The sequence below is a fragment of the Homo sapiens genome, chromosome 1 (genome assembly GCF_000001405.40).
Source record: "Homo sapiens chromosome 1, GRCh38.p14 Primary Assembly".
In the NCBI taxonomy this organism is placed as follows: domain Eukaryota; kingdom Metazoa; phylum Chordata; class Mammalia; order Primates; family Hominidae; genus Homo; species Homo sapiens.
In genome coordinates this window covers 224,789,988-225,807,195 of record NC_000001.11, presented here as the reverse complement: position 1 = coordinate 225,807,195, position 1,017,208 = coordinate 224,789,988, and the positions used below count along the sequence as shown (strand labels likewise).

General features: G+C 40.1%; 4 protein-coding genes, 9 long non-coding RNA genes and 2 pseudogenes across 87 annotated transcripts, besides 54 other annotated features; 8 read left to right on the top strand and 7 right to left on the bottom strand.

The window, feature by feature from the left end:
- LEFTY3P (left-right determination factor 3, pseudogene) lies at positions 3,741-4,050 on the bottom strand (annotated as a pseudogene).
- Positions 16,732-29,370, bottom strand: SRP9 (signal recognition particle 9). 2 transcript variants are annotated; one of them, NM_001130440.2, is made up of 4 exons: positions 29,184-29,370; positions 23,828-23,896; positions 20,211-20,334; positions 16,732-17,956 (listed from the first exon to the last, which is right to left on the bottom strand). In NM_001130440.2, exons 1-3 carry the CDS (start codon positions 29,253-29,255, stop codon positions 20,227-20,229), a joined length of 249 nt encoding a protein of 82 aa, NP_001123912.1. In that variant the 5' UTR covers positions 29,256-29,370; the 3' UTR covers positions 16,732-17,956; positions 20,211-20,226. The 2 variants fall into 2 exon arrangements, with proteins under 2 accessions (NP_001123912.1, NP_003124.1); NM_003133.6 differs by lacking the exon at positions 20,211-20,334.
- Positions 25,148-25,647: an enhancer, noted in NCBI's record as "H3K4me1 hESC enhancer chr1:225969251-225969750 (GRCh37/hg19 assembly coordinates)". NCBI's record gives its function as "activates a minimal SCP1, AML or CMV promoter by ChIP-STARR-seq in naive H9 embryonic stem cells {active_cell/tissue: H9 hESC(naive)}" and the evidence as "EXISTENCE:reporter gene assay evidence [ECO:0000049][PMID:30033119]".
- Positions 29,031-29,400: an enhancer, noted in NCBI's record as "active region_2629". NCBI's record gives its function as "activates an Ori minimal core promoter by ATAC-STARR-seq in GM12878 lymphoblastoid cells {active_cell/tissue: GM12878}" and the evidence as "EXISTENCE:reporter gene assay evidence [ECO:0000049][PMID:35858748]".
- Positions 29,617-30,377: an enhancer, noted in NCBI's record as "H3K27ac hESC enhancer chr1:225964521-225965281 (GRCh37/hg19 assembly coordinates)". NCBI's record gives its function as "activates a minimal SCP1, AML or CMV promoter by ChIP-STARR-seq in primed H9 embryonic stem cells {active_cell/tissue: H9 hESC(primed)}" and the evidence as "EXISTENCE:reporter gene assay evidence [ECO:0000049][PMID:30033119]".
- Positions 29,651-29,870: an enhancer, noted in NCBI's record as "active region_2628". NCBI's record gives its function as "activates an Ori minimal core promoter by ATAC-STARR-seq in GM12878 lymphoblastoid cells {active_cell/tissue: GM12878}" and the evidence as "EXISTENCE:reporter gene assay evidence [ECO:0000049][PMID:35858748]".
- Positions 37,931-38,100: an enhancer, noted in NCBI's record as "experimental_5770 CRE fragment used in MPRA reporter constructs". NCBI's record gives its function as "activates a minimal promoter by MPRAs in K562 erythroleukemia cells, with activity observed for both the introgressed and non-introgressed 1:225956883 variant alleles {active_cell/tissue: K562}" and the evidence as "EXISTENCE:reporter gene assay evidence [ECO:0000049][PMID:34662402]".
- Positions 38,718-38,889: a silencer, noted in NCBI's record as "fragment chr1:225956009-225956180 (GRCh37/hg19 assembly coordinates)". NCBI's record gives its function as "represses an EF-1alpha promoter that drives an FKBP-Casp9 reporter gene in an ReSE screen in HepG2 liver carcinoma cells {active_cell/tissue: HepG2}" and the evidence as "EXISTENCE:reporter gene assay evidence [ECO:0000049][PMID:32094911]".
- Positions 39,013-40,508: an enhancer, noted in NCBI's record as "VISTA enhancer hs2374". NCBI's record gives its function as "enhancer in: branchial arch[4/5]" and the evidence as "EXISTENCE:transgenic organism evidence [ECO:0001131][PMID:17130149]".
- On the top strand, positions 42,448-43,892 carry LOC124904527 (uncharacterized). The gene is made up of 2 exons (XR_007066905.1): positions 42,448-42,592; positions 43,316-43,892. It is a non-coding gene; the product is annotated as an uncharacterized LOC124904527 (long non-coding RNA).
- Positions 56,208-56,707: an enhancer, noted in NCBI's record as "H3K4me1 hESC enhancer chr1:225938191-225938690 (GRCh37/hg19 assembly coordinates)". NCBI's record gives its function as "activates a minimal SCP1, AML or CMV promoter by ChIP-STARR-seq in primed H9 embryonic stem cells {active_cell/tissue: H9 hESC(primed)}" and the evidence as "EXISTENCE:reporter gene assay evidence [ECO:0000049][PMID:30033119]".
- Positions 61,604-69,187, bottom strand: LOC107985352 (uncharacterized). Its single transcript, XR_001738499.2, has 2 exons — positions 68,999-69,187; positions 61,604-62,390 (listed from the first exon to the last, which is right to left on the bottom strand). It is a non-coding gene; the product is annotated as an uncharacterized LOC107985352 (long non-coding RNA).
- On the bottom strand, positions 65,816-65,921 carry RNU6-1304P (RNA, U6 small nuclear 1304, pseudogene; annotated as a pseudogene).
- A 21,595-nt stretch (positions 69,188-90,782) lies between the features above and the next one.
- On the bottom strand, positions 90,783-115,509 carry LOC102723834 (uncharacterized). Its single transcript, XR_426933.4, has 4 exons — positions 115,403-115,509; positions 106,090-106,939; positions 96,628-96,693; positions 90,783-91,150 (listed from the first exon to the last, which is right to left on the bottom strand). It is a non-coding gene; the product is annotated as an uncharacterized LOC102723834 (long non-coding RNA).
- Positions 94,416-94,582: a silencer, noted in NCBI's record as "fragment chr1:225900316-225900482 (GRCh37/hg19 assembly coordinates)". NCBI's record gives its function as "represses an EF-1alpha promoter that drives an FKBP-Casp9 reporter gene in an ReSE screen in K562 erythroleukemia cells {active_cell/tissue: K562}" and the evidence as "EXISTENCE:reporter gene assay evidence [ECO:0000049][PMID:32094911]".
- Positions 95,723-96,922: an enhancer, noted in NCBI's record as "CDK7 strongly-dependent group 2 enhancer chr1:225897976-225899175 (GRCh37/hg19 assembly coordinates)". NCBI's record gives its function as "activates an origin of replication core promoter dependent on BRD2, BRD4, P300/CBP, MED14 and CDK7 cofactors, with strong dependence on CDK7, by STARR-seq in HCT116 cells {active_cell/tissue: HCT116}" and the evidence as "EXISTENCE:reporter gene assay evidence [ECO:0000049][PMID:35650434]".
- Positions 106,241-107,440: an enhancer, noted in NCBI's record as "P300/CBP strongly-dependent group 1 enhancer chr1:225887458-225888657 (GRCh37/hg19 assembly coordinates)". NCBI's record gives its function as "activates an origin of replication core promoter dependent on BRD2, BRD4, P300/CBP, MED14 and CDK7 cofactors, with strong dependence on P300/CBP, by STARR-seq in HCT116 cells {active_cell/tissue: HCT116}" and the evidence as "EXISTENCE:reporter gene assay evidence [ECO:0000049][PMID:35650434]".
- Positions 153,318-320,367, top strand: ENAH (ENAH actin regulator). 35 transcript variants are annotated; one of them, XM_024448310.2, is made up of 18 exons: positions 154,073-154,510; positions 154,763-154,878; positions 239,782-239,947; positions 252,113-252,290; positions 271,633-271,689; positions 276,139-276,150; positions 276,558-276,642; positions 287,631-287,998; positions 289,206-290,000; positions 292,296-292,600; positions 294,180-294,325; positions 294,482-294,539; positions 295,337-295,385; positions 299,179-299,245; positions 302,143-302,205; positions 306,126-306,204; positions 308,792-308,849; positions 309,384-320,367. In XM_024448310.2, exons 2-18 carry the CDS (start codon positions 154,832-154,834, stop codon positions 309,419-309,421), a joined length of 2,571 nt encoding a protein of 856 aa, XP_024304078.1. In that variant the 5' UTR covers positions 154,073-154,510; positions 154,763-154,831; the 3' UTR covers positions 309,422-320,367. The 35 variants fall into 35 exon arrangements, with proteins under 35 accessions (XP_016857235.1, XP_024304073.1, XP_011542531.2 ...); XM_017001746.3 differs by lacking the exon at positions 154,763-154,878 and having other exon boundaries at positions 153,318-154,234; positions 289,890-290,000; XM_024448305.2 differs by lacking the exon at positions 154,763-154,878 and having other exon boundaries at positions 153,318-154,234.
- Positions 154,094-154,223: a silencer, noted in NCBI's record as "silent region_1858". NCBI's record gives its function as "represses an Ori minimal core promoter by ATAC-STARR-seq in GM12878 lymphoblastoid cells {active_cell/tissue: GM12878}" and the evidence as "EXISTENCE:reporter gene assay evidence [ECO:0000049][PMID:35858748]".
- Positions 191,640-192,470: an enhancer, noted in NCBI's record as "H3K27ac-H3K4me1 hESC enhancer chr1:225802428-225803258 (GRCh37/hg19 assembly coordinates)". NCBI's record gives its function as "activates a minimal SCP1, AML or CMV promoter by ChIP-STARR-seq in naive H9 embryonic stem cells {active_cell/tissue: H9 hESC(naive)}" and the evidence as "EXISTENCE:reporter gene assay evidence [ECO:0000049][PMID:30033119]".
- Positions 231,012-231,181: an enhancer, noted in NCBI's record as "experimental_5624 CRE fragment used in MPRA reporter constructs". NCBI's record gives its function as "activates a minimal promoter by MPRAs in K562 erythroleukemia cells, with activity observed for both the introgressed and non-introgressed 1:225763802 variant alleles {active_cell/tissue: K562}" and the evidence as "EXISTENCE:reporter gene assay evidence [ECO:0000049][PMID:34662402]".
- Positions 244,772-245,273: an enhancer, noted in NCBI's record as "H3K4me1 hESC enhancer chr1:225749625-225750126 (GRCh37/hg19 assembly coordinates)". NCBI's record gives its function as "activates a minimal SCP1, AML or CMV promoter by ChIP-STARR-seq in primed H9 embryonic stem cells {active_cell/tissue: H9 hESC(primed)}" and the evidence as "EXISTENCE:reporter gene assay evidence [ECO:0000049][PMID:30033119]".
- Positions 257,704-258,203: an enhancer, noted in NCBI's record as "H3K4me1 hESC enhancer chr1:225736695-225737194 (GRCh37/hg19 assembly coordinates)". NCBI's record gives its function as "activates a minimal SCP1, AML or CMV promoter by ChIP-STARR-seq in naive H9 embryonic stem cells {active_cell/tissue: H9 hESC(naive)}" and the evidence as "EXISTENCE:reporter gene assay evidence [ECO:0000049][PMID:30033119]".
- Positions 287,796-288,297: an enhancer, noted in NCBI's record as "H3K4me1 hESC enhancer chr1:225706601-225707102 (GRCh37/hg19 assembly coordinates)". NCBI's record gives its function as "activates a minimal SCP1, AML or CMV promoter by ChIP-STARR-seq in naive H9 embryonic stem cells {active_cell/tissue: H9 hESC(naive)}" and the evidence as "EXISTENCE:reporter gene assay evidence [ECO:0000049][PMID:30033119]".
- Positions 289,227-289,747: an enhancer, noted in NCBI's record as "H3K27ac-H3K4me1 hESC enhancer chr1:225705151-225705671 (GRCh37/hg19 assembly coordinates)". NCBI's record gives its function as "activates a minimal SCP1, AML or CMV promoter by ChIP-STARR-seq in primed H9 embryonic stem cells {active_cell/tissue: H9 hESC(primed)}" and the evidence as "EXISTENCE:reporter gene assay evidence [ECO:0000049][PMID:30033119]".
- Positions 289,748-290,270: an enhancer, noted in NCBI's record as "H3K27ac-H3K4me1 hESC enhancer chr1:225704628-225705150 (GRCh37/hg19 assembly coordinates)". NCBI's record gives its function as "activates a minimal SCP1, AML or CMV promoter by ChIP-STARR-seq in primed H9 embryonic stem cells {active_cell/tissue: H9 hESC(primed)}" and the evidence as "EXISTENCE:reporter gene assay evidence [ECO:0000049][PMID:30033119]".
- Positions 297,609-298,808: an enhancer, noted in NCBI's record as "MED14-independent group 3 enhancer chr1:225696090-225697289 (GRCh37/hg19 assembly coordinates)". NCBI's record gives its function as "activates an origin of replication core promoter dependent on BRD2, BRD4, P300/CBP and CDK7 cofactors, and independent of MED14, by STARR-seq in HCT116 cells {active_cell/tissue: HCT116}" and the evidence as "EXISTENCE:reporter gene assay evidence [ECO:0000049][PMID:35650434]".
- On the bottom strand, positions 320,362-331,229 carry LOC124904526 (uncharacterized). Its single transcript, XR_007066903.1, has 2 exons — positions 330,586-331,229; positions 320,362-320,642 (listed from the first exon to the last, which is right to left on the bottom strand). It is a non-coding gene; the product is annotated as an uncharacterized LOC124904526 (long non-coding RNA).
- Positions 331,722-331,811: an enhancer, noted in NCBI's record as "active region_2627". NCBI's record gives its function as "activates an Ori minimal core promoter by ATAC-STARR-seq in GM12878 lymphoblastoid cells {active_cell/tissue: GM12878}" and the evidence as "EXISTENCE:reporter gene assay evidence [ECO:0000049][PMID:35858748]".
- Positions 331,962-332,201: a silencer, noted in NCBI's record as "silent region_1857". NCBI's record gives its function as "represses an Ori minimal core promoter by ATAC-STARR-seq in GM12878 lymphoblastoid cells {active_cell/tissue: GM12878}" and the evidence as "EXISTENCE:reporter gene assay evidence [ECO:0000049][PMID:35858748]".
- Positions 333,708-334,227: an enhancer, noted in NCBI's record as "H3K27ac-H3K4me1 hESC enhancer chr1:225660671-225661190 (GRCh37/hg19 assembly coordinates)". NCBI's record gives its function as "activates a minimal SCP1, AML or CMV promoter by ChIP-STARR-seq in primed H9 embryonic stem cells {active_cell/tissue: H9 hESC(primed)}" and the evidence as "EXISTENCE:reporter gene assay evidence [ECO:0000049][PMID:30033119]".
- Positions 334,228-334,747: an enhancer, noted in NCBI's record as "H3K27ac-H3K4me1 hESC enhancer chr1:225660151-225660670 (GRCh37/hg19 assembly coordinates)". NCBI's record gives its function as "activates a minimal SCP1, AML or CMV promoter by ChIP-STARR-seq in primed H9 embryonic stem cells {active_cell/tissue: H9 hESC(primed)}" and the evidence as "EXISTENCE:reporter gene assay evidence [ECO:0000049][PMID:30033119]".
- Positions 339,052-339,331: an enhancer, noted in NCBI's record as "active region_2626". NCBI's record gives its function as "activates an Ori minimal core promoter by ATAC-STARR-seq in GM12878 lymphoblastoid cells {active_cell/tissue: GM12878}" and the evidence as "EXISTENCE:reporter gene assay evidence [ECO:0000049][PMID:35858748]".
- Positions 339,424-359,192, top strand: LINC02765 (long intergenic non-protein coding RNA 2765). Of its 3 annotated transcripts, none has more exons than NR_187302.1 (4): positions 339,424-340,007; positions 341,831-341,973; positions 344,703-344,802; positions 358,611-359,192. It is a non-coding gene; the product is annotated as a long intergenic non-protein coding RNA 2765 (long non-coding RNA). The 3 variants fall into 3 exon arrangements; NR_187304.1 differs by lacking the exon at positions 358,611-359,192 and adding an exon at positions 345,467-349,741; NR_187303.1 differs by lacking the exon at positions 344,703-344,802.
- Positions 339,462-339,721: an enhancer, noted in NCBI's record as "active region_2625". NCBI's record gives its function as "activates an Ori minimal core promoter by ATAC-STARR-seq in GM12878 lymphoblastoid cells {active_cell/tissue: GM12878}" and the evidence as "EXISTENCE:reporter gene assay evidence [ECO:0000049][PMID:35858748]".
- Positions 339,772-340,071: an enhancer, noted in NCBI's record as "active region_2624". NCBI's record gives its function as "activates an Ori minimal core promoter by ATAC-STARR-seq in GM12878 lymphoblastoid cells {active_cell/tissue: GM12878}" and the evidence as "EXISTENCE:reporter gene assay evidence [ECO:0000049][PMID:35858748]".
- Positions 340,760-341,649: an enhancer, noted in NCBI's record as "H3K27ac-H3K4me1 hESC enhancer chr1:225653249-225654138 (GRCh37/hg19 assembly coordinates)". NCBI's record gives its function as "activates a minimal SCP1, AML or CMV promoter by ChIP-STARR-seq in primed H9 embryonic stem cells {active_cell/tissue: H9 hESC(primed)}" and the evidence as "EXISTENCE:reporter gene assay evidence [ECO:0000049][PMID:30033119]".
- Positions 346,022-346,703: an enhancer, noted in NCBI's record as "H3K4me1 hESC enhancer chr1:225648195-225648876 (GRCh37/hg19 assembly coordinates)". NCBI's record gives its function as "activates a minimal SCP1, AML or CMV promoter by ChIP-STARR-seq in naive H9 embryonic stem cells {active_cell/tissue: H9 hESC(naive)}" and the evidence as "EXISTENCE:reporter gene assay evidence [ECO:0000049][PMID:30033119]".
- Positions 347,655-347,949: a silencer, noted in NCBI's record as "tiled region #13241; K562 Repressive DNase matched - State 10:DNaseD". NCBI's record gives its function as "represses a minimal TATA promoter and a strong SV40 promoter by Sharpr-MPRA in K562 cells {active_cell/tissue: K562}" and the evidence as "EXISTENCE:reporter gene assay evidence [ECO:0000049][PMID:27701403]".
- Positions 350,823-351,323: an enhancer, noted in NCBI's record as "H3K4me1 hESC enhancer chr1:225643575-225644075 (GRCh37/hg19 assembly coordinates)". NCBI's record gives its function as "activates a minimal SCP1, AML or CMV promoter by ChIP-STARR-seq in naive H9 embryonic stem cells {active_cell/tissue: H9 hESC(naive)}" and the evidence as "EXISTENCE:reporter gene assay evidence [ECO:0000049][PMID:30033119]".
- Positions 359,364-359,923: an enhancer, noted in NCBI's record as "NANOG-H3K27ac-H3K4me1 hESC enhancer chr1:225634975-225635534 (GRCh37/hg19 assembly coordinates)". NCBI's record gives its function as "activates a minimal SCP1, AML or CMV promoter by ChIP-STARR-seq in naive H9 embryonic stem cells {active_cell/tissue: H9 hESC(naive)}" and the evidence as "EXISTENCE:reporter gene assay evidence [ECO:0000049][PMID:30033119]".
- Positions 359,924-360,484: an enhancer, noted in NCBI's record as "NANOG-H3K27ac-H3K4me1 hESC enhancer chr1:225634414-225634974 (GRCh37/hg19 assembly coordinates)". NCBI's record gives its function as "activates a minimal SCP1, AML or CMV promoter by ChIP-STARR-seq in naive H9 embryonic stem cells {active_cell/tissue: H9 hESC(naive)}" and the evidence as "EXISTENCE:reporter gene assay evidence [ECO:0000049][PMID:30033119]".
- Positions 360,485-361,045: an enhancer, noted in NCBI's record as "NANOG-H3K27ac-H3K4me1 hESC enhancer chr1:225633853-225634413 (GRCh37/hg19 assembly coordinates)". NCBI's record gives its function as "activates a minimal SCP1, AML or CMV promoter by ChIP-STARR-seq in naive H9 embryonic stem cells {active_cell/tissue: H9 hESC(naive)}" and the evidence as "EXISTENCE:reporter gene assay evidence [ECO:0000049][PMID:30033119]".
- Positions 361,847-362,386: a transcriptional cis regulatory region, noted in NCBI's record as "candidate enhancer chr1.11936 targeted for multiplex CRISPR interference". NCBI's record gives its function as "positively regulates LBR gene expression with high confidence in K562 cells {active_cell/tissue: K562}" and the evidence as "EXISTENCE:mutant phenotype evidence [ECO:0000015][PMID:30612741]".
- Positions 361,941-361,990: an enhancer, noted in NCBI's record as "active region_2623". NCBI's record gives its function as "activates an Ori minimal core promoter by ATAC-STARR-seq in GM12878 lymphoblastoid cells {active_cell/tissue: GM12878}" and the evidence as "EXISTENCE:reporter gene assay evidence [ECO:0000049][PMID:35858748]".
- Positions 362,491-362,560: an enhancer, noted in NCBI's record as "active region_2622". NCBI's record gives its function as "activates an Ori minimal core promoter by ATAC-STARR-seq in GM12878 lymphoblastoid cells {active_cell/tissue: GM12878}" and the evidence as "EXISTENCE:reporter gene assay evidence [ECO:0000049][PMID:35858748]".
- Positions 370,987-371,146: an enhancer, noted in NCBI's record as "active region_2621". NCBI's record gives its function as "activates an Ori minimal core promoter by ATAC-STARR-seq in GM12878 lymphoblastoid cells {active_cell/tissue: GM12878}" and the evidence as "EXISTENCE:reporter gene assay evidence [ECO:0000049][PMID:35858748]".
- Positions 371,217-371,266: an enhancer, noted in NCBI's record as "active region_2620". NCBI's record gives its function as "activates an Ori minimal core promoter by ATAC-STARR-seq in GM12878 lymphoblastoid cells {active_cell/tissue: GM12878}" and the evidence as "EXISTENCE:reporter gene assay evidence [ECO:0000049][PMID:35858748]".
- LBR (lamin B receptor) lies at positions 378,375-405,694 on the top strand. 7 transcript variants are annotated; one of them, NM_194442.3, is made up of 14 exons: positions 378,375-378,490; positions 383,107-383,285; positions 384,919-385,119; positions 387,398-387,481; positions 387,744-387,933; positions 389,016-389,212; positions 391,864-391,918; positions 394,551-394,742; positions 395,756-395,859; positions 396,780-396,905; positions 400,364-400,532; positions 402,490-402,570; positions 402,670-402,792; positions 403,733-405,694. In NM_194442.3, the coding sequence occupies exons 2-14, from the start codon at positions 383,121-383,123 to the stop codon at positions 403,891-403,893; spliced, it is 1,848 nt and encodes a 615-aa protein (NP_919424.1). In that variant the 5' UTR covers positions 378,375-378,490; positions 383,107-383,120; the 3' UTR covers positions 403,894-405,694. The 7 variants fall into 7 exon arrangements, with proteins under 7 accessions (NP_919424.1, XP_047276332.1, NP_002287.2 ...); NM_002296.4 differs by lacking the exon at positions 378,375-378,490 and adding an exon at positions 379,158-379,242; XM_011544185.4 differs by lacking the exon at positions 378,375-378,490 and adding an exon at positions 379,304-379,865.
- Positions 378,742-379,571: a silencer, noted in NCBI's record as "silent region_1856". NCBI's record gives its function as "represses an Ori minimal core promoter by ATAC-STARR-seq in GM12878 lymphoblastoid cells {active_cell/tissue: GM12878}" and the evidence as "EXISTENCE:reporter gene assay evidence [ECO:0000049][PMID:35858748]".
- Positions 378,742-380,075: a biological region, named in NCBI's record as "H3K27ac hESC enhancer GRCh37_chr1:225614823-225615494".
- Positions 379,404-380,075: an enhancer, noted in NCBI's record as "H3K27ac hESC enhancer chr1:225614823-225615494 (GRCh37/hg19 assembly coordinates)". NCBI's record gives its function as "activates a minimal SCP1, AML or CMV promoter by ChIP-STARR-seq in primed H9 embryonic stem cells {active_cell/tissue: H9 hESC(primed)}" and the evidence as "EXISTENCE:reporter gene assay evidence [ECO:0000049][PMID:30033119]".
- Positions 380,076-380,748: an enhancer, noted in NCBI's record as "H3K27ac hESC enhancer chr1:225614150-225614822 (GRCh37/hg19 assembly coordinates)". NCBI's record gives its function as "activates a minimal SCP1, AML or CMV promoter by ChIP-STARR-seq in primed H9 embryonic stem cells {active_cell/tissue: H9 hESC(primed)}" and the evidence as "EXISTENCE:reporter gene assay evidence [ECO:0000049][PMID:30033119]".
- Positions 392,576-392,745: an enhancer, noted in NCBI's record as "experimental_5491 CRE fragment used in MPRA reporter constructs". NCBI's record gives its function as "activates a minimal promoter by MPRAs in K562 erythroleukemia cells, with activity observed for the non-introgressed 1:225602238 variant allele {active_cell/tissue: K562}" and the evidence as "EXISTENCE:reporter gene assay evidence [ECO:0000049][PMID:34662402]".
- Positions 407,910-877,542, bottom strand: DNAH14 (dynein axonemal heavy chain 14). Of its 31 annotated transcripts, none has more exons than XM_011544062.3 (86): positions 877,361-877,542; positions 854,417-854,526; positions 852,098-852,237; positions 846,894-847,043; positions 842,587-842,717; positions 839,613-839,765; positions 838,322-838,437; positions 833,043-833,105; positions 804,269-804,413; positions 799,652-799,783; positions 783,331-783,581; positions 768,373-768,502; positions 764,082-764,361; positions 763,407-763,452; positions 763,213-763,310; positions 756,820-756,986; positions 755,401-755,745; positions 727,648-727,989; positions 726,448-726,817; positions 724,457-724,647; positions 721,407-721,652; positions 709,957-710,078; positions 706,312-706,483; positions 689,408-689,512; positions 689,197-689,315; positions 687,902-687,976; positions 683,582-683,669; positions 666,175-666,428; positions 662,568-662,799; positions 661,817-661,870; positions 659,947-660,092; positions 655,123-655,191; positions 654,313-654,499; positions 653,370-653,446; positions 647,711-647,882; positions 639,168-639,257; positions 621,771-621,905; positions 614,285-614,500; positions 602,923-603,013; positions 601,017-601,225; positions 599,976-600,228; positions 576,045-576,123; positions 566,374-566,603; positions 554,779-554,895; positions 549,078-549,236; positions 547,943-548,075; positions 542,935-542,999; positions 541,827-542,014; positions 540,427-540,555; positions 536,330-536,461; positions 535,123-535,290; positions 534,071-534,241; positions 531,115-531,282; positions 529,694-529,786; positions 517,114-517,311; positions 506,166-506,327; positions 503,849-504,040; positions 502,107-502,288; positions 499,627-499,735; positions 498,786-498,911; positions 488,519-488,613; positions 484,373-484,532; positions 482,843-482,974; positions 482,364-482,459; positions 475,619-475,759; positions 473,690-473,905; positions 469,700-469,930; positions 469,014-469,135; positions 466,495-466,739; positions 460,816-461,234; positions 460,542-460,740; positions 455,313-455,549; positions 453,308-453,393; positions 448,544-448,700; positions 446,305-446,515; positions 442,302-442,404; positions 439,320-439,391; positions 432,311-432,508; positions 429,760-429,959; positions 426,874-427,037; positions 425,617-425,813; positions 418,705-418,817; positions 417,323-417,462; positions 414,745-414,905; positions 408,530-408,676; positions 407,910-408,142 (listed from the first exon to the last, which is right to left on the bottom strand). In XM_011544062.3, exons 2-86 carry the CDS (start codon positions 854,491-854,493, stop codon positions 407,927-407,929), a joined length of 13,698 nt encoding a protein of 4,565 aa, XP_011542364.1. In that variant the 5' UTR covers positions 854,494-854,526; positions 877,361-877,542; the 3' UTR covers positions 407,910-407,926. The 31 variants fall into 31 exon arrangements, with proteins under 31 accessions (XP_011542364.1, XP_016855785.1, XP_011542360.1 ...); XM_017000296.2 differs by having other exon boundaries at positions 439,164-439,391; positions 460,542-460,641; XM_011544058.3 differs by having other exon boundaries at positions 439,164-439,391; positions 542,935-542,996.
- On the top strand, positions 413,352-416,956 carry LOC124904525 (uncharacterized). Its single transcript, XR_007066900.1, has 2 exons — positions 413,352-414,645; positions 416,775-416,956. It is a non-coding gene; the product is annotated as an uncharacterized LOC124904525 (long non-coding RNA).
- Positions 488,082-488,131: an enhancer, noted in NCBI's record as "active region_2619". NCBI's record gives its function as "activates an Ori minimal core promoter by ATAC-STARR-seq in GM12878 lymphoblastoid cells {active_cell/tissue: GM12878}" and the evidence as "EXISTENCE:reporter gene assay evidence [ECO:0000049][PMID:35858748]".
- Positions 526,323-526,523: a silencer, noted in NCBI's record as "peak727 fragment used in MPRA reporter construct". NCBI's record gives its function as "represses an SCP1 promoter by STARR-seq MPRAs in K562 erythroleukemia cells {active_cell/tissue: K562}" and the evidence as "EXISTENCE:reporter gene assay evidence [ECO:0000049][PMID:32103011]".
- Positions 533,403-533,603: a silencer, noted in NCBI's record as "peak726 fragment used in MPRA reporter construct". NCBI's record gives its function as "represses an SCP1 promoter by STARR-seq MPRAs in K562 erythroleukemia cells {active_cell/tissue: K562}" and the evidence as "EXISTENCE:reporter gene assay evidence [ECO:0000049][PMID:32103011]".
- Positions 556,484-556,533: a silencer, noted in NCBI's record as "silent region_1855". NCBI's record gives its function as "represses an Ori minimal core promoter by ATAC-STARR-seq in GM12878 lymphoblastoid cells {active_cell/tissue: GM12878}" and the evidence as "EXISTENCE:reporter gene assay evidence [ECO:0000049][PMID:35858748]".
- Positions 660,038-660,537: an enhancer, noted in NCBI's record as "H3K4me1 hESC enhancer chr1:225334361-225334860 (GRCh37/hg19 assembly coordinates)". NCBI's record gives its function as "activates a minimal SCP1, AML or CMV promoter by ChIP-STARR-seq in naive H9 embryonic stem cells {active_cell/tissue: H9 hESC(naive)}" and the evidence as "EXISTENCE:reporter gene assay evidence [ECO:0000049][PMID:30033119]".
- Positions 660,538-661,039: an enhancer, noted in NCBI's record as "H3K4me1 hESC enhancer chr1:225333859-225334360 (GRCh37/hg19 assembly coordinates)". NCBI's record gives its function as "activates a minimal SCP1, AML or CMV promoter by ChIP-STARR-seq in naive H9 embryonic stem cells {active_cell/tissue: H9 hESC(naive)}" and the evidence as "EXISTENCE:reporter gene assay evidence [ECO:0000049][PMID:30033119]".
- Positions 877,187-877,286: a silencer, noted in NCBI's record as "silent region_1854". NCBI's record gives its function as "represses an Ori minimal core promoter by ATAC-STARR-seq in GM12878 lymphoblastoid cells {active_cell/tissue: GM12878}" and the evidence as "EXISTENCE:reporter gene assay evidence [ECO:0000049][PMID:35858748]".
- LOC105373109 (uncharacterized) lies at positions 877,625-923,408 on the top strand. Its single transcript, XR_949207.2, has 3 exons — positions 877,625-877,686; positions 922,415-922,536; positions 922,946-923,408. It is a non-coding gene; the product is annotated as an uncharacterized LOC105373109 (long non-coding RNA).
- On the top strand, positions 882,960-887,659 carry LOC124904524 (uncharacterized). The gene is made up of 2 exons (XR_007066899.1): positions 882,960-883,698; positions 884,453-887,659. It is a non-coding gene; the product is annotated as an uncharacterized LOC124904524 (long non-coding RNA).
- Positions 946,777-947,976: an enhancer, noted in NCBI's record as "MED14-independent group 3 enhancer chr1:225046922-225048121 (GRCh37/hg19 assembly coordinates)". NCBI's record gives its function as "activates an origin of replication core promoter dependent on BRD2, BRD4, P300/CBP and CDK7 cofactors, and independent of MED14, by STARR-seq in HCT116 cells {active_cell/tissue: HCT116}" and the evidence as "EXISTENCE:reporter gene assay evidence [ECO:0000049][PMID:35650434]".
- Positions 966,742-967,242: an enhancer, noted in NCBI's record as "NANOG-H3K27ac hESC enhancer chr1:225027656-225028156 (GRCh37/hg19 assembly coordinates)". NCBI's record gives its function as "activates a minimal SCP1, AML or CMV promoter by ChIP-STARR-seq in naive H9 embryonic stem cells {active_cell/tissue: H9 hESC(naive)}" and the evidence as "EXISTENCE:reporter gene assay evidence [ECO:0000049][PMID:30033119]".
- LOC105373108 (uncharacterized) lies at positions 986,149-1,013,897 on the top strand. 2 transcript variants are annotated; one of them, XR_001737826.2, is made up of 4 exons: positions 986,149-986,290; positions 987,970-988,046; positions 1,010,504-1,010,560; positions 1,013,780-1,013,897. It is a non-coding gene; the product is annotated as an uncharacterized LOC105373108 (long non-coding RNA). The 2 variants fall into 2 exon arrangements; XR_001737827.3 differs by lacking the exons at positions 1,010,504-1,010,560; positions 1,013,780-1,013,897 and adding an exon at positions 1,002,725-1,004,795.
- Positions 1,005,969-1,006,512: an enhancer, noted in NCBI's record as "OCT4-NANOG hESC enhancer chr1:224988386-224988929 (GRCh37/hg19 assembly coordinates)". NCBI's record gives its function as "activates a minimal SCP1, AML or CMV promoter by ChIP-STARR-seq in naive H9 embryonic stem cells {active_cell/tissue: H9 hESC(naive)}" and the evidence as "EXISTENCE:reporter gene assay evidence [ECO:0000049][PMID:30033119]".
- Positions 1,013,898-1,017,208: the final 3,311 nt, after the last annotated feature.

The window sequence follows — 1,017,208 nt, the reverse complement described above, 5'->3', positions numbered from 1 at the left end:
TGAGGTCAGGAGTTTGAGACCAGCCTGAACAACATGGAGAAACCCCGTCTCTACTAAAAATACAAAATTAACCCAGCATGGTGGTGCATGCCTGTAATCCCAGCTACTTGGGGGGCTGAGACAGGAGAATCACTTGAACCCAGGAAGCAGAGGTTGTGGTGAGCAGAGATCACACCATTGCACACTCCAGCCTGGGCAGCAAGAGCGAAACTCCATCTCGAAAAAAAAAAAAAAAATCTACAAAATAGCTGGCTTGCACTTTTCAAAAATGTCAGTGTGAAAAAAGGGCAATGTAATGAAAGATATGGAAAGACTGAGAAGCTCTTCCTGATTAAGGGGGACAAAAGAGCTGCGAAACCTCATTGCAGTGCTCTCTGTTCTAGATTGGATCCTGGCCCAGAAAAAAAATTTATATAAAGAATATTGTTGGGACAATTGGGGAAATTTGAAGGAGTTCTGTAGATTCAATAATAGATTATATTAATGTTAAATATCTTGAGTTTGAAAACTGAATTGTTTCTTAAGTGAACGTCACTGATCTTAAAAAAATGTACACTGAAGTATTCAGTTGGTGCAAAGGTATTTGCGGTTTTGCCATTACTTTCAATGGCAAAAACCACAATTACTTTTGCACCAACCTAATATTTAAGGAATCATGTTTGAAATTTAAAATGTTTCAGTGTGTACACATATATAGGAACTATATGTGTGTGTGTGTATATATGTGTGTATGTATATATATGTGTGTGTGTATATGTGTGTGTGTATATGTGTGTGTATATATGTGTGTGTATATATATACACACACACACAGAGATATTGAATTAGAAAGCAAATGCAGCAAAGTGTTAACAATTAGTGTCTGGGTAAGACATGTATGGGAGTTTTGCAACTTTACTGTAAGTTTACTGCCATTAATTACCATTATCTACAGCTAATGACATTCAGAGGCCCCATAACAAAACAGCTGACTCCCTATTTGATCACCTGCCATTGAGGCCAATCAGTTTACTACCCACCACACACAGAACTTTCAATTGATGTTTTAGTGTCTCATTTCTAAATACTGAAGGATCACCAAACACTTGGGCAAAGCCTGTGACATGAAAGGCAAAGCCCAAAATAGAGAAAAATTGCTCACAGGCAACAGAGACAAGGCAAAAAGCAGAAAAATCTTCAAAGAAATCACAATGCCCTTGAAGATATGAGAAGAATTCTATCTATGAAAAAGGGACAATTTGAAAAAAAGGAACATTCAGAGAATTAGATAATACTTCTTGAAATAAAAATTCTAACAGAAAAGTCAGGAGATAGAATTGAGAATTCTCCCAGAAAAACAGAACACAAATTAAAGAGATGGACAGTCGGGCGGCAGTGGGTAGGGGAAGGAAAAGAAAATCAGATGACCAATCCAGGAAGCACCCAGACTAATATGAGTTATATGAGAGAGGAAGAGAACACCAAACAAAAGAAATAATTAAAGAAATAATCCAATAATACTTCCCAAACCAAAGGACAAGTAGCTCCAGATCAAAAAGGCACGCTCAAAAGTTAGAAAACCCGTACCAATGAGACATATTGTGAAATTTCAGAATGCTAAAGAAAAAGGGAAGATCCTAACAGCTTCTAGAGAGAGGGAAAGATTTTCAAAAAGGTCAACACAAAGATCATCAGACTTCTCAAGAGCAACACTGGCTGTCATAAAGTAGTGCAGCAAGGCCTTGAAATGTCTATGGGAAAAGTATTTCTAACAATTCTATAATAAAATGTGGGGACAAATTAAAGGTATTTTCAGACATTCAGGGACTAAAAACGTTTTTACTTCTCATGCACCTTGTCTTGGGTACTTACTAGAGGATATAATCCAGCAAAACAAGGGAGTTAAAATATAAAAGGGGAGGCGGGTGCGGCGGCTCATGCCTGCAATCCCAGCACTTTGGGAAGCCGAGGCCGGCGGATCACGAGGTCAGGAGATCCAGACCATTCTGGCTAATACGGTGAAACCCCGTCTCTGCTAAAAATACAAAAAATTAGCCAGGCGTGGTGACAGGCGCCTATAGTCCCAGCTACTCGGGAGGCTGAGGCAGGAGAATGGCGTGAACCCGGGAGGCGGAGCTTGCAGTGAACCGAGATTGCACCACTGCACTCCAGCCTTGGTGGCAGAGCGAGACTCAAAAAAAAAAAAAAAAAAAAAAAAAAATATATATATATATATATATATACACACACACATATGTATACACATATATATGTGCGTATATATATGTATGTGTGTGTGTATATATATATATATTATATATATATATATATATTATATATATATATATATATATTATATATATATAATATATATATATACACAAAAAAGGGGAAGACATGGTTTTTGGGAAACAGAGAATCTAATACAGATTATCGGCAAAGAGGAGTCTCAGCTTGACAGCTGTGCAGCAAAATTAGAGGGCAACTTGTCCAGATTAGAAGAAAAAGACACGGAGTGGGAAGGAGAGAAAGACAAAGGGTGCTAGGAAGCAGGCCTCGGGTTGTGGGGGAGGGAATAATTAATGCATTTACTGATAAAGTTTTTTTTTTTTTTTGAGACGGAGTCTCGCTCTGTCTCCCAGGCTGGAGTGCAGTGGTGCGATCTTGGCTCACTGCAAGCTTCGCCTCCCGGGTTCACGCCATTCTCCTGCTTCAGCCTCCTGAGTAGCTGGGACTACAGGCGCCCGCCACCACGCCCAGCTAATTTTTTTTTTTTTTAATATTTTTAGTAGAGACGGGGTTTCACCATGTTAGCCAGGATGGTCTCGATCTCTTGACCTCGTGATCCACCCGCCTCGGCCTCCCAAAGTGCTGGGATTACAGGCGTGAGCCACCGCGCCCGGCCAACTGATAAAGTTTTTGGAAAAGAATATCAGTGGACATTTGTCACATCCAATGGTATATTGGGGGGGGGAAATTAAGACAGTATATAGAAAAATAAGCAAAGGAAAAAAACTACAGGAAAAATGGAAAATTGTTTGAGAAAGAAAATGTAATAATGGCACATTGCTTGGCTCTGTAGTGGACAATATTTATATAATCATAATTTTGTAGGCATTATTGATTTAGGCCCGGTGTAGTGGCTCACACCTGTAATCGCAGCACTTTGGGAGGCAGAGGCAGGTGAATTACTTGAGGCCAAGAGATTGAGACCAGCCTGGCCAACATGGTGAAACCCTGTCGCTACTACAAATACAAAAATTAGCCGGGCTTGGTGGTGCATGCCTGTAATCCCTGCTATTCGGGAGGCTGAGGTACGAGAATTGCTTGAACCCGGGAGGCGGAGGTTGCAGTGAGCTGAGATTGCGCCACTACACTCCAGCCTAAGTGACAGAGTGAGACCATCTCAAAAAAAAAAAAAAAAAAGACATTGTTGATTTTACAAAAATTATAATTATTACTTTTGTAAAATTATAAATTTTACAAAAATTATAAATATATTGGGGGGATGGAGTGGGAGCAGTAGGGTTTAGTGTAAGAAAAATGCATTATAAGCATAATATTTAAATATACAGAGACAAATACCTAAAGACTTGAAAGTAGAATAGGAGGGCCGGGCGTGGTGGCTCATGTCTGTAATCCCAGCACTTTGGGAGGCTGAGGTGGGTGGATCACCTGAGGTCAGGAGTTTGAGACCAGCCTGGCCAACATGGTGAAACCTCATCTCTACTAAAATTACAAAAATTAGCGGGGCGTAGTGGTGGACCCTCATGTTAGGCAGGCTGACCACCTGGGGCCTGGTCCTGCCTCCCTCCTTGATGCTGATGATCATGGGCAGCGAGGCAGTCTCTGAGGCGATGCAGTGTCGCGGCCCCAGAAATGGCCAATTGAAGGCCAGGGCCTCCAGGGGCTGCTGGCAGGTGCCCACACACTTGTAAGCCAGGAAGCCCAGGGGCTCCACCATCCAGTTCTTGGCCCACTTCATCCCCTGCAGGTCAGTGTACATCTCCTGGTGGCAGCAGCAGGTGCCCTCGGTCACTGGTGCTTCAGGGTCACAGTCGCCCTGAGCTCTGTGTGGGCAAGGAGAGCAGGGTCAGAGGTCAGCTGGGAAGACTGAGGTCACAAGGCCTGGGGCACAGCTTAGTGGGCACCTGGGAGGGAGATTTATGATCTAGCTCTCACTATGTTTTAAAAGCTCAATATTTGTGAGAAGATGAATGAATAAACATATTTGAATCATAAATAATTAAATCAGCTAGGTCTCCTAATAGGCCAGACAATGGACTAGGTACTTCACATATATTATCTCAGGTGATGTCTGCATTTCATCCTCAGGTAGGTTCCTGCATTAACCCCATTCCACCTGAGGCCACTGACACCCAGAGGTGTTCAGTGACATGCCAGAGGACCTGCAGCCAGTGGAAGGCAGAGCTAGATGGAGGCCAGACCAACTGGTTCCAAGGCCTCTTCTTAACCACTGTGCTACGCAGCCCCCATCTGCTCCAGAGAGTTAACTTGTCCATGAGGAAAGAATTCATCAAAGCAGAAGGAAAGCTCATCTCCCCTAGTAACAGCTAAAGCTAGGATTTTTCAAAGATTTAATCACAGAGAAGGGTGAAGTGAAAGTAGATGATTACAATCGTGTATATGGAGTCAATGGCAATACAAAAATCCATTGAAAATTGTCAAAGATATTTTGCAATAAAATGAATAATGCAATTTCTTCCTTTTTTTTTTTTTTTTTTTTTTTTTGAGATAAGTGTTCACTCTTCTTGGCCAGGCTGGAGTGCAATGTCTCGATCTCGGCTCACTGCAACCTCCACCTCCCAGGTTCAAGCAATTCTCATGCCTCAGCCTCCCTAGTAGCTGGGACTACAGGCATGTGCCACTGTGCCCAGCTAATTTTTGTATTTTTAGTAGAGACTGACTGGGTTTCACCATGTAGGCCAGGGTGGTCTCAAACTCCTGACCTCAAGTGATCCACCTGCCTCGGCCTCCCAAAGTGCTGGGATTACAGGTGTGAGCCACCACCCTGGGTCTCTCTTTTTTTTTTTTTTTTTGAGACAAGGCCTAGCTATGTTGACTAAGCTGGCCTCCAACCTCAGCCCGCCAAGGAGCTAGGACTACAGGTGTGTGTCACTGTGCCCAGCTGCAAATAATTTTTTTCTAACATGTGGCTTGTCTTTTCATTCTCTTAACAGTGTCTTTAGAATAGCAGAAGATTTTAATTTTAAAGAAGTCCAGTTTATCATTTTTTTCTTTTACAGATTTTTTTTTGGTGTTGTTTCTCAATCTTTGCCTAACCAAGGTCACGAAGATTTCTTCCTATCTTTTCTTCTTATAAGTTTTATGGTTTTACATTTAGAACTATGATCTATCTTTTTAATTTTTGTATATAGTACAAGGTAGAGCTCAAAGTTCACTTTTTAAAAACATTTGGATATCTAGTTTTTCCAGCACTATTTGTTGAATAGACTGTCTTATCTCCATTAACTTGCCTTCACACCTTTTGATTTTTTTTTTTTTTGAGATGGATTTCGCTCTTTCGCCCACCCTGGAGTGCAGTGGCAGGATCTCAACTCACTGCAACCTCCACCCTCCAGGTTCAAGCGATTTTCCTGCCTCAGCCTCCTAAGTAGCTGGGATTACAGGCGCATGCCACCACACCTGGCTAATTTTTTTGTATTTTTAGTAGAGATGGGGTTTCACCATGTTGGCCAGGTTGGTCCCGAACTCTTGACCTCAGGTGATCCACCTGCCTCTGCCTCCCAAAGTGCTAGGATTATAGACGTGAGCCACTCTGTCTGGGATCAACAGGCGTGTGCTGTTGGTAGAAGAGCTGAGGCAGGACTGGCTTATCTGTCATAATGTAAAAGAGTCTAGGAAGATGTCCAGGGTCCAGGGTCTAAAACCCCTCGTGGCCTTTGGAACACCAAGCTCTGTGCCAAAGGGTGGAAGGCTGCCCTGCCGCACCACAATCTAAGCCCGGGGCATAGAACCCCTTGTGGCTTGGATGGAACCCAGGGCTCAGGGCATAAAACCCCTCGTAGCCTCTGGAATGTGCACAGACTTGTTGGTTCCTTGCTTCTTACTTGTAAACGTGTCCTCCATTATCTCAAGCAGCAGAGCATATACTATATGCATCAAAGGAAATGCTAAACCGTCACAGCTAGGCTTAATGCACCACCTTTCTACCCCCACATCCCCACGCCCTCACCTGTTTACCCTCATGTCCTCACCACCTGCTTCTTTGTTTGATCACCAATAAATAGTGTGAGATCCCAGAGCTTGGGGCCTTCACGGCCTCCAATCTAGCGCTGGGCCCCTGGACCTACTTTATGCACTCTTAACTTGTCTTTTCTCATTCCTTTGATCCTGCTGGGTTTTGTAGCCCCCATGGCCTGGTGTTGGGCCTGATCACCCCAACATTTCTGGTGCCCAGCGTGGGGCTATGAAGACCCCAGTAGCTAGAGCATGTGGAAGTGGAGGACGCATCATCAAAGGAAACCTGAGGATGACCGAAAGGAGCTCGGTGGGTAAGCTGGGCGCTCAGAAGAACCAGGGTAACAATGGGACAAAATGAAAGTAAACATTCTGCTTAAACTTTCTTTCTTTCTTTTTTTTTTTGAAACGGAGTCTTGCTCTGTTGCCCAGGCTGAAGTGCAGTGGCGTGATCTTGGCTCGCTGCAACCTCCGCCTCCCGGGTTCATGCCATTCTCCTGCCTCAGCCTCCCGAGTACCTGAGACTACAGGCACCCGCCACGACACCCAGCTAATTTTTTGTATTTTTAGTAGAGACGGGGTTTCACCTTGTTAGCCAGGATGGTCTCGATCTCCTGACCTTGTGATCCGCCCACCTCAGCCTCCCAAAGTGCTGGGATTACAGGCATGAGCCACCGTGCCTGGCCTATTTAAACTTTCTAAGGCATTTACTATGGAGAGGAGGAGTGAAAGTTAGTACTCAACATTTATTAACACTCTTTAGTACAGTAGAGCAGTTTTGCCCATGGTTCCCAGAACAAGGGACAATGGAGTTGGATGAATGGGAAAGAATTGGCAGAGATTTAAAAAAGGTGCATAAAGAAGGAGCCAGAATTCCAGTTTCTGTTGGTCAGTGTGGGCGTTGAGAAAGGCAGCTCTTGAGCCATTTCAAACAGATGGCGAGGCAGATTCAGATGAGAAAGAGGCAGATGAGAGTAAAAAATTACCTTCAGATTCTGAATGTAAGGAACAGGAACCAGAGGAAATTAAAGAAAAGAAAGGAAAGCTGAAAAAGGTATATTTTACTAGCCTGTCAGTTCCACCTGCTGAATTAAGTAAATGGCCACCTCCTTCCTCTCCCCATAATGGGCGAGAAGATGAATTAGCTGTAAAACTTACTGCTCTGGTAGCTGCAACATTAAAACCTGGAGCAATTGGTGGCGCCATACAAAATTCTATTCAGAAGGCCAGAGCTGAAGGAGACCTAGAAGCATGGCAATTTCCCATTACTATAACCCAACAAGGAGGGCAACATATAGCTAATTGGGCCACTTTTCTTTTAAGTTGTTGAAGGAATTTAAATAAGCCATTAGTCAATATGGGCCAAATTCTCCTTTTGTACAAACTTTACTAAAAAATGTGGCTCTTGATAATAGATTAATACCATATGACTGGGATACTTTAACAAAATCTGTTCTCACTCTGACCCAGGACTTACAGTTTAAAACTTGGTGGGCTGAGGCCGGGTGCGGTGGCTCATGCCTGTAATCCCAACACTTTGGGAGGCCGAGGTGGGCGGATCACGAGGTCAGGAGATCAAGACCATCCTGGCTAATAAGGTGAAACCCTGTCTCTACTAAAAATACAAAAATTAGCCGGGCGTGGTGGCGGGCGCCTGTAGTCCCAGCTACTCGGGAGGCTGAGGCAGGAGAATGGCATGAACCGGGGAGGTGGAGTTTGCAGTGAGCCGGAGCTTGCAGTGAGCCGAGATTGCGCCACTGCACTCCAGCCTGGGAGACAGAGCGATACTCCGTCAAACAACAACAACAACAACAACAACAACAACAACTTGGTGGGTTGATGAAGCTCAAACTCAGGCAAGGGAAAACACACAAGCACAGCCTCCTGTGCCTGTTTCCTTTGAGCAGTTAATGGGGTTGGGCCCTAATTGAGGCTGATTAGATAGACAATCAAGCAGTAATGAAAAATATTGCCATTGTTCAGTTATGCACTGTATGCTTACGGGCATGGAAAAAAATAAATGTTACAGGGAAAAAATATCCTTCTTTCATTAGACCTATGAGAGGGAAGGCTCATTTGGCTGAATATATTAAGGCTTGTGATGGCATTGGGGGTAATTTACGTGATGGCATTGGGGGTAATTTATGTAAGGCTACTCTTTTAGCTCAAGCTACGGCCGAATTAAAGGTGGGAAAAAATATGCCCCATTTCTCAGGGTCTTATTTTAATTGTGAGCAATTTGGACACACAAAAAAGGAATGTAGAAAAGGAAATCAAAAGGCAAAAACTATTACCATCAGTCAACAGAAAAGTCCCAGTGGATGCTCCCAGTGTAAGAAAGGCAATCACTGGGCAAATCAGTGTCATTCTAAATTTAGCAAAGATGGGTAACCTCTTTCGGGAAACAGGAAGAGGGGCCTGCCTCAGGCCCCTCAACAAACCGAGGCATATCCGGCACAGCCAGTGCCCTTATAAAAGTACAACAATTGTCCCCCGCCACAACAGGCAGTGCTGCCGTAGATCTTTGCAGCACGGTTCCCATTTCCTTACCTCCTGGGGAGCCACCAAAGGTCCCCATAGGAGTTAGGGGCCCTTTACCCTCAGGAACAGTTGGTCTATTGCTTGGAAGGTCTAGTTTAAATTTAAGAGGTGTCACTGTACATACAGGAATAATTGATTCTGATTATACCAGAGAGATTCAATTAGTTATTAGTTCCTCAATTCCATGGTCTGCTTCCCCAGGAGAAAGAATTGCTCAGTTGTTGCTGTTACCTTATACAAAACTGGGAAGCAGCACACTAAAAAGAATAAGAGGCTTTGGTAGTACGAATCCAGCAGGAAAAACCTGTATATTGGGTTAATCAAGTGTCTGACAAAAGACCTATTTGTATAGTAAGTATTCAAGGAAAGGATTTTGAAGGGTTAGAAGATACTGGAGCTGATGTTTCTATTATTGGTTTAAATCAATGGCCCCAGCATTGGCCAAAACAAAAGGCATCCATTGGTATTATTGGGGTAGGAGCTGCCTCAGAAGTTTTCAAAGTTCTTTAATTTTGCCATGCCAAGGGCTGGATGGCCAAGAAGGGACAATTCAACCTATTATTATACCTATTCCTGCCAATCTACAGGGTAGAGACTTATTGCAACAATGGGGTGCTGAAATATCTATTCCTATGGACCAGTATAGTAATAACAGTAAATAAAACAAATGATGAGAAAAAGGGGAAATCTCCTGGGGAAGGGACTAGGAAAAAATGCAAATGGCCAATCAGAACCTTTAGAACTAAAAGGACAAACAGATCGAACTGGATTAGGGTATCATTTTTAGGAGTGGCCATTGCTGAGCCTCCTGCTCCCATTCCTCTTGTTTGGTTAACTGCCAGACTGGTTTGGGTAGAGCAATGGCCACTGAAGAAGGAAAAACTGGAGGCTTTAAAAGAATCAGTACGGAAACAATTGCAAAAGGGACACATAGAGTCTACCTTCTCTCCTTGGAATTCTCCTGTGTTTGTTATTAAGAAAAAATCAGGAAAATGGAGAATGTTAACAGATTTGAGGGCTGTTAATGCTGTAATTCAACCCATTGGTGCACTGCAACCAGGCTGCCTTCTCCAAAAATGATCCCAAAATACTGGCCTCTCATAGTGATAGATTTAAAAGATTGCTTCTTTACCATTCCTTTAGCTACCCAAGATTATGAAAAATTTGCTTTTACTGTTCCTTCTATAAATAACAAAGAACCAGTGGACAGATACCATTGGAAAGTACTGCCACAAGGCATGTTAAATAGCCCGACTATTTGTCAAACTTATATCGGAAAAGTTATGAAGCCAATTAAAGAACAATTTTACAAATGTTATATTATCCATTACATGGATAATTTTATTTGCAGCTGAAACTAAAGAGGAATTAATGCTATGCTACAAACAACTGGAAAAGGCTGTGACTGCAGCGGGATTAATCAATCATAGCCCTGATAAAATCCAAACTTCTACTCCCTTTCAGTATTTAGGAATGAAAGCAGAATAAAGTACTATTAAGCTTCAAAAGGTTCAAATTAGAAGAGATGATTTAAAAACTCTAAATGGCCGGCCTGCCTTCCTTTCCTTCCCTCCCTCCCTCCCTCCCTCCCTCCCTCCCTTCCTTCCTCCCTCCCTCTCTCTCTTTCGACGGTCTCCCTCTGTTGCCGAGGCTGGACTGTACTGCCATGATCTCGGCTCGCTGCAACCTCCTTGCCTCGGGCTCCCGTGATTCTCCTGCCTCGGCCTGCTGAGTGCCTGGGATTGCAGGCACGCACCGCCACGCCTGACTGGTTTTTGTATTTTTGGTGGAGACAGGGTTTTGCCATGTTGGCCGGGCTGGTCTCCAGCTCCTGACCTTGAGTGATCTGCCTGCCTCGGCCTCCCGAGGTGCTGGGATTGCAGACGGAGTCTCGCTCACTCAATGCTCAGTGTTGCCTAGGCTGGAGTGCAGTGGCTTGATCTCGGCTCGCTACAACCTCCACCTCCCAGCCACCTGCCTTTGCCTCCCAAAGTGCTAAGATTACAGCCTCTGCCCGTTTGCCACCCCGTCTAGGAAGTGAGGAGCATCTCTGCCTGGCTGCCCATCGTCTGGGATGTGAGGAGCGCCTCTGCCCGGCTGCCCCGTCTGGGAAGTGAGGAGCGCCTCTGCCCAGCCGCCCCGTCTGGGATGTGAGGAGCGCCTCTGCCCGGCCGCCCTGTTTGGGATGTGAGGAGCACCTCTGCCTGACCACCCCGTCTGGGAAGTGAGGAGCGCCTCTGCCCAGCCGCCCCATCTGGGAAGTGAGGAGCGCCTCTGCCTGGCCGCTGTGCAATCTTCCAAGTGTGAAGTGACAGCCTTTCTGCAGGTGTACCCAACAGCTCCAAAAAGACAGCGACCATCGAGAACGGGCCATGATGACGATGGCGGTTTTGTCAGAAAGAAAAGGGGGAAATGTGGGGAAAAGAAAGAGAGATCAGATTGTTATTGTGTCTGTGTAGAAAGAACTAGACATAGGAGATTCCATTTTGTTCTGTACTAAGAAAAATACTTCTGCCTTGGGATGCTGTTAATCTATAACCTTACCCCCAATCCCATGCTCTCTGAAACATGTGCTGTGTCCACTCAGGGTTAAATGGATTAAGGGCGGTGCAAGATGTGCTTTGTTAAACAGATGCTTGAAGGCAGCATGCTCGTTAAGAGTCATCGCCACTCCCTAATCTCAAGTACCCAGGGACACAAACACTACGGAAGGCCGCAGGGACCTCTGCCTAGGAAAACCAGAGACCTTTGTTCAGGTGTTTATCTGCTGACCTTCTCTCCACTATTATCCTATGACCCTGCCACATGCCCCTCTCTGAGAAACACCCAAGAATGATCAATAAACACTAAAAAAAAAAAAAAAAAAAAAGTATGATGTTTGCAGTGATAGTATTGAAGAGTTGTAATCATGAATGGATAGTGAGTGTGACCAGATTTCTCTGTACTTATTGAGGTAATCATGAGATTTTCTTCCTTATTCTGTTATTGTTGTTCATTATCAATGATGGTCACATATTAAACTAATCTTCTATTCCTCAGGAAAAAAAAAAAAACTAAATGATTTTCAAAAATTGTTAGGAGGCATTAACTGGATTCATCCCACTTTAGGCATTCCTACTTTTGCTATGTCTTACCTCTTTTCTACCTTACGAGGTAATTCTAACTTAAACAGTAAATGCTTCCTGTCCAAAGAGGCATTAGAGGGACTTCAATTAATTGAAGAAAAAAATTCAACAGGCACAAGTGACTCGAATTGACCCTATGCAGCCATTAGTTTTTAGTTTTTCCTACTAAACATTCACCTACAGGAGTTACTGTTCAACAGAATTATCTGGTTGAGTGGCTTTTTCTACCTCACAATACAACTAAACGCTCACTCTATACTTAGATCAAATTGCTGTACTAGTAGGACAAGGAAGGCTGCGCACAACAAAGTTAATGGGATATGATCCAAATCAAATTATAGTTCCATTAAACAAGCAACAAATTCAGTAAGCTTGTATTAATTCCCAGGAATGGCAAGTAATTTGACAGGTTTTATTGGCATTCTTGATACATTATCCTAAATCCAAAATATTCCAACTTCTTAAATTAACATCATGGATATTGCCTTCCATTACTCAAAAAGCTCCTATTGAAGGGGGCCATCACTGTTTTTACTGATGGATCTAACAATGGAAAAGTCTCATTTGTGGGACCTCAACAGCAAGTTTTTCAAACTGACTTTGCTTCTGCTCAAAGGGCTGAACTTACGGCTGTAATTACAGTACTAAAAACTTTTAAACAGCCAGTAAACATTGTTTCTGATTCAGCCTATGTAGTGCAAGCCACACAAAATATTGAATGTGCCTTAATTCAAAATGTGACTAATGACCAACTTAATCTTTTATTTCATTCTTTACAGCAAGCAGTACAACAAAGACATTCCCCCTTTTTATATTACTCATATAAAAGCACATACTAACCTCCCTGGCCCTTTAACTACTCAAAGGGCGGATAATTACATGGGGAAGAGGATTTGCTTGTGTCTCTCCAGGTGACAATCATGTGCCTGTATGCGTGCCCACCAAACATCTGAAGATCTATCATGAACTACAGCAGGAAGAGAGGACTCTGGGAAGAGCCAAAAATCCCGGTATGAGTGATGGCACAAATAAACCTCTCAGAGATGAAGGAGAAAACTGAGAATAGTCATCAGGCAAATTCTCCAACATAGGGACAAATCAAGAAGTTGGCGCAGATGGCAAAGGACAACTTGAAAACACAGAACAAACTAAAAACAACTAGTAACCTGATGGTGGCCATGCTGGCGGTACTCACCATGGCAGCAAGCCTCCCTACTATAGGAGCAACTCAGAATTTCACTTATTGGGCATATGTCCCATTTCTTCCTTTAATTAGGTCTGTGAGTTGGATGGACCCTGTTATTGAGGTATACACCAACAACAGTAGCTGGATGTCTGAGCCCACAGATAACCAAGGGCCAATGCATCCTAATGAGGAAGGAATAAAAATAAATATATCCATAGAATATAAATATCCCCAATATGCCTGGGACCTGCTGTTGGAGGTTTACAGATTGACACACAGGCCTGGTTGGCAGTATTCCCCGAAAAAATAAATCATGGGCTGTTTTGCATATGATTTCAGGGCACAGTTTAAAATATAATCATTCCCATCCTAAAACCCTGAGGTTCCATCTGAATAAGTTCAAATATAAACAAAATAGAGTTTAGTTTAAAGGTGGGGATGCTTGAACTTGGGAAAATTGTATAGCAAGTTAAGGCTGAGGTGCCATAAAATAATTCCTATGGAATCATCATTAATTAGTCCCCTAAGGGGATCTTTAAAGAAAATTGCACCAGAAGGCCTTCTTGTAGAACAAATGTAACAAACTGATAGAACCATTGGCAATTAAATAATACACAATATATTTGGACAAAAGCTGAGGTCCCTATCATATGGAGTCCTACTGGCATTGTCGCCCCTAGTCCAAAAATGGTATCTCCTGCCATAGGACAGGAACATTCTGAATTATGGAAATTAGCTATGGCTCAAAGTTCAATCCAAATTTGGGAGGGTAAATATAACAAGTATAAAGGGGAAGGAGGTAAAAATAAATATGCTCTTTCTTTTCTTTCCAACAGGACTTTTTGGATTCAAAGTTGTGTCCGGCCACCTTTTCTGCTAGCAATAGGAAATGTTACTCTTGATATAAACACACACTTTATTTCATGCCCCGCATGTCATTTGTTTACCTGTATTAGTTCAACCTTTAATAAAAATCAGACTGTCCTAATAATTAAAGCCAGGGAAGGAGTCTGGATACCTATGTCTTTAAATAGACCGTGGGCGGCATCTCCATCCATTCATACAGTAAATGAAATCCTTAAAAAACTTTTATCCCGTTCAAAAAGATTTATAGTTGCTCTCATAGTTGCTATAATTGGCCTCGTTGCTGTTACTACTACTACTGCAATAGCTGTACATGAATGGCTCTACATTCATCTGTACAAAGTGTTAAATTTGTCAATAAGTGGCAAAAGAATTCCACAAAATTATGGAACTCTCCAACTCAAATAAATCAAAGAACCAAATTAATGATCTCCATCAGACAGTGATTTGATTGGGAGAGCGTTATTGTAAGCTTAAAAAGTAAAATTCGAATGCATTGTGATTGAAATACCTCTGATTTTTACATTACTCCTCATCTGTATAATGAAACAGAGCATGAGTGGGAAAAAGTTGAGACATTTAAAAGGTCATACTGGAGCCGGGCACGGTGGCTCACACCTGTAATCCCAGCACTTTGGGAGGCCGAGGTGGGCGGATCACGAGGTCAGGAGATCGAGACCATCCTGGCTAACACAGTGAAACCCCGCCTCTACAAAAAATACAAAAAATTAGCCGGGCGTGGTGGCGGGCGCCTGTAGTCCCAGCTACTCAGAAGGCTGAGGCAGGAGAATGGCGTGAACCCAGGAGGCGGAGCTTGCAGTGAGCCGAGATCGCGCCACTGCACTCCAGCCTGGGCGACAGAGCGAGACTCCGCCTCAAAAAACAAACAAACAAACAAAAAGGTCATACTGGAAATTTATCTTTGGATATTGCAAAACTGAAGGAACAAGTATTTCAAGCCTCTCAGGCACATCTGACACTAATGCCAGGAAGTGAAGTGCTTGAAGGAGCTGCAGATGGATTAGCAGCTATTAACCTGCTAAAATCGATCAAGACACTTGGAGGCTCTGTGATTTCAATAATGATTGTGCTTTTAATCTGTGTTGTTTGTCTTTATACAGCCTGCAGATGTGGAAGCTGCCTCTGGAGAGAAAGCCACCGCCAAGAACAAGCAATGATAACTATGGCGGTTTTGCAAACAAGGAAAGGGAGACATGTTGGTAGAAGAGCTGAGGCAGGACTGGCTTGTCTGTCATAATGTAAGTCTTGAAAGATGTCCGGGGTCCAGGTTCTAAAACCCCTCGTGGCCTTTGGAACACCAAGCTCTGTGCCAAAGGGTGGAAGGCTGCCCTGCCGCACCACAATCTAAGCCCAGGGCATAGAACCCCTTGTGGCTTGGATGGAACCCAGGGCTCAGGGCCTAAGACCCCTTGTAGCCTCTGGAATGTGCACAGACTTGGTTCCTTGCTTCTTACTTGTAAACATGTCCTCCATTAACTCAAGCAGCAGAGCATATTCTATATACATCAAACGAAATGCTAAACCATCACAGCTACGCTTATGTACCACTACCTTTCTACCCCACATCCTCACGCCCTCACCTGTTTACCCTCACGTCCTTACCACCTGCTTCTTTGTTTGATCACCAATAAATAGTGTGGGCTCCCAGAGCTTGGGGCCTTCACAGCCTCCAATCTGGCACTGGCCCTCTGGACCCACTTTATGCACTTTTTTTTTTTTGAGGCCCAGTCTTACTCTGTCACCCAGGCTGGAGTGCAGTGGTGCGATCTCTGCTCACTGCAAGCTCTGCCTCCCGGGTTCACACCATTCTCCTGCCTCAGCCTCCCAAGTAGCTGGGTCTACAGGCGCCCGCCACCACACCCAACTAATTTTTTTCGTATTTTTAGTAGAGACGGGGTTTCACGGTGTTAGGATGGTCTCAACCTCCTGACCTTGTGATCCGCCCGCCTCGGCCTCCCAAAGCGCTGGGATTACGGGCGTGAGCTACCGTGCCTGGCCCACTTTATGCACTCGTCTTTTCTCATTCCTTTGACCCTGCTGGACTTTGTAGCCCCCATGGCCTGGTGTTGGGCCTGATCACCCCAACAGTGTGCCACTGTGTCCAGCTCATTTTTGTATTTGTAGCAGAGATGGGGTTTCACCTTGTTGGCCAGGCTGGTTTCAAACTCCTGGCCTCAAATGAACCGCCCACCTCAGCCTCGCAAAGTGCTGGGATTACAGGCATGAGCCACTGTGCCCAGCCTTGGATCATGATGTTTAATCTTAACAGTCTTACAAGCAAAGTACTATTGTTGGCCCCATTTCCAGAGATGAAAATGAAGGCTTAGAAAAGTATCTAGTCTAAGACCACAGAGTTAGGAAATAGTGGAGCCAGGATTTAAAGCCAGGCAGTCTGACTTGGAATGTCTGTTCTTAACCACTCTGTTACACGCTACCAGGACTCAAAGAACCCAAATGCCAGTCTCTCCTTTTCAGGTCATCTCTGTAGTGTTAAATAAGGGGGAAAAAGGTCAAGCCTCTCCCCTCCCCTGATGGTGATCCCATTAATTCTGGGGGAAAAAAAAACAAAAAGCCAAAATAATCCTATACTATTTGATGTTACTTTTCTAATTCAAGAAAACAAACTTGCTATTAACATATAGTGCAGAGAAAGTCATATAATATAAAGTACTGAGAAACAAAAAATTTGCTTTCAGCATTACTAGGCTCATTTTGGACTAAATGAATATAGTATATCCCAGCTCAGAAATCAACAATTTCTGAAAAGTTAAAAACTTCAACACAAACAATATATATTTTATCTAATATTTTATTTACTGATCTCTCTGAAACATGCCAAAATTCATATAGCTAAGGGAACTTACCATGCTAAAATGCTGTTCAACATGACAAATTTATACAAAACATATTTCAATGTAGTGCCTTCATTTCATTCTTGAGGAATCAACATTACATTTAGGTGGTGAAATACAAATATAATTATCAAATATCGTACTTCTAGTTTACTGGAAAACATAACAGTTGTGACAGTCACACCTAACACCTTGGTTAATTAAAGACAGAAAATGGGCAGGGGTGTCACAGAAGTATGCAAGGATTTGACAGTTCAAACTAATCCATAGCCCTTCTGAGAAACTACAGATGGAAAATATGTAGTAAATATTTCTGTAATATGGTGGTTTCAGTACATTATAGCACAGTGATCATCATTCCATTCATACACTCAAATAACTGCTGCTTCTGATCACTGAAAACTAGATTCAAAGTCATTGCTCAACAAGCTGATACTACAAATCCCTTATATTAACAGGTAGTTTAAATGTGGAAATAAGGCAAAGCATACTTGTTAGTCACAATTACTTTCAGATATAATTGAGACTACACTGCTATACATAATTAGGTACACAGTATGTATAACAATGCATACTATGGTGTGGAGTTAATTCCAATTACCATATTTTATATTTATTGGTCACAACAGCATACATTTTATGCTCCAAAATACATGGATCTGACAAAATGGTTACATTTAATGTTCTTTTAAAGAAAGATGAACTAAATTTAAGAAGAATTGGTTTTTCCTAATATCTCATTTTCAAATTACTGATACAAATTTGCCAGAGAAACAATTACATGTTTTACCTAACATCAAATAATCTCCAGTTTCTAAGACAGATGCATTTCTTGTTCAATTTCCAAAAGTAAATAAAGGCTTTCTAACTGAAAACATTTGCATCCCTAGCTCTCTAAAGTAATTAAAAAGAAAATTACAAAAAATGACCTCTAAGCTTCTGAACAGCCCACTTAGTTACATAAAGTACTTTCTGTCCCAACACTTTCTCTAATTCAAAAGATATTTACTTCCTAAGTACACGACAAAGTCTTCATTTCAAACCATTCACTCAGTTTCCATGGTAACATTGCGGGCTTCCTTGGCTACCATAAGTCGCATTAGTTGACTGTGGAATTTCTCAATCTTCTTTACATCTTGAGCTTGGTCTGTTTTATACACCAAACACTGTCAGAAATTTTAGAAGTACATATTAACTATATAAAACTAGATACTGACAATGTAGAAAACATACAATTGGGTAAAATTTTGAGAGTTTTTCCTACCACTGTTTTGCTCTATTCTCCTTGGAGGTCGTACTAGGGAAATTGCACTCAAGTTTCCAAGCCTCCAGCAATTCCATGTCTTAAAGTACAGTAATTTAAATGCCACTGCTGTGGACAAAAAACTGAATGAAGTCTATTAGAAGCTTCTGAAAAATGTTAAATGTTAAATCCTGCTATGGTCTGATGAGAAGAACTCAAGACTTAGAATTAGATATTTTCTTCCTTCGAATTAGGTATTAGATTATCTCCCTACATATTTTCTCCCAGCCATAAGTAACTGAGTTATGCTGGAAAAAAAAACACAGAAATCTTAAGATCTCTTTTTCTACTGGTGAAATTGGGGGTTTGATAATAATTTTTAGAAAAAAATCTAGAATTCTCTGTGTATAGCTGGTCAACACATAAACCAGGTAAATCTTGATTTTCTTGGCCAGGCGTGGTGGCTTACGCCTGTAATCCCAGCACTCTGGGAGGCCGAGGCAGGCGGACCACCAGGTCAGCAGTTCGAAACCAGCCTGGCCAATATGGTGAAACCCCGTCTCTACTAAAAATACAAAAATTAGCTGGGCGTGGTGGCGTGTGCCTGTAATCCCAGCTACTTAGGAGGCTGAGGCAGGAGAATCGCTTGAACCCAGGAGTGAGGGCTGCAGTGAGCCAAGATCATGCCACTGCACTCCAGCCTGGGCGACAGAGTGAGATTCCGTCTCAAAAAAAAAAAAAAAAAAAATCTTGATTTGCTGAAGGTATGTATTTTTGAGACAGTGTCTCACTCTGTGGCCCAGGTTGGGGGTGTAGTGGTGCAATCTCAGCTCACTGCAACCTGCGTCCTGGGCTCAAGCGATCCTCAGCTTCCTGAGTAGCTGGGACTACAGGCACACACAACCACACCTAGCTAATTTTTCTATTTTTAGTAGAGACGGGGTTTCTCCATGTTGCCCAGGCTTGAAGATATTACTTTTAAATCAAACCAAATTCTTCCTTGTTAGCAGTTAAATTCTTCACTAGATACTTAAGATCTGCTTATGGTTGGTCATAAAGCCATCTGTTGTAGAATCTTCAAAAACAGCAACTTTAAGCTGGCAGCCCTTTCCTCATTTTGTAGTACAGATCCACTTTTCTTCAGCCCATCTTAAAGGTTCACATGAGTTTTAAACAACAGGAACTAATGATCCTATAATAAAAGTCAACAACTTAAATAACTTGAAGTTCAACCTCATCATGCCCAACTGATTTTTTTAAGTGAGCCTTTTAAACAACTCACTTAAAAAAATTTTTATCCACGCATTGTACAAATTTGTGCGGCAATCTTGTAAAAAGGCCATATTAATCTTCATCATCAAAATTTTAGCACATGTCCTATGAGAGAATGTACATACCTTCTCACTGAAATTTCTGACAGAAAAAGATTTTAGGTCCATAGAAGACAGTATTCTAAATCAATTATGGGATTAGAAAAATGATGGATACATGGGATTATAAAAAAGTCGAAGTTAACATGGATCCTTAATTATATTCAATCATTAACAGGGCAAAAAGAGCCATCAATTGGAGATAAGGCCTTTTGTATTAAAATTCGTTCTGCATTTATTCCCTTATTTTATTTTTTTTGAGACCGAGTCTAGTTCTGTCACCCAGGCTAGAGTGCAGTGGCACAATCTTGGCTCATTGCAACCTCTGCCTCCCAGTCCCAGGTTCAAGCGATTCTCCTGCCTCAGCCTCCCAAGTAGCTGAGATTACAGGCACCCACCACCATGCTAATATTTGTATTTTTAGTAGAGACGGGGTTTCACTGTGTTGGTCAGGCTGGTCTCGAACTCCTGACCTCATGATCCGCCCACCTCAGCCTCCCAAAATGCTGGGATTACCAGCACGAGCCACCGCGCCCGGCCTATTCCCCTATTTTTAAGACAGGACATAGGGGTTTTTCTTCAGCAAGTATACCTAACCACTCTGTGACAATCACAATTAAAATTTTTCTGTGTGGAATGTCAAGATTTAAGAAGTACTTAGTGGTTCACACCCATAATCCCAGTGGTTTGGGAGGCTAAGGCAGAAAGATGGCTTGAGTCCAGGAGTTCCAGATCAACCTGGGCAATATAATGAGACCCTGTCTTGACAAAAAAATTTAAAAATTAGCTGAGTGTGGTGGTGCACACCTGTAGTCTCTGCTATTCAGGAGGCTGAAGCAAGAGGACCGCTTGAGCCCAGGAGGTCGAGGATGCAGTGAGCTATGATCATGCCACTGCACTGCAGCCTGAGCAATAGAGCAAGACACTGTCTCTAAAAAAAAAAAAAAGCAATCAACCAACCAATCAACAAACAAAAGAATACATGTACTCAATCTACCAAGGGTAAGCACTCATGTTAGATACTTTCATATATTTTTTTACTATCACTATGATACTTTACAGATGAGGAAATTGAGACCAGAAGGCTAAATTTTTGGCCTAAACTTTTCCAAGGCCAAAATGCTAGTAAATGACTAAGCTAGGATTCACATCTCTTCAATCTATGTCTAGTATACTACATCTCGATTCACTCTTCCTTTTCCACATGTTTAGCTACTCACTACATTCAATTGGTTCTTAGAAGACATGGTAATCACTAAAAGGTCTAACTTCATGCAGTCTCATCATAATGGAACCCTGAACACAAATACAATATATGACCAAAGACAAAAAGTGATTTTTAAAATCACTCTATAAAATTTTCAAAAGAACTAACTATTTAAAAAATGTTTACTGAGTGCTCTCTGGGTCAAGACATCATAGTAGGCAATGGAAATAAGACATGTAAGAATATTACTGATCTATCTCTATTGTCTTGAAGGGCAGTCTATTAAAAAGACAAATGTGATAAAAGAATTGTGATACAGCACAAAAAGCCAAAATGAAAAGCAAGAAATGAAGTAATCCTCAAGTTGGGTTTTGAAAGATAAGCAGCAGTCTGGCCACATTAGGGGTGGAGGTGGGATTCAATATTGCAAAGGAGGAAACAGAATGTTTGAAAGCACTGAGGCCTAACACATCACAGCACATTAAAGGAGCTCTTACATAATACAGAAATGACAGAGATTAGAGAGGATGCAAGGGTGGAGTTTAAAGGTTTCTAAGCAAGGGAGTAACAATCAAATTAGCCTTTCAGAAATCACTCTGGGGCTGGGCGTGGTGGATCACACCTGTAATCCCAGCACTTTGGGAGGCCGAGGTGGGTGGATCGCTTGAGGTCAGGAGTTCAACTCCAGCCGCCTGGGCGACATGGTGAAATCTCATCTCTACTAAAAATACAAAAATTAGCTGGGTGTGGTGGTGCCCACCTGTAATCCCACCTACTTGGGAGGCCGAGGCAGGAGAATTGCTTGAACCCGGAAGGCAGAGGTTGCAGTGAGCCAAGAATGAACCATTGCACTCCAGTCTGGGTAATAGAGCCAGACTCCTTCTTTAAAAAAAAAAAAAAAAAAAAGTCCAGGCACAGTGGCTCACGCCTATAATCCCAACACTTTGGGAGGCCAAGGCGGGCAGATCACGAGGTCAGGAGTTCGAGACCATCCTGGCTAACAGGGTGAAACCCCGTCTCTACTAAAAATACACAAAATTAGCCAGGCGTGGTGGCGGGCGCCTGTAGTCCCAGCTACTCAGGAGGCTGAGGCAGGAGAATGGCGTGAACCCAGGAGGCAGTTTGCAGTGAGCCGAGATTGCGCCACTGCACTCCAGCCTGGGCGACAGAGCGAGACTCCATCAAACAAACAAACAAATAAAAAGAAAAGGCCAGGCGCAGTGGCTCACCCCTGTAATCTCAGCACTTTCAGAGGCCAAGGTGGGTGGATCATGAGGTAAAGAGATGGAGACCATCCTGGTCAACATGGTGAAAACCCCGTCTCTACTAAAAAAAAAAAAAAAAAAAATTAGTTGGGCGTGGTGGTGCACGGCTGTAGTCCCAGCTACTCAGGAGGCTGAGGCAGGAGAATCACTTGAACCCAGGAGGTGGAGGCTGCAGTGAGCAGAGATCGCCCACTGCACTCCAGCCTTGCAACAGAGCGAGACTCCGTCTAAATAGAAATCACTCTGGGCTGTGCACTGTGGCCCATGTGTGTAATCCCAGCAACTTGGGAGGCTGAGTGGGAGGACTGCTTGAAGCCAGGAGTTCAAGACCAGCCTGGGCAACATAGCGATATCCTGTCTCTAAAAAAATTTTTTTAATTAAAAAAAATCCCCAGATTTCTGACCACGTGGAAAATAATGCAACTAAAGGTAGGAAGGTAGGAACAGAAGAAGCAGCTAGTTTTTTTGTTTGTTTTTTTGAGATGGAGTCTTGCTGTGTCACCCAGGCTGGAGTGCAGTGGCACGATCTCTGCTCACTGCAAGCTCCACCTCCCAGGTTTATGCCATTCTCCTGCCTCAGCCTCCTGAGTAGCTGGGACTACAGGTGCCCGCCACCATGCCTGGCTAATTTTTTTGTATTTTTAGTAGAGATGGGGTTTCACCGTGTTAGCCAGGATGGTCTCGATCTCCTGACCTTGTGATCTGCCCACTTGACCTTCCAAAATGCTGGGATTACAGGCATGAGAAAGAGCTAGTTTAAGAACAGATGATAGGCCGGGTGGGGTGGTTCATGCCTGTAATCCCACCATTTTCGGAGGCCGAGACGGGTGGATCACGAGGTCAGGAGATCCAGATCATCCTGGCCAACATGGTGAAACCCTGTCTCTACTAAAAATACAAAAAAAAATTAGCTGGGCGTGGTGGTGGGTGCCTGTAGTCCCAGCTACTCGGGAGGCTGAGGCAGAAGAATGGCATGAACCCGGGAGGCAGAGCTTGCAGTGAGCCGAGATCACACCACTGCACTCCAGCCTGGGCGACAGAGCAAGACTCCGTCTCAAAAAAAAAAAAAAAAAAAAAAAAAAAAAAAAAAAGAACAGGTGATAAACTCCACTGTAGATAAGTGAATTTTGAGGGTATGTGAGATACAGATGCTAGTCAGAAAGTCAGAAGAATATGAACTAAACACACATTTGCAAGTAGACATAGACAGATGCAGTATTAGACTCAGTTAAATGAACTGCTCCAGAAGCTGTTATGAAAAGACAATCAAGGACAGAATCCTAGAGAAGCACATATATATGGGGCACATCAAAAAAAAAACAATCAGCAAAGAAGAATGAAACAACAGAAACACAGAATAGTAAGGCCAAGATAAAACAGAACCACAAGTGCCAAAATAATTATTTCTATGAAAGAGTGGGCTTCTGTATCAAAAGCAGCAAGGAGGTCAAATAACATATGAATAATAAGACCACTGGGTTTGAAAAGAAAGGAGCTGCTGATGTGCTCTCACAAAGAGCAGTTTCGCTGGAGTACCATATGCAGAAAACAAATGGCAGAGGGTTAAGGAATGAATGGGATATGAGGAAGTAACAAGAATGAGCATATCAAAGACAGGAAATACAATAAAGCCTGTAAGTTGTGTTCAAACACTGTCATTTAAAGGAAACTTTTACTCCCTTACATCCAATTTGGTCTCTACATTTCTGTTGCTTAAGGTCTGAAGACAGCACTTATTAAAGACACTTGACATAATGCATTAAGAAAGCAGGTTAAATAATTTCCTGAGGGTCTATAAAAGTAGCTGCTAGAATGAGGTTCTTCATCTTTAAATGAAATGCAAAATAAGCATCCTAATGGGTAATCTCCATAAACTCTAAGTAAATAATTTCAAACAAATAATTAACTCAAACAAATCTGAAAGTATGTAACAAATAAAAATGTATACTTACAACTAAATCATCTGTTACTTTAACACACAAGTTCCCATCAGAATGCCTATATTTGAGAACCACACGTGCCTGAAACAAAAATACATATTTAGAAACAGTGAAGACAAATGACATTTCTTATAAATAATTTAGTCTTCAGGTAGGCTGAAAAGGATCCTTTTAGAATAAATACCCCCAAACATCTAAAGGCATTTTTACTATAAACTAAACCGAAATGAAGTTAAAAAAAAAATCAGCTATTTTAGTTCATTCCTTTGCTACCATTTATTTAAGACTTAAAAAGTTGGATATTTTATTTGCAGCCAGTTTGAAGAGATGTACTGAACATTCTCAAAACACATCCACATTCAGGGAATGTCTGTGAGACTTATAAGGTGGCATTTCTTGCCAATAAGAATATACACCAACACACCTAGCCACAGAGGAATGACAGGAAAGGGAGGAAAACATTTAGCAGAAATGGCTAGTTAAAAAGTCCAAATCCATTCATTAGCAAACAGTGCTGCAGGTCAGTGCAACTCACACTTTCCATTTTTCCACAAATCTTAGCAAGCAGATTCAGACTAAAATATTCAGCAAAATCAGGTCTTTATCACGAAGGTAGAACATAACGCATTATTACATAAAAGCAGAATTCTGCCTTGAAGTCTCCACCAACAACTTTTCCAAAAACCAGAATAACTCCTATACTGAAGTTCCATGTTACACAATACTTTATGTTCAATATTCTACAGATTGCCAAGGCATTTAGATATTAGCATATTCCTATAAGACATCTCCCAAGAACACTTCCACGAACATTATTTTTTTTCAGTGATGGATTCAAGCACAGTGTATCGCAGTTTTTCCCTAACCAGTATCAGTAACTCTTGTTTAGCTAGCTGTTTTAAAAACTGCTAAGTATCGGCCAGGCGCGGTGGCTCACGCCTGTAATCTCAGCACTTTGGGAGGCCAAGGCGGGTGGATCATAAAGTCAGGAGATTGAGACCATCCTGGCTAACACGGTGAAACCCCGTCTCTACTAAAAAATACAAAAAATTAGCCGGGCGTGGTGATGAGTGCCTGCAGTCCCAGCTAATCGGGAGGCTGAGGCAAGAGAATGGTGTGAACCAGGGAGGTGGAGCTTGCAGTGAGCCGAGATCGCACCATTGCACTCCAGCCTGGGGACAGAGCGAGACTCCATTTCAAAAAAAATAAATAAATAAAATAAAATAAAATAAAAACTGCTACTTATCTACAAGCCAGAACAGAAACATAATTTTAAAATGGTTACAATCTAGCACCAGAGGCCTCAAGACAATTCTGGAAACTAAATAAAAAGGGCTAATGGAACTGCAACCTACAGCTTTCCCCATTACGGTCTTTGCATTCCTGAGACTGAAAAAAAAAAGTTACATCACTATATGCGATTTGTCTGAGTGAAGGAGGAAAGGGAACTCATCAAGCATTTAAGCAGGTATAAATAGTAGTAACTAGGTTAATTATCTTTAGAATACCTGATTCTATTTATTTATCTAGTAAATTCAGTTTTACACATTTTAAAAATTCAGTTCTCTAGAAACGAAACACTTAAAAATATACTAAGCATGACAACTATGTGAAGTTTTAACTCTCAGTTAAAGGAACACTCACTGGTTTCATTTAGGAGAAATGAGAGTTAAAAGGCCAATCATGGCTGGGTGCAGTGGCTCATGCCTATAATCCCAGCACTTTGGGAGGGCAGGAGTTCACTCACGAGGTCAGGAGTTCGAGACCAGTCTGGCCAACATGGTGAAACCCCGTCTCTACTAAAAATACAAAAATTAGCTGGGCATGGTGGTGGGTGTCTGTAATCCCAGCTACTCGGGAGGCTGAGGCAGGAGAATCGCTTGAACTCGGGAGGCGGAGGTTGCAGTGAGCTGAGATTGCACCACTGCACTCCAGCCTGGACAACAAAAGCAAAACTCTGTCTCAAAAAAAAAAAAAAAAAAAAAGAAAAAGAAAAGAAAAAAGGCCAATCGTGTTTATAAAAGGGTCCATTTGGTAATTTAGAGGGTGCCAAGTCACCATGTCAGATGCCATAAAGAAAGAAAAATCAAGGTTCTTTACCAAAAATAACCAAAACACAAGGACAGAATGAATTAAGTCCTATAAAGGGATATACAGATAAAATGCTAAAGAGAGAAAACAAGTAACTTAGACTGGGAAAAAGGAAAGTCTAAAAAAGGAGGTGGCTTTGAAATGCTTTTTTTGTTTTAACCTTATAGAAGAAGGCAGAAGAAAGGCTAAAAATCATTCTGAACAAGGATACAATCCGGTAGCTTCATGAGACTAGAGCTGAAGATCATGAAAATGGTGAGACAAAGCCAGAAAGACTGGAGATGGGTCAGACTGTGACTGGGAGTTGGGACTATATCCAGTTATCAAAGAGCCAGTTTTTAAGCAGGAGATGAAGAATTCAACTTTTGTTTTTTAGACAGTTGTGGCAAGAGTGTTAAGGAACTAAAAAGGCTGACAGACCAACAAAGAGGTTATTACATAATCCAGTGGTAATGCCATCTTCAATTACAGCAATACAAGACAGAGTGGTAAAAAGATACTGGGTATAATCAACAGGTTAAATGTGTTGCGGAGAGAAGACAGAGAATTTTGGAAAACAGATTCCAGAGACCTGACAAAATTTGTTCTTTAGCCCTAGCAGAAAGAGAATGGACTTGGGGTTCAAAGATCTGGGTCCAAATTTCATCTTAATCTCTCAAGAAACTAGGTATATCACTTAACAGATATAAAATCATTCATTTATATACTTTGATGGGTTGCTGTAATTGTTCATATATTATGTATAAATCTATGTAAACACACATAAATATATATTAAATGCCTGTAACATATAAACATATGTAAAATGCCTGTCACGTAGAGGCGGAGGTTGCAGTGAGCCAAGATGGCGCCACTGCCCTCCAGCCTGGGCAACAAGAACAAAACTCCATCTTGGAAAACAAACAAACAAAAAAAACTGTTAAGCTCTTCCTCTACACTCATCCTCTCCCCTCTCAACATATCAGTCAAGCCAGGCGCCATGGCTTGTGTCTGTAATCCCAGCTACTTGGGAAGCTGAGGCAGGAGAATCACCTGAGGCAAGGATTTAAGACCAACCTGGGCAACAAAGCAAGAGCCCCGTCTTTAAAAAAAAAAAAAAAAAAAAAAAAAATTAGGCAGGCATGGTGGCATGTCTGTAGTCTCAGCTACTCAGGAGGCTGAGGTGGGAGGATCACTCGAGCCCAGTTCAATGGTGCAGCGAACTGTGATTTGTGCCACTGCACTCCAGCCTGTGCCAACTGCAATTTTCTGACTGGGTAAGAGGTGAAATATTCTCTTTCTTGTCTATTCTAGACATGCTTTGCTCACAGTGATGCTCTAATTATTTTCATTTTCCCTACCACTGCCATCACATTCTTACAGTACAGTTACTCTTGATGTGAATTTATATATTCTTTACTGTTGTCTCAAGTATTTTTAGTTTATACTGTGGGTACTTCTGGATAAAAGTCCTGTGTGGTCTCAGAGTAGCATTGTCTGAATGAAGAAACAAATGACCCTGCCAACAAGGGAAGCTAACCAAATGAAGCAACCAGAAGTCACCAGTGTTATAAACAAATTACTCAATTTAAAAAATACAATTTCCATCATTTATTATTGTATCATTTTATTGTAAAAAATAGAAGTATGTTTTACAGCTTGTTACTTAGCTAGGTCTTTCTGTGGGTCTAATACTATTTTTAATCATAATTATCAACATTTCTTGCTGCACACTTTAAACTTATATGCACTATAAACTGTATGTGGCATTGGAGTTACAGGTTACCAGCTCACTGCATACACTTAAAACATAATTCATATTACTTAATGATCATCAATAGTTTCACACAGTAAATCCTGAGCCCTGGGCTGGGCGCAGTGGCTCACACCTGTAATCCCAACACTTTGGGAGGCCAACGCGGGTGGATCACGAGGTCAGGAGTTCCAGACCAGCCTGGCCAAGATGGTGAAACCCCGCCTCTATTAAAAATACAAAAAATTAGCCAGGTGTGGTGGCAGGCGCCTGTAAACCTAGCTACTCGGGAAGCTGAGGCAGGAGAACCGTTTGAACCCAGGAAGTGGAGGTTGCAGCGAGCTGAGATTGAGCCATTGCACTCCAGTCCGGGCGACAGTGCGAGATTTCGTCTCAAAAAAAATAAAACTATTGAAAAAAAAAAAAAAAGATCCTGAGCCCCGGTTTTCCGAGATTTTATCTGCTTTTAATTTTCTTTCTTCTCCGAGGGATACAGTCACAATACACTGGATCTATAATACCCTCCAATAATACCAGCTCCTTAAGGGTTGAACGGAATCTCATTCACCTTTGTGTCTCCCACAGAACCTAATTTAACTTGGGGTCAGTAACACGAGAGTGGGAAATGAATGCAGCATAAAAGAGATAACTGAGTTACAACAAACACAAAACAAAAGAAGCATCATACATAACCAGGTCTGAGGTTTTCAGTATAAAATCCCTTCAATATGCTGAGTTCTAAAAAGAAGCAGAACTTTTAATTAACACGAAGATGCTTCAAATAATTCTTAGACATGACAATAAAATAACCAAAACCTCAAGAGACGAAAAGTAAGACCCGAATGCTAAACTCCCATCACTTGGACTCCTTTGCTTTTTAATAATGAGCTAACCTCTGACATCCACCTCCATTATAATTTTTGTGGGGGCTAAGAATGTATTTCAGAGGTCCATGAATCCCTTAAAATTGTTTGCAAACATTTACTTATACATTTACTTATACCATTTTTCTGAGGAAAGGTGCAAATATTATTCTTATGGTCCCAAAGCCTGTGACTCCCAAAATACTAAGAACCAATATTCTGGGGGGTACAGATGCTTCCAAATTGGAATCTTTCAAGAATGTCTGAGCGGTAGTAGAAAAAACATCATCAGTTTTATATACATGAGGTACCCTTACCGCCTAGGCGGTACAGGAAAAGTGAACCAAGACAAAGGACAGGAAGCTGCAGGGGGAGGAGCCCTGGCTTCAGGGACTCGTAAAACAACCGAAGCCATAAAGGAAGCTGAGGGACTGGGGCGGGAAGATCGATTGCAGAAATGTTTAGGGCTGAGATGAACCTGGCTGTTGCCAGCTTCAGGGCCTCACTGGGCCGCTAGATCAGGGAAGAAGGGGACGAGAGAGCAGAACATTAACTTGGCAGGGTCCATTTGTGTTCATTCCCAGCACCTCCTGGGAGCGCTGGGGAAGCTCCAGGGGCCGAGTGGATGGCGGGAAGACATCCTGGGCTGGGGCCCAAAGCAGCGGCCCCGCCAGCGATTTACCTTCATAGGGTCAGCGAGGTAAAGCTTCTCGGCAGCGCGGCTGAACTCCTCCCAGGTCTGGTACTGCGGCATCGTGGCCTAGAGTGGAAAAGTAAAGAGAAGCAAGGCCTCAGAACCCGGCCCAACAAACTACCTACGTCCGGGAGTCGCCAACCGACGCGAGTCCCAGCAGCCCCAAGATGGCGGCGCCTCCTCGCACCAACGCCTCGCTCCATTGGACAGCCCCGTCCATGCTCGCCCAATGGGCAGGAGGGATGTTGTCAGGGAGTGGGCGGAGCCCAGGGCGTGTGGCTCGAGAGCTGAGCGAGACAAGCGGAGGGCACGGCAACCAATGCCGGCTGCCACAGCGCCCCCGGTAGGGCTGAATGAGTGGCGTCCGTCCCGTGGCCCTCAGGGCTGAACCGCAGCTGCCTTCAACAAAGATTAAGCGGCTCTGCGATAGTCGCTGCATATACGAGGAAGGAGGCGACAGGGCCCAGCTGTCACACAGCTTGGTGAAGAAGCCAGGAGACATAAACACAAGAGTGCAACGGAAAACTTTATATGATAAACATTTATGTCGGGTTAGTGGAGCGCGAAGGAAGAAGGATCTCTTGTGGGTGGGGGGAGACTCACAGAAGCGGTGCAAGCTCAACAGGTAGGCAAGGAAGGGCAGAACACGTAGGCCCATTTTAGATCTGCAGTGTATGTCAGATGACTGGTGTTTAGGAGATGAGGAAGAAGCCATATTATCACTTCTGCAAGGATAAAAAATCTGATCCTCCAAGCAGGAGGATCGCTTGAGCCCGGGAGTCCGAGGCTGCAGTGAGCCATGATCGCGCTACGCACCCAGCCTGGGCTTCAGAGGAAGACGCTGGCGCAAAAGTAAATAAATAAAGAAGATGGCCTGCAGGGGACACCAGGTAAAGGGTATTATATTTTGAGATGGAAAGATTTTGTGCATGTTTATAACTTTTAGAGAAGGACACATAAGAGATAGAAAAATAAAAAATACAAGAGAAAGAAGAAAGCGAGGTCTCGGGAAATATGAAGGGGAAGACCAAAGGCCCAGATGAATAAAAACAGGTGCATTATTGCCTTTGATGGGGTGAGGAGGAGGGAAAAGTCGGGTGAGGGTATAGGTGAGCATGTAGATACGAGGGCAAGAAGGTACATTTTCTTGTCACCTAAGACAGGAGACCACCTTCGTAAATAGGAAGGGTGGTTTTGGATCTTTGAGGAAGCAAGGATGGGTTTGGATCCTTGAGGAGAAGGTTTGGAAAAGCCATTGTGAGAAATGAATAAGGAAGCCTATTAGAAAAAAACAGGTGGGAAGCGGTGGTGCACACCTGCAATCCCAGCACTCTGGGAGGCTGAGGTGGGCAGATCACTTGAAGTCAGGAGTTCAAGACCACCCTGGTCAACATCGTGAAACCCCATCTCTACTAAAAATAAAAAAATTAGTTGGGCTTGGTCGTGGGTGCCTGTAATCCCAGCTACTCTACTCGGGAGGCTGAGGTAGGAGAATCTCTTGAACCCAGGAGATGGAGGATGTAGTGAGCCAAGATCGCATATCACTGCACTCCAGCCTGGGCAACAGAGCAAGACTCTGTCTCTAAAACAACAACAACAACAACAACAAAAAAAGAAACTCAAAAGCAATATGTCAAGTAGAGTAAAAAGCTGAAACTGGAGATCATATCTGGGAATAGCCCCAATTAGGGTCTGTCTCCAGCAACACCCAGAAGCTTGGATTTTGGACTGGAAAAGACAGATATTAGGGATTTATAGGGTACATGAGGAAGAAGAACAAAGGGTCAAGAATGTTGTAGGTGGTACTGGCAAGAGAATGATTGAAATGATAAATTATGGGATCCATGCTAGATAGCTGGTAATTAATTGAGTCAAAAGAGAGAAGTTAAGGAACCAGGATTAAAGGAAATCTGAATTCAATATAGCAGGAAATAAGTTTTAGTCAGATTGGATATTGGGGTTTAACATTTTAGAGTAGCAATAGTCCCTGGTGAGGCTGGATTTATAGTTGGGTTGTCCACACAAAGTCAAAGTCTTCTATGAGTAAGAAAAGGAATAAGATGAAGGAGAAGGCTATGAGCCAGGGACCCAAATCCTCATTTAATGAGACACGTGTGTGTGTGTGTGTGTGTGTGTGTGTGTGTTGAGGGAAGCTATAAAGAGCAATGAGCAGAGGCAGAGAGGGCAGAGTTGGGCAGAATGACCCCCAGGTGTAGGGGTTTTTCCCTGAAGATGAAAACAATGGAAGTTAAGACAATGCCAACTTTGCCTTCTGTCACAAGGAACATAAGAGATCAGTTTCAATTCAATTCAGCAAAAAGTAAAACAAGTGTCCACCCTGGACAAACACCAGGAGCTGGGCTAGGCATTAGAGACCCAGCAGTGAACAAGACAGGCCCAGTCCCTGCCTCATAGAGCTCACAGTTATGGAGAGAATGACAGTAAAGAACAGATCTCCATTGTGAGGGTCCCCATCACTGTGAGTTCCAGCATCTCCAAGCTTAGCCCAGCCTCAGCCCCTACAGAGGCAGAGAAATCAAGATAAGGAAGAAGTTATGGGAATTGCCCTTGATTATGCAAATGTCCCCAGTCACACTAGGATGCATTCTTTTTTTAAAAATTTAATTTTAGGTTCGGGGGTACATGTGCATGTTTGTTACATGGGTATATTGCATACTGGTGGGCATTAGGTTTCTAGTGTACCCATCACCCAAATAGTGAGCATTGTACCCAATTGGTACCTTTTTAACCCTTTCCATCTTCCCACCCTCCCCCTTTTGGAGTCACCAGTGTCCATTATTTCCATCTTTATGTTGATGTGTACCCGTATTCGTCCATTCTCATACTGTTATAAAGAACTACCTGAGACTGGGTAATTTATGAAGAAAAGAGGTTTAATTGAACTCACAGTTCTGCAGGCTGTACAGGAGGCATGACTGGGGAGGCCTCAGGAAACTTAACAATCCTGGCAGAAGGGCCAAATCAAGTGCTTGGAAGCCAGCACTTCTTCACGTGGCAGCAGGAGAGAGAGAGAGAGAAGGGGGAAGTGCTACACAATTTTAAACAACTAGATCTTGTGAGAACTCACTCACTATCACAAGAACAGCAAGGGGGAAATCCACCCCCATGATCCAATCACCTCCCACCAGGTCCCTCCCCCAACACTGGGAATTAGAGTTCAACATGAGATTTGGGTGGGGACACAGAGCCAAGCCACATGAGTGCCCATTGTTTAGCTCCCACTTATAAGTGAGAGCATGCTGTATCTGGTTTTCTGTTTCTACGTTCGTTGACAGGATAATGGCCTTCAGCTCTATCCATGTTGCTACAAAGGACATGATTTCATTCTTTTTTTTTTTTTATGGCTGCTGGATGCATCCTTTAAACTAGGTTATTCCTTTCCTGCTGTGGCTTCTGAAAGGCTATCAGAGAGTGTCCTTTATAAATTGCTCACACATGCACAATGTCAGAAAAGGAAAAATTCCTTTCATTCCCAGTCAAGAAGATCAGGGCCTCTGTACCCTTTGTGGTTATCCTTTCTGCTTCATTTTCACACACATATCTTATTTGAGCTTTCAAACAACTCTGCCAGGGTGGTCAGTGAGCCTTATTACAATTCCAAAAATCTGAAAAGCTCTGGAAAACAAAAGTATCTTGGTAACTCCATTAGTAGAAAATGACCTGACCTCAAGTAAGGTTGCTTAGTCTTTATTTGTTTCACTTGGTGTGTTTGGTTCCAGGGTGGGGCACAGACCCTGCTGGTGGTATTATGTAATATACCACATGTGCACTGTATCACCTTTCTAGGATCCAAAAGGCTGTGAATTCTGAAATACGGGTGGCCTCAAGGATTTCGGACAAGGGATTATAGTCCTGTGCCACTCTCCTTTACAGGTGATGAAGAAACCAAACCTGAAAAATAAGTGACACTAAACAGATTGGCCCCAGACTTTGCTCCGGATTGTCCAGCAAATGGCAAAAGCCAGTGGATGTTAATCATAACCGGAAGTGACAGGATTAATTTTGATTTTTAGAAAGTGTAACTAGTAGAAATACAGAAGCTAGATCGGTAAAGCAGAGCCTGGGTGCAGGGTCAAAACCAAAAGCCCTTGCACTTTTCCTTATGTTCACCACCTCCCGCGATTGTGTTCATGTCTTTGCCTCCCATTCCTGATCCCATTTCTGATCCCATTTCCCATCCCATTTCCACTGTATCTACCCTCTCACCCCAAAGTTGCTTTCATGGGTTCACCAGCTGACTATTATATTACCCACTCCAGCAGACATCTCTCAATCCTTTGTGACTAGATTATTCAGCTGTATTTGAGGCCACTGGCCACCCTCTAATCCCGAAAACTTCCCAGACCCCTGGCTTTTTTGGCCCCATTCTTTCTCGCTCCTCTCTGACTTCTGCTCTGGCTCTGTCCTGACCTCCTCTGCCTCCCCTGGTTCTTCAGGATTGGGATCCCAAGACACCAGCCTCTGGTTTTCACCTTCTCTAGTTCTTCCTGGACAATACCCTTTGAGTTTTAACCCCAACCTCCATGCTATGAGGCTCCTGGATTCCTACTTCGTCCAGGCTTCTTCCCTGAGCTTCAGATTCATATATCCCACTGCCTACCAGGTCCACAGCTAACCCCAGAGTTGAATTGTGGAAGGTGAAAACAATTTCTCACCAAATCAAAATTTCTAAGCTGTAAATGTGATGTCTCTTTAAAAAAAAACAACCTATTTTATTATTACTGTTGGCAAATTATTAGTAACATGCATATTCAACCACCAGAATTCAGTTAACTGTGTATGGCAGACCTTTTATAGGCCAGTCATTGTGCTGGGCAAGGCAATTTACAAGCTAGTGAGGTCAGGGGCAGAGATAATAAGGCAAGTTCACAAATGCCAATAGCTGAAGCTGGAGAGCGCGTCAAAGCGAGGGAGGGAGCAGTCTAATCCCTGAGGCTTGGCAGTACCTGTGTTCACTTCCCCTCCCTTTACATCCTGTTCTGTATCTTCCCAAAGGTCTGCGGAGGCATGCAAGAGGAGGAAAGTTTGGTGGTTGTTAAGATAAAGAGGAGTGACTGTTTTTGAACTCTTTCTTTTGCTTAAGTTTTGGTGCCTCTTTGTTTTCCTCAGTTGTCTTCTAAAAACAATCAGCACTGTAGCTGCTTTAGACTAAGAACATATATAGGTCCTTAAATGGATTCTTATATTAATAATCATAGTACTAGTCCGAAGTGCTGCTGGCTTGCCAGGAATGTGTGTCATGTTTATTTTCACTTATTAAATATTTATTGACCCCGCTATATGCCAGGAGTGAAAGAAGACATTGTTCCTCTTGTACTTCCCAAGTTTCATGGATTCAATGCAAGGCAGACAGGGTAAAACAAACCTGGTAAGAGAAGCCAACCAAGAAACCGGTTTGCCCAGGAGGTTGTGTCCCAGATAGGGAGGGAAGGAAACCTGAGGGAGTCCTGACACCAACGTGGGTCTGGGGCAGCTTTGATTCAGTGTCCAGTGGAGGGCAGTGGTGTGCAGACAGTCACACAGAGACAGCCATCCCGGAGGGCTGACTCCAGCCTTTCTGGAAGGAAATGGTCGCCCATTCAGTACATCAGTACATACACCCAGCTTAGCTGAAATCATGTTGGTGGACTTGTTTACCTTTTGCTCAATCTCAACACTTCCTTTCACAAGGGCTCTCATTTGATTACCAGGAATCTCCAATCCAGTTTAATTTATTAATTCCTTACTGAGCACCTAATCCGGGCCTGTCACCCTACCAGGGGTGCTACAATGACTACAAAGATATGCACAAGAAGCTTACAAGTAATGAAAGCAGGGGAGGGTGCAGGGATTAGGCAAGTTTACAAATAATCAAAACTGAAGGCAGAAATAAGCATGGATGAAGCACCTACCATAACAGGGCACAGTACACTGGGGTTTCAGAGAGGCCTGACCATTTCCTACCCTCATAGCTGTTTGGGGAAATCAGGAAGTAAACCAATTACAAGATAGAACAATATAAAGTGTCACTGTATGAAATGCCGAAAAATGTTCTTCCTTGTGTATGTGTGGGAGCAGCCCAGAGCTGACCCCTAGGGACCCACATTCAGCACTCCCTAGGGGATTCCGATCAGAAGCCCTGGAGCAAGGATTGCAGCTGGGGTGGGGGCCGGGGCTGAGAACAGTGGGGAGGGAAGGGCAAAGAAGGCAGGGATAGAAGTCAACCTAAGAAGGTTGGGCATGGTGGCTCACACCTGTAATCCCAGCACTTGGGAGGCCTAGGTGGGTGGATCACTTGAGGCCAGGAGTTCAAGACCAGCCTGACAAACATGGTGAAACCCCGTCTCTACTAAAAATACAAAACTTAGCCAGGTGTGGTGGCGTGCACCTGTAATCCCAGCTACTCTTGGGAGGCTGAGGCACGAAAATTGCTTGAACTTGGGGGGCAGAGGTTGCAGTGAGCTGTGATCACACCACTGTATTCCAGCCTGGGTGACACAGCAAGACTCCATCTAGGAAAAAAAAAAAAAAAGAAGTCAACCTAAGAAATATAGCCCCTCCAAGGGGGCTCAAGGGACCTCTAGACCAAAGACTGTACTAGCACCCTCATGCCACCCCTACCTACTAAGGCATCCCCCAGGGACATCTCAGAGTTCCTGGAGGCTTCTGTCACTGCCCCAGTTGCACCCCACTCCAAGAATGTGATCATTTCTATACTTTGGGTAGGTAATGATCCCTTTTAGGTGAAACAGATTTCAAGCCGAACAAACACCTTCAAAAAACAACAGAGGAAAAAAAATCTTGGTTTTTTTTCCCAAGGACGTTGAGAGAAAACAGGCTCAGATGGAACCTTGGGTATCGCAAAGGCCACCCTCAATGCTGCCTCCTCTGGGGGAAGCTGGGTCAGGCCAGGTCACACCCTGTCCAACCTCAGCTGCTGGCTGTTCTAGAGACCAGAGGCCAAAGGTGGGGGCACTGAGATTCCTGAGGTTCCTGGCTTGTCAGTTTCATCTGAAACTGATTAAAATGAAATGCAAACCCATATGGCTGGGAAGAAAAGGTCAAGATTTTGCCCCCACCTCCCACCTCCTCCCATCCCCTTCCCCTCCTCCCCTCCCTCCCTAGTCCTCAGCATGCAGCTCTCTGGCTGAATCCCATCACCGCTCCAATTTCCCCTTCACCCGGGCAGCCCCGCACTGAACAGAAACTCCGCAGAATGGCCCCATTGTAGACCAGACAAACCAAAATAGCAGCATCTTCTGTTCTCCGCCTTAGAGAGATTCACTTAAAATCCCGAAGTCCCAGATGTGGACGACAATGGAAGCTGTTGTTGCAAATTAGTGATCCTGGAACAGCTGAGAGGTAGGTTGTCGGAAAGCAGCCAGTATAGTGAGTTGGGCTGTGAAGAGAGAGAGAACAATTATGCAGTCACTCCATTAACCCAATTAGCAAACAGCGGCAGGAATTCTGTTAATTGACAAAGAAGCACGGTAGGGAAGGTGGGAAAGGGGGACAGCGACCTGGGTGGGGGTGCTGCAGGGGGAAGAGGGGTGTGATGGGGCTGGGGAGGGAAGAATTGCTGCTGGGATGAAAGGGCCAGGAATAAAACTTCAGCTAGGCTGGCGTGGTGGCTCACGCCTGTATTCCCAGCACTTCGGGAGGCCGAAGCGGGCAGATTACCTGAGGTCAGGAGTTCAAGACCAGCCTGACCAACATGAAGAAACCCCCATCTCTACTAAAAATACAAAAAATTAGCCGGGTGTAGTGGCACGCACCTGTAATCCCAGCTACTCGGGAGGCTGAGGCAGGAGAATTGCTTGAACCTGGGAGGTGGAGGTTGCAGTGAGCTGAGATTGTGCCATTGCACTCCAACCTGGGCAACAAGAGCGAAACTCTGTCTCAAAACAAAAACAACAACAACAAGAAAACTTCAGCTATTTCTATGCTGGCAAAAGTTATTTTTATCATTTTTTAAACGTTCTGTTTTTTTTTTAAACCATGCCCTGGAGCATTTGGATGAACAGTGTTTGCATTAATTAATAAATCAGATGACATCTCCACTCAGCAGAGGGCTTTGGTGTAGAAAAGCTCCCAGTGGCCTGCAGAATGGTGATTGCGGAATCTTGATTGATCACAGCTGTCATGTCATCAGTCATGCAGTCCAACATGGCGCAAAGGCTCACTTGGGTTTTGTGGAGGTTGTGGGGAGGACACAACATGAATAAGGTAATGTCTGCATATACCACTAGCTATAATAAGCTGTGTTTACGATCGAGTCCCAAAATTCTGCTGAGCCTCTGCTCAGGTTCATTGGGACTGGTTAATTGGGGGTGGCAATTAGGGAAAGCTGCAGAGAGGAGCTGGATTTGGGAAATAAAGGTCAGATGATGACTGATGGAATGGTCAGGCTTTCAGATACAAGGTGGGCATGAGAAAAGGCCCAGAAGACAAGCTTTTAGGAAGCAGATGCAGCCCTTCTCCAGGGGGAAGTTGGGGGTGGGAATATGGCAGAGATGTCTGAGATGACCGTTTGAGAAAGAAGGCACTGGAGTGGGCAGTGAGGACTGGAACATGGTGTGGAAGGTCCTCCCACCTCCCTGTCTCGACTTAATTTTTTTTAGAGGCAACAGGGTTAGGGACTGGCCTAGGAGCTTAGTGTGGCACCTGGGGCTGCAAGAGCCAGCATGCTGATAACCACAGCTTTCTCGCAGTAAGTAAAGGGAGAAAAGGGTTTGAGAACTATCAGAGCTCAGCGCCCTGAGCTGGGAACTGTGGGAGGACAGATGGAGAAGATAAGCCCAGAGAGGGGGGGTGAAATCATAACCAATTAGGTGTCTGTCCTGGATCCTTCTCGACTCAGACCTGAGAGCCACTGTTCCCAGCTCCCCTGGCTTATCACTCCATTATCACTTTCTCTACCCAATTTCTCTGCTTTGCTCTTATTCTCTTCTCACCTCATCCAGCTTTCCAGCCACTGTGAGAGAGAAAAATTGTAAAACATGTAAAGCTTTTGTTTGTAGTGCACAGATGAGGTGCACTGCATCTCTTGTTTGACCAGTTGCAAGGCTGGTGTGTCTGGTTGCTCAATCTCCAGCTATTTTGCTGCCTCTTACGATTGGTGCCCTGTCGTCAGGACGCAGGGCCCGGGAGGGCAGGCACTGGCCTTTGTGACCATAATACCTCTGACAGGACCATGCAGATAGTCCTGCTCAGTGGGTATTTACTGATGACCAAGATGACAACACATGGGGAAGATACCCACCCAAGTTTTAAGAAAATATTCTTTAATTGCTGACGGATAGAATTTCTGTATCCCCAGAGATGATGTCTCAGGGCATACGTGTTGAGATCTGTGGAACTGTCTGTGCGTAGGGGTGAGGGCTGGCTTGGCTTCTGGGCCTCCTCCTGGGTATGGGTCACCAACAGCCTCATGGGCACTACCTTTCTCCTCACATTCCAGTTTGAAACCACCCAGGCCCCTGGAAGCCCCTTTCTCTGCACAAGGCTGGGATCGTGTTTGTGCATGAACTGTTGGGTATTCTATACCCGCTCTGCGCCTCATCACACAATACCTCCCTGTTCTCAAAGCACCAGCCCAAAGTCACTCCAGCTTCTCAAGTTTCATAACTGCCCAGCAAACTGCACCTGGCCCTTCTTCCCCTGGGGCTGCAAGGTTGGAGGCCGAGTGGATGGCCGCCTGGTTTTCCCCACTCCCTGCTCAGACAAGTCCAGGCCCCCCAGGTGACTGGGGTTTTGGAGACTCATTCTTGTGCAAGTCAGAGAATGCTTCTGCGACTCAGGACATCTTTCAGGAGGAAGCTACCTCTTGTTCCGTGCAGGAAGAGGCTAATCAGGTCTCAGGCTCACCTGTGGGCAGAAGTAGGCAAGCTACTTTGGAGTGCAAGGAAGTAGGGATCAGCAGTGGCATGGTGCCCTGAGAGACCCCCAGCCCCGACCTAGAGAATTCCTGACATACCTCCCAGCTACGCTCAGCTGTGAGGCACACACTGAGCTCTAGGCCAGCCCTGACCTTGGAGCTTCCACCACAAGCACAAACAAGGCCTTTAAAAAGCTTCCTAACTTCCTGGGGCGGGGGTGGTTGGGGCCAGTGTGTTGATTGCCGTTGTGTCATTTTCTGGTGTGGTTCCAGGTGGCTGGCGCCACTGCTTCTCCTCCATCCAGATGCTGAGGCCAAGGGGGCTCAAGGGGGCAAGTTGCTTTGAAGCTCCCGGCGCTGACCTCTTGTGCCCCGTCTTGGTGTTGGGAAGCCTCACAGCTGTTCTGGGCCCGCAGAGCCTTCTCCTCGTTGACTTGGGGCTTTTTGGATCAGGATGTTGGTGAAGCAGAGTTTTGGCAAGAGCCTTGGCAGCTGCTGCCAGTAAAGAGGCTGAAGGAAGATAATTAGACCTGGTAATTGGTTGCTTTTTAGCGACTGTGGCTGGGAGAAGACACTGAAAAGCTGTCCTCCAGGACCAAGGCTAAACTGTCCCCATGCTAGGGGGAAATGCTGGACCCCAGCTAGTCCTGCATGTCTCGTCACATCTTACCTGACACATCTATCTGGCTGTGAAATGATTCTTGAATCCCATCCCACCCCCACAAAGCAGTGTGGGTTTACCTCGCCTGTGTTCATGCTCTGTTACACCCAAGCCTGGAACCAGGCATCTGAAAACTTTGAAACCAGAGGTAACCTTTAGATGGAGTTACTTAACTCTAGCTGCTCCAGAAAGATTCTGTGGGGCTTACTGTGAAGGACTTCATTAAAGGCTTTTGTTTTTGGACAGAGCTGACTCATCATTTCCCCAAGATAAGTTTGCTTCTGGGCAGTTTCCAGGCTCCCATCTCTCCAGTTGGCCATTTTGCCAGACCAGATGGCTCATATTAGATCTCAATTTACAACTTGCCACCCCTTGTGGGCATGTGTTCTGGATTCGTCCCAGCCTGAGCAGCTGATTCACTCGGATGTTCTGGGAAGCCCTTACCGTTTGATTCCACTTCACCGTAGATGCCGTCCATGGGTCTGATTTCCAGTTTCTGTGTGAATCCTGCTGACCTAAACCCTGACACAGAAGTGTAGCCCTGGGAGCCTAAAGATGGACCTCGGGCGGGGTCCCCAGCAGCTCTGCATTGGGTCCTTGAGAGGGGCACTGCCTTAGGGAGGGCTGATCACTCAAAGTCTATGAAAGGATGGACTAGATTGGAATCAAGAATCTGCTTTTGTGGCTATGTAATATCTTAGAGAAAAGCAGAAGAAAGAATGGAGGACCAGTTTGAGTTCTGCGATTTTAGGTTTAAACAGGTGGCCTTTCTGCTGGCGTCCCCTCCTGACCAGTTATCCATGCATTTGTTCAGATGCATGAATAGATGGTTATTGAGCATATACTCTGTGCCAAATGTAATGCCTAGGGCTCAGGAATAAGGATCAAAGGACAGTTCTTGCCTTCAAGGGACTTACTGACTGATGTCTGAGATAGGCAGGTGCTCACAACAAAGTGAAAGTTGGTATAGTGCAGTGATCAAGAATGCAGACTCCGGAACCAGACTGGCTGGATTCATATTCCTGCTCTGCCGCTTACGAGCAGTGTACCTTTGGGCATATTTCCTAACTGCTACATGCACCAGTTTCGTCATCTAGAGAATGGGAATAATATTGATACCTACCTCAGTAGACTTCAATTACTTAGAACTGTGCCTGGGAATAGTGAGGATGGTATACACTGGGGAAATTTTTAAAGCTATAGGCCAGGCACAGTGGCTCATGCCTATAATCCCAGCACTTTAGGAGGCTGAAGCAGGAGGACTGCTTGAGCCCAGGAGTTTGAGACCAGCCTGGGCAACATAGCAAGACCCCATCTTTACAAAAAATAAAAATTAACCTGACATGGTGGCATTTGCCTGTAGTCCTAGCTATTTGGGAGGTTGAGGTGGGAGGATCGTTTAAGCCCAGGAAATAGAGGCTGCAATGAGCTGTGATTGTACCACTGGACTCCAACATGGTCAATAGCGAGAACTGTCTCAATAAAGTAAAATTGCCTTGGCGTGGTGGATCACACCTGTAATCTTAACACTTTGAGAGGCTAATGTGGGAGGATTGCTTGAGCCCAGGAGTTCGAGACCAGCCTGGGCAACATAACGAGACCCTGTCTCTACAAAAAATAAAATAATAAGCTGGGCGCAGTGGCTCATGCCTATAATCCCAGCACTTTGGGAGGCTGAGGTGGGCGGACCACGAGGTCAGGAGATCAAGACCATCCTGGCTAACACGGTGAAACCCCATCTCTACTAAAAATACAAAAAATTAGCCGGGCGTGGTGGCGGGCGTCTGTAGTCCCAGCTACTAGGGAGACTGAGGCAGGAGAATGGCGTGAACCCGGGAGGCGGAGCCTGCAGTGAGCCGAGATTGCGCCACTGCACTCCAGCCTGGGCAACAGAGCATGACTCCATCTCAAAAATAATAATAAAATAAAATAATTAGCCAGGCATGGTGGCACACACCTGTGGTCTCAGTTCTTCGGGAGGTTGAGGTGGGAGAATTGCTTGAGCCTGGCAGGTAGAGGCTGCAGTGAGCCAGGATCATGCTGTGTACTGGTCTCACAGAGTGAGACCCTGTCTCTAAAATAAAATAAAACAAAACAAAGCTACAGCTCCACAGGGAGCAAAGGACTTAAGAGGAAGGAAGGGGTCGTATAGAAATCCCAGGAATCTGGGATTCTGGCATTTATAACCAGGAAAGCTGAATTTGAGTTTAGAGTCCACTACAATATATTTATTTGATTTTGAATAATTACAACCTTGATTTGCTCCTTGGTAAGGTAGAAATAGTAATATCTTCCTTTCCAACCTCATTGGGAAAAAAGAGAGAAACCAAAATTTGTATCTATTATGTACCATATGGTTTTATTCTGAGAATTGAGAGAAATAACATATTTTAAGTGTATGTAAATTTTTTTTTTTTTGAGATGGAGTCTCACTCTGTTGCCCAGGCTGGAGTGCAGTGGCGTGATCTTGGCTCACTGCGAGCTCCACCTCCCGGGTTCACACCATTCTCCTGCCTCAGCCTCCTGAGTAGCTGGGACTGTAAGCACCTGCCACCACGCCCGGCTAATTTTTTCGTATTTTTAGTAGAGATGGGGTTTCACCGTGTTAGCTGGTATGGTCTCGATCTCCTGACCTAGTGATCCACCCGCCTCAGCCTCCTAAAATGCTGGGACTACAGGCGTGAGCCACCGTGCCCGGCCAAGTGTATGTAAATTTTAAAAATGCATTGTAAACTGTAAAGTGAACCACAGGATAATCATGATTTTCTCCCTGTTCCTCCTGTCCCCCAGGTTGAGCATGTGGATAACTGAGAGATGATGAAAAAGGCAGGCACTCTGGGCTGACTTTCATTATAAATAGTAGGTACAGCTGTGGTACTGTTTTGCCTCCATGCGATTCTCCATGTTTTCCATGTTATTTAGTTCCTGATTACTAAAGCTTTGAGGTACCAGAGGAGGCTGGTGATTTCCTTTAGAAAGAGGAACTGGGAGCAGCAAGAATCATAGTGAGATGTGCTGAGCTTTTCAGAGGAAAAGTTCATGGATGATGCATCTGACGTGATGAGCACAAACATTTCCCAGCGCAGACCCAGGTCCTTCCAGGTCTGAAGGAGCTGAGTTCCCAGCTCCTGTGAGCCTCACTGTGTCTCAGGGCTTCTGAAAGGCAGGTCCTGCATATAGTGCAAGCTTATAAATGGAAGTGAGTGAGGGGGATGGCAGGTGTGATGGGGATGCCAGCCTTGCTGTTTTCTCACAATCACAAGGAGCTTTCACTTGTCTGGGAGACTTCTTGGCAAGGTTGCAGAGCTCACCACCAAGATTAAAGGCCGGCTGGCCAGGCAATGGTAGAGGGGAGGAGGAAGTCTGCAACAGGACGAGCAGGCAGCATTTGGGCCTGTTTGGGAGACTGGCCAACAATAACGGGATTACCATCCGCTGCCCTGATATCTGCCAGGAAATTGTGAGATGAAATTTCAAGGACCCTACCACAGAGTCAGAGAGTGTGTGGGATGACTTGGCTAAAAGCAAGAATCCTTGGGGAAAAAGGTCCAGTTTCCTGGTGTTCCATTTGTCTGTTTGCAGAACGGAAGCTCTGCCAATTCCCTGGCTCTCTTCTCAGCCTCTCCCAGGCCTCTGACAACCCTAGACTCTAAGGTTGAGAAGGGAACTACCTCGGAGACTTTTATCCAACTCTCAATAAATGGAGGAAAACAGCCATGACCCTGCTTGACGACTTAACCAATCTGAGCCTCAATATTCTCAGCTCATCTTACAAGGCTCTTATGAGGAGCAGTTGAAACAATGCATGTGGAAATTCTTTGTAAAGTGCTTTAAATGGGGCCGGGGGCAGTGGCTCACGCCTGTAATCCCAGCTTTGGGAGGCCGAGGCAGGCAGATCACCTGAGGTCAGCAGTTTGAAACCAGTCTGGCCAATATGGTTAAACCCCATCTCTATTAAAACTGCAAAAATTAGCTGGCCTGTGGTGGCACAAGCCTGTAATCCCAGCTACTCAGGAGGCTGAGGCAGGAGAATCGCTTGAACCTGGGAGGTGGAGATTGCAGTGAGCCAAGATCGTGCCACTGCACTCCAGCCTGGGCCACAGAGGGAGACCATGTCTCAAAAAATAATTAAAAAAAAAAAAAAAAAAAAAAAAAAAGGCCAAGCATGGTGGGCTCACGCCTGTAATCCCAGCACTTTGGGAGGCTGAGGTGGGCGGATCACCTGAGATTAGGAGTTCAAGACCAGCCTGGCCGACATGGTGAAACCCCCATCTCTACTAAAAATACAAAAATTAGCCGGGCTTGGTGGTGCGGGCCTATAATCCCAGCTTCTCAGGAGGCTGAGGCAGGAGAATCACTTGAACTTGGGAGTCAGAGGTTGCAGTGAGCTGAGATCATGCCATTGCATTCCAGCCTGGGCTTTGTAAGAGTTTGTCTCAAAAAAAAAAAAAAAAAGGTGCTGTAAATGGAAGGAATTGCTCCAGGTATAGAATCAAAGGCCCCGAGGGTAAGAGGAGCCAGCGGAGCCTTTGGGCCTGGCTGTCCAGTTCTGCCAAGTTCTACTGAAGACAGAGAGAAGGGATCTTTCCCAAGGACCTTCTTTCTGGCTCTGTCAAATATGAGCCTCCCAGGGTCTCATTGGTGTTCTGGGTTCCTTAACAAAAAGGAGTTTGCAAAGATCACAGAGCTGACTGGTTTTCTTCTCTGGACAATGTTTACTGTGACTGCCTCTCTCTCCCGCCCCCACCACTGAACAGCATGGCAGCTTCCCAGTCCAGGGACCCGTGGGGGCCCTGTTTGCAGCAGGATTTGTGTTAATAGCACGACAGTGTCTTTACCTTTTATCTAGCAAGAGTGAGTAATCTGTTTGGGATATTTAACAAAAACCAGACATTACCTCACTGGTGTCTTATCCAGAGCTGCTCTAGTCTTCCCATTAATTCCAGCAATTCGGGGTCTTTTGCCACGTTAAGCAGTATGGGGAGAAATCCATGGACTCTTTTTCTCTGGATAAAGGGAGCCACAGAAGGCACACATTTGAAAAGCCCTATTCTAGTATTTGTATTCAGAGCTGTTCTTTTTCTCAGTAAATGTCTGTTTTCTTCATTCTGAGAACACGGTAGAGGGATTAACCTCAGCCCATCCCCCAAACCATCCTGACTTGAATCCAGTTTCTCTGGCTGCCTCTTCCCTAAAGGTTATGAAGACTTTTATGTGTGAATTTCCAGACCTCAGAGGGAAGCACCAGTGTGGTTCCTGGGAACTATCGGCAGCCGACAGACCACCTCCTCTGAGGTGGATGGCTATTTTCCAACAGAAGTGTCAGAGACAATGACTTAAGTGGTCATATGCTTTGTAAGCAGCTGCCAGTGGTATAGACTGAAGCAGGCGTCGCCTGTCTCCCAGGTGCAGAAAAGCCTTCCTGCTTCCTGAAGAAGGACCTGCTGATCAGTCAGTAGTGGAATCACCCATGGGTCATCATCACATAGGAAGGACAGCAATTGTAATCCCAGGCCAGGCAATGCAATATCTGTGTTTTGCAGCAGAAAAATTGCAGCCTCATTAAAAACTTCCAGGTATCCCAAATCACCATCTATTAGGTGATATGAAAGAATAGTTGTTAATTTTGATAGAAATCATCATGATTGGCACATAGTGACTATATAAGAAAATGTCCTTAGTTGTATAGATGCTTAATGAAGTATGTAGGAGTGAAATGACATGCAATCTGGGATTACTTTAAAATATGTTAGCAGTAATGTAAGAAAGAAAAAGAGAGCGATAAGGCAAGTATAGCAAAATCTTGTTACTTTTTGAGTCTCGGTAACAGACAATGTGGTTTCAATATATTGTTTTCTCAACTTTTGTGAGCAATTGAACATTTTCATAATTAAAAAAACTTGGCCTGGCGTGGTGACTCATGCCTGTAATCCCAGCACTTTGGGAGGCTGAGATGGGCAGATCACAAGGTCAGGAGTTCGAGAACAGCCTGGCCAACATGGTGAAACCCTGTCTCTACTAAAAATGCAAAAATTAGCTGGGCATGGCGGCGGGCACCTGTAGTCCCAGCTACTCGGGAGGCTGAGGCAGGAGAATTGCTTGAACCCAGGAGGGATTGCAGTGAGCTGAGATCGCACCACTGCACTCCAGCCTGGGCAACAGAGCAAGACTCTGTCTCAAAAAAACGAAAACAAAAAAAACCTAAAGGCACAGTAAATTGTGTTAGAAGACAAGCCATAGACTGGGAGAAGACATTTAGAACATGTGCAACTGACAAAAGATTCCTATCCAAAATACATAAAGAACTCCTATAACTCAGTAAAAGAAAAAAAAAAGAAAGAAAAGAAAAAAGACCCTCAACCTCATAGAAACTAAGGACAAAGATTACAGTAAGCAATTTCATTCCTAGAAGAAGGGACCCAAATGAGAATGTCCACACTCAGTGGTGATCAAAAAATGCAAATTAGAGGACAAGACAATAATTTATGCCTGTTGGATTAGCAAAAATTAGAAATCTGGCAATATAAGTATTCATGGAGATGTAGAGTAGAATTCATGCACTTAGAAACCAATTTGGTATTATCTGTTAGAAATGTGTATATCCAGGCCAGGTGGGGTAGCTCACACCTGTAATCCTAGCACTTTGGGAGGCCGAGGCAGGCAGGTCACTTGAGCTCAGGAGTTTGAGACCAGCCTGGGCAACAAGGCGAAATGCGGTGGCACATGCCTGTAGTTCCAGCTGCTAGGGAGCCCGAGGCGTGAGGATCACTTGAGCTGGGGGGTTGAGGCTGTAGTGACCCATGATGGCGCCACTGTACTCCAGGCTGGGTGACAGAGTGAGACCCTGGCTCAAAAGAAAGAGAAGAAATGTGGACTCTATACCCCTCAGAAACTCTTGGGCAAGTGTGCACATATGCTTGGAATATACACTTGGCTGTCCATTACAACATTGTTTATAAAAGCTAAAACTAGAAAAAATGGAGAAATATTTCACGACATATTAATGTAATGGCATACTATATAGAAGTTAAAATGAATGTACTTCACATATTCCTGTATATATACACATATATAATTGTGGATGAATTTCTAAAATATATGAATATTGAATAAAAGAAAAGTAAATTTAAAAAGAATATGGACATATATCATGTACATATTTTTTTTTTTTTTGAGACAGGGTCTCACTCTGTTGCCCAGGCTGGAGTGTAGTGGTGTGAACATAGCTCACTGCAGCCTCGACCTCCTGGGCTCAAGCCATCCTCCCACCTCAGGCTCCAGAGTAGTTGGGACCGCAGGTGGATACCCCCACATCTGGCTAATTTTTAATTTTTTTATAGAGACAGGGTCTCGCCATGTTGCCCAGTCTTGTCTCGAACTCCTGGGCTCAAGCAATCTTCCTGCCTTGGCCTGCCAAAGTGCTAGGATTATAGGCGTGAGCCACTGCACCAAGCCCATACCTAATTTACACCTAGCATAATATTTTGGCTCTCTCTATGTCATAAGAGTACAAAAATAATTAGAAGGGTCACAGAGCAATAGAAGGATAGTACATATCTGTAGTGAAGGAGAGAAGGGAATGGAGATGGCCTCAATTGTATCTGTAATGTTTGTTGTTCCTTTAGGAAAAAAATATAAAAAAGAATCTGAAGCAAATATATCAAAAGAATGACATTGGAATATCTGGGTGGTAGGCATGGAGTGTTATATATTATTGTTCTCTGTACTATTCTGCATATGTGAAATATTTTGTAATTAAAAATTTTGTTCTTAATTGAGGTCCTAAAGTTTCTTCTTGCTAAATCTCATCTTTTTTTTTTTTTTTTTCTTTGCAACGGAGTCTTGCTCTGTGGCCCAGGCTGGAGTGCAGTAGCGTGATCTCAGCTCACTGCAACCTCTGCCTCCTGGGTTCAAGTAATTCTTCTGCCTCAGCCTCCCAAGTAGCTGGAATAACAGGCTCATGCCACCACACCTGGCTAATTTTTGTATTTTTGGTAGACATGGGGTTCCACCACATTAGTCAGGGTGGTCTCGAACTCTTGATCTCAGGTGATCTGCCTGCCTCGGCCTCCCAAAGTGCTAGGATTACAGGCATGAGCCACTGCACCTGGCCTGTTCTTTTTTTGTTTTAGAGGTGGGGTTTTGCTATGTTGCTCGGGCTAGAGGGCAATGACTATTCACGGGCGTGATCATTATGCAGTGCAACCTCAAACTTCTGGGCTCACATCATCTTCTCACTTCACCCTCCCTAGTAGCTGGGAACAGCAGGTGTGCACCACCATACCAGGCTAAATCTCATCTTTTTTCATGACTTTAGAACCCCTCGGCTCAAGTTCACCTCTATGAAAATGGTTCCTAAATCTGATTTTCTATCCTTTTTTTCCCAGCATCATTTCTGTATCTCCACCCACTTAATGGCTATGTCTTCTATTTTGTCAAATTTATCATCTAAGTTGATTATCTCTAACACTGCTATCTCAAAACAGCTCTTTTTTTTAATTTTCTGTTTCTTGGCCAGGAGCCACGGCAACATGTCTGTATTCCCAGCACTTTGGGAGGCTGAGGAGGGCAGGCAACTTGAGGCCAGGAGTTTGAGACCAGCCTGGCCAACATGATGAAACCCCATATCTACTAAAAATACAAAAATTAGCCAGGTGTGGTGGCGCATGCCTCTAGCCCCAGCTACTTGGGAGGCTGAGACTGGAGAGGCTGAGGCTCACTTGAGCCCAGGAGGTGCAGGCTGCAGTGAGCAGAGATCACGCCACTGCACTCCAGCCTGGGTGATGGGGCCAGACTCTGTCTCAAGGAAAAAAAAAATTCTATTTCTGTCAATAGCACACTCAATAAATGGTAGTTTTTATTTTCATTAGTCCCTTCAACTTTTGCCTCTTCTCACTGAGTTCACTATATACAGAACTGCCAATTTATCTTCTGGAAATTCTGGTTTTCATTTTTTTCTGAAATGCTGTTGTGTTTTTTTTTTCCCCTGAAATACTGTTTTGCATCAATTATTCCCACGCTTGAAAAACTTTTGGTGGCCCACTGCCAGCATAAGATGGTCCAAAATCCTTAACCATTTGTGTACAACCTCAAAGTCTGGCCCAGCTTTGTTGCCCACTGTCCGCTGTCACTAAAGAGGCAGTCATCACCGCCCCCTCAGGCTGCTTGTTTTCCTGTCTTCTTGCATTTGTTCCATCCCGAGATGCTTTTGCCTTCCCACCCTTCACACTCAGGTCAAATCTCTTCTGCGTGAAACCTTTGCCCAGACCACTGCTGGAAGCATTTCCATGGCACCGTCCATGTGCTGCTGCAGGTGTGGACTACGGCACCTCTCCCTGTAACCTCGCCCTGATTCCTCTCCATTGATAATGAGCTGAAAGATTCAGCAGACCCAGGAAGCAGAGGTGTGACGAATAGACACGGTTACCCATAAAGTATCTCATACATCTGCACACTAAACCCATCTCACCCTTTGCTTTGCTTTGCTTTGCTTTTCTCTTTTCTTTTCTTTTTCCTCCTCTCCTCTCCCATGCCCTCCCCTCCCCTCCCCTCTTCTCCTCTCTTCTCTCCTCTCCTCTCCTTTCCTTTCTCTTTTCCTCTTTTATTTTTTTTTTTTTTTGAGACAGTCTTGCTTTGTCACCCAGGCTGGAGTGCAGTGGCACAAACATGGCTCACTACAGCCTTAACTTCCTGGGCTCAAGAGATCCTCCTGCGTCACCCTCCTGTGTAGCTGGGACCACAGGCGCATGCCACCACACCTGGCTAATTTTTTTATTTTTTGTAGATACTGGGTCTCCCTTTGTTGCCCAGGCTGGTTTCGAACTCCTGGGCTCAATGATCCTCCCGCCTTGGCCTCCCAAAGTGCTGGGAGTACAGGCATGAGCCACCGCATCTAGCCCCTTGCTTTTCTTTCTCCTAATTTTCTTCTGTGATATCAGCTCTAAAGGAGGCTGCCTTACATCAGACTTGGAGAGACATAGGGTGGTGTTCTCTGATTTATGGCAAGAACTTGAGGAAAATGAGATTCCTTTCAGCATAATTTTGATAAATTCTAAGGTGTGCATTTTTCCCACTTTAATATCTCTGAAATCAGGGTGTATCTTACAACCAATGAAGCTTTGTTTCTCTTGATGGAATACAAAAGTAAAAAGTACCACTTATATTGGTGCTATCTTAAATTCGATAAAATAAGGTATATAGGAAAGTATTTAAAATGTATATAAATGCAAATAAACAGCTTTTATTATTTGATGTGAATATTAAATATCAGTGTTAAACATTAGATTTTGAAACATTGTTCTAGGGTGGCATAAGAACATAGTTCCAGGACAACATTCTAGCACATTCCCTTGTAAAATCAGCACTGTGTATATCTCTTCTCTATTCTGCCATATTTTGTAAGACGTTAGAAGTCAGAGACCCAGGGAAAGATACCTCTTGATATTCTCTACAAAAAGAGCAATAAAGAGCAGTCAGGAAGCCCTGCAAGTGAAATAATGAGCAAAACGTTTGTATGAAAAAAGGAACTGGGCCAGGCGCAGTGGCTCACGCCTGTAATTCCAGCACTTTGGGAGGCCGAGCTGGGCAGATCACCTGAGGTCAGGAGTTAAAGACCAACCTGACCAACATGGCAAAACCTCGTCTCTACTAAAAATACAAAAATTCACCAGGCATGATGGCGGGTGCCTATAATCCCAGCTACTTGAGAGGCTGAGGTGGGAGAATCTCTTGAACCCAGAAGGCAGAGGTTGCAGTGAGCCGAGATTGCCCCAGTGCACTCCAGCCTGGGTGACAGAGCAAGACTCCATCTCAAAAAAAAAAAAAAAGAAATTGAAGAAGAAGAAGAAGGAAGTGGCCAGTGGTGCTGGAGGTAATAAGTGGGTAATGAAGGATAGAATCCCTAGGCTTGGGGTCTCAGCCCTGGATAGACTGCTAGCCGTCATCTACCTATGCATGCTTCTCACCATAAGCAGAGAGCTGAACGTTTTGGTTCCCCAGTAGTCACTCCAGGCCTGTGTTGTGACAACAGAGGTTATCTGACAGCTTGGTCAGGAATTCATTGTTTCTTTTATATTTTCATTATATTTTTCCCACCTGCTTCCATATCGCTACCACCAGGGATTTAGGAAGACCAGACTCTCCCTTTGTCCTCTGTCACCTCCTCATACCACTTCTCCCAACCAGTCGTAGGGCCAGGGAGCCCCAACTTATGTCACTGTCACTTACTTGCCACCTTATGCCCCATTTGCCCATTCTCTCCGAATGACTTAGGCAGTAAATTCCCCAGGGCGGTCACAATCTGCGTGATCATGGGAGACCCTGAGTGCAGTATGTTACTCCATAAATAATTCACTGTTCTCATTTTGAAAGCAAGGAGATCTGAGTAACTGGAGAGGGAAGGCAGAGGGGTGATTGAAAACACACACCAGGATAGGTCTTCTCAGACGCTTTGTTACATGGCTTTCTGTACTTGACTGCTTTGGAAGCTGTAAATAGGACTGTGGCCAATGTGGTCCCTGGATGCTGGGGCAGGGGGCCGACTGCAGAGAACTTGTTCCTTCCAGGAAACTGGGTTCTGTCCAAGGCAGAGCCTAGGAGCTGGTGTGACTGCAGTAGTAGGAACGTAGGGATGAGAAGGATGTGAGGATGCAAACACATCCAAGGGCAGGGAGTCACTTTGTGTGTGAAAGCCTTTCTTTGGCATCTCGGATGCATCTGCGTTGCCCTCCTTGGCATCTCCTGGATGAAAGGAGGTCAAGGAATACTATTTTGAGGTGCTTAAAGAGGGACAGGAGGCTGCTGGATATACAAGCCTGCTTGTGGGAGGATGAAGGGAAAAAAGGCCTCATCAAGGCCGTGCTAAACCCAGATGCTGTTCTTTGACCTTCATTCCAGTTGCTGCATCACTCCTGGGTGTTTTGTCTTTGCCAAAACCACATAGGGAGGAAGTTACTAAGACAAAGGGGTGACTGCAGAGCCAATTTCTATTCCTAGCCTGTGGTTGACCCTGGCAAGTAACCTTGAGCAGGTCATTAACCCCTCCCTAGGGTGACTATAATGGATTCCAACCTATGTCAGGAAAGTCCTGTGAAAACTGATAAGTTGAGACTTTTAAGTGCCTTGAGATCTTAGAAGAGATAAACAAACAATATCCCTGTGTTTTGTGAGCATGTTATGGGCTGCCCTTGAAATCTGATTCTCCATGCACTGGCCATGCTCTGTCCTTTGCTTGGTGACCAGGTGTAGAACACACTTAGGAGTAGCAATAAAAACAGCTAACATCTATTAAACTGTTACTGTGTGCTGGGCACTGTAGTTTAACGCTCACAGCAACATTCTAAGGTACAAATGACGAAACAGAGAGGTTAAGTAACTTCCCAAAGTTGCACAGTTGATAAGCCAGAGCCAGTATCTGCACTCCGGGCTCCAGAGTCCAGGCTCTGCTCTTACCCGAGATAAGAAGCAGATAAGCCGGGCGCGTTGGCTCACGCCTGTAATCCCAGCACTTTGGGATCACGAGGTCAGGAGATTGAGACCATCCTGGCTAAAGTGGTGAAACCCTGTCTCTACTAAAAATACAAAAAAAAAAAAAAAAAAAAAAAAAAAAAAAAGCCAGGCGCGGTGGCAGGTGCCTGTACTCCCAGCTACTCGGGAGGCTGAGGCAGGAGAATGGCGCGAACCCAGGAGGCAGAGCTTGCAGTGAGCCGAGATTACGCCACTGCACTCCAGCCTGGGAGACAGAGCAAGACTCCATCTCAAAAAAAGAAAAAAAAAGAAGCAGATAAGAACCATATTTAGGCCCCATGTGGTGGCTCATGCCTGTAATCCCAGTACTTTGGGAGGCTAAGGAGGGCAGATCACCTGAGGTCAGGAGTTCAAGACCAGCCTGACCAACATGGTGAAACCCTCTCTCTACTAAAATACAAAAATTAGCCGGGCATGGTAGTGCGCGCCTGTAATCTCAGCTACTAAGGAGGCTAAAGCAGGAGAATCACTTGAACCTGGGAGGTGGAGGTGGCAGTGAGCCAAAATCATGCCACTGTACTCCAGCCTGGGTGACAGAGCTAGACTCCGTCTCAAAATAAATAAATAAATAAATATTTTAAAAAGCATATTTAATAACTATGTAATTTGTCGTTAGTGAGCACTTGCTATATGTTCTGCACCAAGCTGGGGTGGTATGAGTGACATGGAACTATATAAACAAGCAGAAGACAGACGGGAGTTGGGTGCTAAATTGACGATACCAAAGTTCTTTTGAAAATCTAAGGAAAAGAGATCCACTATGGGCTGGACTTTTGGGGAAAATGTTGGAGAAAGTGAGGCTTGAGCACCCTTTTTTTTTTTTTGCCATCTAAGCAGACTATTTAGACTCTCTGGGACTACAATTCTAGAAAGATGCTAATTTGTATTGCTTATGAGAAAAAGGGCATGGAGGAGGGGCTATTTCATGGTTAAATCTGGAATCTGCTGCATACATTCATAGTCTTGTGCAGATTCACAATGCACTTTGGCTCTTGGAGGCTCTGCAACATTGTGTGATAAAGAAATCTGCTTTTCTTGGCCGGGTGCGGTGGCTCACACCTGTAATCCCAGCACTTTGGAAGGCCAAGGTGGGCAGATCATGAGGTCAGGAGATCGAGACCATCCTGGCTAACACGGTGAAACCCCGCCTCTACTAAAAATACAAAAAAGCAGCAGGGCGTGGTGGCAGGCGCCTGTAGTTCCAGCTACTTGGGAGGCTGAGGCAGGAGACTGGCGTGAACAGGGAGGCGGAGCCTGCAATGAGCCGAGATCGCGCCATTTCACTCCAGCCTGGGTGACAGAGTGAGACTCGCCTCAAAAAAAAAAAAAAAAAAAGGAAAGAAAAGAAATCTGTCTTTTTTTTTTTTTTTTTTTTACTCTGGCTGGAGTACAGTGGAGTGTAGTGGCACAAACATGGCTCACTGCAAGCCTCAAATTGCTGGGCTCAAGTGATCGTCTCATCTCAGCCTCCCAAGTAGCTGGGACCACCTGTGTGTACCGCCATACCTGGCTAGTTTTTTACATTTTTGTAGAGAGAGTCTTACTGTGTTGCCCAGGCTGATCTCCTGGATTCAACTCCTGGGCTCCAGCCACTATCCTGCTTTGGCCTCCCAAAGTGCTGGAAATACAGGCATGAACCACCTCACCTGGCCAGAACATTTTTTTCATAGAACTCGTATCAACATTTTATAGATGAGTGCAGTGTCTCATGTCTGTAATCCCAGCACTTCAGAAGGCTGAGGCAGGAGGATCACTTGAGCCCAGAAGGTCAAGGCCAGCCTGGGCAACATGGTGAAACCCCGTCTCTACAAAAAATACAAAAATTAGCTGGGTGTGGTGGCGAGTGCCTATATTGCCAGCTACTCAAGAAGCTGCGGTTGGAGGATCACTTGAACCCAGAAGATGGAGGTTGCAGTGAGCCAAGATTGTGCCACTGCACTTCAACCTGAGCAACAGAACGAGACCCTGTCTCAAAAAACAAAAATAAAAACAAACAAACAAAAAAAACTGCTGGGTGCAGTGGCTCTCGCCTGTAATCCCAGCACTTTGGGAGGCCAAGGTGGGCGGATCACAGGGTCAGGAGTTCGAGACCAGCCTGGCCAATATGGTGAAACCCCGTCTCTACTAAAAATACAAAAAAATTAGCTGGGTATGGTGGCAGGTGCCTGTAATCCCAGCTATTTCGGGAGGCTGAGGCAAGAGAATCGCTTGAACCCAGGAGGCAGAGGTTGCAGTGAGCTGAGATCGTGCCATTGCACTCTAGCCTGGGCGACAAGAGTGAAACTCTGTCTCAAAAAAAAAAAAAAAAATCATTTTATAGACTTTTATGTTTGGGAAGCACTGGTAGAGGAAAACACCTTACTGGAAAGTAGTTTACAACCCTCAGGCAACTTAAAATCAAGCTCCCTGAACATTCTATGTAACTTTCACTTTTACAGAGTCAACATTCATCACCTATCAGTCTTTTGACATTTGGTTATTTTCCCCATGTGTACCATGTTACTACCCTAGCCAGACTATGAATATCTCACATGCAAATACTTGGCAGCCGCATCTTTTTATCTCTCATGGCTCCTAGCTCACACCTTGTCTAAAAGAAGGTTGATAAATATTTGTTGGTTTAAAAACAGAGACAGAACAGGGGGAAGAAAATGGGGAGGGGAAAAACTCACACTTGAAGTGATAGCAATTATTGGTAGTTTGCAACTGATTACTTCATTGTAAATTGCTGTTCACCAATCAGTACCCTTTGAAAGACTAGTAAGTTGTTTAAAATGCAAAATAATGTTAATTTTTGGCTTGGCTTTAGTTGGAGCTGGATCTGCAGTCAGAAATAGCTGGCTTTGGGGCATGACCTCTAAATTATATCTTCCTTTATTAGCTCAGGGTGCTTTCTGCTGAGCTGGAAGTGCCTGGGGTAGGTCCCTCTGTCAGAGGATTGATGCTTAGACTGAGAATCCGATGAAGACCAAGTACCCCTGGGTCAGCATGACTGCAAAGGCCAACTGAATGGCTGCTTGTGACACCACTGCTTTGGGAAAAACTCACTCAGGGTGGTGGGAGCTTGCAGTTAAAAATACAAGAGACACATTTGGTTTGGTATCAGGGGCTGGTCTCAGATGCAGGCCCCTGTCCAAATATGCCTCCATCCCCTGCTCATCGGACCTAGTGCCCAGGGTTGGAGAGGGCACCATTTGAGAGATTTGTGGCTTTGAGGCTCTAAAAGCCTGACATTCTTAAAGGTTCTTCCCATGCTGACACCCTGACCCATTCCCAGTTTTGAAGCTAACCCAGGCTGGGAGAAGTAATTCATAAATCATTTGAAGCTGACACCTCAGAGGTGTTTTGATGGGAGTGGGACTTTGTCTCTTTTTTCAGGAGGAGGTGAGACAGGAGAGGAGGTAGAGTTCCTGCAAGAGATAAAGATGTCTCTGAACATTCGTAGAGACTTAGGAAAATTCTGGCTCCTGTGGGGAAGAAATTGATCTTGTTTGTTCTTTTCTTTCTTCTTGGTTGAGTTCCCAGTGTGGATCTTGCAGGCGTTTTGTTCTTGGTGTCAGAACCACCCAGGCTTGGTCGTCGCTGGGTCTGGAACCTCCTACAGATTCCACTGTCTCCCTGCCACAGAAGAAAGTCATGATTGCCCCTTGTGCAGACAGCAGGACCTGGGTGTGGGGCTCAGGGAGATTCCTGCAGAGCCCTGCTGGGTGTCTGCTTCCCACCTCCCTTCTTCGGGGTCCCAGTTAATGCCGCTATTCAGAAAAGACTGGAAGGAGGGGTTGGTGAGACTCAAAGCCTTGAAATTGGATCTGTGGTTGTTTTTCTCTAAAACCAAATGTATACCCACCCACTACCCGGCCAGCTGGTGCCCTTTCAGTCAGGGCCTAGTGACCCTGTAAGGAGTTGCTGCCAGTGGTGGAGCTGGCTGGGACATCCAGGCTCCATCCTGTTCGCCTGGCAAGTGTTCGAGAGCCAGTCTCATGTTTAGGCTCCACACGAGCCCTCCATGGGCATGTGGAGCCTGGTCCTCAATTTCCCATTTAACTCCCTCCTGATTGTACAGGCTTTGCACACAGTGGGCCTTCCATAAATGCTGCTGACAGACTGGGGAGGACTTGGGGGCTGGGAGGCTTCCTTTCATTTCCAGTGTTGAGGGGAGAGTATCAGAATCCTCATCTCTATCCTTGATTTCTCCAATGTCTGCCAAGGAGCCAGGGTGAGCACAGCTGTCAGTCTGTTTCTAGCCACGTTGCCAACTATCACACCCATCGGGGCAAAGAAGAACTTCCCTCAGCAGGATGTTTGTGGACAGCAGGTGACTGTCCTGCTCTGGGGCTGGCTTCAGCACCTCTGATCTAGCCACAGGCTCTCTTTCTTGTGGCTTCCCCTGTCATCTGCCCCTCCTGACCATCTGGCCACCCTGACTTCTGCCTGGTGGGAACGCTATCTGGTGGGTGGCAGCCTCTCCCTGCATGGAAGCTCCAGGCCAAGGGGCAGGGGGAGCAGCGGGCTGAATTGTCAGGGTTCAAACAGTTGAGCTAATACCAGTTTGCTCAGGGGTTTCTGGCTGCCTACCCGGGAGCCCAGGGCAAGGGGACCAAGCAATGTGCAATCTGCTCTTAACAGCCCCCATGCTTCCAGAGGCTTTCCTGGTTGAGAAAACACATTTGAATGTAACCTCATCTTGGAGTTCCAGCAGCTTCAACCTTGATGGTGTCTTCCTCGGGATTCCTTCATTCCTGATCCATGTAGAGGCTAACATTTACTGTGATCTTCCCATGTGCCTGACACCGTACCAAGAGCTTTCTGTGCACTATCTCATTTAATCTTCATAGTAACTCTATAAGGGAGCTTCAATTATCATTCTAGTTTCACTGACAAGCTAACTGAGGGCTGGAGAGGTTAAGTAACTTGTCCAGGATTGTATAGCCAGTCTGTGGCAGAGCTAGGAGTCTAACAGAGGCATTATAGTACTGTCTCATGTGCATGAAGACTGCTTTGTCCTGGATTAAAGTGTTTACATTTTACCAAATCTGGATCTTGTATCTATTCATCTAGCAGATGGGTCAGCCAACTATGCCCACAGGCCAAATCTAGCCATGGTATGGTCTGTTTTTTTTTTTTTTTTTCCGAGACAGAGTCTTGCTCTGTCACCAGGCTGGAGTGCAGTTGACACAATCTCAGCTCACTGCAACCTCCGTCTCCTGGGTTCAAGCGATTCTCCTGCCTCAACCTCCCGAGTAGCTGGGACTACAGGCATGCGACCCCATGCCCAGCTAATTTTTATATTTTTAGTAGAGACAGAGTTTCACCATGTCGACCAGGATGGTCTCGATCTCTTGACCTAGTGATCCGCCCACCTCAGCCTCCCAAAGTGCTGAGATTACAGGTGTGAGCCACTGCATCCAGCCTGGCTTTTTTTGGTTTTTGTTTGTTTTAGAATCAGGGTCTCACTTTGTTGACCAGGCTAGAGTACAGTGGTGTGATCATTGCTCACTGCAGCTTAAAATTCCTGTGCTCAAACAATCCTCCCATCTCAGCCTCCCAAGTAGGTGGGACTACAGGCACCAACCACCATGCCCAGCTATACCATAGTTAAAAAAACAAAAAACAAAAAACAAACAAAAAAACACCAGGCGCGGTGGCCCACACTTGTAATCTCAGCACTTTGGGAGGCCGAGGTGGGCGGATCACGAGGTCAGGAGATCGAGACCATACTGGCTAACACGGTGAAATGCCGTCTCTACTAAAAATACAAAAAATTAGCAGGGCGTGGTGGCGGGCACCTGTAGTCCCAGCTACTCGGGAGGCTGAGGCAGGAGAATGGCGTGAACCCAGGAGGTGGAGCTTGCAGTGAGCTGAGATGGCACCACTGTACTCCAGCCTGGGCGACAGAGCGAGACTCCATCTCAAAAACAAACAACCAAAAACAAAGAAGAAAATGTGACAAAGACAGTATTTGGCCTATAAAGCCTAAAATACTGACTATTTACTATCTGGGCCCTTACAAAAACAGTTTGCTGACTGCTAAGTTAGCATGCCACAGTATCCTGTCTCACCAATACGATCCAGAGAAAGCCCCAGCACCGTGTCTGCCAGCCTCCAATTCTCTTTGGACTCGGCCGCTTCCAAGAGTGCTCTGAACAATTAAAACCTCAATGAATACATTCAGTGCATGAAGACGGATGTGCCAGGGGGATTTTCAAATCTTCGGCTGCATCTTTGAGTGTGTGTAAACCTCGGGCCAGTTGCCTGGCAGGCCAGCCTGCGGCATGGGTCTTGACTTTCCCGATTGTGAAATGAGGATGAGAAATCTTGGCCTTGGAATGGAGGGAAATGAAAGAGGGGCATCTGACCGACTCTCAGAAAGACACAGGCAGGGAGCTCTGGAGGCTTCTTAGAAGGAAGAACCAGCCCGGCGCGGTGGCTCATGCCTGTAATCCCAGCACTATGGGAGGCTGAGGCAGGCGGATCACCTGAGGTCAGGAGTTTGAGACCAGCCTGACCAACATGGAGAAACCCTGTCTCTACTGAAAATATAAAATTAGCTGGGCGTGGTGGCAGGCGCCTGTAATCCCAGATACTCGGGAGTCTGAGCCAGGGGAATCGCTTGAACCCGGGAAGCAGAGGTTGCGGTGAGCCGCGACTGCACCACTGCGCTCCAGCCTGGGCAACAAAAGCGAAACTCTGTCTCAAAAAAAAAAGAAGGAAGAACAAATATGAATCACAAGCAACATTATTACCTTAGCAAGTGTTTGAGCCCCCAGTCTAAATGTGTAAAGTAATCTGCTCAGGCTTAAGAAAATCTCTTTTCCCCTATCACACTGGATGTATGAACACATGACCAGCAGAGGCCATCTAACTGAATGGGTTTTCATGCCTCCCCTCTCTGCTCAGGTGGTGAGTTCCCTGAGGCCCGGTCTGGATCTTATGTTTTACTTGTGTCTTCTCTGAGCTCTTGGTACCACACTGAGCAGCACACGGTGAGCAGCTCCGCATAGTGATCTGCCCGACTTACATGTTACAAAAAGGCCCCGAATGGAAACAGGCCTCCAGGAAGAGTGTCTAGAAAAGTAAGGGTCAGGCAGGGTGCCGGTGGCTCACGCCTATAATCCCAGCACTTTGGGAGGCTGAGGTGGATGAATCACTTGAGCCCAGGAGTGCGAGACCAGCCTGGGCAACATAGCAAGAACTTGTCTCTACAGAAAAAAGAAAAGAAATACTAGCTGGGTGTGGCAGCTCATGACTGTAATCACAGTGCTTTGGGAGGCTGAGGCAAGAGGATAGCTTGAGCCTGGGAGATTGAGGCTGTGGTGAGCCATGTTCATGCTACTGCACTCCAGCCTGGGCAACATAAGAGACACTGTCTCAAAAAAATAAATAAAAAATAAAAGGCTAGGCATGGTGGCTCACACCTATAATCCCAGCACTTTCAGAGGCTGAGGCAGGCGGATCACTTGAGCCCAAGAGTTTGAGACCAGCCTGGGCAATATGGCAAGACCCTGTCTCTACAAAAAGTACAAAAATTAGCTGGACATGGTGGTGTGTGTGTGTAGTCCCAGCTACTTGGGAGGCTGAGGTGGGAGGATCACTTGAACCCAGGAGGCTGAGGCTGCAGTGAGCTATGATTGCACCACTATGCTCCAGCTTAGGTGACAGCCAGACCCTGTCTCAAAAAAAAAAAAAAAAAAAAAGAAGAAAAGTAAGAGTCTTCTCTCTGCCCTCCCCGAGAACAATCTTGAGGCCCAGAGAGCAGGTGCGAGCTAGCTGGGGGGTCCTGGCACCTCAGGTGAGGCTGCTGGAGGCCCAGGCCCGAAGGCCCAGGCGCTCCCTCCCCTTCAGAAGCCCAGCTCTTCAGGCCCTCCCTGTATCCTCCACACCCAACCCTCTTCAGTCCTCCAGGAAACATCATGAGGGTTAATTATTTCTCAGGGCTGACTCAGACAGCAGTTTTCTGCCAAAGCATTCTGTCAGCCAAGCACGGTCCTGCTGTTACCCCTGTGAGGGAGCCTTTGTAAGCTGTGTCGGGAGGAAACTCCTCAGCAGGGAAGCCCAAAGCCCCGTAGCCTGGGGTGGGGTCCTGCCTGATCCCGTCAGGTGGGGCTGGTTGCTGGGAGGGCGCCCTCCCCAGTGTGAGAAGCCAGCTCCAGAACGCTCTCACCGCCAGGCTGCCTTTCAGCCAGTCCCTGTGGGGCAACGCTTGCCTTTCGTTTTGTTGATTGGAGATTGTGTCTCTGAATAGAGCTTAATGTCCTTTTGAAATTATCTGTTCTTTTTTATTCTTTTTTTTTTTTTTTTTTGAGATAGAGTCTTGCTCTGTTACCCAGGCTGGAGTGCAGTGGCTTCATCCCAGGGCTCACTGCAACCTCCGCCTCCTAGGTTCAAGCGATTCTCCTGCCTCAGCTTCTGGAGTAGCTGGGATTACAGGCGCCTGCCACCATGCCTGGCTAATTTTTGTATTTTAGTAGAGACGGGTTTCGCCATGTTGGCCAGGCTGGTCTCAAACTCCTGACCTCAAGCAATCCACCCACTTTGGCATCCCAAAGTGCCGAGATTACAGGTGTGAGCCACTGCACCTGGCCTTTTTTTTCTTTCTTTTAAAAATTTCTCCTGCTTTCTCCATTTGGTTTAGATTGCTGCTGTGTTCCTAAATGCTGAAGGTGAATGATGGGGCGTCCGGAGGAGAGGGATGACACTCAAACAAAAACCGTCTGCCTAGGAGGCCAAACTGGGGGAGAGTGGGGGGGGACAGAGGGGGTCTCTTGGAGGAAGGAGGCCTGGGAGATCTTCTCTCTCATATCAGAGAACCTGAGGGACTGGGATGGCCCTGAATGGAGATTCAAAGACGCTGAACTGTGCTTGAGACACCTGGGACCAGAAGCCAGGAGGGAGGAGGTAGAGAGAAGTAGAACAAGGTAGCCCCGTGAATTCACTGCATGGCAGCCATTAGCTTCACCTGCCCTCTGACCAGGCCGACACCAGCACCCTGGGCACCCCATGTGAGTAGGAAGGTGTGTGGTGCTGTGCAAACCCGATTATTCCCCAAGTAACCCATGCTGCATCTACAGCTTCCTGCTGCTGCGCCAGAAGCTGTGCCCTCTTATGGAAAGAAGAGCACTTCCTTCATATAAAAGCAGCCAGGTGAAGGCAAGGCTATTCTTGCACGAGAAATGATGATTATACAGATCAATTCCATCTTCTGGAGGAACCCCAGACAGTGGTAAATTACACAGTTACAGTTGTACCTTAAGCCCCATCTCCCCACCCCCCACAAAACAACAGAAAACCCAACAACCATGTTTTGCAGCAAAAATATTTACAGGACAGTTACTATGCACAAGCAAGTATTTTATATATTATGTCATTTAATCTTCTCAAGAACCCTGTGATGTATTTACCAATGAATGAACAGAGAGAGAGGCTAACAGCTAGCCAGAAATCACAGGGCCAGAAGGGTATGAAAGCTAGGCCTGGCAAGGCTGAGAATACAGCAGGACTTGGCATCTGGTAAGTGTTCCATAAATCCTTGTTGAAGGAATAAATGGGTCTGCCAGGCTCCATGATCAGGGCTTGCCTACTGCTCCCTAAGCCATAATTCCTGTTCCAAGGATCTGGGTAAGTCAGGGCCTACAAATATGCCCCAGGGAAGTTTTCTAAGATCCTGTTCTCATCTTTCTTCTGTGCTCTCCTCTCCCCAGCTGCCATCCTGTATCCCTTCCAAGAAGGCATAGAATGGAGGAGTTAATTTGTTATTTGATGTACCAAGTATAGTATTTGAGTGCCTACCAATGGTGCCAAGCATTGTTCTGGATGCTGGGGTCATAGGAGTGAACAAAACAGGTTAGGATCACATTTTGAAGATCACATTCTAGCCAGGGTACAGACTTGGCTGAGAGATCAGTTCTGGCTGAACTGATCAGGTAGGATTGAGGTAAGAGCTCTGTGACTCCTTAGCTATGGGCTGCTGTGTGCACATGGGGGCAGGCACCAGCGCTCCCTCACCAATGAGGTGCACTTTCGTCCTTGTGGTTGCAGAAGTGGTTTCAGCACCTCTGCCTCTCTGCTGTGGCCTCTTCCCTGGCCATGGTTTTCATCCCAGGATGGGCTCCTCAAAGTGTCTTTGCCACATGACCTAGAATTGAGACTAAGAGATTCAGTCTGGGCTGAGCTCATGTTAAAACCCAGGAGGCCAGGTGCGGTGGCTCACGCCTATAAATCCCAGCACTTTGGGAGGCCGAGGCAGGCAGATCACAAGGTCAAGATATTGAGACCATCCTGACCAACATGGTGAAACCCCGTCTCTACTAAAAATACAAAAATTAGCCGGGCATGGTGGTGGGTGCCTGTAGTCCCAGCTACTTGGGAGGCTGAGGCAGGAGAATCGCTTGAACCCAGGAGGTGGAGGTTGAAGTGAGCTGAGATTGCGTCAACTGCACTCCAGCCTGGCGACACAGTGAGACTCTGTCTCAAAAAACAAACAAACAAAACCAGGAGCTAATGCATGGCCCTTATTTTTAACTTTTATTTATTTATTTATTTATTTATTTTAAGTTCCTCGGTACATGTACAGGATGTACAGGTTTGTTAACACAGGTAAATGTGTGCCATGATGGTTTGCTGCACCTATCAACCCATCACCCAGGTGTTAAGCCCAGCATGCATTAGCTCTTTTCCCTAATGCTCTCCGTTCCCCTGCCCACCCCCAACAGGCCCCAGTGAGTGCTGTTCCCCTCCCTGTGTCCACGTGTTCTCACTGTTCAGCTCCCACTTACTAGTGAGAACATACAGTGTTTGGTTTTCTGTTCCTGCGTTAGTTTGCTGAGGATAATGGCTTCCAGCTACATCCATATAGCTGCAAAAGACATGATCTTGTTCCTTTTTTTTTTTTTTTTTTTGAGACGGAGTCTCGCTCTGTCGCCCAGGCTGGAGTGCAGTGGCGGGATCTCGGCTCACTGCAAGCTCCGCCTCCCGGGTTCACGCCATTCTCCTGCCTCAGCCTCCCAAGTAGCTGGGACTACAGGCGCCCGCCACTACGCCCGGCTAATTTTTTGTATTTTTAGTAGAGACGGGGTTTCACCGTTTTAGCCAGGATGGTCTCGATCTCCTGACCTCGTGATCCGCCCGCCTCGGCCTCCCAAAGTGCTGGGATTACAGGCGTGAGCCACCGCGCCCGGCGATCTTGTTCCTTTTTATGGCTGCATAGTATTCCATGGTGTATATGTACCACGTTTTATTTCTTTCCTTTTTCTTTTCTTTTTTTTTTTTGAGATGGAGTCTTGCTCTGTTGCCCAGGCTGGAGTGCAGTGGCATGATTTCAGCTCACTGCAACCTCCACCTCCCAGGTTCAAGCAATTCCTCTGCCTCTCAGCCTCCGGAGTAGCTGGGACTACAGGCATGCACCACCACACTCGGCTAATTTTTGTATTTTTGGTAGAGATGGGTTTCACCATGTTGGCCAGGCTGGTCTCGAACTCCTGACTTCAGGTGATCCGCCTGCCTCAGCCTCCCAAAGCGCTGGGATTAAAGGCATGAGCCACCATGCCCAGCCGCCACATTTTCTTTATCCAGTCTATCATTGATGAGCATTTGGGTTGATTCCATGTCCTTGCTATTGTGAATAGTGCTGTAATGAACATATGTGTGTATGTATCTTTATAACAAAGTGATTTATATTCCTTTGGGTATATACCCAGTAATGGGATTGCTGGGTCAAATGGTATTTCTGGTTCTAAATCTCTGAGGAATCGCCACACTCTCTTCCACAATGGTTGAACTAATTTACATTCCCACCAACAGTGTAAAAGCTTTCTTATTTCTTCACAACCTCGCCAGCAGCTCTTGTTTCTTTTTTAAATTTCATTTTATTGAGACAGAGTCTCACTCTGTCACCCAGGCTGGAGTGCAGTGGCGCAATCTTGGCTCACTGCAAACTCTGCCTCCCAGGTTCAAGCAATTCACCTGCCTCAGCCTCCTGAGTAGCTGGGATTACAGGTGTGCGCCATGGTGCCTGGCTAATTTTTGTATTTTTAGTGGAGACAGGGTTTCACCATGTTAGCCAGCCTGGCCTCAAACTCCTGACCTCAAGTGATCTGCCCACCTTGGCCTCCCAAAGTGCTGGGATTACAGGTGTGAGCCACCACGCCCGGCCTATCTGTTGTCTCTTGACTTTTTAATAATCGCCATTCTGACTGGCGTGAGATGGTATCTCATTGTGGTTTTCATTTGCATCTCTCTCTCTGTCTCTCTTTTTTTTTTTTTTTGACATGGAGTCTCGCTTTGTTGCCCAGGCTGGAGTGCAGCGGCACGATCTTGGCTCACTGCAAGCTCCACCTCCTGGGTTCATGCCATTCTCCTGCCTCAGCCTCCCGAGTAGCTGGGACTACAGGCACCCGCCACCACACCTGGCTAATTTTTTGTATTTTCAGTAGAGATGGGGTTTCACTGTGTTAGCCAGGATGGTCTCAATCTCCTGACCTCGTGATCCACCCACCTCGGCCTCCCAGAGTGCTGGGATTACAGGCGTGAGCCACTGCGCCTGGCCTTTTTTTTTTTTTTTTTTTTTTTGAGACGGAGTTTCGCTCTTGTTGCCCAGGCTGGAGTGCAATGACATGATCTCGGCTCACCACAACCTCCACCTCCCAGGTTCAAGTGATTCTCCTGTCTCAGCCTCCCGAGCAGCTGGGATTACAGGCGCCTGCCACCAGGCCCAGCTAATTTTGTATTTTTAGTAGGGACAGGGTTTCTCCATGTTGGTCAGGCTGGTCTTGAACTCCCGACCTCAGGTGATCAGCACGCCTCAGCCTCCCAAAGTGCTGGGATTACAGGCATGAGCCACCGTGTCCAGACTTTCATTTGCATTTCTCTAATGATCAGCGATGTTGAGCTTTTTTCCACATTTGTTGGTCACGTGTATATCTTTTTTTGAGAAGTTATTTTTATTTATTTTTTAGGGACACAGTCTCCCTCTGTCTCCCGGGCTGGAGTGCAGTGGCGCCATCATGGCTTGCTACAGCCTCGAGCTTCAGGACTCAAACGATTCTCCCACCTTTGCCTCCTGAGTAGCTAGGGCTACAGGCATGTGGCACCACGCGCAGGTAACTTTTCTATTTTTTGGTAGAGATCTTACTATGTTACCCAGGACTGGCCTGAAGTGATCCTCCTACCTCAGTCTCTCAAAATGCTGGGATAACACGTGAGCCACTGTGCCTGGCCTTTTACAAATTATTTATTTATCTTTTTTAAATTAAAATTTTTTTTTATTGGCCGGGCATGGTGGCTGACACCTGTAATCCCAGGACTTTGGGAGGCCGAGGTGGGCAGATCATGAGGTCGAGAGATCAAGACCATCCTGGCCAACATGGTGAAACCCATCTCTATTAAAAATACAAAAATTAGCCGGGCTTGGTGGCGGGCGCCTGTAGTCCCAACTACTCGGGAGGCTGAGGCAGGAGAATCGCTTGAACCCAGGAGGCGGAGGTTGCAGTGAGCTGAGATTGCACCACTGCACTCCAGCCTGGCGACAAAGCAAGACTCTGTTTCAAAAAAACAAAACAAAACAAAACAAAACAACCACACACACACACAAAACTTATTTTATGCAGGGACCATGCTAATCTTCTCTGTATTGTTCCAATTTTAGTATATGTGCTGCCAAAGCGAGCACTATTTATTTATCTATCTATTTATTTATTTATTGAGCCAGAGTCTCATTCTGTCACTCAGGCTGGAGTGCAATGGCACAATCTCAGCTCACTGCAACCTCCACCTCCCAGGTTCAAGCGATTCTCCTGCCTCAGCCTCCCAAGTAGCTGGGATTACAGACACCCGCCACCACACGTGGCTAATTTTGTATTTTTAGTAGAGACAGGGTTTCACCATGTTGGCCAGGCTGGTCTCGAACTCCTGACCTCAGGTGATCTGCCTGCCTCAGCCGCCCATAGTGCTGAGATTACAGGCGTAAGCCACTGCGTCTGGCCGCGAGCACTATTTATTCATTACCATGTGGATTGGGGACTCCTGATACCTTCTAGTTTATGACTTTGATATCTTCATTCGACATTGCGCTTTCCTGCCACTGGATGAAGAAAAGAAAATCCTTACCGGTCCTCTGACTTATCCTTTTGTACTTAAGCTGGCTTTAGTTGGTTTCTGTTACTTATAATCAAAAACAGTCTCATCTTTTTTTTTTTTTTTTTTTTTTTGAGACAGAGTCTCGTTCTGTCGCCCAGGCTGGAGTGCAGTGGCGTGATCTCAGCTTACTGCAACCTCCGCCTCCCAGATTCAAGTGATTCTCCTGCCTTAGCCTCCAGAGTAGCTGGGACTACAGGCACGTGCCACCACGCCCAGCTAATTTTTTGTAATTTTAGTAGATATGGGGTTTCACCATGTTAACCAGGCTGGTCTTGATCTCCTGACCTTGTGATCCACTCGCCTCAGCCTCCCAAAGTGCTGGGATTACAGGCGTGAGCCACCGTGCCCAGCCAGTCTCATCTTGAATGTAAACAAAAACTTAGAACCTGGGTTCAGGGCAGAAGCAGCAGACCTAGAGCTGCCTGGATCTGATCAGGTCTGAGAATGACAAAGTCAAACGGGTTCCCTAGAGACCACTGATCACTGGGGAAGCTCCCTTGCCCTGCACTGCCTCTCTGCCAAGACCAAGGCCTAGGACCACATACTGACTGCAAACCCATCTGGATACAACCAGTCTGAATTTTCCCCAAATCTACTCTTGGTACATAATCAGACTTCCTGATCTACACACATTTTTTTTCCTTACTCTAGACCCTAGGAGGGAGTAAAGTTTGTGGTAAAAGAAAAAGAAGGAAAAATACAAACTACCTTCTAAACCGTGGGTACGGTAATGGAGTGGCTACCAGTATTGATCATTGCAAGAACATTGCAAGCTTAGCAAGAATCAGCTGCTGGGTCATAGCCTGTTTTGAAAGACAACTGTAGCCCATTAAAAAGGATTGTGTGTCATCCACAGAAAGCTCTTCATTTGGTTACTTTACATCTGACTGGCTCCTACTTGCCCTACAGGCTCTAGTTTTTTCTTGCAAGCCTTCTACAAGACTAGGTTAGGGAACTCCTCTGTTAGAGTACTCCCTTACAGTGCACATCTCACTTTGTTGTTTGTTTTAAGGATAGGGTCTCACTCAGTTGCCCAAGCTTGAGTGCAGTGGTGTGATCATAGTTCACTGCAGCCTTGAACTTCTGGGCTCCAGTGATCCTCTTGCCTCAGCCTCCCAAGTGGCTGGGACTCTAGGCACATGCCACTGAGCTTGGCTAACTTTTTAAAAAAAAATTTCTTGTAGAGACGGGATCTCACTATGTTGCCCGGGTTGGTCTCAAACTCCTGGCCTCAAGCAATCTGCCTGCCTCGGCCTTCCAAAGTGTTGGGATTACAGGTGTGAGCCACTGCACCCAGCCATCTCACTCTATTTAAATTGCCATGTCGGTCTATTAAAATGCTCTATTTAAGTGTCCTGAGAGTAGACCCGAGTGTATCTAGCATGGTACTTCGTGTGTGGTAGGTGCTCAATATACATGTTCCACAAAAAATAGAATTCAGGAATTCATTTAGTATTCCCTAAAAAGTCTCCACACCTACCCTTCTACAGGTGATCATATAACTTGTGCAAAGACTATCAGGAAGACTTAGGTATGTGCCTTTAGGAGGTAGATAGAGCAGACAGGGCTCAGGTGACCTTGACTAGCTAGAAATTCCAGGTGCCTCTATCAAACAGAATCTGTCAATTAGGATTAAGTTAGACTTTATACAACAGAAAACAAGGTTTATCCTCTTATGTAAAAGAATTCCAGGGGACTACAGTTCTGGGCAGGAATAGTGGCTCCACGAAGTTAGCAGGAACCCAAGCTGCTTCTGGCTTTCTGCAGCACCATCCTTAGCACTGACTTCCATCCACAAGGCTACCTCATGGTTTAAGAGGGCAGTGGCATGCCAGCCATCATGTCTGCATTCCAGGCAGCAGGACAAAGGGAGAAGGACAAGCGAAGCAACAAAAGGTTGGCCCTCTGAGTCAGCTCCCTCTCAGCAGACTTCTTGAAATTTTTATGTATAATATTCCCTTATATCTAAGTGGCCAGGAACACTTGGAAATGTAGATTTTAGCTGGGTACTTTGCTCCATATAAACTTGGAGTTTTATAATTAAGAGGGAAACAGATATTATGCAATAAGCTGCAGTCTCTCCCCCAGTCCCCAAGCAAACCTGTCAGGAAGGACCCTCCCTTATTTTGGTAAAAAATCAGTTGATCTGTCTATAGGCAGCTCCGCTTTGCTCTACATCTCAGTTTTCACTGATACAAGGACTAGTCATCAGTACTTTTTTCTCTATATAAAGAACTACAATGGCTGGGCGCAGTGGCTCACGCCTGTAATCCCAGCACTTTGGGAGGCCAAGGCGGGCGGATCGCTTGAGGTCAGGAGTTCGAGACCAGCTTGGCCAACATGCTGAAACCCCATCTCTACTAAATATACAAAAATTAGCCAGGCGTGGTGGCGCATGACTGTAGTCACAGCTACTCGGGAGGCTGAGGCAGGAGAATCGCTTGAATTCAGGAGGCAGAGGTTGCAGTGAGCCGAGATTGCACCACTGCACTCCAGCCTGGGTGAGAGAGAGAGATGCTGTCTCAAAAAAAAAAAAAAAAAAGAAAAAGAAAAAGAAAAAAAGAACTACAAGAGAAGGGTCCTCTCCCTTGCTCTGTTTCTTGCACTTACCACTCGCACTCATTACTAGATGGGGCCACATGAAGAGTTCAATGCAGAACTGCAGAAAGGCTCTTCAGCATGTGGGCGTCTCTCACAAGGCCGGATGATTGAGCTGAAATGAGTTGACAATCATGTTGATGTAAGGCAGTGCATTAGGGGCCCTGCTGTAGCAGTGACAGCCTGGATGCTCTGCATTTCAGATGGGCAGGAAATGCTCTGAGAACACACAGGCCTGGGCACTGGTCTACAGGACCAGGTGAAGGAGGAAGGACCCCATTCCCTTCACCCTCATCCTCCAAGGCAGGTAGTACCCAATAGCCATGCCTACAGCATATTCCCCATAGGTGTGGGCAGAAGACCCCACTCCCTTGAACTCTCTAGTTAGTGCTTTCTCAAACTGCAGTTTGATTTTCTCTTAAATGGGAAGTGTCTGAATGTAGGGCAACTGTGGGAAAGGAAGCATGGGAGAGTAATGATGAGCTTGGGTTGGAATCCTGGCCTTGCCCGTTGTTTTCTGTGTTACCTTGCTAACTCGTTTCACTCCCTCCAAGTGCCTATTTCGTGAGGTAAAATAAGAATGGTAATGACACCCCCCTCGCCGAGCTGCTCAGAGGATTAAACAAGATAATGTAGGTGAATGCATTTAGCACAGTGCCTGGGGTACAATAGGTACTCGATAAAAGAGAAAATAAAATGGAGATAGATGGCAAAAGCCACTGTGAAGACTCAACCCCTAAACAAATCTTCCTCTGAAATCAGAGAAATTTGCAACACTGGCATCTTGGCTGGAATCCCAGGATAAGATGGGCACTTACAGCAGTAAAGCCAGCCACACCCTGGACACCAGGCCCCAGAGGGCAGGGGCTACTCCCCATCCGAGGGCTGCCGAGCTCAGGAAACTGATTCATATTTTGTCCTGGGGACACTGCACTTGGAAAAACATTATTGATTCCATGGTTCAGGTTGCAAAGGGAGGAAGAAAGATGGAATTTCATCACATAAAGCACTTATGCCTACTGTACTTTCTCTTTAGAGAGGCACTTGACAATCATTTTCATTAGTGTCTCTTCTTAAAACAACCTCAGAGATAGCTTATCCCCATTTTATAAAGGCAGAACATAGGAGAAATAACTGGCTGAAGAGCATGTGGCAAGGTGGCAAAAGTCAGAGTTCATGATCTCCAAATTTCTGGCATATTGCTTAACTAACCAAGCTTCGGCAATCCGCTCCACAAATGCCTGGCGAGGGCCTCTCAGTCATATACTTATTGCTCAGATCAGTCACTCATGATCACCAGAAAAAGGCAAACATGTAAATCTAGGCTACATGATTCGTTTTTCTTAGCAGCTTAGGACAGGAGATGAAAAGTGACTTTTCTAACCGTATCACAAGTGGTTCTGTGTCCAGCAAGTCCTGGAACAGAGATGTTGGAACTATTCCAGGATATACGTTACACCATAGAGCTCTGGATGCCTAGAAGCAATGAAGATGGGGTGGGGGCAGTGAAATAGCCAGCTCCTACGCTAAGTGCAGCCCTCCCCACCAGGGCTGTAGCCGGGCTGCCCCCTCACCTGAGGAACTCATGCCTTTGATCACGGCAGCATTACAACCTGTCCCTGATACCAAAAGGAGAAACACTCTTGGCCTGTGCCCTCTTGGATGGATCATTTTTCAGAGAACAGGACGTTTAGTGAGTTTGTCTCAAACTGCACAGAGAACATGGTGAACCTGCTAGGGCTGATTGCTGAGGGAAATTAAGAAGACAGGGATAATGGCTTTTCCTCTGTTGCTAAAGCCAGCATGTACCTGAAATGAGCCCCAAAGCTCAGGCCTGACTTCATGCCTTTCTTGTCCTGGGAAGAGGGTTTATCAGATTCTAAAGACTGCATTTCAGTTATCTTTGTTTCCAATACTGAAGCAGCTCCCTCTGCTCACCGAGGCAGAGCACTTTCTATCTCTTTTTCAGAAAAATCCCAAGGAACAATTGTTTTGGATTACTTAGTGGACTCAGCATGGAAACTGCTTGTGTGGCCCAGCTAGGTAGGGGCGTTCAGACAAGGAGACCTGACCTGGAGCCTCTGGGATGATTCCAAGGTATTGCATGCATGCGTCTGCTGTGTGTTCATTAACTGCTGGGGAAAAAACTCTGGGTAGTCACAGCCATCTACTGTCAGTTTTCAAGACAGGCTTCAGCAGGCAAGCAGCTTGGTGGGAGGCGTCCTTAGTCAGCTGGGAAAGTAAGGCTGACGCGCTGTCCGACCTCAGCGAGGCATGTGTCATACTCTTTCCATTCTCTGGCACTCTCTGGCTCTTCCTAAGGCCTTTTCTCAACCAGGCACATTATGTGATGTAGACAGCAAGCAGGATTGGAGGCTGGCAGTCCCCAGAGCGGAGCTGGCAGTGGCCACTTAGACTCCCTCATATCACATCGTTGGCTTCCAAGCCCAGATGTAGGTGCCTGCCCCTCCCATTGGGACCTTGCCAAATCTTTTGTAACATTTTAAAACAGCCATTGAAGTGCCAGATGATAAAATTTCCCTTGGAGATTGAGAAATTCTGATTGGGATGATGGCAGCATTCTGGAATTTATGTGAGATTTGCTTCCCAGGGGCCAGAAGCGAGGAGGTCAAGACTCCAGGTCCCCATCCCAGCTTAACCAAAGAACCACTACTTTTTTTCTTTTCTTTTCTTTCTTTCTTTTTTTTTCTCAGACAGTCTTGCTCTGTCAACCATGCTGGAGTGCAGTGGTGCAATCTTGGCTTCTGCAACCTTCACCTTCCAGGTTCAAGCGATTCTTTTGCCTCAGCTTCCGGAGTGGCTAGGATTACAGGTGTGTGCCACAATGCCCGGCTGATTTTTGTAATTTTAGTAGAGATGGGGTTTTACCATGTTGGCAAGGCTGGTCTTGAACTCCTGGCCTCAAGTGAACTGCCCACCTTGGCCTCCTAAAGTGCTGGAACTATAGGTGTGAGCCACTGCACCCAGCCCCCTACTTTTTTTTTTTTTAGATGGGGTCTTGCTCTGTTGCTCAGGCTGAAGTGCAGTGGCATGATCATAGCTCACTGCAGCCTCAAACTCCTGGGCTTAAGAGATCCTCCAGGGCCAGGCGTGGTGGCTCATGCCTGTAATCCAAGCACTTTGGGAGGCTGAGGCGGGCGGATCACGAGGTCAGGAGATCGAGACCATCCTGGCTAACACGGTGAAACCCCATCTCTACTAAAATACAAAAAAATTAGCTGGGTGTGGTGGCAGGTGCCTGTAGTCCCAGCTACTCTGGAGGCTGAGGCAGGAGAATGGCATGAACCTGGGAGATGGAGCTTGCAGTGAGCCGAGACTGCGCCACTGCACTCCAGCCTGGGCGACAGAGCGAGACTCTGTCTCAAAAAAAAATAAAATAAAATAAAAAGAGATCCTCCTAATGGCCGGGTGCAGTGGCTTACACCTGTAATCCCAGCACTTTGGGAGGCCAAGGTGGGCAGATCACTTGAAGTCAGGAGTTCGAGACCAGCCTGGCCAACATAGTGAAACCCCGTCTCTACTAAAAATAGAAAAATTAGCTGGGTGTGGTAGTGCATGTCTGTAATCCCAGCTACTCGAAAGGCGAGGCAGGAGAATTGCTTGAACCTGGGAGGCGGAGGTTGCAGTGAGCCGAGATCGCGTCATTGCACTCCAGTCTGGGCAAAAGAGTGAGACTCCATCTCAAAAAACAAGAGATCCTCCTGGCTCAGCCTCCTGAGTAGCTGGGACTACAGGTGTGTGCACCACAACACCCAGCTAATTTTTGTATTTTTTGTAGAGACAGAGTCTTGCTATATTATCCAGGTTGGTCTTAAACTCCTAGCCTTAAGAAATCCTCCCACCTCCGCCTCCCAAAATGCTAGGATTACAGGCATGGGCTACTACACCTGGCCTTTCTTTTTGGTTTTACATGCTGAAGTTAGGCACAGATTTCAATTGAAAGAGGGTTTTGTTGCTTTAAAAGTGTTTTAAAAGTCCTGCCCTGCATTATCCTTATCACCTCCATTAGTAACTATACAGAATTTTAAAAGAGGAAAAATCAGAGAGGGAAAGGTAAGTTATTTATTGGGTATGAAGAAAAGCCACAGATGTTGTTTGGGCCTCAGCAGGGCATCTGTGCAGGTGTCTGCGCATTAGCAACACCATCTGCTTGGTTGTCTCTCAAAGGAAGAAGAATCCTGGCCTAATGAACTCCTCAAGCTCTCTTCTTTGGGAAATAGGAAGATCACAATTTGAAATCTTAATACGAGGTAATAATTGAATATATAAGCACCCTACATAATCCAGAACTAAAAAATGTGAAATTAAGTCATGAATTGCTTTCAAATATAGCAGGAATCTTCTAGCCTCTCTCTTCCAGTCCTAAAAGGCACCACGAAATGCTGCCTCAGAGCCAAGGCCCCAAATAAATACATGCTAATAAGGCTGATTTTCCCTTTTCACTCTTCTCCTGGGCAGTATGAACCTTTGACTAGAGAGAGGCAGAAAGGAGCATCTCAACCCATTTAGGTGGTGGCCTCTTTCAAAGTGAAATGTGAAGCCAGGGCTCCAAACCGTCATTGTCCTGAGAGTTCCCAGGAAGGCTTTTGCGTGGTGACCTGGATGCCCGTCCAAATGGCCTTGGCTGGTCCCATCCCTCACTCTAGCTCCCTAAGGGTCCTGCTGCTATCAATTGACTGTGAACATTTCCTTTCACTGCCTTTTGCAAACTGCTGGGTGAGTGCCAAGTAGTAGCTTTGCAGGGTTCATTCACCCCAGGGCTGGGAGCTTTTCAGCAGTGTAGGCAGGTTATGTGTTTCAAATCAGCATAGTAGGGCAGAGTGATTTGGAAGCCATTTCATTTTTTCAGTTCATCAAACTCCTACTCACTGGGAATCTCTAAACCAGCGATATGAAACCTTTCTGGAGTTGTGACACCCTGTTGTCACTCATTTTATTTCATCAAACACCCACCCCTCTTAAAAATGCCATGAGGCATGTATTTATTTTTAAGATGAAAGTGAATTAAAATTGGAAAATTACCTAAGAATTTTCTGGCACTCTAGCAAAAAAGGAGATCTACCAGAGGTGTTTGGAAGTCAGGATCTTCATTAAGAATCATCACTCTACACAGGGAAGACACTTGACGGAATTGAGAAGTAGGAAGAATTTGTCCTTGCTCCTCCCCTCTCCCACAATCTAATTCCCTCCCCATCTGCACATCCCTCCCCAGGCATCTGGGCACTTGCACCACCCCATACCTCCCTCCGTGGTACCTCATGCAGAACTGGCCCTTACCACCCACCCCCGCAGCCCTGCTCTGCAACTGTTTCCTCTCAGTGCTCCTGTTAACATACCCGATGCCCACTCCTTCTGCAGGTAGTCCCTGTAGGTTAGTCGTTTCTTTAGAAAGGAGTAACAACTTCTATTCTTTTTTTTTTTTGAGATGGAGTCTCTCTCTGTTGCCCAGGCTGGAGTGCAATGGCGCAATCTCGGCTCACTGCAACCTCTGCCTCCTGGGTTCAAGCAATTCTCCTGCCTCAGCCTCCCGAGTAGCTGGGATTATAGGCGTGAGCCACCATGCTTGGCTAATTTTTTTGTATTTTTAGTAGAGACAGGGTTTCACCATGTTGGCCAGGCTGGTCTCAAACTCCTGACCTCAAGTGATCCACCCACCTCGGCCTCCCAACGTGCTGGGATTACAGGTGTGAGCCACTGCGCCCAGCCTAGGAGTAACAACTTCTAAGTTCATTTTCAGCACAAAAATTTTAGTGGAGTTAACCTTGATGATAATGCCTTAAAGTCTTAATCCCTCCCAGGGATATTTGTAATTTTTTTATCCCTAGAATGCTCAGCAGAAGGGATATTTGTAATGTAACTAGAGACAATATCATACACAAAATAATTAATTTCCAATGGAATTTCAAGGGGTAACAGAAAGGAACAGGAAGAGTGAGAGATTGGTCCATTCTGCCTTCTGGTAATAATGGCCCCCTCGCGGTGCAAGCATTCACTTTGGGATAATATAAAAGACACTGGAACTGGGTGTGGTGGCTCATACCTGTAATCCCAGCATTTTGGGAGGTTGAAGCGGGCAGATCACCTGAAGTCAGGAGTTCAAGACCAGCCTGGCCAATGTGGTGAAACCACGTCTCTACTAAAAATACAAAAATTAGCCAGGTGTGGTGGTATGCACTTGTAATCCCAGTGACTCAGGAGGCTGAGGCAGGGCAATAGCTTGAACCTGGGAGGCGGAGGCTGCAGTGAACCGAGATTGCACCACTGCTCTCCAGCCTAGGCAACAGAGCAAGACTCTGTCTAAAAAAAAAAAAAAAAAAAAAAGACATTGGATAAGAGTCAGTGACCTGGATGTATTTCTGACTTAATCCAATTCAACCAATATTTACTAAGCCCCTCCTATATGCCTGGAATTCAGCTATGCCATTGGTATCCAAGATAAATATGACACATTCCATGTCCTCAGTGAAATCCCAGTCTATCAGGAGGCATCTGATACCATGCTAAATGTTTCTCTAGCAGTTAGACAAAATGCTATGGGAACACCATAGAGAGGATGATTGATTCTGTCCAGAGAAACCTGCAGAGAATTAATATTTGCATTGGCCTTTGAGGATGAGAATGAGTTCAGGAGGCTGGGAAAGGGAGGAGAAGAGGAGTGAGGTCAGTGGGGAAAAAAACCACCAGAACAAAAGCACAGGGAGGCGATTGCTGGGGAAGTCCAAGTATCTGGAGCACAAGAAGGGAAGTAGCGGGGATGAAGCTGAAAAGCAAGGCTAGGGTCAGATTTTGGAAAAGCTTTTACTGTCTTACTGAGGAGTGGAAGCATCAGCTGCAGACGATGGAGCCATCAGAAGGTTTTGAAACCTCCATAGACACATCCTGGAGACTACCACCTTCTCTCAGGCAAAAGACAATGCAGGCTCCATCCAGGGCTATAAGGAGAATGGAAAGAAAAGACCCTGAGGATAGGATACATGCAAATAGTTGGCTCCTTCGATGTTGGGGTTAAAGGAGAAGGAGAAGTCATAGGTTTTTTGCTTAGGCTTGCTAAGTAATGGCGATGCCACTAATTGAAGATAGGGATGATAGGAGCAAGAGTCCATGGAAAAGAACAATGAGCTCAATTTTAGGCCTGTTGGCTTAAGAGACCAAGGGCGAGTGTGAAGATGGTTGTTGATGTTGCTACAGAGGATTCTTCTCTTGTTTATGTTTTTGGTCTTCTTAACAGGACACTAAGTGCTTGTCTGTGCCGAGCACATGTCCATCTCTAAGATGGCTCTTCTTCCAGTTCTGTCATTTCTTCCATCAGACAGGATGGTGCGAGTGTAGACAGAGTTTAAGCAAGAGGCCTGGGACTGCTGCTGCTATTAAGCAGAGGCCAAGTCACATGGAAGCTTCTGGAAGCTCAGGTTCTCACTTGCATACAGATCTGCTTCTTTGCATTCTAAATGTTAAATTCCTCACCTTCCATTCATCTTTTGTTTTCAATTTATCTTTCTCAAATAATATCCTTGCTTGTAGAACTAATCATTGTCCCAAAGAGAACCTGTGACTTCTTTCTTGCTCATTTCAGCATGAACATCATTGAGTGAAAACCTATAACTAGAACGCTGTTGTGGAGATAAAGTAGTTCAGGAAATGTTTGGATCTTTAGGAGTTCATCTCAGAAACCCTAAAAATGTGCATGCTCTTTGAGCTAGTAACCCTACTTTTTGGGATTTATCCTAGAGGAATACTGGACAAGTGGACAAATATGTATGTACAATATTGGCACTCTTTTTTTGAGACAGGGTCTCACTGTGTCATCAGGGTGGAATCCAGTGGCATGATCATGGCTCACTGCAGACTTGACCTCCTGGGCTGAAGCAATCCTCCCACCTCAGCCTCCTGAGTAGCTGAGCTTACAGGTGTACACCACCACACAAGGCTAATTTTAAATTTTTTTTGTAAAGATGGGGTCTCAGTACATTGCCCAGGCTGGGCTCAAACTCCTGAGCTCAAGCAATCTTCCTGCCTTGGCCTCCCAAAGTGTTGGGATTATAAGCATGAGCCACTGCACCTAGCCTCAATATTGTCATTCTTGCTTATTGTAGTAAAAAACTAAGCAATAAAAGTCCACAAATAAGAGATTAACTAAATTACTTAAAATGATCCATATAATGAAATTTAATAAAAATTAACTCATTAAAAATGACAGTGTAAGCTGGGCACAGTGGCTCATGCCTGTAATCCCAGCACTTTGGGAGGCCAAGCAGGGAGGATCACCTGAGGCTGGAGTTCAAGACCAGCCTGGGCAGCATAGCAAGACCCTGTCTCTACAAAAGTTGTTTTTACAAAAATGACAATGTAGATTAACATTGATTGACAATTGGAAAGTTAGAAAGACATTCAAGATTTATTATTGGAAAAGAATAAATTATGTAAATTTATTATGCAAAATGTTTAATGAAAAGATCTGAAAACCAAAATTGGCAAAACGTAAATAACAATTATCTGAGAGGACAGTGGAAGGAATTTCTATTGGTTTAATTATTTTTCTTTCTGCTGTCATTACCTCCTATTTTTTTTTTTTTTTTTTGAGACGGAGGTTCACTCTTGTTGCCCAGGCTAGAGTGCAATTGTGCAATCTCAGCTCATTGCAACCTCTGCCTCCCGGGATCAAGCGATTCTTCTGCCTCAGCCTCCCAAGTAGCTGGGATTACAGGCATGTGCCACCATGCCCTGCTAATTTTGTATTTTTAGTAAAGATGGGGTTTCTCCATGTTGGTCGGGCTGGTCTCAAACTCCCAACCTCAGGTGATCCACCCGCCTCAGCCTCCCAAGGAACTGGGATTACAGGTGTGAGCCACCGCACCCAGCCTCCTAATCTTTTTTTTTTTTTTGAGATGGAGATGGGTGAGTGGAGAGGGGGTATCTCTATGTTGCCCAGGCTGGCCTTGAACTCCTGGGCTCAAGCAATCCTCCTGCATAACTGGAACTACAGATATGCCCCACTGTACTGGCCTATTTCCTAATCTTTTTACAACAACTATGTATTACTGATGTAAAGAAATATCTGGCCAGGCGCAGTGGCTCATGCCTGTAATCCCAGCTACTCGGAAGGCTGAGGCAGGAGAATTGCTTGAACCGGGGAGGTGGAGGTTGCGGTGAGCCAAGATCACGCCATTGCACTCCAGCCTGGGCAACAAGAGTGAAACTCTGTCTCAAAAAAGAAAAGAAAAGAAAAGAAAAGAAATATCAGGCTGGGTGCAGTGGCTCACGCCTCTAATCTCAGCACTTTGGGAGGCCAAGGCGAGTGGATTGCTTGAGGTCAGGAGTTCGAGACCAGCCTGGCTAACATGGTGAAACCCCATCTCTACTAAAAATACAAAAATTAGCCAGGTGTGGTGGCACATGCCTGTAGTCCCAGCTACTCGAGGCACGAGAATTGCTTGAACCCAGGAGGCAGAGGTTGCAGGGAGCTGGGATCACACCACTGCACTCCAGCCTGGGCAAGACAGCGAGACTCCATCAAAAAAAAAAAAAAAGAAAAGAAACAAAAGAAAAGAAATATCTATGCTTCTTTCAAATGTGCTGGGGCCAGCTTATCAGCTGTGCTCCCAGACAGGGCTAGGTTGAGGAGCAAAGGAAGAGCAGGAAAGCCCTCCAACAGTGGCTAAATTGAAAATTATGGCCCTGGAAGTATATTTCATGAAGGGACCTCCCTCCCCTTTCAATGCACACTCTGGGGGATTCTTCGGAACAAGACACTCTTAGGTCATAGCTACATGGAGAGTCACACAGAAGGTCCAATTATCACACCTTCCTATATTTCCCCTAGCTTTTCTAAAATCTTAGCTCTTCCACAGTCTCTCAGATAGAAAAATCACCCAAGATCTAATTTCTTACCCTAAAATTATTGTTATTTTAAAATTCAACCTAGCTCTGTGCAGTTTACCTTCTAAACTGGGTCTGTTGCAGCAAGAGATAAATATTCCTGATGAGAGGGGTCAGGTGAAGGCGATCAGGTCTGAGAGTGATAAACACCAGCAGAAGCCAAAGGGGTGGCTGGAAGATAGACCTGTACATCATGGTCAAATCTAACTGGTAATCGTACATATGGAAAATAAAATGGTATCATTCTCACTATGCAGTGGGACGCGGTTGGGAGAGAAAGATAAGACCCAGGGCTGGTAATGATGCAGGAAATGGACCTTCTCCTGTGTTGCTGACAAAAGTGGGAACGACTACAACCTTTCCATAGAGCTTTGGCAAGAGGCATCCAAAGCTATACGCATGTGCATACCTTTTGACCCAGGATTTCTACGTCCAGAAATTCATCTTAAGGAAATAATCAGAAATGTGATTATATGCTTACCTGTAAGAATATTCATCTGGGCCAGGTGCAGTGGCTCACGCCTGTAATCCCACCACCTCGGGAGACCGAGGTGGGCAGATTACCTGAGGTCAGGAGTTTGAGACTAGCCTGGCCAACATTAAAAAAAAAAAAAAGAATATTCATCTGCTTTATAACTGACATTTTTAACAATAGAAATAAATCAATATAATAGAAAAATTTGAGAAAAACTTAGTTCCATCAATAGGGAATTGGTTAAAAAAAAAAAAAAAAGTAAGAGCTCAGCTTCTAGATTCTGAGCTCAAATCACAACTTGCTATCTGAATGAACCTAAACAAATTCCCTGACTTTTTTTTCAAGACAAGGTTTTGTTCTGTCACATCACAGATGTGCTGTGCTCACACAGCCTGCTCACACATGCAGGCTGGAGTGCAGCGGTGCGGTCACAGCTCACTGCAGCCTTGACCTCCTGAGTCAAGCAATCCTCCCACCTCAGTTTCCCTAGTAGCTGGGACGACAGGCGTGCACCACCATGCCTGGATATTTTTTGTAGAGACAAGGTTTCGTCATGTTTCTCAGGCTGGTCTCGAATTCCTGGGCTCAAGCAATTCTGCCTTGGCCTCCGAAAGTGCTGGGGTTACAGGCGTGAGCCACTGTGCCTGGCCCTCGACTTTTTTAAGCCTGATTTTCCTCATCTGTAAAATGGATCACAATAATAATACCTTCTCCTAACCACTTTCTCTGCCACTACCTACCATTTCTCTGCTTTTCTTTGCAATGAAACTTCTCAAAAGAATAGGTGATACGCACTGATGTGCACTCTCTTTGAAATCCACTCCAGCCAGGCTCTTGTCCTTGCTACTCCAGTAAAACTGATGTTGTCAAAGTTGCTAACATTGACTAAGTTCAAGGAACAGTCCTTAGCTGTCATCATACTTGGTCTTTGGGCATAATTTGACCCAGTTGGGCCCCCCTTCTTCTCTGACACAATTGGTTCTCTTGGCTTCTAGGACCCTATTTTCTCTTAATTTCCTTCCTACCCCACACTGGTCACTCCTCTATCTCCCTCCTCCCTGCCTTCTTAAGGATACAGCACCTGGGACATGGTCCTTGGTTTTCTCTTCGTCATCTATACCCCTTACCTTGGTGGACTCATCCAGTCTCAAGACTTTCTTTCTTTTTTTTTTTTTTTTTGAGACGGAGTCTTGCTCTGTCGCCCAGGCTGGAGTGCAATGGCGCCATCTGGGCTCACTGCAAGCTCCGCCTCCCGGGTTCACGCCATTCTCCTGCCTCAGCCTCCCGAGTTGCTGGGACTACAGGCGCCCGCCACCATGCCCGGCTAATTTTTTGTATTTTTAGTACAGATGGGGTTTCACCGTGTTAGCCAGGATGGTCTCAATCTCCTGACCTCGTGATCCGCCCGCCTTGGCCTCCCAAAGTGCTGGGATTACAGGCGTGAGCCACCGCGCCCGGCCCAGTCTCAAGACTTTCAACCATGTCCCTTTGCAGATGATTCCAATTATATCTCCAGTCCAGACCTCTCCCCTGAAATCCAGACTGGTACATCCCGCTGACTACTTGACATCTTTATTTGGATGTCTAATAGGAATCTCAAAATTCACATCCAAAATGAAATTAAACTCCTTATTTTCTATTCCCCCATTCGCTCCATCCATAGCATTCCCCATCTCAATTCCATTCCTCAGGTGGTTCAGAACAAAAAACCCTAGAATCATCCTTGACTTCTTTGTTTCTGTCACAGACTACACCCAATGGCTCAGGAAATCTGTTGGTTCTAGCTTTGGGCTATATCCAGAATCAGATCAGTTTTTGCTGTCTTCTCCATTGCCACCATGGTCTGGGCCACTGTCCCATCTCAATGGATGACTGAAATAGAGTCCCTGCTAGTCTCCCTGTGACCATCCTTACCCTTCCTACTCTTTTCTCAAGACAGCAGTCAGAATGATGCTTTCCATTTCAAGTTAGAGTGTGTCAGTTTTCCTTCTTTTTTTCTTTTTCTTTTTTCAGATGGAGTCTCCCTCTGTTACCCAGGCTGGAGTGCAGTGGCATGATCTTTGCTCACTGCAACCTCCACCTCCTGGGTTCAAGCAATTCTCTTGCCTCAGCCTCGCTGAGTAGCTGGGACTACAGGCATGTGCCACCATACCCAGCTAATTTTTTTTTTGTATTTTTAGTAGAGACGAGGTTTCACCATGTTGGCCAGGCTGGTCTCGAACTCTTGACCTCAGGTGATCTGCCTGCCTTGGCTTCCCAGAGTGCTGGGATTACAGGCGTGAGCCACCGCGCCTGGCCATGTCACTTTTCTTATCAAAACTCTGCAATGGGGCCCACTCATAGTAAAAAGCCAAATCCAACAACGGTCTTTGGGGCACTCCATGATCTGGCTTCCTATTGTTGCTCTGATCTCATCTTCCTCCATGGTCTCCATTCCCTCCTTCCATTACGGCCACTCTGGCTTCTTGTGCTGTTTTTTGACCACACAGACATTCCTGCCTTAGAGATTTGGGACTAGCTGCCCTTTTACCTGGAATAATCTTCCTTCTTACTTCCTTTAAGTCTTTGCTCAGATATCACCGTCACAGGTTGAGTTCTCTGGAGGCAGTCTCTGAGATAGAGACTGAGTGGGAAGTTTATTGGGGAGTGCTCTTGAGGTCAACTCCTGTGGAAGGGAAGAGGAGGAAGCGGGACTGGACTGTGCAGTAGTCTCAACAAAGGCGTCAGCCAATCCTAAGAGGAGCTCCGAGGCTGGCAGGCTCTTCAGAGATGTCCTGAGTTAGGGTGAGGGGGCCAGGTCACTGGATGAAGGCAGCCCTAGGAAAGCGAGTAGACTGCTCTCTGCAACAGAGACGATTTCTAAGGAGTGCTCACAGCTGAGAGCTGTCTGCTTGCAGCACTCCCAAGCAGTTGCGGAGATAAGTAATCAGTCCTAATGGGGGTTATGGATGGCGCATCTCAGTGTCCATTATAATTCACCCCTTGTGCTGTTCAGATCTACTTCAAATAAGTTCAAGGAGCAGTTCCTCTGGAATTCCAGTGGGCTTCTTTCCTGGGAGAAACTTATAACAGGAAGGTTAAAGAGATGAACAACAGCCCCTGACATTGCAGCTTGTCTTGAGGCTACGATTAATATTCATTTTTCCCTTTCACACTGATAATACAATTCTAGATTTCCCCTCACCCACAAATAGACTCTGCTGGTCTAGGTGGCCTATCTGGTCTGGGGACCTAGACCCTCATCCCTGAGCGATCTATTTGCTCCCTGGTCACCAGGCCTTTCTCAGGCCACAGCTGCTGTACTTGTCCATTAGCTGTCAAAGTTGGGTGAGGACCGAGTCACCCAAGTAGATCACCTGGGTGCCAAACATGTTCTTCCTTGCCCCCAGTGTGTAGCAATAGAGCTCCCTTCCCTTGCTGATCACAGTCAATCGCCTCTGCCAAGATGGTGACTCTTCTTCTTGTCTGCTGGTCCTGCTTAGCACAAATAGCCTGAAGTACCAAAGTGGCAGCCATAGTTTATTGTTCAATGAGATTTTTTCTGGGTCCCCCGGTGGAAGCTTTTTTTTTTTGAGACCTTTTGTCACTCAGGCTGGTGTACAGTAGCACAATTGTGACAGACTGCAGTCTCAACCTCCCCATCTTAAGTGATCCTCCCATCTCAGCCTCTCAAGTAGCCAGGACTACAGGCATGTGCCACCATGTCCAGCTAACTTTTAATTTTTTGTAGAGATGGGAATCTCAATATGTTGCCCAGACTGGTCTCAAACTCCTGAGCTCAAGCAACCTTCTGCCTTGGCCTCCTGAAGTACTGGGATTACAGGCATGAGCCACTACGCCTGGCCAGCATTTCTCCATTTCAATGCCAGGACCTCTAACCCTGCAGAGCCCATAGTTGCAGAGACAGGAAGCACAAATTTCCCGAGTGGGTGATTGAGAATGATGAATAAATGGAGTCATTCTTGCTTCTGCCTCTTGGTTTCCAGATTGAAAGTTTGTTGCCATCTTTGTAATGCCTCCCAGCTGATGCTTCAACAGGCTACTCCACCTCTACCATTCTCTGAGACTGGGTAGTATGATATTGTTATCGAAACACCAGGGGTTTGGTCTAGATCCTGCTTCTCGCTGCACAGAAAGCCAATGATTGAGATGAGTATTACCAAGGAATAAGGAAAAAAGAAGAAGAAGGAAGAAGAAGAAGGCGTGCTATAGCCTTCTGTAGCTACAGACTGGGTGCTACAGCCGAGGAGATGGGAGCTTAGTCTCAAATCCATCTCCCTGCTGTACTAAAACTAGAGGTTTATATAGTAGGGAAGAAGTGTAACAATGTACAACAAAATAGGAACTAGGGAGGGGCAAGGAAGCAATCATGATGAATGAGGGATCCAGCATCTCATTGTCCGTTGTCTGGATGTGGTGATCTGGTGAGTTTCAGTTCTTTTTCTGTTTTTGAGACAGAGTATTGCTCTGTCGCCCAGGCTGGAGTGCAATGGCACCATCTTGGCTCACAGTAACCGCTGCCTCCTGGGTTGAAGTCGTTCTCCTACCTCAGCCTCCCAAGTAGCTGGGATTACAGGCACACACCACCACGCCTGGCTAATTTTTTTGTATTTTTATTTATTTTATTTTATTATTATTATTATTTTTTGAGATGGAGTCTTGCTTTGTTGCCCAGGCTGGAGTGCAGTGGCGCCATCTCGGCTCCCTGCAACCTCTGCCTCCTGGGTTCAAGCAATTCTCCTTCTCAGTCTCCTGAGTAGCTGGGATTACAGGGGCCCACCACCACGCTTGGCCAATTTGTTTTGTATTTGAACCCCTGACCTTGTGATCAGCCTGCCTCGGCCTCCCAAAGTGCTGGGATTACAGACATGAGCCACTGTACCTGGCCATTTTTTTGTATTTTTAGTAGAGACAGGGTTTCACCATGTAGGCCAGGCTGGTTTCGAACTCCTGACCCCAGTCCTCCTGCCTCAGCCTCCCAAAGTGCTAGGATTACAGACGTGAGCTACTGCGCTTGGCTGAATTTCAGTTCTTTGATAGTTTTTTTTTTTTTTTCCTTTGAGACAAGAGTCTTGCTCTGTTGCCCAGGCTGGAGTGTGCAATGGTGTGATCTTGGCTCACTGCAACCTCCACCTCCCGGGTTCAAGAAATTCTCCTGCCTCAGCCTCCTGAGTAGCTGGGATTACAGGCGCACACCACCATGTCCAGCTAATTTTTGTATTTTTAGTAGAGACGGGGTTTCACCATTTTGGTCAGGCTGGTCTCAAACTCCTGACCTCATGATCTGCCCGCATCGGCCTCCCAAAGTGCTGGGATTACAGGCGTGAGCCACTGTGCCCGGCCTGATAGTTTTTTGAGAGGCCTGAAGATTGCTTCCTGAAGAAGGAATGCAGATAAAACAAATATAAGGTTCAAGCTTTAAGACCAGAAGCATCAATTCTGGTGGTTTATCCAAAAAACTGTGGGACTATTGAGTTGGTTTCAATATGTGATATGATGGGCATGGACCTACTCTTGCACCTCCTTTGTTGTAAAGTGGGTCTGTTGGTCTAATGCAATGCTATGTAGGATCCCGTGCTGGTGGATTCAACACTCTATAAGCCTTGGGATAGTGGTGCTGGTTGAGACACTGTATGGAGGAAAGCCGAAACCATCCCCAGAATGTCTATTTCTGTCTAAGTTAATTGCTACTCCTTGCAAGGTGGCTGGTCAGTCCCCTCAAGGGATGATACCAAAGAAAGGACTCAGTGCTGGTAACTATTGCTGGCAGATTGGACATGTAGTAGCAGGAGCTAGTGCGACCTTGGTGAGCCTCTGCTATTGGGCCCATGTCTAGCCTCCATCCCTTCCACCATGGCTGCTCCACGCATGTGTTGTGAGTGCTGTTGCATAGGCACTAACATGCTAATCAATGATCTTCGCACTGCGCGTCCACTCCTACATGTCATCCAAGTGCCTCTACCACATACTTCTTTGTCCCGATCTTCATATCTTTCTCTTTGAACGCCATTGACCAAGCCATTATCACTACCCATGAGTCCTAGTTTGTTCTAAACCCAAGCCATTTGTTTTTGCATATAAACCTGATGACAGATTCACTGCCCATTGAGAATATTTCTGCTCACCATTGTCTTTCAAGGTCATCCCTGAATGGCACTGTAGTGCAGCCATCACCCATTTTCAGTTCGTACCCATGTATCGAACCAACTCATCCATCAACCACACTCAGTTTTTTTCTTCTCTGTTAACTAATCACAATCAGGGATCCACATGGAACCATAGGTGTGAGCTGAGAGAGATGCTGGTATAACAGTGATGAGTGGCTTGTGTGTCTGGGCTACTAGCTCATGCAGATCACATGTGCTGTTCAGCCTGCACCTGTTTGATCCTGGATATACCATTTCTGCCTTATGATGGACTTCTGCTGGGATTGGGCCTCCCTCACCTTATGACTCCATGGCTCTGATAGAACCCAGCTCATGTTGAGCACTTATGGCTGCCTAGTTACTTGGTGTCCAATGGTCAGGTGCTCTGTCTCTAACAGGGCCTAATAGCATTCCAGGAGCTTTCTAGAAAGGCATTTAATTCTCTGTTACAGATAGCATAGCCTTGTTCCAGAACCTTGCAAATCTGCACTATGATTCTCCCTCTGGGACTTGTCATAAATTTCCAACACTGATACCTCTAATAACATAGAGTCTGCTGGATCATCTGGCCGAAGCAGCAGGACTGATTGCATTGTAGCCTGGACATGCTACGGGGCCCTTTCCTGCTCTTGGCCCCACTTAAAATTGACAGGCTTTCATGTCATCTGGAGTACGAGTTAAAGCGATAGTCCCATTTTTGGAATATGTTGCCTCTGGAACTCAAAGAGGCCTACTAGGTATTAGGCTTCCTACTTTGTGATGGGAAGTACAAGATCCAATAATGTATTCTTTCCCTTGAGGAGTAGTCTCAGCATGTCCCAGGCCCCTGGACCTCTAAAAATGTCACTGAGATGTTAGACCTCTGATGTCTAACATAGGGTTTTTCTCCTACGCTCTGGAATGCATGTTACAGAGGTCTCTGATGCACTAGTGAATTCTCGCTTAGCTGGTTCGATTAGCATGATGTCATCAGTATCCAGCCAGCCCGTGTCTCTCAGGACTATATTATGCCACGAGCAGGAGCATTAACACAGCCCTGGGGCAAGACTGTAAATGTACTTTTTTTTTTTTTTTTTTTTTGAGACAGAGTCTCGCTCTGTCACCCAGGCTGGAGTGCAGTGGCGTGATCTCGGCTCACTGCAAGCTCCGCCTCCCAGGTTCACATCATTCTTCTGCCTCAGCCTCCAGAGTAGCTGGGACTACAGGCGCCTGCCACCATGCCCGGCTAATTTTTTTGTATTTTTAGTAGAGATGGGGTTTCACTGTGTTAGCCAGGATGGACTCAATCTCCTGATCTGTCCGTCTCAGCCTTCCAAAGTGCTAGGATTACAGGCGTGAGCCACCGCGCCCGGCCTGTAAATGTACATGTTGTCTGTTCCAAGTGAATCAACTGTTCTGATCCTCTTTTTGATAGGATGGAAAAGAACGCACTCACCGGTTCAGTGGCCACTTATTATGTACCTGAGAATATGTTAATTTGCACTAGCAAAGATATCACATCTGGCACAGCAGCTACAGATAGGACTACTGCTTGGTTGACTACAGTAACCTATTGTCATCCTCTAGGATCTGCCTGACTTTCACAGTTTGGATGGGTAATTAAATGGAGATGTGGTGGAAACTACCTACCTTGTATCCCTTGGGTCTTTCCCAGTTACTTTTTTTTTTTTTTGAGACAGAGTCTCACTCCGTCATCCAGGCTGAAGTATAGTGGCTCGACCTTGGCTCACTGCAACTTCCTCCTCCCAAGTTCAAGTGATTCTGCTGCCTCAGCCTCCCAAGTAGCTGGGATTACAGGCGCCCACCACCATGCTTGGCTAATTTTTTGATTTTTAGTAGAGACGAGGTTTCACCGTGTTGACCAGGCTGGTCTTGAACTCCTGACCTCATGATCCGTCTGCCTCAGCCTCCCAAAGTGCTGGGATTACAGGCGTGAGCCACTGTGCCCAGCCCCCATTACTTTTTTTATGAATGGCTGTCACCCCCAGCTGGGATGCATAATTTGATTTACTGTCTTGGCTCATGGGGGAAGGAGGGTGCCGGAAATGCAGTTTCAGAGGCTTCCACTTGACCTTCCCATTATAATAGCTCTTATTCCACAGGCCAAGAAACCAAGGTAAGTCCATTCTAATGATATATTCAAGGACTAGAAAAATGACCACTTGGTGAATCTGTGGACTTGGTGGGCACACGGTGGGCCACACCTAGGCCAGCCTCCATTTACTACCTGGCCCCCATGTGTACTTTAAACGTGTCTCATGATGATGTTTCCAGTCTCAGGGTCTCAACTAGGACCTCATACCTAACAGTGTTTAAAAGAGTATTCCTGGCCCGGCACGGTGGCTCACACCACTTTGGGAGGCAGAGGAGGGCGGATCACTCGAGGCCAGGAGTTCAAGACCAGCCTGGCCAACATGGTGAAACCCTGTCTATACTAAAATTACAAAATTTAGCTGGTGTGGTGGTGGGCTCCTGTAATCTCAGCTACTCAAGAGGCTGAGGCCCGAGAAACGCTTGAATCCAGGAGGCCGAGGCTGCAGCAAGCCGAGATCATGCCACTGTACTTCAGCCTGGGCAACAGAGCGGGATTCCGTCTCAAAAAAAAAAAAAAGAGTATTCCCTTTTCTCAGAGTATGACTACCCAAATAAGTGGCCAGAGTTCCCTTTGGGGAAGAACCTGGGAAATGTCCACCATGTACATCAGTGTACATGATCTGACAGGGTACTTACTGGGTACTTACCATATATATCAGTGTACATGATCTGACAGCGTACTTACTGGGGACCTGGCTTCTCTTTTCATCTATGGGTTCTGGGTCTGAAAACTAGTTCCTGTCTGGAAACTGAGCAAATGATTGTGACTTTTTATTGGGGGCAGCTGCCCTTGGCTTGCTGATCAACTGTTCTTGATTTCTCTTTGTTGTACAGATTGAGCAGAACCCTTTTGTTTTGTTTTGTTTTTGAGACGGAGTCTCACTCTGTCGCCCAGGCTGGAGTACAGTGGCGCGATCTCAGCTCACTGCAAGCTCCACCTCCCGGGTTCATGCCATTCTCCTCAGCCTCCCAAGTAGCTGGGACTACAGGGTGCCTGCCACCACGCCCGGCTAACTTTTGGTATTTTTAGTAGAGACGGAGTTTCACCATATTAGCCAGGATGGTCTTGATCTCCTGACCTCGTGATCTGCCTGCCTCGGCCTCCCAAAGTGCTAGGATTACAGGCGTGAGCCACTGTGCCCAGCGAGCAGAACCCTTTTGCCCAATTAGTTTTGCTATGTTCTAGTAACTATCGCCACAACTCTCTGAGGATCAGGGTCCCCCAGCTGCCACTCCAAACTTGCTGCTCATTATGATAATTGCATCCACCTGGCTACTGAGGGCTAACAGCTTCTATTGTTTCAGGGTCCCATCATCCCCACTGCCATGCGTGAGTCTAGTTCTGTCTGATCATTAGCCCTGGCCTAGAGACTCCTGGTGATACTGGTGCCCTCTTATGTCTCTCCCAGCAGTGCATTCCTTATTGCTTTGGGATATCTTCTGGGTCTCCTGTGGGATATAGTCACCTTGCAGGCTTTCCTGCTGCATGCAGTATAGCAGTTCTAGCATGGCCATTTTTCTGAGCCTTTTCCCCTCTTCCATCTTCTGTTATGGCAATTCTGGCATTCCTACCTTAGTTGGTGTGGGCCATAATTTTCTTCAGGCTTCTAAGAGCCATTCCAGCAGTATGTTCCCACTGTCATCCCGCGATCATGCCAGGGCATTCCCAAATTGATCACCTTTCCTTTTTCGAAATGTTTTGCCCCTGTTGATCCCATGCCTTCTGAACATAGTCTCGGGCATATTCTTCCAGTCTCAGGGTCTCCCCTAGGATCCATCCCCAGCGGTCTGTCAACAGCTCCCGGTACATGTTGGTAGGTTCTGCAGCTCCTTCACAGTAGAAGCGCTTCCTTCTCTTATGAGACCCAGCGTGTCTCTGGCCAAGTCATGCTGTGACTTTACCCTAGTTACTGGGTTAGTGGTCAGGAGGGCAGATGGTGGCAGATTCTACATGAGGTGCATGTTGTCCTGCAGAAGAGAGTCCTCTGCATCATCTTTTAGCAAACCGGGAGTGCCAGCCCTTAGAGAAAGGTGGGCCACTTCTGCAGGCTCAGAGCAATCTGGGAATTCAAGATCTTTGGGTACATCCACTCAGATATTCACATCTCATGTATCAGAGTCCCATTCTGTCGCCCAGGCTGGAGTGCAATGGTGCAATCTCGGCTCACTGCAAACTCTGCCGCACAGGTTCAAGTGATTCTCCTGCCTCAGCCTCCTGAGTAGCTGGGATTACAGGCACCTGCCACTGCGCCCAGCTAATTTTTGTTTTTTGTTTTTTTGTATTATTTATTTATTTATTTGAGACGAAGTCTCAGTCGGTCACCCAAGCTGGATTGCAGTGGTACAATCTCAGCTCACTGCAACCTCCACCTCCCGGGTGTCTCAGCCTCCCGAGTAGTTGGGACTACAGGCCTGTGCCATGATGCCCAGCTAATTTTTTTGTATTTTTAGTAGAGACAGGGTTTCACCATATTGGTCAGGCTGGTCTCAAACTCCTGACCTCAGGTGACCTGCCTGCCTCGGCCTCCCAGAGTGCTGGGATTACAGGTGTGAGCCACCGTGCCCAGCTGTTTGTATTTTTAGTAGAGATGGTGTTTCACCATCTTGGCCAGGCTGGTCTTGAACTCCTGACCTCGTGATCTACCCGCCTTGGCCTCCCAGAGTGCTGGGATTATAGGCATGAGCCACCGCACCCGGCCTGCACTCTGCTACTATTAGGATTACACCATGTACCTGGTCCTCAGCTTTCCCTTTCCTCCAGGTGCAAGGGATGAGAGTATCCCTATGAGCTCCACTCAGTTTTCAATTGCTGATGAATCCTTTTCAACATTTCATTATTTTTTTCAAAGTGTTAATTATCCTTAGTGAAAGCCACCTAATTGAATTGTCCTTGTGGTAATTCTCCCCATATTTCTCAACCACCTGATAGGTCACACCCTCTGGTGCATTTCCTTCCATGGGAATACCATTCTAGTTCACCATTGGCAAAAGTTTTAACAATTTCACTGCTATCTTGTGCTACGGACTATATGTACTTCTTCTACTGCCACTGATGGGGTCTGCACTGCCAGCTGGATGGTAGGTGATCCAATTCCAAAATCTCATGTTGGCATCTCTTTCTTGGATCACTGCTGGTATAAACAATCTAGGGTTGAGTTCCCAGGGAAGGAGACACTGAGAGATATTAGCACGGAAGAAGTTTGTTATTAGCACAGAAGTTTGATATTAACACAGAAGAAGTGCTGGGAGGGAAGTGAAGGAGTCAGGACCGTGTATAGGAAGAGATTGGTTGGACCACAGTGAAGTCTAAAAGTCTCAACCATGGGAAGCTCTGAAGCTGGGTGATCCTTCAGAGTAGTCTCAAGTTGGGGAAGGGGGACCAGGCCTTTGAGTCCCCATATTGGCCAATCATTGGATGTGGGTCCCAGGAGTTGGAGTGATCTTGGGTGAGGTGACTTTCTTCATCCAAGGCAATTCCCAAAGAGGACTGAAAACTGAGGGCTGACCACACCATCAGCAACTGGGGGAGTAGTCTCCAATCCTGAAAGGCACCTAGGCAGAACCAGAGCATCCACTACGATCACGGTAAGCAGACAAACAGACCTGACTATCCTATTTACTACTCAGTGAGGCAACCCATACCACCTCCTCTCCACCCCATCCCTGTCTATGGCACTTAACATCTTCTAACGTAGTATATAATTAACCTATTTATCATACTGTTTAGCAGCAATTTCCCCTTCTAGAATGTAAAATCAAAGAAGACAGAGATTTTTATTCATTTGATTTACTAATGCATGCTAAGCACATAGCTAAGGACCCAACACATAATAGGGGCTGAAAAACATGTTCTGAATAAGTGAACAAATAAATAAATAAATACCTAACTCGTTGGTTTTTCGTGAGGATTAAACTGAATTGATGAATGTAAAATATTTAAACAGGCCAGACACACACTCACCACCATGTTAACTATTATTATTATAGAGTTTAAAGTCTTAGACCAATATGTTAATAACGACTGTCTCTGATTTATGGGATTATAGGTAATTTTTATTTTGTTCTTTGGAATTTTTGTATCTTTTAAATTTTCTGTGATAGATAATCAGGAAAGGAAAAATAGTAAATTATTAAGTTAAAAGAAAATTTGGTTGGTATACATTGGATAGTAGAGAGAATGAAAATTCCTGATGGACATCACCTCTCTTAGAAAGAGCAATTGATTTGACAGCAAGTTTTTTTGTTTTTTGTTTTTTTGAGACAGAGTCTTGCTTTGTCGTCCAAGCTGGAGTGCAGTGGCACGATCCTGGCTCACTGCAACCTCTGCCTCTCGGGTTCAAATGATTCTCCTGCCTCAGCCTCCTGAGTAGCTGAGATTACAGGCATCCGCCATCAAGCCTGGCTAATTGTTGTATTTTTAGTAGAGCCAGGGTTTCACTATGTTGGCTAGGCTGGTCTCAAACTCCTGACCTCAAGTGATCCACCCACCTCGGCCTCCCAAAGTGCTGGGATTACAGGCATGAGCCACCACACTCGGCCTGACAGCAAGTTTTATATGGTTCTTTCTCAAGCTTGACCTCTACATTGTTGAGGGCCTGGAACTGTGCCTGGCACAGAGCAAACACTCAGGAAATATTTGCTTCTAATAAGGACAGAAGGAAATTGGCATCATGGGATTTGGGAGATAGCTGTTCTGCTGTTGAAAGCAGCACTGTCAGGCTGAGGAAGTTTTAAAATTCACTGTTTGTGTCTCAGTTTTCCTGTCAAACAGATAATAAATGGTTGTTTCCCACTCTGACCTGTTAGTGGCCTCATGGAACTACTTCAATAATAAATGATTTCAACAATATCCCTATCAAAATTTTAGCTGCCCCTTTTATACTTTTTTGCAGAAATTGACAAACTGATCCTAAAATTTATATGAATATATAAGGGACCCAGAATAGCCAAAACAATCTTGGAAAAGAAGAACAAAGTTGGAGGACTCACACCTCCCAATTTCAAAATTTACTACAAAGCTACAATAGTCAAGACAGCAGGATACTGTAATAAGGATAGAAATTAATGGCATATAATTGAGAGTCCAGAAATACACTGTCAGATATGGTTAATTGATTTTCAACAAGAGTGGCAAGACAATTCAATGAGGAAAAATAATCTTTTCAACAAATGGTGTGGGGTAACTGGATTTCCTCATGCAAAACAATGAAATTGAACCCCCTATATCATATCATATCATATCATATCATATCATATAAAAATTAATTTAAGGCTGGGTGTGGTGGCTTACACCTGTAATCCCAGCACTTTGGGAGGCCGAGGCAGGAAGAGCCTAGGAGTTCGAGACCAGCCTGAGCAACATAGCAAAACCCTATGTCTACAAAAATATATATATATTTTAATTAGCCTGGCATGGTGGTACAATCTGTGGGCCCTGCTACTGGGGAGGCTGGGGCAGGAGGATCACTTGAGCCCAGGAGGCTGAGACTGCAGTGAGCCATATTCATGCCACCTCATTCCAGCCAGGGTGCCAGAGAGAGACCTTTTCTATCTCTCAAAAAAAAAAAAATTAATTCAAAATGGATTGTAGGCCGGTGCAGTGGTTCACACCTGTAATCCCAGCACTTTGGGAGGCCGACGCGGGCAGATCATGAGGTCAGGAGATTGAGACAATCCTGACTAACATGGTGAAACCCCGTCTCTACTAAAAATACAAAAAATTAGCCAGGCATGGTGGCACGCGTCTGTAGTCCCAGCTACTTGGGAGGCAGAGGCAGGAGAATTGCTTGAACCCGGGAGGCAGAGGTTGCAGTGAGCCAAGATTGCGCCACTGCACTCCAGCCTGGGCGACAGAGCGAGACTCCATCTCAGAAAAAAAAAAAAAAAAAAAAAAAAGGAATAAAAACAAGTGTTGGGGCCAGGCGCAGTGGCTCACACCTGTAATCCCAGTACTTTGGGAGGATGAGGTGAGCCAATCACCTGAGGTCAGGAGTTCGAGATCAGCCTGGCCAACATGGTGAAACCCTGTCTCTACTACAAAAACTAGCTGGGTGTGGTAGCGCACGCCTATAGTCCCAGTTACTCGGAAGGCTGAGCCAGGAGAATGGCTTGAACCAGGAATGCGGAGGTTGCAGTGAGCCGAGATTGCACCACTGCATTCCAGCCTGGGGGATAGAGCAGGGCTCCGTCTCAAAAGAAAAAAAAAGTGTTGGGGAGGATATAGAGGAATCAGAACCCTCATACATTGCTGGTGGGAACATACAACAGGGCAACTGCTTTGGAACACAACTTTGTAGTTCCTCAAAAAGTTAAATAAAATTACCATATGACCCAGAAATTTCACTCCTACATATATATCCAAGGGAATTAAAAACCTATGTTGATGCAGAAATTTGTACACAAATGTTCATAGCAGTGTTATTCCTAACAGCCAAAAGGTAGAAACAACCAAAATGTCCATCAACTGATGGATGAATAAACCAAATCCATACAACGGAGAATTACTGAGCCACCAAAAGGAATGAAGTACTGACACATACAACATGGTTGAACTTCGAAAACATGCTAATAAGAAGCCAGATGGCCGGGTGCAGTGGCTCAGGCCTGTAATCCCAGCACTTTGGGAGGCTGAGGTGGGCGGATCACGAGGTCAGGAAATCAAGACCATCCTGGCTAACACGGTGAAACCCCATCTCTACTAAAAATACAAAAAAATTAGCCGGGCATGGTGGCGGGCACCTGTAGTCCCAGCTACTCGGGAGGCTGAGGCAGGAGAATGGTGTGAATCCAGGAGGCAGAGGTTACAGTGAGCTGAGATCGCACCACTGCACTACAGCCTGGGCTACAGAGCGAGACTCTGTCTCAAGAAAAAAAAAAAAAAAAAGAAGCCAGACACCAGGCAGACTATATATTGTATTATTCTATTTACAGGAAGTATCCAGAAGAGTCAAATTTATAGAGATAGAAAGTAGATTGTTGGTTGCTAGGGGATGGGGATGGGGTAGGGAAATGAGAAGTGACTTAATAGGTGCCGGTTTCTTTTTGGAGTGATGAAATGTTCTAAAATTAAATAGTGGTGATGGTTGCACAATTCTGTGAATATACTAAAAACCACTTAATTGTACGCTTTAAAAGGGTGAATTTTATGGCATGTAAAGTACATCTAAGTAAAGCTGTTATTAGAAAAAGAAAAGGGGCCAGATGTGCTGGCCTATGCCTGCAATCCCAACTACTTGGGAAGCTGAGGCAGGAGGATTGCTTGAGCCCAGAAGTTGGAGACCAGCCTGGGCAACATAGTGAGACACCATCTCTAAAAAATAAAAAAGAGAAAGGAAAGGAAAATAAAAGGGTAGGGGGCAAGGGGAGGGATAGCATCAGGACAAATACCTAATGCATGTGGGGCTTAAAACCTAGATGACGGTTTGAGAGGTGCAGCAAACCACCATGGCACATGTATACTTATGTAACAAACCTGCATGTTCTGCACATGTATCCCAGAAGTTAAAGTATTATATATATATATATATATAATATATATATATATTTATAGAAAAAAAAAGAAAAAAAGGCTGGGTGTGGTGGCTCGCACCTATAATCTCAGCACTTTGGGAAGCTAAGGCAGGAAGATTGCTTGAGCCCAGGAATTTGAGACCAGCCTGGTAAACATGGTAAAAACCCATATCTACAAAAAATACAAAAATGTGTGGTGGTGCATGCTTGTGGTCCCAGCTACTCGGGAAGCTGAGGTGGGAGGATAGCTTGAGCCTGGGAGGTCAAGGCTGCAATGAGCTGTGATCACACCACTGCTCTACAGCCTGGGCAACAGAGCAAGACCATCTCAAAAAAAAAAAAAAAAAAAAAAAAAAGAGGCAAATGACACAAGGAGGTTTCTTAAACCAGAGCATTGGAAGTTGGACTAGTGCAAAGCTTTCAGGGGACCAAAGTCCCTGCAGGGTCACAGGTGCAGTCTGAGCCTTTTCCTTCCTGCTCCACAGTGCAGGCATTCCTGCCCCTTTCCCCAACATGAAACACAGCCACCTCTGTGGTCTCTATCAGGTTGCTAAATGATTTTCCGAACCTGAGTTAGCCAGCGGCCCTGTGAGCTGCCAGCCATGCTGAGTGACTGTTCTAAAAGGGCCTGAGCTCCTTCAAACAGCCCATGTAGAAGGTTCTTTTTCCCCTTGCCTGGAAAGTCTCCTCTGCCTACCTGTGCCTTAGCCCCTCCTTACTCTGCCTTTTCCATAGGGCATTCTGCAGCCTCCCGTGGGCTTTTTTATCTACCCCTTCCTGCCCTGGGCCCTCTCCCCAAAATCACAAGTCATCCACTTCACCAAATTTGGTGGATCAAAAACCCACCAGGCATGCTTTTATTTTTTAGGAGACAGATTCCTGAAATTCACCCCACTGAAATTGAGTCAGTAGGTTGGGGGCAAGCCTGGGACTCTCGAAGCTCCCCCAGGTGATTCTGATGATCAGCCAGATTTGGGAACCTTTGATCCAGTTCACCCTCCCACCCAGTGCTCCAGCATCCCTGCCGAGAGGTTGACTCAGCTTTTCCAAGAAGCATTCCCTGACTTGCCTTGCCAAGGTGGGAGCTCCACCCAAGTGCTTCGAAAATGCTGTGCTCATCATCAACCCCAATCTTAGTGTGAATCATGTATTGTCATCGCCTGTTTAAATGTCTCACTCCCCCACTAGACTCTTTGAAGAAGGGGACTGTGTCTTAGTTAATGTATTACCCCCAATACCTGACTTGTAGTAAGGACTTCGTGTATTTATCAAGTGAGTGAGTGAATAAATGAACACCACTAGAAATCTACGAATATAATACAGTCATTATCTAAGGTATAATGATTTTGCTTGTACAGCATTTGGTGTGAAGAATTTGACAGTGAAAATATTTATTTGGCTATTCTGTAAAAGGAATTAGATTTTGATATATCAGCTCTGAAAATCGGGCTGGAAGCTAGCTGTCCTTTAGACAGTTAGGTCCAGCTGTTCTCACAAGTGCGTCATTTAGGAAGACATACCATTCACTGGAAGGATTTGACATATTTCCTGGGTCCAAGAACAAGCTTTGACTTAGGCTCTGTAGTCTGTAAATGTGAGAGAAAATAAAGTATGAGCTGATTTAGATTTATCCATATCCAGTTAAGGGCAGATTCACATTTTGAGGGGCCTGAAGCTTGGACAATTTTGGAGGCCTTCTTTTAAAAAAGCCCTTGTTTCTCTACCACCCCCAAACTTCTAGTGCCAGGAGCCCAGGACAGGCTCATTTTGTGACATCACATCTGACCCTGTACCTTTATGACATGCCAGGTGGGTCTTTACAGTGAGTAAAGGAGTATTCCTGGACGTCACCTATGTACTGATATAGCTATATTGCTATATATTGCTAGCTAGCAATAACTTCATATCTACCTAAGTGACAGCATACCACATACGTCTCCCACATCCCATAAATATGTCCCCAACATCCCATACTAAATGTAGTCCCAATGCAACTTCCTCTTAGCTGGATATCCAGAATGCCCATGGCCTCTCCAATGTCACTGACATCAGCGGAAAGTGGTAGAGGGGAAGTTAGGGTAGAGACAGAGAACTAGTTAAAGTATCTTACCTTTGAAATTTTTATAAAAACAGATTACCATGAGAGCACACAGTAGTCCCCTCCCAGAGCCATGAAAGAGGACAGTGCAATTGAGGGGCTATGAAGCTTAAACTCTGTTTAGTTTCATGATAAATGCACCTCTGCAAACAAACATTTATTGAGCATCCCTTACATGCCAGGCACTGTTTCAGGCACTCAGAATGAAGTGGTGAATAAAATAATCAAAGCCCATGACCTCATGGGGCGCACATCTAGTCTAGTTAAAATAGGTGTGTTTTCCTGGTTTGTGAGGACAGGAACATTGGATGTATTGGCCACCACTGCCTGACTCTCAATAAATATTTGTGGAATGAATAAATGAAAGATGGAATGAATGAAACATTTCAGAACTAAAAAGTATTGTGCTGTTGAGATTTGGTATGTCAATGAAATTCAGCACAAATTACAAAGTTGCTACAAAGCCTATGAAAAATTATAAGGACGATAATGACATGGGTGTTGCACCACAATTTTCTAGGACCCAAGCAGGACTATTGTTCTGACATGTATTAACATTGGCAGGTAACCAGAGATTCCACTTCCTTTCTGGAACTAAATTGGCACTCCAGCTAGTACACCTCTAAGGCAGGTCCTCCCTCAGTTTTGGAAGGTTAAAAACAGGGAGAGACAAGTGAGAACCAGTCCCAGTCCTGTGTCACCGACTCCTCCTTCTTCTGCCCGCTGGCTGCCGGAGCTACTGGAGATGTGGCCCTCAACAGCTGCTCATCTGTCACAGCATTCACTACAGGTGATTGGGTAACCTCTCCCTCCCATTGACCCCTCCGCCACCACCCCCCTACCTCCTACTTCACAGGAGATAGAGGTAATCAGAGGACAATGCCCACAGTCACCAAACCTGCAACATTACTGCACCTGAGTCCATCTTCCCCTTTATTCCTCTGTTAAGGATGGAACGAGCCCCAGCTGCATCATTTATTAGCTCTGTGACATGGAGCAATTGTGAGGGCCTCAGTTAAAGATTGTCCCCCACTTTTTTTTTTTTTTTGAGGCGGAGTCGAGATCGAGGCTGCAGTGAGCCATGATTGCACCACTGCACTCCAGCCTGGGCAACTGAGCAAGACCTTGTCTCAAACAAACAAACAAACAAACAAACAGAGATAATGGAAAAGGTACATGGTGCCTGGCACAAGAAACTTTCTTTAATTATTAATATTGCTGTTACTATTCTTATCATTTCTGTCCAAGGCCAATGCCTTCCATGGTATCTTGCCTTTTCAGAAACTCCACTCTTATCAGTTATTCACTCTCCCTGTTCCTTCAGCCTTTCTTCTATAGCCTCCTACCCATCACCATATAAACAAATACAATTTACTTCAATTTTTAAAGATGGCAGCGTAATTAAGAACTTTCCTTGACCTCACCTGCCCCTCCATCTGTCCTTCTTTCTCAGCTGCAGTCTTTGGAGAGTAGCTCGCATTCACTGTCTCTGTGACGCTGTCTTCCTCCCTTCCTTTCTGCATCCACCCAGCACTCCTCGGAGTCAGTCTTAGCAAGGTTACTAAAACCTCCCTGTGGCTTGATCCAGTGACTGCCTTGAGTCTTTTCTTCCTTGACCTCTCAGTAGCTTCCCAAGTTGCTTATTGTTCCCCCTTTAATGTGCTTTTCATCCCTTGACTTCAGGACATCCAGCTCTTTAACTCCTTTAACTCCTACTTTCCCAGCCCCTCCTCCCAGTGTCCTGTGTGGGCTCCTCTCCCTTTGTGAGTTCTTCGGCTTCTGCTCATCCCTAAGTGGCTGTATTCTCTGCTGGTCTAGCCCTCGTTTTGTTCTTTTCTTACTCTTTCCTCTCCTCTGGTTCATCCCGATGATTCTGAGGCTTCCATCATCATCCAAAGCTGGAGATCAATCATCCAGTGCCACCAGTCCAGACCTCTCTTCCAGGCTCCAGACACATAAATCCAGCTGTCTGCTGCCATTCCCCATTTACATTCCCCACAGGCCCTTCAAAATCCACATGCTCAAAATAAGCTCTTCATCTTCCCCCATAAACTAGTCCTTCCTCCTGTTTCCTATTTCAGTGAACAGCATCTCCCTTGACCCAGTTGCCCATGCTAGAAACTTGAGAGTCTCCCTTTACTTCTTCTTTAGCCAATCAATTAACAAGGCCTGTCCATTATCCCGCCTATAAATCTCTCAACTCCATTTGTTTCTTTTCACTTACACAGTCACTACTCTCTTGTAACTGGCCTTCTTGTTTCCAACTCCCTCCCTGCCGCAGGATAAAACACAGACTCTAGGCAGGTTGGGTGGGACTGGAGGGGCAGGCTCTGCTCCCTGTGATCAGCCCTTGCTTACCTCTCCAACCTCAGGTCTTTTCTCTTCTTTGCCACCTACCCTTCGCTCCAGCCACACAGCTCCACTTTTACTTTCCAAAAAGCCAGGCTCCTTCTTGTCTTTGGGCCTTTGATTCTGCCACTCACTCTAAATAGATTAATCTTTGCAGCCTTAAGTTTTTGTTACCACTGGGGCCATCCCCCCGACAGCTCCCCTTATTTACCCTACTGTAGCATTCCCCACACTGTGTCCCAACTGCCTGTTTGCCTGTCTTCTCATCTAGTCTGCGAACTCCTTCATGAAGGGACTCAGCCTCTTTTGTTCACTGCTGAACAAGGCTCTAAGTAGCACCTGGCTCGAGGTAGGTGCTGGACATGTGATTGCTGGGTGAATGAATGGAGGACACGTGATTGCTGGGTGAACAAATGGAGGACACGTGATTGTTGGGTGAATAAATGGAGGACAGGTGATTGTTGGGTGAATAAATGGAGGACACGTGAATGTTGGGTACATAAATGGAGGACACATGATTGCTGGGTGAATGAATGGGCCACTGGTTCTTCTACATATCCATGTAGCCAGTAGAAACCTGGTCCTTGGAGGTTACTGTGTAAGCTTTTTAAGCACCTCTTTTCTGAAAGCTCATCACTGACCCACACATTCTTTCCACTGCCAAGCCTCAAACTCTGAGCCAGGGGTGGAGGAGAGAAGAGGTGGGGTGACTTTCCTTTGGAAGAGAAGAACGTGGATTCTGTCTTTTCTGAGGTCAAGTCTACCAGCTCCCTCCCTCATTCATTTCTTCTCCACCCCTCAGCATCAATGTATCATCACTTACCCACCTTGCCTTCCTTTCTGCGTCAGAAGAGGAGGGGTCCCTCCTTCCAGCCAAGGTTAGCCCTTCTATGAGAACCCTTGGTGCTATGCCTCTTAGGAACCATCATGCACCCATTGTCCCCTTCTCTTCCCATTTAACAGCGTCCTGTCTGTGGTCTCCTTCCTTTCTACAGATATACAAGCTGAATGAAGTCTCTTCTATCTTGAAAACATTGTGACTTTTTCTTTTCTTTTTCTTTTTTTTTTTTTTGATACAGGGTCTCACTCCTGTCACCCAGGCCGGAGTGCAGCAGTGTGATCAAAGCTCACTGCAATCCCTACCTACTGGGCCCAAGTGATCCTCCTGCCTCAGTCTCCCAAGTAGCTGGGACCACAGGCATGTGCCACCATGCCTGGATAATTTTTGTATTTTTTGCAGAGACAGGCTTTCACTATGTTGCCCAGGCTGGTCTCGAATTCCTGGGTTTGAGCGATCCGCCCACCCTGGCCTCCCCAAGTGCTGGGATTACAGGTGTGAGCCACTGCACCTGGCCAACAAATTATTTTAAAAGGGATTTTCCACTATACTTTCTGCCTCCATCATTGTTTTCACCCTCTCGCTCTTTCCTCCTGGCCCCCTCTCCTTCCCGTCTATATTGAACACACTTTCTCTCCTTTTTTTTTTTTTTTTTTTTTTTTTTTGTTGTTGAGACGGAGTCTCGCTCTGTCGCCCAGGCTGGAGTGCAGTGGCGTGATCTTGGCTCACTGCAACCTCTGCCTCCTGGGTTCACGCCATTCTCCTGCCTCAGCCTCCCAAGTAACTGGGACTACAGGCGCCCGCCACCACGCCCGGCTAATTTTTTGTATCTTTAGTAGAGACGGGGTTTCACCATGTTAGCCACGATGGTCTCAATCTCCTGACCTCGTGATCCGCCCGCCTCGGCCTCCCAAAGTGCTGGGATTACAGGCGTGAGCTACCGCGCCCAGCCAAACACACTTTCTTTAAGGTCACAAATGACTTAGTCCAGCTCACGTTCGAGGCTTGCCCCTACTCTCTACTGACACATATGCCCTAGGTTTCTGCCTCACCTTCCCCATCGTTCAACACGGGTTCATTGAGCACCTGTTCTGTGTGCAGCCCGGTGGTGGGGAAGGAAAAGTTATCAAAAAGTGGCCCTCTGAACTCAGAGGTGTGACTAAGATACACACACGGAACTCTACTGAACACTGGATGGCAGAATATAAGTGCCAAGTTATGTGGCACAGACTGTGCTTCCTACCAGGGAAGAGAGAGAACAGCCAGGCTGGAACAGTCAAAGAAATCTTGAAGCTTAAGGTACGAGCTAAGCTAAACTCTATGATGGGCGGGATTTTGCGGAGTGGGGGTGGAGTTGGGGAGCAAGTGCCAGGTTACAGTAAGACAGGAGCAAGGCCTCTACCATCTAAGATGCCTTCAGAGGTTTTCTTCACATTAAAGTGTAAATGACTGAGAAGGACTAAAAACGTAACCTATTTAAGTTGTACTTGCATTTTACATTAAAGACTTCAACTAAGAAGAAGCTGGGTTTTTTTTTTTTTGTTTTTTGTTTTCTGTTTTTTTTTTTTTTTTTTTTTGAGACGGAGTTTTGCTCTTGTTGCCCAGGCTGGAGTGTAGTGGAGTGATCCTGGCTCACTGCAACCTCTGCCTCCCGGGTTCAAGCGATTCTCCTGCCTCAGCCTCCCGAGTAGCTGGGATTACAGGCATGCGCCACCATGCCCAGCTAATTTTGTATTTTTAGTAGAGACTACCATGTTGGCCAGGCTGGTTTCCAACTCCTGACCTCAGGTGATCCGCCCGCCTCGGCCTCCCAAAAGTGCTGGGATGGCGTGAACCACTGCACCCAGCCTGCAGTCTTAATGATAGAATTTCAGCCATTTCCTGAGTTAGAAAAAAATATAATAGTAATGAAAAAACAAAAAAAGAGTCATCCCTCTCTCTCTCTGTTCAGTTTGCAAGTTTTCCCCTGTAAGAATTATGCATGAGGCTGGGCTCGTGGCTTATGCCTGTAATCCCGGCACTTTGGGAGGCCGAGGAGAGTGGATCACCTGAGGTCAGGAGTTTGAAACCAGTCTGGCCAACAAGGCGAAACCCTGTCTCTACTGAAAATACAAAAAATAAGCCGGGCATGGTGGTGTGTGCCTGTAATCCCAGCTACTCCAGAGGCTAAGACAGGAGACTCACTTGAACCCGGGAGGCAGAGGTTGCAGTCAGCCAAGGTCACACCATTGCACTGCAGCCTGGGCAACAACAGCGAAACTCCATCTCACAAAAAAAAAAAAAAAAAAAAAAGAGGCCAAGGCCTCACTTTGGGAGACCAAGGCAGGTGGATCATGAGGTCAGGAGATCGAGACCATCCTGGCTAACATGGTAAAACCCCGTCTCTACTGAAAAACCACAAAAAAATTAGCCAGGTATGGTGGCGGGCGCCTGTAGTCCCAGCTACTTGGGAGGCTGAGGCAGGAGAATGGCATGAACCCAGGAGGCGGAGCTTTCAGTGAGCAGAGATCGCGCCACTGCACTCCAGCCTGGGCGACAGAGCAAGACTCCGTCTCAAAAAAAAAAAAAAAAAAAAAAAAAAGAAAAGAAAAGAAAAAAGAATCACGCATGAATATAACAGCTCTGCCATGCAAATATTTTCCTTGATATGAGGTCAGAGCCAGGCCTCAGGCACACACAACTGCATATCCTCCCAGCAGGCACTTTGCTCTCAGTGTAGGCTTGATACCATCTCTGTTCAGTGTGCTGTTGTATTTGAGGTGTTATTTTAATCAAAACTGTTTTTTTTTAAAAAAATCTTCTTTTATTTTTTGCAAAATGGTTTGCAAGTAATAATAATAGCAGATGCTTAGCTAGTGTATACTGGAGACAGATTCTGCACTAAACGCTTTGCATATAGTTGCCCCCACGTAATCTTTCAAAATAACACTGTGAAGAAGGTTCTTTTATAATCCCCATTTACACATGAGGAAACTGAGGCAGCTGGGTTAAATAACTTGCTGGGAAGTTAAGGAGTTAAGATTCCACTCAGGAAGTGGGAAGGGGATGTGGGGGCTATATGGTTTCCCTCTTGCAGGAGGTTGTTGTTGACCTGCCGGCTTCCCATGCGGCTGACAGTGGCTTCTGAGCTCCTGAAGCTTCAGAAGTGTTTGCATTTTATTAGTGTAATGATAGTTTGCAGTATCTAACCCATAGCAGTGTTTCTCAAACTGTGCGAAGGACTAATTTGATTTTTTTTCTTTTTTGAGACGGAGTCTCGCTCTGTCACCCAGGCTGGAGTGCAGTGGCGTGATCTCAGCTCACTGCAGGCTCCGCCTCCCGGGTTCATACCATTCTCCTGCCTCAGCCTCCCGAGTAGCTGGGACTACAGGCGCCTGCCACCACGCCTGGCTAATTTTTTGTATTTTTAGTAGAGACGGGGTTTCACCTTGTTAGCCAGGATGGTCTCGATCTCCTGACCTCGTGATCCACCCGCCTTGGCCTCCCAAAGTGCTGGGATTACAGGGGCGAGCCACCACGCTTGGCCAATTTGATTTTATTTTTAAAAATTTCTGGGGGCTGGGCGTGGTGGTTCATGCCTGTAATCCCAGCACTTTGAGAGGCTGAGGTGGGTAAATCACCTGAGGTCAGGAGTCCAAGACCAGCCTGGCCAACATGGTGAAACCCCGTCTCTATTAAAAATACAAAAAATTAGCTGGGCATGGTGGCGGGTGTCTGTAATCCCAGCTACTCGGGAGGCTGAAGCAGGAGAATTGCTTGAACCCGGGAGGCGGTGGCTGCAGTGAGCTGAGATTGTGCTATTGCACTCCAGCCTGGGCGACAAGGGCAAAACTCCATCTTAAAAAAAAAAAAAAAATCTGGCTAGGCACAATGGCTTACACTTGTAAATCCAGCATTTTGGGAGGCTGAGGTGGGAGAATCCTTTGAGCCCAGGAGTTCAAGACCAGCCTGGGCAACATGAGACCCCCATCTCTTAAAAAAAAAAAAAAAGAATTAGCTGGATGTGGTGGCTCACACCTATAGTCCCAGCTGCTATTCAGAAGGATGAGGCAAGAGGATCACTTGAGCCCAGGAGTTCAAGATTGCAGTGAGCTTTGATCGTGCCACTGCACCCCAGCCTGGGTGACAGAGCAGGACCCTGTCTCAAAAAAGAAAAAATCTCCTAATCATTGCATACAATTTGATAATTGTTATAAGAGTTTCTAAATCCTCTCAATTTCTGACTTATCTTGTTGTAGATGAATAGTGAAGAGTTTGCAGGCCAACACCAGTTCGAGGACAGTATTTTGATGGGCACCAATATGTGGTATCAACAAAGCAGCTTCATACTTTTAAAATTTCATTTCATTCATTCAATACACATTTTTTTAAGTGCTTACTACATAGCAGGCACCCAACTAGGTGCTACAAATCAAGTAGGAAAAAAGAACAACGGGGCCTTCATAAAGTTAACATTCTAGCAGGGAAAGCAGAATTGAAACAATTTACTGAGAATTAATTATTTTTTATAATTAATTATAAAAATAAATACCACTGGGCATGGTGGCTCATGCCTGTAATCCCAGCACTTTGCGAGGCCAAAGCAGGTGGATCACCTGACGTCAGGAGTTCAAGACCAGCCTGGCCAACATGGTGAAACTCCATCTCTACTAAAAATACAAAAAAATTAGCCTGGCATGGTGGCGGGCACCTGTAATCCCAGCTACTCGGGAGGCTGAGGCAGAGAATTGCTTGAACCCGGGAGGCGGAGGTTGCAGTGAGCTGAGATCGTGCCACTGCACTCCAGCCTGGGCAACAAAAGTGAAATTCTGTCTCAAAAATAAAATAAAATAAATAAAAATTAAAAATTAATGCTAAAGAGACGATCAGAATACTCAGCGCTCCTATTGGGGTGCCCAAAGCCAGGCTGATGGGTAAAGGAATGCTTCTCTAAGGAACCCTTCATCTTAGAGCTGAAGAATAAGCAGGGGCTGCAAGGCCCCAAATGGGGAAAGAGGGTTCTAGGGAAAAGGAGGGACAGAGAGAGAGCCCTGGAGCAGACAGACACACAGGAGGCTGCTAAAATAGTGTCCTGTAGGTCTCTAGAGCCCATGCCAAGGATGGTGCATTTTATCTCAAGAGCTATGGAAATCTCCTGAAGGATTTTAAGCCAGGGGTGGGCAAAATGGTCAGATTTACCTTTTAAAAATCATACTTTTACTTTCCCAATAATTTAAACACAGCAGATTTTCATAATAATTGTAACACGGAACTAACAATTCATTACAGAGATTTTCGCATGTGAACAAAAAGTTTGGGGCTGCTAATCTATCGCAAGAGTTATTTTTGATTCCCATGGCTCTACAAACACATGATGTAGACAGTCACTTACATCTCCAAAGAGGTCGCTATGCTCCTTCTGCCTCCTCCTCTCAGTCCCTACCATCCTCTAAGTAGCATCTTAAGAAGAGCGGCTGTGTGAGGTATGTGACCAAACTCCACCCACTCCTCTTTTTTGCACTAACAGAACCACAATTTAGTTCAAGCCAGCAATATTCCCAAGAAAAACTCATTTTTAAACCTATTAAAAGTGACCATGTGACACAGTTCTGGCCAATGGGAAGACAGCAGAAATCTGCTGAGGATTCAGGGAAACCTTTTGCTTTCCAGATGAAAGGAAGCCATCTGGCTAGTACAGTCCTGTCCCCTTCTTCCTACCTTAAAAATCAGTCGTGAGTCCCAGAGGTGCTGCAGCCATCTTGCCATCATGAGGCAACAAGCACAAAGATGACAATCCAACATGGTAAGGTTGGTGGGACAGAAAGAAACTGAGTCCTTGAGAACTCGGCCTCTGTCCACTTCTGTTCTTCTTGTTACATGAGAAAAATAAACCCCTATAGGCTGAAGCTGCTGTAAGTCTGGTTTTCTGATGCTTCAAGTTGAAAGTAAGTGAGCTTCCCAATTGGAAATGGATGGTCCACAAAATCAGATCAACTTGCATAGCACAGTATTCTCCCCCCTGCGGCTGTTCCCATCTTTGAACGTTTAGATATTTCAAAGGAAAAAGCCTTTTCTATTATTTCTGACATGGCTTCGCCCTTCTCACCAGGAGCTGTAACGGGATAAGTAGGCTCTGTCACGGGTCCTTTGTTTCCTAAAAGGGGAAGGCCGGAGACGAGGTTTCATGGAAAATGCTGATATACTACACCACATCAGAATGTGCTGTTCTCATTTATTTTTTAATACAAACCCATCTTTGCATGTGGGCACTGGCAAAGAGTTGATGGTTATGAAATGTTGGGCGACAGTGGTAATATGGGAGGTGACACACAGCAAAGGAATCTCGTCTTCAAATTACACAGAACACAAAACCATTGTGGTTCATGACATAGCTCCCACATTCTTTCCGTATTTATCCAACGGGGCTCCAGTGAATTGGATGGTGTCTTCTGTTTGTTTAGTGAGTGTGTAAAACTCCTGGACAGGGTTGTGTGAAGCAATGTGTAAAAGCCACAGTCGCCAGCCTGTTACCGCTACCTTATGTCCATTTTCCTCTGTGCCACGAGCTCTGCGGAGAACCAATGAGAACAGTTGGTACAAAACTCAGGGAAGAAGTTCAGGAAGTAGTTGTCAGAAATGATGCACGCTACAGTTACTATATTCAGTGCCAAAGCAATTCATTTATCTTTACAGACACACACAAGCAGAAAGGGTGAATTCAAAGGTAGTCCTCTGGGCAGAGAAAACATTGCAATTCTAGACACACACTGTCAAGAAGCCCATATGTCTGCAATGTAAAGGGCTTTTTTAAGATTATAAGCTGTCTTTCAAACACAGCAGCTTCTTCTAAAAATAATTCCATTTGATCAGACAAAGTGGGAAGAATGCTACTGGTTGGTATCTCAGGGGCAAAGATAGAATCAAAACAGAGTATAATCTCTCATGCCTACAAAAGGGCCCCAGGAAGGACTATTCATCAAAGAGGAGATGTTTTAAAGGAACACATACACTATGAGAGTGGCCAAAGGAAAATATAAAATGCTGAAATATATGCAAAATGAAGCCTCTGTGGTTTATAATGAGGCTGAAATCTCACTGATGGGGTCTGGCTTAACTCTGAATTAAGAGAATGAAGCTGAAATCCCCATGACCTTGAGGCAGCAGCTGAAGACTTCAATGTATGTACATTTTCGGTCACTCAACTTTTGTAACATCTGGAGCATGATTAATGCTGTGAGGGGTTTAAGAACTTTTATTGGCACTAATAGTCATTGGTTGCCACTAAAAAATGGTCCTGCTGCCAGCAAAACAAATGGTTAGGCATTTAAAGCCCCTATCAGGGTGGAAAAGGGCATTTTGCCAATTTTAGTTTCCTCTTGGAAACCGTGTGGTCAATTTTCCAAACTATGTTTGAACTTCAAAAGTCCATACTTGCTGCACTGGGTTAGATGGGCTTCCTGGTATTTCAAAGAAGTTTACAAAATCTTTGGAAAGTCTAAAAGTTTTAAGATCACAATTTGGAGAAAAAAGAAATATTATCAATAAATGTGCAGAAAAATACCTTAGGAGAATTTAAAATATTAACAGCAGTTACATGTGGAGTAGTAGAATTACTACTTCTTTACACATTTTGCATTTTCCAAAATTTCTATTATAAGCATACATTATTTTTATAATCAAAAGACTTTATAAAGTACTTTTAAGAAGAAAAAAATTGTTTCAAGACTTCCTTCAAAAACCAGGCAGCTTTCTATAAAGAAAAAGGTGTTAGGCCAGACACAGTGGCTCACACCTGTAATCCCAGAATTTTGAGAGGCTGAGGCAGGCGGATCCCTTGAGGTCAGTAGTTCAAGACCAGCCTGGCCAACATGGTGATACCTCGTCTCTACTAAAAATACAAAAATTAGCTGGGCCTGGTGGCACACACCTATAATCCCAGCTACTTGGGAGGCTGAGGCAAGAGAGTCGCTTGAACCCAAGAGGCAAACATTGCAGTGAACCAAACTCATGCCACTGCACTCCAGCCTGGGTGGCAGAGTGAGACACCATCGAAAAAAAAAAAAAAAAAGGAAAAAAAAGAGAAAAGAAAAGAAAAAGGTGAGTTGGATTCCACCTTTGGCACTCACTAGTATGTAACCTTGGTATTAGAGATAAGCATTATATGATTAAATTAAATAGATATAAAGTGCCTGCAGGGGTGCAAGACATATTGTAAATGCTTAATAAATGTGAGTTAGCATCATTATTTCACCTCAAATGAAGTTCAACATTCAAAACAGTATTCAAAGGGCCCCAGGTATAGAATTCTATTCTGATGAGAAATTTATCTGAAAATTTTTTTTGTTTTTTTTTGAGATGGAGTCTCGCTTTTTCACCCAGGCTGGAGTGCAGTGGTGTGATCTTGGCTCACTGCCAGCTCTGCCTCCTGGGTTCAAGCAATTCTGTGCCTCAGCTGGGATTACAGGCGCCCACCACCACACCTGGCTAATTTTTTTGTATTTTTAGTAGGATGGGGTTTCACCATCTTGGCCAGGCTGGTCTTGAACTCCTGACCTCATGATCCACCCACCTCGGCCTCCCAGAGTGATGGGATTACAGGCAGATTTTTTTTTTTTGAGACGGAGTCTCACTCTGTCACCCAGTCTGGAGTGCAATGGCACGATCTCGGCTCACTGCAAGTTCCGCCTCCCGAGTTCATGCCATTCTCCTGCCTCAGCCTCCCGAGCAGCTGGGACTACAGGCACCCGCCACCACGCCCGGCTAATTTTTTGTATTTTTTAGTAGAGACGGGGTTTCACAGTGTTAGCCAGGATGGTCTTGATCTCCTGACCTCGTGATCCGCCCACCTCGGCCTCCCAAAGTGCTGAGATTACACAGGCATGAGCCACCAAGCCCAGCCAACCTGGATTTTTAAAAGGAAGGAAAACTGTCCTGAAAATAGGATTACAGAATAGTCCTTTCATATTGCCAAAGTGTGGGAATTCTCCCTTTCTCTCCAACTCCATGGTAAGGAGGAAGGGATCACGATGAGAAATTTACACAAATTGATTGGATGCCACTGTTAGGGATCAGAATCTGGCTTCCTTACACCTCCCATTGGCTTCCAGACAGATTAAAAATGTGAGACTCTCATGACCACTTGTCAGGGATCCCCATGCCTGGGTCGGGTGCAGTGACGTGGGTCACAGCAGCTGCCATTCCCACAGCTGTTGGCCATCAGCCCTGGCAGGGGCTATTTCAGGTTTTACTGAGTATTTCTTGCCCCACTAGTAAAGCTTTGAGAAATGCTTTGAACTATCCAAAGACCAAAAGGCCCTCCCAGCCTCCATTCTTAAGAGAACAGTCTTCTGCTAACTTAGCCTCAGTGACGGTAGGGTTTCTCTCCTGCTGGGCAGAGACTGTCCCCCGCTAGGCCATAGCTTTCAGGGAACAGAACCATAAACCTCCTTTCTCCAAGTCAAAACTTTTTGGAAAGATTTTCTGCTCAATTTTTCTAGTCATTACAGCTAAATATGTCTAGTTTTAACTCTTTCCCTGCGGTGAGGGTAGTGAATCAGTGTCTGAAGAGTTGAGGAAGAATAATACTAGCTAGCATTGATTACCACTTACTCTGTGCCTGACATTGTTCGAAGCAACTTCTGTATTGCTGTAGATAGGTCTCACAACAACCTCAGGAGGTAGATACAGTTATTATTACTATTTTATAGAGGACTGGCCCCAAATTACTATGACTCCATGGCCAACTTGTTGTATGTACAGGCCTAGGAGCATCCTTTTCTTTCTCTCTCTGTCTCATAAAATTTCTGAAATGATTACCAGTTAAAAATGAGCAAGTTTGAGCCAGACAGGTGCAGTGGTTCAGGGTTGTAATCCCGGTGCTTTGGGAGGCCAAGATGGGAGGATCACTTGAGCTCAGGAGTTCAAGAGCAGCCCAAGCACCTATTGGGACCCTGCCTCTAAAACAAATTTTTTTTTTTATAATTAGCTAAGCCTGGTGGCATGCTCTTGTAGTTCCAGCTATTCTAGAAGCTGAGGCAGGAAGATCTCTTGAGCCCAGGAATTTGAGGCTATCATTATCATGCCACTGCACTCCAACCTGGGCAGCAGTGAGACTCTGTCTCAAAAAATAAATTAAATAAAATAAAATAAGTAAGTTTGGGTCTTTATGTATTCAAGGGAGCAACTTTTGTCAAATTATTTTCCTTTATTTCCACTCTCCCACCCCATTGATCCTGGGTACTTTTCTAGATGATCTTGCATCCAGGTTTCAAATATGATTTCTTTATGTCATGTCCCTAAAGACTGATGCTCTGAGTTGTTGGCCTCAATTCTCTCCTAAAAGCTGTAATATTCTTTTTTATGGCCAAGGGAACAAATGTACTTCTAGAGTGACCAAAAGATAGGATGGGATAGAAAACTGGCCAGAACCATATGCGCTGAATTTTTTAGTGTAAGGAGAGCCCTGTGGAGCCCATTATTCATTTATCACACAGGCATCCCTGGGCAACAGCTGACAAGCGCAAAACAATGCTCTGCAGATTACCAGACTGTCAGGACACTCGATGCAGGCCAGCCATGGCAGCCCCTTCCTCCATTCTCTCCTCCACCCCCATCCCTTGAAGCCTGCTCATGGCAAACATATGGGAGCCATTCAGGCTTATTCCCTCCTTTCCAATGTCTGAGTTATGTTGACAACAGGGGATTTACAACTGCCCAAAATGGAGCGTTGTGTTTCTTTTGGATTATTCCAAGTTTGGGGCCTGTTAAAAGTTTTGTAACTATATAAATATTTATCCAGAGTTTTTGGTTACTATATAAACATAACAAACACGACATTGGACCTAAATGCTGTAAGTCACTTAAAAGTCTTCCAGTTAAGAAAGGGGGCAAACTAATAAAGGGCTTCAGAAATGATTATTTTTATTGTGAAATATTTTTACTGCTATTTTTATGCTGGGTTTTAAAAAGACCAAAATATGTTTATCCTTGACTCTATGTAACTCTTCAGACCATCAGCCAACTTGCTTAAGCATGCTCCTGACCTGCAGAGACATGGGAGAGAATGTGGATGGTGCAGTACAAGGCTTCACCTTTGTGAATATGCTCAGGCCAACAGCTGGAAGCTTAGGATGAGAAATGCTACTCTGAGCTTTGTCACCTTCGAAGGCCAGAGATGTTACTTTATGTTCAAATGTTGTATGTTCACATTTGTTAGTAGGTTCTGGTTAACGCTTACAGATGCTAGGTAGAAAGAGCTGAAACTATTAATGCCCAGATATTAATTATTAAGGATAGACACCAAAGTACCCAGACCTAGGAGGGCTCATGTTGTTAATGAAAAACTAGGGGGGAAATATTATGGTGCGTTATTTTCGTAACCCCTATGTTTGCCATGAAGTTAACCCTCCAGATCTAAGGGTTGAAATTCATGAAGTGTTTGTGTGTGTGTGTGCGTGTGCGTGTGTGTGTGTGAAGTTTGTGTCCTTCAGAGCTGTTGGGGTTGTCTTTTTTTTTTCTTTCTTTTTTAAGACGAGATCTCACTCTGTTACCCAGGCTGGAGTGCAGTGACACGATCATGGCTCCCTGCAGCCTCAAACTCTTGGGCTCAAGCAATCCTCCGACCTTAGCCTCCTGAGTAGCTGGGACTACAGGCACATGCCACCACACCTGGTGATATGGTTTGGCTGTGTCTCCACCCAAATCTCATCTTGAATTCCTATGTGTTGTGGGAGTGACCCATTGGGAGGTAATTGAGTCATAGGGGCAGGTCTTTCCCATGGTGTTCTCATGACAGTAAGTCTCATGAAATCTGATGGTTGTTATAAGGGGGAGTTTTCCTTCACAAGTTCTCTCTTTGCTTGCTGCCATCCATGTAAGATGTGACTTGCTTCTCCTTGCCTTCCGCCATGATTGTGAGGCTTCCCCAGCCACGTGGAACTGTAAGTCCAATTAAACCTCTTTCTTTTGTAAATTGCTCAGTCTCAAGTATGTCTTTATCAGCAGCATGAAAATGAACTAACAGACTGGCTTTTTTTTTTTTTTTGTAATTATAAGGTCTCACTATGTTGCCCAAGCAGGTCTTGAATTTCTGGCCTCAAGTGATCCTCCTACCTTGACCTCCCAAAGTACTGGACTTATAGGTGTGAGCTGCTGTGTCTGGCCTGTTTTTCTAATTAAGGAGGCACACACATAACCTTGGTCTTGGAGGAGGTTTCTGGCCGAACTCTTTGACCCTCTGTAGAAAGCAGTAGGTCCAAGGAGAAAGCAAATTCCTGGGTTCTGTCCTGCTTCCTCAACCCCGGCCTGGCACCATCTCCTACATCATTTTTTGGCTCCCTGTTCCCTTTATCCAGTGGATAAAGTAAGGTGGTCCCTTCTTTGTTCTTTGCAGCAGATCAGACTGGAACCAGGAAACTGATTGTTTTTCTATGTTTGCTGGTACTTGGTAAAAGGAAGCAAACCCTGTAGTGTTGACTTAAGGTTAAATGGGGTGAGTGCTGACTTCATGTGTTCTGGCATGATCTTATCTGTTGGAGATAACACAGGCAAGCCCTGGAGTCTAGTAGAACACAGCGGGGCTGAAGCTCATACAGCTCTGCAGGGCCTTGATGCAACAAATGCTGGAGACTTCATTTCTTTAAAGGACTTAGCTAATGGTCAATTACTATTGTTAGAATATTATTAATCCCATTCTGTATATAAGTAAATGTTGACAGAAAATGGTTTAATGACTTGCTCCAAATTTCATAGCACACCAAGATTATAGTTACAGGAAAAAATAGCTAGATTTTCTCATTTTCTTTTTTTTTGGAGATGGAGTGTCAGTCTTGTTGACCAGGCTGGAATGCAGTGGTGCGATCTCGGCTCACTGCAACCTCCACCTCCTGGGTTCAAGTGATTCTCCTGCCTCAGCCTCCTGAGTAGCTGGGATTACAGGCGCCCACCACCACGCCGGCTAATTTTGTATTTTTTTAGTAGAGACGGGGTTTCACCATGTGGGCCAGGCTGGTCTTGAACTCCTGATCTCAGATGATCCATCTGCCTCAGCCTCCCAAAGTGCTGGGATTACAGGTGTAAGCCACCATGCCCAGCCTAGAATTTCTCATTTTCAAACCCATGCTTTAGCAGGGAGACTTAGCTGTAAATAAACATGCTTTACATGCACAGTAAGAAAATCAGAGAAAATAACATTACAGAATCTAGCATCTTTTAGAGTCTTTGGATGGAAGTTTCTTTTTTTTCCCCCTGTGTACTGTTTGACAGTTTCACTGCTAACATTTTAACTCCTTCACTTCTGTATGCACCATCTAAGAGGTGATGAGTCGTCATTTTCTTTCCCTAAGGACCTGAGGGGCAGAGAGGTTAACAATTTAGCCCAGGACACATTTTTAGAGGTAGAACTATGACCAGAAGTCCTAGATATCCTGACTTTAGATCAGGGCTTTTCTCACAATGCTAGAAACTGACTGCTTGTGTTCTGAGCAACTAGTACATACCTGCACGGATTTTGGACTGTGCTGGGTAGCACGGATTTTGGACTGTGCTGCATAGCACGGATTTTGGACTGTGCTGCATAGCACGGATTTTGGACTGTGCCGGGTCAACTTGCTTTAACTGGAATGGTTTTCTCAAGTTCCTTTCTTGGTATGCCTCTGGGTGAGAGCTGGACAAAAGAGAAATTTGTCCAAGATTAGGAAGGTGGAAGTAAAGCAACAGCCACTACTCTCTGAAGGTCATTGTGGTTTGATGCTCTGACTGGCAGGTGCAGGGGTGCTGGTGGGTTCCAGCTTGTTCAGTTTCCCATTCCACAGCCAGCAACTCTTCCTAAGACCATTAGTGGGGCCGGCTCACCATCAGAAACATAGACTTTTCTACCAGCTCTACTTTCACGGTCCCACTTCAGCAACCAGATGTGCCTAGCTGCCTATATTCCTTGGCAAACTTTGTTCCATCCACACCAGTGCTTCAGGAAGGCTGGTTTGTGACTGATGCTTTAACTCCTTGTCATGCACCCTTCCTTAGCTTCTCCCACCATTGCCTAATATATCCTTCAAAATTTACACATGGTTCTGCTTCCCTGTTTGGGTGCTGACAGAGAGAATACCAACATGGGCTGGGCGTGGTGTCCCATGCCTGTAATCCCAAAACTTTGGGAAGCCAAGGTGGGAGGATGTCTTAAGGCCAGGAGTTCTAGACCAGCCTGGGCAACATAGCAGGACCCCATCTCTAAAAATAAATAAATTTAAAAAGGGAAAAAAAAGAATAAGCAACATGGTGCACCATGAGAGCTGCAGAAGAAACATGAAAGTGTTCCTGCCGTCAAGGGACACATGGCTATTGGGAAGATGGAGCACTTTAACACAGCCAGCTGGGGACTCATGTAGCTTATGGTAAAGTGACAAACGCACAATGCAGTCATTGCAGCCCAAGGTGTCTAGTGTCTCTTAGTGCCAGGCATGAGGAGCTGATTGGGAATGGTCATAGTCAGCATTTTCCATGACTGATGACCACATTGAGATCCAAGTGGAGACCAACTTTTCCTTTCTCTGTTCCAGGCTTTTAGGCTCCTTATCAACACAAGAATGGACATCAAGTTACTTACATATTGGGCCAAAATATTGAGTGCAGATGAAAATAAATGCTGACTTTGAAGATTTCCCATCCAGCCCGCAGAAATTCCCCTGGCCTGCCACACTTGGGTAACTTGAGTTCTGGAATTCCAGACGTGGTTAACCCCAATCCACAAATTTGCTGGAGTTATGAAGCTGAGTGAGAGTACTGCTTTTCTATTATGCATTCCCAATATGTTCTGTTCTGAGCTGACACCACAGAATTTACTTCTCCCACAAGTTTAACCCACTGCATGGAGTGATCATGGCTCACTGTTTTTTGGTAAATACCAAAATACAGATAACAGTTTTTCACAGTACAAATTTTATATCTGACTTGGCTGGAAACTTCCCCAGTCACTCCGTCTAGTTGCCTCATTTTGTTGGGCCTTGGTTTCTTTCAGTTTCCTACTAAAACTTACCTCTTTGGGGAGGCATGAGTATCAATGCTTGGCTACCAATCCAGGTAAGGCCTCTGAATGAAAGGTGATATGGAAGGGCACAAACGATCTGGATACCTATCCCCTGGGAAAGTCCAGGCCTCAGGCCACAGCAATGCCACAGCTTCTGGAAGCTGCCTGGGAACTGAGGTTTTATTCTCCTGTGTGTGTCTACATGCCTGGAGTGTTGACTCTGGAGACCTATGAATACAGTAAATGACATCATAGGTAGCTCAGGTCAATGAAGATTTATTTTTAGCTATGACCCTTGTCTGTTAAATGATCTGAATTTAAAAAGAAAGAGGACACGGAAGAAGGAAAAGAAATGTGAAAGGCAATGAAAGAATGTAAGATTCCTGCTTGATCTTAAAAAGCACTAGAGCAAAAGTCAAGCACAGCTTTCTTATTTCTTTTCAACCAGAAGGGTGTTACAGGAGAAATGTATGAAGGGCGGAGGATATGCCCTCTTGTGAGAATTCTGTCTCTTCCCTGCAGTTACTCATTTTGAGAATGTGGCTCCCAGTGTCTACAGTGGAGGTGGGCTCATTTGTCCCTGGGCTTCTTTTTTATTTTATTTATTTTTTGAGATAAAATCTCTCTCTGTAGCCCAGGTTAGAGTGCAGTGGCGCCATCTTGGCTCACTGAAACCTCCGCTTCCCGGGTTCAAGCAATTCTCCTGCCTCAGCCTCCCGAGTAGCTGGGATTACAGGCGCCTGCCACCGCTCCCAGCTAATTTTTGTGTTTTAGTAGAGATGGGGTTTCACCATGTTGCCCAGGCCGGTCTCAAACTCCCGACCTCAAGTGATCCACCTGGGATTACAGGCATGAGCCACTGCGATCCCAGTGATCCTGCGGGGATTACAGGCATGAGCCACCACGCCAGGCCTGGACTTCTTTAGATTGTGCTTTTCAGTAATCTGTCCCTGTTTGTCTTGGTGTCTTATGGGCTGACGTCTGAGGGATCCCTGGTTACTCCCCATTTTTATGCTGTACTGAGATAGGACAAAGAGAGAAAAGAAGTCGTGGAACTTTGGGAGGCCAAGGCAGGAGGATTGCTTGAGCACAGGAGTGCGAGGCCATCCTGGGCAACATAGTGAGACCCCATCTCTACAAAAAAAATTTTAAGCATTAGCGAGGCATGGTGGTGCGCACCTGTAGTCCCAGCTACTCAGGAAGCTGAGTGGGGAGGATTGCTTGAGCCTGGCAGGTTGAGGCTACAGTGAGCTGTGATTGCACCACTACACTCTAGCCTGGATGACAGAGTGAGACCCCGTCTCAAAAGAAAAAAATATATAAAAAAAGCAAGAGGCCAGGGAGTAGGATCAATCAGAAAGCTGGGTCTGCTAAGTAGAGGGAGGGAACGCAGAGAGTGCCAAAAGATGGAGAAGGGGGCCACCCAGCTAAGAGCAGTGCTCTAGGGAAGAAATTCCAGAAGGATTGTAAAATGTGATCAAACATTTTGTCATGGTTGAAACAGAGAGGGCCCAAGGCTCTGGCCACCCACACATCCTCCTTGCTTTCATTGTCTTGGTATCTTAGGGAATGACACTGAGGGGCTGGATGTCAACTCAAAAGTTTTCCTCCAGAAGAGTTGGGTTCCAAGGAACCCAATTTTAGATATGGGAAGTAGAGCCCAATGCTACCACCAAGGATGATTCATCAAAGCAAAACTAGGGCCACCTATGAACACGATGATGATGAAATCATGCTCCAGATCATACCAGTGTCAGATATGAGCTGTACTCCTAATCTGGGTCATAATTATTACAGAGGCTTGTGTGTCACTTGATTTTTATTTTTATGATATTGGATTGGCTTTATATTATGATTGATTTAGTTAATAACACAAACCCCAATTATAACATGGTTACCCTGGAAAAATATCATCTACTTTGTGAAGCGGTTGCATGGAATGCACTGCTACCAAAAGCACTGGTGGGAAAAGGCCCACCCTGGCCCAGAGACAGCCACAGGACAGCACTGCAGGGACCTGGACAAAAGGCATGAACAGGGGCTCCCTGGTCAGAGCATGGCTACCACCAGCACCCAGTGACCAGCATTTTTCTCTCTACTTATAGTGAAATATGCAGGAAGAATGAGGTGTGTGAACCAAAAGACCCAGAATTGCAGCTCAAGATTAAATTATGAATGACATTAAAAGGAGCTCCAGAGCATTCAGGAGCCCATAATCCCAGTGCCAGACGGGCAAAGGAGTAAGATACTCAGTTGAGGTCAAAGAGAAATGAGGCAGGAAATGGGGAGCAGGGCCGCTGTTCATATTGAAGCAGCATCAATGAAGAATGGTTGACACTCTCCTTGCTACTGTCTTCAGCAGCTGTTGTAGCCTCAAAAAAGAAAAAAAAAAGTACCAGGCCTAGCTAAGAGAGGGGAGTATTCCCGACACAGGTTGATTCCTGACAAGAGGAAATACAAGGCTAAAACAAAAAATGGGGCCACAGTTTTCCTCCTATACCCGGTCAGACCAAATCAAGTTTCTTGACTCTTAATCCCTCCCCAAAGGAATAATCTTCCAATTTATGCCTGAATTACATACACAAAATGCCATAGAATGTGATGCAAATTCTCCAACAGGTGCCTTGTAAAAATTCCAACAGAGCCAGGCACGGTGGCTCATGCCTGTAATCCCAGCACTTTGAAAGGCTGAGGTGGGTGGATCACTTGAGGTCAGAAGATCGAGACCAGCCTGGCCAACATGGTGAAACCCCGTCTCTACTAAAAAGACAAAAACTAGTCGGTTGTGGTGGTGGGTGTCTGTAATCCCAGGTACTCGGGAGGCTGAGGCAGGAGAATCGCTTGAACCCAGGAGGCAGAGGTTGCAGTAAGCCAAGATTGTGCCATTGCACCCCAGCCTGGGCAACAGAATGAGACTCCGTCTAAAAAAAAAAAAAAAAAAAAATCCAATAGAAAAAGTGAGCAAAAAACATGAATAGGTATTTCACAAAGTGTGTGAATAGATCCAAAACATATTCAAGCTGACTGGGCATAGTGGCTCACACCTGTAATCTCAGCGCTTTGAGAGGTCAAGACCAGAGGGTTGCTTGAGGCCAGGAGTTTGACTCCAGCCGAAAAACATAGCAAGACCTTGTCTGTATAAAAAAAATTTTAAAAATAGCCAGGTGTGGTGGCATGTACTTGTAGTCCCAGCTACTGGGGAAGCTGAGGTAGGAGGATCTTTTGGGCTCAGGAAGTCAAGACTGCAGTGAGCTGAGAAGGAAGTCAAGGCTGAGTGAGCCACTGCACTCCAGCTGGGTGACAGAGTGAGACCCTGTTTCAAACAGGGGAAAAGAAAAAAAAGTTCTGCCAGCTAATTATTCCTCAGGTAATTGCAAATGCAGATGCAGCGAGATATTCTTTTACATCTACCAGATTAGCAAAAATTAAGAATGCTGATGATACCAAGTGTGGGAGAGGATGTGAAACTACAGGAATTATTTCACATTCCTAATGAGCATGTAAATTTTTATAAACAGTTTGGTATAAACAATGTGTCATTTTGTTGTAAAGGCAAACATGCATATAACCAGGACCTAGCAGTTTCACTCCTGGGTATAGTATTCTAGATCTGGGTGTTTTCAAACATCTACAATTTGGTGGTACAACCTTTTTTTTCTCTTCAGAGACAGGGTCTTGCTCTATCACCCAGACTGGAGTGCAGTGGTGCAATCATAGCTCACTGCAGCTTCCAACTCCTGGGCTCAAGCAATCCTCCTACCTCAGCCTCCTGAGTAGCTGGAACTACAGGCACACACCATTAAGCCAAGCCTAGCTAACTTTTTTTTATTTTTGTGGAGATGGGGTTTCACTGTGTTGCCCAGGCTGGTCTTTTTTTTTTTTTGAGACGGAGTCTCGCTGGGTCGCCCAGGCTGGAGTGCAGTGGCACGATCTTGGCCCACTGCAAGCTCCGCCTCCTGCATTCACGCCATTCTCCTGCCTCAGCCTCCCGAGTAGCTGGGACTACAGGTGCCCACCACCACACCCGGCTAATTTTTTGTATTTTTTAGTAGAGACGGGGTTTCACTGTGTTAGCCAGGATGGTCTCGATGGTCTCAATCTCCTGACCTCGTGATCCCCCCGCCTTGGCCTCCCAAAGTGCTGGGATTACAGGCGTGAGCCACCGCGCCCAGCCCAGGCTGGTCTTGAACTTCTGGCCTCAAGTGATACTCCTGCCTTGGCCTCCTGAAGCACTAGGATTATAGATGTGAACTGCTGCTTCTGGCCTCAACCAACTTTTTTTTTTTTAAACAAACAAAATAAAATTCAGTAGAGTGGAAAAACTTAGTATAGTAAGAGTAAGTTTTACCAGCCTGGGCAACATGGTGAAACCTTGTCTCTACAAAAAATACAAAAATTAGCTGGGCATGGTGGTGCATGCTTGTAGTTCCAGCTTCTTGGGAGGCTGAGATGGGAGGATCACGTAAGCCTGGGAGGTGGAGGCTGCTGTGAGCCTTGTGATTGTACCACTGCACTCCAACTTGAGTGCTGGAGTGAAAAAAAAGAAAAAAGAGTAAGTTTTGTTTCATAAATTGTTGGTTTCACATATGTGTGCACCATGTGTGTACAGTTGTGATGTAAAGTATTTATGGTACCTGTAAAATATGTGTGTATAAAACATATTACAGTTTTTTAAAGTTTGGAAACCAATGCCCTGTAGTGTAACTCTTTGACATACATACCTGGAGAAATGTAGAATGTTCATAATTCACAAGAGCAAAAAACTGCAGACAACTCAAATGCCCATTGCCAGGAATATGGATAAGTAAATTGTGGAGCATTAACACAATTGTCTATTACACAACAATGAAAAGGAATGAACTATATTGCTACATGCAGCAATGTGAGTGAATCCCAGAAACACAATATTGAGAGAAAAGAGCTGGTCACAGAAGACTAAAATAGTATGTTATTTTTATAAAACCCCCAACCAGCAAAACTAAACAAAACAACATATGCCATATGTGGCAAAACTTTTTTTTTTTTTTTTTTTTGAGATGGAGTTTCACTCTTGTTGCCCAGGCTGGAGTGCAATGGTGTGGTCTTGGCTCACTGCAACCTCTGCCTCCCAGGTACAAGCGATTCTCCTGCCTCAGCCTCCTGAGTCGCTGGAATTACAGGCACCTGCCACCACGCCCGGCTAATTGTTTGTATTTTTAGTAGTGATGGGGTTTCACCATGTTGGCCAGGCTGGCTTCGAACTCCTGACCTCAGGTGATCCGCCCGCCTTAGCCTTCCAAAGTGCTGGGATTACGGGCATGAGCCACTGTGCCCAGTCAACTTTTTTTATACCACATTTACTCCAAAAAATGTACAACTATGATATATCGATTAAAAAAGATAAAAGTTTTTAAAGGCAAAGAAGTCACAAATTTAGGAGAATGATTACCCCTGGAGGAAAGAAGACAGTTACTGGTAATGTTCTGATTCTTAAGTTGTTGAAAGTGGTTTTCCCATATGTTTATTCTATTATTAGTTTATAATTTACAGATAGATTTCATATGTATATATACATGTATGTAATACTTAAATCTATTTGATATTACATAAAACTAAAATTGATATAACCATGAAAACATCTAATGCACTGGCTCAAAAAACATCTGATTACAGTAAGCAAATATATTTCTTTCCCTCAAAATAGAGATTTCCATCAAAATCAACAAAAATGAACTAAAAAGGAGAGGAAGAAAAAGAACAGCCTGTCTAGGCTGTCGTCACTGGTTTTTTTTAAAGCATTGACTACATGGATCAGTACTTACTGTCATAGTTGGTAAATGAATCAGGCAAGACCCATGTTGAGGAGTAGAATGTTTTCTCCTGGGATCAACCTTTGAATGTTAAAGCAGAAAAGGTTCCAGAATAAATTCACCCAAGTTAGTAACAGACCATGTTCCCTGTCTACTTTTGTAGACTAAAACACATCATTTTCTTCAAGCTACATTTTTACACAAACCCATCTTTACCAGTAGGAGTGTAGCATGTAGCATGCACCAGACTGGACCAGGTTCTTTTGCAGACACAATTTTTTTTTGAGACAGGGTCTTGTTCTGTTACCAAGGCTGGAGTGCAATGGTGCAATCTCAGCTCACTGCAGCCTTGACCTCTTGAGCTCCAGTGATCCTCCCACCTTGGCCTCCTGAGTAGCTGGGACTACAGGTGTGTGCTGCCATACCCAGCTAATTTTTAAATTTTTTGTAGAGATGGGATCTTGCTATATTACCCAGGCTGGTATAGAACTCCTGGCCTCAAGTGATCCTCCTGCCTCAGCCTCCCAAAGCACTGGGATTACAGGTGTGAGTCACCAGTAGACACAATTTATTTACTGCTATCACTCAAAATTCAGTTGAAATGGACCTATTCTTTAAACTGAATACAAGCAGTGGCTTTCAGGCATGCATTTTGCTCAATAATTCATGAAGTATTCATGATTACTTATTAGTGAGAATAAAATAAAATTAGCCACATAGCAGCCCAGGAAATTTATCTGCCTAGGGTAATAAGCATTACTGCACTAAAGCAAATTTTCCTGTCTTAAAAGCCATCCCTAGTCCCAAGGATTTACTGGAATACAAGGATCAATTATGAACTGTTGGGCTTGCAGAGATGGACCAAACTTTCATTATCTTTGTGCTGTGGGTTGAATTGCATGTTTCCCCTACCCACCCCAGCTCACATGTTGAAGTCCTAAGCCCAGTACCTTAGATTTCCTTATTTGAAAATAGGGTCATTGTGTAATGCTTAGCATCGGGGCTCTGAAACTAGGGTCACTGCAGATGTAATTAGTTAAAGTATGATGAGGTCATACTACAGTAGGCTGGGCCCTGAATCCAGTAAAACTGGTGTCTTTATAAAAAGGGGAAATGTGGCTGAGTGCAGTGGCTCATGCCTATCATCCCAGCACTTTGGGAGGTGGAGGCAGAAGGATCACTTGAGCCTAAGAGTTTGAGACCACCCTGGGCAACAAAACGTGACCCCGCTTATACAAAAAATAAGAAATTAGCCATGTGTAGTGATGCACGCCTGTAGTCCCAGCTATTCAAGAGGCTGATGCAGGAGGATCGCTTGAGTCTGGGAGGTCAAGGCTCCAGAGAGCTATCGTTGTGCTACTGCACTCCAGCCTGGGTGAGAGAGGGAGACCTAGTCTCAAAAAAAAAAAAAGCTGGGGGAACACAGACACACGCACAAGCAGAATACCATGTGACAATGGAGGCAGAGACCAGGTGATGCGACAGAAGCCAAGGAGCACCAAAGACTGCCAGCAAACCAGCAAACCACCAGAAGTGAGAAGAGAGGCCTGGAACAGATTCTCCTTCTCAGCCCTCGGAAAGACCCAACCCTGCCAACACCCTCATCTTGGACTTCTCGTCTCCAGAACTGTGAGACAACAAATTTTGGTTGTTCTAATGTCACCGGCCAGGTCCAGGTCCGTTCTGCCTGTGCACAGTAAATCAATCACTGTGACACGGGTTTTGCAAAAGAGAAAAGATTTGTGAGGCTGCCAAGCAAGGAGGTGGGAGAACAGTTCTCAAATCTGCCTCCCCAAAGATAAAGCTTAGGGATATTGATGGGTTAGGGGAGTGGGGTTGTCTAAGGTGCAGGGAGAGGTGATTGGCGGTGGGGAAAAATGAAGTAATGGGTTCATGTTGTGCAAACATAGTTGGGGTTTGTGGCATTTTATAGGACATATGCACAGAAAATGGTGCTGCTAGCATGATCAGGAGGGTGGAGTTTTGGGCCCTCCAACATCAAAAGGCCACCTCTCAGGCACTCATGAGGGCCCAGTGCCTGCATCCTTCAATCCGAATTGAAGACTCCTCAAAATAAAACAGCTCTATTTGGGGGCATGAGCAATCTGTAATGAGGAGGAAAAATGAGGTTTTAGATGAGGACAAGAGACAGTTTTGGCACAGAGAGCAAGTTAGAATGAGGAGAGGACTAGCCGGATGCGGTGGCTCACGCCTGTAATCCCAGCACTCTGGGAGGCCGGGGTGGGCGGAAGAGTCAGTCAGTGGTCTCAACTAGTTTGAACTGAACAGGAGCGGGCCCAAGTTCCTGAAAAACAACCGAAGCAGCCATTACCATGGTAATGTATGAATGTTATATATAAAGTAGCCAGTGAAGGTTAAGTTTCAGAGTTCAGTGGCAAGACCTTCAACTACCACGGCCTTCTGCTTCATGGAAAAAGGAAAAAAGAAAAAGCTAGTGAGCAAAAGCAAGCAGGGCAGGCAGACCTGATCAAATTAACCCCTCGGTGCCACAAAGTCACCCAATTTGTGGTTTGTTCAGAAGCCCTAGCAAACAAATACACTTTGGTTCTTTAAGATTTAAGAAAATGCTTCATCTCTTAATGTAAATACTAAATATTGCCGTTGGGACTTCCGTAGGTTAACAGTCAATATTTAAAATTGGGAGACCTAGAATAAAGATTCTACTCTGGCTTTTAATTGGTCCCCTTCAGCCTCAGATAAGTCATGTCCCGTCTTTGGGCTGTGTTCTCATGTGTGACTTGGTCATGATACTAATATTTACCCCTCACCTCTCATAGTGCACTGTAAGTGAGCCCAGTGAAGTCACCCATGGGAAAGCCTTCTGTAAATTGTAAAGCCCTACACTACTATGTTAAATATTCTATTTTTCATCTATTGAAGTGCCGGCAATGATTATCAATTAACCTTCTAATGTACTGTACATATTAGGATGTTGAATGCTGGATCCCCAAATACTACCGCACAGCCTGTTGATAAGACATAGCCAAGTTCATTGCTTACTGTGGTTAGGGAGAACACCTCATCCATAGAGCTTTGATAGGGTCTTGGAGGGGAAAAGGTAAGGTTGGAATTTGTTGAGAATTTGAAATTTGGTTTAGTGCAGGTCTTTCGATGTGGCTTTGGTAGCATTGGGTAAGAATTACCCAATTCTTAATTTTTTGAAAGGGTGGTTTAGTGTTGGTGGCAACAGTTGGCCGAGGATTTTGAGACAGGGTTTCAAAGAATCTTAGGACATAAACAGTTGATGCTTTTTATTAAAAGAGTTGGAAGTTTCTGTAATAAACAATAAAGTTATTTGCCTGGGAAATCCCTGAAATAGAAAAGCAATTCTGATAAACACAATAGAATCATAAAGTTGGGTTAATGCAGACAGCATGTGGTTTTGGTCCTCATGTCCAAACTGTATGGCTGGGAATGGAGGGAGATGGTTTCCTTTCTCATGTATAAAATGTGGGTACAGTGCTTGAGTTATTGGCTGGTGCCTGCCCATTCCTTCTCTTGTGAGCAGGCTCAGCTTGAGATGGAGTCTCACTCTGTCACCCAGGCTCGAGCACAGTGTCACAATCTCAGCTCACTGCAATCTCCGCCTCTTGGGCTCAAGCAATTCTCCTGTTTCAGCCTCCCGAGTAGCTGGGATTAGAGGTGCGGGCCACCGCACCCAGCTAATTTTTGTATTTTTAGTAGAGACGGGGTTTCACCATGTTGGCCAGGCTGGTCTCGAACTGCTGACCTCAAGAGATCCGCCTGCCTCGGCCCCCCAAAGGGCTGGGATTACCCGTGTGAGCCACTGCACCCGGCCCGTCCTCTCCTCATTCTAACTGGCTCTCTGTGCAAGAACTGTCTCTCGTCCTCATCCAAAACCTCATTTTTCTTCCTCATTACAAATTCCTCATGCCCCCAAATAGAGCTGTTTTATTTTGAGGAGTCTTCAATTCAGATGAAGGGTGCTATGTAGACGATTCTGAAGGAAAAACTGTCCTCTGAAGAGGATGAGAACGTGTTCTCCTTCTTTCACCACCTCAACCATGGCTTCGAGACAGAGGGGCAGAAGGTCACTTGGCCCCCTTAGCTTTTGCTTCTTCTGCTGGGGAGACGAGCTAAAGTGTTCATGAGCATCAGTTGTGTTCCGTGTGATAGAGGTTTATTTATACTAAAAACAGGAATAGGGCTGAGTGCAATGGTATACACCTGTAATCCCAGCACTTTTGGAGGCTGAGGTGGGAGGATTGCTTGAGCCCAGGAGGTCAAGGCTGCAGTGAGCCATGATCATGCCAGTCTGGGTGACAGAGTGAGAAAACAACAACAGCAATGAAACATAGGAATAGGGTCCCTAGTTTAGAATTCAGATAATTTGAGTTTGGGAACTGGCTTCCAAGTCCCAGGTGGTCTAGGTCCAATTATTCTAGATCTGATTTCCTAACCTTTACCTGTTTCTAGCCCTCCTCACCCCAAAAGGTTAATTTCTTGCTTTAAAAAGCGATTTTGAAGAACCAGTAATTCTCTCCTTCTGGTGCTATCACAAGTGAATGAATGGCTCATTGTTAAAGAAGTCATTCCACTGAACAAAGCAATCTCTCCTTTAAACCAGGCTAGGAGTATTGGACCAAACATTATAATTAAATCAAGTATTCGTCTGCATTCCTTGTTATACAGCCCAGTGTATTCAGGCCTTTCAAAGTACTGAATTTTGGGAGTCCTATCAACATTATTTGCCTTTAATACAAATGAATTTATAAATGAGCAGGTAGTAAAGTACCACAATACTGTCTTAATTTTTTGAAAGGGTACTAAGACACCTGAGATTTTTGAAAACTGAGACATTTTATAGGGAAAAGTAGTTAGCGGTTTCCTGCATTGCTAAGAGTATTTGCTAGAGTTTAGGTTACCAGCACAATTATATTTTCAGTATATGACTAAATCCTACTTATCCACTTATAATTCCTGCTGTTTGGTGAGTGAGAAATAAAGATATAATTTACTGGCTAAGCCAGTCCTATAATAAGTGGAACACAGCAAGATATTCTAGAGAAGTAATAAGCACTTATCTTTAATTTCTAACACTTTGGTCAGGGAACTTGAATTGGTCCTGAGTTTGACCTTTTGGTGGGAGAAAAAAAGCACATCACTGGGTGTCCTTAAACTTTCTGCTAGGAGATGTTACGTTAAAAAAACTATGGTAAAATATACCTAACATAAAATTTACCATATTAACCATTTTTAAGTGTACAATTCAGTGGCATTGAGTATATTCACATCGTCATGCAACCATCACTACCATTCATCTCTAGAACTTTTTCATCTTGTGAAAACTGCAACTATACTCCTTAGACAATAACTTCCCATTCCCCTCTCCCCCAACTTCTAGCAAAAATCACTCTACTTTCTGTCTCTAAGAATTTGACTATTCTAGGTACCTCATATACATGGCAAGTGGAATCATGCAATATTTGTTCTTTTGTGTCTGGCTGATTTCACTTAGCATAGCGTCTTCACAGTTCATCTGTGTTGTAACGTGCGTCAGAATTTAATTCCTTTTTAAGACTGAAGAATATTCCACTGCATGTATAGATCACATGTGTTTATCCATTAATCCATTAATAGACACAGGTTGTTTTCACCTAAGATGTTACTTTCCATACCTGTTCATTTTCTGACGTCTCCCATTTCTAGATCGCTAGACAGAGTGGACACAACTGGGGAGTCGGAGTAGGGGGTGTGTTGGAGGTGAGGCAGGTGAGGAGAGAAAGAGGAGGCAGTGTGGGCAACCACATGTCTATGCTATGCAGAGTGAGGCAGAGAGGACCATGCTCGATTCAGGCTCCGTTACCCTGAGAGGCCAGGTAGGCAGCAGCAAGATCTGCCAGAAAAGTTCTACCAGCAGCAGTTTATCATAGGTATCCTTTTACCCCCGTGTTTAGAACCCCTGGTTTAAAGAGATTCAGGGCCAGACACAGTAGCTCACGTTTGTAATCCTAGCACTTTGGGAGACTGAGGTTAGTGGGTCGCTTGAGCCCAGGAGTTCAAGATTAGCCTGGGCAAAATAGTGAGACCCTGTCTCTTAAAAAAAAAAAAAAAAAAAAGGCCGGGCGCTGTAGCTCACGCCTGTAATCCCAGCACTTTGGGATGCCAAGGCGGGCGGATCACGAGGTCAGGAGATCGAAACCATCCTGGCTAACACGGTGAAACCCCGTCTCTACTAAAAATACAAAAAATTAGCCAGGTGTGGTGGCGGGCGCCTATAGTCCCGGCTACTGCGGAGGCTGAGGCAGGAGAATGGCGTGAACCCGGGAGGCGGAGCTTGCAGTGAGCCGAGATGGCGCCACTGCACTCCAGCCTGGGTGACAGAGCGAGACTCCATCTCAAAAAAAGAAAAGAAAAGGAAAAATAGCTGAGCGTGAGTACTTGTAGTCCCAGCTACTCGAAAGGCTGAAGTGGGAGGATTGCTTGTGGCTGCAATGGGTGGCGATTGCACCACCACACTCCAGCCTCAGCAACAGAGTGGTACACTGTCTTAAGAAAAAAAAAAAGAGAGAGAGAGAGAGCGATTGAGAGATTTAGGTGTCTTTAGAATTACATCGATATTTCTGGCTGGACATGGTGGCTCACACCTGTAATCCCAGCACTTTGGGAGGCTGAGGTGGGCGGATCACCTGAGGTAGGAGTTCGAGACCAGCCTGACCAATATGGAGAAACCTCGTCTCTACTAAAAATACAAAATTAGCCAGGCGTGGTGGCGCATGCCTGTAATCCCAGCTACTCAGGAGGCTGAGGCAGGAGAATCATTTGAACCCGGGAGGCACAGGTTGCAGTGAGCCGAGATCATGCCACTGCACTCCAGCCTGGGCAACATGAGCGAAACTCCTTCTCAAAAAAAAAAAAAAAAATTACGTTAATATTTCTAACTAATAAAATTCCACTGAAGCCTACCAGAAAAACCTTTAACAGAACTAATAAAGCCAGTGTGACAATTTTAAAGCGAAAGATTTATACCATTTGAAGAGAAACCAGAGTATAGTGTGACCATTTTAATCTTGTCCAGATGAGCAATTAGGGAATGCAAGTTCCAATCCCCCATTACCTCTGAACAGCAATGTTTTAAACCTGAGTTTTCAATTTGACTGAAATGGGATTATGTTACAAGTTCTTCATGAATTAAAAAAAAAAAAAGGAGGCAGTTCATAACATCAGGCCTTGGGCAAATTACGCTGTAAGACAGTCTGTAAGTAAAAATGTTGACAATTTCAGTACATTAACACATTCAACATGAATATTTTTACATCAATTTAAACACGAAAGCTTAAGTGTTGCTTCATTTGGTTTTCACAATAACCCTCTGGGGAGGATAAGGCAGGTATTAACAAACATTTTACAAGTGAGGAAACTACATTTAAGAAGAGCTAGATGACATATCTAAGATTATGTACCTAACATATGGCAGCATTGGGGCTGGGCGCGGTGGCTCTTGCCTGTAATCCCAGCACTTTGGGAGGCTGAGGCAGGCGGATCACTAGAGGTCAGGAGTTCGAGACCAGCAAGGCTGGGTGTTTCTAATCCTGGGAGAAGTGACAGAGGTAGGCTGAATACCGCTATGGACTGGGTGAAGTATTACTAACTTGCAAGCTGTTTTCATGTTATCTCATGTGAGACAAATAACATCATTTCCACCTCTCATCCTTGGAAACTAGGGCTCAAGTAGTTGACTTGCCTGGGGACTAGTGAGCGTAGAATGTAACCCAAACTTCCAACTGAAGTGTCCTCAACCTTTACCTACATTCTAGAAGCAGAAACTTTTTTTTTAAGTTTTGCTTATGGTTTTTCAAAGACAAGTGTATTCAGAATTTAAAACTAACAAAGGCAAAACTGCTCTGATCCAAGGGGCTAAGGACTCCAGAAACTTCCCCTAAGGGGGTGCTGTCCACAGGTTGACCTAAGGGATCCTAGGTGGAATCAACTGCTCGTTAGTTTGACCAGAACTTCCCAAGCCTTTATAAGCCTTACGGAAGCTCACTTTGGCGCCCTCTCTCCCCTCAAGCCATCAGGCTGGCATTTACCTTTTGTGCGGCAAAGCTGGTTATTTCCCACCTCCCCGCTCCACGCCCCCGCAAATCCTTCAAAACTGCTTGCTCTAAGAAAGTCACCCAACTCCAAATGGGGTTGTATCTCTCTGTTTCTGATGATCGCCCTGGGACCAGCCTTAAGTGGTCGTCGAGCACTTAAAATACTAAGCGCTACGCATATTAAATGGTTTGTCACCCAGAGGGAAAGAAAGGAGAAACAAGGGATTCCCTTTCGATGAGCAGGTGGAGTGAAAAGTAACGTGTGCAACTTGTGATTTCAACGAGTCCATCAATTCTCTCCCTAAGGGCCGGTGGCGGCTCCCGGGAAGGCCCCAGGGCCCCAACCCTCGGAGCGCGGCTGTGGCTGCGCCTGCCCCCTCCAGCCCTCCGGAGAGGCTGGGCTGCTGCGGGGGTCAGTCCGGGCCCAGTCTGGAGGGCCGAAGCACCGGCCCGAGAGAAGGCAGCATCCCCGGAGCCGGCGCGACTGAATGAAGCCTTGCGGGAAAGGCTGTAACCGAGGCGCTAGCGAGGCTCGCCTCCGTGTGGGGTGGCTCAAATGGCTGCGAGCGTTGGACAAATCACACCTCCTTTGTCTAGCACTGGGGGTGGAGAAAAAACTTCTCGGTATTGGTGAATTTTGATGAATCTTCCAGGTAACTGCAACTTCTTTCTTTAAGAACCCAAGCTGCAAATTTTTAAAACATTTTTGTTTTTGAAACATGTATTCCTTTCATTTACCCTGATGTGGCAGGCTCTTGGTCCTCGTTGCTGAGGCTCTTTCACTGTTCCAGCTCAGAACGTCTAAGGTGTGCGGGGCTCCTCTGCTACCACCATCTGCACCCCCCACTCTCCCCACCACCCCCCTCCCCACCTGTTTGTAGGCGCCGGCTCGCTCTGCTATCGCACCCATCGCTACCTCTTGAGGCCTATTTTGCTGTCTTTAATTTGTATAGGGCCAGGGAGTCAGTGTCAAACTTCTCAGAATTGATTAATAAGTAACACTAATAAATAGCCCTGGAAGGCCAGGCACGGTAGCTCACACCTGTAATCCCAGCACTTTGGGAGGCTAAGGTGAGTGGATCACCTGAGGTCAGGAGTTCAAGACCAGCCTGGCCAACATGGTGAAACCCCGTCTCTACTAAAAATACAAAAATCAGCCGGGCATGGTGGCAGGTGCCTGTAATCCCAGCTACTCGGGAGGCTGAGGCAGGAGAATCGCTTGAACCTGGGAGGCAGAGGTAGCAGTGAGCGGAGATCGCGCCACTGCACTCCAGCCTGGGTGACAGAGTGTGACTCTGTCTCAAATAAATAAATAAATAAATAGCCCAAGAAGTCCTCATATGAATATGTCAAGGCTGAGCTCTTGTACATCGATTTTTAAAACCATTCAAATGCTTTTTTAAAATTATCATTCTTTTAAATTGTGGCAAAATACACATGACATAAAATTTACTATCTTGATTTTTTTTTTTTTTTTTGAGACAGAGACTCTGTCTCCCAGGCTGCAGTACAGTGGCGTGATCTCTGCAGTCTTGGCTCACTGTAACCTCCACCTCCCAGGTTCAAGCAATTCTCCTGCCTCAGCCTCCCAAGTAGCTGGGACTACAGGCGCACGCCACCACAGCCAGCTAATTTTTGTATTTTTTTAGTAGAGATGGGGTTTCATCATGTTGACCAAGCTGGTCTTGAACTCCTGACCTCAAGTGATCCACCTGCCTTGGCTTCCCAAAGTGCTGAGATTAGAGGCGTGAGCCACCATGCCCAGCCAAATTTTGTATTTTTAGTAGAGACGGGGTTTCACCATGTTGTCCAGGCTGGTCTCGAACTCCTGACCTCAAGTGGTCCACCCACCTCGGCCTCCCAAAGTGCTGGAATTACAGTCGTGAGCCACTGCACCTGGCCAATCTTGACCATTTTTAAGTATACAGTTCAGTGGCATTAAGACAGTTCACATTGTTGTGCAATAGTCACCGCCATCCACCTCTGGAACTTTCATCTTGCAAAACTGAAACCCCATGCCCATTAAACACCTTTCTATTCTCTTCTCCCCGGAGTCCCTGCCAATCACCATTCTACTTTATGTCTCTATGAATTTGACAACTGTATGTACCTCATGTAAGTAGAATCATACAGTTTTTGACTTTTTGTGACTGGCTTATTTCATTTAACATACTGTTCTAAAAATTCATGCATATTGTAGCACGTGTCAGAATTTCCTTCTATTTTAAGACTGAAGAATATTCCATTGTATTAATAGACCACATTTTCTTTGTCCATTCATCCATCAAGGAATACTTGGGTTTTGGCTTTTGTGAATAATGCTGCTATGAAAATGAGTGTGCAGATATCTCTGTAAGACCCTGATTTCAGTCCTTTTGGGTATACACTCAGAAGTGGAATTGCAGAATCACTTGGTAATTCTATTTATAATTTTTTTTTAGGAGCTGCCATACTGTTTTCTATAGTGGCTGCACTGTTTTATATTCCCACCAACAGTGCATAAGGTCTCCAATTTCTCTAAATCCTCACCCATATTTGTTATTTTTCTCACAGATTCCTTTTTTGCTAATTTATTGGTTCTCAGTTGTCTTTTAGATAGTGAAAATTACTGGCTTTCAGATCTCTAGATTGGTGGGGGTGTTTCCAACATGAATCAATAAGTTAGGTAGGTATGTCTCACTTTGCATAGTAGTTGTGATAATAAAAATCACACACACACACACACACACACACGCACACATATATATATATTGAGAGACAGAGAGAGAGAGAAAGAGTCTTGTTCTGTCGCCCAGGCTGGAGTGTAGTGGCGTGATCTTGGCTCACTGCAACCCCCGCCTTCCTGATTCAACAGATTCTCCTGCCTCAGAGCCTCCCAAGTAGCTGGAATTACAGGCACCCACCATCATGCCCAGCTAGTTTTTGTATTTTTTGTAGAGACGGGGTTTCACCATGTTGGCCAGGCTGGTCTTGAACTCCTGACCTCAGGTGATCCGCCCGCCTCGGCCTCCCAAAGTGCTGGGATTACAGGAGTGAGCCACTGTGCCTGGCCAAAAATCATATTTTAAATGTACAGAGTATCTAGCTATTTAAAAGAAGCCTATAATGGATTCTTTAAAAATATCTTTTGAAAATTAACTTATTACAAAATAATAGGTGTTCATTGTAGAAAATTAGGAAACTATAGAAAAGTAAATAAAAGAAGAGTCACCAGTAATCCCACTGGTCAGAGATCATTTTAATGAACGTGTTGGTGCATCCCCTGCATTCTATATATGTATATATACACACATACATTCACACACACATCCATCTATGTGTGCACACACTGTGGTTTCTAAAAATTGTCGTCATTCCATTCTTACAGTTTGGTAGCCTGGTTTTCTCATTTCATAATACATTAAGAGCATTTCCTATGTCATCATATCTTCACATAATCTTCAGATACATACCATTTGTATCTGTGATTACCATTTGTATCTGTGGTGTGATTAATAGCTATATAGTAAGAATCCTTAAAAATATAATCACTCATCATCTGTTTGGGAGGTTTTCACGTACTTGACTTTCTTGGGGATACTACAGAGTTAAAAAAAAATTAAGAGAGGTTCTGTGGCTCCTGCCTATAATCCAGGTACTCAGGAGGCTGAGATGGGAGGATCGCTTGAGGCCAAGAGTTTGAGACCAGCTTAGACAACATAATAAGACCACCTGGCTCAAAAAAAAAAAAAGTAAATTAATAAACCTGTTTTTAGTTTTTACAGGAGCGTTGCTAGGTAGACTCTTTTGCAAGAGTGTTACCTCCATTTCGCAGATGTGAAAGACACCCACAGAGGATCTCTAGATCCTGGATTCTAAATGGCAGGACTATTGGGCAACAATATTCATATGGGAAAGAGACATGCAGAATAGGTTAATTCAATGCAGCATTCAAACTGTCAGAGGAGGAAGAAAATCCATAATTTGGACAAAAACTCTTTAAATATATGAAAGAGACCTGGAGGTTTATTAATTGTTCTATAATTCCATGAGCAGCTTTTGCTTCAGAATTAAATGACAGTTAACAGTAATCCCAGTGATGTTTTGACATTGTCAGACCTTTTGGGGCTCATGCCTTCATGTGTGTCTTTTTATAGAGCAATTAATAAATGTTGGCAGTGTGCTTGTGATCCTTCTGAAATGCTTGGGGAGGATATTGTCACTGCTGCAGCTTTGTGTGTCTTGGGTCTTACAAATGATTTACCACTTACTAAATCTGAAATCCAAATTGTAGATTTGGCTCTGGTTGTTGCCAGCTAACAGAAGCTATAATACTGGAAAGAAGTTAAGAAGCTATCACAGACTGCCTCAATGTCTAACTTTATCCAGGATAATCATGTAGAAAAGAAACTCCTGGATTTATAGGACAAAAAAAATTATAGAATGTTTGCATAATTTAAAAATAAAATGGAATATTTGTTATATTTTATATGAAAATAAGTCTTCATCATATATTTTATTATTTATTTATTTATTTATTTATTTGAGACAGAGTCTCACTCTGTCGCCCAGGCTGGAGTGCAGTTGTGAGATCTCAGACCACTACAACCTCCGCCTCCTGGGTTCAAGTGATTCTCCCGCCTCATCCTCCCGAGTAGCTGGGACTACAGGTGCCCACCACCACGCCTGGCTAATTTTTGGATTTTTAATAGAGATGGGGTTTCACTCTGTTGGCCAGGCTGGTCTTGAACTCGCCTTGGCCTCCCAAAATGCTAGGATTACAGGCGTGAGCCACTGTGCCCGGCCTTCATTATATATTTTAAACTTGATATACTTGAGTAAACAACTTTTTTCCATTATAAATACTATAAATTACAATTTAAGTAACAATTCCTTATAAAACTAAATGGTAGATTACAGCTTCTAAGTATTATCATTCTTCTTCCTTTTGTCTTCCCCCAGACAATAAACGAAGAAAAAAACCACAATATATAGACATATATAAAGGCATAAACTTATAGGAATGTGTGAGAATGTGCTGTTGCTGCTGCATTGTAGATTCAGACTAAAAATAGTGACAAATCATAATTCTTCACGATCACATCTGCTAGCAAAGTTAACTGAGGAAGGTCCCACTATTTTCATCTTATATTTCCCAGGGAATAAGATGTGGCCCCTCAAAGTGTCACTGATAATCCAGCATTATCTAATTAGCACATTTGATCCATCATCCAGTTTTTGGATACATTCAAATATACTGTTTTACTGGATTTGAAAATATAAACATAGAATTTAAAATACATTAGAAACAAAATAAAATAAATCAAATATATTAGAACTGGAAAGAGGCTGGGTATGGTGGCTCACGCCTATAATCCCAGCACTTTGAGTGGCTGAGGCAGGAGGATCACTTGAGGCTAAGAGTTCAAGTCCAGGGTGGGCAACAAAGCAGAGACCCTGTCTCTATAAAAAACAAAAAAAAATTTAAAAATTAGCTGGATGTGGTGGTGCACACTTGCAGTCCCAGCTACTCGGGAGGCTGAGGTGGGAGGATTGCTTGAGCCAGGAGCTGGAGTCTGCAGAGCTATGACTACAGTCTGGGTGACAGGGCAAGATCCTGTCTCAAAAAAAAGAAAAAGAAAAAAAAAAGAAAAGAAAAGAACTGTAAAGGTATTATAAATCAATGATTCTAGCTCTCTCAAATTACAGATAAGGAAATGGAGGTCTAGAGAGGGTAAACCATTTGCTTAAAGGCAGATTTCTTTCTTTCTTTTTTTTTTTTTTGAGACGGAGTCGCCCAAGCTGGAGTGCAGTGGCGAAATCTCAGCTCGCTGCAACCTCCGCCTCCTGGGTTCAAGCGATTCTCCTGCCTCAACATACCAGGTAGCTAGGATCACAAGCTTGCGCCACCACACCCAGCTAATTTTGTATTTTTAGTAGAGACGGGGTTTTACCATGTTGGCCAGGCTGGTCTCGAACTACTGACCTCAGGTGACCCACCCACCTCAGCCTCCCAAAGTGTTGTGATTACAGGCGTGAGCCACCATGCCCGGCCAAGGCAGATTTCTTTTCATTTATTTCCTCAGTTATTCTTCCACACATTCAGTCAACCATGTTACTAAGCAGGAGTTAATGTGAGGCCCTCAGGATGTAAAAAGAGTAAGATACCACCGTTGTTCTTAAGGAGTTAAGCTCCAGCAAAGAGAGACAGGAGCCCCTCAACCAGCTAATACAGTAAGTAGTCTGTGGTGAGGAGCTTGTGAGCATTACAGACTAAGAGCTACCAAAGAGCACAAATAGTTGTTGATTCTACTTCATGAGGTTGAGACGGCTTCACAGAAGAGCAGACCTATGAGCTGAGCCTTAAAGAATGAACATGCCGTCATGTAGAAAAGATCAAAGGGCAACCAGGTAGGATAAACAGCATGAGCAAAGCCACAACCCCATGAGCATGTGTGAGAAAATTAGGGAAGAGTCAACAGTCCAATGTGCATGTGTGGAGGATGTGGGGTCAAGCAGAAAAGGTGAGGAAGAAAAATTACCCTGCCCAGATTACCCCACTTAAAGGAAATTGGTCTTTTGGTCTTTTAGTCTTTTGTGGCTAATTTGGTAAAAGCCTTGAATGTCATTCTAAGAAGTGTGGACTTTATTCTGAGAAAATAGGGCTCCAGGGAAGGCTTATAAGTAGGGCTAGGACACAATCAGACCTTGGTTTATGCTGGAGATGAATTAGAATTTTACATTTTAGACAGGAGATAATGAGAGCCTTGTATTAGTCAGGGTTCTCTAAAGGGACAGAACTAATAGGATAGATGAACGTATGAATGGGGAGTTTATTAGGAGAATTGACTCACAGGATCACAAGGTGAAGTCCCACAATAGGCCGTCTGCAAGCTGAGGAGCCAGGAAGCCAGTCCAAATCCCAAAACCTCAAAAGTAGGGAAGCTGATAGCACAGCTTTCAGTCTTTGGCCAAAGGCCCAATAGCCCCTGGCAAATCACTGGTGTAAGTCCAAGAGTCTAAAAGCTGAAGAACTTGGAGTCTGATGTTAAAGGGCAGGAAGCATCCAGCATGGAAGAAAGATGGAGTCCAGAAGACTCAGGAAGTCTGCTCTTTCCATGCTTGCTTTTATGCTGGCAGCTGATTAGCTGGTGCCCACCCAGACTGAGGGTAAGTCTGCCTCTCCCAGTCCACTGACTCAATTGTTTATGTCCTTTGGCAACATCCTCACAGACACACCCAGGCACAATACTTTGCATCCTTCGATCCAATCAAGTTGACACACAATATTAACCATCACAAGCCTATATGTGGAAGAGTGGCAATAACGAGGAACAGAAAAGGTATATGGATGGCCAGTAAGCACATCAAAAGATGCTCAACACCATTAGTCATCAGAAAAATGCAAATTAAAACCACAATGAGGGCTGGCGCGGTGGCTCATGCCTGTAATCCCAGCAGTTTGGGAGGCCGAGGCAGGTGGATCACATGAGGTTAGGAGTTTGAAACCAGCCTGACCAACATGGTGAAACCCCGTCTCTACTAAAAATAGAAAAATTGGCCAGGCACAGTGGCTCACGCCTGTAATTCCAGCACTTTGGGAGGCCGAGGGGGGCAGATCACGAGGTCAGGAGATCGAGACCACCCTGGCTAACACGGTGAAACCCCGTCTCTATTAAAAATACAAAAAATTAGCCGAGTGTGGCGGCACGTGCCTGTAGTCCCAGCTACTCGGGAGGCTAAGGCGGGAGAATGGCGTGAACCCGGGAGGCAGAGCTTTCAGTGAGCCGAGATGGCGCCCTTGCATTCCAGCCTGGGCAACGGAGCAAGACTCCAGCTCAAAAAAAAAAAAAAAAAAAAAAAAGAAAGAAAGAAAGAAAAATTAGCCAGCCATGGTGTGCACCTGTTATTCCAGCTACTTGGTTGGCTGAGACATGAGAATTGCTTGAACCTGGGAGGTGGAGGTTGTAGTGAGCTGAGATAGCGCCACTGAACTCCAGCCTGGGAGACAGAGGAAGACTCTGTTTAAGAAAAAAAAAACCCAAAACAAACAAACAAAAACCAAGTAAATAAAATAAATATAAATAAATAAATAGGCCAGGCACGGTGGCTCATGCCTGTGATCCCAGCACTTTGGGAGCCTGAGGCAGGTGGATCAGGAGATCAAGAGATGGAGACCATTCTGGCCAGCATGGTGAAACCCCATCTCTACTAAAAATACAAAAATAGCTGGGCATAGTGGCGCATGCCTGTAGTACCAGCTACTTGGGAGGCTGAGGCAGGAGAATCACTTGAACCCTGGAGGTGGAGGTTGCAGTGAGCTGAGATCGCGCCACTGCACTCCAGCCTGGTGACAGAGTGAGACTGTCTCAAAACAAAACAAAAAATAAATACATAAATAAAAATAAACCACAGTGAGATACCACTACGTATCCACTAGAATGGTCAAAATTTTAAAAACTGATCATACCAAGCGTTGGCCAGGATGTGAAGCAAATGCAACTCATATATTGCTGGTGGGAATGTGAAATGACACAACAATTTTAGAAAACAGCTTGGCAGTTTTCTTTAAATATACACTTACCATGTGATCTAACCATTCCAATCCTAATTATTTATCCAAGGTATATGAAAATATATGTCCAAAGACTTGTATATGTATGTACATACCAACTGTATACATAATAGTCCCCAAACTGGAAACAAGCCAAATGTCCAACAATACACAAATGGATCAACAAATTTAAACAAATTGTAGGATATCCATACAACGGAATACTACTTAGCAGTAAAGAGGAATGATCTGCTGATACCCATGGTGACATGGGGGATCACAAATCCATTATGCTGAATGAAAGAAACTGACACAAGAGTACATACGACGTGATTACATTTGTATGAAACTCTAGAACAGACAAATCTAATCTATAGTAACAGAAAGCAGACCAGGCTGACGGTGAGAGAAAGATTAACTAGGAAGGATTACAGGAAATTTTGGGGGGTAATGGGGTTGTTCTCTACCATGATTGTGATGGTGGTCACATGATCATATGCATTTGTCAAAACTGATAGTGTACATTTAACAGGAGCGTTTTATTATATATAAGTTATATCACAATACGTTTCATTAAAAATAATTGAATTTAGATGGTTAACGGAATAAACTAACAACACGGTAGTTGATCTGATTTTATAGGCTTTTCCCTTGGTTCTGTGTAATTATGGACTGATGTCTTAATGCAGTCCAAACAGAATGGAAACAAACTTAGAAAGGATTCTCACTCCCTTCAGCTAATCAAGGGGAGGGACTTATGCAGTAAAATTCAGTAGCTAATACGATACAGAGCTCCAGTTCCAATGTCAGCAAAAAACAACTCAACTAAATGTTAATGTGATATTAATAAGCTCCCCTAAAACTGGAAAGAATTTATTTTAAGGGCTTCTTGTACCCCCTTCCACTCCTTAGAAAAGTTTTTTAAAAATATTTTTCTACATTTATTTATTTTTTCCCTAAATGTTGATGATGTCATTTTTTCTACATTCAACTGCATCTCTGCTGCTTTATTTATGTATTTAGGCCTAATACAATGACTGGGTTATCTTTAATACTGCTGGTTTCAAAAAATTATTTATTCCTTTTTATTTTCATTCTTCTTTTCACAATTTTTATTACACATCTAGGGGAAAAGTAAAATGGGGTGATAAAGTGAAAAAAGAGAATGACATTGCTCAGAAAAGTAATCTAGGGAAAAAGTAAAATAGGGTGATAGTGAAAGAAAGAGAATGACATTGCTCAGAACTTGTTATTATGCCATTATTTTAGGTTTTTCTCTATTATTTTCCATCTTACTCCTTAGTGTGTGGTCCACTGGGAAGCAGCAGAACCTGGTAAGAAAATCAGAACTTAGCATTGTTTTATTTCTTTTTTTTTTTTTTTTTTTTTTTGAGACGGAGTCTTACTCTGTCACCCAGGCTGGAGTGCAGTGGTGCAATTTCGGCTCACAATTTTTTGTATTTTTAGTAGAGACGGGGTTTCACAGTGTTAGCCAGGATGGTCTCGATCTCCTGACCTCATGATCCGCCCGCCTCGGCCTCCCAAAGTGCTGGATTGCAGGCATGAGCCACCACGCCTGGCCACATTGTTTTATTTCTATCTTCAGAGAGTAATCCCTCCCTTCTCTGAAGGAGAGTCTCTCTTCCCTGCCTCCAGGGGTATGATTTTAGGAGGGCTCTGAAGCTGGGCGCGTGACCCAAGAAGAATCAATGAAAGTACTTCACCTCCTGACCAGTGTTTGGGTGGATATGGGCATATGACCCAAGTAAGTCAATCAGAGCCTTTCCCCAGTTTCCCCCCGCCTACAGTTTATTGGGGGAAGAGTCCATCCTTCTCTGGTGGCCAAGGAAGAGGTGAGCCAGGAGCTGCTGGCTGCTGTGGTTACAGCTTTGTGAAGAAGCCAACCTGAGAAAAAGAAGCTAATACTCACAGAGAAGTAAAAAATGGAAGACAGAAAGAGTTCTGACCTGTTTGAGATGCTGTTCATCCCTGTCTTTCCTGAGAGTTCATTACATGAGAAAGAATTCTCGTAGTTCAAGCTGGCTGTCATTGAAATCTTTTTAAAAATGAGTAATTAATATAGGTTTCTTGGGCTGGGTGCGGTGGCTCATGCCTGTAATCCCAGCACTTTGGGAGGTCGAGGCGGGTGGATAACCTGAGGTCAGGAGTTCAAGACCAGCCTGGCCAACAAGGCGAAACCCCATCTCTACTAAAAACACAAAAATTAGCTGAGTGTGGTGGCGGGCGCCTGTAATCCCAGCTACTCGGGAGGCTGAGGCAGGAAGAATTGCTTAAATCCAGGAGACGGAGGTTGCAGTGAGCCAAGATCATGCCACTGCATTCCAGGCTGGACTCTGTCTCAAAAAACAAACAAACAAACAAAAACATATATGTGTGTGTGTGTGTGTGTGTGTGTGTGTGTGTATGTATGTATATATAGTCCTCTGGCATAGATTATAATATAGTCAATCTTTCCAAAGCAGCGAAGAGTGGCTTGGGTCCCTAGTGAAAAAAACTGAGGGCTCCTCCTGTGAGGCTGGGTTTATATTGATATGCAATATAGTTGGTTCCCAGAACCCCTTCCAGATGGCTGCATACCAGATATTTGTAAAGAATTTCCCTCCCTCTCCTATTAGTCTTGATTCTTTCCTCTTCCTGACCCAGATGTCAGCTTCTATTGAGATCTAAGTGTCTTGAGCTCTCCGTTCCCTTATTACAGGCTTCTTGGATCTCAAATAATCTAACTTCACTGCAGTTACTCCACTGGACTGCTGCCTAGTAAGTCTGGAGGCCAAGATCTAAAATATTGTTCTGAGACCTCCAGGAATATCGGCTTCCTTCCTTCTTCCCCCGTTCGAGAGAAATGGCCTCATTGAACTCTTCTGAGGGATGACCTCAGTGTCTTTTTCAAATTGGAAAGAAACATGAGTTTTATCCCAACTCATGCCCGCCTCCTTAGCCATGACATATAGACAATGGACTCTCACCGAGAACTCTGCCAAGCATACCTGAGTAGGAGCTGATTCCTAAGTGTTTATTCCTAAGCAATTTATTAGGTGGACTAGAGAGAGTATCTTCCTCTGCCATCAACCTGACAGCATGAGAGGGGTGCTGTTCTCCTTAGAAACTTGAACTTGAGCATGGACAAAGACTTTTCCTTTACTACCTTGTGGACCAGCTGAGAGCAATTTGGAACATTCCAACAAGACTTTACCAAAGATTTCTGGAAAATAAGCAGAGAGGGAAATAAGAATCTAGATCATCTGATATCAAGTTACAGCTCTTGCTCATGGCCTCAAGAACTCCTGCCTTCAACCTGGGCGACAGAGTGAGACCCTGTCTCAAAAATAAATAAATAGGGTCGGGCGCGGTGGCTCAGGCCTGTAATCCCAGCATTTTAGTAGGCCGAGGGGGGCGGATCATGAGGTCAGGAATTCAAGACCAGCCTGTCCAACGTGGTGAAACCCTGTCTCTACTAAAAATACAAAAATTAGCTGGGCGTGGTGGTGCATGCCTGTAGTTCCAGCAACTCAGGAGGCTGAGGCAGGAGAATCGCTTGAACCTGGGAGGCAGAGGTTGCGGTGAGCTGAGATTACGCCACTGCATGATGCCTGGGTGACAGAGAGAGATTCTGTCTCAAAATAAATAAATAAAATAAATAAATAAATAAATAATAAATAATGACTCCTGCCTTAACTGCTTGTAATCTGGTGCCCTCAGAGGTTCCAACTTTTTATTATTCTCATCCTTCCCATCTTGGATTTCCTGCCCCCTTCTGGAGGAAGAACTCCAAAGAATATCAGCCAACGAACCAGTGGTGAGTAGTTGTGGTACATCAAGGCTCATGGACTCTGCGATGTCTTAAGAATATGCCTGGATATGCGATCTTGGGCAAAAGTGAATATTTTTCTTTTTTTCTTTTCATTTTGAGACAGAGTTTCACTCCTGTTGCCCAGGCTGGAGTGCAATGGTGTGATCTCGGCTCACTGCAAACTCCACCTCCCGGGTTCAAGCGATTCTCCTGCCTCAGCCTCCCAAGTAGCTGGGATTACAGGCATGCACCACCACACCCAGCTAATTTTGTATTTTTGTAGAGACGGTGTTTCTTCATGTTGGTCAGGCTAGTCTCGAACTCCCGATCTCAGGTGATCTGCCTGCCTCGGCCTCCCAAAGTGCTGGGATTACAGGTGTGAGCCACCACACCCAGCTGAAAGTGAACATCTTTCAGTTGGAGCAAGAGCTTCAACCACAGATACTTCTCTCAGTGCAGGAGCCATTGCTCTATTCAAGGACTTATGGGAAGTTGTTGAAGAAGAGAATGGGTCTATCAGTTAGCTTTTATTGTAAAACAAACTACTCCACAACTTTAGTGGCCTTAAAACAGTGGGTTGACTGGGCAGTTATTTTGGTCTAGATGAGCTCACCTGGGGCTGGATGGTCTAGAACGGTCTCATGCACAGTCTTTCAGTTGGCAGGCCACTGGTCCAGGGCCTCAGCTTGAGCAACTTGATTCTACTCCATGAAGTCTCTCATTCTTCAATAAACCCGTCCAGGCTTCTTCACATGGCCATCATAGGTTTCCAGAGAGCAGCAAGAAAGGGTGGGCCCTGATGCAAAAAGCCCTTTACAAGTCTCTGCTTGTGTCACATTTGCTATTGTACCACTGTCCAAAGCAAGTCACAGGGCCGAGCTCAGGGTTAGTGAGGGAGAGGCCAACCAAAAGCATGGATATTGACAGCGTAATGATTGTGACAATTTTTGTAAAAAATCTGCCACAGTTAAGAAGGAGGGAAGGATAAAGGAAGGAAGAAAATGAGGGAGATCCAGGGACTTTGTGGTGCTGCACCCTCTATTACTCTGGTCTATCATTCTGTTGAGGTGAGCAGGCTGTTGGCACAAGCTTAACTTCAAAGGAGCCCAGGGCATCTGTGGAAGCACCTATGGCTGTGTTTGAACCTGTGGAAATATTACCCTCAGAGGTTTCTGCTTTCTGGGTTTGTTTGTTTGTTTTTGAGACAGAGTCTCGCTCTGTTGCCCAGGCTGGAGTGCAGTGGCATGATCTCAGCCCACTGCAATCTCCACCTCCCGGGTTCAAGTGATTTTCCTGCCTCAGCTTCCCAAGTAGTTGAGACTACAGGTGCCCGCCACCACAGCCAGCTAATTTTTTTGTATTTTTAGTAGAGATGGGGTTTCACTATGTTAGACAGTATGGGATGGTCTCCATCTCCTGACCGTGTGATCCGCCCTCCTCAGCCTCCCAAAATGCTGGGATTACAGGCGTGAGCCACCATGCCCAGTCTGTTTGTTTTTTGAGACAGAGTCTTGCTCTGTCTCCCAGGCTGGAGTGCAGTGGTGCGATCTCCGCTCACTGCAACTTTCATCTCCTGGGTTCAGGCGATTCTCCTGCCTCAGCCTTCCGAGTAGCTGGGACTATAGGCATGTGCCACCACACCCGGCTAATTTTAGTATTTTTAGTAGAGACGGCGTTTCACCATGTTGGTCAGGCTGGTCTCGAACTCCTGACCTCAGGAGATCTGCCCGCCGTGGCCTCCCAAAGAGTTGGGATTACACAGGCGTGAACCACCTGGCCCGGCCAGGTATCTGTTCTTTATAAATTGACTGCCACCACCAAAGAAAAATCATTCCCTCACCCATTCCTCCTACCCCACTCAAGAATGTTGTTCTTGTTTAGTTAAACCCACGCTCCCTAGCTGGAGGCTCTTTGAGTAGTTGTGGATTTGGTTGCCCAATATACTATTTTATGTCCTACCCCTTGAAGTAAGAGAGCTGTCTTCCTGACCAAGGGTGGGCCCATGATTTGGTTCTGGCCAATAAGAGAACCTCTTCACCCTGGTTGCAGCCAGTGGTTCAGGATGACCATGTGACTCCTGGTCCAATCAGAGAGACCTTGCTACTTGGACAGATTGTCCAGCTTTGGGATCACAGTACTGGTAGAAAGTGAAGTTGGGACTATATATAGGAGGAGAAAATAGGTCAAAACACAAAGAAAGGCAAAGATAGGCAGAACTAAGAGATGGAGAGGATGCCATTGTTTGAGCCCCTGGATCTAGCTAGCCGGAAGAGCATACTGAAAATATACAGTAACATTAAGCTACTTTGAATTGGATTTCTATCACCAGCAACCAGAATCCTAACAAAAAGACCGGATAGAAGGTAAAAGCAGAAAAGCTCTTTTTCTTTGATGCGGGTGATGCTAATGGTGGGAGTAGTTAAGTTGGCATCAGGACCCCTTGTTATTATACTCCACTGACTGTTCTCTCTTGGAGCCCCATCATTGAGAGCCAGTTAAGGGCCTTATAGTCTTTTTTTTTTTTTTTTTTTTTTTTTTTTTTTTGAGACAGAGTCTAGCTCTGTTGCCCAGGCTGGAGTGCAGCGGCCCATCTCAGCTCACTGCAACCTCTGCCTCCCGGATTCAAGCGATTCTTCTGCCTCAGCCTCCTGAGTAGCTGGGATAACAGGTACCTGCTACCATGAAGGGCCTTATATTCTATTGGTTGATGCCAAATGAATAGAACTTAACCAAGAGAGCAAATTGCCTCATTAACTTTATTTATTTATTTATTGAGACACGATCTGGCCCTGTAGCCCAGGTTGGTGTGCAGTGGCATGATCTCAGCTCACTGAAACCTCTGCCTCCTGGGCTCAAGCCATCCTCCCACCTCAGCCTCCTAAGTAGCTGGATCTACAAGGCATGCACCACCAAGCCCGGCTAATTTTTGTATTTTTGGTAGAGGCAAGGTTTTTCAATGTTGCCCAGGCTGGTCTTGAACTCCTGGACTCAAGCAATTGCCCGCCTTAGCCTCCCAAAGTGCTGGGATTACAGGTGTGAGCCACCTCTACCTAGACTGCTTTAATTCTTCCTTCCCTATTCTATCTCCTCATCTAGTTTTGGAACAGAGTTACTCTGGAAAGCAACTCTTGAATCAAACCTGACATAAACTATTAACTTAGCTAGTTACATCAACTTTCAAAATTAAACAGACTGTCCAGTGCTTGGGATACCAGAAGACCATGAAGAATCACAGGCCAGCTTTCTTAGGAATTGCTTCTTAACTTAATTTGGGCATCATTCAGTAGGAAAAGAATGCCACGCCAGACTTGATATTAAACAGAGGCCGGAAGATATAAATAACTCAAATAAAGCAAATCAAGAATCACCATCTCACTAGTAGGAGGAGAGAAAATAAAGTGAAAAATAAGAAGGAAAAGACCAGACTGTGAACTTTTGAAGGGAAATATTATTTGCAAGTGAGAGACACTGAATAAAATCAAGTACAATGAGTTCCTCAGTGAACATTACAAAAAAACACACAAAACAGGAGCTATTTAAAGACTAATTATGAGATGTTGACAGATATAAAATGCCACCTGAGTTAGACAAGAAAACCTGAATGGGAAGCTAGGATAGTGGTTTTCTATTCAGGGCCTTTCCCTGAAATATAAGCACCCTCATTGGTGATAAATTTTAAATGAGCAAGTCCTAAAAAAAAGTTTTTCACAAGAATATAAATGAAGAAATAGATGAGTTATTGTCAAAGATTTTGGTACATCTCATCCTAGAGTAAGACTTTTATGGCAAATTGCTTTGCAGACAACCAAAGCTAAATATAGCATCAGGTTACTTTTGGGGTACAGTATCCCTTAGCTACTCTCTGAATCTAATTAGAACGTTAATAAAAAGAATGCTAGACATTCTCAGAACACCTTTAAAAACACACTGGCGCCGGGTGCGGTGGCTCATGCCTGTAATCCCAGCATTTTGGGAGGCCGAGGTGAGTGGATCACGAGGTCAGGAGATTGAGATCATCCTGGCTAACACGGTGAAAACCCGTCTTTACTAAAAATACAAAAAATTAGCCAGGCGTGGTGGCGGGCGCCTGTAGTCCCAGCTGCTCGGGAGGCTGAGGCAGGAGAATGGCGTGAATGCGGGAGGCAGAGCTTGCAGTGAGCCGAGATCGCGCCACTGCACTCCAGCCTGGGCAACAGAGTGACACTCCGTCTCAAAAAAAACCCCCAAAAAACAAAAACAAAAACATTGGCTTACAAGTATATGCATATATCCAAACTCAGCAAATTGTATACATTAAATATAGGCAGTTTTTTTAAAAAAAATACAAAAACACAAGAGACAACACACACACACACACACACGCACAGGCTTGGCTTTATTTTGTTTATCACCCTGTGTTCAACAAAAACTGTTAGCATTTCTATGAGTTTTTTGTTTACTGAGTTGGTTTAAGTAACTCTATCCCTATAAGCTTTATAAAACCTCCACTAGTTGTATGCCTGAAATATCTAAGTTGAAGGAGTGGTGAGTGAATGAATGGCTACTGGCTACTTCTCTAGTAGCATTACTGTTCTGGAAATGAAGTCCTAACATTAATTTGGAGTTGTAATTTGGAGGCTCATTTAACTCATTTATTGAGCCCCTACAGTGCACAAAGCCACAAGCCTAAGCACTAGGAATCAAATCTGTGCCTAAGGGAAGGCCTTATTTATTGCTTGGGAGATAGAAGTGTCATGATTTACCAGATAGGATATCTCTGTAGTTTCTAGTGGCAGAATGAGGAAGTTAAGGAATTGAGAGTATTTTGTTTGTTTTATTTTTACCTTCCATTTCCTAAGTGGGCCTTGAGGCTTTTTTTTCTTTTCTTTTTTTAATCAGAGGAAGTAAAGTGAAATAGAAGAGATCCTGTGGTGCAGAGGTTAAGAGTGTGGGCTATGAAACTGGCCTTTCTGGCCTTCTCATTTACTAGCTGTGTGACTTCGGGCAAGTCTCTTAACCTTTCTGTGCCTCACTTTCATGAGTTGTATAGCAGGCATGACTATAATGATACCCACTTCATAGGAATATTGTGAAGATTAATGGAGTTAATATAAGTAAGTGCCTAGCAGGTGAGTAAATATGACTATTGGTCAACCAATCACTTAGCTACATTCATCTCTTACATTCCTGCCACTCAAATAACATTATTTTTCTTAAATATAAAGCTTGTTTGTGTCAGACTCCATCTAAGGTAGGTATTCCCACAGAGAGGGGCCTGAAATAAGAGGCTAAATTTAAATTTTTCCCTCAATGGCTTTAATTATTGATTTGCAGTTCAATTCATTTGCTACCAAATAGAGTATTCAATCACTGGCTACTTTGATCAAAGAACCCAACAGCTTCATATACAAAATGAGTACAATATCAACATTTTACTTCATTAAAAGTCGGTACTCATGATAAGTGAGTTAAGGGTATTAGAATGTTTGGAGGCCAAATGAAAGTATTATAACTAATGACACATAATGACATTATTTATCTGATTATTTCCTGCCTTTCAATTTTAGAAAGACTTGACTAGAGGCTGAATTTGGACATTAAACCCAAGAAAATGAACATTTGAAGGTAATTTCTCAAAGTAGAATTTGGCCAGGTCACCAGGCTTAGCAACCGTTTCAAAGAGAAAGATAACTGAGATTTTTAATGAGCTTTGAAACTTACCTAAAGGTGGGATAAAAGTGTGGTGTTAAGCAGTGTGAATTTTTCTTTTTTTTTTTTTTTTTTTTTTTTTTTTGAGGCAGAGTCTCACTCTGTTGCCCAGGCTGGAGTGCAATGGCACGATCTCGGCTCACTGCAACCTCCCCCTCCCAGGTTTAAGCGATTCTCCTGCCTCAGCTTCCCGAGTAGCTGGGACTACAGGCGTACGCCACCATGCTCAGCTAATTTTTGTATTCTTAATAGAGATGGGGTTTCACCACATTGGCCAGGATGGTCTCAATCTCCTGACCTCGTGATCTGCCCACCTCAGCCTCTCAAAGTGCTGGGATTACAGGTGTGAGCCACCGCACCCGGCCTGTGAATTAATTTTAGACAGCTTGTTTAGGATACATCCTAGTGGTAATATCTTTCTTCTGTACTGTAATTAGCCAGAAAATAATCTTTTATTTAATAACATTTTTTCTGATCTCCTTTGAGGAAATACTCTAAGGTCAGTTGTCACCTGATCGTATTGTCTGTGAAAATTGAGTGGTATTCTAGTTTTATTACAATAAATCACTTCAATGCGAGAAAGAGGGTACCAATTTTTTTTTTACCTAGCTACCAGCTAGATTTTATAAAATAGGGGCTAAGAGTTCAGAATTAGATTATGATGATCGTTTCTCTTTCTTTCTTTCTTCTTTCTTTCCTTTCTTTCTTTCTTTCTTTCTTTCTTTCTTTCTTTCTCTTTCTCTCTCTCTCTCTCTCTCCCTCCCTCTCTCTCTCTCTCTCCTTCTTTCTTTCTTGACGAACTTTTGCTCTTGTTGCCCAGGCTGGAGTGCAATGGCACGGCCTCAGCTCACCGTAACCTCTGCCTCCCAGGTTCAAGCGATTCTCCTGCCTCAGCCTCCCAAGTAGCTGGGATTACAGGCATGCGCCACCACTCCCAGCTAATATTTTTGTATTTTTAGTAGAGACAGGGTTTCTCCATGTTGATCAGGCAGGTCTCGAACTCCCGACCTTAGGTGGTCTGACTGCCTTGGCCTCCTAAAGTGCTGGGATTACAAGTGTGAGCCACCGCGCCCGGATGGTGATGGTTCTTTTCTATTTTCTTTTTATTTTTTGGGACAGGGTTTTGCTCTGTCACCCAGGCTGGAGTGCAGTGGTGTGATTATGGCTCACTGCAGCCTCAACCTCCTGGCTCAAGCCATCCTCCACCCTCAGCTTCCTATGTAGTTGGGTCTACAGGTGCATGCCACCATGCCTAGCTAGAATTTTATTTTTTAGAGAGATAGAGTCTCACTATATTGCCCAGCCTGGTCTCGAACTCCTGGGCTCAAGTGATCCTCCTGCCTCAGCCTTCCAAAGGGCCAAGATTACAAGCATGAGCCACTGCACCAGGCTCGACACTTATTTTCAATCCAATTTCTAAAGCACTATAATTTGATTGTTATCTAGATATGGGGACCACCTGCCATATTCTTTAAATGGTGGCCATAGCTGAATTTTGTGGGAAAAAATGCATTGCATTTTATAGAATATGGCCTCTATAGACTAATGTTACTCCAAAACCATTCAGGCTATGGGAATCTTCTGCCAAATCTAAACACTGTAGAGCTAAGAAAAGAAAGAGACTCTGGGGAAGACGAAATGAAATTAACTGAATAAATCCTAATTTGGAAGGGAGAAAAATGACAAATGGAAGAAAAATGCAAAAGGCAGAGAGGCAAATAGTTTCCTCTAATGTCTGTGTCTCCTGATAATATTTTAGAGCTGACATTATATATGGGCAGCTAAAGCTGAAAGATGAGAAATAAAAATATCTTGAATCCTACTGGAATATCATGTTCTACGTTATTTTTTTTTCCATTCTTGGGGACACAAACAAAAATTACACTGTGAACTAACTGCCACAAAAGAAAACAAAATACTGTTAGGTATAAGCAGAAAGTGTACAATCAAGTTCACTCCAAACTACCTTCTCTTCCTCACCCATCTGTAAAGTAACTTAATTTTTCGAGGGAGAGCCTTTTTTTTGGGTGATGGGGGAGACCGTGCCTACAATCCTTAGCATTGATTTCCTAACTGCTGAGTAGCATTAGTCACGCATCCTCCTCATGCCCATAAATGGAGGACAAGCCTACACTGATGCTATCAGATGAATTTAAACAAGGCATGTTCCAAGTGAACCCTCAGAGCCAGACTGACAACACTCCTGCAGCAAACTCATCTTCAACAGGAGCAAATTTTATTTCCTTTTCTGAGTACACACTGCTAACAAATGTATAGGCCAATGTGATGGCTCTGTACTGTACACCTAGGGCTTGGAGCAGGCCTCCTACTGTGATATTAAGCAGGGGTGGCTGGGCGCGGTGGCCCATGCCTGTAATTCCAGCACTTTGGGAGGCCGTAGCGGGTAGATCACCTGAGGTGAGGGGTTAGAGACCTGCCTGGCCAACATGTTAAAACCTGTCTCTACTAAAAATATGAAAATTAGCTGGGTGTGGTGGCGGGCGCCTGTAATCCCAGCTACTGGGGAGGCTAAGGCAGGAGAACCCCTCGAACCTGGGAGGAGGCTGCAGTGAGCAGGGCTCTCACCACTGCACTCCAGCCTGGGCAACAGAGCAAGAGTCGGTCGAAAAAAAAAAAAAGCATGGGTAAAAGTTTATCTAAGAGAAAGTTGAGGTCTATATACTTGATGTTAACAACAGAGTATATTTCTTTTGATGAATAGTTTTTAATTAGAGAAGTCATTCACTCATTTATTCATTCACCTTTTAAATACCTAGGTGCCTACATGATGGGCCAGCCATTGGGCCTTGGGCCAGCAACCCTTATGAGAGAAGAGTTCAAATGATTTCCACTATTCAGCCAAGCCAACACAATCTCAGCTAATTTTTAGTTTTTAATTTTAATTGTTTAGAGACAGGTTCTGTCTCTCAGGCTGGAGTGCAGTGGCTGGATCATAGCTCACTGCAGCCTCGAATCCCTGGGCTCAAACAATCTTCTTGCCTCAGCCTCCTGAGCAGCTGAGACCACAGGGGCGTGCTACAATACCTGGCTCATATTTTTTTTCTTTGAGACGGAGTCTCGCTCTGTCTCCCAGGCTGGAGTACAGTGGCACAATCTCAGCTCACTGCAACCTCTGCCTCCCAGGCTGGAGTACAGTGGCACAATCTCGGCTCACTGCAACCTCTGCCTCCCGGGTTCAAGTGAATCTCCTGCCTCAGCCTCTGGAGTAGCTGGGATTACAGGCACCTGCCACCACACCTGGCTAATTTTTTGTATTTTTAATATAGATGGGGTTTCACCATGTTGGCCAGGCTGGTCTCAAACTCCTGACCTAGTGATCCGCCTGCCTCAGCCTCCCAAAGTGCTGGGATTACAGGTATGAGCCACCGTACCTGGCTACCTGGCTAATTTTTTAAAAATTTTGTAGAAATGGGGTCTTGCCATGTTGCCCAGGCTGGTCTTGAACTCCTGGGCTCAAGTGATCTGCTGCCTCAGCCTCCCAAAGTGCTGGGTTTACAAACCTGAGCCATCATGCCAGGCCCAGACCTAATTTTTAAGCAGAGTTTATGAGAAGAGAATCAGCTTTAATTTTTATTGCCTTAGTGCACTCTCATCCCATAAGAAGGTAGTTTGATATAGTCGAAGGAACAATGGACCAAGATTTGGAAATCCTGAGTTTAAGTTGTGGGCAAGTTACTTAACCTCTCTGGGTCTCACATTTCTTTTCTGAAAAATGAGTGGGCTGGACCGAAGATTCCTTCCATCTCTAAAATTCTTTTATTCTATATGGTAACACATTCCACAGCATTTCCTTTGTGACCAGAATTAGTCTGTGACTTCCTACCTCAAGTATCGCTTTGCACTCTTTGAATGTTAAACCAAATATGAACAAGAAGCAATAACATTTTGTCACAGCCAACAAATTGCCCTTCCACAGAATGACCTTTGGGGGTCAGGCCACCCATTGCAATATCTAAATCCAAAAGGCAATGAATGCTATGACCAACTTGTGAGCTGGCAGGCTGCCATCCAAAAGGATGGAAATGGTTGTAGGCAGCCAAAATTCTTGGCTGGTACATTTTTAATAAACATAGAAAATAAGAACAGCATTTTCCACTTGGATTGCTTAATTTGGTGCCCATACCATTGGAACATTTGCTGTTAGAATAAAGATGATGTGATATATCACTTATTTAGCGCAGGATGGATTAACTTTCACAAATGAGAAGTAGGTTATGGAGTCATCTGTAAGGAATTTTTATCCTTGTTTCTTGTGTCTGGCAGGAGATAGCTTGAGTCATTACAGCACTCTCTCCACCCCTTTTGGCCCTTTGTAAGAGTTTTCCCTGAAACATAAGCTCTGTCGGATTTACTGTATTGCTATGAATGGACTAAGGCAAATTGGTGTGACTTCTCTGTGGTCGAATATGTTTTATTAATACTTTTCCAAGATGGTTCAATATGTCTTAATTTTTCCAAGAAAAAACTCTCCACAGCACATGTTCAAATACTTGAGGTATGTGTTTCAAACTACAGGGAGAAACTTACGTAAGACAATGACCCTCATAGTTGGTAGCTATGATTTTTAATCATGCCTGTTGCACTAATTGATCCAGTTACTTGAGCTCTATGTTTCCCTGTCTCTACTTGCAATATGGCAACTAGAACATTTGACTGGCAAGTTTGTTTTCTCTCCAGTGGTTGGAGATCCTTGAATAAAATGCCCTCTGTAATGGTAAGCTGTAATTAGATATGTGGGTGGAAATTAGCGTTCTTCAAGTACACCATGTTTAAGGCAGAGGCATCATGCTTTCTACTACCTGAGGCCACCTTGATCCTCTGCCATAGCTCCGGGTCACTGCTTCTATAGGGCTGTTGGTCTAAGGCTGCCGGTTCCAAAAAGAAAATAACTCGGTATTGAGCTCTGAAACCAGGAATTTTATTTATTTATTTATTTATTTATTTATTTATTTATTTTTTAGATGGAGTCTCGCTCTGTCACCTAGGCTGGAGTGCAGTGGTGTGATCTGAGCTCACTACAACCTCCTCTTCCCGGGTTCAAGCGATTCTCTTGACTCAGCTGGGATTACAGGCGTGCACCACCACGCCCGGCTGTTTTTTTATTTTTTATTTTTAGTAGAGACAGGGTTTCGCCATGTTGGCCAGGCTGGTCTGGAACTCCTGACCTCAGATGATTCGCCTGCCTCAGCCTCCCGAAGTGCTGAGATGACAGGCGTGAGCCACCGCACCCGGCTGAAACCAGGAAGCTTTTTTTATGGTTAAAAATGGGCTACACAGTTCAATTATAGACAAATCAGGCATTGACCACGGATCACTATAACCTGTCTTTTCATTTGGAAGTGTACATTATCCCAACCTTCCTAACTATCTTTTGAATGGTACCTGCATCTTAAAACAAAACACCAAAACTTTTGAATGGATTCCTGGAGTCATGGTAGGTCCTCCATTTTGGATGAGATCCTTCAGCAATAGGATCCCTGTAGCAACAACCCTTTTCTATCCTCCTCACCTTTTATACAGAAAGTACATCCCTGTCTTCCGGACTAAAAGGGGGCCGTAATTCGTACAGTTAAAAATTTTATTATTGGATTTGTTTTTAGATTTAAAAAAAACCGAAAACAAAACCTTCAACAACGATCAATTCTGGCTTCCTGGATGCCCTCCTCCCCGACTTGACTTGAAATGAAATTGCCTCGCCAGTATTTTATATCTACTTTTTAAGGGAGGTGACTTCAAGACCATTGGGAATGACGAAAAATTTAAAATTATCATTAGTTCCTCTCTCTCCCCGCCCCCTGCCCGGGATTCCCTCTTTGCTAATGACGCTGGAAAGCGGCTCCACTGGCTGCGTTTCTCTTCTTCCACTCTTGCGGCAACACACTGTTCCGCGCGCGTCTCCCGGCGACTGCGTTTCCCCGAGAGTCGGCTGCGTTCGTTTGGGGATGAAGTCATCCCTATACCTAGTGTGCACATCAACTCGTTCCATCGGCGCAGCACGCTGGGATTCCTCGGGAAGAAAAGGAGCGAAGGGAACAATGATGACCATATTTTCCATTTATATGCCCCTCCTCAACTCCGCAGGAATCGCTGGGCGCAGCCGCGGCGAGGGCGGGCAGTTGGGCTGACCGGGATGCCCCCCGATTCCCTCATCCCCGTCCTGAGACCGCAACAGGGCGGGCTGAGCACTCGCCCCGCGCGAGGGCACCCGGCCGCGAGCCGACCCGGAGTCTCCTGGCCCGGCCCTGTGCCCAGTCACGCGTCCAAGCTCCCCACGCCGGTGCCTACGGGTCTGGCGCCCAGGAGGTCTCGGCGCCTCGGTCTCCGCACCGTGGCCGTGGGGGAGGCCTCGGAGCTCCCCAAGCCTCTGGGGAGCGGGAGGCGACGGGGAGGGGGCCGACGGTCAAGGACAACCACGGGCGAGGAACCCCGGCCGACAACTGGCCGGAGGTGTTGGGCGGGAGGGGGGGGTGGTGGCCCGCCCGAATCCCAGAGGGGTGCAGGGGGCGGGGTAGGGAGGCAACAAAGAGCCTCTCTCCGCCGCCGCCGCCGTCGCGCTCGCTCTCTCCCAGCCTCGCTCTCCGCAGTCCGGCGGGGGCCCGGCCGCCGGCGCGGGGGAGTGCGCCCGGCCCCCCGCCTCCCCTTTCCTCCCCTCCCCCCGCACCGCCCCCTCGCCCCCGGGGGAAGGAGGGGAGGAGGGCGGCGCCTGCGTGTTCCTCCGCCGCGCGCCCCGCCTCCTCCCGGGTTCCTCGCGGCGATCCCGACTCTCCTCCCGCGGCTGCAGCAGCTGCCGGTTGCACACGGCCTCGGCGGCGGCGCGGCGAGCGCGGGCCTGTGGAGCGGCGGCCGGGCGCGCGGCCCCGGCGGGCACCCCTCAGAGGGCGGCCGAGGAAGCTCCGGGAGGAGGAGCAGGACCACGAGGAGGTGGGAGGCGGCGGCCGCCTGGGGACCAGCTCCGCGCCTCGGCCTCTCCGCCCCCTCCCCAGCCTTTCTCTCGCCCTCTTCTCCCACACTCCCGGCCGGCGCCTCGGCTTTGTGCGAGGAGATGGTGTAGCCCCCTGGCCGCCGAAGGAGGAGCCGGACACTTGTCTCCCGTCTCCGAGCTGCTCCCCACCCCTGGAGGAGAGACCCCCCCCTCGGCTCGGCGCCTTCTGCGTCTCCCGGCTGGTGGGGAAGCCTCTGCGCCGCCGGCACCATGAGGTGAGGGGCGCGCGGGGCGGGGGCCGGGCGGGCCATTGTGCCGCGGGAGCCGCGACCCCCGTTCTCCTCGGACCCCGCCTTCCCTCTCCCGGCCCGGCGCGTCTCCCCTGGTCTCCGGTCTGTTCCTCCCCCCTCCGCCTTTTGTCCCTTCCAATTTCTCTTTCTTTCTTGGAAACCTCCCCAACCCGTGTGGTTTGGGGGTCTCGCTTCATCGTTCTCTCATTTTTCCTCAAATGCTCTTCTTTCACCCAGGATTTCCCTTCCTAAATTTAATTTGCGCCTGGCTCCCTCCCCCAAGCCTTTGCAAGCGAAACCCGGGAGATGGGGAGGGGTTCGAGAATCGAAGCGTGCGTGTTGCTGGGAAACAGGTATTTTTTCGTATATATGTAAAAATTTCATGCACTTTTGCCTCCGAACTCTCGTGTTTAATTAAAAAAGGAAGAAAAGTTTGAAAGGTCTGAAATCTCTGCGGGTAATAAAGTGCCTCTGGTAGGGGTAGGTGAAGGAGCTGTGAAAGGTGAAATTTCACGATGGTGGGGGAAGGGAAAGAATTGATTAGGTTCACGTGGTGGGGGCAGTAAAAGACTGGGATAAGTAAGTTGGTAGGGGTGTGTAAGCGGGGGCGGGGAAGGGATCTGTTTGGAAAAGCCTTTTCTCCCCTTTCTCTGTAGCAGCCTGTGTTGCATTGCAGCAGCTGCTTTTTCCCTTTGCTCTGTACTCAATAAAACAGGAGCTAAATTATTTTTGCGGCCCCGAAGAATTGAATGTACTGTCGTAAAATATTTTTTTAATTGATACGATGAAACATATGGTATGATATTTTTCTTTATTGTTTCTCAAATTGTGTAGGAGAATAAACCGTGATGTGGTGTGTCATTCATTGGAGATTTTTTTTCCAGCCTTTCCTAAACCTGTTCTGTGTCCATAACCTTCTCTTTTCGGATTGGTGCAAGACTTCGTGTGAAATGGGACTTGGTAGACTGAAGGCTGATCCATTCTGCGTTATCATCCTTAAAGGCCTTCCTTTTGGGTTAAACAATTGTGGATAAAGTAAATTACTCCATTTCTCTCTCCTGGAAGAGATAGTCTTACAGTTCATTTGGATTTGAATCTCCTTTGTGTTAAAGATTAATGGCCAACCGTTGCTAAGACCTTTATAATGTAATACAATGAGATTTGAATGATATAATCTACAAATTCCTTCGCTTTGGCAAGAAAATGTCATGTCATTGGAATTCTTTCTCAATTTCGGTAGTTTCCATTTTAAACTTTGCTTTTCATTTTTTTTTTCTATCAAGGTTAAACGTGTTTCCATTTTGCTTTTATATATATATTGTGATATATCTTTGTTGAATTTTTACTTAGGCTTACTGTGAATTTGAATTTTTTTTTCTGATTCCAAGTTACCTGTATTTATGATGGCCTTAAAGAGTGAGTTTAATGTGGTGTCTCTAGGCGACTGACCCCTTTTCCCTTGATGATTTCACACAAGTTATTTTCAAATATAAGCGATGAGTTTAAATAGTAATTATAGCATACGAACCAAAAAACACAATCTTTGTAAAATATGGCTTGAAAACTTTGAGTCGTATGTTTGAGCATGACTTCTTTTTTTTTAAATCAAGTTACTGATGTCCTTAAACTCAGGAACTATAATATACATACTGTTATATCTTGTAATATTATATGTTGTTGGTTTCTGTTTTAGAGATCTAATGCCGTAGGGATCTTGCAGACCAGAAGTTATCAGTTGTTTCAAACTTTGGGTAAACTTATCTTAACATTGAGAAATATAAAACAGGGAAAGTTTTTTTTTTTTTTTTTTTTTTTTTTTTTTAAATGCAGTCTTGCTCTCTTGCCCAGGCTGGAGTGCAGTGGCGCGGTCTCGGCTCACTGCAACCTCCGCCTCCTGGGTTCAAGCGATTCTCCTGCCTCAGCCTCCCAAGTAGCTGGGATTACAGGCGGGTATCACCACGCCCGGCTAATTTTTTGTATTTTTAGTAGAGACGGGGTTTCACCATGTTAGCCAGGATGGTCTCCAACTCCGGACCTCGTGATCCACCAGCTTCGGCCTCCCAAAGTGCTGGGATTACAGGCGTGAGCCACGGTGCCTGGCCGAAAGTGGGTTATTTTTAAATAAAAACAGGAATAGTTGTCTAATTCAAAGATTGTGAACTAAAAAAAAGTTACCGTTTTGGGTATTCAGTGAAGTTTAATCACTGTCATGTATAGATGTCAGTCTGTCACAGGTAAATTATGTCTTCACTTGAAAATTCCTTTTCTAATAAAAAGTAACTTCTGTTTTTCAAGCTCTTTTCTTGCTCTGTTCCTTATGAAGTGTAGAGAGAGAGGAACCACGCTGATGTTTTCCAGTAACGTAAATATAGAACTTGGTACACAGGTCTGAAAAGTTTATTTAAGCAGTCTACAGTAATTCTTCGTAGGCTAATTTTGAATAAGAGCAGGAAAGAGGGTCAGCTTTTCACTTTGGAAGGTACTGGATTATTTGGCAGGTGGTTAGGTAGTACTTAGATTTGCTTAGATACCTGTAAAAGTGAGATTGGTATGGGATAAAACGTTCTTGTGCTGCTTGCAAAAGTCTTTGGAATATTCTTTGGGATATTTTGGTGCTTAGGAAGTGCTTTTCAGGTTATATTAATATATGCTTAGTCTTCATGCTTTCAAGTCCTGTGGGACGTTAATGTTAGTCTTTTAAGTTGAGTCCTTTTTGGTTATATTAAGAGGTAGTTCTGATGTTTCAAAGGCCATCCAGAAATAGGAATGCCTGAACAGGAATTTCCAATTAAGTCGGTCAGAATCCTGAACAGAGGATATGATGAATATATTACGGTATAACTATTAGTGGTATCTGTCAGATGACTTTAATTTTAGGAATAGCATGATCACTGTGTATAATCTTATACAGAAGAGAACTGAATAATAGTTTATGTTCCTGAAACGGTCATAGGCATTTGAGTAAAATGCAGTATATAGATTTACTTGTTAATATTTTGCTTAAAGATGAATATTTAAAAAATGAAAAAGCATATTACTTATACAGGACAGTGGAAAGGTTGAGACCAAAAAGCTGGTACTTTTAGTGTCCTGTCTGTTTAGTTCTATTCTTATTTTTCATTTATGCAATGTTTCAAAAGTGTAAGATGCTTTGTGATTAAAGTGTGCGTGTATGTATGTGAATGCGTTTGTATGCATGTACATACAGTGTGTGCCTTTTAAGTGCATTTTTAAAATTAGTTGGTTTGTTACTTAAGATTTTTTTTTTTTTTTAACTGAAAGAGGAGCTTGTCTGATCTAAAATAGTTGCATGTAGCCTGGTGGCTAAGGAGAGCTCAGAAGATTTTGTATTTACATTCTTGGATCCGTATTAAAATAGTCCAGGCTTCCACTAGCTACTCTGACTTTCTCATATAAAAAGGTATAGTAGGGTTATGAGGATTTGTCCAAGCCATTTACTAGCTGGGTGACCTTGAAGTAATCACATTATTTCACTGATGCCTTTTTAAAAAATATGTAAAAATAGAGATAATTCTTAACTGAGTAGTGAGGATCAAATGATAATAGAAGGTACTTTATACACTGGTAAGCCTTAAATTTATGTTACTCCTCCTGTTTCCAGGCCTATTTCTATGTTAGACTATTTGGGTAAAACTTCTGGGCAGTGGGCTCCACCTTGCGACCTTATTTAGCTCAAGGATGTCAAAAAGACCACATTTTTATTATTTTATAGGTGAGGAAGCTGTTCCCTTCTTCTGTGTTTCCTTCCTTAGGGTCTTTGAAGTATCTTTATTTGTGGTAATCATAAATTTTATATACATTTCAGAGTGTGGTACAATCAAGGGTCAGAAGATCCAGGTTTTATATGCTGACCTGTTAATTGAGTAAACTGGTAAAAAAAAAAAAAAAAAAGGAGATAATCTTATATTTCACAGGATTGTTTTGTGAAGTGTCAAGTGAGATATCCATGAAAGGATACAAATAGTAGTCTCTTTGTTCCCATGGGTCTTCATTTATACTCGTAGCTGTTGGATGTGTGACTTTCCCACAGAGGTTTATTTTAGGAGCAAGAGCCAAATCTTCATTTTTTGAATGTCAGTATTGTAGGAATTTACTAAGTGAATAAATCTTGAAGAAGAGTGTGGATTAATAGAGAAAATTCACTAAAGTTTATTCAGTATTCAAGGTGTTGGATACCTTGTTGGCCCAGTTGGATTAAGCAAAATAACTATGGAGGCACCATTTGGCTGGTATAGAAGAAATTACATACTGAATAGGTTTTGGTGATTTATCTTACAGAAGGCTTAAAACAGGTGATTGTATAACTTGTAAAATATCTAGTCTGTATCATGAGTGTAAGAAAGATTTGAAAAAATGTGATTTCAATTTTTATATGGTTGTAGGGGAGTAAAAGGGTATTTAAACCCTACTTGTGCCAACTTAAAGTTGTCTTTTCCTCTTTTTTCTCCTCCTTGTTTGAAATTGATGAATGGAATTAAGTGGAAGTAAAAGTTAGAGAATATGAGCTGAGGCTGTACTTCAGTGGATGCTTCTTCAGATAAGGGTTTACGAAATTTTCCTGACTAGAAACAAGAAGGGGACTCCTTGTCAGACCTGGGATATAGTCCTTGACTTGCCCCTAACATGCTCCCCCAACCCCCTTGTCCCCCACTATTCCTGTGTGTTCCAGTGCACTTTACATGTTTTTTTGCTATTGAATTTATTCTGTCTTATAATTATGTGGTTCTTTTTGTCCCTCTTCATTGTAAGTTCCTTGAAGAGGATTTTTATATTCATGGTACTAGCAAAATACTAGCATTTTTATATTCATGGTACTAGCAAAATACTTGGCAAATAGTGGGTGGCCTGTGTAAGTGTTTGACTTTGACTGCGTTGCTCTTTTATAGAATCTGTTCACTAGCAACCCCATTTTTGGAATACCTGTAGTGTTCTAGAAGCTCTACTGGATATTGTAGGGTGTAGTGTAGTATTTGGTGGATACTAAATGTTAATAACATAATTTAATTAAGCAAGCAAAAACTCACATCCTGACTCCAGGAATAGGTGTAGAATTTGGTTTTCTTTTGTTCTTTTTTAAATTTTAATTTAATTTTTATTTTGTAGAGATGTGGTCTTGCTATGTGGACCAGGCAGGTTTTGAACTCACCTGGCCAGAATTTATTTCTTATTCTAACACAGAGCTTGGAAGTGGCTACAAGTGTCAGGATTGTCTAAATTCTAAGCCCTTTGGAGGATACCATGTTTACTTGACTTTATGATTAAATTCTGAATTACTGAAAGGGCCATCAATCTGTTTTTAAGTCTCTTTGACCAAAGAACTTGTAAATATTTTCAAGTAACAAGCATATGCATCTCTATTGGTTTAATTTATTTTTACCCCATTTAGTGCTTGCTTTGTTTTGATTCTTTTTTTGTTTTTGTTTTTTGAGATGGAGTCTCACTCTTGCCCAGGCTGGAGTGCAGTGGCATGATCTCCACTCACTGCAGCTTCCGCCTCCTGGGTTCAAGCAATTCTCTAGCCTCAGCCTCCCGAGTAGCTGAGACTACAGGCGCGTGCCACCACGCCCAGCTAATTTTTTGTATTTTTAGTAGAGATGGGGTTTCAACATGTTAGCCAGGATGGTCTTGATCTCCTGACCTCGTGATGCGCCCACCTCAGCCTCCCAAAGTGCTGGGATTATAGGCGTGAGTCACCGCCCCCAGCCCTGCTTTGTTTTGATTCTTATCAGTGCTTCAAATACCAATCACTGGGTAGTGTATGATACTCTTGAAGTATTAGTGTGGGCTGCCATAACAAAATACCATAGACTGGGTGGCTTAAACAACAGAAAATTATTTTTTATTTTTATTTATTAATTTTTTTGAGACAGTCTCACTGTGTCGCCCAGGCTGGATTGCAGCGGCTCGATCTCAGGTTACTGCAAGCTCTGCCTCCCGGGTTCACACCATTCTCCTGCCTCAGCCTCCTGAGCAGGTGGGACCACAGGCGCCTGCCACCACGCCTGGCTAATTTTTTTGTATTTTTTAGTTGAGATGGGGTTTCACTGTGTTAGCCAGGATGGTCTTGATCTCCTGACCTCGTGGGATTACAGGTGGGAGCCACAGCGCCCGGCCTAGACATTTATTTTAAGGTTCTGGAGGCTGGAAGTCAGAGATCAGGTTGCCAGTATGGATGGGTTTTGGTGAGGGTTCTCTTCCTGGCTTGCAGAAGATATCCTTCTCTCTGTGTCCTCACATGGTAGGGTGGGTATGGGAATCCTGGGGTCGGGGAGATGAGGGGGGATTTCTCTCTCCTCCTCATTTCATAAGGCCATTAATCCTATTGAATTAGGGCCCTGTGCTTATAACTTAATTTAACATTAGTTACCTCCTAAAAGCCCTTTTTCCAAATAGAGTCACATTGAGGGTTAGGGTATTAACATATAAATTTTAGGGGAACACAGTTCAGTCTATAGCAGAAGATAACTACATTTTTTTTTTTTGTCAGTGCATACAACTTTGGAAGAAAATAATTTGTTTAATATTTAGGTGAACTTTAGATAAGTTTTGTTTTAAGTAACCAGAAGTTGTTTACTAAAGAAGATAAATTAGGGGGGTTGATTGATTTATACAAGATATCCGTTAAATTTTCTAGAAATCTCTTTACACTGGGAACCTTCTATTTTACAATGATTAAAGTAAGTTTTATTAACAGGCAACTTTTCCAAAGACTACTTTGGGTATGAGGCAATGTATGTATATCTAAGTGTAGAGATTGAATGGTGTAGGGTAAAGAGGACAGGCTTTGAAGTTAACTCTGGGTTTGACTCTAGTTTGACATTTACTAAATAATTTATTTTTGAGTGGGTTATAAACATTTTTTGGGATCGAATATACTTTGTGAATTATAGAGCTGTTGAGAAAATTAAATAAAATTCTGGCATAACACTTGGCACACAAAATGAGCTTGATAAGAGTAAATCCCCCACTTTTATGAAAGTCTGACATCTCTTAAGTTTATGTTAAGAATGTGAAAAACCATGTAAGATGGTGCAGCTGCTTTAGAAAACAGTTTGGCAGTTCCTCAAAAGTTAAACATAGAGTTATCGTATGACCCAGCAATTCCTTTCCTAGAAATGAAAACATTTGTCCACAGAAAAACTTGTACACAAATGTCTATAGTATCGTTATTCATAACAGCCAAAAAGCAGAAATAACCCAGGTGTGTCTGATTTCATGAATAGATCATCAAAATGTGGTATGTCCATACAACAGAATAATATTTGGCCATCAAAAGGAATGGAATTCTGATACATGCCACAGCGTAGATGGAAGCATTATGCTAAGTGAAATAAGCCAGACACAAAAGGCGATATATGCCATGATTCCATTTATATGAAATGCCCAGAATAGACAGATCTATATAATAACACCAGAAGATCTCATTTGCTTTTTACGTGAGTTGTTTCTGACATTTTTATTACTTTGGATTAATATTTTGAATTGACATCTTCGTGCTATTTAAAGAAGAGAGATTGAAGATAGAACCACTGGACATTTCTCTGTAGGGAAACAAGCACGTGGGAATGCTGAGGTGGAAACCTTGGTAGTGGTGGCTTTGAAAGGCCTGAACAAATTTTGGAGCTGTATCTTCGTGCTAAGGAGACAGCCAGCCATCTCTTTGGTAGGCCTGTTGTAAGTAAGGATGACTAAAGTCACCAGTAAAATGTGATGAAGCAAATCCATCAGAATCTTCAGAAAACTTAAATCTGGGTGGTGATTTTCTGGGGTTTGTTTACAGTAGTCTCAAATACCAAAAGTTTTGTCTTTGGGGAATGAGGTAATCATGATATTTTTAAATAAACTGAGCCCTTTTCCAGTGGTAAAGGCCTTATAGAACATCTGGTCTTGGTAAGAATACATCTGATGATGTGAAATCAAAATGACTACCTTTAACTGTGCCTTAGAGGTCCTCAGTCTTCTGTCCTTTTTGGTATCTGTTACATTTGCAACTTGGCAGCGGGGGAGCTTTATGAAGAACCAAGAACTTAAGTAAAATAAAATGAATAGCTCTTGAGGTCAAATCTCAAGGGAGTCCAAATTGCTCCTTTTACAGTTCAGTGAAGGGATCTTTTTATGCAGTCTTAATAATTATTATATACTGGTTATTTGAATATCTGCTTTGTTCTGCAGTCTTTCTCCTCCTCCCCCAAATTCTCATGTTAGACTGATATTGCAAGCAAAATTGTGACCGTTCAGTTTTTAACAATTTAAGATTTATGTATCTTAAGTTTTCATTTAAAACTTTTACTTACAGTCTACTTAATTGTGGTCTTTGCACAATTTTTTTAGAATTATTTTTAGAAAAATAAATCAATTACTGTTGTCCATATGTCTGGTCAGTATTTTTTTAAATTACTTTTTTCCTTCCATTGTAAAGTAGTACAGATTTTGAACAGATTTTAGAAGGTATGGAAAGTATAAAACATTTATTTATGAAATGTTAAATCCAAGCCATCTAGTATTTTAATATTTTAATGTGTAGATTTCTAAACTTTTTGTAGTGCATTTGCAGCATTGCAGATCATTGTGCGTGTGCATATGATTATATATAAAAGTAAGATTATACTATTTAAAAATGGAATTATACTATATTTGTATTGTGTATTTTGTAGCTTGTCCCTTTCCATATATATAATATCTATACTTTTTACATTTTATTATTTTTATTTTTTAAATAGGGTCTTAAACTGTCACCCAGGCTGGAGTGCAGTGGTGCAATCATAGCTTACTGCAGCCTCGAACTCCTGGGCTCAAGCGATCCTCCCATCTCAGCCTCCTGAGTAGCTGAGACTACAGATGTGCGCCACCACACCCTCTAATTGTTAAGATTTTTGTGCAGAGACAAGGTCTCGCTATGTTGCCCAGGCTGGTCTTGAACTCCTGGCCTCAAGTCATCCTCCCACTTCAGCCTCCCAAAGCACTCGGATTACAGGCATGAGCTGCTGTGTCCAGCCAGTAATTCTTGTTCCTAACTATATAGCTACATAACTTTAAGTGACTGCATAATATTCCATTGCTTTGGATGGATGACTTTGTCTACTTAAATCTTAAAGATGGACTTTTAGATTTGTTCCATTATTTTTGTTATTATAAAAAACACTGCTGTGAACATCTTTGGTTATATGTCTTTGTGTACATATCTGATACTGTTTTAGGATACATTCCTAGAAGTAAAATCAAGAAGTAGTGCTGTGTTTTGTTTTTTTTTTTATTTTTTGTTTCTTTACCTTTCTGTATCCAGTCTATCATTGTCCTACCAGGTCACCTTCACTTGCTTCTGTCCATCTCACTGCCTCAAGTCCAGGCCACTGTTATCTCTTACCTGAACTATTAGTGTTTCCTCATTTCCATTCATGTCCCCTGTTCTTCATGCATCACTCAGAATACTCTTAAAGTGGAAATCAGATATTGTTATTTCCCATGTAAAGCCTTCAGCGGCATCTTAGACTAAAACCCAAATTTGTCATAAAACCAAAATTATTAAGGTCTTGCGTGACCTGGCTCTGCATTCCAAGTTCCCAGCACAGGCCTCTGTGAGTATGCATAAGTATTTGAGTGAATAATAAACAAAATGACTAAAGGGAGTTGTATCAGTTTTTGATACACGTTACCAGATAAGCAAGAGTAGATGAGATTTCTAGTTACCCCACATTCTGGCCAGCTCAGGCCATTATCGGTCTTTTAATCTTTGCCAATGTGATAGGTAAAAGGTGTTACCTCATTGGTTTAATTTGTATTTCTTTGATTACCTGTAGGGTCTCTTTGTTTGTTTATTGGACAGCTTTATTTTTGTGTGGATGTCTGTTCATGTGCTTTTTCTGTTTTCCCAATGAGATGTGTAGTTTTTCTTCTAATGATTTATAATAATGAGGATATTAACTCTTCATAGTGCATATACATATATCGTATCCGATATTACTGCTGTTTAACAAAGCATCTCAAAGCCTAGTAAAGCTGTTACCCGGGCTGGAGTGCAGTGGTACAATCATAGCTTACTGCAACCTCGAACTCCTGGGCTCAAGTGATCCTCCCACCTCAGCTTCCTGAGTAGCTGAGACTGCAGATGTGCTACGGATTGGCTGGGCAGCTCTTCTTACCTGGACTCATTCGTGTGTTTTCCTTCACTTAGGTTCATCTGGTGTGTCTATCCCATCCCTCTGCCTCATCGCTCACTTAACAATAGCAGCCTCCTCATGACAACATGCCCTAGTATGAAAGCTCTTACCAGACCTCAGCTTGCATCCTGTTTGCTTATGTTTCTTTGGCCAAAACAAGTCATATGGTCAAGCCCAAAGTCAGTGGGGGAGGTGATTACACAAGGACAGATCAAGAGGTGCGATTCATTGGTGGTCATAATGTAAACTTTACTATATGTATCTTCTTTTTTTTTTTTTTTTTCCTGAGATGGAGTCTCACTCTTTCTCACCCAGGCTGGAGTGTGTGCAGTCATGCGATTTCGGCTCACTGCAACCTCTGCCTCCTGGGTTCAAACAGTCCTCCCATTTCAGTCTCCTGAGTAGCTAGGATTACAGGTGTGCGTCACCATGCCTGGCTAATTTTTTTGTATTTGTTCTTATTTTTATTTTTGAGATGGAGTCTTGCTGTGTCCCCCAGGCCGGAGTGCAGTGGTGCAGTCTTGGCTCACTGCAACCTCTGCTTCCCGGGTTCAAGTGATTCTCCTGCCTCAGCCTCCCAAGTAGCTGGAATTACAGATGCACGAGACCACGCCCAGGTAATTTTTGTATTTTTAGTAGAGACAGGGTTTCACCATGTTGGCCGGGCTGGTCTTGAACTCCTGACCTCAGGTGATCTGCCTGCCTCGGCCTCCCAAAGTGCTGGGATTACAGGTGTGAGCCACGGCGTCCAGCTTTTTTTGTGTTTTTAGTAGAGATGGGGTTTCATCATGTTGGCCAGGCTGGTCTCGAACTCCGGACCTCACGTGATCTGCCCGCCTCAGCCTCCTAAAGTGCTAGGATTACAAACATGAGCCACCATGTTCAGCCTTGTATCTTCGGTAATACTGAGTTTTCCATTCTTTTTTTCATCTGTATATTAAGATTTAAAATTTTATCTTTAGTGAAGTGTGCGGCAACTCATTGGTTTTTTTTAATTAAAAACTTTTTTTTTTTTTTTTTTTTAGAGATGGAGTCTTGCTGTGTTGCTCAAGTTAGTCTTCAACTCTTGGCCTTGAGTGATCTGTTTGCCTTGACCTCCCAAAGTGCTGGGATTACTGAACCACAGTGCTTGGCTTAGTTTCTAGTTTAATGGGTTCGACATGGTACCTTTAAAAAAACATGTTTAGAAGGAAAATGCATAATTTTTTACTATATAGACATCATATAAAAGCATATATAATATGCTTTTAGCTTTCTTTTTTATCGTTAAGTACATTTGTTCTCATTTTTCTTTGTCTTAATTTTATTTAAAATGTGTGTACTTGTATTTGGCCGGGCGCGGTGGCTCATGCCTGTAATCCCAGCACTTTGGGAGGCTGAGGCGGGTGGATCACGAGGTCAGGATATTGAGACCATCCTGGCTAACACGGTGAAACCCTGTCTCTACTAAAAATACAAAAAATTAGTCAGGCGTGGTGGCGGGCGCCTGTAGTCCCAGCTACTCGGGAGGCGGAGCTTGCAGTGAGCCGAGATCGCGCCATTGCACTCCAGCCTGGGCAACAGAACGAGACTCTGTCTCAAAAAAAAAAAAAAAAAAAAGTATGTACTTGTATTTAAACCATAAAGCTTGTGTTTTTAAAAATGTTTTTCCTTTGCTAATTAACTTAATTTCAGTGTTGGCATTTATATTCTTCAGTTTTCTTAGAGTTTAAAAAAAATGTAATCGCTGTTATTGAGTACTTACTGTATGAAACCTTTATTAACTCATTTAACACTGATAGAACTGTTATCTCCATTTTATAGATGAGGAAATTAAGCCACAGAGAGTTAAGTGACTTGCCCAGGGTCACCCAGTTAGTAGAGAGTGGAACTGGGATTCCATCTCAGGCAGTCAGGTTCCAGAGCCCATGGTTTTTAACCAGTAAGCTCTCATACATAACTGTTTGTAATGGTTAACTTTTGAACTGAAGCTTATATTTGAATTTTCCAAATGTTAATGTGTGAGTGAGTAATTTATTTTTCCTTGTGATTTCATTGTTTAGGGGGTCTTTACTTTCTGAAAATAATTGGCGTAAGAACAAGATCTTGTAGGATGAATTGACCTAGAACATTTCAGAGATAATAGTACATAGTTGGGGTGGGGAGAAAAGGCTTTATTTGGGTTTAATCTTGAAAAATGAAACAAAACTATGAAAACATTCATGTTATGGTTGCAACTATGTGTTAAATTATTAGAATGAAAGAAGAATGAATCAAGTGTTGGTTGCTTAAAAAATTTTACATAATTTTTCTGAGAAAATTGTAAGATCACATGAAACTATCCATGTTATGATGGACTTTTGCAGTATGATCATAAAGACAGTCCTTTTTGCCAAAATATTCAAGGGCTTCATTAGTTTTCCTAACTTTGATTTTCAGATTTTCTTTTGACCTCCTGGTAATCTCATCTTTGTTAGTTCTCCAGTTATTAATTTACAATCTGTTAAAATGCTTTCAGCTCCAAGTAACTGTTTAAGACTTAAAGTGCTTAAATATTGAGAAAATTTATCCCATATAATTAGAGGTCCAGAGGTAAGGTAGACTCCACACATACTACAGTCAGTGGGTCACTGATGTCTTTGAGGACACGGGTACATTTTGCCATCTTTGGTGTTCAGTCATCTTTATATTGGTAACAAGTGGACCATAGGGCTTCCAGGATTCACATTGAGACCCAGTAATTCTTGGAGGAAGTAGGACCATCCTTCTTGTGTGTGTGTGTGTGTGTGTGTGTGTGTGTGTGTGTGTTTAATCCCGCCATAGTCCATTTTGTGCTGCTATAACAGATACCACAGACTGGGTAATTTATAAAGGAAAGAGATTTATGTGGTTCACAGTTCGGAGGCTGAGAAGTCCAAGATCAAGGGGTTGCATCTGGTGAGGGCCTTCTTGCTGTCTCATAACATGGTGGAAGGCATCTCAGAGCAAGATGGTGTATGCTCAAAACAGAAAAAAGGGGTTGAATTCCTGTGGTAACTAACCCACTCCCATCATAATGTTATTAATCGATTGATGGGGGTGGAATGCCCATGGCCGAATCACTTCTTAGTACTGTTACAGTTAAATTTCAACATGAGTTTCAAGATTCAAACCATAGCAGCTCTCTTAAGGTATCATTTACATACAGCTAAATGCATAAATCATGTATACATATAGCTTGGTACATTTTTACTATGTATACATACCTGTGTAGCCACCAACCAGGTCTGGATATAGAACACACTTAGGCCATTAAGTTCCCTCATGCCCCTTCCCAGTCAGTATCTTTCCAAATACTCATTTTTTTCAGTTGCTTTGTAAAGAGTTTTCATCATTTTCAGTGACTTCATAAAGGCCTACATCTTTTGGAATGTTTGCACTTTCACTTTGTAGATGATATGCATTGTGTTGCTTTGTAATTGAAATAACCTGTCAATCATTGAGAGACTGACAGGGCAAAGGTGAAATGGCCTGACATAGAGGCTAATGCTGCTTTGGGAGGGATGTTTAATGGGGACTGATATTATAAATGTTTAGTTCATTAGCGGATATTTTTGTGTTAAGAATACTTTTGCTTCCCTGGCAACTTCTGTGTCTGATAATGAACTTTGATTTTAAGACCCTTGTACCTATTTTGTTCTGTATTACATTTTTACATATATGTCGTTATAGATTCTCTAATTTATTGCATTGGTCTATTATTCCTATGCAATCTGTTAGCTGTGAGCCGTTAGATCTTTATGAAATTTAGATTTGATCAGCTCAGCCTTGAGTCTGAACTACTTCAGTGCCTTCCCATTGCTCTTGGAATTAAGACCAAGCTCCACTAAGCTCCTCCTCATTATGGCCTAAGTCCTGCACAATTTTACTTTCTCAGTGATTCCAAAGTAAGTAAAATGACCCAATAAGAAAAATCCTCAACAATAACTTACAAAAAAGTAAAAATGTGCATAGGTATGACCCATTGCCTTAGACTTACAGTTTAGTGGGGGAGGAGACATTAATTTTCAAGAGCTGGCAGAGCATAGTGGCTCATGCCTATAATCCCAGCAGTTTGGGAGGCCGAGGTGGGTGGATCAGTTGAGCCCAAGAGTTCAAGACCAGCTTAGGCAACATGGTCTATCTCTACAAAAAATACAAAAAATAATATTAGCTGGGTGTGGTGGTGCACACCTGTAGTCCTAGCTATACTCAGGAGATTGAGGTAGGAGGATCACTTGAGCCTGGAATGTTGAGGCTGCTTTTTTTTCAAGGTGTTTGCATTTTGGGGTTAGTCAAGTTTAATAGAATCAGCATTGACTTCAGAGCCATTCTGCTATTTACTGGCTGTGAGACCTTGACTTTCCCAAACCTTAATTTCTTTTTTTGCAAAATGGGATTAATAATTCATTGCCTTGTTTTGAAATTTGCTATAATGTAGTTAGAGTTTTTATGGATTGGGCATATTCTGTTTATTGTTTTCTTTGTATTGTACCATGAGATTAAAACAAAAAATAAAGTTCAAGCTTCTGAATGTTGTTTTGCCCTTTTTGCTTGCTTGCTTTTTCTTGTTTTGAGACAAGGCCTGACTGTTACACAGGCTGAAATGCAGTGGCGCGATCATAGCTCACTGCAACCTGGAACTCCTGGGCTCAAGCCATCCTTGCACCTCGGCTTCCTAAGTAGCTGGGACTATAGGCACCTGCCATCACACCCACTGTTGCCTTTTTTAACTTAATATGAAAGTTTCTGTTTTTTAGGCACTCTGAAAGCAAATAGCCAGTTAAATTCTTAGAGTACCTGTATTTTAAAATGATGTTTATAATTTAAGATGAATATTTAAATTAAAAACCAGCACCCAGACATAGAATGGTTATTTGCATTACTTAGAACTAAGTTCTCCCCCTAGATCTGTCACCCTACCTTCCCTTCATAATGTGTGGTTCCCGTGTGGTCAGCCATCCTGTCTAAACTTTCTCCTGAAAAAAAGGCCATGCACGGTGGCTCACGCCTGTAATCCCAGCACTTTGGGAGGCTGAGGCGGGTGGATCATTTGAGGCCAGGAGTTCTAGACCAGCCTGGCTAACTGGTGAAACCCCGTCTCTACTAAAAATACAAAAATTAGCTGGGCGTGATGGCGCATGCCTATAATCCCAGCTACTCGGGAGGCTGAGGCATGAGAATAGTTAGAACCCGGGAGACAGAGGTTGCAGTGAGCAGAGATTGCACCACTTCACTCCAGCCTGGGCGACAGAGTGAGACCCTGTCTCACAACCAAGCAACAACAACAGAAAACAAAAAAAAAATCTACTGAAGAAACCTTCCCCTGCACCCTGGAGCACACAGAAGAGATGTCTTAACTTGGCATTCAGGGCCCTCGAGAAACAGTTCAGCAGTGCCTTTCAATACTCCCCATGTGAATTCACTTCAGAATGGTCGTTTATTGTTTTCCAAAGGTACCAGTGAAGTTGCGGTTTCATTACTTTTATTCTGTCTGTCTTCTGGAAAGCTGCCTTCTCTGTGCTCACCTCAATCCCATTCTTGCTTTAGTTTCCTCTTCTGGTTTGTCTTTAGTGATTGTTCCAGGCTGAGTCTCTCTCTTTTCATAGTTTTTGTCGACTAGCTCTTTTGGTGTGTCATACATACATTTTTCCCTTAAAAAAACGGAGTATAAACTCATGACACATTTCTCTGAACACTTTATATCATGCTGGGTTCAATGAGACACTATTAATAACTTTTTTGAATAAATTAAAAAACTAAACTCATGACTATTGATTGTTTTTGGCCTTCTCATTTTATTCTTTATTTGTTGTAGAGATGAGTGTCTTGCTGTGTTGCCCAGGTTGGTCTCAAATTCCTGGCTTCTAACGATCCTCCCACCTCAGTCTTCCAAAGTGCTGGAATTACGGCTGTGAGCCACTGCACCCTCATTTTATTCTTTAGCTAAATCATCTGATTTTTAATAAAGGTATTGGGACAGTACTTTAAACAATTTTATATTGTACATAGGATGTTTTGGTAAGTGACAAAGTGAAGGTGTCATGGTATAACATTTTAACCAAAATTTTCAATATGCACTTGAAAATATAAAGACAAGACATCAAATATATTTGGTTTTATTTTTCCTGCCTGGAAATGTTATACAAAATAAGAATCTTGTCACCCAGTCAGCAGTTCTGTTTCCCTGTAACATATTGACTGTTAGTTTTTTCTGAGTCTGTAAAAAGTTAACTAAAATTAGAAACTAATACAGTAAGGGCTTTACAAAAACTTTACATAAATTTATGCAGATCTTGGGTACACTTCTGAGGTAGGCAGTTAATTTTTTGTGACCTCCACATCTACTCTTCCCCTGTTTTCATAAATGCTCCTATCATTATTAGCCAGGGTTCTCTAGAGAAACAGAACCAGTATTTGTTTATTTAAAGGAATTGGCTTACATGATTATGGGAGCTGGTAAGTCTGAAAATTGTAAGGCCAACAGGCAGGCTGGAAACTCAGGCAAGAATTGATGTTGCATCTTGAGTCTGAAATTTGCAGAGCAAGTCAGTAAGCTGGAAACTCAAAACAGGAGGATTTCTGTATTACAGTTTTGAGGCAGAATTGCTTTCTCTGGCTTGGGTTTGCTGGCAGTCTTTGGCATTCCTGGGCTTCTAGGTCCATCACTTCAGTCTCATGCTTCTGCAGTCACATGGCTGTCTTTTCCTGTCTGTCTTCAGTTGATGTTTTCTTCCTCTTATAAAGACACCAGCCATATTGGATTAAGGGGTCCACTCTACTCTGGTGTGACCTCATCTTAACTAATTACATCTGCAAAGACCCTGCTTGTAAAAGAGGTCACATTGTGATATACTGAGGGTTAGGACTTCAACATCAACTTCTTGCCTGAGTTTCCTCTTTGAGTATGGACCACAGTGGTCTCATTCATCTCTCTCATTAGTCAGATGAACTAATTGTCTCAGGTGACAGATACAGAGGGAGACATGCATGTACACAATAAAAATAAATATATGCAAAGATTCCACAGTAAAGCAGCTGGAGCTAATGAACGACTTCAGCAAAGTTGCAGGGTACAAGATCGTCACACAAAAATCAGTTATTTCTATACACCTACGATAAACAACTGAAAAAAATTAAACCAGTTTCAGGCTAGGTGTGGTGGCTTGTGCCTATAATTCCCAGCAATTTGGGAGGCTATGATGGGAGGATCACTTGAGGCCAGGAATTTGAGACCAGCCTGGGCAACATAGACTGTTTCTTTAAAAATAAATTTTATATAAAAACAATTTCACTTACAGTAGCATCTAAAGAAATAAACACCTAGGAATAAATTTAACCAAGGAAGTAAAAGACTTGTACACTGAAACTATAAAATATTGTTGAAAGAAAAGACTTCAATAAATAAAAAGACTTTGTCTTCATAAATTTGATATTGACTTGATAATTGTTAAGATGTGATAGTTGATAAGACTTGATATTGTTAAGGTGACAGTACTACTTAAATTGATATGCAGACACAACGTAATCCTTATCAAAATCCCAATGGCGTTTTTTGCAAAAATAATTCATATGGAATTTCAAGGGACCCCAAATAGCCAAAATAATCTTGAGAAAGAACAGAGTTGGAGGAGACACTTCCCGATTTCAAAACTTAACTTTGCAGTTACAGTAATCAAAACAGGTAAAGGCATAGTAAGGCATAGTAAGGACATACCTATAGACCAGACCTACAGACCAGTGAATAGAATAGAGAGCCCAGTAAACCCTCACATTCAATAGATTTTTGATGACAGTGACAAGAACTTTCTCCTGAGAGAAGGGATAATCTTTTCAAATGACACTAGGGAAATGATATTCGCAGGTCTTTTCAAAGAGAGTTTAGTGTTTTTTTCTTAAAACATCAGTGCCTACTTTCAGAGTTTCTCAACCTCAACATTATTGATGTTTGGGGCCAGATAATTCCCTGTTACAGGGTTGTACTGTGAATTGTGGGATGTTCAGCAGTATCCCTAGTTTGTACCCACCAAATACCAGTAGTACACACCTTAACCTTTCTCTCCCAGAAGAGACAACCAGAATGTCTCTACATACTGCCAGATGTTTATGAGGGCTAAAATCACTCTTGGAGAACCTCTTTAAATTCTGTAAAATGTCAGCAACTACTATATAAGTTACACATTTTAAAAAATATGTTCAACATATTTTAAACTCTTAAATGCTTTAAGTGAGATGAGGTGGCATTCATGCCGTTTCCTACTTTTATTACAAAATGCACATATCTGTTTGGTTGCTTAGACTTTAATAGACTAGCCTAGTACCCCAACCACAATTTATAAGCAGTTTCAAGAAAGAAAATCAGTTTGTATCCTAAAAATCATAAGCTCATTTATAAATTGGAACTGACTAAAGAAAAAAAATCAGCTTTTGAATTTTAACGTAAGTGAAATGGAAAAAATAAAACACTTTTAAAGAAGTTGAGGTACTTCATTGTTAATTTATTGCAAATACTTAAAATAAACTTATTTTTAAAGATTAGCTTTTGAGTTCCAAAGACCTGATATTAAATGTCCTTACTGATCCAGAGGCCTCATAGCTGAATATCCAAAACATGCATGCCACAGGGTATAAGTCCTTCGCCACAGACCAGAGCATCTCTGAGGCTAACCTTTGGGTAATGTTTGTTCACACCTGGTGCAAATTAAGTGGTCTAACCAATTATATATGATAACTTTGATAAATAATATTAATAGATATTATTTGTTGAATATTTAAAGATAGGCCAGGCAACTTCACATGGATCATTTCATTTAATGGATTCGAATAAGCCATGAGATTCATGTCGTCATTGCTGTTTTACAGTGTAGGAAACCAAGGCTTAGGATACTTAAGTGACTTGGCTGGAGTCATACAGTAGATAAATGACAGCTGAAATTCAGATCTAAGTCCTGCGTAACTCCAAAGTCCTTGCTCTTAATACTTTCTATAGCCTCTTATTTTACCTTTCAATGCTGTTTCTCAAATTTCATTTTTCATCCTTAAGATCACATCCAATGCTGTCTCAAGTCTCATGTTGGAGTTTGTGTTGGAAGCAGTAGGAAATAATGGCAGTTGGGCTGGGGTGTTAAAGACTTTGAGTGACAGTTGGCTGGGTGCGGTGGCTCACACCTGTAATCCCAGCACTTCGGGAGGCAGAGGCAGGTGGATCACGAGGTCAGGAGATCAAGACCATCCTCGCTAACATGGTGAAACCCCGTCTCTAATAAAAATACAAAAAAAAAAAAAATTAGCCAGGTGTGGTGGCAGGTGCCTGTAGTTCCAGCTATTCAGGAGGCTGAGGCAGGAGAATGGTGTGAACCTGGGAGGTGGAGCTTACAGTGAGCCGAGATTGCGCCACTGCACTTCAGCCTGGGCACTGGGCGACAGAGCAAGACTCCATCTCAAAAAAAAAAAAAAGACTTTGAGTGACAGTTTAAGGAACAGAACTAACATGCCACATACTTCCTGTACATTATGTCTTCCAGTCCGTAAGCCACCATACAGGGAACATGTCTTCATTAATGTCAAGCCTGCATGGTTAGTAAGTAGTGGCACCTAGACCTGAACCCAGCTTTGTCTCATTTCCAAGCCTATATGCACCTTACCCTAAGTGTTTTATTCAAAATAATTTGAACTTTTCCACTGGATTAATGACTTCCAGTTTGTGAGCCCTGGGGGGCGTCTGCGCCATTCCTTTAAAGAATAGTTGAACCCCTAGGTATAGCAAGATTTGTCTGTAATCCAAAGATGCCAGCCTTTACATGCATTATATTTCAACTATATGTAGATGCTTTTCTGATAATGTATAGATTCATTTAAAAGCTTGCAAATATAATGTGCTTTTAAATCACATTTTTTCAGTCAACATATACAGTATTAAAAGTAGAGCAATTATTCATGAAGTTAAAAGGTCTTTTCATCTTTGGAAATGTTGAGAACCACTTTTTTTTTTTTTTTTTGAGACGGAGTCTCGCTGTGTCACCCAGGTTGGAGTGCCATGGCGTGATCTTGGCTCTCTGCAGCCTCCGCCTCCTAGGTTCAAGAGATTCTCCTGCCTCAGTCTCCTGAGTAGCTGAGATTACAGGCGCCTGCCACTATGCCCAACTAATTTTTGTATTTTCAGTAGAGATGGGATTTCTCCACTTGGCCAGGCTGGTCTTGAATTCCTGACCTCAGGTGATCTGCCCGCTTTGGCCTCCCAAAGTGCTGGGATTACAGGTGTGAGCCCCTGCACCCAGCTGAGAACCACTGTTCTACATAGATGTTTTCTCTATTTAATCTGTTTCTTAGGCGGAGATTGGCAGCCATTTAACATTCTCAAAATAAAGGAGGAAACCTCTAAACAATGAAAGTATTTAAAGCTACCGCAAGAATAACTGCAATCTTGTTTTTTGTTCTCTAGGTGAAGTAGAATTTTGTGAAAAAACAAAAATGTTTTGTGAATTGTTACTAGTTACCTACAAAGGCAATCCATAAAAATAGTACAAACAAATTGTGAGTAGGAGAAAAACTTAAACTGTTAAGACATTATAGTCTTTTCTTATAAATTATAATTTTTAGAAAATAAACTGAAGGGATCAAATGATGTCTTTAAAATTAGGAAACAAAATCTGTGGGTATGCTATTACCTAGGATTAAAAAAACAAAACAAAACAAAACAACTAACTCTTGCTAGATGATGCTTTCAAAAGAAATGTAGTCCAAAAATGAGCACTGGCACTTTTTGCTGGTACATGGAGAAACTTTGAGAGTGAAGGCATATTAATACTTTCAAGTTGTAAATAGGCTGGAATTTGGGCTTGTGATTTTATAGTTTTAGAATTTATATCATTAGACTTTTAATATTGGATATTAGTTTATGCCTTTTTTTTTTTTTTTTTTGAGAGATGGTGTCTTGCTCTGTCACTCAGGCTGGAGTGTAGTGGTGCGATCTCAGCTCACCGCAACCTCCGCCTTCCAAGTTCAAGTGATTCTCTTGCCTCAGCTTCCCAAGTAGCTGGGACTACAGGCGTGTGCCACCACGTCCAGCCAATTTTTTTTTTTTTTTATAGTAGAGACAGTTTCACTATATGTTGGTCAGGCTGGTCTCAAACTCCTGACCTCAGGTGATCCATGCGCCTCCCAAAGTGCTGGGATTACAGGCATGAGCCAAAGTCCCTGGCCTTTGTACAGATTTGTTTTGCATACTTCTCAGCCTTGGTGGGGTTAATTGTGGCTTGGCAAATCAAGAAAAGGAGTTCTGTGCTGTTTTCAGACTGCAGAATCTTGTTGCTATGCAACAAAAATTGTCAGTCAGTATAGGGTATAGTAAATTGGTATTCTCTGTCCCTTTTCACCACATGCTCATTTTGTAATCTGAGAGAAGTGGTTTGGGGCTAGTTTGCAAGGTTTTATTTTAAAACAAGCATTTAAAAAATTTTGTTGCTATTTGTAATTGGTTATATTTAAGGTCGGTGAAGTCTTTCTGTACTTACTAGAAGATACAATAAAATGCTAGTGTTCAAAGGGTTTATAGATCTGTTTCCAAGTTGTTTCAGGTTAGAGCAGTGTATTTTTGTTTTGTTGCTGTAACAGGGGTAATATTGCCAACTTCCAAAGAGTAAATTTTAGCTTGAGAATTCAAGTTGTATAATTTGAACATCAGAAGTTTATTGTAAGCACATCATATTATTTTTAAATTTATTTATGAAAAACATGAACCCAAAAAACCCTTTTATTGATAAAGTTTTTTAAATAGGAACCCTAAACTTGTATGAAGTCTCATGTATGATAATTTATTTTCTGCCAGGAGAAATTAAAATGCCTTTATAGCAAATGGGTGATGGCTAATAGCCTTCTAAAAATTGTGATAAAATATATATAACACAAAATTTACAATTTTAACCATTTCGAGTGTTTCACATAGTTGTGCAAATATCAACTGTTCATCTCCTGGATAACAACCTTTTGCATCCCATTTAGTAACTTAGTCCAGACTGTCTTCTAAATCCTTTAATTCGTTTAATCTTCGTAAGAACCCTATATGTACGAGAAGTACTTTTGTTCCAAATGAGAAGAGTGAGGCACAAAAAGGAACACAAAAGTAGTAATTAGTGGAGCCGGAATTCAAACACCAACAGTCCAACTCTTCTGTGCTCTCAACTATTATGCTATGTTACCCTCTTTTGGAATTACTTTCTTTTTTGTTTAGTGGTTAAGAGCATTGATTTAAAAAAAAAATTACTTTCTGTAGCTTTTCCAAGTAAAGTTAATACAGTTTAACAGCATTTTGGACTGTTAACAAATTTAGTTTGGCTATAAATCCCTGCAATCTTCTAGACATTTTTTTTCTAAATATTTCAAAAGGATGCAGTTTATGTTATTTTATATTGTGTTATTTGTATATGAAATTATACATATTATGGTTAATTATATAGAAAGGACTTACTTTCCTTTTTCAGTTTGTTTCTGGACCATTTTTCATGCCATTCCTTCCAATAGAGAATGCAAATCATTTTCTGGTCATTTAATGTAAATAGGAAGGTACACTTGCTGTTAGAGAATTTTAATATGATGCCATCCAAAGACTAAAGCCAGTTGGCATTGGATCATCCACTTAGTATTCTCTAAATTTATGATCTTCTTTTTCACGAATAATCTGGAGTTAATTGTAGTATTGGCAGTTTAGAATAAAGAGCAATAGGGAGGAGTAAAAAGGGAGAAAAACATTGCAAGGAGTCATTAACTTCCAATTGATGAATAGGGATGAGTTTTTGCAGACTCTGCTTTTTTTCTGCCATGTAATATCTCTACTACCATTCTTAAGCATCCTTAAGGAGCTTACTTTCCTTTGATTTTTTTTCCCCACCTTCTACTTTTTTTTTTTTTTCTGGGACAGTGTCTCACTCTGTTGCCCAGGCTGGAGTGCAGTGGCATGATCTCGGCTCACTGCAACCTCCGCTTCCCAGATTCAAGCAATTCTCCTACCTCAGCCTCCCGAGTAGCTGGGATTACAGGTGCACTCCACTACCACCTGGCTGATTTTTGCATTTTTAGTAGAGGTGGGGTTTCACCATGTTGGCCAGGCTGGTCACGAATTCCTGACCTCAAATGATCCACCTGCCTTGGCCTCCCAAAGTGCTGGGATTATAGGCGTGAGCCACAGCGCCCAGCCTTTCCCTGCCTTCTTTTCTTTCTTCCGAGATGGAGTCTTGCTCTGTCACCCAGGCTGAAGTGCAGTGGCGTGATCTCGGCTCACTGCAACCTCTGCCTCCCGGATTCAAGCGATTCTCCTGACCCAGCTTCCCAAGTAGCTGGTGTTACAGGCACTGTCCACCACGCCCATCTAATTTTTGTATTCTTAGTAGAGATGGGGTTTTACCATGTTGGCCAGGCTGGTCCCGAACTCTTGACCTCGTTATCTGCCCGCCTCGGCCTCCCAAAGTCCTGGGATTACAGTTGTAAGCCACTGCGCTTGGCCCATATTTCTGTCTTGCTCAACCAGACTTACTCTCTAGTCAGTTTGCTTTTCATATCTGTTCACAGTTGCACCATCTTTTTTTTTTTTTTTTGAGACGGAGTTTCGCTCTTGTTGCCCAGGTTGGAGTGCAATGACGCGATCTCCACTCACCACAACCTCCGCCTCCCAGGTTCAAGCAGTTCTCTGCTTCAGCCTCCCGAGTAGCTGGGATTACAGGCATGCACCACCACGCCCGGCTATTTTTGTATTTTTAGTAGAGATGGGGTTTTTCCATGTTGAGGCTGGTCTCGAACTCCTGACCTCAGGTGATCTGCCCACCTTGGCCTCCCAAAGTGCTGGGATTCCAGGCGTGAGCCACTGTGCCCGGCCTAGTTGCACCATCTTTTAAAAAAATGTTCTTCTTTTATTTTTGTGCATTTATATATGTGTGATTATACTTGATACATTTTTTGCCTTGTTCATTTGATATGTTTTGCATTTTCTATGTTTTTTAAAAACTTAGAATTTTATTAGTTGCATATTTCACTGTAATTTACTTACTTCCTTTAAAATGGCTATTTATGTGGTTTACAGGGATTTTGTGTAATGAATAATGCTTTCATGAACCCAAAGGTTTTTTTCCCCTCCTAATTGCAGACTAATTCCTTAAGATGGATTTCCAGAAATAGTATTAGATCCCTGAAGGAATAGAAACGATTTTAAAAGCTCTTGAATCTTATTGCCAAAATGCTTTCCAAAAGTGTTGTACCAGTTTTCATGCCAGCCAGCAAATATATGGAGTGTCCATTTCACCTCAGCCAGCAATAGGAGGGAATGTTTTGATGCTGACCTTTAAATCTAAGAAGAATTGATTTACAGCTCTGCTGAGCTTCTATCCTGAATTACACCCAGAATTATAATCGTGGTTGAGATTGGATTAGAAAGAAGGAAAGCCTGGTTTACCAGTTTCTGCCCCTTCAGCTGCTTATATTCTGTTTTGCCCAGTTAAGGTGAATTCTTTTGGAAACATGAAGTAACTGCCCTTTTCTGCTTTTCAGCCCCCTTAATTATTTTGATAAGTTGGTGGGGGACAAAACAGTGTATGTTTATAAGTTGGTAGGGGACAAAACAGTGTATGTTTCACATGACATTTCCCTTGAGAGCTGGGGTAGGTTTGGCTCTCTTCTCCACTCCACCACTGGGCTTGGTGTGTCTGGAGGCGTCTGAAAGTTACATTCAGTAGCCACCTTGTCCAGGGGTGCTAATTAGATGTAGCCTGAGTCACTGCTACTTCTTTAGCTAGGAAATCATTAACAACTCTGGAGGTAAAGTAGCTTTTCCCTAAGAACTTGTTAGATAATTTAGTATTAAGTATGGAAAATTTTCTCCCTGAATAGAAGGAGGGTCAGGGGACACCATTCCTACTGAAAGTTGATAACAGGGAGGTCTTATCTGGTCTCCTCTGGCCTCATAACAGCACTCAGCACAGTTGACCATTCTGGCCTCGAGCCACTTTGCAGTGATTTTAAGCTCCCTTGGTTCTCTCCTTATCTCATTGGCTGTATCTTGTTCCTTTCCTCCCTTTTCATTTTCTTCTCCCCATCAGTCTTCCCCTCCTCCACAATGTTACTCCCTGGGCTTTACAACCTGTGTGCTGCTTATTCCTAGATTTATTTTTTACCTGGCTCTTGCTCCTGAGCCCTAGATAAATAAGCTGGCATCTTAATTCTCTTTGTATAACTAATAGGCACTTTAAATACCACGTGTCCAAATCAGGGTGTTGTGATATTTTCATACAAGTTTATACTTAGGTGTTTCAGTAACATTTTTCCCAAAGTTTCAGACATAAAAATAACGCAGGGGGCTAAATTATAAATAATATCAATTTAAGACACATTGTATTAAAACTGTCTTTCTCATTTTGTAAACTGTAGAGCCCATAATTTTTCTTTTGATAGGCCAGAAGAAAGTTTACCTATTTCCTTCCCAATGACTGAGAACAAAAATTCTCACTAGAGGATTTTATTTGTGTGTTTTTCTCATATGATATGTACTTGTGTCGTGAAATACCATTCCTCTTTCTCAGTTTAGTGTCTCATATGTCAGCTGACAATGATTTGAACTGTATTGCATGGTGATACAACTTGTCCACTCAGCTCATTTTCACTAGTATCAGTGCCTTTGTAGTGTATTTATTTGAACGCTATTGTGGTTTTGCCTTTATAAAAATAACTAGAGAATAGAAGAAAGGAAATGTTAATGCTAACACAGTTGAGATAAAGATGGAAGTCACTTGGTTTTCCAAAAGTGGTAATTCTTTGGTGTTGTAGTCTGTTCTTGCTGCTATAACACAACATCTTAGACTGGGTAATTTATAAACACAAATTTATTTCTCACAGTTTTGGAGCCTGGGAAGCCCAATATTAAGTTGCCAAGAGATTCAGTGTTTGGTTGAATGCTGCTCTCTGCTTCATAGATGGCGCCTTGTTGCTGCATTCTCACATGGTAGAAGGCACAAAGGCAGGAGGGCCTAGCTCTTTTTTAAGGGCATAAATGCCATTCACGAGGTTGGAGGCCTTGTGACCTATTCACCTCCCAAAGGCCCCACCTTGCAATATCATCACCTTGGTGATTAGTTTCAACATAGGGATTTTGGAGAGACACATACATTCAAACTGTAGCATTTAACCTCAGTAGAACGATACCCAGTTTGTACTTAAGCTGACTGTTTATCAGACAAGATTTTTTTGTTGGCACTGATAGAAACTCAAGTTAGTTCTCCTGGTAGAGGCAAAGTGAGAGTTGCTGGAGCTAGGGCAGCTTGAGGACCTCAAAGATGAGAACAGAGCTGACCATTTTGGTTAAATAGGACTCTTTCATATTTGCTTAGCTTTATTTTTTTTCCCTGCAGTCTTTCTTCATGGTTTTTCTAGATTCCCATTATTCCAGCTTTCATAAATGGAGAGTCAAAGGATGTTTCCTGTAATCTTCAGGGAGGAAAATCCTGAAAAAGACTGGTAAAGTCCAACTTGCATCTTTGTCCCTTCTTCTTTAATGGGGGATGAGGTACTGTGGTGGGCACCAATGGGTAGAAGGAACAGAGTTCTAAAATGGAAGAAGGAATGCTGGCAATGGATATCTACTATGATAATTCAACTAAAGAGGACAATAGCAAAATTAAGTTATATTTAAAAAATACAGGAGGCCAGGTGTGGTGGCTCATGCCTGTAATCCCAGCACTTTGGGAGGCCGAGGTGGGTGGATCACCTGGGGTCAGGAGTTTGAGACCAGTCTGACCAACATGGTGAAACCCTGTCTCTCTAAAAATACAAACAATTAGCCGGGCACGTTGGCACATGCCTGTAATCCTAGCTAGTTGGGAGGCTGAGAATCGCTTGAACCCAGGAGGTGGAGGTTGGGGTGAGCTGAGATCATGTCATTACACTGCAGCCTGGGCAACAAGAGCGAAATTCCATCTCAAAAAATAAACAAAAATACAGGAAACGTGTTGACTGTTTTAGTAATCTGTTATATTGACAGGACCATAGAGTTTGTGGAGGAATGTAGCTTGCACGACTTCTTTTTTTAAAAAGAAGAAAAGGCAGGAGTTCAACTATGTCTTAAGATATTTCTTAAAGAAAATTGGTAAGACAACATCTCATTTCTTGCAAAGTCTCTGAGCAGTTTTTTAAAAATTATTTTTGTCTGCTAAATATTGCTTTAGGTGTGCCAAGAAGACTAGAATTTGAGCTAAGAATTTAAGAAAATTAACTTTATCTGCATTTCATATTTACTTTATCTTGTTTTAAATGATTGCTTATACCCTAGCTTTTAAAACTAAACATTCATAGCCTAAGGATTTTTCATATCTTTTGACTCTTGGAATGAAAACCCATTTTGAAATTAAGTCTATCGCTCAGCTCTTCTGCTTTCACATGCTTTTCAGGAACAGGTTATGTGTGAGAATAGGGACACTGGAATTCCGAACATCTGACATCCCCATTGTTGACCACAGTTCTCCACCATGAGCTCTATCTGTCACATTAAGGGGTCAGCTGTTTCACATCCCACCAGGTTAGGTGAGCACATAGTCCTTAGCTTTCCCACTTATTTGGTGATGCAGTGATGTAGAAACCATGTAAGATTGTGACCTGGGAAGAATCAACCCTGTGACAGATAACAAAAGCAGAATCCTGGGGCATTTTCCTTTTAGGGGACCTTAATCTGGGCTTCTTCATCCCCGGTGGATAGAGTCCAGTGTTGAGATCACAGCATCCTTTCATTGTCTAGGACAGGTTGTAGCTAAGATTACAGACCTGCACCACCACACCTGGGGAATTTTTATTTATTTTTAAAATATTTATTTATTTATTTATTTATTTGTTGATTGATTTAGTGGCAGGGTCTTACTCTGTCGCCCAGGTTGGAATGCAGTGGTGCAATCTCAGCTCACTGCAACTTCTGCCTCCCAGGTTCAAGCGATTCTCCTTCCTCAGCCTCCCAAGTAGCTGGTATTACAGGCGCCTACCACCCCACCCAGCTAATTCTTATAGTTTTAGTATAGACGCGGTTTCACCATGTTGGCCAGGCTGGTCTCAAACTTCTGACCTCAAGTGATCTGTCTGCCTCAGCCTCCCAAAATGCTGGGATTACAGGTGTGAGGCACCATGCCTGGCCATATTTATTTTTAAAATATTTCTTTGTCCTTTTCTTCCTCTACCAGCTAATCTTAAATTTTTTTTTTCTAAAGACAGGGTCTTGCTGTGTTGCCCAGGCTGGTCTTGAACTCCTGGCCTTAAGCAATTCTCCTGCCTTGGCCTCCCAAAGTGCTGGAATTATAGACATCAGCCACTGTACCCAACCTATGAAGCTTTTAGTATTTAAAGTTTTTATGTTTTTCAAGAGATTTGTTGCAGCCATAAAAAAGAACAAAATCATGTTCTTTGCAGCTGGAGGCCGTTAGCCTAAGCAAATTAATATAGAAACAAAAAACCAAATAACCGCATGTTCTCACTTATAAGTAGGAGCTAAACATTGGTTACACACAGACACAAAGATGGGAACAATAAACACTGGGGATTCCAAAAGCAGGGGAGGAAGTCAAGAGTGAAAAACTACTTATCGGGTACTGACTGGGCCCGGTGGCTTACGCCTGTAATCCCAGCACTTTGGGAGGCCGATGTAGGTGGATCACAAGGTCAGGAGAGCGAGACCATCCTGGCTAACACAGTGAAACCACATCTCTACTAAAAATACAAGAAAAAAATTAGCCGGGCGTGGTGGCAGGCGCCTGTAATCCCAGCTACTCAGGAGGCTGAGGCAGGAGAATGGTGTGAACCCAGGAGGCGGAGCTTGCAGTGAGCCGAGATTGCACCACTGCACTCCAGCCTGGGCGACAGAGCAAGACTCCGTCTCAAAAAAAAAAAAAAAACCCAACAAAAAAACACTACTTGTCGGGTACTATGTTCACAACTTGGGGGGCAGGAAGCCCAAACCTCAGCATCATGCAGTGTACCTGTGTAACAAACCTGCATACCCCTGAATCTAAAAAAAAGAAAAATTTGTTAATGGAAGTATTATCATATTTTTGAATATACAAGTGAAATTATGAGTCTTTGCTGATAAAGACTTAATTTCTTTTTTTCTTTTCTCAGTCACCAGGTTAGTACTGGTGAGCTCAACAACATAAATGAGATAGCCTGTAATCTAACAGCCTTAGAGGAAGCATTTTTACCAATATTAAGCCAAACAGAAAAATTGGGAAATATAATTTAGAAAAACAAGGGAATGAATTTACTTTGCTAATTATAGACAAAATTAAAACCACCTTTGTTTTATTTTTCTCTAAGCCTGTTTTTTCAGAGATCTCTTAAATCCGTAGTAAGAACTCTAGTGTCTTGAAAAATTCTATCTGCCTTTCTTTTGCATTTTAGCATAATCCAGAACCTTTTCTGTAATAAAAAGTTCCCCTACTTTTAAAGCCTTAACTTGCAAGTTTTTCTGTTTCAAGTTGAGAAGGTTCTGTAAACTGGGCCATGGTGGGGGTGCTGGAGTGGAGGATTTCTCTTTATGTCTTATCCCTGTGCCCCTCACTGCTTCTAGTTTTTTCCTTTTGAAATCCATCCTTCGAGTTACTTCCTGGTGCAAATTACTCTCTGTGATCCCCTATCCCCTAGCTCTTATAAGCTGCCCTTACATGCTTAAGGCTTGTGGTTATGTCATTCTGCCATAGTGCTATGGTCTGAATATGTGTATGCTCCCAAGATTCTTAGGTTGAAACCTACCCCCAAGGTGATGGTATTAAGAGGGTAGGGGCTTTGAGAGGTGGTTAGGTCAGGGGAGCTTGCTCCTTTTGCCCTTCTGCCATATGAGGACAAATAGAAGGTGCCATCCATGAACAGCATGCCCTCACCAAACACCATATCTGTTGGCAATTTGATCTTGGACTTCCCCAGCCTCCAGAGCTGTGAGCAGTACACTCATGTTTATAAATTACTCAGTCTAAGGTATTTTGTTGTAGCAGCAGGAACAACTAAGACACATAGCTTATCAAATATTTAATACAATATATAACATTTTAACAGCTTTAAAAAAATAGAGATGGGGTCTTGCCATATTGCCCAGTCTGGTCTCTAACTCCTGCGCTCAAAGGATCCTCCTGCCTCAGCCTCCCAAAGTGCTGGATTATAAGCTTGAGTCACAGTGCCTGGCCAACACCTTTATTGAGGACATACAATAAATGTCACATATTTAAGGTGTACAATCAAGATAGCAAACATATCCATCACTCCTAATATATAAACATATGAACACAAATTTGAAGGGACATCACCCCATAAGCCTAACACTCAATATGTATAATAACCTTCAGTGTTCTTTTTCAATGAACATAACCATGGACACTTTTCCATGTTGTTACATGGTCTTAATAATAGTATGACTTTTTAAAGAGTTGAGCAATGGCATGTTAAAAACATGTTCTTTACACATCTAAGATGATAGTACATAGATTGTTTCATGTTAGAAGTAGAAACATTTTCAGCTTCTTTTGAAGTGAGAGATACGAAGAGGGAGGCTATGAGAGAATCAAAGAGAGCACAGGGAGTTCTCAGTGGTCTCCCCTCTTCCAAGGCAAATACTTCTGTCTCCAAGGACTGAGTAGAGCTTTGAGAAGGAGGATAGGTATGTCACAGAGAGTAACTAATTTCTGATTAGGTGAAACTGAAGCTGTGTGCTGAGGTAAATGGTAAATTTAGGAGTGACTGCTTGGGATTTATTCAGTTAGAGGTCCATGTAGCAGGTGGGAAATGTTTGTATTTGATGTGTGCGGTTAACAAAAGCCAATGAAGAATTTGGGAGATTGAGTGACTGGGCCATTATGGTGTATATGTAAAATAATCTTAGTGGTTGATTAAGAGATAGATTTAGGCCGGGCGCGGTGGCTCACGCCTGTAATCCCAGCACTTTGGGAGGCCGAGGCGGGCGGATCACGAGGTCAGGAGATCGAGACCATCCCGGCTAAAACGGTGAAACCCCGTCTCTACTAAAAATACAAAAAATTAGCCGGGCGTAGTGGCGGGCGCCTGTAGTCCCAGCTACTTGGGAGGCTGAGGCAGGAGAATGGCGTGAACCCGGGAGGCGGAGCTTGCAGTGAGCCGAGATCCCGCCACTGCACTCCAGCCTGGGCGACAGAGCGAGACTGCGTCTCAAAAAAAAAAAAAAGAGAGATAGATTTAAAGAAGTAATTCCCATGGCCATACTGAGTCAGAAGGGTGATAAGTATAATGAGAATGGTTGGTGTGAAAGGTCACACCAAGGTTCTGGAATTTGGTAATAGGATGATAGCATTGTCACTCTTAAAAAGATGATTAGGCAAGTGGACATGGGTGAAGATTTTCCCAAGGAGATTTGTTTTAATTCGGGACACATTTTATCAAATGATAGTATATCACCATAAGGAAGGAGGCTTTCAAAGACTACAAAGGACTATCTCCACACTTTTTTTTCTTTTTTTTTGATGGAGTCTAGCTCTGTTACCCAGGCTGGAGTGCAGTGGTGAGATGGCGGCTGACTGCAGTCTCTGCCTCCCAGGTTCAAACGATTCTCTTGCCTCAGCCTCCTGAGTAGCTGGGAATACAGGCGCCCGCCACCATGCCCAGCTAATTTTTGTATTTTTAGTAGATACGGGGTTTCACCATGTTGGCTAGGCTGGTCTTGAACTCCTGACCTTGGGTGATCCGCCCACCTTGGCCTCCCAAAGTGCTGGGATTACAGGTGTGAGCCACTGCACCCGGCCCTATCTCCACATTTAAGGAGCTTATGATCTGATTGAAGTGAACATACCTTCAGAAAATAAGATAGATCTGATAGAAAGTAGCAGGCTGAGATTGAGGCTCCAGATTTGGTAATTGTGTGAAAACAAGAATGAATCAAGTATCCCAAGTTGCATGGAAAAGTAGTGGGTTTGTATTAGAGGCCTGGGACATTTTTGAGACAGTTTTGCTCTTATTACCCAGGCTGGAGTGCAGTGGCCGATCTTGGCTCACTGCAACCTCCGCCCCCTGGGTACAAGCGATTTTTCTTTTCTGCCTCAGCTTCCCAAGTAGCTGGGACTACAGGCATGTGGCACCACGCCCAGCTAATTTTTGTATTTTTGGTAGATACGGGGTTTCACCATGTTGGCCAGGCTGGTCTCAATCTCCTGACCTTGTGATCTACCTGCCGCGGCCTCCCAAAGTGCTGGGATTACAGGTGTGAACCACCGCGCGAGGCCTGGTACTTTTCTAGTGACGAAGTGTTGAAACCGCTGGTGGTCACATTGAAAAGCATTCAGAGATACTAGATCACATTACATCTTAATTGCAGATAGTTCCAGCTTTCAAATCAGATTTTTGGTAGGAGCTTAGCACATATCTTTCTGTGGGAACTGTGTTATAATGAGGGCTAGTACGTTCTCAAGTAGTACACACAAGGCCATTTAATGCATCGTATCCTTGAAGTATGTGTTACACTATTAGGCTAAACTGTAAGAAATTACTGTTTTTGGAAGTCACAGATCACCAGATGTTGGCAGTTTCACATGGTTCAATCCGGTACATTTAATTATCACCAGACATTTTTTTTTAGCTTAGTGAATTTTTAAAATTTATTATCATTTATGTACTTTTTATTTCAATACTTTTAGGGTACAAGTAGTTTTTGGTATCACCAGACATTTGATGTCTATAATTTATTTGGGAAGACACTGAGACTGCAGAATTGACCTGATAGCTGTGTTTTAAAAGCATTTCTCTGAGACCATTCAGGGTTTTAAATTGGGATGTCTGAGACTGAAGGCCCTTCTGCCCCAGGGATTCTCCTTAATCCCAAGTTTCTGATGGGTTTTCTCTCTATAGTCATCCTCCTTCCCCTGATCCCCAAAATAAGACTAGGGAGGTGGGAGTATTTTAGGGTGGTGTTTCTCTTTTCTGTTTTTGAGATGGGGTCTTACTCTGTTGCCCAGGCAGGAGTGCAGTGGCAGGATCTCAGCTCACTGCAACCTCTGCCTCTCAGGTTCAAGTGATTCTCCTGCCTCAGCCTCCCGAGTAGCTGGGACTACAGGTGCTTGCCACCATGCCCAGCTAATTTTAGTATTTTTTAGTAGAAACAGGGTTTTACCATGTTGGCCAGGCTGGTCTCAAACTCCTGACCTCAAGTGATCTGCCCGCCTTGGCCTCCCAAAGTGCTGGGATTACAGGCGTGACCCACCGTGATTGGCAAGGGTGGTGTTTTGCTAACTGTAGGTTAGTTTTTCTAACTGTAGGTTTTTAACAGGATTTATCACAAATGAAAGACAATAGAAAATATTCAGGAAACATTGCACATGGTAATGGCAAGTGTTTCATGAAACATTTAGTGTCTGTGCATTTGTGTGTGTGTGTGTGTGTACTGGGTTGTATATGCAGTGTATTTATTTATCACAGGCCTTAAACATTTGAGTAATGCTGATTTGGGAGATGAATTGATGTAGGCTTGGCATCTTGGGGATAGAAGGTAAGCCATTGTAGGGGTCCTCGGACTTCTTTAACCTTTTGCCCTCCTATTGTGGGCCAGAAAGTAGGCCTTCTCTCTCTCCACTGGTGCCATCAAACTCCTCTGAACTCTGGCTCATGTCTTTCCTTTACCTGCATGTAACGCAATGTAATTTAGTATAGAGTAGAATCCTTTGGAATTTTTTTAAAGGTGATTCCTGGTAGTTGCTGGTATAAAGGTGGTTAAAAACAGAAAACCTAAAGCACAGAGATAGTGTTCTCATTTAAGTGTTTTAAGTAGAACATGAAACTTTCTAAGTTGAGTTTTTGTAGAGTGATCACTGAGAATTCATCTATATTTCAGAGGAAAACAAGAAAGACTGGTAGGTAGGCACTTGATAGATTTGTGGAATGGGTGGAGACAGTTCTGAGCACCTGTCTAGGATCAGTGAACTACGTATTAGTGAATATGAAGCAGAAGTTGATAGTAGGAACAGAGAGGTGATTATCTTCCCCTTTTTTTCTGTGCTGTACTATCTTGGAGAGGTGAGGAGAAAAAGGTTCCAAATTGGCCACTAGATGATTGAAAGAAGTCCCTGTGGCCAATTTTGTATCTGGATGACCATTCTTTTTTAAGTGAGATGCGTGAACCTTTCATATAAAGAGCTGCTGGCAGGATATTGTTTTATTAGGTTTTAGGGATATTGGCCCATGGTTCACTTTTTCTTTCTCCCCAGTTTTTGGAAAAGTTGATTGCTAGTAAGGCTGATTGCTTTCAGGGAATTGTCATTTTCCTCCGGGGGATGTTTGGATGAGAATGGAGACCAGTTTGGCAAGGGCAACAGCTGTTGAACAATCTGTTTGGGATTAGGTGCAAGTTGGTATGTAGTGGAAATCTGCCTCCTGGTTCCTGAAATTATGTTCCTTTGCCTCAAGGATAAATGTTTTCCTGCTCATTCCAGTTACATTCACTTAGTTCTGGCTGGTAATGCTTCTGACTGATAACTTTCCTCTTTTAAGAGAGCTTCCTTGAAAGAATAATTGATAGCTACGATGAACAATTAAAAATGTTATGCCTTCCCTTAAGATTTTGCTCAGGATTTAATCATAGGTTGGTGGTAACAGAACCTTTCAGTTCAAAATTAGCTGTATATTATCTAACCATTTTGGTAAGGGGAGAGACTTAAGGTGCTTTCTGATGGTTTAGATGGCAGTATCACATGAGATTTATTCATATTGTGTGTTGGAATGTAAATTCTAATGACCTTTGGAAGCATTAGTAGTAAAATTTACTTAGCTGGCTATTCCTAAGCTTACTAGTGAGTTGGAGTTGCATGCGTGAATCATACCTCTGACCAGTTGTGATGATACAAATTAAGTTGAGTTTAAGGAAGAGACTAAATTAATTGCCATCCTGTCACCACACTGTCCACTTAGCACTGTACAGCTAAGATCCTTTCAGTTTTTTAAAAAATACTTTTTTAATACCACAGATATAAGAACCTGCAATGGGTGCTTTTAATTTGGGTTTATGCTGACCTTTATGTATCAGATAATGTGTCTAAATCCTGAGCCAGGATCCTAGTAACCCCAATTTCTATCTAAGCATAGTCTAAAAGCTGTCACTCAGTACTAGAACGTCTTTTGTGGTATGAAAGGATAATGTATAGGGCCTGGAAGTACACTTACATATTTGCTTATTTGGTTAGGTTGTTATTTTGTGAATAGAATTTAAATTCACTTTTAGAAGTAATGTCATAGTTGTCAGTGGACATGTATATTTCAACTAACTATAAGGAAGACAGATGGAAATGTCCTTTTCTTTTTCGTGTCTGATAATGCATTTGCATTTGTTGATCTGAGGTCAGCACTTAAGTTGGACATCTTCAAATCTTTTTTTTTTTTTAATTGAGATGGAGCCTTGCTGTGTTGCCCCGGCTGGAGTGCAGTGGCATGATCTTGGCTCACTGCAACCTCTGCCTCCCAGGTTCAAGCGATTCTCCTGCCTCAACCTCCCGAGTAGCTGGGATTACAGGTGCCTGCCACCACCTCTGGCTAGTTTTTGTATTTTTAGTAGAGACAGGATTTCTCCACTTGGCCAGGCTGGTCTTGAACTCCTGACCTCAGGTGATCTGCCCGCCTCAGCCTCGCAAAGTGTTGGGATTACAGGCCTGAGCCACCATGCCTGGTTTCAAATCTTAATTTAATGGGTGGAGTTAGTTTTCCAATCACTAGTAGAAACTCAGTAACCATAAATTTTGAATGCTTGTATTTTATTGGAGTCTGGAATTACCACCTCCAGAGATATTTAGATTGACTTTGTAGTTCTGATTGGTGGTATCACTTTTGATTTTTGAGCATCTCAATTAGCTTATCTTTTCCTAGAAGAATATTTTATCTTCAATTTTTATATATAGATGCAATATATAATTATAAATACTATATATAACATGTACTTGTGAATCCGCATTTCAACCATACATCAACATAGAGTAGTTGTAGTTAGGTTCCTTTTTAAATGTATTTTAATTTGAAATTTACTTGTATGAATAAACTCATTCATTAAATTTTTTTCTCAACATTATTTAATATTGACATATTGTCACCAGTGAGTCTGAAATAATTCTCATGCCTTAAATGTGACTATTTCAAAGTATTACTCTTTTTTTTTTTTTTTAAGTATTTATTGATCATTCTTGGGTGTTTCTCGGAGGGGGGATTTGGCAGGGTCATAGGACAATAGTGGAGGGAAGGTCAGCAGATAAACATGTGAACAGGGTCTCTGGTTTTCCTAGGCAGAGGACCCTGCGGCCTTCCGCAGTGTTTGTGTCCCTGGGTACTTGAGATTAGGGAGTGGTGATGACTCTTAACCAGCATGCTGCCTTCAAGCATCTGTTTAACAAAGCACATCTTGCTCCGCCCTTAATCCATTTAACCCTGAGTGGACACAGCACATGTTTTAGAGAGCTCGGGGTTGGGGGTAAGGTTATAGATTAACAGCATCCCAAGGCAGAAGAATTTTTCTTAGTACAGAACAAAATGGAGTCTCCTATGTCTGCTTCTTTCTACACAGACACAGTAACAATCTGATTTCTCTTTCTTTTCCGCACATTTCCCCCTTTTTCTATTCGACAAAACCGCCATCGTCATCATGGCCCGTTCTCAATGAGCTGTTGGGTACACCTCCCAGACGGGGTGGCGGCCGGGCAGAGGGGCTCCTCACTTCTCAGACGGGGCGGCCGGGCAGAGACGCTCCTCACCTCCCAGACGGGGTGGCGGTCGGGCAGAGACACTCCTCAGTTCCCAGACGGGGTCGCGGCTGGGCAGAGGCGCTCCTCACATCCCAGACGGGGTGGCGGGGCAGAGGCGCTCCCCACATCTCAGACGCCGGGCGGCCGGGCAGAGACGCTCCTCACTTCCCAGACGGGCTGGCAGCCGGGAAGAGGCGCTCCTCACTTCCCAGACTGGGCGGCCGGGAAGAGGGGCTCCTCACATCCCAGACAATGGGCGGCCAGGCAGAGACGCTCCTCACTTCCCAGATGGGGTGGCGGCCAGGCAGAGGCTGCAATCTCGGCACTTTGGGAGGCCAAGGCAGGCGGCTGGGAGGTGGAGGTTGTAGCGAGCCGAGATCACGCCACTGCACTCCAGCCTGGGCACCATTGAGCACTGAGTGAGGGAGACTCCGTCTGCAATCCCGGCACCTCGGGAGGCCGAGGCAGGCAGATCACTCGCGGTCAGGAGCTGGAGACCAGTCGGGCCAACACGGCGAAACCCCGTCTCCACCGAAAAAATACAAAAACCAGTCAGGCGTGGCGGCGCGCGCCTGCAATCCCAGGCACTCCGCAGGCTGAGGCAGGAGAATCAGGCAGGGAGGTTGCAGTGAGCCGAGATGGCGGCAGCACAGTCCAGCCTCCGCTCGGCATCAGAGGGAGACCGTGGAGAGAGAGGGAGAGGGAGAGGGAGAGGGAGACCGGGGAGAGGGCATCAGAGGGAGACCGTGGAGGGAGAGGGAGACCGGGGAGAGGGAGAGGGAGAAAAGTATTACTCTTAAGGATTTGTGTATGGAGAAGGGTATTGAGGTTGTGGAATAGAGGTAGGATTGGTGTTGGAGGAAGGGTTACTTACCTTATGGAATCGGAAATTTGAGACAGGTTTCTGAGTGAAAATAGGTAAATGTGGTATTGTAATATAATAAGAAATACATATTTGGTCTCTGTTCCTGGTTCCTGGCACACAGCTCTTAAAACCCTTGGACTGACCAAAGTACTGTAATAAATGTCTTTTTGTATGCTAATGAGATGACTGGTGGCTGGGGCTCCTGGATAGCTTCAGGGTGGGGGAGCTGGTTGCTAGGAGAAGCAACCAACCTATCTCCTGGGAGGGGAAGGGGAAGAGCCTGAAGGATGAGTTGATAACCAGTGGCCAGTGATTTAATCAGTCATGTCTACATAATGAAGCCTCTATACAAACCCAAAGGATAGAGTCTGGAGAGCTTCCAGATGGATGAGCAAGAACACATCCAAGTGCAGCGATTGGGGGTACATCCCAGGTACAGGAGATCAGAAACTCTTGCTCTTAGGACCCTTCCAGACCTTCCCCATGTGTCTCTTCGTCTGGCTATTCATTTGTATCCTTTAAAATATTAGTATTGGCTGGGCACAGTGGCTCACACCTGTAATCCCAGCACTTTGGGAGGCCGAGGTGGGTGGATCACCTGAGGTCAGGAGTTCGAGACCATCCTTGCCAACATGGGGAAACCCCGTCTCTACTAAAAATACAAAAATTAGCTGTGCATGGTGGTGGGCGCCTGTAATCCCAGCTACTTAGGAGGCTGAGGCAGGAGAATCACTTGAACCCAGTAGGTGGAGGTTGCAGTGAGCCGAGATTGTGCCATTGCACTCCAGCCTGGGCGACAGAATGAGACTCCATCTCAAAAAAAAAAAAAAATCTTTCTAATAAATGGGTAAACATAAGTAAAGTGTTTTCCTGAGTTCTGTGAGCTGCTCTAGCAAATTAAACTCTGGGGAGAGCTTATGGGAACCCTGATTTAGAGCTATTGGGCCAGAAGCACAGGTCACAACCTGGGGCATGAGATTGGCATTAGAAGTTGGGGTGGTCTTCTGGGACTGATCCCTTAACCTATGGGATGTGATGTTATTTCCACATAGTGTCAGAATTGAGTTAAATCATAACTCACTTAGTGTCTGCCAGAGAATCTGGTGTCAGGAGTGTGTTGTGTGAGAGTAGAAAAAACACTGTTTTTTTCCCCATCTTTAATAATAAAATATGCTATAAGGTGTAGTAGAGCATTATCCCTTATTAGGAAGAGTTTATAATTAGTTATTTTTGTTGTTATGGCTGAACCAGACCTTTGCTTTGTTCTCAGAAAATATCTAGCAAAGTTACACATTTTCTTTGGTTCAATAAGTGTTGTTTGTTGATCTAGTTGTATATTTAAAAATAGTGTTAAAAATAAAATATGTGCTTATTACACATAAAATTGACAAACTGAAAAAGTAGAAGGAACAAGTTAATCAACAAATATTTATTATCTTCACAAATATTTATTATTACCACCAGGCACTGTTCTCTGCCCTGGGGAAATGGTGTTAAACAAGTCATGTACCCAGGGGGCTTACATTCTGGTAGCTGAATGGAGGAGAAGGATGTACCAATAAGTCTGTTATTCTCAGTAAGTGTGAAAAAGATAAAATGTGTAGTGAGAAAAGATGGGTGGTGAAGGCAAGGCCTAACTTGGTTGGGGTGGTCACGGAAGGCTTCTTAGGGAGGGACGTTTGAGTTGCTCTGAAAGATGAGGAGGCAGTCATTGGAGAGCAGGGAAAAGAGTACTCTAAGCAGAAGAGGTCCAAAGGCCTTGCAATGAAAATGAGCTTGCTTTGTTCAAGGGACAGAAAGTAGGAAGAAAATAGTGTCCGTAGCAAAACCATAGGACACATACTGAGTCTTTGTAGATGTATACTTTGGCTTGTATTTTTAGAATTTGTATTCTGCTGTTTTAATATTTGCTTCATAATATAAACATTCTTCATTTCATACCTTAGTAAACATTTTTAGTGTTGACACAATTAATTTTGTAAATGTATCGTGGTTGACTTACCCATTCCCCAATAGTTTGGCATTTAGATCCCTCCTCCCCCCCTTTTTTTTGCATTATTGTAAGTATTACAGTGAGCACTTTGGATATAAAACTTTTTTGCTTCTTACGGTTGGTCCTCAGAAGGCAAAATATAAACTGGGGCAAAGATATGAATTATTTAGTATTTATTGCCAGAATATTTGGCAAAAGCTTTAGTTTATGTTCCAATTACCAAAGTGTAGAGAGTGTTTACTGTATCCTGGCCAGCATTAAGTATTATTTTTGTTTTGAAAATTTTTTTTGCTGTGGGAAAATGCAGATAACATAAAATTTACCATGGTAACCATTTAAAAGTGTACAATTCTGTGGCATTAAATAAATCCACAGTGTTGTGCAACCATTGCCACTATCTACTTCCAGAACTTTTTCATCACCCTAAGTGGAAAACCTTGTACCCACCAAGCAATCATTTCCCAATCCCTGTTCCCCATCAACCCCTGGCAGCCATGAATCTGCTTTCTGTCTCCATGGATTTGCCTATTCTGGACATTCCATGTAAATGGAATTATATAGTACATGGCTTTTTGTGTCTGGCTTCTGTGACTAAGCATAAAGTTTTCAGGGTTCATCCGTGTCATAGCAGTGTCAGTACGTCTTCCCTTTTTATGGCTAATATTCCATCGTTTGGATATACCACATTTTGATTATTTATTCATCTCTTGATGGACATTGGGTCATTTCCACCATTTAGCTCTTGTGAATAGAGCTGCTATGAAGATTTATGTATAAGTATTTGAATACCTGTTTTCAGTTTTTTCGGACATATATCTAGGAGTGGAATTGGCCGGGTTACATGATAGGTAATTTTCCATTTAGCTCATTGAGGACTGGCCAAACTGGTTTCCCCGTTGGCTGTGTGATTTCACATTCTCACCAGCAGTGGATGAGGGTTTTAATTTCTCCATATCCTCACGAATACATTATTTTTAAATTTTTTGTGTTTTGTTTTTTATGATAGCCATCCTAGTGAGTGTGATTTTTGATTTCATTGTGGTTTTTTATTTTCATTTCCCTAATGACTAAAAATGTTCAGCATCTCTTCATGTGCTTGTTGGCCGTTGAGTATTATCTTTTTCTCACTCTGTCACCTGTGCTGGAGTGCAGTGGTGTGAACACAGCTCACTGCAGCCTTGACCTCCTGGGCTCAGCTGATCCTCCCACCTCAGCCTCCTGAGTAGCCAGGACCAAAGATGTGGGCCACCACACCTGGCTAATTAAAAAATTTTTTTTTTGTCTGGGCAAGGTAGCTCATGCCTGTAATCCCAGCACTTTGGGAGGCTCGAGGCAGGTGGATCACCCGAGGTCAGTAGTTCAAGACCAGCCTGGCCAACATAGTGAAACCTCATCTCTACAAAATATATAAAAATTAGCTGGGCGTGGTGATGCACGCTTGTAGTCCCAGCTACTCAGGAGGCTGAGGGAGGAGAATCACTTGAATCTGGGAGGCAGAGGTTGCAGTGACCAGAGATCGCGCCACTGCACCCCAGCCTGGGCAACAGAGCAAGACTCTGTCTCAATAAATAAATAAATACGTAAATAAATAAATAAATTTTTTTTTTTGGTAGAGACAAGGTTGCCCAGGCTGGTCTAGAACTCCCAGGCTCATACAGTCCTTCCACCTTTGGCTCCCAAAGTGCTGGGATTACAGGGACTATTATCTTTTTTCAACTTGAAATTTTTATTGAAATATAAGATGTACAGAAAAGGGCACATAGCACCAACTCAGTACACATGTGTAACCATCACTTTATGCCCTCTTCTAGTCACAGTCTTTCACCAAAGAGTAACCCCACCTGACCCAGAACAGCGTCAATTAGTTTTGCCTGCTTTTGTACTCATGTGAATAGAATCACATAGAACATATTCTGTATCTGCCTTTTTCGGCCTAACGTTAGATCTGTGCCGTTCATCTGTATCATTCATTTTATTCTATTGTGTGAAATACTAGTTTATTCATTCTAAGGTTGATGGACATTTGGATTGGTTGCAGTTTTTGGATCTTATAATGTCGTGAATATTCTGCTATTTGTTTTTTCTTGAGCGTGTATGTGGGCCAAATACAGCTTTTGGAGTGGTTGATCGTACTAGCGTTAAAATGTCGCCATTGGTGTAAATAATTCCTCTACTTTGTTGGCTGTTTCTTTTTTTTCTTTTAATTTTAGTTCTGTTTAGGCATGGAGAAGTTGTAAGTGGTTTTCTTTTGTTCATTTATTTGGTTAGTTTTAAGTTTGGATTGTGACCCCTTCATCCAGAGTTTTAAAATTGGAAGTCAGCTCTCTTGAGTCACATAATCTTGGTATGAAGTTTAAGATGAATGAAATGCAAGCATACTTGGGAAAAAAAAGAATTTTTTTTACTGGGGACCTATCGTTCTTTTCTTACCAAATGTTAAGAGTATCCCCCAATATTTTTATAGTAATTATAAAATCACAAATTTATTATAACCCCACAGTAGGTCCTAGAGACTAACTGGAACAGAAAGCAATATTGTTTTAATTGTTTGATCTTTGAGCTCTAGTAAACTTCTCTATCTTTTCTTATTTTCTTTTAAAATTACAAAATAATGCGTACATATTATAAAACATTTGAAAGTTACATAAGAAAATCAAAATAATGTCACTACTTGAGAGAAAATCACGTTAGTACATACACTTCCTGTTTGTTTTTAGGCAATGCTAGTTTTTTTTTTTTATTGAACATAATGTTCTATAATGTGATTTCCCCTAAATATACTGTGAATACTTTCCTCTGTAATTAAATATTATTCTAAAGCATGGTTTTAAAAAATTAGAGCATGATTTAAAAATTTAATTTTTATCATGTGGTATACATGTACATATTAATAATTTATATAGTCATGTAGTTTTACAAGGCTAATAAAAAAAGTAGGCCGGGCGCGGTGGCTCATGCCTGTAATCCCAGCACTTTGGGAGGCTGAGGCAGGCGGATCACTTGAGGCCAGGAGTTCAGACCAGCCTGGCCAACATAGCAAAACGCTGTCTCTACTAAAAATATAAAAAATTAGCTGGGGATGGTGGCGCATGCCTGTGCTCCCAGATACTCAGGAGGCTGGGCATGAGAACCACTTGAACCTGAGAGGTGGATGTTGCAGTGAGCCAAGATCGTGCCACTGCATTCCAGCCTGGGCGACAGAGAGACTCCATCTCAAAAAAAAAAAAAAAAAAAAAAAAAAAATCCATTTTTCCCTTTCCTGCTAGAATCCAGCTCTCAAGAGGAACCACTATCAACTGACATATTTCTTTGGTAGTTTTTAATTTCCAGATAACGTGTTTAAACTAACCTTTTTTGACTGTTTCAATTTTAGATTTATCTTTTGACTTGCCATGATGGAAGATAGTGGTTTAGCTGTTTTACATTCTCCTCCCCACGATGCATACTTTCCATCTTCTCTATATGGTTATATAACCAATTTTGGTTAATCAAAGTTTATATAACTATTCACATTGGAGCCATGCTGTGTACTATTTTAATATGGTTACTTTTTTTTTTTGAAACAGCTTTTTGTTTTAGCTGGATTTAATGAATCTTTGTGTTTATTTGTTTTCCATGCATTCATCACTTACTCAGCTCAGACTATACTACTAAAGTTTAACTCTCCTTTTAATATAATAAACACATCAGGTAATCTTTCAGTTTCTTTTTTTTTTATTTTGGATACCTCTAACTTTGTGTTCCAGTTGAACTGATTGCCTTCTTGGCTTGCTTCCTGGAGTGGGATTTTTACCATTTTCATGGGAATTCTTTCAGCCTTATTCTGTTGCTTTTCATTGTAGCTCCCTTAGAAATAAAGCATGGGAAGCAAATTCTTTGAGACTTAGAATATTTAAGAATATCTATTAGAGCCTACTCTTGATAGATAACTTGGCTGTATTTACAAGTCAAGGTTGGAAATTATTTTTCTTCAAAATTTTGAAGGCATTACTCAAGTGACTTGTTTCTAGAGTTGCTCTGAAAAGTCTGATGTCATTTTGATTCCAAGACCCCCCTCCTTTTTTTTTTTTTTTTTTTTTTTTTTGAGACAGAGTCTCGCTCTGTCGCCCAGGATGGAGTGCAATGGTGTGATCTCTGCTCACTGCAACCTCCGCCTCCCGGGTTCAAGCGATTTTCCTGCCTCAGCCTCCTGAGTGGTTGGGATTACAGGTGCCTGCCATCACACCTGGCCAATTTTTGTATTGTTAGTAGAGACGGGGTTTCGCCATGTTGATGAGGCTGGTCTCGAGCTCCTGACCTCAGGTAATCTGCCCGCCTCTGCCTTCCAAAGTGCTCAGATTACAGGCGTGAGCCACGGTGCCTGGCCTCCAAGACCCTTATAAGAAAGCTGTTTTTTTCTTTCTGGAAACCTTTAGGATCTTCTCTTATTCCTGGTGTTCTGAAATTTTATAATGATATTTCTTAATGTGAGTCTTTGTTTAAAAAAAAAAAAAAGTCTGTTGTGCTGTGCCCTTGATGGATCTTTTTATTTTAGAAACATGCCCTTCAATGCTTAGAAAGTTGTTTCTTTGGTAATGGACTCTGAAAAGGGAGAACTCCTTGTTAGGGGGTTTTTGGGTCTTCTGAATTCTTTTATCTACTCTTTGCTGTCTGATTTTGTCTTTTTTTTTTTTTTTTTTCTGTTTTTTATATTCCAACTCCTTTATTGGATTTAAAGTTTCTGCTGTCTTTAATTTGAAAAGCTTTTCTTTTGTTTTATGAATGTTTCTTTTAATCATTCTTATTTCACGGATGCGTATCTTTTTTTCGACCCTTTGAGGATATTATGATTCTGTTCCTTGCGTTGTTTCTTTTTTTCCCTTGCTCTGTTTTGATTCCTATCTTTCAAATTAAAGGTTTTCTTAAATGTTTGATGTTCCTTGCCTATCTGTTCAGACTTAAGCCTGAGGCTTTTAAAAAAGTTTTTATTTTTAAAGCAAGTTGGGAAGTCTTTCCATGGTATGGGCCTGTGACATGGTCTTCCTCTCTGAGGGATGAACTGGTGAATCTGGCTTTCCGTGGGGACCCTCAGCTGTCAGTGTCTCCAGGTCTCTCTTTTTTAGGCTGTTTTGTTTTCCTGTCTAAGCTTGACTGCCAGAATTCTGTGGTGAATTGGGGAAAAGGAGGGTGGTGGGTGGGTGGTAAGTTATCATTCAGTATTTAGGCTTGCATTTAATCCCCATCATACCTCCCTCAGAATGCCTTTGTTTACAGTCTCTCCTGTGTAAACTTCCCAGAGTAATGGGCTGAGTGTCTGATGGCATTGTTTGGGTTATGATATCTGGGATTTCGATGAATGGCTCCGTATCTAGAATTTCAACCAGGTGTTTTTTTTTTTTTTTTTTGCCCCCCACCCTGCTCTGGATTCCTGAACTTTTCTAGGCTTTATTCTTGGTACATTCCCTCAGTAATTCTGCTAGACAGTTTCTGTTTTCTTCAGCCTACTAAGTCAGTTACCTCTAATCCATCTGCTTTTCGGCTTTCAAAATTGTGCTTATATCTAGAGCAAGCTTGTCCAACCCATGGCCTGTGGGCCACATGTGGCCCAGGATGGCTTTGAATGTGGCTCAACACAAATTCGTAAACTTTCTTAAAACATGAGATTTTTGTTTTGCGATTTGTTTTTTTTAAGCTCATCAGCTGTCGTTGTTGTTAGTGTATTTTACGTGTGGCCCAAGTCACTTCTTCCAGTGTGGCCCAGGGAAGCCAAAAGATTGCACACTCCTGATCTAGAGTCTGCTGTAGTGTCCTCTTCTGTTTGTTTGTAGTCTCTGCATTTATAAATTATTTATTATTTAGTGTTGGACTTGTAAGAAACACTCTGCTCCACTCTGCCGAGGAAAAGGTGAGCTATTGTGGTGAGGCCTTCACAGGTCTGTGTGCCTGGCACTCTCAGCTGCATTATTCAGGACCTTGGGCTGTACGTAGTTATTTTATTGGATTTGTGTGAGAAGGGCTAGTTTTGTGATTGGTTAAGTTTATTGAAAATAATTTTTTTTTTTTTTTTTTTTTTTTTTTGAGACAGAGTCTTGCACTGTCGTCCAGGATGGAGTGTAGTGGTGTTATGTTGGCTCACTGCAATCCCTGCCTCCTGGGTTCAAGGGATTCTCCTACCTCAGCCTCTCAAGTAGCTGGGACTACAGGTGCACTCCACCACGTCCAGCTAGTTTCTGCATTTTTAGTAGAGATGAGGTTTTGCCATGTTGACTAAGGCTGGTCTCCTGGCCTCAACTGATCTGCCTGCCTTGGCCTCCCAAAGTGTTAGAATTATAGGCGTGAACCGCTGCATCTGGCCAAAAGTTGACTTATTTTGAATGGACTACATTATAGCTTAACTAGATTGTACGAGTGCTTATCAACTAATATGTTAAAATATGGTAATTCCTTTTTTTTTTTTTTTGAGATGGAGTCTTGCTCTGTGTTGCCCAGGCTGGAGTGCAGTGGTGCGTTCTCAGCTCACTGCAACCTCTGCCTCCTGGGTTCAAGCAATTCTGCCTCAGCCTCCCGAGTAGCTGGGATTACAGGTGCCTGCCACCACGCATGGCTAATTTTTATATTTTTAGTAGAAATGGGGTTTTGCTGTGTTGGCCAGGCTGGTCTCGAACTCCTGAACTCAGATGATCCACCTGCCTCGGCCTTCCAAAGTGCTGGGATTACAGGCATGAGCCACTGCACCTGGCCAAAATATGGTAATTCTAATAGGTCACATTCAGGTGTATTTTTTTTAATGGTCTAATATAACATTAAAAGTATTTGTGAAAAATTCCATTTTGGTATTTTAAGCATAATCTATCCAAAAGGAACATTAAAAAATAATAATAAAAGGGGAATGTGAGGTTTAGGTTTTTAAGATGTTCAGTATTTTTAGGTAAGAGTGTTGTAGTAGTTTGCTAGGGCTGCCATGACAAAATACCACAGACCCAGTGGCTTAAACAGTACTTTCCTCACAATTCTGAAGGCTAGAAGGTCAAGGTGTTGGCAGGGTTGGTTCCTTCTGAAGCCTCTTTCTTGGCTTGCAGATGGCTCTCCTTCTCTGTCCACAGTGATCTTCCCTCTGTGTGTGTCTGTCCTAATCTTCTTATAAGGGCACCATTCATATTGGATTAGGGCCCACCTGTATACTCAGTTTACCTCAGTTACCTCTTTAAGGCCCTGTCTTCAAATACAGTCACATTCTGAGGTAATGGGGGTAAGGATTTTCACATGTGAATTTGGTGGGTGTTGGAGGGGCACAGCTCAGCACATAACAAATATTTTTATTATCTCATGCATTTAAAGGAGTATCATTTCTGATACACTTCAGAAAGGAATGTATTAGTGTGATGAAGTGGAAATAACTCGGACATTGTAGTCAGATAGGTAGGCCTGGTTTGAACTCTAGCCTTGCCTCTTAATAGTTCCCTAAATTTTTGTAACTTCTCTGAGACTTGCTTCCAAATCTATGAACTGGGAGTAACTGTACATCACAGAATGATGGTAAGAAATTAAGGACGATGTATGTTAAAAGTGCCTGACATCGAGTTGACTTCTAAATATTATGTTCTTACTGGTCTTTTCTCTCCCCCACTCCCCAAAGTAGTGTTTTGTATCCTTCCCCCTTATTTAATATCAGAAGGTGTCAATTTCGAGTGTAGATATGTATCATTTTAAAATTGCTTAGTCTTTCTATTCACAAGTGGTTGAATATCAGCAGTTTCTTAAGATTCAATCTACAATTGTATTTACCCAGTCGCTTGTCAGAATTTCCAATCATCATGTAGTTCAGTTTAACATTTTACATGCTTTAAGTGAAACCTACAGAAGTGTAATCTGCTGAGTCAGTGGATATTCACGTTTCAAAGGTTCTTGATGCATAAGGACAAGAGCCTTTGCTTTTTTATCAGCAAGGTATGAGGATGCCCTTTTCCCACTCTAACATTACTGTTTTCTCCTAAGTATCAAAGTCTAAAAGGATATCTTGTTTTATTTAACTTGCATTTCTTTACTAGCTAGCTTTAATGTTTTTCATATCTTTATCAGCCCTCTCTAAATCTTTTATCAATTGTCCTTTTTTTGTTTGTTTTTGTTTGAGACAGGGTCTTGCTGTGTTGCCCAGGCTGGAGTGCAATGGCGCAATCTCGGCTTACTGCAACCCCTGCCTCATGGGCTTAAGCGATTCTCCTGCCTCAGCCTCCCAAGTAGCTGGGACTACAGGCACCCACCACCATGCCTGGCTAATTTTTTTTTTTTTTTTTTTTTTGGTAGAGACGGGGTTTTACCATGTTGGCCAGGCTGGTCTCGAACTCCTGACCTCAAGTGATCTGCCCGCCTCGGCCTCCTAAAGTGCTGAGATTACAGGCGTGAGCCACTGCGCCTGGCCACATTTGTACAATTTTAAAATATTGTTTTTTTCTAGTGGATAAGGCACACAATAGTAGTCTCCCTTTGTTTAATAGCTGTCTGGGGCATATTTTCCCACCTATTTATTTACCCCCATTTATATTAAGCCCTCATTTTCCTCCTTTAGCTCTGCCTGCCTGTTCTCCCTCAGCAAGTCATTGACATTTTCCAAAGTTAAGAGAAACAGTAATAACTTCACTGAATAAAAATAGTGAGAGAGCCTGGACTTTGATTATGTCCAGAATACCTCCTAAGAGTGTTATTTTCAAAGTCAAAGTGATAAGGAATTTTGGTTTTTATGTCTGCCACTGAAAGTAGCTTGTTTAAATTTGAGTTTAATTAGTAGAATGACAGTGTTATTACTCATAGTGTGTAGTGTTATTAAAGATTCTTTGGCATACATGCAAGTTTTTGCTTATTAGAAGTTTCTAGTTGAAATTATAGCACTCACAAAAAGTTTTGAATAAATAAGATTTAGAATGAGTGACCCCTGAAAACCTGGTATGCAAAAGGCTACTGGGTAATAATTTCATTAATTTTATACCACATGTGTGATTTCACCATACTTTTTTTGTTCCTTGTGGTTGATTCTAAGTGATCAGCAATTTTTATTTTGACCATTTAAACCCATAGCCATTAGCTACTTAAATTTGTGAAATTCTTTGTAGTGATTTCAGTTTTACAAGTTTGTATCTTGGCTGATGGTCTAATTTTGAAAACTTTACATTTGGTAGATACCAATGTTTTTCTTAATGTACTTTTTCACAGTCCTTCTGATTGATTTCAAAGTGTTGTCTTTGAAAATAAACATGACTCATAGCACTTGGGTAGCCAGAGCATGCCTGTAATGAATGCCTCTGTACATTTTGAGGCTGTGGTAGAATAAACATAGCAGTTCCTTTCCTTTTTGAAATGGAAGTTTGATACTAGTACTGAATTTAAAGATGAACAGAGCTTAGTTTTGGAGAAAGAGAAAAGCACGGTTATATTTGCAGGTACACTTTTTTCTAACTTTCATTGACTATTTTTGAGTGTTAATGTGTAATTATTAAATTAATAAAAGTAATTTTATAGAAGCTGCAAATTACCATATTTCAATTTATTTCAGGGGTTATTCTTTTAATAATTTAGGAGCTTTAAAGTATGTATCTCAAGCGCTATATAATAAAGAGCCATCGGTGTAGTTAAACTTTTGAGCTTTTAAGAAGTTATACATATAATTCTAAATATTTGCTTAATTATTTATTTTTACTTAGGGAGAATGACTGCTTAAAGGTTGAGTCTTCACATTTTGGATAGCCAAGAACCATTAACAAATTTCTATTGTTTTTGCCATTGATTTGTGGGTACCTTTTAATCCTTTATTATCATTTAGTTCTTTGTGTCCCAGAGTAAGTTCTCATTTAGTTCTATTTGGGTATTTGTTTTTGTGCTCATATCTCTTACTGTTGGCTATACTTCATAGTATGTTTTAATATCTGGTCAAGCAAGTTTATTTTTTTTTTTGAGGTTGATTTAGCTGTTGGTTAGCCTTTATTTTAGCATGAACATTGTAGGCTGTTTATTGAATTCTTTAAAGAATCAAACTGGCAATTTGAGATTGCATTACATTTATAGATTAATTTTGGTGGAGAAATGTTATTCTATTTGTGGATTGTTTTGGTTCTTCTAGATAGATGATGATGTCATCAGCAGCAGTGACAGTTTTCTCTCTTTCTTTTCAAATGTTACACTCTTATTTTTTACAGTGTTGGCCAGTCTGGCACTGTGCTAGACAGCATGGTCATATTTGTTGACATAGGGAAAGGCTTTTGAAGTCTCTATTTTATATTTGTTATACGTTTTTGATATATATATATAACCTTTGCTAAATTAAGGAAACTCCCTTCTATTCCAGGTTTGCATAGATTAAAAAAATTATTAAGTAGGTTCTTCTTTTGTCCAGTTGTTTTCCTGCTTCTATCAAGATAACCACCTGAGTTTTTTCTTTTAGCCTTTAATAATTAACAACAAAAAAACACTGTTGGATTTGATTAGTCAGTATTTTATTTAGGCTGTAACTTTATAGCATTGTTATCTGGTTTTAGATTCAATACTAGCCTGATAAAAATGACCGTAGCTTTTGTTCTTTTTAACTTTCTGAAACAACTTGTATAAGATAAGAATAGAATGTTTCTTAAAAGCTTAGTAGAATCCACCTATTAAAAAAAGGTCTCATCACGGAGTTCGTTTTGTTTTACTTTGTTGGGAGAAGAGCATTGCCATTTCAGTTGCTTTAATCTTTTGATCTGTTTTTCAACCTGTTTTCTTTCAATCTATTCAAATCCTCTTTATTTCTTCTGATAATTTTGTCATTTCTCTTCTTTTGGATCTTCTTTGTCTTTTTCTTGATGAATCTTACTAGAATTTTATCTAGGCTATTAATATTTACCAAGAAACAGCTTTTGGTTTTGTTATCTTCTTAATTGTTCATTTGGACTAGATTTTCATTGATTTCTGTCCTTTATTATTTCTTTCCTTTTTATTTATTTGGCTTTTCTTTGTTAGGCTTTTCTTTTTTTTCACCTTCTTATTTCTGGTAAATGTTTAAAGCCATATATTTTCCTCAAGTTCTTCCTTGGCTCTAACATATATTTTCTAAATGTTTCCTGATTTTTATTGATTTCCTTTTTAACGTAAGGGTTATTAAGTTATATTTTTTTTAGTTTCCAAATTTGAATATTTATAAAAATTATTGATTCCTGAGTTCATTGTATTATATCAGAACATAATCTGTATGCCCTTGTGCCTACCACATGGTTTAGTAATATAAATGTTTAGGGTATGTGAGAAAAAAAATGTATCCCCGTCCATTGGGATGTATTTCTTTGACCTAAGGAAGTGTAGGTCATTGCTTTTAGGACTTTCTTTTTTAATATAAGTATTTTGTAATTGGAACCTTCTCTTTTTTTTTTTTTTGGCGGGGAGATGGAGTCTCACTCTGTCACCCAGGCTGGCGTGCAGTGGCGCCATCTTGGCTCACTGCAAGCCCCGCCTCCCAGGTTCACGCCATTCTCTTGCCTCAGCCTCCCAAGTAGCTGGGACTACATGCGTCCGCCACCACACCCGGCTAATTTTTTGTATTTTTAGTAGACACGGGGTTTCACTGTTAGCCAGGATGGTCTCAATCTCCTGACATCGTGATCCGCCCACCTCGGCCTCCCAAACTGCTGGGATTACAGGCGTGAGCCACCGTGCCTGGCCGTAATTGGAACCTTCTGTTTGTACTGTTGAGAACTTGAATTTTTTTGCTTATATTTTGTCTGCTTGATCTATCAGTAGTCTGAACAGAGTTGATTAAGAGTAATTGTTGATTTTTCTCTGACAGTTCTGTTAATTGTTGAATATATTTTAAGACCTGTTTGAAGTGGGTAGATATATTTTGCTGTCATTTTCATCACTATATAGCCTCTTCTTCATGTATTTTTAAATCCCTTTTAATTTGCTTTTTTTGGGGAAAAATTTCAGACCTTTAAGAATGTTGTAAGAATGTTACAAAGAAAATTATTTTGCTCATCATATAGCTTTACCAATTAATATTCTTTCTTTTTCTTTTTTTTAGTCTTTTTTATTTCCTGGTAAATGTTTAAAGCTATATATTTTCCTCTTAAATCTCCCAGGCTGCAGTGCAGTGTTGTGATCACAGCTTACTGCAGTTTTGAGCCCAAATGATCCTCCCACCTCATTTCCCCCAGTAGCTGGGACTCCGGGCGCACACCACATGCCTGGCTAATTTTTTAATTTTTTTGTAGAAATAGAGTCTCACCTTGTTGCCCAGGCTGGTCTTGAACCCTTGGGCTCAAGCAATCCTCCCACCTCAGCTTCTCAAAGTGCTCAGATCACAGGCATGAGCTACTATTCTCAGCCTTCTCTAACTTAAGAAGGAAGCTCACTTAGGTCGTTGCTTTTAGGCCTTTGTATTAGGTTGGTGGAAAAGTAATTGCGTTTTTTGCCATTAAATGTGGCAAAACCACAATTACTTCTGCACCAACCTAACATAAGGATTTAAAACTATAAATTTCCCATTAAACATTACTTTAGCTGCATCTATTTTTTTTCTTATTTATTATTATTTTTTAGACAGAGTCTGACTGTTGCCCAGGCTGGAGTGCAATGGCACCAACATGGCTCACTGCAACCTTGACCTCCTGGGCTCAAGTGATCCTCCCGGCCTCCGTCTCCCGAATAGCGGTCTTACTCATTTTCTACGTGTGTGTTGAGTGCACCATTTGAGAGTAAGTCACAGTGTTAGTCCATTTTGTGTTGCTCTAAAGAAATAGCTGAGACTAGGTAATTTATAAAGAGAAGAGGTTTAATTGGCTCATGGTTCTGCAGGCTTTATAGGAAGTGTGGTGCCAGTATCTGGTTGGTTTCTTGTGAGGCCTCAGGGAGCTTTTACTCATGGCAGAAAGTGAAGTGGGAGTAGGCATGTCACATGGGGAGAGAGAAGAGGAGGACCCAGGCTCCGTTAAATAACCAGCATTCCTAGCTCTCAAGTGAGCTGACAGACCAAGAACTTACTTTATTACTACAGGGAGGGCGCCAAGCCATTCCTAGGGATCCTCCTCCCCCATGATCCAGACACCTTCCTTCAGGCCCCACCTCCAATAAAGGGGGTCACTTTTTTTTTTTTTTTTTTTTTTTTTAAGACGGAGTCTCGGCCCTGTCGCCCAGGCTGGAGTGCAGTGGTGCAATCTTGGCTCACGGCAACCTCTGCCTCCGGGGTTCAAGTGATTCTCCTGCCTCAGTCTTCCGAGTAGCTGGGATTACAGGCGCCTGGCTAATTTTTTTGAATTTTTAGTAGAGACGGGGTTTCACCATGTTGGTCAGGCTGGTCTTGAACTCCTGACCTCAGGTGATCTCCCCACCGCAGCCTCCCAAAGTGCAAGGATTACAGGTGTGAGCCACCGCACCCAGCCAGCAATCACATTTTAACTTGAGATTTGGAGGGGACAAACATCCAAACCATTTAAGTCACAGCACTTTACTCCGCAGTGTGAATAACACAGGCATTCTCCTACATAATCACAGTACAGTTATCATACTCTGGAAATTGAATATCATCTAATATACTTTCCATACCCAGATTTTCTTAGATTTCCCAATGATATTTCTTACTGTCCTCCCTTTAGCCTTCCTCTTTCTCCATTCAGGATTCTACCATTACATTTCATTTTCATGTCTCTTCAGTCTCTCTTTAGCTTTGTTTTTCTTTCTTGATGTTGCCACTTTTAGGAGGCCAGGCCAGTTGTTTTGTGAAAGATCTGTTCTCTTTGATATGTTTCATTTTGGATTTGTTTCATTGTTTTTGCATGAATGGATTCAGGCTAAACATTTTTGGGCAGGACTGTTTATTGTATTACCTAGTGATGTGTTCTTTTCAGTCCATCATCTGGAGGCACCTGATGGCAGTTTTCCCAATATTGCGAAATTAAGTTTGATTATTTTGTTAAGGTAGTGTCCACCAGATCTCTCCATTTTAAAGACATCCTTTTCTCTAATTACTCAGTGGACTGTAGAGTGATGCTTTGAAACTGAATAACTAACACTCCCTAACTCAGTGATTTAGCACCCGTTGATTTTTTTTTTTTGCCTGAATCAAATATTATTATAGTAGTTTTAAATGGTGATTTTCCATTTCTATTCTTTTGTTAGCTGCCATTCTTCTATAATTTTGTCTTTATATTTTACTGGGTGTTAAGATTGCTATTCCAGCTTTCCTTTGTCTTTTACACCTTTTCCCATTCTTTTATTTTTTTCCATCCCTTTTTGTCCTGTTTTCCAATAGATGGATAGAATTTTCTTTCTCTGGTTTAAAGGTTATACATTTGTGTGTGTGTGTGTATTCTTAGCCATTTGCCCTTAAAACATAGAGATGGTTATTCCTGTTGATTAAAAAAAACTCAGTAATGTTACTATCTTCTCTTTAATAAGATAGGTACTTTATTTCATTCTGTGTTCTTGGGTGAGGTCTCCCCTCACCCAGTCAAGTTGATGTTAATCTAGAATTTTTAGTTTTTTAAATTATCGATATACTTTCTGTCTTTTCCTTTTTTTTTCACTCTCTCTGTATTTGTGCTTTCCCCCTTTACTCTCTTTCCCTTCATTCCTTCTTTCTCACTTTCTTCTTCTATTTTTCACTCTTGGGTAGATTATCTTTTAGAAAACAGCAAGATATTATATAATTTACTTTATATTCTCTTTCCAAATGATTAAAGTAATAATTAAAAATTTTTGATATGTGTGTATGCAAGGATAGGAATCCTCTTGTAAGTGGAAGAACTCTACCACATGCATGAGTCATTAGTGTGTTAAACACTGGGAAGTGGCTTTAGGTCCAGCTGGGTGCTCTGAAGAAGGTAGGTTTCTTCAGTTCTTTATGTTAACTGTCTCCTTACCTTAAAAAAGGAGTGAAGAATACTGACTGCAGAGGTTTTGTGAGGATTCCGGTAACACAGAAGCATAGAACTGGAAAAGAATATTAATATTTGCCAAAAAAAAAAAAAGTTAAGTGGAGAGAAACTCTTAAAATGTCATTGATTAGAAAGTAAGGATTTAAATAAAAAGTTAAACAGGTTGATTTCAGATCTAGCTCTCAGTAGAATATGATGTTAGAATGGACCTTCGGTAGGCCTTATGCATCATCTATTAATATTTTGTTCCGTTTCAGTGTAGCAAAAGAAGAAAAATACTCTTTTTTGTTTTTCTGGCCCAGGATTCAATTCACATGGCACATTGGGTTTCATTGTCACATCTCTTTAGCGTCTTTTTTTTTTTTTTTTTTTTTGAGATGCTCTTGCACTGTCGCCCAGGCTGGAGGGCAGTGGCGCAGTCATGGCTAACTGCAGCCTGTACCTCCGAGGGGTCAAGTGATCCTCCTGTCTCGGGCTCCTGGGTAGCTGGGACTACAGGTGTGTACCACCATGCCCAGCTAATTTTTAAATTTGTAGAAACAGAGTCTTTCTATGTTACTCAAGCTGGTCTTGAACTCCTGGGCCCAAGAGATCCTCCTGCCTCGGCCTCTCAAGGTGTTGAGATTATAGGTGTGAGCCACCATGCCTGGCCTTCTTTGTGTCTTTTAATATAGAACAATTCCTCAGTCTTAACATAGACATTTTTGATGAATAACGACTATTTTGTCTAACATCTCCCACTTTAGGTTATATTTTATTTCAGTATTGACCTTGTTCCAAGGCACTACCATTATGAAACATGGAGACTCATGATTTAATATGGTATTAATGTTTAAATTCTTATATTTTCCTATGGGTAGAATACTTGGTTCACGGCGGAATGGAAACATAAATAATAGGCTATTTTGGGTATACGTCCTACATGTAGGATTGATGTTCAGTATTTGACTTGAAGACTTTTATTGTCTTTTTAAAAAGTATGGGCAAAAGAAGGGGAGAGGTGGGAAGGGGATTTAGAAGTCTTCTATCCTAGATCTCATCAGAATGACAGAAACAGTACACCTAACAGCTGTGACCACTTGTTCAATTTAGTTGCCATTTTTATCCCACTGGTCAGATGTTTTAATTTTCATTTGAACATTTAAAGAAAGGTTGAAGTCTTAAGATGTCAGCTGTGTGTAAGTAGTAGACTGTCCAACTGCAGATAAACAGTAGTTTTTAACCCTTCACTGCCCAAGTTGTACCTGTGTTGCCTGATTATGATGTTTTTATTTTGTGGCTATCTGTAAAATCAAGTTTTCAAAGTGTATTTCTAGAATAAATAAAACTTCATAGAAACATTACAATGGATTTAGAGCAATGTATATATGCTAAATCACTCTTTTCAGGCTTAATAATTGGAGAAGAATATTTCTAGTCTTTTATTATTGTTTCATAATTTAAATGCTATTTGAGGAGTATAGTTAAACTTGAACAGAGTACTTTGGAAGCCAGTTTTTTTCCCTTCCTCCTTCTTAATCAGAAGCTGTTTAGTTTTACTATGGCTATATGTGGTCCTCCTAGTTTTGTAATAAGGCTGGTGTAATTTCAGGAACCTTTTTGTTTAAGAGATCAGGACATTGAAAACCAGAGAGGGCTAAACTCAACTTGAGTCCTGACTCTTTGCTGATTAAGTGCTAGTTCTGACTCGTAGAAGGATCAGTCATGTGGGTTTGCCTGGCAGGCTTACCCTAAGTAAAATATAAATTCCTGGTTATCACTAAGGGGGGAAAATATCTGAAAATTCGGTTTTTCAATGAAGAGTACTTTGTGTTAGACATAGCTGTCTGTCTCACTAGCAATGGGATTTCCAGGGTAGAGTATTAAAGATATCATGAGTCTTTTGCAGCTAAGCAGCTTATGAGGTCAGTCAAGGAATAAAAAAATAAGCCAGCTTCAGAAGAGTCTTTCTTTGTTATTAGAAAAATTGTGAGAGGCTATAGAATTATGTCAAGATGCTGAGAAAACTATAGTTTCTAAATTTTTAACCAAAAGGGTATCCTCTTTAGTAGTAAGGAAATAATAATGAGAAAAAATGCTTAAGTTCAGTTGCAGACATTGCATATCTTGAGGAAAAAAGAGGACACTTCTAAAATTAAAATATAGCCCATAACATTTTTATTTTTTATGAATTGGATTACTCATTTTGAATGTTGCCTTCTGCTAAGTTACTCCTTTAGCATGAATTAACTGTATTCTTTTTCAGTCATATTCCTAAATGTTAGATGAAATTCATTTAATGTTTTGAACTTTATATTTTTAGCTATACTATAAAGATTACACAGCTGTTGCTTGGAGATGTATGTGAATTACTTGGAGCAGTAGGATCATGATTTGGGTCCTATGCCAGCTGATAGTCAGCTGCTACAAATGAAGAGATCCTAACACATGGGAATAAAAATTCTTAAAGGGTATGAATATCATATTTTAAAATGTTCTGGGTAGTGCCTGCCCTTGTTTTAGGCACCTAACTATTTGTCATGACATACCACATTTCATGATTAGGAGACTGGCTTTAGGTTTTCTGTTGGAGAGCTGAGAGTATTCTCCCCTCATTTTGATAGCAATTAGAGTAACTGGGACCAGCTACTCCTGTCAAGATAAATTGCATTACCAACTTCAGCTTTTGTATTTCATTTGATAATTTTTTTTTTTTTTGAGACAGAGTCTCGCTCTGTTGCCCAGGCTAGAGTGCAATGGCGTAATCTCAGCTCACTGCAACCTCCGCCTCCCGTGTTCAAGCGATTCTCCTGCCTCAGCCTCCTGAGTAGCTGGGATCACAGGTGCGTGCCACCATGCCTGGCTAATTTTTGTATTTTTAGTAGAGCCGGGGTTTCACCATGTTGGTCAGGCTGGTCTCGAACTCCTGACCTTGTGATCCACCTGCCTTGGCCTCCCAAAGTGCTGGGATTGCAGGCTTGAGCCACCGCGCCTGGGCTGATTAAAATTTACCTAAATACTTAGATTCTTCATGCCATGGTTGATTTAGTAGTGTTAAGATTGAGTTGCTCCCAAGCTACAATTAAATAGCTCTGATACTGTCTGTGTTTTCTGTATACCTATTTTTTCTTGATTGTATTAATTCTGTGTTTATTGAGAGCATATGTAGTTTCTAACCTTCATTGATTATGCTCTTAGCAAAGCTGTCTATAAAGTATTTTGTACTTATAGCAAAGATGTCATAAAGAGAAACTTCAAATGCAGAATTGCGTATTATTTTCATTGAAAGTGATCTCTACTAAAGAAAGTTTAAAAAGATTAAAATAGTGGTTATCCATGGTTCCTGCTGGGCATTATGTTCCATTTACTAATTTGACATTCAGCAGATGCTTGAATATGCTTCAGATATTAATATTGTAGATAGAGGTGATGCAGTTCTCTACACTGGTAAGTGTATAGTCTAATCAACAAATCATCGTAATAGAGTGAGGATCATGCCGTGGTAGGAGTATCCCTGCAGTTCTGTGGCGCTTGGAGACCTCCCTCCTAGAGGGATGTTTTTGGAAGAAGGCAGTCTGAGTAGACTACTTGGATGTGAACTGGGAGATACAATTGAGCAGTAACAATTAAGAAGGTGATGGAGGAAAGGAAGGATTTTCTTATTTGACAATCAGGAATAGCATGATTAAATGAGTGAAGAGAAGAGAGACTGTTGCCCCAGTGGGAATGATAGGATTTAATAGATTGTTGTAATGATGTAATTTCATTGAAATTTCCCCAAAACTGAGACTTTGCGCAGTGTTTGAAGATGTCCTTACTCAAATTAGAAGTAAAATATATTGCATGTGCCTGTCACTTTCACATCCATTTAAGAACAGTTTGTCCTTAAACTTTGAATCTAGCAGTGTTCCAGAGAAGCAATGTGAATGGTTCTCAAGATAACAAGATCATCTCTGAATTTCTAGCCTCATGCCAACATTTATGGCAGGCACACTCGTTTCACCTTCTTCCTAAGGCAGATTGAAAAGGGAATTTTTATAGCTGAAAATCATGTAAGAATACCAAGTGTAATCTCAAGGCCCATCAATTTGGTTACTTCTTCAGTAGGTTCCAGTAGTCTTTGCAAGCAACTGTTGATTGTTAATAACTACACTTTATTGATATTATCAGAAAAGCACAACATTAAGGCCTTCTAGTCAAGCAGCTTTAAAAAATTGTAATAATTACTATTCTACCTTGTTTTAACCTTTTGTAGAAGCACAGGACAATAAGTTCCAGAATCTTTTGAATGTCATGCGGTTCGTAATTAGCTGAAGACGAATGATAAAAGTGGGCTGCTGTTTTTCAGATTACGGCCAGTAATTCTCTTTGGTTATGGCTGTGCTAAAATTACTTTCTGAACACATTGCCAAAGTGTGTGAACAAAACATCATATGCTAGTGATTCCCAAATCACTCTTAGCTTTCATCATATTTGTTCTGTTGGTAGTGTCAACTGCGTGACACTGCATTCTATACTTACTTTTCCACCCCTCTCAAAGCATAAAGTTTTGGTATTTACCTTAACATTCAGTCTTCCTCTTGTCACAAAGACTCTTTGGTACTTCTGGGTTCTCATACTAGGGCACCCCCCACCCCCCCCCCCCCCCCCACACACACACAGGGGCAGGCTGCAGTGTGCAAGCATATGGAGCACACTGTAGATGACAAAAGTGGCATATCTACCTGGAAGATAATTCTACTGAAAGATTTATGGAGAGAACATTATATTAAGATAGGCAGTGTAGTGGGGTGAATTATAAAATACTCATTCAATTTTAATGTGAACTATGAAACTCCTGAGAAATCTGTTTGCTCTTCAGGGTGGCTAGACGTCTTTAGTCTGTGTGTGGGGGGAAGGTCTACTATGTGCCATCTCTTATCAATCTTTTCTGGCATTTTTGTTATATGATAGTTATAGCTATATGGTAGTTATAGCTAGTCTAGTCCTTGGAACTAAACTATTTTGAACTTCGTTTGATATAGCAAATTTGTGCCAGGGGTCATCTGGCATGTCATGTTTAGGGGCCGTATTCCTCATCTGTGTGGAGGAACTAGATGTGGAGAGAGAAAGAGAAATAAATATGTTTCCCCAGCTGTAGTGGACAGGCTGTTTTTCAGGACAGAATTTTACAACTTTTATAAAGTAGTTGTGAGCAGAAGTTGGCAGCTGGCAAATGTATGTATTTGCCAAACTATAAATATCTGGTCTGCAGCCACAAATGTCCAAGAAAGGCTCTTGGAAAATTAAGGGTTTCCTTAGGATAATAGTAAAACCAGGCTTTCCTCAAGTTGTTATATTTAAGCATAAGAAGCAGCAGTTCATAATTGGTTTAGTTATATTCATTTATGTTTTATTTCAAGTTGACTTTTAATCCAAATACTAAAATATAACAAAAGACAATTTCTGAGGACTTGAAAAGTACATAAACCTTAAGTCACATATAGTAGCAGTTAACTTAAATTGAAACAAGAAGTTAGAATTGTATTTCAGTTCATAGAGATGTACTAAACATCGCGGATTCTCAGATTGACAGATAACCACTTTGGCCTAGAATACCCACCACATAAAATGAGTATCCAGGGAAGAGTAAAAATGAAGAGAGCCTCATTGGGATGCACTTCATAGGAAGTTCACCAGGCTCACTTGCTGGATAGGGAATTGGTCACGTTCACTCCCCACATATCAGACTGGCAGAATGGGAAGTTTAGATTCTTGTATTGGTCAGAGGATGGCTCGAGGCATGTGGGTCTTTGGGATTGTTTGTTAACACATCAAATGTTAAAGGTGTACTGTTTGGTAGTGTTGAGCTCACTTGTGGTTCTAGCAGATAGCTAGATTTATTTATTTGCAATCTCCATTTACCAAAATACTGTTGCTGCTCACAGTAATAGTAATGAGTAACATCGCTGAGTACCTAACATGTGCCAGATACTTGAATGCTTCATGTACATGGTTTTATTCTCACAACAGATCCATGAGGTATTACTGTTATTATTATACTCTAGAAATCAGGGAACAGAGGCTTAATGAGGCTAAATAAAAACTTGTTTAAGGTGACGCAACTAGGAAATGACAGAGCCAGAATTGTAATTCACTTAGGTTTAACTTCAGATTGCCTCCTCTTAATCCCCATGCTCTGGTGCTTCTAAAGAGACCAACACTCTGCCCTGAATAATTTAGTACTGATGTTAAACATTTCAGAAAGACTTTTGAAGCCCTTTTTTTTTTTTTTTTTTTTTTTTTTGAGACGGAGTCTGTCTCTGTCGCCCAGGCTGGAGTGCAGTGACGCGATCTCGGCTCACTGCAGCCTCCGCCTCCCGGGTTCAGGCAGTTCTCCTGCCTCAGCCTCCCAAGTAGCTGGGACTACAGGCGCCTGCCATCATGCCTGGCTAATTTTTGTATTTTTAGTAGAGACAGGGTTTCACCATGTTGGCCAGGATGGTCTTGATCTCCTGACCTCGTGATCCGCCCACCTTGGACTCCCAAAGTTCTGGGATTCCGGGCATGAGCCACCACACCCGACTGTTTTTTTTTTTTTTTTAAACGTAGTTTCGCTCTTGTCGCCCAGGCTGGAGTGCAATGGCGCAGTCTCGGCTCACTGCAACCTCCACCTCCGGGGTTCAAGCGATTCTCCTGCCTCAGCCTCCTGAGTAGCTGGGATTACAGGCATCACCACCACGCCCTTCTAATTTTTGTATTTTTAGTAAAGACAGGGTTTCACCATGTTAGCCAGACTGGTCTCGAACTCCTGACCTCAGATGATCCCCCTGCCTTGGCCTCCCAAAGGGCTGGGATTACAGGCATGAGCCACCGCGCCTGGCCTGAAGCTTTGTTGAGGTATAGAATGTGTGAGAAAAAAATGTATAGTCCATGTGCCAATGATTCTGATAACACAAAATATGCTTAGCAACAATTCTATAATAAAATCATCATTGTCATCTGGTCTTAACTTAAAAAGTGTTATAGCATTAATAAGCTGTCTTTAATAGTTCACCTGAAAATAAGACCAATGAAGCCAATGGAAAAGTAAATGTATTTTATAAAAGATTCTAATTGAACTATTCCTAACTAGATTCTCCTTTGCAGAAATTGTAGGATATTATATTTTCTAGGTAATATTTAGATGCTTATTCTTGCTCAGGAAGTAGATTATGGGGCTTCTAGGTGGAGAGGCTGGCGGTAGAAAGGCTGTTTTGGAGGCTGTTGTAATCTAGGAAAGAAAGAATGCATTAATGTAGTGGCACAGTGGAACAGAGTGGAGGAGGTGTTAGTAGAGATGTTTGGGTGGTAGAATTGACAGGGCTGGAGACTGACATAGGGATGTTGGCAGAGGAGTCATCTAGGGCACTCCAGTTTCTAGCTCGGGCCAGACAGTATGGTTTTGGTATCCTTCATCTGGGAAAGGGAATGGGGGGGAGAAAAATAGGTTGTATTTTGAGGTATGTATGATATCTAAGTAGAAACACATAATAGGCAGCTGTTTATGTGAGTTTGTTGCTCAGGAGAGAAGTATGGACTGTAAATACCTATTTGCCTTTTTTCTTTTTTCTTTTTTCTTTTTTTTTGAGACAGGCTAGAGTGCAGTGGTGCGATCTCAGCTCACTGGAACCTCCACCTCCCGGGCTCAAGTGATTTTTGAGCCTCAGCCTCCTGAGTAGGTGTGCGCCATCATGCCCGGGTAATTTTTGTATTTTTTAGTTGAGACAGCGTCTCACCATGTTGGCTGAGCAGGTGTCGAACTCCTGGCCTCAAGTGATTCGGTCTCCCAAAGTGCTGGGATTATAGGCGTGAGCCACCACGCCTGGCCCCTGTTTGGCACTTTTTAACAGGTATTAGTTGAAATGGTGAATTTGGAATCTGTGTTTAAACCTTGGTGCTGTGTGTGTGTGTGTGTGTGTGTGTGTGTGTGTGTGTGTGTGTGTGTGTTGAGTGATGAGGGGAGGCAATTAGTCACCACAGCATCTACCAAATTTTATTATCATTTATATGTTGTTTCTCAACCCATTTGATTTAAAATTCTTAGAATACTTACTTGAATGAATATGGAGAAATAAAACATGACATTCTTTTCCCCTCTAATGAAGTCTGTGCATAATTAGTTCTTTTATTAGAAAAAGCTGCACGGGGAGTGCACACATGCTTAATTTTCCCTTCAACATTTTATTATGAAAAATTTCAAGAATACAGAATGGTTGAATTTTTCTGTTAACATATGTATACCCACAATCTAGAGCCTACTATTAATATTAACATTTTACTATATTTGCTTTATCACACATCTGTCTCTCCATCCTTCTCTGTATACAGTTGGCCCCCTATGGGTTTCATATCCACAGATAAAAAATATTAAAAAACAATGCAACAATAATACGCATAAAAATACAATGCAGTATAACAACTATTTACATTGTATTAGGTATTATAAGTAATCCAGAGATTTAAAGTATACCAGAGGATGTGTATAGGTTATATGTAAATACTATACCATTTTATGTAAGGGACTTGAGTATTAGCAGATTTTAATATCTGTGGGAGTCCTGCAGCCAGTTCCTCCGAGGATACTGAGGGCTGACTATAATTTATTTATTTATTTAGATGCATTTCTAAATAAAAAGTAAGTTGTAGTCAGCACACTATTGCCTAAGTATGTCAGTATTTATATCGTTACCTAGGGTTCAATAATGCTTATATATATTTTTTCCTTTTGTGATATATATATAGCGGAATGCACAGATTATTGGGAAAGTTTTAACAGATGCAAACGTGTAACTCAAACTCCTTTCAAGATTACAGAATGTTCTGGGGGTGATGGCAAAATTCCCTGAAGCTCCTTCCCATGTCACTCCTCGCTTTGCCTCCCCTGCTGCCCATACTGTTTTGTTTCTACTATAGATTAGCTTTTTTTTCCTGTTCCAGAATTCATCTAGGAACCGTAAAATATATACTCTTGTGTAAGGCTTTCTTCACAGCATAATGTTTTTGCAATTTATCATGTCATGTATATCAGTTGTTTGCTTTTCTTGTTTTCTGATGAATCTTTGGGTGAATACACCACAATTTATTCATCGTCTTGTCGATGGATACCTGGGCTGTTTCCAGTTTTGAGCAATACCTAACATTGAAATTGACTTGTCAGAGGGTAGGTGTTTGTTTAATTCTGTAAGAAACTGCCAAGTTTTTTCCTTTTTTTTTTTTTTTTTTTTTTTTGACACAGACTTGCTCTATTGCCAGGCTGGAGTGCAGTGGCACGACCTCGGCTCACTGCAACCTCCGCCTCCCATGTTCAGGCGATTCTGCCTCAGCCTCCTGAGTAGCTGGGACTACAGGCATGCGCCACCAAGCCCAGCTAATTTTTGTATTTTTAGTCGAGACGGCGTTTCACCGTGTTGGCCAGGCTGGTCTCAATCTCCTGACTTCGTGATCCGTCCACCTTGGCCTCCCAAAGTGTTGGGATTACAGGCGTGAGCCACTATGCCCGGCCCCAACTTTTCTTTCAAAGTTTGTTGAACCATTTTATACTCTCACCATTGCTGTGTGGGAGTTAGGGTTAAACCATGTTTTAGCCATCCTGCTGGTTATGTAGTGGCATCTTATTGTGATTTTAACTGGCGTTTCCCTGATGATTAATGATTTAACACAAATTTACTGAGCATTTATATATCATGTTTTGTGACATCTGTTCAACTTATTTGCCCAATGTTTTATTGGTTGTTGGAGTTTCAGAAATGTTGGATTCATGTCAGATTTATGTTTCGTAGATTTTTTTCTTCATCTGTGCCTTGCCTATGTATGCATTCTCTCCCTTTTCCCCTCCTCCCTCTCTTTCTTCCTGTAACAGCTTTATTGAGAAAAAATTTATATACTCTATGCATTTTCTTAAAAGTGTCTTTTTATGGGAGAAAATTTTAATTTGCCTTTTTTCCCTGTAATTATTGAGAAGAGCTTTTGCCTTCCTGTGATGATTTTTCTCCTAGGTTTCCTTCTCCAAGTTTATGGGTCTAGCTTTTAGGTTTAAATCGATATATCTTGAATAATTTTTTTGTATGGTGTGAGGTATGCATTGAGATTTTTTTTCTGCATGCATATCCAGTTGTTCCAGCACCACTTATTGAAAAGATTATCTTTTCTCCACTGACGTCTTTTTAAAAAATTAGTTGTCTTTATATGTGTTGATTTCTGGACTCTGTCCTGTTTCATTGATATATTTGTCTATTTTTGAGGCCACTACCATACCCTCTTAATTGCTGTAGCTTTGTAATCTTGAAATCAGATACTATTAGTCTTCTATCATTATTCTTTTTTTGTTGTTGTTTTGGATATTCTGTGCTCTTTGAATTTCCATATGAATATTATAATTAGTTTGTCAATTTCTACAAAAATGGCTTGATGGGATTTTCATTGTGATTGCATTTAACTTGTAGATTAATTTAGGAGAGACTTGACATCTTAACAATATTGAGGCTTCCAATCCATGAACATTGTATATGTTTAAGTTTTTTAAAATTTCTCTTACCAGTGTTTTTTAGTTTTCAGCATAAAGATTTTACGCATGATATTATGAAGATTTTCTTTTTTGGGTGCTATTGCAAATGCAGTTTTTAAAACTTTATTTTTCTGGTTTGTTGTTGCTACTATATAAAAAATGCAACTGATTTTTTAAATTAAACTTGAATCCTGTGACCTTGCTAAATTCACTTACTAATTTGCTGCTTTGTAGATTCCTTAGGATTTTCCATAAGCAGCAATTCGTCATCTGCAAGTAGAGGCTATTTTCCCTTTCTGTCCTTTCTTTTTTTTCCTTTTCTTTCTTTGCCTTAGTGCAAAGGCTAGGACCACCAATACAATGTTGAATAGAAGTGGTTAATCCTTGCCTTCTACCTGACCTTAGGGGGAAGGAGTTCAGTATTTCAAAATTAAGTATGATGTTCTAGATATTTTAATATATGATCTTTATCACATTAGGGGAAATCACTTCTCTTCCTACTTTTCTGAGAGTTTTTGTCAAGACAGATGTTGCATTTTATCCCTGCTTTTTCTGTCCCCCAGCCAACCCCACCCCCACCTCTTTTTTTTTTGAGATGGTCAGCCTCCTGAGTAGCTGGGTCTACAGGCACGTGCCACCACGCCTGGCTACTTTTTGTATTTTTAGTAGAGACAGGGTTTCACCATGTTGGCCAGGCTGGTCTCGAACTCCTGCCCTCAAGTGGTTCGCCTGCCTTGGCTTCTCACAGTGCTGGGATAACGGGTGAGCCACCATGCTCGGCCTTTTTCTGCCTCTTTTGCATTACGTTGTTCTTCTCCTTTATTCTGTTACGGTGAATTACCTTGATTTTCAGATGTTAAACCAATCTTGCATTCCTGGAATAAACCCTACTTTGTCATGATGTGTTAGTATTTTAATATTGCCAACTTTGATACTATTTTGTTAAGAAATTTTGTGTATTATTTAAGGATAATATGATTTTCTTTATTTGTAATATCTTTGTGTGGCTTTCATGTTGGGATCACGCTGGTCTCATGAATCAAGCTGGAAATGTTTTCTTCTTTATTTTTTTGAGAGTTTATATAATATCAGGGCTGTTTTTTCCTGAGCTATTTGACACAATTCACTAGTGAAACCATGTGCCTGGAGTTTTGTTTGTGAGGAGCTTCATATATCAATTTCTTTCTTCCTTTTCCCTCTACTTTTCCCTTTTCCTTCCCCCTCCTCTCCCCTCTTTTCTTCCCCCTCCTTCTCCTCTTTTTCTTCCTTTTTTTTTTTTTTTTTGAGCTTGTCTCCCAGGCTGGAGTGCAGTGGTGCAACCTCGGCTCACTGCAGCCTCCGCCTTCCGGGTTCAAACGATTCTTATGCCTCAGCCTTGAGTTCCTTGGCTCAGCTGATCCTCCAGCCTCATCTTCCCAAGTAGCTGGGACTACGGGTGCACGCAGCCATGCCTGGCCAATTTTTAAAATTTTTTATAGAGTTAAGAGTCTGACCTTGTTGCCCAGGCTGGTCTCAAGCTCCTGGGCTCAAACAGTTCTTCCACCTTGGCCTCCCAAAATGCTGAGATTACAGGCGTGAGCCGCCATGCCCATTCTTTTCTAACTTAAGAACGAAGCTCAAGTCTTTGCTTTTAGGCCTTTCTTTTCTCATATATGCATTCACAACTATAAATTTCCCATTCGTCACTGCTTTAGCTGCATCTCATGATTTTTTTCTTATTTATTTATTATTATTTTTTACACAGGGTCTCACTCTGTCTCCTAGGCTGGAGTGCAGTGGTACAGACATGCTTCACTGCAGCCTCAGCCTCCTGGGCTCAAGCAATTCTCCCACCTCAGCTTTCTGGGTAGCTGGGACTACAGGTGCACACCACCACGCCCGGCTAATTTTGTATTTTTTTAGTAGAGACAGGATTTCTCCATGTTGGTCAGGTTGGTCTCGAACTCCCGACCTCAGGTGATCCACCTGCCTCGGCCTCCCAAAGTGCTGGGATTATAGGCATGAGCCACTGCACCTGGGCAATTTATTCAATTTTTTTTTATGGCCCAGCATATCATCTATCTTGGTGATTATAGATGTACTTGAAAAGAATGTGTATTCTGCAGTTATTATGTATAGTGTCTTTAAAATATCAAATGAGTCAAAGTGGTTAATAACCTTCATTTATTCTATGTGCTTGCAAATTTTTTTGTGTACTTCTGTTGTCTAGTTTTATCAGTTTAAGGGGGTGTTAAAATTTACAACTAATACTGTGAAAATGTCTTTTTCTCTTTCTCTGTTTTTTTTTTTTTTTTTTTTTTTTTTTTTTTTGAGACAGGGTATCACTCCGTCGCCCAGATGGGAGTGCAGTGGCATGAGCTCAGCTTGCTGCAACCTCTGCCTCTCAGGCTCAAGCGATTCTCCTGCTTCAGCCTCCTGAGTAGCTGGGATTATAGGCACACGCCACTACTGCCTGGCTAATTTTTGTATTTTTAGTAGAGATATGGTTTCACCATGTTGGCCAGGATGGTCTTGAACTCCTGACCTCAAATGATCCACCTGCCTCAGCCTCTCAAAGTGCTGAGATTTTTCCCTTTAATTCTGTCAGTTTTTGCTTTATGTATTTAGAGATGGTGATTAGGTGGCTGTACATTCAGGATTGTTACTTGTTTCTGATGAATTGACCATTTTATAATTTTGAAAAATTCCTCTGCTTAAAAGTCTACTTTATCTGATACTAATGTGTCAATTCTGATATTACTATATGGGTACTGTTTTCATGACATATAATATTTTATTTACTTTGTTCCTTTTTTTATGTTACTTTGAAGATCTTGTTGCTTACCAATGTTTATTTACTTTGAACCTACCTGCTTTCTGTATATTTAAAGTGCATCTCTGTGGGCAGCATGTAATTGATTCTTTATTATCTAATGTCTGCCTTTTAATGAGAGTGTTTAGTCATTAACATTTCATGTAATTATGGAGAGGTTGGACTTCAGTCTACCATTTTAATATTTGTATTCTGTTTGTCCCTTCTGTTTTCAGTCCTTTGTTATTCCTTTTCTGCCTTTTTGGGGGATAAATTGAATACCTTTAGAATTCTATTTTAATTTTTCTACTGACTTTTTTGCTATACCTCTTTGCATTTTCTCTCTCCTGTTAGTTATTGCTTTCACTTTTACCATTTACTTAGAGTTAATGTTGTAGCACTTTGCATAAAATGTAGAAACCTTGCAACTCTCTAGGTTTGTTCCCCCCAGTTTGTTTTGCTGTATTTGTCTGATATATCCTATCTGCATAATTTGAAACTTCTTAAGATAACGTTACAAGTTTTACCTTAAAAGAACACAGTCCAATTTATATTTATCCTGTATTTACCTTTTTTGTTTTTGAAACAGAGTCTTGCTCTGTCGCCCAGGCTTGTGTGCAGTGGCACAATCTTGGCTCACTGCAACCTCCATCTCCCGGGTTCAAGCAGTGCTTGTGTCTTAGCCTCCCAAATAGCTGGGATTACAGGTGTGCACCACCACACCTGGCTAATTTTTGTATTTTTAGTGGAGATGGCGTTTCACCATGTTTGCCAGGCTGGTCTTGAACCCCTGGCCTCAAGTGATCTGCCTGCCTTGGCCTCCCAAAGTGCTGGGATTACAGGTGCGAGCCACTGTGCCCGGCCTACATTTACCATTTTTGATGCTCTTCATTTCTTTTCTTTCTTTCTTTTCTTTTTTTTTTTTTGAGATGGAGGTTTGCTCTTGTTGCCCAGGCTGGAGTGCAGTGGTGCAATCTGGGCTCACTGCAACCTCCACCTCCCAGGTACAAGTGATTCTCCTGACTTAGCCTCCCAGGTAGCTCAGATTACAGGCATGCGCCACCATGCCTGGCTAACTTTTTTTGTATTTAGTAGAGACAGGGTTTCACCATGTTAGGCTGGTCATGAACTCCTGACCTCAGGTGATCCACCCGCCTCTGCTTCCCAAAATGCTGGGATTACAGGCATGTGCCACTGCGCCCAGCCTAATGCTCTTCATTTCTTACAGACTATTTGAGTGTCTGGTACCATTTTCTTTCAACTTGAATAATTCTCTCTCTCTTTTTTTTTTTTTTTTTTTTGATACAGGGTCTTCCTCTGTCGCCCAGTCTGGAGTGCAATGGCGCGATCTTGGCTCACTGCAACTCCACCTCCTGGTTCAAGCAATTCTCCCACCTCAGCCTCCTGAGTAGCTGGGATTACAGGCACCCGCCATCATGCCTGGCTAGTTTTTGTATTTTTGTAGAGATGAGGTTTCACCATGTTGGCCAGGCTAGTCTTGAACTTCTGACCTCAGGTGATCTGCTCGCCTCAGCCTCCCAAAGTGCTGAGATTACAGGTGTGAGCCACCTCGCCTGGCCTCTTTTTTCTTAAAATATCTTTATTTGCCTTCATTTTTAAAGAATATTTTCCCTGGATATGGAATTCTAGATTGGCAGCTTTGTATTTGAGCTCTTTAAAGATGTTGTTTTATTGTCTCTGTTCTCTTTTGTTTCTGCAGTACAATATGAAGATGTCTGTGGTCATCCAATTTATTGTTCTTCTTTATGTAAAGTTTCATTTTTCTCTAGCCATTTCAAGTATCTTCGTCTTCAACTGTGATATACCTACTTGTGGTTGTTTTTAGATTGAATATGCTTTGCTCTTTTTTGCGGAGAGTGGGGAGTTGTCCCAGACTCTTACACATATTAATATGTTAGCCCCAATGATACTGTCCCACAGATCTGTATAACTTGGTTGGACTCAAAACAGCAAATTCTGTCTTTTAGGCAGTGGGTCATATTTTGGTTCAGCTCTTTTAGTTACTTGGAAACTGCCCTACACATGAGTAGATCAGGGATCATCCAGAGATTTAGGCAGAGTTTATATACAGAATTTGGGGTTCCTTCCTGCCCACTGGCTCATTTTCCTCCCAGGAATTTCCTCTCATTTTGCAGCAGCTATGGATTGCCCTGAACTCTATCCTTTTATCTTTAAGCTAGAAAGTCTGTGGGGGTTTCTGTTGGAGTTTTAGCTCTCCCATGTAGCACAGACCAGGACCAGTTGTCAGGCTAAAAGCTGTAAACATCAGAGAACTCTCCCCGTATTATTCCTTTCTTAAAAGAGTTGACTCCCTTCTTCTCATTCTCCAGTGCCTTCCTGCATTAGTCCGTTCTTTTCACTGCTATAAATAAATACCTGAGCTTGGGTAATGTATAAAGAACAGAAGTTTAATTGGCTTACGGTTCCATAGGCTTTACAAGAATCATGATGCTGGCTTCCGGGGAGGCCTCAGGAAACTTACAGTCATGGCGGAAGGCAAAGGGGGAGCTGGCACTTCCTGTGGCTGGAGCAGGAGCAAGAGAGAGAGAGGGGGGGAAGACAACCAGATCTCATGAGAACTTACTATCAAAGGAATAGCACCAAGGGGATGTTGCTAAACCATTCAGAAAGGACGACCCTCATTATCCTGTCACCTTGCACCAGGCCCCACCCCCAACATTGGGGATTACAGTGACATGACATTTGGGCAGGGACACAGATCCAAACCATACATTTCATATAGTTGTTCTATAAATTTTATCCAGAGATGAGGATTGCTTGAGCTCAGGAGTTAGAGACCAGCCTTGGCAAGATAGGGAGATCCCATCTCTACCAAAAATTAAAAAAAAAAAAAAAAATTAGCTGGGTGTGGTGGTGCGTGCCTGTGGTTTGTCCCAGCTACTTGGGAGGCTGAGGTAGGAGGATTGCTTGGGCCTGGGAGGTAGAGGATGCAGTGAGCACCACTGCACTCCAGCCTGGGTGACGGAGTGAAACCCTGTCTCAGAAAAAAATTCTTTTTAATTTTAATCCAGAGTTTATAGTTTTATCTATGGGAGGGTCATTTGGAAAGTTGGCCATTACTTGGCCAGAAGCAGAACCCTCCCTGCTTACATTTTGAGAAAAATAGATTGAGATTCTATAGTATTCTGCTTTAGTTTTTCTTTCTTGATCTCATATGGTACTTGTCTTTTGCTGACACTATTCATTCATTGAAATTAATAACCTTGCAAAATAAAAATATAAGAAGTCAGTGTGGCTCACCCTCCACCCTCCACTCCCACTCCATCTTTCATCCCGTTTTTATTTCCACGTCTGTCTAACTTGGCTCTGCCTGGTGCCTTTATAGCTAAAATTAGCCACACTTGATATTTTTAACTCTACGGTGCTTGGAAAGTATTTTGAGAGGCTTTGCCATATAACTTCATGAAAATAATGTGAGGAAAAGAAGAACTACAGGAAACAGGTGAAATAATCTATTCAGTTACTGAGAAAAGTTTCTTATTAATGGGAGAATTTATTAAGATAGGGAAGTATGTGTTGCCAAGTGAAGTGTTTTCCCACATTTTTCTTTTTTTTCTGTGACCATTTCTAGATGTCTGTACTTTTTGTGAACTCTCATGCTGTGAATGACGGTTTAGGTTTGCTGGTGCACTGGGAATTGATCTTTGAAAATTACAAGTCCAGTTAAAAAAAGATGGGTGGCCAGACGAAGAATCTGAGCCCTGTGTGCCTATATGTGTGCTAAAAGTCACGGAGCTTATGAAATCTGAGGTAATCTTGGCTTTTTTTTTTTTTTTTTTTGGTTTTTTTCTTGAGACAGAGTCTCGCCCTGTTGCCCAGGCTGGAGTACAGTGATGCGATCTCGGCTCACTGCAACTTCCACCCTCCCAGGCTTCAGCCTCCCAAGTAGCTGGGATTACGGCACGAGACACCATGGCTGGCTAATTTTTGTATTTTTAATAGAGACAGGGTTTCACCATGTTGGCCAGGCTGTTCTCGAAGTCCTGATCTCAAATGATCCACCCACCTTGGCCTCCCAAAGTGCTGGGATTACAGGCGTGAATTGCACCCGGCCCAATCTTAAGTAGTTTAAGGTCTTGGGGTCAGGCACGAGGGAGTGAAGGGGTAGTGTGTTACTTATAGCCACACAATAAATTACACAAAGTTTTAGTGGCTTAAAACGTCACGTATTTATTACACAGTTTCTGAGGGTCAGGATTCTGGGTTTGGCTTAGGTGGTTCCTCTAGCTCAGGGTCTTTCATAAATGCAGTCAAAATGTTGGCCAGGGCTGCAGTCTCAACTGAAGTCATCACGGGGGGAGGAGGATCTGCTTCTAAGCTCATTCACATTAATGGATTGGATTTAGTTGCATGCCAGCTGTTAGACTGAGGGCCTCATTTTATTCCTGATAATTGTCTCGTGTGGGCCTCTCCATAAGGTGGTGGCAAGCTAGATGGAAGCCAGAGTCACTTCGTAAATTAACCTTGGAAGTGACATTCCATATATATATATATGTATTTTTTTTCCCATATTCTGTTCAGTAGAGGTAAGTCTCTGGGCATGAATACTAGGAGGTGTGGAGATTATTAATAGCTATTTTTTTGTTGTTGATGAGTTGAGGGTGTGGGGAAGAAGAAGAAGGTATAATAAATTTTTATTTCTTACAGTGTATACTTAGAGTAGGAACCAGAATCACACAGTAGGGTGAGAAATTTTAAAAGCAAAGTTTACCACTAGGAAGCTATGTGATGTCTTACATAGGAAGAACAGCAAAGCATCTCAAATAAAGGAACATAACAAAACTTTAAACATTGAAAGGTTCTTTTTCTGTAGTTTTAGGTTGAAGTTTTATCTTAATTTTCTAGTCAATATTTTTCTACACTGACTTGGATGAAAATATTTATAACTGAAAATATATTATTTCTTTTTACCTATTCTTTTTGAAAGATGTAAAGACATATTCTTCTAATTGGCTAATAGATTTCAAAGTTCATGTGCGTCCTGTAATGTGCTAAACTCATACATTGTGTAGTAACAAAGTTGGAGTAGTTTAAATAAAATAATGGAACGATAGCTGCTATTCTATTCTTCATGTTTCTGTGTGCATGTCTGTGTGAATCTCTATCTGTATCTATAGTTTGATGTCTAAAATGTTTCCCACAGATTTTGTCTTTCATGTAATTCTTTGAAGAAAGTTGAGATTCTATTTGAAGGAAACTTTCCCTGGAGTATTAATTTTATGAATAAGTTTCTTCCTACTGCCTTAAAAAAATCTGATATTCTAGACATGTTTTTGTTATAGGTTAACATTGTATCTTCAGTAATGAAACCTTTAAAATAAACCTTGGTTATTTCTAAAAAGAACATAAATTTCAGCAAATAAATTCTTTCCTCTTAGCTTCAAATTAAATATAACATGAAGTATAATGTGGAAATAATAGAAAATATGTGAAGAGGTAATTTTGTGGAACTAATATAGTTTATAGTCAGAATCTTTCTTTTTTTAGTAGAGTGGTTGCAAGTCCAGACCTGGAAGCAGACTGGCTGCTTTAAGTCCCATTTCTGCCTCTCCCTACAGTATGTCTTTAGTCAAGTTAATTCACTTCTTGTGTCTCCATTTCCTATCTGTAAAATGGGGATATTAACGGTACCTACCACATAAGGTTGTTGAAGAAATAAGCGAATTAATAAAGGCAAAGCACATAGAACCATATATGGCACTTAGTAAGTACTATATACATATCCTTATTTTTTACTATTATTAGTAGTATTATTAGTATCAACACTGGCTCAGTAACTGCTTATGTCACTTAATTGTCTCTGGGATTTAGGTCTTTCATAACATAAACCAAGAGATTTGGATTCTTTATAACTGACTAACTGGGGAGCTGTTAGTCTCTATTAGATAGTAATTCACTGATAAGATTTTTCCTCATTGATAGGATTTTTTGTGCCTACAGTTAAACAATACTCTGAAATATTTATAGACAGTTGTAGAGTGCATTCTTCTGAAACTGTTGGTTTTAATTTTTCCAAGTAACGTTTGCTTTATCTTTGTTAATTAGTCTTTCATATTACAAGAAAGAGCATTGCTTGAATTTTTTCTGTGCTGCTTAGCAGCAGGCTGTCTTTGTCATTATGTGGCCAGCTAGAGTTGCACACACAGAGCAGGTTCCCACCCTAGATAATCTCAGTCTTACTAGTTTGTTAATATTTCTTTCTTTTCTTCCTTTTTTAAGAGAGAGTGTCTCGCTCTGTCGCCCAAGCTGGAATGCAGTGGCTCAGTAATAGCTCACTGTAACCTTGCACTCCTGGGCTGAAGTGGTCCTTCTACCTCAGCCTCCCAAGTAGGTGGGACTACAGGTGCACACCATTGTGCCTGGCTAATTTATTTTATTTTTCATATCTTGTGGAGACAGAGTCTCACTTTGTTTTGTCCAGGCTGATCTCTAACTCCTGGGCTCAAGTGATCTTCCTGCCTTGGCTTCTCAGAGTGCTGGGATTGCAGGTTAGAGCCACTGTATCCAGCCTGTTAATGTTTCTTTTTATTTTTTTCGGTCTCCAGAGCTTTTGTAAGTTTTACAAGTTTCTCTGTCTCTCTTATGGTTCTAAGAATATGGAAATTGTGCATTCTAATTGTCTTTATTATTCTCTGTCTCCAGGTATGTTGCAGATAGGGACAGGTTCTTTTTACCGCCTGAGTCACATTTATTGAATTTTGCAGATTCTATACTTAAGTAAGAGGAATTCATGATTGAAGTCAAATAGTACCATAAGAATTATTGAGAAAAGATTACTCCCTAAAAAGATTACTCCCTATTGAAAAAAAGATTACTCCTAAGCACACATGACTACATGTGGTAGGTACATTCTCTAAAGTACTTTTTCTACATACTATTGTATTTAACCTTTAACGTTTTCCCCTATTTTAAGAGATTTTTTCATCCTGCAGAATGACCCAATAGATTTGCTGAAATGTTTTCTTTTAAATCATGCCATCTTGCTTTTGATGGTCATTTAGACTGACCATTTTCTTTGGTGAATCTGGATCAGTTATACTAGACTGCATTTGTACTTTGCACATGAATATAGGTGTTGTAGGACAAAGAGTTTAATAGTGCCATATTGATGTTTTTACCTTTTATTTATTATTCTATTTCTCAGAAAGATGAATGAAACATAAGTGTGGTCTTTAGAGGAAGTTTTGCCTTTCTGCATATTTGGTGCTGCTGCATTCCAGATGGTTTTCTTGCCTTGCAGAAAATAACTTTGTAGGCTGCCGTTATTTGCATCTGCTGTTTGTCAGTGGCATTCACAGTGTTTTTGTTGTATTCCTCAATCTCTCAGCCATTGTGGCAGAACCGAATTGTAACTAGCAAGCAAATTTTTTCTCCTGATTCTTAGCAAGATTTTTTCTTTCTTTTTTTAATGGAATGGCAAAGGAGATAAGTTTCTAATTTGGTCTACTGGTGATAGTGGTTAGTTAGTTGAAATCAAGTTTGGTATCCTTAAAAATGACATATAACTTTAAATATTTATTTTTCATTTATTTTTGGAAGCTTAAACAGATTTTTAAGTTTTTTAAAAAGTTTTTTGAGATGGGGTCTTAACTCTGTCACCCAGGTTGGAGTGCAGTGGCACAATCTTGGCCCAAGGCTCCAGTAATCCTCCCACCTCAGCCTCCTGAATAGCTGGGACTACACGTGCCTGCCACCCTGCCCAGCTAAGTTTTGCACTTTTTGTAGAGGTGGGGTTTTGTTATGTTGCCCAGGCTGGTCTTGAACTCCTGGGCTCCAGCAATCCACCTGCCTCAGCCTCCCAAAGTGCTGGGATTACAGGTGTGAGCCACTGTGCCTGGCCCAGAAATTTACTTTCTCACAGCTCTGAAAAGTCTGAGCTTGATGTGCTGGCAGGGCTGGTGCTGGTTTCCTCTGAGGCCTGTCTCCTTGGCTTGCAGATGGCCGCCCTCTTGCTGCCTCTTCATATGGATGTTCCTCTGTGTGCTTGCTCCTATGGTGCCTCTCACTCTTTAAATACTCTAGTCTCTGTTATATGTGTTAATTCTCTAGTCTTTTGCTGTAAAGCTTTTTCTTTAGTGTTAGTCTGGTGATGAGAACTCTATATTGTTTTTCTTCCTAAAGCATGCCCCAGCAGATAATGACGTTTCAGCTTTGGTTTCTTTGAAGTGGAGAGAGAACTTAGACATATGCAAAGCATTCTGAATACAGAATTCTGTTAGACTTGTATGATCTTTTTAGTGACCTACCTTGATAAAGACTTTTCAAAACATTTAACTTAATTTTTATAGTATTTCTGTATACTCACATATCAATTTATATAATATTTAGATTGCAGACTTACAAGTACAATTATAATGAATACATTTGGTCACAGACAGCTGATTCTTTTTGTTTTTTGGGTTTTTTTTTTTTTTTTTGAGACAGAGTCTCACTCTGTCATGCAGGCTGGAGTGCAGTGACATGATCATGACTCACTGTGGCCTCGAACTCCTGGCTCAAGTGATCCTCCCACCTCAGCCTCCCAAGTACTTAAGACTACAGGCATGTGCCATTGTGCCCAGCTGATTTTTAAGTTTTTTCATTTCTGTAGAGGTGGGGGTCTTGCTATGTTGCCCAGGCTGCACAGCTGATTCTCAACCTCTGGGAGCAGAACAGTGCAGAGTGATGAGTTGAGGAGCTCTGAGCATTTAGAGTGCTAGTGGTATGGTTTGTGGATGGGAAGGGGAGGAGTGGAGAGATTGTCCATTTGGGCATTGGAGGTCAGAAAAGGAAGCTTTCACTGTCGTATTTCAGGGCTCTTACTCCAAGTTTACAGATGTTTACTTTTTATACTTAGTATCTCTCACCACTTTTCAGGCCACTTCTCTCACAAATCTTTAATTGGGAGAGAGACAGTGCCAGTCCTTCCTGGGTTTAACATCTGATATTGGTAGAGATGATATGCACAATATATTGTGAGAGCACAGGAAATAAGTTCTTGTTTTGGGGGAGTGTAAAGCTTTCAAGAAGAGGTGAGTTTCTGAATTCTCAAGGACAGATCAGAATTAGAAGGTATCTGGGAAGATGAAAATGGGGCAGATAGGTCAGGAAGAGGGGAAGGCGTGTTATTGCTGTAGTTTTAGACTATTTTGAACACCAGTGTGCTCCCAGCACTAGGATGGTAGAATAATGTCTGGCACACATTACATGCTTAATAAGTATTTTAAAGAAAAAATAAATGTTGAGGAAGACAGAGGCCCAATTATAGTGGACCCTGTACGTGATGCTGTGAAGCCAGAGTTTATCCTGAAATGAGTCTTTGAGGTATCTTAACCAGAAGAGTGGCATGATCAGATTTTATTTATAAAAATATCCCTCTGGAAGCATTGAGAGGGAAGAATAAGATTGCAGTGAGAGATACAGGTAAGGAGATTTTTGAAATAAGCCAGTTGAGGAACTAGGGAGGGCCCAAATTAAAGCTTTTGAGCATTGAGCATTGTGAACAAAGGGTACTGATGCATTGTAGGAGTCTTTTGGAAATAGAATTGACAGGGCTTGGTGACTGTGTGTGTGGAGCAGTGAGGGTCACGGAGGATTCTGGAGTGAACCCTACATTTGTAGGATGTTGTGATTTCAGAGTGGTGGTGTTGGTGCTATGGACTAGGAAAAAGCTCGTCTAGTGCTTAACACAGTATATAGCACATGCTATTTATTGTTCACTTTCCTATTTGAGAAAATATGTTTATTATTCGTATCTGAATGCACAATCTTTTTTTTTTTTTATATATATATATTTTTTTTTTTTTTTTTTTTGAGACGGAGTCTCGCTCTGTCGCCCAGGCTGGAGTGCAGTGGCGCGATCTCGGCTCACTGCAAGCTCCGCCTCCCGGGTTCACGCCATTCTCCTGCCTCAGCCTCCCGAGTAGCTGGGACTACAGGCGCCCGCTACCACGCCCGGCTAATTTTTTGTATTTTTAGTAGAGACGGGGTTTCACTGTGTTACCCAGGATGGTCTCGATCTCCTGACCTCGTGATCCGCCCGCCTCGGCCTCCCAAAGTGCTGGGATTACAGGCGTGAGCCACCGCGCCCGGCCTTTTTTTTATATATTTTGGAGACAGAGTCTCACTTTGTCACCCAGGCTGGAGTGCAGTGGCGTACTGTTGGCTCACGGCAACCTCTGCCTCCCAGGTTCAAGCGAATCTCATGTCTCAGCCTCCCAAGTAGCTGGGACTACAGGCACGAGGCACCATGCCTGGCTAATTTTTGGTATTTTTAGTAGAGATGGGATTTTGCCATGTTGGCCAGGCTGGTCTCGAACTCCTGACCTCAGGTGATCCACTCACCTCAGCCTCTCAATGTGCTGGGATTACAGGTGTGAGCCACCGCGCCTGGCCCACAATCTTATATAACTGAGCTGGTCTCGCCCACTTTTACTATATGCCAGGACCTGTGTTATAAATGTGAACAATATTTGTGGAATCGAGTTGAAACCTAACACAATTGTGTTTACTCTGAGCCTCTTTAATCTTTGAAATGTCATAATATTGTAGACATAGCCCAATAAATTGATATCAGAGAATAAGATGGAAATCCTGAATTTAAAATTCCAAAGTTTTTAGTGTTATTTCTTAGTATTTTATCTTCTGAATAAATGACATCTTAGTTCATAGAATGACTCAGTATCATAACAGACGTGATGCTAATTCTCTTTCTTTAGGATATATTCTCTTAAGAGGCTGATAGTATAGTAGAGGTTATTGTGCACATGTTGATAACTCACTACAGACTAGGCTCTGTGCTGCACATAGGGGATTCAAGAAGGGATGACATATTTTCCATTTTCAAAGATGATGAAGACATGTTTCTGAATAAGTGAGTTGGGCCATGACTTTCAGTGGTGGTACATTTTAATACTTTACAGCATATCACATACTAACTGGGAGTATCATTAAAATGCTAGGTGCATCCATAATTTTTTTCCTCCTTTTGATTGCCTCCTCTTTTGCATCCTGTCTATCTACAGATCCTTTCTTCTGTACTTGCAACATACATCCCCAGTGCTTTCCTCTCCCTCCTTTTTTTCTCGTCTGGTATTTGTGCTTCTGTTCTTGATTTTGCTGCCACTTTCTTGAATTTTTTCTCTACATAGTAGCTACAGTTATCTTTAAAATGTAGGCCGTGTTCTGCTTAAAGCCCTTCAGTGGCTTCCCAGTATACACTTGGAGTAAAACTCAAGTCTTTCCCATGGCTTAAATATTGCCTCCTCAGAGAGTCTTGTTTGTTGAGAGATTAATGAATACTCTGAGAACTCGGAGGAAGGAGCAATTAGTTCTGGCTTTGGGAACCACAGAGAGAATTAATAAGAGGAATAGTATTTGATCCAGGTCTTGATGAGTAGGATTTTGTTAGATTACAGTAAGTGCTGAAAAAGCATTTAAAGAGTGCCTACTGTGTGCTACATATTGTCATATTCATGCTTTCTTTGACAAGTAATGATTAATAAGTGATATCTTTGAAAAGAAATTGATATTTGTTAACAACTTGGTTTTACTGCAATCTCAATAAATAGTATATACAAGACTAGCCTAGCAATCCTTAGTCTGCTTAAATACCAGGAAGCGCTTCATTCACTGGTACCTGTGAGAATAGAACTTGGCAAGCGTTCTCATCACATATACCTGCTCAGTCAATTTGACAATATTCAGAAATGAACTACCTGACAAAACTACAAAATTGTAATTTGGTGTCTTGGTTTTTAGACCTTTTTTCCCTTCTTTTAAACCAGCTATCTCTAGCCTTTTAATGCCATATTTTATTTTAAAATACCAAAATTAACATCAGAAGATGAAGTATAATTAACTATATATACCAATTGCACTGGGTCATAAAAATGAAGTTTTTGTTTATAACTAATTTAGTGCCTGATCTTCACAAAAGTACAGCTTGGTAATTTACTAATTTAATCTTTTGCGTAGTCGCTTCACTGACTCAGAATCTTGAAGACTTTGACTGGGCATTCATTTTGAGGCTTGTCATGATGCAGATAGGATGGTAGTAAAATGATGCATTGCTCTAGTATTTGTTCACCAGTGTCCATGCAGCAATACTGTCTCTTGTGGCTGAGGCCAGCCATATTTTAAAGCAGGCCCTTGGCTAAGCATTTCACTGGACCAGGGAGAAACGGGGAGAAAACAAAATCTGCAGATAATAGAGGGAATTGTCTAGAAAGCTCAAGTTATTGCATTTAATGATTTGTCTTTGTTTTGAAATATTCCTATTTTTAGATTCCAGAAATATCATTTTAAATAAGTTATGTTTGTCCCCACCACCGCCCCATCGCATACCTGTCAAGTAGGGCAAAATATTGGCAGCCAGTTCTGTATTGATTTATCTAGTCTGCTTTTGATGTTCATGGCTCCATGAAGTCTAAAACTGCTTACCACCAATTTATTTTGTGCATCACACCTGTAATCGGAGTTAGTATGTGAGTAGCTTTTTTCCTTACTTCAACAGTCTCTTCTCGAGATTTCACCAGCTGGGTGTCCAATAATTCAGTTCACTCTGACACTGTGCAGAGTTAACGTAGACCCCATAGGTTAAGGGCTCAGTTCCATAAGGCTGCTCCTACTTCAGATACCAGCTGCAAATGGAGTGCCCAGGCTACCCACATCTGCTTAGCCAACTGCAAATACTGAGGTTCCTGAAACCACCCAACCCACATTTGATAATTTGCTAGAATGATTCCCAAAACTCAGGAAAGCGCTTCACTATTACCCATTTATTATAAAGGATATAATTTAGGAATAGCCAAATGGAAGAGAGGCATAGGGTAAGGTGTGAGGGTGCGGGGGTTGAGTCTTTTCCTGCCCTTTCCAAGTGCGACTCTCCCAGCACCTTCATATGTTGATCAACCTGGAAGCCCTCTGACCCTGTCATTCAGGGTTTTTATGGAAGTTTCATTACATAAGCATGATCGATGAAATCATTGGCCATTGTGATTGAACTCGATCTCTAGTCCGTCTCCCTTCCCCAGTTGTTGGCGGGGGGCAGTAATGAGGTGGGAAGTGTGGGCCTGAGTTCCAGCCTTCCAGTCATGCCATGATATTTCCGGCCACTTGGCCCCATCTGAAGCCATCTAGAAGCCCCTTCAGCCAAGAATCATCTCATTAGTATACCAAAGACACTTTGAGGAGCCCTGTACCCAGGACCCCAGGCCAAATACAGTTGACCCTTGAACAGTAGAGTTATAAAAGGTGAGTAGAGGGGTGGAGGAGGTTAGGGACTCTGGCCCCCAAGTGCAACTTTTCTTTTGTTTTTCTTTCTTTTTTTTCTTTTTTTTTGAGACAGAGTCTCACTCTGTCGCCCAGGCTGGAGTGTAGTGGCATGATCTCGGCTCACTGCAACCTCCATCTCCTGGGTTCAAGCGATTCTTGTGCTTCAGCCACTCGAGTAGCTGGGACCACAGGTGCACGTCACCATGCCTGGCTAATTTTTGTATCTTTAGTAGAGATGCAGTTTCACTATGTTGGCCAGGCTGGTCTCCTGACCTCAAATGATCTGCCTGCCTTGGCCTCCCAAAGTGCTGAGTTTACAGGCACGAGCCACTGTGCCTGGCCCAAGTGCAACTTTTGAATCCCCCATAACTTAACTAATAATAGTTTACTGTTGAGTAGAAGCTTTATAGATATCCATAAACAGTTGATCAACACGTTTTGTTATGTTATGTGTATTTTATACCATATTCTTTTTGAGACGGAGTTTCGCTCTTCTTGCCTAGGCTGGAGTGTCATGGCGCGATCTCAGCTCACCATAACCTCTGCCTCCCAGGTTCAAGCGATTCTCCTACCTCAGCCTCCCGAGTAGCTGGGATTACAGGTGCTCGCCACCAGACCTGGCTAATTTTTTTTTGCATTTTTAGTAGAGACAGGGTTTCTCCATGTTGGTCAGGCTGGTCTCCCAACTCCTCACCTTAGGTGATCTGCCCGCCTCGGCCTCCCAAAGTGCTAGGATTACAGGTGTGAGCCACCACGCCTGGCCCATATTCTTAATCTAGAGAAAAGAAAATGTTATTTAAAAAAACATTAAAAAATCACAAGAAGGAGAAAATATATTTACTATTCATGAAATGGACATGGATCATTATAGAGATCTTCATCCTTGTCTTCATGTTGAGCAGGCTGAGGAGGGGCAGGAAAGAGGAGGGCTTGGCCTTGCTGTCTTAGGAAGGGTAAGGTGGGAGAGGAGAAGGAGGTGGAAGGGGAGGCAGGCACAGTTTTTCCAGTGTAACACTGGAAAAAATACTGAAAAACACTGGAAAAAAAAAATCCATGTATAAGTGGACCTGCGCAGTTCCCATGTTGTTCAATGGTCAGCGTACATGGCAGGATGTCTCTAGTGAGAAGAGGTCCTCAGATGCTGTGGAAAGGAATAAGAGGACTGAGTTGCATTTGTCGCTAAACCCTAGCAGGCAGTGCCATCCTTTCCTGGCTGGGCCTTGATGGGGGCTTCTCTGAGTGCCTAATGTATTTTTTTTTTTTTTTTTGAGATGGAGCATTGCTCTGTCACCCAGGCTGGAGTCCATGGTGTGAGTATGATTCTCCTGCTTCAGCTTCCCAAGTAGCTGGGGTTACAGGTGCCTGCCACCACACCCAGCTAATTTTTGTATTTTTAGTAGAGATAGGGTTTCCCCATGTTGGCCAGGCTGGTCTCGAATTCCTAAACTCAGGTGATCCACCTGCCTTGGCCTCCCAAAGTGCTGGGATTACAGGTGTGAGCCACTGCGCCCCACCAGTGCCTGATATCTTCTAGGGCTACACAGTTATTTGGGTTTAGCTAATCCCTTCACAGTGTGCCACATACCCACATGGCAATTACTACCTCTCCAATAACACCTCAGCTCTTACCCATAGCTTATTTTTTCTTCTCTTTATTCTCAGCTTTGTTTAGAATTGGAAATGTTTAACATTTCATTTTGAAGATTTCTTTTCATCTTCAGAAAACCAGTTAATTTTTTGCATTTTTGACTTTTCTTGGCTACTTGGATATGTTCATTTGGAGAAAAAAAGTAGAGGAAAACTTTGGGGCCATTAAAGCTAACTTTCCTTGTTTTAGATTTCTTATACTTAAAAGAAAAAAATTTTTTTGAGGCATGAAGTGACCTGTTTACAAAATGAGGTGTTGCTTTAGCTTATATGATCTTACTGACACTTCTTAAAGGGACATGATTTTATTTTATTTATTTATTATTTAAGTTCTAGGGTACATGTGCACAACGTGCAGGTTTGTTACATAGGTATACGTGTGCCATGTTGGTTTGCTGCACCCATCAACTCGTCATTTACATTAGGTTATTTCTCCTAACGCTGTCCCTCCCCCAGCTCCCCACACCCCAAGACATTATCTCTTGAATCTTGGGAATCTTAGAAACAATGTAGCTGCAAAAATATTATTTGAAAACTGGAAACTACTATCCTGTATTATTCTAGATTTGTTTATTGAATTATTTACATTTAGCAGTAAATTTGTTGCTTGAATTGTAAGCTGTAAGAGGCACTTTGCCTTGGCTTGTTTCATGTAATCTTTCCATAGGGTTATGTAAATGTCATCACATGCAAAATATTTCTGTTGTGAATGATGGAGAGATTTTTCAACTGCTACTGACACATGCCCTTTAATCTATCTTTTAAAACTAATTCAAGTTTTAGTCATTGGCTTGTTTTCATTCCCAGAAGTATTTTACCAAAAATGTCAGTGCAGCATAAAAATGTAGACATTACCATTGGGTTTGCTGCACAAATATTGTTACAAGTTAGTTTTTGTAAACATTTTTCTAATGGAAAATTACAAATAATTATAACCCTGTTGTTCTGAAGCAATTTTATTACTCAGTGCTGTGACCTTTTTAGGCCTTCAGTGATCCTCTGTCATCAAGGACAAGAATAAAACACATGCCATCTCCTGCAAAGTTGCATTTCATTATCCCTCTTGGATGGGTTAAGAGGTGGGGCAGATGCACGAGCAAGAGGGGAGAGTGTGAGGGTGACTTTCTGTTTGAGAATTTTTAGGAAAGAACCGACATGATTTATTGTTTAAAATTTTTGAGATAAAATTGATAGAATAAGCAGTGCTTTTGTGAAGGATGTGGTTGCACGAGCTACTTCAGAGGATTTCCATTAATGACTGTTAAGTCTCAGGAGTATCAGAAGGCTTGTCTATTGAGGTTGAGTTATTTTAATTGGGTTAATAGCATAGAGTTGATGTGCCTATTCTAATATCCTAGAATATTTGAAAGATGAACCCATTGCTTAAGATGAAATTGAGATTATCTTTATATTTTATTTTAAATATAGAGACGGGGTCTTGATATATTGCCCAGGCTGGTCTTGAACTCCTGGCCTCAGGTTATTCTCCCACCTTGGCTTCCCAAAGTGCTGGGGTTACAGGCATTGAGCCATCGTGCCTGGCGTCTCTATTTTATTTATTTGTGTATCTCAGTCTCACTTGGTAACAAATAATTGAGTTAGATGAAGCTAATGTTTAAAGATTCTATGACAGAATTGGCCTTTTCCCCTTTAATATTTATCTTTGGAGGCTAGAATTTAAAATCTAGTGGGGTCTTTAGAAATTACCTCATTTTACATTTTCATTTTTAAATGAAGAAATTTGAAGCACAAGATGTTATCTTGCCCAAGGCGAATGAGGAATTTAGTTACACTGCCATCCATTGGTTGTTAGCGGCCACTCCATGTCTCAAGGGGCAGATGGTTGATTATCAGACTTAGTTACAGACTTTAGGGCAAGCCTGAGGATAAAAGTAATTTTCTCAGTAAAGAAGGTGTTATCACAGACAGGTCATCAGTATACTAAACATGTATGCAATTAAGCAAATAATGATTAATTTACACTTGTATTAGGTTGGTGCAAAAGTAATTGCAGTTTTTGCCATTAAAATAGCAAAAAGTGCAATTACTTTTGAACCAACATAATAGTTGTATTCAGTTTAGTGAATGAATTAGATACTCAAATTTAGAAGAAACCATTTCTTGTGTTGCTTATCTAAGTGTTCTTCGTGGATCCTGCTCTCCTTTTGGTCTTTTAATTATACTTTATTTTTTTTGGTTTGTCTTCACCATTAGACTGTACACATAAAGACAGGAAGCCTCTGTCTTGTCCATTATTGTTTCCAGCACCCAATAACAGCACTGATCGTTGACTGACTCCTAGGTTTGTGTGGCTATGTGGAACACTTAGCATATTTTAAATATTGCAAGTTTGAATATTTTATTTTATTTTTTACAGTGAACAGAGTATCTGTCAGGCAAGAGCTGCTGTGATGGTTTATGATGATGCCAATAAGAAGTGGGTGCCAGCTGGTGGCTCAACTGGATTCAGCAGAGTTCATATCTATCACCATACAGGCAACAACACATTCAGAGTGGTGGGCAGGAAGATTCAGGACCATCAGGTAAGGCTTTACTACAATTGTTGTTAAAAATGATTTAGTATTACAAAAGGACTTGGCATATTCCGTAAAATAAAGTAGTTTTAAAACTGTAATCAAAATAGTCTCTCTCTGGGAAAAACTGAATATAAAATTGTCTCTCCACCCTTTCTACCTTTTATGAAGCCTGAACTTAAACGAAGATTTAGAACAAGTTGTACAAAAATAGAAATACAAGTTCTTTTATGATGAATTTTCATTAGATTTTCTGGCCTTCAATTAGTTTTTGAAATCTAAAGCAAATTAAGGACAAACAAACAAAACTCTACTTAAGTGGCAGATTGTATGTTTATGGAATTAATTTCCTGCCAATGTTTGGGATATGGGGTTAGAGGAGGGAGTTGAAAGTATAGATAGTTTCAGAAAATACTGTTAAATTCACATGTGATAGAAAAATAGTAGGTATTGAGGTTGCTGGAATAGTTTGGCTTTTGCAGTTCATGTCTGGGGCGACAGCTAAGCTTTTACTAATTCCTCGCTCTGGATTTCTTAGAAAGTAGCTGGATTATCTGATTACTTGATTTCTTGGGCCTTAACAGATCAACAGCAGTAGATAGAGGAAAAGGCAGATAAGCTCTTACTAGCATTAACTATATACTAATAGTAAGAACTTTTATAAAGAGTAGATTTACAAAATACTTTGGGAAAAAATATTTACCAAAGATGTTGGAATCAACTGACTTTAAAAATCATCCTGCTACACATGCGGAAAGAATGTAACAAATTTTCTTCTTCATTGCCCAGCTGAGCTCTTATGAAGAAAGGTAAGTTCCTAGGTTTCCCCTACATTGTGTGGTAGTGTGGTGTAAACAGATGCTGCATTAGCCCTGGGTTTTAGGATGGTGATTATGGATTGGTAAGATTTGTCATGTATGCATATAGGGGCTGTGGGCCTACGAGAGGTTGGGCTGTGAAACTGGTATTTTGGCAAAACAAACAAACAAACAAAAAAACACACAAAAAAACTAGCAATCTTAGAGGGGCTACACCCCGTAGAAAGAAGACAAGAGAAATCCTTCTATCAGCACAGGGAAGCAAAGGAGTGTGTTGCTTTCTTAGCTGGCTTAGAAGCTCCCCCGAGAAATGAGAAACTCCTTCACTTAAGCAACTTAAGCCAAGAAATTAGGAAACACTGGTTGTAGAGCACTGAAACTGTTGGGGCACGTGGTAAAAACAAATGTGGTGCCTGCGTGGAGATGAACTTTCACAGCTCTGAGTCAATCTGTGGAAAGAGCAATTCTCTGAATTTACCAGATTTATCCATTTATACAGACGGTTTCGGCCTGCCTCTCTTTCTGCCCTCTCTGGCTCCCTTCTGTCTGTCTCTCCCCTGTGCCCCGCCCTCTTCTTTTCCCTCCTTAGTCTTCCTGCGTTTTCCTCTAGGCTCCAGTTTCCTTGTTGTGTTGCACAGCCTTTTTCTGGTCTCCCAGGCTTTTTACCAAGAGCCCCCTTTGTCCCATTTGTAGTCCAGGTTCTGGGGAGCACTGTCTCATCTTTGTCTTTGTTCCAGCAGCGACTTAGTCCAGAGATAAATCAAATACACCCCAAGATGTTATTATGGGGAAAAAAAAAGAAAACTGGACAATTAAAATTTTGTAGAAATTGTTGAACCTTCTTAATACAACATTCCAAACTAATAGCTGTAAAGAAACTACGTTTTTGGTAAATTTAGTGAATTGGTTATTTGAAAGTACTGATGAACAATCCTACATTTAGAGAAACAAAAAAGAATATTTGAAGATAATCAGAAAGAAATTCTTTTTTTTTTTTATTATTTGAGACAGAGTTTTGCTCTTGTCGCCCAGGGTGGAGTGCAATGGCGTGATTGTGGCTCACTGCAACCTCTCCTTCCCGGGTTCAAGCGATTCTCCTGCCTCAGCCTCCAGAGTAGCTGGGATTACAGGCATGTGCCACCATGCCTGGCTAATTTTGTATTTTTAGTAGAGATGGGGTTTCTCTATGTTGGTCAGGCTGGTTTTGAACTCCTGGCCTCAGGTGATCCACCTGCCTCAGCCTCCCAAAGTGCAAGGATTATAGGCGTGAGCCACCGCGCCAGGCTCGGAAAGAAATTTAAGCTAGGAAATTTGCATATGAAATACCAAAATTTTTATTTCTAGGAGAAGTAAACTATCCTATGACTTAGATTTTGGAAAATAGAATGTTTCTTAAAACATTTAAAAATTTAAAACTGTGCTTCTAAATTGTGACATTAAGAGGAAATTATTATGTATATTAAAAAATATTTAGAAAATAAGAAAACACTGAGACCTGAGTGATATTACATATAGAAACCTGTAGGACATCTAAGCTGTCCTTAGATGGACAAGTCTTAATTGTATGTAGTAGGAAAAAAAGGGAAACTAAAAAATAATGAGCTTAACCCAAAGAAAACAGAAGAAAATATTAAAAAGATATTAATTAAATGAAAATAAATAGTATTTGTTAATACAAAAGCTGCTTCATTGAAAAGATAAACTAGCTGGCGTGGTGGCTCACACCTGTAATCCCAGCTTTTTGGGACGCCAAGGCAGGAAGATTGCTTGCCCAAGAGTTCAAGACCAGCCTGGTCAACATAATGAGACTCTGTCTCTACAAAACTATTTTTTAAAACCCAAACAGGCCAGGCGTGGTGGTGCTTGTCTGTAATCCCAGCACTTTGGGAGGCCAAGGTGGGTGGATCACCTGAGGTCTGGAGTTCGCAACCAGCCTGACTAACATGGTGAAACCCCGTCTCTACTAAAAAAAAAAAAAAAAAAAATAGTCGGGCATGGTGGTGCATGCCTGTAATTCGAGCTACTTGGGAGGCTGAGGCAGGAGAATCGCTTGTACCTGGGAGCGGAGGTTGCGGTGAGCCGAGATTGCGCCATTGCACTCCAGCCTGGGCAACAAGAGCGAAACACCATCTCAAAAAAAAACAAAAAACCCCAAACAACTAGCCAGGTGTGATGTGTGTGCCTGTAGTCCCAGCTACTCGAGAGGCTGAGGTGGAAGAATCACTTAAACCTGGAAGGTGGAGACTGTAGTAAGTGTGATTGTGCCACTGCACTCCAACCTGGGAGACAGAACAAGACCATGTCTCAAAAAAACAAACAAAAAAAACTTGCAGAATCAAACAAAAAAAAGGAACAGTACAAATAACCAATTTTAGGAATGAAAAAAAGAATACCACTATAGTTACTGAAGGAAATAAAATATTATAAAAAACTTTATGCCAGTAAGTGGGCCATTTTGTAGAAAAACGTAACTTTCTAAAACTGAAGAGTAGGAAAACGTGATAGACCTACAATCATGAAATAAATAAATAGTAAATAATCTGCCCCCCAAATTTTAAAAAGCTGCAGGAGAGTACAGAGCATTTACAAATGAAATCTAAAATGTCATGATATTTTCTGTTTTATGCAACCATTGTAGAGAATGATATTTTATAAGGCTTGTATAATTTTGATATCCAAAACACAGAACACGTTTGGGAGAGGAGCCAGTCTTCAGTTATGAATATATACCTAGATATAATAGTCCTCAATAAGATATTAGCAGACCAAATGTAGTAATGAGTAAAAAACAAAACAAAAGCACTTCTTGATCAAATAGGGCTTATCATTGTTTGCCTTAGTAATATAAGGATGGTTAACATTAGATAACTTACTAATGTTATTTCCCAGGAGAAAACCTACAAAAGCAAGAGGTTCTGGAAAAAGCATTTGATAAAATTTGAATCAATACATAACAGTTCTCATCACATTAGGCATAAAATTAATCTTGTTAAGCTGATATGGGTAGATAATAGAAGCATACAGCAGGTATCTTACAGGATTGTACAGTGTCAAGAGCATTCCCGTTAAACTTGTGAATAAATTGAGCATTTCAGCTCTAATCACTTTCATTTAGTGATACAGAGGAGGTACTAGATAACCTAGCCATACAAAGTTTAAGAAATAGAAGCAGTAAGAATTGATAAGAAAGAAACAGCTGGTTACTCACCAATGATGTAATTGTCTGCATAAAAATCTCCCAGGAGTATCTGCGGATAAACTATTAGAACTAACAAGATTTTCAGTGAGGTTGCTGGTTACGTGATCAGTATATAAAAGCCACTCGCATTTTTGTATAAGCAATAAACGATTAGAAAATATAATTTTATTAATATAATGATACTTAAGGAAACACCATCCCTAAGAATAAATCTAATAAATAATTGGTTTTCTGTCTTTCATTCTTGCATTTCGGGTTTTTTTTTTTTGACACAGAGTTTTGCTCTGTTGCCCAGGCTGGAATGCAGTGGTGTGACCATAGCTCACTGCAGCCTTGACCTCCTGGGCTCAAGTGATCCTTCTGCCTCAGTCTCCTGAGTAGCTGAGATTATAGGCATGAGCCACTGTGGCTGGCCATCATTCTTACATATCTTAATGGTTATCAGTCTGTTCTAAGTGGGCACATGTTGTTATAATTTACTAAATATCTAAACTTTCTATAGTAAGAGCTGTTAAAACCACCCACCATTTACTTACAAAATTGAATATGTACAATTATATAAATATGTTATATAAAAAAATACTTCATTTTCCAGCCTAACATTTATTAAGTGCTTATGGGTACTATGCTTGGGTGTGTTTTTTTTTTTTTTTTTTTTTTTTTTTTTTTGAGACGCAGTCTCGCTCTGTCGCCCAGGCTGGAGTGCAGTGGCTCGATCTCAGCTCACTGCAAGCTCTGCCTTCCGGGTTCATGCCATTCTCCTGCCTCAGCCTCCCGAGCAGCTGGGACTATAGGCGCCTGTCACCACGCCCGGTTAATTTTTTGTATTTTTAGTAGAGATGGGGTTTCACCATGTTAGCCAGGATGGTCTCGATCTCCTGACCTCGTGATCTGCCCGCCTCAGCCTCCCAAAGTGCTGGGATTACAGGCGTGAGCCACTGCGCCCGGCCTGTGCTTGGGTTTTATATAGAATATCGTTCCTGACCTTGAATCAAAGATGCAGTAAAGAATGGGAATGTTGGCTGGGTGCAGTGGCTCACGCCTTTAATCTCAGTACTTTGGGAGGCCGAGGTGAGTGGATCACAAGCTCAGGAGTTTGAGAAGAGCCTGACTACCATGGTGAAACCCAGTCTCTACTAAAAATACAAAAATTAGCCAGACGTAGTGGCGCGCGCCTGTAATCCCAGCTACTCAGGAGGCTGAGGCAGGATGGAGATGTTAAGCACATAAGCAAAGAACCACAGTTAAATGTTTCAGTTGTGATAAGTGTAAAATAGAGCACAGTGAGGGCATAAAAGCATCATCAGTTTGTTGAGAAGATAGGAGAAAGGGTCATGTATGACCTCATAGACAGGATAAGATAGTGAGCGAGGTCACAAGGAACTGTGGGTGTTTACTGCACTGTTTACTCTGTTATGGTCAGGCTAAAAATGTATAGGCATGTGTGAGATGGAACGTCACCACCAGTCTAGACTCAAGCTCACTGGTTCTGAAGCACAGAATTTAGGATTATGATGTAGTCCAAACCTGACAGCATGCTCAGTGGACATCCAATAAGTAGTTATTAAGTGAACATACTAATTTTATTTTATTTTATTTTATTTTATTTTATTTTATTTTAAGACGGAATCTCACTCTGTCGCCAGGCTGGAGTGCAGTGGCGCCATCTCAACTCACTGCAACCTTCAACTCCCTGGTTCAAGTGATTCTCCTGCCTCAGCCTCCCAAGCAGCTGGGATTACAGGCATGTGCCACCACACCTGGCTAATTTTTATATTTTTAGTAGAGACAGGGTTTCACCATGTTGGCCAGGTTGGTTTCGATCTCCTGACCTCATGATCTGCTTGCCTCCGCCTCCCAAAGTGCTGGGATTACAGGCGTAAGCCACTGCACCCAGCCTGAAAATATTTAATTTTAATACTTTTAAAGATTATTTGCAGTACTGTCTATCCTCAATGGTTAGATGAGTGAAAGAATTAATTCAGATTAAAAAAAATTTGTTTTTGTTTTTGAGACGGAGTCTCACTGTCACCAGGCTGGCGTGCAGTGGTGCGATCTCTGCTCGCTGCAGCCTGACTTCCCTGGTTCAAGCTTTTCTCCTGCCTCAGCCTCCCGAGTAGCAGGGATTACAGGCACGCACCACCAAGCCCAGCTAATTTTTGTATTTTCAGTAGAGACAGGGTTTCACCATGTTGGCCAGGATGGTCTCAATCTCCTGACATCGTGATCTGCCCGCCTTGGCCTCCCAAAGTGCTGGGATTACAGGCATGAGCCACTGTGCCCAACCCCAGATTTCAAATTTTTATATTGGAAAAAGGAAACAGTAGTTTATGTAATTTTGATCCTAGTAATATTTTCCACAACTTTTTCTAGCATTCTGTTATGAACAATTGAAAAAGTAAATGTAACACATCTTTTCTCTTGTTTGCCATTTTAAGCTGTTTGCCAAGCAGGGATATTGATTTGCCTTAAAATGGGTCTTCTAATTTTCTGATAATGTTAAAATTTAGTAGCTTTGGGTTTCTAGTGTCTTCTAAGGAATTGTGACACCCCCACCCCAATATTTATAAAAACCACATCAGGAGGGTGGGCACAGTGGCTTGTGCCTATAGTCCCAGCTATTTGGGAGGCTGAGGCAGGATAACTGCCTAGGGCCAGGAGTTCAAGACTGTCGTGTCCCATGATTGTGCCTGTGAATAGCCACTGCACTCCAGCCTTATGGTAAAATGTGCATAACATTTAATCTTTTTTTTTTTTTGTCTCACTCTGTCACCCAGGCTGCAGTGCACTGGCATGATCTCGGCTCACTGCAACCTTAGCCTCCCGGGTTCAAGTGATTCTCCTGCCTCAGTCTCCCAAGTAGCTGGATTACAGGCATGTGCCACCATGCCTGGCTAATTTTTGTATTTTTAGTAGAGACAGGGTTTTGCCATGTTGGCCAGGCTGGTCTCGAACTCCTGACCTCAAGTGATCTACCTGCCTCAGCCTCCCAAAGTGCTGGAATTACCATGAGCTACCTCCAGCCTTGGGGGGCACAGGAAGCCCTTGTCTCAGGAAAAAAAAAAAAAAGTTCAGATTTGCCTAGGTTCTAGTAAACAGAGTGCTACCCATCCCAAATTGAGGAAGTCCCAATGGGGATGTCCTGGTAGTGTGGGAAGGCTGGCTATGGTGCTGCTGAACAGCCACTTTGACTCGGTGTCTCCTTTGGCCAAGTTACAGAGCAGACTTTCTGGGCTAGTCCTGCTTCCCCACTTTGGCTGTTCTCAGGGATATTTCTCCCTTCTGGCACTCCCAATGCTTCCCATGGTTTGAGATGACAGATGAGTCTTTTGCCGTGAACCCAGGATGGTGGAGAAGTTTGTTGTTTACCTTGATCTCACTTTTTCCAGTGTAGAAGGCGTGAGTTGGGGGAGATTTTCTGCGTGCTTGGTGCCAACAGGCTGTGGGGAGGGCCATTGTGGATATGGAGGTCTGATTCTCTTACTGTCTGCTGAGAGCTTTTTTATTTCTCTGTGTCTCCAGGAACTGTCTCCTACTCCTATTTGAGTTGTGGGATATTGCTGGTGCTGTATACTTGATTTTGTTTTGTTGGGGTGCAGGGAGAGTAGGGAACTATTAGGTTGGTGCAAAAGTAATGGTGGTTTTTGCCATAGCTTGCTTCTGCGCTGCCATTTTGGAACCAGATATTTCACAGTTCCTCTTGTTCTGGTTACAAATTTATGAGTCACAGCAGGAGACTTTAACTTACTTCTGTTAGTAACTGATGGAACAGGCAGTCAGAAAAAAAGGTCTGTAAGAATGTATAGAAGGTTTGAACAATACAATTACCTCCCTAGCCTAATTGACATATATACCACATACCTTTGAAATGTACGTCACAATTTCAAAATTGTATATATGCTTGGCCCTAAAGAAAGTGTCAACAAATTTCAAAGGATTAAAATCATACAAAGTGTATGGTCACAGCAGAATTAATCTAGAAATAAGATAATAGAGAATCCCATAGGTGTAGGTGTTAAGAAATACCTTTCTGAATAGTCCATGAGTCCGAGAAGAAATCACGATGAAATAAGAAAAATTGGTTGAGCTGAATAATGATGAACATGCCACATATTAACACTAATAGAATGCAACTAAACTTGTGATTAAAATGAAATTTAGAGGCTAAAATGTTTATCTTGAAAAAGAAGTATTGTTGACTTTTCAGCCAGAACTCAGGATGCATCTCAAGAAATTAAATAATAGGCCATTAAAGCCATATAGAATATTAATAGAAAGAGGGTAACAATAAAGATAAGAGCAGAAACAGGCCAGGCGCAGTGGCTTACGCCTGTAATCCCAGCACTTTGGGAGGCCGAGGTGGGCAGATCACGAGGTCAGGAGATCAAGACCTTCCTGGCTAACATGGTGAAACTCTGTCTCTACTAAAAATACAAAAAATTAGCCGGGTGTGTTGGCGGGCGCCTGTAGTCCCAGCTACTCGGGAGGCTGAGGCAGGAGAATGGCGTGAACCTGGGAGGCGGAGTTTGCAGTGAGCCGAGATCGCGCCACTGCACTCCAGCCTGGGCGACAGAGCGAGACTCCATCTCAAAAAAAAAAAAAAAAAAAAAAAAGGCAGAAATTAATGCAGTAGAAAGCAAACACACTAAGGAGGAGAGGTTTGTCTCTAAAGTCCTTGTGAGGGACAGCTCTTGAAAAAAAAAATGGTTTAACCATTATGAAGAAAGAAGGGACATCACTGTGAATCTTACAGACATTTAAGTGATTAAGGAGATATTTTGAGCTACTTTATTTTAGTAATTTTGAAAATGTAGATGTAGAAATTCCTACGAAAACACTTTAAAGAAATTAAGACTATCATTAAAAGAAGTAAAAGGAAGAAAACTTTGTTTAGCTGGCTCTACTGGTGGTGTTCTTTTCAACCAATCCTTTAAAGAACACCAGTATTACGTACTTTTTTCCAGAGAATACAAAAAGAGGATGCCTATCTTTTTGTCAACTCTACAGTGCCAATTCATTTTAAGTCCAGCATTACTTTGGTATCAAAACCTGGTATGAATACAATAGAGAGGAAATTACAGGTTAATCTCACTCATAAAAGTACATGTAAAAATTTCAAACAGAGCAATATCAAACAAAAATCTAGAGATTTATAAAAATTGATATATGAGGACCAAGATTGTTTATCCTAGGAATGTAAGGTTGGTTTAATACTAGAAAATCATCAGTGTAACTTACTGCATAAAAACAGAAAAACCAGTCACCTCAAGAGATGTTGGGGAGGACTTGATAAAATGCAGTATTCAATCATGATGGAAACCCTTAGCTGTCAAGTAGTAGGGTTTTTCCCCAGATAAAAGATATCAATAAAATTATTACATGAAAAGTCATTTATTTATTTATATATTTATTTATTTTTTGAGACAGAGTGTCACTCTGTTGCCCAGGCTGGAGTGCAGTGGCAGAGTCTCAGCTCACTGCAACCTCTGCTTCCTGGGTTCAAGTGATTCTTCTGCCTCAGCCTCCCAAGTAGCTGGGATTACAGGCACATGCCACCACGCCTGGCTAAGTTTTGTATTTTTAGTAGAGACGGGGTTTCACCATGTTGGCCAGGCTGGTCTTGAACTCCTGACGTCAAGTGATCCACCTGCCTTGGCCTCCCAAAGTGCTGGAATTACAGGCATGATCCACCTGCCTGGTGTGAAAGATCATACTTTTAACGGTTTAATTGAGAAAGCTTTCCTTCTAAAATCAGAAAATAAAGATACTTGTTATGAACACTTTTTTTCAGCATTGTATTGTTATTTCTAGCCAGTGTATGGAGATAAATACATTGTGAATGGATTGGAAAGGAAGAAATAAAGCTGTCCATTGCCGATCACATGATTGTGTATTTAGAGGAAAAAACCTTAATGTAAATTATTAGGAATATTAGAAGATTCTAATACTTAGAACTCGATTAATAATAGAAAATAATAAATCTAATGAAAGATCCTCAAGACCCCTATAAAGATACTTAAGAGCCTCCTCAGATTGATATGTTAGCTTTCATGCAACCTCAAAGTCCCCAAAATTTCTTTGGTAGAAACTGATAATCAGAATGTAAAACTAGCTGCACACAAAGGACTGAGAAGAGCCAAAGCAATTTTGAAGAATGAAACAGGAAGACACACTCTAATGGTCATCTAGATTTCGTATAAAGCTACAACAGTTAAGACATTGTAGAGTTGGCAAAAAGGCATATTGATCTGTAGGTGAAAATAGAGCCTTATAGACACTTGATTTATGTGCTGCAGGCAAACCTGCAGCACAGTGATAGTGCTGGATCATTTGGACAGCCATATTGAAACAAATAGCAAACTTGATCCCTACCTCACACCATAGGCACAGATCAATTCCAGTTGGATTGGGGATAGAAATATGAAAGGTAAAATAATAAAGCTTCTACAAGATAATATGGGACAATATTTTCATGACCTTGTGATTGAGAAACATTTGTTAAACAGGGCACTAAAGCAGTAACTATAAAGGAAAAGATTGCTAATTTGAACAGAATCAAAGTGAAGAACTTACATCCATCAAGACACCGTTAAGAGTGAAAAGGCGATTCATAGAATGGCATAAGATATATGCATCACAGATAACCAACAATGATATCATATCTAGAATATATAAAGGGCTTAGAAATCAAAGAAGAAAAAAGTTGACAACTCAGGAGAAAAATGGACAAGAGACTTAATTCAAGCAGATATTCACAAAAAGAGACATCTAGATACCTAATAAAAATCAGGGAAATGCAAACTAAAACTGCAGTGATAAAGCATTCATACCCACCAGAATTGCTAAAATAAAGACTGACAGTACCAGTTGTAATGTTGCATAGTATGTAGAAGTAGCACAAGCTCTTGTATACTCTTGTGGAAATGTAAATTACTAGAACCAATTTGGAAAGCTACTTGGAATTTTCTACTAGAGCTGAACATACACATGTCCTGTGATATTTCCACTCCTGGGTATATGCCCAACAAAAATGAATGCTTGTTTGTACCAAAAGACATGCAGTAGAAAGTTCATAACATCGCAATTTTTAATAGCCCAAACTGCAAATAATCCAATTGTTCATTAATGGGAGAATGGTTAAATAAATATGATTTATACAAACGACTACCATAGAGCAGTGAAAATGAACAAACCACAGCTGCATGCAACAAGTGGATGGCTCTTACAATTTTGAGGATAAGAGAGCAGATACGTTTAATACATGTTGTATAACTCCATTTATATAAAATCCAAAAACCTACAAAACTCGATTAATAATAGGAAATAAATCTAATGAAAGATACTTAAGACCCCTATATAGATACTCAAGACCCTCCTCAGAATGATATGTTAGTTTTTGGATTTCATATAAATGTAGTAATTTATGATGTTAGAAGTGTGGCTAGTACCTTTTGGGAGGTGGGAGGAGTTAAGAAGAGGGGCTTCTGGTGTTGCTGTTTGATTTCTTAATCAGGGTACTGACTTCATGTGAACATTCAGAGAGATACACTCTTAGGTTGTGTATACTTTTTTGTATTTGTAAAACTTCAGCAAACAAGTTAAAATATATTTAATGAGGAAAATTTTTTTTTGTTTTGCTGATTTACTTTTTTTTTTTTTGAGACAGAGTCTCGCTCTATCGCCCAGGCTGGAGTGCAGTGGTGTGATCTTGGCTCCCTGCTAACTCTGCCTCCTGGATTCACGCCATTTTCTTGCCTCAGCCTCCCGAGTAGCTGGGACTACAGGCACCCGCCACTGCGCCTGGCTAATTTTTTGTATTTTTAGTAGAGATGGGGTTTCACCGTGTTAGCCAGGATGGTCTCAATCTCCTGACCTCATGATCTGCCTGCCTCGAGCCCTCCCAAAGTGCTGGGATTACAGGCGTGAGCCACCGTGCCCGGCTGATTTACTGTTTTATGGCAGACCTTTGTAATCAGCGAAAAGCTTAACTTCTATCAGACTGATATTTGTGTAGATTTTACCCAGATAATTGTTTAAGCAATTTTTGCCAAGGTCTGTTAGGAACACATTTGAATGAATATATACAATCAGCATTTGTTGACATCCTTGATTTTGCCAATTATTGGTTTGACTTTATAAAGAATTATTATTTTTTAGGTCGTGATAAACTGTGCCATTCCTAAAGGGTTGAAGTACAATCAAGCTACACAGACCTTCCACCAGTGGCGAGATGCTAGACAGGTGTATGGTCTCAACTTTGGCAGCAAAGAGGATGCCAATGTCTTCGCAAGTGCCATGATGCATGCCTTAGAAGTGTTAAATTCACAGGAAACAGGTAAGGTGCCCATGGTTTATTTGTATTTTCTTTCTTTTTCCAGAGACAAAGCAAAACTGAAGATTTACTTGTATTCTTGAACTGAAGTGCCATGTGTATGTTAAAACAAATGTTTGTTAACTTTTAGATCTTGTATATATTTGAAGTAGTTTTTGAATTTTTATTTTCTATAGAAATGTGAACTTTTTATTGATGATAAATGTATAATCTAGAAAGATAATCCTGTGAGTTTAGTTCTTTTTAATTCTGTAACCCTTTTATTTGAAGTATTTAGATGGGTTTCATCCTGCTTTAGAAACACTTCCGTTGCAAGTACATGAAGCCCAGAGAATATGCAGTGGATAGGAATTATGCTTATTTATCATCTTTGTGTAAAGAAACACATGTTTTCTGAAAGACATTTTTCAAAGCATGGACTTGAAGTAGGACTGGGTCTCCTTCCCAGTAGGTAAAAATGTGATTCTCGGTTTTTTTAAAGATTTTAGGAGTGCCCTCAGGTGGTATCAGTCATGAATTGCATCTCCTCTGATAGTGCATATTGGTTAGAAATATATATAGAAATCACTTTTTAAAAAAATCTCAATTTTTAAAAACTGTACATATGTCAAGGATAAGCTCAGTTTTGTCTTGGTTTAAAAAATAGAAAAATGTACCAGTGTGTGGTTATTTCTTTGAAGAGAGAGATTTTATAATCAGGAAATAATTGTTATACATGAAAACACAAATATGATTACTCTTGCCTATATTGTATATTTAGTAATGATTTTAATGATATAAATGTACTGTAAACAATATATATTTTAAGAGGAAAGAGTTGCAGTCAGATGAAAATTTGATACTTTGTTGAAAGTGTAGAATATCAAAATCTGTTCAAAATCTGTTATAAATACATTAAACAATGTATATGTTGCCTTATACTAAAAAGGGTTGAAGCATCTAGCTGGTGTGTTAGTCTGTCAAATACTAATTTCAGAGCAAGAAGACATTTTGGGATCTTGCAGAAACTTAAAGTTGTTATGCCTTTAGATGTTTTGTATCAGATCTTCTTTTGAGGAAATTAATATCAATACATAACTTATACATAGGTTGCATATTTTGTCTAGTTTGAGAAAATAAACCACTAGAACTTGGCCTGGTGTGTCTCTAAGTCCAGAAAATAGCATAGGAAAGTCTGTATAGTCTTGTATGTAGGTCATTTCTCTAAGTCTCTGTACTTCTCTCCTAGGTGTCAGTATTTTATTGGCATGCTATCATAGGTATAGAATTGCTTTTCATTTACTGTAGTTTTACCATAGGGAAGAAGCTAGAATTGTGATTCTTTTTTTTTTTTTCTTAATATCTTGTTGGATAGGTCAGTTATGTGATAAATAATTAAGGTACCAAAGTTTGGAGAGTAGACATTTGACTATCCCGTGTTTTAGAACAAACTAGCATTATTTTTATTTCTAAACTTTCAAAAGTGTATCCGTTGATATTAGAAACTAAATGTTACTGATATTAGGAACTTATATTGGAAACTAAATGTTCCTTTTTTAAAAGTAGTTAAAATTTTATTATTCCTCTTGTCATTGACTTTTGATTTTTAGTTTTTAGCCAAATGGAAAGGATTGTTTCTCTCAATGAGTAGTCATATGGTTTGATTTCAAAATGCAAATTTATTTATTTATTTTTTGAGACGGAGCCTAGCTCTGTTGCCCAGGCTGGAGTGCAGTGACGCGATCTTGGCTCACTGCAACCTCTGCCTCCCGGGTTCGAGTGATTCTCCCTCCTTAGCCTCCCAGGTAGCTGGGATTACCGGTGCTCACCACCACACCCAGCTAATTTTTGTATTTTTAATAGAGATGGCGTTTCACCATATTGGCCAGGCTGGTCTCAAACTTCTGACCTCAAGTGATCTGCCCACCTCGGCCTCCCAAAGTGCTGGGATTACAGGCATGAGCCACCGTGCACAGCCTTTTTTTAAATCTTGATCTTTTCAAATTAATGAATCTTAATGTGGAGAGACTCAATTACATTCTCTATTGTAAGGTAATAAGCATTAAGAAACAATGTTCCACATTATAGAAAGTTTGGCAAATAGGAAAATCGGCCATCATTTTACAAGCTACACAAGCATTTTAGTGTGGGAAAAAGGCTTCTTGTTAGATGATTTTGATACTTTATTCTCAGTCACAATCTCAACCACTCATACTAGGGGCTGAGGAAAGAGAGATAATGGTGGAAGAAATGAGTCCATCACAGCTGCCTCCTGGTATTGTGGATCAGTCACTGGCAAGGAAGCTTTTAGTTCTGTAGTTTTTCATCATGGAAAAAAAACCATATAGAATGGCTAAGTTCTAAATAGTCTGATTTACTTAGAAAATGACTGTTTTCATAAATTACTGTAGTTAAATACTATTTCTTATTTTTGATGGCCTTAATTAGTGTGGAAGTAGAAGCATGGGAGAGAGTAAGATGTTAAGAATCAGGGCCGGGCACGGTGGCTCACGCCTGTAATCCCAGCACTTTGGGAGGCTGAGGCGGGTGGATCACGAGGTCAGGAGATTGAGACCATCCTGGCTAACATGGTGAAACCCTGTCTCTACTAAAAAATACAAAAAAATTAGCCGGGCGTGGTGGCGGGCGCCTGTAGTCCCAGCTACTCGGGAGGCTGAGGCAGGAGAATGGTGTGAACCCGGGAGGCGGAGCTTGCAGTGAGCTGAGATCGTGCCACTGCTCTCCAGCCTGGGCGACTGAGCAAGACTCTGTCTCAAAAAAAAAAAAAAAAAAAAGAATCAGGAGTGTTCTTGGGAATAGATATAATTTCTTACGCAGATTCTCCAGTGTAGAAAAGGTATGTACCCTACCCCAACATTATATGGGCCACCTCCCCTTTATCTAAACAAACATACCCAATAATGTCACCTCTCAGTTTGATCATACCCTGCCAAAAATCTTTGCTTTGGATTCACAGCCAATTGGCTGCTGAAATCATCTACTGTCTTTCTTCCAAAACCAAGTTGAAAAAGCTTAACTTACATCTCCCTTCCCTTTACAAACTGTAGCCTGATAAAACTGATGAGAAGCAGAACAAACTTATTGATAAAGCAACTACAAATATTAGTCTTGCCTGTTTCTTAATGTTTTACCACTTGTTAAAACATTTTTCCATATTAAACATTTCTGTTTGTATTTTTATTTATTAGGTGCTAATATCAATATTATCCACTGTTGTCATCGGCTAATCCTTCTCAGTGATTTTCAGACTTTAAAAAGTTATGGACATTTTTGTGCAAATGAGATCTTTGGTAGTTCAGTGTATAAATGGACAGAAAATATGGAGCTTCTCTGATTGATATAGGGTTCCGGATCCGCAACCACTGAGATGCCTCCATGGTTCTCTAGAACTGAATTTGAAAATTACTAGCTCACGTTTTGTGCTAAAACCAATAATCACATAATTTTCCTTTCCTCTTCTTCCGTGTCCCCTACGTCCTCAAATTTTTTAAATTTATAAAAAACAGCTTTCTGGGGGGCTAGTCATACCAACCTTTACAAGGTGCTCTGTGTGTTTGTGTGATATTTCCTTTTTTTAATGAAAATGGTGGGTGGCAGAAATGTTTTCCTTTATTTTGTTTTTAACTTGGTATGCAATTATCTAATATACTGGAAAGTACAGAAGGTGCTAAATACAGTGAGTTATATTTGGAAGTTAAAAAAACACAAATCACATGTTCTAACATTTTTGAAAAAGAGCTGAATTAGTGCTCTTCCTTTTATACCAAATGCTACAGTGTATTTTTTCCTTTCTCCATGGAAATGGATTCAATTTTAAATGGGTGTATTACCTAAAGTGATATTTTTGATTTCTCTATTATTTATCCAGTACATTTATAGATTTTTATAGGTAATAGTTATGGATTATATAAACTACAAAGTTAATTTTTGTGATAATTGGTGGAGGCAAATTTGCCCAACTTTTATTTTCTTAAAAGGTTTAAATCATTTGAAAATAGGAAATAATTTTTAAATCCAAAAAAAAGAAAATTATATGCATAACCAGTAAGATTATCCCACTGCTTTTGTTCTCAGCCAAGATGAAGCATGCCTTTTCAAAAAGAACACCCCAAAATAAGTATTTTACCATTATCTAAAAGACTACTTTTGCTGGGTTTTATTTTTTAATCTATTGAACATGAGAACATGGTCAAAAGTCATACCTTCCTTATGGTTGAAATTTTCTAGAGGTTTTATAATATTGAGATTTCATTTTTTAATGATAATTTGGCCTGACATACCTTCCAGTATGTACATTTGTATGAGTTTTATCACAGCATTTAAAAATCTCTTTATGTTTGGAATTAATAGGATTAAAAAAATCTCAGTAGTTTCTAGAAATACTTTATAGTGACAGTTTTGTTTTTTAGTCTTCCAGATTGTTGATATTAATGCAAACAATATTAAGCTTATATCACAAAAATATTTTCAGTAAAGCGTATTTTTTATAAACTGTGTTAGGCACTGGGAATAATACAAAAATGATAAATAAAGCCTGTCCCTTGCCTGATGTCACAGTCGGGCTACAGCTGCCAGAAACAAGGCCAGCAAAATTAGGATACAGCTTGCGAATGTAGTGTGAAGAAAGGCCTTCGGAATACCAAAGAAAATTCTAGGGTCAGGGAAAGCTTTGAAGAGAAGGTGATGTTTCAGCTATGTTTGAAGAATGGGGAGGGCTCATCAGTGATAGAACATTCTAGATAGGTTTGGAAGCATGAGAGCATGGAGCAATTGGGAAATAACAAATATGCCATGATGTGGCTTGGACATGAGAATTTATGTGGTGGGGGTCAGGAGCAGGGCATCCCAAGAGATAAGGTTGGGAAGGGCCTAGTGCTGACGAGTGTGCATGTTATCATGGAGGTGGTGAAGAGTCATTGAAGGATGCTAAATAAAGGATTGATATGATCAAGTTTGTGCTTTAGGACAAGTGTGGTGAGCATGCAAGTTTACAAGCATGAAGATCAATTCAGGACACTGTTGTAATAATACCGGTGAGAAAGATGAGGCCTGAACTGACAAAGTAGAGAGAGGAGAGGAGCAGAATGAAGAGGAGGTGACCAGCTTTCATTTAGTGCTGGCTATACCTGCCACGGCAGTGTTCTAGCTTTCTACCTTTGTCCTCACATAGAAATTAAAGCCATTCTGAGGCAGGAATAATGATCTATTTATTGGTCACCTTCTGTGTGCTTGGTCTTAATCTGGCGTATACATAACCAATCATCTTTATAACAACCCTACAAGGTTGGTGGTATTATCCTTGTTTTAGAAATGAGATTGGCACTTACAGAAGGTCACTACTGTAGTGATGCGAGGACCCACAGCTAGACAGTGGCATTAGTGGCTTTTGTACCGAGGTCTTAGAACTCAACCTCTTTTCTCTTTGTCAGTAAGATGTAATGGGCAGGCCGGGAAGGAGAGAACAGTGTTTTAAAATGATGACCAGGTGTGTCAGTTTGGGCCCCCGGTAAAGATGGTCCTGTTAACCAGAGACAGAGTGAAAGAGGATGGAAGAGGAAATACTGTGCTGCAGATAACACATTTGGTTCTGGATATACTCCATTTGCGGTTCTTTATTAATGCTTTCATGAAATCTTAAAAATTTGGACCTGAAAAGAATCCCAAAGATAACCCTGGACAAAGTTTTTTAGTTTAGCTTTCCGAAACAACTAATCTTATTGGAGAATTAACATTTTGAACCCTATAAAACCTATCTGTTTGGCCAGGTGCGGTGGCATACACCTGTAATCCCAGCACTTAGGGAGGCCGAGGCGGGTGCATCACTTGAGACCAGGAGTTCGAGACCAGCCTGGCTGATATGGTGAAACCTCATCTCTACTAAAAACGCAAAAATTAGCTGGGCGTGGTGGCGGGCACCTGTAGTCCCAATTACTCGGGAGGCCGATGCAGGAGAATTGCTTGAACCCGGGAGGCGGAGGTTGCAGTGAGCTGAGATCGTGCCACTGCACTCCAGCCTGGGTGACAAGAGTAAAAACTCTGCCTCAAAAAAAAAAAAAAAAAATCTGTTCACTAAGTATTAAGTGAGTAACAGGTTTGGGGATTGGGTAGGTGGGGACAGTCTTTTCGTAGGTCTGCCTGCTCTACTTTCTTCTCATACTTACCTCTCACAGTCCTCCCTTTTGTGAATCACAGTAATGTGAGGTTAATATGTCTGTTGTCACTCCCAATTTCCAATTAGAAAGGTTGACATGGAGAGCTGGGATTTCCCCAGGCTGTCCATACCTAGAAAGGGAGGCACAAAGGGGATTGGGTTTTCGAGCCTTCAGGCCATTTATTTTTACTGCGTTTGTCTGGCCTTCAGTTCAAGATCTTCAAAGCATTTTTAAAAACGCCTTTGAGGGAAGTCAGTTTAGAGTGAGAAATTAGGAAAGCAAAAATTTGAATTTACTTTTAGTTTTGTGTTTTTAAGTAAACTGTTAAGGTCTTTATTGTGATTTAGTAGAAAGAACTTGAGTTTAGAGTCAAAAGACTCTAGTTCTGTCTCTCCCTCTGGTGCTTTCTCTAAAGCTATTTCCTAATTTATAAAATGTGAGTCATGAGAATATTTATGTCAGGATATCATGGGAATTAAACAAGGCAAAGGCATAGTATTAAACTAGAAAATGTTATTTTGAATGCTAATGTCCAAAAAAAAAAAAGAAAATGAAAATTCTATATGGATTAACTTAGAGGAAAAAAAAAAAGTAGGCTTTCAAATTTTCTCCAACATCTGCTTTGTCTTAACTGCCCGGTAAAGACATATCTTTTGGGTGTTTTCTTTTTTTCTATAGACAAATTAATTCATCCATCATTTGAGTGCATCTGTATGCCAGCGCAAATTAGACACAAGTCTTGTCCTCACAGATCTTCTTTCTCCTCTTACAGGGGAGGTAAGGCACAACCATAACACACAAGAGAAACCCTGTCTGAGGACAGATAACATACTGTATTGGGTGTGTGAAGGGGACGAGCCGCCTTCTCACTGGAGCAGCCGGGAACATATTAGTGACAAGCTGACTTTCAGGTCTGGATTTTGAAAGTTGGACATACTGTAGGCATGGGAAGATGAGGGGGAAAGACATATCAGGCCTGAGGAATAGCATACCTGTACAAAAAGTGGGAAGAATGAGCTGTGTTTGTAGAGCAGGGAATTGTTTGGCCTGGTGGGAATAAATTCAGAAAGGTAGGTGATCAAGAAGGGCGTTTGAGACCTTTGGGTGATAGAGATTCAGTGTAAGTTTTCAAGCAAGAGTGATAATGTGAGTAAAGCTGTACTCCAGAAAGCTAGCTGTGGTTTGAAAAGGGAGCTACTGGAGGCTGTAAGTCAAGCATTCAGTTCCTGAGTGGAGGCAGAAATAGAGAAGAAAATTCAAACAGTGGTAGAATGAGGTGAATTTAAACAGGAAACCAATGTGGTTCTGATTGTACTTCACTTAGGTAACTTTTTCATTAAGAAAGAATTCTGGCTACCTATTCTCATATGTTAATAATAGAGGTCTTGGCCGGGTGCAGTGGCTAACATCTGTAATCCCAGCACTTTGGGAGGCTGAGGTGGGTGGATCACGAGGTCAGGAGTTCGAGACCAGCCTGACCAACATGGTGAAACCCCATCTCTACTAAAAATACGAAAATAAGCTGGGCATGGTGGTGCGCACCTGTAATCCCAGCTACTCAAGAGGCTGAGGCAGGAGAATCACTTGAATCCAGGAGGCGGAGGTTGCAATGAGCCGAGATTGCACCACTGCACTCCAGCCTGGGCGACAGAGTGAGACTCCGTCTCAAAAAAAAAAACAAAACAAAAACAACAACAACAACAAATAATAGATGTCTCCGGGAAAGTATCATATATGTTTGAATATAATGTGTGTGACACCTAAAATTATTTCTACTGTATGAAGAAAATCAGTACTTTGGGAGAAACAGGTAAAAATGAAAATGTAATTCAGCATCAGTTTGAGTTTCACTGTGAGCCTCAGTCCAGGTTTTAGAAAGAAAGGTACGTAGACACAATTCTGGCTTTAAATAGTTCACAATGTGGCAAAAGAAACTTCATTAATTTCTTAAGATTAATGATAAATACAGTTTCTTTGGGCAGATTGACTCTAAATATTGAGTTCAAGGGGGTTAATTACAGTATAAAAGGGTTTCTAGCTGTTGAAAAGGTTGGGAGCTACTGAATTAGGCCTCCAGATCCTGTGGCCTACCTGTTATACCTCAAAGCCTCAATTTTCAGCCGCTTCCTTAGCCTTTCTCAACCAGGGCTGTGAGACAGTTAAGCTCTAAGGAAAATTGTTTGAGTAACTAATATCAGTTCTCCCAAGGACTGTATTTAGGTATTCTTTACCTACCATGGATGTGTTAGGGCCAGACTCTCTTGGAAGGATGCTTCTCTTCTGTTCTCTTCCCTTGCCCTCTCCCTCTCTTTATGCTTCTGTTTTGTGATCCCCCATTTACACACAGGAACAACCTCAAAGTTCTGGGTTGGAATTGGGACCAGAAAATGACTATAGCTTTATCTTCTAATATTTGTGTTGATTAATGCTTGAAATTATATCTAATAATTCATAGTCACTAAAAAGAAAATTTGAGTGAATATTTGATAGTAGCTTATCCTCTTAAAGTTTACAGACCTCAGGCCAGGCTGATTCTCATTAGGGCCAGGCATGCTGGCTCAGGCCTGTAATCTCAGTGCTTTGGGAAGATCTCTTGAGGTCAGGAGTTTCAGACCAGCCTGGGCAACATAGTGAGAGCCTGTCTTTAAAAATACATATATTAAAAATTAGGTGGGCATGATGGCGTACATCTATAGCCCTAGCTTCTTGGGAGGCTGAGGCAGGAGGATCACTTGAGCCTGGGAGTTTGAGTTTACAGTGAGCTATGATCACGCCACTGCACCACTCCAGCCTGGGCTACAGTGAGGCCCTGTGTCTTTAAAAAAAAAAAAAAAAAAAAAAAAAAAGTTTACAGATGTCCTAATCATTAGAGCTAATAAGGCCTAAATTACTATGTACTTGCTGGTTCTCCATGTTTTAATTTTCCTTTGGGCTAAATCAGGTGTAAAATTGGGAATCTTGAATTTAAACCTCTAACTCAGGGATTCAAAAAGTGTGGTCCATGGCAACTCTTGAGGGTCCCCTTCTGGACCGTTTCAAGGATCTTCTTCATTATACTTCAGCCAGAACAGCATGCCACAGCACACTGAATACAAAAGCAATTGAAATAATCTAGCTGTCTGGATTATTATTTAATATTTAGTGTTAAATGCTAAAGAGATTTGTAAAACCATGGCATTCTAATCACTTAATATTTTTGTTCTGAGAAATAGTTATTTTTCATTAAAATGTTATTTTAAATATAACTGCTTTTTAGTTGTTTTAAAAGTGAATTCCTAAAAGTTAAAACATGTAATTTAGTTATTTAGTACAGTAAATAATGATAGATGTAACCCACATAAGCAAAAGCTCTTTAGGGTCTTTAATAATTGTTAGGAATATAAGTGGATCCTAGGAACAAGATCTTTGAAAACTACTGCCATAACTTAGGAGGGACAGCTGTTCACTAAGAATGGGATTTCTATAGTCTTTTTATCTTTTCCAAACAGCCTAGCAAAGCAAAAAAATCTTAAAGGCCGTGTGTCAGATGGGCTTGATTATTCCATATTTTCTGTCTCTTCAATGTAGATGGACATGCCTAGCTTTGCCTGTAACAGAGAACTCTTTCTTCCTGTCTTTTTCCTTTCTGTATTTCATCTTCTCTCCTCCCCCATGAGGACATTATGGAGGGCTGGCCAGAAGTGGGACTTTGCAAGTCACAGAAGTGGCAAAAATTATTCCTAATTGCTGTTATCATCTGTCAATGAAAGGGAAAATGTAGGTCTGATGGCCTTTTTGATGCTTAATATATAAAAATTGCCCAGCAATTAGCTTTGTAACCACCATCTATTTAATAGCAGTAACTGTTGTTACTAGCTGTTTCTAGCTCTGTCTCAGTCAGTACATTTGTGATTTTTCTTTTTGTGATTTTTTTTGTGATTTTTTCATAATTATATCTGAATTACATATTCATATATGTGGATTTATAAATTGTTCATACTAAATTACAATAAATACATTTTAATATATTAACTTCTATGACTTTTAAGTTCTTGTTCACTAACTGTCTGGGAAAGCTGCTTTAGCTTATGAAGCCTCATTTTTCATGAGCGCAGCTTTTAGTCTTACGTTGTGGGACTTAAGACATCTTGTCCTGCCCCAAGGTGGGAATGATTAAATGGCTAAAAAGAGGCAGATACTATTTTTGTGATAAATATGGGTTTCATGTCTCATAGCAAGTTATTTTAGCCTGGAGTTTGTTGTCATACAGACACTATATTCTGTCTGCCTTTCATTCCCTTTTCTCTACTTCCTTGTTTCTCTGGCAGTTAGGCACCTTATAATCTATTGTCTGATGCATGTCCAGCTAGTGACTTCAGTTCTTCCAGGCTTATTTTACAATAGGCTTGATCTTTATTCAGTGGTGCTACAATGACCTGAGGATGTCATCTGTGATTATTTGCATGCTTTCTTACATGAGGATAGTAATTTGCATGTAATTACTTTATCTTTATTCATGAATTTTTATCCTTTATTGCTCATAAATTGAAGAAGCATTTTGCTGGATGTTAAATAGTCAAAAATTGTGATACCTCTGTGTGGAACATTTTCCTCTTAAAACAAGAATAAAGAGAGGCTTTAATAGTCTGTCTTGTTTTCCACTGATGATAAGAGATGAATTGCAGGAACCACTTCCACTCTGATGAGACCATTCACAACACACAGCAGCAGCCAAACCTGTTCCACGATTTTTACAGCTTAATCTCGGCTGTGCTTTCGTGCATTTGGAAGCGTGATGGTGCCCTGTCAGGTCGCCCATGTGCATATTTTGGGGCATTGCCTCTGAGTTAACATTGGGCATTCCTGTTTTCATAATCTAGGTAAGGTAGAAAAATTCTAAGGAGTCTTTTGAAGATGGTGTTGAATAGCAGTATCTTTGAAGTTAGTTGGTATTTCATATATGAAAAATATTGTGACATTATTTCATTAATACATAAAAAATTCCTAAGGGGTAGATGCTGTTCTAATCTAAGAGAAGAAATGCTGTAGTTAACTGGAATTATTTGTATTCCTGTTAAGGTACTATGTTACATGAGATGAGAGAAACAAATAATTCAAAATTTTTGGTCTTAAGGAGGCTGTTAATTGTGTAGATAGTATAAGTCATGGTCAAAAATATCCACAAGGCAGTGTAAGTAACATGAATGGTGCAGAATGGTAGTTAGGAAACAAATATAGAATGCTACTCATGTAAAGGTACCAAAAATAATTCTTACAAGGTAGACCTGCTATTTATGTGAGCTTTTGTAATTTCTGAAATGATTCACATGAGAAAACAAATGACTTCTGTGTTCTGGAAAATTTCAAGAGTATTTGGCTATTACATTGTCATTCATGTAGGAAGAAATACATTTTTTATGAAGGAGTTTATTTTGCAAATATTATCCTGCTCTTTGCTGTGGTAATATTGTAACAAAGAGAATTCCTTTTCCTATTCAGAAATACTCACTGGTTTCCCATTGATTTAAAGTTTTCCTCAAGCCTTGAAATCAGTCCCACTTTGAAGACTGGATGAATGATATGGGTGCCTAGGAAATGTGTCTCCAGTCTCTTCTGCAGATAACTAATGGAATTAGCCTTATATTGCTAGGAAGATGGTAGAGTGGGTTTTTGCATAACTATTGTAGTATGCAGCAATAACCCTGCAATGGCTTCCTATCAATCTTAGAATAAAGTACAGAACTTTTTTTTTTTTTTTTAAGAGAGAGTCTTGCTCTGTTGCCCAATCTGGAGTGCAGTGGTGCGATCATAACTCACTGTAACCTCGAATTCCTGCACTCAAAGGATCCTCCTGCCTCAGCCTCCTGAGTAGCTGGGACTACAGGTGCATGCCACCACACCCAGCTCATTTTTAATTTTTTTGTAGAGATGAGGCCTTGCTACTACATTGCTCAGGCTGCTCTTGAACTCCTGGCCTCAATGTCCTGCCTCAGTCTCCCAAAGTGTTGGGATTACAGGCATGAGCCACTGCTCCTGGCCATCTTTAATTCTATTTAGTAAATCCCATGTGAGACAAACCCAGTTTATTTAATTTTTATGTATTCAACCAAACTATTTTAATAGAATTTTACATATTTTTGAATTTCAAAAAGTAAATGTGGACAATTTTGTCATTTAAATATTAGCTGTCTTGTGTTGTTTTAGATAGAGGTTGCTTCTTGGTAAGCAGCTTCTTGAAATACCAGGAATTGTCACGCAGAGAGATAGAGAAGGCAAGGGCAATAGGATTCCCATGGAAAAGGGAGACAGCTGTCTTTGTTTAACTAGGACAGTCCTGGTTTTTGATGAACCATCCTGAATGGATATGTACTGAGAGAGTCATGACCTAAAAAATGCCTTTGGGTTTGATTCCTCCTGGAAAGTAGTGTGATGGCAGAACAGCCACTGTATGCCTTCTCTCAACCAGCTCTGGTGTTTGGAAAAGGGTATTCAGGTCCTGGCTTTGCAGTCTTTCCAAACATTTGGGGTCATGTTGGCGTTATTCATAGAGTCACTTCATTCTTTATGTCCAGTTCTCTTGTTAGAAACTAGAGCTAGGCTAGGCGCAGTGGCTCATGCCTGTAATCCCAGCAGTTCAGGAGGCCAAGGTGAAAGGATCACTTGAGGTCAAGATTTTAAGACCAGCTTGGGCAACATAGTGAGGCCTTGTCTCTTCCAAAAAATTAAAAAGTTAGCTGGTTGTGGTGGTATGCACCTGTAGTCCCAGATACTCAAGAGACTGAGGTGGGAGGGTCACTTGAGCCTGGGAGTTTGAGGTTCCACTTCACTGGAACTCACCATTGCACTTCAGTCTGGGCAATCAAAGTAAGACCCTGCCTCAAAACAAAACAAAAAACAAACTAGAGCCAGTTAGAGCTCTGTCCATCTAGAACCACTCTTGTTAACAGAACTGTAATTTCCACAGCATTTTGTTTTTCAAGTGAGAATAAGTTCTTCTGATGATAAAGTCGTGTGCTATTTATAAAAATTTAAGCAGTATAGGAAGCATGAAGAAGAAAATAAAAATACCGAAAATTCCACCAATCACCTCTAATACTTTTCAAAATGGAAAAAGCAGTAGGCATTGGGATATTTTTAAACTTTGTGTTATAAACAATTGTGAGATGAAGAACAGATGCACAGCATGGCACTTGTTATTTTCCGTAACAGCTTTATCGAGCTTTACTTCACATACCATACGGTTTACCCATTTAAAGGGTACAATTCAGTGGTTTTAGTATATTCACAGGGTTGTGCAACCTTTGCCACAATTTTAGAACATTTTGGGTTTTTTTTTTGTTTTTGAGACTGAGTCTCACTCTGTCGCCCGGGCTGGAGTACAGTGGCGCGATCTTGGCTCACTGCAACCTCCGCCTCCCGGGTTCAAGCAATTCTCCTGCCTCAGCCTCCTGAGTAGCTGGGATTACAGGCACATGCCACCAACGCCTGGCTAATTTTTTGTATTTTTAGTAGAGACGGAGTTTCACCGTGTTAGCCAGGATGGTCTTGATCTCCTGACCACGTGATCCGCACGCCTTGGCCTCCCAAAGTGCTGGGATTACAGGCATGAGCCACCGTGCCCGGCCAATTTTAGAACATTTTTAACCACACCAGAAAGAAACCCTCTACCCTTAAGTCATTGTCCCTTTACCCCAATTCCTCCATACCTCCCAGCATCTGGCAACTACTAACATAATTTCTATCACTGAAGATTTGCCAGTTCTTGACGTTTTATATAAATGGAATCATAAAATATGTGGGGTTTTTTTTGTGACTGGCTTTCAATTAGTGTACTGTTTTCAGGGCTCATACATCTTGTAGCATTTATCATGCATGGCATTTTGAAAAGCAAATCTTAGTTAAAAAACATGTATTTATGTATCTAGGCATGCTTTCTTAGTTTTAGTTACTGGCTCTTATTTTAATTGTGTGAGTGTGGTGTATAGTGAAAAGTAATGGCTAAATCTTAAGAATTTTTAAAGCAAAGATTAAAATCAAAGCAAGAAGCCTTCCTCAGATTCTTTAGTTTTTTTTTTTTTTTTAAATAAACGTTTTAAAACTTGGTAAATTATGTAAAGGAGAACTGTGTAGCATTTTCAATGCCAGATTGAATGTAAACAGGGATGAATTCTTGACCAAATTGTGGAAATGTCTGAGGTTTATTCTCTTGGTCCAGGCTCAGTTTTCTTGCCCAGAATTGCCCTATCTTCACTGCCTTCATTTTTTCCCCACCCCTAAGTATGTTACTGTAGTTATCAGAAACCTCATGCCTTTGTATTTCTCTTAATTCTTTTTTTCTCCTATAAAAGTGGGAGAAAACAGACATGGTCTTTGAAAGTCTTTTTAAATTACTTATAAAGAGTAAAAACACCTATCTTGGTTAAAGGAGATTCAGTTTTTTACATGTGGATAAGAGAGTGAAATTGTGTTTCCTTAAAATGATGTGAGGTATCCTCTTATCTTGAACGCTATGGAATTGGGTGCCTTTATCATTTTCCCCTGAAACTTCCAGCTTTTAGGCTATTCCAGGTTTATTTTCTCTCTGTTGCCCACTCGCATCCAGAGTGAAAGAAACGAAAACAAACCCTCTTTCTTTTGTACCCAAATATAAGTTTGAACCTTTTTGCTTAATTTTAATATCATTCTAAAACTTTTCTCCCGAGAGTCTTTAGACAGATTTCTCATATTTCCTAGGAAATCTGATATTATCTAATTTTATATTTATACTTCTCTCCTTTCAAATCTCTTGAAGTGGCTAATCAGAAAAAAGCATATACAATAAAACCTGAAGTAGGAAGTGAGATTCCAAGTGAAAGAAGAACTAATTATTTTAGTTTTCTGAGGGCTAATAGTAACTCTGAGTGTTGACTGCCAGAAAGTTCTAGTTGGTACAAAAAGAGGCACGCCAGTTGAGCAAGAGAATAATATTAGAAGTAGAAGGCACATGCATGTTTCAGAAAGGCTCTGCAGAGGAAAGGTGATACAGCATATTTGAGAAATTGAGAGACCGGTGTACCTAGAGCCTAGAGAGCAATAGAGTAGGAATTGGATGAGATACGTGGCAATCACATCATGGGGGGCAAGCACTGGATTTTGGTATTTATCTTAAGAGCAGTGGGCAGCAATTGAAGAGCTTTTACTAAGAGCGATGATTTGGGTTAATTATTAAAGTATCACTGGCTACTGTGGGGAAGGGGACAGATACCACGATTGGAATGGGCAACTTAATTAGATGATGCTAATGTAATTGTCTAGGTTGGTGGTCTCTCAGTTTTTGAGCTTATCCCCTCATACATGTGTGTTTATCATTTATATATATGTACTTTGTTGTTGACAAGTTGAGTACATTATAAGACGTTAAAAAACAGTAAAATGGATGAGAAAAATTAATGAATGGAAGTGCTACTATTTTTTTCCCTGCCCCAACTGATGTATGTTAAGCTTCTGGGATACTTGTTGCCCCACCCTGAACATGACTAAGCAAGGGATCATGGAACAAGAACAGTAGCAATGGAGAGAGTTTGGAGAGAGAAATTAGGAGGTTGCATTAACAGGACTTGAAAATTGGTTAAATAGGAGTAAAAGAAAAGGTAGTGGATTTCTGGTTTGTGTAACTGAACAGATAAGAGCTCTGATTAAAGAGTCAACCAACACTCTGATAGATGCTAATTGTGTTAAAGTAGCATTCTGCCAGAATGTGGTGGTTTCTCTGAGCATATACTCAATAATGCCCTTAGTAACAAATGGTAGGAGGGCATTTGATGGGCAAGTCTTGATCTGTGTTCAGGAAGAGGAAGCAGAGCAATGAACCTGAGGACACAGGTTACTCTTGCCTTTGGAGGCATTAGGGTATGACAGCATTGGTAAATGATAGGCCCCTCAACTTCCAGTTGCCTCTTCAAGTGTCTTTAGCTAGAGGCAGGGCCATTCATTTCACGACTAAAAATAAACGGCTTACAAAACATGGTGGACTGAGGAACATATTAAGACTATTGCCAGTGCAGACAAATAATTTTTCAGCAAGTTATCAACTGATAGAAGTGATTTTCATATTGGCTTAGAAGGGAATAAAATGCATTCGGGTCATAAGTTGGGAGAGGATTGCAAGAAATAAAGGATGGGAAAAAAACCCAATCATATATACAGTTTTGCCTTAAGGTTGAGTGAAAAAAAAAAGGCGGGGGGGAAGATGTTTATGATGGTACATTTTCATGTGTAGCTATATATGCACGATGCTCCATTTCCTGAGATATAGAAAAGTTTTTTTATCACATTTTAAAACAAAATTTGAAATAATATTTTTGAAAATGTTTCAAAATGCCACTTTAAAAATGCATTGCTTTGAATAAAATTTACTGTTTGTAATCCTTATGCCTCCTAGCACAGTGCCCTGCAATGTGGTAACTTTTTTTTTTAATGCAGCAACTGTACCACTGCAGTATCTGCCTCCCTTCTATTCTAGATACCTTTGAGCAAACGTAAACTCATTTGCTTTCATTCTGTCTCAAAAATGTATTGCGTAGAACTTTGCAATCATGAGAGAAATACCTGGGGACATTACTGATGGTCCGAAGTGTGAACACCACTAATTTAGATGCTGATGTTGTGATCACTCACCCAGTCAACTGACCAGCCTTCCAGAGAATGCAAATCAGATTCAAGCCAGTCTTTAAGCAAACATCTCATTTAATCGTAAGAAACAATGCTGAGATGGGTCATATCCACATTATCAATTGCCTTGGGACTAATTGCTAATAGGAGAAACTGCTGGTTGTGAAAATCATGAATGCAGAGTCTACTGTAGTAATTATATACAGTAATAAAATACAGTCATGCCAATCAAATCTAAACAGCCTGTCGTTTTCCACTACTGCTAACTTACCCAGCGTTTCTACATTTCCCTGCTTGTACAAAACGCCTAATGGTAAAGTATGTTAAAGGCAGGGGTAAGCCTGAAGGATGGCTGTTTGACAACTGCATTAGCGATAAAGGGACAGCCGTGAAAAAAAAAAAAAAGTCAATAGGCCTAACTTAAAGAGAAATGTCCTTTCATAGGTAAAACGTAAGGTTTATGTAACATCAGTGCTAGTGTTAAAAAGTATGCTGAAAACATCGTATTACTGAATTTACTCAACCTGGACAATAAGTGTTCTTTCCCTTATTCTGCTCTGTTGCCCTGACTGAATGAAGAAAGAGTTAATGGTATCAGTATTAAGCAGGAAGTTCTGTTAGGCTTATGCATATGATGGCATGAATAATTTAGCATCTTCAGGAAATGCAAACTGCAGTAGAATTTAAGCAACCTATCAGAATTTAGATCAATATTTTACATGATAGTATGAAATTAAAGTCAGTGGAAAGAAGATGCTTAAAGATACCAAGTGAAGAATGTTAATAGTTTAAACTGTGAGAAAGACTGGGAATTTTTTATTGGAAATGTTTTGTCTTACGCAGCAATAATGGTTTACCTGCATTCTGACACTTGTCAGATGACTTTTTGCCAACATGATTGGTAATGGGATGTGGCAGTATCTTTGCTGTCAAAGAAGAGATAATTTCTCAGGTTTTTCTTGTAAGTTTTAAAAATTGTCCTTATGGGTTTTTTTTTCTCTTTAAATATGGAATAAAGGAACTGAAGGGTAAAACCTGAAGACTAGTCATGTTTCTTTAATAAAGGTTTTATAGAAGTAGCCATTTGCAAACGTCGGTAAGACAGATTTTTAAAAAAACAGTTTAAACTTATAATTATTGAAAATATTCTAAATTGTTTATCTCCTGTGGAATGATCTCATTAGCTTGGTAGACATTTTATGTGTACGCCTGTGGTCTTTCTATATCTTATGTCATTACTGTAAATAAATATTGTGCATGCAACTTTAATAGATTGGGTGGTTGGAAGTACTTAGCAAAGGTGACATTTATCAATCTTATTTTGTGTTTGCAAAAAAAATACAGTGTATGTAATATTTTCAAAGCAAGACAATTGGATTATGTTAAATAATTTCTAAAAATGATGAAAAATTCTCTTTTATTTAAGACATTACCATTTTTAGATGTGTGTTATTTAATTATAAATTGGTTTGGTTCTGATTTTTCTAAAACTTTTAGTTAGCATGAGTTGTATGTTTTAAATAATAACAGTCTTAGGGGAGATCTAAAACACTGTCTTGTTTGCCTTTATGTGGGCTTTCCTAAGCCCCAGTGCATTTTAACCACTAATTGTTTCTTGGTTAATACCAACGGAAAAAGAAAATCTTTCCCATGCTGAAAATAATTTCTTCAGGATTTTACAGAAAATTATTGATGTAAAGTTTTGGATGTCACTAAAGTAATAGTAAAAAAAAAAATTTACTTTTGTTTGTCTCATCTCAATTTTGAGTGTCACTTTGATTTCATATAAACCCTTCCCCTTTTCATAGATCATCACCTTCTCATTGAGTTTTTTCTCCTAAAGAGAATTTACTTCATTGACACTTAAGCTAAAATTTAATGTAAATAGCCTAAATAAATGGCTGTTTGATCTGGCCACACATTTTTAATAAGACATTTTGTCAAGTATGTATATATATATTGAGAAAAAAAATAGTAACATGTGGCTTGGTAAAAAATGAATAGCTGACTTTTAGCAAACCAAAGATATTCTTATTTTGTATCAGTGAATATAAAACTCTTTATTGCAGTGTGCCGTTTATAATGGCTTTGGTCTCTTTCCAACTAGTAGGAATGAGTTAATCTTAAGCACTTCCAAGCTTAAATTTTTTTCAGATTCAATTCTCCTAAATGAGAATATAGATCTTGTGAAATTAACACTAATAGCCACAGATCTTGGCTTCCTCTACCTTATCTTCATTGACTTTAAAAATATATAACCCTAAAATGCTGGTTGCACTCTTTGACCGTATAACTTAGGAAATAACTAAGTTATAAGTGCATCATTTGATCTATGGCTGCTTACAGGGTTTTTCCACCAAAAAACGATTGCATAAATTTTTTTAAGAGCCTATGTTAAAGAGGATGCGTTTTTATTAAATTACAGAGCTTCCAGGATGAGGATCTAGATAGGACGTATGTATAAATACATTTTGAACATTTCAAAGCACCTTTTAGTTTATGTGAAGTTCTTCAGATGGCCCCGTTGTCCTTCGAAGCTTCTAACACCAAGGTGTCTGTTGCAGCCCAGAGCAAGGTTACTGCTACCCAGGACAGCACTAATTTGCGATGTATTTTCTGTGGTAAGCAACATTATGTTTACATTACTTTTTCAAGCTGTGGTACATGCTACTTGCGCATTTCCATAACTTTTGTTTTCTTAGGCCATAGTCTGGTTTGTGATATTTGGGATATATAGCAAGCTATTGTTTTTATGTTGTGATATTTGTTGTGGTTCATGTAGGTGATTTGGTCAGCTTTGAGTTGGCTTGTTAGCGAGCATTAGAATTAGTTAGAATTAGGATCTTAAAACACTTCTTGTCCACCTCTTCCAACACAAATGAGAGGGGTTTTTGTTTGTTTGTACTTTTTTGTTTTTAATTATTTTGTTTGGGAGCAAATTTTTGATTTAGAATTTAAGGAAAAAATTTATGTCCATCTTAATATGATTTGAGGAACGTAAATGTGCCTTGTGCAAAGGAAACTTTTGCTTAACTTGAATTAATTTTAGGTGTGCATGTTGTGAGGCAGATGTAAGCTATTACTTGCTTTAATAGGTTGATTTCTGATTGACAGCCTCCTTTATTCAGTAGGTTAGAAATCTGTGACTTAAGAGTGAATTTAGGCTTATTGAGTGTTTTCTTTCACTCTCACTCTCATATACACATGTGTGCACATATATGTATTGTTTGCATGGACAAACCAGGTATGTCACTTAGCCACCCCAAATTAGAGAGAATAAGATATATATCTAAGGATACGTATCTATCTATAAACACAGATAGATACATATCCTTGTCTAAATTCTTTTTATTTCCATTTGTTTCTGAAACTTTGTTTTAAAAACCCAAGTTCCAAAGAGTTACTTTTAATTACTTGAGCTTTGAAAAGAAACCTCATATATGCCTTTTTGATTCATGTGTACCTTGCTAGCCAGATTATTTTATGAGAGAGATAAAGTTATTAAATGATATACAGTATTGCTCCAATTTTACATAAAGTGTTCAGCTCTGTGTATGTACTTTATGTGACTCAGAATTTTTAATGTGACTCCTCAATACTAATGATACTGTTTTTTTTTACCTATGAAGAGAATTATTTTAAAATGTATGTACTTTCTGGTTTAGGCAAAGAAGTACGTGTTGCAAATTTCTTTAAAATAAAAAAAAGAAAAAAGGAAAGAAAAGAAAAGGCTAATGTATTTGTTAGTCACTTAAAGTTATATTTTAGGATTGTTCCAGAGGACACAGTTACAGCAGTGAGCCTATTGTGTGGCTGTTCATAAATCCCTCCTCTCCCTCCCAGATCCCACAATGAAACACTGCAGATTAAGTGTGTAATCAGTAACTTTTTCTCCTCATTTTTCTGCCTCCTCCTGGGGGTTTTTCCGGGCTATCTTTTGAACTAGTCATGAGTGATTATTGATATTTGTGTTATTAGGACTCTCTTTAGCTCATTTTGAAAACCCATCCAATGTTGTATGCCTTTCTATTTAATATGTTGAGGTCCATACGCAGAATAATGGATACTTTACCCAATTGCAGAGAAAATATTGATTTGACCTAAGTGAAGGTGAATCTTTAAAGTTGTAAAATAATGTGTTAAAAAGTAGATTTCCCCCCATTATTACCTTTAATTTAACTGTGTGCAAACAATATAATTAACACGTTGCTAAGTTTAAACTTGATTGTATTGTGTATATAATAACACCGATTTGTCTTTTAGTCCTGTGTTTTTAAATAGTCTGTGGCTAATTGTGAAAATAGATTTGTGAAAATTAAAATGTGACAGTAAGTGGAATGTGCTTTAACCAAAACTCAATATTGAAGGCAAGACTGACATACAGTTCCTATTATAGAGTCTCCTGATCTGATTTTAATCATTTATAGGGTACTGTATCAGTGACATTGCCACATTTCTCTGTTACAAACAGTAACTCACAGACTTTGCTATATACCTTCTTCTTGTAGCCAGGACAAATTAAGATCAGCCACTATCTTTGGCTGTGAGGGAGAGAACAAACTCTCAAACAGCTGCTATTCTTTATGATAACATAGAAAGAGCAAAGCAGGTTCACTAGTTTCTTAACCTTGGTTGTTCTTCCCTCTTTTTCCCCTCCCCAAAGGGCTGTTAACCACCACATGATGCTCATAAAATATTGTCATTTTCCCACTGAAATGGTTATGAAAGTACCTATTTTGCATTTTATGAGAACACACTCATTTAGGAATGTGACCTGTGTAAAGTAATGTTTATATTCCTGAACATACAGCGGCAGCTGACAGACTTTGCCTGATCCTAGTTGCTGCTTCATGTCATGTGGGGTGCCTTTGGTATTACTTACCAATTTTATAGCCCATTAGAATGTTTGACAAGAAGGAAAAATGTAATTGTGTACCTTAAATTTATATTTACCTGGAACTTTTAATGTTTATAGTATGTTTGTATTAATTTTTAAATGCACATAAATTTCAATGTGCTAGTTACTGCAACCTGACAATTTGAAGAAGAAACAAACAGAACAACCAGATTAAATGTAGATGTGAAAAAGTGCCAAAGGGAGTGATTCCATGCACGGACACACACACACACCCAATTTAAAGGATGTCTGGAAAGACAAAAAGCCCAAAAATCCATTATCATCACAAAGAACCATGTAGAAAAGAATTGTTAAGAGTTGTTCTAGGATCAAAATTCTCCCCATTTTAAAAGGAACTTCCTTGAAGCTTTTCATCTCAGCTGCAGGAATAAACTGTAGTAAATTTTTTTTATAATTATGATAACAGCCACAAAATATTACCCACATTTTAAAAATCTCCTTTCTGAACAGATTTGCTTAGTAAGCTTTTAAAAAGCTTTAAAAAAATATTCCAAAGCAGGTTCTGTAAATTGCTAAAAGATTTTCTTTTCTCAGCTTTTGTGAGTTACATTAAACTTGTGTTAGTTTTTTAAAAACCTGTTAAATAAAATAAATAGGATTGAGTTGAAATTTTGACGTCTTTTTTGAATCTATATATTTGAATTAAAACTGAGATTTTAATTGGCAAATTTAATCCATTAATATTACCTTTGATATATAACACCTGTCCTAGGTGTGTGACTGGTATAATTGCATTCTTCTTTGAGGTAGATGCCAAACAGGTCTAACCTACTCACATTCAGCTGTTTCATTATTTAAGCAGCCTGAGGCTTTCAACTTAAATACTCAAGTAAACATTATTTTAAAAAATAGTTAAAACATAATGGTCTTGTGAGTTGCCCATGCTAAATGCTCACATTTAGTACTTTGGATATATAAAGTACATTCCCTAAATAATTTCATGCTACCTCAGATTTACCCGCCCCTCCCCACACTTGTGTGTCCCCAGAAGAGAGGTCTTTTCTCTGTAAAGTATTAAACATTTGTGTATAGCCTAATAGGAGAGTCTGTTTTTACATCATTATTTTAATTTCCCAAGAAAAGAATTCTAGTCTGTTTACTAGACAGCAATCATGTATTTTCATTTATACAAACATTTACGTGTGTATTTAATTTCAAAAGTTTTGTTTTTTTTTGTTATTGATTACATGGGATTAATTTTTTTTTATAATATTTATTTGGTTCTCAAAATAGCAGACTCTTAGGAAATCTAATGAAATATATCACTGCAGTTGTCATCAATTTGTCTTTAGAGGACAAATAAAGTGATTAATCTAAAAACATTTGTAAAGAGGTGAGAAAAAAAGTTAGTAGGTAAGTTCAGATCAAATTAATTCTGTTTTTCCACACTTGGGATACACCAGTACTGCATTACATCCTAATAAATCTTTACTTCCGGTTGTGAAATCTACTCCACTAGTATAAAATACTTTGCACAATTAGCCCATAGATTACAAGAATTTAGTGCACAGAAGCATTTATTTCGTAACTTATTTTCCTAAGTTGTCTACAAATCTTTCAGAATATCTGTTAGGAGCATTTGCTGGTACACTAGAATTCACAAATATATGTAGTGTGTCATTACTCATATATTCTTCTCCAAGAGTGGAAGATAACTACTGTTTCTTTACTTTCTTGTTTACTGGATTAGACTTTAAGATTGTTCTATTTTAACCCTAGGTATTATATATTAGGTCCAGTATTTATCTCATTTTGTGACAGATTTGATTTTTATATCCAATGACATTAAGATGTCCCATAATTCAGTGGCATTCTATCTAAGATGCAAAAAACAGGTCTGCATTGTACATGATATGTGGGAATGGATGGTCATTAGTGTCTCATGACAGAACCATGTTGTATGAATGCAAGTTTTTTTTTCTTCTTACCCTAAATGAAAACTTAAAATTACCTGTTACATTAAAAATTCAGTTCAGTAGGTTAATTACTATATGGAAGTTTAGCAAATGTTTGTTTTCACCAGTGCTGGAAATGCTAGGCTATTAGACAAAAATGGCAGCTTAAATTGGGCAAATTTGATAAATGCTTTAGCATACTGGAGTCTAGTAATAAGGTTCTCATGCTCTCTCTCTCTCCTGTTTTTCATTTCCAGTGTTCTATTTAGGTGAGTTTTTGAATTCTGATTTTTCATTTAAGTTCTCCCTCTCCACTTCATGAATAATTACCCCAAAGAGAATGTCTCATTGTCTTAGAAACTGTCAAGCTTAGGTGCCTCTTCAGATGCTCATCGAACACTTGTTTTACTCAAGCTCTTCATATATAAATGTTTCTTTTTCCTTATTGTTGATGTTTTCCATTTGTTTCAAGTAAGCCTTCTGGAGATGATGACAGTATTATGTTGCAGTCTTTCATTTGCTCTGTGTTATGTAAAGCTTATATTTTATTTTGCTAGACAAAAAGAAGACACGTTTGTAAATATGTGATGGTTTTATGTTATTCTCATGATTTTATCTCCTCTGTCCAGCTAGATATGAAAATAATGTTCATCTGTAATGTTTTCTCCCTCTGTAGGGCCAACATTGCCTAGACAAAACTCACAACTACCTGCTCAAGTTCAAAATGGCCCATCCCAAGAAGAATTGGAAATTCAAAGAAGGTAAATTTTCAAGTTATTGTTTGTACTTTTTCTTTATGCTTCAGAAGACAAAACTGAACATCCTGTGTTTAAAGTAGATTATGTCTTATCAGCTGTTTAAGAGTCACAACTTTTATTCTTACATTAGTAAGTTTTGTGACTGTCATTAGTAAGTTACCAGATACTTGTTATGCTGGACATGAGATGTTATAAAATTTCATATGTGTTTTTTTTTGTAAAAATTATACTTAAGGTATGTTTAAAATATTGTAAATACGCTTAACAGAATTCAAAATCTTCTTATGGTTCAAGAAGTCTTACTTTTGTAATTATAAAGTGATCTGTGAGTACTATGATTTTCATGTGACAAATTTAACTAAAAAGTTGAAATATTGTTGGCTGTTTCTGTAACACATTGATCTTCAGATATTACTATAGGGTTTAGTAGTAGAATACAAAATCATTCTCTACTGGGCAGCATTCTTCCATGACTAGGAGTTCTCTGAAAGTGGTCAGAGTACGTAGGCTGACAGGCTAACCTTTGGAGTACCAGGATGGTGAGCAGGCAGGCCTCAGAACCGCACAAACGCTGAGCTACTAAAAGTTCCACTGGAAGCCCCAACTCATCTGAGGCAGCTTGTTCAGTTTCTTTAGAGAACAGTCTTCTGTGGTAAATGCCATTCCATCCATTGAGCTGGGGTTGGGGAGGACAGGGGAGGAGCTGGTACAGCTGTTCTTCAGACAGTGTATATACTTATTAATCAGCTTGATTATTGTGGCACTGCTCATTCCCGTTCTCTCTACCTGCTGACCTCAGGTTAGATCTTTCCCAGATTCCTCTTCCCATGTCTGCTTTGACCGTCTTCAGTATGTGTTCTGGGTTATGGATGCCTCCACTGCTCCATTTATTTATGTCACAGGCATTTTTTGTTCTAAGTACTTATATTGGGAAGGGTGGGGAGAGTGGAGGGAACAAAAAGCCTGAAACTCATCAGACAATAAACATGACATGGTATAGTAGAAGATGGTAAGTGCTATGGGGAAAAATGCAACAGAGTAAGGAGGATTATATGTTGTGAAGGGGCAGAGGGAAGTGCTGGTTGTAATTTTATTTTATTTTTCCGTCCATTACTTATCAGTCTCAGTACTTGTGAGTTTAAATAGAGTGGTCAGGGTAGATCTCATTGAGATGAAAAGAAGGAATTAACCAAGCAGATACCTATGTAAGTGCATTCTGTGCAGAGGCCTTAAGGAAGGATGATGCTTGTGTGTACATGGGAAAACAAGGAGGCCGTGGAGGCTGGAGCACAAGAGAGTATTAGGAGTAGAGGTCAGATCATGCAGGACCTTGCAGGCTACTGTGAAGAATTTAACCTTTACTCTGAGAGAAAGGAGAACCATTGTACAGTTTTGAACATAGGCATGATCTGACTTAAAATTTTAGCAGAATCAGTCAGTCTGCTCTGTTGAGCCTACACTATTGAGAGACGACTTGAGGCAGGTGCAGTGTTGTGACAGCAGCTCAACAAGAAAGCCAGTTAAGAGGCTGTTGCAGTGAACTAGGCAGGAGATAATGGTGGCTTCCCCCAGGTGATAGAAGTGGTTGTTGAGAAGTCAGATCCTTATATGTCTTGGTGGATTGTATGGTGGGGATGAGGGAAGGAGAGGGGTTGAGGTTTTTAGGCTAAGCTAGTGGGAAGGATGGAGTTGCCATCAATAGTTGTGAAAGACTGCGTAGAGCAGGTCTTGTTGGGGGATGTCAAAAATGAATTTTGAGGATGTTTGGTTGAGATTTTTACTGGACATGTAAGTAGAGATGTTGAATATTAGTCTCTAGGAGACTAAGGAAGAATTCTAAACATATAACTCCTACCCTTTCTGTCTTCCGGAAATCTCATGATAAATTTGCCCTACTAATGACCACCACCTTCAGTTTTCTACTTGGTCATGGGTTTATTTATATGCATTTTAATGATGTTTCTGGAATTTTAGTAGAATTTTGGGGAAGATTACAGGACTCCTCAATCTACCAACCCGAATAAGAGTCCAGACACTCCTGTCTTGTCATCTCCCTGCTCAGCATTCCTTATGGCTGCCTCTCCTCACATCAGTTTACTTCTTTGGCCTGGCATTTAGGAACTCACCCCATGTTTGTGTTTCACCCCCTCATGACTGTCTCTGTGTACACCATACTCATCTTTCGCTCTGTGTTTGTGTGTAGCATTCACCTCTTCTGACATGTCCTTCTCATATCCTTTCTACGTTGTCATTTTCTGTAGACTCTTCTCCAGGCACACTGATGTTCTTGTTTTCTGAATTCCTGTAACTTAATCACACAGTGTTTTGTATTTTCTTCCTACGTGTTTATTTTACATTTGAGTATTACCTCCACAGTGAACATTATGGGCTAATTTGAGAGTAGAAACCTCAATAAAATTTCTAATAAAAAGTTAAGAAGTTTCTGGTACTGAATTAATTTATATGCAGGTTTTGGGGTATAAGACAGAAAGTATATATTTGACCTTTAATGTGGTAATTTTCTTCACTTTTGCCTATGGGTTTAGAGGAGAAATTACTGATGTTTAGCTGGTAAATGGCCTTTTAGAGACTTCCCAGGTGCTAGGGAAGACATTACCTAGGAAGGTTGTTGAGTTGATTAAGATAACACACTCTTTTCTTGCTGCCTAGGATTTTCTGTGTTTTTTGGGAGTTGGTGGGAGGTTCACGGAGGAGGTGCTCTTTGAGCTGTGCCTAAAGAGGCAATAAAGTAGGAGTTTCCAGTCATAGAAGGGAAAAGCATTCCAGGAAGAAAGAGTAGGTGTGTAAAGGCAAGGCGATGCAAACACACGTGCAATGTGAGTACGCTTCCTCCTTCCCCCTCCAGGACCAGTGGTATGGTTAGATGAGGTTGTGTCCACCTTGTAAGGGCCTTATATACAATTATAAAAGAGATATTTGTCATTTTTCTTTGACATATATCCCGTACAATCTGTTTTTGCCTGTGGTTAAACCATACTTGGAAAAAGATACTACAAAACTCTAAAATATCTACTAAATATTTATATAGACACTTAGTACTGGTTTTCACTTTCTCTCAGCTGACAGTAGTGCATGGCTGGATCTGGTTGTGTAGGCTAGCAAACGGGAAGGATGTATAGCACAGTCTAGTGTGAAGTTTGGTTCCCAGTAGAAATTATATTTCCAAAATTTATTTCATGTGGTTATTTATATAAAAATCATTTTTTAAAACTTGATTTAATCTTCAGAGGCACAATAAAATACCCTCAGGCCAACTTTTTACTTCATAAGTTGAGTGAAATTGTCCTGTTAACTTTGGCTGTTTAACTGGCCTTTTTCTATACTATTACTGGAACGTGTAGTGAAAAACATTATCAGTTTGCATTATAAATTCACAGCTGTGAGGATGTGGGTGAGGTGCCAAATGAAAAGAGGGATTAGGTGAAAGTTGGCCAACTTGGCTTCTTTCCCTTGCTCAGCTCCTAGACGCTGGCAGCCAGACCTGTAGAGCCCAGCAAGAAACTAAGATTCCTCTGTGGGAAAATTGCCATGGCCAAGAGAAGACAGAGATGTTGACACTCGTCCTTGCCAGTGAAGCTCATTTACTTAAGGGCCTCTGATCAACTTTGGTGCTGCTTATAAATATGAACAGACAGCCAAGGATCATCAAACCTTTCAGGCCAACTTCTATAAAAGAAGGACCAAAACAAAGAGTTGAAATTGTATGAAATAGATGCAATGCAGGGAGCGGAAGAAAACCTAAAAATATACTGCAATAGCTTCAGAGAACTAGGAGAATATATTTCATTGATGAAATAAAAATGGGTAGTTATTTTAAATGGATCATTCAGAGAACAAGAAAGTAAACTTGGAAACTTTTTTTAAAAACCACCTCACTGTTTTTTTCCCCGCCGAGAAATAGAAGGGCGTGTGCTGTGGCTTACATAATCCCAGCACTTTGGGAGGCTGAGGTGGGCAGATCACGAGGTTAGGAGTTAAAGACCAGCCTGGCCAATATGGTGAAACCCGGTCTCTACTAAAAATGCAAAAATTAGCCAGGCCTGGTGGCATGCACCTGTAGTTCCAGCTACTTGAGAGGCTGAGGCAGAAGAATCGCTTGAACCCGGGAGGCCAAGGTCGCAATGAGCTGAGATCGTGCCATTGCACCCCAGCCTGGCGACAGAGCAAGATTCTGTCTCAAAAGAAAAAAAAAAAAAAGAGAGAGAGAGAAAGAAAGAAATAGAAGTTTTGAGAACTAAGGTTGAGGAATTTATTCTCTGAAAATAGTCCTAAAACAAAGAGGTGGCATATGAGAAAGAAAGTAAAGTAAGAAGATCAGATTAGAAGGTTCAGCATCCAAATAATAGAAGTTCTGGGGGAGTGGGAAGGAGAACAAAAACGTGAAGAAATTGAATTTGCAAATAAATAACAAGAAAATTTGCTGGAACTCATTGATCGTCTAGATCAAAGGTCCGCAAACTTTTTCTGGGAAGGGCCATCTGTGTCATTTGCTAGACTCTTCCTTTGTAGCTCGCCATAGACAAAACGGAAATAAATGGTTGTAGCCAGATTTGGCCCTAGGGCTGTATACAGTTTGCTAGCTTCTGGTTTAGGTCAAAAAAGCTCACCAAAAGTCCAGCCCAGTAAGTGGGGAAAAAAACAAAGACCTCCCACCAAGACCTCTCACTATGGTATTTTAGAATGTTGTCCTAGAATAAGTAAGATTTCAAATGCTTGGTAAGGGGTGGTGGGAGTGACAAGGTGGGGGAGCTTCAAAATCCTAAGAGAATCTCTTTCCAGTCTAAAATCTCCTCTTCTGCACAACTTCCTAAGAAGCTATTGGAAGATGTGTTCTGTTAAGATGAGGGAGTAAAGCAAGAATGATGAACCCATGACAGCATCCAGGAGACAAGGAATCCAACTTAGGAAAGAGATAGGTAATTCCCGCACGACTAAGGTCAAAGCAAAACCTAGGGAATAGCCCATCCGGTTGGGGGCGCTGGGAGGGCTGAAGGCTCCCGACGGGTAGTTTCTGAGGGAAAGCAAAACAAAAGAATAGAAAAACCTGACCGTGGTTCTGCTATGTTGGACCATGTTGATAGGGATTACAGTTCTAATGGAGAGTTTGGGGTGAAGTAGGGACAGGTATATAGAAAAAGAATCAAATTTTTAAAAGTACTACTTTTTAGCACCAAAGTAAGAAAAAAATTGTTCTAGAAAGTAAATGTGATCAGCAGTGAATTATGTGATATGTGAATATTGGTGTATCCAAAGTGGTGGTATGAGTTTATTGGGAAAATGGAGAAGAAAAAGTTTTGGGGAGCTAGAGATATAGGAATTAAATCATTTGTATAGTAGGAAGTCAGTAGATAACATCTAAATATGAAAAGTCTAGAAGTAATAGTTCTAAATGAATTACTGTATTTAGAAACATGTGATAAGTACCAGAGTATTGAAAATAATTGCTTCTGGGGAGCAAAATCAGAAGTGGTGAGCGTTAGTAAGAGGATTACTGTTCTAAGTCTTATAATATAATTTGGCTTTTTAAGTTATTTATTACTACTGTTATGTTTAATTTTTTATTTTTAATAAATGTAGAGTCAATAGAGCACATGTCTAAGTGTTCATTCTTATTAGTCCAATACCCTTTATTATTATATCATTTATTAAATAGTTTTTGGTTCCTACTCATATAATTAATATTTGGCTTGGCCATGATGAGGAAACATATTCTAAGAAACATGAGTCAGTCCTATGTTAGTCTCCACATAGAACCTTAATATAGTTAATATCTATAAATAGTTCGCAAATCACCAGTACTATCTGAAAGTTATAAAAGGGGAATAATAATTGCGGCACAGAACTGAGCAGTTGGAACAATGTTGGAACAATGAGAGTGTATAGCCCTCCTATTGGCCTTCGGAGGCCGGATGGACCAAAAGTTGACCGCCTTCTCTTGTGAGTATCAACTCTTGCCTCAGCGGCTTTGTAATATTAAAACTTAGCTGTCTTATTACATTTTATCCATTTTTTATTTGTTTACTGATAGTGAAGTGAAATGCTCATGTTATACAATCAAACTGTATCTGTGTAGTTTTATTTTCTGAGAAATGTCAATAATAACAGTGTTACTAAATATTACCAACTCAGAACATTTTTCCTAGACTGTTCCTACTTCATTTTGTTAAAATTGAAATCATTCTTATTTACCTAGTAACACTATTCATTATAGGTAAAGCTGGGTGAAATGTATTTTGAACTGATGTTACTTAACATTTTACTTGCTTCAAGAAATGTCTTTGAGTCAACATAAACTAAATAATGAATATATATTTAAAAAGCTATTAATCTCAATGTGGGCTGATGCTTTGTGCATCTATTTACATTTGGGGATAGCTGTTTTGGAGAGAAATAGGTATTTGGGTGGTGGAGGAACTGTGTCTGATATTTTTTAAATGCTTAAAAAATAATATTGGTGATTTGCACTATAATTGTTTCTGAAAAAAATTTATATTCTCAGAAACTTTCAAATTATTGTAGAATATATATGCCTAGCTTAAAAGAAAAATTAAAGTAGTCCGTCAGGATTTTTCATGGTTCAGAATTAAGGCACTCTTTCTTTGAAAAAAGTCCTCAGACGATTCTATTAATGACTGAAGAAAACAGTTGGAGAGAGAACTCTAGGAAGAGGAGCCATGTGCATTTCCAGTATGTGAATTGGCAGCGATAATTCTGAGGAAAAGCAAAGTTTATAAATTTGGAAACTCCTCCTAGAAAGCTACACAAATGTCTTGCTTTAGAGGTCAAAACATGAGAGTCAAATTTATAAACCATCCAATTTAGGTGGGAATTATTCATGCCACACAAGATTCGGAAGCCAGAGATTTTCTGCTTGAATCACTATTTTGGGAAATCCGTTTAGATGGGCATCTTTTCAGCAAGCAAGCTAAAAATTAGCTTAAAGTGTTCAACACTTTCTTTTCTTACCTTCAGAACAAGAAAATAGTAAGAATCTCCTGCAGCTATATGAATTGCCTGCTTGAATCATCTGTCTGTGAACTTAGAAATATTCTCCAGCATTGTGTCCTTTTCCTATATCAGTAGACACTCCTTATCTTTTATAGCCTGAAAACCCTGGAATATGATGACATGTGGAACAAACTTCTTAAGTCAATACAACCTAGCTGTAAATGCTGTTACCAATAATTCTTTCAGATTCACCTCACCCATGCCTGGCCTTCTGCTTGTGACTTAAGCTTACTTTTTGTGTGTTAAAAGCATTGTATTGCTTAGAGAAACAGCCATTAACTTGGTGGTTAAAAAAAAACCCAACTACTAAGAACTTGAATGAGAAATGAAATGTAGTCATAGAATACTATTTGGTTCAGCTGTGAGCAGTATTTACATTATCATGTTAATAATGTAAGCTGTGAATATTGATTTTCCATATTGGGAGAAGCATGAGTGTAGTGAGGGAGTTGTAGAAGGCATCTTCCTGTTAGAAAGTAGATAGCAAAAGCTAAAATGTAAGAAACAGCTGCAAGAGTAGGAAACGGGTGGGAGGGTTGAGGCAGTGAACTACTGATTTTTGTTATAAACTTTAAAAACTATATATTTATGTTGTTTTGGTAAAATAGAAGAAGTAACAAATGCTCAAAGATCTAAAAACTTAGATCTTTTCATCATAGATTTCTTGGGACAGCTACTGTGCTCTTAAATGTTTCTCTTTAGCTTCTGTATTTAAATTTGTTCTAATTAGAATAATATGGGTGTATCTTTTGCCCTTTGGGCCCAACAGATTGCTTAGAGCATTATATGTAAAATGGCCCATATTTTTTGATGTAGGTTGAATTATCTGAAATTTAATACAGGCTCCAGCTGAGTTTATTAACTGCAGGTTACTGGAGAAACAACAACAACCAACCCTGACTTTCCTCTGTTTATTATTAAAAACATTCTTTTGAATACATCTAATTTCTTCCCCTCATCCCTGCAGATAAAGTTATTGTTATCCCTCAAAAACTTTGGCAGCTAGTGATTTATCAAATAGCATAATGAAGTCCGTACTAGATCCTGAAAATCTGATTTTATTAGTAGTCAGTATCTCAAACAACTACTCATAAATAAATAACTACTCATAAATAAAGTCAGTTTCTTGTGTTTTTCTCTTGCAGTCATTGTTAAGTGTGATGGTATGTCCAGGAGAGGGTGTGTGTTTTATGAGAGCAGTGGGGTTGATGTATTTGTCAAATGGGCCTTTTCTTTTGTTGTATAGCCAGCTTAGGAAACATGAAGGAGAGAGATTTTTGGAAAGATCTTACTGGTGTGTTGGTACCGCTGGAAGGAACAAAGGGATAGCATGCATGTGCTGTCATTTAGCTTTGTCTCTAACTAGACCCACCCAGTTTATTAGCCAGTCCAGAAAGTCCCAATTTGAAATTTCCAAATAATAACTATTGTTGGGCCGGGCGCGGTGGCTCACACCTGTAATCCCAGCACTTTGGGAGGCCAAGGCGGGTGGATCATGAGGTCAGGAGATCGAGACCATCCTGGCTAACACTGTGAAACCCCGTCTCTACTAAAAATACAAAAAATTAGCCGGGCATGGTGGCGGGCACCTGTAGTCCCAGCTACTCGGGAGGCTGAGGCAAGAGAATGGTGTGAACCTGGGAGGTGGAGCTTGCAGTGAGCCAAGATTGCATGGCTGTACTCCAGCCTGGGCGACAGAGCAAGACTCTGTCTCGGGGAAGAAAAAACAAAACAAAACAAAAAAACTATCGTTATAGCCCACATTGAACGTTCTTATGTTTCAAGTACTTCTTAAAGAGCTTTTAGGTATTACTTCATTTAATCTTCCCCACAGTGCTATGAAATACGTATGTGTAAGATAAAGATACTTTTTTTTTTTTTTTTTTGGAGACAGGGTCTTACTCTGTCACCCAGGCTGGGGTACAGGGGCATAGTCTCAGCTCACAGCCACCTCCATTCCCCGGGTTCAAGTGATCCTCCTGCCTCAGCCTCCCAAGTAGCTGGGATTACAGGCGCACACCACCACGCCCAGCTAATTTTTGTAATTTTAGTAGAGACAGGGTTCCACCATGTTGGCCAAGCTAGTCTCAAACTCCTGACCTCGGCCTCCCAAAGTGCTGGGATTACAGGCATGAGCCACCGTGCCTGGCAAAGATAACTTTTTTTTTAGGGAAGGTTAATTGACACAACTTTTCCTAAAGACAATTTGGAACCATGTATCAAAAATCTTAAATTCATACCTTTTCACCTAGCAAAATTTATGTCCTTATTGATCCTATAGAAACAGAAAAAGATTCAAAGATGAAGACAAATGTTATTGCAGTATTGCCAATAGTGTTAGGATAACTTAATATCCTACTGTAGGAGACTGCTTAGACTGTGGACAGCAAAATAATCGAATATTATTATGCACTCATGGAAAATAAAGATGCTGAACTAAGTGCCTTAGGATAACTCTGTGTGTGTGTGCGCGCGCGTGCGTGTGTCCATCCAGAGTTGTACACACAGGCAGGTTCTCATCCCAGATATCCTCAGTTTTACTAACTTATGTCTCCCTCCCTCCCTCCCTCCCTCCCTCCCTCCCTCCCTCCCTCCCTCCCTCCCTTCCTCCCTTCCTTCCCTTCTTTTTCTTCCTTCCCCGCTTCCTCCTTTCTTTTCTTTCATTGTTTTTGGAGACAAGGTGTCATTCTGTTGCCTGGGCTGATGTGTGATGATGCAATCTTATCTTACTGTAGCCTCAGACTCCTAGGCCCAAGCAATCCTTCTCCCTCAGCCTCCCAAGTAGCTGGGAATACAGGTGCATGGCACCATGCCTGGCTGATTTTAAAATTTTTTGTAGAGATGGGTCTTGCTTTGTTGTGCAGGCCCATCTTGAACTCTTGGGTTCAGACAATCCTCCCACTCAGCCTCCCAAAGTGCTAGGATTACAGCTGAGCCACTGCTCCCAGACCAACTTTCACAATATATTAAGTGAGAGAAAGGAAAGCAGATTTCACAGTAGCGGGAAATGGTTACATTTTATTTTGTTTTTAAAGTTTATATGTGTATTTTTACACAAGGGGAAGTCTAGAGGTATATAGGGGTGCGTGTGTGCGCGTATGTGTATATATAGATGTGTGTCTTTATATACATATGTTGATGATAGTTGCCTCTGGATATGAGATTTCAATCATTTAAAGTTTATTTCTTCTTTCTTGACTCTTTTTCATTCAGTAAACTTTTTTTTTTTTTTTGAGGTGGAGTCTTGCTCTGTCACCCAGGCTGGAGTGCAGTGGCACGATCTCGGCTCACTGCAGCCTCTGCCTCCCAGGTTCAAGCGATTCTCCTGCCTCAGCCTCCCAAGTAGCTGGGATTATAGGCGCACGCTACCATGCCCGGCTAATTTTTTATATTTTTGGTAGAGATGGGGTTTCACCATGTTGGCCAGGCCAGTCTCGAACTCCTGACCTCAAGTGATGCACCTGCCTCGGCCTCCCAAAGTGCTGGGATTACAGGTGTGAGTCACTACACCTGGCCCATTCAGTAAATATTTATTGAGCTATTGCTGTGGCCAGTCATTGTATTTTCTGAAATATTATTTGTACAATTAAATTTGATATTAAGGATATTACAATTACAAATGTTTTCACTAAATAATTAAAATAATGACTTGGTTATTAAAGTGGTATGTTATTTGGAAAATTCATTTACTTGCAACACTACTCATGAAAAGTACAGAATAAAATGAAATGTTAGTGCAATGTGCTGAAGCATTCAGCCAATATGATGCTAATAGGAGAAATGATTTTCATTTGTATGAAACAGTCTCTATCCAAGGTAGCCTTCATGTGGGAGGAGAGATGTTTGCATGCTCTACATTGCTTTTATTTGACTCAGAAATAGTTTACATAGGTGAAAAGAATCGCTTTTTCATGATGAGTAGCCATAGATGCATGTTTTTACTTTTTTTTTTTTTTTTCCAGACAACTACAAGAACAGCAACGGCAAAAGGAGCTGGAGCGGGAAAGGCTGGAGCGAGAAAGAATGGAAAGAGAAAGGTTGGAGAGAGAGAGGTTAGAAAGGGAAAGGCTGGAGAGGGAGCGACTGGAACAAGAACAGCTGGAGAGAGAGAGACAAGAACGGGAACGGCAGGAACGCCTGGAGCGGCAGGAACGCCTGGAGCGGCAGGAACGCCTGGAGCGGCAGGAACGCCTGGATCGGGAGAGGCAAGAAAGACAAGAACGAGAGAGGCTGGAGAGACTGGAACGGGAGAGGCAAGAAAGGGAGCGACAAGAGCAGTTAGAAAGGGAACAGCTGGAATGGGAGAGAGAGCGCAGAATATCAAGTGCTGGTAAGAAGTTTACAAACTCTTCTGTGTTCTTGTATCTGAGCTTGGATGATGTCTCTTGTGCAGTCATGTGTTAAAATATTTCACATTTGAGATGTTTGGGATTAAGCCATACAATTTGAAATTATGAATAAATATGCAGCAATTACTACTTTAACATTTTCTTTTTATTTCTCTCTGTATTGCTTTTATTGCTTGGAGACTTAAAGAAAGCTCTTGGAAATTTTTATTCTGCCATTCTAATTCTTCTAACACCCTATAAAATGGCTATAAAGTGTAAGTGTGTTTTTATGGGAAATTTTTTATACTGGATGAACTTCAAATATATTTCCCTCATGAGATCACTTAAATTGTCTCAAATACTATAGTACTGTAGTACCATTCAGCAAGAAATTTGCTTGATTGCATTCTAAAGATTTTGGAGGAAGAATTATTTTAGAGAAATATTCTCTAAGACTAGTTATTTAAATATGCTTTCTAGTATTATGAAAAATTAGTGAAAATTATGGAATCTGGAATTTACTGAAAGACATAAGGGTTAATATATGGCTGAAAGTTTGAGATATTTTAACGTTTATTAAAATTAACATTCATTATAGGATTTAAGAATATTCCTTATGGCCTAATTAAAAAGTCTTAATGTGGTTTGATTAAACAGTGGTTGGTTGGTTGGTTTATTAAGTTAATTTATGTATTTTTAGCTACCTAATTATTTTCTGGAGTTATGGCCAACAAAACAAAACTTTTCCACAAGTTAGCATTGAATAGGAGCATTGAACCCTTCATATTAAATGTTTTGCCAGCTTTACTAGTTTTGCTATTTGTTGTTTTTAAAAAAACAACTAAATTTATTCTTCTGTTTATGGTCCTATTCATGTGATTTTAATGTCCTTTTTCTTGTAGACTAAATAAAAATTAAGACTAATACTAGCTTTTTCTTGTAAAAGAAATTAGTCAATTAAATTTATTAATCCACTTATTAGATAAAAGGAAACTTATTTCATCCCCTTCTGAATCTCAAAATGTATTTACAAGTTAAAATATTCTTGGGTGAAAATAGTTATTTGCGTTTGTGCCTAATTCTCTGATACTAACTGTAGTCTACATTTATACATTGTGTCTGAATGCTGGTTTTGTGGCTTCACTAGCTCCCTTTTTCTCTCTCCTTTTTTATCCTGTCTTTTGCTGCTGCTTTCCACCTTCTGTCCAGCTCCATCTTCAGACAGCTCCCTGTATAACGCTCCACTTCCTGAGTATTCCAGTTGCCAGCCTCCTTCAGCACCTCCTCCATCATACGCTAAAGTCATCTCAGCTCCAGTGTCAGATGCCACTCCTGATTATGCTGTAGTGACTGCTTTGCCACCTACTTCCACACCCCCTACACCACCACTGCGACACTCAGCGACACGTTTTGCAACATCTTTAGGTTCAGCCTTCCACCCTGTTCTTCCCCATTACGCTACAGTTCCTCGTCCTCTGAACAAAAACTCTCGACCTTCTTCTCCTGTGAACACACCCTCTTCTCAGCCTCCAGCTACGAAGCCCTGTGCCTGGTCTACTTCCAATTTTTCGCCCCTCCCTCCATCTCCTCCAATAATGATTAGCAGCCCCCCAGGCAAAGCTACTGGTCCAAGGCCTGTCCTCCCTGTTTGTGTTTCTTCTCCTGTGCCCCAAATGCCTCCATCACCGACAGCACCCAATGGGCTGGTTGACTCTGTAACATATCCAGTGTCTCCACCGCCTACCTCAGGGCCAGCAGCTCCTCCGCCGCCGCCTCCACTGCCTTCCCTCGCATCACTCTCACACTGTGGATCTCAAGCTTCTCCTCCTCCAAGCACCCCTATTGCCTCAACTCCCTCATCCAAGCCTAGTGTTCTCCCTTCTCCCTCTGCAGCTGCCCCTGCCTCTGTTGAGACTCCTCTAAACTCTGTGCTGGGAGACTCTTCTGCTTCTGAGCCAGGCTTGCAGGCAGCCTCTCAGCCGGCCGAGACTCCATCCCAACAGGGTAAGGCTTTCATTATTGCTACTAACAGCTAATCACTTGAAAATGTTATATAGCAGTGACTTTAATTGCCTGAATGGATGGGTAGGATGGTTTTGATCCTTGAACATTTATATGCCATAATGCCATGCTTTTTTTTTTTTTAATTAAAAAAATTAAAGTAGAAAAATGTTTTTCCTGTTGGATTAATTGCATTTGGAGGAATTTCCTTATTGAACTAGGTTTTGATATCTTTTATAGTATCGCAGTTAAAGATGTTTTCTAGTATTTAAGAGCCCCTCATAATACATTTCTTTATTTTTTTCTTTTTTTTTTTTGTTTTTTTGAGACAGAGTCTTGCTGTGTTGCCCAGGCTGGAGTAGAGTGGCACGATCTCAGCTCACTGCAACCTCCACCTCCCGGGTTCCAGCAATTCTCCTGCCTTAGCCAGCTGAGTAGCAGGAGTTACAGGCACATGCCACCACGCCTGGCTAATTTTTGTATTTTTAGTAGAGACAGGGTTTTGTCATGTTGGCCAGGCTGGTCTTGAACTCCTGACCTCATGTGATCTGCCCCTTCGGCCTCCCAAAGTTGCTAGGATTACAAGTGTGAGCACCGCACCCAGCTAATACATGTCTTTCACTGGGAAAACTTTGCTTGACACGTTGATCTACCACACAATAAATACATGATCTAAATTGTTTTCCTTCATTTTTCTGGGAGACTTAGAGAGATATATTTAGTGCCCAACTGTAGTCATTAGATACGTCATCCCAGAGTTTCCTTTGGAACAGTTCTGATCTTGGGCCCTGTTTCCTTCTTGCCTTTCCTATATTAGATGCCCCATGTTGGACTTCCAGGATAGGTGTCACCCTAACCCTTGGAGCATTATGACTTTGCAGGAGGAGTAGAGAGGATGGCAGGGTTCATATATGCCCTAAAGGGTTCCAAGGTCCAAAATTACAATAAGTAGTGGCTTGAAGGGGTAATCAAGAGAGAATAGCATCCTCTGTAGTTATTCTCCCCGTCCCTACCTTATTGTTATGGTAACAGGGAAGGCAGGATGTAATCTCTAAGTGGATTATTTGTAAGTAGAAAAGGACCTGGTTCTGTAAGTAAATAAGAAGATGCTTGGCAACCCTAGTTTTTAAAATATGATTTAAGGAGGACTACAGAAAGAAAACTGAAAACAAATTTGTACTTAAACATTGCAAGGCTTGTTATTGCTGTATATGTATATATTTTGTTGTTGTTGACTTACAAATTTGCTTAAAAGGTTAGTCAGAATTCTAAGACGTTCAGTTTGGTTTCACCATGACAGTTATACTGTACAAAATGGGCACAGTCAGCCTGACAAAGTGACCTGCTGTACCCTCAGAACTCTTAACAACCCCTACAGAAGGGACAGACTATTTCTAGATGCTTCTTTTAACAATTGATGTTTTCTGCTTGTGTAACTGCTCAAGCTGAAAAAGTTAGCAATTACCACCCAGTGTGCAAAATAGCATTTTATTCGTTCTGAAAACACCCCTCTTAAACCTTAACTAAAAGAGCACCTACTGTTTCAGGATTCTGTTATTAAATAAATTCTTGTTCACTCCCTTTGTGATTTTATAACATTTGAACATTTCTCTTCTTGCCCCCCATTTTGTGGGATAAAAACAACTCTACTTCAAATCCTATGGTATTTAATTATTTCCGAGCGTTATTTTGAGGTTTTACTTTGTACTAGTAAATTCCTTTACTTCAGTGATTCTCAGCCTTGGCTATCCATTGAATTTAAATGTGAAGTATTTTTTAAAATGCTGAAGCTGGGACTTACTCCTCCTTCATGTTTTTAATACAGCCACTTTGACTGTAAACAATTAAATGTATGTGTTCACTGTTACTGAATTTACTGTCTCAACACTTAAGGTTAATGTGGATTATTTTGGGTCTGATATTTCAAGTAGTACTAACTGCCATCCTATATACTAGTTTGTTTTTTCAGGGACGCTTACCTCTCTTCCAAATTTTATAAGTATTTATTTTGCTTATTTACCAAATCCCCATGAAAAAAAAAAGTCTTAATTAGATGATCTGTTGCATAGTTCTATTACTAAAGCTCTAACCTAAAGTAAGTAGTTATATATACTTGGACCTTACATTTCAGTATCTTTCAAAAACTGATCTAGACTTTTACAACTATGATAAATTGGACTCATTAAGTAAATACATGAGTCAGTTTAATTTAGCATGGCATTCTGCGTACCTTCCCACATAAAATAATATCACTCAGCTCTATTGTTGATGGTCTTACTTAACATTTCTCTCTCTCAGGCATTGTCTTGGGACCACTTGCACCTCCACCTCCTCCACCACTCCCACCAGGGCCTGCACAGGCTTCAGTAGCCCTCCCTCCTCCCCCAGGGCCCCCTCCACCTCCTCCACTCCCATCCACCGGGCCTCCACCGCCCCCTCCTCCCCCTCCTCTCCCTAATCAAGTACCCCCTCCTCCTCCACCACCTCCTGCCCCACCCCTCCCTGCATCTGGATTCTTTTTGGCATCCATGTCAGAAGACAATCGCCCTTTAACTGGACTTGCAGCTGCAATTGCCGGAGCAAAACTTAGGAAAGTGTCACGGGTAAATACCTTTCTGAAAAATTTTTTTAATATGTCTTATTCTTCCTAAATATCTAAAATGTTGAATTTATTGTATTCTAATTTTATGAAATGTTATGAACTTCATTGATTTAAAAAATTGAAATAATTTACCCTGGCGCAATGGCTCATACCTGTATAATCCCTGCACTTTGGGAGGCTGGGGTGGGCGGATCACCTGAGGTCAGGAGTTCGAGACCAGGCTGGCCAACATGTTAAAACCCTATCTCACTAAAAATACAAAACTTAGCCAGATGTGTGACACATGCCTATAATCCCAGCTGCTCGGGAGGCTGAGGCAGAAGAATCGCTTGAACCCGGGAGGTGGAGGTTGCAGTGAGCCGAGATCATGCCACTGCGCTCTAGCCTGGGTGACAGAGTAAGACTTTGTCTCAAAAAATAAAATAAATAAAAATTAAAAATTGACATAATTTAAATTTTTATAGTGAAGTTGTAAGAATAGTATAAATAATTTCTATAAATTCATCACCTACATTCACCCATTAACATTTTACCAGTATTTGCTTTTTTATTCCTTCTTTGGATATGTTTCCTTCTTTACACATGCACTTTTTTTGTTTTTTCTCTTGAGACGGAGTTTCACTCTTGTTATCCAGACTGGAGTGCCATGGCGCGATCTCAGCTCACTGCAACCTCCACCTCCCAGGTTCAAGCGATTTTGCCTCAGCCTCCTGAGTAGCTGGGATTACAGGCACCCACCACCATGCTTAGCTAATTTTTGTATTTTTAGTAGAGATAGGGTTTCGCGATGTTGACCAGACTGGTCTTGAAATCCTGACCTCAGGTGATCCACCCGCCTCAGCCTCCCACAGTGCCGGGATTACAGGTGTGAGCCATCGCACCCGGCCTACACATGCACTTTTGTTTGAATGATTTGAGAGTAACTCAGAGACACAAGCTTCTATTTTCCTAAGTACCTCAGTGTGAATTTTATAAGAACAAGGACATTTACCTGCATAACCAGTAATATAATTATCAAAATCAGGAAAGTTAACATGATAGAATACTGTAATCTACAAATGTATTATTCAAATTTCATCTATAGTCCAATGACATCTTTAGTGACAGTTTTTTTCCTAGTGCAAGATCATTTATTGCATTTAGTTATAATGTCTCTTTGATATACTTTATGACAGTTCCTCAATCTTTCATAATACTGGCATTTTTGAAGACTGTAGGACAATTATTTTGCCTGTTATCCTTCACTTTGGCTTATCTGATTTTTCCTCAAGATTAGATTCTAGTTATGCAGGGGTTGTTTTAGCAGGAATATTATCAGAGCAAAGTCATGCCCTTTTCATGGCAGCACAGGAAGAGATACATGATACTGTTTCATTGCATTCTTGGTGATAGTAGTTTTGATAAACTCTTGTTGATATATAAAGTCATGCTAAGAATCTATTGGTTCTTAAAGCTTAAAAAATAATATTTAGGTTTTTTAAAATTAATGCTGATGTTTCCTTCTGTTTTAGATGTAATATATTAATAAAAATATGGTTGTCTAACATAGGAGTTGATTATGTCTGTATATTCTCATTAAGATGGAGGATACCTCTTTCCCAAGTGGAGGGAATGCTATTGGTGTGAACTCCGCCTCATCTAAAACAGATACAGGCCGTGGAAATGGACCCCTTCCTTTAGGGGGTAGTGGTTTAATGGAAGAAATGAGTGCCCTGCTGGCCAGGAGGTAAGGAATTTCATTATAATGGACATGCCCAGAATTGAGAGGATTTTAATTGTATTCCAAATACAACTAACTAGATGCACTTCTTTCCTCGTAGAGAAGTGGTTTTTATACTGAATCAGATAATATTTTTAAAAATCGGATTTGCCTTCTTTGTAGGAGAAGAATTGCTGAAAAGGGATCAACAATAGAAACAGAACAAAAAGAGGACAAAGGTGTAAGTTAATAAAGATAGTCTACCATACCTTAAAATATGGAATTCAGGCACAGCTCATTCAGGAAATAGTGTCAGCATTTATTTAATTTGGGCTTAATTAGTTTGAACTTATATTTGCTAATTTTTAACTATGCATGTGAAGTGGCTTGTTTTGACTGTTATTTATAAATTTTTAATGGCAGTCTTAGTAAAGTGAGTTGAATATGTGAAATTATGGGAAAAGCATTGAAGTTCAAACCTGTGGAGTTTAATTCTGTTCCTTAAATGAGTGAATGACATTTCACTACTTTTTTCATCTCTTAGAATCTCAGTTCCCTTGCATTAATTTAAAAGGAAGGAATTCGCCTAAATTCATATGTTTCCCTTAGGAGCTTGATGGTTATTGGCTGTGCCCCTTCAGAGTGTAACCTTCATGCCCTCCTCCCTGATTCAGCTGGGCAAACTCTGCTTTGTCTGTGCTGTATATTGGTGTGCAACAAATAATATGTTCCCCCTGCTCCATCTGGCCACCTTAGATGCCATTCCTCAAATCTGTCTCTCGTGTCTGGCTTTGTAGCATTGGCTAGTGAAAGTTCTCAAGGAGAACACATGAGGAAAGGAGCTGTGGGGAGGGTTGAAGGGAAGATGGTTGAAGACAGGAGAAGAAAGTCTAAGCTGAAATGAAAGGGAGAGAAGACCGATGAAAGAGAAAGTGGGGAGTGGCAGAAAGAATATTAGAAGTGTTCGTGTAAAACACTAAATGTATATAGCAACAGGGGACTGGTAGATGTGATATTAATATATATCTGTATATTTAGGAAGATTCAGAGCCTGTAACTTCTAAGGCCTCTTCAACAAGTACACCTGGTAAGTTCAAGATAAATATTTTAACCTTTATAAACTTTCTCTAAATATTAATACTCCCCAGTTAAAAATTCCCCCTTTCCCCATATTTGGACCAAGTGACTGGACACTAAAATGCCAGAGTTCTTTGTTCCCACCTGAAAGCATTCACTTTTTTCCTCCTGGAAGCTGCTGTTACTTTCTTGAGGTTACTTACTAAAACAAGGAAAATATTAATGTACTATTAGATGACAAGAGTATTTTTCATAATTGTTTTTCTAGAGGTAAAAATAAAGTGAGCATGTTAGTTAGTACTACAGTCTGCTTCAGAACATTCTCAAATTGAGAAGGATGTCCTAGCCATTCATTTGGGTGATATTGATAATTAAGGGAATAAAGTTTCTGATTTGTAAACTTAAAAAGTCTCCTTAAAATTTTGGGGAAGTGTTCTTGAATTCAGTGAAATTTCTGACATTGAGAATTCTTGAGCATCTGATAAATCACCTAGAATATTAACAAAAGTATATTTCACTAGAAGTACTTGATGAGTACTGTATCCAAGATGAGAATACGAACTCATTACATATTCACATGTTATTTCTTCATATTTGATTAAAGACTAAGGGCTGGACTATCTATTGAACTCCTTATCTATTCTGGAATGAAATGACATAAATAAACTTGATGAGTTAATATCTAGAGTGGTCCATAAGAAACCATTATAGAGAAATGCTTATATTCCTACAGTTTTGATTTAAAGACAACCAGCTGCATCTACAGTTCCCTTTTTAATTTTCATTTTTTTAATTTTTTTGAGATGGGGTCTTGCTCTGTTGCCCAGGCTGGAGTGCAGTGGTGCAGTCTTGGCTCACCGCAACCCCCACCTCCTGGGCTCAAGTGATCCTCCCACCTTAGCCCCCCAGCCCCCTAAGTAGCTGGGGCCACAGGCACATGGCACCACTCCTGGCTAATTGTTTGGATTTTTGGTAGAGACAGGGTTTCACCATGTTGCCCAGGCTGGTCTCAAACTCCTGAGCTCAAGTGATCCACCTGTCTCAGTCTTCCAAAGTGCTAGGATTACAGGCGTGAGCCACAGTGCACCACCTAGAATTCCTTTTTTTTTTTTTTTTTTTTTAAGTACCTCTGAAGTTTTTGTTTTTGTGATTGTAATCCATCTTTTCACCACTCCCCCCATTCCTCATTCTTATTATTAAATGGTGACTCTTCAGTAGGTTGATTGCTATACCATAATTAACATCATGGCTTTGTTTTCCCTCTGAATAGGACTCAGTTTGTTATTTTCATTAAAAATTCACTGGTTTGTGACCCACTTATTTTAGCTTTATCCTTCTTTCTGTAAGCCAAAATTAATTGTATGTACTCTCATTAGTACCGCATAGATGTTGTAAATCCGAACCATATTTTGGGCTCACAGAACCTTTAGAATATGATGAGAGCTATAGATCCTCTTTCCAGGGAGGAAAATTGTATTTTTATTCAGATTTGTTCATAATTTCAGAATATTCATGAATTTCTTGAAGGTTATCCATGGACTCCAAGTTAAAAATTCCTTATCTAATATATAATCCCTTATATAAAATATGAAAAACTAAGGCACAGGTTTTGTGTGTGTGTCATATATATAAAATCAAAAAGGGCAGGGCCTGTTTTCTCACTTGTTTCATTCCGTTTTTAAACTGACATTGTGTCAGGCACCTGAAGTGAAAGGTACAGGTCCTAAGCCCAAAAAAACTCATGGTACAGCTGGGAAGATGAGACACACAGGTGTGAAGTTAACCTTTTTACAACCACTTGTTGAATACTAAGTAGTGTGTCACAGAGGGAGGAAATGACACATACGAGTCACCTGAGTCAACTTTGTAGGGAAAAGTGACATCTTAGTATTCCTTGAAGAGTATTTAGTTTGGCTGAAAGTGAGGGGAAGGTGTGATATTTCAGGATGTAAGTATAGCATGAGCAAGGTATGGAGTTGGAGATGAGCAAGAAGAGATTAGGAAATAGGAAATAGACTAGAACGGGGAATTCTTTTTGAGGAATATTGTAGGGAAAAGGTTGAAAATATGAGTTAGAAACAAAAATGTTGAGAGCCTTTTATAAAATTATCAAGAGTTTAGACTTTATCCTGCAAGTACTGAGTTCAGTGGACATTTAATCCACTGAAACTGTTTGAGGCACATTAAAATGGCACTTGTGATTTTCCCATTGAAACTAGGGAGGATTAAGATAGGCAGACCAATTAGGAAGCTCTATACGCATGCCAGTAAAGATCCTCTGAAGGGAACCCAGCCTTGCCCCTCCTGAAACACACCCGAGCTCCTTAGAGAGAAGAGGCCCTTGCTTCTCAGCTTCCACAGGGCCAGCTGAACCAGATGAGCCCTTTTAAGACTAAAAGATAGTTCTGGTTTGGCTGATTGAGAAAGGACCTCAGCCAGCTGTTAAAAGGTAGCACTTGCTACATCTTAACCACTTTGGAATTACTCCCTCATCCTTCCACCCGCCGCCTCTTTAGTGACAGTGTCCGATGACCGTTCCCTTCCCTGTCCCGGTGTCCCTCAGTTTCATTCAGGACTTCCCTTTTTTCACCTGCTTGGGCTGGTGTCACTTGGATATGTTTCTGATTCGGCCTGTCCCAAACCCCATCCGATTATTTGATCTTCCTGGTCAAGTGTGGAACTTGACACCACTGTGGCGGTCATTGAGAGGCTGTGTTAGCTGTTAGAATACAAAAGAAGGAATATAAAAAAGAAGGAATTTAGTTGATGAGGAGTAAAGCAAGATCAATAATGACTTTAAGGTTTCACATCTAATGCCTTCATGCAACAAGAAATCCAGAACCAAAAGCAGGGCTTCATGGAAGAGTGTGAGTTTATTTTTGCGTTAAGTGTACTTTGAAGAGACGGTAAGCTACCTGAGAATGTGCAAAAGCCAGCTGAGGAGCTGCATTGGAACTCAGAGCAGTTTTAGTTAAAACTATACAATGAGATCACAATTCATGAATAGACTTCATTCTCCTGTGGCCCAAATTCTTTCCTCCATGAGAAGATTCCACTTCTGATTTTACCCAGTCATGTAGTGAGGCCAGTGACAGCATCAGTGAGTCAGCCCAGATTAGAAAAACAATTCAAGCACAATAGACAGCCAACTAGTGAGTCACTGACTACATAGTGTCTTTTGTAATAAGAGCTTAGAGCGAGCTTGTTTATATTTAACTGGAATAATCGGCTAAGGCCCAAGAATTAATTGTTTAAGAATCAAGGAAGTACAATAGAATTTCAGGATTCTGATATTTATTTTGAGTTGTTCCTATTTTTTTCCCCAAGAGGGACTATTTGGATTTAGATTAAATGTTGAAATACATGAACATATTATAAGTTATACTTACTGTTTTTATCATTGGCACTAAAAAATAATTTAAAACAGTGTCGGTAATACTATTCCATTTTAATTAATTGAACTATCCTAATTTTAAAATTATCCTACTTTATTCTTACTGTCCTTTCTTTGTTAGAGAAACTCCTTACTATCCTAAGGTTATAGAATCATAATATTTTAGACTTAACAATGTAAGTTTTCCTTGGAAACTTACTGTACTAGCTTATAATTTCTTCTCATTTTAAGGTCTGGCATTGTGCAAATTAGAGTCCTTACAGATTTCAATTAAAGTTTAGAATTTAAATTTTTATTTATATTACTACTATGTAAACAGGTATAATGAGATTTAGTATTTTGTTATTTGTTTTATAATAACTCTGGAAGCATTTATTTATTTAATAGCTTTTGTTTTTTATTTTTAAAGAACCAACAAGAAAACCTTGGGAAAGAACAAATACAATGAATGGCAGCAAGTCACCTGTTATCTCCAGGTATCAATTTTTTTCTCTAAGTTTTATATTTTATTTGTATAAAAAAAAATTAATGCATTCTTAGTGTAGAAAAAAATTGAATGGTAAGAAATTATACAGAGGAGCCCATAAAACTCTCGTGATCCTCCTAGTATTGGACAACCACCAAGCCTCATTATATATTACTCATCTACATTACTAGTGATTGATAAATTCTACCCTACATTTATTAACCAGATGATCTGAGATTTTAAGATAGCTTTCTTTTTCCCAATTTGTATTTTGAAAAATTCAAAACTACAGAAAAATTAAAAGGATAGTACAGTGAATATGCGTATACCCATTTCCTAGGTTTAACAGTTGTCAACATTTTGCCCCACTTGTCTTAAATATCTACCTATCCACACTTTTTTCCCCTCTGATTAGTTTGAAAGCAATTCACAAATAAGAACTGTTTCACCCTAAATACTTCAGTGTTTTTTGGAAGAACCAGGACATCTGCTATGTAACCACAATACCATTATTACTCTCAAGAAATTTAACATTAAGCAATAATATTATCTACTATAGTATATAGTCACATTTCCCCATTAGTTCCAATGACATAGATTTTATGTATATATATTTATGTATATATATAATTTTTGGAGCCTTTTTTAAACCTGAATATCAGCTGGAGAGAAAAGAGAGCAAAATAAAACATACATCTTTGAATTTGTAAAGTAGAAACATGTATTTCCCTATCTCATTTGAAACTTGTAAGTGTAATCAAGTTAGAAAAGATAGTATCCAGAAACAAGGCTAGTTAATACTTGTTTCTACAAGTACATGTGGGCATATTTAGGCAAATTTGTTCTTCCTTTAGCTAGGCATACTTTATTTTCATGACTAAATTTATATCACAGCTCCTGAACATAGATGAAACCTTTTCTTGGTTTATGAGACAGTTTAAAGGACTTGTATTTTTCCCAGAAAAAAAAAAAGTATGTATTTAGAAACTAAAAGGTATTTTGTCTTTTCTTTCTGAGCTATTTGCCTTATTTTTGTCTCGTAAAAAGCAACTTGACTCTAATTATAGAAACCTAATAAAGATAAGTACAGGGATAGACTTTATATTATCACAGACCTGTTCTGTGTTAGTCTAAGTCTGAATTTGGATTTGGCTTCCTATGTGGTTCTTTCTGCTAGTAGGAAAGAAGATTTGGTAGTGACACAATTGTTTAAGCTCCACAAAGAAACTAGGCCTTTTGGAATGTATAAAAGCTTTTAGTTTCTAAGTGATTGAAAGATGATCATATTTTACTTTAGAAGAAAGGGGGAATTGCTTTTGGTGGACATGTGTTTTCAGTAGAGTAGAAAAATTGCACATTTATGTTTCTCAGACTCCTAACTGAGATGGCCTTCTAACACATCTCTACTAGTTACGGATTTTCTTCAGTAGCACATTATGAAGTGCTGATTTATTAAGCCCATAACAAGGAGCTGGCTAGGCGTGGTGGCTCATGCCTGTAATCCCAGCACTTTGGGAGGCTAAGGTGGGTAGATCACTTGAGGTCACGAATTTGAGACCAGCTTGGCTAACATGATGAAACCCCATCTCTACTAAAAATACAAAAATTAGCTGGGCATGGTGGCGCACACCTGCGATGCCAGCTACTTGGGAGGCTGAGACACAAGAATCACTTGAACCTGGGAGACGGAGGTTGCAGTGAGCTGATATCGCGCTATTGCACTCCAGTCTGCAGACCTGTCATGTGTCATTTGTCCTTTCTCTTCATCATGCTTCATTGATCTGCATTTCACAGTGAACTAAAAGCTAAGCCTACGTTGATGGCAGAAGTCATGTCTTAGAAGGGACATGGACGAGGTTCTCCAAATGGAATACATTCTTTGATGTATTTGGTCCATTTAGTAAAGGAAAAGTTGTTCTTTGAAAGATTTTTTTATTTTTCCTAATTCCAGGGTAGGGAAAAAAAGATTTTTTTTTCAGACTTGGAAATTTAATAAGTGCTCTAAAGGTCACCATTTTGAAAATAATTTTATATAGATGAGTTGAATCTTGATTCTTAATATCCAGTAGTGCACCATAATCATGTTCCAATTCTGTTAGGTGGTTTTCCTTCCCTTTCCCAAAATAGAAATTCTGGAACTCCTGATTATTTCCTGACCACTCATATATCTTTTGATAGATTTGATCCAACTACTGATATATAGGTTTTAAAATTTCACCAAAAGCTGTTTTAAACCATAAAGGATTTTTAAAATATGTTTAAAAGAGTAAGAACTATATTGCTTTTCTTCCTAAGTTATCTCTCCTGTTCCTTCGGAAAGCAAGTGTATTAAGTATGTCTTATCCTTGCATTGTAGTGAAGGTCCCCATTTCTCTTTGGAATAGCTTTGTCAAAATTACGTTAGTGGTAAGATGGATTAATGTCCCATAATATGCATGAGATATTGCATATTGCTGTATTTGTTAAGTGAATATGTCAGAGTAAAAGCAAGACTGTTTGGTTAAAAATGCTTTAAACTATGACTGGATTATAACGTTTGGGAAGTTGGTGCATTCATCTGTGGTTATTAAGACCTTACAGATCTTGTATTCAAGATGGGAAAACTAGTCCTTTACATGCCTCCTGAGAAGAGTTAATTTTGTATACTTTTATATACTTACTGTGCCTACAACCTATATAAAAAGTAGCCATTGTGTAATGATTTTTAAAATTTTCTGTAACTGGTATCTTCACATAACTAAAAGTAATCTTAAAATATCTTTTATTGGGGAAAAATTGGTTATTTTAAGGTTAATAGACTCAATTCTTGTTTTGTTTGCTATTAACAACCTATAAAACAGTAACATAATGAGAATTATTTTTTAAAGTTCTATTGTGTATCCCTTTCAATGGTTTTCCCCTTCATAGACGGGATTCTCCAAGGAAAAATCAGATTGTTTTTGACAACAGGTCCTATGATTCATTACACAGGTATCATCCTGCTGTGACGTTGTGATTTGAGACTTTTAAATAACATGTTCAGGATAGGGCTGAGCTTTTTCTACCTGGATTGGTAATCACCACAAGGGAGATTTTTTTTTCTTTATTTTGAATACCTTTTAAAAATTCTGCCATCACTTCACAGTTGGATTCAAGGATAAATACAAATGGTAAACATATTAGAAATACTAGACTGGGAATCTAAGGCCACATGTATTATCTAGGCCATTTGTAGCTTAAGCGTTTTCTTTTAAAGGCTGTTCGCCTTATGATTATAAGACAAGGTTTCAAAAAAGTTGAATAGAAGATCCTTTTCCATCTGTTACTGGAACATGGACTAATATTAAAGCCATGGTTGTGGATAATTGATTATTTGAGGAAAATCTCTGTTTCCTAGATACTTTGTAGTAAATTATCTTGGACAGTTTAACATCTAACACCCTGAGTAGATTGTTTTCTAGGATGAGCCCTATTATACCATTTTTTAATTAAGAAGACTTAAGAACTAGTTTTTTCTTAATTAAAAAAATTGACAGCTAAAAATAATCCTGCAATGCTTTTCAGTTACTTACACAATTAATTTGACAGAATAGGGACTTAAATATAGTAGTACAGTCATTTTATAGGCAGATGTTTAAAGGCAACGCTCTCATCATAAAAAAATAAAAACTGACCCAGCACCTGGTGGTTCACACCTATAGTTTCAGCACCTTGGGAGGCCAAGGCTGGAGGATCATTTGGGGCCCGGAGTTCAAGACCAGCCTGGGAAACATAGCGAGACCCCATCTTTACAAAAAATAAAAAAAAATTAGCTGGGCCTGGTGGCTTGTGCCTATAGTCTCAGCTACTCAGGAGGCTAAGACAGGAGGATATCTTGTGCATAGGAGTTAGAGGCTGCAGTGAGCCATGATAACACCACTGCACCCTAGCCTGGGTGACAGAGTGAGACCCTCTTTTAGGAAAAAAAAAAAAAAGTGAAATAAAAACCTGAGAAACCCTCATTTTGTGATCAATTATGATGAAAACCCATAGGTTAGAAATAACTGAAATATATTTATGTTATTTTACACATCTATTTTTTAAAAAAATATACATCAAGTTCACTGGGAATATGAATTAAGTGGTGTTCATAGTGGATGTCTATTGCAGTGAGTTGGGAGTTCTGTAAGCAGACTCTGGCCAAATTCTTACTTGCTAAAATTATTTTTATGCTATTAATGATCAAAATACTTGACAAGTTAATTTTGTCAGCCAGTTAAATCTTCACAAAATGTTTATATTCCAGTAGTGAAATAGTTTTGTGTTTTTTTTTTTTTTTTTTTTGAGGTGGTTTGTTTTGGCCAAAAGATTTCTTTAGAAAATTTGCTAGTACATAGAAAAGTAGCATTTAACAATGAGATTTTTAAGGCTGGGTGCCATGGCTCATGCCTATAATCCCAGCACTTTGGGAGGCCGAGGCAGGAGGATCACTTGAGTCCAGGAGTTTGAGACTAGCCTAGGCAATGTGGTTAAACCCTGTCTCTACAAAACATACAAAAATTAGCTGGGCATGGTTGCATGTGCCTGTGGGAGGCTGAGGTGGGAAGAAGACTTGAGGCCAGGAGGTCAAGGCTGCGGTGAGCTGAGATCATGCACACTGCAGCCTGGGTGACAGAATGAGACCCTGTGTCCAAAAATACATATATTTTTTAAATGTAGTAAATCTGCTCAGTTATCTTGCTGCTTTCACACATAGTACCCCCTGGGATAATGTTATTGATAAACTTTTTTGGTAAAAGTTAAGAAAAAAAGTGGTGATTACATCTTTCCTTCAGTATGAAAAGTTCCCCCCTTTAGTTAATTATCATGGTGGTGGTGGTGGTGATGGATTGCATGTTAGCATGAATTAAATTTTTAAAAATTTGCATGTTTCCACAATTGTTTATTACATAACAATAATTTTTGCATTGCCTAGTAAATATGGATATATTCATAACATACTTGCCCAATTAAATAGCAGGCTGTAGTTCATGTGAATTTCAGAGGTATTCATTATATAACTTGAGAAAATAACTAGCTAAATGGGCCACTTAAATGGGAAATGTAAAAGAAAAGCAGAGTATGAATTATAGTTTAATTCTAGAGAACAGGAATAGGTAGCATGAGTGAATATATGAAATAACATCCTAAACTTTAAGAATATTTGCCAGAAGTGACTCTGCATTTTATGGATCTAAGTAAATCTTAAGTGACCTTGGAATTTAGTAGTCTTCCCTAGCAAAGTAAGAAGGTGTAGCCTCACAAGAGGAAAGGAAATATTTCATATAAATATTATTCCCTACAGTGCCTAGCTCAGTGCTTATTGAATGAAATTTTCTGGAAGTTATTTTTCCCCCTATTCATATAAGCAGATACCTAATAAAGTAAAATTGGACGACTTGCTTCCTAACAGTCTTTTAAGCAGTAATACGTTTTGATAGTAAAGCAGATTAACAGGCTGGGCGTGGTGGCTCACACCTACACCCAGCAATTTGGGAGGCTGAAGTGGGCAAATCATGAAGTCAGGAGTTTGAGACCAGCCTGGCTAACATGGTGAAACCCCGTCTCTACTCAGAATACAAAAAAATTAGCCAGGCATTGTGGTGCACCTGTAATCCCAGCTACTCCAGAGGCTGAGGCAGGAAAATCACTTGAACCGGGGAGGCGGAGGTTGCAGTGAGCCAAGATCGCACCACTGCACTCCAGCCTGGGAGACACAGCAAGACTGCATCTCATAAACAGCAGCAACAACAACAACAAAAAGCAGATTAACTCAGTGTTTAATCTTCAGGAACCATGCCTATGGGTTTAAAGTATTTTATGTCTTATAAGAATTATAAATTATAACTTTGAAAAATTTATTATGCCTTTTGGGTCTTGCTTCAGATTGCTAACATTGGTACTCTGCAAAATTGGGAATATATGATTTGCCTGATGGTTTTAAATTGCATTTATTTGTGGCTCATAAAGGAGGGCATTTACTAGACTAAACCAGAACCCGGAGGAGTGCCCATTTAAAACTCTAGGTTTTCCACTGGGGACTCTTTTATTGCCGGACTTGGAGAGGGCGCCATGACTGGTTTATTTGGTGTTGAAACTTGTTTAAAATATACCTAATCATTGACTTATTAAGAATTATAATAGAAACTAAACTTTTGAAAGTGCAATAATAATTGACAATCTGCTTCTGTCTGGCATATCCTTTTTATTTAATAAAATAAATTTATGGAAGTAGTTAGCCTGAAACACACCATTCAAATGACGTCTCCATAAAAATTTCACAAGGAAATAGTCACATAGTCTAATCTAATAAACATTTTTAAAACATTTTTTATTTTGATGCTTGAAATGGAATAATATGTATAAAGCAAATCATGCTCACTAAAAATGTTTTCTTCCTGCAATCCAAGGCATCAGCTTTGTAAGCTGATTTATGTTAGTGTAAAACATTCAAGTCTTTATGTTTCTCCTTTCACTGGTTTGTCCAGGTATTTAAGTAGATAATGTAAAAGTTCAAAAGAAAGACAAAACAAGATTGTGTTATTTGAGCCTCAGATGTTTCAGCTGGCCTCTTCATCACTGTTTTGGTCAACGTGCCACGTTACCTGGTTACCTCATGCCCAAAGAATACTGTCTTCTACTCTTTTCTGAAGAAGTCTCACCATCTTGTCACCTTTTTCTAGTTCCTTTATAAATAAGAAATACTGAGAAAAGTGAAAAAATGTTGTTTTATGTTCTAATCAGCCCTACAATTTTGATAATTTTTTAAGAAAATGGCTTTTTTAAAGAAATGTATTTAAATCTGGTGTTGGGTTGGTAAATTTGCAATTATTTATGAACTCATTAAGTATTAAGAATGTTGTTTACCTGTCCTGGAAATCTCATTTATACAGACCAAAATCCACACCCTTATCACAGCCCAGTGCCAATGGAGTCCAGACGGAAGGACTTGACTATGACAGGCTGAAGCAGGTGGGTGCTCAGTGGCAGCTTTCCTTTATTTGTACTTGTTTCTTTTTAAAAAATATCCCATATGCATATCTTTGACATGGATCCTGAATGTACTTAGAAAGACGATAGAGCTATTGTTATACAAATTAAACAGTGGCATTAGTAGTACTGCATTTTTGCAAATCTACACTTCCGGTTCATTGAGTTTGCATGAAGGTCCAGAGGTAGTGGAGGGTGGGGTTGTGGTTCAGTGATAACAGCATAAGGTGTAAATGTAAGTGCATGGTACGCAGTTGTAAAGAAAACAATGGGCTTTTACTTTTCAGTGACTGTCTTGGCAAAATTGAACCCAACAAATCTGATTTTGGCAAGAGTGCAAGGAAACAGGCACTCTTCTATACTTCTGCTTTCTAAAAAGCAGTTTGGAAAAACAGAATCAAAAGCCTGAAAAATAAATGTCTTACCTTGAATTCTGTGATATGAATTCCAGGAATTTATTTAAAGAAAATATTATGGAAGTATACAAATGTATAGTGGGTGGAGTAGAGGCTCTGTAGGCTTCAAGGGATCATAATTTAGTATGCTTAATAGTAAATTGTGAACAGTTGCCTGTGTTAGGTAACAAAACAAATGTGTACAGTTATCTCAATTTTATAAAAAAGAAAAAGATACTGTCCACGTTTGGATTCATATGCCTTATAGTTAATACCTATGTACTCAGGAAAAAGTAGTAAGTGATAAGATTGTGATTTAAAATACCTTATTCACAGAAGAGGTGAAGTACATTTTTTAGATAAACTGAATTTTCATACTGCAAAGCTATTGGAAAAGTTAAATTGAGTTATAAAATTTTAAAGGGGAGCACGTGGCCATTGAAAATCAAGCCTTGTTTTGCCGTGTACTGAATATGGCTTTCTTGAAAAATATTTTAAAATAGAGCACTTCCACACGCTTCAAAACATGGTCAGTTCTTGGTCATATGAAGAATTGGAGGATAACAGGAATAGATTTGATTTGGGGGATGAGATGTAAAGAGTAATTTGGATCAGGGCATCTGTGAGTCTATTTAATAACTTCTGTGTCTCAGTCTTTTCCATTGTTAAAATGAAGACAAACTAATTGATAGTTTTATTTTAAACATGAGAAGCTTTTCAAAAGGTAAACTTTAACAGAGCAATTTAATTTTTCCTGGGGTATTCAGTGTTAAAGTCACACAATTCAAAACTAATTCTTCCAAAGGACAGCTGTTACTTTTCACCCATTAAAATTGTGTCACTTTGTCATGGGACCTCTGATCTTGAATCTGCAGGGGGTTTTTTTATTTCTTTGTTTTTTGTTTTTGAGACAGAGTCTCACTCTGCTACCCAGGCTGGAGTGCAGTAGTGCAATCTCAGGTCGCTGCAGCCTCCACCTCCCGGGTTCAAGCGATTCTCCTGCCTCAGCCTCCTGAGTAGCTGGGATTACAGGTGTGCACTACCACGCCCGGCTAACTTTTGTAGTTTTTGTAGAGACAGGGTTTCACCATGTTGGCCAGGCTGGTCTCAAATTCCCAGCCTCAAGTGATCTGCCTGCCTTGGCCTCCCAAAGTGCTGAGATTACAGGTGTGAGCCACCACACCTGGCCAAATCTGCAGTTCTTGAAGGAGGGCCCAGAGCACCACAGTTAAATAGAAGTATAATGTGGGCTACGTATATATTTTAAAATTTTTCTAGTAGCTGCATTATTTATTTATTTATTTTTTTTTTGAGACAGAGTCTCGCTTTGTCGCCGAGGCTGGAGTGCAGTGGCGTGAGCCACCGTGCCTGGCTGTAGCTGCATTTTAAAAATACAAAACAAAAGGACATTAATTTTAAAACTTAATTATTTAAAGTATGTTTTAATATGTAGTCAATTTTTATAAATTACTAACGAGTTATTTTACATTATTTTCATCATACTAAATCTTTGGAATCTGGTGTGTGTTTTGCACTTCACAGCACATCTCATTTCAGATTAGCCTCATTTCAGGGGCTCAGCAGCTGCATATGATTCGTGCCTGCCGTATTGGACAGCATGGGTCAACCAGGGCCTCATCCACCTTCCTGCCTACCCATTAGGGCAATCCCTGAGGTCCCTTCAGGGAAATCCTAGACTCCTTGAAATATGGTTTGGCAGCTATGGTGATTCCTGAGAAATCTCCATACATACTTCAGACAAAAGGACAGATTTGCCAAGAGCCAGTTTTTCAGTTTACTGTAATATCTTCCTCCTCTAAACTTCCTTTGCATCACCTCTCAGACTGTTCCCAGAGGACTAGATTAAAAGCACAGCTGTTATCATTTCTAGAAACTATCTGACTCATACGTTTCACTGGATGACAGAGTAATTATCTTAATTTTAGGAAGCATTCTATTTCACATATTGCTAGGCTAGAATAAGCCAGGATTGGGAAGGGCAGAATATTAAAACAAAATTCACCAAGGCTAGTCTTCCAAGAAATAGAATTGTGGCTCTGGAAACAAAAAAAACTACACATCATATTTCATGACATTCTTAAAATTTTATGAGTAAGAATCTCTTTAGTGGTAATTTTGTTCTGTATTTCTGGTATTTTTCTCTAATATTTTAGGACATTTTAGATGAAATGAGAAAAGAATTAACAAAGCTAAAAGAAGAGCTCATTGATGGTAAGTGTCTGGACAAATTTACTATTCCTATAAAACAATGTTTAAGATTGACCATTTTTAAGAAAATGCAAATAAGGAAATACCCAGCTGATTAGTTGAGGGCAATGACTTCCATAGTCCTGCCCTTTTAGGATTAGGGTTTTGGGGAGGAGGTTTCTCCTTCATATAATGGAAATTATTTTTATAAATAGGGATTAAACAATATCCCTAAGTTTCAGGTGTTGTCTTTTCTTAGATGGAAAACCACATGAACAGATCTTTCTCTAGGTTACCTCTACTCACCTATCCCAGTGTCCTCTTGTTTTTGAGCCCACATAATCAGTGTTTTCATTTTGTATACAAAAGGAGAAAATAAATATATAGAAATTAGTATCATCTTTCTAATATTAAAGATGTGTGCAATGAAAGATGCAAAGTTAATCTTCTTATTACTGTGAGTTTGAGCACAATCCTTAAAGTTTCTTAGGAATGAATCACTCATTTATCTTACTTTATCATTATATTTATTTTCAATACTTGTTCTTTTCCATCCAGCAATCAGGCAGGAACTGAGCAAGTCAAATACTGCATAGAGGAACAGACTAAGGAGAGATAGGACTTTAATCTGGAGGAAAAATATCCTACAAACAACAACTGTTCACAACAGCAAACCCCTACATTTATGAGCTGTAAGAAGAAAATGGAGACAAACAGAAGGAGGGAAAAACCAACCTACTCTGAAAGCCTTCAGACATTATGACTCTGGTGATAAGCTCTTTCCCTCTCCGTTTGCTGCTTTTTTCTGGCCTTTACAACAGAATGGAAGAGAATCATTTAAGAGTTCCTGTAACAGTTATGCAGAAAATACTAAAACCCATCAGGCAAGATCACCACGCATTGAAATATTTTCATATCAAGATAAAGTCGCACATTTTCCACAATACATTGCTAAAATAAAGAGGAGAAAGGCTTAGGAAGTTTTTTTGCAGAGAGTGCTGGTAAAGAATTGAGCAAGTTTGCTATTGTATTGTAATGTTTCTCTCAGGTTTGTTCTTCCTATCATGTTTGATATTCCATGAATAATTGAGATCAGCCCTATGTAAGTTAAGATCATAATATGTGGAACAAATGGAATTGTAAGTGCTTTCAAAGGGTAATATTTATAAGAAAGTGTCCGAAAAATGTTTCTTCAGCTTGAGAAATTTTAGAATGATAGGAAGTTTCTCGAGTTAGCCTTCATGCAATTTTGTAGATTAAAACATAAAATTTGTCCAGAACTTAAAGATTTAGATGCCTTCCTAAATTGTTACAATGCTTTACCAAATCTATGACTTCTACATAACACAAACCAGTGGTCAAATGTAAACACTATATTGTAGATTTACTGTAGGTTTTCAACCTTTTTTAGATTTATGCATGTGGACATTTTTATAATGTAATTACAATCACCACAAGGTTAGCTTTTTTAATTGCAGACAGTAATGCATGTCACACTAATATGTAGTGGCCTTTTCAAGGCCTAGTCCCAGGGAAAACATTTTGTAGAGTATAGGGGAGTGGGAGGAAGGGGAGGAATAATTTTTTATTTAAAGTTGATTTCTGCACTATCTTTTTCTCAGTTACCTGCATGAATAAATAATGAGAAATATTTTGTGACTTTAATTGGTAAATATGTTACAAAACCAAGTACTTAATCTTTTACATCATGTCTTCAGCTATTTGTATTTTAACCAGTAATTTCAATGGTCTGAAACATGATTCTGAGCTTCACATAATATCTTAACTGTGGAACTCAAAAGTTTGATCACTGAATTTGGCAGTTATTATTACCTAGGTACCCCCGCTGTTACACAGGTGTTTAGATACGTGTTCCTGAATGAAGCTGCTTTTGAATTTTGTTATGTTGAAATGCAAGAAATAACAATGATGGCAGCAATTAAGGTCACAGAAATCATTAGGTAAAGGAAAACCAATGAGGAGTTCTGCAGTTTTCTTTTAATAAGTAAAGTGAGACTTGGGTGGTGGGAAGAAGGAAGGTGGGAAGAAGGAATTAGACACTCTGCCTGCCACTCTGCGTGTGTGTGCTCTCGCGCACGTGCTGTCTATATGGAAGCCACTCCCTTTTCTTTCCTTTGAAACTGGTAAGGTTAAAATAGGGGAGAAATCCTACATGTTGGAATGATAGCTTTTTGGAAAATTTAAGAAACTCTCCAGGCTCTCCATCTTGATTTATGCTTGAGTTGTTATGTGCCATATTTGCTTTGAACTCTGATTATCAGAAGTTTTACTAAAACTTTGAAATAATTCACTTTCATCTGCTTTCTAGATTTTGTACATCTCAGTCCATAAAGCAAAGCTTGTTGATAGTGTAGTTTTCTAAACGCTGCAAATTTGCAGCCTTTACCACTACAAAGAAGTTTGGATGAGGGATTTTTTTTTTCTTTGTCAAAATAGTTCCTGTTTCTGTAGAAATTTCATTTTTAGATTAAACTGTGATGGATGAGCTATCATAATTCAAGTATACATTTCTTTTTTCTATCAGATATTCATTGTCATGCAGTAGTAGTAAAAACATCAAAGATGCAGCAAGCTTATTAAGTATTATTTTCTAAAAGAAATAGGAGGCATTTTCATCTTTATTATTGTACTTTTGGTTATGCAAACACTTTGATAATATAAACAGTTATGTCCCCTATAAATCTGGTCAGCAACCTCTTTTGATTTTGTTGGGTAAGTTAAATAGTCTGTAGTAGGTAGAGTACTGGGTACAAGTGGTCCAAACTAAGATAAGAGACTAAAATAAAATGCTAAATCTTAAAAGAAACTGGGTTTATGCACTAAACGTTTTGTGCCTTGGTCTAATATTAACATGATGTATGTGTAAACTGACAAAAAAAAAAAAAAAAAAAAACCAGTGTTGAATCATGCTATATTTCCCATCATCCCAGATTGCTAAATGTTCTTTCCAAGAAGTCTGAATGAATTATTATATACATTTGCTATCATACATGACAGTTGTGTCATTATTAGAGATTTCAGTAATTAAAATGGGAAACAGAAGCCTAAGTTATTTACCTTATCAAAACCACGTTCCTTGGAACCACATTATTATGATGGTTTTTGTGCTCTTGTACGTTGGATGTCTTAAGCTGAGTACAGTTTAGGGGATCCTTTCTAATGACAGGAAGGCACTGCTTTCCTCAACACTGTGATCTGACCTGTGACAAGTCTGTACTATCCACTATGTAAATGGCTCACAAGTCAATTGCAAACAAACTGAATGTACAAATCTTAGTGCTGGTGCTGAAATCTCTTCAGAATAGTCATCATGATTTAAAAGTTTGTTTAAAAATTTGCAAGCATCAAGTGTCAATCAAAACTGAAGATGAAACACTAATGAATGTTGAATTCTCATGCTTTTAGGTGTACTTCCTTTTTAGAATTTTCAGTTTTCTGCTATTTTTACCGTAACTATTTCGTTTAAATTTGTTTCATTTAAGTTTCCTACACGCTAACTTCGTTTGTGCGATTGAAATAAAATTGCAGTATATATATGTTGCTTGTTTGTGACACTTAGATAATCTTCTGAAATAATTTGTTTTAAAGTAAGTTATATTGGATGTGAAAAACACCTTTTAAAGTCCAAGACTTTACTACTTAAAAGTTTACATGTCACGTCACTATTCTTTACAGATTTCATAGAAGTCGTGAATACTAAGTAATGTATACAAAAGAAATATGTGATGATGTGTCTACTTTTTGTTTGAAATAACTGTTGGGTGTTCCCTCTTCTTATTTTCTCTCTGCCCACCTTGACACAGTAACTTCCTCTTATAGTCAAGATGATGATTAAGTGTTTAATTTTTATTCCATTTTGTTCTGCAACACGTTCAGGTACTTAAAACTCATTCATGCAGTTAGAATTATCCTTTATGTAGTTTGCATGGTAAAGGACATTGTGTGGTAAAGGGCATTATTGAGTAATGAATTTTAAGTATAGCAAAATATGTATAGTGTTTATACATGATGCTGATTTCTTAAAACCTACATATAAGCAGTAGTACTTTTTCTCTATTATAAAGTATTAATTTTGAGTTCCATTTTATAATTCTGATGTCTTCATTAGAAATACAAAAATACAATCCTTGTATTTTTTCTTTGACCAGACCCAAATTTTCCCCTTCCCCCCTCCATTCTCCTCTCCACTTCTCGTGGACCGCGTGTTCCCAATATTCATTAACATTTGCAGCCATTACAGAGTTACAGTTGTAAAATTTTCAGCTGTTTTTTTTTTTTTTTTTTTGCTCTAGCCTGTCTCATGTTCTTGCTTCTCTTCATATGTAAGTCAGTATTTTTGTCTACAAATTAAAAGTCACTTGTCATTCAAAAATGAGTTAAGTAACATGATAATCTTTTAAATTTACCTAGCTACAACTTTTATGTCTCTTGTAAATTTATATATACTTTCAGTGCCATTGTGAAGAATTGGCCTTTTAATTCTAAGTAGTATTACCCTATGAAGCACAGTGTGCAAAGGTATGCTACAAGGTCTCTTTAATTCCTGTGTGGCCATTATAATTTTATAACACCATTACCCTTTAAATTCTACCGATTATAAGCAGCGTAAAAGTAACTATATAAAGCAAACATCGCAAAGGAACTCTGCAGGAGCTCTTAATTCCTTTATGTAGCTATCATAAAATTCACTTTCCTGAAGACATTTACTCTCATTCACTTCCAAACTCCAAACCTTTTTCTGGTAGCACCACTTTTGTTTTTAATAGAAAGATGAGTTCATATCTGTACATCTCTCCAAAGCTCTAAGGAATGAGAAAAGGATCCTAGTATATTGAAATTACTGATGTTTAATACCTCTGCCTTTTCACTAAAAGCCATTTAATATTTTTAAAGTCAAAACTTGACATACAGGTATTTATAAGGAATCTCCATGACTCTGAAGGAATGAAATTGATGTAGGTAGCTTTGGCTATGTAAAGACATAGTAGAGGACAATTACTTAAAGAAGAGTTTTCTTTTGAGGATTTGTAGATTTGACTAAGCAGCTGAAGTCAGTAACCCCTCAAGAAAGTCCGTTTATAGAAGCCAAGAACTGTTGGAGGTCTGTGATGCAGGTTTTTCTGTTCCCAACATCAAAAGCTGTGGATTATTTGGTGTGTTCCCCTTTATGTTATCTCTCGATAATTTTTGAGACATCAAGATTTTTTAAAATATCAATACTGGAAAGATGAAACCTTCAAATTAAAACCTAAAATTGATTAGAAAGAAAAGTAAAATATTAATGCAGTAAATTTAGGATGGTTACAGATACTCACCATCAACATAAATAAATGGAGTTCTAGGATAAATTATTTGTGGAATACTAATGGTCAAGTCACATAAGAGTAAAATCTTTTGGTGAGGAGACACATTTGACAACTGCTAAAGAATTAACTAAATTTGTCTTTCTAAATAGTTTTCTTTATAAAGTAACAGAAACATTGTAAAAGGATAAATGACTGTCATAATGACTTAGGATGTTGTAAGAATGTCTGCCACATTTATTGGTTATTTCTGTTGAAATCTGAAGGAATCGATACATCTGAAAATTGAGAAAGGGAAATAGGACTGTCCCCGTTACAGATACTCTGTGATGCACACAACCTTCTAAACGGAAGTGTTAGTATCATTTAAAGCACATAGTAGGCCTTGAGTATTTGCAGATTAACATGCAGAAAAAATCAAAGATGAAGCCCCAATTAAGTGTTTGAACCAAAGAATCACAGTCACTGAGCTGCACCCCCGTTCTGTGAAGCATGTTAAATACTCATAAAGAGCAGAGAGCAGGGCCCGTAGACGCTTCTGGTGTAGGACACAGGAATTCTAGGCAGAGGGAGAAAATTAGGGGCCCCAGTTGGTGGCTGAGAGTAAAAAGAATATACCATTTGAGTAGTGCTGTTCTTTTTCCTCAGTTTTTAAAGACATATAATTCCTAGTAGTTAGGACATCTAAATAGCTCGGTAAACTGGTCAGAGGCGGGAGGATTGCTTGAGGCCAGAAGTTTTGAGATCAGCCTGGGTAACAGGGAGACTCATTTCTACAAAAAAATTTAAAAATTTAGGCCAGGCATGGTGGTGCACACCTGTAATCCCAGCTACTCAGGAGACTGAAGCGGGAGGATCACCTGAGCCCAGGGAGGACGCGGCTGCAGTGAGCCGTTATCATGCCACTGTACTCCAGCCTGGGTGACAGAGCGAGAACCTGTCTCTAAAAAAAAAAAAAAAAAATTCTAAGAGAATATAGCTTTTCATAGAAATTATTAGAAAAGCTTACATATTTCATTAGAGAGCCCAGTTTGTTAGACTACATTTATTCCGTAAAAGTTCTATATACAAATGACAACCCATAGTTTATCATGTAAATCTGATTTAACTGTTCCCTTCAATTCCAAGAAAGATTTCTTCAGCAGTAGATGACAATTCTAAAAGCATAAAGAAATAACTAATAAAGGAGATGGATGATGTTATAGGTTGGTTTGGTTGGGTTTTAGTAAATAGTTATTCTTCTAAGAAGGCTTAGAAAATCGAGAATTGAATAGTTGGTACTTTGAATTCCATAGGAAAAAGCACTCAGAAGAAAAAGTCTACATTGGCTAGTGTTTAGATTGAGAGTTAATTTTCCCATCAAGTCCAAAAGTTTCCATCCAAGTCTATAGAAACTGAGAGAAAAGGTTCTTGGCTTACACTTAAAATACACATTGTTGCAACCATATAAGAGAGATACATTACAGAACGCTTTTAAAAATTTGGTCTCTTAAGCGCCTAACAGTCCATGCTTTAGTCACATCTGTGAAACCTCTTTTCTTTTTTTCTTTTTCTTTTATTTTTTTTTTTAAAGATTAAAGGCATTTTAAAAATAAATGTTTCATGGCCGGGCATGGTGGCTCACGCCTGTAATCCCAGCACTTTGGGAGGCTGAGGTGGGCAGATCACCTGAGGTCAGGAGTTTGAGACCAGCCTGGCCAACATGATGAAACCCCATCTCTACTAAAAATACAAAAAAATTGGCTGGGCATAGTGGTGGGCACCTGTAATCCCAGCTCTTCGGGAGGCTGAGACAGAAGAGTCGCTTGAATCCAGGAGGTGGAGGTTGCAGTGAGCTAAGACCGCGCCACTGTACTCCAGCCTGGGCGACAGAGCGAGATTCCATCTCTAAATAAATAAATGTTTTTCAACGTGTTTTATGTGAGAAATACCAGCTTTTCATTATTACTACCAGTTGATCTCAGGTGTCACTTGGTTGGTTCTGCTGACCGAGGCACTGGGCATTTTAAATATGGAGTTTCCCTCCACCCATTGATCAAGTCTGAGGTTTGTCCATCCTTGGTGGCAGGCTAGCTTAACCATGGATTCACAAACCCCATTTGATTGTCGTAAGTCATAAGGCCACCCCAGTGCCAGTGGTTGGGCATCACAGTGAGTCTGAGGTGATGAATTTGAGTTAGCTGTAGGCTAGTTCCGCAACTCAGCAATAGCCCATGGATGGTTGGTAAAAGACGTTGACTTTGCCACTTAAATTTCCAGGAGAAGAATAGCTTATAGTTTATCTGAGGAAAGTAATTGGGAAGGCTTAGATATTGAGAAGAAAGCCCTGTTAAAATCTAGGTAGCATTTCCTTTCTTCTTTATTACTAGAGGGATGGGAGGTTCAGGCCTGAGTCAGGACTTTACAATTTGGTGTCCTTCCCAGAGGTACTTTGGGCTTGATCATTTTAAGTTTCAATTGCAAAAAAAAATTTTTGACGGAGTGTTGCTCTGTCACTCAGGTTGGAGTGCAGTGGTGCGATCTCGGCTCACTGCAACTTCCCCCCCCTGGGTTCAAAGGGATTTTCCTGCCTCAGCCTCCCAAGTAGCTGGGACTACAGGCGCGTGCCACCATGCCCGACTAATTTTTGTATTTTTAGTAGAGATGGGGTTTCACCATGTTGCCCAGGCTGGTCTTGAACTCCTGAGCTCAGGTGATCTGCCCGCCTCGGCCTTCAATTGCAGAAGTTTTTGAAGGGAGAATATTTGATCCTCACATAAAATGTCCTTGTTTCTGAAAGAAAACATGGTAAAAATTGTTATTGAGTCCATGTCTTTGCCACCTTGTTGGACTTGATTTCCCTTTCTCTGTGTTCCTCCCGCCCTCAGTCTCTCTCAGTCTGTCCTTTTTTGTGTGTGGAGTTGTGGGCAGGTCATTGGACTGGGACTGACTTTACCAGTTTTCAGGCTGTGGGGCTAGTCAGTCATTCTCTCTGAGCCTTCTACCTCTAAAGTTGAGTTCTTTTTTTAAATTCTTTTTGTTTTGTTTTTATTTTTTCCTTGCCACTATACAAGCAAGGATAGATAAAGCTTTTTATTATTATTGTTATTATTATTATTTCGAGACAGTCTCGCTCTGTCATCCAGGCTGGAGTGCAGTGGTGTGATTTCAGCTCACTGCAACCTCTGCCTCCCGGGTTCAAGCGATTCTCCTACCTCAGCCTCCTTAGTAGCTGGGACTACAGGCATGCGCCACCACACCCGGCTAATTTTTGTATTTTTAGTAGAGACAGGGTTTCACCGTATTGGCCAGGCTGGTCTCGAACTCCTGACCTCAGGTGATCCACCCACCTTGGCCTCCCAAAGTGTTGGGATTACAGGCATAAGCGACCGTGCCCATCCCCGATAAAGTTGAGTTCTGAATTTCCTCTTTCACTGTATTCTCGGCAGCTACTGGTTGGTTTATTCTTTTTTTTTAATCTTTTTTGGTTTATTCTTCTTTTGATCTTTGAAGAGAAGGAGAAAAAAGATCTGAGTTTGGCTCTCCCATCTTAAGTGCAGCTTTTAGTTGTTTTATAGTCATAGACGCTATTGCACTGGACAGCATGCATCCTGGATGTAAACAATGCGGAAAAATCAATGGAGTGACCATCTTGGGGTCAGTGGTGTTGCATAAAGCACCAGTGGTGTGCTGTTCTGTGTCAGTTTCCTCTGCGCCACGTGCTTTCACAGTTTGAATTACCAGCATCTCTGTGGTGGCTTCAGTACATTCTCCATTGTGCTTCAACCTGGAAGCACATTCTGCCGTTCAGAAAGACTGATTCCAATCATGTAATGGGACCACACGAGATCCATGCTCCAATTATATGAATAGCAGAAGGTCCATTTGACTCTTGTAGTTCAAGAGCTGTTTCTAAGTAAACAGACTTTCCAGAGCTCGATGAAGTGAAGAAGCCCTTCTTTCAATTCCTGGGCAGAATTCAGTGGTTTTCATATCATCTGAACCTGCTGTGCTGCTGTTTATTCTATCACTGTCAGCCTTGAAAGGAAAAAAGGAATAATCTTACCCTCCTGCCCTTCTTATTTTATATCTTCCATCTTATCCATCTATATCCATGTAGTCATTCCTTCCGAGTTCCCTGGTTTTAATCCAAAAGACTCTGTTTAACAGCAATGTCTTGGCAGACCAGGTGCCGCTTCCGTGCCATTTGAGGGCTCTGAGTCTTTGCTTCGTCTTAGGAAGATAAAGATAATTTGGCAGAAAGTCAGAGATGGAAATAGCAGTTTGGGATGATAAAAGATGGGTCCTGTTTTGCTGACATTCTTTTACTTTGGTTCTTGGTGCGTGTCCTTTGGGATTCATTTCTTGCTAGCATGAATAGGACATGCTTTTCGTTAGGTGCTTTTCTTTTTTGGAGAACATGAAGTGTTTCTAACAAAACTGAATGAGCTAGAAAGAATTCTATTTTGAGACATCTGTAGTTGATGCAAAGTATTTCTGTAATCCTCAATGACAGTACTTACATATTTGCATAGAATTTTTTTTTTAATTTTTGAGGAAACCTCTCTGGAGTCTGTATTTATAGGAGCATCCTGAAAGTCCCTATTATGTAGCTGGTGGGAGCGAGAGAGGGACAGCCACACTCGTGCTGTGAGCAGAGCACAACTTCAGGCAGAGTGAATGCCTTCTGAGTTCTCATTGGAAGCTTTCTGTTGCTCAGCCTCTGGCAGATTTCAGAACCTTCTACTTAAGCCAGGTGTGGTGGTGCGTGCTCCTAGGCACAGCGACTCGGGGGGCTGAGGCAGAAGGATCACTTGAGCCCAAAGTTGGAGGCCAGCCTGGGCAACATAGCGAGGCCTGTCTCCTTAAAAAATAAATAAATAAATAATAAATAAATAAATAAATAAAAACCTTGTCCTTGACTATTGTGCTGTCTGCTGCCCCTTTGTAGGGATGGGGTTGGGGTCAGAATAAGCATGTGCATGAATGGCGGAAAGCTTTGGTGGTGTTTGTTTGTTTGTTTGTTTTTTGAGAGGTGGGGGAGTCAGCAGTGAACCTTTCTGGTTAAAGAACAACGTACATAATTTCTATTATGAGATTTAGAAGGTTAAATACTTTTTTTTTTCAGGCCTACCAAGTTGATAGACCAAAAGTATATAGTAGAACAGCACAGTAGAAAAAATTTAAAAGTGAATTTCTTATGGTCCAAAAGGATGGATAGTCACAGTCCATAACCTTTCATAATATATGCTGGAATTGGAATCTCTTGTCATCTTGCTTTGCTCTGAATTTTAGAACTAGAAGTGTGCATGTATGTCAAAAGATTATGCAGAGCTATTTTCTTTGCTAACAATGTAAACATTTGCACCCCATGAATGGGACTTTATAATCTGGAAGTGAGCCTAAGGTTGCGTATACTGAAGTCATGTTTTAAAAGTTAAGGTTGACTTAAACATATACAAGGCTGTATTTTAATTGTAACTAGAAATCATTTACTATGCATACAGAACCTCATGTATCTTATCATGGAATTTGTGAATTAATGGGCCTTGCCGAATTCAAGGGTAAGGGAAACTGGTAACAACTTGTTTTAAATCAACATACTATAAGCTCCTGCTTGCTTGACTCAAGTTGTTTGAAAATCTGAATTAAACAGGATCTCATTGTCAGGAAACATCTTCTAAGCTTGACATCTACGTTTAAGAAGGGAACGTGGAAGAGAAGGTGAGACATGAAACTAAAACAGCTGGGAGGGTAGGATCAGACTGCACCTGATTTTTGGACCAAAGTTTCATATAGGAATAAATAAAAAGGAGGACCACTTGTGAGCCAACCTAGGAAGGACTTGCCAGAAAGTAGCAGCTCCTGCTGCAAAATACAGTGCCTTCAAAATGATTCTCTGTGTGAATTGCATGCAATTTCATGTAACCATAAAGTGTAACCTGTATGTGCATGACATGTGTCTAGAATGTGTAAAGTTAGGATTCAGCAGGAAGGGGCCTGGCCCTGTCACTGTGGTGGATCAGTGGACCTGCTGAAGTCACTGGACTCATGTGACTTAGGTTTGCAGCATCAGACCCCTGTGTTTGCATTAAGTGGCCACATCGTTGAAATCGGATCAATCTCTCCCTCAGCTTTCTTTCCTACTTTGCAGCTTTGCTGGTTTTAACTGCTTCATTCTTCTGCTTCTTGGTATCCTTTTTTCTTTTGAAATAAAAACATGAAATACTTAATTCAAATGAGATTTGTATTTATTTTACCAGTTGCTCTTAATTTACCAAAGGTATACGACATGAAAAGAGTTGCATTCTTTTGTCTTGGTTGTGATTCTGACCTTAAAATACGCTCAGTTCTAAAAGCTTGAGGAGCGTTCTATACTGGTCCTTCTGCATTTCAGCCTGTCACCAAGGGGAGTGTTTTGCGATCCGCCATCCTTTCCCTGAATGCTGCTGCTCCTCTATGACGGAAAGCTTGGTGACCTCTTCATTGGAGGCGTCCAAAGCCAGTGAACAGCCTGTTGGTAAATGAACGAGCTGCATGTACGTGCTATTTTCCTCCAGGACCAAATGCCCTGTGCATTTTAGTATTAAGCGTACTTACTGCAGGAACCAGTACTGGGACCACTGCAAAACTACACAATGGTGCAAGTGCTTTGGGGCTTTGAAGAGCTGAAGACAGACATAAGACTTAGTGTTCTCAGGCCGGGCATGGTGGCTCATGTCTGTAATCCCAGCATTTTGGGAGGGGTGGGCGGATTGCTTGAGTCCAGGAGTTCAAGACCAGCCTGGGTGACATGACGAAATCCCGTCTCTACAAAAAAAAAAAAAAAAAAAAAAAAGGACTTGGTGTTCTCACTTTGTGACCATCCTGCCCCTCACTGGAGGTCCCTAGAGGCAGGTGCCTTTCAGCTAAGAATATCTGGGAGTCTGTGGTTTGTGAGGAGCTTGCTGGCACATTAGTGTAAAGGGTGTGATCCTTTTAATGGCCACACTTTTCTGTATGATGTCTTTGTTTTCATTCTCTGATGTCAGGGAGGTGAAAAGAAGGCTCAGGTGAAAAGAAGGTTCATCAACTGAACCAGAGTAACTTGTCACCTCCTTTTTTGCCAGCCTCATTTCTAAATAGACTGAATGTCTGTTACCTCTCCTCTCCTTTTCAACTGAGAAGCCCTTGGTGTACAGCGGAAAGGGGCTGTAGGGGAATGCATTTTGCCACTGCAGTCATGAGCTGACCCAGCCTTCTGTATTCTTGGATGTTTTCATTCTAGGCTGAATCCCATTGTGTTATGGCAAAGAGGCCAGACCCTAAGAGACTATATGCTGAAAAGATTTGTGAAGCCCCTCAGTTCCCAGTAACTTTTGGAGCTTATTGTCATGAGATTGCTACCCTAGCCCTGGGCAGTGTGGGCAAGGACACCGTGGCACCTGGGCACTGAGTCCGGGAGTTGTATTTTAGCCTTCTCTCCTCTCAGCTGTAAAGTGAGGTGTTTAGGTCTTCAAAGGTCATTCCAGCTCCAGCTTCTATGGTTTCAATATGCTGGGGGTATCTGGCTGAGGCTCCCCACCCAGGTGGCCCAGCTGACAGTGACAGTATCATAGAGTGCGAGATAGCCTCTGTCACCACACTGACAGCTGCAGACACTAGTATGGAGGGGTTATGTGGGTGAAGTTCAAGGCGTCTCTCTGTGAACAAGCTAGAAAGAACCACTCATTTGTCATTTCTCCTTGGCCACAGGCTCTCATGGCAAAGGCCTCTGACTGAGGAGTAACACAGCGTTGAACCAATTTTAATATTGCAAGGCCACTCCTGTGGGTAAAGGCATTGGAGATGTATGCTTCAAAGCATTTTTAAAAGTCACCTGGGATATGACAGTGATGTCTATCCTTGGATGATTATAGCTCTTAAGTCATCACTCCCGACCCCCAAGACAAAAACGAGTCTGAGAAGCCAGGAAGCTGGTTTGCAAAAAATGTGTCGCGTTGAGTTGGGCCTTTCCTGCCACAGCTCCTGCCGCTGGGTGAAGTGTTGGAACCCTACAGACAGGTCCTGTCGCAGCCAGCTGGGAAGCCGAGGTGAGCAGGCCTCCTGGGACAGATGGGGCCCCACTGATGAGGCCACTGAAGCCCCACAAAAGGGCTGGCTGCTGTCAGGAGCCTCCACAGCTGGGATTGCCCACCACGTTTTGGCTTTTTTAAAAAAACTTTTTTTAATTTTAGAGATGGGGTCTGGCCATGTTGCCCGGGCTGGTCTCACTCCTGGGCTCAATCCTCCCACCTCAGCCTCCCAAAATGCAGGGATTACAGGTATGAGCCACCATGCTCAGCCTTAAAAAAACTTTATTGAAGTAAAACATATGGACAGAAAAGTGTACGTATGCATACAGCTCACTATCTTGACAAACTACACCCATTTGCACAGCACCCAAAGCGAGAAAAGACGTCAAGACCCAGAAGCCCCCTCGTGTTTCCTTCCAGCCACTCCCTCCCAGCATCACCCCTCTCCTGACTTCTGACCCCCGAGGTTGCTGTGTTTGTGCTTGATGTGAAGGAATCCTGCTATTTTGTGCTTGGTTCCTTTCTCCCAATATTGCATGTGAGATCATCCGTAGTGTGTGTAGTGGTGGATTGTCTGTCCTCGTGATATCGTAGTTCCCAGCTTAGGGCTATTATGGGTAGTCCTGCTATGAATATTCTAGCATGTGTCTTTGGTGAACATATGGATGTGTTTCTTCTGGGTGTGTGACTAGGAATAGCGTTGGTGGGTCACAGCGTATGCCTGCGTTCAGCTTCAGTAGATCCTGACCCACTTCTAAACGTGCCTAGCAGTGCTGGAGCCATTTATGGGCATGTCAGCTGGCGGGGCTGCGAGCCTCCCTCCGTCGTAGCTCCCTTCTGTGAATGGCCCCACGGGCAGCACAGGGAACAATCCAACGAAAGAACCGAACCTGCCTTGGACAGCTAACTAACTGCGGTCTCATTCTGTTTCCCTGAAACGTGGAATTAAGTTTCGAATACAACTTTCCTTCCCTCTTAACAACGATATTATTCATGTCTACATTTATTGCAAGCATTTACCTAGAAGATAAGGCCTATTTCCTCCAATAAGGTGAGTTTATACTCAATGAAATTAATTTTTTCGTTCATTTAGCATTGCTTCCTAACAAGTTGTCAATTGATGGACCAGACATTTCTTTCCTGAGCTGCAGATTATAAAGGGGTCTCACTCTCAGGGCACAAGAAGCAAGAGCACATACCCAAAGGCCAAGGAAGTGGCTGCCTTCTTTGTTTTTCCCTAAATGATGTCCTCTAGAGAAATTCCCACAGCCCCATTATGAGACGGGAATTTGCTTGATTAAAGGAGATGATTCCACTTTCTGTCTAGTAATCTGGGGCATGAAGTGGATGGTTAGATACAAATCTCCAGTGTTAAGTACCAGTAATTTTTGTCAGTATGAAAAAAGTGGCTGGGTGCAGTGGCTCATGCCTGTAATCCCAGCACTTTGGGAGGCCAAGGTGGACGGATCACCTGAGGTCAGGAGTTTCAGACTAGCCTGGCCAACATGGAGAAAACCCATGGACGGATCACCTGAGGTCAGGAGTTTGAGACTATCCTGGCCAACATGGTGAAACCCCATCTCTGCTAAAAATACAAAAATTATCAGGGCGTGGTGGTGGGCGCTTGTAATCCCAGCTACTCAGGAGGCTGAGGCAGGAGAATCGCTTGAGCCCGGGAGGCGGAGGTTGCAATGAGCTGAGATCATGCCACTGCACTCCAGCCTGGGCAACAGAACGAGATTCTATCTCAAAAAAAAAAAGTGCTTTACTTTTTAAAAATGTAATTAGAGATGTAGTCTTGCTATGTTGTCCAGGCTGGTCTCAAGCAATCCTCCTGTTCTGGCTTCCCAAAGTGTTGGGATTACAGGCATGAGCCACTGCCAAAGATTATTTATTATTATTATAACTTAACTGGGAGCTGTTCAAGTCCCAAAGCTCTCTAGCTCTCCTAAGTTTTCAAAAGAAGGGAAAAGACTTTTTCCACATGATATCAATCCCATGTGTCAGATTATCTTGTAAATGTTGAGACGCGTAGGTCAGCAAGGGTCCAGAAGCTGGGAGTGTGCACAGCAGGTGGAAATGGAAGGGGAATTTGTTTTTGCCTTGCAGATCTCCTGTCCTGACTCAACACTTAATGGCACAGTGTCTCGGGTGCTTTCTTGAAACCTGGTGATGTGAACAAAGAATAAAAATAGCTGCTTGAAATGCCTCCAAATGAGCAAATGCAGGCATTGTTGGAATTCCAAATTTCAGAGCTGCTTTCCGGAATCCTCGTGGATTAACGTAGCAGGAGTGGGTACTGAACAGCAAGGATGGGGCTGGAACTGTAAACTCAAAAAGCATGATTATAAAAGGGGCATGTCAAAGGGCCAAGGATCGCAGAACGATCAGAGTTCATAATTTGGGGTAACCATAGAAATCATTAGCTCCAGCCCTGCCAGACAGCGACGGCTCAAAGAGGCAGCTGGTCAGAGTTGGTGCCTCATTCCCCCGCCGGTCCCCCTGCCCTGCCAAATCTCACTTAGAGAAAGCTGTAAGTGTGGGGAGGATGGAGGGTAATTGGAATTCAGACAGGAGCCAGTTCCAAGTAATTTGTAAATTATGTGAATGAGCTTGAAAAGATTTTACCCAAGATGGTAGATCAGCTTAACGTTCTCTTCCCATAATAAACCCCATCACAAATACACAAGGGCCTCAACACCCAGATACGAATGGAATGACACTTCTTTCCCTAGAATTGTAAGGCAAGGGAGAGGGAGAAGCATTTACTTGCCTCTAAAATAGAGCCCTGGTCCCTAAGTCCATGTGTGTTTAGGGGGAGGCAGACAAGTAGATCAGTGAACAATTTGGCTTAAATTGGTTTACAAAACAAAAATTACAATGTGAGTGTAATAAATTATACAGAATGATATACAAACAGATGGGGAAATAATGTCAGCTGCTTGGTGGTGATGGAGAAGTCAATTCACCTGGAATTAACAGACGAGCTGTTAAGAATGAGCAGGTGTTCTTGGGCATCAGAGGGGCAAAGGTATTTCTGGCAGAGCAACGAGCAGTTTGCAGGTGTGAGAGTGCATGGGCTGTTCTGCAACAGGCCCCGTAAATGGGCAAGGTTGGAAGATGAGCCGTGGGGTGGAGGCAAGACAGGAGGTGAGCTGGAGAGGTTGGGAAAGAATTGGAAACATTTTGCTCTGTCCTCTGAAATCCCGGCACATGCCACATTAGACTGCATGGTTTCTAGGGAGCTTCAGAGGTCCTAATGAACGTTTTAGTCTGATTTTAAAAAGAAAACGATTTTAAGGTTCTGGCACAGAAGACATAAAAATGTGTGACATACTCCCTGTCTGCCAGAAAGCACGTTCTTCTGCACATTTAGAATGTAGAAAATATAACCCTTTAAAAAACCACCAATACAAATTGTTTTTAAGTATTCCAGAGGGAAAATAAAAATAATATATTGGCCCCTTTAGGAAACAGAACGGCCTCTCATTTCCTGGACAGTTGTTGAGAGTAGCCGTGCCAGTGCTACCTGGATTCATGGATGTGCCACACGGTGATCAGGTTCTGTGATCTGTCACGCTATGGGTGCAGGAAATAAACCCACTGGCTTGATGCTTTCCTGAGTCCGTGTCAAGCGAGTACAAGTGGGAGACATTCAGGGTAGGAGTAACTGGTATTACAGGAGCACCTGGGCTTAGATGACACGTTGCGTCCAGCCATAAATAACACCTGACTTAAAGCAGCTTATGTAAATAACAGTTTTAATTTCCTCCTATTCACCTGTTAATGAGAGAAGGATTCCTGCCCTGGGATTGTAGCAATGGCCAAACACACAGCACCTGATACTGGACAGGTGCGATTGACAGCAGGTTATTAGTAACCTGAACTCACAGCTCAGGGGAGGAGGACAGTGCCCCACACAGGGCCCCATGGGAACTGCACTCAGGAACAGAGGGAGCCAGCAGGGGCTGTGGGAGGCAGGCTTGGTGGTAGTAGCAAGAGGGTGTGGTGACCCCTGGTTCCCACCGGAGAATATGATTGACTTGTTTAAGTAATTCCACAGGCTGGTAAGGAAGTGAAACCCACAGCTGGTGGGTGAGCAGGAGCCCTGCCTGGTCCCCTGGGTAAGGAGGGATGTTTGGCTGGGGGGCCTTATCTGAGAGAAAAGAGTGAGGAGGGGAACTTGCAGCTCGGTCACACCTGGCCCTTCCGACTGGAGCAGAGATCAAGGCAGCACATAGTGTTGGGTTTAAATTTTAGGTCTTACCCTACAGGTTTATTAGCACACGTGACTCTCAACCCTGAGGTACGAGGGCCCGGGTTGGTTAATTCCACAGTTTTGGATGCCACCGCTAGGTTCCTGCCTTTCCTCAGGGCCACTGTCACTGCCTCAGCTCCCGGGAGGAGGTTTCCTCCTTGTGCATCCCTTCCGTTCTTCTCAGGCAGGAAACTTTTCTGTGGCCCCTGGTGACTTTCAGATCTCAGGCAGAGCTGGCCCCATCCCACTACTCTTCATCTGCAAAGAGGAGAGATTCCCTTAATCGGTTCAGACGAATTACCACGCGTACCTCAGGACCCAGCCTGCTTGCCTGAGCTCCTTGCTGCCCAGCAAGGAGCAGTGGATGTGGCTATGAGGCAGGCACCCCAGGGCCTCATCTTCACCCCAAAGCAAGGCTAGGGAAAGCGGAGTTCTGGAAAGCCACACTGATGTGCATCAACGCCTCTGTGCTAAACCTTGGATCCATGGTCTGGTAGGCAGTAATAAATATGTTTATACTTCTTTGTTTTTTGAGATGGAGGAGTTTTGCTCTTGTTGCCCAGGCTGGAGTGCAATGGCGCGATCTCGGCTCACCACAACCGCCGCCTCCCGGGTTCAAGTGATTCTCCCACCTCAGCCTCCCGAGTACCTGGGATTACAGGCATACGCCATCACGCCCGGCTAATTTTGTATTTTTAGTAGAGATGGGGATTCTCTATGTTGGCCAGGCTGGTCTTAAACTCCCAACCTCAGGTGATCCGCCTGCTTCAGTCTCCCAAAGTGCTGGGATTACAGGCATGAGCCACCGCACCTGGCCACTTCTTTTTTTTTTTTTTTTTTTGAGACATAATCTCGCTCTGTCACCAAGGCTGGAGTGCAGTAGTCAGTCCTGCCTCACTGCAACCCCCGCCTCCCAGGTTCAAGCGATTCTCCTGCCTCAGCCTCCTGAGTAGCTGGGATTATAGGCGCACACCAACACACTCAGTTAATTTTTGTATTTGTAGAGACAGGGTGTCACCATGTTGGCCAGGCTGGTCTTGAAATCTTGACCTCAAGTGATCTGCCCTCTTCAGCCTGCCAAAGTGCTGGGATTACAGGTGTGAACCATCATGCCCAGCCATACATTTATACTTTTGAGACAGGGTCTCGCTCTGTCTCCCCGGCTGGCGTGCAGTAGTGTAATCTCAGATCACTGTAGCCTCAACCTCCCAGGCTCAAGCGATCCTCCTGCCTCAGCCTCTCGAATAGCTGGGACTCCAGGCGCACACCAACATGCCTGGCTAATTTATCTTTACTTTGTAGAAATGGGTTCTCACTATGTTGCACCAGCTAGTCTCAAACTCCTGGGCTCAAGCGATCCTCTTGCCTTAGACTCCCAGAGTGCTGAGATTACAGGCGTGAGCCAACACGCCTGGCTGGCAGAATATATTAATATTTGCATGAACCACAAATCAAAATGTTTTCATCCAAAAATGGATTAGCTGTGTCTGTTGGCTTGTGTATATAAAAGATTTGTGAAATAGTCTCAGTTGAGGAACCTAAGGAACTGGGGACGGTTCTTACAACACTGAAAGAAGGTAGATATTGAGATTAGTTTCTTCTCTCCAAAGACTGACTGTTTAAAAGGCTCAAGCGTGTACCACACTGACTACTGTGGTTCAGGAGAAGCAGCTGAAATATTTCCTTTTAGAGCTAAGTTCTATCCATAGAGCTGAACTTACAGTGAAGTTCAGTAAATTTTGGATTTACTGTAGGTTCTTGGAGACCAGAATTAGAGGAATGAGAACGCTGTGAGTTATAAAGTCCAAGCTGTGTCAGCCCTTTGCTTGGGAGCTGTCCTGCCCTGCCATCTCCTCTCTTTTTGGGGGGCCTCCTTCTCAGTCTCCTTGTTGGAGCTGTCACCCACTATTGGTGCTTTTTTTTTTTTTTTTTGATGGAGTCTCGCTCTGTTGCCCAGGCTGGAGTGCAGTGGGGCGATCTGGGCTCAGTGCAGCCTCCACCTCCCAGGTTCAACTGATTCTCCTGCCTCAGCCACCTTAGTAGCTGGGATTACAGGTGCCCGCCGCCACGCCCAAATAATTTTTGTATTTTTAGTAGATACGGGGTTTCACCATTTTGGCCAGGCTGGTCTCGAACTCCTGACCTCAATGATCCACCCGCCTCGGCCTCCCAAAGTGCTGGGATTACAGGCGTGAGCCACTGCGCCCAGCTGCTATCCGTGCTTTTGAAGGCTTTGTTCCTCACCCACCTCTCAGCCTCCCTGGGAAAGCCTGTCCTCTCCCGTGTCTTCTCTTGCCTTTTCTCCATCAACACACCAGTGACTCCAAGGAGTGTCTCAGCCCTGTCCTCTCTCCTGAGCACCAGAGCCACTGTCCTGCCCACTGGGGACAAGACTCCAGGACAGCCCTGCAGCATTTCAAATCCGAGATGACCCAAACCAAACTCTTGACACTCCTCCTCTGTTCTAATCCCCAGGCAGTTTTTACTCTCTCCTGGGCTCCCCTGCCCATAAGTGAGTGGGCCCCGTGGATCTGCCTCCCGCATGGTCCTCCCGGAGCTCCACTTGTTTCCAGCCTTGCTGCCAAGTCCTGTCAACCTCCCTCCACCTGTCACTGAACCTCCGCAGCAGCCTCCCGCTTCCTCCTCTCTCGCCCTGCATACAGCCCACTGTGGCCGGAGGGAGCCATGTGAACCGCATGTCAGAACACACCTCTTCCTGCTCAAGGCCTTTTGAGGCTCACAGACTGTAATCAAAATGAAGTCAGAATGTTTTAAGTGCCTTTTATGGTCAGCCCTGTGATCTACAGCGGGAGATAGGAAAGGGACAGCTGGCAATGTGGGAGAAGCTGCCTCCTCAAAAGCCTCCCCTTCCCTTCTTCCCTGCTGCCAGAACCCCATTTCGTGTAGGCCTCAGTGGAGCTCCCTTGATCTCAGGAATGCAGATCCATCCTCGGTCTGTGAGGGGGGCCTTGTGGCCTAGTTTTGGGCACATCTGTTGGAAGCTCCTGGGAAGGTTTTTTTTTCTCCCAGATAAGAGGAAGGCAAATGAGAAAGCTCTCCCCTGCTCCACTCCCTCACTTCTCTTCCTTGGACTTGATGGGAGTGTATGATGCTCTGGGCAACTGCAGCCATCTTGTAATCATGAGGGGAAGGTCAAGAATCTGAGAGAGCCAGACCTGGCATCTCTGAGCCACCACACTCATGTCGGCAACCACCTACCCCCATGCTTATTTAAGGAAAAATAAACCACTCTTTGTTTAAGTCACTGCTAGTCAGAGGTTCTGTTGCTTGCAGCCAGAAGGATTCCTAATAGACACAAGCAGGGTGTGTGGGAGTGCAGAGGAAGACTTCATGCGGGAGGTAGCATCTGAGTGCAACCCTGGGGGTGAATGGTGAAGGGCGCCCCAGGCAGAGAGTACTGTCGGAGCACAGAAATTAGGGAATGGGAATGGAAAATTCCCATTTAGTTGGAACATAGGAGGGATAGAGAACAATACAAGACATTTTGCCATGAACAATTTGACACAGTCATTTCAACCTCAGGGACAATTTTAAGTAGCTTTTCTTCTCTCTCTCTCTTTCTCTTTTTTTCATGGTCTCACTCTGTCACCCAGGCTGGAGTGCTGTGGTGCAATCTCAGCTCACTGCAACCTCTGCCTCTCAGGTTCAAGCAATTCTTGTGCCTCAGCCTCCAGAGTAGCTGGGATTACAGGTGTGTGCCACCATGCCCGGCTAATTTTTTGTATTTTGGTGGAGACAGGGTTTCATTATGTTGCCCAGGCTGGTCTTGAACTCCTGCACTCAAGCAACCCGCCTGGCCTCAGCCTCCTGAAGTGCTGGGATTAGAGGCATCAGCCACGGCGCCCGGCCCCTCATGTTGCTCTTTTGGTTTGGATTAGTCTGGACTTTCCAGAGAAGCAGAACGAAGAGGATGTGGTGTGCATATGTTTTTCATAACAGCACTAATCCCATTCATGTGGGCTTTACCCTCACAACCTCACCTCCTAGAGGCCCCACTTATGCACACCATCACCTTGGGAGTTAGGATTTCAACATGTGAACTTTGGGGGAAAATAAACATTCAGACATATACATACAAGTATATTCAGACACACACACACACTTGTGATAAGGAATTGACTCACTTGATGATGGAGGCTGCAGTGTGAGTTGGCAAGCTGAAGACCTGGACAGCCAATGGTGTAGCTCCAGTCCAAAAACCAGCAGGCTCAAGATGTGAGACGAGCTGAAGTCTCAGTGCAAGTCTGAAGGCAAGAAAAAATGATGTCCCAGCGCAAGCAGTCAGGCAGGTAATGTCCTTCTACCTGTGGGAGCGTCAGCCTTTTTGCTCTAGCAAGCCTTCAACTGATTGGACGAGGCCCACCCACACCAGGGAGGACGTTCTGCTGTTCTCCGTCTGCCCATTCAAAGGCAAATTGCATCCAGAAACACCCTCACAGCCATGCCAGAATCATGTCTGACCAAATGCCTGGGCATCCCATGGCCAAGTCGACACTGAAAATGAACCTTCATGGATATGTGATGGTCTTCCCTTGGCTGACAAGGACCCAGCAGGCACTTTGGAAATGGGAGTTTCCTCGACTTTAGGCCCAATCAGAATGCTTCCTTGGCCACCAAGAGGAAGGGGAACTGTGACCATTTACTGCCATTTCCCATCCGGCCAGAAAGAGGTGTCATCTCCATTTCCTCACCAAGGGGAAGGAGAATTATTTTTATTTTTTGAGATGGAGTTTTGCTCTTCTCACCCAGGCTGACAGTGAGTGCAGTGGCCCGATCTTGGCTCACTGCAACCTCTGCCTCCAGGGTTCAAGCGATTCTCCTACCTCAGCCTTCTGAGTAGCTGGGATTACAGGTGCGCACCACCACGCCCAGCTAATTTTTGTATTTTTAATAGAGACGAGGTTTCGCCATGTTGGCCAGGCTGGTCACCGGACCCCAGGTGATTCTCCCGCCTCGGCCTCCCCCAGTGCTGGGATTACAGGGGTGAGCCACCGCGCCCGGCCGGGAGGAGAATTCTAACATCGGCTCTGGATCCGTCTGTTTGTTCTGCAGTTCCCGCCAAAGCCAGACTGCTTCCTTGACCCTCCATGGAGGGGCAGTCCTGGGAGTTCGCAGGCTCCCGGGCGGGGCATTTAATGGAGCAGAGGGCGCCCCGGGCAGGGTGGATGGTACAGGCACCTGGCCAGGAGGAGCACATGAGGTCCTGGGCCAGGACAGGCCTCAGGAGCAGCTGATGAGAAGACACTGCTGGGGAGAGGAGCTGGCCTCGACCCCATCGAGTCCTTGGAGGTGGTGGGTCTGCTGTACTCTGTGCGGTGTCATTTCCATCCTTTCCAAGGCTGGCATCACTGCTTACACCATCCCACCAATCTCACCCAGCCTGCCCACCTGCCCTCGTCCACCGCAGCCGGGCTGGTGTGGGGATTTGCAGGCAACCACTCGGATCCTCCCAAGGGAGCGGGGAGAGTGTGGAGCAGGGAAAGGCGGCACGTCCCAAGGCCGCAGGCGTGCAGGTCCGCTGGGCGCCTAAGGCCAGCCGGGTTCTGCCGGGGCCCAGGGCCTGGACGGTGGCGCTCGAGCGACCCCTGGCGGTCATGCTCGGCAGCGCGCCCCGTCCAACGCGGGTGCGCAGCGCCCTCTGCCGGCCGACGGGCGTCCTTGCCTTTTCCCGGCCTCTCAGTTTGGGATTGGAGGGTACTGGTAGGATCCTATTTCACAGCTGAGAGACGGAGGCACAGAAGTGAAGTAATGCATCCGAGGCGAAGCTGACTGAGAAAATACACGAATGCAGGTATTCTGACTGAAGAGTCTGCATGAAGTCCAGGGTAACGAATATGACCTTTGGTTATGTCAACAAATGTGTCCACAGAGCCTTTTTTCTCCGCTCAGCTGGTCGGCTGGTTCCACGGAGCTGTGTTGAGCCCTGGGTACCCCACTTTTGAAGTTCATCAGCAAACTACAACATGTTCAGGTTGCGTGGTGAGAGTGGTGGGGGACTCCAAATCCAGTCGTATGAGGAACAATGGAAAGAATGGGGTGGCAGGTTTCTTCAATCCAGAACATTCCACTGGCCAGGGCTGTCCTCCGGAGGAGGAAGCATCCTCATGAAGTGGACATCCTACTCACCAGGGGCCTAGAGAGTGCCGGGCTGGCCACTTGCTGACTGGTCTGGAAGAATTAGAATAATTATGGGAAGGCCCTTTAAGGTGCTCACAAGCCTCTTTAGGAGACACAGGTACTAATCATTAGGAACGAGGCAGGAGGCATGCATGGCCAGTGCTGTGGAGTGGGCACGAGGCTGTCTCGTCTCTTCACTGGGCAGGAGGGGAATCATGAGGTCAGAGCGCTTCGGGAAGGTGGGCGCGGCACAGGGTTCTGGCTCAGCCCTGCTGCAGTGTTGGGTCAGAGGCATGGATACCACCTGTGAGGTGGAAACGGATGGACAGGAGTGTAGAAGACAGTGCCACAGGCGGGATTCTCCAGGAGGCCAACCCTGAGTCAGAGTTAGGAGAGCAAAAGATTTATTGGGAGCCAGGCACGGTGGCTCACGCCTGTAATCCCGGCACTTGGGGAGGCCAGGGTGAGTGGATTGCTTAAGACCAGGAGTTTGAGACCGGCCTGGGCAATGTGGCAAGACCTTGTCTCTACAAAAAATACAAAAATTAGCTGGGCATGGTGGCTCGCACTTGTAATCCCAGCACTTGGAGAGGCCAAGGCAAGCAAATCGCTTAAGTCCAGGAAAATTTGAGACCAGCCTGGGCAACATGGCAAGACCTTGTCTCTACAAAAAATACAAAAATTAGCCAGGTGTGGTGGTGCACACCTGTTGTCCCAGTGTGTCCGGAATTGGTGGGTTCTTGGTCTCACTGACTTCAAGAATGAAGCCGCGGACTCTCGCGGTGAGTGTTAACAGCTCTTAAGGTGGTGCGTCTGGAGTCTGTCCTTTCTGATGTTAAGATGCGTTCGGAGTTTCTTCCTTCTGATGGGTTCGTGGTCTCGCTGGCTCAGGAGTGAAGCTGCAGACCTTCGCGGTGAGTGTTACAGCTCTTAAGGCAGCGCCTCTGGAGTTGTTCGTTCCTCCCGGTGGGCTCGTGGTCTTGCTGGGCTGAGGAGTGAAGCTGCAGATCTTCCCGGTGAGTGTTACAGCTCATAAAAGCAGCGTGGACCTAAAGAGTGTGCAGTAGCAAGATTTATTGCAAAGAGCCAAAGAACAAAGCTTCCACAGTGTGGAAGGAGACCCGAGCGGGTTGCTACTGCTGGTTCTGGCAGCCTGCTTTTATTCTCTTATCTGGCCCCACCTACATCCTGCTGATTGGTAGAGCCTAGTGGCCTGTTTTGACAGGGTGCTGACTGGTGCATTTATAATCCCTGAGCTAGATACAAAGGTTCTCCACGTCCCCTTAGTTAGATACAGAGTATCCACACAAAGGTTCTCCAAGGCCCCACCAGAGCAGCTAGATACAGAGTGTTGATTGGTGCCCCCTGAGCTAAACACAGGGTGATGATTGGTGTATTTACAATCCCTGAGCTAGACATAAAGACTCTCCACATCCCCACCAGACTCAGGAGCCCAGCTGGCTTCACCTAGTGGATCCCGCACCGGGGCTGCAGGTGGAGCTGCCTGCCAGTCCCTCGCCGTGCGCTCGCACTCCTCAGCCCTTGGGTGGTCGATGGGACTGGGTGCCGTGGAGCAGGGGGTGGTGCTCCTCGGGGAGGCTCGGGCCGCATAGGAGCCCATGGAGGGGGTGGGAGGCTCAGGCATGGCGGGCTGCAGGTCCCAAGCCCTGCCCCGCGGGAAGGCAGCTAAGGCCTGGCGAGAAATCGAGCGCAGCGCTGGTGGGCTGGCACTGCTGGGGGACCCAGTACACCCTCCGCAGCCACTGGCTCGGGTGCTAAGTCCTTCATTGCCCGGGGCCGGCAGGGCTGGCCGGCTGCTCCGAGTGCGGGGCTCGCCAAGCCCACGCCCACCCGGAACTCCAGCTGGCCCGCAAGCGCCGCACGCAGCCCCGGTTCCCGCTTGCGCCTCTCCCTCCACACCTCCCTGCAAACTGAGGGAGTGGGCTCCAGACTTGGCCAGCCCAGAAAGGGGCTCCCACAGTGCAGAGGTGGGCTGAAGGGCTCCTCAAATGCCGCCAAAGTGGGAGCCCAGGCAGAGGAGGTGCCACGAGCAAGCGAGGGCTCTGAGGACTGCCAGCACGCTGTCACCTCTCACCAGTTACTCGGGAGGAGGATCACCTGAGCCCAGGAGGCAGAGGCTGCAGTGAGCTGTGATTGTGCCACTGAACTCCAGCCTGGGCGACAGAGCAAGACCCTGCCTCAAAAACAACAACAACAACAACAACAGCAACTATGTGTGTGTGTGTGTGTGTATATATATATATTTATTTATTTATGAGGGAGCAACACCCATGAAGAAAAGAGAGGCTGCAAGAGAGTGCAGGAGGGGTGGGTAAGCTGCGATGTGGATCTGCCACACTCATCTCTGGCAGCCCAGTGGGCATGCAGAGCCAGTGCTGCCCATCAGAGGAGCCCTTGAGGGGTGGAATAGTCAGGCCCTTGTATCCTCACCTAGCTCAGACTCCTGGAGAGGCAGAGAGGATGCTGACCCTGAGGAAGCCAACGGCTGGAGGCCAACCACGCTCCACGCAGCTAGGCAGTGCGCCTTCCTTGGAGAGCCACGGTGGCCTGGCCTGCCCCCCGCCAGGAGTGGAGCCTCAGGAAGTCGGATCTCACGCCCCAAGTCCCGGGGCTGCCCTGCTAGGTCTGCCCATGCCGGGAGGGGTGGTCCCCTGCTTGGCTCTCCTCGGGTGGCCCTCCCAGTCACTCCGTAACAACGGGTGGTCCCCCACCTGTCTAGGTCCCTGGACCCCTGCTGAAGACAGGGGATGTTTTTAGGGGAGTCCTGCCCCTCGAGGCTCAGCTCTATCAGAGATGGCTTGGATAGGGCCTCAGGCGGCGGCAGTGCAGGGCGGGGGCACCACCAGCAGTTTGGTGTGATGGGCGGGAAAAGCTCAGAGTGGAAGTGACCGGAACAAGGTGCCGGTCCACATGTCTCCCTTCACACCCGTTACACCCGGCAGTAGGGGCTGGCCGGAGGCACTGGCTCACAGGCTCTGCCTCCTGCAGAGATGTTTACCCCCGCCACCTGCACTCGTTCCCACCTCCCTCAGGCCCAGGGGTCTTGCCCTGCCCAGGGAGGGGACCGCCCACTTACTGGTGTTGACAGGAGGACTGGGTGCAGGATGACCACCTGTGCACTCTCGGTTCAGTCGGGGGTTACCTCTGAAGCTCCCTTCCCCTCTACGCCTTCCTCCTACCTCTCACTACTCTGTCCTGAGGCAGGTGCAAGCAGACAGTCACTCAAACTATTCATCTCCCCAAAACGCTAAAGACAAGCCCAGGTGGCCCACATGTCATCCGCACCCCCAGGAACCCTGATGGGGTTGGTGGGGGCGTCATCCTTGTCACTCTTCACTGCAGCCTCTGAGAGCTCAGACCTCCCACAGTGGGGCTCTGAGCAATGGAGATGGCCAGAAGGTCGGGGGAGTGCCCCGGAGTAGCTGGCAGGTGGGAGCCAAGGGGCTTCCTTCCTGCTTCGCACCAGGCTCCATTCACCAAGCCCGAAACTCTGTCCCCTTAGGGATGGAGGCTCTTCCATTTCACAGAGGACATGAGACATAGAATACGGGACGAGACGTCGTCCGAGGTCAGCCGGCGTTGTTGTCTGCTCCACAATCTGGGGTCCCTGATGCCTGGTCTCGGTCCTGAAGACAGCGGCTCAAATCGCCCACCACCGAGTGGATGGCTCCCGAGTGCCCGGTGATCTCCGTTCCCTGCTGCACGGGCTAGGCTGTGTAGGTTTGCATTTAGGAAGTCCTTAGCACTTTCTGAGCACCTACCATGTGCCAGGGGCTGGGAACATGGAAAGAAAGAAAAACAGCCTGCCACTGGTTCACGTGCTGCCACACCGAGGCCTGTCCTGAGAGCACAGGCAGACTCTGGAGAGCAGAAAGTCTGTCTTCCTTAACCCTGGCTGGTCCAAATTTCTTTCATTCAGCTACAGGATCTGACACTCCTATTTTTTACTTCCAGTGAGGTTTTGCAGCCAGTGGCCAAATTTCCCCAGCAAGGCTGTTAGGAAAGCGTGTGTGTTCTCTGTGCGGTGGCCTGCCCCCGGGAGCTAGGCTCTCAAGCTGGTTGGCACCGAGCGGCTTTCCTGAGCCAAGCCTGTCACTTAGATGACAGTTTATAGATCCAGGAAGCCAGGTGACCTGAGGCTTCATCCCAAACTTGTCCTTGTGCAGACCCCCACCTGGGAATGGGCTGCAGGTCCCCACCTGATGGGAGGTGTCGGGAGAGAGAGAGTGGAGCCAGCCTGAACTCTGAGGCCAGGTGCAGTGGATCAGATTTCTGGGGCAGCTGTCACAAAGTTCCCCAGACTGGGCAGCTTCAACAACCCCCACTTATCATCTCGAAGTTCTGGATGCTGGAGTCCAAGACCAAGGCGTTGGCAGGATGGCCTCCTTCTGAGGTCCCTGTCTGGCATGGAGATGGCCACCTTCTGCCCGTGTCTTCCCACGGTCTTCCAATGGCATGCGTTTGTGTCCAAGTTTCTTTCTTTTTTCTCTTTTTTATTTGGGATGGAGTCTCGCTCTGTTGCCCAGGCTGGAGTGCAGTGGCACAATCTCAGCTCACTGCAACCTCCACCTCCCGGGTTCAAGCGATTCTCCTGCCTCAGCCTCCCGAGTAGCTGGGATTACAGGTGCACACCACCACGCCAGGTGAATTTTTTGTATTTAGTGGAGACGGGGTTTCGCCATATTGGTCAGACTGGTCTTGAACTCCTGACCTCAGGTGATCCACCTGCCTTGGCCTCCCAAAGTGCCGGGATTACAGGCGTGAGCCACCATGCCTGGCCCCAGGTTACTTTCTGTAAAGAACACCAGTCATATTGGATTAGGGCCCACTCTAATGACCTCATGCCCTCTTGATTTACCTTTGTAAAGACCCTATCTCCCAATAGGGTTATATTTTGAGGTCCTGGGGGTTAGGACTTCAGCATATGAAGTTTGAGGGGACACACCATTTAACCTATAACACACCCCAATTCCAGGTTGCCATGCTTACTGGCAGGAGCTTCACCTTCTATTTATATGTCTGGACCATGGTGCCTGTTACCTATGGCAGGGGCTCTCACATGCAGCAGTTGCCTGATTGTAGTGTGTACCGATATGTATAGCTGGCTAGAGTGTGTGATCATCTGGGGACTCAAGGCACCTTAAACATGTGGGGTAGGAGGTGGGGAGGGGAGAATGGGAGGAGAAAGCCCTGAGGTCTTGTTCTTGGCCCAGAAACTCCTGTGCACACCTCTGTAGTTACAGTCCTCTGCAGGTATGCAGGACTGCCCAGAAGACAATTCGCCTTAATTGCCTAGGCCACCCCGGGCATTTATGCATCTTTCTGGGAGGGGAGCAGAGGGGAAGGGCTGGGCAGGCGTAGCAGCTGCAGCCCTGTCTGCCGCCCCTGGAGACTCAAGCTCACAAATGGCCTATAGTCTGGGGGCTGGGTTGCAGAGTCCTTGTTGCTTAGGGTTGCTGGATTTAGCAAATAATAATACCAGATGTCCAGTTACATTTCAATTTCAGATCAATTACAAATAATGTTTTAGTATCGGTATTTTCCAAACATTGCATGGGACATACCTACATTAAAAAATTACTTGTTTACCTGTTAGAGGAGGCAGTTAGGAAAGACCTCTCTGAAGAGGACATTGGGCAGTGATCTGAGTGAAATCAGGGACACAGCAGTGCAGATCTAGGGGAAATAATGGAGACAGAGAGAACAGCAGGTGCAAAAACGTGGCTGAGGAGCCCCAGAAAGGCCAGCGTGGCACGGTCTCCCATTTTAGTGTGAGCTTGTTGAAGTGTGGATTCCAGGCCCTGCTTCTAGTGCAGTAAATATGGGGTAGGTACGGGACCCCATCAAGAAGCTCAGTTCGCATCTATCCTATTCCCTACTCCTTCTCAAGTTTTCAGACACAGTCCAGGGTATGAAATGCACCATCGTGGGCTCAGAGCTGGGGGGAGCCCCTCAAGGACCACCTGGTGCAAACCTCTCCAGTTACTGATGAGGAAACTGAGCTCCAGGGGGTCTTTAAGGACCTCATCCAAGGGATCTGGTCAGAGGAGAGCATGGTGCTTTTGTGCACAGCCAGGTCCAGGTCTTCCGGGGCACTTCTAAAAGGAGTTTGGGGAGCAGCGTGTGGTTTTTGGGGAGCCCCCACCCACTCCCCAGTGCCTGTGGCTTTGAAGCTAGGGCTTCCTGCATGGCCCTGTTGGGCCCTGCTGATCCTAGAGGTCTCACGGCTCATGGCCCAGGGTCCCTAAGGTTGTGTCCACCTTCTGGCTTTCTGGCCCCTTAACCTTTGGCAAATACTTGCCGGTCTAACTTGAGTTCCTTGCTAGAGCTTGTTTCTTTCTTCATGTTTGAAAGAACATAAAAGAGAGAGAAGGGACAGTTAGAGCTATTTATGGAGCCGCAGCCCTAGAAAGCTCCTATCTGTTCTTTCTCCAAGCAGGAAAACCAATTGTAGGCCTCTGACCTCCTCCCTCTCCAGCTCCCAGTGGCCTCCGAGAGCCCCTTGAGCTGCAGAGAGATGCGGACTCTGCAGGCCCCTCACTGCCAGCACCTTCATCACCGAGAGCCTCCACCTGGGCTGGTGGTGGGGGTGGAGAGAATCAAGGAGCAGGAAGAGAGGTGAAGCGACACCGCCGAGGAGCCCCCTGCTCTGTTCTTCATCCTAGACACAGGGAGCACCGGCTTCTCCGCAGCCTTGCCTGGCGCTGCCCTGCAGCCACCCACCCCCCTTCTGAAGGATGCAGCCAGCACAGAGAGAGGGAAGCGAGACAGGAAGTGACCTCAATTTCCCCGGCCACAGAAAGGGCGGCTCCCCCTGCCTCTGCAGCTGGGTGTGAGTCCGCGGAGCTGAGAGCCTTGCCCTCTGCTCCATCCTCCTCTTTTGGGGGTCTCCGCGGTGTCAGGACTTGGAGAGCCTGGTCGTGGGACTTGATCAGAGAGGCCTTGAGTGCAGTGGGTGCTTATCTGGTGACTGTGGCCCTGAGGTCTGGGACAGACACTGCCAGTCTTTCTGGGCCACACCCACGGGGACTGCCAGCCCCCCTGGGCTTGGCACAGTGGAGGGGAGCCTCCACCACAGTGGAGGAGAGACACACCCAAGGCCCTGGATGTGCCCGGCTCTCTGCAGCTGTGGGTGCCTCAGGCCGGCCGCCGATGGGTCTCAGTTTCTGAGGGGGTGGCAGTGAAGTTGCAGAGAAGAAACCTATGAAGGTGCCCTGTCAACTGCCACACGCCGAGATGCACATTGACAGCCCATCACCGCCTCTTGCCTGTCCTCCCCGGGGACCGGCAGATCATGGGAGATGATTTGTCAAGGGGAGACACATTTGGGTGACACCAAGCCGAGCTTCCTGTCTTGAGACGCTTTCTGCTTTCTCATCTTCCTGCTAATGAGTTGCCTTTTGTGTGTGTAAGTTCAGAGGGCCTCTGTCACTGGTGTAACCTCTCCAGAACATTTGAACATGAAACAAACATCATTTCTCTAGATTAAATTAAATTAATTCCCAGCCGCACCTCCTGAGAGGAATCATCCACTGGGTTCCTGGGCGGGGAGGGGTCCTCACTGCATGTGTCAGAGGCGTGTGAACCAGAGCAACTCCATCTTGTATAGGGGCTGGGGAAAATGAGGCTGAGACCTACTGGGCTGCATTCCTAGATGGTTAAGGAAGTCACAGGATGAGATAGGAGGTCGGCACAAGATACAGGTCATAAAGACCTTGCTGATAAAACAGGTTGCAGTAAAGAAACTGGCCAAAACCCACCAAAACCAAGATGGCCATGAGAGTGACCGCTGGTCATCCTCACTGCTACACTCCCACCAGCACCGTGACAGTTTACAAATGCCATAGCAATGTCAGGAAGTTACCCTATATGGTCTAAAAAGGGGAGGCACGAATAATCCACCCCTGGTTTAGCATATCATCAAGAAATAACCATAAAAGTGGGCAACCAGCAGCCCTCAGGGCTGCCCTGTCTGTGGGGTAGCCATTCTTTTCTTCCTTCCTTTCTTTTTTCTTTCTTTCTTTTTTTTTTTTTTTTTTGATAGAGTTTCGCTCTTGTTGCCCAGGCTGGAGTGCAGTGGTGCGATCTCGGCTCACTGCAACCTCCTCCTCCTGGGTTTAAGCGATTCTCCTGCCTCAGCCTCCTGAGTAGCTGGGATTACAGGTGCCCATCACCATGCCTGGCTAATTTTTTGTATTTTTGGTAGAGATGGGGTTTCACCATGTTGGGCAAGCTGGTCTCGAACTCCTGACCTCAGGTGATCCACCCGCTTCAGCCTCCCAAGGTGCTGGGATTCCAGGCGTGAGCCACCGCGCCCGGCCCCTTCACTTCCTTAATAAACTTGCTTTCACTTTACTCTGCGGACTCACCCTGAATTCTTTCTTGCGCGAGATCCTAGAATCCTCTCTTAGGGTGTGGATCCGGACCCCTTTCCGGTAACGCATGGGCTCATGTGGGAGTCCCGAGGCTTTTGGGGGAACAGGAGCACTGCGTCGGCCTTGGCTTAATCCTGGGCACTCACTGCGGCTCCTCTGTTCCCTGAACAGTGTCCCCCCCGTCCAGGGGCTCAGAGATGTCCCCATGGGGTCCTCCTGGGTGGCCAGACTGTGCCCAGGGACCCCTTCAGGGCTCTTGAGATGGGGGAGCTCTGTGGCTCTTCCAGGGCCCACGCCACGGGCTGTGGGCAGTCTGGCTGCCTGCGCAGGAGGCAGGCGTTTCCTATCGGAGGACCCCAAGCCCAAGGCCCCCTTCCTGCTGGGCCTCGGGCAACTCAAGTGATTCCTCTCTGGTCTGGCTGTGGGAGTTGGTTCCTTCTTGCCTGGGCAGCCCCTGAAGCACAGAGAATCAGCTCCCAAGCCCATCCTTCCTTCCTACTCTGGGAGCCTGGTGGAGGAGCACAAAGTCCTGTCTGTCCTTCCAGGTTGGGGGAAGGCGCATTCCTCTCACCTCGTTTCTTGTGCACAGACAGCTCATTTCATAGCCATCTGGCAGGTGCTCAACCAAAGACGTCTCATGGCACTGTGGATCAGGAAAAGACATCTGATGCTGGAGTCCTACGTGGTTCATAGCCTCAGGCCCCAGCCCGTAGCCCTGCCTGCGTCACCAGGCTGTCAATGGGACAGGAGCACCCTGCTGTGCCCATTTTGCTTACCCAGAAAAAAACTTTGTAAAAGGCTTTGTATTTCCTTCCCTAGCCCTGGCTAACTGCACATGGTCACACTGTTTTTTCAGATCCCACTTCCTGTCCCACCCAGCCCCAAATGTCCGTGGAACCGGCCCCACTAACCTGCATCCAGCTGCCTCTTCCACCTGGGCCCTGCTCTCAGATGGAAGTGTCACCAAACACCCAGATCGCCGTGCTCCTGCTTCTCTGGGTAAGCACTTACAGAGGCTACACAGGTGCTTGCCAGGTTACGTTAGGCTGTGCCTTCTTTCCTTGTGGCCCATGCACAGGCCTCTGGCCAGCTCTGTCCGGGTGGCAGCTCTCCTGGTGTCCGGCAAGCTTCCTCTGCTCGGACTCTGCCAGTCAAAGCCCAGCCCTGGCTCCTGGAGTCTGCAGTGCAAGTGGCCTCAGAAGCCCAGCCTCCCTCTGCAGCTGAACCCTGCAGCCCTTGTGTGAGGTCAGACCCCAGCGCCCCTCATTTCCTTCTTTGGAATGCAGGACTGACTTGCAGGCAGAGGCTTTGTCTGTGTATAAGCCCAGACAAGCCTCCCAGGTCCTGCCATTAAGAGTCTCCAGGGGATTCTAGAGATTTCAGACGTGAGCAAATCCCAAGATGAATTTTTAAAGTATCTTTCAGCAGAGGAGAAATCCCAGTGGCCAAGCTTTAGTTTTCAACAAAACGGAAATAGATATTTTAAATTGGGGAAAAATTTCGTGGTCTTGTGCTACCCGCTCCCGGTCCCTTTTCCATGTGACGTTAATGATGCAGTGAACTGTTGCTGAGCCAAGCTGCATGCTCGGGGTTTTTCTCAACCCAGTACTTCAGGTAGCCAGCGCTAACCAAAGTTTATTTATTTATTGAGACAGAGTCTTGCTCTTGTTGCCTAGGCTGAAGTGGAATGGCGTGATCTTGGCTTACTATAACCTCCGCCCCCCAGGTTCAAGCTATTCTCCTGCCTCAGCCTCCTGAGTAGCTGGAATTACAGGTGTCTGCCACCATGCCTGGCTAATTTTTGTATTTTTAGTAGAGACAGGGTTTCACCATGTTGGCCAGGCTGGTCTCGAACTTCTGACCTCAGGTAATCTGCCCGCCTCGGCCTCCCAAAGTGCTGGGATTACAGGCATGAGCCACCACACCTGGCCTAACCAAAGGATTTTATTTGCTCTCCCTGGAACGTGAAGTGCCCTCAATCCTGACTGGCTGAATTCAGGTTGGCATCAGCTGTCGTCAGGATGACAGCAATGCCGGGTCCCTGGCCCCCTGCCTCCAGCCTCCTGCCCTCCAGCACTGCCTCCACTGCAGCCAGTGAGGTCTGATCTTCTCGTTCACCTCTCAGAGTGGCTCAGTGGTGAAACGTTGTCTGCAGCAGGGGTGGGCAAACCTTCTCTTTAAAGGGCCACTTATAAATGTTTTCAGGCCATAAGGTCATCATGGGGTGAAAAGAGCCACAGGCAGTATGCAAATGAACAGGCAGGGCTGTGTTCCAATAAAACTTTATTCACAAAAACAGGTGTCAGGTCAGATTTGGCCCTGGGGCTGCAGTTCCAGTCTACAGAATAAGGTGTGCTCAGCTCAGCAGTGCAGTGAGCATTTTGGGTGTGGTTCTTTTTTACCTCTTCAGTGTCTCACCTGCCACACCCACTACCACTCCCCACCGCCACACCCTGTGCCAACTCCTTGTCCCTGGAAGTTGCCCAGAGGCCTTCTGCTTCCTTGGGGTCTTTGCACAGGATGTGTTCTCATCCTGCAGACCTGGCTGCCTGATTCTCCACCTGAAAATCTCCCACTTGCTTCTACAGATTCAGCCCACCCCTCTCAGGGGCCTTGCCAAGAACTGCTCCTTCAGCCCTGTCCCCTCACAGGCTTTATCCTGCTTGGCCTCTGAGCAGCACCAGGCCCTGTGCACCTCTCCCCTCCCCTCCCTCCTCTTCCTTGGGAGGCTGTTTTGCCTGTTTTCCTCCCGCCTCCCTGACTGCTCCTGCTCCACCCCCTTCCACTGTGTTCTCAGCTGCTGATGCTTCTTTCTGCCTCTTCTTCAGCCCCTTCATCTCTCTTCCTCGGGGTGACCTGCACCCCCATGACCTCACTCCCCACCTGGTTACTGATGGCTCCCAGATCCACGCCTCCAGCTGGGCCTCTGCAGAGCATGATCCCACCAGACACTCCACGCGGCAGGGGCTGTTCAGACTCACTGCTTTTCTCCCCACGCCTGTGCTTCCTCCTGAAATCCCCCTCTGTAAGATGGCATTGCTCTAGGACTGACAGGTTTGCACGCCCGCTGTGCAGTAACAGGCCAATTACATCGAGACAGCAGGGAAATAATAGCAGGGCACCAAGCCAGGAGATGGGAGGAAGCCCTGAAATTCATCTCCCTGAGGAGTTCTGGGCTGGGATTTTTAAGGGGATCATGGAGGGTGAGGGGTTGGGAGACTGGGGTCTTTGATTGGTTGGAGTGAGGGGAATGAAGCCACCAGGAGGTGGAAACTCCATTCTTTGTGAGTCTGTTCCCGTGGGGTCCTTGAGACCAGCTGACATCAGTAGTGTCACTGGTGTGCAAGGACCTAAAAGAATATCTCAAATGGAAAACTTACCATTTTATAGTGTTCAAGTTGTTATCTATAGAACAGTGACGGGGAACCTTAATCTTGTCACGGGGTCTACGTGATTTTAGGGCAATAGGCAAACACCTCTGAGGAAGCGGGTCTGGGAGCGGGCTGGCCTCGTGCCAAACGCTGGATGTGCTGCCAGCTGGGTTTATTTTCCTTCCCCCCTCCCTACTTCCCGGGTTCATTTTATAAAGCTTATAGGGATGGTCGCAGCATCTGAGGTGAACACATTTTGGGAGCATCTTTCTAGTCCACAGCAAACCCCTTAGCCAGAGCAGTCCTCCACCGTTGCCCAGTGAGACCCTCCCTCACTGGTCTGTGTCACTGCTCCAGGTTCAATGAGACCCTCCACCCAGATGAGCATGAGCCCAGCCAGGGTGGGCTGTTCAGTTTCTTCCCTGGGAATCTGGAGCTGGATTGAGCTGGTCTGCAGGTAAATGGGCTTTTATTGCGTGAGGGGGATATGGGAGAGGCTGTTCCCACCACCATGGGCCCTGGGACAGCAGCGGCTGTGGGTTGGAGAGAGCGGGGAAGGCAAGCTGCGCAGGCAGGGTCAAAAGAGGGAGGTGGCCCCGGGCTCCAGGCCCCCTGAGGCAGGCCATGGGGTGGCAGGGTAGGGGCAGTGCTCCTGTTGTCTGGATGTTGAAGGAGGTCCTGGGAGATGAGTGATGTGGCCCCATGGCCAGTCATCCAGACTTTCCAGCCCCAGCCACCTTGACCCTCCTTCCCTCAACACCTTCTCTTGCCCTTGAGCTGCTGCTCCCGACAAGTAGGTAGGTCCCCAAGTCACCAGATATTCTGTCATGCTTTAGGTGACTAGACCCCCACATCCCAGCAGCTGTGCTCCCTGGCTGCTCCTGAAGAGTTGCCAGCCCCCTCCCTGGCCCTCACCAGTCCTGACAAAGGGGCTGAGGGGACAGGGGCAGGACTGGTCTGCTGGGTCCAGGGTGGCTTGGGGCCAGGCCGTTCTGTATCCTGGTTTTATAAAACGAAGCTGTGCTGCTCCTTCAGGCGATGGGGCGGGGCAGAGGGGGCACAGACTCCTCCTGACATCTCTGGCTTTGGGACAAAACAATTTACCCGGTGGACTCTTCTAGCCTGGTCTGAGAGCCCAGCAGGCTCGAGACACTGCAACCTGGCCTGGCCGTGGGCAGGCAGGGAGTGGAGGTTGCGGCATCGTCTGGGCAGAGGAGCTGGGGCGTTTGCCAGAAGTCTCCAACGGGCCATCTGGTCCCAGAGAGCAGAGCACACAGCCTCAAGAAATACGAGAAAGGCGGCAGGGGCAGGTGAGCTACAAAGAGGGCTCCCCTGGGCAGTTTCATTTTTAGGGGATTGTTTCATATATCTTCGGACCTTCAGGGTTTTAATATGTTTGAAGCTGTGCAGTGAAGCCCAAGGTCCTCTATGTGACCTTGCAACCCCTCTGGGCCTTGGCCAGCTGCCGCTCTGCCCCTTGCCTGCCCTCCAGACTCTGGTAAACATCAGCAAACCTGGATGGAGAGGAACCGTGGATGAGGATGAAGTGGGGAGTAGGTCCTCCAAATCCTTCCAAAGCCACCTCATCCTTCCAGCTAGCTCCAGGCAGGAGCAGCAAGCTCCCTGTGCTGTCCTGCATCAAACAGGCAAGGACAGCTGGACACGGAGAGAAGAGGCTGCAGGAGAAATGAAATTACCTCCACAGCCCAGGCAAGACAGCAGCCAGGGGTGCCTATCTGCCAGCTGTGCAGGAAAGACCCCTTCCCCACCATCCCCCGCTGGTCGGGGAGAGCCACACTTGCTTTTACTTATACTCAGTAGGTGTGATTAGCAATGCGAGTCTGGGAAGTTTTTTTCTCGAACTAGAAACCTTGGGTGGCACCCTTGTTGGGGTAACAGTGAGAGGTGTGGGTGACAGAGGGGAGGGGCCTTGATGCTTCCTTGCTCTTGGCAGGGGGAGCTGGCTGGTGGATGATTCATTCATTCAGTAATTGTTTATCTAGAGGAAATGATGGGCAAAGGCCCTGTGGGGTGGGCAGTGTCATATGAGGTGTCAGGAGGTGGCTGCAAAGGAGAGGAGCTTGCAGGGGTTAAGGCAGCTGAGGGACCTTAACCCGAGGTGGCACCTGGCTTAGCTCTCATAGCTGTGGTTGCTGCTTTTACGGTAGATTAGATTTTCCTGAAGCATGGCAAGAAAGAATAGTTGGGACAGGCTAGGTTTCTGAGCAGAATGCAACCTTTGGCAAAACCCCATAAAATACTCTGTAGCTTAAAAAAAATCCCCAGACCTCAGCCAACTATAGTTATGCTCCTAAACCAGTTCAACAGAAGCCCTTACATGACTGCTGATCTGGGTGGCAGGTGGTGGCTGTCTGCACCCTAGGCTGCAGGGAGGATGGCCCCGGGAGCCCCCAGACCACAGACACCAACAGAGGCCCGGGGTGGGGTGGGCGGTACCAGAGGCAGCTGCCGAGGACTCTTGGAGATGCTCCCTCTGCTCCTCCTTTTGCCACCAGGGGCCTGAAAAAGGATTTCCTTCCGTGGGAAAATCCAGATCGGCCTCCCTGTCACCTCTTCTTCACCCTCATTCGTTCCTCCCCCTGGGATAATCTGACTGTGCCTGTTCAGCTCTGTGGCTAAACAGAGTGGATCCTGTCAGTCCTCACCCTACGGATCGCTGAGGTCCTGCACCTTTCGCTTGGCCATGCTCAGCTCCGGGGCTCCCACCCGCCTTGCCTTTACCCCGGGACTGCTCTCCGCCTCCGTGGCTGGGTCCTGTCCTCGGGCTCCCTTCTTCAGTAGCAAGGACCTTAGGTCCTCATCCTTGAGCCTCTTCTCTCCCAAACAGACCCTTGTACCTGAGCTTGTCCACTCCCGAGGAGAACAGACATGTGCCCAGGCCTCGGAAATCTGTTGTTTCTAGGCTTCCTCTCTGTAAAGTTCCTGATTCATATAACTCATTGTAGGAATTGTGACTGGACATCCAGAGGCATCTCAACTCCATTGTGTCCCAAACTGAACTGGTCCCCTTTCCCCCACATCCCTGTCCCTCCTTCAGTATCCTCTACTCGGAGAGTAATGTCACCTCCTAAACACCCAGCCCAGAAGCCCTGGGGTCAGAGGAATGCAGGCTTTGGAGTCAACCACCAGACTCAAATCCTGGCTCTACCACCTCCTGTGTGATCCTAGCAAGTTCCTGAGCCTCTCTGTGCCTTAGTTTCCCAGATAGCATCAGCGCTCCTCTTATAGACTTCTAGTGAGGAAACAATGAGATATTCCATTAGAAGTGGCCATACAGATAGCGCTCAGTAAAAATGAGCTGTTATTAATCCCCTTCCCCCAACACACACACACACACACACACACACACACACACACTCACTCACTCAGCCAGTGACTCAGTCTTGTGGGCTCCACCTCATCTCCAGATCCAGGTCCCATTCACTGCCACAGTGGTGGCTCCGACCTTCCCCATTCCCACCCTCAGCAGCTGCAGTCACCTCCTTATTGGTCTTTCTTCCTGCATGGTCTCCCTACTCCCATCTTGGTGAATAATTCCTTTTTAACAACAACAACAAAAACCTTTTTGAGATATAATTCACATATCATACAAGTCGATCATTTAAAATGTAGAATTCAATGGCTTTTAGCACATTCATTGGGTTATGTGACCACCTCCACAACCGATTATTTTTCTTTTTTTTTTTTTTTTTTGAGACAGAGTCTTGCTCTGTTGCCCAGCCTGGGGTGCAGTGGCGCGATCTCGGCTCACTGCACGCTCCGCCTCCCAGGTTCATGCCATTCTCCTGCCTCAGCCTCCGGAGTAGCTGGGACTACAGGCACCCACCACCATGCCCAGCTAATTTTTGTATTTTTAGTAGAGATGGGGTTTCACCATGTTGGTCAGGATGGTCTCAATCTCTTGACCTTGTGATCCGCCCACCTCGACCTCCCAAAGTGCTGGGATTACAGGTGTGAGCCACCATGCCCAGCCTTACAACTGATTTTGTAGCAAATTTTCATCACTCCAAAAAGAAACCCTGTGTGCATTACCACTCACTCCTCATTCCTGCCTCCTGACCCTCTCCCACCCCTAGGCAGCCACTAATCTACTGTCTGCCTCTATAGATTTGCCTATTCTGGACGTTTCATATTAAGGGAACCCTATACTATGCGGTCTTTTGTGGCTAGCTTCTTTTACTTAGCATATTTCAAGGCTCATCCTTGTAACAAGTAGCATTCCTTCTTACGGTCAGATAACATTCCATTGTGTGGATATACTAGGCCACATTTTGTGTATCCATTCACCAGCTGCTCAACTGAATAATACATGGGTTGTTTTCATTTCTTGACTATTACACAGTCCATACAAAATGCTGCTATGAAATTCCTATACAGGTTTCTGTGTGGACATATGTTTTTGTTGCTCTATATACCTAGCAGTCATATTAGTCATATGGTAACTCTATGTCACTTTTGGAGGAACTGGCAAGCTGTTTTCCAAAGTGGCTGTGCTATTTCACAATCTTCCCTGTAAAGTGTGAGGGTTGCACTTTCTCCACGTCCTCACCCACACTCATTACTATCTGTCTTTTTTACTGTGGCCATCCTAATGCCTGTGAAGTGGTATCTCATGGTTTTGATTTGCATTTGCCTGATGGCTAACGGTGTTCAGCAGCTTTTCATGTACTCATTGACCATTTGTGTATCTTCCTTAAGAAACGTCTATTCAGATCCCTTGCCCGTTTTAAATTAGAATATTTATTTATTTTTATTATTATTATTTTTGAGACGGAGTCTCGCTTTGTTGCCCAGGCTGGAGTACAGTGGCGCAACCTAGGCTCACTGCAAGCTCCGCCTCCTGGGTTCACGCCGTTCTCCTGCCTCAGCCTCCCGAATAGCTGGGACTACAGGCGCCCGCCACCACGCCTGGCTAATTTTTTGTATTTTTAGTAGAGACGGGGTTTCACTGTGTTAGCCAGGATGGTCTCGATCTCCTGACCTCGTGATCCGCCCGCCTCTGCCTCCCAAAGTGCTGGGATTACAGGCGTGAGCCACCACGCCCAGCCAGAATATTTATATTTTTATTATTGGTTTGTGAGAGTTCTTCATATATGCTAGAGACAAGTCTCTTAGGCGTATGATTTACAAAACTTTTCTCCATTCTGTGGGTTGTTTTTTCACTGGCTTAATAGTGTCTTTTAAAACACCAAAGTTTTTAATTTGAACGAAGCCCAATTTATCCATGTTTTTCCTTTGGTTGCTTGTACTTTTGGTGTCATGTTTTAAAAACCATTGCCTACCTTGATGTCAAAATTTACGTCTATAATGTTGAGAAAAGAGAACTCTTAGATGCTATTGGTGGGGAAATAAATTAGTTTAGCCATTGTGGAAAACAGTATGGGAGTTTCTTAACAACTAAAAATAGAATTACCGTACAATCCAGCAATCCCACCACTGGGTATTTATTCAAAGAAAAGGAAATCAATATATTAAAGGAATACCTGCACCACCCTTGTCTATTCACAATAGCCAAGATACGGAATCAAGCTGAAAGTCCATCAACAGATGAATGAATTAAAAACTGTGGTATATATATACACAATGGAGTATTAGCCATAAAAAGAATAAAATTCTGTTATTTGCAGCAACATGGAGGGACCTAGAGATCATTGTGTTAGTGAAATAAACCAGACACAGAACTACAAATGTCCTCTCAGTCATATGTGGGAGCTAAAGAAGTTGATCTCATGTCTCGTGCAGGTAGAGAGTAGAATGATAGTTACCAGAGGCTGAGAAACGGGTGGGATGAAGAGAGGTTGAGCTGCTGGGTACAAACATACAGTTAGACAGAAGGAATACGTTCTAGTGTTCGATAGCACAGCAGGGTGACTATAGTTAATAATTTATTATACATTTCAAAATAGACAGGGATATGTGAAAAGTTCCCAACACAAAGAATCGATGAACCTTTGAGGTGATGGATATTCCAGTTACTCTGATTTGATCATTACACATTGTAGGCATGTGTCAAAATATCACATGTACCCCATAAATATGTACAATTATTATGTATCAGTAAAAAAAGCATGACTATATTTTCTGCAAAGAAGTTGTATTAGTCGGAGTTCTCTACAGGGACAGAACTAATAGGAGATATATATATATATATCTATATCTATAGGAGCTTATTAAGCATTAACTCACATGATCATAAGGTCCCACAATAGGCCATCTGCAAGCTGAGGAGCAAGGAGAGCTGGTCCAAGTCCCAAAACTGAAGAACTTGGAGTCCAATGTTCGAGGGCAGGAAGCATCCAGCATGGGAGAAAGATGTAGGCTGGGAGGCTAGGCCTGTCTAGTCTTTTCACGTTTTTCTGCCCGCTTTGTATCCTAGCCACACTGGCAGCTGACTAGATGGTGCGCACTCAGATTGAGGGTGGGTCTGCCTTTCCCAGCCCACTGACTCAAATGTTAATCTCCTTTGGCAGCACCCTCACAGACACACCCAGGATCAATACTTTGCATCCTTTAATCCAATCAAGTTGACACTCAATATTAACCATCACAGAAGTGTATAATTTTACTTCTTATATTTAAGTCTTTGATCCATTTTAAGTTAATTTTTGTGTATGAGGTGAGGCAGTGTTCTAACTTCATTCTTTTATGCGTGGATGTCTAAGTTGTCCCAGCCCCATTTATTGAAAATTGTCTTGGCATCCTTGTCAAGAATTAATTGGCTGTAAATGTGAGAATGTGCTTCTGAACTCTCAATTCCATTCCATTTATCTATATATCTCTATTCTTTTTTTTTTTTTTTTGAGACGGAGTCTTGCTGTTGCCCAGGTTGGAGTGCAGTGGCGCGATCTCGGCTCACTGCAGGCTCCGCCCCCCGGGGTTCACGCCATTCTCCTGCCTCAGCCTCCGGAGTAGCTGGGACTACAGGCACCCGCTACTTCGCCTGGCTAATTTTTTGTATTTTTAGTAGAGACCGGGTTTCATCGTGTTAGCCACGATGGTCGCGATCTGCTGACCTCGTGATCCACCCGCCTCGGCCTCCCAAAGTGCTGGGATTACAGGCGTGAGCCACCACGCCCGGCCTATATCTCTATTCTAATGCTAGGATCACACAGTCTTGATTACTGCAGCTTTGCAGTAAGGTTTGAAATCAGAAAGTGTGAGTCCTCCAACTTCGTTCTTTTTCAGGATTGTTCTGGCTATCCTGCGTCCCTTGAACATCTACATGAATGGGCAATTCCTTTTAAGATGCTTTATTTATTTTTTTTTTTTTTGGATAGAGTCTTGCTCTGTCACCTAGGCTGGAGTGCACTGGTGTGACCATGGCTCACTGCAGCCTCAACCTTCCAGGCTCAAGTGATCCTCCCACCTCAGCCTTCTGAGTAGCTAGGACTATAGATGTACTAATTTTTATTTTTCTATTTTTTCGTACATATGAGGTCTCACTATGTTACCTAGGCTGGTCTTGAACTCCTGGGCTTAAGCCATTCTCCCATCTCAGCCTCCCAAATTGCTGGGATTACAGGTGTGAGCCACTGCTCCTGACCCTTTTAACATACTTTAACTCCTCCTCCCTTTCCCTGTCATCATCCATCTACAAATGGATTGATTAGCTTTAATGGGGAAACACACGTCTCCCCTTTCTTGTGTTTTAGAACAACACTCAAAATTAACAATCGTTCTGAGTGATTCTTTTGTTTAAAGAGCTCTTCTGATTCACTGTGGACTCTGGGGGCAATTGTCACCCTGGTTCTGGTTTTCTGAGACTAGACATAAGGGGTGGGTGGCGTGGGAGAGGTGACAGGAGCAGCCAGCCTGTGTTGAACAACAGTTCTGGCGTTTCTCTGACTTCTCTATCACCCTGGTCGAATGGGTGGCTGAGTCACCAGTGTGTGAATCACAAGTGGAGAAATGTCAGGCAGTTGACAGACTGGTCTTTGAAGGCAGTGGAGCCTGAACGCAAGTGCCTTTCTGAATCTCTGCGGGCATTTATTAAATGCAGATTCCTGGAGCTCATGATTCAGGCATCCTGAGCTCCTAAGAGATGCTAAGTCCTCTCTCTGTAGAGTTTTCACTCTAGTGGAGAAAAGGCCAGTAATAAACAAGCAAACATCAGATACCAATGTTAATTGCAGAAAACAACGATAATGTCCAGAGAGTACCAGGAGGTCTACTTCAGATCAGGTGCCGAGGGAAGATCTCTTAGGAGATGACATTTCAGCTCAGATCTGAATGACCAGAGTGAGCCTCCACTGAGAAGGCTTTTGTGGCTATGAGAGTGCCCTGCCCAGCCAACCTCAGGATGGCTGCTAAGGGTATCTGTGCTAAGCTGACTTGAGCCACATTCTCTTCCAGGAATGACCATCTTTATGTTTTAGCTGTGTTCTTGTCACATTCTCTCCCGTTTGTGGATATTTTTGTGATGCAACCTTGTTTGCTTATTACTCACTAGTGGAGAGAGGTGAGGAGTTGTTCACTTTTTGTTTGATCTCTGTTTTCTCCCACGAGGACACACATTCCCGGAGGGCAGGGGTGCTCTGTCTTGTTGCATCTGTGTTCTCATACCCAGCACAGGTTCTCAGTAAATATATGTTGAATCAACTAATGATGCAGCATCAACTGCTACCAAATTTAGCTACTGATCCTGGCACCTGTTATAACAAATAAACACGACTGTGTGTGATGGAGCATTGCCAACTTCTGATGGGTGTTCTGTTTAATCCAAATGTTAGACTGTGAGGCACATTTTCAAGAGTGCAGGTTTTAGTAACTGCTCTTCCTGTAGAGTGCTGTGTTCTTTTGTGCATAATATGTAATAGTTAGTGAGCATTAACATTTGTTGTGAGATTTGCTACATGTCAGAAGCCATGCCCAGTGCTTAATGCATTATTCCTATTTACCTCTAACAAGTCATATTCATGAAGGTGCTATCATTATTCTCATTTTATGGATGAAGACACTGTGGCAGCTAGAAGCACTCACTTGCCCAAAGTTGCACTGCTGCCAGATGAGAATCTGGGATTCTCAATCCAGGAAATATGTCTCTGATATGGTTTGGCTGTGTCCCCACCCAAATCTCACCTTGAATTGTAATAATCCCCTCCTGTCAAGGGCAGGGCCAGGTGGAGATAATTGAATCATAGGGGCAATTTCCCCCATACTGTTCTCATGGTAGTGAACAAGGCTCATGAGATCTGATGGTTTTATAAATGGGAGTTCCCCTACACAAGATCTCTCTTGCCTGCCACCATGTAAGACGTGACTTTGCTCCTCATTCACCTTCCGCCATGATTGTGAGGCCTCCCCAGCCATGTGGAACTGTGAGTCAATTAAACCTCTTTCCTTTATAAATTATCCAGTCTCAGGTATGTCTTTGTTAGCAGCATGAGAACAGATTAATACAGTCTCCAAAACTGATGCTCTTGATCATGATGCTATGCCCCTTCCTCCAAATGAATATCTAGAAGTGTCCAGCCCAGTGGATTATTCTGCAGATAAGATGCACCCAAACACATATTTTCCTAAGCACCTGAAATGAGTTTTTTTCATTTTTATTGTGGTAAATATACACAAAATTTATTACTTTAACAATTTTTAAGTGTACAGTTCAGCGGCATTAAGTACATTCACACTGTTGTGTAACCATCACCACCATCCCTCTCCAGAATGTTTTCTTTTTCTCTTTCTTTTTTTTTTTTTTGAGATGGAGTCTTATTCTGTCACCCAGGCTGGAGTGAGTGGCGTGATCTCCACTCACTACAAGCTCCACCTCCTGGGTTCAAGCGATTCTCCTGCCTCAGCCTCCCGAGTAGCTGGGACTACAGGCGCCCGCCGCCATGCCCGGCTATTTTTTTGTATTTTTAGTAGAGATGGGGTTTCACTGTGTTAGCCAGGATGGTCTCCATCTTCTGACCTCATGATCTGCCCGCCTCGGCCTCCCAAAGTGCTGGGATTACAGGCGTGAGCCACCGCGTCCAGCTCCAGAACGTTTTCATCTTCACAAACAGAAACTCTGTATCTGTTAAATAGTAACGCCCCATTCCCTTCCCCCAAGCCCTGGTAACTCCCATTTTACTTTCTGTCTTGATGATTTTGACCAGTCTAGGAACCTCGTTTAAGTGGAATTCTACAGTATTTGTCTTTTGTGTCTGGTTTCTTTTACTTAATTATGCTCTCAAAGTTTGTGCATGTTGTGGCAGGTGGGGGCATGGTCTTCCTTTAATGGCTGAGTGATATTCCATTGTATGTAAATACAACGTTTTGTTCATCCATTCACCCACTGAGGGACACATGGGTGGCTTCCCCCTTTTGGCTATTGTGAATAATTCTGCTATGAACATGGGTGTAAGAAGCATGTTCTATGTATTAATTAAGGAAATCAAGGCCTCACCCAGAATGTGTCCTGGGGCTGGAAGGGCAGTTGGGGTCCTGAGGGTGACCTGTCTGCCCGTGGCCCCCGAGCTGGTCGGGAGAAGGCGCCATAATTTTCATGTCCTGTGCCCTCCTCACCCACCACAGCCCTTAGCCATATCTACACCACTGCCTTTCCCACCAGACGGTGAGGCCCCAGGACAGAGACTGGGGTTTTTTGTTGCTGCTTCACCGCCCCCGCTGCTGGCCCCTGCAAGCGCCAATTCTTGTGGTGCACGAGTTCCCCAGGAGAGGGGCCTCTGCACTACTGCCGAACGGAGCCCAGCACAGGTAAATAGTGCCAAGATTTGGGGAGAGCACCCTGAAGCGGGGTGGGCGCGGGCGTGGGCAGCGGGCAGATACTTGCAGCCCGCTTGGCACTGGGAAGCACCCACTCCCAGGCTGCTTTAGGGGGCGCTGCTGCTCTTGGACCCCAGAATGGCTGGACCGAGTGTCCCTAACCCAGCTGGGTGCCACTCTCAGAAGGCGCTATGGCGCTGACACGCAGGAATCCAGGCAGGCTCCCGCGCTGCCCCCGTAGCCTGACCCTGTTTCCTTTCCCAGTGTCTTTTTTTGTCTTCTTTCCAAACCATCTCTGACAAGTGGGGACAAAGTGAAGGGCAGTCTGAAGTTTTCTGAAGGCCTGGTTCTTAGAAACTTTTATTTTTTTAATTTAAATAAAGATTCCAGGAGATACTGTTCTGTCCTAACAAAGGAGTCTCGCAAGGTGTGTCTCTAAAAGGCCACCACGTCAATGACTCAGCCCTCCATAGCAGGGAGCTGAACCACAGGGGCCTGCAGATGGCTACCATTGCCCACAGGGAGATGCTTCTTTACCCACATTAGCTGTTCAGAGGGTATCTTACCAAACCACAACTGCCTCTGTCCGTGTGAAGGAAGGACAGCAAGCTGCCCAGGGCCACTCTGTGGCATAGCCTATGGAGTCAACTCAGCTCTCAGCCAATCCATGAGCACTTAGCGAGCACCTGCTAGGCCCCACAAGCATTGCTCTAGGACTGGGAATGCAGCTGCGAACAAAACAGACACAAACCCCTGTCCCGCAGGAGCTATTCTTCTAGCCCAGACAGACTGATGGGTGTACAAGGAGTGACATATGTGTGTGGTGGAAAGTGCTCTGCAGGGAAGGAAAGGGACTGGGTCAGGTAATGGGTTGCAGTTTTCAGCAGAGTGGTGAGGAAAGGCCTCACTGCAAAGGCAAGACCTGAAGAAGAGAGGGAGAGAGCCTCAGGAGTGTTGGGGAAGTGTTCCAGTCATGAGGGCAGCATGTGCAAAGGCCCTGAGGTGGAATCCAACAGCACGGAGGCCACTGTGGCTAGAGCTGAGTGAGCAGAAGGAAGAGGGTCAGAGGAGGAGGCCAGTGAAGGGGAGGAGGATTCTGAAGGGCTGTGTGCACCTTGGTAAAAGATGGTGATATGGTTTGGCTGTGTCCTCGAGCTGCTGCGGCCTGACAATGAAACCAAGCTTCCAGCAGAAGTGGAGGCAAGGGCTAGGAGACTGTGGCTCCAGTGATATCATATGAGTCCCTTGGTCAAGTTGAGCCGGAAGCACCAGATCTGTCCCTAGACTTTTTGGTTATGTGCCAGGAAAACAATTTCCTTTTTTCCCTTTTCTCTTTGCAGTTTACTTATTGTTATATACATTGCAGTTCAGAGAGTGCCCCTGCTCACAACTGTGTAAGCAGAGTGAGGGTTTACACGGGCCACTGTGACCTTCCCCTTGACAGGAAGCCCCAGGGCTGCGACAGCAGGACGATGAGCTGGCAGAGCTTCGCACAGGCTGCCTGGAAACTGGCACAGCTGCATTCATCAGAAGAAACAGTTGCAGCCGGGTGTGGTGGCTCACGCCTGTAATCCCAACCCTTTGGGAGGCCGAGGCCGGCAGATCACTTGAAGTCAGGAGTTCAAGACCAGCCTGGCCAACATGGTGAAACCCCATCTTTACTAAAAATACAAAAAAATTAGCCGGGTGTGGTGGTGCTCGCCTGTAGTCCCAGCTACTCGGGAGGCTGAGGCAGGAGGACTGCTTGAACCTGGGAGGTGGAGGTTGCAATGAGCTGTGATCGCGCAATTGCACTCCAGCCTGGGCAACAGAGCGAGACTCTGTCTCAAAAAAAAAAAAAAAAAAAAAAAGAAGAAGAAACAGTGGCTGATGCTTATACATATTTTATTTATCTCACAGTGTGGTACAATGTCATAGCCCTAGATAACTGGAAAAGACGCCCCCTGGAATTCTGGAGAATCATGAGAAATGTGTCAGGAGCTTGTTCTGCCTTGGAGGGGGTCTGGAGGTGTGAGGCATAGGGGCTGCCCCTGGGTAACCTGGATCATCAGCTGCTGCGGGGCATGGCCTGCACCATCCTGCCTCCCCAACTTGGCTCTCTCTGTGTCCCCTGCCACGTCAACCTTCCCATCTTTTCTACTGTCTTCTAAAATCCTGCCCATACTCCAAGGCCCTTCTGGAATGCCACCTCCTCCTGTCACCCTTGCTTGCTAATCCCTGACACGTGACCTCTGTTGCTCCTTTGCCATCAAAGCTTGGCAGTGGTCGAGGGAGGCAGTGCTCTCCAATGAGCAGAGCACAGGCTTCCCTTCCAGGCGGCAGAGACCTGGCTCTGCCATCTTCCCACTGTGCGACTGTGGGCATGTCACCTGACCTATTTGAATCTGATTGTCCTCATCTGTAAAATGGGAATAACACTCTCTACCTCGACATTGCAGGGTCCAGAGAGAGGGAGGGGCCGGGTAGAGGAGACCAAATCAACCGCTTGCAGACTCCTGTGCTCTATCATGGAAGGTTCCTAGGGGCTCCTCCTCTGCCCCAGGTGCTCCTCAGGGGCCAGGAGGACAGAGCAGAGGCAGGTCTGGGCAAGAAGGGTGTGACCGCGCTGAGATATGCACCCGTATAGTTGGCAGTCGGCGCCTGCCTTTCCTTGTTCCCAACCCACTCTAGAGTTCAGGCTCCGGGAGAGCAAGGATGGGTTCTGACTCATCCTGTAAGCTCGACGGGTGAATGCCCAGCCTAGGAGGTGGCATAGAGGATACAGGTGGCCCTATGATTGAATTGAGGTAGTGAAGAGTGGGAATTTTTTTTTTTTCAATAACAAATTGTGGCTGGGTGCAATGGCTCATGCCTGTAATCCCAGCACTTTAGGAGGCCGAGGTGGGTGGATCACTTGAGATCAGGAGTTCGAGACCAGCCTGACCAACACGGCGAAACCCCATCTCTCCTAAAAATACAAAAATTAGCTAGTTGTGGTGGCACACGTCTGTAGTCCCAACTACTTGGGAGGCTGAGGCAGGAGAATCACTTGAACTTGGAAGGCGGAGGTTGCAGTGAGCTGAGATGGCGCCACTGACCTTCAGCCTGGGCGACAGAGCAAGACTCCGTCTCAGAAAAACAAAACAAAACAAAAAAAAGAAACCCAAAATTGTGTTAAGCTGAGATCCAAGCAAATAGAGAGGCTGAAAAGAACACAGTTATGTGGGGTTTTCCCCAAGCACAGCTCCTCAATCTCAGCTTTCCACCCTTTGCTGGGTCCTTCCCTCATTCAGCTTTATGGGAGTCTTTATAGAATTCCTACTCTGAAGGTGGCGCCTGGGTCACCAAGTAAGACACAGAATTTGCCCTTGGGGTGCAGAAATAGTGGGTACCCAAGGCAGGATGCCCCAGGCACCATGAGGACATCCAGACAGGGGGGTCAGCAGCCTGGGACTCAATGAGAGGGAGGCGCTGAAACCCAGAGGCCACCCCAAAGTTCAGACCCTGAGAGGGTTAACTTTTGCCCACCCCCACCAAGCCGGACTCTTTTCTCACCAGAGTGGACACAACCTGAAAACCAACTGGACTGAGCATCCTTCTCCTAAAATCTCAGCCAGAAGCCACGATGGAGGGTCCTGGGAAGGGAAGAGATGTGAAGATTTCTGTGATTCTAAAACCTTGGGTCTGCCTGCAAACTTCTCTCTGATCCCAGCCGAGAGCTGTGCACACGCTAGCTAGCCCTGTCACACAATAGCCCAGTGTTCCCGTCACAGTGCCTGGGAATGAGAGGCTTTTGAGGCCACAGAGCTATGACAAGTCCCCAGGTTGAATTGACTCTGGGAGGACAAATTTCTGAGAGACTCACGGGACCCTTATCCAGGACAACCTCACAAAGATCCCTGAAACTGAGCTTCCTCTGCTTCGTGCATAGTTTGAGGTATAAACTTTCCTTGTGTCTCGGTCAGATGAAGTGAAGGATGAATATTATCCCAGGCTAAAGTAACGAAAAGTCCAGAAGCCAGCGATGACAGAGATGTGTGTGGAAGAAGGCTGTGAGCATTTCCATCAAACCCTGTGAGTTTCCGAAGATCTTATCCCGAAGATATGTGTTTGGCCAATAAAACACTGAATAAAAATCCATCATGTTTCCAGAGCCAAGTCGACTTCTGCTGGGCTGGGGTGAGGCAGAGGCAGAATCAGACCTTATAAAGATGTTTTGAATAGCGGCTGTTCTGGGATCGCAGCCCAGTGACAGTGAATGCTTTCTGAGTTCTCGGATGAGAAGGAACAGAGTGACAGACTGACCATAACTGGCCACTGTGGTGTGTGCTCAGCTCCAGACCAGCACCTTATTTGGTGGGGGGAGAGGGTTCAAGGCCCCAGCGAGACAGTGAGTCCTGGTAGGGAAGGAACTCTGGCCAAGCTGCAGGCTGTGCAGTGGAGTGGGTTAGGAGGGGCCCTCGGGGAGGGAAGAACAAGGAGAGAGGGAAGTGAGAGGAAAGGAGGTTTCTCCTTCATCTAAATCCCAAGTATACACCCTTCTAAGGTCTGTTCTGGCCCTTCCCTAGGGAGTGCCTTCCCCTCTACCTGCCAGGTCCCATAGATAAGGATGTCCTCCCCTGCAGGCGCCTGGCCTCCATCACAGCATGCCCACTCTGTGCCCGCTGCAACCTCCTCTGACTCTCCCACTAGACCGGTGCCTGGTACACATGCTCCTGCGTGCATGAACATCGGTCAGCTATGGGTCCTCAAGATGACAAAACCCCCTGCTCCTGTGTCCTCACGGGGATCTGCACCAGCACTGGGCTGAACACTCTCCCTGCAATCTGTCAGTCACGTCTTCTGTAGCATTTTCTTTCTGGCAACAACGGTTGGGGTCATTAAAAGTGTCTTTGAAATGCAACCTTTTAATTACAGGAGGAATACTGCCCCTGGGAAGGGGCCTTTCTTCAAATGCTCCAGGAATTCCTTGGCCAATACACTCCAGGGGGAACACAGCCCAAAACGGGCCTGTGGCTGTGATCAGACCCAGGCATCCTGTCAAAACAGGAGCCTGGGAAGGGGAAGCTCAGGGAAGGAAAGGGGCTCCTCTTGGGAAGAGCAGGGGTGCTGGAGGAAGAAACCCACCCAGTCCCCTTTGGGCCTAACTTAAGATATGCTCACCGGCTCTCTAGCACGCAGTTTTCCCCAGGAGGTCCCTTGGCCATGACCCAAAGTTAGGAACTAGGGGTCTGCGGACGCCTCCTCCTCCCATATCAGAATATGCTCTCCACCGCCTGCACGGTGGCATTGGCTTTCTGGAGCTTTAGGGCCAGCAGGGGCAGCAACCATCTTCCCACGTGTCTCAGGCTGACTGCACACAGCTCCTCTCTTTGTTTTCAGAAGCCAAAAAGAGCCAGGCAGGCCAAAGCGGGAAAAGGGGGGGCTTCTAGGAAACACCTGGGGTGGCTGGGCAGAGGTGAGATGTGACCCTGGCTAGCCTGAGGGCTCCCTGTGGCTTTCGATGGCCAGCCTGTGATAAAGCCCTGAGAACTCCATCTCCTGTGATTTTCCTGGGGTACTGATTTTCCCCTCCCTGGGAGTCTAGGTGTTTGTTTATAATATCCAAGAATGCTAATTGAGATCAAAGTGACTCTGAAGTTCACCCTGGGGGTGCTGCAGTCTGAAAGGTGTTTTGCAAAGACACGATCTTGGTTAGCCCTTCCCTGGCGCTATGCTGCAGGAAGCTTCTCACAGGGAATAGTCCACACTGTAATCTACCTCAGGCAGGTGTGCTGCTGGGAAACTCAGTTAATGATGTCTAATCTTTAAGAGCCATGGGAAACTCAGGAAGACCTAGCTGGACAGATACTACTCAGACATTTTCTCAAATAAGTGTGGCAGAGCCACTCCTCATCTGGTTCTTCCAGTCTTAGTTACCTGCCGAGCCAGGTGTGGCAGGTGTCAGGTACAGGGATCTGGGAGCTCAGAGAGCAGTAGCAGGAGCTTTAGGCTTCAGTTTTTTCTCCCACTTGATGGCCCCAGACGCCTTGGTGAAGTGAAATGCTCCCTGCCTGGGGCTCCAGGATGCCTTCGAGTGACTGCCTTAAGGTTATTGTGTTTTCTTGTGGCTACGCCAGGATGTTCTGCTTCACCAAGCATTTCCATCCTCAATCGTCATGTCCCTACTGAAACTCTGTGTTCTCTTCTCAAGCAATTTTCTGGTAAAAACATTTTCCTGGCTAGCCTGTAAGCATTGCTGTCTAGCTTTTGTGTTAGCACTGATTCAGATGGCCACTACCCACTCTGTGCAGCAGACTTTCAAGACCAAGCAGACTGATAGGCAGGCAGGAGGGTGGAGTTCTCTACCTGCTGGAATGCCCTGAGGCCCAGAGAAGGGATGGACAGGGCATCAGTGTCTCTCCCGTGTCTCTCTTGCCTTCAACCACTGACTCACCCATGTTGTTTCTCACTTAAGTTAAAACACACAGAGGGGCTGTTCTTAGAGAAAGTCTAACTCGGCTGGGCGTAGTGGCTCACGCTTACAATCCAGCACTTTGGGAGGCCGAGGCAGGCAGGTCATCTGAGGTCAGGAGTTTCAGACCAGCCTGGCCAACATGGTGAAACCCCGTCTCTACTAAAAATACAAAAATTAGCTGGGCATGGTGGCGCACACCTGTAGTCCCAGCTATTCAGGAGGCTGAGGCAGAGAATCGCTTGAACCTGGCAGGCAGAGGTTGCAGTAAGCAGAGATCACCATTGCACTCTAGCCTAGGTAACAAGATCGAAACTGTCTTAAAAAAAAAAAAGTCTAACTCTACTTTTGATCAAATTGTATTCTTGCAAACAATTTTGCAAGAAATTGATTGTCTCATTTTGATGCCATGATGACATTTTGGGAAATGTTTCCAAGTTGTTACAGTTTTCTAGCTGCCAGGACCTGGGTGCTTCCTGTGGCAGACAAAGGGTGACTCCGCGCATAGGGTGCCAAGAGGGAGGGCTCCACTCCATTCTGAACTTTTACACATCAGCCTCCTGCAAGATAAGCTTCCTGGTTTTCATATTACAACATGAACCAAACCGCAGAGGTTATGACTTCTCTGTGTTTTAAGCCCTGCCCACTTCCTGCTCACGTGCCTGGTCTGCAACGACCATTTATTTCAGGATGTGAAGTCAAAAGCAAAGCCCAAACAATAGTGAGCGGCTTCTGAGCCAAGCTCGTCAGCCTGCTAACCCACTCAGAACTGCCCCATCTTCAACATGAACAAGTGCTTCTGGAACAAATACCAGCCAATTTCACACAGTCCAGGCCTTTGACATGAAATACGGATCAGCTCTACATTTATGCACGACAATGTCGATTTGTTATCTGTTGGAGTGATTGTATACCTTCGGTGGTAGAACTGAGGTTCCCAGGGGAGCTATTAAGAAAAAAGCTTTTCTGGCACGGGTGCGGTGGCTCACGCCTGTAATCCCAGCACTTTGGGAGGCCAAGGCTGGTAGATCACCTGAGGTCAGGAGTTCGAGGCCAGCCTGGCCAACATGGTGAAACCCCATCTCTACTAAAAATACAAAAATTAGTTGGGCGTGATGGCGCATGCCTGTAATCCCAGCTACTTGGGAGGCTGAGGCAGGAGAATTGCTTGAACCTGAGAGGCAGAGATTGCAGTGAGCCAAGATCGAGCCACTGCACTCCAGCCTGGGTGACAGAGCAAGACTCCATCTCAAAAAAAAAGAAAGAAAGAAAGAAAGAGTTTTTCTGGCTAGGTGTGGTGGCTTATGCCTGTAGTCTCAGCTACTTGGGAGGCTGAGGTGGGAGGATTGCTTGAGCTGGGGGAGTTTGAGGCTGCAGTGAGCTATCACACCACTGCACTCCAGCATGGGTGACAGAGCAAGACCCTGTCTCGGGGGAGAAAAAAAAATGCAAATGCTTTCCTGACAGAACTAAGAGAGTTTGGAACTAGGGTTCTATAAAGTCAGCCCTGGTGTGGGACTTCTGTTATTACAGAGAGTACAGAAAGTGTCCTAAAAGGACAGCTGGGTGGCTGGGCATGGTGGCTCACATCTGTAATCCCAGCACTTCGGGAGCAGAGGTAGGCGGATCACCTGAGGTCAGGAGTTCGAGACCAGACTGGCCAACATGGTGAAACCCTATCTCTACTAAAAATACAGAATTAGCTTGGCATGGTGGTGCATGCCTGTAATCCCAGCTACTTGGGAGGCTGAGGCAGGAGAATCATTTGAACCCAGGAGGTGGAGGTTGCAGTAAGCTGAGATTGCACCATGGCACTCCAACCTGGCCAAAAAGAGCGAAACTCCATCTCAAAAAAAAAAAAAAAAAAAAAAAAAAAAAAGACAGCTGGCCAAACAGCAATAGGCTGATCATGTGTATTTAGCGCACATGGGCACAGCCCATGGCACCAAGGGGGACATCGAGGTCACAGATGAAAAGACTTGCTCTCATAGTGCTTACAGTTTATGAGCCAACAGCCACGTTAAGCAACAGCCTTCACTGGATATATAATTAGGGGTGGGGTAGACACTTTCTACACCAAAGACAACTCTTTAGGCTCCAGATGGGATTCCGGCTGCTCCTGACTGGTCTCTCTTAGTCCTTCATACATCACACACCGTGGACTCTGAGTTACACGCCACTGGTCTCTCTTCCCAGCTCAGCCACTCACTCCGTGTGTCAGCCGGAGCAGGTCATTCAACCATTCTTTCAGTTTCTTCACCTGTGGAATGGGGATAAATGGACCTATCTCACAAGGACATTGAAAGGATTAATAGAGCGATTGCATGCAAAATGCTGGCACCTAGTGGAGTTGTAATCAGAGTAGAAAGACACTATCATGCGTCTCTGTATTCCCAGATACTGGCTGGCCTGCAGCGAGCCACAGCGTTACCATGGGTGGGCCCGTGGGAAGGGGCAAGCATTGACCTAACTCCTCACATTTCCTTATTTTTCTCTCCCCTCTGTTATATCCTTTCTAAATAGTCATTCCAGGATATACAACTCCCTGCCCCTGAACACTTCTGTGGGGTGGCCTGGCTGAGAGCCCAGATTCCCAGGAGAGCCCTGCACGCAGCCAGCTCTCTGTCGCCCCCCTCTCAGGAGAGGCAGGTGGGCAGACCCTGAAACCTAACAGTCCTGAAACGCGCTGAGCATGTCCACGTTACCACAGCAGCCAGGTCACCTCTCCAGGGTGGCATCTTTTCTGCCTCCATTCTTCTTCTTCCTTACCATTTTTTTTTGGCCCTCCGTGTGTGTGTGTGTGTGTGTGTGTGTGTGTGTGTGTGTGTGTGTGTGTTTTGAGATAGAGTCTTGCTCTGTTGCCCAGGCTGGAGTGCAGTGGCGTGATCTCAGCTCACTGCAACATCTGCCTCCCGGGTTCACAGGATTCTCCTGCCTCAGCCTCCTGAGTAGCTGGGATTACAGGTGCCTGCTACCATGCCCAGCTAATTTTTTGTATTTTTAGTAGAGATGGGGTTTTACTATGTTGGCCAGATGGGTCTTGAACTCCTGACCTCGTGATCTGCCCGTCTCGGCCTCCCAAAGTCCTGGAATTACAGGTGTGAGCCAGCTCATGTGTTTGTTTTATGCATCCAATAAATCATGAGAAGGACAAAAAGACCACTATGGTGGGGAAATAGTGCCTGTCTTCAGTTAGCAGTGAGAGGCCAGCAGGTAGGTCACACAGACATGTGGCACCAGTTTTGAAGGGGGACATGTAACACAAGTCTTTGTTAGCCAGGATAAGTCCTTCTGCTGGCTGTGCCGGGCCTCACCTGCACCAGGAAGCCCTCACAGGGCTCTGGCATCCAGCAGGGTGCTCTGTGCAGGTGTTTTGGAGAGCATCATGGTGGAGGGTGTTCCTCCTTCTGCAGAGGAGAAGGCACTCATTCCCTGTGTCAACCGGAGCAGGTCATTCAACCATTCTTTCAGTTTCTTCACCTTCAGCATGGCAATTAATGGCTCAGAGGAACCTCAGGATAAAGTACCTCCTGATCCTGTCATGCCTGGAGTGATTCCCGTACAAATCAGTTTTTTTTTTTGTTGTTGTTGTTCTTTCTGTTTAGAGACTTGAAACAGAAAAAAAAAATGGCCCAGATATTGTTTTATTCTCTCTGAACTCCTTCAGGTGCAGAACAAACGGAAAGGGTTCCAGCCCCTTTGCTTTCAGTTTTATCTGCACACAGTAATGACATTCTAGAAGGGTTCCTGAGCTGTGCACCATCTGCCCAGGCCAAGAGCAGGACACGCAACTCAGACTTCTGCCTTGGAAGTGTAAAGCCTGCCCGGGAGTGTCCACCAACTTCCAACTACTTAAAAAAATCCTCCATTTTTTATGTCTTTGCCTTATCATCCCTGCTTGTGGATTATAAATTACTCTTTTCTTGAAAGAAATATAAACAGAAATACCCCCTGCTGTAGCTGGCTGAGGCAGAGCCAGTAGAGGGAGCTCAGGGGCGTCATCAATTATTAATCCATGGTATTCAGAGTTTCTAACGTTTGCAAACATTCAAAAATGACCCAGGTCTTACCAAGAGGGAATGAAATTGTCATGAAACATGCCTGAGCCAATGGCCTGACAAAGCAAGTTGATTTCAACATGGGCGTGGGTGGCAATGTGATCCTCAGGAGCCATAAGTCCAATTGCTGAACGTAGATGCACCCATCTCCCACCCCCTCGCCATCTGAGGTGAGCACTTTGTTCCCATAGCCTCAGATCCATCCTTAGTTGTTACTGACCTGTGGGTGAGGTCTTAAAGGCCCTGGTGTGAATTCAGGGAGTTCTTACTGCTAACTGTATTTAAAAGCTGGGACGGAGAGGAGGCCAGGGTGTGTACATGGAGGGGCAAAGAGCATGTTCAAGTAGTCTAAGAGACTTCCTGCCAACTGGTCCCTTGTATTTTACAATAACGTGTGGCTCAAGCACTACAAATAGATTTAGGGAAAATGGTGGTTTTGGTTTTGAGCTATTTCCAAACTCTAGGAAAGACATTTTTCCAATTTAGGGATGTCAAAGAACTCATCTAGCTATAACTATATACTCAGTCCATTGCTCCAGGGATCAGGCATAGTGTGCTGATTTTCCAGCCAAAGTACTAATTCAGAGAACTGGGAAATTGTCTCCTGCTGTGGGAGGCCGTGTTCTGAGCAACACCCAGCTGGCTTACTGGCCTTTCCAGGCATCTAAATGTCCTACAGCCACGTAGATCCTCTTGGAAAAGCCTTTTAAATAATTCCTCAAGAACAGTGCACTTCATTTCTTCACTCTCCCTCACTAACCTGAATCCCATTTGATAGACATAAAAATCCCAGGCAGTCCTGGAATTTGTTTTAAATTTCTTCCACTGTCAGAGTTTGACACATATTTGCTGAATGAATGAATGGTTAAAGCAATGAATCAGAACTATTTATTGATTGCTTATTGTTAAATTTAAGCCCCACAATAGCTCTGTGAAAGGCAGGTATTATTAGTTTTCTCATTTTACAGATAAGGAAACAGTCTGAAAATAAAATGTAAGTACCTTGCCTAAGATCTCAAGTGCAGGCGCAGAAGCCAGGATTCAAAGGCAGGTGTTTCTGACTCCAAAGTCCATGTGCTTTCTGTTACTCAGTTCTGCTAGTTAGGATTCCTCTAACTCTTTCAATCATGGACTCTCATTGGAAAAAAGCCATCCTCCACCTGAGTTATTTTCCTGGTAGATGTAGCATTATACTTTTTAAAAATGCAGTCCCAGCTACTCCGGAGGCTGAGGCAGGAGCATCCCCTGAGCCCAGGAGTTCAAGGCTGCAGTGAGCTATGATTGCCACTGCACTCCAGCCTGAGTAACACAGCAAGACCCCTAAAAAAAAAAAAAAAAAAGCTTATGTGTCTTATGTGTCCAAAGTACTTGCCCTGAAAAACTGTGTACAGTAAACATGGTTTGAAACTTCACTTTCCTCCTTGGAAACCCAGATCACTTAATTATAGCTTCACTGGCATTTACTAACACATTCACCATTGGAAAAATGTTTTCTTGCTTTGCAAAGGACAATCCATGGAAGAGAAGACTCTGAAGCTCAGTTCTCTTCCACCTTGAATTATGCTGAGATGAAAGCAACTTGAGGTAACAGCTTGCTTCTATGTTAATTAACTCCTGTTAATATTTTATGTTTAAGCCATCCTCAAACCGTATTTTCCCTAGGAAATCGGAAGAGTTCTTCATTTGTTTGCATGTTCCTTGGCCTGAAGAAATTAACAACATTTTGAACTATATTATATATGAAGCCATTTTATGTTGTACTGAAAAAAATGCATGATGCAAATACATTTAGACTCTTAGAGCAATAATTCTTAATCTAGTGGATGCATGCTAAATCAAAATTTCAATGGGGTTCTACATGCTTTGGCTAAGCATATCTGATATAACTCAGTTGATTAAAAAATTTAGAAATCATAATATTTATTTTAGTAAAAGAAGATTGGTAGTATCAAAGATAAACAAGCCTGGATACTCGGTAAGGACAGACTTTCATCAGTAATATACTATTATTATTGCAATAGGGAAAAAAGTCCAGTGTGCTCCAAACTCAACTTCAATGTGTACAGAGATGATGGCATTTTAAAGGGAGGATGGGCTGAGTGCAGTGGCTCATACCTGTAATCCCAGCACTTTGGGAGGCTGAGGCAGGCAGATCACGAGTTCAGGAGTTCGAGACCAGCCTGGCCAACATAGTGAAACCCTGTCTCTACTAAAAATACAAAAATTAGCCGGGTATGGTGGCATGCACCTGTGGTCCCAGCTACTTGGGAGGCTGAGGCAGGAGAATCGCTTGAACCCGGGAGGCAGAGGTTGCAGTGAGCTGAGACGGCGCTATTGCACTCCAGCCTGGGTGACAGAGCAAGACTCTGTCTCAGAAAAAAAAAGGGAGGATGAGGGAATAGGGAGTGGGTGAGCAGGGGCTCAAGAGGGTCTGTGAAAAAAATTATAAAATGCAGGAAGTGGGGGTTGGTCCATGTGCAACCCATCTGTTTACTTACTGGTGCTTATGGAAGTTAGGCTCCTACCCTCCCACAGAGGCAGGGAGATGGGGGCCTTGTCTTCAGGTGTTGGCTGGAACCAACAGTAAATTCCCTGGGCAGCCTCGAGTTTTCTCAGGCAGGCATTCTAAGAGGGGCTAGGGCCATCCTAGGGAAGGCCCTTGAGCTGTTAGAAACTATGCTAGCATTTGATCAAGTCTTTTTTTTGAGACAGAGTCTCGCTCTGGCAGTTGCCCAGGCTGGAGTGCAGTGGCATGATCTCAGCTCACTACAACCTCCGCCTCCCAGGTTCAAGCAATTCTCATGCCTTAGCCTCCAAGTAGTTGGGAATACAGGCATGCTCCACCACGCCTGGCTAATTTCTGTATTTTTAGTAGAGACGGGGTTTCACCATGTTGGCCAGGCCGCTCTCAAACTCCTGACCTCAGGTGATCCACCTACCTTGGCCTCCCAAAGTGCTGGGATTAGGGCGTGAGCCACCACACCCGGCCTGATCAAGTCTTTATAGTCCAAGGATAGCACTTAGTTGAGAAGAGGGCTGAGAGGAGCCTGGGTGGAGTTTTGTTAAGGAGAGAATTTTTGTAAGTAGTATTTATCGTTGGTTTGAGTAGGTATTAATGAGCAAAGTATTTTCAAAGTAACTGACAGGAATTTATGTTGTCCTTTTGAGTGTAATAAAGAGGACTAATTATTAATGGGAATCCCTAATCTGACTTTATGATTTGAAAACCTTAAGAAGGGAGCGATATCCTGTTAAATTCATGTTCAGTGCTGAAGAATTTTTTCCAGAAGCTCATACATTATCCAGCAGGCACAAGGACAGCTGAAGTATGTTTAAGGATATGGCACTTCTTTTTAAAAATGAACACAAAGGGATCTGACTAGCCTGCCTTGGCCAGGAGGAGGAGCCCCCTTCTGGCAGGCCTAGCAAAGGAGATGTGGGAACTGGGCATCTTTCCTTCTGGTCAGGATGGGAGTTCTGGCCTTGACTTACGGAGCAATAGGAGTTCTCTATAGGACCAGGAAGATGAATACACAAAACATCAGTAAAAGTAAAATAGAAAAAAGAAGTAGAACTTTTTTTTAAAAAGGGAGGAACTATATATTTGCAGAAATGACATTTTTGAATAACAGAATAACACAGACCAGGTAATTTATAATGAACAGCACTAAATGCCTGCCTCTGGTGAGGGCCTTCTTGCTGTGTCACTCCATGGCCAGAAGGTGGAAGGGCCAAGAGATGAAAGGGGGCTGACCCTGCCCTTTTATAATGGCAGTAATGCCGCCCATGAGGGTGCAGCCCTCATGGCCTGATCACCTCTTAAAGGTCCCACCTCTCAACATTGTTACGATGCCAACTAAATTTCAAATGAATTTTGGCGAAGACAAACATTCAAACCATAGGACTAAGTAAATAAAAACCATATCTGTATAGTCAAATAGGATTAAAGTAGACCTAAAAATGGCATTGTGTTTGGCAATATGACTTACCGTGGAGAATGACTGGGAACTGTCAATTCAGAGTAACATGACTTGCTTTGCTACAGCAGTGAAATTTCTGGGATCCTAGCCTCTTGTATCTAAAGTAAGCAAGCAAAATATCATCAGCAACTTAGTATGAATATATAGTTTTTTTCTGCTGAAATACTCATGCCAATTAATACTTACAGTTGTTGAATAACTATCAAGCCAACTCTGTACAACTTTCAAATAAATCTACGTTGCAATTATATGTCATCTGTTTAAAAGGATAAAATATTGATATTTTTAGTCATTTATGTAGGTGTGTGTTATGACTAAAATGATTCAATACACTACTGTGCTCCAAATAGGTTTTATGTTGTACCTCTTGCTCAAGTAAAATGAAAAAATTTAAAACAATTATGCAAATTTGGTTTTAAATATTCATCTCAAATATTTTATATTTTATTCCCCTTAAATGTGTTTTAAACAGATTTAATCACATTGGGTACTGTACTAAGTGTACTACAAAGATTACAGTGATCCTGCCCTTGATATCATACCTACAAGTGAATATTCTAAGATAGTCCCTGGAAAGGAAGACATAAAGACAGTCCTACAGAATCCAGAATAGGTATCAGAATTAAAATAGACCAGCCATGGAAGAAAGAATCAAAGGGTGAGAGACAAGGACAAGTTCACATGCATGGTGCTCTTTGAGAGAGCAGGGATGAGTGTTCTTTGCTCCAGAAATGTAGACAAAACGCCCACAAGCTATATTCTCATTAGCCTGGGATGTCTCCAGCTGACATTGACAGTGGGATCATGTAATATGAATTGTGTGTGGCGACCGGAAGTCAATGGCTAAGGGAGCTAAGAGGCTGCTTGGGGACCCTAATGGGTTTGGAGGGTAGAAAGAACATATGCTTTGGAATCCAGAGAACTGGGTTAGAATTTCTTTTCCAGCCCCAATTTGGTGGGTGCGCTGTATTGCAACTTTGCTGACCTGAGTCTCAGTTTCCTCGTCCTGAAAGAGGGGGTGATGCCTATTTTGTTGAGTTGATTTGAGCCATAAATAAGGTAAGGACTGGTAAGTGACACAGAACAGGGCCTCATTAGAAATGAGTCCCCTTCCCTCTCCTTCTCTTTCTCCATTGTTCTGATGCCAACTGTAGTTGCTACACACTTTTCCTAAAGGGTATGGTGTAGTTTTGTTGATAGAGTGGGAGCAATTGCTGAACAGACATGAAGTGCTAAACATTAACACTGATGGGCTGAGCCTTATCTTGTCCAGAAGGGAAGCAACATGGTAATTACATGTTACCTAGATGGTACTTTCTGTTCCACAATTGAGCCCCCGTCTGCCTCTGAATGTAGACTTTGGGTGGGAGGTGGGGAAGAAGGCTGCCCTCTGGGACTCGCAGTTTTAGCAACCATGCCAAAACAAGCCATGCACCTGTGTTCCCTGTAGGTTTTAAAAAGAAACATTTAGTTACATATTCTGAATTAAGAGAGATGGTGGCAACCCAGGTGGAGAAAAGGGTATTTAAGCACAGCAGAGTCCCCACCATGGGGCTGTGAGCCTGTGGCAGACAGCAAGAGAGACACCGAAGATAGGCTTCCGCACCTCTCCAGCCGGTGGGAACAGTCAGTGCCAGCGGAGGCTTTATCTCTTCTTGCCTCAGTCCAGCCTGTGGCAGCTCAGTAACTGGAACAAGAGCGTTTACTACCTTCTGACCTTTAGGAGAACATATATGACACAGTTTCATGATGAACACATTCATTTACTTAATGGGGAGAGATACAAGGAGAAATTAAATATACTTCCTGCCTGGGAGGAGTGCAGATGCCCATAACATGGGAAGGCAGTGACAGATGTATGTGGGGACTGCCCTAGGAAGTTTTGCTGGGGATGAGCAAGAACAGGCCACTCTCAAAAGAAGGGGGAGGCATTCCAAGCAACAAGAGAGGAAAAGGCTTATCTGAGGACTCATCAGAAATTTGGTAGAACTGAGGGTGGAGGGGGTGGGAAAGAGAAGGCAGGTGCTGGAAAGAGAAGAGGATGTTGAGCCTACCAGAAATCCATTAGGGTGAGTTTTTGAAGGCCTTGTCTGTGTCATGTTACTAAGTTTGATTTTTTTTTCCTGCAGATAAATATTTCAGGACTCTCTACCTATCCAAACGCATTTTAGGCGAATTTTAAAAAACAGTTATTAATTAGCAAACATTAAAATAAATGTGAATAATAATCACTTCCTGAACAGTCCAAGGACCTTTAAGTTTTAAGATTAATCCAGCGGGTTAGATTTTTCAGTTAGAGTAGCATGGAAGAAAAGACGAAGTTACGTCTTTTATGTTGAAGTGTGCACTACAGGATGATTCAAAGGATTTAGGCGGTTAGAGAAAAAACAACAAACGCATTAAAACATTATTGACACATCTGCTACTGAAAACACTCTTTCATCTATTTATAGTTGACTAAAAATGGTGACTTAACGAACTTGAAATAAAATGATTACACTAAGGGTTATGATTGCCTGATATGTTCTAACAGGTATATAGCATTTAATCCTCACAATTACCTAGTGTACCTTGTGCAGAATGGGTACACTTTTTTGTTTTTTTTTTTTTGAGACAGAGTTTCACTCTTGTCGTCCAGACTGGAGTGCAGTGGAGGGATCTTGGCTCACTGCAACCTCTGCTTCCCGGGTTCAAGCAATTCTCCTGCTTCAGTCTCCCAAGTAGCTGGGATTACAGGCATGTACCACCACGCCTGGCTAATTTTTGTATTTTTAGTAGAGACGGGGTTTCGCCATGTTAGCCAGGCTGGCCAAACTCCTGACCTCAAGTGATCTGCCTGCTTTGGCCTCCCAAAGTGCTGGGATTACAGGTGTGAGCCACCGCACCTGGCCAGAATGGGTACTTTTTATCCCCATTTTACAGATGAGGAAATCAGGACCTGGATAACTTGCTGGATAAGGGCTGAGTGGCAGCCCTGGAGCTTCAGACACTGCATTCCTGGCCCAGTGTCACTTCCATGGTCACTCTATGCCCTTTAGTTGAGGTAGGAGGATCTTTTGATAGATCGAATGATATTGACATCATTCTCATAGTTTTTTCCTATTATGAGCTGTTACTCCACCCCAGCCAGGCTGGTCTTCACTAATTTCTCCTTGTACTGAGTGTTGGATCAATCTTAGAATTGTCTCCCTCCTTCTCTCCACCTAATCAATCGATCACCAAATCAATCAATTAATTCAACAAATAGTCACCTATTATGTGCCAAGAACTATCAACAAAAGCAACATAGACCTGGTTTCACTAGAATTATAATCTAGTAAATTCTGGTACTGAATTCTGTTCCTCTTTCTGGCTGGCAATAAGTAACGTAAATCAAGGTTGCATGTGCTTATGCATCTGACCGTCTTGCTAACGCAGGTGCCTGCTCTAGAACCTATGATGAGAACATATGCTTTGGAGTCCGGAAAAACTTGGTTTGAAGCACAGCTTGCCACACACTGTGTGATCTTTCTGATTCTCAGTGTCCTCATTCAGTTTAAATGTCCTTTACCCTTAGTTTTAATTCTTTATTATTATTTTTTAAAAAGTAAATTTCCTTAGAAGTTTTCAGAATACATTAATTCTACAGCCAGTAAAGAAATAGTTTTCCAAAACAAGAGAGCACACTTTGCCAGAGCAGTTAATCTCATGATGCTCTGGCCAGAGAGGAGGAGAAGGCTGTATGGTGGCAGCCACTCCCATCCCTGACAGCCCCCTCTCCCTACCCCCCTACCTCTTGGCCAGTCTCTTCAGCCTGGCCAGCAGGTATGGACTCTTATTAATCTAAGGCTCAACATATCATCAGTCCTTTGGGAAGACACTCGGGTGCTGCACAAGCTTCAGAACAGCTTTCTAGTATTCCTTTCTATAAATCAAGTAAGTGGTTTAAAGCCTCAGATAGGAAACCGTGAAGGAAAATAAATCATTACGGTCACCATGACCTATCTTTTCGCCAGAGGTTCTCCAACTGGAGCCTGCTTCTATCAGAATCCTCTGGAGAGCTGGATGGCTGAGCCCACCCCAAGCTTCAAGCTTCAGGAGCGGACCTGAGAAGCTGCATTTCTTTCTTTCTTTTTCTTCCTTTCTTTCAGATGGAGTTTTGCTCTATCGCCTAGGCTGGAGTGCAGCAGCACAATCTCGGCTCACTGCAACCTCCGCCTCCTGGGTTTAGGTGATTCTTCTGCCTCAGCCTCCTGAGTAGCTGGGATTACAGGCATGCACCACCATGCCCAGCTAATTTTTGTATTTTTATTAGAGATGGGGTTTTGTCATGTTGGCCAGGCTGGTCTTGAACTTCTGACCTTAAGTGATCCGCCCACTTCGGCCTCCCAAAGTGCTGGGATTACAGGCATGACGCACCGCACCCAGCCAGAAGCTGCATTTCTAACAAGCCCCCAGGAGAAGCTCTGCTGCTGAGCAGGGACCATACCTTGAGAACTCCTGCACTTTGCTAGTTGGTTTGGGAGACAATGGAATCACACTGCCTTGGATAAGTCTGGGGAAGTATTAACCTCCCCATACCTCCTCAGTTTCTTCAGCTATAAGATCACCTACCTGGGACAGCTTTTATGAGGGTAAATCAGTTAGAACACAGGGAGCACTTTGAGCAACAGCTGGGGGCGAAGTAAAAACTGAACAAAGATTATTTATCATTATTATTACCTCATATCCTGCTGCTGTTTTCCCTCTATCAACAAGTCATTAAAGCACACATATCCCACATCTTCTAAGTTCCTCCACTGAAGCAGTATACTTGCTCCATCTATTCAAATAGTTTCCCCTTCTAATTTATGTATTAACAAATAAATGTTTAATATTGAGAATGTTTAAATAGGCTTGGGCATCGTGGCTCATGCCTGTAAGCCCAGTGTGTCCAGAATTGGTGGGTTCTTGGTCTCACTGACTTCAAGAATGAAGCCGCGGACCCTCACGGTGAGTGTTACAGTTCTTAAAGGTGGCGTGTCCAGAATTTGTTCCTTCGGATGTTCAGATGTGTTCAGACTTTTCTTCCTTCTGGTGGGTTTGTGGTCTCACTGGCTCAGGAGTGAAGCTGCAGACCTTCACAGTGAGTGTCACAACTCATAAACGCAATGCAGATGCAGAGTGAGCAGCAGCAAGACTTACTGCAAACAGCAAAAGAACAAAGTTTCCACAAAGTGGAAAGACACCTGAGCATCTTGCCACTGCTGGCTTGGGCAGCCTGCTTTTATTCCCTTATCTGGCCCCACCCACATCCTGCTGATTGGTCCATTTTACAGAGAGCTGATTGGTCTGTTTTGACAGGGTGCTGATTGGTATGTTTACAATCCCTGAGCTAGACACAAAAGTTCTCAAAGTCCCCACTAGATTAACTAGACACAGAGCACTGATTGGTGCATTCACAAACCCTGAGCTAGACACAGGGTGCTGATTGGTGCATTTACAAACCTTGAGCTGGACACAGAGTGCTGATTGGTGTATTTACAATCCCTTAGCTAGACATAAAGGTTCTCCAAGTCCCTGCTAGATTAGCTAGACACAGAGCACTGATTGGTGCACTTACAAACCTTGAGCTAGACACAGGGGGCTGATTGGTGTGTTCACAAACCCTGAGCAAGACACAGAGTGCTGACTGGTGTATTTACAATCCCTTAGCTAGACATAAAGTTTCTCCAAGTCCCCACCAGATTAGCTAGATACACAGTGCTGATTGGTGCATTTACAAACCTTGAGCTAGACACAGAGTGCTGATTGGTGTATTTACAATCCCTTAGCTAGACATAAAGGTTCTCCAAGTCCCCGCTAGACCCAGGAGCCCAGCTGGCTTCACCTAGTGGATCCTGCATCAGGGAGCCCGCCAGTCCCACGACCTGTGCCCACACTACTCCTCAGCCCTTGGGCGGTCGGAATGGGACCGGGCGCGTGGAGCAGGGGGCAGCGCTCATCTGGGAGGCTCAGGCCGCTCAGGAGCCCATGGTGTGGGGGAGGCTCAGGCATGGCAGGCTGCAGGTCCCCAGCCTTTCCCTGCGGGGAGGCAGCTGAGGTCCAGCGAGAATTCCAGCACAGCGCTGGTGGGCCAGGCCGGCACTGCTGGGAGACCCAGCGCATCCTCCGCAGCTGCTGGCCTGGGTACTAAGCCCCTCACTGCCTGGGGCCTGCGGAACCGGCCAGCCGCTCCGAGTGCGGGGCCTGCCGAGCCCACGCCCACCTGGAACTTGCACTGGCCTGCAAGCCCAGTGCTCAGCCCTGGTTCCCACCCACGCCTGTCCCTCCACACCTCCCCGCAAGGTGAGGGAGCCCGCTCCGGCCTCGGCCAGCCCAGAGAGGGGCTCCCACAGTGCAGTGGCAGGCTGAAGGGCTCCTCAAGAGCGGCCAGAGTGGGCGCCGAGGCCGAGGAGGTGCAGAGAGTGAGCGAGGGCTGCTAGGGCTGCCAGCACGCTGTCACCTCTCACCAGCACTTTGGGAGGCCGAGGTGGGTAGATCACTTGCAGTCAGGAGTTGGAGACTAGCCTGGCCAACACGGCCAAACCCCATCTCTTCTAAAAATACAAAAATTAGCTGGGCATGGTGGCGTGCACCTGTAATCCCAGCTACTCGGGGCTGAGGTGAGAAGATTGCTTGAACCCAGGAGGCACAGGCAGTAGTGACCCAAGATCGTGTCATTGCGCTCCAGCCTGGGTGACAGAGGGAGACACCATCTCAAAAAAAAAAAAAAAAAAAAAAAAGAGGATAAGTGCTGCAAACATACATATAGTATGTAGAAGAAGTTTCAAATAATTTTTAAATTGCTATTGAGATGGACATAATGCATCATGTTAATTGTGAGCTCCATTTCTGTGTGAATAGAAACCATATCAAACATCATCAGTAGAAATGTGTTTTTATCGGACAGCTTTTGAGGTACCTCTACCTTATGAATAAAGGCTTTCTGCAGTTTGCAGCATACAGAAGTTTGTTCCTTATGTAACAGTACCAAAAGAATCCAACTGGATCTCACGCCACGTGAAACTTTACCTACACGTCTTTCCTGAAAGAGATGTTTCAATCCTGGGAACCGAGATCCTCTGGAGACCAGAGCCAAATAACTGCCACATTGGAATGCATTCCGCTGGGGGTTCCTGTATTTTATATATGAAAGCTTCCTGGCCGCATGTGTGTTTTGGTTGGCTTTAGTGGCAGGACTGAAGGGTTTTGCTTTGCTTTTGTTATGTGAATGGGGAAAGGGGCTTTGCCACTCATGGCCTCATTAACAACAATGGTGCCAAGATGCGGACTTTTAAGTGACTTTTACTTTATAGATTCTGAAAACCCACAACTTGCTAGTTGTGAGTGACAAGCATCTTTCTGAGAACTTTCTGAAAATTCCCCACTTCCAAGTTTACACAGCCTTTAGTAGACTTAAAAAAGAAGAGAAAAATACCAAACAGTTCCTTTGTTGAGAAAGCAGCCTACATATAGATCTGATTGTTCATGGTATGTTTGAGTCCACGAAGTAGAAATGAACAAAAATTATTGCTTAGTTTTCCTGATGTCAAATCAGTTTTGTTTTAAAAATGTCATTAGTAATTTATTAGGTAAAATGTTAGCTAAGCTAACTCTAGTTAATTTACAAAGTTTTGGCTTCATTTTGTTATGATGAGACTTTATAAACCTGATCTTTAAAATAAGGTTCTTAAAATTTTTAAAAATTTATTTTATTTATTTTTTGAGACAGAGTTTCGCTCTTCTTGCCCAGGCTGAGTGGCAGTGGCATGATCTCAGCTCATTGCAACCTTCACCTCCCAGGTTCAAGCGATTCTTCTGCTTCAGCCTCCCGAGTAGCTGGGACTACAGGTGCTCGCCACCGTGCCCAGCTAATTTTTGTATTTTTTTAGTAGAGATGGGGTTTCACCATGTTGGCCAAGTTGGTCTCGAACTCCTGCTCAGGTGATCCAACCGCCTCGGCTTCCCAAAGTGCTGGGATTATAGGCGTGAGCCACGGCGCCTGGCCAGGTGTTTTTTTTTTTTTTTTTGAAACGAATCTTCTTCTATTTCACAAGTGGAAATCATCCAGGAAATGTGCACCTCAAGGGAAATCCAGTGAAATCTTGATTCTGGGTAGAACATATGAGAAAAGAATAGTGTAGCACTCACTGCTTGGCTATTTGGGATAGGATCTGTCTTAGGTCCCCATAAGCGCTTTTATTTCTGTGTAATTTACTGCAAAACTCTATGAGGTAGGACTAATATTATCTTATGTCAAGGGTTAAGACAATTGAGACTTGGGGGTTTGTCAAAAATAAAAGATTTTCTGACTTTGGAGTGCGATGTGCATTTCTGTTGCACAGATCTCCACCAAGGGCAAATTCGATGGCAATGACAATTTGATGTCAGAACTTCTCAGGAAAGGCTCTGATGAACTCATTCACACTGCATGTGAATGACTGAGAAAACTCGATGTATTTTCACTTTTTTTTTTTTAAGAAGTAAACCTGGGTGTTTTGTAGTTCTATGAGAAAATGAAAGCTGAAGCTAGGCTATAGATGAAAAGTTCTATTCATTATTACAATTTAATAATGCTTCCAAAATAGCAATTCACTTAAATATACCTAGTTAGGGTGTTAAGAAATACTTTGATTAAAACCACACTGCAAAATAGGGAACTTCAATGGACTGCTTTAAACTCTCGACCTCAAAGGAAGGAAATCAACTAACCGATAATGAAAACTAGCAGAAAAAAAAAAGCTTAGGATCCGTAACAGATTCGGAGTCAACAATGACATGACTCAGCATTTTGGGGTTCAATTAAAACCAGGCTTGTAGGTTGCAGGTCAAGTTGTGTTTCGGTGTGTAACGCATAAAACTTCTTGTTCCACGCTCCGCGGTGTTGGGGATTTTCTACTGCATCTCGACAGCATCTCGGGTAACAACCGAGCCCCTCCTCGCAGCGTAAGTCGTAGGAGCCCTCGGCCATTCTTCCCCCTCCCTCCCGCCGCCGGTCCCAGCATCGGTCCGGGTTCGCTTCTACGCAGGTTCAGCGGCCGCGGACACAAAAGCGCCCCTGCTCGCCTTCGATGCCGCTGCTTGGTCCAGGGGCTTCTGTGGGATTTTAACACGCTAAGGAGGGCACTCATAGTGTTTTACCGAGAAACGCTTTCGAGCTCGGATCTTTGGTGATCACTTCAAGAATGTATTAGTTTTCTTTGTAGCTTAAAAAAAAATCTCGTTCGCCAAGCCACCTGGCACCCCAAACACTGCTGCGAGCGCTGGGAGGGAAAGGGCGGGAGCGCGCGGGCTCCGTGTGCTGCGAGGGCGCCTGGGCGGCTGAGATAAGGCGGTGGCAAACGTCGCGCTCCGGGCCGCCCCGCCAGACTCGGTTTCCCCCGCTCACCGGCCTCCCCGCCCCCAGGCAGGGTGGGGCGGGGCGGACGCGCCACGGCGCGCGACCAATCGACAGCGCCGGGGATGATTCAAAAGGTCGAGGAGCCAATGGGAGCCCCGGGCGGCCTCGCCGGTGGGGAGGGGAGGCGAGGGGAGGGGAGAAGCGCCGCGAGGCGGGGCCGGGGAGGCGCGCGCCCGGCTTGCGGGACTGCGGGGCGCGAGAGCGCGGCCGGGTAGCGTCGCGCGCGTGGATCTGCCGCCGGGTTGCTGTGCGACTATTCTCCGGGAGCCGTCCGTGTCACCGCCGGAACCTGGCGCAGGTGAGTGCTTCCACCCCCGCCCTGCTCCCAGCTCCCCGCGGCGCGTTCTTCGAGGGGCCGCTGGGGGAGGAAGCCCGAGGCCGGCGCAGCGGCCGGGCCGGGGACCCTGGGCGCGGGGCCTGGCGCGGCGGCCTTCCCCTCCTCTCCTCGCCTCCTCGTCTCCTCCCCTCCTCGCCTTTTCTGGCCCAGTCGGGTGGTCGGGGCGGCGGCGGGCGAGGCTGGAGCTCGCCCGAGCCGGGCCCGCTGCGGAAATGGAGCTGGGGGTTTTAAACTGCGGACGTTTCCCTCCATGTTGGCGGCGCGGCGCGGCTGTGGAGCGGCGGCGGCAGGGAGGGTTCGTGGGCGCCTTTGTCCTGCCCCACCGCAGCCTGGCTCCCGGCCCCTCCGAGCGCCCGTCTGACAGATGAGCAGGCGGCCCCGCGGTCCTGCAGTAGGAGGCTGACAGGGCGCGGCGGCCTGGCGGGACGGGGAAGGGTCTGCGGCCGAGGTGGGCTTAGATTCGCGCTGCTTGTCACTGGCTTTGAGGGTCGTGGTCGTCGCGGTTTGGTGATTCTCCAGGCACACTGCATGGCTGCTCGCTCCTATGCGTTGAATTCCTTCGCCCGGACAGTCTCAAAAATCGGGTATTTAGGCGGGTGTGCGTGTTCCTGCTAAAGCACGGTCCTGCTTTTTCACCTTTTTGAGGGTTCAGAAAAATGTTCTAATGACAGCCAGCCTCGCACTGCCAGTAGCCTCAAGGGGCACTTAGTAAAGCACTTGCTTTCGGAGGGCTTTGTTGAAGGCGCTTTCCCAGAGTGATTACGGGGCCCGGTCGGGTGTTCACACGAGGGCGCGGTAGATACCGTGGTCCGCGCGTGGACACCTGCAGCGCGAGGCGCGGCGCCTGGGCAGTGCCAGGGTGAACAGGCCCCCGGGGACCTTGCACGTAAACACGTGTAGATCTGTAGTTACGCATTGTAGTAACTGGTGTGTGGGAGAAGATGGAGCTACGGAGAAGAGCAGAGGGATCCTAATTTAGATTAGGCAACAAGTCCAGTTTAAGTTTTGTTTCTCAGGCTGCCTGGGAAGAGGGAGAAGAACGAGCAGGAGGGGAATGATGAGCTGCCCAAGGATGTTTATGGGGAAGAAGGCGCTTCTGCCTTTACAGCCAGGAAGGTGGCCTTTCTGTTGCTTCATGAAGCAAAGGGCGCGGAGCAAGGCCCGGGGTTCCTGTTTGCATTTTGCCTAGTGGGGCTACCGGGGCTCAGGTGTGAAAAGGAAGCTGTCCAACGTCATTCGAGCGTCTTGCTCTATGCCACGTTTAGATGAATTTGGAGAAGTGAAGGAAAGATGGCTGGAGACCCCTGTAATGTTAATGAGCAGAGAATTGTTGTGTTCACAAACAGTAACATACCGGAGCTGGAATGTGTGAGGATTGCAGTGCCAGTTGACTCTGAAGTTAGCGGGCATCTGGCTTAATAGAGAAAAACCTGAGGGTCTCCGTGTTTTTCCTGTTTATGGCGAATGAGGACATTGGGTGCAGTGAACAAAATTTTTCTTTACAAACACACTTGCCTAAAACATCTCTTGTAAGAAAATCCTGTGTGTATCTTGACTCCTGTAGGTGAGTGCATAGTGAGTGACACGAACAAATGTGGGGCTTTTGTGTGCCATCCTGGCTATTTCACTCCTGTGGGGGAATATATTAGGATGTGATTGCACTGTATCCTCACGTTTGACAATTGTGTGTGGATCTTGTGTAAAGTGGGGGTGCACATCATGTTGTTGGCTTCATCTTTTGGAACATTTGTGTATAAGATAATGGTCTTCTAAGAAGAATGCCGGTTCATTTTGTTTGTTTTTCAAGCAAATCTTAATTCTTCTTTTAAAAAGTAAGCTTTAGAGACCTAACAGGTATCCACCATATGTGTTAACTTGTTTAACCCAGAATAATTGATAAGAATCTTTTTGGCACTGGCCTGCGTTTATATTACACAGATACTGTGTATGTGGTGTGTAAGTGCAATGGAAAGATGCCAGTAAATAAGTTTTTAAGAACACGCAGAAACTGTTCAAGGGTCTTTTAAAACCTCAAGTAGCCCCTGCGTCCTGAAGGGCTTGTGTTTCAAAAGTTTATAAAGAGTTTTTTGCAACTTGAGCATCTTCCTGTAGGAAGACATAATTGCCTTCTTTTAACTCTGGCTGACCAGTGTAGGAGAGCTAGTACTAGTAAGAGTGGTTTGATTTTGGGGGGCCTAGGGAGGAGGAGGGGGCTCAAGAGAAGAGAGAAGGAGGGTACATTTCCTTCCTCTTTCTTTGTACTTGGAGGCTCTGAGCTAAATGTTGAAATAGGCAAAGCTGGATGTTGTCACCTTCCGTTTTTATGCCCCTGCTCATGCAGAGGTGTTCACTGCCCCCCTGCTCCCTAAGTGCCCCTCGGGTGACTCAGCCAGGCCTGACTTCATCCCGAAAACTTGTGGGCTCCTCCCCACTACTCCAAGCCCAAACCCATTCATTACCCCAGTGATGCCCAATCTCAGGTAGGTGTAGGGAAGAAAGCTGCCTCTCTTACCTAATGTGTTAATTGACTGACATCCTCTAATCACCAGATAAGTACTTGTGTTTTCTTTCATCTACCAACCTAGCTGCCATCTCTGTAAACTAGTAGAGCTTGTTAAGTTTTTTCACAGACGATTAACAGTGAAAAAATGTGGTGGTTAAGAAAGGCCTCCCTCACCCCGCCTCCCCCCCCACTCTCCCACTACTCCCTTGGGGTAGGTAATTCAACTTTCTCCTTAATTCCAGAGTCTTCAAAGGTTCCTAAATGTTGCTTTTATTGTATCATCAGCTCTTAACAGGAGCCAGTGAGGAATGTACATTGATAGGCTTGGACAATACATCAAGAAGTGCTTAGTTGGTGAAATGAAGGTGATTTGGGAGACAGCTCATATCTGTCCTACTGGCTGCCCCTTGGACGTGGCCCCAGCTAGTTCATGTGGTACTGGGGAAGGTCGGCAGCCCTGGTTTTGTTGTGTGGAAATGTGATTCCGCTGGTCAGCCGATGGAGCGGCATTACTGTCTGGCAGCTGGAAGTACCCAGCTATCAATTGATATTTCAAAAAGGGTGGCAGACAGGCCTCACGTAAGTGGCAGTTCTTGCAGATTGCTTGTGGATTCCTAGAGTATTGTGGGGCTTGTGGGCCATGTTTTGAATCAGAGGAAAAGAATGTTATAATTGGGGGTTGATGGCTGCTGTAGGCTTGAGAGAAGTGAGCTTGGATGAAGGCAACCACCCTGGCTTAGGTGGGTGGTTGGCAGAGTTACTTGGTATGCATTTGTACTTTAGCTGTAAGAGTTGAAAGCTAAATAACCCCCAAATTTATTCATTACAGACTTGGAATTATTTTTCTTCCTATTGTTGGGTTATAGTCATGTTAATTGTACATCCTTGATTTTCCCAGTCTGGTTTATAGTTTGCTGTTTTTAATAAAGGCAATTTGTTAAAAATACAATTAAATGCATTTTTAAAGCCATTGTAAATTGATACGCAAATTTACAAATGAGAAAATGTGTTCTTTGTGAGATTGTGCCTCATTTTTTGATTAGCGAGAACTGTGATCACGGTAGGTGGGTAACATTTTACATAGTGTGAACTTATGGCGCCTATATACATTGTTATAATTAATCTTTAGTGTCACATAGATAACGCAGTGGCTAAATCATCCTCTCAAATGATTCCAAATGAGATTGAATGTAGCCTTTCTGGCCCTAAAATCCTGACCAGTCAATTCTGGAAAGTTGTATTTTAGTGATCAGCCTGTGGAAAAAGACGAATACATAAATGTGTATGTATTGACTCAAATTTTTTTCTTTAAAACTATTCAGGTTAATTATAGAAAATGCCAAGTAGGAAATTTGCCGATGGTGAAGTGGTAAGAGGTCGATGGCCTGGGAGTTCACTTTATTATGAAGTAGAAATTCTGAGCCACGACAGCACCTCCCAGCTTTACACTGTGAAGTATAAAGATGGAACAGAGCTTGAATTGAAAGAGAATGATATTAAGGTAAGAGCTCCTTTGGTTTATCAGAGTGTGTTTACAGTAAGTGGGAAATAACTCTAAGTATGGTTTCTAAGCTCAGGATAGTCAGTTCAGCTCGGTTTGAAGGCAGAGGATTGAGCTCTTGCTTTGGGTCACATACTGTTTTTGGCTCTGGGAATGTATGAATGAGGCATAGTCCTTGTTCCCAAGAAGCTCACACTTACTGGGAAAGACAGCCATTTGCATCTGTTGGTCCCCTGGGTTTACTACGTTCTGTGTCTGGAGTTTGCTGTGGGTGGTGTTGAGTGTATCAAGGGTAGAGAAGAGCCCTGGGCTTCAGGGGAGGCTTTCAGAGGCAGTGACACCTAGCCAAGTGCTGAGAACAAACAGGAAAAACAGCAGTTGATGGGGCTGTTTCTGCAGAGAGGGCAGTATGCCAAAGTCAGGGGTCTGGGGGACACAGTCAGCCAAGTGCTGGAAGGGGGTGGTAGGGGAGGGCTAAGCAGGAGCCAGGCTGGGGGGGCTTTTATATTCCATGCCCAAGGGTTTGGGCTTCATCCTGAACACCAAGGATTTAATCAGGAGAGTGACATTAATTAGATTCGAGTCTAGCCCAGGGCTTTTCAACCTGTCTGGTGAGGGCCTGGGTTTTAAGATATCTGATCCGTAGTATACAAACATTTATATAAAATGCCATAAAAATGAGTTACTAGAAAAATAAAGACATACACAATAGACGACTCACAGTTTTACTATCAGATTCGATAGATATGAGATTACTTTGTCAAAATGCTATAAACATTTCCATACACCTATTTCTCAATTTTGGTACTTGCACAGATTAGTAACGAGCATTTCTAGGACCCATGGCTGAGGATGACACTTCGAGTGCTCTAGACCAGGAATAAAGCACAGAAAGTAAATATTTTAGACTTTATGGGAGCGGCTCCAGGCAGTATGGAAGGGAGCAGACATGGCAGTGTTCCAGTACAACTTTATGGACAGTGAAATTTGAATTTTGGATAATTTTCACACTTCAGGAAATACTGTTCTTTTGATTTTGTTTGTAATCATTTAAGAATGTAAAAGCCATTCTTAGTAGGAAGGCCACACAAAAATTGGGGTGAGGGACTTGGCCTGGGGCGTAATTTGTCTACATCCCTAGAAGCAACATAAGGAGATTCGGAGTAGGTGGGGACACAGTGAAACAGTTCCCAGTCATCCAAGCTCATGTTTTATTTTCAAGATCTGCTTATGTGTTTTGTTCAGAGTGAAACTGTGGTACTGTTTTTTTTTTTTTGGTCTGTGTGCTTATTTATTTTGTCCTGTCGTCTCAGTTTTAATCCATGTTAATTATTACCCTTCTTGCATATGGTGTTGGAAATAAGTACAGCTAATTGGTTTAGATACATTCGTTTCATGGAAATACCTTCAAAGAACAGGAATGGAAAGGCTGCATTTGTCTCATGAAAGATGGATCATTATGAAAGCATTTTCCATTGGCTTCATCTGATCCATTCTCAGATCCTAACATTTCCCGTGCTGATTTTAGAGTTAATGGTAGCAGTTCCTGCCTTTGTTATCCTCTTCTAGTGTGGGTCTGTCTGTATGTGTTATGATTTGTGGTAAAGCTCTTTGCCTTCTTCCCCCTTTCTAGCCTTTAACTTCCTTTAGGCAAAGGAAAGGTGGCTCAACTTCCAGTTCCCCTTCCAGACGCCGAGGGAGTCGATCAAGGTCACGCTCCCGATCCCCTGGTCGACCACCTAAAAGTGCCCGCCGATCTGCTTCTGCTTCCCACCAGGCCGACATTAAGGAAGCAAGGAGGGAAGTGGAAGTTAAATTGACTCCGCTGATTCTGGTACTTGTGTTTATCCTTATACAGCCTTTTGTCTTCCGCTTTATGTATATATTTACTCAAGTTACTTGCAGTTAATAATATTAAAATGTCACTGAAACATCAAATCTAAGTTGATGACTTTGGGAGTTTTCATATAAAACAAATGTTTGGAATAGAAAGTTTTAAATATCAATGGAAAAGAATGTCCTTCAGTTACCAGAAATGCTATTTAATATTTTAGTTTTTAAAAAAGCAGCGTTCAAATTTGAAATAGATGTAGCTTGTAGATTGAACTGCGTAAGGTTTTTACAGTGTATAAAAGTTCATATCATGTATGAAATGGTAAGACAAACCTGTATTACGGAAACATTCTTACTCTTAGCATCATTATACTTTATCACTTTACCTATTCAAAGATGATTTTAGTGGAATTACTTTCAAGATGTAAGCTTTGAAATATCAGGGTGCATGGAGCCTGTAGATCTTGTACAAATAGTATTTTAGATAGTAGACCAAAGACAAAGTATGTTAAGTAAAAAGAATAAAAGTAATCTTCTATTCACTTAATGTTAACCTCTTTTCTGGATAGAAGGCACACAGACTTTGAGACAGAGTCTTGCTCTGTCACCCAGGCTGGAGCGCAGTGGCGCAATCTCAGCTCACTGCAAGCTCCGCCTCCTGGGTTCACGCCATTCTCCTGCCTCAGCCTACCGAGTAGCTGGGACTACAGGCGCCCACCACCATGCCTGGCTGATTTTTTGTATTTTTAGTAGAGACAGGGTTTCACCGTGTTAGCCAGGATGGTCTCGATTTCCTGACCTCGTGATCCACCCGCCTCGGCCTCCCAAAGTGCTGGGATTACAGGCGTGAGCCACTGCGCCCGGCAACAGACTTTTAATAAACTTTAAAAACTGGATTATATACATACTGCTCAGTAGTCAGCTTTAAGACATTTTAAAATATTGGGATAACCTTTCAGAGTGTATTTTTCTACATCATTTTTGTTGTTGTATTCTATAGTATGGATATATGGTAAATTGTATACATGTAACTTAATCGTTAAAGTCAGCTCTGTCAATGATAGACATTTAGTGTTTTTCCTTCCATATTTTCACTATTACAAACAAGTATTTTTATGTAACATCTGATTATTTCCTTAGGATGGATTCTTACAAGTGGAACTGCTAGGTCAGCTGTATGGTGCAGATTTGAGGCTTTTAATACATATTGCCAGATTGCATCAAGAAAGTTTATAGTAGTATCAGTGTATGAATGCTCAGTTTCTCATTCTGAGTATTATAATTTTTTTTTTTTTTTTTGGAGAATGTGGCTGTCAGACATTTTCAACTTACTGTTCTAACTTATATTTTGAATTAGAACATTTTAACTATTAGTGGCTCTCTTTACCACCCCGGGACTCCAGGAACAGATGCTGTGTGATACTTTGTTATCCTTTCATTTTTAATATTTAGTGACTGCTATATTTTTACAGTGTAATCTTACAGTCCTGGTGTCACAAGAACCACAGAAGCTTTGCCTCTTACCTGGTAGTGCCTTGGGCCTACTGTGTGTTGCATAAGTACCCACTATTTCTTAGTTTTCCATTATGGGCTATTTTGGAGCAGTGAATGTCTTTTTGAATGTCTTTTGTTTTTTATCCAGTTAATGAACTAATTTACCAATTTTTACTTTCTCTGCCTTTCATAGTAAATACCCCTAAAATCTATCAATGAAATTATGACATTCAGTCTGATTACGTGAAAGATCAAAGTTGTTTTTTTTTTTTTTGAGGCGGAGTTTCATTCTTGTTGCCCAGGCTGGAGTGCAATGGCGCGGTCTTGGCTCAATGCAACCTCCGTCTCCGGGTTCAAGAGATTTTCCTGCCTCAGCTTCCGAAGTAGCTGGAATTACAGGTGCCCGCTACCGTGCGTGGCTAATTTTTTTGTATTTTTAGTAGAGACAGGGTTTCACCATGTTGGCCAGGCTGGTCTTGAACTCCTGACCTCAGGTGATCCACCCGCCTTGGCCTCCCAAAGTGCTGGGATTACAGGTGTGAGCCACCGTGCCTGGCCAGATGAAAGATTTTATGTAGAAATCTATCCAATATTTCAGAGACTGGGAAATTCTAGTCAGTTTTATTCCTTTTCATTTTTAACAAAATGAGGGTTAAATTCGTCAGAATTAAGGCTGTGAAAAATCTGTTTTATTGCTTGATTCCAAAACAGTAAGTTTTTACCATCATGTTTCTTTTTAATAAGTTACAGTTCTTTTGATTAAATGTTTATATTCTTCAATTTAGAAGCCATTTGGAAATAGCATCAGCAGATATAATGGGGAGCCTGAGCATATTGAGAGAAATGACGCACCTCATAAAAATACACAGGTGGGAAAGTGTTCCCTTTCATCTTGGTTGTTTTTTTTTTTCTTTTTTTTGGTTAAAAGTGACTCTCCCTTGAGAAGCACATTGAAAATTGTAATATTTTATAACCTGTTCTAAAATTCTGTCCTTAAATTAAGACTGAATATAATTTCACAAATTTATTCTTACTAGTGTATAGCTGTATTGAGATGCTGAAATAGTTAATGCAGTAGCATTAATGGTAATTGTTCACTGCAGATATTTAATTTTTAAATTTTTCATTTAGGAAAAATTCAGTTTGTCACAAGAAAGCAGTTACATAGCAACACAGTATAGCCTTCGTCCAAGAAGAGAAGAAGTCAAATTAAAAGAAATAGATTCTAAGGAAGAAAAATACGTTGCAAAAGAACTGGCAGTGAGAACCTTTGAAGTGACCCCCATCCGGGCAAAGGACTTGGAGTTTGGAGGAGTACCTGGTAGGCCTCAGAGCTGGGCCCAGAGAGGGCAGGTGGGGTGAGCTAGGGGTGGTTGCCACAAGGTGAACTGGAAAGGCCTCTCTGAAGACATCTGAGGCAGGCAAGGTAATGAGCCTGGTGGGAACCTGTGGAAGAGCCTTCCAGAGAAGGAACAGTGGGTGCAAAGGCTTGAGGTGGGAGCATTTTGAGGGATTATGGAGTAGAAAGGATGCCATTGTAGCTGTGTTTAAAACTTTTAGCAGTCTGTTCAGAGGTTTTGAGCACAGAAGTACAAAGAAGTGATAAAGGAAGGTTGATCTGGGAGTTTGTATAGCATAGATGGTTACTTATCAGGGACAGAGAGCTCTGCTAATAGTCAGACCTGAGGCGGCAGGGGCCAGCAGTGGGCCTCAGCTGCCTGCATAAAATGGGATCCCGGAGGCTGCCCTACCTGCTAGGCGGGTTGATTGTGAGGGTCAAAGATCTGAAGTGTGCAGAGTTTTGGAGTTACTAAGTGGGTGGAACTGATGAAATTTTATGAGCTAGTAAAAGAAAAGACTTCTTGTCTAAATGGCTCAAAATCCTGCATGGCTTAATTGCTTTGTATTTTGTTATAACCTTTGGCTAGCTGGCCTGTTACAGATGCTGTCCAGCATCACTTAAAATCTGCACACATTACATGAACGTGACACTATTTTAATTGTTAGAAACTGAGGAATATAAAGTTTTTTGTTAAGATTAGGCTGATAATTTTTAGATGTTCTGATCTTCAGTTTGCTGGAGTTTCAACACATTCGCTCCTTAGTGGTTGGAGGTCAAATGTTTTAGAGCTTGGTTTCTGAGGTGGGTGTAGCTATTCAATGTTGGACCTCTTTCTTTTTTTTTTTATTTTTATTTATTTATTTTTTTTACTACTTTGATGCCCATGGTTGCCAGGCCACCAGAGGTGACAGGTAGAGATGGGAGTTTTTGATGGTACATTAGAAATTGGTTTCAGACAGTTAGCCAGATAACGAGTTCTGATCTTAACAAATCTAACATGATTCTTAAATAAATAAACCAGATTGAAATTTGAGCCTCGAATGTTCATGAATTGTTTGCAGGTGTGTTTCTCATCATGTTTGGCCTGCCTGTGTTCCTCTTCCTGTTGCTGTTGATGTGTAAACAGAAAGATCCCAGTCTTCTGAATTTCCCTCCTCCTTTGCCAGCTTTGTATGAGTTATGGGAAACCAGAGTATTTGGGGTCTACCTCCTGTGGTTTTTGATTCAAGTCCTGTTCTACCTACTGCCAATTGGAAAGGTACGTTTATGGTAATTCTGTTTTGTTTTAATAAGATGAGGTCTCACTATATTGTCCAGGCGGGTCTCCAATTTCTGGGATCAAGTGATCCTCTTGCCGCAGCCTCCTGAGTCGCTGGGACCACAGGCCTGTGCCATGCTGCCCAGCCTTAGAGTAGTTTAAAGGTTAAAGGCTGTTGTTGGTCATAATTCCCAAAACTTAGTTCATGAAGCCATTTCTCTTGTGCTGTCTGTATAACACTTGCTTATTAGGAGGAACTTAAAAAAAAATCTGATTGAGATTTCTTGTGTAACTTTTCAAACCAAATAGAAAAGAATAGGCTATTTTGCAAAGTAGCCGACTCTCAGTGGAGGTTGCTATGGAAAAAAAATTCACTCTTAGTATGTGTCATTTCAGATGCAGCATTTTAAATGATTAATTGATAGGCTACTGGGCTCGATGGACTTTAGTCTACATCTTTTACTTTAAAAAAGTATGAAAAGTTTCTAATTTTCATCTCTTTCAGAAGCTTGTTGTCAAGAACATTTTACGTTGTTTTCAGATTCCTGCAATATCTTTAAAATTTGTCTCTCCATTGCTAAGTGTAGTTTTTTCTTCTTTCAGTAGAATCCTTTACTTGGATATATTTAAAGAAACATGAGATTCCCTAAGTAATAAATAATTTATTTAAAGATCTTATTCTTAGGGCTTTGCAAGTTTGCCAACTGTCTGTAAACCAAAGGATCGGTTTTACTGGTGAATGCCAGTGATAGGAGGGTAGAGCTGCAGGCTTAATACTGTGGAGTGAGACCATAACTTTAGTGGCTCTAGCAAGGATTTTTGTGATAAAGACCTTCAGTCATTTCTACAGTAAGCCTCTACAGTTAAATTCAGATTCATTTAGGGTAAGGTGATTTCAGAGTATCAAGGAAAGCAGTTTTGGTGTTTAAAGTCATATATGTATATACTCATAGACTAAAGTGACTAAAAGCATATATATTAAAATATATATTAATATTATGCAGTCATCCCTTGATATCCTTGGGGAGTGGTTCCAGGACCTCCTGTACATACCAAAATCTGAGGATGCTGAAGGCCCTGATAAGAAATAGTATAGTATTTGCATATAACCTGTGTGCATCTTCCTTGTATACTTTGTTGCCTTTAGGTTGCTTATAATACCTAATACAACGTAAGTGCCATGTAAATAGTTATCATACTGTATTAGGGAATAAGGACAAGAAAAAGAAGTCTGTACATATTCAGCTCAGATGCAATTTTTTCCGAAATATTTTGGATCTGGTTGGTTGAATCCATGGATGTGGATCCCGTCGATACGGAGGGCTGACTGTATATTTGGATCTATATATTCACAGATTAAAGCCTAACACAGCATTTACTAGACTCCTTTAATAGATAAGGATCATCTGAAATTAGCATGTGGCATTTTACTAATCCTGTGATCTCAAACAGCTTTTACGTTTCTCTTGGGAGAGGAGGAATGCTAGCTAATGAAATCTGTAGCTAATGATAAGATAAAGTAGTTTAGCCCAGAGCAAATGATACTATATTTATATTTTACAGTTTGAAATGAATTGCTACATTTCTGAATAGTTATTTTGTGGGGTAAAACGTGGCTGCATTGAGCAAGTGGACTTTTTACTGAGCCAGTTCTATTGGGTACCATGCCTGTGGGTATCTCTGTGCTGAATGCTGTGAGTGATGCCGAATGAAGAGAGGAGATGGTTCTGATGCATGATGCGTGCTCACAGTCTCTCTCTCTCTCTCTCTTTTTTTTTTTTTTTCTTGAGACAGGGTCTTGCTCTGTTGCCCAGGCTGGAGTGCAGTGGTGCAATCTGCAACCTCCTCCTGGGCTGAAGTCATCTTCCCACTTCAGCCTCCCGAGTAGCTGGGACCACAGGCGCGTGCCACCAGGCTTGGCTAGTTTTTGTATTTTGTATTTTTGTAGAGAGGGGATTTCACCATGTTGCCCAGGCTGGTCTCCAACTCCTGGACTCAAGTGATCCTCCCACCTTGACCTCTCAAAGTGCTGGGATTACAGGCATGAGTCACCACACCTGGTTTCTCACAGTCTCTTATTGCAGATAAAAGAATCACATGAAATGGTTAAATAACTGGATGGGCAATATATATATAATATATAGCAGAGCAAGTAAGCATATGAGTATGCGTCATCAAATAGCACTTGGGTCATAGTAGAGTGGATAAACAGGGTAGAGCCCAATTGAAAAGGACCCCACAAATGGAAGACAATGGAATCATACTGTTACTTTGTAAGAGTATGGTAGCCATTGGTAGATGTTTGAGCTAGGGATCCACTAGATATAAAGGTATTTAAGCACATTTAGTCTTGAGGTGGTGGTACACAGGAGTGTGGCAGGGAGCGTGGCTGTTGCAGTTGCTTGGTCCTACACTAGGAAGTCATTACTGAATTTGTATTTAAGATAAATTCCTGAAGGTGGAATTGCGTCATTAAAGGGCTTGCCACTAGGGTTTTTGAAACATATTACTAAATTTCCATGTTACAAGATATCTTCCTTCTTGGGCGTGTTGAAAATTAAGTGATACTAGAATATATATATGTGTGTGTGTATATATGTATATATGATGGTGATGTGCTTAGTAAATTTGTAAATTTTTTTTCTTTTAAGGTTGTAGAAGGAACGCCTCTTATTGATGGAAGAAGACTCAAGTATAGATTAAATGGTGATTTTCTTTTTTTAAGACTCAAATTGATGATTTGATAGCTTAAACTTCTAAGTGTTAAACTCTTTGTTAAAGCTGATTAGACCAGAGTAGTAAGTGATAAATTATTTCTTAGTAGTTGGAAGAGCAACTGTTTATACCTGTAGCCAACTTGTATAAATTATGCCATTAAAGTAACATAGCCTCTTAGTCACTCTTGTCCACTCTCCAGTTTTATTTTCTTAATAGTGCTCATCACTGTTAGAAATCATTGCACTTGTCTAGGATTTTATCACCTGAGGTGTTACACGGATGTGGGCATCCAGGCCACTCCTGCTGCGTGAGCTGCTCTTGTCCTTGCTCATGTCCTCTGGGTTGTCCCTTGAATATTCGTCACACACACTTCCTGGGCCTTTGCCTGGAGAACTTACCCCCAAACGTCTGACACCTGCATCTTCACCTCCATCTGTCTTCTGCTGAGAGAAGCCTTCAGGTCCCTTTCTCTCCCCTGCTCTGTTTTGTTTTTCTGTCTGACATTTGTGCCTCCACACATCAGTGTATTTGTCTCTTCATTAGGGTCTCTCCACTAGAATGTGGCTTCATGGGCTAGGACTTGGCTATGTTCATTGTGACACTCTTGGTGCTAGGAAGATGGGCATGTAGTGGGTGCTCATTCATATGTGAGTGCTGGATGGATGAGTTGTGAGCTTGCTGGGCAGCTCAATAAATGGATAGACCTTGCTCCCTGTGGGTCCGGCATCTCGCACTGTAAGAGCATGTGCTGAGTGCTTCAGTCCAGCTTTGTCATTTGAAGACTTTGGCAAAGTACAGATCTATTTTGTAGTCATCCTTGAATGATTTTCCATTTGACAAGACGGAGTAGAGTGTTTTCCTTTTCTTGAGAATTACATTATGTATTGTAATGGTTGAACTTTTTATCCTTTCAATTCTTCATTTTTTAACTTTGGATACTTTGTTTAGAGACTTACGCAGCATCTACTCTGTCTGCAGTCACTCCACTGGGTTCTAAAGGGGAAGCCAAAGATAGTTTAGACACCTTCTGCCTTTTAGTGCCAGTCATGTGATAAAACGTCTCCCCCAGCTCCAGAGTCTGACCCCTGGTGGGTGCTTAATACTTATCATTGGTATTGTTAGACTTTTTGTTGCTTTTACCAAATTCTTTGCTGATGGAGCAAGTTTTAGAACCTTTGGCACCCTCCCTCCCTCTGGTGGTTCACTTACCACACCAGGGAAGGTGAGTCTGGGGTGAGGTGGGTTGTTGACTTTGCCGCCAGGTCCTTTGATTTCAGTGTTTTGTGTGTTTCTCTGTAGGTACCAATTCTTTTCTAAGTAGTCTTGTGTTATATTTTCACTTCCCTCTGAGGGGTGTGGTACATTCAGAGACTGAGCACAGCACTTGGACATGGAGCTCTTGGAGCCAGTGGGGGAGTGGCTGGCCAAGTTGCTTGATCCTTTTTAAAAATTTCCTCATCTAATTACTCTGGTTCAAGTATTGAGATTTCTTTTCGAGATTTTACGATTATTAACTAAGGAGGTTCCTAAGACATTTTGGATGATTATTTTTAATCCACATAGGCTAGAGAGCAAAAGACTGCTTTATCTAACCATTCTTTTTTAAAATTACATTTTATGAAAGGTAAATGAATATTTTCAAAAGTCAGAATTTAGAAGTTATTGTTTGGAGTATTTGTGGAAAATGTGGATTCAGATAATTTGAGACAACTATTTTACTTTACAAAAGGTTTGGTTTTAGAATTCTCATATAAATAACAGCTACCTCTTTTTTGCTTTTGACCGTTTATCCAAATGGATTTGATGACTTTTTAGGATCACAGCTCTTTGAGGCACTCAGCTCCTTTGAAAGCAAAACTATTTCTTTAGCCAAAAGAAAAAAATTGGATCTTCCAGTGAGCCTTTCTGTGTGGCTGCAGGACTAGCCCGGAACGAGAGTTCTGTGGAGCGTCACAGGGCGGGTGCTTTTTAACTTGGCATTGCACGTGAATGTCCCCGCCTGCTGTCCCTACCCCCCAGGTACTCGCAGTCCCCTGCCTAGCCTCGGGCATTTGTGTTGTGGCATCTTTTCTGCGGGTGGCATGTTAAGATCTCTGTTCTGGATGATAGAGTTTTACTAGAATCTTTTGAAACCATTATTGGCAACTTGGTTAAGTATAAATATTTATAATTTTGTAACTACCAACCTGGCTCGGTGCCTGACCCCTGGTAGGTGCATAATACCCTCCCCTTAGGTAATGGCATTAGACTTTAAAATATGTGTTTGGCCCAGCTCTGTTAATAATTAGCCATTTGACTTTGTGCCTGAGAGTTTGGATTGTGGGAATTTTCAGGTTGCACTTCTTGTCTGTTTTCCCTTAATTAAAAGCAAATAATGACCATTTGAACTGAAAAAGAATCAATATGTTAAACTATTTGGAAAGTTCTACAAGAGATAATGGTATGTATATTGAAAATTATACCTCAGACATTGCTTATTTGCATATTTGTGTGTATTTAGTCTGAATAATGAAATTAAGACTTTAAAAATGAACATTGCATTGTTTCATAGTGGCGTAAGTTTCATGTGAGCCTTGGGTTAATATTAATTTTCCACTTCCTTTTTTTTTTTTTTTTAAAGGATTCTATGCTTTTATCCTGACATCTGCAGTCATCGGAACATCTCTCTTCCAGGGCGTAGAGTTTCATTACGTGTACAGTCATTTTCTTCAGTTTGCACTTGCGGCCACTGTTTTTTGTGTGGTCTTGAGTGTGTATCTCTACATGCGCTCTTTGAAAGCGCCCCGGAATGACCTGTCGCCTGCCAGCTCTGGTGAGCAGTGATGAATTGCATGTTGGATGAATGCGTCCCAGAGCCCTCCAGCAGCCATTTCCAGATTTGAATAGATTGCTTTTTTTCTAACTTCATTTTTGGGAAATGAAGAGAAGTAAGAAAAAATGAAAAGATGAAGAAAAACGTTAAAGAGATATGAATTTAAAGGAAGAAAATATTTTTGTTTTACCTTCATACTTTCTTACTCATTTCTTTTTTTTGCAGTTGCTTGATGACAGTAAGACGTTTAGTAAACTTACAGGCATTTTGACTTATGACAAATATTATTTCTTTGTCCAAAATAGTAAACACTCTTTAAAAAACAAAAAACAACAGAGGTTACTGGCCGGGTGAGGTGGCTCATGCCTGTAATCCCAGCACTTCGGGAGGCCAAGGCGGGTGGATCACCTGAGGTCAGGAGTTTGAGACCAGCCTGGCCAATATGGTGAAACCCCATCTCTACTAAAAATACAAAAATCAGCTGGGCGTGGTGGTGCACACCTATAATCCCATCTACTCGGGAGGCTGAGGCAAGAGAATCGCTTGAGCGTGGGAGGCGGAGGTTGCAGTGAGCCGAGACTGTGCCACTGCACTGTAGCCTGGGCCACAGAGCGAGGCTCCATCTCAAAACAAAACAAACAAAAAACAAGAGAAACGAGAGGTTACAAATTGGTTGATGCTGACCTGAAGTATTTCAATATAAAAAAATGTCGCCTATCTAAAAAAAATGGAGTGTAAAGTCCTTTGGGGGGGCCCCCATGATTTTGGTTAACTTTTTTAAGAAACCTGGGCCCCCGGCTCCCCCAAAGGCTGGAGCAACTGCCTTTTCAGTCGGGCAGGCATCTCCTGGTTCCGCTCGTCTGTGCCGTCCTGTCTGCCTCTCACCACCAGAGCCCTGCTCAGGGTCTTGCAGGCAGTGGAATTGTGAGCCTGGATAGTGGGCGGCAGTGCCGTTGTAAAGCCTCCTGACTGGGTTTGGAATGCTGTTTGGGTAAACACTTTTCCTTTCTCAGGAAATGCTGTCTATGATTTCTTCATTGGCCGTGAATTAAACCCTCGAATTGGTACTTTTGATCTCAAATACTTTTGTGAATTGCGCCCCGGATTGATTGGATGGGTATGTCTGGTTTTTTTTCTTCTAAATTTCAATTCAATAGGTCTAATTAACTGCTAGAAAGAAATGTAGACCATTCAAAAATAAGCAGTGGGTGGTATATTTTTAGGGATAATTATGGCTTTCCATAAATCTATCAAAATACTTTCTTGTAAGTATTTTCCAGAGGTTTAAGATGCCCTGTTACAGGTTATGACAAATTAAATAACTTTTCTTTGCTTTATTTTTATTATATCAGTTTATATTTATGTAGGAAAGTGATAGTGTGGATGAATTAATGTAAGAAAAAATGCATTTTCCTCCTTTTTAAATTTTACCTAGTTTTAGGCTTGGAGTTGCAGATAGAGAGCAAAGAGTTCCCTTCCACCCTTCATTCTGTTTCTCACAACATTAACCTTGGAGGAAACCGTAGTGTAGTGATGAAGAACAGCAGATTAACATAGTGACAGCATTGGTTACCAAGTCCACAGGCCTCAGTCGAGTTCACCAGTTTTTCCGCTGTTGTCCTTTTTCTGTTCCAGGAACCTCGACAGGACTCCACAATACATTTAGTTGTTATTCCTTCTTAGTCTTCTCTAGTCTAATAGTTGTTTAGGCTTTCCTTGTCTCTCATGACCTTGATACTTTTTGGAAGGTACTGGTTGGTTATTTTGTAAGTGTCCCTCAGTTTGGGTCATTCCAGTGTTCTCTTTGATTGCGGTAAAGTTACCCACTGTGACAGGAACACAGAAATGATAGCTGTGTCCTTCTCAGTGCATTGGGTCCAGGGGCCCATGGTGCTGAGATGTCTTATTCCTGGTGGCGGGTAGGAGTTACGGTGGCGTCTGCCAGGTGTCTCAGCTGTGAAGCTCACTCATGCCTTTGTAGTGCTAAGGTCTCTGGGGAGGTGCTTTGAGGCTATATACTTTCCCCTTTTGTTTCAGGTGGTTATTAACTTGGTGATGCTTTTGGCTGAAATGAAAATACAGGACCGCGCTGTTCCATCCTTGGCCATGATTTTAGTTAATAGTTTCCAGCTTCTCTATGTGGTGGATGCTCTCTGGAATGAGGTAATTAATTTTAAGAGCCGAGGCCTTGGAGTCAGATGGCTTTGAGTGGGTGAGTGACCTGTCAGAGCCTCGGCTTCTTGCACACAAAGTGAGGGGAGCATGGCCTGCCTCCAAGGCTGCTTGAGAGGAGGACGAGGCCATCCATGTGAAGCTGACGAGGGAGCACTGACAGGTGGGAAGTTTCTAGGCATTTGGGAGTGCTTCAGTGTTTATCAGCTGTTCTTGTGTTTAAAAGTAATATTCTAAATATTTAAGATTGGTGGATCTTGGTTTTGTTTTTGTGGGTGGTGGTAATTATGGTATCACATGAAAATGGATGGATTATTACTAAATTAGAATGGTGTTTCTTGGACTGTCAAGAGTCACCTAGTTTTTAAATAATGGGGGAGATGTTTTATTGTTAATGTTTTAAAATACAAAGACTAGCTCTAATTAGATGAATGTAAAATCAGAAATCAAGATGCATTGAGGAAACCAGTTGAAATAAGGCTAAGTTTCCATCTTGTGTCTTTTTTCATACATTGATTAGTCTTTCTACTAGTTGAAGACTGGTAAATGTTTTGTTTGTTTTCTCTGTCTCAGCCAGCATATTCCTTTTAAAAATTTTGTCTTCCTCAGGCTTATTTTACAAGTATTTTATCGTATTTACTGTTATCTTTGTAATTATCTCCAAATTCCAACTCTAGTTTTCTTTCCATATTAAAAACAAATCTGGCAGCTGTACATCATAATGTTCCAAAACAAGTTTTAGTGACAGTCTGTTGAGACAATCTGCTGACATTTTGAGAGAAGACCTTTTCTCTTTGAGCCTGGAACATTAAAAAAAATTATATTATTTGGTCATCAATACTATGTATCTCCCCCACCCCTGCTGGCTGGTCTTTAATTTTGGCCTTCTATGCAAAATTGCAGAGAACATTTAGTCAGAACAACTTCGCAAGTTTGATATTGGTGTTTCGATGATCTCCTTGTTATTTAGGAAGATTAGGGCCACTTTGAGGTAAACCTCAATTACAAGCGGTGGGATTAGTGCTATCCGCTAATTACGGGTTCCTGTTGCGCTCCTACCACTTCACAGACCCTGGCTCAGAGCTTGGGAAGCTGTGAAGGTGGTGATAACACTTCAAATTGACTTTAAAAATTCCACGTCGACCCAAAATTAAACATGTTTTTGAAATTAAAAAACAACTGTTTTGTAAATGCACTTACTGTTACCAGTGTAGCTTTGTTTGCTGTTATAGAATGAATCGCCAAAAGAGCATATAGGTTACAGTTTGCAAATCAAATGATATTTCACAGTTGTGCTCACCTCAGAGGCTTCTTTAAACCTTCCTTTCTAGTAGCTTTCCACTGATCAGTGATTATTTCTTCTGGTTTCTTCTATTACTAGCTTTCTGCCATGTTGTGGTTGTCACTTTTTAATTGGCTTAGAAGTTGATATTTTCTATAGATTTAGCCAAACATTGACTTGTGTTAAAAGAAAATTTTTTGCATCTTAAGGCAAAACGCTTAATGCAATATTAACATAGCCCCAGGGGTAGAGAACTAGAGTTAGGAAATTGTTTTCTGTCTGTTCTCAGTATCTCAGCCAGATGATAATAAGCTTCTTGAGGAAAGATTGTATTTTATGATTTCTTCAGCATTCTGGCATGCCACTGGGCAATTAGCAGATGCTTAATAACTTCTGTCAGGTCACTTGATAGAAATCCCTCTGTATTCAAGAATGTGCTATACCTTAAGAAAACTGAGACTACCTGTTTAAATATGCATGACCCTTCCTCTGAGCCGTCCTGTGAAAGCCTTGGGGCTCAGGAGCTGGTGGGGCTAAGGTCCTCCCCCTACCCGGCATTGGGTGCTTACCCTTTGCCCTCTCACTGCCACTCACCACACCTGCTTTTATCTGCTCCCACCAATTTGTCACCTTTATCCTCTTTTGGACCAGGAATCAGATCACAGGCCTTGAGAGAGAAGAATAAGACACTCTTGGGGACAGAAAGTTAAAACACCGTGTGTCCTCACTTATATGTGGGCGCTAAAAAAGTTGATGTCATAGAAGTATAAAGTAGAACAGAGGATATGGGAAGGTGGGAAGGGTAGGGGGAAGGGAAGGATAGGGAGAGGTTTGTTAAAGGATACAAAATTACCACTCGATAGGAGGAGTAAGTTCTAAGTTCTAGTATTCTATACCACTGTAGGATGACTATAGTTAACAGTGATACATAGTTTCAAATAGCTAGAAGGATATTGAATATTCCTAACACAAAGAAAGAATGTGTTTGAGATGATGGATATGCTAATTACCTTGATTGGATTACTATATATTACATGTATTGCAACATCACTGTGTACCCCATAAATATGTACGATTATTACATGTCAATTTTTTTTTTTAAAGAGAATAAAGTACTCTGGTTAACTAAAGAGTATAAGCCTAAGGAGCTAGATTTTGTGAGATTGGTTTTTCTGTTTCATGTGACATCTGTTTTTCTGTTCCATGGCCTATTTGCTTTCTTTTCTGGAAAAAAATGCTATTTAGAGGTACCACTCTTTTTCTTTAACCTAGAACTTTGATTCTCCAACAGAGCTTATACTGGCTAATATTTCTACATCAGTGGTCTGTACTGAGGTTCTGGGTAGTTTAGAGATTCCCTTAGGCCAGACCTTCAGAGTGTTGACCTTGGTGGTGGTTCCGTATTCTAGAGTCTGGCCTGCCCGTATCCTGGGCCAGAGGCGATCTGGCTCATGCTAACCAAATCACCAGGGAGTAATGCACTTTTATTAATTTACATGAGAAGCGAAGCTGTCAGTTCACCATGTTGCCAGGCAGCTTAATTTCTTCTGTGGAAAATGCACATGAAATGCCAGATTATGAACAGAAATTAGATTGGTCCATGTGGAATTGAAACAAAAAGAGTTGGTGATCTTATTCCTTCAGCAAGCATATTTTGAACACTTCTCTCCATGGCGGGCACTGTGCTAGGTACTGGGGTGGCAAAGGTGAAAACACACAGCCTCTGTCTTTTAGAGGCTTTTAGTGTAGTGAAGAGTGACTAGACAAGTACAGTAACCCAATTACTGCAGCCTACTGGTGGGTGGTGATATCTGAGAAGTGCCCAGGTCTGAGCAGCAGGTCAGGAGGGCAGCAGAGGGTGTAGGGCCTATGTGGAGGTTGGAGGAGGGGTTGTCAGCAGAGGGGAGGGCCTGGGCATGGGGGCATGGGAGATGCTTTAGAGATCTGTTATCTCCAGAGCATGAGCGAGAGGCTGGCGTGACGGGAGAATGTGACAGCAGAAAGACCTAGCAGGCCAGGGGAACCAGATCTCTCTCCCCTTTAACAAAAAAATGTTGATTGTGGACCCGCCCATAGCACTTTTTACATTTGCCTGTAAACTAGTACTTTATTTGAATACTTTAAACACAGAAGCTCCTTCTCCCTTTCCCCGTCTGTATCCTTATAGGAAGCGTTGTTGACGACCATGGACATCATCCACGATGGATTTGGATTCATGCTGGCTTTTGGAGACTTGGTGTGGGTTCCCTTTATTTACAGCTTCCAAGCCTTTTATTTAGTCAGTCATCCAAATGAAGTGTCTTGGCCAATGGCTTCTCTAATTATTGTTCTGAAACGTGAGTATTAATTTTAGTCTCAGTTTAATTTATTAAATATTATGTACTGAGGCTTTTATGCCCTGCTGTCTACATACTTGAAACATGCCATTTTGAATGGCCAGCATTAGCTCAGTTTGAAGCCATTTATCATGAGTAATAAAAAATCTGCATTTTGCAAAGAGAATGGATGGTTCGTACTTGGGTTCTCAGTAGTACTTGAAACAGATTATTTTAAACCATCTTGCTTTTAAATTTAATAAATTTAAGTTGTTTTAATTCGTTTTGGTAACCATACGTCTTTTCTCTTGAGTGCCTGCTTTTTCTGGTAGGCATCTTATAAAGTAAGAAGATTTGTCTTGCCTTCATAGAGCTCACATTCTAACAGGAGAAATAAGACATTCCTGCCTTGCTGTGAGGTGTGTGAGTGAGCACTAAGAGGGGCTTAGATGACGGGTGTTAAAGATAGAGAGAACTTCTCTCTGGGGAGCGTTAGTGTGAACTTATCGGAGGATATGGTGTTCGATTGGAGTTTTAGAGGGGAAAATGGGATGGGGAGATCGAAAAGTCAGGCACTGGGAACAGCTCAGCAAGGGTGTGTGGTGGGGAAGTGTGAGATGAGGTTGGGAAAGACTGAGAAGTCCAGTTTGGCTGCAGCTGCGGTCCACCAGGGTCAGTCATGGATTTTACTTCAGGATGAATTTTCATTGTTCTTACACTGTTCACTAAACACTTATACTAGAGGTTGGGCAGGGAAAATTAGCAGTGAACTGCAAATACAGATAGTTTTGCTACACAAGTTAGTATCTGTGGTAGAAGAAGTTCAAACCATTGGTTAAAATTAAGATTTAGTTTCACCAGTGGTTTGGATGTCCATGTCATCCATTTTATTATTCAAGACAGTGTATTTTATAGTTCAGCTAAAAATGGGGAATGTCTTAGTTTGTTTTGTGCTGCTCGAACAGAATAGCTGAGACTAGGTAATTTGTCATGAAATTTATTTGGCTCATGGTTCTGGAGGCCAGGAAGTCAAAGAGCATGGTGCTGGAATCTGGCAAGACCCCTTCTGCTGCAGCATCCCAGGGTGGAAGGTGGAAGGACAAGAGAGAGTGAGGGAGGGCAAGAGAGAGTGAGGAAGAGCAAGAGGGGCTGAACATACTTTTATAACAAACCCACTCGAGATACTGAGCCCACTCCTGTGATAGCCACATTAATCTGTCCATGAGGGCAGAACCCTCATGACCTAATCATCTCTTAAAGGTGCTACCTCTCCACACTGTTGCATTGAGGATTACGTTTCCAACACGTGAACTTTGGAGAACACATTCAAACCAAAGCAGGAAGTAAAGTTATTCTCTTACTAGTTTATTGAGGATCGACTATATAATAGTTAAATGTCAGTGATAGATTGATTTTTGACATTCTGAAATTTGGATAAAATTAGGAACTTATAGACTTAAAGTGGGATTCAGCATGTATTTAAAGTGCAGGATGTTTTGGTGCTGATTCTAAGCTAGTGTTTGATAATAAAATGTTTGTGCCATGGCCAGTAGGTATAACTAACAGATGATATAGCTTGTAATTTTGATTACACTGAACTCTAGTATTGATTTTATTGTAATGTAGGCTATCTTAGATTTTATCTCTTTCATGGATGTAACTATATTTGTTTTGCCTTCAGAGCGTTTCCTAGGTGGATGATTAAAGTAGTGTGATAGATTTCGGACGGGTTACCATCTTTTTACATAGTGGGATTTAGAGGTTTTGAGTTGTTCTTAAGAATCAGGCCAGGTGCGGTGGCTCATGCCTGTAATCCCAGCACTTTGGGAGGCTGAAGCAGGAGGATCTCTTGAGCCTAGGAGTCTGCTTTGGAAATTTCCTCAGAGCATAGAAATCATTTTTAAGAGAAATTACAGATGCTATTAAGCATTAGAGTATAACTAAGTTATTAACATAGGAAAATATTTTAAAATTGCAGTTTGTGGTTATGTAATCTTCCGAGGTGCAAATTCTCAGAAAAATGCATTCCGGAAAAATCCCAGTGATCCAAAGCTTGCACGTAAGTATTGATTTATGTTTATATTATATATATTACATGAAGGTTTTATTTTTCTTTTTGTCTCGACATCATTAAAAATGTACTTTTATTTTTATATAGATTTAAAAACCATTCATACTTCAACGGGAAAAAATCTTCTAGTTTCTGGATGGTGGGGCTTTGTTCGCCACCCCAATTACTTGGGTGATCTCATCATGGCCTTGGCGTGGTCCCTCCCATGTGGTAAGCATTTCAGAAGAGTGCTAGTTTGACCCTTTTAGCCGCCAGAAAGATGTGTGTGTGTGTCCTTTGTGTGGGACAGTGTGGCCAAGGTGGGTGTGAGTCTTTTTGTCGCCCTTTTCTACTGTGAGGTTGGCCTCTGTAGAAGCTCCTCTGGCTTCTGAGGGGAATTGGGAATTCACAGAGCCTGAAGTTTTACTTTAAGCCTAAAAGCACTATTTTAAGTTTTCAGCTGTGCCTGATAGCTTTTTTCTAAGTAGAATATATAGAAATTAATTCAGCTTCTTAATTCATGATTCAGTGTACATAGATTGGGAAAAACTTTGGTTTTTAAGAAGAGAAAGAGATTCTGTTTTTCTTTTTGTGTGTCTGGCCTCGTGGGGAGCTGGGAAAGCAGGGGAGCAGGGAGAGCTGTGGGAGCTGGAGGTGCTTGGGGAGCTGGGGTGTCAGGGGGAGCTGGAGGTACTGGTGGAGCCAGGGGAGCTGGGGGAACTGGGGGAGCAGGGGGATCTTGGGAAGCTGGGGGAGCTGGGGGAACTGGGGGAGCAGGGGGATCCAGGGGAGCTGGTGGAGGTGGAGGAGCTGGCCCGTGCCTGCTGCCTGTTTGGTGGCCCAGCCTGTGGTGGAAGACAGCAGTTTTTCTTCTTTGCTGGGGGAAGAAGGGCGAGAAATGAAGAGATGTGTATTAACTATGAGGACAGATGTTTTGATTGTGATGGATTGTTAGAATGGATTCATCAGTCTTTGAGTAGCTTCTAATTTAGATACGACCTTCTGCCACTTTCCAGTGGGATTTTACAGACTTGTTTAATTATTCTCATCATTATTAGAGAAAATGAAGTACCTTGTGGTTCCATTTTTAGAGAATTTGGGGGAAAGCAGGAAAAAATACATTGTAGTGATAATAAAAATATCTAATACTGTGTACTATTATTATCCACAGGTTTTAACCACATTCTGCCTTATTTCTACATAATTTATTTCACCATGTTGCTTGTCCACCGAGAAGCTCGTGACGAGTACCACTGTAAGAAGAAATACGGCGTGGCTTGGGAAAAGTACTGTCAGCGTGTGCCCTACCGTATATTTCCATACATCTACTAATGCTCTTCTGGCTTTTCTACAAAATACTCCTGCAATTCCAGCTGCCATTTGCAAAAACAAGGAAAAAAATCCGAAACTTTCTTTTGTTGCACTGACAGGGTCTGTACTTTTTTTTTTCTTTTTGAGTCAGGACTATGGAGCCGAGTAGTTGATCTTTTAATATAGCCGTGTTTACTTGTATTAACTTACAGTTAACATAGGAAAAATACAAGTAAGGATGTGAGAATTTGCATTTTAATGGGAAATTTTCAACCCTTAATCTGAAAACAGAAGACAGTCTTAATATAAATGTACTGTGAAGAATGCTATTGATGTTTATGGTTTCTGATTACTTTTCAAATTTTGATGTTTTTTTGCCAGTTGGCTTTTCTTAAATGAAAACACTGTTCCATTTAAAGTACATTTATGTTTTATTCAGTAAGAGAATAGAATTTTCATTTGTTTTTCTTTAAATCCTTTACTAATTATATAATTTGAAAGCAAAAAGAAGGGCCTATATTAAATGCTGAAAGTGAAAAGTGATGACATTATTAGCAGACACTGCTTAAAGGAGACCATTTGTAGCAGTTGGCTTAACCTCAACTTCTAAAACTACATTGAAAATGTAAATACATAGCTTAGTTTTTTGTAATATATGGTGACTTCAGATTTTTTTGTACAGTATTTTGAATGTGAGATGATTGTCAGGACTAACTGTCTTTTTAACAAAACATTTTCAGTATTTTAAATAAAATTTTGTAAAGTAATGTGAATTAAAAATTTTGGAACAATTAGAATTCATTCACTATTGTATAGAAGATGCTGTTAAAACATAGGAAGGGTATTTTTCTTGATCCAAAGTTTGTGAATTTGGCTTTGCTACCTCAATTGCAGGTGTTTGTTTGCCTTTATAAACTGTTGCAAATAGAAAAAAAATAGAATAAGTATATATTTTTGGAGTAACATCAATATTTAAACATTTTTACACAGATCGGTGTTTGAAAATTTGCCATTTCAGGCTAATATTTTTATATATTTTTGACTTTTTAAAAGTTCATCAGTGTTTTTGCTACTGTTAAGCTTATGCAGTTTATACTGTATTTTTTATGTATCCTTTATATTTACCAAACCTGACTCCCTGTAAAGGAGTGCTGTCTTAAAAACAACTGAAGGGGTTAAAGTCGTTTCTTTTAGTTTAATAGATGTGCATAAGGTAGCTTTAGCAATTAAATTCTAGTGAAGTTGATATAGTCTCATTTTTAATTGTCCTGTAATGGAACAGTAGCAAATTCACTAAACTTTTGTGTTCAGAGTTAAATTGTTCTCAGTACTTTCAATGTAGGGGAATGTAATAAACATAGTGTGTATGTTTGGGTTTTAATTACACATTTTATATATGAGCCATTTAGATATGCAGTGTTAATTCTATACTGCATTTGAAGTGTATGTAACTTAGCTTATGTTAATGCAGTCATGAAGTTGGTTTGCTCCAGCATCCGGTAGTCTTTAAACATTCTTTTAGTGAAATTGTCATTGTTTTATCAGTGCTAATGTGTGCAAGCAGTTTTTTTATTTTGCTTTTCTCCTGGCATCAGAAAGTGGTGGCGTTTTCTGTACTGGATTGCACCAAGGAAGCTTTTGGGGAGGAAGGAAGGACATTAAATTCTTTCCCTGGTAATGAAAAGAGCCCTTTATCAATACAGTGCTGCAATTTCTGGATATCAGCTACACTTTGTTTTTAAGTTTGTTTTTGACATGTTTATTTGGCAAATTTTATAATGAAGTTTTAAGTTGAAAATAAAATGTAGCAACATTTTGATCACTTTGGAGCCTTTTTTTTTTCCCTTTCTTGCTTGAAACTGAGATTTTTGGGACCAAGACAGGAGCCCTTAGATTCCCACCCCTGCCCAGCCTCCTGTTTTCCTAGGATCATCTGTTTGGGACCCCTGGCCAACTGCTGTTTAAAACTCTCAGAATGTTGGAACTCAAAGGGGTTAGTTGGGAATCCTAACTCCCAGAAAATGGTCATGTGTTTAGTATTTGCTGTTTGAGAAAATACAGAAATGCTAAAACTATTGTAGATCCAGTCATACTTTCAAATGCATTTGTATGAATCACAGAAGCATCTGTGCATTTGAAAGACAGTACGTGTGTGAGAGACACACGAGACACACACATGTACTGTGCCTGCTGACCGTGCTTTAGTGCTTGTTTGGATTTCCAGTTGACTCTAAGCCTGAATTGTGAGATGAGATCAGACAGCTTCACCTCTCAATTCTTCCTGCTGCGACGTTACATTGTGACATTACATTGCAAAATGTGGGTGTGTCAGAATATGCACCAATACCAAGTATACGATTTATATTTTGGTGTTTAGTTTTGCACTGTTTGGAGCAAATGATGAAATATAGGATTTTAACAAAAGATACAAGGTGGAGTGTTTCTAGGTGCAATTTACTTAAATATAGATGGTACAGTTTCCTAGACAATTAAATACATGTTTTGTTCATGGCTGTTAAAAGAGTCTAGTGCTGGGTACAAGTCCCACCTTTTCTACCCCCCTTACTATGGAGAGAGGGGACTGTTGGGATCTTCATTTGTGTACACGTGGGTTATGCTTTCTGCCCATGGACCATTGCCATGATAAAGAGACAGTGAGATGTGGCTTCAAATGCTAGCTGTGCTCCCTCTTAGCAATGTGTGTGTGGGCAATTAATCTCTTTGAGCACTGGTTTCCTCATGTATAAAATCTGGCTGATACGTCCACAGAGTATAGAGGGGCCTGAGGATGATATAGGAATTATTAGTGTTCAACATAGTGCTCAGTTATGTTAGCCATTATTAGTAGAATAACATTCTTCCTATAGGAACATTGAATTTACCAAATTCTCAGGATTTGGCTTTTAGTGGTCAGAGAGGTCTAGTGAAGTCAGAACCATATTGCACTTTTTTTTTTTTTTTTTTTAAAGAGATGGGGTCTTGCTTTGTTGCCCAGGCTGGGGTGCAGTGGCGTGATCATAGCTCAATGCAGCCTCAACCTCCTGGGCTCAAGCCATCCTCCTACCTCAGACTCTGAGTAGCTGGGACTAAAGGTGCCTCATCATGCCTGGCTAATTTTTTAAACAATTTTTTGTAAAGACAGGGTCTCATTATGTTGTCAAGGCTGGTCTTGAATTCCTGGCCTCAAGTGATCCTCTTGCCTTGGCCTCCCCAAGTGCCGGGATTACAGACATGAGCCACTGTACCCAGCCAGACCGCAATTTTTTTTCAAGACAGAGTCTTGCTCTGTCACCTAGGCTAGAGTGCAGTGGCACAGTCTCAGCTGACAGCAACCTCTGCCTCCCAGGCTCAAGTGATTCTCATGCCTCAGCCTCCTGAGCTGGGATTACAGACCTGCGCCACCACGCCCAGCCAATTTGTGTATTTTTAGTAGAGATGGGTTTCGTCGTGTTGTCTAGGCTGGTTTCGAAGTCCTGACCTCAGGTGATCCGCCCGCCTTGGCCTCCCAAAGTGCTGGGATTACAGGTGTGAGCCACCACGCCCGGCCCAGACTGCACTTCTTTAAAGAGGAAGGCCCTTCTCTTTTGTTTCAGAAGTCTGCAGCTAGGTCAGCAGTGTAGTATTCTGTGTTTACTTAGAGAAGCCAGGGGAAGTATTCCAAAGATCTATTCTACATGTGTATATTTAGTTTATTGTATATAATTTTATAAACCACTTTTACCAAAAAGTTCATAAAGGCATGCCCTGATATCCTGCCAGGTGCTGTGGTTTTTACTGTTAGGAGAGTCAAATTTGCTGTATTCCGGGTTGTGCTGACCTGTACTAGAGCCCAACCACAGGGACATTGCACAGTCAGGTCTCATGTACTTAGAATAAAAAGCAGCTGCAAGATTCCCCTCTGTGTTGAAGTTTTCATGTACAAATGAAATAGACTGCACCTGCCCAGTCTGGCTGAACACACAAATATTTTATAAAGGGTGTTGACTACATGTGAATGTCTTGAAACATGTAAGTCTGATTAGAGTCAAAAATTAAAATGGTTTGATATGGACATTTATTTTTCATTCTTCTCACAAAGCAATGCAACCCGCATTGTGATCCAGTGACTAGGAGGTTTCTTCGTTGATAAATACACTGATGTTAAAAAGTTTGTTGGTAAACCGGTAGTTGCCAAAATTCTTGACCTCTCAGGTGTCTGGTAAACTGGGCATTCAAAAGCATAGAGTTCTGAATCTGTCTGGTTGGAAGCATTTGGTGTTTTGGTAGAAATCTTTAAAAAAAAAAAAAATCCAGTAGTCAAATTGCATAGTTCAAGTGAATCAGTAGCTCACATTTTCTGTATGCTAGGCTTGAGGGATTTGTTATGAATTAGATACATTTAAGGTTAAATGGTTAATGTAACAGCATGTGGAAATTATACCTGGAGAATTTAAAGAGTATTATGGCTTTATAGTACATATTATTGAGAACATGGGATGTAAGTATAGCATCTACTTTAGATTTTAGTAATATTTTGGGAGATTTAAAATCTTTGTTGTCTGAGTATATTATCACATCTCCCTTGCAAAATTGTAGGGAATGGGAATAAGAGTGGTTTGTATATTACTGAAGCAACGCTCAGAGGTTTAGGACTTCAGGATAATAGCAGGGTGATTACCTTTGTTGGCAAAAAGTATATGTCGGGAAAATCACAGCACATCTCCAGAGGCAGCGAGTCTTCCAGTATTTTCTGTTCACGATTCCATCTTGCCCCCTCGATGAATAAACCAAAAATGTAAACTCCAGTGTGAGAGGAAGCTGAGCCCTAAGATGGAAGAGAGGTGGTGTCAGGGATCCCCAGGAGAAGCAGCGACCAACTGGAGGCTCCGTCCGGAATTGAGCCGACCGATCCAGAGGGGCTCATCCTGCCTAAGGCATGTTGCCCCAAGTTCTAAGGTGAATACTTATTTTTTTTCCTATTCTGAGTGCTTTAAAAACGACATAGGCTTAGGTGTATCTATATAATCATCCTGAACTGAAATATATGTATTTTTTCCATGACACCCTTCCTCAGCATGAAGACAAAGACCTTCAAACACAATAAATATGCAAATTTCTACAATTGTAATCGTGTAGCCGAGCTTTTTAGGACAGAACAAGAACAGTTACAAAAGGTGACAGAGTACACTGTGCTCAAACATTGTCACCTACCTTTACCATAGTGGCCATAACTACTGTTTTAGGCTCTAGAAATGTAAAAAAGGCAGAGGAGGGGTTTTTTTTTTTTTTTTTTTTTTTGACATGGGGTCTCGCTCTGTTGCCTAGGCTGGAGTGCAGTGGCATGATCTTGGCTCACTGCAACCTCCACCGCCTGGGTTCCATCGGTTCTCCCACTTCAGCCTCCTGAGTAGCTGGGATTACAGGAGCACACCACCACGCCCGCCTAATTTTTTGTATTTTTAGTAGAGATCGGGTTTCATCACGTTGGCCAGGCTGGTCTCGAACTCCTGACCTCAAGTGATCCGTCTCTCTTCGCCTCCCAAAGTGCTGGGACTACAGGTGTGAGCCACCATGCCCGGCCGGGTTCCATATATTTTTGAATGATATAGGTTAAATAGAGGATTACATTTTAATGATAAAGGGTTAAGTAAAATGAGTTTCTGATGAGGTCTGTGAAGTAGAAAATTTAGTTGCCTGCAGCTCCAATTCCAGGTGACTCCAGGTGTGCCTGAGGTAGGCCTGTGAAGCCACATGCTCTCCTGCAGGTGTGCTGGAGGGATGCCCAGCCTGGAGGAGCTGGTGGCCAAGTACCAGGCCACCCTGGAGGGCTCTGCCATCTCCTCTGATGGGGCAGGTCTCTGAAGAGAAGGGGTGGGCACCGCTGTCCTGAGCTCTCCCTTGATGCAGCCTGGGCCAGCTTGTTGACACAGGGGAGGCAGTGTGGAACAGCCTGTGCTGTGCCTGGTGATGCCTTCTGTGTTGTCCACTCTGGAATGTGACTACCTGGAGGTGCAAGCTGAACTCATATTAAGCACTTCCTATTTTGGCTTATTCTATAAAAGAATTTTGGCCGGGCGCAGTGGCTCACGCCTGTAATCCCAGCACTTTGGGAGGCTGAGGCGGGCGGATCACGAGGTCAGGAGATCGAGACCATCCTGGCTAACACGGTGAAACCCCGTCTCTACTAAAAATACAAAAAATTAGCCGGGCTCGGGAGGCTGAGGCAGGGGAATGGCGTGAACCCAGGAGGCGGAGGTTGCAGTGAGCTGAGATCACGCCACTGCACTCCAGCCTGGGCAACAGAGCAAGACTCCATCTCAAAAAAAAAAAAAAGAATTTTACTGGGAATTGCTTTGTATAATGCTTTTTACTTCTCTTCCCCTTAACTTATATAAATGCAAATTTTCCTATACTGCATTTGTTCTAGTGTTGTCCTTTCCTAACAATCTTGGAAGAAGTTAATCTAACGCATTTGACAATGTCACTTCCATTTATACTTGTGTAACTTGGTCATAGCTTACATGGGTTTTTCCTCTGAAAAATCTAAACTGTAGGTAATTTGTAAACAGCCCCTTTTGGAGTGATTTAACTCTTCAAAGAGCCACTCAGAATAAATGGAAGTAATCTTACTTCAACTCAGTGGAAGCTGGTTGTTTGTATAAAGCAGAAATAAGTGAGAACATCTGATTAGATGAATAGAGGCAAAAAGCAAACTTAGGCGGGCAGTCCATACCCCTGTGCTCCCTCTGTGAGTCATAAGAAAAGGCCCTGGTGCACATCTGCCTCTCGGTAGCCTTTTCATGTCTAATGGGTTATGTAGGAAGAGGTTAGGCTATGGGTGTAGAGTCAGCTAGACTTGGTGGGTTCAAAGCTTATGATCTGCCTCTTTGAACCTTAGTTTCCTGACCTACAGAATGAGGCTAATTTGTGAGGATTAAATAATGCAGGTAAAGAGCTTAGCACATAGTACTTAGTCAGTGTTGGCTAGCAAGCATCAGTGCCATCATTATCAGGTAGATTGGGATCTTCTAGAGGGCAGAGGCCTTACGTTGTTCATCTCGATATTTCCAACAGCCAGAGCAGTTTTGGACCCATATTTTAAATAAACAGTTGGATAAACCTCCAGTCGAAAACACATCTGAACCTGAGCTTTCTTCCACGTCAATACTCTTGCCAAGCAGTCACCTGATTTCTCCTAAAGCTCCAGTGACAGGGAACTCCCTGTCTATAAAAGGACACGCCACCATCATCATCAATTTAGATCAACTGCATGTGTCTTCCCCTTGGAGGTCCCCCTGGTTGGAGTTCTAGCAGAATTAGAGTCTAGTTCTTCATGTATCACCCTTTTCAATATTTCTTTTTCTCCTCAGAGTCTTTTGCCTTGTAGGACAAACTCTCCCAGTTCCATCCTTCTTCTGACATGTTCCTAACGTTCACTAATTCTGGGTAGTCTCGGAATCATCTTAGTGCAGTCTGATGAGTGCTGAGGAGAGGAAGACCAGGACCCAGAGGCCAAACAGCATGAGTGTCCACCACCTCCTCCCACTCCAAATCCCAGAATGCAACTATGAAAGCACCGGAAAACAAGAAGTATCCCCAGTGGACCAGAAACTGTGAGAACCCTAAAGACAGAAGGCAGATAGGATTAGAATAAGGAAACCACCGTCAATAATATGCACAATAAAAACTAAAAACATCACCCTCTCCAAGCCCCCCGCCCCATCCTACAGAATAATTTTTTTTTTTTTTTTTGAGACGGGAGTCTCACTCTGTCGCGCAGGCTGGAGCGCAGTGGCGCGATCTCTGCTCACTGCAAGCTCCGCCTCCTGGGTTCACGCCATTCTCCTGCCTCAGCCTCTCGAGTAGCTGGGACTACAGGCGCCCGCCACTACGCCCGGCTAATTTTTGTATTTTCAGTAGAGACGGGGTTTCACCGTGTTAGCCAGGATGGTCTCGATCTCCTGACCTCGTGATCTGCCCGCCTCAGCCTCACAAAGTGCTGGGATTACAGGTGTGAGACACCGCGCCCGGCCTAATCCTACAGAATAATATCAAATAAAATATTGATACAAAAATCTTGAATAAAATATTACAATTAAGATGATTCAACCTTAGGATCTTTTAATAAATCATATTGATAAAAGTGATAAATTATGTGATAATCTCCATAAACCCTGAAAAGCTCTCTCATCACATTTAGCTTCCATTCTTCATTAAAAAATTCCTAATATAGGAATCATACCTTATAACCAACTACACTCCAGATAGTTCTATGTACTCCACCATGTTAATGAGATAAAGGATAAAAACTATCTGATTATTTCAATAGAAACAGGCCCAGGCATGTAGAATTATTTGATCTATGACAAAGTTGAAGTAGGGAAAGGGCCATTTCAATGAAAAAATGGTGCTGAGTCAGGTGGGTACCCATATGGAACCAAAAGAACTTTGATCTCACCTCATGCCATACACAACTCAATTCTCCTTTTTTTTTTTTTTTTTAGACAGAGTCTCTCTCTGTCACCCAGGCTGGAGTGCAGTAGCACGATCTCTGCTCACTGCAACCTCTGCCTCCCAAGTTCAAGCAATACTCCTGCCTCAGCCTCCCAAGTAGCTGGGATTACACATGCGCACCACCCAACCTGGCTAATTTTTTGTATTTTTAGTAGAGATGGGGTTTTGCCATGTTGGCCAGGCTAGTCTGGAACTCCTGATCTCAGGTGAGCTGCCCACCTTGACCTCTCAAAGTGCTGGGATTACAGGTGTGAGCCACCGTGCCTGGCCTTCAATTATATATAGATCATAGAAAATGAAAGGTAAAGCAATATAGTTTCTAGAAGATAACAGGAGAATATTTTCATGAACTTAGTTTAGGGTAGGCAAAGATTTCTTAAACAGAACATAAAAAAGCATTAACCCTAAATAAAAGATGGATACACTGGACTTTGTTAAAACAAAAAAATTTTTGTTCATCAAAAGACACCATTAAGAAAGTGATTTGGAAAGTCACACACTGGGAGAAGATGCTTTCAATACATGTACCTGACAGCTTATATTCAGAATACACAAGAACTTCTATAAATCAATACGACAAAAACAGTCCACAGTCTTGAACAGAATCTTCACAAAAGAGGAAATCCAAATATCAATAATCATTTTAAAAGGTGCCCACCTTAATTAATCATCAAGGAAATGCAATTTAAAATCATAAAGATAACATCGCTGTGGCCGGGCGCGGTGGCTCATGCCTGTAATCCCAGCACTTTGGGAGGCGGAGCAGGGGGATCACGAGGTCAGAAGATCGAGACCATCCTGGCTAACATGGTGAAACCCCGTCTCTACTAAAAATACAAAAAATATTAGCCGGGTGTGGTGGTGGGCGCCTGTAGTCCCAGCTGCTTGGGAGGCTGAGGCAGGAGAATGGTGTGAACCCGGGAGGCGGAGCTTGCAGTGAGCTGAGATCGTGCCACTGCACTCCAGCCTGGGTGACAGAGCAAGACTCCGTCTCAAAAAAAAAAACAAAAAAAAAACAAAAAAAGATATATCACTGCACGTCCACTAGAATGACTAAAACTAAAACACTAAAAATACCGAGTGTTGGCAGGGATGTGGAGCAATCTTCTACATTACTGGTGGGCCTGTGGATTGGTACAACCACATTGAAAAACCATTTGGCAGTATCTACACCAAAACTAAACATATGGCCATGTATGACCCTCAGTGTATTTAATCATGAGCTCCATAACAACATTTGTGCCAATGACAGACCACATATACCAAGCTGGTCCTATAAGATTATGATGGAGCTGAAAAATTCCTATCACCTAGCGATGATGTAGAGGAATGCATCCATGCATTTCTATGTATAGATGTGTTTGGGTACACAAATTACCATTGTGTTACACTGCCTGCAGTGTTCAATACAGTAACATGCTGTACAGGTCTGTAGCCTGGCAGCAATAGGCTATCCCATTTAGCCTAGGTAAGCAGTAGGCTATGCCGTGTAGGTTTGTGGAAGTACACTCTTAACGATGCATTTCTCAGAATGTATCCCCATCGTTAAGTGGTACATGATTGTACTTATTTATTTATTACTATTTTTTCAATTCTTTTGGTTATAGCCAACCTAGTGGGTGTAAAATGGTATTTCATTATCATTTTGATTTGCATTTCTCTGACTAAAGATATTGAGCATCCTTTCACATTCTTTTTGTTTTTTCAAATCTTTAAACCAATGTCTCCCAACCCTGTCTCCCCTTCCTCCCCAGCATTAGTCCTGGAGCAGAAAAATAGATTCCCAGAACAAATTGGAATTTAGAAAATGACAGCTGTGGCCCTTCAAATCAGTGGGGACAGTGGCGTGGGAGTGGCAGGGCTGGGGTGCACGGTGCACCTGGCTGGCTGGTGCTCTGTGCTCTGCTTCAGCCCAAGCTGCCTCCATGGGTCCCCCTCACTGCACCGCTGAGGTCTGGGTAGGTGTAGGTTTCCACTTAGCACCTGGCTGAGCTCTGGAATAAGTCGGTTGCTGGGGGCAGGAATTTCGGCCATGAGCAGCTAGGACAGGTTTGCCCACTGATTTAAAATATCACCTTTTGATGCTGACCTCAGCAGCATTCTGTCTTCATTTATAATAGGGGATACTTAGAAAGTCTGTTGATTACATTGACTTAAATCTTTTATTCATGATTTATGATCTTTTATCCCCCCCAGAAAGAGAGTGGAAGACATGAAGTCTGAGGGCATTTGGACTTGAAGCAGGGCTTGTTGATCTGCCTGTCTAGTGCCTGGCATGTGGTAAGTGCTGAGTAAAGGTTTGTAAAGGGCACAATTGATTGAATGAATAAATGAATGAATGAATGATCACCGTTTCTAATCCTTGAAGTATTCCAGTACCTTAAACGCTCTCCTGACTATGTTGAGTTTCTTTGGCATAAATACGGAGAACTTCTCATCCTTGTCAGTGGTGTTGGAAATCACATGGTGGGTGAAGGTGAGGGCATCCACAGCGATTCCTCGGGACCTCCCATAGTCTTGAAGCACAGCAGCAAGAAAGGCTTTGGAGAAGAACACACACCATCAAGTTCCTTGTGAGTCTCAGGGCCTCCTGCTGGGGTTAGCAACAATGATGTCTCATGGAGAAGAAAGGGAAGAGTGGAGGAAAAAGAGAGAACAAAAGAGATGGGCTGGGCGGGAGCAGAGGACCAGTTCACCCACCCTCTCAGGCCTTGGTGACTTTGGTCTGGCCAGCTGCAGGAGCCTCCTGGTGAATGTGGGTTGTTTTTCAAGGCCAGCACCCCTCCTGTATTCGTTGTGGGGATAGAGGGGCTGTCAATTCTGAGACCCTCTCCATTTCTGAGCCAATCTTGGCCGATGATCATGCCTCATCCTCTCGGCAACAAAGATGGGACCCAGGGGCAAGTACAAGACCAAGTGTGTCAGAGTCTTCCTCAAGAAATGACATATGGACACTGAGAAAAGGAAGGCTCTGTTGCCTCTAGGGTTGCTGAGGTGCTTGTGGCCATGTTTCCCCCTGGGTGCATGGAGAAAGGCTATGTGCAGTAGGAAAAAAATGAGAACATCTCGAACTCACCATGCCTGTCATTATGATCCCCATCAGCCTGCTCCTCTCCCTGTGCTCCGTATTTCAGTGAATGACGCCAGCAGCCACCCAGCTTTCCAAGCCAGAGACCCAGGAGTCATGCTTAACCTCCTTCTCCCCCCACCCCTGTCCTTCCAAACACGGAGTCCAGTTGCTTCTGCTTCCTAAATGCCCCCTACTCCCTGCTTCTGCCCACTACCACTGCTCTACTCTGATCACCAGCAGCTCTTGCCTGGAGAATAAAGCAGACTCCTTATTTTATTTATTTATTGATAAGACAGGGTCTTGCTCTGTTGCCCAGGCTGGAGTACAGTGGCATGATCATGGCTCACTGCAGCCTCGACCTCCTGGGCTCAAGCAATCCTCCTGCCTCAGCCTCCTGAGTAGCTGGGACTACAGGTGTGCACCACCACACCTGGCTAATTTGCAGACTCCTTATATGACCAGGACCCAGTCTTGTTCTTCTCCAATGTACCCCTGCCCTTCTTCCTTCCTATAGCTGCTGGATCATGACCTCTCTGGCCTGGAACACTTCAGTGGTTTCTGCTGCCACAGGATGGAGTCAGCTCCCTCAGTGTGTCTTACACAGCCCTGGGGGCCAGCCGTGCCCAACTTTGCAGCGGCATCATTCTCCCTTTTGGGGTCTTTTGTTTTGGCCATAATGAACATTTGGTTTCTCCTAGTGTGAAAGGTGTTTTCTCTAGTAAGAATGCTGTCCCCGCTTAGTCCAGTCATTGAAACACTCAACTTTTTAAGTCAGGCTGAGTTCAAATCTTGACTCAGTCACCTATTAGTTTCCCCCCACCCCCAGAATCATTCCACTTAGTAGTGAAGTGACCTTGGATGAGACTCTCAACTTTTTGCTAGTGATATGACTTGGGGCAAATTTCTTAACTTCTCTGTGCTAAGGTTTTCTCTCTGCAAACAGGGATAGTTACAGGAACAACCTCATAAGATTGTCATGAGACTTAAATGACTTAATTTATATAAAATCCTCAGAACACTGCATGGCACCCAGTAAGTACCATGTAAGCTCCACGAATTATTCTCTTCTTCCCCTGTCCGCACCTGGATAATACTTAATTGGTAGCAAGCTTCAAGACATCCTAGATGTTATTTCCTTAGCGGGCTTGCCTGGTTCTTAGTGAAGGTCCCCCTGTTTTATGCTCCACAAGTACTGATCCATTCATATATTCTATTCAGAATGCCATTCATTCATTCTTCAAATATTTATTGAGAGCTTTTTGTGTGTGTGTGCTGGGGCCTGTATCAGGTGCTAGGGACACCACAGAAGTTAAAACAGACCTGGTTCTTGCCTTCATAGAGCTCACAGCCCAGCGTCACCCCTTTACAACTCTCTTTCCACCCCACGACCACGCATCGTTGGAATGCACTCCGGTTCATGTCTGCCTTCGCTGCTGGACGTTTATGTTGAGCAGGTAAGGCCTAGGTTCCAGCATTCAGTCATCAAGTCTTGTTACAGAAATAAATGAATGAATGGCTGAAGCTCAGAGTCAATCTTGTGAAGTTGCCCGTCTCCACCCCTTTGTCACGGCCTTTGGAGGAGCTGGGTGCTAATGTTGACCTTTGACATCATAGAAGCAATGGCAGAGAGATGATACAGTGACCTGCCAAGGCGCAGGTGAAATCTGATAGGGGTGGGTGGATTTGGCATGTGAGGAGGTTGGGGTGAGGGAAGGAAGTGGGTTGGGAGGGAGAAGAGACTGCTCTGGTGCACACTAGAGACCCAGGCACCTGTGGAGGCGCAGGTGTTGTCATCCTAAAGGGGAGGAGGAAAGGGTGAGTGACAGAAGGACTGAGTGCAAACTTGCCTGGGCCAGGTCTGGAGCTGACCTTGGTTCTAATGCTCACCTTGTGGAAAGAAGAAAGCTGGGAGCCAGTATCTTGAAGGAAACCCTTCAAAGAAATTGTTCTCTGAATCCTCAGGGTGTTTGCATTTTTGGCTAGTTGATGGAATAGACTGCTTCCAAACTGTGACAAATCTCATATACCTAGTGGAAGGCAGACCACAGGTTGGGGGTTAAGGGCATAATAATTGCACACCTTTGGGTGATGTGGGCCATTTCCTCCCAGGGCCCTTCTTTTACTTTTCATTTCGATTCCCCCAATGCAGGACTCTTATCAGGCCCTTGAATGGAAGCCAGCTATGGTTTTAAGCTCATGAGGGAAAAGGGGACCACAAAGGCTGGAAGGTAACAGATTTGGGTAACAACAGATGTCATTATTATAGTGGGAATCCTGCCTGCGCCTCGCAGAATCTTGTCCGTTGTTTTTGAGGCACAGACTTCTCCCAAAGGATATAAAGAAATGTGGGTCAGATGTCTGCAGTGCTGTTGCTACACTTATAGTTAAATGGTATAGGAAGCAGCCTGGCACAGACTTTGGAACCAGTTCTGGGTTTGAATCTCAATACTTCCATATTCTAGTTGTGAAGCCTTGGGCACTTCATGTCCTTGGACTCAGTTTCCTCATCTCTAAAATGGGGATGATGATAATGATAGCACCTACTTCACATCACAGGGCTGCTGTGAGAACTGAGTGGGCTTCTGTGAGTAAAGCTCCTAGAGAAATGCTCCACATCCTGTGAGGCACTTGCTAGATGTTGCTACTCTAACGCTTCTCCAGCTATTTTTATTATAACTAAAAACACATTTAAAAATTACATGTGGCTGGGCGCGGTGGCTCATGCCTGTAATCCCTGCACTTTGGGAGGCCAAGGCAGATGGATCACTTGAGGTCAGGAGTTCAAAACCAGCCAATATGGTGAAACCCCTTCTCTACTAAAAATACAAACAATGAGCTGGGCATGGTGGCAGGTGCCCATAATCCCTGAGGCAGGAGAATTGCTTGAACCCAGAAGGTGGAGGTTGCAGTGAACAGAGATCGTGCCACTGCACTCCAGCCTGGGTGACAGAGGGAGACTCTTGGCTCAAAAAAAAAAAATTACATGTAACTAATTATTTCCTTTCACATTTCACCCTGTGCATTTCTTAGGAAAGAGAAATGTACTATGTTGTAGTCATAACTGTCTCTTGGAGTGGAGGGAGCTTACTCAGGACTCAGCATCTTAGGTCCCCACTTTCTCAGCTCAAACAGAAGATAAGAATCCCTCCCTTGCTTAATTCACACATTACTGTGAGAACCCAAGGAGACCAAGCATGGGAAATGATGTCATAAACCTTTGGGCTTTAAGCAAAAATGAGGAAGAAATGTAAAGCATCTTTTATCCATACCGACGCTGTATTGCAGTATAAGCCACTTTGGCCCAAGTATTGAAGAAATTCAGTCGCTGGATGAGATCATCAATCCAGGAACTCAGTGGCTTACAAGATCTGTAGGCGTGTTTCTGTTGGGATTTAAAGACAGTCACATCATTTTTTTTCTTTGTCTTTGGGGTCATTAGGAACATTTCTGCAAACCTTGGTAATAGACTCAATTGCCAGGGAGAAATAACTTGGCAGGAGGATGTCCTTTTCCAACTGAAAGCATATAATGAAAAGTCTAAACCTTATTACCAGGGCAAAACAACATTATCTTAACAGTGCTTTGGATAAAACGCTTGGAAGCTTCCATCCTGGCTGAAGGCTTTTATCACTCTTCTCAAATCTTTTCATTTCCTCACCTCCTTTCCTCCTCTCTGGGGAGATTACCTTCACATGCTATTAGGTGTGAGCAATTTCAGCTTCCTGACCTTCCCCTATACAAAGTTCTATAAATGCCACCCACTGTCTACTCCCTTACCTACCTTTGCCTTCCAGTTCTGAGCCCAGCTGCCCCTGCCCCTGCCCCTTGTGGATTCAGCTTTCCATTCTCCAGCCCTGTTTATTAACGCTCCCTTGCATCTTAACTGCACAAACCACCCAACACTCAATCCTACCTGTTTGTTGCAAGTGGGGAGGAGGAGACCCTTGCAGCCCTCTAGCCCCTTTCTCCTTTTGTTTACTGTCCCCTCTTCTGGAGTCTTCATTAGAAATCACAAGCGACCTTCTATTTTCCATACTCAAGCCTCACTCCCTGCACCTGTATCCTCTGCAGCTTTTGACGGCGCTCATTACTTCCTCCTGCTTTCTCCCCTAGGCTTCTGTGACTAGACTCCATCCTGGCTTTCTCTTGAATTCTCCAACTACTTGTTTTTAGGTCTCATTCATTGGCACCTCTTCTTCCCTCCCTTGAGGCTGGTGTTGCCTGGAATCCCTTCAGCCCTCTTCTCTTGCTACTTTATATTCCCTCTCCCAGATTTAATCCATGGCTCTGTCTAGGCTGATGACACCAAGCGCTCGCTTTGCAGCCCGTGCTCTTGTCCCATTGCTTTTCTTATTTATTTATTTATTTATTTATTATTATACTTTAAGTTCTAGGGTACATGTGCACAACGTGCAGGTTTGGTACATATGTATACATGTGCCATGTTGGTGAGCTGCACCCGTTAACTCGTCATTTACATTATGTATATCTCCTAATGCTATCCCTCCCCCTCCCCCCCACACATGACAGGCCCCAGTGTGTGATGTTCCCCACCATGTGTCCAAGTGTTCTCATTGTTCAGTTCCCACCTATGAGTGAGAATATGCGGTGTTTGGTTTTCTGTCCTTGCAATAGTTTGCTCAGAATGATGGTTTCCAGCTTCATCCATGTCCCTACAAAGGACATGAACTCATCCTTTTTTATGGCTGCATAGTATTCCATGATGTATATGTGCCACATTTTCTTAATCCAGTCTATCATTGATGGACATTTGGGTTGGTTCCAAGTCTTTGCTATTGTGAATAGTGCCGCAATAAACATACGTGTGCATGTGTCTTTATATTATAGCAGCATGCTTTATAATCCTTTGGATATATGCCCAGTAATGGGATGGCTGGGTCAAATGGTATTTCTAGTTCTAGATACCTGAGGAATTGCCACACTGTCTTCCACAATGATTGAACTAGTTTACAGTCCCACCAACAGTGTAAAAGCGTTCCTATTTCTCCACATCCTCTCCAGCACCTGTTGTTTCCTGACTTTTTAATGATTGCCATTCTAACTGGTGTGAGATGGTATCCCATTGTGGTTTTGATTTGCATTTCTCTGATGGCCAGTGATGATGAGCATTTTTTCATGTGTCTGTTGGCTGCATAAATGTCTTCTTTTGAGAAGTGTCTGTTCATATCCTTTGCCCACTTTTTAATAGGGTTATTTGATTTTTTTCTTGTAAATTTATTTACGTTCTTTGTAGATTCTGGATATTAGCCCTTTGTCAGATGGGTAGATTGCAAAAATTTTCTCCCATTCCGTAGGTTGCCTGTTCAATCTGATGGTAGTTTCTTTTGCTGTGCAGAAGCTCTTTAGTTTAATTAGATCCCATTTGTCAATTTTGGCTTTTGTTGCCATTGCTTTTGGTGTTTTAGTCATGAAGTCCTTGCCCATGCCTATGTCCTGAATAGTATTGCCTAGGTTTTCTTCTAGAGTTTTCATGGTTTTAGGTCTAACATTTAAGTCTTTAATCCATCTTGAATTAATTTTTATACCAGGTGTAAGGAAGGGATCCAGTTTCAGCTTTCTACATATGGCTAGCCAGTTTTCCCAGCACCATTTATTAAATAGGGAATCGTTTCCCCATTGCTTGTTTTTGTCCGGTTTCTCAAAGATCAGATGGTTGTAGATATGTGGCACTATTTCTGAGGGCTCTGTTCTGTTCCATTGGTCTATATCTCTGTTTTGGTACCAGTACCACGCTGTTTTGGTTACTGTAGCCTTGTAGCATAGTTTGAAGTCAGGTAGCGTGATGCCTCCAGCTTTGTTCTTTTGGCTTAGGATTGTCTTGGCAATGTGGGCTCTTTTTTGGTTCCATATGAACTTTAAAGTAGTTTTTTCCAATTCTGTGAAGAAAGTCATTGGTAGCTTGATGGGGATGGTATTGAATCTATAAATTACCTTGGGTAGTATGGCCATTTTCACAATATTGATTCTTCGTATCCATGAGCATGGAATGTTCCTGCATTTGTTTGTGTCCTCTTTTATGTTGTTGAGCAGTGGTTTGTAGTTCTCCTTGAAGAGGTCCTTCACATCCCTTGTAAGTTGGATTCCTAAGTATTTTATTCTTTTTGAAGCAATTGTGAATGGGAGTTCACTCATGATTTGGCTCTCTGTTTGTCTGTTATTGGTGTATAGGAATGCTTGTGATTTTTGCACATTGATTTGGTATCCTGAGACTTTGCTGAAGTTGCTTATCAGCTTAAGGAGATTTTGGGCTGAGACGATGGGGTTTTCTAGATATACAATCATGTCATCTGCAAACAGGGACAATTTGACTTCCTCTTTTCCTAATTGAATACCCTTTATTTCTTTCTCTTGCCTGACTGCGCTGGCCAAAACTTCCAAAACTATGTTGAATAGGAGTGGTGAGAGAGGGCATCCCTGTCTTGTGCCAGTTTTCAAAGGGAATGCTTCCAGTTTTTGCCCATTCAGTATGATATTGGCTGTGGGTTTGTCATAAATAGCTCTTATTATTTTGAGATACATCCTATCAATACCTAGTTTATTGAGAGTTTTTAGCATGAAGGGTTGTTGAATTTTGTCGAAGGCCTTTTCTGCATCTATTGAGATAATCATGTTGTTTTTGTCTTTGGTTCTGTTTACATGATGGATTACGTTTATTGATTTGTGTATGTTGAACCACCCCTGCATCCCATGGAGGAAGCCAACTTGATCATAGTGGATAAGCTTTTTGATGTGCTACTGGATTCGGTTTGCCAGTATTTTATTGAGGATTTTTGCATCTATGTTCATTGGGGATATTGGTCTAAAATTCTCTTTTTTTGTTGTGTCTCTGCCAGGCTTTGGTATCAGGATGATGTTGGCCTCATAAAATGAATTAGGGAGGATTCCCTCTTTTTCTATTGATTGGAATAGTTTCAGAAGGAATGGTACCAGCTCCTCTTTGTACCTCTGGTAGAATTTGGCTGTGAATCTGTCTGGTCCTGGACTTTTTTTGGTTGGTAGGCTATTAATTATTGCCTCAATTTCAGAACCTGTTATTTGTCTATTCAGGGATTTAACTTCTTCCTGGTTTAGTCTTGGGAGGGTGTACCTGTCCAGGAATTTATCCATTTCTTCTAGATTTTTTAGTTTATTTGCGTAGAGGTGTTTATGGTATTCTCTGATGGTAGTTTGTATTTCTGTGGGATCGGTGGTGATATCCCCTTTATCATTTTTTATTGCATCTATTTGATTCTTCTCTCTTTTCTTTTTTATTAGTCTTGATAGCAGTCTATCAATTTTGTTGATCTTTTCAGAAAACCAGCTTCTGGATTCATTGATTTTTTGAAGGTTTTTTTGTGTCTCTATCTCTTTCAGTTCTGCTCTGTTCTTAGTGTCCCACACAATAATAATGGGAGACTTTAACACCCCACTGTCAACATTAGACAGATCAACAAGTCAGAAAGTTAACAAGGATATCCAGGACTTGAACTCAGCTCTGCACCAAGCGGACCTAATAGACATCTACAGAACTCTCCACCCCAAATCAGCAGAATATACATTCTTCTCAGCACCACATCGCACTTATTCCAAAATTGACAACATAGTTGGAAGTAAAGCACTCCTCAGCAAATGTAAAAGAACAGAAATTGTAACAAACTGTTTCTTAGACCACAGTGCAATCAAACTAGAGCTCATGATTAAGAAACTCACTAAAACCGCTCAACTACATGGAAACTGAACATCCTGCTCCTGAATGACTACTGGGTACATGACGAAATGAAGGCCGAAATAAAGATGTTCTTTGAAACCAATGAAAACAAAGACACAACATACCAGAATCTCTGGGACAAATTTAAAGCAATGTGTAGGGGAAATTTATAGCACTAAATGCCCACAAGAGAAAGCAGGAAAGATCTAAAATTGACACTGTAATATTACAATTAAAAGAACTAGAGAAGCAAGAGCAGACACATTCAAAAGCTAGCAGAAGGCAAGAAATAACTAAGATCAGTCCCATTGCCTTTCAGTAGCTCCACCTGAGAGCCCCTCTAGCTTCTCACACTTTCCATGTCCAAAACAGGATGTCTTCATCTGTTTCTCACACAGCACGTCTTTCTGCTCACCTCGTCTCTGAATGTGCTAGTTCCTACCCATTTGTCCAAGCCGGACATTTCTACCTGACTCATCTCACCTCTTGTCACTCTGTCAAGTGAGCAATGGTCTCAGCCACATGTGACTGTACTTACAGTGTACCAACTCATCATTGTTCTTTCAGCCTAACTTTGCACGTGTGGAGTCCTAGCTGTTTCACCACGGGGCTTGCTAAGAATGTAATAAGGCCTCTCTGCTTTTTAGTTTCCATATCTGTAAAATAAGGTCATTGGAGTGGGGGTTCCCTAAGATCCTTTCGAGCTCTGAAGTCCTGTGATTCGGATGTGTCTCCACATCTCAATTTTTCATCACAGCTTGTATTCAATTTTAAGGAATTATAATTGTTATTATTTCCTCTCGTCTGTCTTCATGTTTTCTACCTAGGTTTTAAAAATAACTTCATTGAGATATAACTCATATGCCATACAACTTACTTATTTAAAGTGTACAAATGAATGGTTTTTCGTATAATCACTGAGTTGTGCAACTACCACTGTAGTCAATTGTAGAACGTTTTCATGAGTCCAAAAGAAAACCCTCTCAGCATCCATTCTCCAGTTCTCTGTCACCCACAAACTGAGGCAACCAATAATCTATTTTCTGTCACTATTCTGGACATTTCTTGTAAATGGAATCATACAATATATGGTCTTTTGTGATGGCCTTCCTACACTTAGCACAGAAGAACTACTGTTTTCAAGGTTTATCCATGTGATAGCCTGTATCAGTACTTCATTCATTTTGCTGGCTGAATAATATTTCATTACAGGGACATACCATATTTTATCCATTCATCAGTCAATGGACATTTGAGTTGTTTTCACCTTTTGGGTATTACAAATAATGCTGCCATGAACATTCATGTGCAAGTTTTTGGGTGGACTTTTTTTTTTTTTGAGACAGAGTGTCCCTCTGTTGCCCAGGCTGGAGTGCAATGGCATGATCTCAGTTCACTGCAACCTCTGCCTTCTGGGTTCAAGCAATTCTCCTCCCTTAGCCTCACAAGTAGCTGGGATTTCAGGTACCCACCACCATGCCTGGCCATTTTATTATTATTATTATTTTTAGTAGAGACGGGGTTTCACCATGTTTGCCAGGCTGGTCTCAAACTCCTAACCTCAGGTGATCCGCCACCTTGGCCTCCAAAAGTGCTGAGATTACAAGCATGAGGCCCTGTGCCCGGCCTGGATTTATGCTTTAATTTCTGTTGGATATATTCCTAGGAGTGAAATTGCTGGGTCAAATGGTAAATCTGTTTAACTTTTTGAGGAACTACTGGACTATTTCCAAAGTAGCTGCACCATTTTTCATTCCCATGAGTGGTGCATTTGGGTTCCAATTTCTCCCAATGCTTGTTTTTATGTATTTTTAATTCTTTCCATCTTAGTAGGTGTGAAGTTGTATCTCATTGTGGTTTTGATTTGCATTTCCCTCAAAGCAAATGCTGTTGAACATCTTTTCACATGTCTACACAGGTTTTCAATCTGGTATAGGATTCAGGGTTCTGGAAAAGGCCAGTGCTAATCCTAAGGGGAGAAGTTCATTTCTGGAGAAATAGTGTTTGTGTCCAACATCAAGCTTGTTAATTTCCTACTCTGTGCTGCCAGATCTTCCATGGCTTATTTTATTCCTGGTCTAATACATTTTGTGTTTTTACAATTTGGTCTTCTGTTTAAGACCATGACCCAGTAATTTCTTCATCATCTTGTTTAGCTTTGTTTTTATTTTAAAAGCAATTAAACTCAACACTTATAGTAATACCAAGAGTGCACCTACTTTGACATGAACTGCCATGATACATAGTTCACATACACAGATAGTGAGAACTAAGTGATGGTGCTGCCTGGCTAACAGTGACTGTTAAGAGGCATTCCAACTTCAGAGATGTGAAAATATGAAAAAGTACGTCAGCATCTTTTAAGAGTTACATATTTCATCACACAGATGCACCATTTACCTTCACCATTCCCTTGAACTTGGACATTTATTTCAAGCAAGCAAGAAAATAGGAAATAATAATAATTGCTTACCTGCCACAATGTAGGCACTCTCATATTAAGAAAAGAGTTAAATATTTCCTCCAATTCTTGGGTGAGGATGATCTCTCCTTTTATAGCAAGCTGAAGATCTTTTAAGGATTTATGTATGACAAATAATAACTTATCAAATCGTTTAATTTCTTGCTTCAAAAAGGTTAGCAAGACACAATGGATAAGGGGGTCGTGATCTGGATTTTAAAAAGAAATAAAATTTTGATATTTTACAGATTAAAAAGAGGCTTTACATGGAGGGACTTAGGCTTTGAAAGTTAAGGGAATTTTGTGTGTCTTGACCAGGGGTTGATAAACATTTTCTGTAGAAGGTCAGATAGCAAACATTTTAGGGTATGGGGACCACACCACCTCTGTGAAAGCTACTCAGCTCTCCCCTTGTAGTGTGGGTGCGGCCACACTATCTACTATGTGTGGATGCATAGACAATATGTCATGAGTAAGTGTGGCTGTGTTCCAGTAAAGCTTTACTTATGGCACTCAAATTGGAGTTTCATATAACATTTATGTGTCACAAACTATATTCCTTCTTTTGATTTTTTTTAACCATTAAAAAATGCAAAAGCCATTTTAGTTCACAGGCTGTACAAAAACAAATGGTGGGCTGGATTTGGCCTGCGAGCCCTAATTTGCTGACCTTTGATTGAGACTCAACAATGACACTGTTTTGATAAACTATTGCTCAATATTTGGTTCCCAAATAAACTTCTGCAAAGGGATAAAATATGGGTATTAAAATTTAACTGGGAAAATTATCATAGTCTAGCAATTTAGCCACTTAGAGCTGGGTTTGGAGTCATCTCTGGGCAATCAGGCTTCCTCTGTCTTCCTGGGCCTGCCCTGATTCCCCTTAGCTTCTTGGAGTCAAGTGGTCTTTCAGCAGAAGGTCCATCTAAACTTCCGCTGTTCCAGAAGGCAGAGAGGCAGAGAGAACAGGCACCTAGAACTCTTGACAATCTCCAAAGCAGAGTTGCTGCTTTCTAGTTTGCTACACTTGTTATTTCTTCACTTTTGATTTCAGTGCCACACGCTACCCACCCCCAAACTAAAGCGTGATTTTCTTCTGTGCTCTCTGTCTTTCAACTTGGAGAGAGGAGGCAGAGACTGAGTTTTCCATCTTATCTCAGTATTTTCACTTCTACAGAATTTTTGTCTTATCTTTACCTTACTCCTGACACCAGAGTCCTTTCTTGAGGAGAGTGAGGTAAGGGGAAAAAGCTCCTGTCCCATGCTCACCTTTGAGATTTTTAGAAAGAGACTCCCAAATGGAGCTTGACATCATGCTCTTCAATGTGCTTGGAGTTCCAACAGCAATTTCTTCTTTCTCCACTGTCAGTGGCAGCCGCTTTAGCAAGTCGGATAGAATTTCCATCACCAGTTCATCCTTACTCTGCTCAGGTCTGCAAAAAAAACCAAGAGAAGAATGAGACACAGAACAGGAAGTGGGGAGATGGGGAGAGATTTGTTAAAGGATTCAAGATTACTGGTAGACAGGAGGAATATGTTTAGTGTTCTATACCACTGTAGGATGAGTATAGGTAACAAAAATAGATTATACATCTTCAAATAGCTAGAAGAGAGGATACTGAAAGTTCCCAACACAAAGGATAAATGTTTGAGATGATGGACATATGAATTGCCCTGATCTGATCACTATACATTGTATGTATTGAAACATTACTATGTACCTCAGAAATATGTACAATTATTATGTCAATTAAAAAAATAAAAATTGGCTGGGCACAGTGGCTCATGCCTGTAATCCCTGCAATTTGGGAGGCCGAGGCAGACAGATCACTTGAGGTCAGGAGTTTGAGACCAGCCTGGCCAACATGGTAAAACCCTGTCTCTACTAAAAATACAAAAGTTAGCCAGGCATGGTGGGCGCCTGTAGTCTGAGCTACTCAGGAGGCTGAGGCACGAGAATCACTTGAACCCGGGAGGCAGAGGTTGCAGTGAGCCAAGATTATGCCACTGCACTCCAGCCTGGGTGACAGAGCGAGACTCTATCTCAAAAAAAAAATTTAAAAAAAGAAAAGGAAAGGAAAATAAAATAAAAGAAATCAAGAGAAAAACAAGCTACAGATCTATCTAATGTTAGAGGGTCCTCTGCTTAAGTTCCGTCTGAAGATAAATGTATCTTCACAGAACCACAAAATTATGCTATGGATGATCTTACAGAGACCATGGAATTCATTTCATTTTGTAGATGAGAAACTGTCCAATGTACTTTAGACATTTGCAAGGAAATATGTATTATAAAAGCTTTTTTAGGATTTCTTTGTAAAATAATCATCTGCATGCATCTGCAAGACAATGAAAAAGAGGAGGCAACTAAACAGAGCACGCTGAAGCAGCCGCATGGAACATTCCACTGCTTGCCTCATTCCTGTGTTGACACGAAGGGCTTCTTAATCACACACTCCGCGGGTGGTGACAGGAGGAGCGCGTGTCCAGGCCTAGGTGAGGCTGCGATACTATGCAAAACCACTAAACACTAGAGCTGGAAGAGCTCTTTGGAATCCTTTTAAAGATGATGAAACCAGGGCCCCGGGAGGTGGGAGGACCTCCTTAGACAGTTAGTGGATGAGTAGGAAATGGGGCACATCTCTTTTGAGTTCTGCTGCTCTATTTACTAGCCGGGACTGATTTTTCTTTTTCTTTTCTTTTTTTTTTTTTGGGACGGAGTTTTGCACTGTCACCCCAGCTGGAGTGCAGTGTTGCTATCTTGGCTCACTGCAACCTCCCCCTCCCGGGTTCAAGCAATTCTCTGCCTCAGCCTCCCGAGTAGCTGGGATTACAGGTGCTCACCACCATGCTGGCTAATTTTTTGTATTTTTAGTAGAGACGGGGTTTCACCATCTTGGCCAGGCTGATCTTGAACTCCTGACCTCGTGACCCACCCGCCTCGGCCTCCCAAAGTGCTGGCATCACAGGCGTGAGCCCACCGCGCCCGGCCAGGACTGATTTTTCAACAAACACTCCAGGTTTCACAGTCAAATGAATATTATCCTTCAAGGTAAGCAATAACCTTAAAGCTGCCAAGAAGTATTTAGTCCAACAGTGCTGCTTCCAAACCAGTTTACAGATCGCCTGAGGTCACATGGCTCCTTACTTTGTCATCACACTGTTTTGACTGTAAAGTTGATTTTCTCCTTAGAATTCAACCCAGGTAGCTTCAAATAATTCAAAAGGTCAAAAGGTGTCAAAAATCAAGCTTACCTTCAGAGGGCAAAGATTTGCTACCACTAAGGAAATTACATTGAATATGATAGATGTTTGGATTAAGTCCCACAGACAAGTCTCTAATAAGCAAAGGCAGCAAGACTGGGATAATTATAGCCTCTCAAAGTGACCAAAGGGACATTAATAAGCATATCTAGTATGTTTATTAAAAGCATTTCCTTATAATATGTTGGTATCTTAAATATTTGTAATGTTTAAGAGAATTGGGCCTCGTAATACCTTGTGTTAGATTGGGGTCAGTCTTGTGACCCCAATTAAAAGAGATAATTGAGAAACTGATTTATGATTTTAGGTTGAAATCTTGTTAGATTGATATAAAATATTAGGGAACAAGAAAATTTAAGATTCACCATATTTATTTGATTATTAGATTTATAAAAGTTACTCAAAGATTTGAGAAGGTCTGGAAGACAAATTGAAGTACATTAACTTTATAATGAATATTAATATATTTGAAAATGTTTAAGCTTATAAATGGGGTCAAACATTCAAATATCTTTTAAAAGTGTTAAAATTTGTTAGACGTACAAATTGAAAAATTAGAACTTAAATACATAAGGAACTCATTGAAGTAGAATTTAGTTTCTTTACCATGTAGACTATACTTTTCTATATATCTCTTCAAATGAATTTTTTTTTTAGACAGGGTCTCAGCCTCGCAAGTTACTGGGACTACAGGTGCTCACCACTACACTCAGCTAATTTTTGTATTATTTGTAGAGACAGGGTTTCACCATGTTGCTCAGAGTGGTCTCGAACTCCTGAGCTCAAGCAATCTGTCCACCTCAGCCTCCCAAGGTGCTGGGATTACAGGCATGAGCTGCCAGACCCAGCCTGATAATTTTTGACCAACAATTTTTCCTAGCGAGTTCTTACCTGATCATGAGGTTGGCAGTGGTAGTTTTTGGTTGCATGGCAATCAGATTTTCAATAAACTTTTCGCCCTGGGTCTCCCAGCAGCTCCTGATGGCCTCTGGGTGTATTCCTAAGACCTCGGGAAGGTCATCATCAGGTAAGGACTGGATAATGTGTATGTAGTCCTTTATGCTTGCAGATCCTGGAACTGGCAGACATATCTGAAAATTTAACATTTTGTTAGCTTTTTTCTTCAATCCTGCTACTTCTGAACACTTTGTTGGTTTTTGCCAGAGTAAGATACCTACTTTCAGTAATGCTTGAAGACAATATTTTCCCATGAAATTTTATACCGAAGGCTTTCTTATTTGCATGTGGTATATTATAGACACTGTCAAAAGCAACATTTGGGACTACTGTATTGTAATGTGCATATGATATGCATGTATAACTTTCTTTTTGGGAAAAGAGAGAAAGAAAAAAAAAACGCTTTAAAGGTGAGGGTGATTCTGACCACCCATAGATAATGAATGCAATAAGGCTTGAACAAATCATTTTACTTTAGTGAAACCTATAGAAGGAATGTGAGAATGATCTTAAGAATAATTGACCACTGACCAAGAAGAGAAATGCATTGTTCATATGGTCAGGAAAGTGGGTGATGGTGGCTTTCTTGATATCATTAAGGAAAATGTTGAAGAATTAATGAAGGTCAGAGGGAAAAATCAAATAACAGTCACTGATTAAAAAAATTACCTGCAGAAGAAGCAAGATTATAACAAAAAACAGGAAGAGCTGGCAAGCTGGAACTGTCATAAAATTCCTAGTGTTTTAAAGCAACTGAACAATTGAAATACAAATTTCAGAATACCCTTCTGTCATCTGATATAATTCTGCCAATGCAATTGTATGCTGTATGTTACAGTATACCTTATTCTCTTAGTGCATACTTAATGTAATACTCTGTACAAAACCATGCACATTGTATTCTTTGGGCAATTTAAAATACCCTAAACTTTTTTTTCTTTTTTGAGATGGAGTCTTGCTCTGTCGCCCAGGCTGGAGTGCACTGGCATGATCTCGGTTCACTTCAACCTCTGCTTCCCGGGTTCAAGTGATTCTCATGCCTCAGCCTCCCATGTAGCTAGGACTACAGGCATGATCCACCATGGCTGGCTAATTTTTGTATTCTTAGTACAGATAAGGTCTCATCATGTTGGCCAGGCTGGTCTCGAACTCCTGACTTCAAGTGATCTACTCTCCTCGGCCTCCCAAAGTGCTAGGATTATAGGCATGAGCCACCACATTTGGCCAAAGAATCCTAAATTTAACTAAAATGTTATTTTAAACAGTTTTTTTTCCTTCTTTTTCAGATAGGATCTTGCTCTGATGCCCAGGATGGAATGCAGTGGTGTGATCTCGGCTCACTGAAATCTCCACCTCCTGGGTTCGGGTGATTCTCGGGCCTCAGCCTCTTGAGTAGCTGGGACTACAAGTGCACACCATCATGCCTGGCTAATTTTTGTATTTTTAGTAGAGATGAGGGTTTCATCATGTTGGCCAGGCTGCTCTCCAACTCTTGGCTTCAAGTGGTCCACCTGCCTCGGTTTCCCAAAGTGCTGGGATTACAGGCATGAGCCACCGCACCCGGCCTTAAGACACTTGTTGTTGTTGTTGTTTTTTGATGGAAATCTTAAAAAAAAAAAAGCCCTCATAGCTTTTTCTGCCTTAGCAAATAGTGCATAAAGGATATAATTTAATGCCTTCTTATTGACTCAGGGTCATCAACATAGACCATTGCTATCCATTCTATAGATGCCTTACAAATGAATCTCCCTAAAATATTTTTACTATTTTGTTTATCTATCCATATCCTCAAGACCTCAGACAGACAACCTGGATATGACCTCTCTTTCTCTTGATGATACCAGGCCCACTCCCAGCTCACAATGATCACCCACAGCTGTCGTCTTCCTTTTCATCTTCCATTCACCTCTCTTATCCAAATTCCCACCCATCAAAGTTTATGTCAAGTCCAACCCTCTACAGTCTAAGGTCAGAGGTCTGTAGGATTCTTTCCTCTGCTAGCAGCCACTCAACAGGCACACACAGCTGCTGGTGTCTAATATGGAGTTTTCTGCTCCACAAATGTGAAGGCTTGGATAGAGGATAGAAACTGAGGGGGAGAAGAGGGGATAAACAAGAGATGTGGGATTTCTGGAAACATAACAGCATCTATTCCCCATGGTTATTTTGAGCATTAAATGAGAAACATATATCAAGTGACTGGCATGGAATCGTTGATTTATAAATGTTAGCTTCCTTGTGCTTTGCATCTTACACTCTACGTTCTCGGAGGACATGAACGATTTTTAAATCATTCTTTTTGTTTACTGCCCTGCATAATGTTGTGTTTAATAGAGTCATGGGTAAATTACTTCCATACTACTGAAAGCTACTAAAAGCCTTTAAAAATGAACATCAAAATTTATTTAAATATGTATTTTAAATAAAGCAACAATGTTTACTTTAAAATTATCGAGAAATGCAAGAAGATTGATTCTTTTCCTACCCCATCACTGGAGAAACTGAAGTCATCTTTCAGCACTTCAGGATTACAAAATTTGTAGAGTAGGGTCTTCAAGCATCGCTTGTCCCAATTATCAATCACCCGGCCACCGTAAATCACTTCTCCAATCAGGTAGCGCAGTGCTTGCCACGAAATGCTGGGCTGTCCTCTCAGGGAATTTTCCAACACCTTAATGGCAACCTTTGGAAAACCCATGAGTCTTTATTATTTCAGTATGTGTTTCCAGCTTACTCACTCTGACTTTTTAACATAAAATCAACTCTCAAACAGCTACATATATTTTCTCTTTAAAAAATATATAGAAATAGGCCAGGTGCAGTGGCTCACGCCTGTAATCCCAGCACTTTGGGAGGCCAAGGCAGGCGGATCATTTGAGGTCAGGAGTTCGAGACCAGCCTGACCAACATGGTGAAACCCTATCTCTACTAAAAATACAAAAATTAGCCGGGCATGGTGGCATGTGCCTGTAATCTCAGCTACTGGGAGGCTGAGGCAGGAGAATAACTTGAACCCAGGGTGCGGGGATCACAGTGAGCTGAGATCAGGCCGCTGTACTCCAGCCTGGGCGACAGAGTGAGACTCTATCTCAAAAAAAAATATATATATATATATATATATAGACAAATATATATATTATATATATTTCATTTGTCTTACTAGAATAGTTTATATTTACTAGAATAGTATATATATATATATATATATATATATATATATATATAGTAAGACACAAATATTGGGACATACACCTTTTTTTTTGAGACAGGGTCTCACTCTGTTGCCCAGGCTGGAGTGCAGTGGTGTGATCTTGGCTAACTACATCCTTGACCTCTCCAGCTAAGGCGATTCTCCCACCTCAGCTTTTTTCCTCAGCCTCCCTGTCTGGCTAATTTTTGTATTTTTTTGTAGAGATGGGCTTTCCTCATGTTGCCCAGGCTGGTCTGGAACTCCTGCGCTCAAGCGATCCGCCTGCCTTGGCCTCCCAAAGTGCTGAGATTACAGGCATGAGGCACCGTGCCTGCCCTGGGACATACACTTTTATCCACTAGTTCTTTTTTGTTGTTGTTGAACAGGCATTGAGCTGTTTAATTGCTGTTGTTTGAATAGGCAAAGCAGGCACGTGGTACTGAATTCAAAAAGCGCAAAAACAAACAAGAGAAAGTAAGTTTTCTTCCACTCCCGACTTTAGCCGTCAGATCCTCTCCCTTGAGGCCACCATTGACAGAATTCTTGTGTATCCTTACACAGACATTCTATTTGCACATAGGTTGACTTCTTTTCTTCTCTCTCCTTCCTTCGCTTCTCCTCTCCCTTCTTTCTATCCTCCCTGTGCTCTTCAACTATTTATCACCTCCGCCTCCCTCTTCCTATCCCCCTCCCTCCCTCCCTTCCTCCCTTCCTTTCTTGACGGAGTCTTGCTCTGTCGCCCAGCTGGAGTGCAGTGGCGCGACCTCGGCTCACTGCAACCTCCACCTCCCGGGTTCAAGCGATTCTCCTGCCTCAGCCTCCCGCGTAGCTGGGACTACAGGCGCGCACCACCACGCTCGGACAGGGTTTCACTGTGTTAACCAGCATGGTCTCGATCTCCTGACCTCGTGATCTGGCGGCCTCGGCCTCCCAAAGTGCTGGGATTACCCACCGCGCCCGGCCCTCCTCTCCCCCTTTCTTTCTGTTTTCCTGTCTTTTTTTTTTTTTCCACAAATGCTAGTTTAGCATACACACTGTGCCGCAATTGGACAATACATCGGCTATCAATGTTCAGTGGCTGTAAGAATTCATATTTACACTAACAGTGTGTGAAGGAATTTTTTTGTTACTATTCTCTCATCCCTGCCACTAACAGGAAATGTTGGTTTATTTAATTTTTGCCAGTCTCATGGGCGGTACATTTGCTGTTAGTTTAATTTGTATTTCACCTACTAGTACTGGTTATTTTGAGCATCTTTTCTTATGTCCGTTGGTCATTTAAGTACAATCCTCTATACACCGCCTGTTTTTCCTTTGGCTTGTTGGTCTTTTTCTTGTTAATAGATAAGAGCTCTTTGTATGTCACAGATATTAACTCTCTGTCAGTCATTTGCATTATCCTAAATCTGGCATTTGTCCATTGACTTTATTTTGCCACCATTTACCATATAAAAGTTTTTTGTAATCAAATATGCCTATCTTTTCTTTTATGGTTCTGGGTTTTCAATTCGGGTTACTTGTTCCCAACTCCAAGATTGTACATGTAATCTCCTAGATTTATTTTGGTTATTTGTATTGTTATACATTTAAATTTTATTCCATTCGGGAATTTATTTTTATATAGGATATAAGATAAAGGAACTAGTACTTTTCTTCCAGCTGGATGGCCAGTTGTGCCAGTATCATTTACTTTTTGAAAATCCCTTTTTCCTCAGTTGAAATATTACCTGTGTCAAATATTAAAATCTCATAAAAACTTAGATTTTTGCACCCTCAACTATGTCCCACCGATTTATTGTCTACTTCTCTGCCAAACAATATTGATTTTAGTATAGTGGATTTTTACCATGTTTTGATATCTGGTGAAGGAGGACCCTTTCAGGATTTTTCTTTTTTGTACATTCCTAGCTTATTCTTCAGCATCTGTTCTTCCATATGAATTTTATTAATTCTGAAACTTCTCTAATAGGATTTTAATTGGAACTGCATTATATCTGATTATTAATTTTGGAAGAATTGATAGTTATGATATGGGAAGCCTTCCCATAAAGAACATGGATGCATTTATTTAGGGGAGGCAGGATTAAAAAAACGAACTGTGGAATCGGACCTCCACTTATTACCTATGTAACCTGGGCAAGTTTCTTAGGTGTACTGTGCCTCTATTTCCCTATCTGTAAAATGAGGATAATTAGTGTCCTTACCTCATAATGTTGTTGTGGGAATTAAATAATTTAGATAAAGCAATCCAAATATTTTAAGCTCTCAACAAATGTTATGACTCTTTTCTCCCTAATTTATGCTATTCTTTATTTAGGACCCATATGTTTCTTGTTAAATTTGTTCCTGAGTATTTAAATTTTTTCATCACTGCTGTGAAAGTACGGTTTTGCCTACTTCCATTCCCGGGTGTTTACTACCAGGGAGGCTTTATTGCTCTTTACATCTTTACATTTTTATCCAGTTACTTTACAAAATTCTCTAATTACTAGATTTTGTTTTACTAGTATCTCAGGTTTTCTAGACGTACAATTATATAATCAACAAAAAGTTTTTTCTCTTTTTACAATGTTAATATGAATTATTATAATTTTATCTCATTGAATTTACTAGAAATTCTAAGACACTGTTGAATGACAGTGGTGATAATGGGCATCCTTATCTAATTCTTGATTTTATTTGAAACAATTTCAGTGTTTGACTATGTGGAATAACATTCATTGTTATTTTTAGATAGTCTTTTTCATATTTAAGTGGTTCCTTTTAATCCTATTACTTTAGGTTTTTACTAGAAATGGCTCCAAAATTCATAACAAATGCCTCTTCTACATCTATTGAGATGATCATATAAATTAGGATTATAAATTTCCAGTTACTGGGTCATTCTTGCATTACTGGAATAAACCCAACTTGGTTACAGTGTATTATTCTTTTGTTTCATTGCTGAGATCCATTTATATTTTATGTAGAATTTTTACATCTCAAATCCTGAGTGAAATTAATCTACAGTTCTTATGTATATTATTCAGGTATTCATATTAAAACTATGCTGGTTTCATAAAATACACTAGGGAGATTGTGATCTTTTACTAAGGTCTAGAATATATAATATTAATACTATCTGTTTCTTAACGTTCAGAGTGAATTAAGCTGTAAAACCATCTCATTCTGGTGTCATTTGCAATGCCTTTTGTGGCAATTGGCCTACCCAAAATTTCCATGTCTCTTTGAGTCAATTTTGATAATTCATATTTTCTAAGTAATCATTGGCTTCATCTAGATTTTCAAATTTTATTTGTCTTATCAAAATCCAATTTTTTATAGCTGTAAGCTTTAAAAAATATATGAAAAGAATTTTAAAAATCCAATTTTAAAATGTATTTTTCCTTTTACGGTTTTTTGTATATTTCATTAATATTAGCTTTTGTATTATTACTCCAGCTAATAAAGAATTCCTTTATTAGCTTTTATTTTCTTTTGTTTTCTAATTTCTTAAGATGGATATTTATTTCCTGTATGTTTTCTTTAATACTGGAGACATTTAAGGCCAGTCTTTTATTTCCTAAGTATAGCTTTTGTTCTGTCTTGTAATTTTTGGTATGAAGTAGTCTCATTTCCATTGTTTTTGAGATATTTGTGATTTTATTTATTTTTATTTTTTGAGACAGGGTGTCACTCTGTCACCCAGGCTGGAGTGCAGTGGCCCAAGCACAGCTTACTGCAGCCTCAACCTCCTGGGGTCAAGTGATCCTCCTGCCTCAGCCTCCCGAGTGGCTGGGAGTACAGGCGTGCCACCTGGCTATATATATATATATTTTACTTTTTATACAGACAGGGCTTTCTATATTGCACAGGCTGTGATTTCCCGTGTTTTTTTTGTTTGTTTGTTTTTTGTTTTTGAGATGGAGTTTCATTCTGTCACCCAGGCTGGAGTGAAGTGCTGTGATCTCAGCTCACTGCAACCTCCACCTCCCGGGTTCAAGCAACTCTCCTGCCTCCTGAGTAGCTGGGATTATAGGCATGTGCCACCACGCCAGGCTAATTTTTGTTTTCAGTAGAGATGGGGTTACTCCTCGTTGGTCAGGCTGGTCTCTAACTCCCGACCTTAGGTGATCCAACTGCCTCGGCCTCCCAAAGTGCTGGGATTATGGGCGTGAGCCACCGTGCAGGTTTCATCATGTTGGCCAGGCTGGTCTTGAACTCCTGACCTCAGGTGATCCGCCCACCTTACCCTCCCAAAGTGCTGAGATTACAGCTGTGAGCCACCGAGCCTGGCTGATTTCCCTTTTAATATCCTATTTGATAAAAGGTTATCTAGAGTTATGTTTCTTAATATCCAAGTTGTTTAGATTTTTAGGGGTCAAATTTTTATTATATTAAATTGTGTTCAGATAACGTGGCCCATAAAATCATTAAAGGTTTTTCTTTGTGGCCATGCTCATGACTGAGTTGTGTAACAGTTCCTTGGATACCTGAAAAAATATGTACTTTTTATTAGAGGGATGTTAGTCTCTCGATCTATCTGTTAATCAAATTTGTTGACTACATTATTCTATTCATCTTATATTTGTTTATTAGAGCTGTCCAATCCTGATGGAGGTTTTTTGAAATTTCCCACAATAATTGCATATACATATATACATATATATGTACATGTATACCAGTGTATATATACATGTGTGTATATATATATATATATATGCTACAATATGCTGTTGTCTGAAGAATATAGCACTCTCAGTCATTACATTCTGACTAATATTAATATTGCCATTTCTGCTTTCTTCTTTTTTATTTTCTTGATAATTTCAAAATTTCTTCATTAATTTCACTTTTTCGTATAAATTGCACATTTCTGGGTTTTGTTTTGTAACCCAATTTAATAGTCTTGCCTTTTATTGAGAGAATGCATCCATTTACACTTAATAAATGACTGATAACATTCCTTCCATATTGCTTTACGTTATTATTTATTTTGCTTTGTTTTTTCTCTCCCTTTTATTTTGATATCTTGATCAAATTGTTATTTATTTTCTTTTTTTCTTTGTTAATTTAGACATTATACTGTTTCTATTAAAGGTGACTTTTATTTTCTTTGAATTCATTTTCTGATTTAAATAAAAATATCAATTATTTACATTAGACACCAACATGTCTAATATATGGTTCAAATATTTCCCCCTAATATATTATCTGCCTTTTGATTGAGCTTTGAATAAGGCCTTGACAGAAGCGTACTTGAGCTTATACTTTTAAATAAATATCCCAAATGCAGTGTTTTATGTTATGTTCCTGGTTAGGTACAGAAGTATTACATCTGATAGGCAGTTGAGCTTGCAGTAAGTATGACAGCCTCTTTTCAAAACTGAAAAGCCTAATGGAAACATATAGAAGACATAGAAGGCTACCCATCTAGAGTGGGTCTAGGTTATAGATACCCAGAGGCAGAATCAAGATTTTCCTCAGAAAGTTTTTTTTTTAAATTGTTGTATTATATAAATGAATGGGTAATCAAGGGTGTAATGTTGTACGCTGGAAGCACAATTGCAAGAAAATTAACCCGGGAAAAACTTAAGCAGATGCTACCACGTGTTTAATTTAGCAATAAAGAAAACACCCTGCAATAAAGCACAAATAGAAGGTTCTATATAGAGAATAGTAAAGGAAGACCACTGAGCTAAACTTTTCCCCACACAATGGGTCAATGGAATCTCTCTTGCTTTTAATGAATAAGTCGTACCAACAAACAAACATTTTTATACTAAGTTATGTCTGTCAGGCACTCTTCTAAGTGGTTTACTTACATTAACAAGTTTGCCTATAATTACATAATGATCCTCTGGAGTCAGTACTGACATTTGGTCTCCCTCAGTTTGCTTTCTTTGGCCAAGGAAACTAAGACTCTGAGAGGTTAGTTTGCCCAATAGATTACGTACTTATACAGCTATAAGTGGTGGAGCTGCAAATTGATTCCAGAAAAGCTGGCATCAAAGACCATGTTTCTAAACGTTAGCCCTTATTGCCTAGTTATAGAGTTCATTTTCTTACCACCATGTAAAACACTCACATTTGTGTAGGCACATAGTAGGCTCTCAATTTGTATCTTATTGTTACTTATTTGTTGTTTGTTTGAAGAGACTACACTTACCCCCAAGTCTGAAGAATTAAATTTATAAGCAATATTCCAGCCCAATATTCCGTAATTTTTTCTTTCATTGATTACAGCATTGAAAAAACATAGGCTAAATAAAAGTTTTTTCCACCATTGTCCACAGTCAGGATTTTCAAATATCTCTTCTGTTACCTCTCCACTCCCAGTACATCCAAATGTCTGAAGTAAGTTACTTTTCAATCCCTGGGGAGATTCCACGGCAATCTTGAAAACAGATGTGAGTAAAATGGCATGTGAGGACAGATGCAGGCACTGGTCTTCAGGGCACTTGTCTTTCTACAACACTGGTAAAAGAACTGGGCAAGAATGTAACTATTTTCAAGATTCACTGGCAAATCCAAAATCTCATGTTATTCTTTTGCCATGTAAAAACGTCTCTAAAAGGATTGTCCCAGATTTTCTATTGTTCCGATTCATATTTTGAAATGGGAAGTATAATGTTGTGATTAAAAGCACTCTTATTTGCTCAGAGCATAGGGCTTGGGATTTTAGGAACTTTGACAATGAAGAGTTATGAGAGCCTAAACTTAGTGTCAATGGCAGTTATGAGGCTGTAACAGGACCCAGGCTGCATGGCCTCTGCGAGGTAGCAGATACAGAGGGTCCCACATCATGGGAAACAGCACAAACTGAATCAACAGCAGCTTCAGCACTAACTGAACCATCAGAAGGAGAACAATTAACTGGGTGTGTTACAAAATTTCTTTGATTGCATTGAAAGTCCATTTGGTTGACTTCTTAACTAGAATAATGGAAATGATGCGAGACTGAGGGTGAGGTGGGGAGGGAATCAACTGGAGGGCTTTTTTGAGAGTGTGGCTGTTAAGTCTGAAATTGTGAAGGGTCTGAAATATTACCCTCCTTGCACAGTTTATATATATAAACACACACACTTACATAAGTTGTGTGGGTATCTATATATGATATATAAATGTATGTATATATGTATATATGGCATAGAGCTGTGTGTGTGTGTGTGTGTGTGTGTGTGTGTGTGTGTATGAACATGAGACTTTTGGATCAGGGATCAGATTCCCATGTCCTGTGTGTGTATAGTGGGATTTGTACCATAAGAGGAGGACTCAAATTATGAAACTTGGAGCTTACAGAATGGCTGGCAAAGCAGCCTTTCCTCTTTTCAGAGATAGAGAAAGAGAGACAGACTTTTGCTTTGGAATGTAAACAAATCTTCTCGGGGAAAAGAGGAGGTCTCTAGGTTTTTACAACCCCTGGAGTGTAAGCAAATGGCTCTAAGTTTTATCACCCTGAGAAGGTAAGTGGCTCCAGGAGATGGAAGACAAGCTTCTCTGACTCTGTCACCCTTAGAATGTGAGCAAATGGCTCTGTGCACAGTAGAGGACATATTCTCTATTTTCCAAGGCATGTCTGCCTTTCAAACATCCTTTAATTCAGGTTGCCAGCAATTGTTGCTTAGCCCTAATTGTGGAGAAATGAGAAAATATTTATCGAGCACTGTTTCCCGACTGCTATGACTGATTCTTTAAAGAACTCATTCTCATATCTCTAAAAGTAGGTGTCTGTCCGCCTTCAGAACTATATCTGAAGGGGAAAGTGAGTGGAAGGAGGGCAGAGAGAGAGAGAAGAGAGAGTGTGTGTTAATTTTGATTTTTAGTGATAGCATACTATTTTATCACACAAATACATCATAATTTATTTGGCCTTTTCCTAGAAGTGGGCCATGATCAAATTGTATGAAATTTATAAACACTATCTCTATACTGTGAAATTACCTTCCTTTCTGGATTAATATCTCCCTGATATTACCTTGTCAGCATTATGTGAGAGTAGTTATTTCATTATATCCTTAATAGCACTAACTATATCATAGTTATAGTCTTAGCCAATTTAATGCAGTTTTTGATTTGTATTTTTCTGATATCTAGAGGCTGAACTTTTATTTTTAAAATGTGTTTATTGACCTCTTGTGTCCTTTGCCCATTTTGTATGGAATGTTAATGTTTTTCTGACTTATGTGTAGGTGCTCTTTTAATATATCAAGAAAATTATCATCTCTGTCTGTATAAATAATGGCATATGAAAAACTCCCATAAAGTTTTATGTATGCACTAATTATAGCCACATTTAAAATGCTGATGGAGACTTAAAGTGGAGGTGGAGCGATGGACTACTTAAGATGAAATATTCCCTGAAGCGCTATTTCTGTCCCTCTCTGACACCCTTCATTCCCCTACCCCCAGTACCTCCACCCCCCAATTCCCCTCTCCTGACCAAAGATTAAAGGCTGTCTGAGAGCATGGTCTGCTGCTCTCTGGGAGACAAGTGGAATCTTTCGAGTCTCAGACTAAGAGTTGTGGGTTTCTCCAGTCCCTGTTCTGTCTGCCCCAGGAACCGGGATGTTGGGAAATGGCTCAGTACTGTCAGTTTGGGTAGATACATACAGGAGACGGGCAGAGCTGAGAAGCAGTGTGGCAGGAAGTTTCTTAGGCTGGATTGGGGCTGTATCTGGAAAGTGCCTCATCCACCTGATTTTCTCCATGCCCACCCACTTCTGTGAAAGCTGGTAGTGTGCACGTGATCGGGAGTCTGGGTACCCCCTTCTGCCTATGCCATCGGTCAGTTTTCTCTGCTGTTAGGACCCCACCTTTTGGTCAACTGGACCCTGGTCTAATAGAATTGACTGTCTTACTATTTATTCAGCCTCAATAGTGGATATGAGAAGTCCCAGATAATCTTTAATGAGGACTTTTTAGTAAACAGTTTTAGCCTGCTTTCTGTCAGACCCTTTCTAGAGAATTAATAATAAAACGGTTAAGTAGGGCAGAAATAAGAAATGCTAGAGAAGTGAAGGGCAGGAAAACAACACAAATTGTAAATTTTGCTTTATAATAATTGGAGGTCTAACATCCTTGTTTGAGCAAATAACATATAAATTGTGAATTCCTTGTAAGTAGGAATCTACTTTAGTGTTCTTCCTCATCCCCAGTATAGGGTTGAGCACAAAGCAGAAATTTAGCATTTCAGAATTTATCAGAATTAGCTTTCTCTTTTAAACTCAGAGTTTTGAATGTAAGATGACTTGCATTCAAACAGGGCTCCTCAGTCAACATTAAATCTGTTATACTTTGTTCTTACCTTTAAACCCTTTTTAAGAACAGGAATTGGAAAAGAACTGTATGATTTTGAGCTTAACCATAGCCGAAACTCAGGGTCTATTGTCACGTTTGGACTATTAAAACTGCAAAATAAAAAATTTATAAATATTTTAATGTGAAAAATGTAAACCAACATGTTTTTAGAATCATAGCATTTCACTGTTTGAAGTGGCCTTACGAATCATTTTAATACTGAAGATCTTACTGTATTATCAGAAGAGCTTCCATGTTGCGCAAGAATTTGCACACGACCCATCAGTTACATTTTAAGAGTAGCTTTCTTTCCCCTAAGTACAAAAAGTGATCATATACTCATTGCAAAAAATCTGGAAATAATTACAAATTAAGAACAAAATGAAGAGTTCTACTGATTGAATTTGGGACAATTGAATGTCAAAATAAATGATGACGGTAAACAATTATAATCCTTGAATAAAATAGAAATCCATGAGACCATACTGATATAAATAAATAAATAGAGGGAAGAGAAAGAAAAGCTCTTCCTGTATAGGAGAACATCATTAAATAAATTTAGAAGAAGTTGTGGAGTTAGAAAGCTACCTTTTGGTAAACAATATAGTAGTAATTCAGTCAAAAATTATCAATGAACTTTAAAAACCAGTAGGTGAAAGTTTAATGTCTGTACATGGTCTGAAAGTTCCCACAAGTGGCAGAAACCACTTTAACCAAGTGACCAAAGTTAATATCACCAGTAATGAGACAGATTGATATCACAGGCCTCTTGATATGATGTACCAAGAATGAGATAACATTACTTCAATGATATTACTACAATACTGCATAGCCTTAATCTAACCGTAAGAAAATATCAGCTAAAACCCAATTGAGGGACACTTTACAAAATACAGTCAGCCCTCTATATCCATAGGTTCCACATCCATGGATTCAACCAGCCTCACATTGAAAATATTCAGGAAAAAAAATTTCAGAAAATGTTAAGGTATTGCTGACTCGTACTAGGTAGTTAGGCCTACAATGTCTGCATCTGTACTGAACCTATACAGACTTTTTTCTTTGTAATTATTTCCTAAACAATACAGATTAATAACAATTTACACAGCATTTACTATGTATTAGGTATTATAAGTAATCTAGACATGAGTTAAATTATACAGCAGGATGTGTGTAGATTATAGGCAAATACTGCACCACTTGATATAAGGGAATCGAATATCCAAGAATTCCAGTATCCACAGGGGGTCCTGGAACCAATCCCCTGTGGATAGTCAGGGACCACTGTAACTAGCTTGTACTTTTCAAAAATATCAAAGTTACGAAAGACAAAGGCAGACTGAGGAACTATTATAGATTAAAGGAGATTTAGGGTATGGTGGCATGCACCCATAGTTCCAGCTACCTGGGTGGTTAGGGCAAGGGGATCACTTGAGCCCAGGAATTCAAGTTCAGCTAGGGCAACATAGCGAGACCTCACCTCTAAATAAACAGACAACAAACAAATAAAATACTTATCAGGAGACTTAAGAGACATGAAAACTTAATACAATGAGAAATCTTGAATTGAAACTTTGGCCAAAACTTTTATTCTATTTTGATATAAAAGATATTATTGGGACAATAAACTAAACATGAGTAAATAATCAACAATGAACACTGAACTATTTAGGGGTCAAGTGGCAACATGTCTGCAATTTACTTCCAAATGATTCAGAAAAATATTACATATATATGAGAGAAATGATAGGGTAAATGTTAAGAATTTGGAGATAGAGATGAAGGGTATAAGGGAGTTTTTGTACTGTTCTTGCAACTTCTCTGCAAGTGTGAAATTATTTTTAAAAAATTTGCAAAACAAACCAAATCATTACAAGGAAAAAAAAACACAATACAAAATGAAACAGAAAGCAAATATGGCCTGTAATCCCACTAAATGAGTTTAGGTACACTTTTCTCTTTTGTTTTTTCCTCCTTCTGCCTCTCTCTGTCTCTCATTTTAAAAATAATTATGCTGCATATTTTGTTTGTAGCTTTTTATTTTTTCTCCTAGCAATATGTTGTGAACATATATCACTAACTCTTAAGAAATGTTTTTTTCTTCACATTTTCCTCTCCTACTGTGGACTGGTAGAGTGGTCATCTTAAATATCTAAAGGCTTGATTTAATAAAGAAGTATGAATTTCTTTTTCTTTTTTTTGATAGTAGCCTTTTGGAGGTGATATTTCATTTTGTTTTTTAATAGGCTGGACTTTGGCTAGATCACTATGGTTTTAGTTTGCATTTCCCTAATGATTAGTGATGCTGAGCATTTTTTTTTTTTTTTGAGACTGAGTCTTCCTCAGTTGCCCAGGCTGGAGTGCAGTGGCACAATCTCAGCTCACTGCAACCTCCACCTCCCGGGATCAAGCGATTCTCCTGCCTCAGCCTCCTGAGTAGCTGGGACTACAGGCGTGTGCCACCACGCCCGGCTAATTTTTGTATTTTTAGTAGAGACGGGGTTTCACCATGTTGGCCAGGCTGGTCTCAGACGCCTGACTTCAGGTGATCTGCCTGCCTTGGCCTCCCAAAGTGCTGGGATTACAGGTGTGAGCCACCGCGCCCGGCCCGGAAGTACGAATTTCTTTTAATAATACTCTGATTATGTTGAATATTTTTAATGTATCATTAATTACTCTTATTAAGACTGAAATTCTGTTCTAAGGAATGTTTCTCTAATTTCTTTTTTTTATTAGCACAGTGTTAACCTGCCATACTATTGGCTCTTTTCACCTTAGTATCCTCTGGAAAGCTGCTACAGTGTTTGCCTGGTCCGTGGTGTGTCCCCTGTGCCTAGCACAATACTTGACAAATAGCAGATGCCCTATAAATAGTTTTTGGATGAATAATGAATGAAAGACATGGCAGAAATAATAATTTGAAAGTTTATATCTATTAAAGTCATGTAACTAAGCAATCTTTGTCTTCTGATTCTCTTAAGTCATGAAATAAATGTGAAAAAGAGAAATTATATAATAGTATTGATTGATTGATTGATTGATTGTTGTAGAGATGGGGTTCACTCTGTTGCCCAGGCTGGTCTCGAACTCCTGGCCCCAAACAGTTATCTTGCCTTGGCTCCCCAAAGCATTGGGACTATAGGCGTGAGCCACTGTGCCCCGCTGGTATAGTTTTTAAACTGCTAAAATAATAACAATCTGATAACTCATGAGTGACATCAGGAAAGTTTTTAGAAATTTAAGTCATGCAGTTGCATTTTGGTTTTATAATTTCCTTGTGCATGCTCAAAGCATAAAAATAAAAATAACAGCATGAAGAGACAGACTCTCATTTAAACAATTTTACCACAGGATATTGGCCATGAAAAGTAAAGAAGAAAGAAAACCAAGGCTGGAGAAAAACTATAGAATGTAATTGGTTGAAACATCATTGATTCAACACATTGCTAATTCTTCACTCAAATTACAGCAATAAACTTTCAAATGCTTCCACTGCAAACAAGAAAGCTGAATGTATAAAAATTTCTGCATGAGTGACTAAGTGCTTTGGGAGGTACAGCCTAGAAAAGTATTTTGAGCTAGAGAAAGTCAGAATAGATACTAAGCAAAGGCCATAAAATGAATCATCACCAAAAGGATAGATATGAGGTATTATGCTCTGCTGTTTGGAATCACATCGAATATTAAAAACTATGTATCCATCAGTGCATATAATGTGTGTGTATGCTTATATATCTATTGAGAGTAAGAGTTTGAGGAAAGAAAGTGATAAACAAGACAGAGAACAAAAACTGAAGAGGCCTTAAAAAGATAAAAACTGATGTATTCTTAGTGTAGTTTTCAAGTTCCTGGAGAAAAGAAAACCAATATAAGATAGGTTAAGTTTCATCTGAGTGGCTCAGCACATTATTTTGCTATTGTTTACACACAGTATACATTGACATTTCCAGTTTTACTTTATAGTTTTGGTAACCAATCTGATCCCTTACAGATAAATGTAAAACTCTTACGATTCTACAATTGTGCAAAGCCTTGGCATAAATGATGTTGCAAGATGGCAGTTCTGGAGGAAGACCCATTGTTGTGTTTTTGTTAGTGCCTTTAAAATGAGGTCTTCAGCTTTAGCTGCTTGGTCACGGCCCAGAGAAATTATGGTCACATGATGTGTTGTTCCTTTTAACTCTTGTGCAAATCTCAGGAGGATATTGGTAAGGTCGATCCCTGTATAACAACGTGGAGAGGTATATAAAACTGTAAGCTCATTTAATTCCCTTTTAAAAATCACAATCCAGCATTTATTGAGTAGTGTTGGGAAAAGGTATAGTCATAGCGGAAAGACTACAGGTTTTGAAATTAGAGCCCAGAGTTTAAATTTTGGTCCTGCCACTTACTAGCCTAACACACGAGGATGATAACAATATCTAACGACAGCAGCACCTGCTGGTTGTCTTCTCCGACATCTACCTGTCCTTTCCTCCTCTGTAGCTGTACCCCAGTGTTGTTCGAGATGGCTGTATACTCAGCTAAAATACTACATTTTTAACTTCTGTGGGCATCTAGGTTTTGTGATAGATTTTGGCAGCAAAATTTTGTTAGCAAAAGTGTTGTGTAATACTCAATAGCAAAGAAATGGAATCAACCCAAATGCCCATCAATGATAGACTAGATAAAGAAAATGTGGTGCATATATACCATTGAACACTATGCAATCATAGAAAGGAATGAGATAATTTCCTTTGCAGAGACATGGGTGGAGATGGAAGCCACTATCTCAGCAAACTAACACAGGAACAGAAAACCAAACACTACGTGTTCTCACCTATAAGTGGGAACTGAGCAATGAGAACACATGGACAAACGTGGGGGGAACAACACATACTGGGGCCTGTTGGAGGTTGTAGGGAGGGAGAGCATCAGGATAAATGCTAACGCATGTGGGGCTTAATACCTAGGTGATGGGTTGATAGTTGCAGCAAATCACCATGACACATGTTTACCCTATGTAACAAACCTGCACATCCTGCACATGTATCCTGGAACTTAAAATGAAACAAAATTAAACTAAAATAAAAGTGTTGTATAATACTTTGGATATCTCCTTAAAGGGAGGATGTGTGCCTTTCTTCCTTGCTTCCATTCTGTTGTTTGGAACGTGAATATGATGGCTAGAGCCCTAGCCACCATCATGGGCTAAGTCTTCAAGAAATGGATAGTACCTACTATGAGTGTGTCAGGCATCTAGCCAAGTGCTTTGCATGGAAACATTCCAGGTGAGAAGCCTCCAGGTGGAGGCACTCCAGATAAGGTTTTATGTAATAAAATCAAAGTTTGAAATGATGAATTCTAAAGACACATTTGATTTTTGGAACAGAAGATAAATGAAGAAAATATTTTGCTTGGGAGAAAATATTTTACTTCGGATCTGTAGTGCAAAGACAAGAAAAACAAAAAAAAGCATTTGGAGTTTTGAGGAATACAAGGGCTGGAGAGCAGGGACAATTTTTGATAGTTTATTTTGTAACATATTTTTGCACAAGTCAGTGTTTATTAAACACGTGCATAGACATAGACATAAGGGCGAGTCCAACTTCCAGAGCAACAGTATGTGTTTGCAAGGTATTTTCTGTGCAGAAAATCACCATTGATAAATTTTTCATTTGTGAATCTGAGAGGTTTTATTCCTCTTTGTTGTATCTTTAGAGAGATTTATTCTTAGTATAAAGTTGTAATTAGCTCCTTTTCCAAAAATTTTAAATAGGACTAGGAAAATATTTTAAACACAGAATAATCTGACACAGAACCTACTTCTCCATATCTCTTGGCTGATATTGTATCATCATTGTATTAGTCTGTTCTCACACTGCTATGAAGAAATACCTGAGACTGAGTAATTTAAAAAGTAAGTAGGTTTAATTCGCTCGCAGTTCTGCATGGATCTTTACAAACTTTAGGAAACTTACAATCATGGCAGAAGGCAAAGGAGAAGCAGGCACCTTCTTTGCAGGGTGGCAGGACGTAGTGAGTGCCAGGAGGGGAAATGCCAGGTGCTTATAAAATCATCAGATCTCAAGAGACTCACTCACTATCATGAGAACAGCATGGGGGGAACCATCCCCATGATCCAATTACCTCTACCTGGTCTCGCCCTTGACATGTGGGGATTATGGGGATTACAATTCAAGGTAAGATTTGGGTGGGGACACAGAGCCAAACCATATCGATCATCTTAACTATTCACAAATAGCTTACCATGAGTTTGAATAAGTATCAGCGGAGTTCTGGCATTGGATCCTTTATATGCATCTTTCAAATTAACTCCAGTTCTTTGAAGATACTTATTTCCCATTTTTTCAGTTATAAACTTTCTCACTGAATTGTTTAAACTTTCTGGTCTAAGAACTTTTACCTAAAAAAGAAAACATGGAAGATAAGGTAAAATTAAAAGCCACCCAGAGAGATATTCCCTATGGTAAAATGAAACAAAAATAAGAAGTATTCATTTTTTAGCTTTTCAGCCAGAGTTTTCCTGTTGAGGAAGCTTAATGGGACAGACTATGCATGGAGGAGAAACCGCCACCATGTTCCTGTGGCCATCATGTGGCCCTTCTTAGATACCAGCGCTACCTGTGCCTCTATGTCTTTCACACTCTGAGTGAGCTCTTGCTTTGTTTGTAAAGATCCAAGTTATACTCCCTAATTCTGCAAAAAGAAATTTTTTCCCCTCGGTTTTCTTCCTGCTCTGCTATACATGTCTAGAGCAAGAAAACCCCATGGTGTTGGAGGGATGAAAATACAGGATGACACAACTGGAAAAGTATTAATTCTTCCATTAATAAAATGAAAACAAATGGCACAATCTTTATATGTTTAAGCAATTAGAATACAAATCTGAAAAGAATGCTAGATGGACTAAAAGATTTTGGAAACAGTATAAATGCATAGTAAACAGAGGTTCAGGGTATACTGGAAATCATTGAAAATTTCAGAGGAAAGACCTTTCCCATAAAAACTGTTTTATACAAATCACTTACATGATATTTGTCTACACAATGACCATAAAATATGTCCTGAACATGTTCAACATCTGGGACTCCATCATTTAAAGCAAAACTGAAGCTACACACGTCAGTGTGCCTGTTTGATGTACCAGGTTGGACCATGGGAAGTTGCCATTTTTACCTTTCAAAAACTGTCAAATATTGGCAATATGTTTAACACAGCACATTTAATCATTATGCTGAATTCTGCTCTTTTCTGTTATGTTTTGGAAAAATTATTCTTAAAATTTTCTTTTAATTATATTTTTAAAAATGAAAAGAGGCAGCACACAAAGACTCTAGGTCTAATAGCAGAGTTCACTTAGAATACCCAGTTAGTGAGACAGTGTTAGAATCGTTGAGTGAAACAAATGATTAGGTGTTTCCCCGATACCATCACTGCAGACAATCTATGCTCCCAAATGGTCAACATAATTTTTTTGTCACCAATGTGCCATTAGCTCCTCTTTTATTCTATTGATCAATCAAGATTTTGTTACATTTCTCCACTGTTGTAAATTTTAACCTTGAGGACTATTTTTTTTTTTTAGAGGTAGGAGAGAAAGGGAAGGTAGAAGAAACAGAGTTCTGTTGAATTCAATTTCACTAGCTCCTTTCTAAGCAACCACAAATCATTCTGATAATTTTCTGCATGTCTATATTCCTTCATTGTCCTCTTTCATCCCCTCTTTTCAGTCCAATAGGCTATAGCAGTGGCAAGGGGTGAAAAAGCTAGGCAAAGTCCTTGCCTTCATGGAACTCTGAGAAATTCTCCTTCTCTAGGGCAAGCTTCTTTCTAATATATTTTAACTTAATCTTTTATGTGACAATCTCAATTTCTAACTCTTACAGGTCAGGCTCAGTTTTAAATAACTAACTTAGTTTTCCTATATGTACACTCAACACTTGATCAGACCATGTCTTCCAACTTCTGGTTTGGAAGATAGGATCACTATACTCATAAAATTTCTAGTTCATAAACTAAAATCACTGGGAACTTATTGGGGGAAGGTAATGTGGCATGGGTTTAAAGTCTAGTTATTTTTGTTTTTCAGGTAATTCATCCTTGCTACATAAAATTCAAGCAATGCAAAAAGGTAAAAATGAAAAAGTGAAGGTCTTACTCCCTAGATACGTTGTTTCTTATATTGTTACTCCCCAGATATATTGTTTCTTGTGGCTCCTTCTAGATATTTTCAACACATATACAGGCATATCTCCACGTCCCTCCCTTTCTCCACAAATGAAGTTGTTCTATACAGATTATTCAGTATTTTGTATTTGTCAATTAATATAGCTTAAATATATTTTCATGTCACTACTATGTCAATAATCCACATGTAGAGTTGAGGTATCAATCTGTCTGAAGTTGTCAGATAGATAACAAAAATTAGAGAAGTGGGTTGGATAGAAGAAGAAAATCCTCTTCTAAAAGAAAAATAAAGATGCAAATATGATGACAAATGGCAACTAACATTCAACTTCAGTGTCAGGAAGTAGCAGGGAGCAGTGAAGACTGTAGTGCACTGGGCCAAAGGGACAGACACTACTCAGCTCTAGCTATTGCTGCCATTGAGGAATGTGGGCTCAGTGTTGCCTAAGGCCAGAAATCTGGATTTTTATTTGAAATCTCTCAATTTTCAAATCTTGGCTCAAAAATAAAAAATAACCCAAACTCAAACCAAAACAAAAAACAAATGTGTGTATCATAGCAGCATTGTTCACAATAGCCAAAAGGCAGAAACAAACCTTTGTTGTCTCTCAATGGATTAATGGCTAAATGAAACATGATATATACACACAATGGGATATTACTCAGCCTTAAAATGGGAGGAAATTCTGACACATGCTACAACATGGATGAACTTTGAAAACATCATGCTATGTGAAATAAGCCAGACATAAGCATGATGGGAGGCAGAAGGTAGAATTGTGGTTGCCAGCAACCGTCAGGAGGAGAGACTGGGGAGTTATTATTTAACAGGTACAGAATTTCTATTTAAGATGATGACAAAGTTTTGGAAATGGATGGGGATGATAGTTACACAACATTGTGGATATACTAAATATCACTGAACTGCATGCTTAAAGGGTTAAAAGGGATTATTATGAAGATTAAATGAAATAATGTATCTATATTTTATCACAATAAAACCCAGAAAACAACTCACTTCAAGATATGTATACATATATTTTTTTAAAAAATCTGATATTTATTTTAGTTATTTTTGCTTAAAAACTTGGAAGTTGCTATGGTCTGAATGCTGGTGTCTCCTCTAAATTTATATGGTGAAACCTAATCTCCAATGTGTTAGTATTAAGAGGTGGAGCCTTAGGAGAGGATTAGGTCATGGGGGCTCTGCCCTCGGGGTGAGATTAGGTCCCTTATAAAGAAGTCTTGAGGAACCTGGGCAACATAGTGAGATTTCATCTCTTAAAAAATTAGCCTGTCATGGTGATGCACACCTGTAGTCTCAGCTACTCAGGTGGCTGAGGCAGGAGTTTCAGGCTGCAGTGAGCTGTGATCACACCACTGCACTACAGCCTGGATGACAGAGTGAGACGAGTGAGACCTAATTAAAAAAATAAAATAAAAAAAGAAAGAAAAGAGAAAGACTTTCTTGTTGTGAGGACACAGCAAGACGATGCCACCCATGAAGCAAGCCCTCACCAGCCACTGAATCTGCTGGGTCCTTGATGTTAGACTCCCAGCCTCCAGAGTGGTGAGCAGTACATTTCCGTTGTTTATAAATTACCCAATCTATTGGGTTTTAGCAATCTATTTTGTTACAGCAAGCCAAATGAATTAAGACAGAAGTCTTCTAAGCAAGATCATAGGTTCAAATCCATTTGATTAGTAATAAATTGCACCTGAAAAGTTGTAAAAAACCAAACAAAACTTCAGGCCAAATAAAACATGTTTGTAAGCCAGATGCAGTCATATTTTGCAATCTCTACATAGAGAGAATTTTTAAAGTGTTGCAAGAATAAAGTTTAAGGCAGAAATCAAAAGGATTACTGGTTGTCCAGGTTAGCATTTTCAAGAATTTCAGGAAATGAAGAATTTAAGGAATTTAAATGAGATGAGAGATTTTCCCTTCACTAAATTAGGGAGTAAATGTCAAAATAAAGATTTTTTTAAGGCAATAAGGATGAATTTAGGATGATCTAGCCTGGAAAGTATAATATAGTATGACTACCAAGAACACAGATATGAGAGCCATGCTGTCTGAGATTTATAAGCCTTGGTTTATTAGGCAATTTATAAGCCTTGGTTTCCTAATCTGTAAAATGAGGGAAATAATTGTGCCTACCTTCCAAGACTATTATAAGTATTAAATAGAATAATATATGTAAAGTGCTTAACACATACTAAACTTTTCATGTGTTAGGGGTGCTCATAAATGACACCCATGCATACCCATAATCCACCAACCTCTACCCTCAGCCAGTTTCTGAAACAATTGAGAAATAGAGGTGCTGGGCAAAAATATCCTTTTATTAATAATAAAGGTCATGTTGGTGGATGTGGTTTAGGTATGAGGCAAAAATGTGCTTCCTCATACAGAACCTAGAATTAGACAGACTTACCTGTCACAAGCAGTGCTGGTCAGCCATTGGCCTCTCCCTACAGGACCAAGGTCTGTTCCTGTATGGTTTATGGCACGGAGAAGCAGGCAGAAAGTATGTTCTTTATAGGCAGACAAATCCCAAAAGGGACAGGGCTATGAGTCCTCCTTTCTGGGGGAGAATAAATGAGGGGACAGAGGGACTCCAGGAATGTTACTCACATTGGACTCTCCACATGAAAGAAGCATTAAGGGGAGGCGTAGGTGCTTCCCTCTCCTATTAACGTTCACGAAATGTACTTTAAAAATACACTTTGCTTGTAAAATTTTAATTTTGAAGGGTTTAAGTTACTAATAAAGCACTCAAAATATTTAGAATATTAATATTTCCTCATAAGATATCTTACCAAAATAAGTCTTTGAAATGAAGTGAGTTTCTCCCAGGGAAAATTTATAGGATTACACGTTTCTTTATTTTCATTCAAAAGTTCAGCTAGATATAATTTAGAGAAAGAAACTGGCATTAACAGTCAAATACTTTTTATCATTAAAACATATCACAATGAAAATTTCTGTCATAAAATTGTGACTTTTTTTTTTTTCTAAACATGGCTGACTTTTAAAGTGAGCTTTATTTCTATAAGCTTTGAGGCATCACTAGCTATGCTTCACACCTCAAAAGAGGGAGATGTTAAGATAGATTTAAGTTTCAACTTGGACCAACTGAAGTGGTGAATGAATAGTAATATAACAAGATGATGGACAGATGAAGAAATAAAATGAGAAGCCAAAGGCATAGCCAGCCAACACATCATAACCTGTTCCTGTATATGTGGTGTTTTTCTGATGAATGTAAACTAGTAAGTGTAGAGGTTGGAGGTTTCTATTCATAATCCAGCTATAACGATATGGGAAATGAGAATCAAATGAAAATGCAACCAGATTATCAAATTTTTGAAAAATTAAATATTATATCTACCTACATATATTTAATACTGACCCCTCTTACCACCACAATAGAGTCCTACTGGATTACAATTTTTTGCAAGGTGGGAAGCCTTCTAGTCTTCATTTCCAGCTCTCCCAGATACACTTATCATTTCTACTTACCTCTTATTTCTATGGTATTTTCCCAATGTCTAACTTTAAATACAAATTAGGTTATAGAAACGGCTTTTTTGAATGCAGATAATATTGATGTGTTGATCTTAAAAAAAGTTCATGATACATGAAGGTATAGTTATAAATGGATAATTTGGGGTTATTTGCAAAATAAAAAGATCTTCACTTTACAAAAAGGGTCAATAAAGAATTCTTTTAAATAAAAGTAACTGACTCTTACAGTATAATAAATTATGGGTCCCAAATATATTAGTGATAAACGCAACAAAATAAAAAGATAATGACTCAAAGAGAGAAAACTGTGGGAGGAGGAGACCTTCTTAATAAGAACTTGAAATCAAGAATGTTTAAAGGAAGAAAATAGACATAATTGACTATACAAACATTTAAACGCATATAGCATAGGTACTATAAAAACAAATTCAATAGACAATAAAAAATTCAGAAAAATATTTGAATATAGATGTTAATACATATAATAAGACAAAAGCAAATTATTTATAACACTAATGGGAGTTTAAACTTTACAGATGGGCAAAATTTAAAAAAAATCAATACTCCTATGGAAAATGGGCATTCATATTGCTGGTGGAAATATAAGTTATCATAGACTTTTCAAGAAAGCAACTTGGCAGCAACTGTTAACATAAAAATAATTTCCTTTTGTTCCAGCAATTCCACTTCTGATTATTTATCTTACAGAAATAAAAGCAAAGGAAAAATGTATAAGGATGTTTATGTTATTGCATAATATAATTGTCTATTTTGGCAAAAATCAGGAAGTGAAGTAGAGAAAAATGTGGAAGGAAACAAATTAGGTTGTATTCTGAGTGGGGGTGTTATGAGTGAAGGTAGTAGCGAAAAACGGAGGAGAGTTCGAAGTGGAAAAAGAAAAAGCAAAAGATGTGCTAAAAATAGTAAGTCATTTGAATTTAAGGTAAGATCCTTTCCCATGTAATTTTAAAAACACACATTTGTTAAAATGAATGAAATATGTAGGTTTGTTCAGATTCAAGGTTCAAAACTAGCCTGGTGTAATGAAACTAGTGTGGTGTATTTAATCTCTCTGAAATTCTGATTTCTAATCAGATTTTCTCGTGAAGTTCATTATAATCCTTTCAGGGATTGTTATGAGGATTATAATGAATAACATGTGCATGCTGAAAATGTAGTTATAGTCCTCCCTTCAATTTTTTCATAATGTAAGATAATGTACGACATTTACAAATTGAAAATCCATACACATACACACATACTTAAGTTAGGTTAAAACACTGAATGCTTTCTTACTTTCCTCTGGTGGTTTTGTATTTTCCTCCAATGAAGCATTTTCTGAAGAGAAAGGTGTGCTGATCAGAGAATAAACTGCTTTACTGTTCTTAAAAGTATCCCATTGTGATACGTTTGATAAAAGGGATTTGCACAGAAGTGAAAATGGTTCCAGGTGAGTGCTGACATATTGGCACTGCCTCCACCTGGAATCTGACAGCCACTGAAGATGTTGACTTTCACCTATTTCAAATGTGCCTGATAAAAAAAGAAAGATGATCACATTAGAAGAGATAAACCTTTACCTTTTAGTTATTCATTACAAAGTAGATACTTGACAAAGATGTACTGTTAAGGCTATTTCATATAAAAATTACTTCATAGAAATAAAAATATATTTTACATAAAATATAAAAAGCTACTTTATATAAAAATTACGTAAGAGGTAATTGTTTTTATTGTGGTAAAAATATAAGTAAATTTATCATGTAAACCTTTTTTGTTTTTGTTTTTTGAGACAGAGTCTCATTCTGTCACCCAGGATGGAATGCAGTGGCACGATCACTGCTCACTGCAACATTTGCTTCCCGGTTCCAAGTGATTATTGTGCCTCAGCCTCACAAGTAGCTGGGATTATAGGTGTGTGCCACAATGCCCAGCTAATTTTTGTGTTTTTTGCCATGTTGGCCAGGCTGGTCTCAAACTCCTGGCCTAAAGTGATCTGCCCCCAATCTTGACCTCCCAAAGTGTTGGGATTACAGGCATGAGCCACTGCACCCAGCCAATCTTAACCATTCTTAAGTGTACAGTTCAGTAGTGTTAAATATATTCATACTGTTGTGAAACTGAGAATAAACTCTAGTTGGTTATGGTGTACAGTCCTCTTAATGTGCTGTTGAATTTGGTTTGTTAGTATTTTGCTGAGGATTTTTGCATCAATGTTATTCAGAAATATTGGTCTGTAGTTTACTTGTAGTATCTTTGTCTGGCTTTAGTATCAGAATAATGCTGGCCTCACAGAATGAGTTAGGAAGTGTTTCTGTCTCTTCAATTTTTTGAAAGAGCTTCAGGAAAATTTATGTTAATTTTTAAATATTTGGTAGAATTCAATGAAGCCATCTGGTCCTAAAATTTTCTTTTTTTTTTGGCAGTGTTTGATTACCAGTTCAATCTCCTTGTTATTGGTGTGTTCAGATTTTCTATTTGTTCATGATTCAGTCTCGGTAGACTACAAGGAATTTATCCATTACTTCTAGGTTATCCAATTCATTGGCATACAATTGTTCATGGTAGTCTTTTAGAAATCTTTTTATTTCTCTGCATCTACTTTAATGTCGTCCCTTTCTTTCCTGATTTTTATTTTTTGCATCTTCTCTCTTTTTTCTTAGTTAACTGAGCTCAAGGTTTGCAAATTTTATTGATCTTTTCAAAACACCAACCTTTAGTTTTGTTTATTTTTTTTCTATTCTCTATTTTGTTTATCACTGCTTTAGTCTTTATTATTTCAATCCTTTTGCTAGCTTTGGGTTTAATATGTTGTTTTTCTAGTTTCTTGAGGTAAAATTTAAGTACACTTTCTTCTTTTTTAATGTAGGTATTTACAGTTATAAACTTTCATCTTAGCACTGCTTTCAATGTATCCCCTAAGTTTTAATATGTCACATTTTCATTTGTCTCTAAGTATTTTCTAATTTCCCTTGTGATTTAGTCTTTGACCTATTGGGTGTTTAAGAGTGTGTTAATTTCTACATGTTTGTGGATTTTTCAGTTTTCATTCTGTTGATTTCTAGTATCATTCCACTGTGTTTGGCAAATACACTTGGTATGACTTCTTGAATTTGTTAAGACTTGTTTTATGGTCTAACATGTGGTCTATCTGGGGAATGTTTTTGTGCACTTAAGAAGAATGTATATCCTGCTGTTATTGGGAAGACAGTTCTGTGTATGTCTGTTTGATCCAGTTGATCTATAGTGTTGTGCAAGTCCTCTATTTCCTTATGACCTTCTGTTTCATTGTTTTATTCGCTATTGAAAATGGGGTACTGAAGTCTCCTACTATTATTGGGTCGCTGTCTTATTTCTCCCTTCAATTTGTCAAAGTTTGCTTCACGTATTTGGGAGCTCTGAGGTTTAGTGAATAAGCATTTATTACTACATATCTTCTTGGTGAATTGACCCTTTTATCATTATCTCATGTCTGTCTTTGTCTTTTGTAACAGTTTTGATTTCACGTTTACTTCATCTGATATTAGTACAACCACTCCTACTCTCTTTGGTTACCACTTGCATGGAATATTTTTCTCCATTCTTGCATTGTCAGCCTATATGTTTCTTTAGATGTGAGTCTCCTGTAGACAGCATATAGTTGGATACTGTTTTTTAAATTAATTCAGCCAATCTATGCCTTTTTATTGAAGATTTTAATCCATTTAAATTTAAAGTAATTACTCACAGGGAAGGAATTACTATTGCCATTTGTTGTTTTCTGTATGTCTTGTAACTTTCTCCCTTCCTGTCCTCTTTTATTGCCTTTTTCGGTATTTTATTGATCTTTGTGGTGATATACTTTGATTCCCTTCTCAGTTTGTTTTGTGCATATTCTATAGATATTTTCTTTGTGGTTACTATTGCAATTACATAATTTAATCTTAATTTTATAGCATTCTATTTTAAACTGACAACAACTTAACTTCAGTCCCATACAAAAATTCTACTGCCAGCCTGGGCAACATAGTGAGACCTCGTCTCTACCAAAAATTTAAAAAAATTAGCTGGGTATGGTGGCATGTGCCTGCAGTCCCAGCTACTTGGGAGGTGAGGTGAGAGGATCACTTAAGCCCAGAAGTTGGAGGCTACAGTGAGCTATGATCCCATCACTGTATTCTAGCCTGGGTGACAGTGAGACTATGTCTCAAAAAAAGAAATCAAAATCTACTAATTTAGGGCTTTAGCACCACCCCTTATGTTATTGATGTCACAAGTTACATTTTTATATATTGCATATCCATTAACATAATTATAGATTAAAAAATGTTTTTGTAACTTAAGTTACATTCACCAAAATTACAATAGTACAGGTTACTATCTTTATCCACATATTTACCTTTTCTGAAGAACCTTACATTTTTCACATGGTTTCATGTTACTGTGTATTATCCTTTTGCTTCAACTTAAAGGAGTTTCTTTAGCATTCCTTGTAGAGCAGTTCTAGTGGTAATAAACTCCCTCATGTTTGTTTATCTGAGAAACCTTAATTTTTGTTTCATTTTTGAAGGGCAGTTTTGACACATACAGTATTATTGGTTGAGAGTTTTTTCTTTTAGCACTTTGAATATATATCTCACTCCCTCTAGTTTGCAAAGTTTTTCCTGAGAAATCACTGGTAATCATACAGAAGCTCCCTTGTATGTACAAATAACTTTTCTCTTGCTGCTTTCAAGATTCTGTCATTGTCTTTGACTTTAGACAGTTTGATTATAATGTGTCTTGGTGTGTTTCTTTTTGGATTTATCCTAGTGGAGTTCTTTGAACTCTTGAACCTGTATGTTTTTTTCTTTCCTTAGATTTGGGAAGTATTTAGCGATTGTTTCTTCAAAGAATTTCTCTACCCTTTTCTCTCTTTTTTTCTTCTTCTGGGAGTGCCATATTGCATATATTGGTCAACTTAACAGCATCCTATAAGTCTCTTAGGATCTCTTTGCTTTTTAATTTTTTATTTTCTTTGCTCTTCTGACTCGATAATTTCAAATGACCTGTCTTCAAGTTTGCTGATTCTTTGTTCTGTCTGATTAAGTCTGCTGTTGAACCCCTGTAATAATTTTTCAGTTCAGTTTTTGCATTTTTCAGCTTCAGAATTTGTTTCATTCTTTTTTATAGTTTTTATGTCTTTGCTGATATTCTCATTTTGTTCATGCATCATTTAACTGACTTTATTTAGTTCTCTGTTATTTATTTATTTATTTTAGCTCATTGAGCAACTTTATGACAGTTATTTAAAATTCCTTGTCAGGCAGCCCATAGATCTGCATTTCTGTGGGACTCGTTTCTGGAGTTTCATTTTGTTCCTCTGATTGGGCCATTTCCCCCTGTGTCTTTGTTTGCCTTATGTATCTTTTTTTCCAGGATTGGCATTTGAAAAATTGACCACTTTTCCCAGTCTTTGGTATTGGCTTCGTGCAGGGGAAAACCCTCACCAATCAGCCTAGTTGGAGGTTCTAAGACCTTTTTAACCTTTTCTAATCCCTTGCTCCTCCTAAGTTCTCCCTGTGAAACTGCAGGTCTAATGTGCTGCTTGCATCTGGATTTTAGTGGCTTCCAAACTCTGATGCCAGTCTTATCAATATTCTGAGTCAGGCAAGACAAAAACTAGTCCCTTGGGAGGCCCCTAGACAAGCCAGAACACTGGATGCACTGTCTACTCTTTTGTTTCTATCCGAGGGAGGAACTCTGTAATGGGGGGATTTCCTGTCAGTTGTTCCACATTATACCACAAAGAGGGGGAGGCATGAATAGGCATGTGTCAAATGATGCAAAATTTCCTACCCCTTTCACTGGAATCTCTTCTCGGTTTTACAATAGCCTGGATGCTGTAGCTTCTCAACTGATCTCTAGAGTTCTCACAGAGGTATTCTGATCTGTATATTGTTGTTAACTTGGTATCTCTGTGAAGGAAGGGAGCCTATAGCATCCTAGTCTGCCATCTTGCAGACTTAAAACTTACAACACAGCATAACAACGTGACTGTATTTAATGTCACTTAAAAATTGAGATGATAAATTCTGTTATATGTATTTGACCACAGTTTAGACAATAAACATATTAAAAATACAACATAGAAACATTTAGAAGATTCAATAATTAAATAATTGTGTCTAACCTTTTTGGATAAACATGCTTTTTGTGTTTCAAATTTTCAACCAGGTTTTCGTAAGAAAGTGAGGGCAACTCTAATTGGGGTGTGGGGGAAGGTTTAACTCCTGAAGGTATCCAATCAATGTTTATGTTTGGGTGTGTTCCTGTTGACTACCATTAGATATTCTGCTTTGTAGGTTAGGATTATAATAATCATAGTAATTATCATTTATGTATTCATTCATTCATTAAAAAATTATTGAGTAACAGTGGAGGTGCTTGACCTCAAGCTACTTTTACTTTAATCAATTATAGAGGCATTGACTTGGAGCACCTTAGAGGAAGGAAACACACTTTTAATGGACTTTTACTGAATCCGGAATAGTAACTTTTACTTACTAGTAAGTCTAGACTGGGATAATGCACTTTTAATATTTATCAATATGCCAGAATATAAAAAGATGTTCCATTCTTCTTCTGGTAGGAATCCAATGTCATCCTGTATTAGATTTCCATTAGCATTGTTTTGCATGATTACAGTGCAAAGCCGAAAAGAGAAGCAAAGTTTATCTTCATTAAATAGAGCTGAAGAAACCACCTATAGGGAAAATATAACATATTAATCCAGTGAGATTAAATAAGCATGTAAAATTCACACTAAAGAATATCTCACCTTAAAAATACTTTTTGTCAACATGTCTATTGCACTTTTAATATGCTTATCTAAGAGATTTTTCTCATTTTCCAGGTTGGGTTCTTTTGAAATACTTATAAACTCATGAACTTCTTTTGGAGACACTTTCTCCCTTTTAAAACTATGTTCTTGTTCTTTGCTTTTGGAAACTACTGATGAAACAAAAACCTGATGAAACCAGTCTAGGGAGAACTGGTACATGTAGTTGATTTGTGTGAGATCAGCTACTAGGAAGTAGAGCAGGGCGCCTCGGGTCGCAATGGGGAGATAGTTTTTACGTATTGCTTGGATTTCACTTTCAGCTTTTTTTGTTGCTTCGATGCGCTTTGAAATTTCGTTTGATGTCATTTTGGATTTTCTTAAGGTATCTACAATTTTGTCATCATCTAATATGGATCCTAAAGACAAACAAAAAGTGAAGTTAAATAAAGACTATTGTAACAGTAAATGGCTATTTCCTCACTCTGCACTCTTTGTGTAAGGGTTTGTACTGTTGGCTTCTTATTGGCTTTATGTCAGAGACGGGCTCTTAAATGAAGTTAGGTAATATTTCTAATAAGAATTTGATTAATAAATTTGATTAATAGTACGTACACCTCACTTCCCACTCCGTCATCTCTTCTTTATATTACTTTAGTATTGGTGGATCCTATTTTTTTTACAGGCATATGATAAGCAACCATTCCATGATAAGGAATACATTTACAGTATGACCCACTATACACATAGAATATTAAAATCAATTTTCAAAAAATAACAAGTGTGCCATTATTTTACGTGATTTATTCTGATATTTTGTATTGTATTCTATTTTATTAAACATATGAAACTGATCATGACCAATGACATTTATTTCTCAACCCACTAATAGATTGCAACTCACCTTTTGAAAAAGCACTTCTCTAGAAAGTATAGATAATAAATCTATTCCCTTCAAATATTTAAGGGAGCTCTCAGGTTTCCATTATAAACTCTTCTGTTTTGTGGGCTAAACATTCCCATTTTCCTCAACTGCTTTTTTCTTATGATATGATTTTTAGAGCCCTCACTATCTTTGATTCTTGCCCTTGGACACATTTTAGTTTGAAACAAGCCTTTTAAAAATGTGGCATCTAGAACTAAACACAGTATTTCAGCTTGATATGACCATTGCTGGGAATAATGAAATTAGTATATACCACAGTCTGTGTACCATATTCTTACTGATGCAGGTGAAGCTTTTGCAGTAATGTCTGGACCTAAGTCATGGACCATCTCTCACAGTACTCACCCTACCACACCATTTCCCACCGAGTTTGGGCAATCAACCAAAGAGAAAACAAGAGGCAACAAGAATGGCTAGTTTCTGGCCAGGTGTGGTGGCTCACACCTGTAATCTCAGCACTTTGGGAGGCCCAGGCAGGCGGATCATGAGGTCAAGAGATCGAGACCATCCTGGCCAACATGGTGAAAACCCTTCTTTACTAAAAATACAAAAATTAGCTGGGTGTGATGGTGCACACCTGTAGTCCCAGCTACTTGGGAGGCTGAGGCAGGAGAATCACTTGAACCTGGGAGGTGGAGGTTGCAGTGAGCTGAGATTGTGCCACTGCACTCTAGTGTGGCAATGGAGTGAAACACTGTCTCAATAAATAAATAAATAAATAAATAAATAAATAAATAAATAAAAGAATGGCTAGTTTTCACTATTCACAATAGCTAAGGCATGTAATCAACCTAAATGCCCATCAATGATAGACTGGATGAAGAAAATGTGGTACATACACACCATGGAATACGATGCAGTCATAAAAAAGAACAAGATCATGTCCTTTGCAGGGACATGGACTGAGCTGGAGGCCATTATCCTTAGCAAACTAACACAGAAACACAAAACTAAACACTGCATATTTTCATTTATAAGTGGGAACTAAATGATGAGAACACATGGACACATAGAGGGGAACAACAGATACAGGAACCGATTAGAGGGTAGTGAGTAGGAGAAGGGAGAGAATCAGGAAAATAACTAATGGGTACTGGGCTTAATACCTGAGTGATGACATAATCTGTACAACAAACCCCCATGACACAAGTTTACCTATGTAACAAACCTGCACTTGTAGCCTTGAACTTAAAAGTTAAAAAAAAAAAAAAGCCCAGTTTTACCAAATCCTAGAAAGGAGGAGGAAAAATTATGTATATAATCAAGGCATCTCTTAATTTAGTTTTTTTCAAGAACAATTTTTACTAAAACCACTATTACTCAAAGATCACAGTCTTTAAAAAATACCCCAGACTCTACTACAAGGAACAAATGGTAGAGAATAAACAGCAAAGGCACAATAAAAGCATATAGTGCCCTAATGTGTGTTATCTTAAACCCCTTTTCACTTATCTCATCAAATCCATCTTTTGTTCAATTCAGGTGAAGGTTATAGCAAAATATGACTTGTTATAAGAGTGGTTCATAAAATGGGAGTGGCTGTGCTTCTGAATCTTGATTGTCACCTTCTATGTATATTATATAATACTTAGATATTTTGCTCCCTAAGAAGTTACCAGCAGATGGCTCCAGTCTTACAAAAAAAACAGATACAGAAGCCTTGTCCATGTAATTAGCCTTATTACTAGAAACACAATTTATTCATGTGTTATAAAGAAACAGTTTATTAGGTATAATTAACATTGAAAAGGAATAAAGTCAGGTCCTCTAGGCATAAATGTGTATTTAAAATTTCATAATAAAAAATATGCTTCTAAGTGAGGATTTGCCTGTATTTCTAATATAAAATATAATTAAGCTCTTTTTTTTGTAAACATGGTTGCAAAAATTGAGTTACAGACTTTATTTCTCTTAAAAATTCTCCATTTAACACATATCTCTTTTTGGAATTGGGTCAAGACAATGGCACGTTAAGGCAACAACACTCAGGAGGATCCTAGGAGGAAAGGCATGCCCTCCCCACTACTTTCCCTACTTAAGTTTTTGTTTGTTTGAGGCTTTAAACAAAATGTAAAGTCTCGTAAGGTCTTAATCATTTCCCCAAACTAAGGCAGTTGTATGCCATAAAAACGTAAGTTCTTTGTCAAAGGTTAAGAACATGCTGAACAAGTCAGTGTTTTCTGCACATCTTAGCAGACCTTAAAGAGGCAATACTGGAACTCCCCATCACAGTTATTCTTGTTTTGGCCACAGGTCTCAGCAAAGTGCTGTTACTTGCAGCAATTTGTTAGGGAAGAAATATCAACATTAAGGTAAATGTCTAACAGTGGGGACCTACATCCTTCCGGTGGGGAAAAGTTTGTAACTACAATGTGGGAACGGCTTAAATTCATCACTGCACTGATACAAGACATTGCACTGATACAAGACAGGCAGATCTGTCTTGCTTCCGGGAAGTCCAAGGCAGCGTGGTGAATGTGGTTCCAGCTCTGGATGATAAGGAATGGGCTACCACCTAGTAGCACCTGTGAGCGCCGGCCAAGAGGAGGGGCAAGAGGGCAAGTGTGGACCCAGGCTGTGAGGGGTGGGGGTGGGACCCATGGCATCCCCGCCCCAAAAGTTCCAGTGTTAACACATAGGTAACATCATCCAAAGTATCTCTCTCTATACATATGTGCAGATAGAAGGGTAAGTGAATAGATTGATAAATAGAATGTGTGTGTGTGTGTGTGTGTGTGTGTGTGTGTGTGTTTATGAGAAATGGATCTTACTATAAATACTGTGTTTTAAGTGACTAGTAAATTTACCTTTACTGGCATTAAGAAAAAGAATCAATGGAATTGATGAATCTCAGATAAACATTTCTTGAATATAATATATATTAGTTTCTAAAACATTCTTCTAAGGTTATAAGAAAAGATGATGAAAGCAATTAAAGAATTCAACCTTTACTTTAAAAAATAAAAATATATATTTAATTTTAAACAGGATGGATTGACTTCTCTGCATGAACTGTGAGGTGACTGTACTCAGGTTTCCTTCCACTTTCTGATTTTGATTGCTCATTCAGTGAGACCTCATCAGCAAGTAGTTTTTATTTGTTTTGTTTTTAATTCCCTGGGTTCTTTTATGTTTGAAATGGTCAATATTGCTCCCAGGATATGGGTGCTTCATGCCCTATCAAACTTGGTTTCCTCCCCTTTCAAAAATTATATTCTTATTATTACTATTGGTAAAATTTTGCCTTTTTAAAAAAACTAGCTTTTAATTTGTTTTACTACAGTATCTGGTAACAAATGGACTTGCCTTTCAGACCATGGGCTTTAGATTAGACAAATAATATGTAATCAGAAGTGGACATTATAATTGTGTAGAGAGCTTCGAAAATAAATATAAGCCAGGGCCCGATGTGCGGAAGTTCAGATTCAGTAAGTCTGTGGCGGTACCCACTGGGCATTTGTATTTTTTAAAAAGAAAGAAAGGTAATAAACTCTACAGATGATTTCTATACATACTCTTGAGGACTAAAGTGTTTGAGAAACCTTCAAGTTCCAGTGAGTCACAAGTTAAAATAGAAAGGCAGTCCATTGTTAGATAAACTGTATTTTATCACAGTTGACTTAGGGGCATACATCAGTGTGACTCAGGAATTTATGTTTCTTTAAGTTTAGATGCAGTAAAGATTGTGGTTTCTTAGATATTTTTTGTGCTGAAGAAGAAAATAATTTCTACTGCTACTTTAATTAAAAGCTTTTTTTGTTTGTTTGTTTGAAGGAGTTTTGCTCTTCTAACCCAAGCTGGAGTGCAATGGCACCATCTTGACTCACCGCAACCTCCATCTCCTGGGTTCAAGCAATTCTCCTGTCTCAACCTCCCAAGTAGCTGGGATTACAGGCATGCGCCACCAAGTCTGGCTAATTTTGTATTTTTAGTAGAGACGGGGTTTCTCCATGTTGGTCAGGCTGGTGTATTTTTAGTAGAGATGGGGTTTCTCCATGTTGGTCAGGCTGGTCTCGAACTCCTGACCTCGGGTGATCCACCTGCTTCGGCCTCCCAAAGTGTTGGGATTACAGGCGTGAGCCACCGTGCCCGGCCAACAGCATGTTTTAATGGGATACATAAAAGTCACTGGATTATTTTCTTTAAAAATATCTTTTAGTTATTAAGTCGGGTGTGGTGGCATGCGCTGGTAATCCCAGGTACTCAGGAAGTTGAGGCTGGAGAATTGCTGGAATCCAGGAGGCGGAGGTTGCAGTGAGCCGAGATTGCGCCACTGCACTCCAGACTGGGTGATGGAGTAAGACTGTCTAAAAAAAATAAAAAATAAAGAAAAATAAAATAAAATATCTTTTCATTATTAATACTTGGGGAAAACCCAATCATTGAGTCTCTGTAATCTAACTTGAGACATATAACAGATGTCTGTACCTGAAGTACAGGCATAGAGCCTTGGAGGGAACTAACTAGATTCCGTAAGATTTGTCTTAGAACTTATACCAGTTACAGGGTGGCAAATGTTCTACAACACAATGAGCTGAAGCAAAAGTGGAACTGAGGGACACCAAAATTCACAATATTTAAGTTTAGAAATGGGGTGATTCACCTACCTTTATCAGTTACCTGGTGGAAATGGAGATTTGGTATTTTTGGCTCAAATTCAAAATTTGGTTCTTATAACTTTTTATTCTATCCTTTGCAAAGATCTCTTACTATCACTAAATATCTTGACTTACCTAGTGCTTTCTGCAGTAAATTTAATGTTTTTTCCTCTAGTTCTTCAAGAGTTATGGCATCAAGGGAAATACTCTCCAGTAACTTGGAACGTTGATCTTCTAAATGAGGAACTTCATGAGTTACCACAGTAGACAAGAGTTGATCTTGCAAACCTTGGAATGTTACAGTGAAGTTGATCATAGTAACAAAGTTATAAACTGATGGAAGAAAATGGGGGTTGTCTATTTCTGTAGATAAGTATAACCTGAACATGAGAAAGGCACCAGTTATTCAAAGAACATGTAGAAGAAAAAAATGAACCAATTTATTTAAAAATACATAAAGCATTTTTCCTGGAAGTACACAAGATTTTTAGTGTTTTTCAGCTTTGTATACAAAGTACACTTTCAATTTATATTATATGAATACATTTGCATTGAAGTCTTAAAAAAATACAACCACAGACTGTGTACATACTATGTTTAGTTTACACATAAGGATGGAGTACAGAAAAATGTTAAATAGTAGAAGTTTTGACTTGCCACTAGATCATTGTGAAAACCATGGTTTTTACCTGAGTGAGTGAGAAGCCAATGGAGGGATTTGAGGAGTGACATGGTCTTTTTAAATCAGACTTCTCTAGCAGCTATCATTTAAAAAAAAATTTCAATAGCTTTAGAAGTAAAGCTACATGGATTAATTGTATGGTGGTGAAGTCTGAAATTTCCGTGCACCCATAACCTGAGCAGTGTACATTGTACCCAACATGTAGCAGCCATCTTGAGAATAGCCTGGGAGGAGAGGCAGAGGAGGAAGAGGGAAGCTGGCAGACTGGGTTACATGTGAGAAATGATGGTGGCGTGGAGCAGGGTGGTGTCAGCAGCAGTCATAGTGAAGAGTGGGCAGATTAATAAAGCAGAGACAATACTTCATTCCACTTTATGAAGGGTGAAATTGAAGCTTAATGATATTAAACAAATTGCCCATATCACATGGCCAGAAAATGACAGAGTGAGGTCTATCACTGAAGCCTGCCCTCTACAACAGTGCCCTCCAGCAGCTTCTCAACACACATTCCTAACATGGGGACCATGTTGTCTATTCAGGAAAATGTAACTTCATTAGCATTTTTAGCACTGTTACTTAATCAAGCAAATTATATCTAGCAAGAAAAAAGAATGGGTTAATGCAGTGTTTTCCAAAGTGTAGTCTATACAACACTATTTTCTGAAGAGGGTTTGGTGAATAAAGGGGTTTTAAAGTCCCGTAGGACTGTTACCTTTAGCCCACTTTAAAAAGCCATGGGATCCCTTTTTTGAGTGATACCTATTAAACCATGGAAATGTTTTGAGGAACATACTTTGGAAACTGTTTTATTAATGGAAGAGAGAATTATTATTATTATTTTTTCAGACAGAGTTTCACTCTTGTCGCCCAGGCTGGAGTGCAATGGTGCGATCTCAGCTCACTGCAACCTCTGCCTCCCAGGTTCAAGCGATTCTCCTGCCTCAGCCTCCCATGTAGCTGGGATTACAGGCATGCACCACCACACCTGGCTAATTTTTTTTTTTTTTTTTTTTGTATTTCATTGAGACAGGAGTTTCACCATGTTGGTCAGGCTTGTCTCGAACTCCTGACCTCAGGTGATCCACCCACCTCAGCTTCCCAAAGTGCTGGGATTACAGGCGTGCGCCACCACGCCCGGCCACAGAAGAGAGAATTCTAAGGAGTAATAATTTGATGAGAGACTCTGCAGCCCTGCACAGTGGGGAGGACACAGCGACCAACAGGTTTAAGAGTCAGCACCGCTTGGTAAGGAGTCAGTCCGTCAGAATTCCTGGGAAGAAGTTAAAAGCACCAGCCTAAGGATGGCTAAAGTCTTCTAGTTTCCTTTGCCAATTACTTGCTTACCCAGAAGGCTCTTATTATAAGTGGCCTTTCCTGTAGCTTTGCATACAAGGAGAGAATGCACATTAACAATTCAAACATCTTATTTCTTGGGAATCACATTTTTGTGGTAATCAAATCTATGTAACAGTGCTGTGTGAAATTGGCTAGTACAAGTGGATTTCCTGGAGTCCCTTTACTGCTGGGAACATGGATATAAAGCTTTTTATCTTCCTAGGCAAAAATCTCTTTTTGCTCTAGATATTAAATATGGATTTTGTGTGTGTGTGTTTTTTAAAGAGGCAGAAACTTTTCTCGCCCAAATAAAAGGTTAGGCAAACAGAACAAACAAGCAGAGCCAGGCTTCTCGCTTGCTCCCCTCTGCATAGCTTCTGAAGACTCCTCATAAAACCCACAGATTTTATCATGCACAGTTTGAAAAGTGTTGGTTTGGAGTGACTTGATAAAAATCGGTTATCTCTTCTGTATACTGATGAATACTACTGCCAACACAAAAACAAAAAGAATATTCCAAAGACAATCTTACTTTTTCCTCCATGTAGAAGCTTGACAGGACTGAAATACAAGGCATTCAATATTATTTATCTTAAAAAGCATAGACATTTGACTCAATTTAGCTGTGGCACATTACCTAAAATTTGAATTGTATTCGAACTCAGCATCACCAACCCTTATGAAATAGTGTCCTTTTTTCTGATAGATATCCTTTTTCAGAATTGCCTTTAAGCCTGGAGCTAATGTCTCAAGGAGATTCTGAAAAACCCAATAGACAAAAATAAGAAAAATCATCTTAAAACAAATTGGTTGAAAAAAAAAAGCAGCAATAAAACATTTAAAGGTTGAGTTAGAAAGAATGAATAAGACCTAGTATTTCATAGTACAACAGGGTGACTATAGTCAATCATAATTTAATTGTACATTTAAAAATAACTAAGAGTATAATTCGATTGTTTGTAACAAAAGATAATGCTCGAGGGGATGGATACCCCATTCTCCATGATGTGATTATTACACATTGTATGCCTGTTTCAAAAACATCTTATGTACCCCATAACTATATACACCTACTATGTACCCACAAAAATTAAAATTTAAATAAATTTAAGTTTTATTAAATATCTGGACTCCAGTGAAAGACAGCTGTAAGAGAACTGAGCATTGAAAACTCACTCTCTGTCTGTAAGTATATATGTGTGTATGTCTGTTATTATTTTTTCCCTGACAGTTATCTGTCACTGAAAACTTTTAGCCTTTATGCTCAGTGCATACAACATATGTATCAGCTGCAAGGGAAATTAGGCCATACTGCCCACTTACCTGCAGGAGGACACTCCCTCCTGTCTTCATAGCATTTTCAATTTTTTTGGTATAATTGCTGTCTTCAATGGAGAGCTTCTGCAGCCTGGATCCTTCCATCTGACGGATCCATTTGTGAGCTTGCCTATGTGGGTCAATCAGCAGTGGCCACTGCTGGCCATTCTTGATCAAGATGGCATTCTCTACTGAATACTGACCATGAGGCAGTCCCTGATTATGCCATCGGCTGATCTGCAATGAAATTATTAGTACTTTCACTATTTTGTAAATGTCTTCACATCTTTAGTATCCTACAGGGTACTAAAAGATCCTACAGAATCACTGCCTTTAGAAAAAGAAATACTGTTTAAAAATGCTAAGGAAATGAACAGTTTAAAGCAACTTAGATATGAAATTTTTGGGAAGGTAATTATTCACTAAATTACACTTTTGTGTTCAACAATAAGGGCATTATGATGCCCATCACAACAAAGATGCCATAGGGGACACAAAGGAAATAAGATACAGCACCTGCTTCCAAGGCTCGTAGACTCTAACGCATACAATATAGAATTATACAAATAGAATATACAAATATACAAAATATACAAATATAATAACAGCTATAGTCTATTTCGCACCTACCAACTGCCAACCACACATACATATATACCACATAGTGAAATTACTATAATAACCCTTATTTCTTGGATGGAGGAACTGAGGCTAAAAGACGTTAGATACTTGACTAAGGTTATACTATCAGAATAAGAAGCAGAGCTACCATTTGGTGAAACTTGATTTGTGGCCTGTTATATGGCCAATTTTGGCAATGTTCTATATGTGTTTGCATATAACGTGTCAGCTGCAGGTATAGGCTACAGTGCTCTATATATTCTCATTAAGTCCATTTGTTGCTCATGTTGTTCAAAGCTTCTCTATTCTTACTGATTTTTGTGTGCTTGTTCTGAGTTACAGAAAGGTGTTAAAATCTTTCACTATGATTGTAGATTTGTCTATTTTTTCCCTATAGTTCTTTTAATATTTGCTTTATATTATTTGAGATCATGTTATTAGGTACAAATTTAGAATTGTTAACAGTTGCTTGGAGAATTAAACCAATTCCTATTGTAAAATGAGCTTAAGTCTAGTAATCCTTTTATGCCTTAACATCTATTTTGTCTTTTTGCTTTTGTAATCTATGGTAAATTCTCTCCCATTTCTGACTCTCAACTTTTCTTTATGTTTTAGATGTGTCTTTTAGAAATAACGTATGTTTTATTTTATAAATAATATATGTTTTCTGTTTTGTGCTTTGGTTTATACTGTTGCATAGTCTTATAACTTTATATATATATATGAGGTTGCTTGAGGTCTGTCTACATATACACATACATATGTGTAGTCTTATACATATATGTATAAGCATATATGTATATATAAGTATGTATGTATACATATATGTATATATGCATATATGTGTGTATATACATATATGCATATATGCGTATACATATATGCATATGTGTGTATATACACATATGTACATATATGTATATGTGTATATATACATATATGTATATATAGGTATATGTGCATATATACATACATGCATATATGTATGTATATGTACATATATGTATATGTGTATGTACATATATGTACATATGTGTATGTACATATATGTACATATGTGTATGTACATATATGTACATATACATAGATGTACTTATGAATATATGCACATATGCACATGTATGTATATATGCGTATATACATATATGCACATATGTATATATGCGTATATACATATATGCACATATGTATATATGCGTATATACATATATGCACATATGTATATATGCGTATATACATATATGCACATATGTATATATGCGTATATACACATATACGTATGCGTATATACATATATGCACATATGCGTATATACATAGATGTACATATGTATATACGTATATATGTACATATGTATATATGTACATATGTATATGTGTACATGTACACACGTGTATATGTGCATACACACACATGTACACACGTGCATATGTGCATACACACACATGTACACACGTGCATATGTGCATACACACACATGTACACATGTGTATATGTGCATATACACACACATGTACACGTGTATATGCATATACACACACATGTACACACGTGTATATGTGCATATACACACGTGTACACATGTGTATATGTGCATATACACACAATGTACACGTGTATATGTGCATATACACACAATGTACACATGTGTATATGTGCATATATACACACATGTACGTGTGTGCATATATACACACATGCGCACATGTACACATGCACACATGCACACATGTACACATGTGCACATGCACATATGTACACATGTATATATGTATATATACATATATGTATATATGTACATATGTACGTTATATATACATATATGTACATATGTATATATGTGTATATATGTATGTATATATACATATAAGTATATATGCGTATATATAGTATATATGTATAGTCTTATAACTTGAGGATTGCTTGAGGTCTCTACATATATCGTATAGATATATGCTATACATATACATATACACACACACACACACACACACACATATATATGTAGAGAGAGAGACAGAGACTTGGCTTGTCTCCCATGCTGGAGTGCAATGGCATGATGACACCTCACTGCAGCCTTGACCTCCTGGGCTCAAGCGATCCTCCCACCTCAGCCTCCTAAGTAGTTAGGACTATAGGCACGTGTCACCATTGTGCATGTGCAATCATTGCAATGATTGTGATCTGTCATTGCAATTACTACTGCTGTTCTCAAACTGTGGCTGTATAAAAGTTAATAATGGATAATATTGAAAAATAAACTTTTCTGAGAGGAAAATTAATCTTACTCTTGGGTTTGCTAATAGTGTCATCTTTGCTAAGATAGATACATAGCCATTTAAAATCCTTCGTGTAACAAAGCAAGACAATTTTTTTTTTCTTTTAGAGACAGGGTCTTCTCTCAGTAGCCTAGGCTGGAATGTAGTGGCACCATCATAGCTCACTGCAGCCTTGATCTCTTGGGCTCATGTGATCCTCCCACCTCAGCCTTCCAAGTGGCTTAGGCTTAGGATGACAGGCATGTAGCATCATGCTCAGTAATTTTTTAATTTTTTTTTAGACACGGTCTTGCTACATTGTCCAGGTTGGCTAATTTTTTATTTTTTGTAGAGACAGAGCCTCACTATGTTGCCCAGGCTGGTCTTGAATTCCTAGGCTCAAGGGTTCCTCCTACCTGGGCATCCCAAAGTTCTGGCATTACAGGCATGAGCCACTGCCCCTGGCTACAATCTTAGACTTGTTACTGGAACATTTAGTCCATTTACACCTAATGTAATAACTGTTATATTTGAGTTTAAATTGGTTAGTAGCATTATGAAAATGTGAAGACAGTATTTGTTTCTAAGATTTTGTAGGTTGCATGGTCAATTTAAGTGAAATTATCAGTGGGGATCCAATCTAAAATTATTCTCGGAGGATTAACAAAAGCTAGGTGCATTTCTCTTTTATCCTTTAAACATCAGCATAGGATTTACAAAAACAGACAATAAGTATCTAAGTTAATAAATGTAGTTCTATATTTTTGGCTGTGTCTAAGAATACTCCCTGTGATTCAATAAGTTCATCAATTGTATTAAATGAAAGAGGTTTCAGGGAGAGAAATTGCCTATATTCATTGAGACAGGGTAGTAGGATTACAATGGGAAAAGGGATATTTTGTGACTTTTGCTCAGTATGAGAAACAGGAGAGATATAACTTATTGAGGCATTAGGGCTATAAATTAAAAAATCGAGGCCTGCAACAAACTATTAACAAAATATTTTCATTTATCAAAATAATTTTGGGACAACATCCAAGGCCGAAACTACACATACAGCTAAAATCCAAATAAACAATAATAGCCACTTAACTGGATAATAGAAATATGTTATTACCTCATATTTTTGTGCCATAACTTTAATTAAAGAGAATTTGGAAGACAAAGAAATGCCATTTTCAATGCAGAATGTCTCCCATTTATTCACAATCAACTGGCGAAATTCTGGTGTTAAAATTCCACTGTAGACAATGCACGCTGCTGAAAGAAGTATGTCACCCAAAATTCCTTCTAATTTGTTATCTATTTGATTGATTGTTTCTTGCCATCGAGTCTAAATGTTAAAATAGAAATGAGTTATTCTATATAAAATATATTATCATGAGATATTTTAAAATTAATGATTTCCAAGTTGGATCTATCATTGCAATTACTACTGCTGTTCTCAAGCTGTGGCTGTATCAAAGTTAATAATGGATAATATTGAAAAATAAACTGTTTTCTGAGGGGAAAATTAGTCTTATTCTTGGGTTTGCTAATAGTGTCATCTTTGCTAAGATAGATACACAGCCATTTAAAATCCTTTGTGTAATAAAGCAGGACAATTTTTTTTTCTTTTAGAGACAGGGTCTTCTCTTAGTAGCCTAGGCTGGAGTGCAGTGGCACAATCACAGCTCACTGCAGCCTTGATCTCTTGGGCTCATGTGATCCTCCTCCCACCTCAGCCTTCTGAGTGGCTTACAATGACAGGCATGTGCCACCATGCTCAGCTAATTTTTTTTTTTTTTTTTTTTGTAGAGACAGGATCTTGCTACATTGCCCGGTTGGTCTTAAACTCTTGACCTCAAGCAATCCTCCAGCCTTGGCCTCCCAAAGAGCTGGGATTACAGACATGAGCCACCATGCCCAGCCAAAGCAGGACAGTTTATAAAGTATCCATTTATTATAATATACTATTAATAGTATTCAACAACAACAATAATAACAGCAACAACAACCCATATTTACTGAATCTTTACTTATCTGCCAGACATTTTACTTTGAAAACTTCATTTGACACCGCCTTTGGAGTTTAGAGAAGTTAAACAACTTGGTCAAGATCACTAAGCTTCTAAGGGGTGTAGCTGGGATCTGAACCCATATTCTCTGGCTGTATATGGCCTCTTTGATCACGTATGTGCTTGATTGGTCGATAAATAAAGCATGTTAAGCAAGAGCCCTCTGTTTTGGTGCTCACCATCTGGGATATGCTGATGTTCCACTGCCTCTCAGTCTATACACTTGACTCTCAGGGACATCCATCTGCTTTTGAGAGCTATCATCTCCCTTTGATTGGTCTGTTTTCATAAAATCCTTCCTCTTGACCTTCTATGATATGTATTTAAAAAATTAAACTAAATTATAATTATCTTGAGAATTTTATAACATCCCTTGAGATAGCTGAGGTGTAACTAAACTGAGATTCTAGTTAGCTTACTAGAGATTCAACCATGGAGAAGCCAGATGAACCAGAGGAGAAATAAAAAGGTGAGCTAAAAGGGTTCAGAAGGCTGACAGAACAAAATAAAATGTTCTTTATTGGCTGCTCTGCCTATGGAGTAGCCATTCTTTATTCCTTTACTTTCTTAATAAACTTACTTTCACTTAAAAAAAAAGGGAGAATTTTCTTTTTCTTTACTAATGACATCTCTCCTTTGTGGTTCCACCCATGTTTTATATGTTCAGCTTGGGTTCTCCCAGTGCTAGAAAAGGAAAACTAATGACATTTTCATTGAAAGGTTTACTTTGGGCCTCATCAGAGAAAAGCGTGCTGATGTCTTCAGAACAGGAGATAACGTCAGATACTTGTAGTCTGTTACTTCTGTTTTGAGACGACTCAAACAGGATTTCTTTATGTGAATAGGATGTCTACTGATCCCAATAAGAAACTGGATAGTTAGATAGTTTTAGAAGGTATATGATACAGCCTGCAGTGAAAATAACATCTTGGGGGTTGTTGGGCCCAGTAGGAATTATGGACGAGATATAAGACCAAAGTAAGTCATGCCTTCTCATCTTCCAGGACAGTTAGTAAGACTGACGCACACTGAAAGCGCCTGCTGGCCATTGTTTTCCGATTTGCTAATAGTTGTTTTTCAGCAACGGTATCTTTGTAAGCTGCCTGTAAAAACAGCAAATGTTCTTCAACCTGAAAGATAATTAATTCATTATTGAGAAAAATATCTTACTCTCATTTTGCTTCAAGACTTTAGCTGTCATTTATATAAATATAGTGTTACCATTTCATTTTCACATCCTGGAAAATCTTTCTGGAGGGATTATATTACCAATGAAAATGGACATTGTAGAAATGAAATGATTCATTGATATTGAAATTTGTATATTTTTAAATGCCATCTTGCTTCTTTAATAGGCTTTTTTTTTACAATCCTAGCGTTTGTAGATTCATCAATTTCTGATTTATTTTTTGCAAATAAAATTTTATATCTTATTTAGATTCTTTTTCTAAGAAAATGGTTGAACTTCTTTTCACTTCAGATGTACTGAACAGACCAGAGGACCGAATGAATTTTTAAATTTAAGCTGTATGATGAATCAACTGTTAAACCTTCCTTACAGTGTTAGTGGAAAACATATTTTCATAAATAGCTGAAAAAATTATTTTTTATTTTTATTTTTGGGTACACAGTAGGTATATATATATATTTAGGGGGCACATGAGATGTTTTGATACAGGCATGCAATGTGTAATCATCACATCATGGAGAATGGGGTATCCATCCTCTCGAGCATTTATCCTTTGTGTTACAAACAATCAAATTATACTCTTTATTTTAAGTGTACAGTTAAATTATTATTGACTACAATCACCCTGTTGTGCTATCACGTACTAGGTCTTATTCATTCTTTCTATTTTTCGTATCCATTAACCATTCTTACCTTCCTCATACCTTCCCACTACCCTTCCCAGCCTCTGGTAACCATCTTTCTGCCCTCTATCTCCATGAGTTCAATTGTTTTGATTTTTCGATCCCACAAATAAGTGAGAACATGCCATGTTTGTCTTTCTGCACCTGGCTTATTTCACTTAGCATAATGACCTCCACTTCCATCAGTGTTGTTGCAAATGACAAGACCTCATTCTTTTTAATGGTTGAATAATACTCCACTGTGTATAAGTACAACATTTTCGTTATCCATTCATCTGTTGATGGACACTTAGGTTACTTCCAAATTCTGGCTATTGTGAACAGTGCTGCAACAAACATGGAAGTGCAGTTATCTATTTAATATACTGAGTTCCTTTCTTTTGGGTATATACCCAGCAGTAGAATTGCTGGATCATATGGTAGCTCTATTTTTAGTTTTTTGAGGAACCTCCAAACTGTTCTCCATAGTGGTTGTACTAATTTATGTTCCCACGAGCAGTGTATAAGGGTTCCCTTTTCTCCACATCCCTGTCAGCATTTTGTTATTGCCTGTCTTTTGGATAAAAGCCATTTTAATTAGGGTAAGATGATATCTCACTGTAGTTTTTATTTGCATTTGTCTGATGATCAATGATATTGAGCACCTTTTTATATGTCTTTTTGCCATTGGTATGTCTTCTTTTGATAAGTATCCATTCAAGCCTTTTACTCATTTTCAAATTGGATTATTAGATTTTTTTCTATAGAGATGTTTGAGCTCTGTATATATTCTGGTTATTCATCCCTTGTCAGATGGGTAGTTTGCAAATAATTTCTCCTATTCTGTGGGCCATCTCTTCACTTTGTTGAGTGTTTCCTTTACTGTGCAGAAGCTTTTTAACTTGATGTGATCCCATTAGCCCGTGTTTGCTTTGGTTACCTGTGGTTGTGGGGTGTCATTCAAGACATTTTTGCCCAGACCAATGTCCTGGAGATTTTCCCCAATGTTTTCTCAAGAAGTTTCATAGTTTGAGGTCTTAGATTTAAGTCTGTAATTCATTTTGATGTGATTTTTGTGTATGGTGAGAGATAGGGGTCTAGTTTCATTCTTCTGGATATAGATATCCAGCACCATTTATTGAAGAGATGGTCTTTTCCCCAAAATAATTTTCTTAAATTATCACTTATCTTGATTACACCCCTGCTCAAAAGCATTTGGTGAATTCTTACAGAAGTAATGGATTAAGGATATAGTCCAGAGTTTTGGCTATCAACTAATGCCTCCACAACCTGACCCCAACCTTCCTTCCCAACTTCATCTCCTTTATTACTCCTTTCCAATTATATTACTCTTTATCCAAATTGGTTTATTCCTTATCTCCCCAACATTCCTTAAGCTTCTTGTCTCTGGGATTTGACTCACATCCTTTGTACCTTGGCCCTTCCCTTAAAAGGGTATAAATCCTAGGCATTGTGTAATATACTGATCAACTTCCAGCTGTCATGAAGTCTCAGCCTTGTCAAATCTACACTGATGTTTGTTTATAACAGTTGTTTGAGAAGTAATTTTAAGTTTCCTGATATCATCTCTTGGATTGTGGTCTTACAGTCTTATTAACCTTTAAGTTGAGAGTTTAGCATGGAGACTTGAACATGGTATGTACAACACAATTATAAAGACAAAATTGTGCTTATTATGATTGGTAATTTCTCTTTTTTTAAGATGCTATCCTGGTGAAAATATATACCTAATTTATATGTGTATATATATGTTACTTTTGGCATGTTTAATGATTTAGAATTTATTCCTGGATCACCCATAACAATTATGGGTTGTTTGCACTTTCATGTGTTATGTTGTTTTTGTCTGCTTGCTCATTCACCCATTTTGATTCCTTTGAGAAAACTCCTGTTACTTACGACCTAGTGAGTTACTTACATATTAACGCATGGGGCCTATTGATTAACTTAAACATATGAAGTGTCTATTATATGATGAGCATTGCAGTCCCCAAAGGTAATGTTTTTGATGAATGTTCATGTGATTTGATAAGTTCTGGCATTGTTTTTTCCCCAAAGTTCCTTAGATTTTCCAGAAATATTTTTTATATTAGGGTCCAGGCAAATAAAAGACCTATTTTTAACTGGAAGGAAGTATGTAGCTGAGTGAGGAGAAAATTTCCACGAAGGGCTTAAAACTGATGGAGTTAACTAGTAAGCTAAATTTTAAAATATTAAGCGTAAAAAATATACATTTTAAGTATATTAATTGGATTTTAATGAGTTCAAATACTAGAAACTTCTCATGAAGCCTGTGGTTGAGAGATGGAAGGTAATGTGGCTCTGGCTGGAATGTACAGCTTGTCTTTTTCTCCCTACCATTTAAAAATATTGTAATTAAAAACAAATGACAGTGTTATAAATACACATTCTCCACTGGCCTGTAAAATTTCTGCTGAGAAATCTGCTGTTGGTCTGATGGAGATTCCCTTATATGTAACATAATGCTTTTGCTGTTTTTGGCATTTTCTCTTTGTCTTTGACTTTTGACAGTTTGACTATAATGTATCTCAGAGAGAAACTGTTTGGGTTAAATCTCTCTGGGGATTTATGAGCTTCCTGATCTGAATGTCTATCTCTCTCTCAAGACTTGGGAAGTTTTCAGAAACTATTTTATTAAATAGGTTTTGATGCCGTTTCTCATCTCTTCTCTTGGAACTCCCAAAATCTGAATATTTTTTCACTTGATAGTGTCCCATATATGAGGAAGGCTTTATTCATTCTTTTAAATTATTTCTTCTTTTTCTTTTTTATCTGACTGGGTCATTTAAAAAGACCTGTCTTGAAGTCTAGAAATTCTTTCTTCTCTCTCTCTCTCTTTTTGTTTCCCCTAGAGGTTTGTTCATTTTGATGATCTCTTCAAGTAACCAACTTTTGGTTTCATTGATTTTCGCTATTTTTTTTTCTATTCTCTATTTTGTTTATCTCTACTCTAATCTTTATTATTTCTTTTCTTCTGCTAGCTTTGGGTTTGGTTCGTTCTTTGTTGTTTAGTTCCTTCAGGTGTGAAGTTAGGTTACTGATTTTATATTTTTCTTTTTAAATGCAGGCATTTACAACTATAAATTTCTCTGAGCATTTCTTTTGCTGTATCCCATTTGTTTTGGTTGTTGCATTTGATTTGTCTCTAAGTATTTTCTGATTTCTCTTGTGATTTCTTCTGTGACCCACTGGCTGTTTAAGAATGAGTTAGTCGGCCAGGTGCGGTGGCTGACACCTGTAATCCCAGCACTTTGGTAGGCCGAGGCGGGTGGATCACAAGGTCAGGAAATCGAGACCATCCTGGCTAACACGGTGAAACCCCGTCTCTACTAAAAATAAAAAAAATAAATTAGCCGGGCGTGGTGGTGGGTGCCTGTAGTCCCAGCTACTCGGGAGGCTGAGGCAGGAGAATGGCGTGAACCCGGGAGGCGGAGCTTGCAGTGAGCCGAGATCGCGCCTCTGCACTTCAGCCTGGGCGAGAGTGCAAGACTCCGTCTCAAAAAAAAAAAAAAAGTTACTAATTTCAACCTTCATGTTATTATTGCCAGACAAGATGCTTTTATGGTATATGTCTTTTAAAATCTATTGAGAACTTATTTTGTGGCCAAACATATGGTCTACCCTGGAGAATATCTCAGGTGCAACTGAGAAGAATGTGTATTGTGTTGTTGCGGGGTGGAGTATTCTGAATATGTCTGTTAGGTCTAGTTGGTTTACTGAGTTGTTCAGGTTCTCTGTTTCCTTGTCTTCTTTCTGGTTGTTCTATGATTTCTTTTTTAAATCCATGATTTTTGGATTGTTTAAGCTTTCAAGTTTTTTTTTTAAAATGGACTTTCAGTGACTAAAAATGTCCTAGAAAACAGGGCATATCCTTCAGGTTTTTAAATTTGTTTACATAGAGTTTCTAGTAATTGTTGCAAAAAAAGGAACAAACACTTTCATTAAACTAAAAATTATTTCTTCTTGAATGCCCTGTTTTTCCAAATTGTATAATGTTTAAATGTATTATTCTTAAAGTTTTGAAGAATTTTTTTTTCTTTCTTGGGTTTCTTCCATTCTGAGACAGAAATAGGGCTGATATTCAGTGGTATATACTACACAGGCACAACAACTGTGAAAATGTTGACGTATTTCTGTAGTGATTGCTAAAGGGTCCTGCTCCATGTCCCAGGAAGCACCTCTACAGCCACACATTGCCTAACCTGGCCCCATACCTTCTCTTCAAACTCAGCTGTAGGCCTCCAAGACTCTGCTTCTACCCGCACGACAAATGTCCATTCTGATCAGTTTGGTGCCTATGCCACACTGGTTGCTAAATATTTTGGATATCACTTCTGGATATAAATATTTTAAAATGTAGCAGTTTAAAAGCCTGTTAAGTGCGTGGGCTTTAGAGTTAGACAGACCTAGGTTAGAACATGGGCACCATCACTTATTAGCTTAAGATCTTGAACAAATTTACTAAATCTTTAAAATTTAGTTTTCTCATTTATAAACATCTACTTTGAAATGTTGTTGTGAGGATTACATGAGGATTAAATGACCACTGTGCTTGGAACACAGTAAGTGCTAAATAAACATTAACTATTATCAGCATCCATCAAAACAAAACTCTATAGACTATAAGCTACAACAAAATATTAGCAAGAAATGATATATCTATATAAAGTAAATTCGGTTCAAATTTGTTTTTTTCTTTCAAAAATATCCAGTCCTTTTTAATATATCTCAGTTTGCCAGAAATGCCTATGGGGCCAAACAGGTAGCAGAAATGCTTGAAGTGAGTGGGGGCTGCCTACAGCCAAGTGGGAACGCTAGCCCAGAGTTGCCAGCTATCTGAGTTTTCAGGAAAAGACAGAAAATCAGATATTAAGTAAAATCCCGAAATTTTAAAATGTTGATTATATCAAAATGAGGTGAGGGGTGGGAAGACTGTAATAGGTCAAAAGATATCAATGGACTGAATTTGCCTGTTTGCGTCTCTGAAATGTATTACTTTGCTCACTCTCAAAATGTACGTGAGCTAAATAGGTAACAGGGATATGAATTCTAGTTCCAGTTCTCATAATGATAATGATACTGTATTTTAATTTAAAATCAAGACATTTAAGGAATAATCATGCCTTTACAAATCAACAGGGTAATGATATAAACAGGTTAAGTACAGTTGGATATTTTTTTTTTTTTTGAGATGGAGTTTTGCTCTTGTTGCCCAGGCTGGAGTGTAATGGTTCAATCTCGGCACACTGCAATCTCCTTCTCCCGGGTTCAAGAGATTCTCCTGCCTCAGCCTCCCAAGTAGCTGGTATTACAGACGCCTGCCACCACGCCCAGCTAATTTTTGTATTTTTAGTAGAGATGGGGTTTCACCATGTTGGCCAGGCTGGTTTCGAACTCCTGACCTCAGGTGATCCACCTGCCTCAGCCTCCCAAAGTGCTGGGATTACAGGCATGAGACACTGTGCCCAATAAAGTACAGTTTTTTTTAAAGAACACAGACTGGAAAAAAAAAAAAAGAGCACAGATTGATACTGTTTAAGGCTTTGGTAAACTGAAGTTGTAAAGATCTTCCGAGAGAAATTTGGTGAAATAGTAAATTAAAATATTATAAAGACAATAATAATGAACTCTATAGAGTGTTTTATTATGTGGTAGGCACTAAAAGTTTTATATATATTATTAATAATATTACCAATAATATTATTTACTTAATCCTCACAATTAATCTTTTCACTACCTATATTATTATTTCCATCTTATCTGAAACTGATAAGCTCTCCTGAGATAATTACATTGTCCTGGTGTTTTGTCTTATTTTGAGAACTGAACTGTATTTCTTACCAGCTGTAAACCTCTTTGTTTCTCAGCAAGTCTTTGTCGCGCAATTTTAAGGACGTTTTGAGCTTCAGCTACTTGGATTTGTTTAGGGCCCACAACCTTAAAGAGAATGTCAGAACATTTAAGTGTCAAAAACGTCGGGTTTACTGTTAAAAATGCCATTTATATTTGAAAGACATTTACAGAGTCAATTGTTACAATTAAACTTTCCTAGAACTATATGTATATGTGGGGTACAAAGTTGCCTATTATGGTGAAACAATAAAATGAAATACACAAATACTAGCATAGTTGTCAATAAATAACAAATTTAATGGGAGCACTTGACATCTGTGTGAGTTAGAATAACATTTGATTAAAGTGTTTCTCCTTAGGTATCCTTTCCACTCAAGTTCATTTGAGTATTGGTAAATAAAAATTATTTCTGGGACATTGATGTGCCACTTCCAAATCATGACAGATGTTTAGGAGGAAAAGCATACCTTCTGTACTTCATGGTAGTTATTCAAAGCTATAACCCACTGGCACAGGGAGCAACAAGCAACAGAAACCAGCGAAATCTTGTGTGGGTTGAAATCAGGTAAGGTTACAATTTTTTTTAGCTTCACGAAAACCTAGAGAGAACACAGTTAATGTATTACATGAGAAAGAAATATTATTCACCTGAAGTTTTCCCCAGTCTACACTAGATTGAAATTTTATTTCATATTAAAATATTCAGGCCGGGGGCGGCGGCTCATGCCTATAAACCCAGCACTTTGGGAGGTCGAGGTGGGTGGGTCACCAGAGGTCAGGAGTTCGAGACCAGCCTAGCCAACATGGTGAAATCCTGTCTCTACTAAAAATACAAAAATTAGCTGTGCATGGTGGCACACGCCTGTAATCCTAGCTACCAGGGAAGCTGAGGCACGAGAATCACTTGAACCCAGGAGTGAGAGGTTGCAGTGAGCCAAGATCATGCCGCTGCACTCCAGCGAGTGCACAGAGTGAGACTCTGTCTAAAAAAAAACAAAAATTAACTTATCTTTAATAGTAGAATCAAAGACACATGCCTGGGTACAAAAATGACGCTAGTGGCTGGGCAAGGTGGCTCCCGCCTGTAATCCCAGCACTTTGGGACGCCCAGGGGGGCAGATCACAAGGTCAGGAGTTCAAGACCAGCCTGACCAACATGGTGAAACCATGTCTCTACTAAAAATACAAAATTAGCTGGGCATGGTGGCAGGCACCTGTAGCCCCAGCTACTCGGGAGGCTGAGGCAGGAGAATCGCTTGAACCCAGGAGGTGGAGGTTGCAGTGAGCTGAGATCTCCAGCCTGGGTGACAGAGTGAGACTCCGTCTCAAAACAAAAAACAAAAAACAAAAAACAAAACAAAACAACAACAAAACCTAGTATCAGGAGAGAAAAAGCCTTTGTTAACATCCTGCTATTGCTACTGTTGTTGCAGTAGCTTTGCTATACTTTTTAAAAAGAAACTTTTAAAACAAAAACAAAACAGGTTAACTTTCTCCAGCTTTAAGAATTTGATATCTAAAAATTCTGAAGTCTCCTTGTGCACTTCAGGTGTGAGGTGACTAGGAATACCATCCTCTTCCTTCTGTCCCCCAGGCGGCATATTGGCAAGGCACAGTCCCTATTCAAAGGTCTGTCTGGTCAGTAATGGTGGTATGGCCTGGGGCATGCTGGGGCTCACTGAGGATGTTCTCTACCTTAGCTGTGTCACATGCCCACAGGTCCATCTCTATTTCTAAACGGTATCACACAGTTTGGAGTTAGATATACAGTATTTCTCATCTACTTTTGGGAGCCATAATCAGAATGAAATTTTTCTCAGACTGGGATTTCTTTTCCCTATCCAACTAGGCAACTCCTCTCTTGCCTGGAAGAATAGAGCTATTTTCCTAGAAAATAGTCTCTCCATCTAAGAATAGAACAATTTAGATGGCAGGTGGTCTGTTTGATCCCACAGACTGTAAATATGAGATGCATCAATTAGAGATCAACTTTTTACCTTATCAGGTATGCTGTCCTTGTCAAGGTTAATCAATTTTTTCAGGAAACCAGTTTCTGAAAGAAGTAACTTTGCCGTTGCCCAGTTAGGTTTCTTTTGCAGAAGAATACACACTGCATTCATGACAGTCAGTACAAGGAAGGGAGGCCGTGTGTATACTCTGTAATAGATGATGAAAATCTCATCAACTTCACAATTAAAAATGAAATGCACCCTGTAAATATCTCAGAAGACAATATACACAGATTTTTAACACACATTTGGATAAGGAAAACTATTTGTCAACATATAGCTATTTAATTACTTAGGTATCTTTTAAAAATTGGGTATCTTAAATATAAGGATATTATAGTTTTAGGAAGATGAAATGCATAAAACTTAAATAAGTACTACATCTGAGTTAAAGGCTAATTAGTTTTATTATAAAAAGTCTTGGGCTGGGCATGGTGGCTCATGCCTGTAATCCCTGCACTTTGGGAGGCTGAGGCGGGCGGATCACTTGGGGTCAGGAGTTCGAGACCAGCCTGGCCAACATGGCGAAACCCGGTCTCTACAAAAATAAAAAAATTAGCTGGGTATGGTGGCGGGTGCCTGTAGTCCCAGCTACTTGGAGACTGAAGCAGGAGAATTGCTTGAACCCAGGAGGCAGAGGCTGGACTGAGCCAAGATCACGCCACTGTTCTCCAGCCTGGGCGACAAAGTGAGACACTGTCTCAAAAAAAAAAAAAAAAAAAAAAAGAAAGAAAAAAAAAGAAAAGTCTTCACTGTAGAGTTATTTAAAAATAGAAACCCCTCTCTTGTTTCAGTCCAGGGTTGATTTACTGATGACTGCTTCACAGAGACACTGTACATGTGTATGCGTTGGGAGTCAGCCCTATTCTCGTGACTTAAGAAGTGGTATAACAGCCAACTCCCCTTAAACACATGCTCTCATTTCTTCTTCCTGATCTAAAATTCCCACCATAAAAATCACAGATAAAACAGAGTCAGGGGAGGAAGGGTGGATGGGAATTTGTCTTTCAAGTCATTAATAATGTATTTATTATTGGAACATTGGAGGCGGTCTCTTCACTATGTCTTAATCAGTTGACGTGCCACTGGACTGTTAGGTAAGAAGTTGATGCTTTGGAAAGTCAGGGTCAGAATAACATTTATAAGAAGCAAGTTTCAAAGAGAAATCACAAGGGGGTGATGGTTGCTGTGCACCAGCATTTGGAACTTGGAACAAGGCAGGGTAGGTCCACACATGGGTAATGAGCCTCACCAAGTGAAAATCGCACAGACTTCCCAAAGAAGGAAGGCAACCAAGCCAACTTTATATGCATGACATTATCCACAGGGCTTACCAAGAAGGTCCTCTGCCTTGAATTTCACAACTAGAATTTTTTTTCAACTTTTATTTTAGTTTCAGGAGTACATGTGCAGGTTGGTTATATAGGTAAACTTGTGTCATGGGAGTTTGTTGTACAGGTTATTTCATCACCCAGGTACTAAGCCCAGTAGGCAATAGTTATTTTTTCTGACTGTCTCCCTCCTCCCATCCTTCAGTCTCAGGTAGGCCCCAGTGTCTGTACAACTAGAAATTCTAACCTATGTGTTCATTTGATTTAATCTTTAGTCTCATTAACAGTCTAATTTTAAAATGAAGATCATCTTCACATTTGAATAGCTCAATCATTAGCACTTTATTCTGAAATAATTTTTTCAGGTTGCTTTTCTGAGATTATCAGCTTGGCCTTTTTGAAATAATGGGAAAGATAACAGAGGAACTAGAAAAAGAGAAAAGGTCCACAAAGGAGAAGTGAGAGCTCCAGTAAGGAACCTTTCCTCAATTTTACCCAGGTTTAACTCTATTTAAAACAAATACGATGTGAATATAATACTAGGATAAAATATATTATCTAGGAAATTTAATTTAAATTAAAGGGGAAACAGGATTAAACTGACTGTAGTTCAATCTCTGTGCCACTTTCCAGGAATAAATATTTGATTCAAAGTGACACGTGTCTACTGGAAATTTGCTTTAAAATTCTTTATTACTTCACAGAATTAGTCTGTCTTGGATCTTTCCTCATTTTCTCCAATCTGCATTTTCTACTATCTGCTTTCTGCTTCTAGTGGTTCATGTTGCAAAATGGCAAAGGATGAAAGTATCATGGGGCAATTGTTGGCATTTTGATGATAGAAATAGCAGCTTGGGAAGAGAATGGACTAAGCTGTGCATCTGCTAGATGTCTCTGCTGCATGTCCAAGAATAGCAATGGAGATCAGGTTATAAGGCATCCTCATTTGTGTGGCATTTTGGAGTGAGCAAAGTAAAATACACATTAGCAATATAACAAAGGAGGATCTTTAAAAACAAACAAACAACAAACAAGACATACTCAAGGAGTTCAAAGACAAGGCTGGTTTTCTTAGCTTTTGTAGTACTACTAGGGCAGGGAAAAGGGCCTACTTGATCAGAGGAAATCTCTTATCATGAAAGTAACCTTTATTGAGCATTTGCCTTATGCCAGCCTCTGTTACAAGCATTTTACCTGTATTAACTCATTCAGTCCTTTCAACATCTGCAATCACTGTTGCACAAAAGGGAAGCTCAGGCACAGAGAGCTTATACAGCTAGAAAGTGGCAGTGCCAGGATCCCCAGCCAGGAAGCTTGGTATCAGAGCCCATGTGCTTAACCACTATGACACACCACCCCTCAGAAATTAGGCTAAAGGGAATTTGAACTGATCACTCTCTAGGGAATATCTGCTAGAAAAAAAAGCTAAGAGGATAGAACCTTCTGGAACAAAGTCATGAGGTACATGAGGGGCTGTGTTGGGGAAGAACTGGCCCCTGTTACTTCTCTAATGTCATCTCCTGACATTCCCTCTTGCTCACTGAACTTTAGTCATCTTGGTCTTTTGCAGTTCCTGAAACCCAAGAAGCACATTTCTGTCTTCAGACTTTTGTGCTTTCCATTTCCTCTGCTTGGAACACTCTTCCACTGGATACCTGCCTAGCTTACTTCCAAATTTCATTCAGTTCTCTGCTCCAATGTCACCTCATCAGAAACAGTTTCCACAACCGTTAACTGCTACAACCTCAGTGCCCAGAACAGGGCCTGGCACTTAATGTGTGCTCAAGATATTTGCTGAATTGAGTGCATAAGAATGAGGGCATACGAATGAAAGAAAAAGAAGTCAAGAATTCTCCCTCCTTCTCTTGCTTGTTTCTCTTTTGCATTTTTTCAGTTTCACGGGCATTAACTTCAGCATTGTAATATGATCTCTTCATCATAAAAATATATTGATCAAAAAAATTCTTCTTATCACAAAAGCTAATAATATGTTATAAATATCACGGTAGGTTTGCTCCAAATTTCCACATCTTTCATTAAAATACTATTTTCTACAAATAGCAGAAAACTCAACACATTCCAAGACGTTATAGGTAGGTTCCCATTGTTTGTTGAGTTGGGGAGCTCAAGCTAAAAATTATCTCACCCAAAGATTCAAATTAGCACTAATAGGCTCAGATCTTTGTAGCCTAAAATGTTTCATTTCTTCCTGTATTTTCTTATGTATTCTCTTCAATCATTAACCCCTAGCCCTAACCTGGATCAAGTTTGGGACAGGGCACAGCAAGGGGAAGCACTTCCCGCACTTCCTGTAGTGACACCTTGTGGTAATGTCCAACTTTGCAGTCTCAGATATGTGTTAGTACAGTCCCAAAAGCTGTAGCTAAACTGGTACAAGCAGCCGTTTACAATGTGTAAACATTGTCCTTTTATTTTTGGAACTGCAGGCCAGGTAATATTGTATTTTGTCAATTTTAAGATGCACATTTTTACATCAAAGAGACTGAGATTCAGTTTATAACAAACAGCACATCACAGTGTAACTGGCAGCATTTTTTCTTCAGGATACAAAAAATACTGGTATGCCTTACAATTGAAGGCATCATAAAATTGATAAGATACAGTATATACCATACAGAATGAACACTTAAAGTAACCAAGATGGGTAAAAAATCTTAAACCAAGATTAAGAAATGGAATATAGGCTTAGTATATAGGCTAAAAATGGAATATAGGCTTAGTAAACATGAATTTATGTTTTTTTCTGAGCTTTTCCAACTCAAACGAAACTTAGGAGAGTTACCTTAATTCAGCGACATCAGCTTTATCCAGGGCATTCAGAGCCACAATTGCCTTGTCAAAGGCTGGCAGCACACTTTTTAGTTCATTGGCAGTTTTCTGCAATAAAAATATAGGTCCCCAAACACATATGAATCAATATAGTTGCATATTTAAAATTTTTGTATGCTGAACTTGGAAAATATAATTTGATATTTTTACAATGCCCATAAGTTATGCATCTTTTATGACTTAGATATGTGCACACATGCTTGTACTGTTGGAAAGGTGTATCATAGTCCTAAAATGTGTATGATTCAATCCTTGATGAGAAGGTATACATGGGAAGCAAAAACACTGAGTGATTTCTGCCTTACCTCTTAGACTCAGTGTAGAATTAACAATGCCCTTTTGAGGAATGGTCCAGTTAAGGGTAGAATTACTGTGAAGCTACGAAGCTTAAACTTCAGCCTCTCACTTGCACACACCCCTTCCAAGGCTGTGCAAGCAGCCCTGCCATTATGTTTGCAGGGTCATATGTTTTCATTTTGCAAAAGTAAGACATTTGAACTGCAATCAATTAGGAATGATTTCTCTTTGCATTTTGCCCCATTGTTTGTCAGGTTTCCTATCACATCAGGTGTTGCAGTGGCTGTGGATATTTTGAGATCTGGCTAAAAAGTTGACTTGGGAATTATATTTATATTGCTCACAGTTACTTCCCTATATAGTAAAACTACTGTAAACTGTCTGAAATAGAAATGACTTCCAGAAATACTTCTGTTTTCTGCTGGTCTAACTTTCCCGGTGGGGTGACATTAAGCCCAGAGGTCATATTGTAATAGAAACTTGTCCTATAGGATCTGGCACCAGAAGTATGTGGGTTAGTATAGGAGAGACGAGGTTTATAATGTATGCATCTAGAAGCTACTCTGTATAAATATTTCCACTTATTAGATGTATAAAATTGTAAATGGAGGGTTAGATTTTCATTGACACCTTTGCAAAATGAAACTTCATTCTGAGTATACTTGATAAGCAGTATATACTATTCTAAACCTGCTATACTTTTTTTTTCTTTTTTACTGGGAGTTGTATAAAATCAAATTCATCAGAATTCCTGGGTTTTAAAGAAATACTTACTGCATTTGGCAAGATGTTTTGGAGTGTTTCAATGAAGTAAGTGAGAAATTACAGATTTCTTATGTAGATATGTGAGAGGTGCCTTATTTTAGAATTTAAAAATTTTATTTACATATATATAATTAAGATAAAAACGTGAAATATGAAATAAAGGTGAGTGCTAAAATCAGTAGAGGTTATTCTGATATTGAGGAGCAAATCATAATGAAAAATTTTAGGTCATACCAAAAGCAAAACTTTATTAAAATGAAAAAATAAATTTAGAACATAAGTAATGAAGTGGCTCTTGTTTTGTCTAATTATCCAAGTAATAAAGAAGAATGAATCATATGATCACATTGGAAGAATTTAAATTTCTTTCTGCATTTTCAAGAAATATTGACATTAATGAAAATAACATAAATATCAGAAAACACTGTTATAATGAGGACATTGATGGAAAACTGGTTAATGAATGTCATTGATTCAAACAGTATTTGAAATTAATCACTGCATAAGAACCTCGAAAAGCCATTGCTGCTTATACCAAATGTAATAGCAGTCCTATAAAATATTCATGTCATTGTCAATAATAACTTAGAAAGTTGAAAGAAACTTCTAAACTATCAAAAATGAAAAACACATTTGATCAATTCTGCCAAAGATTTTTTAGGAAATGATATTATAAAATCACTATAATATGAAGAAATGATCACAGAGTATGCGGTGAGAAAACGTAGAAAAAAGTATTATAGGAGTGTGGCATGATTGGGCCAAGATGGCCAAATAGGAACAGCTCTGGTCTGCAGCTCCCAGCGAGATCAACGCAGAAGGTGGGTGATTTCTGCATTTCCAACTGAGGTACCTGGTTCATCTCATTGGGACTGGTTAGACAGTGGGTGCAGCCCATGGAGGGAGAACTGAAGCAGGGTGGGGCATCACCTCACCCAGGAAGCACAAGGGGTCAGGGAACTCCCTCCAGTAGCCAAGGAAAGCCATGAGGGACTGTGCCATGAAGGACGGTGCATTCTGGCCCAGATACTACACTTTTCCCACAGTCTTCACAACCCGCAGACCAGGAGATTCCCTCAGGTGCCTACACCACAAGAGCCCTGGATTTCAAGCACAAAACTGGGCGGCTGTTTGGGCAGACACCAAACTAGCTGCAGGAGTTTTTTTTCATACCCCAGTGGTGCCTGGAATGCCAGCAAGACAGAACCATTCACTCCCCTGGAAAGGGAGCTGAAGCCAGAAATCCAAGTGGTCTTGCTCAGTGGATCCCACCCCAGTGGAGCCCAGCAAGCTAAGATCCACTCGCTTGAAATTCTCACTGCCAGCACAGCAGTCTGAAGAAGACCTGGGACTCCTGAGCTTGGTCGGGGGAGGGGCATCCACCATTACTGAGGCTTGAGTAGGCAGTTTTCCCCTCACAGTGTAAACAAAGCTGCCCCAAATTTTGGACTGGGCAGAGCCGACCTCAGTGCTGCAAAGCCGCTGTAGCCAGACTCTCTCTCTAGATACCTCCTGTCTGGGCAGGGCATCTCTGAAAGAAAGGCAGCAGCCCCGTCAGGGGCTTATAGATAAAACTCCCATCTGCCTGGGACAGAGCACCTGAAGGAAGGGGCAGCTGTGGCCGCAGCTCTGCAAAGGGACAGACTGCCTCAAGTGGGTCCCTGATCTGCATGCCTCCTGATGGGGAGACACTTCCCAGCAGGGATTGACAGACAGGAGAGCTCCAGCTGGCATCTGGCAGGTGCCCCTCTTGGATGAAGCTTCCAGCGGAAGGAGCAGGCAGCAATCTTTGCTGTTCTGCAGCCTTCGCTGGTGATACCTAGACAAACAGGATCTGGAGTGGATCCCCAGCAAATTCCAGCAGACCTGCAGAAGAGGGGCCTGACTGTAAAACTAACAAACAGAAAGCAATAGCATCAACATCAACAAAAAGGACAACCACACAAAAACTCCATCCGAAGGTCACCAAGAACAAAGACCACAGGTAGATAAATCCACAAAGATAAGGAAAAACCAGCACAAAAATGCTGAAAATTCCAAAACACAGAATGCCTCTTCTCCTCCAAAGGATCACAACTCCTTGCTAGCAAGGGAACAAAACTGGACGGAGAATGAGTTTGATGAGTTGACAAAAGTAGGCTTCAGAAGGTGGGTAATAAGAAACTCCTCTGAGCTAAAGGAGCATGTTCTAACCCAATGCGAGGAAGCTAAGAACCTTGATAAAAGATTAGAGGAATTGCTAACTAGAATAACTAGTTTAGAGAAGAACATAAATGACCTGATGGAGCTGAAAAACCCAGCACGAAAACTTCGTGAAGCATACCCAAATATCAGTAGCCGAATCAATCAAGCAGAAGAAAGGCTATCAGAGATTGAAAATCAGCTTAATGAAATAAAGCATGAAGGCAAGACTAGAGAAAAAAGAATGAAAAAGAATGAACAAAGCCTCCAAGAAATATGTGACCATGTGAAAAGACTAAACCAACATTTGATTGGTGTACTTGAAAGTGATGGAGAGAATGGAACCAAGTTGGAAAACACACTTCAGGATATTATCCAGGAGAACTTACCCAACCTAGCAAGACAGGCCAACATTCAAATCCAGGAAATACAGAGAACACTACAAAGATACTCCTCGAGAAGAGCAACCCTAAGATGCATAATCCTCAGATTCACCAAGGTTGAAATGAAGGAAAAAATGTTAAAGGCAGCCAGAGAGAAAGGTCGGGTTACCCACAGAGGGAAGCCCATCAGACTAACAGTGGATCTCTCTGCAGAATCCCTACAAACCAGAAGAGAGTAAGGGCCAATATTCAGCCTTCTTAAAGAAAATAATTTTCAACCAAGAATTTCATATCCAGCCAAGCTAAGCTTTGTAAGTGAAGGAGAAATAAAATCCTTTACAGACAAGCAAATGCTGAGGGATTTTGTCACCATCAGGCCTACCTTATAAGAGCTCCTGAGGGAAGCACTAAATATGGAAGGGAAAAACTGGTACCAGCCACTGCAAAAACATACCAAAATGTAAAGACCATTAACACTATGAAGAAACTGCATCAACTAACGGGCAAAAAAACTGCAGCTAGCATCATAATGACAGGATCAAATTCACGCATAACTATATTAACTTTAAATGTAAATGGGCTAAATGCCCCAATTAAAAGACACAGACTGGTAAATTGGATAAAGTCAAGACCCACTGGTGTGCTGTATTCAGGAGACCCATCTCACGTGCAAAGACACACATAGGTCAAAATAAAGGGCTGGAGGAAGATTTACCAAGCAAATGGAAAGCAAAAAAAGCAGCGATTGCAATCCTCGTCTCTGATAAAACAGACTTTAAACCAACAAAGATCGAAAGAGACAAAAAAGGGCATTACATAATGGTAAAGGAATCAATGCAGCAAGAAGAGCTAACTATCCTAAATACATATGCACCCAATACAGGAGCACCCAGATTCATAAAGCAAATTCTTAGAGACCTACAGAGAGACTTAGACTCCCACACAATAATAGTGGAAGATTTTAACATACCACTGTCAATATTAGACAGATCAATGAAACAGAAAATTAACAAGGATATTCAGGAATTGAACTCAGCTCAGGACCAAGCAGACCTAACAGACATCTACAGAACTCTCCACCCCAAATCAACAGAATATACATTCTTCTCAGCACCATATAGCACTTATTCTAAAATCGATCACATAATTGGAAGTAAAACACTCAGCAAATTCAAAAGAATGGAAATCATAACAAACAGTCTCTCAGACCACAGTGCCATCAAACTAGAACTCAAGATTAAGAAACTCACTCAAAACTGCACAACTACATGGAAACTGAACAACCTGCTCCTGAATGACTACTGGGTAAATAATGAAATGAAGGCAGAAATAAATAAGTTATTTGAAACCAATGAGAACAAAGACACAACGTACCGGAATCTCTGGGACACAGCTATAGCAGTGTTTAGAGGGAAAGTTATGGCACTAAATGCCCACAGGAGAAAGCGAGAAAGATCTAAAATCAACACCCTAACATCACAATTAAAAGAACTAGAGAAGCAAGAGCAAACAAATTCAAAAGCTAGCAGAAGACAAGGAATAACTAAGATCAGAGCAGAACTGAAGGAGATAGAGACGCAAGAAAACCTTCAAAACATCTATGAATCCATGAGCTGAGTTTTTGAAAAGATTAACAAAATAGACCACTAGCCAGACTAATAAAGAAGAAAAGACAGAAGAATCAAAGAGACACAATAAAAAATGATAAAGGGGATCTCACCACTGATCTCACAGAAATACAAACTACCATCAGAGAATACTATAAACACCTCTACACAAATAAACTAGAAAATCTAGAAGAAATGGATACATTCCTGGACACATACACCCTCCCAAGACTAAACCAGGAAGAAGTCAAATACCTGAATAGAACAATAACAAGTTCTGAAATTGAGGGAGTAATTAATAGCCTACCAACTGAAAAAACAGCCCAGGACCAGATGGATTAACAGCCGAATTCTACCAGAGGTACAAACAGGAGCTGGTACCATTTCTTCTGAAACTATTTTGAACAATGAAAAAGAGGGATTCCTCCCCAACTCATTTTATGAGGCCAGCATCATCCTGATACCAAAACCTGGCAGAGACACCATGAAAAAAGAAAATCTCAGGCCAATATCCCTGATGAACATTGATGTGAAAATCGTCAAAAAATACTGGCAAACCAAATCCAGCAGCACATTAAAAAGCTTATCCACCACGATCAAGTTGGCTTCATCCCTGGACGCAAGGTTGGTTGAACATATGCAAATCAATAAACATAATCCATCACATTAACAGAACTAATAACAAAAACCATATGATTATCTCAATAGATGCAGAAAAGGCCTTTGATAAAATTCAACACCCTTTCATGTTAAAAACACTCAATAAACTAGGTATTGATGGAATATATCTTAAAATAATAAGAGCTATTTATGACAAACCTACAGCCAATATCATACCGAATGGGCAAAAGCTGGAAGCATTCCCTTTGAAAACCAGCACAAGACAAGGATGCCTTCTCTCACCACTCCTATTCAATATAATATTGGAAGATCTGCCCAGGACAATCAGGCGAGAGAAAGAAATAAATTGTATTCAAATAGGAAGAGAGGGAGTCAAATTGTCTCTGTTTGCAGATGACATGATTGTATATTTAGAATACCCCATCGTCTCAACCCCAAAACTCCTTAAGCTGATAAGCAACTTCAGCAGTCTCAGGATACAAAATCGATGTGCAAAAATCACAAGCATTCATATATACTAATAATAGACAAACAGAGAGCCAAATCATGAGCAAACTCCCATTCACCATTGCTACAAAAAGAATAAAATACCTAGGAATACAACTTACAAGGGATATGAAGGGCCTCTTCAGGGAGGACTACTAACCACAGCTCAAGGAAATAAGAGAGGACACAAACAAACGGAAAAACATTCCATGCTCATGGATAGGAAGAATCAATATCAGGAAAATGGCCATACTGCTCAAAGTAATTTATAGATTCAATGCTATTCCCATCAAGTTACCATTGACTTTTTTTCACAGAATTAGAAAAAACTACTCTAAATTTCATATGGAACCAAAAAACAGCCTGTATATCCAAGACAATCCTAAGCAAAAAGAACAAAGCTGGAGGCATCACGCTACCTGACTTCAAAGTATACTACAAGGCTACAGTAACCAAAACAGCATGCTACTGGTACTAAAACAGATATATAGACCAATGGAACAGAACAGAGGCCTCAGAAATAACCCTACACATCTACAACCATCTGATCTTTGACAAACTGGACACAACCAGCAATGGGGAAAGGATTCCCTATTTAATAGTGTTGGGAAAATTGGCTAGCTATATGCAGAAAACTGAAACTGGACCCCTTCCTTACACCTTATACAAAAATTAACTCAAGGTGGATTAAAGATTTAAATGTAAGACCCCAAACCATAAAAACCCTAGAAGAAAACCTAGGCATTACCATTCAGGACATAGGCATGGGCAAAGACTTCATGACTAAAACACCAAAAGCAATTGCAACAAAAGCCAAAATTGACAAATGGGATCTAATTAAACTAAAGAGCTTCCGCACAGCAAAAGAAACTATCATCAGAGTGAACAGGCAGCCTACAGAATGGGAGAAAATTTTTGCAATCTATCTGTTTGACAAAGAGCTAATATCCAGAATCTGGAAGGAACTTAAAGAAATTTACAAGAAAAAAACAAACGACCTCATCAAAAAGTGGGCAAAGGATATGAACAGACACTTTTCAAAAGAAGACATTTATGTGGCCAACAAACATATGAAAAAAAAGCTTATCATTACTGGTCATTAGAGAAATACAAATCAAAACCACAATGAGATACCATCTCATGCCAGTTAGAATGGTGATCATTAATAAGTTAGGAAATAATAGATGCTGGAGAGGATGTGGAGAAACAGGAACGCTTTTACCCTGTTGGTGGGAGTGCAAATTAGTTCAACCATTGTGGAAGACAGTGTGGGAATTCCTTAAGGATCTAGAACCAGAAATACCATTTGACCCAGCAATCCCATTACTGAGTATATACCAAAAGGATTATAAATCATTCTACTATAAAGACACATGCACACGTATGTTTATTGTGGGAGTATTCACAATAGTAAAGACTTGGAACCAACCCAAATGCCCATCAGTGATAGACTGGATTAAGAAAATGTGGCACATATACACCATGGAATACTATGCAGCCATAAAAAAGGATGAGCTCATGTCCTTTGCAGGGACATGGATATGCCTGGAAACCATCACTCTCAGCAAACTAACACAAGAACAGAAAACCAAACACTGCATATTCTCACTCATAAATGGGAGTTGAACAATGAGAACATATGGGCACAGGGAGGAGACATCACACACTGGGGCCTGTCGGGGGGTGAGGGTCTAGGGGAGAGATAACATTAGGAGAAATGCATAATGTGGATGACGGGTTAATGGGTGCAGCAAACTACCATGGCACGTATATACCTATGTAACAAACTTGCACATTCTGCACACGTATCCCAGAACTTAAAGTAAAATAAAAAATATTTAAAAAGAGTATTATAGGAGTGTGTGAGGTAATTTTCTAGATTTTGTGATGTTTGTGATAATTGTCAGCTTTAAAAATTTTATATTTTGTTGTGATTTCTTTACTTATTCTAAGTACATATTTAGTTTCATATCTAATTGTGTACTGTAATTTTGTATTCTTTTTTAAAAATATGGCCCCAGGCCCTAATGTATCTGGCTTTGTGCTGAAGCCAGGGAGAAAAAAAGATTATCCTTTGTGGTATGGCAAAAAACAAAACAAAACAAAACAAAACCATGCAAAACAAAAAGCAAAAACAAACGCCATGAATTTCTCTGTATCAATTTTTAATTGGCTTAAAATATTAAATACTGAAATTAAGCCGTACTCTTATTTATTTATTTATTTATTTTTCTTTTTTTATTTTTATTTATTTATTTATTATTATTATACTTTAAGTTTTAGGGTACATGTGCACAATGTGCAGGTTAGTTACATATGTATACATGTGCCATGCTGGTGTGCTGCACCCATTAACTCGCCATTTAGCATTAGGTATATCTCCTAATGCTATCCCTCCCCCCTCCGAGTCTTGCTCTCTCACCAGGCTGGAGTGCAGTGGCGCCATCTTGGCTCACTGCAATCTCCGCCTCCTAGGTTCAAGTGATTGTCCTGCCTCAGCCTCCTAAGTAGCTGGGATTACAGGCCTGCACCACCACATTCAGCTAATTTTTGTATTTTTAGTAGAGACGGGGTTTCACCATGTTGGCCAGGATGGTCATGGTTTCCTCACCTCGTAATCTACCCGCCTCGGCCTCCCAAAGTGCTGGGATTACAGGCATAAGCCACCCCGCTCGGCCCCTTACTCATATTTAATATATTGATCAACAGTGGCACCTTCAGGTGGTTGGCATTGCAGAAGTTCTGGGTCACTCAGTGAGATAGGTGGCACCTTAATGGAAGAGGGGAAGCTCCCCATCTGAGAAGGCTCAGGAATGGGGCCTCCCCTATTTGCTTAACACTGAGGACACGAGGAAGCCTTGCAGCTTACTCGTATCCAAGTGAGGGATTTGCCTCTTCTGTTACCTAGTTTGAAATGTCAGCTCCTAAAACATGGGCAGGTAGCTTAAAAAGATGTCTGAAAGAAACACTGGATTGAAAGCAATGCTAATAATGGAAGCACAAGTGAATAACAAGCAAAAGGCAGGCTGACACTTCTTTTATTCTTGATATAAATTTTTCTTCAACCATGTTATAAGGTAAAAAACAATGATGAGCTAATTAGGTATGACAAGAGGCCAACAAGAAAATTTTGAAATAACTGAAAGGACTATTTGCAATCTGTATTTATATTCACTGTTATTCATAATAAACCTTGTCCTAGGTATTTGTTGAGCTTTGGGCTATTAGCTAATGGCAGCAGCCCACGGATATAATTTATCTATAAATAATTTACACACATACTAGAGTATAGGTTTACATATGTATTTTAATTGATGGAGTTGCTTGATTAAAAACCTTTGTACATGGAAGACAAGCTCTCCTCTTGACTTGCTCTGAGCAGGAATAGCTACTGATCAGACCAGAGTTGAGCATGCAGTGATTTGCTAAACCACACTGGCTCTTGCTAAGAACCCGACTGGAATGTATGGAGGAGAATGGTCAATTTAAAAAGAGGATTATTCAGTCAGCAACAGAAGTGACACACACCAAATACACAGTCCCTTGAGCTGCCTCGTTTCTTGCAGATGTTACTCTTGAAGGCCAAACGTGCTTTTGGTATGGCCTGCATGAGTTTCTGTTCATTGTAATCAGAAAAGCTTCCTAGGATTGTGGGTTTCTCAAGGACAGGGACCATGCATGTTTGGACTTCATACTTTCATTTAATGTTATCCTGTGTGTAGTAGGGACTCAATAAATAGTTGTTGGAATTACAATGAAAAGTAACCATAGTTGGGGCACTATGTATTTAAGACTAGTCAGTCTGACTTTTAAATTTGAAGGTTAGGGAATACTTTTTCAAATCTCCAAATTATTTTTATTGACAATATTTTAATTTTACCTGAGCATAATCTTCCACAATTCTTACTTCTTCTGCCACAATTTCTTCATCCTGTTTAACAAGCATCTGAACTTTCTCAACTACTTGTGAATCTTTCCGTAGTTTTTCCATTAGAGTTTCTGTTTCCTAATGAAGCACATAATTGTTCTTAGAATGAATTTTAAGAGACATGATCTCTTTTCTAAAAGAGCAATTCAAATATCTCATTTCACTATGGTAAAGTTTACTAAAATCAGCCTGAAATATATTTAATAGATTCATAAAATGAGAGACAGCAAGAGATGAATAAAATGGAGAGAGCAAGAGCTCTCACCATTTGGCCAGCTCTCAGCTGCGCCTCCTCTTATAAGCTCTGTCATCCACTATCCTTGATGGTAGCTCTCCGCCACTGGTGCTCTCTGCCATTGGTCTGCCACTGGGATATTGCCTAGGATGACTACAGTAAATATTTCATGCGTTACACACAAAGAGTGATGATGAATGATGGTTTTTAGAATAGTTGATAGACTGCAAGTTACCACAGCATATTTCAGATGGATTTAACTAATTGACTAGGGAATCTTTCTACATAAGCTTCTACAGTTAGCTATATACCTACTATTACACTTAATTATCAAAATGTAATAATGTTACTGTTTTGCTGTTACTGCTTTTTTGTTCTTCTCATTTTACAGATAAACTAAGACTAAAAAAACAAGCTATTTTTTTCATGTGTACACAACTATAGGGTAACAAAGCTGGAATTCTAGCCTGTCTTTGTCAGGTATCAGAGCCTTTGCTTTCAAACACTGTTCTATATTAGACTATAAAATCTTTAAAAGAGATTTCAAAGCAAACATACCTTTGTTTTTTGTTCTACTTGAGGGCCAAGAATCAAGAGCTCTTCTTGCATTTCTGTAACTAGAGTGGTTGCTTCCAGGATTGTGGATAGACCCATATGGAAGCGATCCCTGAAGGAAGAAAAAGTATTAAGAAGGTGTAAGATATAACACAATTTAGCAAATATAATTTGATAATATATAAAAAGAATTACACCAAATTATGGCCAAATGGATTTTATTCTAGAGATGCAAGACTGGCTCACTATTTGAAAGTCAATCAATATAATCCACTATATTAACAAGGTATAAAGAAGAAAATTCACTGCTGCATCAGTATCCATTGATGCAGAAAAAACATTTGATAAAATTCATGATAACTAGGAATAGAGGGGAAATTTCTCAACTTGAAGAACAGATGCTGTTAAAATAAAATGGACTCAAAGGAAAAACTAATAATGAGAACTGGGCATCTGAGGTTCAGCTCCCACTGGAGCACACTTAAGACAGGCAAATTGGGCTTTAAATGTACTAATTCCCCATAAGGGTACCTCTCATTTAAACAGAATATTTAATTATAAGTTTCGGGGTGGGAAAGAGAACCAGATAGGCTGTAAGAGACCCAAACCATATAATTAACCCTTCTTGCTTTTTCTCCCCCCATATCTACCCCTGGGAAACTGGACTACTGAAATTTCCAAGTAGCAAAGAAGAGCCGGGCAGTGGTGGACTGTAACCTGTCTTTTGCCACCGAGATATGCTTGCTGGATATAAGCAGTTATGGATGTTGATAATAATGATTATGCATATAAGGTGATAGCTCTTAAGATTGTCCTGGCATGGCCCACGCATTAGGGGGTGGGAGATGTTCTAGGATAGTACAAGGTATGTAAGGAAGAAACTACTGAGTGATCTAGAGCTGTGTTGTGGGTAAGACATGAGGAGGAATGGAAAAGGGGTGAATGACTGTGATAGGGACTGGTCATACTGATTACATGGCTGTGAATGGAGAGCAACAACCCTGGATGATGGGGAGGGGACACCTTAGATCCCAGGAGGTTAGGAGTGAGAGGAAGATTCATTAAACTCTCTTGACGCTTGCCTGTAGGGCATCTGGCCAATTTTCTCAGACTGTTGACATCATCCTTAATTTAACTGCTGACCAACAAAAATCTCAATCTAAGGACTCTCAGAAACCTCCTAGGATCTGCTGACCCCAGGAGTGAACAGCCTCTCCTTGAAACAGAACAAGATTAGCTTTCTGAGCACTGATATGATTCTCTTTAGCCTCATTATTATATTCACAGACTACCTCAACTGCTCTAAAATGAACTGTTATTGGATCTATCATGCCCCACCTGACCTTGTTAACGAAAACTTAATAAAATTAGACCCTGACCCCACATTAGCAAAATGCTGCTATTGAGGTTGCTGCTTATGTAAATGTCAGGCCTATACTTGCCTGCAGCACACAAATTAGTTCACACTCTCCAGCATGAGTGCTGATGAAATATCACATTGCCCTGGACTTCCTGCTGGCCAGTTGAGACAGAGAAGGTGCAATGGCCAATACCTCTTGATGCACTTGGATTAATAACATTTTTAACTGGCTTGGCTCCAGACACGGAGCTTGGCTGTGGTCTATCCTCCAAGTGGGAGTCATAGTCATGATCACTCTCATGCAGTGTTCCCTATGGCAAATGGAATGGATCTGGCCCAGGCCCCAGTCAGTGTAATTAGTTACAGTATCTGATGGAGTGGGCTATTTTTAAAAAACAATTATTAGCTGGATACGTGACAGGTTTAGGAGATGGACTTGGAGAAGAATAGTTCCACCATGGTGCCTCGGCAGCCCTTCATGTCTCCATATAGGTTATATAGACAAGGCTTGGCTGCAGCTGATCTAAGTGTTGGCAGGACACCCCTGATCTTTCTAGAACATGAAAATGTGGGGCACTTGTGAGTAGATGCTACCAGGCCATTTCCCACTCATTTCCCCATCTTCCTGGAAGATTGTCATAAGATAGTTTCTCAATGTCTCCTGTATTCTGATTAGGGGTGAGGCCTTCTGCTTCATGTTTCTTCCCGTGCCTCCTCAGGTACCACTGCTGGCTATAAAACTGCTTAGTAGGTGTTCCACTATCTGCGTTGTAGTCATCTGAAGCCTTTTATTTTGGTGTCATCCCATGAGACAAAGGACATGGGGAGTGGCACTCTTCGTTACTCTTGCTTTCATTGCCCATGTAAGAAATAAACTGTCGGAATCCAACAGGGACTAATTGTTTATTTACTGGCCAAGTCTGTCAGCCTTGCCTTGACAGGGGCGGCCTTTGAAGGCACACAGGGGGAATGTCAACCTTATCTCTTTTAAGATCTTCTGCAGCTTCTGGCTTTTTGTCCCACCAAAAAGGCAGATTTGGCTCACCATTTTGCATTTGTGTCTCTTTTCGCAAACAAAAACACCAATATAAAATATATTTATGATTTGTTCTCAAAGTCTTACCTCTTTGTTTGCATCTCTTCCTCTCGTGCCCTCAAAATGTGTGCAAATGTTTCCATAAATTGCAAGTAGCTATTGGGAGTGGTATAATAAAATCTTCCAGTTTCTTCAAAGTATTTTCTGTTCAAGTCTTTCATGCTTTTGTGGATTTGGACACATGTTGGGGCAAGTTTTTCTTTCAAGTTCTGAAGAATAATAATTTTTAAGAATTAAGAGAAAGCAATCCAAATATACATAAAAAGAGAAAGTTGAACACTTAGAATTAATTAAAATAGCTTATTATTTCTGAGATGTGGAGATGTAGAGAGAGCTCCCGGATGAGCAGGACAAAGAAAATATGAGTTTTGATGGTTGGGATGGTGGTGGGGCAACAGCAGAGCTAACTATGAATGGCATGCCACACTCATTCTTCTAGGCTTTACCCGTATGTTACTCTCACTTTTGCTATAGTCATCCAAAGATTTGGGCATCAGTATCAATGGCCAAGGGTTATAATGTTTTCTTTATCTTTAAATTTTTTATTTATTTTTTATTTTGAGACTGGATCTTGTTCTTTTGTCCAGGCCAAAGTGCAGTGGTGCAGTAGTAGCTCACGTAGCCTCAAACTCTTGGGCTCAAGAGATCCTCCTGCCTCAGCCTCCCATGTAGCTGGGACTACAGATGTGTGCCACCACACCTGGCTAATTTTCTAAATTTTTTGTAGAGACAGGGTCTCACTATGTTGCCCAGGCTGGTCTTGAACTCCTGGCCTCAAGCAATCCTCCTGCCTTGCCTCCCAAACTGCTGGGATTATAGGTGTGAGCCACCATGCCCAGACTTCTTTATCTTTTATATTTTTTTCTTAAAGTGGTCATCAATAGCAAGATACTCAAGGAAATTTCTTTGAGTAAAATAAAGCTACAAAAATGTAAGGACCCAAAGGATGTGCAGATGAGCAAAACCAGACTGCGAAGAATATTCTCTTTGCCTGGATTGGGAGATAATTCTGATTTAGACATAACCTAGTCCTGATGATTCATCTCCAGTCCACCAAGTCTAACCAGTCACTGGTCACTTTTAACTCAGCGGCATTTTTTTTTCTTCTGGTTCTACTCTGTCTCTGTCCTCCTTGGCCTTTGCTTTCCTTGATCACTTAGACAAGTAAGGATGCAATCCCATTGGTCCCGTAGGACCTAGAAATGTCCTACGTTGAGTTTCAGTTCTCTATGCATTTACAGCTCCTTTGGTCAACACTTCTTACCCCCTTTGCTGTCAGCTAGGTCCTATGGGATGTTCAGTTTAGTCACTCCAGAATAGGTTCTTTCTTACTGTTGGCTCATAAATTCTGAGTTAATTTTGTGTTGTGGCTTGTGCTCTCACTGCTTTGCTGACTTGCTATTTGTAGCCAAGCCAGAGCAATTTACAAGGAATACACAGAAGGTTGCAGCATCCTTACCATAGAATCTGGTATGCAGAATGGAGACTGTTTTCCTTCACGGAAATCTGCTGTTCCACCATGTGGACAGCATAGTGAAGAGACACAGGCATTGCAGAATCTGAATCTGGGCATCTTTGAAATAGGGTGAATTCAGGGGTACAACAGATGGGGAATTAATAGGGAGTCATTGTAAACACTTGATCCATTTTATTGTAAATTAGCTTAGAACTGCCTATTTTTGTCCATCTAGGGTTTGTTGCTCTTCAGAGGCATAATACCATCAGATGCTGTCAATAAACTGAAACCTTCACTTGCATTAGATATTTACCTCTCTGTTCTCAAAATTGACCTTTTCTTTTAAGAATGAGTTAGCTACAATAAGGAGAGCTTCTTCTGGCCACCTCTCATACCAATCGATCGTGCAGGAGCTAATCATAGAAGGATACACTCTACAATTTTGGCGGAAGCTAGGTCCTTCAGGACTCATGATCACAAAAATATGAAGATTTTTATATATTCTCTGAAAATTAATGAAAATATAAATTGTTAAAATGTAATCCACTGTTTTGAAAAAATATTATATTAAAAATTCCATGGAAAACATATTTCAGATCTTTCCTTAGTGGGTAGATCAGGGACTGATCATTTGTGCATGGAGTGCCTGCCATAAACAGAGCCCTTCCAAGGGAAACTAACAGTAGGGGAGGCACTGGACCCAGAACACCCCTTGCGTAAACCAACTCTTATGATGGGGGCTGGTGCTAGAGTTCTGTTCAGTAGGGGACTTTATGTCAGATGGTGCTGGGTCTGACTGTTTAACTCTTTCCTCTGGGGTGGTGTGGATTTAAGACCCACAGAAACTCAAAGTGAGAAGATGGTCAGATGAATTAGAGCTGAAAGAAACAGACTGACAATAAGAGTAGAGCACCAGAGGTAGTAATAAAACTCCTACAGCTAAGGGATTACAGCTAAGCAACATGAGACCTACACAATTTTACAGGCCCTAGGCTAAGTGCTAGTTTCTTTGCAATTTGCCTTCAGCCCTTTTCCTCATAAGACCTGGCTGTGCTGCTGCTGTTGCTGGGTTCTTGGCAAGACTGGCAACAGGGCACAGATTCCTTCTTCCTTATTTCCAGATATCACTTTGCAATAAGTCCGCATTACTGAAAACAGCCTCAGTGACTTAGTGTTCCCTTTAAGTCAGAGTCTAATTGTACAAAATGATAATAAGCATCAAGCAACTTATTTTGTCAAATAAATATAGTAAAGCTGAAAGAAGACTAAAAGGCAAGATTTTTTTTCCTTTTTTTTGTCTTTAACAAATTTATAAAGGCAAATAAAACTGCTCAGTGCAAAATTCATACAATGTGGAAATGTTTAAAGTAAAAATGAAAATATCTATCTTTGTTTTACGCATTCCCAAAACTTCTACCTAGATATATCAAATGTTAGCAGTTTAAAGTGTGCCTTTATTATTTGTTATTATTGTAGGACATGTCAAATTACTTTTAGAAGCATAGCATTATATATATTATATATGCAGAATATATAATATATATTATATATATAAAACATATATAATATATACAATTAAATTGACTTCTAACTGAGATTCTTGGTTTATTTATTTATTTTCTGGAGTACTATTCTCTGCACTCCAAATTGAAATTTCTTTTTTCTTCTTTATTATTCAAATCTAATGAATAAACCAAATATAGTAACAAGGCACAAGAGTGCCACAATTGTCAGGATAAATGCTATCCTTCTTCCTACCACGGTATTAAAAAATATAACTAAATCTAAGGATATCCACTCATATTATCTTGTTCTCTATCAACTGTGGAGTCATTTTTGGAATTTTTAAAACATCTCCTTGTGACAGATTACTAAGTATCTGTTTGATACTTAGTAATGTTGTTACTAAGTTGAGAAATGGTGGATGGCCAGATTCAATTTTTAAATTGCCCTATGATAGACAAAAACTAGTACCAGAAATAAATCCACCTGTGGTCCTCCCCCAGTGAATATTCTAGTTTGGGTAATCATGTCCATATATTTGCTAAGCCACTGGTCGGTCATCATGTCTCAAAGACACAGAAAGTTGAGTTCATTTTGACTAATCTATATCTCTCATCAAACCAGTTTGTTCACAGCTCCTCTGCTGCTGAGTTCATTCTGAATAGCACCCGCTCTATCCAGTCAATTTCTTTTTTTATCCATCACCTCCTGGTCAATTCTAGGACTATTCAAAAGGATGAAATGATTCTTGTTTCTTGCCTTTCCAGACTTGTTACCAAAAAGACGAAATAAGAACATCATTATCTAGGAAAGAATCTTTGTGTAAGAAATACTTACACAAATACTTACACAAAAATAAAATCTTGGGATTTTATTTTTCATTTTATTGCCTCCAGCTGGTATTATTTTTTAAAACCATTGATAGCCAGACAGGCTCAGATTCATGTTAGTTTTTGACCTACCGAAGGGTATGGTGTTGTCTGTAGGTAGGGTACCCATTATTTTACCTTAAAAACTCATATAAAGATCTAAAGAAATTATATCCAACTTGAAAATCATGTACAGAATTATAAACACGGTCTACTTTTAACATGACAATTTGATAAAGCCAAGTCACAAAAAAGTACCTTTTGAAAGAATGAAAGTAAAGATTGCCTATTATCCATATGACCAGATTGTTCAGTAAGATATCTGATTTTCATTGCAATAGAATCCAGCTCAACATTTTCAAACAGGTCAGGTATTCTTCCTGAACTGATGATGTAGTTCAAATCTTCTAAAAATGAGTCCTTAGGCAAAACACATATTTAATGAGGAAGAGTAAATTATTCATATATTCTACCCTAACCACATCAATTTGAGGAAGCAAGAAAGCAACAGTGATTAAGGAGAACTGAGGCTAAGTGATTTTTTTTTTTAAAGCTAATCTCCCCCACCCCCCACCTTTTTTTTTGAGACAAAGTCTCACCCTGTTGCCCAGTCTGGAGTACAGTGGCATAGTCATGGCTCACTGCATGCAGCCTTGAACTACTGGGCTTAAGCCATCCTCCCACCTCACCCTCCCAAATAGCTAGGATGAAAGGTGCATGCCACCATGCTTGGCTAATTTTTAAAATATTCTTGTAGTGACTGGGCCTCTCTATGTTGTCTGGGCTGGTCCATCTTCCCACTTTGGTCTCTCAAAGTGCTGGGATTACAGGCATGAGCCACTGTGGCTGTCCTAAAACTAACGTTTTCATTCAAACCCATCAGAATATTTTTTTCTGAGTCAAAATAAGCTTCATTCATCCATTCATTCATTTAAACATTAGAGAAACATATACTTGGTATGGAGAGTATGCCAAATAGCTGTGACAGGCACTGAGAAAAGAGGTATGGAGGAGTGGGTACAATAATGAATTGGGCAGGAACACTGCTCAGGCAGTTCACAGAAGCCCTCAATACATTTACATTTGCGTTTGAATAGTAGTAGACAAACTAGAAATAACATTGCTGAAGGATTATTTTAATTTAACTGAATTCATATCTATATAGGGCCTCAAATTCAATGGAAAAGGTAACAGATGAGAAAAAGTAGGGAAACAAACTCTTCCAGAAGAGTTATTATAAATGTAAGGACATTTTGCTTTTGAGAATAAATCCAAGATTTCTTTTTAAAAAAAGCATTTAAAAAAGTAGGTAGCATTAGTGACTCTCTTCAGGAGACTCAGACACTGATAGGTTCATGGTATTTCAGTTCAGGTGGGGAAGGGCAGAGAGCTTGTGGGGAGCTCTCCAGTAGAGGCCAACAGAGGTGACACAGGGCTAACGTATTTCCTGTCTCACCTCATATGTGATGGAGAACTGCCAAAGCTTGTTACACACTGATAGTTACCCACTCTTTTTGAGTCACATGAAAAGCAATGATATGGCCAGAAGAAGCCTGGAAAGTGTGGGAAACAGATCCAATGATCTCGAAGTCCTGAGTAACATGAGAGCAGAGGAGCCATGTCCATTTCAGCTTTGGCCTGAAATGATTTTCTGAAACTGATTTATTAAATTAGAACAATGGGCTCCTGGCATGGGAGAAACTACATCTTCTAAAATCCAGAAAGAAAGTGTGTGGCAGAAACCTCAACTGGATCAACAGAGCTGGATATTTAAGTTTGGTGAAGGGAGAATATATAGATATAGCAGAAACCCTGGATATTATGGAGTTTCGTAGATATGATATGGCACTTGGATTTGCTCTCAAAAATATGACATGAAAAAAATAACTCAATGGAGAAAGGCCCAGCATTAAGAGAAAAAACAGGATGAGGGGTTGAAACAATACTCAATAACTATATATGTCTGGATCATAAACAATAAACAATGTTCCCTTGAAATTTTGTCACAAAAGAGTAAATACAATCTGAGGTGGCATTCCTAATTTTGTCTTGGACATGGAAGAGTATACTTTGTGAAAAATAACAGAACAAAAAAAAGTGAGTGATTAGCAATTTTTGCTTGTACGTAAATATAGTATATTCTGGGCCTGGCGACTGGCCAGATGGCTGGCTAGAAGTACTTGGAAGTAGTCTTCCCCATAAGAAAGGACCAATGTAACAAACAGCTAAGATTTGACTAGAGTGTCAATGGGAGACTGCATGAGTACAGTGACAGGATGGAGAGGTACCTGTGGTGACTGGAAGCCCAGGAGGGCAATGTGGAGGCATCCTGCCTCTGCAGCCCTGTCTCCCCTGTCCAGATCAGCTGGGAGTCAAGAGGGACTTCTCCTTGTGGAGAAAAGGTAAGCAGAAGAATCCCCCAGCCCCGCTGCCACTGAAACACCTACAGTCATTATACAGGACAATCCCAGAGTCCTTTCTAGCCCTGGGCCCATTTTAGGGAGCTGCTGGAAATTCATGCAGCTGCATTGCTCTGGATTGGGAGAACAAGGTGTGTACTTCCCACCCACCCTCACTCCTGCTGTGAGCCAAGCTACAGCAGCATGGCACCATCTTGAGACCAGAGGTACCTCTGGAGTGTGCCCTGCTCTAGGGGCCAGTAGCCATGCACCTCTCCAGCACTGGGACTTCATCTTCATTCTTCCACCAAGTCCACATGGGTGTCTATATGCCACAACCCCAGCTGTGCAGAGCCTGGACCCAGGATTGGCTGTGATTGTGGTCCTGCCAGCAGGGAAACCAATCCCCAATGCCTGCACTTTTAGTCAGGGGAATAATCTGGCAGTCCCATTTAGGGTGACCCTACCCTTGAGCTGGCCAAACTGCTGTGTACCCTTCTTGAAGCAGGAGGGGTCCCAGAGCCATTGAACAGCTGACACATTCTTGGGCTGGCAGAGTGCTACATGCCCATGCCCAGGACCTGAGAAATAGCCCCACAAGTGCCTCCACTAAGGACATGCCCCTGGCCTGCCCAACAGCTCTGTGCCCACAGTCAGGTCCTGAGAAAGAGCCTTACAGGTCACCCCTGGAAGACATACCCCCAGGCTAGCCAAGCAAACCTTTGCCTGCATCCTAGGCCTGAAAAATAGCTACATGGGTTGCCCCTGGCAGACACACCCCCTTCAGGTCAGCTGAGCAGCCATGAACCCATATCTCAGGCTTGAGAAATAGCCTTATGGGTCACCCCTGGTGGTGGGAGGTGGGCACACTCCCAGGCTGGCCAAGAAATATTGTGCTTACTTCTTGGACCTAAGAAACAGCCCTGTGGTACATCCCCCGTGCTGCAGACATGTCCCTGGCCTGCCTCATGACTCTGTGCTTGTACTAAGGGCCTAAGAAACAACCCAGTGGGCAACTCTGGCAGACACACAACCAGGCCAGCCAAGAAACTGTATGCCCATGCCCCCAGCTAGAGCAATAGCCCTATGGCCCCAAACCAAGTGAGCCAGATCCCAAATTGGCTGATTCACTGCATGCATGCACATGCCCTTGACATGAGAAACAGCCTGGTGAGCCCACCTCCAGCAAAGTTGCACCATTGCCTCCACAAACCCTCACAGCCTAGGCTGCTGAGACATTTGCAAATGTCACCAGCATGGATTACAACTGAAGAAACTACATGGAGACTACACTACTGTATCCATCTAGAATCAAGGCCATGCACCCAATGACTGACACTGTAAAACCCATACCTATGAATAAGTCTCTCCTTATGAAAGCTACTCCATAAAGTTGGAAAGGTGATTGCTTTTCCAGATGCATAGAAATCAATGAAGGGACACATCAAACATGAACAAGCAAGGAAACATGAAATCTCCAAAGGAACACAATAGCTCACCAGTAACAGGTTGCAATCATACAGAAATATACAAAATGACAGAAAAAAAATGTAAAAGAATAATCTTAAAGAAATGCAGTAAGATACAAGATAAAGATAGACAACTCAACAAAATCAGGAAGATAGTTTATGGTTTGAATGAGAAATTCAATAGGGAGATATATATCACAAAAAGGATCAAAAACACATCTCAGAGCTACAGATTTCAATGAAAAAATATATACAATTGAGAGCTTCTACAATAGATAAGACCAAGCAGAAGAAAGAATTTCTGAACTTAAAGGCATTCCAGAAGGAGAAGAGAAGGGAAAAGATGTAGAAAGCATTTAATTAAATAATAACTGAAAACAATCCCAAGTCTTCAGAGAGTGTTAGTCATACAGATCCAGGAAGCTCCAATGTCCCCAAGTAGATTCAACCCCAAAAAAGCCTATCTGAGGAACATTACAGTCAAACTGTCAAAATTCAAAGACAAAGAGAAGATTCTAAAAATGGCAAGAGAAAAATGTCATCATATAAATGGGAAACCCCAGCAGAACAACAGCAGATTTCTCAGCAGAAACCTTAAAGGACAGGAGAGAATAGGATGAGATAGTCAAAGAACTGAAGGAAACTGCCAGCCAAGAAAATTATATCCAACAAAGCTATCCTTCAGAAATGAATGAGAAATAAAATCTTCCCAAGACAAGCAAAACCTGAGGGAATTCATCACCCCTAGCGTAGCCTTACAAGAAATGCTCAAGGGAGTCTTACAAGTGGAAGTGAAAAGATGATAACCACCATTATGAAAACATGCAAAACTATAACACTCACTGGTAGAGCCAATACACAAAGGGGAAAAAAGAAAGGAATCAAACCCTATCACTGCAAAAAAAAAAAAACCACCCACCACAAACATAAACGATAAGAGAGGAAGGATACACAAAACAACCAGAAAACAATCAACAAAATGAGATAAATAGTTCCTCACCAATCTATTATAACTTTGAATTTAAATGGATTAAATTCCCCATTTTAAAAGATAAAGATTTGGCCAGGCACGGTGTTTGACCCCGATAATCTCAGCACTTTGGGAGGCCAAGGCAGGAGGATCTCTTGAGCCCAGGAGTTCCAGACCAGCCTGGGCAACATAGTGAGACCTCGTCTCTATTTTTAAGAAAAGATATAGACTGGCTGAATTGATAAAAAACAAGACTGGCTGAATGGATGAAAAACAAGACCCAACTATAAGCTGCCTATAAGAAATTCACCACACTTGTAAAGACAGACATAGAGTGACAGTGAAGGGATAGAAAAAGATATTCCATGCAAACAGAAACCAAACACAAGCAGGAGTAGCTATATTTATATCAGGTAAAACAGATTTCTAGTCAAGCTGTAAAAAGAGACAAAGGACATTATATAATAATAAAGGAATCAATTCTGCAAGAGAATATAACTATTGTAAATATATATGTACCCAACACTGGAGCACCCAGATATATAAATCAAATATTATATCTAAAGGAAGAGAGGGACCCCAATACAATAATAGTTGGGGATTTCAACACCCCATTCTCAGCATTAAATAGTTCATCTAGACAGAAAATCAGCAAACATCAGATTTAAATTGCACCATAGACCAAGTGGACCTAACAGACACTTAAAGAACATTTCACTCAACAGCAACAGAATACACATTCTTTTCATTAGCACACGGAACATTCTGCATGACTGACTACATGTTAGAACACAAACAAGTCTCAATAACAAATTTTTAAAAATCAAAATCATATCAAGTATCTTATCTGAGTACAATGGAATATGACTAGAAATCAATAACAAGAGCAACATTCAAAACTGTAACATTCATGGACATTAAACAGTATGCTCCTGAACAACAAATGGATGAAGGAAGAAATTAAGAATGAAATTTAAGAATTCCTTGAAACAAATGATAATGCAAACACAACATAACAAAACCTAGGGGTGCAGGAAAAGCAGTATTAAGAGGCAAGTTTATAACAATAAATGCCTACATAAAAAAGAAAGATTTCAAATAAATAACCCAACAATCCATCTCAGGGAACTACAAAAAGCAAGAACAAACGAACCCAAAATTAGTAGAAGGAAATAAATAATAAAAATCACAGCAAAATAAATGAAATTGATAATAAAAAACAATATCAAAGATCAACACAACCAAAAGTTTTTTTGCAAAGAAAAACAAAACTGAACAACTATTAGTTAGACAAACTAAAAACGGAAAAGATCCAAATAAATAAAATCAGAAGTGAAAAAGAATACATCACAATGGATACCATAGAAATACCCAGGATTACTAGAGACTATTATGAACAGCAACACATCAATAAATTCAAAAACCTAGAGGGAATGATTAAATTCACATATAGTCTATCAAGATTGAGCCAAGAAGAAATAGAAAACCTGAGCAGACTAATAATAAGTAACAAGATTGATCAGTAATAAAAACTCTCCCAAAAACAAACAAACAAACAACAACAACAACAAAAAATCCACTACTGGATGGCCTCACTGCTGAATTCTACCAACTTTTTTTTTTTTTTAAGATGGAGTCTCACTCTGTCACCCAGGCTGGAGTGCAGTGGTACCATCTCGGCTCATGGCAACCTCTGTCTCCTGGGTTCAAGCAATTCTCCTGCCTCAGTATCCTAAGTAGCTGGGATTACAGGCACCTGCCACCACACCAGGCTAATTTTTTTTGTACTTTTAGTAGATATTGGGTTTCACCATGTTGGCCAGGCTGGTCTTGAACTTTTGACCTCAGGTGATCTGCCTGCCTTGGCCTCCCAAAGTGCTGGGATTACAGGCATGAGCCACTGCTCCTGGTCTCTACCAAACTATTAAAGACAAATTAATATTAATTATTCTCAAGATATTCCAGAATATTAAAGAGGAAATTATTCCTTACTCATTCTATGAGGTCAGCATAACACTGATACCAAAACCAGGTAAGGATGTGATGAAAAAGGAAAACTATAGGCCAATATTCCTGATGAATCTAGATACAAAAATCCTCAACAAAATACTAGCAAACTGAATCCAACAACACATCAAAAAGATAATACACCATTATCAACTGGTATTTATGTCAGGAATGCAAGGATGGTTCCAGATATGCAAATCAATAAACATGATACACTGCATAAACAGAATATAGAAAAAAAACCACAATCATCTCAATAGATGCTGAAAAGGCATTAAATAAAATCCAACATCCTTTCATGATAAAAACTCTCAATAAATTAGCTATTGAAGGAAAGTACCTCAACACAATAAAGGCCATATGTGACAAACCCACAGCTAACATCATACTGAATAGGGAAAAGCTCAAAGCTTTTCCTCTGAGAGCTAAAACAAGAAAATAATGCCCACTATCACCACTCTTATTCAACATAGCATTGGAAATTCTAGCCAAAGCAATTAGATAAAGGAAAGAAATTAAGGGCCTCCAAGTTAAAAAGGAGGAAGTCAAATTGCCCATTTCCAGATGACATGGTCTTATAAATACATAAAGACTACCAAAAAACTCTTTTTTTAAAAAAAAAACTTTTATTTTAAGTTCAGAAGTACAAGTGCAAATTTTTTACATAGGTAAACTTGTGTCATGGGGGTTTGTTGTACAGATTATTTCATCAGCCAGGTATAAAGCCTAGTACTCATTAGTTTTTTTCCTGATTCTCTCCCTCCTCCCACCCTTCACACTCTGAAAGGCCCCAGTGTGTATGGTTCCCCTCTGTGTCCATCTGTTCTCATCATTTAACTCCCACTTATAAGTGAAAACATTTAGTATATGGTTTTCTGTTCCTGTGTTAGTTTGCTAAGGATAATGACCTCCAGCTCCATCCATGTCACAGCAAAGGATATGGTCTTTTTTTATGGCTGCATAGTATTCCATGGTATATATGTCTACATATTCTTTATCCAGCCTGTCACTGATGAACATTTAGGTTGATTTCATGTCTTTGCTATTGTGAATAGTGCTGCAGTGACATACACATGCATGTATCTTTATAATAGGATGATTTATATTCCTCTTGGTATATACCCACTAATGGGATTGCTGGGTTGAATGGTATTTCTGTCTTTAGGTCTCTGAGGAACTGACACAATGTCTTCCACAGTGGCTGAACCAATTTACACACCCACCAACCATGTATAAGCATTCCTTTTTCTCTATGACCTCATCAGCATTTGTTATTTTTTGACTTTTTAATAGTAGCCATTCTGACTGGTGTTAGATGGTATCTTATTGTCGTTTTGATTTGCATTTCTCTAACTATCAGTGATGTTGAGCTTTTTAACATATAATTGTTGGCTACATGTATGTCTTCTTTTGAAAAGTGTCTGTTCATGTCTTTTGCCCACTTTTTTATGGGGTTGATGAAAATCTCTTAGAACTGAAAAATGAATGCAGCAAAGTAGCAGGATACAAAAATCAGTAATGTTTCTATATATGAACAGCAAACTAGGTGAAAAAAATTAAAAAGGCAATCCCATTTAGAATAGCTACAATAAATAAAATAAAATACCTGGGAATAAATTTGAACAAAGAAGATGAAAGAACTCTACAAGGAAAACTGCAAAACGCTGATAGAAGAAACTGAACAGGGTACAAACAAATGGAAAGACATCCCATGTTCATGAATCAAAAAAACTAATATTGTTAAGATGACCATACTACCTAAAGCAATCTATAGATTTGTTGCAATCTCTGAAAAATGCTAATGATATTCTTCACAGAAATAGAAAAAAATTCCTAAAATTCAAATAGAACCACAAAATATCTCAAAAATCCAAAGCAATTCTGAGCAAAAAGAACAAAATTGGAGGCATCACACTACCAGACTTCAAAATACATTACAAAGCTATAGTAACCAAAACAGCATGGTATGGGAACAAAAACAGACACATAGACCAATGGAATAGAATAGAGTACCCAGAAATTAATCCATGTATCAATGGCCAACTCATTTTTGACAAATGCACTGAGAACATACAATGGAAAAAAGTCAGTCTTCAATAAATGGTGCTGGGAAAGTTGAATATCCATATATAGAAGAATGAAAATAGACCCCCACCTCTCACCCCATCCAAGAATCAACTCAAAATTAATTAAAGAGCTAAATGTAAGACCTGAAACTATAAAACTACTGGAAGAAAACATAAGGGAAATGCTTCAGGACATTGGTCTTGGAAAAGAATTTATAAATAAGACCTCAAAAGCACAGGCAACAAAAGCAAATATAAACAAATGGAATTATATCAAACTAAAAAGCATGGTAAATTTCCTTCTGTACAGCAAAGGAAACAATAGAATGAAAAGACAAACTACAGAATAGGAGAAAATATTTGCAAATGATTCATCCAATAGAGGATTCATATCTAGAATATACAAGGAACTCAAACTTAACAGCAAAAACAAAAAATAAAGAACGAAAAACAAAACAAAACCTGATTAAAAAATGGGCAAATGATGTGAACAGATATTTCTCAAAAGAAGACATACAAATGGCCAAAAAAATGAATAAATGCTCAATATCACTAATTACAGGGAAATGCAAATCAAAACCATGATAAGCTATCACCTCTCCCCAGTCAGGATGGCTATCATCAAATAGACAAAAAATAGCAAATGATGGTGAAGATGTGGAGAAAGGGAACTCTTGTACACTGTCGGTGGGAATGTAATCTAGTACAGCCATTATGGCAAATAGTATGGAGGTTCCTCAAAAAACTACATATGAGTCTGGGCAACACAGTGAGACCCCGCCTCTACAAAAAAATTAGCTGGGTGTGGTTGTGCAGTCTTGTAGTCTCAGCTACTTGGGAGGCTAAGGTGGGAGGATCACTTGAGCCTCGGAGGTCGGGGCTTCAGTGAGCCATGATTGCACCACTGCACTCCAGCCTGGGTGACAGAGGAATACTCTGTCTCAAAACAAAACAAAAACTGCAAATAAAATGATCATAAGATCCAGCAATCCCACTTCTGGGCATTTATCCAAAGAAAAGGAAATCAGTATATCAAGAAAACATCTGCACCCTCATGTTTATAACAGCTCTTTTCACAATAGCCAAGATACAGAATCTACCTAAGTGTCCACCAGTGAATGAATGACTAAAGAAAATATGGTATATATACTTCATAAAATACAATTCAGCCATAAAAGAGAATGAAATCCTGTCACTGTGGCAACATGATTATGCTAAGTGTAGTAAGCCAGGAACAGAAAGTTAAACACCACATCCTCTCACTCATATATAAAAGTTAAAAACAAGTGGATCTCACAGGAGTAAAAAGTGGAACAGAAGATACTAGAGGCTGAGAAAGGTAGGGGAAAGGGAGAGAAGGATAGGGAGGGATTTTTTAAGGGATACAAAATTACAGCTAGAGAGGAGGAATAAGTTCTACTAACCTATAGCATTGTAGGATAACTATACATAACAATAATATATTATATAGTGTCAAATGGCTAGAAGGAGGATATTGAATGCTCCTAACACAAAAATGATAAATGTTTGAGATAATGAATATGCTAGTTATGGTAATCTGCTCTTACATGTATTGAAACATCACTATACCCCATAAACACATGTACAATTATCATGTCAATTTAAAACATTTAATTGAATTTAATTTGAAAAGAAAATAGACAAGCCACAGACTTGGAGGAAATATATATATATATATATATATATATATATATATATATATATATATACACACACACACACACATATATCTATACACACACATACACACACACACACACATATATATATGACAAAAATAACATATTCTGTAAGGAAAGTCCTGCATCTGACAGTGAAAATAGAGCAGAAGAGTAATGGAGAGAAACAGAAGCCTGGATGCTGTAAGAGCAGATTGTAGATTACATATCTAACTGTAGATTACAGATACTGGATATAGATGAAAGGGTTTTTAAAATACAGATTATAAAGCTAGTTCTGATATAAGACAGATGACCTCAGCTACACAGATAAATTACTTCCAATCTGTCAATTAAAATGAACAAGATAATGACATAGAAAATACCTTTATTGAAATATTTATTCATAACTACCTATGGCGTCATTACAAATATATAAACTGTGTGGGCTATGACTAGATAAGAACAGAGAATACTGCAAGAAAACTGATATTGTAGGGTAATAGAACCATTGATAAATATTTTCTTGTTTTCTTTTCAAATATTAAATTTTTGGGGAGGGGGTAGCCACATAGATATCAAACTTCAGCAAATAGCAAAGACAAAAAGTACTTACTTGTTCTATGTTTAAATTGGGAACCATCAGAACAGTGGGTTTCCCTTTTAATCCTGCGTGAATAAACACCTTTTTAAAGACTTCTTTGAATTCGATGTAGGCACATTTGTGAGATATAGGCACTCGGTATAGTTTATTATCTGTCAAATAACAGGCCAAGGTTGCACATGTTTTTTTCCCACATCCATCTATTCCAATCTTTGGGAGAAAAGAAATACAACACATGACATACATTTTCTGGGAATCTTTCAACGTATAGTTTTCTGTTTATTATTTGTGCTAGAAATTTTGATGTAAAAATACCCCAGACTATTTTTATTTATAACCTTTTGGGAGTCATATTAAACATAATTTAAATATTTTATCAAAATTTTTATAAGGCACTCATCCACTTTCAATATTTTCATCTTTCCATAGCCTCTTTAAATATATGAGAAAATTTCACTGGAAAGAGAACATAATCTTGAAAAAAGCACAGATAGGCTTATAAACCATCTTCATGTCACTGTCAATATTTGATTCTTCATTTATAAGTAACTAGATAGATCTTTTCCTTTTTATTTTGAGCAATAGGTACTTAATAAATGCTTTTGGGGAATAATGGCAAAGTAAGTATTGTTTTAAAAACAGCTTTATTTAGGTGTAATTTACAGCTTATACCTGTTTTAAGTGGATAATTCAATGCTTTTTAGTACATTTACAGACTTATGCAACCCTTGTCACAATTCAGTTTTGGAACAATTGCCTTCACCCCAAAAAGATCTTTCAAGCCCACTGGCAGTCAATCACCATCCAACTCTCAGGCCCAATCACTAATATGTTTTCATCTCTATTGATTTGCCTATTTTTGGCATTTCATATAAATGAAATTATATACCATGAAGTCTAATGTATCTGATTTATTTTACTTAGCATAATAAGTTCTTTCATGTTGTATGTGTATCAGTAGTTTGTTCCTTTTTATTGCTGAATGGTATTCTATTGTATGGACATATCACATTTTGTTTATCCATTGATGAACATTTGAATGGTTTCTACTTCTTGATTATGAATAATGCTGCTATGAACATTTCCATACAAGTCTTTGAGTGGATACTTGTTTTATTTTCCCTTGTGTAGAGACAGAGAAATGGAATTGCTCAATTATGTGGTAAATCTATGTTAAACTTTATAAGAAATAGCCAAACCATTTTCCAAAGTAGTTGTACTATTTTACATTCCCACAAGCACTGTATGAAAGTTCAGTTTATACACAATCTTGTCAATGATTGCTATTAACTATCTTTTTGATTATAGCCATTCAAGTGGGTGTTTAGTGTTATTGTGGTTTTAATTTGCATTTCCCTAATGACTAATGAAGCCGAACATCTTTTCATGGGCTGATTAACCATTCAGGTATCGTCTTTTGTGAAACATCTATTCAAATCTTTTGTCTATTTTTAAAAATAAACTTATTTTAGAAGAGTTTTAGACTCACAGAAAAATTGCCAAGATAGTATGGGGAACTGTCATATATCCACATCCAATTTCCCCTATTAGCATCTAACATTAGTATATTACATTTGTTACCATTAATGAACCAAAATTGATATATTATTATTAACTGAAGTCCATACTTTTTTCAGATCTTGTTAGTTTTTAACCTAATAATTTTTCTCTCCTTCGGAATTTCTTCCAGGATACTATATTACATTTAGCAGCCAAATCTCCTTAAGCTACTCTTGACTGTGACAGTTTTTCACACTTTCCTTATTTTTGATGGCCTTAAGAGTTTCAAGGGGTTCTGATCAGGTATTTTATGGAATGTCACTTAACTAGGATTTTCCTGCTGTTTTTCTCATGATTATACTCACCATGATTTATCATTTTTGTTGGTGAACTTGATCACCTAGATAAGGCGGTGTTTGTCAGGTTTCTCCACTGTGAAGTTACTCTTTTTTCCCCCTTCCTGTATGGTACTCTTTGGGAGAACGTCACTATGTGCAGCCCTCAGTGAAGGAGTGAGGAGTTATGCCCAGCTTCTTGAGGGTAGACTACCTACGTACATTATGTGGATATCTTCTGAATGGGAGATTTGTCTATTCTCCCTCATTTACTTATTTATTTAGTCATTTATTTATATAAGTATGGGCCCATGGATATTTATTATACACTTTGGATTATTATTTAATACCACTTTATTTCTTTGTTTTCTTGCTCCAGCTTTGGCCACTGTGAACTCTTTTAGTTGGCTCTTGTGTCCCTCTGACATAACCCCATGATTATTTTAGCACTTCACTTGTAGCACTACAGGATTCTCCAGGCTCATATTGTATATTTCCTGTCCCAGTCCTATAATCAGCAATTTTCCCAAGGAGTCCTGGTTCCTTTTATTGGAGAATGGTATTAGAAACCAAGATCTGGGAGCTAGGTGTACTCATTGCTACTGGAGATCACTGCCTGTAAGCCCTCCCAGCTGACACAGCAAATAAATAAATGTTTGTATACTAACCCTTATAGACACACATTCCTATAAAATTTCTATATCCAATCACCTATTTTAAGCTAAAAATAAGTTTAACTTATGTCTCCAACTCTGTTACTACATGATCATTTTAGTCTCTTTCCCTTGTTTAGCTCTGCCCTCCAATAGTGAGAAAACTGGTTTCCAACATCTGCCATCCATTTACTTCATTATTCAACTCCAGTATATGTGTATTGTGGTATTGGAATGGTTAACTTTACCCCCAAACCACTTTTTATATTGGCTCCTTTTCCCCTAATCCTCTTCAGTGAGTTTGTGTCACACACTTGCAACATGGTTTGATTTTTCTTTCACATTCTGCATTTCATCCTGGGATTACCAGACCTCCAAAATGACTTTTTTTTCTAAATTTGTAAACATTAAGGCTCATTCTTTGTGTCATCAAGTTCTATGGGCTTTGACAAATATATAGTGTCATGTGTTCACCATTATAGTATACAGAATTTTTACCATCCTAAAATATCTTGTGTTTCACTTTCTTTCCACCAAACCCTTAGACAACAAATATTTTTACCATTTCCATAGTTTTGCCTTTTCCAGAATGTCATATAAGTGGAATCATATAATATGTTGCCTTTCCAGACCGACTTCTTTCACTTAGCAATATACCTTTGAAATTCACCCATGTCTTTTTGTGGCTTGAGAGCTCATTTCTTTTTATCTCTTAATAATATTCCATTGTATCAATGTACTACTACAGTGTGTTTATTCATTTGCTTTATTGAAGGAATCTTGGTTGCTTCCAGTTTTTGGTGATTATGAATAAAGTTGCTATAATCATTCCTGTGCAGGTTTTTATGTGGGCGTAAGTTTTCACATCAGTTAGGTAAATGTGTAGGAGCATGATTACTGGCTCATATGGCAAGACTATGTTTAGCTTTGTAGGAAACTGCTAAACTGTCTTCCAAAGTGGCTGTGCTATTTTCAATTCCCACCAGCTATGAATGAGAGTTCCTATTGCTCTGTATCCTTGTCAGTAATTGCTATTATCAGTTCTTTGGGTTTTGGTCATTTTAATAGGGATGTTGTGGTATCTCGTTATTGTTTCCCCTAATGACAACTGATATTGAGCACCTTTTCATATGCTTTTGTAAGGTATTTATTTTTTCCTTTTATTTTTTAGTTGATGTGATAATTGTACATATTTATGGGATACAGAGTGATAATTCCATATGAACATATAATGTATAATAATCAAATTGGAGTAAATACATTAATCACCTCAAACATTGTCCTTTGTGTTGTGAACATTGAAAATCCTCTCCTCTAGCATTTTGAAAACATTCAATAAATTATAGTAAACCATATTCAGCCTACAGTGCTGCAAAACACCAGAACTCATTCCTCCTATGTAGCTATAATTTTGTATTAATTAACTAAACTCTCCCTTTCTCCCCTCCTCTCCCCTTCCTGGCCTCTAATACCCATAATTCTACTCTCTACTTCTGTGAGTTCGAATTTTGTTTCTCAGTTTTCACATGAGTGAGAACATGCAGTAGTTCTCTTTCCTTGCCTAACTTATTTTGCTTAACATGAGGCCTTCCAGGCTCTTCCATGTTGCCACTTATTGCAGCACTATTCACAAGAGCTAATAAGCCAAATGTCCATCAACAGAAGAACAGATAGAGGAAATGTGGTATATATGTACAATAAAATTCAGCCATAACAAGGTAACTGTTTCTTCATTTATTTCTATTTTTTTGAGACAGGGTCTCACTTTGTCACCCAGGCTGGAGTGCAGTGGTGCTATCACAGCTTACTGCAGCCGTGAATTCCTGGGCTTAAGTGATCCCCCTGCCTCAGCCTCCTGAGTAGCTGGGACTACAGGTACATGCCACCATACCTGGCTAAATTTTTATTTTTTTGTAAGAAGGGGGTCTCATTATGTGGCCCAGGCTGGTCTTGAACTCCTGGCCTCAGGCAATCCTCCTGTGTTGCCCTCCCAAAGTGCTGGGATTATAGGCATGAGCCACCACACTGGGCCAGCATCTGTTTATTTTTCTTTTTCTTTTTTGAGACAGAGTCTCGCTCTATCACCCAGGCTGGAGTGCAGTGGCGCTATCTTGGCTCACTGTAACTTCCACCTCCTGGGTTCAAGCAATTCTCCTGCGTCACCCTGAGTAGCTGAGATTACAGGTGTGTGCCACCATGCCCAGCTAATTTTTGTATTTTTGTAGAGATGGAGTTTCACCCTGTTGGCCAGGCTGGTCTCAAACTCCTGGCCTCGAGTGATCCACTCACTTTGGCCTCCCAAAGTTCTGGGATTACAGGCATGAGCCACCATGCCTGGCCTGTTTATTTTTAATTGGGTTGCTTGTCCTTAGGATTTTCCACAAACAGGATCATGTGGAATGTGAATAAGGATGGGCTTGCTCCCTTTATTTTTTCCAATCTGGATGCCCTTTCCCCACTTTTTCTTACCTAATTGCACTGGCTAGAACTTCTAGTATAGTGTTGAATAGAAATTGTAAGGCAAAACATTCTTGCTTTGTTCTCAATCTTAGGGGAAAAGCATTTTGTCTTTCACTGTTAAGCATAAGGCTAGCTGTAAGTTTTTCACAGAAGCTCTTTATTAGGTTGCTGAAGCTTCCTTCTTTTCCTTTTTGCTGAGAGTAAAAAAAAATGGTGTTGGATTTTGTCGTGCTTCTCTGCATCTCCTGAGATTATTGTGTGGTTTTTGCTTTTAATTCCATTAATAGATATATTGCATTAATGATTTTTAGAAAATATTAAACCAAATGTGCATTCCTGCAGTAAATCTCACTTGTTTATGATGTATAATACTTGCTATATGTTGCTGGTTTTGGTTTGTTAAGATTTTGTTCAGATTTTTTTCCACTATATTCATAAGGGATATTAGCCTGTAGTTTTCTTTTCTCATGATGACTTTGTCTAGTTTTGGTATTAGGATGTTACTGACCTTATAGATGAATTGGGAAGTATTCCCTCTTCTATTTTCTGGGACGGTTTGTGAAGGAATGGTGTTAATTCTTCCTTAGATGTTTGGTAGAAATCTCTGGTGAAGCCATTTGGCTCTGGGCTTTTGTTGTGGGAAGTTTTTAAATTCCTAATTAAATCTCCTTATTTGTTACTGCTCTATTAGATTTTCTAATTCTTCAGTTTCAGTAATTTATATATTTCTAGGAAAGACATTTTATCTAAGTGATCTACTATGTTGGCATACAATTGTTCATAGTATTCTCTTATAATCTTTTTTTAATTTCTGTAATATTGATAGTAATATTCCCTCTTTAATTCCTGATTTTAATAATTTGAGTCTTTTCTTCATTTTTTCTTGGTCAGTCTAGCAAAGAACTTGTCAATTTTGTTGATCTTTTCAAAGAACCAACTTTTGGTTTTATTGGTATTCCCTACTGGTTTTATATTCTCTACTTTCTTCTCTAATCTTTATTATTTTCTTCCATCTGCATGCTTTGGGTTTGGTTTTCTTTCCTTTTGGTATTTTCCTAAGGTGGAAGGTTAGGTTATTGATTTGAGGTTGCTCTTTTTAAATATAAGTATTTATAGCTATAGATTTCTCTTAAAGAACATCTTTATATTATGTTTTTGTTTGTTTCCATGTATCTCAAAGTATTTTCTAATTTCTCTGCAGTTTCTTCTTTCACCCATTTAGGAGTACGTTGTAAAAGTTCCACATAGTTATTAATATCCCAACTTTCCTTTTGTTGGAAACTTTCTAATTTAGTTCTACTGTGGTCAAAGAACATACTTCGTATGATTTCAATCCTTTGAAATTTACTGAGGCTTGTTTTATGGCTTGGCATTCGGTCTCTCCTCAAGAATGTTACATGTTTGCTTCAAAAGAATATGTGTTTTGCTGTTGTTAGTGGAGTCTTCTATCATGTCAATTAGTTCAAGTTGTTTTACTATACTGTTGAAGTCTTTGTAACCTTGCTGATTTTATGTCTAGTTTCTCTATCAATTATTAAGAGTGAAGGTATTGAAGTGTCCAACTATTATTGTTAAATTGATTATTTCTCCCTTAAATTCTGTCGGTTTTGGTTCCATGTATTTGGCACTAAGTTTTTAGGTGTGTATATGTTTATAACTCTTATGTATGATCTTTTCATCATTATAGCATGTCTTTTTTTTTTTTCTTTTTGGTCTCAGAACACTTAATTTTTTCCTGAAAGTCTACTTTGCCTGATATTAGTATACCCACTCCAACTTTCTTGTGGTAATTGTTTGCATGGATTATTTTTCTCCATCCTTTCATTTTCAGCCATTTTGGATCTTTGAATCTAACGTGTGGCTTTTGTTGATAGCATATAGTTGGATTTTGTTCTTTAAAAAATCTAGTTTTATAATCTCTGTATTTTTATTGGAGTTTTTAATGCATTTGTATTTGGGGCTTGTCTGCCACACTGTTATTTTCCATATGTCTCATTTTTTTTCCCTTTGTTTCTCCATTCTTTTGTGTTAAATAAATATTTTCCAGAGCTCTATCTTCGTTTTCTTGGCTTTTTTATTATATATATTTTTAGTTCTCTTCTAATTTTTTTACATTAAAAATAATAACTATTTATTGAATGATATCATAAGGTAAAAAGATGAACCATAATCTGGAAAATTACATTTGCCACACATATAATGAAGAAAATATTAGTATCTGAATATATAAATAACTCCTACCAATCAATAAGAAAAAGATAACCTAATAGAAAAATGGGCAAAGCACACGAATGGATGATTCACTGAAGAGAAGACCCGAATGATCAATAAACAAATGAAAAGTTGATCAACCAGTATCTGCATCTCTATGTTTGCCCCTGCAGTAACTATCAAACTCTCCCTTAGCAACCCTCAGTAATGGCTGACTGAAATTGCTGCATAGATGGGCCAAATACTTCAGCCCTCTCATCTTTCTGAGGCACATTTCCTAGAGCATTTCCTGAGATTCCCTTATGTAATTAACTTCCAGTTGCTAACAATAGTAACTGGCCTGATCATGCACCCTGTATTGATTACCATCTCTTCTGTGTCTCACTTTCTCACTCCTCTACCTGCTTTCTGGGACCATGTCTCAAGTTAACATTGAATACTTGCCTCGGGGCCTTCTTATGGGGGAACCTAAACTAAGATAAAATTGTTCAAGCTTCCTTTCCAGCATTGGACAGGGTCTAAGCTCTGATAACTCTATGGGAACTTTCCACAGAAAAGAAGCTAAAGATTCCCTTAAAATGCGTATAGAAGAAGGGGCCTGATGGCTTTGAATCAGGCCTGATGGCTGGGGGCCCAGACCACAGCCAGGCCCAAAACTTCATAGCTGTCCCAAGCCTGGAACTCTGGCTCATGGACCTCCTGCAGGTCTGCTTTCCTTCAGTTCTCTTTGAAACTTGTCTGCCATCGGTGTGTTTGGCCCTGACTTGCTTGGGTTCACAGTTAAACTATCCCTTTTCCTTGAGCATTTTTAGCATTTTTATTTAGATGATAGTGACATAAAAACTACACATATATTTAGCGTGTACATCTTGATGTTTTGATATATGTGTACATTGTTAAATGATCATCACAATCACACTACTTAAAATATCCACTATCTTTACATAGTTACCGTCGTGTGTGTGTGTGTATGAATATTAAGATCTACCCTCTTAACAAATTTCAAGTATATAATACAGTGTTGTTAACTATCATTATCATACTGTACATGAGTTCTCCAGAACTTGTTCACCTTGCATAACAGAATTACATTATGTATCTTATCACATCTATTTTATTTTATTTTTATTTTTAATCACAATCTATTTTAGATTAATACTAATAATTCCAGTAAAATATAGACAGTTTTCTTCAACATAACTCCATTTCCTCCCTCCTCTTTTGTGCTATTCATTGTTACATATATTACATCTTTATATATTATAAGCCTGACAATAGTTTTAGAATTATCATTTCATCTGATTATCTTTTAAAGTAGTTAAGAGTAAAGAAGAAAAATATATTTACATAGTCTGTGGTAGGCAGAATAATGCATCTGCCACCCCCATTCCCCACAAATATGTCCCCATTATGATCTCTGGAACCAATGAATATGTTATATTACATGGCAAGAGACTTTGCAGACATGATTAAGATTAAAGACCTTAAAATGGTGAGATCATCCTAGATTATCTGGCTGGGCCCAGTCTAAATCACATCAGTCCTTGAAAGCAGAGAATCTTTCCTGGCTTTGATCAGAGAGAGAGAGAGAGATGTTATGACTGATGAAGGGTCAAAGAGATGTGATGTTGCTGGCTTTACAGATGGATAAAGGCAGTTATGAGCCAAGGGATCCAGAAAGACTCTAGAAGCTAGTAAAAGAAAAGGAACAGATTCTCCCTTAGAGCCTCCAGAAAGTAATGCAGTCATACCTATACCTTAATTTTGGCCCAGTGGGTTCATGTCATACTTCTGACCTGCAAAACTGTAAGATAATAAATTTAAGTTGCCATATTTGCAATGTGTTTCATAGGCAGTAAAAAATGAACACATGGCCCTATATTTACCTATGTAATTGCTCTTATTGGTGCTCATTATTCTTCACAAGGATTTAAGTTACCATCAGTGTCTTTCACCCTCACCCTAAAAATTTACTTTAGTATTTTCTGTAACAAATTATCAGAGCTGTTTATCTGGAAATATCTTTATTTCATTTTTAAAATAGTTTTCTTGAACATAAAATTTTTGAGGTTTTTCCTCCTTTTATCTTTGAATATGCTGCTCCAATGCCTTCTGTTCTCCATTGTGTCTGATAAGAAGTCAGCTGTAAATCTTATTGAGAATTCCTAGTACATAAGAAGTTGTTTTTCTCTTGCTGCCTTCATGATTTTCTCTTTGTCTTTGAATGGTTGACTATGATGTGTCTAGGTGTTAATCTACTTTAATCTACTTGTGCTTACTCTTCTTAGACTTTCTTGAGCTGTGATTGAACTTCTTTTTTTCTTTCTTTTTTTTTTTGAGATGGACTCTCACTTTGTCACCCAGGCTGGAGTTCAGTGGCGCTATCTCGGCTCACTGCAAGCTCTGCCTCCCAGGTTCACATCATTCTCCTGCCTCAGCCTCCCGAGTAGCTGGGACTACAGGCACCCACCACCATGCCCGGCTAATTTTTTGTATTTTTAGTAGAGATGGGGTTTCACCATGTTAGCCAGGATGGTCTTGATCTCCTGACCTCATGATCCACCTGCCTTGGCCTTCCAAAGTGCTGGGATTACAGGTGTAAGCCACCGCACCCAGCTGTGATTGAACTTCTTGGATGTGAAGATTAATGTATTGGGGCATTATTTCTATGAAATCTTTTCTGCCCCCTTCTATTTCTTCTCTTTCTGGGAGCCCCATTAAGCATATTTTGATACACTTGATAGTGTCTTTTAGGTCTTTGATGTTCTTTTTCTTCATTTTTTTTCTTTCTCTTGTTCAGTGTAGATAAATTTTATAGATCTATTTTTAAGTTTGTGGATTCTCTTTTCTGCCATGTTAAATCTGCTGTTGAGCTCCTCTAGTGAAGTTTTCATCTCATTTATTTTAATTTTGAATCCCAGACATTCCAATTTGTAAAATAATTTATATCCCTTTATTGGTATTCTCTATTTGAAGAGTCATTTTTGTATGCTTTCCTTTAATTTATATATTAATATAAATAATAATATATATTTTCCTTTAGGCTTTTTGAGTATATTTACAAGAGCTGTATTTCGGATATCTGCCAAGCCCAACATCTGGATCCCCTTCAAGACAGTTCCTATTAACTACTTTTTCTCCCCATGTATAGCTCACACTTCCCTATCTGTTTTCATGTCTTGTAATTTTTGTTAAAAACTGAACATTTATGTGACAGATTGTATGCAATAATCTTTTAAACCAATGCCTTAAATTGAAATACTAATTAATATTAGTTTTCTTGTTTTCCTCTGGTAGTTCTGGTAGTTCAACAATGTAATCCAATTGAACTATGTAATATTTACTTTTAAAATTCATGTACAATTTCTTCTTTTACTTTTTTACTGAATTAAACTGATCTCATTTGAACTGTCCAATCTAGATAACCATTATTTTATTATTTATTCTCTGTCTTAAATATTCTTAATTAAGTCATTACACTCCCTCCAGTTGCTTCTCCCTGCAGAAGCTCCACATGCTAGACTAGCCTTCAGTTAAATTACTGTTATGCAAAATTAAACCCTAGTGTCACCTTGACCCATGAAAAAGATCTATTTATAATGTTTAATTGGGCAAACATAGTAATAGGGGGCCAGGTGTGGTGGCTCACACCTGTAATCCCAGCACTTTGGGAGGCCAAGGTGGGAGGATCACCTGAGGTCAGGAGTTCAAGACCAGCCTGCCCAACATGGTGAAACCCCGTCTCTACTAAAAATACAAAATATTAGGTGGGTGTGGTGGCAGGCACCTGTAATCCCTACTTGGGAGGCTACTCAGGAGGCTGAAGTAGGAGAATTGCTTGAACCCAGGAGGCAGAGGTTGCAGTGAGCTGAGATTGTGCCACTGCACTCTAGCCTGAGTAACAAGAGTGAAATTTCATCTAAAAAAACAAAAACAACAAACAAACAAACAAACAAAAAAACCCCAACAGTAATAGGATCAGAGGAATCAGGAATTTGCCATGTTTTACCTTCTATTTTTAATAGGGGCTCTGAGAGGGAAGATAGGTTTGTGATAACACATCTACAGAGAAACTATTAAGGCCAGATTCCAGTTGAGTGTAGGCTTTTGAAAACTGCTCTGAATACATTCTCAGGCATTTTAGAATTGAGCAATAGGTAAATGTACCTCTTGCTAGAAAAGACATGCTAAAGAAAAGAGTCACTGTGGTAAAATAACTAAACAGAGCATATACACTTTAGGAATAGAAAAATAATCTGTTAATAATTGAAATAAGACAGACAAAAATCATAGCCCTTGTAGAGCTTATGTTCTAAATGTGGAGACAGATGATTATAAATGAAAAATTAATGTGTAATATTATATAAGATAAGGCTAAGGACCAGAAAGAAAAATAAAGCAGAATAAGGAGACAGACTAATAGGGACTGAGGGGAAGAAAAGAGGTGCGTTAGGGAACAGAGAAAACCACAGTGGTCCAGGTGATGATAACAGTGGCTTAAATAGCGTGGTGGCTGTGGAGATGCAGAGAAATATGCAGGTTTGAAATACATTTTTCAAGTTGTATCACCAGGGCTTCTTGATGAATTGAATGTGACAAGTGATGAAAAAGTGACAAAACTGAGTGACTCCCAGGTTTCTGACTAGACCAGTGGATATATGGTGATACCATTTATGAGTTAGGTTAGTAAAAGAATAGTTTTGGTGTTAGAAAGATTTGCTTCATATTTTTTTCTTGATTCTATTTTCCAGTTTTTAGTTCCTTTTAATTAATCTTGTTGCATATGTCTGTTTAAATAAAACTTGTGTTTTATTTAAACACAAGTTTAAATAAGTGTTTAAATAAAGCTCTAGCTGTTCTGAATAAAAAAAATTCTTTTTGAGAAAAGTGCACAAATTAACCAAACAGTTATAAATAAAGTATAAAATAAACAACTAGTCATAAATAATAAATTAAATAAAAATAATTAATATGCTTTATGTAATTGGCTAAATATGTTGAATTTTAGCTAATTTTCCAAAAGATTTTCTCTATTCAAAGTATATTGGGGAATTTTCCAAGATTTTAACTCCCGCTTGTTCTCATGAGAAGCAAAACATTGTGCAAAAGCTCACATTTCTAAATCAATAATCAAGTAAGCGCACTATTTTTGAAGTCAGGATCCATCTGCACAGCTACTGTATTAATGCTGCGAACACTAGAAATGGTGCAGTTTTATTCACATCAAGTGCCTTCCAAAAACAAATACCATTTTTATTTGCTGACAGATTTCATATGCAAACTGCAGAGAGGACAAGAGTCCTGCCCTATGACTCAGTTATTGTGATTTTTCACAAAGTGTGGCTAAATAAAACTTCTGTAAGTACAGTAGATTTTATTGGGATTTATTTTATTTTGTAAACTTAAAACCACTTGAAAAATTTAAATTCCTACCAGTAACATGTGACTCCCTGGTTGTCGAAGAACCCTTGTTGCTCTTATGATGTGTTCTATGGCTTCCTTGAAGAACACCATGGAATGAGAAAGCTAGCAGATCAAATGTGACAAATAAATGGATTATAGGTACAGAAAAATCAAACGTGCATTGTGGTTTTACATACAATTTACTTACAGAAAGGAGAATAACTAGTAATCCAGAGCTCTAGATCTAGTAAGCTGGTTATCATTAACATTTAGGGAAAGTAAATTTGTGCAATAAGGATTGTCCCTATGCTAATGTTCTTGTGAGTAGATTAGAAGGGTGGTGGTAGAATTGAGAGAAGAGAATGAAGAGGCAAACAATAGTATTTAGGCTCCCTTCCCCCTTCCCCGTCCCCCTCCCCCCCTCCCCCTTTCCCCCTCCCCCCTTGCCATTTCCCCCTTCTCTTCCTTCTTTCCTTTCCTTTCCTTCCCTTCCTTTCCCCTTCCTCCCTCCCTCCCTCCCTCCCTCCCTCCCTTCCTTCCTCCCTCCCTTCCTTCCTTCCTTCCTTCCTTCCTTCCTTCCTTCCTTCCTTTTTCTTCTTCTTATTTTTCTTTTAGACAGGGTCTTGCTCTGTTATCCAGGCTGGAGTGCAGTTTCACAATCACGGCTCACTGCAGCCTCGACCTCCTGGGCTCAAGCAATCCTCTTGCCTCAGCCCTGTGTAGCTGGGACTTACAAGCAGGCACTGGCACCACAATGCCTGATTAATTAAATTTTTGTGTGTGTGCATGTGTGTGTGTGTGGAGATAGGGTTTCATTATGTTGACCAGACTGGTCTCAAACTCCTGGGCTCAAGTGATCCTCCTGCCTCAGCCTCCCAAAGGGCTAGGATTATAGGCACAAGCCACCACACCTGGCCCAGGTTGCTTTTCTATTGTTCTGTCTTGGCAAGTAGGATAAGTGGTAGGAGAAAGAGATGCAGAAAATTGGTTTACAGTGTATGTGGTTTTGTTGGTGTCTCTGTTCCAACACATCTTTGCCCACAACAATGGGAAAGATGTAAAGAGCCACAACCACTTTGCTGTCCTTTGTTGCTACTTTGGACCCTGTTGCTACACTCTGTTTTGCATTTATCTTCATGAACTCTATTCATTCAACTTCCTATAACCTCAGTTGTGTACCTTGTCTTTAAAATTATACCCTATCAAATGAGACAAATAAGATGAAATAACATAAAACTGTACTTCTAATGTTCTGCTTTAAAATATGAAGGTAAGCATTTTCCCCTGATCTCTCCCTCTCTCTCTCTTTTTCTCTCTTGCTCTCTCTCACACACAAACACACACACCCCTTAAAAATACTGATTTGATATACATAGATGTTTGTATGTAAAAATAAATAAATATATACATATATAGCACTCCTCAGATTTTTATATAGTATATATGTTTACCTCCAAAGAAATTGAACCCAACTTCATTTGGAATTCATCAAGTACACTGGCAAGTTTATTATAGTCACTGGTATTCTGATAAATCTTTTTTCTATGAGTCTTGTTTATATCCAAGAAGTCCAAAAATACAGTTGAGTGATTCATCAGGTTTTCTTGGGTCCACTGAATCTATTGTAAGATAAGAATTTAACACTATCCATTAATAGCACAATTCTACTTGTTATCAAAACTCACAGCATATATCTGTGTTGGAGAAGCTCCTGGCACAGTGGATCTAGGACTAATGTGTTCTTAACTTTTTTTGTGCTATAAACTCCTCTTGGTTTATAAAGGTTTAGAAAGCCTGTGGACTCTTTCTCAAAATAATATTTTAAAATGCATATATCAAAATATAAGGGTTACCAAAAACCCCCAAATATATTAGAATATGGTTTTATTTAAGAACGCTTTGAGGGTCTGTGGATCCCAGGTTAAGAACTCCTGTTGCTAGAAATATCTTGTAGTTCCAGCAACAGTCTGAGAAAAAGAATCTTCCCTTAGTTTACCACTACAGTTCTGCAAGTTTCCACATGTCCTTTCCTGGTTTACTTGGCAAATTCTTGCTTATCTTTCACACCAAGGTCATGGGCTACCTCTTATTTGAAGTCTGACCATCTCCCTCTCCCCTAAAATCAGGTAGAATAAATTACTCCTTCCTCCTTTGTTCCACCACTATATTGTGTGCATAGGTCTGTCACAGCACTGACGTTATAGCACTGACAGAAATGCATTGCACTTCTTAGGTTGTAATGTGCTTGGAGGCAGGGTCCATACTAGTCCTAGGTAGTCCTCAGCACTTATCCCACTTGCTGTCTGGCACTGGGAATTCCTGATAGGCATTTAGAAGATGTTTGTTTCGCAAATGGCTAAATGAAGATTGAGGGGTGGTATGGTATGATAATTCGAAAATATATGTCATTAGATATCCTAGGTTTGAATAATGACTCCACCACTTAACTAGCAGGGTGACCTTAGGTGAGATCTTAATCTTACTCTGCTCGGTTTCTTCATCTGTAAAATCAGGATAATAACAGGACCTATATCATAGGGTGTTATGAATTAAGATTAAAGTGAATAATGATATGTAAAGTGAGTAATGATATGTCTTAACACTGTGCTTGGCACATTGTATTAACTATTAGAGTTTTATTTTTTTTAAGTCAATCAACTGACCGATTAAGTGATATTGTATAAACTGAAATTCTCACAGGAATAATTTAAATCCTTACATCCTTAAGAAAGATTTGGTCCATATGGTCTTGAATTTGGGGTACTGTAGTTGCCTTTGCTGTCCATAGGACTGACCCCTGCTAGGGCAGGACCCAATTCCGTAAGTATTTGCTTGCTCATTTTCTACTGCCTCTATATCTATTTCTTAGTCTGGTTAAGTCTCAAAACTGAATTATGGTTGGCATTTATAGGGAGTTTGGGAACTTCTCCCAAGATAGTAATAAGCTCTCTTTAAGAAATGCAAATCAAAACCACAATTAGATACCATCTAACACCAGTCAGAATGGCTAATACTAAAAAGTCAAAAAATAACAGATGCGGCCGGGCGCGGTGGCTCACGCCTGTAATCCCAGCACTTTGGGAGGCCGAGGCGGGCGGATCACGAGGTCAGGAGATCGAGACCACGGTGAAACCCCGTCTCTACTAAAAATACAAAAAAAATTAGCCGGGCGCAGTGGCGGGCGCCTGTAGTCCCAGCTACTCGGGAGGCTGAGGCAGGAGAATGGCGTGAACCCGGAAGGCGGAGCTTGCAGTGAGCAGAGATCGCGCCACAGCACTCCCGCCTGGGCGACAGAACGAGACTCCGTCTCAAAAAAAAAAAAAAAAAAAAAAAAATAACAGATGCTGGTGAGGATGCAGAGAAAAAGGAACACTTACACACTGTTGGTGGGAACTTAAATTAGTTCAACTGTTGTGGAAGACAGTGTGGTGATTCCTCAAAGTTCTAGAAACAGAACTACCATTTGACCCAGCAATCCCATTAGTGGGTATATATCCAAAGGAATATAAATCGTTTTATCATAAAGACACACTCGCACACATGTTCATATTTCCTGGGCTTCTGTTAATGAGAAGAATGAAGTTGGCACCACCAGAGAAGACAGAAAAAGAAAAGAGTCCACCTTTGGGAAGGAAATGTTCTCCTTAATTCTCTTGAAAGGAGACGGCAAAAAATTCTAGTAATGGAGCCTAGATCACTGCTCCATTCAGTCACATTCTTTTAGTGTGATCAGTTTATTGAAACACTTTCCTTTGTGACCTAGATTAAAAGACAGGCAGTAAGAAAACTAAAGTTCAAAGAGACGGAGAAGGATGAGGAGTCTTGTTGAGGTATCAAGACAGTGGACAGTTCTGTGAGTCCTGGAGAAAAATGAACAGTTTTGAGGTTGCTAAGGGGCCAAAAGCATGGGCAAAGGCATCAATGATGATTTTATCCTCTCCAGCATATCTATAGTTTTAGACATTTTCAAGTGGAAATGGAATTGTTAATAAAATTACATTTCTTTCAGTATTATATAAATTTTTGAGGACTTTCATGAAACAACATTTTTTGCCCAATAATCCACTTAAAACAATTTTGTTTTGTTTTGTTTTGAGACGGAGTCTCGCTCTGTCGCCCAGGCTGGACTGCACTGGTGCGATCTCGGCTCATCGGCTCACTGCAAGCTCCGCCTCCCGGGTTCACGCCATTCTCCGCCTCAGCCTCCCGAGTAGCTGGGACTACAGGCGCCCATCACCACGCCCGGCTAATTTTTTTGTATTTTTAGTAGACACGGGGTTTCACGTGTTAGCCAGGATGGTCTCAATCTCCTGACCTCGTGATCTGCCCGCTTCGGCCTCCCAAAGTGCTGGGATTACAGGCGTAAGCCACCACACCCGGCCAATAATTTTTAAAATATAAATTTACCTGAAAACAGTTCTCAAGTTCCCTTGAAAGCAACCGATAGAAAAGGCTTTTATCAGTGAAATCAATTAAGCGATCGTGAAATACTCGGGTGGCTTCATGAACAAAGAGCAGAGCAGCCATCTCTTTGGAGTTAACAACAGTCCTGTCAGCTTGCAGCAATCCTAGGAGAAGCTGTTAGGGATTTAAAAATAACGTTTTTTTAAAAAAAATTAGCAGGGTAGTATGTGAAGCGAAGGCTCAATTTTTGCAGGTTTATGATCCATAAAAATAGAAGCAATTATCCAAGGTAAGAATTGTGAATTTCTACAAGTGATAATCTGAAGCTTTGATGAGATGGGAAAGTGATAAGATAGGGAAAATTGGTATGGAATCACTCTTAGAGGGAGGGGGACTTGGGGACTCCTCAGCCACATCTAATGGAGGCCTTGCTAGGATGGGAGTCTCGACTACAGTGCTAACATGGAGGCAGGGTGTTGCACGTGATACTGAGGTACTTCCTAATGTTTATATGTTTTAACATTCTAAATTTGGATTAAAAATGTTATAGCCCATTTCACAGATTACATGTGCTATTTAGGGCTAAAGTCCCACAGTTAGGGGAGAAAGGTATCAAATTCAAGAATTGATTTTCTTAACATTTCAATTTTGAAAATTATTTGGCCATGGCTGATAACTAAGTCAGCACTGTTGGCAAAATCTGTTAAAATTCAAGCATGTTTATGAAATGCATACATGCTTTCATTTTCTGACAGCCACAATAAAATCTCAGAAATAAAGCAAACACCAAATCTATGTTATAACCTTGTCACTTATTTCTCTGCTGAGGATCTTAGCCAATATTCTAACACTCTTAGGGATTTCATCATTGAATTATTTGCACGGAATTATTTTAACAATTTTTTCTTCAACTAACTCATGAGATAAGCTGCTAATAGCAAAACTAACCAACATTCATTTCCCTTTTTTCCCCTTCTAACAATCTAATGTTGACAGTATGAGAGAGAGCAACTTATATTTAAAAAATAAACTAGAGAATGAACATTAAAACAAACCTTAAACATATCTCGAAGATTAAACATGTAGTGACATTTTGTTGGAGTTGGTAACATATTCTGACGTACTTGATGGTATATAGCTAGGGAACAAGATATTATCTGATCCTTACTTTTCTGAACTTCAGGTGTGAAGTTATTGATGGAGAAATAAATTCCCAAATGAGCCTTTAAAAAGAAATGTTATAATTTAGCTTGCCAAAAATTTGAGGTATAGACTACTTCTGGCTACCTTCCACTAAAAAGCGGACTTGTGTACTATAATGGAGGATTAATTTCATTAAATGTTAAAATTAAAATCCATTTAACATAGGATGGTAGATTAGTAAAAACAAAACACTCTAGGGGTTGCAAACTGGAGAAAATTCCACTTGGTGCTAGTCTCTTGAATGGTCTAAAAGGATGTGATACATTTTTTCTGGGGACAATTTATGCTTCACCTCTGTATATACCAGGTGTGCTGGGAATTCTTTCATCTCCTTGCTCTCCAGGAGATGTTATGGGAAGTGTAAACTGACAAAACTATTACCTCAGTCTGGACTGACGATACAGGTATACATTCTTCGAAAAATTCTGAAGTATCTTACTGGAAAGATGACTCAACTTGAAATCTAGTGTGACTAGAAAAATAAATCTTAAGCAAGATTAGGAAATTCATCAACATGAATCTTGTTTTCTTCTTTAATATAAAATTTAAAGATTCATTTTTAAACTCAAGTTTTCAAAAAGCACTTGGTAATTCTGATACAGTTGGTAAATAGTTCGCACCTGAAAAAAAATCCTGTTTTAGAAGAAAGTCTACCTGTATGCCAACTGGGACCAAGGTAATAGTTTGTGTAGCATTTTTTTATTCCATAAGAAAATGAAAAGAGCAAATCAATTCTGGCAAAAATCAGGGTATGTGTGTTAAAAATGCAGATTCCTACATGCCAGGCCAGATATACTGGATCAGAATCTCTGAGGATAAAGTCCTAAAATCTACATTTTAACGTGCATTGGACATGCACCACAAGTGTTTATTTTACACACAATAACTTATGCTTTTGATATGTAGAACCAAATTATAATAGGCCAGAAAACATACGGGGAAATAAAATCTATCCCCTTAAAGTAATTTTCTTTCAATATTAGTGGATTTAAGTTCTCGTATTTTTCCTTATTCTAGGGAATTAATTTTTTTCAGTAGAAAATGAACTAGATGTGTTACCTGGAAAATAGTACATAAGATGTCTTGTGAAGGATGAGGTAATACCAGCATGGAAAAGTGTTTGAGAAGACGTGGGCTGATATCATTCACAACTGGAACACAAGCTGCAACTATAGACAGATCTTGAATATTCTGTGATAAGGATAAAAAGGAAGAGTAACTGAATGTATCTGTAGGAAGTGAAGTATGTACCTACGTCTCTGTCCCAAATTGGACAAAACATTTAAAAACATTTAGACAAAAAGATTTAATTACTATTTATTGCAAAAACAAAGATTACAGTGGTAATAGAAATCTATCTTAGAAATAACCCATCCTAAAATATAATTTCAAGATACATTATTTCTTGAAGGCTTTCTAAATGTCATCAGGAAATGGTCCTGTTTTTTAAAATTATTATACTTTAAATTCTAGGGTACATGTGCACAATGTGCAGGTTTGTTATATATGTATACATATGCCATGTTGGTGTGCTGCACCCATTAACTCGTCATTTACATTAGGTATATCTCCTAATGCTATCCCTCCCCCCTCCCCCCACCCCACAACAGGCCCCGGTGTGTGAGGTTCCCCATTCTGTGTCCAAGTGTTCTCATTGTTCAGTTCCCACCTATGAGTGAGAACATGCGGTGTTTGGTTTTCTGTCCTTGCGATAGTTTGCTCAGAATGATGGTTTCCAGCTTCATCCATATCCCTACAAAGGACATGAGCTCATCCTTTTTTATGGCTGCATAGTATTCCATGGTGTATATGTGCCATATTTTCTTAATCCAGTCTATCATTGATGGACATTTGGGTTGGTTCCAAGTCTTTGCTATTGTGAATAGTGCTGCAATAAACATACGTGTGCATGTGTCTTTATAGCAGCATGATTTATAATCCTTTGAGTATATACCCAGTAATGGGATGGCTGAGTCAAATGGTATTTCTAGTTCTAGATCCTTGAGGAATCACCACACTGTCTTCCACAATGGCTGAACTAGTTTACGTCCCACCAACAGTGTAAAAATGTTCCTATTTGTCCACATCCTCTCCAGCACCTGTTGTTTCCTGACTTTTTAATGATCGCCATTCTAACTGGTGTGAGATGGTATCTCCTTGCGGTTTGCATTTCTCTGATGGCCAGTGATGATGAGCATTTTTTCATGTGTCTTTGGCTGCATAAATGTCTTCTTTTGTGAAGTGTCTGTTCATATCCTTTGCCCACTTTTTGATGGAGTTGTTTGATTTTTTCTTGTAAATTTGTTTGAGTTCTTTGTAGATTCTGGATATTAGCCCTTTGTCAGATGGGCAGATTGTAAAAATTTCCTCCCATTCTGTAGGTTGCCTGTTCACTCTGATGGTAGTTTCTTTTGCTGTGCAGAAGCTCTTTCGTTTAATTAGATCCCATTTGTCAATTTTGGCTTTTGTTGCCATTGCTTTTGGTGTTTTAGACATGAAGTCCTTGGCCATGCCTATGTCCTGAATGGTATTGCCTAGGTTTTCTTCTAGGGTTTTTATGGTTTTAGGTCTAACATTTAAGTCTTTAATCCATCTTGAATTAATTTTTATATAAGGTGTAAGGAAGGGATCCAGTTTCAGCTTTCTACATATGGCTAGCCAGTTTTCCCAGCACCATTTATTAAATAGGGAATCCTTACCCCATTTCTTGTTTTTGTCAGGTTTGTCAAAGATCAGATGGTTGTAGACGTGTGGCATTATTTCTGAGGGCTCTGTTCTGTTCCATTGGTCTATATCTCTGTTGTGGTACCAGCACGATGCTGTTTTGGTTACGGTAGCCTTGTAGTATAGTTTGAAGTCAGGTAGCGTGATGCCTCCAGCTTTGTTCTTTTGGCTTAGGATTGTCTTGGCAATGCAGGCTCTTTTTTGGTTCCATATGAATTTTAAAGTAGTTTTTTCCAATTCTGTGAAGAAAGTCATTGGTAGCTTGATGGGGATGGCATTGAATCTATAAGTTACCTTGGGCAGTATGACCATTTTCACAATATTGATTCTTCCTATCCATGAGCATGGAATGTTCTTCCATTTGTTTGTGTCCTCTTTTATTTCGTTGAGCAGTGGTTTGTAGTTCTCCTTGAAGAGGTCCTTCACATCCCTTGTAAGTTGGATTCCTAGGTATTTTATTCTCTTTGAAGCAATTGTGAATGGGAGTTCACTCATGATTTGGCTCTCTGTTTGTCTGTTATTGGTGTATAGGAATGTTTGTGATTTTTGCACAGTGATTTTGTATCCTGAGACTTTGCTGAAGTTGCTTATCAGCTTAAGGAGATTTTGGGCTGAGACGATGGGGTTTTCTAAATATACAATCATGCATCTGCAAACAAGGACAATTTGACTTCTGCTTTTCCTAATTTAATACGCTTTATTTACTTCTCTTGCCTGATTGCCCTGGCCAGAACTTCCAAAACTATGTTGAATAGGAGTGGTTAGAGAGGGCATCCCTGTCTTGTGCCAGTTTTCAAAGGGAATGCTTCCAGTTTTTGCCCATTCAGTATGATATTGGCTGTGAGTTTGTCATAAATAGCTCTTATTATTTTGAGATATGTCCCAGCAATACCTAATTTATTGAGAGTGTTTAGCATGAAGGGTTGTTGAATTTTGTCAAAGGCCTTTTCTGTATCTATTGAGATAATCATGTGGTTTTTGTCTTTGGCTCTGTTTATATGATGGATTACGTTTATTGATTTAAAAACAAAACGAAACAAAAAGAGCAATCATTAAAAAATAAGCAATATGTTATTGAGGTTAGCAAAGAGGCTTCTGGTTATAAGTGAGAAATCAGAAGAGCCAATTGAGTGTGTCTCTAGAATGGCCAGCCTTTGTTCCTGCTTATACCCAGGCTCAAGGCCACAGCAATCCCATAAAAGACCTACTGTGACCTATTTTCTGGTCAGTTCAGGGAATTGTCCAGGCTGGGCATTCCAGACCCTATTTCCTGCCTTCTCTTTTTTCTAGTCTCCTGGATTATCCCTGGTGGGCCATACCTGGATTCTTCCCCTCTGCCTTGGCTTGAGGGTTGTTTCAGTCTGACTGACGTCTGACCTGATAGCGCTCACATGCCAGTTTGCCTTATTCAGGATCCTGGGCCCAAGTTTGTCTGAGACATGAAACCATTTGTAATGCAACCACTTAATTTTATAGATGAGGAATCTGAGGCCTAGAAAGTTTAAGTGGCAGTCAGTTCTGAAATATAGGGCTTATGATTTCCAGAGAAGGACCTGAACAGAGAGAAAAGTGCATTTGAATTTCTATATTTGTTTAAAAAGTAAGCCATTCTGGCCGGGCATGGTGGCTCACGCCTGTAATCCCAGCACTTTGGGAGGCCGAGGCAGGCGGATCACGAGGTCAGATCGAGACCATCCTGGCTAACATGGTGAAACCCTGTTTCTACTAAAAATACAAAAAACTAGCTGGGCGTGGTGGTGGGCGCCTGTAGTCCCAGCTACTAGGGAGGCTGAGGCAGGAGAATGGTGTGAACCTGGGAGGCGGAGTTTGCAGTGAGCCGTGATTGTGCCACTGCACTCCAGCTTGGTGACAGAGCGAGATTCCATCTCAAAAAAAAAAAAAAAAAAAAGGAAGCCATTCTGATTTAGGTTCAATGTAACAAAAATAATTGCACAGAAATACCACCTTGGGAATTTTTTTTGACTGTGATATTCCTTAAAATGCTGTATCTGTGATCTTAAGATAAAGATGTAGAGTAATCTTATATAGACATTAAGGATGCATCTGGTGGGCCATATTTTCACTGGCTTTTCTCACAACTAACTAAAATTTGATGCATGGAAAAGTTTGATTAACTACTGATGCAGTTAACAATAATGAGCATTATTTGACTCAGAAACCAAATCTTGAGGACATACATGCAATTTTTACTAAGATTTAAACCTATTAAAAGTAGGATTTCTATAAACCTATGGACCTACATTGCAAATATATGATTAATATAGTTAGTTTAGGGTCTCAACTTTGCTTAACATGTCCATATGGCCAGAATTTCTAACTTTCTCAAGCAATTCACTCAACATTGTTATAAACATTTAATTTAGTGTGAGAAATAATACTTAATGTGAACAAAATCTTAGTATATACTGTACCTTCCATGTATTTTTTTCAGTATCATAAACTCCTCCCAAATCTAACAATTGTCTTATCAATTCCAGGGGTGGCTGTGCTCCATACATATCTGATACTGGCATATTCATATCATCAATAAATATTAGAATCTTAAGAAAGACAAAAGGTTTTAAACATATATATTAGTACACCTTTCTTTAAATTATGAATTAGGAATATTATGGTTGGGGTAAGCACAAATTAGGAATATTATGCTATGGAGTAAGCACAAAATCATATGTAATAACATGTCTGATTTCCTATTTAAAAACAGCAGAATGAATTCTATTTGGAAGATATGATTTTTAAAAACAGTAAGTTTTCAAAATAGCAGACACTCTATTCACCTTCTATAGATCTATAATAATTATGTCTGACAATAGTTAGAAATGTATTTGATGCTGGATAAAGCAATATATTTATGGCTATTACACAGGAACATGGCTATTTTTCATTCAAGATTTACTTACTGAGTGCCTACTATTGGCAAGGCACTATTGTAGTATTTAGCTGTTTATTCCATATGCACCCTGGTTTAGGAATAAGGCTATCATCTGGAACTAGACTTAAAAAATTCTGCTGCAAATGCTGTTGTTATGAACAACAAGCAGAAAATTCAGACACATTTCCAAATTTTAAACCTGTGTTAATGTCCACCTTTGAAAATATTGTGCATTGAAGTGTACTGATTGTAATCTCTGTGTGCACTAGCTCCTTTAGACTGTATTTATTTTTGCAAAAGAAGCAACGTAAAAAACCCACAAATAGACATATGTTTGGAATTATGTAATTACCTAATTTGTAACTGTCAATATATATATATATATTTATTAAGACACTCAGTTTCTCCCCTTTTGTATCACAAACTATCTGAAATTTCTCTTGCTTGCATTTTCTATTGGTATGATTAGGTTCCTCAGTTATTCACCTTTTCAAAATCCCTAAAGTTTACCTATGTAGGCAAAGACCAAGTTTATCTGTGTCTTCATTTAAAATCAAGGAAATCTGAAGCAAACCCTTAAAAGCTCCTGAAATTGAATTGAAACTCTTAGAGTCCCAAGCCATGGTCACAGGAAGAAAGTGTGGTAGAATATACAGTAACAAAACAGTTGGCATCTAACCCATTTTCCAGTCTACTTCTCTTTAGCAAGATTTCAGTAGCTTCTTTTGGCCTTAATAATTCTGAATCAGTATAATTCAACATATTGGAAATAAAATAATATTGATCTGAAAATCAAAGTTTCTGTTATACATTGCATCTTCTATGATGTTCAAAAATGTGTGTTACACAAATATTTTTCTTCTGATTAGTATTAATTAAAATAAACTATCACTTGACTAGCCTAAGCAGATTATTGAACAGGTATGAGAGGTGTTTTACCCGGTTGTTTTTTGGTGCTCCAAGAGTATCTTTAGTTCTTCTTATTAACTTCTTAAGAATCATCTCCTTGGTTTTGGCAGCTGTTACATTGGTGCTAAAATTTATTGTAGAGACTACAACTCCTTTATGATCATTATTTTTAAGTAACTTTTTATTAGTTCTAACTTCTGGCTTTTTAGTGGGATTATCTGTGATGCCAAACATAGAAAGAAAAAACAAATTTAGGACACTTTAAGAACATTTTTGCCTTATTTTAATGTGTCATGAAATTTGAAAATTACATAATTTTACTATTTTGTTGTCATTTTCAAGAAATTACTCCGATAGAACTTTGGAATATTTCTTTGCTATTTTATGGTAAACAGCATCTCTGCAACCAAGTGCAACAGTACAAAAGCTCAAAGAGTCCTCCATACATTTATGCACGACAGACACATATAACTTTTTAAGATCTAAAAGCAGCATGCAGCTGTCTGCACTAATGGCATTAAAATTAGGGTATATTCCCTGAGTGAGGATCATCCAGAGGCTATAGCTACAGCAACTTAAAAGTGAAAACAAAACCAAAACCTCTTCTGGCAAGATTTGGTGGTGTGGCATCCTTCCCCTTTCTACAGCTATCTCTAGGCCATTCCATCTTTTCCTCTTGAGAAACGGAGTTGCTGTTCCCAAAACTAGAGAGTCAGAATTTTCAAGGATGAGGCTCCTGAAACTCCACATATGTTTCTATTGCATGGCCTGATTTGAGAAGTCCTACAGAATCATACCTTTTCTATTGCAGTATGTCTAAAAGCATCAAACAGTAGAATAGACAGATATTGCCTTTAGTTACTTCTAGACTTAGTCTACTCTTCCACTGATATATCCACCAAGTATCAGGTAATATACCTATTATATCAGCAGATGTAATACTCCTCTACCAGAACCATTCTAACTTTTGAGTAGGACAGAACAGTTTGAGAGGGTGTGGGATAGTTTTTGAGACTTTTTATATTAAATTACCAATTGAAATTATTATTCTGAGATCCATGAATGTAAGAAATAATATACACATGGTTGTGAAGTTTTGAAACATAGCATAGCTTTGAAACTGTACTATAATATATACCTGAACTTCCAGTTGCTGTCTTATGAGTTTCAGGAATCAAGATGGTGATATTCTGTTTTAGGCTACTGGAATGAAATATTTTAAGGATTCAAAATTAGTTTGTTTACCATAATAGGTATATTAAACAACAACAAAAAAGTAACAGCATATTGTGAATTTTACTTCTAACTCTTACAAGAAAAATTTTTTTTCTGTTTCCACCTTTTCAGATGAAATTAGTGTCACCATAAGAACTTATACCAAACTGAACAAAACATAAGCTAACTTTATAAAACAAACTGGGCAAATTCCCAGGATGCCAGACAGTTAGATATTTTCTCTGGATAGTAAGCCATTACCTTACTTATCCCTTTATAAAATGTGATTTGCCTTACGGATCACTCAGCAAAGACCCATTCATCTTATTTTGGTCTTGTTTCTAGGTGTTTGTTTTTCTCATGTTTGATAGAAAATAGTTGTCTTTCTCTATTGTTAAAACTCACTTCAGCTTAAATATTGAGTATACAGTAAAACTTACTTTTTTCCAGTCTCCATTATTTATGATACTTAGATAAAGAATGATTTTCATTGTATTAAATATTTCAAAATTATTTCTCAGATGTTTAAGGCCTTATTTAAGTGTAGTAGGATTCTATTCCAAAATCATTAGTGTAAGACATAGATGATGGTGGCTTGGACTAAAAGAGGCATTGGAAAAGAAGCAGAGGAAATCAAGATATATGTGAAGATAGAACAGACATGACTAGTAGAATATTAGATGTAGTGCAGGGCAAAAATGGGGACCTAGGGATTGGGAGGAATCAGATGGGCTATAAGAGATAGATTGGTGAGAGGAAAGGGGGAAATTCAAAGATGATTCCTAGGTCTCAGGCTTGAATAACTGCGTCCCGTTTATTGAGATAAGAAGCACTAGAGGAAGGATAGGTTTGGAAGAGAAATCAAGAGTTATGTTTTGGTTATGTTAAGATTGAAATGTTTATAAGATATCCAAGTATTATATATATACATGTATATATATGTGTATATATATGTATATATACATGTATATATATGTGTGTGTATATATATATCTCGCATAGTAGGATATATGTGTCTAATGATTAGAGGAAAAGTCTGATATGTGCATTTCCACAATTCCATCTTCTTATGTAATTCAAACAATACTAGGCTTCTCTAATATTTTAACAGGCTTGGGAACTTAAAACATTTTTAGTTTTATTTGCATAAGGTAGATTTATTGTTTGTTCTTTTTTTTTTCTTCAGGAAGAAACATATAGAATGACAGAGACAAAGTTATTTGTCAAGAGCATTTTAACATTTGATGACCATACTGCCCAAGCAATCTACAGATTTAATGCAATTCTTATAAAAAATATCAATGTCATTTTTCACAGGGTTAAAAAAATACTAAAATTTATACGGAATCAAAGACAGACTGAAGAGCCAAAGCAATCCTAAGCAAAAAGAACAAACTTAGAGGCATCACATTACCCAACTTCAGATTATAATACAAGGCTATAGTAATCAAAACAGGATGGTACTGGTATAAAAGTAGACACATAGATCAAAGGAACAAAACAGAGAACCCAGAAATAAAGCCAAATACTTACAACCAACTGATCTTCGACAAATCAGACAAAAACATACACTGGGGAAATACACTCTATTCAAAAATGGTGCTGGGAAAATTGGATAGCCACATCATATAGAAGAATGAAACTGGATTCTTATCTCTTACTGTGTGCAAAAATGATCTCAAGATGGATTAAAGACTTAAATGTAAGACCTGAAACCATAAGAATTCTAGAAAAAAACCTAAGAAAAACTCTTCTGGACATTGGCCTAGGCAAAGAATTTATGATTAAGACACCAAAGGCAAATGCAACAAAAACTGAAATAAATAAATGGAACCTAATTAAACTAAGAAGCTTCTGCACAGCAAAAGAAATAATAAACAGAGTACACAGACAACCTACAGAATGGGAGAAAATATTTGCAAACTATGCATCTGACAAAGGACTAATATCCAGAATCTACAAGAAACTCAAACAAATTAGCAAGAAAAAAAAAACCCATTAAAAGGCAGGCAAATGACATGAACAGCCACTTCTCAAAAGAAGAATAGAGTATTTTTACATTTGATAATAAGGACATATATTTCTAAGCCAACAAAAACCAATATTATGGAAAGCTTTATTTGTATGTTTTAGGTGCATTTTTCCTGAAGGAAAATAGTTTATAGCTGCCCTTTATATAAAAAAAATCGACTTAAAATTTGGTTATTTTAAAAATAAATGTAAGAATTTCTCATTTAGACAAGATTGGGCACTTTCAGGGTGGTATGGCCATGGGTAGAATTTCTCATTTAAATAAATGAATCTAGTTGTTAATACTTTTGAAAAGTAAATATTTTCTTCTAAATAGAAAATAGGAATGGCCAATCATAGTAAAGAAATTGAATCAGTAATAAAGTGACCCATCAAAGAAAAGCCCAGAATTGGATGGTTTATGCTGAATTCTACCAATTATTTAAAGGGGAACTAATACCACTCCTTCTCCAACTCTTCCAAAACATTGAAGTGGAGGGAATACTGCCAAACTAATTTCACAAGGCCAGCATTATCCTAATACCAAAGCCAGAAAAGAACATTACAAGAACAGACAATTACAGACCAATATCCCTGATGAACATAGATGCAAAAATCCTCAAAAGACTAATAAAACCAAATTCAATAGTATATTAAAAGGATTATTCACCATGATCAAGTGGGGATTTATCCCTAAGATAATTTCATGTATGATTCAACATGCACAAATCAATAAATGTGATATCCCATATTAACAGAATGAAAGACAAAAACTATAAGGTCATCTTAATAAATACAGACGAAGCATTTGACAAAATTGAATACCTTTTCATAAAAAATTCTCAACAACTTAGGTATAGAAGGAATGTACTTCAACACAATAAAGGGCCAAGTCTGATACATCACAGCTAACATCATACTCAGTGGTCAAAAGCTGAAAGCTATTCCTCTGTGATCAGGAACCAGACAAGGATACCCACTCTCACTACTTCTTTTCAACATAGAACTGGAAGTCCTAGCCAGAGCAATTAGGCAAGGAAAGAAATAAAAGGCATACAAATAGGAAAAGAAGAGGTGAAATTGTCCGCTTGCTGATTACATGATCTTATTAATAGAGACCCTAAAGATGCCACCAAAAAACTGTTAGAACTGATCAATGAATGCAATAAAGTTGCAAGATATACAAACTCAACATACAAAAATGTCACATTTCTATAAGCCAACAATGAACTACCTGAAAAAGAAAGAAAACAATTCCATTTACAATACTGTTAAAAAAGACCATTAAAAGAGTACTTAAGGGTAAATATAACAAGAAGGTGAAAATTCTGTATATTGAAAACTATAAAACATTGATGAAATAAATTTAAGAAAACACAAATAAGTGGAAAGATATCTTGTGTTCATGGATTGAAAGAATTAATATTGTTAAAATATCTATACTACCCAAAGTGAGCTACAGATTCAATGCAATCTCTACCAAAATTCCAACATCATTTTTCATTTTGCCAGTGGAACCACAAAAGATCCCGAATAGCCAAAGCAATCTTGAGGGGGGGAAAAAAAAAAGCTTGTGGCATCACCCTACCTGATTTCAAAATATACTACAAAGCTATAGTAATCAAAACAACATGGCATTAGCATAATAACCAACATATAGACCAATGAAACAGGATAAAGGGCCCAGAAATAAACCCACACATTTACAATCAATTGCTTTGGCTATTCTGCACTCCTGTGTTCATTGCAGCATTATTCACAACAGACAAGATATAGGCTCACCCTAAGTGTTCAATGGCTGAATGGATTTTTTTTTTTTTTTTGAGATGGAGTCTTGCTCTGTTGCCCAGGCTGGAGTACAATGGCGCAATCTTGGCTCACTGCAACCTCCACCTCCTGAGTTCAAGCGACTCTCCTGCCTCAGTCTTCCGAGTAGCTGGGATTACAGGCACCTGCCACCACATCCAGCTAATCTTTTGTATTTTTAGTGGAGACAGGGTTTCACCATGTTGGTCAGGCTGGTCTCAAACTCCTGACCTCAGGTGATCCACCTGCCTCTGCCTCCTAAAGTGCTGGGATTACAGGCGTGAAACACTGCACCCAGCCTGAATGGATTTTTAAAATGTGGTGTCTGTGTGTGTGTGTATATATATATAATGGAATACTATTTAGTCTTTTAAAGGAAGGCAATCTTGTCATTTAAATGGATTTTTTAAATGTGCATATATACACAGATTCCATTATATATACAATGAAGTACTATTCAGTCTCTAAAAAGAAGGAAATTCTGTCATTTGTAACAACATGGATGAACCTGGAGGACATTATGCTAGTGAAATAAGCCAGGCACAGAAAGACAAATACTATATAATCTCACTTACATGTGGATTCTAAACAAGTCTAACTCATAGAAGCAGAAAGTAGACTAGTGGTTGCCAGGGGCAACAGGTAAGGTGGGAAGGAATGGGGAGATGTTGGTCAAAGGGTACAAAGTTTCAGTTAGATAAGCAGAATAAGAATTCGACATCTATTGCACAGCATGGTGACCACAGTTAATAATGTGTTGTATATTTCAAAATTCCTAAAAAATAGATTTTAATTGTTCTCACTAAAAAATCATAAGTATGTGAGGTAATGGTATGTGAATTACATGATATAATCATTCCTCAATATGTATATACATCAAAGCATCACATTGTACACCATAAATATAATTATCATTTGTCAATTAAAAATAAAAGTTTAAATGGAAAAAATAAAAGAGAAATCAGGAAAAAAAGGATTTTCTTCTTATCTCCTCTTTTGAATGATTCTGCATTTTTACATAACAGATTTGCTTTTTTTAAAAACAGGCATATTTATATATTAAAGCACACTTTTTAAAATCAGACAAATCAAATTTAGAAGTTAGTATATACAACCTTGATTTTTTTATTTCACTATATAATAGGGTGTCTCCTAAAATTGAACCATGTTTTATGTCAAATGCTCCTGGACCCTCTAGCTTTTCAAGCATTTGATTAATGGCAGCAGTTTTCCCAACACCAGATTCTCCTAAGGGAAAAAATACACAAGGTTAGATGTATATGCAAGAAAATGATACATGTTAACACATTAAAATGAACCAATAACATTCTCCCTCAATTGAAAATTGCATAAAAAGTGTTTTTTTGTTCTTCCCTTTTAAAAAAATGTGGTTAAGAGTGGTTAAATGAGGAAGTTAATATAAAACCCTCTCAAATTGTTTGAATTATTTACACCTCTTACAAAAGAATAGATTAAGAGTTAACTATTATTTTTATCTAATGTTCATGCTAATCCTTTAGCACAGAACTACAACATGAAACATAATTCCTTAAAAATTTCTGCCAACCCAATTTGAGGAAGAAATTTGATGATAAACTTTTTGTTCAATCAGAGTAGGGACTCTGTAATGATTTTACAATTCATTAAGTATTAAAGTAAAGATAAGTATTTTCTTAGACAAAATTAGAGGCAAGGTATGTGTTATCTGAGAGTTACATTGCCTTAATTCTCTGCATATGGAACTGGGAAAATGATACTATTGCCTCTGGTGCTATGCAACACAAGTTAGATAATTGGAAAAGGTAACTGATGGGTTGAAATACGCATTAAAAGAGAGTAGGAGCTGTATTGAATTACTATTTTGATAATGGTAAAAGATAGAAAAATCTTAATATTGGATTGGGGAATCCCATTGAATGTGTACATGTAAGTAAACCAATCAATGTTACCAATAAGAACCTCAGCCCACAGGCTACAGAGGCCAAACATATATTATTAATATAATAGCTCTACTTCTGGAATTTCTCCTGCAGGTAATGAAAAGATGAAAAAGATTTATAATGTCCTATTTTGGCAAATATGTGGAAAAATGGGTGTTCATAAACTGCTGGTAAGAAAATAAATTAATATAGTAACCAAAACTTTTCAGTGTATATTTTTTTCCCACTTACAAAATAAGATAGTTAGACCAAATATCTGTAAATCTTTTTCTAACTCTGAAATTCTCCTTCTATTAAATATTTGTAATACCTGTGAGAAGTACAGGGCAGGAATTCTTTAAAAGAAGGCTCATGAGAAAAGAAAGGCATGTTGTGTCTCTGGTAGCGGTATAATTAATGCATTCTCCACATTCTGTTATCTTCAAGAAGTTTCCGCCAGATCTTTGAAGATTAGTTAGTAATGAAGTTCCTAAGTTAACATTTTAAAAAAAGTTTCAAATGACCTAGAAAGTACTATTCACCTCATCTTTTTTTTTTTTTTGTCATTAGGATTATTTTATTTTCATTAATTGTATATATGAAAAGTACATGGCTGGCTGGGCACGGTGGCTCACGCCTGTAATCCCAGCACTTTGGGAGGCCAAGGCTGGCAGATCAGGAGTTCAGGAGATCGAGACCATCCTGGCTAACGCGGTGAAACCCCATCTCTACTAAAAATACAAAAAATTAGCCGGGTGTGGTGGCAGACGCCTGCAGTCCCAGCTACTCGGGAGGCTGAGGCAGAAGAATGGCCTGAACCCAGGAGGCGGAGCTTGCAGTGAGCCGAGATTGCGCCACTGCACTCCAGCCTGGGCGACAGAGACTCCGTCTCAAAAAAAAAAAAGAAAGAAAAAAAAGAAAAGAAAAGTACATGGCTATGCAGAAATAAAATATGTTAAGATTTGTTTCAGGAAAATGTAATCATGTCACAATATAGTCAATCATAAAAGTTATTAGTTCATTACTCTTAAAAGTCTTCCTATTCCTGAGAAAACTCCATTGATTATGTCCAGGAGTTCCTAAATGTCGCATGTATTGGAGAAGCAATCATTTCCACTAAATTAAAGTCATTCTGCAAGTCACTTTCATCATCACTTTCATTACCACAGAGGACACTAGAGGCACTTTTAGCTGCTCAACAGAAATTCATGCATTTCCACATTATAGCAGTTCTCCAGTGGTGGATGCCCTAACCCCGGAGAGGTCAAAGCAGTGATGCAGTCTATGGTGGACTGGATGTATTCACCTAACTTTTAGGTCCTCAATACATAATAATTTCTGGAAAAGTCTGCACATTACAAAACAATTTAAACATACATAAATAAGCCAAAATTGTTACAAGTGCCTGGGGGTCTCTGCTGATCTCAGAAATTATCCCTCACTCACACTCTTTCTGACTTTGATGTGGACAGTTAGTGCTATCAATTTTCCTCTTAAAATGCTTTAGTTGTGTGCCAGAGATTCTGTCTTTATCTGTTTTTTTTTTAAAATAGCAAATGGGCTCCTGGTCTTTTACTTTGATTTGTAAAGTCCCTTTATATATTAAGCAAATTAGCTCTTGTAATCTGCTTGGTGTTTTATGTAAGTACTCTGATTATTATATTTGACTGAGCTAATCTGTCCTCATTATTTCCTGGCTACTCTTACTCTCTTACTTGTTTAACATTTCTGTATGGAATTTGGAATCAGCTTCTATAGTCCTCACCACACCTATAATGTGGTATGTTTATTGGAATTATCTTTACTTCATGGATTAATTTAGGAAGAATTAACCCATTTAGGATGATAGCTTTTCTCCAAGAACATGGCATGCTTTTTTATTTCTATGTCTCAAGAATGTTTCCAAGTTTTCTTCATATTGATTTTTGCATATTTCTCGTTAAACTTAGTTTTCTGTATTTCATCTTTTTAAAAATTTTGCTTTTGCCATTTTATTTTATTTTATTTATTTATTTTCTTACCCAATCCTGCCGCAGTTGACCCCAAATCCATCCCACAGAAGCAAAGCCAATCTTGCAATGTTTACTTCCGGTTTTCTACCCTACTCCAGCCGCCACTGTGGTAACTTCTGGATGACCAACACGTGCGCACTAATTCTCTCTGTTTTTGCCACTTTAAATAAGATCTTTTCTTTTATTATTTACCTTGTAACTGGTTGTTGTTTGTATATGTGTGGAAGATTATTTTTACACATTGTTTTGTAATTAGACTAAAACTAAATTCTCTTATTGCTTATAGTAGTTTTAAGTTGATCCTTTGGTTTTCCAGATATTTTATTATAACTTCTGCAAATAATTAAAATTTAATCACTTATTTTCCAAATTTCTATCTCTAATTCCTCTTTTTAATTGCATTGGCTCGTATACACAAAACAGCATTGAGTTAAAAATTGGATTTTAATGGTAATGCTTCAAGTATTTCCCCTTAAGTAGACTCTGTTGTTATTCTTATTGAACTTTTACTTCCGTTGTATTTTTCATTTCTAGAAGGTCTACTTGGTTCTTTTTCAAATTGTGTCAGCTTTTAATAGTTTCTCTTGCATTTCAGGTATTTTCTATCTTTCTTTTTATTTCTTTATAAATGGTAAGCATGGCTGTCTGAGAATATATACCTTTATTCTAGTCATCCAAGTCTCATTAATTTGTGGCTGCAATCTTGTTTCTGCTAATTATCTTTAAAGGGGTATTAAATTTGAAAATATTATTTGTAGGAATAATATAAAGTGTAGGATAATAGTTCCACTCTATAGAAAGTATGTCCATTGGCTTCTGACTGGATGCTGGGAGACTACTCAGGGATTCCCTTAATCCCAATTCAAGACTGGAGATTCCTTAGATGATGTAGGATAATGTATCTGGCCTCAGATTATGGGTACCTGGATATGTAAGGGCTGGTTTAATCCAGTTCACCTTCACATAGAGAGTGTAGCTCTTCATTAGCCCAGATTAAATTATACGTGTGTGTGTATGTGAGAAAGAGTGGAGGGAAGGAAGCTTTGATTTCTGACATCCTTAATCCTTGAATAGCCAACCTAATGATACAATGACTTGATTGATTCAATCAAAATCACATGTAATTCTTTAAATGGATATTGTAGCCTCAATAATTTCTATAAAGGAGAATTTTCAGCACTCTTAGCTGTGGATTGAACATTACTACAAAATTCACATTTAAACTCCTCAAACATTAGTGGAAATCAAAATAAAACACACAACTCTTAATCTGCAAGCAAATGTTTCCTTCCAATAACTACCCCCTGCCCATGATAACAAGAAAGAGAATTCTGTGTCATGGTCTGTCACATCAGTACTCAATATTGGGATTTACATATCAATATCTTATAAACCCTTAGAGTACGGATTCCAGAAGAGAGAGCCTCATTTTTTTTCCCCTTTCAGTTAGTTCCCTGTGCAAACAACCACACCAAAAGATCTTGTCTAAACACAGTTCTGACTACTTTATTCTTTGTTTTCTTATACTCAGTAGTCGCTACCATGACGTGAGTTGAAACAATAGGTTTGGGTGCGTAGGCAATACCTCAATTTGACCTTTGCTGTTGAGCTGGCTGCTACCTAGTAGACAGCATCTAATGTGAGGCTCTGGAGAAAAACTTAGGTCCACAGTCTTCCTTTTGATATTTGGGGGATAGAAACAGTTAACATTTTTGAAACTATGAGAGCCCAATATACTGGACTCTCAGTTTTAGATTGTAGGCTTCAGGTAGAGAGAGTCTCCCTTGCCTGAGCTCTATTATCTTTCATCTTTGCTTAAAAACTAGTTAACTTTTATCTAAATTCATCCCTCTCTTATTGAACTTCAGTAAAAGTGACAAAAAGTAGCCAATTCACACCAACGTTTTGATCTTCCAGCCACTTTCCCTAGAGTTACAGCACATGGTCTGTCTCCCAGATATCACAGCTAACAATGTTGCCAATTTTTTGGCCATGGCATATAAAGGATCACCTGTATTCACCTGCAACATTGTGTCTTCATTGCCCAGCATCTGACTTTTAAGTCAATGTCAGGTATTTCAGGATTTTTTCTGTGATTGTGTCATTTCTAGCTACTGAAATGTGTATTAATTATGATACAAGTTCTATCTGCTTTAACAAAGATCCAAATATAACCATGGCTTTTAAAGGTGGAATTTGATTCCTCTCTCATGTAACAGCCCATGGTCTATATGTCAGCTCCACAGTGTTAGGAATCCAGGATTCTATTTTTTCCTGCCGTCCTTACCCTGCACTTTCCATATCTAGGTTCTTGGTGGTTGCTTTAGGTTTCACCACCACATCTCAGGAGCAAGAAAGGGGAGAAAAAAATAGGAGAACATGTGTACATTCCTTTCTTTTTAATTGTACAATCTAGAATTTGCATGATTCACCTCTAGTCATATCCCGCTGTCTAGATCTAATCTGGTCACATAACCACACTGCTCTACAAGAGAGGTTTAGCTGGATGATGAAGTGCCTAGATGAATCTTCCAATGATAGAGAAACAGGAAAGAATAGAGTTGGGAGTGACAAGCGGCAGTGAATGCCACACAGGGTATTGATGCAAGAGGTAACATTAATATTTAACTTTTTCATCATTTTCCTTTATATTTTCCCACCATGCTATTAAAGAAAGAACCACTTACATGTTTCTCTATAATCCCACACAAGAAACAGGGTAAGCACATTAGAAAATAGCTTGATTAATACGTGTGGGATGAATAAAGAAATTAATGAATGTTGGGTGACCTTCAAAACACATCTTCTGATAACAGATTAGGATTACTCTTTTTAAGTAAAGAAGTATAAGAAAAAAAATCCTACTCAACCATAAAAGGAGACTTTTGAAGCACATCTAGGATGTCCAAACAATTTATCATATTGCGGTTTACCATGAAAAAAATTACATGGTGACATTTAAATTCTTGTTACAGGTTTGGGTTTGAAAGTCAGGGAATGTTTTAGTTATTTCTAAGCTCTTTGCCTGCAATTAGAGGAAGTGGCAGCCAGAGGAAGTAATGTTCTAGATTTGGAGAAAACAGCTTTGGTTTCCCGTGTGAGTGGTATACTAAGATGTGGAGTCACATGCAAATGATATTCAGTTATACTTTTCTACATAGTGGTAAAAAGCTAAGGCTGTCAGTCAATATCAGCACTAACATATGAAATACAGTTCGGAGCTTGTAAACAAATATGATTGCCCGCTAATATTTATTGTAACAAAATATTGAATAAAATAGTCTTGGCATTTCCAACGAAAACAAATGTAGAGTTAAAACTCTCTGGATGCTTTAGCATTCTGATAGCTCTGGTTGTTTGCTGTCAAAAGCTCTTACAACCAACTCTGAAATTCTTTTATGAGAGAAATCTGACTTCAAAGCAATTCAATTTGTATTTATTAAATTTCTAATATTTGCAGGAACTCTAAAGAAGCTTGATTATTAGATTCCTGCCTCTGCCTCAAATTTCTACCAAGCTCTCAAAGTGCAACAAGTTTCTTTTTTCTGCTATATGTAGATGCAGAAGATTGGGAATAAAAACAATTTAGCATATATGTATATTTGTGAAACTATGATTATTCTTTTCTAATTAGCATTTTCATTTATAATTAAGTGTAAGTTTTTACATATATGTTTTTCACATTTTACAAGTAGTCCTTTCCATTTTCTTGTCCCAATAATTACAGCTAATTGAAATAAATAGTGCTCTTAGGAAGACTTTCAATGTGCTACAGTTTTACAATGTGCATTTAATTCAATAAAATATACTCTAAATTTCTCAGAAAGTAATATTCAAAGGTTATGTTTTTAAAGATATGTTTTGTAAACATAGATCTAAACTGGTCTCTACACAAACATATTAGTCCTCAAAGTTGCAGATATAATTACTTTTATAAATAGAGTAGATATAATTACTTTTATGAATAGAGTATACCCAATATTCTAACGTTACAAGTATGATTCTTATAATTATTCTTACCTCTTTGAATTAGTGTCTGATCATTAGGAACTAAATCTGACCAAGGTATGAATTCACATTGCTCTATATCCACAAAATATCCAAAGATGGAACATTCACCAGTTGGTAGGTTGATGCCTACAACCGAAAATAATAAATTCAACTAAGAAAGGGGTTCAGTTATGGAATGTTTCACTAACCATGTAAACTCTCTCTGAAAGATCTGATTGTTGAACAAGAAATAATAAGTATTCACCAAGGGTATATCCAAGTGTATAGGCCTGTTTTCCCCTCAATCTTCAATGTGTAAAAATGAAGTTTTATTAACTTCTTGTCCTCTTTATATCCAGAAAGCAAGGTGAAGTATGATCTGATATTCCTTGAAATCTTACCCCAAAGTTTTGATTATTACCATGTGTTTGGATGCAGTTAAATGCCAGTAACATATTGATTGTGGTCAAACCAATATATCAGAGAACTTTGTTATTTGTAAATCACACTTATCTTTCTATTATAAAAGTAATACATTTTCTTAGCACAAAATTCTGAAAATATAGAATAAAAGTAAACTAATTTAGCCATGGATTCACTATAAGATAATAACAGTATTAGTATTTCATATATTCTTATTTACCACTTGAATGGTAAATAAATCTTTGGAAAAGTGTGTGTGCAAATTTTTTTACCATTTGAAAAATTGTGTTTTCTTATTATTGTGTTTTAAGAGTTCTTTATCTATTCTGGATATATCTTTGTTTGATACGTAATTTATATATATTCTTTGAATCTGTGGCTTGTCTTACTATTATTGTTATTCTCTTAATGGTAAGTTCTTCAGAGCAAATGTTTTAATTAAATTTTTTTCTCTTATGGATTATGCTTTTAGTGTTGTACATAAGAACTCTTTGTCTAACTGAAGGACACAAAGGATTTTTTCTTGTCCTTCTTAAGAATTTTATAATTTAGACCAGGCGTGGTGGCTTATGCCTGTAATCCCTGCACTTTGGGAGGCCAAGGTGGGCAGATCACTTGAGGTCAGGAGTTTGAGACCAGCCTGGCCAACATGGTGCAACCCCGTCTCTACTAAAAATACAAAAATTAGCCAAGCGTGGTGACAGGTGCCTGTAATTCCAGCTATTTGGGAAGCTGAGGCAGGAAAATCACTTGAACCTGGGAGGCGGAGGCTGCAGTGAGCTGAGATCACGCTATTGCACTATAGCCTGGGTGACAAGAGCAAGACTCCATCTCAAAAAAAAAAAAAGTTTATAGTTTTACAATTTATATTTAGGCCTAGCATCCATTTTAGTGTATAATCTTAGTCTGTCAAATTCCTTTTTTTAAACATATAAATGTTCAGTTGGTCCAGTACCATTTGCTGAAAAGACTATTCTATTAGTTAGCTTGGGCTGCCATAACAAAATACCATAGACTGGGTGGCTTGAACAACAGAAATTTATTTTCTGTTGTCTTTTGTGTGTTCAAATTTCCTTTTCTTCTAAGGATGCCAGTCAGATGGGATTAAGGCCACACTTCCAAGCATCTCCCTTATGGAGCTCTCACACTCCCTGGCAATGATATACTTACCCTAATCACCCCAAAGCCAGGTACCAGATAGCCAGGGACAGCCCTGTTCAGCAGAACTTGCTGAAATTATTCAAACTAGCCAATCCCAAGCCCATTTACACTGCTTTGCCCATTCCTTCCTGCAGAAACCACAATAAAGGTACTTGCCCACAGTTCCCCTTTCTCCGTCTGCCCTGTGACTGACCCCAGTGCTTCCATCCTGAGTGGCCCAATGTGTCATGTTCTTTCTCTTCAGGAACCTGTGAGTATAACAAAACTGTAAAACCGTTTCCAGTTCCCTTTTCTTCATCTGAGTCTGGCCTCACCATACCTCACCCAAGGGAATATGGTTAAAACAGCACGCCACATACGATCTCTGTTGTATATTCTTCTTTGTTTTCCTTTACAAATCCCTTACAAATATAAAAATCATTCTTAGCTTACAGTCTGTACAGAAGTAGGCTACAAGCTGGAATTGCCTTGCAGGCTGTAGTATGCTAATCCCTGGTTTAATTAAGTGTCCCTTATTATACATCATTAGTTTTTAGAGAAATGCAGATTAAAACCACAGTGAGATACATTTCATACCCACTGGAATGGCTATAATAAATGAGAAAGACAATGACAAATTGCCTCCAAATATTGGGGAGGATTTGGAGAACAAGAACCCTAATATATTGTTGGTAGGAATGTAGAATAGTGTAGACATTTTGGAAAAAAGTTTGGCAGTTGCTCAAAAGTTAAACCTAAAACTACCACAATATGACCCAGCAATTCTTGCCTTAGGCATCTACCCAAGAGAAATGAAAACATATGTCCACAGAAAGACTTGCATATAATGCATAAAAGCATTATCCATAATAGTCCCAAACTTTAAACAATCTAAATGTCTACCAACTGGTAAATGGATAGACAAGATGTGATATATTCATAGAATGGAATACTATTCAGCAAATTAACTACTGATAAATGATACATTATGGATGAGCCTCAAAAACATTATGATACATGAAATAAACCAGACCCAACAGACCATATATGGTAGTTGATTTCTTAAAATGCTTATTGAAGCTTAATTTACTAAGAAGCAAATTTGTTGCCGATGGTTGGGGATGGGAATAAGGATTAACTGTAAATGGGAACGGAGATCATAATGGAAAGACGAAAATATTCTAAAACTGATGTATGGTGATGGTTGCACCACTCAGTAAACTTACTAAAAAATCATTGATACATATATTTGAAGTGGGTGAATTTGGTGTGTAAAATATACCTCATTCAAGCTCTGTCTTCTCAGTTCAGCAAGGCCATTTTGTTCTTCTTAGGTTCCCTTCCCTGGGCCACCATCTGGAAAGCTCCTCCAGGTAGAGGGCTGGGGCAATCATAGGGCTCATCTCATTTACTCCCTGGGGCAAGGCCATGATTTATTACTGTCCATCCCAAATAAATGAGGATACTTCTTATTTTCCTTCTTGATAGGGATTGAAAATGTATTCACCAGGTCAAGAACACATACCAAATGCTAGAGATTGTCCCTACTGGTAAAAAGAGTAGCCAAAGTGACTGGGATTACTATTTGTTTAAGATTATTATAGTCCACCATCACCCACCTTGATCCATCTTTTTTATTTCAAAAGATCAGGTTAGTGAATTAAGTAGGAATATAATGGATAACTCATACCTGCATCTTTGAAGCCCTGAGGATGTCATTGATATCTGCCATTTCTTCCAGGATGCAGTATTGGTTTGAGGTCTGTGGACTGAGGATTGGCTCTACGAGGGGCTTTCATTTGGCTTCTTATGCCATTATAAATCTTATTTTACAGGTCAGGAAATTAAGGTGAAGGTGTTTGCCAGTGCTAAGTATATCCATTCTGATTATGCACCCAGGTGCTGGGGAAATGAGCACTGGATGAGTCCATGAACAAACTGCAATGGAGTTGTACCAGGACCTTATCACCTTTCCTCTATAAGCCCCCACTCTAATAGAGGGACCATGATGTTCTTTTGGTTCTACAGGTGTAACTATTAGCTCAAATCCTGTATTCAACTATCCTTCAAAGAACTGGTGTTCCCCTTTTCCCTAGTTATAGTAACTCTAATAAATGACTTTAGGTTCCTATTTGTTATGTCATTGCAGATCCTTCCTCAAGTTGAACTGCCTTTCCTTCCCGAGATCTGAGTGCTAAGGGAGCTCATTGTTATTAGTTGTCACTCTTCTAGGCTCTCTCAGCAGACAGAGCTAAGAAATATATGTACATATACTGACCTGGGTATATACTCTGTTTTCTTTTGGTTTGTATTTGCATTACATGTAATTATTAATTACCTCATTCTAAACTTCTGTGTGCTTCAAATTAATTTATTAGATTTATACATTTTTCTAACAAATCTAAAGTTATCTGATATTTCTACACTATTCTCAAACACAACAAAGACCTTAGCACACTTCCACTACCTATTGAACACCCCCCTCTTCCATCTTATTTTGTGTATAATTTTGATTTTGTCTTTTTAATAAAAAGTTACTTTATAATCAATAGTTTTATCAGTCTATTGATCTATATTACCAAGTTCTATGCTCATCATTACTCTTATATTGGTCACCATCCCACTGTGTATATTAGTCTTCTTGCTGAAGTACATCCTTTAATACTTCTTTTATACATGAGTTACAGGTGTTTGACGATTTCAGTCTTCATATGTCCGAATGGATCTTTATTTTGGTGTTATCTTAAATGATAGCTTCTGAGGATAAAAATTTAGGTTCCTTCATCCATTTGAAGATATTACTACATTATCTTTTGATCTCTATTGTTGCTAATAAAAATTTGTCTAATTATTATTATTATTATTTGAGACAGAGTCTTGCTCTGTCACCCAGGCTGGAGTGCAGTGGCGCGATCTCGGCTCACTGTAAGCTCCACCTCCCAGGTTCACGCCATTCTCCTGCCTCAGCCTCCCCAGTAGCTGGGACTACAGGCGCCCGCCACCGTGCCTGGCTAGTTTTTTGTATTTTTAGTAGAGACGGGGTTTCACTGTGTTAGCCAGGAGGTCTCCTGACTTCGTGATCCGCCTGCCTCGGCCTCCCAAAGTGCTGGGATTACAGGCGTGAGCCACCACACCTGGTCAAAAATTTGTCTAATTATTATTCCTTTGTAGATATTGTCTTTTCTCTATAAAAACTTTAAATATTTTTTATTGACATTTTGCAGTTTCACTATAAATTGTTTAAATGTGTTTAATATCAGGATTTATGTCAATCTGGCAAATTCTCTGATATTATATCGTCAAATGTTGCTTCTCTGACATTCCCCTCCAGAATGAGAGATTCTTCTGAAATCTCTTGGCAGATCCTCTCGCTCATCACTGTTCTTCCATATCTTTTTCTTCTCTAGGTTTCAACTTACTAATTCTTTCTTTGATGGTGACCAGAGTGGAGTTTATCCTATTGAATTTCTTTTTATTTACTTATTTTTTTTATTATTCTTTAAGTTCTGGAATACATGTGCAGAATGTGCAGGTTTGTTACATAAGTATACATGAGCCATGGTGGTTTGCTGCTTCCATCAAAACCATCATCTGGGTTTTCAGCCCCGCATGCATTAGGTATTTGTCCTAATGCTCTCCCTCCCCTTGCCCCCACCCCGCAACAGGCCCCAGTGTGTGATGTTCCCCTCTCTGTGTCCATTTGTTCTCATTGTTCAACTCCCATTTATGAATGAGAACATGCAGTATTTGGTTTTCTGTTCCTGTGTTAGTTTGCTGAGAATGATGGCTTCCAGCCTCAACCATGTCCCTGCAAAGCACATGAACTCATTCTTTTTTATGGCTGCATAGTATTCCATGGTGTATATGTGCCACATTTTCCTTATCCAGTCTATCATTAATGGGCATTTGGGTTCATTCCAAGTCTTTGCTATTGTGAATAGTGTTGCAATAAACATACGTGTGCATGTTTCTTTATAGTAGAATGATTATATTCCTTTGGGTATATACCCAGTAATGGGATTGCTGGGTCAAATGGTATCTGGTTCTAGATCCTTGAGGAATTGCCACATTGTCTTCCACAACGATTGAGCTAATTTACACTCCCACCAACAGTGTAAAAGCGTTCCTATTTCTCCACATCCTCTCCAGCATCTGTTGTTTCCTGACTTTTTAATGATTGCCATTCTAATTGGAGTGAGATGGCATCTCATTGTGGTTTTGATTTGTATTCCTCTAATGACCAGTGATGAAGAACTTTTTTTCATATGTTTGTTGGCCACATAAATGTCTTCTTTTGAGAAGTGTCTGTTCATATCTTTTACCTACTTTTTGATGGGGTTGTTTGTTTTTTTCTGGTAAATTTGTTTAAGTTCCTTGTAGATTCTGGATGTTAGCCCCTTATCAGATGGATAGATCGCAAAATTTTCTCCCGTTCTGTAGGTTGCCTGTTCACTCTGATGATAGTTTCTTTTGCTGTGCAGAAGCTCTTTAGTTTAATTAGATCCCATTTGTCAAATTTGGCTTTTGTTGCAACTGCTTTTGGTGTCACAGTCATGAAGTCTTTGCCTATGCCTATGTCCTGAATGGTATTGCCTCGGTTTTCTTCTAGGGTTTTTATGGTTTTGGGTCTTACATTTACATCTTTAATCCATCTTGAGTTAATTTTTGTATAAGGTGTAAGGAAGGGGTCCAGTTTCAGTTTTCTGCATATGGCTAGCCAGTTTTCCCAACACCATTTATTAAATAGGGAATCCTTATCCTTTTTTTTTTTTTTTTTTTGCCAGGTTTGTCGAAGATCAGATGGTTGTAGATGTGTGGTGTTATTTCTAAGGCCTCTGTTCTGTTTCAGTAGTCTATATATTTGTTTTGGTACCAGTATCATGCTGTTTTGGTTACTGTAGCCTTGTAGTACAGTTTGAAGTCAGGTAGTGTGATGCCTCTAGCTTTGTTCTTTTTGCTTATGATTGTCTTGGCTATATGGGTTCTTTTTTGGTTCCATATGAAATTTAAAGTAGTTTTTCCTAATTCTGTGAAGAAAGTAAATGGTAGCTTGATGGGAATAGCATTGAATCTATAAATTACTTGGAGCAGTATGGCCATTTTCACGATATTGATTCTTCCTATCCATGAGCATGAAATATTTTTCCATTTGTTTGTCCTCTCTTATTTCCTTGAGCAGCAGTTTGTAGTTCTCCTTGAAGAGGTCCTTCACGTACCTTGTAAGTTGTATTCCTAGGTATTTTATTTTCTTTGTAGCAAATGTAAATGTGAGTTCACTCATGATTTGGCTGTTTGTCCTATTATATTATTGTCTATTATTGTCAATATATTGCCTATATTGGTGTATAGGAATGCTTGTGATTTTGCACATTGATTTTGTGTCCTGAGACTTTGCAGAAGAGACTCAGACTCCCACACAATAATGGTGGGAAACTGTAACACCCCACTGTGAATATTAGACAGATCAACAAGACAGAAAATTAACAAGGATATTCAGGACTTGAACTCAGCTCTGGACCAAATGAACCTAATAGACATCTACAGAACTCTCCACCCCAAATCTACAGAATATACATTCTTCTCAGCACCACATAGCACTTATTCTAAAATTGATCACATAAGTGGAAGTAAAACACTCTCTCAGCAAATGCAAAAGAAAGGAAATCATAACAGTCTCTCAGACCACATTGCAATCAAATTAGAACTCAGGATTAAGAAACTCACTCAAAACCACAAAACTACATGGAAACTGAGCAACCTGCTCTGGAATGACTACTGGGTAAATAATCAAATAAGGCAGAAATAAATAAATTTTTTGAAACCAATGAGAACAAAGGCACATGTACCAGAATCTCTGGGACAGAGCTAAAGCAGTGTTAAGAGGGAAATTTATAGCACTAAGTGCCCACATCAGAAAGCGGGAAAGATCTAAAATCGACACCCTAACATCACAATTAAAAGAACTAGAGAAGCAAGAGCAAACAAATTCAAAAGCTAGCAGAAGACAAGAAATAACTAAGATCAGAGCAGAACTGAAGGAGATAGAGACATGAAAAACCCTTCATAAGATCAACCATCCAAGAGCTGTTTTTTTGAAAAGATTAACAAAATAGATAGACCACTAGCCAGACTAATAAAGAAGACAATAGATGAATCAAATAGATACAATAAAAAATGATGAAGGGGATATCACCACTGATCCCACAGAAATACAAACTACCATCAGAGATTAATATAAAAACCTCTATGCAAATAAACTAGAAATCTAGAAGAAAAGGATAAATTCCTAGACACACACACCCTCCCAAGACTAAACCAGGAAGAAGATGAATCCCTGAATAGACCAATAACAAGTTCTGAAATTGAGGCAATAATTAATAACCTACCAACCAAAAAAAGCCCAGGACCAGATGGATTCACATCCAAATTCTACCAGAGGTACAAAGAGGAGCTGGTACTATTCCTTCTGAAACTATTCCAAACACTAGAAAAAGAGGGACTCCTTGCTAGCTCATTTTATGAGGCCAGCATCATCCTGATGCCAAAACCTGGCAGAGACACAACAAAAAAAGAAAATTTCAGGCCAATATCCCTGATGAACATCGATGAAAAATCCTCAATAAAATACTGGCAAAATGAATCCAGCAGCACATTAAAAATCTTACCCATGACAATCAAGTTGGCTTCATCCCTGGGATGCAAGGCTGGTTCACCATACACAAATCAATAATCAATAAACGTAATCCATCACATAAACAGAACCAGTAACAAAAAACATATGATTATCTCAATAGATGCAGAAAAGGCCTTCGATAAATTCAACACTCTTTCATGTTAAAAAACACTCAATAAACTAGGTATTGATTGAACACATCTCAAAATAATAAGAGCTATTTATGACAAACCCATAGCCAATATCATACTGACTGGGCAAAAGCTGGAAACATTCCCTTTGAAAACCGGCACAATGCAAGAATGCCCTCTTCACCACTCCTATTTAACATAATATTGGAAATTCTGGCCAGGGCAATCAGGCAGGAGAAAGAAATAAAGGGTATGAAGATAGGAAGAGAAGATGTCAAATTGTCCTGTTTGCAGATGACATGATTGTATATTTAGAAAACCCCATCGTCTCAGCCCAAAAACTCCTTAAGCTGATAAGACTTTCTTTGTCTTAGTACCAGCTCCTCTTTGTAAATAACAAAATTTTTCATTTCCAGATGTCTATTTCATTCTTTTTCATAGCTATATGTTCTTTTAAAATTTCTACATGTTGTTCCGTAATTCATCATTTATTAAAAATGGATGCCATTCATTTATCTTTTTAGGACCCTAAACACTTACATTCAAATCTGTGTTAGGTCATAATAATTTTCCCTGAGATGAATTCATATGATGGGCCATTTTGGTGGTATATTTCCTTAACAGATTAGGTTTTCTTTATGTGTTTTACAATTTTTTCTTGCAATGTAATTATAATTTTTTTTGGCTCTCCCCCTTTTTTTCTTTTTCCTCATTTCTACTTTGGTGGTTTTATAGTTCTATAATTGCTTCTACTTGCCTTTCCTTCCCTTTTTACCCTCCTATTCTAACCTAGTTTTATACTGATATTTCAGATGACAAAGCAAAATTTCATATTCATTGTTTTAAGATAAGCATTCAAATATAATGAATAATTTATTAACTTGCCTTTTAGTTTACAGGAAGAGCAAACACAGTTCTAGGTATTTCTGCCTAACAAATAAATTAAGGCAATTTATTTATCTATAGGAGTTAGAGGATGGAGTTGAATCATTCATTTCAACAACAAATTAACACGCAATGCTTTTGGATTAAAGGTTAATTTCCACAGGAAATAACATAGAATCTTTGCCATCCAGATGTCTTAAATAGAACTTTTAACAAATACAGTAATGTGCCACACAATGATGTTTTAACAATCATGGACTGGATATATAATGATGTTACCATAAGATTATAATGGAGCTGAAAAATTCCTATCACCTAGTGACATCATAGTCATCGTAACATCGTAGCTGTCATAATGTCATAGCACAATGCACTAATTATCTTTGTGGTGATGCTGGTGTAAACAAACCTACTGGGGTGCCAGTTGCATATACAATTATCTACAGTACATAATCTTTGATAATGATGATAAATGACTACGTTACTGGTTTATGTATTTACAATATACTTTTTATCATTATTTTAGAGTGCACTCCTTCTATTTATATATAAAATTAACTGTAAAACAGCTTCAGGCAGGTCCTTCATGTGGTATTCCAGAAGAAGGCATTGTTGTCCTAGGAGATGACAGCTCTGTGTGTATTATTGCCCTGAAGAACTTCCAGTGGGACAATATATGGAGGTGGAAGACAGTGATATTGATGAACTTGACCCCACGTAGGCCTAGGCTAATGTGTGTGTTTGTGTCTTAGTTTTTAACAAAAAAGTTCAAAAAGTAAAGAAATAAAATAAAATATAAAAACAGAATAAAGATATCAAGAAAATATTTTTACACAATGTGTTTTTGCTTTAAGCTAAGTGTTGTTTCAAAGGAGTCAAAAGTGAAAAAAATTAAAATTTTATAAAGTAAAAAAAATTATAGTAAGCTAAGGTTATTATTGAAGAAAAAAAATTTTTTTTTTGAGGCTGGGTCTTAATCTGTTTCCCAGGCTGGAGTACAGGAGCACAATCATGGCTCACTGCAGCCTCCAACTCTTGGGCTCAAGCGATCCTCTCACCTCAGCCTTCCAAGTAGCTGAAACTACAGGAGCATACAACCATGCCTGGCTTTTTATTTATTCACTCATTTGTTTTTAGAGATGGATGGGTCTCACTATGTTGCCCAAGCTAGTCTTGAACTCCTGGCTCAAGCAATCCTCCTGCCTTGGCCTCCCAAAGTGCTGGGATTACAGGCATGGGCTACTGCACACAGCCTGAAGAAAGAAAAATTTACAAATAAATTTAGTGTAGCCTAAGTGTACAGTATTTATAAAGTCTACAGTAATGTACAGTAATGTCTGAGGCCTTCACAGTCACTCTCCACTAACTCAGAACAACTTCCAGTCCTGCAAGTTCCATTCATGGTAAGTGCCCTATTCAGGTGTACCATATTTTAAATCTTTTATACTGAATTTTTACTGTACCTTTTCTATGGTTAGATATGTTTAGATGCACAAATACTAGTTTGTTACAATTGCCTACAGTATTCAGTAGAGTAACATGCTGTACATATTTGTAGCCTTAGAGCAATAGGTTATGCCATATAGCCTAGGTGTGTAGTAGGCTACACTATCTAGATTTGTGTAAGTTCACTCTTTGACATTCACACCATGAAAAAAATCCCCCAACAGCACATTTCTCAGAACACATCCCAGTTGTTCAGCAATGTATGACTGTAACCTCAAACAAGTACATCAGACAAATCAGTAGGATTTGTATTTTTGGTATAATGTTGTTAGCATTCATCTTTATTTAACAAAGTTCTTCTAAATATATTTATGCTTAATATTTTGTCTCTTTTTGGTACCTGCATCAACAATCACTTTACCTACTCAAAGTTCTTTTAGTCAACAACAGCTAATTGCAAATGTTTACTGTTTCAAAGTAATAGGATGGATTCCATTTGTTAGAACCGATTCAAAAAGCACAAGTACTAAGGAAATCTAAGGCTTTATAAAATAATTTGGATTTTTTTAAAAAAAAGAAATATAAGACTATAATATTATGATCCTACAGAACTTCTTGCTACATGGCGATATGGATAATACAGATCCAGAAACACAGCAGATGAGCTCAGAGTAACTGAATTGATAGTTTTATGGCTTTATCTTCTGCCTTACTGGCATTATAGGTTTTCGTAGCACCTAAAACCAAACAGGAATGTAATTTTCTTCAGCTTCTTTCACTATAATGAGGGTATTGGGTATATTATAAACCTTCTTTTTCCTTCAATCTTAACATTTTAAAAGATGAACCTAATCATTATAAGCCAAGCATTGCTTTAAATTAATATTTTAAAATAAGTATAGTTATGATTTTTCCCACAGAACTTACCTACTTGTGAACTGTTTCCAAATAATTCATGAACAAGTTTGTCAAAATCGTATGTTACTTTTGCAAGAGAATCAGGTTCAAGACTGGGACAAAATGGTATATTTTCTCTGTGTTCATCTTCACGGTTTAAAGCTCCTCCAAATGCCCAAGTAAAGGCAAACACAAAAAGCTTTTGAATAATTTTTGTTAATTTATCAGGATTTTTCTCTGGATACCATGTATTTTCATCCCTGGGGTAGACAGGTATGGAAGGATGAAGGTTAACATTTTTAGAAAGCAGTTTAAGAATAGAAATTTACTTTAATATAATGTTAAAGTTTCATTATTAAAAATTGTAATGCAGTTAGGTACTAACATAAAAGTTTCAGAGTTTATGTAAATTTTTTCCTTTGATAATTGTCATGTAAATGATACAATTACTATTTTTTTAAAGTACCATATGTATAAAACTTGTGTAGTCAAACTTTATTTCAAATATACTTTTAATATGTTTTTATTTAACATATATATGCTTTTATTTATAATATACTTTAATATATGTTTAGTATGTTATTTAATATACATATATATGCTTAATATATGTATATATTTTAATTTACATAAAAATGTTTCATTTTTATTTTAGGTCAGTTCATTAGCTGACAGTTTATCTGTATTTTGGAAAAGGAAATTATAATTCTTAATTTTATGTGGAAAGACATAAGTGAATAGTCATTCACCCTGTATTTGTCTCAACCAAGTCGTAGAGGTTGATTTAGTTTAACCTGGCTAAAGCCAGGCAGTCTGAATCTGGAGAGAGTCTTCTCCACTCTGGATTAACCCAGATCACCCATGGTTGGTAGGATCATGAAATTCTATGGTGATGGTGATGGGGCTGAACATGAGATTTGAGCCTGATTTAAAGACATTTCATATAGTTCAGAATTTAGTATTACCATAAAACTATTTATAAATTGTGAAAAACCTAAAATATGTCACTAAACTGGAATTTATTAGCAATCATTAATGTACAGTTCATTTGTACAATTCTATCTGAAATTTCTAGCTATATGTAATAGTTCACTTAGCAAATATTTGAGTGGTTATTATGTATTGATTTTTCTGAACAAAACAGATATGATCCCTTTTTTACAGAACAGGAAAATTAATGCTAAACAATGATAAGTGTAAAGAAAAAAGTCTGTCAAGGGGCCAAGATGGCTGATTAGAAGCAGCGGCCACCCTTGGCACTCACAAAGAGGAATGAAAGCAGCGAGAGAAGTCAGCACCTTCAACTGAAATATCCAGTTTCTCTCACTGGGACTGACTAGGCAAACAACTCGACCCATGGAGAATGAAGAAAAGCAGAGTCGGGTGATGGTCCACCTGCGAGTGGCACATAGCCAAAGGAACCCCCTTCCACCCCCAGCCAAGGGAACCCCAGCCAAGTGTGGGGTTGCACACTCCCTCACTGCTTCTTCCATGGATCTTTGCAACCCACAGATCAGGAGATCCCCCGTGAGCCCATGCCACCAGGGGCTTGGGTCCCACACACAGAGCTGTGGGGAATCTTGGCAGAGCAGCCACTCAGGCACACACAGAGACCTAGGAGTTTTAAGTACTCTGGCCCCAGGAATCTCAGAAAGACAGGAGATCTATCCATAATTTCTGATAGGAAAAGGGCTGGATCCAGGGAGCCAAACAGCATCGTTCTCTGGGCCCCACTTCCAAGGCACCTCACGAGTTAAGACCCACTGACTTGGAATTCCAGCCAGCCACTGGCAATAGGCTGGAGGCTGTGTGAGATGGGACCAAATTCCCAGGGGGCAGGGCAGCTTCCATCTCTTGGTTGACTCAGTTGTTCCAGCCTGCTGGCTCTGGAGAGTCCAGGTGGTCAGGACAAGGAGGGGTTCCCCACAACACAGTACAGCTGCTTTGCCAGATTGTGGCCAGACTGCTTCTTTAAGAGGGACCCCCAATTCATTCGTCTTCACTGGGTGTGGCCTCCATGCAGAGGTTTCAGCCCCTCCCCCCAGGGTTATTTGGACAGAACTCTGATCTCTCCCTGGGATGGAGCTCCTGGAGGTGGGGCTGGCTGCTGTCTCTGTGGTTTGATTGACTCAGCTGTTCCAGCCTGCCAGCTATGGAGAGTCCAGGTGGTCTGGGAAAGAAAGGGCCACTCCCAATGCAGCACACCTGCTCTACCAAGAAGCAGCCAGACTGCTTCTTTAAGGGAGTTCCTGATCCTGTTCCTCTTGACTGGGTGAGACCTCCCAACAGGCGTCTCCAGACACCTCCTATAGGAGCGTTCAGGCCGGAAACAGGTCAGTATCCCCTTGGGACAGAGCTTCCACAGGAAGGAGTAGGCTACCATCTTTGCTGTTTCAAATCCTTCACTGGTAATACCTCCAGGTAAGGAAAAAACTGAGGCAAGTAGGGTCTGAAGTGGACCTCCAATAAACTGCAGCTGCCCTATGGAAAAGTGGTCTGACTCTAAAAGAAAAAGAGACAGAAAACGACAAGAATAACATCAACAAAAATACCCCACAAAAACCCCACTCGAAGGTCAGCAAGATCAAAGATTTAAGATAGATAAGCCCACAAAGATGAGAAAGAATCAATGCAAAAATGCTGAAAACTCAAAAGCCAGAGTGCCTCTTCTCCAACTGACTGAAACACCTCTCCAGCAAAGGCACAAAACTAGGCTGAGGATGAGATGGCTGAATTAACAGAAGTAAGCTTCAGAATGTGGGTAATAATGAACTTTGCTGACTTAAAGGAGCATGTTGTAACCCAATGCAAAGAAGCTAAGAATCATACAAAAAAATACAGGAGCTGATAACCAGAATAGCCAGTTTAGAGAGGAACATAACCAACCTGATAAAGCCAGAAAACACAATACTAGAATTTCTCAATGCAATCACAAGTATCAATAGCAGAATAGACCAAGTGGAGGAGAGAATCTCAGAGCTTGAAGACTATCTTTCTGAAATAAGACAGGCAGACAAGAATAAGACAGGCGAAAAAGAATGAAATGAAATGAACAAAAACCACTGAGAATTATGGGATTATGTAAGGATACCGAACCTATGACTGATTGGGGTTCTTGAAAGAGATGGGGAGAATGGAACCAAGTTGGAAAACATACTTCAGGATATCATCCAGGAGAAGTTCCCCAACCTAGCAAGACAGGCCAACCTTCAAATTCAGGAAATGCAGAGAAACCCAGTAAGATGCTCCACGAAAAAATCAACCCCAAGACATAAACATCAGATTCTCCAAGGTTGAAATGAAAGAAAAAATGTTAAGGGCAGCCAGAGAGAAAGGCCAGGTCACCTACAAAGTGAAGCACATCAGACTAACAGTAGACTTCTCAGAGAAAGCCCTATAAGCCAGAAGACATTGGGGGCCAATATTCAACATTCCTAGAGTTTACAACCTAGAATTTCATATCCAGTCAAACTAAGCTTCATAGGCAAAGGAGAAATAATATCTTTTTCAGACAAGCAAATGCTGAGGTTATTCATCACCAGCAGGCCTGCCTTGCAAGAACTCCTGAAGGAAGCACTAAATCTAGAAAAAAAAAATCCTTTATGAGCCTCCATAAAAATGCACTGAAGTACACAGGCCAGTGACACTATGAAACAACCACATAAAGAAGTCTGCAAAATAACCAGATAGCATTATGATGACAGGATTAAATTCACACAAGACCCATTGGTATGCTGCCTTCAAGAAACTCATCTCATGTGCAAAGACACACATAGGCTGAAAATAAAGGGATGGGAGAAAATTTACCAAGCAAATGGAAAACAAACAAACAAAAAAAGTGGGGTAGCAATCCTAGTTTCTGACAAAACAGATTTTAAACCAACAAAGATAAAAAAAGACAAAGAAGGGCATTACATATGATTATGTATATGATTACATATGATTATGAAATCACAAAAGGAAAGTGAAGAAGGACCTCTTCAAAGGGAACTACAAACCACTGCTCAAGGAAATCAGAGTGGACACAAACAAATGGAAAAACCTTCTATGCTGATAGATAAGAAGAATCAATATTGTGAAAATGACCATGCTGCCCAAAGCAATTTATAGATCAATGCTATTCCTATTAAACTACCATTGACATTCTTCACAGGTATAGGGTTCAATTTGACAAGAAGAGCTAACTATCCTAAATATATGTGCACCCAATACAGGAGCACCCAGATAACACCCCCACTGACAATATTAGACAGATCATTGAGACAGAAAATTAACAAAGATATTCAGGATGTGAACTCAGCTCTGGATTAAGTGGACCTGGTAGATATCTACAGAACTCTTCACCCAAAAACAACACAACATACATTCTTCTCATTACCACATGGTGCTTACTCTAAAATTGATCACATAATCAGAAGTAAAACACTCCTCAGCCAATGTGAGAGAACTGAAATCATAACAGTCTCTCAGATGACAGCACAATCAAATTAGAGCTCAAGATTAAGAAATTCACTCAAAACCACACAACTACCTGTAAATTGAACAACGTGCTCCTCAATGACTCTTGGGTAAATAATGAAATTAAGGCAGAAATCAAGAAGGTCTTTGAAACTAATGCAAACAAACAGATAATGTACCAGAATCTCTGGGATGCAGCTAAAGTGGTGGTAAGAGGGATGTTTATAGCACTAAATGCCCACATCAAAAAGCTAGAAAGATCTCAACACACTACCATCACAACTAAAAGAACTAGAGAATCAAGAGCAAACAAACCCCAAAGCTAGAAGAAAAGAAATAACCAAGATCAGAGCTGAACTGAAGGAGATAGAGACATGAAAAATCCTTCAAAAATCAATGAATGCAGCAGCTGATTTTTTGAAAAAAATTAATAAAATAGATAGACTGCTTAGACTAATAAAAAAGAAAACATAAGAATCAAATAGCCACAATCAGAAATGATAAGGGGAATATCATCAATGACTCCATAGAAATACAACCAACCATTGGAGAATACTACAAACACCTCTATGAACATAAACTAGAAAATCTAGAAGAAATGGATAGATTCCTGGACACATACAGCCTCCCAAGACTGAACAAGGAAGAAATCAAATCCTTGAATAGGCCAATAATGAGTTCTGAAATCGAGGCATTAATAAATAGCCTACCAACCAAAAAAGCCCAGGACCAGGCAGATTCACAGCTGAATTCTACTAGAGGTACAAAGAAGATCTGGTACCATTTCTAATGAAACTATTACAAACAATTGAAAATGAGGGACTCCTCCCTAACTCCTTTCCTGAGGCCATCATTATTCTGATACCAAAACTTGGCAGAGATATAACAAAAAAGAAAACTTCAAGCCATCCCTAATGAACATCAGGGCAAAAATCCTTAAAAAAAAATACTGGCAAACCAAATCCAGCAGTACATCAAAAAGCTTATCCACCATAATCAAGCTGGCTTCATCCCTGGGATGTAAGGTTGGTTCAAAATATGCAAATCAATAAATGTAATTCATCGCATAAACAGAACTAAAGACAAAAATCACATGATTATCTCAATAGATGCAGAAAAGGCTTTTGATATAATTCAACATCCTTTCATGTTTAAAACTCTCAATAAACTAGGTATTGAAGGAACCTCAAAATAATAAGAACCATATATAACAAACCCACAGCCAATATCATACTGAATGGGCAAAAGCTGGAGGGATTCTTCTTGAAAACTGGCACAAGAGAAGGATGCTGTCTTTCACCACTCCTATTCAACATAGTATTGGAAGTTCAGGCCAGGGCAATTAGGCAAGAGAAAGAAATAAAGTGTATTCATATAGGAAGAGAAGAAGTCAAATTATCTTTTTTGTAGATGACATGATCCTATATCTAGAAAACCCCATCATCTCAGCCCAAAAGCTTCTTAAGTTGATAAGTAACTTCAGCAAAGTCTGAGAATACAAAATCAATGTGCAAAAGTCACTAGCATTCTTATACACCAACAACAGGCAAGCAGAGAGCCAAATCATGAATAAACTCCTGTTCACAATAGCTACAAAAAGAACAAAATACCTAGGAATACAGCTAACAAGGGAAGTGAAGGACCTATTCAAGGAGAACTACAAACCACTGCTCAAGGAAATCAGAGAGGACACAAACAAATGGAACAACATTCTATGCTCATGGATAAGAAGAATCAATATTGTGAAAAGGACCATACTGCCCAAAGCAATTTAGAGATTCAATGCTATTCCTATTAAACTACCATCGACATTCTTCACAGAACTAGAAAAAAATACTTTAAAATTCATATGGAACCAAAAAAGAGCCTGAATAGCCAAACCAATCCTATGAAAAAAGAACAAAGCTGGCCAGGCACAGTGGCTCACGCCTGTAATCCCAGCACTTTGGGAGGCTGAGGTGGGCGGATCATGAGGTCAGGAGATGGAGACCATCCTGGCTAACATGGTGAAACCACATCTCTACTAAAAATACAAAAAATTAGCCAGGTGCGGTGGCAGATGCCTGTAATCCCAGCTACTTGGGAGGCTGAGGCAGGAGAATGGTGTGAACCTGGGAGGTGGAGCTTGCAGTGAGCCGAGATCCTGCCACTGCACTCCAGCCTGGGTAGCATCACACTGCCCAACTTCAAACTATACTACAAGGCTACAGTAACCAAAACAACAAGGTACTGGCACAAAAACAGACACAGAGACCAATGGAATGGAATAGAGAACTCAGAAATAAGATTGTACATCTACAACCATCTGATCTTTGACAAATGTGACAAAAACAAGCAATGGGGAAAGGATTCCCTATTTAATAAATGGTGCTGGGAGAATTGGCTAGCCATATGCAGAAAACTGAAACTGGACCCCTTCCTTACACGTTATACAAAAATTAACTCAAGATAGATTAAAGACTTAAATGTAAAACCAAAAACTATAAAAACCCTAGAAGAAAATCTAGGCAAATACCATTCAGAATATAGGCACGGGCAAAAATTTTATGACAAAAATTTGAAACGCAATTGCAACTAAAGCAAAAATTGACAAATGGGATCTAATCAAACTAAAGAGCATCTGCACAGCAAAATAAGCTATCATTAGAGTGAACAGACAACCTACAGAATGGGAGAAAATTTTTGCAGTCTATCCATCTGACAAAGGTCTAATATCCAGAGTCTACAAGGAAGTTAGGCTGATTTAGGAGAAAAAAAAACATTAAAAAATGGGCAAAAGACATGAACAGATACTTCTTAAAAGTGGCCAACAAACATGAAAGAAAGCTCAACATCACTGATCATTAGAGACATGCAAATCAAAACCACAACGAGCTACCATCACATGCCAGTCAGAATGGTGATTATTAAAAAGTCAAAAAACAACAGATGCTGTCAAGGTTGCAAAGAAAAAGGAATGCTTTTACACTGTTGGTGGGAGTGTAAATTAGTTCAACCATTGTGGAAGACTGTGTAGTGATTCCTCAAAGACCTAGAGGCAGAAATACCATTTGACCCAGCAATCCCATTACTGGGTATATACCCAGAAGAATATAAATCATTCTATTATAAAGGTACACGCACACATATGTTCACTGCAGCACAATTCACAATAGCAAAGATATGGAATCAACCTAAATGCCCATCAATGATAGACTGGATAGAGAAAATGTGGTACATATACACCATGGAATACTATGCAGCCATAAAAAGGAATGAGATCATGTCCTTTGCAGGGACATGGTTGGAGCTGGAAGCCCTTATCCTCAGCAAACTAATGCAGGAACAGAAAACCAAACACTACATGTTCTCACTTATAAGTTGGAGCTGAAGGATGAGAACACATGGACACATGGGCAGGGGAACAACACACACTGGGGACTGTTGGGGTGGTGGTCAGGGGAGGAAGGGCATCAGGAAAAATAGCTAATGAATGCTGGGCTTAATACCTAGGTGATGGCATGATCTGTGCAGCAAACCACCATGGCACACATTTACCTATGTAACAAACCTGCACATCCTGTGCATGTACCCCTGAACTTAAAATAAGAATCAAGCACTGCATGAAGAATAATAGTAGGGATAACTAGTTTAGATGTGGGAGTCAGGGAAGGTATCTTTGAAGAAGTAACCATTTAATTGAGACCAAAGAATCGGTGATATTTGGCAAAATACAGGAGAAAGAACATCTTGGGCAGAAGGAATACGTGTGCCAAGACCATAAGGTCAAAGGATCATGGCTTGTTTGAGAAACTGAAGAAAAAGCAAGTGTCACTGAAGCACAATCAGAGCAAGAGATTAGGAGATGAATCTGGAAAGGTAGGCAGGACATTTTTAGGCTGTACCAAGATTTTTTTTCTTCCACTTTGAGAGTAATGGGAAGTCTTAAATCACTACAAAAGAGAAAATAAATATTTTAAATTATGTTTTAAAAAGATTGACTATTGCATATAAGTACCAAGAGACATGTACAAGCACATTAATCATATTACTATTGTTAATAACAAAATTGAAAATCTAAATGTTTACCAATCGATAAATAACCTGTGATACACGTGTGTGTGTGTGTGTGTGTATATATATATATCACAGTTTATATATATAATGACAATGGACTAGTAGGTAGCAGTGAAAAGAAATAAGAATAGCTATATGCACAATGAACTAAACATGTAATGTTGAACAAAAGATGCAAGTGGCAGAAGATCATACAGGATGATTTCATTTATTTAAAGTTAAAAACACACAAAGCTAAAAAATATTATTTTGAAACATATTAATAAGTACAAAATCCAGAATAGTAGTTATCTCAGATGATAGGATACCCTGAGATCTAGGAGAGAATACAGAGGACTTCAAAAATAAAATAATATGCTTTTTCTATGGCTGACTGGTATATATATGAGTGATTATGGTATTGTTATTTATATCTTATACATATTTTATAAATGCTCTTTTTGGCTATTCACTATTTAATAAAAATTTAATTTCTTGTTGTTACATTGAGAATGAGCAGGAAAAAATTGGGGAAACCAATTAGGAAGCTATTACAAACAGTATAGGCAAGAAATGATGGAGGTTTGGGTTAGAATGCCATAATCAAGACGTAGATAAGTGAGTGGATTTTAAGGCAGAACTGACAGGCAGAGTAGAAACCACAAGTGAATGTTTTATCATTCGAAAGCAAATGTGACATGAATGTTTTAAGGACTCATAATAAGATGCCCAACAGTGACTCTTCTATCCTACAAAATGGCTGAATAGATGTACAACTAATAATTTACATTGCTCTTACTATGTGCTAGGCTCTATTCTGGATACCTAACATATCACATTATTATTCCAGTTTTATAAATGAAAAAAATTAAAGCTTAAAAACATTTAGCAACTAACTGAACATCTCACAGTTCATAAATGGCAGATTCATGCAATAAATTCATTTCAATTTTATTCCTTTCTCAAGTATGTATAGAGGCTGGACAAATGTATTCCTATAATGCATATTACTTCAAAATGCAGCATAAATCTGGTGATCTTATATTAGCTATACAAAGAACTCTAAGTTGGAATAAAATAAATTTAAGTGGATTCTGATACTATGAAAATACAAAAGTATTGATTTATTGAGAAGTAATCCTGTGCATATTTGAGGGTCTGGCACCTAATGGTTATTAAAACATGTTTTCTGAAGGAATGTAACTGACCTCTTTTCTATATCCTTGAATGTGACAGACTCTCTTTGGGAATTTGCCTCCTTAGATGACGTGTCATTCAAATCATCACCTTAAAAAGGAAAGAGTATTTTTCCATAATTAACAACAGACCTAAAATTTATCTGGTAAACTAATGAGGTTTAACCTTTAACATTGTTTAGTTAGTGAATTATCATAGAATATCTTTATTTAACATACAGTATCTGAGAATTAACTTATCAAAACAAAGTGGGAATTAGAGGAGCAGAGAATGTTCTTACATTGTCAGAACTGATTTTTATTTATTTGAAGCATAAAGCTGCATACATTCATTCTTTATTCTATTCTATCCTTTTTAAAATAAGACTGATTGTTCCAAAATGTAAACTTTGAAACATTCAAGTGACTACGACCAAATATGGTACTCATTACAAGCTAAACAATAAATCGGCCCTCATAAAGTGGGGCAATAAAAAAAGAAGCTGCATGCTTTCAAGTAACAAATTTATTAAAACAAACATTCAGCTGGGGCATGTTAGGCAGATTGTAGTCATCCCCCTCTCACTCCCATTACCCACCTTTTTTGTCCAACTAATTCATTCCACAGAGAAACACAAAGAGTAATTATTCATTCTTCCTTGTAGCTTATTTTTATATTTGTTTTCTTAATATTAAAAAAATGCTTCTTTTAGTGTACAGAAGAAAACAGTCACCCATAATTCCACCACCTAAATATAACAACTAGTAATATGTTGATGCATTTCTTTGTGGGTTTTTATATAAAGATATAGATTATATAAAAACATAATATTTTAAAATTTGAACCTAAATAGAAAACTAAAAACAGAGTTGAGTGCTGATTCTGCTTTTTAGGCCTGTCTCTTTGTTATTAATAATCTTTTGAAAAATGATTTTGTTGCATCATAATTTATTAAGCCATTCATCCATTGTTGGGATTCAAATAATTGTTGTTTTATGATTATAAGTAATTCTGCTATGAATGCACCTCCTTGTGCATAAATCTTTCTATGCTTCTCTGATTATTTATTTATAATAAATTCCTAGAATAAAGGATAGTAGACCAGAGTATATGGATATTTTTAGCATATAATGTCAAATAGCTCACCAAGATAAGTTCAATCAATTTTTTATCACCCACTTCAGCATCCCTTATTCTGCAGATCCTTTAAGTGTTCTTCCCCTTCTGCTACTACCAAAGATGAAAAAATATATACATTTTTATTTTTTATTATACTTTAAGTTCTGGGATACATGTGCAGAATGTGCAGGTTTGTTACATAGGTATACATGTACCATGGTGGTGTGCTGCATCCATCAACCCATCATTGACATTAGGTATTTCTCCTAGTGCTATCCCTCCCCTTGACCCCCACCCCTGACAGGCCCCAGTGTATGATGTTCCCCCCTTGTGCCCATATGTTCTCATTGTTCAACTCCAGCTTATGAGTGAGAACATGTGGTGTCTGGTTTTCTGTTCCTGTGTTAGTTTGCTGAGAATGATGGTTTCCAGCTTAATCCATGTCCCTGCAAAGGACATGAACTCATTCTTTTTTATGGCTGCATAGTATTCCATGGTGTATATGTGCCATATTTTCTTTATCCAGTCCACCATTGATGGGCATTTGGGTTGGTTCCAAGTCTTTGCTATTGTGACTAGTGCTACAATAAACATACATATGCATGTTTCTTTATAGTAGAATGATTTATAATCCTTTGGGTATATACCCAGTAATGGGATTGTTGAGTCAAATGGTATTTCTGGTTCTAGATCCTTGAGGAGTCACCACACTGTCTTCCAGAATGGTTGAACTAATTTACACTCCCACCAACAGTGTAAAAGCATTCCTATTTCTCCACATCCTCTCCAGCATTGCTGAGTCTGTCCCAAAGACTCTGGTTGAGCGACGGATGAAAGAAGTATGTGGACACGGGTATTTTGCCTGACTGCACAGCTAGGGAACCACATGGCTCAGCACTGCAGATGAGAGTCCAGCAGCCAAGAGAGTGCAGCCCTGATAAGCCGGCTACACTCATATTTATTTAGTACAGATTTAATGACAAAGGCTTGGAGCAAACACAATTTGTGATAATAAACATTGTCAACCCCGCTGAGTAGAGAGCAGTCCTGCACACGAAAGATCAAAGGCCGGTTTTAGGACAACATGAGTAAACAAGCTATTTAGATAAACTCCTCTACATTCCTTTGTATCTACGCCCTTTGCCCCTGGGTAAGAACAGCTGCCTTCAGCTCATTCTTCCCTGAAGCTTTGCAAAACCCCCGGCCTTCCAAGAAGGTTTGCATCTTTTCCTATAATTTCTCCCACAATCCTGACCAATCTCCTACATCTCCCCCTTTTCTGTTTTTTGCATCAGGTTTTGTTGATTGAAGAGTACAGACGCATGCAGCAACAGGTTTGTCAGGCGCAGTGGTTATAACTCGTATTCCAGCTTTGCATCCTAGAATTAGTAAATAACATAAGACAAAAATGAGTATAATCAGTATCATTCTTTTCCAATCAAGAAGTGACCCCCCCCAGGAGTGGGGGGTCTATCCAGGAGAGATGTCCTTGCACATCATTCCATGTGGCTGTTTGTTGGGCATGTAGATCTACGGCGATTAGGGATTCTAGAATTTTAGTTTAAGTTGCCTTACGTCTGCTGTTAAATTATCAGTTTCCCCAGAGGTGTTGTTTCACCTCATCCCAACTACATATTGATTGATTCCAAGATAGAGAGGTGACACAGATATGCTTATGCTCCCAGTCACAGTTTAGTTGCTGTCAGAATGCCAGTGCATCTTGTTGCTCCCCTACATATTCCAAGGCAGCTTCAAGGGCTTGCAGGCATGCAAGAATCTTTTGATCTATACCCTGCTGTAAGAGAATTCATTAGACACATTTTTGGCCAAGTTATCTATAAAGGTAGCTATTTGTACTGATTCAGTAATACAGGCCACAGCAACAATAGCAGTTGCCAAGATGACTATGGCTGAGATTTTAAAGGCTATAAGTGTGCCCATGAATCTTTTGGGTCTCACCTAGGACAGGGCACATTCTAAGATGGCAAGGGCAGAGGAACCTTGCCAATCATGTGTCAAATTGACTGGTAGGAATGCCTCAGATTTTCTCCTTAATACCATGACACTAGTAATATTTTAACTAGATATACTGTAATTAGTGATACATGAGGTGAACCAAGCCTGTCCCTGCACTCAGGTCACAAACTTGGAGTTTTGGGGTGTAATGGAAATATTAGCTCCCATAAGGAAAACATATGGATGGGTAGTGCAAATCAGGCACTGATCTGTGTGATTATGAATAACGTTCGTAATATAATTGTTACTGGAATTACGATATGTCCCATGCCAGGTGTTAAGGGAGGTGCTAAGATGTCCTAGGCACCATAAAGTGTCTTGGGGTGGCATGGACTTTACTTGGGGTCTGGGATATCTCCTCTCCCCATTGGCCCAAATCACAGGGGAATGGGATGTGACTATGAAACTGATTGATGCCACAATGGATGTGGACATCAGTATGGTAACCCTGCAAATGTGTGGGGGAAAGAAAGAGAGATCAGACTGTTACTGTGTCTATGTAGAAAAAGACAGGCATAAGAAACTTCATTTTGATCTGTACTAAGAAAAATTTTTCTGCCTTGAGATGCTGTTAATCTGTAAACCTAGCCCCAACCCTGTGCTCGCAGAAACATGTGTTGTATTGACTCAAGGTTTAATGGATTTAGGGCTGTGCAGGATGTGCTTTGTTAAAATTGTGTTTGCAGGCAGTATGCTTGGTAAAAGTCATCGCCATTCTCCATTCTCAAGTACCCAGGGACACAATGCACTGCGGAAGGCCACAGGGACCTCTGCCCAAGAAAGCCTGGGTATTGTCCAAGGTTTCCCCCTACTGAGACAGCCTGAGATATGGCCTCATGGGAAGGGAAAGACCTGATCATCCCCCAGCCTGACACCCGTAAAGGGTCTGTGCTGAGGAGGATTAGTGAAAGAGGAAGGCCTCTTTGCAGTTGAGATAAGAGGAAGGCATCTGTCTCCTGCTCATCCCTGGGAATGAAATGTCTCGGTGTAAAACCCAATTGTACATTCTATTTACTGAGATAGGAGAAAACCACCTTATGACTGGAGGTGAGACATGCTGGCAGAAATACTGCTCTTTACTGCATTGAGATGTTTGTGTAAAGTCAAACATAAATCTGGCCTACATGCACATCAAGTCACAGCACCTTTCCTTAAACTTATTTATGACAAAGAGTCCTTTGCTCACATGTTTTCCTGCTAACCCTCTCCCCACCATGACCCTATAGTTCTGCCACATCCCCCTTGCCAGAATAGTAGAGATAATGATCAATAAATACTGAGGGAACTCAGAGACCAGTGCCAGTGCAGGTCCTCACTTGCTGAGCGCCGGTCCCCTGGGCCCACTTTTCTTCCTCTATACTTTGTCTCTGTCTTATTTCTTTTCTCAGTCTCTCATCTCCACCTTGCAAGAAATACCCACAGGTGTGGAGGGGCAGGCCCCCTTCAAAATGGCCATGGTGGCTCCAGTCTAAGATGTTATAATTGCCTAACTGGAGGCTACGGGCTTGTCCTCCGTGACAGACCTCCCAACTAAAGTGGAATCCATTACTTTTCCGGCTTTGTTCTTTAGCACAGGGAGGAATGTTTGGGAAGGTGGCATTGGTAGTGTTGCCTGGTTTGAGGCTACCTGCAACCAAGAATGTTAAGGCATTTCCTTTGCCATGATGTAGCCATAATTGTGTTTGGGCGGGCACACAATAAAGGTTAGAACTTTTATAACTTACACACAGCGGGAGGATAGTGGAGCGATATATAGTGTTACCTGGCACCTTAGTCCAATGTGTGCCATTAATGAGAGACCCCACTGGGGGTAAGTCAATCCCTCCTAGCCAAGCAGTTATGTTATTAGAGGCTGGGAAGGAGGTGTCTGCCCAAGTAACAGAGGGGAAGAAAGGCAGATCTAAGAGATAAGCCCATAGAGTAACAGTTGCGGGTTGCAGGCAGAGTGAGAGAATAAGAAGGTTTATTACCCTATGAGAGTTGCAATGTACAACAGAAAGTATATCAAGGAACAAATTATCTGGAGTGAATGGTGTCTGTGTCCAGAGCAGGATTCACTCAGCCTCCTGAGCTGTCTTCAGCATCCCACAGGTAATGTCTGGGGATTGTGTTGTCTGAGGAAGCTGCATCGTCTGGGACTGCGGGTCCTGTAGGGACATTTCCTTCATTTCTGGTACTGGGTTGGGTCCTAGCATGCCATGGATGGTTTTATGCATTGTGCTGGAATCCAAAGAGGACCTGAGGGGGTGTGAACACAGCATATCCTCTTCCCCATGTTAGCAACTCATTTGGACCACACCATACATTAATATTTACATCTTTCCATAAAACCACAAGTTTTATGTTTTGAGGGGCTTTAGTAAAATGCTTTTTTATGGTTGATTGAAATTTATCATCTAAATTTTAAAAATTAAGGGTAAACAAGACTTGTGCTAGTAGTGTTGAAGGGTTTTTACTCATATTCCCCTCCTTTTTTTTCTGAGCATATTTTTAAGAATGGAATGGACACGTTCTACTATGGCCTGTCCTTGGGTACTATATGGGATGCCTGTGGAATGTTGGATGTTCTATGTGGGACAGAATTGTTGAAATTGTGAGCTGGCATAAGCTGGACAATTATCAGTTTTAATTTTTGTGGGCCACCCCATAAACACAAAAGTTAAAAGAAGATGTTTAATAACATATTGGGTGGACTCTCCAGGAAGAGCATGATAACTAATTAAGTGAGAATTGGTATCAATGAATACATGTACATATGTTAGTTTTCCAAATTCAGGGATGTGTTTAACATCTGTTTGCCATAACTAATTAGGTTCTAGTCCTCTAGGGTTAACACCTGTTGAAGGAGGGAACGTGTCTGTGAGCTGGCAATCTGGGAATTGCAGGATAATTTGTTTAGCTAGTCTCTGGGTAAGTTGAAATTGTTTAGGTACATTTCTCCAATTTTGGTGGAAAAATAGATGTGATTGGGTGGTTTGGTCAAGCAGTGATGTCGTAACTTGCAGGTCTGCTTGATCATTGCCATAAGCCAATGGGCCAAGCAGTGAGCTGTGGGGTCCAATATGTGTGATAAAAATAGGACGTGTACGTTGACCCAGCAATTGCTGAAGTCAAAGAAAAAGTGCACACAGAGTGGGCTTGAGAGTGGACTTAATGAGGGCTGTTTCAAGGTTCTGCAATAAATACAGTAAGCACAGTCACTAACAATATTGATGGGCTAAGCAGAATAGGCCTCCAGGGCCAATATTAAGGCTCCAACCTCGGCTCTCTGAGTGCCAGTAAATCCAGAATGAGTGAGGAAATTATGCAGTCTCCACCAAATAGCTGCTTTTCTATTTTTACCAGAAGCGTTAGGTATGGGGGAGTGAACTACTTTTGTAGGCACAACTACAGGAGTATGAGATAAGAACTGAATTAGTTTCTCAGCAGGAAGGGCATGTTTTATATGGCCTGCATAATCAGAGAGTGCTATCTGAAAATCTAGAGATAGGGGCAATATGCTTTGAATTGTCTTTTACTCAAAGAATTCTGATGACATCAGGGTCATAACCTAGCAACTGACTGCATCATCTGTGGCCTGTATAGATGACTTTACTAACTAGCTGGATATAGGGAGATAATGTTTTAGTCCTGGTATGTGAGTAAAAAAACCCATTTTAGAAAGTGCAGCCTGGGGGCTATCTGTCCTACTAATCCTGGTGGGGAATGCTTAGTAGGGAAAACAAACAATTGAACTGAATATTGCGGGTCTATGCAATCTAGTTGCCTCTGAGAAATAGCTTGCTCTATTTCCTCAATTTCCCTTTTTGCTGCAGGAGTTAAATATGTGGGAGAGTCTAGGGCTGTATTGCCCTTTAGGATAGGAAACAGGATTCGTAACTTATCAGTAGTTATGCCCAAGGTGGGGTAAAGCCAATTAATATCACCCAGTAATGTCTGATAATCATTTAAAGTGTGTAAGTTGCTAGTATTTAATTTAACCTTTTGAGATCTTACTGACCAGGAAGTTAGTATGTATCCAAGATATTTCCAAGGGGAGGAAAATTGTACTTTTTCAGGTGCTATGATTAAACCTCTTAACTGTGTATTCTTTAGAATGGAAGCATATAAACTTAAAAGTGCTGGCTCTGTTGGGGCTGCTAGTAAAATATCATCCATAAAATGAATAATCTTGCAATTAGGAAATTCTTTTCTACTTGGGAGCAAAGCCTGATTTACATGATACTGACACATAGTAGGACTGTTCAGCATCCCTTGAGAAAGCACTTTCCAATGAAGTTGGTGAGCTGGCCTTGCATTATTGACAGCTGGTGTGGTAAATGCAAATTTTTCTCTGTCTTGTTCTGCAAGGGGAATAGTATAGAAGTCGTCCTTTAAGTCAATAACGACTAGAGGCCAATCTTCAGGAATCGCCATGGGGGAAGGGAGGCCCTGTTAAAGAGGCCCCATAGGTTGCAAATTAGCATTGATAGCCTGTAAATCATGCAAAAGTCTCCATTTGCCAGATCTTTTGGGAATGACAAAAATGGGCGAATTCCAAGGGGTGTTTGATGGTTCTATATGGCCGACTTTTAATTACTCCTCAACTAATTCATGGGCTCTTTGTAACTTGTCTCCCTTTAAAGGTCACTGGTCTACCCAAATAGGATTTTGAGAGAGCTACATCAGGGGTAGAGGAGGAATAACAGTGGCCATTACTAGAAAGAGGTCTGCAAAGTGACCTCAATTAACCCTTTGGTAAATGGGCTAGTGGCTCCATTTTCTTTAATGCTTTTTCTTATCTCTTTATAAGTGTCAAAAGAAATGGGTTTGTATACCTGATTGTTTTGTCGATCTTGCATTACCGGGCAGGCTAAGAGCTCCCCTTCTAATGTCGCTTGCCTAAGACAGGGTCCCATAGCTGTAGTGTATCCCTTTTCTTTTTTCCAATTTACAGGAGGAGGGGGCTCAGGCAAAACCTCTGTTTTCTCTTTGTTATTTTTGCCTGGTAATGGCTGGGCTGAAGGAGAAGGAGGAGGTGGTAAGGTAGGTGATGATTCCTCCTCCCTTCCCTTTTTAGGCTCTTCTGTGTAGAATTGAGCAAAGCAGCCCTAAGTAAAGCCCATAATATCAGAGATGTTACTGGGACCCATTGCCCTTGTGCATGATCTTGTTTAAAATTTCTCCCCACTTGTTCCCAGAGCTCTATGTCTAGTGTACCCTCTTCTGGGAACCATGGGTTATGGGACACAACAGTTTGCATTAGGTCCCTTAATTGAGCCTGCAAAACCGAGGATCCGCCAGCTTTAAGCGGCTGTGAGAGGCAAAGCCAGCTGGATTTCTGGGTCGGGTGGGGGCTTGAAGAACTTTTCTGTGGCTAGTTAGAGGTTTGTAAAATGCACCAGTGTTCTGTAAAAATGCACCAATCAGTGCTCTGTGGCTAGCTAGAGGTTTGTAACATGGACCAATCAGCACTCTGTAAAATGGACCAATCAGCAGGACATGGGCAGGGACAAATAAGGGAATAAAAGCTGGCAACCCCAGCCAGCAGCGGCAACCCTCTTGGGTCCCCTTCCATGTTGTGGAAGCTTTCACTCTTCAAAATAAATCTTGCTGCTGGTCACTCTTTGGGTCCGTGCCACCTTTAAGGGCTGTAACACTTACTGTGAAGGTCCACGGCTTCATTCTTGAAGTCAGCGAGACCATGAACCCACTGGAAGAAACCAACTCCAGACACAGCTGTTTCAGTACATTTATATACTGTTGCTGTTGAGCTGATAACTGTTGTCCCATGATGAAAGCCTGAACAATTCCCTCAAACTTGGATATCCCAAGCGGGCACCAATGACTTACTGACTTACTGACAGCGCAGTCTCTTTACCTTCATTTTTGAGGGTTCCAACATGATCCATTGCAGTGTTCCTCACACGAGGCACCACCTGCCAAGTCTGTCCTGCAAACTCTGGCTGAGTGACAGATGAAAGAAGTATGCTGACACAGGTTGCCTGACAGCGTGGCTAGGGGACCACACAGCTCAGCACCACCAAAAAGAGTCCAGTAGCCGAGAGAGTGAGCCCCGATAAGCTGGCAATAATTGCATTTTTTCAGTACAGATTTAATGACAAAGGCTTGGAGCAAACACAATTTGTGGGTAATAAACATAGTTGACCCCCTGAATTGAGAGCAGTCCTGTGTGCAAACGATCAAAGGTCTGTTTTAGGACAACATCAGTAAACAACCTATTTAGAGTAACTCCTCTACATTCCTTTATACCTATGCCCTTTGACCCTGGGTAAGAACAGCTGCCTTCAGTTCATTCTTCCCTGAAGCTTTGCAAAACCTCCTGGCCTTCCAAGAAGGTTTGCATCTTTCCTTATAATTTCTCCCATCACCCTGACTGATCTCCTACACAGCATCTGTTGTTTCCTGACTTTTTAGTGGTCACTATTCTAACTGGCATGAGATGGTATCTCATTGTGGTTTTGATTTGCATTTTTCTAATGACCAGTGAAGATGAGCTTTTTTTCATGTTTGTTGGCTGCATAAATGTCTTCTTTTCAAAAGTGTCTGTTCATATCCTTTACCTGCTTTTTGATGGTTTTCTTTTTCTTGTAAATTTGTTTAAGTTCCTTGTGGATTCTGGATATTAGCCCTTTGTCAGAGGCACAGATTGCAAATGTTTTCTCCCAATCTGTAGGTTGCCTGTTGACTCTGATGATAGTTTCTTTTGCTGTGCAGAAGGTCTTTGGTTTAATTAGATACTATTTGTCAATTTTGGCTTTTGTTGCCATTGCTTTTGGTGTCTTAGTTGTGAAGTCTTTGCCCATGCCTATGTCCTGAATGGTATTGCTTAGGTTTTCTTCTAGGGTTTTTTATGTTTTTTAGGTCTGACGTTTAAGTTTTTAATCCATCTTGAGTTAATTTTTGTATAAGGTGTAAGGTATGGGTCCAGTTTCAGTTTTCTGCATATGTGTAGCCAGTTTTCCCAACATCATTTATTAAATAGAGAATCCTTTCCCCATTGCTTGTTTTTGTCAAGTTTCTCGAAGATCAGCTGGTTGTAGATGTGTGGTGTTATTTCTGAGGCTTCTGTTCTGTCCCATTGGTCTATATATCTGTTTTGGTACCAGTACCATGCTGTTTTTGTTACTGTAAGCCTTGTAGTACAGTTTGAAGTAAGGCAGTGTGATGCCTCCAGCTTTGCTCTTTTTGCTTAGGACTCTCTTGGCTATACAGGCTCATTTTTGGTTTCATGTGAAATTTAAAGTAGTTTTTTTCTAATTCTGTGAAGAAAATCAATTGTAGCTTGATGGGAATAGCATTGAATCTATAAATTATTTTGGGCAGTATGGCCATTTTCACGATATTGATTCTTCCTATCCATGAGCATGGAATATTTTTCCATTTGTTTATATCCTCTCTTATTTCCTTGAGCAGTGGTGTGTAGTTCTCCTTGAAGAGGTCCATCACATCCCTTGTAAGTTGTATTCCTAGGTATTTTATTTTCTTTGTAGCAATTGTCAATAAGAGTTCACTCATGATTTGGCTGTTTGTCTATTATTGGTGTAGAAGAATGCTTGTGATTTTTGCACGTTGATTTTGTATCCTGAGACTTTGCTGAAGTTGCTTATCAGCTTAAGAGTTTTAGGGCTGAGACAATGGGTTTTCTAAATGTACAATCATGTCATTTGCGAACAGAGGCAATTTGACATCCTCTCTTCCTATTTGAATACAGTTTATTTCTTTCTCTTGCCTGATTGCCCAGGCCAGAACTTCCAATACTATGTTGATTAGGAGTGGTGAGACTGGGCATTCTTGTCTTGTGCCAGTTTTCAAGGGGAATGCTTCCAGCTTTTGCTCATTCAGTATGACATTGGCTGTGGGTTTGTCATAAATAGCTCTTATTATTTTGAGATATGTTCTATCAATATCTAGTTTATTGAGTGTTTTTAGCATAAAGGTGTGTTGAATTATATCGAAGGCCTTTTCTGCATCTATTGAGATAATCACATGATTTTCGACATTGGTTCTGCTTATGTGATGTATTATGTTTATTGATTTGCATATGTTGAACCAGCCTTGCATCCCAGAGATGAAGCTGACTTGATCATTGTAGATAAGCTTTCTGATGTGCTGGTGGATTCAGTTTGCCAGTATTTTATTGAGGATTTTCACATTGATGTTCATCAGGGATACTGGCCTGAAATTTTCTTTTTTTCTGCATCTCTGCCAGGTTTTGGTACCAGGATGATGCTGGCTTCATAAAATGAGTTATAGAGGAGTCCCTATTTTCTATTGTTTGGAATAATTTCAGAAAAAAATGGTTCTAGCTCCTCTTTGTACCTCTGGTAGAATTCAGATGTTAATCTGTCTGGTCCTGGGCTTTTTTTGGTTGGTAGGCTATGGATTACTGTCTCAATTTCAGAACTTTTTATTGGTCTATTCAGGGATTCAACTTCTTCCTGGTTTAGTCTTGGAAGAGCGTATGTCTCCAGGAATTTATCCATTTCTTTTAGATTTTCTAGTTTATTTGCATAGAGGTGTTTATAGTATTCTCTGATGGTAGCTTGTATTACTGTGGGATCAGTGGTGATCTCTCCTTTATCATTTTTTATTGTGTCTATTTGATTCTTGTCTCTTTTCTTCTATATTATTCTGGCTAGCTGTCTATTTTTTTTTTTTTAAACCAGCTCCTGGATTCACTGATTTTTTTGAAGGGTTTCTCCTGTCTCTATTTCCTTCAGTTCTGCTCTGATCTTAGTTATTTCTTGTCTTCTGATAGCCTTTGAATTTGTTTGCTCTTGCTTCTCTAGTTCTTTTAATTGTAATGTTAGGGTGTTGATTTTAGATCTTTCCTGCTTTCTGACGTGGGCATTTAGTGATATACATTTCCCTCTAAACACTGCTTTAGCTGTGTCCCAGTGATTCTGGTAGGCTGTGTCTTTGTTCTCATTCATTTTAAAAACTTAGTCATTTCTGTTATTTACCTAGCTAATAATTTCGTTATTTACCCAGTAGTCGTTCAGAAGCAGGTTGTTCAGTTTCCATGTAGTTGTGTGGTTTTGAGTGAGTTCGTTAATCCTGAGTTCTAACTTGATTGCACTGTGGTCTGAGAGACTGTTATGATTTCCATTTTTTGCATTTGCTGAGGAGTGCATTACTTCAAATTATGTGGTCAATTTTAGAAAAAGTGTGATGTGGTGCTGAGAAGAATGTATATTCTGTAGATTTAGGGTGGAGAGTTCTGTAGATGTGTATTAGGCCTACTTGGTCCAGAGCTGAGTTCAAGTCCTGGATATCCTTGTGAATTTTCTGTCTTGTTGATCTAATATTGACTGTGGGGTGTTAAAGTCTCCCATTATTATTGTGTGGGAGTCTAAGTCTGTTTGTCGGTCTCTAAGAACTTGCTTTATGAATCTTGTATTCTCCTGTATTGGATGCATACATATTTAGGATTGTTAGCTCTTCTTGTTGCATTGATCCCTTTACCATTATGTAATGCCCTTCTTTGTCTCTTTGGAGCTTTGTTGGTTAAAAGTCTGTTTTACCAGAGACAAGGATTGCAACCCCTGCTTTTTTTTTTTTTGGTTTCCATTTGCTTGGTAGATCTTCTTCTATCCCTTTATTTTGAGCCTATGTGTGTCTTTGTACATGAGATGGGTCTCCTGAATACAGCACACTGATGGGTCTTGACTCTTTATCCAATGAGCCAGTCTGTGTCTTTCAACTGGGGCATTTAGCCCATTTACATTTAAGGTTAATATTGTTATGTGTAAATTTGACCCTGTCATTATAATGCTAGCTGGTTATTTTACCCACTAGTTGATTAGTTTCTTCATAGTGTTGATGATCTTTACAATTTGGTATGTTTTTGGAGTGGCTGGTACTAGTTTTCCCTTTCCATATTTAGTGCTTCCTTCAGGAGCTCTTGTAAGGCAGGCCTGGTGATGACCAAATCTCTCAGCATTTGCTTGTCTATAAAGGATTTTGTTTCTCCTTTGCTTATGAAGCTTAGTTTGGCTGGATATTAAATTCTGGGTTGGGACTAGGAGGTTCCAAGATGGACAAATAGGAACAGCTATAGTCTGCAGCTCCAAGTGTGAGCAATGCAGAAGACGGGTGATTTCTGCAAGTCCAACTGAGGTACCAGGTTCATCTCACTGGGGCTTGGCAGACAGTAGGTGCAGCCCATGGAGCAGGGTGGGGCATTGCCTCACCCGGGAAGCCCAAGGGATCAGGGAATTCCCTTTCCTAGCAAAGGGAAGCCGTGACAGACGGTACCTGGAAAATCGGGACACTCCTACCCTAATACTGCGCTTCTGCAACGGCCTTAGCAAATGGCACACCAGGAGATTATATCCAGCGCCTGGCTCGGAGGGTCCCACACCCATGGAGCCTCACACAATGCCAGCACAGCAGTCTGAGATCGAACTGCAAGGTGGCAGTGAGGCTGGGGGAGGGGCGTCCACCATTGCTGAGGCTTGAAAAGGTAAACAAAGCGGCCTGGAAGCTCCAATTGGGTGGAGCCCACCGCAGCTCAAGGAGGCCTGCCTGCCTCTGCAGATTCCACCTCTGGGGGCAGGGCATAGCTGAAAAAAAGGCAGCAGAAACTTCTGCAGACTTAAACGTCCCTGTCTAACAGCTTTGAAGAGAGTAGTGCTTCTCCCAGCATGGAGTTTGAGATCTGAGAACAGACAGACTGCCTCCTCAAGTGAGTCCCTGATGCCTGAGGAGCCTAACTGGGAGACACCTCCCAGTAGGGGTCAACTGACACCTCGCAGGGCAGTGCACCTCTGAGATGAAGCTGCCAGAAGAAGGATCACACAGCAACATTTGCTGTTCTGCAATATTTGCTGTTCTGCAGCCTCCGCTGGTGATACCCAGGCAAACAGTGTCTGGAGTGGACTTCCAGCAAACTCCAACAGACCTGCAGTTGAGGGTCCTGACTGTTAGAAGGAAAACTAACAAACAGAAAGGACATCCACACCAAAACCCCATCTGTACATCACCATCATCAAAGACCAAAGGTAGATAAAACCACAAACGAGGGGAGAAACCAGAGCAGAAAAGCTGAAAATTCTAAAAATCAGAGCGCCTCTTCTCCTCCAAAGGAATGAAGCTCCTCTACAGCAACGGAACAAAGCTGGATGGAGAATGACTTTGATGAGTTGATAGAAGAAGGCATCAGATGATCAGTAATAACAAACTTCTCTGAGCTATTGGAGGATGTTCGAACCCATTGCAAAGAAGCTAAAAACCTTGAAAAAAGATTAGACGAATGGCTAACTAGAATAAACAGTGTAGAGAAGTCATTAAATGACCTGATGGAGCTGAAAACCATGGCACAAGAACTACATGACAGATGCACAAGCTTCAGTAGCCAATTTGATCAAGTGGAAGAAAGGGTATAACTGATTGAAGATCAAATGAATGAAATGAAGTGAGAAGAGAAGTTTAGAGAAAAAAGAGTAAAAAGAAATGAACAAAACCTCCACGAAATATGGGATTATGTGAAAAGACCAAATCTACGTCTGATTGGTGTACCAGAAAGTGACTGGGAGAATGGAACCAAGGTGGAAAACACTCTGCAAGATATTATCCAGGAGAACTTCCACAACCTAGCAAGGCAGGCCAACATTCAAATTCAGGAAATACAGAGAATGCCACAAAGATACTCCTCGAGAAGAGCAACTCCAAGACACATACTGTCAGATTCACCAAAGTTGAAATGAAGGAAAAAACATTAAGGGCAGCCAGAGAGAAAGGTTGGGTTACCCACAAAGGGAAGCCCATCAGACTAACAGTGGATCTCTTGGCAGAAACTCTACAAGCCAGAAGAGAGTGGGAGCCAATATTCAACATTCTTAAAGGAAAGAATTTTCAACCCAGAATTTCATATCCAGCCAAACTAAGCTTCGTAAGTGAAGGAGAAATAAAATCCTTTACAGACAAGCAAATGCTGAGACATTTTGTCACCGTCAGGCCTGCCTTACAAGAGCTCCTGAAGGAAGCACTAAACATGGAAAGGAACAATCAGTACTAGCCACTGCAAAAACATGCCAAATTGTAATGACCATTGAGGCTAGGAAGAAACTGCATCAACTAACGAGCAAAATAACTAGCTAACATCATAATGACAGGATCAAATTCACACATAACAATATTAATCTTAAATGCAAATGGGCTAAATGCTTGAATTAAAAGACAGAGACTGGCAAATTGGATAAAGAGTCAAGACCCATCAGAGTGCTGTATTCAGGATACCCATCTCATGTGCAGAGACACATACAGGCTCAAAATAAAGGGATGGAGAAAGATCTACCAAGCAAACGGAAAGTTAAAAAAAGGCAGGGTTGCAATCCTAGTCTCTAATAAAACAGACTTTAAATCAACAAAGATCAAAAGAGACAAAGAAGGCCATCACATAATGGTAAAGGGATCAATTCAACAAGAAGAGCTAACTATCCTAAATATATATGCACCCAATACAAGAGCACCCAGATTCATAAAGCAAGTTCTTAGAGACTTAGACTCCCATAGAATAATACTGGGAAACTTTAACACCCCACTGTCAACATTAGACAGATCAACGAGACAGAAAGTTAACAAAGATATCCAGGAATTGAACTCAGCTCTGCACCAAGCAGGCCTCATAGAAATCTACAGAACTCTCCACCCCAAATCAACAGAATATACATTCTTCTCAGCACCACATCGCATTTATTCCAAAATTTACCACATAGTTGGAAGTAAAGCAGTCCTCAGCAAATGTAAAAGAACAGAAATTATAACGAACTACCTCTCAGACCACAGTGAAATCAAATTACAACTCAGGATTAACAAACTCACTAAAACTGCTCAACTACATGGAAACTGAACAACCTGCTCCTGAATGACTACTAGGTATATAACGAAATGAAGGCAGAAATAAAGATGTTCTTTGAAACCAATGAGAACAAAGACTCAACATACCAGAATCTCTGGAACACATTTAAAGCAGTGTGTAGAGGGAAATTTATAGTACTAAATGACCACAAGAGAAAGCAGGAAGGATCTAAAATTGACACCCTAACATCACAATTAAAAGAACTAGAGAAGCAAGAGCAATCACATTCAAAAGCTAGCAGAAGGCAAGAAATAACTAAGATCAGAGCAGAACTGAAGGAGATAGAGACACAAAAAACCCTTCAAAAAATCAATGAATCCAGGAGCTGGTTTTTTGAAAAGATCAACAAAATTGATAGACTGCTAGCAAGACTAATAAAGAATAAAAGAGATAAGAATAAAATAGATGCAATAAAAAATGACAAAGGGGATATCACCACCAATCCCACAGAAATACAAACTACCATCAGAGAATACTATAAACACCTCTATGCAAATAAACTAGAAAATCTAGAAGAAATGAATAAATTCCTGGACACATACACCTTCCCAAGACTAAACCAGGAAGAAGTAAAATCCCTGAATACATCAATAACAGACTCTGAAATTGAGGCAATAGTTAATAGCCTACCAACCAAAAAAAGTCTAGCAGCAGATGGATTCACAGCTGAATTCTACCAGAGGTACAAGGAGGAGCTGGTACCATTCCTTCTGAACTATTCCAATCAGTAGAAAAAGAGGGAATCCTCCCTAATTCATTTTATGAGGCCAGCATCATCCTGATACCAAAGCTGGGCAGAGACACAACCAAAAAAGAGAATTTTAGACCAATATCCTTGATGAACATCGATGCAAAAATCCTCAATAAAATACTGGCAAACCGAATCCAGCAGCACATCAAAAAGCTTATCCACTATGATCAAGTGGGCTTCATCCCTGGGATGCAAGGCTGGTTCAACATATGCAAATCAACAAACGTAATCCATCATATAAACAGAACCAAAGACAAAAACCACATGATTATCTCAATAGATACAGAAAAGGCCTTCGAAAAAATTCAACAGCTCTTCATGCTAAACACTCTCAATAAACTAGGTATTGACGGGATGTATCTCAAAATAATAAGAGTTATTTATGACAAACCCATAGCCAATATCATACTCAATGGGCAAAAACTGGAAGCATTCCCTTTGAAAACTGGCACAAGACAGGGATACCCTCTGTCACCACTCCTATTCAACATAGTGTTGGAAGTTCTGACCAGGGCAATCAGGCAAGAGAAAGAAATAAAGGGTATTCAATTAGGAAAAGAGGAAGTCAAATTATCCCTGTTTGCAGATGACATGAGTGTATATCTAGAAAACCCCATCGTCTCAGCCCAAAATCTCCTTAAGCTGATATGCAACTTCAGCAAAGTCTCACAATACAAAATCAATATGCAAAAATCACAAGCATTCCTATACCCCAGTAACAGACAAACAGAGAGCCAAATCATGAGTAAACTCTCATTCACAATTGCTTCAAAGACAATAAAATACCTAGGAATCCAACTTACAAGGGATGTGAAGGACCTCTTCAAGGAGAATTAGAAACCACTGCTCAACGAAATAAAAGAGGACACAAACAAATGGAAGAACATCTCATGCTCATGGAAAGGAAGAATCAACATTGTGAAAATGGCCATACTGCCCAAGGTAATTTATAGATTCAATGCCATCCTCTTCAAGCTACCAATCACTTTCTTCACAGAATTGGATAAAACTACTTCAAAGTTCATATGGAACCAAAAAAGAGCCCCCATTGCCAAGTCAATCCTAAGCCAAGAACAAAGCTGGAGGCATCATGCTTTCTGACTTCAAACTGTACTACAAGGCTACAGTAACCAAAACAGCATGGTACGGGTACCAAAACAGAGATATAGACCAATGGAACAGAATAGAGCCCCCAGAAATAATACCACACATCTACAACCATCTGATCTTTGACAAACCTGACAAAAACAGGAAATGGGGAAAGGATTCCCTATTTAATAAATGGTGCTGGGAAAACTCGCTAGCCATATGTAGAAAGTTGAAACTGGATCACTTCCTTACATCTTATACATAAATTAATTCAAGATGGATCAAAGACTTAAATGTTAGACCTAAAACCATAAAAACTCTAGAAGAAAATCTAGGCAATACCATTCAGGACATAGGCATGGGCAAGGACTTCATGACTAAAACACCAAAAGTAATGGCAACAAAAGCCAAAATTGACAAATGGGATCTAATTAAACTAAAGAGCTTCTGCACAGCAAAAGAAACTACCATCAGAGTGAAAATGCAACCTACAGAATGGGAAACAATTTTTACAATCTACCCTTCTGACAAAGGGCTGATATCCAGAATCTACAAAGAAGTTAAACGAATTTACAAGAAAAAAAATCAAACAGCCCCGTCAAAAAGTGGGCAAACGATATGAACAGACACTTCTCAAAAGAAGAAATTTATGCAGCCAAAAAACACATGAAAAAATGCTCATCATCATTGGCCATCAGAGAAATGCAAATCAAAACCACAATGAGATACCACCTCACACCAGTTAGAATGGTGATCATTAAAAAGTCAGGAAACAACAGGTGCTGGAGAGGATGTGGAGAAATAGGAACACTTTTACACTGTTGGTGGGACTGTAAACTAGTTCAATCATTGTGGAAGACAGTGTGGCGATTCCTCAGGGATCTAGAACTAGAAATATCATTTGACCCAGCCATCCCATTACTGGGTATATACCCAAAGGATTATAAATCATGTTGCTATAAAGACACATGCACACGTATGTTTATTGCGGCACTATTCACAATCTCAAAGAGTTGGAACCAACCCAAATGTCCATCAATGATAGACTGGATTAAGAAAATATGGCACATATACACTATGGAATACTATGCAGCCATAAAAAAGGATGAGTTCATGTCCTTTGTAGGGACATGGATGAAGCTGGAAACCATCATTCTCAGCAAACTCTCACAAGGACAGAAAACCAGACACCACATGTTCTCACTCATAGGTGGGAATTGAACAATGAGAACACTTGACACAGGGTGGGGAACATTACACACCGGGGCCTGTCTTGGGGTGGGGGGAGGGGGGAGGGATAGCATTAGGAGATATACCTAATGTAAATGATGAGTTAACAGGTGCAGCACACCAACAAGGCACATGTATACATACGTAACAAACCTGCACGTTGTGCACATGTACCCTAGAACTTAAAGTATAATAAAAATAAATAAATAAATAAATAAATAAATAAATAAATAAATAAATTCTGGGTTGAAAATTCTTTCCTTTAAGAATGTTGAATATTGGCCCCCACTCTCTTCTGGCTTGTAGGGTTTCTGCAGAGAGATATACTGTTAGTCTGATGGGCTTCCCTTTGTGGGTAACCCAACCTTTCTCTCTGGTTGCCCTTAAGATTTTTTTTCATTTCAACCTTGGTGAATCTGACAATTATGTGTCTTGGGGTTTCTCTTCTTGAGGAGTCTTTTTATTGTTCTCTGTATTTCTTGAATTTGAATTTTGGCCTGGCTTGCTAGGTTGGGGAAGTTCTTCTGGATATCTTGAAGAGTGTTTTCCAGCTTGGTTCTATTCTCCCCACCACTTTCAGGTACACCAATCAAATGTAGGTTTGGTCTTTTCACATAGTTCCATATTTCTTGGAGGCTTTGTTCATTCCTTTTCATTCTTTTTTCTCTAATCCTAATGCATTATTTCATCAAATTGATCTTTAATCTCTGATATTCTTTCTTCTGATTGATCTATTCAGTTATTGATACATGTGTATGCTTCATGAAGTTCTCTTGCTGTGTTTTTCAGCTCCAACAGGTCATTTATTTTCTTCTCTAAACTGGTTAGTCTACTTATCAATTCCTCTAACCATTTTTCAAGGTTCTTAGCTTACTGGCATTGGGTTGGAACATGCTCCTGTAGCTCAGAGGAGTTTGTTATTACCCACCTTCTGAAGCCTACTTCTGTCAGTTCATCAAACTCATTCTCCATTCAGTTTTGTTGCCTTCCTGGCGAGGAATTGTAATCCTTTGGAGGAGAAGAGGCATTCTGGTTTTTGGAATTTTCAGCCTTGGTGTGCTGGTTTTTCCTCATCTTCATGGATTTATCTACCTTTGGTCTTTGATGCTGGTGACCTTCAGATGAGGCTTCTGTGTGGACTTACTTTCTGTTGATGTTGATGCTCTTCCTTTCTGTTTGTTAGTTTTCCTTCTAATAGTCAGGACTCTTTGCTGCAGGTCTGTTGGAGTTTGCTAGAGGTCCACTCCAGATCCTGTTTGCCTGGGTATCAGCAGCGGAGGTTGCAGAACAGCAAAGATTGCTGCCTGCTCCTTCCTCTGTAAGCTTCATCCCACAGGGGCACCCACCAGATGCCAGCTGGGGCTCTCCTGTATGAGGTGTTTGTTGGCCCCTGCTGGGAGGTTTATCCCAGTCAGGAGGCTCGGGGGTCAGGGACCCACTTGAGGCAGTCTGTCCTTTAGCAGAGCTCGAGCACTGTGCTGGAAGAGCCACTGCTCTCTTCTGAGACAGCAGAAGGAATGTTTAAGTCTGCTGAAGCAGCAGCCAACCCTTCCCCCAGGTGCTCTGTCCCAGGCAGATGGGAGTTTTATCTATAAGCCCCTGACTTGGGCTGCTGCCTTTCTTTCAGAAATGCCCTGCCCAGAGAGGAGGAATCTAGAGAGGCAGTCTGGATACAGTGGCTTTGCGGTGCTGTGTTGGGCTCTGCCTAGTTTGAACTTCCCAGTTCCTTTGTTTACACAGTGAGGGGAAAACTGCCTATTCAAGCCTCTGTAATGGTGGATGCCCTTCCCCATACCAAGCTCGAGAGTCCCAGGTAAACTTCATACTGCTGTGCTGGCAGCAAGAATTTCAAGCCATTGGATCTTAGCTTGCTGGGCTCCCTGGGGTTGGGATCTGCTGAACTAGACCACGTGGCTTTCTGGTTTCAGCCTCCTTTCCAGGGCAGTGAATGATTCTGTCTTACTGGCATTACAGGCCAGTAAGTACCCCACTGGGGTACGAAGAAAAACTCCTGCAGCTAGCTCGGTGTCTGCCGTAATAGCCACCCAGTTTCGTGCTTGAAACCCAAGGCCCTTGTGGTGTAGGCACCCAAGGGAATCTCCTGGTCTGCAGGTTGCGAAGACCATGGGAAAAGCATAGTATCTGGGCCAGAATGCACTGTTCCTCATGGCATTGTCCCTCACAACTTCTCTTGGCTAGGGGAGGGAGTTCCCTGACCCATTGTACTTCCCTTGTGAGGTGATGCCCCACCCTGCTTCTGCTCGCCCTTTGTGGGCTACACTCACTGTCTAACCAGTCCTATTGAGATGAGCTGGGTACCTCAGTTGGAAATGCAGAAATCACCCACCTTCTGCGTTGATCTCGCTGGGACCTGCAGACTGGCACTTCTCATGCTTAAATCATATATTAGCTAAATATAAAACACTTTAAAAATACTACTTCATTTCTTCTTGAACCATATTGATATTAACAAATCTTGCGTTCATCTTCTCTTGTTATTGTTGTCTTTATCCTCTGAAATTTCTTAGAATCGTTCTTTAATCTTAGGTATTATTCATAAATTGATATTGAATGTAGCTATTCACAATAAATTGTTTCTTTGCTGAGAAACACCATGCCTGAGGCTCAGGTGCACAGACCCTGCCTTAAAATGAGGCTATAACATGAGAACCTGTAAATCTCCCCTGTTCCCACCATGAACCTTGAACCAAGTAACAAACAACAGCAATCTATTGCCAGGAAAGGTACAGGAGCATGGAAAATTTAAAGTCTGTGGTGCACTGAAGGTAACTATAGTAACACTAACAGCCAAATCTAGGTCAATATTGACTCAACCCACTGTGCCACTACCTGAACAATGTGGCAGAAGAAAAAGTATGCCCATTTCCAGGTATAACTACTGTATACCTCAGTCTCTAATTTCTTTTATACACAATATCTGGTATTCAATTAAAAATTATGAGACATAAAAATAAGAAAGATTAAGAAAAGTCATGTTGCCAAGAGATAAAGCAGTCAAAAGAACAGACCCAGAGATGGCCAGATGTTGAAATTATCAGTCAGGAATTTTTTTAAAAAACTATGATTAAAATGTAAAAGATCTAATGTTGAAGGAAGAAATCATTCATGGACAGAGAGGGAATTCCAGAAGAGAGATGAAAACTATAAGAAGGTCAATGGAAATGCTGGAAATAAAAACCACAATATCAAATATGAGAATTCTTTCAATGGGCTTACAGCAGACTGCATGTAGCAGAGCAAGGAATCAGTAAATTGGAGGACAAGTCAATAGAAATCAACCAAACAGAAACACAAAGAGAATAAAGAAAACAAACAAAAAAGAACAGAACATCCAAGAGGTGTAGGAAAATTTATCTATCTAACATTTCTAGGTGTGGGTTTTTACTTTTTGTCATGTTTAAATACTCCAGGATCCTATTCAATCTTAGGTCTCATATTTTCTCTAATTCTCTGAACTCCTAGGCAATTATTTCCTGAAACATTTCTTCCCCTCTATTTATTTTTACTATATCTTTCTGGAGGTTCTGTTATATGAATGTTAACCTTTCAATTTTTATTCATCTTTCAACTATATACACATATTTCTGTATTATAGAAACATATTTGTTGTATATTTAAAATACATAATATTTAACCTCTTTAGCTCTTCCTGATGCATTCTGAGAGTTCCTTGACTGTTGTTATGGCTCTCACTAATCTGTTATACAGCTAACCAATCCAGCATTCAACCCATTTATTATGTTATTTTAACTAATACATTTTTTTTTACTTCTAACCTCCAGTTGTTGTTTTTTTTTAACTGATTCTTTTTGCTTTGTTTCCAGTACTGCAACTTTCCTGGGTTACACTTCTGATGAATTCAGAAGTGTGAATCTGGGGAGGGAGTGGTCACTCTTCAAAGCAGGTCACTTGTGTGTGGTCACTCTTCAAAGCAGGTCACTTGTGTGTTAACAATCTGTATCCACTCTGGCACTGTTCTAAGTGTGGTCTCTCTTTTTTAATCATCTTGGTTTAAGATTTGAAGGGGGGTGGCAGTAGGAGAAAATATGTTTTTACCTACTCCCTAACCCAGTTAGGCTTCCCTGCCAATAGGACATTTTGTTGTTGCCCCTAGCTGTGCTGTGGTGTACTAACTGGCAAAGGATGGACAATAGCCCATTCAGAGTTGAGTTGATGGGGAAAGTACACACCTAAATATTTTCTTCCACTTTATCTCCTATTCATGGCGTCCAGGGTTGTTCAGTGTTGCTGCTTCCTCTTGTTGGGATCTAACCATCTTACGTCACCTCAGGGATTTATAATGATTTCTATATTGGTTTGATGAATCCAAAACTGGTTTCAGAGAGAGAATTGGGAGCCTGTGCTAATCTGCCATCTTACCAAAAACTGCATAAAACCAGTATTTGAATGTAGGGATTCTGACTTCAGAGACAATACCAATATCTTATCTATAATACTACATGATTTTCTGAATCTGTTTATCCCTCCTTACATATGTTTTACTACTTTTCATGATTACGCCTTTGTGTGATTACAACTTACACCTGGAATTCTGAACAGGCTTTTTTCACTATTTCTAACTCAGAGAATCTTTAAAATACGCGAAAACATTCTTCTTTAATAGAGACCCTCTAGTGGTTCTTTACAATCATTTTTCCTGTGATCCTTCAACACTTGTATGATACTAATTTACTTTTGATATGTTCCTCTATAAATGGTTTTTAATTTGTTCCATGTGCATATCTGCTGTTGGTCCAAATAGACTAAAAATGCCTGCTCTTTGAAAAATTTTCTAAAATCTAATAGACGGTGATGAATTAGCATTGACTAGCTAAGATATATCATTGATATGACTTAGAGAAAAAAACTCACTTTGTTCAAATCCTCCATTTTTACCCATGAAGTCAAAGAAAGCATCAAGAATTCTGCAGAGGGTTATGACGACTGTTATGTCCTCCATAGGATATGGCTGAAATTTCTGACGATTCCTTATAAATTGTAGTCCGTCTGTGACACTATTTTTAATCATGAATTCAAGACAATCCACTCCTGATTGACTTATAATTTTAGAAGTTTTCAGAAGCCATGACTTAACATAAGGTTCCCATCCCAGATCAACAGGATCCTAATAATAAGGAGCAAAATATAATCTTATGTAAATAAATAAAAATATGGTATCCTTCTACTATCTTACTCTCTTTTTACTTCACCACTGCCCTCTCATAAATATGACTTAGAATTGTCATTCATTAAAGGGCAAATGATCAAAGTAGCTTAAGGAATTAACATTCTCTGGAATGATTTGTGACTTCTATCTATGGTCTTACAAGAAAACAATTGGGGTATTATGTGTAGGAAGGTGTATTGAGGCTATGTGTATGTGGTGAGGGGTACTGCTTACCCAGAAGTCAGCCCTATACTTAGATTTATTCATAACATTCAGTTAAGTAGATTAGAGCATAGGGTTAATTATAGCTAATAACTTCATGTATAGAGAATAGAGACTATAGCTAATAACTTCATGTTATATTTTGTACTTCCCTCCCACTGTCTTCATAGTGTGTTTCCCAAGTTCTTAAGAGTCAGAGTGAGTATGAAAAGGCCTCAGGACCATCTTCCTCTATTGAAAAAATAATTCACATCAGCAGTCTAACCTGTCTATTTGTTTACCCACAGTTGTGGAAAATACTGACACTCCAATTACTAAGAGTAGTATTAAAACAGTAATAATTAAATTCACATTCAATTGTGGATTATGAGGCTTTGGGAGACACAAAGATTTGAAACTATTGAGTTCATGCTGCTGGATACAAAGGTAAAAATAAAATAAACATAAAATGCTGTAAATAATAAATAGTTACTATCATAAACAACATTTTTGCTTTGTTAAAACATTTGTTTTTGAAAGCTTACCATATAGACCATGGCACATCGGCTGACAGTAGCAGGACTGGCCTGAGAGAGATTGTCCACTTCAAAAATCACTCTTATTTTATTAGTTAAAGCTATTCTCTCACTGTTTGCTAGGCACAATGTTCTAGTATCATCTAGCACAGAGTTCAGATTTTCTACCCAAAAGGTGTCCACTGGGCCATCTAGGATAATCCACTGCCAATCAAAATCTGGAGAGAAAAATATTTTTAATGTAACTGAGACTAATGTCCGTCATCTTTCATTACAATCTTGCTAATTTTCTATTTTACTTAGGACATATTTTCTAAGAGGAAAGATATCCTAGAAAACACTAGAGTGAATGTGTTTATATGTAGTCCCTGGTATAACTGAATATGAATAAATATTTATACAGTATACTTAATAATGCTTTAAGCATTGTTTAGACATTCTTAGATTGTTGAATTAGATAATTAACCCTTACAATTTGCTTAGGAGAAACAGCTATAATTTTACCTTTTGCATAATAATATGATTTGTAAGTTTGCCCTTCTACCCCAGAATATTTTTTAGATATATTGCCCTTGGGGAATAGCAAAGGGAAACAGATGTTCTTTGAAGAAATAATCAAACAGAGTTTAAAGTATACTATATTTGGAACCCATTTACTCCTCTTTCCACAGGGTGTTAGTCCATTTGGGCTGCTGTAACAAAAAGCCTTAGACTGGGTAGCTTATAAACTATAGACATTTATTTCTCACAGTTCTGGAGGTTTGGAAGTCCAAGATCATGGCACTAGCAGATTCCTTGTCTGGGGGTGCTATCTTCGTGGTTGACAGATGGGCACATTCTTTGTCCTCACATGGTGGAAGGGGTGAGGAATTTCTCTTGAGCTCCTTTTTCAGGGCACTAATGCCATTAATGAGGGCTCTACCCTCATGACCTAATCAACTCCCCAAGGCCCCCTGCCTCCTAATAGCATCACCTTGGGAGTTAGAATTTCAACACATGGATTTTGGAGGGACACAAACCTTTAGACCATAGCACACATGCTACACCCACCACTGTGCTCCACAATTTTAGAAAATCCATTGGTCAGGATAGGGGAGGTATGAATAGGTCACTATGCAGACAGAAAATAGATAACCACTGAAAAGATATTAAAATATCCCAGAAGAATCCAAGAGTAGAGCTAGGATCCATATAGCCACTACTGCTAAGAGGTGCTCTGACAAATACCTGCCCTAGGAATGGCCTCAAAGTCCCATGAAGGAAACCAATGGTGCCTAATCACTGTACTCTCCCCAAAATAACACACAAATATTCAGTAAAGTAGAAGCAGAAGTAGAAATCTCTTTTAAAGTCTGGATCATATATGTACTAATGGTGGATGTGTTGACATGAGGTGCAACCTGGAGTGGGGAAAGCAATGGTCAGTGCTCCTCCAGTAGACTGACAAGGTCATATACATATTTTGTCCCACTGGCACATAGTAAAGTGTCTGGCATATTACAGGTGTGCAGTTCATTTTAGATAAATCTACTTGGGTTGTATGCTTTGGCCTGGAAATGTACAAATTGTTTGGAGTCCCATTTCAGAGGCAATATCAGTGGCAAATTGTAGATTGCTGCTGGTGCTTATCACATCATTGTTTATTTCTACCTTTAATATCCACTTGGTTCTTTTATAAACTGAAGGACTATTTAAGCCATAGTGCTTATATAATGTAATTATATATATATGTATACATTGTAATATAATATGTGGTAACACTACACAAATTTTAAATAAACATACGAACAAATAAATGGTACAGGAACAAAATATTACCAGTCAAAAAACATGTTTAAACATATAAATATAGCTCATATTGGTTGAGAGTTTGTCTTCTATATTAATAATCTTTCTTGAATTTAGTAACACTTACTGTGATTTTCTGGAATTTTAACAACTTTCTCTATCTCCTCAAAAATATTATCATCAGTCTCTGTTGTATCAGAGGAATCAAGTTTGAAAACCTAAAATATGTAATCAATAATGTTTAAATTTTTATTTAATAACACTTTTCAACTACAATGGATTATATGTCAATATGCTTTCTTGAGTGATAAAAATATAAAAGGCAGAGGGTTCTGTAACTGAAAAGACCAACATATAACCAGCATAGTCTAATGTAACTGACTTGTGACTATAGCTTATTTACTTTGGAAAACTATTTTACTTTGGTTTCTTTTTTCCCCCTGCAAAGACAGTACATGCTTATTGTAGGATGTCAAATAAAACAGAAAAACACAAGAAAGCAAAAGTTCTTTGAATTTCCATTACCCACAGACAATCACCATACATATTTTGGTGTATTTTTTTTTCTAGACTTTCCTTCATATCAGTTCTCAAGTTTTAGAATACATAGAATTACCTGCAGTTTGTTAAATTACAGATTGTAACACCTCATCCTTGGAGATTCTAATTGAATAGGTTTGGGATGAAGCCCAGAATTTTTCACTTTTAATGAAAATTAAATTATCCTGAGTTATTCTAATACATGTCATTTTTACACCAACCTTTGAGAAATTCTGATGTATGTATATTAACATATTAACTCCTTATTATCTTGAGATGGGGAGGCTTAATTATTCATCTCTGTAAAAGAGCTGAGTAATATATCATCAGCTTATTGGCACTGGTTTCCTTAACTATCAATAGTAGTCAGGGAGAAAACCAAATAATAGAGCTATGCTGGGGGCACAGTGTAGGTTCTAAAAGAGAGAGACAAAGGTGCTCATGTTTCAACCAGGTCCCAGCAAATAGTAATCAATTCCTACTAATTCCCACCCTCATCACAAAGTAAGCAAGTCCTAGGCTATTTCCAATTATTATTCCTATTACAAAAGTAATTATTATGCTTGGATATACATCATTATGCTCTAGTGCATTTCTTTCTCTAAATAGATTGTTTTGACTTGCAGAGAACATGGCAGATGGAGGCAGGACTAGATTGCAGCTCCTACTTGGATGGACAGAGAAGCATGTGGAGGCTCACATCATGAACTTTTGCTCCAGAATGACTGCAAGAATAAATCAGGAAAGCCGAGAGAACCCACAGACCCTCTAAAGAAAGTGGATTGCTCCTGCAGGACTGGGGAGACAGCCGAAATACTGAGAGTGTCCAAACTGTGGAAGTGGCAAAGGGGGATCATCCACCCCCAAACACACACCCTCACTAGGGAACCTGAAGGTCTAGATCATGAAAGAAGATCTGCATGAGTTGTGTGACCTTACCTGGAGCTTAGTCAACTTAGATAGCTGAGCAAAATACAGGGGTAGAGGAAGCAGCAGGAAAAGCACTGTGGGCTCACTGGGTCCCCTAGCAAGCCATTTCTGCCTTGCCTCACAGGGGTCCTTGCTGGGGGCTGACAGAGGCATTGAGAAAAGGCCACAGGGAGAAGAAAACCTCTAGCTCAACTTTGTAACAATTTGAACTGATTGAGAAGTCTCCTGGTCAGAACTCAGGGAAGGGCGTGAATCCAGTGTGCAGACTCCATAGGCGGAGGAAGCATGAAAGCCCTACTTGCTTTTGCAGCTGGGAGATGGGTAGCCGGGGCAAGTTCTCAGCCCTGCTCACCCTCTGCCTGGAAACAGACCCGGTGCTATTGCGGGGACACAGTGGGAGTGAGACTAGCCCTTTGGGTTGTGTGGGAGCTGGGTGAGGCCTGTGACTGCTGGCTTTCCCCCACTTCCCTGACAACCTGCATGACACAGTAGAGGCAGCCATAATCCTCCTAGGAACATAACTCCATTGATCTGGGAACCATACTCCTATCCCCCACAGCAGCCACAGCAAGACCCGCCCAAGGAGAGTCTGAGCTCAGACACGCCTAGCCTCATCCCCACCTAATGGTCCTTCCCTACCCACCCTGGTAGCTGAAGATGAAGGGTATATACTCTTGGGAGTTCTAGGGCCTGCCCACTGCCTGTTCCTCCCCATACTACCACAGCTGATGCTTTCTTGAAAGTGCCACCTCCTGGGCCAGGTGAGGTGGCTCACGCCTGTAATCCCAGCACTTTGGGAGGCCAAGGCAGGCAGATCACCTGAGGCCAGGAGTTTGAGATCAGCCTGGCCAACATGGTGAAACCCCATCTCTACTAAAAACACAAAAATTAGCCAGGCATCATGGCAGGCACCTGTAATCCCAGCTACTGGGGAGGCTGAGGCAGGAGAATCGCTTGAACCTGGGAGGCAGAGGTTGCAGTGAGCTGAGATTGCACCATTGCACTCCAGCCTGGGGGACAAGAGGAAGACTTCGTCTCAAAAAAAAAAAAAAAAAAAGGAAGAAAGAAAGTGCTACCTCCTGGCAGGAGGCCAACAAGCACAAAAATAGTGCATTAAACAATGAAAGGTAAGGACCCGTACAGAGTCCATTTTATCCCCTTGCCACTTCCACTGAAGCAGCTGCTGCTACCCGTGGCTGAGAGACCCATAGATGGTTCACAACACAGGACTCTGTGCAGACAACCCCCGGTACCAGCCTGGAGCCTGGTAGACTTCCTGGCTGGCTAGACTCAGAAAAGAGATAACAATCTCTACAGCTTGGCTCTCAGCAAGCCACATCCCTAGGAAAAGGGGGAGAGTACTACATTAAGGGAATACCCTGTGGGACAAAAGAATGTGAACAACAGTCTTGAGTCCTAGACCTTCCCTCTGACAGAGCCTACCCAAATGAGAAAGAACCAGAAAACCAACTCTGTTAGTATGAGAAAACAAGGTTCTTTAGCAGCCCCCAAAAACCACACTAGCTCACCAGCAATGAATCTAAACCAAGACGAAATCCCTGATTTACCTGAAAAAGAATTCAGAAGGTTAGTTGTTTAGCTAATCAGGGAGGCACCAGAGAAAGGTGAAGCCCAATTTAAGGAAGTCAAAAAATAACACAAGAAATGAGGGGATACATTTTTAATGAAATAGATAGCATAAATAAAAAACAATAGAAACTTCAGGAAACAGTGGATGCACTTATAGAAATGCAAAATTCTCTGGAAAATCTCAGCAATAGAATTGAACAAGCAGAAGGGAGAACTTCAGACCTCGAAGACAAGGTTTTCAAATTAACCCAATCCAACAAAGACAAAATAATAATAATAATAAGAAGAAAATATAAACAAAGCCTCCAAGAAGTCTGGGATTATGTTAAATGACCAAACCTAAGAATAATTGGTGTTCTTAAGGAAGAAAAGAAATCTAAAAGTTTGGATAACATATTTGGGGGAATAATCGAGGAAAACTTCACCAGCCTTACTAGAGACCTAGACATTTAAATACAAGAAGCTCGATGAACACCTGGGAAATTCATTGCAAAAAGATCATCGCGTAGGCACACTGTCATCAGGATATCTAAAGTTAAGACAAAGGAAAGGATCTTAAGAGCTGTGAGGCAAAAGAACCAGGTAACCTATAAAGGAAAACCTATCAGATTAACAGCAGATTTCTCAGCAGAAACCCTACTAGCTAGAAGGAATTGGGGCCCTAGTTTCAGCCTCCTTAAACAAAACAATTATCAGCCAAGAATTTTGTATCCAGTGAAACTAAGCTTCATAAATGAAGGACAGATACAGTCAAACAAACAAATGCAGATACAGACAAACAAACGCTGAGAGAATTCACCACTACCAAGCCAGCACTACAAGAACTGCTAAAAGGAGCTCTAAATCTTGAAACAAATCCTGGAAAAACATCAAAACAGAACCTCTTTAAAGCATAAATCTCACAGGACCTATAAAAAATACAATTAAAAAAACCAAAAAAATGAAAAACCAAGTATACAGGCAACAAATAGCATGATGACTGGAATGGTACCTCATAACTCAATACTAACATTGAATGTAGATGGCCTAAATGCTCCACTTAAAAGACACAGAATTGCAGAATGGATAAGAATTCACCAACCATCTGCTGCCTTCAAGAGACTCACCTAACACATAATGACTCACATAAACTTAAGATAAAGGGGTGGAAAAAGACATTCCATGCAAATAGACACCCAAAATGAGCAGGAGTAGCTATTCTTATATCAGACAAAACAAACTTTAAAGCAACAGCAGTTAAAAAAGACAGAGAGACATTATATAATGATAAAAGGCCTTGTCCAACAGGAAAATATCACAATCCTAAATATATATGTGCCCAACACTGGAGCTCCCAAATTTATAAAATGATTACAAATAGACCTAAGAAATGAGATAGACAGCAACACAATAATAATGGGGGACTTCAATACTCCACTGACAGTGCTAGACAGGTCATCAGACAGAAAGTCAACAAACAATGAATTTAAACTATACCCTGTAATAAATGGACTTAACAGATATTTACAGCACATTCTACTCAACAACTGCAGAATATACATTCTATTCATCAGTGCATGGAAATTTCTCCAAGATAGACAATATGAGAGGCCACAAAACAAGTCTCAATAGATTTAAGAAAGTTGAAATTATATCAAGCACTCTCTCAGACCTCAGTGGAAATAAAATTGGAAATCAAGTCCAAAAGGAACCTTCAAAACCATGCAAATACATGGAAATTAAATAACCTGCTCCTGAATGATAACTGGGTCAAAATGAAATCAAGATGGAAATTTAAAAATTCTTTGAACTGAATGAAATAGTGACACAACCTATTGAAACCTCTGGGATACAGCAAAGGCAGTGCTAAGAGGAAAGTTCATAGCCCTAAACACTTATATCAAAAAGACTGAAAGAGCACAAACTGACTTTCTAAGGTCACACTTCAAGGAACTAGAGAAACAAGAACAAACCAAACCCAAATCTAGCAGAAGAAAGAAAATAACCGAGATCAGAGCAAAAATAAATGAAATTGAAACAAAAAATATACAAAAGATAAATAAAACAAAAAGCTGGTTCTCTGAAAAAATAAAATTGATAGACCATTAGAAAGATTAACCAAGAAAAGAAGACAGAAAATCCAAATAAGCTCAACTGGAAATGAAACAGTAGATATTACAACTGACACCACAGGAACACAAAAGATCATTTAAGGTTACTGTGAACACTTTTATGTGCATAAACTAGAAAACCTAGAGGAGATGGATAAATTCCTAGAAAGACACAACCCTCTTAGCTTAAATAAGGAAGAATTAGATACCCTGTATAGACCAATAACAAACATGGAGAATAAAATGGTAACAGAAAAAATTACCAACAAAAAAAGTCCAGGACTAGACAGATTCGTGGCAGAATTCTACCAGACGTTCAAAGAAGAATTGGTAGCAATCTATCTTATTACCCTATTCCACAAGATAGAGAAAGAGAGAATCCTCCCTAAATCATTCTATGAAGCCAGTATCACCCTAATACCAAAACCAGGAAAGGACATAACCAAAAAAGAAAACTACAGACCAATATTCCTGATGAACATAGATGCAAGAATCTTTAACAAAATACTAGCTAACTGAATCCAACAACATATCAAAAAGGTAATCCACCATGATCAGTGGGTTTCAGGGATGCAGGGATGATTTAACATATGCAAGTCAATAAGTGTGATACACCACATAAACAGAATTAAAAACAAAAATCACAAGATCATCTCAATAGATGCAGAAAAAGCATTAAACAAAATCCAGCATTGCTTTATGATTAAAAGTCTCAGCAAAATTGGCATAGAAGGGGCTGGGCACAGTGGCTCATGCCTGTAATCCCAGCACTTTGGGAGGCTGAGGTGGGCAGATCACAAGGTCAGGAGATTGAGACCATCCTGGCTAACACGGTGAAACCCCATCTCTACTAAAAAATACAAAAAATTAGCCAGGCATGTTGGTGGGTGCCTTAGTCCCAGCTACTTGGGAGGCTGAGGCAGGAGAATGGTGTGAACCCAGAATGCAGAGCTTGCAGTGAGCCAAGATCGCACCACTGCACTCCAGCCCGGGCAACACAGTGAGACTCCATCTAAAAAAAAAAAAAAATTGGCATACAAGGGACATATCTCAATGTAATAAAAGCCATCTAAGAAAAACCCGCAACCAATATAATAGTGAGTGGGAAAAAGTTGAAAACATTCCTTCTGAGAACTGGAGCTAGACAAGGATGCCCACTCTTACCACTTCTCTTCAACATAGTACTGGAAATCCTAGCCAGAGCAATCAGACAAGAGAAAGAAATAAAAGGCATCCAAATCAATAAAGAGGAAGTCAAACTGTCACTGTTTGCTGATGACAGGATTGTTTACCTAGAAAACCCTAAAGACTCCTCCAGAACGCTCCTAGAAATGATAAAAGTATTCAGCAAAGTTTCTAAATACAGAATTAATGCACGCAAATCAGTAGCTCTTCTATACACCAACAGTAACCAAGCTGAGAATCAAATCAAGAACTCAACACCTTTTACACTAGCTGCAAAAAAATAAAATACTTAGGAATATACCTAATGAAGGAGGTGAAAGACAAGGAAAACTACAAAACACTGCAGAAAGAAATCACAGACAACACAAACAAATGGAAACACATTCCATGCTCATGGATGGGTAGAATCAATATTGTAAAAATGACCATACTGCCAAAAAAGCAATCTACAAATTCAACACAATTTCCGTCAAAATACCACTATCATTCTTCACAGAACTAGAAAAAACAATCCTAAAATTTATATGGAACCAAAAAAGAGCCCATATAGCCAAAGCAAGACTAAGCAAAAATAACAAATTTGGAGGCACCATATTACTTGATTTCAGGCTATACTATAAGGCCATAGTCACCAAAACAGCATGGTACTGGTATAAAAATAGGCACATAGACCAATGGAAAAATATAGAGAATCCAGAAATAAAGCCAAATACTTACAGTCAACTGATATTTGACAAAGCAAATAGAAACATAAAATGGGGAAAGGACACCCTACTCAACAAATGGTGCTGGGATAATTGGCAAGCCACATATAGGAGAATGAAACTGGATCCTCATCTCTCACCTTATATAAAAATCAACTCAAGATGAATCAAGGGCTTAAATCTAAGACCTGAAACCATAAAAATTCTACAAAATATCATTGAAAAAACCCTTCTAGACATTGGCTTAGGCAAGGATTTCATGACCAAGAACCCAAAAGCAAATGCAACAAAAACAAAGATAAATAGCTGGGACTTAATTAAAGAGTTTTGCACAGCAAAAGGTACAGTCAGCAGAGTAAACAGACAACCCACAGAGTGGGAGAAAATCTTCACAATCTATACATTTGATGAAGGACTAATATCCAGAATCTACAACAAACTCAAGTGAATTAGCAAGAAAAAAACTAAACAATACCATCAAATTAGCAAGAAAAAAAACAACCAATCCCATCAATAAGTGGGCTAAAGATATGAATAGACAATTCTCAAAAGAAGATATACAAATGGCCAACAAACATGAAAAAATGCTCAACATCACTAATTATCAGGGTAATGCAAATCAAAACCACAATACAATACCACTTTATTCCTGCAAGAATGGCCATAATCAAAAAATCAAAAATAAGATGTTGGTGTGGATGTGGTGAACAGGGAACACTTCTACACTGCTGGTGGGAATGTAAACTAGTACAACCACTGTGGAAAACAGTGTGGAGATTTCTTAAAGAACTAAAGTAGAGCTACCATTTGATCCAGCAATCCCACTACTGGGTATCTACCCAGAGGAAAAGAACTCATTACATGAAAAAGGTATTTGCACACACATGTTCATGGCAGCCCAATTCACAATTGCAAAAACATGAAACCAACCCAAATGCCCATCAATCAACAAGTGGATAATGAAACTGTTGTATATATATGTATACTATGGAATACTACAGCCATAAAAATGAATTAATGGCATTCACAGAGCTCTGCATGAGATTGGAGACTATTATTCTAAGTGAAGTAACTCAGTAATGGAAAACCAAACATCATACGCTCTCACTTATAAGGGGGAGCTAAGCTATGAGGATGCAAAGGCATAAGAATGACACAGTGGACTTTGGGGATCCAGGGGGAATGGGTAGGAAGGGGGTGAGAGATAAAAGACTACAAATTGTGTGCAGTGTATACTGCTCAGGTGATGGGTTCAGCAAAATCTCGCAAATCACCACTAAGGAACTTACTCATGTATCCAAATACCACCCGTTCCCCAATAACCTATGGAAATAAAAATAAATAAATAAATAAATAAATAAATTTCTTAAAAATGTGAGACTGTGGGTTAAAAGTTATACATATTTTATTTTTTAATAAATTCCATTAGATTACTTTACAAAAGTTTGTGGCAATAACACTCCCACCATCATTCTACATATCCTTGCTAACACTGAAAATATTCACTATCAATATTGTTAAGGTTTGAAAACCTGATGAGAAAAAAAAGTGCCTATCATTGTTATAACTTTTTTTTGAATAATAGCTGGGCTGAGCATCTTTTCATATATTCATATATTTAATGACAACTGTAATTTTTCTATCGATTTTCTATTTATAGCTTTTCCTCATTTACTTAGTTGATAGTTCCTTATTTATTTTTTCTAACTTTTATTTTAGGTTCAGGGGTATATGTGCAGGGTTGTTATATAGATAAATTGCGTGTCTCGGGGGTTTGGTATACAGATTTTTACCCAGGTAATAAGCTTAGTATCCAATAGGTAGTTTTTTGATCCTCTCCATCCTCCCATCCTCCACCAAGTAAGCCCCAGTGTCTATTGTTCCCATCTTTGTATCCATGTGTAGTCAATGTTTAGCTCTCATTTATAAGCAAAAACATGTAGTATTTGACTTTCTGTTCCTGAGTTAGTTTGCTTAGGATAATGGCCTCCGGCTCCATCCATATTGCTGCAAAGGACATGATCTCATTCTTACGGCTTTGTAGTATTCTATGCTGTATATGTACCACATTTTCTTTATCCAGTCTACCATTGATGGGCATCTAGGTTAATTCCATGTCTTTGCTATTCTGTGTAGTGCTGTGATGAACATATGTATGCATGTGTCTTTATGGTAGAATGATTTATGTTAATTTGGGCATATATGCCCAATAATGGGATGGCTGGATTGAATGGTAGTTCTAAGTTCTTTGAGAAATCACCAAATCACTGTGCTTTCCACAGTGGCTGAACTAATTTACATTCCCACAAGCAGTGTGTCCCCTTTTCTCCATACCCTTGCTAGCATCTGTTATTTTTTAACTTTTTGTAATAGCCATTCTGACTGGTGTGAGATGGTATCTCATTGTGATTTTCATTTGCATTTTTCTAATAATTAGTGATGATGAGTATTTTTTCATATGGTTATTGGCTCAATGTATATCTTCTTTGGAGAAGTGTCTGTTCATATCCTTTGCCCACTTTTTAGTGGGGATGTTTTTTTCTTGCCAATTTGTTTAAGTTTCTTATGGATTCCAGATATTAGATTTTTATCGGATACACAGTTTGCAAATATTTTCTCCAATTCTATAGGTTATCTGCTTATTCTGTTGATAGCCTTTTTTTCTGTGCAGCAGCTCTTTAATTAGGTCCCAATTATCAATTTTTGTTTCATTGCAATTGCTTTTGGTGTCTTCATCATGAAATCTTTGCCCAGGCACATATACAGAATGATTTTCCTAGGTTTCTTCTATAGTTTCAAGTTTTACATGTAAATCATTAATCTATCTTGAGTTGATTTTTGTATATCGTGAAAGGAAGGGGTCCAGTTTCAATCTTCTGCATACATCTAGCCAGGTATCCCAACATCATGTATTGAACAGGAAGTCCTTTTGCCACTGCTTATTTTTTCAAACTTTGGCAACTTTTTGTCAACTTTGTCAAAGATCAGATGGTTGTAAGTGTGCAGTATTATTTCTGGGCTATTCTGCTCTACTTGTCTATGTGTCTGCATTTGTATAAGTATCATGTTGTTTTGGTTACTGTAGCCTTGTAGTATAGTTTGAAATTGGGTAACATGATGCCTTCAGCTTCATTCAGGCTCTTTTTTGTTTCCTAAGAATTTTATAATAGTTTTTTCTAATTCTGTGAAAAATGTCACTGGTAGTTGATAGGAATAGCATTAAGTCTGTAATTGCTTTGCGCAGTATGGCCATTTTAACAGTATCGAATCTTCCAATCCATGACCATGGAATGTTTTTCCATTTGTTTGTGTCATCTCTGATTTCTTTCAGTACTGTTTTGTTATTCTCATTATAGACATCTTTCACCTCCTTGGTTAGATGTATTCCTGGGTATTTTACTTTTTTGTGGCTACGGTGAATGAGATTGTGTTCTTAATTTGGCTCTCAGCTTGGACATTATTGGTGTATAGAAGTGCTACTAATTTTTGTGCCTTGATTTTATATCCTGAAACTTTGCTGAGTTGTTTACGAGATTTGGAGGTTTTGGGCAGAGACTATGGGGTTTTCTAGGTATAGAATCATATTGTCTGCAAACAGAGATAGTTTAACTTCCTCTCTTCTTATCTGGATGTCATTTATTTCCTTCTATTGCCTGATTGCTCTGGCTAGGAATTGCAATACTACGCTGAATAGGAGTAGTGATAGTGGGCATCCTTGTGTTGTTCTGGTTCTCAAGGGGAATGCTTCCAGCTTTTCCCCACTCAGTATGATGTATTGTTTTCCCATTTAAAAAATCTTTATTAACCTATTTAGTTTTAATATTTATTCTTATTCTTTGAGATAGAGTCTTGTGATATTGACCAGGCTGGTCTTGAACTGCCAGGCTTAAGTGACCCTACTGCCTCAGCCTCCAGAGGAGCTGGGATTACAGGTGTATGCCACCACACCTGGCTTCTCTGTTTGGTTTTAAACATCATCTTTTTGTTAATGTGTTTTATCTAATGATATTTACCAGCAATCTCTAGTTATTGCTAATGAGAATAAAAATTTTCCTTTTTGCCACTTGTATCTATTCTGTGATGAATTTTGTATCAAATACTTTATTCACTTTTCTAACAAAGGGTTTTTTAGTCTCATTAATTTGCAAGGTATTTTGGTGGTGCTGGAATCACTAGATCATTTTCCATTCAAACTTAATTCACTTTGTGCTCCTTTAAAAGCAAATATCTTTAACTTCATTCTATCATTTACTGATCATTTAAAAATTCAATGGGAGATTTTCCATTTTTTAATAACATAATTTTTCTCTTTTTAAAAACTATTCATAAGATTTTAAAATTTACTTTTACACTAATAGATGTCTAATGATGTTTTAATATCAGTCTTTGGATAAGCAATTAAATAATCCACATTAGTTAAATAAAAACATTCATTCAATACTAAACTTACATTGGATAAATCTGAGATTCTTGACTTTAGTCTGAGATCAATGTCTTTCTTTGTGTTCTTTGGTGTGTTAAAATATACATAACTTCGAATTGTTGCTGATAATAATCCATCAGTCCATTCCATAGTATTAGGATCCAGTTGTCCATATAGTTCACTGAGAGTGACACACTTTGGATTTAAAACACAAATATCTACTTTTCCTTTTCTTTCTGAAATCTGGGAAAAATCCAGTGTAGTTTTTAAAGACATTAACTATAGACCAATTATTTAGTTTATTTGCATTCTTATTATTAAAAGGTTATAGGAGAAACCTTTCACACCAAAAAAAGATTTTATATAAAGGTAGCAAGTTGCAAGGAACAGTAAATATTGACTTCTTAAAATTATCCATAATATACAAATCATTCTTTTAAAAAATTGTAATACTACAAACAGTACCCCCAGAAAAAGTGGAAAAAAATCTGTGCCTAATCCAGGAACACAGTATATAAACTGGCATGTAATGTGTCTGGGGACAGGGTTGAGTATAGAAGTGAGAGACAACAGAATACACTTTTAAGCTTAAGGTCAGAATTGACACTGAAATTAACCTGATTTGCAATATTTTAACCTGTCTTGCCAGAATATCTGGTCTCGTTTTATGTATCTCAGATGTCAGGCAGAAAAATTGGCAGGCACTTCTTCAGAGAGATTACAGACCTGTGGAAGCCTAGGGCAAGAGATTACAGGTAGAAACATATGACAGACCATATAAGGCCTCAGGGAGAAGTTTGGGTAAAATCTTTGGGAAATTAAGACATTCATATGGGGGAATTCTGAAAGCCATATGCATCAAGATGTATGCACAAAGACCTGAGATGAATTGAAACTTTCATCTTAAGCTTGATCACTAGACTCAGAGCAGGCCCAGCTAATCAGTCAAAAACTACCCCAGCAAAGATCAAGTCTGAGGAAACTGGAAAATGGTGTAAGAACAAGTAGGAACTATTATTAAAGATACAGAAATTATAAAAGGGAACAAAATAGAGTTTATAGAGCTGAAAAATAAAATAGTTGAAATAAAAATCAACAGTGGCATTCAATAGCAGATTTAAGCAGATAAAAAAAGAATGAGCAAACCTGAAGACAGGGAAGCCAAAATTACCCATTTGAAGAGAAGAAAGAAAAAAGAATAAAATAAGTAAACAGAGTCCAAGAGACCTATGGAATACCATAAAGCATATCAATCTATACATTATGGTAATTCCAGAAGAAGAAAAGAGAGAAAAAGTAGAAAAAAATGTTGGTAGAAATACTGGCCCCAAATTTTCCAATTAATGAAAGATATAAAATACAAATCCAAGAACTCATGAAACACAAAGAAAAATAAACACAAAGAGATCCACACATTATAATCAAACTATTGATGTCCAAAGGCAAAATCTTGAAAGTAGCAGGAGAGAGGCAATACAAGGGATCCTCAGCAAAATTAAAAGTCAATTCTCATCAGAAAGCACAAAGGCCAGAAGGCATGGGATGATACAAAGTGCTGAAACAAACTAAAAACCAAAACTGTCAACCAAGAATTCTATATGCAGCAAAACCATCTTATGAAAGTGAGGGAGAAACTAAGGCATTCTCAGATAAACAGAAGCTAAATAGTTCATCCCTGGGAAACCTACCCTACTGAAAATGCTGAAGGTATGAATAAAGGGATAAATGCTTCAGGCTCAAATGAAAAAAACAATAAATAGTAACTCAGAGCCATTTGAAGAAATAAAGATCTCTGGTTAAGGTAAATATAAAAGCCACTATTACTTTATTTTTGATTTGTAACTCCTCTTTTTTTCCTATATAATTAAAAAAATAAATGCATAAACAATAATAATGAATCTATATTAATGGGTACACAATATATAAAGATATAGTTTGTGACACTAACAACATAAAGCAGGCAACAGAGCTGGGAAGGAGTAGAATTAATGTCTGCTATTGAAGTGAAGTTGGTATCAGTTCTACTGGATTGGTAGTTATGTGTTTGCTAGGGCTGCCACAACAAAATACCACAGTCTGGGTAACTTAAACAACAAATTTATTTTCTCTTTTACTCTGAAGAGTAAAAGTCTAAGATGAAGTTGTTAGCAGTTTTGATTTCTTCAAGACCTCAATCCTTGACTTGCTGATAACTGCCTTCTCACTGTGTCTTCATGTGGTCTTTTCTCTGTGCATACACACACCTCTAATGTCACTTTGTGTTTGTAAATTTCCTTTTCTTATAAGTACACAAGTCAAATTGGATTAGGGCCTGCTGTAATAGCTTTATTTTAACTTAATCACCTCTTTAAAGGCTGTATCTCCAAATATACTGTAATCCTCCCTTTTCTATAGTTTCATGTTCTGCAGTTGCATTTACCTGTGGTCAACTGCAGTCCAAAAATATTAAATGGAAAATTCTAGAAATAAACAATTTGTAAGTTTTAAGTTTCATGCTATTTTGAGTAGTTACATGAAATCTTGCACCATCTGGCTCTGTCCCACCTGGGACATAAATCTACCTGCTAATCAGTCACTCAGTAACAACTCAGTTATCAGATCGACATACACAAGAAGAAGGGTGAATACAGTATATATAATAAGATATTTTGAGAGATAGAGATCACATTCACATAATTTTTATTACATCATATTTTTTATAATTGTTCTATTTCATTAGTTGTCATTGTTCATCTTTTACTGTGTCAAATTTATAAATTAAACTTCATCATAGATATGTATGTATGGGAAAAAACATAGTATATATAGGGTTCAGTACTATCTGTGGCCCCAGGCATCCACTTGGGGTCATGGAATGTATTCCCCATGAATAAGGGGAGATACAAGCTGAGGTACTGTGGGTTGGAGATTTAACACATGAATTTTGGGTGGGGGGGACACAATTCAGACCCTAACAGTTGTTAACTGCAATCTCCCAGGTAACTATTTTAAAAATGAGTAAAAAATGAAAAGGAAATGAAGAAGGAATCCAAATGTTACACTAGAAAAAAATCAAACACAAAAGGCAATTTTGGAGGAATTGAGAAACAAAAAAGATACAAGACATAGAATAAAATCGCAAAAAGGCAAAAGTCCATCATCAGTAATCAAAATAAAATAGATTAAGTTTGCCAATTAAAAGAAGAAATTGGCATAGTGAAGAAACAAAAACATGATCCAAATATATGTTGCATACAAGAGACTGACTTTAGACCCAAAGACAATAGTTCAAATACACAGTTTGAAAGTAAAACAAAGATTTTTTCAAGCAAGATGAAATGGACAAGTTCCTAAAAACACACAAATTACCAAAACCAACTGAAGAAGAAATAGAAAATCTCAAAAGACCCATAACAAATAGTTTGACTCAATAATCAAAAACTTCCAACAAAGAACAGTCCAACTACAACTGGTAGATAAATTCCACCAAACACTTAAAGAAGAATTAACACCAATCCTACTCAAACTCTTGTAAAAAAAAAAAAGAAAAGAAAGAAAACTAGGAAACACTTTCTAATACATTCTATGAGGTCAGCATTACTCTGATAGCATACCCAAAGATGGCACAAGAAAAGGAAACTACAGACCAATAACCCTTAAGGATATATATGCAAAAATCCTCAAAAAGATGCTAACAAACTGAATCCAACAGCACATTTAAAGGATTATGCACCATGACCAAGCACAATTCCTGGTCATGCACCATGACCAGGAATGCAAGGGTAGTTCAACATAAGAAAATCAATCAATGTAACCCACTACAATAGTAAAATGAAGGAAAGAAACCACACGATCATATCAAAAGGCACAGAAAAAGCATTTGACAAAATTTCACACCTTTTCATGGTAAAAAACGCTCAGAAAACTAGGAAGAGAAGTAAACTTCCTTAACATGATAAGGGGTATTTATCAAACTCAGCACCATACTCAATTGGAGAAAGACTGAAATCAAGAATAAGACAAGGATTCCAAAGAATAAAATGCCTAGGAATAAATTTAATGATAGGAGAAAGATTTGTATATTGAAAACTAGAAAACTTGGCAGAAGAAATCAAAGATATAAAAATGGAAAGACATCTGTGTTCATCAATCAGAAAACTTTATTATTAAGATGGTAGTATTCACCAAAATGATCTACAGGATCAACGCAATTCCTATCAAAATTCCAATGGCCTTTTCTGCAGAAATGGAAAAGCCAATCCTTAAATTCATATGGAATTGCACAGAGCCCCAAATAACCAAATGTCCAAAAAACAAAAAACAAAGTTGGAGAACTTGCACTTCCCAGTTTCAAAACTTACTACAATAATCCGCCTTTATCCCCAGGGGATACATTCCAAGGCACCTAGTGGATGCCTGAAACCACAGATATTACAGAACCCTTTATATATTATATTTTTCCCTATAGATACATACTTGTGATAAAGTTTTAGAAATTAGGCACAGTAAGATGTTAACAATAATTAATAGAACAATTAAAACAATATGATGTAATAACTTAAAACTGATATGAATGTAATCTTTGTTTCCCACAAAATGCCTTATTGTACTGTACTCACTCTTCTTGTGATGATGATATGATAAAATGCCAATATAAAGAGATGAACTAAGGTGAATGATGTAGGCATTGTAATGTAGTGTTTAAAGCTTATGAATTGTTTGCTTCTGAAATTTTCCATTTAATGTTTTTGGACCACAGTTGACCATGAGTAACTGAAACTGTGCAAAGTAAAAACCATGAATACAGGGAGACTACTATATAAAACTATATAGCAATCACAACATATCTATTGTGGTATAAGGAAAGACATATAGAACAATGAAATAGAACTGTGAGACCAGAAACAAACCCAAACATCTGTGGCCAACTGATTTTCAACAAAAAATGCCAAGATCATTTAGTGGGGAAAATAATAGACTTTAACAAATGGTGCAGGAAGAGCTGGATATCCCTATGTAAAAGAACGAAGTTGGACCCCTACACTTCACATCAAGAAAGGGAAAAGAGAACTCACAAAACAGGAAAAAAAATTTGCAGATCACAATCTGATGAGAGTTTTGTGTCCAGAATATATAAAGAACTCTCACAACTGAACAACAAAAAGATAACAATTTAAAAATGGACAAAGACATGAACAGACATGTCTCCAGAGAAGATACACAAATGGCCAATAAGCATATGAAAAGGTATTCAACACCAAAACTACAATGAGATAGTATTTCGCATCCGCTAGAATGGGAAATAATAAATGTTGGTGAGGATATGGAGAAACAGAAAGCCTCATACATTGCTAATGGCAATTTAAAATAATGTAGTTACTGTAAAACACTTTGGTGTTTCCTCAAAAAGCTAAACACAGAATTACCATATGACCCAACAATTCTATTCCTAGGTATTTATCCAAGAGAAATGAAATCATATGTCTACTCAACTTGTACACAAATGTTTACAACAGTAATATTCATTGCATCCAAAAGGTAGAAAAAACCCAGATATATATCTATATACATCTCTGCCAAAAGAGGCGAATCTATAGAAAGAGAAAGCCAATTAGTGGCTTCCAGGGAATGGGAAGATAGGAGAATAGGGGGTGATTTCTTAATGAGAAAGGGGTGTTCTCCTGGGGTGATAAAAATATTTGGAAATTAGAGGGAGGTAGTAATTGCATAACATTGTGAATATATTAAATGTCACCAGAATGTACACTTTAAAATGGTTTATCTCATGTGTGTGAATTTTACCTGGCAGTACATGGTGAAGTTATACCATGCCAACCAGCAATTACATTATTGGGTATAAAATTTTTAAGGACACACATATATCTAAAGGCATATAGCAAGGAGTGTTCCTATGATGAAGAGGAAAAAGAAAGATAAGGAAAGAAGGTAAATAAATTAAACAAAACTAAACTAAAATAAAGAGAAGGTCTTGAACAGACCAGTAAGAAGAAAGTCATAAACTAAGGATGACCAAAATAATTCCATCACCTCAGGTCCTACTACCATTCCTAAGTATGTTTATTACAATTATATCTTTAAAAAACAAAAATTTAAAACTATTAAACATGTGAGAATCATTAAATAAATTATAGTATAGTCATATATACAGAATACAGTAATTGGGATATTTGTCAGAAATGTTTAATGTCATAAGGTTAATTCTCAGCATATAACATTATGTGAAAATTCCAAGGTTGGAAAAACTAAGATTTCTTATACATGGTACTATCTCGGTTATTTCAAAATATATTTAGTGTAGAATAAATAATCAAAGCTAATACAGTAATACGTTTTCACATTTTACTGTATTATTATTCTAGGTGATTATTATTTCTTCACATTTTATTTTCCAAATTTCTCACAATTATATGTACTACTTTTGTACTTAAAAAACTGTTTTTAATAAAGCAAATTACTGTCTTCACAGTTGTTGTGAGAATTAAATAATTCAAGCAAAAGTGTTTTGGCACCCTGCTTGGACCTTTTTAGGTAGTCCATACATATTAGTTATTATTATTATTGCTGTGATAATTCACCTCTTATTAGTTATAATAACTGTGTAAGAACTAATTGAGATCTTTCAGGAAGGAAAATTTGCATGAAGGGAAAAGCGAAAAGATTATGAACTACTACATGTATAATCTCGAAGCAGGATATTTCCCACTGACAGAAAAAAAATCCACATAACCAAGAATCTGAATTTGTAAATTTTTGGAATATGTTACCAACAATAAATCATTAACTAAGTAATTGAAGTACATATTATTTAGTGGAGTCTGACTTTATATTGAATAAAAATATATCATGACTAAGTAGGCACTATGCAAGGAATTCAAAGACAAGTTAACATTAATAAATCAACATAGTTTATTACATTAATCAGTTAAAAGATTTAAAAAATAGATGCTGAAAATAATTTAATAAATTCTAACAGCCAAAAAAAAAAAAAAAAACAAAGTGTAATGCGAATAGAAAATTCCAAAGTGTGAAAAGGAATATTTATCAGTGACCAAGATCAAATATCATATTAAATGCATAAATATTAAATACATTCCAGATAAAGTAAGGAAGAAATATTACAGTTAACATTGTATTAATGTTAACTTGGAAATTAATTAAAATTAACTTGGAAAGTTAATTCATTAAGAAGAGAAGTTATATAAATATTCAAAAAAAGACAAAATTATTTTCATGTGAAGATGATTCAATTGATACCTAAAAACAATAAGAAATTAAAAGTTCATTTATTAAGATGCCTAGATACAAAATAAATATACAATAGTTTCTTTAAACTAGTAATGATCAGTTTGAGATTTAAGTTAAAAATCCCACTCATTATGATTCTTAACTACAAAATTCCTAGCAATAAGTTTAATAAGTAATGAAAATACCAATATAAAGAGAACATAAAATATTAAAGTGTAAAATAAGATATGAACAAATAGAGAAACATTTTATTTAACAGAACATTTACCTTTGAAGCAGATTTTCTTTCTGCAACTGATAAGAAGTCTGCAATTGGTAATAGCGTTAATGCTTTTTCCAAAATTCTTCTGACTGTTGTCTTTCCTCCACCTGTTGGGCCCACTAACATCACACCAACACAAACCTAAAACAAAATTTACAGATTTATTCATTCATTAATGATTTTAAGTTTATTAACCAATATATCTCTATATCCATTGACTATTTTATTTTTTGTGGCTATAATAAATGAGTTTGTGTTCTTTATTTGGCTCTCAGCATGAATGTTATTGGTGTATAGAAATGCTACTGATTTTTTTTTTTTACATTGATTTTGTGTCCTGAAACTTTGCTGAAGTTGTTTACCAGATTTAGGAGCCTCTTGGCTATGTTTTTTAAAATTTATTTTTTATTTTTTATTTTAATAACAGGTACAGAGTCATACCATCAGCAAAGAGGCATAATTTAACTTCCTCTTTTCCTATTTGGATGTCTTTTATTTCTTTCTTTTACCTGGTTGTTCTGGCTAGGACTTCCCGTACTATAATGCATAAGAGTGGTGTGAGTGGGCATCCTTGTCTTATTCCAATTCTTAAGGGGAATGCTTTTAGCTTCCACCTATTCAGTATGGCTTCTTTCTTTCTTTATTTTTCTTTCTTTCTTTCTTTCTCTCTCTCTCTCTTTTTTTTAAGATATGTTCCTTTGATGCCTAGTTTGTTGAGACTTTTTATCAAAAAGGGATGTTGGATTTTATAAAATGCTTTTTCTGCATCTACTGAGACAATCATATGTTTTGTTTTTGTTTTTATTTTCTTTGAGACAGAGTCTTGCTCTGTTGCCCAGGCTGGTGTGCAGTGGTACAATCTGGACTCACTGCAACCTCTGCCTCCCAGGTTCAAGCGATTCTTGTGCCTCAGCCTCCTGAGTATGTGGGACTACAGGTGCGTGCCATCACAGCTGGCTAATTATTTTATTTTTAGTAGAGATGGGGTTTCTCCATGTTGACCAGGTTGGTCTTGAACTCCTAGTCTCAAGCGATCCACTCACCTCTGCCTCCCAAAGTCTTGGAATTGCAGGTGTGAGCCACTGTGCCCAGCCAATCATATGGTTTTTAATTCTGTTTATGTGGTGAATCACATTCATTAATTTGCATATGTTGAACCAACTTTGCATCCCAGGAATCAAGGCTTCTTGATCATGGTGAATTCACTTTTTTTGATGTCCTGCTGGATTTAGTTTGCTAGTATTTTGTTGAGGATTTTTGCATCTATGTCCATCAAAGATGTTAGTCTGTAGTTTTCTTTTTTCATTGTGATATTGCATGTTTTGGCCTGATTTTGATATTAGGATAATACTGATTTTATATAATGAGTTTGGGAGTAATCCCTACTTGATTTTTTATTTGAATAATTTGATTACCATTGGTATTAACTCTTCTTTGTACATCTGGTAGAATTTGACTGTGAATCTTTCTGGTCCAGGGTTTTTTTTTGTTTGGTAGGTTTTTGTTACTGACTCAATTTTGGAACGTGTTGTGGGTCTTTTCAGGGTTTCAGTTTCCTCCTGATTGAATCTTGGGAGGTTTGTTTGTTTCTAGGAATTCAACCATTTCCTCTAGATTTTCTATTTTGTGTAAATAGATGTGTTCGTAATAGTCTTTGAGGATCTTTTGTATTTCTGTAGGGTAGTTTATAACATCATCTTTGTTGTTTCTGATTGTACTTACTTGGATCTTCCTTTTTTTTTTTTTTGTTAATCTACCTAGTGGTCTATTGATCTTGTTTGTCCTTTCAAAAAACCAACTTTTGGTTTCATTGATCCTTTGTATAGATTTTTGGGTCTCAATCTCTCAATTTTCTTCAGTTCTGCTCTGATTTTAGTTATTTCTTTTCTTCTGCTAGCTTTGGGATTAGTTTGTTCTTGTTTTTATAGTACAGTTGGGTGCAATGCTAGATTGCTAATTTGAGATCTTTCTAATTTCTTAATGTAGGCATTCAGTGCTATAAACTTTCCTCTTAATACTGTTTTTGTCACATCCTAGAGCAGGTACCACACTGCCCATGGCCTCTAGACCTTTGCAGCACTGGGGCTTGCCCAAGGCCTGCAGCCACCACTACCTACCTGCCATTGATATTTATTCATGGCCTGAGGCCACTTTAGTTAGCCAGTAATGATGCTGGCCAGGACTTTGATCCATCCTGCCAAGGCAGCTGATTCCCTTCTTGCCTGGGTTGGGTCTAGAAGTACTGTTCAGGAGTATCTGCCTGGAATCAGGGTCCACAAGGCTCTTCTGGTACTCTAGTTTACAATGGCAGAGCTGGTACTAGGTTCCAAGGCAAAGTCCCCTGCATACTTTCCTCTCCTAAGTGGAAGGAGTCTCTTCACACCGCACTGCCTGGAGCTGGGAAAAGAGTGACATGGGCTCTGCATAGCTGCTGCAGCTGATCTCATGCAGGGCCACACCCAAATCCCCCAGCCTGCCAGATCAGCACAGAATTGGCATCACCCAAGGACTGTTGTACTATGGCCTGCCTACCACAGAATTTTATTTGGGACCTGAGCCCACTTTAGTCAGCCATTGGTGAATTGGGTCAGGACTTGAGTTTCTCCTACTGGGATGACAGATTCCTTTCTGGTCCACAGTGAGTCTAAATACTCTCTTTGTGCTCACCAGCCTGGAATGAGGGGCCATGGTGTTATGCCTGGTGTTGTCTTTTATCGTGGCAGGGCCAGTACTAAATGCAAAGTCTCACACACTTTCCTCTCCCTCTCTCAAGTGGACAGAATCTTTCCCTGGGCTCCGTGCTGCCTGGGGTTGGGGTAGGGCTAGTGTAGGCAGTGTGAGACTGTTCTTTCTACTTTTTTCAATGTGTCTTTTCTGTTATTATGGTAAAATTAGGTACTCTGATCTCTCAACTAATTATTTAGCTCTCGTGAAGGTGTTTTCTTGTGTGGATAGTTGTTCAATTTGATGTTCTTTCAAGGGTATGATTCTTTGAAGGTTCTATTCCACCATCTTGCTCTACCTCATCCTCCCTAAAAGTTTTAGATATTCACATTTCCCATTTTTAAACTGTCTGGAATTTTTTTAAGGTGCCAGTTGAGGATCTATTTTTCCCTATGTGAATAATCATTTTTCCAAGACTTTTCCTTACTGGTTTGCTACTTCTATCATATATGAGGTGTCCACATTTAATAAGGTTAATTTCTTAATTAATTCCTTTTTATTTTATTTTATGAGATGAAGTCTCACCCTCTTGCCCAGGCTGGAGTGCAATGATGCGATCTGGGTTCACCGCAACTTCTGCTTCCAGGGTTCAAGTGATTCTCCTACCTCAGCTCTCAAATAGCTGGGATTACAGGCGCATGCCATCATGCCCAGCTAATTTTTTTTTGGTATTTTTATTTTTTAGTAAAGACAGGGTTTCACCATGTTGGCCATGCTGGTCTCAAACTACTGACCTCAAGTGATCCACCTGTCTCGGCCTCCCCAAGTGCTGGGGTTTCAGGCATGAGCCACTGCACCCAGCCTGATTTATTCTATATTTTATTCTTTTGGTTTATTTATCTGAATGACAGGACAGAATAGAAAATCCAGAAATAAAGCCACATACCTACAACCATCTGATCTTCAACAAAACTGACAAAAATAAACAGCGGGGAGAAGATATTTGCAAACCATGCATCTGACAAAGGTCCAGTATCAAAAATCTATAAGCAACTTAAAGAATTCAACAAGCAAACAAACAAATAAATAAATAAACAACTCCATTAAAAAGTGGGCAAAGGAGATGAACAGACACTTCTCAAAAGAAGACATATAAGAGGCCAATAAACATATGAAAAAATGCTCACATCACTAATTATCAGAGAAAAGAAATGAAAACCACAATGAATTGGTTTCACATCAATTTGAAAGGCTGCTACTAAAATGTAAAACAAAAACATATGCTGGTGATGCTGTAGAGAAAAGGGCATACTTATACACTGTTGGTGGGAATGTAAATTAGTTCAGTCACTGTGGAAAGCAGTTTGGAGATGTCTCAAAGAACTAAAAATAGAACTACCATTTGCCCCAGCAATCCTATTACAGGGTATGTACCCAAAGAAAAATTAATCATTATACCAAAAAGGTATCTACATTCATATGTTCATTGAAGCACTATTCATAGTAGCAAAGATATGAAATCAACCTAGGTGCCCATTAACGGTGGACTGGATCAAGAAAATGTCACAAATATACACCATAAAATACTCTGCATCCATAAAAAAGAATGAAATCAGGTCCTTTATAGCAACATGGATGCAGATGGAGGCTATTATCCTATACAAATTAGCACTGAAACGGAAAATCAAATATCACAAGTTCTCACTTACAAGTAACAGGTAAATCTTAAGTACACATGGGCAGAAATTTGGGAACAACAGACATTGGGGACTCCAGAAGGAGGGAGGAAAGGAAGGGAGCAAGGGTTGAAAAAATTCCTATTGTGTACTATGTTCACTATCTGGATAATGGAATAAATAGAAGCCCAAACCTCAGCATCACACAATATAACCATGTCACAAACCTGTACATGTACGCTGTAAGTCTAGTATAAAAACTTAATTTAAAATAATGCATTAGAGGGTCTTAATAGCAGATCCATCAGAACAACCAGTGAGCTCAAAGACAGGCTATTTGAAAGTACACAGTGGTACAGTTTGAATATTTGTCACCTTCATAAATCATGTTGAAACTTGATGTCTGATGGAGATGGGGCCTAATGAGAAGTGTTTATATCTTGTGGGGGATCCTTCATGAATAGATTAATGCCTTCCCTCAGGGGTGAATGTGTTCTCACTCTAATAGTTCCTTCAAGAGCTGGTTATTAAAAAAAGCCTGGCATCTTGCCCATCTCTCGTTTCCTATCTTACCGTGTTACATCTACACATGGCAGCTCCCTTTCACTTTCTGCCATGTGTGGAAGCAGCCAGAGGCCCTCACCAGGTGCCAAATCTTGAACTTTTCAGCCATCAGAATTATGAACCAAATACACCTCTTTTCTTTATAATTTACTCAGCCTCAGATATTTCTTTATAGCAACACAAAACAGACCAAGACACACAGTGAAAGTAGAATAACAGACAAGAATGAAATTGAATGAAGGATGCTCATGACGTCTGTGGAACAGCATCAAAAGAGCATATATAAAAGTCACTAGGCTTCGAGAGAGAGTGAGAAAGAAAAAGGGGTAGAATGCTTATATCAAGAAATAATAACAGAAAACTTTACAAATGTAGAGAATGATATACATATCCAGGTACAGAAAGGTCAAAGATCACCAAGCAGATTTAACTCAAATAAGACTACCCCAAGGCATATAATAAACTCTGAAAGATCAAGGACAGGAGAGGATCCTAAAAGCAGAAAGAGAAAGAAGCAAATAACACTTAAAGGGGTTCTGATACATCTGGCAGCAGACTTTTCATTGGAAACCTTACAGGCCAGAGGCAGTGGGATCATATATTTGAAGTCCTGACAGAAAAAAAAAACTGTCAACTGAGAATACTGTAGCCAGAAAACCCACTCTTCTAACATGAAGGAGAGTTAAAAACTTTCTCAGACATGAAACAGCTGAGGGGATTCATCACCATCAGACCTGTCTTACAAGAAAGGCTAAATGGAGTTCTTCAATCTGAAGGAAAATTATGATAACATGTAACAAGAAAATATTTGAAGGTATAAAGCTCACTGATAAAAGCAGGTATACCAAAATTCAGATTACTCTAATACTGTAATTGTGGTGTGTAAAATACTCATATCTTTAACATGAAGACTAAAAGAGAAAAATGTCAAAAATAATAACTAAAACAATTTGTTGTGAGATAGACAATATAAAAAGATGTAAATAGAGATATCCACAAGTTGGAAGGTGGGGAAGATGGAGTTATAATGTGGAGTTTTTTAGTTTAGTTTGTTTCTTTTCGTTGTGATTAAAGTTATGTTGTCATGAGTTTAACTTATTATAACTATGATTTTTCAGAACCACAAAGCAAAAACCTATTATAGATACACTATAAATAAAAAGCAAGGAACTAAAGCATACTCCCTGAGAAAATCACTTAAGTACAAAGGAAGAAAGTAAGAAAAGAAGAAAGGAAAAGAGGAGTTACAAAAACAACCAGAAAATAAGTAACAAAATGGCAGTAGCAAGTTCTTACACATCAATAATAACCTCAAATGTAAATGAACTAAATTCTCCAATTAAAGCAAATATTAACAGATCTAAAGGGAGAGATTGACTGCAATATGATGTATTAGTCAGTTTTCACACTGCTAATAAGGACATATCCAAGACTGGGCAATTTACAAAAGGAAGAGGTTTAATTGGAGTTACAGTTCCACGTGGCTGGGGAAGCCTCACAATCATGGCAGAAGGCAAGGAGAAGCAAGTCACACCTTATATGGATGGCAGCAAGCAAAAAGAGTTTGTGCAGGAAAAATTCCCCTTGAAATAACCATCAGATCTCGTGAGACTTACTATCATAAGAACAGCATGGGAAAGACTTGATCCATAATTCAATTACCTCCTACTGGGTCCCTCCCACAACACATGGGAATTCAAGATGAGATACGGGTGGGGACACAGCCAAACCATATCATTCCACCCCTGGTCCCTCCCAAATCTCATGTCCTCAAATTTCAAAACCAGTCATGCCTTCCCAACAGTCCCCCAAAGTCTTAACTCATTTCAGCATTAACTCAAAAATCCACAGTCCAAAGTCTCATCTGAGAAGAGGCAAGTCTCATCTGCCTATGGGCTTGTAAAATCAAAAGCAAGTTAGTTACTCCCTAGATATAAATGGGGGTACAGGCATCGGATAAACATAGCCTGATATAGTTTGGCTGTGTCTGCACCCAAATCTCAACTTGAATTGTATCTCCCAGAAGTCCCATGTGTTACGGGAGGGACCCAGAGGAGGCAATTGAACCATGGGGGCTCGTCTTTCCCTTGCTATTCCTGTGATAGTGAATTAAGTCTCATGAGATCTGATGGGTTTATCAGAGGTTTCTGCTTTTGCCTCCTCATTTTGCTCTTGCTGACACCATGTAAGAAGTGCCTTTTGCCTCTCCCCATGATTCTGAGGCCACCGCAGCTATGTGGAACTGTAAATCCAATTAAATCTCTTTTTCTTCCCAGTCTTGGGTATGTCTTTTACCAGCAGCAGGAAAACAGACTAATACATAGCCATTCCAAATGGAGACATTGGCCAAAACAAAGGAGCTACAGGCCTCATGTAAGTCCGAAATGCAGTGGGGCAGTCAAATCTTAAAGCTCCAAAATGATCTCCTTTGACTTCATGTCTCACATCCAGATCACGCTGATGCAAAAGGTGGGTTCCGCTGGTCTTGGACAGCTCTGCCCCTGTGGCTTTGCAGGGTACAGCCTCTTTTCTGGCTGTTTTCAAGGGCTGGCATTGAGTGTTTGTGGCTTTTCCAGGTGCACAGTGCAAGCTGTCAGTGGATCTACCATCCTGGGTTCTGGAGGATGGTGGCCCTCTTCTAACAGCTCCACTAGATGGTGCTCCAGTAGACTCTGTGTGGGGGCTTCAACCCCACATTTCCCTTCTGCACTACCCTAGCAGAGGTTCTCCATGAGAGCTCCACCACTGCAGTAAATTCTGCCTGGACATCCAGGCATTTCCATACATCTTCTGAAATCTAAGCAGAGGCTCCCAAACCCCAGTTCTGGACTTCTGTGCACTTGCAGGCTCAACATCACATGGAAGCTGCCAAGGCTTGAGGCTTGCACCCTCTGAAGCCATGGCCGGAGCTCTACATTGTCCCCTTTCAGGCTGCATACAGCACAGAGACCCTGGGTTTGGCCCACGAAACCATTTTTTCTTCCTAGGCCTCCAGGCCTGTGATGGGAACGGCTGTGATGAAGACCTCTGACATGCCCTGGAGACATTTTCCCCAGTGTCTTGGGGATTAACATTTGGATCCTCATTACTTATGCAAATTTCTGCAGCTGGCTTGGATTTCTCCTCAGAAAATGAGATTTTCTTTTCTATCGCATTGTCAGGCTGCAAATTTTCCAAACTTTTATGCTCTGCTTCCCTTATAAAATGGAATGCTTTTAAACAGCACCCAAATCACCTCTTGAATGCTTTGCTGCTTAGAAATTTCTTCCACCAGATACCCTAAATCATTTCTCTCAAGTTCAAAGTTCCACAAATCTCTAGGGCAGGGGCAAAATGCCACCAGTCTCTTTGTTAAAACTTAACAAGAGTCACCTTTACTCCAGTTCCCAACAAGTTCCTCATCTCTGTTTGAAAATACCTCAGCCTGGACCTTATTTTTCATATTGCTATCAGGCTTTTGATCAAAGCCATTCAACAAGTCTCTAGGAAGTTTCAAACTTTCCCACATTTTCCTGTCTTCTTCTGAGCCCTCCAAACTGTTCCAACCTCTGCCTGTTACCCAGATCCAAAGTCGCTTCTGCATTTTCGGGTATCTTTTCAGCAACACCCCACTCTACTGGTACCAGTTTACTGCATTTGTCTGTTTTCATACTGCTGATAGAGACATACCCAAGACTGGGCAATTTATAAAAGAAAGAGGTTTAATTGAACTTACAGTTCCACATGGCTGGGGAAGCCTTGCAATAATGGCAGAAGGCAAGGAAGAGCAAGTTACCTCTTACATGGAATGGCAGTAAGCAAAAACAGCTTGTGCAGGAAAACTCTCCCTTATAATAACCATCAGATCCCATGAGACTTACTAACTATCATGAGAACAGCATGGGAAAGACCTGCCCCATAATTCAATTACCTCCCACAACACGGAATTCAAGATGAGATTTGGGTGGGGACACAGCCAAACCATATCATACAATAATAGTAGGAAATTTCAACACCCTACTGTCATCAATGGATAACTCATATAGACAGAAAATAAAGAAACATAAGAGTTAAACTGCAATCTAGACGAAGTGAACCTAATAGAATATTTCCCCCAACAGATATAACATAGACATTATTTTTAACAGCACATGGAACATTTTCAAAGACAAACCATATATTAAGCCACAAAACAACTCTTCACTATTTTTGAAAAATGGAAATCCAATCAAGTATCTTTTCTGAGAACAATGAAATAAAACTAAGTATCAGTAACAGAAGGAACTTTGGAAATTGTACAAATATGTGGAAATTAAACAATGTGCTCATGTACAAGCAATGGGTCAATGAAAAAAATTAAAAAATAATTTAAAAAATTCCTTGAGAGAAATGAAAATGGAAACACCACATACCTAAACCAATAGGATATAGCAAAAGCAAGGAAGGAAGGAAGTTGGATAAACATAATGCATTCTTTCCTTTAAGAAGGAAGTTTGGCCGGGTGTGGTGGCTCATGCCTGTAATCCGAGCACTTTGGGAGTCCGAGGTGGGTGGATCACGAGGTCAAGAGTTCAAGACCAGTCTGGGCAACATAGTGAAGCCCTGTCTCTACTAAAAATACAAAAATTAGCCGGGCATGGTGGGTGCCTGTAGTCCCAGCTACTCAGGAGGCTGAGGCAGGAGAATCGCTTGAACCCTGGAGGTGCAGAGCTTGTGCAGGAAAATAAAAACCATCAGGTCCTGTGAGACTTACTAACTAAGTCTCAGCAGTGAGCTGAGATCGCACCAGTGCACTCTAGTTAGGGGGACAGAGTGATACTCCATCTCAAAAAAAAAAAAAAAAAAAAGATCCAAAATAAACACACTTACACCTCAAGAAACTAGAAAAATAAGAACAATCAAAACCCAAAAAATAAAGATGAGAGAATAGGGAGTAAAAAATACAAAAGATCAATAAAACAAACACCTTGTTTATTGAAAAGATTTTTAAAAATCAACAAATCTTTCACTAGACTAACAATAAAAGACTCACATAAATAAAATCAGAGAAGAAAAAGGAGACATTATAGCTGATACCACAGAAATATAAAGGATCATAAAAGACTACTATGAACAACTATATGCCAACAAATTAGAAAACCTAGAAGAAACTGATATATTGCTGGACACATACAACTTATCAAGATTGAATTACGAAGAAAAGAAAACCTATGCAGGTCAATAATGAGTAATAAAGAGTTTTCCATCAAAGAAAAGCCCAGGATGTGATGGCTTCACTGCTGAATTCTACCAAACTTTTAAAGAAGAACTAATACCAATTCTACTCAGATTCTTCAAGAAAATGATTCCCAATGTGTTCTATGAAGCTGGCATTACTCTGATATCAACACCAGATAAGAACACAACAAAAAAGGAAACCACTGACTAATATCCTTGATGAACATAGATGCAAAAATTCTGAATGTAATACTAGCAAACTGAATTTAACAAGACATTAAAAAGATCATTAACCATGATCAAGAGGGATTCATCCCAGCAATGAAAGGATTGTTCAACATATGCAAAACAGTAAACACGATATATCTCATTAACAAAATCTGGGACAAATACCACCTTATCATTACTATTGATGCTGAAAAAGCATTTACAAAAATCAGCATACCTTTATAATAAAAAAAACCTTAAACAAACTGGGCATAGAAGGGACATACATCAACACAATAAAGTGAATATACGACAAACCCACAGCTAACATCATCCTGAACAGGAAAAAGTTGAAAGCCTTTCTTCTAAGATCTGGGACAAGATGAAGATGCTCACTTTCACCACATTTCCTCAATATGTTACTGGAAGTTCTAGGCAGAGCAATTAGGCACCAGAAAGGAATAAAAGACATCCAAATTAGAAAGGAGAAATTTAAGCTGTCCTGTTTGCAGATGACATGATCATCTATACAGAAAGTACTAACGACTCCACCAAAAAGCTTTTAAAACTAATAAATGAATTTAATAAGGTTGCAGAATACAAAATAAACATACAAAAATCAGTAGCATTTCTATATGCCAGTAGCAACACTGACTGAGAAAGAAATTAAGAAAGCATTCCATTTATAATAGTTACAAAAATATGAAATACCTAGAAGGTGAAAGATCTCTACAAAACATATATCATCATCTATAAAACACTTATTAAAGAAAGTAAACAGGACACAAATAAATGGAAAGATATCCTGTGTTCATGGATTGCAAGAATTCATATTGTTTTTCTTTTAACTTTTTTTAAAATTTATTATACTTTAAGTTTTAGGGTACATGTGCACAATGTGCAGGTTAGTTAAAAAAGTATACATGTGCCATGTTGGTGTGCTGTACCCATCGACTCGTCATTTAATATTAGGTATATCTCCTAATGCTATCCCTCCCCTCTCCCCCAACCCCACAACAGGCCCTGGTGTGTGATGTTCCCCTTCCTGTGTCCATGTGTTCTCATTGTTCAATTCCCACCTATGAGTGAGAACATGCGGTGTTTGGTTTTTTGTCCTTGCGATAGTTTGCTGAGAATGATGGTTTCCAGCTTCATCTATGTCCCTACAAAGGACATGAACTCATCATTTTTTTATGCCTGCATAGTATTCCATGGTGTATATGTGCCACATTTTCTTAATCCAGTCTATCATTGTTGGACATTTGGATTGGTTCCAAGTCTTTGCTATTGTGAATAGTGCCACAATTAACATATATGTGCATATGTCTTTATACTAGCATGATTTATAATCCTTTGGGTATATACCCAGTAATGGGATGGCTGGGTCAAATGGTATTTCTAGTTCAAGATCCCTGAAGAATCGCCACACTGACTTCCACAATGGTTGAACTAGTTTACAGTCCCACCAACAGTGTAAAAGTGTTTCTATTTCTCCACATCCTCTCCAGCACCTGTTGTTTCCTGACTTTTTGATGATCACCATTCTAACTGGTGTGAAATGGTATCTCATTGTGGTTTTGATTTCCATTTCTCTGATGGCCAGTGATGATGAGCATTTTCTCATGTGTCTTTTGGCTGCAAAAATGTCTTCTTTTGAGAAGTGTCTGTTCATATCCTTCACCCACTTTTTGATGGGGCTGTTTGTTCTTTTCTTGTAGATTTGTTTGAGTTCTTTGTAGATTCTGGATATTAGCCCTTTGTCAGATGAGTAGATTGCAAAAATTTTCCCCCATTCTGTAGGTTGCCTGTTGACTCTGATGGTAGTTTCTTTTGCTGTGCAGAAGCTCTTTAGTTTAATTAGATCCCATTTGTCAATTTTGGCTTTTGTTGCCATTGCTTTTGTTGTTTTAGACATGAAGTCCTTGGCCATGCCTATGTCCTGAATGGTATTGCCTAGGTTTTCTTCTAGGGTTTTTATGGTTTTAGGTCTAACATTTAAGTCTTTAATCCATCTTGAATTAATTTTTGTATAAGGTGTAAGGAAGGGATTCAGTTTCAGCTTTCTACATATGGCTAGCCAGTTTTCCCAGCACCATTTATTAAATAAGGAATCCTTTCCCCATTTCTTGTTTTTGTCAGGTTTGTCAAAGATCCAATAGTTGGACATATGTGGCATCATTTCTGAGGGCTCTGTTCTGTTCCATTGGTCTATATCTTGGTTTTGGTACCAGTACCATGCTGCTTTGGTTATGGTAGCCTTGTAGTATAGTTTGAAGTCAGGTAGTGTGATGCCTCCAGCTTTGTTCTTTTGGCTTAGGATTGACTTGGCAATGCGGGCTCTTTTTTGGTTCCATATGAATTTTAGTTTTTTCCAATTCTGTGAAGAAAGTCACTGGTAGCTTGAAGAGGATGGCATTGAATCTATAAATTACCTTGGGCAGTATGGCCATTTGCACGATATTGATTCTTTCTGCCCATGAGCATGGAATGTTCTTCCATTTGTTTGTATCCTCTTTTATTTCATTGAGCAGTGGTTTGTAATTCTCCTTGAAGAGGTCCTTCATATCCCTTGTAAGTTGGATTCCTAGGTACTTTATTCTCTTTGAAGCAATTGTGAATGGGAGTTCACTCATGATTTGGCTCTCTGTTTGTCTGTTATTGGTGTATAAGAATGCTTGTGATTTCTGCACATTGATTTTGTATCCTGAGACTTTGCTGAATTTGCTTATCAGCTTAAGGAGATTTTGGGCTGAGACGATGGGGTTTTCTAGATATACAATCATGTCATCTGCAAACAGGGACAATTTGACTTCCTCTTTTCCTAATTGAATGCCCTTTATTTCCTTCTCCTGCCTGATTATCCTGGCCAGAACTGCCAACACTATGTTGAATAGGAGTGGTGAGAGAGGGCATCCCTGTCTTGTGCCAGTTTTCAAAGGGAATGCTTCCAGGTTTTGTCCATTCAGTATGATATTGGCTGTGGGTTTGTCATAGATAGCTCTTATTATTTTGAGATATGTCCCATCAATACCTTATTGAGAGTTTTTAGCATGAAGTGGTGTTGAATTTTGTCAAAGGCCTTTTCTGCATCTATTGAGATAATCATGTGGTTTTTGTCGTTGGTTCTGTTTATATGCTGGATTATGTTTATTGATTTGTGTATGATGAACCAGCCTTGCATCCCAGGGATGAAGCCCACTTGATCATAGTGGAGAAGCTTTTTGATGTGCTGCTGGATTCGGTTTGCCAGTATTTTATTGAGGATTTTTGCATCGATGTTCATCAGGGATACTGGTCTAAAATTCTTTTTGTTGTGTGTCTGCCAGGCTTTGGTATCAGGATGATGCTGGCCTCATAAAATGAGTTAGGGAGGATTCCCTCTTTTTCTATTGATTGGAATAGTTTCAGAAGGAATGGTACCAGCTCCTCCTTGTACCTCTGACAGAAGTCGGCTGTGAATCTGTCTGGTCCTGGACTTCTTTTGGTTGGTAAGCTATTAATTATTGCCTCAATTTCAGAGCCTGTTATTGGTCTATTCAGAGATTCTATTTCTTCCTGCTTTAGTCTTGGGAGGGTGTATGTGTCGAGAAATTTTTCCATTTCTTCTAGATTTTCAAGGTTATTTGCATAGAGGTGTTTATAGTATTCTCTGATGGTAGTTTGTATTTCTGCGGGATCGGTGGTGATATCCCCTTTATCATTTTTTATTGCATCTATTTCATTCTTCTCTCTTTTCTTCTTTATCAGTTTTGCTAGCGGTCTATCAATTTTGTTGATCTTTTCAAAAAACCAGCTCCTGGATTCACTGATTTTTTGAAGGGTGTTTTGTGTCTCTATTCCCTTCAGTTCCACTCTGATCTTAGTTATTTCTTGCCTTCTGCTAGCTTTTGAATGTGATTGCTCTTGCTTCTCTAGTTCTTTTAATTGTGATGTTAGGGTGTCAATTTTAGATCCTTCCTGCTTTCTCTTGTGGGCATTTAGTGCTATAAATTTCCCTCTACACACTGCTTTGAATGTGTCCCAGAGACTCTGGTATGCTGTGTCTTTGTTCTCATTGGTTTCAAAGAACATCTTTATTTCTGCCTTCATTTCGTTATGTACCCAGTAGTCATTCAGGAGCAGGTTGTTCCGTTTCCATGTAGTTGAGCAGTTTTGAGTGAGTTTCTTAATCCTGAGTTCTAGTTTGATTGCACTGTGGTCTGAGAGACAGTTTGTTATAATTTCTGTTCTTTTACATTTGCTGAGGACTGCTTTACTTCCAACTAAGTGGTCAATGTTGGAATAAGTGCGGTGTGGTGCTGAGAAGAATGTATATTCTGTTGATTTGGGGTGGAGGGTTTTGTAGATGTCTATTAGGTCCGCTTGGTGCAGAGCTCAATTCAATTCGTGGATATCCTTATTAACTTTTTGTCTCATTGATCTGTCGAATGTTGACAGTGGGGTATTAAAGTCTCCCATTATTATTGTGTGGGAGTCTAAGTCTCTTTGTAGGTCTCTAAGGACTTGCTTTATGAATCTGGGTGCTCCTGTATTGGCTGCATATATATTTAGGATAGTTAGGTCTTCTTGTTGTATTGATCCCTTTACCATTATGTAATGGCCTTCTTTGTCTCTTTTGATCTTTGTTGGTTTAAAGTCTGTTTTATCAGAGACTAGGATTCCAACCCCTGCCTTTTTTGTTTTCCATTTGCTTGGTAGATCTCCCTCCATCCCTTTATTTTTAGCCTATGTGTGTCTCTGCACGTGAGATGGGTCTCCTGAATACAGCACACTGATGGGTCTTGACTCTTTATCCAATTTGCCAGTCTGTGTCTTTTAATTGGAGCATTCAGCCCATTTACATTTAAGGTTAATATTGTTATGTGTGAATTTGATGCTGTTATTATGATGTTACCTGGTTATTTTGCTTGTTAGTTGATGCAGTTTCTTCCTAGCCTCAACGGTCTTTGCAATTTGGCATGTTTTTGCAGTGGCTGGTACTGGTTGTTCCTTTCCATGTTTAGTGCTTCCTTCAGGAGCTCTTGTAGGGCAGGCCTGGTGGTGACAAAATCTCTCAGCATTTGCTTGTCTGTAAAGGATTTTATTTCTCCTTCACTTATGGAGCTTAGTTTGGCTGGATATGAAATTCTGGGTTGAAAATTCTTTTCTTTAGGAATGTTGAATATTAGCCCCCACTCTCTTCTGGCTTGTAGAGTTTCTGCCAAGAGATCTGCTGTTAGTCTGATGGGCTTCCCTTTGTGGGTAACCCGACCTTTCTCTCTGGCTGCCCTTAACATTTTTTCCTTCATTTCAACTTTGGTGAATCTGACAATTATGTGTCTTGGAGTTACTCTTCTCAAGGAGTATCTTTGTGGCGTTCTCCATTATTTCCTGAATTTGAATGTTGGCTTGCCTTGGTTGGGGAAGTTCTCCTGGAAAATATCCTGCAGAGTGTTTTCCTACTTGGTTCCATTCTCCCCATCACTTTCAGGTACACCAATCAGATGTAGATTTGGTCTTTTCACATAGTCCCATATTTCTTGGAGGCTTTGTTCATTTCTTTTTATTCTTTTTTCTCTAAACTTCTCTTCTCACTTCATTTATAACCTTTCTTGCAGTTGATCATATCGGCTACTGAAGCTTGTGCATGCGTCACATCGTTCTCGTGCCGTGGTTTTCAGCTCCATCAGGTCCTTTAAGGACTTCTCTGCATTGGTTATTGTAGTTAGCCATTCACCTAATCTTTTTTCAAGGGTTTTAACTTCTTTGCCATGGGTTTGAACTTCCTCCTTTAGCTTGGAGAAGTTTGATCATCTGAAGTCTTCTTCTCTCAACTCGTCAAAGTCATTCTCTGTCCAGCTTTGTTCCGTTGCTGGTGAGGAGCTGCGTTCCTTTGGAGGAGGAGAGGCTCTCTGATTTTTAGAATTTTCAGTTTTTCTTCTCTGTTTTTTCCCCGTCTTTGTGGTTTTATCTACCTTTGGTCTTTGATGATGGTGATGTACAGATGGAGTTTTGGTGTGGATGTCCTTTCTGTTTGTTAGTTTTCCTTCTAAGAGGACCCTCAGCTGCAGGTGTGTTGGATTTTGCTGGAGGTCCATTCCAGACCCTGTTTGTCTGGGTATCAGCAGTGAAGGCTGCAGAACAGTAAATATTGGGGAACAGCAGATGTTGCTGCCAGATCGTTCCTCTGGAAGTTTTTTCTCAGAGGAGTACCCGGCCGTGTGAGGTGTCAGTCTGCCCCTACTAGGGCATGCCTCCCAGTTAGGCTACTTGAGGGTCAGAGACCCACTTGAGGAGGCAGTCTGTCTGTTCTCAGATCTCAAGTTGCATGCTGGGAGAACCACTACTCTCTTCAAAGCTGTCAGACAGGGACATTTAAGTCTGCAGAGGTTTCTGCTATTTTTTATTTGGCTGTGCCCTGCCCCCAGAGGTGCAGTCTACAGAGGCAGGCAGGCCTCCTTGAGCTGCGGTGGGCTCCACCCAGTTTGAGATTCCAGGCCGCTTTGTTTACCTGCTCAAGCCTCAGCAATAGCAGGCGCCCCTCCTCCAGCCTCGCTGCCACCTTGCAGTTTGATCTCCGACTGCTGTGCTAGCCATGAGTGAGGCTCCGTGGGTATAGGACCCTCCAAGCCAGGCACTGGATATAATCTCCTGGTGTGCTGTTTGCTAAGACCTTCGGAAAAGTGCAGTATTAGGGTGGGAGTGACCTGATTTTCCAGGTGCCGTCTGTCACCCCTTTCCTTGGCTAGGAAAGGGAATTCCCTGACCCCTTGTGCTTCCTGGGTGAGGCGATGCCTCGCCCTGCTTCGGCTCACGCTCGCTGCACTGCACCCACTGTTCAACAATCCCCAGTGCGATGAACCCGTTACCTCAGTTGGAAATGCAGAAATCATTCGTCTTCTGCGTCGCTCACGCTGGGAGCTGTAGACTGGAGCTGTTCCTATTTGGCCATCTTGGAACCCAAATAATAAAGCCTTGACTAACAATTAATAAATGACTTTAATTAAAAAAAATTATACCTGTAACAGCTCTCTTTTATTATTATTTTTGCCCTTTATTTTATTAATTCCTATTGAAATACAGGCAAAGGATTGCTAACATGCCATTTTATACTTACCTGAAGTTGATTATAAAACTGTATAATCTTCTCTTTCTGAGATGACCAGTTTTGTAAACCCAATTGCTGAGTTGCAGTATATATTACTTTCTAAAAGGAAATAAATACATAAATTTAAAATGCATTGCAAATGAAACTCTTAAATTTTTATCTTCCAAAATCTCTCTTAACTAGGTACCAATTACCGCTCTTTAAGATAGTAATTCTTGATTTTTTAGTTCACCAACCTCTGTCTCTGAGAATAGTAAAAACTATTACTACTGTCTGCAGAAAAATACAGTGAACACAAAATTTTATGTTCACAGACACCTGATAGCAAATTCATAGATCCTTCCCTAGATTAAGAACCCATTGCTTAACATTTAAAAACCAGAGGTTATGAGAGGTTATCAGTGTATAACCATCTAATTATCCTACACTAAAAGAAAACATAAAAGGTTGTAGACCTTTTTGTAATTCTAATCATTATTAAGACAGGTTTTCAATTTTGTAATGATTATTTTAGTGTTTCAATGTTAAGAATATTTTAAGACAGTAAATAAAATTTACAAGATTAAAGACATGATGTGGTTATAAGTTAAAATAGTCCAAAGAGCAGCTGCAGCTTGGAAAGATACTTAATATTTTAACCAAGGTATTATAAGGGAAACTGTGCTTCCTTCTAAAGGAGGGTTTATTTCACTGTAGATAGAATTGGTAACTATGTCTACAGAAAAAAGTGGGATTTATCTTTTCTTTCTCACAGATCTCTTCCATTCCATTTTTCATTCCTTGCATCCCTACATTGAGACAGAACAAAGCAGGTGAAGGAAATACTCAGTAGGACTGTACAATGGAGAAAAAGGCAGCTTCTATGGCAATAACTGGAGGTAGGCAATCAGTTGACAGAATTTTTTAAAAGATCAAATGGAATTGCTCTCTTAAGTGGAATTGATGAGACTGCCCACTTCAGGCCTGAACTTATGAATCCTCTGCAGTTAATAACATAAGCCTAGATACCTACCTGAATATAAGCAAGAAATCACATAGGTATAGAATAAGAATAGCATTGTATGCACAGATCGTAGGGTTGGGATAATTAAAGAGATACTCAGACAGGTTATCCCACCTGGCTAATGAGTTTCACAAATTTCTTACTTTGGAATGTTTTGAAATAAAATCATAATCCTACTATAAAATATTCGTGGCTGTATATGATGTTCCTTAGAATCAGCTGGATGGCAAACTATATGTAGTTCTTATTCAATGATGCGGTTTCAACAATTCTCAGTTAATCTTTTAGTTACTTGGCGATAATGACACACACTTTGGATGTGTTAGAGACAGATATGTAAATAAGTCAGACAGATCACAATTGCCTATTAAATGTGATTCAGATTCTTGTATCTCAAGTGAGCAAATAGTATAAATAGCACAACTACAGAATATTTTTAAATAAGATATATTCCTATGTGGGTATGTTACACATGGCTGGTCACTGTGTAAGCCATCAAAAATGCAACATTAAATAAAAAATTGGATCACTCCAAATTTAATATTAAAACCATCATAATTTTAAATTACGATCTTTGTGATATTTCTATATTTCTATTAATCATATATTACAATTTGGTGAGTAACAATTTATTAAACAGTTGACAGCTGGCATAGTTATTAATGTAAAAATTATACAAATGTGGGTATAATACAAATGGGGTAGCTGAATAAACTGGTGTGTTTATATAGAAAACTTTTCCATAAGCTCAGACTGCCACATATACTGACTTGTAAAGCTGATGAAAAGATGAATATATAAGAAGGCTCAAAAGTAAAACCATTGATGGGCATGTGGAAATACTTGAAAAATGTTAAAACTAGCACAAGAGGCACCCAAAACTTACAACTGGAGAAGAGCGGAAAGTTTGTAGGCCCTGCCAGAGAGAGATGCAAGAATACTTATAAAAGGGAGAGAAAGCAAAACTTGCCAACTGATATTTTTATTTTCTTAAAAAAAAATGAAAATTCTCAAAATATAAATATAAATCAAAATCTTCAAAATATGGGCATCAGTTTAAAGACAAGTATCTATTGTACTTCTGAAAATCTCACAGAGCAACAAGGAAAAAAACATCAAATCGCATTTTCATTAAAATAAAAAAATATGAGGCCATGCGCGGTGTCTCACTACTGTAACCCCAGCACTTTGGGAGGCTGAGGCAGACGGACGGCTTGAGCCCAGGAGTTCGAGATCAGCCTGAGCAACACGGCAAAACCTTGTCTCTACAAAAAATAAAAAAAATTAGCTGGGAATGGTGGTGGGTGCCTGTAGTCCTAGCTACTTGGGGGACTGAGGCAGGAGGATTGCTTGAGCCCGAGGTCGAGGCTGCAGTGAGATGAGAACAGGTCACTGCACTCAAGCCTGGGTGACAGACTGAAACCCTGTCTCAAAAACCAACCAACCAACCAACCAACCAACCAAACAAACAAGTAAAAAAAAAAAACAAAATCTATAAAATCCAGAACACATGTAAGTACTAAGAAAATAACTAAGCTTAGTTTTATTGGAGCTTGGATGCTGCAAACTCTTGAAACAGAAAAGTCCAACTCATTCAATCATGTGAAACAAAGGATCTCACAGTTTAAGACTCCTGTTAATTTAGAGAACTAAAAATAAAAGAGTATATATTAAAAGGGCTAAAAGAGTACCAAACTCACAACTAGAGAATTTATAGTGATATTATGAACATTAAAGGCAAAGTGAAAATTTTAAGGGCATACGAAGAGAAAGAGTAGATACACTATAAAATAATAAATATTGAAGTGACATTGACCTTCTTCAGAGTGACCCTGGAGCAACAGGAAAATGGAATAATATTTTTAAAGAATTAGAGATTTTAATATATTAAAGGAAAATAACTTTAAAGTTAGAATTTTATAATGAATTTGCCATTCAGATATGAGGGTATATCAAAAACAGTCTCAAATATTAAAGTTCTCAGAAGGTTTGCTACACAAAAACCTACTCTGAGAACTCTCTTGGAAGAAGTACTCAAACAGAGGAATAAATTGAAGATAAGCCTATAATAGATATAAAAAGTAAGTTTGAAACAATTTCTTATGAGTTTACTATTTTCTAAAAGAGAGAGAGAGAGCACAAGCAGGAGTGTGCAGAAGTCCAAGGAAAAAAGAGAGATAAAACATTTCTATAACAACCAGGAATTATAATTCTACATAGCATCAACATAATGAGAGTGGAAGTGTGGGGAAGACCAAAGAGTGTACTAAAGTACTTATCTTGAAAGGGACAAATATAGATATGAAAACATTTTGATCCTAGGGGCAAATAATGATGAATGTCAGTCTTCAGCTAAAAGAGGCATCAGCTAAAAGAGGCATGAATGTCAGTCTTCAGCTAAAAGAGAATAAATATAACAAACAAAGAAGAAAACTCGATCTACCCCATAGTGAGCAGGAAAAGAGAGAAAATACTGAGGCAAAAATAAATTCAATAATAACAGTAATATATCTTAAGACAACAGGATACATTGTATAGAAAAAGTTAAAAATCAGTAAATACAGGACAGATAATCACAGATTTGATTATAAGAAAACAAAGGCCATCAATATATGTCCTATAAGATAGACAGTTCAAACAAAGATATAGAAAGTTTGAAAAACAAAAGGATGGAAAAAGAACTTTTGAAGATAAACCTAGCATCAAAAAATTGGATAAAATTTTATTATCTGACTGAATAGATATTAAGACAAGAAATCACCAGTGGGCCAAAGAGGGATATAGGAGGCTGATAAAAGAGTGAGAAGATAGGAATACATATATAACTTACAACTTTAAAGTATATACAACAACAACAACTGACAGATGTGCAGAAGAAATAGCTATCTCAGTGATTTAGTTAAAATCTTAACATACCTCCTGCAGAAACAGATGGATAAATAAAGAATTAGAGACATCAAATCTCTGAAAAATACAATTAATAGCCTATATATACTTGTTTATAACTTTATACCCAATAGGCACAGAACATATTATTTTTTAGCATACATTAAACACTAAAAAAAGACCATTTATTAGGTAATATAGGAAACCCTGATACATGCAAAAGGCTAAATATATAAATTGCAGGATATAGAGGAGGAGGTAATACTTCCAAACTAATTCCACAAGGCCAGTGTTATCCTGATACCCAAACCAGACAAAGACACATCAAAAAAAGAAGACTATAGGCCAATATTCCAGATGGACATTGACATGAAAATTCTCAATGAAATACTAGCAAACCAAATTCAACAAAACATTTAAAAATTATTCATTATGACCAAGTCAGATTTATCCCAGGGATACAAAAATAGTTCAACATATTACAAATCAATCAATGGGATACATGACGTCAAAAGAATGAAGGACAAAAACCATATAATCATTTCAATTGATGCTGAAAATGCACTTGATAAAATTCATCATCCTTCTGGATAAAAATCCTCAAATAACTGTGTATAGAAGGAACATATCTCAACACAATAAAACCACATGACAGACCCACAGCTAGTATCACACTAAATTGGGAAAAACAGAAAGCCTTTTCTCTGAGATCTGGCACACAACAAGTGTGCCCATTTTCACCACTGTTATTCAACATAGCACTGGAAGTCTTAGCTGGAGCAATCAGACAAGAGAAAGAAATAAAGGGCATCCAAACTGGAAAGGAAGAAGTCAAATTATCATTGCTTGCAGATGATATGATCTTATATTTGGAAAAACTTGGAGACGCTACCAAAAAACAATTGGAACTGATAAACAAATTCGGTAAGGTTGCAGGATACAAAAGCAACACACAAAAATAAAAAATCAGTAGCATTTCTTTTTCCTTTTTTTTTTTTTTTTTTTTTTTTTGAGATAGGGTCTTATGCTGTCTCCCAGGCTAGAGTGCAGTGGCACAATCTTGGCTCACTGCAACCTCTGTCTCCCAGGTTCAAGCGATTCTCCCACCTCATCCTCCCCAGTAGCTGGGATTACAGGCATGTGCCACCACGCCCCGCTAATTTTTTGTATTTTTAGTATAGACAAGGTTTCACCATGTTGACCAGGCTTGTCTCGAACTCCTGACCTCAAGTGATCCATTTGGCTTGGCCTCCCAAAGTGCTGGGATTACAGGTGTGAGCCACCACGCCTGGCCAATCAGTAGCATTTCTATATGCCAACAGAGAACGACCTGAAAAAGAAATAAAAGTAATCCCATTTATAGTAGCTACACATAAAATTAAATACCTAGGAATTAACTCAAGAAGTGAAAGATCTCTATAATGAAAACTATAAAACACTGAAATTGAAGAAGACAACAAAAAATGGAAAGCTATTCCATGTTCATGGATTCCAAGAATCAATATTGTTAAAATGTTCATATTACCCAAAACAATCTACAGATTCAATGCAGTCCTATCAAAATACCAATGACATTCTTCACAGAAATAGAAAAAACAATTCTAAAATTTACATGGTATCACAAACAACCCAGAATAGCCAAAGCTATCCTGAACAAAAAGAACAAACTGGAGGAATCACATTACCTGACTTCAAATTATACCTCAGAGCTATAGCAACCCAAATAGAATGGTCTTGGCAGAGAAATAGACACACAGACCAATGGAAAAGACCAGAAAATAGACACACAGACCAATATCCATACAGACGAACGGAACAAAACAGAAAACCCAGAAACAAATACACACACCTGTGGTGAACTTATTTTCAACAAAGGTGTCAGGAACGTACTTCAATAAATGGTGCTGGGAAAACTGGATATCCATATGCAGAAGAATGAAACTAGACCCCTATCTCTTGTCATACATAAAAATCAAATAAAAATGGATTAAAGGCTTAAATCTAAGACCTCAAATTATGAAACTATTAACAAGAAAACATTGGGGAAAATGTCTAGGACATTGGTCTGGGCAAAAATTTCTTGAGTAATACCCCACAAGCACAGGCAACCAAAGCAAAAATGGGTAAATGGAATCGCATGAAGTTAAAAAGCTTCTGCACAGCAAAGGATGCAATCAACAAAGTGAAGAGACAACCCACAGAATGGGAGAAAATATTTACAAACTACCCATCTGACATGGAATTAGTAACCAGAATATATAAGGAGCTCAAACAATTCTATAGGAGCAAATCTAATAATCCAATAAAAAGTGGACAAAAGATTTGAATAGACATTCCTCAAAAGAAGACTTAGAAATGGCAAATGGGTAATGAAAAGGTGCTCAAAATTATTGATCATCAGAGAAATACAAATCAAACTACAATGAGATATCATCTCACCCCAGTTAGATGGCTTATATCCAAAGAGAGGCAATAACAAATGCTGGTGAGGATGTGGAGAAAAGGGAACACTCATACATTGTGGTTGAAAATGTAAATTAGTACAACCACTATGGAGAACAATTTGGAGGTTGGTCAAAAAACTAAAAACAGAGCTACCATATTATCCAGCAATCCTACTGCTGGGTATACACCCCAAAGAAAGAAAATCAGATATCGAAGACATATCTGCATGTTTGCTGCAGTACTGTTCACAATAGCCAAGATTTGGAAGCAACAGAAGTGTTCATCAACAAATGACTGGATAAAGAAAATGTGGTACTTACACACAAAAACACTATTCACCCATACAAAACAATGAGATCCTGTCATTTGCAACAACATAGATGGAACCGGTCATTATGTTAAGTGAAATAAGCCAGGCACAGAAACACAAACATTGCATGCTCTCACTTATCTGTGCAACCTAAACATAAAAACAATTAAACTTACGGAGACACAGAGTAGAAGGACGGTTACCAGAGGCTGGGCAGGGTAGTGGGGGAGTGGGAGGAAAGTGGGGATGGTTAATGTGCACAAAAAAATAGAATGAATAAGACCTAGTATTTGACATCACAACAGGATGAATACGAATATGAAAATGACTATGAAATTCCTACATATCTGAACTTACAGTATATATAACTAAAGCAGCACTTAGAGGGAATTTGAAAATCTTATAAGCTTATATTAGTAAAAGGAAGAAGAAAACAAATGAATTAGACTTCTTACTAAAAAAGCTGGAAACAGAATAGAAACAAAACCCAGAAGAACAAGGATATTTTAAAAGTTTAAAACAGATACCAAAGAGTTTGGAAACAGAAAAAGATATATTAAGTGAACAGAAAGAAGGCTAGTTTTTTGAGAAAAAAATAATATATCAGATAAACAGACAATGCAATCAAGGAAGAAGACACAAATTAGGAAAATAAGAAATGACTGAGCAAATAATCTCAGAAACATGAAACTGAAAGAATCTTAAGATAGTGGTTTGTTGAACTCTATATTTTAAAACTTGAATGAAATGGGAGTATCTATCTTGTTTAACAAAATTGATACTAGAAGAGATATAAATTTTAAATTCATAAATTTTAGATTTAATTTCACAGATTAGAACCATGAAAGAGCCATCCTCTCATAACTCCTGGTCCAGATGGTTTTCAAGGGAGATTTTCAAACTTTCCTACATCACCTAATAAATGGTCTTTCTGTGTGTGTAAGTTTTTCATGTGTGCTCAGAAATAATATGAATTCTGTGCTTGTTGTGTATAAAGTTATGTACATAGCCTATTAGTTATATTTAAAGAACAAATAATTATGAAGTGGTTTGTTTTCTAAATAAATTTTAAAAGTATTTTTTTGAAGACAGGTTGGATTTCAGGGAAAGGAATCAACATGTTTAATGGCCTGACACCTGATAAAATCCTGGAAAAGTCAGAGAACAGAAGCTCAAGGTAGAAAGAACAGGGAAGAAAGGAAGAGACAGAGGAAGGAAGAACAGGATATATTGAAAAGACAACCTGTCCAGCCAGATTGTGAAGGGCATTATATGTTAAAATACTTAATTTCAATTTTGTACTGCAGACAACATTAAGCCAACAGTTGCTTTGCTAACGTGGTCAAATGTATATTTTAGGAAAACAACTCTGGTGGCCATATGGGAAAATACTGGAATGCAGGGTGTGGTAGGAAGCTATGTAAAAATATTAACAAGAGACATTGAGTTCTTACCTAGATTAAGGCAATGACTGTGAGGCTATAGATATAAGAGAAACAATAAAGGACTTTGTCATTATAATATGTAATTTTAATAATTACAGAATATTTACAATTTAAGTTTTTTCATAATGCTGATCTAATTTGATTCTCTAGGCACCCTTTCAAAGTGGGAAGAACAGACACTATTATCCTCATTTCAAAAGATGAAAAAATTGAGAAACAAAATATATAATGATCATCCTTGCCTAAAGGTACATGGTTCATTCTTATTTCCATTAGGACATAATATACTGAAAGCTCTTTTTTTCCCCAAGGGGCACTATATATCTCCAAGTATTTTTATCCCCTCAATTATAACATGAATAAAGAATTTAGGAAGAACTGTAATATTTTTAATCCACATCTAGTTTCTTAATTGATATTCCACATCCAAATAATTGGTGATGATTTTCAAAGGTCTTTTTACCTCCAAGGCAAGTTGATTTACTTTCAAAACTGTCACTTCTGGAAAAATATCTCCTATAATATTTTCAAAAAGTGGGACATCTTCAGGAGGACATTTTGGCAAACTAGCTTCTCTTATAGCCTCGATAACAATCAAGGTTTCATCTGCTTCAGAAAGACTGTCACTGGTATCACTTCAATGGTAGAAGAAAACAAACACAGAGAACAAATTAGGGAGTCTGCTCTGCAGACACTGAAGACCATTAACATTCTGTTTTAGGGGTGGCTATCCCAATGTCCTTCCCTCCTCTCTCTCACTGGATAGCAGCCATATGGTTTGGGTGGAATTAATCAGATCCCCAGCTCCAGAAATAGGCTCTGACTGGTCTAGAACAATAAGAGCAACACCAATCCCCAGACATTGAATCAGAGAAAGGTACTGTATCAGTAAAGGTTTTTAGCTGCAAATAAAAGAAATGAATTTAGGCTAATGTAAAATAAAAAATAACATACTGATTTATTTAAAAATCTCTAGGAGGGCCAGAACTAGGCTTGCAAGCTATCCAGCTGGGAACAATGGCCAAAATCATCTACAGAACTGGTCTTATGAAAACATGTCTGCCATCATCAATGGATCCAGATAGCAGTGACTGTCATACCAATACATGACTGATGCTGGCACTGGAACTGCTCACTGCCTCTGCTATTTCTGGTAAATGGCTATAGCTACTGCCACTGCTGTCACCCTCAGCAAAATGGACTCTGTGAATATTCTTTTTTCACTAGATTCAGGTTCAGATTCTAATGCAGCTGTGTCTGACTTGCCAAGGTTGTGTGTCAAAGCCACAGTTACAAGAGAGTTTGGAAAATCAAGTATATGGCATAACAAATATTCACTAAAGTAACATAACCTCAGCTCTAGTCAATCAGTGTATGGCAGTCACTTGGACACGGTGACTCAAGGGTAGACAAGCGACGAGTCCACTCGAGTAAAGTTCAGGCCTTTAGTTCAGTAATATGGACAGCCCCAGTTATTATTAGAAGGTGTCCTGCCACCAAAAATGAAGCCAGCCTGAAATCAAGCCAGTGTATGGAGGACTGCAGTACTGAGAATATCTCAGACAAATTAAACTGAAACCTTAATCAAAGCAATCACACCCTGCCCCATCTCTGGATTTTCTGATTGGATAAAACAACAGTTCCCTCTACTATTTAAGCCAAATTGAGTTTTCTGTTAATTTTAACAAAAGCATACTAATATAAGTTATACTACATATGTTACTCTATAATAACAATATTTCATATACTAAACACTACAGTATATATTGTATATATTAAACATGTAATCAAAAGAAAAAAAAGTAACTACACATGCTATGATACCATATTAGAGATAGAAAGGAAGAAAACTGTTTCCTGCAAAGGTGTCCAAACATTTATCATTTCTTTGTCAGGAGAATATTCAAAATCTTCTCTTCAGGTTATTTTGAAATATACAATACTGTTAACTATATATAGTCACCTTAAACTGCAATACAACTGAAAAAATTCCTCCTATCTGTGATTTTGTACTCATTGTATTCCTATAACCACTCCATTATTACAATGGGAGAGTTATAGCGGGTTGGAATTGACTTTAGTCATTTACATTTCCCTGAGAATACCTCGCTGAGTCTTTCTTCTGAATGTATTTTGGCAAAGAGAGGGCAAGAGTCCACTTGAAGTCAAAGGGAGGGGGCCACATCAGAGCAAAAAAGGGTTCCAGACTTTATTTTTGGGGTCCTAGGGAATGACAATGGCCTTTTAATATTTTTTTCAAGACAGATCTTGCTTTATCTTAAAGGAAAATGAAAAAAATCAGGGATGACCAATATGTCTGGTAGTAGGGCAAGTGTTAAATATAGATATGGAGAGAAAATAGCTTAAATAAAATATTATAATATTGTTACAATATTCTGTTATTGGACAAAGGTAACACTTCATTAAAATATTACAAAAGAGTAATTTTGGAAATGGCATGCGAAATTACCAATGGGTCTATCTGTCATAATTTAAGAATAAATAATGAAAGCTTTAGATTAATGTCAACATCTAACTAAAATTTAAGCGTAAGATAGCTAATGTAACCTTGTTGTACCCATTATGATTGTCTTCATCATACCACTTTTTTGGAATTAGTTGAGACCCACTTTGTGGCCCAATATTGTGTTAAGGACTATAAATCTTTTAAGTGTATACTTGGAGAGATGTTAATTCTCTAGATGTTGCCAAGAAAATCTTTCCTACCACAAGGGTCCTAGGACTTCAGCTGTTGGATAATTAGTTTGTTTTCTAAACAAAAAGATTTGGAAAATTATTTTAAAGGAAAGAGGGAGAAAACTGCCTTTTTCCCTTAAAAGAAAAAAAATGCCCCCTACAAAGACATATTCACTTTTTAATCCCCAGAATCTGAATATTATTTAATATGGCAAAAGAGGTGATTAAGAATTTTAAGGCCGGGCGCGGTGGCTCACGCCTGTAATCCCAGCACTTCGGGAGGCCGAGGCGGGCGGATCACGAGGTCAAGAGATCGAGACCATCCCGGCTAAAACGGTGAAACCCCGTCTCTACTAAAAATACAAAAAAATTAGCCGGGCGTAGTGGCGGGCGCCTGTAGTCCCAGCTACTTGGGAGGCTGAGGCAGGAGAATGGCGTGAACCCGGGAGGCGGAGCTTGCAGTGAGCCGAGATCCCGCCACTGCACTCCAGCCTGGGCGACAGAGCGAGACTCCGTCTCAAAAAAAAAAAAAAAAAAAAAAAGAATTTTAAGAGGAGTTTATCCTAGAGTATCCAGATGTAAATAAAATCACATGTATCCTAATAAGAGACAGAGAGATGCAGGGACACACAGAGGAGTAGGTGATGTGACAGTGTGTCTACCTTTGAGTCATTGTGTCCAAGTGACTGCCATACACTGATTGACTAGAGCTGAGGTTATGTTACTTTAGTGACTATTTGAAAATGTTACATTTCCTGTAATTTGACGGAACAATAACAGATTAGAGTGCTGTGGTCGTAAGCCAGGAAATGCAGGCAACCACCAGAAGCTGGAGGAGGCAAGAAATGGAATCTGCCCAAGAGTCTCTGGAGAGTAAGCAACCCTGCCCACAACCTGGATGTCAGACTTCTGGCCGCAGGTCCTGTGAGGAAATACATTTCTGTTTTTTTAAGACACAACTTTGTCATAACTTTATAAGGCAGCCCAAGGAAATTAATACACTGCTTTCCATTTTAATTTAAACACCCTGAAAGTATATTTGAGAATTAACATTAGGTTCTTCCAACATGATTTATAAAGAGAAAGTAGAAAAAAAAGGGAGGGATGAATTACTATGCCAGGGAAATGAGACAAATCTGTAGTATTCTTGGGTGGCTAAGAAATAAGGTCAGAGGCCTTAGGAAGAATAGGGTGGGATAGAAGGAAAGGAAGGGACAGGGACGGGAAGAGGAAACAGGAAAGAACAATAATTATTATTTTGGTGTCACGAAGGTCAAAGAAACTTTTAAAAAGCAAAATTGTCTAATATTAATTTTTTGGTTGTTCACTGTGCTTTACTCTGATAACAAAAAATTCATCAACCCTCTTAAAATACAGTCATCTTCATCCTCTTAAAATAAAGCACCACAGAAGTCAATCACATGGCTTCTGTGGTGCTTTAAAGGAATCAAAGAAATGGGGCTGTCACATTTAGGGCAGCACAGACTAGAGAGAAGGGAGCTGCTTTCAGTGGCAGGAGACAGTTTCCTGTATACTGGAAATGGAAACTCTAATTGAAGGGTGCCCATGCAAACTTTAGATTTCCTGTCATTTGAAGAAAATCAAGTGCTTTGAATGGAGAGCAGTACTACTTTCACTGAAATACTTACGTAAAGAACTAGGTGACTACAGGACTATAAAATCCAGAGGACTTGAGGATATCAGGGAGCTATACTTGGGTTTCATATATGAGTGCTATTTATCTTTGTTAAAAAATCATAAAACATTTAACAACAGACGCCTATTTACATGCCATCAATATTATACAGGCCATTTTGCAATATATGCCTCAGTTCTTTTATTTTTAAGAAATAAATAATTATAGCTTTATCCCCTATCCTTTGCTCCCTTTTTATACTTATTACATGTGTATGTATCTGTCAGCAATCCATATTATTATGTTTTAAAAGGGAAACAGTTATCATGTTGATAGATCCTTTTGCAACATATTCATCTTTTTTTCAATTTTAAATAGGCAGTACATGAATATAGCCCCAATCATACCAATATGAAAAGGTATATCTTGTTCCTTTCTACCCAGAAAGGAAAAAGCATGTCTGCTTCCCTATAGTTTCACCAAGGTTTTGCCCAACTTTATATTTTTGTCCATCTGTTAAGTGAAAAACAGAATTTCAGTGTCATTTTAATTTGCATTCTTTCATTACGTGTGGGGTTGAGTGTATTTTCATATATTTAAGGCACTTTCATATTTCTTTTTCCAAGAACTATCTGTTGATGTCCTTTGCCCATTTTCCTGTTGATTTTTTCCCCAAATGTCTAGAAAATCTTTATATATTAAGAGGATAAGCTATGTGTAATATGAGTTACAATTTTTTCCCTAGTTTATCAATTGTCTTTTGACTTCAAAAAATGTATTTTTGACCATTTATAAATCTTTTTTTTTGTGGCTTCTAGATTTAGAGTCTTAGTTTTAAAGATCTTCCGTACTCCAAGAAAAAAGGACATATGTTTCTTCAAGTACATTTAAATTTTTTACATTTAAATTATTTTATCCTTTTAGAGTTTATCCTAGTAAATGATGTGGACAATGGTTGCAACTTGATCTTTATCCTGATGGCTGTTTAGTTTTCCCAAAAGCATTCATTAAAAAGTCTATTCTTCCCCATGGATTTTTGATATAATAAATGCCCAAAGCATATAGTTCTATTTTCTATACTGTTCCAATGGTTTGCTTTTCTACTCATGAGCCAGTACCACAGTGTTTTAATTATTGAAGCTTTGTTATATGTCTTAATACATAAAGGGATATCTCCCCTTCATTACTCTTGCTTTTTAATATTTTTCTAGCTAGACTCATTTTTCCATGTGAACTTTAGGACCAGCTTGCCCAAAAATAAGCAAATTAACAAACTAAATATCCTTTTAATATTTTACTGAGATTGCATTTCCATTCGTAAATTAATGTTTAGAGTATTTAAATCATTATGATGTTAAGTCCTTTAAGATGTTATGATTTTATTAATGTGGTATATTATTTCATTTAAATACATTTTCATTTCTTTCAATCCTGTTTTAAGTTTTCCTCATTTGAGTTTTACACATCTGTCACATAGGTATATTCATATAGTCTTTACATTTCTCATTGAGTTATTATTCTTCTAAATGAGGTCTTTTTTTCCATTATATCTTTTATTATGTAAAACACTTTTTTTTAAAGAATAGGCTCTCTATTGGGGAAAAGTACTCCGATTTTGTGCATTTTTTCTTACTCTTCTTTCATATTCTTAAATAATCTCTGCCTTACTTTACTATGACAGTCTGCGGGGCTCCCTGTTTTAACTTGGCATCATCACCCGTAATTCTACAAATTATTTTCCCAGCAGTATATAACTCCCTTTGACCTAACAATTCAAAATTCAACTGACCATTTAAACTCCCGTTTCTTCGTTCCAGCCATTATTAAAACTATCTTCAGAGATCTCAAGCCAAAATTATAATGATCCTATCAAACATTAAAATATTTGAATTATTAAAGTTTCTAAAGAAAAAATATGAAAACAAATGCACACAGTATATAGGTAAATTACAGGTAATCTATGCTCTGCAGGGAAACAGTGACATGAATCCAAAAAACCCTTGGTTATACTGCTAATGCTCTCATTCATCTCCCAAAGTGATGCTCCTAAAGTCTCACTCTTAAAGACTAACAAATATTAAAGGTGTTAAGAAATATCGGTATCTGAATTAAGTTTTCTCTGAACTAGAATGAGATAAATTGAAAGAAAATTAAAAGAGGAGGACTTTTGGAGAAAATGTGGTTAGCTGTCCAAACCATTTTGCATTAGCAACAAATACTCTGGCATATGCTAGAACAATAATTGTTAAAGTGTAGAACCCAGATCAGCAGCATCAGTAACAGTTTAAAACTTGTTAGAAACACAAATTCTCCAACCCCACACCAGAAGTACAGAATTAGAAACTCAGGAGTAAGGCCCAGCACTTTGTGTTTTAATAAATCCTCCAAATGATTCTGGTATACAATAAAGTTTGAGAATGATCGCTCTAGATGTTAACTTCCTTGTATGGAAAAAAATAGTCCGTAATTTAAAATAACGAATGCTCAATCACTCTTTCCAGATCTTGGAGGAAAGACTTAGAACCTTGACTGATTTTACAGTTTGCCTTATATGAAGCTCACATATGGACTTTATATGTTGATGGAAATTCTAGCTCCATTATTTTGATAGGAATTCTAGCTCCATTATTTGGTACAGTCCCAGGTCATCCCTGGACCAATCCAGAAAAGTATTACTTAAGGTTATTTTTATATAATCACCTTTAAATATTTTGAGAAAAGTAGCTATTTACCTGTTGTGAGAGCTGTTTGCGCGCTAATTCATAAAGGTTAGTTAGCTTTCCAGAGAGTGAATTTGCAGATTTGAAACCAAATGAAAACAATATTATTTCAGCAATCATTTGATAATGGGGCACCATCATTGCCACTGGGCGAAACAGAGATTTTAAGTTATCTGGGAGCTCTACTCCACCTCCGTATCTGAAGAGGAAAAGAAAAACAAACAATAAAAACACCACTTCTCAATTTTTCAAATAAGGAATCACATACTTTTCCCCAAAATAATTATATTGGTGTTCTGTGTGACCTTTATCTGAAAATTAGTTTACAAGATAGTTTTTATTGTACCTTTCATCTTACAGAGCTTCCTGGTTTATCATATTTTCTTCCTGTTCCTCCTCCCACAATTGACCTCATATTAGTTCCCTCTGATTCCTTGGACTATTACAGCATTCAATCAGATATTTTTGAATCTGCTCAACCTCCACTCCCTGCAATCACTATTGTCTTATTCCTCCTGCCACTCTCATCAGCTTTTCTGCCTGGGTCCTCTTTGTGAAAAACTTCTGACCCTTTTTCCTTTCTCTCTGGTATTCATGAAGTAAAAATATGTCAGTAGCTTAATGAATGTGAGATTATCCTTATCCATATGAACAGGTGCAGAGTGCAGCTGTTCATAAATGGTGTTGGGAGTGGAAGTGTTCAGAGGATGGTGGAGACAGATATATGGATAGATGCAAATGTCAAGCAACTCCATCTGTAGATAAGATTTAAGAAAATGATTTTTGTCTGTGTCTATTCCCACTAGATTTACTGATACTTACCTGGGATTCATGGTGATAAATACCGCACAAGACATATTGATACGAATTTCTTTTCCTTCCAGTACAAACCTAAAAGACATTACAGTATTCATCACTAGCACTGTTTTCTCTAGTCCAAAGCATGTTAAAACTATAAGTGAGTTTGGAAGCTTTATTAAGGCTGTGTTACATTTAAATGCAAACAGAGCACACTGGAAAAAACAATGGTGAGAGAAAAAAGAAGAAATAGGAGGCTCATGCTGAGCCAAAGTTGTCATCCCTGCTGGGATTCAGATGTATTTGATTATGTCCAAAGATGTTTCTGGGACCTGAGGCTGGAAGATACCTAGCTGAATGAGTTGACTTACATAGTAAAAGGAACCTGGGAGACACTTAGGGAATAAAAGAGCTCTGCCTGGAAGATATAGTAGAACACAGAATGGGGCACAGCACAGATATCCTGCTTCAGCATGGAACACAGCCTGTCTCCCAAGTGTCCCTAGCCCCAGTTTAAAAACTTTGGGACCACTATGAGATAGAATGCTTGGCATGAACATCAGTGTCTTACAATCAGCATCAGTGGTAGAGACAATGGGAGAAATCCTACAGTGATTTCTTGGACAGCTGATACCAAAGAGGGTGGTGAAAACAGGAAAACAATTGGGACAAAACCTGGGGAACTCTCTGGACATAAATGGGGAAAACTTTGCAGAGGATGAGGTGTAGAAGAGTCAGTGAAATGTTACTGTGACCCCCCCACCCCCAACTATATCCACAGATTTATGAGTCCTGTAATACTAGCTTTAACAGTTTGAACAAAATCCATGAGAGGAAAGCCACAAGTTAGTATCCATTAGCTTGCATTAGAAATATTAGATTATGATACAATTTTATATGTCCATAAATCATATGAGTATTAAAATTACCTAAAGAGAAAAAATTTTTGCTTTTATTGCTAAACATTAGTAATACTAATAAATACTGTTATTACAGAGCTTTTCAATAAAAGCACATTAATTCAGAGTAATAAGACAAGAGGGCTCTTCAGGTATGTGGCCAGTATACCCACTTTGCTTTTTATCTCACTGGGTGTGGTGGCTCATGCCTGTAATTCCAGCACTTCAGGAGGCTGAGGCGGGCAGATCACACTGAGGTCAAGATTTTGAGACCAGCCTGGCCAACATGGTAAAACCCCACCTCTACTAAAAATACAAAAATTAGCCAGGTGTGGTGGCACCACCTGTAATACCAGCATGAGAATTGCTTGAACCCGGGAGGCAGAGGTTGCAGTAAGCCGAGATCATGCCACTGCACTCCAGCTTGGGCAACAGAGTGAGATGTCTGCCTTAAAAAAAAAATGTATGTGGAAACAAATACAAATAACCATCAGATAATATTATGAACACCTCTAGGCACACAAACTAGAAAATCTGGAAGAAATGGATAAATTCCTAAACACACACACCCTCCCAAGGCTGAACCAGAAAGAAGTTGAAGCCCTGAACAGACCAATAATGGACTCCAAAATTTAATCAGTAATAAATAGCCTACCAACCAAAAAAGGCCCAGGATCGAACAGATTCACAGCCAAATTCTACCAGATATACAAAGAAGAGCTGGCTGGTACCATTCCTACTGAAAATATTCCAAAAATTGAGGAGGAGAGACTCCTCTGTAACCCACTCTATGGGAACAGCATCATCCTAACACTAAAACCTGGCAAAGACACAACAACAAGAAGAAACTTCAGGCCAATATCCTTCATGAACATCAGTGAAAGAATCCTCAACAAAATACTGGCAAATCGAATCTAGCAGCACATCAAAAACCTTATCTACCACGATCAACTAGGCTTTATGCCTGGGGTGCAAGGTTGGTTCAATATATGCAAATCAATAAATATATTCATTACATAAACAAAACTAAAGACAAAAAAATGATAATCTCAATAGATGCAGAAAAGGCTTTTGATATAATTCAACATCCTTCATGTTAAAAATTCTCAATAAACTAGGTATTGAAGGAACATACCTCAAAATAATGAGTCATTTATGACAAACTCACAGCCAACATCATACTGAATGGGCAAAAACTGGAAGCATTTCCCTTGAAAACTGACACAAGACAAGTATGCCCTCTCTCACCACTCCTATTCAACATAGTCTTGGAAGTTCTGGCCAGAGCAATCAGGCAAGAGAAAGAAATTAAGGGCATCCAAATAGGAAGAGAGGAAGTCGAACTATCCCTGTTTGCAGATGCCATGATTCTATATCTAGAAAAACCCATCATCATGGCCCAAAAGCTTCTTTCAGTGAAGTCTCAGGATACAAAATCAATGCACAAAAATCACTAGCATTCCTACACACCAACAACAGCCATGCCAAGAGCCAAATCAGGAACACAATCCCATTCACTGTTGCCACAAAAACAATAAAATACCTAGGAATACAGCTAACCAGGGAGATGAAAGATCTCTCCTAAGGAAAACTACAAAACACTGATCAAATGGAAAATGGAAAAACATTCCATTCTTATGGATAGGAAGAATCAATATTGCTAAAATGACCATACTGTCCAGTGCAATTTATAGATTCAATGCTGTTCCTATCAAATTACCAGTGACATTTTAATTCACAGAATTAGAAAAAAACTATTTTACAATTCATATGAAACAAAAATGAGTCTGAAAAGCCAAGGCAATCCTAACCAAAAAGAATAAGGCTGGAAGCATCACATTACCCAACTTCAAACTATATTACAATGCTACAGTTATTATCAAAACAGCATGGTACTGGTACAAAAAACAGGCACATAGACCAATGGAACAGAATAGAGAGCCCCAAAATAAGGCTGCACACATACAACCATCTGATCTTTGACAAACATGACAAACTCAATGGAGAAAACACTCCCTATTCAACAAATGATGCAGAAGATTGAAACTGGGCCCCTTCCTTTCACCATATACAAAAATCAACTCAAGATGGATTAAAGACTTAAATGTAAAACCCAAAACTATAAAAACCCTGGAAGACAACCTAGGCAGTACCATTTTGGACATAGGAATGGGCCAAGATTTCATGATGAAAACTTTCAATTGACAAAAGCAATTGCAACAAAAGCAAAAATTGACAAATGGTATCTAGTTAAACTAAAGAGTTTCTGCAAAGCAAAAGAAACTATCAACAGAGTAAACAGACAACCCACAGAACGGAAGAAAATTTTTGCAAACTATGCATCTGACAAAGGCCTAATATCCAGAATCTATAAGCAACTTTAACAAATTTACAAGCAAAAACAAACAACTCTATTAAAAAGTGGGCAAAGGACATGAAGGGACACTTTTCAAAAGAAGACATATATGCAGGCAACAAGCATACAAAAAAGAAAGCTCAGGCTGGGCACAGTGACTCATGCCTGTAATCCCAGCACTTTGAGAGGCCAAGGAGGGCACATCACAAGGTCAGGAGTTTGAGACCAGCCTGACCAACATGGTGAAACCCCATCTCTACTAAAAATACAAAAATTAGCCGGGCATGCTGGCACATGCCTGTAATCCCAGCTACTCAGGAGGCTGAGGCAGGAGAATTGCTTAAACCCGGGAGGCGGAGGCTGCAGTGAGCTGAGATTGTGCCATTGCACTCCAGCCTGGGCAACAGAGTGAGACTCCGACTCAAAAAAAAAAAAAAAAAAAAAAAGCTCAACATTACTGATCATTAGAGAAAAGCAAATCAAAACCACAATGAGATACTATCTCACATCAGTCAGAATGGCTATCACTAAAAAGTCAAAAAATAACAGGTACTCACAAGGTTGTAGAGAAGAAGGAACACTTATACACTGTTGGTGGGAGTGTAAATTAGTTCCATTATTGTGAGAGACAGTGTGGCGATTCCTCAAAGACCTAAAAACAGAACTACCATTTGACCCAGCAATCCCATTACTGGCTATATACCCAAAGGAATACAAATTGTTCTATCATAATGACACATGCCTGGGTATGTTCATTGCAGCATTATTCACAATAGCAAAGACATGGAATCAACACAAATGCCCACCCATGGTAGACTGGATAAAGAAAATGTGGTATATATACACCATGGAATACTATGCAGCCATAAAAAAGAATGAGATCATGTCCTTTGCAGGAACATGGATGGAACTGGAAGCCATTATCCAAAGCAAATTAATGCAGTAGAAAACCAAATACCTCATGTTCTCACTTGTATGTGGGAGCTAAGTGATGAGAACACATGGACTTATAGTGAGGAACAACTGATACTAGGGCCTACTGGAGGGTGGAAGGTGGGAGGAGGGAGACAATCAGAAAAATTTACTAATGGATACTAGTTCATACCTGGGTGATTAAATAATCTGTACATCAAATCCCCATAATACCAGTTTACCTATATAACAAATCTGCACATGTGCCCCTGAACTTAAAAGAAAGGTTTAAAAAATGTGGAAATAAAAAAAGCAGCATTTGTTTGGGTTCTTCAAATGCAATATTCTAAGATAAAAAGATAATATGAAAATTTAAGCTGAAAAAAAATTAAAATATATTTGCATCAGTGTCCTGGTAGCTCAGGAGACTGTTCCAAAGCTTGGGCAAGAATTTGGGTACTTCTAAGTTGGCCTGAAAGTTAGAGTTATAAATATATTCACATTATTTGCCAAGTAATGGAAACATTCAAGGTAACTGCCATTCCTTTTGGTATGTGCTTTAAAAAAAAAACACCCCAAAGACCTAAACACTTATTGGGGAAAATATTTAACAATAATTAACTAAACATTAAGTGTGTATCAGATTTCAATTCAAAAGGTATAAACACATTCGACAAATACCTGGCAGAATAGTTGTCTTTTGCAGCCTTAATTGTTAGGATCTGTGAGGCAATGACAGAGAGAACTTCCAAATCAATTAGATTGAATTCATCAAAACAACTCCATGCTCCTGACTGAACTAGTCCAAAGAAAAATTTTCTCACTATCTTTTAAAAAAAAAAAGAGATTGATTACTAAAATTATTATAATGGTGAGAAAATTTACTGGGATATTAATTTGTATGTGTTCTCCCCATGCTACCCAAACCAAGCAAAGGCCTTTTGCATTTCCCCCTCCTAGGCATTTTTATAGGGTTGAAAGCAGCAGCTGCTTAGATGCTAGACAAGTCAACTACTCTGCCTTTTGCTTCTAAAAGCCCACTCAGCAGAGCAAACTCTGATGCTCACAGGGACCGTGAAGACAGGGCCACAGCTTCTGACGGATTGCACAGAGATGTACCAGATCCCTCCCTGGACAGCCATTTCCCTCACACAGCTGCACCCTGGGGCAGAGTCTTCAGGACAACTTTCTGGCAGATGGGCGTAAAGTGTGTGAATCTGGGGGCTGCCTTTTCTGGATCAGGCAAAGATGCCTTATGGCTTAGTGGCGGGCAGCTGATGGGCAATGCAAAAGACTGAACCACAGGCCCAGATAAGGCAAGACTGCAGTGGGCCCAGCTAAAGCACGCAGCTGCTGCTGGGCTTCTGCCACTTGCCAGAGTGCAGGCCCAGGCTGGCCAGGTGCAGCAGTGTTCTGTGAGAGGCTGCAAGTCTGGGATTGAAATCTATTGGTTTGTAAATGTTAGCAACTAAAACAAAGCAACAAAACAAACAAAAATATTGACAGGCCTAACTTCTGTGGGCTGAATGCAAGTTGAGGGGTGCCTGAACTCTATTGCTAGGTATGGCAAGGAGGAAAGGAAGTGGGAATCGGAATGAGTAAGTGAGAGCCTCAGACCGAGAAGGATGTAGAAGATTGTTCCTTCCACTGAGCAGCAGGAATCAGATCTTGTCTTAATTTAAAATTTTGGTATTTTGTTCATGGGACGTTTGGGGGCATTAATTTTGACTTTTAAAATATTGCATTAAATATTATTTATTTTAATTAGCAGGCTTTTTGGCCTCACTCATGTGGAGCCCTCATAGGCCCCACTAGTGGTTTCCAGGAAGGAGGCAAGAGAGTCTTATTTGGTAAGTATCTTAAAAATAATAATTGATCAACTTATTTATGTTGATATTTTTAACGTACTAAGTGAGCACAAATTGGAAATGCAGGATCTCAGAGGTAATATGCTTTGAACACAAATAAAATGACAACAATAAAATGTAGAATGTTTGGACTTAACATGCAAAACAAATTGCAGTATTTTGAAACTTTGAGTAGATTTGTAAGAGACATATTTCAGAATGTTATGTCAGATAATGTGCAAACGAAACAAGACTGACAAACTTGTAATCATTATCTATATAAACACTCAAATATTTGTGTTAATCATAATCTTGTCTTAATGATTACCTTTTCAGTAAATAAATGTATGGGGTTAGGACTTAAAATAAATGTATGTTAATAAAGCAGTACTCTTTAATTGTTTTATATATTCATGTTCCATGTAAGTTTTTTTATTGAAAAGAATCCAACTGTTGAAAAAAGTTTGAAAACCACTGTCTTAAGGAGTAGTTCACCTGAATAAAAGCATCGTATATGTTTAAAATTTCTATTACATTCTAGGTTTCTAGTCCATTAGTTTAAAAGAAGTAACAGCATTTAAAGTTCTGTTAATACTTGATGTTTGTCTCAGATAAATATTTTTCTTGTTCTTTTATTCTTCAATGAATTGTTTTATGTTTTATGTGTACAATATTTCTTCCTGACACATATGTTTAAGGTTTACCTTATAATCCAAATCCTCAAAACAGTTGAAGACCACACAATGTTTGCCTAAGGACTGGGAAACAAAAATATTTTAGTATCTTTCTTGAATTATGACACAAAATACTAATGTTAAAACTGCTAGAGTAATAAAATGTCTTTATGCTTTTGAGAAAACTTTGCAATATGGAGATGAATTAAAAATCAAATTTAGAGATTCACAAAACTCAATATAATAGTATAAATGTACATATACTGTTACAGTTCAGTTGATTAGTTTATAGAGCATTAAGGTCATGTTTTTACATAAATCTATGAATAAAAAACTATGAAAAAATTCTAGGTCACAAACTATATCCTTTGCTTTCATCAGTAACTACTACTGCTTTTCTCTGTCTTTCTCTCTCTCTGTCTCTTTCTGTCTCTCTCTGTCCCTCTCTTTCGGTCTCACTTTCTCTCTCTCTCTCTTTCACACACACATACACACACAAACACACACACACACACAATGATATTAATCATTCACATGTTAGTCAGTAAAGTAGTATTCCAACTAAATAAAAAGCATATGTTGGCTTATTGAGATTCTAAGCTCCAGCACACAATAGGCATTCAAAACATCATTGATGAATTAATTATATGTGAGTTAATGAATGTGCTTGTTAATGCAATGAACATCTTAATAGCAGGAATGGTGTAAATTTAAGATAACATCAAAGTTTGTGTGACAGAAAAAGAAAAAAGTTTTTATTCTGGATACAGAAACCACTTACTTTTGCTAGATCTTTGACAGTCTCAGTTTTTCCTGTACCAGCTGGACCGGCAGGACAGCCTCCTAGATTCAAGTGTAGTGCTTCCATGAGAGTCAGCCAGCATCGGTCTGTGAGAGGCGTAATAACCAATCTTGAGGTACAGCCCAAGTACTCATAGCCATAAGTAAAGCTGGCATTTCCTTGAGACACATAGCACAACTTTTGTTTTTCATTCCATTTATATTGCAAATGTCTGAAAGCCAAATTTTAAATGTTCATATTATTTGGTTAAATTATTTTTATGTATTTTCACATGCAGAAAAAGAATCAAGATTAAAAATGGAGCATTGATTAAAAAAACAAATAGAAGTTAAAAAATTAAAATCAAATGAGAAGTGTGATATAAAACTCATCAATGACTGATCATATTAGGTATGAAATAGTAGAACTGAAGAATAAAAACATGTGAACATGCTTCCCTCTGAGGCTAATGGCCTTGCTGAATCATGCTGCTTTGGTGTGATGTCAACCCAAATGGAGGATTTATATAAGAATCATCCCTCTGAAGTTTATTATGGTTTCCAATAAGACTGTGATTGAAGATGATGTTTATCATAATCTGGATCCTTATTATGAGTGTACTTAAGAGAAATGCTATTTGTTCTATGTATCAAAACAAATTGAACTTTGTAGAAATTGATTTGTATTTATATCATGAGCACTGTGAATTGTGTAGCTAACCATAAATGTTCACATCTAGAAGGTTTTGAGTTACATTTATGAACTATTTGTAGCTTTGTGGTATGAATTCTTGACTCTATTTTATATCCCAGTTAGTGCTAACTCAATTCTCAAAATAAACACATTTGAGCACTATCAATGAAAAAGTATCAAACAATATTTTGTAAAGAATTTTATGTTTTTTTTTAAATATTAAAACATTGTCAAGCAAAAACTCATTCCTACACATTTTTAATTGTTTAGTGCTGTTTTGATTTTGAATTACAAGTGGAGGCAGGTACAATATCTTCTCAGAATTTAGTCATCAAAGCTCTTACACAGGCACTAGTTTTTGCCTTTGTTTGCCTTTATTCACTCATTCCACTCACTCTCAACATATGCTATCATGTAGTAGTGTGTATATCCTTGTGAGCCCTTTTAAATCCTTTCTGGAACAACAGGGAATATTATAAAGAAATCTGGAAAAGTGAGTAAATTTTAAAAATAAACTTAATTAAAAATAAAAGAAAAATTTAAAATTATAAGCTACTACCTTGCAAAAGTCTCAGATGAGAGAGCATATATCCACAAGAGAGAGAAAAGTATAACACTTGTGGAAGAAAATGTTTTTTTAAAGAAGAAATTTTGTTATCCTAAGAACCTGTATTTGTTTTATGATTCAAGTAGAGTGCCAAATCATTATTTTGATAGAAAATCAATTTCCAGAGCCTTTCCCTTTCCATTAGTGTTCCCTTAGAACACAGCTTCTCAAATTTTCTCAGTTCACTGCACCCTTAGTAACTCAGTAATTTTTTCATGATGACCCTAGACCAAAAGGAATATCTAATAGTTTCTTTTGTTAGTTTTAGGTCCAAAGCAGTTTAGAAAGTATTTTTGTCTTAATGATTTAGTAGGTTGCTTGAAACAAGGTACACAAATGAATTGAAAGAAAAAAAAATTTATTTCATTAATTTTTTTAAAAAATTAAATTAATTTATTTATTTGAGATGGAGTCTTGCTCTGTCACCCAGGCTGGAGTGCAGTGGCACAATCTCAGCTCACTGCAATCTCCACCTCCTGGGTTCAAGTGATTCTCCTGCCTTAGCCTCCTGAGTAACTGGGATTACAGGTGTGCACCATCACGGCCAGCTAATTTTTATTTTTAGTAGAGATGGGTTTTCACCATGTTGGCCAGACTGGTCTCCAACTCTGGACCTCAAGTGATCCACCCGGCCTCCCTCCCAAAGAGCTGGGATTACAGGTGTGAGCCACCATGCCTGGCCTTATTTCATTTTTAAATAGCCAGTTACTTAATGAGATATGCCTATTGTGTACTGCACCACTTACCAAACCTTGGGATCAGATTGGATACTTGCAATCGTGTTTGCTACATTGATTTTCATGGGATACTTGCTTTTTATGAGAGCAACTGCCAAAACCTAGCTTTGCAAGGATAAGAAGTCACTGAAAGGTATGTAACATGATCTGATGTTAAAACGGAACTATTTTGAGCTGCTAGTATGTTTGGTGTCTGATAGATGTTGTACATTGCTGTGATTCCCTCAAAAGGTTAAAATATCTTGCAGTGCCCTTGTGAATTCTCTATGGTGGCTTAGGGTACCTTGACACACAATTTGGGAACTATAGCCCTAAACTCATAGACACTTACAGAGTCTTATTAGAATCTTCTCTTTTCTAGTTTACCTTTCTATATATGCTCTTCCTCTTTTTCATTCTCATTTTTAAAAAGAGTTAATAAAAAGTAATAATGACACACTAGACTTTTTCCAGAGTAATGGTTCATTAATACAATATATCCTCTTTGGCAATTAAGAAAGTATACATTTATGCTTTAATGAACATGTGAGTATATATCAGATATAAAGTATTCAGATAAAATATAGTCAACAGTGGCCTCAGTTACATACTTAAGCCTCTGTCTGCTTCATTTTTCTAGAGTTTAAAGGAAACTGTCATACCTAAAATAAGGACTTTTATGCTAACTGCAGAATTTATGCTAACCGTACATTTATTATCAGAGCTTGATACTCAATCTCTTCTCACTAAAGGTGAGAATGGCCCTAATTTTCTATACTTTCATATTTTACTAATTGACTCCAGGTAGGAGGAAGGCAGTTTTGAGTTAGGGAGCTGGCTGGAAATGTTCTTCAGTTTGTTTCCCCTCAGTCTGTTCCAGAATTAACAGCACAGCGGAAAGAAGAGGCTGGAGGTAGAGCTCTGAATGCCCATGGAAAGATACTGCCCTCTGTCTAGATGGAAATGGGAGAATGTAACTATCAAAAGGGCCTAATCAGGTCAGGAAGACAAAGCAGAAAGAAGTAAAAATGAGGTGGAGGGACAGTAGAAAAGAGAAAGAAGGAAAAGCAGTAGTAGGGTGCAGTAATGTCCCCTTATCTGCATGGAATATGTTTCAGGACCGCCCCCGCCCCCGCCCAAACAGAGGATACGTATAGTTCAAACCACATATAGTTCCAGACCCTCTATATACCATACTATGCCTTTTCCTATACATAAATAACTATAATAAAGCTTAATTTATAAATGAGGCACATTAAGAGATGAAAAACAATGACATAATAAAACAGAACAGTAGAAAAATACACTCACATTCACATGTTATGTGAATGTGATCTGTCTCTCTAAATATCTTATTGTAATATACTCACTTATTTTTGGGCCACAATTGACCATAGTAACTGAAACTGGAAAGCAAAACTGCAGATAAAGGGGGACTAATATACTCAGATTGGTACAGTTTGCTTAGAATTTTGGTAAAGCCCCCAAAATTAAAACTCAAGTTTGACAAAGTGTGAGGTAGAGAATCAATTTACCTAAAGATATATTTGGGAGAAGTTATTGTATGTAGTTATAATTTAGATCCACCTACCTTGTCCACTCAAAATCCTCTGCATTGAAGATATTTTTAAGTAGTAAATTTATCACTATATCTCTGCAGTGAACATAAAGGATAAGCAATGCCCCTAGTATAGCTTTTGTTCGAGAGTTACTAGTATCCAGCACTACCAGGTCTGCAACCTCTTCTAGATGACACATCAGACCAGCGTGGACTTTTTCCAATTTTTCTCTTGAATAAGAACTCACAAAACTTTTAACACAATCATTATAAAACATGATCTGGCTCTGAAAAAGTAAGATAATGTTATATATATATCTCTCTCTATATATATATAATTGAAGCATAAATTTTATTCAAATTAAAATGGATGTTTTCATAAAGTTTATGTGGTGTGTATGTAAGTGTTTGTGTAAGAGACCTTACACATTTGTGTGTATTTGAGGGCTAAAGATTGAATTCTGATTGATGCTTATGGGGGCCTTATCCATTTGTACTTCCTAAGTCTTATATTCTTAAATCTTCCTAACTCTTACACCAGCAACCTTAAGTAATAACCTGGGGACAGTAAAAATGGTGGAAAACTCCAAGATGATATATTAGTGCTGCTTTCTCTGCTGGACTCAGAAGTAATATACCTAGAACACAGTGAGTATGTAGTCATAGTTTTCAGAAAGTTTACAGACTTCTGTTATTTGGCCCATCTTTTGACACCCACTCTTGTCATACATAACGGAGATGTTTTAAGAAGTCTACTGGATTAAGGTCAGATTGACTCTGGAAGTTAAAAGAGGGGGATACATCAGGACAGCTTATAGGTTTCTGGGCTTTACATTGGGTAAATTGTGATTCCAGTAACTCACTAAGATAGTACCTATTGCAGGAAAAGCATGCCGTGGGCAAGGGGGCACAGTGAATTCATTCAGGGATATATTAAATTTGAAGTGCTCAAGAAACATAAGAGCTATCAAGATATGAATGTGGGAATAATTAGCATAAAGTTAACAGACAGAGTGAGATTTTTCCAGATCGAGATAGGAGCATACAGGATGAGAAACTTGTTATATCAACAGCATTCTTGGTTACATGCAACAGAAATGAACTGGCTTTCCTAAAGGATGTTGCAAGCTCATGATGAGCAGATCAAAAGGATGCTAGAGACTGAGGGTTAGAAAGTGGGCAGGACCAAGAGTCTGGGAAGACAAGAGGAATCACAGTCAAGGCCATGTCACGGCAGAGTCTGGTCAGATGCCAGTACTGCTGCCCTTGAGACATTTATTCAAGATTTGCAGCCTCAGGAGAGAACATCCAACAGGTGGAGACCCCTCCCTAGGCTGCATCAGTGTAGGGTAAAGGAGGACTTGGTTCTGGCGAGAGAGATTGTGAACCAGTTTTTAATTACTGTTTGTTATTTATTTATAAAGGAATTTTTAATTACTATATCTTTATTAATTCCATGTTCAAATTCCTTCAGTGGCCAATGCATGCGGACATCTAATTATCTGCATTCTCCCATGTGTCTTTTTACTTCCATTCAGAGACAACTCCTAGTCATGTGACATACGTAGAAGTGCAAGAGAAAGGGGAGTTGTAAACTGCATCAATGGAAAATGAGCAGTAGGTAAGGCAGATGTGTGAAAAACTTTGGCAAAAGAACATTCAATGATTGAAGCTGAAGTCTATCATAAAGTATTTCTAGAAACAGAATACAGGCTGCTTATCATTAAGCATGTTTGGAAGACCAGGGATCCAGGAAACATCTTATCTTAGGAGAGCAGATTTGATTATTTGAATTCCTGTTAAACTACAGAAGTGTGCAGATTGATTCATTATAATTTTGTCACCTTTGTAAAGAACAGTTTGGGTAAGTTCCTCAGCTTAAGATCTGTGGATATTTTCAATATTCAGTCAAGTGGAGAACAAAAGGGACAAAGAAGATTTGATAATAATAACTTGTGTCCACAATCCAAGGTTATTTTAACAAAGACTTGAAAATTGTGAGTCAAGGCAAAGTAAAAGGATATGATGTTAATTTTAAATTGAATAGAGAACTACAAGTCAAGTATGCTTTAAAAATACTTGATTATGGAGGGTTAAGATGACCGATTAGAAGCAGCTGCAGTCCACGACACTCACGGAGAGGAATTAAAAGGGGCAAGTGAATTCAACACCTTTAACTGAAATATCCAGGTTCTCGCATCGGGAATGAATAGGCAAGCAGCTCGGATTCAAGGAGAGTGAGGAGAAGCAGTGGGGTTGGGGAGGGGGGACAACAGCTTAGCGGGGAATAGCATGGAGCCAAAGGAACCCCCACCCCCAGCCAGGGGAGGCGGTGAGTGACTGTGCAACCCCACCCGGGAAACCATGCTTTTCCCACGAATCTTTGCAACCTGTGGAGCAGGAGATCCCCTTGTAAGCCCATGCCACCAGGGCTGTGGGTCCAGTACACAGAGCTGTGTGGAGTCTGCAAAAGAGCCACTCAGGTGCACACAGTGACCCAGGAGTTTTGCATGCTCCAGCCCCAGGTTCCCCACCAAGGTGGAAAATCTGCCCATACATATCCATAGGAAGGGGGCTGACTATAGGGAGCCAAGCAGCGTCCTTCTGTAGGCCTCACTTCCATGGCACCTCACAGGTTAAGACCCACTGGCTTGGAATCCCAGTCAGCCAATGGCAGAGGGCTGAAGTCCACCAGGGATAGGACTGAGATCCAATGGGGAGAGTGGCTGCAATCTCTGCGGTTTGGGGGAAACGGCTGTTGCAGCTGGCAGGCTGTGAAGAGTGCAGATGGTCCAGACAAGGAGGGGCCCCCCACAGTGCAATGCTGTGGCCTTGCCAGATTGGGGCCAGGCTGCTTCTTTAACCAGGGCCCTGACATACTACTTCTCACTGGGCAGGTCCTTGGTTCCACAGAGCTCTGATCTCTCCCTAGCAGAGAACTCCCAGGGGGAGGGGCAGCTGCCATATCCACAGTTCCCTAGTCTCAGCTGTGGAGATGAAGAGGGGCCCTCCCACAGTGCAGTACAGCTGCCTTGCCAGATCATGGCCAGACTGCTTCTTTAACTGGGGCCCGACTCACTCCTCCTCACTAGGGGGGTCTCCAGTTCTGTGGACAGAGATCTCTTCCCGGGAGGGAGATCCCCGGGTGAGGGGCAGCGCTATCTCTGAGGTTCTGTAAACTCAGCCATTCTACCTGGCTGGCTGTGGAAAATACAGGCGGTCTACAAAGAAGGGTCACCCCCTAGTGAAACACGCCTGCTCTACCAAGAAGCAACCAGACTGCTTCATTGGGTGGGTTCCTGATCCTCTTTCTCCTGACTGGGTGACATCTTCCACTGGGGGGCCCTAGCCTCCACAGCAGCCCTATGGTAGAGTGGCCTGTTAAAAGAAAGACAAACAGAGGCTAGGCAGTGGTTCATGCCTGTAATCCCAGCACTCTGGGAGGCTGAGGTGGGTGGATCACCTGAGGTCAGGAGTTCAAGACCAGCCTGGCCAACATGGTGAAATGCTGTCTCTACTAAAAATACAAAAATTAGCCGGGTGTAGTGGTGCATGCCCGTAATCTCAGCTACTCAGGAGGCTGAGGCAGGAGAATGACTAGCACCTGGGAGATGGAGTTTGCAGTGAGCTGAGATTGCACCACTGCACTCAAGCCTGGGTGTCAGAGCAAGACTCTATCTTAAAACAAAACAAAACAAAACAGAAAACAACAACAACATCAACAAAAAAAGACCCCACAAAAACCCCACTCAAAGGTCAGCAACCTCAAAGATCAAAGGTAGATAAGCCCACAAAGATGAGAAGGAATAAATGCAAAAACACTGAAAACTCAAAAAGCCAGTGTGCTTCTCCTCTTCCAATTGATTTCAACACAACTGGGCTGAGGCTGAGATACATGAATTGGCAGAAATAAGGCTTCAGAAGGTGGGTAATAACTAACTTTACTGAGTTAAATGAGCATGTGCTAACCCAATATAAAGAAGCTAAGAATCATAACAACACAATGCAGGAGCTGATAGCCAGAACAGCCAATTTAGAGAGGAACATAACTGACCTAATGGAGCTGAAAAACACAAGAGAAATTCACAATGCAATCACAAGTATCAATAGCAGAATAGACCAAGTGGAGGAAAGAATCTCAGAGCTTGAAGACTATCTTTCTGAAATAAGAGAGGTAGAAAATAATAATGAAAAAAGAATGATAAGGAATGAACAAAACCTCTGAGAATTATGGGATTATGGAAAGAGAACGAACCTACGACTGACTGGGGTACCTGAAACAGATGGGAAGAATGGAACCAAGTTGGAAAACGTACTTCAGCATATCATCCAGGAGAACTTCCCCAACCTAGCAAGACAGGCCAACATTCAAATTCAGAAACTGCAGAGAACCCCAGTAAGATACTCCATGAGAACATCAACTCTGAGACACATAATCATGAGATTCTCCATGGTCAAAATGAAAGAAAAAATTAAGGCAACCAGAGAGAAAAGCTAGGTCACCTACAAGGGAAAACCCATCAGACTAATAGTGGACCTCTCATTGGAAACCCTGAAAGCCAGAAGAGATTGGGGGCCAATATTCAACTTCTTAAAGAAAAGAATTTCCAGTCCAGAATTTCATATCCGGCCAAACTAAGCTTCATAAGCAAAGGTGAAAGAAGATCCTTTTCAGAAAAGCAAATGCTCAGGGAATTCATCGTCACCAGGTCCGCCTTGCAAGAGCTCCTGAAAGAAGCACTAAATATTGAAAGAAAAAACGATTATCAGCTGCTACAAAACACACTGATGTACACAGACTAGTGACACTATGAAGCAACCACACAAACAAGTCTGCAAAATAACTAGCTAGCATCATGATGTCAGGATACAATTTACACATAACAATACTAACCTTAAATGTAAATAGGCTAAATGCCCCCAATTAAAAGACACAGAATGACAAGCTGGATAAAGAGTCAAGCCTCATCAGTATACTGTCCTCAAGAGCCCCATCTCACGTGCAAAGACACACATAGGCTCAAAATAAAGGGATAAGGGAAAATTTACCAAGCAAATGGAAAACAGAAAAAAGCAGGAGTAGCAACCCTAGTTTCTAAAAAGCAGACTTTAAACCAACAAAGATAAAAAAAGACAAAGAAGGGCATTACATAATGGTGAGGGGTTCAATTCAACAAGTGATAACTACCCTAAATATATATGCACCCAAAACAGGAGGACCCAGCTTCAGAAAGCAAGTTCTTAGAGACCTACAAAGAGATTTAGTCTCCCACACAATAATAGTGGGAGACTTTAACATCCCTCTGACAATATTAGACAGATCACTGAGACAGAAAATAAACAAAGATATTTAGAACCTGAACTTGACTAAATGGACCTAATAGACATATATAGAACTCTTTACCCCAAAACAGCAGAATATAGACTCTTCTCATAGCCACACAACACTTACTTTAAAATTGGTCACATAATAGGATCACATAATAGAAAGTGATCACACTCCTCTGCAAATGCAGAAGACCTGAAATCATAATGGTCTCTCAGACCACAGTACAATCAAATTAGAACTCAAGATTAAGAAATCCACTCAAAACCATACAACTACATAGAAATTGAACAACCTGCTCCTGAATGACTCTTGGGTAAATAATAAAATAAAGGCAAAAATTAAGAAGTTCTTTCAAACTCATGAGAACAAAGAGACAACATACCAGAATCTCTGGGACACAGCTAAAGCAGTGTTAAGAGGGAAATTTACAGCACTAAATGCCCACATCAGAAAGCTAGAGAGACCTCAAGTTAACAACCTAACATCTCAACTAAAAGGACTAGAGAACCAAGAGCAAACAAACCCCAAAGCTAGCAGAAGAGAAGAAATAACCAAGATCAGAGTTGAAGGAGATAGAGACATGGGAAACCCTTTAAAAAATTAGCAAATCCAGGAGCTGTTAAAAAAAAATAGATACACCATTTGCTAGGCTAATAAAGATGAAAAGACAGAAGAATCAAATAAACACAATAAGAAATGATAAGGGGGATATCATCACTGACCCCACAGAAATACAAACAAGAAATAGACAATTTCCTGGACAAATACACCGTCCCAAGACTGAACCAGGAAAAAATCAAATCCCTGAATAGACCAATAATGAGTTGTGAAATTGAAGCAGTAATAAATAGGCTACCAACCAAAAAAATCCCAAGACCAGATGGATTCACATCTGAATACTATCAGAGGTACAAAGAGAAGCTGGTACTATTTCTACTGAAACCATTCCAAAAAATTGAAGAGGAAGGACTCTTTCCTAACTCATTCTATGAGGCCAGCATCATCCTGATACCAAAACCTGGCAGAGATACAACAAAAAAAGAAAACTTCAGGTCAATATCCCTGAAGAACACTGATGCAAAAATCCTCAATAAAATACTGGCAAACCAAATCCAGCAGCACATCAAAAACCTTATTCACCACAAACAAGTTGGCTTTATACCCAGAATGCAAGGTTGGTTCAACATATGCAAATCAATAAATGTCATTCATCACATAAAGAGAACTAAAGACAAAAACCACGTTATCTCAATAGATACAGAAAAGGCCTTTGCAAAAATTCAACATCTCTTCATGTTAAAAACTCTCAATAAATTAGGTATTAGAGGAACATTCCTCAAAATAATAAGAGTTATATATGACAAAGCCACAGCCAATATCATACTAAATGGGAAAAAGCTGGAAGCATTCCCTTTGAAAACTGGCATAAAACAAGGATGCCCTCTCTCACCACTCCTATTCAACATAGTATTCGAAGTTCCAGCCAGGGCAATCAGGCAAGAAGAAGAAATAAAGGGTATTCAAATAGGAAGAAAGGAGGTCAAATTATCTTTATTTGCACATGGCATGATCCTCTATCTAGAAAACCCCATCATCTTAGCCCAAAAGCTTCTTAAGCTGATAAGCAACTTCAGCAAAGTCTCAGGATATAAAATCAATGTGCCCAAATTGCTAGCATTCCTATATATACCACCAAGCAAGCAGAGAGCCAAATCATGAATGAACTCTCATTCACAATTGCTACAAAAAGAATAAAATACCTAGGAATTACAGCTAACAAGGGAAATGAAGGACCTCTTCAAGGAGAACTACAAACCACTGCTCAGGGAAATCAGAGAGGATACAAACAAATGGAGAAACATTCCATGCTCATGGATAGGAAGAATCAGTATCATAAAAACGGCCATACTGCCCAAAGTAATTTATAGATTCAATGCTATTCCCATTAAACTACCACTGACATTCTCCATAGAATTAGAAAAACTACTTTAAAATTCATATGGAACCAAAAAAGAGCCCAAATAGCCAAGTCAATACTAAGCAAAAAGAACGAATCTGGAGGCATCACACTACTTGACTTCAAACTATACTACAAGGCTACAGTGACCAAAACAGCATGGTGCTGGTACAAAAACAGACACATAGACCAATGTAACAGAACAGAGAACCCAGAAATAGAACCTCACACCTACAGCCATTTGATTTTCCACAAACATGATCAAAACAAGCAACGGGGAAAGGATTTCCTATTTAAGAAATGGTGCTGGGAGAATGGCTAGCCATATCTAGAAAAGTGAAAGTGGAACCCTTCCTTACACCATATACGAAAATTAACTCAAGATGGAATAAAGGCTTAAATCTAAAAACCAAAACTATAAAAACCCTAGAAGAAAATCTAGGCAATACCAGTCAGGATATAGGCATGGGCAAAGACTTCATGAAAAAAATTCCAAAAGCAATTGCAACAAAAGCAAAAATTGACAAATGAGATCTAACTGAACTAAAGAGCTTCTGCACAGCACAGCAAAAGAAACTATCATCAGAGTGAACAAACAACCTACAGAATGGGAGAAAATTTTTGCAATCTCTCCATCTGACAAAGGGCTAATACCCAGAATTTACAAGGAACTTAAACACATTTACAAGAGAAAAAAAACTCCATTAAAAAGTGGGCAAAGGACATGAACAGATACTTCTCAAAAAAAAGACATACATGCGCCCAACAAACATTTGAAAAAAACCTCAACATTACTAATTGTTAGAGAAATGCAAATCAAAACTACAATGAGATACCATCTCACGCTAATCAGAATGGCTATTGTTAAAAAGTCAAAAAATAGATGCTGGTGAGGTTGTGGAGAAAAGGGAACATTTATATGCTGCTACACTGCTGGTGGGAGTGTAAATCAGTTTAACATCATGGAAGATAGTGTGGCGATTCCTCAAAGACCTAGAGGCAGAAATACCATTTGATCCAGCAATCCCATTACTGGGTACGTACTCAAAAAATATAAATCATTCTATTATAAAGATACATGCACACATGTATGTTCATTGAAGCACTATTCACAATAGCAAAGACATGGAATCAACAAAAATGCTCATCAATAATAGAGTGGATAAAGAAAATGTGGTACATATACATCATGGAATACTACAAAGCCATAAAAAGAATGAGATCATGTCCTTTGCAGGGACATGGATGGATCTGGGAGTCGTTATCCTCAGCAAACTAATGCAGGAACAGAAAACCAAACACCATATTTTCTCACTTATAAATGGGAGCTGAATGATGAGAACACACAGACACATGGGGTGGGGGGTGGCAGGAACAACACACATTGGGGCCTGTTGTGGGGGCAGAGGGAGGGAAAGCATCAGGAAGAACAGCTAATGGGTGCTGGGCTTAATACCTAGGTGACGGGATGATCTGTGCAGCAAACCAGCATGGCACACCTTTACCTATGTAACAAACCTGAACATCCTGCACATGTACCCCTGAACTTAAAATAAAAGTTGATGAAAAAAAAAACAACAACTTGATAATGGTACCTCCTGGCAATATGGCTTCTATCTTCATCACTCCAGAAAACCACTGTTGACAGATATAATATAGTTTACCGATCTCTGTAGAGTCTTTAAAAATGATGACCACTCACTTTTTTAAATGATTACTCAGTTTTTCTGGAGAAAAATCAAAGAAACAAACAAAAACCTACCTTTCTTCCTCTTTAGCTTCTTCCATGGAAACTCTTATAAATTTCTTTTCTGTTTTGGCCACTCTTTTTCAGTCCTTTTCTTTTGCCTATTCCTTAGCTGTTCATGTTTCTTGGAGTCTTTCCTTGTCCCTCTTCTCTTATTCTACACATGCTGTTAGGGGAAATTTTATCACTCCCCTGGCTCCAACCACACTTCTCAAAAGAACTGCCAATTTTTGTTTTATTGACATCACAACTTCCTAGTTTTCCCTCTCTCTTATGAGACCCAGAAAAACAATAATTAGCTCTAGCAAATATGCATGTAGTAGGCAGAATAATGGCTCTCTACAAAGATATTCATTTCCTAATTCCCAGAACCTGTGAATATGTCACCTTAAATGGCAAAAAGGACTTTTCAGATGGAATTGAATTAAGAAAATTGAGCTAGAGAGATTATTCTGGATTATCTGGGTGGGTCAAATGTATCCAGAAAACACATGTAATCATAAAACTGGGTAGCTTTTTCTGCCTGTGAGCAGAGAGAGCTAGGACTACTGAAGAATAGTCAGAAAGATGCACATTGCTGACTTTGAAAATGGAGGAATGGGCTGTGAGCCAAGGAATGCCAATGGCCTCCAGAAGCTGAAAAGGCAAAGAAACAGATTTTCCCCAAGAGCCTCTAGAAAGGAACACAGCTTTGCTGACACCTTGATCTTAGCCCACAGAGACCTGTGGGTTGGCCTTCTAACCTACTGAATTGTAAAATAATAAAGCTGTGTTGTTTTAAGGCACCAAGTTTTTAGTAACTTTTTAATAACAGCAGTAGAAAACTAATGCAATACAATATAGTGACATCTTTAAGAAAATAGTTCTACTTTCATTCAAAATTATAAAGATTTTCAAAACTATAGTGAAGTTGAAGGAATTATACAATGAATACTTATATATTCACCACCTACATTCTACAATTAACTTTTTGCTATATTTGCCATGAATCTATACATCTACCCATCTTATGCATTTCAAAGTAAGCTACAGACACCAGTACCCTTCATAATGATTTATTTTCCAAATCATTTCTTTCTTGGCAATGTAGCCACAAACTAAATACTTATACAGGCATACCTTGTTGTATTGTGCTTCATTTTATTGTACTTCACAGATATTGCATTTTTTCCTTTTTTTATTTTATTTTATTATTATTATTATTATACTTTAAGTTTTAGGGTACATGTGCACAATGTGCAGGTTAGTTACATATGTATACATGTGCCATGCTGGTGTGCTGCACCCATTAACTCGTCATTTAGCATTAGGTATATCTCCTAATGCTATCCCTCCCCCCTCCCCCCACCCCACAACAGTCCCCAGAGTGTGATGCTCCCCTTCCTGTGTCCATGTGTTCTCATTGTTCAATTCCCATCTATGAGTGAGAACAGGCAGTGTTTGGTTTTTTATCCTTGCGATATTTTACTGAGAATGATGATTTCCAATTTTCATCCATGTCCCTACAAAGGGCATGAACTCATCATTTTTTATGCCTGCATAGTATTCCATGGTGTATATGTGCCACATTTTCTTAATTCGGTCTATCATTGTTGGACATTTGGGTTGGTTCCAAGTCTTTGCTATTGTGACTAGTGCCACAATAAACATACGTGTGTATGTGTCTTTATAGCAGCATGATTTATAGTCCTTTGGGTATATACCCAGTAATGGGATGGCTGGGTCAAATGGTATTTCTAGTTCGAGATCTCTGAGGAATTGCCACACTGACTTCCACAATGATTGAACTAGTTTACAGTCCCACCAACAGTGTAAAAGTGTTCCTATTTCTCCACATCCTCTCTAGCACCTGTTGTTTCCTGACTTTTTAATGATTGCCATTCTAACTGGTGTGAGATGGTATCTCATTGTGGTTTTGATTTGCATTTCTTTGATGGTCAGTGATGGTGAGCATTTTTTCATGTGTCTTTTGGCTGCATAAATGTCTTCTTTTGAGAAGTGTCTGTTCATATCCCTTGCCCACTTTTTGATGGGGTTGTTTGTTTTTTTCTTGTAAATTTGTTTGAGTTCATTGTAGATTCTGGATATTAGCCCTTTGTCTGATGAGTAGGTTGCAAAAATTTTCTCCCATTTTGTGGATTGCCTATTCACTCTGATGGTAGTTTCTTTTGCTGTGCAGAAGCTCTTTAGTTTAATTAGATTCCATTTGTCAATTTTGGCTTTGGTTGCCATTGCTTTTGGTGTTTTAGACATGAAGTCCTTGCCCATGCCTATGTCCTGAATGGTAATGCCTAGGTTTTCTTCTAGGGTTTTTATGGTTTTAGGTCTAACGTTTAAGTCTTTAATCCATCTTGAATTAATTTTTGTATAAGGTGTAAGGAAGGGATCCAGTTTCAGCTTTCTACATATGGCTAGCCAGTTTTCCCAGCACCATTTATTAAATAGGGAATCCTTTCCACATTGCTTGTTTTTATCAGGTTTCTCAAAGATCAGATGGTTGTAGATATGCGGCATTATTTCTGAGGGCTCTGTTCTGTTCCATTGATCTATATCTCTGTTTTGGTACCAGTACCATGCTGTTTTGGTTACTGTAGCCTTGTAGTATAGTTTGAAGTCAGGTAGCGTGATGCCTCCAGCTTTGTTCTTTTGGCTTAGGATTGACTTGGTGATGCGGGCTCTTTTTTGGTTCCATAAGAACTTTAAAGTAGTTTTTTCCAATTCTGTGAAGAAAGTCATTGGTAGCTTGATGGGGATGGCATTGAATCTATAAATTACCTTGGGCAGTATGGCCATTTTCATGATATTGATTCTTCCTATCCATGAGCATGGAATGTTCTTCCATTTGTTTGTATCCTCTTTTATTTCATTGAGCAGTGGTTTGTAGTTCTCCTTGAAGAGGTCCTTCACATCCCTTGTAAGTTGGATTCCTAGGTATTCTATTCTCTTTGAAGCAATTGTGAATGGGAGTTCACTCATGATTTGGCTCTCTGTTTGTCTGTTATTGGTGTATAAGAATGCTTGTGATTTTTGTGCATTGATTTTGTATCCTGAGACTTTGCTGAAGTTGCTTATCAGCTTAAGGAGATTTTGGGCTGAGACAATGGGGTTTTCTAGATATACAATCATGTCATCTGCAAACAGGGACAATTTGACTTCTTCTTTTCCTAATTGAATACTCTTTATTTCATTCTCCTGCCTGATTGCCCTGGCCAGAACTTCCAACACTGTGTTGAATAGGAGTGGTGAGAGAGGGCATCCCTGTCTTGTGCCAGTTTTCAAAGGGAATGCTTCCAGGTTTTGCCCATTCAGTACGATATTGGCTGTGGGTTTGTCATAGATAGCTCTTATTATTTTGAGATACGTCCCATCAATACCTAATTTATTGAGAGTTTTTAGCATGAAGTGTTGTTGAATTTTGTCAAAGGCCTTTTCTGCATCTATTGAGATAATCATGTGGTTTTTGTCTTTGGTTCTGTTTATATGCTGGATTACATTTATTGATTTGCGTATATTGAACCAGCCTTGCATCCCAGGCATGAAGCCCACTTGATCATGGTGGAGAAGCTTTTTGATGTGCTGCTGGATTCGGTTTGCCAGTATTTTATTGAGGATTTTTGCATCGATGTTCATCAAGGATATTGGTCTAAAATTCTCTTTTTTGGTTGTGTCTCTGCCCAGCTTTGGTATCAGGATGATGCTGGCCTCATAAAATGAGTTAGGGAGGATTCCTTCTTTTTGTATTGATTGGAATAGTTTCAGAAGGAATGCAGGCCAACATTCAGATTCAGGAAACACAGAGAACACCACAAAGATACTCCTCAAGAAAAGCAACTCCAAGACACAATTGTCAGATTCACCAAAGTTGAAATGAAGGAAAAAATGTTAAGGACAGCCAGAGAGAACGGTCGGGTTACCCACAAAGGGAAGCCCATTAGACTAACAGCAGAGTTCTCGGCAGAAACTCTGCAAGCCAGAAGAGAGTGGGGGCCAATATTCAACATTCTTAAAGAAAAGAATTTTCAACCTAGAATTTCATATCCAGCCAAACTAAGTTTCATAAGTGAAAGAGAAATAAAATCCTTTACAGACAAGCAAATGCTGAGAGATTTTGTCACCACCAGGCCTGCCCTAAAAGAGCTCCTGAAGGAAGCACTAAACATGGAAAGGAACAACTGTTACCAGCCGCTGCAAAATCATGCCAAAATGTAAAGATCATCGAGACTAGGAAGAAACTGCATCAACTAATGAGCAAAATAACCAGCTAACATCATAATGACAGGATCAAAGTCACACATAACAATATTAACTTTAAATGTAAATGGACTAAACGCTCCCATTAAAAGACACAGACTGGCAAATTGGATAAAGAGTCAAGAACCATCAGTGTGCTGTATTCAGGAAACCCATCTCACGTGCAGAGACACACATAGGCTCAAAATAAAAGGATGGAGGAAGATATACCAAGCAAATGGAAAAGAAAAAAAGGCAGGGGTTGCAATCTTAGTCTCTGATAAAACAGAATTTAAACCAACAAAGATCAAAGGAGACAAAGAAGGCCATTACATAATGGTAAAGGGATCAATTCAACAAGAAGAGCTAACTATCCTAAATATATATGCACCCAATACAGGAGCACCCAGATTCATAAAGCAAGTCCTGAGTGACCTACAAAGAGACTTAGACTCCCACACAATAATAATGGGAGACTTTAACACCCCACTGTCAACATTAGACAGATCAACGAGACAGAAAGTTAACAAGGATATCCAGGAATTGAACTCAGCTCTGCACCAAGTGGACCTAATAGACATCTACAGAACTCTCCACCCCAAATCAACAGAATATACATTCTTCTCAGCACCACACTGCACTTATTCCAAAATTGACCACATAGTTGGAAGTAAAGCTCTCCTCAGCAAATGTAAAAGAACAGAAATTATAACAAACTGTCTCTCAGACCACAGTGCAATCAAACTAGAACTCAGGATTAAGAAACTCACTCAAAACCGCTCAACTACATGGAAACTGAACAACCTGCTCCTGAATGACTACTGGGTACATAACGAAATGAAGGCAGAAATAAAGATGTTCTTTGAAACCAACGAGAACTAAGACACAACATACCAGAATCTCTGGGACACATTCAAAGCAGTGTGTAGAGGGAAATTTATAGCATTAAATGCCCACAAGAGAAAGCAGGAAAGATCCAAAATTGACACCCTAACATCACAATTAAAAGAACTAGAAAAGCAAGAGCAAACACATTCAAAAGCTTGCAGAAGGGAAGAAATACCTAAAATCAGAGCAGAACTGTAGTAAAGAGAGACATAAAAAACCCTTCAAAAAATTAATGAATCCAGGAGCTGGTTTTTTGAAAGGATCAACAAAATTGATAGACCGCTAGCAAGACTAATAAAGAAAAAAAGAGAGAAGAATCAAATAGAAGCAATAAAAAATGATAAAGGGGATATCACCACCAATCCCACAGAAATACAAACTACCATCAGAGAATACTACAAACAGCTCTATGCAAATAAACTAGAAAATCTAGAAGAAATGGATAAATTCCTCGACACATACACTCTTCCAAGACTAAACCAGGAAGAAGTTGAATCTCTAAATAGACCAAGAACAGGATCTGAAATTGTGGCAATAATCAACAGCTTCCAACCAAAAGGAGTCCAGGACCAGATGGATTCACAGCCGAATTCTACCAGAGGTACAAGGAGGAACTGCATTTTTTTCAAATTGAAGATTTGTGGTAACCCTGCATTGAGCAAGTCTATCAGTGTCATTTTTTCCAATAGTATGTGTTCACTCCATGTCTCTGCGTCACATTTTGGTAATTCTCAGAATATTTCCAACCTTTTCATTATTATATCTGTTATGGTGATCTGCAATTAATGATCTTGGATGTTACTATTGTAATTGTTTGGGAGGACAACAAATGATGCCCATGTAAGACAGCAAACTTAATTGATAAATGCTGTTTGTGTCTTATCTTCTTCACCAAATAGTCATTCCCCCATCTCTCTCCTTCTTCTTCGGTCTCCCTAATCCCTGAGACACAATAATGTTGAATTTAGGCCAACCAATAACCTTACAATGGTCTCTAAGTGTTCAAGTAAAAAGAACTGTTGCACATCCTTCTCTTAAAATTAAAAGCTAGAGATGATTAAGCTTAATAAGGAAGGCATGCCAAAAGCCAAAACAGGCTGAAAGCTAGGCCTCTTCTGCCAAACAGTCAAGTTGTGGATGCAAAGGAAAAAAATTCTTGAAGAAAATTAAAAGTGCTACTCCTGTGAACACACTAATGGTAAGAAAGCAAAACAGCCTTACTGCTGTTTTGGAGAAAATTTTAGTGGTCTGGATAGAAGATCAAACCAGCCATAACATTTCCTTAAGAAAAAGACTAATCCAGAGCAAGGCTCTAACTCTTTTCAATTCTGTGAAGACTGAGAGAGATAAGGAATGCTGCAGAAGAAAAGTTGAAAGCTAGCAGAAGTTGGCTCATGAGATTTAAGGAAAGAAGCTGTCTCAGTAATGTAAAAGTGCAAAGGTAAGTAGCAAGTGCTGATGTGGAAGCTGCAGTAAGTTATCCAGAAGAACTAGGTTAACATAATTGATGAAAGTGGATACACTGAACAACAGATTTTCAAGGTAGATGAGATAGCCTTCTATTGGAAGAAGAGGCCATCCAAGACTTTTGTAGTTGGAGAGAAGTCAATACCTGGCTTCAAAGCTTCAAATGACAGGCTGATTCTCTTGTTAGAGGCTAATGCAACCTGTGACTCTAAATTGAAGCCAATGCTCACTTACCGTTTTGAAAATCCTAGGACCCTTAAGAATTATGTATGCTTAATCTACTCTGCCCCTGCTCTACAAATGGAACAACAAGGCCTGGATGACAGCACATCTGTTTTCAGCATGGTTTACTGAATATTTTAAGCCCACTGTTGGGACCTACTGTTAAGAAAAAAAGATTCCTTTCAAAATATTACTGCTCACTAACAACACATCCAGTCACCCAAGAGTTCTGATGGAGATGTACAAGGAGATTAATGTTGTTTTCATGCCTGATAACAAAACATCCATTCTGTAGCCCATGGGTCAATGAGTACTTTTGACTTTCAAGGCTTATTATTTAAGAAATACATTTCATAAGGCTATAGCTTCCATAGATAGTGATTCCTCTGATGGATCTAGGCAAAGTAAATAGAAAACCTTCTGGAAAGGATTCACCATCCTAGATGCCATTAAGAATATTCATATTCATGGAAGAAGGTCAAAATAGCCACATTAATGGGACTTTGAAAGAAGTTGATTTCAACTCTCATGGACGACTTTAAGGGGTTCAAGACTTCAGTGGAAGTAACTGTAGATGTGGTGGAAATAGCAAGAGAACTAGAATTAAAAGTGGAGCCTGAAGATGTGACGGAATTTGCTGCAATCTCATGAAAAAACTTGAATGGAAGACAAGTTGCCTCTTATGGATGAGCAAAGAAAGTTGTTTCTTGAGATGGAATCTACTCCTGATGAAGTTGCTGTGAACATTATTGAAATGACAAAAAAGGATTTAGTATATTACATAAACTTAGTTGATAAAGCAGCGGCAGAGTTTGAGAGAATTGACTCCAATTTTGAAAGAATTTCCATTGTGGGCAAAGTGCTAGCAGAAAGCATCGCACGCTACAAAGAAATCTTTTGGGAAAGGAAGAGTCAAGCCATGTGGCAAACTTCATTGTTATCTAATTTTAAGAAATTGCCACAGCCATCCTAACCTTCAGCAACCACCACCCTGATCGGTCAGCAACCATCAAAATCTAGGAAATACCCTCCACCAGCAACAATATTATGACTTGCTGAAGGCTCAGATGATTGTTAGCATTTTTTAGTAATAAAGTATTTTTAATTAAGGCATGCACATTTTTTAGACAGAACTCTATTGTACAGTTAACAGACTACAGGAGGCCAGGCATGGTGGCTCACTCCTGTAATCCTAGCACTTTGGGAGGCTGAGGTGGGCAGATCACCTGAGGTCAGGAGTTCAAGACCAGCCTGGCCAACATTACAAAACCCCATCTCTACTAAAAATACAAAAATTAGCCAGGCATGGTGGTGCACACCTGTAGACCCAGCTACTCAGGAGGCTGAGGCAGCAGAATCACTTGAACCTGGGAGGCGGAGGCTGCAGTGAGCTGAGATTGTACCACTGCACTCCAGCCTGGGTGACAGAAAAAAAAAAGACTACAGGATAGTGTAAACATAACTGTTATAGGCCCTAGGGGAAAAAAAATCATGTGACTCACTTTATTGGAATATCCTCTTTATTACAGTGGTCTGAAATTGAACCTGCAATATCTCCAAGGTGTCCCTGTATACATACATCAAAGCAGCATTAACTTACCACAGTAAGTACCACTTGTCCTGGATGAGATAACACCCATTGGGAAAACATCTGGCAGTTCCAGTCTTCAATCCCTTGACTTAAAAATCTACAAATTAAAAAATTTATTTATGTTATTTATACTTAATCATTGATTGTGGCCATTTAATGACCAAGCATGACGAGGTCACAGGGGAGTTTTCCTTTAAGATCTCTGATTTCTTTGTTCTAACGTAGAAATCAGACCAAATAAAGGTAACAGAGCCTTAATCGAAGCATAATGCATACTCCTTAAATTCCTTTTTGAGATTATCTGTACTTTTCTAATAAGGCCATTGAGTTTCTGAGATGGTAAAAATATATAAAAAGAGATGACGCATATTAGCTCTGAATTGCTAATAGTATTTATGACAAAATCTATATTTGAAATAATTTCTACAAAATGGAATACTGGGCTGAAACTACCAGATGAGTAACAGTAAAGCCCTGCATGTAGCTTTTAAAATTAATTATAATGGACAGAATAGGATTCATGAAAAATATCCAGACAATTTTATTTAAGACAACAGTTAATGTGCACCAACAGTATAGGTTTCAATGTTGTCATTTTTTTCCATATGGAGTTTTAAGTTTCCTTATAGTCAAATCGGTCAATGATACATTTTTTTAAATCATTGATACTATATCTCTTAGAAATTCTCAACACTAAATTTCATTTTATTTTCTTCTAATTTGGCTTTCTTTCTTAGGTATCACTCTAAAATTCATTTAGAATGTATTTGAATATTTGAAATGAAGTACTGAACCTTTTAATTTTTGTTGTGCTTGCAAATGGTATCTATTTTTGTTTTTTTATCATTGCTGATGAGGAGAAATATGTCAATAACAACTTTTTATACATTTCAAAGCAGTATCAGTGTGAAATGTCTCTTCCATCAACTACAAATGATTCTTTATTTTATTTAATACCTTTGGAACTTAATTTTATTTTTAAACACTTTTTGTTGGCAGTTCCATGAAAAGTCCTTATGACTTTTATTCATAACTTTTTTGTCACATTGCTATACATCTCTCAAACAACATATAGTTACATTTCTCTTTTGACAAAATCTTTTAATGAAGATCTTACTGCACACTCGCATTGATATACTATAAGTATATGGAATACTTAAAACGTGCTGACCTAGAGGCACAGTAGAGTGTCACAAGTAGTTTGTGACCTCCAGGAGAAATGGGAAGGAACTTCATGCACTAAAAGGCAAGTTACTCACAGACTAGGTCCTTCCACATGCCCTGCTTGTCAGTTGCAACCACGGCATATAGGTTGTTGTAGTTAGAAACTAGTATTTGCTTTTAGAAGAGGGACTCACCAGTATAAATATGAAAAGATAACCAAGAATGACCAGCTATTTTAGAAAAACTAGTACCATCAAAAAGAACACAAGTCCATAGCCCCAAACTAAAATAAAGCGGTACTAACTTTAAAATAAAAGGAGAGGGAAGAAAACTTTAAAATAATTACATCATCAATTCTAAGGCAGAACTTTTTTTCTACATTTTAATCTTTTTGGAATCAGAAAGCATCTTATAATTAATGATGTCTGACAATCACTCAGCCAGGTGAGACCTATGACTTAGGAGTATAAAAATCTTCTATTGATGTTTTCTGGTAAGATAAAGTACTGCCAACGATCTGTTACATTTGATGAATGTACTTGTACATTCTCTTTAGAAAAAAATTATTTAATTATTTATTTATTATTTATTTCTATTTATTTATTTATTTATTTAATTTGAGATGGAGTCTCGCTCTGTCACCCAGGCTGGAGTGCAGTGGCACAATCTCAGCTCACTGCAACCTCCGCCTCCCGGGTTCAAGGGATTCTCCTGCCTCAGCCTCCCAAGTAGCTGGGACTACAGGTGTGCATCACCATGCCTGGCTAAATTTTGTATTTTTAGTAGAGACAGGGTTTCACCATGTTGGCCAGGCTGGTCTCAAACTCCTGATCTCAGGGGATCCACCCACCTCGGCCTCCCAAAAAAGAGGTAAATTCTATCACTTATGACAACATGAATAACCCTGGAGGACATTATGTATGCTAAGTGAAATAAGCCAGGCCAAGAAAGATGAATATTGTATGATCTCATTTATATGGAGAATCTAAAAAACATTCTCTATTCACAGAAGTAGAGAGTAGAATGGTGTTAACCAGAGGGTGAAAGTGGGGAGGGATGAGGAAAGGGGAGAAGTTAGTCTAAGGATACAAAGTTTCAGTTAGACTAGGAATAAATTTTAGCGATCTACTGCACAGCAGGTCACTATAGTTAATAATAATGTATGTTTCGCAATAGCTAAAAGTAAACTTGAAATGTTTTCACCATAAAAAATAAGCATGTGAGGTGATGAGTATTTTAATTAGCTTGAATCAATCATTTTACATTGTGTACATGTATCAAAACATCACAATGTATGCCATAATAGATACAATTATTATTTCTCAATTAAAAATTAAAAATAAATTAAATCTCTTTAAAACTCTGCAAACTATGAATAGGATGAAATATCTTTAGTTGGATAAGGCGTATATTCCAGAAACCTATGCATTATGGTCAAACACTAGAAGCTTTTCCAATAAAATTAAGAACAAAAAAAGGATGCTGTCAGTTGTACTTTTCGATGTTAAATAAAATTTGCATCTAAAATAACATGAAAAAATGGCATTTTAAAAAGAATTGCAAAGGAAGAGATAGGACTATCATTGTTAGCAAATGATATAATTGTCTAACCAGAAAAATCCCAGGACAACAATTGAAAAACTGCTTGTCTTTTTTGCTTAAATGCCCAGATTCATTTTTTCAGGGTTTCTTGCCTACAGAAGTCTCTCTTTACATACAAGGTAACTCTGGTTCTTATCATATCACCCCAGGGGTAAGACTGAAACTGCATTTGCAAAAATTGTAACTTAGGACATTATGACACTGAAAGAGATCAGACGCAACTAACTTCATCTTGCTTCTAACCTTTAAACTGTCCTTTTTCATTCCTGGGTATAGGCTGAACCAACCTTGGGAAGGAATTTAGTTTACAATTTGACTCAAACAAAACCGGCAACAGCCCTTTCCTGAAAAGACTCCTGTCTTGCCTGGGGACCAGTCTGCCTTTGTAGGATTAACAAATTATCTACAAGATTAGAAATTACGGTTTAGGGGTCATGCAGCCTCTTGCTGCAAGTCTGAACCTCCCAAAATTTTTCCTGGGAATAATATCACTATTGTGAAGCCTAAGATCAGTGCTTGAGATATTTTGCTGGCCCTGCACTTGATGGATCAGCTGACACCACCCAGTCTGGTAATCTGGCTCAATCAGTTCTGGGATCCCATCCAGGAACAGAAGACAGCAAGAAAAGCTCACTTTGACCCCCGCTATGATTCCATCTCCAACCTGACCAATCAGTACTCCCCACTTCTGGAGCCCCTACCTGCCAAATTATCCTTAAAAACTCTGATCCCTGAATTCTCCAGGAGACTGAGTTGAGTAATAATAAAACTGGTCTCCTATACAGCTGGCTTGTGTGAATTACTCTTTCTCCACTGCATTTCCCCTGTCTTGATAAATTGGCTCTGTCTAGGCAGCAGGCAAGGTGAACCCACTGGGTGGTTACAAGAATTGAAGAAAAGGAGAGCCAGAATGGTTATTTATGTAAGTAAATCATAATCTTCTCTGCTCTAGAAACCTTGTATTGGCCTTCAGAATAATATTAACAACTATAGATATAAAAACCTAAAAGTCAATAGCCTTTCTATTACCAACAATGAATAATTAGAAATACAATATAACAGTTCTAGTCAAGTTAGTTTTGAAAGTTCACGCTCTGAGGTTTTTTTCTTCATTCTAAACAGATGCAATGATAGACTTAAATATGAAAAGGAGAACGTTAGAAAGAGTAAGCCAAGTAAACAATCCTAGGAAGTAAAAGTAGAACCAAAATGCAAAGTAGTGAGGTGTGCTCAAACGGGAGCCCTACTGAGCAGAGTTCAGATCCTGAACAGTTTTCTGATACAGCTGAATCTCAACGTACACAAAAGCCATCTGAAGGTTGTGCATGTAAACACTCTCAAACTGACAGTTACACTGTAAAAGTGATTATTTTCCATTTAGTCATCATGTGTCATCATGTTCCATTAAAACCCATTTCATAAGAGATTTGACTCCATATTCTTTTCTGGATATTTCTCACTTAGATTAGTAGATAAGTGAGTTTTAAAAAATGTGTGTGTATATATATATGTGCAAGTATATATATAAAATATATAATTTTAGGATTTGAAAATTGTACTTACTTTTTTAGCACATCGAACATGCTTTTTTCTACATTTACCAGCCACTGTTCTACAGCACTTCTTACACGAATTTTCCTAAAATTAGTTTCAAAAATAATATCATGAAGAATTATTTTTTAATTCATGTTTCAGTCCTTTGACAAGCCTGTAGACTAAATTTTCTACATACTTTAATAATATTCATGGGCCAAAGGACTACTACTGCCTTTTGGTTTTTCTAAATCTTAATTTTGAAAACTATGCAGAAAACATATGAACATGCTTTAGGAAATTCTGATATCAAAATCATGAATTTACACAATAAATAAGTTTCATGTAAAATGGTATTTACAAGATAAACAAATTGTGTTATAAAACAGTTTTGGATTCCTCACTGGAATTTTTCTTTTCTTTTTTTTTTTTTTTTTTGAGACAGAGAGAGTCTCGTTCTGTCACCCAGGCTGGAGTGCAATGGTGCCACCTTGGGTCACTGCAACCTCCACCTCCTGGGTTCAAGTGATTCTCCTGTCCCAGCCCCCCAAGTAGCTGGGATTACAGGTGCCTGCCACCACGATCAGCTAATTTTTGTATTTTTAGTAGAGATAGGGTTTCACCATGTTAGTCAGGCTGGTCTCAAACTCCTGACCTTGGGTAATTCACCTGCCTCGGCCTCCCAAAGTGTCGGGATTACAGGCTTGAGCCACTGCACCCGGCCTTCCTCACTGGATCTTTTAAACAGCAGGGTTGGAATAGGGATTTTGGTAGATAAGAAGGGTTGGGCACAGCATTTTTTTAAAAATCAACTTACATCAGGACCACTTGCCAAAGGTTAGAGAGCCCTTGCTGGGGCTGGCAAATTGAACCAGTGTAATGGAAGGACCTAGTTTGTCATTATTGCCTGGGAGCAAACCACAGTGAAACCAGAGATCAGCAGAAGCAGTAGTGGGAGTAGCATCAACAACTCCAAATAGCCAATTTTCTTCTTATCTATATTCATATACTAAAACCAAAAAGGGAAAAAGCACTAAAAAGAGAGTAGGAAACTTAAGGCAGAATTTAATGACAGAACAAAATGTAAGTGCAAATTAGAATGCACCCAGGAGTTTGAAGACTGCTTTCTCAACTTTTAATTAGAGCAAAGGTGAGATTATGTATTGTAGGGAATATGGAAAGGCAAAAGTATATTTACGTAAGGATATAATCTTTGAAGAAACAGTTTGCTTAGCGCACTTTTATAATATATCAAAAATTTCAAAGCAGAGATTTTAAATAATGACGTTGTACAGAATCTAAACAGTTTGTAACATTTATCATACTTTGGCAGCACGAGACCTTCCCCTTCAGCAGATATTAGCATTTTTACAGCAGGAGGGCCAATGTCTTGTTTCCATATCAATAATTGTTTTATATTTTCAAAGCATTTCACAAGATGAGGCTGTGAACCAGAAACAAATGTCAGTAATATTATTGAATTGTGATCTGAATATCGCTAATATAATATTGCTGAGCAGAGAAAGATGTTATTACCTGTACAGACTCAGGATTTCTGCTATCAGCTAGAATATCAAGAAGCTCGGCATTGCTAAGAAAGTAAAATCTTGGGAAAATTAATCTTTTAACTTCAAGGTAATCCTGTCCAGAATCAAAAGAAATGCAATTCAGAATATATGCTTAATTATGATATGAATTACATCCTCATTTTGACCTATACTTACAAACAAAAGCCACAATATTAGTTATGGTATATATAGTAGTATCAGTTAAAATAACATTCCATGCTTAATGAAAGTGATACTTAAATTGCTAAAAAAAAGTTTAATAAAGCTAAACTAAAACAAATGAAACCAAAATCAAAATAAACAAGAAAACCCCACCCTTAGACACACATATACCATTTTATTCTAGTTTGTCATTATTGCCTGGGAGCAGGCAATAATAATAATAATTATTATTATTATTGATCAAAATAATAAAGTATTGTATTTTGGTATTATCAACATTGCTTTCCCATACTTCTGACTTTCTGCTCTTATTTCCCTATAGGTGTGGTTATCACTTTATAGACTAAGTTACCATATCACAGATAACTTTACATTCACTGTATAGAGAATTTCTATATTTCTCACTCCTTTCTATAACTTAGAGGCATTAACACTAGTCTCAATCCTTTCCTTCTTTTCAGAGGAAGAGATACCCATTAACTTATGCCAGACTAAGATACTCTTGATTTATTTATTACTCTTTTGTAACTTCAATCTCTCCCTTGCAATAGGCCTCCCCCTAAATTTCTCTCATTATAACAATATAAGAAGCCCTCCATCTCTCTTTGTTCTCCTTTAGCTACTGTCTACTTGCTTGTCTTCTCTCCACGAAGTTCTTGAAAAGAACTTGTGAAGTCAGATTCTTTGTATCTCTCAGTTGTCTCGTGCTCTGCCACCTGGCCCTGACTATTACCAAATTTACTGAGAGCTTTTCAGTCTTTGTGTTACATGACATTTTCATAGCATTTGATACTGTTGACTCTGCCCTTCATTTTGACTTCTAAAGTTTCACTCTCTTCCATCCCTAAGCTACGTCTTATTATTTTCCATCAAAAGTCCCTCTTGGACCCATACATCTTAATGCTGACATCTGTTAAGTTCCAACCTCATCACTTTTCCTACTCATTATGCTCTTCTTGAGCTATTTGATACAGACATACTTGCTCTTCAGCTCAGATCACTTCTCTCTGCCCTGGATCTACATACCCAATTGCTAACTGAAGATGTTCACTTGAATGTCCTGTAGGTATTAGATTTTCAATATGAACCAAACGTATCTAGGCATAACCCGGGACCTCTTTCTTTTATTCTCTACTTCCTATCGGATGCTCCAAGCTCTACCTTCTTTCATCTTCCTCATGGCCTTACTTTAGCCCCCAATATTTCTAGTCTTTTAACTGATTTTTAAATATCTATTCTCATTGCCCCCAATCCACTCTATGCTTCTTTCCAGACAGATATTTCTGATTTAATTATTTCACTCTCTTATTTAAAATCCTTCAGTGGCTACTTATAAAAGTAAAAACTCATTGTGATATTCAAGGCCCTTCACCCTCTGTCCTCTGCCTGACTGGAGAATCTCATCTCTCACCACTTTCCCATCTGCAACCTGTTTTATCTGTACCATCTTGCTTACAAATCCAGAATGTGCCATACCTGCTCATGGCTCCATGTCTTTGTACTTTTTACCTTTGCCTAAAATACTCTTCCCACCTACCCATCCTTCTCTAATCTAACTCTTTTATCTATTTAACACCTACATTTCTTTCAAGACCAGTTATCATTGCCTACAGGCTGGGTTAATTTGTCCTCTTTTATATGGTCATACCATCCAACCCATCATAGCATACATCACATTGTAATATCTCCTTACTTTTTTTGTCTCCTAAAATAGATTTTGAGTTCTGTAATAGCAGGGAATATGTCTTTTATCTTTGTAGTACCAACACATAGCAGCAGTGCCTGATACAAAATGGTGCTCAATACATGAATAAATGGAAAGCTATTGGTTTGTAATGATCCTCAGTAATAGTCTAAAGATGTGCTGGAAATATTTGGAAGGCTTATCTCAACGATGACTTGGTAAACCGGCTATTATTAACCAGAATCAATCTGGCTGCAGCCCCTTATGCTTGCTCCAGAGTGCAGATTTCAATAGAAGAGGGCCTATATGGGCAGATAATTTTGTATAGGCTGTGATTGCCTATAGTTGTTTTGGAGGGCTCATCACAACCACTGTTACTTGTGTTCAGTAAGCAAAAGCAATTAATGCCTGAATAAAAATCTTGGTTCATGAAGTAAAGTGAATATGTACACCACAAATCTCAAAAATTAAAATGTAGTATTTTAGGATACATGTCTAGTTTATACTTTAATGTTCTGAGAATGTATAAATATATGGAATCAGTAATTTATAGACTCATAAAAACATTCTGTTTCAACTTTTGCAGAATTTATCAACTTAATGGTGCTAATAAAAATAGTTAACCTGCACAAGACTCAGTGCTGTGCTGGCTTCGCGTCTGACCCACCACAGCTCCAGTGATGGTGGCCACAGGGTGCTTGTGTCACCCCTCCGCCAGCTCTAGGCAGCTTAGCACACAGAGAGAGACTCCATTGTTAGGGAAAAAGCAATTATTTTTGCCAGCACTTATGCTTTAAATGCATCATCTCAGTGACAAACCCCTCAAGGTAGCACTATCATTATTCTCAACTTAAAGATAAGGAAGGCAAGATGGCTGAATAGACTCCTCCACTGATTGTGCTCCCCACAGATATAACAAATTTAACAACTATCTCTATGAAAAAAGCATCTTCATACAAAGGTAAGCATTCATAGTACCTGGTTTTAACTTTATATTGCTGAAAGAGACACTTAAGAGAGTAGGAAAAACAGTCTTGAATTGCTGAAGCCACCCTTCCCCCACCCCCTGTGGTGGACTTGTGGCACAGAGAGAGAATGAGTGTGCTTGGGGGAGAGAGAGCACAGTGACTGTGGGATTTTGCATTGAAACTCAGTGCTGCCAACACTGGACATAACTCAGCTGAAGCCCACAGAGGGAACATTTAGACCAGCCCTAGCCAGAGGGTAAGCATCCATTCCAGCAGTCAGAACTTTAGTTTTGGTAAGCCTTGCTTCTGTGGGCTAAAGTGGTCTAGGGTTCTAAACAAACTTGAAAGGCAGTATAGGCCATAAAGACTGCAAGTCCTAGGCAAGTCCTAGTGCCGTGCTGGGCTCAGAGCCAGTGGACTGGGGGGACACATGATCTATTGAGACACCAGCTGAAGCAACTAAAGGAGAGCTTGCATCACCTCTCCCCCAACCCCAGGCAGCACAGCTCCCAGCTCCAAAAGAGACTTGTTACCTCCACTTCAGGACAGGAGAGGGAAGACTAAAGAGGACTTTTTCTTCCAACTTGGATACTGGCTCAGCCATAGTAGGATAGGGCACCTGGCAGGGTCATGAGGCTCCCATTCTAGGCCCTAGATCTTGTATGACATTTCTAGACACACTCTGGGTCAGAAGGGAACCTGCTGCCTTGAACAGAAGGATCCAGTCCTAGCAGGATTCATCACCTGCTAACTAAACAGCCCTTGGGCCCCGAATAATCAGCAACAGTAGCCAGGTAGTACATGCCATGGGCCTTGGGTGAGACTCTGAGACATTCTGGCTTCATATGTGACCCAACATGTTCCCAGCTGTTTTGGCTATGAGGGAAGACTTCTTTTGCTTGAGAAAAGCACAGTGTAAAGTGTAAAGTGGACTTTGCCTTACAGCTTAGGTACCAGCTTGGCTACAATGGGGTAGAGCACCAAGCAGGCACTTGGGGTCTCTGATTCCAGGCCTTGCCTCTTGGATGGCATTTCTGCACCTGCCCTGGGCTAGAATGGAGTCCATTACCCTCAAGGGTGAGTCCAAAGCCTGGCAGCATTTACTACAAAGTAACTAAAGAGCCCTTGGGCTTTAGTGAACATCAGCGGTACCCCGGCAGTACTCCCTATGGACTTGTGGTGGTGAGGGCCATGGAGAAAGACTCCTCTGCCTGTGGAAAGGGAAGGGAAGAGTGAGAAGGACTGTGTCTTGTGGTTTGAGTGCCAGCTCAGGTGTAGTAGAATAAAGAAGTATATTTCTAAGGTTTCTGACTATAGATACTGGTTCCCAGATGGCATCTCTGGAACCACCCAGGGCCCAGGGGGAACTCACTACTCTTAAGGGAACAACACAAGCCTGGCTGGCTTCACCACCTGCTGATTATGCAGCCCTAGGGCCTTGAACAAACATAGGCGGTAGCCAAGTAGTGATTACAGTGGACCTTGCACAAGCCTCAGTCAGTGCTGGCTTCAGGTCTGACCCACCATGGCTCCAGTGATGGTGGCCACATGCATGCTTGTGTCACCCCTCCACCAGTTCCAGGCAGCTCAGCACACAGAGAATGACTCAATTGTTTGGGAAAAAGTAAGGGAAGAGAACAAGAATCTCTGCTTGGTAATCTGGAGAATTCTTCTGAATCTTATCCAAGGCCACCAAGGTGGTACCTTGTCTGCAAGAACCACAGCATTACTGAGCTTTGGGTACTCCCTAATGAAAATACAGCTGCAGTGAGCAATAACATAGATAGTAACAGCCAAGTTTCTTAAAATACCTGGAAGGCCTGCCCAAGAACGATAAGTTCAAACAAGCCCAGACTGCAAAACTACAATAAATACATAACTCTTCAATGCCAACACCAACAAAGCCTCAAGACCACCCAGGAAAACAAAACCTTACCAAATAAATTAAATAAGCCTCCAGGGACCAACCCCAAAGTGACAGAGATATGTGACTTTTCAGATAGAGAATTCAAAATACCTATGTTAAGAAAACTCAAAGAAATTAAAGATAACAAAGAAAAGGAATTCAGAATCCTTTCAGAAAAATTTAACAAAGAAATTGATATAACTGAAAAGAATCAAGCAGAAATTCTGTATTTGAAAAATGCAATTGACATACTGAAGACTGCATCAGAGTGTCTTAGCAGCAGAATTGATCAAGCAGAAGAGAGAATTAGTGAGCTTGAAGACAGGCTATTTGAAAATACAGATGAGGCATCAGAAAAAAAGAATAAAAAAGAATAAAGCATGACTACAAGATCTAGAAAATAGCAGCTAGAAAAATAAAACATAGCCTAAAAATAGAAAAGCTAAGAGTTACTGGCCTTAAAGAGAAGGTAAAGATGAAGACAGGGGTTGAAATGAATAATAACAGAAAACTTCTCAAACCTAGAGAAAGATATCAGTATTGAAGTACAAGAAGGTTATAGAACACCAAACAGATTTAACCCAAAGAAGACTTCCTCAAGGCATTTAATATTCAAACTTCCAAAATTCAAGGATAAAGAAAGGATCCTAAAAGTAGCAAGAGGAAAGAAACAAATAAAACACAATGGAACTCCAATATATCTGGCAGTAGACTTTTCAGTGGAAACCTTATAGGCCAAGAGAGTGGCATGACTTACTTGAAGTGCAGAAGGAAAAAAAGCTTTTACCCTAGTATAGTATATCTGTCCAAAATATCCTTCGAATAGGAAGGGGACATACAGATTTTCAAAACAAATAAAAGCTGAGGGATTTCACCAAGATGACACATGTTATACAAGAAATGTTGAAGAGAGTCCATCAATCAGAAAAACACAAAATATTGTAATGCTGTAATTGTGGTGTGTAAACTACTCATATCTTAAGTAGAAAGGCTAAAAGACAAAGTAATAAAAAAAACTAGAACAACTTTTCAAGACATAGATCATACAATATGGTATAAATAGAAAAAACCAAAAAGTTAAAAAGGGGGACAAAGTTAAACTGCAGAGTTTTTATTAGCTTTGTTTTTGCTCATTTGTTTGTTTATGCAATCAGTGTTAAGTTGTCACCAATTTAAAATAACAGTTACATGATATTATTTGCAAGCCTCATGGTAACCTCAGATCCAAAAAGATAAAATAGATACATAAAAAAGAAAAAGCAATAAATTACAAAATGCCACCAAAGAAAATCACCTTTACTAAAAAGAAGACAGGAGGGAAGGAAAGAAGGAAGAGAAGACCACAAAACAACCAGAAAACAAATTTTAAAAATGGCAAGCATAAGTCCTTACTTATGAATGATAACACTGAATGTAAATGGACCAAACTCTCCAATAGGACATAAAGTGGCTGAATAGATTAAAAAAAAAGACTCAACAATCTGCTCCCAATAAGAAACACACTTCACCTATAAAGGCACACATAGACTGAAACTAAAAGGGTGGAAAAAGATATTCCATGCAAATGGAAACCAAAAAAGAGCAAGAATAGCTCTATTTATATCACACAAATTAGATTTCATGACAAAAACCATAAAAAGACAAAGAAAGTCATTACATAATGATAAAAGGGTCAATTCAGCAAGAGGATAAGAAGGGTCAATTCAGCAAGGTGCATATAAATATAAATGCACCCAACCCTGAAGGGCCCAGATATATAAAGCAAATATTATTCAAGCTAAAGAGAGAGATAGACCACAATCCAATAGTTGGAGACTTCAATACTCCACTTTCAGCACTGGACAGATCATCCAGACAGAAAATCAACAAAGAAACATTGGAATTAATCTGCACAATAGACCAAATGGACCTAATAGATATTTACAGAACATTTCATCCAATGGTTGCAGGATGCACATTCTACTCAGCCCATGGATCATTTTCAAAGAATGATATGTTAGGCCACAAAACAAGTCTTAAAACATTCAAAAACACTGAAATAATACCAAGTATCTTTTCTGACCACAATGGAATAAAACTAGAATTCAATTACAAGAGGAATTATGGAAATTATATAAACACATGGAATTTAAACCATATGCTCCTGAATGACCATGTCAGTGTCAATGAAGACATTAAGAAGAAAATTGGAAAATAATAACAGAAACACAACATACCAAAACTTATGGGATATACCAAAAGGGGAGTTTATAGCTGTGTCTATGTCAAAAAAGTAGAAAAACTTCAAATAACTTAAAAACGCATCTTAAAGAATTAGAAAAGAGCAAACTAAACTCAAAATTAGTAGAAGAAAATAAAGATCAGAACTGAAATAAATGAAATTACACTATAGAAAAGATAAAATGAAAAGTTGTTTTTAGAAAAAAACATAAAGAAAACTGACAAACCTTTAGCCAGACTAAGAAAAAAAAAGAAAGAAGACCCAAATAAATACAATCAGAGATAAAAAAGGAGACATGACAACCAGTACCACAGAAATTCAAAGGATCACTAGAGACTACTATGAGCAACTATATGCCAATAAATTGGAAGATCTAGTAGGAATGGATAAATTCCTAAACACATACAACCTACCAAGAAGGAATCATGAAGAAATATAAAACCTGAACAGACTAATAACAAGTAATGAGATCAAACCTGTAATAAAGTCCCCCAGCAAAGAAAAGCCTAGGACCTGATGCTTCACTGCTGAATTTTGCCAAATATTTAAAGAAGAACTAATACCAATCCTCATAAAGTCTTCCAAAAAATAGAGAAAGGAATACTTCCAAACTCATTCTGTGATGCCGGTATTACCCTGATACTAAAAGCAGACAAAGACACATTAAAAAAGAAAACTACAGGCCCATATCCCTGGTGAAAATTGATGCAAAAATCCTCAACAAAATGCATGCAAACCAAAGTCAACAACACATTTAAAAGGTGATTTATCATGACCAAGTGGGATTCATCCCAGTGATGCAATGATGGTTCAAAATATGCAAATAAATCAGTGTGAAACATCATATCAACAGAATAAAGAACAAAAACCATATGATCATTTCAATTGATGCTGATAAAGCATTTGATTAAATTCAACACTGAATATAGAAGAAACATATCCAACAAAATAAAAGCCACATATTACAGACTCACAGCTAGTATCACACTAAATGGGGAGAAAATGAAAGCCTTTCCTCTAAGATCTGGAAGGTCATAGAGGCCAAGGGTGCCCAGTTTCCCCACTGTTATTCAATGTAACACTGGAAGTCCTAGCTGGAGCAATCAGAAAAGAGAAAGAAACAAAGGGCATCCAAGTTGGAAAAGCAGAAGTCAAACTCTCCTTGTTTGCAGATGATATGATCTTATATAGGGGAAAACCTAAAGACTCCACCAAAAAACTATTAGAACTGATAAACAAGTAAAGTTACAGAATACAAAATCAACATACAAAAATCAGTAGCATTTCTATATGCCAAGAGTGAACAATATGAAAAAAAATCAAGAAAGTAATCTCATTTACAACAGCTACACATAAAATTAAGTATCTAGGAATCAACCTAAGAAGTGAAAGATCTCTATAATAAAAAATATAAAACATTGATGCAAGAAATTGATGAGGACACCAAAAAATGGAAAGATATTCCATATTACATGAATTGCAAGAATCAATATTGTTAAAATGTCCCCACTACTCAAAGCAATGTACAGAGTCAATGCAGTCCCTATCAGAGTACCAATGACATTCTTCACAGAAATAGAAAAACTATCCTAAAATTTATACTGAGCCACAAAAGACCCAGAATATCCAAAGCTATTCTGGGCAAAAAGAACAAAGCTGGAAGAATCACATTACCTGACTTTAAACTGTATCACAGAACTACAGCAACCAAAATAGCAAACTAGTCACATAAAAACAGACACATAGACCAGTGGAACAGAATGAGAAATCCAGAAACGAATCCGTACATCTACAGTGAACTCATTTTTGACCAAGGTGCCAAGAACATACATTGGAAAAAGGGCAGGTTCCTCAACAAATGATGCAGGAAAAATTGGATATCTATATGCAGAAGAATAAAACTAGACTCCTATCTTTCGCCATATACAAAAATCAAATTAAAATGGATTTCACACTTAAATCTGAGACCTCAAACTATTAAACTACTAAAAGAAAACGCTGTGGAAATTCTCTATTTTATTAGACTGGGCAAAGATTTCTTGAGTAGTACCTTATGAGCACAGACAACCACAGGAAAAATGGACAAATGGGATCATATCAAGTTAAAAAGCTTTTGCACAACAAAGGAATCAACAAAATAATGAAGAGACAACCCACAGAATGGGAGAAAATACTTTTAAACTATCCATCTGACAAGGGATTAATAACTATTAATAGAATATACATGGAGTTCAAACAGCTCTATAGGAAAAAATGCAATAAAAATTTAATAATCTGATTTTAAAATGGGCAAAAGATCTGAATAGACATTTCTCAAAAGAAGACATACAAATGGCAACCAGGTTGTATTAGTCACGGTTCTCTAGAGGGACAGGACTAATAGGATAGATGTATATATGAAAGGGAGTTTATTAAGGAGTATTGACTTACACGGTCACAAGGTGAAGTCCCACAATAGGCCTTCTGCAAGCTGAGGAGCAAGGAAGCCAGTTAGAGTCCCAAAAACTCAAAGGTAGGGAAGCCAACAATGCAGCCTTCAGTCTGTGGCTGAAGGCCTGAGAAACCCTGGCAAACCACTGGTGTAAGTCCAAGAGTCCAAAAGCTGAAGAACTTGGAGTCTGATGTTCAAGGGCAGGAAGCATCCAGCAAGGGAGAAAGATAAAGGCTGGAAGATTCAGCCAGTCTAGTCCTTCCACGTTCCTCTGCCAGTTTTTATCCTAGCAGCACTGGTAGCTGATTAGATGGTGTCTACCCAGATTGAGGGTGGGACTGGCTCTCCCAGTCCACTGACTCAAATGTTAATCTCCTTCGGCAACAACCTCACAGACACACCCAGGAACAATACTTTGCATCCTTTAATCCAGTAAAGTTGACACTCAATACTAACCATCACACAGGTATATGAAAAAGTGTTTATTATCACTGATCATCAGGGAAATGCAAATCAAAGTGACAATGAGATATCATCTCACTTCAGTTAAAATGGCTTTTTTCCAAAAGACAGGCAATAACAAATGTTGGCAAGGATATGGAGAAAAGGGAACCCTTGTACACTGTTTGTGGGAATGTAAATTAGTACAACCACTATGGAGAACAGTTTGGAAGTTCCTCAAAAAACTAAAAATAGAGCTACCATAAGATTCAGCAATTCCGGTATCCATGGCAGGTGGGGTTCCTGTCCTGTGCTTTGGAGAGCCCCTGCCTCTGTCTCCGTACAGGGGAGCTTCTTCCTTTTTTCTTCCCACTTCTATCTTGCCTACTAAACTCTGGGTTCCTTAAAAACACTCCATGTATGTCCATGTCGTTTTGTCTAAGCCGGCATGAGGACAAAGAACCCTGGTGTTCCTCCACTCATCGGAGCCATATCAATAAGTTTTTGTTGAAAGCCAGATGTTAGGTAAAAGGAACTCAGTTTCAGTCACATGTTCATAAAAACTAAAGCAGTACGCAGCTGGAGATCTGAGAATGGACAGACTGCCTCCTCAAGTGGGTCCCTGATCCCCGAGTAGCCTGAGAGGCACCCCCCAGTAGGGGCAGACTGACACCTCACACGGCCAGGTACTCCTCTGAGACAAAACTTCCAGAGGAATGATCAGGCAGCAACATTTGCTGTTCACCAATATCTGCTGTTCTGCAGCCTCCGCTGCTGATACCCAGGCAAACAGGGTCTGGAGTGGACCTCCGGCAAACTCCAACAGACCTGCAGCTGAGGGTCCTGACTGTTAGAAGGAAAACTAACAAACAGAAAGGACATCCACACCAAAACCCCATCTGTACGTCACCACCATCAAAGACCAAAGGTAGATAAAACCACAAAGATAGGGAAAAAACAGAGTAGAAAAAATGGAAACTCTAAAAATCAGAGCGCCTCTCCTCCAAAGAAACGCAGCTCCTCACCAGCAACGGAACAATGCTGGATGGAGAATGACTTTGACGAGTTGAGAGAAGAAGGTTTCAGATGATCAAACTATTCTGAGCTAAAGGAGGAAGGTAGAACCAATGGCAAAGAAGTTAAAAACCTTGAAAAAAAATTAGATGAATGGCTAACTAGAATAACCAATGCAGAGAAGTCCTTAAAGGACCTGATGGAGCTGAAAACCAAGGCACAAGAACTATGTGACGAATGCACAAGCCTCAGTAGCCGATTCAATCAACTGGAAGAAAGAGTATCCGTGATGGAAGATCAAATGAATGAAATGAAGTGAGAAGAAAAGTTTAGAGAAAAAAGAATAAAAAGAAACGACAAAGCCTCCAAGAAATATGGGACTATGTGAAAAGACCAAATCTACGTCTGATTGGTGTACCTGAAAGTAACAGGGAGAATGGAACCAAGTTGGAAAACACTCTGCAGGATATTATCCAGGAGAACTTCCCAATCTAGCAAGGCAGGCCAACATTCAACTTCAGCAAATACAGAGAACGCCACAAAGATACTCCTCGAGAAGAGCAACTCCAAGACACATAATTGTCAGATTCACCAAAGTTGAAATGAAGGAAAAAATGTTAAGGGCAGCCAGAGAGAAAGGTCGGGTTATCCACAAAGGGAAGCCCATCACACTAACAGCTGGTCTCTCGGCAGAAACTCTGCAAGCCAGAAGAGAGTGGGGGCCAATATTCAACATTCTTAAAGAAAAGAATTTTCAACCTAGAATTTCATATCCAGCCAAACTAAGCTCCATAAGTGAAGGAGAAATAAAATCCTTTACAGACAAGCAAATGCTGAGAGATTTTGTCACCACCAGGCCTGCCCTAAAAGTGCTCCTGAAGGAAGCACTAAACATGGAAAGGAACAACTGGTACCAGCCACTGCAAAAACATGCCAAATTGTAAAGACCATGCAGGAAGAAACTGCATCAACTAAAGAGCAAAATAACCAGCTAACATCATAATAACAGAATTGAATTCACACATAACGATATTAACCTGAAATGTAAATGGGCTAAATGCTCCAATTAAAAGACACAGACTGGCAAATTGGATAAAGAGTCAAGAACCATCAGTGTGCTGTATTCAGGAAACCCATCTCACGTGCAGAGACACACATAGGCTCAAAATAAAGGGATGGAGGAAGATCTACCAAGCAAATGGAAAACAAAAAAGGGCAGGCGTTGCAATCTTAGTCTCTGATAAAACAGACTTTAAACCAACAAAGATCAAAGGAGACAAAGAAGGCCATTACAAAATGGTAAAAGGATCAATTCAACAAGAAGAGCTAACTATCCTAAATATATATGCACCCAATACAGGAGCACCCAGATTCATAAAGCAAGTCCTTAGAGACTTAGAAAGAGACTTAGACTCCCACACAATAATAATGGGAGACTTTAATACCCCACTGTCAACATTAGACAGATCAACAAGACAGAAAGTTAACAAGGATATCCAGGAATTGAACTCAGCTCTGCACCAAGCGGACCTAATAGACATCTACAGAACTCTCCACCCCAAATCAACAGAATATACATTCTTCTCAGCACCACACTGCACTTATTCCAAAATTGACCACATAGTTGGAAGTAAAGCTCTCCTCAGCAAATGTAAAAGATCAGAAATTATAACAAACTGTCTCTCAGACCACAGTGCAATCAAACTAGAACTCAGGATTAAGAAACTCACTCAAAACCGCTCAACCACATGGAAAAGGAACAACCTGCTCCTGAATGACTACTGGATACATAAGGAAATGAAGGTAGAAATAAAGATGTTCTTTGAAACCAATGAGAACTAAGACACAACATACCAGAATCTATGGGACACATTCAAAGCAGTGTGTCGAGGGAAATTTATAGCACTAAATGCCCACAAGAGAAAGCAGGAAAGATCCAAAATTGACACCCTAACATCACAATTAAAAGAACTAGAGAAGCAAGAGCAAACACATTCAAAAGCTTGCAGAAGGCAAGAAATAACTAAGACCAGAGCAGAACTGAAGGACATAGAGACATAAAAAACCCTTCAAAAAATCAATGAATCTAGGAGCTGGTTTTTTGAAAAGATCAACAAAATTGATAGACCGCTAGCAAGACTAATAGAGAAGAAAAGAGAGAAGAATCAAATAGACACAATAAAAAATGATAAAGGGGACATCACCACCTATCCCACAGAAATACAAACTACCATCAGAGAATACTATCAACACCTCTATGCAAATAAACTAGAAAATCTAGAAGAAATGGATAAATTCCTTGACACATACACCCTCCCAAGACTAAACCAGGAAGAAGTTGAATCTCTGAATAGACCAATAACAGGCTCTGAAATTGAGGCAATAATTAATAGCTTACCAACCAAAAAAAGTCCAGGACCAGATGGATTCACAGCCGAATTCTACCAGAGATACAAGGAGGAGCTGGTACCATTCCTTCTGAAACAATTCCAAACAATAGAAAAAGAGGGAATCCTCCCTAACTCATTTTATGAAGCCAGTATCATCCTGATACTAAAGCCTGACAGAGACACAACAAAAAAAGAGAATTTTAGACCAATATCCCTGATGAACATCAATGCAAAAATCCTCAATAAAATACTGGTAAACCGAATCCAGCAGCACATCAAAAAGCTTCTCCACCATGATCAAGTGGGCTTCATCCCTGGGATTCAAGGCTGGTTTAACATATGGAAATCAATAAACATAATCCAGCATATAAACAGAACGACAAAAACCATATGATTATCTCAATAGATGCAGAAAAGGCCTTTGACAAAATTCAACAACGCTTCATGCAAAAACTCTCAATAAATTAGGTATTGAGGGGACGTATCTCAAAATAATAAGAGCTAGCTATGACAAACCCACGCCACTATCACACTGAATGGGCAAAAACTGGAAGCATTCCCTTTGAAAACTGGCACAAGACAGGGATGCCCTCTCTCACCACTCCTATTCAACATAGTGTTGGAAGTTCTGGCCAGGGCAATCAGGCAGGGGAAGGAAATAAAGGGTATTCAATTAGGAAAAGAGGAAGTCAAATTGTCCCTGTTTGCAGATGACATGATTGTATATCTAGAAAACCCCATCGTCTCAGCCCAAAATCTCCTTAAGCTGATAGGCAACTTCATTAAAGTCTCAGGATACAAAATCAATGTGCAAAAATCACAAGCGTTCTTATACACCAATGACAGACAAACAGAGAGCCATATCATGAGTGAACTCCCATTCACAATTGCTTCAAAGAGAATAAAATACCTAGGAATCCAACTTACAAGGGACGTGAAGGACCTCTTCAAGGAGAACTACAAACCACTGCTCAATGAAATAAAAGAGGATACAAACAAATGGAAGAACATTCCATGCTCATGGGTAGAAAGAATCAATATCGTGAAAATGGCCATACTGCCCAAGGTAATTTATAGATTCAATGCCATCCCCATCAAGCTACCAATGACTTTCTTCACAGAATTGGAAACAACTACTTTAAAGTTCATATGGAACCAAAAAAGAGCCCGCATTGTCAAGTCAATGCTAAGCCAAAAGAACAAAGCTGGAGGCATCACGCTACCTGACTTCAAACTATACTACAAGGCTATAGTAACCAAAACAGCATGGTACTGATACCAAAACAGAGATATAGATCAATGGAACAGAACAGAGCCCTCAGAAATAATGTCCCATATCTACAACCATCTGATCTTTGAGAAACCTGATAAAAACAAGCAATGTGGAAAGTATTCCCTATTTAATAAATGGTGCTGGGAAAACTGGCTAGCCATATGTAGAAAGCTGAAACTGGATCTGTTCCTTACACCTCATACAAAAATTAATTCAAGATGGATTAAAGACTTAAATGTTAGACCTAAAACCATAAAAACCCTAGAAGAAAACCTAGGCAATACCATTCAGGACATAGGCATGGCCAAGGACTTCATGTCTAAAACAACAAAAGCAATGGCAACAAAAGCCAAAATTGACAAATGGGATCTAATTAAACTAAAGAGCTTCTGCACAGCAAAAGAAATACCATCAGAGTGAACAGGCAACCTACAGGATGGCAGAAAATTTTTGCAATCTACTCATCTAACAAAGGGCTAATATCCAGAATCTACAATGAACTCAGTCAGATTTACAAGAAAAAAACAAACAACCCCATCAAAAAGTGGGCGAAGGATATGAACAGACACTTCTCAAAAGAAGACATTTATGCAGCCAAATACACATGAAAAAATGCTCATCATCACTGGCCATCAGAGAAATGCAAATCTAAACCACAATGAGATACCATCTCACACCAGTTAGAATGGCGATCATTAAAAAGTCAGGAAGCAACAGGTGCTGGAGAGGATGTGGAGAAATAGGAACACTTTTACACTGTTGGTGGGACTGTAAACTAGTTCAGCCATTGTAGAAGTCAGTGTGGTGATTCCTCAGGGATCTAGAACTAGAAATACCATTTGACCCAGCCATCCCATTACTGGGTATATACCCAAAGGATTATAAATCATGCTGCGATAAAGACACATGCACACGTATGTTTATTGTGGCACTATTCACAATAGCAAAGACTTGGAACCAAGCCAAATGTCCAACAATGATAGACTGGATTAAGAAAATGTGGCACATATATACCATGGAATACTATGCAGCCATAAAAAATGATGAGTTCATGTCCTTTGTAGGGACATGGATGAAGCTGGAAACCATCATTCTCAGCAAACTATCGCAAGGAGAAAAAACCAAACACCGCATGTTCTCACTCATAGGTGGGAATTGAACAATGAGAACACATGGACACAGGAAGGGGAACATCATACACCGGGCCTGTTGTGGGGTGGGGGGAGGGGGAGGGATAGCATTAGGAGATATACCTAATGTTAAATGACGAGTTAATGGGTGCAGCACACCAACACGGCACATGTATACATATGTAACTAACCTGCACGTTGTGCACATGTACCCTAAAACTTAAAGTATTAAAAAAAAAAAAGATTCAGCAATTCCACTGTTAGGTATATACCCAAAAGAAAGGAAATCAGTATACTGAAGACATATCTGCACTCTGTGTTTATTGAAGCACTATTCACAATAACCAAAATTTGGAAGCAACCCAAGTGTCTGTAAACAGATGAATGGATAAAGAAAATGTGGTATATATACAAAATGGAGTACTATTCGGCCATAAAAGAGAATGAGATCTTGTCATCTGCAAGAACATGGATAGAACTGCAGGTCATTATGTTAAGTAAAAAAAACCAGGCACAAAAACACAAAGTTCATATGTTCTCATTTATTTGTGGGAGGTAACATTTGAAGCAAGTGAAATCATGGAGATAGACAGTAGAAGGATAATAACCAGAGGATAGGAGGAGTAGTGGAGAGAATGGGGGAGAGAGAAAAAGTGGTTGATGGGTACAAAAAACAGAATGAATAAGGTCTAGTATTTGATAGCTGAATGGGGTGACCATACCTAACAATAATTTAATTTTACATTTAAAAATAACTAAAAGATTATCATTGGATTATTTTTAACACAAAGGATAAGTGCTTGAGGCTACGGATACGTTTACCTTGATGTGATTATTTTATATTGTATGCCTGCTTTAAAATATATCATGTACCCCATAAATATATACATCTACTATCTATCTACAAAAATTAAAAACTAACAATATTTTAAAAAAGTATTAACCTCCTGAAAGAAGTCATTTCTTATATTAAAAAAAAAAGATAGGATATCTCTTTTAAAAAATAAAAGGTAAGGGAACCTGGGCACTCAAAAGTTTGATAATTTACCAATGGTCATTTAGATTAGTCCATACACTTTTCCTTTTGACAATATTTTTATTAACTCTATAGGTAGTGAGAGTTTAAAAAATTGTTGGCAGCTAGAATAAAGAAAATCTGCACTGGAATTAGCTTCTGCAGTAGATTACATTATATCACTTTTACTTTACTTTTGTTAAATGATTCACTGCTTTAGAATTGCTATAGTTTTACCTCAAGGCTTTTCTTTATATGTTCAAGATGTATATTACAATTTTGCAGAATTTCAAGGACTCCTGCAGAAGTGGTTATCTGCAAAGCATTCTGTTTGTTTTGTATTTTTGACATTATTTTTTTCCACATGGAAATCACTTGAGAGAAAAGTTCTGTTTCTGCTGGGAGTTGCCTTTAGAAAAAAAATTAGATGTCATTTTATTTTTTTTAAGGCACTATGATTAAAATCTATAATGTAATGCATTGCCACGGAATACTGTTTGAGTTATAAAACATTTGATGTTAAATTTTCTTGATAAATCATCAAAGATACTTTTTAAGTGCCTATTATGTACAAGTGATGCACATGGTAAGAAATGGATAAATTAGACACAACAACCATCATTTAACAAGATTATACTTAGTATACAGTGGAAGACAGATGTATAGAAATTCTGCATAAGGTAAGTAGAAACAATCTGTGTCCTAAGAAATGTAATAAAACAAAGGGTTACTGACGATCTAGAGCAGAAATGGGATCTGTCAAGAGCTTCTTGGAGAAGACGTTATTTAATCTGTGTTTTAAAGGAGTAGAGCTTTGATGTGAATAGAAGACAGAGGGGGCATTCAGCTTAGAAGCAAGAATACAGAGGTATGTATAAAAACACTGAAGTTCTATTAACGGTTATCTCATCTTAGAGGATAAGAAAATGTAAGGGCCATGTCAGCCTTGGTGTATAAATTTTCCTTTACAGAAGATTATCATTATTTTCTCCCTTTGGAAAAGGGAAGCAAAACCCACATGTGATGTGATAAGCCATTAATATATTAATTTTAGTTTTGTTTCTGTTGTTGTTGGAATTGAATGAGAGAAATAGTTTCTATAATTATACAGTTGCATTATTTCTTTTTTTTCTGTTCACCTATATTTCCCACCCCTCTCCCACCCTAGCCTCAACCTGATTCAAACTCCTCTTGGCTCTGAAGTTGAAGAGGGGAGGAATTTAGAGGGACTTTTTTTCTTCACTCAGCTAGTGTTACTTTGAATCCTCTTTTGCCTCTTGCATGCCCTCTGTCATGGCAGGTATCCATAAAGTATATTGCTGGAGATTTCAGAGTACCCCAACAGGAACCTCTATATTGCACCATTCATTGGCTCTTGCCAGCTGACCTCTTACAACCATTCCTTAAGCTCCTGCTCTAAGTAGTATACTTCTGGGATTCCCTTGTTCTGCCATTTTTGGGTGGAGATCTTTCAAGATGGCTCTAGCTTGGAAACCCCTACTATGTCTGTCAGGATTTCTCAGTTTCTGCACTGTTGACATTTTGGACTACATAATTCTGGTTGGTGTGGGGGCTGGGGGTAGGGAGAAGTTCTGGTGCATTGTAGAATGTTTAACAATATCCTGGCCTATACCCACTAGATGCCAGTAGTATCCCCTCAGTTGTGACAAGTAAAAATGTTTCCAGACTTTGTGAAATGACTCCCAGAGGTAAAAAAATTACCGCTGGTTGAAAATCACTGGTCTAAGATAACCATGTATTCCTGCACTTCTTCCTTGCCCTGTTATTAAAGGCTGCTTTAGAATTCTCCAGAGAAGAGGCAAGCGCTAGTTTCTAATGTCCCTACACTCTAGGGAAATACATGTCAAGATTTCCCAAGACCACTTCCACTATTATCTCATTCTCTATCTTGCGTGATGGACCTAAAAGTTTTCTGTAGCTCAGCAAAAATCCTGTCAAGGAGGAGACTTCAGTCTCACCTTCTCTTAAGCACCCTTCCAATATCTCTGGGATGTCCTAGCACAGCCCTCATAGTTAGTTTGGAGCTCTGGTAAATGGCACTGCATTCTATACTCTCATATATTCCCGTTAGAGAGTCTGCCCCTTTAATGAATCTCTTGTCCCATTCTTCTCCTTCATGCTTTCTCCCTGGTATCAGGGCTCATCATCCTGCTCCATTACTCAAAGGCAGATCCACTATAGACCCACTTTTTCTTTTCTTTAGACCTATTAGATAGATGCCTTCAGAATCCATAGTTGAAAACATCTTTTTCAACTTCAGAAAATCCTATAAAGGAACAATTTAGTGACACTTTGAACTCTCTTGCCTAGAATTCTAATCTTTAGTAAAAGGTAGTATTAAAGTTTAAACTTAAGGCTCAAAGTTGTTGTATCCATAAGGACATACACCTTAGGTATGTGGTTTCACCTTTGAGAACTTTCAGAATAACTACCGATCAATCAAATAGAATAAACCCAAGCATTCATATGATAAGAAATATACATGTATAACACAAATGGATATTGTTCCCCACAAAGCAATACTTAAATTTAAACAGTTCCCTTTTGTAATCTAACGGCTTCCCTTTGTCTCCAAAATAAAATACAAAATACTTGACATATTATTCAAGATTTTCCATTGCTATAATAGGCCTTTCAAATACACACCCAATGTTTTCCTACCTTATTTCAGAATGGCTCCTAAACTAGCTTGTATGATTTGCTGTCAATAGTTTAAATTCTGCCTAATTTATTTGTCTCAACTTGAGCACCCTTAAGGCCAATCACTTTACAAAGTTAGAGGTCAATGAATTTGAATGGTATGGTGTTTTTTAAAGGTAGAATTTTTTAACAACTGCCCAGGCCCTCTATTCTTCCATCTGGCTCAAAGTAATAGTAATAAATTGGTTTTTTTTTTTTCTTGAAACAGTCTCTCTCTGTGGTATGGTTCAGGCTGGAGTGCCATCGTGCAGTCACGGCTTATTGCAGCCATGGCCTTCTGGATCCAAGCCGTCCTCTCACCTCAACCTCCCAAGTAGCTGGGTGGGACCACAGGCATGTGCTACTAAACCTGGCGGTTTTGTTTGTTTGTTTTTAAGACATGAGGTTTCCCTGTGTTGCCCAAGATGGCCTCAAACTCCTGTGCTCAGGTGATCTTGGGCTCCCAAAGTGTTGGGATTACAGGCATAAGCCACCACACTCAGCCTAAGAAATTCTTATTAATGTATGAATGCTACTAAAAACATGTTTATTATTCACATCAAAACCACACTAATATTCCAGAACGAAAGAAACACATAATATTGTAGTTTTGGGATTATAATGATGTATCTGACACTTTTTTTTTTTTATACAGAGTCTCGCTCTGTCGCCCAGGCTGTAGTGCAGTGGCACAATCTTGGCTCACTGCATCCTCCACCTCCCAGGTTCAAGTGATTCTCCTGCCTCAGCCTCCCGAGTAGCTGGGATTGCAGATGCCCACCACCACGCCCACCTTATTTTTGTATGTTTAGTAAAGACAGGGTTTCACCATGTTGGCCAGGCTGGTCTTGAACTCCTGACCTCAAGTGATCCACCTGCCTCAGCCTCCCAAAATGCTGAGATTACAGGCGTGAGTGAACGTGCCCAGCCAATAATGATGTATTAACACTTCTTTCTTAGCTCTTTATATTTTTATACCAATAGTCAAGTAATAAGGCTTACAAAAATGATGTTCATAATCTTTTATGAAAGAAAAATAATGATTCAGCAAATTATACCCCTATGTCTGTAGGTAGGATAAGATAGTTTGTTCATTGAAGAAATGATTTCTCAAGAATTAAAGAAAATAAATTACTCACAATGCATTTTGAACCTGTATATGGTATATTTTAGGTATTTTACCTTCGTATTTCTGAAGAATGAAAGACTGGTTCAAGATAAAGCCAATTTCTTTGACAATTCATCCATTCCTCAAGGGTGTAAGAGAAGAGAGTCAAGTTTTGATCCCATTCATTCACAAGATCCTACAATGATAAAAACATATACACATACAAATCTAAATATATAAAATTATTCTTTAAGAGTTACATAACAGAAACAGATCAAAGGTGATTATCAGTCATTGACATACAGAAAATAATTAATAGAAAGTCACATAAATGAATACAGATCTAATTGTATTTAGTTTTAGGAGAGGTTTAAGATGTCCTGTTCATCCATTTTCTGTCATATTTATTATACAACATGCAAATCTTTTTGTAAAAGATTTGAGTAACACACATATATATGTAGAAATTAACATGAATGTCTAGCACTTAACACTTATTTCCTACTTCTTATCACAGAGGAAACATAACCAGAAATGTGATATGCATATTATTTCAGTCCTTTCTTTAAGCATAATTTCACATATAGATGCACATATAATATCCTTAATGTATTACATAAATATAAATACAACCATATTATATACATTGTTTTATAACTTGCATTTCATAACAAATAATGTCTTCTAGAGAGGTTTTATGTCAGTACTTATACGTCTTCTTCAGTATTTTAATGATTTCAGGAAATTCCATTGTATGCCTATAATGTCTTTTTCCAACTGCTATGCTTATTAAAGTAATAGGAAAATGGTTAAAAATAAATTAATACTAAAAGGCTTATTTGGAAACCAGTGGACTTGTCCATCCCCTAACTCTCTGGTTCCTCATGGGGAACCATTTATAACTCATTTATATTTGACTTCTGGTACTTACCTCCATATTTTTTACTTCTTAACTTTATTTTATATTTCAATAGCTTTATTAAGGTATCACTGATACACAAGAAACTGCACATATTTAAATTATACAATTTTGGCCAGGCACGGTGGCTCACACCTGTAATCCCAGCACTTTGGGAGGCTGAGGCGTGCAGGTCACTTGAGGTCAGGAGTTTGAGACCAGCCTGGCCAACATGGTGAAACCCCGTCTCCACTAAAAACACAACAACAACAACAACAACAAATTAGTCAGGCATGGTGGCGGTGCCGGTAATCCCAGATACTCCGGAGGCAGAGGCAGGGGAAATGCCTGAACCCAGGAGGTGGAGTTTGCAGTGGGTGGAGACTGCACCACGGCACTCCAGCCTGGGTGACAAAGCAAGACACCATCTCAAAAATAAATTAATTAATTAAAGTATACAATTTTATGAATTTTAACATGTTCTACCTGTGAAATCATCACCACAATCAAGATAACAAACATATCCATTACCCTGAAAGTGTTCTTTGTGTCCTGTTGGAATTACTTCCTCCTATCCCTCCCTACCCTACCACCAGGCAACCACTGATCTACTTTCTGAAACTATAGTTTGTATTTTCCAGAATTTTATATAAACAGAATCATACAACATGTATTCACTTTGCTCTGACTTCTTTCACTTAGCATAATTATTTTGAGATTGATCCGTATTGTTACATATATCAATAGTTCATTCCCTTTTTCTGTATAACTTTTAGGTTCAGGAGTACATGTGCAGGTTATACAAGTAAATTGCGTGTCACAGGGATTTGGTATACAGATTATTTTGTTACCCAGGTAATAACATAGCACACAATAGGTAGCTTTTTTATCCTCACCCTTCTCCCACCCTCCACCTTCAAGTACGCCCCGGTGTCTGTTGTTCCATTCTTCGTGTCCATGTGTACTCAATGTTTAGCTCCCATTTATGAGTGAGAACATGCAATATTTGGTTTACTGTTCCTGTCTTAGTTTGCTTAGGAAAATGACCTCCATCTCCATCCAAGATGCTACAAAGAACATGATCTCATTCTTCTTTTATGGCTGCATATATCCCTTGGGGTATATGTACCACATTTTCTTTATCCAGTCTACTGTTGATGGGCATTTAGGTTAATTCCACGTCTTTGCTATTGTGAATAGTGCTGTGATGAACATAAGCGTGCATGTGTCTTTATGATAGAACAATTTTATATTCCTTTGGGTATATACTCAATAATGGGATTGCTAGGTTGAATGGTAGTTCTGTTTTAGGTACTTTGAGAAATCACCACACTAATTTACATCCCCAGCAGCAATGTATAAGTATTCCCTTTTCTCTGCAACCTCACTGGCATCTGTTATTTTTTGACCTTTTAATAATGGACATTCTGACTGGTGTGAGGTGGTATCTTATTGTGGTTTTGATTTGTATTTCTCTCATGATTAGTGATGAGAAATTTTTCATATGCTTGTTGGCCATGTGTATGTCTTCTTTTGAAAAGTGTCTGTTTGTGTCCTTTACCCACTTTTTAATGGGGTTGTTTTTTTTTTTTTTTTTGCCTGTAAATGTGTTTAAGTTCCTTATAGATTCTGGATATTATACCTTCATCAGACGCATAGTTTGCAAAAATTTTCTCCCATGCTATAGGTTGTCTGTTTACTCTGTTGATAGCGTTTTTTTGTTTGTTTGTTTTGTTGTTTTTTTTTTTTTTTTTTTTTTGCTGTGCAGAAGCTTTCTAGTTTAATTAGGTCCCATTTGTCAATTTTTGTTTACATTACAATTGCTTTTGGTGACTTTGTTATGAAATCTTTGCCTTGGCCCCTAGAATGGTATTTCCTAGGTTATTTTCCAGGGTTTTTACAGGTTTAGGTTTTACAGTTAAGTCTTTAATCCATGCTTAGTTGATTTTTGTATATGTTGAAAGGAAGGGTTCCAGTTTCAATCTTCTGCATATGGCTAGCCAGTTATTCCAGTTATTCCATAGAATATAAAATTCTTCCCCTATGCCTTGTTTTTGTCAACTTTGTCAAAGATCAGATGGTCGTAGGTATGCGGCTTTATTTCTGGGCTCTCTATTCTGTTCCACTGTTCTATGTGTCTGCTTTTGTACCAGTACCATGCTGTTTTGGTTACTGTAGCCTTGAAGTATAGTTTGAAGTTAGGTGATGTAATGCCTCCAGCTTTGTTCTTTTGCTTAGTATTGACTTGGCTATTTGGGCTCTTTTTTGGTTCCATATGAATTTTAAAACATTTTTCTAATTCTGTGAAGAATGTCATTGGTAGCATGATAAGAACAGCACTGAATCTGTAAAACGCTTTGGGCAGTATGGCTGTTTTAGTAATATTGATTCTTCCTATCCATGAGCATGGAATGGTTTTCTCTTTTGTTTGTGTCATCTCTGATTTCTTTGAGCAATGCTTTGTAATTCTTGTAAAGATATTTCACTTTCCTGGTTTGCTGCATTCCTAGTATCATACTCTTTTTGTGACTATTGTGAATGGGACTGCATTCTTGATTTGGCTCTCAGGTTGGATGTTGTTGGTGTATAGAAATGCTACTGATTTTTGTACATTAATTTTGTATCCTGAAACTTTGCTGAAGTTGTTTATCAGATCTAGGAGCTTTTGTGCAGAAATTGTGGCATTTTCTAGGTATAGAATCATATGGTCTACAAACAGAGACAGTTTGACTTCCTTTTTTCCTATTTGGATGTCTTTCATTTCTTTCTCTTCCCTAATTACTCTGGCTAGAACTTCCAGCACTATGTTGAATAGGAGTGATGAGAGATGGCATCCTTGTCTTCTTCTGGTCTTCAAGGGGAATTCTTCCAGCTTTTGCTTATACAGTATGATGTTGGCTGCGGGTTTGTCATATATGGCTTTTATCATTTTGAAGTATGTTCCTTGAAAGCCTAGTTTGTTGAGGGTTTTTAACATAAAGCAATGTTGAATTTTATTGAAAGCTTTTTCTGCATCTATTGAGATAATCATGTGATTTTTGTTTTTAGTTCTGTTTATGTAATGAATCCCATTTATTCATTTGTGTATGTTGAACCAACTTTGCATCCCAGGATAAAGTCTGCTTCATCAGAGTGGCTTAGATTTTTTGATGTGCTGCTGGGTTCAGTTTGCTAGTATTTTTATGTGCATGTTTGTCAAGGATATTGGCCTGAAGTTTTTCTTCATTGTGTTCTGCCAGGTTTTGGTATCAGGATGATTCTGGCATCACAGAATGAGTCAGGGAGGAGTCCCTCCTCCTGAACTTTTTGGAATCATTTCAGTAGGAATGGTACCAGCTCCTTTATACATCTGGTAGAATTTGGCTGTGATCTATTCTTGAGCTTTTTATTACAGATTCAATTTTGGAACTCATTACTGGTCTGTTCAATTATTCAATTTCTTCCTAGATCAGTCTTTGGAGGTTGTATGCACTCAGAAATTCATCTCTTTCTTCTAGTGTTTCTAGTCTGTGTGCATAGCGGTGTTCATAGTAGTCTCTGAAGGTTTCTTGTATTTCTGTCAGATCAGTGGCAATGTCCCCTTTGTCATTTATAATTGCGTTTATTTGGATCTTCTCTATTTTTTTTTCTTATGATTGTAGCTAGAAGTCTATGTATCTTAATTTTTTCAAATTACCAACTCCTCAACTCAGTCTTTTGTATGGCTTTCCACATCTCAATTTCCTTCAGTTCAGCTCTGATTTTGGTTATTTATTATCTTCTCCTCGCTTTGGGGTTGGTTTGCTCTTGTTTCTCTAATTCCTCTAGTTGTGTTGTTAGGTTGTTAATTTGAGCTCTTTCTTTTTCATGTGGGAGTTTAGTGCTATAAACTTCCCTGTTAACACTGCATTAGCTGTATCCCAGAGATTCTGGTATGTTGTATATTTGTTCTCATTAGTTTCAAAGAATTTCTTGATTTATCTCTTAATTTCATTATTTACCCAATAGTCATTCAGGATCAGGTTATTCAATTTCCATGTAATTGTATGGTTTTGAGAAATTTTCTTAGTATTGATTTCTATTTTTATTGCACTGTGGACTGAGTGTGGTTGGTATGATTTAACTATTTTAAATTTGCTGAGAATTGTTTTATGTGCCATGTTCATATGAGAAGATTCTGTTGTTTTGGGGTGAAAAGTTCTGTAGATTTCTATTAGGTCCATTTGATCAAGTGTAAAGTTCAGGTCCTGAATATCTTTGTTTATTTTCTGCCTCAATAGTCTAATACTGTCAGCAGGGCATTGAATTCTCTCACTATTATTGTGTCATTATCTAAGTCTCTTCCTAGGTCTTTAAGAACTTGCTTTATAAATCTGGGTGCTCCTGTGTTGGGTGTGTATATATTTACAATAGTTAGATCTTCTTGTTGAATTGAACCCTTTACCATTATGTAAAGCCCTTCTTTGTCTTTTTTGATCTTTGTTGGTTTTTAAAGTTGCTTTTTTCTGAAATTAGAATAGCAACCCCTGCTTTTTTCTGTTTCCTGTTTTCTTGGTAGATTTTTCTCCATCCTTTTCTTTGACCCTATGATGTCCTTGCAGTTAAGATGGGTCTCTTGAAGACAGTATGTTATTGGGTCTTATTTATCCAACTTGCCACTCTTTGCCTTTTAATAGGGGTAGACTGTTTACATTCAAGGTTAGTAGTGATATGTGTATATTTGATTCTGTCATTGTGTTGTTGGCCGGGTATTATTCAGACTTGATTGTGTAGTTGCTTTATAGTGTCAATGGTCTATGTATTTAAGTGTGTATTTTAATGATCAGTAGTAGTCTTTCCTTTTCTTATTTAGCACTCCCTTCAGGATCTCTTTTAAGGCAGGTTTGGTGGTAACAAATTCCCTCAGCATTTGCTTGTCCGAAAATGATCTTATTTCTCCTTTGCTTATGAAATCTAATTTGGCTGGATATGAAAATATTGGTTGGAATTTCTATTTTGTAAGAATTCTGAATATAGGCCCCAATCTCTTTTGGCTTGTAGGGTTTCTACTGAAAGGTCTGCTCTTAACCTGATAGGGTTTCCTTTGTAGAGCTGCCCCTTCTCTCTAGCTGCCTTTATTTTTCCTTTTTTCCAACTTGGAGAATCTGACGATTATGTGTCTTGGAAATGGTCATCTTGTAGTGTACCTCACAGGGGTTCTCTGTGTTTCCTGAATTTGAGTGTTGGCCTCTAGTAAAGTTGAAGAAATTTTCATGAACAATATCCTGAAATACGTTTTCTAAGTTGTTTTCTTTCTCTCCCTCTCTTTCAGGAAAACCAATGAATCATAGATCCATTCATATATCCACTTTGGTAAAGTCTCTATTTTAATATTTTGCCCATCTCTTTACAGGATTGTTTTGTTTTCTTATCAATGAATTTTGAGAGTTCTTTATATATTCTGGATACAAGTCCTTTATCAGATGTATGCTTTACAAATATTTTCTCCCAGTCTCTGGTTTATATTTGTATTCACTTAAAAGTGTCTTTATAGGAGCACGAATTTTTAATTTTGATGAAATCTAATACATAAATTTTCCTTCTATGGATAGTGCTTTTGGTGCCATATTGAAGAAATCTGCCTAAAGCAAGGTCACAAAAATATCTCTTATGTTTTTTCTCAAAGTTTTATAGTTTTAGGTTTTGCATTTAGGTCCATAATCCTTTTATGTGTTAAATGTTTGTGTATGTTGTAAGATGTGGCTTAAGAGTTTTTTGTTTGTTTTGCATATGATTGTTCAATTATGCTAGCACAATTTCTTTAAAAATTGGCTGTTTTTTCTCTGAATTATCTTTGCATATTTGTTGAAAATCAGTTGTCCATACGTATGTGGGTCTATTTCTGTACTCTCTCTTTCTTGTCTATCTTTAAACCAAAAAATACTGTTTTGATAACTGTGGCCTTATAATGAGCCTCTGAATAGGTAGTTTTAATGCTCCAACTTTGTTCTTCTTTTGTAAAATTGTTTACACTATTCTAGGACTTTTACATTTCCACAAGAATTGTAGAATCAGCTTGTCAATTTCTACAAGTAGTCTGCTAGGATTCTGATTAGGATTGTGTTGAATCTAGAGATCCATTTGGTGATATTTGACATCTTTATTAGGTCTTTCAATGGATGAACACAATGTATCTTCCATTTTTTAAGTCTTCTTTCTCTCTGCAGGGTTTTGAAGTTTTTTGTGTGCAGATCTTATACATTTTTCTCAGGTTTATATATCTTATTTTTATGCTATTTCTCAATGCCAGTATATATAATGAATTTGACTTTGTATACTAATCATGTATCCTGCAAACTTGCTAAAATAAGTTTTATTTAGTTTGTAAATTTTGTTTGATTTTTTTACATAGGTAATCATGTCATCGGAATACAAATGATATTTTACTTCTTCTTTTTCAATCTGGACATTTTTTATTTCTCTTTCTTACTTCAGTACACTGGCTGGAAACTCCAGTAAAATGTAGAATAGAATTGGTAAGGGAGAACATCCTTATTCTTGATCTTAGGGGAAAAGCGTTCAGTCTTTCACTATTAAGGACAAAATGTTTTTCATAGATGTTCTTTATTCAGGATGTTATCTTCTATTCTTAATTTGTTGAGACATATTTTAATCAGGAATGAATGTTGAATTCTGTAAAAAATTTTTTAAAATGTACTGAGAATATCTTCTGTTTTTCCTGTTTATGTTTAATATGGCAAATTGTAGATTGATTTTTGAATGTTAAACCAACCTTGCATTTCTCAAATTAATCTCTCTTGGTAATAATACAACATTCTCTGTATATTGACGGACTTGATTTGGAAATATTTTTTTAGAATGTTTGCATCTATATTTAAGAGGGCTATTGATTTCTAGTTTTTAAAAATTTTTTAAATATCTCCTTTCTAAATCTGTTTTCTTTTTTCTTTTCTTTTCTTTCTCTCGCTCTCTTTTTTTTTTTTTTTTTTTTTTTGACGGAGTTTTGCTCTTGTTGCCCAGGCTGGAGTGCAAAGACACGATCTTGGCTCACTGCAACCTCTGCCTCCCGGCTTCAAGCGATTCTCCTGCCTCAGCCTTCCAAGTAGCTGGGATTACAGGCACCTGCCACCACACCCAGCTAATTTTTGTATTTTTAGTAGAGACAAGGTTTCACCATGTTGGCCAGGTTGGTCTCAAACTCCTGACCTCAGGTGATCCGCCTGCCTCAGCCTCCCAAAGTGCTGGGATTACAGGCATGAGCCGTCGCACCCAGCCTGTTTTCTTATAATATCTTTGTCTTGCTTTGGTATCAGGGTAATACTGGCCTCATAGAATGTGTTAGGGAGGATTCCTTTCTCTACACTTTTCTGAAAAAGTTGGTGCATAACTGGTATTATTTCTTCCTTAAATGAAATTAAATTCCTTAAAAAGAAATAGCACAAGCCATCTGGGTCAAGACTATTCCTTGTAGGAAAGTTTTAAACTGTTTTTAACTACCAGTTAAATATCTTTAGTACATATAATGGTTATTCCAGTTATCCATTTCTTCTTGAGTAAGCTTTAGTAATTTGCGTATTTTAAGGAATTTGTCCATTTCATCTAAGTACTTAATTAACTTAAAGTTGTTTTTAATATTCCAGTTTACATTTTATATCTACAGAATCTGTAGTAATGTCATCTCTTCTATTCCTAGTATTGGTCATTTGTCTATTTTCCCCACTGGTTTTGAGAAATTATGATGTTTCTTGGGCTTAGAATGTATTGAGTGTAAATCTATGTCTTTATGGTTTTCAAAACATTTGGAAAATTTCTGATCATTATTTTCTCAGTATTTTTTTCTGTTTCTCCCTCTCACTCCTCCTCTTGGGGAACTCCAATTATTTGTCTAGTAGGTTGTCTGAAGCTTTCCCACAGCTCACTGATGCTCTTTTCATTTTTAACATTTCTCTTTCTACCTATGTTTCATATGGAATCATTTCCAATGTTATATTTTTAAGTTCACCAATCTTTTCTTCTGCCCTGTTTAATCTGTGTTAATTTCATCCAATGTATTTTTCACTTCAGACATTGTAGTTTTCATCTCTAGAAGTTTAATTTTGGTCTTTTTTATATTTTTACCTCTCTACTTAACTTTTTAACATATGGAATAAATTTATAACCATTTTAATGTCCTTTTCTCTAATTTTAATAACTGTGTCAGTTCAGATTCAATTTCCATTGGTTAAGTTTTCATCATGAGTTCTATTTTTGGTTCTTTTTTGCATGTCTACTAATCTTTGATGGCATTCTAGAAATTGTACATTTTACCTTATTGTGTACTGGATATTATTATATTCCTATAGTCTTGAGCTTTGTTCTGGGTGCAGTTAAATCACTTACAGTTTCATCATTTTAGGTCTTGCTTTTAAGATCTGTTAGGGAAGACAGGAGCAACATTTAATTCAGGACTGGTTATTCCATATTACTGTGGCAAGACTCTGAGTGCTTATGAATTAGGAGGTTTTCTGTTCTGACCATGCATATAGGCACTATTCCCAGCCCTGTGTGAGCACCAGGCATTGTTCCCTCTAATTTTCTCAAGTGGTTGTTTCCCTGACCTCTGGCAGTTTCACGTGTCATTGATTGGGTCTGCTGAATGCTTGTGTAGGGGCCTGCCACAAATCTATGAAGATCTCTGTCTCCGCAGCTTTATCTTTCCTGGTGGTTTATCCTAAATACTGTAGCCTCCATTGGTTCTCCAGACCTTCAACATCATCTCCTCATATCAGAAGTCTGCCAGGCTCTGCCTGTACTCCTCCCCATCTTCCTTCTCCAAGGTCTGGAAACTCAAGGAAATAAGTTGGTAGAATCACAGGGCTTACCTTGTTTGTTTCTCAACTCTCAGGGATCCTTGTCCTTCATTACCTGATGTCCAGTGTCCCGAAAACCATTGTTCCATATATTTTGTCTAGTCTGATTTGGCTACTTCAGGCAAGCCGGTGCTGTGGTTTGAATGTCCCCTCCAAAACCCATATTGAAACTCAAGTGCCATTGTAACAATGGTGACATGTGGGGCCTTTAAGAGGTTATTAGATCATGAGGGCTCTGCCCTAATGAATAGATTAGTGCCATGATCACAGGGGTGGATTAGTTATTGTGGGAATTCAGCCCCCTTTCTCTATCCATCTTGTGCTTTCACTTGCCCTTCTGCCTCCACCATAGGATAATAATGTAGCACAAAGGCCCTGGCCAGATGCCAGCCCCATGCTCTTGGACTTCCCAGCCTCCAGAACCATAAGCCAAATACATTTCTTTTATTTATACGTCATCCAGTGTGTGGTATTGTTAAGGCAACACTAAGTGGACTAAGACAGATGGTAAATCTGGTCCCCAAACTCCATCTTGCTTAGAAGTAGAAGGCTGTGTGTGTGTGTGTGTGTGTGTGTGTGTGTGTGTGTGTGTGTGTGGTGTTCTTTTCAGCTTCTTGAATGTGCTTAATTTATCATTTATTAAATTCACTTTTCATTTTTAATGAAGGCATTTAATGCTTAAATATTCATTTTCATAGGGCTTTAGCCAATTGTGACAGGTTTGAAATGTGATTTTCTCCTGTTCCTTACTTCTAAATTTTAAAAAATTAGCTTACATTTCCTGTATATTCTGATGGTTGCTTTTAAATTTCTATTGTGGGTGTTTTATTTTGTCTGCCCTTTTTGCTGTTTTTCTGCTGTTCATTTTTTTTGTACTGCATGTGATTAAAGAATAAAGTCCATTTGGTTTATTTTTTTCTGTAATTTATTGAGTTTTTTCCCTCAAAATTTCAATTAACTGACATTTTCCCTAAATATTACAAATAATGTGAGTTCCCTTGGTTGTGTATATACTTTCTCTCTCTCCCCATCTATTTATATAGATGCATGTATATATATGTGTGTGTATATGATTATGTTAATTTTGCTACTTACTATCTCTATATTATCACATGTCATGTTGAGTTTCTTGACATTTTAAAATAATTATTAGGGGTCGGGCACGGTGGCTCATGCCTGTAATCCCAGTACTTTGGGAGGCTGAGGTGGGCAGATCATGAGGTCAGGAGATCGAGACCATCCTGGCTAACACAGTGAAATCCCGTCTCTACTAAAAAAATACAAACAATTAGCCGGGCGTCGTGGCGGGCACCTGTAGTCCCAGCTACTCGGGAGGCTGAGGCAGGAGAATGGCGTGAACCCAGGAGGCGGAGCTTGCAGTGAGCCGAGACAGCACCACTGCACTCCAGCCTGGGTGACGGAGTAAGACTCTGTCTCAAAAAATAATAATAATAATTATTATTATTATTAGGTGTATTACCACACGTGGGGTTGCTCAGTGAGGGACTATCAGGGAACACTGTACACTGGTGATAAGCCATGGTTATAAGGTCATATTTTTCTATGATCTAAATTTATCTTTTCTGCCAAAATTAAACTTTGACATTTTCTCATGAACAATTAAGGCTTCTACAAAAAGTTATTTTTGGTATTCAAACTAGTAAATATTCATTGTAATTTTTATATAAGTATATGAATGATTTATACAATTCAAAGGCAAACTGTAGACCGCAAAAGATTGAAATAATAAATAAAACTACAGAAAAAGAAAACATTTTTCCTTTGCCATAATACTTACCTTAATGGGCCCAATGTGGGGAGATCCTTTAATTGTTGCAAGTATGACTTGAGACTCTTCTAACTGAGCTGATATGTCATCTATAGATGGAATTATGAAGATAGAGTAAATCTCTGTGTGGTGAAGAATTAAAGGCAAAGGAGTAGTGTTCCAAAAATCAATAATCTTAAATAGCATTTTTTCAAGAGCAGCTTCATTAGTTGCTGAGGTTGACATATCATTTATTTCATTTTCATACTGAAACATCTAAAATGAACAAAGTATTCTTTAGTATCCAGTATAGCAAATAATTCCTGATATGTCCAAAATGGAAATTTTAAATGCAAGTTTTGAAAGGCACATCAAAAATATTGAAGATCTAATTCCAGTTAGGTTTATATCCTTACCAGCAACTTCATGGTCTAACCTTCATGACATATCCCTTTGCACTTTAAAATCATCCTATTTCACGTTTTTCATAATCAGTGAAAATTTCCAACTTTCCTCTGATTCTAGCCAGTTATAAAGAGTATACACCTTCTGTATATGTGTAGATGGTATTATTTCCTTCAGCATTCTTTCCTCTGCCCTAATGCCAACTGCTTAATTACTTTGTGACACGCTTTTACTTATTGTTTTATCCCTGGTAGATAAGACTCTACCACCATTCCTATATGTCATCTCGATGGTGTTAAAGAATAATGCCCAATCCCTATGTTTTAGTAATGCAACTCAGTGGGGATTATGAACAGATATGACTAGTTTTCATCATTTCTCTTATATGCTTGCCAAAGATGAATTATTAAGGATGGTGGGATCAGTTACTTCTTATGGCCTTAAGCAACAGCTTTGGGAAAGAAGCCTACCTTTTGACATAGATTATTCAGCCAAAGGCAGATAAGGAACTATAGAACCATCAAAGTTCGTGCCTAATGCTAACATTCTGAGATTGCTAAAAATTCAATCCAGCAGACACTGATAATGTGTAAAGCAAAATTTCAGTGAAGTGAATCTAGCCTTGTCAAGTCTTTATGGTTAAAGTATGGGACCTGACTGACAAATAGTCAGATCTTCCAACTGACTTGATAATAGCTGGGTGGTTTCAGCTGAATCTTGATGATTGTAGTTAATTATCTAACTTTATTATAAAGCATATGGCTTTCCAAAGTGAAAATTATCAACCATAAAATGATAGTGTTCATCATATGCATACCATTGAGCTCTTGCTCTTAATTTACTTCATGAAATGCTTTTCATGTGGTAGGTTTTTCAGAGCCTGCACAACATCTTGGACAAAATAGTTGTCATATAACTGCAAGCCATCATACTTTATTCATTTAATAGAACTTCTAATATGACCTATCTTGGAAAGTTTTGCAGCATGACCACCACCTCTGGGTCAATCCTCCAAAATGCAAGTTTTAATAAATGAAGGCTGAGTTTCTGCGCCAAATCCTGTCCATTTTGGCATCTACATTATATTGGATACATTGTCAAATTTCTACAGGATGGCCAAAATCATCCAGGAACTCTTAGAGTTCACTTGAAATTACCAGCTGATTGCCTCCTTATCCCTTCTATTATTATAATTATCTTCAAGAAGAAGAAGGGGTTCCTCTAACTCCTCACTACAGTATTTCAAAGGCTGAAGACCTTGTTCACTTTTGTTCACATGTCAAACTGTCCTAATTGGGAACCTCTAAAAAATGCATGGGACTTCCTTTTTAAACTATCTATTCATGTTAGACATGTAATAGCTCATTGGAACCCTTTGAGTTATTACAGGCCACCACCCCATGTAGGCCACCAGCTGCTATCATATGTACCTATCTACCCTAACTTTTATAGCTTGCTGCTACATTTAGTCTGCAAAATTCTCACCCTTTATCTAACTTACCCAAGAATAGTTCCAATAACCCAAGACTGGATATAAAAATATCACTAAAATTGTGCTAGATTTTATGCATGCTGATTTGAAATAAATTCATCTGTTGGTATTTGCTCTTATGCTCTGACATCACCTAGCTATCTTGCTGAATTCCTCTTGGGCATGTATATCAGTTGGGCATGTATATCAGTTAGGAGGCTCTAAGATGAGATATTTAGATACGATGAGGATTATGAAAGAGAAGATTCAGAATTATTTCATGATTTTTAGTGTAAACAATTGGAAGAATGGAGCTACCATCAACTGAGATAAGAAACACAGAGGAAGAGCAGAATTTGGGAGATGGAGAATGAAAGGTGAATGTTTTTGACATGTTAATTTTGAGGTATTTCTTAGACATATAAGTAGAGATATTGAATAGGAGATTACATATGTGAATTTGGAGTTCACGAGAAAGTTGAGATTAGGGCTGGCGATATAAAATAATCTAAGTTTTACAAACAAAAGTTGTTTTTTAAAAAATTCTTTTTAAATTCTTAAAAAAGGTGCTCATGTTCCTCATTACAACAGATCATTTAGCAGAGAATTATAGGTATAAAATATGTTTTGATTACATTATATGTTGTCAGCCATGAAACATTAGACATAAATGAAGCTTATTGTAAGTTAGACATAAAAATAGAAAGTTTTTAATCATGGAAAAATTGAAAAAAGTATATTTTTATAATAAAACTTACATGGAAAGTCAAATAGTTGTTTATTATGCATTTTAAATATAATGTCAAGTTATATATATGTTAAGGTAGGGCAATTCTTACATGCTCTTAATATATTTTCATTTTACATATAATGAATACAATAGTTTTGATATTTCCATTCCTATAAAATGTATTCTGTATAAATAGCACTGTTAAATAATGAAACACTAATTTTATCTGTCATACATGAAAACCAGTATTACTGTTTAATCACCTAAATAATAATGGAATAATTAATAGCTTACCCAATATCTCCAATTAAATAATTTCCTATCACCTATTATTCTACAAATGTACTATTATTTTCCCAGGCACTCTTATAAACTTCCTTTCCTAATTCCTATCCATTGTATATTTACTCGCCTATTTAAAATTGGCCCATCTGGTATTTCAACCTATTTTTTTAAAAAACCATTTTTATTTACCTTGAGAGCTAGAAGATTCTCTACTTTACAGTTTTTATCAAGCGGAACTGACTTCCCAATAATCTCCTGGAGAGCCTCCCAATGCCTTGGCTTGAGACAGGGATTTCCCAGAGCTATAATGATAGGCAGCTCTTGTTTAAACTCTGTTACCACTTGCTTAAGATGTGTTACCATATCGCTTTTAGGTAAACCTATAAATAACAATGGGTCAGTAGGCTTATAATATGTTCATTATATTTTTTAACCAAAAAAATTGAGAAAATAAGATTTTTTTCTTTAAAATTTGTTAAAAACTACTTTATCAATTATTAAACTACATTAAAATAACATGAAGCAGTGAGCTTTATTAACATTACCCTTCCATGAGAATCAACTATACATTAAAATAAGAGAAATAGTTATAAGGACAGGTGACTAAAACCCAACTATCACAACCAAATCATCTTAGAAAATTTGATACCAGGAGTGGCCAGCTACCACAGGTTTCCCAGATTTTCACTGACATGATAAATATACAGACAAATGGGTACATGCGCATGTGCACACACACACACACACACACACACACCACAAACATTCAGAAGACTGTCACAGATTCTGGGTATTTATTTATTTAATTAACATCTTAACATAGCAAGATGAGGTCTTGCTATGTTGCCCAGGCTGGTCTCAAACTCCTGGCCTCGAATGATCCGCCCACCTCAGCCTCCCCAAGTGCTGTGATTACAGGCATGAGACACAGTACTCAGCTGGTTTGGGTTTTTTAAATTTTGGTAAATATGGAAGAACATCAAGGGAAAAAATATACCATCACTACAATTTCATTAAAAAATACTTTAACACCAAAATGTAGGAAATGTAGGTGACAGCTTTGCCACAGACCAGCACTAGTCTGTCCTCTGGCATTGACAAACCACTGAAGTACAGGATTCAAAACCTATGGAGTGGAAGGTTCAACTCTTACAACCTTTTTACTCAACTTATAAAATAAAGAGGAGGGGCCAAAGTTAGGGACTCAAGAGAACTGAAAACTTCACCCATACACTCAAAAAACCAATTTGTATATATGGGGCTTCTTTTATAAAGCCATATTAAATAGTAATATGTTTTTAAGACCTGATTAATAGAAGGTCAAGAGTGTAACTTTAGTTTTTGCCAGTCTAGACTTTGGCAAACAGCAAGATTTTATCTGGGGAACCATGGGTAAAAGAAGGTGTCGTCTAGTTGTTACTTTACTGTTCTCCGAAGCACGTATATAACAAAATATTGAGAGGGGATGCACACAATCAGTGTTATGTTAAAGCCTTGAGACTATGATTTGCCCCCAATTGTTCTCTTTTCTAAACTTTTGTGCTACTGTTATATTTCTTAAATAATTTTAAAACAAGTGAAATAAAGTGTTTGTCTGGCTTTTCTGGAGAAGAAATTTTAGCTTAAGGTATAGCTGAGTGATAGGGGAGGAGTCTTTAAAAAAAGCAAAGATATTCTCTTGGCCAGGTGAAACAAAATATCCCTTTTGGAAAGGATTTGATCTTATAGAAATGCTCTCACAAAAACAGTATCTTTGCATTGGCAAGATTTCAAATTTGATAATTAAAATAAAATAAACCTCTAAAAATTACTCTTTAAGCTGTTTACCCACTGCCCAAAAGATAATGAATGATTATGCAGATGGTCCTTTATCATCAAAACATCTCTGACCAGTGCCCTAAGAAGGGCCATACTCAGGGTGAGGTAGCTGGGGTTCTATGCAGGGAACCAACTTTTAAAGGACATAAAAATTGTTAATTTCTTAACAAAACTTTTTTGACAAGGACTTAATCTCTTTTTTGCCTGAGTGAAATTCCTACCTATACTCCTGTATTGTAGCTCTAGCCATAATGGTCAACCTGAGAATGGGTAAAGAAACAAGCCAAGGACAATGCTCTTGATGTCCAAAGGCCATTTGGTATATAGACCTAGGTGGGAAAATTTGAGAAACACATTTTTACCTTTTTCTAGTACCGAGATTATGTGCATCAGTTTTGAAACATTTCTCTGTACTGATTCTACATCAATACTTTGAAGAGAACTATTCCTCCATTCCCAAGAGGCTCGCTTCCACTCCTCTTGTGCTTCCCATAGTTTTTTCCTCAAAGTCAAGTCACCTTCAATGTCAGAGATCTCTGAAAGCACAATCTGTGTAATTTCTTCCACATTAACAGAATGCATATGAGATTGAGAATCACTGAAACAATCCTGATAATGTGAATATGCTTTAGCTTTGTTAGTTAAACTTGCAGCTTCCCCTGAGAGAGTCTGGATCATTTCCATTGCTGTTGACACTTGAGTACCAGCACATAACAGAAGAGGAGTTCTTATCTAAAAAATAAGAGTAGGACTTTCTAAGAGAAATCAGTATGTCTAGAACGTACTGTTTTACTGGCAGTGAAAGCATTTTAGTATATAATCTAGGCTTTTACCTGATAAGTGAGTGAAACTGGAACTATCATTACCATTTGGCCCAGACAAAGATAAAGATTGGCCCAGAAAGATTTCAGGGGGTTTTAGTCCCTTTTATGCCATGAGCCCATTTGGCAGTCTCTTGAAGCCTATGGTAAAAGTCACCAGCCATGCTGCTGTTTGTTGCCTACATTCATTCATAGTTGAGAAAATGCTAAGTTCCAGTTAGAAATTAGTGAAAATAGAAATGTAATTTTACTTCCCTTTCAGGTTCACAAATCACCAAAATTCTGTCTGTGAATTCCAGTTGAAGAATACTTGTATTGGCCGGTCACGGTGGCTCAAGCCTGTAATGCCAGCACTTTGGGGGGCTGAGGCGAGTGGATCACGAGGTCAGGAGATCGAGACCATCTTGGCTAACACGGTGAAACCTCGTCTCTACTAAAAATACAAAAAATTAGCCGGGCGTGGTGGCAGGCGCCTGTAGTCCCAGCTACTCGGGAGGCTGAGGCAGGAGAATGGCGTGAACCCGGGAGGCGGAGCTTGCAGTGAGCCGAGATTGCGCCACTGCAGTCCAGCCTGGGCAACAGAGCAAGACTCCATCTCAAAAAAAAAAAAAAAAAAAGAATACTTGTATTAAACTATTTAGCCAAAATTCCACTGAAAGCAAATACCCAAATGCCTGGACTTACGAGACTAAGATCAAGTTTTTAATAAAAAAAAAATCCAAAAAAACCCTAAAAACTTACCTTGGCTTTTAAATTGCCAACATCAACATGTAGACCACTGATACATGCTTCCAAGTTATCTCTGAATTTAGTTATAGCAGTGTCTTTATTTATTTTACTTAACTTCATAGATGATTTTAGTTGACTAAACTTAAGAAGAAGAACTTGGAATATGGCAATTTGCTCTTCTGAAATATGGATCTGGTGATGCTTTGCAACAGAATATAGCTGAGACATTGTTAAGAACTCTTTTTCTAATTTAGATATTTTTGAGGAAATTGCATTCAAAAAAATAAAATGCTCCAGAAATTCTTCTATTTCAGTGGGATCACATTCCAGCTGCTGCAATGATGATTCCACAACCTGAAATCAACATGTCAATTATAATTGTGTAATGACTTTTCATCATTTTGGAAGACTAATTACTCTTTTTAATTTCTCTGACTTATATAAGTCTAATTTCAGAAAATAATTAAAACATCATGTATTAGTCTGTTCTCACACTGCTATAAAGAACTACTTGAGACTGGGTAATTTGTGAAGAAAAGAGGTTTAATTGACTCAGTTCCATAGGCTGTAGAAGAAGCATGGCTGGGAGGCCTCAGGAAATCTACAATCATGGCAGAAGGTGAAAGGGAAGCAAGCACATCTTACCAAGGCAGAAAAGCGGGGAGAGAGAGAGAGAGAGAGAGAGAGAGAGAGAGAGAGAGGGAGAGAGAGAGAGAGGGAGAGAGAGAGAGAGAGGGAGAGAGAGAGAGAGAGAGAGAGAGAGAGAGAGAGAGAGAGAGAGAGAGAGAGAGATTGAGAATGGGGGAGTGCTACACACTTTCAAACAACCAGACCTCCTGAGAACTCTATCACGAGAACAGCAAGGGGGAAGTCCACCCCCATGATTCAATCACCTCTCACCAGTGACCCCCCTTAACATGTGGGGATTACAATTTGACATGAGATTTGGTTGGGGACACAGAGCCAAACCATATCACATAATCTAGACATAATTCTAAGTGTTATTTAAGTACTGGGGCATTAACATGACCAAATCCTTCTACTGTTAACAAAAGACACTTGAATGTATTCCACATATAAAATAGATGCTATTAAGACATAAAATAAGTAAGTTATGAATAACAATTTTCAAGAAATGTAATACAAATGGCAAATTATGACTGAAATGTGAACGGTGCATAATAAATGCTACAACTTTTTGGGCATGTATGTGATAGGTTCTTTACGTACATGATCATACTTTATTCAGATAGTATATTTGCTAATTAGGTATTTTTTCTAATTGCACAGGAGGAAACTGAGTCTCAGAGGGTTTATTGTACCAAGATCAGAAATGTAGCAAGTTATACAACTGTGATTCAAACCCAAATTGATTCCACGTCCCATTATTTTCCACCATACTTATATCTATTATATTTATAACCATACTTGTCAAAAGTGTATATAAATTACTCCATAAAATGCTTGAAGTAATTGCATTTCTGTGCTGGAACTAAAATTTTTTCATATTTTTTCATGTTTCAAGGGTTCTTAAGGAGTATGCCTGCATAATTTTATGTAATTTTGGTATGAAAGTCAGTTCAATTTTTAATCTTTACAGCCTTGAATTAATTTCACATATGTGTGTGTCTAATTTGATATTAAAATAAATGTTCATGCAAAAATCACAATACAAAAAAGTTTATAAGATGGAAAAGTTTATCAGATGGTCAACTATTATTCCATTACCCAGAGATTACCATTGTTAATCCATCAGAAATTTTATTATGGGGCATGTGTGTGTCTCTTTGCCACAGAGTTTATATTAAGAGGCCTTAAAATCAGAGAAACTTATTTTCGATCCCAGCCTCAGTATTTACTAACTGTGTGAACCTAAGCAAATAGCTTTATTCTGATAAACTTATTGTCCTCATCTGTACTTTGGAGATCAAATAAAATAATTCAGTAATAGACTTACAATGTACCTGGCATATGGAAAGTGCACCAAGAATGATCGTGTCAGTAGACTGAGTAAACATAACTATTTAGACTCCAATACAAATACTAATTAAATGCCCAAAAAATTTTGAAATACACATTTATATCACAAACAACCAAATAATTCCAATCTCATATAAACCAAGAGAATATAAAAAGGTAAAATATACCCAAACTTCATTTATGACACTAGTAACATATTGATACCAAAACCAGATAAGGATGGTAAAAGAAAATTATAGACTATTTTCACTTATAAACATAAACACAAAAATCTTAAAAATAATATGTAAGCTTGTGTATGCACATGCTGGTAAGGTAAATCTATCAATTTGGATGTGAGATTACCCTTAGAAAGTCAATTAATATAACTCCCCACAGAAAAAGATTAAAGGAAAACAACTGCAAGATTATCTCAATAGATGTAATGAATAAGCATTTGATAAAATTCATTTATAATAAAAACTCTTATCAAACTAAAAATAGAAAGTATTTTCTTATTGTTCAATTCCCACCTATGAGTGAGAACATGTGGTGTTTGGTTTTCTGTCCTTTTGATAGTTTGCTGAGAATGATGGTTTCCAGCTTGGACACAGGGCAGGGAACATCACACACCGGGGCCTGTTGGGTGTTGGGGGCTGGGGGAGGGATAGCATTAGGAGAAATACTTAATGTAAATGATGAGTTTATGGGTGCAGCAAACCAACATGGAACATTTATACCTATGTATCAAACCTGCACATTGTGCACATGTACCCTAGAACTTAAAGTATAATAAAAAAAAAAGAAGGTATTTTATTTAACCTTACAAAGGGAAGCTACCAAAACCCTCAGGAAATATAAATACACCCAGGACAAAGAGCAGCCAGAAAGAGGATGAATAAACAGAACTTTCAGAACAGATTCTTTGAAAAACAGCTCAGAAACAACCTTCTGGAACCAAAACTTATCATTTTTCTTACTATAGAAATTTGGTTCATAGTGTCACTATGTGGGTCAAGAACTGTTTAAGTGCTTTGCAGATAATAACAGGGAGCAAGACGGTGGAATCGTACTCTCCAGCAATCATATCCCTGTAGAAACATCAACTATAACAATTATCCATGTACAAAAGTACCTTCACAAGTGCTAAGGAAATCAAGTGAGAGATGACAATATCTGCATGTAGCATAGAAATAAGAAAAGGCACACTGAAGACAGAAAGAAGGACAATTTTATTCCAATACCAGGCCCATCACAGTAAAATTCAGCACCAGGCAGGGACCTATAACCCAACTCCAAGCTGGTCCTCACAGATTGAGCCTCCAGACCCACCCTGGCACCAGACTATACCCCACAGTCCCATGTTTTGAGGCCCACATGTTGGACTCAGTCTCTGGTTCTCCCCACTACCATGCCACCTTCAGTGGCCTTGGGTTCCAGACAGCCCTCCGTGGAAGACTAAGCCCAGTGACCCCAGGCTTTAAGCCCACCTAGCACCACACTACCCTTGGTAGTCACAAGCATTAGGCTGGCCCCCAGGGATACAAGCTCAAGGCAGATGCCAGCAGACCCAGTCAACAGGTTCACCCAAGTGGATCCAGGCCCTAGGCTGGACCAGCCAGCCTAAGTGCTGTAGCAGCAAGCTGGCCCATGAACTATTCCAGATGGTCTCACCAGAATATCTGGATAGGCTGACTAGTAAAGGGCTTTCCCAGACAAAGCCAGTCTGCAAAGTATGTAATTAATAATTACCTACTTCTTCAAATGCACAGACACCAAAGCATGGCCACAAGGATAAAAAATCATTAGGAAAACATGACATCACCAAAGGAACAAAATAAAGCACCCATCCCTGACCCTAAAGAAATAGAGTTGTATGAACTGACTGAGAAATAATTCACAATAACTTTTTTTTTAGAGGTAGGGTCCCACTATGTTGTCTCTGAACTCCTGGACTCAATAACAACACCTTAATTTCCTGAGTAGCTGGGACTACAGGTAAACACCACCACACCCAGGTTAAAAATAATTATTTTAAGGAAGCTTAGCAAACTTCATAAGATTACACAGGAACAACTCAACAACATATAGAAAATAATAAATGACTAAATTTAGAAATTTAACAAAGAGATTTAAATAATTTTTAAGAATTTGGAGGGAGTGGCCAAGATGGCTGACTAGAAGCAGCTAGAATGCATTGCTCTCACAGAGAGGTATGAAAAGGGTGAGTAAATACAGTACCTTCAATTGAAACATCCAGGTACTTGCATTGGGACTAATAAAGGAAACAACTCGACCCACGGAGAACAGAGAAAAGCAAGGAAGGACAATGGTCCACCCAGGAGTGACACAGAGCCAAGTGAACCTCCCCCACCCAGGGAAGTGGTGAGTGAATGTGTGACCACAGGAAACCACACTTCTCCCATGGATCTTTGCAACCCTTGGGGCAGGAGAACCCCTTGTGAACCCACTTCACCAGGGCCTTCAGTCTGACACACAGAGCTACATGGAGTCTTGGCAGAGTAGTCACTCAGGTATGCACAGAAACCCAGGAGCTTTAGATAGTCCAGCTCCAGGCTTTCCAGCAAAAGTAACTGCAATGCTGGCAAAGTGGGAGGTTAGACCCCCATATATACCCCTAGGAAAGAAGCTGAATCCAGGGCACCAAGCAGTGATAGTCTGGGGGTGCTACTTTCACGATGCCTCACAGGATAACATCCAGTGGCTTGGAATTCCAGCCAGCCACAGGTAGCAGTGTTGCACCTGAGATGAAGCTCTTGGAAGGAGGGGCAGGCCACTATGTTTGCTGTTTGGGCAACTTAGCCACTATAGCCTGCGGCTTTGGAGATTCCAAACTGACTGGAGGTGGAAGGGGTTCCCCAGCACAGCACAGCTACCCTACCAAAGGGTGGCCAGACTGCTTAAGCAGGTCCCTTATCTGTTCCTCCTCATTTGGCAAGACCTCCAAACTGGGGCCTCCAGCCACCCCGCTGGTGTTCTCCATGTGATAGAGATTAGAAAACTCCCTGGGAGAGAGCTCCCAAAGGGAAGGGTGGGCCACCATCTTTGCTGTTTGGGCCCCTTAGCCATTCCAGCCTACTGGCTTTGGAGAGCCCAAGCCAATCGGGGGCAGAGGCAGAAGCACAGCACAGCACAGCTTCTCTACAAAAGCATGACCAGACTGCTTCATTAAGTAGGTCCCGTATCTGTTCCTCCTCACTGGGTGGACTCTCCAAACCAGGTTCTCCAGCCAATCCCACCAGTGTTCTCCAGCGGACAGAGGTTTAAAAACTTCCTAAGACAGGCCGGGCGCGGTGGCTCACGCCTGTAATCCCAGCACTTTGGGAGGCCGAGGCAGGCGGATCACGAGGTCAGGAGATCGAGACCATCCCGGCTAAAACGGTGAAACCCCGTCTCTACTAAAAATACAAAAAATTAGCCGGGCGTAGTGGCGGGCGCCTGTAGTCCCAGCTACTTGGGAGGCTGAGGCAGGAGAATGGCGTGAACCCGGGAGGCGGAGCTTGCAGTGAGCCGAGATCCCACTACTGCACTCCAGCCTGGGCGACAGAGCGAGACTCCGTCTCAAAAAAAAAAAAAAAAAAAAAAAAAACTTCCTAAAACAGCTGAGTGCGGTGGCTCATGCCTGTAATCCCAGTACTTTGGGAGGCCGAGGCAGGTGGATCACAAGGTCAAGAGATTGAGAACATTTTGGCCAACATGGTGAAAGCCCGTCTCTACTAAAAATACAAAAATCAGTTGGGCATGGTGGCACACTGTAGTCCCAGCTTCTTGGGAGGCTGAGGCAGGAGAATTGCTTGAATCTGGGAGGCGGAGGTTGTAGTGAGCCGAGATTGCGCCACTGCACTCCAGCCTGGTGACAGAGCAAGACTCTGTCAAAAAACAAAAAACAAAAACAAAAACAAACAACAACAACAACAAAAAACTGAAAACAACAACAACAACAACAAACTTCCTAAGACAGAGCTCCCAGAGGGAGGAGCGGGCCGCCATCTTTGCTGTTTGGGTGACTTAGTCATTCCATCCTCTGGGCTCTGGATAGCCCAAGCTGACCAGGGGCAGAGGTGGCACCCCAGCACAATACATCCGCTCTACAAAACCATGGCCAGACTGCTTCTTTAAGTGGGTTCCCAATCCTGTTCCTTGTCGTTGGATGGAACCTCCCAACCAGGGCCTCCAGCCACCCCCATCAGTGTTCTCTGGCCTACACAGATTTGAAAACTCCCTGAGATGGTACTCCCAGAGGGAGGGGCAGGCTGCCATCTTTGCTGCTTGGGCAACTTAGCAGTACCAGCCTTCGGGCTTTAGAGAGCCCCAGCTGACTGGGGGTAAAAGTGGTACCCCAGCACAGCACAACACCCCCACAAAAACATGGTCAGACTGCTTTTTTAAGCGTGTCCCCAACCCCATTCCTATTCATCCTGTGGGGCCTCCCAACTGGGGTCTCTGGCTACCACCACTGGTGTTCTCTGGCTGACAGAGGTTTTGGCAACATATCCTTGCCATGTCTGAGGCAACAAGGGGCTGAAGTGGACTCCCCAGCACAGGATGGCTACTCTATGAAAACATGGCCAGACTACTTTGTTAAGTGGGTTCCCAATCCCATTCCTCATGACTGGATGAGACCACCAAATTAGGGTCTCCAGCCATGTCCTGCAGGTGCATTCAGGCTGGCAGCTGGTCCTTACCTCCCTGGGATGGCACTCCCAGGAGAAGGGGCAGGCTGGCATCTTAGCTGCTTCACAGACTTCACTGACGATAACTCCAAATACTGGAAAATCCAAGGCAACTAGAAACTGCAGTGGACCCCCAGCATACCACAAGCAGACCTACAGAAAAGTGGCCAGACTGTTAAGGAAAAATAAAAACCATCTAAAGGTCAGCAACCTCAAAAACTGAATGTAGATAAGCACACAAAGATGAGAAAGCATCAGTTAAATGATGGTTCTAGAATGCTAAAAACTCAAAAAGCCAGAATGCGCTCTTTCTTCCAAATGACTGCAATACCTCTCCAGCAAGACTCTGGAACCAGACTGAGGCTGAGATGGCTGAAGTAGAATTCAGAATATGGACAGGAACAAAGATCACTGAGCTAAAGAAGTACATTGTAACCCAATGAAAGGAAGCTAAAAATCATCTTAAAACATTGCAGGAGCTGACAGACAAAATAGCCAGTAAAGAGAAGAATGTAACGACCTGATAGAGTTGAAAGACACACTAGAAGAATTTCATAATGCAATCACAAGTATTAATAGCAGAATAAACCAAGCAGAGAAAAAAATCTCAGAGCTTGAAGACTGCCTTTCGGAAATAAAACAAGCAGACAAGAATAAAGAGAATTAAAGAAAAGAACAAAATATCTGAGAAATATGGGATTATGTAAAGAGACTGAATCTATGACTGATTGGTGTACCTGAAAGAGATGGAGAGAATGGAGCCAACTTGAAAAACATATCTCAGAATATCATCCATGAGAACTTCCCCAACCTAGCTAGAGAAGCCAACATTAAAATTCAGGAAATTCAGAGAACCCTAGTAAGATCCACGAGAAGATCATCCCCAAGACACATCATCAGATTCTTCAAGGTCAAAATGAAAGAAAAAATGTTAAAGGCGGTGATATGGTTTGGCTGTGTCCCCACCCAAATCTCACCTTGAATTGTAGTTCCCATAATCCCCACATGTCGTGGGAAGTGATTGAATCATGGGGGCAGTTACCCCTATGCTGCTGTTCTTGTGGTAGTGAGTAAGTTCTCACGAGATTTGATGGTTTCAAAAGGGGCTTTCCTGCCTTTTGTTTGGCACTTCTCCTTCCTGTCACCATGTGAAGACAAACATGCTTGCTTCCCCTTCTACCATGATTGTAAGTTTCCTGAGGCCTTCACAGTCATGCTGAACTGTGAGTGAATTAAATCTCTTTCCTTTATAAATTACCCAATCTTAGGTATGTCTTTATTAGCAGTGTGAGAATGAACTCATACAGGCAGCTAGAAAGGCCAGGTCACCCACAAAGGGAAACCCATCAGATTAACAGTGGAGCTCTCAGTGGAAACCCTACAAATCAAAAGAGATTGGAGGCCAATATTCAACATACTTGAAGAAAAAAAGTTCCAACCCAGAATTTCATATCTGGCCAAACTAAGCTTCATAGGTGAAGGAGAAATAAGGCCCTTTTCAGACAAGCAAATGCTCAGAGAATTTGTTACCACCAGACCTGCCTTATAGGAGCTCCTAAAGGAAGCATTAATATAAAAATGAAAGACCATTACCAACTACTGTAAAAACACACTGAAGTACACAGACCAGTGACACTATATGGCAACCACATTAACAAGTCTGCAAAATAACCAGCTAACATCATGATGATAGGTTCAAATCCACACATACCAATACTAACCTTAAATGTAAACGGACTAAGTGTCCCAATTAAAAAACACAGAGTGGTAAGCTGGGATAAAGAGTCAAGACCCATTGGTATGCTGTCTTCAAGAGACCCATCTCACATGCAATGACACACATAGGCTAAAAATAAAAGGAGGAAAGAAAATCTACGAAGCAAATGGAAAACAGAAAATAGCAGGGGTTGCAATCCTAGCTTCTGACAAAACAGACTTTAAACCAACAAAGATAAAAAAGACAAAGAAGGACATTACATAATGTTAAAGGGTTCAATTCAACAAGAAAACCTAACTATCCTAAATATATGTGCACCCAAGACTGGAGCACCTAGATTTATAAAGAAAGTTTCTAGAGACCTTGCCACAATAATAGTGGGAAACTTTAACACCCCACTGACAATATGTCTAATAGACAGAAAGTTAACAAAGATATTCACAACCCGAGCCCAGCACTGGATCAAATGGACCTGAGACATACCCACAGAACTCTCCACACAAAAACAATAGAATATACTTCTTTTCATCACCGCATGGCACTTACTCTAAAATAGATCACATAATCAGGAGTAAAACACTCCTCAGCAAATGCAAAAGACCTGAAATCATAACAAACTGTCTTTCACAACACAGCAAAATGAAATCCACAATCAAAACCAAGAAATTCACTCAAATCCATACAATGACACTGAAATGGAATAAGCTGCTCCTGAATGACTTTTGGGTAAATAATGAAATTAAGGCAGAAATCAAGAAGTTTTTTGAAATTAATGAGGACAAATATACAATGTACCAGAATCTCTGAGACATAGCTAAGGCAGTATTAAGAGGAAAATTTATAGCACTAAATGCCCACATCAAAAAGCTAGAAAGATCTCAAGTTAACAACCTAACATCACAACTAAAAGACCTAGAGAACTAAGAGTAAACAAATCCCAAAGTTAGCAGGAGACAAGAAATAACCAAAATCAGAGTGAACTGAAGGAGAAAGAGACATGAAAAACCATTCAAAAGACCAATGAATCCAGGAGCTGGGTTTTTTGAAAAAAATTAATAAAAGAGACACTGCTAGCTAGACGAATAAAGTAGAAAAGGGAGAGTATTCAAATAAATGCAATCAGAAATAACAAGTGAGATATTATCACTGACCCCACAGAAATACAAACAACTATCAGAAAACATTATGAATACCTCTACAGACATAAGCTAGAAAATCTAGAAGAAATGGATACATTCCTGGACACACACACCCTCCCAAGACTAAACCAGGAAGAAATTGAATCCCTGAACAGACCAAAAATGAGTTCTAAAATTGAGGCAGTAATTAAGTCTATCATCCAAAAAAACCCCAGGACCAGATGGATTCACAGTTGAATTCTACCAGATGAACAAAGAAGGGCTGGTACCATTCCTGCTGAAACTAATCCAAAAACTTAAAAATGAAGGACTCCTCCCTAAGTCATTCTATGAGGCCAGCATCATCCTGATACCAAAACCCGGCAGAGATACAACCAAAAAAGGAAACTTCAGGCCAGTATCCTTGATGAACACCAGTGCAAAAGTCCTCAACAAAATACCAGGAAACTGAATCCAGCAGCACTGGGCTGAAAAGGCTTATCCACCATGATCAAGTAGGCTTCATCCCCAAGATGCAAAGTTGGTTCAATATACACAAATCAATACATGTGACTCATCACATAAACAGAACTAAAGACAAAAACCACAGGATTATCTAAGAGATGCAGAAAATGCCTTTAATGCGATTCAACATCCTTCATGTTAAAAACTCTCAATAAATTAGGTATTGAAGGAACATATCTCAAAATAATAAGAGCCATCTCTGACAAACCCGCAGCCAACATTATACTGAATGGGCAAAAGCAGGAAGCATTCCCCTTAAAAACTGGCAGAAGAAAAGGATGTACTCTTTCACCACTCCTATTCAACACAGTATTGCAAGTTCTGACCAGGGCAACTGAGCAAGAGAAAAAAATAAAGGGCATCCACATATGAAGTCAAAGTATCCCTGTTTGCAGATGGCATGATCCGATATTTAGAAAACTCCACTGTCTTGGCCCAAAAGCTTCTTTTTTTTTTTTTTTTTTTTGAGACGGAGTCTCGCTCTGTCGCCCAGGCTGGAGTGCAGTGGCGGGATCTCGGCTCACTGCAAGCTCCGCCTCCCGGGTTCACGCCATTCTCCTGCCTCAGCTTCCCAAGTAGCTGGGACTACAGGCGCCCGCCACTACACCCGGCTAATTTTTTGTATTTTTAGTAGAGACAGGGTTTCACCGTTTTAGCCGGGATGGTCTCGATCTCCTGACCTCGTGATCCGCCCGCCTCGGCCTCCCAAAAGCTTCTTAAGCTGATAATTTCAGCAAAGTCTCAGAATAGAAAATCAACGTGCAAAAATAACTAGCATTCCTATACACCAACAACAATCAAGCTGATAGCCAAATCATAAATGAACTACCATTCACAATTGCCACAAAAGGAATAAAATACCTAGGAATACAGTTAACTAGGGAGGTAAAAGATCTCTACAAGGAGAACTACAAACCACTGCTCAGGGAAATCAGAGAGGATACAAACAAATGGAGAAACATTCCATGCTCATGGATAGGAAGAATCAGTATTGTGAAAATGGCTATACTGCCCAAAACAATTTTAGATTCAATGCTATTTCCATTAAACTACCATTGACATTCTTCACAGAACTAGAGAAAACTATTTAAAGATTCAAGTGAAACCAGAAAAAGAACCCAAATAGCCAAGACAATCCAATCAAAGAGAACAAAGCTGGAGGCATCACACTACCCATCTTCATACTACACTACAGGGCTACACTAACCAAAACAGCAAGGTACTGGTACAAGAAAAGGCACATAGACCAAGGGAACAGAACAGAAAGCCCAGAAATAGGACCACACACCTACAACTATCAGATCTTCAACAAACCTGACAAAGACAAGCAATGGGGAAAGGAATCCCTATTCAATAAATGATGCTGGGATAACTGGCTAGCCATATGCTGAAGATTGAAATTGAACCCCTTCCTTATACCATATACAAAAATTTTCTCAAGATGAATTAAAGACTTAAATGTAAAACCCCAAACTATAAAAGCCCTGGAAGATGACCTAGGCAATACCATTCAGGACATAGGCATGGGCAAAGATTTCATGATGAAGATGCCAAAAGCAATTGCAATAAAAGCAAAAATTGACAAATGGAATCTAATTAAACTAAAGAGCTTCTGCACAGCAAAAGAGACTATCAACAGAGTAAACAGCCCAGAGAATGGGAGAAAATTTTTGCAAACTAGTCATCTAACAGAGATCTAATATCCAGCATCTATAAGGAATGTAAACAAATTTACAAGAAAAATCAAACAACTCAATAAAAAAGTGGGTAAAGGACATCAACAGTCACTACATGCAGCCGACAATCACATGAAAAAAAAGCTCAACATCACTGATCATTAGAGAAATGCAAATCAAAACCACAATGAGCTACCATCTAACACCAGTCAGGATGGCTATTACTAAAGAGTCAAAAAATAACCGATGCTGGTGAGGTTGTGGAGAAAAAGGAACACTTATACACTGTTGATGAGAGTGTAAATTAGTTCAGCCATTGTAGAAGACAGCGTGGCGATTCCTCAAAGACCTAAAGATGAAACTACCATTTGACCCAGCAATGCCATTACTGGGTATATGCACAAAGGAATATAAATCATTCTATTATAAAGACACATGCATACATATATCCATTGCAGCACTGCTCACAATAGTAAAGACATGGAATCAACCTAAATGCCCATCAATGATAGACTAGATAAAGAAAATATGGTATGTATACACTATGGAATATTATGCAGCCATAAAAAGAATGAGATCATGTTCTGTGCAGGGACATGGATGAAGCTGGAGGCCATTGTCCTTAGCAAATTAATGCAGGAATAGAAAACCAAATACCACATGTTCTCACTTATAAGCAGGAGCTAAATGATGAGAGCACATGGACACATAGAGGGGAACAACACACACTGGGGCCTACTGGAGGGTGGAGAGTGGGATGAGGGAGAGAGGAAAAATAACTAATGGATTAATACCTGGCTGATGAAATAATCCATATAACAAACTCCTTTGACACATGTTTACCTATGTAACAAACCTGCACATTCTGCACATGTTCCCCTGAACTTAAAAGTAAAAAAAGACACATGTACACACGTTTATAGCAGCACATTTTACAATTGCAGAAATATGGAAACAATCTAAGTGCCCATCAACCAATGAGTGGGTAAATTAAATGTGGTATACACACACCATGGAATAATACTCAACCATAAAAAGCAGCAAAATAATGTCTTTTGCAGAAACTTGGATGGAACTGGAGGCCATTATTCTAAGTGAAGTAACCCAGGAATGGAAAACCAAATATCATATGTTCTCACTTATAAGTGGGAGCTAAGCTATAAGGATGCAAAGGCGTAAGAACAATATAATAAACTTTGGGACTCAGGTGGGAAGGGTGGGAGGGGGGTGTGAGATAAAAGACTACATATTGGGTACAGTGTATACAGCTCAGTTGACAGGTGCACCAAAATTTCAGAAATCACCACTAAAGAACTTATCCATGTAACCAATAACCACTTGTACCCCCAAAACTATCGAAATAAAAATACATAATAAAAATAAATTAAAAATTTAAAAATGAAGACTGAAAACTGTAAAACTTCTAGAAGAAGACAGGGGCAAAGCTCCATGATGTTGGCCTAAAAAATGATTTCTTGGATATGACCCTGAAAACACAAGCAACAAAAGCAAAATGAGATGAATAGGATTACATCAAACTAAAAATCTTCTGCAAACCAAAGGAAACAATTCACAGACTGAAGGGACAACCTATGAATTTGGAGAAAATATTTTGCAAGCTATACATCTGATAAGGGGATAATTTATAAGCAACTCAAATACCTTTACAGAAAGAAAACAAACAATCCAATAAAAAGTAGATATGTCTCAAAAGGAGACATACAAATGGCCAACAGATATATGAAAAAAATGCTCAATATCACTAATCACTAGGGAAATTCAAGTTAAAATCACAGTGAGTCATCACCTCACACCTGTCAGAATAGTTATTATCAAAATGATGAAAGTACATGTGGCAAGGATTTGGAGAAAGAAGGACAGTTGAACACTGTTGTTTGGAATATAATTTCATACTGCCCTTTTGGAAAACTGTATGGAGGTTCCTCAAAAAACTAAAAATAGAATTACCACATGATCCAACAATCTCACTTCTGGGTATTTACCCAAAAGATCTGAAATAAGTATGTCAGAGATGTCTGCACTTCCATGTTCCTTTTAGCACTATTCACTTATGGACAATTGTGGACACTATGTGTCTATCAACAGATGAATGGACAAATAAAATGTAGTATATGTACACAATAAAATACTATTCAGCTTTAAAAAAGAAATTCATTCTGTCATTTGTGTCAATATGGATGCAACTGGAAGACATGCTAAATAAAATAAGCTAGGCACAGCAAGGCACAGAAAGACAAATATCACATGTTCTCAATTACATGTAGTATCTCAAACAGTGGAATTCATAAAAGAAGAGAGTAGAATGGTGTTTACTAAAGGCTATGGGTGGGGGAAATGGAATGATGGTCAAAGGGTGCAAAGCCTCAGATGGGAGGAGTAAGATTTGTGTGTTGTTGTTGGTTTTTTTTTTTGAGATGCATTGCACAGCATGGTGAATATATTTAATAATAGTGTACTGTGCATTTCAAAATCACCAAGAGAATAAATTTCAAATGTCTTTATCATAAAAATGATAAGTATTTGAGATGATGGATATGTTAATTAGCTTAATTATTCCTTATGTTCATAAATCATTACATCACTTTGTACCCTATAAATATATACAACAATATAAATATATACAACAATGTAAAACCCCAAACTATAAAAACCCTGGAAGATGTCCTAGGCAATACCATTCAGGACATAGGCATGGGCAAAGATTTCATGATGAATTTGTTCATTTGCAATAAAACTTTTCAAAAAGACAAAAAATAAAATTAAGAAACAGCTTTGCAACCATTAACTTAATTCCACAACCATTCTAGGTAAGGTAATAATATTATCCCCAATTTACCTTTGAGGAAACTGTGGTACAGACAGGGTATCTACATTAATACCTTCCTTCAAATAGTAAACAGAACAGCTAGGTTTTTAAAAAAATCATTTGTGCTGAAACATAATTTGTATATAGAAAAATGCTAATTGTTTATTTTGATGAGTTTTAACACACTCATACATATTTGTAACTACCTCCATAAACAAAATATAGAAAACTTCACTGTCCTAGAAAGATGCCTTGTGACCCATCCCAATCTCCTCCCAACCCTGGCTTCAGAAAACAATCTGTCTAGTTATTGTTGCTATAGATTAAATTTGTCTTGTCAAGTTTCATATATGAGTACATGGAATCACATAGTAGGTACTCCTTTGTGTCTGGCTTCTTTTGTTCAACATGTTTTTGATATTCATCCAAGTTGTTGCATGTAGTAGCTTGTTCTTTTTTTTAATGCTGCATACTATTCTAATACATGAATATATCAAATTTTTCTTATCTGTTCACCTATTGATATACACTTGGATTGTTTTCAGGTTTTGGCAATTGCAAATAAAGCTTCTCTGACCACTTGGGTGCAAGTCTTTGGGTGGACTTGTTTTCATTTTTAATGGGTGAATAATGTGGAATGGAACTGATGGATTAAATGGTGAGTATTTAACTTTAAAAGTAATTGCCAGTTTTCCAAAGTGACTGTACCATTTTGCATTATCATCTGCAATGTATGAAAATTCTAGTTTCTCCATAACCTTTTTAACATCTGATATTGTCAGTATTTTAATTTTAGCCATTCCAATGGCTATATAGTGAATTGTCATTGGAGTTTTAAAGTACATATCCTTGATGACTATGATGTTTAGCACAGGTTGTATCTGTCATCTGCTTTTATTAAATGTCTGATCAAATACTTTGCCCACTTTTTACTGGGTTGTCTTGTTATTTTTATTGGTACTTTGTCTGGTAAGAGTTCTTCCTTATGTATGCTGGATACAAGTCCTTTGTTAGATACACAAAATCCAAAGAGATTTTTCTCATTCTAAAAATGTTATTCCATTGTCTTCTTGTTTACATAATTTCTCACCAGAAGTCTGTGAAATTTCTTTTTTTTTTCTTTTTTATTCTTTATCTTTTTTTGGGGAGGAGGTCTTGCTGCATTTACAATTTTCTCCTTTTCACTTGTTTTCAGTAATTTTATCATGTTTTGGGCATTGTTTTCTTTTTTCGTTTTCATTGGATTTCATTGAGCGCTCCTCAGATCTATTGGTTTATACTTTTCATCAAATCTGGAAACTATTTCATCATTTTTCAGATAACTTTTGTCTCTCCACCTTCTCATTTCCCATAGAACTATAATTACACATATGATAGATCACTTGGTATTATCCCACAGGCAACTGAGTCTCTGTTTTTGTTTGATTTCTTAGTCTTCTTTCATCCCTGTGCTTCCTTTGCAATTGATTCTATTTCTATTATTTCAAGTTCAGATTTTTTTCTGCAGTGTCTAATCAATTAATCTCATCAAGTGAAGTTTTCATTTAAGATACAGTCAGCCCTCCATGTCTGTGGCTTTCGCATCCATAGATTCAACCAACCACAAATGGAAAGTGTTTTTAAAAAACAACAAAAAAATTATAACAATAAAAAATAATACAAGTAAAAACCTACCATATAAAAATTAGTTACACAGCATTTACATTGTATTTGGTATTATAAGTAATCTAGAGGTGATTTAAAGTATACAGGAGGATGTGCATAGGTAGGTTATATGCAAATACATGATTTACATAAGGGACTTGAGTATCTATGGATTTTGGTATCCTTGGAGCCCTGAAACAAATCCTCCACAAATACAAAAGGATGACTATATTGTATTTTTCATCTCTTTAAGTTTTGCTATTTTGCTTTTTTTAAATATCTTTCATTTGTCTGTTATGTTCATGTTTTCATTTAAATACTTCTACATAAATATATAATCTGTTTTAGTGTCTTTTTCTGTTAGCCCCATCTCGTCATTTCTGTTTCCATTTATTTTTTTTCTCTTAGTTGTAGGTCACATTTTACTGCTTCTGGGCATATTTAGTAATTTCTGGTTGACAACCAAGCATTGTCAGTGTTACATGTTACGTATCTGATTTTTGCTGTTTTCATTTAAAGAGTGTTGTCTTTCATTTTTTCAGGTAATTAAATGCAGAACAATTTGATCTCTTTGAGGTCTATCTTTAATCTTTGGAAGGGTAGTTATAAAATGGACTTTCCTTTAGGGATAGTTAGCTCTATTGCTAAGGTTTACTCATTTGGGGTCCACACTGAATGCCTTGTATAATTGTTGAGACCCTCCACTCTGAGCAGTGAGAACTTGGTGATTTCAAAAGATTGTTCTGCTTACAATTAGTGGTTCCAATTCATCTTTGTGAACTTTCACTCTATGAACATTCTGCCTACTGAGTCACAGGACCCCAGGGCAGATTTCTGGGGCTTTTTTTTTCTTCATAGCTTCCTTCTTTATAGGACTCTGCCCTAAAAATTTCAGCCATATCCTCAACTTATTGAGGCCAGTTCCCCCTCCCTGTACATATTTGCAGTCCAAAAACTATCCCCAGGCAGAAATCCTCTCTCTCACTTGTTTCCCTGATTTCAAGAATCATAATCCTGTACTACCTGTTAATCAGACACTAATCAGTGTCTGAAGGTATTTATTTATTTATTTCTCTTTCTTTCTCTCTCTCTCTCTCTTTTTGAGATACAGTCTTATTCTGTTGACCATGCTGGAGTGCAGTGGCACAATCCACTCACTGCAGCCTCAACTTCCTGGGATCAAGCCATCCTCACACCTCAGTCTCCTGAGTAGCTGGGACCACAGGTGTGCACCACCATGCCTGACTAATTTTTTTGCATTTTTTGTAGAGATGGGTTTTCACCACATTGCCCAGGCTAGTCTCAAACTCTTCAGCTCAAGCATTCCATCCGCCTCGGCCTCCCAAATTGCTGGCATTACAGAGGCATGAGCCAATGTACCCAGCCAGTATTTCTTTCCTTTATTTTATTTAGTTGTTTATGGAAGGAGGTTAAGTCCAGTCTTTGTTTCTCCATCATGGCTAGATCACAGATTTTGAACATAGGCAGTCTCACATCATAATCAATGTTCTAAACATTACATTCTCATTCCTGTCTATATAGCTAAATGGATGAAGATGAACTTTCTGGGAGTATGTAATTTAAGTGCTATATAAGGACTTTCAAAATAGAATATACAGCCAGGTGTGGTGGCTTGTGCCTATAATCCTAGCTATTCAGGAGGCTGAAAGGATCACTTGAGGCCAGGAGTTAGAGATCAGCCTGGGCAACATAACAAGACCCCATCTTTAAAAAACAATAATCTAGGATCCAAGATGGCCGTATAGGAACAGCTCCAGTCTACAGCTCCCAGCATGAGCGACGCAGAAGATGGGTGATTTCTGCATTTCCAACTGAGGTACTGGGTTCATCTCACTGGGCAGTGTCAGCAGTGGGTGCAGGACAGTGGGTGCTGCGCACCGAGCATGAGCCAAAGCAGAGTGAGGCACGGCCTCACCCAGGAAGCGCAAGGGGTCAGGGAATTCCTTTTCCTAGTCAAAGAAAGGGGTGACACACGGCACCTGGAAAATCGGGTCACTCCCACCCTAATACTGTGCTTTTCCAATGGACTTAGCAAATGGCACACCAGGAGATTGTATCCAGCGCCTGGCTCAGAGGGTCCTACGCCCACGGAGCCACGCTCATTGCTAGCACAGCAGTCTGAGACCAAACTGCAAGGCAGCAGTGAGGCTAGGGGAGGGGCACCTGCCATTGCCGAGGCTTGAGTAGGTAAACAAAGCAGCTGGGAAGCTCGAACTGGGTGGGGCCCACCACAGCTCAAGGAGGGCTGCCTGCCTCTGTAGACTCCACCTCTGGGGGCAGGGCATAGCCAAAACAAAAGGCAGCAGAATCCTCTGCAGACTTAAATGTCCCTGTCTGACAGCTTTGAAGAGAGTAGTGGTTCTCCTAGCATGCAGCTGGAGATCTGAGAAGGGACAGACTGCCTCCTCAAGTGGTTCCCTGACCCCCAAGTAGCCTAACTGGGAGGTAGCCCCAGTAGGGGCAGACTGACACCTCACACGGCCAGGTACTCCTCTGAGACAAAACTTCCAGAGGAATGATCAGGCAGCAACATTTGCTGTTCACCAATATCCGCTGTTCTGCAGTGTCTGCTGCTGATACCCAGGCAAACAGGGTCTGGAGTGGACCTCCGGCAAATTCCAACAGACCTGCAGCTGAGGGTCCTGACTGTTAGAAGGAAAACTAACAAACAGAAAGGACATCCACACTAAAACCCCATCTGTACATCACCATCATCAAAGACCAAAGGTAGATAAAACCACAAAGATAGGGAAAAAACAGAGCAGAAAAACTGGAAACTCTAAAAATCAGAGTGCCTTGCCTCCTCCAAAGGAACACAGCTCCTCACCAGCAACCGAACAAAGCTGGATGGAGAATGACTTTGACGAGTTGAGAGAAAAAGGCTTCAGACGATCAAACTACTCTGAGCTAAAGGAGGAAGGTCGAACCAATGGCAAAGAAGTTAAAACCCTTGAAAAAAAATTAGACAAATGGCTAACTAGAATAACCAATGCAGAGAAGTTCTTAAAGGACATGATGGAGCTGAAAACCAAGGCATGAGAACTATGTGACGAATGCACAAGCCTCAGTAGTTGATTCGATCAACTGGAAGAAAGGGTATCAGTGATGGAAGATCAAATGAATGCAATGAAGTAAGAAGAGAAGTTTAGAGAAAAAAAAATAAAAAGAAATGAACAAAGCCTCCAAGAAATATGGGACTATGTGAAAAGACCAAATCTACATCTGATTGGTAACAGGGAGAATGGAACCAAGTCGGAAAACACTCTGCAGGATATTATCCAGGAGAACTTCCCAATCTAGCAAGGCAGGCCAACATTCAACTTCAGCAAATACAGAGAACGCCACAAAGATACTCCTCGAGAAGAGCAACTCCAAGACACATAATTGTCAGATTCACCAAAGTTGAAATGAAGGGAAAAATGTTAAGGGCAGCCAGAGAGAAAGGTCGGGTTACCCACAAAGGGAAGCCCATCACACTAACAGCTGGTCTCTCGGCAGAAACTCTGCAAGTCAGAAGAGAGTGGGGGCCAATATTCAACATTCTTAAAGAAAAGAATTTTCAACCTAGAATTTCATATCCAGCCAAACTAAGCTCCATAAGTGAAGGAGAAATAAAATCCTTTACAGACAAGCAAATGCTGAGAGATTTTGTCACCACCAGGCCTGCCCTAAAAGAGCTCCTGAAGGAAGCACTAAACATGGAAAGGAACAACTGGTACCAGCCACTGCAAAAACATGCCAAATTGTAAAGACCATCGAGGCTAGGAAGAAACTGCATCAACTAAAGAGCAAAATAACCAGCTAACATCATAATAACAGGATCGAATTCACACATAACGATATTAACCTGAAATGTAAATGGGCTAAATGCTCCAATTAAAAGACACACACTGGCAAAATGGATAAAGAGTCAAGACCCATCAGTGTGCTGTATTCAGGAAACCCATCTCATGTGCAGAGACACACATAGGCTCAAAATAAAGGGATGGAGGAAGATCTACCAAGCAAATGGAAAACAAAAAAAGGCAGGAGTTGCAATCCTAGTATCGGATAAAACAGATGTTAAACCAACAAAGATCAAAAGAGACAAAGGAGGCCATTACATAATGGTAAAGGGATCAATTCAACAAGAAGAGCTAACTATCCTAAATATCTATGCAGCCAATACAGGAGCACCCAGATTCATAAAGCAAGTCCTTGGAGACCTACAAAGAGACTTAGACTCCCACACAATAATAATGGGAGACTTTAACACCCCACTGTCAACATTAGACACATCAACAAGACAGAAAGTTAACAAGGATATCCAGCAATTGAACTCAGCTCTGCACCAAGCGGACCTAATAGACATCTACAGAACTCTCCACCTCAAATCAACAGAATATACATTCTTCTCAGCACCACACCTATTCAAAAATTGACCACATAGTTGGAAGTAAAGCTCTCCTCAGCAAATGTAAAAGAATAAAAATTATAACAAACTGTCTCTCAGACCACAGTGCCATCAAACTAGAACTCAGGATTAAGAAACTCACTCAAAACCGCTCAACCACATGGAAACTGAACAACCTGCTCCTGAATGACTACTGGGTACATAACGAAATGAAGGCAGAAATAAAGATGTTCTTTGAAACCAACGAGAACAAAGACATAACATACCAGAATCTCTGCGAAACATTCAAAGCAGTGTGTAGAGGGAAATTTATAGCACTAAATGCCCACAAGAGAAAGCAGGAAAGATCCAAAATTGACACCCTAACATCACAATTAAAAGAACTAGAGAAGCAAGAGCAAACACATTCAAAAGCTTTCAGAAGGCAAGAAATAACTTAGATCAGAGCAGAAATGAAGGACATAGAGACACAAAACACCCTTCAAAAAATCAATGAATCCAGGAGCTGGTTTTTTGAAAAGATCAACAAAATTGATAGACCACTAGCAAGACTAATAAAGAAGAAAAGAGAGAAGAATCAAATAGACGCAATAAAAAATGACAAAGGGGATATCACCACCAATCCCACAGAAATACAAACTACCATCAGAGAATACTATCAACACTTCTACACAAATAAACTAGAAAATCTAGAAGAAATGGATAAATTCCTTGACACACACACCCTCCCAAGACTAAACCAGGAAGAAGTTGAATCTCTGAATAGACCAGTAACAGGCTCTGAAATTGAGGCAATAATTAATAGCCTACCAACCAAAAAAAGTCCAGGACCAGATGGTTTCACAGCCGAATTCTACCAGAGATACAAGGAGGAGCTGGTACCATTCCTTCTGAAAGTATTCCAATCAACAGAAAAAGAGGGAATCCTCCCTAACTCATTTTATGAGGCCAGCATCATCCTGATACCAAAGCCTGCCAGAGACACAACAAAAAAAAGAGAATTTTAGACCAATATCCCTGATGAACATCAATGCAAAAATCCTCAATAAAATACTGGCAAACTGAATCCAGCAGCATATCAAAAAGCTTATCCACCATGATCAAGTGGGCTTCATGCCTGGGATGCAAGGCTGTTTCAACATACGAAAATCAATAAACGTAATCCAGCATATAAACAGAACCAACGACAAAAACCATATGACTATCTCAATAGATGTAGAAAAGGCCTTTGACAAAATTCAACAACCCTTCATGCTAAGAACTCTCAATAAATTAGGTATTGATGGGACATATCTCAAAATAACAAAAGCTATCTATGGCAAACCCACAGCCAATATCATACTGAATGGGCAAAAACTGGAAGCATTCCCTTTGAAAACTGGCACAAGACAGGGATGCCCTCTCTCACCACTCTTATTCAACATAGTGTTGGAAGTTCTGGCCAGGGCAGTCAGGCAAGAGAAGGAAATAAAGGGTATTCAATGAGGAAAAGAGGAAGTCAAATTGTCCCTGTTTGCAGATGACATGATTGTATATCTAGAAAACCCCATTGTCTCAGCCCAAAATCTCCTTAAGCTGATAGGCAACTTTAGCAAAGTCCCAGGATACAAAATCAATGTGCAAAAATCAAAAGCATTCTTATACACCAATAACAGACAGAGAGCCAAATCATGAGCGAACTTCCATTCACAATTGCTGCAAGGAGAATAAAATACCTAGGAATCCAACTTACAAGGGATGTGAAGGACCTCTTCAAGGAGAACTACAAACCACTGCTCAATGAAATAAAAGAGGATACAAACAAATGGAAGAACATTCCATGCTCATGGGTAGGAAGAATCAATATCGTGCAAATGGGCATACTGCCCAAGGTAATTTATAGATTCAATGCCATCCCCATCAAGCTACCAAAGACTTTCTTCACAGAATTGGAAAAAAACTACTTTAAAGTTCCTATGGAACCAAAAAAGGGCCCGCATTGACAAGTCAATCCTAAGTCAAAAGAACAAAGCTGGACACATCACGCTACCTGACTTCAAACTATACTACAAGGCTACAGTAACCGAAACAGCATGGTACTGGTACCAAAACAGAGATATAGACCAACGGAACAGAACAGAGCCCTCAGAAATAATTCCACATATCTACAACCATCTGATCTTTGACAAACCTGACAAAAACAAGAAATGGGGAAAGTATTCCCTATTTAATAAATGGTGCTGGGAAAACTGGCTAGCCATATGTAGAAAGCTGAAACTGGATCCCTTCCTTACACCTTATACAAAAATTAATTCAAGATGGATTAAAGACTTAAATGTTAGACCTAAAACCATAAGAACCCTAGAAGAAAACCTAGGCAATACCATTCAGGACATAGGCATGGGCAAGGACTTCATATCTAAAACACCAAAAGCGATGGCAACAGAAGCCAAAATTGACAAATGGGATCTAATTAAACTAAAGAGCTTTTGCACAGCAAAAGAAACTACCATCAGAGTGAACAGGCAACCTACAGAATGGGAGAAAATTTTTGCAATCTACTCATCTGACAAAGGGCTAATATCAAGAATCTACAATGAACTCAAACAAATTTACAAGCAAAAAACAACCCCATCAAAAAGTGGGCGAAGGATATGAACAGACACTTCTCAAAAGAAGACATTTATGCAGCCAAAAGACATGAAAAAATGCTCATCATCACTGGCCTTCAGAGAAATGCAAATCTAAACCACAATGAGAAACCATCTCACACCAGTTAGAATGGCAATCATTAAAAAGTCAGGAAACAACAGGTGCTGGAGAGGATGTGGAGAAATAGGAGCACTTTTACACTGTTGGTGGGGCTGTAAAGTAGTTCAACCATTGTGGAAGTGAGTGTGGTGATTCCTCAGGGATCTAGAACTAGAAATACCGTTTGACCCAGGCATCCCATTACTGGGTATATACCCAAAGGATTATAAATCATGCTGCTATAAAGACACATGCACATGTATATTTATTGCAGCACTATTCACAATAGCAAAGACTTGGAACTAAGCCAAATATCCAACAATGATAGACTGGATTAAGAAAATGTGGCACATATATACCATGGAATACTATGCAGCCATAAAAAATGATGAGTTCATGTCCTTTGTGGGGACATGGATGAAGCTGGAAACCATCATTCTCAGCAAACTATCGCAAGGACAAAAAACCAAACACCACATGTTCTCACTCATAGGTGGGAACTGAACAACGAGAACACATGGAAACAGGAAGGGGAACATCACACAACAGGGCCTATTGTGTGGTGGGGGAGGGGGGAGGGATAGCATTAGGAGATATACCTAATATTAAATGACGAGTTAATGGGTGCAGCACACCAACATGGCACATGTATACATATGTAACTAACCTGCACGTTGTGCACATGTACCCTAAAATTTAAAGTATAATAAAAATAAATAAATAAATAAAAATAAAAAAATAATTTAGCTATGGTTGTACATGCCTGTAGTCCCAGCTATTCTGGAGGCTCAGGTGGGAGGATCACTTGAGTTTGAGGTTACAGTAAACTATGATTGCCACTGCACTATAGCCCCCATCACTGCAAATAAAGAAAAGACATACTTCTATTTCAGTAATAGTCTAGAACTGAAAGTACTAAGCTATCTCAGTGAACACTAACTGTTGGGTAAGGGAGTGGGAGTTAGTTTGTTCCAACATCTCATTTTTGAAGAAGGGGAGAATTAGAAAACGACACCATTCTTGAGATCTCATTTTACTGGCATGAGGAAATGCTATGTAGAAATACGGCATCTTAGAGGATAAACATTTTGTTTCCTCTTAATAGCAGATAAATACATTTTATTATGAGAATCAGGAGAGGGAAGATTATCATCAAAGAAATTTAAAAGTAGAATAAAACTCCCAAAATGAACACAGTAAAAAAAAAAGAGGGAGGTCACTTAAGATCAACTGATCAATACAGCAAAAATAAGGACAAAAACTTTAAGAAAAAAGTAAAATATAAGGTGAAATGGAAAAAAAGTGCATTAAATGTTATAAGCTAACAGATTGATTTCTCTTTTTAAAAGATAATTATTAACTGAGTTATAAAACAAAATTCAGAATTATGCTATTTATAAGAAGCACACTTAAGGAGAATATAAAAAATAAAGCAACGGGCAAAAATTAACTTGGCAAATATACATACACAAAAGAAACAGAAGTAGTTTTTATCAGGCAAATTAAAAGTACTTTAAAGATTCCTATAATGTTTTGATAAATGACATGCTTTGTGAAGATGATTTAACAGTCAGAAACCATACTGTATAGAAGCTAACTATATGTAGGAAAAACCACCAGAAATGCAAGAAGAAATTCATTTAAAGCATAATTATAATGAGAAGTTTTAAACAGGTTTTCAGGATTTATGTATGTCTGATACACCAAAAATAAATAAGGATATAGAGGAAATATATAATATACTAAAACCATTAATTTGAAAGAGTAGAACTTTATAGACAGTATTATAATGAAATAACTTAATTTTTCCTCCCACTTTTTGGGGTTTAAATGAAGAACGGACATTTGGATAAAATATACATCAATACCCAAGACTTTTCTGGTCACAGATAATAAAAGTCCTCTGGTCACTTTTAATTTTAAAAATCCATAATTTAAATATCAAGTCCCCATGTATTAATAACAGTCAAGCCTCCAAAATTTATTTAAAATTAATGTCTGTGGTAGAGAAGGTGGGTATGTAATTAGCTGCTTTTATATTTCTACGCCTTTTATTTATTCAATTACTTCCAGTTCCTACCCACACCTTCTGACCCCTCCAGGGGTATAGTAGGAGACAGAAGGAGAGAGGAGGCAGAAAATGTCTTTACTGCCTGCCACTGTCTGACCCGGCATTAACGTCTCTGAGCTGGGCAGATGTTTAGAGCTGACTCTGTCTCATGGGGAGCACTCACAGATTCTCAGTGATTCTCCACTGGGAACCCAACAACTGTAATTTCCTGGTTCTTTAGGCTTCTATTGTAGGTTCTCTTCTAGTCTCACTACACACATAAACAAGGCATTGTCATTCACTCTGTTGATTTCAACAACCACTTGTTTCTGATCATTTAAATATATATATTTCCAGTGTAGACACTTTCTTGATACCCAGACATGTATATCTGGTTATCCGTACTTGAATATTATTATGCAATTTAACAAGTACTATGTTCCTCCTCCCAATAATTTGCATTGCTGCCCACCCTGTTGCCCAACCCAAAACCTGAAAACATAATTAACTTTATCTTATACCTTACATTCAGTCAATGCCATATCCTGTTGATTCATGTCCTAGATGTATCTCATATCTATATATTGCTCAGAGTTCTCATTGTTACTACACTGAATCAGATTATCATCACCTCTCCCCTAGATGATGGAAACAGCTTTCCTCCTGTTTTACCCGACTTCAATCTATTCTTCACACTGCAGCCAGAGGGTCCACACAAAAATGCAAATTACATCAGTCACTTCTCTGCTTAAAACCTTGCAATAATTCCTATAGTCTTAAGAATAATGTTCCAAGTCCCTGACATGGCTTACTAGGCCCTTTTCTCCATTTCTTAGCTTCACCTCTTGCCAGTGCCTTTTCACAGACTATATTCCCACCTAATTGGATTCATTCAGGTCTTCTTCAGGTATGCCTTGTTCTCTTTTGACCTTTCCCTTGCTGTCCCCATTTCGTGATGTCAGTTTCTGCTTGATGCCTACCCCAAACTTCATTTTCCTTCACCACTTTAGTAACAAATCCTGAATTTGTGTGGGGTACCATGCTCCCAGTTAAAAGACTACTGTTCTCAGTCAGTCTTGCAGCTAGGTGAGGGCACATAACTGAGTTCTAGTAAATAAAATAAAAGCAAAAGTGTGGGGGTACCCCTGGGAAATATCCTTAAAAGTGGAATTCAGAGATTTTCTTTGCTGCCTTCTTCCATCCTGCTGCCTGGAATGAGGATATGATAACCAGTGCATGAGCATCATGCTCCAGGGAAGGCAGAGTGGTTAGCTAGAAGCATCCTATGTCCCTGATGGCTTCGTGAAGCCAACCATACTAGCCCTATGTTGTCTCTTTCTCCACTAATTTTACCTGAGAGAAAAATTAGTTTCAAACTTGTGTAAGCCACTGTTACCTTTTGCTTTCTGTCGTACGCAACTGAATCTAAGTTAAATCAACCTACTCCTGCAATATTCTAACCTTTCTTTCCAGTGTTTCCACGCCATCCCCCATTGGCTATGCAACTCCCACTCCTCCTTTAGATGGTACTACTTTTTCTAGAAAATTGTCTGTGATTGTTCACCTGGGTTATGTTAGGTATTTCAGCTAGCATTTTCTTCCAGATTAGACTCTATTGAATCTATCCCTCTCATGGTTATATTCCAGGGGCCTAGTACAATGCCTGGCATATAATCAATGCTCAACAAATATTTGTGGTCTGATTTAATAAATGAACAAATAGTAGGTATTATTATAAGTTCGTACCCTTAAACAGGTCTGAGGTACAACTGAGGGTGCTTGTGTGGACAATGGCTGGTCTATTAGGATCTAAGCTGTCCTAGAAACTTATATAGATGATAGGTAGAAATAACTAATGAAGGGGCAGGTTATCTTGCTCCCAGATCTTCATACTTTCTCAGCTTGGGAATCTCCATAGAGTCTCCAAACCACTGTGGTCCCAGAGGAGATCTGCCCACCCAGAATACTTGCTTAAAGAGGTCAGCCCTAATATACAGTGAAACTCCAATATTCATCTGTATTCAAAGATTTATCTTAGATACTCCATAGCTTGATGAAGCTTACATTCTAATGGAATAGATGATCAACAAACAAACAAATAAATAACATAATGTCCAGTAGTAATATATGTCATAAAGATAAAACAGGGAAAGAAGCAGGGAAGTGATAGGGAATGCAATAGATGTGATCAGAGAAGGTTTTCTGAGGAAGTGATATTTTATCAAAGATACAAACAAATGTAATACACATTAAAATTTTCTGAGTATAATATTTATGTATATCTTCATTTTTTCACCTTTATCATACTCTGCATGTGACATGATATCATATATTCTCTAAGTACATATTTTAAATTTAAAATTTACTAATCTGAAACATTCTTACACAATAAGAATTTTCAAAATACTTACTTCCAATAAATTTTTGTTCTTTTTTTCAATTACAGATTGTATGAGGGTGTGGCTCATATGTATGACGTTGTCAATATACAGTAAGCATTCTGATTGATAATCAAGACTTACAACGTTGAAAATACCAATACGCTTCTCAATGGCCATATTCACAATATGTCTAAAATAGTTTCTGAATCTATTTAGAATAGCTTCAAATTCTTTTGAAGTTAATTCTCCCATAGATGATATTTTCATACTCATGATTTTGGCCTTTTCTGTCATGGTACAATACTTTATAAACTTGTGGCTGTAAGCATTAACTAGGCCCATTGAATTACCAATAATAGTCAGGAGATTCACAATCTGTAAAGAAGAATGTTGAGATGTTAGTCAGAATTTTTATTTTAAGAGTGAAAAATGGTTTGGCATGCTAATAGTTTCTGACAAAATAAAATAATAGTGCTATGTGGAGTTTATTTTAAGAACCTCTATTAAAAATCGAAATATGTTGGAAACACAAGACTTTAAGAAATTTAGATGGCTTTCTAATATTTGGCTTTTACCTAAAGGCTTATTAGGCTATTTAACTTTATAATTAACATGTTATTTTGAGCCATGTACTGGAAACACCAATCATTTATCCCCTTGCTTATTACCCTGTTTTAGAGTATACTACGCTTAGCCCTAGAAAAGGCCAGTCCTCAACCCCCAGGCCAGAGAGCAGTGCCAGTCCACGGCCTGTTAGGAACTATGCCACACAGCAGGCGGTGAGTGGTGGGTGAGCAAGCATTACTGCCTCAGCTCCACTCCTGCAAGATCAGAAGTGGCATTAGATTCTCATAGGAGCTTGAACCCTATTGTGAACTGCACATGTGAGGGATCTAGGTTGTGCATCCCTTATCACAATCTAACTAATGCCTGATGAACTGAGGTGGAACAGTTTCATCTAGAAACCACCCCTCAGCTGCTGTCCATGGACAAACTGTATTCCACAAAACCAGTCCCTGGTGCCAAAAGGGTTAAGGGCCACTGGTATATAGTATGTGACCTCACCCAATTCACCAAAGACGTAACTATTTAGATAGGGTAGAATCCTAAATCAATCTAAGCCAATTAGATTCTCTTGTAAATTTGGACAAAAATACCCAGTTGATGCTAATGGAAAGAGTTGAGGTATGGCAAGTCAACAACTGACGAGCCTACGTTATGAGGTAGCCATAAAAGAGAAAACTTATTTTCACAGAAGTTGGAAAAATCACACAGAGGTGAGCAGCGATGACAGATCATGGGAAAAACAAATGGGGAGATAAGCTGGAAATGATTTTTCAATTGCTATGAATAGGATACCCTAATTTTTCAATAAATTCATTTCATTTAAGAATTCAGTGGGTTTCTGCTCCTTAAACATTTCCTAAAATGAACTGTTTTAAAACTTACTATATTTTGGTAGGCAGGATCTGTTTCAAAAAGGATGTGACAATCTGGCCATCTGGTCTGCTCTTTATAATGTATTATGCTTCCTGTCTTATTAGGTAAATCCATTATTGAAACCAAATCAATGAAGATAGACAGCTGGGGATCTTGGCAAAGAGGAGTAATTGTGGCTAAAATATATAATTTAAAAGTCAGTACTTCAGAAATGCCATTGAAAGCAACACTTCAAAATTATCCATGACATCTAGAACTATTGAAAATGGGGGCTGATTTATTATGAGGGTTAGACAATATTCTATATTTATAACTGGAATTTAAAAATAGGTGTAAGGATTTAGATTTAATACTATAGAAACAAAGAGCTACTCACAGGTAATTGAGTGGAGGTGATGGGAGGCATGATTGAAACATAAACTGAAAATAAGTCATTCAGTTTACAAATATTTGACACGTATCTGTTATGTGGAGAGCATTATACCATTACAAGGATATAAAAATCAGGAGACACAGCCTCAAGAGTTCACAGTCTAGCTGAACAACTGGATGTCCACAGGCATAGATAGATGATTGATAGATAGATAGATAGATAGATAGATAGATAGATAGGTAGATAGATAGACAGATAGATAAACAAACCTCAACCTAGACTTTACGCTTTATTAAAAAATTCAACTCAAGATGCATCATATACCTAAATATAAAACACAAATCCATAAATCTTCAAGGAGAAAATATAGGAGAGAAAATCTGTGTGATCTTGAGTTAGGCAAAAAGCTCTTAGAAACAAAACCAAAGGTATAACCCATAAAAGAAAAAAACTGATGAGCTGTACTTTATCAAAAGTAAGTAGTTTAGCGCTGTGAAAGACAATGAAAAGATAAGGCACAGATTGGGAGAAAATCTCACAAAGATTGTTTGCAAGTCATATGTATGATAAAAGAATTGTATTCAGAGTATGCATAAAGACCTCTCACAAACCAACAATAAGAAAACAAAAACCCCAATTAAAAAAAAATAGGTGCTGGGTGTGGTGGCCCCTGCATGTAATCCCAGCACTTTGGGAGGCCGAGGTGGGTGGATCACCAGGTCAGGAGTTCAAGACCAACATGGCCAAGATGGTGAAACCCCGTCTCTACTAAAAATACAAAAAAAATTAGCTGGGCGTGGTGGTGGGCCACCTGTAATCCCAGCTACTCAGGAGGTTGAAGCAGAGAATTGCTTGAACCTGGGAGGTGGAGGTTGCAGTGAGCCGAGATAGTGCCACTGCACTCCAGCCTGGGTGATAGAGCAAGACTCCATCTCAAAAAAAAAAAAAAAAAAAAAAAAAAAAAATAGGCAAGAGATCTAAAAAGACATTTGGCAAAATAAGATATGCAGATGGAAAACTAGCATAATAAAAGATGAACAATATCATTTGTTACTAGTGAAATGAAAATTACCACAATAAGATATCACTACACACCTATTAGAAGGCTAAAAGCTTTTTGTTTTTGTTTTTAATCTGGCAATACCAAGTGCTGGCAAAGATATGGAGCAACTGGAATTCATAGATTGCTGGTAAGAATGCAAAATGATACAACCACTTTGCAAAACAGTCTGGCCATTCTCATAATGTTAAATATATTACTACCATATGCCCCATCAATCCTACCCCTAGATATTTGTCCAAGAAAAAGGAAAATTTGGATTAATCCAAAAGCCTATATGTGAATGTGTATAGCAATTTTATATATAATTTCCCCAAACTGGAGACAACCCAGATGTGAATGGATAAGCAATCTGCGATACATCCAAACAGTTGAATACAGCATAGCAATTTAAAAAAAGACTATTGAATCATGTAACAACATGGATAATTATTTTTTATTTTTTATTTTTTGAGACAGGGTCTTGCACTGTCACTCAGGCTGGAGTACAGTGGTACAATTTTGGCTCACTGCGCCTTGACCTCCTGGGCTCAGGCCGTCCTCCTGCCTCAGCCTCCCAAGTAGCTGGGATTACAGGTGCGTGCCACAATGCCTGGCTAATTTTTTGTATATTTTGTAGAGACAGGGTTTCACCATCTTGCCTAGGCTGGTCTTGAACTCCTGAGCTCATGTGATCCACCCACCTGGGCCTCCCAAAGTGCTGGGATTACAGGCATGAACCTCTGTACATGGCCAACATAGCTGAATTTGAAATGCATTTTTCTAAGTGAAAGAAGCCAGATCCAAAAAGCTACATATGCATTTATATGACATTATGGAAATGCCATAACAATAGGGACAGAAAACAGATGAGTGGTTGCCACAGATAAGGGAATGGAGAGAGTGTGACTACAAAAGGGCTGCACAAGGGAACTGGGGGATGATGGAACTGTTTTGTATGGAACTGTGATGGTGGATATGTACCTGTGCACTTGTCAAAACCCTTAACACCACCCACAAAGAGAAAATTGTACTTTATATAAGTTTTAAAACATCAACCAGGTTACTGAAAGAATCCAAGTTGGAATGCAGATTGTGACAAATTAATCTAACTATTACAAACTACATAACCTCATTGAAGAGGGTGGGAAAGAAAAGGGTTGACTTAAGCAACTTTAGAAAACAAGTTTGGACTGGAAACTGTTAAGGTTACATTTTTAAAAAACTGTACATAAACACAAACACTGTATTTTAGTTGATACATTTGTTTTTCGCAGAAGCAAGGAGTAGCAATTCTGAAATTACATGTACAGTAATGCAATTAATGACAGGGATATATTCTGAGAAGTGTGTCCTTAGGCAATTTCATCATTGTGTGACTATCATAGATTGTACTTACACAAAGCTAGATAGTATAGCCTACTACACACCTAGGCTATATGGTATACCCTGTTGCCCTAGCTACAAACTTTTACTGCATATTACTATACTGAATATTGTAGGCAATTGTAAAATAGTGGTAAGGATTATATATTGAAACATAGAAAAGATACAGCAAAAGTATGGTATTATAATCTTATGGGACTACCATGTGGTCTGTCATTGATTGAACCATCTTTATGCAGTGCATGACTGTATAACAAACAAGTAACTATGTTGTTGATTATGTCAGCCAGATTTCTCATAGCCAGAGAAAAAAGTTAGATATAAGGAAAAGAAAAGGCTAGAATGAACCCTGAGGTATTGGATTGGGGTCTGAGGTATCAGTATGAATTCAGTTTAAAATGGACAAACAAAAAGATCTAGGAATAAATATAGTTGTGTGTGTATGCATGAGCTAGCATACATACATATATTTTCTAGATATTTTCTCTGGTAGGCCAGGAAGTAGTGACACTCCTGTAGCAATGAGCACATCTAGTGCATAGATCTTAGTTCCTAAATTTCCTTCTCTAATCCAGGGTTCCTTGGAGAAACAGTTAATTTCAGGGCTGGGGCAGAGAAAATACAAGATGAGCCTGAAGTATCTTGAGGTGACGGAAACTAAGGAAGTAGTCACAAGACAAGGATGGAGGTATATTGAAGGGCACAGGAGCCAACTGGGGAGAATTACTCTTCCAAAATTAAGCCAGAACAACTTGAGCAACAAAATAAATAACAGTAATACTGTATTATAGTCTAAAGACCAAAATAAATATCAATGAACCCAGGAAATTTCCAAGGAAAAAAGAGAGAAAAAGGAGACGGCTAACAGATGCTAAAAATAGTACAAAGCTACCTAATAACTAACACAGTATAATACTGGTACATAAGTTACAGACATATCATCTGCATAGCCCAGAAATACAATGGAAAACATTCTGGAAAATAAAAAATGATAAATGTGGCATTTCAAATCAGTGGGGATAAGGAATGGATTATTCAATTCATGATGCTAGGACAGACAGATCATTAGTCATCTGAGAAAAATTAAAAGTGAAGTCCTACTTCACAACATACGCCAGATAAATCTCAGAGTGAACAAATATTTAAATATAAAAATGAAATCATAATAGAATTAGAAAATAAGTGAGAGAATGTTTTTATAATATGATCATTGGGAAGTCCTCTCTTATGATACCATATCCTGAAGCCTTTTAGAAGAGGTTCTAAATACCTTTGTAATGTCTATGATATAATGCTAAGTGATCATATAACATTTAAAATATACATTTGACTAATGTATGAATATGAATGTAAATTGCAAAAGAAAATAATTGTTATATATGGGTAGTTGAAATGGGGTGATTTAAATGACTATTTCTAAGGTAAATATATATACACACATATATACATACCTATGTATATTTATATACATATATACATATTATCATATATATGCAAATATTAGTGAATCCATATTCATATAAATAAATGACTGAAAAATTAAATAAATGGAAAAGGAACAGCTACTCCTTACAGAAGAATTCTAATTCATGAATGTATATGGGATGAAAGAAATAGAAAATCACCATTAAGAACACCACAGTAATAACTTGCAGGCAAGGTAAGATCCACTGATAAATGTTAGAATTAGTGGGCAAAATTTTCAGGAGAAACAAGATATCTGTATAATCTCAAAATCTCTCCTCCCACCCCAAGTTTATTAGTTACAGGAGGAAATATGGTAACTTCATCATGGAGAAACCTGGCAGACATGACTTTAACTAAGTGGTCATGGTGAGCAGCACCAGTGAAAAGGTATATCAATGTCATGTACTACTAGGCTGATGTACTGAAAAGGGCACACACCCAGTATGGTATTCTCCCTCAAGATGTATATCCTCAAACTCATCATGAGACAACATCAGACAATCCAAAACTGATGGACAATCTGTAGAGTAAATTACCAGTATCTCAAGGTCATAAAAGACAAGGAAAGACTGAGCAACTGGTACACACTGGAAAAGACTTAGCAGACATAACAACTATTAATATATGCAATGTGTGATCCGGGATTAGATCCTGGCACAGAAAATGAACATTAGGGAAACAACTGGGAAAATCCAAATAAAATCTATCATTTCATTAATACTATTATACTAATATTAATTTCTTCATTTTCATAACTAGATTAAAGCATATAAAGAGTATACAGAAACTCTGTACTACGCTTCCAACTTATAGAAGTCTCAAATTATCTCATTATAGAAACTTAAAAAAAAAACAGTAGAAACATTTCATAATAAAGAAAAAAGAAATAGAAATAATCAGATGTTTAGACCCAGGAAATCTAAGATGAAAAACAAAAAATCCAAAGGGAAAAAAAGGAACATATGGAAAGATTGGTAAGAACTTAGTTCTTCAGACTGAAGAGCCTCACTGGATTTTAAGAAAGATCAACATAGAATTATATATATGGCTTTATTATAGAAAAGTTCGTAACTCCAAATGATAAATTACTAGACAGAAATCACAAGTATACAAAGGAAGGAGAATCAGAGTAGCATCAGACTTCTTATTTACATTATTAAAAGCTAGAAGGCAGTAGAACAAATCTATGGGCACTGAATAAAATGAGTATGGGAGGGGTCATCCCAACAAGAGAGCACAGTTGTTTAGAATGTCTGTAAGTGTATAATGTTGCAAGATACTAATATCTCTGGATTTTACTCAGCAAGAAACCCTTACCAAACTGATTCAAAATGGACTGGGTAAAAAATTATAACAACTTTGTGATAATTCTTGGTTTTAAAACAAACCCATGTTCTTATGCACATTTCATCTTCATAATACAATGCAAACTTTAAAATAAATATGAGATGTCAAGGGACATACTGACTACCTTTCAGCCAGTTTGGGGGAATGGAGTAACTTAATATGTGGTGGTAGTTACAAAGCATAGTGAAAAAGACTGAATTACTGGGACTTGCATAAACAAAATCAAACAATGCATTAGACACCAGCTTAGCTTGGAAATAGGGGCCCTCTGAACTCAGCAAACTATGGTGACATGACTGGAGAATGATGCAACTTTTAAGAAGTTGCCAAAACTCCTGCTGTTTTAAGATCTTTGTAAAACTTATTGTGAGAAAAGAATAAATTCTTTGGTCAGGCTAGTAATTGCCTGCAATTTCAGATTGTGTACATACAGCTGCAAAATAATTAAAGTCTCTTTAAGGTAGAAACAATATCTTTGTTATACTATGACATAAAAGATCTTGCTCATTTGTATTAAGTGTCATAACATTCTATAGAATGTAACTGAAAAAATCCAAACCTTGAATATTTTCCTAATTCTCATCTTTTATGCACTCTAAGGCCATGTGTAAAATTCACACATCCTCAAATAATTCCAAATTCAGTGTTTGATCCCAAGGACTGTGCATTTATGATATACTAATATTCTGTAACATCTGCCACATCCCTGGGTAAAGGCATCAGATGCTTAAATTTAAAAAAATATTGCCAAAGAAGACAATGCATTTCACTAAGCTTTAAAAACACTTACTTATACATTTTTCCATATTAGTCAACATATTTTGAATTTTTACTGAAAACTCCAATCTGTTGGGATCTATAAAGAGATTTGTAGGAAATTCTGGAAATCTAACAGAGAAAACAATAAAAGCATATTTCAGAGGAATATAATAACTACCATATAAAATACAATTACTCGTAATTTTTAAAATGTCTAATACTTACTCATAATACATGTATTTATTCTCAAACTCAGTCTCAATTTCTGTGTCTATTAGAATCCATTGAAAGAAAGAGAAAATACAAAATTGATTGATATTTATATCAGGTAAATGACAAATTAATATATGCCAGTGCTTTACACATATCCTAAGAATAAACTCAAGAAGTCACTTGAAACACAATACTGAAGCAGTACACCCCATTCCAAGGTTCTGATTAAAGAGATCTGAGGACAAACATCCTAGATGTTGTTCCTCTTGATGAACGGGGCCCTCGGCTCTGCTTCAGTGAGAAACTGTTTGGGTTTTGAGATGAAAATGAATAATGGTGTCATTACTGACATGCACAACAATGATCTGTAAGTTTATCCTTACTTTTAGCAGTATTTACCTTAAGATTTATAAAATCATAATCTATAAATTAGAAGACACAACAGACTATTAAAATGATCTCTCATTTGTTATTTTCCAGTTGTTAAGATATTTCCCTCCATTCTTTTTTTTTTTTTTTTTTTTTCCCCAAGAGACAAGAGACAAGGTCTCACTGTGTTGCCCAGGCTGGTCTCAAACTTCTGGCATCAAGTGATCCTCCCACCTCAGCCTCCCAGAGTGCCAGGATTGCAGGCATGAGCCACCACACCTGGCAACCCCTCATTCTTTATAGTCTCAATTGTCTTACCTGAAATAATATCTTCAAGATTGTAACTAATTTCTTTTGATTTCTTGGCTTTTGGGAGCAATTCTTCACTTGAGTGTTTTTTGACACAATTGTCTTTATTTTCTGACATTTCATCTTCAAACATCACACACTCTTCAGGGCACTGGTCAGACTCATGAAAGTTCTCTTTAGAATTTTCTGAAGAATCACTCTCAGCAGGAATTCTCAAGCATAGATTTACTTCAAATATTGGTGCATATGTTTTTCTCAAATCCTTCCCCACTTCAACACTATTCAAAATCTAATTTAACGGATAATGTGAGGGTGCCAGTGACAACATATAACTTACAGAACATTTAATTTAGAATACAGACCAAAATTTTAAATGAGAAATCATAACTCCAGTATAACCGAGTAACACTGTATTACCAAATACCTGACACTTGCATGTTAAAATAAGTAAATTGCATGTGAAACAAATGACATTGTAATGAAGGAGTTCCCCCCAAAGACTGTAAATTGATGCCAGAGTCAGTATATCATTAGTCCTAGTCACTGAGTGCCTATTTAAAATACAAATTCTTAGGTCCTATCCCCAGAGATATTGAGTTAAAAAGTCAGAGGCAGGGCCCAGGACTCTTAATCATCTACAAGCTCAACAGGTGACTCTATTGTGCACCTGGGTTTAAGAACTACAAATCTAGAAAACATACTTTAAACCCACTAGAGTAAGTCCTAGCTCTTCACTTTAATATACATATACTAACATGGACATCTCCAGTGAAAAACACTAGGGGATAAATATCTCATTTATGTAAATAATTGTTCTTAGGCTCTGTCTGGGCTTGGGTTCTCAATTAATCTACTGTTCCTTCCTACATCATAAATAATCCGTTATGCTTAAGTTACCTACTGCATAATGACTCCTCTGTGTTTCTCAGGGTGATCACTTGAATAATCTGCTGGAACCTTAACCTCTAATTCCAGACATTAACAAATTAAGGCAGTTAACGTTATAAATAAACCTCATAGCACCTTATTAAGCTGCCGGTGAAAGAGCATGAGTAGATATTGAAGGTGACTTGCAAATCTTAAATGTTCACACAAATGGGTATAGTGTTTGTTCAGGATGATGGAAAAGCTGTAGAAATGGAAAGTGGTGATGGTTGCCTAACACTGAATGTACCTAATACCACCAAACTGTACACCTAAAAACGGTTAAATGGAAAATTTTATGTTATGTATGTTTTATCACAATAAAAGAAAGTCCACCCAGACAATTCTTAATAAATATATAATGTGCTGCTTAGCTTATTCTCGAAAATAACCTCTAACTAACTCTGGGAATACTGGACCTCAAGCTATATATACCTTCTAATATTACTGCATTTAAATATTTTGCATTAAATCATTCTTTAAATGTAATTATGGTTACAGTGAATGAGTATCACTATAGTAAACAAGTTACTACCTTCACCTAATCCTCATAAAAACCCCAAGAGACAGAAATTATTACTCTCATTGCACATACAAAAAAAATCTGAAAGCTTAATTTGTCAAAGGCTATATTGCTAGCATGTGGTAAGGCTGAAGTTCACTCATGGGTCTGTGCACATCGTTATAATATGAACTAACTGGGGCCTGAAAATATTTTTGTAGTGAAGAAATCTCTTAGCTGTTACACTTTTTGTGACAACAAGAATGAACCAGTAAATAGTTTTATTTCCTCTAGATTGTAAACTACAAGAGAGGAATAGCCACAGCTAAATGGAACTGTAAATTTTACAGATTACAATGGGGATTAGGAAGGGAAGGAGGAGGCAGCACCAATGATTACCAGATCCACAACTTTAGCTCTTATCTCTCGCTTGAGATTCAGATCTATATTTTCAACATTTTGAGCTCTGTACAGTAAAAAAGAGGAGCAAACCAAGGTCAGATACTAGAGGGCAAAGCAGGGGCAAGATGCCCAAACTTGGGCTATGGGACAAAAGTGGACATAAATTTAGGCCACCTTAGTGGCAGTCTGCTCGTTCATGCAGCCTGTGTCCAAATCTCCACTCTGTCAGCCTGCATTGAACCCACACATGTATATATACATATATGAAATAGATGCGTGAATCTTATTGGTTCTGTCCCTCAGGAGAACCCTAATGCAAGTTACATGAAAAAATGCTCAAACTAGTAATAAGGGAAATTCAAATTAAAACTTTGGCAAAATGCCATTTCACACCTATCTGATTGACATTAAATATTGATGAGGATTAGTAAGCTTATGGAGCAATAAAAATTTATGAATTGCTAAAGGTCATTGAAATTGGTACAAGCATTTTAGAAAAACAATTTTATATTACTCAATACAGTTGAAAATAACATATGCTTTCACCCAGAAATTTCACTCCTTAGCAGTAAATAAAGAAATAGTAACTCTTGTTCATATACACCAAAGGAGAAATATACAGGAATGTGCAAGGCAGAATTATAGGTAATAGCAAAAACAAAAACTGAAAATAACCCAGATGTCTATCAACAGTGGAATGGTAAGTGAACTGTTTCATCAATAAAGGATGAATAGGAGACATTGAATACTTTTAAGTTGGGTGAAGCCTACATGAGTGTTTGCTTATTTTTGCAGGTATCGTATACTTAATAAAAAACATTAAAAAAATACATATGCATTGTACAAAATTTAGACTATCTAGAAATATACATATACGAAAGTAAAATTACTCAAGATTCCTACCACCCACAGATAACCATTGTTAATATTTCGATGCATATATTTTCAAACTTCAAACTACATAGTGTGTATGTTGTATATGTTTGTTTTCACTAATACATGTGAATATTTTTCCTTGTCATCAAATCTACCTAAATACTTTAAAAAGAAAAGATATGGCCGGGCGCAGTGGCTCATGCCTGTAATCCCAACACTTCGGGAGGCCGAGGCGGGCAGATCACGAGGTCAGGAGATCAAGACCATCCTGGCTAACACGGTGAAACCCCGTCTCTACTAAAAATACAAAAAATATTAGCTGGGCATGGTGGTGGGCACCTGTAGTCCCAGCTACTCGGGAGGCTGAGGCAGGAGAATGGCGTGAACCCAGGAGGCGGAGCTTGCAGTGAGTCGAGATCACACCACAGCACTCCAGCCTGGGAGACAGAGCAACACTCCACCTCAAGAAAAAAAAAAAAAGAAAAGATAACTATAAAGGCCATATTACACAAGGCTACTTTTTTTTTTTTTTTTTTTTTTTTGAGACGGAGTCTCGCTCTGTCGCCCAGGCTGGAGTGCAGTGGCGGGATCTCGGCTCACTGCAAGCTCCGCCTCCCGGGTTCATGCCATTCTCCTGCCTCAGCCTCCCAAGTAGCTGGGACTACAGGCGCCCGCCACTACGCCCGGCTAATTTTTTGTATTTTTAGTAGAGACGGGGTACAAGGCTACTTTTACCAAATAGGATAAGCACTTAACATATAAAGTTTAAATCTCAAGAAAATAATACCAACGGAGAGAAAAACAATTCTGGCAAGAAAAGATTTCTTTTTTTTTTTCATACTAAAGAGAATTTTCATATTTATTCATAAAATAAATGAGATATATTTCCAGCTGATCTCTTCCAAAGTTCTTTATATGGTTGTTTAAAAATAAATCAAAACATAACAGATACATTTGATGGGTAATAAGCATTTTACATTCTGTAATAAATTTTAGAAGATATTAGGGGCAATTCTAAAAAAAAATAAGTTTATCTAGGATTCCTTCAAGGTTTCCTATTTTGCTTCTCCCATTTTTAAGTTAAGAACACAACAAAAATGCTTTGAACAAAAGCAAAGACAGAGTAGTGTAGCAGTGGGAGGAGGGGGTAGATGCTACTTTACATAGGGTGGCCTTCCCTTACCATTCCTATGTAAAATAGCATACAACATCACTCCTGCATTCCCTTTTTTTCCATTATTTTTCTTCACAGTACTCATCACTTCATTTATCTGTCTCCTCTGGTAAAATATAAGCTCCAAGAGGTCAGAGAATTTGGTATGCCCACTGCTGTTATTTCAGTGCCTACCTAGTTCAGTGCCTGGAACATAGTAAGTACTCAATAAACCATGTGGTGAATGAATGAACAAATGAACTAAATGAGATAAGTGTCAATATGGCTTTTTACAGTGGGAGCAGCTAAGTGTGTGTGTGTGTTGGCGAGGGTATGTTGGGTAAGGGCTTGTGGGTATTAATCATAAATCACATTTTAAATTTTAAAATGTATTCATTTTATAGCAAAAAATCTATGTTTATATTTTTCAAAGATCATTTTACCTCATTAATATCAGTGTCTGTTTTTACTTCTGACTTTTGAACAGAAATAGCATGTAACTTTGAATTATCAACAAGTTCTTCACAATCATTTGTTGTCTTTCCAGTAGGAAAAGAGTTGTCCTTGAATGTTCTGGATTAAGAAATGGGAAGAAAAAAATCATTTAAAAATCATTTATATCTACATATATAAAGAACACCTACAACTCAACAACAAAAAGCAACCCAATTAAAAAACAGGCAAAGGACCTGACTAGACCTTTCTGCAAAGAAGATACACAAATGGACAATAAGCACAAGAAAAGATGCTTAATATCACTAATCATTAGGGAAATGTAATCCATAACACACTGAGATACTATATCACCTCATACCCATTAGGATGGCTATTAAAAAAAACAGAAAATAATAAATAATAAATGTTGGCTAGGGTTGGAAGTACAAGGAGAGTACAGACCACCAAGCAGATTTAACCTAAAGAAGACTACCCCAAAGCACTTAATAATCAAACTCCCAAAGATCAAGACAGAGTGACACCCTGTCTCAAATACATAAATAAATAAATAAAGTACAGAAGAAAAACAAAACCGTTCAACCCTAGAATGGTACATCTGGCAAAAATGTCTTTCAAACACAAAGGAAAAATAAAAACCTTCCCAGACAAACAAAACCTGAGGGTTTTGCCAGACACTTATCATCAATACCAGATCTATCCTACAAGAAATGCTAAAGGAAGTGCTTCAATCTGAAAGAAAAAGAACACTGAAGAGCACTAAGAAATCATCTGAAGGCACAAAACTCACTGGTAACAGTAAGTACACATAAAAACACAGAATATTGGCCGGGCATGGTGGCTCATGCCTGTAATCCCAGCACTTTGGGAGGCCGAGGCGGGCAGATCAGATCACCTGAGGTCAGGAGTTGGGAGACCAGCCTGACCAACATGGAGAAACCCTGTCTCTACTAAAAATACAGAATCAGCCAGGCATGGTGGCACACGCCTGTAATCTCAGCTACTCGGGAGGCTGAGGCAGGAGAATTGCTTGAACCCAGGAGGCGGAGATTGTGGTGAGCCAAGATTGCACCATTGCACTCCAGCCTGGGCAATAAGAGTGAAACTCCGTCTCAGAAAACAAACAAACACAGAATATTATAACACTGTAACGGTGATGTGTAAACTATTCATATTTTAAGCAGAAAGATGAAGAACTGATCAAAAAGAACTACAATTTTTCAAGACACAGATTGTACAAATAAGATATAAAAAGAAACAATAAAAGTTAAGAAGCAAGGAGATTACGTATAGAGATTTTATAACTCTCCTTATCTTGTTTGTTTGTATGTTTGTTTATACAATCAACATTAAGTTGTCCTGAGGTTAAAATAATGGGTTATATTATTTACAAGACTCATAGTAACCTAAAATCTATAAACATACAACAGATACACAAAAAATAAGAAGCAAGAAATTAAAACATATCACCAGAGAAAATCACCTTCACTAAAAGGAAGACAGGAAGGAAGAAAAGAAGGAAGGGGCCACCACAAAAGAACCAAAAATAAACAAATAACAAAATGGCAGGAGTAAGTCCTTATTTAATAATAAGAATGGATGTAAATGGACCAAATTCTCTAATCAAAAGATATAGAGTGGCAGAATGAATGAAAAACCAAGAATCAACCTACTGTTGCCTACAAGAAACACTCTTCACCTTGACAAACACAGACTGAAAATAAAGCTACAAAAAAAGATATTCCATGCAAATGGAAACCATAAAAGAGGAGTAGTTATACTTTCATCAGACAACATAGATTATACAACAAAAAGTATAAAAAGAGACAAAGAGGGTCATTATATAATGATAAAGTGGTCAATTCAGCAAGAGGATAGAACACTTGTAAATATACATGTACCCAACACTGGAGCACACAGATATAAAAAGCAAGTATTATTGACAGAGCAGGAGCACTGTCATCTTGGACAAACACTGCCACTTTAAGTTCCAGCTCCCTTTCTAGCCTTATGCATTTCAAGGAAATCATTCTCTTCTAATTACAAGCAGCCAGAAAGAGCAGACAGTAAAACACAGACAAGACAGCTCAGGCACAGAGGGAAGTGAAGGGAAAGTCTCTTGGGTAACTGCCAAACTTCACCCTCATACAATGGACCCCAGTAAAACAGTAGGCCTTAATAAGCATATTCCTTTCCCTTCAGGTGCACTAAGATAGGGAACCTAAAAGCAGACTTGGAGGGTATGCCTGCAGCTGCAGAAAGATGTATGGGAACAGACACGCAACTCTCCCTCCCAGATAAGCACAACAAAGAGACACAGAAGCAGTCCAAACCTCTAATAAACTCTCCCACCCTGAATCCTTAAAAACTCTTAGTCTGGGCAGGGCGTGGTGGCTTAGGCCTGTAATCCCAGCACTTTGGGAGGCTTAGGTGGGTGGATCACGAGGTCAGGAGTTCGAGACCAGTCTGGCCAACATAGTGAAACCCCATGCCTACTAAAAATACAAAAAATTAGCCTGGTGTGGTGGTGTGTGCCTGTAATCCCAGCTATTTGGGAGGCTGAGGCAGGAGAATTGCGTGAACCTGGGAGGCGGAGGTTGCAGTGAGCCAAGATCTCGCCATTGCACTCCATCCCAGGTGAGAGTGTGGGACTCTATCTCAAAAACAAAACAAAACAAAAGAAAAAAAACCTCTTAGTCTGTAAGAGAGTGGGTCTCTGACCTAACTCAGACAGAAGGCTCCTCTCAGGTTTCTTTTCTTTAAAATAAACCTGTCTTGACTGGCGAGCCGCCTTTCATGTTTCTTTCCTCTTTCTTTAATTCTTACAATTATTAGATCTAAAGGGAAAGATAAACCCCAATACAATAATAGCTAGAGACTTCAACACCACACTTTCACCCTTGGACAGATCATCCAGACTGAAAATCAACAAACAAACCTCAGACTTAATATGCAGAAAAAACCAAATGGGCCTAATAGATATTTACAGAACATTTCATCCAATGACTAGATAATACACATTCTTCTAAGCACACAGATAATTCTCAAAGATAGACCATATGTCAGATCAAAAAAAGTCTTAAAACATTCAATAACATCAAAATAATATCAAGCATCTTCTCTGACCACAAACAAAACAAAACAAAACAAAACAAAAACCCTACAAATCAATCACAGAAGGAATTCTGGGAACTATACAAACACATGGAAATCAACCAACATAACATACCCAAACCTATGGGATACTGCAAAAGCAGTACTAACAGGGAAGTATATAGGTGTAAGTTTCTACCTCAAAAAAAAACAAAAAAAAACTTCAAATAAACAACCTAATGATACATCTTAAAGAATGAGAAAAGCAAGAGGAAACCAAATCCAAAGTTAGTAGAAGAAAAGAAACAATAAAGATCAGAGCAAGGAAACTACAGAAAAGATCAGTGAAACAAAGGGTTGGTTTTTGAAGATAAAGGAAACTGATAAACCTTTAGCCACATTAACTAAAAAAACAGAGAGAGCAAACACCCAAATAAATAAAATCAGAGATTAAAAAGGAGACATTACAACCGATACTGCAGAAATTCAAAGGATCAGTAGAGGCTATTATGAGCAACTATATGCCACAAATTGGAAACCCTAGAAAAAAGTGATCAATTGCTAGACACATACAACCTACCTGCCACTAAGCTAGCAGAAGACAAGAAATAACCAAAATCAGAGCCCAACAGAAGGAAATTGAGACACATGCACACACACAAAAAAAACATTTTAAAGATCAAAGAATCCAGGAGCTGTTGTTTTTGAAAAAATTAATAAAATAGAGAGGCTACTAGCTACACTAATCAAGAAGAAAAGAGAGATGATCCAAATAAGCACAATTAGAAACAATGAAGGGAATGTTACTACTGACCCCATAGAAATAAAAACAACCATCAGAAACTACTACAAACACCTCCGTGCACACAAACTAGAAAATCTAGAAGAGATGGATAAATTCTTAGACACATACGCCCTCACAAGACTGAGCCAGGAAGAAATTGATTCCCTGAACAGCCCAATAATGAGCTCTAAAATTGAATCAGTAATAACAGCCTACCAAGAAAAAAGCTCAGGACCTGATGAAATCACAGTCAAGTTCTAGCAGATGTACCAAGAAGAGCTAGTACCATTCCTACAGAAACTATGCTAAAACAATTGAGGAGGAAGAATTTCTCTCCCAAAATCATTCTATGAGGCCAGCATCATCTTGATACCAAAACCTGGCAGACACACACACACACACACACACACACACACACACAAATTCAAGCCAATATCCTTGATGAATATTGATGCAAAAATCCTCAACAAAATACCTGCAAACTGAATACAGCAGCACATCAAAAAATAATCCACTATGATCAAGTAGGCTTCATCCCCAGGATCCAAGGTTGGCTCAACATACACAAATCAATAAATGTGATTCATCACATAAACAGAACTAAAGACAAAAACTGTATGATTATCTCAACAGATGCAAAAAAGGCTTTCAATAAATTTCAATATCCTTCATGTTAAAAACTCTCAATAAACCAGGTGTTGAAGGAACATACCTCAAAATAATGAGTCATCTATGACAAACCCACAGCTAACATTATACTGAATGGGCAAAAGCTAGAAGCATCCCCCTTGAAAAACAGCAAAAGACAAGGATGTCCTCTCTCACCACTCCTATTCAACATAGTACTGGAAGTTCTGGCCAGAGCAATCAGGCAAGAGAAAGAAATAAAGTGCATCCAAATAGGAAGAGAGAAGTCAAACTATCTCTGTTTGCATACAACATGATTCTTTACCTATAGTTTCAGCCCCAAAGCTGCTCCTTCAGCTGATAAACAGCTTTAGCAAAGTTGCAGGATACAAAATCAATGTACAGAAATCACTAGCATTCCTATATACTAACAACAATCAAGCCAAGAGCCAAATTGTGAATGAATTCCCATTCACAATTGCCATAAAAAGAATAAAATACTTAGAAATACAGCTAACCAGGGAGGTGAAAGATCTCTACAAAGAGAATTACAAAACACTGCTCAAAAAATCAGAGAAGACACAGAGAAATAGAAAAACATCCCATGTTCATAGAATCAATATCATTAAAATGGCTATACTGATCAAAGCAATTTACAGATTCAATGCTATTCCTATCAAACTATCAATGACATTCTTCACAGAACTAGAAAAAATTATTTTAAAATTTATGTGGATCCAAAAAAGAGCCCAAATAGCCAAGGCAATCTGAAGCAAAAAGAATAAAGCTGGAAGAACCGCATCACCCAACTTCAAACTACACTACAAGGCTACAGTGACCAAAAGAGAATGGTACTGGTGCAAAAACAGGCACATAGACCAATGGAACAGAATAGAGAGCCCAGAAATGAGGCCCCATATCTATGACCATCTGATCTTTGACAAAGCTAACAAAAACAAGCAATGAGGGAAACACTCCCCATTCAATAAATGGTGCTGAGATAACTAGCTAGCCATATGCAGAAGATTGAAGCTGGACTCCTTCCTTACACCATATATAAACATCAATTCAAGATGGATTAAAGACTTAAATGCAAAACCCAAAACTATAAAAACCCTGGAAGACAACCTAGGCAGTACCATTCTGGACACAGGAATGGGCAAAGATTTAATGATGAAGACACAAAAAGCCATTGCAACAAAAGCAAAAATTGACAAACAGGATCTAATTAAACTTAAGAGCTTCTGCACAGGAAAAGAAACTATCAACAGAGTAAACAGACAACCTACATAATGGGGGAAAATATTTGCAAACTTTGTATCTGACAAAGGTCTAATATCCAGCATATATAAGGAACTTAAACAAATTTACAAGAAAAACACAACCCCACTAAAAAGTGGGCAAAGGACATGAACAAACACTTCTCAAAAGAAGACATACAGCAGCCAATAAGCATACGAAAAAGAGCTCAATATCACTGATCATTAGAAAAATGCAAATCAAAACCACAATAAGATACCATCTCACTCCAGTCAGAATGGTTATTATTAAAAAGTTAAAAAATAACGGATGCTGGTGAGGTTGCGGAGAAAAGGGAACCCTTATACACTGCTGGTGGGAGTGTAAATTAGTTCAACCATTGTGGAAAACAGTATGGCGATTACTCAAAGAGCTAAAAGGAGAACTACCATTCGACCCAGCAGTCCCGTTATTGAGTACATACCCAAAGGGATATAAAGCATTCTACCGTAAAGACACATGAACACCAATGTTCACTGCAGCACTGTTCACAATAGCAAAGATATGGAATCAACCTATATGCCCATCAATGACAGACTGGATAAAGAAAATGTGGTACATATACACCATGGAATACGATGCAGCCATATAAAAGAATGAGATCACGTGTTTTACAGGAACATGGATGGAGCTAGAGGTGATCATCCTTAGCAAACTAATGCAAGAACACAAAACCAAATACTGTATGTTCTCACTTATAAGTGGGAGCTAAATGATAAGAACTTATGAACACAAATAAGGAAACAACAGACACTGGGGTCTACTTGAGCCAGGAAGGTAGAAGGAGGGAGAGGGGCAGAAAAGATCATTATTGGGTATTGAGCTTAATACTTGGGTAATGTAATAATATGTACAACAAACCCCCATGACCCATGTTTATTTATGTAAAAACCTTCACATGTACCCCCAAACCTAAAATAAAAATTAAAAAAAAATTAAACTGAGAAGTCTTTCCAAAGAGTCTCACATTATCTAGAACTCTACACCCAGTGAAAATATCCTTTATAAATCATGGTGACATAAAGTTCCTTTTCAACAATTAAAAACCGAGGGAACTCTTTCCCAGCATTACTGCAACTGAAAGAAATACTAGATTGTTTTTCAGGAAGAAGGAAAATGACCCCACACAAACAGAAACAAGCAAAAGGAAACAACACAAGGAATGGTAATTATATGGATAAACATAAATGGATATTGACCATTCAAAACAATACTTTTAATGTCTTCTGGAGTTAAAATACATGAACAACTAAAAATGTATTTAAAATACAGTAAAAGAATGCTGTAAAAGGCAAGAGGAAAATAAATGGAGTTGAAGAAGCTAAAGTTTTAGCAGTACCATGGAAGTGATAAAAGTAACAAAAATAATTTGTATTAGCCTGTAAGAATAGCTGGTTTTAGATTAATCGATTTTTTTATTCTTTTAATATTTTTCCTTCTTTTAGCTTTTTAGACATCCTATCACTATCTTTTAGTGGTTACTCTAGAGCATGGGTCAGCAAAACCTTTTCTGTAAGGGGCCAGACAGGAAATATTTTACGTTTTGTGGACCATATGTGGTGGTCGGTCACAACAACTGAATTTTGCCTTTGTAGTGCAAAAGTTGCCACAGACAATGGGTAAACAAATGGGCGTGGCTATAGTCCAACAAAACTAATTTATAAAAACTGGCTGCCACAGGATTTGGCCTATGGGCTATATTTTGTTGACACTTGGTCTAAGTAGAAATTCTTAAATTGTCTACCAAAGAAAAGTTATTACAAATGATAAGTGAGCTTAGTAAGGTTACAGATACAAGGTCAATATGCAAAATCAACCGCATTTCTTTTACCAGCAATGAATAATTAGAAACTGTATTTAAAATATGGTACCATTTTTAATACCATCAAAATATGAAATAGGTAGTTTAAAACAAAAATGTGCAATATTTGCACACTGAGTTCTACAAAACACTGAAGAGATAAATCAAAGAAGATCTAAACAAAGGAAAAAGTCTACCATGTTCAGGGCTTTAAAAGACTGAATATTGTTAAGATGTCAATTCTCCCCAGATTGATCTATATATTCAATGCAATCTCAATCAAAATCTCAGTAGGCCTTTTGAATAAATCTGCTAGTTAATTATAAGATATATATGAAAAAGTAAATGAATTAAAATAGTTAAAACAATTTTGAAAAAGAAGAACAAAGCTGAAGAATACATACTACCTGATTTCAAGACTTATTATAAAATTATAGTTATGCAGACTGTGAGATATTGGTGGAAGGACAGATTCACAGATCACTGGACTAGAAAAAAGCATTCAGAAATAGACTCATGAATATATTTAATTAATCAATTTTCTACCAGATGTTAGGGTAATTGTCTGGAGGAAGATTAGTCTTTTCAACAAACTACTGGAGTGATTAAATACCAACATATAACAATATATACCTCAAACCACACCTGACACCATTTGCAAAAATTAACTCAAAAAGGATAACAGATATAATATCCAGAAGTATAAAACTTCTAAAAGAAAATATTGGAAAAATTCATCATGCTGTTGCATTAGGAAACAATGCTTTAGATCGGAAACCAAAAGCCCAAACCTTTAAAAGAAAAAACAGATAAATTGAACTTCATAAAAATTAAAAACTCTTGTTTATCAAAAGCCACTTAAGAAAATTAAGACAATTTATGGACTGGGATAAAATATTTGTAGAACACAGATATCATGTAGTTTTTACATGTATAAATTCCCTCTAAGCACTGCCTTTGCTGCCTATAGTAAGTTTTGTTATGTTGTGTTTTCATTTTCATTCATTTATAAAACTGTATTTTATTCTAATTTCCCTTGTGATTTCTGCTTTGACTCATTGGTTATTTAGGAGTATGTTATTTAATTTCCATATATTTGTGACCTTTCCCAAACTTTCTTCTGTTATTGATTTCTAATTCTAATTTATGTTGGTTGGAGAACATACTTTGTATTTTAATCATTTTAAGTTTATTGAGATCTGTTTTATCACCTAACATATGAAGACTTTTACTTTTTGAAACACTCTCCACTTGGTATCCATGGGTTGCAATGATGATTTAGGATTAGTTGATTTTATAACAAAATTTTTCAGAAACTTTTAGGATGGTAGAAAAGACATTTATTATTTATAGGTTTGACCAATCACATTATGTCTTATGCTATTTTCTTATCACTTTACTGTTGTCACACTGTCTTCTTCTCACTTTTTCAAATATGCTTCTTGTTCTGTAGGGTATATGATACACTTTTTAGGGATGACTTGACCACCCTTTCTTCTTGATTTCCTCATTAACTCCTATCAACGAAACTTCTCCCAGACCAGATTCAGTCTCACAATACCCCAAACTTCTTCTTTGTAGCATTTATTGTAATGTTAAATATATTTGTGTGGTCAGTAGATTAATATCTCTCCCTTCCTCTAGACTGTAAACTACATTAGAGCAAAAACTGTCTATTTTGCTCAGCATTGTATGTCCAGGATCTAACAAAGTATCTGACAAGTTACATGTGCTAAATAAATAATACTTTATTTTTAATGTCAGGTTTATTGAGGTATAATTTATATCCAGTAAAATTCATGCTTCTCAGGTATGCAGTTCTAATGAATTTTGACAATCACACACAGTTAACAACCACTACAATCACAATGACTAAATGTAGTACATTTCTGTCATCTAAAACATTGTATCAGGCCCCTTTATAGAAGGTTCCTCTCACCCCCACCTAGCCCATGGCAATCACTGACTTGATTTCTGCCCTTCCAGTTTTGGTTTGCCAAAATGTCATATAAATGGAATCATATAATATATAGTGTTTTGAGTCTGGCTTCCTTCACTTAACATTTGAGATTTATTCGTGTTGCATAAGTAAGTATAATATTTCACTCATTTTTATTGCTGAGAAGTACTGCATTTCATGGCTATCCACTTATAGATATTTAAATTATTTCCAGATTTGAACAATTATGAATAAAGCCATTATAAATATTTACATATGGTTTTTCTCCATAGAAAAATGTTTTCTGCTTTTTGCGGTAAATGGCTAGGAGGAGGCTTGCTACATTATAGGGTAAGTTTATGTTTATCTTTATAAGAAATTGCCCAATTGTTATCCAGAGCATCTGTATCCTTTTGCATTCCCACCAGCCATGTACTAGAGTTCCAGTTGCTCCTCATCCTCATGAGCACTTTGTATTGTTGGTATTGTTTTAGCCATTCTAGTAGGTATGTAAAAGTGTCTCATTGTGATTTTAATTTGTATTTCTTTAATGTCTAATGATTTATAGCATCTTTAAAACATTTATTTGCAATCTGTTTCTTCTTTGATGAAATGTCTGCTTAGATCTTTCACCCATTTTAAAATTAACTTGTTTGGGATTTTTTTTAATTGACAAGAAAATCAATAAAACCAAAAGCTGGTTTTTAAAAAGATCAACAAAATTAACAAATGTTTAACTAGACTAAGAAAATAAGAGAAAAGCCTCAAATTACTAAAATCTGTAATGATAGAGAAGATATCATTATTGACCTTACAGAAATCAAAACAATTATAAGTGAATACTATAAACAACTGTATACCAACAGTTTAAATAAGTTAGATAAAATGGACAAAATCCTAGAAAGACATAAATTACCAAAACTGTATCAAGAATAAATAGAAAATCTAAACAAATCTATAACAAGTAAAGAGATTTAATTAGTAATTTTAATACATCCCACACACACACAAAAGCTGAGGCCCAGACTTCACAGATGAATCTTTTAAACATTTCAGGAAGAATTAACACCGATCCTTCATAAAATTTTCAGAAGATAGGTGGTAATAATGCTACCCAATTCATTCTATGAGGTGAGTCTTATCCTGAATCCAAAACCAGACAAACACATCACAAGAAAACTACAGACCAATGTCCTTTACGAATATAGATGTGAACATTTTCAACAAAATAATACCAGACTGAATCCAGCAGCATATACAAAGGATAATAAACTAAAATTAAGTGGGATTTATCCCAAGAATGCAAGATTGGTTCCATTTATGAAAATGTATGTATGTAATGTAATATGCTACATTAATAAAGTAAAAGACATACGGTCATCTCAACAGACAGAAAAAAAAAAGCATTTGACAAAATCCAACACTATTTCATGACAAAAACATTCAAGAAAGATAGATGGTGATATGGTTTGGATTTGTGTCTTCAACCAAATCTCATGCCGAATTGTAATTCCCAGTGTTGAAGGAGGGGTCTGGTGGAAGGTGACTGGATTAAGGGGAAAGATTTCCTCTGTGCTGTTTTCATGATAGTAAGTTCTCATGAGACCTGGTTGTTTTAAAGAGTGTATAGCACCTCCCCCTACATCTCTTCCTCCTGATCCAGCCATGTAAAACATGCCTGCTTCCCTCTTCACCTTCTGCCATTATTGTAAGTTTCCTGAGGCCTCCCAGACATGCTTCCTGTATAGACTGTGGAACCATGAGCCAATCAGACCTCTTCTCATTATAAATTACCTAGTCTCAGGTAGTTTTTTATGACAATATGACAACAAACTAATACAGACAGGAACTTCCTCAACTTGATAGGAAGCATCTGTGAAAAACCCACAGGCACATCATACTTAATGATGAAAGACTGTATGTTTTCCTCCTGAGCTCTGGAACAAGACAGGGATGTTCGCTTTCACCATTCCTAATCAACACTGTATTGAAGTACTTACTAGCCAGAGGAATTAGGCAATAAAAAGAAATAAAAGGTATCAGATTGGTAAAGAAGTAAAATTATCCTATTTGCAGATGACATGATTTTGCATAAAGAAAATCCTAAACAATTAGTTGTAAAAACCTATCAGGGATAATAAAAAAAGTTCAACAAAGTAGCAGGACATAAGATCAATAAACAAAAATCATTTGTATTTCAATATGCTGGCAATGAACAACCGAAAAATAAAATTTAAAAATAATTCCATTCACAACAGCATAAAAAATGATAAAATACTTACAAAAAATTTTACCAAAAAAAATGCATGATTCATACACTGAAAACCACAAAATATTGAAAGAAATTAAAGAATGCCTACATAAATGGAAAGACAGACCATGTTCATGGACTGGAAGACTATACTATTAGAATGAAAATACTCCTCATATTTATCTCCAGTTTTAATGCTGCCTCTATCAAAATTCTAGCTGAATATTTGCAGAAATTGTCAAGCTGATTCTAAAATTCATATGAAAATGCAAGGGACCCACAATAGCCAAAACAATGTTGAAAAAGAAGAGCAATGTTAGAAAATTCCCAATTCCTAATTTCAAAACTTACTACAAAGCTATAGTAATCAAGACAGTATGGTACTGGCATAAGGACAGACATGGAGCAATGAAATGAAATTGAGGGTCTGAAAATAAACCCACACATTTTTGGTCAGCTGATTGTCAACGAGGGTGCCAAGACAATTCAATAGAGAAAGAAATAGTGTTATTCTTTTCAACAAATAGTACTGGGACAACTGGATATTCGTATACAAAAGAAGAAATTTGGACCCTATCTCATACCATCTACAAAAATTAACTCAAAATGCATCAAAGCCTAAATGCAAGAGCTAAAGTTATAAGATCTTAGATAAAAACAAGAGTAAATCTTCAAGACTTTGGATTAGGCAATGATTTCTTAGATACACTTAAAGCACAATCAATCAAATACAAGTTAAATTAAATAAAAATAAAATTAAAAATTAAATAAAAATTAGAAATTAAAAACTTTTTTACTCCAAAGGATACTATTAAAAAAAGAAAAGAAGACCCACAGAATCTAATAAATAAAGAACTCTTAGAACTCAGCAATCAAAAGACAAATAACTTAGTTGGGCATGATAGCATGAACCTGTAGTCCCAGCTATGTGGGAGGCTGAGGTGAGAGTATCGCTTGAGCCCAGGAGTTCAAGACAAGTCTGAGAAACACAAGACCCCATCTAAATTAATTAATTAATTAACTAACACAATTTAAAAATGAACAAAGAGTTTGAATAGATATTTCCTCAAAGAACATATATAAATGGCCAAAAAGCACATGCAAAGATGTTCAATATCATTAGTCATTATGGAAATATTATACTAATCAATATTGTTAAGAGGTCAGTGGAAACAGATTCAACAATGATTGATGCTTTTTATCAGACATTTACTGTGTTTATTCTCAAACAACATTATGGCATAGGTATTACTGTTATCTTCATTTTATAGATGAGAAAATTGAAGTCTAAAGAATTTATTTATTTATATATTTAGTGATCACTGCAGTCTCAACCTCCTGGGCTCAAGTGATCCTCCCACCTCAGCCTCCCGAGGAGCTGGGACTACAGGCATGCAGCATCATGCCTGGCTAGTTTTCTTAGTTTTGATGTTGTTGTTGTTGTTGTTTTTGTAGAGATGGGGTTTCGCTTTGTTGCCCAGACTGGTCTTGAACTCCTGGACTCAAGTGATCCTCCCACCTCAGCCTCCCAAAGTGTTGGGATTACAGGTGTGAACCACCATGCCCAGCCAAATTTATTCAACCTCTGTTGGGTTAATAGCTCAACTAAGTAAAACTAGCAAGAGTCAAATCAGAGATTAAAACCCATGTGGTCTGACTCCACAAAACATATATATATATATATATTTGAGATAAGATCTCACTCTGTTGACCAGGCTGGAGTGGAGTGGCATGATCACAGCTCACTGAAGCCTCAACCTCCCAGGCTCAAGTGATCCTCCCACATCAGCCTCCCAAGTAGGTGTGTGCCAGTGCCATCGTGCACAGCTAATTTTTGTATTTTTTGTGGAGACAGGGTCTCGCCATGTTGCCTAGGCTGATCTTAAACTCCTGGACTCAAGTAATACATCCTCATTGGTCTCCCAAAGTGTTGTGATTACAGGTGTGAGCCACTGTGCCTGACCTATATATATTATTCCTGTAACATAAAAAATGCATACAGGAGACATTGTGTTTAAAAAACGAGCTATAAATTAGTATACTAGGATTACAACAATGGAAAAACATTTAGGAAAAGACTACAAAAATCATATAAAAATGATAAGATGTTGTAATTCAGTGACAGAATTAAGGGTGATATTTGTTTTCCAAATTTGCTATAATATGATGAATTAATTATAATAATATCTTTCAAAAACTATGTTAAGAATATAAAGACCTTTCCTAAACACACACACGCAATGTTTTAAAGGAAATAAAATTATAATGCACTATCACTAAATAGTTGTGTTCTTACATAGGTTAGAATCCTGGCACTGACTCAAACCAGTTATAAGTCCTTAGGTAAGTGATGTTAGCTCTGTAGATTCAGTAATAATTAGAAAAACAAAATATTATCTTGAATAATCTTCAAAATTTTTTGAATTGATATATTTTCAGCTACCTAGTTATAAAACTTTAATTAGCCTAAAATATTATTAAATTTTGATAAATAGAAATTAAAGTATGCCAACATTTCAATTCATAGTCCTGTTTACCAGCTACAAAGTATGCCATCATTTCAATTAATATTCCTGTTTCACCAGTTACAGTAGATATATCCAGTTGTGGAAAATAAGAAAAATGCTTTGTTTTTAACAGTAGTGTTTAGAAGGTAAAAATGTTTTTCAGATAGTTTTTTCATTGGGAAAATATTCAACAGATATTTCTTGGAATTGACTCAAATTCCAATTGGACTTTGTAGCTCCTTCCAGAATTCTCACATATCTTTAAAAACTAACTCTGAACCTGGAAGACAGAGTATACTTAGGCACAGAATTGCCAGATATAACAAATAAAAAATATATTTGCTAAATTATCAGAGAAATCTGAATTTCAGATAAACAATAATTTTAACATAGGTAATACTTGAAGTATACTAAAATTATTTACCATTTATGTGAAATTCAAATTTTACTGCGCATCCTATAGCACCGATATTAAGTAAGGTATTACCAAATAATAAGTTCTGTTAATAGCAAAAATGAGTACATGTACTCTGCCACAAGGAGAATTTTCAAACTCTAGCTTAAATTATTGAATATTTCCTCCATATGTGGCAATGTTAAAATATTATAATTGTAAGTTACTTTTTGACTTCAAAAAAGTAATTTACCTGATAAGATTTTCATTCTTTTTTTCCACTGAAAATGGCATTCCAGCAGAACCATTAAATAATTCCAAAAGTAGTGTGACTGCAGTGTTCATAAGTTGACGAATGAGTTCCTGAAATATGTAGTCAACCAGCATTACAAACTTGAAAAATGTTTCTAATAAACGTCTATATTTAGGCAGCTTGAAATGTGTTGTGTCATCTTCAGAGAGTTTTGACTCAAAATACTCTTTGATTTCATTCTTTTCTGCAACCTACAATTTAAAAAACAATTGAGAAACAAGTATTGATTTTCTTTGTTAATATAGCATGATTTCTAGTTTAGTTTTTTTTATCAACTTCAATTAGATGTGAATGTTAAGAATTGATATTTTAATACCTCAAGCAAAAAATGATTTAAAGGGTAGGCCTAAAAAGCAACAGATAAATTAAAATAGAATTCTAAAAATTATTTAAGTAATACTAAAGAAGCCAGAAGAGGAAGGACAGAGGAAAAAAAAAAAAGACAGAGGAGACTAACCAAAAACAAATAATAGTAGATCTAAATTTAACAATATGAAAATTACATTGTGTTTTTACTTGTTCGTTTTGTTTTTATTTGTTTCTTTGTTTTTTCTTCTACTTTTATTTTAGGTTCTGAGGGTACATATGCAGGTTTGTTACACGGTTAAATTGTGTATTGCTGAGTCTTGGGGTATGAATTATCCCATCACATGGGTAGTGAGCATAGTCAACAATAGGTTGCCTTTTAACCCATACCTTCCCCTCACCCTCCTCCCTCAAGCAGTCTCCAGTGTCTGTTGTTCCCATCTTCCTGCCCATGTGTAACTATGTTTATCTCCCACTTATATGTGAAGATATGTGGTATTTGGTTTCTGTTCCTGTGTCAGTTTGCTTAAAATAATGACCTCCAGCTGCATCATGCTGCTGCAAAGGACATGATATCGTTCTTTTCATGGCTGGGTGGTATTCCATAGTGTATATGTACCACATTTTCTTTATCCAGTCCACCAATGATGGGCATCTAGGTTGATTCCATGTCTTTGCTATTGTGAATAGTGCTGCAATGAACATAAGCATGAATGTGTCTTTTTGGTAGAACAATTTATTTTCCTTTGGGTATATATCCAGTAGAGGGATTGCTGAGTTGAATGGTAGTTCTCTTTTAAGTTCTTTGAGAAGTCTCCACACTGCTTTCCAAAGTGGCTGAACTAATTTACATTGCTACCAGCAGGGTGTTTCCTTTTTGCCACATCCTCACCAGCATCTATTGTTTTTTGACTTTTTAATAACAGCCATTCTGATTGGTGTAAGATGTTAACTCATTTTGGTTTTGATTTGGATTTCTCTAATGATTGGTGGTCATATTTTTAATATATTTGTTGGCTACATGTATGTCTTCTTTTGAGAAGTATTTGTTCATATCCTTTGCCCATTTTTTAGTGGAGTTATTTGGTTTTTTGTTTGTTGGGGTGTTAAAGAGCCTTATAGACTCTGGATGTTAGAACTTTGTCAGATGCACAGATTGTGAATATTTTCTCTCATTCTGTAAGTTGTCTGTTTACTCTGTTGATAATTTTGCTTGCCATGCAGAAGCCCTTTAGTTTCATTAGGTCCCACTTATCAATTTTGTTTTTGCTGCAATTGCATTTGGGGACTAGGTCATAAATTCTTTGTCAAGGTTGATGTCCAGAATGGTATTTCCTAGGTTTTCTTCTAGGGTTTGTACTGTTTTAGGTCTTACATTTAAGTCTTTAATCCATCTTGAGTTAATTTTTGTATATAGTGACAGGAAGGGATCCAGTTTCAATCTTCTGAATATGGCTAGCCAGTTATCCCAGAAGCATTTATTGAAAAGGGAGTTCTTTCTCCATTGTTGTCATTGTAGACTGTGTGGCTTTATTTCTGAGTTCTCTACTTTGTTCCATTGGTCTATGTATCTGTTTTTGTACCCTTACCATGCTGTTTGGTTACTGTAGTCTTGTATAGTTTGAAGTCGGGTAATGTGATGCCTCCAGCTTTGCTCTTTTTGCTTTGGATTGCTTTGGCAATTCAGGTTCTTTGGTTCAACACAAATTTTAGAATAGTTTTTTTTTTGAATTGTGAAAAATGATGTTGGTAATTTGACAGGAATAGCATCAAGTCTGTAAACTGCTTTGGGCAGTATGGCCATTTTAACAATATTGATTTTTCCTATTCATCAGCATGGAATGTTTTTCCATTTGTTTGTGTCATCTCTAATTTCTTTCAGCAGTGCTTTGTAATTCTCATTGTACATATCTATCACCACCTTGGTTAACTGTATTCCTAGATATTTTATTCTTATTGTGGCTATTGTGAATGGCATTGATTTGGCTCTCAGTTTGGATGTTTTTGGTGTACAGAAATGCTACTGATTTTTGTACATTGATTTTATATGCTGAAACTTTCCTAAGTTATTTTATCAGATGTAGGAGCTTTTGGACAGAAACTATAAGGTTTCCTAGATAGAGAATCATATCATCTACAAACAGATAGTTTGACCTCTTCCTATCTGGATGCCTTATGCTTCTCTCTCTTGCATAATTGATCTGGCTAGAATTTCCAGTACTGTGTTTAACAGGAGTGGTAAGAGTTGGCATCCTTCTCTTGTTCCAGTTATCAGTGGGAATGGTTCCAGTTTTTGCCTGTTCAGTATGATGTTCACTGTGTGCTTGCCATATATGGCTCTGATTATTTTGAGGTATGTGGCTTCAATGCCCAGCTTGTTGAGAGTTTTTAACATGCAGGGATGTTGAATTTTATCAAAAGCATTTCCTGCATCTGTTGAGATGATCATGTGGTATTTGTTTTTAATTCTGATTACATAATAAATCACACTTATTGATTTGCATATGTTAAACCAACCTTCCTACTTCTCCATGGTAAATTAACTTTTTGATGTGCTGCTCCCTGGATTCAGTTTGCTGTACTACGTTGATAATTTGTGTGTCTGTGTTCATTAGGTATATTGGCCTGAAGTTTTCTTTTCTTGTTGTGTCTCTGCCAGGTTTTGGTATCAGAATGATGCTGGCCTCATAAAATAAGTTACGGAGGAGTCCTTCCTCCTTGATTTTTGGAAATAATTTCAGTAGGATTGGTACTAGCTCTTTGCGTATTTGGTAGAATCAAATCCATATGGTCCAAGGCTGTTATTGGTTTTTAGGTGTTTTATTACTGATTCAATTGGTCTGTTATTACTCTTTATTGGTCTGTTCAGGATTTCAATTTCTTCCTGGTTTAATCTTGGGAGGCTATGTGTTTCCAGGAATTTAATTTCTTGTAGGTTTTCTAGTTTGTATGCAAAGAGGTGTTTATAGTAGCCTTTGAGTTGTTTTTTTTTTTTTTTTTTTTGAGACAGAGCCTTGCTCTGTCACCCAGGCTGGATTCCAGTGGTGCAATCTTGGCTCACTGCAACCTCCGCCTCCCAGATTCAAGTGATTCTCCTGCCTCAGCCTCCTGAGTAGCTGAAACTACAGACACATGCCACCACACCTGGCTAATTTTTGTATTTCTAATAGAGATGAGGTTTCACCATGTTGGCCAGGCTGGTCTCAAACTCCTGACCTCAGGTGATCTGCCTTCCTTGGCCTCCCAAAGTGTTGGGATTACAAGCATGAGCCACCTTGCCTGGCTGAGATTTTTTTTTGTATTTCTCTGGGGTCAGTTATGATGCCACCTTTGTCATTTCTGATTGGGTGTATTTGGGTCTTCTTTATTTTTTTCCTTATAAATCTAGGCACCAGGCTATCAAACTTGTTTAATCTTCTGAAGAATCAACTTTTGGTTTTGCTGATCTTTTGTATGGATTTTCATGCCTCAGTTTTGTTCAGTTCTGCTCTAATTTTTGTAATTTCTTTTTTTCTGCTGGCTTTGGGATTTGTTTTCTCTTGTTTTTCTGGTTCCTCTAGGTGCAATAATTAGAGTCTTAATTTGAGATCTTTCTAACTTCTTGAGGTAGGTGTACAGCACTATAAACTTTCCTCTTCATCCTTCTTTAGTTGTGTCCTGAAGATTCTGGTATGTTGTGTCTGTTATTAGTTTCAAATAATTTTTTTAAATTTCTGCCTTAATTTTATTCTTTAACCAAAAGTCACTCAGAAGCTGGTTGTGCTTGAGCTGTGGTCCAACAGTGTGGTTGTTATGGTTTTGATTTTTGTGATTTAGTTGAGACTTACTTTATGGACAAATATGTGGTCAATCTTAGAGTATGTGCCATGTGCTGACGAGAAGAATGTATACTCTGTTGTTAGGCATAGTGTTCTGTAGGTGTCTGTTAGATCCAACTGGTCAAGTATCAAGTTTAAGTCCTGAATAGTTTTGTAGTTTTCTGCCTCAACAATGTGTCTAATGCTGTCATTGGGGTGTTGAAGTCCACCACTATTATTGCGTGGTTGTCTAAAACTCTTTGTAGGACTCTCAGTACTTGTTTAATGAATCTAGATGCTCCAATATTGGGTGTGCATATATTTAGAATATTTAAGTCTTTTAGTACTGAACTCTATATTGTTATGTAATGGCCTTCTTTGTCCTTTTTGATCATTGTTTGTTTAAGGTCTGTTTTAGCTGATATAAGAATAGCAACCTCTGCTCTTTTTTTTTTGTTTTCCATTTGCCAGACAGGTCTTTCTCTAACCCTTTACTTTGAGTCTATGGGTGTTGTTACTTGTGAGATGGGTCTCTTAGAGACAGCAGACAGTTGGGTCTTGCTTCTTTATCCAGTTTGTCACAGTTGGCCTTTAAAGTGGGGCATTTAGCCCATTTACATTCAAGGTCAATATTAACATGTGAGGATTTGATCTTGTCACTGTGTTATTAGCTTGTTGTTATGTAGACCTAATTTTACAGTTGTGTTAAAATGTCAATGGCCTATGTACTTAAGTGTGTTTATGTACTCAAGCGTGTTTTTGTGGTGGCAGGGAATGTTCTTTCATTTCCATGTTTAGCACTCCCTTTAGGACCTCTTGTAAGGTAGGTCTAGTGGCAACAAATTTCCTTACCATTTGCTTCTCTGACAAGGATTTCATTTCTCCTTTGCTTATGAAGCTTAGTTTGGTGGGATATGACATTTTTGGTTGGAATTTCTTTCCTTTAAGGATGTTAAAAATAGGCCTCTAATCTCTGTAGACTTGTAAGGTTTCTGCTAAAAGGACTGCTGTTAGCCAGAAGGGGTTCCCTTTGCCAGTGATCTGCCCTTCTCTCTAACTCCCTTTAAGATTTTTTCTTTCATGTTGACCTTGGAGAATTTGATGACTATGTGTCTTGGGGATGATTAACTTGGGGATGATCAACTCCTTCACACAGGAGTTCTCTGAATTTCTTGAATTTGCAAGTTGACCTCTCTAGCAAGATTTCAAAATTGTCATGGACTATATCCTCAAATATGTTTCCAAAGTGGCTTGCTCTCCTCTTTAAGGAAACTCAATCTGGTTAAGAACCTTTGCTGTTTGATCTCTTTACAGAATCCCGTATTTCTCAACTGTTGTGTTCATTTTTAAACTTCTTTTTTCTTTATTTTTCATTGCTTCAAGTGAGCAATCTTCCAGCTCTGAGATTCCTTCCTCAGCTTGGTCTAATGCCTCCAATTATATTTTGAAATTCTTGTAGTTAATTTTGCATATCCCGAAATTCAGTTTGGTTCTTTCTTAAAATGGTTAGGTTGTCCTTCAACTCTTGGATTGTTTTACTGTTTTCCTTGGATTTGGTTTTGACCTTCTCTTGTACCTCGATGAGCTTCCTTGCCATTCAGATTCTGAATTAAATGTGTGACATTACAGCAATTTCAACGTGGTTAAGAACCTTTCCTGGAGAGCTAGTGTGATTATTTGGAGGTAAGAAGACACTCTGGCTTTTAGAGTTGCAGAGTTCTTACACTGTCTGTTTCTGATCTGTGAAAGCTGATGTTCCTTTATCCTTTGAAGTTGTTGTTCTTTGGACTGGGCTTTGTTTTTATGTTCTTTATTGCCCTCAAGTATTTGGCTGTGGTGCAAGTTGGGTAAAGTTGAAAGGCTTTGTTTCTGAATGCTTTCAGTGGGCCAACTCTCACTTCAACACTCCTGGGCAGCATGCTTTAACCTTGGGTGGCTAGGACTGGGCCCATAGCTTTGTGCTCTGATCACTCATGGGCAAGCCCCAGCTGGGCTGGAGAGGCCAAGGTGCTCCCAGACTGCAGGCAATAGCACTGCGCTAGGGGTTGCAGGGTGACCATCGGTGGGAAACACTCCAATGTGGCAGTGGTGGAGTCCTTAGTGACCATGCTCTGGTGGGAGGCTGTCAGCAAAAGTGTTCCAATGGGGGAAGCATGAGCACCCCAGGTGGGAAGTACTCTGGTAGGGGCAGCAGGGGTGCCATGAGTGAACACATTCTGGCAGGGGGCTGCCAGCAAAAGTGCTCCAGTGGGGTAGCAGGAGCCTCATGAGAAAGCACAATGGCAGTGGCTGCTGGCAACAGCAGACCAGCAAAGTCTACAGTATTTTTATTAGCCTGATTAATATATATTGGAATTTAACTTTATCAACAACTTTCATTACAACTTTTACTACATGCTCATACTGTATTTAAACATTAGACAAAAAGAAGACTACTTATATGTGCTGAAGCCTATAAAGTTTGGTGTCTCACTTATAAGCAGATAACTTAAGTTTTGGAAATCAAACAAGGAAGTATATACTAATAAATATCTGTGTGTTCCTACATAAAGGGATCATCCTCCAACATACTGAATGTCATCTTGAAAAACAAGAAACTATGTCACCTCCAAATGAAAACAATAATACTGTAGTAACAGGCCCCAGTCATAAAGAAATGTATAAGATGCCAGAAAAATAATTCAAAATATTAATCTTAGGGAAATTCAGTGAAATATATGAGAATACAGATAGACAATTCAATGAGACCAGGAAAACAATTCATAAACTGAATGAAAAATTAAATAAAGATATATATCATAGAAAAGAACCAAATAGAAATCCTAGAACTGAAAAATTTAATGAAGGAAATTTAAAAATGCAACTGAGACCTTCAGCAACAGACTAGACCAAGCAGAAGAAAATTTCTGAACCTGAAGACCGGGCATTTGAAATAACACAGGCAGACAAAAAAAAAGAAAAGAAAAAGAAAAAAAACAGTGAAGAAAACTCACAGGATTTATGGAACACCATTAAGTGACAAATATTCAGATTATGGTTGTTGCAGAAAGAGAAGAGAAAAACAAGAAAAATATGTTTAATGAAATAATAGCTAAAAATTTCCCATGTCTTGGAAGAGAAATGAACATCCAGGTCTAATAAGCTAAACAAACCCAAAGAGATTAAACTCAAACATGTCCTCTCTGGGGCACATTATAGTCAAATTGACAAAGTCAAAGAGAAAGAAAGAATTTTAAAAGTATCAAGAATGTCAAGTCACATATAAGGGAATTTCCATTAGATAAGCAGATTTCTCAGCAGAAACTTTACAGGCCAGGAGACATTGGAATGATATATACAAAATATTGAAAGAAATAAACTATCAGCCAAGAATATTATTCCCAGCAGAGAAATTCTTCTGAAATGAAGAATAAATAGAATCTTTTACAGATAAGCAAAAACTGAGGGAATTCTGAGGAGGAAAAGTTAAATTAAACTTAAAAAGTTAAATCTGAACTCAATTGAACATGGACACCAAGGGACAATGGTCACCAAGTCCCAGAACAGGTTGTGTGAGCCCCTTGAGGTATTCATCCAGCACTGTTTCAGAGCCTATACATTAGTTATTGAAAAACAATAGACAATCACCAAAAAAAGTTGACCTTTTTGTGTTCCTTAAGCCCTGTCCTGAAGGGCCCTCGTGAGTGGACATCATGCCAAAAAATTCATTACAATAAGAGCTACAGTCCCAGACTGCGCCAAAGCTACATGAGACCTCTCCTTGTCTGTGCACAGATGAGTGGCCGACTCTGGAACCCAGGCTGTTGCTTCCCACTCTGGTGTTAAACCCTCCATAGTCTGGTGAGTGTGGTATCCACCTCTGGAGCCCAGGCTGTTGCTTCCCACTCTGGTGGTGAATCCTCCATAGTCTGGTGAGTGTAAATATCTTTTCCTTCTCCTCTTCCCATTGCAATTTGCTTATTATATCAATCTGCTTATTATATCATTTGATTATTAGTATATCATTTGCTTACTATAACATTTGCTTATTACATCTGCATTGCCATTTACATGGGGTAAACGTTGTTTACCCTTAAAGGTATTGTGTGTGTATCTTTTTTCTCTCACACATTTCCCAAACAGAATAAGTTCGTCACCTCTAGAATGGACTTACAAGAAATACTCAGGAGAGTCTTAAAGCTGGAAGTGAAAAGATGATAACCACCATCGTGCAAACATGCAAAACTATAAAACTCACTAGTAGAGCTGATATACAAAGGAGAGAGGCAAATCAATCAAACCTTATCACTACGGAAAACCACCTAACTGCAAAAATAACAATAAGAGAGGAAGAAACAAAGAATATTAAAGAACAACCAGAAAACAATCTAAAATTACAGGAGTAAGTCCTCATCTATCAAGAATAACCTTGAAAGTAAATGAATTACATTTCTCATTTAAAAGACATGGACTGGCTGAGTGATTAAAATACAAGACTCAACTATATGCTGCCTACAAGAAACCTACCACACCTGTAAAGACATGCACAGACTGAAAGTGAAGAGATAAAAAAGATACTCCACGTAAACAAAAACCGAAATCAAGCAGAAGTGTCTATGCTTATATCAACAAAACAGATTTAAAGTGAAAACCTATAATAATAGACATGGAGGACATTATATAATAATAAAGGAATCAGTTCAGCAAGATAATATAACAATTGTAAATATATATGCACACATCACTAGACTATCCAGATATATAAAGCAAATATTGTCAGATCTAAAGGAAGAGATAGACCCTAATATAATAATACTTTGAGACTTCAACATTCCACTCTCAGCATCAAATAGATAATCTAGACAGAAGCCCAACAAAGAAACAACAGATTTGAACTAAACAATAAACTAAATGGACCTCATAAACATTTACAAAACATTTTGCCCAACAGCTGCAGAATACACATTATTTTCATCAGCACATGGAACATTCTCCATGATTGACCATATTTTAGAACACAAGTCTCAACACATTTCAGAAATTAAAATCATATCAAGTATCTTATCTGAGCACAGGGGAATAGAGCTAGACATCAATAACAAGAGAAACAGCTGAAGCTATACAAATACATGAAAATTAAACATGTTCCTGAACAACAAATGGGTGAAGAAACTAAGAATGAAATTTTGAAATTCTTTGAACAAATGAAAATTGAAACATAATATATCAAAACCTATAGGACACGGCAAAAGCAATACTAAGAGGCAAATTTATAGCAATAAGTGCCTACATTAAAAAAAAAAAACTAGTGAGGAAAGATGGCCAAATAGAAACAGCTCCAGTCTGCAGCTCCCAGCAAGACCAACACAGGAAGTGGGTGATTTCTGCATTTCCAACTGAGGTACCTGGTTCATCTCATTGGGACTGGTTAGACAGTGGGTGCAGCCCAAAGAGGGCAAGCCAAAGTAGGGTGGGGCGTCGCCTCACCCAGGAAGTGCAAGAGGTCAGGGAACTCCCTCCGCTAGCCAAAGGAAGCCATGAGGGACTATGCCATGAGGGACAAGACTATCCAGCCCAGATGCTACACTTTTCCCATGGTCTTGGCAACCCACAGACCAGGAAATTCCCTCAGGTGCCTACACCACAAGGGCCCTGGGTTTCAAACACAAAACTGGATGGCTTGTATGGCAAAAATCCGAGCTAGCTGCAGGAGTTTTTTTCATACCCCAGTGGCACCTGGAACACCAGTGAGACAGAACCATTCACTCCCCTAGAAAGGGGGATGTAGCCAGGAAGCCAAGTGGTCTTGCTCAACAGATCCCACCCCCAAGGAGCCCAGCAAGCTAAGATCCACTGGGTTGAAATTCTCGCTACCAGCACAGCAGTCTGAAGTCGACCTGGGATGCTCAAGCTTGGTGGGGAAAGGGGCATCCACCATTACTGAGGCTTGAGTAGGCAATTTTCCCCTCACAGTGTAAACAAAGCCCCTGGGAAGTTTGGACTGGGCAGACCCTACCACAGCACCTGAAAGCCACTGTAGCTAGACTGCTTCTCTAGATTCCTCCTCTCTGGGTAGGGCATCTCTGAAAGAAAGGCAGCAGCCCCAGTCAGGGGCTTACAGATAAAACTCCCATCTCCTTGGCACAGAGCACCTGGGGAAAGGGGTGGCTGTGGGAGAGCTTCAGCAGACTTAAACATTCCTGCCTGCCAGGTCTGAAGAGAGTAACAGATCTCCCAGCACAGTGCTAAAGGACTGACTGCCTCCTCAAGTGGGTCCCTGACCCCCGTGCCTCCTGACTGGGAAACACCTCCCAGTAGAGGTCGACAGACACCTCATACAGGAGAGCTCCGGCTGGTATCTGGTGGGTCCCCCTGAGACAAAGCTTCCAGAGGAAGGAGCAGGCAGCAATCTTTGCTGTTCTGCAGCCTCCATTGGTGATACCCAGGCAAACAGGGGCTAAAGTGGACTCCCAGCAAACTCCAGCAGACCTACAGATGAGGGGCCTGACTGGTAGAAGCAAAACTAACAAACAGAAAGCAATGGAATCAACATCAACAAAAAAAAAATGACCATGCAAAAACTCCATCTGAAGGTCACCAACAGCAAAGACCAAAGGTAGATAAATCCACGAAGATGAGGAAAATCCAGCGCACCAAGGCTGAAAATTCCCAAAACCAGAAGGCCTCTTCTCCTCCAAAGAATCACAGCTCCTCACCAGCAAGGGAACAAAACTGGATGGAGAATGAGTTTGATGAACTGACAGAAGTAGGCTTCAGAAGGTGGGTAATAACAAACTCCTCCAAGCTAAAGCAGCATGTTCTAACCCAATGCAAGGAAGGTAAGAACCTTGATAAAAGGCTGGAGGAATTTCTAACTAGAATAACCAGTTTACAGAAGAACATGAATGACCTGACGGAGCTGAAAAACACAGCACGAGAACTTTCTGAAGCATACACAAGCATCAACAGCCAAAGCAATCAAGTGGAAAAAAGGATATCAGAGATTGAAGATCAACTTAATGAAATAAAGTGTGAAGACAAGCCTAGAGAAAAAAGAATGAAAAGGAATGAACAAAGTCTCAAAGAAATATGAGACTATGTGAAAAGACCAAACCTACGTTTGATTGGTGTACCTGAAAGTGACAGGGAGAACGGAACCCAGTGGGAAAACACACTTCAGGATATTATCCAATCTAGCAAGAGAGAACTTCCCCAATCTAGCAAGACAGGCCAATATTCAAATTCAGGAAATACAGAGAACACCACAGAGATACTCCTCGAGAAGAGCAACCCCAAGACATATAATCATCAGATTCACCAAGGTTAAAATGAAAAAAAAAATGTAAAGGTCAGCCAGAGAGAAAGGTTGAGTTACCTGCAAAGGGAAGCCCATCAGACTAACAGTGGATCTCTTGCAGAAACTCTACATGCTAGAATAGAGTGGGGGCCAATATTCAACATTCTTAAAGAAAAGAATTTTCAACCCAGAATTTCATTTCCAGCCAAATTAAGCTTCACAAGTGAAGGAGAAATAATATCCTTTAAAGACAAGCAAATGCTGAGGGATTTTGTCACCACCAGGCCTGCCTTATAAGAGCTCCTGAAAGAAGCACTAAATATGGAAAGGAAAAACCGGTACCAGCCACTGCAAAAACATGCCAAATTGTAAAGACCATTGATACTATGAAGAAACTGCATCAACTAATGGGCAAAATAACCAGCTAGCATCATAATGACAAGATGAAATTCACACATAATAATATTAACCTTAAATGTAAACAGGCTAAATGCCCCAATTAAAAGACACAGACTGGCAAATCAGATAAAGAGTCAAGATCCATCGGTGTGCTGTATTCAGGAGACACATCTCACGTGCAAAGACACACATAGGCTCAAAATAAGGGGATGGAGGAAGATGTACCAAGCAAATGGAAAGCAAAAAAAAAAAAAAAAAAAAAAAAAAAAGCAGAGGTTGCATTCCTCGCATCTGATAAAACAGTCTTTAAACCAATAAAGATTAAAAAAAGACAAAGAAGGGCATTACATAATGGTAAAGGGATCAACCCAACAAGAAGAGCTAATTATCCTAAATATATATGCACCCAACACAGGAGCACCCAGATTCATAAAGCAAGTTCTTAGAGACCTACAAAGAGGCTTAGACTCACACACAATAATAGTGGGAGACTTTAACACCTCACTGTCAACAGATCAATGAGACAGAAAATTAACAAGGATATTTAGGACTTGAACTCAGCTCTGGACCAAGCAAACCTAATAGACATCTACACAACACTCCACCCCAAATCAACAGAATACACATTCTTCTCAGCACCATATAGTACTTGCTTCTGAATGACTACTGGGTAAATGACAAAATTAAAGCAGAAATGATTAAGTTCTTTGAAACCAATGAGAACAAAGACATAACATACCAGAATCACTGGGACACAGCTAAAGCAGTGTTTAGAGGGAAGTTTATAGCAATAAATGCCCACAGGAGAAAGTGGGAAAGATCTAAAATCGACACCCTAACATCACAATTAAAAGAACTAGAGAAGCAAGAGCAAACAAGTTCAAAAGTTAGCAGAAGACAAGAAATAACTAAGATCAGAGCAAAACTGAAGGAAATAGAGACACACAAAAAAAGTTCAAAAAATCAATGAATCCAGGAGCTGTTTTTTTTTCAAGAGATTAACAAAATGGATAGACCACTAGCCAGACTGATAAAGAAGAAAAGAGAGAAGAATCTAGTAGACACAATAAAAAATGATGAAGGGGAGACAACTACTGATCCCAAAGAAATACAAACTACCATCAGAGAATACTATAAATACCTCTATACAAATAAAATAGAAAATCTAGAGGAAATGGATAAATTCCTGGACACATACAGCTTCCCAAGACTAAACCAGGAAGAAGATGAAACCCTGAATGGACCAATAACAAGTTCTGAAATTGAGGCAGTAATTAATAGCCTACCAACCAAAAAAAGTCCAGGACCAGATGGAATCACAGCTGAATTCTACCAGAGGTACAAAGAGGAGCTGGTACCATTCTGTCTGAAACTATTCCAAACAATAGAAAAGGAGAGACTCCTCCCTAACTCATTTTCTGAGGCCAGCATCATCCTGATACCAAAACCTGGTAGAGACACAACAAAAAAAGAAAATTTCAGGCCAATATCCCTGATGAACATCGATGCAAAAATCCTCAATAAAATATTGGCAAACCGAATCCAGCAGCACATTAAAAAGCTTATCCACCAAGATTAAGTCAGGTTCATCCCTAGGATGCAAGGCTGGTTCAACATACACAAATCAATACACGTAGTCCATCACATAAACAGAACCAATGATGAAATCCACATGATTATCTCAATAGATGCAGAAAAGGCCTTTGATAAAATTAAACACCCCTTCATGCTAAAAACTCTCAATAAACTAGGTATTGATGGAACAGATCTCAAAATTATAAGAGCTATTTATGACAAACCCACAGTCAATATTATACTGAACAGGCAAAAGCTGGAAGCATTCCCTTTGAAAACTGGCACAAGACAAGGATGCCCTCTTTCACCACTCCTATTCAACATAATATTGGAAGTTCTGGCTAGGGCAATCAGGCAACAGAAAGAAAGAAACGTATTCAAATAGGAAGAGAGGAAGTCAAATTAACTCTCTTTGCAGATGACATGATCGTATATTTAGAAAACCCCATCATTTCAGTCCAAAAACTCCTTAACCTGATAAGCAACTTCAGCAAAGTCTCAGGATACAAAATCAATGTGCAAAAATCACAAGCGTTCCTATACACCTATAATAGACAAACAGAGAACCTAATCATGAGCAAACTCCCATTCAAAATTGCTACAAAGAGAATAAAATACAACTTACAAGAGATGTGAAGGACCTCTTCAAGGAGAACTACAAACAACTGTTCAAGGAAATAAGAGAGGACACAAACAAATGGAAAAACATTCCATGCTCATGGATAGGAAGAATCAATAATGTGAAAATGGTCATACTTCCCAAAGTAATTTATAGATTCAATGCTATTCCCATCAAGCTACCATTGACTTTCTTCACGTAATTAGAAAAAACTACTTTAAATTTAATATGGAACCAAAAAAGAGCCTTTATAGCCAAGACAATCCTAAGCAAAAAGAACAAAGCTGGAGGCATTATGCTACCTGACTTCAAACTATATTACAAGGCTGCAGTAACCAAAACAGCATGGTACTGGTACCAAAACAGATATATAGACCAATGGAACAGAACAGAGGCCTCAGAAGTAACATCACACATCTACAACCATCTGATCTTTGAAAAACCTGACAAAAACAAGAAATGGGGAAAGGATTCCCTATTTAACTAAAAGTGTTGGGAAAACTGGCTAGCCATATGCAGAAAACTGAAACTGGACCCCTTCCTTACACCTTATACAAAAATTAACTCAAGATAGATTAAAGGCTTAAATGTAAGACCTAAAACCATAAAAACCCTAGAAGAAAACCTAGGTAATACCAGGACATAGGCATGGGCAAAGACTTCATGACTAAAACACCAAAAGCAATGGCAACAAAAGCCAAAATTGACAAATGGGATCTAATTAAACTAAAGAGCTTCTGCACAGCAAAAGAAACTACCATCAGAGTGAACATGCAACCTACAGAATGGGAGAAAATTTTTACAATCTATCCATCTGACAAAGGGCTAATATCCAGAATCTACAAAGAACTTAAACAAATTTACGAGAAAAAACAACCCCATTAAAAAGTGGGCAAAGGATATGAACAAACACTTTTCAAAAGAAGACATTCATGTGGCCAAAAAAGGATATGAACAGACACTTTTCAAAAGAAGACATTCATGTGGCCAACAAACATATGAAAAAAAACAGCTCATCATCACTGGTCATGAAAGAAATGCAAATCAAAACCACAATGAGATACCATCTCATGCCAGTTAGAAGGGCGATCATTAAAAAGTCAGGAAACGGCCAGGCGCGGTGGCTCATGCCTGTAATCCCAGCACTTTGGGAGGCCAAGGTGGGTGAATCACGAGGTCAGGAGATCAAGACAATCCTGGCTAACACAGTGAAACCCTGTCTCTACTAAAAATACAAAAAAAAAAAAAAAAAAAAAAAGTCAGGAAAAAACAGATGCTATAGAGAAATAGGAACGCTTCTACACTGTTGTTGGGGTGTAAATTAGTTTGAACATTGTGGAAGATAGTAGGGATCTAGAACTAGAAATACCATTTGACTCAACAATCCCATTACTGTGTATATACCCAAAGGATTATAAATCATTCTACTATAAAGACTCATGCACACGTATGTTTATTGCAGCACTATTCACAATAGCAAATACTTGGAACCAATCCAAATGCCCATTAATGTTAGACTGGATAAAGAAAATGTGGCACATATACACCATGGAATACTACGCAACCATAAAAAAGAATGAGTTCATGTCCTTTGCAGGGATGCCGATGAAGCTGGAAACCATCATTCTCAGCAAACTAACACAGGAACAGAAAAACAAACACTGCATGTTCTCACTCATAAGTTGGAGATGAACAATGAGAACATATGGGCACAGGGAGGGGAACATCATACACTGGGGCATGTCGCGGGGTTGGGGGTAAGGGGAGGGATAGCATTAGGAGAAATACCGAATGTAAATGATGGGTTGATGGGTGCAGCAAACCACCATAGCACATGTATACCCATGTAACAAACCTGTACATTCTGCACATGTATCCCAGAACTTAAAGTATAAAAAAAAAAAAAGAAAAAAGAAATGTACATCCTCAGGCTGTGCCTACTGAAACAGAAATCTCTTGTTTTATCAGGCCTTCTAGGTGATTCTCTTGGCCACTAAAGTTTGAGAATCATCATCCTTAGCATTTAAATATATTAAATTTCATAAGTTGTATATAGATATACACATATATGCATTCACATATATATAAATATATATTTATTTGCATTTTATATCATACCTGGAAAAATTCTTGTATATAGTAAATACATAGTACCAGTTAGTTGGTTAATTAACCACCTTTGTTCCTTACCTTTCCATTTCAGATACTTTTTCCAGGGATGCAATTTGGATCAATTGCTTCAGCTAGTAAATTGCAACTTTGATAAATATGATATAATTAAAGAATTACCTTTAGAAAAGTACTTTTCATCTCTGAAATTGCTTTATTCCTGATGTCCTCAAGTTGTTTCAATGCCTGGGTAGCTTGCTGTAACTGCTCTTCACAAAATTCATCTAGAGAATATGTTCGAGAACTATCCAGCTAATTAGATGATAGTAAATGTTCAGTGTTAGAAAGTCAAAATTCATATTTAAAAAAGATAAAATATTTGGTCTTTTCAGGTCATAAAGAAGACTCCATATTTTACATTTTCTTCTGTATATCCTATATGACTTACATGTTTTTCAAATTTAAACACTTGTTAAATCTAACTAAATCTTGATTAAAATACAGAAAAATACATTGGTGTTTTAAACAATAAGTAAGATTAAACTGAAGCAGAAAATTCAAGAGCTGATGTGTTTTTTAAACATTTATGCATGCAGAGAATCCACCAATCCCAGAAACTACTTTTACTTTTGAAGTCACCATTATCTGTAACAATTTAAAACACAAAGATAAAATACAGCATTATTGGGGAAACCAGCACCCAATATTTCAACGTATGTTCTTTTCTATTTTCCCTAAGTGTCAGCCGGTCTGAGAAATAAAGAGAAAGAGTACAAAAGAGAGAAATTTTACAGCTGGGCCTCTGGGGGTGACATCACATATCGGCAGATTCCGTGATGCCCCCGAGCCGCAAAACCAGCAAGTTTTTATTAGGAATTTCAAAAGGGGAGGGAGTGTACGAATAGGGAGTGGGTCACAGAGATCACATGCTTCAAAAGGCAATACAATATCACAAGGCAAATGGGAGAGCAAGATCACAAGGCCAGGGCAAAATTAGAATTACTGATGAGGTTCCATGTCCCACTGGGCATGCATTGTCATCGATAAATGTCTTAAGAGGAAACAGGGTTTGAGAGCAGACAACCAATCTGACTAGAATTCACCAGGCTGGAATTTCCTAATCCTAGCAAGCCTGAGGGCGCTGCAGGAGACCAGGGCGTATTTCATCCCTTATCTTCAACCCCAATAGACAGACACTTCCAGAGTGGCCATTTTAGAGACCTTCCCCTGGGAATGCATTCCCTTCCCAGGGTTATTCCTTGCTGGGAAAAGAATTCAGCGATATTTCTCCTATTCACTCTCTGCAAGAAGAGAAATATGACTCTGTTCTGCCCGGCCCTGCAGGCAGTCAGACCTTATGGTTATCTCCCTTGTTTCCTGAAAATCATTGTTACCTGTTCTTTTTCAAGGTGCCCAGATTTCATCTTGTTCAAACACACATGTTTTACAAACAATTTGTACAGATAACGCAATCATAACAGGGTCCTGAGGGGACATACATCCTCAGCTTACGAAGATGACAGGATTAAGAGATTAAAGTAAAGACAGGCATAGGAAATTATAAGAGTATTGATTAGGGAAGTGATAAATGCCCATGAAATCTTCACAATTTATGTTCAAAGATTGCAGTAAAGACAGGCACAAGAAATTATAAAAGTATTTATCTGGGGAACTAATAAATGTCCATGAAATCTTCACAATTTATGTTATTCTGCCGTGGCTTCAGCCGGTCCCTCCGTTTGGGGTCCCCAACTTCCCACAACACAGCATAAAGAGGGTAAAATTAAATAATTCAAATAAGGTTAATTTTATTCAGAATTCATTCAGAATCTATAAGGAAGAAATCTCTATCTACTATGCTATGAATTAATCTCTGGTAATACAAAATCATAATGTTCCATACATGCGTGTATATTACATCATTCTTCCTTCTTTCAGTATTGTTTTTCCACTACTGTGTTAATTCTCTTAACAAAATACATTTTCATTAATAAATATACAGATATGTTTATCTTTTATCATATAGTTATATTATAAAAATTAATAAATGTATCTTCCCACAACAAAAAAGATTGAAAAGTACTGCTCTTGCTTAAAATTTTGGATTTACTCTTTAAGTTTCCATTCTCCTGGTCCCATATCTGACTACCAGGTCCAAATTTTTCAAAATTTCCCTGCCTTTCTGGTCTTACTGATGACATCCTAATTAAAGTCTTTATTGCTTATACCTGCATTTATCCAGTACTATAATAATTGATCTCTATCACTCAAGTATCTCTCCACTACCAATTTTTCCCAAAAACCAATATCACAATAATTTTCCTAAAATACCATGTTCAAAAACTTTGAATAGTTGTTCTTTAAAAGTAGTTCTCAAAATTTATCCTGCCTAACAGTTAACTGAGGAACCGATTTAAAATGTAGATTACCAGCACCACTCACTGCCCTCTCTTGCAAAAGGAGTGGGACACAAATATTTACATTTTTATTAAGCACCCAAATACTGCTCAATAAAACAAACTTCACCCGAATATGAAACATGATCCAAAGTCTCAACTCTAGATGATTCTGTCAACTTGGATAAGTGGCAATCTCTCTAGAACTAAGTTTTGTTCAAATAGGTGAATTTTATTCAAAATTCATTCAGAATCTAGCTGGGAGAAATCTCCATCAACTAAGCTAAGAATTAATCTCTGGTAATACAAAAACATAATATTCCATCCACTTGAAAGTGAAGATTTGAACAAAGAACATATGTTCTTTACCTTCCAGTTCGAGAAATTCCACCCTCTTTAAAGGTATGCTTTCATCCCAGCAGAGTACACGTATGACCACCATTAACGGCATTAACTTCTGAACAATCCCATTCTTCACATTCATAACCTTGCTTCATTCTCCTTACATCCTCGTTGTCAGTCTTCATTGGCATCTGCATCCCTGGGCTATGCATAACCTTCCGATTCTAATGCACAACTGGCCACCTTGACTCCTGACCCCAGCTTGGTTCTCCAGGATATGAATCTCCACTCTTCCTCCATCTAAACCTGGCTTTTCCACATACAGTATCAGAAATTCCCATTCTTGTAAATTGCCCTCATAACAATCACCACTAGGAGTGCCCCTGCCCTATGGGCAGGTTGAAATCCTACTTTTCCCCTACTGTGTTATTCTTGGCCTGACATTCATGAGCCAATCTAACTTTCAAATCAAATATATATTGAATGCCTTACTCACATTTATATTCTTTATTTAAAAGCCTTATCTCCTCTTCTATGGCTATTCAAATCCAGCACAGCCTAGCTCAAAATATGAGGCATGACCTAACTTTAATTCCAAATAAGGCTAATCTCTGCCTCCTCTGGATTTCTGTAACATGACTGTTTTACAAGTATTATTTGCCAGTAAACATTCCTTACCTTATACTTTGCTAATGGGTTAGGTAGAATGATTAGCATAACAAAGAAACTATCTCTAGAATTAGTTTTCATTTTTATATATAAAGAATTATTTCTTCCCATGAACTGTAAGCAGATTGAAAATAGCAAAGCTTTGTTTTTCACTTTGTATTCATCTCTTTTGCACAGCATTTCGCATATAATAGATAATAAATACTTACATACTGTCTGGAAAAGTTTGTTCTCTTCCTCCTGATGTTCTATATTAAAGCTGACATGGCCTGAGGTCTCTAGGAAAGAGTCCTAACATTTCTTCTCTATCACTAGTAATGTTCTCTATCATTTGGTGGCATTTAAGGCACAGACTTCAAAGGTATTTTAAAGTCTTTTATGCCTTCCCACCCATCATTAAAAATTAATAAATTTTGTCACTCAGCCATTTACAAAATAATCTGATATTACAGATTATTTTATTTCCTTCTACAAGAAAACCATATCCTATTTCCTTCTACATAAAAACCAAATCAAAGAGATTCCTCTGTGAAATGTCTCCTACTTAAGGTGAATTTAATCCTTTTGAAACATAAACATTCTCTATATAAGTATAAAAAATATACATCTATGTGATAATTCCTCCTCCTTCATTAGTTTATTCTTTTATTCACTCAAAGACTATTGGTGAGCACCTACTATGTATCTGTCATTACACATAATCAATTCTAAACATACGATGTTGATTTACAAGTATTGATCTTGTTACATGCAGTCAACACAACTGATTTTCGAGCTAATTTTCAAATATTTAACTTGTCTAAGCCCCTTAACAATTCCTCTTTCTTAGTCTAGATAACTCTATCAATTTTACTTTTTTCCCCATACATTGAGTGAGTGAAGTAAAATCTGCTAGAATCTTGTTCAATTGTAGACTTAATTAGTTCTAGGTACTTAACCACTCAAAAGAGCTATCTTATATAAATTAAGTTATTCCATTAACAGGCTCACTTTTTCTAGAATCTTGAAATAGGAGAATTCATAAATTTAACCAAAACTTCTGAGTTGAAGCTTATGATACTATCTTGACATGCTATACTAGAGGAAGAATATCAATTATGTATAAGAGATAACTGATTATTTTAAATCATATTACACATTCGGAAATACATTTGAAAATAAAGGGTCTTATAGACTTAGGTTAGGCATAAGGAAGAAATTACAAGAAATGTTAACTATTAAAATTTATTGCAAGGAACTCACATTCTTTGCAGATATTTTAGAACGGTAGTAATCGAAAGAGATGGTTTATTTATGAATTTAGAAATCTGTATTTTTTAATTCAAAATGCTATTTTTCTTCCTAGTTTCTATATACCAATATTAGCTTATAGTAGTATACTTCTACTCACCTTTACAAGGCATATGGCAGATAGATTATTTTCATGGTCATTATAATTTTTGAGATTAATTGCATCTTCACAAAGTCCTCTTATATAAACCAAACAGGTTTGAAACAAGTCATCAGCCAAAAAAAGATGGTGGTACAAAAATGACCTGAAAGTTAAAAAATTTCTACAGATATATCTCTCATTCAAAATGAATAAAATTAATTTAGAGGTAAGTAGTGTGGTTTAGTTAATATCCTTATAGTTGAAATGTTTTACATCTACCCCATTTTAAACGATAATGATTAGTAAGCATTAGGGGTTGTGTTTGGATGATAATGTTGTAGGCAAGGTTTTGGGGACTAGGTGTGTTGAATAAGAACAAAATAGGAGGGGGAAACAAGTAATGACATTCTGTTATGCCACTGAGTTCTAATAATTTTGAAATATGAGGAAGTATTATGTAAAATGAATTATATGTCCTCAATGTATTAAATTCACTAAATCTAAATAAATTCCTTCAATGTACTTTTCTCCCAATTATAGGAAACAATACTAACTGGAATAGGGACCACTGGGAGAATGTTTCTTAAAATCTCCAACTACCTATATCATAAAATAAAGAAGATGGGCCCTTTTCTTTTATCTGTCTTTTTCTACTAGTCTAAATAAAGGTGAGACAAATCACTACTAACTACACTGGAAATAACAGAAAGACAGAACTCGGGGAGAAAAGGGCAGAGTAGAAGAGATGAGGTTCCTTAAAAATTGGATCAAGTAAAGCAAACTTCCCTGTGCAACAGTGTGTGGAGAAGAGGGGGACTTCTGCCCTGAATCATCCCTTTGGAGTGGCTGATTTTTAAGGGTTATCAAGCTCATAATATACAGAAAATATAATAATCAGAAATTATCTCTTCCCTCTTTCTATTTTACAGTTGAGGGCTTTATATATTATAAAGCTAGTGAAGTTTAAGCTTCATGGGTTCATCATTTACACTGCCTATTCCAAAGCCTTGTACTATTTATCTTAAAGAACCCTCCCCAATTATATAAGCCTCACATAACATAAAACTACTCCTAGTCATAGAAGAATTTGATGACATCCCTCTAAGTATCTGATACAGAAAAAGAGATTATGCTAAAGACATGTGGCACATCATAGAAAGTAAAATATCACAAAAAGCAAACACAATCTCAGTACTTATTAACAAGATGGTGACTATCAAAATTTAGGTAATAATAAACTCACATTATTCAGTGTTTGTTTAAAGCTTTCTTTTTTTCCTTTAAAAATGTATTAAATTTTGGTTTGCATATTTCAACATAGATATGAAAATGGGGAGGGTGCACATAAAAATAACTATAGGCATGGAAAACATGAAAAAATTTATAGCTGTAATGCATGATCTAACAAGAAAAAAATAACACATTGACTGATGACTGTCTTCAAGCATAAGTATTATAAGGAATTCACCACAAATTTCTATTTTATTACAAAAGAAAACAAAATACATTCTCCACAACATAACTCACACACAAACTAGAACTGCTGGGTATTAGGGAACATATCACAAAAGACTATTACTACTCAGGTACTGGATTCCAGGAAAAATGAAATAGACATACTTTTCACTGTTTTACTGCTCAGTACAACTAAAAACTCTGGACATTACATTAAAGCAAACATAACAAAACATTGAAGGGTGGGGAAGAAAAAGCAAGGTGGCTAGAAATGACATGGTGGTAAGTTCCCTGGGTTTCCTTTTTGCCCAATATATCCCAGACTTGAAGCTGAAGAAACCAGTAACCTAGAAACGCCAATGGGTACAGATTAAAAAAAAAAAAAGTCCATTGCCTAGCTAAAGGACCAGGAAAGGGGCAGCCTACCATGACAGAAACTTTTATTCGATAACTATTCTATTCCAGCCAAATGCCATAGGGAAAAAAGGGTCAGTGGGAAGCCTAGAGTTCTACTCTTGGTGAATTGTTATAAAGCACCCTTAATGCCTCCATGGAGGGTTTTCAGGGAAACTGAAGTAGGGAGCTTGGACATTTGTCCCCATTGGGTGGTAATATGTAAAGAAATAGAAGACATAAAGAAGAACCAAATGGAAATTTTAGAATTAAAAAATACAATGACAGAAATACAAAAAAAACTCAATGGCTGAACTCAATGACAGAATGAAGCAGACAGAGAAACAAATCAGTGAACTGACAGAAAAACATAAATTATGCAATCCAAACAACAGGAAAAAAATGAGGGAAGTGAATCGTTTGAACTCAGGAGGTAGAGGCTGCAGTGAGCTGAGATCATGCCACTGCACTCCATCCAGCCTGGGCAACAGAGTGAGATCCCACCTCAGAAAAAAGAAAAAAAAAAAAAAAGAACAAACCTTCATTCACCTGTGGGATTATAAAATTGATCTAGCATTTGTGTCTGAAGTCCCAGAAGGAGAGGTTAAAGAAGACAGGGCTAAAAAAAAAAATACTTGAAGAAATAATGGCTGAAACATTCCAAATTTGTCAAAAGAAACACAAACCTAGAGATTCAAGAAGCTAAGGGAACTCAAAACAGAATAAAGACAAAATAATCCACACCAAAAACATGTCAAAGTCAAACTTCTGAAAACTAAACACAAAGAAAAAACCTTGAAATCAGCAAGAGGAAAAACACTTTATCCATAGGAGAAAAACAATTCAAATGACCATGGTTAGAAGAAAGTCACACAATGTTTTTCAAGTGCTGAAAGAAAGGAACTGTCAACCCAGAATCCTATATCTAGCAAAAATGTTCATGAATGAAGAGGAAATTAAGACGTTCTAAGACAAATGAAAAGTAGAACCTGTATACTAACAGACCCACACTAAAAATATGGCTACAGAAAGTTCTTTAAACAGAAATCAAACAACCAAACAATAAAAGAAGGAACACTGCAACATTAAAAAGGAAGAAAGAACATGATAAACAAAAATATAATCAAACAGAATATTCCTCTCATGAATTTTCTAAATTCTATTTGATGACAGAAGCAAAAATTATAACAATGTTTGATAAAGTTTCAAATGTATGCATAAAAACTATTTAAGACAATATATTACAAACAGGAAGGTAAAGAAACATGAAAGTTTCTACATATCATTCAAACTGATAAAATTATAACATCAGTAGACTGTAATATATATATAATCTTATACTATAGCAACCACTAAAAAAGCTACACAAAGAGACATATTGAAAAATACTATAGATAAATCAAAATGGAATTCTTAAAAATGTTCAAGGCAGGAAAAATAAAACATAGAAACAAACAGCAGAGAGAACGAACAGAATAAAAAAAATGGCTTACAACTTAAAGCCCATATAAATAATCAGATTAAATTTAAATAGTCTAAATATGGCAATTAAAAGACAGAGATTGGTAGAATGTATTTTAAAATATGGCATATGCTAGGCAACAGTGGCTCACACCTGTAATCCCAGCACTCTGGGAGGCCGAGGCAGGAAGCTCACCTGAGGTTGGGAGTTCGAGACCAGCCTGACCAACATGGAGAACCCCATCTCTACTAAAAATACAAAATTAGCCGGGCATGGTGGTGTGCGCCTGTAATCCCAGCTACTTGGGAGGCTGAGGCAGGAGAATGGCTTGAACCCGGGAGGCGGAAGTTGTGGTGAGTTGAGATCTTGCCATTGCACTCCAGCCTAGGCAACAAGAGTGAAATTCCATCTCAAAAACAAAACAAAACAAAAAAACAAACAAAAAAATCCATGGCACAACTATATGCTGTCTGTAAGAAACTCACTTCAAATAATAGGCATATCAAAAGTAAAAGGATGGGAAAGATATATTGTGTAAACACTAATCAAAAGAAAACATAGTGGCTATATTAATACCAAATAAAGAAACTACCAGAACAAAGAACAAAGAAAACTACCAGAAATACTGAGGGACACTATACAATGTTAAAAGCATCAATCCACCAAGAAGACAGAATAATTCTAAAAGGGTATGCACCAAACAATAGGGCTGCAAAATGTCAAACAAAAGCTGAACTGAAAGGAAAAAGAGACAAATCCACAATTACAGCTGGAGACTTCAGCACTTTCTCAACAACTGACAGAACAACTAGGCAGAAGATCAGCAAAGATATAGAAAGCTAAACAACTTTTCTACCAAGTGGATCTAAGCAGTGTTATAGAATACTCCACCCAACAATAGAAGAATACACATTCTTTTCAAGTTCCCATGGAACATGTATCAATAAAGACCATATCCTGGAAACAACAACAACAACAACAACAACAACTCAACACATTTTTTAAAAATCAAACAGACCAATTTCTCACCACAATGAAATCAAACTAGAAATTAGTAATAGGAAAAAATAATAAAATATCTAAACACTGGAAATTGAACAAAACACTGCAAAATGGGTCAAAGAGAAAGACTCGAGGAAAATTAAAAATTCAGTGAACTGAATGAAAATACAACATATCAAAATATGTGGTATACAGCCAAACCAGTGCTGACAGAAATTTATAGCACTGAATGCTTACATTAAAGAGGCATTGCGAAATCAATAATCTAGGCTCTCACTTTAAGAACTTAGAAAACAAAGAACAAATGAAACCCAAAGCAAACAGAGGAAAGAAATTATGATAGGAGCAGAAATCAATGAAATGGAGAAAAGAAAAACCATAGAGAAAAATTAATGAAACAAAGAGCTGATTCTTTAAAAACATCAATAAACCTAACTTCAAATAAGACTGAAAAAAAGTGAAAAGACACAAAGTATCAGGAACAGGAATGAAATAGGGGATATCAAGATTGATTCTGTAGACATCAAAGGTATCATAAGGGAATATTATGAATAATTCTATACATAAATCTGACAACTTAGATGAAACGTACCAATTCCTCAAAAAACACAAACTACAACAACTCACCCAATGTGAAACAGATAATCTCAGTAGCCCTATACCTATCAAGAAAATTGAATTCATTCCTCTGTCCATGTGTTCTCATTGTTCAATTCCCACCTATGAGTGAGAACATGTGGTGTTTGGTTTTTTGTCCTTGCGATAGTTTACTGAGAATGATGATTTCCAATTTCATCCATGTCCCTACAAAGGACATGAACTCATCATTTTTCATGGCTGCATAGTACCCTAAAACTTAAAGTATAATAATAATAATTTAAAAAATCGATAATCTGAAAAAAAAAGAAAATTGAATTCATAATTTAAAAACTTCCAAAGAAGCAATCTCCAGGCCCAGATTATTTCACTGGACATTTCTACCAAATGTTTAAAGAAGAATTAACACAGACTGATATCAGTAAAAGGGCAAAATACAGGGTCTCAGGCCTTTATTACCTCCCAAAGAAAGTTCAACTAGCAACTATTCACAGACAAGAATACCCTTGTGTTCCCAAAACTTGGAAAGGCCTGAGAAAGCTGCATGGACCACAGAACACAGAACCAAAACAAACAAACAAACAAACAAACAAACAAACAAAAAAAAACCTGCCTTTGAAGGATAAGAGAAATTATCTCACTTTGATCCCACTGCTCCTCCTTTCCCCAAGATGGCTCAGTTCAACAAAGAAAAAATTTCCCAGGGCCCACAGTTTCTACAGTGGGAAAATAGAATAGAAAACAGACATCCAGTTTCCCTGGCATTCTGATATGCTTCCCAAGAAGTCCACTCCAGTCTCACTTCATAAGGAACACAGAGGGTAACAGCATGGCTAGACCACCTAGGGTCAGGTAGAGATAAAGCAAGGAGACAGAGCCCATGGCAACCAGCCTACAGATCTTGGTGGCAGCTCTGTGTACCTGCCAGCAGTAGTACACAATCTGAGGTACCAGCTAACAGCATAGCTCCCTCACAAATCCTAGCTGGTCACTCCCAGAAGTGGTGGGACATTCTACCTGGCTTATATCCCTAGATGGCTCAGCCTCCAGTCCAGCCTCAGACCCTGCCCCCACACCCCACAGAGAGAGAAATACCCACCACAGCGCAATATAACAAAGCACAGGAGCTAGTTCTTCTACACCCAGCAGGTTAAACAGCACTCAGTTCAGGCTCAAAGCCCACCCCAAGGCCCTGCATAAGCAGGAAGGCAAACCTCATCTGTGTATTTCTACTAAGCATATCAGCTGGTCCCCTCCATCCTAAGCAGTGCCCATCCAACTGCAGAACTCAATCAGTGGTACCATTAGGCCAGGGGAATATATGTTGTGGCTCAGCCAGATAAAAGACAATTGCAGTGTCCACCCAGCAGTTCTGCTTGATTACAGAGCTCAGTCGGGGTCTCACCAGAGACTAGAGCCCAGCCAGCTTCCCTACCCTAACTCAGATTAAAGACAGCAGCTCAGCAATCTTCAGAACCCAAAAGCAAGTTCTGCCTGACCAAGGTCATTACCAGTTGGTCCACTCAGAATAACAAGCTAAACAGTGAAAGGTGTATCTCTGCCAAAGAAAATCTATGACCAAGCACAGTGACTCATGCCTCTAATCCCAACACTTTGGAAGGCTGAAGCAGGTAGATCACTTGAGCCCAGGAGTTCAAGACCAGCCTGGGCAACACAGTGAGGCACTGTTTCCACAAAAAATAATAATAATAATAATTCAGTGGATGTGGTGGCATGCACCTGTGGTCTCAGCTACTCAGGAAGGTGAGGAGGATTGCTTGAGCCCAGGAGGTTGAGACTGTAGTGAACCACAATCATGCCTGGGCCACAGAGCAAGACTCTGTCTCAAAAAAGAAAAAAAAAACCTATAAAAGCTGAAAGAGGTGTCTGTCTCCTTACAGGCACAGATATCAACACAAGAACATGGGATTACAAAGACTCAGGAAATCATGACACCTCCCAAAGAAACTAACAAAGCCCCATCACTTGGCCCTAAAGAAGTGGAAACCTATTAAATAGCAGACAAATAATTCAGCAATATCCTCTTAAAGAAGCTCAGTAAACTACAAAAAGATATGTATAAAAAATTAACTTAGAAAACTATATACAAACAAAATTAGAAGTCTGACTAAGAAATAATAAAAGAAGCAAAATACAAATCCTAAAAATAAAGATACAATGACTGAACTAAATAATGCAATAGAGAGTTTCAACAGCAGGCTCAGTCAAACTGAAGAAAGAATGAATAAGGTCAAAGACAGAACATGTGAAATTATCCAGTCAGAAAAGCAAAGGGAAAAGAATAAAAAAGAATAAAAAAAGCCTACATGAATTATAGAACACTGTCAAGAGATCCAAGAGTCTCAAAATAGAAGTTACAAAGTAGAAAAATGAGAAGACAGGTCAGAAAGCACATTTAAAGAAATAACGGCTAAAAACTTCCCTAATCTAGGGAAAAATACCAATATCCAGGAAGTGCAGAGATCTCCAATTAAATTTAACCCAGAGTTCAACAACACACATAATAATTAAACTACCAAAATCAAAGACAAAGAAAAATTTCTGAGAGCAGCAAGAGATAAGAAACAGATCATATACAAAAAAAAATCCCAGTATAACAATCAGCAGATTTGTCAGCAGAAACTCTGTAGGCCAGGGAAGAATGGGATGATATATTAAAAATGCTAAGGGGGAAAAAAAAACAACCCCTGCAAGCCAAAAATATTTTCCCCAGCAAAGCTGTCATTCAGAAATGAGGCAGAAATAAAAACTTTCCCAGACAAATAAATGCTAAGCAAGTTAATCAGTACCAGGCCTGCTTTACAGGAATTGTAAAAGAGAGTTACTTAAGCTGAAAAAGCCACTAAATGATAACATAAATCAAGAGCACAAAATTCAATGCTATAAATAATACTGAACCATATTCAGAATACTGTAGGACTACAATGGTAACGTGTAAAGCAATTCCTAGTACAAGGATTAAGACAAATCTATTAAAATAACTATAGCTAAAATAATTCGTCAGTGGATACATATTACGAAATGACGCAAATTCTGGCATCGAAAACATAAAATGTGTTTCAAGAAGAATAAAAGTGTAGAATTGTTGTATGCAATCAAAGTTAAGTTATCAGTTTGAAATAGTCTGTTACAGGCATAAGATGTTTTATGTAAGCCTCATGGTAACCACAAAGCAAAAATCTATACTAGACCCAACACAAAAAAAGAACAAATTCAAAGCATGCCACTACAGAAAACCATCAAAACACAAAGGAAGACAGCAAGAAAGAAACAAAGTATCTATAAAACAACCAGAAAACAATGAACAAAACAGCAGTTGTTAAGTCCTTACCTGTCCATAATTACCTTGAATATAAATGGATTAAATTCTTCAATAAAAAGTGACTAAATAGATTTAAAAAACAAAGACTGAACTATAGGCTGCCTGCAAGACACTCATTTACTGCACTTTTAAGGACACACATAGATTGAAAGTGAAGGGATGGAAAAGACATTCCACACAAATGGAAAGAAAAAGAACAGGGGTGGTTATAGTTATATCAGATAAAATAGACTTTAAGTCAAAAACTATAAAAATAGATGAAAAATGACATTAAATAATGATAAAGGGGTCAACTCATCAAGATGATATGTCATAACTATATACACACCCAACATTTGAGACCTTAAATATATCAAGCAAATATTAAAGAATTTAAAGGGAGAGATAGGTTACAATACAATAATAGTAGGGGATATCAATAACCAATTTTCAACAATGGACAGATCATTCAGACAGAAAATTCATAAAAAAAATTGAACTTAACACTTTAGACCAAATGGACTTAATAGGTAAATACAGAATATTGCATCTAACAGCAACAGAATATACATTGTTCTCAAGTGCACACAAAACACCCTCCAGGAGAGATCACATGTTAGGCCACAAAACAAGTCTCAGCAATTTTAGGAGGACTGAAACAGTATCAATTATTTTTTCTAACTACTGTGGTATGAAAATAGAAATCAATAAAAGGAGGAATTTTTGGTAATTCACAAATACATAGACACAAAACAACATGTTCTTGCACAACGAAAAAGCCAATGAAGAAATTAAAAATGAAATTTAAAAATATCTTGAGACAAACAAAAATAGAAATGCAACAGACCAAAACTTATGGGATGCAGTAAAAGGAGTTCAAAGAAGGAAGTTTATAGCAATAAATGCTTACATCAAAAAAGTATAAAGATCTCAAATAAACAACTTAATGTTACGCCTTCAGAAACTACACAGAAAACAAACTAAGCCAAAATTAGCAGAAGGAAAGAAATAATAAAGACCAGAGCAGCAACAAATAAAATAGAGTCTAGAAAAAATAATTTAAAAGATCAACAAAACTAAGAGTTAGGTTTTTTTTAAAGATAAAATTGACAAATCTTTAGCTAGACTAAGAAAAAAGGAGAGAAAACTCAAAATCAAAAATGAGAGAGAAAACATTACAACTGATACCACAGAAATACAAAGGATCCTAAGAGGCTGTTATGAACAATTATGCACCAACAAATTGGATTACCTAGAATAAATAAATAAATCCTAGACACATATCACCTACCCAGACTTAATCATGAAGAAACAGAAAATCTGAACAGACCAAAAATAAGAAAGACAACTGAATCAGTAACTAAATCTCCCATCAAAAAAAGTGCAGGACCTGGTTGCTTCACAGCAGAACACTACCAAAAATTTTATGAACTAATACCAGTACCTCATAAACCCTTCCAAAAATTGGAAAGAGAATGCCTCCAAACTCTTTTTATGAGGCCCAGCACTATCATGATCCAAAAGCCAAACAAAAATATTACAGGAAAGAAAATTACAGGCCATGCCAATATCCTTAAACATGGATGTAAGTATCTTAAACCAAATTCTAGCAAACCAAATTCAACAACACATTAAAAGGATTATTTACCAAAGTCAACTAGGATTTAACCCTGGGATGCAAGAATGGTTCAACATACACAAATCAATAAATGTGATACATCACATTAACAGAATGAAGGACAAAAATCGTATGATCATCTCATCAGGTGCAGAAAAAGCATTTAATAAAATTCAACATTCTTTCATGATAAAATCCTCAACAAATTAAGGATAGAAGGATTGTACCTCAACACATTTAAGGCCATATATAATGAGGCTGCAGCTAACACTATGCTTGTTGGTAAGCATAGTAAAAAATTGAAGTACTTTCTGAGACCCAAAACAAGGATGTCCACTCTCACCACTTCTATTCAACATAGTAGTAGAAGTCCTTGTCTGAGCAGTTAAGGAAAAGAAATAAAAGACATCCTAATAAGAAAGAAAAAACTAAAGTTGTTGCTGTTTCCTGACAACATGTTCTTAAGGAAAAACCTAAAGATTCCACGAAGAAAATGTTAGAATAAACAAATATGGTAAAGTTGCAGAACACAAAATCACACATAAAAATCAGTAGTGCTTCTATACTCTAATAATAAACCATCTAAAAACACTCAAGGGAACAACTGCATTTAAATAGCCACACAAAAAATAATAAAATACTTAGGAATAAATTTAATCAATGAGGTGAAAGACCTATACACTGAAAACTATAAAATGTTAATAAAAGAAATGGAAGAAGACACAAATACATGATAAAATATCCTATGTTCATGGATTGGAAGAACTAATGTTGTTAAAATGTTTACAGATTCAATGCAATTGCCATCAAAATACTAATGTTATTTTTATGGAAATTTTTTAAAATCTTAAAATTCGTATGAAACCACAAAACCTTGAATAGTCAAGGCAATTATGGGCAAAAAGAACAAAGCAGGAGGCATCAAACTACCTAATTTTAAACTAATCTTAAATCTATAGCAATTAAAACAGCACGATATTGGCCAGAAAAAAAAATCAGACATATATACCAATAAAACAGAAAGGGGAACCCATAAATGAACCTATGCGTGTACAAACTGATTTTTGACAAAGTTGTCAAGAATACACAATGGATAAAGGATAGTCTCTTCAATAAATAGTGTTGGGGAAACTGGACATCCATATGCAGAAGAATTAAACTGCAACCATGTCAAACCATCTCACTGTAGTTTTGATTTGCATTTCTCTAAAGATCAGTGATGTTGACCTTTTTCGCGTATGTTCATTGCAGCATTATTCACAACAGCAAAGACATGGAATCAACCCAAATGTCCATCAATGATAGACTGGATAAAGAAAATGTGGTACATATACACCATGGAATACTATGCAGCCATAAAAAGGAACAAGATCACACCCTTTGCAGGGACATGGATGGAGCATATAGATACCCGTCTCTACTGAAAAGAAAAAAAGGAAAGAAAAATACAAAAATTAGGCAGGTGTTGTCACGGACACCTGTAATCCCAGCTACTCAGGCGGCTGAGGCAGGAGAATCACTTGAACCTGGGAGGCAGAGGTTGTAGTGAGCCGAGATCACACCACTGCACTCCAGCCTGGGTGACAAAGCAAGACTCCATCTCAAAAATAAAAACAACCCAATTAGAAAATGGGCCAAAGGCCTGAATAGACATTTCTCAAAAGAAGACACACAAATGGCCAACAGATGTATGGAAAAATGCTCAGCCGGGCGCCTCTAATCCCAGCACTTTGGGAGGCCAAGGCAGGCAGATCACAAGGTCAGGAGATCAAGACCATTCTGGCTAACACAGTGAAAGCCCATCTCTACTAAAAATACAAAAAAAAAAAAAAAAATTAGCTGGGCATGGTGGCACATGCTTGTAGTCCCTGCTACTTGGGAGGCTGAGGCAGGAGAATCGCTTGAACCCAAGAGGCAGAGGTTGCAGGGAGCTGAGATCGCACCACTGCATTCCAGCCTGGGCAACAGAGGAAGACTCCGTCTCAAAAAAAAAAAAAAAAAAAAAAAAAAAAGCTCAACATCACTAATCATTAGGGAAATGCAAATTAAAACTATAATGATCTAGCCAAAGTCCAGCCTATTAAAAAACACAATGAAATATCACCTCCAAAAGTCTACTATCAAAAAAATGAAAAATAAATGAGTGTTGGCAAGGATGTGGAGAAAAGGGAAGGTTTATACAATGTTGTGAGAATATAAATTAGTACAGCCATATGGAAAACTGTATGGAGGTTCCTCAAAAAACTAAAAATAAAGTTACCTTATGATTCAACAATCCCACTTCTAAATATTTACCCAAAGATTTGAAGTAAGTATGTCAAAGAGATATCTGCACTCCAGTGTTCACTGCAGCACTATTCACAACAGCCAGGTTATGGAATCAACCCAAGTGCCCATTAACAGATGGACAGATAAAGAAAATGTGGTATCTATATGCAATGGAATACTATTCAGAAAGAAATTCTGTTCTATGACACAACATGGATAGAATCGAAGAACATTATGCTAAGTTAAATAAGCCAGGCACAAAAAAACAAATGACACATGTTCTCATAAGCAAAATCTCAGGCAATCAAACTGAAAAAAGCAGGGAGTAGGATGGTGTTTACCACAGGCTGAGGGTAGGGGAAATGGAGGAGATTATGGTCAAAAGATACAAAGCCTCAGATGGGAAGAATAAGTTGTTGTTTTGACATCTATAGCACAGTGTGGTGAATATACTTAATAATGGTGTGTACTGTACATTTCAAAAGTGCTAAGAGTAAATTTCAAATGTTTTCACCCAAAAATATAAGTGTTTGAGGTGATAAATATGTTAACTAGCTTGATTTAATTATTCCACGTTGTATTCATAAACTTTAACATCATTGTGTATCCCATAAATATATACGACTATAATCTGTCAATGTAAAATAAAAGTAAGTAAATATATAATATCATTTAAGTCAGAAAAAAAGAAACATTGACACCAATCTACAACAATCTCTCCTGGAAAACAGGAGGAAGAAGAAATACTTCCTAGTTCATTTTATGAAGCTAGTAATATCCTGATATCAAAATCAGGCAAAGTTAAAAAAAAAACAACAACACAGACCATCATTCCTCATGCAAAGATCCATAGCAAAATATTATCCAAGAAAATTCTCTAAAATATGTAAAAAGAATTATGCATCATGACCAATAGGGATTTATTCCAGGGATGCAAAGCTGGTTTTGTATTCAAAAATCTATCAATGTACTTTACCATTATTAACAGGCAAAAGAAGAAAAAAATCACGTGATCAAATAAATTTATACAGAAAAAAGCATGTGACAAAATTCAGCACACTTTTAGGATAAAAACTCTCAGAAAAATAGGAATAGAGAGAAACTGCCTCAACTTGACAAAGAGCATTGACAAAAGTCTACAGCTAACATTTTAATAGTGAAAGACTCAATCCTTTCCTTTAAGATAGGGAAAAAGTCAACAATGTCTATTCTTCACCACTTATTCGACATAATGCTGGAAATTCCATCCATTATATAAGGCAAGAAGAGGAAATAAAGCCATATAGATCAGAAAGGAAGAAATAAATTGTCCCTATTTACAGATAACCAATATTCTATGTAGAATATCCCAAAAAATATATTAAAAAACTCCTAGAACTATTAAGTGAGTTCAACAAGGTTATAGCATATAAGATCAATATATGAAAATCAATTGTGTTTCTATATACTAGCAATGAATGCATGAACATGTAAATTAAATACTCAATCCCATTTATAATTACTCATAATAAAATGAAATAGACATAAATCTAACAAAACATTTCTGGTGATTAATTTTGTGTGTCAACTTGAGTGGGCCAGCAGGTGCCCAGATTTTTATTTAAACATTATTTTGGGTGTTTCTGTGAGGTATTTCTGGATGAGATTAATATTTGAGTAGGTAAACTGAGTAAAACAGATTGCCCTCTCCAGAGGGGTTGGGCCTTAATATGGTTTGAATGTTCCCTCTAAAATTCATGTTGTAATTTAATTACCATTGTGAAGATATTAAAAGGTAGGACTATTAAGAGTGATTAGGTCATTAGGGCTCTGCCCTCATGAATGGATTAATGCCATTATTCTGGGAATGCATTATTACTGCTGGAGTAGGCTCCTGATAAAAAAGAAGAGTTCAGGCTGGGCACAGTGGATCACACCTCTAATCCCATTAATGGAAGGCTGAGGCAGAAGGATCAGGAATTTCAGATGAGCCTGTGAAACACAGTGAGACCCTATCTGTAAAAATGTTTTTAAAAATCAGCCAGGCATGGTGGCACATGCCTGTAGTCCCAGCTACTTGGGAAGCTGAGGTGGGAGGAGTGCTTGCATACAGGAGCTTGAGGCTGCAGTGAGCTATGATCACAACACTGCACTCCAGCCTGGCTGACAGAGTGAGATCCTCTTAAAAAATATATTTGTAATAGAATGATTTATATTCCTTTGGGTATACACCCAATAATGGAATTGCTGGGTCAAATGGTATTTCTGGTTCTAGAGCTTTGAGGACTCACCACACCATCTTCCACAATGGTTGAACTAATTCACATTCCCACCAACAGTATAAAAGTGTTCTTATTTCCCCACAGCCTTTCCAGCATCTGTTGTTTCTTGACTAATAATCGCCATTCTAACTGGCATGAGATGGTATTTCATTGTGGTTTTGATTTGCATTTCTCTTAACGTTCAGTGATGTTGAGCTTTTTCATGAATGTTCACTGCGGCACTATTCACAATAGCAAAGACATGGAATCAACCCAAATGTCCCTTAATGATAGACTGGATAAAGGAAATGTGGTACATATACACCACGGAATACTATGCAGCCATTAAAAGGAACAAGATCATATCTTTTGCAGGGACATGGATGGAGCTGGAAACCATTATCATCAGCAAACTAACGCAGGAAAAAAACTGAACACCGCATATTCTCACTTATAAGTGGGAGTTGAACAATGATAACGCATGGACACAGAGAGGGAAACAACACACTGGGGCCTGCTTGGAGGTAGAGGTGGGGGAGGGAGAGCATTAGGAAAAATAGCTAATGCATGCTGGGCTTAATACCTAGGTGGTGGGTTGATAGGTGCAGCAAACCACCATGGCACACATTTACCTATGTAACAAACCTGCACGTCCTGCACATGTACCCCAGAACTTAGCTCACACCTGTAATCCTAGCACTTTGGGAAGCCAAGGGAGGTGGATCATGAGGTCAGGAGTTCGAGACCAGCCTGGCCAACATAGTGAAACCTCATCTCTACTAAAAATACAAAAAATTAGCTGGGCATGGTGGCGGGCGCCTGTAATCCTAGCTATTCAGGAAGCTGAGGCAGGGGAATCACTTGAACCCGGGAGGCAGAGGTTGCAGCAAGCTGAGATTGCACCACTGCACACCAGCCCGGGTGACAGTGCAAGACTCCATCTCAATAACTAAAATAAAATAAAAGAATTCAACCTGATTTCCTCTGTCTCACAAGCTTGTTTGCTTGCCCTTCTGCCTTCTACCTTCTTCCATGGAACGACCCAGTACAAAGGCCCTAAACGGATGCCAGTTGTCAAGTTCTTAAACTTCCCAGCCCTCCAGACCCGTAAGACAAATATGCTTCTTTTTCTCCATAAATGATCCAGTCCGTAGTATTTGCTATAGCAATACAAAATGAACTGAGACAGGCCTCATCCAATCCATTGTGGCCTGAATAAAACAAAAATGCAGAGTAAGAGATAATTCTGTCTCTCTCTTCCCATCCTCAAGCTGAGACACTGGCTTTCTCCTGTTGTTGGATTTGAACTTGGACTGGAACTTAAATCACTCTCTCTCTTGGTTTTTAGGCCTTTGGACTCAGACTAGAAGGGGAACTATACTATACCATCACATCTCCTGGGACTCTAGTTTACCAACTACAGGTCTCAGGTCTGTCTCTGTCTCTGTCTCTGTCTCTGTCTCTGTCTCTTTCTCTCTCTCCTCTCTCTCCACATATACTTGTAGCTATTGTAAATGGGACTACTTTCTGGATTTCTTTTTCAGATTATTTGCTGTTGGCATATAGAAATACTACTGATTTTTGTATGTTCATTTTGTATCCTGTAACATTACTGAATTTGTTTATTAATTCAAATAGATTTTTAGTGGAGTCCTTAGGTTTTTCCAAATACAAGATCATATCATCTGCAAACAAGGATCATTTGATATTTTACTTTCCAATTTGGATGGCCTTTATTTCTTTCTCTTGTCTGAGTACTCCAGCTAGGACTTCCAGTACTAGTTTGAATAGCAGTGGTGAAAATGGGCATCTTTGTTGTATTCCATATCTTAGAGGAAAGACTTCCAACTTTTCCACATTCAGTACAACAATGCTAGCTGTGAATCTGTCATACATGGCTTTTATTATGTTGAGGTATGTTCCATTTTATAGCCAGTTTTTAGGAATTTTTGTCATGAAAGGATGTTGGATTTTATCAAATCCTTTTTCAGCATCCATTGAAATGATCATATGGTTTTTGTCCTTCATTCTGTTGATATAATGTTTCACATTGATTGCTTTGCATATCAATCAATATGCAAATGTTGCAAATACAAATGTTGATATGTTGAACTATCCTTGCATCCCCGGGATAGATTCCATTTGGTCATGATGAATAAACTTTTTAATATGCTGTTGAATTTAGTTTGCTAGTACTTTGTTGAGGATTTTTGCATCATTTTTTTTTAGGGATATTGGCCTGTAGTTTTCTTTTTTTTTTTTTTTTTTTTAATAAGCCTTTGTCTGGTTTTGGTATCAGGGTAATACTGTCCTCATACAATGAGTCTGGAAATATTCCCAAATACTCTATTTGTCAGAATAGTTTGAGTAGGATTGCTATAGTTCTTCCTTAAATGTTTGCAAAATTCAGAAGAAGCCATCAGGTCCTAAGGTTTTCTTTGCTGAGAGACTTTTTTTTATTACAGCTTTGATCTTCTTACTTGTTACTGGTATTTTCAGGTGTGCTTTGGGTTATATCTCCTTGGTGTTCTATAACCTTCTTGTACTTGAATATTGATATCTTTCCCTAGGTTTGGGAAGTTCTCTGTTATTATTCCTTTGAATAAACTTTCTACCCCAGCTCTTTTTTAACTTCTTTTTTAAGGCCAATAACTCTTAGATTCACCCTTTTGAGGCTATTTTCTAGATCTTGTAGGCATGCTTCATTTTTTTTTATTCTTTTTTAATCTTCTCTGTGTATTTTCAAATAGCCTGTCTTCAAGCTCACCAATTCTTTCTTCTGCTTGATTAATTCTGCTATTAAGAGACTCATGCATTCTTCAGTAGATCAACTGCATTTTTCATCTCCAGAATTTCTGCTTCTTTTTGATTATTTCAATTTGTTGTTAAATTTATCTGGTTGCTTAATTCCTTCTCTGTGTTATCTTGAATTTCTTTGAGCTTCCTCAATACAGCTATTTTTCTTAATTCTATGTTTTGATAAGTTATTGGGGTACAGGTGGTATCTGGTTACGAGTAAATTCTTTAGTGGAGATCTGTGAGAACCTGGTGCACCCATTGCCTGAGCAGTATACACTGCACCATATTTGTTGTCTTTTACCCCTCACCCCCACCCAGCTCTTCCCCCACAAGTCCCCAAAGTCCATTGTATCATTCTTATGCTTTTGTGTCCTCATAGCTTAGCTCCCATATATCAGTGAGAACATACCATGTTTAGTTTTCCATTCCTGAGTTACTTCACTTAGAATAATAGTCTCTAATCTCATCCAGGTCATTGCAAATGCTGTTAATTCATTCCTTTTTATGGCTGAGTAGTATTCCATCATATATATACCAGGGTTTCTTTACATGCCTATTGTTTGATGGGCATTTGGGTTGGTTCCACGATTTTGCTATTGTGAATTGTGCTGCTATAAACATGCATGTGCAAGTATCTTTTTCGAATAATAACTTCTTTTCCTCTAGGTAGATACCCAGTAGTGGGATTGCTGGATCAAATTGGTAGTTCTACTTTTAGTTCTTTAAGGAATCTCCACGCTGTTTTCCATAGCAGCCGTACTAGTTTACATTCCCACCAGCAGTGTCGAAGTGTTCCCTGATTGCTGCATCCATGCCAACATCTATTATTTTTTGATTTTTTGATTGTGGGCATTCTTACAGGAGTAAGGTATCGCATTGTGGTTTTGATTTGCATTTCCCTGATCATTAGTGATGTTGAGCATTTTTTCATGTGTTTGTTAGCCATTTGTATATCTTATTTTGAGAATTTTCTATTTATGTCCTTAGCCCACTTTTTTATGGGATTGTTTTTTCTCTTACTGATTTGTTGGAATTCATTGTAGATTCTGGATATTAGTCCTTTGTCAGCCCACTTTTGATGGGATTGTTTTTTCTTACTGATTTGTTTGAGTTCATTGTAGATTCTGGATATTAGTCCTTTCTCAGATGTATAGATTGTAAAGATTTTCTCCCACTCTGTGGATTGTCTGTTTACTCTGCTGACTATTCCTTTTGCAGTGCAAGAGCTCTTTAGTTTAATTAAGTCCCCCCTATTTATCTTTGTTTTTATTGCAATTGTTTTTGCGTTTTTGGTCATGAAATCCTTGCCTAAGCCAGTGTCTAGAAAGGTTTTTCCAATGTTATCTTCTGGAATTTTTATAGTTTCAGGTATTAGGTTTAAGTCCTTAATCCATCTTCAGTTGATTTTTGTATAAGGTGAGAGATGAGGATCCAGTTTCATTCTCCTACATGTGGCTAGCCAATTATCCCAGCACCATTTGTTAAAAAGGGAGTCCTTTCCCACTTTATGTTTTTGTTTGCTTTGTCAAAGATCAGTTGACTGTAAGTATTCAGGTTTATTTCTGGGTTCTCTCTTCTGTTTCATTGGTCTATGTGCCTATTTTTATACCAGTACCATGCTGTTTTGGAGACTATGGCCTTGTGATATAGTTTGAAATCAGGCAGTGTGATGCCTCCAGATTTGTTCTTTTTGCTTAGTCTTGCTTTGGCTATGCAGACTCTTTTTTGGTTCCATATGAATTTTAGAATTGTTTTTCCTAACTCTGTGAAGAATTATGATGGTATTTTGGTGGGGATTGGGTTGAATTTGTAGATTGCTTTTGGCAGTATGGTCATTTTCACAATATTGATTCTACTCATCCATGAGCATGGGATGTGTTTCCATTTGTTTGTGTCATCTGTGATTTCTTTTAGCAGTGTTTTGTAGTCTTCCTTGTAGGGGTCTTTTGACTCCTTTGTTAGGTATATTCATAAGTATTTCTTTTCAGCTATTGTAAAAGGGGTTGAGTTCTTGATTTGATTCTCTGCTTGGTCACTGCTGGTGTACAGAAGAGCTACTGATTTGTGTACATTAATATTGTATCTGGAAACTTTGCTGAATACTTTTATCAGTGCTAGGAGCTTTCTGGAGGAGTACTAAGGGTTTTCAAGGTAAACGGTCATATTGTCAGCAAACAGGGACAGTTTGACTTCCTCTTTACCAATTTGGATGCCCTTTATCTCCTTCTCTTGTTGGACTGCTCTGGCTAAGACTTCCAGTACTATGTTGGAGAGGAGTGATGAGAGTGGGCATCCTTGTCTTGTTCCCGTTCTCAGTGCTTTCAACTTTTTCCCATTCAGTATTATGTTGGCTGTGGGTTTGTCATAGACGGCTTTTATTACATTAAGGTATATCCCTGTATGCCGATTTTGCTGAGGGTTTTGATCATAACCTCACCTAACATGTAAGGACTAACATAAACTTAAAGTAAAGGGGTGGAAAAAGGCATTTCACGCAAATGGTCACCAAAAGCAAGCAGGGGTAGCTATTCTTATATCAGACAAAACAAACTTTAAAGCAACAGCGGTTAAAAGAGACAGAGACATTATATAATGGTAAAAGGCCTTGTCTAACAGGAAAATATCACAATCATAAACATATATGCACCTAACACTGGAGCTTGCAAGTTTATAAAACAATTACTAATAGACCTAAGAAATGAGATAGACAGCAACACAATAATAGTGGGGGACTTCAATACTCCACTGACAGCACTAGACAGGTAATCAAAACAGAAAGTCAACAAAGAAATAATGGATTTAAACTGTACCTCGGAACAAATGGACTTATCAGATATATACAGAATATTTCATTCAACAACTGCAGAACACACATTCTATTCAACAGCCCATGGAACTTTCTCCAAGATAGACCATATGATAGGCCATAAAACAAGCCTCAATAAATTTAAGAAAACTGAAATTGTATCAACCACTTTCTCAGACCACAGTGGAATAAAACTGGAAATCAACTCCAAAATCATGCAAATACATGGAATATCATGCAAATACATGGAAATTAAATAACCTGGTCTTGAATGAGCACTGGATCAAAAATGAAATCAAGATGAAAATTTAAAAATTCTTCAAACTGAATGACGATAATAACACAACCTATCAAAACCTCTGGGGTACAGCTAAGGTGGTACTAAGAGGAAGGTTTGTAGCCCTAAATGACTACATCAAAAAGTCTGAAAGAGCACAAACAGACCGTCTAAGGTCACGCCTCAAGGAACTAGAGAAACAAGAACAAACCAAACCCAAACCCAGCATGTTGTATTTTTCCTCACACGGAGCATCAGTTGTTGTATTTTTCCTCACACGTGGCACCAGTTGGGTATTGCTCCTCACAAGAGTGCATTAGCAGACCCTGACCCAAATGACGGATGAATAAAATGTACACTGACACACAGATATTCTGCTTTGCCAGTCCAGCTGAGTGTCAGACTGCCTGCACACCAAGAGAGGTTTGACACTGCAGCCAGCCCTGAGCAGCTTGCACTCTAGGCATTTACTTAGTATACAAATAACAACAGAAGCTCTGAGTCAATACACTTGTGGATAATTAACATGGTTAAGAGAGTAGTTCTAGGAATGATTAAAGCTCAGGTACTGGTGGTCTAAAGTAAACACCAGTAGGGGGCAATATCCCTAGTTGACCTCCCCCTGAGAGGGCCATTTGTCTCAAAGGTTAGTTAATGGAGGTAGGGTAAACAGACTTAACTGGGGAAGCCTCTATTGTCCCTAGTATTTACCCTATGACCTAATGCTCTAAGGTAAAAACCGGCTGCCTTCAGCCTGTTCAATTATTATAAGTTATGTAACCTTTCGGCCTTCCAAAAGGTTTGTGACTATTCCCTATAACTTTCCCTAATATTTCCCTTTAATATTTCTGCCACAATCCTGCATGAATCCCAACACCAGCAGAAGAAAGGAAAAACCAAGATCAGAGCAGAACTAAACGAAAGTGAAACAAACCAACCAAAAATACAAAAGATAAATGAAACAAAAAGCTGGTTCTTTGAAAAGATAAATAAGATTGATAGACCATTAGCAAGTTTAACCAAGAAAAGAAGAAAGAAAATCCAAATAACCTCACTGAGAAACGAAACAGGAGATATTACAACTGACACCACTGAAATACAAAAGATCATTCAAGGCTACTATGAATACCTTTACGCATAGAAACTAGAAAACCTAGAAGAAATGGATAAATTCCTGGAAAAATACAACCCTTCTAGCTTAAATCAGGAAGAATTAGATACCCTGAACAGACCAATAACAAGCAGCGAGATTGAAATGGTAATTTAAAATTACCAGCAAAAAAAAAGTCCAGGACCAGACAGATTCACAGCAGAATGCTACCAGACATTAAAAGAATAATTGATACCAATCCTTTTGACACTATTCCACAAGATAGGGAAAGAAGGAACCCTCCCTAATTCATTCTATGAAGCCAGCATCACCCTAATTCCAAAACCAAGAAAGGACACAACCAAAAAAGAAAACTACAGACTGATATCCTTGATGAACAGAGATGCTAGAATCTTTAACAATATACTAGCTAACTGAATCCAACAACATATCAAACAGATAATCCACCATGATCAAGTGGGTTTCATACCAGGGATGCAGGGATGGTTTAACATATCCAAGTCAATAAATGTGATTCACCACATAAACAGAATACACATGATCATCTCAATAGATGCAGAAAAAGCATTAGACAAAATCCAATACAGCTATTTATTTTATTTTTTAATTATACTTTAAGTTCTGGGATACATGTGCAGAACGTGCAGGTTTGTTACATAGGTATACACGTGCCATGGTGGTTTGCTGCACCCATCAACCTGTCATCTACATGAGGTATTTCTCCTAATGCTATCCCTCCCATAGCCCCCCACATGGAGCTGGGGGTGGGGTGACACAAGCCCCACTGTGGCCACCACCACTGTGATTGCACTGGGTCGGATGTATGTTCACTCAAGGACCTAAGACTCTTCAATCAGTAGTTGGCAAAGCCAGCCAGGCTTGTGTCCTTCTGGTTAAACCTGAAGCCAACAGGCCTGAGTCTCACCAAAGCCTTGTAACCACTACCTGGCTACTGCCTATGTTCACTCAAGAACCTAGGGCTCCACAATCAGCAGGTGGCAAAGCCTGCCAGGCTTGCATCCTTCCCTTAATGGCAGTGAGATCCCCCAGGCCCTGGATAGGTCCAGAGATGCTGTCTGGGAGCCACGGATTGGAGTCCAAAACCTTAGAAATTGATGTGACACTCTATACTACCGCAACTGAGCTGGCTCTCAAACCACAAGACAAAGTCCTTCCCATTCTTCCTTCCTCTCTCCACAGGCAGAGGAAATCCCCGTGGCCACCACCACCACAGGCCCATAGGGAGTACCTTCCAGGCTACCACTGATGTTCACCAAGGGCTTTTCAGTCAGCTTGTGGTGAACGTTGCCAGGTTTGGGACTCACCCTTCAGGGCAGTGTGCTCTCCTCTGTCCCAGTGCAGGTCCAGAAATGCCATCCAAGAACCAAGGCTTGGAATCGGGGACACCAAGAGTCTACTTGGTATTCCATCCCACTGTGGCCAAGATAGTACCTAAGGTGCAAGACAAAATCCCCTTTACTTTTCCCTCTGCTTTTCTTAAGCAGAAGGAGTCTCACTATAGCCACCACAGCTGTGAATGTGCTGGGTCTCACCTGAAGCCAGCATGTTTGAGTCTCACCCAAGGCCATAGTGTACTACCTGGTTAACACTGGTGGTCATTCAGGGCCCAAGGGCTCTTTAGTCAGCAGATTATGAATCTTGCCAGAACTGGGTCCTTCCCTTCACAGCAGTGGGTTCCCTTCTAGTCCAGGGTATGTCTATAAATGTCTGGGATCTAGGACCTGGAATGGAGACCTCATGACTCTGCCTGGTACCCTCTCCTACTGTGGCTGAGTTGGTCTCCAAGATGCAAGACAAAGTCAAAGTCCTCTTTAGTCTTACCTCTCCTCTCCTCAACAGAAGGAAGGAGCCACTTTCTTTGCTGTGAGGTGTGCTGCCTGGGGTTAGCGGAGGTAGGTGCAAGCACTCTCTTAGCCTTTCCAGCTGATGTCTCACTAGGTTGGGTGCCCCCCACATCCATTGGTTCCAAGCTCAAAACAGCACTAGGACTTGTTCAAGAATTGTGGTCCTTGTGGCCTATACTGCCTTTCAAGTTTATTTAGGACCACATAGCTCTTTAGTCTGCAGTGGCAAGGCTTGCTGGAACTCAAGTTCCAACCACTGGGATGGGCGATTCCAATCTGGCTAGAACTGGTCTAAATTCTCCCTCTGTGGGTGGCTGTCAGTTGAGTTCGGCTGGGTTTTGATTTCTGCTGTGACAGGGCAGCACTGAGTTCAATGAACAGTCCCACAAGCACTGCACTCTCCCTCCTCTAAGTGCTCAGATTATCTCTCCACACCACACAGCCACTGCCATGGCATGGGAGAAAGATGCCATCAGTGATTCAAGACTGTTTCCTTCCCTCTTCAGTGCCTCTTTCAGCAATATGAAGTTAAAACCAGGTACTGTGGTTGCTCACCTGAGTTTTGGTTATGAAGATGCTTTTTTTATGAAGGAACATTTGGTGTTCCTGCAGGAGGTATGATCAGTGAAGGATTCTATTCTGCCATCTTGCCCCACCCCTAATCCAAATAATTGTGATATTTTAATAAATGTACACAATGTGTTAGTAAATCAGGGTAATTAGCATATTCATCACCTCAAACCTTTATCATTTCTTTGACTTGATAACATTCAATATCCTCTTTTTTAAGGGTCAGCCACAGTGACCATTGCCTGTAATCCCAGTACTTCGGGAGGCTAAAGTGGGAGGACTACTTGAAGCCAGGAGTTGGTGACCAGCCTGGGCAACATAGTGAGTCCCCATCTCTACAAAATAAAAATAAAAAATAGCTGGGCATGGTGGTGCATGCCTGTAGCCCCAGGTATTCAGGAGGCTGAGGTGGGAGAACTGCTTCAGCCCAGGAGTTTGAGGCTGTAGTGAGCTATGATCACACAACTGTACTGCCGCCTGGGCAAGAGTGAGACTCTGTCTCTAAAAAAAGGAAATAAGAATAAAATGCAAAATCTTCTAACTATTTGAAAAAATGTAATGAATTATTGTTTACTACAAAGCTATAGAACACTACAACTTATTCCTCCCATCTATCTGTTAACCAACCTCTCTCTATCCTCCCCTCCCCAACACCCTTCTCATCATCTAATAACCACAGTTTTACTCTCCACTTCTATGAGTTCAAATATTTTAGCTCCCACATATTAGTGAGAACAAGAATATTTATCTTTCCATGCCTGACTTATTTAACTTAACATGATGTCCTCCAAACTCATCCATCTTGCCATAAATGACTGAATTTAATCTTTTTTTTCTGGTTGAATAGTATTCTATTTTGTGTATATATACATTGTCTTCATTCATCTGTTGATGGACTTTTAGATTGATTCCTATCTTGGCTGTTGTGAACAGTGCTGCAGTAAACATGGGAATGCAGGTGTCTCTTCAATATATGGATTTCCTTTCTTCACATAAATACCCAGTAGTGGGATTGTTGGCTTGTATGGTAGCTCTATTTTTAGTTTTTTGAGAAACCTCCGTACTGTTTTTCCATATGGTTGTGCTAATTTACATTCCCACCAACAGTGTATAAGAGTTATCTTTTCTCCATATCCTCATCAGCATTTATTTTTTGTCTTTTTGATTACAGCCATTCTATCTGGAGTGAGGTGATATCTCATTGTGGTTTTGACTTGCATTGCCCTGATTGGGGATGTTGGGCATCTTTTCATATACCTGCTGGCCATTTGTATTCCTTCTTTTGAGAAATGTCTATTCCAATCCTTTGCCCATTTTTAAATCAGATTATTTATTTTTTACTGTTGTTTGAGTCCCCTTTATATTCTGCATATTAATCCCTTATAGAATGAACAGTTGGCAAATATTTTCTCCCATTCTGCAGGCTGTCTCTTCACCCTGTGGATTATTTCCTTTGCTGCGCAGATACAGCATTCTTTTTTTGAAAACCATTTAATTGAAGTATGATTGACACGCAAAAAGCTGTACCTATTTAATGTATACAACTTGGTGCATGTGGAGATAAGTATACATCTGTGAACAATCTATGCCATAAACTGTCACCTCCAAAAGTTTCCTTCCCTCCTCTTGATTTATTGTTATTTATCATAAGAACATTCTTTTTTATTATTATTATTATACTTTAAGTTTTAGGGTACATGTGCACAATGTGCACGTTAGTTACATATGTATACGTGTGCCATGCCGGTGTGCTGCACCCATTAACTTGTCATTTAGCATTAGGTATATCTCCTAAAGCTATCCCTTCACCCTCCCCCCACCCCACAACAGTCCCCAGAGTGTGATGTTCCCCTTCCTGTGTCCATGTGTTCTCATTGTTCAATTCCCACCTATGAGTGAGAACATGCGGTGTTTGGTTTCTGTTCTTGCGATAGTCTACTGAGAATGATGATTTCCAGCTTCATCCATGTCCTTACAAAGGACATGAACTCATCCTTTTTTATGGCTGCATAGTATTCCATGGTGTATATGTGCCACATTTTCTTAATCCAGTCTATCATTGTTGGACATTTGGGTTGGTTCCAAGTCTTTGCTATTGTGAATAGTGCTGCAATAAACATACGTGTGCATGTGTCTTTATAGCAGCATGATTTATAGTCCTTTGGGTATATACCCAGTAATGGGATGGCTGGGTCAAATGGTATTTCTAGTTCCAGATCCCTGAGGAATCGCCACACTGACTTCCACAATGGTTGAACTAGTTTACAGTCCCACCAACAGTGTAAAAGTGTTCCTATTTCTCCACATCCTCTCTAGCACCTGTTGTTTCCTGACTTTTTAATGATTGCCATTCTAACTGGTATGAGATGGTATCTCATTGTGGTTTTGATTTGCATTTCTCTGATGGCCAGTGATGGTGAGCATTTTTTCATGTGTTTTTTGGCTGCATAAATGTCTTCTTTTGAGAAGTGTCTGTTCATGTCCTTCGCCCACTTTTTGATGGGGTTGTTTGTTTTTTTCTTGTAAATTTGTTTGAGTTCATTGTACTTTCTGGATATTAGCCCTTTGTCAGATGAGCAGGTTGCGAAAATTTTCTCCCATTTTGTAGGTTGCCTGTTCACTTTGATGGTAGTTTCTTTTGCTGTGCAGAAGCTCTTTAGTTTAATTAGATCCCATTTGTCAATTTTGGCTTTCGTTGCCATTACTTTTGGTGTTTTAGACATGAAGTCCTTGCCCAAGCCTATGTCCTGAATGGTAATGCCTAGGTTTTCTTCTAGGGTTTTTATGGTTGTAGAGACTTAGACTCCCACACAATAATAATGGGAGACTTTAACACCCCACTGTCAACATTAGACACATCAACAAGACAGAAAGTTAACAAGGATACCCAGGAATTGAACTCAGCTCTACACCAAGGAGACCTAATAGACATCTACAGAACTCTCCACCCCAAATCAACAGAATATACATTTTTTTCAGCACCACACCACACCTATTCCAAAATTGACCACATAGTTGGAAGTAAAGCTCTCCTCAGCAAATGTAAAAGATCAGAAATTATAACAAACTGTCTCTCAGACCACAGTGCAATCAAACTAGAACTCAGGATTAAGAAACTCACTCAAAACCGCTCAACTACATGGAAACTGAACAACCTGCTCCTGAATGACTACTGGGTACATAACGAAATGAAGGTAGAAATAAAGATGTTCTTTGAAACCAACGAGAACAAAGACACAACATACCAGAATCTCTGGGACACATTCAAAGCAGTGTGTGAGGGAAATTTATAGCACTAAATGCCCACAAGAGAAAGCAGGAAAGATCCAAAATTGACACCCTAACATCACAATTAAAAGAATTAGAAAAGCAAGAGCAAACACAATCAAAAGCTAGCAGAAGGCAAGAAATAACTAAAATCAGAGCAGAACTGAAGGACATAGAGACACAAGAAACCCTTCAAAAAATTAATGAATCCAGGAGCTGGTTTTTTGAAAGGATCAACAAAATTGAAAGACCGCAAGCAAGACTAATAAAGAAGAAAAGAGAGAAGAATCAAATAGACGCAATAAAAAATGATAAAGGGGATATCACCACCGATCCCACAGAAATACAAACTACCATCAGAGAATACTACAAACACCTCTACGCAAATAAACTAGAAAATCTAGAAGAAATGGATAAATTCCTCGACACATACACACTCCCAAGACTAAACCAGGAAGAAGTTGAATCTCTGAATAGACCAATAACAGGCTCTGAAATTGTGGCAATAATCAATAGCTTACCAACCAAAAAGAGTCCAGGACCAGATGGATTCACAGCCGAATTCTACCAGAGGTACAAGGAGGAACTGGTACTATTCCTTCTGAAACTATTCCAATCAATAGAAAAAGAGTGAATCCTCCCTAATTCATTTTATGAGGCCAGCAACATCCTGATACTAAAACTGGGCAGAGACACAACAAAAAAAGAGAATTTCAGACCAATATCCTTGATGAACATTGATGCAAAAATCCTCAATAAAATACTGGCAAACCGAATCCAGCAGCACATCAAAAAGCTTATCCACCATGATCAAGCGGGCTTCATCCCTGGGATGCAAGGCTGGTTCAATATACACAAATCAATAAATGTAATCCAGCATATAAACAGAACCAAAGACAAAAACCACATGATTATCTCAATAGATGCAGAAAAGGCCTTTGACAAAATTCAACAACGCTTCATGCTAAAAACTCTCAATAAATTAGGTATTGATAGGACGTATCTCAAAATAATAAGAGCTATCTATGACAAACCCACAGCCAATATCATACTGAATGGGCAAAAACTGGAAGCATTCCCTTTGAAAAGAACATTCTTGAAAAGATAAAATTACAGAAATGGCAAACAGATTAGTGGTTGCCAAAGGTCAAGGAGAGAGTAGGAATAAGAGGAAGGTGGATATAGCTATAAAAGGCCAACACAAGGGAAACTGTGGTGATAGCAGTGTTCTATATCTTGATTATATATCATTGTCAATGCCCTGGCTGTCATCATAGACTGTAGTTTTGCAACATTTGGGAGGGAAACTGGGTAAAAGGTACATGGGATATCTCTATTATTTCTTATAACTGCATCTCAATCCACGATTATCTCAAAATAAAAAGTTTAATAAAAACAATTTTAAAAAACATTTGGCTGATGGAGATCCTAACAAAATAAGATTACTGTTGTCTACTTTAAATGACTTAATTATTCTTCTTCCTGGAAGCAAGAAGTTAGATAAAGTGACCAAGGGAACTCATCAAGGTTTTCCATAGTTCTATGACCATAGAATGGTACACTGCAAAACACAGTGTTTAATAGTCTTTTAAAAATAAAAATGGGTTAAGTTTAATCGTAAAGCAATGGAATGTGACTTTCTAATCACTGAATGAAAATGAAATTATATCTGCTTCCATAGTACATGTAAAACATACAGCTTCCTTTTGAAATTTTTATATATTGCGTATCAAAACTTACCTGCTCTTCTCTGTCTTAATTCTTTTAACATTCAATTTCCAGGTAACAAATGCTTTATTCATTCTGAAAGGAAAAATGCTTCTTATATTCCATATCCATAAACCACGTATTTATATGGAATAAATTTAGTAAAAGCTTAGTAATACCAGAATATTCTCTAGAACATATTTCATTCATCCTGAGTTACCTAAAGGAAATGCTAAGCCATATAAATTTTCTCCCAAACTATCAACAGAATATAGAGCAAAAGGTAAATGTAAATGAAAGTCCTTATAATTCTCATAGATACAGGATTCACTTAGCTGCAACATTCCAATAAATATTAAAAATTATTTTTAAAATACCGTTTTCCTTTATATGTTTATTGGCTTACTTCGAAAAGAGACTTCATATTTCAATAAAATCAAGATTCAATTTTCAGTGATAATGAAAAGGTACATTGATAAAAAGTCTGTATAGTGGTAAGTAAAAAATTAAGGCAATGTATGTCATTTTGATATTATATAATACTTATGTAAAAAATGCACTTGTAATTTTTAAAACTCAAAGAACCTACATGAGAAAGAATTGGAAAGTTTCCCTGGTTATTACTCATCATCAATAATTGTCATGCATTTTGAAAAAGACAGGCCAACTGTTTCTGCAAAGCTCTCTCAACTCTAAATGAATATGGCCACCTATATTATGCACGTGTGGGACTAGTCTAATGCAATATCACAATCACTCCCTTGGTAGCCTTTGCATCTAGAGGAAAACAACCACCTTTAAATAAACACTGAGATGTGATACTTGTTTGCCAATGTGAGATTACTTATGCAGCTAGTGAGAGCTAGTGGGAAAATAGTGGGGATAGGGGTGTGTCTGAGAAGCCAACCAAACAGCCAATCCTAGTGATGACGTTGGCTAATTTTGAATCAAAGATGGCTGAAAGAGGCCTGGAGCCATCCAAGCAGTTCAAAGAGCATCCCATGATATCCTTCAAACAGGCCCACCTGAGGCCTTGGAAATCAGGACTGCCTCAATCAAAATCTAGTAACTTGACCTTAAATCCGGCTCCAAAGAAGCACTCCACATAAGTTACTATTTCACTTTAATCCAAATCCATAGAGTCATGGTATCTCAGAACCCTAGAAGATCCCTGAAAATCCATAAGAATCAGAGGGGAACCCAGTGATAGTGTAAGGAGTATCTGCACCAGGTCACAAAAACTAATATACCAGAAAAGTTTCATGAGGTAAAACGATGATGCTGATGGTCTAATCACCCCTGTACTGGCATCACCAGCTTAAGTTGTTAACACTTCATCTTTATCTCATTTTTCTATTTGAAATATTACCTTTTATAATATAGTGATCTAAGAAAAACTATAAAGATATTAAAAATAAAATTGGCCAAGCGCGGTGGCTCACACCTGTATTCCCAGCACTTTGGGAGGCCAAGGCAGGCGGATCACAAGGTCAGGAGATCGAGACCATCCTGGCTAACACAGCGAAACCCTGTGTCTACTAAAAATACAAAAAATTAGCCAGGTGTGGTGGCAGGCGCCTGTAGTCCCAGCTTCTCGGGAGGCTGAGGCAGGAGAATCGTGTGAACCCGGGAGGCGGAGCTTGCAGTGAGCCGAGATCATGCCACTGCACTCCGGCCTGGGTGACAGAGCAAGACTCCATCTCAAAAAAAAAAAAATTAGCCAGGTGCGGTGGTAGGCATCTGTAGTCCCAGCTACTTGGGAGGCTGAGGCAGGAGAATGGCCTGAACCCAGGAGGCAGAGCTTGCAGTGAGCCGAGATCGCACCACTGCACCCCAGCCTGGGTGACAGAGCAGGACTCTGTCTCAAAAAAAATAATAAATAAATAAATCATAAAATTTAAAAATTAAGTAAGTCTATATTAATTGTACAACTTCAGTAAATATAAAATTAAGTACAAATTAAGTAAATATAAAATTTAATTTGTATTTTTAACTTGAATAAAGAAAATGAATCATTTTGACTATAGACATTGATGCCAAATGTCATGTAAAAAGATGATTCTTGTCCCATCTGCAGTTGAACTTAAAAAGTTTAATAAATGATAATTATTTACAGCAGAGCAGACCCTGAGGATTTATCAGAAGGCAAGGACAACAGTGGAAAGTCTGACACTGACAGAGTTTCAAATAAAAAGATACAGAAAATAGTACTTTGGATAATATCTTAAATTGATAATCCAGAATCAAAAACCTATCTAGCCCCAATTCTAGTTCCTAAATTACAGGGATGCAACTATCACCTATCTTTGACGAGAAACTTCTCAGAACTGTTACTCAGTCATCTACACTACATGTGACAGGTCCCAGAAAATAACAGAACCAGCTTCATTTCCTACCAACTTCATTCCAGGAACACCACTTCTACCATCAAATCCATACTAAACTTGTTCCTGCTTCACAACTTTGAAACTTGCTATATTCTCCTTCTGGAAGCCCCACATGGCTGTCTCTTTTTCATCATTTAGGTCTCTGCTTCACTGCCACATCTCTGACCAACCTATCTAAAGAAGCAATGCACACAGACGTCTCTAGTTCTCTGTTTTATTATATTTCTAGGCCTCATCACTATCTGAAATTATTTATTTACCTATTATTATCTATCTCCCTCCATTAGAATCTAAGTTCTATAGGAACAGAAACCTGTATATTTTTTCACAGTTCTATCTCCAGTTCTTACACCAGTGAAACAAAATAGGGACATGATAACATTTATTCAATAATTAATTTCTCTGTCACAAAATCCTTCTTCTCTTACAAAAAAAAAGTTTCTCAGGTCCTTAGTTATTTAAGCTATTTACATATTAAATAAACAATTTAAAATATTATTTTTCTGTTTTCCTAGTCCCCAATGGACAAAAACATATCACAAGAAAATGCAGACATTAGAGAAGAAACAAGAAAATTATAGAACTAGATACACACTAAAAGAACAACAATCTGGAACTACTTTGTGAAGAATCAGAGTCTTGAGAATCCTAATGTGATGTGATATAATGTAATGTAACATAATGTACCTTAAAACTAGATAAATTTTTAATCATGAACTTGAATCAACAAGCTGCCCCAGCTCCCTTACTCTGTTTTATTTTCCTTCAACTACATTTAGTCTCCACTCAATATTTTACCTATTTGCATGTTTTCTATTATCTCTCACCTACTATGATATAAATATTTGAGTGCAGGATAATTGTTTGGTTTGTTCAATACAATATCCCTGGCATCTAGAATAATGCCTGGTTCTTAACAGACTCTCAATAAATATTCATATAAATAAATATATGCACAGAAAAAAAGGCAAACCCAAGTCAACATAGTTGACTCTTGAACAACATGGGTTTGAACGGCACAAGTCCATTTATATGTACATTTTCTTCCACATCTGCCACCCCTGAGACAGCAAAACCTATCAGGGGAAATTCAGCCAGGTATCGGGCAAAATTCACCCCCAATATTTCACGTAGGTTCTTTTCTATATTCCCTAAGTGTCGGCCAGTCTGAGAAATAAAGGGACAGCATACAAAAGAGAGAAATTTTAAAGCTGGGTGTCCGGGGCAGACATCACATGTCGGCAGGTTCCATCATGCCCCCGAGCGGTAAAACCAGCAAGTTTTTATTAGTGATTTTCAAAAGGGGAGGGAGTGTACGAATAGGGTGTGGGTCACAGAGATCACATGCTTCACAAGGTAATAAGATATCACAAGGCAAATGGAGGCAGGGCAACATCACAGGACCACAGGACCGGGGCGAAATTAAAATTGCCAATGAAGTTTCGGGCACGCATTGTCACTGATAACATCTTATCAGAAGACAGGGTTTGAGAGCAGACAACCGGTCTCACCAAAATTTATTAGGCGGGAATTTCCTCGTCCTAATAAGCCTGGGAGCGTTACGGGACTGGGGCTTATTTCATCCCTACAGCTTTGACCATAAAATACAGCCGCCCCCCGAAGCGGCCATTTCAGAGGCCTACCCTCAGGGACGCATTCTCTTTCTCAGGGATGTTCCTTGCTGAGAAAAAGAATTCAGAGATATTTCTCCCATTTGCTTTTGAAAGAGAAATATGGCTCTGTTCCAGCTCATCAGTGGTCAGAATTTAAGGTTATCTCTCTTGTTCCCTGAACATTGCTGTTATCCTGTTCTTCTTTCAAGGTGCCCAGATTTCATATTGTTCAAACACACATGCTCTACACACAATCTGTGCAGTTAACGCAATCAACACAGGGTCCTGAGGTGACATACATCCTCCTCAGCTTACGAAGATGACGGGATTAAGAGATTAAAGTAAAGACAGGCATAGGAAATCACAAGGGTATTTATTGTGATAAGTATCCATGAAATCTTCACAATTTATGTTCGGAGACTGCAGTAAAGACAGGTGTAAGAAATTATAAAAGTATTAATTTGGGGAACTAATAAATGTTCATGAAATCTTCACAATCCACGTTCTTCTGCCATGGCTTCGGCCGGTCCCTCCGTTCGGGGTCCCTGACTTCCTGCAACAAAAACCAACCTCTACTTTTCCTCCACCTCCTCAGCCTACTCAATGTGAAAATGATGAGGATGAAGGAATTTTATTATGATCTACTTCCATTTAATGAGTAGTAAATTTATTTTCTCTCCCTTATGATTTTCCTTTTTCTTTCCTCTAACTTACTTTATTGTAAGAATACAGTATATATCTACCAGACAAAACATGTTAATTGATTGTTTATGTTACTGATAAAGCTTCTTGTCAACAATAGACTATTAGTATTAATAGCAAAGTTTGGGTAGAGTCAAAAGTTATACTCAAATTTTCAACTGTGTAGGGGGTCAGAGCCCCTAACCCTTGCGTTGTTCCAGAGTCAACTGTAGGGTGTATTTAAGTTTGCTTGACCATAAAATATTTTTACAATATTTATCCAAAGAGACTAAAATTAAGAGTTTTAATACTGAAAAGAGTAAACTTCCTTTATCTAAAGAAATTTTATGGAACATCTCATTCTTCTGTAACTTATGGCATTTCCTCATAAGTTACAGGTAACAAATGCTTTATTAATTCTGAAAGGAAAAATGCTTCTTAAATGCCAAAATTATTGGCATTTCTTCATAAGTTACAGAGGAAATGGGGTGTTCCGTAAAAAATTTTTAGATAAAAGAATTAGTACTATTTTCTACTGGTATTACTGTAGTAGAACCCAGATGTCACTCAGGCAACTGCTCCTTCAATAGGATCAAACTACAAAGAATTGGTTTCATTTTTTTCACCTCACCGGAAATCAGAAAATATCTTGAATTGCCGTAATAAATAGTAATGTCTTCTTTCTGATAGCCATTCCAAAGTAGGTATGAGTTCTACTTCCTTTACACTACCAACTATATTAATAACCTACAAAATAAAGCACAAAAGCATTATTTTATTTCTTTAAAAAATATGTACCATTTTCAAGAAATTAAGAAAGCCTGTATTTGGCTGATAACTTCTTGTAACTTCTTGCCTTTATAATTAAGCTTTTTCTATGTATGAATCCTCAGCCACTTTATCTATACCCAAATTTGATTTCCCTCAACACACTGCTTCTGTACTTGTCGTTTTCTAATGCTATTTCTTGTGCTCCAACAGAGAGAAGAGAAACTTCCTCCTCACCCTGAGATACTTTTCACAAATAGCTGTTCAGATTTGAGTCTCATAATTTTTACATTTTCTATAAAAGTAGTATTTATGAACTTAATTTTAGCTACAGAAATGTGTGTATAATCTTATAATCTCACCACCCACATACCCTATATTGACATTCAAAAACTACATGCCCTTCATCAAGGAGTTCTCTCTCTTCCCATGAGTGCCCCTCCCCTATCTGAATGTCACCACATAAAAAAATTTATTCCAGAGAGAAAAGTATACATATTTTTATCAGCACATATGTATCTACGTGTATATTCATATATCTATAGAAGTTTTTCCTCCATTCTCACTTGATACTGCATATTAGAGATATTTCTTTATTTGCACATACAGATCTACCTCATGCAAAGATGTGGTCTTGCCCACTAATAAAGTTCATTTTATGGGAGGCTGGGAAGGCAGAAAAAGGCAGACAGACATTAAACAAATCATTAAAACAAGTAATTGTATATTTTCAACTTGTGATAAATATCAAAATGCTATATAAGAGTGTAAAAGGGGGATTTCTACATCTGGCAATAAAGTTTCTGACAAATGTGCCAATAAAGAATATTCTTTTCTTTATTATTATAGTTCCCATTAAGCTAGCAAATGCTTGTTTTGTAGTTCTTCCTGTAAAAATTTACCCCAAGTATTAACAAAGTATTTGATAGATGAAAAAATTTATTAAAGTTGAATCTTCAAACCTAAATCTCTACACAAAAGGAAAAACTTCACTATTAAATAACATGCTCCCAAGGAGATTCTTATATATAAACTGCTCCACAAATGACCAAGTATCTCTGAAACACAAAGATAAATGTATGCAATTAAATTCTACCTTGGATAATATTTTTGTAATATAATTCTGAAAGCTTAAAACATCCATTAAACATTACCTTTGAGATAAATGAAGCAGTAATAACCCAAAATTCTTTGCAATGTTTAGCAGTATGAGCCGATACTACCTGAAGATCATATGGATTGTAAAGGGATTTAGGACTTTTCCGAGGAAGGCAATAAACAAATTCTCCATCATCTTCCAAAGGTTTCTGAGATTAAAAAAAAAATAATAAACAAATTTAATTAATTTGACTAAATTAACTAAATTAATACAATGGGTGAACAGATTACCCACTAAATTGAAACAATTTTAATACAGATTAAAAATAAGAATACTATATTTGGAGAAAGCTAACATCAAATTATGTCTAAACAATGTTCAACAAGATCAATCTTATGAAAGATTTAATATATTTAATTTTCATCCTTAAAAAAGGATCTTTAATTCAGAAAAAATTATCTATATACTTAATAATACATGCTTACTAATCCAAAGAACTTGATGACATACCTTTTACATATATGCCATCTTCTAGTATTTGTCTGCCAACACCAGAAATCTTTTGGGCATATTAAATTTGTCATTTATTTTGATAATGATGGTGGTTTGGTATAAGATAAAAACAGCTATTATTTGTTAAGTAATAAATATTTAATGAGTAATAACTCTTTCATATACATTATCTTTACAACCATAAGAGTTTATTAACTTTCATCTCTCATATTTAAAGAAACTAAGGCTTAATATTTTCAACTTCATTAAACAATTGCAGAAATTAATACTCTGATGGAGCTGAGTGAGGTGGTTCACATCTGTAATCTCAACTACTCAGGAAGCTGAGGTGAGGTCACTTGAGCCCAAGAGTTTGAGGCTGCAGGGAGCTTTACTCACACCATTGTGGCTTCAGCCTGGGTGACAGAGAAAGACCCTGTTTTTCAAATTTTAAAAAATGAATATTTTGATAAGTTAGATAATTTGAGAAAAGTCACAAATTCAGGAAATGGTGACGTAGGGATGTGAATCCAAGTCTGACTGTAAACCCATATTCTGAGCTATTGCAATAAACTATAATGCCTCTCCCACACTTGGCATTGAAAAATCAGCCATTCCACATTAAGGAAAATTTTAAGGAAAATTTATTTCTTTTAGCTTTAAAATAAAAGTTTCTTGAAACTTTTAACTTTTATTGATAAAAAATTCTAAAATCATAAGAAAACTTTAGTCTTTTCTGGATAATTAAATTTTACCATAAAAAAGCATTTAGTATTTAGTGATGTCCTCAGAAGCTATTGTGTAACTAAATGGTTTCCAATCACTGTAGTTTTAAATTTTGGATCCAGTTTTACACTTTTTAAAATTCTGTCTTCCTTGAAGATTACTTGTTTCTTCTCAATTATTTTAGCTGTTTCACTTTCTTATTTCAGCTTCTAATATAATCAATATTAAATCCTCAAAAACAAGTTTAAAAACTGCAAATAACAGGAAATAAATGAGCTCTAAATGATGACTTGTATAATGTATGACCTTTTTAATAGTTATTTGGCCATTTGAGTTATCTATATTCTAAATTAGGTTTCAAAACATTACTAAGAAACAAGGTAGATACAAATCTTCCAAATAGATCATATATATAATTAAAAATCAAATTATAAAAGCATAAGAATATGTTCCAATTAAATTATTTTTTCAATTAAAAACAAGTGTTTAATCATATTCTCAATCCTTTCTTCACACACAAATGAAATTCACTTTATTTGGGAGTCCAAGGAACCCATGTACAGCTATGGTTTTGTTTTGTTTTTAAACTACTGTGCCCACTACCTGCCAGGCACCATGGCATATATTTAATTTTCACAGTCCTCCACAGTAACTATTATTATCTCCATTTCAAGGTCAAAACATGAAAGCTCAAGAGGTTAGGAACTTGATAATATGGTGAGTGTATAGGTTCAAAACCAGGTGAATCTGATTTGATTATACATGTACTTTCCTTCATATTGTTGCCTCTGAAAAATGATTAAAAGATGATTTATCTTCATGGTAACAGTGTAGAGCAGGGCCAGGTGCCTGTTTTTGTAAATAAAGTTTTATTGGAACACGGTCACATCCATTTATATATGTATTATCTATCAATGCTTTGGTACTACAGTGACAGAGTTGAGTAGTTTCAAAATCTAAAATATTTATTACCTGGTCCTCTTCAGAAAAAAATCTACTGATCCTTGGTTGGAAGCAGTGGTTCTTAATTGTGCATTAGAATCATGTGGAGAGCTGAATAAAATACAGATTGCAAGGCTCTGCCTCTCAAGGTTTCTGATTCAGTGGGTCTAGGGTGCAGATGAGAATGTGTATGTCTAGTAAGTTCTAAGGTGATTCCAGTGTTGCTTGCCTGGGGACCACATTTTGAGAATTCCCTATCTAACAGTAGGGAGAGATGATCCTGTTCAATCTTAGAGCACCTGTAATAAATGAGGTCTCAGGACACACACCTTAGTTCTTACCATAGCTTTCACCCTCTGGTCATGTGACCTTGGACAAGCTAAAATTTCTCTGAAGAAAGAGGCTAATGGGTAAGAAAAAAATGAATAGCATAAGGAAATACAGACCAGACGAGATAGAAAATCAGGTACCAGGGAGTTAGAGTGTGAGAAGAACAGAATGTTACATTACCTAACAATTTCTTCTTAAATCACAGAAAAAGTGATATCCAGAAACCAAACAGTAGATTCAAGTTTCAGGCAGATGATACCCCTTTCCTGGGGACTCACTCAGAGAAAGTGATGAGAGGTGACAGACATAAACATTTTGATGTGTTATAGACTTAAAGTTTATATGCTTTATCTATTCTCCATTTCTTAAATAAGTAAAATGAAATGATGTCAAATACTTTTGCATTTACCATGAAATAATTGTAACTTGATATTAATGTAATGTTTGACTTTGACATAATATCTGAAATGAAATAAAAATTAAAATATAATTTCAATATTGATTTTTAAAGATCAAAATTAAATAAAATAGAACAATACCTTTAAAGTAATCTTCTGAATTGCAATTTTGGAGCTTCCGTATTTCAAACTGTGCTGCGGTAATATAGTTTGCCAACCAAGCTTTTCTCGTAGCCTAATAATATTTCTTATCACATCATCATCTTTTGGTTCTGGTATAGAACAATTTAAAAATCCAGTATAAGTGCAAATGTGGGCATCACTTAAGGATAATGCATAATATTACAAATATTTCTATATAGAGAAAAATTTAAATGGTAACAAAGTATACATAACGATTATTAGAGGAGAAAAAATAGCTCAAAACTCAGTTTTAACAGAAGTTAGAAAGAGGGAATAATATTTATGAATTTAAGAAAGATGTCACAAAAGACCTAATTCATAATTACACAGGTAGTAACAAGAGAAGAGACTAGGAATAGGAACTGGTTATACGGCTTTTCTTAATAAATGCCTAAGCTGGGGTAGGGACAGTTGGATCAGAAAAGTAGGGATGACAGTGTGGGATGGAGACATTTTTCCTAAGGATGCTCATCCCACAGACACCTTTCAGAACATCTCTCACTTAATCTCTTAGCTGACAATTGACAATCTTCTCCTTCTTGAAAGAGTCTCTTTTCTTGGCTTTTATTTACCATGCAATACAGGTTGTCCTCCTGGCCCTTAAACTTCCTTTCTTGATAGAACAAATCATGGAAAGAGAAGCATACAAAAAGCCATGCTAAGAAGTTATATTTCTGGCCCTCTAGAACTTACAAACAGCATTGGACTAAAACAACTTCTTTGCTAAGGATGAAATGAGACTTGAGCTCTTGTATAAGACACTATTATAACTAGGATGAGGCACTTGCATGACTCTAAGAGTGAGTCCCTCTTTACATTTTGTGCCCTAGGTGAGGTATTGAAAATTAGTATTAAGGATATGGTACAAACTGTGTATGTCTGACAAGAGGATAAGTAACATCATAGACCCAGATATAAAAATATATACCTTCTAGAAATCAAAATAGTGTGGTATTGACGTAGAAAAGCACAGAAGTAGAAAAAAATTAGAGTCTTGAAATATAACTATGTATATAAGCCAATCTAATAAGTGAAAAAGATAATTCAAATCAACAGAGCGATTATTCAATAAATCATAATGCAAAAGTGGTTAGCCATTTGAAATAAATATGCAGTTATATGCAAGTATAAATTATAGATGGATTAGAGCTATAAATGTGGAAAAACAAATTATAGAAATACTAGAAGAAAATATGGGAGAATATGTTTATAAATGTGGGGTAGTGAAGGCTTCTTGAAAAAGAATCAAAGCATGTTAAAAGGAAAACAATGATAAATTTGACTTGCTCAAACTTAGCAACTTATACACAAGAAAAGCTACCATACACAAAGTTAAAATATAATTAACAAATTTTAAAAAGATGTTTATAACCTACATAACAGGCTAGATATTACTATACCAAATATTTCAAGAATTCTTAATGATTAAAAAATAAACATTTTGATAGAAAGATGAACAAAAAATTTACAGGAAAAGATAAATGGCCCATAAACATATGGAAAAATATTCAACCTCATTAGTAATCAGGGAATTGCAAACTAAAATAAAACTGAAAACACATATCTCACTCAGACTGGCAAAAAATTTAAAATTGGAAAATATCAACTATTGGCAAGGGTATTCCCCTTGTGTAATATCGTGAAAGTATCATAAATTAGCATTTCCATTTTTTAGTGTAATTTGGCAGATTCAACAGATCTGACAAAGACTGTTCGAAAATGGAGGCAATTTCAGCAAATAAAATAAAGAACACTTTTTCAGAATAAATAGTAAAATATAAGGAACACATAACTTTCAAAAAGCTGGAAAGAAAACATTTTTCTAAAAGAGAGTTAGGTTAGTTCATGACAGAATCAAGAATGCTTACTAAAAAGAAACAAGGTCAGGAGTCTGGCAAATTTTGGCTGGGTCCTCTGCTCAGGTTCTCGCAGGGCAGAAATCAAAGTGTCAGCTGACCATGCCCTTATCTAGAGGCTGGGCTAGTGAAAGACTTGCCTCCAAGCCCCTCAGGTTTGAGGTGGAATTCGTTTCCTTATGGCTGTATGACTGAGGTCCCCATTTTCTTGGTAGTTGGCTGGGTACAGTTCTCAGCTAGCTTTAGGGTTCTTGCCATGTGGCCCTCTGTACAACATGGCAGTTTGCTCCTCAAAGGCAGTGACAGGGCCTCTGCTACTGCTTCTGGTCTCTTAAGGGTATATCTGATTAGGTCAGGCATGCCCCTAATAGTCTCCTTTGATAAATTTAAAGTCAACTGATTTGATTAAGGGCCTTAAATACATCTGAAAATCCCTTTGCCATATAAAATAACATAAAAGCATGGGAGTGACAGTCCATCATATTCACAGGTTCTGCTTCCACTTAGGGGGAGGCAATTATACAAAGCATGTACACCAGAGGGTAGGAATACTGGAGGGCATCTTAGAATTCTGTCTACAACTTTCTTTTTTAACAAAATGACAAAATGTTGTTAAATCCTGGTAATAAGTACATGAATACTAAATTATCTTCTCTATATTGTATATTTGAAATATTTAATAATTGTTCTAAAATCTAAACAAAATGCCACTTAGGTCTTTATCAGTTTACATATTCATGAATTTATAGAAGCTAAATGAGGGAAGCAAATTAAAGAAATGCAATCAGTAAAGAATTAGAATTTTATTTATCTGGCAGCCATTAAGCCTAAATTTTTGGCCTTTCTTACACTAGATACCAATTTCAAAACACTGAAGGACAATGCAACAAAATATTAAGAATTCTTAATGTACAGCAACATTTGTTGCAATAAAGCCACTGTGTCAGTTTCCTGGATGCATAATATGGTTTGGCTCTGTGTCCTCACCCAAATGTCACCTTGAATTGTAATTCCCATAATCCCCATGTGTCAAGTGTGGGACCAGGTGGAGTAAGTGGATCATGGGGGTGGTTTCCCCCATGTTGTTCTCATGATAATGAGTGAGTTTCATGAGATCTGATTGTTTTATAAGCATCTGGCATTTCCCCTATTTGCACTCACTCCATCCTGCCATACTGTGAAGAAGGTGCCTGCTTCTCCTTTGCCTTCCACCATGATTGTAAGTTTTCTGAGGCCTCCCCAGGAATGCAGAACTGTGAGTGAATTAAACCCCTTTCCTTTATAAAATACCCTGTCTCAGGTATTTCTTCATAGCAGTGTGAGAAAGGACTAATACAATGCATAACAAATTACTGCAAATTTAGTGGCTTCAAACAACATACATTTACTATCTCACAGTTTCTGTGGGTCAGGAGTCTGGATACAGCTTAACGGATCCTCTGCTTAAAGTCTCAAAGGCTGTAATCGAGGTGTTGCTTGGGAATGGATTCTCATTTGGAGGCTCTATTGGGAAAAGATCTGCTTCCAAGCTCCCTCAGGTTGTAAGAAGAATTCATTTCTTTGTGATTGGAATCATAGCAGCTTGCTTCTTCGAAGCCAGCAAAGGGGAGAGACTCTAGAACAAGTCCACCAGCAAAATGGAGTATTGGATAATGTAATATGATCACAGCAGTGACAACCCATCACCTATTAGTTAGAAGCAGTCACAGGTCCTTTCCACATTCAAGGGGAGAGAATTATACAAGGGCATGAACACCACCACGTCCGTGGAGGTTTTGTGCTATATGAGGTACTTATAATTTTGAGGATATTTATTTAAAGAAAGGATGAAGGGATGAAGCCTGTGTGAGTGAGAGGCCCTGAAGCTTAGGCTTCAATAGCTTTATGATAAATCCACCTCTGTACCATGGTGTTTCAGTGAAAATAGAAAAGTTTCCTTTCTTTTATAAAATTAAAATATTAATACTAAGAAGAATTTCAGTTATAGAGAAAACACAAACTAGAAGATGTTAGTGGAAGAAAATCTATTTAAATAAACTATTTATTTGGGGATTTAAACTCTATCAGGCAAAGGCATAAAATTGTTAAATAAAATGAAATCATCAAGTTTTACTACAGTTGTATGTAAAAAACCATACAGTTTATATTATAGTTCTAAAATCATAGCCTTCAGATATTGTTCTTAGTTAAGAACAGTCATTAAACAGTCTCTGTCAATTTTTCAACATAATATTTTAGATTTTCAAAAAGAATTTTAAAAGCATTGTAATAATCCTTAAGCAACCAAACACATAAAATTCAGTAAGACTGTTTTTTCTAAAGTCAGTGTCCAATATAAGCACACAAACCACAGAATAATCTGAAAAAGTATAGTGATTTCTAAGCAATTGGTTCAGTGATACCACATACCTGTTCTATCATAGGACACAGGCCTGGCTTTCCTAACATTTGGACAAGCATGAGTTTGATCCTTTTTTCTCCTTGACTTCCCTTTCTCCTTAAGGGAAGCTGGCTCTGGAGAAACCATATGTTGTTGAATTATACTTTCTCTAAGGTAATCTGAAAATAAAACCATTATTAACTGAATAACTAGTGTGAGCTGTAAATAATACCATAGTAATTCCACATACCCAGCAATACAGTTAATGATTATATAAGGCAGTATAGCATGGTAGTTAAGAGCACAGGCTGAATCCCACTGCCTGGGTTCCAAGCTCATATACAAGCTTTAACACTCATAGTCACATGATTTACTTTGTAAGTTACCTATCTGCCTTGCTTTCCTCACCTTTGAAATGAGAATTGTCACAGTAAGAACCTCATAGGTTGTTACAAGAATTAAATTAGTTAATACATTTAAAGCACACAGTAAGTGCTTACTAAGGTAAATGTTAGGTAACTTTATTATTAGGTTGATACAAAAGTAACTGTGGTTTTTGAATATTATACTAAATCTTTAAAGTGTGAATCCTCACATGAAATAAATACAGAAGAGGACCCTGTTTATTAACTGTAATTTGATAACTGAGCAGAGAAAATATTTAGAGATAAATACAGAAAAGTAACAAAAGGTCTATTTCTTATTTTGTCTATGGCTTACCTAATTGGTAGACTTAACACATAGAAGAATGGGGAAAATATTAAAAACAGACCTTTGAAGAAAGAAATACATTTTCTTGTTCTCATTCATTGAACAAATATTTCTGTAGTGCAAGGCATTGTGCTACAATTTAGTAAGGCAAAAGACACGATAATTACAAACAAAACAAAGGGATACAAATGAAATAAACAGTAAGTTTTATTTCAACCAATAGTCCTAATTCAGAAGAGAGATAATTTCCCACTTGTATAATCAGGAGACCACAGACCTCTCCTGTTCCAAAGATCAAATGTTGAATGATGGTAAGGCTTTCAATTGTGGGGTAATGAGGAGGAGGGTGGCTGGGGATGAGAGAAAGATAAGAAAACAAGAGGACTGTTCAGGAGATCACAATGAAAAAAATGTGGGCATTAGTGGAAAGATTGGTGAGGTAGTTGTGAAAACTTTCTTCTATCTTTAAGCTCTATTCCAAGAATTTCTCTGACCTCTCTACCTTAGTTGAAACCTAGTTATTCCCTATGGCACTACTGACATGCAACCCTCTGGTTAGAGGCTGTTTATATTCCCACACTCCATTTACCTCAAGATTGGAAAGTGAGCTTGTTTTAACACTCCTTACTCTCCATTCACCACTTCCAAATCATAACAACTTGCCCTCTTTCTTTAATAAATAAAAAAAATCCTATTCCTTAGAAGCTCATGCTTTTTGATTCCACTATATTCTTCCACTCTTCATTGATAAGTACCAATTGCCTGGTCACTCAATCTGGAACTCTGGCTCACGGGAGAGCCAACTTTCTCCATACTAAATCTGCCATCACATGGATGACTTCAGTGTTCATGAATTAAGACCCTGTCTAAAGCTGTGCTCTCCTCCCCCATTTTCTAGATGTCCTCCCATCACTAAGTCTACATCAATCAACCACATTCACAATTACATAATAGTGCTTGTCATCACTTGCCCTCCATCCTCTCAGCTTGTTTAATTCTCCCAACATGACCATTTTTTAAGCTCATCAGGAACTCCAGTCCATTGCCCCATTCCTTTCTTACAATCCATCATCCCTCTATTTTATTTCACCTTTCTCTTTATCCAGCTTAGATTATGTCTTTCCACAGCACTCTTGCCAATATCCGAAACTCCCACTTTCTGTTGGCCTCACCTGTATGGCAAAACGCTGCCCCTGGATAAAACCAACTCTATGTGTTCTTTGTGCCTACATCTGCACATCCTAGTGCTATTTGAAAGAGGCCCTACGTGGATTGGTAACCCCCAAAATTCATTTTAATTAACCACAAATGGATCCTGAACACAAACCAAAAATCCTATTGTCTGTCCAGTTAACTTGCTCTTCTTCCTTTTCAATGACTATTTCAGATTTTCTCCATGCTCCTCAAATCTCTAAACCTTTACCTTTCAGTCTCTCTCCTCTAAATGATCTCAAAGCCTACTTCCCAGGGAACAAAAAAAGCATCAGTGGGAATTCCTTCAACTTGCCATTTTCAAACAAACAAAGCAACCCACATGTGCACCCATCTTTCCCTCCTGTCCTCCTGACTTAGTAAAGGAGGTGTCTGGTTTTCCTCTCATCCAAGACCAATCCTTTCCACATTTTGTTTAGATCACGTCTCTTCATGCCTACACTATTAACTACTCCTTTTTTCTTTTGCATATCCAAGCAGCTCCTGCCTCAAATAAAACCACAGCTCCTCTGGTTATCAGTCTACATCCTGCCTTTCTTCACAGCTAAACTTCTCTCAAGAGTTGCATATAGTCACTAACTCTATTTCCTCATTTACTATGCATTTCTTATTCTACTCTGGTCTGGCTTTGGAACGCCACAAAAACAGCACTCACGTCCCATATTCTTGAGGTCAGTAAATTCAATGGACATTTTCTAGTCCTCATGTTACTTACCAGTGTTATTTGATACTTTAGACCACTCCTCCTTTTGGATACAGTTGTTTCCTTTGGGTGAGTCCTGTGACACCTCACACTCTGTCTTTCTTGTCATCCTATTCAGCTTAACTCTGACCAATCCCATGTCCTTTGCAGCTGTCCTTTTCCTGGCTCGTAATTGCTACTGTTCCTTGGCCCTGTTTTAGTCTCACTTTATACATTCTCACTGGTCAATCTCATCCATGACTATGGCTTAAACATCCACACACATGATTATTCCCAAATACAACACCTCAGCCCTAACTTCTCTGAGCTCCTGACACATATATTCAACTGCCTCCTAGACATCACTGGCATGTGTCAAAGGTACCCCAAATTCAACATGTCCAAAATTGAACTCATGATCCTTCCTCTAAACTCCTGACCTTTTTTTAGGACTTCTTGTCTTAGTGAATGGGACCACTATTCATTATTTTAAGCAAGCCCAAAGTGTAGGTATCATCTTTGACACCTCCTTCTCTCTCACCAACCCATCACCGTAACTGATAATTCTACCTTCAGAATATCTACAGCCTCATAAATGGTCCCCCTATATCGATTCTTGTTCTCTTCCAATCTGTTCTTCAATATACAGCCAGAGTGATCTTTACAAAACAGAAATCCTCATATTAACTCCTTGCTTAGAACCTTTCCACGGCTCTTATCTTCAAAGTATAATGACAAAATTCCTTAACGTGGCCAAATCCTTGCTTTACCCAACACTTGTATCCCTATCTAGCCTTATATTTCTTTCCTCTTTCCTAAGAAAAATAGCAAAAGGCTCAGAGTACTTCTACTTTTCACTCTGTTGGAGGGGAAGCTTTGTCCAGCCTGCAAACACAGCTATCTGTAAGGTCTAGGCACTCCACAGATTAAAACATTCTGGCCCAATGAAGGCCAGAATTCTGGAAGCTCAGGCCCCTTCCAGAAATCAAATATACCCATCTTCAGGCAGAGGATGAAGACAACTAAAGGTGTACCTAAATATTGTTTGTGGTATGGATTTAATAGGTAAAATAGGAAGAAATACAGTCATGTATTGCTTAATGACAGGGATACATTCTGAAAAATGCATCATTAGGCAATTCTGTCACACAAACATCTAAGAGTGCACTTACACAAACCTAGGTGGTACGGCCTAGTACACACCAAGGCTATATGGAATAGACTATTACTCCGAGGCTACAAATCTGTATAGCACGTTTCTGTACTGAATACTGTTGGCAACTGTAACACTATAGTATGTATTTGTGTATCTAAACACATCTCAACATAGAAAAGGTACAGTGAAAATACAGTATTATTATCTTATGGGACCATCATCATATATTCAGTCCATCATTGACCAAAATGTCGTTATGCAGTACATGACTATATATTATTACTAAAAACAAAGTATGGTCTAGTCCAGAGAGAACAGGAAACACTAATTTTGGCAGACCCTAAAACACCTGAGAAACAATAACATTTAAAGGGAACACAGAGAAGTAAAAATCCATAAAAGAGACTGAAAATGAGCAGATAGACAAGTATAAAGAAAGCCAGGTGAGTAAATTTCCTTAAAAGTCAAGGGGGAAAAATGGAAATAAGTGGTCAAATAATAAAATATTGCAGAATGGTGCAGTAAAATACAAATTATTTTATTTATAAATTAATTATTTTATAAAGATTAGCCACGAGGAGGTATCTGGTGACCTTGAAAGAGTCTTATCGGTAGAATGAAGGAGGTAGAATCCAGGTTGAGGAATGAATTAGAGGTAAGGAAGTCTAGGCTACTCTTTCAAGAGGACTGATAACTCTGAAAAGCTAATACAGAACTAAAGATGCTTCTGGGTTGTTTTGTTTAAGTTGTTTAAGCATGTGGCATGTTTATGTGCTGACAAAAAGAGCTAGGAGAAAAAAAGACATAAGAGAATATATCTGATGGACCCCAACTTCCTATGGAAATGGCAGAAGCGGAGCTCCAGAGGTGGTGGGATTTACTTTAAAGGAGAGGAGGTACAGTTTTCCCCACACAAGCACCATAAATGGGGCTGGAAGCTTATAAAAGTGAGGACATAAGAGTGCTGGATGAGAAAGGAAGTTGTGGTAAAAAATAAAATCAAATCCTGAAAATGGCAGAATTTGAGTGAAGAAGGAAAAAAGACTTAAAAAATGGAAGTATGTGAGGGAGTAATTAGACACTAGTAGGTAAGACCAATAAAGGAGGTCACAATACAGCTAGAGGCACTGGGGACTTAGGAGAACCGTGACCCACCTGTAAGGTCTGTACCTCAAAAAAAATGACATGATATGCATGAAAAAGTGATGGAAACTGTAAAGTGGTACAGACATATCAGATATTCTGACATTTCACTGGTATTAGTAATATTCGTTACTTTTATTATGAGTAGTTAATGTTCCCGTTATTTGAAGACACTGCTAACTGCTATAACTAATGAAGTTAGTAAAATAGACACTAATATTTCAATATGTTTCACTTGTTTCCTTAATTTAATGCTATGAAAAATTTCTTTCAATTTCCATAAACTAAAATATAAATCAACATGCCAGAATAGTAATCTTGATAAATACCTTCTGTTTTCTCTGACTTCAAAGATTCAGAGAATGTTCTAACTGTTTTATATTCCAATGTTTCCTTTTCTGCTATTTCAGCTGGTTGAGTCTCTAATGGTTTCACATCTTCATATTTTTTCTCTTCATATCTTAAAAGTCTAAATGACAAAGAAAACAATTCTAAGAAAATAAATGGAAAATCACACCAATAAAATACTGAGCTATTAGCATATTACCAAAATTTCACATTTATAATTAAAACAGCTTCTTAGGTTTAATAAATGCTATGGTTAACATGCTCCATAATTGAAAGATTAAATATTTATTCTGAACAATACAATATAATATCTATTCACTCAAGTAATTTTTGATAGGCACTTTGAAAAAGATCTGCAACATTTACATGGAGAGTCTAGTTAAATTTTAAATAGGTCTAACTGGTGTTACCACTAAAAAATAAATATAAATTATCACTGAACATTTAAACTTAGAAGGGCTTTATGAATCTTGATCTCATTTTAGGAGATGAAGAATTGTTACCCAATTAAGCAGAGTGAAGTCAGAACACAATTTTCTGAAATTTCATACTCATATGTTGCCTTCCTTTTTTTTCACAGGACACTGGCAAACTGTCTACTGCTGGAAAAACTTTTTCATAAGAACAGAATCCAAAATTACTGCCTACAATAGACTTATATGGTAGATCACAGTTTTACAAAGCAGAGAAAATTCTAGGTTCCATAAAGTCTTATATGTAGTGTTAAGGGGAAAAAAGCACTTTATTGGTATATTAAAGAAAAATACTTATATCATTAAGAAGGTAATATTTCTTTTCTAGGACAAAGAAAGCACAATGTCTTTGAACTTATTTATAGATCATTTATTAGGTATTATTCTTAAATCCTTTTCCTTTGAGCGCTTTAAGTTCCCTCTTTGTTTATAAACATCTTGAAAATTTTCCCCTTCATTAAAATGTCTATCCATATCTGTTGTCCTCCCCACCTTTTTTTCTTTTTTTGGTACTGAATTTTTTGCCATTTTCTTAACAATGTGTAGTAGTTATTTACACATTTTGAGCAGCAATCAAAATGTCACTTTGTATCTCTGATTTGGAATTATCTTTTCACTTTCTTGATGTCTTTATAAACAGAAGTTACTAATTTTAATATAATTTATCTACCTTTTCCTTTATGGTTTGTATTGTTTATGGCTTCTTAAGAAATCTTTCCTTAGTCCAAGGTAATAACAAAATGAGCTTATATGTTTTCCTAACATAAAGTTTTACCTTTTACAAGTCTTTTAATTAATACATAAGTCTTTAAATCCTTGACTTTTTGGTATAGTGTAAGAGACAGACTCCATTTCTTCCCCTGCCCCCACCCAATAAGGATATACAATTGTCACAGCACCATTATTGAACATGCCCACTCAATCCTCACTAACCTATAACGCCAAGTCTATGTTCACTTAAAATGAATATAATTGTCTGTTCTTGGGTTCTTTATTCTTTATTTGTGTATCCTTGTTTCTACAGCACACTTCTTAGTTATGATAGCTTTATAATAAGTTTTTTATAGTTGTAGGTCAAGATTATCAGATTTTCTTTTTAAGGAGTGTTTTACATATTCTTGGCCCTTTGCTCTTCTATATAAATTTTGTTGAATTCTCAATTAAACTTTATAATTTTCTCATAAAGGTCATAATTACATCATTTTAAAAAATCGTATTTATTTGGGAGGCCGAGGCGGGTGGATCACGAGGTCAGGTGTTCAAGACCAGCCTGGCCAAAATGGTGAAACCCCATCTCTACTAAAAATACAAAAAAAATTAGCCAGGTGTGGTAGTGGGCACCTGTAACCCCAGCTACTCGGGGGGCTGAGGTTGGAGAATCGCTTGAACCTGGGAGGCGGAGGTTGCAGTGAGCCAAGATCGTGCCACTGCATTCCAGTCTGGGCGACAGAGTGAGACTCTGTTTCAAAAAAAAAAAGTATTTCTATGTATCTAATGTACCTATTTTTTGATACTGTTACAAATGATACCTTTTGCTTTCCTAGGATTTCTCAGTTGTTGGTTAATTTCTCATATCCAACAACCTCCTTCTCACTTTTTTGGCATATCCAAGGTTGGTCTGGGGGAAGGAGCCAACAACCAGGGTTAATTTGCCTGTCTTATCAGAAAACACTCCCTGAGAAACTAAGGTTTTCTAAACTCTAGAATCATCAATAAATTCTGATAAGATATTTTAAGTCTTTCACTGTCAGAATGGCTTACCACCAGCCATACACTGCTGAAATCTTACTTTAGAAAAAAACTCATTATATTTTATCTTACTTTTACCTTGGTTTTGTCTTGGTTTCCTCCTTGTCCATCTCTTGATTTTCAGTTGTCAAATCAATGGGTATAAACGTCTCCATATGTTTTTCTGAACAAAACTATAAAGGAACTGGCTGTAACAAAATTCACATTATTATATTTAATATACAATACAATCTGACAGCTATGACAATTGGTATTCAAAATGGCATATATAGTTCCCAGCTTCTCAATAGGCTTAATATAATATCCTGACTGCCTTTGTTTCTTATATACAGTATAATTTCCAAACCCTTCACTAAGCTAGTTAGCCTTCTCAGGGCAATCTCTATATTGTCTAACTTCCTTTCTATGGCAATTTGTTTCCATCTTACATGCATTGGTTTATGTACATACAATTTTAGCTTACATTAAATAGCATGCTAAAGATAATGATAAGTTTTAAGATTATTTTCTTAGGGGAAATTATCAAAAAGAACTTAGGAAAGTCATCAGAAGTGGTAGCTGAAGCTGATGAACTAATTTCATCATTCACTAAGCACTAAAAGGCCACATCCATATACTACTAGCGTTCTTCAGACAGAATAGAATAGAACAAAAGGGAGTGGGTTATGAAATATAAAAAGGGGAGTTTCTTTCTGATGACTGAGGGAAATCTAACAAGATACAGAAAGTCTCTAAATAAAGTTGATGTGCTACATGGCCGTGTACTGTAACTGAAGAATTAAAGGCAAAAATTTAAGACTGGAATCAATGGAGAATAGAAAAAGTTTTAGCTGGCAAGTGAATATGCTTCAGATAAATCAACTAAGATAGACTGAAATAAGCCAGGGGTAAGAGTAGTTCTTACTAGAATAGAAATGCCAGCCGGGCGCCGTGGCTCACGCCTGTAATCCCAGCACTTTGGGAAGCCAAGGCGGGTGGATCACGAGGTCAGGAGATTGAGACCACGGTGAAACCCCGTCTCTACTAAAAATACAAAAAATTAGCCGGGCATTGGTGGTGGGCGCCTGTAGTCCCAGCTACTCGGGAGGCGGAGGCAGGAGAATGGTGTGAACCTGGGAGGCGGAGCTTGCAGTGAGCCGAGATTGTGCCACTGCACTCCAGCCTGGGTAACAGAGCGAGACTCCGTCTCAAAAAAAAAAAAAAAAAAAAAAAATCCAGAAATCTACACAGTAGGTATGAAGCTGACAACTATAACATCAATGTAGGACAGTCTACCTATTGACGAGACTCAGGGTGCAGAAAGAGTCCTAGTCATGACCCAAAGAATACCAAGAAAGGCCACAGAAGGATCATTCACTGCAGCCAATAACTGAAGGATACAACTTTGACCATAACTGGAGATAAGATGAAAAAACAGAGCCTAAGGGAAGTAGATGGCACTGGATTAAAAAAAAAAAATCCCTAAATCAAATCCATTCTGGACTTGCAATAAAGCAAGAGTCAGTAAACTTTTTTTGAAAAAGAGCCAACAAGGCCAGGTGAAGTAGCTCACGTCTGTAATCCCAGCACTTTGGAAGACCAAGGTGGATGGATCACTTGATGCCAGGAGTTCGAGACCAGCTTAGGCAAGATGGCAAAACCCCGCCTCTACTAAAAATACAAAAATTAGCCAGGAGTGGTGGTGCATGCCTGTAATCCCAGCTACTTGAGAGACTGAGGCAGGCAAATCGCTAGAACCCAGGAGGCAGAGGTTGCAGTGAGCTGAGATCGTGCCACTGCACTCCAGCCTGGGCAACAGAGCGAGACTCCATCTCAAAAAATAAAATAAAAAGAGCCAAAGAGTAAATATTTCAGACTTTGTGAGTCAAAAGGCAAAATTGAGGCTATTACATAGGTACCATATAACAAAAGAGAAAACAAATTGCCACAAATGTTTTATTGATGAAATTCAATAAGTGGTAATAATAATTAAGTATTTTTTTTTTGTAATACAGTAGGCCTATGAGCAAAATAGTGTTCTTTTGGGGAAGATAACATCTCACTTAACTGGGATTCGAAGTTAGTGTTACCTATCACTAAAGTGGTTGTGAATTTTCATGTGTAAAAACCATTCTTAGCTTGTAGACATACAAAAACAGGTGGCAGGTCAGATTTGGCCGATAGGCCATCATTTGCCAGCTCCTTCAAGAGAGTATATGCTAACCCCAACCTCAGCATTGACTTTGGAGTGACTTACATATTCATGCTCTCATCATTACCAACAAACATCTAATAAACAAGAAAGGTTGCTCAAACTCATTACTAATCAAACTGTAAAAAAAAATTAAATGAGCTACTTTTTTCATATCAGACAAGTAAAAAACATCAAGTTAACCTCACACTTCTCACAGCAACATTCAAATACCAGAACATTTCCTAAGGGAAATAAAAAGAATAGTTCAAGAATTTTATACAGAGTCAAGTTTTCATTTAAGCATGAAAATAACAAACATTTCAAAACATGCAAAATTCATGAAAAATATCACCCATAATACCTTCTTATAAAAGGCACATGAAAATAAATCCCACCAACACAGACATAAAAAAAGGACAACTTGTAAATAAAGAAAATAATAATAACAGCATTAAACTCATTTAAATACAGAACTAAGTCAAAACAACGAAGGGACTTATGAACACAGAACAAAATTTTATTTCTATACTTATATTGAGATAGTAAATAAAATCTAAATATGAGTATTGAAGTAATAGTGCAAGTACTAAAAAAAAATCAAGATGGGAGGAAAGGGAGGTAGATGGAATGTAGGTAGCATAAGTGATTTGCTTTCCTCATCTTTCTGATACAGAGGTCAACAGACACTGGTTAAGGCTGATAAAATAACAGAAGCGTAAATATATTATTAAAAAGTATAAAATTATCCATAAGAAGAACAAAAATTATAACATAAACAATGGAAATCTGGGAGTAGGAGATATCAGATAAAAGGTAAATTCATGAATTATATTCTAATATCTTCATTTTGCAATAGAGAGTCAATAGATGCTATCTAAAATGCACAGCTCACAAACTACAGGTTGAAATATAATGTATTAAGTCTTGAAGAAATATAATAATGCATGAACCTTCCAAAGTATCAGAGGCAAAACAAATTATGTGTTTATACAAGAGAGGGATTAAAAACATGAGAAAAAGTTTAAAATAAAGAATAGTGTGGTTGACTTTAATAGGTTGCCCATACAATATTCATTTCCTCCTTCACTTTCCCAAACAGTAATCTTATTTTTATTCAGGTAGATCTGAAAAAATAAAAGATGGGTTAACTATTACAAAGAATAAAGTAATAAATCAGACAAAACAAATCAAGAGTCTGGAAGAAGAGAGAAATGGGGACCATAATGACTGAGAATAATTTTCCAGACATAAACCTTCAGTTTCATAAAGTCCAACAAATTCTAAGCAGAATGAACATATGTTCATATATATACATACATATGAGCAGCCACATGTGGATACACACACACACATGCACACACACGCACACACACCCAACATAGTGAAACTGCAGAATGCCAAAGACAAGGAAGAGATCCTAATGGTACTACAGATAGATTACTTAAGCTGGAAAACCATTGGACTAAGAATGGGCTTCTTGACAGTAAAATCTAAACCAAGAAAATGATACAATATTTTCAATGTGCTAAGGAAAAATAACCATCAACTTGGAATTCTATATCTGGTAAAAATATGTGTTTTTTTAACCAGATAAAGACATTGCTAGGCAAATAAAATCAATAAACACAAGTAAAAATTATCCTAAAGGACTTCAAAAAAGAAGTACTATGATCCCAAGTGAAAGGTCTCAGATGAAAGAAAAAATTATGAGCAAAAAAAGTAATATGTGAGTAAAGCTAAACAAACACTGCATAAAACAATAATTATTTCTTATGGGATTAAAAGTGAGATGGAACTAAATTACCCAACAATAACAGCATAGAGGTCAGGAGGGGGAATGACCAGAACTAAAGTGTTTTAAGATACTTGCATTTTCTGGGGGAAGAAAAACAGATGGATTAAACTTATGCTTTGATAAGTATGCATCTTAAAATTTTTATGGTAATGACTAAAGTATATATAGAATGCATAACTTCAAGCTAACAGTTGGGAGTGGGGGTGAAATAAAAATAAATATATAAGCAACCCATCTAAGAGGAGACAGAAAGATAAATAGAAGAGTCAGAACAAAAGAGAAAGTACAAAATAAAGTGGCAGAAATAAATAGAAACATATTACTAATTATAATCAATATAAATGAACTAAATTATCTAAAAGGACAATGATAGCAAAATTGGGAAGAAATTTCAGTTATACCCTATTCAAAAGACAAATTTCCGAAACATAAAGATACAACAAGGATGCAAGTACAGGAAAGAGATATACCAGGCAACTATTAAAGAAAATAAAAATATTATAGCTATATTCATATCAGAAAAAAGGTACTCAAGCAGAAAGAGTCACTAGATAGAAAGATAATCACTACATAGTGACTAAATTTTCATTTTGCCAGGAAAATAAAACAGAAGAGTTTGGAATTTGGACTTAACAACATGGTTTCTAAATATGGAATGCAAATGTGTAAACATATAATATATATTGCAAAAACTGAAAGAACCATAGGGAGAAAAAATAAATCTAGTATGATAATGAGGCATTTTAACAAACTTATTTCAGTTAATCAGGCCAACCTTTTCCTACCAAAACTAGCAAACAAACAAATGAAAACATTAAGGATACAGATTTTAACAGTCCAATTTAAAAGTTTGATTTAACATATATATTATATAAAACTCAAGAAGTGCAGAATACATATAATTTTAAGCACATATGGCATAGTTTGAAAATCAACCACCTACTGGATCATACTGTAAGTCAACAAATTTGAAATGATTTATCATCATATAGCCCAAATTCTATGACCACAATACAATTAGAGTAGAAATAGATGAATCATGAAACCCCATAAATTTGGAAATAAAGAAATACCTGTCTAAATAACTCATATTTCAAAAAAAGAAATGATAGAAAATTTAAAATATTAAGAAATAAATGTTAAGATATTAAAATTAAAACTTGTGAGATGCAGCTAAAGAGGTACTCATACGTAAATATACAGCCATAAAATGCTTATACTAGAAAACAAGAAATATTATCTAAATTAAGTATCCAAATTAAGAAGTTAGAAAAAGTAAAACTTTATAAATCCAAAGTAGAATAATACTAAAGATTAAAGCAGAAATGTTTAAAAATAGAAAATAAACCTCAATCAAGAGGATCAAAAGAGCAAAATATTACTGAGTAGAAAAAACAAAGACATCAATTCTTTACAGTCAAAATAACTCCGATCAGAATCTCAACAGTTTTTTTGTTTGTTTGACAGACTTTGTCAAGGTGATTAAAAATTTATATAGAAGAATAAAAGGTCAGGAATAGCCAAGACATTTCTGAGAAAAAAATAACATGAAGGAGAGTCTAATAGTAGAATTAATACTAAAGCTTTAATAACTGAGGCAGCATAGTAATGGAACATAGAAATTTACAGATAACATTATGGAAATCACAGAAACAGTACCAAATGTAGATGAGGTTGGGTGCGGTGGTTCACGCCTGTAATCCCAGCACTTTCGGAGGCCAAGGTGAGCAGATCACCTGAGGTCAGGAGTTCCAGACCAGCCTGACTAACATGGTAAAACCCCGTCTCTACTCAAAATACAAAAATTAGCCGAGCGTGGTGGTGCATGCCTGTAATCCCAGCTACTCGGGAGGCTGAGGCAGGAGAATCACTGGAACCTGGGAGGCAGAGTTTGCAGTGAGCCGAGATCAGGCCACTGCACTCCAGCCTGGGCAACAGAGCAAGACTCTGTCTCAAAAAAAAAAAAAAAAAAAAGTAGATGAAACGTTGATATACAACAAGTAACATATCAAATCAGTTGGAAAAATAATCCAGCTAGGAAAAAAAAAAAAGCCATAAGGGGAAAAAAATGAAATTAGATTCATTTCCTGACTCACACCAAATATACAAACAAAACAAGGACAAAGAAAGTTTTCCAAAGTGACTGAAATGTGAGAAGTAAAACTTGAAAACTGAACAATTTTCTGATCTAGAGATAGTGAATAACTTAAAAACAAGAATATAATATGAAATTCCAAAACTACATTGTATTAAAATTAGGAATTTAGGATAGGTGGAACCAAGATGGCCGAATAGGAACATCTCCAGTCTACAGCTCCCAGCATGAGCAATGCAGAAGACAGGTGATTTCTGCATTTCCAACTGAGGTACCGGGTTCATCTCACTGGGGAGTGTCAGCAACTGGGTGCAGGACAGTGGGTGCAGCACACCGAGCGTGAGCCGAAGCAAGGGAAGCTCAAGGGGTCAGGGAATTCCCTTTCCTAGTCAAAGAAAGGGGTGAGAGACAGCACCTGGAAAATCGGGTCACTCCCACCCTAATACTGTGCTTTTCCAACAGTCTTAGCAAATGGCACACCAGGAGACTATATCCCATGTCTGGCTCGGAGGGTCCTACACCCACAGAGCCTCTCTCATTGCTAGCACAGCAGTCTGAGATCAAAGGGCAAGGCCGCAGTGAGACTGAGGGAGGGGCGCCCATAATTGCCAAAGCTTGAGTAGGTAAACAAAGCAGCCAGGAAGCTCCCACTAGGTGGAGCCCACCACAGCTCAAAGAGGGCTGCCTGCCTGCCTCTGTAGACTCCACCTCTGGGGGCAGGGCATAGCCAAACAAAAGGCAGCAGAAACCTCTGCAGACTTAAATGTCCCTGTCTGACAGCTTTGAAGAGAGTAGTGGTTCTCCCAGCATGCAGCTGGAGATTTGAGAACGGACAGACTGCCTCCTCAAGCAGTTCCCTGACCCCCGAGTAGCCTAACTGGGAGGCAGCCCCAGTAGGGGCAGACTGACACCTCACACGGCCGGGTACTCCTCTGAGACAAAACTTCCAGAGGAACGATCAGGCAGCAACATTTGCTGTTCACCAATATCCGCTGTTCTGTGGCCTCTGCTGCTGATACCCAGGCAAACAGGGTCTGGAGTGGACCTCCAGCAAACTCCAACAGACCTGCACCTGAGGGTCCTGACTGTTGGAAGGAAAACTAACAAACAGAAAGGACATCCACACCAAAACCCCATCTGTACGTCACCATCATCAAAGACCAAAGGTAGATAAAACCACAAAGATGGGGAAAAAACAGAGCAGAAAAACTGGAAACTCTAGAAATCAGAGTGCCTTGCCTCCTCCAGAGGAACACAGCTCCTCACCAACAACGGAACAAAGCTGGACGGAGAATGACTTTGACAAGTTGAGAGAAGGCTTCAGATGATCAAACTACTCTGAGCTAAAAGAGCAAGTTCAAACCCATGGCAAAGAAGTTAAAAACCTTGAAAAAAAATAAGATGAATGGCTAACTAGAATAACCAATGCAGAGAAGTCCTTAAAGGAGCTGATGGAGCTGACAACCAAGGCACGATAACTACGTGACGAATGCACAAGCCTCAGTAGCCGATTCGATCAACTGGAAGGAAGAGTATCCGTGATGGAAGATCAAATGAATGAAATGAAGCGAGAAGAGAAGTTCAGAGAAAAAAAAATAAAAAGAAATGAACAAAGATTCCAAGAAATATGGGACTCTGTGAAAAGACCAAATCTACATCTGATTGGTGTACCTGAAAATGACGGGGAGAATGGAACCAAGTTGGAAAACACTCTGCAGGATATTATACAGGAGAACTTCCCCAGTCTAGCAAGGCAGGCCAACATTCAAATTCAGGAAATACAGAGAATGCCACAAAGATATTCCTCGAGAAGAGCAACTCCAAGACACATAACTGTCAGATTCACCAAAGTTGAAATGAAGGAAAAAATGTTAAGGGCAGCCAGAGAGAAAGGTAGGGTTACCCACAAAGGGAAGCCCATCACACTAACAGCTGATCTCTCAGCAGAAACTCTACAAGCCAAAAGAGAGTGGGGGTCAATATTTAACATTCTTAAAGAAAAGAATTTTCAACCCAGAATTTCATATCCAGCCAAACTAAGCCTCAGAAGTGAAGGAGAAATAAAATCCTTTACAGACAAGCAACTGCTGAGAGATTTTGTCACCACCGGGCCTGCCCTAAAAGAGCTCCTGAAGGTAGCACTAAACATGGAAAGGAACAACTGGTACCAGCCACTGCAAAAACATGCCAAATTGTAAAGACCATTGAGGCTAGGAAGAAACTTCATCAACTAACGAGCAAAATAAACAGCTAACATCATAATGACAGGATCAAAATTCACACATAACGATATTAACCTGAAATGTAAATGGGCTAAATGCTCCAATTAAAAGACACAGACTGGCAAGCTGGATAAAGAGTCAAGACCCATCAGTGTGCTGTATTCAGGAAACCCATCTCACGTGCAGAGACACATATAGGCTCAAAATAAAGGGATGGAGGAAGATCTACCAAGCAAATGGAAAACAAAAAAAGGGGTTGCAATCCTAGTCTCAGATAAAATAGACTTTAAACCAACAAAGATCAAAAGAGACAAAGAAGGCCATTACATAATGGTAAAGGGATCAATTCAACAAGAAGAGCTAACTATCCTAAATATATATGCAGCCAATACAGGAGCACCCAGATTCATAAAGCAAGTCCTTAGAGACCTACAAAGAGACTTAGACTCCCACACAATAATAATGGGAGACTTTAACACCCCACTGTCAACATTAGACACATCAACAAGACAGAAAGTTAACAAGGATATCCAGGAATTGAACTCAGCTCTGCACCAAGTGGACCTAATAGACATCTACAGAACTCTCCACCCCAAATCAACAGAATATACATTCTTCTCAGCACCACACCGCACTTATTCAAAAATTGACCACATAGTTGGAAGTAAAGCTCTCCTCAGCAAATGTAAAAGAACAGAAATTATAACAAACCACCTCTCAGACCACAGTGCAATCAAACTAGAACTCAGGATTAAGAAACTCACTCAAAACCGCTCAACCACATGGAAACTGAACAACCTGCTCCTGAATGACTACTGGGTACATAATGAAATGAAGGCAGAAATAAAGATGTTCTTTGAAACCAACGAGAACAAAGACATAACATACCAGAATCTCTGAGACACACTCAAAGCAGTGTGTAGAGGGAAATTTACAGCACTAAATGCCCACAAGAGAAAGCAGGAAGGATCTAAAATTGACGCCCTAACATCGCAATTAAAAGAACTAGAGAAGCAAGAGCAAACACACTGAAAAGCTAGCAGAAGGCAAGAAATAACTAAGATCAGAGCAGAACTGAAGGAAATAGAGACACAAAAAACCCTTCAAAAAATCAATAAATCCAGGAGCTGGTTTTTTGAAAAGATCAACAAAATTGATAGACCGCTAGCAAGACTAATAAAGAAGAAAAGAGAGAGGAATCAAATAGACACAATAAAAAACGAGAAAGGGAATATCACCACCGATCCCACAGAAATACAAACTACCATCAGAGAATACTATAAACACCTCTACGCAAATAAACTAGAAGAAATGGATAAATTCCTTGACACATACACCCTCCCAAGACTAAACCAGGAAGAAGTTGAATCTCTGAATAGGCCAATAACACATTCTGAAATTGAGGCAATAATTAATAGCTTACCAACCATAAAAGTCCAGGACCACATGAATTCACAGCCGAATTCTACCAGAAGTACAAGGAAGAGCTGGTACCATTCCTTCTGAAACTATTTCAGTCAATTGAAAAAGAGGGAATCCTCCCTAACTCATTTTATGAGGCCAGCATCATCCTGATACCAAAGCCTGGCAGAGACACAACAAAAAAAGAGAATTTCAGACCAATATCCCCGATGAACATCGATGCAAAAATCCTCAATAAAATACTGGCAAACCAAATCCAGCAGCACATCAAAAAGCTTATCCACCATGATCAAGTGGGCTTCATCCCTGGGATGCAAGGCTGGTTCAACATACACAAATCAATAAATGTAATCCAGCATATAAACAGAACCAAAGACAAAAACCACATGATTATCTCAATAGATGTGAAAAGGCCTTTGACAAAATTCAACAACCCTTCATGCTAAAAACTCTGAATAAATTAGGTATCGATGGGACATATCTCAAAATAATAAGAGCTATCTATGACAAACCCACAGCCAATATCATACTGAATGGGCAAAAACTGGAAGCATTCCCTTTGAAAACTGGCACAAGACAGGGATGCCCTCTCTCACCACTCCTATTCAACACAGTGTTGGCAGTTCTGGCCAGGGCAATCAGGCAGAAGAAGGAAATAAAGGGTATTCAATTAGGAAAAGTGGAAGTCAAATTGTCCCTGTTTACAGATGACACAATTGTATGTCTAGAAAACCCCATCGTCTCAGCCCAAAATCTCCTTAAGCTGATAGGCAACTTCAGCAAAGTCCCAGGATACAAAATCAATGCACAAAAATCACCAGCATTCTTATACACCAATAACGGACAGAGAGCCAAATCATGAGTGAACTCCCATTCACAATTGCTTCAAAGAGAATAAAATACCTAGGAATCCAACTTACAAGGGATGTGAAGGACCTCTTCAAGGAGAACTACAAACCACTGCTCAATGAAATAAAAGAGGATACAAACAAATGGAAGAACATTCCATGCTCATGGGTAGAAAGAATCAATATCGTGAAAATGGCCATACTGCCCAAGGTAATTTATAGATTCAATGCCATCCCCATCAAGCTACCAATGACTTTCTTCACAGAATTGGAAAAAACTACTTTAAAGTTCATATGGAACCAAAAAAGAGCCCGCATTGTTAAGTCAATGCTAAGCCAAAGAACAAAGCTGGAGGCATCACGCTACCTGACTTCAAACTATACTACAAGGCTACAGTAACCAAAACAGCATGCTACTGGTACCAAAACAGAGATATAGACCAATGGAACAAAACAGAGCCCTCAGCAATAATGCCACATATCTACAACCATCTGATCTTTGACAAACCTGACAAAAACAAGCAATGGGGAAAGGATTCCCTATTTAATAAATGGTGCTGGGAAAACTGGCTAGCCATATGTAGAAAGCTGAAACTGGATCCCTTCCTTACACCTGGTATAAAAATTAATTCAAGATGGATTAAAGACTTAAATGTTAGACCTAAAACCATAAAAACCCTGGAAGAAAACCTAGGCAATACCATTCAGGACATAGGGCTTCATGTCTAAAACACCAAAAGTGATGGCAACAAAAGCCAAAATTGACAAATGGGATCTAATTAAACTAAAGAGCTTCTGCACAGCAAAAGAAACTACCATCAGAGTCAACAGGCAACCTACAGAATGAGAGAAAATTTTTGCAATCTACTCATCTGACAAAGGGCTAATATCCAGAATCTACAATGAAGTCAAACAAATTTACAAGAAAAAAACAAACAACCCCATCAAAAAGTGGGCAAAGGATATGAACAGACACTTCTCAAAAGAAGACATTTATGCAGCCAAAAGACACATGAAAAAATGCTCATCATCACTGGCCATCAGAGAAATGCAAATCAAAACCACAATGAGATACCATCTCACACCAGTTAGAATGGCAATCATTAAAAAGTCAGGAAACAACAGGTGCTGGAGAGGATGTGGAGAAATAGAAACATTTTTACACTGTTGGTGGGACTGTAAACTAGTTCAACCATTGTGGAAGTGAGTGTGGTGATTCCTCAGGGATCTAGAACTAGAAATACCATTTGACCCAGCCATCCCATTACTGGGTATATACCCAAAGGATTATAAAACATGCTGCTATAAAGACACATGCACAGGTACGTTAATTGCGGCACTATTCACAATAGCAAAGACTTGGAACCAACCCAAATGTCCAACAATGATAGACTGGATTAAGGAAATGTGGCACATATACACCATGGAATACTATGCAGCCATAAAAAAGGATGAGTTCATGTCCTTTGTAGGGACATAGATGAAGGTGGAAACCATCATTCTCAGCAAACTATCGCAAGGACAAAAAACTAAACACATGTTCTCACTCATAGGTGAGAATTGAACAATGAGAACACATGGACACAGGAAGGGGAACATCACACACCGGGGCCTGTTGTGGGGTGGGGGGAAGGGGGAGGGATAGCATTAGGAGATATACCTAGTGTTAAATGACAAGTTAATGGGTGCAGCACACCAACACGGCACATGCATACATATGTAACTAACCTGCACATTGTGCACATGTACCCTAAAACTTAAAGTATAATAAAAATAAAATAAAATAAAATTAGGAATTTATTAAACCTCACTCTAAAGAAAATAAAAAGACAAGCTGCATACTGTGAGATATTTACAAAAAATATGTAATACACAGTATCCAAAGATAACCACCATTAATTGATTGATATACATGGATGCTACTCCACTCATCAAAAAGTGGGGTCTATTTCTCCTCTTTTTAAATCTGGGCTGGTCTTAGTGAACTCCTTTGACCAACAGAATACTGTGAAAATAATATTAGCCAGTTCCAGGCCCAGCCCTTAAAGAGACCTGCCAGGTTTCACTTTCCCTTTTAAAGCTAAGCACTATGTGGGAAATCTGACTACCCTGAGATGACCATGACCACCCAAATCAGCCACATGGAATAGTATGTGGGAAAGCACTAAAGCACCACACATGTAAGTGAAGCTTTCTTCACTTCAGCCCAGCTCAGCCATCAAATGAATGCAGCCAGCTGAATGAGTGACCCAATGCCACATAGAGCAGCAAAACTACTCAGCTCAGTCTAGAATCAAGAGAGAGTAAATTGTTGTTGATTGAAGCTACTAGAGTTTAAGGTGGTTTGTCACACAGCAATAGATAAGTGAAATAACATTTAACATATATGTGACAAATGATTCATCCACCTCCATGATTCAGTCACCTCCCACCAGGACCCTCCTCCAACACTAGGAATTACAATTCAGCAAGAGATGTAGGTGGGGACACTGAGCCAAACCATATCAAAGAGGTTCACAGATAAAAATTATTGTTCAATATTCTAAGTCTTCTCTTATATAGTGGGCTTGCAGATGTTTATTATTTGAACATGTTTTTTGATTAGTTTTTTTTGTTGTTGAGATGGAGTCTCACTCTGTTGCCCAGGCTGGAGGGCAGTGGCACAATCTCGGCTCACTGCAAGCTCCACCTCCCGGGTTCACGCCATTCTCCTGCCTCAGCCTCCTGAGTAGCTGGGACAACAGGCGTCCACCACCACACCCAGCTAATTTTTCGTGTTTTTTTAAATTTATTTTTAGTAGAAACAGGGTTTCACCATGTTAGCCAGGATGGTCTCAATCTCCTGACCTCGTGATCCACCCACCTGGGCATCCCAAAGTGCTGGGATTACAGGCATGAGCCACCACACCCGGCCGTTTTTTGATTCGTTTTAAAAGGGCCATGCCAAGATCAATGATGACTGGGTATAGGGGAAAAGGATTAGAGTACAATCCAGTGCATCTGAGGGTTCTACTTACTCTGTGAAAATAAAAAGACTAAAAGTGTATTGTTTAACTGGTTTATTAGACAACAGAAGCCAGAAGACAATAAATTAATATCCTCAAAATGCTGAGAAGAAAATAACTGTCAGTCAAGTATTGTATTTTTAAAATTGTTATTTCTCTTTTTTAATGAGGTAAAATATACATATATAATTTGCCATCTTTCACATTTTTACATGTATAGTTCAGTGGTAATAAATATATTTATTCTTTTTCCATTCATCCCCCTCCCCTTACCGGCCTCTGGTAACTACCATTCTACTCTATTTGCACGAGAGCCACTTTTTTTGCTCCCACATATGAGTGAGAACATGTGATATCTGTCTTTCTGTGCTTGGCTTATTTCACTTAGCATAATAGCCTCTAGTTCCATTCACATTGCCGTAAACGACAGGGTTCTTTTTTACAGCTGAATAGTATTCCATTTTGTATATATACCACATTTTCTTTATTTATCCATTGATGGGAACTTAGGTTGATTCCATATTTTGGCTACTATGAATAGTGCTGCAATAACATGCAAGTACAGATATCTCTTTGATATACTAATTTCCTGTCTTTTGGATATATAATCAGTAGTGGAATTGCTGGATCACATAGCAGGTCTATTTTTAGTTTTTTGAGGAACCTCCATATTGTTCTCCATAGTAGTTGTACTAACTTACATTCCCACCAACAGTGTATGAGGATTCTCCTTACTCCACATTCTCACTAGCATCTGTTATTGCCTGTCTTTTTGATACAAGTCGTTTTAACTGAAGTGAGATGATGTTGCACTATGGTTTTGATTTGCATTTATTTGATTATTAGCAATGTCAAACACGTTTTCATATGCCTTTTGGCCATTTGTATGACTTCTTTTGAGAAATGTCTGTTCATATCTTTTGTCTATTTTTAATCCTTTTGTTTTTTCGCTATTGAGTTATTTGAGCTCCTTATATATTCTGGTTATTAATCCCTTGTCATATGCTTAGGTTGCAAATACGTTCTCCCTTTCTGTAGATTGTCTATTCACTCTGTTGATTGTTTCTTTTGCTGTGTGGAAGCTTATGGCTTGATGTAATCCAATAATCTCTTTTTGCTTTGGTTGTCAGTGCTTTTGAAGTCTTACACAAAATAAATCTTTGCCAAATACCTGGATCATTTTCCCAACATTTTCTTTTAGTAGTTTCATAGTTTCAGTTCTTAGATTCAGGTCTTTAATCCATTTTGATTTCATTTTTGTGTATGGTGAGAGATAGGGGTCCAGTTTTATTATTCTGCATAGAGTTATCCAGCTTTCCTAACACCATGTATTGAAAAGACCTGCCTTTCCCCACTGAATGTTCTTGGTGACTTTGTCAAAGATCAGTTGGTTGTAAATGTGTGAATTTATACCGGGGTTCTCTCTTCTGTTCCATTGGTCTATGGATCTGTTTTTATGCCAGTATCATACTGTTTTGGTTACTATAGTTTGGGAGTACATTTTAAAGTCTGGTAGTGTGATGTCTCTAGCTTTGTTCTTTTTGCTCAGGAGGGCTTTGGCTATTCAGAATCTTTTGTGGTTCCATACAAATTTTAGAAGTGTTTTTTCTATTTCTGTGCAGGATGTCATTGGTATTTAGCTAGGGACTGCACTGAATATGTAAATTGCTTTGGGTAGTATTGTCATTTTAATAATATTAATTCTTCTGATCCATGAGCATGGAATATATATTTCATTGTGTCCTCTTCAATTACTTTCATCAAATTTTCATAGTTTTCTTGTATAGAACTTTCATTTCTTTGATTAGATTGATTTCTAGGTATTTTATATTTATGTAGCTACTGTAAATGAGATTCCTTTCTTGATTTCTTTTTCAGATTGTTTGCTTTTGGTGTATATAAATGCTACTGATTTTCGTATGTTGATTTTGTAACTTGCAACTTTACTGAATTCATTTATCAGTTCTATCAGTTTTTTTGGTAGCGCCCTTATATTTTTCTAGATATAAGATCATGACATTTGCAAACAAGGTTAATCTGATTTCTTCCTTTCCAATTGGGATGACCTTTCTTTCTCTTGCTTAGTTGCTCTGGCCAAGACTTCCAGAAGTATGTCAAATAAAAGTGGCAAAGTGGGTATATTTGTCTTGTTCTACTTCTTAGTGGAAAAGCCTTCAATTTTTCCCTGATGTCGGCTGTAGGTCTGTCATATATGGCCTTTATTATTTTGTGGTATGTTCCTTCTATACTCATTTTGATGAGGATGTTTATCATAAAAGGATGTTTAATTTTATAAAATGCTTTTTGATAACTAATCAAATAATCATATGATTTTTGTTCCTGGTTCAGTTAATGTGATGTATCACATTCACTGATTTGTGTATGTTGAACCATCTTTACATCCCTGGGAAGAATCTCAATTGATCATGGAGAATAATTTTTTTAATGTGTTGTTGAATTCATTTTGCTAGAATTTTGTTGAGAATTTCTGCATCTATCTTCATCAGTGATACTTGCGTATAGTTTTCCTTTTTTGTGTGTTCTTCTCTGGTTTGGGCTTCAAGTTAATGCCAGCCTTGTAGGATGAGGTTGGAAGTACTCCCTCCTCTTCACTTTTCTTGAAGGATTTGAGTAGGATTAGTATTAGTTATTCTTTAAATGTTTGGTAGAATTCAGCAGTGAAGGCATCAGGTCCCAGGCTTTTCTCTGATGGAAGACTTTTTATTACAGCTTTGAACTTGTTACTACCTATTGGTTCGTTGATGTTCTCTGTTTCTTCATGGTTCAATCTTAATAGGTTGTATATGTCCAGGGATTTATCCGTTTCTTCTAGGTTTTCCTATTTTTTTGGCACACAGTTATTCATAATAATCTATAATAATTCTTTATATTTCTTTGGTATCAGTTGTAGTGTCTCCTTTTCATTTCTGATTTTGTTTATTTAGGTCTTCTCTCTCCTTTTCTGGTTTGTCTTGCTGGTGGTTGTGGTTTATCAGTTATCAATTTTGTTTCTTTTCAAATGATCAGTTTTTCATTTCATTGATCCTCTATGTTTTTTAGTCACTATTTCATTTAGATCTGATCTTTATTATTTCTTTTCTTCTACTAATTTGGGGTTTGGTTTGTTCTTGCTTTTCTAGTTCCTTGAGGTACATCATTAGATTGTTAATTAGTAATCTTCCTACTTTTTTTCATGTAGGTATTCATTGCTATAAAATTCCCCATTAGCACTTACTTTGATATATTCCACAGGTTTGGGTACGTTATGTTTCCATTTTCATTTGTTTCAAAAATTTTTTTTGTTTCTGTCTTAATTTCTTCATTGACTCACTGGTCATTCAGGGGCATGTTGAATGAAATACATTCATTTACATGTATTTTTATGGTTTCCAGAGTTGTTCTTATTACTTTCTAGTTTTATTCCAATGTGGCCAAAAAAGATACTTGATTTTGATTTTTAAAAATGTGTTGAGACTTGTTTTGTGGCCTAATATCTAGTCTGTCCTAGAGAACATTCCATGTGCTAATAAGAATATATATTCTGCAATTGTTGGACAGAACGTTCTGCAAATGTTTGTTAAGTTCATTTGGTCTCAAGTCCAGTTCTAATCTAATGTTTCTTTTTTGATTTTCTGTCTAGATAATCTGTCTAATACTGAGAGTGGGGTATTGAAGTCCCCTACTATTATTGTATGGCAGTCTTTATAGCTAGTAACATTTGCTTTATTAATATGGGTGCTCCAGTGTTGGTTGCATATATTTAGAACTGTTGTATCTTCCTGCTGGATTAATTCCTTTATCATTATATAACGACCTTGTCTTTTTTACTATTCTTGACTTAAAGTCTGTTTTATCTAAGTATGGCTACTCCTACTCCCTTTTGGCTTCCATTTGCATGGAATATCTTTTTCTATCCCTTTACTTTCAATCTATATGTGTCGTTACTGATAAGGTGAGTTTCTTGTAAGCAGCATATAGCTGAATCTTTTTAAAATCCATTCAGCTATTCTATATCTTTTAAGTGAATAATCCATTTATGTTGAAGGTTATTACTGACATGTGAGGCTTTGTTCCTGTCATATTGTGAATTGTTTTTTGGTTGTTTTATATATTCTTTGTTCCTTTATTTTTCTCTTTTTGTTGTTGTGGTTTGGTGAATTTCTGCAGTGGTATCATTTGAGTGCTTTCCCTTCCTCCTTTGTGTGATTGCTTTACCACTGAGTTTTATACTTTCATGTGTATTCATGATGATAAATGTCATCCTTTTACTTCCAGGTTTAAGACTCCCTTGAGCACTTCTTAGGGGACCAATTTTGTGATCCTGAATTCCTTCAGCATTTGTCTAGGAATGACTTCATTTCTCCTTCACTTCATTTTAGCTGATAATATATTCTCGGTTGGCATTTTTTTCTTTTGGCATTTTGAATATATCATTCATTCTTTTCTAGCCTGTAAGGTTTCTGCAGAGAAATCTATAGTAGTCTAATGGGGTTTCCTTTATAGGTGACAAGGATCTTTTCTCTTGGTGTTTTTAAGATTCTATCTTTGACTTTAGACAGTCTGATCATAATGTGCCGTGGGGATCTTTTCACATTGTTTCTGCCTGAGGATCACTGAGCCTCTAGTGTCTGAATGTCTAAATCTCTTGCTAGACTTGGGAAGTTTTTATCTAGTATTTTGTAAAACAGGTTTTCTAATCCTTTCTCTCTTTGCCCTTGGGGATATCAATAATTCATAACTTTTGTCACTTTTTATTGTCCCAAATGTCATGAAGACTTTGCTCATTCTTTTTTATACTTTTTTCTTTATTTTTTCTGACTGAATTATTTCAAAACACTTATCTTTAAGTTCTGAGATTCTTTTTTCTACCTGATTTAATCAATTGTTGAAGCTTTCAAATGTATTTTGTATTTACTTCAATAAATTCTTCAGTTCCAGAATTTTTATTTGGTTCTTTTCAAAAGAATCTTATCTCTTTAGGAAATTACTCATTCATGTCCTAAATTATTCTTCTGATTTATTTGTATTTTTTAACAATCCTCTTGTATGTCACTGAGATTCTTTAAAATCAGTATTTTGAGTTCTGTATCTGAGATTTTGAAAATTCTTTTTATTAAGATCTACTGATGGAGGTTTACTGTGTTCCTTCGGAGGTGTCATATTTCCTTGCTTTTTCATGTTTTTTATGTTTTTATGCTGATATCTGTGCATCTGGTGTAACAGTCACTTCTTCCTATTTTTGATACTTTCATAGGGAAGGACTTTTCCCTGAAGATATATCTATGGTACTGGCTGTTACGGTACTTTGGCTTTGAGTCTGCGTGTGTGTATTAGTGTAGTCTCCGCATTTCTTTGGCTGTAAACAACGTTAGTGATATCTGTAGTACACAAGAACACAACAACAACAAAAAAGAAGACAACAGGTCAATATCCCTCATGAACATAGACGCAAAACTCCTCAGCAAAATACTAGGAAACCAAATCCAACAGCACATCAAAAAAATAATACACCATGATCAAATGGGATTTATACCAGGAGTGCAAGGATGGTTCAATATATGCAAATCAATAAGCATGATACATCACATAGAATGAAGGACAAAAGCCATTTGATAATCTCAATAAATGCAGAACAAGCATTGGACAAAATTCATCATTGCTTCATGATAAAAACTCTCAACAAACCAGGCATAAAAGGAACATACCTCAAAGTAACAAAGGCCACATAGGATAGACCCACAGCTAACATCATACTGAATGGATTAAAGTTGAAAGCCTTTCCTGTAACAACTGAAACAAGATAAGGATGTCCCCTTTCACCACTCTCATTCAGCCTCATACTGGAAGTCCTAGCCAGAACATTCAGGCCAGAGCAAGAAATAAAAGGCATTGAAATTGGAAAAAAAGAAAATCAAATGGTCCCTCTCTGTTGATCATATGATTTTATATCTAGAAATACCTAAAAACTCCACCAAACAATTCTTAGATTTTATAGATGAATTCAGTAAAGCTGCAGGATACAAAATCAATGTACAAAAATCAGTAGCATTTCTATACACTAATAATGACCTAGCCAAGAAATAAATCAAGCAGGCAATCTAATTTACAATAGCCACAAAAGAAAAATACCTAAAAATAAATTTAACCAAGGAGGTAAAAGATCTCTACATAGAAAACTATAAAACACTAATGAAAGAAATTGAATACAACACAAACTAATAAAAAAGCATCCCATGCTCATGGATAGGAAGAATTAATATCATTTAAATGACCGTATTGCCAAAAGCAATTTACAGATTCAATGCAATTCCTATCAAAATACCAATATCATTCTTCACAGAATTAGAAAAAAATCCCCCAAATTCATATGGAATAAAAAAAGAGCCTGAATAGCCAAAGAAATCCTGAACAAAAAGAACAAAGTTGGAGGCATCACAATACCTGACTTCAAAATATACTACAAAGCTATAATAACCCAAACTGCATGGCAATGGTATAAAAACAGACACACAGACCAATTGTACCAAATAAAGAACCAAGAATTAAAGCCACATATTTATAGCCAACTGACTTACAACAAAACTGACAAGAACCTACATTGGAGAAAGCATACCCTTTTCAATAAATGATGCCTGGAAAACTGGACAGCCACATGCAGAAGAATGAAACTGGACCACTATCTCTCACCATATACAAAAATCATCTCAAAATGGATTAAAGACTTAAACATAAGATCCAAAACTAGGGAAAACTCTCCTGGACATTAGGCTAGGCAAATAATTTGTGACTAAGACCTCAAAAGCACAGGCAATAAAAATAAAAATAGACAAATCGGACTTAAACTAGAAAGTTTCTGCACAGCAAAACAAATAATCAACAGAGTGAAAAAACAGCCTGTTCAATAGGAGAAAAAAATTGCAAACTATTCATTTGACAGGGAACCAAGATCCATAATATACAAGGAACTGAAACAACTCAACAGGAAAAGCACAAACAATCCCATTAAAAAGTATGCAAAGGACAAGCATAGACATTTCTTAAAAGAAGACATGTAACCAGCCAATAGGTATTTGAAAAAAATGCTCACCACCACCAGAAAAATGCAAATCAAAAACCAGAATGAGATACCATCCTACCCCAGTCAGAATGGCTATTAATAAAAAGTCAAAGTCAAAAAATAACAGATGTTGGTAAGGATGTGGAGAAAAGGGAACTCTTATACACTGTTAGTGGGTATGTAAACTAGCACAGCCACTATGGAAAGCAGTAGGGAGATTTCTCAAAAAACTAAAAATACAATTACCATTCAATTCAGCAATTCACTACTGAGTATCTAACCAAAGTAAAAGAAATCAATATATAAAAGGAATACCTGCACTCACACATTTATTGCAGCAGTATTCACAAAAGCAAAGATACAGAATTAACCTAAGTGCCCATCGATGGATGAATGGATAAAAAATGTGGTACATATATACAAAATGAAATATTATTCAGCCATAAAAAAGAATGAAATCACATCATTTGCAGTAACATAGATGGAACTGGAAGTTATTATCTTAAGTGAAATAAGCCAGGCACAAAAAGATAAATATCATGTTCTCACTTATATGTGGGAGCTACAAAATTTGAATAAAATTTAAGTTTAAAATTTGAATACTATATGGAGGTAGAGAGTGGACAAATAGATAACACGGACTGAGAAGGATGAATGGCAGGAAGTGGGAGGATGAACAGAAGTGGGCTTAAGGGTACAAAGACTCAGTAAGATATAAGGAATAAATTCAGTGTTTGATAGTGGAGTAAAATGTACTTAACAAAAATATATTGTACTCAGGTCATGGACAACCTAAGTACCGTAATTTGGTCACTACACATTAGATACATGTACCAAAATTTCTCACGTACCTCATAATCTGGTACAAATAAAAACATTTAAATATAAAAATAAATTTTTCAATAATAAATCATAGCTTCTTGTAACTTTTTTACTTTATAAACTTTATTTCTTACTCTTTTGTAATAACACTGAGCTTAAAACACACATTGTACAGCTGTATAGAAATATTTCCTTTATATCCTTATTCTATTAATATAGGCATTTTTCTATTTTAAAATTTTATTTTACTTTTTAAACTTTTTAATTATAAACTAAGATACAAACACACACATTAGCCTAGGCATAGACAGGATCAGTATCACCAATATCACTGTCTTTCAACTCCACATCTTGTCCCACTAGGTCTCTGGGGTAATAACACATGGAGCTGTCATCTCCTATGATAACAATGCCTTCTTCTGGAATATCTCCTAAAGGACCAGCCTAAGGCTGTTTTACAGGTAACATTTTTTTAATAAAGAGGAGTACACTAAAATAATCGTTTAAAAGTATGGTATAGAGGCCGGGCGCCGTGGCTCACGCCTGTAATCCCAGCACTTTGGGACTCCGAGGTGGGCAGATCATGAGGTCAGGAAATCGAGATCATCCTGGCTAACACGGTGAAGCCCCGTCTCTACTAAAAATACAAAAAAATTAGCCGGGCATGGTGGAGGACGCCTGTAGTCCCAGCTACTCCGGAGGCTGAGGCAGGAGAATGGCGTGAACCCGGGAGGCGGAGCTTGCAGTGAGCCCAGGTCGCGCCACTGCACTCCAGCCTGGGCGACAGAGCGAGGCTCCGTCTCAAAAAAAAAAGTATGGTATAGTAAATACATAAGCAAGTAACATACTCATCTGTTATTATCAAGTACTATGTACTGTACATAATTGTATGTGCTACTCTTTTATGACTGGCAGCACAGTTTACAATAGCATCACCACAAACACATAATGCCTTGACTATGACATCACTAGGCGACAGGAATTTTTCAGCTCCATTATAATCTTATGGGACTACCGCTGTTATGAGGCACATGACTGTATATGTACATATATTTCCTAGCGTAGTCTATCCCACAAACGCAAGTAAAATATCCATTAGTGTCCCTAATGTAATTCATCAACTTCTTAGAAAAGTTATATCTCTACATACAAAATCACTTATAATAATCCATATATATTTGTGTTGAGAGTGTATATGTATATATTATACAATAAGTGATGGCAAGGTTTTTCAAATAGCTCATTATTCGTTTATAAATGGAAAATTTTAAAAAACTTCAGAAATATAGGACTAGAAGGGAACGCGGCCTGCCTGAGGGAGAGCAACTAAGAAGAACCTCGCGTTGAGAGCTCCTGCGGTCGGGGCTACCGGCGTGGCGGCGCCGGCGCCTGGTGGATGCGCCAGCATCTGCCTGGTGAGGGTTCCGCGCGGGGACTCGGAGGCGCTCCCACAGCAGCTGGGTGGGGAGCGCCCAGGCCCTCCGCGCCCACGCAGCCCTCCCAGTGCGACACCGGCTGCCCCACGCGCCGCCCGCCCGCCGAGGCTCTGCCGACCGCTGACAGGAAGACGCTGACGACCTTACCCGCCGCGCCGTGGTCCGACGGCCGTTGTGGCCCTTCCTGGAAGCGGCGAAGGTCCGGCCCGCCCACGCCGGCGAGCGCCAGACTAGGGTGAATGGGAAGGACCGCGCAGCACAGCCCTACCACGCCAGGCTCCGACGCCTCCTGGCCGTAACCGCCTGACCAAGAGCCACGCCTGCGCCCTGGCGAAGAGGCCACAATGGGGGTGGGGTCCCGAACGCGGCGCAAGGGATCCTGGGTGCCGGGCAGGTGAGGAGGGGCCCTGGCTCTTGCGAGATTCCACCGCGGGTACGCGGCGGCCCCCGATGTGACACCGACGGTGCTGGGGGTAAGGGGGGTGTTGGGGGTGCAGAGTGTGGCCCAAAAGTGTGCCCTAAAGGCAGATCAGATATGGTGCCCAAGTTAAAGACTCTAGTCTGACCTTTCTACCACCTGCATGCCTACCTAGGTATGGCCTAAAGGCGGGAGAAATGTGTGCCTTTGCAGAACAGGTGGCTCTGAGACCTCTGAAAGAGGTGACTTACACTTAAGATTTTCACAACTCGTGGGCGTGAATTTTCATTAAAAAGCCTCACTTACTAGTGAAGGATCGTATATATGTAATAAAACAGGTCTAAGAGGTATACAATTCTAAGGTAAAAATAATTACATATATATTAAAATACCCCATTTCTTTTTAAAGGTCTTATAAAAATTTAGTAAGTTAATGTTCTATATTTCACTCACGCAACAACTACAATATTTATTGAGCACTTACTATGTGCCAGGCACTGAGCTAGGCACAAAAAATACCTGGGTGACTTCATATTTCTTGGTGGGATCCACAGGAAAAAAAAATGTAGAGATTTGTTGGGGCCTATTACATCTAAGGCTGTGTTTAATATTTTAAAAATCAGCTTCCCATTTTTGTTACAATATTTAATAAGTTTAAATATATAACCATTCGGCATATTACAGTAAAATCTATGTATGAATTTGAGTCTTTGAGACGCTGTTTGGTAAGAGGGTTTAGGTATTGGGGGTAAGGAAATATGTCACTTTAAAAAGGAAAAACATTTTGGAAATAATGTTTTTATATGCCAATAATCATTTCCATTTGAATAAAATTGGCCAAAAAGTTGAGAGTCGTAACTTAAAAAAAATCAGTCAATAGACTGTCTAAAACAAAATAAGATCAACAAAAAAGACAGACTATGAAGGGCCGCCTGAGTTCACATCCAGTGTTCCTTATCTCAGTAAATAGCAATTCTATTTGCTTAAACCAAAAATCACTGGCGTTATCCTTGACATTTCCCACTCCCTTACCTTATATAGGCTTATTCTTTTTTGTATAACTTACTATAAAAGTGAATAAAGTATATCTATAGTATTTCATCTTAACTTGATTGGTTTTAGTAATCTATTTTTTTAAATGCATTTATACGTTCTTTCCCAGTGCTTTCTGTAATCATTTTTTAAATGTTTTTTAATGAAATTATTTCAATGGAAAAATGAAGTCAGATTTTATGATAAAAAGTCAGCCTGATTTGGCTAATTGATTTGACAATGCTGATTATACAGCAGACATTTTCCATAAATTAAATGAGCTAAATCCACAGATTCACAGTTTTGACAAAAAAAAATTGAAAAACATAAAAATGTCTTTAAAATTGTATTGGCAAAAGTGTATTAAACTTTTTTTTTAATTTTACTTTAAGTTCTGGGATACAAGTGCCGAACGTGTAGGTTTGTTACATAGGTATACATGTGCCATGGTGGTTTGCTGCACCTATCAACCCATCATCTAAGTTTTAAGTCCCGCATGCATTAGCTATCTGTCCTAATGTTCTCCCTCTCCTTACTTCCCAATCCCTGACAGGCCCTGGTGTGTGTTGTTCCCCTCCCTGTGTCCATGTGTTCTCACTGTTCAACTCCCACTTACGAGTGAGAACGTGCAGTGTTTGGCTTTCTATTCCTGTGTTAGTTTGCTGATGATGATGGCTTCCAGCTTCATCCATGTCCCTGCAAAGGACATGACCTTGTTCCTTTTTATGGCTGCATAGTATTCCATGGTGTATATGTACTACATTTTCTTTATCCAGTCTATCACTGATGGGCATTTGGGTTGGTTCCATGTCTTCGCTATTGTAAATAGTGCTGCAATAAACATATGTGTGCATGTGTCTTTATAGTAGAATGATTTATAGTCCTTTGGGTATATACCCAGTAATGGGATTGCTGGGTCAAATGGCATTTCTGGCTCTAGATCCTTGAGGAATCGCCACACTGTCTTCCACAATGGTTGAACTAATTCACATTTTCACCAGTAGTGTTCACGTGTTCCTGTTTCTCCACGGCCTCACCAGCATCTGTTGTTTCTTGACTTTTTAATAATCGCCATTATGACTGGTGTGAGATGGTATCTCATTGTGGTTTGGCTAACTGGGGACAGTGTTGCAGTGAAGACTGGAATTGTTGAACCTCTCAAACACTCATCTTCATTATACTCAGGAGATTAGTTTATTTTCTACCCAATGCTTCAGTGTTAATGGGGCTTTTTCCTTTCTTTCTTTCTTTTTTTTTTTTTTTTTTTTGAGATGGAGTCGTGCTCTGTCACCCAGGCTGGAGTGCAGTGGCGCGATCTCAGCTCACTGCAAGCTCCACCTCCCGGGTTCAAGCTATTCTCCTGCCTCAGCCTCCCGAGTAGCTGGGACTACAGGCGCCCGCCACCACGCCCGGCTAATTTTTGTATTTTTAACAGAGACAGGGTTTCACCGTGTTAGCCAGGACGGTCTCAATCTGCTGACCTTGTGATCCGCCTGCCTCGGCCTCCCAAAGTGCTGGGATTACAGGCATGAGCCACCACACCCGGCAATGGGGCTTTTTTCTATGAACCTTTGTGTAGCTCTTTTATAGTCATAAATATCACTGAAAAATATTACTCTTTTTTCTACTTCAAGAAAACTACCAGATATTTTAATTCTATAATACAAAGTGAACTTCTGAGAATTTGTTCATGCATTTTCTTTTTTTTGACAAGCTTATTAGGCCACTGGATTCCTTGAATAAGTATAAAGGGACTTAAATTTTATAAAGCAATTTGATATATGAGCAAATTCAAATAGCACTTTCAAGTATGAACTGCATAAATGGATAAAGAGTATAACATTGATATGGTATTATTTGGATTTTTAGCAAGACATTTGGTAAAGATTCTCATGATATCCTTATGGATAAAAAAGTGATATTGTGCTTAGGAATTTTTTAATTCATGGTAAAAGGTTTCTAATGCTATATTGCTAGGCTCTCCTTGGCCTAATTCCTTTCAAAGTTTTTATTAAAGAGTTCGATATTGACATCATGGCATGCTGGTTTAGGTGCATACAATATGAAACTGGGATGGGTAAATAAATGAGCCAGGATCAAAGAGAATCTTTATAAACTGAAACAATGCACCAAGTCTAACATGGTCCAGTTTCATAGGGGTATGTGTAGAATATAGTTGGGTCCAAAAAACTAACTTTGCAAAAACATATGGGGGTAGATGTGGTTTAACAATAGTAATCATGAACAAAATCTTAAGGGTTTTAGTTGATTGTGAATTTCTTGAGTTCACAGTATGATTTGGCTGGAGGTAAAGTTCATCAATTATCCTGAGGAAGTGGGAATAGACATATTCTTTGATGCTCCAGGGTATACAACCAGAGCCCATGCATGAAAACTATAAGAGGGCAGATTGACATTAAATATCAGGGAAAAAATGTCTGATTAGTCAAGCTGTCTAAGTATGGATCCCACACCTTGAAAAGTAGCGAAACCTCTGCCAGTGGGAGGACTTGTTTGAAGCAGAATCGGGGGACTTGTCTAAGTTGTGTAAGCAGAGGCCTGACAATCATTTGAAGAGAATGTTGAAGGGGAAGTTGATACATTGGATGAGATACATTCAATGAGTTATAAGATCCCTTCTGACAAGTATTAATAGATGGAATACTGTGGAGCTAATGAACCACGCCCACAGCAGATACTCCACCACCTCCTCTACCACTGAGCTAGTGTGTATACTTTGGAAACCACCAACAGTTTGGAGTTGACACTCTAGAAACCAGTTAGCATTCTCTGTGGCTATTGTAATACATTTGTTCTTTTTTTTTTTTTTTTTTTTGAGATGGAGTTTCACTCTTGTCACCTGGGCTGGAATGCAATGGCGTGATCTCAGCTCACTGCAACCTCCGCCTCTGAGGTTCAAGCAATTCTCCTGCCTCACCCTCTCGAGTAGCTGGGATTACAGGTGCCCGCCACCACGCCCAGCTGATTTTTGTATTTTTAGTAGAGACGGAGTTACTGGTTTCGAATTTCTGACTTCAGGTGATCCGCCTGCCTCGGCCTCCCAAAGTGCTGGGATTATAGGCGTGAGCCATGGCGCCTGGCCACAAATTTGTTCTTAAAACAAGAAAATGTTATGCTCGCAGTTCTGTAAACCAGAAGTCTAAAACTAGTTCCACTAAGCTGAAATCAGACACCTGCAGGGCTGCACTGCCTGCAGAGGCTCCAAGGGAGAATCTATTCCTTGCCTCATCCTGCTTTTGGTGGCTGCTGGCATTCTTTGGCTTGTGGCTGTTTCACTCCAGTCCCTGCATCTGTGGTCACATTACCTTATCCTCCCCTATATGCCAGATCTCTTCCGCTTCTCTCTTATAAGGAAGTGTGATTACGTTTAGGGCTTACCCAGATAATCCAGGATAATCCCCTAATTCAAGAGCCTTAACTCAATCACACCTACAAAGCTCCCACCCACCCCCCCCACCTTATTTATTTATTTATTTTTTGTCATGTAACGTAACAGTCACAGGTTTCAGGGATTATGTATATCTTCTGGGGTGCTGATTATTCTGTCTATCACAAAGCCCATACGCTTTTCCTAGGAAAAAATAAAGTAAAAAATATATGGAATGAAAATGTAAAATAGAGGTTGGGTCTGTAGTAGATTATAGGTGGTGGTTCACGCCTATGTAATGCCAGCACTTTGGGAGGCTGAGGTGGGTGGATAGCTTGAGGCCAGGAGTTTGAGGCCAGCTTGGCCAACATGGTGAAACCCAGTCTCTACTAAAAATACAAAAATTATCTGAGAGTGGTGGTGGGCGCCTGTAATCCCAGCTATGCAGGAGGCTGAGGCAGGAGAATCCTTTGCACCTGGGAGGTGGAGGTTGCAGTAAGCCAGGATGGTGCGGCTGCACTCCAGCCTGGGTGACTGAGCGAGACTCTGTCTCCAAAAAAAAAGAAAAGAAAATGTAAAATAGTATAGCTGTACAGTATAACATAGAACATGGACTTTGTAGTTATGGTAACCTGAATTTGAATTCCAGCATGGTATCACGTTAAAGGTAAATGAGAAAAGGTGGCAGCTGCTACATGGCAAGCACTTATTAAATGGTAGCTATTATTATTATTTATACTTTGAAAAATTCATGATTTAACAGAAGTTGTTATCGGAAAGGGGTCCCGATCCAGACTCCAAGAGAGGGTTCTTGGGTTTCGTGCAAGAAAGAATTCAGGGCGAGTTCACAGTGCAAAGCAAAAGCAAGTTTATTAAGAAAATAAGGGAATGAAAGAATAGCTACTCCATAGACAGAGCAGCCCCAAAGGCTGCTGGTTGCCCATTTTTATGGTTGTTTATTGATTATATGCTAAACAAAGGATGGATTATTCAAACCTCCCCTTTTTTTAGACCATACAGAGTAACTTCCTGACATTTCCATGACATTTGTAAACAGTCATGGAGCTGGTGGGAGTGTAGCAGGGAGGACGACCAGAGGTCACGCTTGTCGCCATCTTGTTTTTGATGGGTTTTGGCTGGCTTCTTTACTGCAAGCTGTTTTGTCAGCAAGGTCTTTGTGACCTGTATCTTGTGCTGACCTCCTGTCTCATTCTGTGACCTAGAATGCCTAACCGTCTGGGAATGCAGCCCAGTAAGTCTTAGCCTTATTTTACCCAACCCCTATTTAAGTTGGAGTTGCTCTGGTTAAAACTCCTCTGACAAAATGGCATGGGAGGCTGAGGCAGGAGGATCACTTGAGCCCAGGAGTTCAAGGCCAGCCTGAGCAACATAGTGAGTGAGACTTCATCTCTAAAAGAAAAGAAAAAAAGGCATGCTAATGTTCTCTAATATCCTTTTTCTCACCTTCTCAAAAAAATCTTTGAAATGATACATAAAATGGCAAACAGTGGCTGCAACTCTGGAAACCAGAGTCTATTGGGATAGTCTATTAATAGTGGAATGTATGGCAGTTGGCTGAGATATATGTTCCTGAACTCTGCTACCCATCTTCTAAAACAGAAGAGCAAATATAATGCTGCAAAGAAGGTAGGTAAAAGTTTGGTCTTTAGAATGGCCTGACTAGAAAATTGTACAGTTATGTCTTCACTGCACCAGAATAATTTAATGCTTCAGGCAGACTGATGACCTCTTTCCCTGTCCCCACATACCCAGTCAGAGACTGCAACTCCTGTGATGCCACAGAACCAACAGCATCCAGCAGAGGAAAGGGTGCATTACATCTTATGAGGCATTCTATCTTGGAAGCACTGTGGGCAGGGCCAAAAAACAGGCCCTGGGAGCTGGGCATGTGAAGGAGTTGTATCTTTGACTTACATTTGTACAAAGAAAAACTGCAAACTACATGAGCCTCTGATAATCAGGAAAATCAGCTAGAAGGGTAGGGTATAGGCTCATCAGATCAGTGCCTATAAGGGTGACTAAGGATTGTTTACATCAACCTTAAGGCTCATTCTAGATATGAGAGAGAGAATCTACTAGCTCTCAAATTAGTACCGAGAAGAACTAAAGGCACTCAGTATACCTGGCCTCTTGGCCCACACCAAGCTGGATAGATGTCTCTATATTCAAAGATTATTAAGCAAAGAAAAGAATGCAATAATAATAGCAAAATGTTATCTCTAGCAATGTGATATTTACCATGTGCCAGGCACAATTTTAAGTTCTGTGTCAGTTATCAATATAGGATTGCTCAGCTTTGAATACACATTTCAGTTTATAGCTCTGTGATAATGAAATTCCCGAGCTATTTAAAGTGAATGCAGTGTTATGTTTTTTCCAGTAGATGGTAGTAGAGGAACATTGTCAAAGGAAGAGGAGCTCCTGCCCTTTCCAGCATAACCTGGAGTTAGCAGTATAGGTGTGAGGCCATTTTGGCAGAGCCTGCTCCAGGTACAGACCTCGAACTGGTCTCTCTGTGACCTTGAAGACTTGGCCTGGCAATAGCCTTTCTGCAGCCCTCGGGACACAGACACCACAGACCCACACAGCCCATGTACTCTGAAGGGCTCCTATCCCTGAAGATGACCCGACTCTCACTGCAGACCCACACCCCTGGCTGCTGGGTGCAAGCCTGCAGTCCAGAGGGTGGCCTGTTGCTTGCCCAGCAGTCCCAGGTCAGCTCCAGGCTGGCCAAGCCAACAAAATTCTCTGCTATCCAGTGGGCTGAATCACATCTTCTCCAACAAGGTCTGAGCCCCTTCCAAGTTTGTTTTTTCCTGCCACCCTCAACCGTAGGGTACCATGTAGTTTCCTTATATTCTATAGTTACCCTTTTGTTGATACATTTATACATCAACCTTTCCCAGTTTAGCCTACTCTCTGGTTTCTGTATCCTGACTGGACCCAGACTACTGCAAATACTTCACATGTATTAATTCATTTACTTACCATACCAATTGTATGAGGTGAGTACCATTACTGACATCATTTTTCTAATGAAGAGGTTGTGTGCGGTTAGGTAACTCATACAACCTTGTCTTTGTTTCGAAAATTTTTTAATCTAAAGACTCAGAAGAAAAACACCCTCTAAACAAATATTTTTTGTAAGATATAGAAGAAAATTTTAGAAAACATCTGTTTGGTTTTCCCAAGGAACCAAGAAAATACAGCCTTCCTATAGGAACAGAGACATAAGAAGAGAATAGACTTGGATGCAGGCAGAATTTTAAAAAGAAGCTAGCAAAATAAAATTTAAGAGAAACCAAAAATGTTGTGGAAGAATTTGAATCGTACTAAAGGCAGTACAGAGGAAAATTATTACTGCAGGAAAGCGAATAAGTGATGTGGCAGTTTAACCCCAACAGTTCTCCCAGAATACAGAGGAAAAAGAGGTGAAAAGAATGAGAGACCATAAGAGAGAAGCAGGTCAAAGAAGTGAAGGCATACCTACCAAAGTTATCTCTTCTTAGAGAAATAACTAGAATAATGGGGTCAAAAGTCCTCAGGCGGGAGGCTATTAAGAGGAAAGTAAAGCCCACATGGGGAAATTATTATCACTTATGGGGAAATTTTTAGAAGTTTCTGTGTGACCTCCCGCAAACTCCCATGGCATTTTCTTTGCACTGTGTCACTCACCCTGTTCTGCCTTGAATTTTGCTGAAAGTGTAAGACTAGCACTGAAAAGAACATATTTCAGATCCCAGTCTTTTCACTTACTGTGTGACATTAACAAGTCAACTGCTAGGCCTTGGTTTTCTATCTACCTTATAATATCTACCTAAAGTAGTTTATCTATCTTGAAAGGTTGTCTGGTGACACAAATGAAGATATATGGAAATCTCTAGACAATAGTTTCTGAACCTGAATCTTTATGTCTCTATGTGAGTCTCAATATTTAAGGACAAAAAAGCAGATGTATTTCCTTTGTGTCCCCTGCAGTACCTAGCAACTGTAGGCACTGTATAAATATTTATCAAGCATGTTTAATTTAAGATAAAAGTTAGCAAAGTAGTCTAAACCTATCCCACTATCACAAAAGGAACAATGGGTTTCATAAAGACCAGAAAAATATAGATCAATAGAATTAATTGTGTTTGTAAACAGATATAAATTCATTTATTATTGCTATTTGTTTTGGGGTTTTTTTGTTTTTGTTTTTGTTTTTTTGAGATGCTGTCTCGCTCTGTTACCCAGGCTGGAGTGTAGTGGCACGATCTCAGCTCACTGAAACCTCTGCCTCCCGGGTTCAAGCAGTTCTCCTGCCTCAGCCTCCCAAGTAGCTGGGATTACAGGCATGCGCCAACACACCTGGCTAATTTTGTATTTTTAGTAGAGGCAGGGTTTCTCTGTGTTGGTCAGGCTGGTCTTAAACGCCCGACTTCAGGTGATCCGCCCACTTCGGCCTCCCAAAGTGCAGGGGATTACGGGTGTGAACCACCACGCCCAGCTATTTGTTTTAATTTCAGTGTTTACAAAAGGCAATGAGCATTGAGCTATTTTAGTATAGATGTAAATTTTGATAATTTTCTCCATCCTTTGTTACAACTGAAACATTTTAGTTCAATACACTGTAATTTACAGCTAAATAGTACAAAATGGTGATTTGTAACATTTTGTTTTCACAAAGAAAAAATGATTTAAAATGACAGAAGAAAATTATAGCAATTAACATAGCCATCCAAAGGAATATTTTCTAAGCATATAAGATGACTACTATCATCAATAGAACTACGCAATAACTTGGATTCACAAATATGTCAACCTTCATTAAGAACCTTAAATTCCTAAATGTAAATCAAGTTACAAAAATCATTATCCATCTGGAGAGAAACCTAATGATTTCCCTATGCCAGCTGTGGAAATAACAGGTTTGAGCCATGTTAAAAATCAATGTTACCCAAATAAAGAGTTTTCTCAGATTCCTCTCTGGTAACATGCTGTTAATGTTGGTAACAGAGGCCACTGTCAGAGCATTTGCCCAAGTCCAGAATACTTCCCAAAGATAGTAGGATATAGGATATCTCTACACAGGTAGGGGCTAATTCAAGCCACTATGCAGAGATAGCCTCTATCCTACTATCCTTGAGAATTGAAAGAGAGAATACCTGTGTGGAGGTATCCTATTATCTGGTGAATTTGAGGCAGGAGAATAGGGTGTGGAGGCAAGGAACCTAAGGCCAGTTCATGCTGACTTCCTAGAACTAAATCAAAAGGAAAACCCCAATTTTCCACACCTAAGTAACAAAAGGACCAGAGGCTACTCCCTTTGCAACACTTTCTACATGGCAGATGGAAAATTGAAAGTACCTCTGATTGGTTGCAGAAAGCAACCAAGCAGATGTTTGCATAGGAGTGTAACTTTGTAACTTCACTTTGGCCTCTGATTGTGGGCCACTGCTTCATTTGCACCGGGTGTACATCAAGTGGCCAATGGTGGATTTGGACCCCAGAAGACTGTGTAACCAGGGCCTTTGAGCCACTGCTCGGGCCACTCCCACCCTGTGAAATGTACTTTCATTTTCAATAAATCTCTGCTTTCGTTGCTTCATTCTTTCCTTGCTTTATTGTGCGTTTTGTCCAATTCTTTGTTCGAAATGCCAAGAACCTGGATAACTTGCGGTCAAGACCCTTTACCGGTAACATGTATATAGAGAGGTTATCTCTCTCAATTCACTAGTTAGAGTCTACTATGCTATTTAATATTAGTGTCCTAGATGTGGCAGTCGTTTGGAAACTCTATTGGATTTCTTACTGAATTCATGGACAGTTCCCAGATTAACCTACTCAAATGTGAATCCTACAGACTTGGAGATTAAGTCTGGAGAAAGCCTTTTGGCAAACCAAACCCTGGGAGCCATCCTGGGGTTTGCATCTCATAATGCACGGGAAAGCTGATCTCTATTCAGTTTTGCAACTTCTGTATTGTTTTTACACAGGATTAAATGTTAAAACTCTTGCAGTGCTCACATCCATCTAGATTAGTTCTTTCTCTACTTCCATACAATTCACTTACGCAGTTTAGTTTCATTGGGAACTAAACTCTTGACAGTGCACAGTAGGAAGTATACTCAAAATTCAGAAGAAGCCAGGAAAAGGGATCGAGTTTGAACAAGTCCCTTCTCAGGGACTCATTACACCAAATTTACCTTACAGAATTGTTGATTTAAATGGTTTCTCTCCCTCTGATCTGTTCTTTATGTTTCAGCTAAAATAATCAGTTTACCACCCCACTAGAAAAAGGCAGGCAGGAATCTACGTGACTTGAGTTTGTGAAAAACCCTACAGCAATCTATTTCCAATTAGAGAGAATTTCCTCTCCACCTGATTCATTTATGCTGCTTAATTTTCTGTTCTTTAAACTCAGCTTTTTTCATTTGCATGAAATTGTTTAAAAAACAGATTAATCTTGCTTTCTATAACTTTCACAGCTTGGTCCCTGACTGTAACTTTGAATTCTTACTTTGACTCTCTTTTCCTGTGGATAGAATAGAAGTGGAATTTCAAAGAACATATACAATTTAACTTGAAATACGCGTTAGTTTGTCTGATTACAATTCTCCCTGGAAACTAAGTGATTTTGATTATGGGTGTGGGTTTGTGTGAATGGAGCAGGTTGTAGAAAATGAAGAGCAATCTTCCTGGGGTTTGGGCCACTGCCTTGGGAAGGTAGCTGTGAGGACCTAAGATAATATGTGAATAAAGAAAAGAATATAGAAAAGGAATGTGGGAGAATCTACAAGGTTAAATTCACTTACTCCAAAGGATTTGGAACCTGTCCCAGTCAACAGAACCATCTATTGCCCTTTATACCTTTCAGAACCATCTATTGCCCTGTATACCTTTAGCATCCCAAGTACTACCACCTTGTTCAACCACCATGGATTTCAGAACCATCTATTGCCCTGTATACCTTTAGCATGCCAAGTACTACCCCCCTGTTCAGCCATCATGGACTACTGACTACCACAAATCCCACTGCGAGCTGCTGCCAGAATCTCTCTCCTATGTCAGTTAAAGATGGTGTCCACCACCAGGCCTCTGACTCTATTCTTTATAATCATCATGGAGCAGAAAACACGTAGCTTTATGTCAAGATTAGAGCCAACCTTACCATGCTTTTCTTGTTAAGATCATGAAAACAGAATAGTGGCTGTATTTGCTGCTGTGTAGTAAGAAATTTGGCCACATACAGAGAGATCTGGCCTTTGTCTTCAGCTCCTGAGAGGAAATCTCTAAACACTTGGAATTTCCTCATATGAGTGTTTTTTTTTTAATTGATGGTGGCCCCTCTGCCTACAGCGAATAGTTTATACTAGCAAAATGACTCAGGGTGGGGTGGGTCACACCCAATAGTTTTAGGGTGCCATGCCAGAAAGACCAACTGTGTGTGCTTAGAAGGTTGGGGTTTGGGGCCACTGATATTAGCCTGACCTTAGGGGAAGGGAGCTGGAGATTGAGTTCAAACATGTGAGCAATCAATTAGACATGCCTAGGTAATGAAACTTCAGTGAAATCTTTGGACACGGAAACTGGAGTGAGCTTCTCAGCTTGGCAATATTCTACGCATATTGCCGCTCACTCATGTCAAGAAGGTAACCTGTAAGGATGACAGAAGTTTCCTATTTGGAACCTTCCCTAGATTCTGCCCTGTGTCATCCTTTGGCTAGTTCTAAGTCATGTCCTTTCCCTGTAATAAATGTGACTATGAGTATAATATCTTTCAGTGAGTTCTTTGAGTCTTTTTAGTGAATTATCAAACCTGAGGGTAATCTGGGGAAACCTGTGAACTTGAAATTTGTGTCAGAAGTTTTGGACAGACTTGGCAGCCTGGAGAACTCTGCCTTCAAACTCAAATTTGGCTAACTTCAGGTAGCTGCCTTTTCTGGACTTGAACTTGAACATGCCCAGACTTAGTGTTGTTGCCCTTTTAAATCTCTCAGGGATTATTCTTTCTTTAAGAATGGCCGATTCATACTTCTTGCTCTTGCCTTTGTAACCATAGTTGGCTGGATGCTTGACCCAAACTGGCCGATCAGATTCTCCCCCAGCCCCTGCAGAATTTGGAATTGGGATTGAGAGACAGCCAATCTCTGTGTGGGGCCGTATGCTACAATGTAGACTGAATTGACAAGAAAGCCAGTCTGCAGATAAAGAAGAATAAAACAGACACACAGAAGCAGATGTCTTTCCAATTCTTATTTTCCAGTTCCTTTCATGAATTCCAGATGCTACCTGATAGCTTGAATTGGTTTCTTTTACTTATACACAAATGTCCTATCTGACACCTGATAGTTCCCCTTCATTCTAGTCTAATTCTTGGAACTAGCTCCCCATCTCCTGTTCTGTCCGTGGTCATCTCAGTCTGGCCATGACATACACTATGAAAAGGACCTTTAGAGCAGTAATATTTTTGATGCAGATCAATTTTTAGTATATAAAATAATTACTCTAGAAGGGCAAGAGTTTCTAAGGATAAGATGACTTTTAAGTGTTGACCAAAAGAAAAAACCTGAGGCAATGTTGATACAGAGAGTTTATTTGGGGCAAGGTTGAGGACAGCTCATAAATCAGTTGAATTCCTATCTTCCAAAGGTCCCAAAATAGCCTGTCTTCCAAAGATCCCCAAATATCTTGAGGTTTCTGTGCCTATCAGAAAGTGGCATTACTTACCCCAAGGTCAGGATCCTGCAAAGGAAAAATATAGACAAGGTACCAGGCCATTTTTTCCAAGTCTTGGTTTTATAAAGTCAACATTAATCCCTCAAAGCAGTCTGCTCAAACTTGAAAATATGACATTCCATTCAAAGCTTTAGTAAAATAACCAGTGTTTCCAATGTGTCCTGTTACAAAAGGAAAAGAGATTCTTATTGAACTTATACAAATAGCCACATTGCAATAAAATGAGAATACAATTTTCAAATTCTAGAGAAATCAGGTAGAGAGAAAGGTAAATGTTTCAATTTTTCTCACAAAAGTATACTTTACTCAATTGCTGTAAACTATAAATAGCTTAAAAAATGTATTGACTCTAGAAAGCAAAATATAAAAACAATCAGCAGTATTTCAAACAAAATGAAGTCATAACAAATTATTTCAGTCTTCTGTCATTCAGTCCTATGTAATTAACTTTTGCTGTGTTTGAAATTGGGTTAGCAATGTTTATAAACCCATCAGTTTTTTATTAGAGTTCTGAATGTTTTTACCTCATCCAATGGTATAATCTCCAAAGTTATCAGAAACCTGTATTCAAGAGTACTTGTCATAGTCCTTTCCATTAATTTCCTTGAAGACACAATGCTTTAGCATTTGCAAAAAGGTTTGAGGATAAAAAGTGATTTACTGCATATATCAAGACATATCAGATTTTTATAAAACCTCATACAATTTTGGAGAGCATACATTAATAACATCCACACAAAGATAATTCAAAGAAAGTCAAACACCATTTCTTATTGGATAATACTTCCCATATGATTTTAACATCCCTTTAACATCCCAATAAGCCTAATATGTCCCTCTTGGATTTTCAAGAGCCCTCCATTTTTTTGAATGTCCAAGAGTTACTTTGAGGTCAAAAAGACTCAATTTTAGAATTTGAATTTTGTTTTTGGGAGGTATGTCAAATATCAAAGGTTGAAGACACTTGATATTAAAATAAATCACAGGTCACTCTAAAATAATAGTCATCTATTTAGCTAAAGTGATAATTCAAAGATTTCAGAAAGCAAAAACTTTTACTCAATAGAGCAGCAACTCAGTTTTCCAATCAAAAGACCTAATAAAGGCAGCATCAGATTATCTCTCCCATTCTCCTCTCCTTTTAAAAATTTTGCAATTTACTGAAAAGGTGAACAAAAATATTTTACTATATCTTATTAATACTATATGAAAATATTGTTCAGAAGAAAAAAACAAATGTAACCCTTGTATCAATGTATTATTATTAAATCTAATTTTAATAAAACCTTATATACAGATCCATCGAATCTTGATCAGCTTTGATCACACAGCATAAGATTTTCATAAGCCTTTTATAACCTATTACAATTTTTCCCATTTTCTTTTTCCCCAGTTTTTTATATATGTTTAGTTTATCTTTTTTAATTTAAATAACTTTTACATCACCTTTAAGCCAGGCAAACTTACTTATCTGTTAAACATTTTAACATCTTTTTAGAAAACTTTCTTTACCAAAACACATCCTATTTTTCTTTTACACTTTATATACAGAATAGTTTCTCTTACATCTAGTAGTTTTAATCACATATATTAATTACAATGTTAACTCTTAGTAACCCTAATTCTTACTGAAAAACCTAGGAAGTAAGCAATTTTAATTGTTATGTACCAGGTGTAGAACCCAGGACAGAGAAGGCTGTGAAGACAAGTCCTGGAGGATCTGATTCCTCCCAGCATGGCTAGAAGGCACAGCCGAGTCAGGGAGGACATCCTGGGCTTGGCTCTGTACCAAAGCTGGGGTGGCCTAAGTCACCAGACCTCACTATGGGCACTTGTCTAGACCTTACAATCTGAAGGCTCAAAACTAAACACATAAGATCATAGATAAACCAAACAGCTATCAAAAATGTCACAGAAAACAACAGTTTTATGACCTGAAAACTTCTATCAGAGACAGTCTAAACCTTTCTGACCAGTAGTCCCAGGCAAAATGTCTGAATTGTATTTAATACTGACTGTTCTGAAGACATTCAAGTTTTATTTTATCAGCAATTTTAAAACTAGCTTTATTTATCAAAGATTACTAAAGTCATGTGAACTTGAAAAGTTTTTGCACATATTTACTTAATTTATGAGTACTCATTTATTTACAAGTCAATTTGGTACCAGGTAGGCAATATACAAACACAGACATGCATATATGTATAGTAAAAATACAAAATAAATATTTTATAGTATAGATTTTATAATTTCTGCCATAAGACAAGTAAAACTCACTCATTTAAAAGAACACTTGGATTAAATTGTACCTCTGTAAATGGAACAAGTTATGTCCAAAGCTTTTACTGAATTTTAGAGAAAATAGGATAGCAAATTTACATTTCATAGAGGGAGAATTCAAGATTTCCAAAAGGTCAAGGAAGTTTTACATTATCATTGGCAAAAATTATGTCATCAAAAGAGAAGCAGAACAAAGGAGTGCCTATAATTAAAGGTTTAAGAAGAAATGAATTCAGTTGACTGATAAGCTTCTATGGAGACAACAGAGGTCTACACACACACACACACACACACACACATATCTGCTAAATGCCAGCTTTTAATTAAGTCAACTTTTTTTTGAGTCAGGGTCTTATTCTGTCACCCAGGCTGGAGTGCAGTGTTGTGGTCATGGCTCAGCCCCAACTTCCCAGGCTCAAGCAATCCTCTTACCTCAGCCTCCCAAGCAGCTGGGACTACAGGCATGCACCACCACAACAACCTAATTAAAAAAAATTTTTTTTAGAGATGGTGTCTCATTATGTTGCCCAGGCTGATCTCAAACTTCTGGCCTCAAGTTTCCCAAAGTGCTGGGATTATAGGCATGCGCCACTGCACCCAGCCTAAATCATCTTTTGGCTATAAAGCTCTTTAAAAAATTTTTCAAAACTCTTATCAGATTTCAGCCAGAACAAACAGCCTTATTCCTACTTCTTTTTTTCTCCTTTTTAAACCAAAGATACCTTTTCAAGTGAGTCATCCAAGCCAATACGCCTTAACTGAGGTTATGACTTAATTAAGGACTCACCAGGCATCTCCAAAGATGTGCAATGCAATCCTCAAAAGATCCAGAACCACCCCAAAGACAGCTCAAAGAAAAGAAAGTTTCACTAGCTGCAAGTGAGGTACAACCCACAACTGCCTGACTATACTCTTTGGGGTCTCAGCTTCTCAGGTAACCATCTACACACAAAGTCCAGTTGGAATATTTACAGAGAGAGTTGGTAAAGTAGGGGGGAAATGGTGCCTGTGGGGTAGTGCCAAAAGGCAGGGAAATATAGGATGGTACATTTGTGGGAAGAGTTAAGTCTGCTCCTAAATTCCCTGGCATTGCTGTCTCCTAGCTAATGAGCAAGCATTGTAAAGGAGTCCATCTTTATGTGGGAATAGCATGCAGGAAACCCTTTCTCTTTGCAAATTGCTATTCTGCCATCAGACAAGCAGAGTAAGAAATAATGTTTCTCCCAGCATTTTAACTCTTTTCAGCCCAACAATCCTCAGTATTTTAGGAAGAAATATTTTAGTTTCCTTCAGTGGAAAGGATTACAAACATATGCCTTGAAAGGTCAAGATTCATACAAGTAAATTAAAACAAAATAATTTTTATATGTTTCTCTCCCAGACTAAAGATACCCTTTAGGAAAAGGAATTTCCTGATGGATTTTAAGAACTTGAACTCTGTTTCAAATCTGATGTCAGCTGGAACATTGCTTAGCTTATTCTCCGGATGTTAATATTTCAATGACATGGCAAGATTTACATCTCCAACGGACTAAGAAAAGCCTGCAGGCAGGTTGGGAATTTAAAGGGTTTTTCTGGGGAGTTAAAGGAGAGCTCTCTAAAACAATTTTTTTTCAAATTCCTTATCACCAGGGCAAAAGAACTCATCTTTATTCACCTTTCAGTTTAAAACTAAGGAATTTGTCATAAATGAATATCCAAGTCTATATTTTAAAGAACAGGAAACATCTTCAATTTTAAAAGAGTGCCATGTAAAGGAAAAAAATCTATGCAAAACTTCCAGTACCTTCATCCAGACCTCCAGGCCCTAAGGCAGAGGTGGAAAAGGCAGTTTACCTTTTTGTTTTCCCTGAAATCCTAATCTTTTGTCCACAAGACAAAGATGGAACCTTCATTCTAGAAAGGGAGGATTGGAAAGATCAGCCCAAATAAAATCTAGACCTCACCTGAAAAGAAAGGGAGGTTCCAGATTCAGGAGTCTCATCCTTTCCACCCAGTGATCCTCTGGAATTAGAGGAACTCAATGGGTTCATGCTGGCGCCAAGCACCAAGTGCAAGAGGAAATGCTGAGTGGTCATGAGTGGAAAGATCACTGAATCCTGCTGACTTACAACAGATGTGTCAACCTAAAGAAAGAAACTGAGGCAAAATTAATATAGACAGTTTATGTGAGCCAAGATTGAAGACTGGGATACACTTCCAAATTGCCTTAGGGAGTGAGTTCTCCCTTTGGCCTTTGATACAACAAATAGGATTTTAAAGGCAAAGAGGACAAGGAATGGGCTTGTACAAAGTTGTTTGACAGGAATCCTCACTGATTTATAGAAATAACATTGGTTAGTGATATGATTTGGCTCTGTGTCCCCACCCAAATCTTATCTCAAACTGTAATCCCCACATGTGAAGGGAGAGACCTGGTGGGAAGTGATTGGATCATGGCGGTGGTTTCCCCATGCTGTTCTCATGATAGTGAGTGAGTTCTTATGAGATCTGATGGTTTAAAAGTGTTTGGCAGTGTCCCCTGTGCCCTCCTGCTGCCATGTAAGACATGCCTGACTTCCCCTTCACCTTCTGCCATGATTGTAAGTTTCCTAAGACCTCCCCAGCCACACAGAACTGTGAGTCAATTAAACCCCTTTTCTTTATAAATTACCCAGTCTCAGGTTGTATCTTTATAGCAGTGTGGGAATGGACTAATACAAAAAATTGGTACCAGGAGTGGGGTATTGCTATAAAGATAACCTGAAAATGTGGAAACAGCTTTAGAACTGAATAACAGGCAGAAGTTGGAACAGTTTGGAAGGCTCTGAAGACAGGAAGATATTGGAAAGTTTGGGACTTCCTAAAGACTTGTTGAATAGTTTTGAACAAAATGCTGATAGTGATATGGATCATGAAGTCCAGGCTGAGGTGGTCTCAGATGGAGATTAGGAACTTATTGGGAACTGGAGCAAAAGTCACCCTTGCTATGCTTTAGCAAAGAGACTGGTGGCATTTTACCCTTGCCCTAAAGACTTATGGAACTTTGAACTTGAGAGAGATGATTTGAAATTAGAACTTATGATTACAATGGGAGGAGAGCATAAAGGTTTGGAAAATTTGCAGCCTGACCATGTGGTAGAAAAGAAAAACCCATTTTCTGAGGAGGAATTAAAGCTGGCTGCAGAAATTTGCATAAGTAACAAGGAGCCGAATGTTAATCACCAGGACAACAGGGAAAATGACTCCAGGGCATGTCAGAGATCTTGGCAACAGCCCCTTCCGTCACAGCCTGGAGGGCTAGGAGGGAAAAATTATTTCATGGGCTTGGCCCTAGGCCCCACTACTCCTTGCATCCTTAGGACATGGTGTCCTGCATCCTGGCTGCTCAGCTCTAGCTGTGGCTAAAAGGGGCCAATGTACAGCTCAGGCCCTTGCTTCAGAGGGTGCAAGCCCATACCTTGATGGCCTCTGCATGGTGTTGGGTTTGCAAATGAGCAAAAGACAGTAGTTGAGCTTTGGGAACCTCTGCCTGAATTTCAGAGGATGTATGAAAATGCCGGGATGCCCAGGCAAAAGTCTGCTGCAGGGGTGGAGCCCTCATAGAGAACCTCTGCTAGGGCAGTGGAGAAGGGAAATGTGGGATTGCAGCCCCCACACAGAGTCCCCACTAGGGCACTGCCTAGTGGAGCGGTGAGAAGAGGGCCACCATCCTCCAAACCCCCAAATGGTAGATCCAAAAACAGCTTGCACCATGAGCCTAGAAAAGCCATAGGCACTCAACACCAGCCTGTGAAACCAGCCAAAGGGGCTATACCCTGCATTACTGCAAGGGCAGAGCTTCCCAAGGGCTTGGGAGCCTACCTGTTGCATCAGCGTGCCCTGGATGTAAGACATGGAGTCAAAGGAAATAATTTCAAAGCTTTAAGATTTAATGACTGCCCTTTTGGATTTCAGACTTGCATGGGGTCTGTGGTCCCTTTGTTTTAACCACTGTCTCCCATTTGGAATGGAATCATTTACCCAATGCCTGTAACCCCATTGTATCTTGGAAGTAACTAACTTGCTTTTGATTTTACAAGCTATAGGCAGAAGGGACTTGCCTCGTCTCATATAAAACTTTGGACTTGGACTTTTTAGTTAATGCCAGAATGAGTTAAGACTTTGGGAGACTGTTGAAAAGGCATGATTGGTTTTGAAATGTGGAAAGGACATGAGATTTGGGAGGGGTCGGGGCAGAATGATATGGTTTGGCTCTGTGTCCCCATTCAAATCTCATCTCAAATTGTAATCCCCATGCGTGGAGGGAGGGACCCAGTGGGAAGTGATCAGATCATGGGGGTGGTTTCCCCCATGCTGTTCTCATGACAGTGAGTGAGTTCTCATGAGATCTGATGGTTTAAAAGTGTTTGGCAGCCAGGCACGGTGGCTGACACCTGTAATCTCAGTACTTTGGGAGGCTGAGGCGGGTGGATCACTTGAGGTCAGGAGTTCCAGACCAGCCTGGCCAACATGGTGAAATTGCGTCTCTACTAAAAATACAAAAAATTACCTGGGCATGGTGGCACCTGTAATGCCAGTTACTTGGGAAGCTGAGGCAGAAGAATCGCTTGAACCCAGGAGGTGGAGGTTGCAGTGAGCTGAGATTGTGTCACTGCACTCCAGCCTGGGTGACAGAGTGAGACTCCATCTCAAAAAAAAAAAAAAGTGTTTGGCAGTGTCCTCCCCACACCTCCTGCCACCATGTAAGATGTACCTGAGTTTCCCTTCGCCTTCTGCTGTGATTGTGAGTTTCCTGAGGCCTCCCTAGCCATGCAGAACTGTGAGTCAATTAAAACTCCTTTCTTTCTGAATTACCCAGTCTCAGGTAGTATTTTTATAGCAGTGTGAGAATGGACTAATACAGTTAGTGATTAGTTATGCATTGCTGAACTATAACATATGAGTTATGGTGTCCAGCATATGGCATTCTATGACTACTTGGTGTCAGTTAATCTAGAGCACACATAGCAATGACCTGTTATTTAGCTCAAGGGGAGAAGTGAGATGCCTGCTATTGCATTTCAATGCCTCTTTGGGCCTAATCATTAAAGGGGGCTTTCATTCTTCAGATAGCAAGTTTCTTTTCTTTCTCAAAAGTGGAATACTTTATTCTGAAATGAAGGACAGATAGCTATCGAAAAGGGGAAAAGGAGGGGTAGCTAATAGGATTTAAAACAGGGAATAGTAAAAGGCAAATTACTGAGAAGCAGGAGATGGACCTGAAAGAGTAGGAAAAAATGATACAGAGAAATCCATATGGCTGGCACATGATAATAACTATTTGTTAGATGAATTCATAAGGAGTAAAAAGAGATAGAAAAAGGGAGCATCCTATTTACTCCAAATGATTAGAAAATAAAACCCACATTTAATTTTAAATTCAGATAGAGTAATATATTTCACTTCCTGTAACCAAAACTCCCAGGAGCTTTTGTTTCCCTTACCCACTCCCCAGGATGATATTTAAAAGACATTTCTAAGGTTATCGACAAATCACCACTGTTTGAATTTAGAAGTTTGAGACTGATTTAGCAATTCTGTGATAACACACAGAATTTCACTCATCTCTTCTCATTCCCTCCATTCAGTTTTCTAAATTGTGTACATGTTTAAGCCTATGGTAGATTTAAAGTTTTCTTGAGTGTAAAAGCATTTCAGATCCAACTTCATATACTCCATGTTACACTGGGAAGATGTTTTATACATAACATCATGTTCATGTGAACTAAATATTTGACAAACATATAATGAGAACTCATCTTCCTTTTAAGCTGAAAGAAAATACATGAATCACTAGTTGTGTTAGTCCATTTGTGCTGCTACAAACAAAATACCTGAGACTGGTAATCTATAAATAACAGAAATTTATTTCTCACAGTTCTGGAAGCTGGAAGGTCAAAGATTAAGCCACCAGCAAATGTAGTGTCTGACAAGGGTTTTCTGCTTCAAAGACAGTGCCTTCTTGCTGTGTCCTTAATGGTGGAAGGGGAGAATAATCTCCCTTGAGCCCCTTTTACAAGGACACTAATCCCATTCATAAGGGTTATGCCCTGATAACCTAATCACCCCCTAAATGCCCCACTTCTTAATACTATTGCATTGTTCTCCTCATAGCTGCTTCTTCTTTTTCCTGGGATATAACTATGCACACTTCCAGGACATGAAGGCATTGTCTTTTAGAAGAAACAGAGATGTTGATATATGAGAAATGTGGTATGGCAGGCCAAATAATGGCTTCCCAAAGATGTTCATGTCTAAATTCCTAGAAACTATGACTATGTTACATTATATGGCAAAGGAGAATTAAGGTAGTAAATGGAATTAAGGTTGCTAATCAGCTGACCTTAAAATATGGAGATAATTCTGGATTATCTTGGTGGGACCAAAGAAATCAAAGGGTCTTTAAATGTGGAAGAGGGAAGCAGAAAAATAGATCAGAAAGGTGTCGTGTAATGAAGATTTGACCAGCCATTGCTGGCTTTGAAAATGTAAGGGGCAATGAGGACAGCCTTTAGAAGCTAGAAAAGGCAAGAAAACACATTCTCTCCTAGAGCTTCCAGAAAGAAATGTAGCCCTACCAACCTCTCAATTTCAGCCCAGTGAGAGTCACTTTGGCATTCTGATCTCCAGAACTATAAAGTAAGGTAGAGAATGGGGTTCCAGAGCCCAGAGTGTGGGGCTTTCCAACAGGAGCTAGATTTCTGGCCAGGGCTGCCTGGCAGGAGCTGAGACCAGGAGAGTGGGGCTATCCTGTGGGAGCAGGAATCACAGAGAAAATAGAGGAACTGCTGGAGACAGCCCTCAAAGAAGGGAAAAATGGGAAAAAATGCTCTGACATTCCCTTTCTCCTGCCCTTCAATCTTTGGCAACACCAAACCTATCTAGAAAGCCAGAAAGCAAATGTACCTGGAAAATGTATTCCTTGACATACAGCACATAGGAAAGACAGGATCTGAGAGCAGACAGTCCAATAATAGAACACCATCCATTATCTCCTACCTAGGACTAAATGACACTTTCTATGGCTGTAGTGAAGGGAACTGTCTCTATCTTTGTTCCCCTCTGTCTTCTCTTTCCTGCTGACCATGTCCCAAATCAGTCTGTACTGGCAGAATCACTTCTGTACACCTGGGCCTTTGAGATTAAACACCACACACCATATCCAGCTGGAAATGTCTCGAAATGAAGGCTTTAGATGTTGTCACAGATGTTAGACACCCTGCCCCATATTCCCTCAGCCCACTCTGAAGTCACCTGCAGCAGTGGTGAACAGTTTATGCACATGGACAATTTCCGCACTCAAGGACCCACACCTCTGCTTCTCTGCTCAAGGCTTCTTTGGGCACTCTAGGTACATGCCTAGTTCATGACAGGGCATCCTCCAAGAATAGGGGACTGGGATTTAATGCCCCCAGGGGCAACCATCAATCAGCCTGAGACTGCTGCTATTGGATAAATACTCTAGCTTTCTCAGTTTCTGATGGGGAACTCATGGGATGCGGCAACAGTATTTCCTGGAGATCCCCCAGCCAGGGTGACTGAGACCCAGTTACCTACAAAAGCAGCCTGCTCAATGATGCACCCTTTATTGGCTTTTCTCCCTTCCCTGTTTCACTTTCTCTACTCTCTCTCTTGCATCTAAGTCCTTGCCTTGGGGTCTGAGGGAAACTGAGCTAAGAAAAATGTAAAATCAAACACAGAATCTTTCTGAAATGGAGGTTGCCTCTTTTACTAAGGGAATGATGTCTTTTACATTGTGTACAGCTGCCTCTATTATTCTCTGGTGCTATAGTCAGTGGTAATTAGGGGCAGGGAAGATGTAGAGAGATACTTATACCCCAAAATGACTTAGAGAGAAATCGTTTGCTTGTAGCACGAGCCCAACTGGAAAAAAAAAAAAAAAAGGCTACCTTATTTTTTTAGAAGTCCTTGGATTCTGGGATATTATTTGTGTATCACCATTAAACCCCTGCTTTTGTGCAGCTTGTATGTAACTTGCTTCACTAAGTAAGCCATTATTTTACAACCCTTGCTTGCCTCAAAAGCACCTGAGAAGCTTTCTAAAATACAATTCCTGGGCTGCAACTTAGATTTACAGAATATTCTCTTTCTCTCTCTCTCTCTCTCTCTCTCTCTCTCTCTGTGTGTGTGTGTGTGTGTGTAAACCGCTCAGGTGATTCTGATGCACAGCTCACTTTGGGAACTGCACAAAAGTTTGTTGTAATTCTTCCACTTTTGTGATCTTAATTGAGTGGAGGATTACAAAAGACCGAGTAGAAAGACAGAAGGTGTGGGAAGTGAGGCTTGTAATTGAGACATTAGGATTTTATAGCTATTCGATGAAGATAATTTCATGACAGTGTCAAAAAGCCTGTATCCGATCACTGAGATGTCTCTCAGATTAGTCCTTCTCATTACACTTTGTAATTTAAATGTTAAAGGCAGAAGCCACTTTGATGATAAAGTGTTATCTTTGAATATCCTTTATGTAAATGTAACCTTTAGGTAAGGAAAGAGGAAAGACAATATAATTAGTGAATCGCATGCAGATAATCAGCAGCTCATGTAGTATTAGTATATAATTACAAGGCTGAGATTCTCTTAACTTGATATTTGGGCAAAGAAATGAGGAAAAACACATGCAACTCATTCTGCAAGGTTAAAATGGGGTTCTTTTAAGTGTATTTTCAACACAGCATTGAAGAGCAGATACTAAACCAACCAAAAAATCTTGTGAAACTGTATATCTAGAAAGCAGGCGCAAAAAAAGTCTTCTTACATGCTATCTATTTCATGAAATCATTAGAAATGAGATTTTACAACCCTTCATCACACTGTGAAGAATATATTAAACTTTCTAATACCATAAGACACTTGCAAGTAAATCTGTGAGCCTACTCAGTTTCCATCAGTCCTTCCACACTCAACAATGTCTGGACAAAGTGCTATGGTGGGAACAGTTTGTTTCTAAGAGTCTTCCATCTTCCCATTTGTGGAACTTCTCTAAATCATGAAACTCTGTAAGAGCCATCACACACTGCAGCACCTGGGGCATGATTATTAAATGAATAAATGAATGAGTGAATGAATGCATGCATGCTGCACAGAACCCCACACTCTGATATTCCCAAATTCGTCCTGCCCTCACATTCAACAATATAGTTGTCAAATATTTACTGAACACTGCCTATGCTAGGGGCTGTGAAACAAACAATGAGGATGAGACCAATTATATTTCTTCAAAGTCTTTACCATTGAGAATAATAGGTAGACCAAAAAGTTAACATAGAACAAAATATGATACATGCAGGAGAAACAGTTAAAAATGCAATGGAGAAAGTTGGGCACAGTGGCTCACACCTGCAATCCCAGCACTTTGGGAGGGCGAGGCTGGAGGATCACCTGAGGTCAGGAGTTCGATACCAGCTTGGCCAACATGGAGAAACCTTTTCTCTACTAAAAATACAAAATTAGCCAGGCATGGTGGCGCATGCCTGTAATCCCAGCTACTCAGGAGGCTGAGGCAAGAGAATCGCTTGAACCCGGGAGGCAGAGGTTGCAGTGAGCCAAGATCATGCCATTACACTCCAGCCTGGGCAACAAGAGTGAAACTCTGTCTCAAAAAAAAAAAAAAAATGCAACGGAGAGGAATTGTGGATGTTGTGATGGAAAATAAAGAAAAGAAAGAAGGAAATGCTATAAAATAAACCAGAAACCAATGAGAGAATTTCCAAGCAGAGGCTTGGGTGCATTGGTAGTTAGTTGATTTTTTTTCTGGGCTATTCTGTCACCCAGAATGAGAAAGAAAAAGTAGACAAGATTGAAGATTCTTAGCTGAGGCCATGCTCAGCAGAAAGAGAAACTTGTGATAGGCTCTAGGGCAGTAAGGGCAACCAGTGCCAAGTTTCATTTTAACACTGACAGGTTGGTCATGGTGACCCAGAGCACACTTGGAGAATTCTTAGGCTACGTCTGCAGGGTTGCCAGTGGCTGGGAAAAGGGAAAGGGTGACCACATAGGAGCCACAGGTGTACTGTCTGTGAACTTCAAAGGCTACCGTCTGAGTCTAAACTCTGCAAGGAGTAAAGCAAATGCATTGAGTAAACTGAGTGATGGAAAAGAGGTTGAAAATAAAGTGTTTGATAATACAAGATGATAATATCAACCTCATCACAGGGGGGCCAACCAGCATGTAAAGATGTTTCACTGTCAACAATGTCTCACATTAAGCTTTCAGGTTCCATTAAAAAATTAATATGCTATATTCTATTTGATCAATCCATTAAGATTGAATTAAACAAAGTAAATGTGGCCAGGTGCGGTGGCTCTCGGTGACTCTCACCTGTAATCCTGGCTATTCTGGAGGCTGAAGCAGGAAGATCACTTGAGGCCAGGAGTTCAAGATGACCCTAGGCTGATTTCTAAAAATAAATAAATAAAACAAAACAATGTACTTAGGAAAGGAACCCTGTTTTTATATTCATAAGCTAATTTTAATATGTGTTTTTTTCAGTTTCTCTCTTAGATTATGAGCACTTGCCCACATCTGACCTTTCCTTATATTGTATCAAATTTCCACAGTTTCTGCAAAAGAAAGTTCCAGTGAGTGCTTAATGAACCAGATAATGATAGGGAAAGATAAAGCCAGGAGTCTTTGGCAAGTTGAATGAACCTCTAAGTGATTAGAAACTATTTGGTTAGTTTTTACCTTGCTAAATTAATTGATGCTAGAGTTGCTCTAAAGGCAAAAAAAACCTGTACTCAAATAAAAATTTAGTTATTATAATTTAAATGAGATCATTTACATATGCAATTCTACCAAATATTCTTTTTTAGGTAGACCATTACTTAATAAATAACTCAAGTACAAAACATTCCACATTTTTCCTTCTCTTTCTTCTTCTTTTTTCTTTTAATTTGAGGTCAATAAAATTTTTTCCTCATTAGTTCTATGAATAAGTGATTAGCCAATACCTTAACAATTTCCTGTGTGTGAACCAATAGATCCTCTAGTATTTTTTCAAACTCATAAATTTTATAACTCAATTTATATTTGCCCATTTGAATTCACCACAGAGACAAGGGATGTGATTAACAGAATAAAATTTCTAACTAAGATCAAAGAATTATATATTATTACTTTAGGTAACTCTAAGTACTATAAGCAAAAAACAAAATGAAACAAAAAAAAACTAATGAGTTTATTGAGTCAACATAGCAAGGTTTTTCATTCTTATTGAAAAACAAGGTTATTAAATTTTTTCTTACAAAAACAACCTAAGAATAATGAAATTATGGTTATCATATAGAGTACAGATTAAATTAGCTTCAAATTTTATCAAATCACATCCAAATGTAGCTACTAAAATCCAGCAGCCAAGAGAGAAAAAAACTGGGGATACTAACCCTTGGCTGTTTTAGCTATAATACATTTTCCCCCACATTATTATCCAGTAATTGGGATATATAAATGTAGGCTTTTAGAGGCTATCAAGTGTTCAAATTGGTAGGTAGCATTATTAGATAACAAGCACATTTCTTTCCCTTGAGTTGATTCAACAAATCAACTATAACACCACTAGTTAGGTGGATGAAGTAAAATAAAATTGGCAGCAAGCTCCTTTAAGCTTATAACTTTGCAATGAATTTTTGTGTGGTTTAATATTTGCTTAAGAGAAAGACATCTTCCTCGGCTGTTAATCCCAGATTCTTATAATGGTACCTGAGATCTTTTTAGCCAGTGACTTTTCCAGTTTCAGAAGGAGATGTGCATAAAAACCACTGAATGCTCATTTGCTGCAAAGATTATGAGCACAAGCCCTGGCATTAGACCTTCTGGGTTTAAATCCAGACTGTCATCTCTAAGAAACAGTCCAGGAAGCCGAACAATAACTCCTGCAACCCCTGCAAAATGACCAGTACTTAATAGTTGACAGCTTCCCTAATTAGGACCAGCCAGAGAAATCCAAATACACACCCCTAAGCAATAACATAGGATGCCCCACTTCCAGTTAGCCTGCCTACAGCTTCTCATTTTTCCAATTCCTGCCTCTGTGTCTTACACAGTATGTAACTGGGCAAGTAATATTTTTTTCTCTGCCTCAGCATTTCCTCTATAAATCGGAGATAATAATAGTATATACTTTATAGGGTTGTTAGGAGGATTAAATTACCTAATTTATGTACAGTGTTTAGAATACTGCCAAGTGCCTAATGAATGTTAAATAAATTTCAATTTCCATTGTTTTATATATCAATCCAATGTTCAGCTTATTAAGATGTTATGGAGTAACTAAAACATTCCACCTCCCATTGTGGGAACCTACATGTCAGAAAATATCCATGTGCGTTTCACTCATTCCTCTCCCAGCTCTCCAAAATATAGTTGCAATGAGCTTTCAATCTGGTTGTCTTTGAAGAAATTGCTTTCAAGTGAGGAAGCAAAGGCTGCCGGGCAAGTATATGAACATGGGGGTTGCTGAGGAATTTGTGTGAAATGATCAAAGAACCCTTCTGTGCGGTCTCCATTTGATATAGCAACTCTTCTGCTACTAATGCTTCACACGTAGGCACTTTCTGCTTCATACCTCCTACACTATGCTTCACACATGGGTGCTTATTGCTGGAGTGGTGTGGCAGACACTGTTGGGTGCCTACCCAACTCCCATTCTCCCCTTATTCCTTACTCATAGATCCCAGTTCTGTTAAGAGAATAGGAGGCCAGTTGCTTCTAGGGAAGTTAAGCCCTTCCCCAGATCCAGGGGGTGAATCTTGATCAGTCTGTCAGTTATGAGGATTCCATTCCTTTACTAGTGGTTACATTAGGAACAGCTGTGTGACACACTATGGTCAGTGATATGTGATGGGAAATCTGCTGAGGGGACACTGGGAAGATTTTTCTCCCACTTAAAAAGGAATCCAAAGAATAAATACCTTTTCCTCCAGCTACTAGACGTTGTTATGCATGGATGGGAAGCTTGGAAAGGCTGCAACCTTCTTAAGAACTGAGAGGAAAACAACAGAGTGGAAGGATGCTGTTGGTCATCGCTGGTCCTGATGACACAGTTGAGCCTCTGAATCAACCAGCCTGGAACCACCATTCTTGGGCCTTCCTGTTAAATGAGATAATAAATATTTTAAATTGATTAACCCAACTCTTAAACTTTAATGTTCAATTCAAATCCCTTGGAGGTCCTGTGAAAGCAGAGAGCCTGATTTTGTAGGTCTGGAGTGGTGCCTCAGATTCTGCTTTTCTTGCAAGCCCATGGATGATGCCGATGATGCTCGTCCACAGACTTGGAGTAGCAAAGACTAAAGCCACTCTTTCCTGGGCTTTCTGTTAGTTTCAGTGGAAAGAATGTCACTTAATTTGCTTTTGGTTATAGACGGAATTTAAAATTGAAGATGCTGAGAGAGAGGAAAAAAAGAAAATAGATTGTCTCTGTGGCTGGACATATAAACTGAGAGACCATACTCTTTCTTGTGGATAAATTAGCAGAAGCCTGTAGAGAAAGAGCAGCAGCAGGAAGAGAGGTACAGAACCAAGAGGCAGGAAGAAAACACTATGGGCAGTGGCAGGGGTGGTGATGAAGGTTTTCTGGTTTCCAGTTCCATTCTTTCCTGAGACCCAGCTGCATTCCTGCTCTTAGAAAAACCCTTTGGCTTACGATTGCTCAAATTGTTTTATGCAACCTGCTACTGAATAATCCTGATTAGTGCCGGTGCTCAACCAGTAGGGTCATGCAACTGTGTTTTTGTTTCTCAAATGGGAAGCTCTCTTTGAGAGCAAGTAGCTTTTACTTTCACATGTGCTATAGCATTGACTTTATTTATTTATTTATTTATTTATTTATTTATTTATTTATGAGACAAGGTATCTCTGTCACCCAGAGTGGAGTGCAGTATTGCAATCATAGCTCACTGCAGCCTTCAACTGCTGGGCTCAAGCTATACTCCCACCTCAGCCTTCCAAGTACCTGGGACCACAGGTGCATGCCACCACACCCGGCTAAGTTTTTTTTATTTTTTGTAGAGACAGAGTCTCACTTTGCTGCCCAGGCTGGTCTAGAATTCCTGGCTTCAAGCGATCCTCCCACCTAGGCCCTCCAAAGTGTATATTTTAAAACTTATAGCTTTTTTCCATTTGCTTACTTATTCCCCAGCACCAAACATAGTATCTGATAGATAATTGATGATCTGAAAATTCTGACTCCGTGAATAAAATGATGGACACACTCACAAGAACTTTACAGGAAATATGTATGTAGTTCAGCCAACTCTGATTCCATGTAAATCTCCCTCATATACTTTGTTTTCACCAAATCTGTTAGTACTGTGCTCCTTTGTGCATATGACTATGATAATGATGAAATAAGATGCATATTCTTCTTAAAGCCCTAAAGTTTTGTGTAATGTTCCTTGACAGAAGTGTTGTTCACTACTTATGTTCACTACATAAGATAGTGCTACAATCTGTCATCTTTTTAAAAATAAGTTTTATTGAGATATAATTCACATACCATATAATGTATTCATTTAAAGTGTGCAAGCCGGTTGTTTTTAGTACTCATATAGTCACCAAATTGTACAACCATCACCATAATCACTATTAAAATATTTTTATCATACCTGAAAGAAATCCCATACTATTTAGCAGTCATTCTCAATTTCTTCCCAGCCCACAGCCATGAAGCAACTACTAATGTACTTTCTGTAGATCTACCCATTCTGGACATTTCATGTCAATGGAACTGACTTCTTTACTTAGCCTGATACGTTCAAGATTTATCCATGTTGTAGTGTGTATTAGTACTTCATTTCTTTTCATGTGTGAATTACATAACATTGTATGGATATACCATTTTGTTTATCTCTTCATCTGTTGATAGATGTTTGGGTGATTTCTACTTTGGGGCTATTACAAATAATGCTGTTATGAACATTCATGTACAAGTTATGGTCTGGATATATGTTTTTATTTCTCTTGGGTAGATATCTAGGAGTGGAATTGCTGGGTCTTATGGTAACTGACTCTATGTTTCATCTTTTGAGTTGCCAAACTCTTTTTCCAACGTAGCTGCACCGTTGTACTTTCCCACCAGGAGTATATGAAGGTTCTGATTCCTTCAGCACTTTGTTATTATCTCTCTTTTTATTACAGCCATCCTAGTGGGTATAAAGTGGTATGCCATTGTGATTTTGATTTGCATTTCCCTGATGGCTAAGGAATGCATAATCTTTTGTCTGATAAAATTGAGAGGAAATGAATTTTTCTGGATAATCAACCATCTCTTATTTGTTTAGGATGTTTCTTCCAATAGGCTTTTTTTCCCCAATAAAACAGTTTTCATGCTTTCCAATTTACTTAAAAATCAGAACAATCCACCGTCATTATTTTTATCTAGGTGTTTCACATATGTATGCCCCCTGAAGGACACACATATTTATAACCCCATAGTCCCTATTGCAATAGTTCTTTGTGTGATGTAGGTATTTTACAAAGACATAATGAATGAATAAAGTAATAATACTTCAAAGAAAAGCTGTATTTTATCCTAGCAACTGTTCTCATGAGAACAGCAAGCAGCAGTACTCAGAGTGAAGCTTTTCAGAGCTGCTAGATATTTTTGATTCAATCTTTGCTTGCCCATTAAAACATTCATTGCATTGTGAATAAGAAAATCCAAACAATCTCCCACCCACCACAACTTTGCAAACCACAAATACATAAATCAGAAGATGTAGTTCATGACAAAAATTCTGGATTATGAGAGAATGGGGATGGTAAATGGATTGAGACAACTGAGAGACTGAATAGACAAATGGACAATGGCCAGAACATATATAAAAATAGAACTCTGATCCACAACCTGCAGCAATCAGGCCAGGAAACAACCCTATTATCTACAATAAACAGCCCAGGAAGCCAGTCTATGATCCACAAGTCAGACTTGCTGGAGATTTGACTACTATCTCTAAGAAACAGTCCAGGAACCCAAACAATAACTCCTGTAACAATTGGCCTCAAATGGCCAGCACTTGCTTCAATAATTGACAGCTTCTTTAATTTTTCTACTTCCAACTTAGGAACTACCAGAAAAAGTCAAATATGCACCCCTAAACATTACACAGGATGCCTCATTTATAGGTAGTCTGTCTGCAGCTTCCCCATGCCAACAGCTTCCAATCAGGGTACACATGAATTCTCTTTTTCCCTACTATAAAGCTTTCCCACTCCTCTGCCTGCCTTTGAATCTCTGCCAAAATGCAAGGGATGACTCCCTCACTATAGTAATCTCTGAATGCATATCCACTCCCTGTTCTCATGTGGTTGGTCTTTATTTCCACACAGGCTGTTTGGATTTAATATCCTAGCCTGATTTAGAATCTGCTTAACTATTTTCTGAATCCAGTTGAAAGAAGTAGTATTCCTATGACAGTCAGGTTACTATGAGTCAGTCTGGTGGCATGGAAAGCGCATGAGGCTTGGAGCTAAGAGATGATTATTGTAGTCCCAGCACACTGCTAATCACTTTGTGACTCTGGGCATGTGGCTGCTGGAGAGTTAGGTTTCTCTAGTTATAAAGTGGGAATAGTGGAGGCCTAAACTATATCTCTAAAATAGCTTCTGTTTCTTAATCACAGAATACTAGAAATGGTTTCAAATAATTTGTGATCAACTGCCTCCTCTAACCTTCTAACCTCATTCTCATCTGTTATGGACTGAATGTTTGTGTCCCCTCCAAATTCATATGTTTAAATCCTACCCCCCAATGTGATGATATTAGAAGCAGAGCCTTTAGGAAGTAATTTGGTCGTGAGGGTTGTCTTAGTCTGTTCATGTTGCTGTAACAGAAGACCATAAAATGGGTAGAATATAAACAAAAGAAATTTATTTCTCACAGTCCTAGAGGCTGGGAAGTGCAAGATCAAAGCACCGCAGATTGGCTATCTGGTGAGGGCCTGTTTCCTTGTTCATAGAAACTGCATCTTCTTGCTGTATCTTCACATTGTGGAAAGGACAAGGCAGCTCTCTGGGGCCTCTTTTGTAACACTTCTGCTGAAACTTTGAGAAAATAGAAAAAAGTCTTAATGTTGTGGAGTAGTACAGATTGAAAACAACTGTTCTATTCCATTTGGATACAACAAATATGCTCCATTGGTCTGCGGTGTGTAAATACTTGATCTTTCTCATCAACCATAGTAAGAGGGGAAATCTAAAAGTCCAGGCTACCCTGACAAGGCTCCCACGTCTCTCTCCCTGATGTGCCTGGGGTGCCTAGTGCATCTAAGTCATTAGTGGAACCTGTATGGTGTGGCCCCATCTGGACGTGTGTCTACTGAGGAGGTGTACTGCTTCTTTTAAAAAGCTGCCTTGCATGCCATGTGGCTATGTGTCCTTGTTCCTAAATAGACAAATGCAAACCTTCAGCTGTAAGCTGCCTGTTTGTTCCTTCCCTGAACATGGTCACAGAAGCTGGGGACAGCTGGCTGCAGAGGCTGGCCAGGGCTGCTCAGAAGTGCTGGGTATGTGGATGGTAGTGCCCAAGGCCAACCTGACATGTGGGTTATGGAGCTGCAAGGTAGTGCTCACTCTTATAAAGCAGTAACCTGCAGCTCTGCCAGCTACTACAGAAGCAGTTATTCCAAAGAAGGCCAATCCCCACTAGTCCTTAGGTCCTGCAGGCTTGGATCCAGTGTCTGTCGAGTACTGTAGTGGTCAGTTTGTCCAATGCTTACATGCAGCCACATCCCAGAGCACGAGCCAGTCCTATGTGCAGACTTAGGACTGGTACCAGCATCTGACACCTCATAGCCCAGATCCACTGTGATCGCCTCCCCATTGTCCACCTCTGTCCAGGATATTATCTGGAGCTACCCTTAGAGATTCTCAGGGAGTTTCTGAAACCCACCTGCAACGTGCTGTCATTCACTGGTTCTTCAACTTGACTGCAAGTTGGAATCATCTAGGGAGTGACAAAGATTCTTTGCCTGACCAAACTTTAGTCAGACTCCTGAACATCTTCCTAAGCCTATCTGTGCACTTACAATTCAGCTTCAGCAAAGATCCCTGCTAGGTCATCCCTTCACCCTTGATGTCTGATCAAACCTCAATATTGGATTGGGTTCCTCATCCTCCACCATCCCACTGGTTGAAGACATCCAGGCCTGTCTTCAGCAAGAATCCTATTAAGCTGGTTTAGCTAGAATCTCCTTTATTCCTGATATTTCCTCTTAGTAACTTTGCATCCATGGGCCCCACCCTGCTCCTTGGCTTTAAATTTCCACTTGCCCATGCTGTAGTCAAAGTTGAGCCCAATCACTCTTCACGCTGCAAAATTCCATTGCAGTGGTCCTTACACCTGTCATGATGGTCCTGAATGAGGTCTTCTTTAGAATACTTAAACAAATATCATTGAATAATATTTTCTTTAACAGGAGCTTTGGAAGCTACTAATGCCTGCCCCACCCACAGAGCTTTTTTTTTTTTTTTTTTTTTTAAGATGGAGTTTCACTCTTGTTGCGCAGGCTGGAGTGCAATGGCGCGTGATCTCGGCTCACCACAACCTCCGCCTCCTGAGTTCAAGTGATTCTCCTGCCTCAGCCTCCTGAGTAGCTAGGATTACAGGCATGTGCCACCACACCCGGCTAATTTTGTATTTTTAGTAGAGACAGGGTTTCTCCATGTTGGTCAGGCTGGTCTCGGACTCCTGACCTCAGGTGATCTGCCTGCCTTGTCCTCCCAAAGTGCTGGGAATACAGGCGTGAGCCACCGCACCTGGCCCCCACCCACAGAGCTTCTGATTTAATTGGTCTGGGGTACAGCCTGGGCATCAGAAATTTTCAAAGCTCCCCAGGTGATCCCAATGTACAGCCAGGTTTGGGTGCAACTGATGAAGCTGATAACCTCTCAGTGAAGAAGAAAAGAAAATTACAAGTGTGGCCTCTAGGGGGGACTCCCTCTCCTCAAATGTGATATTGTTCCTGAGGTTTTTTCCTACCCATCGTTTCAGAGTTTAGCTCAGCTGAAGGCAACATGGAGTCCATTCTGGCAGCCTAACATGGCTGCATTCTCAGCATTTCACGTTGATGAACTGGAGGCTGGATCATTGCATTCTCCTGTCGTGGCTAAGAAAGTAATAACAATACTAATTATAATTGTAATTGTTTTTAAAAGATAAAATGATGTTCTGTGGAGTGTGTGCCAGCTAAGTAAAATTGCCAGCAGCATAGACTACAAACTGTGAAGACTGTAAATCTAGGCACAGCCTGAAGTTTTATTTCCATCGTTCTTAAAAACTGCATATTACTTGCAAAATCTGAAATCATTCCCAAGAATTACATACTTTTAATTATTTAAAGTTAAATCTAGCTAATTTTACCAATTGTTCTTAATTAAATAAAAGGCAGAAAGCATGTATTAAGAAGATATATGTTACAGTTCAGTAGCTAAAAGGGCCTTCTATTAGAACAGAGAATATTTGAAATGAAGAGCTAATACAAGTTTAAATATTGAGCTCACTCCCAAAAACACTCAGAAAAAAAACCCCTAAATTCAAAACGTGTTTATTTTGTGGCACACCAAGGTCCATCTCACTATTTTTCTTTCCCCAAAAGACATACATATTAATATACACATTCACACACATGCACAGCAATGAAAAGGTGATTTGGGTAATACTTAAATTTATGTAAGGTAGCATGATGGTATTCTGGAAAGAGCATGGGGCTTTGGAGTCCTGCAGAATTGGGCTTGAATTCTGACTTTACTACAATTCAAGTGTGACCTTGGACAACTTATTTAAGCTCTGAATCTTCATCTGTGTAACATAGGAATATTTACACCTTTCTTACAGCATCACGCACAGCTAAGTGGAAGTGAAGAGGAAGTAACATTGAGGAATATCTGCTAAACTAGACAGATGCTTGTCCCCATGCTTTCAATTCACTCAACCGAAAACCAAAACCACCTATCTTTCTGCCTCTGTCCCCTACCATACTGTCTACATTAACACAACTTTACTATTTCATTATCCTCACTAGCACAACTTTACCATTTCAGGATAGTCTCACTCAAGCAAGCAACCTGATTGTTCATTCTAGGAACTTCGCAAAGGATTCATCAATTCTTCAATAGGGAACAGCAACAGACAGCTTATGTCCTAAAACTTCCTTGCTTTAAAATCTTTGCCTTGTTATTTCCCCAACTCTAAACTGTGAGAGACTGAATAGGAAAATAGACAATGGCCAGACCATACATAAAAATAGAACTCTGATCTACAATCTGTAGCAGCCAGCTGAGGAAATCAGCTTTTTAATGACATTAAGCAGCCTAGAAATCCAAACTGCCATCTACAAGTTAGATGTTGACATGGTTTGGCTGTGTCCCCACCCAAATCTCATTTTGAATTATAGCTCCCATAATCTCCACGTGTCGTGGGAAGGACCCAGTGGGAGGTAATTGAATCATGGGGGTGGGTTTTCCCATGCTGTTCTCATGATAGTGAGTAATTCTCACAAGATCTGATGGTTTTAAAAAGGGTAGTTCCCCTTCGTTACGTGCGTCCATATAAGAGACCACCTGAGCAGGCTTAGTGTGAGCAACAAAGCTGTTTATTCACTTGGGTGAAAGTGGGCTGAGTCTGAGAAAGGAGTCAGCAAAGGGTGGTGGGATTATCATTGGTTCTTATAGGTTTGGGGTAGGCGGTGGAGCTAGGAGCAATTTTTTGCAGGCAGGGGATGGATGTTACAAAGTACATTCTCAAGGATGGGGAATATCACAGAGTACATTATCACAAGGGCAGGGGAATGTCACAATGGCTTGACCATGGTACGGCCAGCTCAGAGGACCTTACATTCTTGTCTTTTTATATTAATAATTAAGAAATAAAACGAGAAAGAGTAGTGAAAACTTGGGGTGAAAATTTTGGGGGCGGTATGGAGGGGTGAGGGTGATGTTTCTCAGGGTGGCTTCGAGCAGGATTGGGGCGGTGTGGGAACCTAAAGTGGGAGAGATTAGATTGAAGTAAGATTTTGGGGTAAGGGGTGATACTGTGGGGCTGTTCAAAGCAGCATTTGTCATATAGAGTGATTAGTGATAGCCTGGATGCAGTTTCATAGGAATTGAGAGTTTAATTGGGAAGACACAAGGCCTAAATAAAAGGAGGAGGAAGATAGATATTAGAGGACTAACGATTGGAAGACGCCAGGATACCCAGTTAGAGAGTGGCCAGGTGGATCCAGCATGATTAGTTGCCTGATTAGCGAGTTTTTGAGCTGTCTTTGAGTTTTTTGATGTTATCATATACCAGGCCAGATTGATTTAAGTAAAAACAACACTCTTCATTAAGAAATATACAGAGTCCTCCTTTTTCAGCAGCAAGTAAATCGAGGCCCCGGCAGTTCTGGAGGATAACTGAAGCTAAAGAGTCAACCTGGGCTTGGAGGACAGATAACGTCTGTGACATATCTGTAATGCTAGCAGAGAAGTCATTAGAGAGGCTGCAAAATGTTGTGACAGAGATTGAAATGCCTGCTATTCCAGTTCCAAGTGCAATAGTGGAGGCAGAAAGTCCTAGACCCACAAGTAAAGGGATTAGTGGGATGACTTTTTTTTGTTGTGTTGATGTCATGAGGGGGACAGGCAGTTTTTCATTCCCATCTGCAAACTGGATTTTGGGGGTAAGGAAGACTAGAGTACGTGTGTCCATCCAGTTGGCAGGTAGGCACATGTAGGTGGAAGAGCCACATAAAAAGAAGAGACCTAGTGTCAGGCAGAACCGGAAATATAAAGTGAAAAGGTGAGAGGGTGTACTGAAAGAGGAGTCCTGCACCCAAAATCCTAGAGATCCAGCAAGGGAAGCAGCCATTAGAGGTTGTAATGGGGATTGATGGTGCAACTGCATAGAGGGAGAGGTTCGGTTCTTATGGTGTATGAGAAAGAACATAGTGTCTATGAGTAACCTTTCACTACTATTCATGGGGCTGGGTATAAGCAAACAAGAGGAGGGGCCAGGAGGAGAGTCAGATGAGCAGATGGAGGGTAGCGAAGGATGGAGTGAGATGCAGGGTAGGTGTCTTCCTAAACAATAGTGACTGCCAATGTTTTTTAGTTTGTCAGTAATGATAGAGGGCTTATCGGTAATGCGAAGTTGGAATCCTCCCATCTGTTTGGTAATGTGTGTGGCTGGGTTCTGAAGATGAAGAGTAAAGGAACATTTGGATGGTGGAAGGTTGCCTAAAGTGATTCCAGTAGGGTGTTGTCGGGAGATGCATAAAGGAGCAGCCACAGGGATGGTTGTTTGTGTGCTGAGGGGTCCAAATATGGGGGGTGAGGGTGGAATTGACATAAGGAAAAAGGTGCTGTAACTAGATGCGGAGAAATGTGGCAGCTTGTTGGTGCGAAATGTCTGGGGAGTTCTCACCAAATCTGTCTAGAAAGTAAAGAATTTCCTCAGGTGGGTAAAGATGAGGGCTATTAAAGGAGGTTCGGAGGTGCAGGCAGACAGGAGAGGTAGCCCAGTCAGCCTACAGAGCGGGGATGGCTGTGTAAGAGCAGGAAGAAAGGGAAATGCATAGCCAACAATTCTTTGCTAGAGAGGGATTGGAGGCAGTGAGGAGAGAGTGGGTGAGACTGATAGTATGCTGGAGGTAACTAGAGAGAGGTAGAGAGTGACTGGAGAATGGAGGTAAGGATAAGAGTGAGTAGAAAAGTAAAAAAAAAAGCACTTCATCAGGATAGAAGAATTGGAGTGTATCTTGCCATTGAAGATCTTCTATCCACTCCAAGAGAGAGTTAAGGGTGGCGGTTTGAGGTAAAACCGGGAGATATCAGTTATGATGGTCTGGAGGAAAAGTGTAAACCGGCAGTGTAAACAAGGGCAAGGCATTTATGAGTAGTTGAGAATGGTGAATAGGTGTATGACTAGACAGAAGATAGTAGGGATGACAAGTTTTTGGGGTGCAGTCCAAGTAGTGCAGGTGACTGCGTAAAGCCCCATTGCAAAAAGTAGGGTAAGGATGAATAGACCTAATAGAATGAAGGGATGTATTAGGCTCATAAGGGTTATTACTGTTATTCAGAAATGCAGGTGAGTTTAAGGGAAGTAGGGGAGAGTACTTGTGACTTCCAGGAGGAAGAGGAGAGATCAGGCTGGCTGTCCGATGGACACAGCTTTATTCTGGAATGGTGAACCCAATGGGGAGGGTCCTGCAGGTGCATGGCAGTTGGGGTACTATAGATGACTAAGTAGGGTCCAGTCCATCAAGGTTGTAGAGTTTGAGGGGTCAGATTCTTAACAAGAACTGATAATCCAGCAGGGGTATCTTTGTATCGCTGGGAATCTGGAGTAGGCAAGAGAAGATTAGCAGCCTGGCAAATTTCCTGTCTAGCCTGCTGGAGGACTGGAAGATAGTCGCCTAGAGGGCTGGTGTCTGGCACAAGGTTGGGGCCCAACAAGAAGGTACATCCATATAAAAGTTCAAATGGACTATACCCTATAGCTTCTCAAGGACAGGTTCTAATTCTAAGGAGGGCAAACGGTAAAAGTACTGTGCAGTCTTTTTTAAGTTGTAGGCTGAGCTTGGTGAGGTGTGTTTTTAAAAGACCATTAGTTCTTTCTACCTTTCCTGAAGATTGAGGACGGTAAGGGGCATGAGGGTTCCACTGGATGCCAAGGGCCTGGGAGACTGCTTGAGTGACCTAATGAAGGCTGGTCCGTTATTGCACTATATAGAGGTGGGAAGGCCAATATGACAGGAGGGAAGAAATGACTGCAGTGGCCTTCTCAGACCCTGTGGGAAAGGCCTCTACCCATCCAGTGAATGTATCTACCCAGACCAAACGGTATCTTAGTGTTTTGACTCGGTGCATATGGATAAAGTCAACCTGCCAGTCTTGGGTGGGGGCAAATCCTCAAGCTTGATGTACAGGAAAGGAAGGAGGCCTGAGATATCCCTGAGGGGTGGTAGAGTAGCAGATGGAATGCTGAGAAGTAATTTCCTTGAGGATGGATTTCCATGATGGAAAAGAAATGAGAGGTTCTAAGAGATGGGCCATTGGCTTGTAACCCACATGAAAGAGGTTATGAAAGGAAGATAAGATAGAATGAGCCTGTGAGGCAGGAAGGAGGTATTTTCCTTGATCCAAGAACCATTTGCCTTGAGTAGGAAGGGATTAATAGATAATAGTTTCAGTGGGAGAATATGTGGGAGTGAAGGAAAAAAACTGGCCGTGAGGGACAGATGTGGGAATACTAGCTGCTTCTTTTGCTGCATTATCAGCATAAGCATTGCCTTGAGTAATGGGATTTGGTGACCTCTGAGGCCCCTTGCAGTGAATGACTCTGGCTTCCTTAGGCAGTAGAGCAGCCTTAAGGAGGATTTTTATTAAGGAAGCGTTGATGATGGAGGACACTTGTGTAGTGACAAAACCTCTTTCTGCCCATATAACAGCATGGTGATGTAGGGAGTTTCAATGAATAGTGAGTAAAATTGGAGGAGTCGGGGGGCAGAAAGTATATGCGCCAAGTGTGAGGAGGAAAATAGATTTTGAAAGTTATGAGAGATGTAAAGAGTAAGTGGGACATGGTTTGTGACCTTGAGGACCTCTAGAAGTATTGAAGTGGTGGCTGCCGCCTCACGTAGACATGAGGGCCAGTCTAGAACTGTGAAGTTAAGTTGTTTGGATAGGAAGGCTACAGGTCGTGGGCCTGGTTCCTGTGTAAGAACTCCGACCGCACAGCCATGTATTTCAGCCGTATGTAAGAAGAAGGATTGGGACGAGTTAGGGAGTGTTAATGTGGGAGCTGTTTCTAGGACATCTTTAAGGAATGAAAAGAAGAGTGGGGAAAGGACTTAGGGTCTATGGGGTCAGTCAGGTTTTCCTTTGTGAGTTTATATAGTGGTTTAGTTAGGATGGCAAAACCTGGTATCCAAAGGCGAAAGTATCCAACCATGCCTAGGAAGGAAATGAGTTGTGGCTTTGTAGAAGGGGTTAGGGTTTTGGAGATTAGCTGGACATGATTAGCAGGGAGAGCACATGTGTTTTGATGAAGGACTATGCCGAGATACGTAATGGATGGGGAAGAAATTTGGGCTTTAGAAGGGGATACGCAATACCCCTTTCAGAATAGATGTTGAAGGAGCAGGAGGGTATCCTGTTAGGAAGATTCATAAGAGGGGCTGCAGAGGAGAAGGTCGCCCATATATTGAATAAGGTGAGAAACAGATGGACGGAAAGAAAGTAGATCATGAGAAAGAGCTTGACTAAAGTAATGGGGGCTGTCTCTGAAGCCTTGTGGCAGTACAGTCCAGGTGAGTTGCTGAGATTTGTGGGTGTCAGGGTCAGTCCATGTGAAAGCGAGAGGAGGTTGGGATGAGGGGTGCAAAGGAATAGTGGAGAGAGCTTCTTTGAGATCGAGGATGGAATAATGAGTTATGGAGGGAGGTATTGAAGATAGGAGAGTATACGGGTTTAGCACCACAGGATGGATAGGTAAGACAATTTGGTTAATAAGGTGAAGATCCTGAACCAGCCTGTAAGATTTGTCCAGTTTCTGGACAGGTAGGATAAGGGAGTTGTAAGGAGAATTTGTAGGCTTTAAAAGGCCATGCTGTAACAGGTGAGTGATAACAGGCTTTACTCCTCTTAAAGCCTGTTGTGGGATGGGGTGCTGGTGTTGAGCAGGGTAAGGGTGATTAGGTTTTAATGGGATAAGGGGTGCCTGATCGGTCACCAAGGAGGGAGTAGAGGTGTCCTATACTTGTGGATTAAGGTAGGGAGACACGAGAGGAAGATTCAAAAGAGGCATTGGATTGGGCAAAAGGGCAGCAATGAGGTGTGGCTGTAGTCCAGGAATAGTCAGGGAAGCAGATAATTTAGTTAAAATGGCTCAGCCTAACAAGGGAACTGGGCAGGTGGTGATAACTAAAAAGCAGTGCATAAAATAATGTTGTCCAAGTTGGCACCAGAGTTGGGGAGTTTTAAGGGGTCTAGAAGCCTGGCCATCAATACCCACAACAGTTGTTATGGGGGCAAGGGAAATGGGCCCTTGAAAAGAAGGTAATGTGGAGTGGGTATCCCCTGTATTGATTAAACAGGGGATGGACTTACCCTCCACTGTAAGAGTTACCCAAAGCTCAACATCGGTGATGGTCCAGCGGCTTCTGAGGCGATCAGGCAGTGTCAGTCTTCAGCCGCTAAGCTGAGGAGATCTGGGAAGGAGTCAGCCAAGGAACATTGGATTTGAGCTCCAGGAGCTTTAGGAGCTGCAGTGATGTGAGTTGGACATCCGACTTCCAGTGGGGGCCTGTGCAGATAGCGCATGGCTTAGGAGGAATCCCAGGCTGTGGGCATTCTGAGGCCCAGTGGCCAGACTTTTGGCATTTGAAGCAAGGTCCACGAGGAGGTTTTAAAGGAGCCCCTGGGAGCTGTGGCTTGGATGTTCTGAAGGTTTTGTATGCTGGAGACGTGGTTGTGGGTTGTCTTACAGCGGAGGCAAGTGGCTGTAACTCAGAGATACATTGCTGCTTGGCGGCTTCTTCTCTGTTATTGAACACCTTGAAGGCAAGGTTTATTAAATCCTGTTGTGGGGTTTGAGGGCCAGAATCCAACTTTTGGAGTTTTTTTCTAATGTCAGGAGTGGATTGGGTGATAAAATGCATATTAAGGATAAGGAATTCTTCTGGACCCTCTGGGTCTAGGGCTGTAAAGCGTCTAAGGGTAGCTGCTAAGCAGGCCATGAACTGGGCTGGGTTTTCATCTTTACCTTGGGTAGTTTCCTTTAACTTGTCATAATTAAAAGCTTTGTATGCTGCCTTTTTGAGCCCCTTGACTAGGTAGGAGACCATGTAATCTCACCTAGCTATACCTGGGGAATCCATCTGGTATTGCCAATGGGGATCCCCTCGGGGAACTGCTCTGGTGCCCTCTTGGAGGCCTGGCTCATGAAGCCGGCAGGTGTCTGCATAGGACTGGGCTAGAAAATAAACTCTTTCTCATTCACCTGGGAAGAGGGTAGAGGTCAGGGTGTCATTTAAGTCACTCCAGGTTAAATTGTAGGACTGAGTTAGATATTGGAATTCCTGTATGTATTTAGTGGTGTCTGATGAGAAAGAGCCTAAATGCTGGCTGATTTGGAAAAGGTCTGACAGAGAAAAAGGCACATGTACCCTGACTATGCCTTCAGCTCCAGCCACCTCTCTAAGAGGAAATTGTTGGGCAGGTGGGGGAAAACTAGTCGCAGAACGAAACTGTAAGCCAGCCTGGGTGTGAGGAAGGGAGTTAATAGAAGGGTTATAGGGTTGGGGAGCAGAGGCTGTGGAAGAATTGGGGCCCGATTCAGCCTGGTGAGGAGCGGCTGGGGAAGGAGGAGAGAGGTCAGAGGGGTCAGTGGAAAAGGAGGATTCAGAGGACTCTGAGCTTGGGTGGAGACCTAAAGAGCAGATGGGAGAGAAAGGAGGAAAATCTGGAATGAGTCGCATCTGGAGCAGAGACTAGGGAAAGAGCAAAGTGTAAAAAATGCCTTGACGTAAGGCACCTCAGACCATTTGCCCAATTTTCAACAAAAATTATCTAGGTCTTGTAGGATAGATACATCAAAAGTGCCATTCTCTGGCCACTTGGAACTATTGTCGAATTTGTATTGGGGCCAAGCAGTATTACAGAAGAAAATAAGACATTTAGGTTTTAGGTCAGGTGTTAGTCAAAGGGGTTTTAGGTTTTTAAGAATACAGGCTAAGGAGGAAGAGGGAGGAATGGATGGCGGAAGGTTGCCCATAGTGGAGAAGGTAAGTTTAAAGAGGAAGGTAGAGACACAGAGAAATGGAGGTGGGCAGCTACCAGGCTTCGGTAGGCATCTCTGACTGAGTCCTGGGCTGTAATGTGGGTGAGCAGCCAAAGCAGGCATCCCTGCAATTGACCTGCCACCAAGGGAATGTGGGTGAATGATCAAGGCAGGTGTCCCCGTGGAGATCAGACACCAAGGGAAGACTGTCTTCCCAAGTCCATGACCGACGTCGGAGTTTTTGAATGCACGGATAAAGTCTGTCTGCTTTTTGTCTCTACCAGGAAGGGAGAGAAACTGAAGTTGAAAGAAGAGAGATTGAAGGGAAGTGAGAGAGGTTAGGTAGAGAGTGAAAAAGCCACTTATCTGAGTGTGAAAAACTGCTTACCAATTTGAAATTGGTGAGATGATCCTTGGGCTGGCTGGTCTGATGACCTGAGGTTGTAGGTGGATCTCCTCACAGAGGGAGTGTGAGGACAGGGGACCGCTCTCCCGAAGGAGTTCCCCTGTCCTGGGTTTCAGCACCAAATGTTATGCATGTCCATGCAAGAGACCACCTGAGCAGGCTTAGTGTGAGCAACAAGGCTGTTTATTCACTTGGGTGCAAGTGGGCTGAGTCTGAGAAAGGAGTCAGTGAAGAGTGGTGGGATTATCATTGGTTCTTTTAGGTTTGGGATAGGTGGTAGATTTAGGAGCAATTTTTTGCAGGCAGGGGATGGATGTTACAAAGTACATTCTCAAGGGCAGAGAGGATGTTACAAAGTACATTCACAAGGGCGGGGAGGATGTTACAAAGTACATTCACAAGGACTGGGAATATCACAAAGTACATTATCACAAGGGCAGGGGAATGTCACGATGGCTTGACCATGGTGCAGCCAGCTCAGAGGACCTTACACCCTGCACATGCTCTCTTGCCTGCCACCATGTAAGACATGCCTTTGCTCCTCTTTCACCTTCTGCCATGATTGTGAGTCCATTAAACCTCTTTTTCTTTATAAATTACCCCGTCCCGGGTATGTCTTTATTAGCAGTATGAGAACAGACTAATACATAAGAAATTAGACCACTATCTCTACAAACAGTCCGAGGAGCCAAAAAATAACCCTGTCACAATTGACCCCAAACAGCCAGGACTTATTAATAACTGCCAACTTACCTCATTTTTGTCCCTGCTTCCAACTTAGGACCAACTGGAGAAAGCTAAATATGCACCCCTAACCAATCAATGGAATGCCCCAATTTTGATCAATCTGCATTTAACCTCCCATTGCCAACAGCCTCCAATCAGGGCATGCATGAATGCCCTTTTTCCCAATATAAAGTGTTCCCACTCCTCTGCCTTCCTTTGAGTCAATGCCAACTGCAAGTGATGGTGGCTGATTTCCTTGCTATAGTAAGCTCCAAATAAATAGCCTTTGCCTCGTCTCCTTTGAGTGGCCTTCATTTATTTCCATAACTGTTAGATCATGATCCTTATCAAGTCCTAATCAAGGTCATGTCAGGAAGTAAACATTTTCATGTTTCTGCATTGTTAGGCTTCTTCTTGAGTAAATTTTACTGGAATCTGGGTTAAAGGACAAATCTTGGAAGTTAAAGGGTAATTGGATCACCGGAGAACTCCTGAAAGATTTATCTCCCTGGAGGTACTTCCATGGAGGTATGTGTTTACATTTCAAAGGAGAGTAAGAACCAGATTCAAAGGAGAATAAAACCCAGACATGGAGCCATTCCAAGGTTGTAAACTCTGCCAAGCTTGTCTTATCTTTCCCCAGAGACATGTATTTACATTCCAAAGGGCTCTTCCCCTTCTCTTTCCAAGGAGATTTTCTTTATAGCAGAGATTTTTTTTTTTTTTCTCTCAGAAAACCTGCTGGGCAAGCCATCCTATGTAAACTGCCAGATGGATAATTTCAGGGTTCCTCTCTTGTAGTACAAGAAGACCCCTTTATACACAGAGCCCAGCCATCTGGCCCTCATCACATCACCTCAGAAGAGGGAATAACTGGGGTGTGGGGAACTGCAGCAGTTACGGCTATAATAAGTAATAATAATTTTCCTTGATCCAGTGTGGGAGATCAGAAATATGCCACAGGAAAATATGAAGGATTGTTGAGCTGAAGGCAATGAAGAAGCAGCAGATGCAAGAAAGCTCTCTGCCCTCCCTCTATTTGCCTAAAAGCAGGACATAGATTTACAAAAACAAAAGGTATCCTGCCCCACCTTCTACTGGGAAGAGCAAAAATATTAACTACCAAAGACAACTTCGGACCCTTATTGGCCTAGAGATGATACCAGAAGAATCTACATTAACAAGCTTTACTTACTGGCCTTTATTGCCACTCATTTCCTTCCTCCAAGTTGCTGCCCTTAGAGACTCAACGTCCTTTTCCTTTGTCTTGTCACATCCTAAAAATGTACTGTTTGAACTGGAATTCTAACGCACCTCTTTGAAAACTACTCATTCTCTGGGTGTCTCCCATGTATATATGAAATATACATGTTAATACACTTCTGTTTGTTTTCCTCTTATTTAATCTGTCTTTTGTAACAGGGGTCTATTCCAGTTTAGAACCTAGGGGAGTTATTCTTTCCCTATATCAGAATCCTTATGTTTTCGTGTAGGAAAATAGAAACAGATAAAGATATTAAAACATTCTCAACAGCTTTCCTCCCTCCATTGAAAGACTTGCCTTAAACCAAACTTCAAGTTCTCAATAAATTTGTCTTTCTTTCTCCCTTCAAGACCCTATGCAAGCTCGGTCAAGGTGCCCTCCCTCACTGCAGTGAGCAATAAACTCAGCCTTGCCTTATTAGTCGGTAATATCGGCGATTGCTGGGGACCTGGCAGTTGATATAATTATTCAACAAATTTTATGGGAGTTCACTGTTTTGTCCTAGCCTCTGACATGAGGCCTCAGCAGACCAGACCAAATCAGAATGGAGTCATTTTTGCTAAGTGTCACATAATCTAACTGAACTTTCAAAGGGGCCAGTTTTCCAAAAATATAGGAGATTTCAGTCAACCAGACAGTGTGATAAAGAAATCCCCTCTGTTTTATCCTTTTAAAGAAAGTAACTTTGAAACAACACATCTGCTCTTTGTTCAATATTTCCGCCTTCTTCAGCCCTTTTCTGTCTATTATAAAGTCACATTCATATGCTCAGCTCCTTGAACTCATTCTATTTTCTAAAATGAGAATTCTAGAATCACAAATAAAAGCTGGCCCGGTGCAGTGGCTCACACCTGTAATCCCAGAACTTTGGGAGGCCGGGGCAGGTGAATTACCTGAGGTCAGGAGTTCGAGATCACCCTGGCCAACATGGTGAAAGCCCATCTCTACTAAAAACACAAAAGTTAGCTAGGCATAGTGGTGCGTGCCTGTAGCCCCAGCTACTAGGGAGGCTAATGCAGGAGAATCACTTGAACCCGGGAGGCAGAGGTTGCAGTGAGCCGAGATTGTGCCACTGCACTTCAGCCTGGGCAACAGAGTGAGACTCCACCTCAAAAACAATTAAAAAGTCAATTATATCTTTAAGCTAAATTTGTTATAATTTTGTCTTTTAACCATTTTGGGCAACCACAAAAGGAACCAAGGGAGACTGCTGATGATTCCTGAGCCCCCTTGGGGAGTGCAGGACAGGCACTGCTGACCCCTTTTCAGGTCCCCTGCCTTCCTCAATGAGCCCCCAAGGTTTGTAAATAAGTTTTTCTAGGGTTGGACTCGCTTTTTTTTTTTTTTTGCGTTGCCTCCCTCCCTTGAAATTCTCCAATCTTTTTGGCTTTCAAATCCAGGGTTAGTTTGTACTGAGAGAGCATATGACCTTTTGGGATTTGTGGTGACTGATGAGCAACTGGCAAGAGCTGCAGTTTTAAAGGTAACTGACAGCAGTTGCAAAAAGTGTCTGTTACTGCAGGAGGTATGCAACTCTGGCTCTCAGAAATTCTGAGCGATTTCACTTCTTTCCTCTTCGTTTATTTTTCTTGTGTGCCCATGTAGGAAGATATCATTGGCTATGTTGGTCAAGGGATCTCAGGGCCAAAGCCACAATTTGACTGCTGGGCAAGTGTTAGGCACCTACACATTGCTTAAAGCACTTGCCACCTAAAAATAAGTAACCTGTGTTAGGATAAGCTGAGTCACAGCAAGGGTTAGTTCTGACACTAGGGTACATGCCAGCCTTAAGAAAACTTCTGTGCATTAAAGAAACATTGTGAAAACATTACACTACCCAACCCTGTGGCTTTTCCCTCTTAGATATTTATCTTTGCTCTGAGAAAACTCCAAAAAAGTATGTTAATGAGGACACTGTAACCTATAAATAATGTTTTCAGACCAGAAACCCAAAGTGATGGTAACTGAGAATAGCACTAATGGTCTAGGTGAGAGTGACCAAAGAGGGGAATTGTTAAACAAAATTTATGGGAGGTGATATGGTTTGTGTTTGTGTCTCCACCCAAATCTTGTGTTGAATTGTAATCCCCAGTGTTGTGGGAGGGACCTGGTGGGTGGTGATTGGACCATGGGAGTGGATTTCCCCTTTGCTGTTCTCATGGTAGTGACTGACTTCTTATGAGATCTGGTTGTTTAAAAGTGTGTAGCACTGGCCAGGCGCAGTGGCTCATGCGCATAATCCCAACACTTTGGGAGACCAAGGCAGGCAAACCACTTTGAGCTCAGGAATTCGAGACCAGCCTAGGCAACATGGCAAAACCTCGTCCCTACAAAAAAATACAAAAATTAGCTGGGTGTGGTAGCACGTGCTTGTAGTCTCAGCTACTTGGGAGGGTGAGGCTGGAGAATTGCTTGAACCCAGGAAACAGAGGTTGCAGTGAGCTAAGATCATGCCACTACACTCCAGCCTGGGCAACAGAGTAAGACCCTGTTTCAAAAAAAAAAAAAAAGTGTGTAGCACTTCCCCCTTCTCTTTCTCCAGCTCTACCATGTGAAGATTGTGCCTGCTTCCTCTTTGCCTTCCACCATCATTGTAAGTTTCCCGAGGCCTCCCCAGCTATGCCTCCTGCACAGCCTGCAGAACTGTAAGTCAATTAAATTTCTTTTCTCCATAAATTACCCAGTCTCAGGTATGTCTTTATAGTAGTGCGAGAACAAACTAATACCATAGGCCATTGTTTTAGATTATCTCCTGCACTAGGCACCGGCAGACCAAACCAAACCAGAATGGAGTCACTTGTGCTGTGTCATTTAATCAAACTGAACCTTGAAACAGGCCAGTTTCCCAAAGAAAACCAGGATATTCCGGTCAATATGTGTCAGTATAATAAAGTCCCCTCTGTTTAAATTCTAAATGGAAAGTAACTTACAAATGACCAATCTGCTTTCTTCAGCCCTTGTCTCTCTCTAAAGCCAACATCCTCTGCTCAGCTCATTGGAAATTCATTCTATTTTATAGAATTGTTGTAGGAAAAACTGGGTTCTTGTCACATGACCAGGAAAGGTTAGGCTTGCAGACACTTTGAAGGGTGAGAAGGGCAGGGTTTATTCGGTGAAAAGGAAAAAAAGGAAACAAGGAATCTCAGCAATGCGAGAATCCTGCTAGCAGGCTTCCCGCCTCACAGATGGAATCCCTGGTTACCACCCAGAAACAGCAGAGGCCAGGCTCCTCACCCTGCAAACTGCACAAACTTCCTGAGGCTCCACCCCATCTTCCCAGTGTGCAAACAGGTCGGAGATTCTCCGGGGAGCCCTTTTAACTTGGCTGTCTCAGAATGAAGTGTCGCCTGATTCTGAAATAGTAAATAAAAGCCAATTTGATCTTTAAATTAAATTTGTTATAAGTTTTTCTTTTGATACAACCAATATTTATTGGGCACCTACTGCATGCCAGGAAATGCTCTAGGCACTTGGGCTACATCCTGAAACAAAACAAAAAGTCCTTGCCCTCATGAGCTTACATTCTACTGGGGTGAGACAGATAATAAACATAAGGAGATAAATTATGTAGACTATAGAAGGTATTAAAATGGTTTGGAAAAAAGCAAAAGTAGAAAGCATAAGTGGGGGAGGTCAGGAGTGCCTGAGGAGGATGAAATAGGTTGTACGTGAAATAATGTTAGATTTGAGCAAAGTCCTACAAGGAGTGAAGGCATTAGCCAGGTGGACACCAGATAGAGGGAACAGCTAAGGCCCTGGAGAGCTGAAATTATCCTGTGCATCAGATCTCATATTCACTAAAGTTGAAAGTGATTCCAAGCCACTTCCTCTACCTCTACCTTGAAAGCAATTGGTCTATTTCAATATCTATATTGTATTTGCAGTCCATTCCCAATCAGAGCTGCAGAATTTGCAGTACTATCACAATCAACATGCAAAAAACAGGAGTTAATAAATTATGCCTGACATTTCCAGACGGAAGTTCCTTTATGAGGATTCAATTTCAAGGTGCTTAGGAAACTAAATATTTTATAGGATTTGCAGCAAGAAAATGCCACAAGTAAGGCCAAAGTTTTAATGGAAAAAAAATGAAATATTGAAATGTCTTTGTCTTTCTAAGCCCTTTGTCAACATATGAAAGAATCAGATCCTAGTCTTTAAAATACAATGAAAGATTGTTGTTGATTGCTAACAATGTTACTTGACCACAAACACCCCAAGACAGTGACAATCAATCGGATAACTGAGACAGCTACTAAGTGATTAACGGTGGAGAGTAGAGACAGCTGGATACGCTGGACAAAGGAATGATTCATGTCTCAGGCAGGACGGAGTGAGATGCCCAGGACAGAGCAGGACAGCATGAGATTTCATCATACTGCTCAGAATGATGTGCAATTTAAAATTTATGAATTGTTCATTTCTGGAATTTTCCACTTAGTATTTTCATACTGTGGTTGACTGCGGGTAACTGAAACTGCAGAAAGCAAAGCTGTGGATAGAGGAACTACTATAGACAGATAATTTCTATACAAATGGTAAGAGATAACAGAGGGGCCATTCATTGCAGGACACTGATGAACCTCACAGAGGAAGGGGCTTTAGAGCTGGGATTGGAAGTGACAATAACAAACACATATTGCCAGCTCTGTATTGGGCATTACCCTAAGTGCTTTATGATTAGGAGCTCATTTTATCTTAACCACACTGCCATGAGATAAAAATCTTTTTTTTTTTTTGAGATGGAGTCTTGCTCTGTCACCCAGGCTGGAGTGCAGTTTTGCGATCTCAGCTCACTGCAACCTCCACCTCCTGGGTTCAAGAGATTCCCCCCACTCAGCCTCCAGTAGCTGGGACTACAGGTGCCTGCCACCACGCCTGGCTAATTTTTGTATTTTTAGTAGAGACGGCGTTTCGCCATGTTGGCCAGGCTGGTCTCAAACTCCTGACCTCAAGTGACCCACCCATTTTGGCCACCCAAAGTGCTGGGATTACGGGCGTGAGCCACTGTGCCCTGCCAATCGTTGGGTTTTTTAAAAATCACATTTGTAGGTGAGAAACCAGAGGCACAGAGAAGTTAAGAAACTTGCCCAATGTTAACACAGCTAATATGTGACCCAGCCAGAAATAGAATCCATGCAGTTGGAGCTCAAATGTGCGCCCTTAACTCCTAAGCTTCTTCTCTAATGAGTCAGTTTATCTGCCCAGGTGGAGAAAGCAAGGACATTGCAGGGAGCTGGACCAGTGTTTGTATATGTGTCGAGGGTTGGGAAGGGTGCAGCCACCAGGAGGCACAGTGATGTCCATCCCCATCCTTGTGGTCCTGCTTCAACCTCAAACTGGGGAACACTGCTGCTAGAGCATACGGGGGAACAAAACCCCCAGAGTCACAGGAATAGTGGTTGGGTCATTCACGTTCTGGTGTTGGGTGGAGCAGGATGCTTTGGCAAAATAAAACAACAAAACAAACAATAAACTGCAATCTCACAAAAGTATGAACAAAGGTACTCAAAATTTCTGCTATCAGGATCATTTCTTTTGGCCATGGCCACCTCTCCAAACCCACTCCACACAAATGGGCTCTGAAAGCAAGAGGCACAGATTATCATTTCCTTGGGAATAAGGAGGAAGAGGGACAGGTCTGGAAGAGAAGCTGCATTGGGAGGAAGCCTGCCTTGGGGTCGGGGGCAGCTCCCTAGGGATGCTCCAGATTTTGAAAAGAAGAATGTGTGGAGTCCTCTCCACCCCTTGTGTCTCCCATCAAGGAAAGAGCATGAGCAGTGCTAACTGGGGATAATAATTCCTCCCATCTGTGTACCTGTTTCCTATGCCATATCACCTGGAAGACTGTAACAGGGTGCTCTGCCTTCAGTTTGCACTCCCTTTCTAGAGTCAGAACAATCTTCCTAGCATATGAAAATGAAATGTATATATATATATATATTTAATGTAAACTTTTAAAATTCTGTATTTCAGTACTTTTGGGGATATAAGTGGTGTTCGATTACATGGATAAGTTCTTTAGTGATTTCTGGGATTTTGGTGCACCCATCACCCAAGCAGTGTATACTGTACCCAATATGTAGTCTTTTATCCTTCACCCCCCTCCTACCTTTCCCCCAGAGTGCCCAAAGTCCATTATATGATTCTTATGCTTTTGCATCCTCATAGCTTAGCTCCCACTTTAAGTGAGAACATACGATATTTGATTTTCCATTCCTGAGTTACTTCACTTAGAATAACAGCCTCTAGCTCCATCCAAGTTGCTGCAAAGGCCATTATTTCATTCCATTTCATGGCTGAGTAGTATTCCATGGTGTATATATATATACCACATTTTCTTTATACACTGGGTTTGTTGACAGGCACTTAGGTTGGTTCCATATCTTTGCAATTGCGAATTGTGCAAGAAACATGCATGTGCATGTGTCTTTTTCATAAAATGACTTTTCTTTTGGAGATACCCAGTAGTTGGATTGCTGGATCAAATGGTAGTTCTTTCAGCAATCTCCACACTCTTTTTTTTTTGTTTTGAGATGGAGTCTCGCTCTCTTGCCCAGGCTAGAGTGCAGTAGTGCAATTTTGGCTCGCTGCAACCTCTGCCTCCTAGGTTCAAGTGATTCTCCTGCCTCAGCCACCCAAGTAGCTGGGACTACAGGCACAAGCCACCATGTGTGGCTAATTTTTGTATTTTTAGTAGAGATGGGGTTTCGCCATGTTGGCCAGGCTGGTCTCGAACTCCTGACCTCAGGTGATCCACCCACCTCAGCCTCTCAAAGTGCTGGGATTACAGGCGTGAGCCACCGTGCCTGGCTTCCATACTGTTTTCCATAGTGGTTGTACTAGTTTACATTCCCACCAGCAGTGCAGAAGTGTTCCCTTTTCACCACATCTACGCCAACATCTATTTTTTAATTTTTTAATTATGGCCATTCTTGCAGTAGTAAGACGGTATCTCATTGTAGTTTTGTGTTTCCCTGATTAGTAATGTTGAGCATTTTTTCATGTTTGTTGCCTGTTTGCACATCTTCTTTTGAGAATTGTCTATTCTTATCTTTTGCCCAATTTTTGACGGGATTACTTGCTGATTTGAGTTCCTTGTAGATTCTGGATATTTGTCCTTTTTTGGATGCATAGATTGTGAAGATTTTCTCCCACTCTGGGTTGTCTGTTTACTCTGCTGATTATTTCTTTTGCTGTGCAGAAGCTTTTTAGTTCAATTGGGTCACATCTATTTATTTTTGTTTTTGTTGCATTTGCTTTTGGGGTCTTAGTCATGAATTCTTCGCCTAAGCCAATGCCTGGAAGAGTTTTTCCAATGCTTTCTTCTGGAATTTTTATGGCTTCAGGTCTTAGACTTAAAAGTCTTTGATCCATCTTGAGTTGATTTTTTATAAGGCGAGAGATGAGGATACAGTTTCCTTCTTCTACATGTGTCTTGCCAGTTTCCCCAGCACCATTTATTGAATAGGGCATCCTTTCCCCACTTTCCTAGTATATCAATATTAAAACCTGCAGGGACTTCCATTGCGTTTGTGAGAGCCCAGCACTCCTTTGCCCAAGCATTATGCCTTCACTGCTACCTCAAACTCATCTCCCAAGCCTGAGTAAATGCATCCCAGGCTTCAGCCACTCTGAACTACCAGATCAAATGCACCCTGCCTTTGTTCACTGGGTTCCCTCTGCTGGCAAACTCTCACTCCTCCTTCAAGACTTAGCTCACTGAAGCCTCTCTTGACTTCCATTTAATGTTACCTCCATTAGGATACTTACCACTATTGCCTACACCTGTAATCTTTAGCCCTGAGCTCACTCGGGGATCTTGTAAAAAACACTAGTGCCAGCCTGAGCAATACGGTGAGACCTGTCTCTACAAACATTTTAAAAATTAGCTGAGCATGGTGGTGCATGCCTGTGGTCCCAGCTGCTTGAGAGGCTGAGGCAAGGAGGATTGCTTGAGTCCAGGAGGTTGAAACTAAAGTGAGCCACAAACACACCACTCCACTCCAGCCTGAGCAACAAAGCAAGACTGTCTCAAAAACAAAAAGCCAAAAACCAATGCTTGGGCCCTACACCCAGAGATTCAGACCCTGCTGGTCTAGGGTGAGCCCTGGAGGGAGGTACTTTGAATTCTGGGGCACTGGATTCATCCTCAGCACCTTCCCCAGGACGTGGAACAAAATAGGACTTCAATTACAAATCGTGTGTTTGTTGAGTGAATAAAACAAGCAGCTTTAAACCCCTCTGTCAGTCAGGTGCTGTTATCTCATTTGCAACTGAAGAACTGAGGCTGAAGGACATTAAGTGATTTGTCTAAGATTACAGGGAGCAACTTGAATTTAATTCTTCTGATTCCAAGTGTGGTGTTCTGCCTGTGCATACGGAAGAAGGACGACACCCAGGAATGTGCCCACTGCAGATGGGAGCTGGAAGAAACTGCCGTTATGTGGAGCTCAATGTCTCCTTTTGGTTATTTTGATGCATGTTTGGGGAGGGACTTTTGCTGTCCCAGTGCATTGTCTTGAATTTTAAAGGTTATCCTTAAAACTCATGCTTCCTTAAAACTTTTTCCCTCCTCTTGCTTTTAATGAATTATGAGCCATTACTTATTTATAACTAATCTACTGCTGCCTTTATGAGGCAGAAAATGAACTACTTTCCAAAGTAATTACCCTTTTTATAGACTTAGAACAAATGCCCATAGCCCCTTCCTTTCTATATGGCTGGTGCGCTAGGTTTCTACTGTCTTGTTTGACATGCCTCAGTCTCTATGCTTGTAATAGATCCATTTAGATTATTTTTCTAACTCACCCTAGAAGCCAGACAGACTTGCTCAGAAAGCTGGCTTGTTCCTGCAATAAATCAAGCATTTTGAGCAAAAGGCTGTTCCTCTCCCAACAGTGAACACGTGCCTTAATATTAACACAGCCTTCTCGGGGCCTTAAGACTAATACAGCCTTCTCCAGAACAGACGCCGCAAGACTAACACGGCTCATAATCTGCTTTTCACAGGTGCACTGAAGTGTGCGGTCTGGTCACCCAGCCCGGCAGCCAGAGGGGAAGCCTTGCCCTTTATTCAGCTTAGGGCAGAAACCATTCAGGCATTCATGTCAAAAGAAAAATCACTGCAAAAGAAAAATGAAAACCCTACTAGTTGTTAATTTGACTCAATATTTATATTTAATAGTTACATTTAATATTGCTATTATAAATGTCATTTTCCCACTTTTGATGGGACTTTATATATAAATGTATATACACAGAGCAACATATTCATTTAATAATCATTCATATTGTTTCTAAAATGAACTGAACACTGTGGAAGTTGCTGTCACCAGCTATTTCATCACATCTCCTCCATATTTCAATTTTTACTGAATATTATATTAGAAGTCTAAAATCCTCCAAGCTCCAAATATAACTTTTAAAGGCAATATCAAATCAATATTTAAAAGAGTGAGGGTAGGAAATCCAGTAGAATTGCAAACCCATTACAGATAGATTTCAATGGTCTGGATTCGTTAAGAAAAAGGATTTTAAAATAAAAATGCATTAGGTCTACAGTCAACATGATCCTCATATTTTGCTCTCTGACCATGGCTCAGAAATTGCCAGGTCTGGCCTCTCATTTCTTCTTTCCCAGGATTACAAGGAAGACTTTGAACTCAGCTCCAGAGTTCACCTAAAGATTAACCTGTAAATGGACTGTAGCTGTTAAAAAGAAAAAAAAATTGTGAGTCCATTAGGCTGAGAAGACTCTTGTGCCTCAGATTCCTGCAAAAGCAAACCTAAGCTCAATATAAACAGAAAAATGAAACTTAAGCTTAACCAATCAGAAACCACCAGTTAACCTCTAACTAGGAACTTTCCACTTTAGCCAAATTTTTTTTTATATAAAAGTAAATATTTTTTACTTCCCCAAACACCTTATAAAATTTTCCTCTCTCTGCCTCCCGGGTCCCCCACAGTGGAGTGCTGAACCATGGGTGGTCCAGTGTTATTGATTCATGAATTCCTGTCTACTCAAATATACTCTTTAAAGTTTTAATGTGCCTAAGTTTATCTTTTAAAATAGCCCATGATGTGGTGGCTTTTAAACTTTATTTGGGGATGATAATCAGAGGTGCCATAAGCAGCAGTGAGATTTTAAATGAGTCACTAAAACCCGTCTTGGCTCAGTTTTCCTTATTGTGAAATGAGGCATCTGTGGATTTATGACAAGAGCTAGGAAGCGTGGAGTAATCTGTAGGTGGGAAAAAAGAATTGCAGATCATATGAAAGATTTAGCAGCAGACTTCCACAGTTGTCATGTAGAAAAGGTCAGATGCATGTTTCTTTATGCCCAGCCCCCAGCTGGGTGTCTGATCTTGCCTGCCTCCTCAGTGAAGGAGAGGAGGGGAGAGTTGGTGAAAGGAGAGGGAGTGAATAGGAGAGGAGACAAGGAGGGAGAAGAGAAAGGAAAGAGAATAAATGAATGAGTAATGAATGAGTGATGCAGGGAGGTCAATGCGTGAAGGTGATGGGTTACTCACACTCATCAAGCCTGGTGACAAGTGGACCTGGGCAGAAGTAGCTGGATGAGTCCCTAAAGCCTCTAGCCTTTCCCTAGCCTTTCAAGGTGCTCTAGTCACTTCTCTGGAGAAGGAGGTGGAGCCACCCTACCTCAGCTCTGCAGCCCCAGAGCTGGAGAAAATGCTCCAAACTGCAGAAGCCTGGCCAGGGTGCTCAACACTGCAACATTTTTTACAGTTGCTGCTTTTCTCAAAGACTTTTAAATGATGGTTGTAATACTGGAAAATGAGTGTTTAAATCATACTTTAGACAGGAGGGAACCTAAAACTTATTCGATTCCACCTTTTAACTTTGTGGATAAAGAAAACAAAGACCATATTTTATTGCAGCATACTCTCATGAATAATGACACACTTTGTAGAAAACGTCCAATAAAAGATGACCTATTGATGGCAGTGCTATTTCACAGCTGCTTCTATATTGAATCTCCCCAACTGGATTGAAAATATATCAAGGACAGAGATGGTGACGAGCCACTTCTTAGTTTTGCATCAAACAGAGGCCCATGAACACTGCACATGCTTATAAATATGCAACACCCAAGCCATACAATGCACATAAAGCACACATATGTGCACACATAGAGAATACACTCTGTCATCCATACGCACACATGTATGTATGCGCACACATGCATATGCCACACGTGCATGTGCCATACACGTGCACATAGAAACACATTCACTCACATACCTACACCAGGACTGTAATACACATACACGTACCTGTGCATCTGCACACACATGCACACTTATGCACATAAACAAGCATGCACATATACATATGCACCCATCCTCTAAATTCTGTTTTCTGGACCAATCCACAAGTGCTGCATGACTAATAAGGCCATGAGTGATTTTACTGAACACACTGATTGTTGTTTAAAATCTGTACCAATAGCTCTTTGAGAAAATAATCTAAATATATTGTTCTCAAGTCCCTCAACTGAGACTAAAAAATTATAATAGGCTCTGAAGAGAAGTTAGCTTTATAAGAAAATAAGACAGCCCCAAAATACTGCTCTCTACCATATGACAGCACCTCGGGGGGATTTATTCACATTTTTATACCTGTTCTGAGGGAAAGAAAAACACTTGGTTCTCCCAGAGAAGAAAGATGTACAAAAGAATACTAGTAATAATAATAAAAACAGCAATCAACCTGTATTCCATCCATCTGCTCTGACAAAGTAATGCTTTTAAAACATAAGTCTGATGATATCACTGGTCTACCTTAAACCTTCCAATAGCTTCCCCTCACTCAGAGTCAAATGCAAACTCTCAACAATGGCCTTCAAGGCCCTGCAGAATCTGGCCCCCATGACTTTTTTCTCTGCCCTCATCTCTCTCTGCTTCGGCCCCAACTCCTTCCTATTCTAAACATACTAAACAAGACCCCAACCCAGGACCTTAGCGGCTGTGGTTGCCTCTGCCTAGAGCACCTTTCCCCAAAGCAGGCAGAGGTTCACACCCAAATGTGACCATCTTCTATAAACTCACACATGCGATCCCCTTCCCCTGCTGGACTTTTTCTTCACAGACCTTATTGCCACCTGCACTGTACATCTGTTTTCCCCTCGCCAGACTGTAAGCTCGATCCGAGCAAGGACTTTTTTCACTCACCACAGGATCCCCATGGCCTAGAATGGCATCAGACATGTACTATTGACTACTAAATGCCCAAGAAGTCTACACTGAATGAATAAATGAATTGCTTGAACACATATTCTATGCCGGGCACTTCCTAAGTGCTTTATATGCTTTATCTCATTTAGTACTTTATGAGGTAGGCATGGGTATGAGCCTCTCTGAGGCTCAGAGAGTTCAAGTAGCATGCCCAGGTAGCTACCTGAGTGTCCCCACTACATGGAAACTGCTGATCCGAGAGAGAGAGAGAGAGAAAGCCAGAGAATGCCGAAGATGAGAACTATGATCTTTTTATAATCTAAGCTTGGTGATGACATCCAATTACTTTTGCTATGTTTTATTCATGATAACTGAATTGGTAAGTCCAGACGCACTGCAGAGAAGGGGACTGCTGACACAGTGCATGAATACCAGGAGATGAGGACCATCTTAGAGAAGGTCTACCACACTTCTTTCTGTCCATCAGACTAGCTCCTTGGCAAATCAGGAATAAAGTGCTCACTGTTGGGAGATGTAGAGATACATAATTCTGCCTCTACAAGGGTGTTTTTTTAACCAATACATAATTTTGTACATATTTATAAGGTACATGTAATATTTTGTTATATGCAAGAATGAGTAATAATCAAGTGAGGGTATTTGGGGTATCCATCACCTCTAGTATTTATCATTTCTATGTGTTGGGAACATTTCAAGTGTTCTCTTCTAGCTATTTTCAACTATACAATACTTTGTTGCTAACTATAGTCACTCTTTTTTGCTATCAAACATTAGAACTTATTCCTTCTATCTCACTGTCTGCACCCATTAACCAACTTCTCTTTATTCCCCCATCCCATCCAGACACCTTTCCCAGCCTTCAGTATCTATCATTCTACTCCCCATCTCGATGAAATCAACTTTTTGGCTCTGACTTATGAGTGAGAACATACAATATTTGTCTGTCTGTGTCTGGCTTATTTCACTTAACATAATAACCTCCAGTTCCATCCATGTTGCTGCAAAGAACATGATTTTTCATTCTTTTTTTGTGGCTGAATAGTTTACACTGTGTATATATGCCACATTTTCCTTATCTATTCATCTATCGAACACTTAGTTTGATTCCATATCTTTACTATTGTGAATACTGCTGCAATAAATATGGCAGTGCAGATACATCTTTGAAATGTTGATTTCTCTTCCTTTCGATAAATACCCAATAGTGGGATTCCTAGATCATACGGTAGTTCTATTTTTAGTTTTTGAGAAATCTCCATACTGTTTTCTGTAGTGGCTGTACTAATTTACATTCCTACCAACAGTGTATAAGAGTTCTTTTTTCTCCAGATTCTCATCAGCATCTGTTAATTTTAATAACAGATTTTAATGGACCTTTGAAATAAGACAATAGTGATTCTTAATCTGATTTCATAATACTCATATATATGTCTTTTTATCATCATCTAATGCAATTCTTAAAATTACAAACACAACAACTACCTTGATTTCTTTCAATATTTTATCATGAAAAATTACAAGCAAATAACAAGGTTAAAAGAATGTTACAGTAAACGTTGGTATACTCATCACTTAAATACTATTATTAATATTTACTATGCCTGCTTTATTACATGTCTGTCTAGCCATCCTTTTATTCAGGCATGAATCCATCTTGTTGCTTGATGCATTTCAAAGTAAAGTGAAGACATCGGTAGACTTCCTCTGAAATACTTCAATGTGCATATAATTAATATGGTTCATAATAAAGTTTGATTTTTTGCAGTATTTTATGTAAATTTTACAGACATTAAATGTATATACATTGAAGGAGTACATTCACTGCATTTGGAACAATGCATTAACCTTTGTAACCCAAACCTCTGTTGAGATACAGAACATTACCATAAACCCCAGAAAATTCCCTCATGCCCCTTCACAGTCAATCCCTGCCCCCACCTCTCAGATGCAATCACCAACCTGGCATCGGAGTGGGCTTCCCTTCATTTGAACCTCATCACTTTATTTTTAAAGCAAATATTTCAATGTTGTTTGTTTCAGATTATAAAAGTGTTACCATCCACCATAGATTTGTTTGGACTGCTCTATAATCGCAATAGGATCATATAATGTACTGTTTTTTGTAAGGCTTCTTTCACTTAGCACAATGTTTTAAAATTCATCTATGTTGTATGTATCAATAGTTCATTCCTTGTTATTGCTAAGTAGTATTCCATTGTAAGATTACAGTGCACTGTTTATTCATTCTCCTGTTGATGGACACCTGGTCCATTTCGTATTATTATAAATAAAGCAGCTGCAAACATTTTTGTATTAGTCTTTTTGTGAACATATTCTTTTACTTGGATAAACATACCTCTGACTTTTAAAAAGATATGCCTTCTTGTCCTTTTATTCAGGGTAATCCAGCAAGGTAAACAAGTGAAAGGAAATAAGATTGGGGTGTTTTAGACCCTGAAGATTTGCAGGTTACTGTTCTAGCACAGCAAAATTGTGGACTAGAAAAATTGATTCACTAAATAGTAAAATCATTGTTTTTGGCTTGGAAGAAACTTAGAAGTCAAATGGTTCAAATCCCTCGTTTTCGTAGAGATCACTGACTTGCTGAGAGACACAGCTTATCAGGAGGGACCTACACCCAGGTCTTCTAACTTCCAGTCTGGTTCTCTTGACACTACCATTCATCCCACAATAATCTTGTGGTATGAAAAAGTGAGAAACAAGTTTAGATTAAAACAATGTGTACCTAAGCCAGTGCATCTTTTACATCTGAGGGGCAGGCCCATAATCCATCACTGGCATCCCAGGGTTGAGAGCGCTAGATAAGCTGGTTCTTTTCATGATACACATCCTGGACCCTGTTGTCACCAGCTTCCACCTTTGCTTCTGAGATTTCTCTATCCCTACTGCCTCCACATGCTCCTTATCTGCAGGACCCCAGATTTTCCCCTTCTGTCTCCTATTTCCCAGGGCAGGGTCAGCCCCATCTTCATCCTTTAGATCTGGCATCAGAGTGGGCTTCCCTTCATTTGAACCTCGTCACTTTATTTATTTATTTATTTATTTATTTTTATTTATGAGACAGAGTCTCACTGTTACCCAGGCTGTAGTGTAGTGGCGCGATCTTGGCTCACTGCAGCCTCTGCCTGCTGGATTGAAGCAATTCTCCTGCCTCAGTCTTGCGAGTAGCTGGGACTACCGGCCCCCGCCACCACGCCTGGCTAATTTTTGTATTTTTTTTAGGAGAGACAGGGTTTCACCATGTTGGCCAGGCTGGTCTCCAACTCCTGACCTTGTGATCCGCCCACCTCAGCCTCCCAAAGTGCTGGGATTACAGGCATGAGCCACCGCGCCCAGCCAGAACCTCATCACTTTATTTTTAAAGCAAACATTTCAATGTTGTTTCAGATTATAAAAGTGTTACATTCAACTACTACATGAGCAAAAATAAAAATACATGAAAATACCAAAGTTGATGAGTCTGGAAATCTGTATACTACTGCTGGTCATGTAAATTTCTGTAAGTACCTCATAGAGTAATTATTCAATATCTGACAACATTTTAAAATGTGATAAATGCCTTCAAATTATCTTAAAAGGATGCAAGTAAGAAATGTATTAGCTTTTACTACCCCAAGTAGCTTGCAACAACAAATATTTCTTTCTTGTTCATTTACTTGAGGACTACAGGTCAGCTAAAACTCTACTAGACTAAGCTGGACTCTACTGGGCTTGACTGAGATCTACTGAATTTAGCCAACTTTCATGTGTCTTTCCATTCAGAGACCTAGGTTGGAGTATTAGTCACTATCTGGGACATGTCATTCTTATGATGGAGAACAGAAGATCAAGAGAGCAGAGCCAAACCACAAAAATGCCTTTAAAGAATCTGTCCCAATGCATTCTAATGAATAATTACTAAATGATATTGTCTACTCAATCTACCTTCTTGGACACAAATATTCATTTCTCTCCACAAAATTTACTCATCTTCTTTCCAAGATACCTCAAGAGCCTCATCCAATTCAACATCAGGCTTCAAGTCCAGGACCTCATGACCTTCATCAGGCTCTGATTGTAGTGATAGTTCCCCTCCAGCCATAAAAGACCTATGTAGAGGTTGAGCATCCCTAATCTGACAATCTTAAAATCTGAAATGCTCCAAAATCTGAAACTTTTTGAGTGCCAACATGAGGCCACAAGTGGAAAATTCCACATGTGACCTCTCACATGTGATGGGTCACACAGTCAAAATGCAGGCACACAATGCACAGTTTTTTCAGTATTTCCAAGGGAAGAAGACTCTTCCACCCCCTTCACCTGTGCTATAACTTTTCCACACATGTTTAGACTTGGGTCCCATCCCCAAGATATCTCATTGTGTGTATGCAAATAATTAAAAATCTGAAAAAATACAAAATTCAAAACACTTCTGGTCCTAAGCATTTCAGATAAAGGATACTCAACCTGTGTCCATCATACAATGGTAGAACCAGATAATTGCAATAAATACTCCCAGTTGAAAAGGGGAGCAAAAGGAGGCACAATAGCCCAGTCAGTGGTCCATAGCAATTCTGAAATCCTGCTGGACAAATCTTGGGGGCTATAGGGAAAAATGTATACCTCATTGGAAAATGATCCATTGTTGAACATATACTCTTCTTTGTCTGACTCTGATGCTGTAAGAGCTCTGTGTCTTTCATTGTCTTTAAGCTGTTTTACAACTCTGTAAATTGTAGATAAATGATAGCAATGCAAAATAATTCTTACCTATAGACATGCAAAAAATTCTGTCCAATAGAATTTTAACTGACTTCTCTCTCCAACTGTGAAAGATGCCGATTTCATCTCCACTTGCACATTCCTGATATACAAAGGTGTCTGATTTTTAGATTCTTCTTTGAGAATTTTCTTTGCAACATCTGCTGGGTTCCCTCATTAATAATGGTTAAATAAAATCTTTTAACATTGGTTCATTTTATACCTGTGTGAGAGGCATTATTTTACCTTTCTAAAAATCTTTAAATGGGGTAAAAACATGGTCTTAGATTGGGCCCTGATTCTGACTCCTGGAAGTGGTTCTCTAAACATTTTTTCCATAGCTGTTGGCTCTGCCCTCTGAGATGTCCTTTATTTTCCATCATCCTCTTTGGCTATATCTGAAGAGACCACTGCAGAATATGCCCAGCTTGGCAGCTGAGAACCTTTCTTGGCCTGCTCCTCATCTGTAGAAAGTTAGGTGCCCAAGAGATGTTTTTACTTCTTGAACTATGACTGTCTGTATTAGTGCAGGCTGGTAGCATTTTTGTCAAAACATTCTCTCGGTAACTTTCCTGTTTTGCTGTCTATTTGGTTTCTGTTGGTTTCCTGTGGCAAAAGGGAGACCCATAGTTCTTTTTGAGAATTGCCTCTCTCTCTCTAAATTAATTACGAATACTTTAGGTTTCTGTGGGACCGTGCCCTTGATTTTAACTTAATCCCCAATGCAAGAGTATTAAGAAGTAGAGCCTTTAGGAAATGATTAAACAATGAAGGCTCTGTCCTCATAGATAGGATTAGTTCTTTATAAAAGGGTCTGAGGAGGTGAGTTCACTGTTTCTGTCCCTGCTATCATGTGAGGACACAGTGTTTATCACTTCTGGAAGACACAGCAACAAGGCATCATCTTGGAAGCATAGACTGGGTGTTGCACCAGACACTGAACCTATTAGCAGCTTGATCTTGGACTTTCATCTCCAGGACTGTGAGAAATAAATTACTATTGTTTATAAATTACCCAGTTTCTGGCATTTTGTTATCATAGCACAAATGAACTAAGACAATGGGCAAAGATATGAACATATACTTCACCAAAAAGATATATGGTTGACAAATAAGCACATGAAAAGATGTTCAACATAATTTGAACATTCGTCATTAGGGAAATGCTAACTTAAATCACAATGAGATACAACTAATTAGCTACTGGAATGGCTAAAATTGAAAAGACTAATAATAACAAGTGTTGGCAAGAATGCAGAGCAACTATTGGTGGTAATGTACAATGTACAACCACTTTGGAAACAGTTTGGCCACTTCTTATAAAGTTAAACATATACTTATGGCCCAGCAATCTCACTCATATCTTTATAAAGGGAAATAAAAACTTATGTTCACAAAAAAATTGGTATGAAAATATTTATGGTGGCTTAATTTTTAAAAGCCTCAAACTGGTAAGAACTCAAATGTCCTTCAACAAGTGGATAAATCAAGGTACACCTATACAATAAAATAATACTCAGAAATAAAAAGGACCAAATTCTTGATACATGCAACAATGTGGATGAATTTCAAATGCATTGTGCTAAATGAAAGAGTCCAGGCTCAAAGGCTACATACTGTGTGATTCCATTTATAGGACATTCTGGAAAATTCAAAATTATATAGAGAAAACAAATTAGTAGTTCTAGGGGCTGGGGCTGGGGCTGGGGCTGGGGCTGGGCCTGGCGGCTGACTCCAAAGGGAATTTGAGGATTCTTTAGTATGATAGAATGGTTCTGTATCTTGAGTTTGGTGATAGTCACATGATTGTATGCATTTGTCAAAACTCACAGACTGTACACTAAAAAGGATGGTTTTTACTGTAATAAATTCTACCTTAAAACAAATAGGCTGTGACCAACATGGAGAAACCCCATCTCTACTAAAAAAAAAGAAATACAAAATTAGTCAGGCATGTGCATGCCTATAATCCCAGATACTCGGGAGGCTGAGGCAGGAGAATCGCTTGAACCTGGGAGGGAGAGGTTGCGGTGAGCCGAGATCACGCCATGGCACTCCAGCCTGGGCAACAAGAGCGAAACTCCGTCACCAAAAAACAAACAAACAAACAAAAAAGCACAATAAAACAAATAGGCTGGTGGCTGGGCATGGTGGCTCATGCCTGTAATCCCAGCACTTTGGGAGGCTGAGGGAGGTGGATCACCTGAGGTCGGGAGTTCAAGACCAGCCTGGCTAACATGGCAAAACCCCATCTCTACTGAAAATACAAAAATTACCGGGCACTGTGGTGCACGCCTGTAATCCCAGCTACTCGGGAGGCTGAGGCAGGGGAACCACTTGAACCCAGGAGGCGGAGGTTGCAGTGAGCCAAGATTGTGCCACTGCACTCCAGCCTGGATGACAGAGTGAGACTCTATCTAAAATAAAATAAAATAAAATAAAATAAAATAAATAAACAAAAAACACAAAACAAATAGGCTGGTTATTTTATGAATATCCCTTTCTTTTAGTACCTTATCTAATATAGCTAATAACAACCAACTGATAATTCTGAGCTTTCTACCTTGAAATCTCCTTTCCCAAACCCAGAAGTTCATTAGGTACATTTTTTATGGTTTTACCATATGAACTGCATAACATAGATTGCCACATCTGCAGTATCCTGAAGCCAAAGCTACATATTTTAGGTTTTATTATGATGTCAGCTTACTCTTAGGGACCTATGTTTGTAGCAATCAGCTTTTGCTGCAGCAACTAACAATCCTCAAATTCCAATGGATTACAACAACAAACATTTCTCTCTTCCTTGTGTAGCATAAGGGCTGCAGGTTGGTTGTGGTTCCCCTGGGTGTTGTCGGGCTCAGCTGGGCTTGACCGGGGTAGGCTGGGCTCATTTTGGCAGCCATTTGGGATGTGGTCCATGCAAGGAAGGTCTTTGTCAGAGAAGTCCAATCTCAACCTGTGTTCTTTTTGGGCACTCACATCACTAGTTAAGAAGAACTTATACAAATGGATGCATGTATCGTCTCATACTGCCTCTCAGGCTAAAGGCACAGCTAGTATTTGGGGTATGATGTTCTTATAACAGAGAACAGACCCTCAATGGAAGCAGAGCCAAACCACACTAAATACATGGAAATATTTTGCTTAGACATGGCATAAGCTCTATTGGCCAAAGCAGGTCATACAGCCAAGCCCAAAGTCAATGCAGAAGGGAAGGATATTCCACCCATAGGGAAGCTTAGCGAGGGTGTAACCACAGAACCAGTTCCAACTGATTCAACTTTGTCAATAACAGAATAAGTTGTTTTTCAGTTGCAGTGAACTCCTAGGCTGCAAGTCACATAACCTGAACACGTGCACATGAACAAGGCATGCCTGATTAGTGACCCTGGAGGTGGCTGGAACAAAAAAGTTAACCACATAGAGAACCTAAGTACCTGGACTCCAGAGCACAGACCAAATTAAGGAGCAAGGGGAGCACTGTTTTGTTGCAGTCTGAACTTAAGAGCCAGGGGCCAGGCACCACGTCTCTGAAAAACCCAAACAAATCATGACTTTTTGCATTTTCCTTTCTTCCTCATAGTTAATCCCTCCCTATAAAACCTTCCACAAGACCCCTGCTTGGGGAGACATATTTCAACATTGCCTCTTGTCTCCTTGCCAGTCAACCTTGCAATAAAGCTTTTTTTTCCCCAAGGCTGGTACCATAGTATTAGCTTCTATGTACATTAGACAGTAAACCCATTGCTCAGTGACAAGGACTGAGAAAATAAGTAATTGTGAATAAATCATACAACCACTCTTAGGAACCTGGTATGAGGATATGGACAGCTACATTGCTTGCATTAGGAAAAAAACTAGAAACAATCTAAATGTCCATCATAGGGAAATGAATAAATAAAATCTGGTAGAGTCATTCAATGATCTATTATAGAGCAGTTAAAAAGGAATGGACTGTATGTATATCTATCATTCTATGTCATGGATAGATCTCAAAAACATAATGTTGGGTAAAGAAATTAAGTTGCTAATTTAGCTGGTTACTGCAACATTTCAGTACCTATAAATGGATAGGGAGTGGAGAGACAGAGGGAGAGAAAGATTAGACCAAGTTCTCAATATATTTTTAAAAAGACACAACAATGCAGCTGATATGCAGAGGTCCCACGCAACAGAAGCAAAGGAAACCTGTCTTGATAACACTTCCCTGGGTCCCCAAAGTCCCTAATAGGTGTCTAGCTGTTTGTGCTGCAGCTCATGGAAGGAAGGTCTTGCTAGGTCAGAGAAGCCTATCTCCAGCTATGTCTTTTTTTTTTTTTCTTTTTTTTTTTTTCTGAGAAGGAGTCTTACTCTGTTGCCCAGGCTGAAGTGCAGTGGTGCCATCTCGGCTCACTATAAGCTCCGCTTCCCGGGTTCACGCCATTCTTCTGCCTCAGGCTCCCGAGTAGCTGGGACTACAGCTGACCACCACCACGCCTGGCTAATTTTTTGTATTTTTAGTAGAGACAGGATTTCACCATGTTTGCTAGGATGGTCTCGATCTCCTGACCTCGTGATCCGCCCGCCTCGGCCTCCCAAAGTGCTGGGATTACAGGTGTGAGCCACCGTACCTGGTGTTTTTTTTTTTTTTTTTAAATTGAGGGCTTACATCACTGGTTAAGAAGAACCTATACAAATGAATGCATTTCCACTGAAGGAAATTCTGGACTTTTCTGGTTCTTGAACCTAATTTAGCATCGACCAGGCCATTTCCACATTCAGGGACAAGCAGAGCCAATCAACAAGCATCCTTGAACTGTGTGTCTCTCCTTTTCTTTGCAAGGAAGCTGAAGGACCATTTTTGCAGATATGCGTTGATAGCTGAGGTCCCCTGCACTATATGATTAAGTATTCATTGTGTGGAAAGAATAGCAAGTTGAAGGAAAATAAGATCTATAGAATGGAACTAGAAGGAGTAAGTCATTAGCTGGGTCTTAAAAGATGACTCAGGTTTTAAAAGGCAAAAAAAAAGCACTTTGGGAGGCCGAGGCGGGCAGATCATGAGGTCAGGAGATTGAGACCATCCTGGCTAACACAGTGAAACCCCATCTACTAAAAATACAAAAAATTAGCCGGATGTGGTGGTGAGCGCCTGTAGTCCCAGCTACTCGGGAGGCTGAGGCAGGAGAATGGCGTGAACCCAGGCGGCGGAGCTTACAGTGAGCCGAGATCATGCCACTGCACCACTGCACTCCAGCCTGGGCGACAAAGCGAGACTCTGTCTCAAAACAAAACAAAACCTTAATTATGGAATTACAGATGAAAGGGAACTGTTTGAGACATGCCTAATGAGTCATGCAACCCTTAAATCAAATTGCATTAAAAGTTGTGTCCAAGTAAGGGTTAATTTGGTTAAATGAGAATGACAGTAACTGCTCAGGCACTGTTCTGTGAGGGATGATATTGTAGTTATAAATGTCACGAGGGCCCACCTAACTCACTTATCTCCTAAGAATATCTGGACATTGTTCTCAAAGGCAACAAAAGTATGAATTGTGAAGAAATCAAAATTACTCTTTGGAAATGAGCCATACGCAGTTCTAAGAGCTAGTACAATATATTTGGCTAATGGACTGATGAAGCCCTTAAAAAAGAGGCTGGAGTGGTGTTTCTCGCCCATCTGGAGTCTCCTAGTTTGTTAACCAGCTCTCCAATCAGGGTCCTCTGTCTGGATCTCTGTTTGGCTTCCAGGCTGATCCGCTGTGCTAACTTGTCTGTGACTTTTCCATGTCCTCTTCTTAAAGAGATATTCTACTTCAGCTACTGAGTGTTCAGCAACTGCATTGCCATTGTCCTTGCTATTTTTATTTCTGTCCCAAATTGCTATTGAAAAAGTGCCATGCTTGCACTGCAGGAGTTGTGAATTAAATTCCCATATCCTCTGAGCCACCGCAGCGATAGAAAAGGCTTTGAAGTTTTCTGCCACACAAAGTGAGATGTTGAATATATTCTGGTCTGAGTGTTACCTAGGAGACCCTCCCCATTGTTAAAACTCTTTTCTTTCGTGGTGATGTTGTAGTCTAGCAGAAGAATATGTTTAAAAGCAGGGAGAAAAAATACTAAATTTAAGTTCTGGCTCACGTCTATTAACAGTGTGACCATAAGAACCTCATTAACCTTTTTGATATTCCAGTTCATTAATCTAAAAATGGAGAGGATAATGTCTACCTCAAAGCCATAAGGATTAAATGAGGTAATACATCAAAGTATCAAGTGTCCAGCTTCAAGAAGGCAAAGTTATTCCTCCCTCTTCCTCTCACTGCACCTGTTCTCACAGCAAAGGAACCACCCCCATCCCCAGTGCAGCAGTCAGCAGGCTAACCAACAGGGACTTTACTAATTTAATTCCTCTTTGTTAGTATAAGTGTGATGGTTAATCCTGAGTGTCAACTTGATTGGATTGAAGGATGCAAAGTATTGTTCCTGGGTGCTGTGAGGGTGCTGCCAAAGGAGATTAACATTTGAGTCAGTGGGCTGGGAGAGGCGGACCCACCCTCCATCTGGGTGGGTACCATCTAATCAGCTGCCAGCACAGCCAGAATAAAAGCAGGCAAAAGAATCTGGAAAGACTAGATAGGTTTAGTCTTCTGGCCTATATCTTTCTCCCATGCTGGATGCTTCCTGCCCTCAAACATCAGACTCCGAGTTCTTCAGCTTCAGGACTTAGACTGGCTTCTTTTCTCCTCAGCTTGCAGATAGCCTATTGTGGGACCACACCTTGTGATCATGTGAGTCAACACTCCTTAATAAATTCTGCTTTATATATACATCTATCCTATTACTTCTGTCCCTCTAGAGAACCCTAATATAATAAGATAAATTCATGCGGGGTGAAATGACAAAAAGAAACACAATTAAGAAGGAAAAAACCAACTTCATCTTAAATTCAATAGTACTTTCCACTCTGGGTTTGACTAATTTGTAACCACCCAGACCCCACCAAATCAATCACCATCATGGCAGGTGACCACAGTCTGAGCGGGAGATTGGCATGGGCCCCTTCATCAGGATAGAGTTTATCTTCCCACCCACATCCGCTACACACACCCACTGCACATTGACATAGCCCTTTCATGAGCTCTTAGGAGGAAAGCAAGTATCTCCTTCTGCAGTTACTCATGTACCATTGTCTGGGCACAGGGCATGTTAATAACATGCCCTACAAATTATTCATCAAACCCCCAACAAGTGTGGTCTTTGTCTTCCAAGAAATATTTTGTGGAACTAACACCTGTTATGCTAAAGAGCCTTCATTCTCAATGGTAAATATGAAAATAAACTTGCTGTTTTAATTGATTAGGCTGGGCATGTAGAGGGGAAGGAAATCAGTGATGAGGGTGGTGGATGTGAGACGATAGGGTGAGAAAAGAGTCGTGGGTAGTTTGCGGCTTACCTTGCCTCTCCTTCCATTTCATCCTTCAGACTCAAGACATTATAGGAAATATCATTCGAAACTGGAATTTCCAGGGATGTTTACAACCTACTACAGTTCCTTGACAATTAGAAGGACAGTTTTCTCCTGAGCGATGAAGATAAATTCAAATGAGGAAATAGTTTTAGAAACATGAACTCCACTTCCCTCCACCCCCAAGAAAATGAGCACATACTTTTCAGTAGTGATTTTGACAATGTTATTTATTACTCTACAGTTGAAGAAAATGAAGCATATGGTGTGCAAACACCTTTCAGGTCCATGGATGTGGATACAAGAAGTTTTTTTGTGAAAAACATCTCAGTTCTATACTTAAATGCCTGCAAAACAGCTGCTGCCACTGTACAATATGCAATTCTTGGTGGCATTTGGTAGCTTGAAAAAAAATTGGTACTGGATGTACTACTGATGTCATAGGAATAATTATACTACCAAACAGTTGCTGAAATCTATTTTTAACATAAATCTCAATAATAGATAAAAATGAAAGATTTTGTAAACCTGTTACAGAGAGAGAGAAAAAAAAGACTCAGGTTTAAAGAATTAAAGTAAGCCAGGAAGATTCTCTACTAAAATTGTTTTCTTGAAGGTCACTAATGTCTACTCTCCAAATCCTGTCACCCATTATTGGTCCTCACCTTCCTTCTCTTCACCTCTCTCTTTCTTGTAACTCTTCTCCTCCTTTTCTTCTAAAATGTGCACTCTCCTGGTTCTCCTCCTTATTTCTCTGAGTGTCTTCCTATCTTTCTCCCATCTCTTGCCTTTGAACAAGTTGAGAGAAGTGGTTACAAAAGTGAGGTTGGAGCCAACACACTTGGGTTTGAATCTCAGTCTGATCACTCTTTGAGTAACCTGGGGAAATAATATCTGTAAATCTCAATGTTCTCATCTATCTAGTCAAGATTATAAGTGCTCATACCTGTAATCTCAGCACTTTGGGAAGCCGAGGCAGGCAGATCATGAGGTTAGAAGTTCAAGACCAGCCTGGCCAATATAGTGAAACCCCATCTCTACTAAAAATACAAAAAATTAGCCAGGCATGGTGGCAGACACCTGTAATCCCAGCCACTCGGGAGGCTGAGGCAGGAGAATCGCTTGAACCTAGGAGGCGGAGGTTGCAGTGAGCCGAGATTGTGCCATTGCACTCCAGCCTGGGCAACAGTGTGAGATTCTGTCTCAAAAAATAAATAAATAAATATGTGTACTACTATGAGGAAAGCTCCCCTGAGGACCACTCTTTGCATAACTTCAGAGGCCATCATTGCATTCTAGGATAATGCTCCCTATCTCCAGAGTTTGAATAATGCAGCAAGAGCTCTGCCTTCCTCACAAGTGTAAGGTCTGTGAAAGCAGACACTGTTTTGTTCACCAAGTGCCTAGAACACTACTTGGAAAACAGTAAATACCCCCCAAAATATGTACAGAATGGCAGCTCTATCATCATTAGATACTCAGCTTCGTCTTTCTGCTCCACCATCCTGAGTAAGGTTTCTATCCTCACAGTTACATCATGGTCCAAGATGGCTGCTGGTGCACCAGCCATAACATCCATACTCTAAGCTTTTTATAAAAGAGGAAGAGCACAAAAGTGTACCTCCCTGCTAATCCCTCTTTAATGAGCCCTCCCACAAAACCCTTTCATTTATAACTGTTTGTCCTGAACTTAGATATGTGGCCACACCTAGCAATAAGGCACTGGTTTTTGGCCAGGCACATTGATGCCCCATATAAAATGAGGATTTTGTACTGAAGAAGGGCAGAATGTACATTGGGTTGGTGACTTACAGTCTCCCTTTTGGTACAGCTCAAAGACCTCTCCAGACTCTCTCTTATGATGGCCATCCCCCAGGCTTAGCACTAAGGAGGGCACTTCTCTGTGAATCAGCTTGTCACATTTTTGGAGCAATAAATGTCTAAAAGCTTTTGTTTTGGTTTGGTTTTGGCTCTGGTGATTGTTTTCCTATGACTTTTACCAATTTGTACTTGTTCTGTTCCATGAAACCATACTGAAAACAAATCTACATTTTTCCTTCAGTGTGACAGTGGATTTTTTTATTGGGCAATTGAATAACAGCCCTTCAAATATTTTAAGAAAGCTGTTTGGTGATAGTGAAGTTCTGCCTTTTTCAAGCTAAATTTCTCCAGCTCTTTAAATCTTTCCCCATAAAACCCTACAACATTCTTTTTGCACTCCCCAGAATGTTGATCAAGTTGTCACTGGGTCCAGATCTGACCCAGCCAGTGGAGAACTTGGGGGAACTAACTCTGTCTCTCTTATTTCCATCACCGGAGGCTGAGTCAGCTTTTTTGTCAACCACATAATATTACTGGTTCATATGGAACTTGGGTCTACTAAACTTTCAGATATTTTTCATAAGAATTGCTATTAAGATAAGTTCTTGTATTAGTCCATTTTCATGCTGCTTTGAAGACATAACTGAGACTGAATAATTTATAAAGAAAAGAAGTTTAATTGACTCACAGTCGTGCTTGGCTAGGGAGGCCTCAGGAAACTTACAGTCATGGCGGAAGACAAAACAGGCACATCTTACATGGTAGCAGACAAGAGAAGTGAGAGACAAGTGAAGGGGGAAGCCCCTTATAAAACCATCAGATCCTGTGAGAACTGACTCACTATCATGAGAATAATATCGGTGAATTGCCCCCATGATTCAATTATCTCCACCTGGTCCCGTTCTTGACACGTAGAGATTATTACAATTCAAGGTGAGATTTGGGTGGGCACACAGAGCCAAATCATATCATCCATTTTGTACTTTATAATGTTTTTAACCCAAATTAATTTGATCTTGTGATATTTTCTCTTTAATGTATGGGCCCAGCATTTTAAAAAGATCTTATTGAGCTCTTTTAGTATTTTGACTTGGCCCTCCAGGGGTTTCTCCATTCACACTGTCCTAGCTTCATATCCCCTACAGGTCTGAGCAGCTTGCCTTCCAAATCTTTATCCAAGCTGAATCACTTAGCAGAGCATTGTGATGGACAAAGCTCGTGGTAGGCTGTAAGAAATTGCCTCTCCAGTTAAAACTAACCCATTTTCATCTGAGGCAGATTCCTTCAGAGTCATGTACTAAGGCTTGGTTGAATTTCACAACATAACATAGACTGGGGAAGAAATGGACTTTACTAGAAAATGAAGCAAACGTACAAAATGAGAGTTAACAAGGGAAGGCAGGGCTCCCTCTCTCCCACTATCCTCATGAGAGGTGGGTGGTGCCAGGGCATTACAGCTGACTTCACCATGGAGGTTGTTCCAGGGGAGGGACCTGGCCCTCAGCTGCTTTCTATTCTTTTGGGGCAAGTCTGAGAACAAACTTATTGGGCACTGGGCAGTCTGGATTTGGGTGCCAGCTGTTCTCAGGAGCTTCCTGGGGGAAAGCAAGATGCCAGTGCCTGGAGACCCTAAGGCCCATGGGATGTTGCAGTCCCATCTGCTCCAGGGAGGATGCCATGGGGACACCCTACTAGAGAAAGGGATGCCCCAAATCCCAGCTGGCTTGTTGTTCAAACAACTTAGGGTAAGTTCCCAGGATCATTTTTGCTTAATTCTGTCTCTTGCATCAAACCTATTAATTAAAGTTTATTTGGGTTTAGTCTTTCATTCAGCTACAAATTCGCCTGAGAAAATGGACACCCAATGCTAATTATTCACCTTTTTTTTTTTTTTTTGGAGACGGAGTCTTTCTCTGTCGCCCAGGCTGGAGTGCAGTGGTGCGATCTCAGCTCACTGCAACCTCCGCCTCCTGGGTTCAAGTGATTCTCCTGCCTCAGCCTTCCAAGTAGCTGGGACTATAGGTGCCTGCCACCACGCCCAGCTAACTTTTTGTATTTTTAGTAGAGACAGGGTTTCACCATGTTAGCCAGGATGGTCTTGATCTCCTGACCTTGTGATCTATCTGCCCGCCTTGGCCTCCCAAAGTGCCAATTATCCACTTTGTCTACAAAGAAATCAGTAAAGCCTTGGTAAATAAATAGCCTACATCAAAAACTGACAGCGCAAGTTATACATATACACATTTCATCTACCTTTCCCCAGAATGTAAACTCTTTGAACAGAGAGACTGTGCATTATTCTGTAACCCATAGGGCTTAACCCTCTGCCCTATACAGTAATAGCAGCCACATTTATTCACTGACTAGGTTAGGCACTGTACTCGTGTCAGCCACCATTCTGGGTCTCTGACATGCATTATTTCATCAAATCCTTGCAACTCTTCAAGGGTAACCCGTGAATAATACCCATTGCATAGGTGATGAAACCGAGGGCACATAAGTACACAGGAAGTAATGGGACTGGATTTGAACTGAGCTCTATATGCCCCAAAGCCCTTCTTCTGTTGTATTAATTGTCTGATTACAGTGCAGATTAACAATAAATATCAATGAATAATCAAGTCTACTTCATCTTTGTGTTTCCAGGCAGGATTATGCAACAATCCCTGAGACATGAAGATTTATGTTATTATAATAGAGTCATGTCAACATAGTCCTCCCAGGATAAAAGCCAACTCCTAAACTTACAGCAAAGCTAACAATGATGGGATAAATACACCTGTTACCAGTTTATTAAATAAGTTGGACTCTGAGGCTACATTAACCCTTAAGCCCACCCCTCCTGAAGAATTCATTATCCCTACCACTCCACCCTTGGATAGAACCTTGGATTTGTATCATAGCTTTTCTAATTACTCTTTAGTAATAACAGTTCCTCTGACTACTTACAGTTAATAAAATGTAATCTAATAAAATTAGATTTCCAGCGATTATTATCAAAACCCTAGACTCCCATTCAATCTAAATTTTCCCTCCTGCTCCAGCGTGGACCTCCCTCAGGGGTTAGACTCCTCTTTGTCTCACTCTCTACCTCCCTGGGGGCCTTTCCAGCGTGGTTCAGGGGTTTGGAGGGGAGGCATGGGACAGAAAAGGCCTTCTGGCTGTGACTGAGAGCTTTGATGGGTTTCGGAGAATGCTCTTCCTGGGGACCCCCTTCCCTGGTGTAGCTGGTCCTCCAGCTGACCATGTACAAGCTTCTCATCCCCAACCCCACCCCAGCCACTGCTTCCAACAGTGTCCCCAGTTTCTTTCTGCTGTAGACGCCTGAGCCTGGCAGAAAGGCTTTTGGGGGCAGAGTTCTTTCAGTTATTTTCAGGCTGATCCCTCAAACGCCAGAGAGCCCATGACAATGTCTCCAGGTGAGTTTTCTCTTGGTGGTTTCTTTCTCTTGAGCTGACAGAGAAGGAAAAGGCCCTCCCTCCTCAGCCCCCATGGGTGGGGCAGCGGGTGGTGCACTGCATCCTGGCAGCCCTTTCCTGGCCTCTTGAACCCCTTGATGAAACCTTTGCCTTTTCTTACATATGTGCCAGGTGGCTGATGGGATAGGGGTCAAAGCTGGTTTCATAATTTTTGCATTTATAGTGCAGCACCTGTTGTTCTTGGCCCCCAGTGCTTTTGCTAAAGCCTTAAGAGGATACAAAAAGTTGTGTTTAACATCCTGTTTCACAAACGTGACACAAAAGAGACCTTTATAAAAATAAGCAACTCAAAGGAAGGGGACAATGAAGTGATCCATGAGAGGAAAGAAAGGCATTCATAATGCTGTTTATTGGGCTATACTTTGTGTCAGGCTGTACACTAGGTTCCATGCTCAGATCACATCACTTAATCCTCACATCAACCTGCATCCTCCTGCAGTTTTACAGATGAGAAAAATGAAGTTAATACTTTTCTCAAGAACACAGGGTGACTTTCTGAATCCAAAACCCATGCACTTAACAGAAGTTGAGAGGGAGGGTAACAGCTCTATAAAAGCCATTAAGAAGAGAGCCTTAGACCCATAGAGAAGGGCATGGGCCACACTGCTTTTGAGAGTGTGATTTGGAACCCTACTGATATGTTGCGGATTCTGTAACAGACCAACTTGGCATCTTAGAAAACTGTCACATCAAGTCTAAACTCTTCTGCCCAGTTATACCATTCTTGTCATTCCCAACTAACCAACATGGCCCCTCCACTGTCACCCAAACAGTTGCTTTTTTGGCCAAGAATGCCAAACTCCCCTTCTTTTCAATGCAGAGCTTTAGTGCATGACTTACCTCCAACCAGGAAAGTTCACAATGCTTCTTTGGCAATCTATGTTTGCCATTTTATTTCAAGACCCAACTCAGAACTCACATCTTGAGTTGGTTTTACCTGATTCGTCCCATTCTCAGCATTCATTCATTCATATCTGTCCCACTTTTATGGACCAGGAATGCAGATGGGAAAAGGGGACTTACGGCCTTGCAATTTTCTTTTACTACCACTAGATGGGGACCTTATAAGATGAAATGCTGACTCAGTTGTCCAAGAAAAATCAGGAAGCATAAATCAGGCTGACGCTTGGTTTCTAAACCAGTCAAGTAAGGCAGCAGGCAGTAACATACATACATACGTACACACGTACACACGTACATACGTACACACGTACACACGTACATACGTACACACGTATATACGTACATATGTATATTCAGAACTGAATAATTGAGTAGGGGAAATGCAACTTTGCAAGAAGCTGGGACTGCCTAGATTAGGTTTGTATTATATGATCTCATGTTCAGGATCCTAGCATGATTACTATATGTAGCATATGATTACTGAATTATACTACATCATTTTCCTCATGAAGAAACCAAGACCCAAAGATGCGAAGCGATTTATCAAAGGGTAAAAACTAAAATATTAATGTCATCTTGAAACTGTTCTATTCCATTTCACGATATCTATGGTGTATTGCAGGTAACTGTAGGTAACGGTAGGCCGGAATTTAAATTTTTGGATTCATTTGAATCTCCCACATCTCTGCAACGTTCCTAGGAATAGCCATATCAGCAGCCATGACAACCGGTTTTGAGCCCTGACTATGTGTTAAGCATCATTTTAGGTGACACATTACATAACTAAATTCACGTAGTCCTCAGAAAAGGACTGTATTATCATCATTTCTATTTTTAGATGAGAAAACAGAGGCTCAGAGATGTTAACAGGCACAGAGCTGGCAAGTGAAAGCACAAGGATTCAAACCCAGATGCAGTGGAGACCAAGGTGTGCTACTGCTGACTAGCCCCACCGTCTGTCCGTACCATGCTGGACAACCAGGGCACTCCAGAAAGCCTTCTTCATGGGCTTCTGGGCTCCCAGGGATGAGCTGGGGGTGGGTTGCCTTTTGTGCCCCTCACTGAATTGAGAGAACCCCCCTCTGCTCCTTTGCCTTCGGTGCCCTAGGCTGGACCCTTTCCTGTTTAAGCAACAGAGCAGTGGGAGCGGCCCTGCTGTGCGAGCCTCTCGAGCACAGTCTGCATTCAGTCATTTGTCATGGAAACAGTGTGGGAACGGAACAGGTGATGAGCCCTTCCATCAAAGGTGTATTCAGTACCTACTGTGGCCTCCAGATGCAGAAAGTCAAAGTAGTGCCTGCCTTCGGATCCCCCAGCCCCGTGGAGGAAACATAGAACACCTCATGGCAGTGAGCTGAGAGGACTCAGGAGGAGTGAGGGGCTGAAAGGCCAGGGCAGGGACGGGCTGAGCTGCTGCTTAGAGGGTGTCCCCGTGTTGCTACTGCCCTCCTAGCTCCTCTCCACTCCTTTGCTTTGGTCCCCAGCTAAGGGCCAGAGTGCACTTCTATCAACTTAGAATATAACAATAATCATTAAACACCATGTGGTGGCCTGAGAAGGAGTCTCAAAGTGTCTTGACCTGCCTTTTTTCCCGGGCTTGCCGAGCATGGATCCACATCACCAGCAGAGGGCACTATGCCAGAGCTGGCTCTGTTGAGGGCATCAGCAGAAAGTCCTCCAAGCTGGCACCTTGTGTTTATGCCCATTATAAAACACTGGACTTCAAGGCTCTTGTCCATAGCTCGCTTTGGGACAGTTAAACTAACAGTGCTTTACAGAGTTAGGCTGGCCTACCTTGGGAGGCACAGTCCCCACCCCCTTGTTTATTGGCAGCTGTCACTGACCAGCATAGGTCAGTACTGAGCACTCTGAGCAAGTTACCTTTTCTCATGCTCTCAGCCACCCTGGAGCAGGTGGGTCTGACTGTGGACACCTTGGAACGACCCCCATTCCAAGCCTGCACTGGATGGGCAGTGCTTAGGGCCTCACTTCTGTAACTACTGAAGGCTCAAACATTCCTTTTGGTCACCAACCCTTGTAGTGTGGTCAGGAAGAGAGATGCTGCGACCATCCCAGAGGAGCGGCCAAGGTCTGAGCTCTGAGATGCACTCCATGTCTCTACGCGCCGCTCCTCCAACAGCCACCTCAGGAGAGCATATCTTGGCAGGACAACCACAGTGACCTCTACCCTTGGTGCTAGGACCCAAGAGCTTCCCTTGCAGGAGCTGACATTAGACAGCACGAGGATGGTGCTTTCAGCCAACTTCTCAGCACCCACTCCTCCAAACACTGGGCTGCATGCTGGGGTGCAGAGGTGAAATGGCCTAGTCCCCATTCTGGAGCTCAGTCTGAGGTTGAAAAGGGTGACAACTCAATGAATTGAACATTTATTTGTGTGAATATTTGCTCATCAATCTAAAAGCCACAAACACTGACTATTTATTGTGCTCTGCCCCAGATTTGCTCTCAGCTTAACACAGTGTCTGCATGTAGATACCTCTCAATACATGGTCCCTGAACAAATAAATATCAAAACAAGGCAAAGGAGGTAGCACCCTCTGCTTATGTTCATACCACAGATTCACAACCAAAGAAAATGTGTTTTCTCTACCTTTAAGGCATTCAGGGCATTTAGAAGCAGAGTGTGAGGGCGCATGTGTGTGGTCTGATGGTCCGATGATGATGAAAGCTCCTGGCTCATTTCTCTTCACACCAATGGGATGCCTGTGGTTAGGGGGGCATCTTCCCCACTGGGAAAACCTACTACCCTCACAGCCAGATTACTGTTTCCAGTTCACCAAAGTGATCCAAATACAATATGGAAACTCTGTGTGTGCTTTTGAGCTTCAATGATACAGTAGGCAAAGACCCTTGCTACCTGGGCCCCATCTCAACCGTGTGTGTGGGTGCAATAACATGGTGACCCCTCAGTCGTCAGACACAGATTTCAAAAAGGCAGCCATCAGGTAAGATCTGTAGGTAAATGCTTCAGAGGAGAGCACCTTCAATCTAGCACCAGATGATAAGTGTAAAGATGGTATCATTCATTTTGGAAAATGACCATGTCAACAAGGAAGATGCTTTTTTTTTTTTTGAGACGGAGTCTTGCTCTGTCACCCAGGCTGGAGTGTAGTGGCGCGATCTCAGCTCAATGTAACCTCCGCCTGCCTGGTTCAAGTGATTCTCCTGACTCAGCCTCCTGAGTAGCTGGGATTACAGGGGTGCACCACCATACCCGCTAATTTTTGTATTTTTAGCAGAGACGGGGTTTCACCATGTTGGTCAGGCTGGTCTCGAACTCCTGACCTCATGATCTGCCCACTTTTGAATTATGATCACTGACTCATTCTCTCATTCTCTTCTCTTTTAAAAATTTTTTAAATTGACAAGTAAAAATTGTATGTATTTATGGTGTACAACTGTTACCAGAAAGGAGTCCTAATCCAGATCCCAAGAGAGGGTTCTTGGATCTCGTGAAAGAAGGAATTTGAGGTGAATCCGTAAAGTGAAAGCAAGTTTATTAACAAAGTAAAGGAATAAAGAATGGTTACTCCATAGGCAGAGCAGCACCAAGGGCTGCTGGTTGGCCATTTTTATGGTTGTTTCTTGATTATATGCTGAACAAGAGGTGGATTATTCATAAGTTTTCCAGGAAAACAGTGGGCAATTCCCAGAATTCAGGGTTCCTCCTCTTTTTAGACCATATAGGGTAACTTCCTGACGTTGCCATTGCACTTGTAAACTGTCATGGTGCTAGTGGGTGTGTCTTTTAGCATGCTAATGCATTATAATTAGTGTATAATGAGCAGTGAGGGCGACCAGACGGTCACTTTTGTCACCGTCTTGATTTTGGTGGGTTTTGGCCGGTTTCTTCACCACAAACTGTTTTATCAGCAAGGTCTTTATGACCTGTATCTTGTGCTGACCTCCTATCTCATTCCATGACATAGAATGCCTAACCACCTGGAAATGAAGCCCAGTAGGTCTCAGCCTTATTTTACCCAGCCCCTACTCAAGATGGAATAGCTCTGATTCAAAGCTTCTGACACAACATGATGTTCTGACATATGTATACAATGTGGAGTGGCTAAATCAAGAATTTAACATATGTATCACCTCACATACTTATTTTTTGTGGTGAGAACACTTAAAATCTACTCTCTTAGCAATTTTCAAGTATATATTATTATTGAGACAGGATCTCCCTCTGTAGCCCAGGCTGGAGTGCAGTGGCATGACCACAACTCACTGCAGCCTCAATCTCACCAAGCTCAGCTGATCCTGTTACCTCAGCCTCTTGGGTAGCTAGGTCTACAAGTGCATACTACCATGCCCGGCTAATTTTTGTATTTTTTTTGTAGAGACAGGGTTTCACCATGTTGCTCAGGCTGGTCTTGAACTCCTAGGCTCAAGCGATCCTCCTGGCTCAGCCTCCTAAATCCCAAGTGCTGGGATTACAGGCATGAGCCACCACATCTGACCCAATATATTATTCTTAACTGTGGTCACCATGACATATGATTGCTCTTTTGAACTTACTCCCCCTAACTGAAACTTTGTACCTTTTGATCCATTATCTCCCCTTTCTCTATCCCTGCCAATCCCTGCCTCATCCCCTAGTAATCAACATTCTACTCTCTGCTTCTATGAGTTCAACTTTTTTAGATTCCACATAAAAATGAGATCATGTAGTATTTGTCTTTCTGTGCCTGGTTTATTTCACTTAACACGATGTCCTTCGGTTTCAACTATGTTGTCATAACTGACAAGATGTCCTTCTTTTTTAAGACTGAATTTTCTTTATCCATTCATCTGTTGATGGACACTTAGGTAGATCCCATATCTTGGCTGTTGTGAATAGTGCTGCAATAAACATGAGAGTGCAAATGTCTCTTTGACATACTGACTTCATTTTCTTTGGATATATATACCCAGCAGTGGGACCTGCTGGATCACAGGGTACTTCTATTTTTAGCTTTTGGGGGAAACTCCATACTGTTTTCCATAACAGCTGTACTAATTTACACACTTTTGTTTTTGAAACTCCATTTGCAAGACAATTAAGCAGATTGTGACAAAACCCTACATGTGCAAAGGTCTCACCTAAGGTAAAAGTCTCTGTGATAGTTCTCCCTCTGAAACCATCTTCAGAACTAGAACCATGGCATTAAGCAACATTATCATAACGTGACATCTGTGTGAAGGTTAAAGGAAATTCCACTCTCATGTAAAATTAATTATTCCATCTAATCAGTCACTGGGCACCATTTAGGGGTCTTGCATGACACTCAATTCAGATATGAAGAAAGGACCAACTAATATTTTGAAAACTCAGCCACACTGAAGCATGAATGAGCCTGGATGAATGCTTTCTCCAGTTTCCTGGCCCCTAGGCCCCCAGCTGTCCAACCCGCACAAAGAGGAGGCCCATCAACATCATCGCAGGTGAGCACTCAAGGAGAAAACTGATTACAATGTGTGCTGAAAGACACTGAGGAATGCTATACAGAGAAAGATGCAACCATGGTCACATGATCCTTAAAAATTTGGCACCATCATGAGAACTACATAAAAAATTAAGTTTTGTGGCCAGGCATGGTGGCTCATGCCTGCAATCCCAGCACTTTGGGAGGATGAGGTGGGCAGATCACCCGAGGTCAGAAGTTTGAGACCAGCCTAACCAACATGGAGAAACCCTGTCTCTACTAAAAATACAAAATTAGCCAGGTGTGGTGGCACATGCCTGTAATCCCAGCTACTTGGGAGGCTGAGGTAGGAGAATCACTTGAACCCAGGAGGCAGAGGTTGCAGTGAGCTGAGATTGTGCCATTGCACTCCAACCTGGGCAACAAGAGCAAAAACTCTGTCTCAAAAAAAAAAATTAAGTTTTGTAATAACAAATTCTGTTGGTAAAATAATTATGTATGTGGTTATCCAAATACTAATTATCAATTAATGATTAATTAGCAACTGAATGCTATAGATAAAAAGTCCTTAGATGTTAGCAAACAGAGTCACTATAAATCGGACTAGCTGGCTTGGCCTCACAGCCCTCAAGGGTGCACAGGCTTGGGAACTGAATAGCATCACATCCTTTATCCCATATATTATTAACAAAAAAATCAAACTCTGCAGAATATTTGAAGAGGCTTATTGTGAGCCAATATGAGTGACCACAGCCTGTGTTACAGCCTCAAGAGGTCCTGAGAAAATGTGCCTGAGGCAGTCAGGTTACAGTTTGGTTTTATACATTTTAGGGAGACAAAAGTTACAGGCAAAGACATAAATCAATATATGTAAGAGATACATTGGTTTACAAGAAAGGCAGGACATCTCAAAGGTGGTGGGTAAGCAGGGGTTTGGGGGAGGAAGTAGATAGGTCATTGGTGGATTCAAAGATTTTCTGATTGGCAATTGTTTGAAAAAGTTAAGCTTTGTCTAAAGACTTAAGAAATCGGTAGCAAGGAATATTTGAGCTAAGATAACAGGGTGGTGGAAGCCAAGGCCCTTGTTGTGTAGATGAAGTCTCTTAGCTAGCAGCCCTCAGACAGCATGTGATGCTATACTAGAGTCAGGTTGGAATTTGTTATCTTATTGCCACAAAGAGCCTGTTTTGTCAGTCTTCTGTCTCTATTTTAATGTTAATGCTGGTCATTTGTGCCTAAACTCCAAGAGGGAGAGGTATGTCCAACTTCCCTTCCATCAGTGACCTGGAATTTAGTGTTTCAGATTTCTCTGGGGTATCTTGGCCAGGAGGGGGAGGGTCTATTCTGGTGGTTGGGAGAGCTTAGAATTTTATTTTTGGTTTGTGATATTTATCCACAAAGACTGATTTTTTTGATACTTGGAGTATGACACCCTGACACATCTGGTACTGCTTGCATTGTGACCGTGGCCAATTTCCAAGGAGAACAGCTAAGCTCCATCTGACAATGATTTATTTACTGGATTCATTAGTGCCCCCAGCAATTTCAGCAGGGCTGTCCTGAACTAAGCATCACACAGGGCTCTGGCCAGTTGAGCCTTTACTCTGCTGGCTGTCCCCTAAGGGCCTGGCTCCTACTGCAGTGTCTCAGCCAGGGATCTTCTGCCAAAGAGCACCCAGAGCTATTCCAAGTCTCTCCAAGACAGTCCTGGGCAGCAAGTATGTGGGCTGGCATGGGGGCTACAGAGATGACTGACATAGCCTTGGTAGCCTGGAGGGGCATATAATGTCAGGCCTCTGAGCCCAAGCTAAGCCATCATATCCTCTGTGACCTGCATGTATACATCCAGATGGCCTGAAGTAACTGAAGAATCACAAAAGAAGTGAAAATGGCCTGTTCCTGCCTTAACTGATGACATTACCTTGTGAAATTCCTTCTCCTGGCTCATCCTGGCTCAAAAGCTCCCCTGCTGAGCACCTTGTGACCCCCACTCCTGCCAGCCAGAGAACAACCCCCTTTGACTGTAATTTTCCTTTACCTACCCAAATCCTATAAAACAGCCCCACCCCTATCTCCCTTCACTGACTCTCTTTTCAGACTCAGCCCACCTGCACCCAGGTAAAATAAATGGCCTTGTTGCTCACACAAAGCCTGTTTGGTGGTCTCTTCACACGGACACAAGTGAAATTTGGTGCCCTGACTCGGATCGGGGGACCTCCCTTGGGAGCTCAATCCCCTGTCCTCCTGCTGTTTGCTCTGTGAGAAAGATCCATCTACAACCTTGGGTCCTCAGACCAACCAGCCCAAGGAACATCTCACCAATTTTAAATCGGGTAAGCGGCCTCTTTTTACTCTCTTCTCTAACCTCTCTGACTATCCCTCAACCTCTTTCTCCTTTCAATCTTGGCGCCATCTTTCAATCTCTGCCTTCTCTTAATTTCAGTTCCTTTCCTTTTCTGGTAGAGACAGGAGACGCATTTTATCCATGAACCCAAAACTCCGGCACCACTCATGGACTCAGGACGACAGTCTTCCCTTGGTGTTTAATCACGCGGGGATGCCTGCCTGATTATTCACCCACGTTTCAGAGGTGTCTGACCACATGGGGATGCCTGCCTTGGTCCTTCACCCTTAGCGGCAAGCACCACTTTTCTGGGGGGCAAGCACCCCCCGACCCCTTCTCTCCATGTCTCTACCCTCTCTTTTCTGCCTTGGTCCTTCACCCTTAGTGGCAAGCACCACTTTTCTGGAGGGCAAGCACCCCCCTACTCCTTCTCTCCATGTCTCTACCCCTTTTCCACTTTCCTGGGGGGCAAGCACCCCCCACCCCTTCTTTCCATGTCTCTAGCCTCTCTTTTCTCTGGGCTTGCCTCCTTCACTATGGACAACCTTCCACCCTCCATTCCTCCCTCTTCTCCCTTAGCCTGTGTTCTCAAAAACTTAAAACCTCTTCAACTCACACCTGATCTAAAACCTAAATGCCTTATTTTCTTCTGCAACACTACTTGGCCCCAATACAAACTTGACAATGGCTCTAAATGGCCAGAAAATGGCACTTTCAATTTTTCCATCCTACAAGATCTAGATAATTCTTGTCATAAAATGGGCAAACGGTCTGAGGTGCCTGACGTCCAGGCATTCTTTTACACATTGGTCCCTCCCTAGTCTCTGTTCCCAATGCAACTCATCACAAATCTTCCTTCTTTCCCTCCGCCTGTCCCCTCAGTCCCAATCCCAAGTGTTGCTGAGTCTTTCCAATCTTCCTTTTTTTTTTTTTTTTTTTACAGACCCATCTGACCTCTCCCCTCCTCCCCAGGCTGCTCCTTGCCAGGCCGCGCCAGGTTCCAATTCTTCCTCAGCCTCCGCTCCTCCACCCTATAATCCTTTTATCAACTCCCCTCCTCACACCTGGTCCCGCTTACAGTTTCATTCCATGACTAGCCCTCCCCAACCTGCCCAGCAATTTCCTCTTAAAAAGGTGGCTGGAGCTGAAGGCATAGTCAAGGTTAATGCTCCTTTTTCTTTACCCGACCTCTCCCAAATCAGTTAGCGTTTAGGCTCTTTTTCATCAAATATGAAAAACCCAGCCCAGTTCTTGGCCCCTTTAGCAGCAACCCTTAGACTCTTTACAGCCCTAGACTCGGAAGGGTCAGAAGTCCATCTCATTCTAAATATGCATTTTATCACCCAGCCAGCTCCTGACATTAAATAAAACTCCAAAAATTAAATAAATTCCAGCCCTCAAACCCCACAACAGGACTTAATTAACCTCACTTTCAAGGTGTACAATAATACAGTAGAGGCAGCCAAGTAGCAATGTATTTCTGAGTTGCAATTCCTTACCTCCACTGTGAGACAAACCCCAGCCACATCTCTAGCACACAGGAGCTCCAAACGCCTGAACCGCAGCTTCCAGGGGTTCCTCCAGAACCTCCTCCCCCAGGAGCTTGCTTCAAGTGCCAGAAATCTGGTCACTGGGCCAAGGAATGCCCGCAGCCTGGGATTCCTCCTAAGCTGTGTCCCATCTGTACGGGACCCCACTGGATATCAGACTCTCCAACTTGCCCAGCAGCCACTCCCAGAGCCCCTGGAACTCTGGCCCAAGGCTCTCTGACTGACTCCTTCCCAGATCTGCTTGGCTTAGCGGCTGAAGACTGACGCAGCCCCGTCACCTCGGAAGCCCCCTGGACCATCACGGACGCCGAGCTTTGGGTAACTCTTACAGTGGAAGGTAAGTCCATCCCCTTCTTAATCAATACAGAGGCTACACACTCCACATTACCTTTTCAAGGGCCTGTTTCCCTTGTCTCCATAACTGTTGTGGGTATTGACAACCAGGCTTCTAAACCTCTTAAAACTCCCCAACTCTGGTGCCAACTTGGATAACATTCTTTAATGCACTGCTTTTTAGTTAATCCCACCTGCCCAGCTCCCTTATTAGGTCTAGGCATTTTAACTAAATTATCTGCTTCCCTGACTATTCCTGGGCTACAGCCACACCTCATTGCCACCTTTTCCCCCAGTTCAAAGCTTCCTTCACATCCTCCCCTTGTATCTCCCCACCTTACCCCACAAGTATAGGACACCTCTACTCCCTCCTTGGCGACCAATCATGCACCACTTACCATCCCATTAAAACCTAATCACCCTTACCCCACTCAATGCCAATATCCCATCCCACAGCCCACTTTAAAAGGATTAAAGCCTGTTATCACTCGCCTGCTACAGCATGGGCTTCTGAAACCTGTATACTCTCCATACAATTCCCCTATTTTACATGTCCAAAAACCGGACAAGTCTTACAAGTTAGTTCAGGATCTGCGCCTTATCAATCAAATTGTTTTGCCTATCCACCCCGTGGTGCCAAACCCATGTACTCTCCTATCCTCAATACCTCCCTCCACAACCCATTATTCTGTTATGGATCTCAAACATGCTTTCTTTACTATTCCTTTGCACCCTTCATCCCAGCCTCTCTTTGCTTTCACTTGGACTGACCCTGACACCCATTAGGCTCAGCAAATTACCTGGGCTGTACTGCCACAAGGCTTCACAGATAGGCTCAGTCAAGCCCAAATTTCTTCCTCATCTGTTACATATCTTGGCATAATTCTCATAAAAACACACGTGCTCTCCCTGCTGATCATGTCCGACTAATCTCCCAAACCCCAATCCCTTCTACAAAACAACAACTCCTTTCCTTCCTAGGCATGGTTAGTGCAGTCAGAATTCTTACACAAGAGCCAGGACTGTGCCCTGTAGCCTTTTTATCCAAACAACTTGACCTTACTGTTTTAGCCTAGTCCTCATGTCTGTGTGCAGCAGCTGCCACTGCCTTAATACTTTTAGAGGACCTCAAAATCACAAACTATGCTCAACTCACTCTCTAAAATTCTCATAACTTCCAAAATCTATTTTCTTCCTCCCACATGATGCATATACTTTCTTCTCCCCAGCTCCTTCAGCTATACTTACTCATTGTTGAATCTCCCACAGTTCCATTGTTCCTGGCCCAGACTTCAATCCGGCCTCCCACATTATTCCTGATACCACACCTGACCCCCATGACTGTATCTCTCTGATCCACCTGACATTCACTCCATTTCCCCATATTTCCTTCTTTCCTGTTCACTATTGGTTTATTGATAAACCCTGAACACTATTGGTTTATTGATGGCAGCTCCACCAGGCCTAATCGCCACTTACCAGCAAAGGCAGGCTATGCTGTAGTATCTTCCATACCTATCATTGAGGCTACCTCTCTGCCCCCCTCCACTACCTCTCAAAAAGCCAAACTCATTGCCTTAACTCAAGCCCTCGCTCTTACAAAAGGACTATGCATCAATATTTATACTGACTCTAAATATGCCTTCCATATCCTGCACCACCATGCTGTTATATGGGCAGAAAGAAATTTCCTCACTATGCAAGGGTCCTCTATCATTAATGCCTCTTTAATAAAAACTCTTCTCAAAGCTGCTTTACTTCCAAAGGAAGCTGGAGTCACTCACTGCAAGGGCCATCAAAAGTCATCAGATTCCATCACTCAGGACAATGCTTATGCTGATAAGGTAGCTAAAAAAGCAGCTAGCGTTCCAACTTCTATCCCTCACGGCAGTTTTTCTCCTTCTCATCTGGCCACTCCCACCTACTCTCCCACTGAAACTTCCACCTATCGATCTCTTCCTACACAAGGCAAATGGTTCTTGGACCAAGGAAAATATCTCCTTCCAGCCTCACAGGCCCATTCTATTCTGTCATCATTTCATAACCTCTTCCATGGAGGTTACAAGCTGCTAGCCCACCTCTTAGAACCTCTCATTTCCTTTCAATCATGGAAATCTAACCTTAAGGAAATCACTTCTCAGTGTTCCATCTGCTATTCTACTACTCCTCAGGGATTGTTCAGGCCCCCCCACTTCCCTACACATCAAGCTCGGGGATTTGTCCCCACCCAGGACTGGCAAATTGACTTTACTCACATGCCTCAGTCAGGAAACTAAAATACCTCTTGGTCTGGGTAGACACTTTCACTGGGTGGGTAGAGGCTTTTCCCACAGGGTCTGAGAAGGCCACTGCAGTCATTTCTTCCCTTCTGTCAGACATAATTCCTCAGTTGGCCTTCCCACCTCTATACAGTCTGATAACAGACCAGCCTTTATTAGTCAAATCACTCAAGCAGTTTCTCAGGCTGTTGGTATTCAGTGAAACCTTTATATCCCTTACCATCCTCAGTCTTCAGGAAAGGTAGAACAGACTAATGGTCTTTTAAAAACACACCTCATCAAGCTCAGCCACCAACTTAAAAAGTACCGGACAATACTTTTACCACTTGCCCTTATCAGAATTCAGGCCTGTCCTCAGAATGCTACAGGGTACAGCCCATTTGAGCTCCTGTATAGACGCTCCTTTTTATTAGGCCCCAGTCTCATTCCAGACACCAGACCAACTTAGACTGTGCCCCGAAAAACTTGTCATCCCTACTATCTTCTGTCTGGTCACACTCCTATTCACTGTTCTCAACTACTCATACAAGCCCTGCTCTTGTTTATGCTGCCGGTTTACACTGTTTCTCCAAGCCATCACATCTGATATCTCCTGGTGCTATCTCCAAACTGCCACTCTTAACTCGCTCTTAAAGTAAATAAATAATCTTTGCTGGCAGGGCTATGCTGAACCTCCTTGGGCACTCTCTAATTGGATGTCCTGGGTCCTCCCAATTCTTAGTCCTTTAATACCTGTTTTTCTCCTCTTATTCTGTTTAGTTTTTCAATTCATACAAAACCGTATCCAGGCCATCACCAATAATTCTATATGACAAATGTTTCTTCTAACAACCCCACAATATCACCCCTTACCACAAAATCTTCCTTCAGCTTAATCTCTCCCACTGTAGGTCCCCACGCTGCCCCAATCCCACTCAAAGCAGCCCTGAGAAACATCGCCCATTATCTCTCCAGATCACCCCCCAAAATTTTCACCACCCCAACACTTCAACACTATTTTGTTTTATTTTTCTTATTAATATAAGAAGACAGGAATGTCAGGCCTCTGAGCCCAGGCTAAGCCATCATATCCTCTGTGACCTGCATGTATACATCCAGATGGCCTGAAGTAACTGAAGAATCACAAAAGAAGTGAAAATGGTCTGCTCCTGCCTTAACTGATGACATTACCTTGTGAAATTCCTTCTCCTGGCTCATCCTGGCTCAAAAGCTCCCCCGCTGAGCACCTTGTGACCCCCCCCCACCCCTGCCAGCCAGAGAACAACCCCCTTTGACTGTAATCTTCCTTTACCTACCCAAATCCTATAAAACAGCCCCGCCCCTATCTCCCTTCGCTCTCTTCTGATTCAGCCCACCTGCACCCAGGTGAAATAAACAGCCTTGTTGCTCACACAAAGCCTGTTTAGTGGTCTCTTCACACGGACGTGAGCGGAAAACATAAGTCTTTATATAAATTCAGTTTAATGTGCTGAGTACTACAATAGAGGCAAACAAAGGGAGCTAAGGGAACAGGGAGGGAGTTAGAAAAGGCTTCCCAGGAGACCTGGTAGAGGAAATATACTTTGAAAAGGTATCCAAGCCAAGGGAGAAAGCTGATGAGAAGGGCATTGGGAGGAGAGAGAACCCAATAAACCAAGACACGGAAGCCAGAAACCTTGGGACAGTGCAGTGGCAACTGGTGCTGGCTCTGTTTTTGTTTTTTGAAGGGCTCATTTACTAGCACACTATATGCAAGGAACCAAAGCAATTTCTTAATTTTAGAGGTAACAAGACTCTTGGTTAGAAGTGACAGAAGGTTATACTGAGGATACTAGGCTTTTTTTTTTTTTTTTTTTTTTTTTTGAGACGGAGTCTCGCTCTGTCGCCCAGGCTGGAGTGCAGTGGCACAATCTCAGCTCACTGCAAGCTCTGCTTCCCGGGTTCACACCATTCTCCTGCCTCAGCCTCCCGAGTAGCTGGGACTACAGGTGCCCACCACCACGCCGGACTAATTTTTTTGTATTTTTATTAGAGATGGGGTTTCACTGTGTTAGTCAGGATGGTCTCGATCTCCTGACCTCATGATCCGCCTGCCTCGGCCTCCCAAAGTACTGGGATTACAGGCGTGAGCCACCGCGCCCAGCCAGCATACTGGGCTTTCTTGTGGACTCCAAGGAAGTCACAGGCCTTCAGAAAGGGATATAATGAAGAACTTGAACACTGTCAGGCCCTTTTGACCTTCAGCTCGGCTTTCTTCTGATATCTCTCTTTCTCTCTTTCCTTTCTAACCTCTCTTTCTCCTAATGATGTCTCTGTTCCAGACATCAGGACACATGGCTGCCAAGGTTCTTAAAGTTTTAACACAACAGCTTTAACTTCTGAAAAAGACTTATCTCTCCTTCTCCATTCTAGTTCCAAGACGTCCTGGAGAAGCATTGTAATTCGCTCACTTCAGCTGAGTTCTGACTTCTGGACCAACCAACTGTAGTAGGGGAGGTGTGATGTGGAGAAGGGACTGTAATTGGTCCCTATTTGGTCAAGTGCCCATCCCAGAACCAACCAACTGTGGCCAAAGGTTACACAGACACCACAGCTCAAATGGTAACCATGTGGATGTGTGCGGGGTAGCAATTCCCAGAAGAAAGGAGGTCCTGGCAATAGGTTCCAAGATGGAGGAGAGTAGCGAAAAGCAAGTCTTCAAGGTAGGGAGGCTTGTGTGGCAGAGTTGGGCTTTGCCCAGTGGATGACTTAGCATGCAAGGTGGGGGCACAGGGGGAGTCAGGTCGTGATCACAGATTGCCATGGTCTTGTGTGGAGGTTAAGTATGTGACAGGTTAGACTTGTCTCAGGGAGAGCAATTAGAAGGTAATTGCTCTCATCCACATGAGAACTTTTTATTTAATCCTACCTTATACTTACAATGTTGTGTTCCTTTTTTTTTTTTTTTTTTTTTGGCTTCATCCTATTACTATTCATCCGTTTCTTCCCCTGGTTAACTTGCAAGTGCTTACTGTATTAGTCAGGGTCCTCCAGAGACAGAACCAATAGCATATATAGACAGAACTTGAGTGGGGATTTATTAGGGGATTTGGCTCACGTGATTATGTAAGTGGAGAAGTTCTACAACAGGCTGTCTGCAAGCTGGAGAGCTTGGGGGATCTTGGTGTCATGGCTCAGCCTAAGTCTGAAAGCCTGAGAACTAGGGAAGCCAATGATGTAATTCTCAGTCCAAGGCCAGAGGCCTGAGAACCCGGTCCAGGGCACTACTGGTGTTAAGTCCTAGAATCCAAAGCCCAGAGAGCCTAGAGTGCTCATGTCCAAGCTCCAGGAGAGAGAGAGTTAGGGGTGGAGGGAGTTGCCTTTTCTCTGCCTTTTTTGTTCTATTGGGATGCCCAGCTGATTGGATGATGCTTGTTCACATTGAGGGAGGACTTCCCCACTCAGTCCACTGTCTCTCACGCCAATCTCCTTTGGAAACCCTGAAAGACACACCCAGAAGGAATGCTTTGCCAGCGCTCTAGGTGTTTTTTTTATTTTTATTTTTTTGAGACAGAGTCTCGCTCTGTCACCCAGGCTGGAGTGCAGTGGCGGGATCTCGGCTCACTACAAGCTCCGCCTCCTGGGTTCACGCCATTCTCCTGCCTCAGCCTCCCGAGTAGCTGGGACTACAGGCACCTGCCACCACGCCCAGCTAATTTTTTTTTGTATTTTTAGTAGAGACGGGGTTTCACCGTGTTAGCCAGGATGGTCTTGATCTCCTGACCTCGTGATCCGCCCACCTTGGCCTCCCAAAGTGCTGGGATTACAGGCGTGAGCCACCGCGCCCGGCCGCTAGCACTCTAGGTGTTTCTTATTCCAGTCCTTGAGTTCTAAGCTAAACTTAACCATCATACTTATTATTCTAGCAGTTGACTTCCTTCACCCAAAGTTCATAAACAAACTCTTCTCTTTTGTATATCAAACAAGATGCAAATTATCTCGGCACAGTAAGGCCTTTTAATCCCCCATGGTTACCTCCCTGGATGAGACCTTTAAAATGTCTTTCCTTGCTAACTTGTCCCTTAGACTTTCAGAATGCTCTACTCCAGAGGTTTATTGTAATGGTTTTGTATACCTTATTTTAATAAAGAAGCAGCATACAGAAGTGTTAAGAATATGAAATAAGAGCGAGAATGCATTGAAACAGACAGGACTGGAAAATCAGGAGAGAGGCAGAGGAGCAGCTGTGAGGGCCATGGGGCTTAGAACTCAAGGATGGTCCAGGGAGGAAAGAGGAGATCGGGCTTAAGTGAACGGGAGGTTCCAGAGCAGAGCAGTGAGAGAGGAAAAAGGAGAGGACAGGAGAGGAAAGACCAGAATTGCATTTTAATTATTTTTAGTTGTTTACCTTTACTTCTTGGTGGGACTATGTTTGTACCAAGATCGATCCATCCTGGGTCCCAGATGAACATATGTTATAATTTGCTAAGTCTCTTTGTGAAAGACACCATTTAAAGGTCCACCCAGTGAAGTCTTTTGGTTTTTAATTGGAATATAGATACAGAAAAGGACACTGAAGTGAACAGTTCCAATGAATTTTCACAAACTGAAGACACCTGACTAACCAGCACCCAAATCCAGAAATAAAATGTTATCTGCATGTAGGAAGCCCCTGTTGTGCTCTTTTGGTCACTGCTGACCTGCAAGGATAAGCACAACCCTTGCTTCTAACAGGAGAGATTCGGTTCAGTTCACCCATTTTTGTTTTCCGTGTCTATCAACAGACTCCCATGGTGGATTCTCTTTGGGGCCCAGCTCCTTCAGTTCAACATTGTGTATGTGACATTCACCCATATTGTAGCAAGAAGTTGTAGATCATTTGTTCTCACTGGAACATAGCATTCCATTGGATCAATATGCTAGAATTTATCTATTCTTCTCTTGATGAACATTTGGGTCATTTCCAGTTTCGAGTTACTGTGAATAGTGCTGCTATGACACATCCAGTTAGCTGTTAATATGAAAACTAGTGTTCTACGTTTCTTATTTCCAAAACTATTAATTTATCTGGCATCAAGGAATAGGTCAAAGGTTTTGTTTTGTTTTGTTTTTTGTTTGTTTGTTTGTTTGTTTTTGAGACAGAGTCTCACACTGTCGCCCCAGGCTGGAGTGCAATGGCACAATCTTGGCTCACTACAACCTCCGCCTCCCGGACTCATGCAATTCTCCTGCCTCAGCCTCCTGAGTAGCTGGGATTACAGGTGCACACCACCACACCCAGCTAATTTTTGGTATTTTTAGTAGAGACGGGTTTTCACTATGTTGGTCAGACTGGTCTTGAACTCCTGACCTTGTGATCTGCCCACCTTGGCCTCCCAAAGTGGTGGGATTACAGGTGTGAGCCACCACACCTGGCCTAGGTCAAAGTTTTTTAACCAGGCCTGAATTTAGCCAATCTAATCTTAAACACAGAGGGCTGGGCCAGACACGGTGGCTCATGCCTGTAATCTCAGCACTTTGGAAGGCCAAGGCAGGCGGATCACGAGGTCAAGAGATCATGACCATCCTGGCCGGCATGGTGAAACCCGTCTCTACTAGAAATACAGAAATTGGCTGGGTGTAGTGGCACGCACCTCTAGTCCCAGTTACTCAGAGGCTGAGTCAGGAGAATCACTTGAACCCAGGAGGGGAGGTTGCAGTGAGCTGAGATCATGCCACTGCACTCCAGCCTGGGTGACAGAGCTAGACTTTGTCTCAAAAAAAAAAAAAAGCCCTCACACACAGAGGGCTGTGATGGGCTATGGAGAGAGTGAGAGAGAGAAAGGAACAATAATAATAAAACCCGAATAAAATTTTTCCTTAGTCCAAATGGAACTCAAGGGCAAGGTAGGATCACAAAACTATAGTGTACCTTCATCTCCCGGAACACTCTGCTTCCATAAGCTGGTCCTCTTCTCTCACACCTAGCTTCACATAGTAATAATAGAATGATATAATGTTTCATTTCATCCATCATTAATATGCCATGGCCACACTTCCCTCAATGGCTGCCCGTATTACCATTTTTGATAGAAGACAAATCTGAAATTTAATTATTCATTTTGCTGAGAGAGATACTGTTGGGTTTTAAATTGCTTCTCCCTCTCACCCCTTTTATTCTTTATATCTCCATATGCATTTGCCTTTGAGATTGGAATCGAGCCTCTTCATTATGCAAGAACAAAATAAAAATGATCTCTAAATAAGGCGATGCACAGTGGGTCCTCAGAGTTTGTAGTCAGAAACACGCACACACTGAGTTTTCCACTGTAAGAATTTTCTACCTTATTAGAGTTGACATTTAGCCTGCCATCTAAATTGTAGAAAATGACTCTTCTAAAATACACTGGCAGAGCCCTGATGACCTTGCCATCTACATGAATTATTTTAACTTTGGAGTCTAATGAAAGATGTAGTAGCAAATGTTGCATTCCCATCTCCTGGCTTTACCCAATAAGAATATTTTCAGTTTCCTACATGAAACAAAAGGAGAGGGGTGGGGAAACAGGGAGAGAAGAGCTAGATAGGAGCAGGCCTTACATCGGTTGGTAATTGAATCATGACAGTGGTGTCGTGTAGATTTCACAGGTGCACTTAGGAAGCAGGTGGAAACATTTGTCGTTTGCAGGAAATACTGTCAGCCTGGCAATTGACTATAAATACTGTGTTTAGGATGAGAATTTGAGAGGAAAGTTCTGCCAATGAGCTTGAACAATTTTTCTACATCATTGATTGGTTCTTCCTTTGGAAAGGAAAATGTTTGATTTGAATAGTTTTGTATTTTAAAGTAGCTTTGAGCCCAAAGACATGGATGCCAGTCCTGTCTTTGCCATGTATGAGCTCTGTGATGCTGGGCAAGTCACAATGATAAGTCTCACTGATGAGTCTCAAATAAGGTAATCAGTGTGAAAGTGCTCTCTGTAAATGGTAGAATGTTGCAATTATTAGTGCTTGTTATAGCCCTGCTCCCTGCTGATGAGATAAACTGGAGACAAGATATTTCCCTTATGAAAATGAGTCTGACAGAAATCATGGGCCAGCTAATAATAGAAATATTTGCACTCTATCCTTCTGTTAATTTTTCTATTCTGCCTGTGGATTCAGAACCTATGTGGAAGGGATAGGTGAGCCATCTGGACACTATAAGCAGTGTTGGGTTTGTCCCCACCTTGGTCATGGTTTTCTTGCTCTATAACTAGAGTGTGTATGTGGGCGTGTTGTCCAGGGGCACAGGAGGAGGAAGGAGGGAGGCCTGAGCTTCCACATTATCAATAGACAGTGTTTTACTCTAAAGATAAATTGGAAGAGAAAGAAAAGTGAAGTTAATGTCTTTTCTCATAGTAGGCTATGATCCTCTGGGGGGCATACCTTCCATGCTGTCTCAGCAGGGAAGGCCACTGCAGTAGAATTTGAAGGAAGACTCCCCACCCCCTGCCACCAGCTCTAAAAGATCCTGCAGTCATTAAGTACCCAAAGTTCCAACCTCAGGCCTTTTTGATCAAATGGAACCCAATGGGATGAGGACTTGTAACATGCAGATAAGATAGGTAGGTAGGCATCAAATGATTTTTCCTGCATCATGGATGGCCTTAGGTAGCATAACAGGCCTGAGGATTGGGATGGGGGTGGAGCAAATGGAGAGAACAGAAAAGGTGTCTGGTTTGCAGAAAGCCAGCCCAGCACAGGGTTCTAGGGATAAAAGATCCAGTCTCTGTCCTCGAGGGAGTCCGTCTAGTGATGGCCCAAAAACATAAGAGATAATAATGGAAGGCTGAAAGTGGAAAGATATGGAAACCCATAAATCACAAGCTCAATATTCTCATTTCATAGGTAAGCAAACTGAGGCCCAGAGGGAAAGTGAGTTGTCCAAGATCCCAGGCTGGTGACAAAGTCACATTGAAGATCCAGGCCTCCCACCTTAGAGACAATTCCTTCTTTCATCAAACTCCTTCCCAGCACTCCTGCTTCTCCCCTCTCCCCAGGAGGCTGAGACTTATTTAGCATCTGGAATGTCCCAGGACTGGGCCAAGTGTCTACATGGATATTCTGCATTTAATCCTCCAAATATATCTCATGGATAAGGCATTATTACTTATAATTTTATAATTTCCTCACATTCAATGTGAGGAGATCACTTTCAATTTACTCCCTTGTAAAATTATAATAATTTATAGGCAGATAATAATTTATAAAGAGGAGGTCACATCTATCCTTCCCTCCTTCCATAATTATAGAACTATGGCCAGGCATAGAAAGCTAGACTACATTTTCCAGCATCCCTTGCAGCTAGGCACATAATTAAATTTTCTCCTGCAGAATAGAGGTGATGGATGCCATTTCCTGAGCAGAGCTTTTAAGAGAGGGTGCATCCTCAACCCTCTGTTTCTTCTTGCACTGACTAGATGCATGTAATGTAAGATCCTTAGGGAGAGTAGAGACCCAAGAGAAAAGAAACCAGTTCCCTGAGTCACAGCATGGAAGAAAGCCTCCAGCCTATCCAAACAGCTGCTTAGACTGTTAACTGAGCACAATGTAAGCCTCTATAGTTTTTCAGTCATTATGTAATGGCATCTATTTGTACAGTGCTTAGTTATCCTATTATAATGAGATGTAACCTAGAATGGTTAAGTAACATACACAAAACCATACAGAAATGTGGTGTCCTGATCATGATTATTACTAAGGTCTAAGTCTAAAATCTAAACTCTTAATGCATTAGTCTCCTAAGTGGGACACAAGATAACTCAACATTGAGGAAGATATTGTTAACTAAAAAATTCTATTCATATTTGTATCTTTATTTTGTGTATATTTTTAAATGTACATACCATATCAGTAGAGTTGTATATGAATATAATTTACAAATAAAATACATATATTGGTGGTATGTGTTTGAAATCTTTTTACTGATGGGGTAAACTATCTAAATTTGCCTAAGCTGTCCTGGCGGTGAAATGGAGGTGAACACGAACTGATGGTTTTGTCCCACCATTTGTCACCTATTACATTCATATTTCACATCAGAGGAGCCTTTGTGGATGTCATGTTTTCATTGATTACTGATTAATCTTTCCCATCAAGTCTCTATCCTTTGCAATTTAGACAGAGAACAGAAAAAACTTCTTTTGCTTTTCCTACTTTGTTTATCCTCCCTGGAGCCTTTAGGTAATGTTCTTTTCAAGATCTATGACTAGGTCCTCTTGAAAAATGGATATTTGTCACCAGGTGCCTCTATCCTCTCAGGCATTTGTGACTCTTGCAGCCCTGCATTCTCTTTTGCTCATGCACATGCTTCAGTTAGGAGGTTTCACCTGAAGCCACAAGTATCCCTTTCTCGCCAGACTATAGGTTTCTTGTGGCCTGGAATGCTACATATCCTCTCTGTAACTATTCTAAGTTTCTCACCTGCTGCCAGGCCTCTTTATGATCAAGAATTTCAGCCCAGCACATACCACTTACTGGCACCCTTTCAGCATGCTCTTCCTCTTAGGCATTAAAGGACTTTTCCAGTTCCTATTTCTATATAACAAATTACCCCAAAACTCAGCTTCTTAAAATACCAACATTTATTTTGCTCATGAATCTGCAATTTTGGCAGGGCTGGGTGGAGAAGGCTTGCCTCTGTTCCACTTGGCTTCAGCTGGGATGATTTGAGGCTGGGAACTGGAATCGGCTGCAGGCTAACTTACTCATGTGTCTGGTGGTTGAGGCTGGCTGTCAATTTGTCTAATGCTGTTGGCTAAAACTACCACCCGTGGCTTCCCCACAACATGGTGGCTGGGTCTCAAAAGTGAGTGTCATATGAGAGAGAGAGAGAGAGAGAGAGAGAGAGCCAAATGGAAGTCATATCACGTTTTATGACCTAGCTTTAGAAGTCCCACAGTGTCACATCCACTACATTCTACTGATTGAGGCAATTGCAATGTTCCCCTAGCCCCAGTTTCAAGAGGAGGAAAAATAGATTCCATCTCTTCATGGGGGACTGGCAATTTCTGGGAGCACATGTAGAAGCAGAAATATTGCTGTTCAATTTAGGGAAAATACAGTCAGCCATAGGGATTCTTGTGATGATGTTGTATGCTCTCCTGATCAAGATATTTTATTTATCTACATTTTATATTATCATAAGGGTACTTAGGTCAACCTCAAATTGCAAACTTCAAATGTCCTGCTCTTTGACTTACATGTTCAAAATTAAAACAAAAATTATCAATAATTTATAGGAAAACCAACACACATTTATATGCTTTCTTAAAAAAACAGTTTGTCAGGAATAATATAAGATTCTTATTTTTTATGCAAGCACAGAGCATGATCTTACACTGATGCTTGTTCTGACATTGTAGGTGACATGATTTTTCAAGAGCTTTCAAAACAAATTTTTCTCTTGCTGTCTGCACACAAATTTCCATCTGTTCATGCTTGATATGGGCAGTGCTCCAATTCTCTTCAAGGTCATTTGCAGCAAACTTTTGTTATATCACAGTAAACACTTGATAAAACTACTTGCAGAATTACTGATCGAATGCATGTCAGTGCACTTCAACCAATGGTGCTCTTGGATCTGTCTAAAGCTTCCCACTGAGAATGAAGCAGTGATTCAGCATAGTCCATGGCTATGTTTGTAAAAATGAAAACTTTGGAAAGCAAGGAAACCTAAACTAACTAACCTACAAGACATACTCAAGATTGGCCAACCCCAGTGAATTTGCCTCAAAAGTAAAGCCAAAGTTCTGCTGTGTGCTTCGAAGGCACACCATGAAATTGGAAGTGGGCTGTTTATCTCATGCAGATATACTCTGGCTTGCTAACTCATCTTATTGAACACACCTGCTCATTAATCTTCCTGAAATAGATCCTGTTCCCAATTTCTACTGTCTCCATCCTGCTAGAGGCCTTATTATCTCATGCCTCATGCAATCACCTGCCTGGGCTTTTGGTGTCCCCTCTCCAGTCCATGCTCTGATAGGGATGGTTCCCGGTTCAAGAGTCTTCAGTAGCTATAAATTAAAACTTACATTCATTCATCCAGCAGTAGAGACCCTTGACATCTGGCCCCAAACTGTGTTCCAACTTCATCTCCTGTTGTTTCTTTTCATGCACACTCCTCCAAAATGAACCACTGAGATCTCCTAACAGAGCTCACTTAAAAAAAATCATTATACCTTGGTTCCTGATGTTCTCTCAGCCTAGAAGCACTATTCTCTTGACCTGTTCAAATCCTACCTATAAAATGCTTCCAGGCAGCCTTCCCAAATCCCTGCAGCTGAAGGATCCCTCCCTTCCCTCTCCCTCCCTCCCGTGGAATCTTTATCATCTGTACCTCTCTAGTTACTCACAATTAGCTTTTCTACCTTGTGTTATAGTAATTTAAGAACAGGTATTAATTTTCTTATTAGACTAGGAGTTTCTTCCAGACAGAGTATATGTCTATGTTTCAGCTTTGAAATTGCCAAAGCATCTAGCAAAGCATTTGACACGAGGCTTCAATTCAACATTTACCACTCCAAACTCATCTGCTTCCCCTCCAAATCTGTCCCTTCTTCTGACTTCTCTATTTTGCTAATGATGCCGTCCGTTTTTGACACTGATAGTACCACTTCCCCCACCAAAGCAAACCCCTTTCCTGTTGATTTTTATTTTATAAGCCCCACGCATCTGTTTTTCATTGCATTCCCCTCGACTGCTACTTCCATACTCTACTTTCTTATGACCTGAGCATTTTTAATAACCTAATAAGGTGTTCTGGCCTTCATCTCTACCCTCAAATTTATCTGATTAAAAAGCCACCAGCTTAGTGTTCCAACAGTACTGTTCCACGTGCATACCTCTCTTTCTCAGCTTTAGGCGATTCTCGATTGCCTGCCACATAAGTCCCAAGACCTTAATCTGGCATTTGAGAGTCTTCCCTAGTCTCGCCCTGACCTTTCTAGGTTTATCTCCCAGTTTTCCTACACCAGACCCTTTCTCCTAACAAACTGAAGACTCCTTCACCACTTGACCTCATTCCCATCACTTGGGCTGTTGCAGTCTGGATTCCACCCTTGCCTCTTAGAATCCTAACCATCCTAGATCCTGGGCCAAATTCCACGTCCTTCATGAGACCTTCTCAGATCCTCTCATCTAAAAGTTCTGTCTGGATATACCAGATTGCCCCATTCTGGTGATTCTTATCACATTACATCTCTCAGAGCCCATCTTCGCCTTTGTTCAGGTCTTATACAAAAACTTATAAAAGTTTTTGTAGGGATTACCCTGCAAGCCAGCCCTGTACACCTTGTATGACAATCTGTGACTAACAAGTTAAACTTTTACAAGTAGAATTATTAAAATAGGTCATTTTAATATGGAATTTCTAAATATTTTAGATCCATATTCTTAAATCTTATTTCACTCAACACAGCATATTTGCTAGATTAGCCATCCTGTGGTTAGCAGATCCTTAACATTTCTTTGGGCATCTACCATTTGGGGGAACTCCTGCCAACTTCTAAGTACAGACATGTGCATCTCTCTGCCTGAAGGCTTTCTCTGTGGCCCAAGAGACCTGGGGAAGGAGTGGTCCATTTCCCTGGAGCAGCTCTCAATCAACAACCAACAGGAGCTGGTGTATACATACCCCAAGTCCCTCACCCCTTAGGTGGGATAATCTGAGGAATATGTCTTACATAATTATCCAATGTTCTCTTGCGATTAAGTTCCAGGCACCCACAAAGGTAGCTGGTCTGATAATGTACTATCTCTGGGCTGTCTTCTCTTCCCTGTGCCATCACCCACTCTTTCCTCCTGGTGCCTCCTGCCCCTCTTAAATAAACCATTTGCCTTGGAGTCCTTGTCTCTGGGTCTACTTCTGAGGTAACCCAAACCAGGACACCATGTGACAGAGCTAACAGCTACCTTATGAAAAAGCTAATGCACTTCCCATCAGGTTTCTGTGCGGGCGTTATATTCAGAGTTCTGGCTTAATGTGAAGTTGGTTCCTTCTCTCTTCTCCTCCTCCCTGCAGACAACTATAATCAGTGTCCATTTCAGACTGAGTGGTTTTCATTTCTGGCCTCCTCTGGTACTACGATGTATCTATCACTCACATTTAGGCACGTAATCCAGGCAAATAGGATTTTTCAGGCCCACCCCTCAGATCTGTCTTCCATTCTGTGGACAGAGAGACCTTTATAAAACTCCCCTGCTTCAGATCTTTCCCCTGCAGGGTTCAGCCCAAGCTCCTCACATGGCATTCAAGGCCCTTTCATATCTATCCAACAGTCATGCCTGCCTCTCTGGACTCATCCCCTGTTTCTCTTCCACCACCCCTGGGCCCTACTTGTGGCCAACCTTGTGGGGCACATGGTTGCTTTCCCTCCCTTCCACACTTTTATGCAGTTTTCTTCTCCTGGGAGGTCCTTCTCCCATTGCCTTACTCTCTTATGAGGCAAACACCTCATCTGAAGATGATGAGCTCAGTTGTCTGTTCTGGGAAGCTTTTACTATAGACAATCCTTGACTAACGATGGTTTGACTTGCAATTTTTCAATTATATGATGGTGCAAAAGCAATACACATTTGGTAGAAACCATACTTTCAGTGCCCATATAATCATTCTGTTTTTCACTTTCAGTATAGTATTCAATAAATTACACTAGATATTCAATGCTTTATTATAAAACAGGCTTTGTTTTAGATGATTTTGCCCATCTATATGCTAATAAAAGTGTTCTGATCACATCTAAGGTAGGCTAGGCTAAACTATGATGTTCAGTAGGCTAGGTATACTAAATACATGTTTTACTTATAGTATTTTTAACTTATAATGGGTTATCAGACTGTAAGTCAAGAAATGTAAGCTCCATCATAAGTCGAGGAGCATTTGTAGTTTCTCTAGGGCAGAGACATGAGCTCCTTTGTGAATATAATTCTGTCACAGCAGGGCTATAATTATTTATCTTTCATATCTTGTTTATCACACTATAGACCTTTGAGGTTTGCTATCTAGAAAAGACCATTGCCCACCAGCGAAAGTATGCACTGCAGCAGTTAAGATCTTGTATGACTTCCGAGCCAGATTGGTTGTGCTCAAGTCCCAGCTCTAACACTAAGCAACTATGTAACCTGGGACAAGTTACTTAAAGTTTTCTGTTTCCTCTTCTGAAAAACTTGTATAATAGTGCCTAACTTAAGGGTTGTAGTGAGATTTAAGTGGGTAGAAAATACAACACAAATTAAACAGTGTCTGGCACCCAAAAATCACTTAATAAATTTTAAATATTATTAGAAGTAGCAAAGTTAGTAGTACTAATATTAGTATTATTTATCTTTATATGCCAGAGCAGAGATTTTCTACTGGGGAGCATGCATTTGTGAAGCTTTTGAAAAATAGAACTTCCTAGGACTCACCGCAAACCTATTAAATAAGAATGTCTTAGGACACATGTATTAGTCCATTCTCAGCCACTATGAAGAAATACCCAAGACTGGGTAATTTATAAAGAAAAGAGGTTTAATTGATTAACAGTTGTACAGGACTATGGAGCCCTCAGGAAACTTACAATCATGGCAGAATGCACCTCTTCACAGGGCAGCAGAAGAGAGAATGAGTGCCAAGCTAAGGGGGAAGCCCCTTATAAAACCATCAGATCTGTGAGAACTCATTCACTGTCAAGAGAACAGTGTGGGGGAAACTGCCCCCATCATTCAATTATCTCCACCTGGTCCCATCATTCCTTAACATGGGGGTTATTACAATTCAAGGTAAGATTTGAGTGGGGACACAGAGCCAAACCATATCAACACCGATTAGAGGAAACTAAGGAGACATAACTTAATGCATTATAAGTTCTTAGACCAAAAAAAAAAAAAAAAAAGAGGACATTTATGGGCTAACTTGCAAAAATTTAAATAAAGTCTATATATTAATAGTATTATGTCAATGTTAATCTCCTCATTTCAATAAATGTGCAATAAACAGAATAAACAGAATTAAAAACAAAAACCATATGATCATCTCGATAGATGCAGAAAAAGCATTTGATAAAATCCAGCAATGCTTTGTGATAAAAGCCCTCAACAAAATAGGCATAGAAGGAACTTATCTCAAAGTAATAACAGCCATCTATGACAAACCCACAGCCAACATAATACTGAATGGGGAAAAGTTAAAAGCATTCCCCCTGATAACTGGAATAAGACAAGGATGCCCACTTTCACCACTTCTATTCAACATAGTACCAAAAGTCCTAGCCAGAGCAATCAGGCAAGAGAAAGAAATAAAGGGCATCCAAATTGGAAAAGAGCAAGTCAAACTTTGCTGTTTGCCAATGATATGATCATACACCTAGAAAACTCTAAACACTCATCCAAAAGCCTTCCAGATGTGATAAGTGAATTCAGTAAAGTCTCAAGTTACAAAATCAATGCACACAAATAGTTGCACAGCTATACATCAACAATGACCAAGCTGAGAATCAAATCAAGAACTTCATCCCTTTTATGACAGCTGCATAAATAAATAAATAAATAAATAAAATACCTAGGAATATACTAACCAAGGAGGTGAAACTTATCTACGAGGAAAACTACAACCCACTGCTGAAAGAAATCATAGATGACACAAACAAATGGAAAAACAAACATACCATGCTCATGGATAGGAAGAACAAATATTGTGAAACTGACCATACTGCCCAAAGCAATCTACAGATCTAATGCAATTCCCATAAAAATACCATCATCATTTTTCATAGTACTAGAAAAAACAATCTGAAAACTCATATGGACCAAAAAGAACCTGCATAGCCAAAGCAATACTAAGCAAAAAGAACAAATCTGGAGGCATCCCATTACCTGACTTCAAACTGTACTACGAGGCTACAGTTACTAAAACAGCACAGTACTGGTATCAAAATAGGCACTTAGACCAATGGAACAGAATAGACAACCCAGAAATAAAGCCAAATACAGCCAACTGATCTTCAACAAAGCATACAAAAACACAAATTGGGGAACAGACCCTCTATTCAATAAATAGTGCTGGGAAAACTGGCAAGACACATGTAGAAGAATGAAACTGGATCCACCTCTCTCACCTTATACAAAAATCAACTCAAGATAGATCAAAGACTTAAATCTGAGACTTGTAACCATAAAAGTTCTAGAAGATAATGTCAGAAAAACTTCCAGACACCCGGCTTAGGCAAGGAATTCATGACTAAGACCCCAAAAGCAAATGCAACAAAACCAAAAGTAAATAAATGGGACCTAATTAAACTAAAAAGCTTCTGCACAGCAAAAGAAATAATCAGCAGAGTAAATAGACAATCCAGAGATTGGGAGAAAATATTCACAAACTATGTATCCAACAAAGGACTAGTATCTGGAATCTATAAGGAACTCAAACAAGTCAGCAAGAAAAAACAAATAATCCCATCAAAAAGTGGGCAAAGGACATGAATAGACATTTCTCAAAAGAAGATACACAAACAGCTAACAAACATATGAAAAAATGCTCAACATCACCAATCATCAGGGAAATGCAAATTAAAACCACAATGAAATACTACCTTGCTCCTGCAAGAATGGCCATAATTAAAAAGTCAAAAAATAGATGTTGTTGTGGATATGGTAAAAGGGGAACATTTTTATACTGTTGCTGGGAATGTAAGTTAGTACAACCAGTATGGAAAATAGTGTGGAGATTCCTTAAAGAACTAAAGGTAGATCTACCATTCGATCCAGCAATCCCACTACTGGGTATCTACCCAAAGGAAAAGAGTCATTATATGAAAAAGACACATGCACATGCACGTTTATAGCAGGACAATTCACAGTTGCAAGGATATGGAACCAATCTAAGTGCCCATTGACCCAAATGAGTGGATAAAGAAAATGTATGTATGCACTACGGAATACTACTCAGCCATAAAAAGGAATGAAATAATGTCTTTTGCAGCAACTTGGATGGAACCGGAAGTCATTATTCTCAGTAACTCAGGAATGAAAAACCAAATACCATATGTTCTCATGTATAAGTGGGAGCTAAGCTATGAGGATGCAAAAACATACAGAGTGATGTCATGGACTGTGGCAACTTGGTTGGGGGAGGTTGGGAAAGAGATGATGGATAAAAGACAATATATTGGATCCAGTGCACACTGCTCCAGTGAAAAGTGCACCAAAATCTCAGAATTCACTACTAAAGAACTCATCCATGTAACCGAAAACCACTCATACCCCCAAATCTATTGAAATAAAAAATATATATAAGTGTGCAATGGGATCTTATTTGGGGAAAGCTGAGTGAACAATATGCAGAAACTCTATATGTTATGTTTGCAATCTTTTTAAAGTCTAAAATTAATTTAAAATAAGAAGTTTTTAAAATCTTCTAAGATCCAGCATGTGTATTAGCAAAGGCTCCACTGGTGAGTGATGTTGATATGCACCCTTAACTACTGCCTAGAGCACTGCTAGGTACCTGCTTCAGTCAGGTGGGTTAAATGACTCATTCAAGGTGCCTTGGATGATCATTTAATGCTGTGTGTTCCCTTGGTGATCTCTCCAATAAAACTATGAGCACCCAGTAGACAGGGCCATTTAATTTTTTTGTTGCCCTCACAAGGCCTAGCATAATACACTATAGATTTAGACAATAGACAGCATTTGTTTAATTGAATTTAATCAGCACTTTTATGCATTCCTAAGAGAGTTTTTAGATTTCTTAGGAATACTCTCCTCTATCCCATGTAAAGATATAAGTTTCTTTAAATTCATTATTGTACCTCAGAATACAGATGAATAGTTTTGAACTTGTCTCTTTCCAAACTTACATGTCTTACCTGGAGAGAGTTTAGAAGAAAACAGAAAAGTAGAGTTTTCAATTTAGCCATTCTATTAAGTCCTGCAAGTCATTGTAATCATAATTTAATAAGGAAAAGCCCTTTTAGAAAAACTACTCCTTTAATATCCTAGGAGGCAAGAAAATCCTGAAATCAACACCACCTATCAATCAGGGAGGCTAAGTCAAAAGCCCTAGGTGAACAACATATAATAAAGGCACACGGAGAAAGCATCCCTAAGAAGTGATTTGCCCCCTAAAAGAAAGCTCTGTGGTGCTGAAGGAGAAATAGCGATTTCAACAGTGTCATATTTTGACAATGTCATTCAAAGTATGTTAGATAGGGGCCAGGCGCAGTGGCTCACACCTGTTATCCCAGCACTTTGGGAGGCTGAGGTGGGCAGATCACTTGAGGCCAGGAGATCGATACCAGCCTGGCCAACATGGCAAAACCCTATCTCTACTAAAAATATAAAAATTATCCAGTCATGGTGGTGCATGCCTGTAATCCCAGCTACTCAGGAGGCTGAGGGACGAGAATCACTTGAACCTGGGAGGCAGAGGCTGGGTGAGGTGAAATCGCACCACTGCACTCCAGTCTGGGCAACAGAGTGAGACTCTGTATAAAAAAAAAAAAGTACGTTAGATAGGAATAAGTGATACAGATTTTATCCTAAAAATATAATAATGGCTCAAATTATTATTTAGTTAGCAACTGTGGATCAGGGTCAAAACTAAAGCAGCTCACTCACTGACCTTGCTGCATTCAACCACACACCTGGTTCATCTGTATCAGGGGAGCTGTGTTTCAAATGGAAGACCTTTCATGGGCCTTCCCTCCTGACCAAGACTTCAACCTCTTTCTAGGTTTCCATCTAATGCTCTGCTCCTCCTTGGCACTTTTAGTAAGGGAGTCAGTGTCTACTTTTGCTCATGCCTGTTCCAGGAATCCTACTCATGTGGCCAGAGATTGATGTGGAATGAACTAGGGCCTATTATTTTTGGCTTGAAGGAGTAGAATAAATGTTGTGGGAAGTCAGGGACCCTGAACAGAGGGACCAGCTGAAGCCATGGCGGAAGAATATAAATTGTGAAGATTTCATGGACATTTATTAGTTCCCCAAATTAATACTTTTATAATTTCTCATGCCGGTCTTTACTGCAATCTCTGAACATAAATTGTGAAGATTTTGTGGACACTTATCACTTCCCCAATCAATACTCTTGTGATTTCCTATACGTGTCTTTACTTTAATCTCTTAATCATGTCATCTTCATAAGCTGAGGATGAATGTCACCTCAGGACCCTGTGATGATTGTGTTAACTGCACAAATTGTTTAAACAATATGAAATCTGGGCACCTTGAAAAAAGAACAGGATAACAGCGATGTTCAGGGAACAAGGGAGATAATCATTAGGTCTGGCTGCCTGAGAGCTGGGCAGAACAGAGCCATATTTCTCTTCTTTCAAAAGCAAATAGGAGAAATATTGCTGAATTCTTTTTCTCAGCAAGGAACATCCCTGAGAAAGAGAATGTGTTCCCAATGAGAGGTCTCTAAAATGGCCGCTTTGGGAACGTCTGTCTTTTATGGGTGTCGATAAGGGATGAAATAAGCCCCGGTCTCCAGTAGCACTCCTAGGCTTATTAGGACGAGGAAATTCCCGCCTAATAAATTTTGGTCAGACTGGTTGTCTGCTCTCAAACTCTGTCTCCTGATAAGATGTTATCAATGACAATGCGTGCCTGAAACTTCATTAGCAATTTTAATTTCACCCCGGTCCTGTGATCTCACCCTGCCTCCATTTGCCTTGTGATATTTTATTACCTTGTGAAGTATGTGATCTCTGTGACCCACACCCTATTCGTACACTCCCTCCCCTTTTGAAAATCACTAATAAAAACTTGTTGGTTTTACAGCTTATGGGGCATCACAGAACCTACCAACATGTGATGTCTGCCCCGGACACCCAGCTTTATTTCTCTCTTTTGTACTCTTTCCCTTTATTTCTCAGACTGGCCGACATTTAGGGAAAATAGAAAAGTACCCACGTTGAAATATCAGGGGCTGAATTTCCCCCAGTAACTAAAGAATTCCTTGCTTGGCTTTCTTTTGTAATCAGGAGCTACGGAAGGAAAGTAATAAACTGCTTCCATCTGCGTAGTTTTTAAACGTTACTGAGTGTCTTGTATAGAACCTCATGCCTGGATTCTGAGAAGCCAGATGAGCAATATGGTCCTAAAGCAGGCTGAGCCAAGTCCCTTGAGATCAGGCCACCAGGAGATAACTAGCCACAAACCACCTGCTGGTGCCTCCATCCTTGGCTCTCAGCATAACATTACAACCATGCACCTAACAGGTGTTTCCAAAGCTCTCTCCAGCCCTGTGTTTACAAGCTCACTTATTTGTGCAATAGTTTTGAATGCTTTGGGATACTTTTCATTTAAGGAAAAAAGCAACAAAACCTAATTGCCCGTGATGGAAAATAACCCACTTCACAGACACAGAAATGTGCTAAAAGGCAAGTTGTGTTTCTTTCTTGTATCTAAGGAAATGGTCCCACTGAGGCCCAAGACTTGACAGTGGAAGTCTTGCCAATTTAAAGTCTAATGAAGATTGTGAATTATTGACTGGTAAGATTGATTTTTATGGCTTATGTATGAGACTTATAAAATTGTAAATTCATATTTAGGGGTTTAATCCAGAAACATCATTGAAATGCCAAGAGACTGTGGTCCCATTATCTGGCCATTACACACCTGCCACATCCATGGAAGTTTCAAAACGTGTCTGCATGTTCTTTGGCCATCTTGTCATGAAGCTGTGGAGTCTATGTCCCCTTCCCTTGAGTCTGGGCAGAACCTGTGTCTGCCTTGACAAATAGAATGTAGCAGAGTGATGCTATCATCTCCAATGCTAGCTCAGGAAAGGCCCTGCAGCTTCAGCTGATCTTCTGAGACATTTGCTCTGGGAATCTTCAGTCCAATTAGCATGTGAGAAGGTTCAACTACCCCGAAGCCACCACGTGGGGAGACCAGAGAGACAGAGATCCTGAGAAGCCCCAGACACATGAATGCAGACACCACCATCTGTCTGCAAAATCTGCATAGCTGAGCCCAGTCAAACCCCAGACACATGAACAAAAATAAATATTAATTATTATTTTAAACCACTGTTCCGTGGTGGTCTGTTAAGCAGATAACCAGAACACCAACTCTCTCAAAAGGTGTTTGGTTGATGTAAAATATTGCAAGGGCTGTATCATAATGCTATCTCTAGTGCTACCACTGCTTCTACCCCCAAGTAAATAGAATTATATTGGCTGCCATTTGTTGCATGCTTTCTAAGGAGGCAGACCCTGGTCTGAGCACTTTCTATACATTATCAGCCTGCATCCTCACAATGCTCCTATGTGGTAGATAACATTATCATCCCCATCTTATCAGTAAGATAACATAATTGAGGTTGCAAGACATTAAATAACTTTTCCAGTGTTGTTATCTGCAGATGCTCATGGAAGGCCTCCTTGTGCTCCACCTTGGGTTAGGAACTGAAAACAATGAGGCTATGGAGACGTGTCCTCAGTCTCTTGGAACTTGCCAGCTAACCGGGCAGGCAGATATTCACTGAATTTTACATTAACGCTGTGATAAGAACAAAAAGAGCCACATGGTACTGCAAGGGCATATACCAGGGAGATGGTTTGGAAATCAAGGAAAGCTTCCCCAGGAGGGAGTGCTGGGCTAAGAGGATAAAGGCTTGTGGGGAGAAGGCACAAGAGCGTACTCAAGGAGCTGAAGGAAAGTCTGGGGGAGAGGGCACCCAGGATGAGATGGCCAGGGAGAAAGAGGCAGGGGCCAGATATGCAGGGCCTGGTAGGTCACTTTAAAGGTTTGAGTCTTTATCTTAAGGCCCCAGGAAGTGATTGAAGAGTTTTAGGCACTGAAAGGACACAATTAGAATGGTACTTTTGAGAAGATAATTTTGGTCTTTGAGGGCAGTACACGCATTCAGGGAGAAAAAATCAACTTCCTATTTCCCCTGCCATGGAACCACCTGTCTCCACCCCCACAACTATGGTAAACTAGGCTGCTAGGAAGAAGCCCTGATTATGTGCCATTTCCTTCCTTCTGGCTATATCCAACCCCTTCCACAAGGTACAAAAGGCAAAAGAATACAACAAGCTGGTTAGGCATTTGGGTTTTGAGAGGTTAAGCTCCATGTATTCTGAAGTGGAGCTCATACAGAAATGCTAAGATGGTGCTTCCCTTTACTGCCTATTTCTCATGCCAATGACTTTCTGTCTCTCTAGGCACAAGTAGAGCTTCCTGCACTCAATGATGGACAACTGAAGGCCTGTGCTAGCACTCTGTTTGGTACTTAGGAGAGGTAGGTGCCTCGCTGTGCTTGTAAACTCCTTAGGGAGACAACTGGGACATGTATGCAATGCCCAGCTAAATGAAGATCCTGGCTCAGTCTGCACTGTGCCTGCACCTGGGGTCCAGACCTTTCTGGGCATATCTGAGGAGTATAGAGTGGGGGAATCTGTAGGCATCTATTTGCCTGAGTGATCTAGCAAGGGAGGAAGAAGCTTGTGTGGCCCATGATTGTGGACAGGGCTTGGGGAAGAGAAAGGGATGGAAAGAGGCTGGGTCTCATGGACTCCACAGTCATGGAGAGATGCTGCATGGAGAAGCTGAGGGTGCAGTTTCAGGGGCTTCTGTACAATACAGGAGAACACACACTGACCAGAACATGGAAAGGGCATGTCCTTTCTGCTTGGGACTTGGGTAACCAGCCCAGGGAAGACTGCAGGGAAGCAGAGATGCTGCTCTTCATGGGCAGTGTGTCCTCCCTGAGGGTGGGTCCTTCCTGGAGTGGCAGCTGTGAGCCTCATGGGCTAACAAGGGGTGCATGACATGACTTTTGAGGGTTCTCATGAGAGAACCCCTAGGAACCTCAAGGAACCACTGGCAAGATTTTATATTAGAGCTGAGGATCCTTCCTTGTGCTGCTTGGGACACAAATCAGGAGAATGTTATTATTCCTGTTAATTTCCTTCATGGGGGATGAGGTCTGGGGAATATTGGGCTACTTAGGGAACAGCTGAGAGCTTAACAATGTTTTTCTGACTACATGTACAAAAGACAGAAAACACAAGAACCCTCCCAGTTCCCCTAATGGGGGAGAAGACTACAGCAGTGGCAACACACTCGTCCTTTGTTTTAGGCAGAGTTCTCCAGAGAAACAGAACCAATAGGATGTGTGTACATATATATAGAAAGACAGAAAGAGACTTATTATAAAAAATTGGCTCACACAATTGTGGAGGTTGCAAGTCCAAAATCTGATGGAGGAGTCTGGCAGACTGGAGACTCAGGAAGGAGTTGCAGTTTGAGTTATAGGCAGTCTGTTATACAACCAGGAAGAGCTAATGTCGCAGATGAAACCCGAAGGCTGTCTGCTAGAGAGTTTCCTCTTGCTCAGGGGAGGTATTTTGTTCCATTTAAGCTTTCAACTGATTAAGGAGGCTCACCAACATTAGGGAAGGCAATCCTCTTTACTTAAAGTCTGTTAATTTTAATGTTAATCTCATCCAAAAACATCCTCACGGAAACTTATGTTTGTTCAAAATAATGTTTGAATTGGCCCAGGCAATTACACATAAATTAATCATCACATCCCTGTTCTCAAGAATCCCAAGTCACCCATCACCCCAAGAGGCTCAGCTGATGAAAGCTTACCTGATAGCACCTGCACATAGTGTCTGATGGGCAGGAGAGTGCAAGGGAAGGGAGCTGGATGGGGGCCCTCGGCTAACGGAATTCAAGGACAAACTTTACATGCAATGTAGGGATTCAATATTGGGGGAAATTTAAAGACACACTGTTAGTTCTGCATATTCATACTGTTTCAAAGCAATGCAAATCACAAGTACTGAGTGGAAGAGCATTTGGTTTCAATTTTTGAATAAATTACCATGACTTAGTCCATCCTTCCAGGGAGTCATATCTAAATAAAAATCATGGATATGAAAACGAAGGCAACCACTCCTAACCTCAATTTCAAGGGTTGGAAGGAAATACATTTTGTCCTTCTTTGAGTTCAGACACTTGCCAGTTTCCAGGAACTCCAAATGGCTACTGAGGTGACTCTGGTAATGAGACCATTCTGTAGAAGGATCTTGGGGAAGTGCTTTTCTCTAGGAGAAAATTGAGTGTGTTACCCAAGACAGCACCTGAGGTTGGAATGAGAGGAAAGGGGGAATGCCACTTGTGGACAGGCTACTCAGGAAGTCCATCTTGACATCCCTTGAGATATCAAAGACCACAGTCTCCCAGGCAAGGAGCCAGAGAGTCATGGGGGAAAGACAGCCCCTCAGGAGCAGAGGGGTGGGCCTGTAGTTGGAGCCTGAGTCCTGGTCTTGGTTCTTCTATTAACTATTAATGTGATTCTGAGCAATTGCTACACGGGATTCTCTGGATCTCTGCTCCATGATTTTTTAAACGAGAGGATCACAAATTTGAGTGCTGTTATCACCATGCAGAGGCAGTGAAACACGGTGAAGTGGCACTGAGCACCAGGCTGATCTGTATACCAGCCCACTGCTTAGCCTTCCACATCTTGCCTTCCCATTCATATTAACAACTTGGTAATACACATGAGGCACAAAGCTGTTCCTGCCACAGAGTAAGAAGCCCAGTAGATTTTAAGTGCATAAACATAAAACTCAACTGGGGGAAACTTATTAAATGTGCATATTCCCAGGCTCACCTCACAGCCTCCAAGCAGGCAGACCCTGGAATCTGCATTTTTAACAGACGGCCTGTTGTGGGAACTCACCTCGTGATTGTGTGAGTCAATATTCCTTAATAAACTCATATATATATATATAAAGCTTTCCTTAATGCAATTTTGAAGTGAATAATCTAGAGAACAGTTTGAGAAATAATGAAATAGAATCAGTGATTTTCAAACTTTTCTCAGGATGACCTCAATAAGAAACCAATTTTATATCATGATCCAATGATCCAATATATAAAAGATATTCACATATACACAATCAAAACAGATATATTAAAAGCAATATATAAGGCTCATCTTATATGAAGCATTCAATTTATTTTGTAATTTATTGTGGTAAAAAACACATAACATTAGCTGTGCCATCTTAACCATTTTAAGTGTATAGTTCAGTGGTGTTAGGTATATCCACATTGTTGTGTAACAGATCTCCAGAGCTTTTTCATCTTGCAAAACTGAAACTCTATACCTGTTAAACACTAACTTCTCCTCCTCTCCCCACAGCCCTTGGAAACCACCTGCTCTTGTTTGAATGTGTTCCCTCCAAAATTCAGATGTTGAAACTTAATGGCCAATGTGATAGTATTAAGAGGTGGGGCCTTTAAAGGGTGATTAGACCATAAGGGCTCCTCCCTCATGAGTGAGATTAAGGCCCCTATAAAGGAAGCTTCCTGCAGCATTCAGGCATCTTGCCCTTCTGCCTTCCACCAAGTAAAGATAGAGCATCCCTCCCATCTGGAGGACACAGAGCAAGGTACCGTCTTGGAAGCAGAGAGCAGCCCCCACAAGACACCAAACCTGCCAGTGCCTTGATCTTAGACTTCCCAGCCTCCAGAACTGTGAGTAATAAATTTCTGTTGTTTAAGCCACCAGTCTATGGTATTCTGTTATAGCAGCCTGAATTGACTAAGACAACACCATTCTAGTTTCTGTTTCTGAGTTTGACTACTTTAGATAATTCATGAGTAAAATCATATAGTATTCGTCCTTGAGACTGGCCTATTTCATTTAGCATAATATCCTCAAGGTTCATCCATGTTGTAACATGTGACAGGGTTTTCTTTTTTAAGGCTGCATAATATTTCATTGTATGTATTTATGTACCACATTTTATTTATCCATTCATCTGTTGACGGGTATTTGGGTTGCTCTACATGTTGGTTATTGTGAATAATGCCATGATGAACATTGCCATGCAGAAATCTCTTTGGTGTCCTCCTTTGAGTTCTTTTGAATATATGCCCAGAAGTGGAATTGCTGGATCAATTGGTAGTTCCAGTTTTAGTTTTCCAAAAAAAAAAAACCCATATTGTTTTCCATAATGGCTGCACCATTTCACATTCCCAGCAGTGCACAAGGGTTCTAATTTCTTCACATCCTTGTTAACACTTGCTATTTTCTGTTCTTTCGATAGTGGCCATCCCTATGGGTAAGTAGTATCTCACTGTGGTTTTGATTTGCACCTTCCTAATAATTAGTGATACTGAACATCTTTGCATGTACTTATTGGCCATTCAGATACTTTCTTTAAAGAACTATCTATACAAATCCTTTGCCCATTTCTTAATCAGCTTGTTTGGTTTTTGTTGAGTTGAAGTTCCCTATATATCCTAGATATCAGATATATGATGCGCAGTTATTCTTTCCCATTCCATAGGTTGCCTTGTCACTGTTTCTTTTGATGTGCAGGAGTTTTTAAGCTTGATATAGTCCTATTTGTGTATTTTTTGTTCTGTGGTCTGTGCTTTTGGTGTCATCTCAAAGAAATTGCCAAATCCAATGCCCTGAAGATTTCCCCTATGTCTTCTCCTAGAAGTTTAATAGTTTTGGGCCTTAGATTTAGGTTTTTAATCCATTTTGAGTTAATTTGTGTACATGATATAAAGTAAGGATCCAACTTCATTCTTTTGTATGTGGATATTCGGTTTTCCCAGTACCATTTGTTGAAGAGACTGTCTTTTTCCAATTGTGTAGTTTTGCTGCTCTTGTCAAAAATCATTTGACCTATATGCAAGGGTTTATTTCTGGATTCTCTATTCTGTTTCATTCATCTATATCTATCTTAATACCACTACCACATCATCTTAATTATTTTTGCTTTGTACTGTGTTTTAAAGCCAGAGAATGTGAAGCCTCAAACTTTGTCCTTTTTCAAAATTGTTTTGACTATTCAGGGTCCCTTGATGTTCCATACAAATTTTAGGATTTTATTCTCTAAAAAATGTTATTAGAGTGATTATTTAAAAGTCAAGAAACATCAGATGCTGGTGAGGCTGTGGAGAAAACAGGAATGCTTTTACACTGTTGGGGGGAATGTAAATTAGGTCAACCATTGTGGAAGACAGTGTGGTGATTCCTCAAAGGCCTAGAACCAGAAATACCATTTGACCTAGCAATCCCATTACTGGGTATATACCCAAAGGAATATAAATCATTCTATTATAAAGATACATGTACATGTATGTTCACTGCAGCACTATTCACAATAGCAAAGACATGGAGTCAACCCAAATGCCCATCAATGATAGTCTGGAAAACAAAAATGTGGTACATATACACCATGGAATACTACGCAGCCATAAAAAGGAATGAGATTATGTCCTTTGCAGGGACATGGATGAAGCTAGAAGCCATTATTCTCAGCAAACTAACTCAAGAACAGAAAACCAAACACTGCATGTTCTTGCTTATAAGAGGGAGCTGAACAATGAGAACACATGGACACAGGGAGGGGAACAACACACACTGGGACCTGTTGGTAGGGGTTGGGGGAGGGAGAGCATCAGGATAAATAGCTAATGTATGCAGGGCTTAATACTTAGGTGACGGTTTGATAGGTACAGCAAACCACCATGGCACACGTTTACCTATGTAACAAACCTGCCCATCCTGCACATGTATCCCAGAACTTAAAACAAAATAATTTTTAATGCCATTAGAATTTTATAGGGGTTGCATTGAATCTGTAGATTGCTTTTGCATAGTAGGGACATTTTAACATTATTAAGTCTTCCAATCCATTAGCACAGCATGTCTTTCCATTTAGTTGTATCTTCTTTGATTTCTTCTAGCAATGTTTTATAGTTTTCAGTGTCTTAGTCTGTTTGAGATGTTATAACAAAACCCCATAAACTGGGTAGCTTATAAATAACAGAAACCTATTTCTCACAGTTCTGGAGGCCAGAAAGCCCAGGTGCTAGTAGATATGGTATCTGGGGGAGGGGCAGCTTTCTCATTTGCTGTGTCCTCACATGGTGGAGGAGAAAACAAGCTCCCTCAGTCCTCTTTTACAAGGGCACAGATCGCATTTCTGAGGGCCCCACCATGATGACCTAATCACCTCCCTGAAGGCCCACCTCCTAATATCATCACATTGATAATTAGGTTTTGACAAATGAATTTGGGGGTGGGAAGGGAACAAACATTCAGAACATAGCACAGTGTTATTTTGTATTGTTTTTATTCCATTTTACTTCACTTCTTAAAATGCTGTCCTTGACCCACTAGTTGCTTTTGCAAACCACAAATTGAAAAAAATGTAGAAACAAATGATTTCTAGTTTCTTCTCAACAATTTGTAATAAAATCAGTGAGCCATCTTGACACAGGATTGCTACAAACCCTCTGTATTTGAACTTGAAATACATAGTGAATAATTCCCTCAATTAGGTTTTGTTTCTGCCGTGTGATATTTGATTTGACCTTGAGGAACAAATGGCCCCTCACATTGAACAAAGCCAAACAGACAAGCTTCGATAAAGCTCAAAGCAGTTGATATCTGTAGAGAGAAACAGCCTCATGTACTTAGGAAGGAAAATCTTGACAAATAAGCTCTGAGCAGGGGCAGAGGCTCTGAACAGCACTGATAGTGGTGATGCCCAGATGCTGAGAAGATGGGGAATCTAACCTACAGTGTGGAGTATAGATCCTCCCTCATCCATGGGAGGCCATGAAGGAGGGATGTGTGTGCTCTGGGGCACCTCATCCTGGGCCCTGGAATCTTCATGAAAGTAAATGCACTCGACCAGTGCTTGAAGTGAGTGGCTTTTTTTGTACCAGGAAAGGATCCAGGTTTATATCTGTTTTGATGAAGGGCAAAGCCAACCTGGAACAGAATGCCAGGGCAGAGTCAGGGTTGCAGGACAGGGATGCTGCTGCAACCTCTTGGTTACTTTTTTTTTCCTTTTTTGGGGAGAGTCTCGCTCTGTCACCCAGGCTGGAGTGCAGTGGTGCGATCTCCACTCACCGCAACCTCTACCACCCAAGTTCAAGCGATTCTCCTGCCTCAGCCTCTTGAGTAGCTGGGATTACACGTGTGCACCACTATGCCCAGCTAATTTTTGTATTTTTAGTAGAGACAGGATTTCACCACGTTGGCCAGGCTGGTTTCGAATGCCTGACCTCAAGTGATCTGCCTGTCTCAGCCTCCCAAAGTGCTGGGATTACAAGCATGAGCCACCGCACCTGGTTGGGTTATTTTCTATTTCTCAGTTAACCTGAATAAACTCCCATTTTACAGGTAGAAAGTCAGGCCACCTTATAATTTAGAAGCTAAATTTGGAGAGAACAGAGACATTCAAATCTTCCTGATGTGTTCCCAGCACTCTCCTGGGACGAACAGCCCAGGGTGGAAGACGGGCCAACTACCGCAGTGCAAGGGAGCCAAGGGCCCAGCCTGGGCCTCTCCTGCCTGCTTTTTGTTCCTCTTTCATCAAGGCTGAGTTTCCCTGGGTGAGAGGAGCTGTGTGAGGCATCAGAACTGGCCCCCCTGCTTCATGCAAGGTTGGGTTTTGTATCTCCTGACTGGGAAGACATCACACTTCTTTCAAGGAGCACATGTGACAATGGCGGCTCGCTCTTGCCTCCATGTGAAGTCACAGAAAGTTTTTCTCCTGCTACCATGCGTCTGAAAAATCACCATCCTGTCATTCAGGTTGACCCAGGAGAAACCCACAAGATGGATTGCTGGAGTCCCTGTGTAGGCCGGACCAAGCCAGCTACCACATCCTCCCTAGTCAGGCATGAGGGCAAGAGGGCAAATAGATGGATCCCCCTCCAGGCTGTGTCTCATTTCAGGTTCGCTTTCTCACACAAACACACTGAAATCAAAGAGGCAGCAGTCAACCAAAGGACATGGAAGGCGATGGCATCAAACCACGTGAAGTCACATTTATAATTACCTCTCCCTCTCCACCACCCAGCAGTGCTGATTGAAACCTGAAAACATCCCCCTGTATCTACCTGATGTGGTTATTTTGGTTCTTTGCAGCAAATAATTACTTATTCTTCGGGCTACATTTTCTATTGTCAAGTCCTGTTGTGTTCAGGACTGCATGTTTCAGTAACAAACTGTTGGAGTAAATGCAAGTGACTTGAAAAAAATTAAATAATTCTTCTATTTATAATCTAAAATGAATCCAGTGGAGTGTTCTCACATTCCACTTGTCACAGGTACAACAGAAGGCAATAACAACTTCAGCACAGATAGCTTCAGGCAGCCAAAGACAGGGGATGGGGAGAGGAAAGAATGGGGAGAGAGAGGGAGAGAGAGACTTACCCCTGTGCCCAGGCTGTGGCAAGCACACAGGAGGGAGGAAAAGAGCTAAACTTCACCTGCTGTGTAGAAGAGCACTCAGGACTTGGCCCACTTTACTTCATTTTATCTTCTGAACTATTATGTGAGGGAAATTGTATTAGTCCATTTCCACGCTGCTGAATAAAGACATACCCGAGACTGGGTATGTCTTTAGTCATGAAAAAGAGGTTTAATAAACTCATAGTTCCACGTGGCTGGGGAGGCCTCACAATCATAGTGGGAGGCAAGGAGGAACAAGTCATGTCTTACATGGATGGCAACAGGCAAAGGGAGAGAACTTGTGCAGGGAAACTCTTTATAAAACCATCAGATCTCTTGAGACTTAATTCACTGTCATGAGAACAGCAGAGGAAAGACCCACCCCCATGATACAATTACCTCCCACTTGGTCCCTCCCATGACACTTGGGAATTGTGGGAGCTACAATTCAAAATGAGATTTGGGTGAGAACACAGCCAAACCATATCCTTATTATTATCTGTTTACAGATTAAAAATCTTCCAAAAGCTAATAGCAAGTAAGAGTAACTGGATGTACATTTCAATATATGGTCAATATATACTCAAAACACATGCTGGGGCCACACTGCCACTGGGGTAACCTGTCCTACCCTCCCACATGCACTCCTGGCCTGGGGCCTGAGGCTGCTGGCAACACCATAGGGGATGGGAATGAAGAACTCTGCCAGGGGAGGGGAAGTTTCCTCTCCTCTTTGGCTCTCCTGGTCCCTGTGTGGCTCTGATGGACACTGTCCTCAGATTCCTGTTTTTAAAGACCCAAGAGTTAGTGACCCTCACTAATTAAGGCCAAAGAACACTGCACGCAGAACGGGGAACTTTCTAGTCCCCACTCTGCCACTACAGGGCCACGCTATGACTCTCAGAGACTCTAGGCACTTCTGTGCCTTTGCAATTCTCTTCCTCCATTCAAAAGTATTAACGATTATATTTTACAACTGTGTTGGTATAGAGATGAATATAATCCAGGCTGAATTCATTATCACATATTCATTATGATTGGAATTATATTCTTTTCTTCCTTTTGATTTTAAAAGAAATGAAAATAAAAACGTTTTCACAGACCTCTGTCACGGGTCTTAGTCACTGCACCTACTGTTCCTAATATGGAGGAGTTGATCCTGTGTCACAAAGTAGCTGGGTGACCTTGAGCAAGTCAGATGACCTTTACAAGCTCCCATCCTCTTATCTGCAAAGTTGGCTTGCCTGTTCCACAGAGAGTGGTACTGATCATGGAAGGGAACTGCACTGCTCAGAATTCAGCCAAGCAGAACCTAGTGCTTACGGCCTCACCTGGGAGACAGCGAATGGAAATAGGCCAGCTCTCTGGGGTGGGACAGAAGCCAGCAAGGTACTTCTTGTTCCAAAAGGGGCTCAGCCTGGCCAAGCTGGTGTGCACAGACACACGACACAGTCACGGTCACCAGGAGCCAGTGGACTGCAGTGTCTCTATAGTTACACCAAGCACAGCTGTGGGTATCTGGTACAGTTTAGATGCTTCTGGCCCAGAGAATCTCATAATATAGTTCTTGACCAAAACTTCAACACCCAGACTCATTTCTCCCTGACTCATTTCAACTGGTACTTGTTTCTCTGGTTTCTGATCCTTTTTACCTTCCAGTTTGGCCACCCGCTTTTTCACCTCTCCCAACTCTCAACCCTCCTCCTTTAGGTCCTGTTTATGTTTTGCACTTCACACTCTCGGCCAGGTGCTTTGTCAAGCCAGTGAACCCTGCCGCTGCCACTACTGGACTCACTCAAAGTCAAGGGGTGCCCACAGGCAGCTCTGGTGGAGCACGGCCTTGGAGGGCTGGACCAGACAGTGAGGACTCCACAGAAGGTGACACTCAAGGGTAGACAGCAGGCAGGCTAGGAGCTCTGGCAGCGAGCAGCAGGTTCTAGGTGGCAGAGTAGCAACCACCTAAATGCCCATATGTTGGAGAATTGTTGAATGAGCAGAAGTGCAATGGAGTAGCCTGCAGCTGTACAAACTGAAGTGAAGCACTTCCCAGGACACCGTGCTAAGTGAGAAAAGCAAAGCACAAAAGAGTATCCTTAGTACGCTGTCTTTTGTCTAAGAAAGCAGGGACTGGAAATTATACGTGATCTGCTAATTTGGCAAAAGAGAATCACAGGGAGGATAACCAGAAAAAAATGAGATTGGTTACCTGCTGGAGAGAGGAAAGGGTGGGAGGATTGGAATGGGGTAGAAAAGATTGGGGGGGAGGGGGTAAACACGTTTCTCAGTATTTTTTGTAGTTCTTTTAGTTAATTTAATTAATTAATTAATTTTGGAGACAGGGTCTCACTCTGTTGTCCAGACTGGAGTGCAGTGGCACAATCTCAGCTCACTGCAAACTCTGCCTCCCAGGATTCAAGCAATTTTCATGCTTCAGCCTCCTGAGTAGCTGGGATCACAGGAGCATGCCACCACATCCGGCTAATTTTTGTATTTTTAGTAGAGACGAGATTTTGCCATGTTGGCCCAGCTGGTCTCAAACTCCTGGCCAAAAGTGCCTGGCCATCTGCCTTGGCCTCCCAAAGTGCTGGGATGACAGGTGTGAGCCACCACACCTGGCCTAGTTCTGACTTTTAGAATATTTTGTATACTCAAAAAAAATAAGCAAAATCATCAAGGACTGGGGCAAGGTGGGGGAATTCAAAATGGAATACAAACAGAAACAAATGACCCCAGCTATATTCCAAATGAGTAAAATAACTACACTTAGAAAGGGAATCTGAGGGTACAGAACAAATATAAGGAACACATTTTGAAGCACTGTAATGTACTCAAGTTAGATTTGTTTTCAGAGTGGTATACATTACCAATTCCAAAACTTCCCTAAGTGTATTGTAAGACTGAGCAAATAATTAAATATAGTGCAGATAACGAGAGAACCAGCTTTCTCATGTTGGCAAAGAGTTACAAATAAATAAAGTGAGGAAGCTAGAATGAACCCTATGGTTTTGGATGGGGAATTAGGGAGATATCAGTATGACCTTAGGCTCATAGTGCTCATTCTCTCTCTCTCACCCCAAACACAGACACACATGCACAAATGTAGAAATGAATATGTATGTGTACATTGATAAATACATATACACATAGAAATATTTTTCTAGCTCTGATTGCTTAGGGGGCCTAGAAACAATGACACCAAGGAAAGGGAAAACCAATTGGCATACCTAGTGCCTAGAACTTGATTTTTCTTTTTTTTTTTTTGAGACAGTCTTGCTCTGTTGGTGGCGTGATCTCAGCTCACTGCAACCTCCGCCTCCTGGGTTCAAGCAGTTCTCATGCCTCAGCCTCCCCAGTAGCTGAGATTAAAAGTGTGGGCCATAATGCCCAACTAATTTTTGTATTTTTAGTAGAGACAGGGTTTTACTGTGTTGGCCAGGCTGGTCTCGAACTCCTGGCCTCAAGTGATCCACCTGTGTCAGCCTTCCAAAATGCTGGGATTATAGGCATGAGCCACTGCACCCTAGCCTAGAACTTGATTTCTTAAGACCATTTTCCATTCAGAAGAACCAGGGCTTCTTTGAGAAATGGCTAATTCCAGGGGTGGGGCATTGAAAATACAAAATAAGCCTGGAACATCTTGTGATGTCAGAAGCTAAGGAAAGCTTAAAACAGGATGAGGGCTTGTCAAAACAACAGGAGAGGAGCTTGAAGAGGTTCCCACTGGCCCAATATGGGGCATTTTGAACACCACCACCACCAACACAACAATGGACTATATCCAATAAAACAAAAGAATTCATTAATCTACACTGATATAAGTGTGTAAATAGATAGAGAGAAGGATCAGCTCTTGCAGAAATAATAGAATTAGAAAATCACCATTGGAAGCCACCACAGTAATAATTGCTTCAGGCTAGACTCATTCATAAATAAGTGTAGTGGGAGAAAGCATGAGAAACAGGATTTTAATAGTTTCAAAGTATTTACCCCTAAACTACTTATTAATTGGAAAGGGAAAAACATTAACTTACAATTTAGAAATCTGGCTGACAGCACCTTAATCATATGGTCAAAGTCAACATCACTTATAATCAAAATAATTGACAGGCTATGACTCCTGATATGCACTGAGAAAAACAAAGCATCACTTCTTTGGTATTCTTGCCAAAAATGCATAACCTGAATCTAAGCCTAAAGAAACATCAGACAAATCCAACCTGAAGGCTATGTTGTAGATAACTATTGGCCAGTACTGTTTCAAAATTTCAAGGTCAGGAAGGACAAAGAAAGACCAAGGAATTCTTCTGTATTAAGAAGACTAAGAAGACAAGACAAGTCAATCCAGCATGTGATCAGGGACCAAGGAAAGGATGTTAGTAGGACAGATGGCAAACCTTAAGGTCTTCCATTAGAATTGTGACAATGTTAATTCTGTGATTTTGATAATTGCACTGTGGTTAGGTGAGAGAATGTCCATGTTTTTAGGGAAGTACTGACTTCTATACACTCAAGTATATAGAGGTCAATGCTTACTCTCAAACATCTTAGAAAAATAATTGTGTGTGTGTGTTTCTGTGGACAGAGAACAAATGATTGAGCAATTGTGGTAAAATATCAATTTGGGAGAAATCCGAGTGAAGGGTATATGGGAATTCTTTGTGCTGTGTTTTTTAAGCCTGAAATTATTTCAAAATAAAGTTAAAAAATATAATACAGATGCTAGTGGCTCACATTACCAAAAAAAATGCATCTTTTTAAGGTATTTCAATTCAAATTGATTAGAATGTAACTTTTAAACTGACAACAGCACATAAAATGGTTTTAAAGCTGAGGTGTAATGTAGTTCCTCCCCAACACTTACCATTTGATATATTTTTAATAAAAAAACCATAACATGTTCCTGTCAAGAAATCAAAGAAACAAACTCATTGCTGAAAGGGATGCAGAAGAACAATTAGTCCAACTTCTCATTTTAATGAGGAAACAGAAGCTCAAAGAAGGAAAGTCCTTTGCCCAAGATCATAACAGAACTGAAAGATCACTGTTATCATCCTAACTTAACAGTGAAAGAAGCAGACTCATAGATGCTGACCCAAGCCCATGCAGAAGAAATGCATGCTAGAGCACAAGACTAGAACCCAACTGACAGCCGGATCCCCTAAGTGAAAATGGAGAACCAGCTCAGCTGCTGAGATCTCTGCCCTGGGGCCTGTGGCATGACCTGTGCTTTACTACAATGATGCGAAATTAGCTACTTAAGCCACTAAATCTGGGTTCTGAGCCTGTCCTACCCCTAAATCTCATGGACTAGCTGCCAGCTAGGCCCACACACTACATTTCTCTGTTAATTTACAGGTGTACTCATATCAGTTAGCTATTGCTACATAACAAACTAGCCCCAGATTTAGTGGCTTAAGTGATTTATTTTTCACAATTCTGTGAATTGACTGGGTGGTTCTTCTGCCAGTCTTGCCTGGACTCACTCAGACTGCCGCATAAAGCCAATGGGATGGCATGGGCCTGGACTGAATTGGGTGGCTGCACCATGTGGTCTTTAATCCCAGTCCTCTTCACAGTTTGACAATTTCAGAATGGCAACATTACAAGTGAATAAGAACAGAAACTGCAAAGCCTCTCGAGGCTAAGGCTTGTACATTATAGTATGCCACATCTGACACACTCTATTGGTTAAAACAAGTTACAAAGTCAAACCAGGCTCAAAGGAATAGAGAAATAAGACTCCCCCTTTGGATGGGGATTGTTGCAAAGAATGTGTAGCCATATTTAACGTAATGAGCTTTGTAGGTTGTCACTAGAGATGCTAACGAAATAGAAGTCATACATTGGATTCCCATGTCATTCAGAGAGCACACTGTTTCCTGATGGTGGTCAGCAGCCATCTCCCCACGGCAGGTCTCTCACTCCCCAAAACCATCTTCCTAGCAGTGAATAGCTGGATGTGAAGAATCCCATGACTGCCTCCAGACCAGCATCAGTGTGGCCACCTGAGACCAAGCTCCTTAGCCCCAACTCACCTACAATGGATGGCAGTGGTTGGCTTGGGGTATGTGTGGCTCTCCTGCAGGTCCCTCTTCTTCACATGTATCCTCCCACAAAACAGAGTAGAACCCCTTTGGGCCCCTCAGTAGTTCATCCCCTGGAGAAGAGCTTTAAATACATAGAACTCCTACATGTGTGGGGCTGGGTGGGATTTGATTAAGAAAGGCAAAGATGAAGTCAGTTTTCCAGGCTCACAGGCAGGGCTGGAGAAGCATCTGAGGCAGGAAGAAGCAATTCCCAAGGGTGGGACAGGTACTGGTGTGCAGGTGGGAGTTTAGTTCATTAGGAGAGAGTGTGAGGCAAGCAGAGTAGCGCAGGGCAGGAGGATACAAGGACGTCGAAAGCAGATATATCCAGAGTGGCATTATACATAGAGCATTATTCTGGGAAAAAGTACAAGCTGATTATACCCACTTTGTGTCACCAAAAATAAAATTGTTCACTGTACTCTCTTTGCATCTCCCTCACCTCTGTCACCCTCCAAGAGTTCCTGGAAGGGGTTGTTATCCTCCCTTTATTGATGAGGAAATTGGACCTCAAAATGGTTTCTGTGACTTGCCAAGGATCACAGAGTTCACGAAGTAGAGAAATCAGAGCTTAAACCCATTGTTGTTTTGTTCTCTTTTCAGTGTGGCTCAATTTTTCCACTTTCTTTAAGATGTGAAACTTCAGTCAACCTCTTTGTGTCAGATTCCCTCCATCTTGAAAACAATTTCTGCCGCCTCCTACCTTCTCTGCTACAGGATGACTAATGTCCGTGCAGAACTGCAGGACTTCTGAAAGAACCACATGCTTTTGGGGCCAGAGGAAGCCAACCACCTGGCTGTGTGTTCCCCTTCTTTCATCTCCTACTGCTAAGGGCCTTGGCCTCTGAAGGGCAGCAACAAGAGCACCAGCTAACTTTCTTGAAAATTCACTCTGCCAGAAGCCCTGCTGAGAGCTCTACACACCTTCGTCTATTTAATCATCCCAAAGACACTGTTGGGAGGTATAGTTACCAGCCCCATTTAGCAGGTTGGGAGACTCCGAGGTTGTCACCTGCCAAAGGCCACAGACCTAGAAAGTGTTAGAACTGGGACAAACCCACATCGGAATGATTCCAAAGCCCTTACTCTTAGCAGTAAGACCTCGATGTCTCCCTGGCATTGTTAGGAGTCCTCAAATCCATTGTCTATGGACTGAGTACAAAATACATACATATTCTATAGAGAATAATAACATATAAATTCATCATTAATACATTCCTTGGAGCTTATTATATTCTCAGTTAATTGTGTACAAAAATTGCATCAACTCAAAAATGCTGGCATTCTCTGTCCTTCAGTCGTTATCCCTGTGTCCTCTGTGTACAGTACTGATTAGCTTGTCTGGTGCCATTACTCATCTCCCAGTGTTTGTGTCACTTCTTCAACAAGGTAAACTCCTAGTAAGTGGGACTACAGAAAATAGGGTTTCTTTTGAGTCCTGCCTGGTCCCACTCCAAGGTCTTACACTTGATAGATACAGATTTAGCTAACTGGTTGATTACAACAACCTCTGTAATACTCCTCCTCATATTGGCCCACAGAATGATACATCTCAAGTCTCCTGCCCTGTATCCCGCTGGAGATGCCCTAATGTGGCCTGCATGCTTCCAACAGCCCAGACTGTAATGAAAATAGCTACCATGTATTCAGCACGTTCTGTTCACTAGGCTCTATACTCGGTGCAGGGGATACTGTTGTGAAGAAAACAAAGCGCAGAGCTCAGCTATTGTATTAATGCAATGTGGGATGGCATTTCATTAACATAACCACCTAGAGGAGGGTATCATCTTCTCCCTTTTACTGATGGAAAAGTTGTAGAGGAGCAGAACTTGAACTAGGGTTTATCTCAATATGTTTTGATTTGTGGGTCACTACCCATTGTTGGATTAATGGGTGCTAAATGTATTTAGTGGGTCATAACTAACATTTATTTTAATGGATTGGTTTGGGATGGAAGGACCAGAGTACATAGCATGTAATAGAAGTATTATTTGCTGAAACTTTTGTTTCATTTACATACAGACATATAGAGAGTTGCAATATATTTCTTACTGTGAGTCATGTCAGAAAACATATGAAAGCCACTGGTTTGTTCAAATCCCAATCTGTTCTTCTATTTTCTATACTGTCTCCTCAAAAAAATAAATTTCCCAAATTATTTCAAGATTCTTTGGAAATTTCCTTGAATATATTTGGCCCTGATTCTGCTTTAGAATATGCTGCCAGGCTCAGGCAGTGTGGCTATGCCCCATGCTCCCTCCCACTGGAAAGCATCATTTCATAGGCTGCTGAAGAGCTCTTTCCCATGTTGGCAATCGCAGGCAGCTCCCCCTCGCCCAACTACTGTCTCAATTGGTTTTACCAGCCTAAAGAGATGCACAGTTGAGTTCCATGGCAACCACCAAGATAGGCTGGAGATCACTTAATTTTTGATATCGCTTAATAATAATAAGAGGGCAGCAAATGGCACAAGAAAAAGGACAGGTAATGACACCTAATCTCTTGAGGGCCAGAACCATGGTGATATACTCACTATGTTTCCCTCAAGCTTTTTAGCATGGAGCCACTAAGACAGGAGACTGAAGATACAAAATGATGTCTGAAGGGTTGTATTAGTCTGTTTTGTGTTGCTATAAAGGAACACTTGAGGTTGGGTAATTTATAAAGAAAAAAAGTTTATTTGGCTCATGGTTCTGTAGGCTGTATAAGCATGCACCAACATCTGCTTCTGGTCAGGACCTTTTACTCATGGTGGAAGGTGAAGAGGCAGAGGTGTGTCACATGGCAAGGGAGGGGGCAAGTAGCAGGGGAAGTCCCAGGTTCTTTTTAACAATGAGATCTTGCACGAACATATTATCATGGGAAGGGCAACAAGGCATTCATGAGGGTTTGACCCCATGACTCAAACACCTCCCACCAGGAACTACCTCCAACACTGGGGATCACATTTCAACATGAGATTTGGAGAGGATAACAATCCAACCTATATCAAGTGTCCAAGGCTTTATGTGGCCCTTTCATCTGAAACTACACTCCTCATCTTGTATTTGTGATCCACCTCTGAGGAACACTAGACATTAAGCAGCTCCTCCCATGGCTGTAGGAGATGATGGGACAAAGAAGCAGTGGGTGGTTCTACGGAAACAGCACTACACTCCCAGTGAGCAGACTGGGTCTAGTCCCAGCTCTCTCTCAATACACATGGACTTGAGCAAGTCATTTGGTTTCTGTAAGCACCAGTTTCTTCTTCTCAAAATGGGAACAAAAAGGATTTACCTTATTTATGGAATGATGAAGATGAGTTAAGATCATACAAGAAAGCTTTTTATAAATATAAGGCACATTTCCATATCTTTATATAAGGAAATAAAGAATACATAAAATAAGTAAAAAATAATAAAACATAAATAAATAAATGTGCCTTATAAATATAAGGTACATTTCCAAATTGAGATAGTAGTAGTAGTAAGAAGAAGAATACTAGCAGCAATAGCAGTAGAAAAAATAGTAGCAATAGTAATAGCCAATGCTTCCTACAATCTCAAAGTTCTATTGCACTCAGGAACTTGGTAAAGCACACTAATAATTACAGTATGTTCCTAATGACAAGAGACAAAATACAACACAAAATATCCTAAACTATGCACAGTAAAATCTGTTAGAAGGAAATATATCTAAATGTTAGTAGTGATTGATTTAGGATAATGGGATGGTGGCTTTTCTTCCTATTCCCCCGTTTTTCAAATTTTGTATGATGAACATATAACTATATTTTCAAATAAAATAAGTAGTTATTAAAGTTAGTAGATAAAAGAAACATTAATTTTAAAATAAGGAAAGAAGATAAGTGATCTTTGACAGAAATGAGTTGATAAGTTCTTGGGAGGAGCCAGAGATTCCAGGAGTGTCGATTTGCACTCCCATTGCCCAAAAGGAGGCAATATGAATACCTGAGTCACTAGAAAGTTATTGTTATAATAAAAATGGTATTCATCAAAGTTTACCAGAACATCACTATAATGTTCCCCTTCTTAGCTATGTAACTTGAGAAGGTTTTTAACCATTCTGAGGCTCCATTTCCTCAGTTGTAAAATGGCAGGAAGATTAAATGAGAAAGGGTGCAGGAAAGCCCCCACTTGCTCCCCTTTGTCTTCCAGCAAGGATTTTGTCATGTCTTTTTACTGTAACTCCTTGTTTCATTGGGGACTCTTTTACTTGCAAATGGCATAACCAAATCCACCCCCAACCTCTCAAAAAAAAGAATCAAATGGTACTGGAAAAGCACAGGAGCAACTCACAGATGGCAAAACAGGGGCAGAGTCAGACTTCAGGGCATCGCGTGGCACCTGAACCAAGAGCTGGCAAGCTGTCTCAACTCAGAGAGCAGCTCTCACCATCTGTCTCCGGGGCCACACGTCCTTATGTCTTCACTCTGTGACATCCGTTCTGCCTTTCTCCCCCGCAGATGGGCAGTGTCGTGTCTGCTTTCCCCTATCACAATAGCTCACAGACCGTGTCTACTCTCCTCAGTTCCAGCCTCTCAGAAACTGACAGGAAAATGCTCACTCTCAAGTCTTTTTTTTTTTTCTTTCTTTTTTTTTATTATTATACTTTAAGTTTTAGGGTACATGTGCACAATGTGCAGGTTAGTTACATATGTATACATGTGCCATGCTGGTGTGCTGCACCCATTAACTCATCATTTAGCATTAGGTATATCTCCTAATGCTATCCCTCCCCCCTCCCCACATCAGTCCCCAGAGTGTGATGTTCCCCTTCCTGTGTCCATGTGTTCTCATTGTTCAATTCCCACCTATGAGTGAGAACATGCGGTGTTTGGTTTTTTGTCCTTGCGATAGTTTACTGAGAATGATGATTTCCAATTTCATCCATGTCCCTACAAAGGACATGAACTCATCATTTTGTATGGCTGCATAGTATTCCATGGTGTATATGTGCCACATTTTCTTAATCCAGTCTATCATTGTTGGACATTTGGGTTGGTTCCAAGTCTTTGCTATTGTGAATAGTGCCGCAATAAACATACGTGTGCATGTGTCTTTATAGCAGCATGATTTATAGTCCTTTGGGTATATACCCAGTAATGGGATGGCTGGGTCAAATGGTATTTCTAGTTCTAGATCCCTGAGGAATCGCCACACTGACTTCCACAATGGTTGAACTAGTTTACAGTCCCACCAACAGTGTAAAAGTGTTCCTATTTCTCCACATCCTCTCCAGCACCTGTTGTTTCCTGACTTTTTAATGATTGCCATTCTAACTGGTGTGAGATGGTATCTCATTGTGGTTTTGATTTGCATTTCTCTGATGGCCAGTGATGGTGAGCATTTTTTCATGTGTTTTTTGGCTGCATAAATGTCTTCTTTTGAGAAGTGTCTGTTCATATCCTTTGCCCACTTTTTGATGGGGTTGTTTGTTTTTTTCTTGTAAATTTGTTTGAGTTCATTGTAGATTCTGGATATTAGCCCTCAAGTCTTAATGCACAAGAGGCAGCGGCTAATTGGCCATTGTGGTCAGGTGTTCATCCCAGGTCCAAGCAAATGTCTTTTGTTCTACCTTTTGGAGAATTGGGCCCTCTCAGAAAAATGCACATATGTGCAGTTTTCACATCTACTTTTAAGGGGTTCATAGAGCCTCTAAAGCATAAACATAAGCCATGAACCCCAGATGAAGCATCCCTGGTCAAGAGAGTTTTATTGTTATAATGCACCTCCTCTACCTCTCCCATATGTGACAGATGCAGGAAAGTGAGTCATGAATATAATTTGCACAAAGTAAACGTTCAAATTGCAGAGGGACTTCTTACAACCCGATCATAAAAGAAGGCTCCTTGGATACAGACACAGCAACAGCAATTCTATATTGCCTCTAATTTCTAATTGACAATGCCAACCACGTGTCTTTACAAACCATTCCCATACACCCCTTTAGCACTGTGCCCACCTGAAGCACCAGCCAATAACATTGCCATGTGATTGTTTAGCTGTATCACTCGCTTCTGCCTCTGCATTTATACACACCCACACTATCCTCTTCAGATGCATAAGAATTCTAATCCCCCTTCCTTTCCTATTTTCTGCCTAGATGCTGTGAGATAGGAAATCCGGGATGAACAACTTCCTGTTTCATGTGACCCTCTCACCACACCACTGCTAGTTGTATGCTTTGGTCAGGATTCTGAATAGCAAAAATACACAAACAAAACAGAAATATAAAAATCAGTTATAGGGCAGGTGCGGCGGCTCATGCCTGTAATCCCAGCACTTTGGGAGGCCAAGGCGGGCAGATCACGAGGTCAGGAGATCGAGACCGTCCTGGCTAACACAGTGAAACCCCGTCTCTACTAAAAATACAAAAAATTAGCCGGGCGTGGTGGCGGGTGCCTGTAGTCCCAGCTACTCGGGAGGCTGAGGCAGGAGAATGGTGTGAACCCAAGAAGTGGAGCTTGCAGTGAGCCGAAATCGCACCACTGCACTCCAGCCTGGGCCACAGAGCAAGACTCTGTCTCAAAAAAATATAATAATAATAATAATCAGTCATAAAGTATTAGCTTATATAACTGAAAAGTCCAAAGTTAGGTATAACTGCATACAGGGGCTCAAAAAAGTCATTCAGACCATGCCCATCTCTCTCTTCTCAGCTCTCAGTTGGCTTCATCTTAGTCAGGACCTATCCAGAGTAACCCCCTGCCAGCTCTGGGTTTACAGTCTCCTTTTAGTTAGCATCTCCAGTAGAAGGAGAATAGTTCCAACAAAGCCTCAAAACTGAATCTCAGTGGAGAAACTTGAGTCATGTGCACAACACTGAGGCAATCAATGTGGCTATGGAGGTGGAAGACGCTCATTGGCCAGGCTGAAGTCACATGGTTGCCCCTGGAACTAGTCCACCTCCAACTATCTGCTTACCAGGAAATCTGCCCCACCAAAACTATATGGGGTGAACAGTGTTTCTTCAAAGAAAATTAGAGTTATTGTCAGAAGAAGGAATGAAAAATAGGCACAAAAAAAGCACAAAAGTCCATTACCTTATTTAATTCCCATTTTCTTTTTTCTCAATTCTCTCTTTGGAATCTTGATTTTATAGCATCTTCCCACAACTCAGAGCAAAGACAGCTATATTAAAGTTCAGCACTGGGCCAGGTCCAGTGGCTCACATCTCTAATCCCAGCACTTTGGCAGGCCAAGGCGGGCAGATCATTTGAGGTCAGGAGTTCAAGACCAGCCTGGCCAACATGGTGTCTCTTCCAAAAATACAAAATACAGCCTGTCTCTACTAAAAATACAGCCTGTCTCTACTAAAAATACAAAAATTAGCCAGGCATGGTGGCATGCACCTGTAATTCTAGCTACTCAGGAGGCTGAGGCAGGAGAATCACTTGAACCCAGGTGGCAGAGGTTGCAGTGAGCCGAGATTGTGTCTGTGTACTCCACCCTGCCTGGGTGACACAGTGAGACTCCGTCTCAAAAAATAAGTAAATAAAAAAAGTTCAGCATCAATCCCAAGGATCTCTCCATTGTAATAGTAGCTTTCTTTGGAGTCAAGTAGGACATAACATGTGGTCCACACAACTCTCCTGTGTCCAGAGGGATGAATGAAGAAATGGGAGTATAACTTAGTGTTCTCCATAGCTCACACCCCAGATAAGAACACAGATTTTTTTTTTTTAAAGTCTTGGACCATTACTACTGGTTTTATAATCTCTATGTATGTGCCTAGGCTTCACAGATCGTGACTCAGGAAGCAGGGCCATATGTTCATAATTAAAGATAATTAGAAGGAATATAGACATGACTTAGACTTTTTTTCAATAATCCCACAAAAGGGAATCTGATCAAGCATACAGTGTTCCCAGTTTTTTCTCATTGTACAATAACCAATACAAGTTGGGCTATATCACATTTCTTCTCTAAAAGCTTAAGAGGGAGTGATTGAATTTGTTTTATGTCCTATTTAATACTAACACTTGCCTTGCCTACTTCACAGTAGGCTCCAAAAAGTAAATGAGATAGTGTGTGTGAATGTACTTTGAAAATTATAAAGTGCAATTAGAAAGCAAGCTATTATTAAATAACAAGGAAAGTCATTTATTAAATCATTCAATAATTATTTACTAAGTGCTGTTTTTCAAGTATTATAGCATTTGCTAGGGCTATAAAAATGAATAAGATGGTCTCAGAGGTAGCACACTTCTAGCAGAAAGCAGACATATGAACAGTGACAGCACAGTGAGATTAGAGGTGGGTACAGATATTGCAGCAGCTCCCAAGTCACCTTATGAGGATTCTCCAGAAGAGAGGCCATTTGAGAGGAGGTGGGGCAGGAGGTCTGAATAGAACCCTCCATCAATTGTCTTGTCCACAGGAACACCAAATTTGATGACTGTCTACACAAAGTACCTTCATAAGACCCCAAAATAAGGTGAGTGATCACAGTACCTGGTTTTAACTTCATATCACTGAAAGATGCACTGAAGAGGGTAGGAAAGACAGTCTTGAATTGCCAGCACCACCCCTCCCTTACCCCTCAGGCAGTGGCAATATGACATGGAGGGAGAATTTGTGCAGTTGGCGAAGGGATAGCATGGCAACAGTGGGTCTTTGCATTGGAACTCAGTGCTGCTGACACTGGACAGAACTCCGCTGATGCCATTGGAGGGAGCATTTGGATTCTGCCCCAGCCAGAGGGGAATCAACCATTCCAGCAGTCAGAATTTGAGTTTTGCCAAGCCTCACTCCCATGGGCTAAAGTGCTCTGAGGTTCTAAACAAACTTGAAAGGCAGTCTAGGTGACAAGGACTGCAACTCTTAGGCAAATCCTAGTACTGTACTGGGCTTGAAGACAGTAGACGTGGGGGGCATAAAACCTAGTGAGACACCAGCTGGAGTGGCTAAGGGAGTGCTGGTACCAACTTCCCCTAACCCCAGGCAGTGCAGCTTGCAGCTCTGAAAGGGACTCCTCCTTCCACTCAAGAGGAGAGGGAAGAGTAAAGAGGACTTTGTCTTGCAACTTGAATACCAGCTCAGCCACAGTAGGATAGGGCACCAAGCAGAGTCATGAGGCCCCCATTCCAGGCCCTAGCTCCCAGACAACATTTCTTGACACAATCTTGGCCAAAGGGAATCTACTGCCTTGAAAGGAAGGACCCATTTCTGACAGGATATTATCACCTCCTGATTAAATAGCACTTGGGCCCTGAATAATCAGCAGTGGTACCCAGGTAGTACATGCCATGGGCCTTGGGTGAGACAGACATGCTGGCTTCAGGTGTGACCCCGCATATTCACAGCTGTGGTGGCTAAGAGGAGAAACTCCTTCTGCTTAAGAAAAGCAGAGGGAACAGTAAAGGGGACTTTGTCTTGCAGCTTAGGTACCAACTTGGCCACAATGGGGAAGTGCACCGAGCAGGATCTTGGGGTCCCTGATTTCAGGCCTTGGCCAATGGCATCCCTGGACCTAACATGGGCCAGAGGGGAGTCCACTACCCTGAAGGGTGAGTCCCAGGCCTGGCAGCATTTGCCACAAGCTGACAAAGAGCCCTTGAGACTTAAGTGAACATTGATGGTACTCTTGCAGTATTCCCCATGGGCCTGTGGTGGTGGTGGACATGGGGAGAGACTCCTCTGCCTAAGGAAAGGGCAGAGAAGAGTGGGAAGAACTTTTCCTTGTGGTTTTGGTACCAGCTCAGCTGCAGTGGTATAGAGCACCAGGTAGATTCCTAAGTTTTCTAATGCCCCACCCTGACTCCAGGTAGCATCTCTGGACCTGCCCAGGGCATGGAGGAACTTGTGGTCCTTAACGGGAGGACACAACTTGGCTGGCTTCACCACCTGCTGCTTAAGGAGCCCTAGGGCCTTGAGCAAACATAGATAGTAGCCAGACAGTCGTTACAGCAGGCCTTGGACAAGACCCAGCACTTTGCTGGCGTCAAGTCATCCAGCGCAGTCCCAGTGATGGTGGCCACAGAGGTGCTTGTGTCACCCTTCTTTCCGAACTCCAGGCAGCTCAGCATAGAAAGAGAGAGAGATCCATTTGTTTGGGAAAATGTAAGGGAAGAAAACAATTCTCTGCCTGATAATCCAGATAATTCTTCATTTTGTGTGTGTGTGTTTGTGTGCATGATGAAATCTCACTCTGTAGCCCAGGCTGGAGTACAGTGGCATGATCTTGTCTCACCGCAACCTCCACCTCCCAGGTTCAAACAATTATCTTGCCTTGGCCTCCCAAGTAGCTAGGATTACAGGTTCGTGCCACTGCACCCAGCTAATTTTTTGTATTTTTAGTAGAGACGGGGTTTCACCATGTTGGCCAGGCTGGTCTTGAACTCCCAACCTCAGGTGATCCGCCCCCCTCGGCCTCCCAAAGTGCTGGGATTACATGTGTGAGCCACCACACCCAGACTTCTTCCTGATCTTATCCAAGACCACCAAGGCAGTGCCTCTGAGTCTGCAAGAACGATAGTGTAACTGGGCTTGGAGTTCCCCTTAATGCAGATATGGCTGCAGTAACCAAAAACTTAGATCACAACACCCAAATCCCTTTGAATACTTGGAAAGCCTTCCCAAGAAGGACAGGTACAAACAAGCCCTACTTATTATAGTCTGCAAAGTGCATAATAAATGCACTGATATTATAGTCTGCAAAGACTATAATAAATACCTAACTCTTCAATGCCCAGACACCAACAAACATCCACAAGCATCAAAACCATCCAGGAAAACAAGACCTCACCGAACAAACTAAATAAGGTAGCAGGGACCCATCCCAGAGAAGCAGAGATATGTGACCTTTCAGACAGAAAATTCAAAATCATTTTTTGAGAAAACTCAAAGAAAATTAAGGTAACATAGAAAGGGAATTCAGAATCCTATCAGATAAATTTAACAAAGAAATTGATGTACAAAGAATCAAGCAGAAATTCTGGAGTTGAGAGAACATTTGAAATAGGCCTCTAAGAATGGGTGTCATCCTGCCAGCTGGAGCAAGGCAAGAAAGGTGCCCTGGACCAAAGACACAGTGAGAGCAAAGACAGAGAGAGTGGAAAAGCCCATCCAGACAGATTAGTCCCAGTTTGCTGGTGGTTTGAGGGCTTATCTCTACTTATATCCATCAGTCTCAATTTCCTGGTCTTTAGTGGATTTGTTGTTATTTTAAATAATACCATGGCTAAATATTCTTTGTCATCCAACATTTGCTGTCATCCATGTTTCATTCTTTTTTCCTTCCTTTGCTTTTAAAAACTTGCCTTCCTCTTTCCTCAGATAGTATCTATGACATTTTGTCTAGTTGGCCTTAGGGAAAGACTCAACATTTCTAACTGGCTACAGAACTAAAAAGTATTTTTTCCAAAAACTATTGTCTTTGTGTTTGGGACTTTATTATTAACAACCAAAGGCAGCTAGAACTTTCCTGATTGTGCTTTTTTAATAAAATAAATTTCATGCAGATACTTTCCTCCAAGAACAAGATTCCACACAAGCAGGTATATTAGTTATTTTCCCCTAAATAGATGGAAATTCACAGTGTTCATCACTGAACATGGTTTCTAAGTTGCACAATCTCAGCCATCAGGAGGGCTCCATGGTTTCATTCTAACTATGTTGTTCCAGAGGAAATTCTCTGTGCTTCTTCCCAATGCAGATGTGAATTCTCTGCCTCTGTCTCTTCAATCCACAAAACTGGCTTCTCTTCAATCCACAAAACTGGCTGGCCTAGCCCTTGCTCGACTGTGAGAGTCCAGAATAAAAATTTGTTTGGATTCCTATTGTCTTTTATGACCAATTTGTCAATTCCAGGTAAGAAAGTCCCTTCTACTCTTTAAAAAAAAAAATCAAATTTTGATCTATGTGGATAGCATGGACCATAAAACATCTTCACTGCAGTCATGGAGCCAAGCCATATTATTTTTATTAACTAGACAAATGTAGCCAACAGTGCTGGTCAGACCAGGTGATGTTGGGGCCACATCTCTGGCATATTGAAGGAGGGAAGTATTCAGATTCTCATTCTGCACCATGTTTATTCTATTGGGGGAGGAAAAGTGAATGAACGACAATTGAGAGTTTCAATCAGGAAACAGAAACATTGTCAAACTACAATTTGGAGATAAACTAATCTATCCCCTTTACAACAATCCACACTCAATTAGAAGAGAGGCAAATCATTAAAGGCCATTAAATTGCTAGGCCTTTATTTAGTCAGTTACTAGTGAATTACTAGTGAAGAAGAAAAAAAAACATAGAAAGTGTCCTCTTACCTCCATTACTCATCACTCTCAATGTAATTTCATCAATTTCAACACCTAGTGCCCACTGCTTCTAATGACATTTTAATGACTCTTTGTTCAGACTGTTTTGTTTGAAATAGTGGGAGTCAATCAAGATTTGGGCAGTAAAGAGGTGAGATTCTACTCAGGCTCAGGAAGAATTGAGAAACTGGGCATCCCTCAGCAGTGCCCAACCCAGCAAAGCATTCAGGCATCCTTGGGGTCCTCTTATCAATTAACTCATTAGTACTGTTTGCCCTGACATTTCATATGGAAAATGAAGACATCCTAACTTGATACTTGCTTCTGGGGAGACAAGAAGAATCAGGGGGCTGGTGATGACAACAGAAAGGTAGGATTTAGAGCATGTCTTAGATACAACATGTTCAAAGCGAGATGAAGGGCCCAATAGCAACCTTTAAGGGACTGCAGTCTTCATCACACATTAATGGTTTTCATTAACTCATGCACTCTTTCTTCAAGTAGTTATTGAGTAGTTATTAGAAGATGTTCTATGCCAAGATAGGGGAATGATCCAAGAAATAGGAGACATTGATTGCCTCCAGGGGATAGGTGATCCAGTACAAGAGGCAAAGGGAATATCCCAATTGGTAATGAAGAATTCTAGGATGAGGCTATGCAGCTGAACAAGAGATCAACCAATTCAAATTGGAGAAGGTAAGAAGGGGGTAGGACTTCTTGAAGAAGATAAAATTGATAGGATACCTAATGTGCTTTGAATATATTAGGAGATTTATACAACTAGGAGAGAGTTTGGGGCCAAGTTAGTGATCAGTACCTTTAAAACTATGCAAAGCAAGATAATTATTGACTCTAAAAAAAAAAAAAAAAAAAAAAAACCAAAAAGTTATGCCACAAAGAAATGTAAATGGCTCAGCTATGAATAGGACATACGTGGTCATAATAATGTAAACCCTGCATATTGAACAGATTAAAATTACCATCTAACTATATTGGGAAGTTGTGGAGAAGGGAAGTAAGCTTGAGGAGGGGGTGGCACAAGTTTAAATTCTCATCTCCCATAGAAGGAAGTCAAGATGTTGCAATACAAGCATGGCATTTAGAGAAATGGAGCTAAACCTCCATTGCCAGAAAAAAAAAAAAAGAAATCAGTTAGGGGAGCCAAAAAGGTTGTTTTGGACTGTGGGGAATGAGGGAAGGGAATAATGGAGGAAGCGGGGTTTTACAGCACGCCATACGGAACTATGACTTCCTGAACTTTGCATATACATAGCATGGATAATAAAATGTTAAACAAAATAAAAGCAGCCTCATGAGCCTCAGTGTTCTTTTAATCACAAGTCAGGTTGCTAGATAAAATACAGAAACCCCAGTTAAATTTGAATTTCAGATAAACATCAAATAATTTTTGGTATAAATTATGTCCTAAGTATTACATAGGATAAACTTATAATAAAATGTCATTTATTGCCTATCTGAAATTCAAATTTAACTGCTGTCTTGTATCTTTATTTGCTAAATCTGGCAAACCTAATCATGAGAATACTATATCACTAGATATCTTGTTCACTGTTCTACAGAGGCCACTTTGTAAAGAGCCATAGAATAAATTCCTTTAAGGTCTCAGATCCAGAAAGAGTAATGTTATCTTCTGAGCAGCTAATGCACCTTTTTTTTTTTTTTTTGAAGTGGAGTCTTGCTCTGTTGCCCAGGCTGGAGGGCAGTGGCATGATCTCTGCTCACTGCAACCTCCACCTCCCGGGTTCAAGCCATTCTCCTGCTTCAGCCTTCTGAGTAGCTGGGATTACAGGCGTGAGCCACCACGCCCAGCTAATTTTTGTATTTTTAGTAGAGATAGGGCTTCACTGTGTTGGCCAGGCTGGTCTCAAACTCCTGACCTCAAGTGACCCACCTGCCTTAGCCTCCCAAAGTGCTGGGATTACAGGTGTGAGCCACCGTGCCCGGCCAACTAATGCGCTTTTTTTTTCCTTATGAACACTAGGAACCATGTAGAGGAATCAACCCGGACAAGAGAATTTTTATCAAAAAGTTGTTACTCTGATGAAGTCTACCCATTGGTTTGAATCTGATAGAGTCACCACTCTATCAGATGGTTGTACTGACTGGCTATAGACAATGAGGAAAATGGCTACATAAACCAAACAGACAAATTCTGTTATCAAACTTAAAAAAAAAAAAAAAGGAAGCAAAAAAACAAAAACTCTCTTGTTTTCCCAGTCGATCCTTTTTCAATGGTTTCAGAGAAGAATTCAGGGCTGGCTGGACTAGAGACCTCTTCAGCTATCTTACTGGGCAGTTGGGTCTCTGCTCCTGGTGGTCCCAGGAGCCACCCCTTGGGCCTCAGAAGCCAACATCTTTCAGACAGCATGGAAACGTATCTGGAAATAAAACCTTCCCTTCCCTTTTCGACACAATGAGTATTAGTCAGGAAACCCTGGCTGACCACTCATTAGAATGCCAGATTTTACTCTTTCTCCCTGTAGAAAGAGTGTCTGTCATCAGGGAGGTGATGTCCTCAACTGCTGCAGAAGGGGAATAAATTATCCCTTTCTTGACATCCCCTGCTAACTTGTTAGTATCACTAACAACTGCTCAAAAGCAGCAGAGCAAGAGAGGTGGAAATCTAAAGTGGGGGAAAAAAGTTGCCACTTTCAAGCTTACATTGGGCAGAGTCTTATTTAGAGCAATTAGCCAGCATCAGTTTTGCTCAAAAATCCCCTATATGGACTCCTATATGGCAATGCAGAATGAAGCCTGCCACTACCACAACACTCACAGCCATGCAGTTCTTCTGCTGTGGC

What these genes read in the sequence shown, in the direction of transcription:
- SRP9 (NM_003133.6), bottom strand. Translation starts at nt 29,255, where the DNA reads ATGCCGCAGTACCAGACCTGGGAGGAGTTCAGCCGCGCTGCCGAGAAG. An exon ending in ACCTCGCTGACCCTATGAAG is followed by an intron (nt 23,897 to 29,183) that starts GTAAATCGCTGG and finishes TTTTTGTTTCAG; the next exon opens with GCACGTGTGGTTCTCAAATA. An exon ending in AAGTAACAGATGATTTAGTT is followed by an intron (nt 17,957 to 23,827) that starts GTAAGTATACAT and finishes AATTTCTGACAG; the next exon opens with TGTTTGGTGTATAAAACAGA.
- ENAH (XM_024448305.2), top strand. Translation starts at nt 153,444, where the DNA reads ATGCCCCCCGATTCCCTCATCCCCGTCCTGAGACCGCAACAGGGCGGG. An exon ending in AGGAGCAGGACCACGAGGAG is followed by an intron (nt 154,235 to 239,781) that starts GTGGGAGGCGGC and finishes TATTTTTTACAG; the next exon opens with TGAACAGAGTATCTGTCAGG. An exon ending in AAGTCACCTGTTATCTCCAG is followed by an intron (nt 299,246 to 302,142) that starts GTATCAATTTTT and finishes TCCCCTTCATAG; the next exon opens with ACGGGATTCTCCAAGGAAAA.
- LBR (NM_194442.3), top strand. Translation starts at nt 383,121, where the DNA reads ATGCCAAGTAGGAAATTTGCCGATGGTGAAGTGGTAAGAGGTCGATGG. An exon ending in TGAAAGAGAATGATATTAAG is followed by an intron (nt 383,286 to 384,918) that starts GTAAGAGCTCCT and finishes CCCCCTTTCTAG; the next exon opens with CCTTTAACTTCCTTTAGGCA. An exon ending in CACCTCATAAAAATACACAG is followed by an intron (nt 387,482 to 387,743) that starts GTGGGAAAGTGT and finishes TTTTTCATTTAG; the next exon opens with GAAAAATTCAGTTTGTCACA.
- DNAH14 (NM_001367479.1), bottom strand. Translation starts at nt 854,493, where the DNA reads ATGGAGACGTTTATACCCATTGATTTGACAACTGAAAATCAAGAGATG. An exon ending in TTCAGAAGATTACTTTAAAG is followed by an intron (nt 839,766 to 842,586) that starts GTATTGTTCTAT and finishes TTTTAATCTCAG; the next exon opens with AAACCTTTGGAAGATGATGG. An exon ending in AAGTAGAACAAAAAACAAAG is followed by an intron (nt 498,912 to 499,626) that starts GTATGTTTGCTT and finishes GTGCTTCATTAG; the next exon opens with GAAACAGAAACTCTAATGGA.